Here is a 971726-nt window from a genome sequence, read left to right on the forward strand (position 1 = left end):
ATGCTGCTGAAAAAGTCGCAATCGAATGTGTTTTTGTTCCATTGTTAGCGAATGCGGCACCTTTTGTGCACACAGCTTTCTGAAACTCAATACTTCAGTCAAAATATTGCTTGCACTGAACAATGAGATGCCTAGGGTTTCTATTAAATTTCTTTTAGTCATTCGATGATTTTCGAATACGATATCCAACATTTTTCCTGCGATTTCTGGTGTTACTGCTGTTTTTGGACGCCCTTGACGTGGATCGTCTTCAAGGCTTGTACGACCACGTCTGAATTCAGGAACCATCTTTATACTGTACTAATTGAAGACAAAAAGTCCTTATACAATTTCAATATTCGTTCATAAATTTTCTTTGCTTTTAAACCTTCCAAAAATAAAAATTCAATCACCGCACAATACTTGAGTTTTTCCATTGAAAAAAATACTGTGACACTTCGATATTAAATGCCTTGGAAACAAAGAATGAATGACGGATTGAAATGAAACTTCACATAAGTTCATATGTAGAGTGTACAAACATAACAAAAAAAAATTGAGCTAGTAGCAACGCCCCCTCTTATCGAATTGCAAAACTTATTGAACAACCTAGTAGTTTACTACAACACTTAGAGTGTTCAAAACATGAAGATGGAATCTATGGATTTTACTTTTCCACGTGGGAGGAGGTGACTATTCGCAAAAAAACCACCCCGACCAGGTGATACCTTCTTTTAAAATTACTTATCCGCACGAGTGTGACTCAATCGGCAATCCTTCTTCCTGAAGGAGTATTCATTTAGCCAGCGAATTTTAGGGCAGCTCGCCTGCCGCGCCAGTCAATGTAACTGATTCCTTTCTCACCTGTACGAAGAATTGTTTAAGAACTTGTCGGAACCCCTTACTGTCAAATTCCCTTTCCATCTTTTCTTCTTCTGCGGAGATTCTATTTCCGCCATGCTCACCTGGCCTAATTATAGTAGCGTTCCTATACCTTCTGACTACCTTTTCTCCCTTTTCTTCTACTCTCTTCTTGTATAAACACTTGTTCTGCCCTGAATTTTAACCCCTTCAAAAACTTCTTGGACCGCACTCTCAACCTCTTCCTTTCCATCCCCACCGAGCGCCACCTCTTCTAATTCCATGCACTTCCCCGTTTATCACACTTAATGCTGACCCTCTAATTAGAATGCCCTGTTGGGACTACCTTAAAGCGGTTCCAGTAGGTAATCCCAACTATGAGTTCTGGCTGTCAACCAAAGTTCATCACTGTGTGTACAGAATGGGTGTTAGATACCTCCAAGACGAAGGCGTGGGTAATTATTCGCAAGCTAGGTTTACAGAACCCGGGCATTAATCTCAAATAATAGAGGATAAAATTCACGAATGCCAAGAAGGCCAAAACCACAATAGTGGATAGTTTCAGCTTGGTGTTCGCGCTGGACAAGAAAAGTTTGAAAGTGTTCAGGGAGGTCTTATAATGATCTTCCACTTTTTCTTGGAAAAACTGAAATTCAATTATGTTAGGAAACTGTAGAGTATCATTTCACAAACAAATATACTGCAAAGTTGAAGAGGACTTGCCGAAGTATTGTGGGCATTCTGATGACTCGAATTCACTAGCTGGATGTACATTCAGAATAGGAATTCTATAAGATAGTGCGTATGCGTCCTGTAATGAGGAACGGAATCTACGGCATGTTAGCTATATGGGAGAACCGCTTATGGACTCATCTAATTTCAAATTCGATATTTGGGCTAACCTTTGCTAGTAAATTTCCAAGACGCGTGCAACTCCATAAAAATGGTGGACGTGTTTATTTCTCATTCTTAGTTTCTATTACCGCAAGATCGTGTTCATTGGCCTTAGTAACGGGTCAACGCTCGGAACCATAGAAGTAGGTTTCGGATTTGATGCATCTATCGCAACAGACGCTGGTCTCGGAGTGCCATTCTTCTGACACAAGTTGTTGCCGTAATGCTTACTGGGTAATTGTTTGTGATACACGGTCTAACGCCTTCTCTAAATTCAACAACACAATATAGAGAGAGGATGTTTCTTCACGAGGAAACGCACGTAACGTAGTGACGAGGTAGCCGTCGGCAAACACGATGCAGCCCTTCGGTGCGTTGGTATTAAAAAAAATGAATTGTGCGGTCATTTGATGTAATAACGAGCTTCATCAATCAGTTACCAAATTGTCCCTTTTCTTTGAGGCTAATAAAGTAGAGGAGTTTATAGCCATGGGAGGAGGTAAACCCGTGTTCTATGTCGTAGCTTTTGACACCACATTACAGAGTTTCTTTCAGAGAGCAAATATGGATGGGGTGGGAGAAATTCAAATAACTATCGCAAGTTCTTCCATCGAACACTTTTCGATTCGCGGAAAAAAAGGCGGAGTCGAACACGGTCACATCGTATCGCCAATATAATTTTTTCTTATTATCCGGAATATTCTCCATTTTTGCCTTGTTTGGAGGCCTTCAATGGACCATAACATCGATCCTCAAACACTTCGGCAATGCGGGTTTGTTCACCTCCCTAAATGGCTAAATGGCTCTGGATTTGGAAAGAGACCGCCCACCACAACCTATTGAGCTGGATTTTATCCGCAACCAGATGGTTAAGATCTCGCTCATAGATTTCGTCGTTACGTAAGCAACGGAATCGTCCATCCTCATGTAGGGGGTGAAGAATTCTTCGGAGGATTCTTCTCTCGAACGCGGCCGAGATTTCGCAATTTTTCTCTCCAGTAAGAGCTTTGACCCATTCAAGTAGGATTTTCCCATTTAGATTCACTGCGTATCGCCCCCTGCTCTTAAGATGTGTTTCTGAAACACAGTAGATGTCTGCTTTCAGAGATCAGGGACGTTGAGTCAAATGTGTCAACATTTGATTCCATAAGGTCATTAAAAGTTTGATAGCAGCGAATTGACGCTGCTCATTGGTTTGGGCCGATGCAAACATTTCCACTGAATTCTTAAAACCTGGTTGCTTCTGTTTTGCGTATCTGGGAAGGGTTGGGCTGTAGTTTCAGGAAGGCAATGCCAACCAGTTTCTTGGTTCTGATTTTACGCATTTAGGACGGGTTGGGGTCCAGTTCTAGGGAGACAGTGCCAAGCAGCTTCTGCATATGATATTTCTGATTGAGTCAAGTTTTGTCACATCTGTATCACTGATTGCTTGACTCGTGCAGCCTCATTCGTTTTCTTCGATTTGCCAGCTTCCCTTCTGGCAACCATTTCTTTGCATGCCGGACATCCACGGTAGGTCGAGGAATGTTCGTTTTCACCACAGTTATCGCAGCCAGGTGTTTCTGTTTTGGGTTCTGGGCATTTCCCATGCAGATGGCTCTTAATGCACTTCACACACCTGTGCACAACTGAACAGTTTGGATCAATATACCCGAAGTTTTGTCAGTTGAAACATTGGACTTATTCCACTGGCCTAACATTCTCTAGTGTTATTTTCTGGTGAAGAATAAACATTAGCTTAAACACCACAATGAGTTCTTGAGTAGGCAGGAATGTGACGATAAATCGTCCCGATTGTGTTTACGGGATTTTCGGGTTTTCACTATGCATAGCTTTATCCCTTATTGTCACGAAATTTGCTACTGTTCGGAGCTGCAATGAGGGGTACTCTGATTTAAGCTCATTGCTTATATCTTTTAGGTCGGTTTCTTGATGTAGACTGCGGAAAATAAGAGAATGTGCTCTTAGCGACGGAGGAATTGTCGTTGTGGCGTTGTGCCTGTTCTCTTTGCTAAAAGCGAATATCTCCGACTGATCCTCCTTTCGCCCTGATATTTTTGAGGGACGAATCCAACCCGTTTGCTCTTAGAGATTTCAAAAACTTAGGTACATTCAGTTTGCACCCAGTTAAAAAGGGGATCTTCTCTTTTTTGCCTTAATACTGGTATGAATAGAAGGTTTGAAGTTTTAAGCTACCGGTGGGATACTTATAATTTTAAAACTAACCGGTCCTGTTTTTTTTTTGTTTTGTGCCGAACAAAATTGAATCTGTTGTTCCCGCTGTGGCTGTCCTTATCAACGATGGCTTCAACCGAATTTCTATCCAAAGCCGTTGTCTTAGGGCTCGTGCTCCTCCTGAAGTTCAAGAATGGACGCCTGCTGACATTTGATGTGATGCGCCATAGTGGCTTACTTCGTGGACGGACTTCCAGCCCTTTCATGCCCAGTGAAACATTCCAAAAGGCATACAAACACCCTGCTAGGAAACTACGTTGCGCCTTTGACGAAATTTCCTTGCTGGTATTAGAGTCGTCTATTAACAATTTTCTGCTAAATATTCGCCGTACTGTTATATAATTCTGGTGTTCTGGCTAACTGTCATTACTACGATTTACATTGACGTCACAAATAATTTTCCCCAGTGATCACAATATTATTCCATGACTTGATGAGATGCGTTAGCTAAACAATGAGAGTGACAAGTTTGGTACAGTTTTCCATTTTGATTAAGCTAATTTTTATTTAAAAGGTGTTACTTTTCTGACTAACGAACCTACATGGAAAGGACTGCTGGGTCCACGTTCCTCTTAAGCCAAGACCCAAACAACGGGATGGTTTCACCTGATGTTCTTTAATCTAGAGCTCGACCGCATCGTCAATGAGATGACCCTGTTGGCCATCATAGGCTATGAGTCGCCTGACACAACTAGTCGCGCACATTACGCGGCTATTATAGTGTGCTAAGAATTGGAGTCAACAGAAAATGAAATAAAGCTCAGAACCATCGATTGGTAAACAAGGGACATATCCGAATCGAATAACTACAGCTGTGAGGCAAAACATGACAATGAGCAAATAGAATTTCGAAAAGGTAGGGGTTCATAACAAACTTAATGAAACCACGAATTGTATCAATCTGATTTGAACTTGATCAAATGTCGTAAGCTGCAACGATCCAATCATATAAAACAAATGCACGAAAATCGGATCCTGAACCGAAAATTAAAAGACAGGGCACAAAAGCACTGGACATAGCAAAAGCCATTCAAAGTTGGACGCATTCAGTCGACGCAGATCGTAAATCTCTCCTTAAGTTTACTAATTAAGGGATGCACTAGCTAAAGGAAGCAATACCTTGAAGCATGGACTGCAGTGTTATCGCATAATTACTTCTCCTCTCATCATCATCAACGGCGGAACAATCGGTATCCGGTCTAGGCCTGCCTCCACCAATTCGATATCCCTAAAAGCTGTCCGGCGTCCTGACCTACGCCATCGCTCCATCTTAGGCAGGGTCTGCCTCGTCTTCTTTTTCTACCATAGATATTGCCCTTATAGACTTTCCGGGTGGGATCATCCTCATCCATACGGATTAAGTAACCCGCCCACCGTAACCTATTGAGCCGGATTTTATCCACAACCTGACGGTCATGGTATCACTCATAGATTTCGTCATTTTGTAGGCTACGAAATCGTCCATCCTCATATAGGGGGCCAAAAATTCTTCGGGCGATTCTTCTCTCGAAGGCGGCCAATTTTTCTTGTAAGAACCCAAGTTTCCGAGGAGTACATGAGGACTGGCAAGATCATTGTCCCGTACAGTAAGAGCTCTGACCCTATAGTGAGACGATTCGAGCGAAACAGTTTTCGTAAGCTGAAATAGGCTCTGTTGGTAGCCAACTACCGTGCGCGGAATTCATCATCATAGCTGTTATCGGTTGTGATTTTCGACGCTAGATAGGAGAAATTTTCAACGGTTTCAAAGTTCTCCTATCTTTATTGTTTTTGCCCGATGTTGTTTGTTCTTTTGGTTTTGACGCTGACGTTGCCACCATGTACTTCGCCTTCATTAATGTGCAGATCTCGCGCCAACCGCCGCTTGCTCGATCTGGATGAAGGTAGACTGTGCATCTCGGGTCGTTCTTCCCATGATGCCGATATCGCCAGCGTAGGCCAGCAGTTGGGTAGAATGGTGCCTCTCGCCAGGTTAAAGAGGACGCATGATAGGGCATCCCGTTGTCTTAGCCCGTTGTTGATATTTAATGGTCTCGAGAGTGATCCTGCTGCTTTTATCTGGCCTCGCACATTGGTCAGGGTCAGCTAAGTCAGTCTTATCAATTTCGTCGGAATACCGAATTCTCTCATGGCCGTGTACAGTTTTACCCTGGCCATGCTGTCATAGGCGGCTCTAAATTCGATGAAAAGATGGTGCAACTGATGTGAATATTCCAACAGTTTTTCCATCGCATGGCGCAGAGAACAAATCTGATCTGTTGTTGATTTGCCGGGAGTGAAGCTTCTTTGGTATGGGCCAATGATGTTCTGGGCGTATGGGGCTACCGGACCTAGCAAGATAGCGGAGAATATCTTAGAGATGCTACTCAGCAACATGATACCTTTATAATTGCTGTACTGTGTGATATATCCCTTTTAATGTATGAGACAGATAATGCCTCGTTGCCAATCGTCAGGCATTGATTCGCCGTCCCATACTTTGAGCATCAGTTGAAGAACCACTTGATATATGTTTCTTCTATGCTTGGTAGTGGCAACATTTGTGCGTCGTCTTCAGTTGGCAGGACCTCCAACTCGCCAATATTTTAGTTGTTGAGCAGTTCATCAAAATACTCAACCCATCGCTCCAATATGCCCATTCTGTCGGAAATCAGATTTCCCTCTTTGTCTCGGCAGGATGAGCATCGAGGCCTTATACACTTCATCCTGCTGACTTGTTGGTAAGACTTCCACGTTCTACGTTCTACGTTCCGACTTTTTTGCTGCTGGGACCAAGTATCTTTGTGGCCACATCAATGATAACGTTCTTCAGGTGGTTGTGAAGATCATTTGTTGATGCTTCATCTCCAGGATCTCTGTTGACTGCGGTCATTGTGGCATCCATTTCGCCCTTATAGGTGTTGCGGAGGGCTGTGTTGTGAATGGCTTCGGATTGTAGGTGGTGTCGTAATTCGAGCTCGAAACACCATGCCAACAAGATAGTGGTCCGAGTCTATATTGGCCCCCCTATATGTTCTGACATTCATCAAGGCTGAGAGGTGGCGGCGTTCAATCAAGACATGGTCAATTTGGTCGAAAGTGGTTCCATCTGGAGAGGCCCACGTATGTTTGTGGGCCGCTTTCCGCCAAACACGGTACTTCCAACAACCATTTCGTGTGATACTGCTAACTGAATAATCCGCAGTCCGCTACCATTGGTGTTCCTATGTAACCTATGGGAGCCAACGTATCGCCTGAATACGGGCTCCGTCCCCTACTTGACTGTTGCAATCTCCAAGTATGATTTTGATATCATACTTGGAACAGGCTTCGAGGGTCCGCTCAACTACCTCGTAGCAGGTATCCTTCTCCGATTCTGCAGTCTCCTCTGTAGGGGCGTGAACGTTCATCAGGCTTATATTTCTAAATTTGTCTCGCAAACGGCAGAGTGTATAGCCGTTCGCTTATGTTTTCAAAGCCGATAACAGCAGGTTTCATTTTTTGGCTGAGTAAGAAACCTACTCCGAACACATGCTTTACTGAATGGCCGTTATAATATATGGTGTAGCGACTCTTCTCCAGGAAACCGGTCCCTGCCCAACGCATCTCCTTAACGCTGTTATATCAGCCCTATATTGGGACAGGGTATTGGCTAGCTGCTTGGCAACTGCATCTCCTTAGAGAGACAGACCACACGTTCCATGAGAAAATGCGCAAATCGTTAATCCGTTGTCGTTGCGGGGTTCGTCGTTGTAAAATCCATCCTGTCCAAGGCTCCTTCCGTGGCTTCGTAATATCAGTTTTCCATGTAGGGTTGTTAGCCCTACCCAACCCCCAACCTGGAGGACCAGTTGGTATATTTTGTCCCGTTTTTAAACGCGGGAGAATCGCCTTCACCCTTCTCCGTCTGCCGTTTTTCATGAAGAAAGAACTCCCAGCTGTTGGTGTTGGTTCAGCAGGTGTTTCCCAGGTTTTATGCCCCATCGTGGGTACCAATCCACGTTTCGCCCTGGGTCCTATACTACCATTTGACCGCCTTCTCCTTCTCCTCTGCATTGTTTTAATTTCGTCTGAAAAGGATTTTTCATATTCGATGTATATGCAAAAATAACGTCTCAGCAATAATCAGATCAACGTTAATAGCTGCACACTTCACGCCCACGCACAACTTGAATCTAAATTTCTAGTATTTTTTTCATGTATTCCATGTCAACTTGAACCTTAGATCATTCACCTGAAGATTCACTACAGTCAAATACCTTCCTACATTCCCCAGAAGTTCGTCAAACTCCATCCGGTTTCAGAATGGAATAACAAACATCTCGAAATATTCATGGATGAAAATATTCACTTTTTGAACTGGATTTGTTTTTATTGAAATACCTTCTTATCTGTCAGATACTACCAATTTGTAACTGATCCCTTCCAGCATAGAATCAAGATCACGGGACCACTAATCCAATATTAATTTCGACGAAAACACTTCAATCAATTTTAGTAGCTTCGACATTTTTCTCGGTTTTAGGGTCCGAAAGGAGCAGCTTCGAACATAGGCTTGCTGCTATTGAGATATCAATCCAATCCAATCATCCGTGAAACAAACGTTCAGCGATCGTATCGATAGGAAAGTAAATTAATGATGTCCTAAGTTCACTCCAAATTTATGCAGTCGTGTATCATCATTCTTCTGGATAGTGATCACTTTCTGTTTCTATGCCTGACTATAAGCGTAAATCGAGTTCCGTTGACTATCACATTTCGAGATATTTTATGTGGGATTCAAAGCGGTCTAAGATAAAAGATACTTGTTTGATATTTCGGGAGGAAAGGGGGCAGAAGATTCACAATTTTTCATACCTATAAATCTAATTGGGCAATACTATCGTACCGAAAAACTTAGCTGCTAAGGCGCTTAATTAGCTAAATATAATTGGCGTAGATACTATGCGCAACTTTTCAGCTACCAAAGTTCATTTAACCGCGTCTCCGCAATTAGTTTAATTTCCAACGAGAATCATTACAAATTGCTACATTATCCATCATTTACCGGTGACCTCACACTGAGAATCCTTTTAGTGCACAAGGTAGCCGAGTTAGCCATCTGCATACCCAATTATTTCCTGCAGGCTCTCGCCAAAAAGTTATGAACAATATAACTCCGGCTGCCACATAAATAAATGCCCTCCGCACGGCAAATTGATTGATCACACCATCGCTATTTTGCCTCGTCATGGATGCGATTACGGTGGAAATAACATAATACACGCATATTCAAAATATCCGGCCATTGAGGGCCGAACAAAACGTTCGTGGAAAGGAGGAGCACGGGTCCAATGTCCTCCGTCGAATGTTTTGATTGATTTATCGAGCATCTGTGACGAATTGCTCGGTAAACGAACAAACTGTCTGACTATCTGCTCACTGTCCGCTTCAAGGTGGACATTTTAGAATCCTATTTGCCTGGGCATCGCCGAGTCCATTGTTCGTCAGCCATTGTTTGCCAGGAAAGTGATGGTTTTTGCTATTGCAGCGGTCTACAATTACACCTAATAAATTTGTCACGGGCAATGAAATTCTCCTCGAAAGGAGGTGGGTCCTTCGAGGATGAAAGGAGCCGCCTGATAGATATGTCGGCATCGGAGCATAATGTCCTTGTCGATGGATATTTTCCGCTTTTTGCAAATGGCTAGACCGGAAATTGTCCTTTTTGCATGAATATTAGATTCCAACTACTCCTAATGTGATTAGCAATCTATCTACTCGTGCATCCGTCGCAGATTGCCCGTAAGTGCAACTGGGTGTGCATCGAATGTGATAGGTTGTGATAGATTGACCATGTGCAATTTTCTGGGCTATTCATAGAAGGCAGCAATTTTGAATGGATTGTGTGCATTGGAGCTATTCAGTGACATGTTAATCAACATGCGATTTATACAATTACTCTCTATAACTAATTTGAATTGATTAATTGTCATGATTGTTTGAATAAGGCCATTCATATTCTCTCCGGTATCCTTCCCCTTAATCATTAGGGAGACTGGGATAATTGGAGCTATATTCTGTAATGTAGCATTATCTTATGTTAATTATCGCAATGACTCATTTTCCAAGAGTATTCGATTGAATTGAATCGGCTTTCCATTGAGGTTACACAGATAAAGGATGCGGATCAAAGACAATTTTATTCGTCTAATAGTACAATAAAAAACAAACAATTAACTAAGGAAAACGTGGAAAAGTGGTTGCTCCTATGTGATAAATATGCGTCAACCGCGCCTATATGCTATCGCTACTAGTATCTAACCCGTGCATCAGCGAAATTCCTCAATTGCTGTTGTTTCAGTCCAGAATACTCCGATTTCACCACAAATGTAGATATAAATTTATTAAAGCTTGGAATTATCCAGTAAAAGTGGTAGTCTCCCCCTCGGACCCCACCTTGTCGTGATGGGGAATTACTACTCCACTACTACACTAAGGGTGTCCAAAACATAATAGGATATAAATAGGATTTAAACTATCCAAGTGGTAAGAAGTCACAGATTTCGAATCCACCCGCGACCATGAGCAATCACGTCGCGGCCACGGATTTTGGAGGCTTCACCACATTCATACCCCCCTTAGATAAATCTGTACAAGGTATGCTTTCCGACTTAGTGGAAAGCTTGCATTTAGTGCATATGACGAAGTTAGTCAGAAAGGAAAGTACGGTAACTCTCAACTTGGGAGAAACTGGAAAGCCAACTACGGCCGGCTCGTCCGCGCTACTAGAGGAATGAGGAGGAATGCTCGGCAGAAGGTAACTTCGGCCACTAAGGAAGGGAGAGTACAGGCTGAATCCTGCCGCTCGGAACCTTTTCCTTCACCCTTACCGGGAAGAGCCGAAGAAAGGGAAGCAGGTGACGTGGACGCTACCGGTTTAACAACGGTATATGGAAATGGATCCAAGCCGCCCGGACACTGTGAACTTGGAAAGGCCCCAAGCCGGCGGTGGAGGAAGGCGTTGCGAAGAAAGACGAAGCACCTTGGGAATGTGAACATGGCGGTGGCTGTACCACTAGGTGCAGGAACGTCCAGAGAAATCGAACGCAAGGAAGCGGAATCGCCGGCGGAAAGTGGAGATAAACTGGAAACCCCGGTGAGATTCACATTCCCGGTAATACTGGCAAGAAGCGTAAGACCAAGATATCTGTTGTAGTCAACGCTTAATCCTGCTCCGCACCAAGGTTTATATCCACACGTCCCGCGTGGATTAGGACCGGTGTGCTGGGACGTGATCAAATCAGCAAGAGAGATCTCAATGAAGCTGGTCCCTCCCTTAGGAATATGGATACGAAGGCAGAAAGGAAGAGGACGTATGCGCAAGCTGCAGCCTCTGTTCTGACTGCTGCCGTGGGAGTTTCCTCCAAGGATGGCAAAATGTCAAAGGGATAATTTACTATCCTCCGGGAATGAATGCAAGATTTAACAATCAAAGGTTTTCGCGATAGGCTTCTCCGTTTGGAGTGCACTGACGAAGCGGCCTTAAAGTGGTTCCAGCAGGCAATCCCGGCTTTGTGTTCCGGCGGTCGGCGCAAGTTCACTATTGTGAATACTGAGCTACGCAGGACAGTACATGTCGAATTTTGGTTAGCGGGCGCTCGAGGGAAGGCAGAGGATATCATCCGCATGCTGGGTAAAAAGAACCCGGGCATGAATTTTGGACACTGGAGGGTAAAGTTCATGAATGCCAGGAAGGACAAATCTATAAACGTCTGAATGTTCTCAGGGGAAGTCATCATACGGTGCTACACTTTTTCCTAGATAGACTGAAATTCAATCATATCAGGAAACTATAAAGAATCATCTCCATTTCGAGAGCGAAGAACGATGATGGTCTTCGACTCACACAATATAGAGCAAATTGCGGCATCTTCGGTGCGCTCTCCCACAATGGAACTGCACGCGGAAGATAGTGCTTACAGTGGCGAAACCCTCGTATGGAGGTTCGCACTGGGGTAGGGACAACAGAGTAAATCCTACCTGCTAGTAACGTCTCGTGCACCTTCCAAGGAATGGGTGGAAGAAGAGGCAGCCAGTTTTCCAACAGTTTTCCATAACACATTAGACTAACTTTATGTCGAAAAACATAAAGATTGGTTAAATCAAACTGCAACCTCCCAAAGTCTCTTCCTATCTGTTGGCTTGCTAATGCAAGAGCCATGGGTTCGGTTTAACAGAATCTGTAGCATTGGATCAGTAAAGGGAGCTACGATCTTCTACGATGAAAGATCCATAAGACCCAGAACTTATGTCCTGATGTCAAGACGATTAGAGGCAACCATCCTGAGACAGTTCTGTTCCCAGGACTTAGTTACTTATTGTTGGCCAGTTCGAATCGGATGGATGTTTCGAGTGCCTCATGTTTGGACACTTTGCGCGCACCAGCGGCATTGATCGATCCGATTGATTCAGAAGGTGTGGAGAGGGGCAATATGGCCTGCAAAGTAATGCGATAGGGACCCCAAATGCCTATTGTGAGAAGGAAAGGAAGGAAGGGATAACTGGCATATTGCGGAAAGAATTTAGGAAGGCATTGACTGCAATGAAATCAAATAAGCCTCAATCATTTTAGAGTTGCTTAGGATTTACTTGAGTAGACCACTTAAGAATAAATTAAGAAAGGAACTAGGTATTGTTCCTTATACTGTAAATATTTTTATTTTCCTTCCGAAGACCACGTGCCCCCTTCCTCAGTGCTAATACCTAATTTACTAACATACTAACACTGAGGAACTGGCCAACAATAATATCTGCGCTGCTTCCACTTTTAGAATCTCCTCGTACGATAAATTGCCCTTACTTTGCCTCTGAGCGAATTCGCACTTTATTCTTGAGTTGCACTTGGGTCACAGGTTTTTTAGCTTCCGTACTTTTAGTTCTGTTCTTCGGAAATGCTAGTGTGCTTTTTCCTCTTAGGCGCCTGCTGATTCTTTAGAAGATCACCGTCTTTCTTCCGGACATTTTTCTTTTTTGGCAGGTCCCAAACACTACGGTTCGGTGTCACTTGGGTCACTGTGACACTACTTATCATCATCATGAACAGCGCAACAACCGGTATTCGGTCTAGGCCTGCCTTAATAACGAACTTCACACATCTCGCTTTTACACCGAGGTCCACCAATTCGATATCCTTAAAAGCTGTCCGGCGTCCTAACATACGCCATCGCTTCATCTCAGGCAGGGTTTGCCTCGTCTTCTTTTCCTACCATAAATATTGAACTTATAGACTTTCCAGGCTGGATCATCTTCATCCATACGGATTAAGTAACCCGCCCACCGTAACCTATTGAGCCGGATTTTATCCACAACTTGACGGTAATGGCATCGCTCATAGATTTCGTCATTATCTAGGCTACGAGACTACTGGAATGACATTTTTCGGGTTTTCCTTGGGACTTCTGCCCTCCTTCTGCGACCTATCAAAGAGGACCCTAATGACTCTCACTATGTTTCTGATAGATTGGTGCACGTAGTGGTAGTCCTTGATTAACTCGGACTGCGTAACAATTTTAATTCTAAGTTGCATGAAAGGTAGGTAGGTAGGTATCAGCCTTGGTCGGGTTACTCCCGCTAAACACACCTCCACCCACCCCAATCCACTGGGGTCGCCCCTAATGGGAGATCTGTAATCAACGTGTAAACACTACGAGCTATATATAAATGGAACCATCGAACAGTGGAACGATCGTGCAATTGCAGTAAATTATATTCTTCTACAAAAAATCAACAGAGCCTTTCATACCGGAAACTGGTTTCCCGACTTGTAATAATACTCAGTTCAAGTTTTAAATTCAGATAGAAACTCAAGTATACTAGCCAGGCTTCGCCCAGTACTCTAATTCCGTCCTATAGAAAAGGGGGCCAACTGTAATTATTGCATTCCGCTGCTTTAATATACCCAATTAGTCGTCGATGGAGTTTCCACGACCTTTACAAAGACAGTAATCTTCTATGGTATCCCTACGTGTTCAGCCCTGGAATCTGTGGCATTCACAATTTGCGAAGCTTATAAAAGAAACTACTTTTGGTGTTATCCTGTGAAGCCAATTTGACCCCTTTAACGCACTAATCGTGATCAGCTAATAGTTCTTATATTATTCACTGTTTAAGAAAATTTCCCACACTTCAACAATGTACGGTTCAACTTGGCCTTTGCTAATCAAAAACTTATCTCCTAGCAAAAATACTATCATCTTTCGCAGTACTACGCAAAATATATAAACAATTCGTCACAGAAATGAGTGAAGCATACCGACAAGATCAACTAAAGTCAAAGGCTTCTGCCAACCTTCACTGATCGACTCACCCCATTCTTGCATGCTGGATTTTATATGAACCTAATTGGCTTGCAAATGGGCTCGAGTTTGTCTTATCTCAGAATGTATATCTCAATTTTTGGTTCTTTAAGTACCTGTTGCCTACACGAGTGTTTAAGCCTTGGCTGCATACCAAGTATCAAGATCACCTTGCTCCGTGGTACGTGAAGTTGTGACAAATTGCATTTGGTTTACTGTAACCTGAACTATTACGTATTGCAAGCATAACGACAGTTTGCACTGAAAGAAGCCACTTGACACACATGGAAGAAACCGGGGACGAAAATAAGTCTTCCAACATTCTAAGATAAAATCTACATCAAATAAGGATCTCTACTTAATTCAAACCAACCAACCAAATTCCATGAGAGGCCACCCGTATTTGGATAGTTTTTCGAGGGCTCCAGAAGATCTCCCTGAATATCCCCTTGGAATCTCTCTTAAGGCACATATTATCCACATCTCCTTTCCCCATTATTACTGAAAATTAAAGACTACCGACGACAAACGCGGATTACCGGTCGTGCAATTGCAGTAAATTAACCTGCACTGGAGATCCACCAACGAAATGGGTGGAAAATGAAGCAACTGTTGTGCGACACACGATAAATAATTGATCGAGTGCGCTTTGCCGCCTTATGCATAAGTACTCCTCTGGTATACTCACCTGTGCAGGAATCTATATATTGATCAGTTCCATACTCGATAGTGATCATGTGAAGATTCCTATTCATCTTTGCCGGCATGCACGCGTCTCACAAAATTTGTTGCTTTTAATTTCCTGGCTCCTTCGTGCTGCAACCAGGGAGGAGCGAGATTTGCACTTACAATTTATTTAGAGGAAATTGATATGTGGCCTATAAATATAGGGGAAGACTATTTTAAAGCAGGTAAAAGACATTTCATTAATTTTCATGTTAGAATACGTAAATGTGTCCTTTCTGTAGAACTCTAGTTCGTTTTGTAAATTGGTCGATCATTAAACGTCGAATATTTTTGCACTTATCAACTAACTAAAGAAATACAATCAAACGGAACCAATTTGATTCTTACCTTTATCTATTTCATCGCGAAGGATTACATCAGACCGATTCAGAATAGAATTGACTGGGGAGTATATATAGGGAACAAAAATATCCTACCTCCTGAGCAATTATAAGGCCCCAAAATAGTACAAGGGTTAAGTCATGTCTGCTTCCTGACTAGGTGACACACAAGTTCCATTTCGATTTCGCCTTTTTTCTACAAAATGCAAGCATAAAGCAGATAACAAATCCAATGCAGATGTATTTATCGAAATCTCATTCAAGTGCCTAGTGATGGCCTCCCAAAATATTAGAGGCTTCTTTATTCAGACAAAAAGGGAAAGGGGCATTAGTTTCTTTGCCTGCAGCCAAAAAGCCAGGATATGAAATCCTCAAATCCTTGCCAATGAGCAAACATCTGCCTATGGGAAAAAATCGAAAAATCGCTTTCACGCGATCCGTCTGAGGTCAACATATCATCGAAGGACCATGGGCTGTTACTGGGGAACTTTGAGGCCAACTATATGCCAATGAAACTGCTGCATCCCGCCCTTCGAAGGAAGGCGGGACAGCAAACCTGCCGGCCAGACTAACACCAAATGGGCGAGGAGAACCTCTATGTGATGGCACCAGGAAAGGCTCCACGCATTTCGGTTTGCTGGTCGTGATGCAGTAGGCGAATGTTCCAAGGCTTCATATCAGATTAGATTCCCCATGGGCACTCAACTGAAGTTGCTTTGGCTCACGAATCTTCCCCAGGGGTATATTGGTAACATGGGAACCGGAATAGCCCCCTGAATTTACATGTCTCAGGCCAATTCTTAGTTCATGTACTTTCAGCTCGATTGTAGCGGTTGGCCCCCTAGTGGAAGTTTCATGGGGGTTTTGGTTACGTTCAAGCGGGAAAAAAACCTTCAGGCCTCAAACGTGGTGTTGCGTTTCAACACGGGTGCGGTACTCTAAAGTTTGATAGAGAGTTCAGTAGGTCGTGCATCCACCAGTACGAATGCTGGGCCATGCACTCAGTATAGACTGACATTTTCCCGAAATGATAATTTTTTTTAAAGCAGAACGAAAAACTTCCTGTTCGATCAAGGGTTGGGCCAGATTGGTAGATCGATTAGCTGGAAATGTCAATGTTCCTGTTATTTCCCAAGTGGTCGAATCGGTACATACAGCACACTCCCCGAAATGAAAAATATGAGAAGGCAGCGCTCCAAGAGATTAGAAGGCGATATCTGAAAAATTTACTTAGGGCGCATTTAGGGATATCAAACGAGTTCTCAACTTTCGCTAATTCGCAGCTAGTTATAGTACGTACGTTGATCATACTCCACAGGGAGGTGAATTACCCGGACTTATTATGGGTTCTGGTAGTGGATACCATGCTATGGTTGTTGTAAAGGAGGGAGTCTTCCTCCCAGCATCTGCAGATAACGACCTCATCAGTTGGCCTCATAGCTACGGTTAAATTCATGAACAGAGTATAAGGTCTTCAAAGAATGCAAAGTTTGTGCTTCTATCGAGAACTCATTGTGAATATTAGTAAGACTCGATTCGTTATATTCATTAAGGATATTAAGGACTTCATAAAGTCAAATAGTCAACAATATATCTTGATTTAACTTTTTCTTCTTTAGATTTTGTTCCATTAGGTAACGAGGTCGACCCGTCTAAGTAGGGTTTGCTCCTTTTCTCTGGCGAAAGGTAAGTGTGGGTGAGGTCGAAAAGTTCTTAAGTCATCTTCTAGCATAGTTATTTCAATCAGTCTTTAGATCTTTTTCCATCGATTTGGATATTCAGGACCATCTTAGCCAGCGAATTTGCGTCAGCATCGATTCCGTAACCATAACATTAAAAATGCAGCTTCTCTACACTGAATTCCAAGCCATATCGATCGCAAATATCTTTATCGTAATCACGTAATCATAAAGTCCACGGGTCCCACGCAATATCTTCGACTCCTTAACCGTAAGATGCTCTTCATTACCTTTGGTAGCTGGTCAGCATTGTGAATCATATGTAGAATATGTAGAAGGCGACAGGGCTAACGTAACTGCGATAAATTTTGTTTGAGACATTCGCTCCATTCCAATGTAGAGCACCACTTCATCCACAGCACGTCCATCCTTGAAGAATTTCATAGCACATATCACCCATTTATTGAGTCGAGGTCAATGGGTCAGTTCTCTTCAGGTCTCAGTCCCTTAGAATGATGACACCGGAATCATTCATCCCGGCCATTAGTTACTCTATTTACTTTAGGTCTAGCCATAAACTGCTTCGCACAAGGCAATGATCCTGCATTTAAACGAGTTGATTCAGGTCAGCTTGGTTGTGAAAAACTGAGAAAATATAATTTACCTAGAGAAGTATGTAAGCCATTGGACTTTGAATTCTCTGCATGACAAGCGTGTGATAAGGACGTCGGAGGCTCTTCTTCGGTGAAAACCAACGGATACATGGATCAGCTTTAATTCATCTGCCACACTATGATTTGTGCTTCCTACTCCACTATAGAGCAGTTCCGCCCCGGGGCGGAATCCCCTGGCACAGAGGATACTACAGTGCATACTGGATTCATTTGTTGCTTTTGTCAAAACCTTTCTCGGTCAAGGAAGGCAATGTTGAAAAGTGATGCCCCTCACGATATTTTTTTATGAGTAATTGCGCAGCGTGTGTTACGCCAGTAATGTCAGAGTTCTTGGAGAACCCGGATTGGATTACGGTAACATGTCGCAATGCAGTTGCCAAGAATGTGCTCAAAATTTTCATAGTATGAGATAACAACCAACCGAGATAATCGACCAAATCGGATGGAAAATTGCAACATTGTGCCGGATAGCCAATATTTTTCCTCATTAGCAACGGTTGTGGTTTCTTGTTCAACAAACGTTATTCTATCTATATTTTCGTGTATCGCAGCCAATGTTACGTTCACGACGCTCCGAATTGGTTGCGACTTCAACATCTTCTCCACGAAATTACGGGATCCGGTAACTACATCGAGGGTGGTTAAACCCTCTTTCAACCGCGAATCTCGGACAATGGTATATAAAATTCTCCTGCTCCTCGGGAGTAGTAGGGCATTCGGGACAGCCTGGAGGCTCGTTCAATCCGAAGAGATGCAAGTACTGTATTCAGCGTGTATCATTAGGAACTGTGTTAGGTGACACTTTAATTCTCCCTGTTTTCGGTCAACTCTCTTAGTACACCGGATCGGTGTATTGATCCTGTAGCTCGTTTCGAAATTATCTCACCGTTGCTGTCATCTCCTGTCAGCTCATTCTTAGTGGCTTTCGGGAAGTCTGCAGTCACATCGGCTGGATTCGCCCTTCTTTTCTGATAGAGGCAGTGTACCTCATCCGCTAGAAGATTCATTCCCGCGGCAACACACATTGCCTGACCGATTACTGTCCTGTATGCACTGCACAACCTCAGCGCGATTGACCTATATGTCGAATTCATCCTTTTCTGGTTTACCGTGGTTATCCAGTGCTCCCACCCAGACAGGAGCGCGTAAAACAGGATGTCTCACCACCCCTTCGATGGGCAGCAGGCGCTTTGATTTTCGCCCTCCAATAATTGACATCATCCTTATTAGAGATGAACTAGCCTTTACTGCCTTTTCTCGCCTATAGTCCAACTGTCCCCTTGAACTGAATTTGATATCGATCATTACTCCCGGGTATCTAATGATAGATTTTGAAACGACCTGGTGATTGCCAACCCGGATATTGACAATATAGTTTTTCCTGCGTTTGATAAGAAAAATCGCCTCTGCCAGGTCCAGTTTAACCATTTGTAACCATTCTTTGATACAATAAATGGTTTCACTTCCATATAGCTCCGCGTCCTCAAAGTGCTTCGCACCTACTACCATCACCAGGTTGTCAACAAAACCAATCAACGTTGCCTCCTTTGGCACGCGAAGGCCAAGCACTCCGTCATACATTATGTTCCACAGAAGGGGCTCCAATACAGAGCCTTGAGAACACCTCTTCTTTTTCTTCAGCCTTTGTCCCGTTCACAAGCGAGGTCGGCTCGTCGTGACACCTGCTATTACAATATATTTTTTAGGCCCGTCGTCCGTCTCATACCAAAGAAGTCTCTCCAAGAGGTAACTTATTATCCGAACTAAGTAATCAGGGACACCCAGTCTAGTCAGAGTAGCTTTAATCCAGCCCTAGTTGGCCAAGTTAAAGGCGTTCCTAACATCCAGCATCATCCCTACGCAGTACCTACCAGCGGCCAATTCCTCCCGAACCTGGTCCACGACCATTACTATTGCAGCGACAGTAAAACGCGCTCTCCGAAACTCATACAACCGCCCCGCTAGACCACCCACTAGCTCGTGTAGTTCTTCCTTCTTTAGCATGCGGATACGAAATTGCATGGGTCAGACAAGTATACAGACTTTCTGATGCTTCGCTTACTCACATCTCGACAAGACTAAGACCCATCCTGCAACGTCCATTGTGGTAGCCGCACTGGTTTGCTGGAAACGAAGGTTTTTTTTAAGGATTTAATAGAAACGCATGCATTTGGAGTTTTTCTAGCGATTAAATGAATTGATTAGGATAGGAGAGAATGTCTCAACAACAGAATGTGGATCCTTGAACGTCGCGAGATAAGCACCCACTATATAAATTGAAGACTTTATAAAACTTCCACTGTATCCAATACGGTCAACACAATTTTTTTCACTTATAATTGCCTCTTATGACAAGGAGGGAATAATTTGAGTGAATGTTAACCCCGCCCCCTTAAAGGCGAGCCACTACATCATTGAGACATTTGCTATAAGATTCGCCTACTTACTTCCAGAGACGTCTAGATACTTGACAATTAACACTATACTTTGTACGAATAATTTTCAAACAAGGGGAATCGTAACTCATATGGCATCAAATGCTTCAAGTTTTCAGGAATAAGTGGAACTAGTTAGATCGGTAGGCCAATTAAAAACAAGTTTGATTCTTCATAGACAGTGACAAATTTGGATGCCTAACCACCGAAAGGAATAATAAGGTCAAGGGGATCTGCGAATTCATTAAGGAACGCCGAAATATTCACCAGAATATAAGGAACATAATGGGAGGCATCAGGTTGGCATTTACCAAAAATTCAGGTAAAAGAGAAGTAACAGCGTCAAACGAAAAAAAAAGCCAGGCAAAATTCAAAACATGAAGATACCGCAAACGGTTGAACGAGTTAACAAACTTTGAAGGAACAACTAAAAAAATTGGATAAGTGTCTGTCTGTCTTTCTGTCTGTCAGCAGTGTCTGAGAAAAGGGGTAGACACTATAAGGACAATGCGGAGACCTCCAGAGGGGTAGCACTTGTAAAAATGAAAAGCAGAAGGAAGTTCATCATCTCCATAGAGACGGGCCATACATCGACATTCTCAATACAGTGAAAGCGGATAATAATTGGACCCAAATGTTAACTCCATTAGATAGTTCCAGAAAGGAGACTTGATGGAAAATGTAACTTCAGACAAACCATTGAGCCAAATTAGAAAGTCCTTATGACAAAAAGTATAGGCAGTTACTATCGCTCTACCTGTCGAGGCAACGCTCAAACGCTTGGCAACAGGGAAGGTAAACATAAAAGTTGCATTATGTATTGGCTTAGGGCGGTACAGAAGCCGAGCTTGAGGAAACTTAACTTTGCTGTATGGGGACTATAATCACGGTACATACAAAAGCTATCCAGATTACTTATACGTCAAGGAAACATGCGATGCTATTTTTTCCGGAAGGCAACTGATAACCGATAAGCAACGAACTACTGGTGGAACAATAAAATATCAATGCCTTGGTCGATTTTTTTCTGAACAGTAGACTTTACCGAAGGATCAGAGCGGAAACAAAAAACTATCCCAAACAGTTGGGCTAGGATGCCGACACAAACACCTGGAGTCATAATAAAATAGCTGCAAAGACAACGATAATCACAGGTGACTTCCCTGGCCATCTCGAAGCATTTTGCATTCTGCTTCCTCATTAAAAGAATATAGCAACAAAACAAAGCAAACGATAATTCAATTCAGCAAGTGCGCAATACGTGTATTTACTGAGAAAGAACGGCCAGAAATATGTGGAAGTATTTGTAACTATAATAAAAAGCCATCGGTTTGGATGCCAACAGCCCAAATTGATGTGCAGCCTAAGATACCGCGCAGCCTACTCAATCTGGATAAAGGCAGCTTGTACATGTCGGGTCGTTCTTGAGTGGACTTAAAGAAGTTGGTGTCTCTCGCATCACGAATGACGGATCACTTTCCTCAAGGCCGGGTTAAAAAGGGCCCACAATAGGGCATCGCCTTTCCTTAGACCGTTGATGGTCTCGAGAGTGATCCTGCTGCTTTTATCTAGCCTCACACATCGGTCAAGTCAGCCTAATCAGTCTTATTAGTTTTATTAGAACACCAAATTCCCTCATGACCGTGTACAGCTTTACTCTGCCTTGCAGTCGATGAAAAGATCATGCAACTGATATCCATATTCCAACAGTTTTTCCATCGCTTGCCGCAGAGAGAAAATCTGATCTGTTGCTGATTTTCCTGGAGTGAAGCCTCTTTGGTATGAGCCAATGATGTTCTGAGCGTATGGGGTTTCCGACCTAGCAAGATAGCGAAGAATATTTTATAGATGGTACTCAAAAATGTGATACTTCTGTAATTACTGCGCTGCGTGATATTTTCCTTTTTATGTATTCGACAGATAATGCCTCGTTGCCAATCGTCAGGAATTGATTCGCTGTCCCACCCACACCTTGAGCATACCGTAAGTTGACAATTTGCTTGGTGTAATAGGTCGCCTCCATATTTAGTCAGCACCGCTGTAATTCCAACGGCTCTTGGCGACTTATGGTTTTTAAGCCGATGGATTGGATGGACTATTTCTTCTATACTTGATGGTGGCTGTATATATCCGTCGTCCTCGATTGGGGGGACCTCGAATTGGCCAATATTCTCGTTTCTGAGCAATTCATCATAATACTTCCGCGCCTGGTGCGATTGCTCCCTGTACTTTTTTTGTTCATAGACCTTATGGTTTTCCCGAGCTTCCTTTTTCCGTCTGTAAAATCGATTCTCCCATCAACGGAGTTCATGATAAGCCCCCGCGCTTGCCCGCATTCTTCGAGAATGCAACGTTACTCGGTATGCAGTATTCTTCTATTCCGTTGCTAACTTACATTGATAGTCGAACCAACCGTTTCGACTTTTTTTACGATTGGAGCCAAGTATGTTTGTGGTGTATCTATAATAACGTTCTTCAGGTGATTATGAATATCGTTTCTCGATGCTTGATCTACAGGATCTCTGTTGACTGCGGCTGTTACAGCGTGCATTCTCCCTTATTGATGCTACGGAGGACGACTATCTTGTGGATGGCTTTAGTGTTAACTCTCACATTATTGTCAGAGGGATTCTAGGCATTGTTGTCATTCGTCCTCGGAACAGCATGCTAAAGAGATAGTGATCCGAGTCTATATTGGCCCCCTATATGTTCAATCAACACGTGGTCAATTTGGTTGAAAGTGGTCCCATCTGGAGAGGCCCACGTTTGTTTGTGGAACCTAAACGAAACACTGAAGAAGAACATGATCTAACGGAGTATAATGGGAGAGATATCAAATCGAAGGAAAACTGGATTCAAGTTGTTTCTCCAATTGCGAAAATACAGGACAAACTGCTAAATGAAACAAGACGAAAGAAAAGCGACAAAGCCAAAGGTATGGGGATCTAAAGACAAACCCATCCCGCGAAGTAATACTTAAATGGTTGTCTCGCGTGGCTGTAACTGCAGGAACCATAGCTGTTTTAAGTTGGTATGAATTCCACGCGGCTAAACTAGAGCGAACATGTTATTTAAGATTTTCACTTACCTAAATGCGGACAAAAATCTTTTTTCGCTTATCATCTATTCAAAGCCAACTATCCCCTACTTGAATATAATTAAGCAATAAAATCCTGATTACTTACGCATCCACAAGTTAACTATTAATTGCACACCTAAATGGCAACAATTATTATTTATCTATCGTGTTGTTATCCAACTTAAAGATAATTCTCTTCCTCTTCATAATTGAAGTCAGTGCTAATCTTAATTGATATCTGTAATGAGATTTTTTCTCAAATTATATGTTGTGATTCGCTTCAATAGGGAATTTTCTTGTATTCGAGGTTTAAGCTGTGCAAGTAGTATCTTGAGAAGTGTTTTCAAAAAGGACAACAGAAGAAAATACGAAGGAATTTGTCTATGTTTGTATATGTATATGTACTGCATATGCGTATAGTTACGAAAAATCTATTCAGCAGAGTTCATTACAAGAATTTTCTCTTACAAACTGATATTCTTTATCAGAAAATATCTCCATGTAACACAAAACAAGAATAAACGATAAATTCAGGTCTGTATTCATATATAAAGATATATAACCGTGTAATTGGCAAAATTAGACTAATATAAGCTAATATTATACCAAACAGATACAAGTATATGCATATGAGACTAAAGAAGAAGATAATGTATAATTGTGGGGCTCAGTTATATTCCTCGTTTAGCATCTTTAGTATAAATCAAGGGAAATACGCCAAAGGTTTGATTGCATTTCCACACATACAATATTTCGGGAACCAGTTGTTCCCCTCGTCGGTGCCAAATGTCGCTTTAGTCAAAAAAGGAAATTTCTTCCCTCGATTTACATTGAAAGCTCTTTTAGATTTTAAAAATGTTAAGCATGAAGAAAAAAGTTTTCCATAAATTATTATTGACCATTCCTGCAACTATCATCATCATCGTCATCAACGGCGCAACAACCGATATCCGCTCTAGGACAGCCTTAATAAGGAACTCCAGACATCTCGGTTTTGCACCGACGTCCACCAATTCGATATCCTTAAAAGCTGTCTGGCGTCCTGACCCACACCATCGCTCCACCCCAGATAGAGTCTGCCTCGTCTTCTTTTTTTACCGTAAATATTGCCCTTATAGACTTTCCGGGCTGAGTCATCCTCATCCATACGGATTAAGTGATCCGCCCACCGAAACCAATTGGGCCGGATTTTATCCAAAACCAGATGGTCATGGTCATGGTGCATCTTCATGTATGGAGCCAAAAATTCTTCTTCTCTCATCGCGGCCAAGAGTTCGCAAAGTTGTGTTCTCCTATCTATTCTTTCTATCTATTATTTTTCCTGTCTTACCAGTGCGGTTTGATGTTGTTGGTTGGTTGGTTTTCGATGCTGACGTTGCCACCATATACTTTGTTTTGCCTTCATTGATGTGCAGCCTAAGATCTCGCGCCAATATCCACCTGCTCGATCTGGATGGCAGTTTATACGTCTCGAATTGTTCTTCCCGTGATGTTGATATCGTCAGCATAGGCCAGTAGTTGGGTGGACTTAAAGAGGATCGTACCTCTTGCATTTAACTCAGCATCATGGATCACTTTCTCGTGGGCCAGGTTAAAGAAGACGCATGATAGGGCACCCCCATAGACGTAGACCGCTGTTGATGGCGAATGGTCTGGAGAGTGATCCTGTTGCATTTATCTGGCCTCGCACATTGGTTAAGGTCAGCCTAGTCAGTCTTATCAATTTCGTCGGGATACCGAATTCTCTCATGGCCGTGTACAGTTTTACCCTGGCTACGCTATCATAGGCGGCTTTAAAGTCGATGAATAGATGGTGCAACTGATGTGAATATTCCAACAGTTTTTCCATCGCTTGCTGCAGAGAGAAAATCTGATCTGTTGCTGATTTGCGTGGAGTGAAGCCTCTTTGGTATGGACCAATGATATTCTAGGCGTATAGGGCTATCCAGCCTAGCAAAATAGAGGAGAATATGTTATTGATGGTACTCAGCAACGTGATACCTCTATAATTGCTGCACTGTATGATATCTCCCTCTTTATATATGGCACAGATAATGCCTCGTTGCCAGTCGTCAGGCATTGAGTCGCTGTCCCATACCTTGAGAACAAATTGATGATCCACTTGGTGTAATTGGTTACCTCCATATTTAACTAATTCGGCTGTAATTTCACCGGCTCCTAGCGACTTATGATTTTTAAGCCGATGAATTGCACGGACAGTTTCTCCTATACTTGGTGGTGGCAGTATTTGCTCGTCGTCTTCAGTTGGCGGGACCTCCAACTCGCTGATGTTCTGGTTATTCAGTAGCTCATCAAAGTACTGAACCCATCGCTCCAATATGCCCATTCTGTGGGAATCAGATTTCCCTCTTTGCCTCGGCAGGATGAGCATCGAGGCCTTATACACTTGATCCTGTTGACTTGTCGGTAAAACTTCGCCCGTGGTGCATTTGCTCCCTGTACTTTTCTAGTTCACAGACTTGTGAAGTCGCTTCTCCGCTCGATGGAGTTCGTGATAACTCTCTGCGCGAGCTCGCGTTACTTGAGAAGGCAGCATTACTCGCAATGCGCCTCTCTTCCGTTACGTAGCCAACTTACATTCATCGTCAAACCAGCCGTTCCGACTTTTTTGCGGCTGGGGCCAAGTATCTTTGTGGCCGTATCAATGATAACATTCTTCAGGTGGTTATGAAGATCATTTGTTGATGCTTCATTTCCAGGATCTCTGTTGACTGCCGTTGTTGCGGCATCCATTTCCCTCTTATAGGTATTGCGGAGGGCTGTATTGTGGATGGCTTCACTGTAAACTCTCACCTGATTGTCAGAGGGGATTCTGGGCGGGGTTGTTATTCGAACTCGGAGCACCATGCCAACGAGATAGTAATCCGAGTCTATATTAACCCCCCCCCCCGATTTTGATATCATACTTGGGACAGGCTTCGAGGATCCGCTCAACTGCCTCTGCAGTCTCCTCTGTAAACGCGTGAACGTTAATGAGGCTTATATTTCGAAACTTGCCTCACAAACGCAGAGTGTATTTTTTCAATGCCGATAACTGCAGGTTTCTTTTTTTTGGCTGAGTAGGAAACCTACTCCGAGCACATCGTTTACTGGATGGCCACTATAATATATGGTGGAGCGGCTCTTCTCCAGAAAAGCGCTTCCTGTCCATCGCATCTCTTGTAACGCTGCTACATCAGCCTTATGTTGGGACAGGGTATCGGCAAGCTGCTCAGCAGCATTCGGCCTGTACAGGAAGCGCACGCTCCATTCCGTGTAGGGTTGTCAGTCCTACCCAACCGCCAACCTGGAAGACCAGTTGGTACATTTTGTCCCGTTTTTAGGCGCGGGAGACTCGCCTTCATCCTTCTCTTTCTGCAGTTTTTCATAAAGGAAGAACTCCTAGCGATCCCCACGTGGAGGTGGAGATAGGGTTCGGTAGTAGAGCAGTTGATGTTGGTTCAGCAGGCGTTTCCCAGATTTTGTGCCGCATCGTGGGTACCAATCCACGTTTCGCCCTGGGACCTATACTACCCTTTGACCGCATCATAGTCGAGGAAAATGAGCTAGAAATATCTTATGATCCGCTCTATCATTCCAAAACTTTTTATGGCAAGTGCGCGTCTCCAAATGATAATATGGATCCTTCCTAATTTTCTTCGTGCTTCAAAAGATACTTCACCAGATGCCGTGAGACACTTCGTCGATCACAGCACATAATTTTACTTTCATTCTATTCCTGTCTTCCAATTGTATAGCCAATAACCAATTTCAATGGGCAGTAACATGATCAACTCAAAGTGATTGGTCAGCGTATCCATCATGTCATTCACCATGCAATAAACTTTATCAAATGGACATAAAATGCACATTATGATGGCAAATAGTTGAACCATTGCAACCGCACGAGATGGATGTGCGTAATGCATGTGGTTCACATACTCGTAGTAAACGAAGGCTGCATGGATGAATTACTGGACCAGAGCACCAGACCGCACCATATGCAGCGGGATGGAGGCCTTGCTCAGCCAACTGTCCGTTGTAGTCTATACGTTCCACCAAGCATCAAATCCTTTAAGATTTATCTCACATGTTGTTCGAAATCTATAAATTTTCATTTCGATTGAGTTCTTTAACATTCGACAGATCATTAAATTAATTTTTATGGTTCTGGTGTAAAATTTAATAGATTCAATGTAGCTTTTATTGTTTCGCTTCTGAAATTAGTTTTGAATTTGATACCGATTTCAATCATTATCTTCCACGGATGGGATCTTTTTTCTTCCGGACTAACATGCATAATTTGCATCCCTATTATTAACACAAGTTTATCTGAAACATGATATTGTACTATTGACCAAAACTAAATTTATGCGATCGTTTCAGATGCAGAAGTCACCGATAATTTTAGATATTGAAGTAGTTTTCCCAACCATAACGAAAGAGATAATTACCAAAATTTATTCAAGTTTAATTAACACAAACTTATCTAACTAAATAAAATAAAAAAAACTACTTTCTTGTAGTATCTGTGGTCTCTCAGCATGCGCATCACTTCCTTCACTTTGTCGTACGAAGAGCTAACAAGAAAATCCATTGTGCGCAACATTTTTCTTTGTTGAAAAGAGGGTAATGATCCTCCTTTGCTATTTCCCGTTCCAGTGTCATATTACACCGACAACATTATTTTAAACCACAAATTTCAATCGCAAAACCCTCCCAGTTTTTAAATTACCGGAAACCCTGAACCCTATTTTAATCCAGGCATATTCAATAATGATCATTGACTTCTTTATTGTTGTTTTCTCAATATATTCCAGGAGGCGACCATATACCTGAACATGCTGTATATTGACAAACGTATTTTTAGCGTTTGTTTCGGGCTAATGAAAAACTTTATATATATAACTACTGCTGCGGGAAAGATAAAAGTGGGTCCGCATGGAGATCGGTTTGCGCAAAATATGGCTGAGGTTTCATCTTTGTGTTGAAAGTAGGCAAAAAGTTTTCAATGAGTTTACTTGAGGAAGTGGCAAATTGTGTAAAAGTGAGAAGACCCGTTAGATTCATTGAGATTTACCACCTTTTGACGGTTTGACATCATCCGAGCTACTGTTTTTAATTCTCAAAACGGGAGCAAGATTACTGTAAGCCGACAACAGCATTAATAATATACCTGGAAAGCCAACTGAAGGTACGACCGCATATACGCTACGTTACGCGACCACAAATAGCATTGCTTGTCAAAATATCTCCATATGGTTTTGTAGGCAGTGAGCGACACTGCGCAAAGCGACTTTCAGTCAGGCGACGCTACGCGGCTGAGTTACCGGGCAGTGAATATTCTGCCTGCTACGATTTTTCAATTTTGGTTCACATCCGGTGATGTTGCATCGTAACGTCAGCTAAGCCCCTGCGTCCGATATCACAAGACAAATTCATCCGCATAGTACACCATATCCACCAGATCGGCTTTTGTCCACAGCAATATTTCGTTGTGATCGGTTACGTCATTTTTCTTTGTTGTTTTCCCGAAATTAATAAGACTGACTAGGCTGACCCTGACCAATGTCTGAGGCCAGATAAAAGCAACAGGGTCACTATCGAGATCATTCGACATCTACAACGATCTAAGACAAAGGGATGCCCTATCATGCGTCCCCTTTAACCAGGGCCTAAACAAAATGATCGGTGAAGTAAATGCGAGAGGCACCCTCCTCTTTTAGTCCACTCAACTACTGGCCTATGCTGACGATATCGACATCATGGGAAGAAAAACTCGAGACGTACAAACTGTCTTCCTTCAGATCGAGCAGGCGGTGTCAAATCGGGGGCTGCAGAAGAATGAAGACAAGACGAAATATAGAAATGTCAGCGCCAAAAACCAACCGACCAACAACATCAAATCGAGATCAAGATAAATTTGTGGCCACTTTCACCACGAGTTCTATGTCGCGGAACAGCGAGCAGTCTGTTGTATATTACTCGCTCAAATAGTCTGCCAATGGTATTGACAAGACATATCGGTCTATATGAGGAGGGGTCACCCATTCCATACCTTCGGAATGAGTATGAGCTTTTGTAGCTTCCATTGCTCGGGGAATTCTCCTTCCCTAAAGTATGCCGTGAAAACTTGGGCAAACATACCTGGCACTGTCCTGGCGGCTACTTTCAGGGCAATATTAAGGACTTCATTTGTCCCGGAGTCGTTTTTTCGGTCATTCTTTTCGCTGCGTCCAGAACCTCCTCATTTACCACTACCGCATGAAGACTTGTATAGTTCTCATCTACTGGGAACAGAGTGTTCACTATATTCTGAAACAACTCTGGACAAGTAATCGGTGGAGAGCGCTCGTCTTTAAGTGATGACATCACCGATCTGTTTGCGCCACCCCATGGGTCAGAGACAGCTTCAATACACATTCGCTTGAAATGTTCGGATTTCCTCTTTGTGATAGCTACTTGCAATTTTTTCCTTGCATTTTTATATTGGCCATGTAGCTGCTCGAACTCGGGTTGATTTCTTCTGCGCTGGAAGGGTCTCCTAGCTTTTCCGGCATTCCTCAATTTCTGAATTCTAGCAGAAATTAGAATTTCGTCTTCGGAAAGAGTTATACCGAGGCATAGAGGCAGATGAAGGCGAGTCTCCCGCGTCTAAAAACGGGAAAATTGTACCAACTAGTCCTCCAGGTTGGGGGTTGGGTAGGGCTGACAACCCTACACGGAAAACAGCTTGTTACGAAGCCACAACAGGAGCCTCGGACAGAACGGACTTTAAAACGACGGGCCCGGCAACGACAACGGATCAACGATTTGCGCGTTTTCTCATGGAACGCGCTCCCTGTACAGAGATGAAGCTGATGAGCAGCTAGCCGATCCCCTGTCCCAATATAGGGTAAACCATGTGCTCGGGGTAGGTTTCTTAGTCAGCCACAAAATGAAACCTGCTGTTATCGGCTTTGAAAACATAAGCGAACGGCTATGTACTCTGCGCTTGCGAGGCAAGTTTAGAAATATAAGCCTCATAAACGTTCACGCCCCTACAGAGGAGACTGCAGAGTCGGAGAAGGATACCTTCTACGAGGCGCAGAACGAACCCTCGAAGCCTGTCCCAGATATGATATCAAAATCATACTTGGGGATTTTAACAGCCAAGTAGGGAAGGAGCCCGTATTCAGGCGATACGTTGGCTTAGCTTACACGAAAAAACAAATCATAACGGACTGCGGATTATTCAATTAGCAGGGTCACACGAAATGGTTGTTGGAAGTACCTGGTTTGCGCGGAAAGCGGTCCACAAACATACGTGGGCCTCTCCAGACGGGACTACTTTCAACCAAATTGACCACGTGTTAATCGAACGCCGCCACCTCTCAGCCTTGATGAATGTCAGAACATATAGGGGGGCCAATATAGACTCGGATCACTATCTCGTTGGCATGGTGCTCCGAGGTCGAATAACAATACCACCTAGAATCCCCTCTGACAATCACGTGAGAGTGAACACTGAAGCCATCCACAACACAACCCTCCGCGACACCTATAAGAGGGAAATGGACACCGCAATAACCGCAGTCAACAGAGGACCTGGAGATGAAGCATGAACTAATGATCTTCACAACCACGTGAAGAACGTTATCATGGATACGGCCACAAATATTCTTGGCCCCAGCCGCAAAAGGAGTCGGAACGGCTGGTTTGACGATGAATGTAAGCTAGCAACGGAACGGAAGAATGCCGCATACCGAGTAATGTTGCATTCTCAAAGAACGCGGGCACGCGCAGAGACTTATCACGAACTCCGTCGAGCGGAGAAGCTTTCACAGACGGAAAAAGGAAGCCTGGGAGAACCAACAAGTCTGTGAACTAGAAAAGTACAGGGAGCAACCGCACCAGGCGCGGAAGTTTTACCAACAAGTCAGCAGGATGAAGCCTTATACACCTCGATGCTCATCCTGCCGAGACAAAGAGGGAAATCTGATTTCCGACAGAATGGGCAAATTAGAGCAATGGGTTGAGTACTTTGATGAGCTACTGAACAACCACAACATCGGCGAGTTGGAGGTCCCGCTAACTGAAGACGACGGACAAATACTGCAACCACCAAGTTTAGGAGAAACAGTCCGTGCAATTCATCGGCTAAAAAATCATAAGTCGCCAGGAGCCGATGGAATTACAGCCGAATTGGTTAAATATGGAGGTGACCAGTTACACCAAGTGGTTCATCAACTTGTGCTCAAGGTATGGGACAGCGAATCAATGCCTGACGATTGGCAACGAGGCATTATCTGTCTCATACATAAAAAGGGAGATATCACACGGTGCTGCAATTATAGAGGTATCACGTTGCTGAGTACCATCTATAAGATATTCTCCACTATCTTGCTAGGCCGGATAGCCCCATACGCTCAGAACATCATTGGCCCATACCAAAGAGGCTTCACTCCAGGCAAATCAGCAACAGATCAGATTTTCTCTGTGCGGCAAGCGATGGAAAAACTGTTGTAATATGGACAACAGTTGCACCATCTGTTCATCGAGTTTAAAGCCGCCTATGATAGCATAGCCAGGGTAAAACTGTACACGGCCAGAGGGAGAATTCGGTATCCCGACGAAATTAATAAGACTGACTAGGCTGACCCTGACCAATGTGCGAGGCCAGATAAAAGCAGCAGGATCACTCTCAAGACCATTCGACATCAACAAGGGTCTACGACAAGGGGATGCGCTATCATGCATCCTCTTTAACGTGGCCCTCGAGAAAGTGATCCGTGATGCTGAGGTAAATGCAAGAGGTACGATCCTCTTCAAGTCCATCCAACTACTGGCCTATGCTGACGATATCCACATCATGGCAAGAACCACCCGAGACGTACAAACTGCCTTCATCCAGATCGAGCAGGCGGCGCGAGATCTTGGGCTGCACATCAATGAAGGCAAGACAAAATATATGGTGGCAACGTCAGCACCGAAGACGAATCCACCAACAACATCAAACCGCACTGGTCAAACACAAACACAAACAAGAATAAGGATAGGAGAATACAACTTTGAGACCGTTGACAATTTCTCCTATCTAGGGTCGAAAATCACAACCGATAACAGCTATGATGATGAAATCCGCGCACGACTGTTGTCAGCCAACAGAGCCTATTTCAGCTTACAAAGACTGTTCTGCTCGAAACGTCTCACCATAGGCTCAAAACTCTTACTGTACAAGACTATGATCTTGCCAGTCCTCATGTATTCCTCGGAAACTTGGGTTCTTAGCAAGAAAAATTGCGAACTCTTGGCCGCGTTCGAGAGAAGAATCCTCCGAAGAATTTTTGGCGCCCTGCATGAGGATGGACGATTCCGTAGCCTACACAATGACGAAATCTATGAGTGATACCATGACCGTCCGGTTGTGGACGAAATCCGGCTCAATAGGTTACGGTGAGCGGGTCACTTAATCTGTATGGATGAGGATGATCCCACCCGGTAAATCTATAAGGGCAATATCTATGGTAGGAAAAGAAGACGAGGCAGACCCTGTCTAAGATGAAGCGATGGCGTAGGTCAGGATGCCAGACAGCTTTTAGGGATATCGAATTGGTGGACCTCAGCGCAAAACCGGGATGTTTGGAGTTCCTTATTAAGGCAGGCCTAGACCGGATACCGGTTGTTGCGCCGTTGATGACGATAGAGGCATCGCATGCCCGTTGCAATTTTTCCACGACCTGTGAAACTTTTTCTTGTGCGCTTCCCGACAGCAATGTATCTTCCAGAAGTACCTCCTTGAACATTTCTGCGTCAAATTTCTTGGTTACCCAGCTCCTCGTTAGTCTTTTTAATGGCTTCATAATATTCCTTTTGTTTGAAAGATGATCGCTGTATGTGTACTCCTCGCTCACACGCCAAGTCTCTGATCAGAGTATCACTGGCAAGTACCATGTTCAAGCGCGTGAATATCTCCAGCAATATTCGTTCCCTTGCGTGGGTTTCTCTGCTAACCCATTCTTCTACCTATCTGTCTGTCACACGCACTTTTCTCCAAAATGGCTAAACCGATCCCAACGAAATTTGGTGGCCATATGGGAACTATAAAACCCCGTATCCTGCATGGCATAAATTTACGTGCAGTTGATAGGATACACGATATTTGCGTCTCCCCATATATGTAAAGGGGGAGGTACAAATTCATTTCATCGAATATAGTCACGTGGGGTATCAAATTAAAGGTCTCAATTAGTACTTTCCGAATCTAACGTTAGTTTTGATGTGAATTCTAAAATGCGCGAGTAAGGAGTCAAAATGTAAACACTTAAAGTGAGACAGGACTCATTTTCGGAAACTACTAAACCCATAAATCCGAAAAAAATCAGGGTTGTGTGTTTAGATAACATCTAGGGCTGCTTATCAGCACAAAGCTACGTAGCTTTGAACTGATAAAAGGGGTAAGTTGCTCCCGAAATACATATCTACACTGAAAAATAAAAATTGTAGTTTGAAGTAAACTACTGGTCTATCTGGAATAGATATTCCAGTCCATACAGTATAATAAATCTCTAAAAGTACTGAGCATATCTCTGGTGTTTTGTCTGCCCCTAAAACCGCAGCGAGCAAGCAAAGGTAGGAACAAATCCTTAATAGAAAGCCTAACGAGATCCCCAATGGAATGACGGAGTCGATATAGGCTGAAAGGGCAGGACCAAGTATGGTGGATAAGGATGACACTTCGACATTAGGGAAAAACTCCAAACATTAATGGAACCAATAGTCAGCACTAAGATAGCTAAAGTAAATTTCCATCATGCAAAAGCTGCATCTAAAGAATTTGGTGAGCTACCTCCAAAGTTAATTTTGGAATAGTGCTGAGCCAAGGACCCTGGGCGTACCAAGAGATTTTCCGTGATCTGCAAGGGGGCAAAATGTAGGTAATTTGAAATTCCTCTTATGAAAAACCAATAGCTTGGATCATTCCTAAATGCAATTTGAAATGTATACATTTGTATGTCTTTCAGAGTTTCAGGCGAGGTGTTAGGCAATCTAGGATAAATGGAAGGGAGTTAGCAAGTAATTGTGAGGAGTATTCATTAATTAATCCTCCACCACACTATTATTATTTTTCTGTTAAGGCAAAGTCGCACCGCGTCCTTAAAGAACTATTGTGCCCCTTTTGCTGGTAATAGTGTACCTATTAATCATAGTATCAAGCAAGCCTGTAACCGTCAGGAACTTTTCTATATTCCCTACTTCCAGATCTTTCAACTTTGCATCTGGTATTAAGTGTTCTCCCAGATGCCTCAACCTACTTTACACAAGTGCCGGACACTGTGCCAGGACGTGTATAGAGGTTTCATCACACTCCGCACAAAACCTGCAGGCAGTGTCCGTAGATATCCCTAGCTTCCCTAGGTGATAGTTTAGCCGACAGTGACCAGTGAGAATTCCCACTATGACTCGGAGGTTTTTTTTGGTGAGGTTTAAGCAATTCTTTGTGCGCATAAGTTCGTATCCCCCAATAGGCACCCTGGACTGCTCCATCCCTGGTAGGTGCTTTTCATGAGGTCAAATCTTCTTCTATTTCTACCAAGAGTGAGTCTGGGTCAAAATTTGGCAATAATCGCGGAAGCCATAGTGAATCGATAATCAACAGTTATGTTGGTTCTTTCGGAATACTTTGTCGGCAGTACTAAGTATAAATCCACGCAAAAATCCTCGCCATAGAATAATGCCTTAACCAATTGCTTATCGCATTCATACTCTCAGGTCCTGCTGATTTTGCTTATTTGCAAGCAATCAATGAGTATCTTTAATATCGGAATTCCTGAGTTACGTTTACTCAGATTGTGCGAATAACGATTGGATAATATAATTGAAAATACTGCGAGTTGTTAGTTTTCAGGCACCTGCTATTCGTTACTACACATTACCGACCACATTATGAAAGACAGACACATGACATAAAACAACCTAAAGACCCGGGGAACCCACTAACGGCCTCTTAGCTCCCTTTTGTTGAATAGATATTTATATTGTAAATCCTACACACAATAAGTAGCCCACATGAATACGACGCAGCGGTGTGGCGCAATAGGTGGATGTAATCAAAAAATCGATTAAAAATTAATTTTTATATGGTGGGCCATAAAAATTCTTGAGGTTCGATCTGATAGAAAGTCAGCCGCGCCGTGCGCTATGCCATTAGGAACTGAGTGACAATCATTAAATAATACTAATAAACGATATTAACGATATTAACGATATATAAAAGACGCCTACAAAAGTTATGCCAAAACTCATCATCACTAACGGCCATTGCTCAACCCGACAGTTAACATTCTTAGACCGTGAATGGACCCCATAAACGTATCCTCTGCCTATGAATATTTGGTCTACAATTCGCTAGAAATTTATCGACACTTTATCATTTTCAGGGAGAGTTATCAAAGCGACTTGTAAATAATGGTTCGTTGATTTTATTCGGATTACCGTCAATCTGCTTGCCCAGGTTCGATTTTTACAATGGAAAATTACTTTGGTTGGAAATATTTGGGACTTCGATTAGATGGGAATTATCTTTATTGGCGGATAATCTTGCGGATTGGTACCGAAAGTTGCTTCCGATTGCAGCGATCACCTGGAAGGTCGAAAGTTCCCCCGTCTGGCACAGTTCACACTCTGGTAACCATTTTTTAGCGGGAGCTACCAAGGATCTTCGGCTGATCCGCAGCAGTTCTTTTGCCCGAAGCCGCCAAAGTGCATTTGATAAATCGCACATAAATTCAAATATCTCTGGGCCCAGAATGTCCGGCAGTTAATCATCTGGAATGGTCCTTCGAGAGATCTTTTACACCCTATCGGCTCGATCAATCTTTCCATTTGCATATTTATAGCCCCAACATGATGTTCTCATTGTCGACTTGTGTACCCGCGGTGAATTCTAAACGCGACTGGTGTTCCCAAGGTGTTCTGGAAATGTCAACCTGCAACCAGCAAACCTGCCTCATATGCCATGCGTGAATGCAACAGATATGTCGAGTGGCCATAGAGTGGAATTCCCGGTGAAATGGACATTCATTGTTGGTCTACGCGAACTCATGTGGGGGCACCCAATTATTCTTCCATGTCAGTATCTTTATACTTGGCTGCTCCACACAAAACTGTGAATAATGTTTGAGGACAACATGTTTTGATTGTGAGAATTTGGACGTTAGCAGACCCAGAGGTACGTCTCGATTTGAGCTTTTGAATGGGAATATAATCGTTATATAATTCGAAGGCAATTAATTCGATAGAAGTGATGACGAGGATTCATATATTTGCCGTTGAATGAACATTTCGCGGAAAATATCATATTTTGGACATAAATAGTCTGAGGGATGTAGGGAATCAAAATTGACCCTGAACTGGTGATGGAGATTTAAGATTGTGATTAAAGGCATTTACTGCTGGAGCACAACACGGTAACCAGATCAAAAATTACAGAAGAGAAACATCAATAGATACGATATTGCAACTATGTGCATGACATGATTGTCAGAAATTTGTATATATAAATAAATACCACAAAAACAGATTTAGGGTTTAAAGGGAGAAACCTGATGGAATCCATTGTCAGAGTAATACTTAAGGAACCCGCAAGGCGCGCCTTTATTATTTGAGGACCTGGTTCCGACAGAATACTGACTGTGAAATCCAGGAAAGGCTTCCTAAAGGTAACATTATGATCGTGGTGATTGATCAAAATGCCTCATCTTGGTTGTGATGGGGAAACATGGTCTTAGTGACCGCAACAATAATCGTGAGAGGTTCTTGGATCATTATCATTATCTAACGGTCACAAAAGTCAAGCAATGGATTGCAGGATAGACTGATGCTAAATATATAATAGCTCTCTAGGACTCTCTCTCTGGGACTGCTACGTGGCTCCGCAGGAGTCAAGTCTCGCATCTATCAAGTCGCTTAATAGGTGGTGATATCCGCACCCTATACGAGATGACCCCACTATTAACAAAACGCTACGAATCTAGACCGAGAAGTCAAAAAACAGTTCCCTCAATTCACAATGTTATCGAGCCGTGCCGAGTCGAAAACTGGAAACCCATTAAATAATGGGCAACCCCCCGAAAAGAAGCAGCGCCACCAATCGAAGAGATGAGCATCCTCTTCATCTTACACTTAGCAATAAATTAGAAGTATACAATGTTGAGAATCCATTGACATTTGCGAGTACCACCAAGGAAGTTGTGGAAAACATAACCCTAGGAAATACTTTTATGAGTAGGTTGGTCAGGAACTGTAGAGTTTCAAGGTTACCATCTATGACGGGTCACAAAATAATAAGATTAGGCATTAAGGACAACTCGGAGATGGAAGGAATAGTTAAACATCGCCAGAAAACAGATCGGATCTCCTATGTAAATTATACAGAGGTGGTCGGTGACATCAGAAACGAACTGAATCTGGATACAGTGGTGGAAGACCCAATTAGGGTCATCATTGACGAATAGCTGTTCGATTAAGATATAAAGAAACATACTCTATTGGAATGACAACCTAGGCAGAGTGTGAACATAGGTCCGAAAACTCTTCAACCGAGTAAAACAAACCAATATCCGATCTAGGCCTGCCTTAGTAAGGAACTCCAGACATCCCGGTTTTGCGCCGAGGTCCACCAGTTCGATATTACTAAAAGCTGTCTGACGTCTTGGCCTACTTCATCCCTCCGTCTCAGGCATGATCTGCCACGTCTTCCTTCTCCATCACAGGTATGAACTTTCCAGGCTTGATCATCATGATTGGTACCGTCACAAGCCTACCTGCCCCAGTCGCAAAAAAATTCCAAACGACTAGCTCGACCAGCACGCAGAGAGCGGCTTCACAGACGAAAAAAGGAAGCCTGAAAGAACCAACAGGTCTGTGAACTCGAAAAATATAGGAAGCAACCGCACAGGCGCGCAAGTTTTACCAATAAGTCAGCTTGATGAAGCCTTATACACCTCGATACTCAGCCTGCCGAAACAAAGAAGGAAATCTAATTTCCTACAGGTTGGACACATTGAAGCGATGAGTTGAGTATTTTGATGGTGCTCAACAAATAGAACAGGTCCTGCCAACTGAAGATGACGGACAAATACTGCCACTATCAAGTGTAGAAGAAACTGTCCTTGCAATAAACCGGCATAAAAATAATAATTCGCCGGGAGCCGATGGAATTACAGCCGAATTGGTGAAATATGGAGGCGACCAATTACAACAAGCGGTTCATTAGCTTGTATTCAAAGTGTGGGAAAACAAATCAATTGTTGACGACTGGCAACAGAAAGGGCGGTATCACGCAGTGCAACAATTCTAGAGATATTAGGTTGCTGAGTACCAGCTATAAGATATTCTCCTCTATCTTGCTAGGCTGGATAGCCCTATATGCCCAGGATATCATTGGCCCATACCAAAGAGGCTTCCCTCCAGGCAAATAACAAGCGATGGAAAAACTGTTGGAGTATAAACATCAGCTGAACCATCTATTCATCGACTTTGAGGCCGCCTATGATAGCATAGCCAAGGTAAAACTGTACACGGCCATGAGAGAATTCGGTATCCCGACGAAATTGATAAGATTGACTAGACTGACCATGACCAATGTGCGAGGACAGATAAAAGCAGCAAAATCACTCTCGATACCGTTCAACATCAACAACGCAATCATGCGTCCTCTTCAACCTGACCCTGGGAAAAGTCTTTAAATCCACCCAACTACTGGCCTATGCTAATGATACCGACAACATGGGAAGAACAATCAGAGATACAAAACCTTCCTTCATTCAGAACGAGCAGTCGGTGCGAAATCTTGGACTGCACATTAATGAAGGCAAGACGAAATATATGGTGGCAACATCAGCATCAAAAGCCAACCCACCAACGACATCGAATCGCACTAGTCAAACGAGAACAATAAAGATAGGAGACTACAACTTTGAGATAGTTGATAATTTCTCTTATCTAGGGTCGAAAATCACAACCGATAACAGCTACGACGGTGAAATCCACGCACGGTTGTTGGCTGCCAACAGAGCAGATTTCAGCTTACAAAAACCGTTCCACTCGAAATACCTCACCATAGGATCAAAGCTCTTACTGATCTTGACAGTCCACATGTATTCCTTAGAGACTTGAGTTCTTAGCAAGAAAAATTGCGAACTCTTGGCCAGGCTCGAGAGAAAAATCCCCCGAAAGATTTTTGGCCCCCGACATGAGGATGGATGATTTTGCAACCTATATAACGATCTATGAGCGACACCATGACCGTCTGGTTGTTTATAAAATCCGGCTCAACAGGTTTGCTGGTCACTTGATCCGTATGGATGAGGATGATCCAACCCGGAAAATCTATAAGGTCAATATCCATGGTAGAAAAGAAGAGAAGGCAGAGCCTGCCTGAGATGAAGCGATGGCGTAGGGCAGGACGCCAGACAGCTTTTAGGGATATCAAGCTGTTGACCTTCGGACTTCAATACAAAACCGAATGTCTGGAGCTCCTTATTAAGGCAGACCTAGACCGGATACCGGTTCTTGCGCTGATGATGAACATCATCCTCATCCATACGGATTAAATGACCCGCCCACCCCAATCTCGCCGGATTTTATCCACAACCGTGGTATCGTTCATAATTCTCGTCGTATCCTCGTGTAGGAGGCCAAAAATTCTTCGGAGCATTGTTCTCGAGCGCAGCCTTGGGTTCGCAATTTTTCTTTGCAAGAACCCAAGCCTCCGAAGAATACATGAGGAGTGGCAAGATCGCTGTCTTGTACAGTAAGATCTTTAACCCTATGGTGTGACGTTTCAAGGAAAAGAATTTTTATAATCTTAAATAGGCTCTGTTGGCAGCCAATCAAATATAATAAATAACAAATAATTTAATCGCTAGAAATACCGCAAAACTACACTTAGAAAAAGAAGAAAGGAAATAACTTCAAGAAATTTTATGAAAAGATTGAATAAACGCACAGGCAACCAGGCGGTACAAGCTTACAGCTTAGAATGGAGCAATTTCTTGTACCTTGTCTGCAAAAAGAAAATGGGACCTTTAGCTAGAACGACGAAAACAGAGTATATCTACTTCTCAAAACTCAATTTTCGGGGTACAATCCTACGGACGACGGGGTACTTTTGTATCTGATGCCCTAATAGCAGAAAGAGAGAAGAAACTGTAAAGTAGCGAAAGCTCGGAAGCTAGAGCAAGATAGGCAGCGGAAAATTTTTAACCGCTGGAACCCCACGGATGGGGTGGAATCTTCCCAGCATTACTACGGATGTGTCTAGAGATCACTTTAGGCTCCCTCCTAAGGATGATAATGGGGAGTATAGCCTTGGCGCATAGCAAGGTAATGGAAACGGTCTTCATTCCGAAACCAGGTGAAAAAGATTCTTTTCGTACTGGATCTTTCAGATCTATTAACATGATGTCCTTTGCATTAAAAACAATGGAGGACGCCTGGGGGAACTACATCAGAACTACACGCATAAGGATTACTCGTTTTATCCCTGCAAGTATGCTTAACACTGTGCGAATGAAGGAATCATCGGCGGATGTCTTATCGTTGGCATCCGGAAATGTGCGTGTTTGGGCACGCTTATACCAACGTCGGGTAGGTAGGAACAAAAGCCCTCCCCTGAATTAAAATTGGCTACGGAAATCATATCCAGAAATAAAACCAAACATGAAGGTGCAAAAGTAGAATAAAGTTACAATGTAGCGCTTCGGAAAGCCAGCACCGGCAGTTTTTAGAAGTGAGGACAAGAATTGCCTCAATCGAAGGACCCATTTAGGTGAACCTTGCATATCCTGTCTCCCGCATGTAGGCACAAGCCCCGCGACCAAAAATGCTATTCCCAGTGGAGAGTGTGTAGCGGGAGTATATGTAAAAGATGCAACGGCCAATCAATCAATATGTGAACAATTCACGCAGGCGGAATTAGTTTACCGGTGGCTTTGAGTATTTGCAGTGCTTTTAGAATCACATCAGTTGAGGCTATACTGGTGGTGTGATCCGAAATGACATTCTGGTGAAAGAAATGAGTGTGGTATACCATTCTAGACATATGAAGGGCACACGAAACGCAGGAGTAAGGCAAGGTCAGAGTCGAATGATATCCAGTAGCGCAAGTAGGACGAGTCTAGGAAAGATCGCTGAACGCGTAGGCTAGACATGACGGAAACAACTACCACATTACTCAGTTCCTCACGGGACAGGGTGGTTGCTAAATGCGGTGACATACCGGAGTATGCAGAGCAGGGAATGTTTCATTGCCCAAAGTTTGCAATGTAAGGTAGGAATCTGAACTAAGCGCTTATGAGGAACTTCAACCCGGAAGATATAGTGCTGAGCTCAAAGGGGAACTGGCTCACGGTTTCATGCGCAATCGCAAAAATACAGTAAGAGCTGCTAAAGAAGATTGAAGGGGAAAAGAGGAAAGGAACAGAAACACAAGCGCCTAAAGGCAAACCCACCCCGCGAAATAATACTTTATTGGTGGTACCGCGGGGAGGGGCTGGAGAGACCGAAGGTGGTTTTAATATACCCGTGTATCCCACACGCGTCCGCTCTGATTCCTACGTTCGCGCGACTGAGCTGGACCGAACGTGTCTTTCTAAGATTTCCACTTCCTTGAACGAACAAAAAAGAAAATACCAAGGAAGTAGTTCTTTGCATATTTTTTTTTTGTTTTTGATTCAGAAACAGTTTTTGATACCATACCGTATGCAGAACTTCAGAATGCCCCAATCGCCATGAAATACAGGAAAATCCTGACTTTTGAATAGGCAAAATTCAAGAAAACAGGCAAGTAGAAATGCTCCTATCAAGTTTATTGTCAGAATACCACCCAACATTTTCGTCAAGTTGGGGTAATGTGACCACCGTTGTGGAGATAGTACATAGTTGGCGAACTCGTGGTAGAGCTAACAAATACTGGAATAAAGAATCCAGGTTACGCTCCCGATATTGTATTACTCTGTGGAGGTAAATAAAATGACATCCAACATATGTGGCAAATTCCTATTAGAATTGAGAATTACTAATAGCTGGTTCAGGATGCCGTGGTTGCACATTAATCCAGCGAAAGCACCATGGAACCATTCGTTGAAAGTTGTAAACTTGGTCATTAAAGTCCCATAAGACTGTATGGTATATGCTAGAAGTTAAATAGAGACCGGAAGCCAATTGTTCTGAGAGTTACACTAGACCAAAAGCTAACCTAAAAGACGCACATCGCAAGCATACATATGTAGGAAAGCTGCAAGTGCTTTGAACTTTGCAGACCCTTAGCGGGGAAGAAACGGGGGGCACCTCGAAAATACTACGGTAAATATATATTGCACTAGTAAGGCCAGTTATTACTTTAGGGGCGGTATTCTGAGCAATAGAACCAAATTGACCGCAACAGTTAAAGGGCAACACACACTTCAAAATCTGGTTAGTGTATGTGTCATTGCCACCATGAAAACATGCCTAATGGTATCGCTTTTCGACTAACTTCTTTTCATTTTCACATACAGATGCAGTCAAGGAAAGCAACCCTCAAAATGTTCAAGAGTATCATTGGTACCCACGACGAAGAATAAAACCTGGGAAACGCCTGCTGAACCAGCACCAAACCCAACCTCCACCACCACGTATCGCTACGTTGGGAGTTCTTTCTTAACGAAAAACCATAAATGAAGAAGGATGAAGACTAGTCTTTCACTCCTAAAGACGAGACAAATTATACCGACTAGTCTTCCAGGTTTCGCGTTGGTAGGGCTGAGAAATCTACATAGAAAACCACTTGTTAAGAAGCCACAAAATGAGCCTCGGGCTGTATGGATATTACAACGACGAACCCAGCAACGAGAACGCACTAACGATTTGGGGATTTTCTCATGGAATGTGCGCTCCATTTACACATCTAATGCTGACTAGCACCTAGCCGACACCCTGTCCTAATATAAGGCTGATATAGCAACGTTACAAAAGATGCACTGGACAGGGACTGGTTTCCTGCTGAAGAGCCACTTCTTCTTCTCTTTCTTCAGCATTCGTTCACAAACGGGGTCGACTCGTCGTGATTGGTTTCGCCATTTGGCTCTATCAAATGCTTGATCTGGATGCAATCTCGTATCAACCCACCGTTGTTTCGGCCTGCCTTTTAGTCGTTTACCATCGACTTCAATGTTCAGACCAATATCAGCAAGTGGCCTCTCTCGCAATTTTTCCGCGATTGGTGTAACCCCATATTGACCACGGATATCCTCATTTCGAATGTGATCAAAACGTGTCACGCCTTTAGTCCAACGTAACATCTTCGTCTCCATTACCGCAAGACGCGTCCATTGTCTTTTACTGTCGCCAACCCTCAGAACCATAGAGAGCGTTAGGACGGACGACATTGCGGTAAATTTTAGATTCGAAACATTCGTTGATACGTCGATCACAAAAAAAAACCGTTGTGAAACGCCACAATCATCCAGGTTGCGTTAATGCGTGAAGCAATTTCATAAGGCAGTTTTCCCTTGGCTGATAGCGGTGCCCCGAGGTATTTAAATCGCTCAGTTCTGGGCAGGACACTGCCGCTGACAGTGATGGTGCCTGTTTCATGGGGATCGGTCGTCAAAAATTCAGTTTTGTTTAGATTCAATCTGAGACCGTGTTGCATGAGGCGATCATTCCATTTTTGGACAAGTTGCTCGAGATCATGTTTGCTATTAGATGCTAGGAGAACATCATTTGCATAAAGCAGTGTGTAGGGCGCTGGACGGTGGATATCCCGTGTGACGGTGTCCATAACAAGAACAAAGAGGAGTGGTGAGAGGGCGCTTCTTTGATGAACACCAACAGAGACAGGAAGTTGTTTTGATACACCCGTCATACTTCGGACTTTATTTTTCGGATCGTGTTAGAGCAATTGAACCCAGGACACGAGTTCTTCTGGCTCTAAGCCTTGTCGTAAAGCATACCAGATGAGTTCGTGTGGCACACGGTCAAACGCTTTCTCTAGATCCAGAAAGGCTATGTAAAGATTACGATGCTTCTCACGGTTTTTCTCCATGAGTAACCGCACAGCATGTATTGCGTCAGTAGTTCCGCAGTTTTCGACAAGTCCGGCTTGATTCACGGTTATTTCAACGATTTCGCGAATACGGTTGTCTAGAATGCGTTCAAAAATCTTCGTGGTATGGGAAAGTTATCGAGTCAGACGTTAATTTGAACATTCTGCTGGACTACCTCTCTTTTTCCATATTGGAACAGTGGTACATTCTTACCAGTCGAATGGTGTTCTTCCTCCTTGAATAACCCGATTAAAGAATTCACTGAGCCACAGTATTAGATCCCAGCTCTTCGCTTTCCAGAGATCAGATGCGATGTCGTCAGGTCCTCTGGCTTTCCCCGATTTCATTCGTTTTATTGCCTCCTCGACTTCAGTTGCGCTGATAGCTGAAACTGCTCCAAATGTCGGCAATGTTTGTGGAAGTGGAGGATGAGCAAATTCTTCAGTTGAAATCTGCTGGAAGTATTCTCGCCATCTATCCGTTGCGGTTCGACGGTTGGATGCCGCAATAACCACAGTGAACAGGGGTCCTGGAGATGAAGCATCAACAAATGATCTTCACAACCACCTGAAGAAGGGTATCATTGATAAGAATGCTGCTTACCGAATAGTGCTGTACTTTCAAAGAACGCAATCATGTGCAGAGACCTATCACAAACTTCGTCGAATGGAAAGGAAACTTGGGAGAGCCAACAGGCTGTTAACTCGAAAAGTGCAGATAGCAACTGCAACAGGCGAGGAAGTTGTATCGAAAAGGTCAGCAAGAAAGCTTATACGCCTCGATACTCATCCTGTCGAGACGAAGAGGGAAGAAACAGTCCGTCCAATCCATCGGTTGAAGAATCATAAGTTGCCAGGAATCGATGAAATTACAACCGAACTGGTAAAATATGGAAGCGGCAAATGAGCAAAAGATTAGATTTTCCGTCTGCGGCAAGCGATAGAAAAACGGTTGAACTATCTTTTCATCATTCATTCAAGCTGCCTATGATATCATAGCCAGGGTTAAACTGTACACTGACAGCCAATTGAGCCTATTTTAGCTTGCAAAAACTGCCCAACTCGAAATGCCTCACAGTAGAGCCTGCAGCTTTTACCGCACGAGACAATGATCTTGCCAGTCCTCATGTACTCCTTCCCGTTCGAGAGGATAATCCTCCGAAAAATTGTTGGCCCCTACAAAAGGACCCGGCCCGGGAAGTAAATAAACGCAATGTCTATGATAGAAACAAGTTGGAAAACCGTAAGCTAGACGCTTCAGGTATGAAAGGTTTACTGTATTTCTTTTATAAAGAGATTTTAATGTGCATTTTTTCCCATTAGCATATACCACATAATATATGCATATATTATGTACGAATGTCCACTTTCTAGTGATATTGACATTCAAAGTCTTGAATTTGCACAGAAGCGACAGCGACTTATTATAACTTTGTTAGTAATAGTGCGATTTCCACCAAATTTGGTAGGATCATGCTCTATGCTGTAACCTAGATTCTTGCTGCAATTTCACGATCCTAAGAGGAACTTAAAGGAGTTTTCCTGCCAATTACTAAAAATTATAGTAATGCACTATAATGCACACACTATTATTAACTTTATTTAAACAGGTATGGTTTTGGAGGGGATTGGGGGACCTAGGCACTATACAGTGGCAGCCTCTTGACTTTTTCCAGATTTTTCAGTTAAGTAGTTTCTGAGAATGGATCCGTTAAAGAAATGATAACTTTCAACCCCTCGTACTCCCCACCTTTCTAACAAATGTGTTTACACAAAACCTTAAAAATACGTGGCAGATCCTGCCTCAGATAGAGTGTCGGTGTAGACCAGGAGGGCAGCTTTTAGGGATATCGAATTGGTGGACCTCGGCGCAAAAAGATTATGTTTTTAGTTCTCTAATGAGGCGGTTGCTGCGCCGTTGGTAATGAGCTTAAACCAACACCTGATAACCTGGTACACTGATGGTTGCCTCAGTGCGAAGAGAGGGGATTCAGGGTTCACTGATCCACGTAAAACGTATTTCAAAACAATGGCTAACGTGAAACAGAACCCTAATGCGGAATCGGCATTGAAAAATGAAGAGGAACAACTGAGGGAACTGTACTGAGCAAACATACCAAGGACGGCGCAGTCCGAGGTGCCTCAAATCCTTTGGACCCTGAAGCCTTATCAGGGATGCTATCACATAGGGTAGTCACTGATTTACTGATAAAAAGGTATTGAGATTACTTTAACAGTGTTTCGTTCACCAGTTGCTATTGTTGCGCTAACCCAATCCAAACAGCTACTGAGAACACAATTCTGATAACATCTGTATTATTCACGACGTCATCTGACAACGTCATATATGCGCGTGCATTCCAACTGATTTTCTCTAGTTACCCAAGCCCAGCCAGTGGCATGGTCACAACAATCTTTATTTGTTTACCTTATAGTTTTCAGTTTATGATTTACAGGTATGACTTGCTTATGAACCTAATTCTATCACGAGTTAGCATATTGACATAATGAATCACTTTAGACCCATATGCACCGTTTACTAACAAAAGCCAATGTTGCGGAAATCACCCTCATTACCGGATGAAATTATTGTGATTCATTCGGCAGGTATGCCAGTTTATGTTAGGTCGACGGAGGCTGTAAGCTCTAACTATTAGAATTGCAGCATTTTATGGACATGCCACAAGTATCATAGTTTGAGTTTCAATCATCCTAAATCATAAACTGGTGGTCGATATTCGCTATTAACGGGCACGTTAAGAATCAACAACTTAAATGCTTGCCGGAAATCTGCTGAACATGCATACCAAGGTATGACACATGCACGTATAAATCACTGGACTTCGTACTACCAATTTCAAATTCAAGAGATCTTTACAGCGAGTAGCTCTGACCCAATGGGTTTTCATCCTATCCGTACATATTTTAGGACTACCACCTGAAGATTGAAGTTACCTAAGATACATCTCTAAGAACATTAGTAAATTAAGAACCGTTGCCCGAAGGAGATATCCAGAGATGGTTACACAAGTAACACTCCGTTTTGACGATTCAAGTATCTCATATCATTTCAAAATGAACCATTTTCAAAAGACCCTGCTACCCGAAACTACCGCTTTCTTCGGATATACTACGAGTACAGACTTTTCCTTTAGTCCATCTTACTACTACGACGCTTGCATAGCTCACTGCCCCTCTGCAGATTGACCGTGACTCTGCCTCAACTCATTACATTGCGTCTTGTCTGTTGAGTTGATTTACGTGTTCAACATTGGAGCCTTCCATGTACACCTTATGTCAACTAATTTCAAATCAGTAGGGGTGCTTCTGACTTTGTAGTTGAAACAAGAAAGCCCAGACACAGTTGGACCTTGCTGGCCTACGAGTATTGGAGCTCTAGTACGCGGACCCACTAGAAGATACTTTCAGCGCATCTGGATCTAAGGTCGTGTGGTCTATTACTTGAGACGTTGCGTGCGATTAATTAACTTCTTGGACAGGACAAGAATTCTGTTAATATCGTTTTCATTACGGCAACCACTAAATCTGTCGGTGGTGGTCCTTACTGATCCCACTAATAGGTATAGTCACACAACGATAATCTGAGTTTAATGCTGGATCGTTTACAGAAGTGATAAAGATCTTAAGCATCTTCATTAATAAGAAATCATTAATTTGAAACCCCGCCAACACAGAATTATACAGTGGAGCGTTGTAAATGGTTTTGTTTTATGTAACTATTTAGTGCATAATTGATTTTTGGTAGATTACCTTTAATCTGGGTTAAGTGCTCTTCCTGGTTAAGAGTGATTTTCGGGACTGTTAGCAAATAACCACCTTATCAACGCCTACCAGAGCCAGTTCAACGCCTCAGTTAAGTCAAGTTTAATCTGTGTGGTTAGTTCCTGGAACAACCCACTGTACAGTGCAACTTCATATTCGGGGGCGACTTACTTAAAGATGATTTTTATGGGATTCAGTATCGGCCCGCACCAATTAAGAATTCTTATTATCTCTTTAAAACTTTCAGAGCCGACTTGATAATCTTGGGAAATATTGGGATAAATTAGGGCTATTACTGGCTATATGGCATAATTCAAAGTCGCGACCTAATTGGATTAACGGTCCTGATCTTTCCGATAATGATAAGGACAATCGACCACCTGGATTGAAACTATGAGAATTTAGTAGCAATCAGAAAACAATTACAGGTAATTTCGAAGTAAATGTTGGATGGAACTCAATGCTCACGAGTTTTAATGTATACCATTTCGCTAATAAAATATTTATTTAGTAGTGCTAATATTTTATTCTCTCTAATTTAGCAGCTTCGGGTGCGTTGTCCAAAGAATTTATGAGCTATAAACTCCGCCATGTTATGTAAATATCATGTTGGTCCCGAATCCAGATAAAGGATTTGAGAAAAAAGTGGCTTAGTTGGGATTGCACTCCTTCGCCGAGAGGTCCAATTCAATTGACGCTGTCCTCCAAGGTCGGGGTTCGAAGCAATGGGCCCACAGGCCGTCATCCACCAAAAGACAAACATCATGCGCAGAAACAGAATGTACATCCTCGGACAGGATTAATATCATGTAAACGACCGCACAAACGAATAAATTACTACACTCCTGGATCCTGGAATGTGATGCGTGCGTGTGTTTGAGGTGCGCAAGAGGTAAAACCACTGAGCACTCAAACCCTAGTGGTCCATTGTACTCGGTTCCCCCGTCTATGGGAATATCCCGGATTCGTTTGAATGTCGCTGTCCACTGCAGATGGAGCACATCAAGACTAAAAATCTGATGGTTGACGCGTCCATAGGCGGGGCACTCATATAGGTAGTGTTCCGTGGATCTCGCTTCCCCATAACATGGTGCACACGTATCATTTTGGAGAATTCTTATTCTGAACATGTCCAACTAGTGAATTATGGCCTGTCAGAATGCCCACAATAATTCTGCGATTTGAAATAATAACAAACTTGTTTTTTCTTTTACGCTGGTGTAGATATTTATTCTTGCAAATGCCGATATTTCGAGGGCCACTTGTTCCCTTCATCAGTGCTAACAAGTCTTGTTACTTGACTTCACACGGTCATGAGAGAATTCGGTATCCCGACGAAATTGATAAGACTGACTACGCTGACCCTGACCAATGTGCGAGGCCAGATAAAAGCGTCAGGTTCACTTTCAAGACCATTCGACATCAACAACGGTCTACGGCAAGGGGATGCCCATCATGCATCCTCTTCAAGCTGGCCTTGGAGAAAATGATTCGTGATGCCGATGTAAATACGAGAGGCACCATCCTCTTAAAGTCCACTCAACTACTAGCCTACGCTGACGATATCGACATCATGGGAAGGACAACCCGAGATGTACAGTCTACCTTCATCCAGATCGAGCAGGCAGCACGAGATCTTGGGCTGCACATTAATGAAGGCAAGACGAAGTACATGGTGGCAATGTCAGCGCTAAAACCAAAAAAACGAACAACATCGAATCGTACTGGTCAAACGAAAACAATGAAGATAGGAGACTACAACGTTGAGACCCTTGAAAATTTCTCCTATCCAAAGTCGAAAATCACAACCGATAACAGCCGACGATGAAATCCACGCACGGTTGTTGGCAGCCAACAGAGCCTATTTCAACTTACAAAAACTTTTCCGCTTGAAATGTCTCACCATAGGGTCAAAGCTCTTACTGTACAACACTATGATCTTGCCAGTCCTCATGTATACCTCGGAGACTTAGTTTCTTAGCAAAAAAAAACTGCGAACTTTTGGCCGCGTTCGATAGAAGAATTCTCCGAAGAATTTTTAGGCCCCTACATGAGGATGGACGATTCCGTAGCCTACATAACGACGAAATCTATGAGCGATGCCACGACCGTCTGGTTGTGGATAAAATACGGCTCAACAGGTTACGGTGGGCGGGTCACTTAATCCATATGGATGAGGATGATGTGTCTGGAGTTCCTTATTAAGACAGGTCTAGACCGGATACCAGTTGTTGCGCCGTTGATGATAATGATTAGCTAATGCTACTGACACCCGGTCTGGATATGGGGGAAATTGAACCTTCTTTTGTTAAAGCATCCTACATGTCATTTCCCTCTACGCCATATTGACTGAATACCCACAGTAGTTCCACCGTATTGAATCTAGAAACATAGTTCAATCAATTTCTACATTCCTGAACAATTTTTGAAATGATCAAAGGACTGCTTAACACCCTCAATACACCTTGACTATCGCTACACATTGCGATTCACCTGCCCTTCAACCGCTCGTCTATCATTCAGGTTGCTGCCCTTACGATCGCATACCCTTCAGCCTGAAAGACCGTTGTATATTGTCCCAAGATAAAAACCAACTTCTCGGTTTTATTCAATAAGCAGGCTTCTGTTTCAGAACCCTGTTCTGTTTTTGAGCCATTGGTGTAAAAGATGTCAGTATATGCTGACACGCATTCTTCTAGTTCATCCTTATTTTCTCTTCGTTTCAAGATAACTTCATATCTTCTACCAAACAGATATATGGGAATCCGAGAATCAGAAGGCGTTGTAAAAACTGGATTCGGTTCTCCCAATAACTCTTCCAATGCTCTGTGCCACCCCACGTCGATTGTTTCCCCATAGATCTAATTGAATTAGCCTATGAGCTACCCTCCTTGCAGTGCTCTGAATAAACGAATCCAAAGGCTGCAAACTCGATAATGCATTCAGAGCTACGCCTAATGTCGAGCTCATCCCACCGGTGACACCCAGACGCACAGTTCTTTGCAGTGCGACTAATTTACAGTGAAAACTGTTCTGATTCACCTTAACCTACCACACTATGCATGCATAAGCCTACATCGGTCTAATGATAACGCATCCGCATAATTTTCAGCCTTTTGTCGCTTCCGTTGTTGGGTAGCGATCATCACCCACTTTAGCACACAGCAATGTCTGCGTTAATATAGCATAGATCCACTTAATTAAAGTTTCATCAACACTATGCTCTCTGTCGGCATCACAGAGCTGTTGGAAGGTCGCACAGTCAAACGCCCCGTCAATGTCTACGAACAAAGAGTGAAGTGTTCAAAGGATAGTATAACAGCTCCCGCTTTTTCATTGGTAACAACCGTTCTCACAGAGTCGCAATTCCCCTTGCAACACCTTCCTGTTGAAAGTTTTGCATAAACCACCAATTCTCTACCTCCCACTTCCCCACTCTTCTCCCATGTGGTGTACTTTCTAGAGACCTTTGACAACTTTGTTGTCAGTAGATAGGAAGAGGCTGTGATGCTGTGCTGCAGATTAATTTCCGTAAACTCTATGTTTGTAGACATAAGTGCATTCTATTATGAAAACCGCCCATAACTGAAAAGTCCGTTGCGTTCAGCGTGGATCTTACCGGAATTACCAGCTTGTCCTCACATTCCGCCGAAAGGTGATACAGCAACGCCCATGTCCTCTTTCTCAAAAAAATTCGCCTCCTTTGGCAGTACCTTCAAGGTTCGCGGCGTCCAAGCCGGATGGATCCATTTCCCCATACCGGAATATAGAATTAGATTAGTTTCATCCATCACCAGCTTCCCTTTCTTCCACTTTTTCTGGTAAAGGCGGAGGAGAAAGTTCTGCCAGAAAAGCCTGTAATCCCTTCTCTTGTGCGGCTGGAGTTTCCTTGAACCCTGCCGAGCCTTTCTCTCCCGTTTTTTGGAAGAATTAGGCAACAGTATCACCAACAGGCCGGCCGTGATCAAGTTTCCAGTTCCTCTCATCAAAGAAGCTGCTGAACTATCCTTCTGGCTGACCGCCCCGTAGACACCGAGTGCAGGTTTGCCACTGAAGCGGAGAGCCTGTCTTCCACAGGTTTCTCCGTGGGGAAACATGAATCTGGTGAGGCCTTCAAAATCCGTGCCTCGGCCACGACCTGATTTTTCAAAGATGTCAAATACCAGCCGACTCCGCTGTAAATAAGTAAATAGCAAAAATTTGATTATAAAATCGACATGTTTCCCACACAAGCGCATTCACAAAACCACATTAGCGTCCCCAGAGGTCCTTATTTTTAACTAGATAAACCAAATTCTCGTCACCAAAAGATGGTCTTCCTCATCCTCGATTGGAGATCATATCGAAGAGCAAACTGTGACTCTAACCACTAATAATAATATAAAAGTAATAATTGGCTTTCGATTTTTATTAGCATACCCCGAATTAGATGAACACCTCTCGAAAAGTTCTGTGTTCCATATAATTATGTATGTGATCAACCACACCTATGTGCGTCCAAGATGACTATATACAGGAGCAGCAAATCCAGCGGCAAAGGGGCACGAAATCTCATTATGAACCTTTCGGAAAGGGATGAGGTAGGTACCTGGCCCGAGACCCATGTGAAAAGGATGCGTGGGTCTCACCAATGCACTGCATCACATACACGGCACTAAAACCAGCCCTCATGGGCAGAATTTTGGTCGCGCATCTCCCATCGCGTTCTAAAATGTGCAGTGATTTTTCGTCTCCATAAAATTCCAAACAATGCGCTGGGAGTTGAATCTCCTTATTGTAATCTTCTTGGTGCCGTTATTTACTTCAGCTCCCTCCAGCTCTTTCAGAAAAGTCTACATTGATCACAAGCTCTTCTGAAAGATGTAAAATTAATATTTGCTCAAATACTATTGCCTGAACCTTTCTTCACGATAGAGCTACTGCCCGAGTCAAAGGCGGGAGAGGCTCAGCACATGACTCTGCTGTAATATTGTTCAGAAGTATTACCTTAGGCCACCACATAAACCGATCAATGATCATAAGGCAACACTTGTCGCTGTGCGAGTCTCACTAAGACCCTACAATGCCGAGATGTATGAGGTAGAAACGCTTTATTGACGTGGTTGCCAAATGTGAAGGAGGCAAACGGCCTGCCTTCAAAGAAAACCCGGAGGTACTCAAGACTCAACTGCTTCGAAAAGAAACTCGACTGTTACCAGCTTTGGTTCACCTCCCGGCGCAGAGCAGGGCCTACTGCTAAGAGTGCATTCTGTAGAGGGAATGCCAAAAGCGTAGTATCTGGCAGGTGTTGCTTAGTGGTCCCTTTGACGGCTTCTAGAGACCACACATCTTCCTGCCAGACAGGAAGGACTAGTGATAAGCGGTTTTGGGCGGGAAACGACGATAGTAGTTTACCATGACCAAGGACGTTCTGAGGTCCTCTACCGTCTTAGACAACGGAAAGCTCCCGATCACGTTACCTGAATCGGACTGTACTCCGAGCACTTACAGGTTTGTCGGGTGTGAAAGCACTGCACCATAATATGAAGATTTGTTGAAATTCTTCTTCAGAAAAAGAAACGGTGTCCCCATGATGGGTCATGAAAACCAAATCAACTAAGTAGCTTCAAAGCAATCGATGATTTCAACAAATCTTTATAAATCTCAATGACGAGACTGGGTTAGATTAAAAGTCAAACGCACGAAAAGCTTAGGAGGAGGGGGCGCGGGGGAGTCCAGTTGGAGAAGAGTATATTTTTATTAGACAGCCTTATAGGGAGAATACGACCCAAGCAATTACTAGTACATGAAACATTTCACGGATCTTATAATCAAAAGAAAGTTTTTCCAGCATTTGCATCCTTCTTCTGCGAAAAGTTGGAAAGTTTTTTCCATACAGTTACTAGGAGGATCATTTCAGCCGAAGACTATAAAACGACGTAGCATACCCACTGGGAAGGGATGGACAAACTGGATGATATTTAGCTAACATTCCCCTAGTAACAAATTTATTCATACCCATGAAGGAGTCATAATTGATAAAACTAGTGCTAAAATGCGAATTTGAATCGGGAATAGCAAAAATATAGAACATAACTTTTGAGGAATATTCCAAGTTAGGCGGGCCCCAAATACGGAAACTATACATATTTTTGCAAAAATCCGCCTCAACCATTAATCTTGAATTACACTCTAGAGAAAGCAGTACTAATGCTTAACAAACCATTTCATTGTGAATCACTACGTTCAATTAGGTCGGTGGTATTCTAATCTAACCCCTAATCAATCGATCATCAACTATCACCTCCTAATTTCCTGTTTCTCAAAGAGTATTCCAGCCAGTTGGCGTTTAAATCTCATTTCGTTAAAAGTACGAAAGCGCATTAATCCTGTACAAGGTCGCAGAAGACAAAATTATTTAAAAAAACCAGAAATTTTCGAATTTCGTCAATTAGAGTTTAAAAAAATCATAAGACCCCATACAATATAGACACATCATCCAAATAGAAGGGAAATTATTTCTTCCATCAATACAAATAATAATGATTGATCACGGTGTTTATGGAAGATGACATGGACCTTTGAAAACCTCCGTGTCCTCGGGCAAGGCAGCGTGAAAAACGTCACCGATAACAAATTGGTGAACAAATTAATATTGGTAATAAGATGCAACCCTGACGAGCTCCACTTTCGACCTCAAATTCCTGTGAGATTTTACCACGATGCAGCATGTGACATTTTGTGCTTTTATGTGTTGCTCTGATAATGGCTATTAGCTCTTCCGTTTTGGATAACCAAAAATTGAAGCTGTGCCGTCAGTCTCTTTCCGAGGGGTTGTTTACGTTTTGGTAGCAGTAAGGTTTCGAAATTTTCAAGATGCCACTCCACAAATTTCTGTCTCTTTTAATCGCTTGAGTGTATCACTAAATCCCAAAGCAGACTCGCATGTATTGAAGCCAGAATGTCATTCATATAACACTACTTTCCATTATGATTTTGAATGTTATCTTAAGTCGTTGAATACATGATCAGCCTTATGTCAAACTACTACGTATAGAGCGCAGAACCACCAAGTGGCGAGTATGTGTTAAAAAATAAACTTTCTCCTAAGCAAGAAAATTTAAACTATCTTTTTGATGGATACACTTGTATATATGGAAACCATTCGATTCCTTCAGCGCTAGTTACTTTTTTTCCAGTGCCTTCACTCTCAGATACTTTGTACATACTCGCTGTACAGGCAAACCAAGCAAAAATAATTGACGAACAAGATAAATTAAAAGTGCATCCTTCACGCAGTTTGGAAATAGACACTCAAACTAGGCAAAGTTGATAATATAATAATTTACATTATTTCATATCCTCATCACAACCCTGCAAATCACTACACATGTTGCTATCGCCCTAAAGGTGACGCCACTAGTTTACTTTCTGATTAAACCATTTTCGAACCATTGAGTACATACACATACGGAAATGGGTTCAGCCGCGGTTCGTGTAGATGCTAGATTGAGGAAATATCTCCATGGTATGGAACAACAGCCGAATCGGACGATTATTTAAATATTCTGCAGAACTACCTTTATTTTTCCTTACTGGAATGGTGGAGGCAGCCAGATAATATTCTATATATATATATGTATATATATTCTCGCAACCTATCCGTCGTGGCTCGTCGGTCGGTTAGCTAAGTAGCTTTCTTGTCATTAACGCAACAGAAGTGTTCGATATCCTGTGCGCATTGGTGCCGGATTTTGACAAGTCGCTACAGATCTCTATAGATATCCCGAGTGTCCGGTTTATCGTAAAGATCCTTGTAATGGACCATTCGGGTAACAGCGATAGCTCCCTTTGCTTTCTGGCTGGGATTCTTGGAAATTTACCAATTGGCGAATGTTTCATCGTCGAGAAACTTGTGGTAAAAGGGTTTTTCTTCACGGACCTTCATTTTTACATCGTCATTCCAATGCCAAGTATCTCAGTTGATGAACCGCTTACCTGGCTGAGTGAATTCAAGGGTTACATAGGCCGCTTTGTGAATCGTGTCTTGAAATTGTTTCCACGATTTTTCCACATTCATAATGATTGGTAATCGCGTAAGTGAGACCATTTCTTCTTTCTCCTCACGGAATCGCCACCATTTAATGCGCTGCAGGCCAGGGCGTTCCTAACGCTCGCTATTTTATCAGTGACTTGATTCATAAGAAACCAATCAACGGCCGATGTTGATGTGCGACGATCTCATAGGGAACGGCTTTGCAGTCTGTGACGGTGTTCGATTGTCGGCGTCTAGACTTGCCTTAATAAGGAACTAGAGACAACCAGGTTTTGTGCCGAGGTCCATCAATTTGATATCCCTAAAAGCTGTCTGGCATCCTGGCCTACTCTGTCGCTCCATCTGAACCAGGATCTGCTCGTCTTCTTTTTATATTATAGATATTGTTCTTATAGGTTTTCCGGGCTGCATCATCCTCATTCACACAGATAAAATGACCCGCCCAGTGCAACCAATTGCGCCGGATTTTGTTCACAATCAGACAGTAATGGAATTGCTCATAGTTATCATCATTATATAAGCTACGGAAACGTCCATCCTCATGTAGGGGTCTAAAAATTCCTTTGAGGATTCTTCTCTCGAACGCCCAATTTCTTTCTTCTTCTTTCTTTCTTTCTAAGAATTCAGGTCTCCGAGGAATGCATGAGAACTCATTGCCTTGTACAGTAAGAGCTGACCCTATGGTGAGACGTTTCGAGCGGAACAGGTTTTGTAACCTGAAACAGGCTCTGGTGGCAGTCAACAACAGTGTGCGGATTTCATCTACATAGCTGTTATAGGTTGCGATTTTGATCTCAAAATCATACTTGGAGATTTCAACAATCAAGTAGGGACGGAACCTGTATTCGAGCGATACGTTGAATCCCATAGCTTATATAGGATACCAATGATAACGGACTGCGGATTATTCAATTAGCAGGGTCACACGAAATAGTTGTTGGAAGTACTTGGTTTGCGCGGAAAGCGGTCCACAAACATACATGAGCCTCTCCAGACGGGACCACTTTCAACCAAATTGACCACGTGTTGATCGAACGCCACCACCTATCAGCTTTGATGAATGTCAGAACATATGGGGGGGAGGGGCAATATAGACTCGGATGCCTATCTCGTTCGCATGGTGCTCCGAGCTCGAATAACAATACCACCAACTGAATCCCCTCTGACAATCCGGTGAGAGTTAACACTGAAGCCATCCACCACACAGCCCTCCGTAACACCTATAAGAGGGAAATGGATGCCGCAATAATCGCAATCAACAGAGATCCTGGAGACGAAGCATCAACAAATGATCTTCAAAATCACCTGAAGAACGTTATCATAAACACCGTCACAAACATACTTGGCCCCAGCCGCAAAAAAAGTCGGAACGGCTGGTTTGACGATGAATGTAAGCTAGCAACGGAACTGAACAATGCCGCATACCGAGTAATGTTGCATTCTCAAAGAATGTGGGCACGCGCAGAGACTTATCACAAACTCCGTCGAGCGGAGAAGCGACTTCACAGACGGAAAAAGGAAGCCTGGGAGAACCAAAAAGTCTGCAAACGAGAAAAGTACAGGGAGCAACCGCACCTGGCGCGGAAGTTTTACCAACAAGTCAGCAGGATGAAGCCTTATACACCTCGATGCTCATCCTGCCGAGACAAACAGGGAAATCAATGGGAAGCAATGGGTTGAGTACTTGATGAGCTACTGAACAATCAGAACATCGGCGAGTTGGAGGTCCCGCCAACTGAAGACGACGGATAAATACTGCCACCGCCAAGTTTAGTCCGTGCAATTCATCGGCTTAAAAATCATAAGTCGCCCGGAGCCGATGGAATTACAGCCGAATTGATTAAATATGGAGGCGACCAGTTACACCAAGTGGTTCATCAACTTGTGCTCAAGGTATGGGACAGCGAATCAATGACTGATGATTGGTAACGAGGCATTATCTGTCTCATACATAAAAAGGGAAATATCACACAGTGCAGCAATTATAGAGGTATCACGTTGCTGAGTGCCATCTATAAGATATTCTCCGCTATCTAGCTAAGCCGGATAGCCCCATACGCCCAGAGCATCATTGGCCCATACCAAAGAGGCCTCACTCCAGGCAAATCAGCAACAGATCAGACTTTCTCTGTGCGGCAAGCGATGGAAAAACTGTTGCACAAGACTTTAAAGCCGCCTATGATAGCATAGCCAGGGTAAAACTGTACACGGCCATGAGAGAATTCGGTATCCCGACGGAATTGATAAGACTGACTAGGCTGATCCTGACCAATGTGCGAGGCCAGATAAAAGCAGCAGGATCACTCTCAAGACCATTCGACACCATCAACAGTCTACGACAAGGGGATGCCCTATCATGCTTCCTCTTTAGCCTGGCCCTGGAGAAAGTGATTCGTGATGCTGAGGTAAATGCGAGGGGTACGATCCTCTTTAGGTCCACCCTACTACTGGCCTATGCTGACGATATCGACATCATAGCGGGTCACTTAATCCGTATGGATGAGGATGATCCAACCCGGAAAGTATCTAAGGGCAATATCTATGGTAGAAAAAGAAGACGAGGCAGACCCAATCTGAGATGGAGCTATGGCGTAGGTCAGGACGCCAGACAGCTTTAAGGAATATAGAATTGGTGGACCTCGGCGCAAAACCGGGATGTCTGGAGTTCCTTATTAAGGCAGGCCTAGACCGGATACCGGTTGTTGCGTCGTTGATGATGGTTATGTTTCTAAATTTGCCTCGCTAACGCAGAGTGCATAGCCTTCGCTTATATTTTTAAAGTCGATAACGGCAGGGTTCATTTTGTGGCTGACTAAGAAACCCACTCCACATGGTTTGCTTTGTAGCCGCTATAATATATGGTGCAGTCAAGTTCTCCTGAAAATCGGTCCCTGTCCACCGTATCTCTTGCAGCACTCTTACATCAGCTTTATATTGGGACAGGGTATCGGCTTGCTGATGAGCAGCATTCCGTCTGTACAGAGAGCGCACGTTCCATGAGAAAATTCGCACCTTCTGTGGCTTCGTAACAAGTTGTTTTCCGTGTTGGGTTGTCAACCCTACCCAACCCCGAATCTGGAGGACCAGGCTCGCCTTCATCCTTCTCCGTCTACAGCTTTTCATTAGAAAAAAACTCCCAGCAATCACCACGTGGAAGTGGGGATAGGGTTTCGAAGTAGAGCAGTTATAATTGGTTCAATAGGCGTTTCGTAGGTTTTATGCTCCATGGTAGGTATCATCTCACGTTTCGCCCTGGGACTTATACTACCCTTTGACCGCCTTTCTTTCAAGAATTTCCTTCACTTCGCTACGGAACTAACTTGAAGTTTCTTATAGGCTTGTTCTATCTTTTTTAATCAGTCTTTATTACTCCCCTCTGGGCAATGGGTCCTGCTAACTAAAATACTAAACTGAATGCTGTGGGGAAAATGCCCATTATAATTCAAAGACATTATGTACTAGCGCAGCCCTTATGAAGAACCAGGCCCAATCTTTGAGTACGTATTAATATCATTTCCGTTGGGCAGTACTATGTTCAACTACGCGAAACCTATTAATGAATTGAGCAGGGTCTTCAAAATAACATTTGGGGGAGCGTTGCAGCTACAAACATAAACATTATTGCAACACTTCCTGTCGAGTTTACTTCGGAGTTAGGCGAACTTTCTGAGCGGCTCTTCAATGTTGTCATCATATCACATTCCTTGGAATTATGCCGTTCATCCCCTTCCAATAAACCGGTCAATATTCATGCATATCTTCGCCTTGGTCATGCCTTCGGGTGAATAGGAACTCCTAGATATTAAAAAAATATAAAATCATGTTTCAGTCTCTATCCCGACCAGGAGGGTACTCCGGACCGGAGAAGAATCAGACTCTTCCCTCCCTTTCTCGTAAGGCCTTGGAATAGATGAACTGATCGATATCGTTGGGAACAACGAGAATCCTCAATGAGGAATTGGAGGTCCCCTTGTGCCGAAATGCAATATTCTGACATTCTGAAAACTGAGCTGGCTCCCAAATATCTCTTCATTTGTGCGAGATAGGCTCTGACGATAAACAAAGCAATACAGGGTTGGAAAAACTTAGGGGGTACGTAGTGGGTAAGGATCACATACGTCCACTATAGTTCTTGTTAAAAGATCAATGAAAAACTTTCATTTGAAAATTTTTTTGGTATTGCATAATCTTTATTTATGACTATACTCGCAGTGAAATATTATATTTCTATAGTGGGTTTGCTGTTCAACAAAAGTACATTTTGTCTTATTACACTACAGAACTCGTTACACTTCTTGCAGTTCAATACTGTATGTAAAGAATTTAGATTTATAGTTGTTTCTAGATTTTTTTTTTTGTATTTTTTTTAGTCCATTTGTTGCTTACCAACTATTTAATGTTTTCTGCATTTTACTTTCAATATAGTCAACCTAATGAATTCCTTCAACGATTCCATCTTTGAAATGATGCAATTAAAACTTTATTGAAATTGCATTTATTAACTCCGTCACTTCACCAAATTTGGAAAGTAAAATTGTAGATGCTACAGTATATGTATGTATGTATGTGTTTTTAGTTTTGAATAGAAAATTTGCATACATTTTGCTTAACTTGAATTAACCAGAGTAAATGATAGTATTCTTGATTTCAGTATTATATCCTCAATTAGAAAAACATGTGGAAGCTTTGTTAATTTTGGAACGCAAACACACATAGTGTATACTAACCAAGTCGGTTGTTGGCTTACTTTTATGCAGCAATGTATCATTTTTTGATTTATTTAAATGTTTTCTTTAAATCATTGTAGATAAATAAAAAGAAATTGCAGAATTATTCCAACTTATCCGTGAAATAGTAAAATTTTAAATATTTGCATCAGGCGATGTTCCTAAAGAGGTGATTTGCATCCGCCAATTGATTCCATTGAAAAAACATCCAAAATTTTGTATGATGTAAAAGTGTCCTGTTTACGTAGCGGATATGTTAGAAAAATATGTACGAAAATGATACTGCACAGCTGAAAGACTACATAATAAGCTCACGTCAATGACATCTCACAACAGAATGCATCAATGTTTCAATCTCATACAAAAAATATGCTTTACTTACAAATCAAATGTTCTTCAGTCCCTTCAATCTTAAACCTAACTCTAAAAAAATAATCTAAACAGAACAAATCCTACGTAACCTCTTAACTCACTAAAACTATTATATAAAACTCATCATCATCATCATCATATTTACGCAACTGAATAACTATCTTCCGTATCATCTCGATTTGAGGATGACAGTAAGCCTTTCTTCCGTTGCATCACAGCCCAAATCAGTAGCGGGATACACCCCATCATCATTGATGTTCCCATGCAATAAAAACAAATCTTATAGCTGCCTGAAAGATCACGCAAGAATCCTGCCAAGGGTGGAACCGAAACAGCCCCAACGCTTTGAAACATCCGCACCAAACCGAAACTGGAGCTCATTCGATCCGTTCCGAAAATGTCACCCAGGAGAACAGGCATCAGGAGGTACCAACAACCCAGGCATAGTCCATACATTGCCGCAGCACATCCTACCAAGTATATGGAATGAACGAATGGAATTGTGAGAACTGCTGTGCCTGCTCCAATGATGCTGTGGGAGAATTCAATTTGTTAGAAAGTAGAGACAAAGCGGCAACAACCAGCAAAGTCTTATACTTACCACACCACGTAAAACTTCTTCCTGTCGAAGAGCTGGAGATCCGATAACCATCCAAGACCTAAACGACCTATTAAGTCAAGAGCGGCACTGGCCGCAACCAAGTATCCAGCTTCACTTTTGCTGTATCCTGTGGAAAATCAAACATATCAATAAATAGGGAACGCACTAGTTCAAGAGTTTTTGCAAAGATCCATTCTAAGGCAATTTAATCTAGTTTGCAACTATTGGGAAAGGTTTGGAAATTTCAACTAAAATGGTTGCAATTGGTTCCCCATCTTAATATTATCCACTTCCAACAACGCTGAAGTTTCGCAAAGGCCCAAAGTTGGGATCTTTTTCACAATTCAGGTCTCATGTTGTCTATTGTGTTGAATGAGGCTCTAGAATTCTTATCCAGTAGTTTTCAATCAACAGTAATATTTTGGCAATATACGTATTTTTCACCAAGAGGATAACTTTTCTCATCCCTAAGGAACAGGGTGCCTCTTAATAATAATAATAATAACTCCGCCGAAGCCGGTCCCAAACCCGGTTGTGAAAGGAGGAGGGATGGATAGCTTCAGCCTGAATGGCTGTACGCCACCGCAGCGTCTCTGGGGGTAGGTGAGGACAGTGCAGGAACTTTGCAGCCTTGCAGATTACTCACTAAGGAAGAAATTTAAGGTCCGGTACGGATAACCGGCGGAAGTCGTCTAACTTGGTGACTGGGTCGGGCTCTCGTAATGGACAGTACGGCGTCGAAACCGGTAGTCGTGGGGCGGTTCGACGTCTAGGCGCCACGACGATCAGGAGCACAGCTCCGCCGGCTGCACCTGCTTCGCCACAATTTGTGGCGACCACTTCAGCAGGTTGAAATGGACTGAAGAAATGAACCTCTTCATCATCCGCTCCTACTACGAAATAACGGCGGGGGCGGGTACAACATCTTACCGCCCCTTGTTGCACCAGAGATTCGTCGAGTGTTTCCCGCAATTCGCACATGTGACTGTGCAGCGAGTCGCAGACCAGTACCGATTTATTACTCGCAGCGACACAATCCCGGCCACCATCAGGGAGCGTGTTCGACTTGAAGTCATCGGGGAAACTGGTGACCGAGAGTCGATGGAGGCAGAGGCGGCGGCATCAACAACACCACGCCGCACTGCAGGTAACAGTTTCAGTACTCGCCGAAGCACTCTTCTCCACCGTCCAGATGAGGTTTCCGCTGAGGTTCGGGACGAATTCCAAAGAGCGTGTATACAATTCTCGGATATGGATCCTTTGCATAGACCAGATATTCCCAGGGTCTATGCATCTCCAGCAACTCCGGGAATTCTATCTCAAATCAATGATGAGATTGCATCTCGACTGTGTGCTGATATGTCGCTGCTGCAACTACAATCAGTTGTGTATTGTGGTGCAGTTGCAGCTATCAGATTGCACGGTCGGAAGATTCGCTTTCGTGTTATTGGCTTAAGTGACAAAAGAGATCCAGCATGGAAAATTCGTCTGGAACGTCGGCGGGACTCACTAAGGCAGGACATTGCTAAACTGATTCAGATCAGCACTGGCAATGCCAGCCGACGGGTGAGAAATAAAGTGCAGAGGGTTTACCGGAACTATGCCATCCCCTGTGAGACACCCGTTGTTGAAATTCTGGACACACTAAAACAGAAACTTTCTGTCATATGCAGTCGGTTACGACGGTATGGCGAAAGTTATTCCAGACGTGTCCAGAATGCAACATACGCGAGGAACCAGCGGAGCTTTTTCAGATCTCTCAACGAATCCCAACAGAGCGTCTAGGCAATACAGCTCTCGGTGACGGAAGCGAAAGAGTATTCGGGTGGACTTTGGGGGTTACCTGCCCAGCATGCTGAGCATGCTGAGTGGATCACCGCCGAAGGCACCCGCCATGCCAATACACCTGGCATGAATTTTGCGGATGTTACCGAAGAGGAAGTTCGACGAGCCATAAATATATCGAAGAAGTGGAGGGGCCCAGGTCTGGATCGGGTGTAGAATTTCTGGTATAAGAAATTTAGCAGCGTACACAGTCGGTTGGCCTGCAGTATAAATGAGGTCATGAGTCGGCTGGAGGAATTTCCTCCTTTCCTCACTGCGGGGATTAACTACCTTATCCCTAAGAAGGACACGGTGTAGACACAAGACCGATCACTTGCTTACCAACCCTCTACAAATTCATCGCGTCCATTATTAGTGGAAGGATCAATGCGCACCTCGAGACCAACAACATTCTGTCCGAGGAGTAGAAGGGCCGCCGAGTTGGGTCAAGGGGTTGCAAAGAGCAACTCATTATCGATAGTTGTAAGACAAGCAACTAGAGGCCAAAGAAACCTCTTCAGTTGCTATATCGATTATGCCAAGACTTTTGATAGCGTTCCGCATACCTGGCTAATCGACATCCTAAATCTGTATCGCATTGATCCGAAACTAATAAAGTTCTTGGCGACAGTCATGGGAGGGTGCCATACCACCTTATCAGTCCGTACATCTGAGGGTGCTAATACCTCAGAGCCCATCCGTATATGGAGGGGCATCTTCCAGGGGGATTCGTTGAGTCTCCTTAGGTTTTGTATGGCACTGAACGCCCTTTCATGGCTACTGAATGATACTAGAGGGCATGGTTTTGCAATAAAATATGGCCTACGTGCTAAGTGCGAACTGACACACTTGATGTACCTAGATGACATCAAGCTGTATGCTGGTACTGACAACCATCTTAGAAGTCTGTTGAGAATAATAGACATGTTCAGCCGTCATATTCGGATGGAGTTTGGATTAGACAAATGGCGAATCCAAGCCATCCGCAAGGATTATCACGAGCCGCATGCCGGACATAGCATTGGTGAGCTCCACATCGAAGTTATGACCGAGACAGACTTCTACAAGTACCTAGGAATTCTGCAAGGAACCCATGCTCGAGTTGGTGATCTGAAGGAAGCTTTGCTGTCCGAATTCCTACTACGTGTAAAGCTGGTGCTGAAATCGCATCTCTCGGAAAGAATAAAATGAGCGCGTTGAATGTATTCGCTATCCCTTCACTGGCTTATGCATTCGGAATATTGCCGTGAACGAAGACCGATCTGGAAAACGTCCAGCGGCGGATACGGACAACTATGTCCAAATTCCGAATGCACCATCCAAAGTCTGCCGTGGAGCGGATGAACCTGCCTCGTGACATCGGAGGTACGGGCGTGGTTGACGTGGCGGCACAACATCATCGCCAAGTCGACTCGCTGCACGCTTATTTTTACAGCAAAGCGCAGGCGAGTCCCTTGCATGCGGCTGTCTGTAAGGCAGACTGTGGACTGACTCCACTTAACTTGAAGGATCGATGTTTCAATCCTCTGAGTGGGATGAAGTCGGACCAAGAGCGGATCGATGAATGGAAGTCGAAGGCAATGCACGGTAAACACGTGAATTGTCTTTGGCAGCCATTTGTCGATTTGCATCTGTCGAACAGATGGCTGTGTGCTAGGGAGCTCTTTGCTGAGAAGGTGGGGTTCATGTGTGCCATTCAGGACGGCGTGGTCGCCACCCGAGCTTATAAAAAGCTCATCATGAAAGAAAGGGTGGAGAACGACCAGTGCAGAATGTGTGGTTCGGCGTTAGAGACGTTGCACCATCTCATTTCTGGCTGTACTGTTATGGCACCGGTGCAATACATCACCAGGCATAATGCTGTATGTAAGGTTATCCATCAAAACCTTGCATACAAGCATGGACTGATCACGGGGACATGTCCGGTTTACCGATATGAGCCGCAAGCAGTACTTGATAGTTCTGCTTACAGCATGTATTGGGACCGGCAAGTTCTGATTGATCGCCATACCGCACACAACAAGCCTGACGTACTGTTAGTTGACAAGACGGGTCGCTCCGCGTATATTATTGATGTTGCTATTCCTCATAATAGCAACATTGAACGGAATTACGTGGAGAAGAAGGTAAATTATGAGCCATTGGCTCGGGAAATCAAAGAAATTTGGCGTCTCGAACGGATGGTTGTAGTTCCCATAATAGATACAGGTATTGTACCTAAATCCCTCACGGTTTCCCTTGATGTCCTGGGACTTTCGCACAGTCTGGGTCAAACCATGCAGAAGTACACCATTCGGCATATGTGCTCGATGTTGCGGGGAGTACTCGACGGATCCTCCCACTGACCTACCACCGGCCACCACCACCAGCGTTTTTAAGTAGGTAAGATCATCCAAGCCTAAATGCTTGGCACTTAGTGTTAGTATTAGGTAAAATCCGGCATCTGCCAAGATTGTGATAACTCGAAAATAATAATAATCGCCAACGCAACAATCCATATTGGATCAGGGCCTTGAAGTGGGTGCCTCTTGCCTTTCAAAGTCTTCACTTCAGTTTTGTGCGCGAACATCTCAAAACATCTTGTTGTTCATAAATTGATAGCTGAGGAACAAAAAGGATTCCCAAGAGGCTCCCGAGGCTGTAAAGAACAGCTTATAATCGATGCGGTCGCTATAAAGCAGGCTGTCCACCAAAAACGAAATATCTCGACAGCCAACATCGATTATAAATCAGCCTTTGACTCCATATCGCATTCGTGGTTACTACAAGTGTTACGCTTGCACAAATTCAACCCGAATGTGGTTCTTCTCCTGACAACAGTAATGAAGAATTGGAGCACGAAGCCATCGACATCCTCACAAACATCAGGAGAGATACCAATCAGGCGTGGCATTTTCCAAGGATACTCTCTAAGCCCACTGTGGTTTTATTTGGCTTTGAATCCGCTATCCCATCTTCTGCATGAAAGCAAATACGGGTTCCAAGTCAATCATGGCATATTGTCGAAATGCACATTAAGTCATTTGATGTATATTGACGACATCAAACTGTATGCCAAAGATGAAAACCAACTTCGCTCCTTGCTAGACATCACCATTCAGTTCAGTACGGATATCGGCATGCAGTTGGGTTTAGAGAAATGTCACATAAAAACAATTGTTTGGAGAAAACATACCGACAACGAAGGATACAGCCACCAGGACATCCAAATTGAGGGTATGGATTCAGACGACGTCTACAAATACCTCGGCATATTGCAAGCAACAGCACTGCTTTGGCAATAATAAAATTTAAGTTGCCGGGGGAATTTGAACGGTCCTTAAAACTAAGCTGTCCGGAAAAATAAAATCATGGCAATCAACACCTTCGCCATTCCATCGGCTTCTGACGACTTATGATTTTTAGCCGATGAATTGCGCGGACTATTTCTTCAATGCTTGGTGGTGGCAGTATTTGTCCGTCGTCTTCAGTTGGTGGGACCTCCAACTCGCCGATGTTTTGGCTGTTCAGTAGCTCATCAAAGTACTCAACCCGTCGCTCTAATATGCCCATTCTGTCGGAAATCAGATTTCACTGTTTGTCTCGGCAGAATGATCATCCAGGTGTATAAGGCTTCATCCTGCTGACTTGTTGGTAAAACTTCCGCGCCTGGTGCGGTTGCTCCCTGTTCTTTTCGAGTTCACAGACCTGTTGGTTCTCCCAGGCTTCCTTTTTCCGTCTGTAAAGTCACTTGTCCGTTGGCCGGAGTTCGTGATAAGTCTTTGCGCGTGCCCGCATTCTTTGAGAATGCAACATTCCTCGGTATGCAGTATCATTTCGATCCGTTGCTAGCTTACATTCATCGTCAAACCAGCCGTTCCAACTATTTTTGCAGCCGAGAACGTTCTTCAGGTAATTTTGAAGATCATTTGTTGATGCTTCATCTCCAGGATCTCTGTCATTTCCCTCTTATAGGTGTTACGGAGGGCTGTGTTGTGGATGGCTTCAGTGTTAACTCTCACCTGATTGTCAGAGGGGATTCAGTTGGTGGTGATGTCATTTGTGCCCGGAGCATCATGCCAACGAGATAGTGATCCGAGTCTATATTGGTTCCCCTATTTGTACTGACATTCATTAAGGCTGAAAGGTGAGAGCGTTCGATCTGCACGTGGTCAATTTAGTTGAAAGTGGTATCATCTGGAGAGCCCCATGCTTGTTTATGGGCCGCTTTCCACGCAAACCAGGTGCTTCCAACGACCATTTCGTGTGATACTGCTAATTGAATAATCCGCAGTCCGTTATCATTTGTATTTTGATGTAAGCTATGGGATCCAACGTATCGCCTGAATACGGACTGCGTCCCTACTCGGCTGTTAAGTATGATTTTGATATCATACCTGGGACAGGCTTCGAGGGTTCGTTCTACTGCCTCGTAGAAGGTATCCTTCTCCGACTCTGCAGTCTCCTTTGTAGGGGCGTGAACGTTAATGAGGCTTATATTTCTAAGCTTGTCTCGCAAGCGCAGAGTGCATAGCCGTTCGCTTCTGTTTTCAAAGCCGATAACAGGAGGTTTCATTTTTCGGCTTACTAAGAAACCTACTCCGAGCACATGGTTTAATAGATGGCTGCTATAATAAATGGCGTAGTAGCCCTTCTCCAGGAAAACGGTCCTTCTCCAAAGCATCTCCTGCAACCCTGTTACATCAGCTCTATATTGGGATAGGGTATCGGCTAGCTGCTGAGCAGCATTCGGTCTGTACAGAGAGCTCACGTTCCATGAGAAAATGCGCAAATCGTTATTCCGTTTTCATTGCCGGGTCGTCGTTGTAAAATCTATCCAGTCCGAGGCTCCTGTTGTGGCTTCGTAACTTTTGTTTTCCGTGTAGGGTTGTCAGCCCTATCCAACCCTCCACCTGGAGGTCCAGTTGGTACAATTTGTCCTGTTTTTAGGCGCGAGAGACTCGCCTTCATCCTTCTACGTCTGCAGCTTTTCGTTAAGGAAAAGCTCCCAGCGGCCGCCACGTGGAGGTGAAGATAGAGTTGGTGTTGGTTCAGCGGGCGTTTCCCAGGTTTTATGCTCCATCGTGGGTACCAATCCACGTTTCGTTCTGGGACCTATACTACTCTTTGACCACCTACACAATAACACTAACTTGTCAGTCATTCCAAGAACTTGAGTACGGAAACCGCTCATCCCAGCAATCTTAAAACTTTTTGCGGCTAATAACAGACTGATCGAAATGTACGGAGAAATATTAGTTAATTTGTATTTAGGAATTCGATGTGCACTAAATTGGTTATATACTGCTGCAGACGTGCCACAGCCTATAGTCGGTGCAGATTTGCTAAACCGCTACCGACTTCTAGTGGATATCTATGGTAAGACACTTTACGGCCGAACAACAAAACTTCTCTCCCCAACTAAGATGGTATAGACGATCGAGAACGTCTCGTCTATTTCAAGTAATTCTCAGTACAGGAACATACTCAAGGTACCTGCAGATATTACAATTTCATCGAAATCATCAGGACCGGCGAAACAAAGCGTAGTTCATCTATTCTCACAGAAGAGGTACCCATCGTACAACCACCAAGAAGACCAACACCTTAAAAACTTCTTGAGGTGAAAACGGTGTTTGAATTTATGTTAGCGGAGCGATTATGACAACGTTCAGATTTCCATGGCCAGCCCATTGCATGTGGTCCCTAAAACAAACAGAAAATCGCGATCTTGTGGGAACTATAGGAGATTGAGTTCGGTTACAATACCCGACAGATATCCTATAGCCCACCTGCCCGATTTCATGCACAGTTGTACGATATTTTCAACACTCGATTTAATAAGAGCATACCACCAAATTCCGATCAGAAACCATTCTTTGAGAGATCTCTAGTTACAAAATGAGAGAACTGTTATCTTCCGTGAATGCTACGGCCTGATTCTGAACCGACTGGATCCTGCTCATTGCTGCGCTGCGGCCTAAAAGATAGATAGAGCCATATAAGGAAAGTACTTCTGGTGGTTCTTAAAGTTACGATAGTTGTCTTCCTTACTGACTGGGAATAGGATCTGATAGGACTCCAACGCAATAGCCAGTTTGACAATATCTGTTCAGAATTCTGGAATCACGAAGACTTGTTATCCTCAATGCATCAGCACAGTTCGTACTTGAAAACTAAAGATGTCGAGAGAACTTGCTGGACCAGGGTATTCTCTCGTGGTGAAAAAATTGAAAAGGGTTCTTATTATTTCGAACAAAAGCCGCGAGCAGATCAGTTGAAGTGCCTTTCGCGCACATACCATGGCACGTAATTTCATATAGCATTCTCACTTGTCCTTCCGTATTGCCTAATCTTGTGGTCATTGATGCAACACCTAATAATCGCGAGATTATTGGATTTCCTGGCTGAAGGGAAAATTTACTCAACGTCCCAATTTCCTGGTCCAGCGAGCAGTTCGGTTTCCTTCTCGGAAGCAAACGGCGTCTTGGCATGTTAGCGTCGCATGCCTCAGCTAGACATTGAGGTATCTTCTACTGTTCCTTTTGGGCCATCAACTATTTCTAAAACTGAAACACCTATACTCTGTAATGAACCCCCGCGGTTCAAGCACCCTTGTTATTACTGTCTTGTTGCGGCAACATCATCCGTTTCTGACTACCCGACGCACGATCTTCCCAAGAAGGCGCTAACGTATGTTTGGTCGATTATCGAGCCCAATGCCGGACTGTTCAACATCTCTTCGCACCACGATATTGTTGCACTATGAGAGATGTAGAAGTAGATCACATTGATCACCATGACAAAACCAACTCCAAGACACATGGTAGTTTCGTGAAAGACCTCTCTACCAAATGACCAGATCGGATAGTTACCCCAATTTATCCCCGATCGAAATAGCGCTTCTATAATACCAACACGGTTTGCAAATTACAATAAGTTTCCTTCTATTGTAACCGAGAAATATTCATATTCAGTCCCGACTGGTGAAAAGCAACCTTCTTATCAATGATATCCGAAAGAGGATCGGATGTGAATTGAAATCTCAATCTTCCATGATTAATTGTTCACCATTTGCTTCATATCGATTTCTTGTTATAGGGACCTTTCTCATAGCCATTTTCATTCATGAGTGAGCGTGCTTGTAGTGGAATGACGCAGAACCCTAATAATGGCAGCTTTTAGGAATGGAAAAGTAACCTCCTGGTCATCGATATCCCTCAACTGCAGTGGACAAGGGGCACACGTATTCAAAAAATGAAAGCTCAAAATGGTAACAGTATCCGGACAAAATGAAAAGGAAGATCTCATGTCGGAACTAAAAGAGTCCCATAAGAGCAAAGCTAAAGATTTCCACAGGTAACTAAAAAGATACTCATCTCACTTGCTTGTGACATATAATAATTTCAATCTACTGAAAGAAAGGATAGTCAGTAAACCGACCACTGAAAAATTCTGTTGATTCTTATCGAGTAGAACGTCAAATTCAATGTCGCTATCTACAAACTGTACTTTAATGGAACTTATTTCAGCCGAGGACCTCCCATGACTTCAACCAAGATGGTCCCACTCAGCAGTTACCCTGGTTGCGGAAGATTTTCTCCAGAATTTTAGGGAAAAGACAATTAGCTAATAAGAATAATTATCGTTCTTAACTTACCAATTGAAATAGCGTGTGCTGGCAAATAATACAGCATATAAGGACATCCAACCGACATCAAGGTAACCGACACACAGAATGTAATAAACGTCGAGTCTTTCAAAAGTGTTATGTCCAAATATTCCTGAATACGATCGCAGCAAGTAATTCGCTCATCAACATCATCGTCCTCAAGACCTTCACAAAAATCGCTAACAGGGGTTGGAATGATCATGCTCTTGCTTAAACCTCGATTATTCGTCACCATTGGTGTAGAGTCCTTATTCAGGATAGGTGTTGCTTTCGAGAGAATTTCATCAACACTCGCAGTATTTTTCTTGCGCCGACTGCCGCGATTCGAATCAAATCCTGTTGATCGTTTCCGATATACACATGTTGAATCCGTGCTTAGGTCTTCCACAGAATGGAGAATGGTTGAACTTCGATAAGCTGGTGGAATCGGGATGTTCTTTGTGAATGTGGTTTCGCCCACTGTGTCCTTCCCTTCATCGTCACTATCCAGTTGAGAAACTTTGTCGCCATAGGAGCCTGAAAACCATGTAAAGACTTTTTTAACAAGGAACAAAGAGGGACGTTTTTAATCGAACACTTACCACATTTACTGGAATAGTAATCATTTAAACGATTTTTGGATTCCTCCAAGAATAGATGCTCAATATATTTCTTATTTATTCGATCGTCGCAAGAATCCAAGTAGGTTGAATTGGTCAATGGACAATCCTGTCCGGTATTCTGCTTCACATTATCGGAATTGGATTTGCTTTCGTCTTGGCTTTCAACAGGACGATATAGTGTAGCCGAAGCACAAACATGGAGCATGCATCCACCCAAAATAAGAATAGTCCCGTGGAATCCAAAGTGGTGGACCAAATGTTCAATTAGAACGGGTAGAATGAAGCTACCAGCTGCCGTTCCCGAAACACAGATTCCATTTGCTAGTGCCCGATGTTTATCGAAGTATTGCGAGACTATGACAATGCCAGGTGTGGTTGAGAGGCCGCCTCCAATACCTAGGATTTTTGTTGGGATTTAACATAATATAAATTTCAGATGACAAGGTTTATTAAAAGCATCTTAGTTACCTGTCAATATTCCAAATGTGAACAGTAGATGAATTAAACTCGTAGCAAAATAGCTTAGGGTCAGCCCAAGCGCACAAAATAATCCCCCAATGAAAACAACAATTCGACATGAAAATCTTTGGCACAGAGCGCTCGACAATGGGGCCAAAGCCAAACAAAGTGCTGACAAGATAGCTGGAATCCATGACGCCACTGCAGCCGAAGTACTTGGAAATGTCTCCATGATCTCCACATAAAGTACCCCATATGACTTCACCAATCCCGCAACCCAAAATTGAACCGAGAACGCACCAAACACTACCAACCATCCATATCCTCCGTCTGGAGGCCCAGTCGGAGCGTCACCATTGGCATCGGTCGTTCCTTTTCCTGTCTTCGCGCCTTTCTTCTCCGCCAGTCGACTAGACCGCAATTCCCGCGACTTTGCAATTAATGGCCTCGCCGTAAGACTGGAAACAGTCAACAGGTTCTCATTGTCATCCTCCTCAATTTCTGAGGGCTGCTGTTGCAGGAAGCCAGCATGCAAGGTTCTCGGTGGACAACAGGCCGTATCGATGGGTAGAGAGGCGGGACGTCGAGGTGGGTCCAAGGATCCATTGATGTTTGCTCCGGTAGCCGTACATCCAAATCCCAAAAGGTTCTCGTTTTGTACGATACCAAGCTCTGTAAGTGGTACGGGTGGTGCCGAGTGGATGGAGAACAAGGATCCGGACTGTTGACATTCAGTAAGAATCGAGGGTGGTGGAGGTTGCGATCCAGTTGCTGTATCAATAATGGGTATGGCGGCCGGGGAGCGAATGAACCCTCCCGACTTGTACTCGATTCCACTAATTGAGTCCGGTTCACTCGGGCAGTAGATTGATCCCCGTGAATCCTGAAATTTGAGAAAAGAAAAGTTGATTGAAGGATGCATATGTTACTCAAGAGTTAATTTTCTATGTAAGTAGGGTTAAAAGCAAAATCCTCTTCAAATGACTCAATCTGCATAATCTGGAAAAAACATATTCAGATAGGCAAACATATACATGTAAACTAAAGTAGTGGTGAAGCTAAGAGCAAAGAATAAGGGAGGTATCGGAATATACATTGGGAACATCTCTCCAGGAGATTTATATCCTTCTCACTAACTATCACCCCAAATCCTTCTCAACCAGATATTCATTACAATACCCTTGTTAATGCAAATTATCTTGAAATACGATACCCTGAAATTGACATCAAGGTCACAAGGCTAATAAGTCTCCTGTATCATTCCACAAACAAAAACTGCGTGCATGCTATCTACGTCTTACGGCATTTTCCCCGAAATTCTAAACATAAAATCAATAAAGTCACACAATAAACATTATCTAAACATTGCGCTTTGACCTTGACAAGGACTGCGTAGGGCGTCCTTTTTGCTCTGCGCCAACATAATCTGAATCTAACTCAATATTGAACGGATTTTCCCATGGGACGGAAAAGTCTTAAATTGATAGCGTTTACATAACCCAATATTTATGTGTTCACCAAGTGACCCTTATCCTCCCGTGGGGAGCTCATGGCACGGATCCTATTTAATGCAACGTTTGAAATTTTCTTCCAATCGCGGCTGGATATAATTATCTCCCGGAAGAGATTAAATTTGTGAGGATAAGCGCATCATAAGAAGTTCAAGGCTAACATTTTTATTTTAATTGAAACCAACTCAATTTGTACGAAATAATTTTATATCAAATATGAATGGAGGCAATCGCTAAAAAATTTAGAAAACTGAAGCAAATTTGTATAGTTTTGGACATCAATCACTTGACCTGGAAACAAATTTGATTAGGATCATGCGAGCATATCTTTCACATTTAGAAACTGGAGAGCTCTGGCTGTAAAATTCGGTGCTATAGATAAACATATAGATGTATGCAAGGTTAGAAGAGTCAACACAGCAAGGTCAACTCGAAGTGTATTCTACATTGCCCTCTCCTTCGAGTCTTACCAACGAAAGGATCCTACTATACGAGTTGAAAACCGAACACAATATAATTGAAGCAAGAATGCCCCAAATTAAATTTAGACCCTTGTGACTCTCTCGTTAAGGATAAAAGACGATGGCGCCGAATATAACTATATGGGAGCTCATTTGGTAAACAACTACCTATTTGAATAGAAAAGATATCTCCATATTATTTGAACGTTGCAGGGAAAATAAAATTACCACCAGTAACGGCCAATGTTAAAAAATAAAGTGTCCTTCTGCCGTAGCTATTCAAAATCGTTTATGATTAGGACAGCGTGACCAATTACCCCATAGCAGATCATCATGGGACATGGGAATCATCAGTAATCAAAGTATCTGATGCCCCGGATCGGAGATAACGATATAACTTCCAATTTTATTTTATTGTTTCTTTTTTTGGCTTTCTGTCGGCTCGGTCTGTCTTTTTTATGGCCAGAAGTGGAAATCTTAGAAAGGTCGCCCCAAGTTGGAACCGCGTGCGGAATTCTTATCCACTAAAAATACCTCTTCTACCTTTCTCGCGGAAGCGCCGCCAAGCATATGTAATTTTGCGAGGAACACTTACACTCTTTGCGCCTTCCTTGCGCTTTCTGCTTTCCCAATAATAGTCATTGGCAGGTCAATTCAAGAGGACCAGGGCCCTGAAGTGTGTTGGAGCACTTTATTCAAGACGGTAATGGTATACAACAGGACCAGAGTACCCTGTAGGAAGCAATGTGGTCAGTATTGTACTCGTCCGTGATTATTACCCTGATTTGATTCAAGTACCCATTGAGAGCTGCGTTGACAATTATTACCCTCATTTGGATCAGGTACTCATTCAGAACTCAGTATCCGACATCCAGTTACGATAAAAATTCTTTCTGTACCACCAGTGAGGTTTGAACCGCCACCTTCCGCTACGACAACTTAGTGCTCTAGCGACTGAGCGATCCATAAATTTTCCCAAATTCCAGCAAAATCCTCTGGTTACGAAGTTTACCAACCACCAGTTTACCTACAACCTCAGTACTTGCCCCTCGAAGTTCTGCAGACTTAGGTTGACTTTCAGAGAACCTTCCGGGCGTGGGTAGTAGAACGTGACATGCTCCGGAGCCTCTGGTTTGCAACCATATTCAGAGGAGAATTATCCAACCTGAATCGGCACAGGTACTTCCTATACCCACCATGCCCTTCACACAATTCACACCCGTTTGTGCTTTACGAATTCATTTAAGGGTGTTACTTCCAACGGCTCTAAGGCACTTGCTCTAACAGACAGCCAACACTGAAAGTCTCTTCCGACGCATAAACCTCCCTACTACTTCATACCGAAGCGCATTCACTTCGCTCTCCATCTACTGCCGTAGCAAAAATTAATACTGCGCTATACTTAAGTCCCCTCGAGCACCAAAGCCTCCGTCCCTGTCTGCTTCACATGACTCAATCCAACTGACTATTCAAATGAAGCGCGGTCCAATATTTATGATTCATTAATGTAGCTAAACTCTCACCTGCGATAGTAGTGACACGCGGTACCACAGATCAACCTGTTGATACACTTCACCTCCAAGGTCCTACCGATGATAGCCACCGCAGCACCATAAGCTCATAAGACCGCACTCTCGTCGTACTGAAGTTGCCCCCACCCCACCTAAGCAACTTTTCGTATCTAAGTTGGCTTATTCTACCTAATCAGAAGACTTTCTCGATTAAATCTAGAACAAAACCTACTCATTTGCAGCACCCTATCGTGTATGGAGCTGACGAAGGATGCCCCCGACCGTGTAATAGCTTCTTTCGAGGTAACCCATCGCCACCACCTCGACGCCGTAGGTCAACCGTCCTCTTAACCGCAACCTTACCAGAGAAACATAGCAAAAGGAAATTTTTGTGTCGTCCGCCTACCTCGCTGTCCAACATAAGCAAATTATTCGTTTGCTTTACATTTCTTTATCAAAATGTGACAGGTCTACGAACCAAGCTGTTGTGTTTTAACCTATCTGCCTTGGCTTACCAGGGCCACATTATTTGTATTCCTGTGACTCGTTCCACCCTTCTTTTCCCTTGTGTACCTTCAGCCTCACCAGAAATCACTCTTGCTCTTATCCTCTCCCACGTCGCTCCCAATATTCACCATCCTGCTCTTGAATTCTATCTTATTAATTGTTGTGCTCAAACCTACTAAGTTACGAAAGGCAAACTTTGAAGGTTTGAATTCTCCCTTGGCCACCATCAACTGGGATCTCATCCTTATCCCTTTATTTTGCGACGAAGCCCTCCTTTTACGCCATTCTCCTCATCCTCTCTCAGGTCCTCCTCCTTCTGGTTCAGGACTGAGTCTACTGCAAAGAAAATACTTCCCGAAGTCGTGTTGATTTTAGTCACTTTTAAGCTCTGCAACCTTCATATTTGGCTAACGTCAAGACCGCGTTAGCTTCTGAAAACTTCAAACTCGTTTGGCCTAACATCAGCCATACCCGTATTTCCTCCCAGCCTTTTCTCACATTCATCAAGTTTGCAGCATTTTCTGCTGCCTCACTGCAATGCCTTGTGTCTTTTACGAATGTGGGAGCAAATGGAGGTGCAAGGGGGTGGCCCCTCTCTCTAAGCACCCATGCACATTGCAACGATAGTTGCCCCCTATTCAGGGAGGTTGCCCCTTTTCGGGGCGCCATAACCTTGAACGGTGATAGAATGAGGGAACCTTGTTATTCCTCTTGCATACCCGCTATATCTTTTCCCTTTCCCAGGTTGGCGCTGATCACTCAAAGTCTACCCAGATTCTATCAAAATACCCCTCATTTTATGTGCCATAACTTCTGAAGTAGGCTTGACCGCCGCCATTTTCCAACGGGGGTTGAAATGAGATCGTTCTATAGGTTTAATAAAAATAGGAACTAGCGACTATAACCCCACTAAGGCACGTTAAGTCTGCCGTCGCAAAACATATAGTAGACAGCGGCAATAACATTTCATGGGACAACGTGGACATCATACAAAAAATACAAACTAGACGCCGCAGAAAGTCAAGATATATTTAAACAAAGTATGTAACGCTAGGTTGTTGAACACGGATATGCGCAATTGTTCATCAAGTTTATTCCAGGTTATTAAGTTAATTAATTAAGGGGGTATTACAAGTTTCAGATAAATTAGTTAATTAAATATTAGTCATCATATTAACTGGTATAATTGGAGCTCAGAGTTAAGTAAAACAAATCATTACTAAATAAGCACTCAAGAAGGATACATGTTGTGCCCGAAACACATGTTTGCTGCCTCAACATAAATAAAATTCTATAGTTAAATTGGAAACCTTTCCTTTTTAATCTCTTTTTTTTGAGATGGTTCGTTTCTCCCTTCAAAGGAGGGTCCTTTCCGCCAACAAGGATGGGATTCGAGGTTAAACCCTTTCGTTTAGACATGCAAATAGCCCCACTTTTTAAAAGGGCATGCCCATTGCAATTTTTTAAAGAGATACCCTTCCTCTTGCATACCTTCTTTATCGTCTCTCCTTATGGCGGAGTGTTGAAAATTTACCGTGTTAGTATAAAACAAGTCCGGTAACCGGAAGCTGGGCGCTTCAGGTATGAAAGGTTTTGTTTGTTTCTTGTGTGAGTATATTTGAGTGTAGAACTATCCCATTTGTACGTAGCCCGTTAAGAATATGCATTTGGCATATCAGATTTAGTACTTCGGGTTGTCAATTTACATGGTAAGGCAACTTTGAGCTACTGTACCTTTGTTACTAATAGTATGATTTTGATTAAACTTGGAGATAATATCTTCTTCTTTTTCTTCAGTCTTTGTCCCGTTCACAAGCGGGGTCGGCTCGTCGTGATCGGCTTCGCCATTTGGCTCTATCGAATGCCTGATCTGGGTGTAATCTCGAGGCTTTCAAATCCCCATCTAGCGTATCAAGCCACCTTTGCTTAGGTCTGCCTTTTGGTCGTTTACCATCGACTTCGATGTTCAGACCAATCTTGGCAAGTGAATTCTCGTTGGCACGAATTGCGTGACCATACCATCGAAGACGCCTCTCTCGCAACTTTTCCACGATCGGTGCAACCCCATAACGATCGCGGATATCCTCATTTCGGATGTGATCTAAACGTGTGACGCCACTAGTCCAACGTAGCATCTTCGTCTCCATTACCGCAAGACGCCGTTCATTGTCTTTTATGGTCGGCTAACACTCAGAATCATAGAGAGCGACTGAACGGACGACATTGCGGTAAATTTTAAATTTGAGACGTTCGTTGATACGTCGATCACAAAGGACACCAGTTGTGGAACGCCACTTCATCCAGGTTGTGTTAATGCGTGAAGCAATTTCATAACGCAGCTCTCCATTGGCTGATAGCGTTGACCCGAGGTATTTAAATCGCTCAGTTCTGGGCAGATCACTGCCGCTGACAGTGATTGTGCCTGTTTCATGGGGATCGGTCGTCAAAAATTCAGTTTTGTTTAAATTCAATCTGAGACCGTGTTGCATGAGGCGATCATTCCATTTTTGAACAAGTTGCTCGAGATCACCCCTGCTATAAGACGCTAGGAAAACATCATCTGCATAAAGCAGTGGCGCTGGACGTTGGATATCCCGTGTGACGGCGTCCACAACAAGGACAACGAGGAGTGGTGAGAGGGCGCTTCCTTGATGAACTCCAACAGAGACACAAAGCGGTTTTGATACACCCGCCATACTTCGAACTTTACTTTTCGGATCGTGGTAGAGCAATTGAACCCAGCGCACGAGTTCTTCTGGCACCAAGTGTTGTCGTAAAGCATACCAGATGAGTTCGTGTGGTACACGGTCAAACGCTTTCTCTAGATCCAGAAAGGCAATGTAAAGAGGGCGATGCTTCTCACGGTGTTTCTCCATGAGTAACCGCGCAGCGTGTATTGCGTCAGTAGTTCCGCAGTTCTTGACAAATCCGGCTTGATTCACGGTTATTTCAACGATTTCGCGAATACGGTTGTCAAGAATGCGTTCAAAAATCTTCATGGTATGGGAAAGTAACCGGATCGGACGGTAATTTGAACATAATAATATGCTTCATATTATATTTTATACTACTTCCAACCAACTCTGACATAAACTTAAGGGGGGTTTTACTCAATTTTCCCAAAAATACGGTAATATACTATTATTAACTTAATTTGAACAGATATCGATATGGAGAGTATTTTGAGGCCAGGGCACCATATAGAGGCAGCTTCATGATTTTGTTTAGATATTTCGGTTAATACCTTATGGTGGTTCCGCGGGGCAGGGAGGGAGTCGGGGGTGGTTTTAGTGGGTAAAAACCCCACACGCTGGTGTGTCCAGACCAGTGTTTTTTGAAGATTTCCACCTCCTCAAAAAAAAAAGGCAGACAGACAGACGGACAGACAGACAGACAGACAGACACACGCTCCCCACCGATCTCTTCCCCTACTCTGCTTGATGAGATAGTAACGGATCTTTTCCCGCAGAATGTGAGTACCGCTGACCTTCCCACTGTCGAGATAGACACCGCCGAAGTTCCAATGGTAAGCGAAAAGGAGGTCCTCGAAGCTGCGGATAAAATTGTTGGAAACAAAGCACCTGGCTTGGATAGCGTCCCCAATAAAGCTCTGAAGGCAGCAGTAAAAATAGCTCCAAATATGTTTGCCGAGGCGTTCACCACATGCCTTAAAGAAGGAGTATTTCCTACACAATGGAAGAAGCAGAAATTAATTCTAGTCCCCAAGCCAAACAAACCTTTGGGTGAAGCTTCGTCCTACAGGCCGATATGCCTTCTTAATAATACTGGTAAACTATTCGAACGAGTAATCTATAACAGATTAATTCGAATTGCCGAAAAGGATGGCGGTCTCTCCGAAAATCAGTTCGGTTTTCGAAAGGGGAGGTCTACAACCGATGCACTTGTCCTAGTAGCTAACACAGCTAAGACCGCACTTGACGAGGGCAAATGTTGTGCAGTGATTACACTTGATGTGAAGAATGCCTTCAATTCCGCTAGATGGAGCAAGATACTTGAGTCCCTAATGAACTTAGGCGTGGCGAAGTACCTGGTGCGTATTGTTGCCGACTTCCTAATCGATAGGACTCTGTGCTGCGAGTCAGATGAAGGAATGAAATCCTACCAAACGACATGTGGAGTTCCACAAGGGTCTGTCCTAGGGCCACTCTTGTGGATTATTATGTATAACGGGGTACTGACCCTAGACCTTCCTACTGGTGTGGCTTCCATTGGTTTCGCGGACGATATTGGTGTGACGGTTGTTGCACGCCTTCTCGAGGAAGCCGAGCTCTATGCAAATGAAGCAGTCTATGAGATTAAATCCTGGTTAAAGAATGCTGGTCTACAGCTCGCACAGCATAAGACGGAAGTAGTACTTATTACCAAGCGGAGAAAGTGCACTTCCATGAAGATCAAAGTTGGAACGCAAACAATTTATTCCAAGCCTGCACTTAAGTACTTAGGTGTAATGATTGACCAGAGGTTGAATTTCAGATTGCATGTGGAGGGTGCAGCAACCAAGGCATATAACATCGGAGCGCTGGTTGCGAGAATGCTACCAAATATAGGTGGCCCAAGGCCGAGCCGTCGACTCCTTATTTCAAGGGTGGTCAGTTCGATCCTACTGTATGCAGCCCCAGTATGGGCAGATGCACTGGAAAATACAATAAATAAGAAAAAGATTGGAGCTGCGTATCGCATAAGTGTACTCCGAACATGTTGCGCTTACAGAACAATTTCTACTGAAGCAGCTTGCGTGATAGCAGGAATGATCCCGATTGAGATTTTGGCGAAAGAAACACAACGACTTTACGATCGAACGTACCTCACCGGAGAATCTCCTGCCCGTCGGCGACAGTTCGCACGAGGTGAAACTGTCGCGGAATGGCAAGAGAAGTGGGACGAGTCAGAAAAAGGCCGTTGGACTCACAAAATCATATGGGATATCCGGAAATGGATCGAACGACCTCACGGCGAAGTAGGTTTCGACCTAACTCAATTCTTGAGCGGACACGGAGGCTATCGAGCATATCTGTATCGATTTGGGCGTGATGATTCGCCATATTGCCCACAGTGTGCAAACATTCCAGAGGACGCAGAACACATCTTTTTTCACTGCCCCAGATTCGAAACCCAAAGGGCTACATTAGAAGCTACAACCGGGGAGCACTTTACACCTGAAAATATCATGGAGCTTATGGTGAAAGCCAAGGGGATATGGACCGAAGTTGAAAAAGTTACTACAGCCATCGGAAAGAAGCTTAGGCAGGAGGAAGTCATCCGAAAGAATGAACGCGAGAGGAACACGAATGTTGACATGAGCGCAGAATAAATTCTGATCCAGCCCCGCGACGTAATACCAAATGGGAGTCCCGCGGGGAGAGTGGAAGGAGAAGGAGGTGGTTTTATTGGGTAAGAGTCCCACATAACCGTGTGGCAGGAGCCTGCGGTAGCTTTTGAAGCTTTCCACCTTCCATCGGGGAAAAAAAAAAAAAAAAAAAAAAAAAAAAAAGACAGACACACAGACGAACAGCCAGACAGACAGACGGACAGACAGATTGGTGAGTGAAGCCCGAGTTCGATCCCCACTTAAAGCGGATAAGTTTTTATAAACTACATTATTATAATTTCACTTTTTTTGAACGGAAGGAGGAAGGAGGAGGAAGCGGAGGACTCCGGTGGGCTTTCCACTAGCAAAATGGCTAGTGGGGAGTTTCCATTGTTACCTTCTAGCGCGAGTGATCCCTTCAAGCGGAGCGCAAAATTAGTGCGATCACCGGCAGCGAATTCGACGGAAAAACGCATGTTGGGCCATAAGAGTAGCAGCAGTGTAGTTACTGCTGAAGCCGAGGGTGACGCAATTACGAGACTGGGATCGATGATCAATAATCTAATGGAGTACGTTAACCAACGCAATAATGTACATCACGCGAATAAAGATCAGGTGCGTTCTATCAGGGCAACATACTTCAAGGCCAAAGAGGACGTGAAAGCACGGGCAGAAGGAACAGTGCCGATAAGCCAACAAAAACCTATGGTTGCCGTAGCAACCCAAACCACGCAGAAGACATCTCTTCCCAAAAAGCTCTTTGGCAAAGAACTCTTCCACATTGAAAAGGATATCTCGGAAATTCGAACAAACGATTAAGAGACCCAAATGAAGAAGTGCTATCTCCCCAACCAACAGCAAAAAGGAAAAAAGAGAAACAGATGCCGGCGCAACCTAAGAACAACGGAAGATTATCTGGCCATACGGAAAAGGCAATTAACAGCACCGAAGATACTTGGACTAAGGTAGGACCTAAGAAGAAGCTGCAAAAAAGAGCCAGGCCGGACGCGCTGATAATAACAAAAACCAGCGAGTTGACGTACGCTGGACGTACGATGGATCTGAGTGCAAATGTCACGCGAGATAATACGAACACAGAAAGGCGACCTGTTGTTCGAACTTAAAACTGGTGACGACGGAGGCGAAAACCTACGGAAGAAAATTGAAGCATCACTAGGTGAGCCTGCGGCCGCCAAAATGAGTGAGGATTCGACGGTGATCGAATGCAAGGATTTGGATGAGGTCACCACAAAATCTGAGATCTGCGAGGCCTTGCAAGCCCAATTGGGATTACAACCAGTGAACGAGTCTAATGTGCTACGACTTAGAAAAACGTACGGCGACACGCAGATAGCGTCGATAAGTCTTCCTATTGAAGCAGCGAAAAAGGCGATTACAGTGGGCAAAGTACGTATTGGATGGGTGGTCTGTCGGTTACGGGAACAGAATCCAGTGCATAAATGCTATAAGTGCTGGCAGGTTGGTCATATAGCGAAAGCTTGCACTAGCTCGCAAGACAGATGAAATTTGTGCCGCAAATGTGGAGAATAGGGCCATTTGGCAAAGGACTGCAACGGAATGCCCAAGTGCGTATTCTGCGTGGAAGCAAGAAGTAGTGACAGCGCCCACATTGCAGGAAGCAGTAAATGCCCAGTATTCAGAAAGGCGTTCATAAATAAGTACAAATGAAGTTTATGACAAAAACAGCAAAGCCGCGATATGGAGCTGGTATGGAAGATGTAAAAAACATCCAGAGAACGGATTTACACGTGCAAAAACAGGAGGTATATACATCTATAGTTGTTACGCAGCCCTGAGCCTCACGCTGGAGGAATTCACCTTGTTGCTTGAGAAACTATCCTTTGATGCCAGGCGCTATAATCCCAAAATAATTGCCGGTGATTTCAACGCATGGGCAGAAGAATGGGGAAGCAGAAAAACAAATGCAAGGGGGCAAATACTGCTAGAGGCATTCTCGCGTATAAATAAGCAATTCGGGTTTCGTAAGGGGAGATCAACCATCGATGCAATCATCATGGTGACTGGCCTGGCACGCGCTGCAATACAAGATGACAAATGCTGCGCAGTGGTGACAGTCGATGTAAAAAATGCATTCAACACTGCAAAGTGGACGAAAATCGTAGAGGCTCTAACCAAACTACAGGCTCCAAAGTACATTGTACGCATCGTTGTTGCATTTCTTCTTAGAAGAAGATTATATTGCGACTCGGACGATGGAGGGAATTTATTCCCAATGACGTGCGGCGTACCACAGGGGTCTGTCTTAGGTCACTTACTGTGGTTCATTATGTACAATGGAGTGCTGACGCTACGCCTTCCTAACAGCGTGACAACTATTGGCTTTGCGGACGATATCGGGGTAACAATAGTGGCAAAACGCTTAGACGAGATCGAAATCTATGCAAATGAAGCGATATGGGAGATCAATTCCTGGTTAAAAAAGTCCGGTTGATCACTTGCTGAACATAAAACGGAACTAGTGCTAATCAGCAAAAGAAGGAAAGACACGACCGTGAAAATTAAAGTTGGTGAAAAACAATTTACTCCCAAGAATCGCTTAAATATTTGGGATTAATGATTGACAAAAGACTCAAGTTTAAAAAACACATTGAGTGCGCTGCAACTACAGCATCTTCCATCGCTATAACGATCTCGAAGATACTACCGAACATTGGTGCACCAAGACAAAGTCGACGTCGTCTTATTTCAAGGGTAGTTAGTTCCGTGCTACTCTACGCAGCTCCAGTTTGGGCAACCGTTCTGGAAAACAAATCAAACTGCGGAAAACTAGGAATGGCGTATCGACTAAGTGCACTCCGGGTATGCAGTGCTTATCGAACGACATCAGGAGAGATATGTACTGGCAGGGACAATCCCCATAGACATCTTGGCGGATGAAGGTCGGCATCTCTACGACAAAATGTACGCAATCAGGGAGTCTATTGTACTTCGACGGCAACTAGCACGGCGGGAATCCATCGCAAACTGGCAAAAGAGATGGAATGAGGCACAAACTGGCCATTGGACCTACCGTATCATTCCACACATTCGAAGATGGATGGAAAGGAATCACGGGGAACTAAGCTACGAGCTAACACAGTTTTTAAGTGGACATGGAGGTTATCGGGCTTATCTTTATCGATTTGGACACGACGAGTCACCATGGTGCCCAAGATGTGGTAACGTGGCAGAGAATGCGGAGCATGTTGTATTTGAGTGCCCAAGGTCTACAGCACACCGAACTAGGCTGGAGGCGATCGCAGACAGGTGCTTAACACCTGGAAATATAGCGGAGTTTATGTTGGAATCAACGAAGGCTTGGAATCAAGTGGTAATTGAGCTGAAAATGATTCATCAACAGCTAAGGCATGAAGAACTGCGAAGAAAGCAAGAAAGGGAGCGAACAATAATGCGCCGCAGTTAAGAACTGATCCAGCTCCACGATGCAATGCTTATAGCAGTCCCGTGGGGAGAGTGGAGGAAGAAGGAGGTGGTTTTAGTGAGTAGAAGTCTCACATAACTGTATGGCAGGAGCCAGCAGTAGGTTTTGAACCTTTCCACCTTCCAACGATGAAAAAACAAAAACAAAAAAAAGACAGACAGACGGACAGACAGACAGACAGACAGACAGGCATTGAACCAAATTTAATAAGGTTTTGTTTTACAAACATAACCTTAAAAACTACTTTGTGTGCCCATAAATTTTTAAGGGAGACGAGGTGACCACCACGAGCTCTCATCATCATGAAGAGGGGAGAGTTTCTTCTCCCGCTCCATAGATTCCTTACTCCCTAGATGGATGGGGTTGAAACTTCAACCTTAACCGGCCTAGACTTTATATAGAAGTATCATTAAATAGGTGGACCTTTGGGTGAATAAATTGTGAAAAACGAATTTATTTCATCTAATGGTGAACATATATATATACATTTAACAGCGCATCAGTTTCTTGCGCCACAACTGATATGGTTGTGAAAAATACTAAACTTTTCATTTATAGGAGATAAGGTATATGACCATATTGTGAGAAATTAGTCTCCCCTCCCGCATGCATGTGAAACAAACCGCAAAATCATTTCACTTACTACATGCAAAGAATTGGGGTAGGTAGGTAGGTATCAGTGGCCGCACCGAGGAGCCCAATTAGCGCTTTGGTGCGCCGTTTTGATGCCACAAACTCCTAAGACCGTGACTGTTGTTATAGGAACAGGGAAGCGGAGTCCAGCTGGCTCGGACCTTCAGAGCCAGCCCGTAGCATTCACGAAGGAAAGCAGCTCTCCCACCCTGTAACTAGAAATCTCACTGAGGTCCCCAAAGAATGGTTTACCCAGTGTCCGCAGCCTGACTCGAGCCAGAGCTGGGCAATCGCAGAGAAAGTGCATGAGGGTTTCCCTTCCTTCTCCGCAGCTTCGGCAATGCGAGTTGTAGGGTAAGCCGAGCCTAGCGGCATGGTCCCCTATGGGCCAGTGCCCCGTGCAGACCGCCGTAATCTTGAATGCATTTGCACGCGTCTGGCACAGGAGCTCTCGTGATCGGGCTATGTTATAAGCGGGCCAAATTCTCCTGATTTGGCACAGCTTGTAAGCCTTCGCCATCTTAGGCCCGCGGCTGCTAGGTAGTGCGAGTAGACTCGGCCCCCGACAGCCGCCAGCGGAACACCGACTGTGTTCCCCGAGGGACTGCCAAGAGCAGAGCCTTGCCTGGCCAATCCGTTAGCCCGCTCATTCCCTTCTATGTTCCTATGCCCGGGAACCCAGAGGAGAGTGATCTTGAGCGTGCCGCCCAGATGGTTGAGCGTGTCTTTGCACTGCCCCACCAACCGGGAAGATGTCGTCGTTGAGTACAAGGCCTTGATGGCCGCTTGGCTGTCGGTCAGAATGGCTATGTTACGCTTGGGGCTCGAATCACGCTCCAGCCATCGACAGACTTCCAATATCGCCAGTACCTCCGCCTGGAATACACTGGTGAAACCTGGGAGACCATACGACTTGGATACACCGTGTGTATTCGAGAAAACCCCAGCGCCGACTCCATAGGCCATCTTTGATCCGTCCGTAAAGAATATCGTGTCATAGTCTTGCAACACGCCGCCGGTCTTCCACTTTGCCCTGGTTGGAAGGTCCACAGCAAAGTTTCTCGTGAAGTTCAGCTTGCGTGTGACATAGTCCGTGGGGGATGCCCAGATTTCTCGAGGTATTTCATCTAGAATATTGCTGTGGCCGTAGGACTTCGCTGCCCAGCATCCGGACTCACGTTGTCTGACGGCACTGCACGCTGCAACATATTTGATGTGGAGGTCAAGGGGGAGGAGATGCAGGAGTACATTGAGAGCATCTGCCGGGCAAGACTGCAGGGCCCCCGTAGCACCTGCACACGCGGTTCTTTGAATCCTATTAAGCTTCGTTCTACTGTATTTCTACAAAGTATTATTACAAAGCCTGCCACCATACAATAGATCCGTACGTCAGGATCGGACGCACTACAGCGGTGTACATCCAGAGAACCATCCTCGGCCGGAGACCCCATTTCTTTGCAAAGGTTCTCTTACAGGCATAGAAGGCTATACAGGCCTTCTTAACCCTCAGTTCTATGTTCAACCTCCAATTTAGCTTAGGATCCAGGATTACACCCAGATACTTCACATTAGAGGAAAGAACCAATCTTTGTTCATTCAGCCGTGGTAGATGGAATTCAGGTATTGAGAACTGACATACCAAATATTTTCACCAAAGTTCCTGTCAATGAGTTCAACCATTCTCTAGGCACGGGACCTTAAGCCGATTGTAATAAGATTTTGTATTTTAAACTTTACAAATCAATTCAGTTACACTCAAATGAACAATAAATCTAGAGTTAAACTGAAAACTTTTCCTTTTAATAGCTTTACTTAAAACAAAGAACTACTTTTATAAAACTTACAATTCAGTCAGCAAATTCAAATATGGGAAAACCGTTGCGATTTTCCATTCCACCATCCAATAGCTCATATTCTGAGTCACGATATTACGTAGACAGAATAGTATTCCTTTCACGTTCCAGGAACTAAGTGAATTATTTCCATTACCATGAAAGTTCTATTCCAATTACCTAATTACGGGTATGGTTCCTTGTAATTGGCGACATAAAAGTCAATAATCACGAAAGCACCCCTGTTCCACGAATAATCCTGAATAATCAACCACTGAGTCACGCCAACTGCACTATTTCGCCCTTTTATGATTTTCCGATTACTCGGCATATGGAGTGCTTCCCAATGTGATGACAGGCAATCAGTTCTTCGATGCACGGAACCTTGTTCTCTGTGCTGGCACGAACTGGAGCAAATCTAAATCCTTTCGATAGCTAACGCCATACATGCCACTTTATCAATCGGTGCATCCCCGGGAATACTTCCCGCCAACAATGCAACTGCCATCAATTGTCCAACAAGCTTTATGATTCAGTTAGGGGAGCAATGATAGCAATGGAGGAGCGTTAGTGTCTGGCTGACTATGACGCTGGTGCATGGAATGCCGGAAAGCGAGCCAAGTTGGAAAAGCTCCAAGGACATCATTTAGTACTTGACTTAATTTTCTGAGTAGCAAGGAAAGTTTATGGTGATGGAACGTGATAAATCGTCTGCTTGCCTGCGAAATTTTTAACAAGGAAACTAGAACTGTGCAGAAAGGGTAAGTACTTGAATTAGGTGGAAATGGAAAGTCGATAATGTTGCAATTTTCATTTGCAATTCGTTCTGTTTCATATACATACCTGGGTGCAGTTTCTGCGATTCACCGAAATTAACTGAAGCAGACAAATGAGTACTACAAAGCAATCTCATTGGGATTGTTGAACTGCATATATGTATGTATTTCAATTATGGATTTTATCTACTTGAAAACCGAATGTACCCGACCTACATATTGTAATAAAATAGATCAAAGGCAATTTCCTGTCGTTAGCCCTTAAAAGGTAACACCACTGTAGAATTTTCGTGGAATCTGAAAAACAACTTTTTGATGAAATTTTAACTTCCTTCTACAACGCCCCAGGGGGTTTTCGCTGACAATGCCATCTTTAAATGTAATTTTCTCGTAACCTGATTTTATAAAATAACACGAAGCATAACTCGAACAATTTTCAATATTTTTACATAACTCACTATTTTTAAAGAAGGGTCAAAGTTATTTTTAAGGTTTTGTTGAAAAGGGTCAGTTACTTGAAGGACCCATTCTCAGAAACTACCCAACCGAAATATCTGAAAAGAAATAAGGTGGTCCATGCATATGGTATCTAGTATCTGGCCTTAAAATACTCTCCGTTACAATATCTGCTCAAATAAAGTTAATAATAGTATATTTTTTTATTTTAAAAATTTACCCCAAACCCCCCTTGGATTCATTCTAGATCCGTAGAACTTTACAGTGAAATAGGTTTTGAGAGGAACCATCGTACTGGAAAGTTTGGCGGAAACCGTACTGATGTTAACAAAGTTATAGCGCTCCAAAGTCAAATAACAACTTGCAAAGAAATAAAACGTCAGTACCACGTCGAATTGAATACAGGGTATATTCATTTGCACTATGAGTTATGTCGAAATTTTTACATCAAGGATCAACAAAACCTTTGATACCTGAAGCGCCGAGCTTCCGGTTTCCGACTTGTTTTATGATGAAAATTGAGCAACAAACACTCGCCAATTCTTTAAAAATCAATACATCTAAAATTTCATAAGTCATTTTCTAGCTAAATTGATTTAGATTAATACCTTTTTCATTTTTTTTAGCTTTAAATCGAGACTAGTTATATCTCGTGCAGCAAACAACCTCAAATTCGCGAGGTTTCGGGAGAATTGGAGCGATGCCCCTATTTGGATATATGTTTACAAAAATTTACTGAAATAGGCTTACGTATATGCGCAATAATTATCCCCGTTTGTATACCTCCAGCGCAAAAAAATACGAAGAAACCCCTTTTTTTAGACGTTTACAGTGGGATTACCTGTTTAGTGGGGCATAGTCTGTCAAGCACGCTCAAAAACCGTCATTGACAGTTCCTTCTAAGAAGCGCGGTTTGTCCTGACAGTAGCATAAAACTTGATGTCATGCGATGCATCAACAGCAGTTAATTCGTTTACGTTGTCTAAAATCTAGAAGCATAGTTATCTCAATACCAACACCAAGTTGGCTGTGAAAGGGTAGTATCGGTCCCAGGGTGAAACGTGATATCCACGATGGAGCATAAAACCTAGAAACGTCTGCTGAACCAACAACAACAGCTCTACTACCAAACCCTATCTCCAGCTCCACGTAATAATAGCTGGGAGTTCTTTCTTAATGAAAAATCGCAGACGGAGAAGGTTGAAGGCGAGCCTCCCACGCCTAAAAACGTGATAAATTATACCAACTAGTCCTCCAGGTTGTGGGCTGAATAGAATTGGCAATCCTTCACAGAAAACAACGAATTATGAAGCCACATAACGAACCCTCGGACTCGATTGACAACACAACGACGAACCCGCAAGGAAAACAGACTAACGAGTTGCCCATTTTCTCATGAAACGTGAACTCCCAGTACAAAAAAAAGAGTTACCAAGAAGCTAGCCGATACAATGTCCGAACATAGGGCTAATCTAACTGCGTTGCAGGAGATGCGTTGAACAGGGACCGGTTTCCTAAAGAGGAACCACTACACCATATTTTATAGTGACAATCCAGTAAACCATGTGCTTGTAGGTTTCCTGGTCAGTCAAAAAATGAATCGTGCTATTATCGGCTCTAAAAAGATAAGTGAACGGCAATCCATGCGTTCGCGAAGCAAATTCAAAAATATAAGCCTCATTAACGTTCATGCCCTTATAGAAGAGATTGCAGAACCGGAGAAGGACCTTCTACAAAGCGGTAGAACGAACCCTCGAAGCCAGATATGATATTAAAATCACACTTGGAGATTCTAACTGTCAAGTGGGGACGAAGCCTGTATTCAGGCAATACGTTGGTTTTCATAGCTTACACAAAACTACCAATGACAATGGACTGCGGACTATCTAGTAGTGTCGCATGAAATAGTTGATTAGAAGCATCTGGTTTGTGCGTGGCCAACTGAAGACATCTCGCCAACTGAAGACGATGGACAAAAGCATGGAAGAAATTCACCGTAAAATCCGATCAATTACAAAAAGGTATACAACAGCGAATCAATGCCTGACGATTAGCAACGAGGCATTATCTGTCCCATAGATAAAAAGGGAGATATCATGCAGTGCAGCAATTACAGTGGTATCACGTTGCTACCATACCATCTATAAAATATTCTCCGCTACTTGCTAAGCCGAATAGGCCCATACGCCTAGAGCATCAACGGCCCATACCGAAGAGGCTTCACTCCGGTAAATCAGTAACAGATCAGATTTTCTCTCTGCGGCAAGCGATCATTCTCGAGATCATTCAGCATCAACAACGGTCTAAGAGAAGAGGATGCAAGTACATGCGTCCTCTTTAACCTGGACCTGGAAAAAGTGATCCACCATGCTGATGTAGATGCCAGAGGCACCATCCTCTTAAAGTCCACGGTGCTGATGTTATTGATATTATGGAAAGAACAACCGGAGATATATATGCCTTAAGCCAGATCAAGCAGGCGGTGCGCAATCTTGGGCAGAACATTAATGAAAACAAATCGAAGTACATGATGGCAACGTCAGCACCAAAGAACAAAGTAGCGACAACATCAACTCGATAACAGCTACTACGGTTGTTGGCAGCACAGAAAGACTATAACGGCAATATCTGTGGTAGAAAAAAAAGTAGCGGCGGGCACTGCCTCAGATGGAGCGATGGCGTAAGCCAGAACACCAGACAGATTTAGCGATATCGAATTAGTCGAGCTCGGTACAAAACCGGAATGCTGGAGTTCTTTATTAAGGCAGGCTTAAACCCGACACCCATTGTTACGCCATTGATGATGACGACGCTATTGTGGCTTCTATGTTACTGCACATACAAAGGGATTCTCACTGTTACTCAAAAGCTGCCAGCTTACTTTAACACTTATCTGCGTCATATCATGGAGACACGCTGGCCTGATGCAATTTCTGGACGCGTTGATCGAAAGAAGGAAGTGGTAGTGCATAGTCAGACATTAAGAAACACAGACAACTCCATAGTTAACTACCCCATGAGGTCGAATCCACTATGCCCAATAGACCATCCCTGAAACACATGACGCTGAGCAGGGGAGCAGCGGGACAAGCTTCTTGAGATGCTCTGGGTGGAGATGAATTTCACTTCAGCGAATTGTGTGTCCCATTAAGAGGTAAGTGGATACCATAGAATACCTCTCAGAGTTTTCTTACACTAAAACAGTGGTTGATGAAGACCACAATAATTCAGCTGACCCGAAAAAAATTGTTTTTTCTATAATACTTATCTGGTAACTACTCCACACAAATACTTGATGGCAGAAGTGCAGTTAGTATCACGAACAAGAGGCTTCGCTAATACTTCCAGTAGTAATCAAGCGGTCACGCAAAAACTGCTGATATTCGAGGCAATTGAGGCTATAGCTAAATCTGAGTGATCAATAGTGACTTCAGGAGAGAGACAAAGGACCCTTTCTACATTGCACGTAGTCCAGACAAAACTCCCTAAAGATGACATCCATCCTCCATCCCCCTCGCCACAATGTAAATAATCTTGGGCGTATACAGTAACTGAGTCACTGAGCGCGTAAAGCTAAAATACGGCAATATTCGTGAAAACACGCAGCAATGCAGATGAAATGGGTATAAGAGCTGGGTCGAGTTAAATTCTGCGTGTCGAAGAAAAAAGAGCACATATAAACCCACGCGCTGATCAAAGTGAAACAAAGTCCCAATCTGAGCCTGTTAAACAGAGCAGCGGGAATAAAAACCCTGAGGAACGCGCAATGAATGCCTCAACATCCTATGTAATAAATCTAACCTCAACTGAAAGGAAGCTTTCTAAGCAAAGACGCAATAAAGCCATTGAACGACTGAAGGCAGGGAAGAAACCTGTCTTAGGAAGGATTCGACCTACACTCAAGCCGAAGGTTACAAGCATAAAACTCCAACTGATACGACTAGAAGCTAGAATCAGAACCTGGCTGATCATAGTAAATCAGGAAAACTTTCAGGCAACTGCTCCTTCCTCTGCAAATCGCAGTGGCGCGGAACTAGCACTCGTACTAACTAAACTAACTTCGGATCAGTTCAAGACAGGCCGGAACGCTATTCTCATTAATGTGTGGAAGTGTGAACTCTCTACTGCACCTCACCTCACGAGCTCAAAATGCGTCCCGATCATATCATGCGAGACTCAGTAGACTGAGGAGATGGCACCATTCTGTGGGTTTAGCAATTCAGAAAAGTGGTAGAAATGTACAAAGTAGTGGCTTGAATATCCTTTATGGACTGCCTAATCGAGTACTGACCAAGTTGAAAACTCAAAACCTTGGGCTCAAGATGGATGGCCATAAACAAAAGGAGGATGGAATGCACCTACCCCTCACGATGGCCTATTCAGGTGGGGCTTAAGAATGTTCCCAAAATATATCTTCATCATCATCAACGGCACAACAACCGGTATCCAGTCTAGGCCTGGCTTAATAGGGAACTCCAGACATCCCGATTTTGCATCGAGGTCCACTAATTCAATATCCCTAAAAGCTGTCTGGCGTCCTGACCTATGTCATCGCTCCATCTAAGGAAGGATCTGCCTCGTATCCTTTTTCTACCAGAGATATTGTCCTTATAGACTTTTGCGGGCTGGATCATCCTCATCCATACGGATTAAGTGACCCGCCCACCGCAACTTGTTGTGCCGAATTTTATCCACAACCTGACGGTCATTGTATCACTCATAGATTTCGTCGTTATGTAGGCTACGGAATCGTCCATCCTCATGTAGGGGGCCAAAAATTCTTCAGAGGATTCTTCTCTCGAACGTGACCAAGAATTCGCAATTTTTTTTCCTAAGAATCCAGGTCTCCAAAGAAAAAATAGGAACGGGAAGATCACTGTCTTGTGCAGTAAGAGCTTTGATCCTGTGGTGAGACGTTTCAAGCGGAACAGTTTTTGTAAGCTGAGATAGGATCTGCTGACTGCCAACAACGGTCAACAGATTCCATCGTCATAGCTGGTTGTGATTTTTGACCCTAGATAGAAGAAATTTTCAACGGTTTCAAAGTTGTAGTCTCCTATCTTTATTGTTTTCGTTTGACCAGTACGATTCGATGTCGCTCATTCTTTGGTTTTGGCGCCGACCTACATGGTGCTTCGTCTTGCCTTCATTAATGTGCAGCCCAAGATGTCGTGCCAACCACCGCCTGCTCGGCCTGAATGAAGGTAGACTGTACATCTCGGGTTGTTCTTCCCATAATGTCAATATCGTCAGCGTAGGCCAGTAGTTTAGTGGACTTGAAGAGAATGATGCCTCTTCCATTTATGTACGTTTGTATCGCGAATCTGTTTCTCCAGGTTGAAAAGGATATCTTGGTTCTCGTCGAAGACGATTAAAGAGATAAAAAATGTTTGGGCAAATTGTAAATTTCGGAATAAATTTGCAAATTTCGGAATTAATTCGCTACTAAAACATCATCCACACTTCAGATAGGAACTTCACGGTTTTAACCTTGGGTAATCAAAAGCGGCTTAGAAAACGATTTCGAGAACCCCCACTTTCTCCAACTTAAGCGAGAATCCCAGGCATTTTGGGCGTGGTGAAGCCTCCCCTTCCTCTTCCGGAACTTTTCCTCTGTATTCTTATTCGGTATCCCGACGAAATTAATAAGACTGACTAGGCTGACCCTGACCAATGTGCGAGGTCAGATAAAAGCAGCAGAATCACTCTCAAGACCATTCGACATCAACAACGGTCTACGACAAGGGGATGCGCTATCATGCGTCCTCTTTAACCTGGCCCTCGAGAAGGTGATCCGTGATGCTGAGGTGAATGCAAGAGGTACGATCCTCTTCAAGTCCACCCAACTACTGGCCTATGCTGACGATATCGACATCATGGGAAGAACCACCCGAGACGTTCAAACTGCCTTCATCCAGATCGAGCAGGCGGCGCGAGATCTTGGGCTGCACATCAATGAAGGCAAGACAAAATACATGGTGGCAACGTCAGCACCGAAGACGAATCAACCAACAACATCAAACCGCACTGGTCAAACACAAGCACGAACAAGAATAAGGATAGGGGAATACAACTTTGAGACCGTTGACAATTTCTCCTATCTAGGGTCGAAAATCACAACCGATAACAACTACGATGAGGAAATCCGCGCACGGTTGTTGTCAGCCAACAGAGCCTACTTCAGCTTACAAAGACTGTTCCGCTCGAAACGTCTCACCATAGGGTCAAAGCTCTTACTGTACAAGACTATGATCTTGCCAGTCCTCATGTATTCCTCGGAAACTTGGGTTCTTAGCAAGAAAAATTGCGAACTCTTGGCCGCGTTCGAGAGAAGAATCCTCCGAAGAATTTTTGGCCTCCTACATGGGGATGGACGATTCCGTAGCCTACACAATGACGAAATCTATGAGCGATACCATGACCGTACGGTTGTGGATAAAATCCGGCTCAATAGGTTACGGTGGGCGGGTCACTTAATCCGTATGGATGAAGATGATCCCACCCGGAAAGTCTATAAGGGCAATATCTATGGTAGGAAAAGAAGACGAGGCAGACCCTGCCTAAGATGGAGCGATGGCGTGGGCCAGGACGCCAGACAGCTTTTAGGGATATCGAATTGGTGGACCTCGGCCCAAAACCGGGATGTCTGGAGTTCCTTATTAAGGCAGGCCTAGACCGGATACCGGTTGTTGCGCCGTTGATGATGATGAAGAGACGCAAGCTCGTTAACAGACTGTTACTAACAGCTCATGACCTGCTAGCTGCTTTGTGACAGAATCTTGAATCTCCAGGGTAGAGGCATCACAATTGCGTAGTGCTCCCACCACCTAGTGTTTCTCAAATAGAGGAGAAGGATACTCCAAAGTGCCTTTATATCTGACGCAGATGAAATTGTTGGCCAAGTACCAAAAGGACACCATGCGGACTGGGAAACGTAGAGGGCAACTACAACTACAACGGTAGAAAAGTGCGAGGATTACCACGGAGCGTACGACGTGACAAAAGGCATGGAACAAAAACTGTCGCAAATAATAACGACATTGCCAGAAAAAACCAGCTAGTCGTCGTAAGGGAGTTAATGATGGGCCTATTATCCACGATTGTGAAGTGGATGTATTGAGAAACGAAGTGGGGTCAGTATTGTTGGCTTTTTTAGCTCCCAACGAACGGGCAAGAAGAAAAAGCCTCTTCGGCGAAGAAGAGTAAGCGAGCAAGAGCACTGAAAAAATTGTTAATTTCTTGATTGTAGCCTTAGCTCTCGCAAAAGGAGTAGAGTCGAAGAACTCGCCCGAACAAACGCTTCCTATAAAGTGGCAAAACAACAAAAAGGAGACCTGTCTCGAGATAATAATCATTTTCAAGAAAGCAGATAGGTACTATATCCTACGCCGATATCCTTTGAAAAGTGCAAACCTATTGGAACTAGCGGACTTGGGTAATAGTGTAAGTGCAAGCCCAGCGAAAAGTTAGCGGATAGTTTTCGCAGCCAGATAGCAAAGTTGATAGATCAGTAAGGGGAGGCTTGAAGTGCAAAAGCATGGGATAACAATCGAAGGAAGGCCTTCTTAGCGAAAATTTTACCGGGATCCTCGATACCTATTTCGCAACGGGAAGATGAAGTGGATGACTGGCATATTGCATTTGGTGGTAGATGCCCGAAAGATGGTAGGAAGCTAAATTGCTTAACAATATGGGGTTGATATAATCGAACGTCAACTGCTGCTAGACAGCTCTAGACCTGCTCTTGCAAACCATTCGAGAGTTAATTTCTAGGGGCTTGCAAAACTCAACGGTGTCCATATCTACAGCTCCTACGCCTCTCCCAAGACAACAGTCCGGTGTTAATCGCTAGAGGCTACACCCCAGAAACAACTGCCAGTTATTCGAACTCTTCGACCTTGGAGTTAGGATGCCTAATTACGAACCGCAGGACAACAGGCCTAAAGAATATATATTATGATAACTGGCATTCCTCAAGCTTCTGTATTGAAACCCATAGTTATTTCAAAATCGATCGTGATGATTGATGCCAAGTTCGACTCCAAGGAGAGCTTGAACTATGAGCGAGAGAAGGCAGCAAAAGCTAGTTTATCTCTAGAAGTGGAACAGGAGGAGTTTGGCATATCGGTCAATCGCATTGAAGGAGCGCAGCGTATATAGGATACCACGAGGTGCTGCAGTTTCTTCACGGTATTGAACTTCTTGGAACTTCTTGCAGATGAGCCACACTGACTCTACTAGAAAAGAAAGGTGACGGAAACAACGGTAGGATAATTTCGGACAAGACAGGTAGGCCAAACGAAAACACCATTGGACCCCATTATCTCGCGAAAAAAATGCTAAGGCCAGACACAGATTAAAACGTAGCAAACACAAAAATAGCCCCAATACCAGAAGAACACCAGAGACTAGGTTGAGCCTGGAAAATGTAATGGACGCGTAAATTGATCATGAGAGAGTTAAGCCCTCCTTATGAAGTCACGGTGGCTCCAGGGAAATAAAGCCACACAGTGGAGGTGGATTTAGTGATTCCGACTCTTACACACCGCTGCCACCAGGCATAGCAGTCTCCTCCTAATATTTTCACCTCGTTCCAAAAATTGTGTTTTCCTTTTTCTACTTTTTATCATGTACCTCCCAGCGATAGCTATTCGTAGATAAATATCTGCGCTTTAACCAGTAACTCGGGTTTCTCGAATTTCCATAATTGTGTCGCTGCAAATCAACACGTCGCAACCTCACTTATATATTTGATATACATGTCATTAGTAATTATTTCAAAAAGGACATGAAAAGGTTCACATCATATCCATGTTTAACAAACAGAATCTGGAACAACTCGGACATACTTATTTCTAGATCGAGTATTCAGAAAAATCACATTTCTAAAATATTATTTTGGCCTTCGAGGATAATTTTAACCTTTTATGACACTATTTTCTGCGGATAGTTTGAAGCAACACCGAAAGTTTGTTTGTAACCCTTAAAATTGAAAATGCCGCATGTAGTCGGGTTTTGGATAAATGCCCATCTATGTCCCTGTAGGCCAACATTTTTCAATATGTATCTCACGATTCTATTAGTTATTGGCAGCAGTAACACCATATTTGTCCCAGTGGTTGTATTGGTGGTATTAACCTGCAGATACTAAAGCTTGTATCCATAAAATTATTTCATTTTTAATACCATTACCAGTAACATGCGCCGGAAAACCCAAGGGCTTGGTATTAGATTAAATGTTCCAACCCCAATATCGAACCGGCAAATGTCCACACTAGGTTGATAGCTTTTATGGGAATCAACGATAATTTAATTTATTTTTGGAATAACAGAAAGAACAGAACGAATATGAGAGATTGCGCAACCACCCAGTCCTATTTTCACCTTAATCAGATAGTAATAATCCACTTGCGTTACGTACAATATTATGTAATCCTCTTAACATTTGAATACTATAAGCAGCGAGAAGAAGGCGTTGAAATCATCGACCATGATCCTCCTGCTGCAGTTCGAAAACACACTAATGCGTTGCAAATAGCAAGAGTGAAGCTGAGGAGACTAAAAACTTTGATTACCAATAATCCGTTTGGCAATAAGTTCAGCCTTGCAAGGTTGTTTGTCAGCTAACCCAGTACGTTTCACAATTCGTCGCATTTTGTGAATGACCCAAATTCGTTTTCAATATGGTCACAACGTACTTGTAAGGAAGAAAGTAAGTACATCCTTCAGACTAAGATGCCTTGCAGTGAACAGCACTCGGCGGAAGAGGATAGTGAATGCTGATACAACATAACGTGCACATGCATATTGGGATAATGTGAAAATGCACATCAAATGGAAGCATGCAAAACAATCTGGTGAAGGACACAATATTACAAAATGTGTCCAAGGAGCTTTGAGAAAAAAAGGCGAATATAGATCCACAACATGCCCATTCAAGTGTGGAGAGTGTTAATATTATGCAGGCATTTTAAGCATAGAATATTGCACAATATAAAAGCAACAGCCAGCTATACGTTGTATTGAGTTTAAGGACTTTTATTGGGGTCGCTTCGTCATGATGCGTATTATGAATCAGCAAGAGACACCAAGTTTGGAACTTCAGCCATTTCCTTGTGAGAAGAAAAGTTCTAGGGGACATGAACTAGCATTTCATGAAAATTCAGTTTTTTTAGGGGTATCCTGCCCTATCCTATGCTTCTTTGGAACATTAGTCAAATTTTGGAATTATTACACGAGCCAGAAACTGGCTTTTGACTGATTGACCTTATGTTCACCACTTCCCAATTTGGTCCTGTGGAGTGAGCAGGTTATCAAGTCACCATCAAGCCATCGCTTCAGGTTGATCCCCATCAACTTCAATATTTAGCCCGTTCCACCCGTATCGATCACAAATCTGCTCATTTTATATCATCACCTTAGCTGCAATGGGGAGACAACAACAACTAACGTATCCAAATTGAAGATAGAATCTTTATCATTTAATTAAAAACAAATCGAGAAGCCGGAAGCTCCGCGATTCAGATATAAAAGATTTTGTTGATTTTTTTTATGGGAATATTTGGCTACACGATAGTTCCTCTTCTATATAGGCCGAACTCGATATTCAATTCGATGTGGCACTGTGTATGGTACTGACATTTTATATCCTGAAGGACTAGTAATTTGACGCGAAAGGGACAACTTTTACCAACTATAAGTTTGTCAATAATGGTGAGATTTCCACCATAATTGGCCCAATCGATACTGAAGGTGCAAGGAAAAGGGCCAAATCTCCAAGGAACGTAATAGGGGCTCCAAATGCCTATTGTGTGAAGAGAAAAGGAACGGGAAGCGCAGTGCCAAATTCCATCATTCAATCTTAATCCTCCTCAGGCTGCAGAAAAGAAATATTCTAGGGGCCTTCGATACTTTTGTAAAGGTGCGTACTTACATTAAGAGAACCGGCCCTTATGGCAGCAAGAAGAAGAATCGAAATTTATAGTTGCTAGTCCCCAAAATATTTATCCTTTTTAGTCGCAGTGTAAGATGCGTCAAGTTAATAGTAGAGAGTATTAATAAGGCTCCACCTACTCTCTGAGATTCCGCCGCTCGACCGAGAAAATTGGTAACGTAGGCTTCTGAAAGTCGGACTCTAGCGTCGTAGAAGGAGAGGACACTCCTTGACATACCTGGATGCTACATGGCTATTTCCTTTCCTCCTTCCTCTCTCGAGAGTTTGGGACCGTCTTTGATGGCAGTGAAAATTTTGAGAATATCGGGTAAAAACTGTCTTTCAGCTTCTAGGGTGGCAAAAGCTGGCAATGTTTTGCGTTGTACCAACGAGAAAAAGCACAATACGAAACTGGATAAGATATGTAACTAAGGAACGCTTTCTCCATAACTTAAATAAGACAAGACACAAATAAATGATTGGGGGTCTAGCCTGCAATAAAGTTTAAGAGATTGGTGTCTTATTATCCGGGGATGAAGTGCGCATCAGTGATGAGAGCTTTGACACAGTACTAATTACGGTAGTGGAAAGCTACCCAAAAGATGGGCCCTGAATATTCTCTATTAATTCTATGGGCCAGAATACAATGGAGTCGGCTAAGGAGCAGTCGGGAGTTCTGAGGATCCCTGCAAAGCGATTTGGAATGGCCGGCACGCTCTCCCGATCTGTCCCCCTGTGGTTTTTTTCTATGGGGTTTTTTGTAATCCCGTGTTTATATGAACCGTCCAAGAACCCTACAAGATTTGAAGACCAACATCCAAGAAGAAATTGCCAACATAACACCTGCTATGCTAGTAACAAGAGTCATGACAAACGCCAGAAATCGGTTTACGCAATGTATGGAGAAGGGGCACGTCACCTAACAGATTTGATCTTGAAAACAATGTAAATAAAAACTGTAGACATGTACCTACATTATAAAAAATAAATAAATATTTTCCGATGCATACAATAGTTTTTATTGAGTTTTGAAAAAAAGGAAGTTATGCTGCCGCACCCTGTATTTACGAAGGCTTGGAGTTTTTGAGTAACAGTGCGGGTCATTTTCCATGTACTACTCCCATATAGCAACATAGAAAGAATACCAGCAGAGAACAGTCTCAACTTGATCTTGGTAGTAGGATAAATGCATTTCTACATTGTAGACAAGGCAGCGAAAGCGGATGCGGTGCTGCTAATGCATCGAGTAACACCCAGTTTAGTGCCACCATTGTCAGAAACTACGCTTACTAGATGTATAAATTGAACGGCGCCTAAGACGCTCTGACCATTAATGTAGATAAGCAGAGTGTGATGACCCGTCAGACTGAGCAGCTTGGTTTTTTGGGTGTTTACCTTCAGTCCGTCTCTACCTGCCTTTTTTCCGAATCCAGACCCATTTGGCCAAGGTCCATGACAAGGTGAGAGAGCGAGCAGATGTCATAACCGTAGTCGAGGTGTTTGAGGAAAGATGTCATAGTCCACTACACGCCCCCACATCCTCTACAAGGTAGAATGAAGAACGTCATTGATAACAAAAAAAAAATAACATCAGTAACAAGCTGGGTAACTCTGCTTTCGATCTCAAATTCTTCTGAGATTTTACCACAATGCAGCACGCTCCAAAAACAGCTATTAGTTGCTTCCACGTGAGACACATTCCCTGTTCACGCTATTGAAAAAATTCGCAATATCCGATGACGAACAAATGAAGTGAAAATATAGATTCCCCGCATTTTTCCAAAATGATCTTGCGGATCATTTGGTTGTTGTGTTCAATACAGGAGTATGCAGAGCAGAAAGCACGCTGCTCTCTGTCGATCAAGTTTTGCAAATGTATTTTGATGATTTCCAGAATTTCTTTTGGCTATTATCGTTACGACCGAGCACACAGATACCACTCCAATTGCCCAAACAAAACGGATGGTTTTCCTTGGAATCTTAACGATCCATTCCCTTCTTCAACTCTCTGGGAAAGGTATCCAGACACTCAATATGGTGTTGGCATTGCCATCCCAGAGGGTTTCCGTGATGCCATCAAAGAAGTCGAATGATTTATTGATCAGCTGATGAAGCTCACCATTATATCAGCTGATAGCACTATTCACTTCTTCACCGCGTACACACCACAGACAGATCGACCTCATGCCCAGAAAGATAGCTTCTGGCAACTTCTCGATGAAAAGACCTGCAACATGCCCGCTGACGACTACATCATCATTGCCGGTGACCTTAATGGTCATGTGGGTGAAAAGGCAGACGGTAACAAATGCCATGGAAGAAAGGGGTCTGGAGCACGCAATGAGGGTGAAGAGCGTATAATCGATTTTGCGGACACCCATGATCTTATACTTATGAATACATGGTTCATCAAATGATTGAATCATCTTCCTACATTTTATAGTGGAAACAGTAAAACGCAAATCGACTATATTCTCATAAGACACCGACATCTTACCACTGTCACTGATTGGAAAGCCGTTCCCTGTGAAACCATCGCACCTCTACAAAGGCCATTGATTGCCGTCCTGCGAATTAAGCCACCGATAAAATAGTATGAGGAACGCATTCGGCCACGGCGCATTAAATGGAGGCGATTTCGTGAGAAGAAAGAAAAAATCATCTCACTTACGCGATTACCAACCATTACGAATGTGGACGATTCATCGGACCAAATGAACGACACGATCCACAAAGCGGCCTCTGCAACCCTCGGGGTCAAGACAGGCAAGCGGTACATCAAATGAGATATTTGGCTTTGTAATGATGATGTTGAAATGAAGGTCCGTGAAAAGAAACGTCTCTACCACAAGTTTCTCGATGAAAAAACGCTCGCCAATTTGCAAATTTATAAGAATGCCAACCGGGAAGCAAAGAAAGCGATCGCTATCACCCGAGCGCATTACAAAAATCTTTACGATAAACTGGACACTCGGGATGGCAGGAGGGATCTGCATCGACTTGCCAAAACCGAAACGAACGCCCACAGGATATCGAAAACTTCTGTTGCGTTAATGATAAGAACGGTACTTTGCTTGCCAACCGTCGAGTCGCAACTAATAAATGGTGAGAATACTTCGGGCAGATTTTAACTGAAGAATTTGTTCATCCTCCACTTCCACAATTATTGCCGACATTTGGAGGAATTCCACCTGTCAGCGCAACTAAAGTCGAGGAGACAATAAAACGAATGAAATCGAGGAAAACCACAGCACATGACGACATCGGCCGACCGAAATACGCAAAATGCAAATGCAAAATGGCGAAACCCATCACAACGAGCCGACCCCGCTTTTGAACAGGACAAAGGCTGAAGAAAAAGAAAAAAGAGGTTGCGGGGACTAACTATGTCATCCACAAGAGGCGAGACTTCATCGGAAGTTATACGGTTATCAAACTTATTTCCTTCCACCGCTACGCTTGCTCGTCATCATGGGTCGACCGTTAACGTCCCTCACAGAATCATCGAAAAATGAAATTCTGAAATTATTGCGTTCTGTAATAGCTTCTTCTTAATTGATCAGCGCAATAACAAATTTCCTTTCGTCACGGCGTACAGTAGGTTGAACCTTCTTGGATTTCGCCGGTATCGACGTTCGGTATCCCAACGGTCAATAAAGCCTTCAATCTCTGCCATTTTTCGATCCACTTCCGTAATTCCACAGTCAATAAGATCTTGTGATGCCTCTTCAGGACGTAACCGATTACCTGAACACTCGAGAAAGAATATTTTCGACGGCTACTCACCAATATTCTTAGGCGGATTGCTCAATGTATCGGCCCTCCGATCAGGAAGATAACTCTCCCACTGTAGGGCGACAGCTGGATGATACAAGCGGTTGATGTTGAACTTGGGAGGCAGTTGTTCTCCAACCTTGTGAGAAGTGGCGTACGAAACCGACAAGCAATCGTTAAGTGGTTATCCCTTTCGAAGTCGATGTCAGCGCCTCTCTTGTTTAGCACATTCAAATGACATGCTTTATATCTACTCGATCGCTAAGTAGCCAATCTGATTACTCATACGGTGTCGCTCAAATGAAAGTAACTGACCAGCAATAGTAGCAAAGATTCACAGACCTTTCACCATTACCATTACAGTCGCCAAGACCGTGTTTCCCATAACATGTCCGAGCAAGGAGTAAGTTACTTCCCAAGTGGTCCGCTCCGTCATCAAGTGGGTGCGGACTCAGGACTACCAGCATCCTCAACAAAAAAAAGGGTGTAGTCAGTTCTCACCTCGGCATTCAGATCACCCATCACGATCACAATTTCACCATTAGGCAACCTCTTACTGCTTACAGTTGCTCATTGAAAACATTCTTCTCTACTACATCAAATCATAAAGTCTCCTCTTTAACCGGGACCGGTATCTGGCAGTTGAAATCCTGCCAAAAACCAGTGACAATCCGACACTGGATTCATGTCTGCTGCTACTTGGCTTTGCAAAGTACAAAAATACATTGCCACAAGAGGGGTACTCTCCAAGGTCCCATCATCTTACTTCGCTAAAACCCGGAATAACCAGCTTATATCGTTGGAAGTCTTGCTTCAGTTGAAGAAAGCGAGTATTTTGGGGACCTTCGACATCGTTGTCGAAAAGTGTGCCTATACTGCAGAAACTAATTATAATCCATTTTCGACTATGATTAGTTTGGATCCACTAGGATGCCCCAAAGGAGATGAAACCATGAAGCGCGTAGCTATGTTTCAGCATCAACAGTCAAGACTATACATAGAAAAAGTCGTGTTGTGTATTTGGTAAGATCAGCTTGATATGATGTATTCTTTATTACTCAAACCGAACGGTAATGGTACTGGATGAAATTGAGCTGAGCAATGAAGGAGACACGTGCCCACTACTACCGCAGCAAGGACACTATACACAACAAGGACACTCGAAGCGGTACGGAAAACATACATGCCAGAAGGCAGCAATTGACTTAGTCCCGCTCTCTGCACTACTTCTACTTTGTCCCATATAAATTCGTACCTTGTACCGGCGGTTTCAGCTCCTTCCATATATAACAAAGATGTGCCAATTATCCTCTCCCTTTATAATGCTCACCAACATGCTGTGGCTCCAAATTCTACTTGGAAACACTTAATTGGGAACTTTCACCCCACCCGTTGTATTAATCAAGCATTGCTCCCTCTTACTATTACTTGTCCCGATCGATGACGCATGTCCTGTCAGAGCAACACTTAACATCATAAGGAAATATCGAAAATTGGGTTGATTCGTGGAAGGACTCACAGGATGAATGGAATCCACAATAAATACTCAATTTTTGATAAAAACAATGAAACTCATTCATACTTCTCGTAAATTCTTCAAAAGAAATTCCGCGAATAATGATTAATCCATCCGGAAATTTCCAGAAATTGGTTTCTGATGAAAACTGCAGATAATTCCACGGATAAGATGAATATTAATCCTTATAGGATATAATATATAATACAATAAATAAATAGCACAGAAAACCGTCTACAAGTTAACTTAGACCCGATACTTTAAGAAATGGATAAAATGTAAAAATTATACATTTTAAGGAAATTCCACAAATTTTTCTAGAATAATAACTCATATGCACATGATTGATTAATGCCACCTCTGGTAAGCAATCTGTACTGAACCTCAGCGTTACTTATAAGGACAAGGTATTCAAAAAGAAACCTCAGCAGACCCAGTCCCAGGTGGAGCAATGGAGTAAGTCAAGACGCCAAGCAGCTGCTGGACGTATGTATTGAATTAGTAGACCTTGGCCCAAAACCAGGATGTTTGGAGTTGCTTAGTAAATCAGACCTACACCTATACCACTAATGATGATTATTCGACTTATATACAATCTACTCAATTCACAGAAAAAGATACGAAAAACAAGCAATAGAAATTGCCTTGAATTACACATATGTCATGAATTTTGAAGAAAATGGAAAAACCCTTCGCTAGTCAATGCCCGTTGCGCAATCATTATGTACTCCGTGCATGTCTATGTACATATAATACACGTGTGGCATACATAAACTGAATTTTATCACCAAGGGGTGGCAGACCTTTCTCAACTTTATTAAGTATAACACGAGCCTACTGATAGCCACTAAAATTCTATTCCAAGGTCTCCTTTTCTATTCATTATTATTGTTGTTATCATAAATTTACCAAATACTAAACAATAGTAAAACCATATGATTCCATTCATACTATGCATTAGGTATCAGCCCATATGCGAAGTACAAATACATCAACCCCAAAGCCTGCATCACGGCAGGCATGTAAACCGAAGTCAGCTGTTGTGACTAATTCACGCTGGCAACTTTGCGCAAGGATAAAGCTCGCTACCCCTACTTTGCACTTGATTGCACAAAGCAGAAACACAAGAGCATAGCAAAAGGAAAAACAATTTTAATGCATGCGCACTACTCACCTGTAGACTCCACTCTCGGGGCAAAGACATTTCTTATTGTGCGAATTTTTTCGTAATTTTTCACGTTTAAAACCTAAATGCATTGGTTTGATTTTTGTGTTTGGTTTTAGCACTTTAGACGATACGAAAAGGCTTTCCACGAGCTCCCTTCGTTCCAGTCGTCCTTCGTCCGCGCCTCTATCTGTTGAGCCTCGTATCTAAACTCTTTTATTTTTCTGCCCCAAATCAAATTTCCAATACGATAAAATTGAACTGGGAAAAACGAAACCAACCCTAAGTACTTTAATGGAAAAGTGTCCTAGGACAACACGAAATGGTGAACGTTCGCGTCAACCGTTTCACTCGCGTAAGTGTGCGTGGAATTTTGTACGGAGATTATGTAAAAGTTCGAAATGTTTGGAAAAAATTATTATTTTTCTTCTTGAGAATTTTTCCACTGTAAAGGGGTGGCTCGTGTTAAGTTGCTTCACAAAATCGAAGCAACCCAAGGAAAATAGAATATCGAACGTCAAGTTCGATATTCGACGTATTAGGCAACCTTTTTAGCTTTTTTCCGGGAGATTTTCGTGTATTCCTAAGTTTTTAGTTTAAAATTTACTCCGACCTATTTATTGAAATTTGTCTTTAACGAGCGAAAAATTCCGTATAAAATTGTAATATTGTGACCCCGAGTACAATGCGCTTTTTAACCGGATTCTTTCAAGAAAGAACGGTTTAGGGAGTATATCCTTTTCTTCTAGAAAATCTCGATTTGTCTTGTGATTTTTTCTCGTTTCCGCCCGTAACAAAGTCTTAAGAAAAACTGATCCGAGAAAAGGAACCAGAGCCTTTCCCAACCGAGTGAAAGCTGCGGAAAATACCCGAAATCAATACACAGCTGGTTCACTTCTACCCCGCCGACAAGAGGAAAGCTTTCAGGTATGCATATGTGTATATATGATAGTTTAAGTGGTGGATTCCTTTACCCTCTGATGGATGTACATTAACAATATAAACAGAATGGGGTAAGAGTGCTCAAGTTCTACTGCAAGATGCACTGGTATGCATCACTGATAAAAATCATATGATTACAGTAGGCTCCTGATTTTCGAATACATCTATTAATATAATAGAAATCTTATAAAATAGAAATCCAACTGCTATTTATCCTATTAATTCGAATATGACGTTTTTTCACTAATCCGGGAATATACTTTTTAAGAATATGGCGAATTTATCTGTTCACCTATTGTACATTTTCTGTGGAAGTTACACCATTGCTGCAAGTCATTTCGCTCCCCAAGCAACCTTTTTTCTCAAGACTGGTCTATTCTACTTCCTCTCATTAACCTGTCTCGTTCACAAGCGAGGTCGGCTCGCTGCGACCGCGCCATTCTGTTCCATCAAAGGCCAGATTTGGATGCAGTCGCGAGGCTTTCAAATCCCATCCAGCGTATCAAGACACCGATGTTTCGGCTTACCATCGACTTCGAATTTCAGATCAATCTTAGCGAGTGGATTCTCGTTAGCGCGAATTACGTGACCATACCATAGAAGATGTCCTTTCAATTTTTCCACGATCCGTCCAACCCAATATCGACCACAGGCATCCTTATTTCAGATGTGTTCGTCTCCATTACCGCGAGTCGCCGTTCATTGTCTTTTATAGTCGGTCTACACTCAGAACCATAGAGAACGAGAGGGCGACCAATACTGCGGTAAATTTCAGATTGCGGTCGTTCGTTGATAGGTTGCGGTAATGATATCCATTGGCTGATAGCATTAATCCGAAATATTTAAATCGCTTAGTTCTAGATAGGTCACTGCCACTGACAGCCATAATGCCCGTTTCAGGAAGATCGGCTGACATAAATTCAGTTTTACTCAGACTCAATCTCAGACGATGTTACATGAGGCGATCATTCATTCATCTGCATAAAGCCATGCATAGCCCGGTGGAAGTTGGATGTCATGTGTGACAGTGTCCATAACAAGTGTAATAATTTCTTCGAATTAGGAGAGTTAAAATACCATCCTGAGAGACCGGCGACAACCTAGAGGGAAGGGCTATCCCAAAACCTAAAGAAAATTGGCTAAATTGATACCGTGGAGATCTGGCGGCAAATACCGAAGCTTCATCGAAGCACTCTGTCGACACGTGCTGGCACACCTCTGCGCTAGCCAGGCTCGGGAATCTTGCGGTGGTCCTCGGGGCGCTTCGATCCCTCACGTGTCATTTTACAAAATTCAAGTGTCTATACCAATGCATGGGTCCGCACCGTATCCTGAAAATAACCACACAAACATGGGTATTTGCGCGAGCCTAACGAAGTAAACAACACGCGAACTAAAACCTAAAAATGAAAATCAAACAAGTTGGGAAACCGGAAGGTGGGCGCTGCAAATATTCGTGATTTTAGGATGATCTTAAGAGGGGTTTTGCAGTCAACTAAAAATTATAGTAAAATACGACTATTAACTTTCCGATCACGACGGGCCGACCCCGCTTGTGAACGGGAAAAAGGCTGAAAAAAAAGGAGATACGACTATTAACTTTATTTCAAGAGATATCGGAATGGAGGGTATTTCGGAGGCACCATATAGTGACAGTTTCTTGATTTTTTTCAGATTTTTCGGTTGAGTGATTTCTGAGAATGAGTCCGTGAAAGGAATGATCACTTTCAACCTCCCGCACTCCACACCTTTCCAATAAATGTCAAAACTATGACCGGCTTCGTAAAATACTACCCGAGACATTTCATTTGATACCCCACATGACTATATTTGGTGAAAAACAAAATTACACCTCCTTTTTACATGAATGGAACCCCTATTATATCTAAATTCGACGTAGCATTATCTAACTCATTATGTATGTGAGCTTTCACTGTTCCTACATTTTCACCAAATCATCAGGGTAATAATCTCGGACGAACGCAATGCTGACCCATCGTCTCCTACAGTGTACTGTAGTGTACCGTTACGGACTTGAATGAAGTGCCCTAACACACGGACATGGATTGTTGCGCCAACGATTATTATTACACAAAACCTTAAGAAACCACGGCTCGACCGCGCGTGTGGAGCCGGAAATCTCCGGACTCATGTCGCGATCGAGGGGTAAGATCAACGACACATCACATCCTTAATCTTTATTTGTTCTGCCTCAGATCTTCACACTTCGCACCCTCCGGCCTATGAAGGATGCCCCTAATTGTGAGGGATTTGCAAGGACTGATCCATACTTAAGCCACCATAGGTTGTTTGCCTTCGGATTCCGACTGAAAAATTGTTAACGACCATCGGTAAAAGTGGGAAAGACTACGCATCGATCTCAGGACAGCCGACAGGACTAACCACTCAGTAGTAGGCAGAGGGTCAAATCACATCACGTTTGGTGATCGGACAGAATTGATGAAGTTCCTTATAATCCCGTCGTTAACTTAAAATCTATACCCTGATGCTGATTTTGTGCGCAAGTTCGAACTCATACAGGTTTTATTTGTACCTTCCATATGTTCCATCGAGAGTGTTAATTAACACCAGTTGACGACACAGCAGCAAGCAAGGCTCGATGCTGCCATTGGCAGTTTTCCGTCTTTCTAGTCGGAGGGCTTAGGACGTAAAAACGTACAAACTTGCAACGTCGGGAATAATAAACGCATCGAAAACAGACCCTTTTCATTCTCTCCCGCCATCAAGAAGCTTCTCTATGAATACAATGACCGGATGCTGGCTTGGGAGTCCTTGAAAAATCACAAAGCGCCTGGTCTTCGCCAGCCATTGTTGGAGTGGAACCTGGAAAAGTGCGGCTTTGCCGTGATATACGTAAAATAAACAGTGTAACCGTGAGGGACGCTTATCCTTTACCTCTCATTCAGGGGATTTTCAATCGTCTTCCGAAGGATAGATTCATCATAAGTCTAGATCTGAAACATGCGTTCTGGCAAATTCCGCTGAATGAGGCATCCAAGGAGAAGACTGCCTTGACAGTTCCAGGGCGACCACTCTATCGGTTCGTGACCATGCCGTTTGGGCCCTGCAATGCGACCCCAAACCATGCAACGACTGATGGACAGAGTCATCCCAATTCACTCGCAACATCAAGTTTTTGTATACTTAGATGACTTATGACTGCTCATCGTAGAGACCTTTGGCCAGCACTTTCTGCTCTTGAGGAAATTGGCTCTCTGTATGAGACGGGCGGGCCTGACATTGAACATCCCGGATAGAAAATTTGTTATGAAGGAGGCTTGATACTTGGGGCACATCATCGTGAATGGGGCAATTTGTACAGAGTGTGCGCTATCAACTATTTTCCGTGACCAAAAACCGTTAAACAACTACTTGGTTACTTGGAATGTGTGGGTGGTATCAGCGATTTGTGCGAAATTACGCTTCGCTGACTGCACCGTTGACAGACATGCTTCAGAAGAAGCGTCAGTTTTGCTGGACTGAGGAAGCCGTTACGGCTTTCGACGCTCTGAAAACGAGACTCTTTTCGGCTCAGGCCTCGCACAACCCGCACTTCACCAAATCTTTCGCCATACATTATGACGCAAGTCAACATGGCATAGAAACGGCGCTAATACAGAAGACAGAGGAGGAAGATGAAGTTCCGATAGCGTATATGTCAAAGAAGCTTACTCAGTTTCAGCGAAACTGCACAGAAATATCTGGCAGCGGTGGAGACAGTGTGCAAATTCAGAGCATATATTGAAGGCACAACGTTGGAAGTGGTGGTTGAGCACGCTTCGCTTAAATGCCTGATGAACCAGTCATTCTTCACGGTAGACTGGCCAGATTGACATTGAATCTTCAAGGACTCTCGTTCATCATCAAACCCACGAAGGGATCACAATATGTGGTTCTGGATTCTCTATCTTGTATGTATTTACCAATGGAGGATGCTTTAGGGAGAAATGGGAATAACACATACATGGGTCGATTCTCGATTCTCGAAGTTTTCATTCGTGGAACCAGGTAAACGGTTTACTGCGAACTTCAGGTGTTTCGAATCCCTGAATCGATAACATTTGATAACGGGGTAAAAATCTGCGGCTTTCAACTACCTTTTTAGCCAGTATGGCATTCGACATAACTACACTGCTGTGTAGTCCCCGCAGGCAAGTAAATCGCTCACTGAAGAGGCAGAAGAAATAATGATTGAGGCTGTGATTCGTCGTGGAGCTGCCCCCTCGAACGCGGCACTCAGGTCCGAAGATTTACGGCTCCACGCACGGTCGAGCCTTGGTTTTTTTATTTTTAAGTTTTAGGTCGCGTGTTGTTGAGTCAGTTAGGTTAGCGCGAATCCCCATGTTTGTATGGTGATTTTCAGGATGCGGTGCGGACCCAGGCACTTCCATAGGCACGTGAATTATAAATGACATGTGAGGGATCGAAGCGATCCAAGAACCACATGAGTAACCGCGCAGAGTGTATTACGTCCGTAGTTACACAATTTTATTTTATTTGGACGATATCGCGAATACGATTGTCAGGAATGCGTAAAAAAATCTTCATGGTATGGAACAACAATCGGATCGGGCGGTAATTTGAACATTCTGCAGACTACCCTTCTTTTTAAGGTTTTGTGTAAACACAAAACCTTATTAAAATCGGTTTACTGTCTGTCTGTCTGTCGGTCTGTCTGTCTATCGGTCTGTCTGTCTGTCCGTCACACGCATTTTTCTCGGAGACGGTTTTAGCGATTGGCACCAAATTTGGTAGAAAGGGGGAACTGTCAACGCTCTCGCATATGGTGAGTTACATCCTTTTACGTCGAATTTAAAGGGGTCCCCGTACATGCAAAAGGAGGATATAAATTTTTTTTTCATCAAATATAGTCATGTGGGGTATCAAATTAAAGGTCTCGATTAGTACTTTTCGAAGCCGGCCTTAGTTTTGGCATTTGTTGAAAAGGTGATGAGTGCGGGCGGTTGAAAGTGATAATTTTTTTAACGAACCCATTCTCAGAAACTACCCAACCAAAAAATCAAAAAAAAATCAGGAGGTTGCCACTATATGGTGCCTAGGCTCCGAAATACCCTCCATACCGATACCAAATAAAGTTAATAATAGTACATTACTATAATTTTTAGTAATTGACAGGAAAACCCCCCTTAAGTTCACCCTAGAATCACAAAATTTACTACTATTACTAACAAAGTTATACTAGGTCAAAGCTGTCGTTTCTCCGCAAATTCAAGACTAAGAATGTCAATATCACTTGAAAGTGTAAATTTTCACATAATTTATGGACATTTTAGTGCTACATGCTAATGGGACAAATGCACACTCAAATCTCTTTATAAAAGAAATACACTAAACCTTTCATACCTGAAGCGTCTAGCTTCCGGTTTCCCAACTTGTTCCATATTCCATTTGGGGTACTTGCTTTCCTTCCTGAATAACCTGATTGTCCTCTCACCACCTTGTCGCACCGGTTTGTGGAAATAGATCCATGCAGCCTAAACACCGCGAAATTGGGAAGGCTCCCAGCGGACGATGAGGAAGGCACTGCGTAAAAAGCGAAGTTTCTTAAAAATGAGGACATGAGTGTTGCTACACGAACAAGTGTGGCGATATCCAGAGAAGTCGGACGCAAAAAAGCAGAACTTTCGGCGAAAATGTGAATAAGCTAGTAACCCTCGTTAGATCCGGAGTGGATGCAACAGACTCTTCTGTTAGCAGCGGTTTCTACATTAGACTACACTTATGTCTACCAACACTTATGTCTACCAAAGTAGTCACATTAATCTGCGGTGTGTCAAAACCTTTTCCTATCTACTGGCAGCAACGCTGGCTAATTTGCAGGACTGTCCTTATATATTTCTGGTACAAGAGCCATGGGTTCGTTACAACAAAATCTGTGTATTTGAATCAATAACGGACATCTTCTTCGATGAAAGATCATGGAAACAAAGAGCCAGCATTCTGATATCAAAGTTGACAGCAGGCAACCATGCTAAAGAAATTTTGTACCAGGACCTAGTTACGGTCAACTTACAATACCAGGTTAATGGCAAGAGACGAAATCTCATAGTTCCCTCTGCTTATCTGCTTATCATAGCGTAGGATTCTTTGCCACTGACACAAGAACTAAGGGATCTGGTAGCAAAAGTAGAATCAAATGGCCTTGAACCCTTAATAGATTGCGATGCGAACACTCAGCATATTTGTTAGGGAAGTAGCAAATGCAATGCTAGGAGAGGAGCTGTTTGATTTAACCAGTTCAGCTGGTCTAATGACCGCAAACGTAGGGTGCGTTCGTGGGGCCAAGAAGAAGTGAAGTAATTGACCTAACAATATGCATTACAAAGGTTTTATAGTTGATCAGAGGCTGGCGAGTGCTAGATGCAGTTTCATTCTCAGATCATTGTTACTTAGATTTTAGTCTAACTATTGCAGGCGAACAAGAAACAAGAAGAAGAAAGAAAGAAGAATCCCAGGAAAATTAACTGGACAAAAATTAATAAACTTCTTGGCAACAAAATGCAGCTCCCTAGACCACTAAGGACGGAATTGGAAACTCCGAGTTGCACACTTTTACAGTGCTTCGAAAAGGCTTGTCCTATTTCTCGAGGCCAAAGCGATAAAACGGTTTCATGGAGGAACCGTGAATAGCAAAGATTCAGGAATTCAACCAGATGACTTCTAAATCATGCTTGTAAAAACAATATAAATAAAGACTGGTTAAACTTCAGAAACTCACAGCGTGAATATAAGAACGTCGCAAAACGTTGGCAACGAAACTCCTTTAGAGCGTACTGTGAGGAATTGAAAAGAAAATTGGAGACCACCAGAATATGCAGAGTCCTTAAAAAGCATGAGGCGGCCAAGTTGGACTCTTAGAAAACCGGATAGAACTTTCACGAACTCCAGAGTTAAGTTTATAAAGACTCTCTTGGAAGTACACCGCACGGAAGAACAGGTGATAGAAGTATGAGGGAGCGAATTGGCGGTTTCTACAAACCTTTCAACTCGAAAGTTTTACCAGCGTAATTGGTACACCACGAAAGCGGTTGTTACGAATTAAAAAACGAGAGCTGATATACCTAGTATGAATTGCAGGAGGGCATTGGGCACTTAGACCGACCTAAGAAATATAATATTTTCCGAGGGTCTCTTGCTCGGTGTACATGCCGCCTACCTCTTGGCAGAAGGTTAAGGTAGTCTTCATACCTAAACCTGGACAAGACTATTCAAATCCAAGAACTTCAAGCAAATCAGCTTTAGAGAGACTGGTTGCACGTCACTTTCGCGAGAAGTCGGAGAGTATCGTATCGATGAAACTAGCAAGCTAAAAATATACACCGCGCTGTTGATTTGATTGACGATTGGTGGCTCAAGCATGGACTTTCGGCAATTCCAAATAAAACCACAACGGTATTATTCACAAAAAAGAGGAAACTTTCTTTGCCTTTCAGAGATGAGGGATACAGCATTTCAACTCTCCCAAGAAGTGATGATATCTGGGATTTATTCTAGACAACAAGGTTCTTTGGAACATGTAGAGGAAAAGATGAAACAAGCTCTGACTCTGGCACGGGGTCCTAGGCCTCAGGTAGTAATGTGCTATCATTAAACCAATGTTCCACGACCGTCTCATTGTGGATCAAATCCGACTCAACAGGTTGCGGTGGGCGGGTCACTTAATCCGTATGGATGAGGATGATCCAGCCCAGAAAGTCTATAAGCGCAATATCTATGGTAGAAAAAGAAGAGGAAGCAGACGCTGCTTGAGATGGAGCGATGGCATAGGTCAGGACGCCAGACAGCTTTTAGAGATATCGAATTGGTTGACCTCGGTGCCAAACCGGAGTGTATGGAGTTCCTTATTAAAACAGGACTAGACCGGATACCGGTTGTTGCGTCGTTGATGATGATGATGTTTGCCTATGCATCCATAGTGTGGTGGGTTAAAGTGAGACAAAAGAGTTTTCGCTGTAAACTACATAACTGTCAAATCCTGGGATCCCTATCTTGAAACGAAGAAAAACTGGGACGATGACTCAAAAACAGAACAGAGTCCTCAAGTAGCAGTACACCTCTAAAAAAAGCAAAAAGTGGGCTTTTTCTGCTCATTTTAGACAGTTCGTTCAAATTAATATTTTTGAAAAAATCTATTAAAGTTGATAAAAAAATAAAGACAAGGTGACAGGCCCTGCTTCAGATGGAGCTTTTAGGTAGATCGAATTTTTAGACCTCGACGCAAAACCGCAATATCTAGAGTTCCTCACTAAGGCAGGCCTAGATCGAATGCCATGATGATCATTTGGGAATCAGGGAAATTTACAGGAGATCAAAGTTGATGTATTTACTTGCTGTATGGACAGCATTCGATTTAAATCCGTAGTGTATGATTCTCTACTCCGGGAAAATAGCTAAGAAAGTCGGAAGAAAAAGATGCTTTACTTTAGTTTTTTCGACTGTCACATACATACGTTTATAGGTAGTACCAAGTCGATCCAGAGTCCGAATGATGAATCTGCAAGGGTAAGGACTGTGTTACACTTTTACGAATCAATTCCATCACTTATTACCCTCTACAAACATTCAACTTTTAGATATGGAAGTGTAATTGGCTATCCACGTATCCATCCCTCTTTTCAGAAAAACATAAAAATGAATGAAGCTGTATGTAATGAAGATATCATAAATAAGGTAGCTACCAAGTCGTTATTCCAATTATACTCAACCGCTTTAATCAAAAACTTATAATGTGTTAACAGACAAGTAAGTCACTTGTTGATGAATACAGATTGCTTTTGAATGAACTTTTCGAATTGGAAATGAGGACCCTTGGAAAACAGGTTTGGCTTTTTTTCATGGAGATGCACTTTCAATGTTCCAATTGTTCGTTTAGTTTGCTTTTCTTTGTAATTGTAATGATACCATTCTTCAATCTTCTCAGAAGACTAATGAAGTACAACAAGGTGACGGTAATGAGCGCCAAAAAGCCTTGCATCTAGGCGAAAATATTGTCAGACATAGTAAAAAACATTTAAAAGAATCTCGGAAATCAGAAGGCGACATGGGGTCTGCCAAATCCTGCCAAACAACCAAATCTATTCCTAAAAAGAAAAGGCCCAGAAGAAAATCAAAATTTTGTCAAGCGTCACTAAGTCTGCGAAAATCTTACAAGTCATCCCATACACAGAGCACTGTCAAATCCCGACTCAAGACCTTCAAAAACGTTGCGACCTCTACACGACCTGATTCTCAAAGGATTTCACCCGATGCTGAAGTAACCCGCAAACTTTCCAAGCGACATTCGAAAGATATAACAGTTGGTCCACAAAATTCGTTGAAAAAAAATATAGAACCTCCAAAAAGCGTTAGCACCCCATCTGAACCTTCCGCAAATAAACTCGAACCCAACACAGATGACTCCCTTTCTGGACACACATCCTACTCAAGTTCCACTACGATCCAAATTGAACACTTTACGGACCATTTGGAGAGGAAACTCCTCCAAATGGAACGTAGACAATACTCCATTGCCAAAGACATGATCGCCGAAATCTGCAAGCAAGCGCGGCGGGGAAATCTTTCCAAGAAATCACTTGAGGAAATGGAAGGTAAACGTGAGGCTTACTTTGATATTACAATGAGATTAATAACATGAGTACTTTCAGCTCTTTTTGAAACCTCCAGGACTGCAAAAAGCGTTGACTGTAAAAAGCATAAGTCTGAAGTTGTTCCACTGAAAAAGAGGCGTTCAGAAAAAAGACGTCAATTTGATGCCGCTGAACTTGATTTTATAGTACAAAAAGAAAAAGAATTATTAACTAGATATTTGTCTGATTTTTAGAATTTGCCTAAATTTTATCTTTGATATGAGTATTTGAATAATAAATTGTATGTTCCGTGATGGTATCGGTTTTCACCTGATAGCGAATCGCGACTTTTAAGGGAAAGCATGCATTCCGGTTCTTATGAATTGAGTGGAAAATCGTAAGAAGAACGCCTTACCCGAGGGTGGAATACCTTCACTGACACTTTCTAATTCTATCGTCCCCCACCTCTACCAGATGACTGACGTATGTTTTGCCGGAAACTGTCGCTCCCAGGTCTCAAACTCAATCTCGACTCCGTGAAAGGGTAGTTTTCTTGCGTGGTCGGCCTTTTAAGCCTAGGACTGGCTCCAAGCCTTCCCTGTAACCCCCCCCCCCCTCTGTAACCTTTCTTCTGGCATCCTCCGAGGTCTTCTAACGGCTTTATCATTTACCATGGTGTCCTTTCGCCTCGATGTCCATTACAACTAGTCATTTCAAATAAGGGGTTATACCGGAAACGACAGTCTTATTCTTTACAGTACTGTAGACGTTTCTACCAAATATCAAACAAGTTGGGAAACCGGAAGCTAGATGCTTCAAGCATAAAAACAAACAATTTGATCTGGAAAGCACTCCTGTCATTAGGATTTCCTGAAACTTGGCAGACATATGCGCTATACTGTCCTCTATGCTGGTGTACTCCTAGGAGGAACTTAAGCGGGATTTTTCAGTTTTGTTTTCGAAACCAAGTGCTGTCTCACTTCAAGTGTGCACATTTTGACTCCTTAGTCGGGCACTTTACATTTCAGTCAAAACTAATATCAGTTTCGGAAAGTACTAATCGAGACATTTCATTTGATACCCCTTGTGACTACACCCGGTGGAAAACTATGTACATCCCTCCTTGGCGCGTATGGAGAGCCCCTCTTTAAACTCCGCGTAAATTTATGCCACTCACAAATTTCGTTTAGATCGGCTTAGCAATTTTGGAGAAAAGTAATTGTGACAGTCAGACAGACAGTGAATGAATTTTAAAAAGGTTTTGTTTTACACAAAACCTTAAAAAGTGACTGGTTTTCCATATTTTTACACCACACGGAATTCATAAAGGAAGGTACAAATGGTAGCTTCTCAAGCCAGGATCAATGTTCTGCTCCAACTAAAAACAAATAACGTTTGGTGCTAGGGCCTGCCAGAGCCGCTAAAACCAGCCGGACCATAGTCAGTGGTGGATAACGAAAGGAACAAAGAAGCCTCATCAAAGGAGGTGGCAATGTTTCACCAAAGCAGGAGGTTTGTTCACACCCTAAACCCGCTGAAGTTTGTGTGCCCTCGGAGATGACAACAGAGAAAATTATAAGGAATGCTAAGTTCTATGAGCAGAGGCGCTGGAGGACGCAGTCACCCGCAACTTGGGATCTTCAGGCATCGTACATGCTGCGTACATTAGTACAGACGAGTTAACGCAGCAGATACCCGGAAACCATCTCGCCGACGATATACCGTTTAGAAGATTCACTTGCGGTGGTCGACATTGATATTACATGGGGCGTGGTTTAACTACAAGCACGACATACTCCCCAAGTGTTGTAAGCGATACGGAAAATAAAGTATGTCCTTGCCCCTCAAAGAATGGCTTTATGACTTCATCCTGGAACGGTGAGGATTACTGTCGAAACTTTGCCTGCCAGGAACTTCTGCTTGACATCTGCTACAACCAATGTTTCGCATTATATCACCTTAATGGCCGCCATGCCATTCACATTGTTACAGTTGAATTGCGCCGGTGCAACTACTATGATGTATGATCTCGGCTGATATGCGCATAAACATGGTACAAGGTCCACGATGGTGGCATCAGACGCTACCCTGCGGACATGTTTGTGTTTACTGCTAGGGGGTCGGCAGCCGTTGCTATAAATGATACACGTCTTGATTGCGTCCATGTTGGAATCCTCACTAATAAGTGGAATACGTGTGTCTTAATCACAGGGACTTCGGAGGTGGCTATGTGCAAGCATTTACTGTCCGACTTGGAGACGTGAACCTGGATGAGGTAACTCCGCCTCATGGTGGAACACTCAGTTTCATCTATGTTTGTACACCAAGATTTCCGAGCGCACATCTTACCACCGTGCTACACGTAGGGAAGGGAAATTCATCTGGAACGTTCGCCAACCACGACTTTTTTGCTTGACAGCCTCATCAAATGTTTTCACTTTTGAAAGCTCCAGGCGCATCAGATTGTTACATATTTGAATGTAGCAGCGAGTGATCACACCTTTATTAAGACCGCCCTGTCCAACCATATACGTCATGTTGTTGGGTGCTCGACAATTTGCGGGTTTGTGGATTTCTGCAACTTCCACGGCGATCGATATGGCGTTGCACCGATCGTGGAAAAAATACGAAAGTGGCGTCTTCGATGGTATGGTCACGTAATTCGCGCTAACGATAATTCCGGTCTGAACATCGAAGTCGATAGTAAACGATCAAAAGATCGGTCGAAACAACGGTAGCTTGATACGCTGGATAGGGATTTGAAAAGTTCGCGATAGCATCCACATCAGACTTTTGATAGAACCAAACGGCGAAACCGATCACGAGGAGCTGACCCCGCGTGCGAACGGTTCAAAGGCTTAAGAAAGAGAAGATCCAACTCCAAACCTTCGTCTACACCAATTGCAATTGCATTGCTGGTTATACGATGCAGTGAAATCCACCCTCCCAGAATTGCCGACGGATGGACCGTCTCAAAAGCACTTGGCGCAGAACAATCGAGAAGCTACCGCGAGTGATAGTGCGTTGGTGTGGCTGACACGCTATACTTGCGGGCCATTGGGTAAGTGGCAACCATATAGTGGCTTATGGACGCCAGAACCCACTGAAACAATGCAAGAACTACCGCTGTAGAAACGATTAGGCAACTTATAATTCTTTGGAATGACGATGTTGAAATGAAGGTCCGTGAAAAAAAAAGCCTCTATAACAAGTTTTTCGACGATAAAACGCTCGCCCATTGGCAAATTTATTAGAATACAACCCAGAAAGCGACTCCTCCCTGCATGTTCCACGTACGGGTCCCCTATGTTGTATGACTTTGCGATGACAGCGCAGGGTATGAAACTGTTCTACGATTGTCAGCGAATTGTTAGCATGTCTTCCTGTATGTCGTACGGTTTCGACCGACGTCATGTAGGTCTTGTTGGGTGTTCCTCCTCTTAATCTGGAGGTAGTCCGGCGTGCCGCGGCCTACAGGATCAGGAGGGGTGTACCTTTGCTGCAAACGGATTTAATAAGTGCAGTTCAGGTGGAGGATCTAGGAAAAAATCACAAGCTTGCTAGATGAGAGTGTAACGTCTAAGGGCCAGCTTAGATGGAACGAAGATGGGAAAGGTCGGGACACGTATGGGTACGTCCAAAATGTGTCTGCCAGAGAAAGTTCTGTCGCGGACTTCGGGCTTGAGGTGGGCTTCCTCTTGACGGGGCATGGTAGGTTGAATGGGTTTCTCTTCTCGAGGGGGATGTGTGGGGCAGACTCAGAGGGCTGGTCCCATACCCTCTGTGTCTGTTCGACGTACTGTGGCATCCGCAATTTAGACGCCAGTGGCGCACTTCGATGCGTGTTGTATTGTACGCAGCGCGGGTACTCAGAGGTGGCGGTGAGGAAGACGGGGCGGCAACCCTGTCGGCCAAACCAAAACCAAGTGGCCGAGGAGAACCTCCATAGTGGTGGCACCGGGAGACGCTGTACTCACTTGGGTTTGCCGGCCGTGATGCAGTAGGCGAATGCTCCAAGGGCCTAATTAAGGCGATCAGACCCGCGTCTGCACGGGGACTCATCTGAAGTGGCAAATTGGTCACGAAACCTTACCAGGGATATACTGGTACCATGGGAACTGGGATAGCTCCTCGACTCTCATACTTCGGGTGAACTCCCGTTGTATGTGAGTACAGCTCGGTTATTTGCGGTAGGCCCCCTAGTGAGAGTTTCATGGGGATTGTGGTTATGCTCAAGGTACCTACGTTAAACACCCAAGGGCTTAACTGAACGCAGTGCGGTAGTTGACTGGTGGAAAGGTTTCGTTGCCGTTTTTCGCTCCGAGCTAATTCCAGTCAATTTGTTGGGGAGTTCCATCCCCACGTACTCGAGTAGGGCAATCAGACCCCAGTCTGTAACTGGACTCATCTGAAGTGACTCGTGCCGCGAAGACTCACCGGAGGTTATCTGATACCTTGGGAACCGGGATAGCCCTCTGAAAGCATATGCTCCAAGAGAATTCCTGTAGGATGTACGCTCGGCCCGGTTATTTGCGATTGCTTCCTTGTGGGAGTTTCATGGTAGTTGTGATTATGCCTACATCGCGGACAGAGATCCTTGGACCTTCATGTCAGCGCAACTGAAATCGAAGAAACGCTAAAACGAATGAAATCGGGAAAAGCAACAGCGCCCGACCACATGGCATCTCAACTCTAGAAAGCGAAGAGCTAGGACCCAAAACTGTGGCTCAGTGAATTCTTTAATCGGCAAGTTAGAACACCTGGCAAGAAAGTAAGGTAGTCCAGCAGAATGTTCAAATTACCGTTCAATTCGGCTACTTTTCTGCACCATAAAGATTTTTGAACGCGTTCTTAACAACCGTATTCACGAAGTCATTAAACTAACCGTGAATCAAGCCGGATTTGTCAAGAACTGCGATTCTTCTACCGAAATTCACTCTGCGCGGTTATTCATGGAGTCAGTAGCATCGCAATCTTTACATTGCATATCTGGATCTGGAAAAAACATTTGGCCGTGTGCCACACGAACTGATCTGGTATGCTCCAGGACAACACTTAGTGCCACGGAAAGTAAAGTTCGAAGTGTGACGGGCACAGCAAAACGGCTTCGTATCTATGTCTGTGTTCATCAAGAAAGCGCCCTCACGCCACTCCTCCTTGTTTTTGTTTTTTTTTATGGGAATGAAATCAACTTTCGCTTTCATTGCAAGTCTTTGTTTGGTGACCTACCTGGCCGCATCTCCGACATGATGTCCTTCTCTCCGGTCCCTTCCAAGTTGGTCATGTGTTGTTTCCTTTTATCCTTCTTCGCCTTCTTTTTTTGGGCACTGGATTCTACTTTGATAAAGTCTCCTTCAGGCACGTTGTCCTTTTTCCACTTTTTCCCCAATTCGCTTTGCAGTGGGCTATCTTCAGTCCGTTTGGCGCAAGCAGCGTGCGAGGAGTGCGACTGTCTCTGCTTTCTAATCGTCTTTCGCTGCTTTCCACGTTCGCCTGTAGAAGGAGATGTGATCCTATAGTTTCTCCAGTTCCATCAGCCCGTTTTTGACGCTTTTGCTGACGTTCCTCTGGAGAAACGTTGCCGACCGTATACATTTCACCACTGCTGCAATAGTTAGGACGGTCGATTGCACTTGCACTTGGTTCGTGTCCACCTGCTCAGGACTAGCGATTCTGACTGAACTTTTTTCAGAGCAAGGGCACTATAGCGTGTTGAACTTGCCGGCCCCGCACCGTCAACCGCACCACTTGGTAAGGCTTCCTCGGTCCTCGCTGCCCCTTTCGCTGATCGCTGCAGTAAACGACGCATTTTTGTGCTGCACCCAAAAGCACTCAGCTCTTCCTCCTTTCCTGCTATTTCGTCGATTTTTTTTCGTTGGTGTTCTTGTTATGGACAGCGTCACATGGGACATCCAAAGTCCCGCACTTTATACACTACTTTTTGCAGATAATGTTTTCCTAACGTCTAACGCAAAGCGGATTGAATCTGAATAAACCTGAATTTTTGGTGACCGATTCCCATGAAACAGGCGCAATTACAGTCAGTGGCAGTGACCTGCCCAGAACTGAGCGATTTAAATGTATCAGATCAATGCTATCAGTGCGTTAAGAAATTCCTTCACGCATTAACCGAACCTGGAAAAAGTGCCGTTCCACAACTGGTGTTCTTTGTGATCGACGTAACAACGAACGTCTCAAATCTAAAATTTACCGCGATTTCGTCCTTCCTACCGCTCTCTATGGTTCTGAGTGTTGGCTGACTATAAAAGACAATGATCGGCGTCATGTAGTAATGGAGATGAAGATGTTTCTTTGGACTAGTAGCGTGACAAATTTTGATCACATCTGAAATGAGGATATCTACGATCGATATAGGGTTGCACCGATCGTGGAAAATTTGCGAGAGAGGCGACTTCGATGGTATGGTCGCGTAATTCGCGTTAACGAGAATTCACTTGCCTAGATTGATCTGAACATCGCTGGTTAACGACCAAGAGGCCGGCTTTTTGATAGAACCAAATGGCGACCCCACTTGTAAATGGGACAAAGGCTGAAGAAAAAGAAGAAGATTTTTTTTCAACATGTCTATTTGTCTTCACATCCTACGACTAGATAATGCAATGAAATGGTGAATTATCACAATAATAATACTAGCCCCTATTATTATGTAGTATGAGGTAAGGTTTTTCTTACACAAAACATTTTCAATAAGAGGTAATAATATTATTTCAAATATTTTTATATACTAAAATAGTATCACAATAAAATATTACAGTGAAGTGAAGATTATGAGAGCAAGTGGATCATCCCAAGAGCACTTGGGCCTCAGAAGTCCTGGGGGAGCTGAAACGCATTTCAGCGGACCATAAACGATAGCGCGTTGATATGGTTGACGAATTATGCCCCACCAAGGGGTGAATATGAGCTATGTTATCATCGCACGTAATATTGTAAAGTGATAAGCTACATAGTAACAGAACAAGCACAAAGATGTACACAACCATCCTCTAAATCTTAATCAATCTTAAAAAATAATAAGGGATAATAATACACATATTACATGGTGCAGTAACAAAATTTAGTATTATTCTATCACGTTGGGGACGAACCTAGACATAGTCTTCAAACTTGAGAGGAATCGTCAAATTATGAGTAATGGTTGGAACTTGCCGAGCCCTGAAAATAAATAAATAAAGTTAGAAGACAAAAATCAATAAAAATAGCCTCAACATACCCGTATTGGTGGATTATTTGATGAATAGTATCACCCATTACATCAAGAACAGTCTTCATCCCCTTATTCTTTTTCAAATTTTCGCAAAATATTTGAATGAATAAAGACCCGGAATCTCCCCGGTAGCTCAAAAAACCTGAAGTTATTAAATTATGAATTATTAAAAATATATTAAATTATATTAAAAAATGAATTTACCTTCGAATGTGCTGTACAATTTTGCAATTTGAACTGGTGCATTGAGAGAGCATGGTTTTGCGTCCGCATAGACAAACTCCTTGGTTGCGTAGTCACCCTTGCAAGCCTGTATTATGAAAATTTTCGGTTTGTTGGTGAGTGATTTGTTGTTCAGCATGGGAAATAGCATGTCATCGTCAATGGAGTAATTACCATCCCTTGCGCAAACTACATCATGCCGCGTTCCATGAGTTAAGATGACAATAACAATGCATGATTTTTTGGCGAAATCTTTTTTTTCAACTGAAAAATTGTAAATGGTAAATTTTTATAATTCTTGGATAATAATAAAACATATGTGTTTAACTTGCAGCCTTAAGGAACACGTAGCGTATACAGCACGCAGAGTACTAAACATATTATAAGCAAAAGAGCAATTATTCGTATAGGCGTCCTCTACAAAATAATCGCCCTCAACCAATGAATAAATCATCACCGTTGTCCATTTCGCACAGAGAAGTATTGGCTAAACATCCAATAGAGCAACGTACAGCCATCCACAGGGCCGACGAAAGTGTATTCATACATGCAGACACTTAACGTTTACAGCAGAGATTGTAACGAGACCAACATAAATATTCTATCCGACAATTCTGACGTATACTCTGCAATGTCGGTGCGGATACGACACGTTTATTGCATGTAAATATGAATACTGCCATAGCGAATATATAAAGAAATATTTGTGAGTCTGATGCGCTACGTGTTGGGCATGCTGCGAGCTGGTAAGTATAAATAGTGCCTTAGAAAGAATTACGCTCCAGGCTAAAAAAGCAAACAATTGATTGCTAAAATTGAAGCATATTTGGAGGTAAATTATTCTACAACAAGTCGGGAAACCGGAAGCTGGTCTCTTCAGGTATGAAAAGTTTTTTTGTATTTCTTTTATAATAATATATTATTTGCGTGCGCATTTGCACCTAATATATACATATATTATATGAAAATACCCACATTCAGTCTTGGATTTGCAAAGAAGCGACAACTTTGATCTATTATAACTTTGTTAGTAATAGTGCGATTTCCAACAGCACAATCGTGCTCTACATTCCAGCCTAGATTGCTCCAAAATTTCCTGGTACTAAAATGAACTTAAGGGAGGTTCTGCAGCCAATTACTAAAAATTATAGTAATATACTATTATTAACTTTATTTAAACAGATATCGGTATGTATGGTATTTCGTTGCCTAGGCAATATATAGTGGCAGCCTTTTGACTTTTTTTCAGATTTTTCGGTCTGAGAATGGATCCGTTGAAAAAGTGATCTCTTTCGAGCCCCCGTACTCCTCACCTTTCCAACAAATGCCAAAACTAAAAGTTAAAAGCTGCAAAAAGTACTAACTGAGACCTTTCATTTGATACCCCACATAACTATATTTGATGAAAAACAATTTACACCCCCCTTTTGCGTGTATGGAAATCCCCCCCTAAGTTCGATGTAGAATTAGGCAACTCACTGTATGCGTGGGCGTTCACAACAAATTTGGTATGAAACGCTACAACCGTCTCCAAAAAAAAGGGTGTGGGACAAACAGACAGACAGACAGCCATACAAAATATGGTGAGAGCTATTAGAGTGCTCTACAACAAATCGCAGCAGAAGGAACGAAATTCCAAGGGCAAGTCGAAATCTGTTGCCCCAACGATGTCACAAGCGACCCAAGTGACACCTAATCATATTGCAAACAACCTGCCACCAAACAAGAGAGTGCAGGAGAAATATTTGGATCTTCTGGGAAATCAGCAGGCGCCTAAGAAGAAAAAGACCATACAAATAGAAAAACGGTAGTGAAAACATCGAAAAGAGAAAGTGCGAGCTCCGGCAATTGAATCGACGAAATCCAAGGGGAATGAAAACGGTGGATGGACCAAAATAGTTAATAAAAAGGCGAAGAAAAAGGCAAAAGTGCGAATTCGCCCAGAAGCAACTGTGATCTCCAGAACTGAAAGTTTATCCTACGCGGAGATACTGAAAAATCTAGTCGGAAATGTCAGCAAGATTCGAAGGACCCAGAAGGGTGACCTAATGTTTAAGCTGACAAAAACCAGCTTGAAAAAACTGATAGGTTCCGAACTCAGGTTACAAACTCCCTTGGGGAGAATATCACAGTACGGACCCAAAAACAGGTCAATATACAGTGCAAGGATCTCGATGAAGTGACATCCAAAGGAGAAATTTGGTCTGCCTTGATGGAACAGTTCAAGTTGAAGGAACTTTCCGAGGAGTCCATTATGAGTTTGCGAAAAGCCTATGGCAATACTCAAACGGCCACATTGCGATTACGAGTTGACACAGCGCAGAAGTTATTGGCGGCCGGGAAGGTTCGAATCGGACGGGCTGTTTGTCGTCCGAGAGAACAGATTCCTCCAAAGAGGTGCTTCAAGTGCCTCGAGGTTTGATCATTTCGCGAAGGCATGCAGCAGCGGTAAACGATGTATTTAATCTTCCCCTTACGGGGGAAGCCCGATGGTGGGTTACGCCGACGACATAGCTCGATCAGTGCTGTTAAGGGTTGGCTAGAGAGTTCTGGTCTGACACTTGCGGAGGAAAAAACGGAAGCGGTCCTCATCACCAAGTGCCGTAAAGGAAATTTTGCCCGTATTCAAATTGGGAATTATATCATCACTTCTAAGCCTGCCATCAAATACTTGGGAGAGATGATAGACGGGACGCTAAGCTATAAGCAACACGTACAGTATATTTATGGCAAAGCATCCACTGTGAGTGTCGCCCTGGCAAGGATGATGTCGAACGTGGGAGGGCCACACGCTGGCAAGTCCAGGCCAATGTCTTTTGAAGATTTCCACCTCCTAAAAAAGCACATAAAAAAAAACAGACAGTAAACCGATTTTAATCAGGTTCTGTTTTACACACAACCTTAAAAAGGACATCGAAAATATAGAGAAACCTTCGAACGAATCTATTAATTTTGGATAGGGCTACGTTGATGAGTGGATGATGTATGTTAGTTGTAGATGAACTTACTTGTGACCAAATTCCGATGATTCAATGCCATAACACCGGGCCCAAGCCACTTGATCACATTGGGCACTCTACTTTGCTGTAAGGAATAAAGCCATCGGCAAGGGATGTGGTAAATTTACAAAAGGTGGTCAGGCAAATTCTTGTCTTACAATCGCGGTGTTGCATACGATACCCGATTTAGGGCGGGAGAAAATAATCTCTGCAGTGAAAAAGTACAGAAAAACTTTCTAGCAAGTAACACTTATCATTTGTATCAGCATATGTTATCTCAAAACGAATTTTTCATATTATCGAAGCTTGAGATACCTCTAGTTGATTGAATATTTACCTTGACAAGCTCTTTTTCCCCCGCAGCATTCATCAATCTTTAACAGCAATCCATTTAGCGTGCCAAGCCAAAATATTGTCAAAATTCACCCCAAAGCTCTATTATTGAGAATGCCAGCGAAGGTAATGGATTTATTTTTAAAATTTTCCAGATACTCCCTGGTATTTCAGTTATTTCCTATACATAGAATTATCTGGTGCCAGATAATAATTGGACAGCGTTCTGAACAGCATCCTTAGCTGCACTATGCTTTCCACACAGAATACTGAATAGGATTAGTACTAGGTAGTTCTCTTATGTTCTACATAAGGCCGAGCTATTGAAGCCTATGGTTTTCCTTCTAGAAGACAAATGGAAGCAATTGGTTTCCAACAAGTGCGCCGCATATCATGAAAAAATTTTAGGACTAGATATTATATCCTAAACTGCGAACTCAATAGATTCCAGTTTCTAGGCTTCTAGGGCTTCCGTCTAGGGTTCTACCTTCAGTTATTGAACGTAAAGCCAGAAGAAGGATCCCTTCTGTTGATCTTGTGTATTTCAGCCAGCATTTTTCCTAAATCGGTAATGAAGTTAACATTCACATTAATAAATGCCCTTAATCACGGTGCCTGTTCGCATACAAATCATGCTTATGACAAAAGGTAGTAGTTAAAGCAAAGTAGATGAGTTGTTTTCAGTGAACCAAGCCTGCATTTTCCTTCCTCTGGTATCAGAGGCATTGAATTAAAAACAACTTAGGTGGATATTCTGATACTGTACCAGTAGTGTTTAAAGGCTTCATATTCTAGTATTGAACTAGGTTGTGTAGGCGGCAAAGAAAGGCCTTTATCGCGATACAAAGACAGTACCAAGAGCCTAGTCTCTCTTATTGGTTTCTGGCATTTGACCTTTCCTATCCCGCTCCTTCTTAAATATATATATATACCTCCACATGACAATGGAGAAACAGTACTAATACTTCCGTCTATTATCAACACTTATTGGTGATCTAATTCACGTTAACCATACTGTGCTCCAAGTCCCCACATAACTTCCTTAGACTCCTGAACTCCTTCTCTATTGTTTGCCGCCAACTGACCGTGGGACAACGCACTCGTTAGCCATCTTGGGAGAAAGAATTCCACTGCACGTCGTGGCCAGCAATGCAATTGTCGCCCCTCCTTAATGCAACGCCCTCCCCTATCCGGCCAAGCTCTTCGTTTGAAGACTTGGAACCTTCGAGTGATAGTAGTCGTCACCTTCCATGCCCTGATCCCATATATCAGCACAGAAAAAAATATTAGAACGGCACACCCTCAACTTATCCTTGATGCTAACATGCATTTGCCCATTTTAGGCAAGGCGAAGAAAGCGTCGGGCAACATCTAGTTCAGTGTCACTGTCGGCACAAACCACACTTCCTAGACATACATGCCCCAGGCATTAATACAAATTTTAACTCAATGCAGCACGAGATGATGATGATGATGATCCGCAATGTGTTGATGTGGTCAACGTAGGAGGATCCGGAGTAGAAACCAACCTGCTCTCTGTTAATCAAACTTTCGAAATATTCTCTGATGCGCTTCAAGATTACTTTAGTTATTATCTTTGCGACGGCAAATACCCCCCAATTGTCAGACTCAAAACAGACACTCTTCTTTTGAATCTTAACGAACATCTCCTTCTTCCACTATCTGTGAAAGGTATCGAATTCCTAGAATTTCAGTGGATGTTGCAGGCCTACAATAACTGCAGATGCGGCGATAAATAACTCTGTTAGGAGACCGTCGAGCCCAGCCGCTCGGATGTGATACGATTAAGAACCGTTCTTCAATTGTTTATCATCGTAGATGACCACATGCAAGCTCTTTCTTGGTGCTGATGTTATACACTTGCGAAATCATTGTGTTGTGCGGCATATTCCGTTTCCCTGACCAGTGGAATAGCAAATTTTCTTTTTTCACATCGTACACTACACTCTACTTCTGAGGATATCACTCGGTATCGGAGTTGGAGCGCGTCATGTTCACCATCACTCGCAGCGGTCAATAGAGCCTTCAACCCCTTCCGTTCATTGATCCTCTTCCATAATTCAAGTCAACCAGATCTTATCGATATTCTGAGACGGGTTAGTCAGTGTATCTTCCGCCCGACCAACAAATTAACTGTCGAGGGACAACTGGAACATACAACCGGCCGCCGTTGAACTTGGGGCCTCGAAGCTCCCCAACCGCGCGAGAAGTGGCGGATGCTACTTGCTAATGAATGTAAGCGACCAATAGGTTTTGGCGCAACAACCGGTATCCGGTCTAGGCCTGCCTTAATAAGGAACTCCTGACATCCCGGTTTTGCGCCGAGGTCCACCAATTTGATATCCCTAAAAGCTATCTGACGTCCTGACCTACCCCATCGCTCCATCTTAGGCAGGGTCTGCCTCGTCTTCTTTTTCTACCATAGATATTGCCCTTATAGACTTTCCGGGTGGGATCATCTTCATTCATACGGATTAAGTAACCCGCCCACCGTAACCTATTGAGCCGGATTTTATCCACAACCAGACGGTCATGGTATCGCTCATAGATTTCATCATTGTGTAGGCTACGGAATCGTCCATCCTTATGTAGGAGGCCAAAAATTCTTCGGAGGATTCTTCTCTCGAACGCGGCCAAGAGTTCGCAATTTTTCTTACTAAGAACCCAAGTCTCCGAGGAATAGATGAGCACTGGCAATATCATTATCTTGTACAGTAAGTGCTTTGACCCTATGGTGAGACGTTTCGTGCGAAACAGTTTATGTAAGCTGAAATAGGCTCTGTTGGCTGACAAGAAGCCTTTTTGGTTTCAAATAAAAATTGGAGTCGCTACGCATGCCGCAATTGGAGACCGGACTAATGCCGCGTAATTTTCTTACGTTAGACTTAAATAATTCACAAGTTCTTCAAAATATAACTAATATAATGTCCAAATTTGACTGAATTCCAATTAATTATTCCCATTTAAAAAAATTAAAAAAAAGAATGTGCAAAAAAGCTTTTTAATGTGATTTCCCCCGTTAAGTTGCCTCCCCACGAAGCGATTTCTTGCTCGAATGATTTCAAGCACTTGCGATATTATCCCAAACTTCACGACTTAACACTGACTAACAAAACAAAACTCACTATATCTTTGTTTCAAACACTAAACCAAGTTATCACCCGTTCACAACAGCCTTTCTGGCGTTTGCAAATATGACCGCCGCAGCAATAATAACTGCAGGCAGCCTTTGTTTTTTTTTTCTGAGATTGCCGTGCGCATCCGCAGTCTCACAAATTTCCAGATTATGTAATTTCTTTATTGCCAACGCCAATCCGTCAAACAAAATGCATTTAATTTCACGTGGGCAATGGCATGCACCTAAAATTGTGAAGCTGAGAAATTAAAAATGAATGAATTTCTTTACCAGGTCGACGCAAGAAAATATAAAAAAAATGTCGCGAAAACGACGAATATTTCACAAGTCAGAGTTATTGAGATAGTAAGCAAGTTAATAACCTACTCTTAACATAATTATTCATCTTTATTTTAACCTAACATTTATTCAACAAAAAACATTTAACTTATAATTCCAAGGGATTGAATATGCATTGAAACATTAAATAAAATCATGTTTTCTCCCTTTCTGTATCATCATTTGTAATATACGCAATCATACAAATAAATTAGATCGAATTGAAGAACGAGAAAAAAGCTCAATTATTTCAGATAACACGCTTCAACCTTAACCATTTTAAATTACGCAAAAAACAAATGTGTTGTGTCAGTTATCTATCATGGGATCTTTTTTTAAAACAAAACTCTCTTGAAAGAAGCTTTAACCTAATAGATAGTTTATTTTTCACGAAAGAAAATATCAAACCATTCCCCAGGAGCTCAATTAAATATAAGATTTCGCAATGCACTGAAACATTTCAGGTAGACTGCTTGGCTTGTGGTAACGTGATTCACAAAACAGAAGCATAATTGACTCATGATTACCACCTAACGATAAAGGTAATGCGTAAAATCCTACTTCGATAAAGACACTATTGATATATGGATTTCCCTCTATTTTGATTTTTCTTTAGATAAAAAAAGCTCTAACAAAAAAATGCATATGGACTCCAATTTTCTTTCCCTTTGATAAAAACCTGAAACTTTGCACCCTTTGTTTTTTGAACGTATTTGTACAATGGACTCTCCGGCCTTAGTGTCCCAAAGGATGTGACAGTGATTGGTTGTGCAGACGACCTAGCCATGGTTACAATTGCTAAGTATACCATTCCACAAAATCGTAATTGACAATGATCAAACCTCGTCACGTGACGGACGAAAAATCACACCCCCTTTACCAGTAATATATAGGAAAAACCATACCCAAATTCGGGTTGATGACCCATGGAGTCATCTTATCAATAATTAAGTTAAGTTAAGTTAAGGCACTGATAATCAGGTTTTTCAGAAAATATGCCCAGGAGAAGACTACAGAAAGTAGCTCATGTTAAACTGACATGATCAATTTTGCTATTGCAACCCCTGTCTAGGTAGGAACATTGATCACCAGCATGAACCAGCGAAATTTGAGTCTGGTATACCAGCTAATCGAACTTATAGTGCGTGAGACCTTATGGATAGCATCGAGTGAGGAAATAAACTGACGCAATTATAACAACGGATGATGTCACTTTGGCCTTCAAGTTAAGAAGCAAATGTGGTTAGCACTGCGTTTGCCCCATATTATTGCTTTTATATGACTCATTGTTGTACTCCGTCACAGCTGAATCGACTGATATCAGTTATCCAGTCTAAAAAATAAATCACATAAGCATTATAAATAACTTAAAATTTGATTTCAAACTCCATAAAACTTTTCCCTTTGTCTTATCGAACACTATCAATATATGTATCAACGTCACTGTCTTATCAAAGTTAATATCACCTTACCTATTTGCAGATTTATTTTTTCAGTTAATTCAATTAAATGTTACCAAAATGAAAACCTTATTAACATCGGTCCGGCCCGAGATCAAGTGGATGTGGACTTAGAACCCCACAATCTTTAAAAAAATTAGTAACATCGGCCGTCTGTCCCACGCATTTTTCTTGGTTATACCTGCTGATGGGAAAGCTGAAACTCCAGCATGCACTGAACGTTGAGTTTAAAAGGGGATTCCCCCAATTTAAACCATCTTTTGCATGGTTAGCCTAAATTTTTTTAGCAAATATTGAATACTGATGTAAGCTATCCAATGAAAAATCTTTCGTAATTTACGAACATCGCTTCAGTTTTAACTTCAACTAGAAAGAGAGGCGGGGTGCGAGGTTTAAAAGCAATGACTTATTTCCAAAGCCCATCTTTAGAAACCAGTCAACCGAAAAGCTGGAAATAAATATGAAGCTGTTCCTTATATCGCACAACATATATGTATATAGATTATAAAATTGACCATGATAATACGAACTTGGCCGACAATTCTATTATTGCTAAGTTACCAAGTTAAAGAACGCAAAAGTTGCTCTTTGCGAATTTATAAATTTTCTACAAACCGAGACAGTGATGTTCGGCTTCCAGTTTTCGAGTTGCTTTTAAAAAAGATAAAAAACTAGGAAAACCAAAAGCTGGACGCTTCGAGTGTGAACGGTTTTGTATTTTTGTTATACATATGAGGAACTTTCAATGTACATATTCCCAAACCAAAGATTCAAAACACTATTTCGTACTTTTGTTTAAGGATATAATGGTCCTGAGTCCGCCTCCTACTTAGTAGTTTTCGCACTAATTTTAAAAAGCAACTCACTCCTTCCTGAACGCTCTTTTTTTTTAGGCAAATATCCAACACTTAAAAAAGTGTTTTGCTGGCTGATGATTTCATTCGCTAGGGCAGAGGCAAACTTATCAACCGCTGCTTCACTTCGGCCCCGTGGAGCAGTGGGACCCTAAATGGTTACAGAGATGTTGACTTCACGTATGTATATAAACTCAAAAATCCAACTTGCGTTAGAGTTACTCTATCCCCAAACAAAAGTAGTAATTGTGACTCAGACCAGCCAAGGTCGAACTCAATAGTTTTCGGTCAATATAAGTCATACCCATGTCGAGTTGCTGAATTGATATGTAGATTTTGCAAACCTGGTTCAAAATTTTCCAAACTAATTCGGAATTTTTCCAACTAATTTCTGAAATTTCCAAACCAACTTCAAACTTTCCAGATCAATTTCACAGTTTTGCACTTCAAATTAAGACTTTTCCATTTCCAATTCAGAATTTTTCCAGTATTTTACTATCAACTTTGCTTTTTACCACTGGATAGGGGTGAGCTGGGGTTCTTTGAACAAAATCTAAGCAACTCATCAATTTTCTATCATTTGTTTCGATGATCTGGGAAAAATATAATCCCCTCTACTATTTTTTCATGAACCATGTCAATATAATATTGTATACTTGTGACTACAATTATTTATTATTGTTGAGCAGCCCAATTTTGTTCAAAGAATCTCAGCAACACACTTATCTAGTGCAAAAAACTTTATGAAAAAATGTTGGAAAAAATCTGGATTGGGGACGAAAAAGTTTGAATTTGAAATGGAAAATTCTGAAATTGATTCGGGAAAGTCTGAAGTTAGTTTGGAGAGTTCTGAAAATAGTTAGAAAAATTCTGAATTAGACTTTCAAAACCTATATACGAAGCCAACAACATCTATTATCGACCGCCCTATAAAGTCACCACTTTTCTTGCTCAAATCGCTGTTAATGGCGAAAATATGAAGCCGCCAGCATGGTAGTTGCAACAAACACCAGCACTTCCTTGGGGAGCCGCTTCTATGTATCGAATCGCAGCATTGCAACACGTTTCCTGATGAACTCCAGCTCCCTTATTCCGAAACCACATCAACCACTCTCGTGCTGCAGGCAGCCCATCATCATCTTTAGTACTCACTCACTCAGGATCTCACCTTGGACCTCGGCCTGCGCCGACCATTCCACTGGCCAGTCATCATCGTCGATGTCCAAATACACATCTTTGGAGGCGATGCACTCAAACAGCACGAATTTATAATTAACTTTCGACACCGTCGCCTCCCCGGCGGCCTCACTAATATTTGCACGACCCACACGTTCGACCCGGCTCCACAAGTTCACACAATCAGCGTCGCTTCATCACGATGGACAATTCACCACCTTTCGGAGGACAAATATAGATATGTTTTCCCAGACTACCTTTTTACCAGGAGAAATGGCAACCTTGCCAGATTTGCCAATTCATCACCAAATCATCAAGAATGTGCTGTCCGTTTTCATGCGGCCTCGACGTTTGGCAGGATAACGCCTCGTCACCGCGAAGCTAGAGTTTGACCTCCTGTTAGAGCGTTGTGTCATTCAGCACTCTTCGAATCAGTGAGTCAACCCTCTGCACACGGTACCCAAGGCTGGCCGCAAGTAGTGCAGTATGGCTGATTGCCAACAAGTAAATTCGACCACCCGCCCGGACCAATGCCCACCCCCCATAATAGTGGATCTGCTCCAGGAGACTAGCGGCTCGGTGTACCTACAAAGAGCCTTCCACCAGATTCCAGTCGCTCCTGAGCACGTCTGCAAAATAGCCGTCACTACGCCCTTCGGCGTTTGAGTTCGTACACATGCGAATGGAGGTGAGGAAGCACTGCAGTGGGCTTTCAACCACCTCTACTAGAAGTTGGAATAGGTGCGCAGAAATCAAGACGATATCCTGATTTCCTCCAACGAGGACAAACAACAATAACGTGACCTCCAGGAACTTCTCTTGCTTCTACAAGCAGATAAGCTCCAAGTCAACTGGGGCAAATCTGAAATTGGCTAGTCTTAGGTTGTATTCGCTGGCTACCATATCAGCAAGAACGGTTCCTCTCCACCAGAGCTCAAAATCCAGGCAACCACGGATTTCCCGAAACCCACATATTCCTCGCAGGTAACATGTTTTCTCGGCGTCACTTGCGGCTGAACTTCAAGCCCCGCTAACTGAGTTACTTAAAAGGCTGTACGGGCAAGAATTTCCAAATCAGTTGGACAATCGACACTGACTCCAAGTTTTAGCGTTATAAACAAGGCATCGCCTCTTCTGCCACTTCAGCCTTCCTATCATCCACCCAAAGGATAACTTTGCGCACCGACGCTTCCAACGATACATGGACTCCATTAGGTTTCTTCACAAGAAAGCTGAGCAGCAATATTCCACCTACGACCGCAAATTTCTCACCGTTCTCTTCGCCGCCAAGTATTTTCAACGGATCTTGAACGGACGCCAGTTCGTAATACAGACCGACACTCGCCCGCTCACTTTTACGGTGACGTAGCGCTTCGACAAGGCTGCACCACGTCAGGCCAGGCAACTGGACTTCGTCGGCCAGTATGACATTCGCTTCGAATACACTCCAGGCGACCAAAACGTTGTGGCAGACGTTCTTTCTCGCACGGAAACCGTCTCTGTGCCCGCCACATAGAGTTCCCGAGATATCAGCGAGTTGCAGACGAAAAGCTTCTTCCTTGTAAAGGCTACGTGACTAGTTCCAATCCTGGATACGCTAGGTCCCACCATCATACGGGTCATACTCGACCATTGGATCTCCAGTTTTGGTACGCTACCGCTAATCAAGGTCGCCAATTTGAGGCTGATCTCCTCGTCCAGTTCAACCGCCTCATGAGGGTGAAACATGTCCGCACGACACCTTAGCCCAACCGAATGGTGGAACGGATGCATCACACTGTCACGGTCATCTTAAAGTGCATGCAAGAGATGCTATGGTTCCGAGCACTTCCAATACTCCTCCTTCAACTGGGCACCACTTTCATAAAGAATTTGCAACCCTCTCCGGCTAAAATGGCTTTTGGCTCATCGACGTGTATTCCGGACGAGTTCATCACTGCTCAGGATAAACCAGCCACCAACCTCGAGACAAGAATCCGCCAAAGAATTGTTGATCCCCTACATACCCTCCATATATGACTCATCGACCTGCATAGCCTCTTTAGAGCTATTCGCCAAGGCCCAGCGTTTAGACATGAAGACCATGGATTTGGTCATCTGCGAATACGTTTTCCGCCGCTTCGATGCCATCAAGAAGTCGCAGCCATAACCTCTGCCCTCTAATCTCCAGCCTTCGGATCTGCAGTTGGCTGCATCGGCTCTTCGGCAACAGGATTACAGCATTGCGCCTCCCAAGATGAAAGTCGAATTTTTACTTTCTTCGCCGGAAGCGAAAATCTTTGGAAGAGGGGCCAGCTCAGTGCGCTCGGCGCAAGCGCGAGATTTTCCCTTGCAATTAACTTCAATCCTAGCGCTCCTAGGAGTTAACCATTCACTGTCCTTACAAAGCTCTTTTTAGCACCGACCTCCATTTTCGTGAAACTATTATACATTTCTAACCAGCCTTTTATTACAAACTTTGGACTAAACATGTGTAGTTTAAATATTAACTCCTTCATGCTGTTAACGTAGTATTCTGGTCTCAAACCCAGGTAAAGGAGGAGGGTTTGAGGCAACGTACTTTGTACTATCCTCAGTAAAACAAAAATAAAGTGCTGAGATCAGGGAAAGAGATAAATAGAGCTTAGTTGGAGTTATTCCACTATGCCAAATCCTACCTGATCTCTCTTGTTGATAGGACCCGCGACAGGTCGACCAAGAAAATGCATACAATGTCGTTACAAACATGACGATCGCATTGAGTCACAAGCCTCAGAGAAATGCTAGGGCGTCCACCTCAATCGAGAAATGGGCAAGAGTTCTTGACGCATAGACGGCGTCAGGACGTAAGCAGGTTAGTCCTGCATGTTAAATGTTGGTACCCTAACTGGAATGACAGAGAAACTCACAAAAGCCCCTCGGAAAAGGCGTATTGATATCTGCGCTCTACAAGAAACCCGATGGTCTGGTGCCAAAAGCTGCGACATTGAACACGAGCGAGGTAAAAATGGCTATAAAATTCTCTATTTTGGTAACCCACACACTCAATATGTTGTTGGCATTGCCATCTCAGAGGATTTCCGTTACGTCATTAAAGAAGTCGAACGATTTGATGATCGGCTGATGAAGCTCACGCACTGGCCCGCTGCGCATTAAATGGTGGCGATTTGGTGAGAAGAAAGAAGAAACGATCTCATTCATACGATTGCCGATTGAAAAACACGATCCATAAAGCGGCCTCTGCAACCCTCGGGGTCACCAAGCGGGGTAAACGGTACATCAACCGAGATACTTGGCTTTGGAATGATGATGTTGACATGAAGTTCCATGAAAAGAAACGCCTCTGCCACAAATTTCTCGACGGTAAAACGCCTGCTAATTGGCAAATTTATAAGAATGTCAACCGGGAGCAAGGAAAGCAATTGCAGTCACCCGAGCCGACCATTACACAAATCTTTACGATAAGCTGGACACTCGGGATGGCGAGAGAGATCTGTATCGACTTGCTAAAAGCCGAAACGAACGCACACAGGATATCGTAAACTTCTGTTGCGTTAATGACAAGAACGGTACTTTACTTACCAACTTGAGCCGGAACGGATAAATGGCGAGAATATTTCGAGCAGATTTCAACTGAAGAATTTGCTCATCTTCCACTTCCACAATCATTGCCGTCATTTGGACCAGTTCCACCTGTCAGTGCAACTGGTGCTCAGAGGTGGCGGTGAGGAAGATGGGGCGGCAACCCTATCGGCCAAACCAAAACCAAGTGGTCGAGGAGAACCTCCATGTGGTGGCACCGGGATACGCTGTAATTACTTTGGCTTGCCGGCCGTGATTCAGTAGGCGAATGCTCCAAAGACCTAATTAGGGCGATCAGACCCGAGTCTGCACGAGGACTCATCTGAAGTGGCAAATTGGTCACGAAACCTTACCAGGGGTATACTGGTACCATGGGAACCGGGAAAGCCCCTGGACTCACATACTTCGGGTGAACTCCTGTTGTATGTGGGGACAGCTCAGTTATTTGCGGTTGGCCCCCCTAGTGGGAGTTTCATGGTGGTTGTGGTTGTGCTCAAGCTCAACCTTCGGGCCTCGACGTGGTGTTGCGTATCAACACGGGTGCCGTACTCCATAGTTCGGTAGAGATTTAGGTAATTCTTGCATCCACCAGTATGAATGCTAAGCCATGCACTTGGTATAGACTGGTACCGTTGTGACTTGTCTCAGCGTGGCTCTGATTGTGGTCACAAAACCAATCCGTGTCTGAAGAGGACCGTAGGATTAAGTCTCACGACAGGTGCCTACGTAAAACACTATGGGCTTCACTGTCAGTGCAACTTGGTGCTCAGAGTTGGCGGTGAGGAGGACGGAGCGGCAACCCTGTCGGCCAAACCAAAACCAAGTGGCCGAGGAGAACCTCCATAGTGGTGGCACCGGGAGACGCTGTACTCACTTTGGTTTGCCGGCCGTGATGTAGTAGACGAATGCTCCAAAACCCTAATTAGGGCGATCAGGCCCGAGTCTGCACGGGGACTCATCTGAAGTGGCAAATTGGTTACGAAACCTTACCAAGGGTATACTGGTACCATGAGAACCGGGAAAGCCCCTGGACTCTCATACTTCGGGTGAACTCCCGTTGTATGTGAGTACAGCTCGGTTATTTGCGGCTGGCCCCCCTAGTGGGAGTTTCATGGGGGTTGTGGTTATGCTCAAGCGAGAAGGGACCTTCGGGCCTCGACGTGGTGTTGCGTTTCAACACGGGTGCTGTACTCCTTAGTTCGATAGAGATTTAGGTAATTCTTGCATCCACCAGTATGAATGCTAAGTACCGTTGTTGCTTGCCTCAGCGGGGCTCTGATTGTGGTCATGAAATCAATCCGTGTCTGAAGAGGACCGTAGGATTAAGTCTCCACGACAGGTACCTACGTTAAACACCAATGGGCTTAACTGTCAGTGCAACTGAAGTCGAGAAGGCAATAAAACAAATGAAGTCGGGGAAAGCCACAAGACTTGACGACATCGCATCTGAGCGCTGGAAAGCGAAGAATACCATTTGACTGGCAGGAAAGTACCAGAGTTTCAATATGGAAAAAGAATGGTAGTCCAGCAGAATGTTCAAATTACCGTCCGATCCGGTTACTTTTCATATCATGAAGATTTTTGAACGCATTCTTGACACTCGTATTCCTGAAATCATTGAAATAACCGAAAATCAAGCCGGATTTATCAAAAACTACGGAACTACTGACGCAATACACGCTGCGCGGTTACTCATGGAGAAACACCGTGAGAAGCATCGCCCTCTTTACAATGCATTTCTGAATCTAGAGAAAGCGTTTGACTGTGCGCCACACGAACTCATCTGGTATACTTTACGACAGCACTTAGTGCCAGATGAACTCGTGCGCTGTGTTCAATTGCTGTACCACGATCCGAAAAGTAAAGTTCGAAGTGTGGTGGGTGTATCAAAGCCGCTTCGTGTCTCTCTTGGTGTTCATCAAGGAAGCGCCCTCTCACCACTCCTCTTTGTTCTTGTTATGGACATCGTCACACGGGATGTCCAACGTCCAGCGCCCTGCACACTGCTTTATGCAGATGATGTTTTCCTAGCATCTGATAGCAAAAATGATCTCGAGCACCTTGTTCAAAAATGGGATAATCGCCTCATGCAACACGGTCTCGGATTGAATTTAAACAAAACTGAATTTTTGACGACCGATCCCCATGAAACAGGCACAATCACTGTCGGCGACAGTGATCTGCCTAGAACTGAGCGATTTGAATACCTCGGGTCAACGCTATCAGTCAATGGAGAACTGCGTTATGCAATTGCTTCACTCATTAACGCAACCTGGATGAAGTGGCTTTCCACAACTGGTGTTTTTTGTGAACGACGTATCAACGAACGTTTCACATCTAAAATTTACCACAATATTGTCCGTCCTGTCGCCCTCTATGGTTCTGAGTGTTGCTCAACTATAAAAGACAATGAACGGCGTCTTGCGGTAATGGAGACGAAGATGTTACGTTAGACTAGTGGCGTGACACGTTTTGATCACATCCGAAATGAGGATATCTGCGATCGTGATGGGATTGCACCGATCGTGGAAAAATTACGAGAGAGGCGTCTTCGAAATTTTGGTGAATTGCTTCTGGCCTGGACGAAACCGCAAGTCATCTATTTCGGATATAAATTTGGGTTCTAACCCAGAACAGAGAGGTCCGTAGACTAGCAGCAGGGAAAGAAAGTTTCTTTTCAATTGGTTCAGTCCACCATCAAATGAAAGGCTTAAACAAAACCTTCATTTGTCAATTTCTTCATAATTTTTAAATAAATCCGGAGCAGCGTTATGTATGTAAACATAATGACTAATCGAAATTTATCAGATTATCGGTTGTGATTAAATTTGATACAAACGTCAGAAGTAAATACTAATTTTCGTAACGCTGATAAGGCATTTTCCAGGGAATACATGTTCACCCAAAGTTCCCCATTCCGGGAATTTAATAAAACAGCAGAGGCCAAATGATATGTACCTATTTGACTTTTGCGTATTGAAAATTCCCATCGTGTTTTTTTCTCAGGATAAGTCCGAAACTTTGGGTGTATAGACACATATTTTGCAGGCTACACAAGCTTAGAAAAAGAGCCAGATATACACACATCAGTTACTGGAATTTCGTGGAATTGGAAAGTTGATATATCACCTGCCTCTAATAATTGGCCTGATAACAAATACCAACCACTACTACTAATACTCAATTAGTTCATAACATTTGTACTTACTGTTCGCAATTTCCTTTTTAATTCCCTTAACTGTCAGATCCTTGAAGATATTTGTTTGCATTTTGAAAAGCCCATGAAACGTTTGTCTGAGGGCTGCCACGTCCTTGTCGGTCCCTACCCGCATTTCTTTCTCATTGTCAAATTTCTCTTGGTTGAAGATATACACGACGCCAGGTTCCAATTTCGGTTCTTTCTTTTGAGCCAATCTTTCCCCAGTCTTCACCACAGGGTTACTGAGACTAGTTTTCACTTGACTTCCTGTAGAAACTGTTCCACTCTTTGGGACAGCTCCCAAAACAGTAAAGGGTTTCAAATATGTGGGAGGACCTGAAGAATTTGGAGTTGCTAACCCCTGAGGAGTTACAACAGTCGAACTTCTTAGTGGATAATTTGTGTTATAGGCCGGTGTGTTCGGGGGATACACTACTTTTGCATCCGATCTGATTACCCTCTTCGTATAAGGACTGCAATACTCGGAAACAGCTCGGTTAGCTCCACCGCCAAATTCTGTATTGAAAGGGTTCTGCCGGATTGCATCTGTACTTGTTCCTAAACGACTCATTGACTGTCTTTCACTAATACTCCGATTAGTACTCGAAGATTCTACACTATAAGTTACAAATCTGAATTCTCGTCTTACTGAAGATTCACTGGACCGTACAGTTGTAGAAGAGACCTTCCTCTCAACTTCCGTCTTACTTTTTTCACTTTTTGATTTAGATTTCCTATTCATGGCGATTTATTTATTTATAAAGAAAACGTTCGATTAGATCACAGGTTTCAAGGAAACTGTAATTGCAATACTCGTGAATTGCTGGGGAATTGTGAAACTAAAATCGGATAACTGATAAGATAGATAAGATAACAGTTCGTTGAAAGATTCTGTAAGTACGAAAAAGCGCGGGATATTTGTACGTTCGCTGCTGGTAATGCTAGTTACTAATGTGATGAGTAAACTAGTGGCTTATCGTCCCTACCTCAATCAAAATGTTTCATGCAGAAACAACAAAATAACAAACGGTTGAAGTTGACGCAGAAGTTGTAAAGTTTTATATGTATTTTAACTTGATTGCGGTAGGCACGATGGCCATACGAGCAAATACGAATATATAGAATATGTAGTTAAAATTTCAAGTGGTCGCCGAATAACTCACAAAAATCGTTATAATGTTCGGATCTTCAAGAAATTTTAACACAAAATACAAAATAACAAAAAACAAGTCCGGAAACTAGAAGCTCGGCGCTTCAGCTATGAAAGGTTTTGTTTGCTTCTTCTGTGAGTTTATTTGAGTGCAGAACTATCCCATTTACACGTAGCCTGGTATGTATATGCATTTAGCATGTCACATCACTCAGTTTTGTGTGATATTGATATTTGGTTGCAGTAAATTTTCAGGGTAAAGGCAATTTTGAGCCACTGTAACTTGGAGATAGCATGTTTCATACTGAAATCTATATTACTGCAAATTTTTATAACTCTAAGATAAATTTAAGGGGGGCTTTTACTCAATTTCTCCAAAAATATGGTAATATATTATATTATTCTTAACTTAGTTTGAGCACATATCTATATGGAGAGTATTTTGAGGTCTGGACACCATATAGAGTCAGCTTCGTGATTTTTTTCAGATTTTTCGGTTGGGTAGTTTCTGAGAATGGGTCCTTTAAATAAATGATCACTTGCCACCCCTCCCACTGCTAGCCTTTCTAACAAATGTCAAAACTCAGACCGGGATCGAAAAGTACTAATCGATACCTTTCATACCCAACATGAAACAAGGAGATAGTGGAAATGGAGAGTGAGCTGGCTGCGTTTATTCGCAGCACGAAAATGCACCGTTCGCCCCAGCGCCCAGCGAAGGACGCAACAAGGGTTGAAATACCCGACGAGATATCGGGACGCGCAGACGGAGAGAAAGATTCGGAAAGTGATGCAGCACCTGCAACACAGATAGGAATCCAGACCATACTGCACAGTGCTATAATTGGGGAAAGAAGCGCAGTGGAAACTGCCGAAACTAATAAAATGGTTTCGAATATAAGCCGGGTGGGAGGACTGTCAATTACTCTGGCGCAAGCTGAAAAGGAAAGACTTATTAAGAAATGCACGGCAGTTGTGAAGTACATGCGATCTGCGACATTCCTCCAGAAAAACGTCGGCAAGGGGGTGAAAACGGGCTAATGGAACTGGAAGAGTTCCTGGACAGGATTTCATACTATAGGCGAACATGGAAAGTAAGACAAAATCCGCAGGAAGCAGAAACAACCGCGCTTCCCGAGGAGAACACCACGAGTACCAAACGGATCGCTGACAGCCCATTGCAGAGCGAACTTGATAAAAAACGAAAGGAGAAAGGGACATCTGAAGGAGACTTCACTCAGGGACTCTCCAGGGCTGAAAAGAAGAAAGCGAAGAGGATCAAAAGACAACAACACGTCGCGCCATCAGAAAAACCTCTGCCTAAAACTAAGGCGGACACGAAGGACGGAGTACCAAAAGAAAAGGTGGGGAGACGAAGGAAGACTAGACCGCCAGCTTTACTTATTAAGCCGGCGGAAGGCAAGACTTTTGCGGAAGTCCTCAGCGAAATCCGTTACAAAATCAAACCCGAAGACAACGAAGCGGAAGTGTCTTCCATACGTAAAACGAAGGGTGGTGGAGTATTAGTCGAACTAGGCCCGAAGACTATAAATAAAGCCACGTTCTGTGAAGCAGTCGAGGGGCTTCTAGGAGAAAAAGCTTTGGTTTCCAGCCTGGAACCCACGTGTGCTTTGGAAATCCGAGACTTTGACTGTCTCACGAAAAAGAACGAGGTAGAAGAGGCCATCAAACGCGAATGCCCGGAGGTAACCAATGTCCGGATTGGTATCACCTCCGCGAACTCCCGAGGCCAAAAACTCGCTGTGGTGGAAGTTGCCGAGCAATACGCGAGGAAGCTTCTAAACAGCGGGAAAATGAGAATTGGTACCCAGCCTCGATCGCGGCGTCTGGGAAACAGACATAGGTGGAAAGGCTGTGGTATGGGCTTGCGGCAATCGAGCCTTACAGCAAGCACTGAAGCCCCGCGAACACGATTTTGTATGGGTTAGTATCGATGACCTCTACATATACAGCTGTTATGCAGCCCCAACTATGACAATACCAGAGTATTGTAACATGCTAGATAGACAAACGAGAAACACCAAAGATCACAACCCCAAAGTTATTGCTGGCAACTTCAACGCTTGGTCAATGAAGTGGGGAAGCCAAAAAATAAAGGTTTTTTTCTGCCTAAACGTAACCCTGGCTATCATCGGAAGCGTAAACACCTTTAGGCGTGGAGAGCTAGGCTCCGTTGTGGATCTTACTTTTGTAAGTGATTCGCTGGTCAAGCATCTAAACTGGCATGTTAGCGAAGAATACACGCTCAGCGACCACCAGACGATATATATTACTATTGAAAAGGGACCCAGAACAATAAATCCTCACCTGAAGAAACCAGAAACAGGTTGGTCATCAACATGCCTAAAAGAAGGGTCCTTCCCCGCAGAGTGGAAAATACAAAAGCTTATATGAACCAACATCCTATAGACCTATCTGTCTTCTGAATATAATAAACAAGGTCCTCGAACGGGTAATCTATAACCGGCTATATCCATTAATTGATATTGGCGGTTATTTATCGAATAGGAAGTTTGGCTTCCGAAAGGCTCGGTCAGCGGTTGATGCTGCCAAACTGGTATTTGAACTAGCCAGAAAAGCGTACGATGAAGGAAAATACTGCGCACTGGTGACTCTTGACATCAAGAACGCGTTCAATTCTGCCAGATGGAACCATATCATCGAAGCGCTCATCGCGGCACAAACACCAAAATATATATTAAATATAATCTTCGATTACTTCCGACAGCGGAAGCTTCGTAATAACAGCAGGAGTTCCACAGGGGTCTGTTCTGGGCCCTCTGCTATGGGACTTAATGTGTAATGGCATTTTACGGCTTCCACTAGCTAAACAAGCCCTTGTCGTCAGATTCGCAGATGACCCTGCAGCGATCATAACATCCAATCACCCCGACGAAGTACAGATATATGCGAACGAGACTATACGGACGATCAAATCTTGGCTTAATAATATGGGAGTAATATTTGACGGAAACAACACAAGCGGGGTCGGCTCGTCGTGATCGGTTTCGCAATTTGGCTCTATCAAATGCCTGATCTGGATGCAATTGCGAGGCTTTTAAATTCTCCTCATGAAGCGTATCAAGCCACCATTGTTTCGGCCAGTCTTTTGGTCATTTACCATCGACTTCCATGTTCAGACCAATCTTGGCAAGTGAAAAGGGGGAGATATTTAGCAGGATAAATCCAACTATACTTTATTTATCTCTTTCCCTGATCTCAGCATTTTATTTATGTTTTACTGAAGATAGTAGGTTAGCACGTTGCCTCAAACCCTCCTCCTTTACCTTGGCTTGGGATACTGAGCTAGTGGCATGGAGGAATTCATTGGATGATTGCATTGACCCGAGATATTTAAATCCCTCAGTCCTGGGCAGGTCGCTGCCCTTGACAGTGATTGCGTCTATTTCATGGGGATCGGTCGTCAAAAACTCAGTTTTATTCAAACGAGGAAGCTCCTTAGCAGCGGGAAAATCAAAAACGCTACAGGTGTCTAAACTATGGACACACGTCAGCAACTTGCAAGGGAACGGACAGAAGGACATCATGCCGGAGATGCGACCAGAAAGGTCACCAAGCGAATACCTGCAGTGAAGGCGAAAGTTGCGTTCTCTGTAGGAATCGTGGTGGGTCCGAGAGCGTCATACACACAGCGGGCTCAACACGGTGTCTAAACTTCAGTGCGGAACTGGAAAGGGCTAGGGAGCCAATGGCATTATCCGCATTTTATAAATTAATGTGCACCGGGATGCAACCGCTCACCACTTGCTAGCGCAGTTAGCGGAGGTAGATGCTGACCTACTGCTAATCAACGAGCAATAACGGAACATGGACCTGGCTTCCTGACCGGATAACCACGGCGTGTGAGACTTCCAGGCCCCAGAAGGGCCCCAGCCGCGACAAGGCTTCTATGACTCTCTATGTACTGGTGTACGGCAGAAATTGCCGACCTACGGAAGGAGTGCCATAAGCTCCGCCCTTTAGCACAACGTTTACACGCCAACGAAGAAGCATGTGCCATAAAAGCACAATATAGATCAGGAGAACGGAGACTCCGCAGCGCGATAAATAAAAGCAAAGCCCGCAGCTGGCAGAACCTGGTCAACGAGGTGAATGAAGACCCGTGCGTGCTTGGCTATAAGCTTGCCACCCGGAAAATCGTGGCTCTGCCGAAGCCCTGCATCATCATCAACGGCGCAACACCCGGTATCCGGTCCAGGCCTGCCTTAATAAGGAACTCCACACATCCCGGTTTTGCGCCGAGGTCCACCAATTCGATATCCCTAAAAGCTGTCTAGCGTCCTGACCTACGCCATCGCTCCATCTTAGGCAGGGTCTGCCTCGTCTTCTTTTTCTACCATAGATATTGCCCTTATAGACTTTCCAGACTGGATCATCCTCATCTATACGGATTAAGTAACCCGCCCACCCTAACCTATTGAGCCGGATTTTATCCACAACCGGACGGTCATGGTATCGCTCATAGATTTCGTCATTGTATAGGCTACGGAATCGTCCATCCTCATGTAGGGGGCCAAAAATTCTTCAGAGGATTCTTCTCTCGAACGCGGCCAAGAGTTCGCAATTTTACTTGCTAAGAACCCAAGTTTCCGAGGAATACATGAGGACTGGCAAGATCATAGTCTTGTACAGTAAGTGCTTTGATCCTATGGTGAGACGTTTCGAGCGGAACAGTCTTTGTAAGCTGAAATAGGCTGTGTTGGCTGACAACAACCGCCCTGCATACTAAGTACCAATTAGACAGACCGCATTGTACGGGCATTATTCCCCAGAAATTCTGTATGGGTTGATGCCAATAGCGCGGAAAGCGTCGAGAATTGTCTCTTTTTCGCAATGAGAGAGCTCGAAGAAGCGGTACTACTATGAAAAACAAGAAGGCGCCAGGTCCTGATGGTGGAAGTTTACAGACTGGTGTTCCGCCAACAGAAAAACTTGCTGCTTGTTGCGTTCAACGCTTGCTTTTTCCTTGTCGATGGAAGGTGACCAGACTCGCGCTGATTAGCAAGGGAAAAGGAGACCCAGAGCTCCCTTTTGCATACCGACCGCTGTGTATGCTTGACACGGCCGGTAAAGTGCTCGAGAAGCTCATCAAGAGTAGACTCACTGAAGCGATCCGCGCTGCAGGGAATTTCTCCCCAAGGCAGTTCGGGTTCAAAACAGGGAAAGCCACAGTGGATGCTGCTATGGAAGTCGTGGATGCGGTTCATCGAGCCGAGGCACACAGCCGCCGATCTCGACGGATAGTGCTCCTCATAACGCTTGATGTCAGAAATGCTTTCAATTCCGTAAAATGGAGAGATATGCTAGGCTCATTAGGAAACTCATTCCATGTGCCAAGCTATTTCTTGCGGATATTGAAGGATTATCTGAAACCCCGCTTCCTGCTCTATGAGATGCTAGAGGGCCAGAGGAGAGTGCAAATCACGTCGGGAGTAGCACAGGGATCCATCCTAGGCCCGGACCTCTGGAACGCTTCCTACGATAGTCCGCTGAGACTCGATATGCCCGAAGAGTCGCGTCCGGTCAGTTATGCAGACGACGTTGCCGCACTTGTTGCCGGACGAACTCATGAATAGGCGGAAAGCAGACTTGACATTTTGATGCGACGGGTAAGCAGATGGATGACTGCTCATGGTTTCAGCCTTGCGCTGGAAAAAGCGAAGTAGTCACCTTGACCAAGAAAGAGAATCCCGACCCTGCATGCCATATCGATCGGCAAGTTGGCTATAAAGTCACAACCAGCGGCTAAATACCTTGGTTTCGGCTAATGGCAAATGTCGGAGGCCCTGTATCTACTAGAAAACGTCTCCTTATGGGAGCAATGCAGTCAGTTCTGCTCTATGGCGCAGAGGTATGGACTGATGCAAGGTGGGGCATTGTAAACGCCTTGCACAGAGACAGGAAGCTTCGCGAGTGGTGTCTGCTCACTATCTCAGAACCTGCGGTGATGGCGATCGCCTCCTCTTTGCCATGGAGCGTAAAGTTATCTACCACCGTAAGGGCGAAAACTTAAGATAGGTGGTTGCCCGTGAAGAACGTCGACAATTTAGACCCATGGCTGCACCGATCGCACGGTGAAATTGATTACTATCCAACTTCTAAGTGGGCATGGAGGTTTTCAGTCTTACCCGCACAAGATTGCGAAAGGTGGGACGGTTTTCGTCAGCAGCTTTATGCAGACACAGGGGAACTCTCTCTAGACAATATTGTCAGAGAGATGCTGAAGAGCACTAGCAGCTGGAGTCGTGTCGTTGACCGGCGGAGGGACCGGATGGCAAGGGGTTCCCTGAACTAACAACTCCCTTCCTCCTTTCCTCTCTCGTTGGTGAAGGCTCCCAAAGCCGGAAGAACCGGAGTGCTAGTCCGAAGTAATGTGTGATGACAGGGAAGTGTTTAGTTAGTATTCCGACAGCGTACTCTTACGGGAGTCCAACACTCTGTACGTAAACGCATTCACCTACCCTATTCCAAAAAAAGAAATCGGGAAACCGGAAGCTAGACGTTTCAGGTATGAAAGGTTTTGTGTATTTCTTTTATAAAGAGATTTGAGTGTGCATTTGTGTCATTAGCATGTAGCCCGTAAAATATGCATATATTATGTGAAAATATCCACTTCCAAGTGATATTGACATTCATAGTCTTGAAGTTGCAGAGGAGCGACAGTTTGGACCTGGTATAACTTTGTTAGTAATGGTGCGATTTTCACCATGGCTCATGCTCTATGCTGTAGCCTACATTGCTGCAAAATTTTGTGGGTGGGGGTGGTGAACTTATGGGGTTTTTTCCTATTAATTATTAAAAAATTATAGTATTGTATTATTATTGACTTTATTTAAACAGATCGGTATGGAGGGTATTTCGGAGCCTAGGCACCATATAGGGCAGCCCGCTGATTTTTTTCAGATTTTTCGGTTAAGCAGTTTCTGAGAATGGGTTCGTTAAAAAAATGGTCACTTTCAACCCACCGCACTCCCCACTTTTTCACTTTTTCAACAAATGTCAAAACTAAGACCGGCTTCGCCAATTGCCTTACCTTTTGAAGCATCATAACTTTTCAAAGGAATCCGCAAATATTTAGTGTGTTAGAGAGGACGGACTTCCGTTTTTTCCGACCAGATCTTCGTCGGGCGCTTCATTTCTTATAAATACTCTTACAAAAAATATTCCTTGTAAAATTAGTCACAGTTATTGACAATTCAAAGTTTGAAAACAAACTATTGTACATTTGAATCTCAATGCTCCCCTCTCGACTCCCAAGATGATATGTGCGGATGGGTCCATATGTATGCAGTATTATGCAAATTGAGTCGTGACTCACTTGCCGTGAGTTTTAAAACAGCAAAAACCCAATTTCACCTCATGAATAACATCATCACCAATCAAAGCAATTTTCAATTTCCCACAGACAATTTATGAACATGTAAATGTAGATATGAGCCGTTCTTAGAACCTCCACGCCAGGTCGAATCTCCAAATCAAACCGAGATTCCCTACGAGCGCAACTACTATTCCTCCCTAAATCCGGGTTCACCGGGTTAATATGCCAAAGAAATGCCTTAAATTTCCCAAATTAAACTTGATTGTCGAATAGCTGCATTTCCCAGTTTCTCCCAACACTGCTTAGAGAAATTCTAACCAAGCTGCTCACGCCCAAAAACAACCCGAAAATAATGCTGAAATCGCCATGTGCTTATCGACAACAACAAGATAAGCTTCTAGTGAAAAGCCAACGGATAGCATTCGTTCATGTTATTTGTGGAGGTGGTGCGAGCGGGTGATGTTGGGAAATTCTATTAGCAGAACCAGTTTCTCTTAAGAAGCTGCTAGCATCTTCTTTTGCTTCCACATCAGTGCCTGTAAACCTATCAGTCAGGATTTGGTAGAAGCAGCATGAGGACCCATAGTAGGCACAAGTATGTACTAAAGCCACACATTCCCTATCCTCACATATCATACACTCTAATTATGGGCTAAATTTGATGCTGCCGGTCCGTACAATAGAAGTCGGAAAACCGAAAGCTGAACGCTTCAGATATTAAAGGTTTTATATTTTCCAATGTGGAGGATTTTTAAGGCACGACTGCACTATTTACATTATTACTTTATGGGAAATAGTTCACCTGCGTATTGCCGGCCTTCACGACGAATGTTGAACATTATTTAACAAATTTAACAAACGTGCAAAGCTTTACAATCAAACAAATCAAAGAGCGAAAGCTCTGCTTTTCAGATATGGAAGGTTTTGTAGATTCCTTGTGTAAAAATATTTGGGGGGAACAGACATACACATGCAGCTCTTATATGCAATTTGAAGACTACAATTGATATACGGAGAAAATAATCAACAAACAAATCAATAAGTTGGTAAAAACGACAAAATACACTTGGCCTTAGTGGTAAATAAATAAATATAAAGAAAGTTATGTTAAAAATCTAATCTTTATTTTTTCATCATTTCATACAGAACTTTCTTACTTAAGCAACTTTTCTTAGAACTACCAGGTGTACTCCTAATTAATTTCTGTTTTTTTTTTTGATAGATGGTGTTCTAGGTTTCGTGTCGCTGTTGGTGACACAGACCTGTCATTATATTTAGTTGTTGTCGAGTGTCTAAACTGCGTTGACGTTTCCCAAAAAATTTCCTCCAGCAAGTTTTTATTGCGCGTCAAGAATGTCGGCGTACGTACCGAATTTCGAGCATATGCGCCATGCATTGCATTTCATATTCAATCAAGGAAAAAGTCTCCGAGAGCCACTGTGCACTTGTGGAAGTTTATGGCGATCGTGCATTAACACTTCGAACATGTGAAACGTGGTTTCGCCAATTCAAAAATGGAGATTTCTAGCTGAACGACGCCGTACGCTCCGGCAAGCGAAAATCGTTTGATGACGCCGAATTGCAAGCATTATTGGATGAAGACAGCACGCAAACGCAACAACAGCTTGTAAATACGTTGGGAGTTCAATAGCAAGCAATTTCGAACCATCTGCGAGCCATGGGGAAAATTCTGAAGTGTGAAAAGTGGGTGCCGCATGAACTGACCGAGAGACAAATGGAGAACCGAAAAGTGACGTGTGAAATGCTGCTTCAACGGTACAAAAGGAAGGTTTTTCTCCATCGAATTATTACGGGCGACGAAAAGTGGATTGTCTTGGAGAACCCTAAACGCAACAAATCGTGGGTAGGTCCAGGTGAAGCATCTACATCGACGGCATGACCAAATCGCTACGGTCGGAAGGTGGGTGGGTGGGACCATACCGGTGTGATCTACTTTGAACTGCTGAAACCTAGTGAAACTGTGAATGCCGTTCGCTACAAACAACAAATGGAAGATTTAAACCGAGCGATTGCAGAGAACCGACCAGAATATCGAGAAAGACAGAAAAAGGTGATTTTGCTCCACAACAATGCACCATCGCATAACTCGAAAGTCGTTCGCGACACGCTGGAAAAACTCCAGTGGGTGGTGCTTAACCATGCGGTTTACTCACCAGACCCGGCCCCTTCGGATTACCACCTCTTTGCCTCATTGGGCCACGCACTTTCAGAGAAGCACCTCGACTCCTTCGAAAATTTGCGGAAATGGCTCACTGAATGGTTCAACTCCAAAGACAGTCAATTCTACTGGCGTGGTATTCACAAATTACCAGAAACGTGGGAGAAATGTGTAGAAAGCAATGAAAAAAATGTCGAATAAAATAGCTATTACAGTTCCCTTGGAATTATGTGTTTTATTCACAAAAAAAACGGAAATTAATTAGGAGTACACCTGGTATCTTAATTAAAACTATGTGCTCAGTCTAATAAATTATTTATATTTGAGTCTAATATATGATCAAAAGTAATACGAAAATATTCTTAAACCAAAATGCAAAAAAAGGGTACTTGAAACTTAAAGCTACTACATTTTTATTATATTTATTATTTAAGACTAATCAAACAGCAGACATGTAGGTCTGTAGGTATTTGGAGGGGAGCCACTGAAATACAGTGTAACGTCCTTGTTATTCATCCGATAGGCACGTCAATTCTTTCACCCCGGATTAAAATTTTTTTAAGGAGGCTTACTCCCCCAGAAACGGAAGAATATGTTAGGAAAGACGAACACGAATGGAAACGTTCTGCTTGTCCGCGGCTACTTATTTACAAGATCATCCTGCGATATTCGTAGCTGACCCGGTGGGTCATGTCATTATCCGAAACCCATGACACGGGCCTGGTCGCATGCAGTTCTGCGTTTGCAACTCAAGTCAGGATTAATCAGGAACGCCAGGTGGTAGCAGAGCGTAGAATATATATATATCCTTATACATGAGACGTAATTTGATATTTTTTAAAGTTTTGTGTAAAACAAATCCTTATTAAAATCGGTTTACTATCTATATATCTTTTATTTTTGTGCGTTGGAAGGTGGCTAGGTTCAAAACCTACCGCTGGCTCCTGTCATACGGTTATGTGAGACTTTTACTCATTAAACCATCTCCTTCTCCTTCGCTTACCCCACGAGACTGCCATTTCAGTATTACGTCGCAGGACAGAATCAGTTACGAACTGCGGCTCGTGTCGTTATTTGTAACTTTCCTCCAAAGCTCCCTCCTCCTCAGCAGATTGTGGATCCCCTTCATTAATTTTTCCACAGCCCTTCAAGATGTTTCAGAGGCTAGCATGTGGTCCATGATATTGTCAGGTGTCAACCGTGCCCCGGCGTTAATTTCCGCCTCCGCTCTGTATGCGGTGAACCGCGGGCAGTTAAAAACAACATGCTCCGCATCCTCCGGAATTACGCATGTCGGGCAATACGAGGAGTCGTGACACCCGAAGTGCACGATACCCTCCGTATCGGCTTAGGAATTCAGTTAGGTGGTAACTAACCTCACCGTGCCTTCGTTTAATCCATTTAGAGAAATCTGGAATAATCCTGTGTGTCCAGCGTCCTTTAGGTGAATCATCCCATCTTTTTTGCCATTCCATTCACTTCGTGCCAATTGCCGACGATAGGTATAGGACCCGCTGATTGCATATGATGGGTCATAGAGGCGTCGACCCTCGTTTGCCAAAATGTCGATGGGGACCAAGCCTGCTATCACACAGGCTGCTTCGTCTGATGTTGTACAGTAAACGCACGACGTTCACAATGCACTCAATCGGTATGAGGCTGCGATTTTTCTTCTTTTTGCTTCTAACTTCAAAGACGGTGCCCAGACTGTAGCTGCATAAAACAATTTGGAGCTGACGACTTTCGAGATCAGGAGCCGACGGCTTTGCCTAGGGCCACCTATATTTGGTAACATTCTTACCAACCATGGCTCCTAGGTATTTAAGCGTTGGCAGCAGCTGTTTGATGTGTTCACCAATCCTGATCTTTATCGACGTTTGCTTCCTTCGCTTGGTAATCAAAACTACTTCGGTTTTATGTTCCGCGAGCGTCAGACCAGCTTCCTCTAGCCAAGACCTGATTTCAAAAATTGCCTCGTTTGTGAGTACCTCGGTCTCATCAATATCTTGTGCCACGATAGTCACTCCGATGTCGTCTGCGAAGCCAATGATTGTCACTCCTTTGGGTAGTTGTAACTTTAAAATTCCGTCATACATTATTATCCTTGTGGAACCCCGCAGGTTGTTGTATACGTCTCAGGTCCATCGTCCGAATCGTAACACAATATCCACTCCCGGAGAAATGCCATTGCTATGTGTACCTGGTATTTAAAAGCGCCCAATTTGGCTAAAGCCACAATTACTTTGTTCCATTTTGCCGTATTGAAAGCATTCTTCACATCGAGAGTAACTACTAGATTTATTGGCCTCCATTGCTTTTTCCGCAAGTTCCGTCACCGTGCTGATCGCAATGACAGTAGATCTTGCCTTTCGGAATCCGGAATTCCTGTCTGAGAGACCACCCTCCTTTTCTATGGTTGGTACAAGCCTATTAAAGATGACCTACTCGAAACGTTTACCGATGCCGTTTAGTAGGCATATAGGCCTGTAAGACGAAGGATCACCCACTCCTCCACTCTTCCGGGAAAATCCCATCAATGAGGCACGTTGTAAATGATTCAGCGAACCACCTTCGAACTGTTTCGACGCCCACTCTCAGTGCTTTATTCGGAATGCCGTCTAAACCTGACGGCTTTCTTAGCTCTTAGCAGCTTCCAGGACTTCTTCAGTGATTACCTCGGGAATTTCATCGGGATCTATCTGGACAGTTTAAACACTTCACTTGAAACTTATGGGAAGAGAGTGCTAGTGACATCCCGCAGCAAATCGGGGTTGGTCATCGGCGGTGAGCGCTTACCTTTGATTGATGATATAACTGAGCCAAGCCAGTCAGCATGCTGATTGCGTCGACAGTTGATTTCGCCTTAGGAAATCCGATTTGTTTGTCGGAAAGGCCTCCTTCCTTTTCCACAACAGCGAGCAGTCTGTTATATATTACTCGTTCAAATAGTTTGCCAATGGTATTGACCAGACATATCGGTCTATATGAGGAGAGGTCACCCAATGGTTTACCTACCTTCGGAATGAGTATTAGCTTTTGTAGCTTCCATTGCTCGGGGGATTCTCCTTCCCTAAGGCATGCCGTGAAAACTTAGGCAAACATACCTGGCGCTGTCCTGGCAGCTGCTTTCAGGGCAATATTAGGGATTCCATCCGGTCCTGGAGTCTTTTCTTCAGTCAATCTTTTTGCTGCGTCTAGAACTTCCTCATTTACCTATCGGAACTTCGTCGGGATTTAAATGTACTACAGGAAGACTTGTACAATTCACATCTACTAGGAATAGAGTGTTCACTATATTCTCCAATAACTCTGGGCAAGTAATCGATGATGACATCACCGACCTATATGCGCCACCCCATGGGTCAGAGTCAGCTTCAGTACACATCCGCTTGAAATTTTTTTCGTCTTCGGAAAGTGCTACATCAAGGCATGGCGGCATCGCATGCCCGCTGCAATTTTTCCACGACCTGTGAAACTTTGTTTTGTGCGCTTCGAATTTCTTAGTTACCCAGCCCATCGTTATTCGTTTTAATGGCTTCATATTATTTCTTTGCAAGGTTTGGAAAATGATAGCCTGATGACCCCTGTGTGTGTACTCCTCGCTGACACGCCATTGCAAGTCTCTGATTAGAGTATCACTGACGAAGGTGGGGTCTACCATCGATTGCAATTCTCCCCTCCGGAATGTGTTGGCTCCCCCAGAATTAGCAAGTACCAGGTTCAAGCTCGAGAATGTCTCCAGCAATATTCGTCCTCTTGCGTTGGTTTTTCTGCGACCCCATTCTTCTGCCCATGCGTTGAAGTCGCCGGCTATTACTTTGGGATTGTAGCGACTTGCATTGAAGGATAGTTTCTCCAGCAATGACATGAATTCCTCTAATGTGAGACTTGGTGCTGCGTAACAGCTATAGATATATATCCCTCCAATCTTGGTACGGATGAACCCGTCCTCTGGATGTTTTTTCACATCTGCTATAGCTTGGCTTCCACAGCTCCATATCGCCGCCTTACTGGTTTTGTCTGCTATCCCTACTCCCCTATGCAGATTTTTGTATTGTTCGGATACAGTGGCAACGTCAATGTTGTTTTCGAATATACTTTAGGAAAGTAGGTCTTGCGCCGCTCGACAGTGATTCAAATTGAGTTGCATAAACTTCATTTGACCTTATTTATGAACGCCTTTCTGAACACTGGGCACTGACAGCTTCCTGCAATGTGGGGGCTGTCACTATTTTCTGCTTCCACGCAGAATACGCACTTAGGCATTCCGTTGCAGTTCTTTGCAAAATGGCCTTGTTCTCCACATTTGCGGCACAGATTTGATCTGTCTTGCGAGCTAGTGCAAGCTCCTGTCTGTCTGTCACAGGCAATTTTCTTAGAAACGGCTATACCGATTGAGACGAAATTTGGTGAGAAGATGGGAACTGTGAACCCCCAGACATGCAGTGAGTGATATCCTTCTACGTGGAGATTTAGGTGGGGGTCCCCATACATGTAAAAGGGCGGTGTACAATTTTTTTTCACTGAATATAGTCATGTGGGGTACCAAATGAAAGATATCGATTAATACTTTTCGAAGCCGGTTTTAGTTTTGAGATTTGTTAAAAAGGCGGGGAGTGGGAAAGTGATGATTTCTTTAACGGACCCATTCTCAGAAACTACCAAACCGAAAAATTTAAAAAATTCATGAAGCTGCCTCTATATGGTGCTCGGGCCTCAAAATACTCTCCGCATCGATTTCTGTTCAAATTAAGTTAATATTTTTGGGAAAATAGAGTAAAACCCCCCTTAAGTTTATCCCAGAGTTATAAAAACTGGTATTAGTATAAAATATAACATGAAGCATATTATCCCCAAGTTTGATCAAAATCATACTATTAGCATCAAAGTTACAGTAGCTCGAAATTGACTTTACCGTGAAAATTTACTACAACTAAATATCAATATCACACTAAAGTGGGTAGTTTGACATGCTAAATGCATATACATAACGGGCTACGTACAAATGGGATAGTTCTGCACTCAAATATACTCACAGAAGAAGCAAACAAAACCTTTCATACCTGAAGAGGGGGGGGGGGGGGGGGTCCCCATATATGCAAAGAGGGGGGGGGGAGGTCAAATCTTTTTTCATCAAGGCCGGTCTTAGTTTTGACATTTGTTAGAAAGGTGGGGAGTGCGGGGGGTTGAAAGTGATTATTTCTTTAAGGGGGCCGTTCTCAGAAACTACCCAACCGAAAAATCTGAAAAAAATCAGAAGGCTGCTACTATATGATGCCTGGGCTCCGAAATACCTTCCATATCGATATCTGTTAAAATAAAGTTAATAACAGTATATTACTATAATTTTTAGTAATTCGCTGCAAAACCCGCCTTAAGTTTATCCTAGTACCATGAAATTTTGCAGTAGTATAGGCTATAATGTAGAGCATGATGCTACCAGTTTTGTGGAAATCGCGCTATTGCTAGCAAAGTTATAATACGTCAAAGTTCTTGTTTCTGTGAAAATTGATGACTATGAATGTCAATATCACCCGAAAGTGGATACTCTCACATAATATATGGATATATTACGTGCTACATACTAAGAAATACACAAAACCTTTCGTACCTGAAGCGTCCAGCTTCCAGTTTCCCGACTTGTTTGATATTTTTTATGTATTTTTTGAAAACGCTATAAAAGCAGTTGTTGGTTGGTTGATTCGTCTTCGGTGCTGACGTTGCCACCATATATTTTGTCTTGCCTTCATTGATGTGCAGCCCAAGATCTCGTGCCGCCTGCTCAACCAACAACATCAAACCGCACTGGTCAAACACAAACACGAAGAAGAATAAGGATAGGAGAATACATCTTTGAGATCGTTGACAATTTCTCCTATCTAGGGTCGAAAATCACAACTGATAACAACTACGATGATGAAATCCGCGCACGGTTGTTGTCAGCCAACAGAGCCTATTTTAGCTTACAAAGACTGTTCCGCTCGAAACGTCTCACCATAGGGTCAAAGCTCTTACTGTACAAGACTATGATCTTGCCAGTCCTCATGTATTCCTCGGAAACTTGGGTTCTTAGCAAGAAAAATTGCGAACTCTTGGCCGCGTTCGAGAGAAGAATCCTCCGAAGAATTTTTGGCCCCCTACATGAGGATGGACGATTCCGTAGCCTACACAATGACGAAATCTATGAGCGATACCATGACCGTCCGGTTGTGGATAAAATCCGGCTCAATAGGTTACGGTGGGCGGGTCACTTAATCCGTATGGATGAGGATGATCCGGACCCGGGAAGTCTATTAGGGCAATATCTATGGTAGAAAAAGAAGACGAGGCAGAGCCTGCCTAAGATGGAGCGATGGCGTGGGTCAGGACGCCAGACAGCTTTTAGGGATATCGAATTGATGGACCTCGGCGCAAAACCGGGATGTCTGGAGTTCCTTATTAAGGCAGGCCTAGACCGGATACCGGTTGTTTCGCCGTTGATGATGATGATGATAAAAGCAGTTGTAACGTAATCACGAGGGCGCTACGAAAGATCGGATACGTGGTAAAATTTTTGTCAAGGACAGTAATGGATTGCCACTTTCCGAAATGAACTTTAATTTAAGGGTATCTAGCTAGGCTAAAAAAAATTCAACATATTCTGTGAAGGACATCAAGAATGTTATGTGTAAGTTGTTAAGCTTCCTTTCACTACTAGATTCATGCAATATCTCATAGGTAGAGTGCTCGTACTTATGTTTCTCTCTGGGAAGTCCAATGTTTTGATAAATTCATGGCTCATCGAAACCATGCGTTTTAAGAGATTTAGTGTATTGTTAGAACACATTTAACATAATCATTGTTAATTAAATAAAGACACCCCGAAATCCATAATGAAGACGCTGAGTTGGTTCGAACATACCAAACGATGCCTAAATCTGCCCTGTCTGATTATTGTTGACGTCACCATCCTTATCTAAATCTGTTGGATTATGAGTTGAGATTAGGAATCCCAGCTACTCAATTATAAATCGTTTCGCACCCCACCCCACTTTGATTCGTCTAGATATTTTCAGCAATTCGGCTAGAGTCTCTTCGCTTCTCTTCCTACGAATGGAGTTGAGATGGTCTCTGGCGTGTATATTTGCCAACTCATGTCGGTCAAGTTGTGCTATTCATATAAACTTTCTGTCGACAGTGGCCCGCAAGGCTAGAATGTTTTGAAGCGCTGAACTATATATTCTGTCCACCGGCTAAAAGTTATATTCAGAGATTAGAAGAGAAATGAGAATTCTCCTTAATCAGAAGACCGAATCGTATCAAATAACTCGTCAAAATATTAAACATTGTGCACTTCTGGGAGCCAAGTAGTACTGCATTAACTCCAGCTCTGGCTGTAAGTTAACGAGTTACCTGGTTCTATCCGCAACTCCAAGTGTGCCACTAGTTGTTCTCTGGAATTTAGTGGTATCGTATACCTGATAGTAAATGTAATTCAGGTGAATTAAATAATTCTCTCCTATGACTTCTATCGTGCCAAGTGAACTAGAAAATAATTGTTTCCGTCATTTCTAGACATTTGGGTGAAGTTTTTCCTTAAATTGTTGGACGTTAAGTGCGATATTCGTGGAAATGTGTGTTTAATATTTTTGTCAAATAGTTTGAAATGATTGGTAATGAGCCAAGAAGATACAATAGTGTAGCCGGTTCCTACTCCTAAAATTCAAAACGGTTTTGCATGCATAGTGCTCGAGAAGTTAGTGCACTTATCTTCAATTGAAACGGTGATTTAGATTAGAAGCCGTCCAGCGAGAGGTAAAATAATTGCAATTAATAAAATCAGCTTTCAACAAAAAATACTAATTCTTTCTTGCACTTTTCCCCTTACTTTAATTATCATTTTATATTGAAATACTATCATATATTTATGCAGCTCAGGGCCGATACTCTAATAAACCTCCTGTATCAGCAAATGTCTGTAAGCGTATTGAAGTAAATTGTTTGATAATTCTTTTTATACAAAGAAAGTAGCGATAAACAATACATTGTATATTATCATTGTTCATTGATGCTTAATTTAATTGCAAGCTACTACTGATTGCCGATGAATATTGTAGGGAAGGCAGGCATTTGGTTGCAAAGAATCTTTCATCGTATCGAATATTGAATTCATTAATTGATTTGCTGATTTATTTATTTAACTAATAATGTAATCTGATGGAAACTTAATTGAATGATTTTTAATATAAGAATACTGTCAGAGTGAAACGTAAATATTCTGTACGCTAATGCCACAAATATTTCCACCTCAACGATTTGGAGGCCAATTTTATTGAGTTGTTCACTTGTGGATGCTTAGCTGTGATTTGGTGATCTTTCTGCTGCTATGGCCTTATCACTTTTAAAATAACAACTATAATGATAATTAAAGCAAGTGCTTCATACTTATTAGAAAAGGAGAAATATCAGTTCTAGCTAACCTTATATACAAAACTTTCTCGTTCGATGTATTTGAGTGAGTGAAACCAGTGAAAAAACAAAACTCCGATCAAGGGTAATTCAACAATACACACCTCAAGCTTTCATTTAAAAAAAAGTTTTCGATGACCGATCCATTCAATATACTAAGATAATCAGTGGGAAAAAAATGTCTATGAAGGGTACAGGATTGTAGGCAAAAAAGTTGAGTCTTTGGTTGTGTGTGCCGTTTTTTCGGCTTATTTTATAATGAAACAAGTCGAGAAACCGGAAGCTTGACGCTTCAGGTATAAAAGATTTTGTGTTTCCTTATGTGAGGAGCATAACGCAGTTCTCCATTGGCCGATAGCATTGACTCGAGATATTTAAATCGCTCAGTTCTGTCAGCGGCGGTGACCTGCCAGAACTAAGCGATTTAAATATCTCGGGTCAATGCTATCAGCCAATGGAGAACTGCGTAATGAAAGTGCTTCACGCATTAATGCAATTTGAATGAAGTGGCATTCCACAACCCATGCTCTTTGTGATCGACGTATCTCTATACTTTTGAGTATTGCCCTACTATAAAAGACAATGAACGGCGTTTTGCGGTAATGGGGACTAAGATGTTCTATTGGACTATTGGCGTGACACGCTTTGAACACATCTTCTTCTTCAGCCTTTGTCCAGTTCACCAGCGAGGTCGGCTCGTCGTGATCGGTTTCGCCATTTGGCTCTATCGAATGCCTGATCTGGGTATCACATCTGAAATGAGGATATCCACGATCGATATGGGGTTGCATAGATCGTGGAAAAACTGCGAGAGGCGTTTTCGATGGTGTGGTTACGCAATTCCCGCTAACGAGAATTCACTCACCAATATTGCTCTGAACATCGAAGTCAATGGTAAGCGACCAAAAGGCCGGCTGAAACAATGGGGACTTGATACGCTGGATGGGGATTTAAACAAAGGCCTACATCAAATATAAAAAGAAGGCTGGAGAGAATTAGATTCTCCATGAATTGAATTTTAATATTTCACTGGAATGTCAACTATTCTCGTTAATTATGACGTCAGTATCTTATTTGTATGGCTTGTGTATGTATGCACGAGCTGTCGCAACAATACATATTGGATCAGGGCCTCGAAGTGTGTTAGAGCACTTCATTCAAGAGCGTTACGATACACTACAGTATACTGTAGGAGGCACTGTGGTCAGCATTACGCTCGACCGAGATTACCCTGATTTGACTCGGGTACTCATTCACAGCTGAGTCGACTGGTATCCGACGTCAAATCACGATACAAACCCCACTGCCACCAGTGAGAATTGAACCGCGACCTTCCGTACGACAGCCTTGTGCTCTAGCCACTCATCCGGATAATATACTATTAGTAAATTTATTTGAGCAGATACCGGAAGGGGATATCTCTCGAAGATTAGATTTGGCATAAATGTGTTAAACAAAACCTTAAAAAGGGCTGCAGATAAGTAGATAAGTAGACTATATCCGGTGAAAAAAAAAATTAATGAATCCGCCCTTTGCATGTATGGGGAGCCCCCCTTTAAACTACACTTAAATTTATGCCACTGGCTGTATGCGTGGGATTCCATAGTTCCCATCTGTCTACCAAATTTCGTTCGGATCGGTTAAGCTATTCTGGAGAAAAGTGCGTGTGACAGACAGGCAGACATTGAATCGATTTTAATAAGTTTTATTTTACACAAAACCTTAAAAAAAGACAAATTTTATTTTTTAATGCCGAATAGTGAGTTTTTTATTCCTCATTTTCCGGTATTTCGAGGACCAGTTGTCTTCATTCTCAGTGAGTTTTTGTGTGAACTACTTACGGTCCAACTTGTCCTTAAATACCTAAATCCAGACCTTAATTGCTAGTTAATTTTATTACCTAATTAACCCAAAAAGCCAACTATTGACTTTTCCTAAATCACTGTTAATTCTTTTTTCCTCTCGTATCTTGTGGATGATGAAACTGTCTAATGCGTCCAATTTGCGGAAGTCATTAACCTCCTTAATTATCCTTAGGTTATCCTCTGTTATTGTATGTTTTTCCTCAATGATGTGTCTGGCTACTAATGATTTGAAGGCATGTGTTGGTCTCCTTTTTGCTTTGGCCAGATTTGCTTCTATTATATTGGGTTGGGGAAAAAGAAATGTCGTATTTGTGATCGAAATTTGAGGCTTTATTTAAAATACTTAGAATTATCCGATTTAAGTCAAATATGCACCGTTTTGTTCCCAAACTTGTTGCCATTTAGAAGGCAACTTCATTATCCCCCCCCCCCCCCTCCTTATTTGCAAAAAACTCAGACAGCCAGTTTTTGCAAGCAAACTTAGTAGCACCAGGAGCGTTTTGCATGGACCGGAAGAGATGGTAATCACTTGGTGCTAGGTCCGAACTATACGGTAGGTGCGATAGGACATCCAATCCGAGCTCCCGTAGCTGCTGGCGAGTCATCAAAAATGTGTGAGGCCGAACGTTGTTCTGATGGAACACAACACCATTCCTATTGACCAATTCTGGCCGCTTCTAGTCAATCGCCTGTTTCAAACGGTCGAGTTGCTCACAGTAGAGGACCAAATTGAGGGTCTGGCCATAGTTGAGCAGCTCATAGTGGATAATTCCCTTCCAATCCCACCAAACACTGAGCAAAACCTTCCTGGCCGTTAATCCAGGTTTGGCGATGGTTTGGGCCGGCTCGCCGTGCTTCGACCATGATCTTTTTCTCTTGAGGTTTTCGTACGTGATCCACTTTTCATAACCAGTCACCATCCGCTTTAAAAATGGGTCGAATTCGTTCCGTTTCAGCAGTGCATCGCAGGCGTTGATTCGGTCCAAGAGATTTTTTTCCGTCAACTCGTGTGGCGCCCAAACATCCAGCTTTTTTTGGAATCCAATCTTCTGCAAATGGTTCCGGACGGTTTTATGGTCCTTACTCAGTTCCTGGCCAATCGAGCGAATGTTCACATGCCGGACTACTTGGATGATTTCGACGATTTTATCGGTTTCTACGACGATTGACCTACCAGCACGGGGTGTATCTTCGACATCCACTACACCAGTACGAAGTCGATCGAACCAACGCTGTGCTGCCCCATAAACTTTACACATTTTTTTGGCGCCTTCATTGCATTTTTACCTCTCAGGTAGTAAAAATGTAAAATATGACGAATTTCTTCCTTGGTGGACTCCATCTTTGACGCGCTATAACTTGAGACTGAAACGTACGATCATAAAATTGTCAAAGAGACACCTGTAGCATAGATTGTCGTCTTCAAATCGCCGTATAGAATGACCCGATGCGATAAGTACAACACAAGATAGGAACTCGACTTTTTTTAGATGGTCCCGCTTGTGTAACAAATGATGCCAGGGTATTCCTTTCCATTTTCGTCATTTTTCTACTGATTATTCCTTTTATGATCTTTCTGTTGAACCCGTTCTTCTCCGCAGTTTCAATGATGTGGCTTTTCTCTTTGTTCAACGTTCCTCTTATAAAGGCGAGGTTAGCATGCGATGGAGCATTGCGTTGTACGGTGCCATTTTTTGTGAGAAGGAGTGTTATGATGTTGCTGGGATGGTTCTCTCCGTGGATGTTGGTTTTCGGTAAATGTCGAATTCGATTTTTCCGGTGTTGTTGATGATGAGTAAGTCCAAGAAGGGTAGTGACTTCCATGGTGAATGTAATACTCTTGTGGACCGTATTCAATTTGTTGAGTATGGTTTCAAGCTGGTTTCGTTTCCCAATTGCAAAAATATCGTCAACACATCTGATCCAAAATCTTGGTATAATACCAAGTTGTTCTATACTTTCCTCTATTCGCTCCATAAAGATGTCGCTAATAAATGATGATAGCGAGTTACCTATTTTGACGCTCCCTATGGTTTTGAAGTATGGGGAGAGCACGAGAAAGACACGGAAACGGCCAAGAAGAAAGAAAGGAGGCGCGCAAAGCTGAAATCAATGATAGTACGGCACATCATAGAAGAAGGACACAGCATCACATTCGAAACATTTGTTGTCAGTTAGACGTGCAAGAGAGGTTAGCGCGAATTAGATTAAACCACGGAACGGGCAACATGAAATCGAAGCTTCTGAGAGAGGTGGCAAGTGCAATACAGGGCAATATCATCCTCCCGCCCCCAATTATCGTACAACTATTATTAAAAGATCCTTGAGTAAAATTTAATATTTAAAAAACAAAATAGGCCAAAAACCTTAGTTCATTATGTACTGAGGAAGAGCGCAACTGGTGCCTGAAATACATATATACCAATAAGATAACACATCTCATTTTAGAAAGAAATTAACTGTTTTGATTTATTTTGATCCTGGTTTCTCACCACTTAAGCGAAAACTGCTACGTGTATTTATTTCCGATTAGGTATAGAACCAGTGCCATCTGCTTCATTTCGCAACTCACCGGACGCAAAGATATGTCCAGACCAGAAAGGTTATTGTCCCTTTTCACCTCAATGGGGAAGAAAGCATTCTTGTGAATATCACTATGGCTTACCAAATTTATATATTAAGCACTAGTTTGTTAGTTTGTTTAATTCACTTTCTTGAAATCTGTATATAATATATAATTACTGAACTGGAATATTAGGGCTGTAAGAATAAAATTGGCCTCTTCGAATGTATATTAATTGACCGAATAATATTGTTTTTCTAAACATCAATATTTTACGATAAATAGAAGAGAAGAGAGAGGAAGGTGGAAGATGCACAAGTTGGCCGCAGTATTAGGACGTCCACTGAATCCTTAAAGAGAGTCTCTTTTTCATACACTTAATCTATTAGGGCAGTTATTGCTTCCCTCATCCGAGCTTCAAGTTTACCAGACGGGTTCTTACTCATAAATCGGGTAGAAACCCCGACGGGATCTACTACGCAAAAAAAAAACCCTTTTAACTCTTGTTTCCGAAATCCGTTATGAATCAAGGGGAGATACATTTTCCTTTATTGTGTATATACTGATTCAACCTAGCTCCCACAATATAAAGGAAGTTGTGTCTAACTTTTAAGTTAAAGAATTTTGTGTGAAACAAAATTTTATTAGAATCGAGTCGATGTCTGTCTGCCTGTCGGTCTGTCTGTCTCCCTGTCACACTCGATTTATTTGGAAACGGCTAGACCGATTGTCACGAAACTTGGCGAGAGTTGTATTCTGTAGGTCCTTTTGCATATAGAAAGTAGCGTCATTTTGTGTTAAGGGGGTTCATATATAAGAAAAAATGGTGCAACATTTTTTTTCACAGAATGTGGCCATGTGAACTCCGGTGAAACGTAGAGGAGTGAGGGCTTAAAATACGACCCTCCAAAAGTGTAACAGGTCTCGGTCTCAGAACCTGTCTAACCGAAAAATCTGAAAAAAAATCATAGTGGTTTATCTAAACGAAATCTAGGCTTCAAAATATATTCCGTTCCGATGTCTGCATAAATAAAGTTAATAATAGTATATTAGCATATTTAAGGAATTTAGCCGAAAACCGCCCTTAAGTTTATGCTAGAAGTGCAAAAGGTATAAGGGATAGTATAAGGCATACGTTTTCAACTATTATTAACGAAGTTATTGAAGGTGAAACTTTCATTCTAAAACGTGTATGACCTCATCATAACATATCAATTCGAAAATACCAAATCAAAGTGAGCTCATATGAAGGGGGGTCGCAGGGAAACATTTCGTTTTAGTTTATATATCAATATCAGTTACTTGAAACAGACATGTATGTATTTATATGTATGTGTAAATGAAGTTTTGGGGTAGTGCCTAATTCAGGTAGATATATTTGTACATTGAACAAGCGGTAATCAATATACGTACTTTATATTGATTTATATATATATATAGATATATACTTTTATGCATGAAGTAAATCGAAAATGAGTGTAAGGTTAATTTATTTGCATACATATAGAATACAGTAATCGGTAATAGGTAATGTTTGTTTATTTAGGGTGTGCATAATATCTACGTCTGTAATCTTGTAGTTTAAAAAAAATATGAAGGAATATTTTGGGTTTTTGGGCATATACCATTGGAAAAGTGAGCATAGAAAATTTCTCACATAAGATGAACACAGAACCTTTATACTCGAAGCGCCAACTTCCAGTGTTCCGACTTGTATTGTATTTTTTTCGCGGAATGCGAAGCAATCACTGGGTTAATGATTTATCTAGTGCTACTACTATGTCTTTCCTCATTTTGCAACTGGCTAAGGATATTATGCGTCTAATAAAAGATTATGCTTATGAGGCGTCCGTGATTTCGAGACAAGATTTGGTTTAACATTTTAAACCTAGGGACTTTGAAATCCAAGAATTTAAAGTAATCTTTTTGAAGTGGCTAAGAACATCATTAAAGGATTAAGATTGCCTTAATCGCAATGGTTTTTGCTAATCTACCTTATCTGATTCTATATCCATTAAAATTCGTGACAAACCCTTCTAATTCTGCCTACCATAACTCATTAATTCTTTTCAGTGTTTTTATTTACATACGAGCACATGAGTACAATACCCTTCTTTCAGCCTAAAAGCTACAATAGCATTGTAAACTTAAATTCTTAAGCCGCCATATATTATAAGTACACACAGAAGTCGCTTGCACAATACTCGTATTTGTTTGGGTTTTTTTTTGTTTATCCACATCTTTGTTGAGTAAGCATTTGTTTGATATGCCATAAAAATATAAACATTCTGAAGGCGATACTATGTTTCTACGGTAAGCTTCATCATTATAACTTAAATCACGTGAAACTTATTACTAGCTTATCAATGCTTTGTAAAAGCTATACTACATGCCTTTATTATGAGAAGAATCATAAAATGATTAAAAATATTAGGTAGTGTCGCTTATCAAATCATATCAAATATCTTAGATTAAACCGAATAGTGCAGAAATAATGCCTTCCATGCTACATTCAATCATGTAATGGCATTTATACCATTGTATGCATTAGGACCTCCCTTTGGAAGAAATAAGGAAGAAACTAAAACCACATGCCCAGTTCAAAGAACCACCCACATTAACATTTATGGTTCACTATAGTAGTTTCCCTATAACTTTTCACCAAACAAAGTTTAAGGAGGAGATGCCTGTAAACTACAATGACCAAGCCAATTTTCAGATTTTTTTCTTATTGGAATCCTATATTTTAAATATTTTGAATAATGTGGGCTTAATTTGGCTTGACTCTGATTTCTTTCTGACTGATTTGAATCTTAACAAAACAAAATGGCGGTATATTGCACTTATTTCAAGGAAATCACAATCTGAAAAAATCACAAATTTTATTTTAATTTATTTATTTATTATAAATATGTACAGTTGTAGTTCACCAACAACACCAATTTGAAAAACACTGTTTTAAGAATAACGCGTTTAATGTTTCGATAGTGAAAAATTGATAATTGTAAGGACCTGCAACCATTTACCGATTCCATCCCATGCAGTAACCCTCAAGTTTCCTCGTAAAAGTCAGTATACACCTGTAGGCTAATTGTATGCATATATATCGATATATATAATAGTTAATCGTTCAAAAACGGATCAGAATATAAAACATTATGAGGAGGTGGGTACTCTCTCCCCTGTAGAGGCACGGACATTTGGAAAGCTATATCTTAAAAATTATTTCGAATTCCGCCCTGAAACTTTCAGGGCTTCAGGTTTACGGAAGACTACAAACATGTTTAAATGAAAAAATGTCGGAGTTTCCTGGATCGGTTACAGGTATCCCCCCTTAAGTGGACAGAGAGTAGCGTCGTATGAGCAGGACCAGGCAGAAAAAGTCTGAGCCCGAGATGAAAATTATGTAGAAAATAGAACTCGGGTCTAAAAAAATTGATCGGCCTATTAAATTTCTATTTCGGGCGCGGAGGGAACCCACCTGTAACTAACTTTCGAGACGATGACAATGGAGCTCAATTAGAAGGGGCCAGTAATGTATGATAAGGAATCCAGTTGTTGCGACCCCTCTGATCGGACGTTTTCTTAGACCAGCCGCAGATTAATAAAACAACAATCGGAGTCACTTGTTTTTGTTCTGATAATTCACTATTGCACCAGTAGTTTAGACGTCTATTGAGAAATGAGTATTGTCTCGGCATTGTTAAATTGACCGCCATCGAAAAATGCACCGGGTATATGGTATTATTCTTTCCAGCCAAACCTCAGTAAATCTTTACCTTTCCATTGCTTTCGCAGACTAGCTTGACATCTACCTCATTTGGGTGCAAGCTATTGATTCGTTTTTTAGATCCAAGTTTATTACCAAGAAAAACGGCCTTTACCTTCATTAGTCATTGTAATCTCCAACTACCTAAAAGCTTCCAAAAGCAACGCTTGTTGTATTCATAAGTAAATTTCACCATTCTATACCCCAAGTACTGAAATCACGGGTAGTGATTTGTGGAGGATATCCGAGCCCTAGGAGAGCATTTTTTATTTATTTAAATAAAAACTGCACTGGCCCTTGGCAAAATTTCGGACACTGCTCTCGTCAGGTCTGCGGAAGGAAGCACTATGAACGTAAAAGTTGTGATATTGATCCTCTAGTCCACTTACTTCCTTCAAATAAGAGGCCTGGACTATTTTCCTAACAAAACAAGTCAAAACACGAAAACTCGACGCTTCAAGTATGAAAGGTTTTGTTGATTTTTTGTATAGGTATGTTTGGGTACACGGTGGTTCCGTTCATGTATAGTTCGTAGTGTATATGCGTTGAATATAATAATGGTACTAACAGTTTATCTCTTAAGGTGTAGAAATTTGGCGCAATTTTGACCAACTATAACTTCATAAACAATAGTACGATTTCCACTAAAGATTTCAGTATATATCCCCACATTTAAAACCTATATTACTGCAATTTTACGGATCCAGGGTAGGGTATTCGCAGGTATTCGTATCAGAGAGTATTTTGGGGCCTAGATATCATGTGCCTGGACTACCTTCACTTTTTTCAAATTTTTCGGTTGAGTAGTTTTTGAGAACGAATTCTTGAAGTAATTGACTCCGCCCTCCCCACTTCTCCTACTTGCATCCAATGTCCAATATCTCTTTTAAAATGTACCAACGACTAACCTTTCATTTGATACACCACATGGCCTTATACGTTGGCACAATGGAAAAAAAATATTACCCCTGTCTTTAAGGTGCAGGGGACCCCCACCCCTTAAGTTCACCGTGGAACGATGTAATTCATTGCATGTGTGGAAATTCATAGTCCCAAATTTTCATTCAAATTCCATGACAATAGGAGCAATAGTTAATGAGAAAAGTACGTGTGACAAAAAGACAGAGAACCGATTATAATAAAGTTTTGTTTTCAGAGAAGAGAGACAGAATAGAGATACCTTGACAAAATTAGAGTGATGGTTCAACTTCAAGGGGAACTCATAAGTTTTACCCTAGACCCAAGTGACGAAAGCAATCCTCGCCAAATGTCGACCTGTGCTAAACGTACCAGCGTTTTGTGGGAGGCAGGTCAGGACTACACAGTGTTATAAAGCGGTTAGTTTAATTATGAAACCAAAGCAGAGGCTGCCAAATAATACTTCTCTCAGATTTTTGCTTCAGGTCAGTTTCAATTCTAAAAAAGTGCTACATAACAATGAATATAATACTATTCTACAAGCGGACATACAAACGAATGGCACTTTGACAAACTTATTGGGAGCTCAACAATATGAGACCCTTATCAATCCATCGACCGCTGTCTTCATCTTAATTTATAATGACTTCATTACACTGATATGAAGCCATGGTAAAAAAATCTATCTTCATCTGAGTGGAGGGACTTGTTGAAAAAAATGCTTTTTTAGCGATTACCACACGCCAGAGGAATCCATTCATAGTCTGTTGTTAAGCTTAGTAAGAGGAGCAGGGAACCCTCGAACGAAGCAAACATCAGTTTCACTTCTGTGGCCAGCTCTACTGAAAGTGGGTTTGGGGGGAATGTTATCCAATCTCTATGGAATTGTAAAGCAGAATAGAGGCTTCAATAAAATTAAGTTACGACCTGCAGCATACAAGTGCATGGCGAAATGGCTTCACCAGGTTTGCACGGTACGCTTTGGGTTCTGGAAAATGAAGTTTGATATACAAAAAGGCGGTTCCTTACTAAAAAACTTTTAAAAAATGAGCCCTAAAACGTGGGATGCCTCTGTCCAATTTTCGTAGGAGGAAAATATGTACACAATGAATCTCTGTATCAAAGTTGCTAGTACCAATCAGAGCTGAATAGCCAGTGACTATCAGCATACTGCCTTCCGAAATGAATTAAAAATTAAAAACATTGGAAAGCTCAAGGTAGGCATATTTGTCGAACCCTTCCTTAAAATTCGGGCGCAAATAGAAGGAGTGTCACTAAACCCACATGGATTGCAGATACTTCTATTAAAAAAAGAACACGTGAAACTGCTGGCAGGTTTGCCGAGAGCGAGGGGATAGAGACTTTAATAAGACTACATTGATTTTACAGAGGGGAGTTTTCACTTCGAGTCCGAATTGGTATGGTTGTTGGATTACTCTCTAATCAATCAAGATATAAAACTTTGTCTGCACAAGCTTATTTTAATATATGTAAATAAGATCCAATAAAAACTCAAGAATAACCTGCTTTTCCAGACGCCTGATGCACTTAATCACCCCGCTCAATAAAGGTGATCAGTAAAGAGGAACAATGAAAACCGCTTTTTCCATACTCACGTGAAGATCACTTAATCTTAAACGGCAAGAGGCCCAACTTCTCTTGGATCTGTTGACACGCGGAATCTTTGCTTGGACTTATCAATTTCCAGGTAAAAGAACATTTCGGATTTCAGAAAGATTAACGTAGGCAGACTAAGGGGTGTCTAGTTATAAAAATCTCAGACTCTGACACCCTCAATGAAAAAAAATTGTCCACCGGGTTCGAAAATAGACGAAAAATCCGAGTTGAAAACTGTACTGCCCGGATATTATCTCTATATTCATTAAATTTGTCCGGATAGCTGAGTGGTTAGAGCGCAAGGCTGTCGTACGGAAGGTCGCGGTTCAAATCTCGCTGGTGGCAGTGGGATTTGTATCGTGATTTGGCGTCGGACACCAGTCGACTCAGCTGTGAATGAGTACCTGAGTCAAATCAGGGTAATAATCTCGGTCGAGCGCAATGCTGACCACATTGCCTCCTACAGTGTTCTGTAGTGTACCGTTACGGTCTTGAATGAAGTGCTCTAACACACTTCAAGGCCCTGATCCAACATGGATTGTTGCGCCAACGATTATTATTATTATTATTCATTAAATTTCCTATTCCGGACCCCTGAAAAAATGGGGAATCCGTACAGTCACCCTCTTCCCCGCTCTCTCGACAATCCTCCTCTTCCACTCAATACAAACCTAATCAACATGTTCTCGAGGAGAAGGAGCATAGCAACTATATATCGCCAATTTTCGCCCAAGACGAAGCCACTAGGAAACTGCCTCATACATTTCCATACAGACTGGTTGTGACACGGGCTTAACGATACTTTACCTACCGAATCAGCTACCCATTCATTATTGCCATTGCCAAGCCTTCTTCAACAGCGTAATACGCCAAGCCTTCTTCAACAGCGTAATGCGCCAAGCCTTTGCCTTCACGTTTGGTAGAGCACTTCATTTTTAGACAGTGACGGTAACCCCTGAGTATGGAACGCAAGTACCCCCCCCCCCCACAGTAGAGTCGAATAATATTCGAATTCGGTCATTTGATACAAATCCATTTTCCACCAGTAGGACTTGAACCGCGACCTTCCATTGTGTCAGCTTAATACTCTAATCACTAAGCCACCCGGGGAGTCAAGGTGTTAGGTAGTCCGACTCTTCCAGATCAGATTCCTTGGAAATTGCATGTGGTGTTCCCTACTTTCTAATATTTCGAGCTATTCAGAGAGTTATCATGACCAACATCCCCCCCCCCTCCCCCCACTTTAAGTTTGGAAGAAGATATAAAATTCAATAAACTTCTCCGAAACAATTCCAACCTTCTCCGACTCTGTCTACTCAGATCAGGTTAGGGTTCCTAGAACTAATGCCGCTTCCTCGAACATGTAGGTTTTCAAGCTGCTTATAGAATTAGCTACTACGAGCCACAATAGCAGAGGAATATTGTCGGTTGGAGGCCCACATGTTCACTTCCTAAAGCCACCTTACTAGAGGTCCGAGTTACTGCATCGTAAATCTTATCCTTCTCGCCTCGTTCATGATAATGTTCTGAGTGTCCTTTCCGTATCCAATGGTTCAGGAACAGGACTAGGCAAACACCTACCAATGCGCAGGCTAAATTAAAATTACGTCCATAATTACTTACCAATAGTTGTCCTATCCACCATCTGGAGGAGCACGTGATTTGAAGTCTGACCACGCCTGATGTGCATGCCTGTCTTTCATCCGCCTTTCTTTCGGAAACGACTACACCTATTGGCCCAAAATTTTATGGGAGTACGAAAATCATGAAATCATATTCATACAGAAAATAACGTGATTTTTGTGAATTTTAAAGGCCTCCAGAGAGGGAGGCCCCTTCCTTGCGCTCCACTCCTTCCCCTTTCCCGAGGATGATGCTAACTATGATGATACCAAAATACCAGTGCCATAACTTTATAAGGGGGTTGACCGCCACGATTTACATTTCTGTTTGCGGGGCTGGGGTTCGGAGTTAATCTTTACCGTTTTCAAATGGAAATAGCCCCATTTGGGCAGCCTTGACCTTTTAAGGAAGATGGCCTCTGCAATTTTTTAAAGTGGTAAGAGAGGAGGAGGGTCCAGCGGAGAAGCGACTTCATAGACGGAAAAAGGAAGCCTGGGAGAACCAACAAGTCCATGAACTCGAAAAGTACAGGGACCAAACGCCAAAGGCGCGGAAGCTTTACCAACAAGTCAGCAGGATGAACCCTTATACAGCTCGATGCTCATTCTGCCGAAACAAAGAGGGAAATCTGATATCTGACAGATTGTACATATTGGAGCGATGGGTTGAGTATTTTGATGAACTGCTCAACAACCAGAACATCGGTGAGTTGGAGGTCCTGCCAACTAGAAACGACGAATAAATACTGCCACCACGAAGTATAGACGAAACAGTCGAATCGACGAGTAGGAAGTCCCGCCAATTGAAGACGACAGACAAATGTTGCCACCACCAAGCATAGAAGAGCGTCCGAGCAATCCACCGGCTTAAAAATCAAAAGTCGTCAGGAGCCGGTGGAATTACCGTCGAATTGGCTAAATATGGGTTACACCTAGCCGTTCATTAACCGATGCTCACAGTATAAGGCAGCGAGACATTATCTGTCCCATATAAAAAAGGAAGATATCACGCAATGCAGAAATTATAGAGGTATCACGTTGCTGAGCACCATCTATAAGATATTTTCCGCAACCTTTATAGGCCGGATAGCCCCATATGCGCAGAACAGCATTGCCACATACCAAAAAGGCTTCACTCCAGGCAAATCAGCGACAGATCAGATTTTCTCTCTGCGACAAATGATGGAAAAACTGCTAGGATATGGCCATCAGTGGCACCATCTTTCCTCGACTTTAAAACCCCCTATGACAGCATAGCCAGGGTAAAAGTGTACACGACCATGAGAAAATTCAGTATCCCGACGAAATTGATAAGACTGTCTAGGCTAACCCTGACCAATGTGCGCGGCCAAATAAAAGCAGCAGGATCACTCTCGAGACCATTCAACATCAACAAAGGTCTACGACAAGGGGATGCCCTATCATGCGTCCTCTTTATCCTGGCCCTGGAGAAAGTGATTCGCAATGCAGATGTAAATGCGAACACGATCCTCTTCAAGTCCACCCAATTATTAGCCTACGCTGACGATATTGACAACATGGAACGAACAACCCGGGATTTACAGTCTACCTTCATCCAGATCAAGCAGGCGCCACACGATCTTGGGCTGCACATTAATAAAGACAAGACAAAGTACATGGTGGCAACATCAGCACCAAAAACTAAAGAAAGAACAACATCGAATCGCGCTGGTCAAACGAAAGCAATGGAGATAGGAGACTATAACTTTGAGAAATTTTCCTATCTAGGGTCGACAATCACAATCGATAACAGCTATGACGCTGAAATTCGCGCACGGTTATTGACAGCCATAAGAGCCTATTTCAGTTTGCAAAAACTGTTTCGCTCGAAACGTCTCACCATAGGGTCAAAGCTCTTACTGGACAATACTATGATCTTGCCATTCCTTCTGCATTCTTCGGCGACCTGGGTTCATAGCAAAAGAAAATTGCGAACTCTTAGCCGCGTTCGAGAGAAGAATCCTCCGAAAAATTTTTGACCCCCGACATAAGGATGGACGATTCTGTAGCCTACATAACGACGAAATCTATGAGCGATACCACGATTGTCTGGTTGTGGATAAAATCCGGCTCAACAGTTTGCGGTGGGCGGGTCACCTAATCCGTATGGATAAGGATGACCCAGCCCGGAAAGTCTATAAGGGCAATATCTACGGTAGAAGAAGAAGACCAAGCCTGAGATGGAGCGATAGCGTAGGTCAGGACGTCAGACAGCTTTTAGGGATATCGAATTGATGGACCTCGACGCAAAACTGGGGCGTCTGGTTGTTGTTGTTGCGCCATTGATGGTGATGAAGAAGAGAGGAGGCCTTCCACTCTCTATTGCATACCCTCTCTATGTTATTATCTCTCATTAACAGGGAAGGGTTGAACATTCAAACTTTACCATGATGATAAAAAAAAAAACCACTTTGAGGGTCCATAACTTTTCAAGATTTCAAGGATGGGGTTGAAAATTCAACTCTTAACTCGAGATCTTTCATTTGATTCATTTCCCCCGAATATAGGCCACATGACTAAAATGTACACCCTCCTTTTAAATATGTGGGAACCTTCTGACACTATATTTGCTGCAATCTACAACTTTTAATATCAGGATCACACTAAATGGAATAGCTTGACATACTGAATGCCTAAATGAGCTAGGTACATAGCCAACAAACGTTCTTCCTTGTTCTTATCACCTATTGACTATACCACCTAAGTATCTTCCAGTTATTTATATCGTAGCGTCTATTTCCGCCTTCAAGCTAAACAGACATATGTACCACCACAAATGTCTAATGATAATAGCTCCATGTTTCCCTCATTTCAGATTTGACTTAACTTGTGGATTTGTGGGTCAATTGAATCTATTAATGGGATGAAATTTTCCTTGTTCGGTCCATTTGCACTATTTATCGTATCTTTTGATTGGTCAAGTCATTGCGGCAAAAAGCTGCATTTTGCTTCACAACAATGCAGCAGTGCAATTGACAGATCATGTCTATCAATGTAGAGTTATTTTCATATTGCAAATGCACGCAACCTCTGATTAGATAAATAAAAATAACATATCTTACTTAATAAGTTCAAGGAAAATTTCTCATACATCTGAGATCGGCTGGTGTTAATTCCCGTCCGCGACTAGCAGAAAGCTAGCTTGTCACTAGAAAAGTTGCATCAATAAAATGTATTCACACGTGTATTCTGAGAATATAATAAATAGTAAAATGCATATTAATATTTCCGTATTACTATTATAAATTGTTATTTTGCCTAGCGTTCAATTTGCTGAAATAAAAAAATTAAGTCTTTAAATAGGATTTAATTTATACAAATGATTTGCTCAGTGCATCATATGTTTGCACTACAAGTGCTAATACTTGCACTAGTGAGTTCTAAATTTATATTTTCGCATTGAATTCTTCGAATAATGCCTAAAATAATTGCTAAAAATACATCCATAAGTATATGAATGAATGAATATTTTTAGATATTTTACATATGTATCTTATATTTTAGATGCAATTGATCAAAATGACCACTGCAACGCAGAAATGCGGGTAGTGATAAGTGAATCTGGGAATTTTTAAAGGTGTTTTACAAATAATGTAAAACAAAACCTGGTAAAAATCAGTCTGTCTGTCACACGCACTTTTCTCAGCCACGACCGATTGACACGAAATTTGGTAAGAATGTGGAAACTGTGAATGTCCACCTATGCAGTAAATTACATCTTTTTACATTGAGCTTAAGCGAAGGAGAGGTCCTAAAACATGCAAAAAGGGGTGCAATTTTTTTACGAAATATAGCCATGTGGGGTATCAAATGAAAGGTCTCGATAAGCACTTTTCACTAGCTTTAGTTTTGACATTCGTTGGAAGGACGAAGAGTGCAGAGGATCGAAAGTGATGATTTCTTTAACGGAAAATTCACTACGTCCGTCACAGTGTCCGGATAGCTGAGTGGTTAGAGCGCAAGGCTGTCGTACGGAAGGTAACGGTTCAAATCTCACTGGTGGCAGTGGAATTTGTATCGTGATTTGAAGTCGGCTACCAGTCGACTCAGCTGTGAATGAGTACCTGAGTCAAATCAGGGTAATAATCTCGGGCGAGCGCAATGCTGACCACATTGCCTCCTATCGGATACTATAATCCTGTAGTGTACCGTTACGGTCTTGAATGAAGTGCTCTAACAAACCTCAAAGCCCTGATCCAATTGGATTGTTGCGCCAACGATTATTATTAAAATTCACTGCAACCCAAAATGCTAAATATCAATATCACATGAAGGTGAGTAGTTTAACATGCTAAATACACATATACATTACGGGCTAGTTCTGCACTCAAATGTACTTAGTTACATAAGAAACAAACAAATGCTTCGGTCCGTAGGTTGTCCTGACGACCTGCTACCCGGTCGCCCTTTTCGAGCCGCCCGAACGCTGAGCGTCCAACCTCGCCCTCATCTTCGCCATGCTGGCCACAAGAGCGGCCATCTCACGCTTCAGCTCGCCTAATTCATCTCCTAATTCAGGTCCGCCTGGGTGCTCTCCGGAGCCAGAGCGACTTCAACAGATCGTCGTCGATCTTGCTCCCACCCAATTACCTCATTTCGCGCAGCAATTGGCTGGGAGTTCGATCACCCAACGTCAAACCTGCCAGCAAGTAATCCAGTTTAGCTGATTCACTTACCGACAGGCGCTTGATTCGTTCAGTTTTCAATACGGTGTAGGAGGCCGATTCTACGATGTCGACCACCAGGAGGATGGACTCCTCAGCCAGACCCACAATGGCGTAATTAAACTTTGTCGCGTCCACCATGATGCCGAACATCTGGAATTGCACCTCTAGATGAACGAACCACAGCTCCGGATTCTGTCGCCAAAAAGGAGGGTCTCGCACAGCGAGGACGGTCACCTGAGGGTCCGATGGTCATGCCGCGTCTTTATTGTCAATCGAAATAATAAAAGCTAAGTTAACGACGCGACTGTACCGAATTCTAAAAGGCCCTACTCTGACTATAATAGACCGCACCCACAAATGCCCCATTCGACAGAAAAAGAGACACCACCGACGCACCCCGAAGTGGACGCCTGACGGGCAGACCAAAATTAAAACTCGACAAAAGACTGGAAATCCAAAAAGTATCAATGCCGTCTCTTGCAGCGGTTTTATGATGATTATTAAGATTAGTTTTTTAGTTCTTTTATTCCTCGGGCATTTTGGGGATTGACGAAGAGAAACCATTTGCCAACGTTGTCGACAGCGGCCCAACTTAATTTCCAATCGACACCACTGATTGCTGCGAATGAGATGCGGGCTGTTTTTGCATCTGTGACCGCGAATGATGTTGTGGTGGCTGTTGAGATGAAGTCAGTTGTGGCCTTATTTGAGTTTGAGACCGCGATTGCCAAATAATCGTTCGTTGTCTAGGTTGCTGCTGCGAATGTTGAAAGGTGGTCGCGCTCATTGGACTTCTGATGCGCCGGCTCTCCGAGTGGATGTGGATTCGTGGTAAATGATGGGTTCGCTGGCGCGGGTCAGAATTGCAACAACACTGGCGGGGTCACCACTTTCAATTTTCGCATTCGCCACTTCTTGAGCGGCCTCAGTCACTGCAAACTAACTGCTCTCAGTCACACAAGTAATGGGATCTGAGAATTTTGTTTTCATTCGTGGACAAATTCTTGCACAGGAACTAACGGCGTCACCACTTTGGTCTTAATACGACCTGATTGTTCTAGATTCTTCAGATATTGGATATGAATATCGCTAGCAACTGCTTTCGATCCGGAGCCTTGACATTTTAAAATAAACTTAGAAATTACAGCTTAAATAAATTTATTGATATAAAGTTAAGGAATAATTAGCGAGACTCTCTCAAAGTTAAGGAATAATTAGCGAGACTCAGCTAATTTTAGTTTCATCCAAGGATGTCAAAACATCAAAGCGACAATTTATCATTATTCGAGAATGCCTGTGGGAAAAATGCTGGAGCCTGGATCTAAACCAAGATTTAACAATCAAGGTCTTCGCGCTTCTCCATTTGGAATGCACTGATGAGGCTGCCTTAAAGTGGCTCCAGCATGTAATCCCGACTTTAAGTTCTAGCGGTCAGCCTAAGTTCACTATTGTGGACACTGAGCTGCGCAGAACAGAACATGTCGGATGTTGGTTAACGGGCCCCCGAAGAAAGGCAGAGGACATAATCCGCATGCTGGATGAACAGAACTCGGGCATGATCTTTGGACACTTGAGGGTAAAGTTCATGAATGCCAGAAAGAACAAATCTACAAACGCGGTGTGGTGTACCACTTTTTCCTAGATAGATTGAAAGTCAATCATATTAGGAGACTGTAGAGTATCATCTCCATTTTGAGAGCGAAGAACAATGATGGTCTTCGACTCACACAATATAGAGCAAATTGTAGCATCTTCGGTGCGCTCTCCCACAATGGAGCTGCGCGGAAGATGAAAGCTTTCATGGATGAGGACATGGGAACTGCTGTACCTCCAAGTGCGGCTTTTCGCAGAGAAATCAAACATGAGGGGATCGAGTCTCTAGCGGTATTGTACGAGGGGATCGAGTCTCTAACGGTACGGCGCGGGGGAAAAACAGTCACACGCGGACCGCGTCATACGATTCTAACAATTTTCTATAACATATTAGACTAAGTTTAAGTTGAAAAACATAAAGATTGGTCAAACTAAACTAAACTAAACTGTCCGAATTCTCTGGATATTGCCTCATCTGGTGCTGCAGCAACACCCGTGTCCTCACTACCATGGAGCATTGCCTCCAGCTGGGAACCTTTCCAAGTTCACAGTGTCCGATCCGCAAATGACCAACGTGGTAAAATTCAATATTATTATCATAAATAAAATAATGTAAAACTATTATAGATAAAATAAAAATGCCGAAAAAATAATCTAAAACTGGTTCAGACATTTCTAGTTGATAAAAACTTAAGACCCAAAAAACATATCATAACATTATGTTTACAGCCTGTCTACCGGCTAGTTTAATGTTTATTTTTATCTTATCGGAACTGATAGACCATAATTGTCTTAAGAAATTACTATCTCTAAAATAGTGAAAGATACCTGAATTAAAGGGGTAGTCATGAAAGGTTTTGTCGTTAAGATCGATGGATTACTAGATTCGAATCGCCTCTTATGTAGTAAGTTAGGTGTAAACTGATTGTTGCACGTCACCATTTTTACATATTTTATGGAGAGTAGATTTTTTAAGATGCCTGCATTTTTAAATTTATCTTATATAAATTTGCAAATGTCCGAGGATGTGATGCCATAATGCGTTTCTTTGCTATCTTATTCATTTAGCGGTATATTACAATTATTTCCAGTATTTTATTGATGGGGGAAGAAAATATGGCAAATAGAAACAATTTCAGTACCATGTAAGGCATCACGGCCCCTCTAAATGTGTTAAAAGCTTCAACCTCTTAAGCAGGGTAAAGTTGACACTTTTCCGTATAGCCCCTCGGAAACCGAAAAAAAAGAAATGATGTTTAAAATTCCGGAAAAGGTACCATCTTGACAACGACAACTGCGTACTTCCTGTTGTTGCGATGATATTAGTTAAAATTTCCCTGCAACATATCATGGAGTACCTCGATCCTGCTGTACCGACAACAGTAGCAACCTTTGGATCATTGTGCGGAATTTAGTTCACCATTTTACCTGCTCTTCTTCAAATTCGGGAAATTTTTCGCCAGCGTGAACCGAAAGTGTATCCAGAAAGCTTTGGGCAGCAAGCATTTTCCGGATAAAACTATTAGCTGTTATCAGTGGCATATGATGGCGAGGTAAAATCTCAGAGGCATTTGAAATCCAAAGCGAAGGCCGCCAGGTTTTCTCACCGATACTTTTTCTTCTAGCTGCCTGGATCATTCTTGATGTTGCCTTGGATGGGAGACTTGGAGACAATCAATGGGCTGAAAAGTATGGAGGGGTTCAATTAGCAATCTCATCTTTCTTCAAACACCTCGTCTACATTGATGATATCTGCTTGCTCTCCCATTGAATCATAAACGCTGGCTGAATGGCCTTGGGCTTGGGAGAAAGAAGCAGTGTCGGATTGAAGATAAACACCAACAAAACAAAGGGTTTCTGCCTGAACGCTCATCGCACTTTTCTTGTCTGAATTAATAACAATCAGAACATTGAAAGTGTTGGTCAATTCGCATATCTACGAAGCTTTTTTTCTGATATCATCTCACTATCCATATAGCAACGCAGAAAGAATACTAGCAAAAAACAGTCTCAATTCAATCTTGATGTTGAGATAACTTCATTTCCAGATGTTAGACAAGGCAAGAAAAACGGATCTAGCGTTGTTAATGCTTCGGACAGCCAGTTCTGTACCAACTTCGGCGAAAACGTCGAACAGAGAACCTTGGTTTTGTTGGTGTTTATCTTCAGTCTAATTCAACTTGTCTCTTTCCTCGAATGCAAAACCATTTGGTCAAATTCCATGACCCGATAATAGAGCAAACAGATGTCATCAGTTTAATGGAGTTTTTTGAGGAAAGATGTCATAGTCTATTGAACTTCTCCATGCCCTCCGGTTCTGGTTTGAGACAATAACAAATGAAAGAAATCGTCGGGGTATGTGTCAGCTGCCATGGACACTATGATCAGAAAGCGGAATTCGCAATGGATAGGTGACACATTGGGAAAATGCAACAAATCTATTGCAGGTAATGCTATGCAAAGAACCAACTATCTCAGGATAGGCAACGAATGGGTTGCCCTAGAACTAAGTGGGGAACAAAGAATAGTGAGAAACGAGTTGAAGTCGCTGGGAAAACGGTGGGGTAAACTGAAGCGCACTACCAAGAACCAGGGATATATGGCAGCCATACACATTATTTCCGAAAAATCACTTGCACTTCATGTTAAGCGATTGCACAAAATGTTAGAAGTGTCACTTCAACCTTTTTGTATCGAATATATTGTTCAAAGTTAATTTGAATCTCCAATCACGCTCGTAAGGAAGCGCCCTCTCACCACTCCTCTTTGTTTTTGTTATGGACACCGTCACACGGGCCATCTAACGTCCAGCGCCCTACTCTACTGCTTTATGCAGATGATGTTTTCCTAGCATCTAGTAGCAAAAATGATCTCGAGCAACTTGTCCAAAAGTGGAAAGATCGCCTCATGCAACACGATCTCAGATCGAATCTAAACAAAACTGAATTTTTGACGACCAATCCCCATGAAACAGGCACAGTTACTGTCAGCGGCAGTGATCTGCCCAGAACTGAGCGATTCATATACCTCGAGTCAACGCTATCAACCAATGGGGAACTGCGTTATGAAATTGCTTCATTCATTAACGCAACCTGAATGAAGTGGCGTTCCACAACTGATGTTTTTTGTGGTCAACGTATCAACGGACGTTTTAAATCTAAAATTTACCGCAATGTCGTCCGTCCTCAATGGTTCTGAGTGTTGGCCAACTATAAAAGACAATGAACGGCGTCTTGCGGTAATGGAGATGAAGATGTTGCGTTGGACTAGTGGCGTGACACGTTTTGATCACATCCGAAATGAGGATATCCGCGATCGTTACGGGGTTGCATCGATCGTGGAAAAATTGCGAGAGAGGCGTCTTCGATGGTGTGGTCATGCAACTCATGCTAACGAGAATTCACTTGTCAAGATTGGTCTGAACATCAAAATCGATGGTAAACGACCAAAAGGCCGTCCGAAACAACGGTGGCTTGATACGCTGGATGGAGATTTAAAAGCCTCGAGATTGCACCCAGATCAGGCATTCGATAGAGCCAAATAATGAAACCGATCACGACGAGCCGACCCCGCTTATGAACGGGACAAAGGCTGGAGAAAAAGAAGAATCACGCTCGTAACTCAGTTCGATTCGATCGTATCAGGAAAAATGCTGCGAACGCCGGGAGCTAACACTATTTAGAAGCTATGTGTTGAGATGCAAATGGACGTCGGTAATAACGATGTCATTCTCAATTTCGTCCTGGGTGTGATATTTCTTTTCTTATTTGATTCCGAGAGCCTGACTATTTGTAGAAAAATATATCATAGAAGCTTCGAAATAATTACCTAGACGAGGAATCGAGGAATGGACCAAAGTGGCACACCTGCTTACTTATCATTTTTACGTTTGACCTCTAGGCCAGTTAACATCGATTGCACTAAAAATTATTGTCTAAAAAAAAACATATCCTGATTTGGAAGAAATATAATCAACAAAATTGCTATAATTGCGGATTAGAAAACCTACTCTCGTTAGGAAACCAACACAACGTTTATCACGTGCCGTTTAATGTAGTATGTTAAGTAAAAATGCCTCCTCTTTAACCAAATTGAAGAATTGCTGTGGCCACTCCTCCCCGTAATCCTTTATTGGCAAATGGGAATTGGAGTTCCCTTTATATTCACTGCAAAGTATTTCCGTTGGACAGCACTGAAAATCGTTCTACCTTGTTTCGTTACAGTTATCAATAGTGACTCCATGTTGACAGACCTCGATCATGTCCTTTGGCAAATTGGTATTATTTATTTTTTTTACGACCTAGAAGGCTTGGTTTTTAAGGTTTTGTGTAAACACCCATGAGGAATATATCCTTTCGTTAGTGCCAAAAAGTAATATTTCTTTAGACGTTGAGGATGAGGAAGAGGTAACTTGTGAGAGGGTTTCATCCACCGACGGAATTTTTGATGAGGTTTTGAACAAATAAATTGAAGATCTTTTTGATGTTATTGGGTTTGAAGAAGAAGCAATTCCTCAACTAAGTGGGGAAGTTGATGAGTTCACCTAGAAAAAAGAAGAGATGGTTGGAGGGGCTAGTCCTCATCCTCAGTATGTTACAAATAGAGATGATGAAGTTGTAGATGACGCACTATATTACTTAAAAAAAAAATATTTTACTAAAATATCAAATATGTATTCAGTACTAAAAAGTGGTATATGCGCAACATCATTCAAGAAGATATGTGTAATCCAACTTCCTGATACCAAGATTGAACAGGTGGCTAATGGTATGCCCATAAACAAATCTAAACGTATATACGTCAATACTTACATGTTTTAACATTTTTCATAAAAATTAAAACTGGTCAAATTATGATGTTAATTTTATATTTTTTTTTTTATTTTTTTTAAGTCATAATATTATTTTTGTATTCAACAAAGTTCCTACTTTGCTTTACTCATTATTTTATGTTTAGTTAAAACTAATTTATAATAAATATATCTTTTCTTTCTTCCTTGGTCAATAAAGAATTAAAGGCGCCTCAAAAAAAGATCATAAAGGAGAACACACTATCTTTAATGTACGTATGATTGTGTATCCTGTTTAATTCTTTGTCGATCCCATTTTTGCTTTTGCTTTTATCATCTCTTATTCCAATATTCACGAAATTATACTCAGATGTTATTATCATTCTAGTTAATACTATACGAGCGATAAGTTTACAGTGAAATCATCAAACAATTACTATTTTTATTGGAAACAAATTTCAATTATCGGGCAAATGTCCAACTTTTGAAGTTTGACCGTGGCTGCAAAACCACAATAATATTCGACGAATCGTTCACAAAATTGAGACCCAACTATCGAAAATGTGCCGGGCAATTATTATGACCGCCATTCAAATAAAACTACTTTTCAGACAAAATGGAGTCCAAGAAAGAAAAAAAAATAAAATACTTAAATAACATTTTGTATCTAAGTGGTATTATCATAGATCTAAATGGAACCTCCATTTATTTAAGCTAATTTTAGCTACAAGTTACGCATGTATATAACGCCACTTTCAGTTATGATTTGGAGTGTTATCTTAAGCCATCGAATATATTTGGGTTTTGACATATGGTACAAAATTTCACAGGGCTGTAAGGCTAAATCACCCGAATAAATCAATAAAATTTGTTTTTTAATGGAAATGTGAGATATATACTGATTTTACCCCTGCAAACCTGCGCCACCGAGATTTTTTTCCACTCATTGTCTTATTATCGAATCGATAATTTTTTTTAATAAAAACGGGGTTTCCATCAAACTTCGCATATTATCATCTCATACTAAATTTCTAGGATTTCTTTAATAATGTAATATACTTAACAATGGTATTTGTATTTTGTATTTTGAGGCTTAGATTTCATATAGATGCATAATTTTGATTGGATAGGTTCAGAGAACGAGGCCTTTAGTTGATGGTTCCACATTTCGGGTACTAACTCCTTTATCCCCCAGCTGATAAAGAAAGCTAGACTCAAAAAAGTACTAATTGAGCCCTTTCATTTGATACCCCACATAACTGAAAAATGGAAAACTAAAAACCTCGTTTCACATGTATGGGGTTCTCCCTAAACTCATCATATAAATTCTGCAGTTTCTGAGTAAATTCGAGTGTGACGGACAAAAAGACAGAATACAGAAGTAAGAAATGTTGGTGCTACAAACGCTAAAAAATAGACATAGTCCAAATTGATGGTACCTACTCTATATTCTCTCTGAGTATGGATTCGAACTCCACGCTTCACTAGCCCTCAAATGATACACCAACAAAGGACGCTTTTATCGGTGGACAGACATCTAACATCTTATAAATGGCTAGTTATTTCTAATCATATGAAGCAATATCTAGGCGGCCATTGACCTTAGATAACATTTTAGTTCAGCTAAAAATACTATTATTATGTCGCCCACAACCGAAATCACAACAAATTAAGTCCAAAGAAAAGTGAAAACTAAAAATATCAACTCCGATATTTGCCGTCCGCAGACTGCAATAGGAAGCTTGAACTACAAAATAGAATGATAAAGAACAGATGCATTGCAATGTTGTTAGTGCAACAATACGGAACAAATTAGTAAATATGTATTTAATTCCATTATTATCGACAACTGTTTTACATTGATGGTCAGGTGAGAGCTTAGAAAAAAAATCAGGCCAAATCCATATTAGAACAGAAACAACTACGCAAGAAATTATTTATCACCAACTGTCAAAAGAGATAAAATATATTATAAAATGTAAAGAACATTTAATTTATTAATAAGAAGCTAAATCTTTCGTTTTTGATTATTAACTAAAAAATATGAACAATTAAAGTTAAATTAAATTATTCCATTTAACAGTAAAGATGCCTTGCCCACAAAGTTTTTATCTTTCAGTTCTTTTTGCTGCTGAGGGCGGATAAACGCTACTAAAATTTCTATATTTTTTCGGGCTTCCAGCTAGCGTACATCTTCCTAATATCAATCCCTCAATTCTAATAGACTGATTGGTACTTTATCCCGTTCGTATTCATCTATTACACTTTTTTCGAATATTGCTCACAAGTTATAAGCGGACGGTGTATCAGAGGCATTGAAAGCAGACACCTTCATCTATTCTTACCTGTTTGCATATCCATCTAAAGACTCTTCGCAATATCCCGAAACCCTAAATCCTATTTAGTAATGATATGATTGTATACTTTTTTAAATCAGGAATGACAGGTCATATCAAAATACTATATACATACCCATGCCATCGTGCAATCAAATGCATTTTATCTAACGAATCCATGCAGATAATGGAAAAATTTCGTGATGTGTAGGTTTGTGGACCTTATCCGTACACATCATAAGCCCTCAACATCTGGCAGTAACTGCATGTGGTTTAGTACCTAAGATGTACACATCAAGCTTTCCCAAAGCATTCGTAAGTCCGGTCCATTGAGTGTAGATACTACTTATTAGATGTACTGTGGTCCTGGCTTTAATCAAATCATGTTCACTACGCATACAGTGTAGTGCTATTATTATGATGACTTTACGATCATAATATAAGGATAAAAAAGGTAAGTGCAAGCAAATGGGGAAATCCATAATCTTGAGAACCATTTGTTCAAAAAAAAAAATACAAGAAATGTTATTCATTTAGGATTGCCTTTTCTAAAGAAAAATTTCTCGTTGCGTCACTTGCTACCTGTTAATAAAAAGGTACTCATCCGTTTTTCATACCGCTCACTCTTTTCTTTTTTCACCCTTTGAATTCGAATTTTTATTGCCGAAAAGACAGATGGTTTACAATTATATAATAAGGCGAGAAGAAATTCAGACGAAATGGGAGGGTTAAATGTCAGGTTGAGGGTGCTGTTGGTTCAGTAATAGCCAGAAGGTAGCTTCGGAAGGTTCATCTGTAAAGTGAATATTTAAGAATACTTCTTGAAAGTAGTGGTCATTAGTGATTCTATAATAAGTTTTATTATATATTTGTGAAAATCTTCAGTGTTTAGATTAAATTATATGTAATAAAAACATGTATTGATGAAATAAATAAGTAAAGGGCTATAAACAATTCGGAAACCGAAAACTCGGCGCATCAGGTATGAAAGGTTTTGTTTGTTTCTTACATAAGTATATTGGAGTACAGAACTATCCCATTTGTATGTAGTCCGTAATGTATATGTTTATTTAGCATGTCAAACTATTCACTTCAGTGTAATATTGAGTATTTTGGGTTGCAGTAAATTTACACGGAAAAGGCAACTTTGGGCTACTGTAAATGCGTGTGACAGTCGGACAGACATTGAACCCATTTTAATAAGGTTTTGTTTTGCAATTTTGGAATTTTTTTTTAAATGTTTAGAAATGTTGTCGCTATTGTCCGACAGCAACTTAACCCCCTATTTTAGTTTAGTTTACTTTACTGGGGGGAGCCGCAGCTCCGAGCACTCAGGCCATTGTTAGGCCCATTGTACTATCCCCGTGAATTGCCTATTCAATGGCTTCCCGCCTACGGTGTTCGCAAGCTTTAGCGAATCTGATAACATTCTCCAGAGGCAGAGAGTGTGCAGATTCTTCATTGAAGAAAACATTGCCAAGGTGTTTTCGTCTGAGATCTGAGGATGCCGGGCTACTGCATAAAAAGTGCAGGTCCTTCTCCCCCTCCTCCTAACATTGGCTGCACATAGCCGAAACCACTACCCCAATCTTTTCCATATGGTAGTTTAAGGAACAGTGTCCGGTTAAAAGCCCTACTAGGGTTTTCATGTGTCACGTCTTAAGGGAGAACAAAAATGCCGCTCTAATGGCCCTAGGCTCTTTCACAAGGATTTTCGCTTGCCAGCAAGAGTCCAAATTTCTCCACTCGCTTGAGTGAATCCTTGCAATTTCACCCTTCAGAGTAGACTTGACAGTAGATGGTCGGATTCTAAGAGCTGGTTCTGGCCCCACCATTGTGGATCCAGACCCTCAGCAAGCCAGTCTGTCAGCCAACACCGGTAATGTTAGAGTGCCCCGGCACCCACATCAGGAATGTTTCGTTCAGTCGGCCAAGTTTCAGCAGCACCTGATGACAACTTCACACCAACTAGCTTGATATGTCGTTGCCATTTAGTGCTGCCGCCCGACTGTCGGAACAGATTCGAATGGTGCGACCCCTCCACTTTTGTCGCAGACATTCTTCTGCTGCCAATGAAATCGCATATATTTCCGCCTGGAATATGGTCGTCATTTTCCCGCAGGGTCGGGCCAGTTCTATATTCGGATTCTCCGAGAACACCCCTGCGCCTGACTGACCCGTCGGTGAAGATTATTAGGTCTGTAATCTGAAAAGACTCATCGCCACTTGTCGACCATTCTTCTCTTTTGGTGATTACGACAGTGTATGTCTTTTCAAAGACGAATCTGGAAACCATGTGATCGGTCGGCATCAGGGCTACCGGATGTTTTTCAAGGAATTTCCAGATAGACGCATGATTGGCCACCTTTCCACGCTCCAATGGTATCGAGCCTATATGCGTCGTTGGCTGCTTACCGTTTCACTTCCAAGTGAATGGGGGGTAAATTTAGGATAGCTTCAAGTGCCGCAGTCGGCTTAGTACTCATTGCTCCAGTAATACTTAGGTAACCAAGTCTCTGAATCTGCGTTAGCAACTTCCTGCTGTTAGCAAAGTTCAGTCTTGGCCACCAGACGATGCATTACAAATAACGAATATTCTACAAATATTTTTACAAATAGGAAAAATGCCTAAAATTTTTTTTTCTTCAGTGCACTATTTTAACAACTTTTATCATAAAAATTTATAAAGTTTACGGACGATAATCACAAAACAATAGATTGGAAAAAATCCGTACTTGCGTTTGAGTCCAACCGCTTTTGCGATTTACTGCGAACCATTGACCCACCTTTTTTAGAAGGCTAATAACATTAAAAAAAAAAAAAGTTGAAAAATATTGAATACTTTTCTCATAGTGAAATTCCAAAACAAGTCGGGAAACCGGAAGCTGGATGCATCAGGTACGAAAGTTTTTGTATATTTCTTAGTGCGTAGCACGTAATATATCCATATATTATGTGAGAGTATCACTTTCGGGGGATATTGGCATTCGTAGTCTTCAATGTTTGAAGATGCAACAAATTTGACATATTATAACTTTGTTAGTAATAGTGCGATTTCCACCAAACTTGGTAAGATCATGCTCTACATTATAGCCTATATCACTGCATTATAGTAATATACTATTATTAACTTATCTGATCAAATATCGATGTGGAAGGTATTTCGGAGCCCAGGCACCATATAGTGGCAGCCTCCTGATTTTTTTTCAGATTTTTCGGTTTGGTAGTTTCTGAGAATGCCCCCTTAAATAAATGGTCACTTTTAAACCACCGCACTCTCTACCTTGCAAAAATGTCAAAACTAAGACCGGCTTCGAAAAGTACTAACCGAGATGAAAAAAATTGTACACCCTCCTTTTGCATGTATGGAGACCCCCCCTTAAATTCAACGTAAAAGAATGTAACTCACTGTATGTGTAAGCATTCACAGTTCCCACTTGTCTACCAAATCTGGTGTCAATCGCTATAACCGTCTCCGAGAAAAATCCGTGTGACGGACAGACAGACAGACAGAGAGTAAACCAATTTTAATAAATTGCTTGCCGAGAAATTTCGAACCACTTTAGGTCCCTGTTCACGACAAGTAGGGAATGCCTTCAGTGCATTCTTTAACCGCAACGCACAGGATAACAAATAATCAAATATGACTTTTATGAAATCGAATCATGGTTTTAATGATGATTATAATGAATTAACAAAAAACACTGAATGTTCTATAGAAAAATGCATTTCCTGTACCTCTTTATTTTGAACCACATGAAATCAATTATTGTCACTCACAAAATCTTTATTTATTTTCAGATAAAATAAATCACTCCCGATGTCAAAGAGAAGCTAATTTCAACTATGGATTTCGATCTAGTGTTGGAAGAAATTGGCGAATTCGGCCAATACCAAAGAATAAATTACTTCCTCATATGTCTACCAGTATTATTCGCATCAGCGAATAGTTTGTCTTATGTGTTCACAGCAGGGATACCAAATTATAGGTAAGTTCTGAAAAAATGCTAATGCAATAATGATCCATTGTTTATTTCTTTTCGAAAACGTTCAGGATCTAACCAAACTCGCACAATCTTTAAAATAAATTCCAAAGATTTTATTATCAATATGTTATCCATTTACAGATGCTTCATTCCAAACTGCGATAATCCAGATCGACCACGCTATAATGAGCCATGGGTCAACAACAGCGCACCTGGAGTGACGGATATAAATGGCGTTTACGTTCCGCAGCAATGTCGACGGTACATTCAAAGGATAGGAAATTATTCAATTTCAAATGATACTTGCCCACATAGTATGTTTTATAATGAAATTGAGTCTTGTAAGGAATGGGTTTTTGATGAAAATGAGAGAACTATTGTGCAAGACGTAAGTAGGTTATTCCCACTAACAATATATGGTAAAATATTAAAAGTAAAGGAACTCCTTCAAAATGAATATCGTTTACAATATCATAGCTACACGTACTTAGGTGGAGCACACACCATCATACAATCCAATACGCCATTGTTAAATTTGGGATATCCTAAGTTACCTTTGATATTATTTTTTACCTATCCCACGCAATGGAGCTTGTGTCGACTTTTCTACCAATGCCAGCAGAAACAAAACTAAAATATAACTAATATATATAATGGGGGGTCCCAGCCAATAAAGTAATATGCCATTATTAACTTTATTTAAACAGGTGTCGGTATGGAGAGTATTTTGAGGCCAGATACCAGATACCATATGCATGAACCACCACATTTCTTTTCAGATATCTGGGATGGGTAGTTTCTGAGGTCGGGTCTTTGAAGTATTATAACTAGCTCTTTTCGGTACCCCGGAAGCCTCTCCTTTGCCACCGATGTCTAATACCGGCTTCGGAAAGTACTCATCCAGACCTTTAATTTGATATCCCATACGACCATATTCGGGGAAAAAAAAATTTTACACCCGCTCCCTCCTTTGCATGTATTTGAAATCCCCTCCTTAAACTCAACTTGGAACTATGTTACTCACTATACACAAGGGGATTAACAGATGCCACCTTTATACCAAATTTCGTATCAATAGGAGTAAGAGTAGAGTAGAGTGAGTGTACCTGAAATAATAGATGTGACAGACGATATCAATGGCAATGATAAATGCGCCTGCCAAAGATTAGGAACCAATTTCCCCTACGGATGGGTGGCAAAGCCTAAACACGGCTAGAAGCACTCTGTAAAAATTACAAACATGCATGTACATTCTGGCTGACGAAAACTCGGTAGTTGGACATACGTTCAGGATAGGAGTGTTAGAGACACACGGACAGACTGGCATCGCTATTATAGAACATCATGTATAATGGTGCCCCAACATCCCGATTGGTAGCGAGGCCACAATAGTGGATTACGCGAATGACATGGCGGTGATTGTGGTTGTAAAACATCTCGCGGATGTGAAGTTATATTTATTCGAAGCAATCACTGCTACCAAGGAGGGCTGAATGATGCAGGTATTGCACTCATGGAGGATAAAACATAGGTGGTGCTTATCATGAAGCGCGTAAAAAAACCACTACCGGTATCAGAATGGGGAAGCATACCGTCACTTCAAAACCAGCAATTAAAAACCTTTGAGACGCGAAGCGAAGCGAAGGAATCCAAGCAGCACTTACAAGACGTTTGCACCAAGGCGTCCAATGTTAGCTTGACCCTGACAAGGATGATGGTAAGTGTTGGGGGACCGCGATGCACTCGTAGATCACTTATAGCTTATAGTGGTAAGCTACATACTGCTCTATGCAGCGCCTATATTGCATATCGCATGCAATGCTGAAAAGATAAACGCGGTTTATAGAAAGACCTTAAGAGTGTGCTGTGGTTTTAGAACCATCTCAGACGAAGCGGCCCATAGATGATGGACGCATCTATGATGGACATAATTCTTCCTCTGCACGTGAAAAACACCGAAAGAGAGGAATCGTTAAGCAGGGGGCAACGTGGGTGGGGGCGGGAACTGGCGAAAAGGGTCTATTGATCCACAGACTGACTCCCAGCATCAAGTTGTGCATGCCGAGAACGCATGGTGAAAAAAACTATGATCTCTCGCAGTTTCTCACGAAACATGACAGACACTATAGGTTTAAACTGGACAGCTAACCCAACTGTCTCTGCGACGGTATTCCGAAGAACCCGCAGCATGTTTTCTACCATTCTCCAAGATTCGCAGAGAAAGTGCCTAGAGGAAACATTGGCAGGAATAGTAGCACCACGAAATATAATTGGGAAAACGCTTGCGTGCCAACTGGAATGCAGTTAACGACATGATGGGTCGAATTCAGTGCAGGCTGAAATAAGTAGAGGAGGCGAAAAAGCGCGGTTGGGAGTGCAATCGTATGCGAAGGGTGAGGCGCATGCCCATCCCGTTATGAAATACTTTGCGGTGATTTCGGAGTGAAAAGGATAGTAGTTTGGGGTGATTTTAACGGGCAAAAATCCCACACGCTGGTACATGTGTCCATTGCATTTGGAAAATGCTACCGCCGGAAGAAAAATACAGACAGACAGAAAGACAATGAACCGATTTTAATAAGGTTTTATTTTACACAAAACTTTGAAAAAACGCAGTGACATAATATAGAACTATTTTATGTCGTTATATAGAATTCTCCTGCATCCTGTACGGCTCACCTGGACGTTCGCTTGCCTTAGACAGCTGCCCAAGACATGTACAGCTTGAACAACTCGACCAACCTCCAGCAACTCATCTTTGATTATTGAAAGCTATCAGTGCTGGAAGAATAACCTCTAGATGATTTTAACAAGATGGTAGGACACGCAATCTGTGGGGATGAACCGTCTCCAAATGGTGCCATCACGGTTCTATAGGCGCTTCTCCACGGGCTTATGTGCACCTCCGAACAAAGCTCAAAATATTCCCTCTTGCTTCTTTGGATAGCCAGCTTGAGGTTTTTGTGGGTTTCCTTATAGGCATGCTCTTTTGGGCCTTGATTGATCCTATTATTCGCCCTCTGAACCATTCTTCTGGTTCTGTGGCAAATTAATCGAAAACCGTCCAGTTCAATATTCTATCGTAGTGAAATCCTTTACTGAGAAATGTACATATCCTAGGTGTGGACGCGGCATGTGCTACTACGATTTCATTGATTCCGATGGTTAGTTGGACATAACGGCTGCACCGATATATCATTCATATTCGCCACCTGACTCAAAGCAAATACTCATTACATCACTCCAGCGAGCGAATATGTGATCCAAACATTACCGCCAAAGTTTCTATAAAGCTCACTTATAAGAACAATTTCCACCTAGGATTTGTACGTGGTCTTCACAATCAAATCCTATGCAACCCTGCAATGATTAAGGTTTATTTGAATTAATTTCATTTCTTCATTGCAGCTAACACCTTTCTACTTTCTAAATTTCGGGCATTTGCCACTTCCTTTGGGATCCCTATTGCTCTCCTCTTCTCCCCATACCTTCTTCATCGATAGGATTGATCAATTCAAACTTTAGGCATACAAAGTAATTCTTTAGTGAGTTCAATTCTCTTAAACAACAGAGATTACCCATCCAATCCGCACTTTTCTGGCCACCAACAACTTCTGCGTTGCCTCCACTGGTAGACGCATTGAAACTGGTTGAGTACTATAGTATACCCTCATCAAACTCGCAATGCTTCTCCAAGTTATTCCAAATTCAATTTTCTTTCCAAGACAGTGCAGATTTCTCCGGTAGACGCCACTTCGTGAAGATCATTCTGAAGCATTCTTCCCAAGTGGAGTTTTAACTTCAGTACGGAAGCCATCTGTTTTGCCCCCCATCTCTTGGGAAAATGCTGATTTCCTAGATGATTTTTCTTTTGTTTCCGTTCTCTTTTATTTGGCTATATATATTGGATTGCCAGTTAGGATAGGAAGCTTCGAATCCCCCTTGAATTTCCTTTCTTTCCTCCAGCTATATCTTATAGAAGACGCTAATAGACCTCACCATTTTCTTTATAGCTTGGAACCAATACATAGTGCTTGTCCTTGATAAACTCGGATAGCTCAACTATTGTTGCCCACAGCTGTGTGAAGGGTAATTCCTCCAGATCAGGACTCGGTTCTCTATGAGTCCCAGCCGGGTTACTCCTTTCATACAGTGTTTTCCCTTTAGCATCTGTTGAACTGTGTGTGCTTTATTTTTTAACGTCTTTAGCTTTAGCAGAATTCTCAGTGTTGACAAGCATCTCTGAAGTGAGCCCGTTGCTTGATTCTGGAAAACCTCCGGCTGTTGCCTCTATTGAATAAATGCGATGGTGTTGTTAATGTTTTTATCGCCCAGCGATTTGCTTTCAGCTCATTTTTCTTCGTTTTTGTTACTAGTGTTCTCGATAAGGTCGTACTTCCTTTGAACACTTCTGGCGCTTCTGGGATGGCACGGTAACCAAGATGTCTAGCACTGAGGCAATGGAGTTGAAGGATATCGAACGGGTACTGATGTTCTGAACCTCTAAACCGTAACTTTTCTCCTTCTTTCACTTTCCATTCTGGTTTTGTGTTCTGGGTAGCCTTCTCATACCCATTTTGCATGAACACATATTTGCCCATCAATATCCACCAAATAGAATCGCGCCTGAGGACAGATCTGGTGACTTCTCACATCTACCCGTCTGTTTGTCTGTCACACCCCTCTAGATTCAGTATCAACACATTTTAGATTCCTAATTTTCACACCATTCTATTTACAGTGGAACGTAACTTGCTTCGAAAACCAATGGAAATTAGCATTTGTAGGAACAATGCATTTTGCTGGTCTGATTGTTGGAACAGCTTCATCTGGAGTCCTGGCTGATAAGTACTTCAACTTGCTCTACAACAATTTTAGCAAGAAACCATAAAATGTTCTATTATTTTCAGATACGGTCGAAAAATTATTTTCACTGTGTGCATCATTTTCATGTCTATCACAGGCGTTCTCCAAGGTCTCGCCTGGGACTATGGCAGTTTTTTGATATTTGCATTTCTGAACGCAGTTGGGACTTCGGGAGTATATCCTTTAGCATTTATTTTAGCAGTTGAGATGGTTGGTCCTAAGAAAAGAGAAATGTCCAGTGTTTTACTCAATTATTTCTACGCGCTGGGAGAAGCAGCTGTTGGCCTTGTTGCTTGGCTTTCCAGAGATTGGCAAATCTTACAATTTGTACTTTCGGCACCACCTATCCTTTTTGCATTTTACTATTGGATTATACCAGAATCGGTACGATGGTTATTAGCCCGAGATTCCAAGGATGAAGCATTGGAGATTATCAGGAAAGTGGCAAAAATAAATGGAAAAGAATTAAGCACTGCAATGATATCGCGTTTCGAACGAAAGGAAATGGAGGAAATAGATCCAGAGCAGAAAGCAAATAAAATTTCGATTGTTCCAATAACTCCTTTGGAGAAGGATATACAAAAGAGTGAAATGCTTCGAACATGTAAAGAAGCGATGCAGTCTCGGATCATGGTGATTCGATTTATTGTTTTATTGTATATATGGTGAGTAATAGAAGTACGGTCCTTTCCATTAATAATTTCAGTGGAAGCGTGACCAAATGTTGATAATTTTAATAGATTGATTGCATTACTAACAAAAATTTCATTTCCAGGTTAGCTAACGCCTTCGTTTATTATGGTCTATCATTGAACTCCACTAGCTTAAGCGGAAATAAATACCTGAATTTCTCGCTGGTTTGTCTGATAGAAATCCCAGGATACTCCCTAGCATGGGTAAACATATACATATTTCGTGGAACCATTTATTACAAGCGTCACAAGATGCAATCCTTAAGAAATAGTTTGAAAATGAAATATTCCTTTGCTTTTTCTTTCTTTAGATTACAATGAATAAAATCGGTCGAAGATGGTCACTGGCAGGATCATTGTTCCTTTGCGCTATATGCTGCGCTGCGGGAGGCTTTCTTACCGATGGTTAGTAGTAAAAGTCAAGTTAAACAAGAAACTTTTCCGAACTAATAACAAATAACATCCCTTTCCCAAAATTTCATTTACTAACGCAAGGTGCCGATGGATTAGGTATTACTAACAATAATATTCTAGCAACCATGGTATTGTTATTTTAAATGGCGCTATTTTCAGGAACTACTTGGGTTGTGATTACTATGTTCTTGATTGGAAAACTTGGAATTACATCATCATTTACTGTGATTTTTGTTTACTCAGCCGAAATGTTGCCAACGGTAAGTACCATATTACTACTACTCTTTTCATTCGGGTCGTTTTAAACCTAATCTTCTTTAATCTTACTGGGTCAATTATCATGAATGCCAATTAGTTATGCATAGCTATGCAATAGAGTAAACACATCTAATCACACGTTCGCAATTCACGCCCTTCCTAATTCTCCTGGTGCCAGTATAAATGTCACTAGTCGTATTTGTTATTTTCGGAAGCATAGTGACATGAATGGATCTCACTATTCTTCCGGCATAGCTGATTTTTCTTCCGCTGGTATACCTTCCATTCCTCTTCTCACCATTCTCAAATTGCTTCTCAGCAATGTTCAATGTTCCGACGACATTCCGAATCTCTTCCAAAAAAATATAAACAGAACATCTCCCCTCCCCTTACTATGATTTATAACAAGAGCTTATCCGCAATGCTGACCACATTGCCTCCTAGTGTACCGTTACGGTCTTGAATGAAATGCTCTAACACACTTCAAGGCCCTGATCCATCATGGGTTGTTGCGCCAACGATTATTATTATTATCCGAAGGTTTTTTCCGGGTATGTAAAAGGAAGTTAGGATTATTGCTTACACAAAGAAAGATGACATTACCCTGACCCAAGAAGACTATACACAGGAGGAGCAACTCCAGCGGCAAAGGAACATGGAATCCCGTTGAGCACCAATTCTGGTAGCTACGAGGTAGGTAAATAGTATTGGTACGCTGATGTGTCGATGTCACCTAGATCGATTTGCTGTGTGTGCTTCTTCATCTTATCCCAGCAGGGAACCGTTGCATGCAGGTTGATCTTGCATGCTTCCACTTATTTCCTCCTCATTTCGTAGGAGAGCAAACATGGATCTTTTTTCGAGCATGTTGCACGTGTTTGCTTTCACTAAGCTTCTTATAAAGAAATGTTGAAGCATCATTCGCTCAGTAATTCCATTAAGATCCATTATCATTAATCCGAGATGAATCATTAAGGCAGCTCTGCCTCTGGTTCCCACTAGGACAGCTGTGCAATATCGGGTTTAATAATAGATGCTGCTGTTTTAATGACAGAGCTCGTAGAAACTCGCAGCCATGTGCTCCCAACCCCATGGGCGCACACCAATGCACTGCATCACATACACGGCATTATGCGCGGAATTCGAGGCACGAAACCCCGGCCGCGGTCGAACGTGTGCAAGACTTTCCCTTCTCCCAAAAATTTCTAAGAATGTGCTGGGGGATGAATCTCCTGTGTATACTCTTCTTGTCCTGACCAAAAACTATCACCCTATTCTCATCCTTTCTTCCTTCCCCAAAGTTTTTGAAAGGTACGTACCATGTCTTTCGTCTCGTGTCAACCACTTCATTGTGAAGGAGAATCATAAGTTTCAACGCCTCGCTTCAAGTCTCTGAGTACTTGAAAAGATGTCCACATCTATATCTATACTAACTCCTACAAAGCTTTCGACTCTATTAACAACTCGTTGCTTGCACTAAACTCCAATCGTACGGATTTCCGGCAACTATTCTCTCCTCCTTGAAATCTCTCTTGCTTGGCAGAATCTATTCTCATTCAATGGTTGCATCATGTCATCAGAGGTACTTCAAGTTATCATCCTCGCTTACTGTTCAGAGCAACCTTGTGTCAAACCTTGACGGATTACATTGGTGGTACGTTCGGAACAAATTGCCATTCAATATAAGGAAATGTTACTCTTATGCTAAAAACCACTCCCTCACACCCGTTTACTATCTGGATGGTCAACCTTTTACGATGATTGCCTCGCATAACGATCTTGATGCGACCTTTGAAAGCAAACTCCGATTTAATAGTCATTATGTATATCGACGAACTCAGCATAGTTTCCAGAATGTTTGGCTTTGGCCCTCATTCCTCCTATCAATATACGGATATCCATTTCTCACTCACCCTTTACAATTCCCTTGTCTGTAATATTCTTGAATATGCTCCCGTAGTGTGGTTTTCTTATCATAATTGGGATTGCTCTGGAATTTAATAAAGGGCATGGTTTACTCGGTTTCTTAGCTTTAAAGCTTTTAGAGCCTTTCCTATCCTGCTCGTCTGGTTTTTTAGTATACCATCTCTACAAACTCGAAGATTCAATTCAGCTGTGTTCGAATTACAACACCGCGACGCATCGTATTGTTCAGATGCCATTCGCGGACCTCTTGTACTACTTCAATTCGCCTTTGCCCAGAATACTACTTGAATAAAACCGTTTGCAAATTGATCCTCTGGCCTACATCTGAGGATGTTGAGGGCAGAAAGAAGACCCCAACATAGGTAGGCCCGGCAATGTGAGTGGTACGAAAATGACCTTTCAAAACCTTGAGGTTTTAAAAAATAAACTGAAACTACTTCTTTGTTATCGTAAAAGCCGGCTAAAAAGGATAGAAATTTGTGGGTTAATAACTTACAAATTTCGGAACTTCATGCTACTGATACATCAACAGCGGCTCTAATAGGGCAATGGTTTGGTTTCTGGTATGATATTCAGGCTCTCACATTCTGGACATTCTGAGCTTAGGGTAGTGATATGGCGGAACTTAGGAGAACACTCGTCTTCTTCTTGCAACCCTGTTCTATTATATTCTGGTAAACATACCAGTAGTAGATGCCCATCTGGTGTCGGACTATTTCTGCCTGCTTACCGCAAGATGCGGTCTTCTGAGATTAAAGTCGGTCTTTGAAAAAATCATGACCGAAAACGGCAATGGCCTTTGTTTGCTCCATTTTTCTTAAATTCACAAAGCACTCACCCAAGAGAAAGAGTGATCCGTGCACTAGACCGAAGGAGTAAGTTGCTCCTCTAATTAGTGCGACACGCACAGTGCACAGTACACAGTGACCGCCTCTGCCCTACGATCAAAACTAATGAGTCAAACATTTTTGAAAAGTATTGGGCACTTGCCCAAGGAAAAGAATAGTTCGCGGACTACATCGAAGGAGTAAGTTGCTCCTCAAATTAGTGTGGCCCGCCATTAAGTAGATGGCGGGCTCACCACTACTATATCTCAAAACAAAAGGATCTGTCAACGGTCATTTGAACAGCGTTAACGAAGGCTTCTAGTCAAAGATAACAAGCAGCTAAAGAGGTTGAATGAGTACTTCAACAAAATTTCTGAACTGTATAACATCCGGTGAAGTTCTGTATATCGTGCATGATACGGCAAACCAGCGCACCTACTCTTTCAAATAGAAGTAAAATTTTCTTTCCCCTCAACGTGCTCAAATAGAATAAGGCCTTGATGGATAATCGTTAAGATTCCGAAAAAGAGCACCCATTTTGTGAGAAAAGATCATCATCAACGGCGCAACAACCGGTATCCAGTCTAGGCCTGCCTTAATAAGGAACTCCAGACATCCCGGTGTTGCGCCGAGGTCCACCAATTCGATATCCCTAAAAGCTGTCTGGCGTCCTGACCTACGCCATCGCTTCATCTTAGGCAGGGTCTGCCTCGGCTTCTTTTTCTACCATAGATATTACCCTTATAGACTTTCCGGGCTGGATCATCCTCATCCGTACGGATTAAATGATCCGCCCACCGTAACCTATTGAGCCGGATTTTATCCATAACTTGAGGATCATGGTATCGCTCATAGATTTCGTCGTTATGTAAGCTACGAAATCTCTGTATTAATTAACAAAATATCGAAAGCGTTGATAACTTCGTGTATTCAAAAAGGGGTGTTTCTGCCGACCTTCATACTGTACTTGACGTCGTTCGAAGTCGTAGCCGCGCTAAATCCGCTTCTCTATTTCGCCTTCTTCTTCTTCTCTTCTTTAGTCTTTGTTTCGTTCAGTAACGAAATATGTTCTCCTAGAGCAAATTCGCCATTTTTCTCGGTCATAGGCTTGTTGCGGGTAAGATTGATATGCTCCCAAATCAACTCAACATAATGGCCTTCATTACCGCAAGTCAGCATTCACTATTAGGGGTAACTGACCAACACTCAAAACCTTGATAGCATTGATTCGAGAGACTTAAATCGCTCAATTCTTGGTAAGCCGTGACTGACAATGATAGTCTGTTTTATTGGGGTCTTTTGTCAAAAACTTTCATTTATTCAGTAGCAGACCATGCTACATGAGGCGATCATTCAACTTTTGGGCAAGTTGCTCGAGACCAGCTTTGTTGTGAGATGCTAGGGAAACATTATCTGCACATAGCAGTAAGACTTTGGATGTAACGCATGACAGCACCAGTGAAAAGAAGAACAGTAAGTGGCGAGAGTGGACTACCTAAGTAAACACCAACAGAAACACGGAGCGGTTTCAATATGCCTGCCACACTTCAAAGTTCTCTCTTCTTCGCGATATAGCTATTTACTCTAGCATGCCAGTTCCTCTGCCACCAGCTGCTACCACAACGACACTTGGTTAAACGCTTTCTCTAGATCCTGGATGAAAGGTAGAGATAACGATGCTTCTCATGGTGTTCCCCCATATGTAACCGGGCGCGTATATTGCATCAATATGGAGCTCAATTGCGATGTCATCAGGTCCTGCTGCTCTCTTTCATTCATTTGATTACTTTTGAGGCACTGCCAGGTGGAATTGTTCCGTGCGGAAGTGATCGATAAGCAAAATTTTTCCACTGAAATCTGCTGAAAATATTTCCGTTGTAACTCCGTCGCCACTTATCGATCGGTAAGTTCTTGTCAGCAACACAACACAAATTTCGATTTACTCCAGTGCACAGGGAACACATCACACGCTGCCTGGGTCCTGGACCCTCATTCGCTCCCTTATATTAATCCGCAAACACGTCATGGGTACCTAAACCGGCCGAAGCTGAACCAACTTTAGTTTTGGAATTGGGAAGTCGTGAATCCGAGACGAAACCATAGTCGTCTGAGTTTTGCACATTGAGTGCTAATCCATGGACCTAAAGAGTGGGAAAAGTTTTCTCCAATTGGCCCGGACTTCTCAACACTCCCCGGTTTCAAAACAAAAATTTTCGTGTCGATACAGATCTCCCTTGTCATCCTGAGTGTCCATTTTCTCGTAAAGATCTTTGTAGTGGGCCACTTGAGTAACATCAATCGCTTTTTTGATTGCTAGTTGACATTCTTATTGACCAATTGGCCAACGTTTTATCCAAGAGAAAGATATGCGCGTTTGCTCTCAAGGACCTTGATTTGGTCATCATCATTCCAAACTCAATATTACGGTCAATAAACAGCTTACCAAGCTTGGTGACACCGAGGATCATGTGGGCCGCCTTGGGGATTGAATTTTTGATTTGATTCCACGTTTTTTTCGTCCCATGAGTGAGATTATCCTATATTTTTTAGAAGGTTTGTTTAAATCCTAGAAACAGCTTATTATTATATATATTGAAACGTATGTAAATTTTATACAACTTTTCCAAGTAACCTTTTTACCTTTTTCCAGATAATACGTAGCGGAGGTGTTGGCACATTGTCAACAACCGGGCGTTTTGGAGCCATGATAGCCACGTTTGTTCCCTTATTAGTAAGTATAACCACAAGTTGCCTAGACAACTTCAACGTTAAAATTGTTTCTCCCAGGGAACTTACTTCAAACCATTGCCACTCCTCCTTTTTGGAGGTGTTGCTCTTTTTGGATCAGCAATATCGCTGATATTGCCAGAAACATTCCAAACGAAGTTGCCAGATACGGTGAGGGCATAATTTGATAACTGTCTCCATGATATATTTTAATATAATTTGTTATTTTTCTCTTACCTCATAGGTGGAAGAAGCAGAACAGATTGGCAAAAATATATAATGTACAAATAAGTATATTGTAAATTAACAAAAATATTGCTGAACGCATTAACTTGAACTTTTGCTGGAGCATTTTTATGTAACTTTTTCTTGTGGAAATAGAATAATATTGAAAATGAAAGTTTTTTATTATATGGTAGAGATTTTAATGTAAAGTGAAATGTTAACGTTTCCCTCTCATAATATTGCTTACTTTTTCTGTCTTTTAACTGATCAAAGTTTGGGTTTATCCAACTTTGCTAAGACTAAGAAGACGAGTTCATCCTCTTCTTATGAATCTCTTAAATTTAAGGTCTTTCCTTAATCAGAATTATCATATATCGATCCAGACAAGAATGATTTGCGTCTCTTCTCGTCGAACCTCTTTACCTCATTCTCGTAATCATTACTGGGTACTGAGTCGCTTCTAAAAGCAATAGAAACTCTTTTTGCCCGCCTGCTGCCCAATTCAATTCAGCGAAAAGTATATTTATAAGCAAACGTTTTAGCAATTCATCATCCACGAACTGGACGGATTCGAGTGCTATACCGACGACACCCGTACCTTTTCAAAAACTTATGAAAAATACCTCGTACACCTAAGGATAAACTGAAAACAATATGGCCTATCAATGAATGTGTATCGCGGTTCAAATCTCACTGATGACAGAGGGATTTGTTATCGTGACTGGATGTCGGATACCAGTCGATTCAGCTGTTAATGAGTACCTAATTCAAATCAGGCTAATAATTTCTGGCGAACGCAATACTGACAACATTGTACTCTAGTGTACCGTTGCGGTGTTGAATAAAGTGCTCTAACACCCTTGAAGTCCCTCACCAAATTGGATTGTTGCGTCAACGATTATTATTATTAAATTGATAATTATTATTATCAAGCCAGATTTAGGTAATACTGAATATGAAACAACCAAAAAAATCTGCGAACTACGTCAGTTCCTCAACGTTATAAATTCTTTTGAACGTGAAGTGCGTTCTTTTAGAGAACCACTCCAGTACCCCGGACTGGAGACGCAAAAAGGGCTTTTCACGTTACAGAAAGGCCAATGCCGACGTAACCACCACTGATGCTTCGAATACAAGAGTCAGTGGCGGATTGGAGCAGCTAATACATGGTTCATGGCCCCATTTATTGTTCTTCCCCAGAAAATCCTACCAAATATACAACCGAAATCTACTATTTTACCCTGTTTATAGTTTCGTTGGATTTCAATATTTCAAAATATTTAACTCCTTTTGTATCCCACTTGTATTCCTGACTTCCTCTGTTTTTGGTCACCCGCACCCCGGGAGTCTCGCCGGGAATTCCTTTGCTCCTTGTATCCCACTAAATGCACTGTTATTGAGTGGGATACAAAAGGAGTTAACTATTTTAAGATATTGAAATCTAACGAACTATAAACAAGGTAAAATTTCGACAACAACCAATATACTTAAAGAGTGACAAAATCGGCACAACAAATTTATTCTGCAATACGGGGGGATGGTTCCGACAAATAAACCCAGAAAAAAAAAACCTTTTGTTTCCAAGCTATCTTCCTCCATGACAAAGGTGCACTGGTATAAATTGCATGATGAATAGGAAGCACAAACAAAAGTAGGGAAGGAGGAAGAGCCGGCTGCGTTTGTGCCCAGTTCAAAAATGTGCCGCTCACCGTGGTGCCCAGCAAAGGTGTATCTATGGGGGAATTCCCGGCGAGACTCCAGATGACCAAATACAGAGGACATCTTACAAAGTGATGCGACTGTTGGTACGCAGCGCTGCTGTCCCAGAAAGAAGTCAAGAGAAGATCTTTGAAGCTGGATAGATGGCTTTAAATTTAGGCCTAGCCGGAGCCAATGCAACTCTCCTTGCTAGAGCTGAAGAGGAAAGATTTGTTTGGAAATCGCAGTTGTGAAGCTCATGCCATCTACAACTTTCTTCCTAGAATACGTCAGCATAGACGTGAAAACGGATTGATGGATTGGAAGAGCTACTGGATCGCATTTTCTTCTCCAGACAGGGGACAGCACCAAAAGGAGTTCAAAAAGTAGAACAATCGTAATTCCCGGTGAAAGCATCGCCAAAAGAGTTAGACCTTATCTTACTGTAAAACGTTCATCGAGGAGAAACGGAGGAAGACTAAAACAAAAGCTCTACTCATTAAACCAACGGAGAACAAGACTTTTACGGAAGTCCACGGCGAGGTTCGAAGACAACCGACAAGGTTACGTTCTGTGAAACAGTTAAGAGGCTACTGCAAGGGAAGGTTTTGGTTTCTAGCCTGAAGCCTATATGCTTTTTGGAAACCTGAAAATTTGACTATGACGATAAGCGAGGACACTTTTTAACAGGGAAAAAATCAGAATTGAGTAATGTGAAAGATACGAGTATGGGCAGCCTCTACAAAGTCTTCAAGGTGTTTAAACTAAGGGCACAACCTGCCGGCTATGCCAGGTGTGGAACGTGCCCCACAGTGTAAACATGTACTGCCGGGGACTTATCCCGAAGTGTCTGTTTTAGAACCATCCCGCGAAACGCTGGATGGCTAGAGGAAGATAGAGATCAAGTCGGCGGAAGCACAAGGGTCCATCCTAGGGCCAGAATTCTGAAGCGCTTTCGACGATAATCTGCTAAGACATCAGAGCCGATGATCGGTTATGCAGGTGATGTTGTGGCACTTATTACCGAAGGCACTGTTGAACACCCGCAAAGCCAAGTTGAATAATGAATCATGGTTTCAGCTTTGGACTGGGGAAAAGAGTATCACAAAACCACGTCTCGTCGCGATCAGCGAATCCAAGCCATCGGTTAAGTACCTTGAGTTGACGCCTGAACCTGGAGCTGCTACCGTTTTTTTTGTCTCCAAAATTTCAATGATAATAGCACATGTTAATTACCGAGCAAGTGAATCAAAAAACCTTGGACTGGGGATACAAATGCAGACTGTTACCGGCCAGAATGACCTAGAAAAGAGTTAGTTCGGCGTTTAATAGGAAATGAACACTAAGTTTGTGGACAACATCAAGGGATACAGTGTGGGCCATTTCTTCCACTTCCACTTCCGCATCTTCCACTAAGATATTGAGACTGTTGGAAGTAACTTCGATTCGATTGGTATATAGGCATTAATGCAGGCGAAGGATGGTGTAATTAGAAAAACCATTACAAACATTTTACTGACAAAGTGGCGATTACGAGGCGGAAAGCATTGCAACCTTCACAAGAAAACGGACCGATTTTACCTAACTACTCTTTAATTCAATACAGAATTGTCCTATTAACTAATAAAAACATTTCAAATAAAATATTAGAATATTTGAAAATAACCGCTACTTTCGTCACTTCCGTTTTGTTAATTGTCTTAACAGCGCTATCTATTGAGAAAATATGCATAATCATTGTGAACTGTATATTTGCAAATGTCAGTTGACTTTGGCGGGAACCGATCGACGTGATTTACAACTGATCGGTTTGGAGTTGTTATTTGTTTACAAATCGTGTCTCTGCCATGGATCCTACATTATCCGTTTCAAAAGTAAGCCCGCATTAAATTTCCTCAGAACATTTGGTGTTACGTGTTCTTGCTATGTATTTTTAGGGTGTTTTTGTGTTCAACGGAGCCTCTGAACGTTCCAAGCAAAAAGGCCGCCGAAAATCATCGAAAAAAGTGGTGGATGTATCCTCTTTGCTTGGAAAGGAAATTACGGACCAACCATACTACCAAACGTATAAAAAGACATGGCAATCACTAAAGGCAGATATTGAGAGAATTCACGAGGAGCATTGTACAAAAACAATGACTGAAATAATGGAATTCATCAAGAGTTCTTACGAGAACAACATGGACAATATTCTTCCGACGGCTGCACTTCTTACAGGTATTTGAAGTTTGGCTTGTGTTAAGTAATAGTTACGTTGTTATTTTGGAACGGCTGGAAGACCCTGTCTATTGCTTGTATCACGCTCATGGTATGTTTGTCTATGGCAACAAAAAATTGACTTGAAAACGGGGGATTTTTTATTACAATTCAAACGGTTGCGGCCATAATTTGTCACTTTTGTATTAGCAGGAAACTATAACTCAGTATATAGAGAGCAGGTTTTGGATCCCCCTCCGCTGACCACATGAGCGCCCTTCGGAGCAGATGCGGAGTGCAGATCTCCGCTTCACATACTCTCCGTCGATTTAGAGAAGGTTTTCGACACGGTGAGTGCGCTACGTAGGAGTGGCATTCTGGAGATTCTAATAGTAATTATCAGAGCGACTTATGACAGAGTCGCGTCGAAGCAGAATTTGTGAGGAATTTGAAGACCAACGTCCGACAAGGTTGCATTCTGTCGCCGATACTATTCTTTCATGTTATCAGTGACGTTCTCAATAGTGACATGTCTGGAGGATGTGGAGGGTTCCAATGGACCATTAAATCTTTCCTCAAACACCTCTACTGCGCTGATGATGGATCTAGATTTGGAGAAAGAGGCAAGTAGAGGCGGACTAAAGATAAACACCAACAAAGCCCAGGTTGCCTGCCGCCCTAGTCATTGCACTTTTCCTATCTGCATCAACGGGCAGAATATCGATATCGTGGATCAATTTATCTGTTTCATGAGCGTTGTTTCTGGTAAAGGTGGCACCGAACGTGATGTTCCCGACGTATTCAAAGCATTAGATCCGCCTTCGGTATTGTGTCCAAAATCTTGGAATGGAAATACCTCAACACCATCAAGTAGAAGTTGTTCTGCGGCAATCCTCGTTCTGTGCTTTTATACGGAAGCAGCACATGTGCAAAAGCCCCAAGTTTTCATTAAAACCTGTTTCCGCTGTGTCATCGTCATACTCTGGCCCGACGCAATTAAGAACGTAAAGTTACCTTCAGCGTACGTAAATTTCAGCGTAAGCGCCAGGTGCTAGCAGAGGTGTGAGGAGTGGCAGTGGATAGGTCTCACTTTAAGAAAGGGCGACAACTCCACTGTCCAAGAGCGGTCGACGGGTGGGTCGCCTAGAAACACATGGTGTGGAACAGCAAAAGGAGTGTAGGCTTCTGGGAAAGACCTGGAGAGAACCGAAACACATTCAAGCGAAACGTCAACGGTTCTGGGTAGGCGTTGTTGACCAACTATATCACATTTGGGGAGTGTTAACAACCATACATATGCGGTTCAGCATGGTTAAAACGGTCCAATAATATTCTCCATTAACTGTTTTGCTCTTTTCAAGGTAATAAATGTGATTTATTCCGCGTGCATTCCGAAACACCATGTCCCGGTAAAGGCAATCAGCTCGACCACTTCCCAATCAGTACTAGATTTAGGTGTTGTCTTCTGGATGTGCGTAACAAAATAGTCGGTGACATCGGCCTCGAAAGGGAGCACCATCTGAAGGTCGCTTACGTTCGCTTGCGTGTTGCGTCCGCCACTTCTCGCGGTGTTGGGGAGCTGTGACCCGTTAAGTTCAATATAGACCGCTTGTACGACCCAGTTGTTGTTCGACAGTGGGAGAGCTGATCGAATGACAGATTTTCTTAATAACGCAAGTGAAAATATCGATGAGCATTGGGCCGCCATCAGCAATGCTCTTTTTTTGGGTGCTGCACAGGTCGTCGGCCACGTCGCTAAAGGGCGTCATAAAATGTGGCTAACTGCGGAGAGTCGTGGAAGCGGATCGATGAACGGAAGGGGTTAAAGACTGACCACTGCAAGTAATGGCGGGCGTGACGCGTTCGAACTCCGATACCGAGCGAAATCCCCAGAAGTTCGGCGTAGTGTACGTCGTAACAAGAGAGGATTCACTGTTGCGCTGGTCAGGGAAACGGAAGACGCTGCAGATCGCAATGATTTCAGAACTGTATACTGCATCAAGAAAGAGCTTACATGTGTCGCAAGTCCTCCGATGGTCCTGTAAAGGACGTTAATGGTCAAATTCCCATCGACGATGATGAACAACTGAAGAGGTGGAAAGAACAGTCCTTAACTGTATTACATTCGATGAGGTTCCTCCTCTTGTAGAGGAAACGGCTAGTCATCAGTTATTTATCGCTGCACCTACAGTTACTGCAGATTTGTTGCTTCCATTCGTAAGAAAATCTTAGGAATCCTTTAAAACTCTAAAAATCCCGTGATCGGGTTGTAATACTGGGAGGGTGTTAGGAGGCAGAACCACCAGGGTTACGTTTCTAATCTCAGCAATATGGGAATGTGCTGGATCTATCAAAAACAAGATTTCGTGTTCTGTTAATTCGCGATCCCTTCGCTTTTAAATTTCAACGTCTTACTTGGGATTAGTTTATAAAACAACGCAGTCTCATATGCATTAAAAATTTATTCATCAGAAAATTGGGCGCGTAAATTAGGCCAAACTTTTTCTAACCAACTTACAGCACTCTGTTAAACTGCTAAAGATTCTCTTTGCATTTGTTTCACCAGCTTCTAAACGGTGTAATATTGGGTTGGGCAAAAATAAATGTCGTATTTTGTCAATAGATGGCGACACTTAAACATATCTTGTGTTGTACTTGTCGCATCGAGTCATACTATACGGCGATTTGAAGAGACGACAATATGTGCTACAAATGTCTCTTTGAGAGTGTTGTGATCGTACGTTTCAGTCTCAAGTTATAGCGCGTCAAAGATGGAGTCCACCAAGCCAGAAATTCGTCATATTTTAGGTTTTTACTACCTGATAGGTAAAAATGCAACGAAGGCGGCCGAAAAAATTTGTAAAGTTTATGAGTCCGATACTGTAACGATTCGCACAGCACAGCGTTGGTTCGATCGATTTCGTTCTGGTATAGTGAATGTCGAAAATACACCCCGTACTGGTAGGCAAATCATCGTAGAAACCGATAAAATCGTCGAAATCATCCAAGTAGACCGGCATGTGAGCATTCGATCGATTGGCCAGAAACTGGGTGTAACTATGTAGAAAATGTTGACGCAAAAAAATTTCTTGGACCGAATCAACGCCTGCGATGGACTGCTGAAACAGAAATAATTCGATCCACTTTTGAAGCGGATGGTGACTGGTGATCAAAAGTGGATCACCTCAAGCGAAAAAGATCATCGTCGAAGCGCGGCGAGCCGGCCCAAACCATCGCCAAGCCCGGATTGAGGGCCAGGAAGGTTTTGCTGTTCGTTTGGTGGGATTGGAAGGGAATCATCCTCTATGAGCTGCTCAACTATGGCCAGACCCTCAATTCGGTCCTCTACTGAGAGCAACTCGACCGTTTGAACGAGTTGATTGAACAGAAGCGGTCAGAACTGGTCAATAGGAATGGTGTTGTGTTCCACCAGGACAACGCTCGGCCTCACACATTTTTGATGACCCGCCAGAAGCAACGGGAGCCCGGATGGGATGTCCTATTGCATCCACCGTACAGTCCGTACCTGGCACCAAGTCATTACCATCACTTCCGGTCCATGCAAAACACTCTTGGTGCTACTAAGTTAGCCTCAAAAGAGGCTTGCGAAAACTGGCTGTCTGAGTTTTTGCAAATAAGGAGGGGGTTTTATTTATAAGATTAAAATCGGATAATTCTAAGTATGTTAAATAAAGCGTCAAATTTCGATCACAAATACGTCATTTCTTTTTCCCCAACCCAATATAAAGGGTCGTTTTTCCACCTGTTGCCGCTTTCGGTCACGCTGCTCCCAGGGCAGAGATCAGGCGGCGTTTGAACTCCGGACGAAATCGTTTGTCCTTTTTTTTTGATTTTTGAATGCTTGGGTGCTGTGCTCCAAACTAGGGATCCGTGGACAAAAAACCTGGGAGTAAGTTGCTCCTCATTTGGTCCGGTCCAACATTATGTGGATGTGGACATAGGACCCCCATTTCCTAAACATCTACGATTCTTTGAGCAAGCCCCATTATCTAATCGATACAAGGGCAGACGCCTCGGTCCTCCAGGTGCCGTGGAATCACAAGTTCATCCCGCCACAACTCAAACTAGAGGAAGAAAACTCCTCAATCATACACACTTATAGCTACAGACAAGTGGACGTAAGTCTGGGACTTCGACGATCGTTTTCGTGGCGTTTTGTTATAGCGGACATAAGCAGTCACAAATTAAGCGCAGCCTTTCTAAGCCATTTTGGATTGCAGGCAGATCTGCAGAAAAGGTCATTTATAGACCCCGTAACCTCGCTCAGATCTTCAGGAAAACTTGCCACCTGCCCAACCATCAGTCTTTCTATCATTTTTGAACTACAAAAGTAATCTCTTACAACCAGCTAAGCATAATGTACAGCACCACATCCCCTATCTTCTTGAAGGTGCGTCCATTACCACTCCACTCGTTATTGCTAAGAAAGGATTTGACATACTTTTAAAGCAAAATATTTGCAGGCCATCAAATAGCTGCTAGTCTTCTCCACTACACATGGTCCCAAAACCCAACGGCGAATGGAGACCGTGTGGTAATTACAGACGTCTCAGTACGCAGACCATTCCAGACGGCTACCCCCTCCTGCCGTGTTTTCAAAACTTTGGACTTAGCCAAGGCCTATCACAAAATCCCTGTAGCTCCAGAAGATATTCCGAAAGCATGCACACACTTCGGACTCTTCAAGTTCACACGGATGCCTTTTGGTCTGTGCAATGCGGCGCAAACTTTTCAGAGGTCCATCCATTGTGTCCTACGAAACCTTAACTTTTGTTTCGTGTTCTTGGATGATGTTTTGGTCGTCACTTCCTGTATGGGCATTTGGAACGTCTCAATGCATTTTTCAACGTTGCTTGAGGCCGGTATGGTGCTTAACATTGAAAAATGCAAATTCCTTCAACAGCAGGTGAAGTCCATAGGCCACACGATTTCCCCTCAGGGAATCCATCCGGATTCAAACAAGGTTCAGGCCATCATAGACTTCCCACAACCAAAAACAGTCAAGGATCTGCGTATTGGACATGGGCATAATCAACTTCCACCGTGCATGGTGCGTGGTGTACAGAGACCGTGAAGGCATTTGAGCTAGCCAAACGACAGCTGGCCGATGCTAGACTCCTGGCATTTCCTCGGCGAGATACACCCCTAGCCGTATTCGTCGATGCCTCAGATATCGCAGTAGGTGCTACCCTTCACCAAAATGTGAAACAAATCTGGCAGCCGTTGAGAGACCAAATTTATCAAAGTTAAGGTCAAATTTAGTAAAATTGCTTTAGGATAATTTCAAATAGTAATCCTAGTCGTTGGATAGTTAACTATTATATCAATACCCATTTGCACACCATTTTTCCACTTAATAGGTATCAATCAACCCGATCACCATCAACAATTCAAAACACTGTCGGATCATATTCAAGATGAGCATTTTGGCGCCTGTACAATCCTCGAGGGCCGAGATTGTCCCAATCTAAAAGCAACAATTGAAGCAATGGTCAGTGGATTTATTGACGGGGCTGACAACGATGAAGATGACGATGAGGATGATCATAATAAGAAAAGTTTGCGTCGGGGCCAATATACAATGCACGTTCTTGAGTCGTGGTATAAAACAGAATATCCAGATGGAAAGAAAACCTTGGTGGTCATCCTTCCTGGCTTCGAGTGCTTTAATATTCAAAATCTGCAGGATTTCATACTTATCATGCACTCCTATTGTAACCGTATACCTTTGGTCTTGGTCCTGGGCGTTGCGACTGCCATTTCAGCACTTCATAGCAGTTTACCATATCACGTGACAAGTCGAATGCAGCTGAAAATATTTCAGTTGGAATCTGCTCTCACTGGATTGAATAATGTAACTATTCAAATGTGGTAAGATTTCAGTGGTATTAATTGCTGTGCATATCTCTTCAGATTATCGAGGAAGTTCTTCTGTCTCCATATTATAAATTTCACCTTTCCGGGAAGTCGTTCACTTTTCTGACGGACACATTCCTGTTTTACGATTTTTCAATACACGGATTTGTCCAAGGAGTCAAGGTTAGTATTTGCATTGGAGAATAAATTGTTAATTTGATAAAAATTAATATTATCATTTCAATATTTTTTAAAAGCATTTGAGGCTTTTCATAATTGCTTCAGAGTATATTTTAATTTGAAATGAAACTCCGCTTGAGAAAGGCCCTAGAGTGGTCTGAAACATTACAAGTAAAATTTATTAAAAAAACACTGAAGCCGGAAGTTTGGTTGCACAGTTTTCAAGCTTTTTCTCTAACATAATATCTAATATTATCTAATCTATCTAAACTTAAATGCGAGTAAATGCCCTCCAATTTCAGTACTGTCTCATGGAACACTTTCACCAAGGCAATGCATTCTCCCTTTGCGACGATTACTTCGATTCATTGGAAAAAATCAGCAAATTATCACATGAGGATTTCGAAATGATTCGTCAGTTACCATCATTCCGACCATATGTCGAAAGTTTCAAAGATGAACCCAAAGAAATCATTGCACTTTTAACCGATGACGAACATTTGAAGAAAACTCTCCCTGGTCTCCTGAAAGAATGTCATATTTTCTTGCTGCTTTTCCGTTGCTTCCTTGAATTTTTCACAGTCTTAGTGCACGATCTTCCCAAGGCACCTGTAGGCCGATTACGGAGGGAAGTTTATTCTAGATGCGTATCCTCGAAAATTACAGAGTTGGCCGAGTTCAAAGAATGCTGGCAAATGATTGGTTTTCTATCGAAAACTGAATTTGTCACAAAATTACAAGCAGCTCAGGACCAAACTTTGAAATTTTGTAAAGAAAATTTAAGCGATGATTCGATCAGTGTAGAATGTAAAGAAGTTGTTAACTCGAAGTTTGAAAAAATGGATGAGTTATTAGAAAGGGTCATCAATGCGGGTATGGAAGCAACGTCAAAATCCTCTCAAGAACAAACTGATCTCTCAAAGTTAAGTCGTCGTGAATTAAAGGAGAAACTTCTTATTATGTCGAAGACCGAGAAACCTATCTCGGAATTCATCAAGTCACTGAACGAAACGTTGAACTACATAAAATCTGAAATTATTTTGAAGCACCTGTTGCCATTCAAAAAGGAAGGTCCACCTCTTCTAGAGCTGTTCGTATTTTCCGATATCAATTCAATACGAAGTCACATTGTTGGAGCACCAAGAGCTGCCTTGCATACAGCTCTGAATGACCCACATCATTATCTTCAATGCAGCTGCTGCGAAATAAGTGCTACAGATGATTTATTGAGTACAATGCCGGACATATGCATTGCATACAAACTGCACCTAGAGTCGGGACGTTTAATAAATTTATATGATTGGTTGCAAGCGTTCCGTTATGTTGTTGAGCCAAACCATGATGATGAATCGGAAGATGTTGACCCACAAATTCAGTAAGTGTGAAATGTTTGGTAATGTTGAAGAGGTTTGCTAAAGAATATACTTTACTTTTAGGGCCCGATTTACACGAGCTGTTGCCGAATTACAATTTTTAGGTTACATCAAGAGCACAAAGAGGAAAACAGACCATGTTACACGGTTAACTTGGTAACGAGAATATGTTTTATTCTAATTTCATCTTTTGTAAAAAACATTCTGCTTAATTTATTTTTTTATATAAACTTTCATGAATACCTAAGTGTTTTATTTCAATTTTGAGCTGTTAGAAAGTATTAAATAGTGATTATCTGCAAGTTGGGCCTTAAGGATGCACTGAACATATTCCGTTTATTATAACAGACAATTAAAAGGGATAGAACTTTGTGGGCCAGCAACCTGCCAATTTCGAAAGTCTCTTACTACCAAAACATCAACAACGCCTCTGATAGGGACTGTCGCTCTTGAACACGGTATCGACTGCCCCCAGAATATTTGCTTTCTCCAACTTGAGGGAAAATTAGTGCGATATAAGGAGAGATAGATATAGCGGCGGATTCTCATCACTTGGAGACCAGTTTCTGGCAAGATCTCAACTACAAATTCCGATCCAGGTTAAGGAGCATCACAATTGTGCCGAGCTATGGACAAACAGAAATTTTCAACATAGAGGAGAATGATGCTATCTATGATCAGTTACACATAGTTCAGGAGAGGCTTCCTGTGACAATGAGATGGTGATGAGTGATCTAAATACTAAGGTAGCCCCACCTTGCTTGAGCATCTGATGGGGAAGCATGGTCTCAGTAACTGTAAGAACACCAGACAAAGAAATCATCATCTTTACTTGTCTTTCGGTACTGCATCTAATCGCACATGAACACTCCGTCTCATCGAACTTCGGGAAAATTTTCTTGCTGCGCAAATGACATACACTCTCTGGTGCAGATGAAGTCATCGTCCCAAAAGGACGGTGTAAGTCCTAGTTAACGGCAGAGACGTAGAGGCGGACTGATGAACATGAACTGAGCACTGGAGCTTCGCTTGCAGGTGATCATACTCTTTTCAAAGATTCTTTGAAGAACACTAACGGTAGGCCCATCCATGATGATAAGCAGCTGAAAAGGTGGAAGGAGGACTTCACCACGATTCTCAGTTATATAATATGCAGTGAAGTTCCATCTCTTGTGAATAATATGGCAAAGCATCGTAACATACGGACACATCTACTTGCGGAATTTTTCCTGGCAGTTTCTGCAGAATTACTCATTTGTAAATGGACTAGGACTAGGACTATGAAAACTTTTGTAATGAGTCTAAAAAAGAGATGATCTTGGGTACGCTAATTGGAGGGATATTTGTGTCTTTCTTGCTGTCGTGAAAATATTAGCTAAAATCGTCTTAAGATACATCAAGGAACACCACGAAAACTTGATTGATAGAGAGCAGGGTTGTCATTCTGAATCCGCTTGAACCGTTAACACCCGTTATCATTGTGAAACAGTATGTTGAGTTTAGATCAGCACTCCACCTGCTCTTCTTCGACTTCGAGAAAACTTTCAACATGCGCCAACAAAGAGTATATGCGGAATGCTCTACACAAAGTTACAACTTGCACTTTTTCTCTCCGCCTTCGGTAACAGTCTTCATGCCACCTTGGTTGGAGGACATGGAGGATGTCATCATCTTTCCTGAAACACCTCAACTATGCTCAAGAAATCTGCTTGCTTTCTCACCAAGTCATAGACCTTGCGCAAATCGCTCTTAATTTGAAGAAAAAGGCAGGCAGATTCGGAATAAAGGTAATTACTAACAAAACCAAGATTCTCAGCCTAACTTGTCACCACACTCTTCCTATTTGCATTAATGGGCAGAACATCGGAGGCGTGGGACAATTTACATATCCAGGAAAAGTTGTTTCTGTCATGGTCGTGTACAGTTTTGCCCGGGCTATACTATCATAGGTGGCCTTAAAGTTGATGAAGAGATGGTTCAACTGATGGTCATGTTCCAAAGAAAAATGGGTCCATTGCTGATTTGTCTGGTGCGAAGCATCTTTGGTATGTGCCGATGGTGTTCTGGGCGCATGGTACTGTCCGACCTAGCAAAATAGCGGGGAGTATCTTATAGATAGTATTTAGTAATATGGTACCCCTATAATTGCTGCACTGCGTGATATGCGCCGACTGGCATTGTTTAGCTGTCCCAACTTTTGAGAAATAAAATGTAGTTAGTTGCCTCAATAAATGAAAAGTTCGGCTGCAATTCCAACGATTTTTGACAACTTATGATTCAGAAGCGGATGAATTTACATGGACTGTCTCTTCCATGTTTCGTGGCGGCAGCATCTGTCCACCGTCTTCAATTGGCCGGACCTCCAAATCACAGATATTTTGGTTGATGGGCAGTTCAATAGAATACTCCGATCAGAATTTCCTTTTGTCTCAGCAGTACGAGCAACGAGGTATGTATGACTTCATCCTGCTGGTACGGTTACACCCTGTACTTCTCGAGTCCACAGAGCTTTTGCTTCTCCCAGGCTTTCTTTTATCCGTTTGTAAAATAGCCTCTCGGTCCGACGAAGTTTGTGATAGGTCTCTGCACGTGCCCGTATTCGTTGAGATTATTGCGTTGCCTGGATACAGCATTCTTCCGTTTCGTTGCTAGCTTACATTCATCGTCAAACCTGTTGTTCGCGCTTTTTTTTGTGACTAGGACCAAATATGTATGTGGCCGTACCTTACACTCTTGGTAGCTGTGAAGATCATTTGTCAATGCTTCTTCTCCAAGATCTCTCTCTCCCCATTTCTCTCTTATACCTATAAGGGTTATTGGTACGACCACAAATCATCCTCATCCGGGCACGCAACAAAAAACAAGTAACACCCGTTACAAAGAACTTTGTCCTAGGTGGCTTCAGTGGTCACTCTGACCTGATTATCAGAGTTCTGTTCTCCTATTCGGGCCCGGAGCACCATGCTAACGAGATAGTTATCCGAGTCTATGTTCTGACATTTATCAAAGCAGAATGATTTCGACCGGAAAGGCCTACGTTTGTTTGAGGACCTCTTTCTGCCTAAACCCAATACTTCGAACGACCATTTTGTGCGGCACTTCTAATTGAATAATCCGCAATCCGTTGTCATTGGCAATTTTATGCAAGCTGTGGGATAACAGCATTTTTTAGCTGACTAGAAAACCTATTCCGAATTACCCAGCCCCCATGCTGGAGGTCCAGTTGGAAAAAGGTTTGCTAGTAGAGCTGTTGGTGCTGGTTCAGCAGGCGTGACCCAGGCGTTATGCTCCGTCGAGAGTGCCAATACAGCCCCCCATTTTCACGGCCAAGGCAGGGTGAGAACTCGAAGGCCGCGCCCCATGATGATTTGAGGTAGGAGGAACATCAATTGAGGATGTGATCCGTCGTGAATTTTCCCTCTCGATGGCAACAAGAGTTTTACGGTTCTGCGCGCGGTCGAGCCGTTTTTTTTTAAGTTTTAGCTCGCGTGCTTTCTTTTTCCGGGTTCGCATGATATTCCATTTGTTGATTTTTCAGGTTCGGAAAGGACACGCGAAGTTTTGTATAATAATATGTGGAGAACTGAAGGGTTCAAAGAAACTAGCAGCCTGTTGCCCACTGAGTCCTCCTGTCAGTTTCGAGAAGATGAACGTGTACTTGGAAAAGGTCGTTTACCTTCCACCTTGCCTTTGAGTAGGCACCTGGGAATTCTTCTTCCATCCATACGCTCTATATGGCCATCTCATTGGAGCTTCCTGAATGTTAATATGAATAGCGGTTTCTGATCCGTCATATAATAACTAAAACTCACTATTGTATCGCTTTCATCATTCGCCGTTTTGTCCGATTGGAATCTTTCTTCTGGTTTGTGTCACAACTTTGGTCTCTTCCCTCTGTTTTCAGGTTTGCTTCCTTCGCTAATTCGTTAAGATTTACCAGCTTCACCACCTTCCAGCTAACTTCCGATCCTCCCAGCTTATTCATATCATCCACATCACCAGGGGTGATTTTGTATAGCAACGTACCATTTAGATAAACTGCCACCATTCGATTTCAAAGTGATGTTGGGGCCAGCCCATCGTCTTGCTTTAATGCGGAGTCTGTGCTGAAATATCTTGCTAACTAGGTTTGTAGCTTTACTTGGGCACTAGACTGTCATTTTGCCATTTTGATGAGTCTTATCAGTTTCCTTAAAGATTTAGTCAATGTTTTGTTCAGTATCGACCGATTGATACTTTTGTAGGTCTGTTTGAAGGTAACGAAAATTTAATGGACAAACTCGTTATATTCTCAACGCTTGCCCAATATTTGCTTCACTGAGAATATCTGATCAATCGTTAACTTTACACATTGAAATGATATTCGCCAACATTATTTTTTGATAAGCGCTCGAGCCTTCATTCGATTATTTTAGACATCACCTTGTAACATGTGCACAACAACGGTATCCGCTATGCAATACGAAAACTTGCAGCTAATTTTATCACTTTTTTAAATAGGGCAATTTCCACTTTTGCACTAATCTTCTGAAATAGTTTATTTAAACCAAACAGTGTTTAGGAGCTCATGAAGCTTGGTCGTCCTTCCCCTACTCCTTGCTTTCAGCAGTTCTACATTCGTTTCTTTTCGTTATTGCTCAGTATTTTAAGTGCATCCTTGATTTCTTCAAGCGTAGTTGGTAGGACAGGTGCCTGTATGACCGTTGTTCCTTAGATGGGCGGAAATTGTATTTTGATATTGAGTAGCTCTTCGAAATATTACCTCGACTGATTTTTTATCTGTTCTATGTCTTCATTAAGATCTCCCGCTGTATCCCTCCAAAACATGCTACTGTCGGCTTCGTAATGTCAGTTCAGTGTCTGCAGAATTTGTTTTTCTTCATCAAAATATATTTTGATGTCATTTTCTCGTCCTGTAGTTTTCCAATATCGAACCTAATAGCGTGGATAAGCCTACTCCACTCATTATTTATTAACCAGCATTGCTCTCTCATGCTCTGACCTGATAGTGGCCGCTATTGCACTTTGCCCCCGGTCGATCAAACGTTAGGGATGCTAGATGCAGCTCGTTTCCTAATGAGAATGTTATCAATCTGAATGAACTTTGTCCCATCTGGCGAGGCCCACGTTCTCTTGTGGATACTGCGGTGGAGGAAACAATTCGATGAGATCGCCATCTTTCTGCTGCAAACGGTTTCTATGAGTTTGCTTCTTTTCTTGTTAGTTACATCGTGAATACTATGGCCTCCAGTAGTTTCACGGTGGAGTAGCTATTTACAAATCCTTGCGTTGAAGTCGCCGAGCACCTAATTACGTCGTTCGAGGCAATGAATCAAACACTGGCTATCGATTTTTTTTTTCAGAGAGTGGGCCTTATCTTCCGTTAGAGTGTATACGTTAATTAGCCAAACTTTGAAAAATTTAATTTTCGCTCGAAGTCCACCAATTGTTTTAAGGTTTGGTTGGTTGATTCTGTGAGTCTGTAATATTGCAGGTGAAATTCTTGTAGCCCGCAAAAGTTATGGCGCATCCTTGCGTTCCAGACTTGCATTCGAAAGTTAAATACATCACTGCATAATGATTACGTTTCCTGGACTGCCAAGACATCTGTTTCTGATTTTTTGACCGGTTCGATTAGTGCCCTAAGAGTGCCAACTCTGAGCAAGGAGCGCACGTTGCAGGTTCCAAACCCGTCCCTTTTCCATTTTTATAGCCATCGTTGCATTTACGATCCAATCCGAGGTTTGGTTCTGGGTTCCAAGACAATATTATACTGTGAAGAAATTGTCAGTCTGTTGCTCAGTCCACAACCTAGAAGACCAGTTGACTCATCTTTGTTTAACGGTGCAGTGCACACTTTATAGATACATCTAAAATTGAATTCTAAACCTACTCTTTTCTCCGGGACGTATCCTTTCACTATTACAGAAATACCTAGACTTTTTCACAAACCAAATAATTATTTCATTCCATTTTTGAACATTCGAATGTCCATTTTATTTGAAAGAACACAATGATTCTGAAAAATTTGAAATCTTTTCACAGAACAGTTGGTGATTTTCAATTGAGCCACAAAAATGGTAGTGATCTTGCAAAATAACAAAAAATGCATAAATAATTTGAAACAATTCAATCGATACACATATAACAACTTGAAAATAACAACCCGAAAGTGCTCCTTCCAATTGCAGTTCACTCTTCTTTTCTCTTCTCGTCCCTTTCGCCTACCAAATATTTTCGGACAGCCTCTATTTTGAATAGTGGCACGGACAGTAACGCCCCAGTGCAAGCACCCATCCAGTAGACTATAATGTGTTCCAGGTTCGTGTGCCCGCTGCAGCCCCATTTCAAGGCCGTAGCCAACACTGGATTGAAATATCCTCCGGAGAAATTGAAAGCTGAAATCATCACAAAATTAAACACATACACTAAGAATTGTTCGATTAGTAGTCAATGCAAGCGTTAAGAGTCAAATGATGCAATCAAGTTTACCTGCCACCACCAGGCTTGTTCCGATGAATGAATCGATAACGCTTGAATGCTTCGGTTCCAATTCAGCAATTGTTTTCGATGCTAGACGGCAAAGTAGCGTCGCTACACCTTCGATTGCAGCTCCTAAGTACGGGTTAACCTGCATATGGAATTTCAGATTACTATGCGTATTGAGGAGGAAGTTGTATCAAATTCGATATAGATGAATGAACACAGAAACGAAGCATTGATCTGAATACTACACAATGAGTGTGAATAAAAATAGCAGTGCAGTGATGCATCTTAATATGGTGGAGTAGTTAAGATTCAAGTATCGCTTCTGCTCCATCATCAACTTTTTTTCCAGGTTCTTATTTAGAGGTATATGTATATCGTCAAAAGATATGTTCTAGGGAAATGCTTTGAAAATACAAACGATTAACTTGTAAATCCGCAGTGCAGTTTTCGAACGCTCGACCCTCGTGTGTGATAGTGAACTCGAACCACCAAAATACTTGGACAATGCGATAGACACAACAACCTCCCATCAACGCAGCCCATGTCTTGAGTGCAACTTCCCTTAGTGTAGTTTTGCCTTCAACCAAGTCCTCCATATGAGTGTAAGGACATGCAGTTGCATCCCCCCAGACTTTACCCCACCATATTGTAAGCAGAAACAGAAATATGGCATACGTTGCGACCCCAAAATTGTCGGCAACTGGAAAGAAAGGAACAGTAAAAATGGATTAATTAACAAAAAATTAGTAGTATTTTAATAGTAAATCCAATGATCATCTTTTTGTTTCAAAATTCCGGCCGAAATCAGACTTGATCCCTCAATAATTAAGGAAGATTGGGATTCATGCCAAGACAGCCATGAAAAACCAGATACTATGGTACACAGCTGAAAAAAAAACAGAAGATGGGACAGAAGCAAGGATACGAAGTACAACATGTGGGTACTCCTAGGCCAGCACACCACTGTATTTCAGACAGAATGGGAAAAGCATAGACGCCCTAAAATTGATATTCTCTCTGACAACGAAGGTAGTCGGCCCCTTTCCAACAAATCTAGTGTAGGAATGTCAGTAACGTTGAATTGGGTAACCGGACATGAAGATATTGACGATGATCTCAATCTCTATTTTAAGTACCAAAACCTGTACTTGGAACAGAAGCCTTGAAAACACTAAGAATTGGAAAACTAAGCAACTAGTTTATCGATGGCAAATAGCGGTGTACTACAAATACAGAAAATTAATGTTACAAAAGGAATGGGAAATCAGAGCGGCCGAAAAACTAGAGCTGTGTAAAGCCGTCTAAAAGCCGATCACTATGCTCTACTGAAGTATCTGTAGATGATTGTTATATATACTAGAGAGCCAGGAAATTTTCATTAACGTTGATTCTGAAATATTTTGTTAGACAATTTTAGATTGAAGAATTAGGATTCTGGATTTGAGAAATCTTTCTCATGCATACAAAAAATGATCTCTAAAATCTCAAAAAGTCTGAAAAAAAAATCAAGAAGCTGCTACGGGGGGCTGTGGCACAGAGGGGCTCTTAAATCCCATACTCGTGGAAACCAAATGAACCCTACACTAATAAATATAAAAAAACAACATACTGGCCAACCAGCTGGAGGCACACCTCCGAAACACTGAGAGCCAGGTGATTACACCCAGAGAAGAAGAAATTGAGGCGCCAAGTGGTAGAGTAAAGGTGGACATTGGCCTACTGCGAGGGCTACTTTCTAAAGCCGCAAAGATAAGGACGATAGATCTTAGCGGCCTTCTAATTGCTCAGGATGATGATCTCTATGCGCGATTATGGAGAATCTTCAGAAGCAAGCATCGGGATAGATGACCGATTCTTAAAGACAATCAAGCGTGAGAATTGTCATATCAACTATAAGCAACATACTAGGGCAGGTGCACAGGGAAAAGTTGAGGAAAGACACTTCGAAGGAGAAAACTTATAGAGATCCCCGAAGGAATCTCGAAGACCATAGAGGTTTAAGAGGCTGGATCAAGCAAGGAAGTAGACCTACTGCCCAGTGAAGCGGAGAAGCTGGACGACCCAAACCTGGATTTTCTAGGGCTTAGGGTATACAGTGACTTGCAGGAAAGCGCTACGTTGGGGGAGAAGGGTGATACTCCGACAGTAGAGAAGGGCTCCAAACATTAACGGAGCTAATGGCCAACACTAAGATAGCCCAGATAAACTCAGGTAATTGCAATGACGAATTCCAAGGATAATATTGGAATAGTGCTGGCTCAGGAGTCCTGCGTGTACTGGGGGCAGATTCGCCATCTGCAAGGAGGAGGTATGCAGGCAATTTGGGACTTTTCTTATGAACAACCAAGTGCTTGCATCATTCTTCTTCTTCCTAGCCGGGAACCTCACTGGAAGCCGGATAAGAACTCCACAAATTCGTAACCAGCACTAGATAAAAGGTGCTAGACATAACTCTAGGGAATACTCTGATGACCGGGCTGTTCAAGAAGTAGAGGGTGTCGGATGAGCCTTCTATGTCGGATTACAGAATAATCAGATTCGTCATTGAGGGTAACTCCAAAATGAAAAAGATTAATAAGAAATCCAGGAAAAACGGATTGAGGCCTCTATGCAACGCACCTGAGCAACAACCTGACTCACCTACAAAGGGACGGTGATATCAGGAGCGAATTGGAACTTGAAATAGTGGTGGAAGACCTCAACAAAGTTGTCATTGACATGTATGAAGCCAGCAGTCCGGCTAAGACGGTTAACCAATCAAGGAATGTACTCTGATGGAACAAGAACCTAATCAGAAAAAGAATAGAGGTGCGAAAACTCTTCAACCGGGTAAAATAAACCGGAGACTTACCGAGGTTCAAAAATACAATGACTGCGTATAGTAACGCAAAGAGGGAAGCAAGACGATCGGACCGAACAAACGACAGAAACAACCTGATTATACAAAGCTATAACCAAAGACGAATAATACCTTCTGTCTGTCTGAAGGAAGGCGGTATTTACCGAGAATGAGAAAAACAGTGTACATCCGCTTCGCAGAGCTCATTTCCTAGGGTCCTACGGCACGATGGAAGACAACAACATTTTGCTTCCAAACTCAATGACAGACAGAAGGAAAATCGGAAACTAGCAAAAAAGATGTCCTCAGAACCTATAGTAAGATGGGCAGTGGGAATCTTTAAACCACTAAAGTCACCCGCAGTGGATAGCATTGTCCCAGCCCTACTTCAGAAGGTCCTAGAAATCATCTTGGGATCTCCTCTAAGAATGTTAAGGGGCAACATATGCTTTGAATATATACCAAGGTCATGAAATTGGGCAAAATCTTTTAGATCAGTTTACCTAATATTGTTTGCACTCGAAATAGTGGAGATAGTCATAGGCAACTATATTCGAACGAAAGTTCTAATGTGCAATTCCCTACATTCATGTCAACATGCTTAGTGACCAGGACGGTCAATCGAAACTGCTCCGTATCAACTGCGATGTATTACAGGATACCATTGGAACTAGAAAAATAACACTGTTCGATAACACTTCGCATGCAGAGATACGAGATGCTCTGATTCGGGACTGGCAAACATCCTGGCCTTCTGGATGGGAATACACCCCGAAAACAATACGTCAGATATACATTCACTTCAATAATAAGACCAATGATTACCTATGAGGCGGTAATTTGAACTCAGCACAACAGCAAGAGGTTGCACAAACTTCAAAGACTGTCTCACGTGTGTATCAGCGAGGCATGCTCAACGGGATCGCTGGAGGCTCTTTTGGGATTGACTTCTATTCCACTTCACATACAGATGCAGGCAAGGAGAGTAACCTTCAGAATGTCTCGGAGTTCAGTGAGAAGGGGAACTGCCTAAATCGAAGGATTGATATTTTTTCTAGGCGGTATCTCGCATTACTAACACCAATGGATAGCAAGACAACGAGGTTTCAATTCGGCGATAAATTTGAAATGCGTTTTAGTAGTAGGGCAAACTGGGAGAGTGTGGCAATGACCTATCAACTGATTGCCTGGTACACTGACGGATCCCTTACAGACAGAACGGCACGGGGGTAATTGCTGCAAAAATTGTACTTTGAACCATATATGACATATTCCAATAATAATATACGCCTCAACCGTCAAAAGAACTAAAGCACTTAGGTCCAACCAATTAAACTCTAAACCGGTATGACAGTCCCTTAAGGGGTAACAACACTGTAAAGTTCTTTTAACTTTTTTGTAATGAAAAAAAAAGGCCGTAGAGGAAATTGGAGGTAGTTATTGCGCATATTCTTAATTATTTTCCAGTAAATTGTTCTAAAAAAATACACATGTATAAAAATGGCGGCACTGCGGCAATTCTCCCGAAGAGTTCTTGGTTACAGCGCTAAAGAATGAAAAGGAACGGCAGGGGGAACTAACATACACTGGGCGAACCTACCAGGAATGGGACAGTCCAAGGTGCTCATGAGGGGATACGACCCGAACACTCGCAGGATTGTTTCAGCATCACCAAGAAGAGCGTTAGGATCATTGTATTATAAGAATATTCACTGATCATTGCAGGCTAAATTATCACCTGGAAAAGCTAGGGATATTTTCGGATACTGTGTACAGATTCTGAGAAGAGAGTGACGAAACCTCCATATATGATCTCCGACAGTGCCCGACACTTATGCAAAGTAGCTTTGACCTACTTTAATTCTTTAAGTTGGGGACTCCGTCTTCCCCTTCTCATCCCTAACTCCAACAGGACTGACAATAAAAGGGCGTATCCTCGAATTTTATGACGTGAAGCTGCAAAGGTACTGTGGAAAGCCAACAGGCCGCATCACATGGATATCTGAGGCAGGGTAAACATCGATTGAGGATTTAATCTATCGCGGATCTTCTCTTTCCATCGTGGCACTTGGGTTTCGAGTTTTAGTTTGGCATGTGATTTCTTCTAAGTTGCAAATTCTGCTGCTCTTCCACACATCGCATCAATAACATGTGAAAATAATACGAGACGATCTAGAGTGTCCAAAAAACTCCCTCGCCCTACACATTGCTTTATGCAGATGATGTTTTCCTAGCATCCGATAGCAAAAATGATCTTGAGCAACTTGTTTAAAAATGGAATGATCGCCTCATGCAACACGGTCTCACATTGAATCTAAACAAAACTGAATTTTTGACCACCGATCCTCACGAAACAAGCACAATCACTGTCAGCGGCAGTGATCTGCCCAGTACTGAGCGATTTAAATACCTCGGATCAACGCTATCAGCCAATGGAGAACTGCGTTATGAAATTGCTTCACGCATTAACGCAACCTGGACAAAGTGACGTTCCACAACTGGTGTTCTTTGTGATCGACATATCAACGAACGTCTCAAAACTAAAATTTACCGCAATGTCATCCGTCGACTATAAAAGACAATGGACGGCGTCTTGCAGTAATGGAGACGAAGATATTGCGTTGGACAGGTGGCGTGACACAGTTTGATTACATCCGAAATGAGGATATCCGCGATCGTTATGGGGTTGCACCGATCGTGGAAAAATTGCGAGAGAGGCGTCTTTGATTGTATGATCACGCAATTCGTGCTAACGAGAATCCACTTGAATTCACTGAACATCGAAGTCGACGGTAAATGACCAAAAGGCAGGCCGAAACAACGGTGGCTTGATACGCTGGATGGGGATTTAAAAGCCTCAAGATTGCACCCAGATCAGGCATTCGATAGAGCCAAATGACGAAACCGATCACGAGGAGCTGACCCCGCTTGTGAACGGGACAAAGGCTGAAGAAAAAGAAAGGAAGAAAAGCAACCGCAGTAGAGCTGTTATATTTTTTCTTTCTGCTTAAGTTTCCGCTCATTTCACTAATTTGCAGTTTCCCCGCCGTTGATGAATTTTTCACATCCAGCTTGAGGCGAGCCAAAGACGCTATATACTAGGACATGTGGAGTGTAGTATATGTTTTGGGAGAGAATAAAATTACAACGAACCCAATCTATCTTTCTGAGCCTGACTAGCGAAGATTTACAATTGAGCTGTAACAAGGTATTGATGGACCTGCACGGTAAATCATCGTCATTATTCAGGTTTTTGATGTAGTTCTGTCTCGTTATTAACTACAGTCAATCCTGGTGGCTCATATGGCCATCTCTTCAGAAACACTATCTTGAAATCTAGATTTAAACATGAAGTAGCATACCTATATATTGATGCACTAACATTTACATATTATTGTAAATTGATCCCATTATTATGAAAAAATTTCTGCTCACCGATGATTAATTCAAAGCAACAGGCACATAGTTCTGCCGATGCGATAGCTTCGTTTAATAAAATTGGGACCAGCCCATCACTAAAGCATTTCTCAACAAATTTTCGCGCTATTTGAGCTAACACACAGCAACCGGCCATAAAGCCTGCACTAACGCCCAGGGATGCCATAGACATGGTGGAACAGATGATGAATTATCACTTAAAGATTCCAACAAATTTTCACAGGATCATCACAATCTTCGAGCGCGACACAACCGAAAATCACTAAATCTTCAAGCGCGCTGGTAGCCCCTTCGGAATGACCATAAAATTACAATTATATAATAGAATAAATGATAATTCGACGTGCACTTGACCGAATATAATATATTTTTATATTTGTTACGATTGTTAATAATAGTTTGAACCGAAGATTTATAAATTAAAACTTCTAAAAATAATGTGGAAACGTGTAGTCACGGACTTGCGACAATGTTCACCACTCGCTGCCAAGATCGATAATACCGTGGCTTCCAAGTAGAACTGAATTACACGAATTTCCACCCCAAGGGAAAGTCACGAATAAGTGTAAATTGAAAAATTATTGTTGAGCGAGTATTCCGCTCGAACATCGGATTTATATGTTCTCGTGATGATTCTATTTTAAAAGATCTTAGGACAAAATGCATATGATCCACATACGTACATGCTTCAAATGAATTGGATATGGACGTTCACTGCGCATGCTGGCTTTGAAATTAGAATGGACTCTAGCTAGCCGTTTATCAACGTTAATTAAGAATTTCTAGGCGATATGTTTAGAATATGAATCCCCGCTAATGCTTCAGCAAGCCTAACAAGTTCTAAGTTGATAATGAATTTCCTAATCAGATAAAAACATTGAAGCATTAGATAATCTTCGAAATCAGTTGGATTTCCGTTATGGGTGGGCCGATAAGGTAAACTGGAAAAATTGACAGCGAAGCAAACATGTATTGATAGCTTCATACATCAACTCTATGATAGCTGTTTTGAATTTTCGCTTAACAATTGGATTGGCGTTGTTCAGTATGATCAATGGAGGTTGCACTGCAGAAACGGAACTAGCGTTTCGAAACACAATGAAGCTTCTGCTTCAGAAATATACGTTTCCTGTTAATTGCTTTTTAACCACTTCGACAGAAACTGAAGAGTTTTGTATCAGAAGTCAAAGAACTCCATCATCGCGTCTCGAGATCGTTGCCCTTTCAATACTACTTTAAGAGACTCAAAAAGATTGAAATCACGGGCCGATAAGTCAATTGAAGTTCACCCCAGATGTCGGTTGTCCTCTAGATTTTCTACGTTCACGTTCATTGCCAAAGAACACCGATGACACAGCGGAAAAAGGTGCTCACGAACTCCTGACAGTCAGCCCGACTTTGTGGGATCTCCTCGGGACGTGGCCAACAATCTTATTTGCCACAGAGAGGAAATCACTTTGGCCCACCGGTCATTAGTATTGTTCAGCGAGCTGTGGAAGATGTCTGCCGTCATCAGTAAGATCATTTCCCCACTGTTGAACAATATCAGTATTGAGCTCCGTGGATCGAAGCCCTCCTGCGAGAAAATACGGACCAGATACGTAAGCAAACGTAGGTGAACATCAAGTGACGAACTCCCTCGAGATCGATGTCAGCGTCTTTCTAGTTTTGCACATCCAGAAGACAACTCCCAAATATACTGCTGATCGCAATGTGGTCGAACTAATGACATGTACTTTGCCAATCAGTCGAAACTCAACTGCTCTATTGCATTGGTGTGCAACATTACACTATTGACATGTTCCTTATCCTACACCGAAATTTCGCAGTTAGTCTTCTGTTACTGTTCTAAATTAATCCGAAATCAGATTCACGCTAGCTTGCCAGAATACAACAGTACAGTGTCGCAGGAGTGAGGCAAATATTCCCCAGAGAACCACCATCTTACCTCGCCTAACCCCAAAATTACCAGCGTGTACGGCTAGAGCAAGCCAGCATTCTGGGAAGCGTAAATACCGGCGTCGAAAAGCGTGCACACATTCCAAAATCCGTTCATAATCCGATGACGAAGCAAAAGGTCGTAAACGAAAGATCAGTCTAAATTCTAGGCGTGGTAACCGTTTCCGAAAGGCAAGGAAACCCGATAACTAAAAGTCGCTACTCTACAAATAGACGATAAGGCTCTGAATGAATTTCACAGGGAGTTACTACCTTCAGCGGGGTATCGGCTTCCCGTCTTAATAAAAAGTATCATTAGTTCTTGTGGGGTTGGCCCACGTCAACTCCCTAAGATGCCAAAGCTGGACCTCCAATATTCTGGTTGTTGAGCAGTTCATCAAAATACTCAACGCATCGTTCCAATATGCCCGTTCTGTCGGAAATTTGATTTCCCTCTTTGTCTCGGCAGGATGAGCATCGAGGTGTGTAAGGCTTCATCCTGCTGATTTGTTGGTAAAACTTCCGCGTCTGGTGCGGATAGTTTCAGGCGGTCGCGAAAGACCATGGCTTAGAATTTGTGGGGGTTTAGAAGAGCTACTTTAGCTGAGCAATTATATAGGAAGCTGAGGGTGAGCTTGCATAGGTGTCGACGGAAAGGCAGCAGCCCCCCTTGAAGAATTTTCTTGTAATTGATATCTCATAGAACGTCGTCAGGGAAAGTAATTAAATTTCTGTAGCCCAGAGTGCGTTGGGGAATTAGATCGTCGTAAGTAGTTTAGATGACTTTTGTTAGTTAGTCGACCGATTCATTGATCGCAGCATTAGGAATTCGATACGAGGTAGGGAGCTAGATACCCTCCATTTACCTTCTGAGATGTCGATTGAAGCAACTTGCAGTCGAAAATGAGTAGTTTATTGTCACTAATTTCAGCGGTGGTCTCTAGGTATTTGGGTTTGAGGTGATTGTGATGTTTTAGGAAATTAGGAAGTGATCAAAGTAGGAGTGGAAGGAAAGAAAGACAGTTAGGCGGCACTGAAGTGGGAAATGTTTCGGGTAGAGGGAGGTAAGCCAGGGGTGGAGCTGGTGGCCATTGTGCCTTGGGTGCTAGTCAATCAAAAATGAGGACCAAGAATTTTTTTTTGGCATCACATGGTTGGAGGAGCAAAAGGAGGTAATGCTAGACAAATCAATAGTCAAGAATTTGTTTGGAACAATAGATGGTCGCAATATGGTGTGGTTTACACAGTCTCAATGGAGAGTATGATTTTACTGGAGGGTAGTGCTGAGTGGAACGCGAGAGCGCCTTTGTGCGTTTCGTCTTGGCATGACTTCGACAAAAGTCGCGTAATTACCATAATTTGTCGGGCGCAGTTAACGCACTTCGGCCTATCTTCTGCTCTTTTGAGACATGCCGCTGATGGGTGGATCTGGTCACATTTCACGCAGCGCTAATCTAGGCGGCAATTTGATGCATCATGACCAACTCTTTGACCGTTTTTGCACTGCAGGATTTGCTTGCTTCAAATTCCTTCAAAGCGCAGCTAGGTTCGTTGGATAAGTTCAACTTTTTTAAGTTGTTCCTCAGAAAAGGCAGCATTGAAGGCATCGAGCCCAAGGTCGAGAGTGCGGTTCTCGGTCTTGGCTCTTGTGGTGCTGAAAAGTTTTGTTGATATAATACTATGAACACCCTGAGCATTCAGGGCGTTCAATATCTCTTTGGGGGTGTTAGTATGGCCAAGGTCGCAATGCGGCTTCTCGTTTCCTTCAATGGGAATGTATAGGTGAAGAACATGGTTGCCATCTCTACTAATAACTTGTAACCTACTCTCTTGATAAGAGGAGCCGACTGCCATTAAGGGAGGGCTTTAACATACGAGTACCTTTAAATATTGGTTGACTGATGTAGTTGTCTTTGGTGCCGCGGATTAAATACGGGGATGAGGTGTACCAGCTTCTTTTGGGGATGATTGCCAAATGTTATTCACTCACTCATATTTCTTATATATATTCTCAGATACTACAAATTTCCGTTTCATCAGTGAGAGCGGTAAAACGCCCCACAAACAAATCTTATGGATTACCGGATTCTAATCCCTTATTATCGAAATGCATACGTGGGGTAGGTAGGCAGGTGAGAGCGAAACGCTGTAATACATCGTTTTAATTTCATAACCCTGGCCCTGGTTTATTTCGTACCTGTTGCCGGGCTGTCTCTAGCTAGAGCTGGGCATTTGCAAAGGAAGTACGTGCGAGTCTCGTCTTCCACACCGTAGCATCGGCAGTGCCTATTATAAGATGTGCTCAGTCTGGCAACAGCTTTCGTACGTATATGGTTCATGACTTCCCGAATTTTGTCGTAGGAGGGCTAAATCTTAAAAGATTTGGCACAAATAGTGAGTCTTCGCCTTCTTGAGCAAGCAACTGATAAGTAATGCGGGTGGATTCCGTTCCTCACATTTAGCGGAAGCATACTGCACCACCGGTAATCAGAAGTGGAACTCCTTCTGGCCAGCTAGTCGGACACCCGTCCACTTCTATAATCCTGTGTCCTTTAATCTGGAAGAAACAGACTTTCGCCGAAACATTCAAACTGTTCAGTTTGTTGCTTAGATGCCTTACCTACTTAGAGGATATCACTGCGAACTCTAAAGCCTTGCGGGCGACTTGACTTTTAGTCAAAACAGTTATATTTTACTTTGAAATCGAATCACAATTCATCCATCGAAAAGCCTCCCGTATCAACAGTATATCTGCCTGGAAGATGCTGATCTACCTTGAAACGCTTTACGATTCAGATATCTTATGTATATCTGAGAAAGCTCCAGCTCATTTTTTTTTAAATCGGTTCAATGTCTGTCTGTCACACGCACTTTTCTCAGAAACGGCTATACCGATCGATACGAAATTTTGTGAGAAGATGGGAGCTGTGAACGCCCAGATATGCGGTTAGTACTTTTCGAATCTGGTCTTAGTTTTGAGATTTGGTAGAAACACGGGGAGTGGGAGAGGTGATTTCTTTAACGGACCCATTCTCAGAAACTACACCAGCGGAAAAATCTGAAAAAATCATGAAGCTGCCTCTATATGGTGTCCAGGCTTCAAAATACTCTCCATATCGACCATTTCTTTGAAGAACAAAGTAGTAAATACGATCATTAAACCGGGACGGTTAGAGACAGTACTTTGCGGAAACCAAGAAATAAACCTTAAAATCAATTCGAAAAAGATTCCAGTGCACGTAGTGGCACTGAGCACTCCACTCTACCACATTCATGATACTGGCTTTCCTACCAGAGCAAAAACGAGTAAAATACGAAAAAAAAACAACTTCTAGCTTCTCATTCTTGTTTTATTGTTATTAAAGCTAAGATCAACATCTTCATTTGCGACATAAATAGTTTCAGATAGAGCAAATTGGGATTTCATATCACTGGACGATTGTGCCCAATCTAGGAAAATAAATAAATGCAGAGCAGAACTTTTACTCGTGCGTACAAGATGAAAAAAATTAGTAAAAAAATAATTACTTAAACACGAAAATGAAAGTTAATACGATCTGCGGTGTTATGCAGTAATCTTTCCTTCGAAACATCCTACATTAGTTTCAGTGTGTCCATTGCCGCCGTAATCCTCAGAATTTCATTAGAAGACTGCTCCAACTTCTCCTTATTACTTTCCTGCACTTCAGCAGGAACTTTAGTTTCATAATCTGGTACAGCCATAGCTTGTTCCAGCTTGCTTACGGTATTCTTCAAACCATCGCATTTCTTTTGTAATTTTTCAATTTCTTTATCAACATCGATAAGTCCCTTTAGCACTAAATGAACTTCACATTGACCGGTTATGGTGAGAATTGCACAGCCAGCTGGAGGCTCTTGATCGAAGAAAATTACTGAATAAGAAGTAGTGGCAAGATCTGCAGCATACTTCTTGAGAATATTGTTCGTAGCGTCGTCTGTACATTTAACGTAGGCGTCGGTTTTCGTCTTATTGGGAAGATTGTAGTCGCTACGTGCAGACCGAATCACACGAGCTGCTTTTTGCACGAACTCTACGTCTTTTTCTACTTGCTCATTACGCCATGGGCAGTTTTCAATTTCGGGATATGGTGCTATGCAGATGCTGGGGATCGTGTCTTTTCGTGGTAGTCTCTGATATAATTCTTCAGTAATGAAAGGCATAAACGGAGAAATTAGTTTTAGTCCTAAGTCGAGACATGTGTACAGAGTCTTTCTAGCCGATGCTTTTTGATCATCCGTTCCGGTTTGGAAAATTGGTTTCAAACACTCTAAGTACACATCACACAAATCGTAGAGCCAGAAGTTATAACAGGCATTGGTAATTGCGGCGAAATCATAGTTTTTGAAACCTGTATTACATGTGTCGACGGCTGCCGCTAGACGTGAAAGAATCCACACATCCATATTGTTCTCGTTTCCACTTAGAGTGATTGTAGAGTATCTTTCGTCGCCAGAGAAGTACATGAGAGCGAATCTAGTCGCATTCCATAATTTATTACAGAAGAATCGATAACCTTGCACGCGAAGAATATCCAAGTTAATATCACGACCTTGAGTCAAGTAAGCGCAGAGAGCGAATCTCATTGCGTCTGTACCACATTCAGGAATTCCATTTGGATAATCCAACTTTTGACCAGCCTTTGCCTTATCAATTTCCTTTGGATCCAAGTTTGAGTTGTATAATTGTGCGTGCAAACCTTCTAAACTGATGCCCGTAATGACGTCCATTGGATCTATAACGTTGCCTAGCGATTTCGACATTTTACGGCCATGGGCGTCACGTACCATGGAGTGAAGGAATACTTCCTTAAATGGTAATTTGCCGATAAGTTTCTGACCGAAGAAAACCATCCTGGCGACCCAGAAGAAGAGAATATCATGACCAGTTTCCAGCAGGGTGTTAGGGTAGAATGCTTGAAGATCTTCTGTTTGATCAGGCCAGCCAAATACTGAGAAGGGGAATAATCCTGAACTGAACCATGTATCTAGCACATCCTCGTCCTGCGCGAGAGCTATTTTGGATGGATCTACATTGAACTTTTTCGCAGCCTTTTCTAGAGCCTCCTCTTTAGATCGTCCAACTACCCAGTAATTATCATCATCGCTCTGAAATAGAAAATATTGAGTTATGTATGTTTCTCCCCAATGAATGTGTGTTAATAAAGAACCTCATTTTCCTTTGATTGCATGAAAATATTATTAGAACTTTCATAAGTTAAGTAATTTGTTCCCAGATTGAAGGAAAACAATTTTTGGCGTCTATATTGTTGAATAGACAACAACCCCAAATGATAATCTCGAAAATCTATTTCGTATTACCTGTCCTTGCTTGATACTTGGATCCGTGAATGACACGAAATATGCTGGGATACGATGACCCCACCAGAGCTGACGAGAAATACACCAATCCCGAATACCATTCATCCAGTGATTCCATGTTTTGATATGAATTTCAGGGACAATTTTTAGTTCACCTGAACGAACTGCTTCCACTGCTTGTTTTGCCATTTCATCACATTTCACGTACCTGAAAATATTATATTTTGTATTTAGCTAGCTGAGTTGGAATGAATCAACAATGAAATATTAGCTAGGAAGAAATCAGTCTTCCGATGAATTTTTATAACTGAATTGTGATTTAGAAAAACTTACCATTGTGGCTTGATCATAGGCTCAACGACATCCTTCGAACGACTGCAGAACGGTACAACCATAGGATTGTTCAATGTTTCCTTATACAATCCTAGTTCCGTTAATCTTTCTAAAATTTTCTTTCGACAATGGAATCGCTTCATTCCCGTGAATTCACCATAATCACCAATAATGATTCCATCATCATTGAAGATTGTAATGAAAGGTAAATTCTGACGTTTTCCTACTTCGTAATCGTTAGGATCATGAGCTGGTGTGATTTTTACAGCTCCTGTTCCAAATTCCATATCAACGAAATCATCGCAAACGATCGGCAACCTTCGAGAGCAGAAAGGATGCGTTACAAACTTTCCATGCAGATGCTTGTAACGTTCATCGTTGGGATGGACTGCAACAGCAGTATCTCCAAGCATTGTTTCGATACGCGTTGTGGCAACTACGATTTCTTCATCCGAGCCTTCAACGCGATATGCGAATTTGACAAGCACCCCGAATTCTACTTTTTCTTCGTAGCCGGGAATCGAGAAGAATGTCCTTCCAGGAATGTCAATTTTATCTACCTCGATGTCTGAAATGGCTGATCGTAGGGCGCACGACCAATTTACGAGCCGTGAGCTACGGTATATACTTCCATCTTCATGTAACCGTACAAAGGCTTCTGTTACAGCTTTGCAAAGTTTTGGATCCATAGTGAACGATACACGAGACCAATCATACGATGATCCTAGTCGTTTCAGTTGGTCATAAATGCGATCACCATTTTTGTTTTTCCATTCCCAAACTTTCTCTATGAATTTTTCTCGACCCAAATCATGACGAGTAAGTTTTTCTTCACGCCATAATCGCTTTTCTACTACTACTTGTGTGGCGATTCCAGCATGATCACATCCAGGCACCCAGAGGCTGGTTACTCCTCGCATACGATTCCATCGTGTAATAGCGTCTTCCACGGCATTTGTAAGAGCGTGTCCCAAGTGGAGTGATCCTGTGACATTTGGTGGCGGAATAATCATTACAAATTTTCCCTTGGGGTTCGGTGCTAGAACAGATGAGCGCTGAAAATGTAAAGTAATTTTCTATTTATTTTAAATAATAGAAATGATTAGAGAAATAATTTAGAAAAGTTGTTCGTACATAACAAGCTTTTTTCTTGCCTTCTTTGCACGGAGATTGACACAAAAATAAGCATTGCCTTTTCGTAATTAACCCCGATCAAAATGAATGAAAGACAAAAATGTAAGACTAGCCATTGGTCGCGGATTAAATGCTTCAGGTAAAATAGGTTCTACGATTCTAACCTCTTACTAATCAAAGCCCATTGGCTTTTGTTTGACGTCGAAACACTAGATTAATCGAGACTATATTAATAAATTATAAAATTCCGTGACTTGGCCTGGCATTAAATTCTCTTCCGACTCAGAAGCATTTTAAAAAAAATACTACATCCATTGGTTCGTGCATTAATCACATTTTGGAGAGGGAGAAGTGGTTCAGATACGGTCTTTATATGATATCAATTGTTGCGTGTCTCTATAGTTCTTATCATGTGGGCACTGAATCTGTCAAATAAGAGAATCACAGCTTCGGTGTCGATCGTGCTTCCACAATTTTTGACGAAAGTGAATTTTGGAGCACTATCGCAGGTAGTTGGCTTTAGCGAACACACATTGGGTTAGTTTGCCGATAGCTGTCCACTGAATAATGACAATCTTTTTGTAAACTTAGAATATCTTGAAAAACACCTTCATGTTGTTGATGTTGCTTTGTAGATAATTTGACAAATTCTCCAATTTATTGAAGCAAAAAAAAACTCCGTTCAATTCTGTTCTTTCCAGCTGCAAACACCTCCGACTTTGGTTGTGTTCTGTCGTGTGGGATTAGTCATTTTTCTTCAAAGTAGTGGTCTTAATAGGGGTACTAAGGAATATTGCCGCAAAACCGTTTGAAATTATTATTTCCTCTGCTTCTAGTTTAATCTTCTCAAGTTCCTTAATCTGTTCATTCGAATTTTTCACGATGTTATATGTAGGTAAGTTAGAATCCCCATTTCATTCCATTTCCCAGTTTATAAATGTTTATACATTATCGGGTATCATCGATCAGTTACTATAAGTCTTCTTTTCCTTCAGCATTTGTCCCGTTCACAAGCGAGGTCGACTCAATCATCTTGTTTCTAATGACATTGTATTCATTTTCTTGGTCGGCCTATCGCGGGACTGCCATCAAGAGAGATCAGGTAGGATTTAGCATAGTGGAGTAACTCTAACTATACTCTATTTATCTCTTTCCCTGATCTCAGTATTTCATTTTTGTTTTACAGAGGATAATACAAAGTACGTTCCCTCAAACCCTCCTCCTTTACCTGGGCTTGGGACCAGCATTCCATGTAAGTATTGGTGGTTTTATGTGAGTATCCGAGTTCGTCAGCCTAACACCACGACCCTTTTCGGGAAAGCGTTGATGTGGAGATCACAATCAGGTACCAATTTATACTGAGTTTAGATTCAGGGTTCATACTGGTGGATGCAAAACCTACCTAAACACTCTATCGCAACTAAGGAGTACGGCACCCGTATTGTACCACCAAACTCCTCGCTTGATGCCACAAGGCGGCCAACCGCAAATAACCGGGCCAAGAACACATCCTCCAGGGATTCTCTTGAGATATACATATGGACTCAGATCAGTCCTTGCAACATTCATCACGACCAATGTGAATACAGCGTTTCTACCACTTGAAGGTTCTCCTTGGCCTCTTGGTATTTACTCAGATGGCAGGGTTGCTGCCCCGTCTGCTCCTCGCCACCTCTGAGCACCAACATCTATCAGGATGAATAAACCATCAACCCCTGCCAGTCCAGGAAGCAACGTGACCGGAAGCATATACATGTAATACAATTGAAAACACGACATGGTTCTAACTAGGTCAAAGCAGCCTTTTTTACAATAAGAACTGACTTGTTCCTTAAAGTAGCGATTAACGGCCGACATCACTTTTTTATCGTTGGAAAATCTTTGACCATTGAATCATTTTTAAAGTTTGGAGACGGAAAATAACCCGAGGGTGCTAATCTGGCAAAACCGCTGCATGAGGTAGTAATTCAAACTTCATTTATTTTGGACATTGCAATAATGAATTTGTGAGCTGGTGCATCGACTTGATGAAACAATATAAAACAACACTTTCTTGTTAGCTAAACGTGTCCGCTTTTTGCCTGATTTCTTCGCTCAAACGTTGCAATAATTTCGCATAATATTCGTCGTTGATTGTTTTTTCTATCTCGAGATAATTAGTGAAAATTATTCCATATGCATCGCAAAAACCGACCTCATGACCTTGCCTGCAGATGAAATGGTCTTCCCCTTCTTTGGAGCCGGTTCTCGATTTGGAGTCCATTGTTTTGCCTGTTCTTTTGCCTCGGGTCAAAAAATGAAAATTCGTAATATGAAATGAAAAATTCTGAAATTTATTTGAAAAAGTCTGAAGTTAATTTAGAAATCCCTGAAATTAGTTTGAAAACTTCTGAATTCGACTTGCAAAACCTGTATACATAAAGTAACCTGGATATCTCAAGACGGTCTCATTCCCAGTCAGATGGGCAACGTGTGAGTCGATAAAATTGACTGGATATAGCACTTACAAATGGAACTGAAACTATACACTGCCGCAAATGCTTTAAGGTTCCACCAATATTTTTTGCCATTTCTCAGAAACTAATGGACTAATTTTAGTGTAATTTTCAAATTCATCAGAACATTGAATGAGAAATATTTCCAAGGAAAATTAGTTTTATTGAAGAGAGTTGACTGACGGTTTCGTCCAGGGCAGAGGCAACTCATCAGATGCTGTCTCACCTCTGCCCTAAGAGCAGTGGTCCGTTCCGTCATCAAGTGGGTGCGGACTCAGGACTCCCAGCATTCACTTCGGCCTGGTTTAGGTCTGACCTTACCACGGATTTCACTTCAATATAATTCGCGCCAAATGGGGAGATTACCACCTGTCGTTGCTTTCGGCTCCCAGGGTGGAGATGAGGCAATGTCTGATGAGGGCCCTAGACGAAACCATCAGTCAACTTTTTCGAACAACTTGGGTGTTTAACCCAAAAAAGAGTGCGCTTATCATGTTCTTCGTTTGTGATAGTATCAGGGCAGCGTAGTTCGATGATGCCACGCAGACAGGTGACAGGTGTTCAAACTCTATTTGCCTCTCTTTCCAAATCCGAAGCCATTTGGCCAAGGTCCATGACCCGGTGAGAAGTAAAGAGATGTCGTCAACGTTGCCGAGGTGTTTGAGGAAAGATGTCAGATGTCATCATCCATTGAATTCCTCCATGTCCTCCAGGCAAGGCAGCATGAAGAACGTCACGGATAACAAGAAATAATATCAGTGACAAGATGCGATCCTGGCGAACTCCGCTTTGGATCCCAAAATCCTCCGAGATTTTACCCCAGTGCAGCATGTGACTTTTGCACCAACATATGTTGCTCTGATAATAGCCATTAGTTTCTTCGGAATATTTTGGAATCTAAACGATCATCGGGTGGAATCCTCTGGGAATGGTCTTGGATTCCCAAGATTTCCGTACAAGTGGAAGCAGCAGATCTGCAGCGATAAATAACTGTGCGAGGAGACCGCGAAGTCTAACGGCTTTACTTCGTTTGAGTGCGTTGATAGCCGAAATAATTTCTTTTCTGCTTTCCAGCCATTTCATCCACAAGAGGAGAAACCTTACCATATGTAATACGGTTCAGTTGTTCATCATCATGGATGAGAAGTCAACCGTTGACGTCTTTTACAGAAGAATCGAGAGATTTGCGACCACATGCAAGCTCTTTCTGAAATCATTACGATCTGTACCATCTTCCGCTTCTCTGACGAACGTAATAGCAAATTCTCTATTGTCACGGGGTACACAACGCTGACCTTCTCGGGATTTCACTCGGAATCGGAATTCGAGCGCACCATGTCCGCCATCACTCACAGCGATCATTAGAGCCTTCAACCTCTATCGTTCATCGATCCATTTTCACGACTCCGGAGTCAGCCAGATCTTATGGCACCCCTTCGGGAAGTGGCCGACAACCTGTGCGGCACATGAGAATGTAGTATTTTTGATGGGGGCCTAATGCTCATTGATATTCTCAAGTGTGTTAGTCAGTATATCTGCCGCTCGATCAGCAAGATAGCACTACCACCGTCTAGCGACCGCTGGATTGTATAAGCGATCGATGTTGAACTTAGGGGGTCGCTTCCCAACTCCGCGAGAAGGGCCTAACGCAACACGCACGCGAACGTAGGCGACTCATATATCTATTGCTGATCGCGAAGTGGTCGATCTGATTGCTCGTGGTCAGTTGAAACCCAAGTGACCTTATGGCAGGCTTCGTTTTGTTAGATGTGCCACCAATGAAGAGGTGATGGAAGTTGCAGAAATCAACGAACTTCCCACAATTACCGTTACGGTCACCAAGGCCGTGTTTCACCATCACATGCCCAAGCATGGGTGTCCGGATAGCTGAGTGGTTAAAGCGCAAGGCTGTCGTACGAAAGGTCGCGGTTCAAATCTCACTGGTGGCAGTGGAATTTGTATCGTGATTTGACGTCGGATACCAGTCGACTCAGCTGTGAATAAGTACCTGAGTCAAATCAGGGTAATAATCTCGGGCGAGCGCAATGCTGACCACATTGCTTCCTAGTGTACCGTTACGGTCTTGAATGAAGTGCTCTAACACACTTCAAGGCCCTTATCCAACATGGATTGCCGCTGCCGTTTTCGAGGAACGTTCCCATATTCGAGAAACCAATCATAGTCCGTTTTTGATAACCAAAGGTCGTTACCGTGTGGTCATTCCCTATTCGAGATATTGAAATTTTGGTAGCAATCAAGTATCAAAATCTGCAGGTTTCTAGCCCATAAAATACTATCCCTTTTAGTCGCCTTTTATGACAAGCAGGGAAGGCTGTGATCATATTCTTAAGTTCCAACTCAAAGGGGAGACACATTAGATACTCCCTCACATCTAACTTGGGAGCAGCATGGCTGCAAATGGTTGAATGGAAAAACCACCTAATTCAGTCCTAAGCCGACCGAAGCAGAAGTGCTCGGAACCACTCTTAGTCACGCTGCTCCCAGGGCAGGGAGCAGGCAGCATTTAATACATTGCCTCTCGCCTTTCGGTTACTTTTTTTAGAGGATTGCAAGCTACTTGCTTAAGGAAGGAATGCTGCGCATCGAGCTCTGTAACATTTTCTTAAAGTACAGAAACATTAGGGAGCTGAATCGCAGTCAAAATAATCAATCTTAAGAAACGAATTAATCTAAATAATCTAATTGATAGGGAGCACTCGTTCCAGGAGCGAAGTTTCATAGATTTTTCAGATTCTGTGTGCAAACCACCCTCATTGGTATTTACTCTCTTTGTCACATTTAGACAAAAAATTTAATGTAGATGGAAATATTATTTCCAATTTGAGATATTTTACTGAATGCCAACAAAAGATGACTTAACTGTAATAACAATAGATTTATACAGGTTTCGAAAGTTCAGAAATGCAATTAGCGCTTATAAAAAAAAAGTGAAACAATCGCCAAAATTGCATCATCCAAAAGTACTGAATGCTCTAAGGCAGTTGCCCCACTTAACCTTAACGTGCAAGAACTATATAATAGCCAAATACATACCAGAAATGTTGGTCAAAAGACGGAACCCAAACAAGAAATTGATTCCAAATAAAACATGAATCATAATCATTCCCTCCTAACAGACTCGATGAATGATGACCGTGAGATACCGAACGAATTTAATAACAAGAGCAGCCTTCCGTTGTCGTTACACCACCAAATTCCCGTTCACTCTAATCACTAGATAACAATCAACACGTTGGGCATATGGTGGGACCATGCAGACTAACGTAAATAATAGAAGCAGACGCTATTCACTCCCCCGCCTAATTCATAATAAACCGACGTTTCTGTATGATAGTGGTAATAACAATGAATCCCTTTTCCATCCCTTTGGACGGTGCGATAAGATAAACGATGCACGCGTTCGAGCGTCCCCCAAGGTCGCACCACTCACTCGCCACGCAGTCCGGTGATCAGCGCTACACCTTCACGTTCTAATGCGCGTGACATCATTCACGGAATTATGAATGAAATAAGTTGCATAATTGTTCGTAGGACTTACCCCATATTCCGGCTTGAAGAATCCCTCCTTCTCCCACCAAGCGTACCACGCCGCCTCCACGTACTGCGGACTGTAGGCATCGGGAAGACTTCCAGACAAATCCTTCTTCTCACCAGGAGCAGTGTTCCCCGTGTACACCGCGGCTTCTTTCACTTCTTTCGTCTTTTTCTGAAACAGAGAAAGATCGTCGTCACTTTCACTTTCATTTCACGATTCAAATTGGAATATTCGCAGATCAACTGGTCTCAGCCACGATTCAGGTCTAACCTAAAACAATTGTGTCTGAGTCACGTCCAACAAAACTCTTGCACATTCCCAACACTTTAGATCTAATTTCTTGGTAATTGCCTTTCGTGATTACCTCAGCTTTCTCTTTGGTCGGTGCTGGAGCCGCCGCTTTCTTGTCCAACTTCTGCTGCAGTTTTTGCAGCTTGGCTGCCTTCTTGGCCTCCTTCTCTAACTGTTTCGCGGTTTTTGGAGGCTCGCCTGCATCGCCTGGTGCAGCGTCCACGTTGTTAGCAATCACTTCCGACATTTTCACGGTTTCCTTCTTTTTGGAACTGATCAATAAGTCGCCTCGGAACTGCTTTCAGTCTACAAACACGCACGCGGCAAAGGCCACCGAAAAACTGCCACGATGTAGATTTTGGGCAGAGATCTAAAGAACGCGAAACGCTGGCGTACAGCACGCGGTCAGCGAAGTAGTAAAAAATGCGAAATGATCAATTGAGTAGACTCACAAAGTGGGAAGGGGGAGAATGTCAAACCCGTGTGCGGTTAGCAAGGCCCCAACCGGTTAATGACGCTTTCTTGTGCGGGTGCCCAAACAGCTGACTTTATGTATTAGACGTCAAAAAAGTATATAAGGCCAACAGCTTGAGGGCATCTGGTTTACAACGGCAAACTGGAATTAAGTTCGTCTGTACCTAACAATGCTTTCTCAATTATTCTTTAAAGAAATAACAGGTCATTTTTAAGGTTACGCAAGGAAGAGGGAATCATGCCTTTCATTCAATTGCCTTTATTTTTTTGCTTTACATATAATTGGCATAAATGTGTTGCCACATTCCACATATTGAAGATGAAAGTAGTCTCCGTTGCTGTACAATTGTATTAAATTTGGTACAAGCAATCCCAAACTGTCTCCTCATTATTCAGTACAGCAACTGTCAATTGATGCTGTCGCTTCTATCAGCTGGTTGTGTTTAGGCGGCAAACTTCGTGCTTTATTGCCGTTCCCGGAAAAACATCGGGGAAAATGTTGTGAAACCGTATTAGCAGTATTTGGACGTTGCAATTTACCCACCATGGAAGACGATGCATTTGATATTTATGACGATTTGGAGGAGTTCGACTACAAGGTTAAATATGATGAGGTACGTGCAGCCTAGGAAACTTTTGTCTTCTCTACTATTTGACAACTACCCTGTATGCATTGCAGGCAGCAAACGCGCAGAAGGAGCTCCAAGAACAATTGACGGCTGCTTTGAAGCGAATAAGTGAACTAGAAGAGCGCAATGAAGAGCTACAGGATTCCATTAACAACTTGGAGAAGAGCTTCCAGAGCCTACTCGAGACGGCAAGAGCTGAAATCAGAAGAAAGGATGCGAAAATTGCAGAGGCTCGCAAAGAGTATGTATTGGATCCGAGTAAAGTTGTTATCCGTTATGTTTATTGAGGCTTCAGTGTATGGGGTGGTATCCGTAAAGTTCTTTCGTAGATTTTTCATGTTCGCATTCTGGTTAAATATTAACGGCTTTCTGGTGAGCAAAAATTTCGAGTCATCAGCCCAACCATCTACTCTAGCCTTTATCCCATTTATTAACAGAATCGGCTTGTCTAAATTATATGCTCGGTGTGGATAGAGTTGAGAAATTCTTAACTCATCTGGCGGATCAAGCTATTTCTTTGGGTCGTTCACTATCAACTTGAACGTCTAAGCCCATCTTAACCAGCTGGTTTGCATCAATGCGGATTGCATGTCCATCCTATCGAAGACGCCTACAACTCCGTGTCAAACGTAAATATGCTCGTTTCATACGTGATCCTAACATGTTATGCGACTGGTGAAATACAACATCTTCGTCTTAATTACCGTGGGGCGGCGTTCATTTTGTTTGGTGGCTGGTCAGCACTTGGAAAAATAGAGGGCGATAGAAGGAACGACATCGCGGTAGATTTTGGGTATCAAATGTTCGTTGATACATCGATCCTGCTGATGCGTGGAAAAATGTCATGGCTGAGTTCACCTTCAGTGAAACCATTGAACGGATATATTTTAATGGTTCAGTTCTTGAAGTTGGATGTAGAGCCGAGGATAACACCATCTACAAAAGCATTGTTTAGGGCTTCGGACGTTAGATGTTCTGGGTGGCAGCTTCCTTGACAAGAACGAAGAGGAATGGCGAGAGGGCACTTTCCGTATGAACACCGTCAAAGAACTTCGTTCTTCGGTTCGCAGTAGGGTAATTTACCTCAGTGCACAAGCGGCTCTGACAGTACATACCTGATGAGTTTGTGTAGCACGCCGTCAAACGTCTTCTTTAGATCAGGGATAGCAATGTGAAGAGTTTGGTGCGTTAATACTTCCACAGCTCTTGGCAAACCCAGCTCCTTCTTTTTCTTTAGCCTTTGTCCCGTTTACAAGCGGGGTTGGCTCGTCGTTATCGGTTTCGCCATTTGGCTCTATCGAATGCCTGATCTGGGTGCAATCCAACGTATCAAGCCACCGTTGTTTCGGTCTGCCTTTTGATCGTTTACCATCGACTTTGATGTTCAGTCCAATCTTGGCAAGTGAATTCTCGTGAGCGCGAATTACGTGACCATACCGTCAAAAACGCCTATCTCGCAGTTTTTCCACGATCGGTGCAAACCCATGTCGATCGCGGATATCCTCATTTCGGATGTGATCAAAACGTGTCACGCCACTAGTCGAACGCAACATCTTTGTCTCCATTACCGCAAGACGCCGTTCATTGTCTTTTATAGTCGGCCAACACTCAGAACTATAGAGAGCGGCAGGACGGATGACATTGCGGTAAATTTTAGATTTGAGACGTTCGTTGATATGTCGATCACAAAGAACACCAGTTGTGGAACGCCAATTCGTCCAGGTTGCGTTAATGTGTGAAGCAATTTCATAACGCAGTTCTCCATTGGCTGATAGCGTTGATCCAAGGTATTTAAATCGCTCAGTTCTGGGCAGATCATTGCCGCTGACAGTGATTGTGTGCTTATGGGGATCAGCCGTCAAAAATTCAGTTTTGTATAGATTCAATTTGAGACCGTGTTGCATGAGGTGATCATTTGATTTTTGAATAAGTTGCTCGAAATCATTTTTGCTATTAGATGCTAGGAAAACATCATCTGCATAAAACAGTGTGTAGGGCGCTAGACGTTGGATATCCCGTGTGTTGGTGTCCATAACAAAGAACGCTTCCTTGATGAATACCAACAGAGACACGAAGCGGTTTTGAAGCACCCGCCATACTTCGAACTTTACTTTTCGGGTCGTGGTTTAGCAATTGAACCCAACGCACGAGTTCTTCTAACACTGTGTTGTCGTAAAGATGAGTTCGTGTGGCACACGGTCAAACGCTTTCTCTAGATCTAGAAACGCAATGTAAAGGGCGCGATGCTTCTCACGGTGTTTCTCCATGAGTAACCGCGAAGCGTGTATTGCGTCCGAAGTTCCGCAGTTTTGACAAATCCGGCTTGATTCAACGATTTCACGAATACGGTTGTCAGAAATGCATTCAAAAATCTTCATGGTATGGGAAAGTAACCGTATTGGACGATAATTTGAACATTCTGCTGGACTACCTTTCTTTTTCCATATTAGAACAGTGGTACTTTCTTGCCGGTCAAATGGGTTAGAGATCCTCCTTCCTGAATAACCCGATTAAAGAATTCACTGAGCAACAGTGTTGGTTCCCAGTTCTTCGCTTTCCAGGGCTCAGATGCGATGTCGTCAGTCCCTGTGGCTTTCCCCGATTTCATCCGTTTTATTCCCTCCTCGACTTCAGTTGCGCTGACAGGTGGAACTGGCAATTATTGTCGGCAATTATTGTGGAAGTGGAGGATGAGCAAATTCTTCAGTTGAAATTTGTTCGAAGTATTCTCATCCCCAGTGTCCAGTTTATCGTAAAGATTTTTGTAATGGTCCGCTCAGTAGCGGTAAAATGTCGGTATCTTATGAGAATATAGGCGATTTGTGTTTTACTGTTCCCACTATAAAATGTAGGAAGATGAGACAATCGTTTTATGAACCATGTATTCATAAGTACTATGTTATGGGTGTCCGCAAAATCGATTATACGCTCGCCACCCCCATTGCGCGCTCCGAACCCCTTTCCCCCATGGTATCTGTTACCGTCTGCCTTTTCACCCACATGACCATTAAGGTCGCCAGAGGGCATCTTTCTCGGCATCAGGTCGACCTGTCTGTGATGCGTACACGGTGAAGAAGTGAATAATGCGATCAGCTGATATAATGGTGAACTTCATCAGCCGATTATCAAATCGTTCGACTTCTTTAATGGCATCACGGAAGTCCTCTGAGATGGCAATGCATATTGAGTGTGTGGACTACCAAAATAGAGAAGTTTATAGCCATTTTTACCGCGTTCGCGTTCAATGTCGCAGCTTTTGGCACCAGACCATCGGGTTTCTTGCAAAGCGCAGATATCAATGCGCCTTTTCCGAAGGGCCCTTGCGAGTTCCTCGGTCTTTCCAGTTAGGGTACCAGACACGTATTTATTTTGTTCGTTTTGTTCGAACTAATTTGCTTACGTCCTGACGCCGTCCATGCGTCAAGAACCACCCTTGCCCATTTCTCGACAGGCCCGGGCCCGTCCTGCCTCGTCGACTGAGGTGGATGCCCTAGCATTTCTCCGAGGCTTGTGACTCAACCCGATCATCTTATTTGTAACGACATGGTATGCATTTTCTTGGTCGGCCTGTCACGGCTCCTGTCACCAAGAGAGTGGAGTAACTCCAACTATACTCTATTTATCTCTTTCCCTGATCTTAGCATTTTATTTATGTTCAATTGAGCATAGTATAGAGTACGTTACCTCAAACCATCTTTTTTTACTTGGACTTGGGAATTATGTCGCGAATGCGATTGTCAAGGATGCGCTTGGAAAATCTTCATAATGTAAGATGGACATTTGACCTTTATGCGTTTCTGGATCATTTGTCACAAACTCATTTGCTATGTTCTGCGGTAACACCCAACGCCAAAGGAACTGGTGTGCTGGGTTAAATCCGATCCGAAGAGTAGAGATCGAAGTGTGGCGGGAGTATGATAACTGGTCCATATCTCTGTTGCTGTTCATCAACCGACATCCAACGTCCAGCGCCCTATACAGTGCTCTATGCAGATAATGTTTTCCTAGTGTTTCATAGCAAAGCTAACCTCGAGCAACTTATTCAAGAATGGAAAGGTCACCTTATGTATCACAAATTGGATAAAGTGGCATTCCACAAGTGGCTTTCTTTGTGATTGATAATGATAGGGACCTTGCGACAATGGAGAAGATGATACCACACCAAATTTGGTAGAAAGGTGGGAATTGTGAACCCTGACGCATACAGTGAGTAACATTCTTTTACGTCGAATTTAAACAGTAGTAATTGGCGAAATTTTGCAGTAATATAGGCTACAGCATAGAGCATGATCCTACCAAATTTGGTGAAAATCGCACTATTGCTAACAAAGTTATAATAGGTCAAAGCTGCCGCTTCTGTGCAAATTCAAGTCTTTGAACACACATAATATATGCAGATATTACGTGCTACATACTAATGGGACAAATGCACACTCAAATCTCTTTATAAAAGAAATACACAAAACCTTTCATACCTGAAGCGTCTAGCTTCCGGTTTCCCGATTTGTTTATATCCGATGTAGGTTAAATTCTTGGCATTTGCTAATAATATTAAACTCGGCGTGTGGAGTGTATGAGGTTGACTTTTACCAATACAGGGCTTTCCATCAAAAGATTTATTTAAATCGTTTTCTAGAAAATAGAGGGCTGTGTGACACGGAATGGTCGTGCACTCGTCGCTCCTTCTTTTTTTTTCTTCAGTCTTTGTCCCGTTCAAGCGGGGTTGGCTCGTCGTGATCGGTTTCGCCATTTTATTTGATCAAATGCCTGATCAGGATGTAGTCGCGAGGCCTTTAAATTCCCATCCAGCGTATCAAGCCACCGTTGTTTCGACTGGCTTTTTGGTTGGTTACCATTAACTTCGATGTTCACACCAATATTTGTAAATGAATTCTCGATAGCGTGAATTACGTGACCACACCATCGAAAACGCCTCACTCGCAGTTTTTACACGATCGGTGCAACCCCATATCGATCGAGGATATTCTCATTTCGAACGTAATAAAAACGTGTCACGCCATCAGTGCAATGCAACATCTTCGTCTCCATTATCGCAAGATGCCGTTCATTGTCTTTTATAGTCGGCCAACACTCAGAACTATAGAGAATGGCAGACGGACAACATTGCAGTAAATTTTAGATTTGAGACGTCCGCTGATGCGTCGATCACAAAGAACACCAGTTGTGGGATACCACTTCATCCAGGTTGCGTTAATTCGTGAAGCAATTTCTTTACGCAATTCTCCATTGGCTGATAGCCTTGACCTGAGATATTTAAATCGCTCAGTTCCAGGCAGGTTACTGCCATTGGCATAACTGAACAATCTCGAGTCAATGCTATCAGCCAATGTAGAACTGCGTTATGCTCCTCACATAAAGAAACACAAAACGATTTATACCTGAAGCGTCAAACTTCCGGTTTCCCGACTTGTTTTAATATTCTTTTGAAAGAGGAGTGGCTTTTTCCTCGGAGTATAGGCCCTGTATCCCGCCCTATGAAAAAAATGTCGGACGGTTTGAGGATGAAATATTATTTTCTCTTTCATAACTCATAAGCTGGTTGTCGAGATATTTGACTTGAAAGTGTATTTCCGTAACTGTCCAACTTTTTAATTGGTAGACTGTGTGGTATATTGTAAGATTACTTATTTGTTGTTATGAAATTTATCTATCAGTTCTTTCTCTAGGATGTGAAATACTTCACGATTTTCTGTTGGTGTACCAAACCTCTGCTGTTGAGCACTTTTATGTGGTGATTAATTTTATAGAGAGGGGGTTTCACAAACATCTACTTGACATCGTTCTGACTGAAGAGACTTTTCTCATTTTCATTTGTACTCAGCCTGGGATCAATTGCGACTTTAGAAACTATAAAAAATATGTTTCGCTCAGATATTATTTTCCGTCTACGCTATTACGCACGCCTATAATCAGTAAATTGATGGGATGCAAGGTAGCAGGAAGTGCTGTCAAACAATAAGATATGGTTACTGTATATTGTTTGTTAACACCGCGTTATGTCTTGTGGCTTGCTTGTATATGGTCATCAAAGTCAGGATTTTTTGTTTCTATACATTTGTTTAAGCTTTTTTTTAACAAAATTACCGCCTTTTCTAAGGATTGTCCTATTTCTCAACAACGTTATTTGATATGAACTGTTTTTCCTGATGTTATGCAAACCTATATGTTCATGAAATGAAATATCTTTTTGGTTACAGGAGAGACGATGTGCTGTTCCGCCGAAAAGCGAATCACAGGCCTGATTTGCCGCAAGAAAATGTATTCAGAAGATCGGAATCAACTAACGCTCGTCCAAATTTTCAGGGACAGAAGCACCCAGTCACCTTTGAAAAACAAAATTTCACCAATGCATCCCGTTCTTACAATGATCAACCCTCTTTTAGAGAAAATAGTAGACATGCTGATTTAGGGCAAAGTAACAGAACTGGGGAAGATTTTAATTTGTTTGTAAGGGAAAAAATTATTGCACATGAATCGAATGATAGAAATGACAATAGACAAATGACAAATACTCGTAGCTTACGAGAGGATATAAGGACAAAAGATAACAAATATCAGCACGATAATCCCAGAGCACGTGAACACAGAAGAAGTGATGACAATGAGATAGACAATAAAAATCAACAGAGTATTAATAAAGATTCTCGCTCAGAGAATCGCCGCTCTGGATCTCGTGGAGGCGAGCAAAATAAAGACGAGGATAGAAGACCCAGTTCGGGTCAAAATAGTAGAAATTCTCGGAACGATACTGATGGGAGGCGGCGAGATTACAGAGACTCGAGGGAACAGCGTCGTCATGACTACCATGATCGCGATCGGGATCGCGACAAACAGAACGATCGTTATGGAAAAGAAGGTAGAAGTCGTGATGACTCCAGAACAAATCATTCACGAGGTTCCTACTCGGATCGCCGATATGAACGTAACCGCGATAGAAATGACGAAAACTATTCTAAGCACCCGAACACGACCGATAGGAATGGGGATCGTAAGCGTGGCTCACATGATGATGGACGATATCGCAATGAACGAAGAACTGACTCTGGGAGTAGAAGAGATAAGGAACACTCAAGCCGGGACAAACAAATGGATAAAGATAGTAATCGAGAAGAAAGTCGCAGAAACTCGAAAGAACAAACTGAAAATCGAAGAGAAGTAGATTTTGAGCGAAATTCAACAGAAAAGAGGAACATAACTTCGTCCAATGATGATGAACAGTTACCGAAAAATGCAAAAAGAAAAATGGAGACGAATGATGTTGAAAGGTAAGACAGTAAATACTTTTCAATGTGACACAAATAGAAACAAACTTCATGGGATAATTATTTTCTTTGGATTTCTTTGATCCATGTAAGCAGTTGAATTTTCTTTGTGATTTCAGTTCAACGAAACGAATGAAATATAACGAGGAGAAAAGCAAAGGTCCCCAAAGCAGCAAAAACTTTGAAAATGAAAGAAAAGATCAAGCAGACATTGACGAGTATAGTGAAGATCATCTAAATGCGCTCAGAAAACAATTGGAAATGGAAATCTCCGCTGAAGAGAACACAGGAAATTTCGAAATACCAGAAATGAGGTTAGGCTCACGGAAAAAACAAACTGCAGTAAGTATTGGTGAGAACGATTGTTCAGATCATAAAGAGGCAACATCCAATAGGCATTCTGAATCATCGAGAAGGCATTCGGAAAATTTATCACAGGAAATGTCGTCTGACCAAAATAGAGATAGTTATGACTTGGTTCGAGAACTCGCCTCTATTGAAGTTCAATCCATCCAAAATCGGGAGTCGAATGAGTCCTCGGGAACGTCTGCATGTGAAGTTTTTCCCGCGAATCACATAGAGCAATGTATTCCAAATGAGACTAAAGAAAGGAAATTAAATGAAAAATTAGGTAATAAATGTTACAGGCCTTCCGAAACAACTCAGTGTGAACAATTTGGAAAGGTGAATACGGACAAGGGTGACATTGGTGAAACCCATGCAATTCCAAACGAGGAGATAGCTGACGAAATAACTGATATCAATGAAGAGAAGAAGAGAGGGTTTGGAGAAGATAAGAACATGAATACCAGTAGGGCAAGTTGTCTCCAGCAAAACGATGTGAATAATCCTGAATTCAAAAACTTGGAGAGGAAATCTTTAAAAAGCACCGGGAAAAATGTAAAGCCTTGTAATATAGAAACTTCTGAAGGAAATGAAGATAATGGTCAAATTAGTGGTTGCCATAAACCCCCTTTGGGTGACATGGAGCAGCAGTCAAGCCAGGTTCAAATTAGTGAAGCGAAATTTGCCACATCGGCAGACTGTGCAATGATTGATCATAACACGAACAATCTAATTGCAGCAAAAAGGAATAATCACGATGAAATGGAACTGAATGGATTTAGGAATGGGGACAGGCAATCCAGCGAAAACACAAAATCGAATTCTTTGAAAGCTGCCTTGAAACCTCCACTTTCTATCGAAAATCAACTTGAAGCCCCAAGCATGCCAGCATTAGATGCGTCTGTTGAGACTTGCAATGAAACGCTCATTAGTAAACAAACAGATAAATTTAAGACAGAATGCGGTACTGTTGAAAATAAAAATAATACTAGTTCAAAGTCAGCCAGGGTCTTGCCGAAGGGGGATATATCTAACGACAGCTTCAATGAATCAACTGGCAGATTGAACACATCGGCCCTTCTCTCTTACGAAACATACTTGGCCAATCACACAACGCCTGTTCCGGTGCCCGCATCAGAAGATGAAATCGCAGGAACCCCAACAAAGCCAAAAACTACAAAAAAGCCGAGGCGAACTACACAGAAAGCTCCCTACAATGCTTTGGTTGGTCATCGAATTGAGGGATTCGAGCGTAGAATTCCAGCAAAGAAATCAACGTTGGATACTTCACGGGAGTTAAAACAAGAATTGTTTAGAGAGGCGTTGGGGCAGAGAAGCAGCACTCCTATCAAGCCGCTCAATTTAAGTTCTTCTAGCATTTCGGATACATCTTTTAATACGAGCACTACAGAAGTAAAAGGTGAGAAGCGTGTAGAAAACGATAATCAGCAAATGAAAATGAATGTCCAAAAGGAGAAGAAAAATTTTAAACTCAATTTAGATTTAAGCTTTGGTGAAAATCGCGTCATTACAAAGGAAGACGTGAAAGTTATCGTCACGGATAATGACCTTCGCTCGATGAGCAACCTTTCCAAGAGTAACAGCAGTAGTGAAGGCACTAATCGCAGTGAAAGGGATACCAAAAGCAGCAGTGGCATCAACAGTTCATCAACTACGAGTTCGTCAGATAAGTCGTCAACTACGAGTTCGTCAGATAAGTCGTCAACTACGAGTTTGTCAGATAAGTCGATTATTCCTTCGAAAAGTGAAGATAATTTCACAAGTTGCACAATTGACAATGTAACTGCACCTTCGAATTATCCGACGAAAAAACAAAAAATCATGACACAGTTGATGAAGCAAAATAGTTGCGAGCAATTAATCACAAATATAGTAACGGCTAGCGCAAACGGCGTGAATGCTAAAGAAGAGAGCATCCCCGAGAGCGGCTTAGAATCTTCTGACATAGAAAAGAAGTATCCACCTGCAATCAAAAGTGCGAATTCAGTAGGGAAAACTTCTACTATGCAAAATGGAGATTATTCCAAAAGGAAAAATGAGTCGTTGGAACAAGAACTTCCGCCACCAAAAAGAAGGAATACAGTTGAAGAGGGACACGCCATAAACTCAGCGCCAGACTTGAATATTCAAAATCTAGAAAAGAACATCCTCGAAGAGAGTAAAGATTCCTTATCACGCAGCCGAATAGCTGGCACTGAAATTAGTTCTCATTCAGGTTCTGATACAGCAATATATTCGTCTTCGACCGAAAAATCTAACCCAAGTATTAATTCTGGAGATAGTTCGGAAACCAAGCAATCTACTTGTGAAGATTTGGGCTTGAAGCAAAATAACGGTGATAACTGTTTAGATTTAACTAATGATATGGATACGAAGCGAGCAGCTATTGAGCAGCTCATGCGTGACCTTAATTGGAGTTCTAGTGATCAGCATAGTAGTGATCTGGAAAAATCTGAAACTGAAAAGAAGAGTGATGATCACATGATTTCAATGGATAAATCAAAAGAGTGTGACAGTGGCAACCAAGAATTATCGAAATTTAGCGAAGAAACAGTATCGGATGATCCTAAAAGTGTGGAATCTTCAAAGAAGAATAAAATTGAAATTTTAGATGTACAAATCGTAACTAGAGGCTGTGCCTTAGAGCTTCCTACTGCAAATGTGCGAAACAATACTGACGATGTTAAAGGACACAGCAATCAAAATATTGTTAGATTATCAAAAAATGTTGATGATTCAGAGAAATATCGAACACCGCATGACGAAGAAAAAACAATCAAATCAGGTAACACTAATCGTTCTAGGCCATCTGTAACAAAGAAGCCACTTGTTCAAGGTAACCACACAAGAAATACAAGAAGAGCTAATCAGAATGGCATGAATGCAGGGGAATCTTCCAAAACAAAAATGTCTGGAACAAGCAACGATCATGTCATCGACAAAATAGTTAGGGACCCGAATGAATCTTCGAAGACTAAACCGACGATTTCTACTGCTTCTCCTACTCGCGATTGCAAAAACAATGCACCATCGCAAAAAATCAATTTCAATGAAACCGAAAACAATAGTTCACATGCAAATACATTTGCGCCAATGCAAAAACCCGAAAGCACCTCAAACCCGATTCAGTCCACACCGAAAACTTATGATAAGAATAATTCCTTGCACGATTCGGAACTACAGACGAAATTTTCTCCTAACAACAGCTTGAATGAGTCCCAATATGAGAAACGCAATATTTCTATGGCATCAAGTGATTATGTGATTGAGAAAGTGGATAACAACGTCATAAACGTATTTATAACTAGAAGGAAAGTTAAGAAGAAGAAGAAAAATTGAGACGTGTCTTGTGAAAATTTAATGAAAAATTTTAAGTTCTAAGAAATGTAAATATTTTAGTTTATTAAATTAGCAAAAATCTTTTCTAAGATCAAAGTTGAATTTTAGTATTTTATTTGAGTTGGTCTGTTCCGTTGTCGCTCTAGACAGGCAGAATTTCCTACTAGAGTAGTTGCTTTGCTTTGTCGGCACGGAAGTGTGGCTATTTTAGGTTCCTGGTACCGCGTACATGCACCATCCCCTAAACAATTTTAACTCCATAAAAAATTACAACTTTTATTATTATTATTATTTAACCCCCAAACCGATCTCTTTTACTGTTGACTCCAGGTCGAGAACTGTTTTTACGGCATAAAGTATTGTCCACGTCGTGATATTATCATCTACGTACACCACCATCTGTGTGAACTTGATGTGTCCTCTTCACGCCGTACTTAAGTGCTAAATTGAATAGCATAGCGCCGAGGTTATCTTCTGTTTTCGGCCTAAGTTTGTGCACAAGCTTTGGTGTAGTGCCTTAGAGGTGGGGCTTACGAATTCACTCAAAATCTTCCCTGCTTGTCGTAACAGGCAACTAAAAAAGATAGAAATTTGTTGGTTAGCAACTTGTAAATTTTGAAACTTTATTGCAATCGAAGCGTCAACAACGCCTCGGATAGGGGTTGATCTCATGGCTACGATTTTTGGCTATCGAAAACGGACTATAATTGGTCTGTGAAATATGCCTACGCTCTTGGGCAACGGTAACGAATTTCTTCAGAATGCTTGCTGTTTCCAACTCGAGCGGCAGTTCCAACAATATAAGCTGGACTTTCTGGGCATAAGCGAAGTAAGGTGGCGGGACTCTAAAGAGTACTCTTCTACCTCTTGTGGCAATGTGTTTTTGTACTCTGGACAGTCAGTATCCGCGAAATCCGGTATCGGATTGTTTCTGACGGTTACCGTAAGGTGCGTTTTCTTGGCCTGAGAGCCGATTTCTGACTGCAAATTTGTTCGGAGGAAGCACGGTCTTTGCGACCGTAATGGTAATAATAGGAGATTTATGGATTTCTGCAACTTTCACCGTCTCGTCATTGGTAGCACATTGTTCGGGCATAGAGTCTGCCATCAGGTCATTTGGGTAAGAACACCGTAAGGGCAATCAAAACGACAACTTCGCGATCAGCAGTTGATTAAGGGGCACTGATATCGGCTTCGAAAGTAATCACCATCTGATGCGCGCTTACGTTCTCTGTTGGGTCCGCCACTCCTCGCAAGGTTGGAGAGCTGCGACGCCCTGAAGTTCAACATCGACCGCTTGTGGGATCCAACTGTGGCTAGACACTGGGAGAGCGACCTTGCTGATCAGACTGCAGATATATTGTGTAATCTGCCTGAAAATATGGATGAGCACTTAACCACCATCAAAAATTCTCTTTCCTCGGGTGCTGCGCAGGTCGTCGGGCACGTCCCGAAAGAGCGTCATAAAATTTGGCTGACTGCGACTACGACTGAAGAGATGGAAAGAATACTTCACCATAGTCCTTAACCGTATCACATCCGGTGAGGTTCCTCCTATTGTGGATGAAAAGCCGCTGGGCCATCTATATACAGTTACTGGAGTTATATGGAAATTTGAGGAATCCGAGAGAGTGGAAGAAGGGGACGATCGTTAAGACTCCAAAGAAGGGGACCTGTTTTGATTGTGGCAATTATAGGGGTGTCTCCGTGCTTCCCGCCGTGTTAAAGACAATACCGACAATAATGCTGGAACGTAGCAAAGGACATCTCGAAAACTTAATCGACAGAGAGTAGACTGGTTTCCTCTCCGGATCATCCTGCATTGATCACATCAACACCTTGCGGATCATTTGGGAACAGTGCGCGGAATTTAGATCTTCGTTGCACCTCTTCTTCATCGATTTCGAGAAAGCTTTCGATAGTGTGAACAGTGAGTGTATCTGCTCTACGTAGGAGAGGCATTTCGGAGAAATTAATAGCTATTGTCAGGGCGACATAAATGTCACCGACGTAAAATCTCAGAGAATATTGAGGCCCAAGGCGAAATCCGCCAGGGTTGCATCTTGTCGTCGATATTATTTGCTATTATCGATGTCTCTCTCCATGCTATCTTGTATGGAAGACGCGGAGGAATTCAATAGTCGATGACATCTTTCCTCGAACATTTCGGCTACGTTGATGACATCGGTTTGTTTTCTCACGTGGTCATGAACCATGGCCAGAATTGGACTGAAGATGAACATCAACAAAATTAGGGTTCTGAGTCTGTCGGGTCATTGCACTCTCCTTATTTTCGTTAATGGGCAGAGCATCGATCAATTTGTATATCTAGGAAGCGTCGTTTCTGCCGGCGATGACACCGAACTGGATGTTGCACTCTCGGAAGTTGGCCGACGAGTCGGTCGCCCCCAGGACACTTGGCGCAGAACTGTAGAGAAGGAGTGCAAGAAATCGTGAAGGGAGTTGAAGCGCATTTCAGGTAACCGTGAACGATAGCGCGTAGGTATTGCTGACGGGCTATATCGCACCAGATGGTGATTGGAAATCATAATATATTTCCAATGCTGTTTTTAACTTTATTTGAACATAAATCGGTGAGCATCGGATATATTTTGAGTCGTCGACTTTATATAAAAACATCTTCATGATTTTTTTTTCAGATTTTCCTATTGGATAGTTTCTGAGACAGGGTCCTATCTCACTATTACTTGTCAACATTGCCAACCAACACTACTATATTTAGAGAGAAAAAATGGTATCCCCTCCTCGCTTGTACGGGATCCTCCGTTTCAAACTCTACACAAAATGATGCCTTTCATTGCATACGTGGGATTTCATAGACGGAATGTGTCCACCAAGTTTCATTTCAGAAGATGTAGCGGTTTTGGAGAAAATTGCATATGACAGACGGACAGACAGGCTATGCCATGGGGTCATCTCGTGTGAAGGCCGAGTTTTGGGATCTTTTTTTGTGAGACTGAATAAATGCGTTGTACGATAATATTTGGAAGCTCGTCTACGGCATGCGTAAACGGTTTTTAGCTTTGAAAGAAATCTGGGGCGATTGGACCTATTATTAGCATAACGCGTATTAGTCTTAGCGTTATATAAATTAATACAATAAAACAATAAAAATCAACTTGTTTTAGTGGTTCGATTTCGCTTTCCAGTACATAGGTTCTTGTTATATTTATCGTATACGTCCGCCAGAAGTTGATCCAGTGGTTAGATCACCGCGAAATTTTGCTCCCTGCTTCTCTTACTCTATATACGACCGTTGTTCTTAAAATGATTCATGGAATTCGCATAGCAAATACTTTTACCGGTCTTGGAGGCACACCAAGCAAAATTCCTCCCTACGCTTCCATGATTTACGAGAGTCAGTTAAAATTAAACGGGAAGTTGATAATCAAGCCTCGTTGGAGGCTGCAATTCGCGCTAAAATCCACGTGTATGAGTGGCATAAAAGTTGTTTTGAAGGACTAGAAACAGTGGGAAATCAGAATCACGAAGGGCATCCTTGAACATCCGTTACAGACGATAACATCCGTACAATCAAGGAGCTTTCGGAGGGAGACCTGTGCTCACCGTCGACGAAATTGTTCCTTCAGTAGGTTTAAGCCACGGGAGTGTAGATTTCATCAACATCTTAGCACAACGGGTTCTTCAGCTTCTTTCTCCTGATTAAAAACGCATTTGGAAAGTTCATCATCAACGGCGCGACAACCGGTATCCAGTCTAGGTCTGCTTTAATCTGGAACTCCAGACATCTCGGTTGTGCGCCCAGGTCCACCAATTCGTTATCCCTAAAAGCTGTCTGGCTGCCTGACCTACGCCATCATTCCATCTCAGACAGGTTCTGACTCGTCTTCTTTTTCTACCATAGATATTGCCCTTATAGACTTTCCGGGCTGGATCATACTCATCCAAACGTATTAAATGACCCGCCCACCGTAACCTATTGAGCCGGATTTTATACACAACCTGACGGTCATGGTATCGCTCATAGATTTCGTCGTTATGTAGGCTACGGAATCGTCCATCCTCATGTAGAGGGCCAAAAATTCTTTGGAGGATTCTTCTCTCGAACGCGGCCAAGAGTTCACAATCCTTCTTGTTAAGAATCCAAGTTTCCGAGGAGTACATGCGGACTGGCAAGATCATTGTCTTGTATAGTATGAGGTTTGACCCTATGGTGAAATGTTTCGAGCGGAACAGTTTTTTTAAGCTGAAATAGGCTCTGCTGGCTGCCAACAACCGTGCGCGGATTTCATCGTCGTAGCTGTTATCGGCTGTGATTTTCGACTCTAGACAACGATTTCAAAGTTGTATTTTCCTATCTTTATTCTTCCCGTTTGACCAGTGCGGTTTGATGTTGTTGATTGATTGGTTTTTGGTGCTGACGTTGCTACCATATATTTTGTCTTGCCCTCATTGATATGCAACCTGAGATCTCACGTCGCCTGCGCGATCTGGATGAAGGTAAACTGTATATCTCGGGTTGTTCTTCCCATAGTGTCAATATCGCCAGCGTAAGCCAGTAGTTCGGTGAACTTAAAGAGGATGGTGCCTCTCGCATTTACATCTGCATCGCGAATCACTTTCTCCAGGGTCAGGTTAAAGAGGACGCAGGATAGGGCATCCCCTTGTCGTAGACCGTTGCTAATGTCGAATGGTGCTGAGAGTGATCCTGCTGCTTTTATCTGGTCTCGCACATTAGTCAAGGTCAGCCTAGTCAGACTTACCAATTTCGTCGGGATACCGAATTCTCTCATGGCCCTGTACAGTTTTACCTTGGCTATGCTATCATAGGCAACTTTAAAGTGGATGAATAGATGGTGCAACTGATGGCCATATTCCAACAATTTTTCCATCGCTTGCCGCAGAGAGAAAATCTGATCTGTCGCTGATTTGCCTGGAGTGAAGCCTCTTTGGTATGGGCCAATGATCTTCTGAGCATATGGGATTGTTCGGCCTAGCAAGATAGCGGAGAATATCTTATAGATGGTACTCAGCAGCGTGATACCTCTATAATTGCTGCACGGTGTGATGTCTCCCTTTTTATGTATGAGACAGATAATCCCTCTTTGCCAGTCGTCAGACATTGATTCGCTGTCCCACACCTTTAGTACAAGTTGATGAGCCACTTGGTGTAATTGGTCACCTCCATATTTAACCAATTCGTCTGTAATTCCATCGGCTCCTGGCGACTTATGATTTTTAAACCGATGAATTGCACGGTCTGCAGTATTTGCCCGTCGTCTTTAGTTGGCAGGACCTACAACTCGCTGATGTTCTGGTTGTTCAGTAGTTCATCAAAGTACTCAACCCTTCGCTCCATTTGAAAAGTCCATTTGCCAGTCGTTATCAGACCGTTACGGTGAAGAAGAGTTTTCTCAGTCGGTGTCTCATGGATTCACCACTACACTTATGAATCAAAACGAGCGAACAAACAGTGGCGACTAAAATATGAGGCTAAAGGTTCAATGATGAGATTGAATCTTTTATGCGCAATTGGTAACCTATTTAGCCTCCAACTCTTTACGACGATGGCATTATATAGGCCCCTCTTCGTATCTTGCCCCATCCACTTTTTACCTTGGTATTCGGTTTTGACGAAGATTGGAGTTTAGCGATGTTGTTCAGTGAATTGCACGATTCAGTTTATGAAAGGTAAAGTCGTTTTGTTAATGGGGCGACTTTCCCCTAACAGAACGGTTTCATTAAATAAAAACTACTGTGTTGGTTACTAAGTATATCATAATTTATTGTTAAATAAATATGTTCCTTTTATTAAAAAAATATAAGCGATATTTGATGATTTGGTTATTGATAGAACTGTTGAATACTAACCATCTTTTAGCGTATTACAGTGATCATGATTATATGCAGATATGAATTGTGTTTTGTTTCAAAAATCTCAAGCATAATTACTCGCATAAGAACGTTGCATATATGAATAGCATAAAATCTTAACTTAAACAAAAAACGCTTTCAGTCAATTCACTCCTCGCCAACTTCCATTGCCATCTCCTCGTTTCTAGAATTCTCCTCCATACAATCTTCTTGATGCAAAAGTCCTGCCTCCAATTCCATGATTTGCTCTTTGACACTATCCAAAGTGATAACATCATCAGCAACAGAAACTGGATCTTCATCGCCAATAACAATTTCTTCTGGATCCGGTGCACGGGGTAGGAATTCATCTTCTGGGTAGATTTTTTTGAAAATCCCTTCAGCGTTATCGATGGACTCGTCATAGTCTAATTCGAATGATGGTCCGCAGCATACGAAAACGTTTGACAATGAATCATTCGTGATAGAAGCACCCGATGTGCATCGTAGACATGCATCAATTGTGAAATAGATAGAGTAAAGAATAGCTGGCGGATGATCGGTAGTGAGAAGTTTGTCCAAGTAAGGTTTAATGTCTGCTTCAGGGTTGTTGCTTTTTGCCGAGCAAGAAATATGAATCAGATCTGCAATGTGCCATATTTTTTGAAAAGTGATCTTTGGAGTCTCAGTTGATTAAATATGTATGTGAATATAGACCAGAAACAAGATTGATAGACATAATTTACTACTAATATAAACTTACATAATCCTTTTGGACAAGTCCCAGAATAATGCGACAGTTGCAAAACAAATGCCCCAGTTCCACTCTCGTCTGTGAGTTTCAAAAAATTAACGCCCCCACCACTAGAATTCAATTCTTCGGCTCCTAAAGGACTAGATGTAATATAAATCGCACGAGATATGCCACCACATTTTTTGCCAACTCCAGTTCCTCCTGCCGGAATGCTGAAATCTGGCAAGATATTGCCGTGGCCGACAACAATATTCGACGCTTTGATATCTTGATTTCCGCACTTTATCGAATCAACCTTTGCGTCGGCAATTGAAACATTGCTAACAGATCGTTTCAGACAGTAAATGCCACCGAATACAGCACACAATCGGCAAAAACATTGGGGTATCTCTCCGCATCCATACATTGGGAAAAGGAACGGTGTATTTCCGTATCTACCCAAGCTGTTCAAGAATTTTTTGGTATTATCGATTCCATCTTTTAGCGATGTTTGTTCATTACTCATACTGATTGAATAGAGAACGCAATGAATAATATTATCCGTCAATTTAACACTCTTTAAATATTCTAGGAATGTTTTGTCTTCGTAGTCTTTAAACTCTTCAGGATGCTCGTCATATCCCATGCAGCTAGTCAATAGCTTCATGAGTAGACGTTTTTCCACAATGCTCAGATCTTTGGTATTGAAGACATCTGTTCTTGAGCATGGAACGCTTCTTGTTTGTCCGTTGATAATAGTGCATACGTGATCAACTGCTCGGAATTCTGCATAACGACAAATATTTGAAGATATTAAAAGCTTCACCAGTTTGCCGCATGAGAAAAGCAATTTCGGCGAAAGGTCAACATTGAAACGACGAAATTCTTTCAGAACATTTTCTTTGGTCCAAATCTTCTCAGTTGCCTCTTGTCCTTCGGGAATAGCATCATCCGCGGGTGTTGCTGTTGGAGTGGTAACATGCCAGATTTGAGAGGCGTTTTTAATTGAATTAAATTGCTTTGATTCATCAGTTGCGGGACTTTCTGCGATTGAAGAGATGAAACTTTGCAAAGCATCTAAATTGAAAGATGCCCATGTTCCACCGTAGAAATCATTCGGATCTATATGAAGTACAGTTTTGCCAATACGACTAGCAGCAGCTGCTACAATTGATTCTACGAAACCTGTGAGAAAAAAATATAGAAATAATAAAACGCAAGAAAAGCTTTTAATGCAAAATTTCAAGAATTTAAGTTTCTAACATAACATTACATAAGATTAATGCTAAATATAATAAAAGATCCATACGAACATTTAATTGGCTTTTCAAATACGAAATATTTCTGGTTTTGTGAATAAAATTTCCATCCTTAATTGTCTTTATTATCAAACATGTTGCACAGTCAACAATTACCGATGTTACATTTCAAGCGGATTTCAAAATAAACAAATGTTCAAAATGCGTGAACAATTTTTCATAAATAAATACGTTATTTTGAAGTAAATATTTTGTGATCATCGCGAAATTTTCCATATTTATAATAATCGTACTTTTCTAAACTGGCGGTAAATATTGGCTTCAGACAATATTTGACGAAATTTTATTTGAGATCTAAGTAGTTTTCTGGAATACTTTGCGTAGACAATTTAGAGTGGATAATATCTGATCACTGAATGGCATGCAAAAGAAAAGTCAGACAAAGTTTAATCTTAATTTGTTAAATTAACATTACTCTCTGAAATATTTTCTGATGGAGTCTACGGTCTTTGCCATTTTTCATGTAAATTGCGAATTTCCCCATGAAAGGAAGTTGGTGGCTTCGAAGCGTCATAGATACATTTTGACATCACTTCAATGTTCGAGAATTGTTAGCAGAAGAATCAGAAGAAGCCATATCCGGTGACACAACCCCATTCGAGAGAAGATTCGCAACTGTTTTCATTCTTCAGTCACATTGCTTGATTTAATCAATTGACATCGATCCACCAAGCTTGAGAAGTTGTAATACAGCATTCTCTTCACATCTTAGAAGGAACAAAAGACTTTGAGTCCAGGGATATTTTTTCTATGGGAAACAATGTTCTAGGACTTATGCCTTTAGTAAGACGATTGTAATACTTCTCTTAGACAATCACAAACATTCAAGACGGTGGCCAAGATTTCAATTTGTGGCACAAGATCGTGATCGAGCTGACGTCTCCACTAGCTCGGTCATCACAATTAACGTTAGTATTAGGTCTACCGAAAAGTTCTACTCGTTTTGGTTACAAGTTTCAACAGATATGTGAAAATTTTGTTGACGCATATTTATCTTTTTTGTTTATCAAATTAAAGAAAAAGAAGATGATTTATGTTAGTTTTAGATGAGATGCGATGGTGAAATGATGGCTATTGATAAGGCTCATTTACGACACAGTATTTTATACAAAATTCAACAGGGAAGAAATGCATCGCAAGCATGTAGAATTTTGTTGAAAGTGTTTAGTAAGGTAAAGTTTGTGACAGAACATGCGAAAGATGGTTTGAAAATTTTCGAAGTAGGAGATTTCGATCTTTCAGTTAATGGCGACCGTCTTTTATTGACGACGATATTGTGAAGCAAAATCCTTTTCTGATAATATCGCTAATCGCGAAGAAGCTCAATTCAACTCAACGAACCATTTGAGAGTTGGGTGCCATAAGAATTAAGTGAGAAAAATACTGCTTGCACGGTACAAAATCGAACTGCTCGTAGACTGGATTACCTGCGAAAACATCATAAGAAGAAGGGCATATTGTCACCTCGGAAGGCCTTCCCCATCCATACCTTGAGTAACAGAATATTGTGTATATGGTAAGATATTCGACGACCAATACGAGTTGGTGAAATCGGACGAAAAGCTAAATTCAGAGAGGTACTGGCAGCAGTTGGATCATCTAAACAAGCACTCCACGAAAAGAAACAAACCGTGATCAATAGGAAGAACATCATATTGCTTGATGATAATACCACATGTTACTTTAGCGACTCGTCAAAAACTGGCAGAGCTAGGTTGCCAAATTCTGCCGCATCCACCATACTTTGCAGACGGAGCACCATCCGACTACCACTTGTTTCCGTTCTTACAACATTTTTTACAGGACAAGCGAATGGTTCAACTTGTCGATTCCAGAGATACGACACTTTTTAAAAACGGGATATACAAATTGCAATTTTGGTGGCAAGAAGTCATAAATAGTGATGGAAATTATATTATTAAATAAAGCTTATTCTATGTATGAAAAATTCTTTGTTTTACTATCAAAACGGACAGAACTTTCCGGTGGACCTAATAGTAATCAACTTTTTTGTGTTTGGCGTTATCGCAAGAAATTTGTTTCTCATCGCCCGAGCAATTCTGTAGCGAAAAGCGTTCTTTTATAGCAAAAAAAAGAAGTAATTACTGTATCATATCATTTTGAAGTCTTCAATAAATTCGTGCAAAAACGATTTTCCTTCCTTCTACATAAAAAGAGACATATCACGCTGTGCAGATATTCTCATTTATCTTACTAGGTCTGACAGCCCCGTTCGCTCATACCAATGAGGCTTTACTCCAGGCAAATCAGCAACAGATCAGATTTTCTCTCTGCGGCAAGCGATTGAAAAACTGTTGCATAGCGTAGCCAGGGTAAAACTGTACACGGCAAAGAAAGAATTCCGTATCTCGACGAAATTTATAAGATCGACTAGACCCTTCTCGAGACCATTCGACATCAACAGCGTCTAATACAATGCGATGCCGTGTCATGGTCCTGAAAAAAAGTGATCCGCGATGCTGATGTAAATGCGAGAGTAACCATACTCTTTAAGTCCACTAAATTACTAGCCTATGTTGAAGATATTGACATTATGGGAAGAACAACCTGAGATGTGCAGTCTGCCTTTATCGAGATCGAGCAGGGGCGCAGGCTGCACATTAATGAAAGCAACGTGAAGCACATGGCGAAGCACTGGTCAAACGAGAACAATAAAGATAGGAGACTAAAACTTTGAAATTTTTGAAAATTTCTCCTATCTAGAGTCGAGAATCACAACCGAACTGTTTCGCTCGAAACGTCTCACCGTAGGATCAAAGCTCTTACAGTACAGAACAATGATATTGCTACTTGTATTCCTTGGAGACTTGAGTTCGTTGTAAGAAAAATTGCGACTCTTGGCCCAAGAGAAAAAGTCTCCGAAGCATTTGAAAAATGGACGATTCCGTAGCCTACATAGCGACGAAATTTATGAGTGATACCACGATTTTCGAAGACGTAGGAGACCCTGCCTCAGATACATACAATTCCTGGCAGAGCGGGCAGAGCTCCTCGGAGCTCGAGCGTGGAGTTGCGCTGTACAACTCGGGTGCCGTACCCCTTAGTTGCGGCAGAGGTGTTAAATAGGCCTCGCATCCACTGGTATGAATGCTGAGCCTGCACTCAGTATAAACCAGGACCGCTGTACTTGCATGGCGGGGCCCTGATTGTGGTCCCAAAATCAATCCGTGTCCGAAGAGGACCGTGGGATTATGCTTCCACGACAGGTACTCACGTTAAACCCCCAGGACTTTCATGTCACAGCCGCCTTATTTGATGAGCATGATGCAATGGGATTCAAGAGAGGATAACAGGGTATTATTTACCCTAACAGCGTTTTTCATTTTTAGTTTAATAATTCCCAAGTTGAAATATTTTGGCATTAAGATGATGCAGAGCAATTTTTGTATACAGGAACGCAACTGCCTTTCTTGCACTCTAACTTCTCTCTCCCTGACTTTCGTTTGAGTTCTCTTTCTTGACTTCGAGAAACAACTAATTTTTCAGTTGCCAATATTATTTTTCGGTCATAGCCGATTCGTTCACGATTGCGTTTCATCACGCAAGTTGCTTGCTGCGCTAAGACACTCCACCCCCAGCTGAAACCAAATGAGATTTCAGCGGGGAACCAGATGCATGACTACTTCAGCTCTGTTGCCCCAAGTCGAAATTGACGGGTCGCAAACCCCCCTTGCTGGCTGTGCTTTTTCCGGGAAGGAAAATATTAGCCAGGCCAAGGACATCCCTAAAATGGTGGGGGCTCGATCGAGGATTTCGAATGAGTCCTTGTACGATGGCTACTGCGGTCCGTCCTAATTAGGACATGTGTGCAGGAATCGAAACCCTGGGCACATCGGACACGTTTTTCGCGTGGTTGGCGGACTCGTTTTTATGTCGAGTACAGGATCGCAAGGGAGTCAAGTTCTCTCTGTACACCAGTTCCGTAGCAAAACACAAGATTGTGGGGAAGTGTTTTTCAGGGATATCGCCTCAGGCGGACCATCACGTGAGCTTATCGATGATTGTGAGGCAATACGGGAACCCGTGTGTGTTTTGCAAAGGGCCAGTTAAATAGAGATGGATTGTGTAGAGACGCATAGCGGACCAAGGGAACTGGTCCATCTCTTTCCTCACATTTTTCGTAGTTTTGCAGTTCAGATATTCGATGCAGTGTCTGACCCAAGAATTAATGTCTTTGTTCATGGACGGCAAGAAATATTTTGCTTTAACTAACCGATTCATTATCCGGATGCCTGCGTGCGCTAGATCCTTTGAACGACGTGAAAAACTTCCTTACAGAAATCGGCCGGGATATATGACATTGTTGCTTGTCTGAGATCACGCAGTATATACTGTACGTTGAGCCGAAAATAGGAAACTTCCTAAATATGTACTTGAAGCTGGTTTTGAGGATCTGAAGAACTGCTACCCTTGTGCATCTTCGTGATTGTGATATTGACCCCTGCAACCTGTGGCAAAGCGTCAGCAACTACGTGATCTTTTTAGATATGTGCTCAATGTCGGGCTTCTGTTTCAAAGTAAAATTGAGTGACTGAGTGGAACACTGTAAACGACCTGCCTTCAAGGGGATACCGGAAGTATTTAATTACGAAGAACGCAGCTAATAACTCACTAAGCCTGGATAGCCTCTAGCGACCACGCAATCAGGCGTGAGTCTCTGGTCTTTGGTCCAAACAAGTAGGCTTTCAGGATCGATTGATTATGGATGATCTTGGGCAAAAAACGATGGTAACTGGCCCAAGAATCTTTTCAGATACTGTTTTCGGAAGCAGAATGTTCGAAACCGCTTACATTTTAACTGGATCCGATTGCACGTTTTCAACGTTGAGTGCAAGACCGGCCTCAAGGAGACTTTGAAAAATGCATTCGAAGTGTTCTAAATGTTCGGACTCAGACGAAGGCGCCGCCAGGACATCATCGAAATAAACGAAACAGAAGTGGAGATTCCGCAGCACAGAGTCTATAAATTTCCGAAAGTTTTGCGCTGCATTGCACTATCCGAAAGTCATCCTAGTAAACTCAAAGAGTCTGAAAGGTGTGTATAATGCCGTTTTCGGAATTTCTTTGGGAGCTACAGGGATTTGATCATATGCTTTGACCAAGTCCAAGGTTGAGAAAGTACGGCAGTTGGTGATAAACTTCACAAAATCGTAGATGAGTGCAACGAGTATCGGTCTGAAATCGTCTGGGCATTTAGGAGTCTCGGTTTAGGAACCGAGTAGCGAGCAGTCTGAAGGTCTACTCTGCTTAAGAAGTTCTTCGAACTCTTTCCGCACAACTGCGAGTTTCTGCGGTCGTAATGAACGCACCTTAGAAGATAGGGGAGCCAATAGTGTTTATGTGGTGCTGAGTATTATGCTTAACGGGCTCAGAGAGGCAAAGCTCAGTAGTGATGTTGTGATATTTTTGAAGAAAAAAAAAACGATCCAAAAACGATAGAGTGTTGGGAGTGCAACTTGAGAGTCCTGTTAAAGTAAGGGAAGTTGTAGAGTCAACGAGGGACTGGTGAATCCAGTAACAAACCATAGTTGCACAGGAAGAGATGAAAATGCGGATACCCGCGAAGCGCCAAGAAAACGTTCGTTGAAATGCTAGACCAAAAAGACTACAGACAGAAGGATCAAATTGAGTTTCTTGGGAGCGCGGAGTATCATTGCATATACACAATTTGGGTACGAGGTAGCTCTAAGTCTCAGCATGCCTACCTCAAAGGCAAATCCACAGGAACCGCACTCCATGAGTTAATTGGATCAGTTCAGCGGTTAGTGCAGTACAAGCAGCCCTAGCTTGGATATTGAGGGAGCATTCAACAATGTTAGTACCAACGCCATCAAGGAAGCCTTGACCACTATTGGATTGGAGAAGTATCTTACGCATTGGATTATATCCATGCTAAGAACCAGAATAATCCAGTCGAATCTGAGAGGCAACCACTTGAGCAGAGCTGTGAACAGAAACGCGTCTCAGAGTGGCGTCATTTCTCCGGTGATTTGGTTGATTGTAATGGACGAAATTTTGCGAATATTGGACAGAAGAGAGGTGAAGGTGGCGGCGCACGCCGGCGACCTGGGAGATGTTTCCTTCCATTATGAGTGTGTGGCGGTCCATCGGAGGCGCGAAACTGGGCGCCAACGTGGTTTCGCTTCCGCCGCTGTATTAATGACCTGACATCAGCTGAGGGAAAATGTCAAAAATGACATTTTGGGAAAGGGAGTCTAGAGCAGACATTCGGCAGGATTGTCGTCGGACGATCCTTAACGTTATAACAAAAAACTATTAAATTAAGTTACATTTTATTGTAGGATATATATATTCGTATTTTAAAATAATAAAGAATATCTGAGTGTAATTATGCGGTGTTTCCAACGATTAATTATTTGAAATAATAAAAAACTTGTTTCTTTTTCGCTGGTGTAGATATTTATTCCTACAAATACCGATATTTCGGCATATTTCGGTTTTTGCAAGAATAAATATCTACACCAGCGAAAAGAAACAACAAGTTTTCTATTATTTCAAAAAAAGAATAGTTTCCAAAGTAGTGTTTAAATAAAGTAAAGTCTAAAAGTGACAACATGGAAGAAGAGTTGTAAGAGGTGTGGCCTGTGAGATGTGGTCCGGTCGAGGATGGTTCTCTGGATGTACACCACTCTCGTGCGTCGCATCCTAACGTATGGATCTATCGAATGGTGGCGGGCTTTAAGTAAAAAATACAACAAAACGAAGCTTAATAGGATTCAAAGTACCACATGTGCAGGTGCCACCGGTGCTCCGCAGTCCTGCCTGGCAGATGCCTCCAATGTACTCCTGCATCTCCTCCCACTAGACCTCCACATTGCGGTTCGGGGTTTTCTCAAATCTACAGTACATTCGAGTCGTATGGTTTCCCAAGTTTCACCATTGTATTCCAAGTGGAAGTGCTGGCAATAATGGAAGCTTGTCGATGCCTGGGGTATGATCCGAACCCCAAGCGTAACATAGCCATTCTGACCAGAGCGTAAGCGGCCATTAAGACCTTGTATTCAGCGAAGACATCCAGGCTAGTAGGGCAGTGCAGAAACGCGCTGGACAGTATGGGCAGCACGCTCAAGGTCACTCTACACTTGAGTTCCCGATCATAGGAACATAAAGGGGAATCAGTAGGCTAATGGATTGGCCGATCGGGGCTTTGCGCTTGGCAGTCTTTCGGCGGGTGCAGTCGGTGTCCCGCTGGCAACTGTCAAGGGCGGAATCTACTCGCACTTACTAGTCACGGACCTCAGATGAAGAAGACCACCTGTGCCAAGTCAAGGAGGATTTGACCAGTTTATAACAAAATCCGATCAATAGAGCTCCTGTGCCAGACACGTGCAAATGCATACAAGATTACGGAGGTCTGCACGGGGCACTGGCCCATAGGGGCAATGCCCTCATACCTTATAATTCGCATGCCGAAGCTGCGGAGAAGAAGGGGAAACCGTCAGGCACTTTCTTTGCGACTGTCCAGCTCTACTTAGATTCAGGCTACTGACGCTGGGTAAACTTTGGTGAAGAGATGCCAATGCTGAGGTAGATTCGGTAAAGCAATTCATAAGAAACTACTCATAGATATTGAAAAAGCCAATTTGAACCACTACTGAAGTTCTGAAACTTTACCGCAATTTAATATTGGCAATGGGGTGGCGATAGACACACACGCATGGATCATGGATATTGAGAAAAAGCTTCGTACGCAGCCTTGTGCAATAATGAAGCTGACAGCATCCATTGACGAAACGAGCCTGTTGAAAGCGAAATCGATATTTTAATTATGAGGAAGCTAAAGCAAAGAAATATACAACAGGAAACAATGCAGCGCTTACATCCATTGGCGGATTGATCAAGTTTTCTCTGACGGTTGCTGGTGGAATTGTAAAGAGTCTCTTAAAAACGCAGCGCTTTCCGCTGGTAAAATCTCATCAAAAAATGGTTAAATTTTCCTTTACAATTACATATCCTCATTCACTCATTTTTCAGAAGCTGCATTTGACAAACCGACTTTTAAACGAGTTAGAGGCTGTTTTTTCCCGAAAATAAGCACCCAACTATGAGCAAGAGCTCGATGATGTCATTCTTTGCACAATCAGGACCTTTTGAAAATTTGCATGAATCCAGTCCCATTGGCCACATTTTACACCATTTCTGTTTCGTTCCCTCCAAGATATGCATCTATCAAAAACATTTAACTAAATCCACCCTGAAAACTCGCAATATACAAAGAAAACATGATTCCCGTCATCCTTGCTCACTCGAATTTTTTTCTTGTAAATACGCACAAAAACTACAAACCTGTTCCGACCACAACCAAATCGAATTCAGTCGGCAAATCCTCATCCATTTTTGCGGCTCACTGGAATCTCCTTGAAATATTGAAATCACCAACGTCTAATGAAAACTTTTCCAACAAAGACTCAATCCCACGTCGATGATGAATTGACCCCCGGGATCTTCGCGATGGCCCACTCTGACAATTGAATGACATTTCAATTGTTTTTGTCGTTTGTCTGGCTTCAACTCAGTTCTATTTGCAATGTGCAGATGGCGCGCGGAGCGGCTGAGGGAAACGCTCAAGTGTATGGACCATTTCCCCTCCGCGGCCTTCCAATTTGCACCTGCCGTGTTTCCATGGTTACCTGTCAAACAATACAAGGTGCAAAAGAAGTAAACAAACTGCCGGATGAGTTAATTTAATAATTATTTTAATGTGAATTTGTGGTAAAGATGATTGTGTAGTTGCGGTTATACGAATAATATGCTGCGGTTTTAATATGTCGTACGATAAGGTGAGATCTGGTCGCTGGAACGGTGTTAGTGCGCCATTTACGCAACGCTCAATTTTTTCCCACAGGTTTTATTCAAGCATGAAGAGCCCCACGGTCCCGGAGATGTTTATTTTATTTGGCAAAAAGGTGCGTCCGGGTCGCTTCTGGCGTCCACCGGAAGCGACGGAACTGTGGCGATTTTCAACCGACAAGGACAACTCGTCGAGCGATTGATATTGCAAAGGTAATTTGATTAATATTTTACTTTATTCGGCTTATTGATTATCTAAAACAAAGAACAATATCCTTTGTGCGAAAATCCACATTTTGTAATGATAACGAAAATGAAACCTCCGTTTTAAAAACGCTATTTAGCTCAGTATGCCATTGGGCATGATAATGCATAATTAATTGTAGACTACGGCACCAATCAATAAACCCATTGCAGATATACGCGCGTACGTGCTCACTCCCAACAGCTGAAAGTGGGGAAAATGAGGTTTCCTTCAGGTTACAAAACTTTTTCTTAGAAAATTCTGCACCTACGTGTGGATGTGAATATTCAAAAGGTCAGTGGAAATCGTTCTCAATCCAGAATATGTTTACACCATGGAACGTTTTCACTACTTCACGTAAGCGTCAGACATCTACGACTGCTTTCTTACCTTGCTTCACTGTTTTGTATATTTATGCAAATGGTTGTGTATTTTGGGCATATTTTCAATTCGGAAAGAAATTTTCGAAGATTCAGCAAAAACTCTCAGAGTGAATGATGTCATTTCTACAGATAAAAAGCTACTGGAAGCTGGTGGACACCGTTAGAGATATCAACAATTTTACCAGTTGCTCACTAATAAGAATGCGCGGTTAGTTTTTCATTGTTAAAATATAAAAGATACACACAAAGTGATAACTTTGGAATAAATAGTCTGGAGAAGCAAAAAAGTGTTTCTGAATTGATTGGATAAAGATATCAGAAAGAAAAAAGGTAGAAGTAAAGCAGCAATTTAAACTTTTGAGAAGTTGAAAGATCATGTGAAGAGAAATGTATTTAAATTCATCAAAATCAATGTTGTATTCTGTACCTCGTACGACCTCTACCAAACCAATATTTCAATAAAAAAAAATATAATATGAATAAACATATATCATTGCACTGGCCAGGAAACCAAGAACTCCCGTAAAAAATGATAATACTTTCGCTACAACGTCCTTCGCAGAACCATCGAACCAAGTTCTTTCGTGATGCGGTGTACGAACGATCTACCCCTCATTCACGACGACGTGGGGGAGGGAATATTTCACTACGGTTTCTCAACGATATAACATTTGGGTTAGCTCCACGTCTTATGGACGAAATGGCTGGTGGTCGTTACATGCGAATATAAACTGCTTCTTCAAACTAAAGTGAAACTATCCCGGCCATCATCATCAACGGCGCAACAAGCGGTATTCAGTCTAGGCTTTCCTTAATAAGGAACTCCAGACATCCGAGCTTTGCGTCGAGATCCACCAATTCGATATCTCTAAAAGCTGACTGGCATCCTAACCTACGCCATCACTCCATCTCAGGCACGGTCTGCCTCGTCTTCTTTTTCTACCATAGATATTGCCCTTATAGACTTTCCGGACTGGATCGTCCTCATCCATACGGATTAGGTGACTAGAACTCAGGTGGTGGTACTAAGAACTCAGGCCTCTGTGGAATATATAAGGACTGGCAAGATGATAGTCTTGTGCAGAAAGAGCTTTGACCCTATAATGAGACGTTTCGAACGAAACAGTTTTTGTAAGCTGAAATAGGCTCTGTTGGCAGCCAACAACCGTGCGCGGATTTGATCGCCATAGTTGTTATCGTTCGTCATTTTCGACCCTAGATAGGATAAATTTTCAACGGTTTCAAAGTTGTAGCCTCCTATCTTTATTGTTTTCGTTTGACCAGTGCGATTCGATGTAGCTCGTTCTTTCGTTTTTGGCGCTGACGTTGCCACCACCATGTGCTTCGTCTGGACTTCATTAATGTGCAGCCCAAGATTGCTTGATCTGGATGAAAGTAGACTGTATATCTCGGGCTGTTCTTCCCATGTTGGGTGGACTTAAAGAGGATAGTGCCTCTCGCATAGTGATCTGCATCGCGAATCACTTTCTCCAGGGCCAGATTAAAGAAGACACATGATAGTGCATCCCCTTGTCGTAGACTGTTGTTGACGTCGAATGGTCTTGAGAGTGATCCTGCTGCTTTTATTTGGCCTCGTACATTGGCCAGGGTCAGCCTAGTCAGTCTTATCAATTTCTTTGGCATACCATGTGCAGTTTTACCCTGGCTATGCCGTCGTATGCGGCTTTATAGTCGATGAAAAGATGATGTCCAGATTCCAGTCGTTTTTCCATCGCATGCCGTAGAAAGAAAATCTGATCTGTTGCTGATTTGCCTAGAGTGAAGCCTCCTTGGTATGGGCTAATGATGTTCTGGGCGTATGGGGCTATCCGGCCTAACAAGACAGAGGAGAATATCTTATAGATGGCACTCAGCAACCAGATACCTCTATAATTGCTGCACTGCGTGAAATCCCCCTTTTTATGCATGGGACAGATAATGCCCGGTGCCAGTCGTCAGGCATTGATTCGTTGTTCCATATTTTGAGCATCAGTTGATGAACTACTTGGTGTAATTGGTCGCCTAACCAATCCATCGGCTTCTGGCGACTTATGGTTTTCAAGCCGGTGGGTTGCACGGACTGTTTGTTCTATTCTTGGTGGTGGTAGCATTTGTCCGTCGTCTTCAGTTAGTCAGTCAACCAATCGCTCCAATATGCCCATTCTGTCGGAAATCAGATGCCCCTCTTTATCTCGGCAGGATGGGCATCGTAAAACTTGCGCACCTGGTGCGGTTGCTCCCTATACTTTTCGAGTTTACAGCCGTGTTGGTTCTCTCAGGCTTCCTTTTTATGACTGTGAAGTCGCTTCTCCGCTCGACGGAGTTCGTGATAAGCCTCTGCGCGAGCCCGCGTTCTTTGAGAATGCAACATTACTCGGTATGCAGCATTCTTCCGTTCCATTGCTAGCTTACATTCATGATCAAATCAGTGGTTCCGACTTCTTGCGACTGGGGCCAAGTATGTTTGTGGCCGTATTAATGATAACGCTCATCAGGTGGTTGTGAAGATCATTTGTTGATGCTTCACCTCCAGGACATCTGTTAGCTGCGGTTATTGCGGCATCCATTTCCCCCTTATAAGTGTTACGGAGGGCTGTATTGAATGGCTTCAGTATTCACTCTCAACTGATTGTCAGGGGGTTTGTAGGAGGTATTGTAATTCGAGCTGGAACACTATGCCAACGTGATAGTTATCCGAGTCTATATTACCCTGGAAGACTGAAGATAAACACCAACAAAACTATTTGCATTAACGAACAGAAACTAGTAGGTGTCGTTCAATTTATCTATCTTGATAGTATTGTTTTTGCTGACAGTGATACTGAGCTTCATGTCACCTGATACAGTAGATCTGTTTTGTCTAAAATTTGGAAATGTAGATACTTCAACGCCGCATCAAGTTTAGGTTATTATACGCTAATATTCTCTCTGTGCTCTTATATGAGAGCAGCACCTGGAGCCGGCGTGCCAATTACGGGTAAACGTGATGATTAGAATGAGCAAGTCACACTTTAAGAAAGGGCGGAATCTATTCCATGGTGGCCGACGAGTGAGTCGCCTTAGAAACACATGACGCACAATAATAGAGGAGTGTGACCTTTTCGAGAAAATCTGAAGGGAGCTAAACTACGTTTCGGCGAATCAGGCATAATGACGTGTAGGCATGGTTGATGCGTTACAAGGAGGAGGGTTTGAGGCAAAGTACTTTTTATTATCCTTAGCAAAACAAAAATAAAATGTTGACATCGGAAAAAGAGATAAATAAAGTATAGTTGGAGTTATTCCACTATTCCAGTTGACAGGCCCCGCGACAGGCCGAGCAAGAAAACGCATCCAATGTCGTTAAAAACAACATGACCGGATCGAGTAACAAGCCTCGGAAAAAAGCTAGGGCGTTCACTTCAGTCGATGCGGCAGAACGGCACCCGGCCCTGCCGAGAAATGGGCGAGGGTTGGATGGCGCTAGGACGTGAGTAAGCTAGTCCGAGCAAAACAAATACGTGTCTGCATGCTAAATATTGGCACCCTAACTGGAAAGACGGAGGAACTTGCAAGGAAAAGGCGTACTGATATCTGCGCCCTGCAAGAAACGCGATGGTCTGGTCCTAGACCGCGAACCCGGTAAACATGGCTACAAACTTCTCTATTTTGGTAGCCCACACACTCAATACAATGTTCACATTGCCATCTCAGAGGGTTTCCCTGATACCATTAAGGAAGTCGAACGATTTGATGACCGGCTGATTATATCAGCTAATCGTACTATTCACTTCTTCACCGCGTACGCACCACAGACAGGTCGACCTGATGCCGAGAAAGATGCCTTCTGGCAACTTCTCGATACAAATACCTGCAACATTCCTGCTGATGACTATCATCATTACCGATGGTCATGTGGGTGGAAAGGCAGACGGTAACAGGTGCAATGAGGGAAATGGGTTTAGAGCGCGCAATGAAGGTGGCAAACGTATAGTCGATTTTGCGGACACCCATGACCTTGTACTTATGAACACATGGTTCATCAAACCATTGTCTCATCTTCCTACATTTTATAGTGGGAATAGTAAAATCCAAATCGCCTATATTCTCATAAGACTCCGACATTTTACCACTGTCACTGATTGCAAAGCCGTTCCCTATGAGACCATCGCACCTTAACATCGCCCATTGATTGCCGTCCTGCGAATCAAGCCACCGATAAACAATATGAAGAACGCGCTGGCCCGCCGCGCATTAAATGGTGGCCGTTTCGTGAGAAAAAAACAAAAAATATTTCACTTACGCGATTACTAACCATTACAACTGTGTAAGAATCGTGGAACCAAATTAAAGGCATGATCCACAAAGCGGCCTTTGGAACCCTCGGGGTGATCAAACCAGGTAAGCGGTACATCAACCGATATACTTGGCTTTGGAATGATCATGTTGAACTGAATGTTCGTGAAAACAAACGCCTCTACCACAATTTTCCCGCAAATTTACAAGAATGCCAAACGGATATCGAACACTTTTGTTGCGTTAATCACAAGAACGGTCTTACCGACCGTCGAGCTGCGACGGGTAGATGGTGAGAATACTTCGAGCAAATTCCAACTGAAGAATTTGTTTATCCTACGACATTTGGAGCAGTTCCACCTGTCAGCGCAACTGAAGTCGAGGAAGCAATAAAACGTATGAAATCGGGGAAATCAACCTGACGACATCACATCTGAGCTCTAGAAAGCCAAGAGCTGGGACCCAACACTGTGGCTCAGTGAATTCTTTGATCGGGTTTTTCAGGAAGGTAGAACACCATCTCACTGGCAAGAAAGTACTACAGTTCCAATATGGAAAAAGATAGGTAGTCCAGCAGAATGTTGAAATTACCTTCTGATCCGGTTACTTTTCCATAGCATGAGGATTTTTGAACGCGTTCTTGAAATGGAGAAACACCGTGAGAAGCATCGCCCTCCTTACATTACATTTCTGGATCTAGAGGAAGCATTTGACCGTGTGCGATACGAACTCATCTAGTATATTCGACAACAACACTTAGTGCCAGAAGAACTCGTGCGCTGGGTTCAATTGCTCTACCATGATCCGAAAAGTAAAGTTCGAAGTGTGGCTGGTGTATCAAAATCACTTCGTGGCTCTGTTGGTGTTCATCAAGGAAGCGCCCTCTCATCAGTCCTCCTTGTTCTTGTTATGGACACTGTCATACGGCACATCCAACGGCCGGCGCCCTATACATTGTTTTATGCAGATGATGTTTTCCTAGTGTCTAATAGCAAAAATGATCTCGAGCATGCATGATCGCCTCATGCAACACGGTCTCAGATTGAATCTAAATAAAACTTAATTTTTGAAGACCGATCCCAATGAAATAGGCACATATTACTGTCAGCGGCAGTGGCCTGCCCAGAACTCAGCGATTTAAATACCTCGGGTCAAAGCTATCAGTCAATGGGGAACTGCGCTTTGAAATTGCTTCACGCATTAACGCAACCTGGATGAAGGGGCACACAATTACTGTTCTTTGTGATCGACGTATTCGTTGATTCTTAAATTTAAAATTTACCGCAATGTCATTCGTCCTGTCGCTCTCCATGGTTCTGAGTGTTGGGCCACTATAAAAGATAATGAACGGCATCTTGCGGTTATATAAACAAAGATGTTGCGTTGGACTAGTGGCACGACACGTTTTGATCACATCCGAAATGAGGATATCCGGGATAGATATGGGTTTGCAACGATCGTGGAAAAACTACCAGAGAGGCGTCTTCGATGGTATGGTCACGCAATTCGTGCTAACGAGAATTCATTTGCCAAGATTGGTCTGAACATCGAAGTCGATGGTAAACGACCAAAAGGCAGGCCGAAACAACGGTGGCTTGACACGCTGGATGAACGTGACAAAGGCTGAAGAAAAAGAAGAAGAAAATCGATCCCGAGCAACTCGTCCTTATTTGGAAGGATCACTTCATGGGATATGACATACAGATTTCGTAGATCCACCCTAATGATATTGGCTCGATCATTGTCATAAAAAATGACCTGTCGAGAATGAACACTTTAAGTACCTCGGAACGCTATTCTCAGTTAATGGCACACTGTGTCATGAAATTATTTCATGGATGAAATGGAAAACTGGGTCCGGAGGGCAAATCATGTGGGCCTGGGGTGAAAATTATGCGAACATACCTGTTTTTCATTTTCCCATTGAAATTTCTATTCCGGGTCCGGGGAGATTTGCTTTGATTAGATTTTAGTATACAACTTATTTAAGTATTACCTGAGTTTATTTTTGTTTCTGTCTTTCAGCCTCTGCTCTGGATTCTCCTGGGATAGTGATGGCGACATTCTTGGCATAATAACATCAAATTCATCACAAGTTACGCTGTGGGATTCCAATTCTCACCGAAAACAACTGTTGGATACAGGCCTTCGCGACCCCCTTAGCTGCATAGTTTGGGCGAAAACTTCTCCTATTCTAGCAGTTGGAACATCACGTGGTAATTTAGCGATTTACAATCACCAAACATTGAAAAGGATCCCAATCTTGGGCAAGCATTCAAAACGCATAGTTTGTGGGGCTTGGTCAGCCGAAAATCTGCTGGCACTAGGCAGTGATGATAAGAGTTTTTCAATCAGTAATGAGGAAGGTGATTCAATGAGGGTCGTTCCCTTGCGTGATGTTCCTAGTGATATGTACTTTGCTCAAATGAAAACCGATGAAAAAATGCCTGGAGAAAATGCTGTGAGTATGATTATCGGAAAACGGACTTTGTATCTGTACTGCATGGCCGAACCAGATTCTCCTATTGAGTTGGGATTTCAAAGTCGCTATGGTCCGTTGATTCAGCATAAATGGTTTGGGGATGGATATATTTTGTTAGGTTTCTCACATGGGCATCTGGTGGCGATTTCCACTCATCCGAAAGATATTGGACAGGAATTGTGGCAGGTAAGTTGTTTGATTTGATTACCGAGAATTGCGCAGCGGTTTAGATGTAATATTTTAGGTGAAAAATCATCGGGATATTTTGACTGGAGTGGCCCATTGTCCGGTGCTCGATATTGTTGCATCGTGCGGTGATAATACGTAAGGCTTGTCGAAAAGTTGATTTCTACCCTTTCTGTCGAATCAATAATGATTTTCTTCTTCTAGGGTCAAAATCCATTCGATTACAAATCTTCATGAAACGGAGAAAATACTAACACTTCCTGACCAGTCAGCTGTTCAGATGATTGATTGGAGCTCAGATGGCCAACTTCTTGCCGTTACAACAGCTCAAGGAGCTATTTGTACATTTGTAACAAAATTGCAAATTATGCATTCAGTATCACCTCCACGTATAGCAATCCTAAGCAGTATTGTTGAAGTATCCATATACACTTATGCACCTGAAAAGGTACTATTCTGATATCACTTACTCCTGAATGTTAATCAAAAACTGCAAATTCTAGTCCAAAATGTTACCAAGTAAATTAATCCTCGAAGTGGAACCATCATTCATTGCGATTGGTCCGTTTCACTTAGCAGCGGGAATGAACAATCACGCGTGGTTTTATGATCTCGGAAAGAATTTAGCAGATAGTCCAGTGTTGTTAGGCGATAGAGAGTTCATATCAGAAATCCATAGTGCTCAATTAAATGCAGACTTCTGTGCAGCAATATGCGGCGAACAACTGATTTTGCAGTCGATTGAGTCGGATAATCCTGCAACAAAGGATAAGACTACACAATCCTTTCCTTCTGCTGTTCCCGGGTTGAATTCTGGGGTGATAACAAGCATGAAACTATCTAATGAGTTTCTCATTTTTGCAACAGATGTAAGTAACGCTGATCACAAGAGAACATCCCGTTATTAATGAAAATAATGTTTATAGTTGGGCGATCTGGTGTATTTTTCCTTGGACCAATGGTCAACTAGTATTAAATATCGCCATACCATGGGGATAAAAAGTATTTATAGTGATTCAGAAGGTACAAAACTGGTATTTGTAGACGACCATGGTCAGGGCTTCATTTTCTTGCCGGTAAGTGTTGATAGTGATAGTCACGACAGTTGTACATTAGTTTCCATTTTCAGAGCTGTGAAGAATCCACGATGATATCCGACTTTCCCAAAAAATGCGATGGTGTCCTCTGGGACTATTTACAACCGAACGTTTTTATTGTGTTTGACAATAAAATTTGCACTACTTTTAGTTTTGTTCGATATTCGGTCTTGGGTGAGTATTTGAATAGACGTAGGAAGCTAGAAAATAAAGGCTACAAATTGAAGGGTCTCTTACCTTATGAAAGCCCCTATAAAATGCGTGCCTCTCATTTCTCGTTGTCTAGAAAACCTTTATTTTTCAGGTAAGCACACTGTCACTGTTGGTGAAACCAAATTGATATCAGGGCAAGTCCCTCTAATGTTATACAATGGGGACGTTTGCTTGTATGTGGACGGTAAATTCAGTACAATTACGCTCTCAACGCATTTGTCGGTACCGGGGACAGATCCGAAGGAGCAATTAGATACTTTCATTAAGTTGCGGAAGTTTCAAGACGCTTATAAGTTATGCGAACAAGTTAAGGATGAGGAATTTTGGAGAAAGCTTGGTGAGCAGGCTATAGAAGATTTGGATCCAGCATTTGGTATAGCAGCCCATGAGAAACGTTGAGTGAAATACTTAAACAATTTTCGTTTACAGCTCTTAAAATTTATCAGAAAATCGGGAATGCTTCAATGGTTTTCGCTTTACAAGAAATGCAACACATCGAGGATTGTAATTTATTGTCAGGTTTCTGCTGCCTTATATTGGATAAGGCTGAAGAGGCCAAGACATTCTTTGCGAAAAGTCTGAATCCGCAAGAAGCGCTAGAATTATGCCGTGATTTATTGCAATGGGAACAAGCTATGATTTTGGCAACGTCTTTGGCGCCAGAACAGGTACCATTCATTGCACGTGAGTACGCACAGCAGCTAGAATTCGCTGGAAGTTACTCGGAAGCTCTGTACCATTACGAGAAAGGTTATAAAGAGGACATCATTCATGGGTCAGGAGATACATTGGAAAATGCCTCACCTGAGCTATTGGAACATGTACGGCTTTGTAAAGCTGGATTGGCCAGAACATCAATAAAAACGGGCGATTTTCGTCGTGGAATCCAATTCGCAGTTGAGCTCAATGACAAACAGTTGTTCTATGACTGTGGGGAATCATTGATAACGGTTGGCCACTTGATGGAAGGTGCAGGGTTGTTTGAAAAAGGGGAATTTTGGGATGAAGCATGCTCACATTATATACAACTGAAAATGTGGAATAAAGTTAATAAGATCCTACCTCATGTGACGAGTCATAAGCTACATACTGCTTATGCTAAAGCCAAAGAAGCCGATGGGCACTATACGGAAGCTATATCGAGTTACAAGATCTCAGGTGATTTGGATTCGGTGGTAAGAATATATTTAGAGCAACTATCAGACCCACACTCAGCATCAGAAGTAGTTTTGGAATCGAGATCAAGCGAAGGAGCAAAGATGCTTGCGAAATTTTATCAGAAAATTGGCGATGTTGAACAGGCTTTACAATTCCTGGTGATGTGTGGTTGCATTCAAGAGGCTTTCACCCTTGCACAAAGACACAACCGTTTGAAACTATACGGTGAACTTTTGGAGCGCTATGAGAATGCCCAACCAAGCGATTATATAGCTTTAGCGCACCATTTTGATAGTGAAAAATACACACTTCTTGCCGGCAAATATTACTTCCTTGGACGGGAGTTCTCGAAAGCATTAAAACTTTTATTAAAGGCTTCGTCCTTTACTAATGAAGAAACTACGGCTTTATCGTTGGCTATTGATTGTGTCGCTACGTCAAATAGTGACCAGTTATCTGGCCAACTTATTGAATTCCTTCTGGGGGAAGTTGATGGATCGCCAAAAGATCCAAAATATCTATTTCGCTTATACATGGCTCGAAAGCACTATAAAGATGCTGCTAAGACCGCTGTGATAATCGCAAATCAAGAACAGGTTGCTGGAAACTACAGAAGTGCCCATGATCTCTTGTTTTCAATGTATCAGGAACTACGTCGAAATAATTTAAGCATTGCAACTGACATGCGTCATAACTTGATCCTCCTTCATCGCTACACTTTAGTTCGCATTCATGTTAAGCTTGGGAATCATTTACTAGCCGCAAAGTTATTAGTTCATGTAGCGGCAAACATTTCGCAGTTCCCATCACGTGAGTATGTTGAGTGTATAGTGTGGATACATAACAATTTAAACATATTTCAGATGTTGTCCCAATCTTGACTTCAACTGTCATTGAATGCCACCGAGCTGGATTGAAAAAATCTGCGTTCACATACGCCTCAATGCTTATGCGTCCTGAATACAGGAATCAGATTGATTCAAAATACTCAAAGAAAGTAGAAGGAATTGTGCGGAAAGCGCCAAAGGGCATTAAAGACTTCAAAGATGATTTCGAAGGTGAGACCATGGAATGCCCAATATGCGATGCTAACTTGCCCAATATGGATGTCACTTGCTATCAATGTAAAACAACGTTACCTATTTGTATAGCGACGGTAAGTTGGAATTTTATTCCGATTAAGTCCAATGGATTTAGTTTATCTTGCTCTTTATTCCATTTTTACCAACACATTTTCCAGATGCTGGAATAAAACGAAGGTTTATTCCAAGAGTTAATTTTTTATCTTATCCATTTTAGGGACAGCATATTGTTAAAGAAAATATGGCCGCTTGCCCGGAGTGTGATTTCCCATGCTTCAGGCCTGAGATGGAAAAGTAACTACAAATTTGAAGGAATCGTCAAATTCCTAATTATTTTTTTCTTTCTAGAATTCTCTCAGAACTTAATCAATGTCCAATGTGTAGTGAGACGGTTGATTCGAACCGGCTAATGGACGTTGAAGATATTCGACCCTATATCTTACCTATTCTATAATTGAGTTCCAGTTGAAGGCTTTAAGCAATTCTCGAGCACAATGTACCATGACACAATGCATTTAATGTACAAATTAAAGCTTTTTAAGTTAATGTTGAAAAGTCTTCGTTTTAATTGTTGTTTGAGCAAACTGGATATTAGGACTTTCAGCACAGAATATCATTTCTAATTTTATGCAATTATTGATTGTTAAAACAAAACTTTAATTGCCATAGCATTTGACATGTTAGAACAATTAGGTTTTCAAATAGAAATCAATATGCATTTGCACAATGCGTGGAAATAGTAAAAATTCACTAGGAAATTGTGGAAAGAGTTGGTCAAGTTCGTAATGGTTTCCATCATCATAGTCCAATCATAGTGAACTTAATCCATAGATGCCATCCTTTCGGACAAATTCATAATGTGGAAATTTCAATATGTTTTCCTCAGGGCAGTTGGCTGTGCCAGGCTGTGCTAAGAATATGGCTGCAATCCAGTAATTGGTAATGAAGGTATTGGTCGTTTAACGTAAGTACCTGCCGTGTAGGTATAATCCCACGGTCCTCTTCGGACACCGATTTTATTTGTGGACCAGAATCAGAGCACTGCCGTAACTAACACCACGGTACTGGTTTATGCTGAGTGCGGGCTCAGCATTTATACAATAGGATGTGAGGACTATTTAACACCTCTGCCGCAACTAAGGGGTATGGCACTCGAGTTATATAGTGCAACTCTACGATAGAGAATAAAAGAAGATTTGCCCGCAATATAGGCACAACCAACATGAAACGCAAATAACCAGCCCGAGGACATAACGTCCAGGAATTCTCGCGGAGCATGCGTTCTCAGAGGGCCATACCGGTTCCCATGGTACAAGGTAACCTCTGGCGAGGGTTCCTTTCAAGAGCCACTTCAGATGAGTCCCTTGTAGACACAGGTCTGATCGTCCTCCTCGAGTACGTGGGTATCGCATTGCCCAACGGCACAGGCCTGAGTTCACCTGAAATTGAAATTTAGCTGAGACAAACGTTTGTCTGTTTGATATCTGATGCAGGCACACACATTCGTCTGACACAAGCACAGATTTTTGTTTGACACAAACGTTTGCCGGGAACAAACATTTATCCGAGACAGAGATTTGTCTGACATAGGCACAGATATTTGTCTGCCTGAAGTTACCAACCAAGCTAGTTGTTAATTTTTCTGCTAATTGCGACTAATCCACAAATTGCTTTTTAGTTAAAACGCTAACTAGCCAATAAGTAATCTTGCCTAATTGAAATAAGTTTACTGTCTGCCTGTCACACGCACTTTTCATCAAAATGATTGCGCCGATTCTAAGAAAATTTTCTGGACACATAGGGACTATGAAATTCCACACACACACACGGTATTACTTTGTATATGTAGTGTAAATTGTGAGGCACCAAATTAAAGGTCTCAATGAGTACCTTCATCTGAGTCTGAATGTGCTCAGGGGAAGTCACCATATGGTGCTCCACTTTTTCCTATACAGACTGAAATTCAGTCATATCAGGAAACTGTAGGGCATCATCTCCATTTTGAGAGCGAAGAACAATGATGGTCTTCGACTCACACAACATAGAGCAAATTGCAGCATCTTCGATGCGCTCTCCCACAATGGAGACGTGCGCGGAGGATAGTGCATACAGGGGCGGAACCTCGTATGGGGGCTCGCACTGGGCAAGGGACTACAGAGTGAATCCTACCTGCTAGTAACTTCTCCTACACCTTCCAAAGAACAGGCGGAAGGAAGGGAAGCCAGAGACGTGAACGAAACTGACTTGATGCCAGTTCGAGTGATCGAATCTATGCAACCCGGACACCGCAAACCAATTAAGGTGCTAAGTGGAAAACAGACGAATGCTCTGCGGGATGAGATGAGATCTTTCGTGGATGAGAACATGGGAATTGCGGTACTTCCAAGTACGGCTTTTCTCAGAGAAATCAATCATGAGGGGATCGAGTCTCTGGCGGTACGGTGTGGGGGAAACCCCGTCATACGCGGACTGCCGCATACGCTTCTAACTGTTTTCCATAAGACAATAGACTAAGTTTATGTCGAAAAACATAAAGATTGGTCAAATCAACCTGCAGCATGCCAAAGCTCCGTCCTACCTGTTGGCAGCGAGAATGACAAAGCTACAGGATTTCCCCTATATCTTTTTGGTGCAAGAACCGTGGGTTCGATTTAACAGAATCTGTGGCATTGGATCAGTAAAGGGGGCTAGGATCTTCTACGACGAAAGATCCGTAAGACCGAGAGCTTGCGTCCTGATGTCAAGACGGTTAGAGGCAACTATGCTGAGACAATATTGTTCCCAGGACTTAGCTACGGTCATCATACAATTTCAGATAAATGGCGAGAGGAAAAACATCATAGTTGCCTCCGCTTATTTACCCTATGATTCTTTGTATCCTCCACCGACGCAAGAACTTAGGGATCTGGTGGCGTATGCAGAATCAAGTGGTCTCGAACTCTTAATAGATTGCGATGCGAATGCTCAACATATTTGTTGGGGCAGTAGCAAATGCAATCCAAGAGAAGAGAAGCTATTTGATTTCATCACTTCAGCTGGTCTTATGACTGCGAACGTAGGGTGCGCCCCTACGTTCGTGGGACCGAGAAGAAGCGAAGTAGTTGACCTAACAATCTGTACCCCAAAATTGTTAGAGTTGATTACACACTGGCGAGTGCTAGACGAGGTCTCACTGTCAGATCACCGATATCTAGAATTCAATCTGACTATTGCGGGCGAACAGTCTGCAGTACAAAGACGGAACCCTAGCAAAACGGATTGGGCAAAGTTCAATGAACTTCTTGGCAATAAAGTACAGTTCCCTAGGCGACTAAGGACTCCTTTGGTGCTGGAAGATGAATTGAAAACTCTGAACTGCACACTTTTAGAGTGCTATGAAGAGGCTTGTCCTATTTCCCGAGGCCAAAGCGGTAAAAGGGTTCCTTGGTGGAACCGAGAACTGCAAAAACTCAGGAAATCAACCAGGCGACTTCTAAATCGTGCTTGCAAAAGTAACAAGAACGAAGACTGGTTAAATTTCAGGAACTCACAACGTGAATATAAGAGGCTCGTGAGGTGGTCGAAACGAGACTCCTTTAGTGCGTACTGTGAGGAACTGGAAGGCGAAAGGGAGACGTCAAGGCTGTGCAGAGTCCTCAAAAGGGATGAGTCGGCCAAGTTGGATTCTCTTAGAAAACCCGACGGTACTTTCACGAGCTCCAGATTGGGCTCAGTACAGACCCTCCTGGAAGTACACCACCCGGGAGAACGGGTGAGAGAAGTGGTAGGGGGAGAGTTGACGGTTCTTGCAACCCCTTCAACACGCAAGTGTTACAAGGGGAACTGGAACACTGCGAAAGCGGTTGTTACCCATGAAAAGGTGAGAGCTGCCATACTGTCCTTTGAACATTTCAAAGCACCTGGCATGGATGGCATCTATCCGGCAATGCTAAAGGAGGGTATGGAGCATTTAGAGCGACCTCTAAGAAATATTTTTCGAGGATGTCTTGCTCTGGGCTACGTGCTAATCCAAAGAACTTCAGACAGATCAGCTTGACTTCATTCTTGCTGAAAGGTTTGGAGAGACTGGTGGAGCGTCACATTCGTGGAAACGCACTTAGGTCACACCCACTTAGTGAAAACCAACATGCTTACCAACGTGGAAAGTCCTGTGAGTCTGCTCTTCATTCTTTGGTCACAAAGATAGAGGATGCAACTTTGAGTACGCGATGGGGGTGTTCGTGGACATTGAAGGGGCTTTTGACTGTGCGCCTTTTCAAAAACTTTGTGATGCCGCCAGAGCGCATGGTGTTGATGATGCTTTAATTAAGTGGATCCATGCTATGCTAACGCAAAGATTGCTGTGCGCTGAGTTAGGGGTCGACCGCTACCTGACTACGGAGGCAACGAAGGGCTGCCCCCAAGGAGGTGTGCTTTCGCCGCTTCTGTGGAGTATGCTGATCGACTCGCTGCTATGCGAACTGCAAAATTTGCCAATACACGCTCAAGCTTATGCTGATGACGTGGCTGTACTTGCTGTTGATCGGGATCTTGGAACGGTGTGTAGGAATATACAGCGTGCCGTTGATTTGATAGACAGCTGGTGCCTTAGACATGGTTTGTCAGTTAATCCAAATAAAACCACAATGGTTTTATTCACAAAAAGGAGAAAACTGGATGGACTTTGCCTCCCTGAGATGAGGGGTACTACCCTTCAACTCTCCGAAGAAGTGAAATATCTGGCGGTCACTCTAGATAAAAAACTTCTTTGGAACAAACATTTAGAGGTAAAGATGAAACGAGCTCTCACAGCTTATGGGCTGTGCAGACGGACCTTTGCCTCGACATGGGGACTCAGGCCTCATGTGGTAATGTGGATATACGTTGCCATCATTAGGCCGATGTTCGTATATGCATCCGTAGTGTGGTGGGTTAAGGTGAGACAAAAAGGTTTTCACCGTAAACTAGCCGCACTGCAAAGAACTGTTTGTCTGGGTATCACTGGTGCCATGAGCACGACATCTGGCGCAGCTCTGAATGCACTACTCAATTTGCAGCCCCTGGATATATTTATTCAAAGCACTGCAATGAGAGCAGCTCATAGGCTAATTCGATTAGATCTATGGGAAAACAACGGATGTGGGGGGCGCAGAGCATTGGAAGAGTTACTGGGAGGAGTGAATCCAGTTCTTACAATGCCTTCCGATTCTCGTGTCCCCATACATCTGTTTGGTAGAAGATATGTAGTTACCCTGAAGCATAGAGAGGACTGGGAAGACCCAGAGGAATGCGTGGCGGGATATACGGAAGTCTTCTACACCGATGGCTCAAAAACAGAAGAGGGTTCTGGAGCCGGAGTCTACCCCTCGAATAAAAACGAGAAGTGGGCTTTTCCCTTTGGGACAATATGCAACGGTTTTTCAAGCCGAAGTTTATGCGATCCTAAGGGTGGCAAACTAGGAGATTGACGAGCGGTTGAAGGGCAGGCGCATCGCAATCTGCAGTGACAGTCAAGCTGCACTGAGGGCATTGAGCAGTCCTTTGATCACCTCGAAAATCGTTCAGGAATGCAGAAACCGTTTGAACTCTATGTCTAGATTCAATACGGTTTAACTACTCTGGGTACCTGGTCACTGTGGCATAGAGGGAAATGAAATCTCGGACGCTTTAGCGAAAGAGGGGTCAATCTCCCCTATGCCGGGACCGGAGCCAGCAATTGGAGTATCAGTGGCATTGGCTAAATCTGTTTTCAAAAACTGGGAACAAGTTTCCCATAATGACAGGTGGCAGAGCCTAAATGCTGCTCGACACACCAAACTTTTCCTGCCAGAACCCAACATACGTACCGCAAAGTTTATCCTGTCGAAAAGCAGGAGGACTTGCAGGTGTATTGTGGGCATTCTGACAGGCCATAATTCACTAGCTGGGCATATATTCAGAATAGGAATTACCGAAGATGATACGTGTCCTTCCTGTAATGAGGAAGCGGAACCCACGGAGCATTTCCTATGTGAATGCCCGCCTATGGACGCATCAGGCATCAGATCTTTGGTGCCGATGTTCTCCAATTACGACGGGTAGCATCACATCCACTAACGGAAATCCTGCGATACGTTAACGAATCCGGAATATTCCGTTAGACGGGGGAGGCGAGTACAATGGGCCAACACGGCCTGAGTGCTCAGAAGCTGTAGCTTCTCCCCATACACACACACACACACACACAGTACCTTCATAGATTTTAGTTTTGACTTTTGCTGCAAAATAGGGAAGCTATTCCAAGATTTCCTTTGATTATTTTTTTCGGCTCGCATGGAGATAGAAACAATCTGTTCTCAGACTTCCAATTCGCCAACCAAACAAGTCAACGTCCTTCACTTTATTCTCAGGCATGTTACTCAGTGCCCGATCAACAAAATATTTCTCTCACTATCGAACGACAACTGAATCATATACACGTCGATGTTGAATTTCGAAGGTCGCAGCTGAACACGCAAGCGAACGAAAGCAACGATCAGATTATAATCCTTACGAGAACGATTTCAGGGTTTCTCTTGTTATGCATCACATATCCGAGCAAGGTGTTGTCGAAGTCCATCTTGGCATTCAGATCACCCATCACCATCACAATATCACCTTTAGAAAGCCTCTTCTGAACTGCGTGGAATTAATCATATAAAGCATCCTTGTCTTTCTCAATGGAATTCTCCGTTGGGGCATAGCACTGTACAATTTTCAATTTCCTTAACTTGCCCGGAATCTTGCAGTCATAAATTGGCCCGTAAGTCAAAAGAGCGCGCCTTGTAGTACATTTGACTTTCTAGGGTACATATTGCTGCGGTTGGCATGTCCGGATTTGGTGTCTTTTTACACGTTAGCTGCCACGGTGGATAGAATTCATGAGGTCCCCGCGCAACCTGTGGTTTGGTGAGGTGTTTCATATCATTAAGCCAGGTGACTCGCGGCAGCGTTAACAGCTACCGTTTCTAAGTTGACAGAGGCAATCGTCGAGATCCGCCTCCCATCAGGACCTTCGGCAAGTCCCGGGAAATGTACCAATCTCTGCCTTTTCTCATAGATTTGCGGGAGCTTTGGCGAAGGTTACTCGAAATGCAGCATCACGTTGCTTCACAATTTACGACCCTTTGAGCCGGCGCAACTACCTAGTCGATACAGTCGCTGAAGTCTCGGTCCTTTCCTTATCCCGGAGTTATAATTTATCACTGCAATCGTTGAAATTCGCGGCAGTAAATTCCTTATCGATCTGCATGTAGGCATGAGTCTAGAGTTACGACGAGCATTTTTTTTGAGTTCCATTATCGCGGACATTAGCATTCCCATCTTGGGCGTAGACTACCTGTGCCATTTTAAATTGCTAGTGGAGCTATTTAACAGGTCCCTCATTGACTCCACAACTTGCTTTAAGTCATCCGGAAAAATCCGGCGCATACAGCAATCTTTCTCTCATTTTTGATAACGTTGCCGACCCATGTATTCGCGACTTCTCCAAAAATATTGTAACATCACTACCAAGCATAGTCTCTCTAAGTTCAGCACCGCATCAACACTACTGGCTTTCCTATATGTGTTCATTACCACTACAGAAGCTTGCAGTTGCGCCATAAAAGTTAGAAGAACTTTTTAAGCAGGGTATTTGTAGACCCTCAGAGAGTTCTTGGTCTTCGCCACTTAACATGGTCCCTACATCAAATGCCGTATTTTCTCGATCTTGGACTCAGTTAAGTGACGTCATTAGATCCCTATGGCTTCCAAAGACATTTCGAAAGCGGTAATATGTACATATTTCGAACTATTCGAGTTCGCTAAGATAACTTTTGGACTATGCAATGCAGGGCAAACCTGTCAGAGATTCATTCACTCTGTGCTCTGTTCTTTTGGATGATGTTCTGGTCGCGTCTTCTTCTGAGTCTGAGCATTTAGAACATCTCGAGTGCATTTTCCAACATCTTCTTGAGGCCGGTCTAGCACTCAACGTTTAGAAAAGCAAATTTTTACAATCGCAAGTGCGATTCCTCGGCCACTGGCTTACCCCTGAAGACATCCAACTGGACCCAGTTAAAATAAAAGCGATTTCGAGCTTCGCACTCCTGATAACTGTTAAGAATCTGAGAAGGTTCTTGGGCATATTAAATTTCACCGTCGTTTCATATCCTGCCTACTTGTCTGGGCCGAAGACCAAAAACTCCCGCTTGATTGCGTGGTCCCCGGAGGTTGTTCAGGTGTGTGACACCACCAAGCACCAGCTGGTCGAACTGCACTTCTGACATTCCCTCAATAAAATCCACTCCTAGCCGTATTCGTCCATGTCTAAGATTTCGCTATAGGTGTTGCTCTTCAGGGGAAGTGAACCAAATTTGGTAGCCGTTGAGCTTATTTCTCAAGCAACTGAATCTCATTCGACGGCACTACAGTATTTATGATCGTGAATGATTAGTCGCATGTCTCGCAATTAAATCCTTACCGCATTTCCTTCACAGTGTTCGCAGACCATAAGCCACTCACCTTTGCTTTGAAATAAAAGCTCGACAAAGCGTCCACTAGCCAATTTCAGTACTTGAGCTCTATCACCAAATTCACCTCCGACATTGAACAAGACGTTTTATCACCACATTATCAGAGTCTTAGGACCAACTTCAAATACACGTCTAGGGAGTATACTGCGAGGCCTCAGACACGGGACCAAGGCTATAAATTCCACCCGATTTACGTAAGGAAGTATTTTACGGCGTTCATGATCCACGGGACCCATCCCAATATTTCTGGCCGTGCATGAACAAGAACATTAGTTTTTGAGCCAGACATCTTGCATATTAGAACTACTAGACTATAGAATATGTGAGGATAGAGGTATGCGTGTTCCTTCAGTTCACCAAACGCTTCTGCACAATCGCACGGTTTTAGGTATTGCTTTACAATCATCGATAGGTTCTCGTGGTGGCCTAAGGCGATACCTCTGAAAGACATTTCTGCATTATCTGTTCTCCTTTTGTCGAGAATGGATTCCACGCTTTGATATGCCGGGAAAACCTGAGACTCCTCAGCGATCCTGTACTCGACATTAGGTCGGAACTTAACACCACCGGGTATTTGGGTGTACTTAACTATGTAGTGCGAAAGCTGCAGTCACCATCATTCCCCAACTACACGAGAAGCGCAGACGGCGTGCCCAGAGATCTGCACTCTTGCATGCACGTCCTAATTAGGACGGACACCGCCCGGATCAAAGTCCTCGATCGAAGCCCACAACATTTTAGCCTCAACCTAACGTTGAGGAGCACGATCAAGAGGATCTCCTTGGTCTAGTTAAAGCCCTCTTTCCAAGAAGAAAGCGCACCCTGGAAAAGAGGCGCGCGAGACATCCGTTTTGACTTGTGGTAGTTGAGCTGAAGGAGCCGTGGGTATGGTCCCCACTAAAACCACCTTTGGTTTCAGCTGGAGGAGGAGTTAATTGTAGTGCACAGTAATGCTGCAACCTTGGACGGCAGAGATTTTTTTAAATTTCAACTTCTCCAAAATGTGTAACCGTAGTTATTCATGGAAGAATATTAAATGATTTTAATATGTATGTATTTAATTTCGACTAATAATTCGGTGAATTTTGGGTGCCGATGATTTCGGCTATCTTTGCAGCTTCGTTGAGTGTGTCGGCATCGTGCGTAAAATCATTTTTTTTTTGACGGTTCTATCAGATATGCTATGGCTTTCTTGCTAGTTTTAAGTGTTGACGGACCTGCACGATAGATCCATCCATCCATGAGTCTATAAAGGGAGTGTGCCTTTACATCTTTATCTAAATAAAAGACATTTTACATTATATATGTATATTCCGATATATTTTTGTCTAAATTGCGTTCGCTTTGTTCCTTTCTGTGTCTATTAACATTTCATTTCTATTAATTGTATATAATAGAGCTTTAATAATTTTCCGAAATGATTTTGAATATGAATAAATGTAAATAGATTTTATGTATTTATTAATGCTTTTAAAATGTGTATTTAATGTGAATGAAATTCTTATATTTCTCTTATAAACATTTCTGTAAAAAATATTTAAATGAATTTTTTTTAGAAGGGAAGAATAACGAACGTGAGCTAAAAATCCTCGAATATCTTTATGTACTTAAGTAGTTTTATGTAGTTATGAATATCTACATGCATATTTCGAATTACATTTGGTCTTCAGATTATTGTTTTCTGCATAGTTTCGATGTTGCTATTTGTTAATTGGAAAAATGTGCGCAAATGTTCAAATGAAGGCTCGATATCTTAATGTGTTCCTTACTAGATTCTAATACACTCAATACGAATATTTACTTTATACTGTTTGCGTTATTACTCTGACGTGTTTATGAAATGATTTTTAGGTTCTTAAGGGTGGTCTTTGGGAAAGAATTAAGAAAATGTAAAATTGGTGGACATACATGTAGACGAGGGGCTCATTCATACATACTATCAAACTTGAAATTAGTTTGTCATTCTGTGATTGGGACGGTTATGGAAAATATCTCAAAATTGAAGGAATTTTCTTTGGTTTTTATACATCGAATCAGAATCGAACATAATCTTTTTCAAGGTTAAAATTTCAATTTTCGCCCTAAATTTGTTCTTCTACATTCACCTAAACGGATGCATAGGCAAGTACTGATTTTTATGTTTCTCGTAATATTTTTTTTATTGAACATCACCTAACTAGTTTTATTTGCAAGCTTTGTTTATGTTATGTTTATGTTTTCGGACCTAATTCCTACTGCTTCCTTTGAATGCCCTTTACTTCCGTTTATACATAGTCACTATATGCAATAATTGAATAAAATTTCGCTTTACCTTATATTCATTATGAATTATTATTTATCTCCTCTTACTCTGTATACTTTCACTTAAAAAAACTTCTTCTTGGCAGGAATGTGGTAAACTGTGCAATGCTACGTGTGTTTTCAATATTTTTTTTCTTTGAAGATTTTTTTGTGTTTGAGATCGGTGTAGGTCGATTTCAAAATAAAAATTAGGTTGCATCGAAAACACATTAACAATTAAAAATACAAAATAAAATAAGTGGACGGTAATATAATATGTTTGTGTTAAAACAATCATCACATATCAAGTCCAGATAAAGCAAGACAATTTCAAATTTCTACATGTCGTCTAGTAGTGTGTAATTTTCTCGGAAAATCGTGAGGCGAGTTGAAGCAAATTGCCAGGAATCGGCAGCATTGGCGTATAGGTGTGGTTAATGCGCTATACCCTACATAGGGATTAACGGGAACCATTTAGATTGTATGTTTATAACAGCATTATCATCTTTCTTAAATGATGCAATAAAAAGATCGGTTGAAATAAAAATTTTGTTTTTGATAGTTACGCTTTTGGGTATTTCCTGTCTCGTTAACATCCTAAATGTATAAGAGACCTCATGCATCCTATTGAAATAGATTCTGATTTTAAAAGTCTAGCATAACCAAAAGTGGATTTGCAATATGGGCGAAGATACTAGGATTGATTTCAAGGTTTGTGTGTTGAGGAAAGAATTTTATTAATTTCGCTTTTTTAAGGATTTGTGTAAAACAAAACCTTATTAAAATCGGTTTACCGTCTGTTTGTCTGTCCGTCATACGCATTTTTCTTGGAGACTGTAGCAGCAATTGACACCAAATTTGGTGGAAAGGTGGGAACTGTGAACGCTCATGCAAACAGTGAGCTACATCCTTTTACGTCGAATTGTGATCATTTATTTAACGAGGCCTTTCTCAGAAACTGCCCAACCGAAAAATCTGAAAAAAATCAAGAAGCCCGCTTCCGGTTTCCCGACTTGTTTTGATTCTGCTTGAGGACAGTATGAGAGGTAACCGAGGTTTTTTCATTTGTTAAAAAAAATTAAAAAGAAATCTAAAGATAGGGATTAGTTAATATATTATGATAACTTCAATAATTTGGTCACCAAACGGAAGCGAGACTATTATCAAATTATACGCAGCTATGAGCGTAGGCCGCGGATAATAACCTATAGGTATGCCACGAGCAGAAATGAGGAATGCTTCCTTGTTTTTCTCAAGGTCACTGCTCAATCTAGTTATATTGATTCTATTGTATTATTCGGCATGCTGTTCGCAAGGAACATTTCGGTGAAAGAACATGAAATATGGGAGCCTAATGCTGGGTACTATATCGAGCAATTAGGATGTCATCAAATCATTCGATGTTCGATGAGCTCTTTGACTTTCCCGTATTGAAAATGTGAATGAGAAGCATGTTAGGAAAGGTATTAGTTTTGGTGCAAGTGAGGACAACGTTGCAGCAGAACGTTTTGTTAAATGCTCAAATAGAGAATTCGCCGAAAAATTGAATGTTTTTATAATTAGTAAGCTAAATACACAGGCGGCCTACCAAGGTAGCATAAGTCCGATCTGCTACACGCAACGGGCATTCTTCGGGCAATAGAATTGGGCTGGTATTTGGTGCCTCAAGTTGATTATCTTTCAAAAGGTAGGTCTACAAATTTAAGAAATGCCTTGAAATCAATGGGAATTATGCTCGGAAAATGTGCCGATAAGAATTAATGAAGATGGAAAAAAAATAACACTTTATTTTTTGTTATATAACTTATCGAACTTTTGTTAGTCTCCTCATTCTGCGGTTGTGGAGTTTCTGCACGAGGATATTTTGGCGAGTCGGAGGAAGCCCTGGCGACTGTTACCGAGAATAGTTGATACCCTTGCAGGAACTATGTGGAAATGAAGCATGAAAGCGCACGTGAATTCTTGGGAAATTGCGCGTAAAATTTGAGATCCAGATGACCTGATAGTGGTTGTAAAGATGAAACATACCGTGGGCGGAGTTCCTGGTATCAATGTCCAACGACCGTAATGTGATCAATGAGGCAACAGATTCCCATAAACAAAAGGGTTCCATTCCCAAAAGATAGATTGAACGAACTCAGCATTCACCGTTTTTAGAGAAGAACAAGTGAATTGAAGTAGGTAATTATTATTTTATTTACATAGCGTCCTGGTCCCAAGCTCAGATAAAGAAGGAAATTAGCAAGGGATCTTGAGGCATGGACGGGGTCAGGACGTGAGTAAATTAGTTCGAGCAAGACGAATACGTGTCTGCACGCTAAATATTGGTATCCTCACTAGAAAGATCGCAAAAGCCCTTCAGAAGAAGCGCTCTACAAGAAACTCGATGGTATAAGGTCAACATAGCAGCAACATAGAACACGAACGCGATAAAAATAGCTATAAATTTTTGTATTTTGATAGCCCACACACTCAATATGATGACATTTCTATTTCTGAGGGTTTCCATGATGCTATTAAAGAAGTTGGACGAATCGATGACCAGCTGATAAAGTTCACCATTATATCAGCTGCTCGTACGATTCAATTCTTTACCGAATACGCACCACAGACAGGTTGACTTAATAGCGAGAAAGATGCTTTCTGGCAACTGCTTGACACAGTGACCTCCAACGTGCCTGCCGATGACTACATTGTTATTGCGGGTGATCTTAATAATCATATGGGTGAAAAATCCGGTACAGATGCCATGGGAGAAAAGTCTCATCTTCCCACATTTTATAGTGGGAACAGTAAAACGCAAATCGACTATATCCTCATAAGACGCCGTCACTGACTTAAAAAGCGTTCCCTAAGAGACCATCGGATCTAAACATAAACCGTTGATTGCTGCGAATCAAGTCATCGATAAAACAGCAGGTTGAACGCATTAAATACTGGCGATTATATGAGAAAAAGAAAGAAACGATCTCACTAACGCAACGAATGTGGAAAAATTGTCGAATCAAACTAAAAGCACAATTCACGAAGCGGCATATGCAACCCTCGGGAACACTAAGCCTGATAAGCGGTTCATTAGCTAAGGTATTTGGTTTTGGAATGACGATGCGCAAATGAAAGTTTATTAGAAGAAACGCCCCCGCCCCACAATAAATTTCTTGACCATTAAACGCTGGTCAATTAGCACAAGAATGCCAATCGGGAAGCAAAGAAAGCGATCGCTGTTGCTCGAGCAGTCCATTGCAAAGATCTTTACGATAAACTGGACACTCGGGATGACGAGAGAGATCTGCATCGACTTGTCGAAAACCGACACCAACGCACACAGGATATCAAACACTTTTGTTGCTGTACTTTGCTTATCGATCGACGAGTCGCCACGAATGGATGTCGATAAAATTTCGAGCAGATTTCAATGGAAGAACTTTTCATCTTCCACTGCCCCAAGTACTACCGCCATTTGGAGCAATTCTACCTGTCAAAATAGTCAAGTAATCAAATGAATGTGGAAAGCAACAGGGCCTGTCGATATCGTATCTAAGCTCTAGAAAGCGAAGAGCTGGGACCAACACTGTGGCTCAGTGAGTTCTTTAAGCGGGTCATCCCATGTGTCGGATCTGAGGAATCGATTTTTTTTTCTTTGAATCCATTGTGTCTAGATATAGTGTAGAATATATGGGCAAAGTGATTTTTTGATATTCGGAGTCGCTCCGAAATTACAGTGTTAAACAGGTAAAATGTCACATGCCAGGTTTATGTTGGTCGCGGTAATAAAGCGCGTATTTATCGGTGCAAATGACGTCCGAATGACTTCGCTAAAATCATAAGAATTGAACCCAAGGCCTTACATGTGTTTCTTCAAGAAACCTAAGGTTTATGGACTAGGTATAGCAGATTAACGGTCAGTTAAGATTTTATGGTTGAAAATCGCATTCTACTTTTTAAATGGGTTTTTCTCGAAACTACATGTTGAAAATCTGCTGCCACTATAGCCCAAAATCTATCCAACCAAATTCTTTGAAATTTCCATGATCTATTTCAAACATATTTCTACGGTCCGCAAACTAGGATAATTGCGATTCATTCAGTAGTTTTTTATTCATTAAAGAAACCTTGAAAAAAACACCAAAATTCACAAAAAAAAGTTTAACACGGCACCAAAAATTTAGTTTTCAATATTTTTTAATAATCCTAGTTTGCAGACAGTGGTTAAGTCTGCACGTTAAAATGCCCTTTACATTTTTTCTTTAAGATGATCACAACGCCTCTAGCGTGGTAGCAGAAAGACACCTCTTTTTGGTGATGGGTGTATAAATTGATCTGTATTTCAATAACGAACGATGTTATCATACTGAAAAAATTACTACGCATGCTCAATACATTAATAAATGCATGGTGAAAAATTCTCATTTGCATCTTTATCCAGTTCTTCACAAAAAATTTCTAAAAAAAAGTGAAAAAAAAGACCTTCACACGGGATGACCCCCTTAATTGCATTATTGAGGAGGGGTAGAACATCTCTCATTGCCAAGAAAACACTACCGTTCCAATATGAGAAAAGAAAGGCAGTCCAGCAGAATGTTCAAATTACCATCCGATCTGATCGCATCCCATATCATGAAGATTTCTTAACACATTCTTGACAACTGCATTTGTGATATCGTTCAAATAAGCGTGAATCAAGCCAAATATGCCAAGAACTGTGGAAATACTGACGCAATACACGCTGCGCGATTACTTATGGAGTAGCACAGTGAGAAGCATCGCACTCTTTACATTGCATTTCTGGATCTAGAGTAGGCGTTTGGTCGCGTGCCACACGGACTCATCTGGTATGCTCTGCTGCAACAGGTAGTACCAGAAGGGTTAAATTGTTCTACCACGATCCGAAAAGTAAACTTCGAAGTGAGGGGGTAAATCAAAACCACTTCATGTTTCTGTTGGTGTTCATCAAGGGAGCGCCCTCATCGATGTATCAACGAACGCCCCAAATCCAAAATTTACATCAACATCGTCTGCTCTGTCGCCCTCTATGGTCTTGTGTGTAGGCCGACTATAAAAGGCAATGAACGGTGCCTCGCGGTAATGGAAACAAAGATGTCGCGTTAGATCAGTGGTGTAATTCTCCTCTCTCCTGCAATGAGGTTATTAGCGAGTGATATAGGATTGCATCGATCTCGAAAAAATTGGGAGAGAGGCTTTTTTGACAGTATGGACATGTAACTCACGCTATCGAGAACTCGCTTGCCAAGATTGGTCTGGACATTGAGATGGAAAGGAATGACTGATTTGACTTGATTTGATGACCCAAACTGCTAACACCGTGACTGCTGTGGGAAAGACAAGGGGAGCATAATCCAGCCATCATAGATTTTCAAAGCCAGCCTGTAGCAATTAGGAAGCTACTATACTTCACCATACTTCATCCACCCTACAATCAGAGATCTTTTTGAGTTCCGGAGCTAAGCAATCACAAAGGAAATGCTCGACGGTTTATTCTTCTCGACCCAAACAAACAATTCGAATTGTAGGGTATGCCGAATCTGGCGATGTGGATTTCAATATCCCGGTGCTGCTGTAATTCTGTACGAATTGCACGCGTCTGGCTCAAGCTTTCGCATCACATACTCCTTGAATTAGAGAGGGGAGGTGAGTTTTCACGGTCTCGAGCTGGCAACTAGTGCAAGTAGACACCTCCTCCCCTCCCACAGCGGTTAACGAGATGGCGACTGCGCGCGCCGAGGGCCGTAGTTTGAATACGCTTTTGGTTATGCAGGTAAACACGCTGAAGTTGTGAGAAATATGATTGTTAATTAAGTGAGAGTAAATGGTTGTGTGAAAGTAAATCAACCACCCGTTTTTTAGTACGCTACGCAATACAGTGAGACAAACCCACGGTAATACTTTGTATGATTCAAAGTAAGAACTCTGAGAATCCGGAAATGCTCGTAAGCAGGTGTGAAAAATGTTGGTCTCTTCTGTCGATAATAATACGATGAGGGATAAAGTGTATTTGAATAAAACTGGCTTCCAATCGCTCACTTTTGCTGGACCTGAAAACTTTCTGTGAACTCAAAAAACAACCAGATAACATTCAATAAAAATCGTGCTAAGAACATAAAACCGAACATCTACGAGACACTGATATACAAAAATAGTTCCATTGCTACATTCGAAATAGAATAGAAAACATTTAAGGAGTTATAAAAAATACAAATTCGTTATGTATCATATGGTGCAGTCTTAAGTTCATTTGATTCATCTAAATGTAATAAAATGTTATTAATCTTCGTTGTCTAACATGAAACGGGACAACTGTCCTGCACTCGAACTGAGGATGTGAAGTATCCGCACAAAGGATGTGTTCGTATAACAAATGTAAAATTCGTACATCTTTTGTGTGTTTTATTCTGAGAAATTTCTATTTGAGAGTGTTAATGATGAATGCTTTTGTTAGTATGCCGGAAAATTACTATGCAGCAGCTCCTTTTATTTAGATACATAAATTTATTCACTTCATTTTCTATTACATAATACAATTATTGACTTAAAATTGCATCAAACTCGTTTTAAACATAATCTTTGTTATTTTCAATCTAAGAATAATCGTAATTAATAATATCGTAACCTGGAAACTATGTTAAATCCAATTTAATTGTGGTGCTTGCTCTCAACAATGAATAATAAGAATAACATATTGCGAACAGAATAAAGTGAAAGGAAGTAATCAAAAAAATTCATCTACTCGGCAATGTTTTCTTTGTCACGCTGTTTGCGTCCTTTGTTCTTAACTCTATCGTTACATTGTATTTCTGTGCATTTTGTGAATTTCTCATATTTGTAAGGTGAATACTTTAATGTCACGTCATTTGTCGCGATGCGTTTGGATTGGGCTTCAAGTTCACTTCAATTTATCGCTTAAAATTAGAAACGATGCAATCATGCTTGCTTCACTTACTTTTCGTCTACCAGCTACGAAATAATATCTCTTACCTGTATATAATTACAATATCTCTAGTTCTGTTTTAATACTTTTAATACAATATATAAACTTCTGTTTTGTGTTTAGTTGGTGGCGGTGTTAAGTTGCGCTTTGGATTTTGCTCTTTATAATTAGACACGCAGCTTCTCCTTTCTACCCGACTCTCCACGTTAGCCTTCCGAGGAAGCTTAATAGAACGGCAAGCGTACGATAGGAATATTGTGCGCAATTTACAGATGTGAATGTTTAAGATATAAACAGAAATTATATTGGTTTATCATGTTTGTAATGGATCAGTGTTTCGGATTGATCCACTGAAATAAAATCATTAATTTTCCTTTATTCCATCTTTCGCGATACTTCATGCAATATTTCTTTCAATAAGAATTAGCTTAGCTCCTTTAAACCCCACAAACTATTAGAATAGTACGTCTCCCACAATTAGTAGCGCCTTAAGTACCAACGAGGGAGCGAGAACCACAGGCGAAGGTGTCACTCCCGTCGTTGGAAATTATCAGCGCTTGTTGGAAACATACCATCATTGTTACATGCTACCTTTCTTCCACTGAAAACGACTTGCTTCTAAGCAAACTCCTATCCAGATAGAGATGATACCATCCAAGCCACCTATTAGCAGAATATACTAGATACTAATCCTATTGGCTCTACTGACTATGTAAGCGATTGGCTTTTGGCACGGCCCCAACTATTCGCACGCGTGGGCTATTCCCAGTTGCGACAGAGCCAGCAGTTGCATTTGCAGCTACACCAGCTTGGCGCATTGAGCGCGCTGCTTGTTGTTTAATATCATTACAATCACAGAACTGTGGCGGTGGAGCAAGGACAATGTTGACTGGACACGGGGGTTCCGGTCCGGCATTATTTCCATACGAATGTGTAGTCTCGCCTTCAGAATCAGCCTCAAGTGGGGGCGGTAACTGCGCCAGAGACACAGCAGTACGTGTGGCACGATTCATAGCAATAACAGCGGCCTGTTTTCGTGTTAGGGAGTTGTGTCGTTGGAAACCTTTGGCTGGAGGACTGGGACTGTGATCGTCGTCGTCCTCACTGCGCTCTTCCTGGTCTTCAACTTGTTTTTGTTGATGTTGTGGCGGATGTTGCTGTGGTTGGTGCTCCCTCTGTTTTTCTAAGACAGGTTTGTGCTGATCTTGCGGCTGGTGTTGTTGCTGTTGTTTTTGATGAACTATTGGAAGAGATTGTGGGGGTTGAATTTGTGTTTGACTCTTCCTTTGTGTCACTGCTGTCGTTGGTTTCTTCTTGATCGTGTCGGTGTTATTTGCTGCGTTTTCTTGGTCACTGCTTACGCCTGAAGAGGAATTATCGCCATCTTCGTTTTGCTCGTTGATAACCACTGACCGGTTTGATCTGGAGTTCGGGTCTTGCTCGTTTTCAGGTCGAAGATCATTCGGGTAGGATTTTGATGATTTTAGTTTGGTTCGCATCTTTTGGATTTCGTCAACGGAGAAAGAATGCGGTATTGATCCAGAACCAGAACTGCTTCCACTGAAATTAAGAAAGAAAATCACTTTCAGTACTTCTCGATAAATATCAGGTAGTGAATAAAACTTCATTTAAATACTTTTATTCAAGAGAAAATAAAGTAATTTTATAATGGTGGGGGGTCAAGTAGTGCACTGCAGGATAGACTGACGCGGAATATAGCTCCCTGAGGCCAACCTGTTTCTCTTTGAGGTTGAGCTGTCTCTCCTCTAAGGCGATGTGCGGTTTTTCAGGGGCTAAACCTCTCGTCTACCAAGACCGTTAGTGAGTGGTGATAACCACACCCTGTACGAGGTGACCCTGCTATTACAAAACGCTACGGACCTAGACTGGGGAGTCGAAAAACACCTAGTTTACAGTCGTGGGTAACTGACTGTATTCGAACGGAGCCTCACTGCTACCTGGTCGCCTGCGTAAGTAAGTTTGTAGTTCTACCTTATTAGGTAAAGCCACACATCACTTTGAGCGTTAGAAAATTTCTCGTCTAGTGAAAATTCTCCCTTTTCGCTAATTTTAGACGTGGCTAACGTGTCACATGACACTTTGGGGAGCTTGGGGAGCTTAATTAAATTGCAAATTAATTTAAATCTACTGAAGACAAAAATTCTCTCTATTTTCTTAAACTGACATTTTTCAACTTATCAATATTCATATTTTTTCAATTCAAAAATTAATTAATCATGGCCTGCTCCGCCACGGAGAACACCGATGGTAGCCATTGTCAATCGAATTAACAACATTCGAAATAAATTTCGAATGTTGTTAACCCCGCTGCGCCACAAGTTAGACCTAACCGTGCTATGGGAGACTATTGTACGGCGGACCTCCTAACCCCCATACTCGTGGGAATCAAATGAGTACCCATATTAAAATAAAAAAAACTGTAGCCAATAAAGTGGGACCGCGTACCGCACACAAACTGGTTAACCAGGCGGAGGCACATCTCCGAAATACTGAGAGCCAAGTGATTACACCCAAGAAGGAAGAAGTTGGGACGTCAAGTAATAGATCCAAGGTCAACATTGGTATACTGCGAGGACAAAAACCAACAACCAGCACCGCTCAAAAAGCAGGGACTGGCAAAAGCACATTTGAGATAAATATATCAGACGTCAGGAAGGAGACAGGTCTCAGTGGCGCAGGTGCTAAATGATACCTGCGCTTCTTGAAGGAAGGCCTGAAACCAGAAGAGGCCTTTAAGAAGACTCAGGATAGACCTAAGCCATCTCTATTGGAGCCAAGAAAGTGGGGAGCAGCAGAGATTAGCCCCGCATGAACGAAATGTTCCCAAACCCGGGTAAGTGAGGGATGAAGGCAGGAATCAGGAAGCCGACTATTAGCTATGCTAATGCGGTCAAGGGCATTCGACTGGCCATACTGCCAAAATGTATCCCGAGCCAATACACACTCGTGAGGAGCGGGCAGATGCACAAGGAGATGGACTGCGAAACTATGCTTTCGACCAGGTTGTAGACACTGCAGAGTGTCTTAGCACCATAGTTCCTAAATTGACAGACTGAGAAGGAGCAGAACTGTCAACATGTGCTGAGGATGGGACCACACAAAATGATAGTTTTTTTCCCAAAAGCTGCAACAAGAGATGAAAGATCTTATGAACATCTTAATCGCTTAGAATGAGGATTCCCATACACGATTATGGAGATTCTTCAGAAGCAAAGTGGAGTTTAAGGGTAGATTCCTCATGATCGGGGTAGATGACCGATCCTTGGAGGCGATCAAACGTTGGAGTTACCATATCAACTATCGATTTGGCTACACACCTGTGCACGTGCACAGGGAAAAGCTGAGGAAAGACACCTCGGAGGAGACACCGTGTGAAAAGCATGCCGTGGTCTCCGAAGAAGTCTCGAAAGCCATAGAGAGAGGAAGATGGGACATTTCCCGAGAATGAGGAGAACAGAGTACACCTGCTTCTCAGAACTCATTTCCCACGGTGGCAGGCGACAACATTCTGCCTGACACCCCAACAACGAATAAAAGGGGAAGAAAGGAGAACTGGAAACTAGTAAAAGAGAAGCTAGGGTAAGGTGGGCCGTGGGAACTTTTAAACCGCTGAAATCACCAGAGATGCCAGAGATGGCATTTTCCCAGCACTAATCCAGAGAGGTCTAGGAATCATCTTAGAGTCTCTTCTGAGGATGGTAATGGGCAGCATAGCCCTGCAATATATACCAAGAGCATGGAGACGGGCAAAAGTGGTCTTTATTCCGAAAGTTGGTAAAAAGGATCCTTTTCACCCTAAATCTTTGAGACCAATTTGCCTAAGATCGTTCGTACTCAAAACGGTGGAGAAGGTCATAGATAACTATTTTAGAATTAACGTTTTAAAGCGTAATCCCCTACATCAGTGTGAACACGTTTACCGGGCCGGACTGTCAACTGAAACTGCTCTGTATTAGTTGACGGATGTACTACGGGATGCCATAGAAGCAAAAGAAATAGCACTGTGTACGTTTTTGGATATCGAAGGAGGATTCGACAACACATCGCACACAGAGATACAAGAGTGGGAAACACCCTGGCTTTCTGGATGGGCAAAATGCTAGAGAGTAGGCAAATAGAAGTTACCGACAAGTACAAATTCGAATGTCATGAATACTACTCAAGGTTGTCCACAGGGCAGGGTACTATCGCCGCTTATATGGAATATGATGGAGTGGATGGACTCCTGGACGTGTTAACAAATACTGGAATACAGGACCAAGGTTACGTGGACGACGTTGTTTTAATCTGTAGGGATAAATATAAGGATATCTTATGTGATAGAATCCAAACTCGACTAAAGGTTACTAGCGCAGGTGCAGGTGGGATTGCGGATCAATCCAGCCAAAACCACCATAGTACCATTCACTAGGAGACGAAGCTTGATCACCTGAGAGCCATAAGGTTACATTACATGGAGGTGAAACGAGAAACAAATGTCAAATATTTGGGAATTACGGTAGACCTAAAATTACCCTGGAACACACATGTCGGAAAAAATAGATATTGTTTATCGTCGCCTTTGCCGTTTTCGGTCAAATTACACTATTTTCAGCTGTTTTAATGTTTTCCAAGTTCATCATCAACTAGTGCGCAAGCGGCTGTTGACGAGCGCTTCTGTGCGTTCGTGCGAGGCGATCTGAAGAGCCAATCGCCGTCGGTTTTTCCAATATGAGATAAGATATAAGATGCTAGAGACCAAGCACCTGAGGATAACATTGAAGCCATCACCGACGGACAAACTGTCGTCAAGTCTGTGGATTTATTGGAAGATATTCGTAATCTTAATGGGCAATACGTAGTTCAGAGGTTGAGTTTTTCTGAGAATTTTACCTTTTTGGATTCAGTTATTCCATCCTTTCTCTCATTTTCAGGAGCACCCCTGAAACTCGTCTGAAGCAAAGACCGATAAAATCTTCACCTATTCTGTTAGTGGACCTCAGTAGACGGAGAAAAGGTCAGAAATTCAGTGGGATAAGATTAGAACTTTTGTAGAGGGAACATTGAAACGCCTCGTGTCGTCAAAAAATCATACACAAGTGAGGTGGCATATCGCTCTGCTTATGCGCTTGAAGAATGACCGCATTGACAATCTGACCTAGCGACCGAATTTTTCATGAGCAATGATATGACTATAGAGGAAACAGTTGAGTGTTGTCTTCAATTGTAAGGGTGATATTCAAGCTTTTTTGGGGGATGGAACTGAGTTTGAGGGTCGAAAATCAGAACCAGCTATGATGATGAAACCCGTGCACGGTTATTGGTAGCCAACAGAGCCTATTTTAGCTTACAAAAATTATTTGGCTCGAAACGTCTCACCATAGAGTCAAAGATTTTGCCAGTTCTTGGTTGCGTTCGAGAGAAAAATCCTCCGAAGAATTTTTGACCCCTTACATGAGGATGGATGATCTCGTAGTCTACATAACGATGATATTTATGAGCGATATCACAACCACCTGGTTGTGAATAAAATCCGACTCAACAGGTGACGGTGGGCGGGTCACCTAATCCGCAAAGCCGGGGTGTCTGGAGTTCCTTACTAAGGCAGGCCTAGACCGCATACCGGTTGTTACGTCGTTGATGATGGTGAACTGAGCTTGAGCTTATCGATCTCGATACTAGTTGATGTTAAACGTTGGCCACTTATATTTCATTCAGTATGAAGAGAAAGAAAAAAGAGAATTTGGAGATTTTACCCTAAAGTAAAAACATCCTGTCCGTGGCAATGTTATACTCATATTTGTCCATTTAACCTTAAGACCCTGGCAACTAAAACCGAAACAAAAATGTTGGCAAAAATGAAAAAATATATGCACTTACAAGAAAGGGATTATAATCATCATTTTTAGGACCAAAACCTGCGCTTGGAACTAGCAGATCCACAGCTGTGAAAAACATAAAAGATTAGGGAATTAAACCAACTAAAGATTGGGAAACAAATAACATTGATTCGTAAGACCGGTGGAATACGGGTACAGCAAATTTAAAGTACAGGAAAATGGACAAAGTCTTGAAGCTGAATGAAATCAAAATGAAGACTAATACAATAATGGCCGGTCGCTATCTTCTACGGAAGCATCTGCATATGAGTCTCTATAATGAGGCGTCAATGTTTAATGAGGTGGACGTGACGAACACTCCTATCATATTAGACTGCCCCGCAATTGTGTGGTGAAAGTATATTACCTAAGGAATAACAAACCGTGAAAAGTGAGTTGAGTAGCGTATAGGAGAGGACTATTCACTTAAACGAACAGGACATACAACAAGCTAACAGGCTGCAGTGTGAGACCTCAAAACACGATCATACAAAAGTTACTTGTCCATCCATTCATTCACAATTCAATCCAGCCAAATCCAAATTCTAAGACTAATTTACCTTCGAGATCCTAACTATATTAAAGTAGACATTAATGTTCGAGTATATATGCGATAAGTGTGTCACAATATGGTTGATTGCAAGCAGAGCCATTCACGGGCAATATCCGCTACATAAATTTGGGAACTTGGAAGCACTAGCCACGAATAAAGTTTCCTTACCTTGTGTTACTATTTCCACTTGTTTCCGCGGGGACATCAATCAAATCTATTTTCTCATTTAACTTCGTATTCCTGGCAACAATAATCGAATTCTCATCGTCTCCATCCGACTCGCTTAAACTATAATCAGGTTCAGGAATTGGTGGAGCTGGTCCTGTAGCTGCAGCGGACATCACCGCTGATGCGCTATGTCGATGTTGTAAGAGCATTGGTTGCTGATTGGTGGCAACTTGTCTGCCAGGTTGAGCATATTGGCTGGCAGGTTGCGGCTGTTGAGTTCCACTTTGTTGATTTAGCTGATTTCGTGGCAAAGACGATTTTCGGCTCTGAAACGGAGTAATAATAAGTTTAGTATTGCAAGTATAAGATTAAACCGCGAGATTGGAAGAATATTTACATCTGCTCTCGCCCGGTATCCAACACTTCGAATATCTTGCGGTGAAGCATATAATTTGGCATTAGCTGTAGGATTAAAACTAGACATAATCTCTCCGTCTTGAGCAGTTCCATTTACTGCTTGTGCTTGTGTTGCTAACTTCTTCTGGATTTTTTCTTGAAGGGTAATAGTGCTTTCATATTCAGAGCCTCGAGAAACATCCACCTTGACCACTTGTCCAACAGGTGGTGGAGGAGGTGGATGAGTAGGTGGTGGAAGGTTCAGACGCTGCATCGAACCATGGATGGTGTTCACATCATTTTGTGAGCGATGACCTTTGACGCCACTCGAGGCCCAAATCGATGAAATCGATGTATTTAATTGGCTATTCAAATCAGGCGTTGAATGGAAGTTTCGCTTCAAGTCTGCTCCAATCGTCGGGATTGCACATGGTTTGGCTCGAAGTGTTCCATTTTTGGTTTTCTTTCGTTTCATCTCAGCTACGCTGGCATAAACAAGTGGTCCCTTTTGTGGTGAGCCATTGGGCGGTGTGGCGGCACCGCTATCAGTTCCAGATTGGAATCTAGAACTAGTCATCATTGTTGAATAGCGATTGGAACCATCAGCAGCTTCGCCTTGTTGGCGTTGGAAAAGTTCTTCTAACTCAGCTGCTGTGATCCTACTCGAAGTCGGACGCGCCTTAATGCTAGCCGTTCGTGGTTGAACAGGAGTGCCTGGATTTTGAGTTGGTGTAGCAATCGATTCAATTGAGCTAGATTTAGCTGGAATCTCTTCCTCTTCTTTTTCTCCTCCATTTTCCAATCCGGCAACCATTGACTTAGCACGCGCTCGACCAACACTCAATGTTGTTTTAGGATCACGACGTGGTGGTGCTGGCGCAGGTAACTTCCCTGGCCCCAAAGACATTTTTCTAGGTAGCGTGACACATTGTCTGTTAGATAGTTGAGCTCCCATGCCTTGTTGTTGTGCCATTTGTTGGGGTTGCATTTGATTTGGGAAGTTTGGTGAGATTACAGTCATAGACACCAAAGCCCCAGAAGAACGTATCAAATCCACTACATGCTCGTGTGATGATGCCCGTACATCCTCACCATTTATCGCGAGTAGAAAGTCACCGGGTCGAAGTCCAGACATATCTGCAACACCACCTGGATCCACATCATCTAAATATTGTAAGGCCGGGAAGCGATCGGATGGTTTTAGTTGCATAAGCGGAGAGGCAGCTTTGGCTCCGCGTAATACGAATCCAAAACCACGTTTGGCACGATGAAGAATTACAGTTCGGGGTTCCAGTATGGAGCTGAAAAGGATATAATTGAAATTAGCAAATATTACTGATGTAGTTTAAGGAGGAGGAAGATGACTTACGGTTTCTTAATCCTAGGCGCAGTGGAACTATTATACTGTCCACTTCCATTGTTTCCATTCGCCTGCAAATGGTGTTGTTGATGTGGTGACATCTGATACTGGTTTGGTGTCGACACGTTAGTTATATTTTTCTGGCGGATATTGACCTCTTGGACACATTCGGCCGGAAAGAATCCGGAACGGTTTGTACCGCGAACATATCCTTCGAGTAAACCGCAATCTGTTGAGCCGACGACCTCTATTACTTCTCCTGGTTGTATTCGAATGTGACCAACAGAATTTCCACTGTAAGGTTCCATGCATACAACCGTTGTACTTGGGTGACCAATTGAACATGCTGCACTGTCTGAGTTCGTCCCTACACCAGATGAATCACTTATGATGTCGCTGGTGTCGCCGATACTTTTATCTGTTCGGAAAAAAAGTGGAAGTTAGGATAGTATTTGGAAAAATGTGAAAATTAAATCTATTGAATTCGATGTTTCGAGTTTTTAGTTTATGTTTTTATACAGTTCTCCCTTATTTAAAGACTTGGTGGCAGCTTCATGCAAAAGGGCAAAGCAATGTATCTGAATCTTCCTCAAGAGAAGAGTTGTTGGAAGCTAATTAAACAAATAGATTTATTCATGAGAAGAGATAATAAAGAGGACATGCTTTCTACAATTTTACACTTTACACATATATAAGTATATTCTTTAATCGGGGAATTGTCTGTTCTCCTGAAGGAATAAATTTATTGCAATTATCTTTCAATTGGCGATAATCATCTTCAATTCTCCACGGCCATAAATTCATTCATTACGAATAAAGGAAAAATGACTAAATTAAAGATCGAATGTTTCTGAATGACGAATTATCTGCATAATTTCTGACAAATGGAGAATAAAAGCCTTCGGGGGACGAAATTGATCCCAATCTTATCCAGAAATAAATATAGAATTTTGTAAGTAGGAAAACGCTGAGCAATTGTTCGCGACAATCTACTTTTGATTGACAATGAATTAACAATTAGGTTTATACGTTGAAAGATTAAACACAAATTCTATTAGTTATCTAAAGCACTATTTTCGCACTATCTGGAAAACAATAGGTTACATATCTCCCACGAAAGCAAAGTAATAGTATAAAATAGATGGAACTGGATTGGATGATCATCAGTTTCCTTGAGTCTATCAAAGAACCAAACATTCCAAAATGAAGGCCTTCGCAGTCATTGCTTTCGCACTCGTCATCTCTGTTGCCCAAGGCACAGTTTACAGCCGTTGTGGTTTCGCTCAAACTCTCTACTACGACTATGGCGTAACTGACATGAACACCCTCGCCAACTGGGTCTGTTTGGTTCAATACGAATCATCCTTCAACGATCAAGCTGTTGGTGCCATCAACTACAATGGAACCCAAGATTTCGGTCTTTTCCAAATCAACAATAAATATTGGTGCCAAGGAGCCGTGAGCTCATCTGACAGCTGTGGTATCGCTTGCACCTCACTTCTTGGAAACTTGTCTGCTTCCTGGAGCTGTGCCCAACTTGTCTACCAACAACAAGGATTCAGCGCCTGGTACGGATGGCTCAACAACTGCAATGGAACTGCTCCAAGTGTTGCTGACTGCTTCTAAGTTTTTGTTGAAGTTTGAATAAATGACAATTTCGTAAATTATGGTTTTAAGTTTTCTATTATTCCCTAAATTCGGACGTTAGTTCTTAGCTTTACCTTTGACAGTGCTATAGGTATATTATGGTCTCTATGCTTAGAGATGTGATTTTCCTATTACTGTTTCTACCTATTTTCGAGAGACTCCCAATTCAAATATAATATGCCTGCTGAAAGCGCCTATTTTAGCGTAATTCCTAGGATTTCTGTGCATTCCTTTGTGGAGCAAATACCTCAAAACTTCCTTCTTATTGTAATAGTTTTCCTACTTCATTTTCAACTACTATGCTTCAATTTTATTCTCGCACCCTTGATGCTGTGCAAATGATGAGCCAAAAGCAGCAGGACATTCACAAAGCCAAACACAGAAACCGATGATGATCCAGGAATTGAACCCAGTTCGTAAGCAAAATGACCCGCCAGATAGAGCCTTTAATTTTCCCAATTTCGCCGAATCTTAACTTTTCTTTTACATCCCATGACGAGCTTTAGGTTTCAAATTTTTCTAAAGTTTTACCTCTGAGGAAAATCGACGACCTCGCAAAGCATCTTTAAGTGACCTAAACAAATGAATAAGATGTGTTCCAGCACTTCAAAACCTAATTTGTTCATGATTTCAATGGTGTAGTAAGCCCGGACTCCTCTTTTCTGGGTTAAACACCCAAGTTTTCCAAAAAAGTTGACTGAAGGCTTCATCCAGGGCAGAGGCAACTCATCAGATACTCCCTCACCTCTGCCCTGCAAGTAGTGTGACCGAAAGTAGCGACATTTGGTAATCGATCCATTTATGTTAAATCGCAAATACGATATGAGTGTGAATTATAATATATTGAAGTGAAATTCGTCGTAAGTTCAGACCTAAACCAGGGCGGGGTGAAGTTTTTGTTGAGGATGCTAGGAGTCCTGAGTCCGCACCCGCTCCACAAGAGAGGAGATAAGCTACTTCCCAAATGGTACGGTCCGTCATCATCAGCTAATAGTAATAGTGATTTTAACACATGGGCCGAAGATGGGAGAAGTCGTGTAACAAACGCAAAAGGCAACGTATTACTGGAGGCATTTTTAGGTCCAGATCTTACGTTTCCTATTGACACTTTATCCACGGAGTAAAGTAGTAAATGAGCAGGGAATATATATGCACAGTGGTCATCAGGCTATCATTTTCCAGGCGAAGCGTAAGATGAGGCCAAAACATACCAAGAAAAGATACAGAAAGCATGTGACGAATTCAGAAATTGAAAATTGCCGCAAAGTCTGCCCTTAAGCCAGAAGAAGCAGCCAACGTAGTAGGAACCAAGTTGAGTTTGAAGAGTTATCGACATAAAAAAGGGGAGAAAGAACTACAAGCAGCCATTTCAAGATTTAATACTAACTATCTCAAGAGGATATGCAAGGAAGCGAGTTCCTGCCCATGGGAAGTGCTTACAAGGCATATCAATCAAGCCAAACGCTCATCGCCAGCCACCGACTCTGATTTGATGCGAGATATTATTAGCAATCTTTTCCCAAAAGGTAGAAGTGAACCTTGCTACTGTTCAGGTAGATCCCCGCGTAATTCCTGGTATAAGTAGAGACAAATTTCTAGAGGCCATGACGACGATTACCGGAAAACCGTTAAGAGATTCCCAAATTGGTTCTTGCAAACATTTCTGACGTTCTTGAAAGGAGTGGTTTTCCCCGCGAAGTGTTTACTGATTTCGAAGCCAACTAAGCCTCTGGGCGTCCCTTCGTCCTATATATCTATTAGAGGGCATTCGGAAACTATTGGAATGGGTCATTTATAATATGCTTATGCTGACCGCAGGAAGGGAGAGTGGTCTCCCAGAGAGGACTCTGGATTTCGGAAGACTGTCGGCACGGTAAGGAGCATCGCCGAGAGCAACACAGACCAATAACTCTTGTGTGCTAGTTACTTTGGATGTGCGGATGCAGCAAAATAATTGAAGTTTTAGCCAAAGTAGACACTCCAAAATATCTGGTCCCTGTCGTTATAGAATGCTAGATTAAAGTGTATTGTGCGGTCCCACAAGGATCGGAATGAGTATTGTGGAGCAAGATATCTGGGAGATGGGATTCTCGCAAGTAAGAAAACTTTGGAAAACAGATATTATTTTGAAGGCATCGCGTTTGTAGAACATAAAACTGAGGTGGTTCTAATCACGAAACGAGGAAAGGAAACATCTATTAAAATTTGAATTACTGAAAAACTAAACTTGAGAGTTTAGCAGCAAAAACATCTGGAGTTAGTACACTGTTGGCGAGAATGCTACTATACAATTGACCTGAAGCAAAGCCGCCAGCTCCTCATATCGAGAGATAATAATCTCTATACAGCTCCGTTCTGGGCCTTTGCGAAAAGAAAACATGTGGGGAAACAGGAAGCTGAACGCTTCAGGTATGAAAGGTTTTGTGAATTTTCTATATATATAAGAACATTTTAGAAGACATTTGCGCCATTTATGCCTGGGTGGCAATGTATATATACAGGGTGCGTTCGTATTTGAGGACATACATATATGTCGCTATAATTTCACGAACCGAAAATTTTGACCAAGACCAAAAGGCCAACCGCAGAAATGACAGATGGCTCTGATACGATCGTACAGAGGTTCCTGTTGTCATGCACACGAAGTTTCCAGCTACTGTTATAGTTTTGGGTGTTGTCAGCAACAAAGGAGATGTCATGCCTTCATTCAAGGACTTCGAGTGAATTCTGCTGCATACATTGAGGTTCTAGAGACAGTTGTGAAACTCTGGATTGATAGTGTTCGCGGTAATAGCCCATACATCTTTCAACAAGACTCTGCTCCTTCACACAAGATTGGATGCTGAAAATTTCCATGACAACATAATACCGAACTTATGGCCGTCTAGTTCCCCAGACCTTAATCCTCCGGATTATTACGTATGGAGCGTAGTTGAGCGTGAAACCAACAAAAATCCTCACAACACTATTTCTTCTCTAAAGGCTGCAGTTAATACCGTTATGGTCAATATGAACAAGGAGCATTTGATTCGAGCATGCAATCGTTTCCGGACCCCGATCCAGGCGGTTATTGCAGCTAATAGAAATTTTATTGAATGAGTTTATCGATATGTAATAAGTTAATGTTATGTAAAAAATTAGTCAAGTTTCATTCATTCATGTTCAAACCAAAAGCAAATTAGTTTTACTCTCAAGTTGTCCTCAAATACCGTACGCACCCTGTATGCATATATTATGTCAGACTTTTCACTTTAGTGTAATTCTGACATTCAAAGGCAGATATTTTAATAAATTTACACTAAACAGACATCTTTGACCTATTATAATTTCTGAGAATGGGCCCGTAAAAGAAATAATGAATTTCCAGTTCTTGCCTTCACCCCTCTTGCATTAAATCTCAGGGCTAGGGCTAGTTTTGGAAAGTACTAATCGAGACCTTTCATTTGATGCTTCATATGATTATACTCGATGAAAAAAAAATTGAATCCCCCTTAAAACCAATGTAGAACGATGTTACTCATTGCGAGGGGATGCACAGTTCCCACCAAATTTCGTATCAATAGGAGTAACCGTTTCTGAGAAAATTGATGTGACAGACAGACGGACGGACAGCCAGATAGACAGACACTAAATTGCTTTAAATAAGGTTTCCTCTCACACAAAATCTTAAAAAATAGAGCTCCATGTCGCCTAACGGCGTTACGAACATCATGTGCCTACCGTTTAATGTCCAACGAAGTAGGATAGGTGATAACAGATATGATTTCCATCGATATCTTGGCGAGCCAAAATGACCTGGAGTTCCTTACCTATCGTCGGCAATTATCATGGACTGAATCAATTCCGGATTAGCCAAAGAGATGGGACGATTCACCAGAGGACACTAGACTCAGAAAGTTATCCCAAATCATTCAAAGTGAATTAAGAACTGAGAAGTCACCTGACCTAACTCAATTTCTATCTTTATCACTTCGTCCATGACAATATTGCCTGATTGGGCAGGATGTGGTGCAAGCTCGAGATTTGTGGCACACATGGCGGAAGCGGAAACCATTGTATTGTTGTCACCCTAAAATATCATGGAGGACGTGAAACAACTTGAAGTGCGGTGGAAAAATTAAAGAAGCCGATCAATAGCGTGCCGCGGAAGAAGTTTGTAACTGCATGCCAGGAGTCAGCGGTAGGTGTTGAGACTTTCCAACTTTCAACGATAAAAAAAAGTAGATTGACGGATAGTAAACCAATTTTGAAAAGGCTTTGTTTTCCACAAAGTCTTACAAACTGTAAAATGTTAGCGATACTTTAAGACTGATGGATATGGGGACCAGAAAACGTATATTTAGTGATGCTATGTTTACACGAATTCCGCAGTTAACACAACAGGAAATTGAATACATTAGTTTTCACAAGTTTCAACGTCAGTTGGAGGCAGTGGAAATTTTTAATGAACGCTAAAATGCATGCAACGGAAATTTAAAAGGGACTTTGATGTCCTATAGTATTATACTTCTAGACTTCCTGGATAACGATAGAGCAGCTCGACCTCTCGTTTCGTTTAGTGTTTAGAGTACTAAGACCAAAGAGTTTCGAACGGCACATGATCGGCTGCCTTTCACAGGTCGAGAAAGACGACATGACGGACTCAACGGTTCCTATACTTTTCTCTAACATAAGTTGTATGGCGTATCTTATACGTTCTCGTGAACTTCCATTTAAAAACGTGCATCACGGAGGACAAAGAGACAGGAGAAGAAGATTTCGATGGACTTCTACGAACAAACATACTATATTTCAAACCTTCAAGGTCTTTGTTTTAGGAAGTTAGGAATAGACGAGGAGTCACCTTGGACTTCGAGCACAATTGCTGGCCCATGTAAAATAGGTCCTGGATAGTTTGATGAGTAGATATATGCCCTACCATGCCGTTTATGGAAATCATCATCAAGGGTATCCAGTTCATCATGTGGGCCCGAGAAACAGAAGAGAGGTTTTTACCTAGGGCCCGAATCCCCTTATCAAAGGACAGAAAACACAAAAGTCAAAATGATTTGGTTGCCATGCTTATTGGCATATTTTAAGGTTTTGTATATAACAAAACCTTATTAGAATCCGTTCAAAGTCTGTCTGTCCGTTTGTCTACCGTCTGTTACGCTCGATTTATTAGGAAATGAGAATACATTATCTGTGAACCCCTTTACATATAGCAAGGAACGCTATTTTCTGTTCAATTTAAGGGAGCTTCCCATAAATGCGAAAAGAGGTTGTAACTTCTTTTCACAGAATATGGTCATGTCGAGTGTCAAATCAAAGGGCTTGATTAGTTCGTTTCAAAATTTATTTTTAATATTGAGAGAGAACTTGAAATGTATGCCTTGAAAAGTGTAACAGGTCTTGTTCTCAGAAACTATCCAACGGAAAAAACTGAAGAAATTCAAAACGGCGCATATATAAAAAAATCTAGGCTTGGAAATATGACATTTCGCTACCTGCTGAAAAAAAGTTAATAATGATTTATTACCATATTTTATAAATTTACTTAACTTTATCCTAAATGTACAAGATGGCACCGCCATAGGTAATAATATAGTACACAATTTTGGAAAGTTCGAAGAAAATCCAATTATTATTAACAAAGTTATAAAAGGTGAACATTTTGTATTTCACGTGAATTTTTAACTATGTCGGCGGCGCTACTAGTTTTGGGGCCAGGCTCGTTCAGCTCGAAAGACAAAAATCAAATTCCAAGTTGCTTTGTGTCACCACACTGTAACAATTCCACTTTCGCATCGAGCGCCGCTGGTAATTTCACCACTTTGGTCGTAGTTTCCAAAATATCTTTCATTAACCTTTACGGTTAATGCTAGGCAGAACAAAGTTCCACGTTGTCTGGTTAGTTATAGTTGGGATCAATTGATAAGCAATTTGTTTTAAATAAAACGATACACCGAATTTAGTTAGTTATTAAATTTAATTGAACTTGATTTTATAAAACCACTACACATTCAATGAATACTTCAATTTGGATAATCGATGAATTTTTGTTTGATTGGAAAACGTGCTGTGTGCACACGCCGGTGGTCGAGACAGGAGAGAGCGGCTCATCTCTATGCGGTGTTTTCCTGTCCCAACCAACGGCACCTTCTCACCGCTAGTCCTCCACACCCGTGGCGAGTTCTAAGTAGTGGAGAGTTCGGCGCGCCATCTATTTGCTCGCATTCACAACATTCGAAATAAATTTCGAAATCGAAATAAATTTCGAATGCTGCGAATCCTGCCGCGCCACAAATTTATCGCAATATGAGACGTGGAACTCATCATCATATAAAGTTAGCTCATATGAACGGAGGAGTTGAATACATCAAAGAATATTTTGAATTTTTAGCTAAGTACGAACGAAAAAATGTGAATATATAGCATCCAGCTTTCGGCATTCCGTCTTGTTATTTTTAGATGATCGGCTTCCAGTAAATTTTTTACAACTTGATTATATGTACGAAATGGCCCTCTACTTTTCTGGTAACCCATTGGTTTGTTGATTTTTTTCGTAGCCAGCGCAAATGAGGCCATGAAGTTCATTAGGATGATGAGAGCATCGAGTGTCTTTTCAATTTGAACGTTTGAGTAGAGAACTTATCATCATCTTACTTTGCTGCCTGATCCTTGCGAAGCCGCTGCTTAGTTTGCCAGAACAAACCGATGTGATTATTCGGCCCAAAGAAGTCGGCCGTAATAGCTGCCGTATAGGTACTGGAAGAAAGCGCACTGTCAATATATCCAGGAACTACCAAATAACCAAGAAATGCGTTCAATGAAATTTAAGGGTGTCTATGAAAATTGCTTATGAAAGCGGTATAAACCACCAATCAGTTTAACGAATAGCAAACAATTGAATTAAATCTTAAACCTTACAAAATCTAAAAATACTTCGTTTCTCCGATGAAAAGAAGCTCGTAAGGTTCTAAAGATGGTACCAGCTCAAACGTCAGTTTGCAGATCGGAGATGAAAACGTATCCTCTTTACTTATGAAAAACCCACAAGACTCCTAACCCATCGGCAATCAAAGTACATCGTCAAAATCCGCAATCGATCATGATTTGGGGAAGACTCAAGAATGTCGCAATGTCAATTTTTCGAATTTCATTATGATTGAGGAATGGCTGTTCTACACGGCGGATCTAAGCCCGATGGATGGTGTGTGGTGGATTCTGGAGGCAAGGACCAGTATCGACCGCCACAACAGTTTCAAGGTGCTAAAACCATCTCTTCTTTGGGAATAGTACATATTCTTGGTACAGGAGCTGCGGTCCATCACCGAAGGAGACCATTACGAAACTGGAACATGTTATTTAAGACCTCCATTATTTTTATTAATAAAACTTTAACGGAAAATATTGGTTCGGTTTTTCTGCCGTACTCTGTAATTTAGTTAACATTACATAGTGAGTTTATGGTGTCAAGAAATACCACAATTATAGAATGTATAGAGTTTAACAACAAACACTCTCAGCGTCAAATTTTGGTATTTGTGGCAAGCATTACTTTTCCCATTATCAACAAACGGCGCTGTTCATCAGAACTTTGGTTTTTGCCATATAAGTACTTCTCCAGTTCTTCTTTGAAATCATATCCTTTCCTTTAGATAGGTTCAGGATGAGTCACATCAGTAGGCTATGAATTTAGATATTTGACATGGTAAGGCATAACAAAAAATGGATTGATTGAATTGCGCATTTTTTCGATGGCGATTATAATCAAATCAATGAACAATGATTACCCTAAAAATGACAAAAACCAGGGTGAGGGGCCTTTCATAACGGGGCGTAAGTAATCCAATTTTTTCCTTGTGACCAAAATAGAAAGACGTCTGGCAGAAAAAAATCAGACAATGATTGCTTAAATATATTTTCGATTGATAATGAACTAATTAAATGTTGTAATATCGAAGTAAGTTAGTATTGGTTATCTACATATGTTACTTTAAAAACAATGGATTACATACTCGTATCTTCTACGAAAGCAAAATGATAGTATAAAAGACTAGATATTCGAATAAATTGGCATTACTCTAGCGGAGTCTTCCAGAGAGCCTATTCCTAAATAAAGGCTCTAGCAAACATTGCTTTTGCTCACTGCTCGGCTGCTCAGGGCACAGTTTGCAGCCGTTATTAATTACCTTCTCTACTACGAAGGAAGAATAACAAGTCCTTTTCAGTCCCATTTTTTGAACGTACACTCTTGGTATTTTCAATAAAATAGTGGATTTGGGCTATTACATGAGACCTGGGGTATGCATACCATTTAATTTTTATTTTTATTGTATGAATTTACATGAGACCTGGGGTATGCATACCATTTAATTTTTATTTTTATTGTATGAATTTATCTATTTCAATCGGCGTCTCAAATTTGGGTCTTGGTCCTTTAAACGTATTTCGATAGTTTCTTGAATTCGATACACCTATCATTGACTTACATTAAAAGTAACGATTTCTACAGGAGGTGTTGCTTCCGCAAAATTTCGTCAAAATTTTTAATTAAAGTATTTCCTCTTGAATACATTTCATCTTCCTTTTTCGCCTCAATAAAAATAAAATCGGTTTTTCCCACTTATTTTGATTGTCATTACCCCCTGCGAGGCACTTAGGAGATATCAGGTTTACAAATAATAAAATGAATAACGTTGGGGCGTTATCACCAAATTTTCTGATAACGAATCGTATTACGGCTGATGGTAAAGTCATCAATACTAAAAGAGGTGACAAATTGTTTGCCGACATTTTTGTGAATGACAACCAAACACCTATGAATTTGAAGGCCGCGTTCAAAATGGAGTAATGGTGGATCAATGGAAGTATGGAGGATGTCTCTGGTTGTTTGAAGTCATTCTAACTGACTTAAGATGAGAATGCAAAACCTGCCAATCAGAAGCGTAAAGCTCCTCTACTCTTTCTTGCCTTTGGCTATATTTAAGGACAGCAGCTTTATGATAATTTTGGTGATGGTGCGAACAATTTTTGGAATTAAGAACTTGGGATTTCTTATGAAATGCGGGGATCATTGATTGTGAAGCGATCTAGCAGCTGAATGTTGTTATCTTGCTATTGCTGTACTAGGATGTAAGGAGCAAATATGGTGATTACAGTTTTTTCAAAAACTTCAATTTTATGAGTTTTGATTCTCAGATGTGATGTGCTCCTCTGTGTAAGATCGGGACCTGGAACCCTTGTTTATCCGAAGGTTAAAAACGGCATTAACGAAAATTGAGTACTTAGACCAATACAGATTGCATGCATGGTAATTAAGCTGTGAGTTGGAACGAAAATGGAATGCAGAACTAATCTTCTTCTTCAGTCTTTGTCCTGTTCAGAAGCAAGTTCGGTTCGTTTGGATGGATTGCGTCACTTTATTCGTTCTAAAGCCTGATCTGTATGGAATAGTGAGTCTCTCAAATCAGCATTCCGCGTATCAAACCATCGTTATTTTGGTCGCTTTCGATCGACTTCGATATTTAGACGTAAGTTTTCGTCAGCGCCAAATACGTGACGATACAATCGAAGACGCTCTCATTTTTCCACGATCGGTGCGACCCTATATTGATCGGGGATATCCTCATTTCGGATGTGGAGCGTATTGCTCCACATGGTTCACCGCAACATTTTAATTTATATTGCCGCGAGACGTCGTTCATTGTCTTTTATAGTCGGCTAACACTAACACCTATATTAATTTGAAACCAATATATCATAGATACATAGTCTTGGGAAAAGGCGGGCAATTTTTGGGGATTGGTTCATAAATTTTTAAGAGGTAGCAGAATAGGATTTTGACGTCCAGTTCTTATAAATATATATGCAGCAATGTACTGTCTTTTCTTAGTTTATGGTATGCTAAGTTGTTCCCCCGACTTATCAGCCTTATTTGACCAGGTATTTACTTTTATCTATAGTTTAGATTAACATCTTACTTTATCTATTATACAGTTTACTTTTGTTATCATAAGTGTATATTATTAACGTATCATTATAATAGGAAATCAATTAAAATAAAGTTTTATCTCATATCTGATGACAGTACAATGGAAAGAGAATGGGTCAACGGCACGGTACATTTTTGTATGGCAATTAAGGGGGGAAACCATATTAGGAGGTTTCCAGAATCGACTTTTTTTATTATATTGATCGTGAACTTAACTAACCCAGAATATCTTACAAAAATTTTAAAGCAAAATTCGTGTTCCTTTAGATTTTATGAGTGCGAAATAGACCACTCATCAGATATAGGCTCAGACTCCAGTGCCTAGGATGTAGTCGCTTTATGTCTAAAAAATATCTTCATATCCTAAGGGCGACTTTTCAAACAATTTTTTTCAAATGCGTTTTTCCCAAAGTGATGTCTATTACATTTGCAGACATTCTAGCTCAAAAAGTAATAACCCGGCCATCATGAAATTTCAGAATATGATTCTTTATAAATTTATCAAGAATATGAACCAATATTTGGGACAATATCATTTTTTAAGGACGTTTTTTTTGCATTATTTGTAAGCAAGTCGGGAAACCGGAAGCTAGAGGCGTCAGGTATAAAACGATTTGTGTTTCCTTGTGTGAGGAACGATTAATGTATAACAGTTCCGTGTATACATACATAGTTAAATATTCCACTGTCCGCTATCTTTCCATGATCCATTTACACAAAATTGATCTGAAAAGCACTGTATTGATAATAGTCAACTTTATAGGCTTCACACTAGGAGTTCAATATTATTCACAAATGTGACGAAGTTAACCTACAACAATTTTAATATTTTTTTTAATGCCAATTATTCTCGTTAATTATGAGGTCAGCATCTTATTTGTATGGCATAGGATGCTGTTAATTCGCACAAAATTGGTAAGTTTGATCTGCCATAACTTTGACACTAATAGCCACTAACTTGGCATGCGTATGTGCGATCTTCTATGCCCGTGCAAAGTTTAGTATTTATTTGATACCCCACATGACTATATTTGATGAAAAAAAAATTTCCAAATTTGATTGAATTCCTACTACAAAAATATTCCAAAAACCTATGTGAAAGTAAGTCTTCTAGTGTGGTTTCCCTCCTTAATATGTACGTCAAATTAATGACAAAGAATACCTTAAAATTTATGGAATATGTAGGACAAGGGGCTTAGCGTAAGGGAATACACAGCAGATGTTAATCTTATCCTGTGTTAAATACAGCAAAAATTTCGTGGTAATTTTTTTGACAACGATTAGCTACAGTCTACTTTTGATTGACAATGAATAAATTAGTTATTGTAATATCAAATAGGTATATTTAGTATTGATTATACTAAAGATAAGATCTAAGATACTTTTAGATTTCGAAAACAATGGAGTACAAATGTTTTATGAAAGCAAAACGCTAGTATAAAATAGTAGATATTGGATTGAATTGTCTTCAGTCTTCTTTAGTCTACCAAAGACCCAACTATTTTTTGGAAACCACGACCTCTCAAGGTATGTTGAAAGTAATCTTAAATCCTCTGCTACAACTATGGCGTAGCTGACATGACAATCTCTAGTCAACGAGGAAGCTGTTGGTAATACTAACTTCAACAGAGACCACGACTTCAATCTTTCCTAAAGTAACCACCAATACTGGCGCCACGGAACTGTGATCTCATTTGATAACCGTAGTATCGCTTCTACCTCACTTCTTGGAGATTTGTCAACTAGCTGAAGCTGTACTTCAACAACTATTTAATAGTTCTTGTGTTTTACGACGGTGTATTTTAAGTTTTCCTTTTCCTTGAATATTTTGCGAGCATGTATATATCTTCAGTTCACAGTTCCTGCGTTGAATTTAATTCAGTGATACGATCAGCGTTCTACCCTCGCAGTGAAGTTTCATGATAGGAGTTAAATTCTAAATTCGAGAGATTAGGTTTTATTGCGAGGGTCGGTCCTGGGAAGCTTTTTTCGAACTAGACAACTAAATTAAGGATTTTGAAAAAGCTCAAAGAGGCCGTGGATTCATTGGACAAATTGTTAAACGTATCCGTTGCATAGACCGCTAGCTACACTTTGCACCGAAAAGGCACTTATGGATATTTAACCTCTTACAATTTTCTGCCGTATTGGATAATGGAGTTAGGTTCCCTGGTACGTTCTCTACATAGTCCTTGCTCTATTTGGTGATAATCCTGATCAGTCAGCGAAAACAAATCATTAGAATTTTGTGGAAACCTACAAAAGGATTATCATCGTTCCAGCTTGTCAAGACTATGAAGTTTCAAAAATAATTATGCGTAGCTGAAGGTCTTAGGGGTAGTGACGTTACATTGCTGAAAACATTAATAATACATAATCTGCGCATCCTTAGATATTAAATTTGATACAAAAAACGATAAGTGAAGAGGATGTTTCTAGCAAACCAAACATTAAATAAGAAAGAACAACGATAGTCTAGGAATTGGCATTAACATTTGTGGGATGGACTATTCAGAATATCAGCATGTTGGCAATTTTAGAAGGAATGAGAAATGGCATTTGACGGAGATAGGATTGTATTAGAACATGAGGATGGTACATATATAAACAAAAAGAACCAAAGTACAAAGTAACAAGTCGGGAAACTGGAAGCTGGACGTTTGAGGTATGAAAGGTTTTCTGTATTTCTATGCTTATATATTACCTCAAAATATTCACTTCCACGTGCTACTGACATTCAAAGTCATAGAACGTGCACTGAAGTAACAAATTTGATCTAATAACTTTGTTAGTAATCAGGCCATGTCCCCCAAATTTGGTATAATCGTGCTTTATATTATAGCCTATATTACTGATTTCATGATTTTAGGATGAGCTTAAAGAGGGTTTGTCAATTGGTGTCAATTTTATTCATTTTATTTGGGCACATATCGGTATGGAGGGTATTTCTGCACCGTATAATGACATCTACGTTCGTTTTTCAGATTTTTGGGTTGCGCAGGTGCTGGGAACGGGTGAGAAAAATGCATGTGGCAGACAGACCGACAATGAATCGATTTTAATAAGGTTTTGCACAAAACCTTAAAAAGGAACGAATGGAGGCAAGAAGTATGTGATATGTATTAGTTACCGGTTATTTGATTAGGTGGTGTGAAATTTACTTGATATGCATAAATGGAAAGTAGCATTTTACGAAAATAGGGTAAGTCGATTCGGGGTTACTGAAGATTTCAGCAGGAGACAAAAAATTCAAATCAGAACTATCGAAAAAATCTATTTGAGACGTAAGATATAAAGAACGTAGTCGGCAGTGTTGGAGTATCTAAAATCAGAGCGTTAGCAAAAGTACCATAGAGATAAAGCCGATGAATGGGTTTTACATTGTATTTTGAATGTACATATCAATTGGCAAATTTGTCTGCAGAAATTTTGGGAAAAGTTATTTTTATATAATTCTATACTTTTCGTGGTTCCGAAATAATGATTTAATAGAATACAATTAAAGAAATTAGGTGTTACGGAAAACAGAAGAAGGATAGGTGACTCAAAAAAACGCCGGGCTGATTTCACAAGCGACAGGGTAAGATTTGCGAGCGACGTTTTAAGGTTTGAATTAAAGGACACCAAAATCCAGCAGCTGAGTGGATAGCTGAGTGGTTAGAGCGCAAGGCTGTCGTACGGAAGGTCGCGGTTCAAATCTCGCTGGTGGCAGTGGAATTTGTATCGTGATTTGACGTCGGACACCAGTCGACTCAGCTGTGAATGAGTACCTGAGTCAAATCAGGGTAATAATCTCGGGCGAGCGCAATGCTGACCACATTGCCTCCTAGTGTACCGTTACGGTCTTGAATGAAGTGCTCTAACACACTTCAAGGCCCTGATCCAACATGGATTGTTGCGCCAACGATTATTATTATTATTATTATTAAAATCCAGCAAACCAAGAAACCGTTTACGATCAAAGCTGAAGTCACATCGGAAAAACCGTACCGAGTTTTCAAAAGAATTAACAAAGTCATCTATAACCGGTGGGCTGCGTGGCCTAAATTCTATAAATCGAAAAATAAAAATGAGTCACCATTAAAACTAAGAGAGGGAAGGATTCATCCAGCCCTCAAAGCTACCGCCCAATCAGTTTGCTGCCTAACATCAGCAAGGTGTTTGAGGTTTTGGTATTGAAAGCTTTGAATGGGCATAACAAGAAGAAGGAATTATTGCCGAACGCCCAATTCGGATTTCGATCTGGACACTCGACAATACATGCAATAACGAAGGTAACGTCTGATATTTGCTGGCGGATTAACAATGGTGAGTGCGTAGACGCTTGTCTTATAGAAATGGAGAAAGCCTTTGATACCGTCTGGTTGGATGGACTGATTTTCAGGCTCCTGAAGAATGAGTTTCCCAGTCACCTCGTAGCGATGATGTGTAGTATGCTGTATGGCAAATGCTTTGTCATTACGGACGGAAATCTCACTACTAACAGAGAATTTCATGTTCTGAATGGATTACAGCAAGGGACAGTGACTGCGCCTACACTTTTTGCGGTATTTGCCGGCGAATTGCTCAATTCTTTCGATTTTAATAAATCTCCTAAAAGGCCGTTGGTTGCCTTTACTGACGATCTGATAGCCTACACGGCGCACAAGAAGGTAACTGAGGTGCAAGTTGAACTTCAGAAGATGTTCAATGATATTAAGTTCTTCACGAACAGTTGGCGGATGAAAATCAATGCCCAAAAGTGTGAAACGATTCTGTTTCGAAATTCCTTGGCGTATGCCAGTAGGAACTTGAAAAGGAATTGGAGAGATTTCCACATTGTCGCGAACGAGGATAGTTCTGAGCGCATTCCTCATAAGAAGTGCGTTAGATACCTGGGTGTGCGTCTTGACGAGCGTCTCCAATTTAACGAGCACGTTAAAGTCGCGCTAGAAAGCGCTCGCAAGGCATTCATGTCTCTTCGAAGACTCTTTTATGCTCCACATCTTAGCTGGAAGGTTAAGATTATTTGTTATCTTACTTTGGTTAGACCGGTACTCACCTACGGGTGTGCTATCTGGTTTAATTTGAGTGCTAGCCAAATGAAGAAAATAAGGATCTTTGAAAGGAAATGTCTGCGTGCTTGCACGGGGCCTAATAGGACTGCTTCGTCAAACTATGAGCACTATCTAACTAACGAAGTGATGTATGCAGCTGCTGCTGTGCCAAGAATCGACACAGTTATCGTCAGATTGATTCGGAATCATATAGTGCGATCTGCTTCGCATGGTGAGAACCCTTGGGTTTCGCAGCCGTTCTACCCAAATGATGGGTATTTCGGGAAAACTCTCACGACAGGCTTCATTCCTCCCGAAGCGTTTGTGTATCTTGACAGGAATGGTCTAATTCTTGATTCTGCCGGTGATCCGGTTATGTATCATACACATAGACGGGCCACGGACAAAAGGATAGAATACCCCCCGAATTTGACAGTGGGGGCTCCGGGATTCGACTGGAGATACTCCAGAGCGAGAGCAATTGATATTAAGCGGGATGAAAAAGAGAAATCTTGGTACTGGTGGCTGCGGGATGCCGGTTAGCGGTGGCCGTGCTCAGTTCTGCCATTTGCTTCTTGGTGGGGCTTTGTAAATATGTACATATTGAACGGGTGCTGATTTTGTCTCCAGTTGTAACTTATAAATATATACGTTATGATTCTTTGTTTTTTTTTGTATGGATGTTATTGTAAAAAAAAGAAAAAATGTATAACATAAAATATATAATTATGATAGTTTTAAGAACAATAATTTAAGTTAAAAGTATTTTTTGAAGCGATCAAATATTTATTATTACTTTTATATTTCTTTATTTGCCACTAAGGCCAAGTGAATTCTGTCGGGTTTTTGACCATTTTCCGACAACTTATTGTAAAATTAGATTTTTATTTCTTACTGTTTCTCTTCTCTGTCTGTAAATTGCTATTCGAAAACTTTGAGAGCCCACAGTGGCCATTAGATTTAAGTTATTTTTGTTATTTTAAAAGATTGTTTTTTATTGTTCATTTTTCCAATCTATATACTATTGTTACCTATTTCTCAAAAATAAAAATGATTTTTAAAAAAAAACAAAACCATTGAAACTATTTGAAGCTATGAAGGAGTATATTTTGCGAGGGCTAGACTATTCAAATAAAAGAAGCTTATATCGGAGAACTCGGTCTCTCAATCAAGAGACCTTTAAATATTGATTTATTTAGTAATTAGGAATTTTTTGTTGTTGTTTGGAAAAAAGGAATTCTCCCTGAATCCCCGAAGTTTTCTCGGGGGCCGGTATAAAAATTTCAATGAAAGAAAAAGCAAAATAGTGGGACCTATATAATTTTCACCCCTGGCCCGGATTTTATCTCTACATACATTAAACTATTACATGGAATTCGGTAGTTGAATTCTACTCGACCTTGACCTCCGAGAAGGAGGTGGACCTAAGACGAGCATATATGAAAGGATTGGAATGCCACAAAAGTAAAAATCGGCAGCATACCTTACTTTCGTGATCCATCAGTTCCTTCAAAATTGCCACTTAGGCCCCAAAATTACATGTCTTTTCTATAACTATGTCTTGCTGGGGACTATCCTCCCTCTTCTCTAGAGGTATGGAAAATACGACATGCAAAGTTGAAAGAAGAAAGGAATCCAGAATATTTCAACTTTGGAAGAAGTTCTGTTGAAAAATGTTCATCAAATATATTTATCGGACCATAACATGCACCATCCTCTTCAAGTCCACTAAACTACTGGCCTATGCTGACGATATTGACATTATAGGAGCAACTCGAGATATATGATATTTCCCCATATATGCAAAAGGGGGGTGCAAATTCACCGAATATATTCATGTGGGGTATCAAATGAAAGATCTTGATTAGTACTTTTCGAAGCCGTTTTGACATTTGCTAGAAAGGTGGGGAGTGCGAAGTGATCATTTCTTTAGCGGAGCTATTCTCAAAAGCTAGTCAACCAAAAAATCTGAAAAAAACCAAGACGCTGCCACTATATAGTGCCTAGGCTCCGAAATACTCTCCATACCGATATCTGTGCAAATAAAGTTAATAATAGTATATTACTATAATTTTTTAGTAATTGGTTGCGAAATCGCTCTTAAGTTCACCCTAGAATCACGAAATTTTGCAGCAATGTAGGCTATGGTATGGAGCATAATTCTGCCAGTTTATTGGAAATCACACTATTATTAACAAAGTTATAACAGGTCAAAGTGGCCGTTTCTGTGAAGATTTAAGACTTTGAATGTTAATACCACCCGAAAGTGGATATTTTCACATAATATATGAATATATTACGTGCTAGGTTCTAATGGAATAAATACACACTCAAATTGCTTTATATAAGAAATACACAAAACCTTTTATACCTGAAGCGTTCAGCTTCCGGTTTCGCGACTTGTTTAGTAGTAAGATCGTCAAAGTGGCAGGCAACAAGTCATTGATAAGATTTTGGAATAAGGAGAGAGGGGTGAAATAGCATCAAGAATAATATCACCGTTTTTGGGCATGGGCATAATGAATGCTTCTTTCTGAAGACTAGGGAATTAATTTCCTTCGAGGCTCTTGTTAATAATTATCCTGGTAGAGAGAAAAATATACTGGCTTAGCATCTAATGGAAAAAAGTTGGGAAAACAATCACAACCGGAATCTAACTAAGAAAACGATAGGGAGAGGCATACTGACAAGAACAAAAAGATATGCACGGTATAATTACACAGTAAACTACACGATGGGAGAAGTGGAAACGAGGTATGTATGTAACTAGGGAGCTGACCAGAGAGGACGCAACAAAATGTGATGGGGGCCTGTTCGTATTTTAAGGAAGTGAGGATATGAACCCCTCTTCCTCGCCTCCCGTAATTTTAATTTAGAGTTCAAGAATCGATTGGTTTTGACACATGAAGATGCGTAAGGAGATTGAGAAAACCAAAGTTCACGCCGGTTACAGAGGACAAAATTGAGAGTGCGATTCAACTGACTTTTGCTCACATTGAATTGAAAGGCAGAACAGGCTTTCATGGACGCGAATAGATAGATTGAAGTCACAATTAAAAATTAATTATCTTCTTCATTTGATTGTTACCAAAATAACCGCTGAACATAGCTATTAACGGAAGGAATTAGAGCAGATCTCTCAAAAAATTTTTTGCTCAGATGAGACTGACTGAGGCAGGCGAAATATATACACGACAAAAAAACTGCTTTGAACAGGAAAATAGTAAAGGGAAAAAGAGCAGCAAAAATGGGTCCAGGATTACAACAAGGTGGTCAAAGGGTAGTATAGGTCCCGGGGCGAAACGTGGATTGGTACCCACGATGGAGCATAAAACCTGGGAAATGCCTGCTGAACCAACACCAACAGCTCTACTACCAAACCCTATCTCCACCTCCACGTGGTGACCGCTGGGAGCTCTTTCTTGACGAAAAGCTGCAGACGGAGAAGGATGAAGGCGAGTCTCCCGCGCCTAAAAACGGGACAAATTGTACCAACTGGTCCTCCAGGTTGGGGGTTGGGTAGGGCTGACAACCCTATACGGAAAACAACCGTTACGAAGCCACAACAGGAGCCTCGGATAGGACGGATATTAAAACGACGGACCCGGCAACGACAAAGGAACAACGATTTGCGCATTTTCTCATGGAACGTGCGCTCCCTGTACAGAGATGAAGCTGATAAGCAGCTAGCCGATACCCTGTCCCAATATAGGGCTGATGTAACAGCGTTGCAAGAGATGCGATGGACAGGGACCGGTTTCCTGGAGAAGAGCCACTACACCATATATTATAGCGGCCATCCAGTAAACCATGTGCTCGGAGTAGGTTTCTTAGTCAGCCAAAAAATTAAACCTGCTGTTATCGGCTTTGAAAGTATAAGCGAACGGCTATGCACTCTGCGCTTGCGAGGCAAGTTTAGAAATATAAGCCTCATAAACGTTCACGCCCCTACAGAGGAGACTGCAGAGTCGGAGAAGGATACCTTCTACGAGGCAGTAGAAAGAACCCTCGAAGCCTGTCCCAGATATGATATCAAAATCATACTTGGGGATTTTAACAGCCAAGTAGGGAAGGAGCCCGTATTCAGGCGATACGTTGGCTCCCATAGCTTACACGAAAAAACAAATGATAACGGACTGCGGACTATTCAATTAGCAGGGTCACACGAAATGGTTGTTGGAAGTACCTGGTTTGTGCGGAAAGCGGTCCACAAACATACGTGGGCCTCTCCAGACGGGACCACTTTCAACCAAATTGACCACGTGTTGATCGAACGCCGCCACCTCTCAGCCTTGATGAATGTCAGAACATATAGGGGGGCCAATATAGACTCGGATCACTATCTCGTTGGCATGGTGCTCCGAGCTCGAATAACAATACCACCTAGAATCCCCTCTGACAATCAGGTGAGAGTGAACACTGAAGCCATCCACAACACAACCCTCCGCGACACCTATAAGAGGGAAATGGATGCCGCAATAACCGCAGTCAATAGAGGACCTGGAGATGAAGCATCAACTAATGATCTTCACAACCACCTGAAGAACGTTATCATGGATACGGCCACAAATATACTTGGCCCCAGCCGCAAGAGGAGTCGGAACGGCTGGTTTGACGATGAATGTAAGCTAGCAACGGAACGGAAGAATGCCGCATACCGAGTAATGTTGCATTCTCAAAGAACGCGGGCACGCGCAGAGACTTATCACGAACTCCGTCGAGCGGAGAAGCGACTTCACAGACGGAAAAAGGAAGCCTGGGAGAACCAACAAGTCTGTGAACTAGAAAAGTACAGGGAGCAACCACACCAGGCGCGGAAGTTTTACCAACAAGTCAGCAGGATGAAGCCTTATACACCTCGATGCTCATCCTGCCGAGACAAAGAGGGAAATCTGATTTCCGACAGAATGGGCATATTAGAGCGATGGATTGAGTACTTTGATGAGCTACTGAACAACCAGAACATCGGCGAGTTGGAGGTCCCGCCAACTGAAGACGACGGACAAATACTGCCACCACCAAGTTTAGGAGAAACAGTCCGTGCAATTCATCGGCTAAAAAATCATAAGTCGCCAGGAGCCGATGGAATTACAGCCGAATTGGTTAAATATGGAGGCGACCAGTTACACCAAGTGGTTCATCAACTTGTGCTCAAGGTATGGGACAGCGAATCAATGCCTGACGATTGGCAGCGAGGCATAATCTGTCTCATACATAAAAAGGGAGATATCACACAGTGCAGCAATTATAGAGGTATCACGTTGCTGAGTACCATCTATAAGATATTCTCCACTATCTTGCTAGGCCGGATAGCCCCATACGCCCAGAACATCATTGGCCCATACCAAAGAGGCTTCACTCCAGGCAAATCAGCAACAGATCAGATTTTCTCTCTGCGGCAGGCGATGGAAAAACTGTTGGAATATGGACAACAGTTGCACCATCTGTTCATCGACTTTAAAGCCGCCTATGATAGCATAGCCAGGGTAAAACTGTACACGGCCATGAGGGAATTCGGTATCCCGACGAAATTAATAAGACTGACTAGGCTGACCCTGACCAATGTGCGAGGCCAGATAAAAGCAGCAGGATCACTCTCAAGACCATTCGACATCAACAACGGTCTACGACAAGGGGATGCGCTATCATGCGTCCTCTTTAACCTGGCCCTCGAGAAGGTGATCCGTGATGCTGAGGTGAATGCAAGAGGTACGATCCTCTTCAAGTCCACCCAACTACTGGCCTATGCTGACGATATCGACATCATGGGAAGAACCATCCGAGACGTTCAAACTGCCTTCATCCAGATCGAGCAGGCGGCGCGAGATCTTGGGCTGCACATCAATGAAGGCAAGACAAAATACATGGTGGCAACGTCAGCACCGAAGACGAATCAACCAACAACATCAAACCGCACTGGTCAAACACAAACACGAACAAGAATAAGGATACAACTTTGAGACCGTTGACAATTTCTCCTATCTAGGGTCGAAAATCACAACCGATAACAACTACGATGATGAAATCCGCGCACGGTTGTTGTCAGCCAACAGAGCCTACTTCAGCTTACAAAGACTGTTCCGCTCGAAACGTCTCACCATAGGGTCAAAGGTCTTACTGTACAAGACTATGATCTTGCCAGTCCTCATGTATTCCTCGGAAACTTGGGTTCTTAGCAAGAAAAATTGCGAACTCTTGGCCGCGTTCGAGAGAAGAATCCTCCGAAGAATTTTTGGCCCCCTACATGAGGATGGACGATTCCGTAGCCTACACAATGACGAAATCTATGAGCGATACCATGACCGTCCGGTTGTGGATAAAATCCGGCTCAATAGGTTACGGTGGGCGGGTCACTTAATCCGTATGGATGAAGATGATCCCACCCGGAAAGTCTATAAGGGCAATATCTATGGTAGGAAAAGAAGACGAGGCAGACCCTGCCTAAGATGGAGCGATGGCGTGGGCCAGGACGCCAGACAGCTTTTAGGGATATCGAATTGGTGGACCTCGGCGCAAAACCGGGATGTCTGGAGTTCCTTATTAAGGCAGGCCTAGACCGGATACCGGTTGTTGCGCCGTTGATGATGATGATGATGAGGATTACAACATTTTGACCAATCGATTGTCCTGATGTAACCCTGCCCCTGTCAAAGAGTAGCCTTCGAGGTAATAAGAGTTCAACATGTTATCCGACCAAATTTTATTAATATCGATCGTTTGGTCTGGAAATCTAGGGCAGAGAAATTGAAAATCAACACATGTATTCGTATTGCTTTTTGGAATTTTCAGAATCAGAACCATACGCGGCGGTTACAAATACGACTGGGATATAATTAAGTGTTCGACTATATAATAAATTGGTTAGGGTTCGCATAAAAAGGATTTTGAAAGTTCCAAATCTTTACAGGAGAATACCCAGTCCAACCAGTCTCGTTACTTCCCAGGCATAAACGCAACAATTGGTAGCAGGGGGATTGTGTATTCGAAATGATGTGAAAATAGAATTTAAATCTGGAGCAGCTTGAAAGGGATCTTGTGCCGTTGGGGCTCCCTCTAGCGGGAAGCACAGTAGAATCACGGGAGACAATTCGCAAGCCTCTAAATTCATCGGAAACCAGTATGGTGAGCTTCCAAAAGAACCTGAAGGAACCAAACAAACAATGGGAAAAAATAGAGAAGATGAAGACACGATGGAACGAAACTGTAGAGCGGATGACGGAATCGGGAAACTCTAGATGCATAAGAGATGGACATCATATGGATCAATGCAGGACAAAGGTGACACTAGAAGACTTGAAAGCAATGGTTCGCTGAGCTATGAAATGGATGAGCCTAACATTGGAAGGTTGTGACGTACCTTGCGGGGGTATAAAAAGGGTGGATAAATGGAAATTAAAGATGCATAATGTTGGGAATAATTAAAGTGGAGAAAGTGAGTGAAATGATCAACAGAAGAAACTAGATAAAATCGAAAATTTAGAAGGATACATGAGTTTGCGTCATGAGACGATCCAGTAGTGTTTGTTATTTCAGAGCTACAGCGAAGGAAGAGTTGGCTTTGAAGCAAATGTGGCAAGTCTATGGCAACAATGTAAATGAAGAGGAGACAATTAATTTTAAGGAGCAGAAATAAAAGCGAAACTGTGATGAAGTAACGATTAAAGATAACTAAAGATTATCATCTGTGACGGTGGAATCTTCAGCATGTAAACAGATGTGTGCTCAAAGATTCGGAAAATGGCGGAATCGTAAAAATGTTGATTGTTGTGTTACGAGCACAGGGTCTAATTTTGGGGCATCATAAAGGAGCAATTAGTGAGCATTTTGATATCACCGATAACTACAACTACATCTATACCTAAGATTATGTAAAGACGAAAGGATATGCTAGAATGCAATGCTGGAACTATATTCGAACAGAAATTTATAATTAAAGCAACGCTAGACACTAGTCGAAGGCAAGCCAGTCGACGTCGAACGGCTTCCAGTTATCTCTAAGCAACTACTCCAATGGCAGGCAAGCAGGGACTTGCATAGAATAGTTACTGGTAATGAAAAGTGGGTGTTACATGACAATCCTAAGCGCAAAAATACATAGGATATGCTGGCCATGCATCGTCCAAGCAGAATATTCATGGGAAGAAGATCATGCTGTGCATATGGGCATCACCCGCGCGTAACCTCTAATAGATAATGTGATTTCCTTTCGAGACAATGTCAGATCTTTTGTAAGAAACGTGGAGGATTTGGAAACGCTGAAACCGCAAGCTCTGCCCCACATACCATATTCACCAGACACGCGCCATCTGACTTCCATTTGTTCCGATCAATGGCAATTGAATTGATTCATTCATTAACTCTAAGGACGAATGATTTTTCGATGTGGTATGATGCTTTGCAGGAAAGACGGCAAATAGTAATCAAAAAGGTTGGTTAATACTCTCAGTACTCAGACACCCTAAGGATACTTTCATGATAAAAATCGGTACGATTTAATTCCAACCCCGAATATAATTTTTAAATTTTTTTAAATTAAAACCAAAAATTAAATTTCACAACAATTTTTAAACGTTTAGACGGGGAAAAGGAATGAATGAATATATAACGCACAGGATATCTCATGAAAACTACATTGTGGTAGTCTCATTACATACAGCAAAACCGCTGCAGAAAAATTCCCGATTATTGGTAGCACATATAAATCCTTTTCATAAAACGGAAGCCGGAAAAGGCGAGAAATAAATTCGCGAAAACTACCGCCATTTATTGAGCTTCTCTCGAATAACAATTTAAAAATTAAATCGCTAACTCTTCAACAGACAAGTGTAGACTTTATGCGGTGGGAAACGTTTTGAATAAGTAGAGAAATTTTATGAGAAATTAACTATCCATGCCATGTTGCTGTGTGTCCGTAACGGAAGCGAAAGGTACTAGCAATTTATCCTTGCATGAGCTCAACTGCATCTAACGGGGTTGCATCGACGTCCATAACATTTGCTTTAGCCTTGCCTGACTCTTGTCCTGATTGTAAACTCTGCAGCCCCTGCATGAATTAAGGTGAGATTCGTTGACCCCATTCACATGCGGCCATTTTCCAGGATACGAAAAACTAGTGCACAGTTTTTACTGCCTCTGGCTTAATGTAGTACGTGCCTTATTTTAGCATTGTAGTAGCTACAAATGTGTGAGTTAATATTGTTTCTGTATAGTATAGAGACTAATTAAGTTTGTATGTTCGAAATGGGGCCAGTGCACTTTGAAAATTAAATGCATCACGTTATGAATCTTTGATTGCGAATCCACGGCGAAAGCTGGAGAAAGTAAATTCCGCGCCAGGTTATTTGGAGATAATCTATTATTGATGTTGTATGGGTAATTGGCATATCCATTTGGGGACTGCACTTTCTTCCTTACGATTTTCAGACATGTATGTCCTTCAGGGACAACATAATCAGTACACGATTTTCACTGAATATTTAACTGTATTACTGGATAACCTCAGGATCCTTACTCTACCGAATGGCTTAACATCCGTCATTGTGACGTTTTCTGAACAAGTTAGTATACATGTAAAAAATCGTAAAAATTCGAATACCTGTTACAATGCTGATATCATCTTCATGCGATCGATGTCCGGATGATCCTTCCGATAGACTCGAACTTGCTGAACTATATGGCATGTGTTCGGACGGGCAGGGTGACGGTGGAGCGTATGAATTTCGATTCATGTTTGAATGAGGGCCAATTGTACCAACCCCAAGACCACCACCCATTGCCCATCCCAAACCCGATCGTCTCTTTGGATTGTACTTCGGTGGACCACGAAATGGTACTGCGGAAAATTTGTCTTTTGATAACAAAACATAAGAAAAGAAAACACACAATTGTTTTTTTTTGGTCAAACACAAACACCACAAACAAAACGGTTAGAAACCGAAAGAAGACACAAAAGATAAAAATAATATTGCATAAAAAATATTATTAATATTTTTGTGTTACTTTTGGTGAAGGTATGGAGTTATTGCAAAATTTGTTAGCTGACTTGTGCTCGTGAAAATTTAAACACAAAACTAATGTTTTTCCTTCTGGATTTGTGATCGATCACTATTTCTATTGCGATTTTATTGAGTAAAACTTAATTTTAATCCACACACAAATGCACTCGTTTATCTTTTCGTCGTTTTTCTGTTTGTTTCTTAATCAGTGTTGTATCAAAGTCATACGAATTTCAAGGTGAAAAATATATTCAAAAAAAATTCAATTCATCAACGCTTTCTAACTGAATTCAAAATTATCAAATTTATAAAAAAATTCAAAAATGAATGCAAAACGTGTCCTTTCTGATAAGAAAAAGTATGAGAAACTTCGGTATGATATTCCGCAAAGAACCTTCTAAATATGGGTGATTACGTTACGATAATAATTACGATGAAAAACATACAAGTCAGCGGAAAAACCAACTGCGACCAATGCCCAGGGAGTGGAGACATTTTTTTAACTTTTTGTGAATTTGCATTATTGCAGAGACGTAACATGTGCTTCTCATGTTCTACTTTTTATGCATGTACAGTGCTGTTGAAAAGAATTCGTGCAGATTTATGGACGCCATTCTTTGAGGATTCCAGCTTGGAAACTAGTTATAATTTAACAATTTCCAAAATTTTCCGCCAAATGTTTGGGGCTGTTTCTTTTGCACTGAGATATATTCTTAAACAAGTCGGGAAACCGGAAGTTGGATGCTTCAGGCATGAAAGGTTTTGTGTATTTCTTTTATAAAGGCATTTGAGTATGCATTTGTCCCATTAGTACTAGCATGTAATATATGCATATATTATGTGAGATTGCCCACCCTCGGGTGATATTGACATTCAAAGTCTTGAATTTACAACAAAGCGACAATTTTGACCAATTATAACTTTGTTAGTAATAGTGCGATTTCCACGAAACGTGGTATGATCATGCCTTATATCATAGTCTATGAACTTAAGGGGGTTTGCAGTCAATTACTAAAAATTATAGTTATATACTATTATCAATTTTTTTGTAATAGATATCGGTATGGAGGGTATTTCGGAGCCTAGGCGCCATGCAGTGGCAGCCTCCTGAGTTTTTTCAGATTTTTCGTTTGGGTAGTTTTTGAGAATGAATGAAATGATCACTTTTAATCCTCTGCACTCCCCACGTTTCCAATAAATGTCAAAACTAATATCGGCGGAATGTACTAATCGAGACCTTTCATTTGATACCCCACATGACTATATCTGATGAAAAAACATTTGTACCCCCCTTTTGGATGTATGGAGCCCCTCCCCCTTAAATTCGACGTACAATTATGTAACTCACTGTATGCGTGAGCGTTTACAGTTCCCACATTTCCACCAAATTTGGTGTCAATCACAATAACCATCTCCGAGAAAAATGCGTGTGACAGACAGACAGACAGACAGTAAACCGATTTAAGATTTTGTCTTACACAAAACCTTAAAAAACAACAACCAGAATCCAGTACTTTTTGGGGTTGATTTTATTTTTACAGTTGACGAAAATGAATGCATGTGGCTCAAAGATGAAAGTACCATAATAAAGCATATTTTCAAAAACTGTCAGAATTGAACTGGAACCAAGGAATGTTAGCAACTGACAACAATAGATGCCCTTTTTCCTTATTTTCCACATTAATTTGAGGGACAATATGTTGCCTTAACCTGAGAAATGGAGATTTCATCCAAAAATAACAGTCGTTTCCATTTTCCTTCTTAGTGTTTTTTTGGAACAGTTCGACTGCAAAGGACGACAAAGGTATAACTTGAAGGCAGCTCTTACTTTGTATCTGATCTACCAATGATTTTGGTCATGCATATTAGAAAGTTTTTGAGGTGCCAGATGCCACCTTAAGATATTTTTTGTGTTAAATGGTGGCAATTAAGCTTTGCAAGTTATTATTATGAAATGCAGATTCTGAACCAAAAATCTTTCAAAACTGGAGGTTCTAAAAGTAAATGAAATTAAAAAGAAAACTTTAGAGGACCAGTTCAAAATTCGAACATCATGGGGATAGAGCGATTTTTTGCCAATCAATGGGATTTTCGAACAATTATTTCACCTATAGTATATATATTTATTTATTTCAATCAAGATTTCGATGGAAAATTATAAAAATATTATACAATTCTAGGTTTTCTCAATACTTCGTCGAATGAGAAGTATATCTAGTTGTTTTTAATCTATTTCTCTTCCTACAGAACAGGCGCAAAGTAGACTTGGCATATTGCGACGAGTAAGTGAGTGGATAATTGTTCATGGTTTCAACCCGGTACTGGAAAAACCGAAGTAGTCATTCTGACTAAAAAGAGAGTCACGACCCTGCGTCCCATGTTGATCGTTAAGTCGATAATCGAATCAAAACCAACGCTACCTTGAACTGACTCTTGACTAAAAGATTATCTTTTTCGAGCAAATCAAAACAGCAGCTGGAGTTTCGACCTTAAGTTGACTAATGGCAAACATTGGGGGTCCTACGCCTAGCAGGCTGCGTTTCCTGATGAGTTCAACGTTGTCTGTTCTGTTCTACGGCGCAGAAGAATGGGCTAATGCTCTTGGCAAGGAAGTATATCATAAGCACCGTGCGCAAGTAGAGACAGGGAGCTTTGCAGGTTACGTCCGTAATGGTGATCGCAGAAGTGATCCCTGTTGCCCCTACTGCTAAGGAGCGTAAAGCCATATACAAGCAAGTGCAAGGGGGAAGAACTAGGGGGGGGGGGTTGCTTGTGAAGAACGGCAACTTACCCTAGATGGATGAGTGGCAATTCTCTTGGCAAAATGAGACAAGAGGCAGATGGACTGTGCGGATCATTGGCAAACTTCGTTGTGTGGCTGAATCGACTGAATATGATATTTCCTTGCCCCGCTCCTAAGTGGGAATGGAGGTTTTCAGTCTTACTTGCACAAGATTGGGAAGACACGATCTCTTGATTGTATGTTTTCCAATGGGGTTGTGCATCACGCCCATCACACCTTTTTTTCTTGTGGAAGGTGGGATGGGATTCGTCGACAACTTTATTTAAACACAGAGGATCTCTGTCTAGACAACATTGTCCAGAATGGAGTCCTGTTGCGCATTACGTTCGGGCTCTTCTCTTTACAAAGAAGATTGAGCTCGACCGGAGGAGTGGCCCAAGGGGGATTCCTTTAACTAACAGTTCCCTGAGTGTAATTACGCGGTATTTCGCTAGTGTTAATTTATTGGTCTTCCAAATACCGGTCTTTCGTGAACCACTTGTTCCCTTCATCAGTTCTAACAAGTCAGCAGACGAGTTTTGTCATTCAAAGTGGATATACAATGAGAATAGGACTACATGTGAAGTTCGTTATTTATTTAAAGTGGAGTCTAATCCCGTTGGTAAGACTCACGGGAGCTTTAGTTGAGGAGCCACATGCCAATATCAAATAAGTGGAAATTTGAATTTTAATTATTCATTTTTGTAATTTTGCAAATCATGCTTATGTATTACCATTTTTAGATCATCATTATTAACTTGGTAAATTAGTTTCCGCGTAAGCAAGCAAAAATAACTGGAAAGAAGGAAAACCGTCAACCGAATAGCCAAAGAAGAGAAAAGTAAGCTCGAACAACGATTGAAAATTGGTTCTGTTTAAATTATAGATCAAAGTACGGAAGGTTGAAAGGAGGTGTGCAGGATCTCCAAACTAGCTACAAAGAAAGCTGAAATCACGATCTTTGCCAAAGACTCAGTAGTCTCTTGAAGTTATTGTGACTTACGCATCATTTGGCGTTCTTTTTTCTCTTGCTTTGCCTTTACTTTATTCACGTTGAATATTCCTGAAAATTTGAATAATTAAAATACCCACTGTTTTGGCAATGGTTGTGAAGGGAGAGAGTGCGAGGGTTCGAAAAAAAATCAATTATTTCGAGGACTCAACTCATTCTAGTTTTGTTAACTGGCAATAATATAGGTTTTAACACGGAGCTTTATACTGGAAAGTTTGGTGGAAATCCTACTATATTGACAAAGTTATAGTAGATCAAAGTTGTCACTTTTGCATTGAATTACTGCACCCTAAGAGATAAAATCTCAGTATCACATCGAATATATACTACAAGATATGTAAAAATGGAATCATTGCTTATCCAAATATTCATCGATATTCGACTCTTTAATAGTGGTCAAAATAGAGCGCAACAGGCTGAGGATGATCTAGCCTGGAAAGTCTATAGGGGCAATATATAATAAACGTGGCGGACGTTGTCTCAAATGGACCAATGGCGAAGACCTGGATGATAGATAGCTGCTAATGACATCTACTATAATTGGAGAATCGCACCGCTGAGCCGGTATGCTTGGAGTTCTCTTTCAATCGGCAAGCCATGTGGATGTGCGTTTACTGTTCACGTTTACATTACAAAAATCATTGTTACAGTGTTGGGTTTAATTTATGTCTAATTTTCTATATTTTTTGAAACGGTTGGTGTGATATTTCAAATTCTAGCGAACCGATTTATTTGAAATTTTGCACAGACCTTCATAATATATTCAAAATTAGTTTGACGGGTGTTTTCGACTTTTTTCACTACTTTTAAAAAAATTCTAGAAACTGAAATAATTCTCTTTTTTCATATGCCCGCCATTCATGAATTTTTTTCAACCGACCTCGCCAAACGAATCATGTTAATCGGGGGCAGCTTTTTTGGACCCTATTTTGGTATTAATTTTATTGATTGTATTTTTTTTTAATACACACATTTAAAAATACACGTGGATTTAATACAAGTACGTTCAAAAACTTATAACTGCCGCATTCGACATAGGCCTGCATTTACTAGGCAGTTTTTACCATTAATATAATTCATACTCATGCCGTGTTAATATATAAGGGGCCAGTAATCCAAGGGCAGGAGAGAGGCAGGGTCTGATAAGTTGTCTCCGACCTGACAGAAACCGCAAGTCGAACGAACTTATGTTTTTATACGGTTTTCGGTTTTAGCCCAAAACAGAGGAGTTCGTGGATAAGCAATATTGGAAGAAAGTTTGTTTCCAATTGATCCATCCACTTGATGGCGGATTCAGAACTCAGGATTCAGGACATATTTTACGGTTTCAAAGTTCTGTCTAACAATGCTTCGTGCTCTCTCTTCTCAGATTATTGGAAGACAATTTGTTACGATGGAAAAAGACCACCTCCTTGTGAAATAATAACTAAAAGTTCGGGAAAACGCGAGTATTGACAGTTTTTAAGGTTTTGTGTAAAACAAAACCTTATTAAAATCGATTCAATGTCTGTCTGTCTGTCTGTCACACGCATTTTTCTCCAAAACGACTAAACCGATCCGAACGAAATTTGGTGGACAGATGGGAACTATGAAATCCCACGCATACAGCGGGTGACATAAATTTAGGCGGAGTTTAAAGGGGGCTCCCCATACATGCAAAGGGGGGATTCAAAAATTTTTTTCACCGGGTATAGTTGTGTAGGGTATCAAATGAAAGGTCCCGATTTGTACTTTCCGAAACTGACATTAGTTGTGGCACAAATTGCAAAGTGCGTGAGTAAGGAGTCAAAATGTACGCACTTGAAATGAGACAGGACTCATTTTCGGAAACTGCCCAACCTAAAAATCCGAAAAAAATCAGGGTGGTGCGCCTAGATGAAATCTAGGCCTCAAAATATGTCCCATTCCGATATCTGCTCAAATAAACTTACTAATAGTATATTACTACTTTTTAGAAATTTACTGAAAACCCCCCTTAAATTCATCCTAGGACTTCCGAATGTACCAGCATAGGGGACAATATTTCGTATATATGTGCCAAATTTTATGGAAATCAGGCAATTAACGCCAAAGTTATAGCAGTTCAAACTTAGCAATTTCGCACGAGTTTACTTCTTCCAAAGCCATGCAAATCAGATGCTGACGTCATAATTACCCGGAATAATTGACATTCGCGTGGAAAATAAAGTCACATTTATGAAGAATATATTTATCTGCAGCCCTTTTTAAGGTTTTGTGTAAAACACTTATGTGAAATTTAATCTTCGAGAGATGTCCCATTCCGGTATCTGCTCAAAAAATTTACTAATAGTATATTATCAACTTTTAGAAATAGACTAAAAAACTCCCCTTAAGTTCATCCTAAGTGTGCTAAATTTTGCACCGACATAGAGGACAGCCTTGTGCATACACATGCCAGGTTTCATGAAAATCCAACTATTAGTGGGAAAGTTATAGCAGTTCAAACTTATCAATTTCGTGCTAATTAACAGCATTCTAAGCCATACAAATAAGATGCTGACGTCATAATTAACGAGAATAATTAAAATTCGAGTGAAATATTAAAATTCCATTCAAGAAGAATCTAATTCTCCCTAGCCCTTTTTTAAGGTTTTGTGTAAACACAAAACCTTATTAAAATCGGTTTACTGTCTGTCTGTCTGTCTGTCTGTCCGTCTGTCTATCTGTCTGTCTGTCTGTCTGTCTGTCTGTCCCTCACACGCATTTTTCTCGGAGACGGTTATAGCGATTGACACCAAATTTGGTAGAAAGGTGGGAACTGTGAACGCTCACGCATACAGTGAATTACATCCTTTTACGTCGAATTGAAGGGGGGGGTCCCCATACATGCAAAAGGGGGGTATAAAATTTTTTTTCATCAAATATAGTTATGTGGGGTATCAAATTAAAGGTCTCGATTAGTACTTTTCAAAGCCGATCTTAGTTTTGACATTCATTGGAAGGGTGGGGAGCGCGGGGGGTTGAAAGTGATCACTTCTTTAAGGGGGCCATTCTCGGAAACTACCAAACCGAAAAATCTGAAAAAAATCAGGAGGCTGCCACTATATGGTGTCTGGGCTCCGAAATACCTTCCATACCGATATCTGTTTAAATAAAGTTAATAATAGTATATTACTACAATTTTTTGTAATTGGTTAGAAACCCTCCTTAAGTTCATCCTAGTACCATGAAATTTTGCAGTGATATAGACTATAACATAGAGCGTGATCTTACCAAGTGCGGTGGAAATCGCATATTACTAACAAAGTTATAATACCTCAAATTTGTTGCTTCTTTGAAAATTGAAGACTATGAATGTCAATATCATCCGAAAGTGGATTCTCTCACATAATATATGGACGTATTACGTGCTACGTACTAAGAAATACACAAAACCTTTCGTACCTGAAGCGTCCAGCTTCCGGTTTCCCGACTTGTTTTCATTATAACACAGATCAATTTCAACAAACGTTCAGATATTTTCTATATCTTTTATTCTCTCTTTTATAGGGAATAAGGCATCCACATAGTCTCAGTTTCTAATTATTAATTATTTAATTATTTTCATACTTAATGCAGTGATAATCCTACAGCAGCGGTACAACAGAAAGACGAACTCAAACATCCAAGATTTGAAGCCGGGGTAACAGCTGGTGTTCAACCATTTCGGCCACCGTACATAATGGGTACTTTTGACTTACAAAATTAAGATAATTAACTGGGATCCAATATAGAAAGAATTTATTCAAAACTTTTGATCGCTTCTGTAAACGATATATCTGCATTTGTTTATATGATATATCTACATATTTGTGATTACATATATTTCACAAGTGAATTGATTTCATAAATATAAATATTTCTCTAAGTTACAGTCATTGGTGATGTTTATAAGAAATGAACTCAGTACAGACCCCAGATTACATTCATTGTACACAATAGGGAATATTGAGAAAAAATGCACGTTATGACTTTTATAAAATAATAAGTTTAACATAAAATAAACAGTTTAACATATAATGAATTTAATCAAAGAAAGTATAAAATTTGTCGGTCAAATCATATTTTTATTACAATTTATTTTATTGTGATATAGTCTCAGAAGTAGGAGAAAAATATCCTCTTTTTGGGAAGAGTCCATATATATTTTGATTAATTTTGGGTTCATCAATAGGGAATTGAAATACGAGGGTCGTTTGAAAAGTCCGTGCAAAGTCAGCGAGATGGCACTGCTGGCGTGTATCGAGGTCATTTTTAGTGAGTCGCAGATCTTGGAATAATACACACGTAGCTTCTGTCAGATTGGTCCATTTTTTTATGTCTGGCATTCATTTGAAACGATGAAGTCGAATGATTTTCAAAAAATGGACGAAGAAGTATTTCGTGTGGTGATAAAACATTGAACTAGAAAAGTACAGGGAGCAACCGCACCAGGCGCGGAAGTTTTACCAACAATTCTGCAGGATGAAACTTTATACACCTCGATGCTCATCCTGCCGAGACAAAGAGGGAAATCTGATTTCCGACAGAATGGGCATATTAGAGCGATGGATTGAGTACTTTGATGAGCTACTGAACAACCAGAACATCGGCGAATTGGAGGTCCCGCCAACTTAAGACGATGGACAAATACTGCCACCACCAAGTTTAGGAGAAACAGTCCGTGCAATTCATCGGCTAAAAAATCATAAGTCGCCAGGAGCCGATGGAATTACGGCCGAATTGGTTAAATATGAAGGCGACCAGTTACACCAAGTGGTTCATCAGCTTGTGCTCAAGGTATGGGACAGCGAATCAATGCCTGACGATTGGTAACGAGGCATTATCTGTCTCATACATAAAAAGGGAGATATCACGCAGTGCAGCAATTATAGAGGTATCACGTTGCTGAGTACCATCTATAAGATATTCTCCACTATCTTACTAGGCCGGATAGCCCCATACGCCCAGAACATCATTGGCCCATACCAAAGAGGCTTCACTCCAGGCAAATCAGTAACAGGTCAGATTTTCTCTCTGCGGCAAGCGGTGGAAAAACTGTTGGAATATGGACAACAGTTGCACCATCTGTTCATCGACTTTAAAGCCGCCTATGATAGCATAGCCAGGATAAAACTGTACACGGCCATGAGAGAATTCGGTATCCCGACGAAATTAATAAGACTAATTAGGCTGACCCTGACTAATGTGCGAGGCCAGATAAAAGCAGCAGGATCACTCTCAAGACCATTCGACATCAACAACGGTCTACGACAAGGGGATGCCCTATCATGCGTCCTCTTTAACCTGGGCCTCGAGAAAGTGATCCGTGATGCTGAGGTAAATGCAAGAGGTACGATCCTCCACCCAACTACTGGCCTATGCTGACGATATCGACATCATGGGAAGAACCACCCGAGATTTACAAACTGCCTTCATCCAGATCGAGCAGGTGGCGCGAGATCTCGGATTGCACATCAATGAAGGCAAGACAAAATATATGGAAATATATGGACAAAACCAACAATATCAAACCGCATTGGTCAAACACGAAAAATAAGGATAGGAGAATACAACTTTGAGATCGTTGACAATTTCTCCTATCTAGGGCCGAAAATCACAACCGATAACAGCTACGATGACGAAATCTGCGCACGGTTGTTGTCAGCCAACAGAGCCTATTTCAGCTTACAAAGACTGTTCCGCTCGAAACGTCTCACCATAGGGTCAAAGCTCTTACTGTACAAGACAATGATCTTGCCAGTCCTCATGTATTCCTCGGAAACTTGGGTTCTTAGCAAGAAAAATCGCGAACTCTTGGCCGCGTTCGAGAGAAGAATCCTCCGAAGAATTTTTGGCCCCCTACATGAGGATGGACGATTCCGTAGCAACACCATGATCGTCCGGTTGTGGATAAAATCCGGCTCAAAAGGTTACGGTGGGCGGGTCACTTAATCCGCAAAGATGAGGATGATCCAGCCCGGAAAGTCTATAAGGGCAATATCTATGGTAGAAAAAGAAGACGAGGCAGACCCTACCTAAGATGGAGCGATGGCGTAGGTCAGGATGCTAGACAGCTTTTAGGGATATCGAATTGGTGGACCTCGGCGCGAAACCGGGATGTCTGGAGTTCCTTATTAAGGCAGGCCTAGACCGGATACCGGTTGTTGTACCGTTGATGATGATGATGATAAAACATTACTTTCTGAAAGGCAAAGCGGCAGGAGATTAAAGAGAAACTAGATAAAAATTATGGTGACTCTATACCTGCGATTAGAACAGTTTCTAAGTGGATTCAACATTTTCGGATTGGCCATATGGGCATAAGGGACGCTGAACGTTCTGGTCGCCCTTTTGAGGTTACTACTCAAGCAATCATTGATAAAATTCATGATATGGTGATGGATGACAGAAGAGTGAAAGTACGTGACATTTCTAGTGCTATGGGCATCTCGGATAAACGGGTACATAATATTTTGCATACACATTTGAACATAAAAAAGCTAGCCGCAAGATGGGTGCTGCTATTGCTTATGCTTGACTAAAAACGAAATCGTGTCAAGTGTTGCAAGGACGGCCTGTATAAATATAAATAATGGATCATGAAGGGGGAATCAGCGCCAAAAAGAGGTGAAGACGGTTCCTTCGGCCGAAAAAATTATGACAACTGTCTTTTGGGATTTGCGAGGAATAATCCTCATCGACTATCTGGAAAATTATTAGAGGAGCATCGTTATTGGACCGTTTGGAAACCGAGCTACAAGAAAAAATGCCCACGGTTGGTCGACAAAAAGTCCTTCTCCATCATGACAATAACGCACAAGTTCACGCCTCAGCAGTTGTATTCGCAAAATTAATGAAGATGAAGAAAAGAAGAGATCCTCCCACCAAATCTTCCAGACATGGCTTCCTCGGACCACTATTTGTTCTGCAATTTCAAGAAATGGCTGGCTGGAATAAGGTTTTATTCAAACGAGGAGAAGGTGATTGCAGAAAAGAATGGCTATTTTCCAGGCTTGAACAAATTCTATTATTCGGAGGGGATGAATGAACTAGAGCTGCGTTAGACGAAGTCTACGAGCCTATGAGACTATGTCGGAAAACCAAAAGACAAACAATTGAATAATTTTTATTTTTGCACGGACTTTTCCAACGACCCTCGTATTTGTATAGACGCACCCATCCGGGCATATGCATTTAATTTCTCACTAAGGATTTCTGGCTTCCCACGTGAGTATGTAAAACGGAAAGATCCTCAACCAGACAGGACTTGCAGCCAGAAAAGTTTCATGATACGAAACAATACTTAGTGATTCAGTTCCTTTGGTTAGCTAACCAAAGGAGATATTTTCGATCGTTTGTACGTAAAATAAATTTGTTCGCCACATAACATAACATAACATAAGGTAAAAAACTTCAAAATTGCAAAAGGATGGAGCGATACGACAGAAACTTTGCATGATTGGAAGGCTTGACGAATGGCAACTGAGAACTAATCCCACAGTAGAAATAATAGAGCTGTCTTGATTGATCGTAAGTCTAAACAGCAAATATTTCGGGAACCAGTTTAATGGCCTACTTTAGAATTTCTAGTTGTCATCAATATGCGCCAAGTCTGTCGAATCTATTAGTGGAAGCAGTGAGCCTGAGTATGCAGACGGATCTCTACTTGTTCAATAACGATGACTTCAAACTATGTATTTGGTTGGTTAGATTGGTGGGTAATCCCACGAATTCACCAAAATAATTCACATTCAATTCAGGAAAAAATTATTTACGGCAGGCACACTTTTCCTATGCGAGAAAATTCAAGGCAACATGAAATAATTTTTCAACCCCAGCTTCTTATATGGATATGTTATTTGAGGGTGTCCTAGCGATGCGTGTGAAAACTAGGCTAAGCTAATTATCCCCAAACCATAGACCAACTGAAGTCTTTTACCAGGACTGCCCCACCCTAGGTATGCATATGTGAACTCAAGTAAACTAGTCTCAACTAAATCGACCGAATAACAACACTCTTTGGTTACCTAAACATTGTCTTATTATTTTTGAAGTAATACAACCCCAATAATAACCGTATCACTTATTATTTAATGTGGAAAGCAATATTTCCATCGATTGTTTGTTGACTAACCGTTTCATATTTCCCTCGCAGGCAGGTTATTAACATTTTAATTATCCGCTAAGTAGTTCATCAGAAGTTAACGAGTTCATTGTAGGGCAATCGATATTGTCGGTGCGAAGCGTTAGGTTAAAGAAATACTCGTAATTGAGCCTCTAATAAATAGAGGAAAAGTTTATTTTCAATTATCTTTAGGAGTCACTTAGTGCACGGGGTGAATATAATATTATAAGGCTCAATAATCGGTACACTTTCCGATTGAGGGGATAGATTAACATGTGGGGCGGCTTAATGGAGAATGTCTAGAAAAATGGAGTGGAAAATATGGCACAGTTGTGATAGCTTCTTTAAGTGTTAAGATTTTATGTTTATTTATGTGTATATATGCACGTACTTTTCTCAGTATGGGGGCGTGTATGGTGGAACTTGAGTGCGTAGTTCTAAAATTGAAGCTATTGATAGCCATTTAATCATATTATTGGTTGAATGTAGGATACGAGCTAAATAAAAAATTCATTACATTTTCCTTCCACATTATTACTGACATTTTCCCAGCCATAAATTACATTTTCGACATACGAAAAGTATGTAATAATATAATATGTGCATTTTCCTGAAAATTTCCACTCTGTAGACACTGTCGTCCCTAAAATATATCTAGAAATTTCAAGAAATTAAAAAATGCAGGTAAGTATAGCATAAGTCATAAGAATGAATTGGGAGATTGTTGAGCGAACTAAAATTTGGAGAAAATTGTTATACAACTACCATGAGATTATCTCAAGGAGACAAACTGTACTTTACCGTGCCGGAGGCAGGCTTCCAGAGCACTATTTTGCTTCTCATGGTACAGAAAACGTGCAGTAACGTTTTATGGCCACAGGCTACTTTAACTATTTGGAGATTTGCGAATATTGACTGCGCAGCTCTTTTTGTCCCACTGTACTCACATTTCTCGAGTGAAATTTTCCAAACCGCGGAAGAAAGAAAAATTAGGATTGGCAAATTCCCTTTATTATGCGAACGATGGAATTTCGCAAAATATATATGTAACATCGGCGAATTTGAAAAAATGTCTAATGTTGTAAAATTTTGCAAAAAATTGAAACCGTAAGAAGACCCTTGTAACTAAAAAATAAAAAAAAAAATTAAGTCACTCACTCACACTCAAATACATGAAATAGGTGAAACTACTTCCCCCGCGACGTTTTAAAAATCCGCTCAAGCCACGAATCAGTACAAGACAGCCGACATGTCCTCATGGGTTCTCGGAAACTTGACTGAGGAAAAAAGAATCTTATGATTGCAAATTTTCGGCGTATAAAATTCTAATAGATTTACTCTCTATTTCGGCGTAGTCTAGTGTAAGGCGTATTGCTTTGTTCGAACAAATGACGAACAATACTTTGCTAGTTGCATACTCATGTATTCGAGACCGCAATGTCTAAACTACCTCGTGAGCCTGTCGGATGCGCCTCAAGACCTGGTCTCTTAGGAGGACAATTTGATCCTCTAAGCGTAAGTTCGAGGGGGCATGGACATGGCTTTTATTCAATAGAAATTTCCATGGGTCAATATGGTTTGTCCAAAAATAACATGATAGAGCGATATTTCTACTAAAAACAATTCAATTCAGTATCCCATTTGATCTAGGCTGGCATAAGGACATATTACCGCCAATAAAGACCGATTTACTTTACGAAGCCGTTTGTTTATGAAGAGTATAACGTTATGTAAATATGTTGGATATTTGATTTCCGCAGGAGGTTATTGAATGGCATAGATCTTTAGAATAGCGTAAAAGTGTTTAAATCCCTACGCCAAAAAAAACCTGAATGAATTTCCCCTATTTGTATGGATGTGTAATCTCTGAGAAAATAAAAACTGGGTACTTTCTTAAAAGTTTCAGGTACTACCTCCAGGATGATAAAAGGCGGACTCGAAACGACCTAAATAAGGCCATAAATTTTGAATGTATCGAAGTAAAATCTCTAGACGACAACAAAGGTGCATACCCAAATCTGAAGACGAATAGAAATTCAAAGGATGCATTGGCTTGCGACTACATCTCTAAAATATTGGGAGCAGGAATATATCGGAACCGGATGTATTTTGAGACCTAGATTTCGTAGAGATGCACCACTGTAATTTTTTTCAGATTTTTCGGTTGGATAGGTTCTGAGAACGAGACCTATTACATTTCTAGATGGTCATCTTTTGCGCCCTCACTCCCCTATGTTTCACCCGACACCAAATATGAAACCAGTTTCGAAAAGTATTAATTGAGCCCTTTCATTAGATACCTTACATGACCACATTTTATGGAAAAAAATGTGCACCCTCCATTCACATTTATCTGGAGCCCCCCTTAAACTTAACACAAAATGGCGCCACTTGCTGCATGTAAAGGGAACAGCAGATCACATGCTCTTACCAATTTTCGTGATGAATGCATGCAATTAAAAATCAGGTGCGGGCCATACGGACTTCATACAACAAAGCCTGTGAGGAACTCAACAATGGTTATCTTATACTGCCAAAGGAGACGGCGGCAGATAGAGAAACACAAACATCCCCAGCGACGTGGCTCCACAAAAAAGATCTGACCGAAACTCGGCTTCGAAAGATTGTTTCACTGACAAGACACGAAACACAAAAGCGTGCCAGGGAACCGTTGGCAATTCAACCATACACCAACAGGTACTAAAGAAAAAAACGAAGGATCGCCCGCCAAAATATCGGATAATTCGGGAGTAAAAGGAGCCAACAGCCAAAGGGATCTGAGCCCAAGTTGGACTTTGGTTAAATCAAGGAAGGAACGGGGTTAAGCACGAAAAATGATTACAAAACGAAACCGTCAAGAGGCGCTGGTAATAACAGTAAAAGAGGATATGCCCTATGCTGATATTTTACGAAGAGTTAAGGCTGATTTGTGCACCGCTCAAACACCAACTGAAACTGGAGGACCTGCAGCAAAACGGACATCAAGAGCCTAAGGAAAGCGTACGATGGAACGCAGACAGGAGCCCTAACTATGTCTATGACCTCAGCTACAAAAGCACTGTCTGCGGGTAAAATCCGATCGGATGGGCCGTGTGTAGGCTACGCGAGCAAGTTCCGCTAAAAAAGTGTTTTAAATGCCTCGGTTTCGGACATATGGCGAAAGATTGCAGTAGCACCATTGATAGATCTAAACTGTGTCGAAGATGTGGAGAGGAAAATCATTTGGCGAAGGACTGCTGTAAAGATGCCTTCTATGCAGGGAAACCAAAAATTACGATTGTAACCACATAACGGGAAACAGACATAGGTGGAAAGGCTGCGGTGGGGGCTTGCAGTAATCAAACCTTACAGCAAGCAATGAAGCACCGCGAACACAATTTTGAAAGGGTTAAGATCGATGACCTCTACATATACAGCTGTTATGCCGCCCCAAGGATGGCAATACCAGAGTATTGCAACATGCTAGATAGACTGGCGAGAGGCGCCAAAGATCACAACCCCAAAATTATCGCTGGCGACTTCAACGCTTGAGCAATGGAGTGGGGAAGCCAGAAAACAAATGAAAAATCCTACTCGAGGTTTTAATAATAACAATAATAATCGTTGGCGCAACAATCCATATTGGATCAGGGCCTTGAAGTGTGTTAGAGCACTTCATTCAAGACCGTAACGGTACACTAGGAGGCAATGTGGTCAGCATTGCGCTCGCCCGAGATTATTACCCTGATTTGACTCAGGTACTCATTCACAGCTGAGTCGACTGGTATCCAACGTCAAATCACGATGCAAATTCTACTGCCACCAGTGAGATTTGAACCGCGACTTTCCGTATGACAGCCTAGTGCTCTAACCACTGAGCTATCCGGACAGGTTTTCCCCTGCCTAAACGTGACCCTGGCTAACATCGGAAACATAAGAACCTCTAGGCGTGGAGAGCTAGGCTCCGTTATGGATCTTGCTTTTATAAGTGATTGGCTGGTCAAGCATCTACACTGGCATGTTAGCGAAGAATATACGCATAGCGACCACCAGGCGATATATATTACTATTGATAAGAGGCCCAGAACAATAAATACTCACCTGAAGATATTAGAAACAGGTTGGTCATCAAGAGCACTTGATTAGGATACATTTCTGGAGATATTGCACCGAGTTTACTGGAACAGCCATAGAAAAAGCATCGCACATGTGACGCTTCCATGCCAAGACGTGCACACTCTCGGAAGCGTAACCCTATTTACTATTAACGTTGAAATAGCAAAGTGTCGTACGAAATGCTTGAAAGCCAGAAGGCGAAGTCCGCAACGAAGAAACATGCCAGAGTATCAACAACGGTGCCTCGAATATAGAAAGGCACGAAAGAAGTTGCAGTAGGCCGTAATAGAAAGAAAAAAATATTGGTTCAAGCGAGTCTGTGATGAGGCAGCCTCAGGTCCTTGGAGAAGAATCTACAAGCCCGTCAGCAATAAAAGGCAAAAGGTCCATTCTTATTATGTGCCCCAGATTATTGAGGTAGAGACTTTCCACATTGTTCCTCCAACATCCGGAAACAATCTTCCCAATGATACCAATGAGCGCCGAAGACATACCTCCAGTAACCACAGACTAAGTCTCGGACGCAGTGAAAAAGGTCGGGGATGCCGCAGCCCCCGACATTGATCGATTCCTCAACAAGCCGCTGAAATTGGCAATGAGAATGCCACCAAGCATGTTTGCAGGGGTATTTACAGACTGCCTAAAAGAAGGGTCCTTCCCCCCAGAGTGGAAAATACAAAAGCTTGTATTGATCCCCAAGACAGGTAAGCCGATAGGTGAATCAACATCCTACAGACCTATCTGAGCGGGTAATCTATAACCGGCTATATCCATTAATTGATAGTGGCGGTTATTTATCGAATAGGCAGTTTGGCTTCCGGAAGGCTCGGTCAACGTTTGATGTTACCAAACTGGTTTTTGAACTAGCGAGAAAAGCCTAGAACGAAAGGAAATAATGTGCATTGGTGACTCTTGACATCAAGAACGCGTTCCATTCTGCCAGATGAACCCATATCATCGAAGTGCTCATCGCGACACAAACACCAAAATATATATTAAATATAATCTTCGATTACTTCCGACGGCGGAAGCTACTTTATGATACGGACGAAGGGTCGAAGATGTATGTAATAACGGCAGGAGTTTCGCAGGGGTCTGTTCTGGGCCCTCTGCTATGGAACTTAATGTATAATGGTGTTTTATGGCTTCCAGTAGTTAAACAAACCGTTATCGTCGGAGTTGCAGATGACGTTGGAGTGGTCATAACATCCCATCAGCACGACGAAGTAAAGATATATGCGAACGGGACTATACGGACGGTCAACTCTTGACTTAAAGGCCTCGGGTGGAGCTTGCCGGAGTTGGTGCTCTTTACAAAGCGGCGAAAACAGAAAACTATTGAAATTTGCATCGGCGCGCATGTTGTTAGCTCTCAGCCATCGTTGAAATACGCTTAAAGCTTACTGGGCAGAAAGCGGCGACTATCAGCTCAACACAGGCAAGGGTGCTTCCAAATATAAGCGGCCCAAAGCATATCGATTAAGCGCTCGTCGTGTTGCGCCTACCGAACAATATCTTATGAGGCGGCATGCGTAATTGCAGGGATGATCCTGGTAGATATTCTAACCGATGAGGCAAGTCGTCTGTACGAAATTCACGAAGTGAGCCTAAACAAGCAAAGTGAGCGTATGCTGTCATTGCCTGCATGGCAAACAGCATGGGACCAGGCGGAGAATGACCGGTGGACACACAGGCTTATCGCAGACATAAGCATGTGGACTATGCGGAACCATAGTGAGACGAGTTTCAATCTGACTCAGTTCTTAACCGGACCCGTCGTATACAGGAATTACCTCCATAGGTTCGGTCTAGATGAATTGTCCGATTGTCCTACGTGTGAAGGTGCAGCCGAAAATGCAGAACACGTTTTCTTCGCCTGCCTAAGATTTAAAAGCTCAAGGTGAAAGTTTGAAGCAGCTAAATACCCGTGAAGCTATTACAATTAACGCCACGCAAAGCGGTAGCAGCTCGTTTAGAGTGAACAGCTAAGAACTGAACAGCCCCCGAAGCAATACCGGAATGGTGGTTCCGCGGGGAGAGTGTGGCGAAAATATGGGAGGTTTTAGTCGGTAAGAGTCCGGTATGCGTGTCGTAGATCCCAGATGTGTATCCATGATGGATTTCCCCAGTGACGAAAAAAAGACAGACAGACAGACATCGACTGGATTCTAATAAGGTTTTGTTTCACACAAAACCTTAAAAAGAGATTTTGGAGTGAATTTTGGGCAACTGCACACGTCCTTTGGAGTTGATGAAGACCATGGAGTACATAGCACCATACCGACGATTCGGGATCTGGTAAATTATTTGAAAATGAATTTTGTCAGCACGGTTTAACGAATTAAACCGAGTATTTCTGTTTTAGCCTTTTCAATATCGTTTTTGTTTTGTCCTACACTCATATACCTCAATCAAATGCTATTTGTTTGGTATTTAATCGGAAAGCATTGAAGAAAATAAAACTGAAATTGGGATTTTCTACACTATATTTTAGAAATCCAAGTAACAGATCAAGGAGTCATTAACTTCTATTTTTGGAATTCACGAACCGAAAATATTTAGTGAAAAGAAAATTACTTTGATCCTCTTCGAAAGTTCACCTACAAACACGGGAAGTAGATTAATAACGTCATCTTAAATCTACGATTTCTTCCCCTTTAATACATTTCAAATTCCCGTAAATATTATTTTATCACCTGACACCCCACACGCATTCCACTTAAACGTTCTCACTTATCTATTCGTTCATCTTCATAAATAACTTCCAATTTTTGCGAAAAATTCACGTAATTATCGTCTGTCTTATAAATTCTTAGCAACAGAATCCAGATAAAATCTTGTGTCTAATACTTCTAGAAAGGTGCTACAATTACCAATCGTTTCTCTTCAGAAGGTGAAAAAACCATCTAGATAATTAATGGGTTAAATTAAAATGGGTTTTCAGGACTGGATCGAGATACAGTAATAGATGGGCACAAGTTAGTATCAGAAGACGGGAGTCTGGCCTCTTTTCCTATTATATTCCAACACCTTTGCGCGAGGAGTCTGAGGAAAAGTAACAAGACAATCTGATTTCAAGCAAAAGCTGATTCTCTTTTCTAGTTAATAGGTTTCAATTTTTTGCAATTAAGTAGGTAATTTAAAGAATCGGAAGAGGTTATCTGATCTAGTAGGGAATAATATTTTAACACCTACTTGACTTGGTGCTAAAGATTGCTTGCTGAGGCAGAGTAGAATGTAGATTTTTTTTTATCTTAAAATAACTTTTTAGAATTAGATGCATTTTTTTAAAAAAATAATTGAATTTTTTAGAACATATGGTTACATGAGGAATTTTAAAACTTGCATGGAAAAACCCTCCTTTTTGTTGCCTATTTGCAAGCAAGAAAGAAAATGGATTTGCAATCTAAAGGGGTGGAGGCTAAATTTGCAAAAGAGGAAGCGTAAATAGATGAATTCCTTTGGAAGTTAAGAACCGCGAAACCCAAACAAAAAAATTTTACTAACAAATGTGTTTGCAGTGCTCCATGCACGTATATTTAGCAACCGTGTCATGTTTCCCTTATTTTTGGATGCAAACGTCAAAGCATGATTTAGCAACGCAATACAGATTGCAAGATAACTAAATTTCGAACCACCCCTGGTTAAACTTCAGGAACTTAAAGCGTGAATATAAGAGGCTCCTAAGAAGTTCGAAGTCAGACTCCTAACGTACTGTGAGGAACTGGAAGGTGAAGGAGAGACTTCAAAGCAGAGTCCTTAAAACGTAAGTCGGCCAAGTTGGAACCCCAACTGTAAAGTTGAGCAGTAAAGACTTCCTTGGAAGTACACCATGCGGGAGAACAGGCGATGGAAGTGGGAAGGAGATAATTAGGGAGTATTGGAATACTGCGGAAGCTGCTGTTAATAATAATAATAATAATCGTTGGCGCAACAATCCATGTTGGATCAGGGCCTTGAAGTGTGTTAGAGCACTTCATTCAAGACCGTAACGGTACACTAGGAGGCAATGTGGTCAGCATTGCGCTCGCCCGAGATTATTACCCTGATTTGACTCAGGTACTCATTCACAGCTGAGTCGACTGGTATCCGACGTCAAATCACGATACAAATTCCACTGCCACCAGTGAGATTTGAACCGCAACCTTGCGCTCTAACCACTCAGCTATCCGGACACGAAGCTGCTGTTACCAGTGAAAAAGCAAGAGCTTCTATACTGTCCTTTGAGCATTTCAAAGTACCTGATATAGATGAATTCTACCCAGTGATACTAAAAGAAGGCATAGAGTGGCCTCGAGGAAATATTTGGTCATTTGTTGTAGTGGGTTATGTTCATGCCTCTTGTGGTAATGTAGATATACAATGTGGTGCAAAAGTAATCATCCGATGTTCTTTTGCTGTCATTTTTTTAATAAAAACTTTGGTTCTGCTTGTGAAATTTGTTTATTTAATCCACTAGAGAACTATCAAGTCGATAAAACGATATCGGCCAAGTGGTCGCCGCCAGAGTTGATGACGGTACGGACCTGTTTTATGGCATTTGCCACCACTCTTGCCAGAACTTCGGGCGACAGGTTCTCGCATTCCAGACGAATATTCTCCTCAAGGGCCCCAAGAGTCTGAGGCTTGTTGATGTAAACCCGCGACTTCAAAAAACCCCATAAAAAGAAGTCTGGAACGGTTGAATCGGGTGATCTCGCCGGCCAGTGTAAATCATCAAAATGAGAGATTAAGCGGCCCGGAAATGCTTTATTTAGAATATCGGTTGTGGCACGAGCAGTGTACTCCGTTGCACCGACCTGTTGGAACCACCTGTTCTCCAGTCCTAATTCATCCAATTGAGGAAGAAAAGTTCAGTGATCATGGCTCTGAAGCACGCCGCCGTCTACAGTCGCCGTTTGGCTTGCGGCGTTTTCAAAGAAAAATGGCTCGATGACTCTTCCAGGTGAACAGTACACTACGCAGTAACTTTGAGTTGACGTAATAACCCTTCGTGGGTGATACACGGATTTTCGGTGCCTAGAAACGATTATTTTGTTTATTCTCGTAACCACTAAGATGAAAATGAGCCTCATCGCTCATTATAATTTTCGATGAGAAATCGTACTCTTCTTCGTTGAGATTGAGGAGGACTTGAGCGTAGATTAGACGCGTTTGGCAGTCAACAGCTAACAGTTGATGCACAGTCTATACTTTGTAAGGGAACATCTTCAAATTTTCCACCAAAATTCTGCGTAGGAACCGTCGGCTAATGCCTAATTGCGTGGCACGTCGTCTGTTCGATGTTCCGGGCTCCTCTTCGACACCTTGGACACCAGCAGCGATATTCTCAACAGAATGGCTGTTCCGGAGAAGGCCAGTCTTCCGAGGTGTCAGTTCTGTTTCCCGTTTTGGCGCAGTCTCTACAAGGCGAGTGGTCAAACGCCGCAGTGTTTATTCAGTTGGTGTCGGTCCGCCCGGAAATCCGCGACGAGATTTACGATGCGCCAACACAACCGACGAATTCTTGCACAAAAAAATGGAAACAATTATTTCGATTTGTAATCTGCGTTTATTTACTTCACAAATGTCAAAACTGAATTGGCAATAGGGGACATTGGCAAAAGTTATAGCGTTTTTCAATAGAGTGATTACTTTTGCCTCACCTTGTATTTTGCTACCGTTAGGCCGGTGTTCACCTATACGTCCATAGTACGATTATGTTTAAATGTAGAGAAAACTGAAGCGAACCAGAAGAAAAAGTAGAGGAATATATCGAGGTTTCCTACACTGGTGGCTAAAAAACCAGAGCAGGGTTCAGGAGTCTACCTCTCGGATAAAAATTGAAGAAATGGATGATCCTAGGGACAGCAATCTGAGTGATTGACGAGTGATTGAAGAACAGGCGCACCGCAATCTGCAACGATAGTCAAGCTGGCCTGGAGTGTCGAACAGTTCTTTGATTGCCTTAAAATCGTTCAGGCATACAGAAATCGTTTCAACTCTATATCTAGATTCCATACGGTGGAACAACTTTGGGTAGCGAGCCACTGTGATGTAGCGTGAAACGAAATCTCGATTGCCTTAGCAAAAAAGGATTCAATTTCTTCAATGCCGGAACCGAAATTTGCAGTTTCAGTACCAGCAGCATTGAGTAATGCTTTTATTAAAAGCTGAGAAAAATCTTTCCATAAGGACAAGTGGCAGAGCCTTAACGCTGTTAGATACACCAAATTTTTCCTATCAGAACCATAGAAACGTTTTGTAAAGTTCATCCTGCTGAAAAGCATGAAGATTTGCAGAAGCATTGTTGGCATGTAATGAGGAAGTAGAATCCACGTTACCGGGTTTTCTTCGTCATTCGGTTCAAGGTACTCACCCACCACAGTTTGTTAAGGGTGATTTCATCAATTACTGTCTCAGTCACAGTTAAAGATTTCTTCGTTGAACAGAGGCTGGTATCGCCGATTTTCATGTATGAAATGTAGCTAATTGTTCAAAAATTTGGTATTCTTACGGCCTAAATCGTCGAAGAATCTATGACGACTTGTAAAGTAGAAGTTTCGATCTTATGGAAATTTTGGGCGGAAGGGTTTTGATAGAGTCAATTAGTCTCTATTGGGTGTCATGCGTAGGTTTCTTCATTGTTAGCGACTGTGACTTCTGACCATTTTTTTGTAATTGACCAGTAGGTTTCATCACAGTCATCGACTTTGAAGTCATAAATTTGGCCTTGCTGTTATTCACGTACAGTCCCAGATGTTGTGTCTCTACTGAATCTGAGCGAAAAGGTCCTCTGAAGCTTATTGCTTTAGAGGACCTTTTCGACGTGTGAATGAACTGACAGTTTAAGGTACGAACAGGATGGTTTGCACCTTTTGAGATATTTTGATTTTTAGACCGCCTTTAAAACAGGCTAAGGTGCCATACCATGCTTCCTTGTGTAAATTGATTTCGCTTAGGAGCTTATCCTAGTGGGAGTTGCGAGTTTTGCCTCTGCCTTTATTTCGCCTCACGTGTATTACCGCTTTATAGAGACAATATACGGAAAGAATGGCCTACTTTATTGGATCAAGAAAGGAATTGTTATGCAGTGTCCGGATGGCTCCGTGTGAAGAGCACTAGGCTATCGTATGGAAGGCTGTGGTTTAAATCAAACTGGTGGCAGTGGAATTTAAATCGTGACTTGACGTCGGATACCACTCAGCTGTGTCAAATCAGGATAATAATCTTATAAGGTAAGCTGTAATCGCTATAGTATACCGTTACGTTCTTCAATGAAGTGTTCTAACACACTTCAAGGACCAAGTCCAATTGGACTGTTGCAACAATCATTGTTCTTATTATTATTATTGCGTTTACCATCATGAATTCGATACGAATTTGCTGACATTTGAACTTCTTGATTATGTGAATGTATTTCATCGCCTTCTTATCGTTGGATTTCGGGTAACTTTCTCGGTTGGATATAACCTACAGGGGTTGGACGAAATAATATGAATACCTATTGTATACGCAATATTTACTTATTAATATAGGGTTGGACCCTAGCTGCATTTTGTTACCAAAGCAGGCGCCAACAGCTTCAATGATGTTACAGGTTGAAATCTGCTCTTGGCTCCCTGTTCAAACCTCCCCAATCAGGCGATCGTTCTAGCTAGGTAACCACCGAAACCGTGTTGACTGTGTGTATGGGCGTATTATCACATGTATGGCCATAGTAACCACTTCCTCATTGAGAATGGACTGATATTCATTCGCAGTCATTCGATTAGTGAATGAGCGAATCAGCGGAATACTACGATATAACAGGTATCTAGGTGTAACAGGCAATCTAGATCGTAGGTTTCTTTTGGAATTCTCCATACGTAAACCGGGTCGTTAATCGAAAACAATGAGAACGAATATTCATCGGCCTATACCAGAATCTTCTAATCCTCAAGTGTCTGTTTGTGGGACCACTTCTTTGACAGCTTAACGTCAGCGTTAATTATGAGGAGTTTTGCAACTGCAGCCCTTCCGAGAATGTTAGCTTTGTAAACTTCCAACGATAGAGTTTTTGGCGACACAGTATCATCAAGGAGATGTTGAATTCTGTTGCGGTAGTGGTATCTGTCCATTAATTTTAGCTCTCGTCCACTATTCTTCTTCCTAGGTGATGTTTTGCCTTATTTTGTGTAAGGTGTCATTACTGTGGATACTGTCGCTTGTGAAACATTAAACAGTTCAGCTGTTTCCATCACAGTCGCTCCCGCTAACCGCCCGCCTACAATTCGTCCTCTTTCAATGTCGAAAATATCACACATTTCATCACTGGCGTGATATAACTGTCGCGAAAGACATTGTCTACTACCTTGAAATATAACCTACAAGACCCATTATATAGACTGCGCATGACATTCGGTTTATAGCACTTACGAGTACACGGAAACCAAGATGACTACACACAGGAGAATCGTTTCTCGGCGAGTTGCTTGAATTTTATATGGTGGAAGGAAGGCATTGCACATGCTCAACGTTCTTCGATTATTTGCACGTGAAAAATTTCGCCCATTTACTCTGGTGTTACTGCCATGTATGTGATGCAGTGTATTCGCGGGCACGTTAACATATGGCTGTTTATAGCTTACCAAATGGGATGGGAAAACAAACACAAGAAAACCATCTAGGCGTCATCGGCATACTAACACATGAAGGATCACGGGTCAGTTAGCTGCCTCGTACCTACCCCGCGAATATGCAATGACAATCAGTGTCCTCTTGAAACTTGGTTTACTGCTCCTGCGTGAAGTTTTCTTGACAGAAGCAGTGGTGCAGATGTGCACCTAACTGAAAGACATTGCATGATATTCATATTATTCTGTACAACTTCCATTCCATTCTCGCGAGTTTCGCCTTGGCATTTGACGTATAGACGATCTGGGACCCCGAAAGAAACGGCAAATTCTTGGCCATCTTACTAGACAGCAAATAAGAAGCTAGTTTTTTTCTGACAGGAAAATATGGATACTTATCTGCGAATGTTGCTTATCTTGTTTACATTTGAGTCACGTGTTTACTATTGGGCGCCAAAAATGTTCCAATCACAATGTCAAAAATTGCTGTGGAAGTGGAATTTTCGCGCTTCACACATATCCTAGGAAGTTTTTTCCAAAACTTTACCAAAGGCTTTTCGCGAAGCACCACAAGTTTAAGTGAAAAGAGAGATTCTTTGCTTGATATTTCCATAGTAAACTCGCCAAAAGGGTCATAAAGTTCCCAAAATCATGTTCTTGGGTGTTCTAAACTCCTGAGTGGAAAAACTAGAGAAACAGGTCCACAGTCAGTGCTCGTGGACTGCAGTAAATCCACAACCTCCTGTAGACGGGGTGAGTTAATATCTTTTGAATTCATGTATTGAGATTAATCAAATATTACATTATATCTAGATTCACTCGCCGACATACCAAAGATACAATTCCATTTTCCTATCTGAGCGTCTTTGTCAGCAAAAGAGCCGATTAGCCATAATGGTAGAGAAGATATGCAGATCGTTTTGTGTAAGAAATACTATGCTTCGTATAGATACATATCACCATTCTGAGGCCTGAAATTGCCTAAACCATAATTTGCTCCACAATAAGCAATGTCAACAGTAATAGGTCATTATTCATCCTCACTAAAGAGCTCACTTTTAAGGTCAACAATTTTCTTTTCAAACATTTACATTATTTTTGTGTCATCTCTCGACAAACAGCCGCAGACATCTCCGTATTTGCAAGTCAAATCTCACGACAGCCTACCAGACAGAGCAGAAGACGAAACAAATCTAGTAAATAATTGAACTTAATTAAATGACTTGCTTGTATGCTCTTCTCCTCGAAACGTTTGGGAGACATTCAGTTCGTACTTATGATGCTCCACAAGTATCTACAATAACGTTTAAGGAAGTGGTGAAAACACTGACATGACCCCATTATGTTGTGTCTAAGACACAAACCAAATTCAAGATCAATGACGATAATTCTGGAGTCTCTTTTGTGGCAGACATTGAAGTTGAAAAGAGGATGGCCTTCGTTCTCCCAACAACAGAAGTAACGATGATGACGACAACCATCAGAGCTCAAGTCGTGATGTGATGAATTTGCTGATTGTTTGTAATTGATCTGATAAATTGCAATTGTGCAGTGAGTAATTGTTTTGTAGTCGGCGAAAATAGCAAAGTGATGTAAACAATGTATGTTTTTGCATTGCTGCACTTGAGGACGGGGTGGTGGCCGTGGGAGTAGAGAAGCAGCTCCTCGATCCCAATGGATGGCTGTGCTTCCAGTTTGAATTTTGGTCTACATTGTAGGTGTTTACGGGGGCGGCTTTGTGTTTGTCCTGCTCTTGTAGAATTATCATTTGCAGAAAATTATTATAAAATGTACGAACCGTATGCATGGCTGATTCAAAATTAATTGGAAACAACAAAAGGCTATCTTGGCACCCAAATCTACATTAAAATGAAAGTTAAACGCCCGTAGCGCTCGCTGTCTTGATAACGGTGTTGTGAATTCAAAAATTGAAACCTTTATCCGGACTAACGAATTCTAAATGTATATCGAACGACACTTACCAATAATTTTGGAAATATTGTCGTTATGAGTTGACATTTAAACCATAGTAAGGTGTGTCAAAAATCTGGCTAAGCAATCCAGACTTCATCAGCGATGGTTGGGTTATCAAAAATAATAAAGCAAAGGAATATTTACCTCACTTTAGCTGTTTGCAAAACTGGAGTTTCAATTTTCACTTTGCGGATGCGACAGGGTCTTCCTAAACATTTCAGAGCGAACGTTAATCTGATTTGTTTGAAGTTCTTTGAGTTTGAATAGTCATCTTTTCCAGTCTTCGGTATCAAAACTACCTTAACCTTCCGCCAAGAGGAGTAGCACGTAGTCTAGAGCAAGACATGCTTGAAAGCTATTTTCCTGAGGTCACTCCAGGTACTATATATTCTCCTTTAGCATTGCTGAATAGATGCCATTCGTACAGAGTGCTTTGAAATGATCAAAGGATAGTATGGCAGCTCCTGCCTTTTCAATATTAACAGCTTCTGTCGTGGTGTTCCAGTTTATTTTGCAGCACTTTGGTGCACTTCTGTCACCTGTTTTCGTGGATGGTGTGTTCTGGAGTTCGTGAAGATTCGGTTTCCCAAGAAAGTCCAACAACAGATACAGCCTGGAAGTCTTTATTTCACCTTCCCGTTCCTCATAGTACCTTCTAAAGTAGTCTCATTTCGAACTTCTTACGAGCCTCTTATATTCATGCTGTGACCACTTGGCTAATCTTCAATCGTATTGCCTTTACAAGCGCAGCTCAGAAGTCGTATGGTCGACTTCCTAGGTTTTTACACTTTTCGGTTCCACCAGGGAAGTAAAACAGGTTTCTTTAAAGCACTCTCAAAATGTCAGTGTCCGGATACCTGAGTGGTTAGGGCACAAGGCAGTCGTATGGAAGGTCGCGGTTGAAATCTACTAGTGACAGTGGGATACCAGTCCACTCAGCTGAGAGTACCTGAGTCAAATCAGGGTAATAATCTCGGGCAAGGGCAATGCTGACCACATTGCCTCCTACAGTGTACTGTAGTTACCGTTACGGTCTTGAATGGAGTGCTCTAACACACTTCAAGGCCTTGATCCAATATTATTATTAAAAGTGTCAGATTCATAGTTTCCGATTGAGTTTTTTTCAGGAAGGGCGTCCTTGGCCACCAGGAAGCTGCACTTTATGACCAAGAAGCTTATTGAATTTTGCCCAACTCGTTTTCCTAGGATCCGTCTTTGTATTACAGTTTGTTCGTCTACAATTGTTAAAATAAACGTTTGGTGGTCGTTGGTCTAACAGTGAGAATGGGTCTAGCACCCGCCAGTGTGTACTCAACTCTTGAACACAAATTGTTATGTTAGTTATTTCAATTTTCCTTGACCTGACGAGCGTTGGGGCACACCCCACGAATGCAAAAATGAGACCAGTTGAAATGATTTGGCTTGGTACTTCCCCAACAAATATGTTGAGAGTCCGTATCACAACCTATTAAGAATTCAAAATCACTTGACTCAACATACTCTTAGGTCTTGCCGCGATAAAGGACAGAGAGAATCATAAGATAGGTACATAGAAGCAACTTTGAATTTGAGGTAGGTTACATAGAAGCAATTTTCTTCTTACCATTAGCCGACCCCGCTTGTGAACCGGAAAAAGGCTGAAGAAAAAGAAGAAGAGGGAATTATCTCAGCATGATTGCTTCTAACGAATTTGATATCAGGACACAGGCTTTTGGTTTTAAGTATCCCCCATGTTAGTAGATCTTGGCCCCTTTTACTGATCTAATACCGCAAATTTTGTTAAAGCGAACCCATGGCTATTGGACCAGAAAGATATAAAGCAGAATTGGCCTTGCTGCCAGTTGAAGGGAAGAGGCTTTGACATTCTGCAGGCTAATTTGACCTTACGCAGAGGCACAAATATGGCACCCACTGCCGGCCTGATCTTAGCAGCCAATGTTGGTTGCTTAACTGCCAGTTCGATTCAGGTGTATGAATTTATTAAGTTGTTGCACATGAAATGGCCGATATGGCAATCAAGTGAAGTTAGTCGCGATTTTGCTGTATCAAACCACCACCAGTTGGGGCTGTTGGTGTCGGATAATGAAGTATAAATACTCCTACATTTAATTAAGGAGTCATTTCAGTTTTGACCATCGTTGTGATAACAGTGAATAAAACGGATGAAAAAGAGCCAAGACCGTATACTTTTTCTGTATGAGTTCAAACTCGGTCAGAAAACAGCGGAGGCGACCAGGAACTTTAACAGCGCATTTGGAGCTGATACGGTTAACGAACGAACCACACGGCGGTGGTTCGAAAAATTCCGGCCAGGCGACGTAAACCAAAGTGAGCCACGTGGATACGAGGACCATCGATTGACAACGACGAGCTGCTTTTGCTACTCGAATCCGACACACGTCAGTCTGTGACAGACATTGCAGAGAAACTGGGCGTACACTATTCGTTTCCCGAAAGAAAATTTGCAGTTCTTTACTCTCCCGCAACAGAAGCGATCCCTTTTTGCACAGAACAGTGACTGTGATGAAATGCGGATATTTTACGACAATCGTCGCCGATCAGCACAATGGCTACATGCTGATGCGCCACCGAAGCATATGCCGAAACCGAGCCTTTATCCGAAGAAGGTAACGGTGACTGTTTGGTGGTCTACAGTTGGAGTTATTCACTATTCTGTTTTGGCACCTGGAGAAACGATAAATGCACAGAAATACTGTTCCCAACTCGAGGAAATGCACCAAAAAGTGAGTATTCAACGGCCTAGATTAGTCAACAGAGACGGTGTGATACTCCTTCACGACAATACACTACCTCAAGTATCCAGAACAATGGTTGAAAAGTTGAACGAATTGCGATATGAAACTCTGCCTCATCAACCATATTCACCGGACCTTTCGCCAACCGACTACCAATTTTTTAAGCATTTGGATCATTTTTTGGCGGAAAAACAATTTAAGAATGAAGAGGCCATCAATATTGCCTTCGACGAGTTTATCAACACCCGAAAATTGGAGTTCTACGAAACTGGCATATGTGCTCTTGAATCTCACTGGGAGAAGTGTTTTGAATCGACTGGCATCTATTTTGATTAATTAAATAAATTTTGGTAATTTTTACAGTCGTTTCAAATTTTAGTACCAAATCGGCCATTTCATGTGCAACAACCTAATATATATGCTACTATGAGCCTCAATACTGATAAAAACGCACTTTGCCTGCAAAGCCATGAATGAAATCGTATGGATGCCACTTTATGCTTATTTTCTGATTGGAAAGAATATCTAAAAACTTCAAGCACTTCTAAGACTGATAAAGTGGAGGCACGGTTAGGCAGGAAGGACTTTTTTGCATCGTTAATCGTCCAACGACTGGGAGAGATTATGAACTCACCCTCTGACAGAGACACAGACATTCCCAACTATATATAAAATCGCTTTGAATTTTCATAGGTTTATTATAGCAAATCATAATAATAATCGTTGGCAGTAGGTGACGATATCACCTTTTCGTTTCCAGTCTGTGCAGAGCCGATTGCGATTTTGAGATGAATTGCCGTCGCCGAACTATGTATGCTTCTTTATACATTAATTATATAACATATTCAACAGTGCGATGGACGAATGTGTTTAATAAGGAGCAGGAGTTGCTCGAGCTGGTTGCCTCGTACTCCAGTTTGATATGCGATTATTTGAACGATACGATGGCACCAGTACCTTTGTCAAAAATTCGTTCAAAAATTTTGCAACAGCAATCTGATCGGACGGTAATTTGAATATTCTGCTGGACCACCTTCTTTTTCTTTGGAACAGTGGTTCTTTCTTGACAGTCACATAATGTTTTCCTCACAATATTGGATCTCCGTTTTCGCTTTCCAGAGTTCAGCTGGGATCTCATCAGGTTCTATTGTTTTCTCCGATCTTATTTGGATTACTGCTTCCACAACTTCTGTAACGGTGACAGCTTAGGCTTGGTGGTTTGACGTGAGTACCGGCCGTGTTGCCCTAATCCCACCTCTTAAGACGCGGATTGACTGGGTGACTACAAACAAAACCAACGGTACGAGTTTATATTGAGTGTAAACTCAGCATTGATTCTGGTGAATACAAGTCCTACTCAGATCTCTATCGCAAATAACCGGGTCGAGAACACATGCTCTAGGAATTCTCCTCTGACATATGAACTAAGAGGGATATTCCGAACCCGATGGTGCCAGATAACCTCGAGTTTTGTCGTGGTCGAACTGTCACTTCAGGTCAATCCCAGTGTAGACTTGGGTCTCATCGCCCAAGGCCATGGAGCATTCGCCAATTGTATCATAACCAATGAGATTCTCCTTGGCCACTTGCCGTTGATTCGATCGACAGAATTGCACCCCCGTGTCCCTCCTCGCCATTTCAAAACACCAGTGGCACTTAAAGGTGGAATTGCCCTAAATGTCGAAATGCGGAAGTAGATGATGAATAATTTCTTCCATGGCAATCCGTCACTCCCTGATTGAAATTTCTGTGAATTGGTCAACTGGCCATCGTTTTATCGTCGAAAAACTTCTAAGAAAGGCGTTTGTTTTCACAGACCTTCATTTGGACATCATCATTCCATAGCCAAGTATCTCGATTGATGAACTGTTTAGCTAACTTGGTGACCTCGAGGGTTGCATCCGCCGTAATTCGTTATTAACGTTTTTCCTAGATTCTTCGACATTTTTGATGATTCGGAATCGCGTAAGTCAGATCATTTCCTCGTTTTTCTCGCGAAACCCAAGCGAAGCCCAAGCGCGAAACCACCAGTAGTTAATATGCGATGGGCCAATGTTTTCCTTATCTTGTTTTATTGTTGGCTTGATTCGCTATCGATGTCCGATGTTGAGGTGCGTTGGTCCCATAGGAATGGGCTTCGCAGTCAGCAATGGTGATAAAATGTCAGCGTTTTATAAGGATATAGCTGATTTAGGAAAGGTTAGTTCCTGTTGTTGTTTAGTCAATTTACGACCTTGTTAAAATTTTCTGATACGCGCGTTATGACGCAACCATTGAAGCCAAGTAATACCACAAACTTGCATAGAAAACTTTCGGACCATTGTTGGCTGCAGCAGATTTTCTCGGTAGTCGTAAGACCGTATTTCGATCGATCGTGCGAATTAAGTGGTATCTTTCAGAAAACAGCTTTGTATGACGCCGTGAGATATGAAAGGGACTGGAAAACTTAGGAAGAGATCGACAAAAAATAACCACTGCGACAGGCAGGTATATTAGTTTAATTTCAGACAAACAATTATGTGAAAAGGAATTTATATGATAGCGACCATAATTATTTATTCTTGAAGGATGTGAACCATGTTGTGAATGGATCCTTAGAACTTTAAATAAAGAAAAACCAACCATATAGTTCTATACATACTTCGTTCGCTAGTTTGTTTTATTTTTTTCCTTGTCCATGTTGAATTTTCCTTTCAAACTCTCGCAAAAATCTCACTAAAAATGCCATAAAAGAGTAGGAGCCTCTAAGACCGGTAGAGATCTGAGGTAGGGAAAGATCGAATGAGGATGTGATCCGTCGTGGCCTTCTCCCTCGATTGCGGCACTTGGGTCTGAAGTTTTCTCGGCTTCGTGCGAACGGTCGCGCCAGTATTTTGTATTGTTTTTCCACTTCTAGTTTCGTGTCCGTTGCGTTTCCACTTCGACCGATATTCCGTTTTAAAATCGGTTCAATGTCTGCCTGTCAGACGCACTTTTATCAGAAACGACTATAGCGATTAATACGAAATTTGGTGAGGTGAGAACAGTGTTTTTTTCACCGAATATAATCATGTTGGGTATCAAATGAAAGGTCTCGATTAGTACTTTTCGATACCAATCTTACTTTTGACATTTATTGGAAAGGCGGGAAGTGCAGGGGTTGAAAGTCATGATCTCTTTAATGGACCCATTCTCAGAAACTATCCAACCAAAAAATCTGAAAAAAGTCATGAAGCTGTTTCTGTACGACGTCCAGGCCTTCAAACACTCTCGATATCGATCTACTCAAATTAAGTTAATAACAGTATATTACTACGTTTTTGGGGAATCGACTAGAAACCACCTTTTAGTTTATCCAAGAGTTATAATTTGCAGTGATACAGACTATAGTATGAAGCATGATATCCCCAAACTTGATCAAAGTCGTACTATTACTGATAAAATTACAGTACATAGTTGTCTTTTCCATGTAAATTTACTGCAACCCAAAATATCACACTAAAGTAAGTAGTTAAACATGGTAAATACAGACGCCGAGCTTTCGGTTTCCGGGTTGTTTTTATTTGTCTATGTTGAATTCTCATCTTGAATTAAGAAATTATTATGAGCCTTTGAGTTAAATCTTTGGTTCGAGGACTCCCTTTACCCACTTCTCCCTAGATGCCGCAGTTCATCATCATCATCATCAACGGCGCAACAACCGGTACCCGGTCTAGGCCTGCCTTAATAAGGAACTCCAGACATCCCGGTTTTGCGTAACCACCTGTCCACCAATTCGATATCCCTAAAAGCTGTCTGGCGTCCTGGCCCACGCCATCGCTCCATCTTAGGCAGGGTCTGCCTCGTCTTCTTTTTCTACCATAGATATTGCCCTTATAGACTTTCCGGGTGGGATCATCCTCATCCATACGGATTAAGTGACCCGCTCACCGTAATCTATTGAGCCGGATTTTATCCACAACCGGGCGGTCATGGTATCGCTCATAGATTTCGTCATTGTGTAGGCTACGGAATCGTCCATCCTCATGTAGGGGGCCAAAAATTCTTCGGAGGATTCTTCTCTCGAACGCGGCCAAGAGTTCGCAATTTTTCTTGCTAAGAACCCAAGTTTCCGAGGAATACATGAGGACTGGCAAGATCATAGTCTTGTACAGTAAGAGCTTTGACCCTATGGCGAGACGTTTCGAACGAAACAGTCTTTGTAAGCTGAAATAGGCTCTGTTGGCTGACAACAACCGTGCGCGGATTTCATCATCGTAGCTGTTATCGGTTGTGATTTTCGACCCTAGATAGGAGAAATTGTCAACGGTTTCAAAGTTGTATTCTCCTATCCTTATTCTTTTTCGTGTTTGACCAGTGCGGTTTGATGTTGTTGGTTGATTCGTCTTCGGTGCTGACGTTGCCACCATATATTTTGTCTTGCCTTCATTGATGTGCAGCCCAAGATCTCGCGCCAATCGCCGTCTGCTCGATCTGGATGAAGGCAGTTTGTACGTCTCGGGTGGTTCGTCCCATGATGTCGATATCGTCAGCATAGGCCAGTAGTTGGGTGGACTTGAAGAGGATCGTACCTCTTGCATTCACCTCAGCATCACGGATCACTTTCTCGAGGGCCAGGTTAAAGAGGACGCATGATAGCACCTCCCCTTGTCGTAGACCGTTGTTGATGTCGAATGGTCTTGAGAGTGATCCTGCTGCTTTTATCTGGCCTCGCACATTGGTCAGGGTCAGCCTAGTCAGTCTTATTAATTTCGTCGGGATACCGAATTCTCCCATGGCCGTGTACAGTTTTACCCTGGCTATGCTATCATAGGCGGCTTTAAAGTCGATGAACAGATGGTGCAACTGTTGTCCATATTCCAACAGTTTTTCCATCGCCTGCCGCAGAGAGAAAATCTGATCTGTCGCTGATTTGCCTGGAGTGAAGCCTCTTTGGTATGGGCCAATGATGTTCTGGGCGTATGGGGCTATCCGGCCTAGCAAGATAGTGGAGAATATCTTATAGATGGTACTCAGCAACGTGATACCTCTATAATTGATGCCGCAGTTAATACCACAAAAATACCAAGGAAGAGTGGGGATCTAAAACGTCGAGGTTCCTAAAGATTTGAAGTAAGGAAAACATGTTATCCGTTACGGATCATCCCCTCTCGACCACGGCACTCGGGTCTGAATTTTTCCCGATTTCAAGCGCGCTGTCGATCCTGTATTTTTTTTCAGTTTTCCATTTTTAACTCGCAGCTGTTGCGTTTCAACTTGGCCTGATAGTACTTTTCGATATTTCAAGGATACGTGAAATTTTGGCAATGATGTGAGAGGTTGGATAGCCCAGAGGCAGGCAAGCGCTTCAATGGAGCTGCAGTAATGCGAACGAGTTTTCACGGTCAATTTTGCCATTTTTTTAGCAGCCGTTGATCGAATGAAAACCGATTCGGCCACCCGAAAGGAGCTAAGGAAAACCGATATGGGTGTGCGTTGACGTGCCCTGTCGACGATCGTCGCACATAAGGAGTTTAGGCAGTGAGCGACAATTTAATATTTGTTTAGGCTGTGAGTGAGAACTTTATGGACATCTTAACTGGTAAACATTATTAAAAATGCTCAAACACAAAAATATCTGATTTGCGTCTCGTCGCTTTTCATGGCTAGTATTGAACACACGATGCTGTCCGACTATTTTCAGTTCAGGCGACTGAATTGATGGTGGATTGTTCAGGCGTGACTGATCGGCCTGCCTGACCTAAATTAACCCAGGTCAACTCGTATGGTCTTTGGTCATCGTTCATTAATATTAATCCCATGTTATTTTCCTTTCGATTCAAATAATTATGATAATAATCGGTGGTGCAACTATTCAATTTGCATCCACTTTTTGAACCGTGCTAGGACACTTTTAATTTTTACGGTAAACATTCAAGTCTTAGATCAGCTGATTGGGATCAATAGTAATGACACGTCATTGAGCCACTTATTTTTTCCTGTTTCGCTTTTATGGTCTACTTGGTGACGTTTATATTTCCATTTTGATTGATACATGGATTTCAATACTCATACCAGACGTAATATTTTTGGAAAATAACGTTTGAGAAATTAAAGACGCTAGCCACTGTCATGAATTAGTTAGCACAACAGCACTTAAGCGCGTATTGATAGTGACTTTTGCAGAGTTGCACCTAAGTGCTGGCGAACCTAAATAGTCAACTATCTCAATTTCTTTTTTAAAAATTAGAGTAAGATCAATCTTAGATTTCTGCAATAACTCATAATTTCTGGAATGTACAATTACTATTGAATTGATTATCTAGTTCCTTTTTCAAGTAAAGTTATATAGCTTCCTTCCTAAGAAGGTTCAGCTTCGCCTACCCATAAAATTCCCTTTATGTAAACTATAATAGAAAAAACTCGATAATTCTCAAATGTAGTTAAATTATTAACGGTTTTTCCGTGCAAATATTCGTAAATAAAACCGAAAGAAATAGAGAAAAAGAAATGACCTTGCAAAAATTATTATACACGCAAGGAAAGATAGTCCGTTATTTCCATTTCTTCCAGCTACCACTTTTTTCGTGTTCATAATAATTGATATTTAAAGACATCGCGTGAGCAATTTTTAGATATAACATATTTAATAGTCGCTTTAAGCCTTAAAGGCTTAGGTTTTTATTCACTACTGAAAGTTTTCTCCAAGATTTACATAATGGATTTTATAGTGATTATATTGGATGGAGAGGCGTGAATGGTTCTACGATAAATTTTTATTAGAATAGGTTGAATTTTATGGATAAGATGGGTTTGGAAGGCGTTTGTTATTGTATTTTATCCTTTGCATGACTGTAGGATATCTAGCTTGTGACGTGGTTCGTGTGGGAGATATTCATAAGTTTGGTTGTAGATAAGGATAAGATGAAAAAAACAGCTCTTCTTGCGGTAAAGTACAAGATCAATCAATGATCTGAGAATTTGTAATCAGGCGTTCTTATCAACAAAATACTAATGGTAATACCAGAATGCAGGAATACAATTCTTTTTGAAAAACTTTCGAAGGCGCGTTCATTTATTAATGGCTCTCCTTCATATTCGTGTTCAAGAGACTAAACTAATCGTGTTAATCGGCTCCATGGGAAAATGTAACGCATACACGAATCATCTTGCCTAATTGACAATTAATACTGAACGATCTTAAACTAACCTATTTAAAGCACTTACCGAAAGATGGATAACAAATTTCAATGATTCAAATAAACCTTTCGGAGTTAATATACAATTTTTAAGCCCTAAATTGGATATAACTAGACAAAACATTGAACTAGAAAAACATTTGAGCCAAACGAATAATAGATGGGATGAAGAATAAATAGATGAAGTCGTACTATCCAAAACTTCAATTAACATTAAATAACAAACGTGCATGAACAAATTGTGCCTCTATATTCGCCCAAATGCATTCGTATGTTGACTACGGCTAATTCTAAGGAGCGGATAAACGTAACCACTAACTTTAACAATCTCAAGAATACAACGAACAAGACAAAATAACGTTTTGAGGGAAAGCTTTCATGTATAACAGATGTGATTTCCAGAAAATAGTAATTTCCAAACCAAATATATAAACAAAGTAACATAACAATTGATATGAAACAAACAGAAACGACGTAGATTAAAAGTATTTATTATAAAATTTCTGCGGAAAAATTGACAAAATGCCGAAAAAACATACTTAGCTGAGCATTTTTATTTCTATAATTTTATTTTGCATCTCAAACATGTTTCTCTAGAGAAACAAAACGAACGAGCGTAACAAACATACAAACGAACAATGCCAAAAAATATTCAATTTGAATGTTTAATAGCTTCCATATTCACATAAGGAGAACATTAACTTTGTGTTTAGATTTTCCGAAACATTTATAGTATTTGAAATATGTGAATTAAATGAAACTAGGGATGGTAGATATACACATGAAGATGAACTTACCTATATCATCAGATTTATAGTTTTGAATCATTTCAGCCAGTTCTAAATTTCCAGCAATAACTGCAACCTATTTGTGGAGAAGAGGAGGAAGACGTAAATTATTAGTTATAAAAGATACTGAAAAAACTGGAACAAGTGCAAACTAAAATTAATATAAATTCAATGAAATATTTTTTACTTAAAAAAAAACCCCAAAGAAACCGAACCCTGTCATTAGTGTGAAATATTTACTACAAAGTGAGGAATCATTTATCCATTTTGGGCGAGTTAAAATGGTAGGAGTACTAGAAGGACGCAAATTAATCCTTTTCTATTTCTTTTTTACAAATACTGAACAAATGGATGAATGTCTCCTTTACTTGAAATTTATTTTCCTTAAAAATTAATCATTCAAATCTGACCCAATTCTGCATCCTTACTCACTACCTTCACTTATTCTCATGGAAAATTCAAACATAAATCACACAATAAATACCTGATAGGGTGTTTGATTTGCATAATTTAGTGCACCTCTTTGGGCACCACGAAATAGAAGCATTCTAGCACAAGCCTCTTGGTTGTTAACAGCGCATACATGCAGAGGTGTATTACCGGAAGCATTACGGCCATCCATGTCCGCACCATAAAACAATAAATGTTCCAAATGGTGTACAAGACCATGTCGACAGGCCTTATTTTGTCATAAACATAATAGGGAAGATAGTAAAAAAATAAGAAAAAAATAGTTAAAGATAGATTCTATAAAAAAGGGGGAATTGTTTAAGTATCTTAGTCTCTTATAAGGTTTGATGTTTTCCAAATAAAATCTAAAGGATGCTGACAGTAGAGAATTCAAAAAGGAGTCACTGTCACCAATTAAAGTACTAAATTGTTTTAATTTCTACTTTGATAAATTAAAAAATCTATAAATTGTAGCTGCACAGTAAGATGCTTCTTGAGTATTTTTTTTTTCTTTTTTGAAATTGTGCTGTTAATTTTAAATAGGTGTGTTGCTTATTAGTTGCTATATAAATAGTTCGTGGAGTTCAAAGGAAATTGTTGATTCATGACATAACATCGGAACTTTCATATGCACACGTTTCCGAAAATTGTTGAGTATAATAAATCCAAAGCGTTTTACTATTTTAGTATTTCAGAAGTACGTAAGTATGGTAAGGTACTCTGGTTTCAGGTTCTTCAAAAAAATGAAAATCCATCAAACTAGACACCAAAAGTTAGCCTACAACCTACAGTCGCGGGACGAAACAAAGACGAATAACAGTCCCCATGACCAAGCAAGATTCGAATCCGAAGCAACGAGATCGAAGGGCTAATGTTCAACCAACTCGGCCCTCAATAAAAATACTAACTATTTTAACATACATCAAGCTAGGGACTACGAACGTCGTTTTAATAATTGGAGTCAGAGAGAAAATTGACACCGAAAAGTTTAAGGTTCCCAATCGGACAAGTTGTTGCACTAGTCCTATCAATCCTAATAATAATAATTGTCCATTATTTGTGGTGATTGTATTGCATTTCGAATTGCCGTTTGATGTAGATTGAAGGAATAAGACAAAGGGACTAATAAAAATTACGAATTCGAAATTATAATTAGTGCTTAAAGTCAGCCTTAGCGGGTTTTTGCGTTTCATGGAAATTTGCCTGCTCCTCGGTGTTGAAGAGATTCTTAAAATATATATTATTAAATTAGGGACTTATTTGTTGTCTTTTACTTTCGCAACACTTCGAAGCATTTTCTGGAGTTGAAAAAAAGCTGGCTAACAATCGTCTGTCCTGAATCATGTGAGTTGCCCGAAGAAAAAAAGTTTTTGACAAACTTGGCAAGTTTTGTGGAAGATTGTGCTGCAATTGGATTTCATTTTGGAGAATTAGACTAGCATTTTTTATTGAGATATTCTTGAAATGTTCATTGATCCAACTGATTTATTTCAAAACAACATTCACAACCAAGAATTTGTGAAAAGGCAGGTTGAGCATAGTAGTGCCCGTCCTTTTCTAAGCCCTGCAAGGGAACTTCATTTTCTTTCCTTACTTCACACTGATTCACTGACAATTCTAACCAAAAACTAAAAAAGCAAATATTTGTATTTAGGATATTAGGGATCCTAAGTCCACATCTACTTGATGTTGGACCGGATTAAACCATATCCCAAACAAAAATCTAGCTCTGGTTTAGCTTCGCACCCTTGTCGTGTTTTGCGATTATATAAAAAGGAGTGTTTTCCACCTGTTGCCAAGTCACGCTGCTCCCGGGGCAGAGGTGAGGTAGCATCTGATGAGTTGTCTCTGCCCTGGACGAAACCGTTAGTCGTCTTTCGTTTTAAATATTTGTGCTTGAGTACTTGGTCAAATTTCAGAAGCAGATATTGAGGTGCTTAGTTCTCTGTATCTCCTCGGATACTATGCGGTAATCAAACCCAAGGCAAAATGTGACCACGAACGGTGAACTCTTTGTTCCAGACAACCTCCAGTTTTAACTATCTTGTCTCGGCAGATACTTTCCTCGGTAGAACAATGACCTCAAATTAAAAAAAACACTAAATTTCAATTCTGACGATCTTCCTGTAAGAGAGGGGCAACCCTGAGCTCATTGATGGAGTATAGGCTCAGATTCTCCACATATTCAATTTGGAACCAAACCGACTGAACCTATTTCTTAACGGACAAGCCGAAACATACCATCCTGTGAATACTCCTTAGTTTAGGCTCAAATTGGCATCACCTACTGAATCGAAACTCTTACTCATGGATAAGTATTTGTTTCTGGACCAGTCTTCCGTCAAACTGCTTTCGGATAAACTATAACCTCAGGTAATCTCAACTGCTGCAAGGCAACAGCAGAAGAAAGAGCTGACAGGACAGAAACTTTCCTTACTATTGGTGTTCTTGGACAACCCGGTAGCCGTCTCTACTACTGAAACCATTACAATACAAATGTCGGCTCCTAAGGCTAATGAAGGGAGCACACAATCTACGGCATCTTTATCTAAGGTAAAAGTGAGATATAATATTTTCCAAATAAATTTGCAACATCGTGAAAAGGCCGCTGCATTTATCAGTCTTCGAATCAATTGCTGCAAAATATTTATTTACAAGAACTTTGAGTTATTGGCGAGGAAATTGCAGTTATAAGCTCACGCTATGCTAATCTATTGTACGCGAAGGGCAGCGGTATACCCCGTACTTGCATACGCTTGATAATGACCTTTGAGATGGTGACATCTCAACGATCAAATGAACCTCAAAAATTCAATAGGAAGATAAAGAATTCCCTTGTTGTCCTGATAATTAGCCCTATGACAAGGTCGAAGTCAGTATGCCAAGAGTAAAGGCAAGGGGGTAATAGCAAGGTGCGATCTCAATGCCCAAAGTATTTTTTGGGGCAGTTTGAACATTAGCTAGACTATGACAACACCTAGTACAGACCAAACTGAAGACCCTCCATTTTGGTAATGAACCTACTTTCTTCAATGCAACTAACTAGGCGAGAAGTCTTTGATATTATGTCAGAGGGCCGAGATATCACGGATCCTATAGTAGAATGGCAGGCAACGATATCATATCCTCAGACCACAGGCGCATTGATTTCATAAGTATGAATCCTTTTCCAGCCAATAATTTCGGAATCCGCAGAAGACAGACTAAGCGACGTACAAACTAGTCCGTAAAGGACATGTACAGTCTGATGTGGTCGTCTCACTGCAAGCAGCATGCTTACTAGGAATTCAATCGGTCTCTCTCCATGAAGGATATCACTCAAAAGACCGAGGAACTTGCAAGAGCATTGCCACCCCTGGGGATTTCCTTGATGGCATTAGGAGTCGAGCGATTTGATGACCGGCTGATGAAGCTCACTATTGTTCACTAGCTTCACTACATAAACATATAGCACAGATAGGTCGACACAAGGCGAAAAAAACGCCTTCTAGCAACTAATCGACAAAACAAACTGTAGTGCACCCGTCGATGATTACATCGTCATGACAGTTAATGGGAGCGATATTAATGGTCCTGTGGGTGAAATGGTAGACGTCAAGAGGACTTATGGGAGGTTACTCATGGAGAAACACCGTGAGAAGCATCGCCCTCTTTACATTGTATTTTGGATCTAAAGAAAGCGTTTGACCGTGTACCACACGAACTCATCTGGTATGCTTTACAATAACACTTAGTGCCAAAAGGACTCGTGCGCTGGGTTCAATTGCTCTACCATGATCCGAAAAGTAAATTTCGAAGTATAGAGGATGTATTAAAACCGCTTCATGTCTCTGTTGGTGTTGAGCAAGGAAGCGCCCTCTCACAACCCCTCTTTGTTCTTGTTATGGACACTGTCACACGGGACATCCAACGTCCAGCGCCCTATAGACTGCTTTATGCAGATGATGTCTTCCTAACATCTAATAGCAATAATGATCTCAAGCAACTTATCCAAAAATGGAATGATCGCCTCATGCAAAACGATCTCAGATTGAATCTGAATAAAAGTGAATTTTTGACTACCGATTCCCATGAAACGGGCACAATCATGGCACGGCACAATCAGCGGCAGTGATCTGCCCAAACTGAGCGATTTAAATACCTCGGGTCAAAGCTATCAGCCAATGGAGAATTGCGTTATGAAATTGCTTCACGCATTAAGGCAACCTGGATGAAGTGGCGTTCCACAACTGGTGTTCTTTGTGATCGACGTATCATCGCAATGTCGTCCGTCCTGTCGCTCCGTATGGTTCTGAGTGTTGGCCGACTATAAAAGATAATGAATGGCGTCTTGCGGTAATGGAGACGAAGATGTTGCGTTGGACTAGTGGCGTGACACGTTTTGATCACATCCGAAATGAGGATATCCGCGATCGTTATGTGGTTGCACCGATGTGGAAAAATTGCGAGAGAGACGTCTTCGATGGTATAGTCACGCAATTCGAAGTCGATAGTAAACGACCAAAAGGCAGGTCGAAAGAAGGGTGGCTTGATATGCTGGATGGGGATTTAAAAGCCTCGAGATTGCATCCAGATAAGGCATTTGACAGTGTCAAATGGCGAAACCGATCATGACGAGCCGACCCCGCTTGTGAACGGGACAAAGGCTGAAGAAAAAGAAGAAAAGCAGTTATAGGAAAAATATTCCGGATACTCATGACCTTGTACTTTTCGATACATAATTTATCAAATGAATGCCTCATTTGCCTACATTTTATGATGGGTACGGTAAAACACAATTCGATTAAAACGCCTGCATTTTATTAGCGTCAGAACAAAGCGGTTCTATATGCCACTATCGCAGCTCAACATCAGCCGTTGATTGATTTCCTGCAAATTAAGCGACGTAGAGATATCGAATTGGTGGACCTCGGCGCAAAGCCGGGATGTTTGGAAGTAGCTAATTTGCCATTTGAGGCAGGGCTTCGTCGTATTTTTCCATTAGAAATATTGCCACCCCTCCCCGCACTGAAAACTATAGCTACATGAGATTTTCAAACGTCAAAAAAGAAATTTGTTTATATATATATATATCTTTTTTCACTCCAAGGATATATTTCATTTAGACAGAAATGGGTTAACTTCGTCGCCGGTTTCTTTTCAAATTTATGCTAATAAAATTTATCTCTCTTTAAATATTTTTAAACTTTATACCCTGTCCATGCTGCTTTGCAATTTGAATATCAGCATTTTCTATTCATGGTTCTGAATTTCGTTTCAGATCTTATCTTCTCGCTGATTTTTTCGCAAGATAAATTCCTTAAATATCTTTTGACTTACTTTTCATTCATGTCTTGTGTACATTCCAAATTTTATCACAAAACACGATCTACTTCACGCCATTTCGACCGTTAATCTTAGTTAGCACGAGGATTCTATGCAACGCAGAATTTTGGTACATATGTAAGTATGGTTATTTATTTATCTACTCTTCTTACATTCCCAAGAACAATATGTTTATCTTCTCGATTTCATACGACCGTTCGCTATTTGCTTCGTCATCTATTTGGGAATGTTTTTAGCACCATTCTGAAGTCGCCTTTCGGTAGGAGGTAGGACTAATTATATTTGTGTAGAGAATATACAGCCTTGCTTAAGACTATGGACTTTTGTTCAGATTAAGATTAAAGATTGGCGCCTACATGGGTGAGTTTTGTTTACCCGGACTTAGATTTAGCTGGTGCTAATTTGAAAAGATATAGCGGCTGATTGTGATAGGTGAATTTGCTGATTTATGCTGTAAAGTATACTTTGAAGTAGTTCAAGATATGCTTCGAAGATGTTTGTTTGGTAAGAAAGAAAAGAATGTATTCGTTGCGTTTAGTATCAAATTACTCGCACTTGCATAGAAATAACTGTGAAGTTGAATTAGTTCTTACATTCAAAGATAAAGTATTGTATCTGAGAGTCGTATTATCTTCGAAACCTAGCTCTTCAGTTTCGTAGTGAATTTTGCATGTTTGTTAGCTATTTCTGCATATTTTCAGGATATATAAACAATTTATTGCAAATGAAGTTGGCTTTCCAAAGGATAACGACGGCATCCAATCCATCCACATCCGAAGAAGCTTACTTTTTCCAGTTTCATGCCGTCAGAGGAAACTAATTATAGCCTTGTTATAAAGAAACTTTAAAACAAGCTGCAAACTGGAAGCTTGGATTTCAAATATAAATGGTTCTATATATTTCTTATATAAGAATATATGCGGCGACGACGGTTCCGATTGTACATAACTCCTAGTGTATATATATTAAATATCTCAGAGTTAACTTTAATGAAGCATTGAGATTTTACTGATATTTGAGGTTGCAGTATATTTAAACAAAAGATGCAACTTTGTCCTAATATTGAATCGCTAATTATAGTAGGGCTTCCACCAAATCTTCCAGTATTATATTCCATTTCATGATTATTTGTGTTTATTTATTTATTATTTCCATTCAGGGCACAGACAACTCTTCAGAAAATTGTTCTGGAATGTTAACTGAGGTGTTTATAAAATTTTTCCAAAATAAGCACAATGCATTTGTCAACAATATTTTATACTTTCAGTATTATCAGCACTCCTGACTAATTTCTTTCTATGTATCCTTTTCCGCATCTAAACGGAGCGGATTATCATATTCTAACAAAATAAATTTGGGTTCAATTCATCTTCAATCGTGTACTGTCCAATCACATCATCTTAATGCCCAATTCAGCTTTTTTAAAGCACAGATTTCGCTGACATCGATTTTTCAGCCGGTCTTTGAATTTAAGCGCCCAGTTTATCCAACCACCGCTGTATTTCAGGAGGAGTTACGAACCTGTATTGTAAGGATTTCCATAGTTATAATCATTTAAGCCGGGTTGCAATCATCCGATCTCCTTCGTTGGTCCATTTCGCTCTGGCCTTTTCACTAGTCAATATCAAGATGCTGGTGGGAATACTTAGATTCTAAGAAAGGTCCGGCGGGGACAGAGCTAGGACAAATAGGAAGGGAGATGTACTGATTACCACTAACTAGGAAAACGTTAGGAAACATATCGGGATCAGGTCCGATGTTGGTATCAACAAGTCCATCAAGGAACTAAATAAAGGAGACAGAAAGGGAGGAACGGCGAGCGAACTTGAATAACATACAGGAGGAGACCAGTACGGGAGAAAAGAAAGTAAGCCACAGAATAATTTCGGGGAAGGATGATGAGAGTTCTAGAAATTGCGAATGTGCGACCAAAACGGTTTGGAATTGCACTGTGGTAGTGCGGCCTCAACGGTCGCCAAGTACCGTTTATCCGAATGAATTCACAGCAAGGTGAGTGATTTATTTTTGAATTTCCCATTTTCGTGCTGAATTAATTTGGATAAAAGCAGAGACACGCGGGAGAAGACGGAATCCAACTGGGGAGAAGATCAGAAAAGATGGTGTGAAGAACATTGTAATGACTAACAGAGATATGTTATGACTATTGACAAAATTGACAGCCCAGACAGTTGGCCATGATCAGTCACCAAGGCCATTATAAAGAAAATTGCGAAATTAACCGTGCAGGTCTGCCTTCTGTACTTAAGTGTACCGTAGATACGCGCTTGCTTATTTCTGTCCCGGTTAGACTTGGGAGGGGTAGAGGCCATTTTCACGCTTCAATCTGTCTCATGTCATTCGCCAAATTGTTTATGTGTCGTGGGACAGCACGGGCAATTGGCTATTTTTTAAGTTTTAGAAAAGTTCTATATTCATGGTGAATCACGAACAAGTCTATTCTTTCTCCATTTTTTTTGTGACGTAGAGGGCAGCCATACAGTCTCTTGTTATTTTCCCACAAATATGAATAAAAACATCCATGACGAATCTAAGAAATGGGATTTTGTGATAGCGTTCTAGCCCCCGAATGTTAAGTTAGTCAATATGCGATTGATCCAGAAGTTGAACTTAATTGCCTGCCTCATAGGGTGGGAGTTGGGCTGATAAAGCTCTGCTTTAAATTCGCGGGATGAATGGTGAGCGTCCATTTCGGGATACGGGTATGTAAAAGGAAGTTGGAAGAGCGTTACGCTCGAGTAGGTTGAGAAGGATGAGATCAAATTGCGGTCCAAGAAGCCCTTGAATACCTTGAAAACCCAAAAAAAGAGGAGTCCGTTGGCTACAAAAGAGGAAGTAAGTTGCTTCCCGTGGTCTGGTCCGTCACCAAGTGGGTGGGGAATCAGGACTCCCAGCATCCTCAACAAAAATTTACTTCGGCCTGGTTTAGGTCTGGACTTATGACGGATTTCATTTGAATATAAATTGTGATTATATTTAAGTGGAGCGATTACCATCTGTCGTTACTTTCGGTCACGCTGCTCCCAGGGCAGAGGTGAGGCAGCGTCTGATGAGTTGCCTCTGCGCTGGACAAAACCCTCAGTCAACTTTTTCGTTCTTTATTGAAACCTTGGATGTTTAAGCCTAAAAAGAGTAGTCCGTGGACTACAAAAGAGGAAGTAGGTTGCTTCCCAAGTGGTCCGGTCCGTCGTCAAGTGGGACTCACGACTCCCACCATCCTCAACAAAAGGGCTGAATAGGTTTTCATAAAGGAAGAGGGTAATAAGCATAGGTAGGTTGTCGCTACACAGAAAGAAAGGAAAAACGTGAAAGGTGGCAAGTTCAGACAAACTGCCAAACAATTTTTGGTAGAGGTTCGAAGGGCAGGCGTACGAGATGTACACATAAGAAACAATAAGCAAAACGGTATTAAGTGAAGACATATGTAAGGTAACATAATTGCAAGAGAAAGCAGAGAAGGAGTCGATGGATCTGGCGACAAAAGATGCTAAATGCAGCGGGAGTATTTTTCGAAGAGTTTAAAACTTAATGTTTTGCCATCAAGCTAGGTTTCTGCAATTTATGTAGTTGGCTTAATGACCTTGAGCCAATACAGACAATTTAAAGGCTTTCAGCATGGATAGATCCCTAACTTGCTAGTAAAATAATCGAATCGTGTAAAAAAACAAATATATAAAATACGTTAATGGGGCAGGCGATTTGCTTTGCAATTTATTAGGTTGTTGCATATGAAATGGCCGATTTGGCAATCAAGTGAAATTAGTTGCGATTTCGTTGTATCAAACCACCATCAGTTGGCGCTGTTGGTATCGGATAATGAAGTATAAACATACATTTAATCAAGTAGTCATTTCAGTTTTGACCATCGTTGTGATAACAGTGAATAAAAAGGAAAAAAGCATGGAAAGGAGCCAAGACCGTATACTTTTTCTGTATGAGTTCAAACTAGGCCATAAAACAGCGAAGGCGACCAGGAACATTAACAGCACATTTGGAGCTGATACGATAAGCGAACAAATCACACGGTGGTGGTTTGAAAAATTCCGGTTAGGCGACGTAAACCTTCAAAGTGAGCCACATGGACATCCAGGATCATCGATTGATAACGACGAGCTGCGTGTGCTAAGCACACACCAGACTGTGAGAGACATTGCAGAGAAACTGGGCGTACACTATTCGATAATTTCCCGGCACTTGCATCAACTTGGAAAGGTGAAAAACTCGGTTATCAACCCCTGAAAATTGGACTTTTACAAAACTGGCATACATGCTCTTGTATCTCACTGGGAGAAGTGTTTTGAATCGACTGGCGCCTATTTTGATTAAATAAATAAATTGTTGTAAGCTTTACAGTCGTTTCAAATATTAGTATCAAATCGGCCATTTCATGTGCAACAACCTAATGTATGCAAACCAGTGCGCTTTCATGGCTTAATAAACTTGACTTCGTAAACTTGACATCCGAGCTGACTTTACTCTTGATGTGTACAATAGAAAGCAGAGTACGTAGTCCTGAAAAAAGAATCTGTTTTGATGTGGTCAATATTTAACCCAGGGTCAATGGTGTGAGCCGGTCGAATACTTGAGGACAGCTGACGCTTCGTCGAGGACGGTATCGATATTAAAGAGTTAGACTGCTATGCTGAATTTTCACTATGGAATCTATTAAGGGTTTAAGTTTCTCCTTATATAAAACTTCAGGTCGAGATGGCATAATGCCAGTCAAGATTTACAAACATCGAAAAGGATTTTATCTGTAGCATGTAGAGTTTACCGGAGCTGTATTTCGTCTAGATATACATATCACGTACTCCTGGAAACGTGCGCACTTGGTTCTCATATCGAAAGCGATTAGGCGCAGCTATGGTGTCTTGAATAATGGATTAGTATTGATGATAACAACCAGCATAATCCAATCTGATCTGAAAAGAGACCACTTGGCCAGAGCTGCAAACAGAGGAACGTTCATTGTGACATCATCTCATCTACAGTAACCTGTAGACGACATGGTGTCGTGGTTCGTCCCATCCTAAGAGAGAAATACAACAGAATCAAGCTTAATAGAATGCAAAGAATTCCATATCCAGGTGCTACTGAGGCTCTACAGACATGCCCAATGTATTCCTACACTTCATCTCCCTGGACCATATTAAATATGCTGTAGCGTGTGATGCTCTGTAACTCCTAATATTGGATAGTGCTTTATATAATTCCAAACGCAGCAAACGGACATTCCCTATGGAAGTCCCTACACTTAAACTTAAGTTCAAAAGGAGCTTTGCTATGGTCTTTTCAACCACGGTAGAACGGAAGACTGGTAATCTATTGCAGAGTAATGGAACAGTATTCTTTACCGACAAATCAACCATGATTAGCGGATTCGGTGCGGCAGTATTCTCGAATGCGTACAGTGTAGCCAGTTCGCACGGTCTCCCAAGATTCATCAACGTATTCCAAGTGCAGGTACTGGCTATAATGGAGGCCTTATGATGGGGAAAGCATAATGCGACCTCTAGGCGTAACATAGACGCTAGATCTAAAAATTTTAAGCAAATACTTTAAGAAATGAAGCATGGTTACAACGGAGGTGGGATTTTTCTATGTCAATAATCTATTGGTAGACAGGACTACCATTGGATCGTATTCTCATATTTAAATTTCATCTCGAAACTACTATAGTCATAGTCAGGACTAGGAGTAACGTACTTTACAAAACTTGCTTCAAGCTTTTGAAGGGGATTCAGCAGTTTAACTCAGTTCATTCAACAGCGGAGTATGGTACATCGACATGGATTAATGGTTGGCTAACTCAGAAATTTGATGTGTAACTAAACAAGACTATGAGGTCGATATTTGATGAAGTCTAGATCCCCGGGTTCAATATTTACAACGAGTAGAAATCGCTCAGGAGAACACAAACAACTCACAGACGTTCCAAAAATTACAGTTCTATAATTTCGACTATCAAGAAGCCTCAAATGACATCCCAATCGAATAAGAAGGAACCCCGAACACTGTGGAGGCCCTCTGTTCCTATAGAGAGCAAATTCATCAAGTCTTGACGGTAATGTCAAGGTGCGACGGACTGCAGCTACTGAAATTTGATAGAATGTTGGCTGATGCTAGTAAACGAACTTTAAACTGGTTGAGCACAGACCTGTCAAACGAAAGAAAAAGGTGGTGATTTTCACTGAGGCTGGTGTTCTCCCGGAGATCCGAGAAATCGAAATAGAGAGAAGTCAAAAAATTAGATTGATTGGCGCTAAGGAGGGCACATAAAGTTTTTATCTTCACCCGATTAAGCAACCTAGGTATTTTTTCTTTTGATATATCCGGAGTCTATACTGTGGTTGGTAGAAACTATTATTGTTATAGATAGTTCATCCGATAAATAAACATAACTGTTATTATAAGTCGGCTTTTGTAAGAATTTTGACAAAAAAAAAAACAAAGTTGAATGTAGATGAAATGATAATCTGAGAAGCATCTCTTCTGGACAGCTACAATTATTTACTTATTTGGGATTATTGTTCACTCAACTCTTCTAGAATACTTGGAATAGATTCAATAGTTTTAATATAGTTACTTTTTAAGAAAATTTGAATAACTTACCTGGTGAACTTCCTGCCAACCTTGACTATCTTGTGTACCTAATGTTGCGTGATCGTGTAATAAACTTTCAGCAATCTTTGGATCGGTTTTCTTCGTGACAGACAAATAAAGTGGGGTGAGACCTCTTCCATCTTTGTAGTTAGGCGATGCACCTAATTCAAGAAGAGTACTGAAAAGAAAAGATAAAAACACGTTTTTATCCACATTGTGAATACATTCACACAATAATATTTGTTAGAGATTAATTCCATTCCCACTACAATCACTAAGTTTATTAGAATCATAAATAATAATTTATGATCCTTGCCATCAAATTCAACTCAATATGGCTCCTTTATATAAGGGTTCAACGTTTCTGTTATAAATCATTCATGTCTAATGAAGATGATTCTATGCAAGATTTACAAATTTATGACATCACCCCATGGTCATGATAACATTTGGTATAAATTTCCTATGAATGTTTCAATTGGATTTAATAACTTTACCGTACAATATCTGGGATTAAGCGCTTCCACAAAATTAATCCGGATAAGCATATCAAAGGCGTTGTATAGGTATTGTAACTTGTAACAATTGACCTAATTCACAATGGAGAAATACATATATTGAATTGCATAACCGTAGATATGCATTTCATGAGACAAGGACTGGTGGGTTGCATAAATGTTTTCTGGATAACAACGGGAAGACATTGTTGTGAGGATATTCAAATGATTTATGCATATCTATATGGTATCCATGTGCATTGTAAATGTTTCTTTTATGAATTTTTAACAAGCATCAAGTGAATTCCATTGGAATCAATCAATTTTCTGTGAAGAGACAGGCCTGACGAGACGGGAGTGGAAAGGGGGGATTAGCCCTCGAAGTTCGAAAAATAGTAGCAAATACCTACGGGGGCCTGTGAGCTCGACGAAATGTGAACTAAGTATGATGATTCCTGCGGCAAAATGAGAAACAGCATACTCAAATCGAGCTGCTGGCGTAAAAGATCAGTGAACTTAGGGGCACAGTAAAATCCCTGCTATCTAAGCTGGCGACACTTTTTTCCTGACCAAGCCAGCAGAAATACCAACTTACTATCCACCAGTGTGCGAGCTACGTCAAGCAGCGAGTTCGTCAACCCATCCAACGCGGCAGGAGCCCGCAAGTGAGCCAAGGCAGGGACCCGAAGCAGAAAAGATGTGCCTTGAGGTCGTTGACGAGGAGTAACAAGAAAACCCTTTTTAACTTCGTCTGTCAGCGAACAAAGCTCAAAAAGCAAGAGGTGAGTGCTAAAAGTGTAAGTGCTCTCCAAGTGCCTCCTCTGCTAGTGCCTTAAAGCCCAAAAAAGAAGGAAATTCCTCCAATTACGGGATATAATATTAATGTCCCGCAGTTATTGAAATTAGTAACAGGGAAAAGTTCTAAAGGCGGCCCTTAAAAACACGAGGGGTGATAGAACCGTCATTTTTGCCTAGTCCACAGGGACCACGCTAAATTTTTTTTGCTTATTGAAGAGCAAGAGCTTAGTGCCACTACAACTCCCTTGAAACTCCGTCCATAATTATCCGCGGTCTCCACAGGGAAACTGACCCTGAAGAAATTATGGCTGAATTCATTTCAGAGTACCCACTTCCGAAGGTTTGTTCGGTTGGAAACTTTGATGAACAAGATAAGGCCCTCCACAGGGAGAATCCTTCGCTTCCGATCAAATAACAATCTGTTCCTTTTATAGCCAACTTTGAGCCCTCATAAGACCTAAGTGAATTTTTCAAGGTGAAATACATCCTTCATCAAAAGATTAGCTTCGAAAAGGTCAAACCAGTGGAGGAAGTGCAGTATTACAACAGCCAAAACTTCGGGCATATCACTCAAAATTGCATAGATGCGTTAAATGCGCAAAGAGTCATCCGCGTGGGGAATGCTCGAGACCCACGATGGAAGTTCCGCACTGCTGCAACTGCGGCCAAACTGGGCACCCTGCAAGCTATGGTGGGTGTCCAGTCTATAAAGAAATGGCAACCAAACCCGAAGTTGCCAAAACCCGGAAAGCAACTGAGAAATTTTCAGTCAAACAAACAGTTACTCAACTTTCATAGAGTTTGACCAGCCCAAGGGGTTTTCTATGCGAAAGCAGCGAATCAAGCAAAGGTCAAGCAACCAAAGAAGGGTTTCCGAGAATTGGTTAAAGTTCTCGCTTCTGTGCCCAGTAACGAGCAGCGTCAATTTGCTGTGATTAAACTTATCCTTAACTTATGGAATTAAATATCTCACACGACCAACGTCCCACCGCCTAACTATTAATGAAGGCAGACCGGATATAACATTATTCGGAACGATAACAATTCTGGCACTGCTTTCCTAGTTCGAAAGGACTATGCTTTTGAGGAGGTCGTCACCAATAACCTGCAAATTTCTTCCGCTGCGGTAGCAATAGTTAAAACTGCTAATGGTAGACGAATTCTGATAGTCTTCGTTTATATCAAATGTTATTCTAAAGCTGAACAACTGGGCCATGACTTGCAAGTCTTGGGCAATCCCCAGTTAAAGTCGAATTACCTTCTCCTCGAGACACACATCCTGGGGCGGCAAGGCAATCAATATAGATAAGGAAACTCCGCTAAAATGGATCCACGACCCTTTTTTGCTTTTTCCAGAAACATTGACAAGACGGAGTAGTCAGTCTATCCTCGAATACTTTCTGCTGTCTGACGAAACCAAACAAAGTAGTCAGGTGAAATCGTGTAAAACATCACGACCATTTTGAAGTTGAACTCCACTTTTCCTCGTTTTCTCAACTGCAAAACCGTGTCCTAACGACTATTAGATCCTTTGCTCACACAAACTGGGACAAATTCAAATCAAACTTAGCGCCTAACCTGAATTTGAAAAACTCGTTATAACCAGAAACTTGTCAGATAAAGAAATCGAGGAAGCAATAATTGTGACCACCGACGCCATCAACACTGCTACACGCAGAAATACCAAGCTAATAAAAGTCGATGAGGACGAATGTAATTCTCTACCCCATGACATCATGTTACACATGAAAGTCAAACAAATATGTCGCAGGAATCTCAAGCAGACTTTTCACAAATATGAGAATAAAGTCAATGTATGATAGAATAAAAAGCATTGCTTTCCCGGATTAATTGTCTGAATAAAATTCTTCGGCAAATGGAGGCGAATTTCAATTGCAAAATTCCTTTCCATACGTTCCAATAAGTTAGTGACTTCTTCGGCTACGAACACCGCAGTCGCAACATTTCCTGAGTCTTCCACAACTCACCAGCTTGACCCACAACCTAAACGGTAAAAAATCAGCCGGACCTGAGCTGATTACCATCATTAAACATTCACTCATCGTTTCCTTAAAAGTTTTTTTAGCAGTTTTTAGTAACTATATTAGTAAAGGCTATTTTCTATCTACTTGGAAAGTAGCAAAAATCGTTGTGATCCGAAAGAAGGGAACCTCCTCCGAGCGAAATAATGTCAGACTCATTTCCCTGGTTTCCAACCGAGGAAAACATTTTGAGAGATGACGCCGGCTCTCTCCGTGGCTTCTTAGAACCCGCCACAGGAGCGGGGAGCCAGCGGTGAAAGGGTTCCGTTGGTTGGAGACAGAGGGGCCGCATAGAAAACCAACGGACTACGGCATACCACCCGCAATCCAATGGGATGCTAGATCGTTGGCACCGGACGCTGGAAGCCGCCATTATGGCACGCGACGATCCGTCCTGGACTCAAGTCTTGCCTCTCGTCCTACGAACAGCCCGCCGAGAGGAATTTGCTGGTAGCGCCGCGGAACTGGTATACGGGGAGAACCCAAAGCTCCCAAGTGATCCGGTCTTCGACAAGACATCGGGTCTCATAGTGTCGGGATTGCTACGTCTGCTGAGGGACAGCCTTTGACGCATCAAAGCCGCACCTCCCATCGGACACTCGTCCGCACCTGTCCGAGCGCCCAAGGAACTGGACACGTGCACGCACGTCCTGGTCAGGACGGATGCCATCCGGAAGCCGGTGCAACTTTCATATGAAGGCCTGTACCGTGTTCTCGAGTGGGGAGAGCATTTCTTCCAGCTCGATATCGGATGATACAAAAAGGTGGTTTCCCTATCCAGGCTGAAGCCCGTGTGCGCCACAAAACAACGTCGTGTTCGCTGTGCGGAATGATGGAGAACGCAGTTCCGGGTTCAGTCGCTGAAACCCCTAGGTTTCATCTAGGGGCGGAGTGATGTGGCCTAGCAGGATTAACAACATTCGAAATTTATTTGTTATTAATGCGAGCGGATAGATAACGCCGCCGGCGCTCTCCGTGGCTTCTTAGAATTCGCCACAGGAGCGGGGACCTAGCGGTGAAAGGGTTCTACTGGTTGGAGACAGAGGGACTGCTCCAACCGTGATACAACCGATTTTTTCATTCAAATCATTTTGCGTTGATTTCCAGAATTGTGCAACAACTCTTGTGTGAAGCTACATCGTGTGCAAGTCAACTGGACGGCCGTATAAAAAATTGGTAAGCAATCGAGATTAGGAAAGTTTTCAATTTGGGTTTAAAAGGTTATTTTATTACATAGACACTCATGGTCTAGAACTATCCAAAAAATGCTAAACGGTTGAAAATTAAAGTCGGAAATACAACAGTGAGCAATTCACAGACAATCAAATACTTGGGTGTTAAGTTTCACGAATTTCTCAAATTTAATCTGCACCTGGAGCTCACTATGAATAGAGCACGCGTCCCAGTTAGTAAAATCTACAATCTTCTTCGCAAGAAAATAAGTTTTAGTACTAAATCAAACTGATTCTCTACAAGACCCATCATCTGTTACGAAGCACCTACGTGTATCACCTGCTCAAACCCTGCCATGAATAAATGCGAAGCGTTTTAACGCTGAATACTAAGATATTGCACCGCCCTTATAACTGGAAGACTAGAAAAATCGGGGAAAATGCCGAAGTATATCGGCGATCATGAGTGAAACCACTTCGAGAATATGTTCTCAATTTGATGGAAAGGTTTTTCGAGAAAACGGAAGATCACGCAAATCCATTAATTTGGCAACTCTACCAACAGGGTAGCACATCCCCATTGACCATATTTCTCAGGACCCTCATGGCCCTGCCAAATTGTGACTAATAACCCAAAAGTCTCCATCTTTTTCCTTTTTGACACCCCTGGCCTGGTAGGGATACATAGAGGATAAGCACTGTGAGGTGCGATTGTATATAGTAGTTTTAAGTAGTTTTAACTAACTTAAGTTAGTATTAAGCATGTAAGTAAGTAGTAAGTATCCTAAAAACCTTCTGGTGCTTTTACTGCGAGCACCTTTTTAAGGTTTTGTGTGAAATAAAACCTTATTAAAATCAATTCAATGTCTGTCTGTCCGTCTGTCAGTCTGCCAGTCTGCCACACCCGATTTACTTGGGAACAGCTAAACCAATTATCACGAAATTTGGTGAGAATATGTGGTCTGTGTACCCCTTTACATGCAGCGAGTGGCGCCATTTTGTGTTAAGTTTCAAAAGGGGCTCCCCATACATGCGAAAGAGGTTGTAAATTTTTTTTATAGAATATGGTCATGTTGGGTGTCAAATGAAAGGGCTCGAATAGTAGTTCCCGAAATTGGTCTTATTGGGTACAATGTAGAGGAGATAGGGATCAAAATGTGTGGCCCAAAAATTGAAACAGGTCTCGTTCTCAGAAACTGTCCAAACGAAAAATCCGAAAAAAAATCACAGTGATGCATCTAAATCTAGGCCCCAAAATACATACAATCAGTCAAGAACCAAAAAGAGTGTACGGAAAAAAGCGGCATTTATAAGATTTCTTGCCCAGGCTGTGGGAAGATTTGCGTAGGGCAAAAAAAAAACCGCTAGTCCACACTAGGGTGCTAGAACACATAAGGAACACCGAATCCGCTAAAAATAAAAATAGTCCACACATGAAGTCCGCGGCTGCCAGACATATAATAGAGCAGGGACACCGTTTGTCGTTGGACAACGCCAATCTTTTGAAGGAAGTGAATGACTTTAGAAAACTGTACTCCCACGAGAATCTCCACATCTCGAAAGTTCTCCCGCAAAAAGGCTAAATACGGACATTGGTCACAATTTTTCTATTTGTATGTATTACCAAATACTTTTAGCCAATAAAAAGGAAAAACATCTTCTAAGACAATCTTTCATTTTAAGACTTCGGCTAACAAACTATCTCCTAATTCGAACTATGAGGTCACGTTAGGCATATACATAAGTACTAAGCATAAGGAAGCTCCAAAAACTTTGGCATATACAAATAGGGATCACTTTTTTTTCTTCAAAAATTAATCCAATTTCCTTATTTCAATGAAATGTATCTACTGAGGCTATTTTCGAATTGACTTTTTAAACGAAAATAATCAGCAACTTACATCCCATAAATTGCGTATCGACTTCACAGTATTAATAGCGTACAACCAAAATTAAATTGATTCCCGATAAATTTGATAACCTTTGGAACCTATCAAACTACACCTATATATCCATGAAAACAAGTTCCTAAATCCGCTGTTGTTTCTAAGTTCAAGGCAAACTGATTCCAATTCGAAGTGGGTTTAATTTGCCGCAAGTCACACTCGGCGTAGTCTGTAATTATGGATCAACTATTATTGGTTGGACTAATATGTCCGTGTTTGCTTATCAGCCAATTTACAATAAAGTGTCAAAGTATGACAAGTAAATTTGTCTTCTTTGAAAAACTTTTGCACATCAGTAATAGCTAAAGTTATTTCTGCGCGGAACGAAGTCATGCTATAGTGGATAGTGGTATGTATCTAGATAGAAATCAGGTGGTAGTGGGTGTTACCATTTTAATTTGAACGAATTTATACGAGTAAAATTGACGTTAATCTCAATAATAGCCTATTATTGCAATATTTTAAGGTAGTACTTATTTAGTGGAGTGGAAATGGGATCTACACCGGAGGTCACCACTGAAGGCAACTTCACCCCTTTAGTTTATAGGCAATGCATATAAACTGAGTACGGTTTACAGAAGAACAGCCTTAAGGGTGTGTTCTGCCTTCAGGACCGTCTCAGACGATGCAGCGTTCGTCATCTCAGGAATGATGCCGATTGACTTCCTGGCAACCGAAATGATGAACATGTAGAACACCAGGTCCATCTCTCCTTTATCGCAGGTGATATAAGCCGAAAGATAGGAATCCATAAGCAGACGGCAACAGTGATGGGACCAATCAGAAAAGGGTCGTTGGCCTTACAGGTTGAAAATTTTGTCCGGAGAATGGTAGCTTGTCAGGAAGACTGGGATGCGATCAACTCCATGATCGCAGTAACCCAGGAGAAACTGCGATAAGCAGAAGAGGTGAGGAAGACGCGGTTACGAACCCCACGGGAAGACGGAAGGAGACCTAGTTAAAGTAAGCTAACTCCGCCCCGTGATGTAATACCTAAAGTAGGGGGGAGTCGGGGGTGGTTTTAGTGGGCAAAAATCCCACACTCTGGCGTGCCCAGGCCAGAGTCTCTTGAAGATTTCCATCTCCTTAAAAAAAACTTTACCCCAGTTTGGCAGTCGAGATTCATCGAGGGACATGGAAAGGAACTTGGAGAGTGACCGGACTGACATAACTATCGATGCTGTAAAATGCGATCGTGGAAGGCAGCAAACCACAACAGCGTTTGTTTTATTTGGGGAACGCATAAATGAACTCTGTAAGTTCATTAAAGAAAGGCGGAATATCCACCAAAATATCAGGGCTCTGATACGAGGTATTAAGTTGTCCTATATTAAGGCGGTGGAGGAGAAAAATGCCTAAGCATCACGTGGCAAAGTGACACGGGAGACGCAGATGACGCCACCACAACGTAAGATAGGTGAGAACGGGAAAAAAAACGGAGTAGGGATGGAATGAATGAATCCCTTGGTGTCCAACAATTATCCAACATCCTTTCAGCCTTTCAAAAGAAAGCTGTGCTGGTGAAAGTTCCGGGTTGTTCTGCGTTTACGGGTCCAACTGTGACAAAAGGCGAACAACCTACAGCTCATAAACCCGAAGAATGGACAAAGGCGGGCGGCGAAAAGCAGCACAAGGAGAGAAAGAAGACTCGTCCGGAGGTTATCACTATTTCCAAGAAAGGAGATATGCCCTTCGCCGGCATCCTTCGGAAAGTCAAAGCCGATCCGGAACTGACAGACCTGGGTGGCAGTGTGAGCCATATCAGGCGTACGCGAAAAGAGGATTTGTTGCTGGAATTAAACAAATATAGCGAGAAGATAGTGGATAGCTTTCGCGGCCAGAGGGAGAGGATGCTAGGTGACCAAACAGACGTGAAAGCTCACAAGCAACAAATAGTGATCGAGTTCAAAGACCTAGACGAGGTCAAATCACCAGAGGATATCTGTGCTGCGCTAAGGGAACAATGTAACCTTAGCGGAATACAAGAGAATAGGATTAAGGGAACGAAGAAGGCGTATGGAGGTACACAGACCGCTATTATTGGCTTGCCAGTGTAATCAGGGGTGAAACTATAATAATTACGGCGGGAATGGTAAGAATAGTTTGGGTCGTGTGTCGACTTAGGGAGCAAGTATTTCTCATGAGATGCTTCAGATGCGTCGATTTCGGTTAATTTGCAGCAGTATGCACTAATGAATACGATAGGCCGAAAAAGTGCAAGAATTGTGGAGAAGAGGAACAGCTTATTAAAGATTGCACTGAAAAGCCAGGATACGTGCAAAGGGAATGAAGACGAGCGGCACATTGCATCACCTACAAATGTCAGGCATACAGGAAGGAACTGGAATGTAGGGCTAAATGAGGTTGATACAAATTAATCTCAACCATTGCGCGGCAGCTCAAGACTTATTCTCGCAAACCATTCAGGAGTCGGATGAGGAGGTAGTGGTAGTTTATGAGCTTTGCAGAAACTACGGTAGTGCTAGGGTGAAAGACTCATCTGGAAAAGCGGCGATGTACGCATGTGGGAGGCAAGCTTTTCAAGAAAGAGTGGCATTCCCGGGAGCCGGCTTTGTAAGGGCGAGAGTCAACAGCTCTACATCTACAGCTCATAGGCTCCTCTTAGTGCAACATTAGCACAATATAAGGAGATGCTAGACGGCTTGGCAAGACTACAGCCTCAAAATTATTGCCAACGATTTCAACATGTAGGCCTTGGACTAAGGCCAAATCCTGCTGAAACCTTCGCAGAGCTGGAAATCGCAGTAGGCAACGTTGAATGCGTGCTCACCTTCCGAGGTAGAGGCTTAGGCTCGATCGTCGACCTGACATATTTCAATATCTCATTGGCGGGAGGGATGGAGTGACGCATGAGTGAACACTACGTTCAAGGTAACCACCAGGCCATCTTTCTCGACATCGGAAACGGAGGAGACGACAGTCGAATGTGCAACAAAAATGGGAGAATCAGGTATCCCGGCTGGCTGATCTACTGGAGCTTTCAAGGAAGAGACATTCCTGCCAGCTGGGGAAGGATGTCACGACCCGAACGGAACGGCCAGCAATGATAGCGGGTAACTGAGGCATGCGACTCTAGAATACCGCGACGGAGGTTCGATCACAGTATGAAACCAAAATACTGGTGGAAACAGGAAATTTCGCTAGTGAGATCGTCATGAGCAAGGAAGCCAGAACACTGTCAGACGGAGAAAGAATACCGCAATTTTCGAGGTAGCCTTCAGAAGTCCATACGGGAATGGAAGTGGAATTGCTACAAGCAAATAATGAACAAGTGACGTGTCCACGACCTCTGCTCAGAATAATCGCAATGTTTTTCACCCAACACGAAGAAAGTAGTCCTCAACCGACGGTTCAACAACAATAATTACAATTCCCGGGGTGACCGACCAGGATCTGTGGACGAAATGAAGATAATAAGGTTCCGGAATTGGACGGGATTCTGAACAAAGCCCTGAAGTTAATTGCTAAAATCAGGTCCAAGTGGATCAGAAACACATTTGAATCCTGCTTGATGGGAGGAGTGTTTCCCACATAGTGGAAGTGGCAGAGGGCCCACCTGGGGCACATTCTTTATATCGCCCTCTTTGTCTTTTAGGTCTTTTAGCCAGTACGGGGAAGAAATTGGAGAGGGTGGTATACAACAGGCTGCTTCCGTGCGTCTAGCTAGCGGGTGGTCTATAGGAGCGGCAGTATGGGTTTCGGAGAGCACGTTCTACGGCCGATGCAATAGCAGCGTGGGCCAGGCTCGGGAGGAAGCTAGAGTTACCTGTCAGAGAGACTTTTTTGATACGAGACGGATGACGGACCGAAAGAATATTTTGTGACAGCAGGTGTTCCCCAAAAGCTTCGTATTGGGGCCCCTGCGTTGGAATATAATATATGACGGAGTGTTTGGCCTTGGTGAGCGAAAGGAGGCAACGTTGATTAGTTTTGCAGATGACCTGGCGGTAATAGTAGTTACAAAACACACATGGAACTGTATGGAAATGAAACAATTCGTGCCTTCAAAGCATGCTTACAAATGGTTAAACTGGACCTGGAGGAAGATAAGACGAAAATGCTTCTTATTAGCAACTGCAAAAAGAAAAACAATACTGACAAAATCCGAGTTGAATCACGAATCACGAGGTCATTTCAAAATCGATTATAAAATACCTGGGAGTAATGATTGATGCCAAGCTGAGCTTCAAGGGCATCTAGACTATACGCGAAAAAAGGCAGCAAAGGCTAGTTCATCTTTAGCAAGGATGTTACCAAGTATTGCAAGGCAAAATCTAGTCGCCGACTGCTAATCGCGGGGTGGTGAAATTCATTCTGCTATACGAGGGTCCCATCTGGGCGGGACCGCTGGGCAACACGGTGAACCAGGGAATATTGAGTTCGGCATACCGGTCAATTGCACTGAGGGGATGTAGCGCAGGACCGTATCCGAAGGGACAGTGAGTGTCATCGCAGAAATGATTCCCTTGGATCTTCTAGCGAATCAGGCACACTCAGAATCAGAACAGGAGGGCAAATCCGGCCGATGTGACTGCGGCCTTCCGAAAAGTCATTAGGAAGTAGCTGTACAGGTGATGCCAGTTTTTTATTTAACGGACAACAAACTCCAATTATTTATTGTCCTCAGGAGAAGGAGAAACCAAAACTACTTAGAGTAGAGAAGCTAAAAGGACCAAGTTGTTGTGCGTTGTAATTTCGGCAAAGCTTAGGAATCGGGGAATGGAAGTAGACTTCGAGCTCTGCGAGGGGCACGTTGAAAATGTCTGCATTACGTGTGTTATAAGACGCAGCACGGAAGGTGATGTCGTGAGCGGCGGAGCAGTCCATCAGACCCGAGGAAACTTGAAAAAATATGCATAAATCCAGATAGGATCTACGCTGTTCTAGGAAGGGGAGATTCAGAGAGCGAAGGCGAGAGGAGTAGTCCACAGGAGGGAAGCTTTTCTTAAAGAAGAGGGAGCGAGTGAATTTAAGTTACATATTTTCAAGGGCTAGATAATGATAGTTACCAGAAGGTGACCAGATCACAGAGCAGTACTCGAGGGTATTCCTCACGAGGGAATCGAAGAGAGTTGGATGAGGTCAAAATCAGGAGGAGCAAAGTAAAAAACCTAACTATTTTGCTGCTCGATTGGTGACTTCGAGGCAATGGATGTCAAAGCGGAGGTGGGATAATTCCGAAAAAGGCTGCTGGATCCTGTGTGTTGAGAGATGAGTCGACCCGAAGCACGGAGAATTGAATTACCACCTAACACACTTCCTTACGGGATGCGGTGGAGACAGGAAGTACTTGCATTGTTTTGGATTGGACGAGTCCTCAGACTGTCCCGAATGCACCGCTTCATCCGAGGACCTGGAGCGTTTTATGTTCCATTGTCCGAGATTTGCGATTGAAAGAGTGAGGTTAAACGCCGGACCTCAATGGAGTTATCGCACTCTATATTCTCGTCGAGGCGATGCTCTGGTCGGAAGCGAATTGGAGTGTGATAAGCACAGATACATCAAAAGCTGCAGGAACTGGATCGAGCCCGGAAGGCGCGTAGGACGTGCGGCTTAATCGTGCTGGTGTAAACCAAAGCCTTCTATACGCATTAATACATAACGGTGATCCCGCGGGGAAATGGGGGTGGTTTTAGTGGGTCAGAATCTCACAGTGCTGCAACCTGGCGCTGTAGCGTCTTTTTAAGAGTTCTACCTCCATCCATAAAAAAATGAGAAGTAATGGCCAATTTAGTCAATCCTGCGAAAAGAAATGGCAACTCGACTCATATTGTCAAATAACTGGCACTATTTGATTAGTCTAAAATATCCGCAAATATCAAAAGGCAAGACTTTAATTTTACAGCCAAAAGCACTTGAACGTATCTAATCATTCCTCTCTTCTAGGAACAATTATGCCAGAAATATAAGAAACAAAAACAATCTTTTTGAATGAGACGTCCATAGCCTGTGTACGATTCCGTCGATTAGCTTATAATTAATCAAAATTTCATGCCGCCATGGCTAGACCTTCCCTCAGGCATACTCCACAGATATTCGTGCAACACAGTTTTCTTGTGCGTTTTAACTATGGACGCAACTTTGATTGCGTGAAATTACTTAACAGTTCCGTTTGGTTATTTCGTTAATCTGTTAGATTAAATGAGCTCGGGGGGAGGAAGGGAAGGGAAAATTATCATTGGAAAATACACATATCTATTCAAAAGTTTAGGTTTCTAGGTGAAGGTAGCAAAGTCGCGAAATTAAATAGTAAGGCTTCGGTACCGTCTTCACTTGGTTTGTCTTCAGCTTGGCAGGTAGGCAGCTCCAACAGTCAACAAGACACTAAACCTAGTAGCTATGATATAACGTATATTGAATCTTGGATTCTATTATAAAAGCAAACATGTATAACACTCAATGCTCTACGAGTATCTTCTCGAGTTCATTTCCCAAACAGAAAAAGTCAGAAACAGATTGAAGTTGGATTTCTTCTACTTTTTCTTCGCTTCCCTACAATATCAACGATCTTGAATCTAAATCTTGTTCCACAGACTAATATCTAGATCAATTTACTTTCTTATAGTCATGATCGTGAGTTGTCGCACTCATTGTAAGCTCAGCTCTTAAATTAGTTTATGGCATAGACATAAGACGGTGCCATGATATCCAGGTTCGACCGATGGCTCAAAAAAAGTAGTTATCGTTCTTGTTCTTCGATCAGTTCAAGACATGCAGAAGTGGAAAAAACGGCTGGAATTATTTATTCTGCTTACCGTTAGAGAAATAACGTTAAATGTTGTAAGTGTAGTCTAAAGCGTGTAATCATTGGATTGGTAAGTTCAATTTAAGTTCAATAAAGATAATGTGAATGCATGCACTCACCATGGGTCGAAACTGTGTAATGTATAATCTGTACACCGCATTGCGTGCTAAACGCAACAGCAACTGACCGGAGCCCTGCTTGCTTGAGGAAATGAAGCTAAGTGTGAACAGATTTTCTTAATATCTTTTTTCAGTTTATGTATCTGTTCTACTCAATTTTCACACGAACAACGCCGGCAGTTCCTTCTAGATGTTTGCAAGATTGCATACATGCTCTTCATGTTCCTTAAAAGCTTTGCAGACATTCTAGTAGAACTACCAGTGCTCGAAGTAAACACGTGTATCTAGTATTTATCTTCTTGCACCTTATTGATCTATCAGGTCGAATAGCATCCAAGCTGAAATGAAAGATTCCAACAAAAACTCAATCTCAATTGGAAATCCATCGACAAGAGCCATTTGCTGATAATGATCTCTTGCCAATGGGGATGACGAGCTAATATTTTTTGCTTTTGTTTAAATAATGGACTCTTGTTTAAATGAAGTCTAAATTACTGAAGGTAACTTCTCAATAGATTTATCGGTTCATCTTAGTATCGTCTGTCTTCTCAGTTCTTCCCGTTAAACTATAGATAAAAATTATGATGAATTCTAGTCTGACATTTGGGTCATTTTTTTGATAGAATACTGAAGTCGTCCTTCTTTGTAAAGAATTTTAAGATTTCCTCTGAGCTTAGAACGGTATGATCACGAAATATATTTATCATGATTGCCTTATATACTACCATCAGTCGGTTAATTCAAACCGAGGATCTGGGCATAGTGCTGATCCAGGAACTTTGGCCGGTGGAACTGGATGGACTTGTTAACTATTGTGAAGCGTATAAGCTCTAAGTAATAGTTGATGCCGAGTCGGCAGGTAGCAGGAAGCTTGGGGTAGTATCAAGAACAGCAGGAGTCAGTAAACTATATGAATATGTCATTAAGCTCAACCTAGTACTAGCAGCAAGGGCACTTAGTTGACCGTCGTTAAAAGGCCGCGGAAAGAGGTAACTGATATCTGTTTTTCTACACGAATCGCTTCAAATGTGTTACGATGTGATGCTTCTGGTGAGCCTTTGCTTTCAGGCTACAGCTACATTGTCAAGAAAATATAATTTTGAAATGAATATATTGCAATCCACCTTAATACAATCTGGGAGCACTATAACCAAAACCTATTAACGAACAAGTTGGGGAGTGCAAAGTGATGATTGAAAGCTGAACAGGACAATCACCACCATCTATGAGAATAGCAGTAGGGTGACAAAAACCGGCAGAATGACATATCTCGATACTTACAATGTATATCAATAACCGCCGGTAAGTAGAGGGTGTCTTGTAGATGTGAGGAAATGTAGAGACCCAACGAAGCATAATTAGAAACTCAAGGGAAAATCCTAGAAATTCTTCTAGGAACCCACTTTTCAGGTTCAAGTTCAGAAGTGGCAACATCGAGTTGAACGAAATAGTTCTCAAAAGTAGAACGAGTAGAGACGACTAGAGACTGGCGCACTTATTCATGACATTGCATAAGGTCAAATGGGAGGTAAATACATCTGAACAATATAAATCACTTGAACCAAACGGAGACCACCCCATTCCATTGCAACAGGGGGTTCCATTTTTCAAGCAGCATTTAGCTAAAATTTAAAAGCTAATTCTGTATTTGGGTTTTTTACCAGAGCACAGACTAGAGTGACCTTTCTAGGAAAGCTAGGACGATATCAAACCCAGAATGAAGCCTATAGATCGATAAATTTCACCTACTTCCTTGCTCCAAGCTTACGTGTTTATCACTTCGAAAAATATTCGCGGCGGTCAAAGGGTAGTATAGGTCCCAGGGTGAAACGTGGATTGGTACCCACGATGGAGCATAAAACCTGGGAAAAACCTGCTGATCCAACACCAACAGCGCTACTACCAAACCCTATCTCCACCTTCACGTGGTGATCGCTGGGAGTTCTTTCTTTATGCAAAACTGCAGACGGAGAAGGATCAAGCCGAGTCTCCCGCTGTTATCGGCTTTGAAAATATCAGCGAAAGGCTATGCACTATGCGTTTGCGAGGCAATTTTATATATAAGCCTCATTAACGTTCACGCCCCAACAGAGGAGACTGCAGAGTCGGAGAAGGATACCTTCTACGAGGCAGTTGAGCGGACCCTCGACGCCTGCCCCAAGTATGAAATCAAAATCATATTTGGAGGTTTCAACAGTCAAGTAGGGGCGGAGCTCGTATTCAAGCGATACGTCGGCTCCCATAGCTTACATAGGGATACTAATGATAACGGACTGCGGATTATTCAGTTAGCAGTATCGCACGAAATGGTTGTTGGAAGTACCTGGTTTGCGCGGAAAACGGTTCACAAACATACGTGGGTCCCTTTAGACAGGACCACTTTCAACCAAATTGACCACGTGCTGATTGAACGCCGCCACCTCTCAGCCTTGATGAATGTAAGAACATAGAGGGGGCCAATATAGACTCGGAGCACTAACTCGTTGGCATAGTGCGACGAGCTCAAATTACGACACCACCTACAATCCCCTCTGACAATCAGGTGAGAGTGAATATTGAAGCCATTCACAACATTCGGTAACACCTATTAGGGGGAAATGGAGATAAAACAACAAAAAATGATCTTCACAACAAACTGAAAAACGTTATCACTGATGCGGCCCCAGCCGCAACAAAAGTCGGAACGGCTGGTTTGACGATGAATGTAAGCTAGCAACGGAACGGAAGAATGCCGCATACCGAGTAATGTCGCATTCTCAAAGAACGCAGGCACGCGCAGAGACTTATCACGAACACTGTCGAGAGGAGAAGCGACTTCACAGATGGAAAAAGGAAGCCTGGGGGAACCAACAAGTCTGTGAACTAGAAAAGTACAGGGAGCAACCACACCAGGCGCGGAAGTTTTACCAAAAAATCAACAGAATGAAGCCCTATACACCTCGCTGCTCATCCTGCTGAGATAAAAAGGGAAATCTGATTTCCAACAGAATGGGCATATTAGAGCGATGGGTTGAGTACTTTGATGAGCTACTAAACAACCAGAACATCGGCGAGTTGGAGGTCCCGCCAACTGAAGACGACGGACAAATACTGCCACCACCAAGTTTAGGAGAAACATCCCGGCAATTCATCGGCTTAAAAAACAAAAGACGTCTGCAGCCGATGGAGGTACAGTCGAACTGGTTAAATATCGAGGCGACCAATTATGAACCGCTTGATTCATCAACTGATGTTTAAAGTATGGGACAGCGAATCAATGCCTGACGACTGGCAACGGGGCATTATCTGTCTCATACATAGAAAGGGGAAGATCTCACAGTGCAGCAATTATAGAGGTATCACGTTGCTTAGTACCATCAATTAGATATTCTCCGCTATCTTGCTAGGGCGGATAGCCCCATATGCCCAGAACATTATTGGCCCATACCAAAGAGGCTTCACTTCAGGCAAATCAGCAACACATCAGATTTTCTCTCTGAGGTAAGCGGTGGAAAAACTGTTGGAATATGGACATCAGTTGCACCATCTTTTCATCGACTTTGAAACCGTCTATGACAGCATAGCCAGGGTAAAACTATACACGGCTATGAGAGAATTCGGTATCTCGATGAAATTGATAAGACTAACTGCGCTGACTCTGACCAAGATGCGAGGCCAGATAAAAGCAGCAGGATCACTCTCGAGACCATTCAACATCGACAACGGTCTAAGACAAGTAGGTGCCCTATCATGCGTCTTCTTTAACATGGCCCTCGAGAAAGTGATTCGTGATGCTGGTGTGAATGCGAGAGGCGCCATCCTTTTCAAGTCCATCCAACTACTGGCCTACGCTGACAATATTGACATCATGGGAAGAATAACCCGAGATGTACAGTCTACCTTCATCCAGATCGAGCAGGCGGCGTGAGATCTTGGGTTGTACATTAATGTAGACAAAACGAAGTACATGGTGACAACGTCAGCGCCAAAACCAAACCCAAAAGAGCGAACAACATCGAATCGCATTGGTCAAACGACAACAATGAAGATAGGAGACTACACCTTGAAACCGTTGATAATTTCCCCTATCTAGCACAACCGATAACAGCTATGACGATGAAATCCGTACACGATTGTTGGCTGCCAACAGAGCCTATTTCAGAAACTGTTTCGCTCGTAACGACTCACCATAAGGTCAAAGCTCTTACTCTACAAGACTGTGATTTTGCCAGTTCTTATGTATTTTTCGGAGACTTTGGTTCTTAGCAAATAAAACTGCGAACTCTTGGCCGCGACAAAATCTATGAGCGATACCATGACCGTCTGATTGTGGATAAAATCCGGCTCAACAGGTTGCGGTGGGTGGGTCACTTAATCCGTATGTATGAGAATGATCCAGACCGAAAAGTCTATAAGGGCAATATTTATGGTAGAAAAAGAAGACGAGGCAGATCCTGCCTGAGATGGAGCGATGGTGTAGGTCAGGACACTTTTAGGGATATCGAATTTGTTAAGCTCGGCGCAAAACCGGGATGTCTGGAGTTCCTTATTAAGGCAGGCCTAGACCAGATACCGGTTGTTGCTCTGTTCATGATGATGATGATGAGGTAAACAAGCACGTTTCTATAAGTATTCTAACAGAATTGCACTTAGATTGCAGACCTGAATGATAAAAATTGGGTCATTTTACAGTCCAATCAGGGCAGTTTCCAATGTTCAACTTGGATGATCGTCTAAGCGTCTCCGAACTTTCATTTTCACAAGAAAATGTAGAATAATGTGTGTTCTATACGATGCGAAATATTCACTATGGCTTTTCCATTGTCAAGGAGGCGGGAGGAGGTAGAGTGATTTCTAATGGGCATAAATCCACTTCAAACCGCTTCATTTGGAAATCCCCAACAGATTGGGCGATGCACAAACAAGTGCCAAGCGTCCGAGTTGCAATCTCTGGGAGACGCATGAAATGGATTTATGCTGGAACGGCGAAAATAACACGAATAATCGCAACTAATTTGCGAGAGTCTGGCTCCATATTGGTGGGACTAGAGCCAGCACTTGGGATTAGCCTATACACTGAATAGTTTGCTCTCTAAGCTTACGTAACTCCACCTTGAACACCACGTGGTCGAGGTGGGGAAGCTTGTGGTAGTTTACACTAACGGTGTCCAAAAACACATGAAGGTGGAAACAAAAGATTATAACCCTCCAAGTGGTAGGAAGTCACAGGCTTTGAATCCATCCGCAACTCTGACGTCTGACTCGGACGTCGTGGCCGCGGCATGAATTTTGGAGGCATCACCTAATTCATGTTCCCCCATGGAGAAATCTGTGGAAGACAGGCCCTCCACTTCAGTGGAAAATCTACGGGGTCGCGGTCAGCCAAAAAGGATAGCAACTCCCTTAATGGGAGGAACTGGCAATCTGACTACGCCGGCCAGTCGGTCACACTATTGCCTAACTATTCTAAAATACAGGAGAGGAAGGCGACGCAGAAGGAAACTTTAGCCGCAAAGGAGCAGGGACTACAGGCTTGCCTGTCAGAACCTTCTCCTCCGCCTGCACCCGTAAAAACGTAAGAAAGGGAAGTTGGAAATGTGGACGCAACTGGTCTAACGCCGGTATGTGAAAACAGATCCACGCAGCCTGGACTCCGTGAACCTAGGAGGGCTGCTAGCCGACTGCAACGGAAGGCACTGCAAACGAAGGCGAAGTTTGTTGGGAATAAAGACATGGGCGTTGCTACACCACCAAGCATGCCGATATCCAGAGAAATCGGACGCAAGAAAGCGGAACTTTCGGCGTAAGATGAGGACAAGCTAATAACCCCGGTGAGATCCAAACTGAACGTACCAGACTGTTCAGTTAGCGACGGTTTTCATATTAGATTGCACTTATGGCTATAAACATAACAGTTAGTCAAATCAACCTGCAGTATGCCAAAGCTCCTTCCTATCTGCTGGCAGCAAAGCTGGCAAATTTGCAGTACTGTCCTTATATATTTCCGGTTCAAGAACCATGGGTTCGTTTTAACAGAATCTATGGTATTGGATCAGTCAAGGGGACTAGGATCTTCTTTGATGAAAGATCCTCGAGACCGAGCCTATGTTCTTCTTTGGCGATAGAAGATCAATTGAAAACTCTGAGTCGCACAATTTTAGAGTGCTTTGCAGAGGCTTGTTCTATTTCCCGAGGCCACCGTGGTAAAACGGTTCCTTGGTGGAACCGAGAACTGCAGGGACTTAGGAAATCAACGACTTCGTGCTTGCAATAGCAATAAAGATGAAGATTGGCTAAACTTGCGGAACTCACAACGTGAACATAAGAGGCCCGTAAAACGTTCGAAACGAGAATATTTTAGAGCATAAGGATGAGTCGGCCAAGTTGGACTGTCTTAGAAAACCGGATAGTACTTGCATGAACTCCAGAGTTGAGTCTACACAGACTCTCTTGGAAGTACACCATCCGGGAGAATAGGTCTTAGAAGTGGGAAGAAGTGAATTGGCGGTTTCTGTAAACCTTTCAATATGGTGGTGTTGCAAAGGGAATTGGGACACTGCGAGAGCGGGTTATTACCAATGAAAAGGCGAGAGCTACTATACTATCATTTGGACACTTCAAAGCACCTGGCATGGATGGCATCTACCCAGCGATGTTAAAGGAGGGTATAGAGCTTTGGGAGGTATGGTACGGTAAATAAGTAAAATTCTACACTTTTATGTTATAAGAACTACTCAATGGAACTTATATTAAGACTACTCGTATAAGCACACGAGTTTAACTTTATTATAAAAATGATAACAGGATTGGGATTTTACAGAGTGTGAGAATAATAGCGAGATATCAAATTAGGAACTTGGCGCGCTCGACGAATTGATGTGCTCGATCTCGGTGTAGTAGTAAAACTGAACTCATTTTAACATTTCTAAGTCCCTTTATACGGTTCAATTTCATGTGTATTGTAAGTGTCTGTTATTCATGGATGCTGATGCATGTGTTTGGAGAAAAATGTAACATAAGAACCCGGTGTATAATATTGTTTAAATATGGCTCGAGCAAGTTCCCGTAAAACAATAGATTAGAAAGTGTATGCATATGTTGTATGAGGAAGCTCGATAAAAATAAAATGATTGCTTTTGAGAAACCAGTCTATGAATAAATATGGCGATAATTAGATTTATTTTTTGGTGTGTACAGTGTTCATATTTTATGTTTAATGTAGTTTTGATACATTTTATTTGTTGTATACTTTTGTGGCGTGGACGCTACAGAGCGCTTAGAGCAACTACTAAGAAATATTTTTCGAAGATATCTTGCTCTGGGCTACGTGCCCCCCTCTTCGCAGAAGGTGAAGGAAGTCTGCATACCAAAGCCTGGGAAAGATGACTATTCAAATCCAAAGAACTTCTGGCAAGTCAGCTTAACATAATTTTCGTTGAAATGTCTGGAGAGACTGGTTGAGCGTCACATTGGCGAGAAGGCGCTAAGATCGCACCTCCTAAGTGAAAACCAACATGCTTACCAACGTGGAAATTCCTGTGAGTCTGCTTTTCATTCAATGGTTTCAAAGCTAGAGGATGCAACTCTAAAGGGTGAGTACGCGATAGGGATGTTCGTGGACATTGAAGGGGCTTTTGAGTGTGCGCCCTACCAAAAGCTTTGTGATGCCGTCAGAAAACATGGTGTTGACGAAACTCTAATAAAGTGGATCTACGCTATGCTAATACAGAGATTGTTGTGGAGTGGGTGTTGATCGCTATCTAACAATGGAAGGTAGAAGGTAGAGGATTTTTGCCTCGTTATGGGGACTGAGGCCTCATTTAGTTATGTGGATATATGTTGCTATTATTAGGCCGATGTTCGCTTATACATCCGTAGTGTGGTGCGTTAAGGTGAAACAAGAGTTTTCGCTGTAAACTAGCCACACTGCAAAGAACTGTGTATTTGGGTATCACCGGTGCCATGAGCACGACATCCGGCGCATTACTCAATTTGCAACCCTTGGATTTGTACAGGGTGCGGCAGCATAACTTCCTTTTTTAAAATGCGCGCCACTCAGTTAGTTGATGTCATAGCGGAGCGCTAGTGGTCTCGTTCAAGAGGGGATACTGTAAAGTTTTGTCTCGACACGGTTCGGTCGCCATCATGCGTTGGAATAGTGAGGAGCGTGCCTTTGCGGTTGAGGTTTACTTTTCAAGCGTGTGAACTTCTTCTTGATGTCGTTCCCGAGGGTGCTATTGTTTTTTTTAGCGATGAAGCCTATTTTCATTTGTGTAGGTCGGTTAACAAACAAAACATGCGCTACTGGGCTGACACCAACCCTCGAGAATTGCATCAAAAGCCTTTGCATTCACCCAAAGTCACAGTGTGGTGTGCAATTTCCTCAGCTGGAATTATTGGTCCCTGGTTTTTTGAGGAAAATGAGGTTACAGTGACAGTGAATTCGGACCGGTATGTAAACATGCTACAGAATTTTTTTTCCCACGGCTAGAAAATTTGGATTTGGGGGACACTTGGTTCCAACAAGACAGTGCAACAGCACACACTTCAAGAGCATCGATGGCTGTTTTGAGGGAACAGTTTCCAGAGCGCCTTATCTCAATTAAAGGCGATTTGGAATGGCCGGCACGCTCTCCCGATCTGTCCCCTTGTGATTTTTTTCTATGGGGTTTTTTAAAATCCCGTGTTTATGTGAACCGTCCAAGAAGCCTACAAGATTTGAAGACCAACGTCCAAGAAGAAATTGCCAACATAACACCTGCTATGCTAACAAGAGTCATGACAAACGCCAGAAATGGGTTTACGCAATGTATGGAGAATGGGGGACGTCACCTAACAGATTTGATCTTCAAAATAATGTAAATAAAAACTTTAGACATGTACCTACATTACAAAAAATAAATAAATATTTTCCGATGCATACAATAGTTTTTATTGAGTTTTGAAAAAAGGAAGTTATGCTGCCGGACCCTGTATATTCAGAGTACTGCAATGAGATCAGCTCATAGACTAATTCGATTAGATCTATTGGAAAACAACGGATGGGGGGTGGGGGGCACAGAGCATTGGGAGAACTGAGTCTAGTTTTCGCAATGCCTTCGTATTCTCAGATCCCCATACATCCGTTTGGTAGAAGATATGATGTTATCTTGATCCGAAGAGAAAACTGGGAAGAACCAAAAGAATGCGTGACGTCTTCTAAGCCGGTGGCTCACAGACAGAAAATGGTTCTGGAACCGGAGTCTACCACTCGAATAAAAACGAGAAGTAGTCGTTTCCTTTGGGGCAATACACAACGGTCTTTCAGGCTGAAATATATGCGATCCTAAGGGCGCCAATCTGGATGATTGATGAGCCATTGAAGGAGAGGCGCGTGTCAAGCAATAGTAGCGATAGTCAAGCTGCATTGAGGACATTGAGTAGTACTTTGATCACTTCAAAAATCGTTCAGGAATGTAGAAACTGATTGAATTCTGTTTCTAGATTCAATATGGTGGATTTACTCTGGGTACCTGGTCACTGTAGCGTAGAGGGAAATGAAATCTGGGATGCTTTAGCGAAGGAGGGGTCAATCTTCCCTATGCCGGGACCGGAACCAGCAATTGGAGTATCAGTAGCATTGGATAAGTCTGTCTTCAAAAACTGGGAACAAATTTCCCACAATGACAGGTGGCAGAGCCTAAATGCTGCCTGACACACCAAACTTTCTCTACCAGAGCCGAACATGCGTACCGCAAAGTTTATTCTGTCGAAAAGCATAAGGACTTGCAGGTGTATTGCGTCCCTCCTGTAATGAGGAAGCAGAATCTACGGAACATTTTCTATGTGAGTGCCTCGCCTACGGACGCATCAGACATCAGATTTTTGGTGCTGATGTGCTCCAACTACAGCACATAAACGAATCAGAGATATTCCATTAAACGAGGGAATCGAGTACAATGGACCACTAAGGTCTGATTGCTCAGATTTTAATTCCTGCCGGGATTGGAGCAGGCTTTTCGACGAGACGAATAAAGAGGAGCAGACTCCATTTTATGTGGAGCTGCAGCAACTCCCCAGACCTCAGATGGAGACACCTCGCAAAGGTTTTCTTCAACGAGGAATCTGTGCATTCCTTGTCCTTGAAAGACGATCTAAAATTCGTAAAAGCCTGAGGGCGCCGTCGACCGGAGGCTGTTCGATAGGTAAAATCGCAGTATAATTAACCTAACCTGAGCTCTCACCATTAAGACCTACATATTTATCTCCCGTCCTATACGGACAAGCGGAAGTACTTCAGTTTTCATAACCAAAATCTCAATAGGTTTGTTTCACCATTCGCTAGGAACATATTCACAAAAGTCAATTTTTGATCTTAACTCAACACTATGAGAGACTCTATCTAATAAAACCTGTAACACAATACTAACAGCTGCTTTCTCCAAAAGTAACTAACGTAATGTATTGCATGTTCTTTTTCCCATCTGCAACGGGAGCGTTAAACTCCAACCAAGATTAATCGATACTTTTCAGCTTAAATGGATAGCAATCTTCTCCTTTCCTCTCCACACCCATCCTTAATTTTGTAAAATGGGTCACGAAGCAATAATTCTGCTCCATATCAAACACTCCATGTTTGTTTTTGATTGTTATTGATTACGCTCCAGATCGAGGTATTTGATAGAACCCACATTTCAATGCCTCCGTAATATTCGGATAAACAAGTGTTGTAAAAACTCATCCCGTTAGGATAACAATTGTTGCAGAATTTATCATAGAACAATGGATAAATCAACAACAATTAGAACGATTAAGGCTCAAATTGGAAATTCTGGAAAATTAATTGTGATGCGTTAGAGTGGAAAATTAGGTATGTAAACTGTGGTCAAATTGAAACTGTTTTACTGTGAATTATAGCAAGATGAGAACGGCTCTCCATCGGAGGTGCTTAATTGAAAAGATGATAGAGCACAGAAGGGTTATTTTTGGAATGGAACGGTATTCAAATTTGTAACTATTAGTTGGGAATGGATACAGTTTTGGATGTGTGAATCACATTCCAGAAGATACATTCTTTTCAACATTCTCTTACTTATGGCTAATGAAAGTATCATTTTTCTACACTTATTTGAGTCGGAGAGAAAAGATAGAGAATGGATAGTGCCCCCATTCGAATGGCCCCTACCCGTTTAAATGAAAATAATTCCCAAATCTGATACTCTGATATTCTATATTTCGCCTTCAATTAAAGATAAATTAAAAACCTCTAGAAAGCTCATTTCACATGAAATATTGCAAGGACTGGGATAACTCAAGAAATATTCAAGATAAATTGTACTTACGTCACAGCTTCCAGTGAGTCCCTCTCGACGGCCTTATGTAATGCCGTCGCTCCATCTTTCGTTCGATAATCCAATAAAGCTCCTCCATTAACCAAAGCAATAAGCAATTTATTTGGTTTCTTAGTGCCAGTAGCCACTGTGAGTGGTGTCTCTCCACTCTCTGGACAATGAAAATTCGGATCTAGTCCTTTAGCGCACATTTTCGCAATTTTCTCAACATGTCCACCATTAATACACTCGAGAAATCGTCGAAGATTGGCACGTGTATGAAGAGCTTTTAATTGTCTCTCATCAAGATTTAACATTTTATATACTCGACGTTTGTATTTTAGCTGTAATGGAAGAAAGAATATAAATTATAATAAATGGGAAATATTTCTGAGTGTAGTATTTATGAATATCCACTTCCATGGAATTTGGTTTTAAAGAAGAAATATATTTCTTTTTAATATGCCTCCGGAATTGCCTTTAGATGGACGATTAAATGGCGATAGGGATGTGATGTAGGGGCTCATTTAATATGGGGGTACATTAATAAACTACAAAAGGGATGATGAATATGATTTATTCGATTAAAAAATTAAGACGATTTCATGTAGGTATGTGAATTGTACTGAGCACTGTTTCGACAGTAACCCGAGATTTCGACATATAGGATTGTACGTGGATTTCTTTTTCTTTTTGTCCAACTATTTCCTGGTTGCACCCTTCAATTCGGACTGTCTTCGTTCTTAAATTCAATTTTCTATCCCATCCAGTTGAAAGTCCTGGTACTGGTTTATACCGAATGCAGCAGTAACTCAGCATTGATACCAGTGGATGAGAGGCCTGTCTAGCACTTCTGTCACAATTAAAAGGTACGGTCCCTGATTTGTACGGAGGAACTCCACGCTTAAGCTCACAGCTAGCTCAGTCGCGATATGGACACAACCACCATGGAATTCCCAAGAAAAACCGTAAACAACCGGGCCGGGAGCACATCTTGAAGGAATTCTCCTGGAGCATATGCTCTTAGAGTTCCCATGCCACCAGATAATCTTCGGTGGGGCTTCATGTTGTTTTTCTTATTATTAAGGTTTTGTGAATTGAAATCGGTTCACTGTCTGTTTGTCTTTCTCTCTTTCTCTCTGTCTGTCACACCCATTTTGTCAGAGATGGTTGTTTGTGTTCAGTAAGGTTTGCCATTTAATCATGAACAAGTTTACATTCCCTCAAAGTTTGGAAATAACTCAATCATCACCATCATCAACGGCGCAACAACCGGTATCCGGTCTAGGCCTGCTTTGTGGCGCGGCAGGATTCGCGGCATTTGAAATTTATTTCGAATGTCGCGAATACCAGCGGACAGATGACGTCACCGGCGCTCTACTCAGTTCAGAACTCGCTGCAAGATTGAAGAACAGAGTAGGTGACGGAAAACGTCAGATAGGAAAAATAATAGTTGGTTGGCAGTCACGGTGAAAGGAAAGATTTTCGTGCAGAAAGAAAACAGTTACATACGAAAATCAGTATTATTTCTAATATCTCGGAGTTATAATAAGAGTAATTTATAATAAGACTAATTTCTTGAAATTGTGTATTGAACTTTACAACATACGAAAAATATGTCAAAAACCTATTTCGAATAATAAAAGAATAAAAGGTTAAATACAAGCTCCTAAATTTGACTGAGAATTCATATAGCCTTAATAAGGAACTCCAGACATCCCGGTTTTGAGCCGAGGTCCACCAATTCGATATCCCTAAAAGCTGTCCAGCGTCCTGGCCTACGTCATCACTCAATCTTAGGCAGGATCTGCCTCGTTTTCTTTTTCTCCCATAGATATTGCCCTTATAGACTTTCCGGGCTGGATCATCCTCATTCATACGGATTAAGTGGCCCACCCACTGTAACCTATTGAGCAAGATTTTATCCACAACCTGACGGTCATGGTATCGCTCATAGATTTCGTCGTTTTGTAGGCTAGGGAATCGTCCATCCTCATGTAGGGGCCAAAAATTTTTCGAAGGATTCTTTTCTCGAACGCGGCCAAGAGTTCGCAATTCTTCTGCTAAGAACCCAAGTCTCCGAGGAATACATGAGGAGGCAAGATCATTGTGTTGTACAGTAAGAGCTTTGATCCTATGATGAGACGTTTCGAGCGAAATAGTTTTTGTAAGCTGAAATAGGTTCTGTTGGCTGATAACAACCGTGCGCGGATTTCATCATCGTAACTGTTATAGGTTGTGATTTTCGACCCTAGATAGGACAAATTATCAACGTTCCCAAAGTTGTATTCGCCTATCTTTATTCTTCCCATTTGATTAGTGCGGTTTGATGTTGTTGGTTGGTTGGTTTTCGGTGCTGACGTTGCCACCATATATTTTGTCTTGCCTTCATTGATGTGAAGCCCAAGATCTCGTGCCGCCTGCCCGATCTGGATGAAGACGGTTCCTTCTTCCCATGATGTCGATATCGTCAGCATAGGCCAGTAGTTGGGTGGACTTAAAGAGGATCGTACCTCTTGCATTTACCTCAGCATCGCGGATCACTTTCCCCAGGGCCAGGTTAAAGAGAACGCATGATAGAGTATCCTCTTGTCGTAGACCGTTGTTGATATGGAATGGTCAGGGTCAGCCTACTCAGTCTTATCAATTTCACCGGGATACCGAATTCTCTCATGGCCGTGTACAGTTTTATCCTGGCTATGCAATCATAGGCGGCTTTAAAGTCGATGAATGGATGGTGCAACTGGTGTTCCAACAGTTTTTCCATCGCTTGCCACAGACAGAAAATCTGATCTGTTCCTGATTTGCCTGGAGTGAAGCCTCTTTGGTATGGGCCAATGATGTTATGGGCGTGTGGGGTTATCCGGCTTAGCAAGATAGCGGAGAATATCTTATAGGTGGTACTCAGCAACGTGATACCTCTATAACTGCTGCACTCTGTGATATCTCCCTTTTTATGTATGAGACAGATATCGTTGCCAATCGTCAGGCATTGATTCGCTGTCCCGTACCTTGAGCGCAAGTTGGTGAACCACTTGGTGTAACTGGTCGCCTCCATATTTAACCAATTCGGCTGTAATTCCATCGGCTGCAGACGACTTATGTTTTTTAAGCCGGTAAATTGCCGGGACTGTTTCTTCTATGCTTGGTGGTCGCAGCATTTGTCTATCGTCTTCAGTTGGCGGGACCTCTAACTCGCCGATATTTTGGTTGTTGAGCAATTCTCTAAAATACTCAACCTATCGCTCCAATATGCCTATTCTGTCCGAAATCAGATTTCCCTCTTTGTCTCGGCAGGATGAGCATCGAGGTGTATAAGGCTTTATCATGCTGATTTGTTGGTAAAACTTCCGCGCCTAGTACGATTGCTCCCTCTACTTGACTTGACTTGTTGCTTCTCCCAGGCTTCCTTTTTCCGCGTGTGAAGTCGGTTCTCCGCTCGACGGAGTCCATGATAAGCTCAATCACTACCAAAAATCGAGAAGTTTCGTCGCTGCTCGAAAAACATTTCGTGCAAAATATGGTCGTCATGTATCAATGCCTGAACAAGCATCGAATAATTGAAAAACTTCAAAGTGAATATTCTTTGCACGATACCAGAGCAGCATCCAGACAGGATACCGACCGTAGTGAAGAGAATATTGCGGCTGTATCAACCAGTGTAGCGGATCCGGATTTTCATTATAAAATCATCTTTTCGGATGGGGCGCATTTCTGGTTAAGGGCTATGCTAATTAAGAGAATTGTCCCTACTGGCGCGAGTCAAATCCGAGGGTAATTCATCACTTTCATCACTTTCCCAAAAGAATGGGTCGATGTTGGCAGGCTGTGGCAACCATATTCTTCGCCGGCGTCTTCCAATCCATTTTTTTTTCAATCAGTGATCCCAAATCACTTTAACATACGTTACTAAAATGAGTGAGAGCGACTTTTCAAAGGGGGCTATTAAGTATCTGGTGGTCTAATTTGAAAGGACCAGCTCAGCAAACAATCAGCCCCGACATCAAAGGAACAAAAAATTAGCCGAGACCATTGCCACTCTCCGTGAAACCGGCTTTTCGCAGACTTGAGCTTGTTAAATTTTGCGTGGACACTTGGGCCTGCACTGGCATAAGATCTTATTGCGCCAGGAGGTCGAACTTAATGACCATAAACAACGTCGTTCGCCCACTGGGCTTAGGAGCGTTTTGAAAAGGATTCCAATTTTGCTGAAAAATCATCTTTAGCGATGTAGGATTTTTTTGCAAGAATAAGTCATCGTAAATGGTGCGACAGCAACCCACACGAGAGCTACTGGGTGAAAATTCATGTTTGGAGTGGATTTGGACGAGCGGCGGAATTAGCTTGCATTTCTTCGAAAACGATATTTCTGAGGCTATTATTGTCAACGGCGGACACTACCTATCGACGATAATCAATTTCTTTTGGCTCAAGGAAGGATATAGACATGGACGATATGTGGTTGCAAAACGATGGCACTACACTTCTCTTCTGAAGGTGTCATGAATTGGCCACCAGGATTGTTCGATTTGATCCTGCTAAACTTTGCGTTGTGGAAATTCCCGCTAATAAGTCAGGTTCAAACTCAGTCAGATCTATGCAGTAGAGTTATTGAAAATGGGACTTCTGGGATACATGCTACCATGTGAAGCCCTGGCGAACATTCTACCACACGGCAGTGAAAGACCTGCAGATTCTTTATTTGAATATTTTCATTGCTGTTATCATCGATTTTTATATGCTGAGGAACTAGACTTTTCATCATGCATGCTGGCCGTTTTATCTCTCAAGATGTCAACCTCAAATCCCTTCAAAAATGCATCTGAAAAAGGAACACATCCTTAGTGCTGTTTTTGTGTAGATCCCACACATTTTTTTGGTATTAAATGCTATCTAGTATCCTCATCCAAACGGGTGCAATACACTGCAAGATAGAGCTAACAAATTCGCTAAGTAAAGGAATATTGCCAATATCCTACATTCAGTACTATACTTGCTACAGCGATACTTTCATTGGATACTCTGTGAGGAGCAGACTATAATTGTTGCTTAATTTTTAGCTTTGCGTCTATCATCATTTATAGATCATCTTAGAGATTACGCTTTGATTCCAATGCCACAACAAGAACAATTTCTCTTAAGACTTATGTTAAGTACCTGCTTCCTTGCTCCTTAAACGATTATCAAATCAACTATGTCTTCATCGCTTCGTGTCTCCGCCGGGATTCACCAAGGAGACGCCCTCTCTACACTCCATTTTGTTTTTGTCATGGAGACTGTCACACGGGATATCTAGCATAATCTCCAATTGAATTTGAATAAAACAGATTCTTTGACGACCGAACTCCGTGAAACAGGCACTACTGCTGTCAATGGTAGTAACCTACCCAGAACTTAGCGATTTAATGCAATCAGCCAATGGAGAACTGCGTTATGAAATTGCTTCACGTACTAGCGTAACTTGAATGAAGTGGTGTTCTGTGTGAACGACGTAAACGCATCAAATCTTAAATTTACCGCAATGTCATTCGCCCTGTCGCCCTTTATGGTTCTGAGTGTTGTCCGACTATAAAAGACAATCAAGGGAGTCTCGCGGTAATGGGCATGAATAATACATCTTGATCATATCCAAAATGAGGATATCCGCAATCGATATGGGGTTGCACCGATAGTGGAAAATTAGGAGAGAGGCGTGGTATGGTCATGTAATTCGTGCCAACGAGAATTCACTCGTCGAAATCAGTCGGAACATCGAAGTCGATGGTAAACGGTCATGAAAGTCCTGGGGGTTTAACGTGAGTACCTGCCGTGTAGGCATAATCCCACCGTCCTCTTCAGACACGAATTGAATTTGTGACCACAATCAGAGCCCCGCCATGCAAGCACAGCGGTCCTGGTTTATACTGAGTGCAGGCTCAGCATTCATACCAGTGGATGCGAGGCCTATCTAACACCTCTACCGCAACTAAGGGGTACGGCACCCGAGTTGTACAGCGCAACTCCACGCTTGAGCTCCGAGGAGCTCTGCCCGCGATGTAGGCATAACCACAACCACCATGAAACTCCCACTAGGGGGCCAACCGCAAATAACCGGGCCGAGAACACATCCTCCAGGAATCTCCCGGAGCAAATGCTCTCAGAGGGCCGTCCCGGTTCCCATAGTACCAGATAACCTCCGGTGAGGCTTCGTGGCGGAAGCCACTTCAGATGAGTCCCTTGCAGACTCGGGTCTGATCGCCCTCCTCGAGTACGTGGGTGGTAAACGGTCAGAAATGCGACCGAAACAACGGTGGCTTGATATTGCATCCAGATCAGGCCTTTGATAGAACAAAATGGCGCAAGCGATTACGATGAGCCGACTCCACTTGTAGGCGGGACTAAGGCTAAAGAAAAAGAAAAAAAAAGAAGATTCTTTGACGATTGACCTCAGTAAAACACATCAGGGCATCATGGAGAAATTACAGAAAACGAGTCTTCAATGGTTTGTTCAGGTAATCCGCGCTGGGCACAGCTTACTAGCTAAGTTTGTTCTGAATATTCAACACCTTTGGAAACCGCCCAAACACCAAGACTTGATAGACTATATGTTGATTTGGAAACCTGTCGACTTCATTCGGGTCAAACGAGCGATGGAAGAGAGAAGCAGCGCTCATGGCCTTGATGAGCTGAGTCCATTAACGAGGAGGCCAGAAGCTAAGTTGCAATGTTGTGTAAACACAAAACCTTATTAGAATCGGTTTACTGTCTGTTTGCCTGTCCATCACACGCACTTTCCTCGGAGACGGTTATAGCGATTGACACCAAATTCGGTAGAAAGGTGGGAACTGTGAACGCTCATGCATATAGTGAGTTACACCCTTTTACGTCGAATTTAAGGCGGGGTCCCCATACATGCAAAAAGGGGGGGGGTGTACATTTTTTTTTCATCAAATATAGTCATGTGGGGTATCAAATTAAAGGGCTCGATTGGGGTATCAAATTAAAGGTCTCGAGGGGTGTGAATTTTCTGGGGTATCAAATTAAAGGTCTCGGTTAGTGCTTTTCGAAGCCGGTCTTAGTTTTGACATTTGTTGAAAAGGTGGTGAGTGCGGGGGGTTCAAAGTGATAATTTCTTTAACGGCCCCATTCCCAGAAACTACTTAACGGAAGAATCTGAAAAAAGTAAAGAGGCTGCCACTGTATGGTGCCTAGGCTCCGAAATACCCTCCATACCGATACCTGTTCAAATAAAGTTGATAATAGTACATTACTATAATTTTTAGTAATTGACAGGAAAACCCCCCTTAAGTTCATCCTAGAATCACAAAATTTTGCAATGCAGGCTACAGTATGGAGCATGATCCTGCCAAATTTGGTGAAAATCGCACTATTACTAACAAAGTTATACTAGGTCAAAACTATCACTTCTCTGCAAATTCAAGACTATGAATGTCAATGACACTTGAAAGTGGCTATTTTTAGATAATATATGCATATTTTACGTACTACATGCTAATGGGTCAAATGTACACTCAAATCTTATATATAAAAATCAATTGCTGTTCGTTTGTCTCGCTAAAACTCGAGAACGGCTAAACGGATTAATGTTATCTTGGTTTTGAAATGTTCGTGGAGGTCTAGGGAAGGTTTAAAAGGTGAGGAAAATTCGAATAATTGCCGATAAATCCCTGAAAACAGCACTTTTCTTTTTCCCATATAAACGTTTTTTTCTAAACAAGATCCTACAGGTATGCAAATTGATTGTTTGGGATGAATGCACAATGGCCCATAAGAGGTCACTGGAGGCACTGGACAGAACGTTGAAAGATCTTCGTGACAAGCCAACTATTTTCGGTGGGGCCATGATTCTGTTTTCAGGTGATTTTCGTCAGACTCTTCCAGGTATTCCCCGATCAACGGTTGCTGATGAACTAATTGCATACCTAAAATCATCGAATTTGTGGCAGTATGTAAAGAAACTCCAATTAACAACTAACATGCGAGTATTTTTGGAACAAGATGATACTGCGAATGTGTTTGCAAAGCAGTTGTTAGACATTGGAAATAATAAAGTTGCAGTGGACACCTCGACCGGATTCATCACGTTACCCACAGATTTCTGTCACATCACAGACTCAAAAGAAGAGCTTATTCAGCGTATTTTCCCAGATATAGCGCAAAAGTTAAATAACCATAATTGGCTGGGTGAACGAGCAATATTGGCGGCGAAAAATAAAGATGTCGAGGATCTCAATGCGACCATTCAGAATTTTCTTCCAGGACAGTTGGTTTCCTTCAAATCAGTCGACACCGTTATGAACCAGGATGATGTTGTAAACTATCCACGGAGTTTTTAAATTCACTGGAATTGTCAGGATTACCACCTCACAATTTGCAGTTAAAAATAGGGTCAGTTGTCATGGTGCTGCGTAACATTAATCAACCTCGACTGTGCAATGGAACAAGACTGGTTGTGGAAAAGCTGATGAATAACGTCATTGAGGCAACAATCATAAAAGGAAAATACAAAGGAGAGGATGTCTTGATACCGCGGATACCAATGATTCCAACGGATTTACCATTCGATTTTAAACGCTTACAATTTCCACTACGCCTGGCCTTTGCGATGACCATAAATAAATCGCAAGGACAGTCGTTAGAAGTTTGCGGAATCAACTTGGAGTTTCCCTGTTTCGCGCATGGACAATTATACGTCGCGTGTTCGCGTGTCGGACAACCGTCTTCTTTGTTTATTTACGCACCACAAAACAAAACAAAAAATATAGTTTATGAGAAAGCTTTAAATTGATTAACAAACTATAATATATCATAGCAGTGTGAGCCTGTCAATATCAAATTTAATCCTTATAAATAGCCACTATCTCAGGAAAGCTCTATTTTGTAATTAAGCAACATGAAGTGTCGAAAGTAATAATAAAATTTCATGATTCATTCACAATATGCTTTTTTATTTAATACGGATTCGTTTTGTTTGTTTTAAAATTATTTTATACAAAAGTTTGGGTCTTTTATTTATCGATTGAGGCAGTTCGAAGTCTGCCGGGTCAGCTAGTCTTATATATAAAAATCAATTGCTGTTCGTTAGTCTCGCTAAAACTCGGGAACGACTGAACGGATTTATCTTATCTTGGTTTTGAAATATCCGTGGAGGTCTAGGGAAGGTTTAAAAGGTGAGAAAAATTCGAATAATTGCCGGTAAAATCCTAAAAGTAGCACTTTTCTTCTTCCCATATAAACTTTTTTTTCTAAATAAAATTTAGAGTCAATTTGAACTTTATTTATATTCAATAAAGTTCAATCACTTACTGTGTTCATCGGACCTCATATTACAGCTATGAAACGGACAAATTTTTTAACCCAACTAGAAATATTTGACAACCAAGTGACAATCTTTTATTTCTAAACAGACAAAAGGCATCAAATGATTCACAGCTCAGAACCTGTTGTATTGGAAAATAGAATTTCTGTTTTTAGTATTTTTGTTTCTCATTTCCATGAATATTTCAAGAATTTCCATAAATATTTCAAGCCCAAACTAGACTACCTAGACCTAGACTAGATATTAAGTTTTGTTACAAATTAAATTTCTGAACGCAACGATAATATTTGACATTAGATTTGACAACCAACTAATATGTCAATCCATCCTGTTTCACTTTAGAGCACGGAAAGAAGTATTACGATATTGCATTACGATATCTATGAGTGCGCGAGAACTTTCTTTACTTTGGCGATCCTTTGTGATAGTGACATTCCAGGTAATGTGCTCTTTTTTTTGATATTTTGTGATTGTGACACTTTATTGCTAAGTGAGCGAAAAATGTTCTCACTTTGATTATTTACAATTTACGATGCCGAGGAGAAGACGACCTGATTTAGGTCGTCGCAGTCAATCAAATGTGCGAAGAGTTACCTCACGTGCTGACCGCACTGATGACCAGAGAGAAACATATCAAGAAAATAGTCGTATTGCTATGTCAGAATTGCGTTATTTAGTGAGTGATAATGAAGTAGATAGGCTTAGAATGCAACGAGTTCGTGCAGCGAATCTGCAGACGGAATGCTTCACAATATGCTTTTTTATTAAATACGGATTCGTTTTGTTTGTTTTAAAATTATTTTATACAAAAGTTTAGGTCTTTTATTTATCGATTAAGGCAGTACGAAGTCTGTCGGGTCAGCTAGTCTCTTTATAAAAGAAATACACAAAACCTTTCATATCTGAAGCGTCTAGTTTCCGGTTTCCCGACTTGTTTTATTTTTATTTCGAAAGAGGATTTTTTTTCGAGGGCACCTCCAACATGAGCTAGCCCTGAGATACTAGAAGAGAGCCCCAAACTGTGCATTTTTCTGCCTACGGCTAATAGGATGTCATTAGTAATTTTTTTTCTTTTCGATTGCAACAACCACGCAGTTGCACATTGGCGGTCTCGTTGAAAATGTTTTTTGTGATTTTCTTTATTTTCCGGTTTTGCAGGCCCGCTTATTGCAGGATTCGGAAGGAAAGGAATAAGACATATGACATTTTCAATAATGACATGTGAGTACAGAAGTGTCGAAAACTCCTCCCACATTTCCGAATTAATTAATGCACTGGTGTACAAGGAAATGTCAACTAGGAGTAGCTGTTAGGTGAATATTTATTTTGATACACAACGAAATTGAAGTTGTGAAAAAAGCCACAAAACTAATTTGTCTTTCATTTTCCGTAGCGCTTAAAGTCGTCTTGCAGATGAACTACTTCGAAAAGATAGAGTTTCTTCACGTACTTGACATGGGGCTCTCGGAAAACCTTCGTGAGTCCAACATGGTTAGCACTGCTCCATCTTTGATGATTTGGTTTTGTGGGCCACGTCACGGAGCAACATTAAGTCCGTTTCTTTGAAAAAGGGCCGAAAACAAAACAGTGAGCCGTTTCCGAGTGCCTACCAAGAGAGGAGGAGGAGAGAGGGTTGCATTATTAAAAAATGCAACCCTTAACATAATGCACGACACTGAAAAATCTGGTCAAAATCTTAATATAATCAGTAAAATAATAGTAGACCAAAATTGTATTTGCAGTATGAACGTACTGCTTTCTAACGCATCATAGATTGTCAGCATCATAGTAAAGTTTAAGGCTTGTATACCGAAAACTTCTTACATAAAAATATCACATTACTCAATCCATGCGGCAAAACAAAAACAAAAAGTTTTTCAGTAAGAATTGAATTCATTCTTACTGAAAAACTTAAGTTTACGCCACCTAAACAAATCCCAATTAGGAAGCAAACAAAGACAAAGACTTTTAGTATTAAATAAACATCTGAACAGTATTTGTGTTGACTTCGAGTAAGCACTACTTCGGAAATGTCGAAGCAATGAAAAGTCAGAAATAGTGGATTTGCTTTACTACACTCATTCCATTCAAGAAGAATAAATAAACCTACTGACTTCCAAGATATTTGTATTATATCTATTTTTGCTCTATTTCCTATCTTCATTCATCTGACGACGCTGAGAAGCTAGTGAAATGCTCCAAGAAGTTCAAAACCTCTTATATTTTACCTTTTGGGGCTCTCCTATTCCATCCCTCAAGAATTAAATTTGTTCATAAAAGCACTTTCCACTTTCGCCCATTTTAGGTTTCTTGAACTTATTTCCGTTTTGATTTCTTTGGCAGCTTTTAGCAAATTATGGGATATCCTTGGAAGATGCTGGCCATTATTCGTTTTGGCTGCGAGAAGGGCTGACTTTAGTTACCTGACCCATTCAATTTCAATTTAGTCATTCCTGAGCAGAGAAGGGTGCTGACAAACACTCCACGCGACAAACCTACACGAAATATCCTTTGGAAATGCTTTGAAATATGAACTTTTATTTTCGTTGGTTGAGTTGGGACAAACTAGAGAGCAAGGTGTAACCTTTTGTTATTCTTGGGGTTAAATTATCTCAATTGTGTGTAGAAGGCGTGAATATTTTCTGAATCAGGTTGAGAAATTTACAAAGTATTTTATCTTGAATGTGGAAAGTTGCAAAGTTTTGGTTTGAAAGGAGTTTGTTAGCCTTTGTTAGCAAAGCACTTGTTCTAGTTTTATGTTGTGCACCTTTTTTCAACGAAAACCTTTGGTAGGTTCAATTTACTCACGGTGCGTGGTTATGAATGAAATGCGTTTACGCAATTTTCCATTGAAATAATATCTACTGAATTGAAAGTTCAAACGCTTTGCAGAGTTCTTTCTATATTTCCTAGGGTGTACTGGTAGGACTTCAAAGAAATTTAAAAATAAATGGCTTCATCATGCGGAAATGCAATGAAACCTTTGTCCAAAAAGGGGAAGGAAATCTTCCTTTGATTTACACCGAAACTTTGAAAATTGGCTCCATTAAATAAAGATTGGGAGCAAAGTCGTCCAGTTGAATAAGAAGTTCAATAACCTCCGGAAAATTAATAAGGCAATGACAAGCATTAGCAAGCTCATTGGGTTCCTCAACGAACCTATTAACTTTGGAGTTACATCCGACAGCCTCACAATAAAGATGTCGACAAGGTCACCGAACGAAGAACAATGAAGGAGCAAATAGAAAGGATGACCATGATATTAGCATTGAAAACAAACACAACTCGTACATATTCAAATGAAGTTTGGACGCAAATTATAAACAAGTCGGGAAACTGAAAGCTGGGCGCTTCAGATATGAAAGGTTTTGTTTATTTCTTATATAAAGACATTTGAGTGTGTATTCCCCCATTAGTACGTAGCACTACATATACATATATTATGTGGAAGTATCCACTTTCGGGGGATATTGATATTCACAGTTTTGAATTTGCAAAGAAACGACAACTTTGACCTATTATAACGTTGCTGGTTTCAGTGCGATTTCCACTAAACTTTATATTATAGCCTATATTACTGCAATATTTCGTGGTGCTAGGATGAACTTAAGGGGGGTTTTGCACCCAATTACTAAAAAATATAGTAATATACTACAATTAACTTTATTTGAAAGGATATCGGTATGGAGGGTATTTCGGAGCCTAGGCACCATATAGTGACCGCGCCTTGATTTTTCTGAATTTTTTGGATTAGGTAGTTTCTAAGAATGATTTCGGGTTCGAAAAGTACTAACCGAGATTTTTCATTTGATACACCACATGATTATGTTTGATGAAAAAATTCCTTTCCACGAAATTTGGTGTCAATCGCTACAACCGTCTCCGAGAAAAATGCATGAAAGACAGAGAGATAGAAAAAGGAGAAAGTGGGGGTGGTTTTAGTGAGTCACAACTGCTGTAACCTGGCGCGACAGATAGACAGTAAGATTTCCACCACCATCCATAAAAAAAGACACACAGCCAGACAGATAGACAGATAGAGATGTCATTGGTAGACCAAAATCTCGGTGGTGCGGCTACAGAAAAGGTAGAGCAAATGATGGGACGCATAACGAGAGCATGCGACACTGCTATGTCAAGGCGACGAGTTCTCGCAAAACGGCGCTCAAACTATTGGTAGAATGAAAAGATCGCGGTGTTACGGGATGCATGTTTTCGAGCTAGAAGGATTGGCCAACGATCTAGAGGAAGACCGGAATTTGACGAGAAACAGTAAGTATATGTGAACTTTCGAGGTAGGCTTAAGCAGGCTATACGGACCAGCCAGCGAGAATGTTTCAAGGAACTTTGTGCAGAAGCAGACTAAAGCCCCTGGGGAACAGCGTACAGGATGGTGAAAGGGTGAACACCACAACTGGCCAGCCTGCATCTTCTGCTCGATATCGTGATGGCGCTCTTCCTCCGGATAAAGGGGAGCGCAAACAACGCAAACAAGAATTGGACGTCTACATCATACTTGCGATAACTGAGAAGGAACTTACGTAAACTTGCCGGAGAATTGGTGATAACAAAGCACTCGATCTGGATGCTGTTCCCAATGGAGCTTTTAAACTCGCTGTTAAGACCAGACTCGACTGGTTTATCAGCGTTTTTGAAACATGCATGGTAGAAGGAGTTTTCTCCGACCGGTAGAAGAGGCAAAAACTAGTTTTGCTCCCGAAGCCGAATAAACACCCAGGATACCCATCATCATACCGACCGATTTGCCTCATCGACACGGCAGGAAAGATGCTGGATGGACTATCGGAGTGACAATTTGGATTTCGTCAAGCCCACTCAACGATCGACGCCGTAGACGTTGTTTTGAAGCTGGCTCGAGACGCGATGTCGTCTAAAACATGCTGTGCCGTGATGATGTTGGACATCGAAAATGTCAATTCCACTAGTAGGGAGTGGATAAAAAGCTCACTGGCTAAAACGGGTGTCTCTAGTTACTTGACTAAGCTCCTCGACAGTTACCTTTCGGAGAGAGCACTTTGGTACGATAGGGATGCGGGATCCAAGCAGTACACCGTCGCCGCAGGAATATTACAAGGCTCAGTGTTGGGTCCCTCATAAGATGCTTCGACCAAGCTAATGCCGAAACAAGGCGGTTTTCGCACTAGTTAGACTTCACACTCACGTCGTGTTTGCGAATGTATGTGTATAAGGATAAGTGAAACATGTTCGAACCATTTCAGTTAAGCTGCTTCTATGGTAGATATTAGGTAGCGTCTGATAAGTTGTCTCTGTCCTGGGTAACACCATTAGTCTTCCAGACACCTAGACAAATACCTTATTAAGGCCGGAGACAGCTACTGATGGAAGTTTATTACATGCTATTACATCAAGCCTTAAGTTGAGTTTCTATAAGTTAAGGTTGACAATCATCTATCGAGTACGTGGAAGCTGGTTTTTAGTTATAGATGTCCAATTAAAGAGCTTTTAGATTTGAATATCCATTTGAGGAACTATTAATTTCACCAAATTCCACAAAAGACAGTAGTACGACACTTTCACGAGATGGGATAAAAAAGGCTGGTTCTCGCATCCAGTACTGCCAGATAATCCCTTCAATTCGGTAAGAGCTAAGTTCTGTTCTATTTAGCGTTAATAACAGTGGAATGATATCAGAGACAAAAGCAAGATATTACGATATTTAACACAAAAAGTTCCTTCGCTATTCAAAAGGACCACCGAATCTGCCAGTGTTTTGTTCTAAGATCTGAGACACAAGTTTTCCCCGTAAAGTGGCGTCATGCATAGTCATCGTGAGGTTTTTGCCAGGAATTGACTAAATCAAGCCTCTGATCATCAGTTGGCCTTTATGCATTTTTAAGAATTTGTGAAAAGAAAACCTTGTCGAAATGATTGGATTTAAGGAAAGCTCCCCACATATGCAGAAACAGAATAAAACCATCTCTTGAAATATAACCGTGAGCGAAATGAATGAAAGATCTTGGTTAGTACTCCCCCACGCAAGTCTTAGTTTTGACAATAGCTGCAAAAGAGGGAAATGGGGATAGAACGGAAATTGCACATCTATGTAGGTTGCAAAATGCTTCCATCCTTATGTTTATTCAAATTAAGTCAAAGGGAAGATATTACTATATTTTGAAAATTAGCTATAAACCCCCCTAAGTTCATCTTAAAAGTACCAAATTATCAATAATGCTTAGCATATCCAACGATATTGAAAATTTTGATGAAAATCTTGCTATTATTAGCAAAGTCTTTGTCGAAGTTTTCTCCTTTGCTTAAATTTATTGCACTCTAGGACAGTATATCTCTTACCCTGCCTCTTAAAAATTTCCTGGATCTAGGGACAGGGACAAAACCTCCCATCTGGCAGAACGACTTCTGAACTGGCAGGTCCACCGATGACACCTTGATGTATTTGAAAAAATTTATTGTCCTTTAAGCTAGCAAATTCTTTTTTGAAATTTTTGTAGAAAAATTGTAGATTTTTGAAGGGCGCATTTTATTGCATTCTCTGTTGTGTAAACTTCGTGAGTGTGGTTGCCAGGAATTAGCTCTGTCAATGAACTATTTTCTTGACAGAAGACCATTCGTGCCAATGAGCGATGAATGTCGAACGATTGTCTACAGGAAACCACTGTAAATTCATTCATTTGAACCTGACGATGGACGGACTTTCGGGTGAGTTTAGGTTGGCGTTTGAAAGAATTGCCTACGCGGATTAGCGTCTTGTTCTTTTGGAGAAGAATACAAAACCTGAGCTCGAAGCCAAGGGACTCGAAATCCATGCTATGCAAAACAGAAATCTGTTTTAGTGTGGCTTGATATATGTTGCGTGGTTTCTACCAACACTATGCATTTACCGTTGGATGTTTCTTCTTTTGATTTAGAGGTAGTCCAGAGGGCGATGGCCTACAGGATCGGGAGAGGGTAATATTGTTAACAGTAGCTAGGTGGAGAGGTTAGGACCGCTTGCGGCCAAAAGGTGGTTGATCGAGAGTGTTACATCTAAATAATAGATCAGATGGAACGAAAAGTTCATGCTCAACGCCGAGTTACAAATGAGTACATTAAAAGTGTTTCTGTCAACGAGAGCTCTATCTTCAACCTTGGAGCTGAGGTGGGCTTCCTCCTGACTGGGCTTAGTAGCTTGAGTGAATTTCCCTCCTTACGAAATCTTGCATCCAGTCATCAGAGGACTGATTATATGTGCGCTGTGTCTTTTCGGCGTACTTTGACATTCATAATGTAGACGACATGTGCGTTCATGTTGTGAATAGTTTGCTTGATGTAAGCCTGTCATTTGTTAGCAGTAAAATGCTTCGATGCGCTAATGCGGATGAACGTGCTTCTTTCCAAAGAAGAAAGGATTTTCTCGAAGCTGTTTTGCCTGTAGTATGATGAGCGAATGGCCATAGTGGCCGCGGTAGTCAGCCATCAGTTTTTTATGCGTTTTGTATTAGTGTCGTTGATCGGTACGTCACTGATGGAAAAATTTGATTGTGTCTCAGTGCCGCTCCTAAGTAGCTCAAGAGGCCGAGAAGATTCGACTCGGCATGGGACTCTTGCTACAAAGTCTCACCGGACGTTATCTGGCACCATAGGAAGGAGAAAAACTCACTGAGAGCATTTCATCATCATCATCAACGGCGCAACAACCGGTACCCGGTCTAGCCGAGGTCCACCAATTCGATATCCCTAAAAGTTGTCTGGCGTCCTGACCTACGCCATCGCTCCATCTTAGGCAGGGTCTGCCTCGTCTTCTTTTTCTACCGTAGATATTGCCCTTATAGAATTTCCGGGTGGTATCATCCTCATCCATACGGATTAAGTGACCCGCCCACCGCCACCTGTTGAGCCGGATTTTATCCACAACCGGACGGTCATGATATTGCTCATAGATTTCGTCGTTATGTGGGCTACGGAATTGTCCATTCTCATTCATTCGAACGCGGCCAAGAGTTCGCAATTCTTCTTGCCAAGAACCCAAGTCTCCGAGGAATACATGAGGACTGGCAAGATCATTGTCTTGTACAGTAAGAGCTTCGAACCTATGGTGAGACGCTTCGAGCGGAACAGTTTTTGTAAGCTGAAATAGGCTCTGTTGGCTGACAACAACCGTGCGCGAATTTCATCATCGTAGCTATTATCGGTTGTGATTTTCGACCCTAGATAGGAGAAATTATCCACGGTCTCAAAGTTGAGAGCATTTGCTCATGTAAAATTTCTGGGAGATATACTGTTGGTTTCCTTACCTATAGTTTTTTTCCTTGTCGGAGTTTCCTGGTGATAGTCGTTATGCTCATGTCGTGGATAAAGCTTTTTGTGGGGTCGATGTGTGAGATTGCGCTTTACAACTGAAGAGTCGCACTTCCTAATTGTCCTCATATGAATGCTGAGCCCGCCCTCGATATAGACAATTACCATTTTGCTATTAACGGCGCTGATTGTGGTCCCCAAATCATGCATACACAACAGGTACTCATGTCCAATTGCCAAAACTTTCATGTATTCTTAAGACATAAGAGCCTAGCATCATACTAAATGAAAAAGTGTGACAGACGAGGCTCTGGTCTACTTACAAATGAGATGGTCGTTCATCCAAAGATTCTTACACAAGAAACCTTTCAAAAATCTTCATCTTTCACATTTTTACGTGCGCCATTTTGATAACGCACAACTTCTAAGACCGTGACTGTTGTTATGAGAGCAGATAGGCAGAATCGAGCTGGCTCTGATCTGAAGAGCACCCTGCAGTTAGAAATCTCTCTTAGTTCCCCAAAGAATGGTTTACCCAGTGTTCGTAGCCTGACACTAGCTAGAGCTGGGCCATCGCGGAGGAAGTGCTTGAGGCTTTTCCGTCCTTCTCTGCAATTTCGGCAATGTGAATTATAGGGTATGCCGAGCCTGGAGGCATGACCCCCTACAGGCCAGTGCCCCGTGAAGACCACTGTAATCTTGTATGCATTTGCACGCGTCTGGCACAGGAGCTTTCGTGATCGGATAATGTTATAAGTGGGCCAAATCCTCTTTGACTTGGCACAGGTGGTCAGCCTTCGCGATTTAAGGCCCGCGGCTGCTAAGTAGTGCGAGTAGATTCCGCTCTTGACAGTCGCCAGCGAGACACCACACCGACTGTACCCGCCGAAGAACTGCCAAGAGCAGAGCCCCGCCACCCAATCCGTCAGCCCGCTCATTCCCCTCTATGTTCCTATGTCCGGGAACCCAGAGGAGAGTGACTTTGAGCGTGTCGCCAAGACTTCAGCGCGTTACTGCACTGCACTAATCTGCCAAAATAGTTATAATTAATAAATTTCATAAATGAAAAAATTATATTTTAAATATTTGGTCCTTTCGTACTAAAATATTTTAATTCACCATCGACAGACTTCCAATGGTGGACTGGCGTAGGAACTGACATGAATGTTTGATGGTTCAAAATAAAAAAGGTAATTATTCAGAAACTATACGCTTGAGATAAAAAAAACGAGGAAAGAATGCGAGCGGATATACGAAGTTTTATATAAGCCAAGATTACACACTCAAAAGTGTGCAAAATTGTCAGAGTCTCACACCCCAGCTTTCAATCCATGCAATTAAACGTAGCTAAATTTAATTTGTCGAGGCTACTTTACAGGCTCATTCACAAATTTCTCAGCAATTTCGAAATTACGTAACGAACTTATTAATGAAAATTCTGCAAATACATACCTCCAAATATCCTACAGGCCCGTTAAAAGGATAATCTCCTAAACGTCGTTCTTCATCCAGAAATTTTCCAGCCTTTCCATTCGAGGGCGGACAAAATAGTCCGTAGTTAAAGCTTTCTTTAAGTTCCTGCAAATAAAGGAAAAATGAGAATTACATTAAAATCTGGAGAAAATGCAAGTGTAATGGTTGAGCACTAGAAAGGACGTTAGTTTTCCCATTAAGAACAAGTAGGGCAAAGATCAACATTCTGAGAGCTCTTGAAATCCAATTGTGAAAGCTCGCGGGTATGTCTATATTGAATGCAAAAAGTATCTGAACGTATTCGGTATTCGGTATTCGAAAAGGACGTGGCACAGGATTCCTTGTTGGATTCAGTTGATTGGAAATTCCCTTGCAGAGATAGCGATTTACAATTGATGCTTTTGAAATAGCATCCAGTGGGGGTGGGGTGGATTGATCTATATTTCAGCCCTGTAAAGGACTTCTTCTGTATGTGGCCCGCAAAGATGATAGATTTGTGTTAATATCTGAAAACGATTCTGAGTCTGACAACGAATCTAGGAGACATGTTTTGAATGCGAGTCATCTGATATGATATTATTGTCCTTTCACACAGACGATGGAAGCTACTAGAGACTACAGAACCCCTTCTGAGTTTGTATCTGACCTGAAATGTAGATGAATATATTTGGCTGTTCCTGAACGCTAAGGTGTAAGAGAATATTCAACTGCTACTGTACGAGAGGAAAAATTCAATATGTCTGACGAGTTCAATCGTGTGGAACGTAATTTTCCATTGCTTTTTCATATACTTTCCCCCTCCAAACCTTTCTAAATCGAATACAAGTCATTTGTTCGACCCCCAACCTACCATCAATTGGCTGAGGACATTATATATGAATCAATGAAACACGAACGGCTTCTGAACGATATTCACAATCTTCATCAAAACGGATATTTCCTTGTTACAAAAAGATGCACGTTGAAATCATTTCGCTCCTTTTTGCAGCTTCGTTCCAGATATTGGGATATTTTGTGATTTTCTAGAAGATTGGAAGCTGCTGGATGGAGGCAAGAATGAAATTTGATGATTTGGTCTTGAGTACTAGAATTAGGTTTCATCTACACAACAAGAATAGTATGTGGATGTGTCACTATGTATGGAAGGATAATGATGACTTAAAAATGGACATAACGGCTGTATGAGACATGATGCGACAGTATCCGGAAAGCTATGCAATTTCACTGCACAAAGCCCTCGACAAAGCACTCCCATACAAAAAGGAGGTTAACTACAGTTTGAGATTCTCGCAAATGATGGCGTGGAAAATATTCCGTTGTAGAGATGAGAGAGCCTTACAATGGATAAGGACCAGTCTGTGAGAAAATCCTTTAATAAATGATGCTGTCATATTGTGCGAGAAAGAGCTTTTGTCTTGTTGCTAACAAAGGAGGATTTTGTGGATGGCGTGAAAAAATAGTATCTCAGCTGCCATATGTGTCTAGAGACTTTCGAAAGGATTAGATATGCAATTATGACATAAATATCTTAGGGCGTTTGATATAAAGCGTATTAGACTAAAAGGTAAGCAACACGGCGAATTCTGCTATTATCAAATGGAATATGTAAATAAAGAGAATAAAAAATTTCACATCTAAATTAACTTAGCCTGATTAAAGAAAAAGTCAGAGTAAAACAAAATATCTCAACTTATGAACTGTATCTAACTTTCGATGATAATTCATTTAAAAGCTAAACCGCTAAATTCAGCCTAAGGTTGTATCATATGTAAATAAACTTGGCTTCAGGTAATTGAACGCCAACATAAAAGTTAGCACTTTTACTCTCGAATTGTTACTCCGCTTAAAAAAAGATACAATTCTTCAAATATTTTCAGATTGTATACCAAAATTCCATAGCTGAAAACTTCTTCTTTTAGATATTTTCCGCTCGCATTTATAACTCTCGGCAACAGAATTGCAAACAGAAGTACACTATTTATATCTTGCGATTCAGCTGTTTAAGACTCCTAAAGTATCTTAACTTTCTTTACCATAATTCGGAACAATTATCCCATCAATATAGAGGAAGTAGAAACCATCTGAAGATTTATACAAAGCAATTGCTTCATAACTTTCTCCCCATGAACCCACGATAAATTGCATACTGGGCAAATTAGTGGAGTAATTTTTATTATCGTAATAAAATCAAATAAATTTTCGGGAAATACGTTTTTAAATAAATCTTTTGTAGGTTTTAGCTGTTTGGTTTGATTTATGAATGGCTATTTGTTAGTTGAACTTTTGTCTTTTGAACAACTTCCGAAAAGTGGTCGGGAAGGCACCATGTAGTGAACATTGATATTTGCGATCAATACGTAGACTTTTGGCAGTGGTATTTTTACCATTAGTTTTTTAGTCTTAAATTAAATATGATTTTAAGAAAAATATCTCTTGACCAATTTGTCTATTGTAATTTGGTCACATCGTTCAGAGACGACTATAAGAAACACAAGGATAGGGGTGACCAAATAACCGTCCTGGTGGAATATTGCCAAATAGGAGGCGAGCCCTTTACTCCGTATCACAAAATTGAGAAATTTTGATCATACCTATGGACAACTTGCTGGATCCTTTGCTAGTCAGTTTGGGAATGTTCATCGGGTCTTTGGTACTTCAGTCCCCCATGTTTGGTTAACAGAATTCATGTGTTTTATCATCGGTGCATAGCAACTTCCACCGGAATGTGTATAGTATGGGTGAAGCCACATAGTTTGTTATCCTCCCGTGAACTAATGAGGAAAAGCACCACCGGGGTGTATCCTTCAGTGATACTTTCTTTATGACTAAGCTTTTCACGAGACATAGCTTGTAGAGCGTCTCTGCCTTGCTATGACATCACATGTCTTACCGAAATTGAGATCCCCTTTTTATCGTGTTAAATTTTTGAAAACAGCCATAAGGGCAAGAAGAAAGAGATGGTTCTCTAATCTGAGAACTACCGAGTCCAGAAAATTTGATAACCCTGCGCTTCGGAGATGCTAGCCATTCGACTAGGCAAGAACTGTTTGAGACACATGGAGCCTTTCACCAGCGGGAGGGGAGAGGAGGAATAGAATTTATTGCTTCAAACAACCTCTTATTATCCAGTCCCTCCGCTAGTCCAGCCTAGTATTATTCACAAGAAGATTCCGAACGAAATGCACAACATGACAATTTTAGAGGGAGAGAGCTCACTTATATTTGTACAGAGTTGTTGACGAATCCCACCCTACAAGATAAAAAGGTGTAATTGCCATCGCCCATTACTTCATAGCAAAACCACAGTCGGGGGATCGTGCCTGCCCAATCTGGTGGACGTAAGGCTGGGAATCTTCTTACGCGCTTGTAAATTGGATAAAAAAATAATCAATCGTGTCACGGATTCCATTCAGCCTGGGAAATTTTCGATAAGTTCCGCAGTTAAACTGCCTCTTGATTCAGTATATGCTGCCATTTTTCACGAGCCGTCACCTTTCGTCCTCTTTCTTATGCTTGCAGATGGTTTTGCGTTCATCAGCAGGAAGAGCGATAAAGATCACTCCTGCAATCACTATTACAGCTGGCTCTGAGATAGTATGTTAGGCAGACGCGACCTGAAAAACGTCCCCTCCTTCTGTTTCCCCAAGGCGCTTACGATAGACTTCCTTGCTGAGGGGGAGGGAGGGGGCTGATGCCATACCACCATTCCAAAGAGTAGAACAAACTGCCCAGAACCACAACAAATTAAGATATTTACTCGTTGGTTTCCGCTCCTTCAATTACCACGGGGCACAGAGGTGGAATTCTTTTTTGGTCATAGTGATTACTTCGATTTTTTCTAGCGGCCGGTCGAGTCTTAATGAACTATCGTAGTAAGCGTTCCAGAGATCTGTCCCCGAGATGGATGCTACTGCCTCAAGTGTCGCATACAGCATTGAGCAGCCCCTCAGATAATTCCTCAATATTTTCATATCCGCCCATCTTGCCAATTTGACGATATTTCTAACATCAATAATCAATAACAATATTCCCTGTGGATGTTTCTGCCTAAAAATGGACTTTATTGGTTAGAAATCCCGGCAGCAGATCCCACTTCCGGGAGTATAGACGTTATGATCTTTTCGCGCGTTCTCATGACTTTGTCAAGCTAACAAGTGGTCGGTATGTATTATAGATGGCTGCTAAAGATCTCCTTTGCTTTTCTGATCAGCGGAAACTCCGCGAAATCTTTGGGGATTTAATGTGAATATCTTTCATGTTGGCAAAATCACACGATTCCCTTCGAACACAGACTGATTTAGAGACCACAATCAGAGCCTCGACAAGACTGATTCATACCTGAATAGATGTGAGGCTGATGTAACATCTCTGCCGAAAGTAAGGGATACAGAGCCCGAATTGTACACTGAAATTCAACGCTTGAACTACAAATAACCGGCCCGAGAGCTGACCTTGCAAGAATTCTCCTGAACTATATGCCCTTCTCGAGCACGTGGGGTGACATTCCCCAACTTCTCAATGACAAGGAAGAATGTCCCATTTAGGTAAGTGTTGAATGTGCCGGGGAGTAGGTCCGGGCGATGAACACCTGTTTCCATATGACTGTCTTATTATTTCTTATAGAAAGGTCGACCTCTGCCTTTTTTCTTTAAGAAGGAAAGTTGACAATCGTCGGGATCATTTGTGCTGTTAAAATCAACCCGAACAGGATGAGTAGGGGATCGGTTGCCTACAACTGCTATTCTTACTGCCATTTACAGGATCCGTTCCTCTCTGGAATCTTAAGGTCTCCCTCAACAAGGATCTCCGGGTACAAGAAACCGTCCTTTAGACCATCAAGTCTGAATCGAAAGTTGAACACTGTCTCATTCGTTGTTGGGTTAACGATGAAAAGCGTTATCAATAAGGACTGAATCCAGGCAAAGCCACTACATCAGGCTTAGATGCAAAATCAAAGCCGGACGCCGTCCTGAACCAAGATAACAGCGGTACCTAGTAAATCAAGATGTCATGAAGTTGAATATTTGCTTTGATACTGTTCACTGATTAGCACCAGGTTAGCTTTTACCTCGGGAGGTCAACTTTTACCTCCAACTGGGCTTCAGTATATATTGATTTGTAAAATTAGTCGCGTGCTACCCTTGTCGAGTTTCATCTTGAAAGCCAGACACCGTCCGGAGCCTGTAATTTGTATAATATTCTTACCAGGCGCAATCATATCTGCAGAGAGCGTGACTTTTCTTTTAGTTTCAAGTCTACACGTTGTCACCTACTTGCTCACACCCATTACACGCTGCTCTCCTATCAGATTCCTAGCACGTTGTAGGTATTTATCCATAGTTGGAACACTCATATCCTATATACTACCCAACCAATCCGATTTTACCGCTGTTAAAAAGTTATCGTCATCAACAATTGCGCAACAACCGATATTCGGTCTAGGCTTGCTTTAGTAAGGAACTCCAATTCCGGTTTTGCGCCGAGCTCACCTAATTCAATATCTGCCGTTCTCACCTATGCCATGGCTCCATCTCAGGCAATGTCTTCTTTTTCAAACCATAGATATTGTCCTTATCGACTTTCCGGGCGGGATCATCCTCAGCCATACAGATTAGATAGCCTGCGCACCGAAACCTATTGAACCGGATTTTATCCACGTGACCTTTCACAAGGTCCATCGTCATATACCGTAGGCTACGGAATCGTTCTTCCTTCTGTAGGGAGCCAAAAAAAATGTTCGGAGGGATTAGTTATTATAAGCTATAGGCTCTTTTGGCAGCCAACAACCATCCGCGGATTTAAGATCCGTTTTTGCGTATTATTTCGTAACTTCGCCCAGAGTGAGATTTTGGCTCCCATGATTTGTAAAGTTGCTGCCTATCTTCCACTTCGGCCCTTTTTCTAAGAAAACCAAGATCTCCGATTTCAAAAAAGAGGGCTCCAGGTTAGAGCCCGATTCTCCTCTCTCAGTAGTTTCTTGACCGCATTACAAAACGTTCCCCTGTTGGTTGTTTTCGGACTTAAACTAACGAGTACTCTACTATTCTTAACACTTCCGCTCCACTGTTTTCAGACTTGTTGTTCTAGCGGGACTCCCCGTGGACTTCTGGAAAGGTCTGGGTTCCCACTCGACTTATATTCAAAGCCATCTGCCCCGTTTCAACGGCATCTTTGGGGTTTCTCTCGGAACAAGTGAGTACAGAGTACTGGAGTTGCCGTCCCTGCACCGGCAGCCAAATCACTTTGTGACACTTCCTGTGTGTACGAGTATAGCTGAGCACTCTCGAGTCTCGTGAAGTGTTTCAGCCGATGATATTTCGCTGTGACAAGTAATACATTTTTTAATTGCATCCAGAAACAGACAGCTCTTTCTCTTTCTTCACTATCTCCTCGGTTTTAGCATTTTGGTGCTCCATGGAAAATATATCAACACATCGTCTGCAAGGGAGCGAGTCGCAATAGTTAGGAATGGGTGTATCCCCGGTGAGGAAGCTCTTGCCTTAGTTCCCTGAGGCTTGACCTACACTTAACTGACTTCGGATCTCAGCGACAGGTAAGCATTCGCTCTGGATGATACGATCTACTAACATCAGTTCAGTCAGGGTCCGAGAAGCGCGCTCTGCCACACACCATCTTGGCAGAACCAGAAGCCCTCATCTTCGGAGAGCTGTCACTGGCTCAGAGGGTGTGCCAATGCTCGGCACCTCGAGGACACCAGTTTCAGTATCATGAGCGGTCCGTTATGGATCCCAGATGACTCCCTGGAAGTTTCTTCAGTTGCCTATGTCGTTTTTCCGGCTTATTTTATAATGAAAACAAGTCGGGAAACCGGAAGCTAGACGCTTCAGGTATGAAAGGTTTTGTGTATGTCTTTTATAAAGAGATTTGAATGTGCATTTATCCCATTAGCATGTAGCACGTAAAATATGCATATATTATGTGAAAATAGCCACTTTTAAGTGATATTGACATTCACAGTCTTGAATTTGCAGAGGGGCGACAGCTTTGACCCAGTATAACTTTGTTAGTAATAGCGCGGTTTCCACCAAATTTGGCAGGATCATGCTCTATACTGTAGCCTACATTGCTGCAAAATTTTGTGATTCTAGGGTGAACTTAAGGGGGGTTTTCCTGTCAATTACTAAAAATTATAGTAATATACTATTATTCACTTTATTTGAACAGGTATCGGTATGAAGGGTATTTCGGAGCCTAGGCACTATATAGTAGCAGCCCGCTGATTTTTTTCAACTTTTTCGGTTAAGTAGTTTCTGAGAATGGGTTCGTTAAAAAAATGACCACTTTCAACCCCCCGCACTCCCCACCTTTTCAGCAGAAGTCAAAACTAAAACCGGCTTCAAAAAGTACTAATCGAGACCCTTAATTTGATACCCCACAAAAAAAATTTACACTCCCCTTTTTATCTGTATGGGGACCCACCTTTCTACCAAATTTGGTGTCAATCGCTATAACCGTCTCCGAGAAAAATGCGTGTGACGGACAGACAGACAGACAGACGGACAGACAGACAGTAAACCGATTTTAATAAGGTTTTGTGTTTACACAAAACCTTAAAAAAGGCAAATTTTATTTTTTAAATGCCCAATGATGAGTTTGTATTTCTAATATACCGGTATTTCGAGGACCAGTTGTCCTCTTTCTCAGTGACTTTTTGTATGAACTGCATTAATGACTTCCGTATTTGGTTTCATCATACACAAGACGTGGAAGAATAAAAGAGTTAAAACTGTTTTAGGAAACGACAACAGTTGAATTTCTGGGTTAATTAGGTAAATAATTAAATTAACTAGCAATTAAGGTCTGGATTTCCCCCGAATACACCGATCAAATTAACAACCAGCAGCAAACAGCTGAAAGGAAGCCACTTCAGTTCCAGATCCCAAATAGAGAATAGCATTGGAATGTAACAAAGTCAAGAAAGCTGCGACAGCCACTACATCGTTTTGAGCAGCAAAAATAGCTAGCTTAACAATTTTATGGCGTCAACTAAGGTCGCAATTAACCAACTGGCTCAATGGAGTATACAAAATGTTTTATCCCAATTGTAATAAAGTGTACGTCAGACAGAGATAAGAAGGTGGAAATACCCCTCGACGAGAAGTTGAAATTGCCAAAGTTGGCGGAAAAAAAGGAGTTGACAGATTTCAATGAGGATACAACTAAGGGTTAAGTTGCTACCCATTGATAGTAGATCGAACAGATAAACGACCCAAATGACAAAGGAGCAGGGTGATATAAGTGTGGAGATTTAGATTGATGCTGATACTGATTGGACTCCCAAATCATAGACAACCCAGGTCATCTTTCCTTGCTTCTTCAAGATCAAGTGATCATAGAGACCACTGAAGGAACTTTTTTGAACTTAATGTGACAAAGTATTTTTAGAATCTACTGAGCCATCCGCTTCTGGATTAGATTCAGATACACATTTAGAGGACATAACGAAACTCCCTTCAGTCACACTAATCCCCCGAGAGTTCATCCTGCTACTAGGCTAATCAGAGGACAATAACGGCAGGAATAGTGATGAAGATAATTCTTAAAAATTTACTTTCTTTCTTGGAGGTTAATGCTAATTACAAAAACCAATACTCATCAGGTTCCAATCCCTGAGAGTGATAATTAAGTATAATACGTCCCCACTCGAGAGAGAGAGAGAATCTCAACAAATTTCTATTCTATATGGGTATCTTCACTAAAATCGTTTTCCTATCTAATTTCTGTGCTTCTTTTTCTCGGATTTTCGACTATTTTTAACACCAAATAAAACGATATACCATATATCCTCTACACTTCTTTGCAGAACGCGATGTATCCACACAGATCCATCTTCCTGATGATTGCTGTTTGTAAAACCTTCGGTATCAACAAAGAAAATAAACTAATTTTAGGATATTTGCTAAAATTTCTTAGTGAAATAATACAAATACTGTCTCTGCTCTTTTGAGAGAACACCTATAAAGGAGATAGCTGGTTCCCGAAATAGAGTACTTCTTTTATCTTCATCCCTTCAGAGTTATTTCTTTCCGTGAACCACTAGCAAACAAATATCCACCGGATTTCAACTGTTTTTTTAAGTTTATCATTTTTTTTTAATTTCTGAGGAATGATAGCAACCATATGAGGATATATTCTCATGCACATCAGTGTGGTGCCAGAAAGTTCAATCTTCAGTGTGAGTGGGGTGGATTGACATACATGCTATACAGATGACAACCTCCGTGCGAAATATCTCAATATACAATAAATTATGAAAACATCTAGCTTTTTGCTATGAAATTTAGCAAGGATTACCAACCACTGTTTTGTAACCAACATCAAAGCCCATAAACATAAATTCCAAGAATACAAGCATTCCAGAAAGGAAGATCCTTACTATCGATCGCAGGATTCCTTCAAGTCATCCAATGAAATTCAGCTAAGAGCTGAATACATTCACCTCTTTCACAGGATCCTTTCCTGCAAATAATCTTCCGTGGAAGCTTTAAAAAATGTGCACTATCATTCTACACATGCTTGCCTTATCTCCACAACAGACATTCCGGGAAGTTGGACCCTGTTATAGTGCTTTCAAATGAGTGTATCCACCCGTATATATATAGTCCCTTCACAGGAAGTGTATACTTTAAATTTACATGGAAAATATGTCCTGGCTGTCAATACGTATTCTATAGAAAATTTGCGGAGCGGAGTTCTGTGAAAAAGCACGGAAAAGTTGGAAAATGTTTCCTAGTTTTTATGGCTGAAATGTGGTTTAGAGTTTTAACACTGAGGTTGTGGGTCGTGCCAGTTGTTCCTGACTTTTCAAAGGAATTTAAGAATGACTACCAGGAACAGGACAGTTGAAATTTTTAATGTGGTCTGCAAAAATCCTTCCTCCTCTTTTGATTGGTCTAGTTATTCCGATTTCAGTCAGCATAAATTAGCATTCATTGCCCCGTTTGAAAAAAAACATGGAAATCCATCCAATATCGCTTCATTCATTCAGCGCTTTTCGTCAAATTGTATAATAAAATTCAGTTCAATTCTAATGATACCCTTCGAAATAGGTCAAGAAAGATTTTCTTGCCTTCGTACACCCATTAGGGCGGTATTCCTTCCCAGATTCCACTTACATGCAAAGTACTACGTGGCAGATATTCAGTGCCATCGTTCGCCATCCCCTTTATGTCCTTGAGGTTGATAATACTCAGAAATTCTGAATATAAATGATATTGATTTGCGCCATTCCGAGTGATTGGGAGTGGGGAGACGATTTCGTTTTCATAGGTGAGGCAACAAAATGGTGTTTACGGTTTACGGTTTGATGTTGGGGGAGATTTTCTTGTAAGGGTACATGTAACTAATTCATAAATGACAATGAGGGAGGAACAGATGAATGTGGCAAACATTTGAGCTGGGCTTGTGTGTACTTTGTTAATGTTATTAATACTTAGGTTTCCAGGAAGAACGGCGCGTCACTTACATGATAGTGAGATTTCATGTGTGTAAAGCACAATTTCAAAGTAATTAATTATTTACAGATACCATCACCTGCATCTGAATGAAGGAAATTGAAGGAGAAAATGGCATGGGTAATAAAAGGATAATGGGAAGTGTGAACATACGTGCTTGAAATAAAATTGATCAGAGTATCCAATTTTTGGATTGAAACTCTATGATTACTTCAGGTGATGTCTTCCGCGGATCACAAATTGCATTCTCTTCGTTAGATTTTATTAAAATAATGAAACGCAGGGTTTTTGTTATGATAAATTTAGTGGTTTTCTTGAATACCTAGAAATTCAATTGTTTTATTTTTCAAGACTTCGATGAAAAGTGTTATATTGGAAATAGCCTGTAAAATCCGGACGTAGGTTTATATTGAGATAAGCTTAAGTTGAACTCGACCTGATAGGCTTAAACGGCAATGCCAAACACGGAAGAATCTCAGGATCAAGTTGAGATTGCGTCCATGACAAACCCTCGCTTGAGAAAGATATCTAAAAATAAAATATCTGTGCACAGTGGAAAATGCTGACTGAAGGCATGTCTAGAGGGGAAACATATATTGCCCTGAACACTATATGTTAGTTATAAACAAAGGACATGTCACCGAGGATCGCAGGTAGGGGGGCAAACTCAAACTAGGCGGAGGTAAGAAGCGAACGAATAACAAGCATACTGACATAAGTGGCATGCGCCTGACACTTCTCTCTCGAACAGATCCTCTGATGTAGCGGCGTATTCAGGACAATCCGAAGTGTTGTAAATACTTCTTATAGCGAGCGTGTCTTGTAGGAAATTGCGTCAGATGGTTTGCCTAGATCTGAATTCAATCTAGTGTCTACCGGCTGTTTGCTAATGAATAAACTTTCATAAGCGTCCAGCTGGATAATTTTCCTTACCTGTTTTAACACTTCCGCATTCCACCATAGATTTTCAGGAGTACTTGATAGCCAACTCTGCCTCCTTCGTATGCTTTCTAGATCTAGTAGTTACCAGCCTTTTCGTTTGTGCGATATACACCTTCAGACAATCTGAGCAAGCGATTTTATATATACCGCTCACCTCCTCTACCGCTTTTCGATCCTTTTCTCTAGCCAGCTGGGATTTTAGCTGTTAGATACGACTTGAACGAATGTACATAGATGAGCAGACTTGTTAGCACTGATGAAGGGAACAAGTGGTTCCCGAAATATCGCTATTTGCAAAATAATAATATCAACACTAGTGAATAAAAAAAAAAAACAAGCCTTTGGAATGCCAAAACACTGTGGCAAAAGCTTTCCTTGCATAATTCTTGCTGGGATTTTATTAGTGCAGTTTCAAGCACTAGTCGTCATTGCGTTCACCTTTGTCGATCGATCGGAATGCATCCATCAGGACAAGGGAAGGATGTCGTCTTCTATGTGTCGTCGACTGTGATTTTCTTTCATTTCCCGGCCGCAGAGTGCGATCTTATCACCGATATATTCGTTGAGAAATCGGCAAAATAAGAGGAGAAGGTCCACTTCCATTTGTATATACGTACCTTGGCACATTGTCATAGGATTCTTATCACCTACCCTGGTGCCAGATAAAGTCTAGTAAGATGGTGTATAGTGTCATGAGCAAGGTATCCGGTTCTTGACAATGATAGGTTGGGTTACATAAAGGCGGGAGGGGTCAGTGGCGTAGACGCGGGTATTCAAGAAATACTAGGTCCTTTGTATTATCTTCTGATATTGGAATACCGAAGCAAGTCGTTTCGACGTAAACATGCTTAGACGCGGATCGTTTTGACGGTGCATAATAATTTTAAACTAAAAATTTTTTTTTAAATTGTGTTTGTTATTTGAGTTTACGTCCCTTTGATGATGCACGCTCCGACCGAAGAAAGCTTTTGCTTGAATTTTGTTGTTGTTGCTGATATCAGGAAGGAGAAGAAGATTATGCAGGTTTCCGGGTGTTAATATTAAACAAGAAAAACTAAGTTCTCGGCGCCTTAGAACGTCCTCAACAATGAGCAATAATCAGTTGAAAGTAAGGTCATCGAGTAGAAATATAATAATCACCGAACAGTCTCGTTTGGTAAGACTCCCTTATAATTTTCAGTCCCCCAGATGAGGTGTGTCCAAAAGTGTGGGACTTAGCCCGGGTACGATCCTTTGTAAACTTCTCAAGCTAATGACGTCCACCAGGCGATCGAATAGTAGTGCGACGGAAACGTTACGAAGGGACGTCTATTGACCGCTGGGAGTGATGACGGGTGTGACACACTTGAACTCTGATTCCATGCGAAATCCTAAGAAGTTAAGTGTACTGTACGCGGTGATAAAAAGAGAATTTGTTATTGCGCTGGTCAAGGAAGCGGAAAATACCGCAGAACGCAATGATTTTAGAAGTGCATACAGCATCAACGAAATAGCTTGCATGTGATCGTAAATCTTTCGATGGCGCTGTCAAGGACATTAACGGTCGATTCCATCCACATGACGACCACCACTACGGTTCTTTATCGAATTACATTCGATGAAATTATACTTCTTGTGGATAAAATGGCAAGTCAGCGTAACATGCGTATACGGACTGTTTCTCTAAACAATTGACTATCAATGCCCTCAAACCTTGATTTGAATGCTTGCCCCTAGAGCTATTTATCGCTGCACCTGCAGTTACTGCAGACCGGCCAAATCAACTCCTACGCAAATCCTAGGATTCCGAGACTTTTCCCAAGGAATGGAAGAAGGGCATGCTCGTTAAAGTTCCAAAGAAGGAAACCCTTTTTGAGTGTGACAACTGGAGAGGTATCTACATGCTCCCTGCCGTTCCAAAGATAATAGATAATAATTCTGGAACGCATCAAAGAGCATCTCGAAAGCTTGATCGACAGAGAGCAAGCTGGTTTCCGCTCCAGATCCTCCTGGACTGACCACATCAACACCTTACCTTGGCCAAATGACTTTGGATTTGGAAAGAGAGGCAAATAAAGTTAAACCTGAGATAAACCCCAATAAAACCCAGGTTCCCAGTCTGACGGGTCATCGTACTCTTGTGGTTTTGACCGACGTTGGCACCGAACTGGATGTTACCAGGTGAATTAACAGTACTAGCTCTGCTTTCGCTGCGTTGTCTAAAATATGGAAATGCAATTATCTCAACAGCTAGTTTTTTATGTGCTGTCATATGGGAGTAGCACAGAGAAAGGGATCGTCACAAGAAAGTTTTGTTTATTTGTGTCCGGAGTGTACTTGCCTGATATTATTTGAAACGAAGAACTTAATCGGCACTGGCCTGGGGCTCGTAAGCAATGGCATGTCGGTGCTATTAATGAGCTATACACCACAAAGGAATAAATGGCAACCATACATATCTTAACCAAATGATGTGGATTGAGTGAAGTTTTAGCTTTTCAATTTCATTACATCTATGACAGTGCAAGATAAGATTTTCATTAAATCTCAATTCCGTCTTCAAAGAACAGGGTCATAATGATAATTTTTGCGAGCGCTTCGAATAAATAGGAATGCACGGGGGATGCCAAGCTTCAATGACAGTAATGATCAAAATGACAAACCGAGATTACATCCTTTAAATTTACATCGGCTTACGACCAATAGGAATTTAAAGGCGTTCACTAAAACATATGGAACCTGATTGATAATGTTCTGTTTCCTGAATGAAAGATTTCCTCATATCAAGGGCAATCCTTTAGAACTATAGAATATCTTTTTAAAAAGTTCAAGCACAGATTTTTTTCAGATATTTCGGATTGGTATTAAAATGATAATAGCCGGGGTGGTGTTACCGATTTTCGACGTCGGTAATGAATGTTTAATCTCTTTGGCACGTTACGCTTCCTTTCGAGAAAGTGATGTCCATACATGGTTGGCAACTATTTCAATGGGATTATTTTCCGATGCTCTATTTGCACGCAAATATCGTCAGCAAATTGAAGTCCAGACAGCAGAGAGTCACTCTTCTAGTGAGAGATGAATTGCTTTTTTCACTTCAAAGGAATCGCGTCTGCAAGCGTCGGCGGTCCATACGAGAAGAAGGAAGGCGAATTCACCACGGCAATGCGCTTGTGGTTCGCGCCTCCGATGTACCGCCATATCACTCCGCCTCCAGCTGAAAGAGCACGAGTTCAGCGGAAGAAACTGGGCGAACCTGACGCTTCGCGGGCGGTTTTTTTGAAGCGACCCCCGGTTCAGCGAAGGCCTTCAGTGTCGGCAAGGAGATCCATTTGGGCCTGTCGACAGGGGGCCTCGGTATAGGATTGTGCTGTAATGTCTAGCAGAGGCAATACTGGTATCCGTGTGAGTCTCGTAAAGGCCCAAAGATGTCAAGACGGATGGTGTGGAACCGCTTGGTCGACCGAGAGAAATCACTTACTTCCTTTCGTAGGTGCTTGTTGATTTTACACTTTTGGCACGCGATGCACTGTCTGGCTCAATATTTTACGTCGTTGTTAATGGACGACCAGAAGTATTTTTCAGGAACTAACCGCTTCGTCGTCCTGATGCCTGGGTGCACAAGATCGTGTACTACGTGAAATACTTCCTTGCGGAAATCGGCCGAAATGAATGAAATGAAGGGCCTTAGATCTCTTGTCTGAGGTCTCGTAGAGTAAGTAGGAGTTTGAGCCAAAGATAGGAAACTCGTTGAACTTGTATTTGGAGTTTGCCTTCAGCTCTGCGTTATCTTTCTGCGCCTCGGCAGTTGCCGTATAATCGACCGCGGCGGGGACTGTGACCTCCGAGATCCGAGACAAAGCGTCTGCAACGACGGTGTCTTTTCCAATACGGTCCCCTCTAACCACTACAATGGGGTCTTGGTTTATGCCTCCGATGTGCCGCCACAAATGTTTGTGATCGCAGTGGGCTTAGTGAAGGTATCGCGATTTGAGAAATACCAGCTACAGTATATGTAGCATCACACTTACTTTTCGCTGTGATATTCACAACGTGAGAGTTCAGACTAAACTGACCCTTCTACCAAGTCACTGTTCTACCCAGTTTTACCACTTTTGTGGAAAGACGGCCAAGTAAAGCAGTTGAGGGCGTTCTTGACAGCTCTAGATAAATGCTTGAAAATACTTAGAACTACCACATCACTCCCCTGTCAGTCATTAAATGCAAGGAGATTAGGATGATTCAACAGGCATTGTGTTGTTATTGTTGAACTGCTGGTGGTTTACGAAATTACTGAAGGCTTGCCTGCTAGCGATCAGGAAATGGTTTTATCAACAATTAATGCTGAAATCCTAAAGAAATTTATGAATCAATCAATGAGTAATTCAGTTTGATATCTACAAATATTTACATAAGTATTTATTTCAAACTAAATCCGAACCTAATTGGTGTTAGCTTCATTTGGATCTAATTTATAAGATTCAATAACGTCCTTGTAATCAACTTGTTTCATATCCCTTCATAAATAGGAAGAGTGACAATACTCGTATATCTAATATTTCATTTTCAATCATCTACAGATTTTTACTCCGGCGAACAATGAGATCATCAACCCATTCGATTTCGCCATAAAACCGCTTTTGTTAAATTAAATGATTGCACTTGTATTTGGCTTACCTCAACAGCCTAACCTAATGGCAACAATAACAATAGCTGCCATGACTTTGACCCCTGAATTCACCTTAAATCCGGATTGATTGAACTCGTCTTCATGTCTCATGTGTATAAGTTATTCAACTTGTTCAAATTGATTTAGGCCTACAGTATGTATTGAAAAAGGAGCATGGAGAATTCGAGGGAAAGATTGACTTGGATTGGAATTTTATTTATGATAGTCACTAATGATCGTGGCATTGATGAGATCATAGCGAAAGTTATGGATCTAGGAATCCACAGGAAGTTTGGTAAGAAAGGGAAGAGGTTCTGGGCAGAGTCGTTCTCTTTGAGAATTTTGACAGAGGTCATGCGTGTTTGTTATTCACTGATGAGATTCATCATCATTCCCAAAGGGTGACAGTGCTATAGCGTCAGGACCAGCATAAGTATCTAAGCTTCCGAGCGGGACATAAACCGAGGGTACTGTAACTTATGCAAGGATCTCTGTTCTTTCACCATCTTAGATCTAGATAAAGCCATGCCTATCTAATTCCAATGGATGGACCACCAGTGCCAGTGAATATAAACCTAATGTTGTTTCTTAAACACACTGTAGGACAATTTATCAACAGATTGTTACTTTTTCCAACTCACAACTTTACACACGATCGTAAATCTACTGGTTAGGACGATTTTGACTGAAGCAAAAAACTTCACGGTATTCAAACATCGAAATACTCCGCATTACAAATCACCCTGAAAGTTTCAACATCATCGCAGTCCAAGACATTCCTGCGTACCACGTTTGGATCCACCAAATTTTCTCTCTTTTTCTTCAAAATTGTATCTTAAATAAGAAATTTATCACGTGAAAAAAGCCTTTAGGGGGCATCTTATGTGTTTGCACTGCCTTCAATCCCATCAAAAGTCTCCTTGATCCGAAATAAGAAAAGATTGCTAAAAGGTAAATGAACAATCGAACCTCATAAAGCGGCAGAGGAGATGTATTTTTGGGAGAAACACAACGAACAACATTAGAACATTGGCTCCGTAACGCAGAACTTCTTGTACGTATGTTACTACATATCCAGAAATGTTAGAACGTTCTTAAGGTGCGATTCATGAAAGATTTACGATTACGCCGATTATGTAGATGTAGCCATTGAAACCACTCCGCCGACAGACAATGTAAATGTTGTAATTTGTGGGGTGAATGGAATGGTTGGAATGGACTGAAATGAACCAAGAATTTGACAAGAACATTGGAAATTATCTTAATTTCCAATTAATGTCGAAAGGGCGAAAGAAGTTTGAGACTACTTTTAGCTTACCACAAGACCAATTATAGCACTTTTAGGAGACATGGCAACCTCCGAGTTTATTGTACTTCTAAGAAGTCTGCCAAAACTTCTGGTGATGTTCTGCTCATCATATATTGCCTGCCTTCTGTCCTGTGGTGTGACGGGAAGTGGTAGCCAAATCTGCTTTTACCATTTGGTAAACAAGTTATGATAGTGGATTATAGTAGACGAACCTCCTGGTTTAGACCTAACCTGATGGAAGCAGAGGCTTTCATTGGAAAAGATGCGAAGACAAATATAAACACTCATGAACAAGATCGAGATTCGGACCAGTAACCGAAAAAGATCTGACCTATATCTAAAGATTCTAAAAAAGTGGGGTCGCAAAGACACGAGCATCTTATTTGAATCGCTTTCGTCATGCTATCCAGTTTGGAAGCTTGATGAAAAATGGCGATGCTAAGGGATCAGCGTCACGACTTATGGCCGTGAAATTTGAAAACTGCTTAAAGAGGGTCATTTTCTGTCATTACATATATTTTTATTCTACATTCGTAGCCTCGAAGATGATCTGATAAAAACAGTAATACTGACGCAATACCCGCCGCCGTGAGAAGCATCGCTCTCTTTACATTACATTTCTCGATCTAGAGAAAGCGTTTGACCCTTCCACTCGGACACCACCTTGCCATGGTGGGGGAGCTTGTGGTAGTTTACTACTACACTAAGGGTGTCCAAAAACACATGAAGATGGAAACAAAGGATTGTAACGCTTCAAGTGGTAAGAAGTCACAAACTTCGAATCCACCCGCGACTCTGAGAAATCAGGTCATGGCCGAGGCATGGATTTTGGAGGCCTCACCTAATTCATGTTTCCCCACGGAGAAATCTGTGAAATACAGGCTCTCCACTTCAGTGGAAAACCTACACCCGGTGTCTATGAGGCGGTCAGCCAAAAAGGATAGTACAGCATCTCCTTTAATGAGAGCAACTGGAAATCTAACTACGGCCAGTCGGTCGGTGAATGCTCGGCGGAAAGAAACTTCAGCCGCAAAGGAGAAGGGGCTACAGGCTTGCTTACCAAAAACTTCTCCTCCGCCTGTACCTGGAAAAACAGAAGAAAGGGAAGCTCGTAATGTGGACGCGACTGGTCTAATACCAGTATGTGAAAATAGATTTATGTAGCCCGGACTCCATGAATCTGGGAGGGCTTCTAGCCGACAACAACGGAAGGCATTGCGAAAGAAGGCGAAATTTCTTGTGAATGAGGACATAGACGTTGCTACACCACTAAGTGTGGCGATATCCAGAGATATCGGACGTAAGAAAGCGGAACTTTCGGAGCAAGGTAAGAAGAAGCTGGTAACCCTGGTGAGATCCACACTGAACGCAGCAGACTTTTCAGTTAGCGGTGGTTTTGGTATTAGACTGGACTTATGGTTACAAACATAAGAGTTAGTCAAATCAACCTGCAGCATGCCAAAGTTTATTCCCATCTACTGCCGGCAAAGCTGGCAAAGTTGCAGGACTGTCCTTATATATTTCTGATTCAAGAGCCATGGGTTCGTTTTAACAGAATCTGTGGTATTGGATCAGTCAAGGGGACTAGGATCTTCTTTGATGAAAGATCCTCGAGACCGAGGGCCTGCGTTCTGATGACAAAATTGTTAGAGGCAACCATGCTGAGAATACTTTGTTCCCAGGACCTTGTTGCGGTCAACTTACAATACCAGGTTAATGGTAAGAGGAGAAACGTTATAGTTGCCTCTGAATAGTTACCCTATGATTCTTGGTGCCCTCCGCCGACGCAACAACTAAGGGATCTGGTAGTATATGCAGAATGAAGTGCCCTTGAACTTTTAATAGGTTGTGATGCGAACGCTCAGCATATTTGCTAGGGCAGTAGCTACTTAGAATTTAGTCTAACTATTACTGACGAACAGCCTGTAATACAAAGACGGAATCCCCGGAAAACGGATTGGACAAAGTTTAATGAACTTCTTGGCGACAACGTTGAGCTCCCTAGGCGACTAAGGACTCCTTGGGCGATAGAAGATCAATTGAAAACTCTGAATAGCACACTTTTAGAGTGCTTTGAAGAGGCTTGTCCTATTTCCTGAGGCCAAAGTGGTAAAAAGTGGTAAAAATACTGAGAACTGCGAAGACTCAGGAAATCAACCAGACAACTACTAAATCGTGCTTGCAAAAGCAATAAAGATGAAGACGGGCTAAAGTTCCGGAACTCACAGCGTGAATAGAAGAGGCTCGTAAAACGTTCGAAACGAGACTCTTTTAGAGCATACTTTGAGGAACTGGAAGGTGAAAGGGAGACTTTTAGGTTATGCAGAGTCCTTAATAAAGATGAGTCGGCCAAGTTGGACTCTCCTAGAAAACCGGATGCTACTTTCGCGAACTCCAGAGTTGAGTCTATACAGACTCTCTTGAAAGTACACCACCCAGGAGAACAGGTCTCAGAAGTGGGAAGAAGGGTTTCTGCAAACCCTTCAACACGAAGGTGTTGCAAAAGTAATTGGGACACTGCGAGAGCGGTTGTTAACAATGAAAAAGCGAGAGCTGCTATACTATCATTTGAACACTTCAGAGCACCTGGCACGGATGGCACTTAGAGAAACTTCTAAGAAATATTTTTCGAGGATGTCTTGCTCTGGGCTACGTGCTTTCCTCTTGGCAGAAGGTGAAGGTAGTCTTCATACCAAAGCCTGGGAAAGATGACTATTCTAATCCAAAGAACTTCAGATAAATCAGCATAACATCACTTTCGCTGAAAAGTCTGGAGAGACTGGTTGAGCGTCACATTCGTGAGAAGGCGCTAAAGTCGCACCCCCTAAATGAAAACCAACATGCTTACCAACGTGGAAAGTCCTGTGAGCCTTCTCTTCATTCTTTGGTTTCAAAGATAGAGGATGCAACTCTGAAGGTTGAGTACGCGATGGGGGTGTTCGTGGATATTGAAGGGGCTTTTGACTGTGCGCCCTTCCAAAAGCTCTGTGATGCCAGAGCGCATGGTGTTGACGAAATTCTAATAAAGTGGATCTACACTATGCTAACGCAGAGATTGTTAAGTGCTGAAGTGGGTGTTGATCGCTAGATAACAACCGAAGCGACGAAAGGTTGCCGTCAAGGAGGTGTACTATCGCCACTTCTGTGGAGTATGCTGATAAACTCATTACTATGTGAACTGCAAAATCCGCCAATACACGTTCAAGCATATGCGGATGACGCGGCTGTACCGGCTGCTGGTTGAGATCTCGGAATGGTGTGTAGAAATACACAACGCGCCGTTGATTTGATTGACAGTTGATGTCTCAGGCATGGACTTTCAGTAAATCCAAATAAAACCACAATGGTATTATTTACAAAAAGGAGGAAACTGAATGGTCTTTGCCTTCCAGAGATGAGGGGTACTACCCTTCAACTCTCCGAAGAAGTAAAATATCTGGGAGTTATTCTAAACAAGAAGCTTCTTTGGAACAAACGTGTAAAGGTAAAGATGAAACTCAATTTGCAGCCCTTGGGTTTGTTTATTCAGAGCACTGCAATGAGAGCGGCTCATAGACTAATTCGATTAGATTGATGGGAAAACAATGGACGTGGGGGGCACAGAGCATTGGAAGAGTCATTGGGAGAAAATGAATCTAGTTTTCGCAATGCCTTCCGATTCTCAAATCCCCATGCATCTGTTTGGTAGAAGATATGAAGTTATCTTGAAACGGAGACAAAGTTGGAACGAACCAGAAGAATGCGTGTCAGAATATACTGACGTCTTTTACACCGATGGCTCAAAGACAGAAAATGTTTCTGAAGCCGGAGCCTACCTCTTGAATAAAAACGAGAAGTGGGCTTTTCTTTGGGCCAATACACAACAGTCTTTCAGGCTGAGGTGTATGCGATCCCAAAGGCTGCAGCCTGGAATATTGACGAGCGATTGAAGGGCAGGCGCATCGCAATTTGTAGCGATAGTCAAGCTGCATTGAGGGCGTTGAGTAGTACTTTGATCACTTCAAAAATCGTTCAGGAATGTAGAAACCGATTGAATTCTGTTTCCAGATTCAATATGGTGGATTTACTTAGGGTACCTGGTCATTGTGGAGTAGAGGATAATGAAATTTCGGATGCGTTAGCAAAAGGGGCTTCAACTTTCCCCATGCGCGGATCGCAGCCAGCAATAGGGGTATCGGTAGCATTGGCTGATGCTGCTGTCAAAAACTGGGAATAAGCTTCCCATAATGACAGGTGGCGAAGCCTTAATGCTGCTAGACAGACCAAACTCTTCCTGTCAGAACCAAACAAACATACTGCAAAGTTTATCCTGTCGAAAAGCAGGAGGATTTGCAGAAGTATTCTGGGCATTCTGACTGGCCGTAATTCACTAGCTGGGCATATATTCAGAATAGGAATTATCCAAGATGATACCTGTCCATTCTGTAATGAGGAAGCGGAATCTACGGAACATTTCTATGTGAGTGCCCCGCTTACGGACGCGACAGACATCAGATTTTTGGTGCTGATGTGCTCCAACTACAGCGGATAGCGTCACGTCCACTAACGGAAATCTTGCGATACATAAATGAATCCAGGACATTCTGTTAGACGGGGGAATCGAGTACAATGGACCACTAAGGTTTGTCTCTCCCCCACCTCAAACACACACACACGCACACAAGCGTTTGACCGTGTGCCCTACGAACTCATCTGGTATGCTCTATGACAATACTTAGCGCCAGAAGATCTCGTACGCTGAGTTCAATTGCTCTACCACGATTTGAAAAGTAAAGTTCGAAGTGTGGCGGGTGTATCAAAACCGTTTCGTGTCTCTGTTTGTGTTCATCAAGGAAGCGCCCTCTCGCCACTCCTCTTTGTTCTTGTTATGGACACCGTCACACGGGATATCCAACGTCCAGCGCCCTACACAGTGCTTCATGCAGATGATGTTTTCCTAGCATCGAATAGCAAAAATGAACTTGAGCAACTTGTCCAAAAACGGAATGATCGCCTCATGCATAAGTCTCAGATTGAATCTAAACAAAACTGAATTTTTGACGACCGATCACTTTGAAACAGGCACAATCACTGTCAGCGGCAGTGATCTGCCTGGAGCTGAGCGATTTAAATACCTCGGTTCAACGCTATCAACTAATGGGGAACTGCGTCATGAAATTGCTTCATGCATTAACGCAACCTGGATGAAGTGGCGTTCCACAACTGGTGTTCTTTGTGATCGACGTATCAACGAACGTCTCAAACCTGAAATTTACCGCAATGTCTTCCGTCCTGTCGTCCTCTATGATTCTGAGTGTTGGCCGACTATAAAAGACAATGAACGACGTTTTGCGGTAATGGAGACGAAGATGTTGCGTTGGACTAGTGGCGTGACATGTTTTGCACTGATCGTGGAAACATTGCAAGAGTGGCATCTTCGATGGTATGGTCACGCAATTCGTGCTAACGAGAATTCACTTGCTAAGATTGGTATGAACATCGAAGTCGATGATAAACGACCAAAAGGCCGGCCGAAACAACGGTGGCTTGATACGCTGGATGTGGATTTAAAAGCCTCGAAATTGCACTCAGATCAGGAATTCGATAGAGCGAAATGGCGAAACCGATCACAACGAGCCGACCCCGCTTGTGAACGGAACAAAGGCTGAAGAAAAAGAAGAAAAATTGGCAATCATCTTAATTTTCAATTAACGCCCAAGAAGAATGAAAGAAGTTTGAGATAGTTTTTAGCTTATCGTAAGACCAATTATAGCACTTCTAGGAGACACGCCAATCTCCTAATTTATTGTACTTCACAGAAATCTGCCAAAACTGATGGTGATGTTTTGAATGTAGCGTTGCTTTTGGAGCCTTTTTGTAGACGGAATTTTCTTTCAAATATCCTATTTACATAACTGTGTACTCTTTTTGCTTTTCTGAAAAATTTGATAAAAGGCCCTTTCTGGGTGCGCTGGTATAGCACACATTCATTTGATTGAAAAAATTGGCTACAGATTTGCCTGCCTTTTGTTCTATACTATGACGGGAAGTGATAGCCAATCCTCCTTTTACCATTTGGTGATCATGGTAGTAGATTACAGTGGACGAACCTGTTGGTTTAGACTTAACCTGATGGAAGCAAAGGGTTTCATTGGAATAAGTTCGAAGATAAATATAAACGCTGAGGAACACGGTCGGGATTTGGACCTGGGGCACGACATAAAGAAGCTGTTACTTTCAGCTTCTGCCACCTTCTAGTAACGAAAAAAAATTCAAGCTATCCAAAGATTCTAAAATGGAAAATGAATGGCTTTTTCAGTTTGGAAGCTTGATGAAAAATGGCGGTATCAACTGGTCAGCGCCATGACTGATGCTCGTGAAATTTGAAAATTTATGACAGAGGGTTGTTTTTTGTCATTGCATACATTTTTATTCTGTAAAAATCAAGGTGGTCAAAGGGTAATATAGGTCCCAGGGCGAAACGTGGATTGGTACCCACGATGGATCATAAAACCTGGGAAACGCCTGCTGAACCAACACCGACAGCTCTACTACCAAACCTTATCTCCACTTCCACGTGGTGACCGCTGGGAGCTGGGGCGGCGAGTCTCCCGCTCCTAAAAACAGGACAAATTGTACCAACTGACTCCAGGTTGGGGGTTGGGTAGGGCTGACAACCCTACACGGAAAACAACTTGTTACGAAGCCAGAACAAGAGCCTCGGAGTGGACTGATTACACAACGACGAACCCGGCAACGACAAAGGAATAACGATTTGCGCATTTTCTCATGGAAGGTGCGATCCCTGTACATGGATGAAGCTGCTGAGCTAACCGATATCCTGCCCCAATATAGGGCTAATGTAACAGCGGTACAGGAGATGCGTTGGACAGGGACAGGTTTCCTGGAGAAGAGTCACTACACCACATATTATAGTGGCCATCCAATAAACCATGTCTTCGAAGTAAGTTTCTTAGTCAGCCAAAAAATGAAACCTGCTGTTATCGGCTTTGAAAACATAAGCGAACGGCTATGTAGTCTACGCTTGCGAGCCAAGTTTAGAAATACAAGCCTCACTAACGTTCACGGCTCTACAGAGAAGACTGCAGAGTCGGAGAAGGATACCTTCTACGAGGCAGTAGAACGAACCCTCGAAGCCTGTCCCAAATATGATATTAAAATCATACTTGGAGATTTTAACAGCCAAGTTGGGAAGGAACACGTATTCAGGCGATACGTTGGCTTCCATAGCTTACACCCAAAATACAAATGATAACGGACTGCGGATTATTCAATTAGCAGTGTCACATGAAATCGAGCTCGAATAACAACACCACCCAGAATCCCCTCTGGCAATCAGGTGAGAGTTGACACTGAAGCCATCCACAACGCAGCCTTCCGCAACACCGATAAGAGGGAAATGGATGCCGGAATAACCGCAGTCAACAGAGATCCTGGTGATGAAGCATCAACAAATGATCTTCACAATCACCTGAAGAACGTTATCATAAATACGGCCACAAACATATTTGGCCCCAGCCCGAAAAAGGGTCGGAGCGGCTGATTTGACGATGAATGTAAGCTAGCAACGGAACGGAAGAATTCTGCATACCGGGTAATGCTGCATTCTCAAAGAACGCGGGCACGCGCAGAGACTTATCACGAATTCCGTCGAGCGGAGAAGCGACTTCACATCAGAACCAACAATGAAAATAAAACTAGGTAGCTTTCTCCTACTACAATATATTTTAATAGTTAATAAATGTGTATTTCGAGAGCTACTTACTCTCATCCTTAGTATTTAAACTACCTAGCTTAAGCGGCGGTTAGGGGAATGAATAGGGTGTACCGATTTAGCGGCTTACGTTCTAAATAAAGAGCGTGGAGGCGCACCACCATTGAGAAATCTGTAGCAGTTTTCTTAATATAAAGTAAATTCAAAAACTTTACCAAAAAATAATTTATTTATTGGGAAAGATGCATATTTCGGCGACGTCTTGTTGTCATCAGACCTGGTAACAATTTGAAATTGAAGTTGGACTCAACCTAACAGTTGATTAAAAGTCAATTCGAAACAACCACCTATAAAACTGTCAACTCAACCTACAGCAGGCTTAAAACGGTTAGTGATAGCGAAACTTATCCAAATAATCCAACGTCGGTGTCGAACTAGATAAGAGTTGAAGAAAATCGTTCTTTTAAGTAGCCTTACTGTTAAACCTTCGGCCAGCTTCATCTATTAACATTGATTTGTACTTTAAGAAGACTGCGGATGAGAAATCCAAGGAAACAAATGAAGGAGTACCGGAGCAAAGCTCGAAAATCCAGGACACTTCATCTGTTGAGTCTATAAGGACGAGCAGGAATGTGACTCCGACACAGACCCCAGCCATCAGCTTACCGATGGTGATCGCACTGAAACTGGTGGCGGCAGAAACAGTGAGGACATGCTGGGTAAGCAGTTAGTGATGGGGCGATACTGCTGAGACCTTCATTTTGGTTACATTTCACATAACGACCGGATGTGAGAAGGATTGAATACTGTGATGAGATATGGAGGATGCACACTTTCCGTACAGCACAGCACCAGGAGCTTGGGATATGAAAGAGACCCTAAGGTCAGAAGAATATTCTCCAGAAAAATATTTGTATGGCCGGGATTAGTGAACGATATCACAATGGAGGTAACAAATGAGAGGGTGAAGAAACATATTCCGTGCTGACAAGAACGAAGCATATGCAAAGAGCTCAAAAGCTAAGGACATTCGACGAAATAATACCTAAAGGGTGGCGCCGTGTTTAGCCTGTATCTCCCGTAAATGTTCCAGCTGAGGCATACGTCCTTCCTAAACACTTTTCCACTTTCCTGCCCTCAAAAACAAATATCTAAAAGTAGAAATTCTGTAAAGCAGCATACAACAGGTAAATGAATGCTAATTAAAAACGTCTTAAGGATGCCATTTGATAGCAAGAAAAATATTGTCCTCAGAGAAAAACAGCTTATGTTGACCAGTTTTTCAGATCATTATAATAGCTTCCTCCCAACAAATAAGCAACTAAATTCTACAAATCTGAAGAAATTCTTTGGTGTTATTCTTTTTTTAACAATATTCGTCTAGTTTAATGTATATTTTTAAAGAACCTTAACGGACATTCAAAGGATATGTCCCCTCCTCTCTTTTTACATTTCTAATGAATGATTCGCTGTTCGACTCACCTGCAAAAGAAGAAGAAAAAAAACGATTAAAACCTTCATATATTCAAAAAAAGTCCAAAAACTTAGGTTGAGGCACTAATCAATTCATTTTGACTAAACGACTTTGTATAACAGACAAAATGTCCAAACATCCCTTCCTAACATAACATAAAAGCTTAAAATGTTAAGAAAAATAATAAATACCCACTGAAAATGACCACTAAGTATCTTCATCAATCAAAAACATGACAAGCACGCCATACATTCAAATTTCGACCAATTCGTAAATGTCCTCCTGTAAAGGACTTTTCCCTGTAACACAGCAGTTGACAATCGAGCCATCTTGAACAGACAATTAATCAAGGTTTCATCATTCAAAACATTTGACAAGAAAAGGTCAACTAGTAATCTTCCCATCATTTTTACCAGCCTCAAACATTTTGTGTCATCTCAAAGGAGCGTGATCCTCCCCCCTCCACTTTCATAACGAAATTAAAAATCTCTCCCGTCCCAGCGAAACTGAATAGCCGCCGACCCCACCGTGAAATATGTACATTTTCATTAGGCCGGAACACGAAGCTGGGCTATTTTTTATGCTTTATTGCCTCGCAGGATAATGATAAAAATGCCATAACTCACCACAAGGTGGTCGGCAGGTTTTTGATAAAGCCCCCGTCGCGCTCCGTTTTAAGTTCAATGGGTAACATTTTACAGGGGCCAACGAGACATTATTTGGCGGGGTGGTGGCAATCAGCCTCATGGCCGGTTGCCCTGCCGTATGTACCTTCAATGAATTTTCCCTGTCTGTTTAATAATCCTAATTGACTCATTCAACGTTTGCTTTCTCCTGAAATGACTTTTCCTTCATGATGACCATAGAACGGGCAAAAATGGACCCTCGATTATTCCTGTCATGCTTCCGCTGCGTTCCAGCCAGGATACGTATCATATGAAGGGACATGTAACCTATGTTTTATGCCTACACTTGCGTGGAGGTGTGGATCCCTGTCGAATTGCTTTAGCGAGTTATAAATATAAAGGGTTGGACATGGATAGCAGTGGGAGAACATGTAAAGTCGACATAAATTACGCGGAGTGACTAGGAACGGAAGAGTAAAATATTTGTGGCATTTTTATGAGGCTAAAGTAAATGAACTAATATGCTTGATAGTTTGGGTATCCGATCCCTAGCAAAGGAATGTATTTTTCCATTTATTTCATGGAAACGACATATTTCCCACATAGTGTCCTCCGCATTGCGGACTGTTATCGCCTATTTTGTATTTGAAGAGAGAAAACTATAGCATATCAGAATCGAAAAGCGTCTAGGGATACCAGGGGTACTCCCCGAAGGCCAATCTAGATGAAGCCAACAGTCAACACTTTTCATTTCTAACCCGTAACTTCTCCCTGCAAACTTCTGCTAATGAAATCTTATGCACACGTCATGTAAAGACGACTTCATGAGGACTTCCCAAAAATGATGTCAAAAGTCCTTAGAATATAGCTGAAAACTTCTGCGATATCAGATGCATTCACTAGGTCAAAGCGCAATATGCTACCCCGACGAAGGCGAAGATACCTTGTCAAAATCTTCTGCAACGAAAAATCTGCCCGTCCTCTACCTTCAGAATAGGCCCTTAGATTCGACAAAGACTACAAGCAGTGAATGGGTGCAACAGGGAATAGTACAATGGGCACATTTGGCCTGAGTGTTGGCGCAATATTTAAGGATGTTTCCAACGAGGTAAGTGAAAAGTGCATGCCCGAAGCACGATTGACGGTGTTGACAAAGTGGGAATCGAAATGGAGTTTATCACTGAAGGTTACACGCAAGCCTTGAAAGCAACTTAGAAATGATAGGGAGCTACCCACAAAGAGAAAAGGGAAAGGATGGAGAGGGAGGGAGATTTAAATAGGGCAAATGCCCACTTAAATATACTTATATTAGCAGTACACAAAACCTTTCATACTTGAAACGTACTTTTGGCGACAGTTGTCTTCACCGCGTTCCAAACAAAATACCACCTAGATACGTGTTTTGGTAGTCCTGATGGCCTCTTGTATAGCTTTAGACATATCTTATATGACTGCCTGTTGCTATAGTAGTAGCAGATATGGTGTCTTTTTGCCGCATTTTATTGGCATGAGAGTTTTAAAGGCTGCTTCCATTCTGTTTCCTAAAGTGTCAACCTTTTGAGTTCAATTCTTTTATAGGTCAAATACTACTGGCAAGTTTACCTCTAATAACTTGACCAAAGTTCCTACATGTTATCCTCCTACATTCTCTGAATGGTTTCACGTGGTTCAGAGCATCCAACAGAGACCCCAGGAAGATCTCTAGTTCTTCACCCTGGAAATCTCACTGTCAGTAAATAGGAATATATCAAGGTCCTTTCTCCAGCTGGTATAATACCCTAAAGTTTGAAAGCAGAAGATCAGCGTAGCACTCTTGGTAGAGAGATTTAGGTTAGTGCTAATAATATAATAAGAAAGTTCGCTATGAACCAAGTAGACCAAAGCAATAGACAAATCATCTGCTTCCACCAATTTCTATTTGAACTCGGTTAAATCACTGTAACCTAGATCAGGGCACAGAGAAGCTTGTGATCCTTTTCTAGAAAGGACACAGACTATGCACTTTTCCGATCGACATCTTGGGTTGTAGAATGTTTTGTTTGTCCTGGAGCTCTTTTATTCCCATATCATGTCTATTCCGCTGAGATGATGGAACTTAGGAAATAAGCTTTTTGTTACTGCTCCGTTGCTTTTGCTTTATGAACAGGCGCCGAGTTTTACCAGTACATCCATTCTGCTTGTGGACTCCTGGATAGAGATTTGATTGTGGGCTTGTTTGGACCAGATCTTTACTGTTGCTTCCTGATGAGCAACTTTTCATGAACAGCGCAACAGTTGGGTTGGCTGGACGTCAGACCCCGGCTCTGATCCAATTGGATGGTTGCGCCAACGATTATTATTATTATTATGAGACTAAACACAGCTAATTTCTAGAAGGTTAAGTAGGCAGTCACTCCGAAGGAAAGTCCAAAATTGTGGAGGCAATCTTTGTGAGATATAACATAACAGGCCCACCACAATATTTCCAAGTCATAGCAATGCTGCCGCTGCGGTATGTCACATTAATAAAGCAGCTAAGTGGAGAAAACGAGGTAGCTTATGGAGAGCACTTCCATAGGTGACGAAAAACCCTTCCAATCCGCCACCACCTGAAATATCTCAGTGGTATCGCAGTACCACAGCCGCTGCTGCATAATCTATGGGTATAGTGCCAACCATCTGCTCTTCAACCTATTACAGAGACAATGGATTGTAGGGACACTAAAAACTGCAGTCGACTTAGCTGACAAGCTTTACGCGATTCTTGCTTCGACATCAATCATCGTGGAAGAAATATCAGACATGCAGCCATCTTCGCCACCAGCAGCAGAAATACACTTAACGCAGCTAGTTCAACAATTGTTAAGCGAACTCGCAGAGCTGTGGGCGGAGATGCGTGCAGTTAAACCCGAGATTTATTCCGAGAATTCACCCTGACGGAAATTTCAGCGTTTTCGGTCCAGGTCGCGTACACAGCGCAGCTCTAAAAAATTTCGCCCTGAAGGTATATGTTAGTACCACTATAAATCCAATCCCGATGCCATTAAATTCGCGAAACCATGTAATTGGGCCCGGAGCATGCAAATAACCCCGTTTAATCTCTTTCACGGTGCTTCTGTATGTCCAACCAAAACACTGTTACCTATAGGCATAGGCACCGATATAAGCATTTACTTGCGCTCTAAAAACCAAGGATCATGCAAAAAGAGACGTTCCAAGGCAGCCAGCTAAAGCCAACAGTATCACCAAAAGCAAGGCTTTCATTGAACTTCTGCTGTCAAACATTAACTTCACCTGGTAATTCCCAAAAGATATTGCTGAGACTTTTGTTCACGATAGAAATTGCCGATGTTCGCGAAATCCACTTCTATAGCATTCAGATTGCAATAACTTCAGCTTAGTACCTAGGTTATAGCGAGCTGGCCGATAAAGGATGTTATAGATCACAGAGTAAAATAAAATGGCGAAACTCCATAGAATGCTTAAAGGACTTCCCTCTATTACAGGGGAGAATGAGAACAATACTAAAAATAACAATAAAACTGAAATGATAAGGTTCCTAGTTCCTAGGAAATTCAATAAATCAACAATAGTAGAAAGAAAAAACAAGAAAAGAAATTATTACTATTAACGCTTCGAAAAAACTAATCCTAAGGGCCACAAGATTTACACCGACTTATGGACAAAATCGAAATAGCAGATAAAGCCACTTATAAGTTGGTTATGATATCTGGTTGCTTATCCAGTTGACCAACCTCTGAATCAGATGAAATCCTGGTTTATAAACTTGTAGTGGTTGGCCACCTTATGGGAGCTTCATAGGGCTGTGGTTACGTCGAAGCAAACAAGAAACCTTCGGTCTCAAACTTAGTATTGCGATTCAACACGGGTGCTGGACTCCAAAGTTCGATAGAAACTTAGGTAGGTCTTGCATCCACCATTATGAATAAACTAAGCCATATACTCAGTAGAAACTGGTACCGTTGTGCTTGTTTCAGCAGAGCTTTGATTGGGGTCACAAAATCAATCCGTGTCTCTAGAAGACCGTGGGATTAAGTCAACTTGACAGGTATAGATATATATATATAACCATAGGAGGGTAACTGTCCTTTTATATGAGGCGCTCTGAGGTGGTGGGTGGAAGCCGGGGTAGCAATCCTATCGGCCGAACTAAAACCAAGTGGCTCCCAGAAACGCTGTAATCACTATGAGTTGCTGGTCATGATGCAGTAGATGAATGCTCCTCCTGAATGCTGTATAAGCAATTAAACCCAAGTCCGCATGGAGGCTCATCTAAAGTGGCTTCGTCTACGAAGTCTTCCCTCTCAATTCACATGTCTTATGAGAATTCCTGGTTAATATAGTTTCAACCTGGTTATTGGCGGTTTCATAGGGGTTATGGTTGTGTTCAAGCAGACAAGAGACCTTCGGGCTTCAAACGAGACTTCCGTACTCTGTAGTTCGATAGAGATTGAAGTAGGTCTTGGATCCACCAGTATAAATGCGGAGCCATGTTTTCAGTATAGATTCATATTAATGTATCTTAAAACAGCGGGGTTCATATTAATAATAATAATCGTTGGCGCAACAATCCATGTTGGATCAGGGCCTTGAAGTATGTTAGAGCACTTCATTCAAGACCCTAACGGTACACTAGGAGGCAATGTGGTCAGCATTGCGCTCGCCCGATATTATTACCCTGATTTGACTCAGGTACTCATTCACAGCTGAGTCGACTGGTATCCGACGTCAAATCACGACACAAATTCCACTGCCACCAGTGAGATTTGAACCGCGACCTTCCGTACGACAGCCTTGTGCTCTAACCACTCAGCTATCCGGGGTTCATATTGTGGTCTCAAAATCAATTCGTGTATTAAGAAGACCGTAAACGAGAGGGACTTACGTTAAGCTACCAGGACTTAACTGTATCTAGCATGCAAGTTGCTACTAGCTGATCATCTTGGATTACAATGTCTCCCCTGCCCATATAATTGACCTAACACCAACAATGACACAACAACAATAACAAAGAAAAGCAAATCTAAACAAATGGTGCTTTATAGAACGCTGACATTTAAAGGATTTAGGAAGATACTAAACTGGAAAATTTTTAGGATTATATTTGTGTGAATGTGAAAAAACACTGTCTGAAGTAAGAGTGGAAATAAGAGTTCAGAATAATCGGGAAGTGGAAAAACCCGAAGTAACTCAAATATCTATGGTTGCACTCTCTCACAGGAAGCATTTAAGGGGGTCACCCCGCGTGTCGGATCCGAGCAATCGATTTTTTAGAATCGAGTCGATGTCTGTCTGTCACACCCGATTTATCCCAAAACGGCTAGATCGATTGTCACGAAAATTGATGAGAGGGTCTGATCTGTTGTTCCCTTCACATACAGCAAGTAACGCCACTTTGTGTTAAATTTAAGGTGGGGCTCCCCTACATGTGAATGGAGGGTGCACAATTTTTTTTCATAAAATGTAGCCATGTGGAGAACCAAATGAAAGGGCTCAACTAGTAGTAGTTCAAAACTGGTTTCATATTTGATATCAGGTGAAACGTACGAGAGTGGGGGCTCAAAATGTAACAGGTCTCGTTCTCAGAACCTATCCAATCAAAAATCTGAAAAAAATCGCAGTAGTGCACCTCTACGAAATCTAGGCCTCAAAATACATCCGGTTCCGATATCTGCACAAATAAAGTTGATAATAGTATATTTCCACATTTTGGAAATTTACCCGGCAAACCCCCTCATGTTCGTCTAAGAAGTACAACATTAAGTATAGGGATAAAGGATAACATAATGCATAACATGGTCAAGTTTGAAGAAAATCAAACCATTATTAACAAAGTTATAGAGGGTGAAACTTTTTTCGTGAATTTCGTGCATTCTACGTGTATGACGTCATCATCACATTCAACTCGTCAATACCGCACCGAAGGGAGTTAATGGTGTCGTAAAGAATTATTTTGTATTATATGTTTTATGAATATCAATTACTTCAAACAGACGTGTGTGTATGAAGGTATATAGTATATGCGTGCTAATGAAGTTTGCGAGTAGTGTCTAATTCAGATAGATATATTTATGCATTAAACCAACCGTATTTAATATACGTGCTATATGTGTACATATGTATGCTTTTGTGCACGAAGTAAATCGGAAATATGGGTACGATCAATTTATATACGTGCATACATATGTACAAAATTCGGAAATAGGCAGGTTGGGTGAGTTTGTTTAGGGTGAAGATAATATCTATGGCTGTAATATGTACGTATGGCTTGTAGTTTGGAAAAATATGAAGGATTATGTTGGATTTGTAGCTATATACGGATAGAAAAATGTGGGTTGAAGTTTCTTACATAAGATGAACACAAAACCTTTATACCCGAAGCGCGAGCTTCCGGTATTCCGACTTGTTTTCTTTTGGCATCAATTGTATATAGATATAGTGTAGAATATATGAGCAAAGTGAGTTTCTGATATTCGGAATCGTTCGCAAATTACAGTCTTAAACAGGTTAAATGTCACATGCCAAGTTTACGCCGATCGCCGTAATAAAGCGCGTATTTATCAGTTCGAACGACTTCCGAATGACTTCGCTAAAATCATAAGAATTAAAGCCAAGGTTTTACTTGTGTTTCTTCAAGAAACCTAAGGTTTATGGACTAGGTATAACAGATTAATGGTCAGTTAAGATTTTATGTTTAAAAATCGCATTCTACATTTTAAACGCGTTTTTCTCGAAACTGCATGTTGAAAATCTGCTGCCACTTTATCCCAAAATCTATCTAACGAAATTCTTTGAAATTTTCACGACTTATTCAAAACATATTTCTACAGTCCACAAATTAGGATAATTGCTATTCATTCAGTAGTTTTTTTATTCATTAAAGAAGCCTTCAAAAAACACCAAAATTCACAAAAAAAAAGTTTTAACAAGGCACCAAGAATGTAGCTTTCAATATTATTTAATAATCCTAATTTGCGGACTGTGATTAAGTCCGCACGTTAAAGTGCCGTTTATATTTTTTCTTTAAGATGATCACAGTGCCATCTACCGCGGCAGCAGAAAAACACTTTTTTTCGGAGATGGGTCTATAAGTTGCTCTGCATTCCAATAATGAACTATGCTATCGGGTTCGAAAAATTACTACGCATGCTCAAGATATTAATAAATATATGGTTAAAAATTCGGATATGTACCTTTATCCAGTTCTTCACAAAAAATTTCTAAAAAAAACTGAAAAAACTGCCTCCACACGGGATGACCCTTTAAGGAATCTAAAAGCGAATTTAACTTATAGATATTACATACGACTTTCCTTTAAGATTTAACTTTCTTATCTAATTTAACGAATCATACCTCTCTCTTTCAAAATACCCAAATAAATATATTTACATGATTATGTAAAATAATATGTCTATCTGTTAATGTATAATCAATATCCACCAAAGCAATTTGATGCAACGTACAGGTGTCTATGTCAATTTTTTTATGGATTAATAATTCGTCAAAAGAAACCCTGTACATACCAGCGATCAAAACAGATATACAAAAGCCAAAATTATCGAGCATTTACAAAAAAGAGTTTACTACTTGATTTTAATTGCAGGAAAAAACATGACCCTTGTCCAGGTTCAGGTGAGTCTACATTTTACTTCATTCCAATATGATCAGACCGTTTTATCAATCATTGATCTCTCAATACTTGAGATGCATTTGCATATAAACATTTCTTTCCATTCGACATGTTACGCAATTTGCAGAGCGATTTGGCACGAAGTAACCAAATATCTTAGCTGCACTCAGCGACAATTAATAATACCCTCTAAGGTGAAAAACTAGTACCTGAATGGATGTCGATCAAGTTGTAGAAATGCTTTTAACAATCGTCACGATCAGTGATAAAGATGCAGAGTTTAAGGTTGTAGATTCAATTTTCAGAGAAAAGATATTTTGCTGTGGAATTTATGAATGAGGAACGGTAATATGGTATGAAGGGCGGAGTTTCGCAGGATCTCGGAAAGAGGATTACCATCCCCTTTACTAGATGATTTTCAGACTCAATGATGAATAAAAGAAACAAAGTGGGTGAGTTGGACTATTTTTTCAGAATGATTCCCATACAAAACAAACAATTGCGCTCCTTCATTTTCAAATTTCGAGAAAGATCAGATTTCACTTACTTAAGATACCGCAGGTATCAAACAGAAAACCAAAATAAAGACCACCTCCAAAATAACTTTATTGACTCTTAAAAGGTCATGAAGAACAATGGCTCCAAATGACTGGTTGATAAATTAAAATTTCCCGAAGAAAGTATCTTTTGATTAAAACGGCAATTGTTCATTCCACCGTGTAGATACTACCTTAATTGTGGTCAGCAACTTACACGAACTTACCCGAGAAAGCTTCTATTTTTTACCCACAACACATTAGACTTATGCAATGCTAATCGTGTCCATTGCATTTAATTGTTACATTGGACAGTGGATAGCCATTTTTTCAACATATCTCAAGCGGCGCATGATCAATAGCTTCCATTAAATTGACAACAGTTATAAAAGATCACTTGATGAGTGAAAGCGTTTGTATGTTTTCATGTTTGTCTTCCTGTAAACCTCGTGTACATACAAGCTACCACAATAATGCATATGTACCGTCTGAAGAAAGAGCTACATGTTTTCATTATGTGAGCCTACGATCTTTTGGATTTTTTCTTGAGCCATCACCATTGGGTCTTCTCGTTGTAGTCATGTTGTGATTGAATTACGATTATCAAGTTGATCTTACTGAAAATTAACTACCATGTCGACGCCTCGCCATAGTTTTAGTAAATCGGAAATTGGATTTTCAACGAACACGTCGTAAATTTCACAGCCAAGTGCGAGTGGGCTGATTCGTTGACTCGTAACAATCTGAATCTTCTTGGCAGATCTAAATCCTAATTTTATAAACACCATCGTGTGGCGTTACATTTTGCTTGAATATTGTTGGCTACATATCATATTTTTAATCACATCCGAAGAAGGAGTTTTCACTCTTATGGTGAATATCGACTTCACAAGTTCATTAAAGGAACAAGGTGCCATAGTGATAGATAAGTATCTATGATTCACACTTTATGATCCACTGGTCAGATATATCAAAATCTCGCAAAATTATCCTTCAGCAATCAATTACCTTATAGTAGTCAAGTCTAACTTCACCAAAAGAAAGAATACCTTCTTGTGATGCCAACGGATGCCAACTTCATTGTGAGATGCTGCATTATTATATTACACTCCGAATGCTTTGACTTTATTAGAATGGTAAGAGCAACGGCATAGATTCGGGCTTATTTCATAGCTAGGGTCTGTGGTTGAGTGGAAAAGTGCCAGATTGATAGTTGGCCTTTTTTAGTTGATACGAGTATCGTCCCCAAGTACCATAATAAGTGCGCTATGGGACACAAGTTGATAGCTACACTCTTTTTAGCCGAAAATCATGAACTTATCATGTAGGAGAACGGTCTGTATACGATCAGGAGTTAAAGTTGCATAATTCGGGAAGTTCTACACTGGAAACCGTCTTCGGACGGGTCAAGAGGGTGTAGGTCAGGGCTGGGAGTAGGCTCAGCCAACTGACGAGGATCTACTTGTATGTTGGTCATGTGTTAGCGGCAAGTAGATCTGGCGGGTGGATGAACCGAGGCAACAGCCCGGGGATCGTCCTCCCTGCACCGGAGAAGGTGCTAATAGCACCCCAAGCCAAGGTGGAACAGCATACGCCGAGGACTGCGTGACCAATGGGGAGCTTGGTCTTTAGTTTGCGAACTCTGAATACCTTAGGTATCGAGCTGCTGGCTTCCAGCCAGGAGACAATAGTCGTCGAGAGCAGTATACTCGGTGCCAGTCATAGCACCGCTGAAACTAGCCGCACGGACCTCCCGGAGCGAGGTGGCAGACGGACTAGGGGCTTCCAGTCTGGAATCTACTGCCGTCAAACTGGGTGTAGCGAGTAGCAGATATAGTACTCCTAACCTGAAACCCTCAACGTCGGGAGATCCCTCGAAAGTGAAAACCGACAGGAACGTCGGTCGCCGAAGCGAAGCGAAGATCCACTGGTGTCCTGCTCAAGAGTCAGTACCAGAAAGCCATGCATATTCTCAGCAAGATTGCTAGGAATCAGGAAGCCGGTACTGTCGACGAGCGAGATGAAAAAAAAAACACCTCGCCAAACACCAGGGGGGCAAGAGCTCGGACGCTAACCAATATCCGAAGAAAATTGCGCAGCTACAGTCAGCTGACGGGCCACGAACTGCAAAACTCTTCAGCGACGTGGCCAGAAGCCACTTACGTGTGGCGCTGGCGGATGGTAATCCTGCTATCGGCAAGCTAGCGCCATAGGTGTGTTGAGGCCAGGCTGTCGATTGTCTTTGAGCATCTCCTGCACACCGAAGGCAAACATGCGGGACTAATCGCCTGCTTTCATTCCCCTCAGGTTTTTCGTGGGTTCCACGTTATAGCTTGCGTGGACCAGTTCTCTAGGAACTTTCTCGGTTCGTGCGTCGCTAAGATCAGCGACGCCTGGGAGGGCGTAAAGCCCAAGGTCATCCCTTACGACGAGATTCCCAAAGAACCGGTCGCTTGCATCTGGTTGCCGAAGATCGGCATGGATAAGGACAAGCTCGTCCAATTCCTGCGCCTTCAAAACCCCAGGATTCCCATGGACGACTGGATTGTTATCAAGCAGGAGGAACCTCAGACAAGCAGCCAACCTTTACTACTCCGTATGAACGAAGAGTGCATGGAGGCACTAAAAAAGACCGACTTTAAAGTGCGGTTCAGAGTCAGGAATGCAAAGGTTAAAAGTGTTCTGTTCTGCAAAACCGGACGACGACCTAGATCCAATCGACGCCGGCAACGAGTTGTTTGAGGAGATAACGATCGACGATCCGACGGGGACTGACGAACCCCCCACGCAAGCAGATCATGCTGAGGGTAACGCAGATAAATCAGCAGATCCAAAGCAAATATTTTAATTTATTCCACAGCACAGGAGACGCTGATCAGGATTAACCTAGAGCATGTATTCTCGCGAGGAAGAGTCTGCACGCTTTTCTGTGTCCAGACCTGAGTTCCAGCGACCTAGTCGTGGTAAAGTTGAAGTAGTCGGGGCAAGAACGTGTATATATCCTCGGCTTACATAGCTCGCGACCGATCAGCTCCGCCACAAGAACTACAGCATCTGACGAACATGATAGCAGCAAAGAAAGCCAACCTGTTGATACGCTGCGACGCTAATGCAAGACATACGCTTCAGGGCAGCTCGGAAATCAACGAGAGAGATGAGCCATTCTTTGATTTTATTATTGCTTCAACCTATCGGTGTGTAACAGGGGCAGTACATCAACCTTCCATTTCCTCTGCTCGGAGAACAGTGGCGGTGAGAGGTGAGAGGAGGTCTTTGATATCATCCTAATAACTGACAATGAGATTCTTAGGGTGGAGAACGGGAGAGTGTCTCACCAGAGATCCTTCTCTGATCACAGTTGGATACTTTTGAGTCTAGATCTTGCCGCAGACGTCTCCAAACCCTTCAGAGACCCCAGGAGGATCGACTGGAAAAAGTTTGGTTAAGTAAAAAAAACAAACTCTCCGAGGCGAAAATTGGTAAGATTGGCACGACAGACGAACTGGAGTCAAAGGTCGGGGCTCTGGAAAAGGCATTCGATACCGCCTTTAAAGTCTCGTGCCCAGTGGAAAAAGCAAAAGTTGATGTTGCTTCCGAAGTCTGGTAAGCCACCTGGAAACCCAGCGTCGTATCGTCCTATCTGCCTGTTGGATACAATGGGGAAGATGATGGAGAGAATCATCTACAACAGACTCCTGCCCATCGTCGAAGCCAGCAATAGTTTGTCGGCACGCCAGTTTGGTTTCCGACGCGCCCACTCTACGGTGGACGCAATTAACATAGTGGTAAACCTGGCAAAAGGTGCACTGCTTTCTGGCGGCTGCTGTGCCGTGGTGGCGTTGGATGTCAAAAACGCATTCAACTCGGCCAACTGGAATAGAATTAAAGGGGCGTTGTCTGACATAGGTGTCCCCGCATATTTAGCGAATTTGATGGAAAGCTACCTCTCATAGAGGACTCTCTGGTACGGGACGGATGAGGGCCCCAAAAAGTACATTGTCACAGCCGGGGTACTACAGGGATCGGTACTTGGTCGCCTGTTGTAGAATATCATGCATAATGGGGTGCTTCCTCTTCCCGTCCCAGAAGGGACTACGATTGTCGGCTTTGCTGATGACCAAGCTGTGGTTGTCGCAGCAAAACACCCAGAAGATGTGGAGATTTGCGCAACGGACATAGTGAGAGCGGTAAAGTCCTGGCTAGAAAAGGCCGAGTTGACCTTGGCGGACGCGAAAACGGAAGCGGTCTTAATAACGAACCGCAGGAACAATAACACTCTGAAAGTGGAGGTCGGTGGACATACGGTCGTATCAAAGCCGGCTATCAAATACCTGGGGGTAATAATTGACCCCAAATTGAATTTTAAGGAACACCTAGAGTATGTATGCCAAAAGGCAGTCAGTGCCACCATGGCACTTGCAAAAAAGTTGCCAAATATTGGTGGGCCGAAACATTGCCGGAGGTTGGTGCTAGCCGGAGTGGTGCGCTCCATCCTACTCTGCTCGTCGCCTGTGTAAGACGGAAGCAGGTGAACTCGGTTTATCGGCTGGTGGCTTTGAGAGTTTGCAGTGCTTTTAGAACCACATCAGATGAGGCAATATTGGTGGTGGCAGGCATGATCCCTGTTGACATTCTGGCCAAAGAAATGAGTGTCCTGTCCCATGCAAGACGTATGGAGGGGCATGAACAGCGTAGAAATGCGGCAAGGTCAGAGTCGCATGATCTCTGGCAATGCAGATGGGACGAGTCTACGAAAGGACGCACAGGCTCATTCCCAACATTAGGGTGTGGCTTGAGCCAGTTTCTCACGGGACACGGTGGTTGCTACAGGGCAGTATCTGCACCGCTTTGGGTTGGATGATTCTCCGAACTGTCCCAGATGCGATGGCATACCGGAGGATCCAGAGCATGTGATGTTTCACTGCCCACGATTTGCGATGGGGAAAAGGAGCTTAAACTAGGTGCTGGGCAGAAGCGTGACTCCGGAGAGCTTGGTTGTTGAGATGCTGGAGTCCGAGGAGAAGTGGCTTGCAGTTGGCTCCGCAATCATCCAAATGCAGGAGGAGTTGCTGAAGGAACAAAGGAGGAGGAAGGCCGCAAATAGGAGAAGGACGAGTGCCTAAGAGCAAACCTACCCCGTGAAGTAATGCCTTAATGGTGGTCCCGCGGGGCTGGGGCTTGAAAGACCGGGGTGGTTTTGAGTGGGTGTGAATCCCACACGCGCCCGCTGTAGTGCCGTCGTTCGGGCCGCGGAGCTGCGGCGTACCTGTCTTTCTAAGATTTTCCACCTCCGTGTACGCACAAAAAAAAAAATTTGTCTTATATCCTCCAAATTAAAACAATAGAAATGCCCCAGACGAATATTTAAGGGTAACATTCCGAAGCTTACTCCTTTATCTCCAGCAAACTTGCATAATTTGCAGGTTTGGTTAACTGAAAATGTTCTGTAGGAGCAAAATGGTGTAGGTACCAAGAGATGCCAATTCTATAGAAACGAACAAAATCCAAAGTTATTTACAAGGTGAGGTACTATGACCGCTACTGAAGAGTATCACAGTAGAAGATGGAGCAAGGGTTCAGGCTACGCTGAAGAAAATGATTAAATTTGCAGCGACATCCTATGCGATAGAATCTAACTGGGAGTAAACATCGTTGATATTAAGCTCGTAAAAAGCTGCCTTAAATAGAACGAACAAGGGCTGTCAAATTACACGAAACAAAAGTAAAATGGGAAACAGAGGTCAAATATTTCGAGATTATACTAAACCTAAAATTATCCTGGAAGACATACGGTGGCGATATATGTACAAACATACTACGTAGGATATATACTGCAATAATACGGTCAAAGATTACCTGTGGTGCGATCATTTAGACGAGATAATTCTCGGCAAGCGTACGATTGCCACTTTTGTCAATGGGGATGATGACAGCCTCCTTCCGCAAGCCGACATTGCCATCAGTTTGCTAATGATATCGAGAAGGAGAGGACAGAGAAGAGGAATGGTAGGCGATGCGGGGCAGGCTACATCCATTAGCTGGAGAGAAGAACTGAAGGGAGAGGGTACATATACTGAGGAAAAGTGGCGGCAGCGGCATCGAAAGATAGTAGGGGGGAGTTAGCTTGTGAGCCAGAGAATTTAATGGAGGGAAGAGATAGCTGGGCAAGACAGCGGGAGTGATGAATGTGGGACCAAGAAGGTTTGAAATTTCCGTCCTTAGTGAGTATTCAACACTAGGTAGATATTCGTTTCTGGACTTGGGTATTAAGGATTTGACCGAGAAATGCAGAGTTTTGAAAAAAAAAACTAAGTCAGCATAGATTCTAAAGGACAGGAACTTCTTCCTCGGACTTCAGTGGTGAACCAGACGGAGAGGGAACTTCGCCGGATATCTTCCCAAGCGCAGCGCAGTCTCTGACAAGACAAAGAAACCTTCGAGGAGCTCGCAATCTAAAATCCCTTATTCAACCAGATTTCGGAAATGAAGATGACGTAATGTTGGAATGCTAAAGCGGACAGTTTGAAACCCGACAGATTGGTCCTTATACCTCTTACACTTTGATAAAACAATGTGAAGTCGTGAGAATCATTACACACATAAGAGATGTGACGAAGTTGAGTTGGCTTTACTCCTGATATAGGCGAGAATTTGGTCGGAAGTAGTGGAGTACTTTAGCCTCGGCACGAACAGTTATTTCGGTGGCGAAGCAATGTTTGAGCGCAAGCATACATAAATCAGCTTATTGCAGTGATTATTTTTTTGATTCCTTTTCAGGGCAGACGAATTTTAGGTAGGGTTAGGCAGACGCAATTTAGCTGAAGGGAGTGTTAGATTGCGAATTCGCACTGTTGGTAAGTTTCTAATGACACCTTTGATTTCCTTGACTGCTTCTTTATACCTAATTTCGGCTGTGTTTTTAAGGTTTTGTGTAAAACAAAATTTGCGTGCAGTTTAAAGAGGGGTCACCCATACATCTAAAGGGGGGGGATCAAAATTTTTTCACCGGATATAGTCGTGTAGGGTATCGAATGAAAGGCCTCAATTAGTACTTTCCGAATTTCATAATTGTTTTGACGCGAATCGTAAAGTGCGCGAGTAAGGAGTTAAGATGTACACACTTAAAGTGAGATAGGACTCATTTTCGAGAACTACCCAACTCGAAAAAATCGGAAAAAATCAGGGCGGTGCACTTAGATAAAATCAAGGCCTTCAAATATGTCCCATCCCGATATCTGCTCAAATAAACTTTCTAATAGTATATTACCAATTTTTAGATATTGACTAAAAACCCGCCTTAAATTCATCCTAGTACGCATCAGCATAGGGGACAATATTTCGTATACACGTGCCAAATGTTATGGAAATCTGGTCGTTAACGCCAAAGTTCAAACTTAGCAATTCACGCGAATTTACTGCTTCCAAAGCCATACAAATAAGATGCTGACGTCATAATTAGCGAGAATAATTGATATTCGCGTGAAAAGTTAATGTCGCACTTATGAAGAATCTACTTCTTTCCAGCCCTTTTTAAAGTTTCGTGTAAAACACTTATGTGAAATCTAAGCCTTTTAGAAATTGACTGAAAAACTCCTTTTTAAGGTTTTGCGTGAAACAGAACCTTATTAGAAGCGGATCGATGTCTGTCTGTCTGTCATATCCGATTTATTCGGAAACGACTGGACCGGTTGTCACGAAAATTGGTAAGAACTTGTAATCTGGTGTTCCCTTTACATACAACAAGTGGCGCCATTTTGTGTTAAGTTCAATCCCGGCCCCGTTTTTCTGCACAATTTTCGATCTGGGTCCCGTTTTTCGATCTATGGCCCTTTCTAGGATCCATTCGTGTAATTTGTTCTTCCCAAAGCAAAACTGAGGCAGCGTCTAAGAAATTGCTTCTGCGCATGACGAAATCATTAACTGTCTTATTTAAATTTTTTTTTTGACTTACCACTAGGCCCTCGAACAAACTATCAACGTCTCGGAGATGTATAATGATCCATGGATTGAGTAGAATGTTAGCATCGTAGTGGGAGGGGTGTCTTGACAGATTTTCTTTATTTGAAAGTTTTTATTCCATTCACTATATTCGTTTTTGTTTTTAAGCTCCTTTCCACGGTTCCATTTTTAAGGTTTTGTTTGCGTTATGGTCCTCACATAGGGAAACACAAAACCTTTTATACCTGAAGCGTCAAGCTTCCGGTTTCCCGGCTTTTTAAGGTTTTGTGTGAAACAAAACCTTATTAGAATCGAGACGGTGTCTGTCTGTCCGTCTGTCTGTCTGTCTGTCTGTCACACCCGATTTATTCGGAAACGGCTGGACCGATTGTCACGAAAATTGGGGAGAGTATGTAATCTGGTGATCCCTTTACATGCAGTAAGTGGCGCCATCTTGTGTTAAGTTTAAGGAGGGGCTCCCCATACTTGTGAATGGAGGGTGCAAATTTTTTTTTCACAGAATGTAGCCATGTAGGGTATCAAATCAAAGGTCTCAATTAGTACTTTTCGAATCTGGTTCAATATTTGATATTAGATGAAACATAGGGGAGTGAGGGTTCAAAATATGACCCACAAAAAGTGTAACAGGTCTCGTTCTCAGAACCTATCCAACCGAAAAATCTGAAAAAAATCACAGTAGTGCATCTCTACGAAATCTAGGCCTCAAAATATATCCGGTTCCGATATCTGCACAAATAAAGTTAATAATAGTATATTTCCACATTTTAGAAATTTACCCGGCATCCCCCCTTATGTTCATCCCAGAAGTACAAAATTTGGCATGCGTGTAACGAAGAACATAATGCACAGTTTGGTCAAATTCAACGATTATTAGCAAAGTTATAGGGGGTGAAACTTTACAATTTTTTGTGAATTTCGTGCACTCTATAACCTGCATGACGTCATCATCACATATCAATTCGTCAATACCACAACGAAATGAGTTCTTATGAATTGGGTCGCAGAGAATTATTTTGTTTTAGTTTTTTAGTTATTTGTCAGCCAGACATGTTTGTATGTAGGTATATGATAGATGCGTGCTAATGAACTTTGTGGGTAGTGCCTAATTCAAATAGATATAAGAAGTAAATCGGAAATATGGGTACGACAAATTTATATACGTGCATATATGTGTACAGTATTCGGTAATAGGCAGTTTGTTTGTTTAGGGTGAGCGTGATATCTATGGCTGTAATATGTACGTATGTCTCGTAGTTTGGAAAAATATGAAGGATTATGTTGGATTTGTAGCTATATACGGACAGAAAAATGTGCGTTGAAGTTTCTCACATAAGATGAACACAAAACCTTTATACCCGAAGCGCGAGCTTCCGGTATTCCGACTTGTTTTTCTTGGCGTCGTGCAAAATTTTGAATATTCCTTCCTCTTCGATATCTTATCAATCGTAGTTGAAATATCAATTCGTTCGAGAGAGTTGTTAGCGTTTTGCAGGTGTCCTCGGAAGGGCCCGATTTGATTTCAAATATTTCAAATTTATGCTAAGTAAGGACGTAAATCTCATGATATATATGGATACTTCAGACATACACGTACATGGTAATATTTTTCGTAAAAGATGAAGATGTAGTAATCGAGCTCTACCCTTCCTACTGTTAGCCCTCGAAGCGATGGTTAAGAACCATTCCCAGTAGTCACATCAATGACTGCCACTAATCGCCACTGGCGGCTGTTTGTACATATCGTTAATCGAATGGTCAATCCACTTCGCCATTTAATGCTTGCTTCGAAAATTGCGTTAGTTGGCAACATTTCCGACCACTAGCCACTTGGCGACGAACATGGTCCGCCTCTTCTTTTCTAATCATTTTGCTGTAATGTTAGAATAACTGCATGACACGGCAATTAAGGTCTTCATACAACATGCCCATAGTCTGACTGATTCCACTCTCCCAGATTCCTTTCAGCTACGCTAAGTGCAACTGGGTAGTTGCTAGGTTTGCCCCAGAGATTTACCGGTGTAAAATACAGTCTCGCATCAAATATGGTTGCTTTGATAATACCTTGTGTAAACCATTAGATTTCCTATAAAGCATCGCACACGCTAGTCCGGTTCCATAAAAGTAACTACCTCATGACTATGGTGGCGGAGATGATTGGAAGGTATTATGCATTCTTCCTCCTGAGGTGTGCAATTAGTAATTGAGGATGATGATGTGTATTGCGGCCGAGCGAATTCCAGATTGGGAAGCAAAGATACGATGCCGTAAATAAGTTTCTGGTGGATAAAGAAAGATAATATCCGGAAAATTACATTATTTAGGCGGGATATTATGTGAGAGGGAAGAATTTAGATAACATTTCCTTCAGGTCTGTGAAATTTTTGTTGCATTGTTAGATCGAGGGGGTCGAGGAGGCTCCAGAAGGATCATGTGTACTAGAAAACGCATGCCCATTTATGAGCACATCAAGGCATGTAAGCGCTACTCGGAAGTTGATTGCATGTGAAAGAACATTCAACAGAAATTAAACACTTATCTGAGGGTCTTAGTAATTATTAGTTACAGTTGGATCTTCAGATACAGTAGCAATGATGGATATCAATTATCACGTTAAAAGTTTAGAATCATTTAATAAACGTCTAATCATTGCATCGGCTTAGGGGAATACGAGCAACTTCTAATAGGAAGTTATTCAGAACATTGTTGCTTGAACAGTTATGAGGCGTTCAAGCGTTACATTTGATGGTTACATGCAATGCTAAGGTGCAGAAAACGGAGCATGTTCATACCTTTCTAATTTCAGTTGAAAAAAAGATACAAAAAGCACTGAATTTTTAATGGAATAAGGTAGACGATATTCACTTGGATTTCACTCCAAAACTCAGTTGCAGGGAAAAATCGATATCCACAGAATACATATGCGTTTGCTAAAAGGGTGACAGAAAATAACGGAAATTTGAAGGTTTGGAGTCAATATTTATCCTTAGGTCTCAGATAATATTTTGTGGGGGTGAATTTCATCTGAGCGTAATAGTTTTATATCCTTCAATAATATTCTTGTTGCCTACTACGCCGCCAATGCTTCTGCGTGAGACCATTTGTTTCGTCCTTTTCTTTTTGGATTTCCATATTTTAAATTCAAAGTCTAAGAAAAGAACTTTTTATGAACATTGTGCTACCACATCGCCCACCCTATCGTAAATAGAACAGTATCACATTAACTTCCTACCACCCTGTCCGAGCCAAAATTCACCCCTAAATCCAACCAACGCATCATTATCACATCGGTTGAAAAGGGGAATAAACGAGCACGAGACACATTCCTCTTGTTTTGGTTTATCACTCCAAAACATGGCGGAGCCACCCTCAAACGTGCGCAACCAACGAACCTGATGCAAATAATTACTTAAGCACGTGCATACTAAACTCGCACCGAACTAAATTATATCCTTCAGAATGTTACAGACCGTCAAGAGGGTCGCTATATAGTATATCAAACATGGTAGCAATCGTCAGGAAAGGAATAAACATAAAATGAAGGGCGCCAAATGTACATACTTACTATATGTACACATTTTATATATAAGATGTGTCATCTTGTTGTTGACTGCATAAATCTTTCAACCCCCACTTGTAGACAATTCATTTGGAAGCCTTTCAAGTGGAATGGATACGTATAACGTACCTTTGGATGTCAGAAGGTACAGTGGTTGCAATGCTGCCATTTAAGGGAATTCCCTGCACAAGGAGGGTGCTGGCATTTATGTTACTTGCAATGGCATCTTTTGATTGCAAAGATACAGGCGGTGGGGTGGTTTCGGATGTTTTTTCGGATAACTTTACTCATATCGTAAATTGCTACAAATATCAAAGCGCAAAGTCTAGCATTTTTTTAACTATATTTCGCTTAGGGGTGTCAGACATACCTGTCTGGTATTACAGTGAAAAAGAACACATAATAGGAAAGTATTCTAGAATTATCCTCTGTATTTTGGAAGATCCAACTTCATGGTTGAGGTCTTCAGGATGCTGCTCTCAGGACATCCAAAACTTTAACTTAAGAGACCATTGCGTAATATTCTAATAATAACTTTCCATCCCTTAAAATTCATCCTGTTTTGCCTTGTCTATTTCGCAAGAAAAAATTCCTTCTTTTTAGATATTCTAGAAATCCATGCTACTTACATAACATGATGATCTTATGTTAAGTCCAGGTAAAGGCGGATAGCCTGAGGTAAAAATAAAATTGATGATATCAGGGGAAGCGATAAATAAAGTTACTTTCTGTGCAATACAATGAGTCTATTATAAAGTTTCTTACCTCAGGGATCGTCAACGATCCTTAACGGGTCACTTACGATACGGGAAGTGGCGTTCCCGAGGTACCCGAGCAAGAAGTTCTGACCCCCTAGCTGACATAATACCTGCGTCCTAGGTAGAAGCCTGAAGAAAGTTTCTCGGTGAAGAACGAACTTCTAATGACCGATACACGCTGGGAGACACTGAGAGTGCCCGGAGCTGTCGGAAACTCCTTATCGACGCCGATGGGGTGAAGTGAGTCTAGCTCTGCCAAGGTGGTAATTGTGGCGTGTATTAGGAGCCAGTCCCTTCGGGACCCTGGTCGGGTAGTGTGCATTGACCCGGTATCCGTGAGTTCCGGGATCAGCTAATCGTAGGTAAGACCTCAGGGAACTGGGGTAAGGACTTTGGCCCCGAGGGTATAACCGTTCCTGACTATTGCGGCCCGCTCCCTTGCACACGATGCGCTGGTAAACAACTTAAGTAGAGAACAAAAACATATCAAACGAGGAGATAGTGGAAGTGGAGAATGAGCTGGCTGCGTTTATTCGCAGTATGAAAATAGGTAGCTCGCCCCAGCGCCCAGCGAAGGACGCCAGAAGGGCCGAAATACCCGACGAGACATCGAGACGTGCAGACGGAGACAAGGATTCACAAAGTGATGTGGCACCTGCAACAGAGACAGGAACCCAGACCATACCACGCACGGCTATAATTACGGAAGGAGGCACAGTGGAAACAGCCGAAACTAGCCATAAGCGATCTGCGATGTTCTTCCAGAAAAACGTCGGCAAGGGGGTGATAAACGGGCTAATAGAACTGGAGAAGCTTCTGGACAGGATTTCATATTATAGGCGAATATGGAAAGTAAGATAAAATCCGCAGGAAGCAGAAACAACCGCGCTTCTCGACGAGAACGCTACGAGTACCAAACGGATTGCTGATAGTTTATTGCAGGGCGGACCGAAGACAATAAATAAAGTTACGCTCTATGAAGCAGTCAAGGGGAAAAAGCTTTGATTTCCAGTCTGGAACCCAGGTGTTCTCTGGAAATCCGACACCTTGATCGCTTCACAGAAAAGGACGAGGTAACCAATGTCGGGATTGGTATCACCTTTGCGAACTCCGAGGCTAAAAACTCGCTGTGGTGGAAGTTGCCGAGCAATTCGCGAGGAAGCTTCCTCGCGAAATGTCGGGATTGGTATCACCTCTGCGAACTCCCGAGGCCAAAAACTCGCTATGATGGAAGTTGCCGAGCAATTCGCGAGGAAGCTTCTAAACTGTTTAGAAGCTTCCTCGCGAATTGTTTGGGTAGTGTTTAGGATACGAATTCGGGTCGTCCCAACCAAATGTTACAGATGTTTAGATTATGAGCACACGTCTGCAACCTGTTGAGGACATGACAGAGGGGCAACATGCCGTAAATGCGGTCCGGCAGGCCATAAAGCGATCACCTGCAATGAAAAGGAAGGCTGCATCTTATGCAGGAATTGTGGCGTGGCTGATGAGAACGTTGCACACACTGCGAGCTCGGGGCGGTGTCCAGTTTTCAAAAGAATAGGAAAGAGCTAGGACGCGGTTAACGTGATTTACATCTTACAAGTCAATATGCAGCGGAGTGCAACCTCTCACGAGCTGTTAGCGCAGTTCGCTGCGGAGACCATAGCTGATTTACTACTCATCAGTGAGCAGTACCAAAATAAGGACCCAGTTTCATAGCACCCAGACATATCAGGTACCGCTGCCATTTGGGTTCGCGACGGCACCCTTCTTAGGGTTCTTACCCAAGGTCGAGGGGACGGCTTTGTCTGGATTCGGTATTCAGGGATAACGTTTCTTAGTATCTATCTTACGCCGAATGAGATGATGCCGGACTTTCGACGCAGGCTTGATGCTTTGGAGGTCGCTATCTTAGGCACAGATGGGCGGATCCTGGTCGGTCAATGCTAGGGCACTTGAATGGGGCATGCCTGACATAGACTTCAGAAGGAAACGGAGTACAAATCAGCGAAAAGGAGACTCCGCGGCGCTATAAACAAGAGCAAAGCTCGCGTCTGGCAAAATCCGGTCGACGAGGTGAATGGCGACCCGTGGGAACTCAGTTACAAACTGGTAACCTGAAAAAGCGGGGCTCTGCGGAAACCTTGTTCACTTAAGGCCGAGCAGATGGACCGTATTGTGAAGGCACTATTCCCTGCGCACCCCGTATGGGATGATGACGTCGGCCCACTTTTCTCTATAAAAAAGTTGGAACAGGCAGTCCTCTCTATTAAAAACAAAAAGGCACCAGAACCCGATGGTATTCCAGCAGAGGTATACAAATTGGTATTCCAACACCGGCCAGACCTACTGCTCGGCGCATTCAACACTTGCCTGACAGAGACCACTTTCCCTGCTCGTTGGAAGGTGGCGAGATTTGTGCTGATCCATAAAGGGAAAGGGGACCCCGAGTTGTCTTCATACCACCCATTATGTATGCTTGACACTACTGGAAAACTGCTCGAAAATCTCATCAAAAGTTGACTCGCTGAAGCGATACGCGCTGCCGGAGATTTATTTCCCCGCCAGTTTGGTTTTAGAGCAGGGAGATCCACAGTTGATACTGTCATGGACTGTCAGGCACATAGCCGCCGAACTCGACGAGTGGTACTCCTCGTAATGCTTGACGTCAGAAACGCCTTTAACTCCACAAGATGGAAAGACAGTCGATGCACACTAGACAATTTTTTCCACGTGCCGAACTATCTCTTATGGATATTGAGGGACTATCTGAGGAACCGCTCCCTGCTCTATGAAACACTAGAGGGTCAAAGGAGGATGAAGGTCACGTCGGGGTGGTAGCACAGGGATCCATCCTAGGGCCGGATGATAGTCTACTCGACATGTCAGAAGAGTCGCGCCTGATCGACTGTGCAGATGATGTCGCGGTGCTTGCTGCTGGACGCACTGTCGAACAGGGGCAAAGCAGACTCATGTTGATGCGACGGATAAGCGGATGGATGACTACTCACGATTTCAACCTTGCACTGGAAAAAACCGAAGTACTCGTAGTCATCCTAACTAAAAAGAAAATTCCGACCCTGCGTCCCATATCGTTCGGCGAGTCGATAATCGAATCAAAACCAGCGGGTACCTCGGGTTGACTCTTGACTCAAAGAACGCTTTTTTGAGCAAATCAAAGCAGCAGCGAACAAAACTGCGGCTGGAGTTTCGGCGTTAAGTAGGCTAATGGCAAACATTGGGGTCCTACAACTATCAGGTGATGTCTCCTGATGAGTTCAACGCAGTCTGTCCTGCTCTATGGCGCAGAGGAATGGGCTGACGCTCTTAGCAAGGAGGTATATCGTAAACGTTTCGCGCAAGTACAGAGACGGGGAGCTTTGCGGGTGGCGTCTGCGTATCGCACTGTCTCTGAGCCGGCCGTAATGGTGATCGCGGGAGTGATTCCCGTTCCCTTCTTGCTAAGGGAAGAACGGCAACGCACTCCAGTGGCAGCTGTCTTGGCAAAATGAAGCTCCGCAAGCTGGAGAGTTCAGAGACTAGCCCGAAGTAATGTGACAAACGGTTCCAGGCTAGCTCTCTGACGATAGGGAGGTGCTTAGTTGGTAACCGACGACGTACCGAACCGGGAGTTCAACACTGTGTCCGTAAATGCAACTTTCCTGCAGGGACCAGATCTGTCTTGACTTGACGCCAATGAGTAGTTTTCAACATCTTGAATCAGTGGCTGTCAACTAGTGAGAGTGAATTCTGTATGTCATAGTCCTAATCGAGACGCAGACTTTGTTCATTGAAGGACTGTCAGTCCGTTGCCTATTCATTTCCTTCTAGGTTCCTATGAGCGTGTCGTTCAAATTATTCATTGCCCACCAGCTTGAAGGGTGTTGTCACTGAGTATAGGGTCTTAATAGCGGCTTGGCAGTCGGTTACACATGTCCGGACTACACTCGCTTCATTTACACAAACTATCGTATACGGCACCGCCTTCAACTCGTTCCTGTCCAGTCGGCGTAGAATTTCGTCCATCGCTATTAACCTGAGCACTGGAGAGATGTCCTTGAGGCTTTCCTCTACTCCCAGCGCTGGTCAAATGATCAGCTCCCGGATAAGATTAGATTACCTTGGTATCTCTCAACATTTATTCTGGTTGGTGTCCCTTTGTTGGCTTTGGTATCCAGGTTGCTGAACGATCACTCTATGCCGCTGAAACCAGATAGGTTGTGTTGTCTGTACTACCGCTTAACCGTGTTAATTACCTCATCAAGAGCGGATTGTCTTCTCCATAATCGCATTATTCTAGGTTACTCAATATAAAAACCACAGAGCAAGCTTTATTACTATTATATTTTTGGAACATGGTTGGCATAATGTTGTCTGAGCGTCTGGGTTAGCAGTTCTAAGGTCCTGCCAAAAGTTGGTCGAATTATATGCATCCTAGGGACAGACTGACATTCTTCGATGCGATGAGAAATGTCAGATGTTATATAATATTGATGTACTCCCTGCCTACCTTCGAAAACAGAGCAAGTTAAGTCGAGGCACATTTCCGAGTGCGGCAGAATCATTTTAGCTACTTCCAGCACGGTTTGCTCGTATTAGGTGTTTTTTTGTTTGAAGACTGAAGAAGTCCTGAGTCCGCATCGACTTGATGACGGACCGGAGCAATTGGGAACTTACTTTCATTCTTGTGGTCCACGATCACGCTGCTCCGGGGTAGAGATGAGGAAGCGTCTGATGATTTGTTTCTGCCCTGGACGAAACCGCCAGTCATTTTTTGTACTTGGAGACCGTCGGCCTCCGTGGGCGCATTGCCGTTTCGCCCAGGGCTCTAGATTGCCGATCTTTATTTTCTCCCGCAGCTCGTTGATGACAATTGACATTCGGTTTTGCTGAACAGAAAGCTTTGGCCATTGTGTTCTTGACTGCAAACTGCACTAGCAGTTCTTCCTTTTCAAGTACTTACAAGCACTGGACATTTATGAGAAGTAGAAGAAGAGGCTGGTTCGTATGGAGTTCCTCTATGTTGATTAGCACCGACTCATCCATGGGATTTGGATCCTGAGGTCTTGAAGGCGCGGGAATTAAACCAGCTTGTTCTTATCCATGCAAATCTTTGGTAATCAGATTCAAGGAGGAAGTCTCCCGTGAAGCTCGCCGTGTTTGATAATTTTGACTTTCAAACCTTCCCAGACATAGTTGACTGTAACGACGCTCAAACTGAGAAAGTTGCTGGTGAACCGGTAATTGTATAGTATTATGTAATATCCACGGACCACCTGCGAAGAATGCATTCCCTATTCACCTGGTCATCCAGGATAGGCTCGACTAGCTCCGAAAGTCTGGTCTCAAGACTAGCCCATTCCTTGAGGACTATTTTGCCCTCACTGAATTTCTATTTCTCAGCACAACCCATAGGTCACATAATACATACGGAACGGTTTTAGTTGTCGTTGGTATACCTTAGTTTATCACCTTCGATTTGTAACATTCGTAAGTAAAAACCGTTACACCTAAACAATATAAAACACTAATTTAAACGGCACCATCTTCATCAAATATAGGGGCGCCTGAATACACTAATTCAAAAAACCATTAAAAGAAAATATTGGAAGAATAAAAAGATACTGGCGATAATAAATTGCCTTCGTAAACCAATAAAACATTTATCAAATAGGTGTGGAATTTTTGTTTAAATGATCAATTTGCATGAATAAATTAGAAATATTTTGCATTTTATGTCAGCATCTGAAATTCTGAGATATACATACAAATGAACTACGAATCTCCTCACAGGCGAAATCAATGAATATTTAGAATACCAGGGAAAGCAAAAAACAATCCATTAATAGCCATTAATGGCATGAATGACAATTATTGCTCGAACTAATAATGAATGAGAAAATATTGATAAATTAAGAAATAAGAGAAGCCAACCTACACTCAAACATGCGTTTAGCAATATCCAATCGAAGGTCAATCACTTCCATTAGGAAGTATCTATTTCTGGCCTCTGACTTTTTATTATCCATCTTTTCTGTCTCATTCAACTCATAATCGACTCCAGCGTCTGAATATTGCATAAATTTGAATTCAAGTTGTTGCACATTCATTTAATAACGTGATATTGTCGCTTAATGCCCAATAAATCGCCGCCTTCACAGTCATAATCCATCAAAGCCTATGCAGAAAATGCATAATTTTAATGCAGTTGTTGCAGCAAACAGTGTAGGCCCAATGCGGGTACCCGGTGGAACTCCAAGGCATATTTTGTCTTAACCCGTGAATGTGTGATTTCTGCTTGATTTCTCAAGAAGGTACATTGAGAGGGAAGCTGACTGTTTCAAGCAGGAATGATGATGCCCAACTTCAGGAATTTGGAGGGACATGGTGTCTTGTTGCATTTCGTTGAACGTTCAAGGCTAGCTGGATTTTGAAAGAAAATTTATGGTCTATCGGCATCTCCGAGCAGATCTTACTCAATTACTTACAATCAATGCAAGTGTTGTTAACATATGTGATATTGATATGGTTAAAGCATTACAATCTGCCCGCAGAGCACGCCTTCTTCATTTTTCTCTTGTGACAACTTTCAAGACGACAAAAACTCTGTTGTCGATTTACTTAATTGCATATTAGATTTGTTTATGTATATTTAAGCGAGTGTACTTTCTGGTGAGCACTGATTTTAACAACATTTATGGAGATGGTGGGATGGTATGACGCGACACCCAAGTACTGCAGAGATGCCGTCCCAGCCATATGGGGCTTCAGTGAGGTCTTAATTACATTCGTAATGCAGCACTTTGGGGTACATTAAATTTCGGAGTAAAAGCGCATAATTATCACAGCTGGCATGCTGTGAAAAAATAATGAAAGTTGCATGTAAAGTAGAGACGGAAATTTACTTTTATGCAACAAAGGGAGGATCCATGTAGATACTTTTGCATTCCTACTTTGATATACGTGCGTGGGTGCAGCGCAAAGGGACTGATTGCTTTTTGGAAGTCTGTGAAAATTGTCTCCAAATTTTTCCAGTAAAATGAACAACCCAGTTTGCAAAAATTAATTCTATTATACAAATTAAATTGAAAAGTGCATTTCACTTTAAAAACCGGCAACTGATAAATCCGAATTCCCAGTGAGCGTGGCTTCAAATTGGAGGGCATTAACTGAATTCAATCTTTATCGTGAGCAAAAAAGGTATAAATATGAATTAGTGTGCTTGAAAGCATCACCATCATTCTAGGTTTACATCAAAGGCTTTCCTAGCTTTCAAACCACTCCACCAGAATATTTCCGTGAAAAACTAATGCTCAAAGCCATGGTCATCATTCCAGTTCATTGCCATTTTTAAAAACTATCTGCACAAAGAAAAATGGGACTTTCCTCGCTATTCCATCAAATATAAGTCAATCAAGCATGAAAGCGCCAGCTTTACAGCATCGACGAAGCTTACAGGTGTAAACAATATTGACTATGCGATTCTAGAGCATTTCCCATCTCCACTCAATTGAAATGGTTCCAGGCAAAATAAATTGCAAACGCTCGTTCAATTGCAAATACAAGTTGAATGGTGAAAAATGAAGGGATTTTTCAGGATTACTTTGAGTGCATTTCAGTTAAAATTGAATAGTGGCCAAAGGGAAACATGTTTACTAGATGCACTTCCGATAAATGGGAAAGCTGTTTTGAGGAAGAATCAAAGCAATTTCGAAGAAGAAACCTGGAAAGGCTGAGCATGAAATCAGAAAACATGGAGGGTATCTAATTGAGCGGATGAAGGATTGGAATTGATGGAATTTTTTCAATGGGATCTTAGCATTACTATGTCAAGGCTTCCCAAGTATTGTATTGAAAATAATTTCAATTATCGGAAAGCCTGTTATTACCTATCTCGTCGCGGTAGAGATCCTTAATAGGTTGTATCTCCTGGGAAGCTACAGGTAATAGTCAAGCGGTAAATAAAAAATCCCAATCCAAGATATACGACTCACGCTGATGGGTAGATTCCCGAGTAATCCTTAAAGTAACAAGTCCTTGAAAGTGTATTTGAGTAACTTGGTATATCACGAAGGAGAGAAGAACGAAGAAAGGACGAGAACAACCACACGGAGAAATAGACCAAATCAACTTCCGAGGGCCGAGTGAAACACAGCACTTGTAAACCCATCCCCAGCTGAGGGCGAGACGAAATCCCAACTTACTTCTAAATAGGTTGAGCAGTGCAAGTACAAACTCGGGGATTCACCCACATCCGGAATAGGGAAATTAATCATATTCAGAAAAATATGTCGAAGGAAGGCTACACAACAACGAGGGATGATGGAAACCTACTCAATCGCGTAGACGAATCAAACGAGAAGGCAAATGCCGGCACTAAAGAAGTCTAATATCTTCAAAACTTCTTTAAAGAGACCGAGGAACCACTGGCCTAATGATTCTAGCCTTCAAATTCCTTACAACAACCTCTCCCATTTTTTCCTTCTACTTTCTTCCTTTATGAACACTTGTTCTGCCCTGAATTTCAATACCACCAAACACTCCTGCGTAAATCTACTAAGTTCAAACTCCACAAAGCTAACTTTGACGGTCTCAACTCAGCTTTGGCATCTATTAACTGAGGTCATATATTAAGCAACTCAACATGTGATCAAGCTCTCAGTACCTTTTACATTATCCTGTCCAATGGACTTTACAGTTCCGTCCCCCTGTATATAATCTACAATAAAAGTCTAGAAAAATGCTACTTTCCCTATCTCTGAAAAGAGGCCTTTATTATCCCTATCTTCAAGAACGGAGACCCTTCTCTTGCTATGAACTACCACCCCATCCCCTCTTCTATCCACTTGCTCCAAAACCTTGAAAGATACGTTAGCCACAGGTTGACCGCGCATTTCGGTCACCTTAGCATGCCGGTCCTACAACGCCCTACAGCTTGGGCTTTTTGACTTTTTCTCCTTCTTTAGTTTTAAGCGTAGCCATTTAGATGGCGCACGGAACTCTCCACGCCTTTAGAACTCGCCACGGGAGTAGAGAGTTAGCGGTGAGAGTGTGCCATTGCTTGGGGGCAGAAGAGACCGATTCGTCTCCATGTGGTTCTTTCTGCCCCCAACCAACGGCACACTCTCACCGCTAGCTCTCCACTCCCGTGGCGAGTTCCGTACGCCATCTATCCGTCGTATCCGCAACATTCGAAATAAATTTCGAATGCCGCGAATCCTGCTGCGCCGCATACGTGCTCCTATTGCCATGCTTGGATCTTGAACGTAGTAATGAAGAAGCAAGGCTTAGCGCGCACGGCATGTGGGCTCCTATAGCATGCGAGCATAGCAAAATCATAAACCTAACACTAAAGATGGGCAATGAATCTACGTCACCGAAATATTGCTCCGATTGTAATGTCGTACTGAGATCTGAAATTCCAATTTGAGCCCGAATTCCAACAGTATAAGCAGAACATTCGGGGCTTACGCGGTAATCGGAAAGAACCCTGGAGAGTACTCCTTACCCTCTTGCCACACCAATGCCAATGTGCTCTTGTACTCTGGAAAGCCAAGTGGTAACAGAAGCGGGTTCGATGTCAGGTTGCTTCTCACGACTACTGCAAAGCAAGTTCTCTTGACCTGGGAGCCGGTTTCTGACAGACTTTTGTCTACAAGATTCCGCCTCAAGATCAAGAGCATCACAATTGTACAATGCTATGCACCAACGAGGTCTTGCGATATAGTGCAGAAGGATATTTTCTACGAGCAATTATACGCAGTTCAGATGACACTTAATAATTATCGTCGGCGCAACAATCCATATTGGATCAGGGCCTTGAAGTGTGTTAGAGCACTTCATTCAAGACCGTAACGGTACACTACAGTAACACTGTGGGAAGCAATGTGGTCAGCATTGCGGTCGCCCGAGATTATTACCCGGATTTGACTCAGGTACTCATTCACAGCTGAGTCGACTGGTATCCGACGTCAAATCACGATACAAATTCCACTGCCACTAGTGAGATTTGAACCGTGATCTTCCGTACGACAGCCTTGTGCTCTAACCACCCAGCTATCCGGAAGTTCCTAAAGGTAATATTGTGATCGTGATGGATGATCTGAATGCCAAGGTGGGCTTTGATAACACCATGCTCGAACATGTGATGGAGAAACAGGATCTCGTGCGTGCAATCGCATCGACAACATCACAATCAGTAACAAATTTAGAAGCTATATCCTGCATGTGCATAAGAAGAGAGGCGCTGACATCGGCCTCGAAAAGGATCACCATTTGATGATGGTTTACGTTTGCTTGCGTGTTGCGGGTGCCACTTCTCGCAGGTTTGGGGAGCTGCGATCTGGAGTATGCTGGTCTAACGAAGAACTTGATCGGCGAAAAGGCCTGACACTCATACCCGCTCTGATCTAAAGGTGGAAGCAGACAGATCACACATTAAGGAGAGCCAGCAAGTATATTGCGGACTACGGACTCATCCCAAGGGCACTTGGCGCAGAACAGAAGAGGAGGAGTGCATGCGACTCAGGAAATCGTGGGGGTAGCTGAAGGGTGTTTCAGGTAACCGCGAACGATGGCATGTAGGTGTGGTTGACACGTAATACGCCACTCTGGGGTAAATGGCAACTATATACAATATAAGCCGGATAGTGGTCGCATCTTCCGACATCGTTGGTAGAATAGTGAATAGTGAAAATACTTTTCAGAAGAACTTGGTAGGAGTTGGAGAACCGCTTGCAAAGCTTTCAGTGGGACGTTTACAATAAAGAACTTCAATCTGATGAAACAAATCCTAAGAGATGTAATGGTTTGATGAAAGATTGTGAAGACAAAGGACCTTCCCTTCACAAACTCATGCAAGGTACTACCCTTAACAAGGTCATACTTGTGCCCATTGTTGTAGAGCAGGGATATTTGTTATCACTTCCAATATCTTCTTCTTATTATATAACTGCTAACACGAGCAGCCTACTGTCATCATGACCTACCAATTGGTTCTCAGTTGGGTAATTAAGTCATATCATCTCTGAAGCCTTTCGGTTATACAGGTAATCAGTGTATTAGTTTAGTAACCCTCTTGTGACTGGCTTCAATTTTTAGTCGACTATTTTTTACGTTCTTTGATATTCTGTACCTTTTCCAAATGTATCCATATCTTTTCCCTTGTGCAGTTGATATCACTGGCTTAATAAAGAAGTCACCGGTCCTATTCATTGCGTCAGTCCTAAAAGTATCATCAGTATGTCACCTGCCTCCTCCTTGTTTGTCATGACCAAATCATTTGTAAATAGGGTTTTTCACATGTATTGCCATTGAAATGCGGGATGAGACCATTGTCCTTTTTATGTACTGAATAAGTTCTCAAATTAATCATGGCATGTGTTTACAGCAATCTCATTTACGACTTTTAAGGATAATTTATTATATATTTGAAATATTTTCTACAGCAGTAAAGTTATAGATTCACGGGTAACCCGGAAAGTGATCAAACTGAAAGTCTGTGTATTTTATGCTTTTCCATCGACCAAGTATCCATTAGTTGACTCTCATAGCCAATAATGTCTTTCTGTCGTCCGGTAGTCAACTTTATTGGATTACGTCCCGAGAATTCGAACTACCAGGTGTGCACTCTATCCACCACCGAGTCACCTGCACTACACAACAATATTCAATCTAAAAGTTTACGGTGGCATGAGAAAGTTTTCTAATACAATCTGGACCCCGATAAAGTACTTAAGAGCCCAGTGAAAAATTTAATTACGATCCAGACTAGAAAGTTATTCGGTTTGTAATTATCCGAAAATTCAAAAATTATATTAGAGTGTAAAACGTGTATACGATTACCACGGAGGAGGCAATGGCATCAGCATGGTCTCGTGTTGTGTTTCTCTCGGCAACTGAGAATGAAACTTTTTACGATCTGAATTTATGTTATGCTATGGGAATAATTTACGCTATGATGTGATTATCACGGGTTATTAGAAGTATATGGTGGACACTGGAAACGTAATGAGGAGCTATGCATAGGTTCCGATAAGAAAGTTTTGCAATTAGTATTGTCAAGAGTAAACAGTGACAAATGAATGGTGTAATTAACAAGCAGAAGAAGTTTGACTCATTTTCTGATAATTTATGATGCTTGGGCAAATGACTTTATAACTTGGGAGTCATAATTTGGTAGAATTTTCACTTAATTTTCTTTGAGAATGCCAAACATCCATGTGGCTATTGTAATATGATAATCTAAGCGCAAAACGGAAATATCCTTCTGTTTAGTTCTTCTGTAAGTAGTTCCTTTTTATCATCAGAGAATCATGCATATTTAATTTAATTGAACTTACTGCTCTTTCGGAAATAGTATATATCTGGGCACTCACCTGTAAAGAGGAAGAAAGATATGTGATATTAAAAAAAAACATATATTTTTTCGTATCTATTGATATTTTTGGTAAAAGCTTCACAATAAATGAGAATTTCATGTTTTGAGATAAAAGCATATCCAAGAAAGATATTCATCGAATCATACAGATTAATTCCGGTAATGTCACACCTCTCCAGGATCAATTAAAAATCGAAGATGAAAGTGGAGCCGAATCTTATCCGCGAACCCTCAACATTGTTTTTAGATCAATAGAAACCTAGTCCCGATCCATATGTGCACATGCTTACATCCAGCCGCATTAGACTTTACTTTGTTCAACAGAAATGCAAGTTTGTCAAGGGGCTTGCGGTAATCGCCTTATGTTGCATTTAAGTGTTGCAATTACCGATATTCAAGTCTCGTATGCAAGCCGTGATCAAAACAAACGCCGAATTTCACTTTCGAATATGTACGCCGTTGACCACAGTATGTCCGTATATTGATTAAATCCGGCAGACTCTAGCACACCTGAATGCTCATACAGGTTTTCATTACAGATATCTTCCGCGATAATCCATAAACCGGATTAATTGCATAGTAGAAGTGGGACAGCTTCCCATTCACATATTGTAGAGGCTGCGGTGGGTACTGTTTTGGGTGCTGAGGATTAGAATAACGTTGGGAATTGAATCAATTGTTTAGATTGGCTTTGTTTTCATTGTTTACATCATAAAGCCTGGAAATTGGAAATGCATTCTTTTTTAAAAATTTTACTGTTTAATGTACGAAAGCGAAAATAATTATGAGCTCGCAGTTGATTACATGGTATTAGTGACGGGAAACAGATACGATAACAGCGAAAATTGGTCAACTACAATCAACAGCTATATATAAGGCCAGTATTTTATAAGGATTAGTTCAGGCAGTCCTATGAAAGTCTTTCAAATAGCAGAATTTTAGTTATAAAATCGACATGCTTCCCCACAAGTATATTGACAAAGGGATGGGCGTCCCCACATGGCATTACGTTCCACCAAATAGACCACGTTATCATCATTGGTCGCTCCCCACCCATGACATAACATCATATCGGCAAGTGCCGAATTTCGAAGACCCGCGTAATTTAACGTAAGAAAGGCAAAAAATAATTTAATAGCAAGAGAATACAAGGCAAAACTACGATTAGGTCCTGTTCTCCAGAATCGCACGGGGGAATCTATAGATGACACCTAGTATGATCTAACACGCGCAATCAAAACAACAGCGGAAAAGGCGGTTGGATATGAATCCCGGTGCCGGAGAAATTATTGAATTGGCGATGAAGCCAGGATGCCAAAAAATGAGGTATACCACAACATATAGAACGAAACACAAGGACGAAGAGAGAAAATTACGAAAATTTCCAACGAGCAGCTAACAAAATATTAAGACAAAAGAAGAGAAAACATTTTGACGACGATCTGAAGAAAATTGTGACGACAACATCGCGAGCAAAAACACACGCCAAGCTTACAAAGTAGTGAAGAGCCTGAGGCGTGGATACCAATCCAAAACCACAAGACATGGGATCGGTAATAGATCTTACGTTTGTTGTCGACACACTATCCAAGGATCTGAATTGGTGGGTGAGGAAGGATACACGCACACCAACCATCAGGCTATTACCTTTCAGGTAGAGTGTAGGAGAAGAGGAAAATATATCAAGAAAACTGCAGTGGCGGGTTGGACATCCGAGAAACTGGATAAGCAATTGTTCGAAGCAATACAATTGCAGGAGACGATGCCGATGGGAACTGCAGAAGAAAAGGGTACGCAGCTCGTTGAAAAAATACAGAAAGAATGTGACACTCCACACCACATCGTACTGCATTCAAGAAAGGAATAACCAACTTCTGGTGGAATTCCGAAATTGGTGATTGCCGCAAAATTGTTCGAGCGGGTCATCTATAATAGACTTATCCTAATCACTGAAATGGGGGTTGCCTCTCGGGCAAGCAATTTGGATTCGAAAAGCGAGATCTACTGTCAATGGGATCACAACGGTGACGAAAATTGCGTAAGCAGCAATGGAGGCTAACAATACCTGCCTGATAGCTACTTTTGATGTGAAAAATGCATGAAAATTCGTCAAGCTAGTGTGAAATAATTGAGCTTTTAGCCAAATTAGGCACTTTCAAATATCTGGGGCGCTACGTTATAGAGTTTTCCGCGAGACGCTGTATTACAATTCGAACTGTGAAAATAGGACACATCGGACAACCTGTGGAGTTCCACAAGGATATCAGATATCGGTATGAAAGCTATTTCGGAGCCTAGGCACCATATAGTGGCAGTCTCTTCATATTTTTCAAGTTTTTGGGTTAGGTAGTTTCCGAGAATGGATCCGTAAAAAAATGATCACTATAAAGGACGTCTTGCGGTAATGGGGACGAAGATGTTGCATTGCACTGGTGGCGTGACACGTTTTGATCGCGTCTGAAATGAGAATATCCGCGATCGATATGGGTTTGCACCGATCGTGGAAAAATTGCAAGAGAGGCGTTTTCGATGGTGCGGTCACGTAATTCACGCTAACGAGAATTCAACAATCTGTATTGGTCAGAACATCGAAGTCAATGGTAAGCAACCAAAAAGCCGGCCAAAACAATGGTCGCATGATACATTGGATGGGGATTTGAAGGTCTCGCGATTACATCCTGATCAGGCATTTGATAAAATAAAATGATGAAACCGATCACGACGGGCCGACCCCGCTTGTGAACTGAAGGCTGAAGAAAAAGAAGAAGATGTGAGGAGCGGTGAGCCTGATAGTTCCGTGTCACATAGTTAAAAATTCTATTGGCATCTATTTTTTAGAAAGTAATTTAAATAAATCATTTGATGGAAAGCCCTGTATTGAAATAGTCAACCTCATACGCTTCACACTCTGAGTTTAATATTAATAGCAAATGCCAACAATTTAACCAACATCAAATATAAACAAGTCGGGAAACCGGAAGCTGGACGCTTCAGGTACGAAAGGTTTTGTGTATTTCTTAGTACGTAGCACGTAATATATCCATATATTATGTGAGAATATTTACTTTCGGATGATATTGACATTCATAGTCTTGAATTTGCAAAGAAGCGACAACTTTGACGTATTATAATTTTGTTAGTAATAGTGCGATTTCCACCAAACTTGGTGAGATCATGCTCTATGGTATATCCTATATTGTTGCGAAATTTCGTGGTCCTAGCATGAACTTAAGGGGGGTCTTGCAGCGAATTACTAAAAATTATAGTAATATACTATTATTAACTTTATTTGTGCAGATATCAGTGTGGAAGGTATTTCGGAGCCCAGGCACCATATAGTGGCAGCCTCTTGATTTTTTTCAGAATTTTCAGTTGGGTAGTTTCTGAGAATGGCGCCCGTAAAGGAATGGTCACTTTCAACCCCCCGCCCTCCCTACCTTTTCAACAAATGTCAAAACTAAGACCGTCTTCGAAAAGTACTAACCGAGACCTTTAATTTGATACCCCACATGACTATATTTGATGAAAAAAAAATTTACACCCCCCTTTTGCATGTATGGGGACCCCCCTTAAATTCGTCATTAAAGGATGTAATTCACTGTATGCGTGAGCGTTCACAGTTCCCAGCTTTCCACCAAATTTGGTGTCAATCGCTGCAACCGTCTCCGAGAAAAATGCGTGTGACGGACAGACAGACAGACAGACAGTAAACCGATTTTAATAAGGTTTTGTGTTTACACAAAACCTTAAAAAAGGGCTAGGGAGAACTAGATTCTTCTTGAATGGAATTTTAATATTTCACTCGAATTTCAATTATTCTCGTTAATTATGACGTCAGCATCTTATTTGTATGGCTTAGGATGCTGTTAATTAGCACGAAATTGATAAGTTTGAACTGCTATAACTTTCCCAATAATAGTTGGATTTTCATGAAACTTGGCATGTGTATGCACGAAGCTGTCCTCTATGTCGGTGCAAGTACACTTAGGATGAACTTAAGGGGAGTTTTTTAGTCAATTTCTAAAAGTTGATAATATACTATTAGTACATTTTTTGAGCAGATACCGGAATAGGACATCTCTCGAAGATTAGATTCCACATAAGTGTTTTGCACAAAATCTTAAAAAGTGCTGCAGATAAGTAGATTCTTCATAAATGCGACTTTAATATTTCACCCGAATGTCAATTATTCCGGGTAATTATAACGTCAGCATCTGATTTGCATGGCTTTGGAAGCGGTAAATTCGCGCGAAATTGCTAAGTTTGAAGTGCTATAACTTTGGCGTTAATTGCCAGATTTCTACGAAATTTTGCATGTATATACGAAATATTGTCCTCTATGCTGGTAAATTCGGAAGTCCTAGGATGAATTTAAGGGGGGCTTTTCAGTAAATTTCTATAAAGTAGTAATATACTATTAGTAAGTTTATTTGAGCAGATATCGGAATGGGACATATTTTGAGGGCTGGATTTCATCTAGGCGCACCACCCTGATTTTTTTCGGATTTTTAGGTTGGGTAGTTTCCGAAAATGAGTCCTGTCTCACTTCAAGTGCGTACATTTTGACTCCTTACTCACGCACTTTGCAATTTATGCCAAAACTAATGTCAGTTTCGGAAAGTACAAATCGTACCTTTCATTTGATACCCTACACAACTATATCCGGTGAAAAAAATTTTTGAATCCCACCTTTGCATGTATGGGGAGCCCCCCTTTAAACTCCACCTAAATTTATGCCACTCACTGTATGCGTGGCATTTCATAGTTCCCATCTGTCCACCAAATTTCGTTCGGATCGGTTTAGCCGTTTTGGAGTGGTAGCCGTTTTGAAGAAAAATGGGTGTGACAGACAGACAGACATTGAATCGATTTTAATAAGGTTTTGTTTTACACAAAACCTTAAAAATGAACAAGGCATCGGGCATAGATGATATCCCTGCTGAACTCAGACGAAACCATGAAGAGACTTCGGTATTTACGGTTAAACAGATGTAGAAAAATGCTGGGAATTCAACATCGATGTCCATCGAATATTTCTGGACTTCAAGCAAGCATATGACAGTAATGATCGAAATGTAAATTCTAGCAAAACTGGAAAGTCTTACTAAAATGACAGTGTCTATCACAGCAGCGCAAGTCAGAGTCAATAATAGCCTAAAACATGCGTTTTGAGACAAACGTTGGTTTAAAACATGGGGATGCACTGGTACTATTGTTCAATCTGGCACTGGTGCAGATTATACGAAAGTTAATTGTGGACACAAAAGGAACTCTGTTTTATAAGCCCTACCAAATTGTCGCATATGCGAAAGATATAGACCCCATGGCGTGATTTTTCACATTAGCACAAGAGATTTTTATAAACATGACGAGTACAACTTAGAAAATATAAATAACTTTATATACTTAGGCGTACAACTGATGAAAAATGGAAATGAACTTGATAAAATAAAATGCCGAATTTAGCTCGCAAACAGAGCCTTTTACTCGATCTATAAGGGAGAAGGGACCCTAACACAGACTTCCGAAAAACTGGCCAATACCTTCGAGAGGAGGATAATAGGCGCTAAACGAGAGAACGACGAATGGCGAATCAAATTCAACCATGAGTTGCACTAAATATTTGACGACCCTGAAGTCTCCAAAAGGAAGTTGCAATGTGCTGGCCACGTTCAGCGTATGGAGCGGAAGAAGGACACCGTGAAGACCAAGACCCGAAATGGGCTGTAGATACTCGACGACGACGATGATAATTCGCGATTGGTCATAGAAAGCGATACAACTAAAACAGCTACATAGCACAGTGCAGGATTCGGTCTAAGTAACCGATCTGTGGGCAGACTTTTAAAGAAGAACCTCATGGTCTATAAAATAATCAAATAGTGTATAAAAGTCTTAACCCTCAAGACCTCAACGTCGAATACGCTATATTCGACAGACGTTAAACCTTACCTAAGGCAGATAAAGAGTGAATTCGCAATTCACATCACTTTTCGAGAAAAGAGACATTGCAAAGTAATATCATAACACAAACATCACTTTTCGTTATCCTAATCCTAACCAGTGAGTGAGGAAATGGGTGTGACAGCCAAACAGTAAACCGATTTTAATAAGGTTAATTTTACACAAAGTCTGAGCGCTCCTTATCACTTAGTAATATGTACATACATATATGCATTTTCTATTGCTTTAATGAGCATTGCAGTAAGCCCCAAATTATCTTTCCAGGACAAAGATAACCGTGACAGCAGGGAATTATAGCACTAGCAGATTTGCAAGCGATAGTCGGCATCGAAAATCAACAGCTGAAATCGTCAGACACACAAACGACACATTAAGAATTATTTGGTGATAATTAGTGGTGGCAGTGGAATTTGTATCGTGATTTGACGTCGGATACCAGTCGACTCAGCTACAAATGAGTACCTGACTTAAATCAGGGTAATAATCTCGGACGAGGGAAATGCTAACCACAGTGCCTCCAATAGAGTACTATAATCCTATAGTGAACCGTTCTAGTCTTGAATGAAGTGCTCTAACACACTTCAAGGCCCTGATCCAATTGGATTGTTGCACCAACGAGTATTAATTAGTGATGCAGTCATACCATATTATTGCAACGGCTGCTACATTCCAAAAAAATACTCACTACAAGAATAAGAGGTGGTGTTGTGATATTTGGTGATGTTGCACTTAAAAGTGATATCACTTTGAAGAAAGAGTTCTCATGACACGGGAGGGCGACCAGTACTCTTACTTTCTGAATATGCCTCGTATTTGCACCTGATTTCGAAATATAAGCATTCCGAACGCTTTAGGTTTCGGACGACTTCCTAGATATACTGCTTGAATTTATACAAGCTTTCTGAGTTGTTCTTGGCTTATTTGGGGCCTGCTTGCACTCTTAACTTGGTGTCAAATTTCAGCAGACTTCATTTTGGAAGTAAGCAATCTCTCTACAGAAGAAAAGGAAACAAGTCAGAAACAAGTGATAATAATCCGGCCGCGCAGTATCTGCGGAATATGGCGGGTGGGGTAATACTTTCCGTTTGAGTGTTTCCAGGTAGGTTTTAATGGGTTTGTCAACGTAAGGCCGAAAGTTGTCATACTGTAAAATCACTTTGTCGTACTTCTATTCGTATTGTGGCCGTTTTGTAGGCAATGATCCGCTCAATCTACTGAATTCATCATCACATCATAATAGCATAACTTTCGCAGGGTGAATAATCGGTCGAGCCGATGACATAGAAGCATGCCAAATCAGTTCCCATAACTTTCTTCTCTTTGGGTTATTTTAATGAAACCGCAATCTATATTTCATAATCCGTCACGATGCGATGAAGGAGATCTTTGCTCTTTTGCAGCTGGAGCAATTGTTCACAGACCAACAACTCAATTTCCTGCTTTTGAATCATTCCTAACACTTGCAATTACTTATAAATGGCTTGGTCGGTAACTACTAATATTGAAGCGAGCTCTTCATGAGTTTGGTTTGGATCCTGCTCGCTCAACATCTCCAATTCAGCGTCCTTGAAGGTTTTTTGTGGTCCTTCACGCGGATGGTCGTCAACATCGAAGTCAACATTTTTGAAGCAACGGAACTAATCATAGCATGTTATTCCACATAGAGCAGCATCTCCCTAAATTTTTTGGAGCTGTCGATGCACTTCAGCCGCCGTTTTCTTCTGAATGAAAGAAGTAAATCAACACGTCCCGGAAAGTACAATTATTTGGCACAAAATCAGGTATTTTTACGCAAACAAAAGTATATTGCGCTGAAACAAAGTTACTAATGTGTCAAAAGAGTTTGCTTAGCATAAGTCCAAGTTTGATTCATGACATTCCGGACATGCCAAAATCGACCAGCACTAAATTTTGCAGCCGTCTATTGACAGATAGTGGGAACTTAGTTGCACATCTAGTACCTATATGTACTTGCCATAAATAACTATGTGTGTGTTATGTCACACACTCATCGGTTCCTGGCCTGGATTGTAGCCTAATCCTCTTTGTCTCCTCCTACAGAGCCAGATCCAGTTGCGTAAAGTCCATTACTCGGAAAGAAAGCAAGCAAGCATATTTCAAATTATTAAAACTTGCTTTTTTATTCGCTAGTGTTATTTATTGGTCTTGCAAATACCAATATTTCGGGAACCACTTGTTCCCTTCATCAGTGTTAACAAGCAATTTCAAATAATTTAATCGCTAGAATTACCGCGTAATTACACTCAGATAAGCAAGCATAGTCGAAATATTTGAGAGATATGAACATATTCTATTAAACTCCGTCATGGCTTCCAGACAAAGCATCAATTGCTAAAACAAGCAATTGTTGTCCTAATCTTTTTCGTATGTAATGAAAAATTGGTGCATAGGGTTCTAAATTCCATGGCGCATAATGATCCAGTGCGGAATACAAACCGCTGCGTTTTGAATAAGTTCGGAGATCTTCTTTTTTCCTCTCCTCGGGGTTCTAACAATCATCTCTTTTTTAAGGTTTTGTGTGAAACAAAACCTTATTAGAATCGATTCGATGTCTGTCTGTCTGTCTGTCCGTCTGTCTGTCTGTCTGTCTGTCACAGCCGATTTATTCGGAAACGGCTGAACCGATTGCCACGAAAATTGGTAGGAGTATGTAATCTGCCGTTCCCTTTACATGCAGTAACTCCCCATACATGTGAAAGGAGGGTGCAAAATTTTTTTTCATAAAATGTAGCCATGTGGGGTATCAAATGAAAGGTCTCAATTAGTACTTTTCGAAACTGGTTCAATATTTGATATTGAGTGAAACATAGGGGAGTGAGGGCTCAAAATATGACCCCCAAAAAGTGTAACAGGTCTCGTTATCAGAACCTATCCAACCGAAAAATCTGAAAAAATCTCAGTAGTGCATCTCTACGAAATCTAGGCCTCAAAATATATCCAGTTCCGATATCTGCACAAATAAAGTTAATAATAGTATATTTCCACATTTTAGAAATTTACCCGGCACCACCTTTATGTTCATCCCAGAAGTACAAAATTGGGCACGCGTATAACGAAGAACATAATGCACAATTTGGTCAAGTTTGAAGAAAATCCAACTATTATTAACAAAGTTATAGGGGGTAAAACTTTCCATTTTTTTGTGAATTTCGTGCACTCTACAGCCTGCATGACGTCATCATCACATATCAATTCGTCAATACCACAACAAGGTGGTCAAAGGGTAGTATAGGTCCCAGGACGAAACGTGGATTGGTACCCACGATGGAGCATAAAACCTGGGAAATGCCTGTTGAACCAACACCAACAGCTCTACTACCAAACCCTACCTCCACCTCCACGTGGTGACCGCTGGGAGCTCTTTCTTAACGAAAAGCTGCAGACGAAGAAGGATGAAGGCGAGTCTCCCGCGCCTAAAAACGGGACAAATTGTACCAACTGGTCCTCCAGGTTGGGGGTTGGGTAGGGCTGACAATCCTACACGGAAAAAAAACTTGTTACGAAGCCACAACAGGAGCCTCGGACAGGACGGATTTTAAAACGACGGACTCGGCAAAGAACACGGAATAACGATTTGCGCATTTTCTCATGGAACGTGCGCTCCCTGTACAGAGATGAAGCTGATGAGCAGCTAGCTGATACCCTGTCCCAATATAGGGCTGATATAACAGCGTTACAAGAGATGCGATGGACAGGGACCGGTTTCTTGGAGAAGAGCCACTACACCATATATTATAGCGGTCATCCAGTAAACCATGTGCTCGGAGTAGGTTTCCTAGTCAGGCAAAAAATGAAACCTGCTGTTATCGGCTTTGAAAACATAAGCGAACGGCTATGCACTCTGCGCTTGCGAGGCAAGTTTAGAAATACAAGCCTCATAAACGTTCACGCTCCTACAGAGGAGACTGCAGAGTCGGAGAAGGATACCTACTACGAGGCAGTAGAACGAACCCTCGAAGCCTGTCCCAGATATGATATCAAAATCATACTTGGGGATTTTAAAAGCCAAGTAGGGAAGGAGCCCGTATTCAGGCGATACGTTGGCTCCCTTAGCTTACACGAAAAAACAAATGATAGCGGACTGCGGATTATTCAATTAGCAGGGTCACACGAAATGGTTGTTGGAAGTACCTGGTTTGCGGGAAAGCGGTCCACAAACATACGTGGGCCTCTCCAGATGGGACCACTTTCAACCAAATTGACCACGTGTTGATCGAACGCCGCCACCTCTCAGCCTTGATGAATGTAAGAACATATAGGGGGGCCAATATAGACTCAGATCACTATCTCGTTGACATGGTGCTCCGAGCTCGAATAACAATACCACCTAGAATCCCCTCTGACAATCAGGTGAGAGTGAACACTGAAGCCATTCACAACACAACCCTCCGCGACACCTATAAGAGGGAAATGGATGCCGCAATAACCGCAGTCAACAGAGGACCTGGAGATGAAGCATCAACAAATGATCTTCACAATCACCTGAAGAACGTTATAATGGATACGGCTACAATCATACTTGGCCCCCGCCGCAAAACGAGTCGGAACGGCTGGTTTGACGATGAATGTAAGCTAGCAACAGAACGGAAGAATGCCGCATACCGAGTAATGTTGCATTCTTAAAGAACGCGGGCACGCGCAGAGACTTATCACGAACTCCGTCGAGTGGAGAAGCGACTTCACAGACGGAAAAAGGAAGCCTGGGAGAACCAACAAGTCTATGAACTAGAAAAGTACAGGGAGCAACCGCACCAGGCGCGGAAGTTTGACCAACAAGTCAGCAGGATGAAGCTCTATACACCTCGATGCTCATCCTGCCGAGAGGGGAATCTGACTTCCGACAGAATGGGCATATTAGAGCGATGGGTTGAGTACTTTGATGAGCTACTGAACAACCAGAACATCGGCGAGTTGGAGGTCCCGCCAACTGAAGACGACGGACAAATACTGCCACCACCAAGTTTAGGAGAAACAGTCCGTGCAATTCATCGACTAAAAAATCATAAGTCGCCAGGAGCCGATGGAATTACAGCCGAATTGGTTAAATATGGAGGCGACCAGTTACATCAAGTGGTTCATCAACTTGTGCTCAAGGTATGGGACAGCGAATCAATGCCTGCCGATTGGCAACGAGGCATTATCTGTCTCATACATAAAAAGGGAGATATCACACAGTGCAGCAATTATAGAGGTATCACGTTGCTGAGTACCATCTATAAGATATTCTCCACTATCTTGCTACGCGGGATAGTCCGATACGCCCAGAACATCATTGGCCCATACCAAAGAGGCTTCACTCCAGGCAAATCAGCGACAGATCAGATTTTCTCTCTGCGGCAAGCGATGGAAAAACTGTTGGAATATGGACAACAGTTGCACCATCTGTTCATCGACTTTAAAGCCGCCTATGATAGCATAGCCAGGGTAAAACTGTACACGGCCATGAGAGAATTCATTATCCCGACAAAATTAATAAGACTGACTAGGCTGACCCTGACCAATGTGCGAACCCAGATAAAAACAGCAGGATCACTCTCAAGACCATTCGACATCAACAACGGTCTACAACAAGGGGATGCCCTATCATGCGTCCTCTTTAGCCTGACCCTTGAGAAAGTGATCCGCCTTGCTGAGGTAAATGCATGAGGTACGATCCTCTTTAAGTCCACCCAACTACTGGCCTATGCTTACGATATCGACATCATGGGAAGAACCACACGAGATGTACAAACTGCCTTCATCCAGATCGAGCAGGCGGCCATTGGGGCGAGATCTTGGGCTGCACATTAATGAAGGCAAGACAAAATATATGGTGGCACCATCAGCACCGAAGACGAATCAACCAACAACATCAAACCGCACTGGTCAAACACGAAGAAGAATAAGGATAGGAGAATACAACTTTGAGACCGTTGATAATTTCTTCTATCTAGGGTCGAAAATCACAACCGATAACAGCTACGATGATGAAATCCGCGCACGGTTGTTGTCAGCCAACAGAGCCTATTTCAGCTTACAAAGACTGTTCCGCTCGAAACGTCTCACCATAGGGTCAAAGCTCTTACTGTACAAGACAATGATCTTGCCAGTCCTCATGTATTCCTCGGAGGCTTGGTTTCTTAGCAAGAAAAACTGCGAACTCTTGGCCGCGTTCGAGAGAAGAATCCTCCGAAGAATTTGTGGCCCCCGAATGAGGATGGACGATTCCGTAGCCTACACAATGACGAAATCTATGAGCGATACCATGACCGTCCGTTTGTGGATAAAATCCGGCTCAATAGGTTACGGTGGGCGGGTCACTTAATCCGTATGGATGAGGATGATCCCACCCGGAAAGTCTATAAGGGCAATATCTATGGTAGAAAAAGAAGACGAGGCAGACCCTGCCTAAGATGGAGCGATGGCGTGGGTCAGGACGTCAGACAGTTTTTAGGGATATCGAATTGGTGGACCTCGGCGCAAAACCGGGATGTCTGGAGTTCCTTATTAAGGCAGGCCTAGACCGGATACCGGTTGTTGCGCCGAAGATGATGATGATGAATACCACAACGAAGTAAGTTCGTATGAATTGGGTGGGTAAGATTTATTTTGTTTTAGTTCTTTAATCATTTGTATATGAATATCAATTATTCCAACGAGACATGTGTGTATGTGGGTATATAATATATGCGTGCTAATGAACTTTGCGGGTAGAGCCCAATTCAGATAGATATAAGACGTAAATCGGAAATATGGGTACGATCAATTTATATACGTGCATATATGCGTACAGTATTCGAAAATAGGCAGTTTGTTTAGGGTGAGCGTAACATCTACGGCTGTAATATGTACGTTTGGCTCGTAGGTTTGTAGCTGTATACGGGCAGAAAAATGTGCGTTGAAATTTCTTAGATAAGATGAACACAAAACCTTTATACCCGAAGCACGAGCTTCCGGTATTCCGACTTGTTTTTTATTTAGGATGCTGGGAGTCTTGAGTCCGTACCTACCACAGACCACTTAATAAGCAACCTACTTCCTCTCTTGTAGCCCACAGACCCCTCTTTTTTGGGTTAAACACCCAAGTTTTCAAAAAAAAAAAAATAAAAAAATGGACTGACGGTTTCGTCCAGGGCAGAGGCAACTCATCAAACCCTGCCTCACCACTGCCCTGAGAGCAGCGTGACGAAAGTAATGTCGTTACTTTCGATAACGTTGCTCCCAGGGTAGAGATGAGGCAGCGTCTGATGAGTTGCCTCTGCTCTGGACAAAACCGTCAGTCTACTTTTTCGTTCTTTTTTATTCATCTCTTTCTTTCACTCTCTAGCAGATTGCCAGGTTTTTACAGAGAATTCAGTGGCAACAACGGCTGTAAGGAACAGTTTTGTGGAGAGAGCGTCAGGGATGATTTGGCTTCTATTTTTTCCGCATATTCGGTGACTAGTCATTTCATGCAAGAGGAGTTACTGGATTTGCTTCTCCTGTATGCAGTTTTCTTGGGGAGCGCATATTAATTATTACCTGAGTCTTACAATGTAATAGTATTTGACACGAAGATCGAATGAAATATTGAATCAGTAATCCCCAGATCTGTACCTTTTTGATCCTGTTAAATGTGGTGTTACTGTAATCCTTGCTCCCCGCCAGCTAAACCACATTGCAATCTCAAAGTAAGAATCGGAAAAACTACGGCCGTCCAGATTGATAAAATCGTTTTATGGTGGATTCTCCTTTTTTCAGGGGCGACCTTTTTCAGGTACAGAAAGCTATGTTGGCTTTCTCAAACAGTTCAAAGTCTAGTTGAAAATTCAACTTGGCATCCGGAATAACGTCGAGCCACTTTACATTGATAGGAAGTGGTTGGTTGGTTTTGGTTGGAGTTCACATCCTGAAACTTACATGTTTACTTTTTCTAAAAAGTCTCACTGATAACGATGGGAAATTCTCCTGATACCAATATCACCACATCGTTGACATAGCCTACCATATTCCCCCCCCCCCCCTCCAGTTTCCTTAGCATTATTTTTTTCACAGAGGTTGCACCATGTCTGGGGCGGTGCTCAGTTCTCTCGCTGTTAGTTAAGCAGCTGCCTCCAGATCTGATTGCATTGCCCAACTTATTAGCTTTAACTATTCAATGTATTCGTACCGTATTCTGGGTAAATCTTTGGGATAGCCTTGGTACTATTCAGCTAAGATATTTTGCTTATGGTACAGTGTCTGTTCCATCATACTAGTATCAGGTGAAAGTTAGGAACAACTGACCTATCAATAATTGTCCTTAAATGGAATGACTAGGACACGGCTTAGGGCTTCCAATTCATCAGTATTCAATTAATGAAGGACTGGTGCGTAATGTCTGTAAGTTGTGAAGAATATGAAAAAATATTCGTTTCTTTATTGGTAGAATATTAATATTCTCGCAACAAACATTGCAATATTGCACGCCATGGAAATTCTAACAAATCACAGATTAGCTCAGTCTAAACGCATAATTTCCTCTGATTTCCCATAAATGCTTAATAGAGATGAATCGCAACGATTAAGACCAGCTGGGATAATGATAGTGACCCATATGTTGTTTGCAAAGTACCCATGCTGAGACCTCACAAATGGGGTCTTGATTTGAACGAAAACACGTACGATCTTAAATTTGATGTTTTAAGTTGCAAATTGCTGTATTGACCGACTGAATTAATAACCTTTCCGGCATTATTACAATTTTTGAATGGATGTAAATGAGGATGTAGAACAGGGTTTTTCGCAAAAAAGATACACCAGCGGAAGTACGGATTGCTCCTAGAGACCCATGCACGATGAATATTAACAATTGTGAGGAAAGCTACTATTTTATAGATCGACAATCATCTGAATTTGTAATTAGCTGTAGATTGCATCTTTTTGATTGCCAATGAAATGAGGGTGGCGCTCGGTATATGCTGCTATGCTAATGATAATGTCGACATGGAAGCTATATTAGTAAAGTTGCATGTTCTGATGTTGCTACATATACGAAAGAAATTTCAATAAGAGGAAATACTATAAATTCTGTTACTAGGTTAGCATGTAGCTTTACTATGACCGAAAGTCATCTAATGAGTGAAAGTCATTTGCATAAAAGTACGCGCTCGCTGGTCATTAGATACTATCAAGACTTCGCTGATTTAGGTCAAAGATTGTGTGACCATTCGAAGGAGAGGGTTAAATTTATGACTGCGGAGAAGTGGAATATCAATGAATTTATGATATTTATTTGCATGATAGAAGTGAATTAATTACTTGCAGGGCTTCGATTGCGAACAGGATTCGCCTGATATTGGACTGGATATTTGTTTCTGGCGGTATTAACTGAATCATAGCTTGCTACATATCTGTTTTGAAGTTACCATTACAAGTGAAATTCTGGGGATTATTTGGGTATTTATTGGCTCATATGCTTATGGTAGGTATTCAATAAAAAAAGGAAATGATCTTGCCGCACTAACCCTTCAGTGGGGGTTGGGTGGGTTTGAAAGTGGTCTGAAAAAAATCAGGGGGATGCCACTATATGGTGCCTAGGCTCCGAAATACCCTCCATACCGATACCTTTTCAAATAAAGTTAATAAAAGTATATTACTATAATTTTTAGTAATTGACAGGAAAACCCCCCTTAAGTTCACTCTAGAATCACAAAATTTTGCAGCAATGTAGGCTATAGTATAGAGCATGATCCTCCCGAATTTGGTGAAAATCTCACTATTACCAACAAAGTTATACTAAGTCAAAACTGTCGCTCCTCTGCAAATTCAGGACTATGAATGTCAACATCACTTGAAAGTGGCTATTTTCACATAATATATGCATATTTTACGTGCTACATGCTAATAGGACAAATGCACACTAAAATCTCTTTGTAAAAGAAATACACAAAATCTTTCATACCTGAAGCGTCTAGCTTCAAAAAGAAATCTCCAATCCCAAGGAAACAATAGGTGACATCATCACCGAACAAACGGATAATTGAGTCAACTTGGAATTGCTTGGCATGCTAGGGATGGGAAACAAACGAAAGCTGCACATCTTCAAGCAGATTTTTCTATCTGAACATCAAAAATGGAGAATAACTAAAACTCCAGAAAACTTGATTAGCGCTTTTCAATTTCTTTGGAAAATATGTGTCTCAATCAGAGAAAGAAATGTTTGGCGACTACAATACAAGCAGGATATCTGTGACCTGTTTGACGAGCCACAAGTGCCTTTTAATCTAGCTCCGAAAATGTTGAGAAGTGCATTTTTCTAGGTTCTGTAAACTTCCATACTACCTTCGATTACGAACTTCCTTGTATCCCTAATATATGTCACAAATTTTACATTTGCCTCGGATATGGTGTGGTTCATCAAGATGATATACTGCGCTACCTTCGATCTGAAATTTGTCGCTCTCTTTTTTCCCGCCCACTCTGCAATCTTCAGATGGTCTCAGAGACGTGTTCCTTTCTTCTTGTCTGTGCAAAGTGTACTTTTTTGCTACTTGCCCAGGAAGTTTTGCACATTTAACATTTGGCCACTTGGTCGATTGGATCCTCGGTTGATCTCAGACGAGTTTTGGGCTAACTGTTCCTGCTGCTGAAGATGACGTCCATACCATGTCTCCTCAGCGTTCGCTTCAGTGAAATAGATATTTTGCTAAATTCCAAAGCTGTTGATCCGGAGTAAACTTGATTAGCACTAGCCGTTACAGGATCTTTTAAAATTTCTGCGTGATGTAATTTTAGAGCGACGGAATCTACGGAAATGGGTCTCTTGATGTTGGTATATTCCTACTACACAAGTATTAGAGTCGTATATCTTTCGAACCACTTTCTAATCAATTTATTCACAACTAGTCAACACGTTAGCCAATGTTGTGCTCCGTTCTATATTCTTCCAGAAAGTGACTGCGATGTTACTTTGATTATAACCTTCCCTTTTTCACTTCGTGTTATGTTTCGCTCTGTTTATCTGTGAGTTACGCGGGACAACGACGTTGGGGTCTGTTTTCTATTTGGACCTCAAAGAGTGCACCAGCCACTTTTAAACTGTTCAACTTTATTACTTAAAACTAGGTACTGGTACTGACACTGATGCTTTTAAAGTTGTTCGCAACTAGACTTGTGTCTATGTGTTCCCCGTTCTGGTGTAATATATTTCAGACTTTAATAGCTTGTCTCCTCTTGATTCTTTTTAAATTTTCCGATAGGGTAGTTTCTGAGAATGGGTGGGTCCGTTAAAGAGATGATTACTTTTGACCCCCCGTGCTCCCCACCTTTCCAGCAAATGTCAATACTAAGAGCGTAGAAGGGTGTAACTCATTGTATACGTGAGTGTTCACAGTTCCCATCACTCCACCAAATTCGGTGCCAATCTCTATAACCGTCTCCGAGAACAATACGTCTGATGCGATGGACAAACAGACAGACCGACGGACAGATGAACAGACAGACAATCCACAGTCGCGGGTTGGATGTCCAAAAACCTTGACAAGCAAATGTACGAGGAAATACTTCTATATGAAGCAATGCCGGTGGAAATGCTGAAGAAAAGGTGACGCAGGTTCTTGAAAAGATACAAAAAGCGTCTGACACTTCCATGCCCACCACACTATACTCAAGAAACGGATGCCGGTGGAATGCCGAAATCGAAGAACTTCGAAAAGTTTGCCTCGATTCGACTCATGGGGAAGTGCATACAAGTCAGTTATAGCATTAATCACCACTGATCACCAACGCTGCTGCGGAAATCATTAGTACTCTCTTCCCACAAGGTTCAAGTGAATCGAACCTACCCATTGTCCAGATAGATCCCGATGAAATTCCCGAGGTAACCACTGAAGAAGTCCTGGAAGCCGCGAAGAAGATTGTCCAAAATAAAGCTCCAGGTTTAGACGACATTCCGAATAAAGCACTGACAGTGGCCGTCAAAACAGTTCCAAGGTGGTTCGCTGAAACATTTACGATGTGCCTCAAAGATGAGATTTTTCCGCAAACGTGCCTGCTAAACGGCATGGGCAAACTTTTCGAACGGGCCATCTATATATAATAGGCTTGTACCAATCACAGAAAAGAAGGGTGGCCTCTCAGACAGGCAATTCCGATTCTGAAAGGCAAGATCTATTGTCAATCCGATCTGCAAGGTGACGGAAATTGCGGGAAAAGCAATGAAGGCCAATAAATCTTGCGCGGTAGTTACTCTCGTCGTGAAGAATGCCTTCAATACGGCAAAGTGGAGCAAAATAATTGCGCCTTTAGCAAAATTGGGCGTTCTTAAATACATGGTGCACATAGTAATGGAATTTCTCCGGGAGAGGATATTGTGTCACGATTTCGACGATGGACTTTAGATGCTATACATCTACCTGCGTGGTTCCACAAGGATTAGTCATCGGTGCTTTCCTGTGGATAATAATGTATGACGGAATTTTAAATTTGCAACTGCACTCCACCAAAGGAGTGACATTGGTTTCGCAGACGACATCGGAGTGACTATCGCGGCGCAAGATATTGATGAAATCGAGGTACTTACAAACGAGGCAATTTTTCAAATCAGATCTTGGCTAGAGGAAGCTGATCTGATGCTCGCAAAATATAAAATCGAGGTAGTTTTGATCACCAAGCGAAGAGAGCAAATGTTGATCGCATCCAACACTTAAATACCTAGGTGTCAAGGTTAACGAAAGATTGAAATTTAAGTCCCATTTTGAAAATTTAGCAACCAAACCTTCCGGGGTGGCTGCATTGTTGGCAAGAATCTTACCAAATATAGGTGGTGCAAGGCAAAGCGGGCGACTCATTATCAGTTATTAGCTCCATCTTGTTTCATGCAGCTCTAGTCTGAGCATCGTCTTTGAAGTTGGAAGCAAATAGAAGAAAAATTGTAGCTCCATACCGATTGAGTGCATTGCGAACGTCGAACACTTACTGTACAACATCAGATGAAACAGCCTGAGTGATAGCAGGCATGGTCCCCATCGACATCTTGGCGAACCAGGATTGACGCCTCTATGACCCATCATATGCAATCGGCGAGTCCTACACCTATCGTCGGCAATTAGCACGAAATGTATCTACTTTGGAATGGCAAAAAAGATGGGGTGATTCTCCTAAAGGACGCTGGATACACAGGATTATTCCAGATGACTCAAAATGGATCAAATAGAGTGCTTCGATCCCTCACGTGTCATTATACAAAATTGAGTGTCTGTACCGATGCGTCGGTCCGCACCGCATCTGAAAATCACCAAACAAACAAGGGAATTCGTGATGGCTTACTTAGTTAAAAGTTGAAAAGTTGGAAAATAAAAAAAAATGGATCAAAGGGCTCAAAGGATCTCCCCTGCCCCACATTTCCGAGCCTGGCTAGTACAGAGGCGTGCAAGAACATGTCAACTGACTGCTTTGATTGAGCTTCTGTATTTGCAAGCAGACCTTAACGGTCCACTTAGGCAATTTCTTTTAGGTTTTGGGATAACTCTTCCCCCTTGGCCCCTCGGGATGGTCATTTGCCCATCGAAATCTCTTAAGTTCAAAAGAAATGGCGCTCAACGTGGGGCCTTAATTCAGGCCCAATATTTCCCATTTACAGGTTTCCTGAATCAGTGGAAGGTAGCCTACTCCGGCTCATAACTTCGTTTTGTGGTGTCGGATAGAGAGTTAATAGATTCTCAACATTGTTCCCGGTTCCACGTACACTTGCCTTCACAATTCTAGTTTTAGGTTTCACGCCTTTACCTCCGGAAGCAAGTGTTCATAAGCCCCAATTTCCTTTCCCACCGTGTAAAGTAGAGTTTCCTGACCTATTTTTGGTAGAATACTACAAGAGTTAGTCGTTTGTTGTATTTGTCTTTAAGACTTAACGTCTCGTAAGTGATTGCCTTCCAGAAGTATCTGAAAATACGGACGTTTGCGGCTATATGCTGAAAGGTATAGCCTTCCGAGCTTCTGTGAAGTGCCTTTCTCTCCATTCATGTTAAACAACAACTTAACTTCTTTCTTCTCCATATGGAATAAAGTGACAGGTGAGATGAATCCTTGTTGGATTACGGAGGTAGTCGGCTACAAGCTGTGCCGTTCCGCCCAAAATTATTCAAGAAGATTGAATTCTCACGATCCCTTTTGCTTACTTTATTATCTAGTTCTCTGCGACGGGGAGCAACTTGATTTTTGTTTCTTCCTTAATATGAACTCTGTGCGGAGACTTTTCTGCACACATGCGTAACACGATTTCTGAGGTTGGAATGGCATTTTGGCCATCCGAGAGTTTTGCGAAGGCAGTCATATTATGGAAAATACATTTGACGGAGCTGTGGTTAAATTAGGAGTATTTCACTTGTTTTTTTTTGACAATCTGATCTGTCTTTTGTATCGTGACGTCTGATCTAGATCTGGAGTCAATATGTCAGATAGCGGACGCAACCCTAAACCTACTACCGATGAAGAGTCTGGGTTGGGCAACGACCCATCATCAGGGGGCTCGCGCGAAACACCGCTGGACTTCAGCCACTTTCGAAGACTCCGCCTATCCGCCGACTCAACGGAAAACTTTTGGAATGACGACCCAGGTTCATTACACACGGCTTAGAAATTGGATAAGAAAATAGTCAATATCACCATGCTGTCGATTTAACCACGGATCTCAGCTGACCATGAGTTTATCTGCCTGCTGACTCATTTTTTCAAGAGAGATGCCACTCATCCAGTGTGTGTTGCCGTTCTTCACGAGCATCCACCTTACTTGAGTTCTCTCTTTCTGCTTGTGGATGGCTTTGCATTCCTTAGTAAGATGGGCTACGGGGATGCTTTCCGCGATCACCACGACCGCCGGTTCTGAGACCGTGCGATAGGCAGAGGACACTCTCAGAATATCAGCCCATACCTTCGCATCGTAGGGCAGCACGGGCTGATGAGAAGACGTCTCTTGCTAGAGGTAGGAACCGGAAAGTTTGGCTTTAGACGGTTATAAGGCCGAAATTTGTGGCGTAGCCTTGTTCACTACTTATAGCTACGATAAATGCCTTACATGATTATTTGAATGCGACGTTTGCTAATATGTCGTTTCCCGAGTCTCTGTTTCACCAGAAAACTGAAAATATTCAGAACCAGCACGATAATCATTTTGAATCCACTAGATGGAGAAGCCTTTTGCAAGATAGTAGGAAAGCAAGTCCAAAAAATTCTCCCGTTCACAATATAGCTCATCGAAAAGTGAATATAGAATCCGTCAACGACAAGAATGTAGTCGACTTACCAAACGCTTCTCATTTATTTACAAATTCGCATTTTCACAATCAACCTACACTACTCCCAGTTCAAAGACCGAAACCACAGAAACTTCTTATGCCAACATTCTTAACCTTTGTTTCCTGCAATTTCCTATGCAAACCATCACTTCCCTATTCGAACTTCAATCCAATAACTGTCCATCAAGCAAGATTACTCCCTACAAACAACCTAACTATCCAGAAAAGATTTGTTCCAATGGAAGATGCTAAGAAGCCACCAACAATCGCCATTACCATCGTGAAGTAAATCAGCACTGTCCGATCAATGATGATCACTGTCTTTGGCCTTCCTCAATATTTAGTGGTTCTCTATTTTTAACCTTCCATAAACAAGTCAGAATCTTCAGTAACCGTTCATACAAAGTTGGTGAAGACTCGACGGCCTAGCCAATGGGAAAGGTTCAGGTGGTACAGTTCTGAATAGAAGTTATGAGTTACTCGGGTTGTAAATTAGAACCACCATTTGTGCAGAAGTAGGAAGGGATCGAGACCTTTATGATTGCTTGCCTTACTTTGTGTCAAGACTTGAAGAGAAATTGACGCAAGGTCTTCGGTGTGATCCTTTGATTTGGTCCATGGATCAGATTTGACGTCGATGGCAGCACCTTTCCCGGAAAATTTTTGAGATAACTCTAACCGCAGATTCATATGTGTATGACCCTAATAGATGTCGAGCTGCATCTTATTCAAGAAGAATCCAGAAAACACCATATTTGGAAACTATATCCAGTCAAGCACTCGATTCACCTAACTGAGGATCGATTTTTTTCTCATTGCAAGATGATCACAGACAATCAGGAAAGCAGAGTGGATCCATTTCTTTCTCCAGAACTGCAGAAGCAGACCAAGCACACGCTGAAGCCAAGCTTAGCCTCGATAAAGAACCGAATCACCAAAGGGTCTCGACACAAATAGCGACAAAACAAAACCATTGTAACGATCAAACCTATTGAATACCAGCAAGAAAACACCTGAAGACCTGAAGACTCTCAGCAACCAAACCCAATATTTTCTTCGCCAGGAAAAAATCTTTAGAATGGAAGATTGGCGGATCATAGAAGAAGTCTAAGTGCTCCATGAAATGAACAGTAAAAAGAAGAACTTGTTAGGCGGTTTCCTTCGTGGCAACCTTTACTTTAACTATATCAAGTTTGAATCACGCTGCCAGTCGCAAAGACAATACGCCATCCAGGCAGCACGATCACCATGGCAGCCATTGACCTTATCTATTCCCTGTGGGGCCGCGTCGGTGAGAAGGAACTTGGATAAATCGCTATGTTAACGCAATGCAATGTAATGCAATCGAACGGTGCATGGACTAATGCACATATTTCGCCAAATGGAACTGTACTTGTTCGGGGAGGAGTAGGAAGGTACATGCACAAAGAGAGAGAATAAGATAACTTGGAAGTGAAGAACTGGTCGCAATCTGATCCCTTAGATTTAACCCTGTAGGGCGGAGAGGATACTGTTTCGAGGTGAGGTAAACTCGGAGGTTGAATTTTGATTCTTTTGGCGATAGCCTTCTGCAGAAAAAAAACCTTAAAAAGCCAAACTTCGGGAAGCATCTTTTCGAGTGTCCGCATGGAAGACCATCCCAAATGACCCTTAAGAATCGAGAACTTCGCGACACCTGATTTAAACCATCGTCTCCTGGGACCAAAGAACCACGGAACCTAAGGTTAAACCAAGAATTAGTTCCTACAATGCAGATTATCTGTCGGGCCGGTAAAATACTCCCATGCCTGGTGACCACCGCCAAGACCATGTACCGTCAAGGATACAAATGTTTTTCATTTTATTGCATTATGACTGTTGACCGCTACGGCTAAGTTATATGCATATGAGATTCCTGGACAATCAACAATAGTGCTTCGATGAAGGAATGTAAAATGGCCCCGCGAAGGTATCCCTGAGACACAGAACCAGAATAAAAAGACCGACCAGCAGCAAGCAAAGCCAAAGAATCTGAAGAAAGGTAACAGCGCAAGAGCCCCTGGTAGTCAAGCCTTTTTGCTTCTGGTGCTGGTAGACAACCTTACATTGGACATGATACCTTTCGCGACTTATGAAAAGTTACGTCGGTATTTATGTTTTATGATATATCACGTAATGAATTCTCATTGTAAATATTTTGCGAACAATAATTGGAGACAAGCGTAGTTAATTTGATTACTTTGACCAGATGTTTAATGAAGAGAGCATGAACGAGGGAATGACTATAAATTGTAAGAAAGCACGGCCATAAATAGTATTCATTACGCGAATATTCTTACAAAAAAAGTATAAAATGAATTGCAATGAGTTGATGGGAAAATTCTTGGAGTCAACAATGTTGGAGGAAGAGTTGCATGTGTTCATGACTTAATAAAAACTGTTTGCATGTACCCCCTTAGGGAGAAATATCAAATGTTAATCTAGGAACGTTGGGAAATAATTTTATAATTGGAAAATTGGGACTTCGGTATTAGTTGAGTAAACTAAACACCGATATACATGTAATTGTCTACTATCATTCCTTTGTAAGACATAGCATACATCAGCGGCCCAAATGATGATTTTAGCCAGGAGCAATTGAATTGGGAGGTGTGATGTCGCTGTCTTAGGTTTGAATCCCGGTTCGCCATGGGTTTTGTCTTTATGCTGTCCGGCTGTTACAGGCTTATCACTTGCACAGCTGTAATAATTTTAGAATTGGAAATGGTTAAAATGACCTCCCGGGTTGACCATGGTCAACCAAAATGGGATTTATTTGGGATTTATCCCAACATTCTTTGGGTTCCGACTAAGTTAACCTATGGAAGATAGCCTTTCACGACTTCTCTAGAGATTAGCATTAGTTTCTCAACTTTGTTTTTAATTTCGTCTCCTAAGATTTGGGTTACATGTCTTTTCCCTGACATCAAGTCTTCTAATCCTCATTTTCATCCCACTTTACAGGGTAGAGCTTGCTATTCTTTCCTAAGTAGCATAGTCTTGTCATTCCTTTGAATGTGTTTCATACTGTTTTTATAATGAAGTATGGACCCAGGTTATCACTGGAGATGCGTTCAGCCGCTGCCATCTCCATTGTTTGCGTTGTGTTTGAGGCCTTAGGTCTCGCAAGGGGTATACGAGCCTTTTCGACGGTGATAGATTGTGTCGTCTGAGATTATGGAAACTTTCTTTCCTTGTCTTTTTGTGAGTAACGATTCTTTTCGTAACTTTCGACACGGAACTACTGATCTATTCCCTCTTGTGGCGCGGGAGACATTGATAGTCTACGAGTATTCAGTTGCAAACAAAGAACTGTGGTGAAATACTACTACTGGCCGCCTCCAATGCCTTGCATTCGGTTAGGTTTATGAATTCAAGGACAGAAGAAAAGTGAAAAATAAAACGTTTTTACTTTTGTGTCGGGCAGAGTCTGCAATGGTGGGAAACGGACAAATGTAGGGAGATGCTATGCCTAGTCGACTGCAAGATTTCGCTCTTTCTACACGAAACGTTTTCTCTTCAATATCGGGAGGCGAATGTTGGTTAGTGGCTAGCATTTGATTAGGAATGGGAGTAAGTAATGTGAGGCTGTGCCTGACTAACCCGAATATTTCGCCTCTGACCAACTTTCTGATTTCAAACAGTAAAGTCTATATTAGCATAGACTTTCGATTCGACGTCAGAAGGTCTGTAGTAGGATCCCTCCTCCCCTCCCCCCATTCCCGAGCGTGTAGATAGATGCCCACATGACATTTACGTGTACCTGCACTTATATGTTGGAGAGCCAACATATCACTAACGTTAAGATCTAGGGATAGATGTGTCGTCATAGCTGACCGTCATCAGCTCGGATCGGTCATTGTGACCTTCCGTAATTTACAAAGTTATCACACAGCGTTCAGTGTAATGACAACGAAATTGGAGCATAGCTTCATAGAAAATGAAATAGCGGGAAAATACGAAAACAAGACTGGCTGAATGTCCTATATTCCACAAGGAAGTGAGCATATATTGCAATGTCAACAAATAGCCATAGACAACTCCGAATCCGCTGTTCACAAAAAACTTTGAAACATCGGTTGCTCTTGACGCTTATGCACTATGCCAATGCAATGTAAACCCGCGATTTTACAGCATTACTTATATAGTAAAAATTGCTATATTGCTAGAGGGGAAATGCTTAGGAAAAGTACATGTAACTGTATGCTGGCATGGGTAGATAAATAGCATACTAGTGTGCATTACCATACAAATAAAGTCAATGATCATTCTAATCTCATACAATCGCAATGAGAATTAGGATAGGGAGGCTTCCAAGAGTGATGGGTTAACGTAGAAATTTTCAGGTAAATTAAAAATTATCATTTCAAAGTTGGTTAGTTATTATTAATGTGGAATCGGGACGACGTGTAGGGAATTGGAGTGCAGGCGCTCAAACTCTTTCAGGAGACCACATGCAAAATTGCCGGCCCCACATGCTACAGCTTCGCTGATCTGCCTGGAATTTTTATTGTATAGTAGATGGGTTTGGTTTTTTTCTTTTCTATCTTTCTTTAATATTTATCCTGTTCGATAGCGGAATTGGTTCGTCTAGATCGTGTCAGCCATTTTTTCGGTCAACGAATGATCCGAGCGGAGTCGAGAGGTTTTCAAAAACCCCCATCTATCGTATCAAGCCATCGCTATTTCCTGACAACTTCGGAGATCAAGTTTTCCAAGGCTCGAAAGAGTGGATAAAAGGGTTTTGGGATTTGTCGTCTCGATTCCATAATACGAAAACAACCTAAGAGTCTTCGAAAATGAGATTTCTCGAATTCGTTCGGCTTCATTCACAATCGAGGATAGCAGCAGAACACTAGCGACCGAGATAACTGACATAACTTCCTTGTGTGCCTTGAAATTATAAAGCAAAAATAAGGAACCGCACATAAATGGTAGGATGCAAACATTGTCTAACATTAGTGACGTCGAAGGTTTGGATGACTCTAATGCGGAAATCATGCTACGATCCGCAAAAAGACTCAAAATACTCGTATGAAGAAGTCTTAAGGTCCTTCACTTATGTTTTCGTCCAGGGTGGGGACCGCTCATCAGATAATGCTTCACTTCTACCCTGGAAGCTGCGTGATCCAAAGCGCTTCCTAGGTGTTGTTCGCTATCTTTATGTCAATCTTTAAGCTAGTTCGGTTCATAGTAGATACATTCATTCCTAAGTAGACACTTCACTTTAAGCAACATGTCTACTCGAAAGGCCATGGAGACAGCACCCCTTGAGCTTATGGAGCATACTGAAAAAGCAATGGACATCCAAGGTGCTTTCAATTATGCATCCTTCCCGGAAGACAGCATGGAATCGATACGCTGTTAATCAGTTTGATCCTGTCACAAGTCTATTGAGGCAGGATGTCTTACAGGCTGTTCACAGGGAGGGTTTCTCTCTGCTCTATTAGAGCTCCTGCTGATGGACACCTTCCTATGGCTCCTTGAGAACACAAAGGTGCTCGCACGAACATTAACGGACGATTTACCCGCAATAATTACCGGCAAGTTTGTGGGCATCGTATGTAACCGCTTGAATGCAACTCTACATGAAATCCACAGTTGGTGCCTCAGCAACAGATTCATCGCGAACGCTTGGAAAACTGGACTAGTTATGTTCACCAGGAATGTCAGATCAGGCAGGTACATGCTACCCTCTTTATCAGGGGTGGGAAACTAGCTGGTACAAGCAGAAATACATCTCGACTCCAAGCTAAGGTAGAAGCATCATATTCAGGAACAAAATTAGAAAACCTCCAGATTGTTCTGGTGCTGTAAGACTGCGATAGATAAGACCTGGGGATTTTCATCAAAACAGATTCATTGGATGTATACATCCATAATAAACCCCATTTGGATGTATGCATGCATCGTCTGTTGGCCGAGGCTGAATTTTGCTAACAGCAGGAAGCATCTGGCGCAGTTACAAGTGTTCGGTTTCTTAAATGTTACTGGGGCAATCAGTACCACATCGCGTGCGGAACTCGAAGCTATCCTAAATCAATTCCCCTTTCATTTGGAGGTGAAGCGGAAAGCAGCCAACGACGCATATAGACTCGATACCAAAGGCGGCCAACCATATAGTCATGAGCCCTACTGGAAATTCCTTGATAAACGTCCAGTGGGCTCTGTTGGTGGCCGATATGGCTTCCAGATTCATTTTTGAAAAGACATATTTTTGTAATCACCAAAAGGGACAAATGGACATGAATTTACAGGATTGCAGACCTAATAATCTTCACCGATGAGTCATTCATGAAAGACGAATCTGACGTAGGAGTATTCTCGGTATTCTGATTATGGACCTGGCCCGACCCCTCGGGAAAGTGACGACTATATTCTAGGCAGAGATATGTGCCATTTCAGTGGCAGCAGAAAAATGGTTCCGTCAAAAATGGCGAGGTCACACTATTCGGATCTGTTCCGACAGTCAGGCAGCGTTCTCAGCACAAAAGAGCTACATTACATTAAGCCAGTTATTGGCCGATTAAACGAAACATTCGCGATGTGGATACCAAAGATCTGGATCCGCAATGGTGGGGCCAGAACCAGCATTTGGCATCCGGTTATTCATCGTTAAGTCCATTCTGAAGAGTGAAATTGCAAGGATTCACGCTGAGCGGAGAAATTTGAGCTTTTGCCGTCAGGTGAGAGTCCTTGTGAAAGAAACCGAGGCCGCTAGAGCGGCATTTTTGTTGCTCCTTAAGAGGTGGGACAGGAAAACCCTAACTTAAGATATCATATGGAAAAAGTTGGGGTGCTGTTATCGGCTATATGCGGCCAATATGAGGAAGAGGAAGAGACGTCCCTTCACTTCATATTCAGTCGCCCGGTACCCTCAGATCTCAGATGAATCTCCGCACTCTCTGTCTCTGGAGAATGTTTTCAAATTTGCAAAAGGTTGCGAACGCCGTAGGTAGGAAGTCATTGAATAGGTGATTTACGGGGATAGTACAATGAGCCTACCAATTGCCACTACCCTGGACGAAACGTTTATTGTTGATTTCTGCATAACACTCCCAGTCAAGTTTGAGCATTTCAAGGTTCAGTTCCGTCTGTCTACTTGAGAACAATTGGAACGAATGATAAATTATTCGCTCATATCAACTGTGGCTAATTTAGAGCAGATATCACTTCACAGATTAATGTAGTAGTACTTAAAGCAACCTTACGGACCAAGAATTCGATCAGGTAAAACCATTGGCCACAAGTGTAATTAATATGGTATGCAGGAACGCTGAGCTAAAAAAGTCGAAATTCCAAAAAGCTCATCTCCTCCAGACATTTAGCATAAGCATACTTAGCATTTAATTTCTTGGCAAAGTGAGCTCAAAAGGATCTTCCATAGAGGTGAAAATAAACTGACTGATTGCATAATAATGAGTATTCTCCCACTACTCGCAAAGTGACAAAAGTTATACTACTCCGGATGAAGCCATCCTATCATCCATCTAGAATAAACTAGTGAGGAACGTGCGGATAATTAGGAACGCCCTTATTTTGATGACACCACTATCCCTAGGCTTGATGTCAACAAGTTTACAGTAGCATGTATATATGTGAACCAAATAGGCTTACTAGTAATTCTCCATGGACTCTTAGTCCCAATTATTAAACTAGCACTGATTTTCTTTGCGGATAGGGGCTAATATGTCAGTCTGAGGGGCAAATTCTTGAACTTATTGACTGTTACCTCGGAAGTCCCTTAGATTTTCATCTCAGAATAATCTATTTAGAGCTGATGTTCTTGTCCATTAGTCCGGATCGAAAACTCATTATTCAATTTGTCGGTGACATCTACGTTCCTTGCCTGAATCCAATCAAGAAAGTGGAAATTTTTAAAAACTACGTGTCGAATTAGCCGACTTCTTGGAAAAAATACGACTGTATTCCAGGAGGTGATGTATATCATTTTATTGGCTCTTCGTCCGGACCTGTTCCAAGCAGCTTTACTAACAAGCAAGAACATAGCAAGCCATTCGGTGTCGAGCTGCCAAAAGTTGCTAGTGAAGCTTGGACGACTCAACCAAATTTTCCCGATCTAGGGGTGAGAACAATGTAACATCGCCGACAATGAGAAGGGTACCATACTGACTCGTCAAGGATCTGGCGGCAGTATTTAAAGTTGCAGGAATTCACACAGTCGAATCGAATTCTTTCCGGAAGGCAAAAATCTTTATGAAAGAACTCGAAGCCTCTATAGCGCAATATTTATTGTTCCTTAATAAGAGGGACATAAAAAACCGTTGTAGGGCTTTTAACGGGCCACTAGTGCTTAAACTACCATATGAAAAAAATAAAGTGATTTTCTTGGTTACAAGCACCCAACGAGAGAGGATAAGGACCATCGCTTTAAATGCTATTCGGCCTCCTCAGAACCTAGACAAAGAAGCCTCGGAAAGATCTTATAAAACAAAAATTTGATCACTCACTGTCTCCGGGAGATGCTCTCCCATTCACAAAAACAGGAGACCGTTCAATAGATAATTTTAGGGGATATTACAATGGGCCTAATAAGTGTGATTGGAGCTGCAGATCTCCCAAGACAATCTAACCTACGCTTGAAAAACTCTGCAGAAACACAGGGCACAATTGTCCCAACACCCTGCTTTAAGTATCTTTTAATCAAAAGAACAAGCACAGGTTTTCGATCTAAGTAAATTTCTCCATTGTTTTAATACGTACGTAAATATGAGCATGATGATCGCACAAGCACGTAACAGTAATTCCAAATAAATCTATTATTCGATAATTCATTACGATACAACCGTACTCACGTCTATTTTTAGATGTAGACAAATCGATGAAGATTCATTATTTCACGGCCCTCGATTACAATCATTCATTACTTCGGTTAATCAATTTGATATTGAGGTGAAATTCTGATGGAAGCTGGATATGATCGATTAGGGACAACTGTTTAGCGCATTGCAAAGGAGTAACGCAATTCCTTTTAGTAAATTATTAAATAATGACAAGAGAATTGGAAACGACGCAGAGATATATGTTATAAGCAATTCATTATACTTTTCACGAGTTAAAATCGATATTTTATTAAATCTACTTCTGCCAGTGCTTTAGGACTCCATACTCGTTCCTGTGGACAACTTTTGTGAATTATGAATGAGTGAAACCGAACACCTGGCTCATTTTCCAATAATGTGCCAATAATTTCAATCTGAATTTTTCCTGAACCTGCTCATGTAATCGCAATGAATATTTCTTGACAGTTCGGCTGATTTTTGAAGTGCATTTAGCGCTGTCAGCTATGAAGTCCAATTCAGACCTGACTAATGACCAGTTGCGATTTGCACTTTATACGTGAGAAATTGCCGACCCTATAAATTGCAGCTGAATAGAACGATCTTGCTCATTCCGACAGACAGACAGACAACTTTCACATTAAAGTGAATGCTTCCTAATATTTTGAGATCATAAATTCAAAAGTGCATGGAGCAATCGATACTATCGCGGGTTTTATAACTTGGATCTTACCATAATCTCCTGGGAGAAAACTTGAATGCCGCTTTGATACCATCTCCGCTCTTTCTTGCATTTGGGTCCGTTTCGAGTAGGTAATTCGTAGCATTAGTAACACTTTCATACTTTATTATTATTATATTGCGGATAGCAGATATAAATCCATTTGAGAATCAGGAAATCTCGTAAAAGTATCACCAACACCGAGCACGCCGTGTTACCAAGGGACAACCCATACTTTATTCGATACGACTCCGCAGTATTTCGACCCAATCAAAACTGTCCCTGCGTGTATTTTGCATGCAAGTGCACTTGTCAATATAATGACATATTATCCGCCCATTACCGAACAATAGTCAAATTAAGAGATTAAAACGCTGATAGTGGTTCAACGGACTCAAACCCATGCGAAACCCGTAGCAATCTCGAATTTCGATTGTAAAATATTGTTGGATATTAAATTTCAGATGCTCGTTATAGTGGTCTGAAGTGACCGATTTTGCCATGTTTGCAAGAGGGAGCTCATATATCGTTATGAAGTCTTAATTATGGGTTATGTGTGGAATGGTATTTCGCGTTGAAATTTCTGGAATTACCGCAGACAGGTCATTTCAATTGAATACGAAAAAGAATCCAATTAGGACTGGATTTCACGTAGTGATTCGGGATTATGTATGGAGGGATTTTATGGGCGCAGAAGACCAATTAACAGTGGAAATTAATTTTGGTATCTGAGGTTGGTAGGTTTTTTGTGAAATATTCCAGGCTGCTTTCTATGTTCATTTCATTTGAATAAGGTTTTTGACTTCGACGGTGTAGCACGAATATCAAAATGAAATTTCAATCTGCCAACCCAGTTAGACTTTCGGTTGAAAGATTATGATACAACATGTCATGTGTGGATGCTCTCCTTCATAATGTTCTAAATTAATAGAGCGGCGAGCATATGAGATTAAATATGACCCGACGAAGCCTATAGATATAGCATTATTGTTAGTTGCTGACGTGTCAAAACAGCACAGTGAATTCTTAGATTAGAATTTCAGCAGAGCATTAATGAAATTAGATGGAACGATGGCGTAGACCAGGACGCCAGGCAGCTTTTAGTGATATCGAATTGGTGGACCTCGGCGCAAAACCGAGATGTCTGGAGTTCCTTATTAAGGCAGGCCTAGGCTGGATACCAGCTATTGCGCCGTTGATGATTAACGAAGTCGCAAAAGATTCTCAATAAATGCATTGACTGATTTCTCTGGAAACTTTCTATTCTTAAGGCAACTTTCCTACCAACACTCAATACTTAGGTCGGGCTAGTTTGAACTGCATTTTACTCTGAGAACTGGTAACAAGCTCCTCAATTTAAGATATTTTATGTGTTATATGCAAAGAAAGAAAGATATAAAGGTTTAGAGCATGCTGGTGGAAAAGGGACATATCTCCCAGTGCACTCCCGGGGGTGGCGTCACCGAGGTGCCCGAGCAAGTAGTTCGGAACGCTCAGCTGGCATAAAACCTGCGTCCTAGATAGTAACCTCGAGAAAGTTTCTCGATGGAGAGCGAACTGCGGATGACCGATACACGCCGGGATACGACGGCTTTGCCAAGGTGATAGTTGTGATTTGTATAAGGAGCCAGCTCCTTCGGGTCCTTGGTCAGATAGTGTGCATTGAACTGGTATTAGTAGACCGCGTTGCCCCGAGCGAGCGAGTTCCGGGATCAGCTAAACGTTGGTCAGGCCTCAGACGACTGGAATAGAGACTTTGCCCCGAGGGTATACTCATTCCACGATGTGTCGGTGCCAATTTCGTACGCAACACGAAAGTGGGACGCTCGCCCCAAAGCCCAGCGAAGGACTCAACAAGGTCTGAAATACTCGACATCGGGATGCCCAAGCAGATAAGAAGACTCGCAAAGTGATGCGGCACCTGCGACGGAGACGGCAACCCATGCAATACCATGCAGTGCCGTTGCAGCGACAAGAGCCACAGTGAGAACTACTGAAACGGACCAGGTGATTTCGAATATAAGCCAAGTGGGAGCTCTGTCGACTATTCTTCCGAAAGTCGAAGAGGAAAGGCTTATCAAGAAATGCACGGAAATTGTGAAGCGTTTACGGTTTGCGATATTCACCTAGAAAACGAAGGAAAGGAGTGAAAAACGCGCTGATGGAACTCCTGGACAGAATTTCATATTACAGATGGACACGTACTGTAACAGCAGATGTGCGAAAAGTAGAATCAACCCCGCCCCGCCAAATCGTTTCCAGACAGCCCATTGTAGATGAGAGGTACTGCAGAAAAAATTAAAGGAAGAAGGGGCGTTTGAAGGAAACTTCACTCAGGTAGAAGAAGACGAAGAGGGACAAGAGGGAACTTGCGGCGCCATCAGAAAAACCTCTGCCTAAAATTAAGGCGGACACGAAGGATGGGGCGCGAAAAAAAGGAAGAAAGATTATATCGTCAACTCTGCTTATTAAGCCGACGCACGACAAGACCTTTGCGGAAGTCTACAGCGTAATCTGTTATAGGATCGAGCCTGAAGATAGCGAAGGGGAGTGTCTTCCATTCGGAAAACGAAGAGTGGTAGAGTCCTTGCCGAATTAGATCCGAGGACAACAGATAAAAATACGTCCTATGAAACAGTCAAGGAGTTACTGGGAGAGCTTTCTATGTTTTGATGAACGGCGGAAATTACAGAGCTCCGAAAGGAGGATCACAAACTCCCCCACTTGACGCAACGTCTAAACGACCGGAAGGAGGCATGTACCATAATCACAAGATACAGATCAGCCAACACTGTGGCCCAGTGAATTCTTTAATCGGGTTATTCAGGAAGGAAGAACATCATCTGACTGGCAAGAAAGTACCACAGATCCAATATGGAAAAAGAAAGGTAGTCCAACAGAATGTTCAAATTACTGAACTCCCGTTGTATGTGAGTACAGCTCGGTTATTTGTGGTAGGCCCCCTAGTGAGAGTTTCATGGGGGTTGTGGTTATGCTCAAGTGAGAAAAGACCTTCGCACCTCGGCGTGGTGTTACGTTTCAACACGGGTGCCGTACTACTTAGTTCGGTAGAGATTTAGGTATCTCTTGCATCCACCAGTATGAATGCTAAGCCATGCATTTGGTATAGATTGGTACCGTTGTTGCTTGTCTCAGCGGGGTTCTGATTGTGGTCACAAAATCAACCCGTGTCTTAAGAAGACCGTGGGATTAAGTCGCAAGACAGGTGCTCACGTTAAACCCTCAAGGACTTAACTGTCAGCTCAACCGAAGCCGAGGAGGCAATAAAACGAATGAAATCGGGGAAAGCCACAGGACCTGATGGCATCGCATCTTAGCTCTGGAAAGCGAAGAGCTGGGACACAAAACTGTGGTTCAGTGAATTCTTTAATCGGGTTATTCAGGAAGGTAGAACACCATCTGACTGGCAAGAAAGTACCACAGTTCCTATATGGAAAAAGAAAGGTAGTCCAGCAGAATGTTGAAATTACCGTCCGATTTGGTTACTTTCCCATACCATGAACGCATTCTTGACAACCGTATTCGTGAAATCTTTGAAATAACCGTGAATCACGCCGAATTTGTCAAAAACTGCGGAACTACTGACGCAATACACGTTGCGCGGTTACTCATGGAGAAACACCGTGAGAAGCATTGCCCTCCTAACATTCCATTTTTGGATCTACAGAAAGCGTTTGACCGTATGTCACACGAACTCATCTGGTATGCTTTATGACAACACTTAGTGCCAGAAGAACTCGTGCGCTGGGTTCAATTGCTATACCATGATCCAAAAAGTAAAGTTCGAAGTATGGCGGGTGTATCAAAACCGTTTCGTGTCTTTGTCGATGCTTGCCGAAGAAGCGCCCACTCACCACTCCTCTTTGTTCTTGTTATGGACACCGTCACACAGTATATCCCACGTCCAGCGCCCTACACACTGCTTTATGCAGATGATGTTTTCCTAGTATCCAAAAACAAAAATGATCTCGAGCAGCTTATCCAAAAATGGAATGATCACATCATGCAACATGGTTTAGATTGAATCTAAACAAAACTGAATTTTTGACGACCGATCCCCACGAAACAGGGACAATCACTGTCAGCTGCGGTGATCTGCTCAGAAGCCAATGGAGAACTGCGTTATGAAATTGCTTCATGCATTAACGCAACCTGGATGAAGTGGCGTTTCACAACTGTTGTTCTTTGTGATTAAGGTATCAACGAACGTCTCAAATTTAAAATTTCCTGTTACTCTCTATGGTTCTGAGTGTTGGACGACCATAAAAGACAATGAACGGCGCCTTGCGGTAATGAAGGCGAAGATGTTGCGTTGGACTAGTGGCGTGACACGGTTTGATCACATCCGAAATGAGGATATCCGCGATCGTTATGGGATTGCACCGATCGTGGAAAAATTGCGCGCTAACGAGAATTCACTGGCCAAGATTGGTCTGAACATTGTCGATGGTAAACGATCAAAAGGCCGGCCGAAACAACGGTGACTTGATACGCTGGATGGGGATTTAAAAGCCTCGAGATTGCATCCAGATCAGGCATTCGATAGAGCTAAATGGCGAAACCGATCACGACGAGCCGACCCCGCTCGTGAACGGGACAAAGGCTGAGGAAAAAGAAGAATGGTTAGGAATTTGTAGCCTTCCGATTGCTTGGTTTTTCTTCTTCTTATGTTGATTTCTTCTTCCGGTTAATCAGGAGCCTAATACCACACACTGTGTACAAAGAGGAGATCTTCGTAACCTTTTTAAGGTTTTGTTTGAAACGAGAATATTGAAATGCTCTATGTAGGCGGCAGATTTCGCAAAACCCAATTCTCCAAAAATTTCACTTGTTCTAGGTAATAACTGAGGGGAATTTGAAATTAGAAGCTGAGTCCGTCAAAGTTCTTCTCGTTATCGCCGCCGTTCTTGATCCTGCCTTGGTTGGAGGACATGAAAGTATTCAGTGAACGATGTCATCTTTCCATCAACGTCATGTTGAAGCTGTTTCGCGACAATGTTCTTTTTGGACTGTTATGCAGGAGCCGCACATGAAAAGTGATTATCACGGTTATTAAAAGTCTCCGCTGTGACATCAATTTTTCCTGGCTCTCGATAATCCCAAACGAAGGTGTGCATCGATGCCATGTGTTGATCAGAAGGTGAACGTGTCTATGGACATATCACACTTTAGAAAAAGGGACAAACATCCACTATCGCCTGGAAACACATAGCACAGAAAATTAAAGAAAGAACGTTGACTTTTCAGGGAGACGCGGAGGGAGTTGAAGCATATTGCTCCAAACGAGCAGCGATGGTATGTAGGCGTGATTCTCTCGCTATGCCAGATTTAGGGTATTTTGGCAACGATATACACATTTTGGCAGTAAAAATGTTCGATCTTGGATTGAGAATATGGAGCAAGTAGCAATTAGGTGATCGTAGGCAGAGCGTAGAACTAATTGCGACTCATGCCTACAGGGAATCTAAATTGGAAAGATACTTTTAACAAATTTCGTTGTATTTATTCATATTTCAGTAGAAATTCACTACTCGTTATTGCCTGGTAGTTAAAAAAGCCAATGTTGCTCACATTGCAATGTCGAGGACATTGCACGGATGGAACAGCAGTCACGGGGCTGGAATGAGAATATTTCAACAAAATTGGCAAAGAGGCATTATCTGTCTCATACATAAAAAGGAAGATATTAAACAGTCCAGCAATTATAGAAGTATCACGTTGCTGAGTACCATCTATAAGATAGTCTCCGTTATCTTGCCAGGCCGGATAGCGTCATACGCCCAGAACATCATTGGGCCCTACCAAAGAGGCTTCACTCCAGGCAAATCAGCAAAAGATCAGATTTTCTCTCTGCGGCAAGCGATGGAAAAACTGTTGGAATTTGGACAACAATTGCACCATCTATTCATCAACTTTAAAACCGCCTATGATAGCATAGCCAGGGTGAAATTGATAAGACTCATTAGGCTCACACTGAGCAACGCGACGCCACATAAAAGCAGCAGGATCACCCTCGAGACCATTCGACATCAACAACGGTCTACGATAAGGGGATGCCCTATCATGCGTCCTCTTTAACCTGGCTCTGGAAGAAGTGATCCGTGATCCTGAGGTAAATGCGAGGGGTACGATCGTCTTTAATTCCACCCAACTACTGGCCTATGCTGACGATATCGACATCCTGGAGAGAACGACCCGAGACCTACAAACTAACTTCATCTAGATCGAGCAGGCGCCGCGAGATCTTGGACTACACATCAATGAAGGCAAGACAAAATATATGATGGCAACGCAGCACCAAAAAACAATCAACCAACAACATCAAACCGCACTGGTCAAACGGGAAGAATAAAAATAGGAGAATACAACTTCGAAACTGTTGATAATTTCTCCTATCTAGGGTTGAAAATCACAAACAATAACAGCTAAGACGATGAAATCCGCGCACGGTTGTTGGCAGCCAACGGAGCCTACTTCAGCTTACAAAAACTGTCCCGCTCGAAACGTCTCACCATAGGGTCAAAGCTCTTACTGTACAAAACAAATTGCGAACTCTTGGTCGCGTTCGAGAGAAGAATCCCCCGAAGAATGTTTGGCCCCCTACAGAATGGACGATTCCGTAGCCTACGTAACGATGAAATCTATGAGCGATACCATAATCGTCAGGTTGTGGATAAAATCCGGCTCAATAGGTCACTTAATCCATATGGATGAGGGTGATCCAGCCCGGAAAGTCTATAAAGGCTAGAAAGGCTAGATAAAGGGTAGAAAAAGAAGACGAGGCAGACCCTGCCTGAGATGGAGCGATGGCGTAGGTCAGGACGCCAGACAGCTTGAAGTTGAACTCTTGAATTTTCAAATCCGTTGGTACACTTCACAACAGACAAATTGAATGTAAACATCCTGGGGCCTCTGGGTACTTTCTGCATCATATCTTTCTCAATACTTTGCTCTACCCTACCTGAGGAGCATCTTATTGCAGCATATCTATGTAACCACTCAATTATGAAATTCTAGTTCACACCCATTGTAAATTCTCCTCCCAGATTACAGTTTACATTAGCTCTTTTATGCTTAGACATAATTGTCTCAACTCCGCCTTAAACTTACCTAAGCAAACATCTTAGCATAACTTCCATCAATTCCCAATGACTTCCTTTCTCAAGAAGCTTTTTTCAGCTCCTCGCAACACCTCCAGCAGCCACTTCATCGCAAAATTGTAACAATTGCCACAGCTTCCAATCGATCATCTTAATGAAGAGCTAAACAAACACTCATTCAACAAAATGACCAGAGAAAAATGCAATCATCATTTACGTAATCCTCTCGGAACCTTTTAGCTTTTCATCCATTGTCTTTCGGTTACGATTAATGGCTTCATAAATGAACTTGAGAATTCCTCCGTGGACGGTGTGCGATTCAATTGTTGTTAAGAAAAACCAACAAAAAAGGCAGGTGTGAGAAATTTCCATTATTTAATGCCGATTATGTGCTTTGTTGCTCTTGTATCGGTTTGAGAAACAAAATCTGGAAAATTGTTATTAAATACAATTTATCGATGTAATAACCATAATTTCACCCGCGGCGTTTTCGATCGTGTCTTGTATCTAAATTGCATATTTTGTAAATGTTAGTTTAAAGATTTTTTATTGTTTTGTAATACACGTATGTACTGGGTCTAGGGGGTCATGGTGGAACTAGTCGATAAGAGTGTGAAGGAATGCCGAGTGGAGTGGATTTTGAAACGAAGTACCGTCAATTTGGTTAGATTGTTTTTCTGAACAAGAAAGATGGCTCATCCAAATATTGGTTTCAAGTACTAGACCAGTGAAAATTTGAACGAAGTACACACTAAATTTCAATAGTATAAAGTTAGCCTTTCATCATTAGCAAAACATTAAAAAAGTATTTTCCTACTTACGCTAATCAAGTTTTTTGAGAAGTATCTATTTCCACTTCGTCTCATATTTCCCTACTTCCCCCAACGAAGGCTAACTTTATGCAACATGTACGTCCAGTCAACCATTGGTATTGCTTTGGGCTCCCTAATCCACCTAATAGGGGACTCAGTAGTAATTGCCAGTGTCTAGGCTACTTAAATATTAATTCGAAACCAATCAATTCTTCTTCGGTAATCATTCTTGAGAGTTCAGCCGAACGCAGCAGACGTCCTTGGACAGCAGCAGAGGTAAAAGTTTTTTTGAGAATTTATAAATTACAAGATTTTTTCTTCTTTCAGCAGTGATTATCTTTTAGGTTCCCTTTAGTGATAAGCGTGGATAGTGTTAAGTTTTTGTGGGTAGAGAATAGTTTTTTTGAAAAAATTTTCAGCAGAAACCGCCATGGAGACGAGGGCCCAGAAAGCCCCAGAGGTCCGATTACTATCGGACCAATCGCAAGAGAAACTAATCGCCAGTCTGCAACGCAGTCTGGACGAAATTAATAAACAGCTAGCCGCGGCGAAAATAGAGATAGAGGAGCAGCGGAAGCAAAACGAGGGTCTGACAGCCCTCATTAAAAGTTTGCAGGAGTCAATAGACCTGCAGAACAGGGAAAAAAAAGAAAACGGCAAGCGTTTGAGAATCGAGAGTCCACAAGTGTCGGACTCGGAAAGCAACTCGTCATCGGAAGAGGAAATGTCCACCGACAACACGGACAACACCGCCACCGAGGAGGAGGAAGATGTAGACTTTCCACCTCTGCCGCCACCGAAACCAGTGCCAACTCTTCCGCCCATTTTTTTTAAAAAAACTGTAGTGAAGTCGCCGGAAAAGGCAAAGCCTTCAGGACAAGAAAGTCCTAAGGCTAAAGAAGCCGAAAAGGGCACGGTACCCGTGATCTTAAGGCAGCCATCAAAATGGCCAGCCATTGAGAAGGAATTGCGGAAAAAGAAAATTAATATCCTTCACGCGAGGAGGATTCACCTGGGAGTGAGAATAACCCCAGAGCAGCCGAGCGACCATCGGAAGATCACTAAATTCTTTAGAGAAAGTGGAATTCAATTCCACACATATCTTCTCCCAGAAGAGAAGAACATAAATATTATAATCCGGGGGCTCGAGGGTATAGCGCCCGAAGATGTAAAGGAAGACCTTGAGGATCAGGGCTTCCATCCCATAGAGTGCTTCTTCATAAAAATGAAGAACGGGCCCTCCAGACTACTGAAGGTGTTAATGCCGAAAAACGAAACCGGCATATACAATGTAAAATCGATCTGCCACCTGATCGTGAAAATCGAGTCCCAAAAGCCGAGGACTTCCCAATCGCAGTGCCATAACTGTCAGCAGTTTGGACACTCTGCAAATAACTGTTTCGCAGACGCACGTTGCGTTAAATGCGAGGGATCGCACCACTTTTCCAAATGCGAGAGGAAGCAGGAGCAGAAGGCAACCTGCACCAACTGCAAAGGAGATCATCCAGCCAGCTACGGCGGATGTCCCAAAAACCCTAAAAACATTAAAAAAACCTTCGCCCAGATGGCGAAATCGAATTCTTCTCCACAGGTATCACAACCAATCAATAAGCCGACAGGAAAAACTCCAACAGCACCAAAAACTCCCTCTTCCTCAGCGAACCCGAAGCCTGTGCAAATGGATCAAGTGCTGAGCAGCATGCAAGCACAGATACAAAACATGATGGAGTCAATGATGACTAAAATGATCCAAAACCTGTTTAGCTCTCAGATCCCTCTAGGCAACCCAACTAAGATCCACCATGGTAAGCATTAAGCTTAACATTATCACATGGAACGCAAATTCCGTAAAAGGAAAAATGGGAGAATTGAAAGAATTCCTTTACGAGGCAGAAGTAGATATACTACTCATCCAGGAAACGTTCCTCAAACCAACAGACCCACTTAAAGTACCCAACTACAACATATATAGAAACGACCGACTTACTGGCCGTGGAGGAGGAACCGCAGTCCTCATTAAGAGAAGCATCCAGCATCACCGCCTGGAAACACCACTCATCACTGGAATGGAAGCGACAGTCATAGAGGCAAGGACAGGACCAGCTGATATAAAAATCATATCAGCCTACCGTCCTCCATCAGCAGATAATTTTTCAGAGGACCTTCAACTGCTACTCAACGGGGACAGACCGACTTTTCTCGCCGGGGATCTGAATGCGCGTCATCGAGACTGGGGAGCAACCCGAAACAACAAAGCGGGGAGAGATCTGCTCGCTTTCCTAAACGGAAACGAAGCAACTATTCACGCACCAGAGGAACCAACACATTATGGACGCAGCACAACCGGCACCATAATCGATGTGGCTATTACAAAGAATTACAGCAACCACATCACAATCAACGTGTTGGACGACCTCTCGTCGGACCACAAACCGGTGTTATTTTCAATATACAACATGTATATTGAAAATCCACCGAAAATGATAAAAACCACCAACTGGGACACCTACCGCCATATTCTAAGACATTACACCACAACCTCAAAACTAGAAACTTCGGAGCAGGTAGAGATAGAGATTGAAAACCTAACCGCCCAACTAACTTCAGCCAAGCAGGAGAGCTCAACGGAGAGAGAAGTAAACGACCAACAATACTTCCGGCTCCCAAGAAACATTAAAGATAGAATAAGGGAGAGAAATCGCATCAGAAAAAGAGGAAGAATGACAGGAGATCCCAACCTGAAAAGAGAAGCGAATCGGCTCACTAATGTTATCAGAGATGACATTGACCGATTCAGAAACGAACAGTAGGAATACTTTCTCCAAAATCTAGAGCCGGGAAGCAACAACTTCTGGCGGCTCAGCAAATATTTTAAAAGAGGGTCGAGAAGGCAAATGCCTACAATTCATGGTCCCAATGGCCTTGAATTTTATAAAGAGGGAAAGGCCGAAGCGTTCGCGGACTCACTCGAACTCCAGTTCAGGGAGAACACCGCATCGGACGACGAATCTGAAGAAGAGTACGAGTCAGAAAGAGAGACAGAAGATGACTCAACACAAAGAGAAGACTGGGAACTGCAAACAGATCAGGCGGAAGTCCAAACCATCATCCATGGACTAAGCAGCAAAAAAGCCCCAGGATGGGATATGCTTACAAACGAATGCATCAAGAATGCACCGAATAACATCGCCGAATCAATCACTGCAGTAATAAATGCAGTACTCCGTCTCAGAACATATCCAAAAGCATGGAAAAAATCCATCATCATCCTTCTGCCGAAACCGGGAAAGAACCCAACCTTCCCACAGAACTGGAGACCCATCAGCCTACTTCCAACAATTGGAAAAATTGCAGAGAGGGTAATACGGAGCAGACTGCAGGATCAACTCAACGAGCTCAACATCATCCCAGAGGAACAATACGGATTCCAACGAGATCATTCATGCGAGCTTCAACTGGCCAGAGTAGTCCAGCACATTCGCAGTGGTTTGAACAAGCGGAAATCGACCGGACTATTAATGTTCGATATATCGAAAGCCTTCGATAAAGTCTGGCACGCAGGGCTCGTAGCCAAACTAAAGAAATTTAAAATTTCTGATTCTATGATAAGACTGATCCAATCCTTTATTGCAGATCGAAGTTTTAGGGTGGCACTGGAGGGGCACCAATCAACGGAAAAAAGAATTGAGGCAGGAGTACCCCAAGGATCGCCGCTTTCCCCGCTGTTATACACAGTATACACGGCGGACATTCCAAGAAAATTTAACCGCTTCACAGGGATCTCCTTATTCGCGGACGACACATGCCTCTTCCACACATCGAAACAGGCACGCCTCATCACTAGCAATCTTCAGAAGGCAACCAACACAATGTTGGAATACTTCAAAAAGTGGAAGATAAAAATAAACCCGGAGAAGACCCAGGCAATCTTCATCACAAGAAAGAGAGAACAGAAACCGGGAAAAATCCAAATCGAAAATCAGCCCATCGATTGGAAACCAACCGCGAAATATTTAGGACTGACTTTCGACAGCAGACTAAATTGGAGAAAACACATAAAGTTGAAAAGAGATGCATGCGCAGGTACCCTGAAATCCCTTTACCCTTTAATTAGATCTAAGAAACTAAACATTAAGAATCGTCTTTTAATTTACAAACAATTAATTCGCCCATCTCTGCTATACGGGAGCAGCATTTTTTACCAAACATGTAAGACATATAAAAAGCAATTGCAAATATGTCAGAATATAGCTATAAGAAAAATTTTCAATGTCCCGCATTACATAAGAAACCTAGATATACATAGCGATCTAAGATTAGAAACCATAGATAAGTACATTAAAGATAAAGCCCTGAAATTATTCCAAAAAATAGATACACACAAGAATAAAACTTTAAATATCTTAAAAACAAAAAAACAGAAAAAAGAAACTTATCCTAGCTTAAGGGCATTAGTATTATAAGAATGTATAGTATTTTAAGGTAATTAGTATTATAAAGTAATATTGTTAATATTGTTAGTTAAGATAAAATTAGTTAAGTAAAAGTTAGTTAAGAAAAAATTTTTATTATTAGTATTGTAAGTAATTTATAACTAGTATAAGATATAAGTTTTATAACGTTGTTGAAAAAAAAAAGAGAAACGATAACCAACCAGAGAAAAGATGGACAACAATGTCCACAGCGAAAAGGGGAGCAAAGGTGTCGAACACCAGCTCCAGACTCATCACAGTTCCAAGGTTCTTCGGTAATTTCGCCTTTGAACCTCGTATCCGCACGCACGCTAAATGCCCCCAGACACAGGTACGCAGTTAATTTAGATAAATTTGTTTCTGTATTGCACAAGTTTCAGTCAGCAAAACCCGCAACTTATCAGGGGGATGGACAATTTAGGTTATTAATCACACAAAGCCTATCAGACCTAGCCTGCCTTATTAGATCGTGACTTGAAATGAAGATGTTGAAATGCAGAACACACGTCAATTTGGCTGGTTACAGTACCGATATTAGCGTAAATAACAGAAGGTTTCGACGTTTCCCTTCAGGCGTATGATAACAAATGAATTAGATATAATTCATGGGCTAATATCTACATGAATAATCAAATGAGATTCAGCTGGACAGAGTTGATTGTTTTCTGCATACTTGAGTCTGACCAGCATATTGGCAGGGAACATCACTGCTCATGTCAATGAAAACGAATGTCTCCTATTTCATCAAAAGGTACCTGTACGAATAGATTAATCTATTATATCTCAGCAATCTTCCTGTACAAAGCAAATCAATTGGAAAGGGTTGCCAAACCGCTGTCCCTTCAATATGCAGAATCTATCTGAATTGCATGTGCCGTAAACCAGACGCTTTGTTGTAATATCAATCAATCCCCTTGGCAGACTTAAAAGTGACTCTCCTTTGAGACATCAAAACGCGGAACATACGAGGACTGCAACAGACATGGAACTGCCGCAGCAAAGTGAACTATTTTCGAATTGCATGAGGCATGCAAGTGTGGTGTGTACACGTCATACATAATCTTAAATATTCTGACGCTGCTACATATAGTATGCCTGCATATGCACTAACTTTCATCGAAGTGTGCATTCAGAGGAAAGGGACTATCTCGATGCTCTTTCTTGTTATCCTTTGATGTATTCTTCGGTTGATTTGACCCCAAAAGAAATCGTATTCTCCATAGAACGCTCCATCGTCCATTCCCAGACAAAGTGCAAATGCAAGCACTTCCAATGAGAACTCCTTTATGTCTGAAGGAGTTTGCTTGCATACAGGAGCAGAGCTGGTAGAAAAGTCATGCTAACGTGTACACATAGTAGAGAGTTTTCGGAGAATTCAATCGTTGTATTTGGATATTCTCTTTGCGATTTCATGGATTCACCCCCAAAATTTCAAATAGCAGAAGTTTATGACGGAAAATAGGCGGAAAAGTAACTTATATGGAACAAACCGAAGACGAACTATTCTATATGATTAGGCCTTCTGATTTGAAAGGGGTAAGTGAATCTGGCGGGGGATGAGCCGAAGCAACAGTTCGGGGATCATTCTCCCTGCACTGGAAAAGGTGCTAACAAGGCCCCAAGCCAAGGTGAAATAGCATACGCCGAGGGCTTGGTCATTGGTATCCGAACTTTGAATACCGAGCTAGCCGGCGAGGAAATGTTTCCCGGACATCTCGTGGTACTAAAACATGGATTCCAATTTAACAAAAAATAAAAGAAGCCGTTTATAGAAGAAGAAGAGATGGTGATGACAAGCACCTGGCATCCAAACAGGAGGCAATAGCCATCGAGGGCAGTACAGTCGATACCAGTCATAACACCGTCGTGCTGAAACAAGTTGCAAGGATTTCCGAAAGCGACGCGGCAGGCGGACTAGTGGTTTTTAGCTTGTAGTCCAGTGAGTCGAGCGGGGTGTAGCCTTTATCAGCCATAGTACTCTTAACGGTTGACGGCGGGAGCAAGGGCTGACAAGAATGTCGGTCATCGTAAACCAACCAAAAAGCGGATGTCCACTAGAACCCTGCTCCAGAGACACTACCAGAAGACCATACATATTCTCAGCAAGATTGCAAAAAATAAGAATGTCGATGCCGTCGAAGATCGGGTTAAAGTAAATAACAGGAAACGCAGATGAGCAGATGATCAAAGCCCACAGCCTGCAAACACAGTCGATCTCAAGATGAGGCCGAAAAACAACACAAACGGAGCAGAGTGTGCAAGGGTTCGGCGAATGGTAATTCCGATAAAGGCAAACTAGCGCTGGAAGTGTGGACCAGTGTTGAGGCCAAGCTGCTGGAGATGGTCTTAGATTATCCTGGACGGCCAAGCCGAATAGGGAAATTCAACCCTTGCTTCGATTCCTCTCAGATGGTCCGTGAGTTCCATGTTACAGCATGCAAGGACCAATTCTTCAGGGACTTTCTCGGTTCAGGCGCTACTACGATCAGCGACGCCAGGAAGACCGTTAAGCCCATAGTCATCCCATACGACAAGATCCCCAGGAGATCGGTCGCTTGTATCTGGTTGCCGAAGATCCGAATGGATAATGACAAACTCGCCCAATCCTTGCGCCTTCAAAGCCCCAGGATTCCCATGGGCATCTGGGTGGTTATCAAGGAGGAAGAACGGAGAGGGCCTGATGGCACTGGAAAGGGCAGATTGCAAAGTACGGTTCGGAATCAGAAACGAAACCGGACGACAACCTGGATCCAGTCGATGACGCCAACGAACGATTGAAGGAGATGAAGATCGACGGAAACTGAGGAATACCCTACGCAAGCACATCATGCTGAGGGCGGCGTAGATGAATCTGCAGCACACCTGCTTTGATTAATCTGCTTATCTTCCTCCTAGAGGAAGAGATTGACGTCGTACTAATACAAGCGCCCTGATCAGAGGTGACCGAACCACCAATGGGCTCGAAAGCAAATATTATAATTTATTTCACAGCAAAAGAGAAGTTGATCAGGACAGGCCTAGAACATGTATCCTCGCCATGAAGACTCTGCACGAATCATGATCTGAGTTCCAGGAACCTAATCGTTGTCAAACTGGAGCAGGCGGGAGCAGAGAACGTGTGTATTTCCTCGGATTACATGGCTCATGGCCGATCACCTCCTCCACCACCGGAAGAACTATTAGGTTGTTGCAAATGAAGTGGCTGTTCTGGTCCTAAAATTTGAAACGACTGTAAAGCTTACAAAAATTTATTTATTTAATCAAAATAGGCGCCAGTCGATTCAAAACACTTCTCCCAAGAGCACTTATGCCAGTTTCGTAGAACTCTAACTGTCGGGTGTTGATAAATTCGCCGAAGGCAATTTTGACAGCCTCTTCGAACCTAGATTGTTTTCCGCCAAAATATGATCCAAATGCTTAAAAAAGTGATAGTATTTTGGACGAAAGGTTCGGTGAATATGGTGGATGAGACAGAGTCTCATACTGCAATTCGTTCAACTTTTGAACCGTTGTTCTGGATACATGAGGTCGTGCATTGTCGTGAAAGAGTGTCACATAATTTCTGTTGATCAATCTCGGCCGGTGAATACTCAATTTTTGGTGCATTTCCTCGAGTTGGGTACAGTATTTCAGTATTTATGTGCATTTATCGTTTCTTCAGGTGCCAAAAAAGAATAGTGGATAACTCCAGCTGTAAACCACCGAACAGTCATCGTTACCTTCTTCGGATGGAGGCTCGGTTTCGGCATATGCTTCGATGGCTCATCAGCATCTAGCCATTGGGCTGATCGGCGATGATAGTCGTATAATATTCACTTTTCATCACATGTCACTATTCTGTGTAAAAAGGGATCGCTTCTGTTGTGGAAGAGTAAAGAACTGCTAATTTCCCTTCGAAACGCCATGCTTTGCTCCCCAAGGGTATGCCGAATCCATTTGTCCAGCTTTTCCACCTTTCCAAGTTGATACAAGTGCTGGGAAACTGCCGAATAATGTACGCCCAGTTTCTCCGCAATGTCTCTCACAGACTGGCATGTGTCGAATTTGACAAGCAAACGCAGCTGGTCGTTGTCAATCGATGCTCCTGGATGACCACGTGGCTCACTTTGAAGGTTTACATCGCCAGAGCGGAATTTTTCGAACCATTGCCTTGTGGTTTGATACAGCAAAATCGCAACTAACTGCACTTGATTGCCAAATCGGCTATTTCATGTCAACAACCTAATAATTATCGATAAAATCGGCTGGACTATAAATAGCTTCATCACATATGAATCGGAGGGCCAGATGGCATAATGTCAATCATGATATAGAAGGAATAAGAAAGGGTTGTGTCGAAATTTGCCGGAGCTGTGTCTGTTTGGGGTACGTTCCGCTGTCTTGGAGACGCGCATGTGCGGTTTTCATACCGAAAGCAGGCAGGCGCGGCCATGAGTTCACGCGGTGGGCAATATCTATGCTAAGAGCTTGGATAATATAGTCTGAACTGGGAAGTAGCCACTTGAGCAGAGACATGCCCTAGGGTGGCACCATTTCGCTGGTGGTTAATTGTGGTAGACAAAATTCAACGTATATTGATCAGAAGCAGCGTGAAGGGGGTGGCGCATGACGATGACTTGGTGATATTGGTGTCAGAGATGTTTCCCTCCATTATGAATGACATCGTGGAAGCAGCGTTAGGAAAGGTGTGCCATTGGGTCGGACTTAGCATAAATCTAATCAAAACAGGGCGATGCCATTTACCACCAAGGTAAGGGTACCCGAATTCCACATACCACGGCTAAATAAACAAAGATTGGTTCTTTTCTCCGATGCAAAATGTCTGGGTGTAATCCTTGATCCGAAGCTAAATTCGAGATTGAACATAGAAATGAGGGTTAAGAAGGCATGTATAGCCTTTTATGCCTGCAAGAGGACCTTTGCAGGGAAATGGGGTCTCCGATTCTCTGGATGTACAGAACCGTGATACATCCCATTCTAACATAGAGAATGAATTGATCAAAGGGCCTCATCTGAAAGGGAAATTGCTCGATACAGAGTAAATAATGTCTAATAACCAATCCGCCGAAAGCGAACATCGAGGACAAACTAGCAGGTTGCATGCGTGTGATTTTACCTCTGATTGTCGGCAGTAAAGGATAATTGGAAAAGTTTAGCTCTACTAACTTCTCATCCAGTAGCCCTGGTATCTATGTTTTCACATTAATTAGACCGGGGAGGAAATATTATATATGGAGTGCCCGGCGAAATGACCACTCTCTTCTTGCTGTTGGACTGCTGGCAGTGAAGTCTCCGGAGACGATTTACGAAGAAAAAAAACATTCACTACAATTTAAGCAGATGATGCTACCCGCTTTGTGCTTTGCACTTCGAGTAATTTTGACGATAAGCCTTCTCAAAAGTACCTGCAATCGTCCATGACGAGCAGATGCCTGTCTTCGAAAAACAATTTATATTCATAATGACAGCAAGGAAGAATGCTATCAGTGAAATCTAAGTTTCTTCATTCTAAAAGTTCTCGATCTGCACACAGAATTTCAATGTTTGTCTGTTTCTTAGTAATTTTAACGCCATTAGCGAAAATACCAAAAAGCTCTAAAATCAATTAAAGGGAAATATACAAGTAAAACGAAAGAGCGTTTGTTAAGGACCCTTCCTCTGAGATTATCAACTTCTTACCACTCCACCCGTAGAACTCACTGATGGCAATACGCCTCTGGACATAAAAATATTCCCGTGCATAGTGCATTGGTCGAGAGGAAACATCTGATGAGTTGCTTCCTGTCAGAGCATAACTAAATCATTACAATTCGATTTTCTTCATTTTAATTCAGAGTACATAGTGAGGATGAAGCATTGAGGACAGAATTGACAAAAAAAACAAAAAATATCAAATCAACTGAACGAAGAGAGTGTTACTTAACAAACAGGTAGAAAAGGACAGTCCTCAGAGACTAGGATGGCAAAACTTTTCAACTTATAGCTGCGAACGCCCATAAATACAGAGACTTCTTGAGGAGAACCTCAAGATGACCACAAAAATGGCGAATGATGATGAATTACTCCAGGGAAAAAGGCACGTGACCTAAAACTCTACAAACTTCATTAAGCCTCTCGAGGCCTCCAAGGACTCACTAGATACCACTTCCGGCTTCGTTTACGTCGTATATTTCTGCTGTCTTAATGAAATCACCATTATTCAATACTTCCGCGAGGATCAACCAAAATCGCCCAGCAAACTGTGACCCGAGCTCCTGGTGGAATAGACAGCAATGATAACTACTTTCTCTATTGACCCCTCTGTATTTCAATGCGGTTTTCTTTAACATCAATAAAAAGAAGTGCTAAATAAGACAAAGTGGTTAGGGATTTATACTGTTCACCCCAGATCTCTGCAGTCTGCAAGTTGTTGTACTGATAAGCCAGTTCCCCGTACTGAATACCCAACTAGTAATATTAACCACAGAACCCATAGCTTCTTCGAATGCTTGAGGTAAAGGGCTGCATACATGGCAGTCCTTGTGGCAATAGCCAGAAAAGCTGCCATCCAGGGAGATAAATAGACTCTTCTTTGTCTGGAGAATTTATGTCAAAGTTTAACCAAAGCATCTGCTGCAAAGGGCCCCGAATTGAAAAGCGCAACTCTATGCATTAAGTCTTCAAAAAACTCTGCAACCGCCCATTAAATTACAGCGGGTGAAAACAGTCCGCGGGTATGAATTAACGCAACACAGTTTTTCACTGCTAACATTAAACATACCGTTCACTTCATGAACACCGATATTGTCTAGATTTCGGGTATTAAAGTACATCGGACAGACCCAAATGATATGTAACCAATTTTCTCACTCTGACCTAAACAAAACAAACCGAATTAATTAACCATAACCTTAGATCAAGAAGAATAACACTCAACAGTAGCAGCAAGGCGTCGATAGAAACCATATAGAAAGATACGCTAATAAGGCAACACACTGACGGTAAATAAAGGAGGGGGAGGGGGGATATAAATAAAATTCCTGCCTCCTCCTGTCATCGCCCATTCACACAATAAAGAGGGCCCATACGTAGTACACTCCCTAAATAGACGAACACATACGGAAATAGTCGCCCTTCTGCTTAGGTTCCAATCATTACTGATCACTCAGTTTCGTCAGGCGTGCCCTTATCTCGTGTGTACATATATGCTTGCAAGTTAAATTCAGAATTTCAACTTTTCCAAGTCAATTTCAGAATTTTCCATTACAAATCCAGACTTTTCCATTTCTAATTCAGATTTTTTTCAATTTTAGTTTCATACCAACGCTTGACCACTACACAGGGCTGGAGCTGGGATTTTTTATAAAAAAAATTTAGGCCGTCCCTCAATTCTCTATCGCCATCACACACTCTCTAATTCACCAATTATGCTGCCGACATATAGAAAAAGCAGTCATACATATTTTTACTATGTCCTGAAAAGCAGCTGCTATTTTGTATTTTTTAAGCCCGTTCCTGGCGTCAGTGACCACGGTGCCAACTCCTATATGAAGTCACCCGTCCATTATCTTTCACGGGAACTAAGTTCAAGTACGTCAATTAACGCGCCGCTCAGAGCTAGATTGTCCCATGTCCAACTCAAACAAAACACAAGACTCCCGAATTCATCAATTCAGTGTAGCAATTCAGTAAGCATATAACGAAAGTTTTCTAAGGTTAACTTGTTTCTGTCCTGCGTGACATAATCCAGAATATCCAAAATAAAAGGACCGATATTCAATCCGCGAATGAACCTTCCGTATCAAAACCGTTTCGTGTCTCTGCTGGTGTTCATCAAGGAAGCGCCCTCTCACCACTCCTCTTTGTTCTGGTTATGGACACTGTCACACGGGATATCTAACGTCCAGCGCCCTACACAGGGCTTTATGCAGATGATGTTTGAGATGAGCATCTAAAAGCAAAAATGATCTCGAGCAACTTGTTCAAAAATGGAATGATGACCTCATGCAACACGGTCTCAGATTGAATCTAAACAAAACTGAATTTTTGACGACCGATCCCCATGAAACAGGCACAATCACTGTCAGCGACAGTGATTTGCCTAGAACTGAGCAATTTAGGTATCTCGGGTCAACGCTATCAGCCAATGGAGAAATGTGTTATGAAATTGCTTCACGCATTAACTCAACCTGGATGAAGTGGCGTTCCACAAGTGGTGTTCTTTGTGATCGAAGTATCAACGAACATCTCAAGTCTAAAATTTACCGCAATGTCGTCCGTCCAGTCGCTTTCTATGGTTGTGAGTGTTGGCCGACTATAAAAGATAATGAACGACGTCTTGCGGTAATGGAAACGAACGTAATTCGCGCTAACGAGAATACACTCGCTGAGGTTGGTCTGAACATCGAAGTTGATTGTAAGTGACCAAAAGGCGGAACAACGTTGGCTTAACACGCTGGATGGGGATTTTAAAGCCTCGTGGTTGCATCCACATCAGGCTTTTGATAAAATAAAATGGCACAAACGATCACGACTCGCTCGTGAACGGGACAAAGGCTGAAGAATAAGAAAAATTCAGTCTCATTAAAGAAAAGAAATTTACTATAACTGCTTTCTGAACGTGTATTTCAAATGGTTTTCATAAAGCCTTGGAAGCATAGTGCAAGGTATAAGAACTTAGTGCCCACATTCCTAACAAACTAAGTCATCTTCTCTTGGCTGATTAATGGTTTTCAAAAAACACCTCCCTCATATTCTAAAAATGCATAAGGCGAACTCATAACATATTTAACCTTGCAAGAAACAATAACCCGAACACCTCAAGGTTCACAGATAATAGAGGCTTCTCCCTTCAGATGACCACCAAATTAAAGAACCATTTAATTGTTTGACTCATGGCACTGAAGCGTATTTTCTATAGTCGGAAAACGATCTATTCTTTCTTAGCCATATCTCATCTATTGTCTTGTTTTTTATGACTCTTGCCAAACAGAAAGCTGTTAGATAGTTTAGTTAAAAAAGAATACCTTAAAATGAGTCTTTACTCTTTCAAGAAAGCTTTAGCATCGATATGGGGACAGAACACAAGAGCGTTTGAGCAAGCAAATCATTGTAAAATCGGCACCAGCCTCTGGGCAAGGCAATGACTTTAACATGCAATTTCAGAGGTTTATAATAGTCATGAGAATAATTGCAAACACTATTCAACTGTAACGGTGTTAGAACGATCATAAGATTGATAGACCGCAGGGATTTACAGCTCTAAGCAATATAGGCCCATTGTACTGTCCCCTGAAACGCCATCCAAGCGGCCTCCTAACTGGGACCGATTCTAACAAAAGGAATCTTTTCGTGAGAACATTATCGAAAATGACAAAGTATAGATAATTGCTCGGAATGAAGATAATTTTTGGAACTTTAGTAATTTTTGAAATTGGTCAATAATTTTAAGTTAAACGTGAATGGTAAGTCTGAACCACGGTTAATAGGGAATCTACTATTGAATTTAGTGACAACCGCTTCAATGGGATGTCGATCATGGAAGAAGTTATTTTTCTTAAAGTAGTAGACAAGGTTTAATTCTAACAAACATTGATAGATTTAATGACTAACTGGTGACTGCAAGGATGTAGATTAAAGCTTACACCGAACAATAACAGACATTTGTTACATTAGAAGTAATTTAAAATGTATGCTAGCATACATTCAGTAATTATCGAGCCAGACATTCAGAATTAGCAAAAAGATAATTTCAAACCGTGTTTGCAAATAATTCCACCCCACAACTCTTCCCAGCCATACATATCTCTTAAAACAGAAGATTGTTAATTTATCTAGACATGATGCTGGCAATGGTAATAACCTTTTTCAACCAATAAACCAAATTTCAACACCGTTACCTCAGAACAATAGCGTCTGGGTTATACTTGCATCTGAAAACAAAGCGACTTCCAGCAGATTTTGACGAATCAACTCACTCTCCATGCTGATATGATCCATTATTTTCAGTAGCATTTTCATGGATGACATTGAACTTTTAGGAAATTGAATTGATCTCAGATACTTTTATTACGTACTGCGTGGAGGCTATAATTTAAAATCATAATAAATCATAAAATATTTCAGACATTGTATTTTATATCAATGACTGGATTATGGGAATTTTATGCGAGATGGAAATTACTCAGGTTCTGATATTTGGTTTTTTTTATTCGCAAAATGCGGTAATTATTATGGCGTATCAAGTCAGCAAAATTTATTTTTTACCGTTAACTGATATATGTATATCGAAAATTTTCGCGAAAATGATGGAGATAAAATGATTGCATCATTAACAACTGTTGAGTATTATTTTTGGTGTTCCGGATATCATCTTTGGTGATAATGGTAATGCAGTTTTGAGATTTATTTGCAATTAATAGTGTGATGTTGGACTTAAATGATAAAAAGTTTTATGTTGAAAAGAATTTTTGATTCGCCTTCCTTTTGAAATTCCGTACCTTTTTGAATTTCAATACGTTATTAACTCACCAGTCAGCAGTATACTAGAGAATTAACTCACCTGAAAAGATAGAAACGTAAAAGTATTATTAATTGAAGATATTTATATTATTCGCGAAATATATATCAATTTAGTAAATAATACGACAATGGTCAATTATTGGCGTTGCTTTTAAAATTACGTCTGATTTGGCATGGTTTCGAAAAATATACAGCAACAAATTAGAAAGAAGATCGATTTACACTAGTTCAACGTTGGGCAATACTTAAACTTTATTTTCATCCCTTATGCTCACTTTTTCTTGTTTCTTTGCCTGATATTAATTCATCTACATTCCTTTCTCCAGCACAATTCCGCATAGACTCGCAAATCAGGAAATGTCACCGATGAGGGGAGCGAGAATTAGAGTTCCCAGGTTGAATTGAACCGGCACGTTCTTCGTGACAGTTTTCGATTCTGGAGATTCTTATTGGTCCTTAACTGTTATTTTTCGAGCGGACTTCGAAAACCCCGCTGCCTCGCAGTATCCGCGTTTTTGAAGCATATAAAATTCTGTTGCCCTTGCAAGTTCACTGGATTGTACCCTGCATTTTCCTACTGGTTTCTAAGCAAAATCCATTGAACTGAAAATTGTTGGCAAGTCTAAAATCCTGCTTAGTAATTATACAATTATATACTTTAAAATACAGAAAGAATCGATGAACTTTTCTTTCTATCCAATCTCCATCACGATGTTATGTACTTTTAGTTGACCGCATACAATCGAATGCTTTTTTACCTAGCGGATTGATGTAGACAATAGAGAAACATTTCTTTGTGAAGTTGCAAAAGCGCCTAGCAATGTTTGCATGGAGACACGGCCAATCTGTATTTTTTGCAATTACACCCGGCCGAATGATACGAAAGAAAGGATTAGTGGGTTTGCTTTTTATCTTGTGCGAACTTGCAATCACCCGAGGGATAAAATCGAAGTATTTTCGGTCTTGAGTGAGCTTTTCTAGTGCCTCGAAGATCGAAACTTGTATTTTTCATAAAAAAATTTCATGCCTTGAAATTTGGGGCTTGTATTTGCTTGTATTGTATCTGCAATTCTCGAAAATTGAAGTGGAGAGACAGTTATATTCTATAGTTGTCAGATGAGCGGTTGATCGAAAACCTGTAGAACATGAATTTGTAGGACAATATATTATATTTCATATTAAAATTTCCCGATTTTTTTATCGCTAAAACGGTTGACTGCTTTTAATTATAGAGCAAGTTGAGTGTTACATTTTGACAAACTCCTTCTAAAAAAATCGACGGAATTTGAAGTAAATCGCCAGTTTTGAGTAAATCGGCAAAATTCCATAGCAAATCTTTTTCTATATGCAGGAAGCGATGTAACTCAAGCAGGGTTGAAAAATTGTTCTGTACAAAGGTTTGCGCCTCATTATTCCTGCGTTGTCGTATCACAAGACTATGTAACCGAGAGATGCATACGGCTTGCGGTTTTTTCACACATACACCATCCTATGTACCTATCTTCTCTCTGGTTTGATCCTACTAGCCGTCCTCGGGTTGTAGTTTGGAGATCTTGCATGTGCCTCCCACCATTTGAAGTCACCTCTTCATAGAAATCATCAACAATCTCGAATCCACGAGCAAGTCAGTATAAGACGGCGTCCTGTTTGAGTTTTTTTTCCGGTTAGGACGATAAGATACAATGAATTTGAAAAGTGAAGACACCAATTATCAAATATCTTCCACAAGAGGCTTAGAGGCTTGTTAAATTTATGGAACATCTGGGTGGGATAGAGATGCACTGTTTTGCAAGGATCCAAACCTAATATAAAGTGTATGCATTGTCAACTACACTTGAAACAATAAAAAATTTAGCTTTGCTGTAAAAAGCGATCTTATATGTAAACGCAAGGAACGAACAAACAAATGGAGGCAAGCTTTCATTATTTGTTAGAATATAGAAAATACTCCGGAAAAATTGATCTTCCTCTTTGACCTTTGTCCGAATCAGAACCCGGGTCGACTCGACTCTCGAAAAGTTGATAATACCGTTATACTATATGGCTAACAGACCCTAAGAGATAACAGTACCTTGTAGGAGGCAATGTGGTCAGCATTGCGGTCGCCCGAGATTATTACTCTGAACTGCGACCTTCCGTATGACAGCCTTGTGCTCTAACCACTCAGCTATCCGGATACTTATTTAGTTTACTATTTTCCTTTATGGGATAAAGATACATCTCCAAATTGATGGCTAGAAGATGCCGAGGTGGGAAAAGAACCTCAAAAGCCACAAGCCAATTACAACTGAGATAATAGAGGTACCAGATGAGTAGACGGTTTATTGTGAATCATCTCTTTTCGATCGGGGCACTCGGGTCACGAGCCATTCCCGCGGCCCAACCAATATCTTATTTTGAATTTTCCAATTTAGCTCGCGATATTCTTCCTTTAATATTTTAGATTCTGATCCGGCCCCAAAATACCAGATAAAAGGACACCTAGAAAATTTTGTAAAAAATATAAGGAGTGAAATGTCTAGAAACATACTTCAGATTCCTGAGTCTGGCTCTCACAGAGGTGTGCGGCCGCTTGTCAACGCGGCAGTTCAGTAGCGCTGCCCCTAGATGATAGCGGATTTGTATCCTCTGCCACAAATCAGACCTTTTTCATTAAAAAGCGAAGGGCATTTTTTCGAAAATTACAAAATTGACAAACTTTGGATGTAGGCTTCCTCTCAAGCCGGAAAAAAACCAAGATTTATTCACTTTAATAGCTGATTTCACCTGATGCCCTATGGGGACGTCCTTTTTGGCGTGTATTCAGAAGCCGCACTTGCCATCACTGAAACTTTGGCTAAGACATTTTTAAGCCGCCAGAGAGTGTCAATAGAAAGAATTGACACCAATTCAAATTTCAAACCTCATTGACGCAAATCAAAACAGATTTAGGTCTTTGAAAAACGCCAGAATAAGGATAACAGAAGGTTGCTTGACCTCTTTCCACATTATTCGAAGACAGAGATCTTCAATACTAAATGACTCAGGGCCCAGTCGGGTAAGCTGTATATGCAGAAATGGTGGAATAGTTTTTAGTGTTGTCCACAAAATTTGAAAAGAAGTGACTGTAATCACGATGAGGAGCTTATATCGTTTGCCAAACAAACCGTTCTGTATCCAGATCACTTAGTGGTTAGAGCCTTAGGCTGTCACAGCGGAAGATCCCGGTTCAAATTTTCTTGTTAGGAGAGAGATTTATATCGTGACTAGTTATCGGATACCAATTGACTCAGCTACTCATTCACAGCTGAGTCTGAATCAAATAATCACGGGAGAGCGCAATGTGCACTATAGAAGGCAATGTCGTCAGCCTTCTATAGTGCACGGCAATCATACTTCAAGGCCCAGATCCAATTGAATTGCCGCGCCAATGATTATTATTGGACAAATCCTTCTAGTCACTAACAGAACAATGTTTTGAAAAAAGCACAATGCAAACTTGACTGCTCACTAGAAACACTAGCAGCAGAGGAAACAGACTCGTCTGGATCGCTTTCGCCATTTTGCTCGGTCTTAGACCAGAATTGAATTCGAATGGAACTGAGGAATTCTCACATCAACTTTATCCATCAGTGACACCAATCTTGCCCAGCGAGTTTTCGTCTGCCCAAATTATATGGCCATACCATCTCACAATTTTTCCATGGCGTAATACCGGCCACTGCTCCTAAACAATATCTTTGTCTCCACTACAGCAAAGCATCGTTCATTGTCGTTGATAGTCCGCCGGCATTTAGAATTATAGAGCGTGGAGAAGGAGCGGCAGATTTACGATATGCGAGCTTAGTTGCTGTGCAAAAAACATCAGTTGTAGAACGTCACGTCATCTGAGTGATTGGATAACAACCGAAATGGATAGTAACTTGAACATGCTACTGGCCTGTCTTTCCTTCGCGACATTACACAGATTGTGCTTTGTTACCAGTCAGATGGTGTTCTAATCTTGTCAATAACGTGATTTGAAGCACTCATTGGCCCAGGGTGTTGGATCCCAGTACTTCGATGTTCAGAGCTCAGTTCGATTAAGTCTGCTGCTTTTCGTCATTTAGTTCTTTTGATTGCCCCTTTCTGTGACGCTGGCAGGTGGAATTACTCAAAAAATTTTAATTTTTCGCGCTGAAACCTTTTCAAAGTATTTTTGCTATCTGTCTTTTGTGATTCGTCGATCGTCAAGCATTGTGAGGACCTTGACATTAATACAATAGGAGTGTTTGATATGCTATGTTTATTGGTGTCGGCTTTAGACTGACTAATTTGTCATGAAAACTTTTGTAATGGGCCACTCGGGTAAGAGCGATCGCTTTCTTTTCATCCCGGTTAGGTTTCTTCTAAGTTTGTCAATTCGCCGGAGTTCTATCAACGAGAAACTAATGATATAGGCATCCCTTCTTGTAACCAGCCAGCCAAATATCTCGGTTGATGAGGCGCTTACTAGGCTTGCTGATGCCGAGGGTCGCATATAGTAGTACAGCTTCCACAAAACTGCCCAATATTGCCCCCAAAGTTATGTAATTATTGTAAAATTATTTCAAAGAAATAAAAAAAAAACTAAAATTAAATACTCTCATGTCTCCCATCTAAGAACAACTCCAATGACCATTAATCAAGTTCGACTATCCGGAAACCAACCCACAGTGGCCATTAGACTTAAGTTATTTTTGTTATTTTAAAAGATTGTTTTTTATTGTTCATTTTTCCAATCTATATACTATTGTTACCTATTTCTTAAAAATAAAAATGATTTTAAAAACAAAAACAAAACAAAACTATCCAGAAACCAGTTCTGTAATATAATGTTATCCCATAAGTGAGTTACTTGGGGCCTTTTTCTGTAATATAGTGGAATCCCAATAATAGGTACATCGATTATTCGTTTTTCCGCCTAATACGCACAAATTCGCCGGTCTCCCGAGTTAATTTTTCTTTATTTTACACTCCCGACAATTCCTAATCCCGATATTTCATACCAATTCGTCAGCCCCTTTAGCATACGAATTACCGGGGTTATATTGTTTAATATTATCCCATTAGTAATTAACAATTTGTATTGTATAAGCCGTCATAAGTGCATGTTACCAATAATTTCGAATTTGCTTAATAAATGAATTTGCTTCGACCTGGGCCTTAGGGTGACTGTTCAAAAATTTATAGTTATCAAGCATAGTTTCATCATTTATGTTCATATATGGATCTTTATTACGTCAAATGAATCGTGCAGTAAAATTAGATGAAAATTCTAGATTTGACTTGTTTTAACTTTGCTAAGAATAGTAGGATTTCCGTCAAACTTTCCAATATTGTGCCCTAATATATGGTCTATGTTCACATTAAATTCTGTCATCTTAAAAGAGGATTTTCCGATGATAAGGTCCTCATAAAATCATGCTTTCCACTGTATGGGTGGGGTTTCAAAGTCTACACATGCCCACTAAATTTCGTGCCCATGTGTACTCTTTTAAAAAGATGCATGACATACGATTTTTTAGGTTTTCATCTCTATCGAAGCAAGTCATACCGAGTTTGACGTTAGTATCCGTTTAACATGATGAGACTTTTCGATGACGGTATGTATTATTCACTGATTATGGTAGGGGACGTGGCAGACATTACAGAGTATCTTTCTTGCAATTTTGGAGGACCTTTATTAGTTGTTCATCAAATGAAGAAGAAACTTAAAATATTGTACTTCGCAAACCAAATCTCTACATCAGGGCATGTAAAAATTCTAGTCAAAAGCAGAAGTTTCCACAAATTTTTAACACTGGATAATATTCTAAATTCAATGATTGACCAATCAGGTACCTAGAAGTTTTCCAAATGCTTATTTAAAACTGATCTGAAACAGATCAACCTTGAGTCAGAAATCGCAACTTTCCCAGATAAAGTGGACACTAGTCACGAGAACTACGAATTCTGTGCATGTCCCTGTTTCGATCTAGAGTCTTCGCAATCACGGATAATAATGAATTGTCTAGAAGTTGTAGCAAACAAACTATTATATCAGATAATACGATATTTGTTTCAAATGCAACTCTTCTAGAGCCGTAAAGACCGTTGTTGTTGTACTAAGATTTCCACCCAAAATATACGGTTTCACTTATTTTCATCTTCATTCCAGAAGATTGATACCTAACATTTGGACTTTCCAATGAAAACGAAACGAAACGAAAGGGCGAAACGTGGATTGGTACCCACGATGGAGCATAAAACCTGGGAAATGCCGGTTGAACCAACACCAACGGCTCTACTACCAAACCCTATCTCCACCTCCACGTGGTGACCACTGGAAGCTCTTTCTTAAAGAAAAGCTGCAGACGGAGAAGGATGAAGGCGAGTCTCCCGCGTCTAAAAACGGGACAAACTGTACCAACTGGTCCTCCAGGTTGGGGGTTGGGTAGGGCTGACAACCCTACACGGAAAACCGAAACCGGAGCCACGAAAGGAGCCTCGGACAGGATGGACTTTACAACGACGAACCCGGCAACGACAACGGATTAGCGATTTGCGCATTTTGTCATGGAAGGTGCGCTCCCTGCACAGACCGAATGCTGCTGAGCAGCTAGCCGATACCCTGTCCCAATATAGGGCTGATATAACAGCGTTACAAGAGATGCAATGGACAGGGACCGGTTTCCGGGAGAAGAGCCACTACACCATATATTATAGCGGTCATCCAGTAAACCATGTGCTCGGAGTAGGTCTTAGTCAGCCAAAAAATGAAACCTGCTGTTATCGGCTTTGAAAACATAAGCGAATGGCTATGCACTCTGCGCTTGCGAGGCAAGTTTAGAAATATAAGCCTCGTTAACATTCACGCCCCTACAGTGGAGACTGCAGAGTCGGAGAAGAATACCTTCTACGAGGCAGTAGAACGAACCCTCGAAGCCTGTCCCAGATATGATATCAAAATCATACTTGGGGATTTTAACAGCCAAGTAGGGAAGGAGCCCGTATTCAGGCGATACGCTGGCTCCCATAGCTTACACGGAAAAACAAATGATAACGGACTGCGGATTATTCAATAAGCAGGGTCACACCAAATGGTTGTTGGATGTACCTGGTTCGCGCAGAAAGCGGTCTACAAACATACGTGGGCCTCTCCAGACGGGGCCACTTTCAACCAAATTGACCACGTGTTGATCGAACACCGCTACCTCTCAGCCATGATGAATGTCAGAACATATAGGGGGGCCAATATAGACTCGGATCACTATCTCGTTGGCATGGTGCTCGAGCTCGAATAACAATACCACCTAGCATCTCCTCTGACAGTCAGGTATGCATGAATGATGAATGTAAGCTAGCAACAGAACGGAACAATGCCGCATACCGAGTAATGTTGCATTCTCAAAGAACGCGGGCACGCGCAGAGACTTATCACGAACTCCGTCGAGCGGAGAAGCGATTCCACAGACGGAAAAAGGAAGCCTGGGAGAACCAACAAGTCTGTGAACTAGAAAAGTACAGGGAGCAACCGCACCAGGCGCGCAAGTTTTACCAACAAGTCAGCAGGATGAAGCCCTATACACCTCGATGCTCATTCTGCCGAGACATAGAGAGAAATCTGATTTCCGACAGAATGGGCATATTAGAGCGATGGGTTGAGTACTTTGATGAGCTACTGAACAACCAGAACATCGGCGAGTTGGAGGTCCCGCCAACTGAAGACGACAGACAAATACTGCCACCATCAAGTTTAGGAGAAACAGTCCGTGCAATTCATCGGCTAAAAAATCATAAGTCGCCAGGAGCCGATGGAATTACAGCCGAATTGGTTAAATATGGAGGCGACCAATTACACCAAATGGTTCATCAACTTGTGCTCCAGGTATGGGATAGCGAATCAATGCCTGACGACTGGCAAAGAGGAATTATCTGTCTCATACATAAAAAGGGAGATATCACACAGTGCAGCAATTATAGAGGTATCACGTTGCTGAGTACCATCTATAAGATATTCTCCACTATTTTGCTAGGCCGGATAGCCCCATGCGCTCAGAACATCATTGGCCCATACCAAAGAGACTTCACTCCAGGCAAATCAGCAACAGATCAGATTTTCTCTATGCGGCAAACGATGGGAAAACTGCTGGAATACGGTCATCAGTTGCACCGACTCTAAAGCCGCATATGATAGCATAGCCAGGGTAAAACTGTACACAGCCATGAGAGAATTAGGTATCCCGACGAAATTGGTAAGAGTGACTAGGCTGACCCTGACCAATGTGCGAGGCCAGATAAAAGCAGCAGGATCACTTTCAAGACCATTCGACATCAACAACGGTCTACGACAAGGGGATGCCCTATCATGCGTCCTCTTTAACCTGGCCCTCGGGAAAATGATCCGTGATGCTGAGGTAAATGCAAGAGATACGATCCTCTTTAAGTCCACCCAACTACTGGCCTATGCTGACGATATCGACATCATGGGAAGAACCACCCGAGACATACAAACTGCCTTCATCCAGATCAAGTAGGCGGCCATTGAAGCGAGATCTTGGGCTGCACATCAATGAAGGCAAGACAAAATATATGGTGGCAACGTCAGCACCAAAAACCAACCAACGAACAACATCAAACCGCACTGGTCGAACACGAAGAAGAAGAAGGATAGGAGAATACAACTTTGAGACCGTTGATAATTTCTCCAATCTAGGGTCGAAAATCACAACCGATAACAGCTACGATGATGAAATCCGCGCAAGGTTGTTGCCAGCCAACAGAGCCTATTTCAGCTTACAAAGACTGTTCCGCTCGAAACGTCTCACCATAGGGTCAAAGCTCTTACTGTATAAGACAATGATGTTGCCACTCCTCATGTATTCCTCGGAGACTTGGGTTCTTAGCAAGAAAAATTCCGAACTCTTGGCCGCGTTCGAGAGAAGAATCCTCCGAAGAATTTTTGGCCCCCTACATGAGGATGGACGATTCCGTAGCCGGCATAACGACGAAATCTATGAGCGATACCATGACCGTCCGGTTGTGGATAAAATCCGGCTCAATAGATTACGGTGGGCGGGTCACTTAATCTGTATGGATGAGGATGATCCCACCCGGAAAGTCTATAAGGGCAATATCTATGGTAGAAAAAGAAGACGAGGCAGACTCTGCCTAAGATGGAGCGATGGCGTAGGTCAGGACGCCAGACAACTTTTAGGGATATCGAATTGGTGGACCTCGGCGCGAAACCGGGATGTCTGGAGTTCCTTATTAAGGCAGGCCTAGACCGGATACCGGTTGTTGCGCCGTTGATGATGATGATGAAAACTATCTCATTTTTAAAGAGCTAAATTATTCAACCTGCAGTTCTGGGCTATATTGCTTTCCGAACAGACATAAATTTGGTACTTAACCATAAGCTTTTGTCAAAATTCTTAATGATTTTGAATTATTTCCAATTACTGTGAATATCCTTCGCCTCCTCCTTGGCTAAAATACGAAGGAAACCTGACATTTCTTTTTTTTTGTGTCTCTGACTTCTCTAATCAAATGTTATGCTTAAACTTCTTTGTTAGAACAATTATAAATAACAATTGTTTCAAGAGTTTGCTCAACATATAAAAAGTCTAAACCCATCTAAAATTCGTCATATGACGTAAATGCTAACTAACATATTTTTTTAAAGCATAAAAGATAAATTGGGCAAACCTAATCAAATTCGAAAGGTAACCACTTTTGATAAAAAATTCACAAAATATATAATTCTTCCTCACGCTGAGATGATAAAAAAGATTTGTATCATTTCTTCTATTTATGATTTCATAATATAATTTATTGAGAATTTGATAGAACAACTATAGCACGTAGTCCCTATCCACACATAATTTATTTTGAATTTAAAAATCCTTGCTTTTTCCGTGTCGCACTTGTTCTTTTCTAACGACATTTAGGCACGTTACTGGAAAATATTTTATGCTAGATTATCTCCATTTTACCTGATTTCTATCGCGCCACACTCAATTTACTTTAAACAAAACCACGGAGCCTCCACATTCATAGTTTATTTCAATGTTACGGTCATTACCTTTAATGAATATGAGTATAATCCAGACACTCGTGAACCTGCACATATCTCAGTTGTGATTTATAAAAAAAAATTACACATGTGGCGCGAGGAAAGGCAGTAAAAAGCATTAACTATGCAAATTGTAAAAAAAGATAAATATAATTTTTGAGAAGATAAAATTAGTTACTTCTCACTGACTTCGTCGCGCTAATTGTCGAAATCATGGTCATATCTAAAGTGCCCATCATTACTTTGAGTGAAATGTATATAAAAATGTAATGTCGCGTGACTGTTGCCGTGTGCCATGTCGTCCAGCAGCATATGGTTGGGCAGCTTAATTGTTGTTAATAATTTGTTAGCATGCAAATTATTTAAGGAAGAAAATCTATAGCGTTAATGAATGTTAAGTACACTTGCAGCCAGTAATAATGAAGATACACAGGTGAAGGAAAGCGATTAGGGATCAAAATAGACTTTCTGAGGGGACCAAATTTGTTCAATTCAAATATTTCTTCTGGTCTTTTTCTTAAGGGCCAGAAGATTGCGGGGTCATGAAATGCTTATTTTTTTAAATATTAGTTTTATCTGGGAAAGTACGTATCATATCTTACTTAAGTTCATATTATTTTGTTCAGAAGAGTTCCTTAAAAACTTATTAACAGGTTCATTTCGGAAAAAAAAATCTACCTCGATTCCGATTTATCAAAATAAGTTATCTTTATGTATTGCTTTAAGGAAATAATGGATAATTTTGAAGGATTTTTCCTCATCTCATAATCAATATGTAAGTATAAGATATTTCCATAACGTAGATTCCTTTGGGCAACTAACTAGAGGGAACCTGAAGTCAAGCGGTTCAGTCAAGTGGTGACTACCGTGAAGAGGGCACAGTGGTCATAAGCTATAAAATATCGCCATAAACAGTGAAACTTAAGGACCAGACGTCCCCTAGTTTCAACTAACTTTGTTTCTGCAAAAATAGCTTCTGTTAAAATCAATTTGGATTCACCGATAAAAATGATGGTTTTATGCTGCCTTATCAAATAATCGTGATGATCCCACCTCGAGTAAGGGGATAACCTTGAATTTGTTAATAGAGAATCTGAATTAGTGTTTAGATTCCTTATCTCCTACTTTTTTTCTTGCATTGTTGATATACCATTTTGTTACCTACTCTTACCTATGACCAAGCTTCTGTCCTTCGGAAAAAATCGTCAAGATGAAACAAAGTATTCGGACAAACGTAACGTAAAATAGGTAGGGAAAAACTGCAACTCTCGGGTCATACCAAGGATGAGAGGAAGCAGAGATTCGGACAGCAGATTTAGTTCAAGCTGATAGGTGTTTACTGGATGGTTATATTATGGTTAAACTTTGTCACCGCCGGCACGGGCGAGTCATTCAGGCAGTATTGCTTCTCTTCCACCGAGGAAGGAAGGGATGTGATTAACTTTGAAAAGGTTAGTGAGCTATCATCATTTAGTATGCTCTCCAGATGACGAGCGAAATGTCAATGTCATTTCGCACAACTTGCTGTGGATCTATTATTAAAGAAATATTGATAGAACGAAAATACACCCTGAATCTCTTTCGGAAGATTTTTTATTCAAGAATTGAAAGAGTTCTGAGTCTGTATTCGCTTGATGAAGGTCGGTTTCAACCGGGAAGAAACTTTCAGCGACATTTTTAGTTTACGGACCTATTTTTCTGGGTTAAGCGTCCAATTTACAAAAAAATACTAATGGTTTCGTCCGGGGAACATACAACTCATTAGATACTTTGCCATCTCTACCCTGAGTCCGGAGTAATTGATATTGAGCGCTTACTTATACACATTCGAAAACAAAAATCAGCCCGCGTCAATTCGTAAATAAATAACTCTTCGGCCAAGATAAGCCTTAAACAAGGGAAAGTAGATGAGAAACCGGATAAGTCTTAAGGGTAGTGCCAGTTGGCAACCCTAAGCTGGCGAAAATACTCGCGAAAGTTGGTAATTTCTTAACTACGGTCTCAACACTTGCAATAATGGGTGAAGCAGCAGAAAGAGGAAAAAGGATAAAAGGAAGGTCAGTCCGAAAGCAATTATTTTCAAGTAGATGCCCTACATCGACACTCTTCAAAAGGTGAAAGTAAACGCAGAATTGATGGGCTTAGATGATAGTGTGGGCCACATCAGGAGAGCTCCGAATAAGTATCTGATGTTGGAATTGAATAAATCTACTGAGAAATCAGCACTTTCTCGACATTGAAAACAGAGGAAGCGACAAACCAACACGCTCTGGAAGTCGAAATAATTAGGATGGTTGGGTGGTCATTTTTGGTGGCTGTAGAAGAATATTATTCGATAAAAGAAATGGCGACGACAAAGATGGAACAGGTGCACCAACATGTAACAGACGATCCGCTGATGATTATAACTACGAAGTAACCATTCATGCCATCAAATCATGCCATGCCATGCCATCAAGTCTTGCTTCTGTACAAAAGCAAAAATTTGACCTACTATAACTTTGTTAGTGATAGTACGATTTCCATCAAACATGGTAGTATCATGTTCTATGTTATAGCCTATATCGCTATTTCGTCAGTCGAGGATGAACTTAAGGTGGGCTTTGTAATGGGGTTAGGTAGGTATCAGTGGCCGCTCCTAGGAGCCCAATTAGCGTTTTGGTGTTTAGTTTTGATGTGACTGTTGTTATGGGAGCAGGGAGGCAGAAAGCACCTCTCCCACCCTGCAGCTAAAAATCTCTCTGAGGTCCCCAGAGAATGGTTTACCCAGTGTCTGCAGCCTGACTCTAGCCAGAGCTGGACAATGGCAGAGAAAGTGCATGAGGGTTTCCCTTCCTTCTCCGCAGCTTCGGCAATGCGAGTTGTAGGGTATGCCGAGCCTAGCGGCATGGTCCCCTATGGGCCAGTGCCCCATGCAGACAGCCGTAATCTTGAATGCATTTGCACGAGTCTGGCACAGGAGCTCCCGTGATCGGGCTATGTTATAAGCGTCTCCTCCTTGACTTGGCACTGCTTGTAAGCCTTCGCCATCTCCGCAGCTGCTAGGTAGTGCGAGTAGACTCGGCCCCCGACAGCCGCCATCGGAACACCGACTGTATTACCCAAGGAACTGCCAAGAGCAGAGACTTGCCTGGCCAATCCATCAGCCCGCTCATTCCCCTCTATGTTCCTATGCCCGGGAACTCAGAAAAGAGTGACCTTCAGCGTGCCGCCTAGACGGTTAAGCGCGTCTCTGCACTGCCCCATCAGCCGGGAAGATGTCGCTGTTGAGTACAAGGCCTTGATGACCGCTTGGCAGTCTATCAGAATGGCAATGTTACGCTTGGGCTCGAATCACGCTCCAGTCATCGACAGACTTCCAATATCGCCAGTATTTCCGCTTGGAATACACTGGCGAAACCTGGGAGACCATACGACTTGGATACACCGTGTGTATTCGAGAAAACCCCCGCGCCGACTCCATAGTCCATCTTTGATCCGTCCGTAAAGAATATTGTATCATAATCTTGCAACACGCCGCCGGTCTTCCACTTTGCCCTGGTTGGAAGGTCCACAGCAAAGTTTCTCGTGAAGTTCAGCTTATGTGTGACATATTCCGTGGGGGATGCCCAGATTTCCCGACGTATCTCATCTAAGATGTTGCTGTGGCCATAGGACGCACGCTGCAACATATTTAATATGGAGGTCTAGGGGGAGGAGATGCAGGAGTACATTGAGAGCATCTGCCGGGCAGGACTGCAGAGCCCCAGTAGCACCTCCACACGCGGTTCTTTGAATCCTATTAAGCTTCGTTCTATTGGCTTTGTAATCAATTACTAAAAATTATAGTAATATGCTATTATTAACATTTATCGGTATAGAGGGTATTTCGAGGCCTAGGCACCATATCACTATAATCATTTCCGAGAAAAGTGAGTCTGACAGACAAACAGAGTGGAAAATACCAAACCTTGTATTGATCCGGAAGACAAGAAAGCCGATAATAATAATAATAATCGTTGGCACAACAATCCATATTGGATCAGGGCCTTGAAGTGTGTTAGAGCACTTCATTCAAGACCGTAACGGTACACTACAGTAGACTGTAGGAGGCAATGTGGTCAGCATTGCGCTCGCCCGAGATTATTACCCTGATTTGACTCAGGTACTCATTCACAGCTGAGTCGACTGGTATCCGACGTCAAATCACGATACAAATCCCACTGCCGCCAGCGAGATTTGAACCGCGACCTTCCGTACGACAGCCTTGTGCTCTAACCACTCAGCTATCCGGACAGGTGAACCAAAATCCTATAGACCTATCTGTCTTCTGAATACAGTAGGTAAGATCCTTGAACGGGTAATCTATAACCGGCTCTATCCATTAATTGATAAGCAGTTTTGCTTCCGGAAGGCTCGGTCAGCGGTTTATGCTACCAAACTGGTTTTTGAGCTAGCCAGAAAAGTCTACGACGAAGGGAAGTACTGCGTACTGGTGACTCTTGACATCAACAACGCGTTCTACTCAACTACTTCCAACAGCGGAAGTTACTTTACAATTCGGACAAAGGGTCGAAGATGTATGTAATAACGGCAGGAGTTCCGAAGGGATCTGTTGTTGGGCCCTCTGTTATGGAACTTAATGTATAAAGGCATTTAACGGCTCCCAATAACTAAACAAGCCGATGTCGTGGAACTTGCAGATGACGTTGGAGTCGTCATAACATCCAATCACCCCGACGAAGTACAGATATATGCGAATGATACTATACGGACGATCAAGTCTTGGCTTAAAGACCACGGGCTGGAGCTTCCCATATAGAAGACGGAGTTGGTCTTCTTTTCAAGGCGGCGGAAACAGAAAACTGTCGAAATTTGCATCAGTGCGAATGTTGTTAACTCTCAGCCATCGTTGAAATACCTGGAAGTAACATTCGACTCCAATCGAGCTTTAAACCCCACTTAAAGCTTATTGGGCAGAGAGCGGCGATTCTCAGCTCAACACTGGCAATGGTACTTCCAAATGTGAGCGACGCGAAACACAGTCCACGATTACTTTTATAGCGAGTCGTCAGCTCTGCCCTTTTATACACGACACTAGTGTGGGCGTCGTCGGCGATAAAAATCGGAGAAAATCCCAGGCAGCTTCAAGCTGCATATCGGTTAAGCGCTCACCGAATGTGTGGCGCCTACCGGCAACATCTTATGAGGCATCATGCCTGATTGCGGGAATGATCCCGGTGAATATTTTAACCGATGAGGCAAATCGCCTGTATGAGATCCAGGAAGCGAGCCTAAACAAGCAAAATGAGCATATGCGGCCATTGGCAGCAGAAGCCCAGCGGAGACATTTGCGATCCACGGATCCCTCTTTTGAGCTAAATACCCAAAAATTCAAAAAAGTGACTTACGGATTCATACAGGGCAGAGGCAACTCATCGGAAGCTGCCTTACCTATGACCGGCGCCAAACACATGCGAAATCTTCCTTGCAAGACACAAAAACAAGTTGTTTTTGGATCGGATAGTGAGTGGCGACAAAAAATGGATTCATTTTGAGAATCCTAAACGAAAAAAATCGTGGGTTGATGCCGACCAACCAGCAACATCTTCTGCAAGACCAAATCGCTTGGGACGGAAGACGATGTTGTGCGTTTGGTGGGATCGGCGGCGTATTGTTTACTATGAACTGTTGAAACCTGGTGAAACTGTCGATGCCTACGAACTCATCGAATTGCATCGTGCTCTGAATGAAAAACGGCCGGAAAAGTAAAGGCATGAAAAGTTGATTTTCATCCATGATAATGCACCGTCGCACAAGTTGAAAAAAGTTCGAAACTATTTTGAAACGCTCAACTGGAAGATACTACCCCACCCCGATTATTCACCGTACCTGGCCCCATACGACTAGCATCTGTTTTCATCCATGGGCCACTTGCTCGCTGAGCAGCACTCCGATTCTTACGCAGACGTCCGTAAATGGCTTGAAGGCGTGGTTTGGCTCGAAGGATCAACAATTTTATAGGCATGGTATCCATCAATTACCCGGGAGATGGAAAAAATGTGTAGATAGCAAGGGCCAGTATTTTGAATAAAGGTTTTTTTTTGGTTGGCGATAAAAAAATGTGTTTTTCTTAAAAAAAAAACAGCAGATTTAAGTTTGCACACCGGTATTAAATTTAACCTTCCGCTCAATTGACAATTTTTTACGCTTTTCCTGAGATTGATGGATGTTTGTACCCATTCTAGTGCATTTCCCAAATGCTTCGAGTTTTAAGGACACGGGGTTTTGTAGATGGCGCGGCCTATACCGGTACACTTTGGCGGAGCAGTAGATAGGTGCTGATGGATCTGCACAGTCAATTCTCCCTACTTTGCCATCTTAGTAATAGTTCCATTCTCGTGATCGATCATAATCATCCTGGATAGCCTTTCCGGCCATCCTCAACCATCATAACCATTATAAAGGATTTGATACGCAATCCTTTTCGAGATGATTGACGAAGGGCTACTAATAATGTTCCAGACTATCTTCAGCAACTATTTAACATAGTTAATTAGGCGTCTTCCTCTCCCAATGCCGACGGACTTTCACCATCAATTTTGGGCACATTGACAACCCGGGTTAAATATCTACCCGCTATCGTTGATAATAGTCAATGACCACAGTGTTCATGTGGTCTCCCAGTGCAATAATTTACTACAGATTATTTTCAGTGGCCAATCATTGTAATATTTCATCCATTGAAGCTACAATTATTTTAAAAAAAGTTAATTGGTTTCTTTTCAAGTAAAAAGTTACATATTAATTCATTTTCCAAACTACCAAAGCAACTCATATTATATAACTCGTCAACACTTTTCAAAACAACATTCAAACCCCATAAAAACCATAATAAATCAAGAAATCGACGGAAGTTTGAAATTTCCCAGTTCACGTATATTTGTAGCGTGCATCCAACATGTGTGACATATCCCATCAGCCATGACAAACAACAATAAAATCACAATCTGGTGGAAATGATGATTTTGTTTTGATATTAAAACTTATTTTCAAGGTGAGGTCAAGGCAGTCGCGTACGATTGATTTTCTCCATCTCTTCCGTAAAAAGATACATAAATCTGGTGTTGTATTGTTAGTATATATGCATGGTATGTAACCCAAGCGCAGCATCGATAAAAAGTAGGTTAAAATTGAGAATGATTAGCATCGCTTCCCCATCGCGTCTGCATCTGAATCGGATTTGATTACGATTGGAAATTATATGCATTTTCTTGCGGTTTTTCTTTCGTTTAGTTCGACTCATGCAGTTGATAAATTCGAGATGTTATGGAAGTGATTTGTATTGACTTGGACGTGTCAAATAAAACATTGATAAATGTGGCGGTTGAATGCAACATTTTGTTGTTTAGACAGGCTCTTATCGCTGACTCAGTGATAGAACAAGTCCGTCATTTTCAATGTTTATCTGTCACCCGTAGTAGTAGATAACGCACTTTGGCCGCATTCTACTAATCGAAATTCGAAATTTCACTTTATCGGTTGTTTTTATCGAAGCTTATGGTGCGACTTTGTTGGGGCGACATTCCAGAGATTTAGAGGAATATTTAATTAGCACACCTTTGGAGAAAAGCGACTGTTTTGGAGTATCTCAGGGTCTAAAAATGGTTTATGCAAATAAAATGTCAATTTTATTAGTGTCTAGTCCATAATAAACGCCGATTTCGCTGGTTTTACTCTCATTGATAGAAATATTCTGGTATAAACTTTACATTAAAATTTTTCGCTCAGCGTGACGATTGTAGTTTTGTTCATGTTTCCCATATTGAACTCCGTCTATTAGTGTAGTTCAGGTTTTCCAGCACTAAGAATCGGAGAGATATTAAAGATTTATGTATGTCGGGCAAGAAAACGGGTTTACCATGAGGTGAGATCCTCATCGGGAGGTTCACCATGCGTGCAGATAATTACCTTCATGTCCATTTTCGTTAAAAAAAAAACAACACAGCAGAACCTATGATCAAACAATAAAATTGACTTACAGATGTACACATTTGTATATTAAAATAATTTAACAAAGATCAAATCTCACCCCCAGCGTGAACTAAAATGAAAAAACTTGCAACGATCGTCCTTCAACCTATCATGCGGCCAAACTAGTTAAAAAAATAAGTGGAAACCGTGCCCAAACCTCAAATAAAACTATCAATTAAATCTCGAAAACTGCCAAAAACGAGTCGATAATAATCTCGACAAATTTAGCGATTACATGATGATGATAATCTCCCCCTTGTACACATATGCACGTATGTACAATGGAGACAAAAAGCGTTTGATGGTTCTGCAAGAATTCCTGCAAAGTAAAAAAGAACCTGTTGTTCTTCGGAGGCATTTAGCAAGCCAATTGATCATCCGGTCGGGGCTTTTTATCTTGACGAGGTGGGTGAGACATTCCAACATCAATCAATGAAAACAAGATAAGGAGGTTCAGGTGTATGACATCAACCACGCAAAGGAAAAAAATTCGCGGAATGGATTTTGGGTAAGAGGCTTCAGGCGTGAAAAATTGTGAAAGGAGATTTTCAAGGAATGAGGGTCTATAAGAACACGTTTCGAAAGATTGAGAGCATCGGCTTATTGCAAACTTTGCAAAAAAGTACTAAAACTTGGATAGGGTCGCTCATTAGATCAATCTATTTCAATAGTGCACTGTGGTGGTACATGGAATAAAATTACAAAAAAGTGCTCTTGATTAGAAGCCACGGGATTGATCTTGTGCTCCGAGGCTGTACCTCGGTTGCATCATGGATATTTGCGTTTGCCTTTCTGCTGGCTCCGTTGAGATAGGCAAAAGACGTACCTAATAATTCTTGTAAATGAGACTATCATCATCATCGTGGCACTGCAGCCCGACAACGGGCCCTGCTGCCTGGATCGTTGTCTTCCAATTATATCGGTCACGTGATCGGGTCCTCCAATCTTGCAAGCCCAGTAATTGCTCGGCGTCCGTTTATATTGTGCTTTCGGTCTTCTTCGTAGTCTCACTCCTTCGACACGTCATCCGTTCATAACCTTTGTAGACATGCGATCGTCGCCCATTCGTTGGACATGACCTGCCCACTGAATGCGTTGTAGTTTAACGAATTTCGAGACTTCTAGTTCATCGTACAGTTCATCCAACTCATGGTTGTACCGGATGCCCCATCTATCACGGTGACGAACTTCTCCGATGCACTTTCCTTTCGAATATATTTAGCAAATTTTCGGAGACTTGGTTAGGGTTCAGATTTCGCATCCATAGCAGGTTTTGTATACACGGAACTTCATTGTCGTCCTTTGACAAGCTGCTATCCAAATATATAAAGCAGTCTACGAATTCGATGTTGAGCTCCCCTACGTTGATGTTCGGTTTTGTCTTGATTGATGCATAGTTCAACTTCTTTCGTAGCAGTGCCAAGGGAATGCAGAAGCTGCTCTGTGTCGGTCAGTTTTCGGGACATAATGTTGATGACATCTGGGAACGCTAATAATTGTATCGACTTAATGAGTAGAGTCCGGCTGGTTTTGGTATTCGTTGCTCGGATAGCATATTCGAATACTAGGTTGAAGAGCGTCACGCTCAGTCCGTCACCCTGCTTCAAACCAGTACGTGTTTCAAAAGTATCAATCAACCTGTTCTAGATCCTGAACTTTGAGATGGAATTGGTCATAGTCATCTTCGTCAGTCGTACTAGTTTGGCTGGTATACAAAATTGCAAAATTGTGTTGTACAGTACTCTGCTGGCTAGTCCTGGGTTGATAACCATTCCTAATTGTATTCACTAGTCTATACGCTCGTCTGGTGTTTCTATTAGCTAGGTTTTCATTAATGTTCAGCAACTGTTCGTCAAAATACGTCTAAATATTGAAATCGAAATCCGCCGTAGCTCATAATACTTTTTTTAGCTCTGGTTGCACGTTGGATATATTTTCTGTAAGGTTCGTCCTTTGCGTCGAGGGATATTCCGCATTCATCGTCTAACCAGTCAATTTGCGTTCGCCGGGATTTGTATCCCACGACCTTCTTTGATGGTGCCTTTATGTTCTCCCCAGAACCCGCGCACATCTGTGTTGCTGATGTCGTGTAGCATAGGTGATAGGTTTTCCTCCAGGGCGGCTTTATATGCCAGCGCCGTAGCATCGCTCAGGAGTTTATCAGCCGCGAAAGTTTCGGTAGGGCTGATTCCCGATCGGTGCACTGAGTAAATTCTGCAAAGATATGTTGCTTTCACCAAGGGATAGTCTGAATCGCAGTTTGCTTCTCATCCATCCATCCATCCATCTCCATCATGGTCAATGTGGTTGACGGGATATATTGATCAGAGCTTAAGTAGTAATGTATAATGAACCTAAGGGAAATAGGAGGATAGGATAAGACGATCATCCTAAGTGACCGAGAACGACTTAGACGGAAGAGATATCCCAGAAACCAAAAAAGTTGGCGAAATTGATCGTGAAGTTCTGCCCGCAAAGACTGAAGCTCCATCAAAGTGCTCGGGAATCTGGGGAGGCCAAATCCGCGTAAGTCACATCTAAGTTGTCGGACCACTTCAACAGGGTAACTTTCGGAGTTACGAGGGAAAACGTTGTCGCCAAGTCTGCACAGTCACGTGCGTCCGATGAAAGAATGCCCTGATGACTGGGGCTGGGCTCTGGAACTCGACATTTTGGACATCCGAGTGTTCGGGCACCCGCGATCAAAACAAAAGGCTTTGGGATCCTCCTAACAGTCTTCAAACAAATGTCCAATCTGCCGACAATTCCAGCAGACCAAGTCTGAATCACGATCTTGAATCTCCGACTGAGGATTTCCTGAGATGTTCTAACACCCTCTTTAGATTCAGCAGAATAGCTGCACAATTGGTTAGAGAGCCTGCTTAGGAGACGCTCCTCTAAAATTTCGCTCTGCTGCACTAATTTACGCAGCTCGCGAACCGTACTAGCTGAGAAATAGAGAAGTTGCCTCTAAACGTCGGGTCTCAGCAAACCACGTAACAACTCTACTAATTTGTCCTCCCTTAAGGAATTTTCTAGCCTATTGGCTAGCGAACGCATAGCTTTATAGTAATTGTCGAAATCTTCAGATGGACCTTGCATGCGCTCTCGCATCAGTTCAAGGATATCCCAGTCATCTAAAAAATCCTTAAACTGTAGGCGAAGAGCCTCACGGTCCATTCGATTTATCCGATAGACTGATGGTAGTCCCAGTATCAATCTGCTGCTCTTGTCTCTGAATAGGGTTTGTACATAAGTACACAGCAAGCCGAAATCCTCCTGTAGGGTTTTGGTCAAGGCCTTTCGCGCGGAAGAGGAACTGGTTGATGGACAAAGTTTTTGATGTGCAATCAAAAACCAAGTCCCAGGATGTAGAAATTGTGAAAATGCGATCCGCTGATGCGTATTAAACGATCGTGCTCGGCATTCATACGGCGAATCGCCATCGTCAGAGTCGTTAAAACCATACATATAGTCGAGTTCGGATCTATCGTCATGTCCGTGAAATTTCTCGGATCCGGACATGTCATCACGTTCGTAAAAATTTCCATTATGTCTATCCTCATGTCGGTAAAAATTGTCTCTACCAAATGTACTGCACGAGTTGAAGCAGGTTGACGTTGAGCTGCCTGATGCACTGAGTGCGTTCTCGGGTCCGGGTCTCGAAGCGCAAAAAACTGCTCTTGAACCAATCCTTCAACCCGTGAAGCGATATATGCGTCTGTCGTCCTAGCATCCCACGTGGAAGGATCCCCAGGACCTCTCTTCGCAGACTCATGCCACCGTCCGTCGTTACGGCGTACTGGCAGGTCAAGCTCAGCAGAACTCCATTGACCTGGAGGTAGGGTGGAAAGAAGACGATACTGGTTACGTGAAAAGTTATCGCGATGATGTGACATGCCGTTAATTAAATAAAGTTGGAAACGACAAAGCATGTTTGTGTAAACACAAAACCTTAAAAAGAAGCAATAAGTGGATCGAAATATGGAGGTCAAAGGGTAGTATAGGTCCCAGGGCGAAACGTGGATTGGTACCCACGATGGAGCATAAAACCTGGGAAATGCCTGCTGAAACAACACCAACAGCTCTACTACCAAACCGTATTTCCACCTCAACGTGGTGACCGCTGGGAGTTCTTTCTTAACGAAAAGCTGCAGACGGAGAAGGATGAAGGCGAGTCTCCTGCGCCTAAAAGCGGGACAAATTGTACCAACTGGTTCTCCAGGTTGGGGGTTGGGTAGGGCTGACAACCCTACACGGAAAACAACTTGTGACGAAGCAAGAACAGGAGCCTCGGACTGGGCGGATTATACAACGACGAACCCGGCAACGACAACAGAATAACGATTTGCGCATTTTCTCATGGAACGTGCGCTCCCTGTACAGAGATGAAGCTGATAAGCAGCTAGCCGATGATACCCTGTCCCAACATAGGGCTGATATAACAGCGTTACAGGAGATGCGTTGGACAGGAACCGGTTTTCTGGAGAAGAGTCGCTACACCATATATTATAGTGACCATCCAGTAAACCACGTGCTCGGAGTAGGTTTCTTAGTCAGCCAAGAAATGAAACCTGCTGTTATCGGCTTTGAAAACATAAGAGAAAAGCTATGCACTCTGCGCTTGCGGATTATTCAATTAGCAGTGTCACACAAAATGATTGTTGGAAGTACCTGGTTTGCGCGGAAAGCGGTCCACAAACAAACGGGGGCCTCTCCAGACGGCACCACTTTCAAGCAAATTAACCACGTGTTGATCGAACGCCGCCTGAGGTGACTGAGAGGTGTCTTGATGAATGTCAGAACATATAGAGGGGCCAGTATAGACTCGGATCACTATCTCGTTGGCATAGTGCTCCGAGCTGGAATAACAACACCACCTAGAATCCCCTCTGACAATCACGTGGGAGTTAACACTAAAGCCATCCATAACACAGCCCTCCGCGATACCTATAAGAGGGGAGTGGATGCCGCAATAACTGCAGTCAACAGAGGACCTGGAGATGAAGCATCAACAAATGATCTTCACAACCACCTGGAGAACGTTATCATGGATACGGCCACCAACATACTTGGCCCCAGCCGCAAAAGGAGTCGGAACGGCTGGTTTGACGATGAATATAAACTAGCAACGGAACGGAAGAATGCTGCATACCGAGTAATGTTGCATTCTCAAACAACGCGGGCACGTGCAGACACTTATCACGAACTCCGTCGAGCGGAGAATAGATTTCACAGACGGAAAAAGGTAGCCTGGGAGAACCAACAAGTCTGTTAGCTTGAAAAGTACAGGGAGCAACCGCACCAGGCGTGCAAGTTTTACCAACAAGTCTTATACACCTGGATGCTCATCCTGCCAAGACAAAGAGGGAAATCTGATTTCCGACAGAATGGGCATATTGGAGCGATGGGTTGAGTACTTTGATGAGCTACTGAACAACCAGAACATCGGTGAGTTGGAGGTCCCGCCAACTGAAGACGACGGATAAATACTGCCACCACCAAGTTTAGGAGAAACAGTCCGTGCAATTCATTGGCTAAAAAATCATAAGTATCCAGGAGCCGATGGAATAACAGCCGAATTGGTTAAATATGGACACGACCAGTTACACCAAGTGGTTCGTCAACTTGTGCTCAAGGTATGGGACAGCGAATCAATGTCTGACGACTGGCAACAAGGCATTATCTGTCTCATACATAAAAAGGGAGATATCACACAGTGCAGCAATTAATGAGGTATCACGTTGCTGAGTACCATCTACAAGATATTCTCCGCTATCTTGCTAGGTCGGATAGCCCCATACGCCCAGAACATCATTGGCCCATATCAAAGAGGCTTCACTCCAGGCAAATCAGCAACAGATCAGATTTTCTCTGTGCGGCAAGCGATGGATAAACTGTTGGAATATGGGCAACAGTTGCACCATCTATTCATCGACTTTAAAGCCGCCTATGATAGCATAGCCAGGGTAAAACTGTACACGGCCATGAGAGAATTCGGTATCCCGACTAAATTAATAAGACTGACTAGGCTGACCCTGACCAATGTGCGAGGCCAGATAAAAGCAACAGAATCACTCTCAAGATAATGAGACATCAACAACGGTCTACGACAAGGGGATCCCCGACCACGCGTCCTCTAACCTGGCCTTGGAGAAAGTGATCCGTGATGCTGAGGTAAATGCAAGAGGTACGATCCTCTTTAAGTCCACCCAACTACTGGTCTATGCTGACGATATCGACATCATGGGAAGAACCACCCGTGATATACAAACTGCCTTCATAAAGATCGAGGAGGCGGTAATTGACACGAGATCTTGGGCTACACATCAATGAAGGCAAGACAAAATATATGATGGCAACGTCAGCACCGAAGACGAACCAATCAACAACATCAAACCGCACTGGTCAAACGGGAAGGATAAAGATAGAAAACTACAACTTTGAGACCGTTGATCATTTGTCCTAGCTAGGGTCGAAAATCACAACCGATAATAGCTACGATGAGGAAATCCGCGCATGGTTGTTGTCAGCCAACAGAGCCTATTTCCGCTCGAAACGTCTCCCCATAGGGTCAAAACTCTTACTGTATAAGACTATGATCTTGGCAGTCCTCATGTATTCCTCGGAAACTTGGATTCTTAGTAAGAAAAATTGCGAACTCTGGGCTGCGTTTGAGAGAAGAATCCTCCGAAGAATTTTTGGCCCCCTACATGAGGATGGACGATTCCATAGCCTACATAACGACGAAATCTATGAGCGATACCATAACCGTCCGGTTGTGGATAAAATCCGGCTCAATAGGTTACGGTGGGCGGGTCACTTAATCCGTATGGATGCGGATGATCCCACCCGGAAGTCTATAAGGGCAATATCTATGGTAGAAAAAGAAGACGAGGCAGATCCTGCCTAAGATGGAGCGATGGCGTAGGCTAGGACGCCAGACAACTGTTAGGGATATCGAATTGGTGGACCTTGGCGCAAAGGCGGGATGTCTGGAGTTCCTTATTAATGCAGACCTAGACCGGATACCGGTTGTTGCGTCGTTGATGATGATGATGATTTATTCATGTTTCTAAAGAATATCTGAATCCTTAAAAACATATTGGTTGTCCCGATGTTTACAATTAAAAATCTGGAAAAGCTGGAACACCAAAGTATGATAGAAATCCAACCCTCCGATATTCCCATTCAATTCCCACATTTGCAAATTTACAAAAAAGATAAATCACTTAGAAATGATGAGGTGTTGCTGTATTTTTCGTTGTGAATGTATCTTTCACGTTCAAATTAACTTACTGCCGCGATAAGATCGGATTACTCACATATTCGCGGTTTTCAAGATACATGTGAACAACTCAGCTTAGAACCAAAAGACAAACGCAACAAGAACCGGCCAGACGTTAAAAAAATCTCTGGAAATCATAAGTACTATTGCCTTGCCCCGTTGGTTACAACTTCCTTGTTACCCATGCCCGTAATTAGAAAGTTTGTATTTACAGACTACCAACGCGAAAGGGGGAAAAACTGGATGATTTATATGATGATGATTTATCGCTGACAAGAAATTCATCATGTCCAGAGTTCTTCGCAGTCTTGCAAAAAAGTGATGAGAGAACTGGTACATAATCTTTTAAAGAGCAGGTTATGACAGAATGCGCTGGAAGATGTAGTTTTTAGATGGGAACGAGTGAAGAAATGATCATGAGATTGAAAGATGCAACTCATGATTTATTTTGCTGTGGTGAATTTGACACGTCGATTGACGTATGACAAAAAATTTACCTTCATTATATCAAATTTTCATCCCCGTAAAATCTATTCTCTACGAGGATAAGGAGACAAATCTGGATTATCCTTTTTAAAATGAATAATAAATCTGGGCATATATCACATCTACGGCACTACCTATGAACACCCTGTCTGGGCTAGTTCAACCAACAATTAACACCACTGCAGCATGGCTCACACCTGACCTCATATCGATTTAATAGAACAATTCCACACAAAGGTTAAACAGTTTTGTTGCTAAGTATGTCACTCCACTGATACCTGAATAAAGTAATATAACAGGACTGAACGAAAGTCATCCTTGTACCGACTACGTGGAGACGCGGCAAGTGCACTGAAGGTCTATTGATTTTCACCACCTAAGGCTCCTTCGAGAATACAATGATAGTTGGAAGAACCACTTTATGTGGGGCACTTTACTGCCTGCACTCCCCGTGAACCAAGTCTAGACTTATAGTTCTGTCTAGAGTGCTTGGTTGTATCGATGTGAAACTATTTTAGGGCAAGGTTAAGTGCGAAACTACTTTAATAGATTTCCATGGATCCCATGACTCAGTTTATGGAGCTATTGTAAATATTTTCATACGAATCCAATGAATAATCCCATTGTGTTATCATTTCCGCTCATATTCGCGATGATTCCATAAAAAATATCAATAACACAAGCGGCTACGTCAGTAATTAAAAATTTCGTACGAAATCCCCCAAGAAAAATTCAAGATTTTGCGGAGTTAAGATACTATCTAGGCGGTGACCTTATAAGCTACCTTATCAATTGTTAATCTAATCAGTGGATTTTTCACGCTCTTGGAATTTCTCAATAATTACGACATCAAACCTACATTAAATGGAACAAGCGGAAATCTGGAATACGCATTCACTTTCCCTTCGAGATTCGTAGATTCCCCGAAGTATAATATCTTAATCGTGTCATTTTATTTTCGAAGCGTGATGTAACCTTTGCCCACACATAAAGCAATGTACATTTAAAATTTACAACTTATCAAGCGATAACCTCTTGAAATTAATTGCCACCAACTGGATATAAACCTGAACGCCATATTGGGGTTGGTCTAGGCAATAATAGTTCTTCAGGAGGTTCTCATACTCTGAATATCGATTTCAAAATCTGAACTTAATTACTTTACGACTAAAATTCGAATTATGGCACTTCCGTGGTTTCGGTGGCTTGTTAAGCCCCTTAAGGATTTTAATTAGTGGCTTAGCTGTCGTAAAGTGATTCTTAGCTGACACCTACGTTGGAGCCATTTTGGATGTGTCACATTTGAGGAGCATTTTAGACGTCCCATGATTTTTATTTAATCTTAAGGAAGATGGAGTTTCAGGGGACGCTAGGAATGATTATGAAATAACACTTAATCAATATTGCTTTATAAGGAGTTGGATGTAATCAAGTTTCGGAGAATAGAAGGAAACGAGAGACGAAAGTGACAATCACACCAAATTTGGAGAGCTTTGCGGACTTGAAAAAGTATTTGGGACAATTTCGTGCGAAATTGAAAGTTTATGGGCTCTGTCGGGTGAAGACGAACAACGCAAAAACAAGGAAAGTTTTGCATATACATATATATTGGTAAGAATTTTGTTTAAATTGCGCATCTCATTTTGTAGAACAAAATTACACCCACTCCTTGTTTAAGGGAGTTAGTAACTCTCCCATTCTCAACAAATCGATTTTTTGATGGATCATATGAAAGATGGATTCTTTGCGAATAATTTTCCGTCATTTTGAACGGCAATCAACATCTTCGTCGCTAAAGAATTCACAATGGAAGGGGATGATGTCTTTAAAAAAGTACGTCTCAGCAGTCGATAGTAGCAGAAGTTCACAAATTTCGATGATCTGCAATTAACAGAAGAGAAAAACGGGGCTACCTAAAGCCGCCACTTTCATTGAAAGCACCCAAACCGTAACTAGCACGGATCCAATCCCTTCGCAAAATCATCCCTGCAAACTTGGAAATAATAAAACTACCCCAATTGAAGAAAACGGCGTGGTACCTATAACCTCCTGCAATCTAAGAGGAGAGAAGCTATTTGATTTCATCACTTCAGCTGGTCGTATGACTGCAAACGTAGGGTGCGCCCCTATGTTCGTGGAACCGAGAAGAAGCGAAGTAATCGACTTAACAATCTGTACCTCAAAAGTGTTAAGAATTGGTTACACACTGGCGAGTGCTAGGCGAAGTCTCACGATACCTAGAATTCAATCTGACTATTGCGGGCCAACAGTCTGCAGTACAAAAATGAAACCCTAGGAAAACGGACTGGACAAAGTTCCATGAACTTCTTGGCAATAAAGTACAGTTCCCTAGTCAACTAAGGACTCCTTTGGCGCCGGAAGATGAATTGAAAATTCTGAACTGCACACTTTTACAGTGCTATGAAGAGGCTTGTCCTATTTCCCGAGACCAAAGCGGTGGAACTGAGAACTGCAAAAACTCAGAAAATCAACCAGGCGACTTCTAAACAGGGCTTGCAAAAGTAACAAGAATGAAGACTGGTTAAATTTCAGGAGCTCACAGTGCGAATATAAGAGTTAGATGTTCGAAACGAGACTCCTTTAGAACGTACTGTGAGGAACTGGAAAGCGAAAGAGAGACTTCAAGGCTGTGCAGAATCCTCAAAAGGGTTGAGTCTGGAAAACCCGACGGTACTTTCACGAATTCCAGACTGGATTCAGTACAGACCCTCCTAGAAGTACACCACCCGGGAGAACGGGTGAGAGAAGTGGCAGGGTGAGAGTTGACTGTTCATGCAACCCCTTCAACACGCAAGTGCTGCAAGGGGAACTGGAACACTGCGAAAGCGGTTGTTACCCATGAAAAGGTGAGAGATTCCATACTGTCCTTTCAACATTTCAAAGCATCTGGCATGGAGCACTTAGAGCAACCTCTAAGAAATGTTTTTCGAGGATGTTTTGCTCTAGGCTACGTGCCTTCCTCTTGGCAAAAGGTTAAGGTAGTCTTCATACCGAAATCTGGGAAAGATGACTATTCTAAGCCAAAGAAGTTCAGACAGATTAGCTTAACTTCATTCTTGCTGAAAGGTTTGGAGAGACTGGTGGAGCGTCACATTCGTGGAAACGCACTTAGGTCACAACCACTTAGTGAAAACCAACATGCTTACCAGCGTGGAAAGTCCTGTGAGTCGGCTCTTCATTCTTTGGTCACAAAGATAGCGAATGCAACGTTGAATGGTGAGTACGCGGTGGTGGTGTCCGTGGACATTGAAGGGGCTTTTTGACTGTGCGCTTTTTCAAAAACTTTGTGATGCCGCCAGAGAGCACGGTGTTTATCATGCTTTAATTAAGTGGTTCCATGTTATGTTAACGCAGAGATTGTTGTGCGCTGAGGTGGGTGTCGATCGCTACCTGACTGCAGAAGCAACGAAGGGCTGCCCCCAAGGAGGTGTGCTTTCGCTGCTTCTGTGGAGTATGCTGATTGACTCTCTACTATGCGAACTGCAATATTTGCCAATACACGCTTAAGCTTATGCTAATGACCTGGCTGTGCTTGCTGTTGTTCGGGATCTTGGAACGGTGTGTAAGAATATACAACGTGCCGTTGATTTGATAGACAGCTGGTGCCTCAGACATGGTCTGTCAGCTAATCCAAATAAAACCACAATAGTTTTATTCACAAAAAGGAGAAAACTGAATGGACTTTGCCTCCCTGAGATGAGGGGTACTACCCTTCAACTCTCCGAAGAAGTGAAATATCTAGATAAAAAAAACTTCTTTGGAACAAACATGTAAAGGTAAAAATGAAGCTCTTACAGCTTATGGGCTGTGCAGACGGACCTTTGCCTCGACATAGGGACTCAAGCCTCATGTGGTAATGTGGATATACGTTGCCATCATTACGCCGACGTTCGTATATGCATCGGATGTGTGGTGTGTTAAGGTGAGACAGAAAGGTTTTTACCGTAAACTATCTGCACTGCAAAGAACTGTGTGTCTGGGTATCACTGGTGCCATGAGCGCGACATCCGGCGCAGCTCTGAATGCACTAATCAATTTGCAGCCTCTGGATATATTTATTCACAGCACTGCAATGAGAGCAGCTCATAGACTAATTCAATTAAAACTATGGGGAAACAACGGATGTGGGGGGCACAGAGCATTGGCAGAGCTGCTGGGAGGACTGGATCTAATTCTTACAATGCCAACTGATTCTCGTGCCTCCATACATCTGCGTGGCAGAAGATATGAAGTTACCGTGAAGCGTAGAGAGGCCTGAGAAGACCCAGAGGAATGTGTGGCGGGATATACGATTATGACTACATATCGTGGTCCCCTTAAATTCGACGTAAAATGATGTCCTCACTATATGCCTAAGCGTTCCCATCTTTCCTCCAATGGTTTCAATCGCTATAATTATTTGCGAGAAAAATCCGTGTGACAGACAGACAGACAAACAAAATTTGACGAATTGAAAAGGAGTAAAGTTACGGTGCAGGGGCTCGGAACCTCACTATCGGCGGCTTTTGGGAGTGAGCAAGGGGGCTCCCGGCCGTCGATATCCCCCGACCGCAGTACCTCGGTGGTGGACAACGTGGTCGCGGAGGCATCTAATGCTACAAGTATTTTAGATTTGGAGAAGGAGGTGTTCAAACGAAGCGCAACTGTGCCAAGAACACCAATTACAAAGGCAAAGAGTGATGGGCGAAAAGAAGATAGCTGACCAAAAAAGGCGATTTCCACACCCATCGGATTTGATCAAGAGATACTCCAACAGCAGCAAATAGATCCAATTTTATGATCTCATCCAATATCAAAGACGGTAAATGACAAAGTTTATGCGAGCTTATGAATGGAAAAAGGTGAAAGAGTCTGTAAAAGGAGTAATCTGGCCAAGACTAATCGAGAACAGAGCCCTGACCCAGAAGAACTACCTTTTATGCAGCTTAACGTTAACATTGTTGAGCTGCCCAAAGATCTGCACTGCCTTGAAGCAACAATTCAAATTGGATGAATTCGGGGAAGAATCGATCGTGAGTCTAAGAAAAGCTTATGGAGGTACTCGAGCGGCCACAATGCAACCGCCAGTGGAGGTAGCGCAGAATTTGTTGGTCGTGGGAAAGGTTCCGATTGGATGGGATGTTTGCTGATTAAGGAAACAAATATCTCTAAAGGGGTGTTGCAAATACCTAATATTTATACACTTCGCGAAGGCATGCACCAGCGGCATTGATCAGTCCGATCAATGTCAAAGGTGTGGGAAGAAAGGACATATTTCCAAGGAGTGTAATAGGGATCCCAAATGGAATTTGTGCGAAGAAAAGGGAGAACGGGAAGTGGTAAATGCCCGGAATTTAGGAAGGTGTTAACTGCATTGAAAAAATGAGATTAATACAAAGAAACCTTAATCATTGCAGAGTCGCACAGGATTTTGCTTGCGCAGACCAGTTACGAATCCGCGATGGAGATTGCTATCATTAGTGAAACGTACACACGACTAGTGATTTTATATGGATAGAAATAAGTGGCATATTCGTATACAGCTGCTACGCCCCGCCGAGCCTCACACTGCCTAAGATTGAAGACCGGTTGGACGATTTTGTTCTCGACGCAAGGAGACGAGGTCCAAAGGTGATAGCTGATGATTTTAATGCGTGGGCCATCGAGTGGGGCAGTAAAGAAACTAACGTAAGGGGGCGGTGCTTATTAGAAGTATTCGCCTAGTTGAATATATAATAGTTCTGTCCAACGAAGATGATGTAAACAATTATCGGAAAAGGGGATCTCGTTTAATTGTAGATCTGACTTTTCCCAGCTCTAGGATGACACGTAATATGTCCTGGCAAGTTAGCGAGGACTTCACGTGCAGCAATCAATTTCGAACTATGTGGCACAGGGCAAGAGACCCGCACCGCGGAAGCCGAAATCCAAAAGAACACCCGGATGGTCTGCAAAAGTGATGGATAAACAAACATTCATAGAGGTTTGATTAGACCTGCCTAACAAAGCAGACACCTCTCCATGCCAAATAAAGCATCTCTAAAGCATGTGACGCGTCGATGCCTAGGAGATACTCGTTCTCCACTAGAATACCCTATCCAGCGGCTATATTTTAAGGAGCTCTGTTCGGAAGCGGACATCATTCCGTGGGGCCGCACCTATAAAATCGTGACAGGACGATTCAGAAGCCGTTCAACTCCGCAGGTCACGAGTCTTATGTTCTTGTTGAAAATAATCCAGGGGTTATTTCCTCAGCAAAAGAGGAGTACTGGCACCTTCCAAAGCCCCTGAATGTGACGCCGATTCCACCAGTCACCAGGGATGAGCTGATCTGCAGTCGAATAGGCGACAGCAAAGCCTCGGGCCTGGACGGCATCTCGAATAAGGCACTCAAACTTGCGGTCAAATGTAGACCTGATATGTTCGCGGAGCTGTTCGAAGCGTGTATGTCCGAGGATATCTTTCCTGCACCATTGAAACGGCAGAAGCTGGTGCTGCTACCTAAGACTGGCAAACCTCCAGGGGAACTGTCCTCATATGTCTTCTAGACAATATTGGGAAAATGTTGGAGCGGGTAATTTATAACAGATTTCTTCCGGTCATCGGGAGCCTAGGAGGCCTTTCGGATCGGCAGTATGGGTTCAGTAAAGTCAGATCAACCATTGTACCAGCAAATATTGCGTAGTGGCGACCCTGAATGTGAGAAATGCATTTAACTTGACCAATTGATTGTCCCACAGTGTCCCACAGGGCCCTGTACTGGGCTCACTATTGTGAAACATCAATTATAATGATGTACTTAACTTTACGTCACGGTGTTGGGTTACGCCGACGATATAGGACTGATTGTGATCGCAAAGCGTCTCGAAGTGCTGTTAAGGCTTGGTTAGGGAGTGCTGGACTGATATTCGCGGACTAAGCGCCGCAAGAGAAATTAGGCCCGTATTAGAGTTGGGAATCATGTCATCATATGTAGGGAGGTGAGTTCTATCTTGCTGTATGCAGTCCCAGTTTGGGGAAAAGCGCTGCATGTTTTAGGAAATGGACATAAACTGAGTGCGGTCTACAGAAGAACAGCCTTAAGGGAATGTTCTGCCTTCAGGACCGTCTCAGATGATGCAGCATTCGGAATCTCGGGAATGATGCCGACTGGCATCCTGACAATCGAGATGATGAACACATATAACACTAGATCCATCTCTCCTTTATCGCAGCTGAAAGGGAGAAATCCAGAAGCATATGTCAACAGCGATGGGACCAGTCAGAAAAGGGTCATTGGACTTACAGGTTGATCCCTTCCATCGGAGAGTGGCTGGGGAGATCGATTATAATCCCACCCAGTTTCTCACCGGCCGTGGAGGATACCATCAATACCTGTACAGGTTTAAATTGGACACCTCGCTAAATTGTCAAACTGCGACGGAGTCCCAAAAGGACCCAGCATCCTAAGTTGGTGGAAGAAAGGAGGAATCTAGAGCAAACAGGAAATTTTGTCCGGGGAATGCTAGCTTGCCAGAAGGGTTTTGCGTGCATGTTTCCGAGCTCACTACACTTTCTGCGTGTTCCTTTTTACATATATCGCTTGTATTATTCTGGAATGCTGGAATTTTACCAGTATGTGAATACGGTTACCATAGATCTCTATGTATCTTCGCACCATCCTGGGAGAATGGTTTCCATTGAATGGCTAAGTGAGCAAGAGAAATGTGTTCCTTCCTAAAAGTGGTACCTGCCTACTGCCACTTCCGCCTTCTAAGCAAGACGTTTACAGGTCTGTATATCGACGCCCCCCTCATTTGTTTTGAGAATTATGCCTTTGAACTCTGGTGAAATTTCGCACAATGACAAAACTACTAATAAGTTTTGTCCTTATTGAAAAAATGGATTATATTTCTCAGAGAAAGGAGGCCAGAAGGATTGGAAATCTCACCAAAACAGTTCTTATTTTGATATATATTTATCCAATAACATTAATCTAATCCGATCTTGATATAACAAATTCTGCTCGAATACTCCGACAATTCCCGTAATTTCACCTTCAAGAAATTCTTCAAGAAAAGATTATCTGGAAATAATAAATAATGAAAAAAGCTTCCTCAATTAAATTCACGATTCTATTGTGATGGATTGATTTGATTAAATTTATAATAGCGACAATGAATCTTATAATATTTGATTTCCTTCATATGACTAACGAAATTTTTTGTCCCGATTATTATCTAAGATTTGCACAAATTCGTTTGGCATTAGATAATATTTTGCGTCTCTGGCTAGACGAACAGGGTGAGCCCCCGTTAGGTTATTGCCTGAAATTTTCTTCAAGACGCAATTTAATTTTCCCTCCTTATTGCACGTTGATAGACAATTTGATAATTGGTTGAAAGAAGATCATAGCATATCCTTCTAACCCTAATTTCATAAAATATTTTTGATAATTTGGAATTTTATTTAAACTACAATAACGAACGTATTTTTCAGACGTGGTAACATAAGATAATCCTTCAAACTCGCTAACAAAAAAACCTTCAAAGACCTTAAATTTGACTTTCAGTCCTTCATGTCATACATCACCATTTATTTTCTAGATATCTCTGTCGAATAGTTCCTGAGATTGGAGTCTTAATTCGCTCATATTTTACTCAATAATTAAGACTTCCTTGGAAAAGGTAGTCTGCATTGCGTGCAAATTGGCTCACAGTTGCAGCTCTTCCACCTTGCGTGTGATAAAACAGATTTTATTGACACAAAATCCTAAAAAGGAGTCCATACTGAAATTCGAGATGTTTTTACATTTTTTTATACATAGCTCCGAGTTGATTCCATGTCAGGTTCTTGACTCCAAGTTCGAATCCTGGTGGTGTCATGGGTGTTCTTGTTTTTCATTGTGCTTGGACCGCTACTATAGGCCACTTGCATAGCGTTAACACGTGAAGAAATTGAAATTGAAGCATTGTCTCACTGAAAAATGTAATAAGAAAGAGATAAGGGAGGAGATACTGCATGGATCCTCTATGCTTCTGATAAAGTGAACAGTAAACAAAGAGTACATATAACAGGTCAATATTTGAGTTCATTTCTGAGAACTTAAGCTACTTTCTTAATGATTTTCTACAATCTGACAAACAGCTGTTGGCCAAAACAAACCAAGATCCACCTACACATTTTCGATAAACTTCATAAAATTCTCCTCTGGAAATCTTTGATAACATAAATCAAATTCTCAATTCCTTCGTTACCTACGAGTAAGACGTAGCTGGGAGCTATACGAGTATATATCATGTACAAACAAATACCATTTAATCCTGTTCTACTGTTCAGCAAAATCCTGACAGAATAATTTCATTTTGCCAACCATAAATTACAAGGAGACGTAACAGTTCTCAGTTATAATGTTTTCGACATTTTCTCTTTCTCTCGTATTTTCTTCTGGTCAAACTCTATGGATTTTTCCTGGCGATTTTCGGTGAAAAGCGTGAGATGAAATACATAAAAAGGACGAATGTGTCCCTGTCTGTCTGTGCGGATTGTTGTAATAGTGAACATGGCGATATTTTTGTATGAGAATCATGTAGAATTTAGTATTGGCTTGTTTTTTAGGATAAGTGCCTTTCTGATTTATTTATCCGTTTTGAGGGTTGAGGGACAGCAGAAAACGTGGAAGCATAGGAAGAATTATGATTCAATATGAATTTGAAACGGAATTGGAATTCAGAATGGGATTGTAGGAAGCATTTTTTTCTCAGAGGCGGATTTATTGTCATTTTAATTGAGAAAGATAGAAATCTTAATGCTTTCCTGTGCGATGTCGGATGAAGGAACAAAGCGAGTAAATGCTTGTGAGGCTGTGGAGCTTAAAAAAGGAAGGCTAAGAACGGTTCGTACGTTATTTGAAAAGTATGCTACTAGAGAATTTGCTGCCCTGCCCTGCCAATAAGGAAAGCGAGCCTAGAGCCGCTAAGGAAGTTTCTCCTCGGCCCTTGTTGTGTGCCCTTTTTTAACGTTTATCCAACCCCATACAAAATATTTATAATCTTTTCCTATCAGAGCAGGTTGAAAAGGACAAATCGTTAAAATTCTGAAGCCTGCTACGTCAAAATTTCAAAAATAGACTGGGACTGGGATGCGAATAAGATCGAAAGACTGAACCCTAACCACCTTTACCATCCTGCTGCATGGTATATCGAAACTCAGTTATCGATTTGTGATAGAACAGGCCAATGCTGTCGTTACTGCAAATTTAAAAACAAAGCCTGACAATCGTTATATGGTTCTCCAGGTTCTTTACATAATTGGGCAAGTTCTCACCAGTGGCCGCTGGAAAATATATTCGGACGGGCAAAGAGTACGCAGAGCCCTGTCTGGGAGTGGGTTCATCCGAAAGAGCGGATTCTGCTTATCTGTTCGTCATGTTTCAGGAGTAGGTGGATCTGGTGGGAGATAAACCGAAGCAATAGATTGAGTACCGCCACTTTGAACTGTAAAAGGCCTTCGCGATGGAAGCAGAATCTCATTCGCCTCTTTCTGAATTAATTTGCTCATATAATGCATTTCATAATGTGCAATTACCCTAATGTTCGCCGCAGATTGCACATTATTGAATGCATTCGGGCGAATTAATTTTGACAGAAGGGAATTATTTGCCGCATCTGTAGGCGCACGCGCATGCTGCTGCAACATGAACTCAACGAGTTCAAGGCGAGCGTAGCAGCATGGGGACCGGTTCTTGATTGAACAGCTGGACTGGCCGGTGAGATAGGATAGGAGACAGCCGTGAAGACGGAAGATAACGATGGAGGAATTTTCGCTGAAGCATCTGTGGTATCGAGCAGCCCCTGTCCTGACGTTTGAAACCGATCTTTCCGACATCGACACAACCAGGAGTGCAAAGGGATACGTTGAAGCAGAGCAAGTTGCTCATTGTTTTAAAGGCGCCGATGAAGTTGTTATCCAAGCGGGCGTGCCACGTAAACCTGGAAGGACTCGCGATGATTTGTTCAACACCAATGCTGGTGTCGTTCGCGATTTGACTTCTGCCATTGCGGACAATTGTCCAAAGGCTTTAATTGTGATTATTACAAATCCTGTGAATTGGTGTGTACCAATTTGCCGCAGAAGTTCTAAAATCCAAAGGAAAGTACTATCCCCGTCGTCTCTTCGGTGTTTTAACTTTGGATATTGTCCTTGTTCGAAAATTAATTTCTAATTCATGTAAAGTTGTTGTTAATATCGTTGATATTCCGGTGATCGGTGGACATTCTGGTGTTAAAATTATTCCGGTGATATCCCAATGCAAACCGAAAATATCGTTTCCGCAGCCCGATCTTGAGAAAATCCCATCAAAGAAGCTGGCACAGAAGGTGTGAAGGCTAAGGCTGGAGCGAGAAGAGGGTTAAAGCGATTTTGATCTGTGCCCGTTCTGCGGAACAGCGAGTGGTTTAAGAGATTTTGGTTAGGAGTTTGGTAGTGCAAGAAGCGTGGTTCATTGCTAACCATACGTAACACGACGCCTCAAAACCCAACCCTAGAAGCAACCACGACCTCTCATAGGGTTTTTGAAAAGGAAAATTCGGTCGAGTTTTAGTATCTCGAGGAAAATGAAGTATTAGACTATGTAATTATGAAATTCGTATTTTAATGAATCAGCATAAATACAAACCACGCCGAGCTCAGAGTGAATCAACGTGTAAGTGTTAATTTTTTTTTTGATTGGATTTCATTTCTGTTCTCTGTTTTTCGTTTTCATTTTATTCTTTGATTTAATTTAATTTTTCTTTTCGTTTGTATATTATTACTTTCAATTTTCTTTTATTTTTATTTAGAGTGGATCAATATATCATGAATTGTGAATAATTTTTATTGATTTGAGGACTTCCTCTCTCTTCCACCTTGACCCCGCCAAACCTTTTTAGGGACAACCTCTGAAATAATGGCCCGAGTATGTCAAGGAAGGGAGGGAACCTCAGGGGCCACCCTTCAATCACGATCTGAGGCAGAAGAAACCGTGATCGGGATTGTGATCCGAAGTGAATCTTCCCTCTCGATCGCGGCACTCGGGTCCGGAGACTTACGGCTATCGCAGCCCACGCGCGCGGTCGAGCCGTTTTTTTTTATTTTCCAGTTTTAGCTCGCGTTCTGGTTTTTTTTCATTAGGCCGTCACGTTCGTTTGTTGTCTATTTGGAAATCCGTTAATTGTATTGTATTAATGACACATGAGGGATCAAAGCGCTGAAAGGACCGCCCCCACATTCCCGAGCCTGGCTAGCACAGAGGCGTGCAAGAATGTGTCGACCGAGCACTTTGACGGAGCTTCAGTCTTTGCGGGCGGATCTTTACGGTCAATTGGGTATCGAGAAGAATGATTGCTGCCGGGAGCCAACAAAGAAATGAAACTTCACTGGAGTTTCTCTGAAGAGCCAGTATCAAAAGGTGATTCAAAGTCTAAACAAGATAGCGAAGAATAAGAAACCCGGCTCTGTCGACGAATGGGACGAAAGAAGCCTTGCTAAATACCAAGCGATTTTTAATGAATACAACAAAACCAGCAGAAAGGAGAACCTACAAATTTCAAAGGAAACCGATCTCATGACGAAAGCGAGCAGAAAAACAAAAGACGTAGAGTTTGCAAGGGGCCGGACACCAAGTACCCTCTGTAGACAGTGAAGAAGTAGCGGCCGACTAACTGACCACGCGCTTTCAGTCATATGGTCAGGAGTCACTCACAGTTACTGCTAGCCGATAACGAATTCACTACCGATAAGTTGTCGCTGGATATATGAACCACCGTTGTGATTAAGCTGTTAGAGCTGGTCATCGAGCAGGAGGAGGACCAGGAGCAATGCATCTCCTGCTTTGATTCCTCTCACAAGGTCCGTGGGTATATGTCATAGCATACGGGAACTACTCCGGCGAGGATATAAAGCGGAAAATAATTCTACATGATGAGATTTTCAAGGGACCGGTATCTCGAAGATTCGCATGGTTAAGGACAAGCTTGTTTAATCCAAGCAGGTTAGGGTAGCACTCTCAGAATGCCTACGTCAAAGGTAAAACACAGAGACCTCTCTTCACGAGGTAATTAGCACGGTTGTCGTTACACTACAAGAACATACGAAGGTACGTCGAGAAAGTAAATGTAATGGGGATTTTACGGCCACAAGCAATGCTTTTCAACATGCTGCCTACCCTACTGACTCCTCCTCATCAAAAGGAGACCAATTCGAGGCTAGCATGTTGAAAAATCTTGACCGAAGAGCATGCCTTGCGGAAAAGTCGATCCAATCCCCCAGCAAATGTGAAATCCTTATCATCATCCACTACCTCCTTGCGAAAGGAAAAACTCCAGTTGAAATTTTTAATGAAATAAAACCGGTTTATGGCAGTGACAATTGGATAAATGTGTACCAGTGGTGCCTCCGCGATGCATGTCTAGATCAGATGCGCGGAAGTTCTTTGATTGTATCTGACGAAAAAAGTTGAAAATGCGGTTTGTAACGATATTTGGATGAATTTTCTACAATGTCTCTACAGCGCGCCAGATTTTTGCTGCACAAAGCAATCACAGAAACTCTCGTATATCAGAAATTGTCTATAAGATTCGTGCCCAAAGCAGCTAAAAGACCAATACAACCGGAATCGAATGCAGGCGTCTAAAGGATTTTGAAGCGTCACAAACTCGAAGGTGATGATTTCCTTCACTCGGCTGTCCCTAGAGATATGACTTCAAATCCATATCCAAGCTACTGTGATATTTAAAAGAAAATTGAAAAAGACAATTCAGATTAACAAGGGAGAATGCTGACCCCTGGCAACGCCACGAAGCAACTGGACTCGTTTGGAAGCGACGTCCTAAACCAACCCCACGCATTCTCCAGACCAGGAGCCTTCAGATTATTATCTGCTCAGCCTCGGAAGGCTGCAAAAAAAAAAACGTTTTCGAGAAACCAATAAAGGACAAATGATAGACTATTTCGTGGCAAGCAAATTGATTCCCTGCCTCACCACCTGCCGCTTCAAAAGGTATAGCGATCATGTTCAGAAATAACTTATATACATATAAACAAATGCGTCTATGTAAATTTTTTAAGGTTTTTTTAATCACTTGACCACAGCTACAAGTAGAGGGACGGCCCAAGGACAGGACAGGAGTGGAGTGAATGTGATGGCGTATACGGACGACTTGGTGATATTAGTGTCAGGGATGGTTCCCTCCGTTATCTGCGAAATTATATTCGGCTTGTTTGGAAAGGTGTGCCTGTAAGCTGAAGGAACGCCCACAGGGAGGGGTTCTCTCTCCGTTGTATGGCTGTGGCTCCTGGAGGACAAAGAAGTCACCACGCAAGTATTTGCGGACGACTTAACCGTAATAATTACCGGCAAGTTTCTGGTCATAGTATGTGACCGCTTGAATGCAACTCTGCATTAAATCCACAGTTGGTGCCTCCGCAATGGATTCACGGTGAACGCTAGGAAGACTGGACTAGTTACGTTCACTAGGAACGTCAGGTAGGGCAGTTATACGCTACCCACCTTAGCAGGGGACGTGGAAACACCATATCCAGGAACAATATCTGATGTGGGTGCTGGGGCACTCTAACACCGCTGGTAATGAGGAGGCTGACAGACTGGCTCACCGAGGGTCTGACTCCACAATGGTGGGGCCAGAACCAGCTTTCGGAATCGGGCCATCCACTGTCAAGTCTACTCTGAAGGGTGAAATTGCAAGGATTCACGCAACCGAGTGGACAAATTTGAACTTTTGCCGGCAGGCGAAAATCCTTGTGAAAGAGCCTAGGGTCACTAGAGCGGTATTTTTATTGTCCTTTAAGAAGTGAGACGTGAAAACCCTAGTAACGGGACGCTGTTCCTTCAACTACCATATGGAAAAGATTGGGGTGGTGGTTTCGGATATGTGCAGATAATGTGAGGAGGAGCAGGAGACGGCCCTGCACTTTTTATGCAGCTGCCCGGCCTCCTCAGATCTCAGACGAAGACGGTTTGGCAAGGTTTTCTCCAATGAAGAATCTGCACACTCTCTGCCTCTGAAGAATGTGCTCAGATTCGCTAAAGCCTGCGAACGTCGTTGGCGGGAAGCCATTGAATAGGCGATTTACGGGGATAATACAATGGGCCTAACAATGGCTTGAGTGCTCGGAGCTGCGGCTCTCCCCAGTAAACTAAACTAACTAAATAAGCTGCAGGATGTGCAGCCGGCATAAGTCCAGTCAGAAGGATCTAATGCTATTTACCGCTTCTTCTTCCTCAGCCTTTGCCTCCTTCAGTAGTGGGGTGGCTTGTTTGGATCGAAAATATTTTTTTCTGTGTTAAGGCTGGTCTGTGTGGAGTCCAGAAGCACCTGCAACACCATCATATATCAATCAGCATATGAAGCCTTGGTTGTTTCGGTCGGTCTTTGGTCGTTTTCCATGGACTTCGATGCTCAGACAATTCGGTTCTCGTCACTAAGCCAAGCATACTCTAACTTCCCTTCGCGCCGGTAAACGGACAGAAGTTACCACTTTCGCCCAAGGCAAAAATATCTGTGTGGAACACATTGGATACTCAATATGAAACTGAGTTCTATATAGCTTTCTACTCTTAGAAGAAGCCCTTTGTGAGGGATAGCGCCTCCAGCTAAGAATAAGTCTTCGGATGTATGCAGACAGCCGTGATTCAACCCATTCTAATGTGTGGCTTTTTCTAATGGTCGCCAGCGTTGAAGTGAAATGACATAAGGCTCGGCAACCCTGGCCGACATATGCCTTACTCCCACACCTTTTGACCGTGCACATTAAATACGCTGCATCATGCATTACTCTCTGTGAGCGGGGATGCTAAGCAGTGAAGTCCAACGCTTAAAGTATCCTGGATGAAGTACCACGGGAACTTTTGGCATTTCCAACGCACTATCCCACGCGTAAATTGAGTTTGAAGCGGAATTTCGCTGTAAGATTTCTAAACAGGGCAGAATAGAAGACCACAATATGCTGCGGGTTTAGAAAACGGTATTCTTCCCCGACTGATCAAAACTGATCTGCGGAATTGAAGAGAGATTACTCTCAAATGGGCACAGCGTAACCATGTCATACGGTCTTCCATGATACGCCGATGGATTCCAAGCAGAGACCCGTCGTATTATAGTGTGGCTTGGCAATGACTAGAGCATCTTCTGAGCTAAGCGTAAACGGCCATTCTATTTGACAGCCAACTGACCACAACGGCTTTGGATTCAATAGCGACATCCCCTCTACTGGTAAGATAGTGTAGGAATACGCTAAAGGGCGTCGGGACACGCTCAAAACCACTTTCTAATGGATTCTTCGGGATAGGAGCATGGAGGGGAATTTGCAGGCCGATGAATGAGCGGCTCTTACCTTCGACACCGTCTGTGTCCTTCTGGTGGCTGTGAAGAGTGGTATTTACACGGATTACTTGATCTCCTGTCTCCAGATGACGAAGGCTCACCACCTGCGAAGATTTAGTCTTCCTACAACAATTCGGTCACAAGAACTTTATAGTTCTATGGCGGTTTGAACCTCTTTCCGAAGCTATCCGAGATTTAGGAGTTTATGGTAAGAAAATGGACCGCAAGAGCTCTAATGGAGTTACTCGGAGCGGTCAGTTACTGGTACCTATCTATCTATATGGTTTTGAGCGATTTTATACGGATTTTTTCTCACTGCCCACCACATCGATGAATAACATTCTAGTTCTCGGCTACATACCTAATGTTATATTTACTCCAATTCTATTCAAACAGCTTTTAAAAATCACAATGAGTGCTCTCAATTTTCTTCTACAGCATCTACACTTTAGTGACCTCAGCACTAAAACTTCGTCGATTTACCATAAAAAACTGAAGTTTTCACATTTCGCACTGATGCTAATTGCAATAAAATTCAGCCATCTTTCCTAGCCTTTCTCCCTTGAACTCCAAGTTGACGGCTGGCTCTTATTCGAGATGTTGAAAGCAAATTCACTTAAAATTTAGTGAGTTAGGTACTTGTTAGACAATTAAATGAATGGCGCTTTTCTCCATCAGCACGAGTAATACTCCAATTATGTGTTAATTTGTATCTAAACTTGGCAAAATCGTACTCTAACTAGATATGAGTATGCGTTTGTATGGTACCAACTCGGAAGGAGATGGATTTTAGCTTTCTTTTAGCAAAAAGTTAGTAGCGAATTTCATTTCAACTTTTTTCTTCAAGAAAACATTAAATTTAGTGCCTCCGTTTTTAATTATATCTTTAAACTATTTGTTTGAAATTCAAGTCTAAAAAAATTGCAGGATTTTCATTGTACTAACAACCATTTGAGCCTTCTTTCATCTTTTGGCCATCAACTTTATCACCAGCAATTTAAGACACAAATAAACATCTCACATCACTTCAGTTTCTATAATTTTTCGCTATTTAAGTACCCAAACGCATTTATTAAAGGCTGAGGTGGCACCCTTATGTTCGTTGCGAAGAGCTTCCTCGAATTTCTCTACGAAGGTGATGAGTCGCGTAACAGATCACAATCATTCATAACAATTCCGTATAGTACTAAACGCAGTGTTTAGGGGGTCCCTTCATTATAGCTCGTTACTTTATAATGATGATGGCGGGCTTCATGTCGGTGGGCTTTGTCATAAGATTGTATCTTTATTGCTGATTTTTTATTGTGCCATGTGTACGAATTTGTAATGACTATACAAGTAAATTGCTATGCGAAGGCTACGTATAAACTGATAGGAAGACACGTTTTATTGGGTTCCGATTTTGCAGATTTTATCCGTTTTAAATAATGAACCTGCAGCTTTTGGTATCAAATAAAATCTGTTTTAAGTTACGTGTCTACCAGAAATGGAACCAAACCTATCAATTTCAGACTAAATGCGCTATTTGATTTTCAAGAGTAAGTTTCAGTGGTTTCGTTCGTTAGAGCAGGAAGATACTCATCGGATGCTATCTCACCCCTATCTTGCGGAGCAGCGTGATAGAAATTGGCTACAGTTGTTGTTAACCCCGAATATATTATTTTAAAAAGCTGACATAGCTATGAATTATAACGACCGAAAACCGTCGATTTAAAACTTTGGCCGATCTGAGCCGAGACAACAGCTCTTAGTGAGCTGAGGACTTAAGTGATCCTGAGTCTGCGGTCAAGTGGATGTCATCTTGGCTCAGCCTAAACGAGGCTTCAAACCGGCGGATTTTAGTCATTATAATTCATACCCATGTCAGATTTATCAATCAATATATTGGGACCTGTAGATCCTCCAGGAAGATGAAGTATTCCTCTTACGCTGCGTAACGGACTTTTTATTTTCCGGTTAATAATATCATTGACAGCAGAATATTTGGAAAAATTTAACGAAAATTGTCGAACGAGAGGGGGGAGAGAAGGGATGATTCCCCCGGATCCAGAATTTTCTCGCGATTAGATATATATTTGGGTAATATAGAAGGGGTCGTATTCACCCTCGGCATGCTCGATTCTGTTCTTGTAAGAATACTTCGTGGACTTATGTAAAGGGTATTTGTTGGCTGGTTTCACCCAAAAGTCGTGGGGATAGAAAGTGCATTGCCAAGGGGTACGATGTAACCCCAAATCCACGTTGTGTGTGTGATTTTGCACTCTCCTGAAAAAAACCTAACTTCTGGAGGAATAATGTACTGCCCAATTTTCGATTGAGCCGCCATCGAACCGAAGACTATTAACAGCCGGGAAACAAGCCTACAAAAAAGGCTAAAGAAACCTCAAATTGGCTGTTTGTGAAGAAAGAGAGGTTCTTGGTTTCTAGAGGTCTCTTGGCCTAGAGGTTATAAAAGAGATGCGACAACACAAAAAAATGTTGATTGCTCTTGTGGCGGCACATCGGAGGCGCAAACCTGAACGCCACCGCGAATTCGCCTCTGCCGCCGCATTGAACGGCCGAGACCGAGAAAAAAATGTCAAGATGACAAAGACTCTCGACTGGGTCGCCGGCGTGAGGAGAGAGTCACTAAAAGAGATAACTAAATAACTAAAAGTGTTAGCCAAAGCAAAGCCACAGTGTTAGCCAAATAAACAAAAAACGGAATTTATTTATATTGGGGGAAAACGTATGCCCCAAGTCTCTAGAGGGTTATAAAAGATAAGCGAGGAATCCCGTGCATTGATTTGGTCATGATGCAGGAGTTGTTTCCTCGACAAAGAGAGTTCGTCCCCACCATAAAAGACTTGGGAGATAATAATAGTAGCCACATTAATTACAGATGAACTACTCGGAATTTGCAAAGGAATACGGAGAAGCAGAATTTCTGGCTCGGAAGGAAAATTAAAGAACATTTCCCAAGTTGTACGGACCATGCATTGCAGATTGAGATCTTCCCACATCGTCCACTCCAAGTTGACCAAAGCAAGTGTTGGTAGTATAGGCGCAATGTTCAATTTTAAGCAGCTTCTATAATACACAGGTTTTGCAAGTTGAATTCAGAATTTTCCAAACCAAATTTAGAATTTTTCAAAGTACTTCTATAATCTTAGAAATTAACTTCAAAGTTTTACATAATTTTTTATTTTTTTCCCGAACCGAAGACAATGATCCATTGGCACAAATATTGAAACAAAATGATAGTTGTCTGCTAAAACTTTTCTCAAAAAATCTCAGTTCCATCCTTACTCAATAGTAAAAAGTTGACATAAAGCTTTATGATAAAATATTTAAAAAAAATCCGAATATGAAATAGAAAATTCAGATTTCGAAGTGGTTTAGAAAATTTGAAGTTAATTTGGAAAGTTATGAAATTAGTTTGGAAAATTCTGAATTTGGTTTGAAAAAGGCCAGTTACCTTTTCCTCCTTAGTAATCAAGATTGTATGTTGCGTCGAAGGTCGAGAGCTACTACTTCTAGTGAGTATGAATTTATTTTTGCTCCCAGCAAGCGCCTAATAGCTCCAGAAATACGCGCCCGAAGTCACTAAATCTCAGTTGAAACCTGTTTTGGCGACTACAGTTAAAAGAAGATCAGGGGACTTATTTGGTCAGGCAGCAATCCGCAAATCTCTATGAAAGCCAGGGTTTTTTTTTTGGAGGGAGAAGTCAAAATTTGAATTTTTTGGTTCAAGAAGAATTTTCGTTAGTCGTAGCACCGATCAGAAAATGATGTTAGATTGTGTGGTCCCAACTGTCAAATATGTTGATGGTTCTATTTTGGTTTAGAGTTTTTTCTCTGCCCATGGATCTGGAGATTTAATACGAACTGGTAAAGAACAGTATACACTTATTTCAGAGAAAAAAAAAACAAAATAATCATCTAACCCACAAGTCAATACTACATAAAGGTTTCTAAGAAAAACATGATATGGCCACTGCAGAGTCCAGATTTTAATCATATACGAGTTTATATGGGAAGAGGTCCATCGAAACTGATGACGCCGTTCATATTAAGATACATGTAAATTTTTGCAAAAAAACTGGAAGATTATCTTACGAGTACAAGAGGCAGTAAATAAATTGATTGCTTATATGTCCAGATTGGTTAAAAAAGTATGTAATTCAATGTAAAGGGGGATATTATGAAAAATCAGTCTAAAGATTTTCACTGTGATTTTTATTAAAATTATCAATAATATTTGAATGTTTTTAAATTAGCGCCATGACTGCGGATTCCTGGAGATGTGCTTCAACTGCCATCACGATTTTCCGAGAAGCTTGCACACTTACTCACCTGCTCCACGCCATGCAGTGTTAGGGCAATCCACACGTCTTTTATCCTGGGATAGTATGTTCCGTTTTCACGGCATAACTTGCAATCGAGCTGTCGCCCTTCTTTAACGAATAATCTGCTCACTTTCACTTTCTGATCAATACGTCGACGATTATCTGCCCCATACACCGGCAAAAGTTCTTCGTTAATTATTGCCTTCGGCCAAAATAGGGAGGAAAGGGACAGCAATTAATAAAAGTGTAGAGATTTTGAGTAACTAGTCATATATACATACAGGTAGTTTCCGATGGAGGACACCAGCGGGGGCAACCTCAAATTGATATTAATAGTAAGATAACTGCACTCCCAATTTTTGAGCGTCGAGTGACAGTTCAGTATCACCGTCGGCGGAAACAGGCTTCCTAGATTTACGAATTGATCAATGCCTTCGATTAATGCAAATAGGTGGCAAACTGAGATTCTTACTCCTCTCGGTTCTCTGGATGTACACCGCTGTAGTGCGTCCGATCCTGACGTACGGATCTATTGTATGGTGGCAGGCTTTGAAGAAGAAATACAATAGAACGAAGCTTAATAGGATTCAAAGAACCGCGTGTGCAGGTGCTACGGGGGCTCTGCAGTCTTGCCCGGCAGATGCTCTCAATGTACTCCTGCATCTCCTCCCCCTTGACCTCCACATCAAATATGTTACAGCGTGCAGTGCCGTAAGACTGCGTGGGTCCGGATGCTGGGCAGCGAAGTCCTACGGTCACAGCAACATTCTAGATGAAATACCTCGAGAAATCTGGGCATCCCCCACGGACTATGTCACACGCAAGCTGAACTTCACGAGAAACTTTGCTGTGGACCTTCCAACCAGGGCAAAGTGGAAGACCGGCGGCGTGTTGCAAGACTATGACACGGTATTCTTTACGGACGGATCAAAGATGGCCTATGGAGTCGGCGCGGGGGTTTTCTCGAATACACACGATGTATCCAAGTCGTATGGTCTCCCAGGTTTCGCCAGTGTATTCCAGGCGGAGGTACTGGCGATATTGGAAGTCTGTCGATGGCTGGAGCGTGATTCGAGTCCCAAGCGTAACATAGCCATTCTGACCGACAGCCAAGCGGCCATCAAGGCCTTGTACTCAACGACGACATCTTCCCGGTTGGTGGGGCAGTGCAGAGACACGCTCAACCATCTGGGCGGCACGCTCAAGATCACTCTCCTCTGGGTTCCCGGACATAGGAACATAGAAGGGAATGAGCGGGCTGACGGATTGGCCAGGCAAGGGTCTGCTCTTGGCAGTCCCTCGGGGAACACAGTCGGTGTTCCGCTGGCGGCTGTCGGGGGCCGAGTCTACTCGCACTACCTAGCGGCCGCGGGCCTGAGATGGCGAAGGCTTACAAGCTGTGCCAAATCAAGGAGAATTTGGCCCGCTTATAACATAGCCCGATCACGAGAGCTCCTGTGCCAGACGCGTGCAAATGCATTCAAGATTACGGCGGTCTGCACGGGGCACTGGCCCATAGGGGACCATGCCGCTAGGCTCGGCTTACCCTACAACTCGCATTGCCGAAGCTGCGGAGAAGGAAGGGAAACCCTCATGCACTTTCTCTGCGATTGCCCGGCTCTGGCTCGAGTCAGGCTGCGGACACTGGGTAAACCATTCTTTGGGGACCTCAGTGAGATTTCTAGTTACAGGGTCGGAGAGCTGCTTTCCTTCGTGAATGCTACGGGCTGGCTCTGAAGATCCGAGCCAGCTGGACTCCGCTTCCCTGTTCCTATAACAACAGTCACGGTCTTAGGAGTTTGTGGCATCAAAACGGCGCACCAAAGCGCTAATTGGGCTCCTCGGAGCGGCCACCGATACCTACCTACCTACCCCTCTCGGTTTATCCTCAGTCCGACTCTCTCGTTTCGTTTTCCAGATCCAGAGTAATTTGACCAAGGTTTACAACTCGGTGGGAAAGCAAGCAGATATCATTAGTGCAATTGAAGCGCTAAAGGAAAAAGACGTAGTTCTTTCCCCCAGCCCCGTCTGACTCACAGTAGAAATTAGTAATGCCTTACATATGAAACACAGATCTCGTCTCGTTACTCAAAATACCCCTATCGAATTTCGGAGGCTCTCTCGGGCGACGTGAATTTAAGACTTTCTGGTCTCGTGTCAGCACTTCCCGCAATTCGACTGATCCGTCCGTGGCCAGCATGAAATTCGATGATTGCGTTTAAGTCTCTCTTAATTCTGAGCTTCTTCGGAATTACAGTTTTTACATCTACCCCGCTTTCCTATCCTCTCTCCGATAAATTTGATATTCTGTGACCCGATGCCTTTTCCATTACAATTCTGTCTCCTGCCATTGTCGAATCTCTCATCGATAATCTTGAAATTAATGGCGGTTGTGGTCCTCACGCCCTTCCTAATCTTTTTTTCAAACAGAATATTTCTCTTCCCCTTTCGCTAATTTTTAATAAAAGTTTATTTGAACGTACCTTTCCAGACAATCGGAAGGAGGCACCTACCATCCCCTTACACAAAAAAGGCAATCCCTCATCTAAAACTCTGAAAAAATATGTCAAAAGCTGTCTTTCGTGTTGCTTTGGACATCTCATTACCAAAAAGCACCATGTGTTTTAAAGAGGGCGCCTGACAGTAACTAACTTACGATCAGAATGGATGCCCTTCTTCGCTATCTTAACGTACATCCCCCTCTTCCATTTCGAAAAATCTCAGCTTCTGTTTTGAGAAGCAGTTCGTAACCGAATGTTATGGTGGTTTGCTCTAACGTCGACTAAAAGTGAAACTTCATCGGGTTCAGAATCAGGGCGACGTGCTCCTTCCACCTATATTTTCAATACTGCTAAATCTACTGCTGGTCGATCTAGTTAGATGTCCGTTACTGGTCAGTCGAATCTCAATAAATCCTTGCGGTCGAACAGTGTGCCGTTATTGACACCCATAACGATCACATGTCCGAATGAGCTTTTGCCAGAGCCCACCTCTGGCATTCAGATGACCCATCACGGCCACGATAACAGCTTTAGGAAGTCCTGAACTATGTGTGTTTGTTCATAGAAGACATCCTTCACCTCTTGATTGGGAATCTTCGTAACACCGTGCAATTGGGATGCTTTTTAGTTTGGATCGGATTTCGCAGTGAAGATTCTATTAGAAATCGGTTTCTGGAAGAAGAGGAGCTCGGCCTTGCGATAGTCGTCAGCAGCCTTTCGACATCGAATTCGCGTCTGCTACCACTTGGCTTTTCAGAATACAACGTCATAAGAGGAATAGGAGCATCCTTTAGAGTCCCCCAATTTTACCTCGCTTAGGCTCAGTATTTTGCATCATTGGATTACCCTCTCAGGATGGAGAAAGCGAGCATTGTGGGAGTTATCGAGCACCTTGATTACTTGCCAGAAACTCATTATTAGCCATTTTCGATAGCCAATGGTCAAAGCAGTGAGGTTAGTCCCTAATCTAAGGGTTGTTGATGCTTCGATAGCAATGTAGCCTTTTTCGACAAGCAAAGGAATACTTTGAATGTGATCCCAAATACCAAATCACAAGATAGAAGGTAAAAGGGAAACCAGTATAAAGATTATGCATATGGTTCAATGGATACTTACCGTAGTTTTTAGATACATTTCACAACAGATTATTAGAGACTTACCTGTAAAGTAAATAAAAACTGATTAGAATTTCTACTGAAATTTATCATTCAAATTTATATTAAAAATATTAAAAACATTCAAACGTATTCAACTTCGATGCATCTTAAATCAAATAATCAGATAATTGTATTTGAATATATGAATTATTAACACCAATTATATCAGATAATTCAAATTATTTTTAGAAACACTTTGAAGAGTGTTTTAATATCAAATAAAAAAGTCCAAGATCTTTTCGAGAGATCCGTTTGTTAGTTGTTTTTATTTTGAGGAATTATTAATTATGAATAAATTTACAATTCAATTTATTGGTTTTCGGCGTGAAATGTTTGTTGGCTAGAAAACCATGAAGCACTGGCATTTGCTTCGAAAAGATCAAACAAAAGGAAAAAATATGTATGATTATCATCTGTAAATTTTGATAGAGAGAAATGTATCGATTAGAGTTGTCCGGAAGGTTATACAATATTTCCTTGTAAAATATGAAATAAGGAAATATGTCAAGGAAGTGACAATAAGAGCACTCTTCAAAAAATAAGTAAAAAAAAAAAAATTAAAATACCCGACATCAACTATTCTGGAAAGAAATGATGGAGTCTAGTTAAGCTAAGCTGATCTAAGCTGATGGTTTCAACTGCGTAGGAAACTTCAAGTGATGTATAGTGTCAAAACAAAACAGTTCTGAAAATCACTCCAAAATCTCTGCACTTAGAAAGCCAATTGCAGCCTTAAAAGTCCTCTAGGGAGGCAAAGATGAAACCTGAAACTAAGCGGTAATCAGAATCCCAAACGAAGGTGTAATTACCGATCTATGAGCTGATTGATCACAGGAATTTAAGATATAACCGTGACCGGTAACCTCTGAGTACCAGGAGACCCCCAGTTTTAATTATGTCTCAACAAAAAGGGGTTTTGCCGAAATTGACTTATTTTCCCCGGCTTCCGGCAAAACAGTGCTTTCGTGCAAATCGTCTTCGACAAAACGCTTACTGACAAGCCGTCTTCGAACAAACCGCAACACCCGGGTTATGCTAAGGTTAATGAGAAACAAGCGTCTGGGATATCTGCGATTAAGGGCAAACCGAAACGACAGTCGTCCTCTGACGATATCAGCAAAGAGAGCTTCCTCGGCAACGGCTAAATCTTTATTTGCGACCAAATCTAGCAAATGGATAAATGGGTGTTGTATGACGACACCAATCCCTCGGGTTACGATAGTGAGCAGTATGAACAACTTAAGAAAAACTCTTTCTAGCTGTAAGGTTGCATCTTCACAAGGCATCAAGCTTTGCTTTCAGTCGTTACGGCTATACCTTTGCCTTTGCCCACAAAAGCATGAAGAATTGGCTCAGGCAATACTGCTCCTCCTCTAATGATGTGTACGAGAGTGCGCGACTAACCCTGACGATGGTCTCTAAGGTACTGTCGTTTAAAAAGTGCTTTCTCAGGCTTCCAGATGAGTAGTGCAGCAGTGCTGACGCTCTGGAATACCTCGATGTCCAGAATAATCTCAACACCTTTCCCTGAATGCAGATAGCACAGCAAGAGAGAGTGTTGATAGGTTAGGAACGCTGGAACCAGACATTAAGGAGGTTCGAGAGCAAATGGGCAGCCAGTTCTACTGCAAACTTAGAAATTAAAAGCTCCTAAGGACAACGAAGGGGATGTGCAGCTCAAGAAACCTTCGTAGATGGGGGAACATATTTCTCAAATAAATTTGTAGCATTGTAAAGAGGTCTTTGCACTAATCAATCATCAATAGTTGGATAAATAGCTGCAAGGCATTTTTATACCTCATAAAAAAAAGAAAGAAAGAAAGAAAGAAAAATGGGGGGAGGCTTAAACTTACTATGAAGTGGATGAAATTCCTAGTTGGACATTAGGAGGAGACAATTCATCGACATCACGGTGACATCCCCTGACATGGCGGCTCTTGTCGGAGGAGGATAGATCACAGGCGCATTTATTTCGATATCGGCATGGATTCACTTCAGACCGATCAATTTAGGAATCCGCGGAAAATCGAATTATTGACGTACAAAACAGAACTGAATACCGGAGTTACGATCCGATCAATTCACATTTTTGGAATTGAGAAAACAACTAGGATGAGAGCAGCTTTCGAAGAAAGTTATTTTCTCAATACTCCAAAGAAGAATAAAATACCGTGGTGCAACCCTGGTTTGGAAAAACAAAAGAGAACGACAAAAATACTCATCAACAAAGCTCTGAAGTTTGATTGAGCTGTTTCGTGAAATCAATACAAGGATGTTGAGAAAGCTCTAAAGAAGAGCATGAGGTAGGCTAAACAATTTTCATGGAGACGTTTTTGCGAAGAGACTAACTCGATTGAGGTGACCTCGAAGTTGAAGCGGATCCTAGTCAGAGAGCGTGGCCAGCAATTGGGTAGCCCACGTTTACACAGCGAAAATCACTTAGAAAACGATAAAGAAATAGCAACCCATTTGCTCCAAGTGCACATCCTAGGCAGCATACGAAATCTCAGCTCGGAGACAACAGCCCCATACTGCGCTAAACTGAGAGCACGTAAAATAGTACCACTTGAACGAATAAAATGGACACTTCACTCGTTTCCTAGATACAGGTCTGTGGCCTGGATGGCATTACCCCTTCCCGATATGAAGGTGATATTTATTCCCATACCGAGCAAATCCACCTCCACGTCCGTAAAAAGTTTCCAACCATTCAGTCTTACTTCCTTTCTACTAAAAGGACTGGAAGGCCTAGTAGATCGATTCATAAGGCATACATACACTTCTAGGTGGTCGCTCCAATGTAGCTAGCATGTCTACCAGAAAGGCAAATCTACGGAGGTAGTACTCCATGAGCTCATGACGAAAGTTGAGAAGACGATGTCCGAAAAGGAATACGTCCTAAGTGCATTCATGGATATCGAAGGTGTCTTGATCCGCTGGAGTGGAGAAAGATCTACATAATGGTCGAACGGAAGTCTATTGAGGTAGAATGTCTAATGGGGTATCCACATGGAGTGTTCTCCTTCCTCTGTTATTGCTCCTGGTAATGAACACTTTGCCATGGCTCCTGGAGGACATAAAGACCTTCGCGCAAGAATTTTCGAATTTGCCGTAATAATTATTGGAAAGTTTGGACACGGTATGTACCCGCCTGAATGAAACTCTGCTAACAATCGACAGTTGATGCTTCCGTAAAGGACCTACGGTGAACGCTAGGAAGATTGGACTAGGTTCGTTCATTAGGAGCGTTATACGGGGCAGCTACACGCTACCCACATTGGGGGGTGAAAATCCAAGCTAATGTGGAAGCACCATATCCATATTGCTCTGGTGCTGTAAGACTGCGATAAGGAAGACCCGGGGATTTTAAACTAAACGAATTCATTGGCTGCACACATCCATAATAAAAACTTTGCTAATAGCAGGAAGCTGCTAATGCGGATTCAAAGGCTCAATGAGTACTATGCTGCCTTCGATATTCGAAACTTTTCTAAATTTATCCTCCCTTTTATTTGCAAGTAAAATGGTAAGCAAAGAACGATGCATATAGCCGCGGTACCATTGCCGCCTGGAAAGGTGACTCTGATGCCCAATGATAATATGGTTTCCAGATTTGTCTTTGAAAAGATGTACCCCATGGTGATCATTAAGAGAGAAGAATGGTCAATAAATGGCCACGAGTCTTTTGAAATTACAGACTTAACACTCTTCACCGACGGGTCAGTCACGAAAGATCTATCGGCCTCGGGGGTGTTCGAGGAAAACCCGATAAATGAACTGGCCCAACGTCTTGATAAAATGATGACCAAATTCCAAGCGGAGGTATATGCAATTCTATTGACAATAGAAGAATGTTTGCGACAAAAATGGCAGGGTCGCACCTTTCAGCTCTGTTTAGACAACCGGGCAGCTTTATTAACACTAAGTAACAACAACATTTCAAGTCAGTTGGGGTGGAGATGCCTCCAATTGCTACTGAACAAGCATTCCGGATATGGATGGCAGAGCACTTAAATATTGCTATTATTCGGAAGGTGGTAGACTAGTTTGCCAAGAATGTGAACCTACAATGGTAGAGCCAGAGCTAGCATTTGACATCTGGCCATCCACTGCCAAGTCTGCTATTGAAGATGAGGTTTTATTCAATTAAGAATCTGTGCACTCACACACAGACGTGCTCAGATTGGCAGAAACGTGCCAACACCACAGGCGGAGAAAATTGGATAGGCGATTTTAGGGGACAGAACAAGGGGCCTTACAAAGCCCTGAGTGCAGCTTCGGCTCCCCGTACCTAACTAACCCACTACGAAAGGGCAACCCAAAATAAGTTAACTGCAATGTTATGCCTCGTTATGGTTTTATTTAAATTTTTCAGCTGTGTACCTGTGTCCTGTCGCCCATTTGATCTCAGCAACGACAAGCTTAACCGTTGTGGAAAGTCTGTCCTAAACGCAACCTTCTGTCTTCTGTCATGTTTGATACTCGACGACTTAGCGAGAGAAGCAGGACTATGGATCAATGAATAGAAAATTAAGAGCATTGCCCAACTTAGAAAACAGATGCCAGTTAGATAAAATATCATAATTGACGAAGATAACTTGGAACGTTGACAATTTTACATACTTGGGGAATAATTTATTGAAGGATAAGAACGAAGCACATGAAATAACAAGTCGGGAAACCGGAAGCTAGAGGCTTCAGGTATGAAAGGTTTTGCGTATTTCTTTTGCAAAGAGATTTGAGTGTGCATTTGTCCCATTAGTACATAGCACGTAATATATGCATATATTATGTGAGATTATCCACTTTCAAGTGATATTGAAATTCAAAGTCTTGAATTTGCACAGAAGCGTCAGCTTTGACCTATTATAACTTTGTTAGTAATAGTGCGATTTTCATCAAATTTGATAATTTGCTGAAGGCTACATTGCTGCAAAACTTCGTGATTCTAAGAGGAACTTAAGGGGGGTTTCCCTGCCAATTACTAAAAATTATAGTAATGTACTATTATTAACTTTATTTGAACAGGTATCGGCATGGAAGGTATTTTGGAGCCTAGGCACCATACAGTGGCAGCCTCTTGACTATTTTAAAATTTTTCGGTTAAGTAGTTTCTGAGAACTGATTCGTTAAAGTAATGATCATTTTCAAACCCCCGCATTCTCTACCTTTCCAAAAACTGTCAAAACTAGGACCGGCTTCGGAAAGTACCAACCAAGACCTTTAATTTGATACCCCATATGACTATATTTGATTAAAAAGAAAATGTACACCCCTCTTTTGCACGTATGGGGACCCCCCTTAAATTCAACGTAAAAGGATGTAACTCACTATATGCGTGAGCGTTTACAGTTCCCACCTTTCTACCAAATTTGGTGTCAATCGCTACAACCGTCTCCGGGAAAAATGCATGTGACGGACAGACAGTAAACCGATTTTAATAAGATTTTGTGAAACCGGGAAACCAGCAGCTGGGCGCTTCAGGTATGAAAGGTTTTGTTTGCTTCTGCTGTGAGTATATTTGAGTGTAGAACTATCCCATTTGTACGTAGCCCATTATGTATATGCATTTAGCATGTAAAATTTAGTAGTTCGGGTTGTAAATTTACACGGCGAAGACAACTTTGAGCTACTGTAACTTTGTTACTAATAGTATGATTTTGATCAAACTTGGGGATAATATACTTCATATTATATTTTATACTATTACCAAGTTTTACAGCTCTGGGATAAACTCAAGGGGGGTTTTACTCAATTTTCCCAAAAATATGGTAATATGCTATTATTAACTTAATTTGAACGGATATCGATATGGAGTATTTTGAGGCCTGGGCACCATATAGAGGCAGCTTCATGAATTTTTCCAAATTTTTCAGTTGGGTAGTTTCTGAGAATGGGTCCGTTAAAGAAACCATCACTTTCTACCCCTCCCACTCCCCGCCTTTCTAACAAATCTCAAAACTAAGACCGGCTTCGAAAAGTGCTAATCGAGACCTTTTATTTGATTCCCCACATGACTCCATTCGGTGAAAAAAAATTTTACACCCCCCTTTATATGCATGAGAACCCCCCTAAATCTCAACGTAGAAGGATGTCTGGATGTCTGGGCGTTCACAGTTCCCACCTTCTTACCAAATTTCGTGTTCTGTTTCTGAGAAAAGTGCGTGTGACAGACAGATAGACAGACATTGAACCGATTTTAATCAGGTTTTGTTTTGCAAACAAGACCTTGAAAAGGAGAATACAGTTTGCAAATAAACCATATTTTTTCATCCTCCCCATCACAAATTCGAATCAAGCTGTTGAATAATTCCTAAATGCGTTTGAAAGGAAGATGTTAAGGGGGTCATCCCGTGTGTCGGGTTGGAGAAATCGATTTTTTTTTGCATGGATTGTATCTATATATAGTGGAGAATATGTGGACAACGCGATTTTCCGATATTCCAAGTCGTTCAGAAATTACAGTGTTAAACAGGTAAGGAGTTTGCAGCCGCGGCTAGAGTACTCGATAAGAAAGAGCATCGCATCTTTTTTTACCTCTTAGTTTTTTACCTGAGCCTTATAAATTCGAACACAGGCATAAATATAAAAAGATGAAAAACCAATCAATTGTCTAAACTTATTTCCTGTTTGGAATAAAAAGGATAATCCAGTCTCGAGTGAGCACTGAAAGGCTTTCAAGCTATACTCAGTTATATTTTGTTGTAAGTATTGTGCTGTTTGTGTGTTCAGTGGTTTTTTTAAATGGATCGTACGAAGGGAGATCGCTTTAACGTTCAACGTTATGCTCGCACTAAAAACGAGTATTTCATGGGAATCGATACTTATCAGAGAAGAAAAAGGACTTCGCATCAACATCAGCAAAGAAACTTTTAGCAAGCATGAACATGGATGTTCCAATTGCGACAAGTTTTGTATATTGTATATTGGATTTTGCTGGAGTTTTCTCCGGTATTTCTGCAAATTTCTGCAAATAATAAAATATACGTAGTAGTAAAAAAGGAATGACATGTCGAGAAAAGAATGGGAACGCGGCTTAGAAATGCAAAGAAGAATCACAAAGGCATTGGTGGAAAAGGGGCTGGAAAACTTACTGATAAGGTTATTAACGACCTCACTACATTTTTTGGGCTAGCTATTCGTCGATACGCAAATTCGATAGAAGGAATGAAGCAAGAAATTTGGGCAACTTTCTTCCATAAATGTTCTACAGACGAAAATCCACAGCATCAAAACTGTCCAGCAGGCGAGGACAGTTGGTGCAAATGGCACAAACCGCAAGCTAAAGGAGAACTGGATAGTTTCCACCACGAGAAGGCACCTTTGACTGAAGAAGTTCAAACAGTCATCAAACCAATCTACGAAGATTTGTCACGAGATGATCTCTTGAACAGATGTTTAGGAGCAGAGACCCAGAAGAACAATGAGTCGTTAAATGCATTGATCTGGACTTTCGCTCCTAAACACCTTCATTCTGGGGCCAAGGTCGTAAAAATAGCCACTTTTCTGGCTGTAATTATTTTCAATGAAGGATTCAATGGCATTCTCAAAATCCTAGTGACAATGGGATGTCAAGTTGGTCACATATGTCAGGTTTATGCTGACCGCCGTAATGAAGCGCGAATGTGGCGGTCCGAACGACGATCGACTGACCTCGCTAAAAGAGCCAGAATTGAAACCAGAGAGCAACAATCGGCCTTACAAGACTTTTTTGAAGAAACGGAGGATGCTCTCAATGGACCAGGTATAGCAGATTAATGGTGAGTTAAAATTTTACTGTTGATAATCACATTTAAATTTTCAAATGCGTTTTTCTCGAAACTGCATCTTAAAAATCGGCTGCCACCATAGCTCAAAATCTATCCAACCAAATTCTTTGAAATTGTCACAACTTCTTTAATACATATTTCTACGCTCCGCAAACTAGGATAATTGCAATCAGACCGGTAGTTTTTTTTTATTCATAAAAAAAGCCGTAAAAAAACACCAAAATCCAAAAAATTAAGTTTAAAAGCCCACCAAAAATTTACCTTTTAATATTTTCTAATTATCCTAGTTTGCGGAACGTGGAATATTGTCCACATTAAAATGCCGTTTAGTTTTTTTCCTCGGATGAACACAGCGCCCTCCAGCGTGGCAGCAGGAAAACACCTTTTTTTGGAGATGAGTGCATAAATTGACACGTATTTCGAAAACTAGCTACAATATCAAGCTGAAAAATTTATCACATATACTAGAGATATCAATAAACATATGATGAAAAAATCACATTTCTATTTTTATCCAATCTTTCAAAATAATTTTTCAAAAAAAGGCAAAAAAACCGCCTTCACACGAGATGACCCCCTTAAGAAGAATCCTTAGAGCAACTGGAGAGTTTGACAGATAACAACAGAGGGCTGTACGGTTTATACGACGACCCGGACGATTGTAGGGTGATAAAATTTCGAAAACTCCAATAGATTGGCGGCGTTTTCCGAATGGAGTACTCAAGTATACCAAAGAGGGTGATTCCAGACCGTTTGGGCTGTGAAAGCGATGGAACGACTTACTCGATATCGACAGCGTTTCATTATTAGATATAGAGATCTGGGCAATGTGGACAATTAACTGAGATATCTGGAGGCACTACATTCGGGAAGCCGAGATGCCAAAGCGGCAATTATATTTAGGTGTTTTCCAGTCAAAGTATGATGCACGCAAGCTTAATTACTTTATTCCTCCTAAAGTCCAAGACCATTGGTGAACGCCGCACGCCTCAAAATAGTAATTTTGAACCTGTGAGAATGGGAAATTGTTGACGGTATTCAGTCACCTTTGAAAATCTCCTTTTTCCTCTTTAAATTTTCTTATAATCTTTCGAACTAACTTCCAGATGGAACCCATTAAAGTCAACTGTCGCTTTTTATATTACACCTCCAAACTGGCATAAAACAGCAACTTTAACATTAATTTTAATTTCTAAACGACTAACGACTGCGCAATTAAGCTACCATTTACCAACTATCTCATGCATAATATCCAAATTGAAATACAGTGGGAAAAACGCTTCTGAAAATAGCAAAAAACAAAAAGTAAAACCAAAAAACAAGAACACATTCTCATGCTCCAAATTTGCCATGCAATTAGCAATAAAGCTCCTCCACCTACCCTGAACCAAAAAGCCACCTGCATACACACACACACGTTACGACGTTACACAATTTATGCAAATTATATTTGATGTGTCCAAATAAAAAATTCGCCAAAACGATTCCATTTGCAATATGTATTGTTGGGTGTGTGTCAGAAGGATTGGAAGCGGACGAATAGCCATTTACCATTTAGTGGACATCAAAAATTCGTTCATATAAAAGTGAAGTGAAAAAAGAAGGAAAATAAATGTTAAAAAAATATATCCCAGAATGAAACTAATTTTGGTAGAAGGCAATTAATCAAAAGTGACGTATGTTACTAATCAACTATTTTATGGTCCAATGAATGGATGAAATTCTAGTAAGGATTTCGAAATTGATGGTATTATGCTTGAATGCCTGACTTGTGCCAGTGGATGAGGTACATAATGTCCTGTCTCGTTTAATAATAATTCAGGTTTTTTGGATGAAATATGAGTGCGAAAATAGATTTTTTTATTTATCCCAATCCAATAATCGAAAGTATATTCCAGCGACCTTTACAATTTTAGATTTATTAAATGTCACGTTCCTTGTTATAACGTCGCCTGAAATGTCCTGAGGTATAACTGTATATGTCGTCTTTAGGAAAAAGGCCAATTTATAAATCATATTTGTTTGGTAGCATTTCGTCCATTAGCTACCGAGATATTTCGTTACTTTTAGGAAAGCTATTTTTATCTATTATTTTTGAGGTAACGATTAAAACTACATATTTTCGTTGGCTGAATCAACGCTACTTTTAGTTGGAAAAATATTACTCAAAACAAAGATTTAAAAGGCTATTTGCTGACAGATGGTACTCATGGCTCCCAAATATTCTATCCGGCATCTATCTAGCAAATTCAAAGGAAATCCTGAATAAACCAGCGCAGCTTTTCAGATTTTTCGGTTAGACAGATTTTGAAAACGAAACTTATTACACTCTATGGTGGGTACATTATAAACTCTTGGTCATCTCCAAACTACAATTTTTGGTTTTAAACGTAAATATATATTTCGGGAGCGACCTACTCCCTCCATCAGTGCAAAGCTATTATTGTTATTATTATTCTGTTAAGGAAAAGTCAAACTGAGGTTCTTTTTTATGAGGCTTAGGCAATCCTTTGTGCACATAAGTTCGTATCCCCCAATAAGCACCCTGGACTGCTCCATCCCTGGTAGGTCCGCCCAGTATAGTTCCCTCAACCGTTCCTCTTCATTTCTTAGAGTCATAGCCATGAAACCATTTCCGATTCCACAGAAGGGTTCTGGCCCGTGCAAAGGCGGCCAGACCTTGTTGTACGACTCGAGTGTATTCAGTCTCTCAAGGCATTCCCATACCAGTTTAGAGTTCACCTGGTTGGACCTAAGTGCCTTGATCGCTGCCTGACTATCGGTGAGAATAGCTATGTTCTGCCCCCTGTAGTTCCTTTGCAGATTGTAGAGGCACATTTGTCTACGGCGTATATTTGCGCCTGGAATATGCTAGTGTACGTACCCATTGACTCAAAGTACATTTTCCTTGGACCAATGACACCGGCACCCGCTCCCTCTGCTGTGAGGAATCCGTCAGTGTACTAAGTAATCAGTTGCTGGTTTAAGCCGTATGTCGCAGCCACGCTCTCCCAGTTTGCCTTGTTACTCCAACAAAGCTACTAAGAACAATTGCTTTTATAAGATGCGCTTCCAAAAATCAGATGTCAACCAAAAATGCACGAGGAGGGGGACGAGATGCGAGAAATTATTGCAGACTCGAACTCACCGACGTAGTGAGAGGGTAGGTGAGGACGAGGTGCTGGAGTTGTTCGATGTGAAGGTATTGTTTCCTAGCACACCAGTGAAAGAATCAATTTTCAGACTCGAAAAATGGCTGAGTCAGTTTGGATCTGGCCTGAAGTGGAGAAGAAATGTTCGAATCCATGCAAACCTTGTCAGGCTCTGCATAAACGAAAACTATTTTACGTGTCGGGATAGATTGTACAAAACTACTTCGGGAGTATTTATGGAGTATTTATGATTGTTAGAAAAGACGATATCGACATGGTCATCCGCTCGATAAACAAGATTCATCATAAAATCGAGTTGTCGAGGTCTAAAGGATTGGGCTCTACCCTTCTTAGATCTGAATATCATCAACTCTAACGGGAAGCTTAAGTTTGAAATACACCGTAAACCTACAGCAACGCAGAGAACGACACCACGACAATTTCACACCATACATTTTCCCAAAAAACGGCAGCCTATAATTGCATGATTCACCGACTGATCACATACCCTCTTTCGGAATACGGCTTCAATAAGGATCGACAGCATATTATTGACACCGCTTTTCAAAGTGGGTATAATCCTCAGACTATTGATAGGATTATCGTAGGAAAAATGAAGCAATACAATAGGCATGCCTATAAAAAACACATCCCCCTCTCCTATCTAGGGTCGAAAATCATAACCGATAACAGCTACGATGATGAAATCCGCGCACGGTTGTTGTCTGCCAACAGAGCCTATTTCAGCTTACAAAAACTGTTTTGCTCTTAACGTCTCACCTTGGGGCAAAGCTCTTACCGTACAACACTATGATCTTGCCAGTCCTCATGTATTCCTCGGAAACTTGGGTTCTTAGCAAGAGAAAATGCGAACTCTTGGCCGCGTTCGAGAGAAGAATCCTCCGAAGAATTTTTGGTCCCCTACATGAGGATGGACGATTCCGTAGTCTACACAATGACGAAATCTATGAGCGATACCATGACCGTCCGGTTGTGGATAAAATCAGACTCAATAGGTTACGGTGGGCGGGTCACTTAATCCGTATGGATGAGGATGATCCAGCCCGGAAAGTCTATAAGGGCAATATCTATGGTAGAAAAAGAAGACGAGGCAGACCCTGCCTAAGATGGAGCGATGGCGTAGGTCAGGACGCCAGACAGCTTTTGGGGATATCGAATTGGTGGACCTCGGCGCAAAACCGGGATGTCTGGAGTTCCTTATTAAGGCAGGCCTAGACCGGAAACCGGTTGTGGCGCCGTTGATGATGATGATGATATAACACTATTCTCCCAGCATAAGGAGACCACCACGAGGCGGATAAGTATCCCGTATTCCTACCTATTTAACAACATCAGGAATTGGATAAAAAGGTTGCCTTGCGGAATTTATTGGGAAGCGTCCAGGATCCTTTAGCAGAGGAGGAAAAATGCGGGATCTACCGCATAACGTGCAGCAACTGTAATAAGATATACAAAGGACAGACTAAACGCCTGATAACGACTAGATTTAATGAACACATTATGGAAGCGGTAAGTAGTGTCCGGAAACAAAAATCGTACATAAGATCATCAGTTGCAGCGTACATAGTCGAAGAAGGCCATAACATTCAATGGGAAAATCTTGAGCTCTTGCGTTGTGCAAACCGAACGACAGCCTTGGACCCTTGGGAAAGTTTAGAAATTTTGAGAGAAGACGCGACGCGGTTATTAAACACAGATTCAGGTAACTGCCCCTCGAAATTAATAAGACTCGCCGCGGTAATTAATTTGATAGTTTAAAAATTTTAAAAGTAATTAGTAAATAGGTATAAAAGAATCTTATAGTCCTAATTGTTTTTAGTCGCTTTGTACTGATGAAGGGGGTAAGTCGCTCTCGAAATATATATTTAGGTTTAAAACCTAAAATTGTAGTTTGGAACAAGCTACCCCCTGTTCATTAATTTTAGGCTGGACTACAAGTAGCAGACGAAAATCTAATCCCCAAGGCCATCTATGTTCAAAACGATATCATAATTGAAATTACTTTTGAAAATTACGAGGACTAATTGAGACGTTTCATTTGACGATAAATACGAAATGTAAAGGATTCCACAAGCAGCCAAACAAATCCAGCGCTGAAGAGAGGGGAATGGACCCCCCAGGCCCGGAGTTTTCTATTGGTGCTGCGAAGACTGGAAAAATTGATGGATGAAACATGAAAAAGGATTCGCCATACCAAATAATTTTTAAAGGCTACAATATATATTGGATAACGCGAAAATATGTAAAAGGACTCAAGATGGACTTGAAGCACGAGGAAAAGAAAGTAAAATCTGCAAATACATAGAAGGAAGCTCATGTCCTAGAATAAAACGTGATTTCAGTGGTATTCACATGCATGAATTCCTTCTCCAGTGAATGTAGTTAGCACTTGTTGGTGGACAATGCGCAGTTGAGTGGATAACTTATGTTAAGTCTGATAAGATGACGAAGTTCACGAGTTGTCGAGAAGTAAACCCACTTTCAAAGGACTCGGAAGGGATTCTTAAGGTCGTCCCCGAACTCAGGGAGCCATGAAAATTAAAAGTGGGCTGCTAGCACATGTTATCCTTGTATGCTGTTTTTCCTTCGAACTCGCTCGCGTAGTCAATGAAACTGGCCGTGGACACTAAAATGATTGAGATCGAAGAGATCTAGGTCAAATATTCAATCTGAAGTATATTAGCTCCATCTTAGTGAATTCGATGGCCCATTTAGTGATTGTCTCGAAGTATTTGTGAAATTGCCAGCAAGCAAGACCTCATGACAATTGCCTACACCGTCTGGAATCAGCTAAGGCGGGCCTTGGCTGTGATTCCGTTTATTTTCAAAGAAGCAGTAAAGGTAGGGGTTAAATATCTCCAAATAGCTCTCAGTACAAGAGCAGTGGCATATATGGGCTACCGAGATGCAACAGTCAGCAGTAGGATAAAACAGCCTGTCTGGTGCTCAACATCAAGGATCTTGAGACGCACAAACGTTGATAGGGGAGATATGGGCGAAGCAACTGCAGCTCAGTAAGCTGCCGCCAGTGAAAGAGCTTGCAGAGTACGTAAGCCGGCTCAATAAGGAGTTTACAGACCTAATTTTACAGAATTAAGGTGGTGTCAAGATATCTTTAAGATTTGTCCAGCCTCATTATTTATTTAGTTTAATGACAATACATAGAAAATCTATTTCTAGTTACATATTGTCCTGAGAGGGAGAAGCAAGTAATTGGCTTAACTTACGTTTAAAACTCAGTAGTGGGACAGACCCAAAGGATGCAAGCTCTTGGGCATTGTAGAACTGGCACAGTCTCGGGATAGGGGAGTTGCGCATAGGACACTTCAAAAATGTTCGTACTACGTATATACGGAGTTGGCAGAGCAGGTTATCAGGCAATTACAAAGTTTGAAAAGGGTACACATATCGAAGGAGTTGCGGCGTTGTTGCAGGGAAGAGGGATTGAGAGTGCAGAGTTATGAAGGATAGTCCATTTGGGGAAGGTTGCTTTTGAAAATGAGGGCTCATATGAATTTGTGTTTGCTTCAAGAGCGCGACAGTCAGGTTTGCGGAAGGAGGACTAGACCACACAGCAATATACAAGGATGGTTCTGACAAGGAAGTTGAAAAGTGTTAAGGAGAGTTAGATTGAGGTAAAGTCGGAGCAGGAACGAAGGATGAAATCAAACATTTTGGAAGCGTGATTAATGATGTCAACGAGGTGGGAATTGAATATTTGCCATATCAGATTACACCCAGGTCTTGAAAAGAGGTTAGTAGTGAACGGGGTTGTCAAACCAGACAGTAGGGAAGGGAAGTTCGAGAGGGCTTAAGTAAATAGCACATCCAGTGGCATTTGAAGACATTCAGAGCCAGCTAGTTAACCGAGTACCAAAGGATCACAGTATCAAAGTTGGACTGGAAGAGAGCACAGTCCAGCGGAGACGAAACAGAGGCAAATAATTTAACATGGGCAGGTGAGGATGTTTGGAAGACCATTAGCAAAAAATAGCAATAGGGGACGGCCGAACGTTGGGAAACACCAGAAAAATAAGAGAAAGAACGGCATGTATAATCATGGAAAGAAACTCTGCAGGAACAATACGACAGGTAGGGCGAAAGTCAAGAGGTGATTGTGCAGGGAAAGTTGAGTAGAAACAATTTGGTAAGGAGAATATTGTGGTAAACGATATCACAGGCTTTGGCGAAATTGATGTAGGTGGCGTGTACCTCCTATTGTGAATTAAGACATTTAGCAATGATGTTGGTAAAGACCAGACGCATCGCCGTTTTACGAAACAATGCCGTTCCTCCACAATTAGGTGATCAAAATGCGTGGTCAGCCCAGTCGTTGACGTACATATTGCTCGAGTATTTTGAAGTAATAGGAGAGAAGAGAGATGGAATGGTAGTTCACAGGTAGAGAAGGGTTTCCGCTCTTGAGAATAGGGATGATAAGAGATTCTTTTCAAAAATGAGGAAAGTAGCATTCTTTGGGGCTTTTCTTGAAAATTATGCACAACAAAACGAGATTAGAAAGCCCTTCGGGACCAGCTCCGACATTGGTGTTAAGATTACTAAGGAGGTACTCAACTAAGGAAGGCGCAAGAAGAGGAATGGTCACAAATTCAGGGCAGTCTCTTCTAGCAGAGTAGAGGGCGCAGTAGTGGAGAGAGTAAACCCGGTGGACAAGAAAAGTTTCAGGATTGTTGTGGGAAGTTGGCAGTTAGTAAAATTGTCGGCGTCATTTTTAAAAGCCCGAAACTTCTTCCGCAATGCACGCCTCAGGCAGATGTGATTATGGATTTCAGTGGTGAATCAAGTTGGGCAAGAATGCAGACAAGTAGGAGAAGAAAGGACATAACAGGAAAGGAGAACGGATAGAATATTGTAAAAGGTACTAACAACTTGATCACAGGTGGAGTTAGATATTATGTGATTCCATTTGATTGACGTTAAGGTTGAGTTGAGACCGTCAAAGTTGGATTTGTGGAAGATAGTTTAAAAATTTAGAGTTTCTCATTCCTTTGACTTGCAAGGATCGGTTCTCTCATGTTGCCTTGGGGACCTTTGGGCAGCGGTAACGCTTCACGGAGCACTCTTCAAACCTGGGAGAATAAGTTCTGTTTCAAACTGGATAGAATTGGAATCCCGCTTCATTTCATCAAGACCAAAAGTGTTAGGCTGAGGTGCTGCTCGTCCAAAAATGAGATGCAGCCGAGACAAAATTACTGAAATAGAAGGATTCGGACCGTAACTTGTTAGCGTTGTTTTTGCTAACGGTGGTTCCAACCTTGAACAAAACAAACAATTCCACGCATGGGATTATCTTGCACTATTGTTCTTCCTGCACTCTTATATGAGAACAACACCTGGAAAGTGACCTCCAGTATCGCTTGAAAATCCTAATCCTTCGGTAACACCTGTTTCGTGCTTTTAAATGGAATGCATGTACTTGAAACGCAGAATTCACGAGTATTTTATGCCAGACAACGTTGTGTTATTATATTCATCTCAGATATTTTCATCAAAAATTCGATCTGCGAGAAATGAAGATAAAATAAAGACAACGAAGAAAGGCTTAATATAGACCATTAGAAAGTTCATATTAAATTTGGTATTCCAAAGTCCCTTCCATTTCCACGCTCTTAAATACTTTTAATGCACGATTTTCCTGAATGCAGAGTACGATATCATTATCTAGTTTCCACACTTTCACGAGGAGGTCATATGTGTGACCCGAGGAACATGGAAACATATAAATTTTCACATCAAACTAGTGCATGATTTCATTTTACGTGTATCGTATGCGGAATCATCTTCAATCACAGTAATTCATTCTTACAGGTCACTCGCATAAGTACACATTTGTAAGCGTTAAATCTTGTAAAATATTTCCATCCAAGTCGTCTCCTAATTAACTTAATTAACTGTTATCCGTCAAGTATGCATAGTAAGCTTGGAAATTATGCGTGGGATTTTCGCAGAATTATTTCACACTGAAATGAAAGAACGAATGGACCAAGTTGCAACAATGTTCATTAAATTATGCAAAACGGATGCATTGCGCCCATGTTAAGATGTTTATAAACGGAAACGGAGCAATCCGATAAACTGGGAATAAACCAGATAAAATAGTAACAAAACAATTAAATAAATAAAGATAAAAACAGTATGATGCAAGGTCGCGTGAGACCAGAAGTACCACAATGCTGTAATGGGGCTCAGACGCAAACTTAGTATGTAGATATATCTACAATTAAAATGGGTTAACTCCCAGCCATATGTAAATTTGAGTCCAACAACAAAGATACAGACATGCTGGTGGATGGTGGAGGCTGCCTTTAGGTGACTTATTGATTCACTTGAAAACCTCTCAACGAAATTGGTGCTAAGTTGTCAATAGTCTGTCCGACTGATCTCAATTAAGTCTGAATGCGGTTGAACAGTACGAATCAATGAAATCGAGTCGAATCGTTCTCTAGGGAAGAATTCGCTACGGTTTCGAGTGAAGAATTGTGAAATTTAATAAAAATTAAATTTTCTGATTGGAGAAATGTTGTATCTATTTATTGGAATAGTTTGATGAAAGTTGCATGTGATTGAAAACGGTGGATCCAATAGATACAAAAACAACCTTTTTCAAATCCGAAAGTATCTGATTTTTGATATCTGGAATAACAAGATATTCATCTGCTGGACCTGCCGCTCTTTGGATTCGAAACGAAAAGATAGATCTTTTTTCATGCAAGTTTGTATTCATTTATACCGAAGTGACATAGCAAATTTTCACAGCATCATTCCAAGACCTCTTCAGAACCAGACAGAAATACCAGCCTTTTCCGTCTAATTCATTGAATATTCGGGTCAAGTAAATAAAGAATTTTTAAGCTTCAGTGTAAGTACACAAAAATTTTCCGCATATCACATGTCAAACAGAATCGGATATATGAAAAACGATGTGGGCAGGCACCTCAAGAGCTTTTTACTCGCACCTTTTCATATACAATCAATATTCACTCAATTTCAATCTGACACCTTGGGGCCTTTTGTTTCCAGCTTAGTATTTAGTTTTTGCAAACACTTTAAGTGCTATGTGGTGTTTTACCCAAACGACACACGTCATAATTCCAGAAAAATCTGCTGGTAATCACTGGGTCGTGTTCGAAACCTTATCCTCGCTTTGTATTTTGCCATTTCAAATACGAGCATGATGTTTGCAGAAATTACTGACCAGACGAGTCATTGGAGTGCACTTGTAGATATGTGAAGTTTTATTATAATGCCATATGTAATTGAAATTTTCAATCTTCAGTCGTGTATGGTTTTGGGTAGGTCATTGTTCAGTGGAGAGATTGAGATGATTTATAAGATTTTTCGATGAGGGCGGGCCGCCAAAAGACGGTCCCATGTCATTGTCTGAAATATCAGAATCTGTTGAGCCATTCCTATATGAAAACTTGAGAATTCAAAGCAAACCGTGCTATCTAATAGCTCATTCAAATAGAAAATTTTGCTCAGTTATTTTTTTTTATTCTATTAAGGGAAAGACGCACCGCGTCCTTAAAGAACTATTGTCCCCCTTTTACTGGTTATAGTCTACCTATTGATCATAGTATCTCAAGCAAGCCTATAACCGTCAGGAACTTTAGTATGTTCCCTGGTATTAAGTGTTCTCCCAGATGCCTCGACCTACTTTGCACAAGTGCCGGACACTGCCCCAGGACGTGTATAGAGATTTATCATACTCCTCACAAAACCTGCAGGTAGTGTCCGTAAATATCCCTCATCATATATCAACCTATTTCTCTCTGAGGATGAGCTGTCTTTCCTCTGGGACGATGCGTGGCTTTTCAGGGGCTAAGCCTCTCGTCTACCATGACCGTTAGTCAGTGGTGATAGCCACACCCTGTACGTGACTCTACTATTAACAAAACGCTACGGATCTGGACTGCGGAGTCCAAAAACTCCTCCCCCAATCCAGGGTGTCATGCAAACCGTGCCCATTGAATAGTTTGCAGTCGGGGGTAACTTCGAACGGAGCCTCACTGATAACTGGTCGCCTCAGTGAGTAAGTTAGACCTTGCCGTGCTACGGGAGGCTATGGCACAACGGACCTCCCAACTCCCATACTCGTGGGAATCAAATGAATACAAGCAACAAAGACAAAAAAACGAAAACCAACAAAGCGGGGCCCCGTACCGCACAAAAACTGGTTAATCAGGCGGAGGCACATCTCGGAAATACTGAGAGCCAGATGATTACATCCAAGAAGGGCGAAGTTGGGACGTCAAGCTGTGGATCCAAGGTTAACATTAGTATACTGCGTGGACAACCAACGAACGACACTGCTCAAAAAGCAGGGACCAGGAAAAGCACGTCTGAGATAAATATATCAGGCGACAGGAAGGAGATAGGTCTCAGTGGTGTAGGTGTTAAATAGTAACTGCGCTATCTGAAGGAAGGTCTGAAACTAAAAGAGGCTCTTAAGAAGGCTCAGGATAGACCGAAGCCATCTTTACCGGAGCTGAGAAAGCGGGGAGCAGCAGAGATCAGCCCGCATGAAGGGAATGCCCCCAAAAAATCCAAACCTGAACCCAAGGGGGAAATAAACCCAGGCCGCTCAGGGGTGAAGGCAAGACTCAGGAAGCCCGCCATTAGCTATGCTAGTGCAGTCAAGGACATTCGACTGGCCATACTGCCAAAAATTATTCCCGAGAAAATACTCACTCGTGAGGACCAGGAAACCATTGAGGACCTTGTCGTTAGGCAAATGTGAAAGGGATGGACACCGAAACTTGTGTTCACCGGGATACGCTTTCGACCAGGCCTTATACTGGTGGACTGCGCGACGGAAGACACTGCAGAATGGATAAGAATCATAATTCCTAAATTGCCAGGCTGGGAAGAGATAGAACTGTCAACATGTGCCGGGGATGATATACCAGGAGCCCGCATGGTGACAGTTCACCTCTCAAAAGCCGCGACAATAGAATCGGAAGACCTTATGGGCCTCCTAATCGCTCAGAATCAGGATCTCCATACCCGACTATGGAGAGTCTTCAGAAGCAAGGTGGAGGGCAAGGGTAAACTCCTCACAATCGGGGTAGATGACCGATTCCCGGAGGTAATCAAACGTCGGAATTGCCATATCAACTACCGATTTGGCAACATACCAGTGCATGTACGAAGGGAAAAGCCGAGGAAAGACACCTCGGAGGAGACGCCGGGTGAAAAGCATACCGAGATCCCCATAGAGGCGGAAAGGACTGGATCAATCAGGGAAGTAGACCTGCTGCCCAGTGAAGAGCAGAGCTGGACGATCTAGAGCTCAAGGTGGACAGCGATGCACAGGAAAGCGTCGAAGGTGGAGGGCGAGACTCCGACAAAGGAGGAAAGCTCCAAACAATAACGGAGCCAATGGCCAGCACTAAGATAGCCCAGATAAACCTCCACCATGCGAGAGCTGCATCTGCGGTAATTGCAAGGCAAGTTCCAAGGAGAACATTGGAATAGTGCTGGCTCAGAAGCCCTGGGTGTACCGGGGGCAGATTCGCGGTCTGCAAGGAGGAAGCATGCAGGTAATCTGAGACTTCTCTTGTGAAAAACCAAGAGCTTGCATAGTTCTTAAACATAATTTAAAATACATGTGTCTTTCAGAGTTCCTAACCGGGGACCTTGTGGCTATCCAAGTCTCATTGGAAGCCGGGAGGAGGACTCGAGAGGCAATCGTGGCATCGGGATACTTCCCAGGAGACAAAATCCGGGGTCCATCGGAACAAGTCGCAAAACTGGTGAAATATTGTGAGAAAAGGGCCTTACCACTTCTCCTCGGCTGCGATGCCAACGCCCACCACGAAGTCTGGGGAAGCACTGACACCAGTCGAAGAGATGAGTGCTTTTTGGAATTTATTCTTAGCAATAAGTTAGAAATATATAACATTTGTGACCAACACTAACCAGGAGGTACTAGACATAACTCTAGGAAAGACTCTAATGAACGGAAAGGTCAGAGATTGGAGGGTGTCGGATGAACCCTCTATGTCTGATCACAGGATAATCAGATTCGACGTTGAGGGTAACTCGGGAATAAAAAGAATAATTAGGAATTCCAGGAGAACGGATTGGGAATCCTACGCAACGCACTTGAGCAACAGCATGGTGAAACTTCAAGAGGGTACTGACATCAGGAGCGAACTGGAACTAGAAACAGCGCTGGAAAACCTCAACACAGTTGCCATTGACGCATATGGGGCCAGCTGTCTGGCTGAGACAGTTAAGTCTTCAAGGGATGTACCATGGTGGAACGGGAAAGAAGTTGAGACATTAACCAAGAGTTCTCAGAACTCATTTCCCGGGGTCCTACCCCACGGTGGCAGGAGATAACATTCTGCCTGACACCCCAACAACGAATAAAAGGAGAACTGGAACTTAGCAAAGAGATATGCTCAGAGATATGGAAGTGAAACGAGAAACAGAGGTTAAATATTTGGGAATTACGCTAGACCAAAAATTACTCTGAAAGACACATGTTGGAAAGCCACGAGGGCTCTGATGACTTGTAGGTCCATAGCAGGAAAAAAATGGGGTTGCAGCCCGAAGATACTACTTTGGATATATACTGCAATAGTAAGGCCAAGAATTACCTATGGACCGGTGATCTGGGCAGAAAGAACCGAACTCAGCACACAAGCCAGGAAATTACATAAGCTCCAAAGACTGGCTGGCGTGTGTATCAGTGAGGTAATGAGGACATGCCCAATGGTATTCCTGGAGGTCCTTCTGGGATTAACCCCTCTCCATCTGCACATACAGATGCAGACAAGGAGACTGCCTAAACCGAAGGAAGATTGATATTCTTTCTAAGCGGTATCCCGGGTTACTGATACCAAGGAATAACATGACAACGAGGTTTTACTTGGATAAGAAGTTTGAAACATACTGGAGCAACTAGGCAAACAGGGAGAGCGTGGCTGCGACATACGGCTTAAACCAGTAACTGATTACTTGGTACACTGACGGATCCTTCACAGCAGAGGGAGCGGGTGCCGGTGTCATTGGGCCAAGGAAAATGTACTTTGAGCTAATGGCCAAGTACACTAGCATATTCCAGGCGAAAATTTACGCCATAGACAGATGTGCCTCCTTTAGTTTCCAAAAAAACTACAGGGAGCAGAACATTGCTCAATCATAGTCGGACCTTTCTCTCCAGGCATTTCCACAAAATCATTCTTAAAATCACCGAGCGCAAATTATTTGATACTAAACCTCACTCGGCAGGCTTTTAATTTTATAAAGATAACAATTTCCAGTTCCAAAGATTAAAATCGCATATTGAAAAAATAAAATCCCATCCTTGAAAATCACCACAATAAATTGACCTTGATCTGAAAAAAAGGTCAAAATTAAAAGCCTCTCCTAATCGCCTTACCAGTGAATTAATTAAGCACCAAATTTATGTAGATTGCTAGAAGAAACTTATGGCTTGACTACCGTGAAATGCCATTTCAAGAAGTGCAAAGTAGCTCCTCGATAATACCTGTAACCGCCAATAGATTAAGTTAGAACATTTTAGTGTTTGTCGTCCCCCATACCAAATTTTCAAAGCTTAATTCACTTTATTTTTGGCATCCATGCTTCTATTGAAATTTTGGCCATACAATGCTGGACATACATATATTATGCTGATTTGCTCAATCGTTTTGCAAAAGAAGACATAAACCGAATTTTCTAAAAAAACCTGGAATAAATCTTCTACTTAGAATGGAGATTATAGATACAGTATCTATTTGCTAATTAATTCAAACAGATGTGGACCACCAGTTTCGGTTCTTAGGAAACGTTTGTAAATATTTTCTCCATTTCTTTCAAATTCGCAGCAGGTGGTGCAACGCAAATCTTAAATTGATAGTTTTAGGAAAGGAAAAGGTGGCTCCTCGGCTATTTCAATGAAATCGAAAATACATTGGTGGCTCTTTAAAATTCATTCTTGCAAGGGAAGTAAATGTGGATTCCACAAACACCATTGTTTTAATTTAAACGCAAAATATTAAGAGCTTTTCTCTCAATTTTATTACGTGATCTGCGAATGGTAAGCCTACAGCATCAGAGTAAACATAAGGACGGAAACAAATATTCATGACTGGATTCAGAGATTGATCGCAAGGCCAAGATCATCAGCGGCTAATGCGCTTAGGAAATTGGGTAAGTCAACACTAATTTGTCTAGTCATTGAGAAATACTTCTCTATGTTTAGGTGTCACTTATTACCTCTTCAAAATTTCAGAGTAAATATATCACAAAGCTAGCACCAGCTGAGGCTCCAACTGGAAGTGAAAATCCCTTATATTTTGTAACCACTAGGAGCCTTTTTAATATCGGCATTACACCTAACTCACCCTTGTCTGCTCTACTTTGTTCCGATGAGACTTCAAATCCTGGCGCCAATTTAACGGTCTTTTCAAATCGAGCTTAGTTCAGCAACTGTATTTTATCAGACGCACATGACCTTCTCCGGATGATATTCGTGCTACGCAGCACCGCGGACTAGGCTCAATCTGCTTCAATGCCCTATCCTCCCAACTTTCCGCTAATGTCTGCTATCAGAACACTGCAGGCTGTATCTGCTATTTTTACGGGCTCTTGCTCCAGTGCCAACTGGCAACAAGTCACTTGACCATGCAAGCCACTCTTCTCAACATAAACAGTCTATATATGTATGTAAGTTGCTCTACTTCTGACGATATTCATAATTATGTTAAAAGTAAAACCAGGTTATCTCTTGCACTGCTCTCGTGGGTGAAGCTAATAAAAGTTGTAACGCATCTCCATAATTTCGACGACGTAGTCAAACTTCATTTTGGCTGCAGGTCTTTTTTATTCAATCTTCCTAAAGGAGGAAACTATGAGCATATTTCCATGATGGCCATTTCGCCATCTAGTAATTACTATTCCAAAAATGATATCACATTACTATCCCATATTGCGGAGCGCGATCCAAATATCACAAATATCACAACATCACTTAAGATTACAACACCGCCTAACAGACCAACATAACAAAGTTACCGAATCTCTACCCAACAGGAAAGTGATGACATTGTGTGAGGATGATATTACTTTTGCGATATCAAATCACCAAACATCACCGATAAACAGTATAAAGGATTTGTATGCGAAAAACTTTCAATTACGGGGAATTCTTTGACTCAATGTCGACCAAAACAATCGAAAGAAAATGAATTTACTTTTAAGCAGTGAGTAATATTAAATAATGTCGGTACCGATGTGATAGCACATCACAAAGCATCATCAAACCGAGTAAAATTGCAATGTGCTTGGCACATCACATTGTCTTTAGTACAGAAGCGCATTATACAAATTCAGGCAGCTGCTTGTTTGTAAGAATTATGATTCCTTGTCCATAGCATGTGAAAATATCTCACAACAATATAAAGAAATTTTTCGCTTCGAGCAACTGATGTAGGCGTCTTGATCGTCGTTAAGTTTCCCTTCCGTGCCAAATCCATCTTCTCTTCTTCCCAATACGACCGTGTTCCCCTATATACTTCTTGACCCAACGAAAATATGTTCATTCCACCATTTCCTGCCTCAGCTCTCTATGTGTATGACGAATTTCGCGATAGAATATATCGGAATTCGCAATTGGAACTCACCCTTCCAATATGATGCAGATTTCAACACGATAAATTGTTCATCCTCCACTAGCAGTAGTCTAGCAGAATGCTCAAATTGTCGTCCGATCCGGTTACTTTCCCATACCATGAAGTTTTTTGAACGCATTCTTGACAACCGTATTCGCGAACTCGTTGAAACAACTGTGAATCAAGCCGGATTTGTCAAGAATTGCGGAACTATTAACTATATGCTGCGGGGTTACTCATGGAGAAACACCGTGGGAAGCATTGCCCTCTTTACATTGCATTTCTGGATCTAGAGTAGAACTCGTGCGCTGGGTCCAACTGTCTACTACGATCTGAAACGTAAAGTTCAAAATGTGGCCAGTGCATCAAAACCGCTTCGTGTCTCTCATGGTGCTCAGATTAGTTCTTTGTTCTTGTTATGGACACATCACACGGAAAATCCCACGTCTAGCGCCCCATACACTGCTTTTGCAGGTGATGTTTTCCTAGCGTCCAATAGCAAAAATGATTGCGAGCCCGGTCTCACACTGGATCTGTATAAAACTGAAACTTTGGCGATTTAAATATCTCGGATCAATGGAGCACTGCGTTGTGAAATGGCTTCACGCATTAGCGAAACCTGGATGAAGTGGCGTTCCACAACTGGTGTTCTTTGTGATCGACGTATCAATCTTAAATTTACCGCAGCGTTGGTCGCCCTTTAACCCTCTATGGTTCTGAGTGTTGGTCGACTATAAAAGACAATGCGTCTTGCGGTAATGGAGGTGAAGATGTTCCGTTGGACTAGTAGCGTGACATGTTTCGATCACATCCGAAATGAGGATAACCACATTGATATGGGGTTGCACCGATCGTGGAAAAATTGCGAGAGATGTCTTCGACGGTACGGTCACGAAATTCGTGCTAAAGAAAATTCACTCACACACACACACTCACGATGACAAGCGACCAATAGGCTCGTCGAAACAACGGTGGCTTGATACGCTGGATGGGGATTTGAAAGCCTCACGATTGCATCCATATCAAGCTTTTGCTCGAATATTTGACACTCTAGTGCACTCCCTGTTCATGTTGTCGAAAGCCTCCCGAAATCAATGAAAAAGAAGTGGATATAAGCTCCGTACATTGCTTCTCAATGATCCAAAGAGTGATAATGTGACAACATACGCAGGAACAGCAGGACGTAGAATGAAAAACCAGCATGTTCCCTGTCGATCAAGCTCAGTAATGCGTTCCAACACTATTTTGGGGAACACGCAATAGTCAATTGCCAATTATCGTTCTGAAGACAGGCACCCTTTTTCAAAATATTAGCAATGATCCATTCACTCCATTCACTGGGAACCTGAGAGTTAAAGAATCTCCATACTAAACTTAGCTTAAACTTTCACGAACTTGAAAATAATTTCTTTAACAGTTTTTTGAAATTAGATTGAAATACTAATTTTGAAAATATTGTACGATCGTCAATATTTTGAACGGCAAAAGTGATTTTGTCATCATCATATGTGCATTGTGTTAGTTTCTACCAACTCAATTCAAGTTATGTTTGTTGTTCCTTTTCTTCTTTGATTTCTATCTGCTTTACCCTTAGCATCGGGTCTCCATTAAAGGATGTTACCCATTACGTCAACTTTTTCCAAGATTTCTCCTCATATTGTGATTATTTCTACTGGTAGCGCTGTGGTGCGCTCTCTTGATGCCACAAACTCTTGAGATCGTGACTGCTGTTATAAGAGCAAGGTGGCAGAGTCCAGCCGGTTCAATCTCCAGAGCCAGCCCGTAGTATTTATGAAGGAAAGCAGCCAGAAATCTCTCTGAGGTCCCCAAAGAATGGTTTACGCAGTCACTTTAGCTACAGCTGGGCAATCGCAAAGTAAGTGCCTGAGGGTTTCCCTTCTTCTCCACAGCTTCGGCAATGCGAACTGTAGAGTATGTCCAGGCTGGCGGTATGGTCTCCTACCAGCTAGTGCCCCGCGTAGACTACCGTAATCTTGTATGTATTTGCACGAGTTTGGCACGGGGGCTATTGTGATCTGGTTTTGTTACATGCGGCTCAAATCCTTCTTGACTTGGCAGAGGCGGTGAGCCTTCACCATCTGAGGTCCGCAACTACTCAGTAGTGCGAGTAAATTCCGCTCTTTACAGTCGCCAGCGGTACACCGACTATACCCACTGAAGGGCTGCTAAGAGTAGAGCCGCGACTGAACAATCCGTCAGCCCACTCATACCCCTCTATGTCCCTATGGCCGCGTACCCAGAAGAGGATGCCGCCCAGACTGTTCAGCGCGTTTCTACATTGTCCCACCAGCCTCCAGAATGTCGTCGCTAAGTTCAAGGCGTTAATGACCGCTGGGCTGCCGGTCAAAATGGCTATGTTACACTTGGGCTCAGATCATGCTCCAGCCATCGAGAGGCTCTCAGTATCGCCAGCACTTCCGCTTGGAATACACGGGAGCAAACTGGGAGATCGTATTCGAGAAAACACCCGCCTCCACAGACCATCTTTCATCCATCGGTGAAATCATAACCTTGCAACATGGCGCCGATCTTCCACTGAGCCCTAATTCCAATGTCCACAGCAAAGTTTTTCGTGAAGTTCAGCTTGCCTGTGGCATAAACTGTGGGGAATGCCCAGATTTCTTCGTTACTATAGCCGCGGGGCTTCGGTGTCTAACATCCAGATTCATGTTACTGCAAACTACAACTTATTTAATGTGAAGGTCTAGAAGGGTAGATGCAGGAGTACACTGGAAGCGTCTGCCAGACAGGACTGCAAAGCCTCGATAGCACCTTAAGACGCGATTCTTTGAATCCTATTAAGCTTCGCTCCATTTTACGTTTTGCTCAAAGCCACCATACAATAGAGTCGTACGTTAGGATAGGACGCACCACAGCTGTGTACATCCAGAAAACCATCCTCGGCCAGAGACCCCATTTCTTTGCAAAGATTATACATGTCTTCTTAGGCCAGAGTTCTATGTTCAATTTCCAATTTATCTTTGGATCCAACATTACACCTACATCGGAAGAAAGAACCACCCTTTATTCATTCAGCCGCGGTAGGTGGAATTCAGGTAGTTTTGTCTTGATGGTGAAAATCATCACTTCCGTTTTGGTTGAGTTTATGCCGAGTCCGCATCTTGCGGCTCAAAGGCACACTTTGCGCAATGCTCGTTCCATGATGTCACTCATAATGGAGCGAAACATTCCTGACGTTAATATTACTAAGTCATCAGCATACACCACCACCTTTAGCTCGCTGCTGCCCAATATTCGCTAAATTTCGTCCATCATTATTAGCCAGAGTACTGGAGAGGTGGCACTACTTTGGAGCTTGCCTCTGTTCACTGGTCAAGTGGTTGCCACCTAAAGTCGACTGGATTATCTACTGTTTAGCAGTTGATATTCACTGCCCACCCTCCGCCTCTCAATCATTTCAGTCAGTAAGATTATGCTTGGCTGAGGTTCGCGCCAAAAGTAAAGCATTTGAATATTTAAGAAAAGTTACCAAAGAATAGCACCCCTTCGCACACTTGACAGATAAGGCAGAATGAAGAAATCACCAATCAAAAGAAGAAATACTATCAATATCTCATGTCCTATGGTATCCTCTTTTGTTAGCAACTGGCCTGAGAATTTTATATATATGGTTGCCATTTGCCACTTGGTCGGGTACAGTGCGTCAACTACAGCTACGCGTCATCGTTGGCGGTTATCTGAAATACCCATCAGTTTCCCACATGAGACGCCTTCACTCCTTCTCTATTCTGCACCAAGTGTCCTTGGGGCGACCTATCCATTGGCCAACTTGGGATAGTGGATTCTAATCATATCCCCGTTGATTCATACAGTCAATTCCACTGGCATTTCTCGGAATCGTAACATTCATTTTTTTTTATCAGTTTTGGGAAGTGATCTTAATTTCATGAGTTTGTGCATGGAATTTGTAGGGGTTTTAGGAGCTGAGTAAGTCAATACTGTAGAAAGACCTTAAAGTCTTCAGGCTTTAGCAGTTTTAATGTTAATTTGAAGATGATGTAGATGTAGCACTTTACTCTGGTTAGCTTTTCCACTCCCTTGATCTAAGACACCATCATCGTACATAGGCAGTCTTTTTTTTTTTTTTGAGAAGGTGGCAATCTTCAAAAGACACTGGTCTGGACACACCAGTGTGTGGAATTTTTACTCACTAAAACCAATGCCGACTCGCTCCCTGTCCCGCGGAACCACCCTAAAGTATTACATCGCGGGCCTGAGTCAGCTCATTCTAGCTTAATCACTTTTCTTCTATACACGGCGTACGTGACCGCGTCTTTCTCCTCTCCTCTGCTCTTTTTGCCCCTGATCGACTCTACCTACCGCCCTCTGAGCCCCTCTTCTGACTCGATGGCAGGCTGATCGAAGGCCGGTCAGTTCATCATTCCACCAGTAGTTTGGTCTTCTACTGGGGAATGAGCACCTTCGTTAGCCAAAACTATGTCCATCTGCGCAAAAGCTTCTAATAAACTCCACCCCCTAGCATTTGATTTTCTGCTACCCCACTCTAGGACCCAAGCATTGAAATCACCAGCAATCACCTTTGGACTGCGTCCCCTTGTGTCGACAACAAGATTATCAAGCACTTCCTCGAATTCAGACAGTTTCAAACTTGGTGGGACGTAGCAGCTGTATACATATACACCACTTGACCCCGACTTGCAGTACATTGTATGGCCTGTCGACCGCAAGCCCATATCGCCGCTCCACCAGTCGAATCTGTGGCCCATATGCCACCGTGACGGTTTCTATAGAGATGACAATTTCTATATCTGATTTGAACGTGGTCTGCTCAAGTAAATCCTGAGCGACACTGATTGAGGTTTATTTGAATAAACCCCTTTTTTTCTCGTTGCAGTGAGCACCTTCCTAAATTTCGGACATTTACCACTTCCGGCAATATGCCGGTTATCCTGTCCCACTTTTACTTCGCACAATAGGCATTTGGGGTCCCTATTGCACTCTCTGGCAATATGGCCTTGCTCCCCACACCTTCTGCATCGATCGGATCGATCAATGCTGCTGGTGCATGCCTCCGCGAAGTGCCCAAACATGAGGCATGTAAAGCACCTATTTAATGAAGTTTGTTCAACCCATCCAATCCGAACCATTCCGGCAGCCAACAACATCTGCGCTGCTTCGGCTCCTTCAGAGCATTACAAATTTCTCCTTTCGATGTCACTTCATCGAGATCCTTACATTATATATAGATCTCATGTTTTTGGGCACGCACTGCGGCATTCTCCGCAAGTGAGTTTTTCACTTGAGTGCGAAAGTCATCAGTCTTGCTTACGCTGGATCTTTTCAGCTGGAACATGAGATCCCCTTTCTAGGTTCTTCGGATTCTGTTCACATTTCCGCTCAGATCTTTTAGGTCGGGATCAGCTTTGATCCTTTTGAGTATCTCCGCGTAAGACAGATTGCCCTTCCTGGAGATAACAATCGCATCTAGACGAGTACGCACTTTCGCTTTTTTGATGGTGACTTTAGTCCTTCCATCGTTTTCGTTCGTTTGGGGCTTCGCAACGCTGGTCGAGTTTGCCACATTCGCTGTACGCTTTCCTTCTTCTGAGCTTTTGGTGCTGGTTTTCAGAATGTCCTGTCCGCCTTTTTTCCTCTTAGGCGCCTACTGATTATTTGGAGGATCCCCCTTTTTTTCACGTACTCGTTTATTTCGCCGTGATTCGATGGTAATACGGTTAGCCGTCACTTGGGTCGCTTGTGACACTGTTGGCACAGCGGGGTTCGGCGCATACTTATGTTATTATTCGTTTCCTCCATCTGCGATCTATTATAGAGGATTCTAATAGACCTAACCATATCCTTTTGTGGTTTGGTGTACGTTGTGCTTGTCCTTGATAAACTCAGACAGCTCAACTATTTTTGCTCCAAGCTGGGTGAAGGGTAATTCCTCTGGATCGGGACTCTGCTTCCTATAAGCCTCGGCAGGATTACTCCTTTTATACGATCCTTCACTCTTGGCATTTATTGATCTTGCCCGTACCTTATCCTTCACCGTCTTTGGCATTGGTGGAGACCTCCAAGTTGACGAGCTTCTTCCGAATGGATCCCTTCCTTGTTGCTGGAGCACCTCCTGTTGTCGCGCATCTTGAACATATGCGGTGGGTGTTATCACGGTGTTTGTCGTCAAACGATCTGCCTTCAGTTCATCCTTGTTTGGTCTTGTTACTGGTGTTCTCGGTAAGGTCGTACTTCGCTTGAACACTTCCTTCTCCAGATCCAAATCACTTGTAACATTATATGGCCAAGTTGTCCCGCACTGAAGCGCTGCGGTCGAGGGATATCGACGACCGGGAGCCCGCTTGCTTGATCATTTAGTTAGATTAATATTTCAGACACCCGTCTTTACATCTTCATTCGAGTACATGTTGAATGAAAAAATTTATCTCCATCCTGTATCGAATGATTGATTCGATGGTTACCAGCGATAGGGCTTCACAAAATCCTTCACAAATACAGTGGTCTGTTGCTAACCTTGGAGCCATTTGTAATCAAATCGTGATTAAAATCTTGACCATTCAACGAAAAAATGTTTACACTTTTTCGTAAAGTAGTCGGGGGTCGACATCCGAAAACAATATTATATTTAGCAACAAATTCAACTGCTCAAAATATATTCCGCTTTTATCGAGATTATAATTTGACCGAAAGATTAAAATTCATAAATTATCGAGAAAAAATCAAATAGTACAAGTCCAATGTACAAAGCCATTGAAATACTCAATTAAATTCCAAAAGTACCCACGAACATAGTAGATTTAATCTAAGTTTCTCCTCCACTTCAGCACTTCGATTCATGAAATAATTAATGAAATTTATTGCCCTTGAGTCTCAATTTCGAATGGAAAATTTGTGCACACTATCAAAGTGCGTTTAATGCACCATAACGATTTTCGAGTGTGATAATCATAGATAATCGCTCCTTGGAGTACTATTGGAAGCAGTTTCATTACAAGGCTATTTTCGGGTCTTGGACATCAGCAATGGAAAAATCAATTACAGCGCCATCACCGTTGTACATCATCCAAAACGATCCCACAAATCTTTTCATTTCAGATGAAAGATGTTCAATAAATTAATATGTGTGATGGGTTATGCCTCTTTCATTATTTAAATTGTATTTGAAATGTGAAAAGAGAAAACTCTTTCTTGGAAGACGGACAAAAAATGCTATTGCCTATTATCGATAATTGTGATCCGTGATTTACGATGTGTGACGCCAAGTTAATTTTATAAGGCGCCCAAAGTGCAATAATCCTGGAGATTAAATATTTAACTCAAGATAATCCGGGTTGGGTGTGAGGAGCAATCTTTTTTAACCATCATATGAATGCCTGATGATAAGGAGTGTTTATTTGTTTAATTGATGGTTGGCTGCTTGGGATCATCACGTTTTTGTTGCACACATAAGAATGACACATAATAAATGGCATCCATAATAGCGGCAATCCAGAATGTTTAGAAATCTAGACGTGTTTGTTTTCTAATTAGCGCTTCAGACAACCGCAATCTAGAAGTATATTTGTATCTTTACAGCCGCCCTGAAATACTAATGAAAAATTTCTTTATATAACTCATTTGCTCAATACTTTTCATTTAACTCAGGTGCACGCCAGAAGATTCACGTGTACATCCTAATGAAGATTATTTTATAGTATCTATTATTTTATGCATATTGTCTTCTCAGTCATTGAAAAATAAAATTGCACTTCTGTTCTACAAAACATTTACCCGTCGTTTTCGAAATTGAGCAATCAAGTCGCGACTGAGTGCCCAAATCTTCGTCCATAAAGGAGAGCAGCAACTCTTAAGAAACTGGAAACCTTACTACGGCCAATCCATCTCTGGCATTGTAGCCTAATTCTTCACCCACAAAAGAGAGGAGAGTACAGAGTAAATCTTGCCTGACAGAAACTGGTTCTCCGTCTTTACCAACAAAAACGGTGGGCAGACTCCCAGATGATGACAGAAAAAGGCACTGGAAAAGAAGACGAAGCGCCTTCGAACTGAGGACATGAGTGTGTGTCAAATCAGGTATAGCAACATCCAGAAAAAATGGGCTCAAAGAAGTGGAATCCTCGGCGGAATATGGAGACAAGCATGTTACTCCTGTGAGGCCCACATTGAAGGCAGCGGATGTTTCAATCAACGTGGGCTTTTCATCCCTTACGTCTAAAAACATAATCATAATCATTGGGGCGACAATTCAATTGGATCAGAACCTTGAAGGGTGTTAAAAAATTGCGTTCAATGCAATGTGGTTGGCATTGTGCTAGCCAGCAGATATTACCGATTCGAATGGTATTTGACATCCGGTCACGATACAAACCCCTCTGTTACCAGTTAGTTTTGAGCTGCAGCATGTTAAAGCTTCTTCGTTTTTACTGGTAGCAAAGTAGCAGGGTTGTCCTTATATCCTTTCTGGTACAACAGTCATGGGTTCGGATTAAAAAAATATGTGGTATAGGATCAGCAATGGGGTCTAGGATCTCTTACGATGAAAGAGCTACAAGACCCAGAGACTGCGCCATTATATCAAATTTATTATAAACAACCAAGCTGAGACAATTCTACACCCAGGACCTGGCCTACGGTCAGCTTATAACACGCAGTTTACAAAAAGAGGAGAAACTTCATAACTACCCCTGTAATTCTCAGTGACCCTCGTCGAGGCAAGAATTAAGGGGTCCGGTAACATAGTCGTCTTGAATTCTCGATAGGTCATGATCCGAGAACACTTATGGAAATGAAAAACTAGAGGGGAAAAGCTGGTCTAATTTCTGCACACATAAAGCGTGCGTTGATCAGACCAAGGTACTAGAGAAATAAATGATCTGACAATTTGCTCTGCTGCTGCTGGAAACTTTGATTAGAGGTTGACATATCCTAGATAAAGTCGTACTATCAGAACATAATAAAGTGCAGTTCTTTAGGGAAGCGAGGACTCCTTTGGCAGTCGAATCTCAATTAGAAATTTTGAGTCATACACTTTTAGAGTGCCCTGATAGCCGAAATGGAATCGAAAACTGTAAGAACTCAGGAAATCGGCCAGATGATTTCACTGCTTGCAAATGAGAATGAATGAAGATTGATTAAACTACAGAAACTTCATTAGAAGTTTGGAACGAGACTCCTTTAGATCATACGGTTAGAAATTTGAAAAAGAGGCTTCAAACCTGCGTAAAACCCTTAATTAGGATGGGTGGGCCAAACTGGACTCTTTTAGAAAATAGAATGGTACTTTCACAAACAACAAAAGTGGTCCGGTCCATCATCAAGTGGATGCGGACTCAGGACTCCCAGTACCCTCAACAAAAAAAAACTTTCATAAACACCAGAATTGAGTCAACACAGACTCTTGGAAATACATGAACTAGGGGAATATGCGAATGATAGAACTAATGATTTCTCGAAACCCTTCAAAAAAAAGTGCGATATTGCGAGAGCGACATATAGCAGCCGCTTTGTTAACCTTTCAGTATTTCAAACCACCCAGCATTGGGGGCTTCATCCAGCGATGGAAATGGTGGGAGCAGAGCACTAGAAAATATATTTCTGGCGAAACCGTTTCTAAGATATGTGCATACCTATTGATAGGAGGTTAGGGTAGTTTTCATAACGAAGCTTTGGAAGGATAACTACTTAAATCCAAACAGCTTAAAACAAATTAGCTTAACATCATTCTGGTTGAAGTGTTTGGAGAGACTGATTGAGTGACATATTCGTAAGAAGGCTTTCCTGCCTAATCAAACACAAAATATGCTTACCAACTAGAAATGTCGTGTGAGTCTCTCCTTTCCTTGCTTTCGAAGACAGATGACGCAACTCTGAACGCCGATTGTCGTTTTGGTGGACATTGATCGGGTCTTTGAATGCGCCCTCTTTTGAAAACCTGTTAATGGTGCAAGAAAGCATGGTGTCGATGATCTGTGTGCGACACAGACAACACTTGTAGCCACTGTAGCCGGTCACGCTTCTCCGCAGGATAAAGATTAGGCAGCGTCTGATGGAAGCGCCTCTGTACTGACGAACGCAACTACCAGCATATGATTTTTTGAATTCAGTTCTTATAACACTTTCTGAATTTCAAATCCCCATACATCGGTTGGTAGAACACGTAATGGTAGAAGACTCAATAGTGAAGAACACTAGGGCAGAGCAGAAGAAAGCATAATTGTATGTATACTGAGGTCTTCTGCACCGATAACTCAAAAGCAGGTCTTTGAGCAGGCTGAGATAAAAACGAGCATATGTCTTTTCTTTACGATAATTTTTCAGATTGAAGTTTTTGGGATCCTTAGATCCTAAGTGAGGGCGTGAGATTAACTTAACAATCGTTCAGAAATCAAGAATTCGTTTTAACCCGATATCTAGATTCAATACGATGGAGCTGTGACGCAGAGGGAAATAGGATCTTAGATGGTTTAGCAAGAGGGAGTTCAATGTCTCCCATGCCAGGACCGCAACCAACAATTAGAATGCCAGCTGCATTGGCCAATATTGCTATCAGGAACTTAGAAGAAGCTTTCCATAAGTGCAAGCGGCGGAGGTTAAATACCGGGACACCACATTAGAGCCAAACAAACATACATACTGGAAACTTTTTCCAGTCGAAAAGAAGGAAATCTTGGAGGAATATTGTTGGCATTCTGGCTGGCCATATGTTTAGAATAGAAATTCTACAACACGATACCTGTCCATCCTGTAATGAGGGAGCATTTCCAACGAGAGTGGTGCGCATCAGACACCAAAATTTAAGTGCTAATGTAGCCCAGTCGCAGTAGGTATTCTCTGAGACGAAAACAAATCCGTGATATTCTGTTAGATGAGGTCATCGAGAACAATGAACCATTACGGCTTGAGTGCCCAGAGGCTATATCTCGCTGATCCCACAAAGGCAATTTCTACGAGAATCTGGAAAGACCTTTCGATTCATTGCCCCCAAATGACGCTCGCATGAACTTTGCAATCTTTACCCCAAAGTGAAAAATGAGGGGTCACAAAGAGGAACAATCTCTGGTCACAGTCTCCATGATGCATCGATTGGTATCGTCTAATGCCTCAATGATTTCGTATATTGCAGAAATCTAATCATTGAGACTTCGACCACTACTTTAGATAAAACCACATAAAGGTATTAAAACTATATATAAATCGAGGAACAAAAGTCAGCCTACCCCACAAATTCCAGATACAAAGGCTGCAGGCAGTTACCAAGGGGTACAAAATGCTGCTGGAAAACCAACTGACTCTAATAGTACAAAACATCTTGAGTGCGCCTGTAGACCATACCTGGACAGATCTGAAAAATGCACTCAACACTACAGCAGAAGAAATGATTGGGTATGAATCACAATGCAGAAAAGAGAAATACGGTATGTAGACAGTACATTGAATGAACAAAGATAAAGAAAGAAAGCCTCAGAGCATCACTAAAGGCGAAGTACGTACTTTTAAGCAAACATATGAGAAAATACTGAATGCATTTGGAAGGAGAGTTCTGAGAAGAATTATCGGAGCGAAGTCTGATTTAAATCGATGGTGAATCAGAGATGTGTAAAATCTTTGAAGAGTTAAAGGTTTCCCGGATAACAAGGATGCAACAGTTAAGATAGCCTAACCACAACGCACAGATAATATTCGCATATCTAAAAAAGAACCCTTAGAAAGGTATTCTACGAGTTAAGATAAGGAGGAAGACCCAAGAAAGCGCGGAACGGATTCAATAGGTAGCGCTTTACGGCTCGTCTTCAGGATTTGAAGAACGTGGTAGGAGGATACAGACTTTTAGAGGCAATGCAATTTGAAGGCCTAGACCCAAAACGGGCTGTAAAGCTTTAACGACGTAATTTACCAATAGATACGACCATGAGCGCGACAGTCAAGGTTTAAAAGTCTTAGTCACCAGGCTATATGTTGGCACCAATGGAGGTTCAATTACAAAGGCAGCATATTTACGAAACCATGTTTCTGGATTTCAGGAAACACTATTGATGACGAACGATCCGATTTCATCCTAATTAAATCACCTGTTTATGTTTGAATAATACGACTACACAGTTCAACATAGAAACAGAAAATAATATCTGTATTTATTCTAGCCGCAAAATCGAACGACTATAAAAACGAGCAAATCGAAATTACTATAGAAACACATGGTTTGAGCTTCCGGCAGCTAATAGGACACCAATTACTACATTCGGTAGCACTAACCTCAAACTTACCGTGGCCAAGTTTTCACTTCCATAATGACAAAACATTTTTAAACCCACTCTCAGAGTAGACGGACTGTCTCTAGATGCTACAAACTATTCAGCTTATCTACCAAAGAGAGATGATAGACTGTACAATATCAAGCATAAGGACAATTACTGAAGGAACCTCACATCACGATATCCAACTAGAATTTCGGCAGCCAATACGCCTAGGCGGAGGCGGAAGAACAATGTCTCACCGAAGTAAGCATCATACAGTCAGCACGCCAGGATCAGCAGTTGCCTTAAAACCCAGATGATTAGCCCCGAAAAAGCGGAATATTGCGGACATAGAAGTTAATAAGATGATTTAGTTCGGATTGTAAAGCGGCGACTGCACTTATCAGTCGTCGGATCAATAGCTGCAAGACATTTATATACCTCATACAAGAACCGTGGGTTGTTGGTGGGGCAGTCAGGGGCCTAAACTTCCAACATGCTGACCTATTGTATGCCAATGGAAGCGATCGACCCCGCACCTGCATGGTAGTCTCCAAAGACTTCCAGGCTAACCTGGTTAACGACCTATGTGATGGCGACACCACATCGGCTAAGCTAACCGTAAAAAGTCAACAGGGAGATAAAGAGATACTATGGTGCTCTGCATATTTCCCCTACGACGCAGAAGACGTGGAACATTCATCAGAGCTATCCAATATGCCAAAAGTAGAGGCATGGGGGTAATAGCAGGATGTGATGTCAACGCTCACCACATATGCTGGGGAAGTTCGAACATCAATGCAAGAGGATCGAGACTACTGGAGTATCTAGTAGGAACCGATTTACAGATCCTAAATGTGGGTAATGAACCCACTTTCTTCAACGTGGTCAGGCGAGAGGTCATCGACATCACGGTGGCATCTCCTGACATCGCGGCTCTGATCGGAGAGTGGAGAGTATCAAACGATATCACACTCTCGGATCACAGACGCATTGATTTCGTTATGGGCATGGATCCACCTCCACCCACTCCATTTCGGAATCCGAGGAAGACAGATTGGGTAATGTATCAAACAGAATTGAGCGCCCGAATCACGATCCCTGGGTAGCGCATCAAATCCATTACTGGAATTGAGAAGACAACCCAGATGATCACAACTAGCATGAGAGAAGCTTTCGAAGAAGGCTGTCCACTCAAGATGCCAAAGAAGGGTAAAACACCATGGTGGAACTCGGATTTGGCAAAACAGAGGAGAACGACAAGGATGCTCCTCAATCGTGCTCTGAAGGGTGAATCAAGCACTAGCTGGAATCGCTATAAAGAGGCACAGAAGGCTCTAAAGAAGAGCATAAGATCGGCCAAACGATCATCTTGGAGACGCTTTTGCGAAGAGACTAACTCTCTTGAGGCAACCTCAAAGCTGAAGCGGATTCTGGTTAAAGAACGTAGCCAGAAACTGGGTTATTTACGTTTACAGAATGGGAAGTACACAGAAAGCGATGAAGAAACGGCAAATCATTTGCTTGAAGTACACTTCCCAGGCAGCATCCAATATCTAATCTCGGGGCCAACAGGTGCATACAGCCCTCAACCGAGAGACTGGAATCTGGCATGCAAAGTAGTATCACTGGAGCGAGTGAAATGGGCATTTAGCTCGCTCCATAGATACAAGTCTGCAGGTCCGGATGGCATCATCCCTGCGCTAGTAATAGAAGGAATGGATGCCATGGGTCTACATATTCGGAATATATGTCGCGCAGGCCTAGCACACGCTTATATTCCAATTAAATGGCGTGATGTGAAGGTGTTGTTCATTCCCAAACCAGGAAAACCCACCTACACAGACGCAAAAAGCTTTCGACCGATCAGCCTAACGTCCTTTCTGCTAAAAGGACTAGAAAGACTAGTAGATCGGTTCATAAGGGACACACACATTCCTAAGTGGCCACTTTACCATAGGCAACACGCCTACCAGAAAGGCAAATCCACGGAGACAGCACTCCATGAACTTACGGCAAAAATTGAAAAGGCGATGTCCGAAAAAGAATACGCCTTAGGCGCATTCATGGACATCGAAGGTGCCTTCAATTATGCCTCATTCGCGGCAAGACAGCATGGAATCGAACCGCTGCTAATCAGTTGGATCCTTCACATGCTAGAGTGGAGAAAAATCCACATATCGGTCGGCCAGAAGTCTATTGAAGCAGGATGTCTCAGGGGCTGCCCACAGGGAGGGGTTCTCTCTCCACTGTTATGGCTCTTGGTAATGGATACCCTGCTGTGGCTCCTGGAGGACAAAAAAGTCTTCGCGCAAGCATTTGCGGACACAGTATGTGACCGCTTGAATGCAACTCTGCATGTAATCCACAGCTGGTGCCTCCGCAATGGACTCACGGTGAACGCTAGGAAGACTGGACTAGTTATGTTCACTAGGAACGTCAGGTGGGGTAGCTATACGCTACCCACCTTAGCAGGGGCGGAAATCCAGCTGGCACAAACAGTCAAATACTTAAGAGTAGATTTCGACTCCAAGTTAAGGTGGAAGCATCATATCCAGGAACAATATCAGAAATCCTGCAGATTGCTCTGGTGCTGTAGGAATGCGATGGGTAAGACCTGGGGACTTTCACCTAAACGGATATACTGGATGTATACATCCATAATAAAACCCATTTTGATGTATGCATGCATCGTCTGGTGGCCAAGACTGAACTTTGCTAACAGCAGAAAGCTGGTAACGCAGATTCAGAGACTTGGTTGCTTAAGTATTACTGGAGCAATGAGTACTACGCCGACTGCGGCACTTGAAGCTATCCTAAATTTACCCCCAATTCACTTAGAGGTGAAACGGAAAGCGGCCAACGACGCATATAGGCTCGATACCATTGGGGCGTGGAAAGCCGGCCAATCCAACGGGCATGCGTCTATCTGGAAATTCCTTGGAAAACATCCGGTAGCCCTGATGCCGACCGATCATATGGTTTCCAGATTCGTCTTTGAAAAGACATATACTGTCGTAATCACCGAAAGAGAAGAATGGTCGACAAGTGGCCATGAGTCTTTTCAGATTACAGACCTAATAATCTTCACCGACGGGTCAGTTATGGAGGATGGATCAGGTGCAGGGGTGTTCTCGGAGAATCCGATTATAGAACTGGCCCGACCTCTCGGAAAAATGACAACCATATTCCAGGCGGAGATATATGCCATTTCATTGGCAGCAGAAGAATGTCTGCGACAGAAATGGAGGGGTCGGACCATTCGAATCTGTTCCGACAGTCGGGCGGCATTATCAGCGCTAAATGGCAATAACATATCAAGCAAGTTGGTGTGGAGTTGTCATCAGGTGCTGCTGAAACTTGGCCGACTGAACGAAACATTCCTGATGTGGGTGCCGGGGCACTCTAATATCGCCGGCAATGAGGAGGCTGACAGACTAGCTCGCCGAGGGTCTGGATCCACAATGGTGGGGCCAGAACCAGCTCTTGGAATCCGACCATCTACTGTCAAGTCTACTCTGAAGAGTGAAATTGCAAGGATTCACGCAACCGAGTGGAAAAATTTGGACTCTTGCCGGCAAGCGAAAATCCTTGTGAAGGAGCCTAGAGCCACTAGAGCGGCATTTTTGTTGTCTCTTAAGAAGTCGGACATGAAAACCCTAGTAGGGCTTTTGACGGGACACTGCCCCTTAAACTACCATATGGAAAAGATTGGGGTAGTGGTTTCGGCTGTGTGCAGCCAATGTGAGGAGGAGGAGGAGACGGCCCTGCACTTTTTATGCAGCTGCCCGGCATCCTCAGATCTCAGACGAAGACACCTTGGCAAGGTTTTCTTTAATGAAGAATCTGCACACTCTCTGCCTCTTGAGAATGTTCTCAGATTCGCTAAAGCCTGCGAACACCGTAGGCGGGATGCCATTGAATAGGCAACTTACGGGGATAGAACAATGGGCCTAATAATGGCCTGAGTGCTCGGGGCTGCGGCTCCCCCCAGTTAACTAAACTAACTAACTAACTAACTAGTTCGGATTAGAGCGTCTATCAAACAATCCTTCAGCTATACTCATATATGTATGCATATGGTACCTGAAGAATACAATGAGTGGAGACATTTCGGAGGTTATCATTCGCTGATTAGTCGAACTTGCCATGACAAGTACCTAGTTCAGCATATCAAAGATTTCACCCAAGCACTCTACGAGAAAACTGTCTTATGATAATATGGAATAGTGGTGAATCCTAGTAAATACTTTTTGGTTCACAACAGGTCAGTCAAGTGAGGTCAGCAGTTAATCAGCTAGAAATAGCTCAGGCAACCCTTGGAAATGACACACTCTTACAATGGATCAACTGTAGCTGCAAACCCTTAAGTCCACAACGAAACTCGTTTCGACAATACGAAAAGACGGGGCGTACTATCAGGAACTATTGGCTGTGTACATAACGATAAAATACCTCCGTTATATGGCTGAAGCAAGTCATTTCACCATTTTTGCACATTACAATCTCTTGCCTATCCCCTTCGGTATAAGAGTAAAACAATACTCACCAGGTTGGAATTGTTATCTAGATTATACCGGGTGGTTTACCACCGATATCTAGTATACAACCGGTTGCGACAATATTATCGCGGAAATATTATCATTGTGGAGGTGGAATCCATTATTGACTAAGCAAATCAACCTCAGTTTCTGGGCCCCAGTACCAGTGTTGTGTCTACTGACAAAATTTGATTTTATATCATTTAACAATTTCGATCGGTCTTCACTAACGTATACCACCTTTTCTACTCCGTTGTAGTGGTGGCCGTCTGTCTGAAACTGACTCCATAATATGGACATTTGGTTGCAATAATTATCAACGATTGAAAGTGATTCCTTATGTAACTACACTCGATTGCCTGATTGTCAGCCCAATTGCGAAAGAAAAAGCTATCGCCTAACCGTGATAGTTCATTTCTCAAATTAGCTGGAGGTCCCGATAAAGAGGCCATTAAAATGAATAAAAAAGACAAACTTTATTATAATAGTGAATCGTGAATTTTTTATTTTTCATATACCAGTAGTTCGAGGACCAATTGTTTTTGTAGACAAAATAAAAAACTCCCTATTCGGCATTAAAAAATAAAATTTGTTTTTTTTTTCATTATAAAATAAGCCGAAAAAACGGCACACACCACCGAAGAAAAAAAAAGGCCATCATAGTTACCAAAGCATTCCATGGGGCACCTTAGATTCATCATCATCATCAACAGCGCAACAACCGGTATCCGGTCTAGACCTGCCTTAATAAGGAACTGCAGACATCCCGGTTTTGCGCCTAGGCCCACCAATTCGATATTCCTAAATGTCTGTCTGACGTCCTGACCTCTGCCTCGTCTTCTTTTTCTACCATAGATATTGCCCTTATAGACTTTCCAGGCTGGATCATCCTCATCCATACGGATTAAGTGACCCGCCCACCGTAACCTATTGAGCCGGATTTTATCCACAACCTGACGGTCATAGTATCGCTCATAGATTTCGTCGTTATGTAGGCTACAGAATCGTTCATTCTCATGTAGGGGGCCAAAAAATCTTCGGAGGATTCTTCTCTCGAACGCGGCTAAGAGTTCGCAATTCTTCTTGCTAAGAACCCAAGTCTCCGAAGAATACATAAGGACTGGCAAGATCATAGTCTTGTACAACAAGAGCTTTGACCATATGGTGAGATGTTTCGGGCGAAACAGTTTTTGTAAGCTGAAATAGGCTCTGTTGGCTGACAACAACTGTGCGCGGATTTCATCGTCATAGCTGTTATCGGTTGTGATTTTCGACCCTAGATTGGAGAAATTTTCAACGGTCTCAAAGTTGTAGTCTCCTATCTTCATAATTTTCGTTTCACCAGTCCGATTCGATGTTGTTCGTTCATTTGGTTTTGGCGCACCGTCTGCTCCATCAGGATGAAGGCGGCTTGTACATCTCGGGTGGTTCTTCCCATGATGTCGATATCGTCAGGCTAGGCCAGTAGTTGGGTGGACTTGAAAAGGATGGTGTCTCTCATATCTACATCGGCAGTTTCGCTGAACGGAGGCACTACTTATGCTAGTTCGAAAAAAAACTTGGACGCAGTCACTAGAAAATGCTGTCAAGTTAGCCATTACGCCTCCTAGGCAAATTTTTCGATTCAAAATCCAACAACGAGCAGTGTTTTTGAATGTTATGCGCGGGCAGTGGAAGTCAAAACTACAAGAAATGAGTTTTCCTATTCAAAGACTTAGCGACAGCAAGCCGTGTTCATCCGTAACGACGGTCAGAAGAGGCTACTCCAACAGCCTTATCCAGGATCCATATCGGGTGATCAGAAAAACCAACAAGTTTTTTTTGAGTGAAAGTTCCCAAACGTTACATCACATTGTCAATGGAACGAATAACGACGACCTAAAAGAGAACTCGAATATAAGGAAACCTTTTTGATGATGAAATATCCCAAAAATTAGTGAAGTTCCCTTTCAACATCCTCCATTGGTAAACCTAATGAAATCCGATAGACGGCTTAGAGAACCAGGCAGGAATTCAGTAACTTCTTCAACTCTTACCGATTTAATAATCACAACCATCACAAGTCCAGAGTAACGTCTCGACGAGGCCAGCTGAATCATAGTAATCTCCCTGCAATCAACCATTGGTAGAAGAATGATGTGCCGGTTCTGATGGCTTTTAGACATATTTCCCTTAAACAAGAAGGTGGTGAACCTCCTTAATTACTTTAATTACTCTCATTTCAGGAGAAGCTACTTTCTCTCTATACGTTACTTAATTGTTAGTGGGCTAAATATGGTGGTCGCTCCGAACTCCAACCGAGAACATTACAATGTAAAGCTGGTCTCATGTTACATTTACATAATAAACACACATTAAGCTTCTCCAAGAGGTTTTTCATTAAATTTCTGACAACTCATTCGCTACGCCTGATTCCCGAAAATTGAAGAAAATTACTGGTTACATTTCAAAAGACAACACATTGAAGAAGGGAACAAATGGTTCCCGAAAAAGAAAACATTACCCGACAAAAATCTACATATCTACTTTTAAAAATTTACTAATACAATTTATACTGAACGACGACCCTCAAAGAAAAATTCAAACTTCACCAAAATGAAGATAAATAAACAGCACTTGCGCCGTCATTACAATCTATCTTTTTATAAATTTCCAATAATTTTCCTTGCCTAAATTCAAACCAGTGTAATTTATTGAGCAATTTCCAAACGAGCCATAACTGACACAAATTAAACGCAAAATATTCCTCTTGTTCAATATTGCCTTCACTTGTTAAACGGACTTCATTGGAAACATCGATTTAGCTTAATTAACGATAAAATCTATCTTCTTTCTCGTCGAGTAGCATTTTTATTGGTATGTAATTAACTTTCTAAATTTTAGGTAAGGTAAACATAATTATAGAACCTTTACCCAGTAAAATATATTTTTATGTCTAGACTAGAAACTGTGATTGGTGGACACAAGTGTTTAACGGTTCGGAAGGAAGGTAAGGCTATTGTTGAAACTAATTAGTGAAAATTTAATTAGATACTTTCATGCTAAGTTTAGATTAAGTAATAAATGCTTAATATTTTGCAGAAAATCATTGAATAGGCGAAAACGAATTTGTTTGCTTAGTTTATGGCACCCTCGTACCAAAATTAGAAAGTGAACTTATTCATCTTTGTTCAGAAAGATTACTATTCATTCACTGATACAGTGAGCGACAGTAATTAAGGGCTAGACGTTTCTAGAAATGCATACGAGTTAGGTCGTTCTAAGAGTATATAATTTCCTTAGTTCAATATTAGGTCTGCGGTAGACCCCACATAATTATTTCAATTCGGTTACTGGGAAACAAATTATAATGTTAATTCACATTGACAACCCTATGTACCACCAACTAGGTCTTCAACTTATTTTCTACCAGAGTTGCTTTTTCTGTTATTCGTAATATTGATTTACTATATTTTGCAGTGAAGTTTACCATCCCACCGAAGTCTAATCGTCCTAAAAGTACAGGTGGTAGAGGAGTGTTTGAAGCAGTTAGCCTGGAGTAGTCGATTCAAAAGGTAATCTTCAAACAAACAAACAAAAATGTCTGGCAATTCATTTGAACTATTTTTTGTAATCACCAGAATTATTCCTGAAAGTTATGTAACTTTTAGGGACCGGCTTTACCAGGCATTTTTTGCGACATTCACTAGAGAAAGGAACGCAAATATAAGTTATTATATGTATTCACGTAACGAACTAATGAAACTAAATTTCATTATGTCATCCAACCGCCTGGACACGTCTACGAGTAAGAGGAATCCGAACAACCAAGCCAATTCTAAGGATCCTATCAATGGTTATCTGCAGTCAAATTTTATGACAAGACAGGACAAGGCTCTTCATAGAAGAAACCTCACTTAACATAGACATTTTCGAACCCTCTTTAGAACTCAGTTAAATGGCGAAAGTGAAATATATTGTTTAGTATAGAGCACTCTTAAATAAATTCAAAAGTTATGACATCCAGCTCATTATCGCGGATATTCAACGCAAAACATAACGTATCCCCACTCCATCTTCTTCTGAGTTAAAACAGGTGGTTGAATCCTTTGCCTCAGTCCAAGAAAAATGACCAGCGGCAATTCGCTGCCAGTAAATATATTGCAAACTACAGAGGCAAATGAGATAATATTAAATTCTAGATTCTTGATCCCACATGTTCAATATGGCAATGCTCAGATGCTGGCTGATCCCCCGAAACTGAAGAACTGCACTCAATGAGGATTTGATCCGCCTATAGCAAGACCCGATCGTAAAAGCTATTGTGCCGGACGCATGCAAATGCATACAAAATTCCGGTGGTCTGCATGGGGCATTGGCTTATAGGGTACAATGTCGCTAAGTACATCATACTCTAAAATTTGCATTGCCGAGGCTGCCTAGGAGAGGGGGAAACCTTCAGGCGCTTCCATCGCCTTTGGCCAGGGCCAGTTAAAGTCAGGGTATGGACACTAGGTAAACTATTCCTTGACGAACTCAAGAAAATCTCCAGTTGCAGGATGGGTGGACTGCTTTCCTTTCTGAATGCTATGGGCTGGCTCTAAAGATTTGACTCGGCTGAACTCTGTCCCTTTGCCAAACATGACTCCCCAACTAAGCACCTGGGACATAACTTACAGATCATGGGGAAAGCTCAGTTAAAATCCAAGTACCTAATTTTCTGTAGCGACTTCAACTCGCCGTAACTGTTCATCGCAATACGATAGATAATTTCAATGGCCTAACTCTACTCCAGCACCCATTAAATCCGCTCGTGATGGTCTTACTCACTAATCCACAACACTCTCTAATCAACTCATTTTTGACTATATCCTATTCTAGAAGGAAACCAGACACTATTCTTAAGTGCTAACAATGGCAGATACATCAGACTCTTTGGAGTTCAACACAAAATGTCCTTTTCTCGAGAACTGCTAAAGCGAGCGTTCATAACGATGGCATCCCCCGCCCACACTAGGAAAAAATGCAAGTCAGATCTAGATACTGACTTTAAAACAAACCCCACTATCCACAACGTTACAGACAATAAAGTCGACTAAACTATCATCTTGGTCATTGATAATATCAGCACCCCTACACACTTCAAGCCGACCATGAAAACGCAACGCTGGAAAAAATGATTATGGCAAAAATTATTGCAAAGCCAATTGTCAGTCGACACGGTAGGATGGGTTCCTTTTGGAGAAATTAAGATGCTAGAATGTTAGCTACACAAATCCCTATCTTCACGCTAAACATTGGCACCCTCACTGGTAAGATAGAAAAACTTGCAAGAGCTCTTCGGAAGAGGCACATTGATGTCTGCGCTCTCCAAAGAATTCAAAATCTCTGACATAGTACGCGAATTCCATAAAAATGGCCATAAACTTCTGTGCTTTGGTAGTCCACCCATTCTATATGGTGTCGACATTGAAGGTTTCCGTGAGGTCACTAAAAATGTAGAGCAATTTGATGATCGGTTCATGAAGCTCGATGTCATTGCAGCTCACCTTATAGTCATATGGATGAAAACACCACAGATGCCATGATACCGACTTTGGACCACGCAATGATAGCGGCGTTGTAAGTGGCAAATTTACATGAATGACGGGAATCAAAGAATGCAATGGCTGTTACTCGAGCAGCACACTACAAGGAACTTTACGATAAACTGAAGGCTCACGACTGCACAAACGCTCTCGATAACACTTGTGTTATATTAAGGACAACAACGATACTATGTTTACTAATCGACGAGCCGCAACGGACAGAGAGTCCGAATACTTTGAGCAGATTTCAATGGAAGAAATCGCTACTTCCGCAAGCACTGCTGACAACTGAAGCAATTCCACCTGTCAATACCACAGATGCTCAAATGTGAAGAGGCATCAGCCCTGTCGGTTGAGTCAATACCAAAGGCCAAGTCTTGGCACCGAGAAGTGCTGTATTCACATTGATTTGCTGATCGTGAATCCTCTAAGATGTAGTAGGGTGATCAGACCCGAGTGTGCATGGGATGGCATCTGAAGTGGGTCTGGCCACAAAGTCCCACCAGACGTTATTTGGGGGATACCATATGTCTTCAGAGAATTCATGGGGGATGTGTTTTTGGGATGGTTATTCGCGTTTGGCAGGGTGTTGCGGCAGTGTCATGTTGCTTACGGTTGTCCCCACATTGCCGACGGAGCTCTTTATAGGCTAAAGCATGAAGTTGCACTGTACAACTCGGGTGGTGCTCGGAGGTGACGGTGGGGAAGACGGGGGGGCAACCCTGTCGGCCAAACCAAAACAAAGTGGCCGAGGAGAACCTCCATAGTGGTGGCACCGGGAGACGCTGTAATCACTTTGGTTTGCCGGCCGTGGTGCAGTAGGCGAATGCTCTAAAGGCCTAATTAGGGCGATCAGACCCGAGTCTGCCCGGGGACTCATCTGAATTGGCAAATTGGTCACGAAACCTTACCAGGGCTATTCTGGTACCATGGGAACCGGAATAGCCCCTGGTCTCTCATACTTCGGGTGAACTCCCGTTGTATGTAAGGACAACTCGGTTATTTGCGGTAGGCCCCCTAGAAGTTTCATGGGGGTTGTGGTTATGCTCAAGCAAGAAGAGACCTTCGGGTCTCGACGTGGTGTTGCGTTTCAACACGGATGCCGTACTCCTTAGTTCGGTAGAGATTTAGGTAATTCTTGCATCCACCAGTATGAATGCTAAGCCATGCACTTGGCATAGACTGCTACCGTTGTTGCTTGTCTCAGCGGGGCTCTGATTGTGGTCACAAAATCAATCCGTGTCTGAAGAGGACCGTAGGATTAAATCTCAACGCCAGGTACCTACGTTAAACACCAAAGAGCTTAACTGTACAACTCGGGTGAAATAGCCCTTAGATGCTGTAGAGATTTTAGGCAGCCTCTCATATGAACGCTGAGCCTGTACTTAGTATAAACTATATCCAAATCAATCCGTGTCCAAAAAGGACCGTGGGGTTAGGCCCCACGCGGTGGTCACTCACGTAAAACCACCAGCACTTAACTTTCAAAACCACAGAAGCTAAATAAGCCATTAAACGAATGAAATCAGACAAAACAAGAGGACCTGACCTCTGGAAAGCGAAGAAATGGTACCTGGAATTGAGTTTTTCAATCGTACTAAACAAGGTAAAGACCATCCGACCTGCAAAAGGCATAATCGTTCCAATGTGGTAATAGAAAGACAGTCTACCAGAATGTTTAAATCACGGTCTGATTTGTTTGTAATCCTATGTAATGAACATTTTTAAACTTATTGATAACAACTGCAACATTATTTAAATTATAGTAAGCCAAGCCGGGTTTGTCAACGAGCAGAACTACTGATGTAACACACGTTAGGGGGTGATTCGTAGGAAAACGCCATTAAAAGCGCCGTTCTCTCTACATTGCGTTCCTAGATCTAGAGATAATGTGTGTGTTATACAAACTCATTTGGTTGTCCCCTCGTGTGGCAGGTATATCGGAACTGCTTCGAACCTGTGTTGATGTTCATCAAGTAAGCGTCTTCTTGCCACTTATCTTCATTTTTGCCATGAACAGTACAGACTGCTCTATGTAGACGATCATCTTCTAGCGTCTCATATTAAAGCAGACCTCGAGAAACTAGTCCAAGAGTGGAATGATCACATCACGACGGAATCTGAATAAAACAGAGTTTCTGACGTCCGACCCTAATGAAACGGGGACTATCACTGTCAATGGTAGGGACCTGCTGAGAACGAAATAATTTAAATATTTCAAACCGATATTATCAGTCACATTATGAAATTGCTTCACCTATCAGAGCAGCTTGGATGAAGCAAAGCTGCACAACTGGGCTTCTTTATAATCGACACATCAAAGTCAGAAATTTAAAATTTACGGTAGTGTCGTCTGTCCCGTCGCCCTCTTACAGTTCTGAGTGCTAGCCGACTATCAAAGACAATGAACGATGTCTCGCGATACTTACAATTTAGATTTGTATTTGCTTTATTACTGATGAATAGGAAAAGGCCAGTCTCAATTATTTCAAACAATTATCATATTCGGAATGAAGATATCCGCGAGTAATATGGATGCAGCCATGGTGGAAAACACCAAAGTTAGCTGTCATAAGTAAAAAAGCAGATTCTATGAGCCCTGAACTTCAAGCCTATTTCCTTATCATTTATATTGGGTAAGTTTTCCAAGAAAACATGGACCGTAGTATTGGCCCAATATTGTGATCTGAAAAGTCATTTTCCTCGAATCGATTATGTCAGATCTGATCTGATCCAATTTCATGACGACACTTACCTTCTTTTCGAGCCTTCGCTTCGACAAAGTAACTAAAGCAATCGAAAACTACTTGATAGTTTTTGACGAATACTACCGTTACTAGGGTATAAACAAAAATAGTTAAACACCTGAAGTTTAACATCAGAGGAACAATGGTGAGCAGTTCATGATCAACAAAATACTTCGGAATTAAATTTCACAAATTCCTGAGATATAACTTACACCTTCAGCATACTGCCAGCAAACCACCCAAAAGATCTAAACTGACAATTCACAAACCCCAGGGTCTCCCTTAACGAGCCCTATCTGGATCACTTACTTCACGAAAGTTCAAGTTTGCTGTAAAGAGAGCAACCAAAACATTTCTAGATACTTTCAACTCCTCGTTCAGTTTGACTACATGAAATTTTCCAGGGATGCCCCATTCCAGATACCAAAAACTCCTTATTTCTAAAATTCAAACGCGGCCATGTAAATAAAAGATTTAGATAAAACCAATATTTACCATAGTTACCAACATGTAGGTTGCTGCTTAAGCTTCGTTGGTTAGAGTTTAAACTAAATTCTTTTACAGAATCAAGGACCTTTTCCCAATGGGTCCCGATTTAGAGAAAGAGGCAAGGAAAATAGCATTGAAGACAAACATCAATAAAACCAAGATTCTCAGCCTGACGGCATTAATGGGCAAAATACCGAGGGTGCCGATCAAATTTGCGCATATTAGTGGCGTTTTTTCTGCCGACGGTGGCACCCAGCTTGATTTAGTAATTCGTCTAAAATCTAGAAATGCAGATAACTCAATGCCAATGTCACACACATGTTTCTTCTGGGTTGTACATATTTAGAACCACCACATGTAAAATGACAGCCACTACAAATCAAAAGCTCGCAGCATTCGTGAACACTTGTCTCCACCATATGATCCGTGGACTCTGTCCGGACATAATCTCGAACGACGTACAGTATAGGTAGGTATGTTGATTAAAAGGAGGAAGTGGGAGCGGATAGGTCACACTTTAGGAAAGGGAGACAACTGTATTGCTGGTTACACCATGCAATGAAATCCACTATCCCAGAGTGCCCGACAAATGGATCGACCCTGGAAATACATGGCACAGAACAGTAGAGAAGCAGTGCAGGCTTCTCGGAAAGATCTGGAGAGAACTGAAATACATTTTGAGCAACCGGAATCGATGATTTGTTGATATGCAAATTCTGGCATTAAATACATTTTTGTGTGAACACTAGAAAGGAAACATTTCTGAATTTATGAATTCTAATTCTGGTTTATTGGTAAAATTTGAAAAAAATGAAAACTAGTATATAAAATGTAGTGTTTGGGAAAAAATAGGAAACTCTTTATATTTTGCTTTTTTGAAGAATTCATGATATGGTCGAGCAGGGATGAAGGAGTCCAGATGTATCTTCGACGAAAATAATATTGTTCTGAAATATTTATGGAGGATACTTTTTGAGTTTTCATCTCGGAATAGAGTTTGAGTTTCAAATTGTTTACTTACGGTTCCTTGTTTCAGATGGAAAACCAAAGCTTAAGAAGCTACAAATGAATTGATGCATCGCTCTTCGAAGTGCAATAAAAGAGATATGTCTAATTTAGTAGTAACGTAGAAATGAAGCAGAAATTTATCAACATCACTTGGGGCTACGATTGAGGATGGTACTGGGGTAAATTGAAGGATTCATCTATGGTATATTATGATAATTTGCCTTCATAAAACTAAAAACTATCTTTCCAATAACTAAAAATTGTATCTTATCTATTTGGTTCCTAAGACATTCATTTTGGCAACAGTAAACTAGATGCGCTATGCAACGAATAAACATTTATATCTTTTAGAATTACATTTTCGTTATGACGGCATTATCAACATTCTTGTTGTGCAGCAATTCGATGAATACTTCACTGCGGAATGAAGTACGCCAGATTTTTAATCATGTTTAAAATATACAGCCATAATCATAACATAATATGACGTTAGATAAGAGAAAATTCGCATTCAAGCGGCACGATTTATGTATCTAGTAGTGAACATTTTACAGCTTTAGATAAGGCATTTGCCAAGGCAAATTGTTGCTAATTTTCCAAAAATTAAACAGCGTAAATTCGCTGTTCATAGTATATTGTTGATAAGAAACTTAGATATGTATTTTGTTATTCCACGAGACTTGCAGAAATTATGTGTAAAGAAGAGGCTGTTCATTTGGAATTTTATCTGTTGTAAAGTTTCACGATAAGACTAAGGAGATGTACGAAAAACAAATGCGTTTTGAATTAGTGTAAGTAGGTATCATGCGGTAAATGCGGACCTTTTTTTCAATATTTGTCAAGGAAATATTGACAATTCCTCCAGAAAGCACCTTTTTATTTAACAACGTCATTGAAATAGCGACCAGGCGGAAAACATCCGAATATGGGGGATATTTCTCAACAAACAAACTACACTCAGAAAACCAAAGAAAAGTATTTTTATTATAAGGCAAAAAATGTTCCTTGGATATCCTCTTTTGACCAATTCCAAGACCATCTCGTCATTTCCTACCTCGTCGTTAAGCTGTGAACCACTTGATCCAACTCATCAGATAGGCATTTCGGACTCACTCGGTAGGTATTCAAAACTCGAGCTTACATACATAAATGCGGGTGAATGATATGACAAATGTACTAAAGATTTGTATTTATCGAGCGGAAGTGATTGTAATACTTTCGTATTATCAAGAATGGGTAGCACCTGATAACTGAGAAAGAGAAACAAAATCATAGGTTACAGCATTAATCTGTTTTCGTGTTGAAATCCAAAGCATTTTAGCTCGTTACCTCGATTTGGGCTGAAATCATATCCGGGACACAGAATGGATATTTGATTGGACCTATTAGAGGGAGTCGATTTCTGAATCTCCTCAGAGATCCCGGATCTCCCGAGACTCGATTTTTCCACACAGTTTTCGCCCCAGGCCCTGATTTTCTCTCTAGGGTCTTATTCAAAAAGTCTCCTTCACTCGCTACTATGAAAGGATCCCAGAATACTTTTGGAACTTTTACATAAAATCGGAATAAAAAAAAGTTGAAACCATGTCTGACTTTCGCCTTATCGTGAGCTTGACATTCACCCAACATAATGACTTACGCAAAGAATGCACTGATAATTTGAGATTATTAAGACTTGCTATTTCCTATCCGCTAGTGATATTAATTATGGTTGCAAATACCGATATTTCGGGAATCACTTCATCAGTGTTAACAAGTCCTGATCAAGGGAACAGGTGGTTCCGGAAATATCGGTTTTTGAAACCATAATAAATAGTACCAGCGGATAGAAGAAAGCAAGTCTTAATTATTTCAAATAATTCAATCGCTAGAAACACCGCGAAATTACACCTAGATTTGATGAATAAAATTTCAGAAGAATATACTACACTTCCTTGAGAAGAGGCTTGCCACAAGGTCGAGGCATGAAGTATCTTTCCAATCTTCTTCTTTTTCTTCAGCCTTTGTCCCGTTCACAAGCGGGGTCAGCTCGTCGTGATCGGTTTCGCCATTTGGCTCTATCGAATACCTAATCTGGGTGCAATCTCGAGGCTTTTAAATCCCCATCCAGCGTATCAAGCCACCGTTGCTTAGGTCGTTTACCATCGACTTCGATGTTCAGACCAATCTTGGCAAGTGAATTCTCGTTGGCACGAATTGCGTGACCATACCATCGAAGACGCCTCTCTCGCAACTTTTCTACGATCGGTGCAAATCCATAACGATCGCGGATATCCTCATTTCGGATGTGATCTAAACGTGTAACGCCACTAGTCTAACGAAGCATCTTCGTCTCCATTACCGCAAGACGCCGTTCATTGTCTTTTATAGTCGGCAAACACTCAGAACCATAGAGAGTGACTGGACAGACGACATTGCGGTAAATTTTAGATTTGAGACGTTCGTTGATACGTCGATCACAAAGAACACCAGTTGTGGAACGCCACTTCATCCAGGTTGCGTTAATGTGTGAAGCAATTTCATAACGCAGTTGTCCATTGGCTGATAGCGTTGACCCCAGGTATTTAAATCGCTTAGTTCTGGGTAGATCACCGCCGCTGACAGTGATCATGCCTGTTTCATGGGGATCAGTTGTCAAAAATTTAGTTTTATTTAAATTCAATCTGAGAGCGTGTTGCATGAGGCGATCATTCCATTTTTGAACAAGTTGCTCGAGATCATTTTTGCGTTGGATATCCCGTGTGACGGTGTCCATAACAGCAACAAAGAGGAGTGGTGAGAGGGCGCTTCCTTGATGAACATCAACAGCGACACGAAGCGGTTGAAGTATCTTTCCATCAAAGTGAATATTTGAAAACTCGCCAATGCCTAGAAATGCGATAGGAGGCATCGCATTATCCGGATGAAGAAAAGGAGACGAATATCACCTGCATGGGCGAAGGAAGACGACACGAGAGCGAATTCAATAAGAAACTGCTGATAAATAAAATCTGGATCGAAATATGAGTAATTGATGTATCTTATTTAGTGTACAAGGATATGTGCATATATTTTTGGTGAGAGTGAGTATTTTTCGATAACAATAATTTAAGATGATTAGGGAGATAAATTCCAGAGAATTTTAACATTTCTCACGAGACTGCTAGTTCGTCTTTATTGGATCCAAATAACCATAATTTTTCTCAAAACCAATAAGGCAAGTGAATGTAGATTTGTTAAGAAATCTTGAAGTGTAACAGTTCTAATCCCCCAGGCATGGAACTCATCTAGAACTAATGAAGGATTTAACTCTCTTCTTTTAGTACATCACTAGTAAGTAGTGATAAACACGGAATATTTCGAAGACTGGAGAATTATATATAAAAATTCTGTAATATACTTTAACAGAATTTAGTTTAGGAGATCCCCTCCCCTAACAAATCTTCAATGTTGTTTTCAGTATGAATTTCAGGTCAGAAAGTTAATTTTTCAAATGGTGGGCAAACTCAGAGATTTTTGAAACGCCAAAATATTACTCACGTCAAGCCTGGAAGAGGAAGTCTAAGGGACCAGCAGGAAAATTAATTTGAATATTTGTAGCTCATCCTTTTCCCAATCGAATCCTATTCTTGTGTCCCCTTCCGAATCCACATCCAACCTCATAACCATCCTTAACCCTAAATGCATTAAAAAAAATTCATTGGTCCTTCCTTATTTTATTGCTTAAATGCTGTGTGTAATTTTCGTTTTGTGAACAATTAAATGCATTTTACCTAAGCTATGCCGGCTCAAACAAAGGGGCAGCATTGTTCTGGATATTCTACCTCACGGAAACTCGGATTTCGAGGCCAATTTTGGGGAGTGTGAGAAAACAGATGCCAAAGGAAAAAGAGAAGTAGAACGTATAGTAAGTGTAGGTGGGAAATTGAAAGTGATAAAAGACAATTTTTTTAGTGAAAATGAGGGTACTGACAGGTGGAGATGTATCTCTGGGTTTTTTTGGATGTTATTCAAAAAGGGAATCGTGTATTGATTTCATCTTTGCATAAAAGTTGATTTCATCTTTGTACTTAGCCTGACCCAACGACAGTCTTATCCATTGAAGCAAAATCTGCCTAATCTAAAATGATTTGTTGTGAATCGCACACGAAGTTCCTAGTCCTGCCGTATTCTGACTTAAATTAGAAAAGGGTGAAAAAGATGCCAAAATTGTGATTAAGCAGCGCTCGCATGCCTAACAAGACGACCAGAACAAGCCTCTTCTGATCAACTCCTCCTGAACTCCCGCAATAATTCTCATTTTTGATTTACTGGATTTCAATGTTTGCTCTTGTGTTCCGATGGTAAATTAAGCCGTTAAGGAAATCGCATCCGTTGCGGGCCCAGTAAAGTCTCTGAAACTCGCGGAAAATTCCTCGGAGAAGGGACAGGTCAGGAAATAAGGCATTTTGTAACGCATTCTCGCTGGCGGAACCAACTAAATTCCGTTCACGTCAAAAAGGGCACGCTAGGCAGTGCAGAATTTCACAATATCTAAAGATCTGCATTGTTAGACTGCAATTTTCGACTGAATTGGTTATTGGTTTTCTTCTACATGTTTCGAAAAACTTATCCACATAGGAAGTGTTAAAATTACTTCAAGATTCGAAAGATCATATGAAGCTCCTCCTCTCGAGGAAGAAGGTACTTTGCATCTCCTCAAATTCCGCTTTAAAGTGAGAGGTCAAGTAACCATGCGAAACTTTAAGTCAATGTAAAGTATGCATAATATGACGCAATATTTTCATTTTTCCTTGATAGATTATGGTAGTTTACTATTCTTTATTTTACATTATTTACATTAAGGGAAAGGAATTCCCTTTCATTTTCTTCCCAGCTTCCGTAAGGCTCACAGTTGAAGAAGGGCCACATTTTATGGCTAGGAGCAGCTGATTTAGAGTGTGAACTCCGTAGGCCTCCGTCAGCCTCACTGACCCTCAGGCAAAAGAAGTATCCATTATGAAGCTTCACTTCTCAATAGCGGGTCTCCAGTTTTCTCGGCTTCTCGTGAAGTTTTGTACATGATATGGGAGAGACTTAAGTGCGCGAAGGACCTTTTCACATCCTCGAATCTGGTTAGCAAAGAGCCAGTAGAACTGCACTTAAGTGTTCGCCAACCTGGACGATCACCTTTCACCACTTTTCTGATATTGGAATGACTCTACTTTCGTGATTAACCATAGCCAATACAGATAACCACTCTGATCATCCCTAGCTTTTACGATCATCCCGATATATAATACATATTTCCTATCTCGAACTTACAAATAGCCAAAGACATTATCGTCAACTTATCTTTTTTATTACTATGCTTAATGCTTCTGCTGCAGACGTTGGGCTAAAAAAATACCTTAATGACATCTGCCTCTAACAAGGGAATAATCGAATTTGACATATACGGAAAATCAGCTTCTGCACAGAGAACAATTCCAGCAGCATCACACGATTCCTTTTCACAAAAAATGGCGGGATACAAGCCAATGTTAACCACACCATTATCAGAAAAACGTTTGAACAGCGAGACTTGCGACCTTATTGAAATTTCAGAAAATAACTGCTTCGGCAGGAGGACGATTGAAAAATTAGATTAATTCGCATAAAAATGAGGGGAAATAATTTGACGGCACTTTTCACACAAGCAGGTCCTATAAAAAAACGGCGGGTACCTATCATCCACTCCCAAGGCAGCTACTAGGTCAAAAATCTTTTAAAGAAACACATTGAAAAAATTTCTAGGAGCAGATCACATTAACTGAAGACACGAATAGAAAGCGCCAACAACCCCAAGAATGACAGCAAGAAAAGCGGAATCTACCAGATAACTTGTATGGATTACGAAAAATCATACATAGGGCAAACCAAAAGGGAAAAATTTCGACATATGAGAAATAAAAAATATTTTTCGATATTGTCGGAAAAATGAGTCTTTCCTTGGTTTTCTAACTACTTCCGACTTAACTGAAGGACGCTTTGATGCGTTATGTTCGACATAAGGGTCTTTTTCGATTATATATACCTCGTTCTGGACAAATTGTCTAGCACGTATTTTAGATATCCTTTACAGGGCAGTAGATTGCGAGCAATGTCCGCATTGTCCTTCCAAACCTTAGTCCAAGCTAGTAAGGTGACTAGAAAGGAAAAATAGGGTCCCCGTCCAATATTCACCCTTTCCGCATGATTTTTACCACGGGTCCGAGTTTCGTCTCCACGATCTTAATTCTTTTCATTCATTCACTGGAAAAGGTCCTAACAAGACCCCAAGTCAAGGTGAGGCAGCATACGCCGAGGGCTGCGTGGCCAATGGCAAGCTTGGTTTCAAGTGTGTGGACTCTGAATGCCTTGAGCACCTCTAAGTTTCAAATAAACTAATAAACTTACTCTGGTGGCCAAGCTAACCAGGGTGGACACTTTTCCGGATTACTAGTAGGACCAAGGCTTGGGCTCAACAAAGAACAAGTCGGGAAACCGGAAGCTAGACGCTTCAGGTATGAAAGGTTTTGTGTACTTCTTTTATAAGGAGATTTGGGTGTGCATTTGTCCCATTAGCATGTAGCACGTAAAATATGCATATATTATGTGAAAATTTCCACTTTCAAGTGATATTGACTTTCATAGTCTTGAATTTGCAGAGAAGCGACAGCTTTGACCTAGTATTACTTTGTTAGTAATAGTGCGATTTTCACCAAATTTGGCAGGATGATGCCCTATGCTGTAGCCTATACTGTTGCAAAATTTTGTGATTCCAGGGTGAACTTAAGGGGGGTTTTCCTGTCAATTACTAAAAATTATAGTAATGTACTATTATTAACTTTATTTGAACAGGTATCGGTATGGAGGGTATTTCGGAGCCTAGGCACCATATAGTGACAGCCCCCTGATTTTTTTCAGATTTTTCGGTTGGGTAGTTTCTGAGAATGGGTTCGTTGAAAAAATGACCACTTTCAACCCCCCGCACCCCCCACCTTTTCAACAAATGTCAAAACTAAGACTGGTTTCGAAAAGTACTAATCGAGACCTTTAATTTGATACCCCACATGACTATATTTGATGAAAAAAAAATTTACACCCTCCCTTTGCATGTATGGGGACCCCCCCTTAAATTTGTCATAAAAGGATGTAACTCACTATATGCGTGAGCGTTCACAGTTTCCACCTTTCTACCAAATTTGGTGCCAATCACTACAACCGTCTCCGAGAAAAATGCGTGTGACGGACAGACAGACAGTAAACCGATTTTAATAAGGTTTTGTTTTACAAACAAAACCTTAAAAATGGTGGTGATGTCAGGCCTCTGTCGACGAGCTGGGTGTAGTGAGCACCAGTCATAATATTCTTAATCCAAAAGCCTCGACGTCCAGGGTCCCTTCAAAAGCGAGGAGTGATAAGAATGTCGATCACAAGAAATTAGTAAAGAAGCGGAGCGAAGCTAGATTGTCTTTTAGTGTGGAGCGGTCCTCTGAAGTCCTGATCAGGAGCCAGTATAAGGAGGCTATATTCTGAGCAGGATTACGAAGAATATGGAGGCGGGTACTGTTGACGAGCGACAGTACATCTTTCATCTTCCTAACTCGGGGAACTGTGGCGGTTGGGAGGTGGTCCTTGATTTCATCGTACGAACTAACAGTAGGATTCTTAGGGTGGGGAAGGGCCTGCGTGCCTGACCAGAGGTCCTTCCCAGATCACACCGCAAGTCTGCAGGTGGATACTTTTCAAATTAGATCCCGCTGCAAAGATCTCCAACCCTTTCAGAGACCCCATGAGGGTCGACTGGAGGAAGTTTGGTCAAGCTAGATGGGCATGACAGACGAACTGGAGTCAAAGCTCGGAGGTCTGCAACAGGCATTCGAAAAAGCCGACAGTCTTGTACCCTGTTAAACATAGCAAGAAGACATCACCACCGTGGTAGCATGAAGATTTGTCCACCATAAGGAAGCTGACCAGGGAGATCTTCAACATATGCTACACAGAAGGATTGTCTGAAGAACAAGTCGGCCAAGAATACTGTCAGTAAACGATCCTGATTGGATTATGGTCAGAGTGTTGAAAGCACTAATGAATCTACGAAACTCAGTAAGAACATAGGAGCTCATCCCATCTTAAAAATCAGAAGGCTCCTGGACGGAGTCTTCTGATGAAATCTTAGAACTGCTGGTTCAGATGAACTTCTCCGTCAGCGAGGAGCGAGTCGTTTGAGACTATCGAATTGATAATCGCCGAGGATAAATTCGACTGGGCTATAAACAGCTTCTCCGCATATAAATTTCTGGATCCAAATGGCAAAATTCTAGTCATGATACAGTAGTGGCAAGAAAGGATTGTGCCGAGGCTTGCTGAGATTGACCGAAGCTATATCAATTTGTAACACACTCTTGGAGGCGCGCGTGTGGTTTTCATACCGAAAGCGGGCAGGCAAGGCCATTAACCCACGAAGGACTTTCGATTAATGTAGCCTCATGTCTTTTATGTTGAAGACCTTAGAGCGTGTCCAGAACATCCACTTAAGGACGATTATGGAGAGAACACTTTTCTCCAAGCATGTTTACCTTAAACCGCTCTCCACGAGGTAATAAGCACAATTGAGCGGTCACTCCAGTAAAAGCATTCTACTCTAACTACCTTCCTGGATAGAGGGAACATTCAACAACGTTGGTACCAACGCCATCTAAGAAGCCTTAACCCGTATTGCATTGCAAAGGTATGTTACGCATATCCATGCTAAGAACCAGGATAATCCAGTCTGATCTGGAAGGTAGCCACTTGACCAGAGCTATGAGCAGAGATATCCCCCAGGGTGGCGCCATCTCACCGGTACTCCGGTTGATAGTGATGAAAGAAATTCTGTGCATATCGAACAGTGGTGGGGTGCGCATGCCGACGAGTTGGTGATGTCAGGAATGCTTCTCTCTGTTCTGAGTAACATCATGGAAGGAGCGTTGGGAAAGGTGCACTTGTGGGCCGCAAGATGGCATAAATCCAACCAAAGGAAACTGATGCTAGACAAGAGTACCTGAATTCCCTCTCCCGCGGCTAAACGAATAAAGACTGGTTCTGCCTTCCAATATAGAGTATTGGAGATTGAATATAGAACTGGAAGTTAAGAAGGCCTGTATAGTCTTCTATGGCTGCAAGAGGACCTTTGCAAAAAAATGGCGTCTCCGGCGGAGGATAGTCCTCTGGATGTACACAGCCGTGGTAAGTCCCATCCTAACGTACAGTTCTATTGTGCAGTGATAGGTACAGAGCAAAAAGTGAAATAGAACGGAGGATAGTCCTCTGGATGTACACAGCCGTGGTAAGTCCCATCCTAACGTACAGTCCTATTGTGCAGTGATAGGTACAGCGCAAAAAGTGAAATAGAACGAAGCTTAATAGGATTTAATGAACCGGGTGTCCAGATGCTACCGGGGCTCTGCAGTTCTGCCCGGCAGATGCTCTCAGTGTTCTCTTATGTCTCCTAGATGTTGGAAAGCTCCTGCTGCTACAGTAGCATCCTAGACAAAGTAATTCTGGAACCCTCGCCATTTCCCACGAGTCGATGGGGAAGTTTTCTCGGATACACATAGTATATCCAGACGGGGCTCTGCTCTTGGCAGTCCTTCGGTGGGCACAGTATGTATCCCGCTGGCGACTTTTAAGGGTGGAATCTATCCACACTGCTTAGCAGCCGCGGACCTCTATATGGCGCAGGCTCACCACCTCTGCCAAGTCAAGGAGAATTTTGCCCGCATATAACAAAACTCGATCGCAAGACCCCTTGTACCAGAAGCACGCAAATGCATACAAGACTACGGCAGTTTGCACTGGGTACTGGCCGATAGGAGACCACGCCGCAAGACTCGACATACCCTACAAATTGCATTACCGACGCTGCGGAAAAGAGGGGAAAACATTTAAGCACTTCCTTTGCGATTGCCTGTGTGATTGAGGCTACGGACACTACGTAAACCTTCTGAAGGAATTCAGAAGCTCAAGGAGATCTCTAGCTGCAGGATGGGAGAGCTGCTTTCCTTTGTTGCGTGTCGGCTCTGAAGATTTGAACTAGCTGGACTCTGCTTATCTTAGAAGTTTGTGGCACCAAAACAGCGCAGCGTAGCGCTATTTGAGCCCTTCGGGACGGCCACTGATATCTATTTACCTATCACGTTTCCAAACTCACGTCAATAAAGCAAAGGATTTTATCGTAAACCTTTCCAAAAATGCACCTTTTTCCTGCAAACCATATTGGAATCTTCTGAAACACCCGAACTTCTAACCTATTGTTGGAAGGGCCAGGAACTGTTCTGATAAGCATTTAATTTTCGAGCACGAGCGTGAAATGAAATGCTTGCCTTTTTTGTATCAAACGAGACTGGGATCATGGTTCAGTAGCTTCATGAAACTCTTCTCCATATAGGAAGGTTTTAAACTGATAAGCTTCGTAAGCACCCAGAAGAGAAATACCGAAAAGAGTAAGATTTACATTGCGACTACCGGGAGATTAAGCAAACGCGGTAAAAGACATTTTTTAAGCTCCAATAGCTTATCTGAGTTTATCCTGTGACCCTAGAAATTGTCAAATGTCGGTCTGCTTTGAGAAGGCAGAGATACTCGTGTTCTCCTTTTTATCCAGGTACTTTGGGGTTATTTCTCTAACTTAATCGGCAATCACTTTGACTGCTTTATTGATATTCATAAGTATACAGCGAATTGGTCCACTGGTCCTATAAAGGGTAATAGACAAAAATTATCCTGGTCTTCCTTTCCATCTCAGCCCCAACACTCCCATGAGATTTTTAATGACTCAGATATTTTTCGAGTGCCGGTTGCTTTATGAAATTAGCAACACGCCTCAACATAATTCTTAGAATATCTTTCCACTCGTAGGAACCTTCTTTTTATAGATACTTCTAACAATATCATTCTGTTCGAAAAGTTTATTATTTTTGTCAGCAAATAATAATAAAAAAAAACTCATAAAAGTCGATTGTTTGCCCAGCATTTACACAAAGCCTAACTCAAATACTTGAAAACATTTACAAGATAGAAGATAACCTAAGCATTTCGGCAAATATTTCGTGGTTACCACCGTTAAGACAAAAACGTTGACAGAGGTGCGTGCCAATAGTGCTTGTCTTTTAGAAGAAAAATATTTTTATCTTTTCGAAAAGTATCTTCAGACAGAAAAAAAGTATGAGGATGTTTGTGGGGAAGAACATAATACCTGACAAATCGTTACTGAATGAATGGAATGCGTACAGAAGATACCAGGAAAAATCTATGACTTTAGGGGAATCAAGGGAAAGAGTGAGCTTACACCATTTACTACTTCCTTCTTTTCAAGGGAAGGATGGCTAACATATTGTTCTAAAGAAGTTAGGCTCCTTCGAACCTTGGATTTTCAGGAAGTTGTCGGAGCTTTCAATGGTATTTATTGGATTGGATTTTCCAACAAATGGGTACATTAGGAATGTAGAAACTTTTGATTGGTATCTTAAATAAAATAATTGTTTTTTGCTTAACTTCTTCAGAGAAAAGGAGGACATAACAACAACATAAATTGGCGGCAGGAATGCTCCAAAACTCCCAGTTTTCCCTAAGCAAAAATAATTCCATGTTGACAATAATATAGTCATTACTTAGAACCAATATTCAACGAATTCCAAATTTCCTTAGGAAGCCCAACGTACGTACAACTATGTATCTTAGCAATTGTCGTAACTTGTAGGGTTTTGTTTTGTAGCTTAGGCAACAAATTCCAGTCACGATTTGAAAATCCAATCAATATTGTCTCGCACGAAAGGCTGACCATGACTGGGATACTTTTGTTGGCGGTAGTAGACTTATTTTCAGCGTAAAGGCTTAGGTTAGTGTTTAAACCTAATTCACTATTGTTTATTCGAAAAGATAGATTCCTGACCGTTATGTATGAAAACAATGCAATGTATTTATGAATAGGAATAATGGCCTGATTCATGGTTCCAATAAGTATGGAGAGATGTAAGCGTTTACGAGATAGGAATGGCTGAGGTTGAAAAATACTCACCTTAGGAAGAGACGCCAGAACTTGCTGTTTTACATCCCAAACAAGACGATCGGCGGGAAATTGTAGGCATTTGTAGACGTTTAATTCTGGAACGTGGATGCGAACAAGGAGCCAACCATCTCTGGGCTCTGGTGGTGGATCGTCATCGAAGCCTGATGTTTCCATTTTGTTTATGGTTTAGGAGTGAATTAATGTTATGGAAAGTTTGTTTTGAATGTTTGTCGAGGGGTTGTGGTCGCTTGGGAGTCTATGTAGCCTTTAGCTTTTGCGTATCTTAAAATATTCAAAATTTTCTGTTTCTAGTGTTCGCTATGATGACCAATATAAAACATGATTTGGTTGATTTAGGTGCTTTTGATGGCGTGGTTTGTGCAGCATAATATCTTGTTAAATAACCTGAAAAGAGACAAAAATTACAGTTTAGTTCCATCTTCAAAACACTTAAATAAATAATTATAAAGTATCAGTATCAGCATCCTCAACAGAAGAAAAAATTCACTTCTACCTGGTCTAGGTTTGCACGATGGATTTCACTTGAATATTATTCGCACTCATGCCCTGTTTGCGATTATATATTATATAAATGGAGCGATTACCACCTGCCGCCACTTTCTCCCGATTTCAAGTGCGCAAATTGGAAACACATCTACCTGGCCCTCAAAACTAAACTTTAGTCCCTCCTACTCCCATCCAACAGCGCAGTTCCCAACGACATCATTGACCAAACGGTCTGTCAATACACCGAAGCAATTCGGCACGTATATGACGAACTGACCCCGTCACCATCACCCCCGGCTCTTAAGCTACCGCAACCTCATTACCCTTCCCGATATTCTCCACAATCCTCTCACCTCCTTTTCGAAATCCGCGAACTGAACAATATCTCCACAACCGGTTTTCCAGCACCGAATTATACGTACAGGGAACTCAGGAAAACCTGTCCGCGTTTAGGTAAAATCGGTCCAACGAAACGCGATCCTATCACAAAACATCCTCCCATATAAAAGATAAACGTCACTGCACCCTCCACTTCGCGGGAACCCCGTTTCTACAACGAGGTAAGCGGAAAAATCTCCAAACTCCTTTCCCCATTCCTAAACCTAGACAAAATCTCATCATCCAAGCTCCCGACAGGGCGTCCATCGCTGCCTCAAAAAAAAAAAATTAATAGGACTTGACAAAATCCCCTCCATCGAGAATCACGAAATGCACCCTTAGCATTGCTTCCATCATCAACGCCCACTTCCCAACAGATTGGATGAGTGCTCGGATAGTTCCTATCTTGAAAAAGAATCAGAACCCTCTAAATCCCGATAGCTACAGGCCTATCTCGATCCTTTCATCCTGCGCCAAGATCTTTGAACATATCTTAAAAACCATCATCGACGAGCACTGTGACTCCAATTATTCTATTCCTGAGTTTCAATTCGTCAACCGACCTAAACACTCGGTTGAGCATGCATTCCTCGTGCTCAAGTCGGACGTCCTCCTGGGTCTCAACGGGAGAGTGCCGTCCATAGTCTGTCTCCTCGACATAAAGTAGGATTTCGACACCCTATGGCAATACGGACTCGCTTATAAGTTTTCCAAAGTCCTCCATTTCCATATCCGCACCTCTGCCAGCTACTACTTAGCTTCTTGACGGGCAGAAATCCCTCAACTTCTTATCCCTATTCAAGTCCCGCTGGTATCCCTCAGGGATCAGTCCTCTCCGCTACCCTCTTCTCCCTGTTCACTGCAGACCTACACAAACCAACCAGGCACTACTCCTAGCTTCCTTTCCCGAACCCCTCCCCCATGCTCCTCATACCATCCCATATCCTAGTTCCTTCCCCCGCTCCCCCCAATGAAAGCTGAAGGCGATCACTCCCCCTTAAAAAATGATGGTGGCTAAAAATCGAGCTTTTTGATATCTTTATGATAAAGATTGAATTTTGAATCCAACGCTGTTAAGGGAATGTGGAAGATATGGAGGTGTTTCGAGGTATTAGGAAGAGTACGAGGGCGGTCCGATAAGTACTTAGCCTCTCCGCCCGATGGCGCTACTATCGCAAGAAGTATTTACTGTCGTGTAGAACATTCTCGTAGACGGGTACTGTCAAAATTTTAGCCGAATAGGACTTGTAGTTTTGTTTTTAGCGCGTGTAGAAGCGGGCGTGCGGGCGAATTTTAGAAAAATGGAAAAAGAACAATATCGGTCGGTGATTCGATTCTTGTTTTTGGAAGGGAAATCGCGCAGCGAAATCAAAGAACGCTTGGATGCTGTGTACGGTGACGCTTCTCCTTCGATGGCGACCGTCAAAAATTGGTTTAATGAATTTCAACGTGGTTGCACGTCAGTTTTTGATGAGCACGCCCCGGTGCCCCGAAAACGGCTACTGCGGAGAAGAACGTTACAAAAATCCATGACCTTGTATTGGCAGACCGCCGATTGAAGGTACGCGAGATAGCCTAGACAGTAGGCATCTCAAAAGACCGCGTGGGTCATATCCTGCACGAAATTTTGGGCATGAGAAAGCTGTCGGCGAGATGGCTGCCGCATTTGCTCACTCCGGATAACAAGCGCAACCGTGAAACCACTTCAGAGCAGTGTTTGACGCTGTTTAAGCGCAATTCGAAGGAGTTTCTTCGTCGTTTCGTGACCGTCGACGAAACATGGATCCACTGGTACACTCCAGAGACCAAGGAACAGTCGAAACAGTGGACTTTACCCGGCAAACGTGCTCCCAAGAAGGCAAAGACTGTGCAATCGGCAGGAAAGGTGATGGCCGCCGTTTTCTGGGATTCACAAGGTGTGATCTACATCGACTACCTGGAGAAGGACAAAACGATCACAGGGTTGTACTATGCCGAATTATTGAGCCGATTTGACGCCGAATTGCGGAAAAAACGGCCGCATTTGGTGAAGAAAAAAGTGCTCTTCCACCACGATAACGCACCGGCTCACACTTCCGCCGTCGCCACGGCCAAATTGGTCGAATTGGGCTACGAACTGCTGCCCCATCCACCGTATTCCCTAGATTTGGCCCCGTGCGACTATTATTTATTTCCTAACTTGAAAAAGTCACTCGCCGGGCAGAAATTTGAGTCGAATGAGGAGGTTATAGCCGCCACGGAAGCCCACTTTGCAGACCTCGAGAAAACGTATTTTTCAGACGGGTTAAAGAAGTTGGAGCATCGCTGGGGGAAGTGTATCGAGTTAAAAGGAGACTATGTCGAGAAATAAATCGCCACTTTTCAAAAATTTTCGTTTTTTTTTTGGTAGGCTAAGTACTTATCGGACCGCCCTCGTATGTTGGTAGAAGCGGGGATTTTCTTTTTTCGAACCTCTTTAAAACATTATGGGATTCGCCTATTCTTAAGCGGGTATGACGACATCGCATGTTAAATTTTGATATGTCAATGCAGTCTCTTTTGATATATCTCGCCTCGTGCGAATATATTTCTTACCCTTCCCTTTGGAGACAGCTGGTGCTGGAACATCACCTTAAGAATATCAAAATCTCAATCTCCCCCCTTATTGCTGATTTTCTGATTTGAGTTACTTTTTAAAGTTTTATGTAAAACAAAATCTTATTAGAACACTCACTCACTCACGCATACAGTGAGTTACATCATTCTACGTCGAATTTAAGGGGGATGAAAAACCTGAAAACGAAAACAAGACGCTGCTACTGGCTGGTGCCTAGGTTCCGAAATACCGTCCATACCGATACCTATTCAAATAAAGTTAATAACAGTATACCATTAGTAATTGACTGCAAAACCCCCTTTGAGTTCATTCTAGGATTAGGATTTTAATTTATTTTTATTTATTAAACGCATAATAAACAGAAAAAAAAAATCCAATTACATATTGCCCTCAACAGGAGGAAAAAGCAAGGATTATAGTTTACGCTTAAAATTAAAGTGCAAAAAGGAGTCCACGGGACTAAGCTGTAGTGTATTATAACTCCGACATAGACTCGGGATCGGAGAATGGAAATAGACTTCGAGCTTCACGAAGGGCACACCGAAAATGTGAGCATCACGCGTGTTGTATGACGTATTATGTAGAATGAAATCAGCAGATCCATTAGGCCGGTAGAGAGTTTGAAGAGGGTGCAAAAATGGAGGAAGATCCTACGATGTTGGAGGAAAGAGAGAAGGGTACGTAGACGAGCGGGACGAGGTTCATCTTGAAGAAGAGCGAGGAGATGAATTTGCGCTGTATCTTCTCTAGGGCAACAAAATCACAATTACGGAAGGGGACCAAATCACGAAACAATACTCAAGGATAGTTCTCACGAGGGAGTGAAAAAGCAGTATGGAGGGTTGGACCGAGGTGAAATCTGTACAGTGTGAAACCTGATATTTTGGAAGCACGGTTGATGATATCGGAGTAATGGCTGACAAAGTGGAGTTTATCGTCGAAGGTTACGCCCAGGTCGAGGATAAAGCTCAGATAGGACAGAAGCAACCATCTAGAGAGTAGGAGAAAGGAGTGGAAGAGGTTCCAAGCGAGTAGCACATCGAGTGGCGTTTGCTCACATTAAGACCCAACTTATTAACTGTGCACCAATGGATCCAAGTATCCAGATTTGCTTGCAGGGAGGTGGAAGCCATTGGGGACGTAACAGAGGGAAACAGCTTGAAATCTTCGGCGTATAACAACCAAGGACAAGTGAGGATAGAGAGGAGGTCGTTAATAAAGAATAAAAATAGAAAAAGCCCTAGAATGGATCTTTGTGGCCCACCGAAGGAAGGGAAAAAAGGACTAGAAGTGCAACCATCAAAGGATCGGAAGGAGAGGCAGAGAGGAAGGAGGTAAGCCATGTAATAAGTAATGGAGGAATGTTGGACGGCGCGAGTTTGGACAATAGTATTTTGTGATTAACAGAATCGAAGGCCATAGAAAAGTCCGTGTAAATTGCGTGGATGAGAGAGGCGAAATAAGGCGATAATTCACAGCAAGAGTATGGTCACTGCTTTGTGTATGCGAAAAATAACAGCTTCTTTCCACAGGCTGAGAAAATGACACTCATTGAGGTTCTTATTGAAAATAATGCAGAGAGGAAGGGAAATAAACTTAGAGGTGTTAATCAGGAAGAGGTTGGAAAGACCATCGGGGCCGGGTCCGACATTGGCTTTAAAATAATCAATCAGGTACTCCACCAAAGCGGGAATAAGGAAGGGAAGGGCAGGAGATTTGGAGGATGCTGTACTCAGAAGGGAGAGAGAGGAAGAAAAGGGACAGGAGTTATGTGCCGAGGAGAAGTAACTGCAAAGTAAATCATAGGATAATTGAGGAGAGGTAGCAGTGGGGTTGGAGAATTTGATGAAAGTGGGAGAGGACTGGGAGGCATTGCGGGCGTTACGGATGTGAGACCAGAAAGGATTCAAGTTCTCACGCGCTAATTCTATTTCAACACTGTCCATATAATTCTTCCTAGACTTAACTATCAGCAACTTAGCTGAAGATCGTAGAGCGTTGAAATGGTCAAAGTCTGTACGGTTTCTAGTGGATAAACACTGTTTCCTCGCAGCTTGCTTCAGACGAAGTCTTTTATGGATTTCAGTGGGGAACCATAATGCGTAGGAAGGAACGTAACTAGCAAGGTCAGCTAGAATGGAATAAAAGGAGGAGAGCGCTTAGTCGCAAGTTAATAGTGAGAGAGACACAGTAGATTTACACCAGACCAAAGTTCAAACCCTCAAAGTTGGCCTTAGAGGGCTTGCGCATAGTATGAGAGTTAAAGGGGTGGAATCCTGCATAGAGCCGATTTCTCTGAGCTTCAGTCATGTAACCGGGATCTTGACTAATTGACAATAAACCCCAAAAAGCGAAGGATAGGCCTAGAAATTCCTCGACCACGACTCATGTCAAGTGAGCATCATGCTAGCCGTTTTTCCTTACTGTCAATGGCATATACCACTGATACCACTGTGGGTTAGGGCTGTGAGTTTAAGCCGTTTATTTCTGTCTTCTTCTACGGTTCTACCGAGAACATATTGTTGGTCCTTTATATTACGGTTTCTCGATACTTTCGGGACGAAAAAGTTAAGGACCCGACTTGGATCCTCACTAATTGTTTTTTTCCGGACGTGAGGTATGACTGCGTCCTTGTGAAAGGTCAACTCGGAATGATCCTTTGACTACTCTGACGCACATTGGCACATTACAAGTTTCACAGTGTGAAAACTGGCTGAAAATCGCATCAAATAGTCAGTATTCTGCTGAAGAAGGTTTATAGGACTATTGTGATATAGTTACAGATACGGAAATTGCGCCTGATGAGGAGGCAATTCAGTGAAAAGTGCGTTGCGTTACCTGAAAACTCACCGTGGTTTCAATTTAAAATAGATAGGATCAACCCTTGAGACGCCGCTACTAATTATTGTTTGACCCGATTAGAACATGAGAACCCTCCTCCTTAAATTACGATTTTCAAGTGTTAGACTTTGTAAATTTTAGACGACGCTCATTTTAGACGCTGATCATTTTAATTGGCTGAGACATCGTGGTCTCAGTAGTGGAGTAGATCGAATCCGTAACAGAAGCATTCGTTCTGCTTTCGGTGTGGCTATAAAGGCTGAAGCGTTTACGAAAAAACCCAACTCGGTCGAACGTTCTAGTTCATTAATATCTACCATAGGAGCAGATTCGTGAACTATTGAAGAGTTCCACGGATCTGCAGAATGCAGATTAATACGAACTTACATTGTGAAACATTTGGAATAATAACTGAACTTTGCCTCCGATTTCATGTAGATTGCTTTCAGTTCACATTCCGCATCACTCACTGCTTTCCAAGTCCCAATTCCCATCATAAAAATTCGCGGATATCCTGTTTTTATTATGTCTCTTCCACGACCATGTACCATCAGCACATTATTGATATTAGCTCTGAGCAGAACAATGCGAAATCTACCCGCTCTTGCTCTCCAGTTGGGTTATCATTCCACCCTTTGCAATAAAGACAATAGTTCCCATTACCCCATTTCATATGTGATGGCCTCAATGGACCAATTTGCATGTGATAGCAATATACGCAGAAGAAAGTTGGAGCTGAAATTCATTGTGGCTCAGTGGCTCTGTGGTGTGGTTATCGATCAAAGCCTGCGTGTGTAAGAGTGACGACAGATTGGGAGGAAGGGGTGGTTAATGCATTAAACAACTTCCGACAAGAACCGGATCCAAAACAGCATAATTGAAATCTACTTTTCCAATTTGATAAATTTGTGTACGATGAAATGGAAACGGGTCGTCCGCTGTGGGATAGAGGTCGCAGGCTGGATGCTGCGAGGAAATTGGCTCAACGGGCAATTGAGTTAGTGGCATAGTGAGTGTCGCTTTTAACCAGTGGATGCAGTGACCCGAAAATGTCATGACAGGACTCCATAAATTAACGTCCATGTTGCACTTAATTGCATCCATATCGAGGCATGATCACGTCTCTCCTAACAAAAGTGCTGCATCAATACATCACCTAATTTATCTAAATGTCTAAGCCGTTCAAGAACAAAAGCATCGAGTACGGAGAAACTAGAACAAAACCGCTTTATCGGATTAAACTTTCCATTGGGAATACTAGCGCAGATACAAACTTAAGCAACAATTTCACCATACACGACATTAGCTTCAGATATTGGAACATTGTTTGCATAAAAGTTCCAATGGCTCCAGCCAGACTAACCTCCAGGATTTTTGGACCAATTTCAAACATCCTGTGTCGACCATGTCTGCGACATCTACAACGACCCAGCTTTTTCCCATTCCGAATAAAAAACTTTGCAGGACTCTTGCTAAAATGTATTTTTATCTCTTGCGCTCATGTCACTGTTATTGCATCGCGTCGCATAGTCGCGTAGTTGCTGGGAATGTATCTCGTAAAAATTTAGGATAATTTATTACGATTTTATGTTATTCAAGTATCCGTTGGAAAACATTGGGATTTTTTTTATGGTTGGAGACAGAGTACTGGATCTTTTCGTAGTGAGATGTGGACATAGCACTGAAGATTTTCGATGTCGAAAACTGGATTTCGGTGGGATCTAGTGGAGCGGGGGTGGCTAAGTGATTGTCTCATGAATGAAAGTGGAAGATGTACTGATTGTTTGGGTACTAGAAATGGAATCATGTTTACGGGATCCTTGACGTGTCTCCAGTTTTTAGCAGATTATCTACTAGACTACTTTTTTGTCACATTTTACTTATGTTCCTAGTTTGCAAGTATGCAGAACACGTAAATGGATCCTCTACTAATTTGGAGGTGTTTTTTGAAACTAAAGCAATTTGAATGGCTCTTGTTTGATGATGGGTATTTCTGTTGAAAATATCACCAGCATTGCCGTGGAATTTACTTTGAAATCTACATTCGACAGCTACCGTCGTCCACTTTCCCATACCCACAGAAGTTACGCAGCACGGGAAAACCAGGCGTGAGAATTTCACACGTCTTATCTCTATATGTTCTCCAATGAGGGGAAGGCGACATGCATACACATCCCTTATTTAATCAGTCAGGGAAAAAGTCAACAAAAACTTGGACTTATCAAAAGCATATCTACGCCCTAGGTCGCTTCATTGCCTCGTCATACCTCATAAGAAATTATCAAATTTCCAGGTTAATTTTCTTGACATTGACACACTCAGATATGCTATATCCGCTGATTAGTCTGCGGTTTACCTGTAGCGGGAAGGTGTATGTCTACGTACTTTAATTGAGTAATAGGCGGTGTCGTGCTTGTACTTTATTTGCTTAAGCAATGAACCCAATGACAGAATTTCGTCGCTTATCCACTTGGCAGAAACGTATGGTATGTGGAAGGAGTGTTTGTGTCAATTAAGATTCAATGCTTATTCGTATGGATATTTGCACAAGCCTCACATAGGGGTGTACGTATGAATATTATCAGGTGAAAAAAGCAAGTGATAAGGGTGTGGTAAGAACGCGTTTTTGATGTGCCTTTTGATGGGAGTAGATGAGCACACTTATGAATGATTGCTCATTTTGTCTGAGGCGTATTTAATTCTTAATGGATTGGGCCTAATATGGACTTAACATTTTTTCGGATAAGATTGGCAATAATTTAATTTAATATAAAGCCAGAAAATCGTCTACGGAAAGATGCGGAAAAAGACCTCAACAAGGTGCAAGATCAACGTAGGTCTTTAACAGGAGAGCTGAAGAGGAGGGGAGGGTGGGGAACTCAAGAGACTTGACACTAGCTTTGCTAGTATGGTCAAGGGTATTAAAATGGCTATTCATCCGACTACTTTCTGTAAAACAAATTTGTAAGGGGAATGTCAAGATTGCCTCTGATACTGCAGAATAACCTAGAACCATAACAAGTGCCGGGCTGGGAAGCAACGAAACTGCAGGCCCACAGTGGGACGATATACCAGGAGCACAACAAAGGAAAGGATCAGCAGATTGCTTTGACGTAAGAAGACAGAACATTTCGATGAAATTCTGCGTAGTGTTAACAATAACATTATGAAAAACAATATCAGATGGATAGGATAAGTATGTACTATCACAAAAATGAGATCACTGCAAAATGTCATATCACAATATTATCACAGACGCCATCCAAAATATCACAATATGAGTTAACATCACGTGATTATCAAACATCACGATATGACAGTATCACTTCTTCATCACCAAGTACAGAAACACATAGGAACTTCGCTTTTTTCTTGCCTTGTAGGTAACTGTGTGGTAAATCAGATCAACAAGGTGACCCAACAAATATGGCCTAGAAACTACCAGGTGACTGATGTAAAGCCATCGTTCATCCTACCCACAAAAAAGTGACAACTGGTATGCGAAAACTATAGAGACATTTCGCTACTATGCACTTACTGTAAAGTATGCGCCAACATTTTGTTGAAGAGGCTTAGACCTTACGCCCAAAATTTGATTGACGAATATCAAGGAAGCTTTAAGGATAGGCGAACTGCTGTAGATCAACTGTTTATAATGAAGCTAGTTTTGCATAGGCGCTGGGAGCATAAGATTGACGTCCTGTAATCAGAAAACTCCTGTCAGACCAGATAGTGACGGCACGCTGATTGAGATAGTGTCAGCCTCCCAATCTCGTTGCTCTGGGTTCAAATTCCAGTCGCCATGGATTTTGTGTTCATTTTGTTTTTTTTTCTCGCTGCTGTGAGCTTATCACTTGCACAGCGTTAAGGGTGATGATAGTAAAACTAAAGCACAATCTGACTGCGTGGATGCCCATACTCCACCAAGGAGTGAACAGGAAACACTAGATAGTGACATCTGGTGACGACATTAACATTTTATCCTAATATTTTCTCGATACAGAGGGGACGCTGGTAGTATGGTGAAAAGGAAAGGCGGATTTAGGATAGATGAAGACAAAACGAAGGTGATGATGAAAGCAAAATCAACAAGTCGGGAAACCGGAAGCTGGGCGCTTCAGGTATGAAATGTTTTGTTTGTTTCTTGTGTGAGTATATTTGAGTGTAGAATATCCCATTTGTACGTAGCCCGTTAAGAATATGCATTTAGCATATCAGATTTAGTACTTCGGGTTGTAAATTTACACGGTACGCCAACTTTGAGCTACTGTAACTTTGTTACTAATAGTATGATTTTTATCAAACTTGGAGATAATATGCTTCATATTATATTTTATACTACTACCAACTCTGACTCTGACTAACTCTGACATAAACTTAAGGGGGGTTTTACTCAATTTTCCCAAAAAATACGGTAATATACTATTATTAACTTAATTTGAACAGATATCGATATGGAGAGTATTTTGAGGCCTGGGTACCGTATAGAGGCAACTTCATGATTTTTTTTCAGATTTTTCGGTTGGGTAGTTTCTGAGAATGGGTCCGTTAAAGAAATCATCACTTTCCACCCCTCCCACTCCCCGCCTTTTTAACAAATCTCAAAACTAAGACCGGCTTCGAAAGGTACTAATCGAGACCTTTCATTTGATAACCCACATGACCATATTTGGTGAAAAAAATGTTTACACCCCCCTTTTACATGTATGGGGACCCCCCCTAAATCTCAACGTAGGAGGATATTACTCACTGCATGTCTGGGGGTGCACAGTTCCCACCTTCTCACCAAATTTCGTGTCAATCGTTCATGCACAATTCTGCGTAGTGTTAACAATAACATTATGAAAAACAATATCAGATGGATAGGATAAGTATGTACTATCACAAAAATGAGATCACTGCAAAATGTCATATCACAATATTATCACAGACGCCATCCAAAATATCACAATATGAGTTAACATCACGTGATTATCAAACATCACGATATGACAGTATCACTTCTTCATCACCAAGTACAGAAACACATAGGAACTTCGCTTTTTTCTTGCCTTGTAGGTAACTGTGTGGTAAATCAGATCAACAAGGTGACCCAACAAATATGGCCTAGAAACTACCAGATGACTGATGTAAAGCCATCGTTCATCCTACCCACAAAAAAGTGACAACTGGTATGCGAAAACTATAGAGACATTTCGCTACTATGCACTTACTGTAAAGTATGCGCCAACATTTTGTTGAAGAGGCTTAGACCTTACGCCCAAAATTTGATTGACGAATATCAAGGAAGCTTTAAGGATAGGCGAACTGCTGTAGATCAACTGTTTATAATGAAGCTAGTTTTGCATAGGCGCTGGGAGCATAAGATTGACGTCCTGTAATCAGAAAACTCCTGTCAGACCAGATAGTGACGGCACGCTGATTGAGATAGTGTCAGCCTCCCAATCTCGTTGCTCTGGGTTCAAATTCCAGTCGCCATGGATTTTGTGTTCATTTTGTTTTTTTTTTTCTCGCTGCTGTGAGCTTATCACTTGCACAGCGTTAAGGGTGATGATAGTAAAACTAAAGCACAATCTGACTGCGTGGATGCCCATACTCCACCAAGGAGTGAACAGGAAACACTAGATAGTGACATCTGGTGACGACATTAACATTTTATCCTAATATTTTCTCGATACAGAGGGGACGCTGGTAGTATGGTGAAAAGGAAAGGCGGATTTAGGATAGATGAAGACAAAACGAAGGTGATGATGAAAGCAAAATCAACAAGTCGGGAAACCGGAAGCTGGGCGCTTCAGGTATGAAATGTTTTGTTTGTTTCTTGTGTGAGTATATTTGAGTGTAGAATATCCCATTTGTACGTAGCCCGTTAAGAATATGCATTTAGCATATCAGATTTAGTACTTCGGGTTGTAAATTTACACGGTACGCCAACTTTGAGCTACTGTAACTTTGTTACTAATAGTATGATTTTTATCAAACTTGGAGATAATATGCTTCATATTATATTTTATACTACTACCAACTCTGACTCTGACTAACTCTGACATAAACTTAAGGGGGGTTTTACTCAATTTTCCCAAAAAATACGGTAATATACTATTATTAACTTAATTTGAACAGATATCGATATGGAGAGTATTTTGAGGCCTGGGTATCGTATAGAGGCAACTTCATGATTTTTTTTCAGATTTTTCGGTTGGGTAGTTTCTGAGAATGGGTCCGTTAAAGAAATCATCACTTTCCACCCCTCCCACTCCCCGCCTTTTTAACAAATCTCAAAACTAAGACCGGCTTCGAAAGGTACTAATCGAGACCTTTCATTTGATAACCCACATGACCATATTTGGTGAAAAAAATGTTTACACCCCCCTTTTACATGTATGGGGACCCCCCCTAAATCTCAACGTAGGAGGATATTACTCACTGCATGTCTGGGGGTGCACAGTTCCCACCTTCTCACCAAATTTCGTGTCAATCGGTATAGCCGTTTCTGAGAAAAGTGCCTGCGACAGACAGACAGACAGACAGACGGACAGACAGACAGACACTCCTGTGAGGAGTTGCCAGATCTCCCATCAGGCGCGACCCCAGGTGGCGGATAGGGGCATACCTATTGATGTGTAAATATGTGTTCATGCACTTTTCTTTTCTGACTGTGTATGGGCTAGTGTTTGCTCATCTCTGGTGCGTGGACCAAAATGGCTATGGGAAGGATACCCAGAACATAAAACCACCATGGAAGACGAGAGAAGGAGTAAACTTACGGTGCAGGGGCTCGGAACCCCAGTACCGGCGGCTTTTGGGAGTGAGCAAGCGGGCTCCCGGCCGTCGATATCCCTCGACCGCAGTGCCCCGGTGGTGGACAACTTGGCCACCGTGGCATCTAATGCTACAAGTGTTTTAGATTTGGAAAAGGATGTGTTCAAGCGAAGTACCACTCTACCAAGGACACCAGTAACAAAACCGAAGAAGGGTGAATTCAAAGCAGATCGTTGGACAACAAAAACAGCAACAACATCGACCGCACATATTCAAAAGGAGCAGCAACAGGAGGTACTCCAGGACCAGGAAAAGGACGCATTCAGAAGAAGTTCGTCAACTTTGAGATCTCCGCCAATGCCAAACATCAAAAAAGATAAAACGGAGGGAAGGTCAATGAATGCCAAATGTGAAGGAGTATTTAGTAGGAATCATCATGGAGAGCAGAGCCCTGAAGCAGAGGAATTACCCTTCACGCAGCTTGGTGCAAAAATAGTGGAGCTGTCTGAGTTCATCAAGGACAAGCACAACGTCCACCAAGCCATAAAAAATATGGTCAGAGCAATTAGAGTGCTCTACAACAAATCGCAGCAAGAGGAACAAAATTCCAAGGGCAAGTCGAAATCTGTTGCCCCAACAGTGTCACAAGCGACCCAAGTGACACCTAATCGTGTTGCAATCGACCTGCCACCAAACAAGAGAGTGCGGGAAGGAGATGTGGATCCTCTGGGAAGTCAACAAGCGCCTAAGAGGAAAAAAGCCATGCAAACAGCTCCGAAAAACGGAACTAAAGGCACCGAAGAGAGAAGGCAGGTCCCCCAAGTGCGAGCTCCGGCAATCGACTCGACGAAATCCAAGGGGAATGAAAAAGGTGGTTGGACCAAAGTAGTTAGGTAAAAGGCGAAGAAAAAGGCAAAAGTGCGGATTCGCCCAGAAGCGATTGTAATCTCCAGCAATGGAAGTTTGTCTTACGCGGAGATACTGAAAAAGGTCAAAGCTGACCCCGACCTAAAAGATCTAGGCGGAAATGTCAGCAAGATTCGAAGGACCCAAAAGGGTGACCTCATGTTTGAACTGAAAAAAACCAGCTTGGGGAGAATGTCACAGTACGGACCCAAAAACATGAGGTCTATATACAGTGCAAGGATCTCGATGAAGTAACATCCAAAGGAGAAATTTGCACTGCCTTGATGGAACAATTCAAGTTGGAGGAACTTGCCGAAGAGTCCATTGTGAGTTTGCGGAAAGCCTATGGCAATACTCAGACGGCCACATTGCGATTGCCAGTGGACGCCGCGCAGAAATTATTGGCGGCCGGGAAGGTTCAAATAGGATGGGTTGTTTGCCGTCTGAGAGAGCAGATTTCTCTAAAGAGGTGCTTCAAGTGCCTCGCGTTTGGTCATTTTGCGAAGGCATGCACCAGCGGCATTGATCGGTCCGATCGATGCAGAAGGTGTGGGGAGAAAGGCCATATTGCCAAAACGTGCAATAGGGACCCCAAATGCTTATTATGCGAAGGAAGTGAGGGACGGGATTACCGGCATATTGCCGGAAGTGCTAAATGCCCGGAATTTAGGAAGGCGCTGACTTCAATGAAAAAATGAGGTTTATTCAAATAAACCTCAATCATTGTAGGGTCGCACAAGATTTACTCGAACAGACCATCTACGAATCCGAGGTGGAAATTGCCATCATTAGCGAACCCTATAAAAACCGTCACGGTGGCGTGTGGGTTATGGATTCGTCTGGTGGAGCGGCGATATGGGCATGCGGTCGACAAGCCATCCAATGTACTGGGAATCAGACATACAGCGGCTTTGTGTGGGCGAAAATAAACGGGGTATATGTGTACAGCTGTTACGCCCCACCAAGCCTCACACTGCCCGAATTCGAAGAAATGCTTGACAGCCTTGTTCTCGACGCAAGGGGTCGTAGTCCAAGGGTGATAGCTGGTGACTTCAATGCTTGGGCCCGTGAGTGGGGTAGCAGAGAGACAAATGCAAGGGGCCGCAGTCTATTAGACACTTTCGCACAGTTGGATGTCGTTCTGGCCAACGAAGGATGTGTAAACACCTTTCAGAAAGGGGGGTCTACCTCAATCGTAGACCTAACTTTTGTCAGCCCTGCACTGGCACGTGGTATGTCTTGGGGTGTCAGCAACCACTACACTCACAGCGATCACCAGGCAATCTTCTTTGGGCTATGGGTGGAGTCACCGGGCATAAGATCATCATGCCCGAAACCGAGGAAGATGTCAGGCTGGTCCGCTAAAGCTCTGGATGAGCAGACCTTTACGGAGGTGTGGTTAGACCAACCTAATAAAGCAGGCGCCTCTACGGAACGAGCTGTCCATGTGGCCCAATGCATCGCCAAAGCGTGTGACGCGTCCATGCCGAGGAGGTGCTCATTCCCCAGTAGAAGACCAAACTACTGGTGGAATGCTGAACTGGCCAGCCTTCGATCAGCCTGTCACCGAGCCAGAAGAGCGGCTCAAAGAGCGGTAGGCAGAATTGATCAAGGGCAAAAAGAGCGCGCCTATAAGGAAGCCCGCAAAACCTTCAAGCTCGCCATCCAACGGAGCAAGAGGGAATGCTTTAAGGAGCTCTGTTTAGAAGCAGACGTAAACCCGTGGGGGAGCGCCTATAGAATCGTGATGGGGCGATTCAGAGGCCGATCATCCCCGCAGATCACGTGTCCTACACTCTTGTTAGAAATCATCCAGGGGTTATTCCCTCAGCAAGAGGAGGGCGTAGACAGCTTCCAGCCACCTCTGAACGACACGGCAATACCGCCAGTCACCAGTGACGAGCTGCTGGAGATCTGCACTAGGATAGGAGATAATAAAGCTCCGGGTCTGGATGGCGTGCCGAATAAGGCCCTTAAGCTTGCCGTGAAATCCAGACCGGACATGTTCGCTGAGTTGTTCGAAGCGTGCATGTCCGAGGGGATATTTCCTACATCATGGAAACGACAGAAGTTGGTGCTACTGCCTAAGGCTGGCAAACCACCAGGTGAGCCAACCTCTTACAGACCTATTTGTCTTTTGGACACTGTGGGCAAAATGCTAGAGCGAGTCATCTATAATAGATTACTCCCGGTTGTTGAGAGCCAGGGAGGTCTCTCAGATCGGCAGTATGGGTTCCGTAAAGCCAGATCAACCATTGATGCCATCAAAATGGTTACTGGCTTGGCCGAAAATGCAATCCACGGAAGGGGCAGTACTAGCAAATACTGCATAGTGGTGACCCTGGATGTGAGAAATGCATTCAATTCGGCCAATTGGAACCTAATACGGGAATCTCTGGCGAAGATTGGTGTTCCCGCTTATCTTGCAGCTATTATCAACAGCTATTTACAAGAACGGAGGCTTTGGTATGACACCGATGACGGACCCCAAGAGTACGTTGTCTCCGCGGGTGTCCCACAGGGCTCCGTACTGGGCCCACTGCTGTGGAACATCATGTACAACGATGTTCTTAATCTTCCCCTTCCGAAGGAAGCCACGGTGGTGGGCTACGCCGATGATATAGCGCTGGTTGTTGTCGCAAAGCATCTCGAAGATGCTGAGTTATACTCATGCGAAGCGATCAGTGCTGTTAAGGGTTGGCTTGAGAGTTCTGGTCTGACACTTGCGGAGGAAAAAACGGAAGCGGTCCTTATCACCAAGCGCCGTAAAAGAAATTTTGCCCGTATTCAAATTGGGAATCATATCATCACTTCTAAGCCTGCGATCAAATACTTGGGAGTGATGATAGATGGGAAGCTTAGCTATAAAGCACATGTGCAGTATGTCTATGACAAAGCATCCACTGCGAGTGTGGCCCTGGCAAGAATGATGCCAAACGTGGGAGGGCCACGGCATGCTTCCAGGTTGCTTATAGCGAGGGTAGTGAGTTCGATCCTGCTCTATGCAGCTCCAGTTTGGGGAAAGGCATTGCAGGTTACATTTAACGGTAACAAACTGAGTTCAGTCTACAGAAGAACAGCCCTAAGAGTGTGCTCGGCATTCAGGACTGTCTCAGATGATGCAGCATTCGTCATTTCTGGAATGATGCCCATTGACATCTTGGCAGACGAGATGACGAATATATATAATGCGAAGTCTACCTCTCCTTTATCGCAGACGAAGAACGCCGAAAGGGAGAGATCGTTAAATAGATGGCAAGAGCGTTGGGAACGCTCGGGAAAGGGTCGGTGGACACACAGGCTCATCCCTGCCATCAAGGAGTGGTTGGAGAGACGGCACGGTGAGATTAATTATAATCTTACTCAGTTTCTCACGGGGCATGGAGGATATCGCCAGTACCTGTTCAGGTTTAAACTGGATACCTCACCCCATTGTCCAAACTGCGATGGAGTCCCAGAGGACCCAGAGCATGTATTCTTCCACTGTCCAAGGTTTGTGGAGGAAAGGAAGAGCCTAGAGGAGACTTTAGGAGAGGTGCTCGTGCCAGAGAATCTGGTACGAAGAATGCTAACATGTCAGGAAGACTGGGATGCGATCAACTCTATGGTCGTATCTATCCAGAGCAAACTGCGAAAGGCAGAGGAGATCAGAAAAGCGCGGTTACGTACGCCGCGTAGAGACGAAAGGGGAAGCCAGTGTCTTTTGAAGATTTCCACCTCCTCAAAAAAAAAAAAAAAAAAAAAAAAAAAAAAAAAAAAAAAAAAAAAAAAAAAAAAAAGACAGACAGACACTGAACCGATTTTAATAAGGTTTTGTTTTACAAACAAAACCTTAAAAAGACGGACGCCACCTAGGCAGAAAATTGCTGTTGGTGAAAACAATTTTGAAAATGTCGACAATTCTCCATACCTAGGAAGATAAAATATTAAGTTGAGGAATAAAACTTACTGTTTGGTTTCCCCCAAAGTCAAAATGCATACACAGGAAGATGAAATTACGAATCTTCATTCAAAATAGTCATCAGACCAGTGCTGTATTATGGCGACCAACCCTGGACTATAATTTGGGCAACAATAAAAATACGGAATATCTTTGAAAGAAAGGTCCAATGTAAAATATTGGGAACAATTCGCGTAGGACATCAGTTCCGTATCAGGTACAGCAACGAGTTGTATGAAGTTTATGGCGAGGTAGAAGTTTCAACAATGATAAGGCTACATGAACTCACCTAGGCTGGCCATTTACAGCCTATGGAGGATGTGAGAAAATTGAAAATAGTATTGAAGGAGAAAATTGACGGGGAACTCATGGAAAGACGCAGCCCCCGCAGACGATGAAATGCTATTAGGTGCAAGAAATTGGAGGACGCGGCTACTGAATTTTTGAAGAAGAGTTGAAGAATGTTGAAAGAAGCCGAGCCCCGAAGTAAGATCTAGGGCTGTGAGCAAGTACTGTATTAACTATGAATTCAGTAATATCTTGGTCTACACGTATAAGCGAAAACCGAAAAGGGATACGTCAGAGGATAGATCTTGTGGAAAATTTATTAAAAGGAAGGAGGAAAGGACGTCAGCTATCGGTATAAGTCACCTTCATCGACATATGCACCCTGGTGAAACAAAAATCTACACTCTTTACCCGGAGGAAATAAACCAGAGACTGCCTCCTCGGAAACTGAAAAAAAATCCTGGAACTGAACGGTAATCAGACCTCAACCAAAAGTGTGACTATTACGACGATGGTGGAAAGGTCACAGAAGTTAAAACATGGCCGAGTAGAGCAAACTCTTGGTACCAGGCGACAAAAGGAAGCTTTGCCGAAATCAACCTACTTTTCCCGGTAAATCAAACATCAATCGTGACGATCCAACTCTGAATGAAAGGAGAACCCTGAGCTTATCCATAGAAAGACTGGCGACCCTTGTTGAGGTTAAAGTCTTATCCATGGATTAAAAATTTGTCTCTGGACAAACCATAACCCACAAGCTGTATTAACACATTGAAGGAAAAAAATTGTTCGGGGTATCTGCGGCCAAGGATAAACCAAAGCGACAGAAGTCTTCGGACGATCTGATCTCTTCACCGCAAATGACAGGAAAAAAGTTTGGTCAGATTAGGTATTGATTTGTGACTAAGGACATCAAAGCCGATTAGTGGGTATTGTATGTTAGGATAACAGGAGGACATTTTTCATAGCTGCAAGGACTGCATCATCGCAAGGCGTGAAACTTTGCTTTCAGGCGGTAGATGTGTTTTGTAACATGTTGCTTCGCCATCAACAATGTGTAGAAGAGTGCGCAACTAACTTTGATAAGAATCACCGAGCTTCCATCATTCAACGGGTGCTTCTTCGGCTTTCTCAGCTGGATTGAAGTGGCAGTGAGTTTCTGGAAGAACTTAATGTTCAGAATAACCTACACACCACCACATGGATGCTACTAGGCAGGCGAGTAGGAGAAGGAACTGAAAGGCCAGGAATCTTACTGAATATTGATATTCCTCAAACGAATGGTAAGAAAAGGACTGCATCTAAGAGTTTAGAGCAGTCTCGTTACAATCGTAGGTTTTCAAGACCAATGAAGCCGACGCGTAGCTCAAGGTATTTTTTCCTAAGACATTCATTTCATTTTTTTGTATTTTTTAAAATCAATTCATAACATTGTAAAGCGGTCACTGTACCAATCAATCGCTGAAAACATTTATATACCTCATACAAGAGCCACTGCTGGTGGGAAATTGGGGGCTTCAACTTCCGAAATGCTCATTTATCATATGTCAACGGTAGTGCCAGATCCCGCTCTTGCATGGTGGTTACATAAATACAATGGTGACACCACAAGGAGTAAATTAACCATAAAACCGCAACAGGTTTGTAATGAAATTCTCCGCCTATTTCCCTCTCTGACCATGACGAAGTTAACATCAGAGCATTCAGCATTCAGCCTCCCGGCTATGCCGAGAGTAAAGACATGCAGATAAATAGTAAAACGCGATGTTAACCTGTCATATTTTTTTGGAAATTCTAGCATCAACACAAATGGAATTAGACCATCAGAATGTTTAGTGCGGACCAAACTGCAGATCTCCGCTTTCTTCAATTCGGCCAGGCGAGAAGTCATCTGCATCACGGTATTATCATTTCGCATGACGGTTCAGGTTGAAGAGGTATTGAATGGGGCTGCCAGATCCGTCGATAGAGGAAAAAAGGTGGAACTTCTCCTGGGTCCGGAGCTCCATTGAGGGTTCTGTATAGAGAAACCAAATTAAGTCAATTATACAATTTCCGAGGAGACTTTCATCATTTTCACCCCGGGCCGGGGGTTTTTTTCTCTACGACTCTGGATATCATACCGCAGATCATTGCTCCGGTGATTTAATAGCAAGACACAGTTCCCAGCTGCCTCATTTTGAAACCGGCGGCAGGCAGGTTAGGCGACATGCAAAGCAGTACTTAATGCGGAAGCCGAGCACTGAAAGCCGGATCAAATCTATTGCCGAAATTCTAAAAAGAACTTAGACGATCATAATCAGCATGAGGAAAGCACTTGAAGACCGCTAACCTTCCAATATGTCAAGGAAGGATAAAATACCACAATGGACCTGATGTTTGTTAAAAGACAATAATAAAGGCACCTCTTAACCGAGCCCTCAATACTGATTTAGTTTTAAGCTGTAATTGGTACAAAGAAACTTAGAAAACTCTTTAGAAGAGCATAAGATTATTCGAAGCTATCTAGAGGATAAAGTAGATCCTTATGAAAGTAGTCAAAGTAGACCGGGAAATAGACAGGAAGCGATGAGGAAATAACCTACGTTTATAGAGCCGAAGGTACACAGTACCATACAAACGACTGCATTCCAATTTCCTGGCGCCAAACCTAAAAAATCAATTCGAAAGTTTTCACCTTTCTTTCATTGACAAGGATTAGAAAAAGTGATAAACCAATAGTTTTACTGCAGGTGGTATACTTACAAGAAACGTAAATCCACACAAACGACAGTCCACGAGGAAGACAATATGGGATCAACCTATGTTTAATTAGTTGAATTCTTCACATGCTGGAATGCTGGAGGAGGATACGCATTATGGTCCGATGGACTGGGCTTTGGAATTTACTCTCAAGGAGGAGTTCCCTTCTTTTATTATGGCTCCTTATTATGAACAGCATACGACGGGTTCTGCAGAACGCAAAGATTTTTGGGCAAGCAGTAGGGGACGAGCTAGTCGCAATAATTATTAGAGAATTTATATATGTATGCTCTTGGGGGCTGTACAGAGTATGTGTCAGTTGCGCAGCAAGAAGGCTCTCTCTGCCTGCAGGTAGACGCAGCTGGGCAAGCAAGAGAAGGTATGATACCAAGAGATGATATTCCCTTTCGAGATCTAAGTCGGCGCCCCTTTCGCTAAATACATTCAGAAGACAACTCCTAAATTTACTTTTGATCGGGATGCAACCGATCTAATTAAAGGTTAGTTGCACGTCAGTTGAAACCTGGTTGATCTTGTGGCAGTCTCTGTCCTGACCAATTCAAATGACTACACCACAAGAAAAGTTATCTTTACTAACAGCTCCATCACGAAAATTCCAACTAGGAAGATGTGGAAGAATGGTGAAGCTTTAGAAGATTTTGACGTCTTCTCCGGATCTAAAATGGAATACGCGGTCGGAGCGCGAGTCTAGACGAAGTTGCAAAGTGTTTGGAGGTCGTTTAGTCCCTGACTCACGAAAACAAGGGAAACGATTATACATTTTGTTAGCAAATGACCGGCTCTTGCAAGCGCCAGACAACGAGCTCTAGTTTCCCAGAATACTTTATGAATAATAGTGACACTCCGAAAGTGGAGGTTGCTGACTATCACTAACTTCCTCAATTTTTCACCTGTTCAAAGCTTCAACTAATTCAATATTGCTAATTCGACTCTTCACTACTATTTTGGAGATAAAGTGTCTGGAAAACTTAAATAAGCAAAACAACTGACAATTATTATTGCAACTTGCTTCGTTAGTAACGTTTGTGTTAATGAATATTCAAACCGAACCGCGAAGTCGCAGAACAAGTTTTTCTCGTTATTTATTTATCAATTGATTTCCCAAGAATGAATCAATTCGTTTTCTGTCATTTTAGTCACGTTGAAGTAATGCTGTATGCATAAATGGTTGTTTACAGCTTATACAGATTCACCCAGTTATTGGGAATGCAAGAAGGAAATATTGAAAGTGGAACATATTTTTTACTTGGCAACCTGCCGAAGTCGCAAACAATTGTTTTTGATGCAATAACCTTCAGGGCAGCCCTTTCACTTTTGATTTATTTCCAAGAAACTATTGTGATTTGATCAGAATATCTAATTTCCCGCCCGAACTGATCATTAGCCAGTTTTTTTTAAGATTTTCAAATTTACAGTAAAATATAAATTTAAGTAGGTACTTCCTTCTTAGCGAATATTGTCCTTGATTTCACTCCTAAATCTCCATGACAACAAGTGAGTTATGTCCCTCGGAGAAGAGTTGATTTGTTACCTCGGGCTAACAACGGCACAAAACGTGCTAATTTAATTGCTGGTATCTTCCCAGCCTCTACCTCCCCTGAAAGTGAGGTAGTTACCAAAGCAACAAAACTGCCCTAGAGAATTCCAAGCATTCCCTAGTTTTCAGCGAATTCCCAGCACTAAGTTTTCCATTCAAGTGCCAGCGTCTAATCCCGTGCCCACAAAAACTGCAAATGCGATTTATATCCCATACAGTTCAGATAAACCACTCACAGGTTACCACAAAATACTGCAGAGAAGTGCAAAAACTCCTAACTCAAATGAAATACACGAGATACGTCTTCATTTTGACGTTAAGATACATTCGTTCGGATAGAGGTTTATATCGAGATATTCGATCACTTCCTGGTTTTCAATTCTTCATGACTTAAAGAGTGAAGGAAGACATGCAAGTCTACGGTGTACTAAGTCACGTATGTACTCGACAGAAACTAGATGAATTGCTGAATAGTAAAACTGAGGCCATCAATTGCATGCTCGTATCTTCTTAGAAGCAGTACGTTTATCCGGTTATGAGTAATAGATATTTGGATGCTGTGTGTAGATTCAAGGTTTAAATTTGAGAGTTTATGGTAGTGATGAGATGTCACATCGTTTTATGATTGACATTGCTTGGAAATCAAGTTCTCATTGCAAAATGGCTGAAAAAAACTAGAAATGTCATGCAGTAGCGTTATCGAAAAAATATAGACAAGAATCTAAAGCCGTTATTTGCTTTTTAGTCAGTTTCTAGGGTTTTGAAAACATGCTGCTGCCTAAAAAGGCTGAGTAAGGTTGATTTTCCGCTATTTTATTAATATACTAACATATATCAATAAATATGAAATTTTGTATTGACCGACCTGCATTGATGTATACCACCACACCGATATATGCAGATTTAATTATTCAGAGCGTAGGTAGTTCATCTTAAACTCCCTAAACTATTCTCATCTAATTCGTCTCCCGGACGCTGTCCATCAGGGCATCCAATGCAAGTAGATCTTACGGTATTGACTATTATTAATAACGAAATCTATTATCTCAATCTTCGAAAGGATACCATAACTGTCATGTCATTGAATTGAACCTCATACCGAAGAAGAGGCTCTCCATGCATTCGGTAAAGATCCAATCGTAGCAATACCTCTCCTGAAAATATTTCCTAACCCGAAGGACCAAACGTTCTTGCTTTCTGAAAACCACTTCAGATACCACATGTTTGGCCAAAGCTTTAAAGCCCACGTCATCAAGTCCACCCAAACACCCTGTCAAAATGGACTTTACCAATAGCTTCTGCTGACAGGCACGCTATGTGACTCCATACCCACATTCAAATTTGTCATTAAGTTTATTAAGCCTGAGAAGGACAAAAAATCCACCAGACCTCACGAAGTCTCAACCATTATCCTAAAAAGATGATTTGTAACCATTAGTCCCTGTCCTCTCTGATAAACCTCTAGCGCTTGAACGCCTACCCTCCCCACGGACTGAAAGCGTATTCAGCGTGCTGTGATAAGAACGTCGCACCCTCCCAGTTCTTTACCGATCAGGTCAATCTGTGGAGTACATCCAAGAGACAATTGTATACAACATGCCTGTCTGTTTGACATAAAGAAGGTGTTATTTATCGCAATAGGAACTGATTCGGAAGCTAAATATCGTCAATTACTGCCATTGACACCTCTACAAGTTAATCTTTAGTTTCCTACATTCCAAGTACCACCAGCTCAGCTACAACAGGTTCTGTACTCTCCAAAATGCTTGCTCATCGTAACGAATATTCCTAATCCCGTCCGTGCACTTTGATTACATCGGATCCGGCATTTATACGCAAGTCGGCCAGCTCTGCCTAAGTATCTGTTCAAGAGGAATGCAGGAATGAACACATATAACCACTTCCATTCACAATATGGCCCAAACAAAACGGGTCACACCAATTCTAATCTATGTTCCTAGCGTTATGATCTTTTTTGAGATGCAAACCCGACCAATTCCATGACGCTTTTATTACAGTCCCCTGAACAGTGACCCTGATGTCCGTGTCAAAGCTACGTGCGGTGAGGGGGATGTAGATGTAGATTTTTTTGAGAGAGCAAACATTATACATAGCTTACTTTTCGAGATGCGACGAGAAACCGCTGTCGAAAACCAAGGGGAAAGCTAATCTTCTAGATCCTTGACAGGAATATCTTAAGGTGGCAATTCATGACTTCAACTCATATTCAGTCAATCTGTGCTCCTTATTGCGGCGAAACATTAGCGATAGGGAAGACAATTCAACAATTGGTTCTTCTCTGTTGATCTCTGATAACAGTCCGTCTAATACTCTCTGCAGCAAATCGCGAAGATTTACACTTCTTTGCTTGGTCTCCAAATACTAACTGAAAATGAAGTAATGGGGACAGCCAGGTATAGCAAAAAAACCGAGTAGAGACCAAATGTTCAACATCCTTCTTTCGGTGAAGGCAAAAATCTTTCCATCCATGAATCACAAATCAACGACAAGAGTTACCAATTCCAATAAAGGAAACCTCTTCGGGTCTTCTGGAGAGCAACCACTTGTGAATCACGAAATGGACGCAAAAAAGAGGAGAAGGAAGAGAGAAGAATGGGATATGTGGCAAGGAGCACATATTCCAAACATGAATGAGTGCACATAAAATCTTCCCTGGGGCAAAGTTTTGTGAGAAATGAGAAAGTTTATGAGTAGTTCAAAGATGAAGTTTGAAGCCGGTAGCGGCTACTTTCAAGTGTCTCTTTCAGTTTGGTATGATTTCTCGCCTTTGTAATAATCTCTCGCGTTTGTAATGAAATTGATTATATAGATCTTTTATTAGTGGGACGAAGGCAGCAGTGTTAGCATTTAGTGAATACCTACATGAAAGTCCTGCGGGTTTAACATGAGTACCTGTCGTGTAGGCATAATTCCACGGTCCTCTTTGGACACGGATTGATTTGGGGACCACAATCAGAGTCCCGCCATGCAAGCACAGCGGTCCTGGTTTATACTGAGTGCAGGCTCAGCATTCATACCAGTAGATGCGAGGCCTATCTAACACCTCTACCGCAACTACGGCGCCCGAGTTGTACAGCGCAACTCTACGCTTGAGCTCCGAGGAGCTCTGCCCGCGATGTAGGCATAACCACAACCACCATGAAACTCCCACTAGAGGGCCAACCGCAAATAACCGGGCCAGGAACACATCCTCCAGAAATTCTCCTGGAGCATATGCTCTCAGAGGGCCGTCCCGGTTCCCATGGTACCAGATAACCTCCGGTGAGGCTTCGTGGCCTTGCAGATTCGGGTCTGATCGCCCTGCTCGAGTACGTGGGGACAGAACTAGTGAATACCTACAGAAACCTGAAGGAAATTTGACATTCCATGCGCACTTAATCCTCGATTATGTTGATTACGACAGATAAGGCGAATCCATTAGTTGAACCTATAAACTCCTTCAGAAGTGTACTCATCTAATTTAGACTTTTCTGAGGTTACCCCTCATTTTTTCATCGAGACTACGTCTTTCTATTTGCATTATTTAGCAGACTTAAATAAAATCGTACTAGGTAGGTGCATTCCCCGGATCTATCCTTATATTTCGTAATAGTCGCAGTTGCACTTCCAAGCCCTTCCTTGGTTTGTTTTTTGCAGGAAACACTGAGGAAGGGGCATCTGGTTCTCGAAATACGGCAAATAAAGCAAATTGTAGCGAAAAATAGGATAATCCTTCTTTTTTCTCCTCCCACACCGCCACAACTTTTTCCACGATGAGTCGCATAACGGATACAGGATGATACTGAAACTGGTGGGATTTGTACCACGTACTCGATGAGAGAATTCCGTATCTCGACAAAATTAATAAGACTGACTAGGCTGACCCTCACCAATGTGCGAGGCCAAATAAAAGCAGCAGGATCACTCTCAAGACCATTCGACATCAATAACGGTCTACGACAAGGGGATGCCCTATCATGCGTCCTCTTTAACCTGGCACTCAAGAAAGTGATCCGTGATGCTGAGGTAAATGCAACAGGTACGATCCTCTTTGAGCAAGAAGAATTACGAACTCTTAGCCGCGTTCGAGACAAGAATCCTCCGAGGAATTTTTGGCCCTCTACATGAGGATGGACGATTCCGTAGCCTACACATTAACGAAATCTATGAGCGATACCATGACCGTCAAGTTGTTGATAAAATCCGGCTCAATAGGTTACGATGAGCGGGATACTTAATCCGTATGGATGAGGATGATCCAGCCCGGAAAGTCTACAAGGGCAATATCTATGGTAGAAAAAGAAGACGAGGCAGACCCTGCCTAGGATGGAGCGATGGCGTAGGCCAGGACGCCAGACAGCTTTTAGGGATATCGAAATGGTGGACCTCGGCGCAAAACCGGGATGTCTGGAGTTCCTTATTCAGGCAAGCCTAGACCGGATACCGGTTGTTGCGCCGTTGATGATGGTGATGATGACTCGATGGAGCTTTGCTTGTGTGATACTTTGCGGTTTCGAATTACGTTCGTCATCTAAATTTATTCGCAAAAGGTCTGGTTCTATCTAGGGTAACGGTCAAAAATGCAGGGATGATATCATTTCTACGGAAAGAGAGATTTGGTTAGAGAGTGAAATGCTAAAAAAAGGATTTTGATGTCGATCATCATTTTCGGTACCATTTTGATTTTCTGCTGAGAGATTATGGTCCAGCATCTTGGCGGATCAAAGACCAGTTTCCAATTGAGAAGGCGTCGATAGAGTTGGTCCAAATATGAATATATATGGACTTCAAGGCAAACTATGCCTTTAAATAAAGTTTTACTCATCATCATCGGTGTATGACAGACATTTGGTATTTTCATATGTGGCATATCGGCTTGAAGAGCGTATTGCCAATGCTATCGAACGCTGTGGAATTCTAGCTGAACTAATATTAGGCAAACTTCTTTTGAGTTTCCTATTACGATTCCCGACCGTCTAGATTGCTAAAATGAGAATTCACGATCTGGTTAAGCCTGTCTTACCTGTGCGTAAGATTTTTTTCTCAAATTTATGAGGCATTTTTACCAATTTTGGTTTTCAAGATTAAGAGACCCCGTTCGACAGAGCGATGGTCGGTTGTTCAGGAATAAAAAGTCTCTGATGAGCTCCTATCAAAGCACCAAACTTCACCGCTCAATAATGGACCAACCATAAGAATCTTGGCCTTCTTTAAGATGGAATCACTAGTTTACGCTTGACATTCGTACCTGTGAATGTGGGGCTTACATAGCACCGCTCACGTCTTCGATTACCGGCACCCGGTTGTAATAAAACAAAACTACCCGCTGAGCCACCGAGATCTAGATCTCCCCTGCAACTTTAGGAATCAACTACAGTCAGCACGAAATTCCTAGAAGGAGGCTCGTTCGGTTTCTGTGCCAGCAACATCTGATCAGAGCGTCAATTGAGTGCCGTGCGACTTTGAATTGTCAACTATCGTGTACGTAATCTTTCTGGCTTAGGCCTACCGAATTTTCGCTTATTGCATCCAAGAAATCATTGAAGAAAATAACACAAATACCGGCTCAATCGCGCAGACAGGCGACATAGCCTTTCTGATTGCCTGCTAGTGCTTCATCGGTATTAAACTTTTAGGAAGACAACATTTTTTTGAATGATAGTATGACCTAATTTACGGAAATCCTGCATCCATTTTTCACAATCAATCTTGAACATAAGGAATTCGACGTAGGCTGGGATCGACACGATAGGGAACTATCGTTGCTTTGATCGTAACCGCGATAGTTTCTCGATAAAGTTGATGATGAAGCCAGTTGGCTGAAATATTGTACTACAAGCGAATTTTTTGATTTGAGTTCGTCGTTAACTTGCAACACCATCGACCCCCTAAGAACGGATTGGTTTTCAATAGTTCCCGTATTCAAATACCACTGGGAGCCAAGGTGTGTGTGTGTATGGTGGGGGAGAAGCTACAGCTTCTGAGCACTCAGGTCGCGTTGGCCCATTGTACTCGCCTCCCCCGTCTAACGGAATATTCCGGATTCGTTAACGTATCGCAGGATTTCCGTTAGTGGATGTGATGCTACCCGTCGCAATTGGAGGACATCGGCACCAAAGATCTGATGCCTGATGCGTCCATAGGCGGGGCATTCACATAGGAAATGCTCCGTGGATTCCGCTTCCTCATTACAGGAGGGACACGTATCATCTTCGGTAATTCCTATTGTGAACATATGCCCAGCTAGTGAATTATGGCCTGTCAGAATGCCCACAATACACCTGCAAGTCCTCCTGCTTTTCGACAGGATAAACTTTGCGGTACGTATGTTCGATTCTGGCAGGAAAAGTTTGGTGTGTCGAGCAGCATTTAAGCTCTGCCACCTGTCGTTATGGGAAACTTGTTCCCAGTTTTTGAAAACAGATTTAGCCAATGCTACTGATACCCCAATTGCTGGCTCCGGTCCCGGCATAGGGGAGATTGACCCCTCTTTCTAAAGCGTCCGAGATTTCATTTCCCTCTATGCCACAGTGACCAGGTACCCAGAGTAGTTCCACCGTATTGAATCTAGACATAGAGTTCAAACCGTTTCTGCATTCCTGAACGATTTTCGAGGTGATCAAAGGACTGCTCAATGCCCTCAGTGCAGCTTGACTGTCACTGCAGATTGCGATGCGCCTGCCCTTCAACCGCTCGTCAATCACCCAGTTTGCCACCCTTAGGATCGCATAAACTTCGGCTTGAAAAACCGTTGCATATTGTCCCAAAGGAAAAGCCCACTTCTCGTTTTTATTCGAGAGGTAGACTCCGGCTCCAGAGCCCTCTTTTGTTTTTGAGCCATCGGTGTAGAAGACTTCCGTATATCCCGCCACGCATTCCTCTGGGTTTTCCCAGTCCTCTCTACGCTTCAGGGTAACTTCATATCTTCTACCAAACAGATGTATGGGGACACGAGAATCGGAAGGCATTGTAAGAACTGGATTCAGTCCTCTCAGTAGCTCTTCCAATGCTCTGTGCCCCCCATATCCGTTGTTTTCCCATAGATCTAATCGAATTAGCCTATGAGCTGCTCTCATTGCAGCGCTTTGAATAAATATATCCAGGGGCTGCAAATTGAGTAATGCATTCAGAGCTGCGCCGGATGTCGTGCTCATGGCACCAGTGATACCCAGACAAACAGTTCTTTGCAGTGCGTCTAGTTTTAGGAGCCAAGGTCGTTAATCTTTATCTTCGAATAGCCAATCACTGATCATGCCAGACACGTCTCGGTGGGCCAGGAGTCGGGTTTTGACGTTGAAACCCAGTATCAACTCGGCCGATTCATCCAAGCTTCACACCAAAATAGCGCAACTGACCACGATTCGAAACTCACCCGCCTGAGTGGCTCGCCTACCTGTCGGTAGTAGGTTGACAGCCACGAGGCCGGCGGAACAACCGAGAGAACGGTCAGCAGTGAGTCGTGAAAAAAATAAGAACTCGAAATAGCATTCAACAATCAAAATAAATAATGCAGATAAACTCACACAAACCGAAGTATCTTATGGAATAAATAATATTCAAGCTAGCAACCAGAATAACCCAAATATACCTGGCCGTAGACTAGTGTTGTGAGCAAATGACGCCCCATGGAAGCGTAATCTTTCCCAGTTTTGTAGCTAATAGTGATTGATGGAATTCTGCGAATAATAGACAGGAGTGGGGTGAAGGTAGTAGCGTATGCCGACAACTTGATAATGTTGGTATCAGAGATGTTTCCTTCTGAATGAAATCCTATAGGGAAGGGGCACGTTGAGAAAGGCCAGGGTGTAAGCTGAAAGATACAGATTCGGCATAGGCTCAACCAAAATGGGACTGAAACTGTTTACCGCGAAGGCAAGGGTACAAGATTCTTCGCGCGGATAAATGGGTAAAATTGGGACTTTTTCCCAAGTAAAGTATCTGGGTGTGATCTTGGATCAGATATGTTAAATATGCTTTAACGTCAAACTACGTGAGTCTGCAAAGTCCTACGGAAATAATAGCAATTTAGACCAAGTACTTTAAGAATTCTGAACATTCTCAAGGGATTACGCCACCCGTAAGCGGGGTTCACGAGGAATATTGCTGCGAACTTTCAATCTGGAGCAGAATGGAACCTGTGACGTGTTTTAAGAGTTTAATCGATTTGTACGGTCTTCCGAAACCCATCAGTGTAGTCGAAGTGGCGGTGCTTTCGATACTGAAAGTTTGCCATGGCTTGGCTATGATCTGAGCACACGCATAACATAATGATTTTGACCAAGAGCTTTGCGCTCAGTGTTGACATCTCCAGGCTGATGAGGCGCAAGCCAGACTGGGCGGTACACTGAAAACGACCCTCACTTGGATTCCCAGTCATAGGAACCTAGGGGAAAATGAGCTACCGACAAACTGACCGGGAGAGATTCCACTTTTGGCAGTCCCTCGGTGGGCGTAGTTGGCGTCCCGCCGCTATTGTGAGGGGTGGAATCTAATAACATTACTTAACAGTCGCTCACTTCAGTCAAATCGGGGAGGATTTGACTCTCTTGCGACAAGACCCAATCATGCAAGCTTTTGAATAGACGTGCGCAAATACGAACAGGATGACAGCCATTTGCACAAGACATTGACTTATGGGGGGAAACGCTGGTAGACAAGGCATACCATATAATTCACATTGCCGAAGTTGCGGAGAGGTGGGAGAAACCCTCGAGCACTGCCTCGGTGATTCCTCAGATAGAGCCAGGCTATGGACACTAGGTAAGCAATTTTTTATGGATCTCAAAGATTCTGCTCCCCTTATCCTTCCCACAGTAGTATGGACCACCACAGCGTTAATGGACTCCATGGAAGGGCCACTGACGCCTACCTAGATTGCCTTACCTACCTACCTGGTTTAACCCAATTCCAAAACAAAATTTAGATTCGGCTGGCGCGGCTTAGGAATGAATTTATTATAAGGTTTTTGTCATGACACCTAGTTTTCAGTTCGGCCACGCTGTTCCTAGGGCAAAGGTGAGGCAGAGCCTAATGATTTGCCGCCCTGGATGAAACTAGAAGTCGTCTCACACTGTATTTTAATCACATTTTATTTATCTTTTCTTTGATAAGAGGTTTTAAATGGAATGAACCCCATGCCGTCCTCTACTTTAATATTACAGAAATTGGGGACCAAAACCGACTAGTATGTTACTTATTTGTTGCCAAGGAATTTCACGTACCATCTTCTAAATCAGCTCCTCCTATCCCAAATGTAGACTGGGAAGATTTTACTGCTGAATTGCTTCGTTACTACTGTCCCGTGTTTTACGCCAGTTGTGAATTTTCATTGCATTTACCAGTGTAAGTAAAGATTACATTCGTTTTGAGAATGAAGAGGGGTCCTAAGTCCGCATCAACTTAATGCAGGACCGGACCAATTGAGGAGCAACTTACTCCTTCTTTTCTGGTCCACGGACCCCTCGCTGGGCCTGCACCCAAACTTTTTTAAAAAAAGTGAAGTGACGGCGGCTTTACGGTTTCTTACCAGGACAGAGGCAAATCGTCAGACGCTGCCTCACCTCTGCCCTGGGAGCAGCGTGACCGTAGCGGCTCGCAGATGTTGAATGCTCCTTTATATAATTCGTAAAACCGCCGTCACTTCACTTTTTTTAAAAAAGTTTGGGTGCAGGCCCAGCGAGGGGTCCGTGGACCAGAAAAGAAGGAGTAAGTTGCTCCTCAATTGGTCCGGTCCTGCATTAAGTTGATGCGGACTTAGGACCCCTCTTCATTCTCAAAACGAATATTTCAGCCATGGCCAGCTTTGGTCAGCAAGGCGGATTTGCGCTCAATATAATTCGTAGGCATGTCGTGTTTTACGAATTATATAAAGGAGCATTCAACATCTGCGAGCCGCTACGGTCACGCTGCTCCCAGGGCAGAGGTGAGGCAGCGTCTGACGATTTGCCTCTGTCCTGGTAAGAAACCGTAAAGCCGCCGTCACTTCACTTTTTTTAAAGATTACAGCTTTTTTCACATTTAGCCTGGATTGTCATACTGGATAGAATGGTTCTATGACTATCGCCGTCTTGCGGGCTCATTTTTTAAGGTTTTGTGTAAACACAAAACCTTATTAAAATCGGTTTACTGTCTGTCTGTCCGTCCGTCCGTCTGTCTGTCTATCTGTCCGTCACACGCATTTTTCTCGGAGACGGTTATAGCGATTGACACCAAATTTAGTAGAAAGCTGGGAACTGTGAACGCTCACGCATACTGCGAGTAACATTGTTTTACGACGAATTAAAGGGGGGCGGCGGGTTCCCATATATGCAAAAGGGGGGTGTAAATTTTTTTTCATCAAATATAGTCATGTGGGGTATCAAATTAAAGGTCTCGATTAGTACTTTTCGAAATCGGTCTTAGTTTTGCCATTTGTTGGAAAGGTGGGGAATGCGGGGGGTTGAAAGTGATCATTCCTTTAAGGGGGTAATTCTCAGAAAATGCCAAACCGTAAATTCTGAAAAAAAATCAGGAGGCTGCCACTATATGGTGCCTATACTATAATCTTTAGTAATTGGCTGCAAAACCCCCCTTAAATTCATGCTAGCACCGCGAAATTTCGCAACAATATAGGTATAACATAGATCATGATCGCACTACGTAAAGTTATAATACGTCAAAGTTGTCGTTTCTTTGCAAATTTAAGACTATGAATGTCAATATCATCCGAAAGTGGATATTCTCACATAATATATGCATATATTGCGTGCTACGCACTAAGAAATACACAAAACCTTTCGTACCTGAAGCGTCCAGCTTCCGGTTTCCCGACTTGTTTAGTTATTGCCTATACTAGGAGCGGTATGTCATTAAAATGTAAGGTGCATTTGGTAAAGTGAAGATTCAGGATTCCTCTGTTTCTACCCAGTCCCAGCATACTTGCGACTAGTGTCTCTTCTAGATTTCTTATTCTTTGAGCCATGAGAGTAGCGTGTGTATGTAAAGTCATCTCCAGCATGGAGTTGTAATTCTGGCATGAGAGAGTAATTAAAGGATACAGGATAAAGGATAAGAGCGTTCTATTTAGTGCCTGGATACTAGAGTTGGACACCTATGGGGCAGTTGTTCATGCCAAACTCATACAGGTGTGGTTTCTAACAGGATGGTTGAGTTTGCTCTGAGATTTAGGCAGGATTTGTTTTACTAGAAACATTATGCGGCTAGATCCTTTATAGAGTATGACCTCGGCATCTTATCATTGAGACCGAATATTTTCGCCCAAAAAAAATAGTGAAGGTGCTATAGTCCCTCCATTTGAAGGCATGGAACGCAAAATTGAATGGGAAACAAGATTCTCCTCGTACATACATTTTATGCTTGCAAAATATATTGTCCATCCAAACACATGGGTAAAAGATCCAATTCTACTTAACTCTTGTTATCCGTCATCTTGACATGAAAACATCAATTTAAATCCAGTCAAACCTACTTAACATTCTAGATATCATTTTCCGTGAGAATACACAAAGGAGTAGAATGAAGTCTCACAATTGGAAAATGTTCTTTCAATAAAAAAAACTGTCATATCCAGTACTGACAATTTTACATGACATGTATCAGCTAATAGTGACCAATCGCTCAACAGACAGGGAAGGGCTTGCTATTTTGCATTGAATTTATGATTTTCTTTTTATATGCTAATTTGTAGATACTTTTTTGAAAAACTAATGTAATTCCCTTGAGGTATTATATGCTAGATACGCTGTCTGAAAGTATCTTACATATACAGGTCTATCCATTTTACTTTTGGTTCATGGAAACATTGTCCGTGATCACAAGCGGTATCAACGAACTATCATTGTATACAATAAAAATTCAACTGGCACAATCTGAAAAAAACATGTTGAAATTCGTTGCGTAAACAAAATGCAACCAACGGCCAACCACTAAGACTGGGCTATTAGCAGGTCATTGGATCCTCAAATCATTTTATGGACCATCTAAACCCTACTAAAAACGTTAAGTATTTTATCTTCAATCGCATCAGTTTCGTTTGATTAAAGACACCGAATTGACTTATAACATTTATGACCATAAATGTACGCACACGGTAAGTGCAGGTATTACTACTTCCAATTGCTACGGACGAACCGCTGCTTGAGGAATTCATTCACGCACACTTGGTTGCAGTTGGATCACCTGAAATAGAATTTTCCGATCACGACCATTTCCAATCGATGGATTGTATCTTGCAATACGCATTTTTCTTAGAAAAGAATGCAAAAGAAAGATACGTCATTTGAAATGAGTTTTTTTCTCATGCAGTAAAAATCTTTAGATGTATGATGTACTTGTAGTTGGGTTGCCAGATTACGAAGGGAATTTTACTGACGTTCTAGAAAACACCACAAGAAGTTATAAGAAGATACTTTCCCACTCATTGCTAGATAAAATGAATGAATTCTCCCAAATTGGACTTGGAATTCACTGAAAAACGCTTGAATTTGGATACATATTTAGATTCAATGTGCTCATCTGACAACACTTCAGGAAACCTCGATTACCTGCTATTAGAAACAGAAATTTCAGAATCTATTTATGCTAAAAAGGTTCTCTTAAGGCCCCAGCTAAAGTGAATGCAGAGGATATCGCTTGTTGGATAAGTTTATCCATGCACGGAGTCTATTCAAAAACCGTTTACGGAGTCTTCCCGGGATTACAGGTGAAACAGGATGTTGCGTTCCATACTCGGTATGTGTTTATGATAAACACGCTCGTCAGCGGACTGCTTTCATGCAGGAGGACTACCACTAGCTTCTAATAGCCCATCAATATCAGGTGCATAAATTTTCAATCTTCCCGTAAACAAACGGAAATTGAAGCAAAGAAGTTTATGGCTTCACAGCACTTGCTTCCAACACATCCACACATGAGCGTGTTACCGGATCGGGGCTAATGAACTATTTTAGAATGCAATTGAGGATTCTGTCTTGCAGCCTGCGTAATTGGAGTCTTGATCTAAAATTAAATAAAACTGAAAATTGGGTCAGTTTACCTTGGGCGAGCTGTTAATTGAGTGTTTGGAAATTATTGTGTAATTTCATTTGGAATTAGTGAGGATGAGATTGGATGCAGTGCCACATAATACCTAGGAATTAGAGATGAAATTTTGGTGGTGATGGTGGAACTGAATTACACAATTATTGAGTTACCTCATTGCTTTTAATTTTAGGTTAGAAGTTTTCCGGTTGATTATAGGCAGTGAACGAAGTAGACAGCAAGGATTAGCCCCATTATGGTCTACAATCATTTATAATCGGTGCTGAAAAATGCTAGGATAGCAACTAATTGCTTTTTTCTTCAAAGATATGCCCTCTGGTTTGAAATATGTTTATTAGATAACTACGGAGATGGTTCTACTGAAGAGCCAGCATAGGGAACAACAGAGAAATTGCGATTTTTGTAGTAAAACTGAATTAAATGCTCTGAAAATGTTTGTTGGGTAAGTAGTGGTTTGTTCTTATTTCATAGTTCGGATGGTTTTCCTTCATCATCATGATCATCATCAACGGCGCAACAACCGGTACCCGGTCTAGGCCTGCTTTAATAAGTAACTCCAGACATCCCGGTTTTGCGCCAAGGTCCACCAATTCGATATCACTAAAAGCTGTCTGGCGTTCTGACCTACGCCATCGCTCCATCTCAGGCAGGGTCTGCCTGGTCTTCTTTTTCTACCATAGATATTGCCCTTATAGACTTTCCGGGTGGGATCATCCTCATCCATACGGATTAAGGGACCCGCCCACTGTAACCCTTTGAGCCGGATTTTATCCACAACTTGACGGTCATGGTATCGATCATAGTCTTCGTCATTATGTAGGCTACGGAATCATCCATCCTCATGAAGGGGGCAAAAATTCTTCGGAGGATTCTTCTCTCGAACGCGGCCAGGAGTTCGCAATTCTTCTTGCTAAGAACCCAAGTCTTCAAGGAAAACATGAGGATTGGCAAAATCATTGTCTTGTACAGTAAGAGCTTTGACGCTATGGTGAGACGTTTCGAGCGAATGGTTTTCCTTGGATCAATTAAATTGATTTGACCGTTTCGACCGTGAAAATCCTTAGGATCTTATGTGAGTGCCTGCTGTTGAAGCATAAATCTTCGAATCTCCACGGAAATGAATTGAATTTGTAGCCACAATTAGCGCCCCTCTCTGGATCACATCAATTGGTGTGAGGACTATCTAACAGCTCCGTTGCAACTACGAAATACGGCCGCTTCACAATTCCATGCATTAAGTCCACAAGGAGCTCTCTCCACGATGTTGGCTGAATTTCAATAAGCAAATAACCACAAATAACCGAACTGAGCATATATCCGTGATATTGGCTAGAAAACCTCAATCAGCTTTACCTGGGCTAACTCTCACTCCATTGTTGAATGTGGAAACAACGATGGTGCAATCAAACTATACAATCAAAAACTACAATCACACGACCGCGACATTCTGCATAATCCGTCAGTTGTGTTAAGCCTTCCAAAAGTGAATACCGAGCCAATCCTGCATACTTTCCTTCCTTCCTTAGTCAATTTGGAGGGGTTTTCCTCGCTTTAACTCTCATGTCATCAACATAAAAGTTTAGGATCTTAACACTTTACCTTTGCGTTATTATAATACAATTAATGGTCCAAGGAATCCTGTAAAAAGTCATCTAGAAGTTGCCTCGTTGCTGAAGCAGCGTATGAATGAACAGTTGTAGGTCCTATTTGAAATTATGTCTGATTTTCTAATGTCAAAGCAATCTGAAATGAGGAGATTTGTGAGTGGCACTGTCTCAGAACTGATTGTGATGGTGCCTGCGGAAGTGATCCCTATTGTCCTCCTGGCTAAGGAACGTAAAGCCATCTTCAGCCGCAAAGGAAAAGACGTAAAGAGAGATGGTTACCCGTGAAGAAAGCAACACACGTTAATCGAGTAGCAATTCTCTTGGCAAAATAAGTCAAGGAGCAGATGAACCGCGCGGCTCATCGGCAATTAAGATCCGTGACTGAATCGAAGGCATGATGAGATTATTTCCTTACCTAACTTGTAAATGGGCGTGAAACTTTCCATTCTTACCTGTACAAGATTGGGGAGGCACAATCTACAATGGAGTTGTAGACGACGTCGATCACGCTTTTTTTCCTGTAGAAGATGGGATGAGGTTCCTCATCATTAAACACAGGAGACCCCTCCAAACATTGTCGCGGAGACGGTAAGGAATGTTGATAGGTGGGCCGTGGTGGGAATTACATTCGGGTTCTCCTTCTTGCAAAGTTACCCTCCTCTGGCTTCCTGGTCATAGGAACATAGAGGGGAATAAGCGGACTGACGGACTGGTATGGCATGGCTCTGCTCTCGGCAGTTCTTCGGCAGCTACAATCGGTGTCTCGCTGGCGACTGTCTGCGGTGAAATCTACTCGCACTACATAGCAACCAAAGATCTCAGATGGCGAAGGCTCACCACTTGTGTCAAATCAAGGGGGATTTCGCTCGCTTATATCAAAACCCGATCACGAGAGTTTTTGTGGCAGACAGATGCAAAGGCACGTCCTTTGCGGCTGCCCAATCCTAGTTAGAGTCAGATTACGAACACTGGGTAAATCATTTTTTGGGGACCTCAGAGAGATTTCTAGCTGCAGGGTAGGAGAGCTGCTTTCCTTCGTGAATGCTATGGGCTGGCTGTGGAGATCTGAGCCAGCTGGACTCTGCCTCCCTACCTGCTCTCATAACAACAGTGACGGTCTTATGAGTTTGTGGCATCAAAACGCGCATCACAGCGCTAATTGGGCTTCTCGGAGCGGCCACTGCTACCTACCTTCCTGCCCCTCTAGTTCTTGCAAAGATAGAGTTCGACTGGTGGAGAGGTCAGATCGGAGCGGGTTCCTTCAGCTAAGAGTTCCCTTCTTCTTCTCCCTTCACGTTAGTGAAAGGAATACCGTGGCTTGAAGGCGGAAGAGCAGAGGAGCTACCTCGAAGTAATGTGGCAACGGTTTAAGGCTAGTTCTCTGACGACGGGGAAGTATTTAGTTGGTAGTCCGTGGTATATCGTTGCGAGAGCCCAACACTATATGCGTAAATATATTCACCTACCCTACCTAAAAACGTCCTTATAACAAACTTCAAGTGATATTGGATTTGTTTTACTTTTCGACATTTAAGGATAAGGATCCTGAAGGTTATCCTTATGATGCATCAGGGAATCAACGGCTTGTTATGGGCCTACTGTTAACATAAGTCTAGTTTTATAAGAAGAGGCGAGATTGGTGAGTTTGACAATTTCTGTTATGCACTTTTAACCCTAAAAAATTCTGTGGTCTGCGTCAAAAAGAAAGTGCGATGAGGCTTATACCACCCGCTCGAAGAGCTATGACGATTTTGACAATGTCCTTGATATCCCTCTACTAACCGAGAGATTTTTTCACATTACAATTGTATAGTTTTCAGTCTAGATTTTGTTGTAGAGGTTTCCTACCCTTACGGAGATCCCAATAGAATGGACTGAAAGAAGTTTGGTCAATTTATCAAGAACAAGTTATCCGGTGCTAGAAATGGTATTTTTTCCCCGACAGACGAGCTGGTTATAAAAAGCTTCTCTGCATATAAATCTCTTGACCCAGGTAGCATAATATCCGTCATGTCCCATCAGTATTTCATTTGGATATGTACTGCAATCGTGGAAAAGCACACACGTGGTTTTCATACTGAAAGCTGGCAAGTGCAGTAATAAGTCCATGAAGGACTTTCGACTAATTAGCCTCACTTCTTCCGTGTTGAAAACCCTGGAGCACATCCTGGACATTCACTTAACGATGTTCATCGACAGGTCGCCTTTCTCCAAACCTGAACGCACCTATCTTTGAGGAAAATTCACAGAAATCGCTCTACATAAAGTAATTAGTGCAGTTGAACGGTCAATACACTATTAGTAATGTATCTTAGCTGCCTGCCTCGATATGGAGACAACATTCAAAAACTTTAATACGAAAGCCATGAAGGAAATTCTAATCAGAATAGGATTGGAGGGGTGTCTTACGCATAGGATAGGATAATAGATCCATATTAAGAACTGGCATAATCCAATCTGAAAATGGGAGATAGCCACTTGATTAGAAATGCCCTAGTTTGACGCCATCTTTCCGGTGTTCTAGTTGATATTGATGGATGACATTCTTCAGATATTGGACAGGAGCAGAGAAGGTGGTGGTGGTAAATACCGGCGAATTGATGATATTAGGCTCAGCGATGTTTGCCTCCTTTATGAGTGAAATCAAGGAGGGCACGTTCGGAAAACGAAGCCTGAAAATTGCAAGATGCGGACTGGGCATCAATTCAATTAAAATGGAGCTGATGCTATTTATTGCAAGGCCAAGGGAATTCGAATTGCACCTACTGCGGTTAAATGGACAAAGATTCGCACTTTCTTCCAATGTAAAGAATTTTGGTGTGATCCTGGATTCCAAGTTAAATTGGAAACTCAATATAGAACATAGAGTTGAGAAGGCTTATATAACTACAAGCGGAAGCGAAATCCCAAGCATACCATAGACATTTTGACCGACAGTTAGGCAGCTATTAAGGTTTTATGCATAGTGGCGATATCGTTTAGACTCGCGGGGCAGTACAGAGATGTCCTGAATAGTCTGGGGTTCCGCTCATAGGAGCAATTGGACTGGCTAAAATGGTGCTCTGCTGCACTCCCTCGGTGAATGTAGTCGGAGTAGAAGTGACTACTGTGAAGGATGAAATCTATCCGTACTACTTAACAGCCGCTAATTTTAAATGGCAAAGGCTCATCACCTGCACTAGGTCAGAAAGAATCTGACAGACGCGTGCAAATGCGAACAGGATTACGGCGATTTGCACGGGTATTAGCCTATAGGATCGACACGTTTTTGCACGCCTCTGTGCTAGCCAGGCTCGGGAATGTGGGGGGGTCCTCCGAGCACTTTGATGGAGCTTCAATCTTTGTGGGCGGACCTTCACGGTCAACTTAGCCAATTTTTTTTAGATTTTTGGGATAGCTCTGCCCTCTAAGTCGTTATCGGCCACTCAGGATGACCTGATCTCCCAATTCCACTCGTAACATTACAAGATTTAAAGGTGGTATTGGATGGAGGAAGCGCCCTGCTGATGAAAGAAATTTTGTATAGGTTGGAGGTGACATTTCTATGTCGTTCCCATCAATCCTAGAAATATTCGTGGAGATTAACAGCCGGTTTTTACCTGGTAAATTGAATTGGACGAGTTTTACTGCGTACTTTGTTTTCCGAGGAAGAGTATATAGTAATACTTGTGGCATATTATAGAATGTTAATCGGATTTGATGTATGAACGCGGTCAAAGTGGAAATGACAGAGCCTTCTGAGATTTCAATAAGACTGGTGTATAGCGAGGCTATCTATTAATAAACGTAAAATTCCGCTGCTACTCATCTAGAAAACAAAGGATTAGCTTAGCAAATACCAGTTTATGGACTTTATTGTAAGATTTTGTGCTACTTTCGACTTTTCCTATTTTATCAGGGAGCGTGCGAATCCCACATCATCTCTTAAGACAATCTGTGAATTGATATGATTACTACTTCTTCATAAAAATGTAAGTGCTGATAAGCCAGGCTGTATGTCATTAATCGAAACAAGTCATAGAAAGAGTAACATCTGGAGAATACAGCGGATAGAAAGGGACTTCTCATTTCAACATTATCAGTTACGTATGACTTGGCCAGTTTTGCATTAGTGTTGAAACCATTTGTGTTTCAAGGCTTGGATTTGCGTTTGATATCACCCGCCCGTTGTTTCATCCGGTTAATAAAGCACGCTGAAGCGATCTCATCAAATACAGAATGTGACCTTGTAACCGCGAATATTCAGTTTAGTCGTGGACATGGAAGTATGGTCGCGTTGTTCCTACAATTTTCTGCCCCTGAGATTATGATGTTAACGCCTGTTTCGTCTGCGGTCATAATGATTTTCATTTAACCCGTCCTTTATCCTTTATCCCACAAGCGTCGTTTAGCATCTGTCGGCTTCATCTCGAACGACACCGAATTTTCCTCTTTCGGAATCTTACCCACGGCTTTGACGCGATTTTAAATGGCTTATTGTCACTCCTAACGATTTTAAAATGACTTTCTTTCCTTATTAAACCCTCTCTGCTTTCTAGAAACGGAAACTGCCAGTTGACTGATCACACTTGTAAAGTTAGCATAATTAAAATTTGTATAAAGAACCATGGAACGCTGCCTATTTTTATGAAATAATTCTTCCATGATTTTTACATAGCGTGAATTTCGTCATGGTTTCCTTGGTTGCACAACACGCACCACACGAACATTCCGACGTTTAGCCACTGGTCTTGAAGAAACTGGATCAACAAAAGGCTCGTTGCACAGTGAAAGACTCCGAACTGTTCGTTTTGTCCAGAATATTGGTTCTGTCGGTTCAGATATGATGGATGACCCAATAACATGAACGAGACGACGGGCGACACAATTGGACCTTTCACAGTCGTCTGCAGCGCATTTCGAACAAAATTTCCCTGCAGTCTATCCATCAGCTATTAATCATGAAACGCGATTGATATATACTGATCTCATCTTGAGTCATAATAAGGAAGTGCCTGACTGTTTGTCAAAACTTTTTATAGCTTGCGAGGCCCTTTTCCAAATGGAGAACAACTGACTCTGGGTACGAAACCGTAAACCATCTTCGTCCCCTGTTAATTTTTTAATTTTGGGTGGAAAGTTGAAAAAAAGGAGTACGTGGACCAAAAGAGTGGGAGTAAGTTCCTATTCATTTGGTCCAGTCCGACACCAAGTGGATGAGGATTTAGGACTCATCAATCCCTAAACAAAATGTTTTTTTACCTCGGACCAAGTTATGATTTGAAATGTGGGCAGAATTACGTTCGATATAATTTGCACCCATGTTGTGCTTTTTGTTGAATTATAAAAAGGAGCGCATAACACCTGCAAACCGCTTCGGTCACGCTACTCCCAGGGCATAGGTGAAGCAGCATGTGAGGAGTTGTTTTTGTCCTGATATGAAACCTGGGGTTCTGAGATTCCGTGCTTTGTTCAGGAAACCAAACAGTTCCTGTGAATAGTGAGTGGTACAAAACCACTGTTCTGAGTTCTTTATGCCATAATTTTATCAATTGGGACTGGAATATATCTGATTTAGTAGAACTACACACTTAGCACACAACATAATGCGCATCCTGGGGCCAGTGCTACTAGGCCTACATATCGGGTTTTGTCGATATTCAGTGGCCGACAAGACATCCTTCTGTTGGGTTTTTTTGAAGTCACGATATAATATGTATAAGCCCCAGACTTAGGAAGCCCTAAACAGGAGGGGAGAACATACGTCGAGAAGTCAAGGAGTGTTCTAGGAAACTATGGAACATCCATTAAAGTGGGTCAAAATTTTATTTAATAATGGTGTTAGAAAAAACACACGATTCATTCATTCAAAAAATATAGCCAAAGAGAAACAGTTTCAGATATTGCAAATGCGTCATTTCTTCGTGTTTTCATGCTATGTATAGCTGACCCTAGGCACAATTAAATGGATGAATGGGGGTGCGTCGGTTCCCCGAACATAAATATGTTTTTACTGTTTTGAGGCTAATATTTAAAAACTTTGAACTGCAGGTTATTTTCGATTTCTCGAGTTAAAAATTTGAATGATTTCGGGATACTTCATATTTCAAGCAAATTATAAAAGTGTTTTCACCCCCTTCGCCACCAATGCGCTTTTCCTTTTCAAGAAGCCGTATCTTTTCAACATTTGGAACATATCCATATGCCAAGAAATTGGGATAAAAGCTTCGATCCGACAAATCCATAGTAACTCAATTACCAACCCAATATATTAACAAGATTTCTATGCCAACTTTTTGCACGTAAAATGTATGCTATACGTAATCAATAGCGATTTCGCAGCTTCTGAAGTTTTATCATATCCATGTATCGACATATTGTTTACAATCACAAAACTACAAAGGAACGTTTCGCTAAAAGATAACAATTCCGGTCACATGCGAACAGATGAGAATAAAAGAAAATGTCATTTCATTAAACTTTTTTTATAGTTGAGCTCCGAGTTTAAATCAGTGATGGCTGGATGTTTACGAGCGGCATGGAGTCATTCAAACGCTCGTAACGTCAACTACGACAAAGTAATTCAGAAATATCTAAGTGACTTTTATCGGGCACTTTTTTAACTTTGTTTTACTGCTTTTTTCACTCGACTCGGTATAGTTTGCGAAGCCAGGCATTCAGTGACTGTGCTCTGGCTTTATCAGAAACTGGAAGTTATCGTTGGGTATAAAGACACAACAAACGGTCAACAATTTCTTTTTAATAATGTGTAGAGTTTGATGGCTGTTTGTGTGAATATAAAAAATAAAGTTTGTTGTAAAGAAGCAGCAATGTTGTATCAACTGCTGGATATGAGGTTAAAATAGATAGTACAATGTAAGCAGGGTTAACCGTTGGTCAGAGTTTTCTTGCGGAAAATGGCTAAGTTGGGAGAGAGTGACGTGATGGGACGCAGAGTGATGAAACACAATGACCTGTTGCTGAAAGATATGAAGTGAGGTTTCCTGCGTCTAACAATAAAACAAATAAGAATAAAATATTCATAACACAACCGCTCAAAGCTTAACTATTTGCATTAAATTTTGTAACTGTAGCTCCCATAAAATTATGTAAGGGTTGGAGAGATAACATTTTTTGAATGTTTGATCACCAACGAATTGACAAATTGGGAGGGTCCTGAACTGCCACTAGCTGTGTTTATTGAGGAGGAAACGCTATTATTTGAGTGACTTTAGAGATATTTAAAAATTATTCTAATTTTGACAGTACGTCTATAATGTAGATTGTCTTTCGCTTGACAACTATAAAGAATCTTACTTGACTTGCATAGCATAGTCCTACGCTCTCTGTATGTCTGTATTGTGCAAGGTTATTATTTTCTATGATAACACGGTAAGATTTTTTCAGAATTTTAATAACATTGTATAATGAAATTAGATTCTATTCAGTCGCATAAAATACGTTTTTTGGAAGGAAGGTTATGTTGAATAAATTCTCCAATATGTTGTTCATTCCTTCGTGGAGAGTAAAGCATTCACACAGCCTATTTCGTTTTACTATTTTTATTCTTTTTCTGATTGATATTTTAAGGTTTTGTGTAAAACAAAAATTTTGTAGAGTTCACAAGCGGGGTCGGTTTATCGTGATCGGTCTCGCAATTTTATTTTATCAAATGCCTGATCAGGATGTAATTGCGAGGCCTTTAAATCCCCATCCAGCGTATAAAGCCACTGATGTTTCGGCCGGCCTTTTGGTCGCTTACTATCGACTTCGATGTTCAGACCAATCTTGGTAAGTGAATTCTCGTTAGTGCAAATTACGTGAACTATCGAAGACGCCTCTCTTGCAGTTTTTCCATGATCGGTGCAAACCCATATCGATCGCGGATATTCTCATTTCAGACGTGATCAAAACGTGTTACGCCACCAGTGCAATGCAATATCTTCGTCCCTATTACCGCAAGACGCAATTCATTGTCTTTTATAGTCGGCCAACACTCAGAACTATAGAGTTGCGTGAAGCAATTTCATTACGCAGTTCTCCATTGGCTGATAGCATTGACTCGAGATATTTAAATCGCTGAGTTCTGGTAATGGCAGTAACCTGCCCCCCGAGATATATAAATCGCTCAGTTCTGGCAAAGGCAGCAACCTGCAACCCAGGGTCAATGCTATCAGCCAATGGAGAGCTACGTTATGCTCCTCACATAGGGAAACATAAAACCTTTTATACCTGAAGCGTCAAGCTTCCGGTTTCCCGACCTGTTATTAGATTGTGCTCACTTTTATTGGAGTTAGCCCAGGGAGGTTTCGTGAGTTATTTAGAAAAAGTTGAAGGATAACTTTGTCCAGAGAACAGTGCTTTACGAAAATTGAACGGCCGAAGTATAATTTTTGAACCTTCTCCCACTTTTTGTCGTTCTCACGTGGATAAAGTATTAGTACATGTCTGCTTTTCGTCACTTATTCTGTTAATCATACGACGTGACTATGTAATTGAATTAAATGAATGAATCATGACATTTGAGAAGAGGGTTGGACTCCTGAACATCAGGAGAACTATTGCATAAATTCCCCGGAGTAGTAAATTTCAGAGGACTTTAATTCAATACCTGACCCGTTCTGAAGATGAATGTTATTTGTATTTACTCCAAATATTGCATCAATTAGAGATATCCAAGCTGAAGATCATATCAGTTCGAAATATACAACCAAACTGAATTGTGCACTATGTAGCGAGAGAGAAACGGGTGAGCCCATCGGCATATTGCGGGAAGAAGCGGGATCCAGGAATATAGATCAACCTCGATGATTTGCGAGAAAAAAAACCCCGATGTAGCCATAATAAATGAACCGTATCGTAATTATGGAGGTGGCGCTTAGATGCGAGAAGGCTGCGCAGGGTGATATATATGGGGGGAAAATTTTATTAGGGAGTCAGAGAATACTTTGAATGGAAACTGTAAGGTGGAAGATGAGAAGAATTCATACCTATAATTATCATCTTCCTTCTTGTGCAACACGTGCTGAATATGAGAGGTACTTACCATCCTTGTGACGAATGCGAGAGGATAACATTTTAAAACTCTAACCGGCGAATTATATATGTGATCTCATGAAAGGGAAGCAACTAAACGAATATAATGCCATATGACCTTCTCAAAGACTTTCGGATCTTAGACGGGGTTATTGCAAATGTCGGGAAACTGTAATGATACAAGTGGAAATAGGAGATCAAGTCGATCATCCTTAGTGGCCGATAACGACCTAGAGGGCAGATCTATCCCAAAAATCTAAACAAATTGGCTAAATTGAGCGTGAAGGTCCGCCCACAAAGATTGAAGCTCCATCAAAGTGCTCGGTCGACACGTTCTTGCACGCCTCTGTGCTAGCCAGGCTCGGGAATGTGGGAGGGGTCCTTTGAGCGCTTTGATCCCTTACGCTTCATTACTCAAAACAATGTGCCTTTTCCGATGCGTGGGTCCGCACCGGATTCTAAATTCTACATTACAACGAATTTCGCGACGGCCTATCGAGGGACAAACAGAACGCGAGCTAACGTTGGAAATTAAAAGAGGAAAGAAAAAAAGAAAGAAAAAAAAACGGCTCGACCGCGCGCGTGGAGCCCCCCACATTCCCGAGCCTGGCTAGCACAGAGGCATGCAAGAACGTGTCGACTGAGCACTTTGATGGAGCTTCAATCTTTGTGGGCGGATCTTCACGCTCAATTTAGCCAATTTGTTTAGATTTTTGGGATAGCTCTGCCCTCTAGGTCGTTATCGGCCACTAAGGATGATCGACTTGATCTCCTATTTCCACTTGTATCATTACAAAACTAAACACTTATCGGTGACGAAGCTTAGGATCTATAAGAGATTAGATATCACCAAGTTTTTACCTCTTTCGGTAACGAGGTTCGCCATTTCATTTGTACATAAGCTTGGCCCGAGGGGGATGAAGAGGTTCGCGAGTCACCATCTAATTCAGGGTATCAAATCATCAACGTTTCGGTCGGCCTTTGGATTGATTCCCGACCACCCAAATGCCTTTATACCCCCGAAGCGGCGTTCATTTTCCTTGATGGCTGCCCAACACTGCGGAGCATAAATGACAACAGGTTGAATTACGTTGCGAAAGTTTTTCGATAAGAAGCGTGCGTTGATCACGCGTTGGCTATAATGAAAGTCACTTGCAGAGCGACATTTTATCCACGTTCCCATAATGAGGAAGGAGTTTCATGGTAACTTTAATTATTCGCTGAGAGTTCTGGGATCTGGGATGTTTAAATCGCTCAATGCTCAGGTATCGGTTTCATTGAATTTAATAGTAGCCACTAGAAGGCGACTTCGTTAGCGATTTAGAGATAAATTCGCAAGTCTCACCTAGGAAGTTGCATACAACCTGGGCCAGTTGAGAGAAAGAGAGAGGCAAAAGCAAGTCCAATATTTCAAGCCTATGTGTGAGGACAACGACGTAAACCCCTGTAGTCACGCTTACATGGCAAAGATTATCACAGGTAGGATATCTGTGCCTTCTCGAAAAAATAATAGCTGTCGTTTTCTCTCATTTTGAAAAGCAAATGCTGGCACCAAACATTTAAGCTCAACGAATAGTGAGGTTGAGAATACAATCTGTCAAGGATTTCTTTTGCTCAATTGCGGCACTCCGGTTCACAAATCTTCGGTTCCATGTGTGCTGTTGAGGCGCAAATTTTCTTTCTAACTTAGACGTTCGTTCTAATATCGTATGGAAAGCTACGAGGTCTGTTGAAAAAATACGCTGAGACTCTAATTGCTTCCAGGGGAATCCGCATAGTACCGCTAGGTTTGTAAGGACCAGTTGGTGAACGCCTGATTAGCTATCTGGTTTCGAGGTAAGCGGGATTTTACCGTCTTCCGAATTTTAGAACGAATGAAGGAGCAACAGCTTGTGAAATTTTCTTCTAAATTTGGTAAATATACAACTAAAAAATTGGTTATGCCCAAACCATATTGGTGATATGATTATCAAGCGTAAATCATGATTCAAGTGACATGAACGTTTAAGGGGTGGTTACCAAACGATTGAAACCGATAAGCATCTTAGACGTCCTTTCAGTGAAAAAATCAACATCTAATCGCAAGGAAATAGACTTCTGACAAAGCTTACTGAAGTGTGGAATATATCAGTTGGTCCCGAAATATTGACTGTTAATTTGACGATGGAAAGTCCTTCTTTAAACGACCAAAAAGCCTACTGCTTTTATCATTTCCAGGAACTGCTTGAAGCTGTTGGAAGACGTTACAAAAGATATCAGAACGTACCAGGACTTTTGTTAAAGAGAAGATTATTTTGCAGACCACTTAGATATGTAATTTCCCAACCAAATTTTCTATGACGCCATTCTGCGGACATTTCTTTCAGATCTCGCCTAATCGAATATTTCGCAAACATTTGTCAACCGTAATTGAAAGTAGTGAAATATGTTAACAAGGACCAAAAAGTCAATAAAGCACCAGACTTTGATAAAATTCATGTTAAGGGTTCGCAGAAGAATAACAGGAAAAAAACGGCCAAACATATTCCAGGGTGGTTTGAAAATAGGACGAAGTTGTGGCGTCCAAACTGGTATGCGACGGGAGAACGAACTACGAAACACCATTTGGGAAACCCAACGACGTTCATCGTTGCTTGAATTAAAAAATTGGCTGACGCGATCGAAAAATCGAAGAAGACCAAGGTCTGAATTGAGCTCTAGAGCTTTGACGACCACAAGAGCACTTGGTTGAAAATCAAAAGCAATGCCTACTAAGAGGATAGATACAATGAACAGAGGTTTTGGAATGACGAGATTCGTAGTCAGTTCTGACAAATGCTACGCTATGTTTCCCCCTTTTTTTTACCACATAGCATTTTTATCGTCGTCAATTTCAAAGGTATGGTCACGGGGCTAACGAGAATGCACTTGCCAAGATTGGTCTGAACATCAAAGTCGATGAGAAAAGACCAAACGGCCGGCCGATATAACGGCTAGTGATTTACAAGTCTCGCGACTGCACCCAGGCCCTTCACAGAGTAAACTGGCACAACCAGTGAACACAAACCGATCCCGCTTCGGAACGGGAAAAGGCCAACTATTCCCCTCTACACAATAGTAAATTACACAGGACTTTAGGTCAATTTGAATGACTTTGATAGAGTTATGTGATATTAGAGTACCTGACTGTTTCTGGTCGCTTTGAAAGTGAATTATTAAGGGGATGAGAGGAATTCACACATCCAGCTGTTATTTTTCACCTAGCATAACACTCGTTGAATAAAAGGGATATCTAGGATCAATTTGATGGAAACAGCTAAACGAATCTCATGCGATATGACTTTCTCGAGGCAAGGTATAAAAAGGTCGCTTCCATTATACTTGCAATCTACCCAATTTTAGAACGAAGGTTTTTGATGAGGACACATTTTCTAGCGCGCGCGGAACCTTCGTACAACTGAATGGTAGAGAAAGAGTCATTTAAAAGACTGGGAAGCATATGATATCAGCATACCCAGCAGATGACTGCTAGCGGAATAGACAAAATTGTAACGTTGCAGGTGACATGTTTTCATTCCAGACGACGTTTCTTCCCTTTTCTTATTTAACGTTAAATCTGTTCGATTAGGTAGACCAGTGGGGATCATATTCGCCACATCTCTTCTTCATAAGCTTAGCCTGGGTGGAGTCAAGAGGTCATCAAAGTACTACTACTACGATTTTCTTCTCTCTCTTCTGGTTTTATAACTGAAAGATGACATTCATTACTTCTGGTGGTTTCCCAACGGTCTGAATTGCAAAGGGCGGCAGGGCGAACGACAATCAGGTAGATTTTGGCTTTGAGTTCGCCATTCGCTGAGAGCATTGATCTGAATTGTTCGTATGCAGCATTGAGAAGGGCTGACAGTGAATGCACTGGGGTATAATCTGCAGAGTTGCAATTAAAATGCTTCGGGAACAATGATGACTCCAGGTATCTTGTCCGCATCATTTCGGAAAAATGTTAAGTCACCTTTTTGCCCACCACGCAGACTTCGGAAACCAAGCGACACGACATTTAAGCCCGCAAACTGGCAACAAATCAAACGCAGGTTTGACCCAGAAAACGCGAGTTAATTCACTGCCCCAGAAAATCTAGGAGATGGAAGCTGGACGAACTAGAGTTTATCAAATCGACAACTAGTCGTGTAGTGAATCAATCTTCGCAATCCTTTTCGGAACAACTGAAGTTACTCAAGAATGGACTATACTTTGCTGCCCCCAACGATGAGGATCTCTATAAAGGAAAAAGAACACATAAGGACTACAAAAGTAGTCGCGATCAAGGAAAATGACATTAGCTAGGCCTGGTGCAACAATAACACAAGGAATTAGAAGATAATTCAGGAAATTTGAAAAAAAAACAGTAAAATATATTAAGGCGGATATTAAGGGGAATCCATTGCAGATGCATTGGAAAAAGACGTCTACGAAAATGGATGAAGAATAAACTTAAGAATGGGCCTGAGAGAAAACTCAGGAAAGAAAGAGGGAAAAATCATTTACGCGGAAATGTCACTAACACATCAAATAGCTGCTATCCACTTGTTACTGGTGTTGCGCTTTGTATTGCTGGCTTTAAGGATAATTAGATATACAGTCAGTGTTGGGTTGATAGCTGGGTAGAGTAAAATCAGTTGTAAGGAACAAGCCGATTACCCCAAAATCACCTTGTTTGAGTCAAAAGTTGTTTGTACAGCATAGTATGACTATGTTGTCTTAATCAAACGTCGGGGCGTGAATCAGGAAATCACCAGTGGCAGACCAATTGAAACAATCCGAAATTCAACACCATCAATTATTAAAAGGAAACTGGGCGCTGGTTATATTACTAATTCTGCTTTATTTGACATATAAACGACCATGAGTGCTACTTACAAGCCTTCGCATCTTATCAACTACATTTTCATCCAACCATTGGGTGATATGATAATAGAGCCACATATTGATGCTCGGATATGGTCCCGGGTACCATTTACAAAGTACTGAACACAATCTGGCGAATTTTGTGTAATTTCATTTTAAGAACTCGACGCCATTACATTTAAGTTGTTAAAGCAATTGCAATATTGCTAACAAATGCTTCTCGGAAGTACACAATTTGATTGTGTAGGTTATTTTCAATTTAGCGATAATCATAAGTGAGCATGTTGTCGCTAACAAACAGGCACGCATGTACGAGAGAATTGTAAGCATTGTTGTTGAAAATGCTTTATTTAAATGGATGATAATTGACGATAAATCTATTCCTGCATGGGTTTCGTTGCCCTGGGTGCTCAATGGAATTGCGTCTATTTAGAATAAACGGGATGTAAATGGAGAAAGGAAAAGTGATACTCTTAAAAGCCTCCCCTTGAGTGATGAATCCATTACGAGTAGATGGTCTGAAATAATGCCTGAATTAAATTTCAAGCTTCATTTAGAGGGAGTAATATGAATTACCTCCATAACTAATGAATAATGCCGTTTTCCAAGCTAAATTGTATAATGAAGTTTATAAATCGTTATTTCGTTACTCCTTCGACGGCACTCAACTGAGCGAAAACTAAATATTGAACGTGGACGACATCATCATTTTCCGACAAATTCCAAAATTCAGCAAAATTTCAATTAGATTTCATTTTATCCTGAAATAGCTGATTTCATTTGATTAAACTCACGTACCAGGCAGACATCCTAATCATATCCACCCCCTGAACTATGTCAATAACTCCTGAACGAAACCCCCAAAAATATTTCAGCCCCGACAGATGAAATTCTATGTGGGCACCGGCATCCCCATCCTCGGTTATGAATGCGGCCAACGTTAGGATGCCTACTCGAAATTGAACGTTTCCTGCTGTATCTGGCAGCAGCCTTGAAGGTGTAACGTCAGCTATATATCAATCTACTCAAAGCTACATGACAGCGGTGTATATGACTAGATTTGATGTCGTTCATGCTTTCCAATCCAGCCACTCGTCAAACGTAACATCCAATGTTCAGGCTGTAGTGAACTGATGAAGAATAATATTGAATTTTCCTCTTATGGCAGACGTCAAACATGTGCAGTGGTTGAGGAGCCATTTCGATAGCTTCGGAGATAAGTCCTGTGGAGGTTAAATTAGCCAACTAGCAGCAAGTCGCGGAGCGCAGGTTAGTACCTTCTGTCTCTTGTCTGTTTACGGAATTTCCTCCAGGATGGAGATATAATTTAATGACGTCTGTGTATTTATGAACTATGGACGGAAAGCAAAAAAGGGACACTAGCCCTGTTACAGCGCAACAAGGACCCCATGTCAATACTTCTTTGGTAACCACGTCAGTGAATGGCACTCTGCGCAGTTTTCAAATGAAATTGGAAAAGTTATTGATTGGACATTTTTAAAGGAGGTTTTTTGAGGGTAATTGAAATTGACGTAACGTTAAAGTTTGAGCGTGATAATGAAGCTCTTAAGTGGCCGTGAAATGGAGGTTTTACTTGGTTGATGTCGTTCTTTACATGTAAGAATGCATGAATTGAAGTACCTATTTTCATGATAACGTTAATAAAACTCGAAAATGTTGGAGAACCTTTCTCGTATAAATACTCGTACGTATCTATATTGTAGTGTATTGATTCCAAATATTAACAGAGTATCTTTGACATTTGGTCTTCCATTCTTTGCAGGAGAGCGTTTTTTCTTCGAAGAATTCCAATCTCTTCTCCTTTTCTTCAGTCTTTTTCCCGTTCACAAGTGGAGTCGGTTCGTCGTGATCGGTTTCGCCATTTGGTTCTATCGAATGACTGATCTGGGTGCAATCTTGTGGCTTTTAAATCCCCATCCAACGTATCAAGCCACCGTTGTTTAGGCCTGCCTTTTGGTCGTTTACCATCGACTTCGATGTTCAGACCAATCTTGGCAAGCGAATTCTCGTTAGCACGAATTACATGATCATACCATCGAAGACGCCTCTCTCGCAATTTCTCCACGATTGGTGCAACCACATAATGGACGCGGATATCCTCATTTCGGATGTGATCAAAACGTGTCACGCCACTAGTCCAACGCAGCATCTTTGTTTATATAACCGCAAGATGCCCTTCATTGTCTTTTATAGTTGGCCAACACTCAGAACCATAGAGAGCGACTGGACGGACGACATTCCGGTAAATTTTAGATTTAAGATCGCAAAGAACACCAGTTGTGAAACGCCACTTCATCCAGGTTGCGTTAATGCGTGGAGCAATTTCATAACGCAGTTCTCCACTGGCTGATAGCGTTTACCCGAGGTATTTAAATCGCTCAATTCTGGGCAGATCACTGCCGCTGACAGTGATTGTGCCTGTTTCATGGGGATCGGTCGTCAAAAATTCAGTTTTGTTTAAATTCAATCTGAGACCGTGTTGCATGAGACGATCATTTCATTTTTGAACAAGTTGCTCGAGATCAGTTTTGCTATCAGATGCTAGGAAAACATCATCTGCATAAAGCAGTGTGTAGGGCGCAGGATATCCCGTGTGACGGTGTCGATAACAAGAACAAAGAGGAGTGGTGAGAGGGCGCTTCCTTGGTGAATACTAACACAGACACGAAGTGGTTTTGATACACCCGCCATACTTCGAACTTTACTTTTCGAATCGTGGTAGAGCAATTGAACCCAGCGCACGAGTTCTTCTGGCGCTAAGTGTTGTCATAAAGCATACCAGATGAGTTCGTGTGGCACACGGTTAAACACTTTCTCTAGATCCAGAAATGCAATGTAAAGAGGGCGATGCTTTTCACGGTGTTTATCCATTAGTAACCGCGCAGCGTGTATTACGTCAGTAGTTCCGCAGTTTTTGACAAGTCCGGCTTGATTCACGGTTATTTCAACGATTTCGCGAATACGGTTGTCAAATCTTCATGGTATGGGAAAGTAACTAGAATCGCTAGAGCTAGAAACTCATATCGACGGCATTATCATTTGAGTCACACAGAAAAATGATCAAAAATTTGTCCTAGTAATAATGTGTAAGGAAAAATTCGCTATCTGGTAACTTATGGAAGACTCTACTGGCGATACTGCCAGGGATCTTAAATGCGTTTTGGCAACTGGACATTTTTTTAAGATTGTTGAGGTTCTTCTTTGGCGAATACTATCGCCATATTAGTTCGTTAACGATAATTTTGCTAATTGGAAGCAGCATGAAAAAGAGGTGAACCCTTATCATTTTTACTGTACTGAGGTATCTGTCACTTCAGGATACGTTTGAGAGTATTTCTGTAATGTATCGAGTTTACCAGGATTATAGGAAGATTAAATTCTGGAGAAGTATTTTCATATGAATTTGGTCGATTGTGAGATAGATTCAGATTTCTGAATCATTCCATATCTATTTTTTTCAGCTTTTGCACGAACATGCTAACCAGACTATCCTGTAAACGATCCATATTAGATAGAAATCGGCCGCAAGTTCAACATCGATCATTTACATGACTGAACTGTCGATCAATAGGGAGAGAACAGTCTTGTTGGCTGGACGATAGAGAGAGAATATCGGTGAGAATTGCGCCGCAATTAAAAATGGCCATTTTTTGGTACTACTCAGCTCGTCAACCATGTCCGGAAGGTGTGTCGCAAGACCTTACCGACTGCAGTAGGTAAAATAAATCTTATGAAATGCAGCATTCCGAGCACCGTGTCAAAAGGGAATTTATTATTATTGTGCTGGTCAGGGAGGCAGAAGCTTGCACAGAAGTCTTTCAATGGGCCGGCTAAGGACGCTAAGGGTAGGCTCCTAATCCACGACAAGCAGCTTAAGAAAAAGAAGAAGAAGGAATATTTCACGACTCTCAGTCAAGAAAAGTTCCACCTCTTCTGATTAAATAGTTAGTTGCATACGGAAATGGGCTGCTTGTCTAAGATAAGAGAAACTATCTTTGCCATCAAAGCACTCAAACAGTATAAAGCTGCCGGATATTGCTGTCTCCGTAAAGAACTTTTCTGTGCAGCTTCCGTTGTTTTCTGCATAGTTGCTACTTTACTTTATGATCGTTGGTATTCCAAAGAAGCGCATCCGTTCGCGACAACTGGAAGGGTATTTGCGTGTTTTCTGTTATGAGGTACTTTGGCTTGTCAAAGTACGGGCCAGGTATCGATAGACGTGGTAGAAATATGTATAGATAGATCACACTTTAAGAAAGGATAACAACTCGATTGCTGACTATGCTATGCAATAGTATGGTCTATCTTTGAGTGGCCCTAGAGTAGTGCAGAATAGCCGCGGAGGTGTATGCACTCCTAAGAAAGACCTGGAAAACTAAATCACATTTCGGCGAACCAATAGTGATCCCTCGTGGTTGATACGCTATGCTTTATTTAGGGGACAAATGCGGTCATATATATGCATCGTTTGATGACCGGCGTGCTAAAAGCAGGGCAGGGCACCACATGATCCCTTGCTTAAACATAATTTGAGTGATGAAAACTAGCTCTTTTGCGATAATCGCATTACCTCCTACCCTTATTCACTTGTAGGAGAAATGAAAAGCAGTTAAAAACGCATACGGATGTAAAGGCGACCAATCGTCTTGTGAACATTTGGAAAATGAGAAGTATCGGATAACTTTAATGTTAACAGACAAGATGACTTGGATGCTCGCCTTCATGAAGAGTGTTACAAGATAAGAATGGTCATTAGATTGCCACGGATCTTTTGACATTATGAAGATAGCAACCTGCAGTCATGGACTCAGTGGCATTTTCAGAAGTTCCGATAAAAAAAGTGACTAATCCCCTCCAAAGAACGATGACCACATTCCATACGTGTCTTTTTTCTCTGTCAGCAGAACAATATCTACGACAAAACTTATGGGGTAATACCACTCCAGTCGATTACGACAGCCAGTCGCACTAAGCATGGAATTAGTGTGGAGCGGGTACCAAATATCGGCGAAGCTGGATCCACTGAAGAAAGTGGTGCTGATGTGGGCACGAGGGTACTCGAACATCGTTGGTAATGAGGAGACTAAAAGAGGCCAAGGATATGACTCCAGAATTGTAGGACCGAAGCGAAGAGCGAAATCGTGAAGATATCTGCGGCAAAGCGTCAGCTTTATAGTCCATTGGGAAGGGAACACCTATAGAACCCAATAAAGATAACCTGGAGTAAATTGGGTTGATGTGCTCATTTTTTGCAGTCAATATGAAAGACAAGACAAAGCTCTTCATATACAACCGCTTGTTCAGACCTCAGTGAAAATAGCCCGGAAAACACCTCTTCACAAAATAATCTACACATTCTCTCTTTGCCTATGGAAGACATTCTCAGACCTGTGAATACTTACGAGCTTAGTAGCAGCCCTCCAAATATACGCTTTAGGGGATAGCACAATGGACCCAATATGCGTACATGTCTGAAAGTAACGTATTCCCTGTCTGAACTTTGTATTATCGGGTATCCCGATGGAAAGAGTTTTAAAGGCCTAGAATTTCATATACAGGCGCTACCATCACTTTTCAGCCAAGTAGCTTCTGAGGATGAGCCCTTGAAAGATCTGACCAGTTTCCAGCTTGCTGCACTGCCCCGTCTTATATCCTAAGTCAAAGCTAACACTTACTTCAGAAAATGCTAATCGATACCTTCGTAAGAACTAGGGGATCTGGTAGCGCCTGCGTACCCAAGTGATCTGAAACTCTCAGTAGATATTAATGTGAATGCTCAACATATTTCTTGGTTTACAATCCTAGCTATCCGTTTGATCAATCAAGTCCGTTTTACCACTGCGAGCGTGGGATGTACCACAACGATCTTCGGGCCAACGAGGAGTTAAGTTATCGACCTTGTTTGAGGATAGAGTGGTCCTGAGTCCGCCACCTACTTTATGGTGGGCCGCACTAATTTTGAAGGAGCAACTCACTCCTTTCCCGACCACTCCTGGACCACTCTTTTTCTTGGACGAATACTCGATACCTTAGAGAGTTTTTGATGGCTCTAGGTTTCGACTGCAGGGCTGATGCAGTCTCATTAGACGCTGCCTCACCTCTATCAAGTGGAGCAGCGTGATCGAAAGTGTTTACAGATGTTGTTGATGCCGTACAATTCAAAAACCTGACAAGAGATGACCGAAACTGTTGACATGCAACCTTGGTTGATCTGAGCCTAAACACTGAATTTAATCTAACTACTCCAGGTGAACACACAGTTATAGAGAAATGCAAATCTAGGGCTAAGTTCAATGAATTTCTTGATAATAACGTGCAGGTCCTTAAGGCGACTAAGGACTTCTTTGGTGATAGACCCTCAACCAGAAACTCTAGATGACATCTAGGAAATATGTTTCTAGTATGTCTTTCTCTGGATTACGCGTCTTCCCTTTTAGAAGGTTAAGGTATTCTTCAAACAACAAACACAGGAAAGAAGTATATTAATTGACTCATTGTTGTGTGAACTGTGAAAACTGCTCAAAAATATGCAAATGACGTGGTTGCTGATCGAAAACTGGGAGCGGTGTGTATAAATGTACAACGTATCTTCGATTTGATTGGTGGTTAGTGCCTCAAAAAAATGGTTTCAAAAAATCAATGCGCTCAATGGTACGAGTATTATTTACAAAAAGGCGGAAACTAAACGGTCTTTGGCTTCTACAGATAAGCGGATGAACCCTTCAACTTTGCGAAGAAGTCAAGTATTTGGGAGTTATACTAGATGAGGAACTTCATTCATTAAATATGCAGAGGTGAAGATGACTCTCAGAGCCTGTAGGCTTTATCTTGACATGGAGACTTAGACTTCATGAAGTAATGTAGAAATACGCTGCCGTCATTAGTCCGCCTATACAGTAGTATGATGGGTTAAGATGAGACAAAAGTGCTTTCACTGATAACTAGCCTCAATACAAAGAACTGTAGGCCTGAGTTATATCGATCCAATGAGTACGACATCCGGTGCAGTCCTGCATCGAAAGAGAGAGAAAGAGAGAAAAAAGTAAATTGGATAATTGACCAGCGAATGAAGGACAGCCGCGTGATAATCTGCAATGAACGGAGCAGCTTTGCATGTGGTATTAAGTGTTCTCCCAGATGTCTCGATCTACTTTGCACAAGTGCCGGACACTGTCCCAGGACGTGTATAGAGGTTTCGTCCTCATCCTCACAAAACCTGCAGGCAGTGTCCGTAGATATCCCTAGATTCCCTAGGTGATAGTTCAGCCGACAATGACCAATGAGAATTCCCACTATGATTCGGAGGTTCTTTTTGGTGAGGTTTAAGCAATCCTTTGTACGTATGGGTTCGTATCCCCCAATAAGCACCCTGGACTGCTCCATCCCTGGTAGGCCCGCCCAATATAGTTCCCTCAACCGTTTCTCTTCGTTTCTTAGATTCATAGCCATGAAACCGTTTCCGATTCCACAGAAGGGTTCTAGCCCGTCTAAAGGCACCCCTGCTCCCTGCTTGGCTAGTTCATCCGCTGCCTCGTTGCCTTCCAACCCAGCATGGCCTGGAACCCAAAGTATGCAGACCTTGTTGGACGACGCGAGTGTATTTAGTCCCTCAAAGCATTCCCATACCAGTTTAGAGTTCACCTGGTTGGACCTAAATGCCTTGATCGCTGCTTGGCTGTCGGTGAGAATAGCTATGTTCTGCCCCCTGTAATTCCTTTGCAGATTAAAGGAGACACATTTGTCTATGGCGTATATTTCCGCCTGGAATATGCTAGTGTAGCTGCCCATTGGCTCAAAGTACATTTTCCTTGGACCAATGACACCGGCACCCGCTCCCACTGCTGTGAGGGATTCGTCAGTGTACCATGCAATCAGTTGCTGGTTTAAGCCGTATGTCGCAGCCACGCTCTCCCAGTTTGCCTTGTTACTCGAACATGTTTCAAACTTCTTATGAAGTGAAACCTCGTTGTCATGTTGTCCCTCGGTATCAGTAATTCGGGATACCGCCTAGAAAGGATATCAATCTTCCTTCGATTTAGGCAGCTCCCCGCCTCACTCATACTACCGGCCATCCTGAATATTGATCTCCTTGCCTGCATCTGTATGTGGAGATGGAGAGGGGTTAATCCCAGAAGGACCTCCAGGGATGCCGTTGGGCATGTCCTCATTGCCCCACTGATACACACGCAAGCCAGCCTTTGGAGCTTATGTAATTCCCTAGCTTGTGTGCTGAGTTGGGTTCTTTCTGCCCAGATTACCGCTCCATAGATAATCATTGGCCTTACTATTGCAGTATATATCCAAAGTAGTATCTTCGGGCTGCAACCCCATTTTTTTCCTGCTATGAATCTGCAAGTCATCAGAGCCCTCGTGGCTTTCCGACAAGTGTTTCCGACATGTGTCTTCCAGAGTAATTTTTGGTCTAGCGTGATTCCCAAATATTTCACCTCTGTTTCTCGTTTCACCTCCATATCATCTGATGTTTTGGCTTTCAGGTGATCCAGCTTACGCCTCCTAGTGAATGGTACTATGGTGGTTTTGGTTGGGTTGATCCGCAGTCCCACCTTCCTGAACCAGGCACTAGTAACCCTTAATCCAGTTTGGATTCTATCACATAGGGTATCTTCATATTTGCCCCTACAGATTAAAACAATGTCGTCCGCGTACCCCTGGACTTGTATTCCAGTATTAGTTAACACGTCCAGTAGTTCATTCATTATCATACTCCACATCAGCGGCGATAGTACTCCACCCTGTGGACAGCCTTGAGTGGTGTTCATGATATTAGAATTTGTACCTCTATTTGTCTGCTTTCTAACATTTTGCCCATCCAGAGTGCCAGGGTGTTTCCAACTCCTTTGCGGCTCAGGGCATCCTGCATCTCTGTGTGCGATGTGTTGTCGAATGCTCCTTCGATATCCAAAAACGGGCACAGTGCAATTTCTTTTGTTTCTATGGCGTCCCGTAGTACTTCTGTCAGCTGATACAGAGCAGTTTCAGTTGACCGTCCTGCCCGGTAAGCGTGTTGACAGTGATGTAGGGGATTACGCTTTAGTACGATAGTTCTAATATAGTTGTCTATGACCTTCTCCACCGTTTTGAGTACGAACGATGCTAGGCAGATTGGTCTGAAAAATTTAGGATGAAAAGGATCCTTTTTACCCGCTTTCGGAATAAAGACCACTTTTGCCCGTCCCCATGCCGTTGGTATGTAACCCAGTGCTATGCTCCCCCTTACCACCCTCAGAAGAGATTCTAAGATAATTCCTAGGCCTCTCTGGATAAGTGCTGGGAAAATGCCGTCTACTCCGGGAGATTTCATTGGTTTAAAAGTTCCCACTGCCCATCTTAGCCTAGCTTCTGAGCATACCTCTTTTGCTAGTTTCCAGCTCTCCTCACTTCCCCTTTTATTCGTTGTTGGGGTGTCAGGCAGATTGTTGTCGCCTGCCACCGAGGGTAGGACCCCGGGAAATGAGTTCTGAGAAGTAGGTGTACCCTGTCCTCCCCATTCTCGGTGAATGATCCATTTTCCTTTTAATTTCGGACATAGTGCAAAGGGGTAATATGGGGTGACAGTTTTCAGCAATTAAACTGCACATCTTTTATGTACCTTCAGAGAAACATTTGTTAAAAATTATGGAAAGGGAAGAGAAATGTTCTGTCTGGGAAAGAGATTTGCGATTGCCATTAGTATCACCTACGTCGATGAAACATTTGACAAAGACAGGGTTTAGAAAAGAAATGTAAGACGCATACGATAAAACAGGATCGGATGTATCGAAAGAGGGTTATGAAGGCGGGATAGATTGAAAATTGGAAGTTGTGATCGGAAGGCCAGGAGACGCTGAAACCTATCACCATGGATAACCAAGGTACATCGAATTATAAACTTATCACGCATTCAGTGCCGATAAAATAGGCTAAAAATTTAGCCCAACTGATATTTGTAATTAATATTTCCCATGAAAAATTATATAAACACCAACTGGAGAGATCTCAAATGAGGAAACAAATAAAATCGCATTTTCGAATTTCTGAATTTTCAAAACGCCAAACTAAACTCTTTACAATCATCTTTTTAATCTCTTTGTTAACTCATCTCTACTTTCAATTTTTCTTTATTAAAAGCGATTTCAGTAAATCTCAATAGGATTTAATTTGGGCCAGTTCGCTATTATTGTAAAATGTAAACGCTCTGCCATTGTTATACGCTTGTTAGTGATTATGATGCAACGTTTCATCTCGAAACCATCGAAATACATATTTCCCTTTCTTTGGAAAACTTCGATTGTAATAATGCCTGAAAACGAAGATAACCGCGATCTATAATACTACTACGGCGATCTAAACTTGATTTTTTTTCTAAATTTCAAGGAAACCTCAAATTGTCTGGTGCGATTACGTAAAAATGACGATACGAAAATGATCAAAGAGCGTATTGGCATGTGGGCACTTCAAATGGTACTTTTACTTACTCTAGCGCTCATTGTAGTAATTGTCTCCTAGTTAGCCTCAGCCTCGCTCGCAGCATCCACCTGTAACGACAACAAAGAGGGAAAACAAATTACCTTTAGTGCTTTTGGCGATTCACTTGAATATTTCAATTACACCTGAAGAACGCGACTCGTGACCATTACAGAGTTGAATGCCGAAGAAACATCAACTCAGCAACTCCTACTCAAAAATGCGACACTAAAAAAAATTCGCGCAAATGCTTAAGTACACGTAATTGGTTTGCAATTCCGGAAGTATCTCCGCCCCTGCAGACAATTGGTTATGAAACGAATTAAATTTTGATGGCGGAGTTGAATATTTGATTGAGTCGAAACAGGAGATCAGATTAAATTGGCTATTGCGTCTTGCATCAAGGTTAATTCGCTTTGATTGCCAGCTCATGAGCCAGTGCATGTCATGCGCAGTGTTTTGGGTTTTCAATAAGTTATTAGCGAAAATTGATAAAGCTTTTGAGACAATAATATCAACTCAACAGATAGTGGCATAAATAGAACCGAATCAGTAATTATCATGAATAACACAGAAATTCCCGAGGTGGAGTTGAAACCTCGCGATTAAAGCAAGTATTACTAAGTAAGTACACACGGCTCACGTCGTAATTAAAAAGATTCGTGTGTAGACTAATCCGGTAATGTTTATTTAATTCATGGTTCCATCTACGAAATAATAAAAAATTTAGGCCCAAAGGAGAGTATGTCAAGGGAAGGTGTGTACATTTAATTAATCGCATGACATGGTGACAACTTTTATGTAACTCTGGAGATTGACTTTAAATATAAATTAGCTTCATATGTGACAGATACTTTGGGGCAGATTTTCTGCGCAGTGATATATTGATGGTGGCCAAAAAATTGCAAAAGTGCGAATCACATCACAATAGGATGAGAAATCGGCGACAAATCACGCATGGTAAACAACGTAACGAGTAGAGCAACTCTTCAAGGTTGCTGACCAATTGGGTCTAATATTTTTTTGATCTAACATTAGCAAGATATTGGTACCAGAATATCTGAACTCTCCTCACTGAAGTTATGAAACCCTAACAGCAATAGATGTGGCTTCATTCTTTTTTCTGACATCTGGAAATGCAGTTACTTCAACATCAAATTAAGCTTTTTAAGCTTCCAGGGCATCCTGATTTCGCATTCAATTGATGACAGACCAGACAGAAAGAAATTATCTTCGACTTTTTTGATTCGGTTGACTCAATCTGATCCGCGCTCATGTTTCTGGCAAATACTTTCTGTCGCACGTCCAGGACAAAGATGATTTCGTTAGTCGCGCGAAGGTTTTCTCAGCGCTGCTGTATGGGAGCTACATGTGGACGCTTGGCCTTCATCAAAAAGCGACGATTTGCAATCGAGGTACTATAGTTCGACACTCTTAAACAAAAAGTATAAGCGAGATATTTTTAGATGTTTTGATCAGAAGACGAAAGTGGCAGTGGGGAGGTGACGGAGAGAAAGGACGACAATAATATACAGTCGCGGTCAATGAAATGTGGGCAAGCTATACAAGTTCAATAAAAGGGTTTTATGGAAACACAGGTACTTTTTTATATATATATATTGCAGGTAGTAAATTTTTTAGCGTAAATAGATGCGATCTTGAAGGTTTTAGATCGATACGCAGTTCGCTCCGAGCTCTCGAAGCGAACGGTCATTAAGAGCAGAGCTGATCAAGAATCCAGAAGGACGTATACGTTCTGGACAGTGGTGCCATTCACGTCCGAAAAAGGGTAACTGTTATAAGAACATTAAATTAAAAAAATATTGTTATATTCCAGAGCTGCTTCGCACAACAGCAAATACGGGCTTGGGGACAGGATGTCCGCCAAGAGGTGTAAGATGATACACCCTGAGGAGATGTCATCGGAAGAAGAAGGCAGCTCCCCAGAGCTGGAAGCAATGAACGCGACCCTCCTCGAAAAAATCGAGCAAGAAAAGGCTGCGATGGTCCAGCAGCTGGATTGTCAGCAAAAAATTATAAAGCGGCTAGAGGATCGCTTGGCATCCCTCGAAGGGAGGATGCCAATCGCAACATCGGAGCAGCAGCAACGACAACATCTGCAAAATGGAGAACGCGAACAACGACAACATCATCGTGAACAACAACAACACGAGCAACAACTGAAGGAGCAACAACAGAAGGATCAACATCATCAAGATGGAGAGATGTGCGTCGTCATCCAAGAAGAGGAAGGCGACGAGTTCAAATTCGTCCAGCGGAGGAAAAAGAGAAACAAAGAAAAGGTGAGTGCAAGTAGAGTTAATGCCACTCCGGCAAACCCTCAGGCACCCTCCCCCCAGACTACCCGCCCAAAAAAGGCAAAAATTCCGCCCATCACTGGGTATAAAATCAATGTTCCTCAATTCTTGAGGATATTAAAAGAGAAAGGGTTAAAAGCAACCCTAAAAAATACGAGGGCCGATAGGACCCTCATTTTTGCTCAAAGTCTTGACCTTATTAAGGAAAAGAGACTGCATGCCACGACCAGTACCCCTCCGACTTTAAGGACTCAATCCTTGGTCATCCGTGGTCTTCATAGAGAGACTGACCCGGCTGACATAATGCGCGAACTCAACGAAGAGTACCCGCACCTAAAGTTGAAAAGCGTGTCAAATCTAGTCACGCGAGCCGACAAACTTGCCCACAGCCTGAACCCGGCGCTTCCGTTGAAGTCGCAATCGGGGCTGTGCATGGCTACTTTCGAGCCAGAACAAGATCTAAACGAAGCATTTACGGTGAAATATATCCTTCACCAGAAAATTTCGCTTAAGAAAGTCAAGCCGATTCAAGAAGTGCAGTGCTAGAACTGCCAAAACTTCGGCCATATCGCCATCAATTGCTCCATCGTACACCGGTGCGTGAGGTGCACGAAAACCCATGTGCGAGGGGAATGCTCAAATCCCGCCGCAAACAAACCAACTTACTGCAATTGCGGCCAGTCCGGACACCCCGCCAACTACCGCGGATGCCCGGCATAAAAGGACATGGTTGCCACAAGGGAAGCTGGCAGGGCGAAAAAAAATACCGAGACCATGAAAGCCAAACAGGCGGTGACTCAGATGTCACAAAGCTTGGCCAAACCGGGCGTTTCTTACGCTCAAGCAGCTAGGAATACTCTCCCTAGAGCTGCAGCCCCCCAAACTCCTCTTACCCAAACAACTAGGAACACTATTCCTAGAACTACAGCCCCTCAAGTCCCTCAAGGCAACAAGTTGGCCTTCCAAAACTTGGTCGAAACTCTCGCTACGGCCCAAACAAATGAACAGCGACAATTAGCCGCTATCCAACTTTTGATGAGTTTATGGAGTTAAAAGTCGTCACATTTAACTCCGCGTCCTTGGTCTCACACGCCCAACATGCCACCGCACAAGAGTAGGTCGATTCCCTGAAAGCAGACTTCTTCTGTGTTTCAGAGACACATTTAAAAAGCAGGCACATTGTTAATTTTACCGGATATAACATTATCCGGGACGACACCAACAGCGGTTCCGCCCTTTTAGTCAGAAAAGACTATGCATTTGAGGAAGTGTCCATCAAAAACCTGCAGACCTATCCCACGGCAGCGGCCTTAGTTAAAACTAACGGCAATAGACGCATCTTAATAGCTGCAGTCTACATAAAATGTAACTCACCCTCTGAACAACTGGGCCAATACTTACAAATCTTGAGCGATCTCCAGTCTAAATCTAAATACCGAATTTTTGGTGGGGAAAACCAAAATGGGGTTGCCCTCGAAAAATGGATCCATAATCAAAGTCCATTAAACCAGCTTGAGATGATCTTGCCAGACAAACCCACAAGGCCTGCAAGTCAGTCAATACTTGACTATTTTCTAATGTCCGTAGACGCCACTCTCACACTGCAGGTGTTAACGTTCAAAACTTTACCGGGGATGTCCGATCACTTCGCAGTTGAACTTATACTTCCCTTAAACTCTCAACTGCAAAAGCGAGTACCCAGCACAATAAGATCATTCGCCCATACTAACTGGGATAAATTCAGGGCAGAATTAGGACCACAGCTAAACCTACAAAAAATCACTGTCTCGCAAAACCTAACGGACGAAGAAATCGATGAGGCCATCATCTTGGCTACTGATGCCATCAACTCTGCTACACGCAGAACCACAAAGCTCCTCAAAATCGATGAGATTCAGTTCAATAAACTGCCGCACGAGGTAATGAAACACCTGAAAGTCAGACAAATCTGGCGCAGAAATCTCAAACGAAACTTCCACAAAAATGGCAACAGAACGAACACCGAATATAAAGTGTTAATTTCGCGGATTAACTGCCTTAGTATAATACATTAATCCGTCAAATGGTGGAACAATTCCGTAGCAAGGAACTCACCCGCAAGCTAGCAGATGTGAAACCCGAATCTAATATGTTTGTACATATAAATAGGCTGACAGGCCGCAACAGATCCAAAAACTTCGTTCTTACCAAGAACAATGAAAACATCGGCAGTGACGCTAGGAAAGCTCAAATACTCGCGGAATCTTTCCTAAATCAACTAAACTCTCCTTCACCTAGTAACAACCGAGCCGTCAGTTCGATTGTAGACACGACAATCAAAGACTTTCTTCATGAGCATTCACTCAAACTAACTACCTTCTCCACCTTTAACCCATCCTGCAAACCAAATGACCCAAAAACCTTTTTGAGCTTATCACAGCTCGCAGCCATCACTAAAAGCCTTAACGGCGCAAAATCAACCGGACCAGATGACATAGTAAATATTGCCATCGAAAACCTAGGGGATCAATGAAGTTGCTCTTTGCAGTCTTCAACAACTGTATCTATAATGGTTACTTTCCCACTACTTGGAAAGTAGCAAAAATAATCGCCATTAAAAAAAAGGCGCCTCCCACGAACCACAAAACTTCAGGCCCGTCTCTCTCCTCTCCAACTTGGGCAAGCTCTTCGAAAAAGTATGGACAGAGGGATTAGTCCAACATTGCGATCGGAAAACATTATTCCGAACCATCAATTCGGGTTCCGGACAAAGCACGGGACCCAACACGCACTAAGCTACCTTCACGATTCAGTGAGTAGCAGACTTAACGTCAATAACAAGCCCACAGTAGTGTGTGCATTAGAACTCGAAAAGGCATTTGATTCCGTGTGGGTCAACGGACTTATCTTCAAATTAATCAGCCTTGATTTCCCTATCCCGGTGATCAGACTTATAATAAGTTTCTTCGAAGATAGGCATTTTTACGTCAGCGTGAGAAATGATAATTCCGATCTCCTACCGGTCACTTCTGGAGAACCGCAGGGATCCATTTCAGGACCTACACTCTACAACATTTTCACGGCTGACGCTCCAATCCCAGAGAGCGGCACAGAACTATTACAGTGCGCTGACGACACGCTTATCTTCTCGTCGCGCCTCCGACCCGGTAAGGCAGCTAGGTCTGCAGTTGGAATTTTTTTAAAAAAATTTGCTGAGACTGGGTCTACTGACCGAAACGTAGGATCAGGAGCCCACAGAAAGACTTCTGCAAGTGAAGATCGACTCTTAAAGAGAATTGGTCTTAGACGGCTGAGGAAGTTAGAAGGCATTTTGTTGGACTTGGAGGAACACCAGTTTCAACAAGGACTGTACGACGAAGGCTCCAACAGGCTGGCCCGCTAAGAAACCGCGCTTGACCGCTCAAATGAAACGGAAACGCCTTGAGTGGACTAAGGAGCACAAAAGCTGGACTGTTGACGATTGGAAGAATGTGATCTTTCCGGATGAAACGAAGTTCCACATTTCTCGTAATGATGGAATGCAGTATGTACGCAGAAGGACCGCAAAGCGTTATAGCGACTACGAACATCAAGGGATCCAGTGAGCAGAATGATTTGGGGATACTTTTCGTAACACCAAATTGGACGATGGGCTATGATTGAAGGGACGATTAAGGCTGTCGATGATAAAAACATCCTAGAAGAAAATTCGACACCTGTCTACGAAGAGCATTTTTCGCATGTGGAACAAGCGATTTTCCAACATAATTCTGCTCCTTGTCATCGAGCTCAATTGATAAGCATAATTTTTTCTTAATTCTTATTCCATCCTCAACAATAGTCCGCAATTACAACTGTCGTACCTTTCCTAATTTTTAACAGGTAAAGAATTATTTACGTGAACTCGGTGTTTCCTGCTTGTTATGGCCTAGCAATAGTCCGGATCTCAACCCAGTAGAGAACCTTTGGCGCATAATGAAAGTGCAGATAGCGAAACAGGGGCCGACTAATTTAGAAGAGTTAGACAGAATAATCCAAAAGCTTTTATACGAAGGCGTTCCAGCAGAAGTCTTGAAAAATTTAATCAGTTCAATGCCACATCGAATTATGACGGTTATAAAAGCGAGAGGCAGTTCAACAAAATATTGAAAAGTGCGTTTAATATGTACGAACATTACTACTTGAAAGATCAAACGTCAAAACGTTTAGAGGAATTTAATACAAGTAAAATTTGACAATGTATTGCAAAGTTTCTTTTAATAAACATATGCAAATCTTTCACAATTTTTTTAAATTTTACTTAATTTTTTGTTGTTTGTAGATAGTCTGCAAATTTTCAGGTAAAAAATTTTAAGTGCAATAGTCCTTAGAAAGACACGTTCGCTGCACAAACGCCGGAGCTACAGCGGGCACGTGTGGGATTCACGCTCACTAAAGACCACCCCTAATCTCTCCAGCCCCGCGGTACCATCCTTTCCTCTTTCTTTGCTCCTTCAGCAACTCAACTGCTCCAATATTTGCACGATTGCGGAATAAATCGTAAGCCGGTTCCCCTTAGACCTCAGCATTTCCGCAACTAAGTTCAGCCCAACACTTGGTTTAGGCTCCTCCTCTCCATTGCAAATCTTGGGCAGTGAAATATCACATGCTCTGGATCTTCCGGTATGCCACCGCCTCTAGGACAATTCGAATGCTCATTCAACCCAAAGCGGTGCAGATATTGCTTATAGCAACCACCGTGTCACGTGAGGAACTGGGTAATGTGGTAGTTGGTCTAGCCATGTTTCCACTCAAACCACAACCTAATGTTCGGAATGAGCCTGTACGTCCACCGACGCTTCGTATACTCGCCCCATCTACATTGCCAGATATCGTGCGTCTCTGACCTTACTGCATTTCCAAGCTCTGTGAGTCTGTCTTGCATGATGCAGTACACTCATTTCTTTAGTCAGAATGTGACTCTTCAAAGCCATCAGCCGGCAAACCGAGTTCATCTGCTTCCGTTTCCTGTGCCCACACGGGTGACGAGTAAAGCAGGATGGAACGTACCACTCCAGCTAGAAGAAACCTCCGACAGTGTTTCGATCCACCAATATTCGGCAACATTTTTGCAAGTGGACCGCTTCCGTTTTCATGTCCGCCAAGTTCAGCCCGGCTCTTTCTAGCCAGGACTTTACCGCTGTTACTGTTTCCGTCGCGTACACTTCCACATCTTCAGGGTGTTTTGTTGAAACAACCACAGCTAGGCGATCAGCGAAGCCGACAATCGTAGTCCCCTCTAGGACGGGAAGAACAAGCATTATACATGATATTTTACAACAGTGGACCAAGTACCGATCCTTGCGGTACCCCGGCTGTGACAATGTACTCTTTGAGGTCGTCATTCGTCCCGTACCAGAAAATCATCTCTGAGAGGTAGTGTTCCACCAAGTTCGCTAAACACCCGGGGACGCCTATCTCAGCCAACGCCTCTTTAATTCTGTTCCAGTTGGCCAAGTTGAATGCGTTTTTGACATTCAGTGCCAGAACAGTACAACAGCCGCCACAAATCAGTGCCCCTTATGCCAGGTTTCCTACCATGCTGATTGCGTCCACCTTAGAATGGGCACGCCGAAAACCAAATTGACGTTAGGACGATACGATGCTGGGTTTCCAGGTGGCTTACCAAGTTTCGGAAGCAACACCAACTTTTGCTTTTTCCACTGGGCAGGGAATATTCCTTCTTTTAGGCACGCCTTGAAGGCGTTGGCGGAAAGGTCGGGCCTAGTCTTCACTGTCAGCTTCAAAGCTCGATTGGGAATACCATCCAAACCTGGGGCCTTGTTCACACCGATCCTATCACATATATCCCCCAGGTCCTCCACAGTTACTGGAGTTATTCCGACCTCATTTAGCTGGATCATCGTTCGCCTTCCCCTATTTTCATGGTGAGGGAACAGAGTGGTAACAATCTGTTTTAGGAGGCGCGAACAGGTCACCTGGGGTGATCTCCGCAGCCATTTCATTACCACTCGGCAGGGTGGTTTATGTCGGCATGGTCACACAGCTGTTTGAAGCAGTTCTTTTTGCTCCTCCAGTTGCCTCAACCGATGTTCCTCCACCTCGATGTTCATCCTGCCGAGACAAAGAGGGAAATCTGATTTCCGACAGAATGGGCATATTGGAGCGATGAGTTGACTATTTTGATAAACAATTGAACAACCAGAACATCGGAGAGTTGGAGGTCCCGCCAACTGAAGACGACGGGCAAATACTGCCACCACCAAGTATAGAAGAATCAGTCCGTGCAATCCATCGGGTTAAAAATAATAAGTCGCCAGGAGCTGATGGAATTGGTGAAATATGGAGGCGACCAATTACACCAAGTGGTTCATCAACTTGTGCTCAAAGTGTGAAACAGCGAATCAATGTCTGACGACTGGCAAAGAGTCATTATCTGTCTCATACATAAAAAGGGAGATATCACACAGTGCAGCAATTATAGAGGTATCACGTTGCTGAGTACCACCTATAAGATATTCTCCGCTATCTTGCTAGGCCGGATAGCCCCTTACGCCCAGAACATCACTGGTCCATACCAAAGAGGCTTCACTCCAGGCAAATAAGCAGCAGACCAAATTTTCTCTCAACGGCAAGCGATGGAAAAACTGTTGAAATATGGAAATCGATTGCAGCATTTTCTCATCGACTTCAAGGCCGCCTATGATAGCATAGCGAGGGTAAAACTCTACATGGCCGTGAGAGAAATCGGTATTGCGACGAAATTTATAAGACTGACTAGACTGACCCTGACTAATGTGCGAGGCCAGATAAAAGCACCGGGGTCACTCTCAAGACCATTCGACATCAACAACGATCTAAGATAAGGGGATGCCCTATTATGTAATCCGTGATGCTGAGGTAAATGCGAGGGGACGATTAAGTCCACCCAACTGCTGGCCTATGCTGATGATATCGACATCATGGGAAGAACAATTCGAAATGTAGTCTGCCTTCATCCAGATCGAGCAGGCAGCAATCGGAGCGAGATCTTGGGCTGCACATCAATGAAGACAAGACAAATTATATGGTGGCAACGTCAGCACCAAAAACCAACCAACCAACAATATCAAACCGCACTGGTCAAACGGGAAGAATAAAGATAAGAGACTACAACTTGGAGACCGTTGACAATTTCTCCTATCTAGGGTCGAAAATCACAACCGATGTTGGCGGCCAACAGAGTCTATTTCAGCTTACAAAAACTGTTCCACTCGAAACGTCTCACCATAGGGTCAAAGCTCTTACTACACAAACCAATGATCTTGCCAGTCCTCATGTATTCCTCGGAGACCTAGGTTCGTAGTAAGAAAAATTGCGAACTCTTGGCCGCGTTCGAGAGAAGAATCTTCCGAATAATTTTTGGCCCCCTACATGAGGACGGACGATTCCGTAGCCTACACAATGACGAAATCTATGAGCGATAGTATGACCGTCAGGCTCAATAGGTAACGGTGGGCGGGTAACTTAATTCGTATGGATGAGGATGATCCAGCCTAAAGTCTGTAAGGGCAATATCTATGGTAGAAAAAGAAGACGAGGCAGACCCTGCCTGAGATGGAGCGATGTCGTAGGCCACGACGCCAGACAGCTTTTAGGTATATTTAATTGGTGGACTTCGGCGTAAAACCGGAATGTGTGGAGTTATTAAGTAAGTGTCTTATTAAGGTAGACCTAGACCGAATACCGGTTGTTGCGGCGTGGAGGATGAACAGACCCCTATGAGACGTTAAATCATAAATAGTCAGCATCACGATCAGAGAGATCTGGTAGTTACGCCTGAACAGTGCACAGTCCGGCCGCCTATTAGACTGAAAGTACCACACGTACCGAAAAGTGGAATGGCACCATCAGTTGCTCAGCGGTAGTTGGCGGTGGAATGGGGTGGTTATTTTCCAATTTTCAAGTCCATATAGTTCAAACTGGCAGGTCAGTTGGATCCCACGCAAGAATAACTTATGGACCGGCCGGAAAGTTAGAATCGGCCCCAATTCTCAATATTACAAAAATAAAATAAGAAAGAGGTGCCCATCCCGGTAGAGACATAGATAACAGGGCGATGAAAGGGATAGATCGAAGATAACGCTCTGTCGGAAGTCGAGTTCGTACAGTACATACAATTTCCTATGAAAACGTAGAAAAGCTTTTATGATCGACTGACGGAGAAAGCTAGACGTATAATTTTTGGCAGATCCAATACCAGCAACTCTTTAGTTAACTCCAATAGAAGGGTGAACCGTGTCGGGATCGAATCATAAATGCTAACTAAATTTGCACGCTCCATACGTGGGTTAAAATACGCAAATATAACGTGAAGGGCCAGGATGAATACCAAAATTTTGAAAGGCATCTACATCTTACATTTACCAATGTACGATGTCAGATCAAAGCACCCGGATCACTGTCGTCAGCATTCAACATCTCAATCGCACTTCGAATTCGAGACGCGCTAACTAGTGTCCTTTTTACCTTGTCATTGGAAAAGATAATCAGAGATCCAGGGGTCAGCGTGGGCGATAGCATCCTCATTAAGTCCCCCAATCGCTGCCCTGTGTTGACGATGGAGTGAAAGTGCTTTAACGGCACAAAATCTGGGACTGCAGACTAAAAAAGCATGACCAAATTTACAGTGCGGCGTCAGCATCGGAAGGATTAACAAGAAGTTCTGGTCACACACATTTAGGAATATACTATCTTGAAGAAATAAAATATTGACAGGCCACAGCCAATAAATCCTTGAACGAAGAAATTCGAACACGGCTGCTGACAGTTAACAGAGTCTTCGACTTTAACCTATAAAAATCCTTACATTCGCAATGACTCTCTCTCTCTTATTGTACAAAACCATGATCTTGTCAGTTCTCATGTATTTTTCAGAAACTTGGGTCATAAGCAATCGAAATTGCGGGGTCGAATTCGGAAGGAAGGTTATCCAGAGAATCTTCGGTTCTCTACATGAAACTGGCTGGATTCCGAGGCCCAGGCGTTCCTGGGTCCGAATCGATGAGGAAAACGTTGTTCGATATGCATGACACGACTAGGTAGGTCCCGCTTTCTGTGCAATACCTTGACGAGAGATCGGGTTGTCTGGAATGTTCGATTGCATCAGAACCAAACCGGAAACCAGTTATGCCATTGAGTGAAGGAGTATATATATATAGTGATAATTGCCTGTCTGATTACAAATTGAGTTTCAGTTTATTTTAGGAAGAAAGGATTTTTCATTGTTGTCACCTTCCTGAAGTATATGCTTTCAGAAAGCGATGGCCTTGCAAGCTGAAAGCACCATAATTGGTTGGAAAAGGAGAAGATGAAGTAATATAAAAGCCATATCAGTGATTCTTTAAAGTGTGTTCGCGTCTGGTAGTCCTGAAGCAGGTGAATTTATTTCAAAATCCCCGAGAATTGGCCAGCGGAGCACAACAATCAATTTTAGACCGCTGGATCCGCTTTATCGCCTTATTAGGCCCAGCAGGTATCCGAGAGCCCATTGAAGAAGACATAGCTTGTCTTTAGTTGTTGAGGTGTTGCTTCTTACAGTATGCATTAGCAAAGCTTCTACAAGGACTATGCAAAGCTTTTACATCTCGTGGTAATCGTCGATATTTTTAATGGAGGTGTATTAAAGTCAGAGATTGTTCCAGAAAAAACGTTCACTTTTCTCGTAAAAGTTCTCAAAGTTCTTATAAAAAGTCGACTCTGCCAACATCCTTGGCATTTTAAATAAAAACTGTTAGTCACATCTAATCGGCACAGAGCCTCTTCCGAAAGGTTTAAAATCCGCATCTTGCTCGACCTAATCGTAGCTTCGCATAATAACTATCATTGCCATGTAGTTTCACATTCCGGCTAATTATCAATGACAGTCTCTTTCATCTTATGCTATATGTAGGATAAAAGGATAATGCGATTGCAGGTTCGAGTCCTGATTTCCATTTAATAAAAATGCAAAATTTTCCCCGTTTCACGGTGCCAGACTTATTTTTTTATATTCAGAGTTTTCAAAAGGGAGTTCATACTCCCATACTTGTTGGCAATTTCAACAATAAACAGACAGAAACATGCAAATCATCAGTCTGACTACCAAAATCCTTGAGATACCCACAAACCCCAAGATTTGTTTTTCGCAAATTGCTTTCTACCACCTGCTGTATCCAAATTTGGTTCACTCCTAAACCAAAACATCGCATCATGAAGGAATTTTTCTATCAACAGCGTATCCATCTTGCAAGGACACAGACTCCAAGAGAGCTCATCCGACCACATGTGAAAGTTTCTTTTGATAAACGAAAACAATTTCAGGACTAAGAGAAAATTGCGGTTGCCTTGAGGAACGCATACCCCCATAAATTGATCCCCTTGAACTTGTTTGGTAAATCACATTTACTTGGGACAGACTGAAAGAAGGATCTGAAGCTACGTGGTTCATGCATTACTCCGAGGAACAAGCGTGGTAACTGGCGACAAAATTGAAATCCTTGGTGGCGGTAACTTGGTTTATTGAATGCTTTTGCAACAGAAACTGGGATGCTACCGCTCCTTTTCTCTGGTTATATGAAGTCATGATAGCACGTTATTATGGTGATGTGGGATTCGTTCATTAACCTTTATTGTATGAGCTAAAGGATTTTATGGGAGTAGTCTTTTGAATGGGGTTCTTTTTGTGATTGTGATTTGGAAATGTGAGAAAGGATTCTCATTCAAAACTTGTTACAAGTTTTTTTGAAGTTTATTTGGGAAAATTTGAATTTGTTGATTTTGATTTGCATTTGGGAAATTTATAGACCTTGAGGTCGATGTTGTGAAAGAGGCATATTGCTTTGTGAATATTAGGGGTGTGAGAAGCCCTCTTAGGGTAAATCGTAACTACGGACACACAGAGATGAATGGTCTGACGATGACGGGGACATATCGCCGAAGAAGAAGTCACCAATACTTTTAATAGCATCTCTGATTTCAGACCGCCAACGCATCTGAAAACTGCTAAAGGCCCAAAGTTTGAAGACCTCATTTTCCAAGCACTGGTTCATATCGTTGGCGTTATGAAAACTCAAGCATAATATCCCATCTGCTCGCATCGGTCGTGTTCTACAATTCACATAAATGTTTCGACGCATGGCACACTGTCCTACTTGGATTACGGGGGGCAACCAAAGATGACATAAGCATTGCTTGAATATATTTATGAAACAGTATTATGAACATCAGATGAACTCTTTGCGCTTGAGGATGCAATACCATATATGAAACTGCATACTAAAGCTGCGGAAGCATGTACACATGTATGTATAACTATCTTCCCAACTCTAGTGGCAGCAGAATTGAAAGGTTTTCGCCCATAACTTGTGTGACTTGCTTGCTTTCCACCTTTTATCCGTTCCTGACTATTGCGGCCCGCTCCCTTGCAGACGATGCGCTGGTAAACAACTTAAATGGAGAATAAAAACAAACGAAACGAGGAGATAGTGGAAGTGGAGAGTGAGCTGGCTGCGTTTATTCTCAGAACAAAAATGCGCCACTCGCCCCAGCACCCAGTGAAGGACGCAACAGGGGCTGAAATACCCGACGAGATATTGGGACGCGCAGACGGAGACAAGGACTCGCAAAGTGATGCGGCACCTGCAACGGAGACGGGAACCCAGACAGTACCACGTAGTGCCACAATTGCCGAAAGAAGCACAGTGGAAATTGCCGAAACTAATCAAATGATTTCGAATATATGCCGAGTGGGAGGACTGTCGACTACTCTGGCGCAAGCTGAAGAGGAAAGGCTTATTAAGACGTTCCTCCAGAAAAACGTCAGCAAAGGGGTGAAAAACGGGCTAATGCAACTGGAGGAGCTCTGGACAGGATTTCATATTATAGGCAGACATGGAGAGTGAGAGAAAATCCGCAGGAAGCAGAAACAACCGTGCCCCGCGACAAGAACACTACGAGTACCAAACGGATCGCAGACAGCATTCCAGAGCAAGCTGAGGAAAAACGAAAGGAGGAAGGGATATCTGAAGGAGACTTCACTCAGGTACTCTCGAGGGCTCAAACAAAAAAGGCGAAGAGGAACAAGAGGCACGTCACGCTATCAGAAAAACTTCCTAAACCTCCCTAAAATTAAGGCGGACCCGAAGAACGGAGCACCAAAAGAAAAGGTGGGGAGACGAAGGAGGACTAGACCGCCAGCTCTACTTATTAAGCCGACGGAAGGTAAGACTATTGCGGGAGTCCTCAGTGACATTCGTTACAAGATTAAACCCGAAGACAATAAAGTTACGTTCTATGAAGCAGTCAAGGGGCTTCTGGGAGAAAAAGCTTTGATTTCCGGCCGGGAACCCACGTGTTCTCTGGAAACCTTCACTGCCTTACAGCAAAGAACGAGGTAGAAGAGGCCATCAGACGCGAGTCCGGAGGTAACCAATGCCCGGATTGATATCACCTCTGGGAACTACCGAGGCTAAAAACTCGCTATGGTGGAAGTTGCCGAGCAATACGCGAGGAAGCTTCTAAACAGCGGAAAAATAAGAATTGGTTGGGTAGTGTGTAGGATACGAATTCGGGCCGCCCCAACCAAATGTTACAGATGTTTGGATTATGTCCACACACACAAAAGGGCAACATGCCCTAAATGCTGTCAGGCAGGTCATAAAACAAACACCTGCAATGAAAAGGAATGCTGTGTCCTATGCAAGGACCCTCGCGTGACAGATGAGAACGTTGCCCTCACTGCGGGGTCGGGGCGATGTTCGGTCTTCAGAGCAGAATTGAAAAAACTAGGATGCGGTCAACATGATTCACATCCTATCAATACGCACTGCAGTGCAACGACTCACGAGTTGCTAGCGCAGTTCGATGCGGAGACCAAAACTGATTTAGTACTCATTAGTGAGCAGCACCAAAACAAAGACCCAGTTGCATGGCACCCTGATATATCAGGTACCGCTGCAATCTGGGGTCGGGTTCGCACCCTCCTTAGGGTTTATACCCAAGGCCGAGGGGACGGCTTTGTCTGGATTCGGTGTTCAGAGATAACGTTTTTTAGTGTCTATCTTACGCCCAATGAGACGATGCCGGACTTTCGACGCAGGCTTCATGCTTTGTAGGTCGCTATTTTAGGCACAGATGGGCGGATCCTGGCCGAGAGTGACTTCAATGCTAGGACACTTGAATGGGGCGTGCCTCACACAGACTCCAGAGGGAAACGAATTCTGGAAATGGCGAGGCGAGAACAGAACTAGTAGTTCTAAACACCGGATCCGCCCCAACGTTCCGGCGGCTGGGCTGCGAAGGAAGCATTCCAGACGTAACCTTCGCGTCGGAATCACTGGTGTCGCTGGTGGACGGGTTGTGAGTTCTGGAAGACCATCAATCCACTGCGTTCGAAGTAATGGACACAAACTCTCGGTGTGCGCCACCCCGGTGCTCTTTCTGTGCATGGGACGTCGCGAAAGTGAACACCGGGAGGTTTGTCAAAACTCTTGGAACAGGTGGGGCCACGCTGGAGGGTACTCCTGGGGGCGGTGGTGCTGCAGCTGACACTGTCGTACGTACAGTTGTGAACCTGATAACGACGGCCTGCGGAACCTCCATGCCCAGGAAGGCATCGAGACATGGCAACCCTTCTATGTATTAGTGGACAGTGGAAATCGCAGAGTACCGGAATGAGTGTCGCAGGCTCCGCCGCTTAAGACAAGGTTAAGCGACCGGGAGGAGGCATGCACCAAAGTGACGGAGTACAAATCAGCCAAAAGGAGACTCCGCAGCGCAATAAACAGGAGCAAAGCTCGCTGCTGGCAGCATGTGGTCGACGAGATGAATGAGGACCAATGGGGACTCGGTTACAAACTGATAACCCGAAAAATCGGGGCTATGAGGAACCCCTCTTCACTTAAGGCCGAGCAGATGGACCGCATTGTAAGGGCACTATTCCCTGATGATGACATCGGCGTCCACTTTTATCTATAAAAGAGTTAAAACAGGCAGTCCTGTCTATGAAAAACAAAGAGGCGCCAGGACCCGATGGTATTCCAGCAGAGGTATACAAACTGGTATTCCAACACCGGCCAGACCTACTGCTTGGCGCATTCAACGCTTGCCTAAAAGAGGGTACTTTCTCTGCTCGTTGGTACGTGACGAAGCTTGCGCTGATCCAAAAAGAGAAAGGCGACCTCGAGTTGCCGTATTCATACCGCCCACTGTGTATGCTTGGCACTGGTGGAAAAGTGCTCGAAAAGCTCGTCAGAAGTCTCAGAAGACTCGGGATCCATCCTAGGACCGAACCTCTGGAACGCTATCTATGATAGTCTAATTAAACTCGGCATGCCAGAAGAGTCCCGCCTGGTCGGCTATGCAGATGATGCCGTGGCGCTTGTTGCTGGACGCACTGTCGAACAGGCGCAAAGCAGACTCGGCATATTGATGCGACGGGTAAGCCGATGGATGACTACTCATGGTTTCAACCTTGCACTGAAAAAAACCGAAGTAGTCATTCTGACTAAAAAGAGAATTCCGATCTTGCGTCCCAAATCGTTCGGCGAGTCGATAATCGAGTCAAAAGTAGCGGTAAAATACCTAGGGCTGACTTGACTCAAAGCTGAACTTTTTTGAGCAAGTCGAAGTATCAGCGAACAAGGCTGCAGCTGGAGTTTCGGCGTTAAGTAGGCTAATGACAAACATTGGGTGTCCTACCTCTAGCAGGCAACGTCTACTGATGAGTTCAACGCAGTCTGTCCTGTTCTATGGCGCAGAGGTATGGGATGATGCTCTTGGCAAGGAGGTATATCGTAAACGTCTCGCGCAAGTATAGAGACGGAGAGCTTTGCGGGTGGCGTCTGCGTACCGCGGGAGTGATCCCCGTTGCCCTTCTTGCTAAGGAGCGTCAAGCCATATACAAGCACAAGGGAGGTTGTTGCTCGTGAAGAACGGCAGCAGACGAGTCGCAGCTCTCTTGGCAAAATGAAACTAGGGGCAGGTGGACGGCGCGGCTCATCAGCAACCTAGGGGCGTGGCTGAATCGGAAGCATGGTGAGACTGACTATTTCCTCACTCAATTTTTAAATGGACATGAAGGTTTTCAGTCTTACCTGTACAGGATTGGAAAGGCGCGATCTCGAGATTGTGTGTTTTGCAATGGAGTTGTGAACGATGCCCATCACACTTTTTTTCTTGTGGATAATGGGATGGGGTTCGTCAGCAGCTCTATTTAAACACAGCGGATCTCTGTCCAGACAACATTGTCGAAGAGATGCTGAGGAGTACTGACAGGTGGAGCCGTGTTGCCCATTATGTTCGGGTCCTTCTCGTTGCTAAGAAGATAGAGCTCGACCGGTGGAGGAGCCGGATGGCAGGAGTTTCTTGAACTGACAGTTCCCTTCCTCCTTTCCTCTTCCGTTGGTGAAAGGAATTCCCTGATTTGAAGGCTTCGCAAGGCGGGAGAGTTCGAGAACTAGCCCGAAGTAATGTGTCAAACGGTTCCAGGCTATCTCCCTGACGATGGGGAGGTGTTTAGTCGGTAGTCCGATGACGTACCGAACCGCAAGTCCAACACTGTGTGCGTAAATGCATTCACCTACCTTAACTCATCCTCACTATTGAGGATGAAATATTAAGATGCTATAAATGAAAGTGAATAGATCACGCAATAAGGAAGGACTATCGATCGAAATCGAATCAGGATATGTTATCTGATTTATTAGTAGGCCGAAGTCAACATCATGTTCCGTCACGGTCAGCACTGAAAGGCAGGAATATGAAAGTTATTCGAAGATGAAAAACAGATTAAAAGGCCCAAGTGCAGCTTGTTTCAGCTTCAGCTCGCCATCCACATCCCATTTAATCTTTAAAATGTTTGGGACATTCGGGACCTGCTGATAACTGCTGACTTCGATTAGCTAGTTGCAAGGGAGGAACAGTATTCACCAACTTATTCCACTAAACTCTCTTCCAGAAATCAGGAAGTCTATAAAGTAAAGAAATTGGCTAGATCAATGAAAATATGAAAGAGGGTTTTTGTTAAATTTGGCAATCTTCAAACACCCTCCGTTGCATATTTTCGGCCAACGTTTTCTTTCAGAAATGTGACTTAACGTACGGATTTGACTAAGTGATAACAGCTATAAAAACTAGGTCACTTCAGTTCTTGACTTCCACTATTCTCGCCAGATGAAAAGGATACTCTCTTTATTCCCATTGCCTATTCATCAAATTGTGGTTTCCTTTGATGTTATTCCCATCAAAATTTATACAGAAGACCTTTTGTTCGCAATTTCCTAGAAGACATCACACACTCAACCCTTAGGAATTTGTTTGGCACCCTATTCCAAGGAACTTTTTCACTAGTCCTTGTAGTATTGGCAACTTCACAAGTCATCCTTTAATCCATTGTTCACAACTTTGAGCATGTACATCACCTCTTTATGCTCTCTCCGCTCTTCCAATAAATACTTTCTCGAATATTTTTTTCCAAATGACTGTTCAAATTTCTCTGGGAAAGTTACCCCTTTTAAATGATCGCCAGAGCTCTAACCGTAAGCAACAGAAACTGTTTAACAACGAAAAAAATGTTATCTCCTCTTCCTTGAGCTCCATCCCACGTAGCACTACACAGAAAAACGTACAGTCTAAATCCCCTTTTGGAATACTTAATCCTGTCCGTCGTAATACTCCTCGCATCGGGAAAAGCCTTAAACAACTCTTGACCCAAATAACTTGCCACGAAAAAAATATGACTATGACTTTCTTTATTTGTGTGCGCATAAATATCCACGTAGTTTTTCGGGATTTTCATCGGAATTGAATCTGTAGTAGTAGGAAAACTATGAAACTGTAACTTTAGTTTTTCCTTCTACTTTTTCTCGGAAAACTCCAGTTGGAATGCTCCAGGCGAAAGCCCAAGAAATTCAGGGATAACGATGTTGTTGTTTTGTTGTAATTGTGTGAATGCGAAAGTTTGCTCCCGAATAAAAATTTTCTCTTCAATTGTTCGGAAGTTATTCGCTGCGGGACTGTAATTTCTTCCGTTCTGTTTCCTTCTTTGACGTAGGAATGAGATTGCCTGGCTGTGCCAGTTTTTCCTGCTTTACTGGGTTGGGGATTCGCCTAGATGTGGTTTGTTGTGAACACAGAGTAGCTTTCCTAAATGACTTATTTATTAGAAGATTTACAGGAATGTTTGGAATTATCACTGTTTCGTTAATGAAAGTATATTTTTTTATATTCAAAGGAGAAAAAATGGCTCTAAAACCATGACAAAGTAGCTAATTTATTTATCTCACTTTATTTTCTTTATCTTTTCGCGATTTAAACCTTTTACCTTTTGTAATTATGCAAAATGTCAGACCGGCTATCCGTTTTTTCATCGTGATCACAAAAGTACTTCTCCAAACACTTTCCACCTCTGCATAAGCTTAACATTAGCAAAGATACCGCAATCTATTATAACCATTCCATCCAAATTATATACGTAACTATAGCTGCTACATCGTATTCGAACCTCCCCAAATTTCATTTTCAAGCAAACTTTCCTGAACAAATTTTCACCAAAAACGGAAAATTCCCTAACAATCAAAAACCTCGATACCTACCTCCCCATACCATAACTGTATTGAGGATATTATCAAAACTTTTACTGATGTCATGGTCTTTTCTTATATTTGAGTTCTACTGCGTATTGAAAGTTTGTGGATAAGATGAACTTTTTTGAATGAAATTCAACTTTCCGGATATTTTGATCCTTCAGGTTTCGCGTTCTTTTGACAAGTACATGACATCTTCGATGTTCCTGTTTGTTGAATAAAGTCCGTGGTGGTTCACCGGTTTGTCATTGGATCGATTTGCAAGGATATTATCACTTTTGGAACACCGTGCTATGGTGTCAATAGGTTGCGAATAAAAATAGAGAGTGCACTTTGGAAGTGGACGTAGAGAAAAGGAAAACATGACATTAGTAGCTCAACTACGACCCATTTATTTTGAAGTTTAATCTGCATACTTTAGTGAACATGAGAGTCGCAAATACTTTTTATAGGTATATGGTCATTTATTTATTTATTTAATGAAGACAATACACAGAACACGAATTCCTTATAACATATTGTGCTCAGAGGGAGGGGCAAGTAAATGGCTTACATTACGCTTAAAACTAGAGAAGGAGACAGTGTCAAAGTACCCAAGCTGTAGGGCGTTGCAGGACCGGTATAGCCTCGGGATCGGGGAGTGGAAGTAAATCTTGACCTCCACGAAGGGTATTTTAAAAATGTCTGCACTACATGTGTTATGAGAGGCGGTTCGGAAAGTAATATCCGAGTTGGCAGAGCAGTCCATCAGGCAATTGCAGAGTTTGAAAAGAGTACACATATCAAGAAGATACGGCGTTGGTGCCGGGAGGGGAGATTGGGGGTGCGGAGTCATGACGGATAGTCAACCCGTGGAAGGTTAAGGTTTTTTCTATAAAAGAGCGTCCTGGTGAATTTGCGTTGTACAACTTCAAGAGCGCGACAGTCACGGATGCGAAAGGGGGGCTAGACTACACAGCAATAATCAAGGATGTTTCTGGAAAGGGAATTGAAGAGTATTAAGGAGGGCTGAATTGAGGTAAAGTCGGAGGAGGGACGTAGGATAAAACCAGACATTTTGGAAGCTCTATTGATTATGTCAACCAAGCGGGAATTGAAACGGAGTTTGTCAACGAATATTACACCTAGGTCTTGGAAGGAGGTCAGTAGTGAACGGGATTGTCCACGAAGAGAATAGGAAAAGGAATATTGGAGAGGGTTTAAGCGAGTAGCATATCCAATGGCATTTGCTAACATTCAGTGTTAATTTGCTGACCGAACACCAACGGACTAAATTATCAAATTTGGACTGTAAGAGAGCACAGTCCAGCGAAGACGAAACAGAGGCAAACAATTTAAGAGAAGGGTCGCCGCTCTTGAGGATGGGGATGATGAGGACCTCTTTCCAGAGATGGCGAAAGTAGCATTCTTCTAGACTTTGTGTTGTGTTTTCTGCAGTTAAGAAGGAAAAGGTTAGGAAGCCCATCGGGACCAGGTCCGACATTGGCGTCAAGATGACCAATGAGAAACTCGACCAAGGCAGGCGTAAGTAGAGGAATGGCCAGAGGTTCGGAGCAGTTTGTAGTTAGAAGAGGCGTAGAGGGTGGAGGGATCGAGGGAGAGGACACGGAAGAGAAATTCCACCTGTTTAAATAGCTGAAATGACCTTGTAGAATTACGAAGTGTCTCTTTAATACTGTATCACAGTCAAAGCATTAAGAATAAAACGCGAAATCGACGAGCAAAAATGACTGGAAAATAGGAGTTACAGAGTTACCCTCTGCGGAATCCCTTCGTTATGATAGGGGAGTGTTTATGGCATGTATTTGTACACCAACACGTCCACCCGTGGACGCAAAAGGCTACGGGAACGGCGTAAGGAACGATGTTCTGGCTGGGCATGTTTAAGTAAGGAACCAGGAAATCCGATCTTGCGCCGAAGTCCGCCAATTGAATATCCTCAGCAGTTGCTTGTGTAGTGTCCAGGCTTAGTTAGTTAGTTTAGTTAACTGGGGGGAGCCGTAGCCCCGAGCACTCAGGCTATTATTAGACCCATTGTACTATACCCGTAGTTGCCTATTCAATGGCTTCCCGCCTACGGTGTTCGCAGGCTTTAGCGAATCTGTGAACATTCTTCAGAGGCAGAGAGTGTGCAGATTCTTCATTGAAGAAAACCTTGCCAAGGTGTCTTCGTCTGAGATCTGAGGATGCCGGGCAGCTGCATAAAAAGTGCAGGGCCGTCTCCTCCTTCTCCTCACATTGGCTGCACACAGCCGAAACCACTACCCTAATTTTTTCCATATGGTAGTTTAAGGGGCAGTGTCCCATCAAAAGCCCTACTAGGATTTTCATGTCCCACTTCTTAAGAGACAACAAAAATGCCGCTCTAGTGGCCCTAGGCTCCTTCATAAGGATTTTCGCTTGCCGGCAAGAGTCCAAATTTTTCCACTCGGTTGCGTGGATCCTTGCAATTTCACTTTTCAGAGTAGACTTGACAGTAGATGGTCGGATTCCAAGAGCTGGTTCTGGCCCCACCATTGTGGATCCAGACCCTCGGCGAGCTAGTCTGTCAGCCTCCTCGTTGCCGGCAATGTTAGAGTGCCCCGGCACCCACATCAGGAATGTTTCGTTCAGTCGGCCAAGTTTCAGCAGCACCTGATGACAACTCCACACCAACTTGCTTGATATGTTATTGCCATTTAGCGCTGATAATGCCGCCCGACTGTCGGAACAGATTCGAATGGTGCGACCCCTCCATTTCTGTTGGAGACATTCTTCTGCTGCCAATGAAATGGCATATATCTCCGCCTGGAATATGGTCGTCATTTTTCCGAGAGGTCGGGCCAGTTCTATAATCGGATTCTCCGAGAACACCCCTGCACCTAATCCATCCTCCATGACTGACCCGTCGGTGAAGATTATTAGGTCTGTAATCTGAAAAGACTCATGGCCACTAGTCGACCATTCTTCTCTTTAGGTGATTACGACAGTGTATGTCTTTTCAAAGACGAATCTGGAAACCATATGATCGGTCGGCATCAGGGCTACCTGATGTTTTTCAAGGAATTTCCAGATAGACGCATGCCCGTTGGATTGGCCGCCTTTCCACGCCCCAATGGTATAGAGCCTATATGCGTCGTTAGCCGCTTTCCGTTTCACCTCCAAGTGAATTGGGGGTAAATTTAGGATAGCTTCAAGTGCCGCAGTCGGCGTAGTACTCATTGCTCCAGTAATACTTAGGCAACCAAGTCTCTGAATCTGCGTTAGCAGCTTCCTGCTGTTAGCAAAGTTCAGTCTTGGCCACCAGACGATGCATGCATACATCAAAATGGGTTTTATTATGGATGTATACATCCAGTGTATCCGTTTAGGTGAAAGTCCCCAGGTCTTACCTATCGCATTCCTACAGCACCAGAGCAATCTTCAGGATTTCTGATATTATTCCTGGATATGATGCTTCCACGTTAACTTGCAGTCGAAATGTACTCCTAAGTACTTGACTGTTTGTGCCAGCTGGATTTCCGCCCCTGCTAAGGTGGGTAGCGTATAGCTACCCCACCTGACGTTCCTAGTGAACACAACTAGTCCAGTCTTATAAGCGTTCACCGTGAGTCCATTGCGGAGGCACCAGCTGTGGATTACATGCAGAGTTGCATTCAAGCGGTCACATACTGTGCCCGCAAACTTGCCGGTAATTATTACGGCTAGGTCGTCCGCAAATGCTTGCGCGAAGACTTTTTTGTCCTCCAGGAGCCACAGCAGGGTATCCATCACCAAGAGCCATAACAGTGGAGAGAGAACCCCTCCCTGTGGGCAGCCCCTGAGACATCCTGCTTCAATAGACTTCTGACCGACCGATATGTGGATTTTCCTCCACTCTAGCATGTGAATAATCCAACTGATTAGCAGCGGTTCGATTTCATGCTGTCTTGACGCATCACAAATTGCCGCGAATGAGGCATAATTGAAGGCACCTTCGATGTCCAGGAATGCGCCTAAGGCGTATTCTTTTTCGGACATCGCCTTTTCAATTTTTGCCGTAAGTTCATGGTGCTGTCTCCGTGGTGGAAGTGGCCACTTAGGAATGTATGTATCCCTTATGAACCGATCTACTAGTCTTTCTAGTCCTTTTAGCAGAAAGGACGTTAGGCTGATCGGTCGAAAGCTTTTTGCGTCTGTGTAGGTGGGTTTTCCTGGTTTAGGAATGAACAACACCTTCACATCACGCCATTTAATTGGAATATAAGCGTGTACTAGGCATGCGCGATATATATTCCGAATATGTAGACCCATGGCATCCATTCCTTCTATTACTAGCGCAGGGATGATGCCATCCGGACCTGCAGACTTGTATCTATGGAACGAGTTAAATGCCCATTTCACTCGCTCCAGTGATACTACTTTGCATGCCAGATTCCAGTCTCTCGGTTGAGGGCTGCATGCACCTGTTGGCCCCGAGATTAGATTTTGGATGCTGCCTGGGAAGTGTACTTCAAGCAAATGATTTGCCGTTTCTCCATCGCTTTCTGTGTACTTCTCATTCTGTAAACGTAAATAACCCAGTTTCTGGCTACGTTCTTTAACCAGAATCCGCTTCAGCTTTGAGGTTGCCTCAAGAGAGTTAGTCTCTTCGCAAAAGCGTCTCCAAGATGATCGTTTGGCCGATCTTATGCTCTTCTTTAAAGCCTTCTATGCCTCTTTATAGCGATTCCAGCTAGCGCTTGATTCACCCTTCAGAGCACGATTGAGGAGCATCCTTGTCGTTCTCCTCTGTTTTGCCAAATCCGAGTTCCACCATGGTGTTTTACCCTTCTTTGGCATCTTGAGTGGACAGCTTTCTTCGAAAGCTTCTCTCATGCTAGTTGTGATCATCTGTCCAGGCTTACTTAATCTAAGGCAGGCTGTACCACACCTTCTTCTTCTACCAAAGATATTGCTGCTTTCCAGGTTGGATTATCTTCACTCATACAGATTAGATGAATGCGCATTGATGCGGATTTTATTCATTATCAAGTAGCTGTGGTATCGCTTATAGATTTCTTCATTACATAAGCTAGAAAGGATATCCAAAAAATAAACCAATGTTGGGGGAGGAGAGGTTTTCGAAACCCGTTGCAAGCGCGCTCTCTTCATTCGATATCTGGCGACCATAGTACTTCAGTAATGTAAAACTTGGCTAGTGTGGCGTTACTGCTTTTAAGCCTCGCTATTCACAGTTTCCTGCAGATTAGCGAGGGAGTAATAGAAGAAAGCGGGAAGTACTTGATTCTGATGACTATATTCTCGGGTCACATTTTGCGAGATGATTAAGGGGGATATATTTCATCTCACTTGGTAATAAATGAATAGTGCTTCGTGAACCAAGACGAAAAATTAGATTCACCAGAGCATACAGGAATACCAGGCTGGCGTATGGTGAGAGGGTCCACGATAAAAGTAGAATAAAAGCAAGTAATGCGTTTTCAAATCACGCATTTGGCGCAAGAAGAATTTAGAAAAAGGCTGCAAGAATAGTTCAATAAATCAATCGGTTAATAGACTTCCAAAAAGCAAAATAGCAACAACTGCCAAAAGTCGTCCCTTTTAGAGAAACAGAACAAGCGAGAGAAGCGAGTGAGGTTGAATGGATGAAGATTGTTTTGAATGAAGGTCTGCAGCGAGGCGCTATCAAGTTAAAGCAGGTTGCGAAATTGCCAACCTTGGAGAAAATTTTAACCGTGTTAGAAAGTCTTGTAAATGAAATCTAACCCTCAAAATTTAGAGTCAAAAAACATAATAATAATAATAAATTGACACAACAATCCATATTCGATCACGGTCTTGAAGTGTGTTAGAGCACTTCATTCAGGACCGTAACGGTACACTACACTACACTGTAGGAGGCAATGTGATCAGCATTACCCTCGCCCGAGATTATTACCTTGATTTGACTCAGGTATTCATTCACAACTGAGCCGCGGATGGCTCTCTGGATGTACACCGCTGTGGTGCGTCCAATCCTAACGTACGGCTCTATTGTATGGTGGCAGGCTTTGAGCAAAAAGTACAATAGAACGAAGCTTAATAAGATTCAAAAAGACACCGTGTGCAGGTGCTACCGGGGCTCTGCAGTCCTGCCAGGCAGATGCTCTCAATGTACTACTGCACCTCCTTCCCCTAGACCCGTTGTAGTGTGCACTGCCGTCAAACTACGTGAGTCCGGATGCTGGACAGTAAAGTGGAACTTTCCAAGCAGGGTAAAGTGGAAGACCGGCGGCGTGTTACAAGGCAAGATAATATTCTTCACCGACGGAACAAAGATGCTTTGTGGAGTCGGTGCGCGTGTTTTCTCGGATAAACACAGTGTATCCGAGCCGTACCGTCTTCCAAGTTTCGCCTGTGTATTCTAAGCGGATGTACTGACGATACTGGAAGCCTGCCGATGGCTGAGGCATGATCTGAGCTCCAAGCATAACATAGATATGACCAACAGCCAAGTGGTCATTATGGCCTTGTACTTAGCGGCAACGTCTTCCAGGATGGTGGGGCAGTGCAGAAACTCGCTAAACAGTCTGGGCGGCACGTTCAAGGTCACCTTCCTCCGGGTTCCCGCTCGTAGGAACAAAGAGCGGGGCGGGGCTTCCTTTTGGCAATCTTCTGTGTTCGCTGGCGACTCGCAAGGGTCGCAACAGTCGCGAAGATTCAGTCAAACACGATCACGATAGTTTTTTTGGCAGACCAGATTTTTTGCACGGGGCACTGGCCTATAGGAGACCATGCCGCCAGGCTTGACATATCCTACAATTCGCATTGTCGAAGCTGCGGAGAAGCGGGAGGCACTTTCTTTGCGATTGCCCAACTCCAGCTAGAGCCAGGGTACGATGGAAGGTGAACTACATCTTGCGGACGTCAGGCAGACCTCCAGCTGCAGGGTGGGAGAGCTGCTTTCCTTCGTGAATTCTACCGGTTGGCTCTGAAAATTTTAATCAACTGGACTCTGCCAGTCTTAGGAGCACAATAGCGCTAATTGGGCTCCCCGAAGCGGCTAAAGGTACCTAATGATCCACGTCTTTGATTTAAAAGCCGACATGTATATTTTCGATGGAAAATCAGTTTACACTCTTTGTTGTACGTTGGAAAATCCTCCCTTAAATTCAGATTCAAATGGTAACATTCGCTATATGGGTAAGCGTTCTCATTTCTAGCACGACATTGATAATCTCCGAATCGATCGATTCAGTTTCCCATCTGATGATTCATTCTAAGGGTCTCTGGCACCAGCAGTAATAATATCATTGATTTACCTGCATGGGATGCTACTGGGCTACAAAGTGCAACTGGAATCAACGGCAACAAACGCAGATAAAATGAACAAAGTAGCGTTAAAGCAAAATTTCTTCAGAGTTCTGGTCAAGCAATGAATTTCCACATTGAAGAAATAAGGATGCAAAAAGCGAAATTAGAAGGGACTCATAATTTCCCTTTTTGCACCCTTTTTGTGTAGGTGAACTGATCTCCCTTTTCCTTGATTGAGCTTCTTTACCAGTTTCAGACCTAACCACGACTCGTAAAGGGGGAACTGTCAGGACAGTGTCATTGTTAACATTGGTAGAACCACACATAACGTTAATATTACGTGGGAGCTAATTAGAACGTTACTTAGCAAATCTAACGCTGTCTGCAGAGTTTCTTAGATAATATAATACAAAGTATTTGGCAATCAATTCACATGTATGAATATTCGATATATTTACCTTTATGGTATCTGAAATTTTGTATAAAATCTTAACAAGTTAGCGGCCTCTTACCATACAAAACAGAAGTCGCAAATGCCGAGGGACTTGGTTCATTGTGAAAGCATGAGATAGTTTTCGAAGAATCTCTGTGTGAAGATACATACGTATCTAGTATAATACACTTGATGTTATTCCGTAGGCTTGAATTTTTTATTGACTTTCAAATAGTAGGCTGGGAGCAAGCAGCAACATTTCAAGCATCCAGTCCCAAGCAAACCGCGGATTTATTGACGCATTAAGACCTCTGTAAACCATAAAATAGGTAAAATTCGAAAAAAATAGAAAACCATGTCCCACTTTTCTCCCACATATTCGGCTTCTTGTTTTCAACATGTAAACTGTAATAAATAAACATCCAAAGTAAAACTGTCCCTGCTCAACCGCATTATAATATTATCGTGCCTGCTTGAAGCATCTCCATTGATCAAATCCAAAGTGTTGGAAAAAAAACTCATCTTCAAGTATAATTTCTATGTCAAGCATTATTAAAGAAGTTTCAAAATGGCTTAATCTTCATTCGGCGAAGTCGGCACCAACAACAGAGACTCTGGCCATATTAAGGGCAATCACATTTTGGCGGTTTACAAGAAGCAAATTGATCAGTAAGCATAACATGACGGAAAAGAACGGCCTTCAAAGAGAGATCATCGTGGTATTGAGTGTAATCTTCTCGAGAAGGTGGTTTTTTTCTTCTTATTCCAGTTCTTCAGGTGACGAGTTTTGCTGATCATGGGCAGTCTGGGATTACTAAATTCGAAATTGAGCCATTGAATGGATTTGGTAAATGAAGTCAGTTCCGCTTAGGAGTTCTGATAGTAGAAGCGGGAAGTTCATTTTAGTTAAAAATTTCAGAATTATACAGTTTAAAAACTGATTGTGGCTCATCGTGTCCTTGCTTCAGAATCTGCAGAAGAACGAAGCAAGAAGAGTGTTTTGTTACTGATTTTTTTCTTGAGACGATTAAAGAGATAGTAAATGTCAGTGCCCTTTATGAAATATGATATATATTTATATTATATATTATACGTCATGGTCGCTGGTTTGCTCGTAGTTCTCCATTAAAAATGGCCCAAAAGTAGGCACAGAGGCGAGAATCTTATGCGCATGCACTGAAGTATACCCTTCCAAAACCCACAAAGTTAACCTTTGTAACCCACGCTCGTGTCATTGAAAGTGACTTCCAAGTAGTTCATTATGACGACAGTCTTTTCAAAACGTCACTTCCTATTTTAATGGATAAAATTTCATTCGCAAATTAGCGCGGTAAAGTAATTGTACCTTTTTGGGAATCCATTAAAATCGATGAAGAATGTAGGCTTTTTGAGATTCCGTGTCAAATTATTTCAGCCAGAAGTCATGACTGTGTAGTAAGTGGAAAGGTGAAGAAAGAGAGACCAAGGGCCTTAGGTACAACCAGATAATAGCACTCCAAAATGTCAAACAAGGATGTAGTCTTCGAAGTCTTCCCTCCCTCATGCGCAGTGCAAATAGCAGATAAAAACGTAGGAGTCAATAGTAAAGATCCTGCAAATCATCTGCAGTTTTGAGAGAGATAAAACCACTCTCTGCCAAAAATGACAACATTGAATTCATAATAATACTGACAGAAAACAATTAATCTATTCTTGATTTAAACACCATGTTTAAGCTGAGACCAGACCTACCTGGCAATGCTTTCGTAGCCCCATATTAAGCGGAAAAGCAACCTAGTACTGGTAGATCTCATCTGAAGAACTATCTCGTAAAAGTTCAAAACATATGACAAAACAATGATCGATAATACATACTTTGATCGTTAGTCCTTTGTATCATCGAAGGGATATAACCCCGTTTAGCGCGAAAATACCCGCAAAATACCATTCTTCAACAATTACAAAGGCCAAATTATTTCGTATACCCAAATATATGCGTAGGGAGCTTCCTCCTTCTCAATCGTGCTTCACCGGAAAATTGTTCACAAACAGAGCAAACTGCTATTTGATTAGAACGGAAGTCTTCACGCTCAACAGAGAGAAATATAATGAATGGTCAAATATCGCCAACTGTCTAATTAAAGCTAAATATCTTATTGACAACTTTGAAGATATGTCCTTTGGATTGGTAAACCGCAGGATTTTATTCATGAAATGACAACAGAGCTCATTCGCTAATCACAGTACTGAGATTATAAAACGATAGGACAGCTTCGTAATAGGTCTTGACGTTTTCGACGATGAACATTATAAGGCTAAGGAAAGGATCTATATCAGCAACTTGGGTTTTTTTATCTTTCAGATTTTCCAGAGGTTAATGACAAAACAAATGATTATGATTTTGGATGATTTAAGATATCTAAGTGAAGCACGAATCTTACTAGTGCCTGGTCCCAGGCACGATTATTATGAACGAGTGACTTAGGCCCTCCATGCCTCCTTGCATACTTCTAGGAGATCAATTAAGATGGCAATTCTCTGGAGTCCTCGTTTCACCGCTGATTTGATCGCATATTTAATGATATTTAGTTCGTTTTGATTCTGCCGAGAAATTATATATGTGAAAAGAATGTGTAATAAAATTACTTCGTATGATACCATTATCGTTGCTAATGTTATGTCTCGGTATTTGGTTTGACAAATTTTATGGTTTGCATTTGTCATGTGTTTTCCATAGTGTAGGGTATGCTACCCCTACTAAACAGCGGTTCATCTATGTAGAAATTGCAACCAAATGACGTGTTGGATTCCGAAACCGGCATCTTTACCTCAGCCAAAAAGACACAGCTACACCCGGCATTCTGGATGACGAGAGGTGAAGGTTGCACAGCCTTTTGAGGTAGCTTTTCCTGTCTGGTGTTGTCAATTGTGTCGGTGGTATTTTGAGTTATTTCCATGACTGCAGAAGAATCTTTCCTGAGGTTTCTCATTGGATATGTGAGTTTACTTGACAAAAGTCCAGCAGTCAGAGAGATGCGATGCGTAGCTTCTTTCTTTGATTTTACCAGTTCACTGCAGACTATGGGGTTTGCAGGCTTTGTTCTTCCAGATCTCTGATATAGATTCCATCCTTTCTGGAGCATATAGCATTTATTGTTTCTTTTTCTATTCAGGAGGTCATAAAAAATGAAAAGACCACAACCGCAAGGTAAAGATAAAAGCAAAGCATATAAGTATCCATGAAGTGACACAACATTAAATTCCAAGGTGCCTAATTAAAGATATAGTCCAAAGCAAACGGCCATTTGGAAAATAACAAAACATATAGGACGGATCAATGGATAATGCGAATCCTCCCGTTGCTCGGCTTTATCAAATGAAGGACGTGGCCGCCATACCAGGTGAACTGGAAGAATAAATAACCAATAATTAACTTATACTAGATGTTATAATCATGAAAACAACGCCTTATGCGAGAAATTGATCTGTTCACAAAATTTCGCAAATTCAGTCCTCCCAAAGGGACAAATTCTTTTTTTTCTTTCTCAAACTTCGTTAGGAGCTTTTCCAAAAGAGGCACATCCATAGAAGATGGCCTGGATATCCCAAGATGGAACTTGAAACTCACATACAGCACATCACCAACATCTGAGCGGCACTTGTTGCCGGACGCACTGTTGAACAGGCGCAAAGCAGACTTGGCATATTAATGCAGGTAAGCGGATAGATGACTGCTCACGGTTTCAACCTTGCGCTGGAAAAAAACCGAAGTAGTCATCCTGACCAGAAAGAGAATCCCAACCCTGCGTCCCATATCGTTCGGCGAGTTGTCTATAGAGCCAAAACCAGGGATTAAATACCTTGGTTTAATGCTCGACTCGAAGATGAGCTTCTTCGAGCAAATCAAAGCAGTAGGGGACAGGGCTGCAGTCGGCTAATGGCGAATGTCGGGAGTCCTATATCAACTAGGAGACGTCTCCTCATGGGAGCAACGCAGTCGGTTCTTCTCTATGGTGCGGAAGTATGAGCTGATGCCCTTGACAAGGAGGTGCATCGTACACGCCTCGCTCAAGTGCAGAGGCGGGGAGCTTTGCGAGTGGCGTCTGCTTATCGCACCGTCTCCGAACCGGCTGTGATAGTGATTGCGGGAGTGATCCCCGTTGCCCTCCTTGCCAAGGAGCGCAAAACAAAGCAAAAATGAGCCAAGGGGCAAGTGGACTGCGCGGCTTATCGACAAATTAGACCCGTGGTTAAACAGAAAGCACGGTGAGATTGATTACTTTCTTACCCAACTTCTAAGCGGGCATGGAGGTTTTCAGTCTTACCTGCACAGGATTGCGAAGGCGCGATCTCCTGATTGTGTGTTCTGCAATAGAGTGGCGTATGACGCTGAACACACCTTTTTCTCTTGCGAAAGGTGGGACGGCCTCCGCCAGCAGCTTTATGCAGACGCAGGGGAGCTCTCTCCAGACAACATTGTCAGAGAGATGCTGAAGAGCGCTGGCAGCTGGAATCGTATTGCGCATTATGTTCGGGCTCTTCTTACTACGAAGAAGATTGAACTCGACCGGTGGAGGGATCGGACGGTAAGGGGTTCCCTGAACTAACAACAACTCCCTTCCTCCCCTCCCCTCCCGTTGGTGAAAGGAATTCCCAGATTTGAAGGCTCCCAAAGCCGGGAGAGCGGGAGGGCTAGCCCGAAGTAATGTGTCAAACGGTTCCAGGCTAGCTCTCTGATAACAGGGAGGTGTTTAGCTGGTAGTCCGCCAGCGTATTGTTGCGGGAGTCCAACACTCTGTGCGTAAACGCATTCACCTACCCTACTCCCAAAAAACAAAAAAAAAAAAACATCTCCGATGGAGATATATCTATCCTGTTCGGCTCCGTGAGCGATCGGTCATTTTTTCGGTTTTAACGTTGATCTGAGGTTCCGCGTGATATTCAATTTGGAGGCGAGACAGATATATTAAAGTGCTAGTCCTTGTTTGCAAACTAGGTAGCAAAGATACAAGCAAGCTCGAATCGACGAATGTTTTGCTTCAAGTGACTTTAGGTTATGGTGGACCTATATGGTCGAAATTCGATCTTTTTTTGATTTATCAGCTAGCTCTTTTGCCACGGTTGGTATTTGTCAACTCTGCAATGGCTGCTGCAAAAGATGCAACATAAGACCTTTAGGTATCAGAATTAGTGCTCCCGTAGAGTAGTTGCTTCAAGAGAAAAGAAACTCTGGTGACAAAACAGGACTTTCATTTGTTTGATAACTTCGGCAAGCCAGTAAACCTAGAACTATTCCAACTTCCAATTTTTAATAGGGGTGTAAGACCATGAAGGTTTCGGAGGAGCTGTTAAAATGTAGGTAGATTTGGGACACTACTTACCATAGTGTTGAAAATTTTGAGACCAACAGCTTTCCTGAAAAAAAAAAATAAATAAATAAATAAAAATCATTGCAAATGGTAATGCAGCAGAATAATTAAAGATTTATAAATAGGATAGTCATTTAAGAATGAGTAAGAAACAGAGAAAGTAAAAATAACCCAACCGAAAGAAGTGGAAGAAATGCCGTTCAGAATTAATATAATTCGCAAAAATGGTCAAAAATAAAAGAAAAGGGCGATGACGTCGTCTAGGAAGAACCTAAATATTGAGAACAAAATATTTCTTTACACCTTTTGTCTTTCTTACGTTTGATTTGTATAGAAACTGTGCCTGCAAATACAGGTTTCAATGATACTTTTGAGTAATGCCTATCCTACCTGCCAGAAGGATACACAATATGCCAAGCTGCATGGAGCTAAATTTGAGCTCCGGATGTGATAGTATGTTAATCGGGGTAGTTCTCTAGGAGTGGAATTTTTCGGAAGTTTCCTTTCGGCCCTGATGCTGAAGTTAACCCGCTTATGGGAGGGTCGCATTGCTGTAGTTGATGATCTAAGATGCGGAGAAGTCATCGAGTTTTGAATGGATTCCCATTTTTTCCCAATCAAATGAGGCTTACTCAAAAACGTCAAATGCATTGATGGACTTCGCATCCAACGGAGCGCTAGCAACGACCACTTGATATAGGCCGGAAATCCTACCCTAAGATGCAGGCGCAGTCGGATGGCTTCCCTTTCCAAATTCGATCTACTTAGGGACGTTCCTTTGTACTTTTATGTATCCCCGCTAACATCAACCCCCCCGCCAACCAGTCCCTCGATACATACGATTTTCAACAGATCTCCCCATCTGCGAATTCCAACCAAGAACACAAAAGGCTCCAACATTTTTCAATAAATGCTCGTCATTTCGGGACCGCTTGTAATCAATGATGCCGTGATCTTCGACATCAAACGTCCTCACAGGATCGTCCGTACCACTCCACTCTCAGATCCGGATTTTTAGAAGACAAATAGCAAACTCATTAGCCGGATCCTTAAACAAAAGCTTCGCCTGTTCCCAGCTAAAAATAATGCATCCAGCTTCACCATCGATTAGACAGTCGACCAGTACACTGAAGTAATTCAGCAAATATGCAACGAATGGATCCTAGCCTGCCTCCTCAATTATCATAAGTTTATTTCACTCTCCAATCGTGTTCTCAACAATATCGAACACCAAAAGACCCTCTAACGGAGACTCCGCAATGCTCTCATCACAGTGAAGAAATCTCTTGAGAATTCAGCTAGCCAAAGAATCTCAACTCAATTTCGATTACTTCAACAAACATCTCACCAAAATTGAGCTGAACTCTGGTACGTTTAGGGAAATGAAAAAAAAACTTGTCCTCACCTGGAAAAAATCAACCCAACTTCATTTCAAAACAGATTCCCGCCCGAAAAGGTGAATATTCTAGCTAGCCACTTCTTCAATGTCCACCACTGTACACTACACACCCGTGACCAAAGTCTCCAAACCGAGGTCAGCGTGAATATTTCCCGATTCCAGTCGAATCCACCTTTCTACTGCACCTAATACTTACAGAACCTCTTTATCCACCCTCTTAGCCACCTGAATCTCCGGGACAACATCCTATCTATTCATTTTGTCAAGATAAGGAATTGGTAGGTCCCGACCAAATGCCATCCATAATCTCAAAAAATGTATTTTTTTCCGATTGGAGGAGTATACGTACAAATCCCATGCCTGGAAAAATCAAAATCTACTTAATCCCCCCTCCATTCTACGTCCCTTATCCAAGATCTTTAAGTGGACATTTAAATCTATTACCAACGAGCGCTATGGCTCCAATTGCACAATTCCCGACTTCTAGTTCAACAGCACTCGGTCGAGGGATCACTTTCTTCCCTCAGAACGGATATTCTTCTCGATATTAACCCGAAGGTTGCAACCATAGCTCCGTAGATCTAAGAAAAGGTTTGAACTCAGTATGTCAATAAGAACTCCGTACCTCTGTAAACGAATCCTTAGCTTCACAAGTCAACCTCTAACAACACTTTTTATTTTCATATATACATGTCCATTCCGATAGCAATCGACGCAGCTGCGAATGAGTACCTGAGTCAAATCAGGGCAATAGTCACGGCCGAGTGCTGACCACATTGGCTCGTACAGGGTGCCGTATTCTTGAAGTGTACCATTACGGCCTTGAATGAAGTGCTCTTACACACTTCAAGATCCAGATTTAATTGGATTGTCGCGTCAATTCTTATTATGATTAGTTATCGGCACTTTACCCATTGGATCCTCTTTTCCTTCAGCCATTGTCCCGTTCACAAGCGAGGTCGGCTCATCGCGATCGGCTTCGCCATTTGGTTCTATCAAAGGCATGATCTGGATAACTCCGCCATGCTGTCAACATAGTATTCTGATCCCAAGCCCAGGTAAAGGAGGAGGATTTGAGCCAACGTACTCAGTACTATCCTCAGTAAAACAAAAATAAAATGCTGAGATTAGGGAAAGAGATAAATAGAGTATAGTTAGGGTTATTCCACTATGCAAAATCCTACCTGCCTGATGCCATTAAAGAAGTCGAATGATTTGATGATCTGCTGATGAAGCTCACCAGCTGATCGATTTGGCGGATACCCATGACCTTGTACTTGTGAATACATGGTTCATGAAACGATTGTCTCATCTTCCTACATTTTATAGTGGGAACAGTAAAACGCAAATCGACAATATTCTCATAAGGCGACATTTTACCACTGATTGCAAAGCCGTTCCCTATGAGACCATAGCACCTCAACATCGGCCATTGATTGCAGTCCTGCGAATTAAGCCACCGATAAACCAGCGCGAGGAACGCACTGGCCCGCCGCGCATTAAATGGTGGCGATTTGGTGAGAAGAAAGATGAAACGATCTCACTCCCACGATTACCGACCATTACGAATGTGAAAGAATCGTGGAATCAAATAAAAGACACGATCCACAAAGCGGCCTCTGCAACCCTCGGGATCATCAAGCCGGGTAAGCGGTACATCAACCAAGATAAATGAGTTTGCAATGATGTTGAAATGAAGGTCCGTGAAAAGAAATGCCTGTACCACAAATTTCTCGACGATAAAACACTGGCCAATTGGCAAATTTATAACAGTGCCAACCGGGAAGCAAAGGAAGCAGTCACTGTCACCCGAGCGGACTATTAGAAAAATCTTTACGATAAACTGGACACTCGGGATGGCGAGAGAGATCTGTATCGACTGGCTAAAAGCCGTAACGAACGTACACAGGATATCGAACACTTCTGTGGCGTTAATGACAAGATCGGTAATTTGCTTATCAATCGTCGAGCCGCGAAAGATAGATGACGAGAATATTTCGAGCAGATTTCAACTGAAGAATTTGCTCATCCTCCACTTCCACAATCATTGCGGACATTTGGACCAGTTCCACCTATCAGCGCAACTGAAGTCGAGGAGGCAACAAAATGAATAAAATCAGGGAAAGCCACAGGACCTGATGACATCGCATCCGAGCTCTGGAAAGCGAAGAACTGGGACTCAGTGTGGCTCAGTGGATTCTTTAATCAGGTTATTCAGGAAGGAAGAATACCATCTGACTGGAAAGAAAGTACCTCAGTTCCAATATGGAAAAAGAAAGGTAGTCCAGCAGAATGTTCAAATTACCGTCTGATCCGGTTACTTTCTAATATCATGAAGATTTTTCAATGCATTCCTGACAACCGTATTCGTGAAATCGTTCAAATAACCGTGAATCAGGCCGGATTTGTCAAAAACTTGCGGAACTACTGACGCAATACACGCTGCGCGGTTACTCATAGAAAAACACCGTGAGAAACATCGCTCTCTTTCCATTGCATTTCTGGATCTAGAGAAAGCGTTTGACCGTGTGCCACACGAACTCATTTGGTATGCTTTACGACAACACTTAATGCCAGAAGAACTCGTGCGCTGGGTTTAATTGCTCTATCACGATCCGAAAAGTAAAGTTCGAAGTGTGGCGGGTGTATCAAAACCGCTTCGTGTCTCTTGTTGGTGTTCATCAAGGAAGCGCCCTCTCACCATTCCTCTTTGTTTTTGTTATGGACACCGTCACACGGAATATCCAACATCCAGGCCCTACACACTGCTTTATGCAGATGATGTTTTCCTAGCATCTAATAGCAAAAATGATCTCGAGCAACTTGTCCAAAAATGGAATGATTGCCTCATGCAACATGGTCTCAGATTGAATGCGAACAAAACTAAATTTTTGACGACCGATCCCCATGAAACAGGCGCAATTACTGCCAACGGTAGTGATCTGCCCAGAACTGAGCGATTTAAATACCTCGGATCAACACTATTAGCCAATGGAGAACTGCGTTATGAAATTGCTCCACGCATTAACACAACCTGGATGAAGTGGCATTTCATAACTGGTGTTCTTTGTGATCGACGTATCAAAGAACGTCTCAAATCTAAAATTTACCGCAATGTCGTCCTTCCTGTCGCTCTCGATGGCTCTGAATGTTGGTCGACTATAAAAGACAATGAACGGCGTTTTGCGGTAATGGAGACATGGGAATGACCCTGAAATTGAAGGTCGGCATCGACGCACTTTGTCCTACTGAACCTTGTAAACGATTCCTGCGAATCCCTGTACTTAGAGTACAAAGTAAAATACAGGGCCCCAGCGCTACGGAAAATAAGAGTGTTCTGTTACAGACCCCTTTTCTGGTTCGAGAGTTCCACGTCTCAAATAGAAAGGGTGGGTCTTAGGGAACGTGTGTCCGGATAGCTGAGTGGTTAGAGCGCAAGGCTGTCGCACGGAAGGTCGCGGTTCAAATCTCACTGGTGGCAGTGGAATTTGTATCGTGATTTGACGTCGGACACCAGTCGGCTCAGCTGTGAAATGAGTACCTGAGTCAAATCAGGGTAATAATCTCGGGCAAGTGCAGTGCTGACCACATTGCCTCCTAGTGTACCGTTACGGTCTTGAATGAAGTGCTCTAACACACTTCAAGGCCCTGATCCAACATGGATTGTTGCGCCAACGATTATTATATTAGGGAACGGAGGATCCTCCGCCAGTGTTTTGATATCTATAAGAACGAATACCATTCCAAAATCTATATGATTCCTGCCAAACTCCCCGCATCGACGATGTGCTTACATGTTACGCGATTAACTTCAAAGTCGAATGTCAGACACACTCCAACCCCATTATCGTCCAGATCATGCCGATTGAAGGTGTCAAAAGGAACTTTTTTCGTATTCGCCTGTTCCCTCAGCTTCCCTTCTTTCTTGCAATCCCAAAAGTAGAGTAATTTTCTATACCATTGAAGTAAATACATCCGCAGATTGTTTCTCTATATCTCTCAATATTTATGTGATTTGGTGTTGAGGGCGACCAAGTTTGAGATTATTTGCTTTAACATAAACGTCACACCAGGGGCAGAAAATTGATTCATCTGCTTGACTTTCAGTTGTTCTTAAAAAGGTCATCCCGGAATTGAAAACTCTGCTGTTTAGAGCTTACGCACAGCAGGCAAACTGAGCGAACAAGAAAGCAAGGGTTCAAACGAAGTCGATGACCCTTCATTCCTCGTTGGAATCCAATTTAGAATTGAACCGAAAATAGGACATTCAACATGTTTCCAAGTAGACCTAGAAAATCTTTGTAGATCGAAGCCTACAATTAACACCAAATTATCTCACCTTTATTACTCGCTCGAACCTTATATACTTCTTATAAATTGCAGTGTACCCACTTAAACAATTTAATTCAGCCCCGGGGATCCTGTGTACTCCGCACAATATAATCAGTGTCCGGCTTTAATCACAGATAATTTAAAACACGTGTAAAACGTAAACGCATGTAGTGCTTGATTAACGCACAAGAGCGGCATTAAATCGTACCAACCATTTTTAGGCATACCACCAAGAGATTGTTTATTAGACTACTTTCAAAGATATAATTGAACTATCGCAATACACAATTTAAACTAGATCGCCCACACAACTCGTCGAAAGCTCAGATGTAAATGTAAGAAATGTTAACAGTTTCAAGGCAAGATCTTTTCAGCTGCGAAATTTTAGCGACTTTATGCTGAAGAGTAGGTTAGAGGTGGGTTAGATACCTGGAGATTTTGTGTTAGAATTGAATTCCTGTAGAGGCTGGTGATTGGAAAAATTCGCGATCCAATGCAATTTAGTGGAGTCAGGATTCTTAGAATAAGGTTTTGCCAAGCTTGGTCCTCGTTCTCTGCGAACTGGTTACTATTGGGTCCACTTTACCCTACATCTAGAGTTTCCTAAAGTTGCTGAATCAAGATTGTTAAACATAATTGCAGACTACTTCCTACAATCCAATTAACTTTTCAGATTTACTGGAGAGCCAATCAAGCTCGAGCCACGCCGACCCGTATACCTGGCGAAATATATCTTCAAATTGAAAATCAATTGGAGTCCGCGTAATAAGACCACATTTTCCGATTCAATCCCGGAACAAGTGATTACTAACGGTCTAGATTTGATTGCGAAAACTACAACAGAAACCGAAAGAGAATTTTAACCCCAGACCAGCTACTTAAAACCTGCATATCTATCATTTTGATTAGTCAGATCGTAAAGTGGAATCCCGTTTTGGGATTTGCCTGGAATTTCTCCCTAATCTGATCTATTGTCAATTCGTATCAAATCGAGCGGTAAGCTTATCCGATTAAGGCTAAAGCTCTCTTATTTGATCTGAATTACACAGTTTTTTTCTTATAGTACCAGGGCCCGAACAAACAGATACATTTGTACAGAACTAGAAAGACTCGGATGATTTGCAGTGGGAAATATGTGCGGAACAAGACACAGGGACAACTTTTTGGCTAGATAGTTGGGTCGTTAACCACAAATTGAAAATCCACCAAGATCGCGATTGAAATCAGCGTTCGCGGACAAGAATCACGGGCTAGGCATTATATGAAGTGATCTTATGGTGATCTTAACAAGTTCTTGGTAGAAGTTGCCCCCTGAAGCCTACACGTTTGGGTCAATCGCCTGCATTTCAAATGTGATTAATACTTCACATATGTATATGCTGAAGTACCTGTTGCCGTTGTTGCTACCACCGCTGCCATCGCGGTCTCATAATCTGTACCTTGATTTTAATGGGAGTTCTCTACCTCGCTCCGTAGAAAGATCTTTATTTTTTTCGATCGATGATCGCTCATGGTAACAACTAGCGAAAAATTGTTTCGATTTTTTTTCTGGCAGACTCTAAGTCGTCTCGTAGTTATGGTCGCAATCGATCGTTCTCGACGCTATGGACGGACATTCATCACAAGATTTCCAAGAAAGATATCCTCCTAAAGTACTTTGCGAACAAGATCACCACACATAGCACAACCCCACACTGCATGCATGCATACACGTATGATGCCAAGATCGCTAACAGTATGGCCATGTTTGGCCCGGTGTAACAAGAGTGGACGAGTAACAAGGCTAGACTGGAGGGCTGGCGTGCTGCTAGAAGAATGCTAGCTAAGAAGGCTGGACCACGAACTAAGCTTAGCCTGGCTAAATAGAAGTGAATTTTTAGCATACCACGCAAGATCAGTTGCTGCGATCATAGACATCTTAAGATCAAAGATCACCAAGTTACGAGAGAAGAGTACAGAAAAAAAACATTGAAGTGACAAAGACTTTGCGCTGGACCAGTTTTTACGTTGTGATGTTGATTATGCGGAGGAGAAGGTTGAGGTGACTTTTTCGGAAATTCTTAGGATGGAGCTGACTCATTGCTGAAGAAATGCAACCTTGTCCCCCTGGAGTTCTAATTTTAGAAATCAGAAGTAATTTATTCAGTTCGTGAAGCTGTTAGGACTTTCATAAAAGCTCGGTTTACTTGTTTTTAGTGAATATAAATAACAGTTCTGATAGGAAGGGAGTGCATAATTAGCAGTTGAATCCGAGAGGGAACTAAGAAGCAGATATTGTCTTATAATGCCAATGAACTATGAACATCGAGATCTAAACCCACAAGCAAAAAATAGGAAATAGAAGCAACATATCGTTAGCATCACAAATACATGGGCCCAGAAAGCCAGTAGCCATTGCCGATGTTTCTTTGTTACTTTCCAATTACGTTGAGATAACTTGACGCAGATTGTCACCTCCATGTACTCTATGAGAACGATCAAACGACTGAAGGATTATGCACGCATGAATCACTTTGGCTGTATCACAAAAGCGTATCCCATAACGTCAATTCCAGGCCGACACGAACTAGGACGATCAACTTTTGGGTCACAATGGCTCAGTGGAGGGTCAGCTATTTTAGAAAGTTTTAAATTCGTCTAAGGGCCCAAACTGGATTACATTGGTAAACCAATAAGTTTCTATTCCAAAATGTTCTTGCTATGAAACCAACGTGACAGGCGAAACTTTGAGTTGCAACAACCCTAACCAAAAGATGATACATCTCACGTTGATGGGTGGATGATACTAGGAGCTGTTTACAGTGTTTACAGAAAACACGTGGGCACTACAACAAGCAGGGGAAACCGAACGCTTCAGGTATGAAAGGTTTTTTTGTATTTCTGATAAGGCGGGTTTTACAGCCAATTACTAAAAATTATAATAATATACTATTTATTTGAGCAGATATCAATATTTGCAGATTTTTGGGATGGGTAGTTTCTGAGAATAGGTCCGTTAAAGAGATGATCAATTTCGACTCTTCGCACTCTCCACCTTTCCAAGAAACGTTAAAACTAAGACCGGCTTTGGAAAGTACCAATCGGGACCTTTCATTTGATACCCTACATGACATTTGGTGAAAAAAAATGATGTAACTCACTGCACGCATGAGCGTTCACAATTCTCACCTTTCCACCAAATTTGATGTCAATCGCTGTAACCGTCTCGGAGAAAGCTGCGTGCGACAGGCATACAGACAGTATCTGTAGTTGATTCTACAGTTGGGTTGGTACAGTTGTTGGTCCTTCACCAGTTCGCAATATGTCCTGGAACGTCAGTGAACAGTGCACCCATAGTAAGCACTAGGCAATAGCTTTAGGTCTGAAGAGCAAGTCAAGTGATTGGAAAACTGCTCGTCCAAAAATGAGAAAAATGTCAGGTTTGTCTGCGAAAGCAATTGATTAGCAAACATTAATAGACGTGTGGTTGGACCAGAACACTATACAAGGTACAACCTCGGAAAGAGCCCTCCATATCACGGAGTGTATCGCGAAGGCATACGTTATATTTTCCCCAGTAGAAGGTCCACCTTCTGGTGGAATAGTGAATTGTCAGATCTTCCGTTGGCGTGCCATCGGGCCAGACGAGGGGCTCAGATAGTAACGGGTAGGATTGGCCAGGAGATGAAACAGGGAGCTTTTACAAGGAAGCCTTAGGGAACCTGAAGCCGGTTAAACAGCGGAGCAAGAGGGACTGTTTCAAGCAACTCTGCTCTAAGGATATAGAGATTTAGAGGTCGGGCAGCTCCACAAATTAAATATATATATAAAAATATAAATAAGTCCCTCCCCTACTGAAAATCATTTAGGGTTTGTCCCCAAAGGTGAACACAAGGGGTTACAGTCTACAGACATCTTTATATGTACGTTGTGATATTGGCCTTATTCATGCCTTATCCTTATTAATGCGAACCGCCAACATGCAAAAACGGACAAATGGGTCTTCTGGGAATCTTGTCATACGGGATTAGTTGTGCTTTACGTACTCCCAGGCGTAATTGATCCTAGCGGGGCATGATTTTAAAAAAATGCTAGAACTGGCCCTTGTAACTACAATATGGTACCCTCGAGCCAACTGAGTAGATTTAAAACATGGGTTAGATTTTCCCCAATCAATAAATGTGAAGATATGAGACAGCAAGAGTCCACACTGTTCCCGCCCCCGGTGACAATTTGCCAGGTGACGCCTACCCATCTAGCTGAAGAGTTTCGGTGAGCACGCACTGGTGAACGACCGTTGTTGCCTTGCTTTTAAATGAATTTGTCCATTGTCGGCGCCACTGAATGGCTGCTATTGCTGTACTTTTTGATGAGATTGTCCGTTTTCCACAACTTTCGAAATCTTACTCATTTTGCTAGCCCGATCTTTATCTTCCTGAAATCGGTAATACTTAGCTAGACTGTCTTCTGTCATTCTGACGACATTAGTTTCCAAACTGGGAATCGTCAGTTTTTCTCCTGCCTTACTGTCAAAGGTCACCGATTTAAGCACAAACTTGTTACGCCTACTACCCGCTACACTATAATCGAGGAGCCCTGTCTATTGACTGAAGGTAACCAGTTCGCCCTGAGATCATGCGCCTGGCATGATTTCTTCTCCATCTAAGGTTACTGTTTGGGATTGTGTTTTTCGAATAGAGTCCATACTTGGTCCCACGAGTATTATGGATAAAAAATCCAACCTAGCTAGCTCGGACACCATGGTACAGATCTTAAATGAAAATGAAGGTGCCTATAAAAGAGCCAGCATCCCGTAGGCTACGCAGCCCCAGTATATGTTGTTCTACCTTTCCTTTCATAGTTCAAGAGGCACGGAGCCCGAATTGTAGTTTCAAACAATCCATCCGCCTGCTTCACTTGCCCCTTGAATATGAACAGCTATGTTCTTGGTGGTTTTATGTGAGTACCTGTCGAGTAGACTTAACCCCAAAGTATTGGGTTGGGGAAAAAGAAATGTGGTATTTTGTCAATAGATGGCGACACTTAAACATATCTTGTGCTGTACTTATCGCATCGGGTCATACTATACGGCGATTTGAAGACGACAATCTGTGCTACAAGTGTCTCTTTTACAGTGTTGTGATTGTATGTTTCAGTCTCAAGTTATAGCACGTCAAAGATGGAGTCCACCAACCAAGAAATTCGCCATATTTTACGTTTTTACTACCTGAGAGGTAAAAATGCAACGAGGGCGACCAAAAAAATTTGTGAAATTTATGGACCCGATACTGTAACGATTCGCACAGCACAGCATTGGTTCGATCGATTTCATTCTGGTGTAGTGGATGTCGAAGATACATTCCGTACTGGTAGGCCAATCGTCTAGAAACCGATAAAATCCTCGAAATCATCCAAATAGACCGGCAAGTGAGCATTCGCTCGATTGGCTAGGAACTGGGTATAGGCCATAAAGTCGTTTGGAACCATTTGCAAAAGATTGGATTCCAAAAAAATCTGGATGTTTGGGTGCCACATGAGTTGACGCAAAAAATCTCTTGGACCGAATCAACGCCTGCGATGCACTGCTAAAACGGAACGAATTCGACCCATTTTTGAAGGGGATGGTGACTGGTGATCAAAAGTGGATCACGTACGATAACCTCAAGCGAAAAAGATCGCGGTCGAAGCGCGGCGAGCCGGCCCAAACCAAGCCCGGATTGACGGCCAGGAAGGTTTTGCTTTGTGTTTGGTGGGATTGGAAGGGAATCATCCACTATGAGCTGCTCAACTATGGCCAGACCTTCAATTCGGTCCTCTACTGTGAGCAAGTCGACCGTTTGAAGCAGGCGATTGACCAGAAGCGGCCAGAATTGGTCAATAGGAATGGTGTTGTGTTCCACCAGGACAACGTTCGGCCTCACACATCTTTGATGACCCGCCAGAAGCAACGGGAGCTCGGATGCGATGTGCTATCGCACCCAGCGTATAGTTCGAACCTGGCACTAAGTGATTACCATCTCTCCCGGTCCACGCAAAACCCTCTTGATGCTGCTAAGTTGGCCTCAAAAGAACCTTGCGAAAACTGGCTCTCTGAGTTTTTTGCAAATAAGATGGGGGGGGTTTTATAAGGGGGAATAATGAAGTTGCCCTCTAAATGGCAACATGTTTGCGAACAAAACGACGCATATTTGACTTAAATCGGATAATTCTAAGTATGTTAAATAAAGCGTCAAATGCCACTTCAGATGAATCTTTTTGTAGACTCAGGTGTGATCGTCCAATTAACCATTGGAGCATGCCCCTACTGCATCACGGCAAGCAAGGCAAAGTGAGTACAGCGCCTCCCGACGCCACCACATGAAGGTTCTCGTCGGCCACTTGGTTCTGATCTAGCCCACAAGGTTGCTGCTCCGTCTGCTGGCAGTGAGCACCACCTCAGAGTATCTGAATTTGATCGGTAGAAAATGGACCCTAAACCGCTAGATGAACCTACTCACGTTGTTAGTTTAGACTAACAATTTTTGGCCTATCAGAAGGCACTTGCTAGTGGCCACCACGGTGCGATCGTGTCAGCACTTGGCTGGCGGATATTCGCAGCTGAATCGACTCACGTCCGGAATATAGCCTACGATAGAAGTTCCTCTGGTACCTGTGAAACCTGAATTGCGACCCTGCGCTGCCACAGCTTAGTGTCAGTCTCCAATTGTTTCTTGGATTCTTTACATATTATTTCTGTTCACTATGGAAAATTGCTCGCAACCTTGTAGGAAGAGAAGTGAGAACTCACACATTCCCCATTGAAACTTTAAACTATTTCGCAGTTTCGACAAAGGAGTTAGATAATTGAAAACTGATCTTTACCCTTTTTTTATCCGAACGGATGCTGGGATCTCTGTTCCAGTTTGTTCAATAACATGAACCCATCTGGTGTTGTTTCCCTCATATTGCGTATCACAAAGGAGATTTTAATCTTCCTCAACTTTTTGTTCTTCTTCGTGGCGTAAATTCGTCTGGCAGGAAGCAATCGATGTACTTATTCTCGCAGAAACAGTGCACGTAACTCAGCGGTGTGCATTTCTATGATATTATTCCTCGCAACCAGATCAAGTTCCAATCGCACTTGTTTTGCCACATCACTTACCCGTACCATGTGAAATTACTTCATTATTTTTTCATATTTGTTCTTCTTTTTCCCATTTGCAATCGATCTTTCATTCATTACGACGATTTCATTTCATTTTTTAGAGATATCTCTTTGAATCGCGCTCATTACAACAGGCCGCCTTTGAAATTACAATTCCGGTTTACACGATCCAAATTATCCGTACGAGTACTACACTTTTATCTCGGCCTTTGTACGTAACGTAGTATTTCATCACAGACTGGGAATGCATTGCGTACACGCCTCCGACAGTCAATTCACACCAGAATGTGTTTCATTGTCATTTAATTTCCATTCATGATCAAGTCATTCACGCGGTTGTTTCTTGTCGATGCGTTTTTCATTCATGCATTCAATTTTTTCTTTTATTTTGCAAAATTTCTACCTTGCGTAATCGGATTAGATACAAAGGATAGGATACGGGCTATCAAAATTGAGTTGAGCGATTACGGAACATGGATCACATTTTTAGGAGAAAATCTATGGAGGGATGACGAGATGTGAAAAGCCTCCAAGTGCGAAACGACGTCGTCACAGAGTCTACACTTAGTTTTTGTCATGGATGACTGCGAAAGGGGTATCGTTATCGAACAGGTGTTGTAGCTGAGATTCGTATCTGAACAATGTCTTACATGGCGTTCACTTCTTTTCATCTACTTTTCGGATACTGTATGTCTCGTAAAAATGTTTATTTCTTATCATTGTGTCAAAGCAAATGATAAGTGATTCGCATCTGGATAAAGACATACCTGCCTATTTTTCCATTCATTTTTCTGCTGGAATTCAGATAAGAATTGAAATCGGAGCTACCAAAGTAGTGCGTATTCGAGCTTCAGATTCAAGGTGACTGTTTCATGATCATCAACGACGCAATAACCGGTATCCGGTCTAGGCCTGCCTTAATAAAGAACTCCAGACATCCCGGTTTTGCGCCGAGGTCTACCAATTCGATATCCCTAAACGCTGTCTGGCGTCCTGACCCACGCCATATTTCCATCTCAGCCAGGTTCTGCATCGTCTTCTTTTTCTACCATAGATATTGCCCTTATAGACTTTCCGGGTGGGATCATCCTCATCCATATCGATTAAGTGACCCGCCCACCGTAACCTATTGAGGGGGATTTTATCCACATCCGGACGGTCATGGTATCGCTCATAGATTTCGTCGTTATGTAGACTAGGGAATCGTCCATCCTCATATAGGAGGCCAAAAGTTCTTCGGAGGATTCTTCTCTCGAACGCGGCCAAGAGTTCGCAATTCTTCTTGCTATGGACCCAAGTCTCCGAGGAATACATAAGGACTAGCAAGATAATTGTCTTGTACAGTAAGACATTTGACACTATGGTGAGACGTTTCGAGCGGAACCGTTTTTGTAAGCTGAAATAGGCTCTGTTGGCAGACAACAACCGTACGCGGATTTCATCATCGTATCTTTTATCAGTTGTGATTTTCGACCCTAGATAGCAGAAATTATCAACGGTCTCGAAGTTGTATTTTCCTATCCTTATTCTTCCTGTTTGACCAGTGCGGTTTGATGTTGTTGATTGGTTGGTTTTCGGCACTGACGTTGCCACCATATACTTTGTCTTGCCTTCATTGATGTGCAGCCCAAGATCTCACGCTACCTGCTCGATCTGGATGATGGCAGTTTGTACGTCTCGTACGGCAGGTTAACGAGGACGCATATAGAGCATCCCCTTGTCGTAGACCGTTGGTGATGTCGAATGGTGTTGAGAGTCATCCTGCTGCTTTTATCTAACCTCGCACATTAGTCAGGGTCAGCCTAGTCAGTCTTATCAGTTTCGTCGGGATACCGAATTCTCTCATGGCCGTGTACACCTTTACCCTGGCTATGCTATCATACGCGGCTTTGAAGTCGATGAATAGATGGTGCAACTGTTGTCCATATTCCAACAGTTTGTCCTTCGTCTGCCGCATAGAGAAAATCTGATCTGTTGCTGATTTGCCTAGAGTGAAGCCTCTTTGGTATGGGCCAATGGAAAGATTTTTCTCAGCTTTTAATAAAAGCATTACTCAATGCTGCTGGCACTGAAACTGCAAATTTCGGTTCCGGCATTGAAGAAATTGAATCCTTTTTTGCTAAGGCAATCGAGATTTCGTTTCACGCTACATCACAGTGGCTCGCTACCCAAAGTTGTTCCACCGTATGGAATCTAGATATAGAGTTCAAACGATTTCTATATGCCTGAACGATTTTAAGGCAATCAAAGAACTGTTCGACACTCCAGGCCAGCTTGACTATCGCCTGTTCTTCAATCACTCGTTAATCACTCAGATTGCTGTCCCTAGGATCACCTATTTCTTCAATTTTTATCCAAAAGGTAGACTCCTGAACCCTGCTCTGGTTTTTTAGCCACCAGTGTAGGAAACCTCTATTTATTCCTCTACTTTTTCTTCTGGTTCGCTTCGGTTTTCTCTACATTTAAACATAACCGTACTACGGACGTATAGGTGAACACCGACCTATCGGTAGCAACATACAAGGTGAGGCAAAAGTAATCACTCTATTGAAAAACACTATAACTTTTGCCAATGTCGCCTATTGCCAATTCAGTTTTGACATTTGTGATGGAAACAAACGCAGATTACAAATCGGAATAATTGTTTCCATGTTTTTGTGCAAGAATTCGTCGGTTGTGTTGGCGCATCGTAAATCTCGTCGCGGATTTCCGGGCGGACCGACACCAACTGAACAAACACTGCGGCGTTTGACCACTCGCCTTGTAGAGTGCCAAAACGGGAAACAGAACTGACACCTCGGAAGACTGGCCTGCTCCGGAACAGCCATTCTGTTGAGAATATCGCTGCTGTTGTCCAAGGTGTCGAAGAGGAGCCCGGAACATCGAACAGACGACGTGCCACGCAATTAGGCATTCGCCGACGGTTCCTACGCAGAATTTTGGTGGAAGATTTGAAGGTGTTCCCTTACAAAGTATAGACTGTGCATCAGCTGTTAGCTGTTGACTGCCAAACGCGTCTAATCTACGCTCAAGCCCTCCTCAATCTCAACGAAGAGGAGTACGATTTCTCATCGAAAATTATCATGAGCGATGAGGCTCATTTTCATCTTAGTGGTTACGAGAATAAACAAAATAATCGTTTCTAGGCACCGAAAATTCGTGTATCACCCACGGAGGATTATTACGTCAGCTCAAAGTTACTGCGTAGTGTACTGTTCACCTGGAAGAGTCATCGAGCCATTTTTCTTTGAAAACGCCGCAAGCCAAACGGCGACTGTAGATGGCGGCGTGCTTCAGAGCCATGATTACTGAACTTTTCTTCCTCAATTGGATGAATTAGGACTGGAGAACAGGTGGTTCCAACAGGTCGGTGGAACGGCGTACACTGCTCGTGCCACAACCGATATTCTAAATAAAGCATTTCCGGGCCGTTTTGATGATTTACACTGGCCGGCGAGATCACCCGATTCAACCGTTCCAGACTTTTTTTATGGGGTTTTTTGAAGTCGCGGGTTTACATCAACAAGCCTCAGACTCTTGAGGCCCTTGAGGAGAATATTCGTCTGGAAAGCGAGAACCTGTCGCCTGAAGTTCTAGGCGTATCCGTCCTAGCAAGATAGCGGAGAATACCTTATAGATGGTACTCAGACACGTGATACCTCTATAATTGCTGCGCCGGGTGATATCTCCCTTTTTATGTATGAGACAGATAATGCCTCTTTTCCAATCGTCAGGCATTGATTCACTGCCCCATACCTTAAGCATCAGTTGATGCACCACTTAGTGTAACTGGTCACCTCTATATTTAACCAATTCGGCTGTAATTCCATCGGCTCCTGGCGACTTATGATTTTTTAGCCGATGAATTGCACGGACTGTTTCTCCTATACTTGGTGGTGGCAGTATTTGTCCATCGTCTTCAGTTGGCGTGACCTCCAACTCACCGATGTTCTGGTTGTTTAGTAGCTCATCAAAGTACTCAATTCATCGCTCCAATATGCCCATTCTGTCGGAAATCAAATTTCCCTCTTTGTCCCGGCAAGATGAGCATCGAGGTGTATAAGGCTTCATCCTGTTGACTTGTTGGTTAAACTTCGGCGCCTGGTGCGGTTGCTGCCTATACTTTTCGAGTTCACAGACCTGTTGGTTCTCCTAGGCTTTCTTTTTACGTCTGTGAAGTCGCTTCTCCACTCGACGGAGTTCGTGATAAGTCTCTGCGCGTGCCCGCGTTCTTTGAGAATGCAACATTACTCGGTATGCGGTATTCTTCCGTTCCGTTGCTAGCTTACATTCATCGTCAAACCCGTTCCGACTCCTTTTGAAGCCAGGGCCAAGTATGGTTGTGGCCGTATCAATGATAACGTTCTTCAGAAAGTTTGAAGATCATTTGTTGATGCTTCATCTCCAGGTCCTCTGTTGACTGCGGTTATTGCAGCTTATAGGTGTCGCGGAGGGCTGTGTTGTGGATAGCTTCAGTGTTAACTCTCACTTGATTGTCAGAGGAGATTCTGGGTGGTGTTGTCATTCGAGCTCTGACCACCATGCGAACGAGATAGTGATCCGAGTCTATATTGGCCCCCCTATATGTTCTGACATTCGTCAAGGCTGAGAGGTGGCGGCGTTCAATCAGCACGTGGTCAATTTGGTTGAAAGTGGTCCCGTCTGGAGAGGCCCAGGTATGTTTGTGGACCGTTTTCCGCGCAAACCAGGTACTTCCAACAACCATTTCGTGTGACACTTCTAACTGGATAATCCGCAGTCCGTTATCATTTGTATTTTGATATAAGCTATGGCAGCCAACGTATCGCCTGAATACGGACTCCTTCCCTACTTGGCTGTTAAAATCCCGAAGTATGATTTTGATATCATATCTGGGACAGGCTTCGAGGGTTCGTTCGACTGCCTCGTAGAAGGTATCCTTCTCCGACTCTGCAGTCTTCTCTGTAGGGGCGCGAACGTTTATGAGGCTTGTATTTCTAAATTTGCCTCGGAAGTGTAGAGTGCAGAGCCGTTCGCTTATGTTTTCAAAGCCGATAACAGCAGGTTTCATGTTTTGGCTGACTAAGAAAGCTACTCCAAGCACATGGTTTACTGGATGGCCTCTATAATATATGGTGTAGCGGCTCTTCTCTCGCTGTTGGTGTTGATTCAGCAGGCGTTTCCCAGGTTTTATGCTCCATCGTGGGTACCAATCCACGTTTCGCCCTGGGACCTATAATACCCTTTGACCACCAAACTGACTGATTGATTCTTCTAAATCCATTTCGTGAGAGTTCCGTCTTTCAATTTCCCATTATGTGAAAGTATCTTTCGTATAGATACAAATGAATTCCACGGCGCAGTTCCTCCTATTGTCCCCAAACAGAGGCCACCAAGGCTTTTATTTGCAATTATTGCACATCATGTGTCCATACACTTGTGTAATTACTCCACATCCGCCAACTTCGCCACGGCAAGGAGTAATTAAATTTCATTACCATAAACGCAATAGTGCGCTCCCCATTTCTCCCACATCTTTTCCCCCTATTTCCATTTCAATTTTCATCTAGATGTTGCCATTGTCTCCCACCTAACAGGCACGTTTTGTTTTGGTGTTACGAAGCCGACAATGATGACAGTAATTACATTGGCTTTTGTGAACGAATGGGACAATGATTTTAATATGGTGCAGTGAGCCATTGGGTCAGACAAGTTGCAGCGCCAATAAGACAAATGGAAGTCGGTCAGGTCCATGGGAAATGGTTGCAAATTATGGGAAATTGTTTAATTTATCATGTGTTCTGTTGCCGTTTGTTGCTATGAATTGCATAGACGCATTTCAACGGGGCTGACTTTCCGTTTGTTTGGTAATGAACACGCAGTAATTGGACTTGAATTTGAGGTAGTTGAAGGGAATTAGATTAGGCCGATGAGTAGGGAAAAAAGAATGTTGAAGGTCAAATGAATTCAATTGAATCATGGAATGCTTGAACGATCATTCAGTGATTTCGTAAGTAGTTGACAATTTCGAAATGGCAGAATTGTTTTATAATCAAATTTTAAGTGAAAACCAATCACAGTCGTAAGTATTTCGTAAATAGCTGATTATGAAACGCGGCCTTTCAAATGATAGCACTTTTTCTCAGAGTCGGTTACAACACAAAATGAGTAAACGTAATGGTTGCAAATTACAAGTCAGACATCCTTTCCGCTGGATGAAAACTGCTGCACGTCCTTATGATTCTCATTATGATATATAGGACATCTTAGTACTTTAGAATAAGCAAAGTGGTAACATCTCTTTCTTTATTCGTACACGGAGGTGGAAAATCTTAGAAAGACACGCCCGCCTCAGCTCCGCCGTCCAAACGCCGAAGCTACAGTGGGTGCGTGTCGTATGTTCGGGGTCTGCCTTCACTCTGTTGAGAATATCCGCTTATGACACTTCGCCACGCTTTGAGATGGTGATAAGCTCCGGTCGTATTCTCCTATCTCTCTTTTTCCGAGGAGCCACCTTTCTCCAGGCTTCCACACCGTCTTTAGCGGATTCACATCCTCTCTTCGAAATTGTGGCCACATGAGATTACCCTGCAGCTTGCGCAGCCCTCCTTACTTGCCCTTTCATGGCTACTAAATTATGCTAGAGGGCATGGTTTTGTAAGGCCTACGTGTTAAGTGCGAACTGACACACCTGATGTACTTAAATGACATCAAGTAATGACCATCGTAGAAGTCTGTTGCGAATAGTAGACATGTTTGGCCGTGATATTCGGATGGAGTTTGGATTAGACAAGTGTCGAATCCGCCACCGGACGTAGCATTGGTGACCTCCACCATGTTCCGATGTCCGAATTGCTGTGACGTATAAAATAAGCGCATTGAATGTATTCGCTATCCCTTCACTAGATTTACAGTCAGAATATTGCCGTGGACGAAAACCAATCTGGAAAACATCTAGCGGGGGGGATACGGACTACTATATCCAAATTCTGAGTGCATCATCCAAAATCTGCCGTGGAGCGGATGAACCTAACCTGGTTGACGAGGCGGCACAACATCATTGCCAAGTCGACTCGCTACGCGCTTATTTTTACGGCCAAGAGCAGGCGAGTCCCTTGCATGCCGCTGTCTGTAAAGTAGACTGTGGGCTGACTCCACTTAACTTGAAGGATCGATCTTTCAATCCTTTGAGTGGGGTGAAGCCGGATCAAGAGCGGATCGATGAATGGAAGTCGAAGGCTATGCATCGTAAACACGTGAATTGTCTTTTGCAGCCATCTGTTGTCGAGCAGATGGCTCTGTGCTGAGAGGTATTCATGTGTGCAAATCAGGACGGCGTGGCCGCCACCCGAGCTAATACAAAACTTACAGTGGAAGAGCGAGTGGAGAACGACCAGTGCAATGTGTGGTACGGCGTTAGAGACGTTGGACCATCTCATTTCTGGCTGCACTGTTATGATACCGGTGCAATACACCACCAGGAGCAATGCTGTATGTAAGGGTAGTCATCAGTGCCTTGCATACAAGCATCGGCTGATCACGGGAACATGTCCGGTTTGCCTGCGCAAGCAGTACTTGATAGTTCTGTTTACAGCATGTTTTGGGATCGGCAAGTTCTAACTGATCGGCACATTCCACACAACAAGCCTGACGCGCTGTTATGATAGTTGGCGCGTATATTATTGATATTGTTATCCCCTATAATAGAAACATTGAACGGAAATACATGGAGAAGAGGGTGAATTATGAGCCACAGGCTCGAGAAATCAAAGAAATTTGGCGTCGCGAGGTTGTGGTTCCCATAATATTGTCAGTTACAGGTATTTTAGCTAAATCTCTCACGGCTTCCCTTGATGTCCTGGGACTCTCACACAGTCTGGTTCAAACCATGCAGGAGTACACCATTCTGCATACGTGCTTGATGTTGCGGGGAGTTCTCAACCGATTCTCCTGCTAACTTACCACCGGCCGCCAATACCAGCGCCCCGTTTGTTTTTAAGTAGTTAGGAGCGTCCGAGCCTAGATGCTTGGCACTTTGTACTAAATTAGGTAAAATTCGGCAATTTCCGAGATTGTGAGAGAGATTGTAGCTCCAGATGAAGTACGATCATCAAGTCATGGACGATTAAGGCGTGTTACGGCAAACCCCGAGCACAGAGGAGTATATGAGACAGGATCACAGCGATCTATACGGGATGTCGACTATACGTAACAAAGTCGACCTTGCAGCAGCTTAGTGAGTTGAGTAACAAAAGTGTGCCTCATCCACCATACTCGCCAGATTTCTGACACTACAAGGGAGGCATAAAACATGATCTGATTAAACTGGAAGCGCTGGAAGTTTCGCAAAGGGCGACTTATCGGAAAGAGTGTACTTTTCTTTTTCGCTGATAGGTGGTAAGTCAAAGGCTGACTAGTAAAGCCAAAGGAGACGCTGAGCTGCCCTCTGCATATCGACCACTCTATATGTTTGATATAGCCGGGAAGGTGCTAACCAGGGGTGTTTCTTTTTCGCCGAACCGACACGTGCTGCCAGGGACTTGTCACTAAGGTAGTTCGGTTTTAGAATACAGACAGTAAACGCAGTCATGCAGGCCGTGAATACGGTTTATCGAACTAAGGTGCACAACTGTCAATCCCGAGGGGTTCTATGTTTGGTTTTAGAAATCTCTTGAATAGCTTTGAGATGAGCAAATACACTAGACACACTGGAAAATGGTTCAGGTGGACCGGACTAGCTCTTGCAGATACTGGGAGGTCATATAAGAAGCTGGTTTAGACGCTAGGGATCTTTGCAACGCGTCCTACCATAATGTGCTAAGACTCGGCGTAGCAGAAGAGTCGCGCCTGATTGGCTATGCAGATGATGAACGCACTGTTGAATAGGTACAAAACAGACTTGACATATTGAGGCGATAGATGCGCAGGTGGATAGCTACCCATGGTTTCAGCTTTGCGCTGGAAACCATCGAAGTAGTCTTGACTAAAAAGTTTAACACGAGCACGATTATAGAGTCAAAAGTCGACAATAGCTTGGGCTGATGCTCGACTGGAGGATGAGCTTTTTTGAACGAACGGGGGACATAACGATAGCAGGAGTTCCTACATCTAGCAGGAGACGCTATGGGGCAGAGGAAACGCCCGTCCAGAGACGGGGAGCTTTGCGAGTGGCGTCTGCCTAACGTATGTCTCAAAGTCATTTGTGATGGTGATTGCACAAATGATTCCTGGCGCCCTCTTGGCTAAGAAATGCAAGACTCTTTACAAGCGCAAGGAAGGAAACTTGAAATATGTATTCCACGTATAGAATGACATACACTGATTGACTGGAAACTCTTCTAGAGAATTGAGTTAAAAAGCAAAAAAAAAGTTGGACTGCGGAACTTATTGAGGTTTTCAGCCTTATCTGCGGAAGATTGAGAGGGCACAATATTTTGACAGTATGTTCTGGAATGGTGGACCTCGGCGCAAAACCGGGATGTGCGGAGTTCGTTGTTAAGGCAGGCCTAGACCGGATACCGGTTGTTGCGCCGTTGATGATGATGATGTTCTGGAATGGAGTGGACGACGATGCCGATCACAAGCTTTTCCTGTGAAAAATGGGATGGAATTCGTCATTGCTAAAGAAATGATGAGAAACGCTGGCAAATAGAGTCTTTTTATCGCGAAAAAGATGGACAGGATCCCGGGAGTACTTTGAATTAGTAGCTTCGATTCCTCCTTTTTTGTTGGTGAAGGGAATACCGGAATTCGAAGATTCTGTAAGGCGGGATGGCTAGCTTGAAGCTGGATATCAAACGGTTTCAGGATAGTTGCCTGATGACAGGGTACATCCCTGTTGGTTGGTAGTCCGGAAACTTATCATTGTAGGAGACTAACTTGTAACACGTCAACGCATTCACCCATCTTGCCTCATGAAATGCAAGTCGTAAGACCCAAATGGTATTGTTGTGCATTAGAAGTCGAGATTTAGGCATTTCAGAAATATCCCGAGCCCTAATGTACTGAGCAATTGTAAAATATCTGTGACTCAAATTGTTTCCACCAATCTTAGGAGCCAGGAGTAATAAAATTCTTAAGAAATTTTTATATTGTATATACTATTGTGATCAAAAAGTAAGGCAAAATTGTCATTTAAAATTCCTGGGCATTAGGAAGGCAAGTAAATTTTTTTTCCTAGGTTGGTAGGACTATCTATAACCTTTGTCAGGCGTCTGTTTGTCAAAAGGTTTAATTATCTCCGAGTTACACGTGTTTTTGTAAACAACCAAAAGTGAATTTTTCGATTTTTACAATGGGTGATTTTGTTGAGCAAGGAACTTGCATCGAATTTTGTTTTCGGAACGAATATTTTTGTGCGGACACGTTGGAAATGTTGCGGAAGGCCTTTGCTGATCAAAACTATGGCACAAAAAAAATGTTTATAAGTGTACCACCGAGTTCAAAGCGGGCCGAGAACGCGTTGAAAACGGACCGCGCTCTGGACCACCATCACCATCAACGAAAGCCACGTCCAAAAAATCAAAGATTTGGTGCTTGAAAATCGTCGATTGACAGTTAGAGACCTCGTTGAGAGTGTTGAAATATCATTTGGCTCAACCCAAACCATTGTGAAGGATGTTTTGTGTCTCAAACGCATCAAGTCTCGATTGGTGCCAAAATCACTCAATTTATTGGAAAAAGAGCGTCGCGTTGATATTTGTGAAACTTTGCTGTCTGACTGGCAGGAACACTTGAAATGCATCATTACTGGAGACGAGACTCCGTGAGACTTCTGGCTATTCAGCAAACTCGAAAGGCCAATGCGGGAACGCCGTTTTGACACGATTGAGGAGATAAAAACCGAATCGAAGAAGGCCTTGAAGGCTATACCGAAAAAAGATTATTCCCACTGTTTCCAGGACTGGAAAAAGCGTTGGTAAAAGTGCGTTTTATCGGACGGGGATTACTTTGAAGGGGGTGAAATTGATTTGGAAGAATAGATAAAGAATTTACATTTTATAAACAATTTCACCTCTCTTTTTGATCACAGTATTATACGAGGGGGGACCCGTAAGTTTCGCGAATTACGCTGTGGTGGGGAGGGAGATTGGGGGAAACCTATTGTTTGACCACATGTCCGTTAGTGTTATGCCTCCTGCGTCAGTGTGCGAAGTTGTGTCGCAGTGAGTGTATCGGTTCGCCTGTAAGATTTGTTTTAGTAAAACAACTTTTTACATTTCGACGAAAACGTAATGGCAGATTGTCGAGTACAACGCTGTGAAATGTTGTTTCCTGTTGGGAAAATCGGACGCGGAAACTATTGTAATGCTTAAGACTGCTTATGGGGATGTTGCCTTAAGTAAAACCAGAGTTTACGATTGGTTTTCACGTTTTAAAAATCGAGAAATGTCTATTGAAGACCAACTTCGTTCAGGACGCCCCTCAACGTCAAGAACTGATGAAAATGCCGACAAAATCAATGCCCTTGTTCGTGAAGACCATCGCCGAACCATTGATCAACTCTGTGAGATGTCGGGAATGTCATGGAGTTCAATTCAGAGAATTATATCCGAAGATTTGCACATGACAAGGGTTGCAGCCAGATTCGTTTCGCGCCTTCTCACAGATGAGCAAAGGGAGCGTCGACTTCAGGCATGTTTTGAACTTCAGAATCAGCTCGAAGAGGACCCTGAATTTTTTTCCAAGGTGACTACTGGTGATAAATCGTAATGCTATGGATACGACTCAAAAGGAATATGAATGGAAAGCGTTTTGCCACTGTGGAGGAGGCGAAACAAAAATCGCTAGAAGGCTTAAAGGACATGAGTGAATTTAAAACATGTTTTGAACAATGGAAGAAGAAGAAGTGCGGTATAGTCAAAGGCAAATTCTTGTGATCAGAATTTGGTCTAAAAATATAGAGAAATAAAGAAGTTATGACGAAATTCCCGTTTGTTTTGGGTCCCCCCTCGTATATATTTTCCTCGCAAACTCGTGGGCTTATCATTTTGCTCCACGCACTCAAGCAAATAGTTCAAATTTTATATATATCTGAACTGTGTACTCAAGCTTAAAATTTCAGATACTGGGTTAAATCAAAACCTGCTTCCCATATACTCGCCCAAGTAGTGATTATGATAAATGCCTTCACTGACATTCATGTAGGCAGAGCAGGTATTAGGTACACTGGGACCAAAAATGCCATTGCCAACAGTCCCCTCTAAAATATCTTCCTATTTATAATCGGACGACAACAGAATAATGTAATATTATGAAAACTACTCGTGCGAATAAAATACCGTGACAACAAACCATTTAAAGTGTATTAAGGGCCTTCAACCGCTGCAGAAAATATTGAAGTGAAATTATATGAATAATACCTTGAAAAATATTCATAGAGCACGAGAGGCACGTGAATAATGGTGTTGACATAATATCCTGTAATCCCTACTAAGCATGCGGCAAACTATAATGTGAAAGTGAAGGAACACAGCAGCTACCTGGGTCGATTTCCGTGAATGGCGTAATGCCTAAGCTATGATGGGATTAAAGTATGTTTACATCTTGAGAAAGCACTGCGAATTTGCTTCAAGTGTGAAATGCGGCAGAAAAGTGGTCGAAGCCAGCTTTGAGGCTTTCTGGGAACATGAGAGACTCTTTATTTTGAATTCTGCTCCATCGCAAGGAATTGAATAGGAACTGGGATTTTCTACTCGACAACTTCAATTCTGTTTGTTCTTCTTTTTATCTGGGATTTTATATTTCCAAATGATTAGGTCCACCTTGTCACCTGTAATTCCACCGATTTTTATGGCTCAAAACCAATAAAACCAAAGCCAACCAGAAAAGACCCGGCTGAAACCCACTAAAAACACATCCAACTAATATTTTGAAACGCGTCAAAGCCAGACATTCAGACAAACATAAACTTCATGAATATTGCGGTTGTACTGAAAAGCGTGGACCCAATCGATAGCCATAGTGTGGCCGCAACGCAGAATGGTCCATTAGGCACTTGACTACGGTCCAGCCACGATAAAATCACATTTCATGCATTCTTCACGAATATTTCCTCCTCTAATTGTGCTCAATCAGAAACTAATGACATATTAGGTCTCCACCGGACAATAAGCCAAACCGCAGATTTCATATTGAATTATTTGTGCCACATTCCCACTAGGATGTTGTGACCATTTTCGACTAATGCGTTTGGAGATAAGTTGGAGTATGTGGTGTCCGCTGGTTCCGCAACAAACCAAAATGTGATGTGTTGAGGAAATTGTTCATTGAACGCAGCCACATTTCATTTTTGAATCAATTTGCAATCAAGTGAAACCTCAACAGTGTGTTTAGGGTTTCCAACGAAGTGAGAGTTGTCAGAATTGACAATATACAGACATATGTGGATGCATACATTTCCTTCTAAATTTATGCGAAATCATGTCTCTGTTTAACAACTGCAGTTTTTTGCAGAAAACCTAGACATAAGAGTCACACATGATTTTGTTAAATTCAGACATTAATTATGTTATTTCAATGAAAGAACGCGATAGTTTTGACAGAGAGCTTTTGACTTTCAAAATTTGAATTCGACCAAACCAAATGAAAGTAAAATGCGCTCGTTTTCCAGAAAATAAATTTTTTTTGTGCCACCAAATGTGCCACTACTTTGAAACTCATTCATGGAAATAAAGCCGAAGGCATAGAGACAAATATTTGCCTGAGTTTCCGGTCAATCTTATTTGTCACTTTTTATGGCTTCGCCAAGATAAATAATTTGATCAAACATAATAAAGAGATTCAAATCAAATTTGAATATTAGATGAGTTTAGTGATCATCAAACGTGGAACTGAACCAAGTCGACAAGCGGAAGCTCAGAGCTTCAGGTATAGACAATTTTGTGTATTTCTTATGTAAGAATTTTTGGGTTCCATTTGTATGTCACTAGTAGTGTATATGCATTTAGTATGTCTTGCTATTCACTTTAGGAGATTCAATCTCTTCAGTTACAATAAAGTTACATGAAAAACACAATTGCAATTTAATAGAAATAGGATTCTCGTCAAACTTCACAATATCATGCCTAAGAGGGAGGGCATCGGAAAGCACTAATCAAGTCCTTTCATTTGATACCCAACATGACTACATTCGGTGACAAAAAATTACACCCCCTCCTCCCCCTCCCCTTTTGCATATGTGAGGACTCCTCCCCCCACCCTCAATCTCAACGTAGAAACAACTCACCGCGAACTTCGTATCAATCGATATAGCCGTTTCTGAGGAAAGTGCGTGTGATAGACAGACAGGCAGACCCCAGGACCAGATGGAATCCCGAATATCGCCCTGAAAGTGGCAGCCAGGACAGCACCGGGCATGTTTGCCAAAGTTTTTATGGCATGCCTTAAAGGAAGAGAATTCCACGAGCAATGGAAGCTGCAAAAGTTAATACTTATTCCGAAGCTAGGTAAACCAGTGGGTGATCCCTCCTTATATCGACCGATATGTTACCATTGGTAAACTATTTGAACGAGTATTATACAACAGGCTGCTCGCTGTTGCGTAAAAGAAAGGAGGACCATCCGACATGCAATTCGGATTTCGTAAGGGGAGATCAACCGTCGATGCAATCAACATGGTGACTGGCCTGGCTCGCGCTGCAATACAAGATGACAAATGCTGCGCAGTGGTGACACTCGATGTAAAAAATGCATTCACCACTGCAAAGTGGACGAAAATCGTAGAGGCTGTAACCAAACTACAGACTCCGAAGTATATTGTACGCATCGTTGTTGCATTTCTTCTTGGAAGAAGATTATATTGCGACTCGGACGAAGAACAGAAATTATGCCCAATGACGAGCGGCGTACAACAGGGGTCTGGCTTAGGTCCCTTATTATGGTTAATTATGTACAATGGAGTGCTGACGCTACGCCTTCCTAACGGTGTGACAACTATTGGCTTTGCGGACGATATCGGGGTAACAATAGTTGCAAAACGCTTAGACGAGATCGAAATCTACGCAAATTAAGCGATATGGAAGATGAATTCCTGGTTGAAAAAGTCCGGTCTATCACTTGCTGAACATAAAACAGAACTAGTGCTAATCAGCAAAAGAAGGAAAGAAACGGCGTGAAAATTAAAGTTGGTGAAAAAACAATTTACTCCCAAGAGTCGCTTAAATATTTGGGAGTAATGATTGACCAAAGGCTCAACTTTAAAAAACACATTGAGTGCGCTGCAACTACAGCATCTTCCATCGCTGTAACGATCTCGAGGATACTACCGAACATTGGTGGACCAAGACAAAGTCGACGCCGTCTTATTTCAAGGGTAGTTAGTTCCGTGTTACTCTACGCAGCTCCAGTTTGGGCAACCGTTCTGGAAAACAAATCAAACTACGGAAAACTAGGAATGGCGTATCGACTAAGTGCACTCCGGGTATGCAGTGAACATCAGGAGAAGCAGCATATGTACCGGCACGGACAATCGCCATAGACATCTTGGCGGATGAAGGTCGGCGTCTCTACGACAAAATGTATGATGCAATCGGGGAGTTTATTGTCCTTCGGCGGCAACTAGCACGGCGGGAATCCATCGCAAAATGGCAAAAGAGATGGAACGAGGCACAAACTGGCCGTTGGACCTACCGTATTATTCCACACATTCGAAGATGAATAGAAAGGAGCCACGGGGAACTAAGCTACGAGCTAACACAGTTTTTAAATGGACATGGAGGTTATCGGGTTATCAACGTCGATATGGACACGACGAGTCACCATGCTGCCCAAGATGTGGTAACGTGGCTGAGAATGCGGAGCATGTTGTATTTGAGTGCCCAAGGTTTACAGCACACCGAACTAGACTGGAGGCGACCGCAGACAGGCGCTTAACACCCGAAAATATAGCGAAGTTTATGTTGGAATCAACGGAGGCTTGGAATTAAGTGGTAATTGAGCTGAAAATGATTAATCAATAGCTAAGGCATAACTACGAAGAAAGCGAGAAAGGGAGCGAACAATAATCCGCCGCAGTTAAGAACTGATCCAGTCCCGCGATACAATGCTTATAGTAGTCCCGTGGGGAGAGTGGAAAAAGAAGGAGGTGGTTTTAGTGAGTAGGAGTCTCACATAATTGCATGGCAGAAGCCAGCAGTAGGTTTTGAACCTTTCCATCTTCCAGCGATAAAAAAAAAGACATTGAACCGATTTTAATAAGGTTTTGTTTGTAAAAGACATAATCAGCATTTTCCAATTTCCTAATCTTGTGCAGATAACACTGAAAATTTCAATGCCTGTTTAGAAGTTGAGTAAAGAAATAATCCATCTCACCATGCTTTCTGTTCAACCATAGACCCAAGTTGTTGATGAGTCGCGCAATCTATTTGCCTCCCAATCAACCATCTTCCTTCAGTTTTTTTCTTTTGTCCGTTTTAATAGTTTCATTTCCTTTGACAAGTAACGCAAGTTTCTCCCGCAGCCACCATTACAACCGATTCTGAGACAGCGCGGTAGACAGACACCAATTGCGATAAACCTACTTGCCACGAGCATGAACCCAAACCTGCGCGGCATAGAACAAAACAGAATACACTGTATTCATGAAAAGACGTCTCCTGCTAAAGGCAGGACCCCTAATGTTTGTCATCAGCATATTTAAGGACTAAACTCTAGTCTAGTCTAGTCTCTAGTCTAGTTTTCCGATGTTGTTTTGATGTGCACGAAAAAGCTCAGCTTAACTCAATGGTTAAACATCACATCAGCTTTGTGTAACAGTGAACAGTATGCCTCTCTTTTCTGGCATATCAAGTTTTAGCAGACTATCGTAAAAAGTATTCGAGTGCAGCCCTAGAATGGATCCCGGTACTACCTTCGACATAATTTTCACCCTACTCTGGGCTTCCAGAATGATTCGAGTACTCCTCGAAGCTTGACTGCGTTTGCCGGGATAGCCTGGGATCCTGGTCTTCCAAGTCTTTCATTGTGAAAAGTGCGCAATCCTCGGCATCTAGTTGTTGTCATCAACTTGAACGGGTCTGTTCGGCATTAAGTAAAAAGGGTTTCAACGGAGTCTCATTCCTTCTCGAGATCAGTTTATAACCGAGTCTCCACGGTTCCCCATCCGCCCCGTCGAAAAACTCGTTCCCAGCAGTGTGTCCTGCTTTTGTTTATCTTGCTGTGAGGTCTCCTTTTAGCTATCCGCACTCGTCATTGCAGTGCGTGCTCCACCCAGTCGCAGTCGTTTAAAAGTTGTGCCAATAGCGAAACTAATGACATTCTTTTTCCACATCGGCAATAGAAGGTGTCCTCCAGGGCATAGAAGCCATAGGATGTTGTTACCAAGTTCATACCTGAATTTACGATAGCGTCGGCTGTAACACTACTGCCTCCGGAAGTGTGCACCAGTGTCTGTTGCAAGAACTTCGATGAATTTCCCGATATTCATTTTTGAGGCATTCCACGTGCAAAGAGATTGCCGGACCGATGCACGTCGAGAGATAGCGTCAACCGTCAACGTGTATGGACTACCATAATTTTTTGTTCATATATTTCGTTTTGGAAGTTTCTGAAAACGGGTCCGTGAAAAAATTGACTCCTTTCGGGCCCGCGCTCCTCCAGTCTGTAACCAATGTCAAAAGTAATATCTGTTCCCAAAAGTCCTAATCGATAACTTTCATTTGATACCCATATGGCTATGTTAAAAAAAAAAGGGTAGAACCCGTCTTTTACATATATGAGACCCCCTCTTAAATTCCACAATTGAACAACGTCATTTATCGTATGTGTGGGGGCTCATAGTGAAGCATGCGTGTGACAGTCACACAGAAATCTTCCAGCGACCCCTGAATGCGCCGTTGATTTCGGCAGTTACCAGAGTCGAGCTGCTGGAGATCTGCAGCAGAATAAACAACAGTAAAATCGTGGGTCTGGACGGCAAACAAAATAGAGCCGTCAAGCTTGCCGTGAAATGTAGACCGGATATGTTTGGAGAGTTGTTCGAAACGTACATGTCCGAGGGGATCTTTTCTGCATCATGGATGCAGAAGCTGGTACTCCACCCTCCTATAAACCCATATGTCTTCTAAACACTATGGCAAAAAGGTAGAAACAGGTAATTTACAATAGCCAAGGGGGCCTTTTAGGTCGGCAGTATAGGTTCCATTGATGCTGGCTGGTGGTAACCCTGGACTTTAGAAATGCATTCAATTCCGCCAATATTAACCTTATACGAAAGTCTCAGGCGGCGATTGGTGTTCCCACCTATCTGGCTACTATTGTCCATAGCCACTAGCGAGAGCGGGCACCGATGTTGAGACATCGATAATGGACCCAAGTAGTACGTTTTCTCCGTACTGGATCCACTACTGTAGAACATCGTGGACAATGATATACTCAATATTGTAGTTCCGGAGGAGAACATGGTGGTGAGTTACGTCGACGACATAGCACTGGTTGTGATCGTAAAGCATCTCGAAGATGCTAAGTTGTGCCCAAGCGAAGCAATCAGTGTCATGCAGACTTGGTTAAAGAGCGCTAGACTGGAGCTTGCGGAGGGAAAGACGGAAGAGGTTCTCAACGCCAAGCGCGGCAGGAAAAACTACGCTGCATTAGAATTGAGAATTATATCATTACTTGCAAACTAGCCGCCAAATACTTGGGAGTGGTGGTAGATGCAAAGCTCAATGTTATTCAGCATCACCACGAGTATGACTCTAGCAAGAATGATGCCTAACGTAAGACGACCGCGTCATACTTCCAGGCTGCTCATAGCCAGGGTGGTGAGTTCCATTTTGTTATATAGAGTTCCAGTTTGGGAAGATGTTTAAGATAATGCCCATAAACTGAGTGCAGTCAACAGAAGAAAAATGATAAGGGGGTGCTCTGCCATCGGGACCGTCTCAGATGATATGGCGTTCATCATTTGGGGAATGATACCCACTGACATCTTCGCAGAAGAGGATGAATATATATAACGCCAGGTCTATCTCTCCTTTAACGCAGGTGAAAAAAACCGACGATATCCGAAAAGGGATGCCTTTTCTACGCATTCATGGAAATCGAAGTGGCCTTCAAGTCTGCCTTGTTTGCAGCAATTTGCGACGCGACAAAACAACATAGAATCGATTCGTTATTAATCAGCTGGATTCTTCACATACTGGAGCGAAGAAAAATCCAGATTCCGGATATCTTGGGGACTGCCCACGGGAGGAGAGATTTTTTCTCTCATGGTGTCTCCTGATAATAGACACTTCACTGTTGTTCCTGCAGGACATGAAGCTTTTGTAGAGTATCTTGCCGACACTGAACTTTGCTATCCGCTGAAACCTGCTAGCACACAGCCAAAGGTTCGGTTACGTAAGTATCACTGGATCGATGAGAACGACTCCGCTCCTAGTACTGAAGTTATTTTAAGTCGAACCCCATTTGGCAGTGAAATGGAAAGTAACTAATTAGGCATCTGAAAAGGCAATAGAACGATTATGCATCCATCTACAAAACCAAGTTCAAGACAGTGTCGAAATTGCTTTAATTAATTTTCTGCTCAGTTTTAGTCCCAGTTAAGGTCCAAATGAAATTCAGATACTCAAGAATTGTCACAATCAACTGTGATTCGACATCCCAAGTGGCCGGAGATGACCAAGTAGAGAAAACTATCCTAACTAAAAAAAAATTGCGGAATTCGCCATGATCCGCCCGCAAATACTAAAGTTCTACACGCGGGAATGTGGGGTAGGGATCTTTGAACGATCATTTGTCATTCTACAAAACCGTGTCCGCACCTTAATCTGAAAAATCAAACAAATATGGGCCATTCTACGAACCTAACGACAGATCAACACGCGAGCTGAACCTGAAATGGAAAACAAAAAAAACCGATGGACTGCGCGCGTAGGAAGATCCACGAGGAATCGACCGCTGCGACAAGCTACAACGGTACCAGTCTATGCCGAGTGCATGGCTCAGCATTCATACTGGTGGTGCAAAACCTGCCTAAAGCTCTACCGAACTAAGGAGTACGGCTCCCGTGTTGAAACGCGACATCACGTCGAGGCTCCAAGGTCTCTATTCGCTTGAACGTAACCACAACCCTCTTGAAGCTCTCACTAGGGGGCCAACCGCAGCCGAGCTGAACGCACATACAATACCAATTCTATTGAAGTATGTGAATTCGGAGGCTATGCCGGTTCCCATGGTACCAGTATATCCCTGGTAAGGTTTCGTGACCTATCGCCACTTCAGATGACTCCCCGTGCAGAATGGGGTCTGATCGCCCTAATTAGGACTTTGGAGCATTCGCCTACTGCATCACGGCCGGTAAAACAATGTGATAACGCATCTGACGGTGCCACCACTATGGAGGTTCTCCTCAGCCACTTGGTTTTGGTTCGGCCGACAGAGTTGCTACCTCGTCTTTCTTACCGCCACCTCAGATGAACAATAAGGCGCGGTCTTTGGGGTTCTCGCCCAACAATGGCATCCTCAGGCTATAAGAACTTGAGGATGCTCCTTAATGTGAGTTTTGCGGATTAAAGAGGAGAAACACAAAAGGAAATCCTCAAAATCAAATCAAAAAATTAGACTATGCCCAGAAGAAGCGCAATAAGACCCGGAAGGGTAGAAATGAATAGACAAACGTAAAGAACTGATAACACTTATGATCACTGCGAGTGAGGATGAACGTGACGCGCTAAAATTTCTACACGGTGACAAATCCTGTAAAATCCAATCAATGAAGTCCACCGTAGACTTCGCTTCCACATGGCAAGGAGTTCGTAACATGGAAAAAGTACATCACCATGATTCTCTGCCGTGATGCAACATACGGAAATGAAATGATTCTCGAATCAGAAGCCTCACCACCTACCATCAATGGATTCGAGGGCAATAAAACCGTGGGTCATGATGGTCTTCCTGAGAAACTGTTTTCTGCAATCTGTGCAAAGCTGTTACTTTCAATGGCATGGCGCGTAGATATAAGTGGCGCAATATACCTGTCATTAGACGCAATGGCGACCATATTATATATATTTTAGACTCTGACGCAAGGGAAATTTGGTTCAATTTCTTCTGACCCAACTAGGGTATAACTAGTTGGAGAACGGTTTCCTGGCCTGGAATGATTCAAATTCAATATCTAGGATCCATCATTTTCGAATTTCGATGCTGCAGAGTTCTCCCGTTAAGTTTGCACAATTGTGCTCGAATGTCGATGTGGTTCATTCATGTTTACTGCCTCGTATGTCATAGTCCAATAAGTATGTCGAAGTACGCTTCAGACGGTCAAAAAGTCCCCTGGCATTTGACACGTAGTGGCCTTGATGAAATCTGCCTATTACATTCCGTAAAGTGTTTTGAGCACATGTAATTCTTGGTCTAAACTTCTTCCGCTTGTATAAACCCGTTAAAAGGAAAGTAAACTACAAAGCTTATGGCGTTTAATAGGACATTTTCAAGAAAGGAGCTGTATTAATAGTACAATCAACCCTTTGATTGGCAAGTTGAATCGTTGGAGCGTCGGATTACCAAACATCGACTTAGAAGGAAAGACCAAACCGAATCACGTAGACGAGAAATTAGAGATCGCTCAGGCAATTAAACATCATTTGGAATCGCATCAACTATCGGCCTTAAAAGATAATTTCAAAGTATTATAAACGTCACAAGAGTTCCTATAGGACCGACTGTTACTGCAAACGGATGGCCATATTTAGCATGAAAAGTGTCCCCAGTTGAAATAAGACCTTCTCTTAGGACAAAGGCTGAAAAAGAAAAAAAAAATGGTATTAGTGGTTTAGTGTTGCAACGGAGCTGATGGTCTCAATTTTGAGTTACGAAAGGCGGTACGTTTCCATCCGTATTCGGTTATTCCGAACGCCTTTAAAATAATAGGGAAAACTGCATGCGACCCCAGTCAGTACGTATCGACACGAAAGTCCTGGGGGTTTAACGTGAGTACCTGCCGTGAAGGCTTAATCCCACGGTCCTCTTCGGACACGGATTGATTTTGGGACCACAATCAGAGCCCCGCCATGCAAGCACAGCGGTCCTGGTTTATACTGAGTGCAGGCTCAGCATTCATACCAGTGGATGCGAGACCTATCTAACACCTCTGCCGCAACTAAGTACGTATCGACAAGAAAATTCGGAGATATAAAGGAGCGAGTAACGACTTCGGTTACTCTGTTCTCAGGGCAGAGGTGAAGCTACGTCTGATGTGTTGCCGATATCGGGTATTAGCTGAAAATAGATCACAGACATTGGATGTTATTTGCTCCCAAATTGTATTGGGTCTATCCTCACAAAAAAAAACCAAGTCGTTTTAAAAAAATGAAGGAGACATTAGACAAGTTGCTACTCATTTTAGAGTATAGAGTAGGATAAAGCAGTCCAGTGCAGAGGGATGCAAAAAATTAATTTTTTTGGAACCATTGTGGACATCTAAGCACAGCATTGACGCTATGCTATGCTTCTAATAACAACCCAATCTCGTTTGTGCCTTCTACCGCCTATGTATAGTTCCAACGAAGTATCCGTCGAATCACCCTTGTTTCCTCCGCTAATGAAAAGGAGATGGTGGCATTCTCTTGGTTCGATTGTCGCGATCAAAAGTATGGGACCGATCTAAAGTGACTTTTGCCTCACCGATAACCTCTGAGAGCATATGCTCAATGAGAATTTCTGGAGGATGCGATCTCAGCCCGATTGTCTGCATTTGGCACCCTTTTGGGAGTTCATGGTGTTTGTGGTTGCGTCCATATCGCGAGCAGAGCTTCTCATGGGTTCAAACGTGGAATTACGCTGTACAACTTGGGCGCCATACCCTCTAGTTATGGCAGAGGGGTTAGATAGCCCTCCCATCCACCAGTATAATCGCTGAGCTTGCACTCAGTACAACCTGATATCCTTGTGTCAGCTTCAGAGAGGATCTGATTGTGGTCTCCAAACCAATCCGCGTGCAAAGAGGACCGTAGGGTTCGACCGACACAGTGGGTACTCACATAGTACCACCAGGATTTAACTGTCAACTTTACATTCAGCCCATTATGCCATAGTATTGGTCCTTAAAAAATGTTAGCCACATTTGCTTATTCAATCCCGAACCAGCGTATCAGGAATCAGAAACAATTTGTTAAATTGTTGTTTCGATGCTTTCTCTGATGAATTCACTCTATTTTTTGCACTACATCAGGTTAACGCCGACCCAGTGAACTCCCTACATCCGATCAAACTACAAAGACCTATCACAGTTAACCTGATCTAGCACAAAGATTTGAGTTTATCTGATCTGACTTGTTGCAACAATTATTACGATCAATAATTCAATGTTATCGGATAGGAGATATCTTGAGCTTCGAAAGATTTGAATCGCCTCACCTTCCTTATGACTACAAGCCGCCTCCGTAACCTAATCACACATTCACCATCTAATGTTGTCCAGGTTTCCCATTCACTCCGCCATTCAGTTCACATGTGGAGAGGAAGCAGAAATCTTTGAAGAATTACCTGCTCGTATGCAATCGTGTACTTTTTTGCAACTAGTTCACATAAATTGCATAATTAACTCTGATTTATGTAGAACGCGATAGTGTGGAATTGTGGTGATTGCATATAGCATTTGGTTACATGTGCGCAAAACAGTTCAATAAGACTATGTGGCACGTTGTACTCGAAGAAACGTAATTGAGTCCGTCGCACATATGGGAAATGCCACTGCACTCATTGTTAGCTTCTTTTGTTGCAGCCACGGAAATAATAGGGCACAAAACGAGAGGATTAGGGAAACGATAACGACAATGAGGAATGAGAGCTTGGCTGGAATTAGGGACTTTCATTGTTTGTTTATCGGAATTGAGGATGCAAGTTCAGCATTTGCATTCCTCGTTATGTTTGTATGATCTGAATTGAGACTGCGGAAACTATGTCATGTCTGCATGAGATGATACCTAGTTTGGATTCAGGCAGAATGTTACTGTCCTGAAAATGCTTCTTTTTAGCTTAAAACTACTTCAAAAATACATTAGACTTACAGGTCCTCAGCTGGCTGCTTTTTGTAGTGAATAATCCGAAATCTGTAAATAAAAAAATATAAAATGAATTATTAAATTTGATATGATAACGTCAAGCTGTTTAATAGTAATCAGAGAAAATTTACAATAGATACTGCCACGCTACTGCTGCGTCTACCGGTCATATTAATGCATGGAGGAGACAATAATTGCTGATAACGACCTGCACTTCTTCTCCTTATCAAAATATCAATTAATCAATTACATTGGAAAATTCTTATAATAGGACCTTTCAGTATTAAAACAAAGCCCAGTAGATGGATAAGGTAGCACCAAGGGGACTGCAGTTATCGTTGCAGCACAAAAAGACACCTTGTCCGTCCTCCGTAATTGCTTAACCATGGCCTATATGACAGAGGATTTCATTGTTTATGGTAAACATAATTTCAATTTGTGCTATCATTTGCGATTATAGGCGGTGGTTTATCGATAACGTATTTGCAAAGCCCACTTGGCTGCATAAAAACTGTAGACGCGCAATCAAATAATTAGCTTCGTCTAATGACGCATCCAATATTGGGTATATCAGATAAGATAGTAGATACTTATGATAATCTGTAGGCTTGAATTATATCGCCAGAGAATTAGTTCCATTAAAATAACGATGTGGTTAAGTTTTGTAATGATTTCATTCTCTATAGATTGAAAAAATATTATCTCAGACATGCATAGACGTCAAACGCATTAAACCAGATCAAGCTAGGCTTTTTGTCAACTATGGCAAATAAAATCATCTTCAAATCGGTTCATCGCCTATTTATTGGTCTGTCTGTCATACCACGGAAAAGGGGAAGTCGTGGAAAAGTCTGAAATATACATATACGCCGGATAAAAGAGCTTTAAACCATATTTTGTTTGGAGTAAAGCCGCTGGGCTTGACAGTCTCCCCGTTCATCGCTGCACGTGCGGTTGCCGCAAAACTTCTGCTTCCACCCGTATGGAAATCTTGGGAATCCGAAACCTTTCCCAGCGAGTGGAAGAAAGGGATGTTCGTGAAAATCCCAAAGAAGGGGTCCCGCTTTGAGTGCGACAATTGGTGATATTTGCGTATTCCCTACCGTCACTAAGATAATTGCTAAAATAATCCTGGAACGCATCACAGAACATCTCGAAAGCTTGATCGACATAGAGCCGACCGGTTTCCGCTCCGGTTCCTCCTGCATTGACCCATTAACACCTTAAGGATCATTTTCGAACAATTCTGCTCTTCACCGATTTCGAGAAAGCCTTCGATAGTGTAAACAGAGAGTATATCTGGAGTGCTCTACGCACTAGGGCGTTCCAGAAAAACTGATAACTATTATCAGAGCGACATATGATGGTGCAAAATCTCACGCGAGGCAAAATCTCGGAGGATTTTGAGATCCAAAGCGGAGTTCGCCAGGAGTGCATCCTGTCACCGATATTATTTCTTCTTGCTATCGGTGACGTTTTTCACGCTGCCTTGTCCGGAAGTGGAGGAATTCAATGGACGATGACATTTTTTCTCAAACATGTCGACTATGCTGATGACATCTGTTTGCTCTCTCACTGGGTCATGGAGCTTGGCAAAATGCCTCTAGATTTGGAAAGGGCAAGCATAGTTGGACTAAAGAAAAACACCAACAAGACCCAGGGTCTCAGTCTGACGTGTCAAGGCACTCTCCTTATCTGCACTAATGGGCAGAGCATCGAAAGCGTCTATCAATTTGTTCATCTAGGAAGCGTGGTTTCTACGGACAGTGGCATTGAACTGGATATTGCCCGACATATTAACAGCGCTAGATCTGCTTTCGCTGCAATGTCTAAAATCTAGAAATGCAGTTATCTCAATACGAAGATCAAGTTGAGACTGTTTTTTGCTAATGTTCTTTCTGTGTTGCTATATGGGAGTAGCACACGGAATGTGAACTTCACTGTTACCCAAAAATTTCAAACCTTTGTCAATACCTCTCTGCATTGTGTCATCGGGGTGCGCTGGCCTGACACTATCTCAAATGAACAACTTGGTCGGCGCACAGGGCTGCCACTACACGATAGTGGCAGTGGCACTTTAAAGAGGGGCAGCAATTGGAACCCACTCTCCCGAGATGGCTGACAACAACAAATTTGCAGAAATTGTACAGTATGGTGACAAAAAAAGAGCGTGAACCATGTGCAGAAGCACATGGGGACCAGATTACGTAATTCGAAGAAAAAAAACAACAAAAGTCATTGGAGGTAGGGGTAAGCTTACTGACAAACTTGTTAAGAATCTAACTCTTTACTACGGACTCGCTATACGGCGGAATAGTAACTCTTTAGAAGAAATGGAAAAGGACGTATGGGCAACGTTTTACATAAATCCTCGAACTGTCCAAAAGGGACGGGATCTTGTGTCAGAGGCAAAAGGCTCGTGTGCTCAGGAGACTTCAAGATTTTAAAGACGAACTTGCAGTTTTGCAGGGTATCAAGCCGATATAAACGATAAAACATTCTCAGCCGGGATGATCCTCTGAAACGATGCGTAGGTGCTTGAAATCCAAATAAAAACGAAAGCTTCAACAATATTATTTTGAAATTCGCACCAGAACCTACGTTTAGTGGAGCTAAAACTATACAAATTGCAGCTGATATCGCTACTATCATATTTAATAATGGTCATACGGTTCAGCTCGGTGTTTTAGAACTTCGCACTGAAACGAATCTCTACGATTATTGTCAAATCAACAAAGAACGCATAAAGTAGACGATACACTGGTTAACATGCACGAAGGTCGTTTGCATGCCCAGCAAATACTTCCAAGACAAACTATAGATGACGAAGAGTTGCTATACAGTCCAGAGATAGCAGAGGAATAAAATAAAATAAAATACATAAGACCTCCTTTCTATCCCTTTCAAAACGTAACACGCGTTTTTCTCGGAACTAAGTCTTTAGACCGCATTGACAGCATACCTCAAACAGTATTGATCCGATCGACCTAACTCAAAGCGGATTTTCTAAACGAAACGTGTCGCTACGGAATGACGTAGCGGTTTTATGATACATGTCACACTTTTTCTATATAAACAATTTAGCACAAACGTTTACGGAAAAAAACTTTTTTCCTAAAATAGCCGTGATTTTTTTTTTAATCAAAATCAAGACATATGTGTAAAGTTTCATTTAAATCGGGCAATCCGTTTTTTTTCTTATAAATAAAATAAAAATCATATGAAATAGCGCCGCTTCAATTCAGCTGTAGCATTGTAATGACAATCAGATTCCAGTCAATAACCACATGGTATACACCATTATGAAGGATTTAGTGGTCACTGAAGCCCCTTTGAACTCACATTTGGACTATTATACTTCACAAGTGGATCAACAAGCAGAATTTCTTTTATCAATTTTCAAGTGGGCTTCAAGGCTAGACAGTTGATCACACATCTGATACTGCTTTCGGTCATGCTCTGCTTACAAAGCAAAAATGAGACAGCCTAGGAAGAGTTTCCTGCCTTAAACGAAACTGTCAACTACTTTTGAATCCTCCGTGTCAACAAACCTCTAAGCCGTGTTAACGATGCCTTCAAATCTCAGACTCCAATTTGAAATCCAACACTACTCTTTCCTCTCTAAAACGTCCAGAGGCTCTGTACGAAATAATTGGATGTGTTTATTTTTGATTTTTTTTGCTCACTACCTCTTTGCGATATATGTAGAGGCTACGAGATAAAGAGAGACACATCCCCAGCAGCGTATATTGACAGAGACATATTTAAAAACGACTATGTATAGTGCGCATTATATTTTCACTAAATAATATACGAAAGCTCTTAAAAATCGCGCAGTATTGACTCATTTTTCGCTGGATGCGTGGCGGGGTTTATTTAAATTCAACTCAATGAGGAAGACTTCTTGTGGCTTAATTATTTACCACAAATCATCGTCTTTTACAGCAACGATAGTAGTCTAGTCATTGAGAAGACAAACCCCTTTATCGATAGCTACTTTTATCTGAGTAAAACTAACGACCTCAAACAATTTCTCTCGCCGCTCATAATCCACGGCCCCAATACCTATCCGATCCTATCCTTATTTGTGCTGATTGAGGCAGCTTTGCAAATTAATTAAAAGAAGTAACTAACATCTGAGAAACGAGATCACACGGATTTTTAGTGTTCGAGCGGTTAGAATTTTGAATTCCAAAGTAAAACGGGAAAGAGCGAATCAATGATAAAGTAGAAGACCTTTCTAAGGGGGCTCAGTCCTTCGAATTCCACCTTTTGGAAATCATATCTGGCCTAATGGGTCTATTGAATGAGAGGTGTTTTAGCTAGTTGACGGGATAGGTCAGACCAAACACTTCTTCCAAGCCTGCCAGTCAGATTAAATAAATCTAGTCTAAAGTAATGTCTAGACACTCGCACAGTGTCAGCAAAGAAACCCATAAGAGGAATTTGAGGAAACAGAGAAATAGGGAAAATCCTTCCCAACTCCAACCTCGCTTATTGAGGCCCCTACCAAGATTCAGAATAATTAAAGTTAGATAAATTAGACACGCTCGCCGACAAATAACAGAGTTCTCCTTTGACAATCATAACCAAATTAACCATGATTAGCCATGAGGACAGAGCTAATCAATAAGATGAAAAACGACCAACTTGCACCATTCAGCTCTGCCAACATTCAAGCGTAGCAATCATCCAGCACTCGATTGCACGCGTCTGTTTGTCTCTTTGCTAACTAGAAGGCCTCAGATCTTTTGATGCTTTACTCCTGGCTCACGAGAAGAGAGCTGGCGTTTAACTGCGTAACTTGGAATCCGCCATGCGCAGGACCCTAAGACTTCATCTTGCTATGCTAGCATTTACGAATGAAGGAAGTACATACGATGTGGGCTGTAAGATTCCATTGTCAGAAGAATTTCGGGAAGTAACTTACTTACTTGTGGCGTCGCATATGATTACAGGCAGGGACCGTTTCTAAAGAGGCAATGACGGCCATGATGTTGGTTTGTCATCGCGCAGATTTTCGAACCTAAAATAAGTACTTCACAGTGGGATTTTCCCAAAGACACTCAAAACTACGGAGGATACGACAGCCCGGACAAACGTTAGAAATCTGTAATCATTGCCTAGCACAGTTTTTATATAGGGCATATCCGCACTACTTCTCGGTGTCTCTGTAGAGATTTTTTTGGAAAAGAGAGAACACACGAGGAAAAAGTACTTAAAAAACGGCTACAGTTGTATTAGCACTTTATTGAAAGGGTGAAAGAGGAAAACAAGCAAAGAAACTAGTTAATAAGCCTTATTACCAGCAATAAAACGAATCAGAGTCCAACTCGCGAAAAAATCACTAAAGTAAACTTCAAAATTGGGCTGTATGTACGAAATAAAATGAATCCAAAAAACCGCTTCCAAGAGCACGACAATGAAAAGAGAATGCACCATTGTGGACGGTTAAATCCTCAGTCAATGAAATATTGCTCTTTTATGCATTCCGTTTTGCGTTACCTACCTCAGTGTCCAACCAAATACTCGATACCAACGAAACCAGTCCTCGTGACCACAGTTAGATACTAGACAGCTACCTCACTCCCCTTGCCCCTCAAGGGGGGAAATCAGTGCGAGTACCCACGATTTCAAATTGTTTTGCCCTTGAGCATGAGCGAGATGTACCGAAAACCCGATCAGCTGTGTTTGACATACCGCCCGGACTTGCCAATGTATTGGTGAGATTGGCAAGTTTTTGCTTATATATAAGTGAATACGTGAAACAGCTTTTTGTTATATGCGTGAGCACGCCGTAGTACCAGAATAGCAAAAGCTCACCGATCTCTCTCTTACCAATACGATTTGACGAAGATTATGCATTTTCCTTGTTTAGCGTCTCTGATGTGTACAGATAAGCTTCTGCAAGCACATTTGCAAGTGGGGTCATTTTTGTAAGGGTGCTGCCTATAGTAGATCTACTGTGCTCGTGACAACAACGAACAGATGTCACTAATCTATCAAGACAAGCCAAACGTGATTATCTACTACTTTATGCTGGGCACTCGAAAACTGTGGTCAGTGTAGACTGTGGTCTGATTAGATCATCGATGTAACCCCCCGATTGCAGCATATAATAATAATAATAATAATCGTTGGCGCAACAATCCATGCTGGATCAGGGCCTTGAAGTGTGTTAGAGCACTTCATTCAAGACCGTAACGGTACACTAGGAGGCAATGTGGTCAGCATTGCGCTCGCCCGAGATTATTACCCTGATTTGACTCAGGTACTCATTCACAGCTGAGTCGACTGGTGTCCGACGTCAAATCACGATACAAATTCCACTGCCACCAGTGAGATTTGAACCGCGACCTTCCGTACGACAGCCTCGCGCTCTAACTACTCAGCTATTCGGACAGCATTGCAGCATAATGCGTCTAAAGCTATGAGAAAGAATCGCATAAATGCAGGGAAGATAATTCCGAAAACCTCTCCCAACCTTTCCTTCAGCAGCAAAGACCCATATTTCAGAGATTTATGGGAGGTTTCCGTTTCCAGAGGTTGTTAAGAAGTTTCACTTATGGAGCCTTCAGCTTTAATCTGAGAGCAAATACCAAGCATTGTCACAAGAATTACTAGGTTTTTGTGGTATGCTACGAAGGAAAAGAGACGGAGGATGAGATAACAAAAAGACAAAGGAACACTTGCTTTTCAAGAAAAAGGTAAGTAGCCGATGAAGCTTGAAGACAAAATCAATTGTATGTGAAGGTCAGCTCAAGAGACTGATGTCATTTCTATTCAGCAAACCAGAATTGGAGTTTGGAGCCAGAATAGGCATTTTTCCTACAGTTTTATATCATTCAAATTTATCACCCATCGATAAGGCTTTCGTCCCACTTTGGCAGTTCATGAAGGTGGTTCAGGTTCTTTGCCTCTTTGTCTTCTCTCACGTCATTTTTGCACATTTAACATTTAAAACTTGCAAGAAAACTTCAGAAGAGATTCATTGATATCTGCTCTTACAATAGTGTGATGCCGAAAAGTGGAAATTGATGGAAAACGATAAGGGAACGAAAAATATCGATATCTCCTTTATTTTGCATAAGCAAGGAAGCCGAATTCGTGACTACTGACTGGTTCCAGAGGGAAAAGAGCTGGAAAGGAGTGAGAAGAAAACGAAAAACTCTTGATTTGCAATTGCTGAATGGAAAGGAACTGCAAAGTGGTAGATAGGTGGAGGTGGATAAGGAAATCCTGTCAAGAAAAATTAGGGTATGTAGATGACCTACACTTTCTGCAAGTGCTGAAGGGAAAATAAGTTTGCTCCTTCGTGACTTGAATAAGTTACACGAAACTGCCATGTTATTATTCTGAATCGTTATCATCTAATTCCACTTACACATTTACATATGTGAAGTGTTCAATTTCGTTCTAAGAATTCAGGTCAAACATCGGGTACTGAATAGATATTCTCTTGAGAAAGCCGGTAAATCGAGAGAATTATTTTATATCTACGAATGCTATACCATAATATCGATACGCTAGATACATTCATATCCACTTCAGGCACATTTCTGACAGAATGCATCCCATTTCTAGGAGTTAACCTGGGATTCAGATAGCTGATAGCCTTCACGACCTCATTTCCCCGAGTACTGATGGTGAGTCAAGTTTCCTCAGTCGCCATAATTCCCAACACTATCGATTATCGATTTTTCTCACAGTTATTGCCTCCTGCGAAAAGGACGAGTAAATCGAAACTACACCAACCCGTGCAATCTGCAAGCTGCTATCATATCTTCATGAAAACTTTATGCTCGTATCTGTACATGCGAGAAACGTTCCTCCATGCGAATGTTATCAAGGTGGTTTCCTAGCATAAGTACTAAGAATATATGAGCTGATGTATGTAAGATATCCGTAAAGACCCAGGAGAACGGAAAAACTATCGATTTAAGCGATCTGTGGGATTTAGGGCACGTGTTGGATATGTTGTGTGCAAAGGAACATTAGTCAAAGTTTATTCGTGAATCGTGAGTAATGGCAGAGAATATTGGAAAATGCTGAAAGACTTACATACGCTTCTTAGGTAAAAGTTTTTGAATAGGATATGCGAATTCGGAATGTGGGTGTCAGTTGTAATCAGTATGAAGTGGAAAAATAACAACGAATGCTCTTACTTCACACGAATTTACCTGAAGGATTTTCTAAGGAATAGTAAAGGAATCGTGAATAATGTAAGCAAAGGTAGGAATTGGAGCACGTTGCGTTGGTACACAATATGTTTCAAGAATAGGCAAGCATACAAGTAGCAAAAGCGAACTGAAATCTATTATCTGATCAATAAGATCTAACCTAGATTGTAAGGTGGCAATTTCTCAGATGAGAGATAAGGCTTCTAAATGTGAGAAATATTCTTAAGTGAGGAAATATTGCAAATGACCTGATTTCAAAGTCTTCAGCCAGAGCCTGTGCAAATACAAAAACAAACTCACTAAAAACAATGAAAATATAAGAACAATATGCACTATGAAAATGCACGTACGTAACATGGTCTACACTAAGAAAAAGTAAAGATTGGGCCAGGAAACAGCTTCTATATTTTGTGCAGGAACAAGAAAAACATTTTGCCAAAATTATCTAGTTTGCGTTCTTGGCAGTTTAAATTTAAAACCCAATCATGTAGCGGGTTCAGCCAGCCATGTAAGGTTAAGTTTGTATCGCATGCCCTGTAAAAACCTCAAGTAACAAAACTTGAGCATCTTCAAATAAAGATAGATATTATCGATCAGAAAGAAATATATTCCCATTACACAAAAAGAAGCTAATATTTATTTACGATGCAATTCCAGGACAACAACAACGTCTCTGCAAGTCGTCATTGCCTCCCCCCTCCGCCCCCCCCCCCCCCCCCCCTTTGCTGATGCGATTTGAGGAGATAACTGGAATCTAAGTCGTTACATGACAATCTATAGTTTATTGTATGCACCTTTCTTGGTTTGGCCAGCTTCAGATTTCCTTTCTCTTCCCTATGGGATCTACCTAGCATTTGCGCCGAAAACAAGGTTGTCAAACATGTGTCACTGTGAGACTTGGTAAGTGTAGCAGCTGTACACATATACACCTCTTATTTTCGCGAAAACTGGTACTTGTGTTCGCCTCATTAGTGAGGTCTGTTCTCGTAACCCCGCCATCCACGTTCAGTTCGCATTTGACGGATGGCCGAAACGTGGATGGGGTGCAGGTGGTCTGCCAAAAAAATGATTCGGTCAACCAGCCAGACATGTTTGTTTAGGCTGTGGACGAGGATTTCATGGGTATCTTTATCGCTAGTAAACATCTTTGATAAATGCTCATATACAAAAATATCTCAAATTTTGGTCTGAAGGTCTGTGGATATGTGGATGGTGCATTCAGTTCAACTGGCGGTCGGGTGCACTGCGAGCTCTTCCGGCGTAACCGACAGGCTTTAGACAACGCACACTCCATCTGATTCGAACATTTCCGGAGGTCAATACCTTGCGCACTGCCTTAACCGACTGTTCGACCGTTGGAGAATGCAATAGGATTTTCTCAGCTTCACTCCAGATGCTTCTTTAACAAAAAGCAGGGCAGACTTCTCCGAAAGACGTGACTTTATCGAGAACATTCCACTGTATATATATAGATCGTATGTTGAACTTTTAACTTGGCTGTGGAAACCATCAACTTTTGGCTGAGGGCCCCTTTTTGCTTCAGATCCTGCTCACATTTCGGACTTTAAGGCAAAAGCAGTTTTGACCTTTTTCAGTGCGCCAGTGTATGTACAAACGACGAAAAGACGGAGTTGGTAGTGTTGGTTCAGAGATCTGTGTTGACTGTCGGACTCAATACTACATCGAACTCTTCACCCAACCTTCCATTTCTTGTAATACGTTTTTGAGTATTTCCTGACCCGTTTTTTACCACGACTCTACCTTTTCCCTATAATTTCCTTCGCGGGCCCAGCGTATAATGATACCCATTCAAAACAATTCAATGTCACAGCGACGTCAGACATAGCTGTTAGCTGTTGACCGCCAAACGCGTCTAACCTACGCTCCAGCTATTCTGAATTTCAACGAAGAGAAGAACAATTTTTCATGGAAAATTATCGTGAGCGATGAGCTCATTTACATCTTAGCGGTTACTCGAAAAAACAAAATAATCGCTTCTAGTTTATCGAAAATCCCTGTATCAACCACGGAGAGCCGCTACATTCGCTCAAAGTTAGTACTGTTTGCGGTGGAGGAGCCATCGGGCCATTTTTCTTTGAGAACGCCGCGGACCAAAGGGAAAGAATTGTAGACGGCGCGCTACAAAGCCATGATTACCGAATTGGAACTGGAGAATATGTGGTTTTAACTGGGCAGTTCAATAGCACACACTGCTCGAACCACAACCGATATTCTGAAGGAAGCATTTCCGGGTCCCTTAACCTCTCATTTTGTTGATTTGAACTGGCTGCCCACAGCACCCGATTTAACCGTTCTAGACTTCTTTTTATGGTTTTTTTTTTAAGTTGCGGGTTTACCTCAACAAGCCTCAAACTCTTGAAGCCCTTAAGGAGAATATTCGACAGGATTGTGAGATCCTTATAATGAACTTAATTAGGTAGGATGTTCAGAGTGATCATCCTAAGTGGCCGACAACGACCTACAGGGCAGAGCTATCCCAGAAACTTAAAAAAATTGGCGAAGCTCACCGTGAAGGTCCGCCGCAAAGATTGAAGCTCAATCAAAGTGTTCGGTCGACACGTTCTTGCACGCCTCTGTGCTAGCCAGGCTCGGGAATGTGGGGGGGTCCTTTGAGCGCTTTGATCCCTCACGTTTGATTACTACAAAATCAACGTGTCTATTCCAAAATAGACAATACAAGAGAATTCACGACCGCTTATCGAATAACGACCAGAACGCGCGCTAAAATTGAAAAATAAAAAAAAAACGGTTCGACCGCGCGCGTGGAGCCGTAAGTCTCCGGAGTCGAGTGCCGCGATCAAAGAGGGGAAGATCCACGATGGATCACAGTCCCTATTATTGCCTCTTCCGCCTCAGATATTGAATGAGGCGCAGCCCCTGAGGCTCCCACTCTTCAGAGATATCGTCAAAAAGACAAACTGGCCTGAGGATGTCAAGCCTTTACTTGTAAATAAGTCAGGAAGTTCAAACCGCTAGATCCTTCGCAAAATAAGAAAACCATAGCACTCATCATTCGTCGTCTAGATCATAATCACTGAGTACAGGAGATTACTAAACATCTGAAGGTCCAAAAACTCTCAAAGACCGTTTTTGAAAAAAAATCCTGTGTATTTGAAATTATCAGCATTTGAAATTTCAACCAAATTCAAACAGACTGAAAAGCCCGCGCTATCAAGAAACTTCAATAGCCCAGCAACTGCCAGTTACTCATAAAAATAAAAATGTGCTATTATTAGTTTCCCTCGTAAAATGCCAAGGAGGACGATGAAATATTGTTTTGTGTCTTGCAGCACAAATAACTCCACAAAAACCTCGCAGAAAGCTTTTTGGTTGTTCCGAAAGGAGATTTTTGGAATCAGGCTCAAAATGTGAGGATCATTTCAATGTGAGTTAACATTTTTTAATCTTTAACTTCAATCTCAATTGATAATATAGAATTTTGTGTTTTTTCAAATTCACAGCAAGTCACAAGAGATGATGACGGCCCAGGCTGTAGAGCAAGAGAACAACGGATTTTATTCGATGAACCAGAAAACTCCAATGAGCAGACCGTTGACACCTTATGGACTTCTATCACCACCGATCATCGCTATCAATCGGAGGACAAACACCATGAGCTGTCTCCTAGACTTAATGAAAGCTTTCAACTCCGTATGGCAATATGGACTCGCTTTTACGCTTTTCCAGATCCTCAATTTCCATCCGCACGTCTGTAGCTAATTCTTAGGATTCTAGACGGGCCACAGCCAAAATCTAACAGCATCTTTCTTCTTCCTATACTTGCCTCCACCAAATACATTTCCCATTCCCCGCTCGTTTGAATTTCAATTTAGATGAGCTTTACCGATACCGAAACATGAAAATAACGCCGAAAATGTAGAGTGACGTCAGAACTTTGTCACTCTAAATCCACGACGATCCTGAAAGCAGTCACATACTTCATCATCAATATCCGTCTCTTCCGCTTGCCTCACACAACGAATGCATCCTATCTTGAAATAAAATATCTCTGCTGTTAAAAAAAAAGTAAGCTGTTTTGTTCTAAGCAGCTTATCCTACTATTCCTCATTTTCGGCTCCATTTTCTGGTCCGACATCTCCCCACTCCAAATTGAATGACTTGAAACGAAGACCGCTTCAAATACATCTCCAACCTGATCCTTTATAAGTCCTGTCAAACCCCACGTATCGACACCTTCCTTGCTTGTCATGCCCTTAACTTCCTGGTCAAATGTCAACTCCATCCCAATCCTCTTGTTCCCAAAGCCATGCAGATCGAGTTTCCCCAGATCCTCTATCCCTCCAATCACAAAACAGTCTGTTCGATTCCCAAGGTAGAGTAGTCTTCTATACCGGGGATGAGGCAGCGTCTAGTGAGTTGCCTCTGCTTTCGACCAAACCGTTAGTTGTATGTTTTGTATACTTGGGTGCTCTGCCTCATACGAGGGGTCCGTGGACCATAAAATGTGAGAGTTAGCTGCTCTCCATTTGGTCTGGTCCCATTTCAAGTAGACGTTGACTTAGGACCCTCGTATCCTGAACACAAATCTCGTTAGGCATTCGACAGCATCCCGCACACCTGGCTAATTATTGTCCTATTTCTGCGTCGCATCGATACGAAACTAATTTTTTTTGACGACAGTCATGAAAGGGTGGAATATGTATTCATCTTAGAGTATCAACAAGGCTCATTCATATACGAAGGGGCATCTTTCAGGGGGATTCGTTGAGTCTCCTTTAGCTTTGCATGGCACTGAACCCTCTAAAGGGCATGGTTTCGCAGTAATTATTGATGTTGCTATTTCCCATAATAGCCACATTGAACAGAAATGTGTGGAGAAGAAAGTGAACTGCGAGCTACTAGTTCGGGAAATCAAGGAAAGTTGAGGCCTCGAGAAAGTGGTTGTAGCTCTCATAACATTGTCGACTACAGGTTTTGTACCAAAATCCCTCACAGCTTCCCTGGATGTCCTGCGACTCTCACACGGACTGGTTCAAACCATGTAAAGGTACGCCATTTTGTATATGTCTTTGACGTTGCGGGGAGTTTTCGACGGATTTTACCATTAACCCACCACCAGCCAGCACCACCAGTTTAGGAGGATTATGTAGATTCCGGTATCTGCCGAGAGTGTGACAACTCGGGCAAGGCGTTGTCGCGATAATTCAATTTGATCTAGATCTTGAAATATATTAGGACACTTCTTTCAAGACCGTAACATTGCATTACAGGAGGTGCACTGCAGGAGGCAATGTGGTCAGCAATGAATATTACCCTGATGTGCCTCAGGTACTCAGGATACGAATTCCTACCACCAGTGAGATTTGAACCGAGACCATTCGCTAGAACAGGCTAGCGTTAGGATTAAGATGCGTAATATTTCGAATAATGACATGTGACTGACAAAAGTTACCGAGAATCCCACAATTCGTAAACTAGCTAACACATTGGCGTTCAAGCACCTGTTGATGAGCACTTCTGGAGAAGGTATCTGCGGATGAACCTTTCACAAAATTCCAGATAGGAGGTATAACTATTTCTACTTGACAATAATCAACTTGGGATGATCGCTTTCAACGAGAGGTGAACTTAGAATTTTGGGTTTTTAAAAATGGTCAGATGGAAGATCCGTGTGATTCTTGATTTGTCATATATTGTGTATCATATTTCTCGATTGTCCACCATGAAAACGCTATTGCATCATAATACCAGATTTCGAATCTTTTCAAAGATTTTTTTTTGGCAAAAGTGGATATTATTGGCTGCATAAATTATATATAGATACATAATGTCATCTAGTCAAAACGGCAAATGATGTTTTAACCAAAAAACGCTAGATTACATCATAGCTTTACTAGATTTGTTTGCCAGGAATTTATTTCAGTTATCAACCAATAACCCTGAGGAAAAGTAGTCTTTAGTTAATGTAGATCTACCGTTAACTGATTTTAGAATATTTTTAATTAATTCAGTAGTCTAGGAATCTGGGAATTAAAGAGCATGTAAGCGTAGTCTTCAGATCTCTTCGATGCCTTTTTATTACTTCATTTATTAAAGTTTGACAATCTTTTTCTATTATCATAAAATTCTAAGACTAATCGTCAGCGACAAGTCCCCAAGAAAATTCATAGAGGAAGATTCAAGAACCATTTCGAAAGACCTCGAGGAAAAAACTAGCTATAACGAATTATGAGAAAAAGTTAGGGTCTTTGGGAGTCTATAGATTTTTTTGTTTAAATCAGTCAACGTACTAGATAGATGTAGATGGCGGAATTCCCTGAACTTTGATTTTTGACCTTGGAAACGCTTTTTTCAGCCGATCCAAGGAAACCATTTCTTAGCCTTTCGATTTTGAAACAATCCTTGCGAATCTATAAAAATATTGTAACAACGTTTTTCCAAGTTAAGATAATAACTAAGATTTTCGGCTGAATTAATTACATTAAAGCGACCGCCACCATCTTTCGAATGTGATCGATCAAACTGCCATTGCATTGACTGAAGGACGTCAGATTGGGACTGATTAGCTATAGTGCAATTTTTCTTGTACCACATTCAGTTCATTTATGAATCTGATTACACATAACCTTTTGTGTAGTTTTTAAATAGATTTCCCATGATTCGCTTCAATTGCAGCACGAACAGGTTCAAGCTTACGCTATTCATTAGACAACTTGCATACAATAGTCAAATGAAGTTACTTCTCACATGCATAGCACAAGGGGCCATAGATACTCTACCGAAATCCTTGTATTTTTTCCCAGTAAATTATCAGGCATGCATTCACGATTCACATAAACGAACTTAAATTGTTTGCGCAGAATTTGATAGATTGAACCTGTCGATTTGATCAATTGCTGTCCAGATTAGCAACAGCCGCCGGTCATGGAATTCGAAATACTTTCTTTTTTGCTTCCTCCTTCGATTTGCCATGGATACGGTCTGAAGTTAAAAGTGCTCAGAAACAAGAAACAAAATAAGAGAATTTTCGCAAATTATTGTATTGTGTTTCAAGTATTGATTATAGTAAACTTTATAGCCATATTGAATCGCAAACTATTTTCGAAAGTTTGTTCCAGATTCGACGAGTTGTTCGAATTTTTAACTAATTCAAGCAACTGTTGTAGTTTGTATTGTCTTTAAAAGATGTTTTGTAGCGTTAACTTGATTGATGTTCAGAGATTTATAGACAATAACTAAGTGAGATTGATGAAAGATGTTAGACTGTTCTCAAAGCACGCCTTTTTCTAGAATCTGAAAGAAAATCGTTTTCAATGAAAAAATAATGCAGAATACGTGTCAGCAGGTTAGAAGTAGACCCATAAAAAACTGGGCAAGCATATGTGCCTATTATCCCACATACCCGATGCTATCGCGTGTTTTTATATTAAACGGACTATTTCCTATATAATTAGAGGCTCAGATACGTTTTCAGTAATCACGAATATTATATACGCCATTACATAGCTACGCTGACAATCAACGCTAACATCAGCTCTTCAGATACTTGTATGCAATGCCAGTTAGCTTTGTCACCCAACAACTAAGGTTCCTAACGTCCGGTTTTCATGGCATTGAAAACTTCTTATGCCTATGTTAGATACTCAAAAAGATATCGAAAAAAAAATCCATTTTCGTTTGTACATCGTTGGCATTTTTCAATGGCTGAGATAAGAATTAATTCGAGTGTTTAAAGAAGATAACTGACAGACGAAAACTAGTTTCATCCAAGCGGATTAGTTGCAAATATTATGCCAACATGATTGTCGCAAAATTAATAGTTTGTTGTTAGTTCGTCGAATTGTTATTGCAGATTCTAGCCAGCATTTGCGGAAGGCATCGTATTATGGACAGCTGGTTTGTTTGAATGTCGCTGCTTTTAATGGCTGTGAAATTCCAATTAATAGATTCACAGCTTTTAGATGAGCTCGTGTTGCTACTTCATTAATCACCTCCTGTACAGGTTTGTACCTATCAAACCAGAAGTTGGAATCTGTCATTTGGTTGGAGGTTGAAGGTTGAGATAATTACATAATTGGCTACGGAGACTTAAGCGATTCTACTAGCTCCGATTAAAGTTGTAATCAACCGGTTATCTGATGAAGTAGCTTATTATTCTGTGACCTAGAACGAGGCTAAACTGTCATTAAATGGGGTAGTCGAGATATTTGAATATATCTCAGACAAGATATTCATCCAGGTTCTATAAATTTTGTGCTTTTTTATGTGTATATAAGAAACGATAGTGGGGAGCGAACGACAGATGGAGCAAAAATTGGGTTCTTGTAAAAAGGGACAGTTTCAATACCCCCACCAAATTTCGTGGTAATAGGTACAACAGTTTCAAAATAAAGTGCCTTCAACCCCCTGGGAGGATAATTAGATTATTCCACTGCAAAATCACATGAAACAAAAAGGCTGAGAACGGATGAGAAGATTTTATACAAAACTTGTCCCTGTTCAAAGCTTCCGAAACGATCATTCATGTGTTTTGCTAATAATAGAATCATTATGTGCATACCCGCAGACAATTAGGTGCATTTTACGTAGCGAATCGATAGCAGCAAAGGTGAGGCATTTAGGTGAGTAACGTGAAACTGTGTGCAACAAATATCTGCCTTTTATCTTTATTTTTGCCTACAACCCCTGACATGTCGTTCGAGAAGTTCAGAAAGGTGGCGAAAATTATCAGCAATGCTGTCATTGAGGTGACACTCACTGTAATTGATAAGTTGACGTCCACCGAAAGGGTACACGTTAGGTGGTGCATTGTCAGGTCGCATAATTTGCTCCATGCATGCTTTAGGTGTGGTCTTCGAACATAGGATTGCTGACAGTCGCAACAAGGACTATGCGTTAGCTTGTTGCTAGCAGAGTGACGGAAAAGTGCGTTCCATGAACAAGATATGCTTAGGTCCAGCTGTATACGCAGCAATGGTGGTTGGGGCCAATACTCGCCGTTTAGCACCAGATTGTTAAGACTCCTCTGCAGTTGAATTGCGCTAAAGCAAGTGTTGTGATGTACGATATCGGCCAGCGAACATAGCATTAGCGTTGCGATATTGTAGGAACCTTCGGCAGTCAATGGAGGTTGTCAGAGCAAGACGAGTTGATGTGTTCTGTAATTAATGGTATGATGAATAAGCCCGACTGGAGGACACCGAAGCATGTCACGTGCCGCACCAACGTTCTTCTCATGTCACCTGAGGAACAAATTCCAAAAGGCGTGAGGTCAAAGTGAAATTGTTCAACTTTTGCTCGCTTAGAAGTGTTTGGTATTACAAAGAGTTATTGAGGCAGCCTACGGAAGAAAACTCAGGATAGCGATAGCCTTTGGGAAGCATCACTTGTGCAGGCGTAAACGAAGTCGCGACATTACCAGTATTAAGATGAACGGAGAGCCTATCCTCACATGGCGCGGTAGCGTTTGTGCTTGCTAGGTAAGCTGTTTTCTAGATCCGTATTGTTATTTAAGAATTACATCTGTAGAAGGGATATTTCCATGGCGTGGGGGTTTATGTGAAGCGCAGCTCCCCATAGGGATCTAGGCCAGCCTCAAAATTATATCGAACCTGATGATGGATAAACTGTTGGGTGAGCTCCTCTAGTGACTAAATGTGGTGCTTACGCGGATGATTTCTTCATTTTTGTCGGAAGAAAGAGCCAATTTGAGCACGAGCAGCGAGATAGTGAGTAAATAAGAATCGTTAATGTGATGAATCGCCGGTGCTGCGATCGCATCTGAAAAAACCGCCGTGATATTGGTCAAAAGCAAATTACGTCACCGTCGACTTGTTAAGTTAGAAGAAGCGATTTTAAACTACCGGAAAAAGATGCCTTGAGAATCATAATCGTAGAACGAATGTACTTGTACAAGCATCATTGCGAACTCAGGACGCGGTTGACTAAATTCACGTATATGTTGAGGCGTATCATAAAGTGTGAATGGGTTCTAAGCTGAAGAGCTGTTAGATCTATATGTGTGGAACTCCTTCTTGTAAACATGTTTTACGAAGGGGTCTCTTCTGTTGTATGATTTTGCGATGATGATGCAAGACACGGAATTGCCTTACGCATGTCAACGAGTACCTTCGCTGGAAACGAATTTTATTAACAGCAATCAGTTAGAGGGATTAGAACCGCTTGCGAACAAGAAGTTATTAGACGAGAATGTTATATGTAAGCGAGTTATATCAGGGACTTTTGCCTCAAGACGTGCTTCCCCTTGACGGGGAGTGGTAGCTTCAATAAGTTTATTTTCTTGCGGAACCTTGGCTCCAGTCAGTTGCGTTCTGTGTGGGGCAGACTAAGGGGACCGGTTTTATGCCTCTGTGTCTTGCCAGCGTAATGTGACATCTGCAATCTAGACGAAATGTATGTTTAGGTGGTGGTCGGCATCTTGTGACAAAGCTTAAGAATATGTGCGGAAGAGAATCAAATAGAGGTCTTTCCCCTTATCTCAAGGTTTTAGGCGAATCTTCGCTTTTATCAGTGGTTCCAAGAAAAGTAGGAACAACAGGCAATCATCTAAGTAATTAGCTAACAAGAATTATTCCAGTAATCGTTAATGGAAAATCTTGGTTGGTACAGTGATCAATGCTTGGCGATTGGCGACGAGACACACACACAGACAAAAAGGGAGATATTACGCAATGCAGCAATTATAGTGGTATCACGTTGTCGGATAGCCCCATACGCCCAGAATATCATTGGCTCATACTGACGGGGCGTCACTCCGCTGGTATGGGAATATGGATATCAGTTGCACCATCTTTTCATCGACTTTAAGACTGCCTATGATAGCATAGCCAGGCTAAAACTGTACACGGCCATGAGTGAATTCGGTATCTCGTCGAAATTGATAATGCTGACTAGGCTGACTTTAACCAATGAGTGAAGCCAGATAAAAACAGCGGGATCACCCTTGAGACTATTTAGCATCAACATCGGTTTTAGACCTATCATTCGTAGCCTTGGAAAAAGTATTCCGTGGTGCTGAGGTAAATACGAGAGGCACCATCTTCTTTAAGTCCACCCAAATACTGGCCTATGCTGACGATATCAATGTCGTGGGAAAACGAACAAACTGCCTTCGTCCCCATCAAGCAGGCGGAGTTAGGCACGAGATCTTGCGCTGCGCATCAATGAAGGCAAGACGAAATATATGGTGGCAACGTCAGCACCAAAAGCCAACCAACCAACAACATCAAACCGCACTGGTCACAACCGATTCCTCAGAGACTTGGGTTCTTAGCAAGAAAAATTGTTATCTCTTGGCTGCGTTCGAGAGAAGAAACGACCGAAGAATTTTTGGCGACAATTTTGACATTGCTCAATAAATACATTTCACTAAACTGGAAGGGGAAATAATGGTGGATGGCTTCAACAAAGCCATCATAGACGCATATAACGCTAACTATTTGGTTAAAGGATTACCTTGAAGGGACGTACTTTAGTAGAGAATGAGACTAACCAGGGTGAGCACCGATATCAAAGATCATTTGAGGACATTCTGTGAGGGCATTGAAGAGAAGCATCTGGGATGTGCAAGCTAGGACAGAACAATATCCTCTATTTATGGGACGGGGATGGGACCTTCACGTTGAAGCTCGAAGACACAGTACGATCCGCGAACGTACTGGACGAGGGCCTATGTGCTGTCTAGAAATCCAAAATCTTGATTGCCTCACAGAAAAGTCGAAATGGCGGAGCGGTAAGTATCAATTCAGCGAATTTCGTTGCTTATAAGGAGCGCTGCGTGTTTGGTGAAAGCGTAGTGCACACTGCGAGTTCGATGTGATGTCGACCTTTCAAGACAGGGCTAGGACGCGACTAGCATAATCGCATCTTACTAATTAACATACACCGGAGTGCCGGAGTGCCACAAACTACAAGCGCAGTTCTCTGTGGAGGCAAAAGCTGATCTAATCCTAATCAGCGAGCAATACCTAAGCAAGGACCTGGATTCATGGCATCTCGACCTATCTGCTACCGTTGCCATTTTAGTTCGGGACGACATTCGACTTCGAGTTCTTGCCCAAAGCCGAGGGAATAACTTTGTCTGGATTCGCTACGGGTATCTTTTTTAGCGCCTAACGCCGGATGAGATCGTGCCGGACTTTCGACGCAGGGCCGACATCAGGAGATTCATCGTAGCTCTTGGAGCAGGTAAAGCCGCGGTGGAGGGAAGTTCGGGTGTGGTAACGTTCCAGCAGGCAATTATGTGAGAATATTCACATTCAGGTGATATGACATTCAGTCTTGAATTTGCAAAGAAGCAACAGCATTGACCTACTATAACTTTGTTAGTAATAGTGTAATTTCCACCAAACTTAGTAGGATCATGCTCTAGGTTATACTGTAAGTTGCTAAAAAAATTTCGTGGTGCTAAAATGAACTTAAGGAGTGTTACCAAAAATTATAATAGTATACTATTATTAACTTTATTTGAACAGATAGCGGTATGGAGGGTATTTCGGAGCCAGCTTCTGAGAATGGGTCTCTTAGAAAAATGATCACTTTCGATCCCCCGCACTCCCCACCTTTCCAACAAATGCCAAAACTAAGGCCAATACGAAAGGAGACCTTCCATTTGATACCCCACATGACTATATTTAATGAAACAAAATTTCCACCCCCTTTTTGCATGTATGGGGACCACCTTAAATTCGATGTAGAATTATGTAACTCATTGTATGCGTGAGCGTTCACAGTTCCCAACTTTCCCCCAAATTTGGTGTTCATCGGTACAATCGTCTTCGAGAAAAATGCGTGTAGCGGACAGACAACCAGACAGACAGTAAACCGATTTTAATAAGGTTTTGTTTTACACAAAACCTGAAAAAGGATACTCTGAAGCGCGATAAATAAAACCAAAGCTCGTGGCTAGCAGAACATTTTCAACGAGGCAAATGAGGACCCGTTGTTACCCGGAAGTTGATGATTATTCGCTAGATATCGCATATGGGTTGATGTCAATAGCGCAGAAGACTCGAGGACAGCCCCCTTTTCACCATCAAGAAGCTCTAAGAAGCAGTTCTCACCGTTCTCCTAACGGCCAGGCTTGCTGCTCAGGGCGTTCAACGCTTGCATGAAGTTAGGCATTTCTCCTTGTCGTTGGGAGGTGCGAGGTTCGCACTAATCAGCAAAAGAAAAGAAGACCCTTAGCTGCCGCCTTCATACCGACCGCTGCGTATGCTTGATACGGTCGGAAAAAGGTTCGAAAAGCTAATCAGGAATACACTCGCTGAAGCGATCTGTACTGCCGGGAACTTATCCACAAAGCAGTTCGGTGGTAAGGAGAGGGAGTGGGAGAGATGGATGCTGTTATGGAGGTCGTAGATGCGGTTCATCGAGGCGAGGTACATAGCCGTCGATCTCGGCGGATAGTGCTCCTCATAACGCTTGATGTCGGAAATGCCCTTAATTTCGTCAGATGGGCTGATATGCGACGTAGCAGCACTTGTTGCCGGACGCACTGTTGAATGGGCACAAAGCAAACTTAGCATATTTATGCAACGGATAAGCAGATGGGTGACTACCCATGGTTTCAGCTTCGCACTGGAAGAAACTGAAGTTAAGATCTTGACCAGGAAGAGAATTCCGACTCTGCGTCCCGTATCGACCGAGTGACATCTGCCTATTGAACTATCTCAGAACCGGTTGTGGTGGTGATCCCTGTTGCCCCAATTGGCAACGAACATGAAACCATCTATGAGCGCAAGGGTGAAGATTTAAGAGGTGTGATTGTCCTTGAGCAACGTCAAAGCATACGCTTTTGGCAAAATAAATCAAGAAATAGATGGACTGCGCGCTCATCGCAATTTAGATACACTACTGAACCGAAAGCATAGTGAGATTGACAATTTCCTTGCTCAACTTCTAAGTGGGCATTGAGATTTTCAGTCTTACCTATGCAAGATTGGGAAAATATGATCTCCTGATTGTGTGTTCTGCAATAGAGTCGCGAACGACGCCAAACACATCTTTTCCTCTTGTGAAAGGTTGGATGGCTTTATGAAGACACAGTAGGGCTCCCTCCAGAGATGCACAGGAGCCTAGCAGATGGAGTCGTATAGCGCACTACGTTCGGCTTCTTCTTGTTATGAAAAAGATTCCTTTCCTCCACTACCCTCTCTTTGGCCAAAGGAAATTCCCAGCTTATAGACCCACCGGGAGAACGTGAGAGCTAGCCCAAAGTAATGTGTCAAACGGTTCCAGGCAAATTCTCGGAGAGGTATTTAGTTGACAATACGACAGCGTACCGTTGCGTAAACGCATTCACCTACCCTACCCCAAAAAGCGGAGCTCAACGAGTTGTAAAGTGCGACCTCATGCATTGAGCGCACAAGGAGCTCTGTTCGCAAAATGATCGTAACCAGCATCACCATGAAACTAACATATCCTTCAGAAATTCTCTTGGAGGGGTTTTTGATCGTTCTTCTCGGTAAGACCACTCATTGATGATGATAGCTTTAACAAAGGGATTTCCAAAATTTTGCTTAGCGTGGATGAAGAATGGGAATGTGATCTGCTGACACCGACAAGAAAAAGTTACGTTAACAAAACTTTAGGAAGCATTAAGATTAAAGAATCAATGCTTCCCACTTCCTAGCCTTTCACTTTATCCATTGTGGGTCCATTGAATGGAACAATTTCAAATTCTACTGGGTCAAAATATGACCTAAAATTTACAGTTAATATCAGCAAAATAGACTCCATTCTCTGTAGGTTATTGCCGAAAACTAATCAAATCTCTTTACCAAAAGTTTCTACATTGCGGAAATTTAAGTCATTTATAAGAAGCTCCCACTTAATGTGCAGGGTTACAGCTAGGTATTCATCAATCTCTTGATCAAATATCTTCTTTGAAGAGAATAAACTTCAATCAACATCGGAAAAAGTGGATTTTCTCAAGACATCACGTTTTCAATTGTACCCTGTCCACAATGCATGTTCCCGTTTTTACGCTCAGTTGAACTGAGTACAGGGCCCAATTCTGAACTCAAGTCCGCATTACGTTCCACGTGATTTGACCCTATTCTTTTTTTCTTAAACAGGTGAATGCATCCAGTGGAATAGTGAGAAAGTCCGAGAATGTGCCTTATAAAAACGAAACAAATAACAAAATTCCAAACCTCTGGCTTCGCATCATATTCATTAGTTCATCGCGTTTTAGCCATTCTATTTCAATCTAATCCGCTACTCAGCATCATCAAGAAATTTGTTCGGCTCGATAAGAATCTACTAATCCCTATCTGAGGTTTTTAAGGTATTATCAATACTTTTTATTGTTGCTCGCTGTGGACTGAGGTAAGGGTACCCATGGACGTATCGAATGGAGCAACTCAGCGGCTTGGATATGAAATATAAGTGACGTATCTCGTTATGCTCACTAAGCAGATAAATAACCACCCAACTCTGAAAATCGCATGCTCAATCCAGATATATTTCCCCATAAATCTCATCTCAAGAATTTTTATGTATTCCCATAGACGGCTCGTAAATTTGGTTGAATGGTTGTCTGGTCGCTCAGCCTTTCTGTTCTTTTTCTAAAAATCATTTGGCGGCAAAAGAAAATCACACGCAAGGTATACTCCCGGTCACCACTGGTCCAAGAAACTCGCACAGAAAGACCGGTATTGGCATCGAGTACTCCGGGTACGAGTATCTTACATTTTCACCTTAGCAAGTACACCTGAAAATTGCGCAAGTGGCAAACACAAAAAGCAAAGAAGCAAGACGTGTACAAGTTGGTAGATAAGTAAGTAAATGTTTCTCACAAAAACCGGTAATCCACGGGGAAAAAATACTTGCCCTCCATGAAGTGACTGGTTTGTTGCCCGGTTTGGAAGCCCAACATATGTGGGCCTCAGATGATTAGCATTCGTCAAAGCATCAATAGATGGAGAAGTGACCGGAGTTTCGGGGACCACGCCATTAACATCACATTGGAAAGATGATGAGTTCTTGTCTCCGATGCCGAACAATCTTTTCAGCTCCGTCAGTGTCCAAGCCGAAACACTAGACGTATCTTAACTGCATTCCTGTTTGCGTCGTCTTAATCGCTTGTTAGGGCCATCTTTCTTAATGTTTACTATGGCACCGGCAACTTTCGTGCTAGCTACTCCCATCTATCCACACGGATCCCGTTAATGCGCGGAATTGAATAGAATTATTACATAAGTGGATTCCTCGATGAGTAGCAAAGGCTGTGATATATCTTGGTGTTATTTTTGTACAGGGTGTGTTGACTTCAGTTTAGAGTAACCATCACAGGGGACCGAAATGCTTAAAGATCGATAATTAAACTCGGCGAGCTCAGAGTTCCTAGCCGAATTGAAAGTGGCTCTTTTTGCGGAACACCTACCCAACCAGATCCTGATCTTGCCAAATCAGTAGCGATCTAAGGATCTGATTGCAATACTTGTAACTGCCCAACTAAAATTTCTTAGACACCCTTTCAAAAACATTCAACAAACGATATCTTCGTGATGTAGATGACCTTTCTTGCTAGTGGCCCAACGGTCAAGACTCTATACACACTCCTTCCTAACTTTCTTAATTAGCTGGATTAGCTTGATGGAATAAGTGCGATGCGACTTATAAAGATTAGGAAATCTACTACAAGTCCAGGTTTCAATCTTCTTCGATCGCATCATAACTTTTTGTCTGAGACCATAAATCCGAACTCGTGTACTTGGAAAACAGAACGTAGTTTCGACATAACTTCAATATTAGCTCCTCCAAAAAAAAAGAACACAAATGAGAAGATGTCGATAATACATAAAGCAGAAATGATTAATAGGGCGAGCTGAAGACGATCGTTTCACAGAAACGACTTTCAATGAACATGTCTAGGTATAGACTATCTAAAGCCACTGAAGATTAGATAGATACCTTCAGAGCGGACAATGACTTGTAAAGAGATACATGCGATACATTGCATTGACTGTAATCCATTGATGAATAGTTGATAGCAAAGACCTGATATCGATCAATCGCGGAATATCTGTCTGGAAGTGATAATATGTATAAATGATAATAGGATATACTGTTATGCTAAGATGACCAAGATAGTGCTTCTGTGTTAAACAGTAAAGCAAACATCGATCGGCAGGTGGTTGACAGAGAAATAAATCATAAATATTTTGACGTGATTTAGTAGTGTGGATTAGTTTATTTTCATCGCTTCTTTATATAGTTGCATTGCTGATCTTCAAAACTGGTAATGGACTTAATTCAATATGAATAATATAGGCTCATGTTGGGATTTTGATTTATGATGATGATATGCTTCTCCAAACGACCCCAGCATGTGAGCATCAAGGAATTATAGCGTTCAACCCCACATGCACAAGTCATTTGAGTCCTCTTATATTTAGCTAATCATTTGCAAGGATTTGAAGGCTTTTTCGGTGTCCTTTTTCCTAAGTTCACACCATAGATACATCATTAGCCCTAGATGTCCTTCTTTAGGTTGTTCAAAATCTCTTCTGTGAATTCACCGATGTAAGTTATTCGCTGCCTATCTACTGCAAATAGCAATGAGTGGAAAAGTTGATCCAATGTTCACCGCTGATTGTTTAAAATCCTCCTTAGTAATGACAAGAAAATGTCAAAAGAATACCAAATCTTTTTTTTCTTCAGGCTTTGTGCCGTTCTCCTCAGAAATCTACAAATTATACACTGTTGTTACAAATATCATCATCATCATCAACGGCGCAACAACCGGTATCCGGTCTAGGCCTGCCTTAATAAGGAACTCCAGACATCCCGGTTTTGCGCCGAGGTCCACCAATTCCATTTTGACATTTAGATCTCTCAATATGGTAACTGTGTCAGACCTACCATATTCGGGACTGCATTGAATACTCCATAGCAAACCTTTTTCTCCCATTGCAAGCCTCTGTTTGGGCAACATCACACTTTTGTTTTGCCCCTCTTCTGCCCCAAAACCTTTCATTCAAAAGCTTGTATAAAGCTGTTGCCCACGTTACAAGGGCAAGCCTGGCGAGAAACGGAATGCAAGGGATTGATTCCTCTGGATCCACAGTTTTTTTCTAGCGCGCGGAATAAAATTTCAAGATATTAGGGGGCGATATAATTTTTATCCCGAATTTTCCACATAACGCAAACTCCCGAATAATTTCTTTAAACGTCATTAATTTTGTCAAAGTAGATCATTTTTATAACTGAAAATACGTATGTAGGTGGCCTCTTTTTTGAAAATTTTCAATCCCTTCCAGATAAACGCTGCACAACTGTGAAATCTGGAAATATTTAATTCCAAAACTAGAAAGAAGCATCTGATTTTGCATGGTATCTTCCGTGTAACTTCCTTACTGGTCGAACCACATGGTTTGAGATCTTTAAGCCGGAGAGAATGATATCCGTTGTCATATTGTGTTGAGTATGGTGAGCAGCAATGGATGAAATTCATCTTCAGGACCAGGCTAGGATGTCATATTGTGTTGAGTATGGTGAGCAGCAATGGATGAAATTCATCTTCAGGACCAGGCTAGGATATGGCTTTCATGTCTTTCACGAAAAAACGCTCCCCACTCGAGTACGGTAACAAGAGGGCAGTTTTCACTGTTGCTATTCTATAATGGTATTAGTTCGGAGGTGGTAGCTAAGAATAACCGATAAATATGTTGTAACAATTGCCAGCAGCTTATTGTAGAGAGACCTTGTTTATGTTAGCAATTAGATAGCGCCAACATTTTTTGTCTTGATCGATTACAGAGTAAAGATCCATCTTCGCGTTTTCATGTTTCACTAGCTCATCAGCTTATCGAGATTCGCTGGAATCTGTGGTAATTTCTACGTAAACTGGCAACCAGGATCATAGCCAGAGACTTCCGGCCCCCGGGATGAAAATTATACGATAGTTTAGAATTTGCAATAACCATTTAAGTTTGTTAAAGTGTCTATTCATGGTCCCCTGCCCTGTCATTCGACAGGTATGGCGCTGCGATTTTTGTTTTATCGCCGAAACCAATGTTGGTTATCCTGCTAGAACTTTTCGCTCCTATCTGATTGTCAGTAGTAACTATGATGCAAACATACTTACCTCCTATGAAAACTAGACTGAAACACAGGGCTAATTTTTCCAAAGGTGGTTCAAATTTCATTATTCAGAACACAAATTCTACCCCCCAAACCATTTCGGAGTGAAAATTATGCTGGGCCCTCGTCCAAATTTTATTCAAGTCAGGGTTCACGGATAATCTCCACTTTTCTCGCCACGGAATTCAAACACATGGATATATTTGGTAAAAGGTCACCCCGTGGTTCAGCGAGCCCTAGCTCCCTGGGTATGTCTCCAGTCTATCTCCTTCTTTTGCTCCTTAATAATGCCTTTAATGTGCCGCTCTGTTGCATCTGTCCTAGCTCTGCAGCATGGCCCAAATAATGGTTCCCGGGGACACTTGACATCCTTCCATCGAAAGGTGATGGCAAAGGTGGCACCTTCAACTGTGCAGCTGGGTTTGGTAATAGTTAACCCCACCCTGCTTTCAATTGAACCACGGCTGTATGTCTTTGATGAGATGCGCAACCTATATACTCCTCGATTATGTTTTCCAGGATAATTGCCATGCGCAGAGAGTGCGACCTCTCTCCCCATAAGCGACGGCTTTTTTATTTCTGTCGCTTTTTGTGAGGTATATGAACCTCCGTACAAGAGCATGGAGAGTGATCAGAATAGCTCCTGCTGCTGTCATAGCGGAAGGTCGCGGTTCAAATCTCACTGGTGGCAGTGAAATTTGTGTCGTGATTTGACGTCGGATACCAGTTAACTCAGCTGTGAATGAGTACCTGAGTCAAATCCAGGTAATAATCTTGGACGAGCGCAATGCTGACCACATCGCCTCCTGCAGTGTACTGTAGTGTACCATTACGGTCTTCAATGAAGTGCTCTAACACATTTCCAGGCCCTGATCCAATATGAACTGTGGCGCCAACAATTATTATTATTATAAAAATGCAGTGATTTGAGATTTGCAGTAATGTTCTAAAAGTTGACACCTAGGAAGATGCAACTGAGCCAAGAAGCTCATAGTTGATGATGTCGTTTGTTCGCTGACTGGGTTTCGGAACGTTTGGCCGAAAGTCTATACGAATATGTAAATAAGCAAAGTAACCATATTGGAATGATGTTAATCCACAAGAGGTTCACCAGAAGCAATGCATCCACAAGTAACCTATATTTAATGCGGACCTTAAGCTACGGTGCGCCATTACTGGTTTGTATTTTTCGAAAATGATGTTGGTGAGATCATCACTCTCAATGGCAGGAGTTATAAATTGACGAAATTCATGATCTCTTTTTCCTCAAATTGAACGATACGAACGTGGATGACATGTGATTCCAGCATTCTATATGCTGGGACTGATTATCTTTCGTGTAGAAGACGTGAATTAGCAACCAAGGCCATACAATTTTATGACACTAGGCTTATTCCTTAATCGACCAATGTCCTTAGGGTTAAATTAAGCCAGATCTATGCGGCAGAGTCATTGAAGATTTCACTTCTCGGATTTACCACAATGTGGATTTAGTTCCCAGATGTTCCATAACAGGTAGAATCATAGCAACGTACCCTGAGAATTTAGCAGTCTTGTGCAAGTGCATATCAACGGATACTTCTCTAACGTAGTGTTTAGGTGCGAGTTCATTTGCACGATCAACGTTTTTCATTTCCCTATGTGAGGCTATCTTCGTCCGCCTGGTCGACAAAAATCTACTGAGTTGAGTTTTCTAACCGTAAGGCACCTGATATATAGTATATCATCAAATTTCAGACGCTCGAAGAAGAAGAAATACCTTGAGCTTGGGTATTATATTGCCAAAAAAACCTTGCTTCCAAAGGGAATAACTATTTTCCCCGCTTCCCTTGAGGTTTAGGAAACGGACTAAAATATCATTGAATGGTTTCGCCCTTGCTCGGCGTATTTGCTGATATATTTAATCCTGAATTGTTGGCTTCCTACAGAAGGCTGGATGATTTCGTACCCTATATAACCCCGAAGTTTAGGATACCAGAAACGACCGGTTGTGAATAAAATTCGGTTCAATAAGTTCTGGTGGGCAGGTGAATTAGCACGCTGTTGTTGTGCCGCTGATGATCATGAGTGACGTACGTCTTCTCAGCCCATATCCATCATTATGTCCCCTATTCCCGCTGCATATTTCCAGTTATTCTTCATATTTATGACTGGTGTTGCAATTTGGAACAGATTTGTTCTTAGTGAAAAAATAACAGATTGCCGCCATATGAAATTTGGAGTGATTTGGTAGTCAGTCTTCCAAGTGGAAAAGGAGTAATCTGCTTTTTGGCTACAATTTGCTTTATTTATACAAATACCATATTTTGGAAATCAGTTTTTCCGTTCCTCAGGGTTTATTGACAGCCTCTTGATTTTTATCAGACACTTCGGTTGAGTAGTTTCTGGGAATGGGGCCGTTAAAGAAATGTTAATTTTCGACCCCACACTCCTCACCTTTCCAGTAAATATCAAAACTAAAACCGGCTGCGGAAAGTACTAACCGAGACTTTTCATTTCATACATGACTATATTTGATAAAAGAAAATGTACACCTCCCAGTTTCATTACTGGGACCCCCCTCAAATTCAATGTAGAAATATGTAACTCGCTGTTTGCGTGAGCCTTCATAGTTCCCACCTTTCCCCCAAATTTGGTGTCAATCGCTACAACCGTCTCTGAGAAAAATGCGTGTGACAGACAGACACACGAACAGTAAACCGATTTTAACAAGGGTTTTGTTTTACACAAAACCTTAAAAATTAGGAAAAAAGGAAATGTCAGTGACAAAATACAACTCTGAGGGACTACGCCCAAATTCCTCCGAGCATTGTTTGACGTCATATGTCGTTCTCTCCGAAATGCTCCTCCTGCGTAAAACATCCCAGACACATTGCCCATTAACCCTGTCGTTTGTCTTCTCTTGTCAAAACGGGAATAATCTGCGCTTATCTGAACAGAGTTGTGTCCGCCAGCACAGTCTGTACATAACAAAGATACCGTCAGCAGATTGGATTTCGATATTCACATTAACAATCAATCACTCAGTACAAGGAGACCGTGCTTCTACAGGAACCAAACATTGCAGAAATTGAAGGAATTTGAAAAGCCCGACATGTTGCACAAAGAATACATGCCTAATTTGGAGACCCTCTCAGAACCGATAATTTAAGGATGACTGAGAAAGGGTAGCAAATGAAACCTATGATCATCGGCGGAGATCAAATCTCACTGACAATAACATCCATGCCGTTCGAAAGCTTATCAAAGATGATTACTGAATAACTATTGACGACATCACGTCAGAAGTGCATATCAGCATAGCGAGTAGTCATGTCATTATCACTGAATACCTTGGCTTCAGAAAAATCAGTGCTCGATCGATTCCGACAAGAGGAGGAGATTTAGTTAAAACTGAAGAGCAAGCAGTGGCGAAAAAAGGATAAGCCCTGTTCAGTGAAAGCCAAATTTGTCCTACTGTGACGGTTTTTTTCTTCATAGCGGTTTTGGTTATTTAGGTTTTTCAACATACGGCAAATGTGACCTACTAGTACCAGAATGACAGAGGTAACAAAATCCGTCTATCGGAACAAAGTATACGGACGGACGAAGTATACCCTTAAGACACTGTTGTGTCCTTTGATGGTTAAGTGTGTTTACTAACTATATCGTATCCGCAGTTTTTCTAGTTTACCCAGCCTGCAGTGATCTGTGAGTATTCCAACAATGATCCTAAGGCTGTTTTGATGAGGTGCAAGCAATGCCTTGAACGCTTTGATTGATATTTCCTCATGAGCACCCTCAATATTTCATTTTTCAAAGGCTAGCCCAGTGTAGTTTCTTCAAGCGTTCCTCTCCTCCTCTCTGTCTTTTTCTCAGAGTAATTAGGTCAGTTAGGATTGAAATGTTCAATCACTGAACCACCTTTTGATGAAAACGTAGTATACTAATACTTTAATTTCAAGTACCTTGATTAACGCAACGTGTACAAGTGCAGGAATAGAAGAATGATATCGCTTGGCTTTGTACCAAAGACAAAAATGTCATTACCTAGAAAGAAAGAAAAGAAAAAAATTAGTTGTGAATGGCTTTCGCGAATACATCATGGGAAAACTAAATTACACTAGTTTTTGGTATAAAGATTCTTTACTAATGAATAAACGCACTAAATGGGCGATCGGGCTGAAAACACTGCAAAAAAGTAGCCATTGGCATTGCCCGAAGCCAGAGCATGAGTGTTTATACCAACCAAAACGTATATTTTCTGTCCAAATGACTTCTGTTTTATTATTTATTTATTTGCGTGTTTATTTCTTGTTGTATAAAATATTTTGAAAAAAATCAACTTTCTGATGAGGGAACTCCACCAAATCCTCTACAAGTTTCCAGCCCTAAGCCAACAGAGTCTCAATTATCAATGAAATTCGATCCAGATAGCTCCTAAACGCAAAGCCCGAAGCAACACCTATACCAGCAGGCTACTATAAAAACATAAATGAAAACTTAGCTATCCTCCAATTTCAACAAAAACAAAACTGTACAACATTTTTCACTCGTTTTCCATAAATTCCATGCATTCTTACACATCGCTGATAATGAAGGATGTTACATCAAAAATCTGTTCCATTCTTCCCCGAGCCATCACTCCGCCTCCAAAAGACCAACCGCACAACGGATGTAATAAAACAGGTTGATGATTATAAATGTCCTGAAGGGTCAAATTAAACTTTTCCCTGTACCGAAGCAACCAAAAGAAAAATCGAATAGACTAACTTGGCCCTTGTTTGGGTGTGGTTAGATAATTGCCATGGAAGATTTCCTTCTAATTTCACGGTTGGATTATTAAAAAAAAATCCTTCGATATCCAAGTCACGGAAAATGAACCTTCCTTCCATGCCCGGAGGAGGCAGAAGCGGCTTTTTGGGTTTTAGTCAATCAACATTTGATAATTATATGGCAATGTGAGGGGATGATAATATTTTCACTTATGAGGTCGAAATGAGGCTTATTTTGGGAAAAAGACGAAAATGGACGTCTATGGGAATTGAAGGAGTAAAGGATGGGAGGAGAACTATGTGATCAGAATGGAATCGGAGTAGTCATATATTTTGCTGAACCTTTAGAATCGCGAATAGAAAAATATTTTTTACAACGTGTATTCGAATCCAGGACGACTTCTGTCGTGGCGTGGCGTCTTATTAAGAGCTACTTCCTGAAAAATCACAAGATACTCCAAAACCAAGTGGAAATGTCAAAAACTCATCAAAAGGTGTTATGCAACCCATGCTGAAGTGTGAATGGCATCAGCTGTAAACGAAAGCTCTGGGTTAGCGGACGACCCCAGATTAACAAGACTTGCGGGCTTATCAGGATCGGGATTATTTAACTCCTACCATATTCATGGTAGGGATATGGACAAAAAGAAATTAATGTGAGGGAAGAATCAAATCAACCTTCCTGGATACAAACATGTCTGAGATTTGGAGACAAACCATATCCGGGAAGAAGCTGTCTGGAGTCCAGAGGCGAAACGGAGTTATGGAATAAGTAAGGGAGGAATGAGAATCTATTCAATCGCGAAGGCGCTCCCATCTCTCGCCGATCACCGGAGCTAACAACAAATAATGATTCTAAAGTTCTCTTCATACGGCCAAGGACGAATCTGGGGGCGAGTCCAAATGAATCAGCAACATCTGAGGAAATTACATAGAAGCGCTAGCTGCTATAAAGGTGGCCACGGTGCCAAGAAAAGTATCTGAAAGAGAAACTGTGCACCGAACGAAGCAAGGCAATGTAAAAGGCTCTCTGAAATGTGGAGGTTCATAACAAGCCTAGGTCGCAATTCACGGGTAGCTATATAAATAAAAAACAAAAAAGTCTTGTTTATAAGCTGCGCACATCAGCGGACTAAAAATTAAGAGTCAAAACTGACAAAATGGTTATATGGATAGGTAATGCAAGCATCTATGGCACTGACAGTTCAATGAAAGTACTGGTCAAGGTGAAGACACACAATGGGGACCCCAAAACCGAGGAATGGGACATGATCGGTTCGTAATATGGACGATGTGACCGTTGGGGTACGTATCGACGACAAAAACTTAAAATCATTGGAGCATAGGGACTGGAAAGATTACTTTGACTTGTCTCAGCTAACTTTCAAAAATATAAGACAAATGACCAGTGTAATCTAGATAAACCTTCGGCAACAGTTAACTGAATGATCAATATCGAGGGTATGTACACATTGCTAATCCAAGAACCTTGGGTAGTGAAGATAGCCGGATTCGGTAAAGTAAAATGATAAATAACACGCCCTCTAACAATCCTAGGGCATGTATCATCACCAAATCCGATGCCCTAATTGCGTTGGGACATTGAAGGGGCACGATGGAGGACACACAAAAAGTGGAAAGGAAACCCTAGGAATCCATTTAATAACTCACGCTAAATAAGCTGAAATGGGCAATAAATCGGAGTCCTGATGGATGAAGCAGGTGCTTTTGATAACATTTCCTTTAAATCAACGATGTCAGCCGCCAAGAGGTATACTTTTATAATCGTTGCTGGAAGGGAGGCTGGCTCAAGTGCCTCTATATGGTGAAACTCTGTATGCCGTCATATGCAGGAGCTATTCACATGGAGTAACTCTACGGTGGGACTTTAGAAAGATATTCTTGGACTTCATGTCCAAAGGTATATTGATGATACAAGCTTTGATTCTAGTAGGAGGTTGGTGGGAACGGGAGAATCTCATGATAAATCACAATATCATCAGTCTGTTGACGTTCATAAAAAAGGGACAGCTGGATGAACTCAAAGCTCCACCCCTTTTTGGTCAACGGGTTCAACTATTAAATGAGCCGAAATATTGAATAAAGTATACAAAAAATTGGAACACACATCCACAATGCGTAAATAACAAGAATAAGCAGATACTTTTCACTGAACATCTTACCCTACCTAAGATGTGGGGATTAAAATAACACATGATATACTGGATATACCAAGTCATGATCATGCTAACCTATGAAGGACTAAAGTAGTAGCCAAATGGTTAGTATACTGACTCCACATTACGGATGGTATGAAGAGCTCACTCACATTTACTCTAGAAACGGTGTTACGAATGGCACCTTCGGATCTGTTGGTAAAAGGAGATGCGAGGCTTGTTCTGTACAAGCTACATTTGAACGGTATGTGGACGCATGCGAGCATGATAGTTCACGTGTCTCTTATCCTAAACTGCTTCCACTCCACAGACGAGGCCATGGTAATTAAGGAGGACTAGAACCATTAAAATAATAACCACCTGGGGAGCTCCCGGGACTGACGGGATAATTGGAATACAGTGGGCACCAAGGCATGACATGTCTTAGCCCCTAGGTCAACACATTACGGTTTTTCAGGCAAAGAAGTACGCAATAAACCTGTACATGCATTCCGAGGAAGTACGAATGTGATAAAATTCAAATTTTCTCTGACAGTCTGGCGACACAAAAATCTTAACTGGTTTGGAAATGCCAAGACAACCTGAAAACCCAGGCGCCCAAAAAAACCTTGAGAAGTAGCAGGACACAAAGGTATTGATCGTGATGAAAGGGCAGTTAAACTTGCGAGGAAGATATTCCGAATATAATTTCAAGGACATGAGCCTACACTTGGAATCAGCAAAGGGAGGAGAACCATGCGAGGCTGAGGGTGAAGCAATTAGCTCATCGATGGAAGACATCAATGGGCTTTGTAAACTAATACAATAAAATTTTGAATGAGGTCACTGATAGATTACTGTGCTCTATAAAGAACGCCGCACATGACACATAGTGAAGACACAAAATGCAGACACCGAACCCACACCGAAAATAGGGCCGACTCTTATCCAAATCCTATTGATTATCCGGGCAAGATCTTTTCAGTCCCTTTGGTATATCGTCCAATTTAAATAAAAGTATCAATTCCTGAAATAATTTAAGGATAAATTTCTCTGAAGAAGAAGAGCAGTCCCTATTTTACGTACACTAACAAAGTGACAAGCTGCCATATGCTTCCAAATCAGCCGAAAATTGAATTCATTCCACAGATTATCTTCAGAATGAGGTAATTGAAAACGAATATTTAGAGAATACACAGAAGTTACTTGATCACTTCATGAACCTAAACGAAATATCCTTGCACACACCACACGCGTGTCACCCTTTCCATCGAACTTCCATCAAAATAAACAACGATTTAATTTTCATGTTTGCTCGAATTTCGTCCCCAGCAAAAGAAAACGATATTCGCTATTACCCACTCCTCCGTATCCAAGCCAAACGCTGAAAAGTTTTTTTATTGTCACAATATATCACTGAACAGACACACACCCTCTATCTCACATTTCTTTGACTCTTTGTCGCGAATTTTATCTGTGAAGATTGATTACCATTTGATTGTCGCCGCCTTCAAAAATCCACTAGACACCCAACCATAATACACATTTCAAAAAGGAAAACATGTTATGCGATATTTTTCTCCCTAGGCTCGTCGAAGTTGATAAATTGATTGGCTTTGTATGTTGACAAGGAAAAAAAGTGATTCTCATAGGAATGATGGGAGTGCGGTGGCTCACGATAGACGAACTGGATGCAAAGGAAGAATTCGCTATGGTTCGATAGTCTTGTCTTGATGTTATGTTCCTCTTCTTGCTTTGGAAAATCACCTTAAATTTGTGCTCCGATAGATACAGAATAAAATTCACCTTAAGATTTATTATCACTAACGCAATAATTGACAGTTTGCGTTAGGGTTTTAACCCAGTTCGAACAAGGATTGTTTTTACTGGGCAGACATGTAGCAGGTGATTTAGTGACTTCCTTTAAAATGGAAGCAAATAAATTAAATGAAGGAATCATGTCTGACATGTCCTGTGAGTTGGGGCTTAAGACTACACTCAAAACCTTCCCTGCTTGCCGTAAGAGGCGACTAAAAGGGATAGAAATTTGCGGGCTAGCAACCTGCAAATTTTGCAACTTTATTGCTACCGAAACGAGAACAGCGACTGACATCACGGCAACGACCTTTGGCTATCAAAAACGAACCATGATTGGTTTCTGGAATGTGCGCACGCTCCTCGACAATGGTAACAACGATCCTCAGATTCCCCGCTTTCTAGAACTCGAGTGGGAATTTCACCGATATAAGCTAGACATTCTGGACATAAGCGAAGTAAGGTAGTGGGAGTCGGGAGTGGGAGAATACTCCTCTCCTTCTTGCCACACTTAGGGCAATGTGTTTTTGTACTCTGGAAAGCCAAGTGGTAGCAGATACGAATCCAGTGTCGAGTTGCTTCTGGCGGCTACCGCGAGGCTCGCTTCCTCTTGACCTGGAAGCCAATTTCTGATAGATTTCTAACTGTAAGATTTCGATCTAGGTTAAGGCGCCATAATTGTACAATGCAACGCACCAGCGAGGATTTCAGATAAAGTGGTTCAGGGGAAGCATCGGGAAGGGGTTATTGTGATCGTGATGGATGATCTGAATGTCAAGGAGGGATCTGACAACATCTGTTCGGACATGTAATGGGCAAGCACGGCCTTGGCGACCGTAATGGTAATGGTGGGAGGTTCGTGAATTTCGGGCACAGAGTCTAAGATCAGTTGGGTCTCAACTGATCGACACCGTATGACCAATCAGATCCACCACTTCGCGATCAGCAGTAGATTTAGGAGCTGTCTCTTTTAAGTGCATCAGAAGAGAAACACTGACATCCGCATTGAAAGGGATCACGATCTGATGGTCGCTTACGTGTAGCGTCCGCCACTTTTCGCAGGGTTGGGGAGTTGCGAATGTTGGCGGACTTGACGGACTGTTACCCAAAAGCTTCAAGCTTTCGTCAATATCTGTCTGCGTCGTATAATTGGAGTACGGCGGCCTCTATCTCAAACGAAGAACTTGGTCGACGCGGAGGCCTGGCACTTGTACGCACTGTGATCAGAAGATGGAAGTGGCAGTGGATAGGTTACACATTAAGGAAGAGCGATACTTGCATTGCTGACTACTCTCCCAAAATGGCTGACGAGTGGGTCGCTTCAAGAGCACTTGGCGCAGAACAGTAAAGGACGAAGGCGAGCGTCTCGGAAAGTCGTGGGGGGAGTTGAAAAGCATTTGACCTTACCGCGAGCGACGGAGTGAACGTCTGTAATACCAAAAGTATGTAAGTAGTACTCGTACATATAAGTCAGTTTCCCTAATTAGCAATTTTTTTGCTTAATCGCTTCCCTGTTCCATCCAGCATGCACTTTGGTGGCCAGTTTTGTAGTTCCATGTACATTGGATTGCCCTTGTTTTCATAATCCTGTTTAATTGGTGTAAAAAGGGTTTTAGACCCACAGTGACCGCAAGTGTTTGTGTGGCCTGGACATCCTGGTAGAAGTGTGTAGTGATAAGGTACTGCAAATCCTGCACAAATCCTTCTTCTGTTTAAGAAACGGGACTATCTGAATTATTTTCCAATCGAGTGGTACCGAGTTGCATTCATAAGAGTTTAAAGATCGAAGCAGTTGGACGTATGGAGACTAATTGAAGCAACGTAGCACTTCGTCGGTGATATCAACAACGCAGGGGATAGATACTGTATTCTGTTTGGATCTTTCCGTTCAGGGAATGCAAATATTGGGGTATACATGACGAGGTTTGTTCTATCCCATTTGAGCTTGCTCCGAAATGAGAACTAAAACCAAACCAACTGTGTTATAAAGTTGATGCCGTTCGTTATTGCGAAATATGAAAAAGGAACGAATGACAGGATTACACGCGTGACCGAGAACCATCCTAAATAAGGAAGACGAAAATCCCCGACGGATTGCATCCTCATCTGATAGCTTTTTCAGGGTCGGCTATTATTGAGGCGCGGTCTATAGATACAGATCATCGTTCTAGGTGAACCTTGGTTGACTTTTCTGTGAGGAATTTATTTGTTGAAAGATTATTGCAACTGTGGCTTATTCCGTGGATTTAGCCCGCCCAGTGGAGGCTATTGGCATTAGATACTTTCTTCCCGCTGAAGCGTGCTTTTGGGATATGGAGCGATGCGAGAAACTATGTATGCTAGTTACGTTTCAAAAGGTAAAACAAATTCCAAACCCTTTTGAAGTCCTAAAATTATTTAGGATTTTTGAGTAGCTCCCCGAAATAGTGTCATTCTTGTACTGCAATCCTCTTGTTCATTCCCTCTTCCCTAATGATTTCATGTCCTGTGTATTCCTCCCATATGAAGTAAAACTACTATACAGAAAACTGTGTTTTGCTTCGTTTCCGTTTTGAGGACGGAGAGAAAACTGCATGCTGGATGAAGCCGTCAATCATTGTTTCGTTTTGTTTGTTTAAGCCTCAACTCCCAATTGCTGCTTTTACTAGCAAACTCCTCGCTGCATCCTTTTCTGTCTTTTTGAATAATCAGTAGAAGTCGACGAAAACGGTAGCGAAATTGGTTTCGTCTTGAACAGCGTAAACCCTTCAGACGCTGCCTTACCTCTGCCCTGGGAGCAGCGTAGTGGCAGATGTTAAAGCCTTCTTTATATACATTCGCCAGCACAGCGCGAATGCGAAGTATATCGAACGTAAATCTGTCATAGTTTAGGCCTAAGCTTGGCCGGAGCTAGTTAAAAATTGAAATCGGTTTACTGTCTGTCTGTCTGTCTGTCACACGTACTTTTCTCAGAAGCGGTTACACCTATTGACACGAAATTTGATGGAAAGGTTGGAACTGCGAACCTCCACACATGCGATAAATTACATTGCCGTACGTTGAGCTTCGGAGGGATCCCCATACACCCACCGAATACAGCCATGTGGGACATCGAATGAGAGTGCTTTCCGAAGAAGTTATTAGTTTTAACGTTGGTTGCAAAAGGGAGGAGTTCAGGACCTCGAAAAGGGTCAATTACTTCAAGAACTCAGCTAAAAAATTACGGTGGTCAGACCGATGTTTCCGAGTCCGTGGAACAGCCAGGAACTCTTCCTAAAGAAAATCTTAGCTCCGTTGACGATGCTCTCAGGGCAGAGTGAGGCGGTGTCTAATCATTTGCCTCTGACCTGTACGAAATTGTAAGCTTTCTTCGTGTATTTTTATTATATTTAGGGGCTAGGCCAAAAAACTAGAAATCCGTAGACCAAGAAAAGTGGGAGTTAGTTATTCGCCATTTGGTCCGGTTCGTTACGAAATAGATGCGGAATTAGGCTGAAAACAAACACAAGCCATCATATGGGATCGTGCATAATCGTGAGGTATGCATCATTTTTTCTATTTTTTATTATAACCAAATTATTCTTCCTTCCTCAGGCTGGTTTCAATTTAGCCACTGGCGAATGGTCATTATCGCATTAGCATACGAGCCACATCATTCACCTATTGACAAGTGTTACTGAAGACATTTATTGGTTTACATACATAGGGTGTGTTCACTTCAATAATTGAAGGCTTCGTGAATCAACTCTTGGGCGTCTCTCAGACAATTTCAGTTGAGTGTCACGCTGAGTGGTTAGAGCACAAGGCTGCCCTATGGAAGACCGCGGTTCAAATCTGACTGGTGGCAGTGGAATTTGCATCCTGATTTGATGTCGGATACCAGCCGACCAAGCTGTGAATGAGTACCTGAGTCAAATCAGAGTAATAATCTCGGGTGAGCGCAATGCTTCCTACAAGCTATCCTGTTTTGTACCGTTACGGTCTTGAATGAAGTGGTCTAACACACTTCAAGGCCTTGATCCGATTGGATTGTTGCGCCAGAGATTATTATTATTAATAATAATAGACAGTAGATAAATGCAGGTCGAACGAGATTCCCAAGCTGCCCGTTCTCAGCAGCAAATAAGAACATTTCGGAAAAATGGTTACTCGGAATTGGTCTTATAGATTCCGCTATTGTTCCCACAAGAGGAAAGTACACCACAGCAGTGAACAGAAAGTGCATCATAATAAAGATCAAGCCTTTGGGGTATTGCTACAATACAAGCAGATCATCATCATCATCAACGGCGGAACAACCGGTATCCGATCTAGGCCTGCTTTAATAAGGAACTCCAGACATCCCGGTTTTGCGTCGAGGTCCACCAATTCGATATCCCTAAAAGCTGTCTGGCGTCCTGACCTACGCCATCGTTCCATCTTAGCCAGGGTCTGCCTCGTCTTCTTTTTCTAAAATAGATATTGCCCTTATAGACTTTCCGGGTGGGATCATTCTCATCCATACGGATTAAGTGACCCGCCCATCGTAACCGGATTTTATCCACAAGCGGACGGTCATGGTATCGCTCATAGATTTCGTCATTGTGTAGGCTGCGGAATCGTCCATTCTCATGTAGGGGGCCAAAAATTCTTCTGATCATTCTCCTCTCGAACGCGGCCAAGAGTTCGCAATTCTTTTTGCTAAGAACCCAAGTCTCCGAGGAATATATGAGGACTGGCAAGATCATTGTCTTGTACAGTAAGAGCTTTGACCCTATGGTGAGACGTTTCGAGCGGAACAGTTTTTGCAAGCTGAAATAGGCTCTGTTGGCTGACAACAACCGTGCGCGGATTTCATCGTCGTAACTGTTATCGGTTGTGATTTTCGACTTTAGATAGGAGAAATTATCAACGATCTCAAAGTTGTATTCTCTTATCATTATTCTTCCCATTTGACCAGTGCGGTTTGATGTTCTTGGTTGGTTGGCTTTCGGCGCTGACGTTGCCACCATATATTTTGTGTTGCCTTCATTGATGTGCAGCCCAATATCTGGCCGTGTACAGTTTTACCCTGGCTATGCTACCATAGGCGGCCTTAAAATCGATGAATATATGGTGCAACTGGGGTCCATGTTGCTGATTTTTCTGGAGTGAAGCCTCTTTGGTATGGGCCAATGATGTCCTGGGCGCATGGGGCTATCCGGCCTAGCAAGATAGCGGAGAATATCTTATAAATGGTACTCAGCAACGTGATACCTCTATAATTGCTGCACTGTGTGATATCTCCCTTTTTATGTATGAGATAGATAATGCCTCATTGCCAATCGTCAGGCATTGATTGAGCACAAGTTGATGAAACACTTGGTGTAACTGATCGCCTCCATATTTAACCAATTCGGCTGGAATTCCATCGGCTCCTGGCGACTTATGATTTGTTAGCCCATGAATTGCACCGACTGTTTCTCCTAAACTTGATGGTGGCAGTATTTGTCCGTCGTATTCAGTTAGCGGGACCTCCAACTCGCCGATGTTCTGGTTGTTCAGTAGCTCATCAAAGTACTCAACTCATCGCTCCAATATGCCCATTCTGTCGGAAATCAGATTTCCCTCTTTGTCTCGGCAGGATGAGCATCGAGGTGTATAAGGCTTCATCCTGCTGACTTGTTGGTAAAACTTCCGCGCCTGGTGCGGTTGCTCCTTGTACTTTTCTAGTTCACAGACTTGTTGGTTCTCCTAAGCTTCCTTTCTCCGTCTGTGAAGTCGCTTCTCCGCTCGACGGAGTTCATAATAAGCCTCTGCGCGTGCCCGCGTTCTTTCAGAATGCAACATTACTCGGTATGCGGCATTCTTCCGTTCTGTTGCTAGCTTACATTCATCGCCAAACTAGCCATTCCGACTTCTCTTTGATGGTCAGATTCAATCGGGTTTATTTACCTTCTCCAGGTAAATTTGAGCTTAGATCTTTTCTTAAAATTAGATTCGCCATATCGAATCTTTAGTCAGCGAAGGAGTACGGGGGGCTAGGGAACTGTATGGGCAGAGTATGAGTGTCATGCGTCTCCAGGACACGAGAATATACGCTCGAACAGCTAAATAAGCCATTTTCGAAGTGAGTTTGGTAGCCAGTCTTTACGCGAAAAAAAGGAAGGAGGACACTTCTTTCTTTAGTGGTTATCGATTTTTTATTGAAACGAGTACAGTATTTCGGGAATCAGTTCCAATCTGGAATTAAGCAAATGCACCAAAAAAGCACAGTTTTCGAGTTAAAGCCAAACAGATGTTGAGTTACTGAGCTGAGGAAAAAAAATGACTATTAAATGCAAGGACCGAGATGTGGTGACCGCGGGAAAACATAGATTTCCAATTACACTTCAGAAACAGTCTGACGTTAGTGACTGCTGAAAGCTATCCGAAGTAAGGGATGGTGTTATACCTTGCGTTATGCAGCAGTTTTAGAGAGTTCTTAGCTGAAGCAAAGTTCTTACGCTGATTTCGTGCTGCTATATTCTCCCCTTTTCTATAGGTGCAGTGTAAGTTTATATATTCGCTTAATTCTTCGAAACAGTTCTTTCAATTTTTATAGCGGAAGTTTTTGCGTTCTAAATCAAAGAACTGTTGGTCGGTATCGTGATCATGCTTCAATCAATATTCTTGTAATAAAAAATGCTCCTAAAAGACATGCAATGTACATTTAGTTAGGAAAGGCAAAGCGTTGACCATGAAAACATGACCATCATGACTCCGACTCTGACTCAACCCAAACCATCTTAACACCTTCTCCTTCTCGTCCAAATCAATTTAATATCTGAAGACTATTTTATTAGCATGCAAGCACTACACCCCCGGATTTGGATCCGTTACAACTCACGTTTTCGATATAAAAGAGGATCATAAACCTATTTGAAATCGAGTCATACAGAACAAACATGTCTGCAAAATTTAGTTGTCCTCTGGTAGCATTTCGGTAGTATTAGCCCGGTGACGCGTTTCATCTGAAGCATTCCTTCAACCATCAACGTACCAGCGCCCTAATATAAAGATCACGATTTGGAATTAACATTGCCATCCAACCCAATGTCTACGTATCCTACATTCATTGTGAAGATTGCGCACGTTTCGGCTTTAGATGCTCTAAGCATTCAAAAGTACATCGTCATGTCTGGGGCTGATCGCGTTCCATTTTCGATACTTCCAAGTGTTGATTCCACGCTGTAGATTCAATAAGATCGTGAAGATTGCGATCTTGTACTTGACCTACGATCAAGACAGCAAAATAAAAGTAACAATAATTATTGTATGTTCTTCGATCCGACTCATCGTCGGCACCATTTCTTATGGTGGGTGAAATTGTGGGTGTTGGAGCCGTTAGGAAAGATTTGAGAAATGTGTGCAGTTCTCGATAATTTCGGATTAGGTTCCTAGCCAAGAGGAAAGCATATTACTTCTAAGTATTTGAGTATTTGAAAGAGCTCCGGAAGAAGAGATGTTCAGTATCTCATGCGACAAATTGGAGGAACAGCAGTTCTTAGTGTAATCCCAATTTCCTTCCTGAGTACTTATATAAATACTTCTCTTATTTACCAAACACGGTTACCCCATTTACGCTTCATTAAACTGAAAAAGCAGAATTCAGTTCAGGCTCCCCGGCTTCCCACAAACAACAACAAAGCACGCAAGCACAAGAGTATCAAACCGAACCATCATCATTTCTTTTAATATCCATTAGAACCAATTGTCCATGGCATGAACCTCAAATTGTGATAATCGTCTTATGCTCTGCTTATTCTGTTCTATTTATGCCTCGGGAAAGGAGATGAACAAGTTGAAAATGATGGCGACCGCATCGACAACGACAGAAAGAAAGAAGAAATTATGATGGTCACCGTAAAAGCCGGAAATGAAAATGACTTGGAGGCCAATCCAAAATTAATGGTACCACGTGGAAATTGTTCCGCGAGCAAAGCAGTAGCTGACAAATCCCTAGATCTCCTTGAGGAACGAGAAAGAGCTGATAATATCTTTCTTATCTTCTGAGAAATGTAGATATTCTCCAATAAGTTCCAATTTAGGTACGCTTTTGCTATGAATCAAATTACAACAGAATTTCTGTGTAACTGGAGCCTCAATGACGTTCAAATGAGCGGATAATTGCTAGCGGTTTAGGGCGGGATAATTGGCTGGAGTTCAGTCCCATTGTCTTAACTGACTTATTAACTTTCAAAATGTTTCACTAATTGAACGCATAGTGGAAGCAGCATGTGACTAATTAATGGTATTGTATAGATGAAAAATCGGCGTCCCAGTCCCCCAGACAAAAAGTTAATAAGGAAAACCAGCCACAAATTGGTTGTCGGTTTTCTTGTAACATGTTCGAGATACAAGTTAAATTGTTCAGATCCAGTCGAGACCAAGTTTGGTAAGCGGTTAACCCAGCCAAACGGGCAGAGCAGAGATTTGCGATGTTCATCCAAATTGGGTAAGTAGCTAACGAACAAAATGGTCGATTATGTCCTACTCGATTAAACAGTTGTTTGCTTTTCCATTCAAAATTCAAGAAATGGTAACTGCTCATCGGACATAATTAATTCATAGGAATCCACAAGATTACATTTGAAGCTAAGTCCACCTATGACAAATTAGTTGCGTTAATTCCTAGTCTTCTGAATTTTCTCAGACTCCAATAAGGTAGCAAGTGCTGACAGCTTCGGAGACAGCTTCTTTGATCCCAAGCTCACTTGAGTGGTTTTGGAAATGAAGATGGTCGTCATTAGATAGTGTTAATCGGCCATAGTTTTCGTTTAATGGCATTCAATAGGCTTTCATCTTAACTGATGTTGCCGATTGTAACGTTATGTCATCAAATCGCAGTAAAAGATTTATGTAGCCGTCTTTAGCGGAGAGATTTTTACAGTATCAGATTTATCTAAACATGAAAGCACACATAATCAATTGAAGTTTATGTATCTTTTGGGACGATGATTTCCAGGAAAAATCTTTCAGACTTTCTGACACTTGTCTTAGATATTATCCCAATTTATGTTTTGGGATGATGACAACTTGACAACCGTCTCCTGATATCAAGTAACTTGACTGACTTCATCGAAATATATACAAGATAGGTAAGTGTGTGCACATGTGACGGTCTACCTTCCCAAAGCCGCAGCAATTGAGACAGGGAAGCTTCTTCGCTTCCTAATCACTCAAAATATGGATCTCCACACGCAGCTATCGAGAGCTTTTAGAAGCAAGGCGGAGGGCAAAGGCAAACTTACCGAGGTCCCCGAAGGAATTGCGAAAGCCATAAAGGCTGAAAGGGCAGGACCGAACAGGCAGTGGATCTGCTGCCCAGAAAAAAGAAGAAACTGGACGCTCTTCTAGGGCTCAGCGAAACGCACGGAAGTGACATGTCGGAGGAGGGTAACGTTCGGGCATTGAAGAAGAGCTCCAAGCAATAACGAAGCCTATGGCCAGCACTAAAATAATAATAATAAACTCCGCCGTAGCTGGTCCCAAACTCGGTTGTGAAAGGAGGAGGAATGGATAGCTTCAGTCTGAATGGCTATACGCCACTGCAGCGTCTCAAGGGGTAGGTGAGGAAAGTGCAGGAACTTTGCAGTCTTGCAGATTACTCACTGAGGAAGCTATCACCACACCTGGCAGTTAGGTATAAAATGCAAATCCAGCTAGTGAGAAGGAGAAATTTGAGGTCCGGTACGGATAACCGGCGGGAATCGTCTGACTTGGTGACTGAGTCGGGCTGCCGTAATCGACAACATGACGTCGAAACCGCTAGTCGTGGAGCGGTTCGCGTAGGCAGCGGATGAAGTGGACTGAAGAAATGAACCTCTTCATCATCCTTTCCTAAAACGAAATAACGGCGGGGGCGATTACAACATCTTACCGCCCCTTGTTGCACCAGAGATTCGTCGAGCGTTTCCCGCAATTCGCGCACCTGATTGTGCAGTGAGTCACAAACCAATACCGCTCTCGGCAGTGCGCTGATATGTCATTACTGCAACTACAATCACTTGTGTATTGTGGGGCAGCTACTACTGTCAGATTGCACGGTCAGAAGGTTCGTTTTCGCGTTATTGGCTTGAGCGACCAAAGAGATTCATTATGTAAAATTCGTCTGGAACGTCGGCGGGACTCACTAAGGCAGGGCATTGGTAGGCTGATTCAAATCAGCACTGGCAATGCCAGTAGACGGGTGACAAATAAAGTGTAGAGGGTTTACAGAAACAATGCCATCCCCAGCGAGACACCCGTCGTTGAAATTTTGGACACACTAAAGCAGAAACTTTCTGTCGTATGCAGTCGGTTACGACGGTATGGCGAAAGTCGCTTCAGACGTGTCCAAAATGCAACATACGCGGGGAACATGTGGAGCTTTTTCAGATCTCTCAACGAATCCCAACAGAGCGTCCAGAGTACTGTTTTCGGTGGTGGAAGCGAGAGAATATTAGGGTGGCTGCTAAGTGGATCGCCGCCGAAGGCGCCCGCCATGCCAATACGCCATGCATGAACTTTTCGGATGTTGCCGAAGTGGAAACTCGACGAGCCATAAACAGCTCGAAGAACTGGAGGGGCCCCAGGTCTGGATCGTGTGCAGAATTTTTGGTATAAGAAATTTACCAGCGTACACAGTCGGTTGGCACACAGCATAAATCAGGTCATGCGTCTGCTGGAGGAATTTCCACGTTTCCTCACTGCGGGAATTATCTACCTTATCGCTATGAAGGACACGGTGCAGTACCCCCAGATACAAGACCGATTACTTGCTTACCAACCCTCTATAAATTCATAACGTCCATCATTATCTGAGTGTAATTATGCGATGTTTCCAGCGATTAATTATTTGAAATAATAAAAAACTTTTTTTTTCTTATTCACGGGTGTTGATGTTCTACTTTTGCAAATACCGATATTTCGGGAACCACTTGTTCCTTTCATCAGTGCTAACAAGTCCATTATTAGTAGAAGGGTTAATCCGCACCTCGAAACCAACAACATTCTGTCCGAGGAGCAGAAGAGCTGCCGAGTTGGGTCAAGGGGTTGCAAGCAAGGTAGTTGTAGGATAAGCAGCTAGAGGTCAAAGAAGCCTCTTTAGTTTCTATATCGATTATGCCACGGTTTTCGATACCGTCCCGCATACCTGGCTAATCGATGTCTTACATCTGTATCGCGTTGATCCGAAACTAATAACGTTTTTGGCGACAGTCATGGAAGATTGGCATACCACCTTATCAGTGCGCACATCTGAGGGTGCTAATTCCTCAGAGCCCATCGTATACGAAAAAGCATCTGCCAGGGTGATTCGTTGAGTTCCCTTTGGTTTTGCATGGCACTGAACGCCCTTTCACGGCATGGTTTTGCAATTAAATATGACCTAGGTGCTAAATGCGAACTGACACACTTGATGTATTTAGATGACATCAAGCTGTATGCTGGTACTGGCGACCATCTTAGAAGTCTGTTGCGAATTGTAGACATGTTCAGCCGTGATAGTTTGGATTAGACAAGTGTAGAATCCAAGCCATCCGCAAAGGTGATCACGAGCCGCATGCCGGACATAGCATTGGAGACAGACTTCTACAAGTACCTAGGAATTCTATAAGGAACTCATGCTTGAGTTGGTGATCTGAATGATGTTCTGCTGTCCGAATTCCTGCGACGTGTAAACCTGGTATTGAAATCGCACCTCTCGGGAAAGAATAAAATAAATGCGTTGAAGGTATTCGCTATCCCTTCGCTGGCTTATGCATTCGGAATATTGACGTGGACGAACACCGGTCTAGAAAGCGTCCAGCGGCGGATACGCACAACTATGTCCAAATTCCGAATGCATCATCCAAACTCTGCCGTGGAACAGATGAACCTGCCTCGCGACTTGGGAGGTAGGGGCGTGGTTGACGTGGCAGTACAACGTCATCGCCAAGTCGACTCGCTGCGCGATTATTTTACAGCAAAGAGCAGGCGAATCTCTTACATACGGCTATCTGTAAGGCACACAGTAGACGGACTCCACTTAACTTAAAGGATCGATCTTTCAATCCTCTGAATGGGATGTACTGTACTGGCGAGCTCTTTGCTGAGACGGAGGGGTTCAGGTGTGCCATTCAGGACAGCGTGGTCGCCACTCGAGCTTATAAGAAGCTCATCATGAAAGAACGGGTGGAAAACGACCAGTGCAGAATGTGTGATTCGATGTTAGAGACGGTGGACCATCTCATTTCTGGCTGTACTGCTATGGCATCAGTGCAACACCAGACATAATGCAGTATGTAAGGTGATCCACCAAAACCTTGCTTACAAGCATGGGCTGATCACGGGAACATGTCTGGTTTACCGATATGAGCCGCAAACCGTACTTGATAGTTCTGCTTATACTGGCATATATTGGGAACATCAAGTTCTGACTGATCGCCATACTCCACATAACAAACCTGACGTCTATTAGTTGACAAGACGGGTCGCTCTGCGTATATTATTGATGTTGCTATCCACCATAACAGCAACATCAAACGGAAATACGTGGAGAAGAAGGTGAACTATGAGCCACTGGCTCGGGAAATCAAAGAAATTTAGCGTCTCGAGCGGGTGGTTGTAGTTCCCATAATATTGTCAGCTACAGGTATTGTACCTAAATCTCTCACGGCTACCCTTGATGACCTGGGACTTTCGTACAGTCTGATTCAAACCATGCAGAAGTACACCATTCTGCATACGCGCTCGATGTTGCGGGGGGTTCTCGACGGATTCTCCCATTGACCTACCACCGGCCACTACCACCAGCGCCCCCTTTAGTGTTTGAGTAGATAGGATCGTCCGAGCCTAAATGATTGGCACTTAGTGCTAGTATTAGGTAAAATCCAGCGTCTGTCGAGATTGTGACAACTCGGATAATAATAATAATCGTTGGCGCAACAATCCATACTGGATCAGGGCCTTGAAGTGTGTTAAAGCACTTCATTCAGCACTAAAATAACCCAGGTAAACCTCCACCATGCAAAAGTTGCATCTACAGTAATTGCAAGTGTAAGTTCCAAGGATAACACTGGAATAGTGCTGACTCAAAAACCCTGGGAGTAGCCGGTCCAGATTTGCGGTCTGCAAGGAGGAAGTATGCAGATTTGTTGGGGTTTCTCTTATGAAAAACCAACGAGGTGCATATGTCTTTCAGAATTTTTATCTGGACACTTCGTGGCTCTCCAAGTTTCATTGTAAGAATTCGAGACGCAGTCGAGACATCATGATACTTCCCAGGAGACGACACCCGGATCCCATTGGAACTAGTTGTTGCGGTGGCGAAGTTCTGCGAGAGGAAGGTGCTACCACTTCTTCTCCACTTCAAGCTAGCGAAGCTTGCGCTTATCTGCAAAGTGAAAGGCGACCCTGAAATGGTGGCTACATACCAACCGCTTGACGCGGCCGGGAAAGTGCTCGAAAAGTTCATCAGAAGTAGACTCGCTGAAGCGATACAAGCTGACCGGGACTTATCATAACAACAGTTCAATTTTAGAGCAGGAAGACCCACAGTGGTTGCTATAATGTAAGCCGTGGATGCGATTCATCAAACGGAGGCACCAGCCGCCGAGTTCGATGGGTAGATATGCCACATTGTGGGGTTGTGCTATTCTGTGAATCGACGAGGTTGAGAGGTGTTCCAGATGAATAAGCTGGTGGTCTAGATAACGGACGTAGATATCTCGGATGTGGACAGTGAAGCCAAGCTCAAAACTAAACCAACCCAAAACCCAAAAGGCGCATAGAGCTTAGCTTAGCTCCTCCCAGTGAATGTTCTGAAACTTTAGATAAAATTTCAGCATAATAAAACTGCAACAGCAGTCGGCTACTCAGAACCGAAGTCGGGAAATTAGTATGAATTCAACAAACATGGCTACCGGACGAAAGACGGAGGACAGAAAACACTGACTAGAGATGCTGTCAATCCTGGTGGGAAATTACAGATATATACCACACACAAGAACTAAGGAATAAATTATGGAAATCCTTCTAGAAACCCAATTGAATAAATCGGTCCTGTACAATAGGGCAAACAAAGACGACTAAATATGAGCAAACTCCATGGTAAGTAAGTTATAAATCACCTCTAAGGCAAGGTGATGCTCTATCAAGCATTCTTTTTAACCTGGTTCTGGAAAAATTGATCGAGCAGGCGGAGCGACATCTTGAGCTCCACATTAATGGAGGTAAAACGAAGTACATGGTGGCAACGTCAGCACCAAAAATTAAAGAACCAGCAACATCGAATCGCATCGATCAAACGAGAACAATAAAGATAGGAGACTACAACTTTGAGACCGTTGATAATTTCTCTTATCTAGGGTCGAAGATCAGAATCGATAACATCTATGATAATGAAATCCGCGCATCAACAGAGCCTACTTTAGCTTACGAAGCTTACGGTCAGAGCTTTTACTGTACAAGACAATAATCTTGCCTCTTATGTATTCCTCCGAGACCTGGGTTTTTAGCAAGAAAAATTGCGAACACTTCGCCGCGTTCAAGAGAAGAATCCTCCGAAGAATTTCTGGCTCACTATATAAACATGAAAGATTCCGTAGCCTCAACAACGATGAAATTTATGAGCGATACCACGACCGTCTGGTTGTGGATAAAATCGGGGTCAGTAGATTACGATGGGAGGGTCAGTTAATCCGTATGGGGCAGGATGATCCAGCCTGGAAAGTCTACTAGAGCAGTAGGTGAGTACAATGGGCCAACACGGCTTGAATGCTCAGAAGCTGTAGCTTCTCCCCCACTAACTGGAAAAAGAAAGCCTGGTAGACCCTGCCTGAGATGGAGCGGTAGCATAGGCCAGGACACTAGACAGCTTTTAGGCGGATTTCAGCACAAAACCGATGATGATGATTAAGGAAGTCAAGCGATTTGATCACCGGCTCATGGAACTAATATAATAGCAGCTGATCGCACGATCCATTTCTTGACGACATACGCACCGGAGACAAATCGACCTGATAATGAGAAAAATTGTCACAAAGACCTGTTACGTGCCTACTGATGACTCTATCATCATTGCGGGCGATCCTTATAGTCAAGTGAGTAGAAAGGTAGACAGTAACAGGTGTTACGGGAGAAAGGATTTAGAGCACGCAATGAGGTTGGCGAACCTATAGCTGATTTTGCAGATACTCAAGGCGTTGTATTTGCCAATACATGGTTTGTCAAACGATCATTTCATCTTCGTCCATTTTATAGTGGGAGCAGTAAAACGAAAATCCGAAAACAACGATGTCCTCATAAGATGCGGACAAAGCTGAAACCATCGCAAAAAAATAAAGGCCGTTGATTGCTGTCTTGCGAATCAAGCCATCGGTAAAACAGGGTGGGTAACGCACTCGTCCGCCACAAATTAAATAGTGGCAATTTCATAAGAAAAATGTCTTTTGCTTTTGCCGACCATCGCGAATATCGAAGAAACGTAGAATTAAGCTAAAAATGCAATCTACAAAGCTGCCTAGTCTGGTAAGCGATTTATCAACTGCGATACTTGTCTTTAGAACAACAATGTCAAATAAAGTTCAGCGAGAAAAAAACGGCTCCCAGAAGTTTCTCGTCGATAAAACACTGAACAATTGGCAAATTTACAAGAAAGCCAACCAGAATGTAGAGAAAGTGATCCCTGATACTCGAGAGGTTCATTACAAAGATCATCAAACGGAGACATTTAACTACGCCAGACATGAGTTAATAATAGTATCTCGAATATGTACTCCTTCCCAATATTCTGTCGTGCCCTTCTCAGTGATTGTTATCAAAATTGTCATATCATATCGTTACCAGTGGTCACACTCCGCGCTAACGGAAACTCACTTGCTAAGATTGTTCTACACATCGAAGTCAAAGGAAAACGACCAAACAGTCAGCCGAAACAAGGATGGCTTGATACGTTAGATTGTGATTTTAGAGCCTTTCGAGATAAGGCCTATGCCCGAACAAAATTAGCGGGACAAAGACTTAAGAAAAAGAAGAATAGTATATATGTATGTTACTCTTTATAAGTTTACTGCAAACCTTTCTAAAGTATATCCCAGAACTGCAATAATATAGGCCATAATATGGAGCATCATTCTGAAAAGTTTGGTGAAAATTCCACCATCACTAACAAAGTTTTAATTTACTTAGTAGATAAAATATCAGCATCACATTGAAACGAATAGCCGCACATACATACACAACGCACCTGAGGGATGTACAAATGTCATCATTGTGAAGTTTTTCATAAAAAAGCTTAGATTCGAATTCTGTGGCATACTTTATCTAGGTCCAGTAGGAGTTTCCTCAATGTCATCAACCCTATCCGCTCTTGTAGCTTCAGCGTAAGAGGTAGCCGTAAAAATTGTGGTCATACCCTTTTCTACAAAGAATATTTTTTCTACTTGTGTCTTCTTGGTTTTACGTTCATGGCAGTATTGCCATGACCACTTGCACTAAGTGTGAGTCCTCTGAAAGCTACTGTTTAGTACCATTTCGACGACTGTATGCATTTGATAAAGGTTGCGGTTATTCTCGCAGATATTTTAGTTAGATATTGGTCTACATGTATGGCTGTGTGTCGAGGATAATATAACATGTAACGGCTGGAATTTCAGTCCCGAGGTCTTTTGACAGCGAGAGACTAATCGTATTCACTAAGTTTTATGAAAATGAAAAATTAATTGCGTCATAAAAACGCTGAGTACTGAGTCAAATATAGACCACTTGAATTCACTGTTTCAACGTGACTACATCAGAATAGTTTTCCAAACAATCGTCTTATCTTGCTCAAATAATCGACTCGAATTGTAATGCAAATGAAAAAGGCAAAGGCACTTGTTTGAGCATAAAAGGAAAAAAATTGACTGAAGGCCAACTGGTTCCACACTATTTATCCATTAAACGAAGCGGCAAGTAATTGATCTAAGATTCAAAAGTTTTTTTCAATGGACGGTCCAGCTTCTGTTTGATAGGAAGATAGAAAAACAATCGTAATTTACGCAAATGTGTTTTTAAGTCGCTGAGTAATTTATAAATGAAAAGACCAATCAGTATTTAAAGAAATCATAGTGACAAAAAGGCAATTGCCCAGTTTTGTTGGCTACGAAACTAGATCGCTTTGATAACAATGCTTTGTGAGAGTCGAAAGATTCTTGGAGAAATCCAACAGTTACCGACAATTTTAACATGAAAACACGCAAAACTTCAAAGAGGAGATTGATTTGAAAGTAAAAATGAGGTAATCAGTGCATCATCGTATTCTTTAGAAAAGAGCATAACACATTCCCTCCTCTATCCTTCAAAATCCATGGAAATCCCCGTGATGCCTCACCTACAACATAGCATGGAAAAATTTCATCACAATTCCGGTAAAAAACGACACCCGATCGCCACAACAATAACAGGTAAATACCCCGTATTAGGTAAGAGCTCAGACAAGTAATTCGTCTTTATTAGGTCCCTCGTCATCAAAAGAATGCAATTTAACTCTCATCGTAATTTTTTCTCATTTTTTTCAAGCCTAAACGATCATTCATGCATTCCATGATCATTTTTACGATTCGAAGAGTTGCGTTTTCCTTTCCACCTCTGGCTAAGAACTTGCCATGCTCTACAGGTTGAGTGGCTCAAGATGGAATTTACCTGAGAGCTCTCACCTCCGGACGGTAATTAGCTTCGAAATTCATTCGGTTCCAGGTGACTTCTTCATTTTCGGAGGTAGGAGCGGCGCTGGTATAAACAAGTGATCACGGGCCGAAAAACCGAAACCGGGAAGCTACGATTGCACCACGTTGCAGGTAGTACATACCGGAGCAGGTTGACGAATGGTGGCCTTAGTATGGTTTTTGGCAGTCATAACCTTGTTTTATGATAACCGTTTTTGTGATTGTTTGTTGTTCATTGTTGGTGTGGTTGTTGTACCACCGTAGCTGTGATGTTGGTCCAATGTTTGTAGTCAAGTTGTTTTCCTAGTCAATCTTCAAGATCAACGAATTTCGATAATGACGCTGGCTGTTGGCGGTGGCGTATGACCGGTCGACGACCATGATCATGAGATAGCGATAGCTTTGTAGGTTTTTGCCACTGTGAAAAATTGAAATTTTTAAACTACGCTAATAAATCTCGGAGCCAAATTACCAGGGGCCGTGATTAATAGCGAAACATCTTTCGGAAACTTGTTTGCAAAGTGCCTGGAGGTTCACTTTCCATGGCACCGTAGTCGTCGAGTTAGCCTAGTTAGAAAAACATCGAAATATCACTCAAACTAATTAAAATGTTACCACTTTTCGCTCAACAGTTTCTTTATTGAAAAATTTTGCGCAGATTAGCTCGCCTCTGCCGTTTGGAACAATTGTTGACTTGAAACTTGTTTGCATTGCTGTCTACAGCAATACTTGAAACAACGGTTGCAATCAGAGGGAAACATCTTTGCTGGTACCTTAACAACCTCAGCGAATCGCCTATATAATTTTGATTGGATTCGTGCGGTTTCTTAATGCTTTTAATCGTCCAAAAGGAATTTCATGCTAAATTGGGACCGAATCAAATGAGCGTCAGTCGTGATACCATGAAGCGGCCAAGTGGGTTTTTATTAAATGGCGGGGAAGAGCTTCAGTCTGTACTTCGAATTTAAACCAGAAACATTTTCTATGTCGGTGTTTGCCTCTGAAAATTATTTCTTTGAAATATACATAGGGAATATTATTTACCACGTCTTGGAGGCAACTTTTTGTGAGTAAAAAAGTTCATCATGAGAGCGCCGATTAACCAGACTTCACGAGTAGTGCCAGTCAGGAGCTATCCCTTCGGAGTGGAAGTTTTCAGTTTTGTTGTTTTTAACCAATAGGGGGTTATCTGAAAGACCGCTCCCTGCTCTATGAGACGCTAGAGGGCCACAGGGCACAGGGATCCATCCTAGGGCCGGACCTCTGGAACGCTTCCTACGATAGTCTGCTGAGACTCGATATGCCCGAAGAGTCGTGCCTGGTCGGTTATGCAGACGACGTTCCGGCACTTGTTGTCGGACGCACTGTTGAACAGGCGCAAAGCAAACTTGGCATATTGATACGACGGGTAAGCGGATGGATGATTGCTCACGGTTTCAACCTTGCGCTGGAAAAAACCGAAGTAGTCATCCTGACCAGAAGGAGAATCCCGACCCTGCGTCCCATATCGATCGGCGAGTTGACTATAGAATCAAAACCAGCGATTAAATACCTTGGTTTAATGCTCGACTCGAGGATGAGCTTCTTCGAGCAAATCAAAGCAGCAGGGGACAGGGCTGCAGCTGGAGTCGCGGCCGTGTGTCGGCTAATGGCGAATGTTGGGGGCCCTATATCAACTAGTAAACGCCTCCTCATGGGAACAACGCAGTCCGTTCTTCTCTATGGTGCGGAGGTATGGGCTGATGCCCTTGACAAGGAGGTGCATCGTAAAAGTGCTGAGGCGAGGAGCTTTGCGAATGGCGTCTGCTTATCGCACCGTCTCCGAACCGACTGTGATGGTGATTGCGGGAGTGATCCCCGTTGCCCTCCTTGCCAAGGAGCGCAAAGCTATCTATCGCCGTAAGGGCGAAAACTTAAGAGAAGTGATTGCCCGTGAAGAACGTCAACGCACCCTTAGCGAGTGGCAACTTTCTTGGCAAAATGAGCCAAGGGGCAAGTGGACTGCGCGACTCATCGACAAATTAGACCCATGGATGAACAGAACGCACGGTGAGATTGATTACTTCCTTACCCAACTTCTAAGTGGGCATGAAGGTTTTCAGTCTTACCTGCACAGGATTGGGAAGGCGCGATCTCCTGATTGTGTGTTCTGCAATGGAGTGGCGGATGACGCTGAACACGAGAGAGGTGGGACGGTCTCCGCCAGCAGCTTTATGCATACAGAGGGGAGCTCTCTCCAGACAACATTGTCAGAGAGATGCTGAAGAGCGCTGGCAGCTGGAATCGTATTGCGCATTATGTTCGTGCTCTTCTTATTGCGAAGAAGATTGAAATCGACCGGCGGAGGGATCGAACGGTAAGGGGTTCCCTGAACTAACAACAACTCCCTTCCTCCCCTCCCGTTGGTGAAAGGAATTCCCTGACTTGAAGGCTCCCAAAGCCGGGAGAGCGGGGGGGCTAGCCCGAAGTACTGTGTCTAACGGTTCCAGGCTAGTTCTCTGATGACAGGGAGGTGTTTAGTTGGTAGTCCGCCAGCGTGCTGTTGCACGCACACTCTGTGCGTAAACGCATTCACCTACCCTACTCCCAAAAAAAAAACCAATAGGGGGCATGTTGTCTTTGCTCGAGGCGGTTTAATCTGAAAAGTTGACGGTCCAATGATTCTAGTTGCTGGGTAACAGCGTTTTGTTCTCCATCTCATGCCCGAGGCGACTGTGTTGATGATGCCCTATCCAAGTATGTATCTGTGCTCCTCAAATTCTGTATGACAAGAGTTTCAGGACTATTCAATTTCTATCATCCCGTAGTGACCCTATATGGATGCAATTCAGCCCTTAATGGGGAGTAATGTGTGAAACACACTTACCCGCCGTCGTTCACGGTTTGCTGGAATGCGCTTCAACTCCCTCTACTCCTTCTCTACTGTTCTGCCCCGCATCTTCCTAGGACGAACCACTTCTCGGCCATCAACACGTCCACGGATAACTAGCCTGTACGCCAACGAAGTTCATCCTTCGAAATTGTATTAGGCCAACGGACCCTGGGGCCACACCGCAGGCAAGTACCGACGAACACATGGAGTCTTTGAGTAACAGTGGTGGGAACTTCCCATACGCAACTGCCACATAACAACACAGAAAGAACATTAGCCCTGAACAGAGTAAACTTGCTACTTATTGGTGTTGAAATAACTGCATTTCTATATTTTACACAAAGCAGCAAAGGCGGATCTAGCGTTGTTAATGCGTCGAACTACATCAAGTTCAGTGCGACAATCGGCACCTTATATTCAGGTACACACATTGACCAACGCCTCCCACGCTCTGCTCTATAATGCCATCAGACTCAGAGCCTTGGTTTTGTTGGTGTTTATCTTCAGTCCAACTCTACTTGGCTCTGTCTCCGAATCCAAAGTTATCTGGCCAAGGCCTATGATCCAGTGAGAGAATAAACAGACGTTATCAGCGTAGTCGAGGTATTTGTAGAAATTAATCATCGTCCAATGACGTCTTTCACGTCCAACGGAGAAGGCAGCATAAAGAACGTCACCGATAACAAGAATAAGTAATATCGGTGTCAAGATGCAACCCTGACGGACTCCGCTTTGAACCTCAAAATCTTTTGAAATTTTACCCCGGTGCAGCAAATTACATTTTTCGCCATCATATGTCGCGCTGATAATAGCGGAATTCTCCTCCTGCTAAGAACCTTCCAGATACACTCCCTGCTCAGACTATCCAAAGCTTTCTCGAAATCGATGAGGAACAGGTGAAGCGAGGATCTAAACTCGCCGCACTTTTCAGAATGATCCGTAAGATGTTGATGTGCTCAATCCGTGAGGATTCGGAGCAGAAACTAGCCTACTCTCTGTCGATGAAGGTTTCGAAATGTTCTTTGATACGTTCCAGGTTATTATCTCTGCGGCGGCAGGGAGTACACAGACATACCCCCAAATTTTTACACTCAAAACGGGTGACCGTCTTTAAAATCCCAACAGTCATCCCGTTCTTCCATTCTAAGCGAATTATCTGGGATTGCAAGGATTTTCATATGAGTCGAAGTAGCATATTTAGAGACTTTCCAGGATGAGCGATAAATAGCTTTGAGGGTAGACGATCAACCCCATCGAATTTACTGCACATTGCTGGTCGACATGACTTTACTTCTATTTGAAGGAGCAATCCGTATCCGCATGTTGCGATGACAAGCCCTTTCATCCACAAGAGGTGGTACTTCATCAGATGTCATACGTTTGAGAACCGCGGTGAAGTGTTTCTTCTACTTCTTCAGCTGCTCATTATCATGCATAACGACTTGATCATTAATGTCCGTCCTGTGAGGGACGAACGATTTATGGCCACAAGCAAGTTCTGTGGCGATGCGGAATACACTCCTAAAATCATGTTTACCTGTGGCAATTTCTTTCTGTCAAGGCGAATACTATGCTAAATCTACCGGGATTTCGAATGGTATTAGAGCCCGAGCGCTTCATGCGCCACACTACTCGCAGCGATCAATACAACTTTCAATCACTTACGTTTATTCATCCGCTTATATAATTCCGCAGACAGCCACATCTTATGACGCCCCTTCGACATATGGTCGACGACGATGAGTAACTGTTCTGAGTGATGAGTGCTCATCCAATAGTCGCAGACAGATTATTGAAGGTATCTGCCGCCCGATCAGCAATACAGTTCTCTCACCGCCAGGCAACAACTAGATGATATAAGCAGTCAATGTTAAAATTGGGCGGTTGCAGTGCCCCAAATCTGTGAGAAGCGGCGGATGCAACACGCAATCGAAGGCAAGCGGTCAGGAGATGATGATCCTTTTCAAGGCCGATGTTAACGTCTCGCTTGTTACGTACATCCAGAAGAGATTGTTCGTTTGACGTCGATCAGGTTAATCGCAACTGACCTTTTGTTTACCTCTATCATCATCATCAGCGGCGCAACAACCGGTATGCGGTCTAGGCCTGCCTTAATAAGGAACTCCAGACACCCCAGTTTTGCGTCGAGGTTCAGCAATTCGATATCCCTAAAAGTTTTCTGGTGTCCTGAATTACGCCAACGCTCAATCTCAGACAGGGTCTGCCTCGTCTTCTTTTTCTCCCATAGACTTTCCGGGCTGGGTCATCCTCATCCATACGGATTAAGTAACCCGCCCACCGTAACCTATTGAGCCGGATTCTATCCACAACCTGACGGTCAAGGTATCGCTCATAGATTTCGTCGTTATGTAGGCTACGGAATCGTCCATTCTCAAGTAGGGGGCCAAAAATTCTTCGGACGATTTTTCTCTCGAACGCGGCCAAGGGTTCCCAATTTTTCTTGCTAAGAACCCAAGTCTCTGAGGAATACATGAGGACTGGCAAGATCATTGTCTTGTACATTAAGAGCTTTGATCCTATGATGAGACGTTTCGAGTGGAACAGTTTTTGTAAGCTGAAATAGGCTCTGTTGGCTGACAACAACCGTGCGCGGATTTCATAATCGTAGCTGTTATCGGTTGTGATTTTCGACCCTAGATAGGAGAAATTATCAACGGTCTCAAAGTTGTAATTTCTTATCTTTATTCTTCCCGTTTGACCAGTGCGGTTTGATGTTGTTGGTTGGGTAGTTTTTGGTGCTGTCGTTGCCACCATATATTTTTTGTCTTGCTTTCATTGATGTGCAGCCTAAGATCTCGCCCTAATATCCTGCTCGATTTGGATGAAGGCAGTTTGTACATCTCGGGTCGCTCTTCCCATGATGCCGATATCGTCAGCACAGGCCAGTAGTTGGGTGGACTTAAAGAGGATCGTACCTCTTGCATTTACCTCAGCATCACGGATCACTTTGTCGAGGGCCAGGTTACAGAGATGCGTGATAGGGCATCTCCTTGTCGTAGACCGTTATTGATGTCGAATGGTCTTGAGAGTGATCCTGCTGCTTTTATCTGACCTAGCACATTAATCAGGGTCGGCCTAGTCAGTATTATCAATTTCGTCGGGATATCTCTCATGGCCGTGTACAGTTTTACCCTGGCTATGCTATCATATGCGGTTTTAAAGTCGATGAAGAGATGGTGCAACTGATGTCCATATTCCAACAGTTTTTTCATCGCTTGCCGCAGAGAGAAAACCTGATCTGTTGCTGATTTGTTTGGAGTGAAGCCTCTTTGGTATGGGCCAATGATGTTCTGGGCGCATGGGGCTATCCGGCCTAGCATATAATTCCTGCACTATGTATGAGACAGATAATGCCTCTTTGCCAGTCTTTAGGCTTTGATTCGCTGTCCCACACCTTGAGCACAAGTTGGTGAACCATTTGGTGTAATTGATCACCTCCATATTTAACCTGAGAGGTGGCGGCGTTCAATTTGGTTGAAAGTGGTCCCGTCTGGAGAGGCCCGGGCCGCTTTTCGCGCAAACCAGGTGCTTCCAACAACTATTTCATGCGATACTGCTAGCTGAATAATCCGCAGTCTATAATATTATCATTGGTATCCCTATATAAGGTATGGGAGCCGACGTATCGCCTGAATACGGGCTCCGTCCTTACTTGACTGTTGAAATCTCCAAGTATGATTGATATCAGTCTGCAGTCTCCTCTGTAGGGGCGTGAACATTAATGAGGCTTATATTTCTAAATTTGCCTCGCAAACGCAGAGTGCATAGCCGTTCGCTTATGGTTTCGAGGCCGATAATAGCAGGTTTCATTTTTTGGCTGGCTAAGAAATCTACTCCGAGCACATGCTTTACTGGATGGCCGCTATATTATATAGTGTAGTGACTCTTCTCCGGTCCCTGCCCAACATATCTCCTGGAACGCTGTCACATCAGCCCTATATTGGAACAGGGTATCGGCTAGCTGCTCATCAGCTTCATCGCTGTACAGGGAGCACATGTTCCATGAGAAAATGCGCAAAATGTTATTCCTTTGTCGTTTCCGGGTTCGTCGTTGTATTATCCGTCCAGTCCGAGGCTCCTGCTGTGGCTTCGTAACTTCGGTTTTCTGTGTAGGGTTGTCAGCCCTACTCAACCCCCAACCGGGAAGACCAATTGATATAATTTGTCCCGTTTTTAGGCGTAGGAGACTCGCCTTTATTCTTTTCCGTCTGCAGCTTTTCGTTAAGAAAAAGCTCCCAGCAGTCACCACGTCGAGGTGGAGATAGGGTTTGGTAGTAGAGCTGTTGGTGTTGGTTCAGGAGGCGTTTCCCAGGTTTTATGCTCTATCGTGGGTACCAATCCACGTTTCGTCCTGGAACCTATACTACCCTTTGTCCGCGACTTTATCTATTGCAAACTCTTGAATCCGCCGTGGAGTCTCTACGGCGCTTGTGAAGGACTTCAAGGAATTCCTTATAAGGTCCACAAAATGGACACATCGCTAAACCACCCTATGAAATAAAGGAAATGTTTGCCGGAAATGATGGAACGTAGATTATTAAAAATATTGATTTTTTGAGGTAATTTTACGATGGACACAGGTGCTGGGATAGATCACAGGAATTTCCTTAGACATGCAGAAGATAATTTGAGCATATTTAAGATCCTGCACTATCTCGAATCTTAGCGACTTCCATTAGTAACGCTAACGTCGAAGTCACTATTCTGTGAATTTACTTTTTAAATTAGCACAATAAGCAGGTCTTCAAAAGGAGAAACTGAACAAGAATCTAGGGAACCAAGCTGCAAAATTTTGTAACATTCTTTTGGTCTCAGGAATTGTGATTCTGCAATACAGCCCGGTGACGGACCAATCTGTACCTGGAAATATTGATGATTGAGAATAATATTGAATCTGGGACTGAAACTTCCTGAACTACTTACGAAACCACTTTGCCTTAAAAACTTTTCCAATCTGGACCCAAATAAACAAAATTATATAAAATATTCAAACCTGACAAACAAATTATATAAAAGGATCCTAAACTGAAACCCATATCCACACAGTTTCAAAATGTCATCCAAACACTATCCCCTCCCCTTCAGCCGAATTTCCTTCATGCGTAGAAAACAAACTTTCGTCCTACACGCACAGATGTTTTCAATGCTTTCATTATTTTGTTTATAAAACTTCTCTGTATTTCCCTAGCATATGGTCCTTCCTTCCCCAGCTCCCGCCATTGTTTACATACCATTCAAAACCCATCATCCCTGCAAAGCACCACAACCACCCTCGACCGCGGCAAACATTGAATGACCTCTAGATGACATGACGTCGCACCGTATCGGAATAACTACCACTTTCCCGACATACACACACCACCCCCGGGGAAAGACAGAGAACTTTTCCCTATCGCAATTGACGAAAACCGTAAATTCCTCCAAGAATTATTCTCCATTTTTCTTACCGTTGTGGGTTAATATAAAAGTTTTCCATTACCACCTTGCGACGAGATAATGGAAGGTGCGAGACATTGAGCAAGTCGGGGGCTGGAATAAAGTGAGTTTTGAATAATGTTTGTTCCTGCGCTTGAAAACTTTCCTTTTGGAGGAAAATTCACGGTAGTCGTCGGGAAAAGCATGAAAGAAGAGAAGCGTGGGAAGCTGCAAGGACGTGGAAAACACTTTCGAATGTTAAGAAGTTGAACCGCGACAGCGATAATTGTTTTTAGTTAGCAAGAATGATCGTGGGTGGGGAGGGCCGACTAGCCGACTCTAATGGGGGTACTTAAAAACTGAATTTCTACCCACCTTCAGGCGGAAAAAGGGATCAATTTTCTTGGTTGGTCGCTGAGAATAGTGGATGATGTTCAAATTTCTTTGTAGACATAGAGTTCGACGAAAACGGAGGAAGATGGATTGTGGCGTCTTGTATCTGTCGTGTTGCGAGTGAGGAGCAAAATTGTACTGAGTTTTGTAGTTATGATACCAAATACAAGCTAATTTCTCACTCAGCTGTTGTGCGTCTATAATTAGAAAATATACAGAATGTCGAAAATTGATGAGTTTTGACTACTGAACAATATTCGTTCCTAGATCGTCTTGTCAGCAGTGATCCCTTCTCTCTGTATTTATTACCCAGTTTACTGAAGATACTTCCTAATATATAAGGGTGTGTCGAATGTAAACGGACAATCTTAATTGTTTTAGGTCCTTAGGCGCAGAACTCTAGCAAATTTGTTGAGAAACTCAGCGTCAGTTATAAATGCCTTTAAAAGTGAATTGGGAAAGTGAAAACCAAGAAAGATTATGGCATTGGTACCTTACCTTTTTGGTTTATGAAGTGGTTTTCATAATTATTGCGACTTTTTAAATAGCAGAGAATCAAGCAGCGTAGAACGAAAAATCTTTCGAAGACTATATCTTTAGGTTCGACTTACCACCTTGTGATTTCTGTCTTTTTAATCCCATCGAAGACTTACTGAGAGGTCAGTATTTCCACGAAAATCAAGTGATGGAGGCGGTGTGTTCATGTAGCTACAAAGGTGTCGAGGTTTTTTGGCGAGGAAGAAAAGCGGCAGTCGAAAAATTTCGGGAATCAAAAATAAACAAGTCGGAATACCGGAAGCTCGCGCTTCGGGTATAAAGGTTTTGTGTTCATCTTATGTAAGAGACGCACATTTCTCTGTCCGTATATAGCTACAAATCCAACATAATCCTTCATATTTTTCCAAACTACGAGACATACGTACATATTAGAGCCATAGATATCACGCTCACCCTAAACAAACAAACTGCCTATTACCTGCTGTACACATATATGCACGTATCTAAATTTATCGTACCCATATTTCCGATTTACGTCTTATATCTATCTGAATTAGGCACTAGCCGCAAAGTTCATTAGCACGCATATATTATATACCTACATATACACATGTCTGGTTGACAAATAACTAAAAAACTAAAACAAAATAATTGTCTGCGACCCAATTCATAAGAATTCATTTCGTTGTGGAATTGACGAATTGATATGTGATGATGACGTCATGCGGGTTGTAAAGTGCACGAAATTCACAAAAAATTGTAAAGTTTCACCCCCAATAACTTTGTTAATAATAGTTGGATTTTCTTCAAACTTGACCAAACTGTGCATTATATTCTTCGTTACATTCATGCCAAATTTTGTATTTCTGGGATGAACATAAGGGGGGGTGCCGGGTAAATTTCTAAAATGTGGAAATATACTATTATTAACTTTATTTGTGCAGATATCGGAACCGGATATATTTTGAGGCCTAGATTTCGTAGAGATGCACCACTGTGATTTTTTCCAGATTTTTCGGTTGGATAGGTTCTGAGAACGAGACCTGTTACACTTTTTGTGGGTCATATTTTCAACCCTTACTCCCCTATGTTTCATCTAATATCAAATATTGAACCAGATTCGAAAAGTACTAGTTGAGACCTTTCATTTGATACCCTACTTGGCTACATTCTGTGAAAAAAAAATTTACACCCTCCATTCACATGTACGGAGAGCCCCCCTTAAACTTAACGTAAGATGGCGCCACTTACTGCATGTAAAGGGATCACCAGATTACATACTCTCACCAATTTTCGTGACAATCGGTCTAGCCGTTTCCGAATAAATCGGGTGTGACAGACAGACAGACAGACAGACGGACAGACGGACAGACAGACACCGTCACCATTCTAATAAGGTTTTGTTTCACACAAAACCTTAAAAAAGGTTATAATTATCGACAGATCTAGAACTGACAAGAAATACAAACGACGTAAAGTATGTTGTGGGCAAATCGTGACGAAATAACGAGACCAGCTGCCATCCTGAAACAATCAATTTTCTAGGCACTTGATTTAAGGATTGATGGTATCTTCAATAACAACTGCAGGCCAATCAAACACTCATGTGAAAGACTCATCCATCCATATAACTACAGGCAGCCAGAGAAAGGAATTTTTATGGGTACTTATCGTAAGGGCCTCCCTCCATGGCCCGTCAAAAGATCCAAAGAAGAATTACACCAGCAGCGATGTGCAGATCTTATTCTTAGCCGTAAATATCAACTACAGATCTACGTGTTATCGCATTTAGTTGGATTTCTGCAACGCATTTTTCAGAACGATATTCAAGGATGTTGAAACATAATGTTTCGACTCAGAGTTAAACAGAATGAATGTGTGAGGTGGCTTCACCTAATAGTTAGACTTGATATGGTGACATGTCAATGTGATAAGTTTGACCAGTTTGGCTAGGAATTCATAGTTGGACGATTTTTTGACAGCAAGTAGTTCCTGATATTATCGAATATTTCATCTAGGAAAATATAACGTTCGTTAGTATGGTATTCGCACAGTTATTAGTACTTTCAGTTATTTTTAAAGACAGGTCTGGTATCAATTGGGGATAAACTTTCCCCCATTTTTTTTTTGGCCATGAACACCTATTTTTCGACTAAACGCCTAATTTTTTTTAAAAATAACTCCAGAAGAGTCCGGGAGCCAAAAAAATGCGAGAAAGTCTCCTCGCAATTGCTCTAGTCCGTCATTAAGTAGATGTGAACTCTATTTCGGGCAAGTTTAGGTCTGAACAAGGTGCTATTCCCACATATATAATCCGGACACCATGTTTGGGATTATGTATAAAGACGACCTGTAGCTACTTTCGATAACGTTTTGCCTAGGGGCAAAGGTGGAGCAGTGTTCAACGAGTTGCTTCTGTGCTAGACAAACCACCAGTCGTCTTTTTTAGGGATATTTTTGATACATAAATCTCGGAGCCAAAAAAGTCCTTATACTGGCTTAATATAAACCAGAGTCTTGCGGTTGAGTCTGGGCCTATCTCTGACAAAAAAAAAAGCAAGACCAACCTACCTGGAATGCTAGTTGTCTCTTCGTGCTGTGAACTTATTTTGCAAACGTCATATATCCGTCAAAATTGTTATATATAACATTATATTCCTGGAATATAATACGATCTATTGCTAGTGGTTTCTAATAGGTTTGTTGTAGCTATCAATTAGTGTCTAACCTTATCGTTGTCTCCCCGTTCATCTTATTCATCAAGCCCTAACATTCCGTGCCCGCCCTTGCCTTATCTATCTCCACATAACGAGTTTTCTTGAAAATAGCATGGTGCTACATCTGTTAACGCCTCCTGAAAAGAACCTTTATCCAAATTACCTTAGAATGGACCCGGACTACTCGGGATCCAATAGTACTATATGTCTATGATTTATTCTGGTGCCTAAAGATCACTGAGCTGACCAGGAAAGAACATCCTTCGTAGTGGCTAAATTAGGCATTAGTGCCAGGAAACGCTAAACTACAAATATAAGAGCAGCAATTTCAGATATATCATCGAAACTTTGAGGCATACAAATTTTTTTTCTTAAGTCTGCGTTAGGCTGACTGAAAGTAGGAATTTCCGGTAAACAAGGGATATTTAACCACACCGGAGATGATTTCGATTATGACAAACGGCGGCCAGCATCATATGGTAAATTATCACGCGTTAGTCAGCATTTATAATAATCAGAACTAATGGTGGGATGATCATTTCATGTTGAGTAATGGCCCACAGACCACACAGTTTAATAATTACAGACACTTATAGGGTCGAGGGTTGACAATTAATGATGAAGCGAACGGTTTTGAACAGCGCCACGATGCACTACAATGCAATAGGATGCTTCGATACGATTAGTGGCAAAGACCGCCTACGCATATTCCTTGTTGGTCCGGTTTGCTCCTTCAGGAACAACTCTTACTGCGTGTGAAGTGGATTCCGTCTCAGGTATACGGGTTTTTGTAGCTACAAGCAGGGTCGTACGTAGGAGAAACCGGACTCAGGGTGAAGATTATGCAGTTCCCCTCAAAATCGGAACATTATCCTGATTTTGTTAACCATTCTTTATTCCGAGCCCTCCGTTTCTCTCCTCTCGACGGGGCTGGCTGCAAGTAATACATTATGTGCCCGGTTCTTTTACTGTTGTTTGGATTATTTAGTGGAGGCCAACAGACTGATAAGTTTGACATTTCTCATATTCCTTTTTTTTGTTTACTTGTGCTTTGGCTTCTTTGCAGACGAGGCAGCATAAGGATATTCAGAGAAAGCACAAATTTGACGAAAACAACTTTTTGATGGAAAAAAGCTTATTTGTAAAGGTGCATAAGGAACTCATCACCTTGGTTAATCAACGCACCACCTTGGTCAATCAATCCTTAATCTTTGACATTCTTTATAGTGCGTGCGAAATTGCTACTATAGCCACTCTGACATCTAGAAATGGACGTATTAGGTGTGTGAATTAAAGGATTTTTTTTGGCAAACTTCGATGCTTTATTTTAGAAAGACTATCAAAAAAATTTCATTCAAAATATTGGCTGTCGCTAGCAACAAATTTTGTCCACCTTTCGGGTAGCTCACGGATTCCTTTGCTAAAGAACTCGTCATCTTTGGATGCAATCCATAAATCCACCCATTTTTCAACATCGTCGTACGATGTGAAGGATGGGAGGGGTAGAAGTCGGACAGAGGGATGGCGAGTTTGGCGGGTGAGCTAGAACTCCCCATTTGAGCTTTCCCAAGTATGTTTTGACCGGTTTCGCAACATGTGGCCGTTTTTTCTTCAATGCTTGGCCGAAATACATTAATTGAAGTTTGTAGCGATCGACTGAGATCTTCTCTTCCAGTTTTGACAGTTCATAGTGAACAGCTGATCCCACCATATATAGAACATGAGCTTGATGGCGTAAATATTCGGCCTTGGAGTGTGGAAGTCGATGGTTTTCCTGTCTTTACCCACGACTTTCTGCGCTTAGGATTATCGTATAAAATCCATTTTTCGCCACTAGTCACGATACGATACGGGCAAGCAACTGTTCACACATGTAAAATCGTCTTCCCACATCTCTTGTTATCAGCTCATACGGCAACCACTTCCTTCTGGATCCTTCCAAGTACATGTAAGCACGTGGAAATTGTTGTTCGATCAAGTCCAAGTAATTATGTGAGCTCTTCCTAAGTTTGACATGAATTTTCTTTTAGCGCTTCCTCTAATTCGGCATCTTCAAACTTTTTGGCTGTCCGGGGCGCTCTTTGTCACTGTCAAAATCACCCCTTTTGAAACGTTCGTACTATTCGGAAACTTATCTTTACGATAGAGCGTGCTGTCTGACCTAGTACTTCGACTCAGGTGTGAAAAAATCCTGGTAGTGATCATGTGTCAAATAATGCTAATAATGCTGCTAGCATTGCTTGGCATGATGAACCTGAAACCAAAAAAAGAGCATCTACTTGAACCTGTCGTGATGTTCTCTTCGCTTTTTTGCTTCTAATTTACGAACGCAGACAAAAGGAATTCACGTCACAAAAACATGATGATCAGCAAATGTCAGATTGCAACAAACTGAAAAGGCAGAAATTGTTTCGCTGTCAGTGTGAATGTTGAGTTCACTTTCTTTATCGTTCTTCCAAACTATAAGTCCTATTCAACACTTCCAAACCATTGCTTCCAAATTTGCGTTGCCTAGAAAGATTTCAAGTGTTGTTGTCTACGTATTTAAAACAGTCCATTCTGAGATACCGACCTAAGAAAAGAAGGTATGTTTCCATGAACAGCTCAAAGTTGTGCAGAACAGCTTCCTAATAAGTACTATCTGTGATCATGTAAACCACCCTGGCTGATGACGTAAGTTTGTTCAAACCAATAGTGACTGGTGACGCTATTAGTGGTCACAATGGCCATGATGATGAATCCTTATTTCTTTTACGATTTCGAAAATTATTTTCATTCCAATTGAGTGGTAACGAACATTGTATTAGACTGATATATTTTGACCCTATTTTTGCATCTTTCCATGATACGTTGATATCGTGCCTGACAAGGCAAGAGATGGTTAAATAGTTGCATTTTAGTTGCTCACCAGCCGGTATTAGCAGTGGAAGCTTCGTTTCCTCAAGTTGAAAATGAGGCGTCTGTAATGATCAAGAACTATTAGAATAAATTATCGCTGAGTTGAATTTGATTAACTATAAAAGCAGAGCTGAAATTCGCATAGAAAAGCGTCGAATAATGCTTCAGCTCATATAGTTGGAAAAATTCAGCTCAGAGATAGCCTTTCGACCATTCCAACACAACTTTAACATTGTAAATGGTGCCCAAAGTAGGACATTAAAACGGTAGGCTACACAAATGTGCTGTCTAATGTAACTCCAAACTTCACTTTTAGTTTATTTAATAGAGAAATGTTCCCTATACGCAGCAAGTGTTAATAATGTCTGTTATAACTGTCTGTTATAATACAGCCCTCCGCGACACCTATAACAGGGAAATCGATGCCGCAATAACCGCAGTCAACAGAGGACCTGGAGACGAAGCATCAACAAATGATCTTCACAACCACCTGAAGAACGTTATTGTTAATACCGCCACAGACATACTTGGCTCCAATCACAAAAGGAGTCGGAACGGCTGGTTTCACGATGAATGTAAGCTAGCTACGGAACGGAAAAATTCTGCCTACCGAGTAATCTTGCATTCTCAAAGAACGGTGCATGCGCAAAGACTTATCACGAACTCCGTCGAGCGGAGAAGCGACTTCACAGTCGGAAAAAGGAAGCCTGGGAGAACCAACAGGTCTGTGAACTCGAAAAGTACAGGGAGCAACCGCACCAGGCGCGGAAGTTTTACCAACAAGTCAGGAGGATGAAGTCTTATACACCTCGATCCTCATCCTACCGAGACAAAGAGGGAAATCTGAATGGCCATATTGGAGCGAAATACTGCCACCACCAAGTATAAAAGAAACAGTCCTTGCAATTCATCGGCTAAAAAATCAGAAGTCGCCAGGAGCCGATGGAATTACAGCCGAATTGGTTAAATGTGGAGGCGACCAGTTACACCAAGTGGTTCATCAACTTGTGCTCAAGGTATGGGACAGCGAATCAATGCCTGACGATTGGCAACGAGGCATTATTGTCTCATACATAAAAAGGGAAATATCACACAGTGCAGCAATTATAGAGGTATCACGTTGCTGAGTACCATCTATAAGATATTCTCTGCTATCTTGCTAGGCCGGATAGCCCCATACGCCCAGAACATCACTGGCCAATACCAAAGAGGCTTCACTCCAGGCAAATCAGCAACAGATCAGATTTTCTCTCTGCGGCAAGCGATGGAAAGACTGTTGGAATATGGACAACAGTTGCACCATCTGTTCATCGATTTTAAAGCCGCCTATGATAGCGTAGCCAGGGTAAAACTGTACACGGCCATGAGAGAAGTCGGTATCCCGGCGAAATTGATAAAACTGACTAAGCTGACCCTGACCAATGTGCTAGGCCAGATAAAAGCAAGAGGATCACTCTCAAGACCATTCGACATCAACAACGGTCTACGACAAGGGGATGCCCTATCAGGCGTCCTCTTTAACCTGGCCCTCGAGAAAGTGATCCGTGATGCTGAGGTAAGTGCAAGAGGTACAATCCTCTTTAAGTCCACCCAACTACTGACCTATGCTGACGATATCGACATCATGGGAAGAACCACCCGAGACGTACAAACTGCCTTCATCCAGACCGAGCAGGCGGCGCGAGATCTTGGGCTGCACATCAATGAAAGCAAAACAAAGTATCTGATGGCAACGTCAGCACCAACCAACCAACATCAAACCGCACTGGTCAAACGGGAAGAATAAAGATAGGAGGAACTTTGAGACCGTTGATAACTTCTCCTATCTAGGGTCGAAAATCACAACCGATAACAGCTACGCCGATGTTATCCGCACAAGGTTGTTGGCAGCCAACAGAGCCTATTTCAGCTTACAAAAACTGTTTCGCTCGAAACGTCTCACCATAGGGTCAAAGCTCTTACTGTACAAGGCAATGATCTTGCCAGTCCTCATGCATTCCTCGGGGACTTGGGTTCTTAGTAGGAAAAATTGCGAACTCTTAGCCGCGTTCGAAAGAAGAATCCTCCGAAGAATTTTTGGTCCCTACATGAGGATGGACGATTCCGTAGCTCACATAACGGCAAAATCTATGAGCGATACCATGACCGTCAGGTTGTGGATAAAATCCGACTCAATAAGTTACGGTGGGCGGGTCACTTAATCCGTATGGATGAGGATGATCCAGTCCGAAAAGTCTATAAGGGCAATATGTATGGTAGAAAAAGAAAAAGAAGACGAGGCAAACCCTCCCTGCCTGAGATGGAACGATGGCGTTGATCAGGACGCCAGACAGCTTTTAGGGATATCGAATTGGTGGCCCTCGGCGGGAAATTGGGATGTCTAGAGTTCCTTATTAAGGCAGGCTTAGACCGGATACCGGTTGTTGCGATGATGATGATGATCACTTAAATACTTGGGAGTAATGATTGACAGAAGGCTCAACTTCAAAAAACACATTCGAGTGTGTTGCAACTAAAGCGTCTTCCATCGCTGCAACGATCTCTTGGTGGGTCAAGACAAAGTCCACGTCTTCTGATTTCTAGGGTGGTCAGCTCCGTGCTACTCTACGCAGTTCCAGTTTGGGCAACTGTTCTGGATATCAAAGTAAACTGCAGAAAACTAGGAATGGCGTATCGGCTGAGTGCACTCCGGGTATGCAGTGCACATCGGACAACATCAGCAAACGCAGCATATGAACTAGCAGGGATGTTCCCCATGGACCGCAAGCAGGCACTTAACTTCCGAAAATATTACGGAGTTCATGCTGGAGTCAATGGATGCTTGGAATCAGGTTATAAAAGAACTAAAAGCTATTCATCATCAGTTCAAACAGGAAGAACTACGAAGAAAACAAGAAAAGGAAATAACTATAATGAGCTGCAATTAAAAATTGATCCAGCCCCGCGAGGCAATACTTTACAGGAGTTCCGTGGGGAGGGTGGAACGAGGAAAGAGTGGTTGTAGTGAGTAGAAGTCTCACATAACTGCATGGCAGGAGCCAGCAATAGGCTTTGAGCCTTTCCACCTTACAACGCCGAAAAAAGGGCAGACAGACATTGAATCCACTTTAATAATGGGGTTTTATACCAGAATAGGCTAATTTTGACAGGTTCATTGTTGCGAAATCTAATGGATGTTTGGCCTCATCTTGGGTACCATGTAATGAACGTAGATGTTGGTTACGATCAATCACGAGAGAAAAACTATCTCAAGAACTAAAAAAGTAACAAAAGTTAACAATCCGCTAGTCAGTCTGCAAAAGGATCCCCTACATTTCTGACTCCTCCGTGTCGCTGGGCACTTCAGTGGAGTTGGAGGAGTTGCTGAAGGTCCTGCATTGTCTACTTTCGATACTTTTTCTGTTTTTGAGATTGACCTTATCCCATGATTGATCGATATCAATCCGGATACCGTTTCTGGACACCCGCAACATCTATGCTCATTGTATAACGTGTAAAGTGCTCAATAGATACTTCGGAACATTATCTTCACACAGAACTGCAATTTATTCGAAAATGCGCCACAACATGAGTCCTCAAAGCAATAAAATCGCAAATTGCACTGCATCCTTAAGGTGGAAGTGCTTTTCTTCTATCTTTCCTCCCTTTCTATTTCATTTTTAATAGACCGTGCTTCCCAGTTTCATTATTATCACACTTAACGCTGTGTAAGTCATAAGCCTACAGCAGAGGACAAGCACGAAGACAAATACAAACATCCATTACACAACCAGGATTCGAACCCGCGACGTGGGTTCAATTATGACACCAATCGCTCGGTCCGCCTACTTTACTGTGATAGCCAAGCTTGATGGATTTTTCTGAAGTCAATTCTCTGAAGTGACATCACAGTTGTGGTGGCATTACGTAGATATCCTAGCAACAGCAGACTCGGCAGCTACTTCTTCTACCCATTTCCCCCGTAAAGACCAGCTTGAAGTCGGCAAAGTTGTTAAATATTCCAGATTTCTGTAAAGAAGATCCTAAAGACGATTAGCTTCACCACACACGTCTTCCTCCAATTTAAAGCTACCCCATCTCGGTAGAAAAAAAGCATCCTCGATTCAATTCTTCCTTCCTGCGCTCGATTTGTTGAGTAATCAAACCCAAGAATGTACAACGGTACCGAAGGCTCCCGTCCTCTTGGGTAGGAAAAAATTTCCCTCAATACGCCCTAAACTGTAACCAGATGGAAAATCCCTTACAGAAGAACCGCCGCCGCCGCCCGTCGTCCTCGCGAACGTCCTTCAGCCGAGCAGGAACAACAAAATCCGACAACGACACCGCAAAGCCCCTACGAAAGGACAAGGACGCCTGCAAAGACGAATCCTTCGCCACAGCCACCGCGTCGCAGGCCAGGAGAAAGAAAACAGACTCCTTGGGCGGGTGGTCTTTGACGAGGTGGAATGGGTGGGCGGACGCCACCCCCGCAGAGCAAAACAACCCCAACCTCCGGCGGCGAGAGGACTCGTTGCTTTATCGATTGATTCGATCAGATGAGATGAGCGATGACTTATGCCCTGTGGGGCCGCAGTCGGTCCGGGATGCTGCCGCGGAACAAAGGCAAAGGCGATAAAGTGCCGCGATACCAACCTTTAGTCCTCGACCTGCTGCGCTGCTATCCAAAAAGGCTGCGAGTATCCGACAACTGTCTCGGCTGCTCCACTTGGTTCTCGCTGGACTCGAGTGCGCGCTGGAATTTTCACACCAAACAATTTTCCTTTTCCTTCTTTGCACAACACACTGCACTGCACCAAGCCGCACTGGGGGTGTTGCAACAGAAGTCACTCGACGGACAAAAACAATTCAACAAACGGAACGGCGGCCGGTCGCGGAGCCTGGACCCGCGATTTGGTTCAGCGACACAAAACGACACCAAAACAACGAGAACAACACAAAATCCACGAATCGAAAAATCTGAGGACGGCGAACCGGTTTGCCTGGCGGTGCCCGTTCCTCCACTGTCGCAAATCACAGCCGCGCCACGCCGCGAAAACTGCACAACTGCACCGGGTGCAACTGCAACGAAATTGCAAGCGGCCGCCACGCACTCGGCGCCGCGACAACAAAAACAGCGAAACCGCGTCCTCGGCGGCGCACTTGTCCCGGTCCACTCGTCGCCCAGTCACCCGCACTCTCACTCGCCAGGACCGCCCGGCTCACGACGCCCCAAGGCGAGATCCGCGAAAAACCCTCGCGTCCAAAGCCACACAGGAACCCGCACTCCAGGCCGCAAGCAGCGCCGTTCCCACACACCCGCGAGGGCGATCCACTTCCCTGTCCGGCCGGAAGCGAGGAATCCCGGAATATCCAAAGAAGACGACAAAGAAAGGAAACTGCAACTGAATCCCGCACTGGACCACTCTGGGATGGAATGGGAATGCAAATTGGAGGAAAACAAGTTTCCCTTCGAACGGACAGGTGACACAGACGACACCTCCAGACACCGCAAGTAACAGAACTCAACTGGAGAAGCAGCCGCGCTGCAGAGCCGCTGGAGATTTTCTTTGATTTTCCAAAGCATCCAATCGAGTCTCGAATGGTGTCCTCTCTCTGCGCAAGAAAGCTCGTTCGTTGACAACTGACGAGCGAGAAAACAGCACTCCACTGCACTCTTCTAGCGCCCATGTGTTTACGTGCGCACATTTGCACTCTCTGTTATCAGCGCGCGACTTTTGGATACCGAGAGAGAACGCTGTGCAGACATTTTCCGAAAGCTCAAACGCGCTCTGGACTTTTTGTGTACAGTGGACTGTAATGTTGAATTACAGAGTCGCGATAAGATTGGGAAATTTTAGCAGGTGCTTGTGAAAGGTCTTCGGAGCAGGTTGAGTGGAGGATGTTGTGAAGGATGTCATCTGGGAACAGCTCGAGACAAAAGTTATGGGAAAATAGCTTGGAGCTGTGTCTGGAATGACATTATTTTTTTTTGCAGATTTGTACATATTTCTTGACTTCTATTACTATTTTATGCGTGTTTTTGTAACTGTAAAATTTCTTTATGCTAAAAATGAGTTATTAGTTGCCAAGAAACAATCGCTTTTCATCTCATGATTTGATTTATATAAAAGTGCTTGAATTCGGTATGCTTAAGGTCATACTTCATATTTATTGTCAAACAGGAGAGGTAAATGGGTGGGTGAGGCAGCGTCTGATGAATTACCTCTGCACTGGACGAGACCGTTAATTGTTTTTCTCGCGGAGTTCCGGTTTTTAAGGTTTTGTGTAACCTTATTAAAATCGGTTTACTTTCGGTCTGTCTGTCTTTTTTTTCGGGAAGTGGAAATCTTCCAAAGACACTGGTCTGGACACACCAGCGTGTGGGATTTTTACCCACTAAAACCACCCCCGACTCCCTCCCTACCCCACGAAACCACCATAAGGTATTACATCACGGGGCGGAGTCAGCTCATTCTAGCTCTGTCACCTTTCTTCTATGCGCGGCGCACGCGACCTCGTCTTTTTCCTCTCCTCTGCCTTTCGGTTTCGTTTTGGATTGATGCGATCATGGAGTTGACAGCATCCCGATTTTCTTGATGTGCCACCATTTTCGGCACCAGATTTTCTGGTACCAGCACCTCTCCTTGAGTGTCCTCCGGGAGTCCATCGCAATTTGGACAGTCGGGTGAGGACTCCAATTTAAACCTGTGCAGGTATTGGCGATATCCTCCATGCCCCGTGAGAAACTGGGTGAGATTATAATTAATCTCACCGTGTCGTCTCTCCAACCACTCCTTAATGGAAGGAATGAGCCTGTGAGTCCACCGACTCTTCCCCGAGCGTCCCCACCATCTATTTATGGATCTCTCCCTCTCAGCATTCTTCTTCATTTCAGAGATGATGATCGCTGCATCATCCGAGACAGTTCTGAAGGCAGAGCATACCCTCAGGGCTGTCCTCCTATAAATTGCACTCAGTTTGTTAGTGTTAACTGACATCTGCAACGCCTCCCTCCAAACTGGGGTCGCATAGAGCATAATTGAGGCCACCACCCTCGCTATAAGCAACCTAGAGGTATTCCGTGGCCCTCCAGTAGTGGACAACCTATCGCAAACATACTGTACGTGTTGCTTGTAGCTGAGGTTCCTGTCTATCACAACCCCCAAGTATTTGATGGTCGGCTTGGAAGTGATGATATGATTCCCGATTCTAATACAGGCGTAATTTCTCTTCCGGCGCTTAGTGGTGGGGACCACTTCTGTTTTTTTTCCGCCGCCAGTGTCAGACCAGAGCTATCTAGCAAACTTTTACCAGCACTGATTGCCTCGCTTGAGTACAGCTCAGCATCTTCGAGATGATTTGCGACTACAACCAGCGCTATGTCGTCACTGTGGCTTCCTCCGGAAGGGGAAGATTAAGTACATTGTTGTACATGATGTTCCACAGTAGTGGGCCCAATACGGAGCCCTGCGCGACACCCGCGGAAACAACGTACTCCTGGGGTCCGTCATCGGTGTCATACCAGAGCCTCCTTTCAGTTAAATAACTATCAACAATTGCAGCGAGATAGGCGGGAATACCAACCTTCGCTAGGGATTTGCGTATTAAATTCCAAATTGCCGAATTGAATGCATTTTTCACGTCCAGTGTTACTACCACGCCATATTTGCTGGTACTACCTTTTTCGTAGATTGCATCTTCGGCCAAGCCAGTAACTAATTTGATGGCATCAATGGTTGATCTGCCTTCACGGAACCCATACTGCCGATCTGAAAGGCTGCCTTGGCTCTCGACAAAAGGGAGTAATCTATTATAGATTACCCGCTCTCACATTTTCCCCACCGTATCCAAAAGACATATGGGCCCGTATGTGGATAGTTCACCTGGAGGTTTGTCAGGTTTAGCCGGAAGTATCAACTTCTACCGCTTCCATGCCGCTGGAAATATTCCCTCCGACATGCATGCTTCGAACAACTCAATGAACATGTCCGGCCTGGATTTCACGGCAAGCTTAAGGGCCTTATTCGGTATTATTCTACCGCAGATCTCCAGCAGTTCGTCTCTAGTGACTGAGGGAATTGCCGTCACATTCAAAGGTGGTTGGAATATGTCGGTGCTCTCCTCTCACTGGGGGAATAACCTTTGGACGATTTTCAGCAAGAGGGTGGGACAAGTGATCTGCACAGAAGAACGACCTCTGAATCGTCCCATCACGATTCTATAAACACTCCCCCACGGGTTTATTATACATCCCCTTCTGAGCAGAGCTCCGTTAAGCATTTCCTCTTGCTTCGCTGGATGGCAAGTTTGAGGATTTTCGGGGCTGCCTTATAGGCGCACTCTTTTTTCCTCTGATCGACTCTACCTACCACCCTCTGAGCCGCTATTCTGGCTCGGTGGCAGGCTGATCGAGGGCCAGTCAGTTCATCATTCCACCAGTAGTTTGGTCTTCTACTGGGGAATAAGCACCTCCTAGTCATGGACGCGTCACATGCTTTGGCAATGCATTGAGCCAAATGGATGGGTCTTTCCGTAGAGGTGCCTGCTTTATCAGGTTGATCTAACCACACCTCTATGAAGGTCTGCCCATGAAAGAATTTGCAGACCAGCCTGAAATCTTTTTCGGTTTCGGGCATGATAGCTCTTTGACCTGTAACTCGACTCATGTCTTAAAGAAGATTGCCTGGTGATCGCTGTTGGTGTACCGTTCGCTCACGCACCAGGACATACTACCCGCCAGCGCAGGGCTGACAAAGATCAGGTTTACAACCGAGCCTGATCACCCTTTCTGAAAGGTGTTCACAGCACTTTCGTTAGCCAAAACTATGTCCATCTGCGCAAAAACTTCTAATAAACTGCTCCCCTAGTATTTGGTTCTCTGCTACCCCACTACAGGGGTATTGAAATCACCAGCAATCACCTTTGGACTTCGTCCCTTTGCGTCAAGAACAAGATTATCAAGCATTTCCTCGAATTGAGACAGTGCCAAACTTGGTGGGGCGTAGCAGCTGTATACATATACACCACTTATTTTCGCCCGCACAAAGTCACTGGCTGCCTAACTTGCTGTACATTGTCAACCGCAAGCTCATATCGCCGCTCCACCAGTCGAATCTGTGACCCATATGCCACCGTGACGGTTTCTATACAGCAATGTACCAGTTATCCGTCCCTCTTTTGCTTCGCACAATAGGCATTTGGGGTCCCTATTGCACTCTCTGGCAATATGGCCTTTCTCCCCACACCTTCTGCATCAATCGGATCGATCATCGCTGCTGATGCATGCCTTCGCGAAGTGCCCAAACATGAGGCATTTAAAGCACCTTTTTGTGAAGCTTGTTCTCTTAAAAGGTAGACTACCCATCCAATCCGATCCCTTAGCTGCCTCCGCTGGTACTCGTATTGTGGCCGTTTGAGTGCCACCGTAGGCTTTTCGTAGGCCCACAACAGACTCCATTGTCAGTTCTTTCAACTTGAATTGCTCCTTCAGAGCAGTACACATTTCTCCTTTGGATGTCACTTCATCGAGATCCTTGCACTGTATAGAGACCTCATGTTTTTGGGGACGCACTGCGGCATTTTCCCCAAGTGAGTTTTTGACTTGAGTTCGAAAGTCATCTGTTTTGCCTACGCTGGATCTTTTCAGCTCGAACATGAGATCTCCTTTCTGAGTTCTTCGGATTCTGTTCACATTTCCGCTTAGATCCTTTAGGTCGGGATCAGTTTTGACCTTTTTGAGTATCTCCGCGTAGGACAGATTGCCCCTCTTGGAGATAACAATCGCATCTGGACGAGTTCGCACTTTTGCTTTTCGTTTTGCTTTTTTGTTGGTAACTTTAGTCCATCCATCGTTTTCGTTCGTCTTGGGCTTCGCAAAGCTGGTCGAGTTTCCTAGATTCGCTGTACGTTTTCTTCCTTCTGACCTGTTGGTGCTGGTTTTCAGAATGTCCGGTCTGCCTTTTTTTCTCTTAGGCGCCTGCTGATTATTTGTAGGATCCCCCTCTTTTTCACGTTTATTTCACTGTGATTCGATGGTAGTACAGTTAAGCGTCACTTGGGTCGCTTGTGATACTGTTGGCACAACGGGGTTCGGCGTATACTTATTATTCTTTTCCTCCATCTGCGATCTATTCTAGAGGACTCTAATAGCCCTAACCATATCCTTTATGGCTTGGTGCACGTTGTGCTTGTCCTTGATAAACTCGAACTCGGACAGCTCAACTATTTTTGCACCGAGCTGGGTGAACGGTAATTCCCCCGGATCGGGACTCTGCTCCCTATAAGCCCCGGCAGGGTTACTCCTTTTATACGCTCCTTCACTTTTAGCGTTTTTTTACTTTGCCTGTACTTTATTCTTTATCGTCTTTTGCATTGGTGGAGATCTCTGTCTGTCTGTCTGTCTGTCCGTCACACGTCAAAAGGGTGTGAATTTTGTTTTAAAGGTCTCGGTTAGTACTTGTCGAAACTGGTCTTAGTTTTGACATTTGTTAGAAAAATGGGGAGTGCGAGGGGTTGAAAGTGATCATTTCTTTAACGAGCCCATTCTCAGAAACTACCCAGCCGAAAAATCTGAAAAAAATCAACAGGCTATATGGTACCTAGGCTCCGAAATACCCTCTATACTGATACCTGTTCAAATAAAGTTAATAATAGTATATTACTAGGTTCACCCTAGAATTAATGTAAGCTACAGCATGATGCTGCCAAATTTGGTAAAAATCGCACTGTTACTAACAAAGTTATATTAGGTGTTTGTTTTTGACTAGGGCGCTGGGTTTCTGCTGTTTTTAGCTGCTGGTGGATCCGTTTCACTATTGCAACCACCGCGTCCCATGCTGCACCCATGTATCCACCGTTAAACAGGTATTTAGCCCTGGTTAAGAACTGAGTCAGATCGTAACTCGTCTGACCGTCTACATACTTATGTCTGGGATAAGCCTGTGTGTCCTGGTCCCATGCTGTTTACCATGCAGCCAATGACTGCATACGCTCACTTTGTTTAGGATCGCTTCCTGATTCTCGTACAAACGACTTGCCTCATCGGTTAGAATATCCTCCGGGATGGTCCACGGAATCCCGAATGTTGCCTCATAAGATATTGTTCAGTAGGCGCAACATGTTCGGAGAACGCTTAATCGATATGCAGCTTGAAGCTGTCTGCGATTTTCGCATAGACATCCACTTCATCGGGGTGATTGGATGTTATGACCACTCAAACGTCATCTGCGAATCCGACGACAACGGCTTGTTTAACTACTGGAAGTCGTAAAACGCCATTCTACATTAAGTTCCATAGCAGAGCGCCCAAAAAGACCCCTGCGGAACTCCTACCGTTATTACATGCATCTTCGACCCTTCGTCTACATCATAAAGTAGCTTCCGCTGCCGGAAGTAATCGAAGATTATATTTAATATATATTTTGGTGTTTGTGCCGCGATGAGCTCTTCAGTGATATGGTTCCATCTAGCAGAAATGAATGCGTTCTTGATGTCAAGAGTCACCAATGCGCAGTATTTCCCTTCGTCGTAGGCTTTTCTGGCTAGTTCAAAAACCAGTTTGGTAGCAACAACCTCTGACCGACCCTTCCGGAAGCCAAACGGTTATAGATTACCCGCCCGAGGACCTTGCCTATTGCATTCAGAAGACAGGTAGGTCTATAGGATGTTGGTTCACCTATCGGCTAGCCTGCCATCGGGACCAGTACAAGCTTTTGTATTTTCCACTCTGCGGGGAAGGACCCTTCTTTTAGGCAGACTGTAAATACCCACGCAAACATGCTAAGCGTTTGGTCGACCGGGGGAATACGCCAACTTCTTTCCTTACATGCTTGGTGATTTTACATTTCTGGTACGCAATGCACTGTCTGAGAGTGAACTCGGAGATGCAAATAACCGTTTTCGGAATATCTTCAGGAGCTGCTGGGTTGTGATGGTACGCCTTGGCTAGATCCAAGTTCAAGAAAACACGGCACTTTGTAAACTAATGGGGGAAATCATGGATGAGTAGAATAGGGTATCGGTCAGAAACTGTTTGAGCATTTAGATACCTGTAATCTCCGCAAGGCCTCTATTCATCATATGATTTAGGAACCATATGGAGTGGAGGTGACCAACAGATCTTGGAAGGTCTGCAACTACCCTGCTTCATGAGCTGAGGAAACTCTTTCTTGGCAACTGAAAGCTTCTGGGGTGGTAGTGGACGCACCTTGGAAAAGATAGGAGAGCCGGCAATGTTGATGTGGTTTTGAACATCATGTTTAACCACCTTAGAGAAACTACATTCGGTAGTTATGTTGCTGAATTTCCGAAGAATTGCCTGAATACGCGGATTGACAACGTCTTCGAAAATTAACGAAAGAGTGTCATTGGAGCAGGATGATATCTTCCATGACGAGTTAAAACAGGTTGAGCGGTCGATCAAGGGCTTGTTCTGCAAGTCCACCAGCAGCTCATAGTGGCAAAGGAAGCCCGCGCCTAAAACGCCACGAGAACGTCCGGCACAAACTCAAACTCACGTCTAACTGCCTATAGCTGTAAGTGTGTATTGAGGAAGAATTTGCGGCAGCCAGCGTGAGGTTCTGGGGAATCAATTTATTTCGGTGAATTACGGGGAGAACCAACAACTCCGCGCCGGTGTCAATCAAAAGCAACGACGAGTACTGTGCATCAGGTAGCCGCCATCAAGGCTTTCTGAGAAACTAGTTTTTTTTAGCTGGAAATGTGGATAGAATGGTACATTTAACAGCTTTATCCGGTTAAGAGTCCTGGTGTGCGCCTGCCCGATTACTCTTTCCGGGAGACAGACCGTGACCTTGATCGGGATCTACCTTCCGAACGCAAAGTACCGCTCGTCACCACCAGCCTCGAAATTGCGGCTGCCATTACCACCATTGAAATTCAGAGTTCCGCCAATTGTTCCGTGACTGTATCCGGTGACACCTCTGCAAATACCTCGTGAATCTTATCGGCGGTAGCGGACAGCACTTCCAGTTATCCCCAATCCACGCAAGGTAAAATAGCGCGGCTGCTCTCCGGAAGCCCCTCCAGCCAGAGGGACATCAGCAGCTCCGTTCTAACTTTATCCGCGCCTAGCTGCCTCATTTCTCGAATCAGCTGGCTAGGGGTCCGATCGTCCAACGTAAGTTCCGTCAGTCAGTGATTTAGCCGACAGCCGCCAAATCGACTGCTCCTTCTGCTGGGAGTAGCTGCACTCGTCGAGCATGAAAAGTCTATATTCCTTCTCTCCTATTATCCGCCAGGGGCGGTAAGGGAGAAGTCCGCACCCTGCTAAGATATCGAATCTGAACTGCGACTGTTTAGAATTGACTCAAAATATTAACTGTTTCTCCTGAAAAGCGATACTCTGAGTAACCGCCTCAAAATATCGATAAGCATTGGGCTATGCAGATCGAAAACCTAGCTGACTGCAGAATGGTAAAAGCGGATTGATGAACGGAATGGACTGAAGGCTCAATTGATCGCTGCGAGCGATGGCAAGCGTGACACGCAAGAGTTCCGACTTCATTCGAAATTTCGAGAAATTCAACGTACTATGTGGCGGGTCAAAAGGAAATTTGTTATTTCATGATCAGGGAAGCAGAAACTGCTGTGAATATCAATGATTTCAAAACCGCCATAAATCAATCGATTTTCGATTTAAGGGTCGGCTGTGTTGGGATGGCTCAGTGGTTAAAGTACCGGGCTCTCGCTGCGGAAGGTCGTAGTTTAAATCTCACTGGTGACTGGACATCGAATACCAGTCGACTCAACTCTAAATAAGTACCTGAGGTAAATCAGGGTAATAGTCTCGGACGAGACCAATGCAGACCACATTGTCAGGACGAAGCCAACGCTGCCCACATCGTCCCCTACAGTGTATTGTAGTGAACCGTTGCAGCCTTGAGTGAAGTGTTCTAAGCCCTGATCTAATCGGATAGTCGCGTCAACGATTATTTTGTAAGGGTGTAAGGGTGTAAGGGTCGACTCCTCATTCACGATGATGAGGAGCTGAAGAAGTGCAAGGAACACTTCACTACGGTGCCTAATCTTATCACATCCGGTGAAACTCCGGCTCTGTGGATGAAATGACTAGGTATCGTAACATATCCACCATGTTACGATTATTTCTTCAAATAACAAATCATGTTCGCCATCAATGCACTCAAACGAAGCAAAGCCGCTGGGCTTGACGGTCTCCCCGCAGAGTTATATAGTGCAGTTTCAGCAGATTTCAGCACTGACCACTCTGCGGATCATTTTGGAACAGTGAGCGGAGTTTAGACCTTCGCTTCACTTGCTCTTCATCAATTTTAAGAAAACTTTCGACAGTGTCAACAGGGAGTGTATTTAGAGTATTCTACGTACGACGGGAATTCCGTGGATGTGGAGGAGTTTAATGGATGATGCCAACACCTCAACTACGCTGGTGACATTTGTTTGATGTCTCACTGGGTAATGGACTTTGGTGGAATGGCTGTCGATTTGTAAAGAGAGACAAGGAAGTTTGGACTGAAGATAAACACAAACCAAACCAATGTTCTCACCTTAACGAGTCATCGTACTAAACCTTTTGTTTGCCCGGCGTATTAACAGCGCTAGATCCGCTTCCGCTGCCTGGTCTAAAATATGAAAATGCAATTATCTCAACACCACGATCAAGTTGAGACTGTTCTGTGCTACTGTTCTTTCTGTGTTGATATACGGTAGTAGTAGTAGCACGTGGAATGTGACTACTGCTGTCACTCGAAGGCTCGAAGCTCTGGTCAACACCTGCCTGCGTTGTATCATCAGAGTACATTCATCTGATACGTTGGCGCTTTTAGTGCAAGCGCAGTCTTTAAATAGTTCAGTTTAGTACAAAAGAAATGTGAAGAGTTATGTATTAAAATTAATGCAATTAAAGTAATAAATTACACAGAAGGTCGGGTAGGCCAAACAATTGTAATAGCCACCCATTGAAATAAAGCTAAGTTAGTTAAGCTTAATATTTAAGCTAGAATTAATCAATTATGTATTAGCGTAAGTCACTATCATGAATAAAAAAAAAAAAAAAACTTCATCTGATACTATTTCAAACGAAAAACTTCGTCGACGCATAGGTCATTCCACCCGTCACCCGGAAGTGGCATTAAAGAGGGGTGGCAATTCGATTGTTACGTCATGGAATCTACTTCTTCGCCGTGGAACCTACTTCTTTAAGATCTAACAGTCCTCTTTTCATTAACTTTGCTGTAGCGCGCTTACTGGGACGGTAACATAAATGAATTTCCACAGGCGGCACTTTTCTGTGGATCAGATTCAGCAAATTCATGGGTCGTGTTTGCACATTGCTTCCCTGGCCCGACGCTTCTCAGGAGTGAACTTTGTCATAGCGGACGCAACTAGCTCCTCACGAACAAACAGCACTCTGCCTGCCTATATGGAGATTGGGTAATTAAATATGTCATGGAAATTCATCCAATTGGTGTGTAATGCGGCCTTTTACCGAACAGTCTATCACCGTATTCCCCATCTACCAGTAGAAGCAGCATACAGTCAACTTCAAAGAGGCTTCCAATTCCAGCATCGATGACTAAAGCAGCATTAAAAGCTCAACAAAACAGAAAAGTCGGCTCCATAGTCTTAGAGAATGAAGAGGAAGAATGTGTGAACAGAGTTTTCACTTTCTTCCAAGCAAGCTGACCTCCATTAAGGCCAAAATCGGTTTTCTTACCATTTCCATGTAATCTTAATATTAATGGAGATGTCAACGGATTTTCAAAAGATTTTATATTTTTATGAATTTTTGTCCCCATAACCGTATCCCAACCCCCAGCTCTATTCGTCCTGTAAACTTGTGGTCACAAATTTCACTAGTTTTCCTCCAAGTTCTGGCTTATACATGAAGGGTTGCAATTTGGTGTAATTTTCGAGAATTGTCCCCGCTCCCTTTCTTTGTGTTTGGATATTTTTGTGAGTTTTGGTCATGGCTAGTTTAAAGTATACTGATTGTTAACAGGTGTTGTATCCGCCTTTGAGGATTTTAGTTCAACCTTGCTCCCTCGGTGTCGAAATAACAGGTCGAATCCTGGCCTATTCACAACCCCAACTGAAGTTTTCTCTTTTATCATTTAACGCAGCACGAGATGCTGCTCGACTATGCGTTGTAATTTGATTTAATAACACAAATCGCCATATGTTGATGACATTCCCCCGGTGTCCGTTAGGCAATTGATAGAGTATTTATCTTAGAAACTTTCATCGCTTCAACTTCTTGTCATGGTCCCCTTCTATTTAGTAATTTTCCCATCTGCACATGGGCTTTGCCTAGAATTGCAACTGGATGACTACTAGTTCACCTATTCCATACAGGCAGATCAAAGATGGTTGCACCTCAGGTCATGATTTAGTTGAGCAATTCGTTAGCATATTTCCACCTTGTCAGTGGTGCAAGCCTGTAGCCAGTGGCCATGCTGTATGCAGTCGCCAATCAAAGTGGATCAAATGGTGGGTAAAAACGCAACGGGAAAGGTGCTTTCAGTCTGGCAGCATTGATTAGAACTTGTACAGGCGCCTCTGGACAATAATTGCATAATCTGTTGCTCTTTGTTATCCACATACGTTTGCATATAGGGCTTTCCAGAGGTGGATCCATCTATGAACGAGGAATGAAAATTTTGACAGTGAATCGGTTCTTGCTTCAGTGCTAATGGACCAGTAAAAGTTTTCCTTTAAGCCACGAATTTATATCTTTTTTCTAAACCGGACAGCTGGAATTCTGTGTTTTTCTTGAAGCAATTGCAGGTAATCCCATAATATTCTGATGGACCACAATAGCACCCAATATAGAATCCAGAATTAGCTGTTGCAGTAACATTCAATTTCCTAGGCCAGTGGAGCATGGGGAGGTTGAAATCTCCGGAAAGGAAGAAGGGGGGGGAGAATCTGACAGTAAGGAGTTCAGACAAACTGTCAAGCAATTCTTCATACCGGTGAGAAGGGCAAACACAGGGGACCTACACAAATGTAACAATGAACCGGAGGAAGTTGGGCGGGGAGACACGAAAAGCAACACAGTCAAAAAGAAAGCAAGAAGAGGAGAAGACGAGTTCGGCGGGGAGTGTATCTTTTATTGCAATTAGGACCCCGCCACCCGTGGACTTACGAGATGCATCCCGGTCCCTGTCACAGCGGAAAGTGGAATACTCTTCGGGGAGCTCGGAGTTTAATATGACATCGTCGAGCCAGCTTTGGGAGATGCAGATGGCATGGTGCTGCTGAGCCAGCGGGGATAAATTGAAGGCCCCCGCTTGGTTCTTAAACCCCTGATATTCTGATAAAACAGACGAACAAAGAATATGGATCTAGTTATATTGCTCGGCGAGGCAGACGGGTTGTCCTGAAATTTACCCGCGAAATGGAGCGCTTGTATGGCTTGATGAATACACCTTCAGGTCAGAAAAAAGAGTTGTCAACTTCGTGAGGATAAGTCACCATGAAAGACGCAATCACCCGGTCAGTGTTGTTGTTTTTTGTCAGTTTGACGCAGAACAGAGAAGAAAGTTAACCAACTTTGCCCTTTATATACTCCAGAACATCGTCTATAGAAGTTGCAAACGCTAGCCTGGAGGTGAAGAGTTGTTTAGGTGGGGACGCCACCTTTAGCTTGGGGCCCCTGGAATGCCTGGATGAAGTGCCAAGATATATCGCAGTGGACCTTTGTTGGTGACAGGAACGATGTCAAAAAGTGGAGCGGCTGTGTTCCGATTTGAGGAGGCTGCGGGTATTGTCCCGTTGTAGGCGCGATAGAGCGAGGCAAGATCGGAGGCTCGGTGGACCGCAACTCGTCGCATAGGGGCGGCTGGATCAGGGGTGTAGAGCCAGTGGAAGCAATCCTGATGTAGGAAGGTATTGCAGATGAAATCAACTCAGACTGAGAGGCCTGGTGCATAGACTCCTGAGATGATGTTGAGGCTATACTGTTGAGCACATGCCTTATTGAATAATCCTATTATATCTTTTTTGTTAATCTTTCATGGGAACACATTTCTCCATGAATTATTTATTATAGGAATTTTATCCATTGCATCAGCGGATGGATGAACATATATCGCGATATTGGTAGAAAGATACTCCTAAATACCCATCATTTCTTTGAATTACTATATGCGTATTACATTTCAAATAATGCCAAGTAATTTAGTGAAAAGTAAGAGGCATGCACTTGCAATTACCGCAGAAGAATTAAGGAGTTGCTAAGTTTAAGAGGGACTCCAGAAATTTGTAAACTTTGGTAATTATAAGTATCTCTGCATTTCAGTCCGCAACAAACGATCCGAGAATATATCTTTTATGCAACTTCAGCAGACAGCAATGAGGAAGAGCCAGTCATTCAAGAATACTTACAAAAACTTATAGTATATCAAGTGGCGTATGAGAACCGAACGCATCATCGAATGCAACGCAACATCCGCGCAACATTAGTTGGAGTTATGCACGTTGCATAGCATTTTATGTCTAGACCTCGCTTTCATTCTGCTGAAATCCGTGTAGGAGTCCGCATGCATATCATTTTATTGCCACTCAGCTGTCACGGGTGTATATCATTCCTGTATCACTGCGCCGCCTCTAGAAACGCTTTTCCCTAATTATCAAACAATGGAGTGCCACAATTGTTGCACCTTCCAGCTGCACTGGTTGTCTTGATGTTGCGGAGCCATTCCTTTCACTTTCATCTCGAATGCGTTCCGGTTGCAATCAGCCATTCTTAACAATCCATAGACGAACAATATTGATTCGGACGATATGAGAGCAGACAATTGGATTTCACAAATCGATAGGGAAAATGGAAGACAGCGAGGCGACTTTACGAGTGCATCGGCTGGGATCCCATAAATCTTCTTCCTTGCGAGGGAAATGAATGGCTTTTCCTCGTTTAATAGAGAATACAATCGGCTGGCAATCGAAAGATACTTTCGCATACTAGACCCGTTCTGATGCTGAACTGGCGAAGCGAGGAGACAGTAAAGGCAAATATTGCATACTCGATGCATTTTTTCCGATAGCATGCACCGAAGAGGAAACTATCTCAATTGTTGGCTGGAAGAGAGTACAATGGAAGGCAAACTTTGAATAAGTTTGGAAAATTTTTCTTTCTGAATTTGAAGGAGCTAAGTTAAGTTTCTTTTGAATTTTTGAGGTCAAGTACTTCTTACTTGGATATGTCCCATAGACTTGGGTAAAAGTTGGTTTGCAATCTGGGAAGGTTTGTTAGTGAAGGCAGCACTTCAAATCTGATCTCCTCCCCAATGATATGGAAATTACCCAAATACATTGCATCATGCAGCACATAGCTATTTTTAAGGATTTGTGTAAAACAAAACCCTAAGTTATTACATCACGGGGCGGAGTCAGCTCACTCAAGCTTAGTCTATATGCGGCGTATGTGACCGCGCTATTCTCCACTCCTCTGCCTTTCGCAGTTTATTTTGGATAGATGCGATTTTGGATTATGGACCACATCCTGATTCTCTAGATGTGCTACCATTTTCGGCACCAAATTTTCTGGTACCAGCACCTCTCCCAGAATCTCCTCTAGATTCCTCCTTTCTTTCACAAATCTCGGACATGCAATTTATGCAGTCGGATGAGGTCACCAATTTAAACCTGTGCAGGTATTGGCAATATCTTCCACGTCCCCTGAGAAACTGGGTGAGATTATAATTAATCTCACCGTGTCACCTCCCGAACCACCCCTTGTTGGCAAGAATGAGCCTGTGAGCCCACCGACTCTTTCCCGAGCGTTCCCACCGCTCTTACCATATATTTGTGGATATCTCCCTCTCCGTCTGCGATGAGGGCGAGGTTGGCTTCGCATTGTATATGTTCGCCATCTCACGCGCCAAGATGTGAACCGGCATCATTCCAGAGATGACGAATGCTGCATCATCTGAGACGGTCCTGAATGCCGAGAACACCTTTAGAGCTGAACTCAGTCCCAAACTGAAACAGTATTGAGCAGGATCGTACTCACTACCCTAGCTATAAGCATCCTGGAAACATGCCCTGGCGCTCCCACGTTCGGCATCATCCTTGCGAGGGCTACACTTGCAGTGGATGCTTTCTCATAAGCATACTGCAGGTATTGCTTATAGCTAAGCTTCTCGTCTATCATCACTCACAAGTATTTGATGGCAGGCTTAGAAGTGATGATATGATTCCCAATTCGAATACGGGCAAAATTTCTTTTACGGCGCTTGGTGATGAGGACCGCTTCCGTTTTTTCCCCGCAAGTGACAGACCAGAACTCTCCAGCCAACCCTTAACAGTCACTGATCGTTTCGTATGAGTATAACTCAGCATCTTCGAGGTGCTTTGCGTCCACAACCAGCGTTATATTGTGTGAAGCCTCCGTGGCTCTCAACAACCGGGAGTAATCTATTACAGATAATCCGCTCCAACATTTTCACCAAAGTGTCCAAAAGATAAGGAGGTCTGTAGGAGATTGGCTCACCTGGAGATTTGTCTGCCTTAGGCAGTTGCATTAACTTCTGTCGCTTCCATGAAGCAGGAAACATTCCCTCGGATATGCACGTTTTGAACAACTCAACAAAGATGTCCGGTCTGGATTTCATGGCAAGCTTAGAGGCCCTATTCGGTACGCCATCCAGACCCGGAACTTTGTTATCTCCTATTCTAGCGTAGATTTCCAGCAGCTCGTCACTGGTGACTGGCGGTATTGCCGTCACATTTCCGAGGACGCTGGAAGCTGTCTGTGCCCTTCTTTTGCTGGCTGAATACGTCGGTTTACGTCCGCTTCCGAGGAAAGCTCCTTAAAGCATTCCCTCTTGTTTCATTGGATGGTCGATTTTTCCTACCACCCTCTGAGCCGCTCTTCTGGCTCGGTGACAGGCTGGTCGAAGGTTGGCCAGTTCAGTATTCCACCAGTAGTTTGGTCTTCTACTGGGGAATTAGCACCTCGTAGGCATGGACGCGTCACACGCTTTAGGGAAGCATTGGGCCACATGGACAGCTCTTTCCCTAGAGGCGCCCGCTTTATTAGGTTGGCCGAACTGCACCTCTATGAAGGTCTGCTCATCCAGAGCTTTAGCAGACCAGCCTGACATCTTTCTCGGTTTCAGGCATGATGGTCTTCTGCCCAAAGAAAATTGCCTGGTGATCACTTTGGATAAAGTCCTTGCTGACACACCAGGACATACCACATGCAGTACAGGGCTGACGAAAGTTAGGTCTACGATTGAGGCAGACCCCCCTTTCTGAAAGGTGTTTACATAACCTTCGCTGGCCAGAATGATATCCAACTGTGTAAAAGCGTTAAATAGACTGCAGCCGTTGCATTTGTCTCCCTGGTACCCAACTCACGGGCCCAAGCATTGAAGTGACCAGCAATTACCATTGGATTACGACCCCTCGCATCGAGAACAAGACTGTCAAGTATTTCCTCGAATTCAAACAGTATCAGACTTGGCGTAACAGCTGTACACATAGACCTCGTTTATTTTCGCCCACACAAAACCGCTGTATGTCTGACCCCAAGACAATGTATGGCCTGTTGGCCGCATGTCCATATCGCCGCTCCACCAGTCGAATCTGTAACCCACACCCCACCGTGATGGTTTCTATAGGGTTCGCTAATGATGGCAATTTTCACCTCGGATTCGTAGATGGTCTGCTCGAGTAAATATTGAGCAACCCTGCAATGATTGAGGATTATTTGAATAATCCTCATTTTTTCATTGAAGTCTGCGCCTTCCTAAATTGCGGGCATTTAGCACTTCCGGTAATATGCCGGTAATCCCGTCCCTCACTTCTTTCGCACAAAAAGCATTTGGGACCCCTATTGCACGCTTCGGCAAAATGTCCTTTCTCCTCATACCTTTACATCGATCAGACCGATCAATGCCACTGGTGCATGCCTTTGCGAAATGACCAAACGCGAGGCACTTGAAGCACCTCTTTAGAGAAATTTGATCTCTCAGACGGCAAACTATCTATCCAATTCGAACCTTCCCGACCGCCAACAACTTTTGAGCTGCGTCCGTTTGAGTATTTGCTTTCCGCAAACTCACAATGGACTTCTCGGCAAGTTTCCCCAACTTGAGCTGTTCCATCAAGGCAGCGCAAATTTCTCCTTTGGATGTCACTTCATCGAGATCCTTGCACTGTATATAGACCTCATGTTTTTGGGTCCATGCTGTGACATTCTCCCCAAGTGAGTTCTTCACTTAAGTTCGGAAGCCCTCAGTTTTTCCCAAGCTGGTTTTTTCAGCTCATACATGAGGTCACCCTTTTGAATCCTTCGAATCTTGCTAACATTTCCGCCTTGATCTTTTAGGTCGGGGTCAGCTTTGACCTTTTTCAGTATCTTCACGTATGATAAACTTCCATTGCTGGAGATCACAATTGCTTCTGCGCGAATTCCCACTTTTTCCTTTTTCTTCGCCTTTTTATTAACTACCCTGGTCCATCCACCGTGTTCGTTCCCCTTGGATTCTGCCGATTCGATTTTCGGAGTTCGCACGCTGGGACTTGCTTTCTCTCTTCGGTGCAGTCAGTTCCGTTTTTCGGAACTATTTGTATGTCCTTTTTCCTCTTAGCCGCCTGCTGATTTCCCAGGGGACCTACATATTTTCCCGCAGTCTCTTGTTTGGTGACAGGTTGATTGCAATACGATTAGGTGTCACTTGGGTCGCTTGTGATACAGTTGGGGCAACAGGTTTCGCCTTGCCCTTGAAATTTCATTCCTCTTGCTGCGATTTGTTGTAGAGCACTCTAATAGCTCTCATATATTTTTTATCGCTCGGTGCACGTTGTGCTTGTCCTTGAGGAACTCAGACAGCTCAACTATTTTTACACCAAGCTGTGTGAAGGGTAATTTCTCTGCTTCAGGGCTCTGTTCTCCATGAGTCCTAACCGGATTACTACTTTTAAATAGTCCTTCACATTTGGTATTCATTGATCTTCCCTTCGTTTTATCTTTTTTTGATGTTTGGAATTGGCGGAGATCTCGCAGTTGACGAACTTCTTCTGAATGGGTCCTTTTCCTGGTCCTGAAGTACCTCCTGCTGCTTGTTGCTGTTTTTGTCGTCCAGCGATCTGCGTTCAATTCATCCTTCTTCAATTTTGTTACTGGTGTTCTTGGTAGAGTGGTACTTTGCTTGAACACTTCCTTTTCCAAATCTAAAACACCTGTAGCATTAGATGCCACGGTGGCCAAGTTGTTCACCACCGATCAGCGCTCAGCCGACTTCAGCAATCCCAAAAGGTCTCGTCGGTGTGACCTATAAGCATCTGCTGGTCAAATTCTCAAAGACTACCTTTTCACCTAGTGAAATTGCCTGTATGGCAGACTTCCCGGTTCATCAAATAGTCGCCATTGAACGACAGTCGGTCTTTTAACCGCCTCGCCGCTTCGCCGATTAACAACTCACCGTGGCAAGTATGGTTTTTGACCATTGTCAATAGGCTAGCCCTCTACACTTGCTACCCCTGAAATACGATTGGCCAATAATTGAGCATCTACTCCGAAATGTCAACGGCTCACTGTTCTGCACTTTATAAAATACTCGCCACCTCAGAGGACATATGCAAGACTGCAGTCACCTGACCTTTCGCGCTGTTCGAGCTTTCGAGTATGCCGCTCGGACTCCGCAGTGCAGTCCAAACGATGTAATGCACTCTGCAGCATCTGCTCAAGAAGCCGCCACTCATTTGTGTCAACCTGGACGATATCCTCTTGTTCTCGGGGAAACCACGAGCGCCATCTCCGACATCTCCAGCAGCCCCTCAAGATACTCTATGCATCAAAATGTCAAGTTGGCCTACGAGAGAGCGGAGAAACACAAACCATCTTGGAGTCCCAGGTCAGTGAACTCATCACAGCTTAGACTTTTCCTCAGAATGCTTGCACGCGCGGATTAGAATGACTTGACTATGCCGATACCCCACTTACGATCAGGTGCTCTTAGCAGTTCTTGCAGCTATAAGGTTTTCTCAACGCATCCTGAAGGGTCATTACTTTGTAAATAACACTGCTCATGGGCCACTCGTATTTGCCTTGATGCAAGGTTCGGATAAGGACTCGCCGCGTTGGAGTAGACAACTAGGTTTTATTAACTCGTTCGAGATCTGAATGGAATATACACTAGATGTGGAAAATACCGTCGCCGGCACTCTCTATTAATGTGGTCGAAGCTGAGGGTGATCAATTGATTCGCCCACTGGCACATTAAACTCGATCAGTGCCTTTCAGCCATAACTATCGGTTCCACTACCTTGTGAAGTTTTCGATACCATGCATCGACTGTCACACTCCAGCGGTCATGCCAAAGAAAAAGGTTCTTCAGAGCACTTTTCTGCTACTGAATCTGAATTTTCGGCCTTTCGGTCGAGATCACATACTGCAGTACTACTTGGCGTACGTACCTCCGTCAAAAAAAAAAACCTCCAGGATTCGCTGGCTGGGATGGTTCTCAGTACATCGCTTCGTATTCAGGACAAATTCTTCGTGACATAAAGTACTTCTATCAGTAGTCCACCCGTCTTTATAACTAACTTCCGCCGACTCTTCAAGACGACTCACCTAGCGCAGTCTGCCAGGCATGCAACGCACCAACCAATCGTTTTTAAGGACCTCACCACCTGCGAGTACTTTTCTCCCGCATAAACGCTGTAAAGAAGCTTCTGGAACGGCCGCACACTAGTCCGCACCGCGTCATAAAGAAAGTCGACCACCGCACCTTCATCATAGACTTCAATGGGGTCGCTAAAACCATCTCTACGGACCATCTGAAGCCAGCGTCTTAAAACTCGCCGGACACCTGCCATGCCAAGTGTCTCTTCAGCTCAGCCTTTAGAGCTATTCCACGACCAGTCGCCTGGATCGTGACATTTGGAGCAATTAGATTTGCTGGCCGATCCTTAGCCCCCTTCTGATATTCAAGTGCTGCCTTCTATTCACATCGAACCAGATGTACGCCGGAATCCGCCCAACATTTGGGCCAAGAAGAGATTCACATTTTCACTCCCTTTGCTGAGTAGAAAAGTCTTTTTGTAGTAATTCATTGCTATTCTTCTTGAACTTGAAGAGTCCGATTTTGATCCTGAAAGCGATGCTGAAGTAAAACGATGCCAAATAGCCATCAAAGCACTGAATACTAACCAGGTGAACTCTAAACTGGTGTGGGAGTATCGCAATAAATAAAATGCGCTTAATATAGCCGAGGATAAATTAGGAAAGGAGCCAAAATGACACTCTATGGAACAGGACCCTTCTGACGAATCGGGGGAGAGTTTATGGTCTTGACACTCGGGAAAGGTGAAGATCGGTTAAGGGAGTTATTGAGGGCTTACCATGATTGAAACAGCCTTGAGCATTTATGTGAACATATGAACCAAAATGTTTCTCTAATGGCTCTAATGACCACCTGAGAAACTAGAAGTACCTAAGGTAATTGTCAGTAGATTCTATGTGGAGAGCAGGTAAATCTCTACACTTTTCCATACTAGGCATAAGGATAAAACACCGAGTAAACATCATAAAACCCCCGTCCCGATAGGCACACTAATCACATCAAAAATCTTCAGGAAGCAGCGCAAACCCTTCAGTATTATTCTTAATGACAATTATATTGCTGGATGGGATTAGATCTGGAGATATTACACCTACTGCCAACTTTCCCAACTATTAAACAAATTAAAATAAATCTTCTGAAAAGTTCCAATCCAAATCAATTTCGTCCTGTATTTATCACCATTTGCTCTTAATTTTCCTTACCAGCTTCCGGCCTATTTAGTAACCTTCCAAACAGACCTGATTGGGTATATCTTATCAATCACGGTATAAACCATTATTTGATTTTCGCTTATGTTTCCATTTCACTGTCAGGCCTAGTCTAAAAATAGGAAGTTGTTGCTTGTCGTCCTTAATTATTCAGATAGACAGCTCCATCGCTATCGGATTTGGGTAGACATGAAATATCTACTGTGACATTCCTACATAAGGAAGAGCCTGAAAGTAATGTGTCGCATGCTGAACAATACGTCGCTAAATTGTTATTACATTTGATTCCATTTTCTTGGTTGGATAATGATTTCTGAGAATGGATCTTACATTTAATGTGCAGTTATATGACTATATTCCGTTTAAAAACCCTTTTTTTATGTGTGGAAGCCTCCTACTAACTAAGTTAAGCCAAAAAGACTAAAAAATCATAGAAAGGGAAGCTGAGATCCGCCTCAGACCAGGATTATTTCCAATGCACAAAATGCTGAGAAAGGTCAAGGATCGAAAATCTGAAGGGGAAATGAAAACAGGACCCGAAGAAACTAGAAAACGTTGCTGATCCGCTGAGACCAAAACTAAAGACTTCCAGAGTCAAGTCAAAAGTCTACTTGAGGAGAGTGCCATGGCCCGTGGTCAAGGACCTAGACAAGGTCGCTTCTAAGGCAAAAATCTGGGCTACCTTAGCGGATCAATTTAAACGGAGAGATTTGAAAGAGACGTCTTCGTCAGTTTAAGGAAGGCACCGTACAAGTTCTTGGAAGTTAGGATGGCCTGCATTAAATAGGTGGTCTGTTGCCCTAGCAAATCTCTTTGAACACGTGTACACGTACAAGTGCTATTGATCGAGGAAAGTGTCAGAGAATGTAATGGGAACTCCAAGTATATGCTGTGCGTTGGGAAAGAGCGCCTGGGTAATGGAAATATTCTCGCAAGCGGAAAATGTTCTGAGCTACAGTGGAAAAACCACTGTGGGATCACTCGAGACTTGTCTTCGCAGACCATTTACGGATCAAAGGAATGACCGCAAGGGAACCCCATAGAAACCTTGGCAATCATGTATCGGTAGTAGATTAATAGTTGGGGTAGTCCTACCAGCAACTAACTTCATATGGGAATATATCGACGATATATACCTCTAGAGTTACTATGCTGCTGCCAACTTCTGGTTAGTCCTGGATGCGAAAAAGCAAACGTTTTTGACCTGAAAAACTAGTAAAGCAGCGAACAGCAAAAAAAGGGATTGGTTCAAAAAATTCTGCGCAAAGGCGAATAAAAACTCATGGGAAACAGGACATCTTCCGATATCCTATTTTCTCAGCAAGCCAGGCGTAGTAACAGTTTCAAAAATAGTTTAGATGTTGTAGTAATTCTGGCAGTACCGAGGAAAGAAGTGCTGTAGATTTGAAGTAAGGTGCAGTACCACTCATTCTGAAGATCCTTTTCTGGCTCCGTAACATATGGTTTTTCCGTATAGGCTAGTCGTAACCCTTCATCTGGAGGAGCAGCGACTTTAGACGCAGGAGATTCGTCTTCATCCTTCTCCAACTGTAGCTTTTCGTTAAGAAAGAACTCCTAGCGATCACCACCTGGAGGTGGAGATAGGGTTGATTTGGATTCAACAGGCGTTTCCGAGGTTTGGTGCTCCATCGTGGGTACCAATCCACATTTTTGCCCTGGATGTGTGTGAACAAGGCCGGCAGGGTAGATGCAGCAATAGCTGCGATACAAAGAAGGTCCAGGAACTCGAAGGAGCCCGGAAAGTACGTAGGACGCATGGTTCGAGTGTTTTATCACAGACTAGGACCTTGCTTTCGAAGCAGTACTTGACAGCGGCCTCGCGGTGATATGGGTATGGTTTTTGTGGTCATCAATCCTATACCCTGATGCAATTTGGGACAGGTCTGAGCGGAATAGTTCATATGCGCTAGCGGCGACTATGTCAGGAGGGGGCGGTGGTGTAAGAAAGCGCCTGGAAAAGATATTTGGTAGGACCGTTACATCGAAAAACCTAGTTCGGGAATGTTGCATATGCGAAAAAGGCGGCGACAGAGTAATCGCAAGCTTAATAAATGGGCTAGAGGAGAGGTTGGTATAATTGAGCTTGCTATGATCCGCAGCTCCAGGGAAAAAGCAGAGGGCTTTATTAGCTTTATTTATTAATCTTAAAAAACGCAGCTGGGCTAGGGTACCGCAGTTTGTGAGATTCTGACCCACCAAAACCACCCCCAGTTCTCCATCCACACTCGCGACACCACCCTGAAATAACACTTCGCGGAGAGGTGTCTGGTCTACACCAGCATAATTAGATCAGACTTCCTTTCCGTTTTACGTTTGTGCTCTATGATTACTGTGAGGGCGCCACCCAACCTCCTTTTCCATTCGTGAATCTCAGACAATAGAACAAAACATGGTGCAGATCCTCGGGTGTAGCGACGCATTCTGAGCGAGTGACTAACTCGTCCAATGCGAAGTGATGGAAATACTTCAGGTTACCACAGTCTTCCGTAAGGAATTGTGTTACGTAATCAATGTATGGATTCAATGGTTTTTGCCGGAATTATCCCTCCGTTGCTCTGCAGGTCTTCCTAGCGGTTTTTCGAATGTCCGCAGTCACATCGTTCAGATGAGCTTCCCTTCACTGGTAGAGGCAGTACGCCTGGCTAGAACATCCAAAGGATCCTTCCCGCGGTGATACACACGGGCTCACCCGATAATGCCCTATAAGCGATGCACACCTTCAATGCGATCGGTCGGTATGTCGAAATTACCCTCCTCCCGTTCACCATGTTGCTCAGTGTGCTTGTCCAGACAGAAGTCGAGGATGGATTTCTTTACCCCGCCCTTTACCCAGCCGGCGACTATATTTTGACCTTCCGATATTAGGCACTATCCTTGCAAAAGATGAATGTTTGCCTCTCCCGCCTTTTGCCGCGCATTTGCCCCTTGAATATTAACTTGTCATTGATCATTACCCCAGGTATCTAATAATCGATTTTGAAATGATGTCGTGATTACCAGTCCGGATTTTGAATGTATTGTTTTTCCATCTTCTTTTCCGATCCATTTTAACCATTCGTAATTATGCTTTGATGGCATAAATATTTTTACTTTTAAAAATTTCCACGTTCTCGGGGTGCTTCACAATTACTGTCACCACCTTTCGCACGTGAAGACCAATCACTATGCTACACATTATACAGAGCGTTGGGATTTACCGGTTGCCACAACGTATTTTTTCGCAGGTCTTTCGTCCCGTACCAAAGAAATCTCTCCACCAGGGATACCTGTGCCAATGTGCTGTTAACCCAGCCCAAGAAGACTGAATTAAAGGCGTTCCTGACATCTACTGTTACTACCCAAAAGCACTTATCAACGGCGTAGGTTTTCAGAGCCACATCTATAACCGCTGCTATCGCATTGAACGCGGAACGGACTAGTCGAAACCCATACTGCCGCTGCGATAGACCACTTTTTTCACTTTCTGACACTTTTTCTAGTACTATTCTCTTAGACTACGAATGTCGTTTGCTCGAAACCTATAATGCACCCTTCAGCTATCCTAGTTTCTTCACTTCTGCTGCGCATTGGGCTGTCGCCTCCCTCGTCTCTAGAGTCGATAAAAATAGCCTGGTGGACACACCTTCCAGCAAAAAGGTACTGTAGTAAGTTGGATTGACGATCGACCCTAATTCTCTTCTTCAGAAGTTGGCCACGCAATGAACCTTGGCTAGTACAATATCCAGCTCCAGGAAGGTTTCAAGTAGTTCGTCACTCCATTCAAATGCCCACCCAATAAAATCGCAGGAAATGATTTTAGAACTGTAGTCTTTAACGTTCAACACCAAGCTGTCTAGCATTTCTTTATATTCTGCTATTGTTGACTGGTTGAGAGCGGTAAAGTTAGGTGACATGGAGGTGAAACGAGAAACAGAGGTCAAATATTCGGGAATTACGCCAGACCAAAAATCACTCTGGAAATGTCTGTTGGAAAGCTAATCTGGAGTAATCTGGGCAGAAAGAACTAAACACAGCACACAAGCCAGGGAGTTACACAGATTCCAAAGGCTCGTTTGCGTGTGTATCAGTGGAGCAATGAGGACATGCCCAACGGCATCCCTGGATTTTCTTCTGGGATTAACCCCTTTTTATTTGCACATACAGATACAGGCAAAGACGGTAATCTTCAGAATGGGCGAGAGTGAGGCGGGGAGCTGCCTAAATAGATGGAAGACTGATATTCTTTCTAGGCAACATGACAACAAGTCTTCACTTGGATAAGATGTTTCAAACACTTTGGAATTACAGGGCAAACTGGGGGGGGGGGATTAAACTAGCAACTGATTACTTGGTACACTGACTGATCCCTCACAGCAGAGGGAGCGGGTTCCGGGGTCATTGGCCCAAGGAAAATGTACTTGCTGTCAGTAGGTAAGCACACTTGCATATTCCAGGCGAAAATATACGCAGTGGGCAGATATGCCTCCTTCAATCCCCAAAGGAACAACAAGGGCATAACATTGCTATTCTGACTGACAGCCGCGATCAAGGCATTTAGGTCCAACCAGGTGAACTCTAAACTGGTATGGGAATGCCTTGAGAGACTGAATACGCTCGGTTCGCACAATAAGGTCTGGCTATTCTGGGTTCTAGGCTATGTTGGGTTGAAAGGCAATGAGTCAGCGGACGAACTAGTCGAAAAGGGAGCAGGGATGTCTCCACACGGGCCAGAACCCTTCTCTGGAATCGGAAACGGGTTCATGACTATGGCATTCAAAAATGAAGAGGAACGGCTGAGGGAGATATACTGGGCGAGTCTACCAGAAATGGAGCAGTCTAGTTCACTTATTGGAGGATACGAACCAAGGACTGTTTAAACCTCACTAAAAAGAACCTCCGAATCAAAGTGGTCACTGTTGGCTAAACTATCACCTACGAAAGCTAGGGATATCTGCGGACACTGCCTGCAGGTTCTGTGCGGAGTGTGTTGAGACCCCAATACATGCTCTTAATACCAGATGCAAAGTTGAGAGCTTTGAAATTGGGAAGTATAATAAAATTCCTAACGGTTATAGGCTTGCTTGAGGTACTATAGTTAATAGGTACACCATAACCAGTAAAAGGTGCTCAATAGTTCTTTGAGGACGCAGTGCGACTTTTCTTGGTTTCCCCCCTGGTTCCCAGATTACCGCCACGTCCACGTTCGACAAATGGTTTGCAAGAGCAGGTCCCCAGTTGCCTCGCAATGTTTGATTTATCTCAACCTAATTTAAACCTACGATTCAGCTCCCCCACATACACGGGACACCTGCCACCACTTGGAAAGTACCAGTCATCCATTCCCTCTTTGCCCTTGAAAGATGCTTCCTCACATAATACGACCCAATCTATACTTACTTTGCCTGCAGTAATTAATTTAACCGCTGATTCCACCCGAAGGCTGTTAATTGCGGTCTGTTCACCCTCTTATGCCTTCTTCATCTTCTTTATCGTAGTCTCCGAAGGGTATCATTCGTATCTCTTTCCTGGAATTAATTATTTTCGAATGGATTTCCATGTTGTCCTTTTGTCGCTTTTCGCTGACCTTATTTATTCGTTGCTCGCGCTTACTAACTGCCGATTCTTCCTGTTTTATCAGTATCGAGGAACTACCATCTTTCCTCGGAATTCTTGTAGGCCCAGCTTTCTTCAGCTTATCACTTATCGGGCTCCAAAAGGTTCACAAATACCGTCCAATTTCTCGCACTCTCTTCTACCTTATGCTGAGGAGGTGTCACCTGCGTGTCTCGTATGACTCTGACACGTGATATTTTGGAGTATTTTCCTTTACTCTCCTAATATAGGACAACTTACTGCGCCTTATTAGAACCCTGGTATTTTGGTGGATATTCCGTTTCTCCTAGATGAACTTACAGAGTATATTTATACGTTTTTCCAATGAAGGCAACGCTGTTCCTGTTTGGTGCCTTCGTAATTGAATCTTGTTCGCCGAGTAGTAGCGTTTACTAGGGTGGTGAACTTTTAAGCTTCTATCTCTTATGAAAAGGATTTGGTGTGGATTTCATTTCCAACACCCGATTTTTCCCTGGAATAGTCATTTGTTATCTTACTCAATCAAAATAACTGAAATACGGTTGAAAATCCTAGCGAGGTGTCCAGCTTTTTCAATCCTTAGTAGATTCCACCCTACATTCAAAATTGACCTTGTCCAATCCTAAGATAAGTTTTCGCCTCTTTATTACGTGATATCCTTCCAATGTAATCAAAACCCGCAAAACCTTTCGTATAATTTTCAACTACACTGTTAAATGACGCAAATATGTAAATTGATCCTGTGAATTTCTGGAACGTCCTTTACAACAAAAGATACAAACAGAAAGGAAGGTTCAACGTCAATTTATCCAAAAATATTTCCAAACTGCTTTTAAGCTACATATTCCACCCTACATCACGTCTGAAAAGAGCATAGGAAATCAGGTGACGTGGTCCTGCTGACGAATCAAGCAATAACGAAAACGAATATTCAGGTCGAAATAATTCAGACGACGACGTCTGCCCTTTCAAGGCCTCGAGGTGGAAATGCTGTCAGCCTGGCGCAAAAAATCGTTACTCCGGTGAGAGGTTCTATTTCCAGTCGTCCTCGCTGCCAGTAGGAAGGGAATAATCCCATCTGGCATTGGAGCCGCTATTCCCGGCACGGTGTCATGGGCCTGAAAATGACATTGAAAATTTATGAAGTCATGAAAATAATACAAATCTGTAAATAAATTATTGGGACCAATACATCCATTTGTATCCATTGCCAGGTTGGAAGTTGATTTGAGCCGGGCTGCATTGTTGGAGATTATGGTCAAGTTGGTCATCGATTCTCAATTCGAGCCATGGGATAAGTTCGAACGTGGAGGATATCCATCGCGCAATCCAGTTCGTAATTTATCCATAAATCTCTCGTTCAATTGTAGCTGCTGTGAAAAAAGACCACACAATAAGATAGTCATGAAGAGGAGCAATAAAAGCCGATGGAGGACCAGTGCCTGGCGACGGTTGAGGGGGAGTTCTTATCTGATCGATTCAACAGGCACCTTTGAGTACATTTCAAGGCGTACGAAGGCTTCAGTAAAGACAAGGATATTCGATTGCCTACTTCTTCAAATGCGTAGATAGTCCTCGATTGAACGCGGATGTAGATGAGATTACGATCGATAGTTACTGAGCCGAAGAGGAAGAATTCCGTTGTGGAAGATACGCGGCTGAAATACAAAGTGAGAAATCTTCCGTGCTTTCATGAGAGTCCTCCTTACCACTAGAATGCAAACTTTGACTTACTGGCCGCAGAGAATTTAGTATGATTTGCACCACTTCAGCCCCTTTACCATGGATTGCAGATGCTAACTATTCTAGAGACAAATTATGAGTTCCATTTGAATAAAAATTCAGCTCTGAGCCAACTAGGATAATTCGAATCTATAATACAAAATAATTAAATCTCGTCTGTGCCAGAAGCAGGAAAATTGCTTTCCTGTGCGGGGCGAGTACGATGTCATCCATTAGCAAAATCGTTAGATTAATTTCTCCATAAATTGATTACATTTTATCGTCCATAAAGCCGGTGATACCTGAGGCAGCGTAAATTTATCACGACCATTCTAATATCAGACTCCGTAGATTTGCAGTCATGGCGCACAAATTATCATCTCGATAAGGCAAAACAACCAACGAATGATGTTTTGATTAGTTGCATTTGACGCCATTATCTGCAATGCTGATTCAAATATTGAATAAAGTGGTAATAAAGCGAAAATTTCGATGGCTCCGGCACTGCACATAGGAAGCCGGGCATGGAGCCAAGGGGTTGCAAAATCCCAAACCGCCTCGATGGAGCAGAAAACAATAAAGCATGTTATATGCAAACGCGGGGTTTTGCATTTTTGAATACTTAGTATCGCGACGTTGAAATGCGAAGTTGTTGATAGGAGTGCATACGAATATCTGGTATCCAGCACACAATCAGAACCAATATTATGTACGGAATCTGCGTTCGCTGAGCGATACAGCCCGGCTAATACCCAGAGCACTTAGTCACAGTCGACTGATGTCTGATTTAGTATGTATGCAAAAATCAACTGGGAAAAATGCCTTGACGTCTGTATAAAATATTGTGTAGATTTCAGGGATGTCCATAGGTTGGACGCAGAGAAAATACGTAGCCAACACGATTAATTTTTCGCGTACTATATCCTCGAAGTTTGCTCCTTGGAAAGCGAAAAAACTCTAACCAAACAGAAAGTAATTAGTAAATATATATATATTAACGACCCATGTTTGGCATAAACTCACAATCTCAAACGTTGATGAATTAGTGCATGATGAATGCAGTCCTTCCATGTCGCGCACTACCTAAACCGCTATTGCATTTTGGCATTCGGCCACTCTACTGGCAAGTTTAATAGCGTTTATTGTCCGCGGGAAACCCAATCATAAACTTCTTGAGTTCTCCTTTAATTGTCGGAAGAATTCGAAGTTTCGGGGTAATCATTGAATATGTCCTTGAACATATTCCCACGGTCTTTTTTAAGCGCGGATTGATTTAGAGAGCGCAATCGGAGACCCTTCGAGATTAACACAGCGATATTGATTTATATTGAGTGCAGCCTCAGCATTCATATTAGTGGAAGCAAGGCCTATCTAGCACCTCTGCCGTAACTAAGGGACGCAGCGCTCGAGTTAGCCATTTGCGCGTCGAAGCATATCACTGCTAGCAAGGCACTGGCTAAAATCGAAGATACCCTTTACTACGTGAAATTTCATGTCATCTAGATTGCGGCTATTACACGACTTGTTAGCACTGATAAAGGGAACAAGTGGTTTCCGAAATACTGGTATTTGCAAGATCAATAAATAACACTAGCGAATAGAAAAAGCAAGTTTTAATTATTTCAAATCACAGGACGCTGGACAGTCACAACCAATTCTCTGAATCTTCTTAATACAGAACACAACCCTACCGGAGGCAAAGTTCTGTGAGAAGAGAAACTCATTCATGCTACCATTCCTAGTCAAGAGGAAGTCTGCCCACGGTGGAATTTCTGGTAGCCACACTTTTCAGGTACTCATATTTGGCCAAGCGCCCTGCCCTGCAGCTTCATCGCCAAATCATAGAACATATGAGACCCGTACACAGAACACATGAGAAAGAGTCCCAAATATATGAATCTAGCAGCTTACCTGCTTAGATCCTATTTACACCTTATGACAGGCCTCAAAATACACAAAAATTTAGTTAAATGCTTTCTGACCTCGATCAGATGGCGGTGTGAGCACATAGATTCCGCAATTGTGAATCTCAAGTATATCACTGCCTTCCGTTCAATTGAAGGAATGGCGGACGACGCAAGGTTCGTTCCAGCAACATCGCGACAGTTTTTTTTCCGTAAAAACTGCAACGCCCAACTCAGAACCCCGCTGCTCGAGCTCAAGGCGACTGCTCATCTCAACTAGAATGATTTTCCACGTAAGCAATGCGTTCAATCACCGAACTAAGCACAACCAAAAGTTCATCCATCATTAGGTTCCAAATAAATTGATTTGCGGGCTTACTGACACCTCGGACGAATGCTTTCCTACAATGGAACTAGCTTCCACAGAGCTAATTTCAGGCAGCCACATTCACGAAACTCTCCGGAAGTTAAGCCTCTCACCTTCCAAGACCGTTAGTTGGCGGTGATAGCCCTACTATTAACAAAACGCTTCGGATCTAGACCGGTGAATCGAAAAACATCTCCACCAATCCAGGGTGTCATGCAAACCGTGCCCACTGGATAGTTTGCAGTCCGGAGTAACTGACTGTATTCGAATGATGCCTGACTGATGCCCGGTTGCCTCGACGTGTAAGTTTGATCTTACCGTGCTAAAAGGGGCAAAGGCATGGCGGACCTCCTATCCCCCATACTGGTAGGAATCCAATGAACGAGCAGTTTAAAAACTAAAAGAAAAATAATAACTAAAAGTTGGGACCCCGCAACGCCTATAAACTGACTCATCAGACGGAGGCATATCTCCGTAACACTTAGAACCAAGTGATATCACTCAAAAGGGGAGAAGTTGGGGAGTCAAGCGGAGCAGCTAAGCTCAACATAGGCCTACTGCGAAGACGTAACCAATAAAGGCCGCTGCTCAAAAAGCATGGACAATCCAAAGCACATCTGAGATCAGTATATAAGACGGAGGACGAAGAGATAGGCCATAATGGCGCAGGGACTAAATGGTACCTGCGGTATTTGAAGGAAGTCCTAAAACCAGAAGTTCTTTAAAAGTCTCATGAAACCTGGAAGCAACGAAGATAAGCCCGTATAAGAAGAATGCTTCCAAAAAACCCAAACCCGAACCCAAGAGGGGGAAATACTGGGTAGATAAGGGGTGAAGGAGTCAGGAGACTCGCCATTAGCTATGCTAGTGCGATCACGGACATTTGACTAGAGAGCAAGTACCCACTCGAGAGGAGCAGGAAATTATGGAAGATCTTGTGGCGGGGCAGGATTTATTTCGAATGTTGCGAATGCGAACAAATGGATGGCGCCCCGAACTCTCCACTTTTTAGAACTCGCCACGGGAGTGGAGGACTAGCGGTGAGAAAGTATCGTTGGTTGGGACAGGAAAAGACCGCATGGAAATAAGCCGGTCTCTTCTGTCGCAACCACCAAGAGGTACAGGCGGCTTCTCTCGCGGCCGGGTAAAAAAACCATTCACCGTTCACCATGTATTTAAATTAAATTCAAAGCAATAAAGGAGTGGATTAAAGATTATGACTAAAGTGGATTTCTCCTCGTACGTGACCTAGCGGTGAAGTTTGTTCATAAAGAGAACCAGAATACAGTGCGTAGAACGTGGAGCTTTCTCAAGTGGAGTTGGTTACATTTTTTGAATATTATCGCCAGCCTAAAGAGCTACAGTTGTACGAGCTACGTACGAGTACTATCCAAAGGAGCCGCAGTGTTCCAGTTTGGCGATTGAAATCCAATCAAACAAAAGTGACAGTATTTAACACTAAAACCTTGTCGTCAGGCAGATGTGCAAGGGATGTAGTGCGAAACTTGTATTGACTGGCATACGCTTTCGACTAGGTTATATACTGGTGGACTGCACGACAGGCGACATTGCAGAATGTAAATAAAAAAGCCAAAACCGTTTCCGTTAACCTTACTGGAAAATTTATTTTTGAAAATATGCATTTTTAACTTAAACGCTCTAAACACAGGTTTTTATTAATATTCACCGCGGAAAGGCTTAGAATAATGGCACCTAAATTGCTAGGCTGGAAAAGAGTAAAGTTGTCGACTTGGGACACACATGGTGACAGTGTTTTTTGCCCAAAGCCTTAGCGCTAGAGACGGGGGAGATCTTGAGAAGTAAGGAGAAGGGCAAAGGCAAACTCCTTACAATGGTGGTAAATCACTTGAGGCAATTAAAAGACAGCCATATCAGCTATAGATTTGGAAACATACCTGTGCATGTGCACAGGGAGAAACCGAGGAAAGATACTTCAGAAGTGATGCCGAGGTTCCCGAAAGGATCCCCAGGAAAACACAGAGGCTGAAAGGACAGGATTAAGGAGGGAAGTACACCTGCTAGCCAGTGAGGAGGGGAAGCTGGACGAAGGTGGACAGCGATATGCGGAAAGCACCATGTTGAATTGGGCGGGTAATATTCCGACAGTGGAGAAGACCTTCAAACACTAATAGGGACAATGACTAGCGCAAAGATTGCCCGATAAACCTCCACCATGCAAGAACTGCATCTGCAATGATTACAAGGGTAATCTCCAAGGACAACATTGGCATGATTCTGGGCCCTTGGTGTATCGGGGACTGATTCGTGGTCTGCAAGGAGGAAGAATGCAGGTAATTTGGGACTCGTCTTGCGAAAAACGAAGAGCTTGCATAATTTTTAAATGTAATTTAAAATTTATATATACCTTTCAGAGTTCCTGACTAGAGATATTGCGGATGTCCGAGTTTCATTGGAAGCCAGGCGGAAAATTCGGGAGGCGGTCGTGGCATTGGGGTACTTCCCATAGAGGCGACATCCGGATCCGGCAGGAGCTAGTCGCTAGACTCTTGAAGTTTTGTGAGACGAAGGTGTTACCGCTTCTCTTCGCCTACGATGCCAATGCTCTTCACGAAGTCTGGGGAAGCAGCGACACTAAACAGAGAGGTGAGTATCTTCTTGAATTTATTCATAATAATAATGGTTGGCGCAACAATCTAATTGGATTAGGACCTTGAAGTGTATTAGACCACTTTATTCAAGACCGTAACGGTGTACTTCAGGATTATATCACCCTGTAGGCACTAGAAAAGTGGTACTAGAAAAAATTCTAGGGAATAATCTGGTGAACGGGCTGGTCAAGCATTGGGGAGTGTCGGATGAGCCCTTTCTGTCGGATTACAGAATAATTAGATTCAACATTGGCATAAAAGAGCACTGACGCGTTTGGAAGCAAAACGAACGAGTTTTAGGGAATTCTGTGAAGGAATTCAGGTTATACAAAACTACAGCCAAAGGGAAGGCAATACCTTCTGTTTGTTTGAATATTTACCGAGAATGAGGAGGAAAGGGTACATCTGCTTCTCAGAACACATTGCTCGGATTCCTATCCCACAGCGGAAGGCAAAGGATTCTGCTTGACATCCCAACAACGAATAACGGGTGAAAAAGGTGAATCGGGAACTAGCGAAAGAGGTATGCTTGGAAGCTATAGTAAGATGGATAATAGGAACTTTTGAGCCACTGAAGTCACCCGGAGTAGATAACATTTTTGAAGCATAATCCCCGGGAGGCCTAGAAATTATCTTATGATCTCTCCGAAGAGTGCCGAGGGGCAACATAATCTTGGGATATATAGCAATGGCAGGGAGGCAGATAAGAGTGGTATTTATTCCGAAAGCGGATTAAGGGATCAATTCACCATCAATCTTTCAGCCCAATCTACCTGACATCGTACTTAAAATGGTGGAGAAGGTTATAGACAATCATATTAGAACTAATATGCTTACACGCAAACATCTACGCTCATGTCAACACTCTTACCGAGAAGAAAAGTCAACAGAAACTGCCGTTCTCTTTTCGAGGCAGCGTCTGATGACTTGAATTGGTACGAAACAGTAACCCGTCTTCGTCCGCTTTTAATGTTTGCTACTTGGGTGCGATTACCACCTGTCGTTACTTTCGGTCACGCTGCTCCCAGGGCAGAGGTGGAAGTGGAAGTAAGTTGCTTCCCAAATGGTCCAGTCCGTCATCAAGTGGATGCGGACTCAGGACTCTCAGTATCTTCAACAAAAAAAAATATTTATTTATTTCATAGGCCTTGTGGACGATAGTGCACCTTTTTCCGGTTGTGGACGCGTCCGGCGACCACGTCACGCTCATTGCTTGGCGTAGTTAGTATCAATCCGCCACACTTTGATCTAGGAGAATTGGAGAACGCGATCGAAAGATCGAGACTTTCAGAAGCAATGCAGCAATCCTTTTGTACAGTCGGTACCAACATGATTAATCGGATACATATTGTAAGGATGGCAGATTGTTTCGGAGTGTTAACTTAAATCAAAAATAAAGCTAATCTAATCTAATCTTATAATACATTTGACCTTTTAATATATAGGAGCAGGACCTGGGGGTTGGGATTGTGATTTTGGTTTCCACTTTTCCACGGCATCCTTGTGAGGTCCGTGAGAGATCGGAAAGAATGGGAAGGGCTAGGGGACTAACCGATTATGTACAACATTTTTCTTTATAAAGAGTGAATGTGCACATTAACCGTTGTAAAACCAATGATAAAAATGCTTGCAATATAGTGACTCCGGAATCAACATCATTAAGAAATGAAAAGAGATTTGTTCGAACGAGTAACCGTTTCCAATATTTACAGAAATTTCGGAACTTTGATAAATTTACATTTGATTAATTTAATTCAGCAACTCAATTCCTAGAAATATGCGTAAGACTACTTACAAAAATAAGAAAATCGCGGGAATCAAAATCTGAATCCACTTTAGTCCCTTGGCCCCCTGTACGTTTAAGACACCGACAAAAGACTAAACACATCAATGCGGAAATGACACGAAAGAGAACAATTCCAGTTGACTGACAACGCACGAGTATCTCTTTTTCTCTGCTCTCCAAAACGAGACTCCCATTGAAAAGTAATTCGCACTTTGGTGGTTGAACCAGCTTTTCTCCTTTGAATTCGGGTAGATTTATCCTTCCAAAACTCGCCCAAGAACCAAAAAGAAAGCATCAGCGCAACTTTCATCTTGCAAGTAATCACAGTTACTCTGTACAACAAGAATCACTTACTGCCTGCATTTAGTTCTTTCACTTTAATACCTACGTATATAAGTGCTTCCCAATTCCTCGAGATGGTTCGCAATGTAAAATGCATTCGGTAGCATAACGCATTGACATGTATATGGCCGACCTATGCAGTTTACAGGGAAAACAACAGAAAAATGGTTAATGATCATTTTTAGCTATTTGAAGTTTTTGGGTTTTAGGGTTTAGAGCAGCTTGAAGGTGAGAGGGTTTTCTGATGAAAATTTCAAAAAGAAATTAAAATCATCATTTAACGTATGTTAATGTTTTCGAGTATTGTTTAGTCGGTGTGGAATTCGATAGGAGGATAATGGAGATGCTAAAGAAAACTAGATAGATCGAAACCACGGGTACTATCAGGCGTATCTTTTATGCTTGTAGAGGGGAATGTCACTTTTGCATTTCAGGTTTCGGTGCGATTCCACGCATTGGATTGAAGGTCACGATCAACTTCTACTACTTTTCTGTTTTGGGATAGCTCTGCCCTCGCGATCAACGTTAATCGATCCGGGTGATCAATCTAACTATTCGCAAGCATCAACGTTTATTTCAAGCGTTTCATAGAGTTGCGTCATGTAACTTCTATTTCCAGAAGATCACAATGGTGTTGTACAAAAGCAGATAATCGAACAGAGTGGCACTTTTCTGGCTATCTTGACGAGAAGTGAGGAACTATCCAAGTGTGGTGGATATGATTGCGTGAGATTTACGTCTTACATTCGGTAGTTAGAGTATGGAATATCAGTTTGAATTCGATATTTCCTTTGCCATGCCACATTCCTGACAGCTCTTAAATTCACTTGCCAACAAAATAACTTTGGTTATGCAGGAATCACGACAACCTTCGAATCAATCGTTCTGTTCATTTGGATATTCGATTGTCTGATTGTTTTTCAACTGCGTTTTTATTTGCAACTTAATACTTTGATTTCTACCCTTATTGCCGCTCCAGATATTTATACTCACGAACATATATTGGCTCTGGCTGACATCCATAATTGGTCGATTGGATTGAATTTGATAGACGCATGGTGTGTTCCGATTACTCACAGTCATGTTCACTCGTGACAGATTGCATATTGTAATTCATTCCTTTCGGGGCTCTTGTCCTGCGACTCTGACTGGGATGTAACTAACTGTTGACGAGATACGGAAATTATAATATTATATTTAAATGTCGGTTTGTATTCAAATAAGCTTTTGGACGCATCGAAAATGTTTTACATTTGACTGATGTTTATTGGTTGCATGTTGAAAACGACAGCAGGAATGTTCCACTACGTCACATCACATGAAATTTGAATTTGAAAAAAGTACGTTATGGACTTATTTTTTTCTAATCACGTGACCGTGAGGTAGTGGCCGTTTCCCACATCGTTCGAAAGAAACGCTGGAAAATATAGTTAACTCAAATATTCATTTTATTTGGAATATGATCATATTGTAGTGAAAATGATCCTCAGCTGTGAGGCCTTCGAGACCTATTGATGATACAAACTTTCCTCGCCCTAACGAAAGCCAGTAACCTGCAATAAAGATAACATGTTAAATTTTCTGTCGACTATGAAGTAATCGAATATATAAAGTGCTCTAATAGATTTAAAGGTGATGAGTTATGTGAGAACTCCTTCCAAGCGATGAAGGTATCCATTTAAAATAAAAAAAAATAAAAATAAAAGATATAATACCCCAACCTATTATTACCATAGTAACTATTATAAAAGCAACTTTTAAGTGAGAAAAATGAAAATGGATTCTTCATGAAAATTAGAAGCTATCAGTTAGTAGATTACAGCAAAAATAACTACCTAGATTAACACCAAAGTGAGTATTTTATGAAGATTATGCTTACTATTTGGTAAACCTGCTTAAATTGCAGCAACTGCGGTCAGCACTAGTGAGATGAAAGAGACTTATGCTTCTGGATCATATTTCACAAGCGATACCCTGGAAATTGGATAAGTTCAGCTCGGAAATCACGCCAGGCTCAGAATGTTTCATTTAATACTCCACATGATTACATTCGATTGAAAAAAAGCGTAATACCCCCTTTTCGATATGCGGTCACCCCCTCTCCCACGTTAAATGCTATGCAGCATGATAACATTTACTCCGGATACTTACAGGTTTCAACTGTCCCATTTCATGTCAATAAGTATAACCGTTTCTGAAGGAATGTGACGGTCTGACTGGGAGACATGATTTCAAATCTCATGTAATCCGGAAGGATCTACCGTCATCCCAGGAGTGGTGCTGATTGATTTCTTGGCAGACAAGATCACCAGCATATTCAAAGTTTAATCCTTTTTTCCTTGAACGCAGACGAAGAGCCCCGAAAGGAAGAGATTTACAAATAGATGGCGGAAACGTTGGGAAAGCTCATGAAAGGGTCGATTAACGCAGGTTGATCACTGCCAATTGTAATCATTTATGATCTCATGGAGCATGGAGGATATTACTAGAACCTCTACAAGTTTAAATTGAACAGAGCGTGTATTTTTCAATGACGTGTGATTCATGAACGAATGGAGAAAACTTTAGCAAAAGTAACACGGAGAACGATGGCATGCAAAGAAAATTGATATGTGACTCTATGATCCAGTTTAAACTGTGAAAAGCGGAGGATACCAGGAACACGTGGTTACGAGCGCCGCATAGTCAGCTAATTACGCCTTCATCTACATATTTAGTAACTCTAGGTAGTTCTGTGAAACAAGGAAGGGCTCGTTTTAGTGGGAAAAATTCCCTGGCACGGGTGTTACGAAGCAAGATTCTTTCAAGTTGAAAAGCGGAATCTTCACTCTCGGTTATGAAATATATATGATTGCCTTTCACCCCCTTGGTGGAGTATAGCGCGTCAATCCCACCTGCGAGCCTCGCTCGCGGTTACCTGAAATGCACTTCAGCTCCCCCACGACTTCCCGAGACACTCGCACTCCTCCTCTATTGTTCTGCGCCAAGTGCCTTCGGGGTGAACCACTCGTCCGGAGAGTGGATTCCACTACATGGCATAGCGCGAAATGCAATTTTCGCCCCTCCTCAATGTGTGGCCTATCCACTGCCACTTCCATCTTCCTATCGCATCGCATACGAGTGCAGGGCCTGTACGCGACCAAGCTGTCCATTTGATGTAGTGTCAGGCCAGCGCACTCCGGTTATACGACGCGGATAGCTATTGGCGAAAGCTTGATGCTTTTGAGTAACAGTGGAGTTTACTTTCCATGAGCTGCTCCCATATCGCAAAACAGAAAGAGTACCAGCACAGAACAATCGCAACTTAGTGTTGAGATAACTGCATTTCCAGATTTTAGACAGGGCAGCGGAATCGGAACAAGCGCTGTTAATGCGTTGCACAACATCTAATTCGGTGTCGCCGTCGGTAGAAATCACGCTTCCATGATATATGAATTGATCGACGCTTTTGATGCTCTGCCCATTAATGCAGATAGGGAGGGTGCGATGACCCGTCAGACTGAGAACCTTGGGGTGCTCCTCATTTAGTCCGGTCCACCATCAAGTGGATGGGGTCTTAGGATCCCGCAGATCCTAAACAACAACCTAGCTTTAGTCTAGCTTAGACTACAACGACTGGTGTTTTAAGTCCAATATAACTCGCAACCTTGTCGTGTTTTTGCGATGATAAAAGGGAGCGTCTTTCCACCTGTTGGCACTTTCGGTCACGCTGCTCCCAGGGCAGAGGTGAGGCAGCGTCTGATGAGTTGCCTCTGCCCTGGACGAAACCGTCAGTCAAATTTTTGATTTTTTTCAATTCTTGGGGTTTATCTTCAGTCAGATTCTACTTGCATTGAAGCTCTTTCTAAATCCAGAGCCATTTGGCCAAGGTCCATGATCCGCTAAGACAACAAACAGATGTCATCAGCGTAGTAGAAGTGTTTCAAAAAAATGTCATCATCCATTGAATTATTCTGCGTCCTCCGGACAGGGGAGCGTGAAGAGCGTCACCGAAAACAAGAAGAAATAATGTTGGTGGTAAGATGCAACCGTGCTGGACTCCGCTTTGGACCCCAAAATCCTGAGGAGGAGCGTTCTAGATGTTCTTTGATATGTTCCAAGATTATTTTAGCTATTTTCTTTGCCGTGGTAGGGGGCACGCAGATACCCTCCAATTGCCACAATCTTGGATTAGATTGGATTTGCAATCCTAACGATCATCCCCTTCTTCCACTATCTGGGGACGGTTTGGGATTCCCAAGGTTTCCGTATGAGTGGAAGCAATAAATAACTCTGCGGAGAGACCGTCAAGCTCAGCGGCTTTACTCCGTTTGAGTGCGAAATAATTTCTTTTCTGCTTGGCGGAACAGTCCGTATCCGTATGTTACGTTGACTAGCCATTTAATCCACAAGAGGAGGAACCTCACTGGATGCAATACGGTTAAGGACGCTAGTGAAGTGTTCTTTCCACCTCCTCAGTTGTTTTCCTTCGTGGATGAGAAGTCGACCGTTAATGTTCTTCACAGGACCAACGACCAAAGACCACATGCAAGCTCTTTCATGATGCGACATACAATTTCATTCGAGCGCGTCACGCCCGCCACCACTTGCAGTGGTCAGTAGAGTCTTCAACCTCTTCCGTTCATCGATCTGCTTCCACGACTCCGCCGTCAGTCAAATGCCCTTTCGGAACGTGTCGATGACCTGTGCAGCTCATCGATATTCTCAGGTGCGTTATTCGGTAGATCTGCTTTTCGATTAGCAAGATAGCTCTGCCACTGTCGAACGACAGATGGGTCGTACAAGCGGTCGATGCTGAACTTAGGGGGTCGCAACTCCCCAATCTTCCGATAAGTGGCGGACGTAACACGCTAGCGTCCCTTCCTAGGTCCATTTTAGTACCTCCCTTGTTATGCACATCCAGAAGACAATTCCTGAGCCCACTACTGATCGCGAAGTGGTCGATCTGATTGCTCGAACGGCGTCGGTCAGTTGAAACCCAAATTACCTTACGGCAGGCTGGGTGGAAGTTACAGAAATCCGCGAACATCCCACCATTGACCTCGCCAAGACCATGGTTATCCATCACATGTCCGAGCAAGGTATTATCAGATTCCACCTTGGCATTCAAATCACCCATTACGATCACGATGTCATCTTCAGAAAGCTTCCCCTGAACGACGTTTAATTGCTCATAGAAAGCATCCTTCTTCACTACATCGCACATGCAAGCAATGGGACGCATAAAGAGAGCATGCGACGCTGCTATGCCTCGGAAAGAGGCGCTCAAACTATTGGTGGAATGAAGAGATCGCGAAGTTGCGGGATGCATGTTTTCGAGCTAGACTAGGACTTCGACGAGAAACAGCAAGTATATGTGAACCTTCGAGATACGCTTAAGCAGGCTATACGGACTAGCAACCAAGAATGTTTCAAGGAACTCTGCGCAGAGGCAGACTAAAGTCCCCGAGGAACAGCGTATAGGGTGGTTATGAAGAAGATGAGAGTTCGAACACCACAACTGCCCTGCTCGCATCTTCTGCTCAATATCGTGATGGCGCTCTTCCCCCGGAATAAGGGGAACGCAAACAACACAAGCAAGCATTGGACATCTACACCATACCTGTGGTAACTGAGGGGGAACTTGGCCAAATTTTCCGGAGAATTGGTGATAACAAGTACCCGGTCTGGAAGCTGTTCCCAAAAGAGTTCTTAAAATCGTTGTTAAGACCAGATCCGACTGGTTTATCAGCGTATTTGAAACATGCCTGGTAGAAGGAGTTTTCCCCGACGGTTAGAAGAGGCGTCCGGATAGCTCAGTGGTTAGAGCACTAGGCTGTCATACGGAAGGTCGCGGTTCAAATCTCACTGGTGGCAGTGGAATTTGCATCGTGATTTGACGTCGGATACCAGTCGACTCAGCTGTGAATGAGTACCTGAATGAAATCAGGGTAATAATCTCGGGCGAGCGCAATGCTGACCACATTGTCTCCTAGTGTACCGTTACGGTCTTGAATGAAGTGCTCTAACACACTTCAAGGCCCTGATCCAATATGGATTGTTGCGCCAACGATTATTATTATTATTAGTTAGAAGAGGCAAAAACTAGTTTTGCTCCCGAAGTCAAATAAGCACCCAGGACATCCATCATCATACCGCCCGATTTGACTCATCGACACGATAGGAAAGATGCTCGAAAGAGCCATCTACAATAGACTGCTCCCTATCATGAAAAGTAAGGATGGACTATCGGAGTGACAATTGGGATTTCGATAAGTCCACTCAACACTTAGGTAAGCTGACCTTCTGCCAACTTTGTCACCCTACCTTGCCACGTGGTAAGGCTAGCATTTTTAAGGTTTTGTGACAAACACGACAACATTTTTAAGGTTTTGTGTCTCTGTTGGTGTTCATCAAGGAAGTGCCCTCTCACCACTCCTCTTTGTCCTTGTTATGGACACCGTCACACATCCAACGTCCAGCGCCCTACACACTGCTTTATGCAGATGATGTTTTCCTAGCATCTGATAGCAAAAATGATCTCGGGCAACACGGTCTCAGATTGAATTTAAACAAAACTGAATTTTTGACGACCGATTCCCATGAAACAGGCACAATCACTGTCAGCGGCAGTGATCTGCCCAGAACTGAGCGATTTAAATACCTCGGGTCAACGCTATCAGCCAATGGAGAACTGCGTTATGAAATTGCTTCACGCATTAACGCAACCTGGATGAAGTGGCGTTCCACAACTGGTGTCCTTTGTGATCGACGTATCAACGAACGTCTCAAATCTAAAATTTACCGCAATGTCGGCCGTCCAGTCGCTCTCTATGGTTCTGAGTGTTGGCCGACCATAAAAGACAATGAACGGCGTCTTGCGGTAATGGAGACGAAGATGCTACGTTGGACTAGTGGCGTCACACGTTTAGATCACATCCGAAATGAGGATATCCGCGATCGTTATGGGGTTGCACCGATCGTGGAAAAGTTGCGAGAGAGGCGTCTTCGATGGTATGGTCACGCAGTTCGTGCAAATGAGAATTCACTTGCCAAGATTGGTCTGAACATCGAAGTCGATGGTAAACGACCAAAAGGCAGACCTAAGCAACGGTGGCTTGATACGCTGGATGGCGATTTGAAAGCCTCGAGATTGCACCCAAATCAGGCATTCGATAGAGCCAAATGGCGAAGCCGATCACGACGAGCCGACCCCGCTTGTGAACGGGACAAAGGCTGAAGAAAAAGAAGGTTACACCTATTGACAGCTGCAACTATGAACTTCTTCACCGAATATACCCATGTGGGGTATCAAATGAAAGGTCTTCATTAGTATCTTTCGAAATAGTTTTGACATTGGTTGCACAGGGGGGGAAGGGGGGGGGGGGAGTGCGATGGTCCGAAAAGAGTTAGTTACTTCAAGGACCCAATCCCAGAAACTATCAAACAGAAAAATCTAAAAAAAAAAATTATGGGGCTCCATGCACATGCTATTTAGGCTGTAAAATACCACACGTTATGATATCCGCCCAAATGAAGTTAATAATAGTATATTATTATTTTGTGAAAATTATGAACCCCCTTAAGGTCATCCTAGATAGATAAAATTTTGCAGTAATGACTCTTTTTGTTCGAAAAAAAGCCCTCGACCTTTTAACTCTAAGGCAAATCATGAAATTCACTGCATTCGCTCGATTTCGTACTTTGACACTACCGACAATTTCTTTGTGAGCTCCTATGTTTTTGGAAGGCAGTAAACTAATTTTAATAAAATTTTGCTGTACTTTACTTTTGGGTTGTCACAACAAATACAAAATTTCTCGCTAGCAATATTAACAGAGTTCTACCTTACGCATAGACAGCATGCTAGAAATTCCAGCACGCTTTCTTATGTCCTTTTAAGTATCCGCCAGTTACTATCAAATTAAATTCAATTTGCTCCCTATGGCGAGAAACGATCAAAAGTTGTAAAGAAATAAATAAATAGTACACGGAGCGGTCGTCATTACGTTAGTGCATATCTGCGTCCATATTTGCTATATCTTGATGGCGTCATGTAACCGATTCATTCAGGGATTTTAATAGACAGGAGGCTGTAAAAATGTACTAATTGAGTATGCGTTTATGCGTTTATGGAACCAGCCTTCGGATAATATTTATTTGTCGAAGCGAGTGCTAAGGTGCGGTGCATTTGCTGAAGGTTTAACCATCTTACGTTCCCGCTGGAAAAAGTCTTATTTTGAAGTTCCGATATAGAAAGCAATGTTTTAATTAATTAAGTTTTAATGAAGAAAATAGTGTTTGGATCAAAAAGACTCAAAGGAACCCTTTCTGAAGCACGTGGTTTCATAACCATTTAAAAAGTATATTCCCGGGCCCAATCAAAGTGACTATCTTTTGACGAAAAAGATTTTCCTCTTTACCAGTTAGGAGCTGTGCACTTTATGCCCAACACCTATCTACCCATCTTCCTATAGTAATTGCAGTGAAAAGTTCCACCATTAAACATGACAGACACGCCATTAATTATTTATACCAAGCGATATGCTTACTTCGAGTCCATAACTACACAATCGCATAATCTTATACTGGTTTTATGGGCGCATAAGGGTAGGTATAGCGAACAAACCGACTTGGGCTGGCTATGCAATATCTCTGTAAGGTGGAAAGTATCAACAGCCCATTTGCGGGAAAATGAAAATTTTCATGGATTTTTTCCTCTCGCCGGCGATAGTGTCTTTGAGTTTATCGCCTGCAATTCGAAATTATTCTTCTTAGGTTAATCCCGCTGTGTTCGAATATAAAGAAAAACTTCTGGTTGTTAATTTATTTGCGGTGCGATTGTAAAAAACGATGTAACACGTGGCTTGATTTAAAAAGGGATATATCTTTGGCGGAATCGACATTTACTATTTTAATAGAGAAAAAGGCAATTTTGAATTAATACCATTTAGGGGTCAAGCTGTGAACTGCAGAATAGACTGAAGCGGAATATAGCTCCTTAGGAGCCAACCTGCTTCTATCTGGGGGTGATATGTAGCTGGGAGCCAACCTATCTTTCTTCGAGGGGTATATATGGCTCTCCACAACCCAAGCCTCTCGTCTATCAAGACAGTTAGGTGGGTGATAGCCAGACACTGTACTAGATGACAAAATGTTACGGATCTAGACTAGGGACTCGAGAAATACCTCCTGCAATTCAGCGTGTCATGCGAACTGTGCCTATTGGATAGTTTGCAGTCGGGGATAACTGACTGCATTCGAACGGAGCCTCACTGATACCTGGTCGCCTCAGCGAGTAAGTTTGACCTCAAAGTATTACGGGAGGCTAGGCTACGGGGCACCTCGTAACCCCCATACTCATTAGAATCAAATGAGCGAGCAATTTAAAGACAAGAAAAATAATAACAAGAAGGAGTTCAGCCTACATGGGAGAATGTTCCCAAAAAACGCAAATCCCGGGTAGATCAGGGATCAGGGATGAAGTCAAGAGACCCGCCATTGCTTATGCTATTGCGGTCAAGGGTTTTCTGCTGATCATACTGTCGAAAATTATGAGGAGCAGAAAATTATCGAAACCTTGTAGGGTAAAGTCGCATTCCTCACGATCTCAGGAGATGACGGTTTCCTAAAGGTAATTAAACCCGTAACTGCCTCATCAACTCTAGGTTTGGCAACATCTTTGCGCATGTGTCTAGGCGAAAAAGAGGTGAAGCGGAGAGGTTGAGAATGGAAGAGTACCTGCTACCTTGAGGAGGTCACCTAGATGACTTAGTCTTGAATTTCCTCGGGCTCAAGGCGAACAACAAAGTACGAAGTCGGAAGAACAGGACGATATTCCGACATTGGAGGAGAGTTCTGAACTTTGATGGGGCCAAGGGCAAGCAAGAAGGTAGCCCATCATGAAAAAGGTTCATTTGCAATAATTGCAAGGGCAATTTGCAAAGTATTAAAATAGTGCTGATTCGAGAATTTTCGGGCATCGGAGCAGATACGTGGTGTGTAAGGAGGAAGTATGCAGGGAAGCTGAGCTTCCTTTAGTGAAAAATCTAGAGTTTGCACTGGTCTTAAAACCAGGTCTTAAGGTTTAAGGTCTGTTTAAACAGAATTTAAAATATTATGTCCTTCCGAGTTCCTTACGGAGATTTCTTGGTTGTTCAAGTTTAGCGAAGCCGGAGGAGAACTCGAGAGCAACTTGCGGCATCAGGCTACTGCCTAAAATTAGACACTCAGATCACATCGGAATTAGCCGTTAGGCAGGTGAAGTTCTATAAGTCGAAGGCACTATCACTTCTCCTTCCTTGCGATGTCAACGTCCATAATGATCCCCATTCGGGAAAACACTGACACCAATCGAAATGATGAGTACCATCTTGAATTTATCGTTAGCAACAGGCTTACACGTGGGATATACTACACACAACTCTAGGGAATACTCTTATGAATGGGGTGGTAATTGGAAGATGTTGGATGAGCCCCTTATGACGGATCACAGAATAATAACATTCGGCATTGAAGGTAACTCTGAAGTAAAAAGAATAGTAAGGAATCACAGGAGAACAGGTTGGACTACTATTATGTAAGACACCTGGGGATACGATGGCTGATGATGACATCAAAAACGAACTGGAATATGAGACAGTTGTAAAAGAGAAGTCGCCATTTTTTCTTCGTTAGCCTTTTGGCTGGGCCTTGGCAATGATGATATTGTATTAATCAGGGCAAATACGAGGACCCAAGCGATGGATTCCAAACTGGGTTTTTAATTACAAGCAACAAGTGCAACAGGGGGGACTGAGTATCATTTCAACTAAAGGTATCATTAAGAAATGCAAGCTTGATAACGTGGATGGAAGTTAAATGAGTAACGGGGGTCAAATACTTGGGAACTACACTAGACCAAAAACTACCATAGAACACGTACGTCATGAACATTTGTCGGAAAGTTACAAGTGCTTTAGGACTTGCAGGTCTTTAGTGTGGAAAAAATCGAGGATACAACACGAAAGTACTACGTTATATATCCTAACACTAGTAAGGATTATCTATGGGGCAAGTGGAATAGAACTGGTAGGTGGAATAGAAAACCTGGGAGTGTCTTTATCACAGAGGCAATGAGGAAGTGCTAACCGGCATCCTTGGAAGTCTTCGGAAGTGGAATTAACTCCTCTCCATCTTCACATACAGATGCAGGCAAGGAGCGCAGTCTTCAGAATGTCCGAATTCATTAGCGAAGCAGAGAGCTGCTTAAATCGAAAGAAGATTGACAATGTTTCTGGGCGGTATTCCGAATTGCTGATACGGGAGAGCGTTGCTGTAGTCTTTGGACTAAACCATCAAATTACCTTGTCAACTGACGTGTCCCTCAGAACAGATGGAGGCGATGCAGTTGGTCACTGGTCAAAGGAAAATGTACTTTGGGCAAAATGTATGTATCATTGGGTAAAAACAATAACGCGGAAGTATACACCACAGGAACTCTGGAAGATAGAACATTTTGATTTTGACATTTAGGTCCAGCCAAGCGAACTCCAAATTGGTATGGGAGTGCCTTAATAGAGTATAGTTGGAGTTATTCCACTATGCTAAATCCTACCTGATCTCTCTTGGTGACAGGCCCCGCGACAGGTCGACCAAGAAAATGCATAGAATGTCGTTACAAACATGATGATCGGATTAAGTCACAGGCCTCGGAGAAATGCTAGGGCGTCCACCTCAGTCGACGCGGCAGGACGGGCCCCGGTCCTGTCGAGAAATGGGCAAGGGTTCTTGACGCATGGACGGCGTCAGGACGTAAGCAAGTTAGTCCGCACACAACGAACAAAACAAATACGTGTCTGCACGCTAAATGTTGGTACCCTAACTGGAAAGACCGAGGAACTCGCAAGAGCCCTTCGGAAAAGGTGCATTGACATCTGCGCTCTGCAAGAAACCCGATGGTCTGGTTCCAAAAGCTGCGACATTGAACGCGAACGCGGTAAAAATGGCTACAAACTTCTCTATTTTGGTAACCCACACACTCAATATGGTGTTGGCATTGCCATCTCAGAGGGTTTCCGTGATGCCATTAAAGAAGTCGAACGATTTGATGATCGGCTGATGAAGCTCACCATTATATCAGCTGATCGCACTATTCACTTCTTCACCGCGTATGCACCACAGACAGGCCGACCTGATGCCGAGAAAGATGCCTTCTGGCAACTTCTCGATGAAAAGACTTGTCACGTGCCTGCTGACGATTACATAATCATTGCCGGCGACCTTAATGGTCATGTGGGTGAAAAGGCAGACGGTAACAGGTGCCATGGGGGAAAGGGGTTCGGAGCGCGCAACGAAGGTGGTGAGCGTATAATCGATTTTGCGGACACCCATGACTTTGTACTTATGAATACATGGTTCATCAAACGATTGTCTCATCTTCCCACATTCTATAGTGGGAACAATAAAACGCAAATCGACTATATTCTCATAAGACGTCAACATTTTACCACTGTCACTGATTGCAAAGTCGTTCCCTATGAGACCATCGCACCTCAACATCGGCCGTTGATTGCTGTCCTGCGAATTAAGCCACCGATAAAACGGCGTGAGGAACGCACTGGCGATTTGGTGAGAAGAATGAAGAAACGGTCTCACTCATACGATTGCCAACCATTACGAATGTGGAAGAATCATGGAACCAAATGAAAGACACGATCCACAAAGCGGCCTCTGCAACCCTCGGGGTCACCAAGCCGGGTAAGCGGTACATCAACCGAGATACTTGGCTTTGGAATGATGATGTTGAAATGAAGCTCCGTGAAAAGAAACGCCTCTACCACAAATTTCTCGACGATAAAACGCCTGCTAATTGGCAAATTTATAAGAATGCCAACCGGGAAGCAAAGAAAGCGGTCGCTGTCACCCGAGCGAACCATTTCAAAAATCTTTACGATAAACTGGACACTCGGGATGGCGAGAGAGATCTGTACCGACTTGCTAAAAGCCGTGATGAACGCACACAGGATATCGAACACTTCTGTTGTGTTAATGACAAGAACGGTACATTGCTTACTGATCGTCGAGCCGCGACGGATAGATGGCGAGAATACTTCGAGCAGATTTCAACTGAAGAATTTGCTCATCCTCCACTTCCACAATCATTGCCGACATTTGGAGCAGTTCCACCAGTCAGCGCAACTGAAGTCGAGGAGGCAATAAAACAAATGAAATCGGGGAAAGCAACAGGACCTGACGACATCGCATCTGAGCTCTGGAAAGCAAAGAGCTGGGACCCAACACCGTGGCTGAGTGAATTCTTTAACCGGGTTATTCAGGAAGGAAGAACACCATCTGACTGGCAAGAAAGTACCACTGTTCCAATATGGAAAAAGAAAGGTAGCCCCGCAGAATGTTCAAATTACCGTCCGATCCGGTTACTTTCCCATACCATGAAGATTTTTGAACGCATTCTTGACAACCGTATTCGCGAAATCGTTGAAATAACCGTGAATCAAGCCGGATTTGTCAAGAACTGCGGAACCACTGACGCAATACACACTGCGCGGTTACTCATGGAGAAACACCGTGAGAAGCATCGCCCTCTTTACATTGCCTTTCTGGATCTAGAGGAAGCGTTTGACCGTGTACCACACGAACTCATCTGGTATGCTTTACGACAACACTTCGTGCCAGAAGAACTCGTGCGCTGGGTTCAATTGCTCTACCACGATCCGAAAAGTAAAGTTCGAAGTATGGCGGGTGTATCAAAACCGCTTCGTGTCTCTGTTGGAGTTCATCAAGGAAGTGCCCTCTCACCACTCCTCTTTGTCCTTGTTATGGACACCGTCACACGGGATATCCAACGTCCAGCGCCCTACACACTGCTTTATGCAGATGATGTTTTCCTAGCATCTGATAGCAAAAATAATCTCGAGCAACTTGTTCAAAAATGGAATGATCGCCTCATGCAACACGGTCTCAGATTGAATTTAAACAAAACAGAATTTTTGACGACCGATCCCCATGAAACAGGCACAATCACTGTCAGCGGCAGTGATCTGCCCAGATCTGAGCGATTTAAATACCTCGGGTCAACGCTATCAGCCAATGGAGAGCTGCGTTATGAAATTGCTTCACGCATTAACGCAACCTGGATGAAGTGGCGTTCCACAACTGGTGTCCTTTGTGATCGACGTATCAACGAACGTCTCAAATCTAAAATTTACCGCAATGTTGTCCGGCCAGTCGCTCTCTATGGTTCTGAGTGTTGGCCGACCATAAAAGACAATGAACGGCGTCTCGCGGTAATGGAGACGAAGATGCTACGTTGGACTAGTGGCGTCACACGTTTAGATCACATCCGAAATGAGGATATCCGCGATCGTTATGGGGTTGCACCGATCGTGGAAAAGTTGCGAGAGAGGCGTCTTCGATGGTATGGTCACGCAATTCGTGCAAACGAGAATTCACTTGCCAAGATTGGTCTGAACATCGAAGTCGATGGTAAACGACCAAAAGGCAGACCTAAGCAACGGTGGCTTGATACGCTGGATGGGGATTTAAAAGCCTCGAGATTGCACCCAGATCAGGCATTCGATAGAGCCAAATGGCGAAGCCGATCACGACGAGCCGACCCCGCTTGTGAACGGGACAAAGGCTGAAGAAAAAGAAGAAGAAAAAGAAGAGTGCCTTAATAGACTGAATAAGCTCAGCTCGCACAATAGAGGAGACACAAATCCAGAAGAAACTTAAAATCATTGTAGGAATACTCACTGCACTTGCCCAAAGTAGGTCAAGGTTGAAACACATGAAAGAAGCACATCGTCTTCTTGGCCGCGGTGCAACTTCTCGCAAAACATACAACCTGTCAGATGCGGGGTCACCACGCCTTGGGAGAAGTTTAATCGAAAGTGATTTTCAGGTATTGTTTGCTCCTCTTTGTAAATATCAATAAGGGTGTTTCTCCCGATGTCCGCTATTGCGTTGACAATTATTTCAAAATCAGCAGGAAAGGAAAGCAGGTGAGGCGGTTATTTAAACTTTACGCATTGCTGAACAATGGTGAGTTAAAGCAGAATTACCGTTGTTTAATATATTTCAGGATTATGTACATATATCAGCCAATGTAAGAATAATATCTACCGAAACCATCCTTATTTACATTAATAACCATCACGAAACAGTTTGTAGCTTTCACCGCAGTGGCAGCCTTAATATTTGAGGTCCATTTTATGAAGTACTTCTATCGAATGCCTCTCGGCCAACAGCCAACACTTTAAAGTCTCGAATACAAAGGATTGTAGATTTTCTACTTAGGAGCTCAAAAGGCTTACTTGAAGGATGGTGCTGAACCTACAGCTTTGTTGGAACTTCGGGGTGAGCTTCATTGTACCAACTGTTCTGCGAGGAATTAATATTCTGGTCATTCTTTAACTTCCAGTATTGCGAGAGACCTTGAATTCTTTTCGGCATATCAAGAACTCTGTATTCGATCAATTTCGAACTGTTTTCTGCAGCTAACTGATTACCATACAGTAGCAAAATTCTGACAGTTACAAGGGGGGTACCCATATCCTCTATTTTACAAGGAAAGCATGCCCTCCACTTCAATGGAAAGTCGGCATTTTGCGGCTACGGGGCTAAATAGGAGGTAATGAGAGAATCCAATAACCTGGCTAAATTCAGTTCGGCTACGATAGTGTTGCCAAAATTTTTCAGATAAAGAAAGAGATAACCACGGCGGAAAAAAACTTTATCCACTAAGAAAAGGAGACCCAAAAGCTAAATTCTGCTTGTTAGAAACTATTTCACCGCCTTTACCAGAAGAAGCAGGATAAAGGGAGATGAGTATTGCGGAGATAGCTGGTTTAATGCCGCTATGTGAAAATGGATTCTTGCCTGCTGGAAACCGAGAACCTGGAATTGTTCCCAGCTGACGATAGGGGGACGCATTGATAAATAAGAGGAAGCTCTTTGGGAATAAGGAAGTAGATTCTTTCTATGTGGAGACAAGCTGAAAATCCCGGTGGGACCTACACGGGATGCGGACTTAAACAATACTTTGAAGCTCTTCACACAGGGGTCCACTTCTATGGTCTCCACAATGATTAAAATAGAGAGATTCCAATGAAGTTGACCTTTTCATGGAGACACTCAAACGGACACGTACGCGATTAAAAAGAGGACGTATATAAAAGCGACATTCTCGTCTCAGACGTAATCGAAGGAGTTTCCTTCCTAATATTTTAAAATGTTAGAGGGAGAATATACCATTTTGGAGAAGTTCTGGTGGAACACAATGCTGGAGTCTAAACCAATCAATTTAATAATCAAAGGTTTCGCGATGAGTTCCTTCATTTGAACTGAAGTAATGGAGCTACCTTAAACTGATTCCAGAAGACGATTCTACTGATCTGGCGGGTGTCCTAAATTCACTATCGGGAATATCGGACTGAGTTCGTGAGCATCAAGAAGGCTCTTGGCTGAATCTGCAGCTCCTTGGCTAAATCTGCACGCAAAAGAAGAAAAATACGTCAACAGAACATCTGTATAGGGGTTGCGTCTTGTGGATAAACTTCAAGCTAAATCTTAATAATAAGTAAAGACAGAGTCTTTGGCGGAAGATTGCGACGACAACTTTCTGAGTCACTGGGATTCAGGCTAAAAGCGGCATATTTTCGTAACTAGTTATCACCGTATGTAAGACCGTAGTTAAGTATGTCATCAAACTTAAAAGTTGATCAAATTAACTTGGAATATTTCAACGCTTCTTCTTTTCTATTGGTACGCTGATAAGGTTACTATATTGCTCTTTCTTCTTTCCTGTCACCCAAGCTAAATGCAGTAAAACAGTTTCTTAGTGGAACCGAGGAGTGCAAAACTCTGGAAAACAATTAGACAAGCTTTAAGTTGCGTTTGTAAAGAATTTAAGAAGACGAATTTGGGAGGTCCCCACTAATAGCAACATTATTCCTAGGCAGTCAAGATTCATTGCGGGACTCGGAATGGAACTTGGAGAGTCCCCGGACTGACATAATTCTCGCTGATGTATAGGATGATTGCAGAAAGCAGCAAACTGCAACAGACTTTCTTTCACTGGGAGAACGTATAAATGAACTTTGAAAGTTCATTGAGGAGAGGCAGATATCAACCAAAATATCAGGGCTCTGATACAGGGCATTAAGTTGTCCTATATTAGGGAGATGGGGATGGCCAAGAAGAAAAAAACTTCATCGCCAAAGAAAATTGAACTAGCGAATGCTCCGGGTAGTTCTTCGATTACGGCTTAACTGTGACAAAAGGGAAAGAGCCTAAAGCTCGTAAACCCGAACAATGGACAAAGGTGGATGGCAAAAAGTGGCAGAACGAGAAAAAGTAATTATTATTTCCAAGAAAGGAGATATGTCTTACGCCGATATCCTTCAGAAAGTCAAAGCCGATCCAGAGTTAATAAATTGTGAGTCGTATCAGGCGTGTGCAAAAGGACAAGCTGACGCTGGAACTAAACAAATCTGGCGAGAAGACATTGGATAGTTTTCACAGTCAGGTGGGAGAGGCGCTAAGTGGGAAAACCGATTTTAAAATTCGACAGTAACAGATTGTAATCAAGTGTAAAGACCTAGACGAGGTCACATCACGAGAGGATATCTGTGCGCTAACGGAACAATTCAACCTTAGCCGAGTAGCAGAAAGTGCGATCAAAAGGACGAAGGAGGCATATGGAGGTACACAGACCGCTATCATTAGCTTGCCGGTGGAGTCAGGAATTAAACTGATTACCGCGGGAAAGATAAGAATAGGTTGGATCGTGTACCGACTTAGGGAGGAAGTATCTCTCAAGTCATACTTTAGTTGCCTCGATTTCGGTCACTTTGCAGCGGCGTGTAGTAGTGAGCACATTAGGTCGAGAAGGTGTAGGAAGTTCGGAGAAGAAGGCTACCTTATCAAAGACTGTACAAGAAATCCACGATGCATGTTGTGTAAAAGAAAAAAGGGAGTGGACGACCGGCAGCTGTCTGGCATATAGGAGGGAGCTGAATCGTAAGGCTAAATTAGGTTGATACAGATCAACCACAATCATTGCGAGGGAATTCAATACGTGCTTTCGCAAACTATTTGAGAGTCGAATGTGGACGTAGTAATATATGAACCCTACCGAAATTATGTTAATGCTACGCGGATGAACGCGACGATATCAGCATGTGGACAGCAAGCCATACAAGAAACAATGACACAATGTACGGGCAAAAGTCAACGGCGTCCATATCTACAGCTGTTATGCTCCTCCTAGTGCAACATCAGTGCAATATGAGGATATGCTGGGCAGCTTGGTATTGGACTCAAGAGACCACAGTCCCAAAATCATTGCCGACGTTTTCAACGCGTGGGTCTTAGACTGGGGAAGTCGAGTGACGAACACCAGGGGCCAAATCCAGCTTGAAATCTTCGCAGAGCTGGACACCGTACTAGCCAACGTTCAATGCCCGTCCACCTTCCGAGGCAGACGGCTAGGCTCAATCGTCGATCTGACTTACCTCAGTACCTCGCTGGCGAGAGGGATGGTCTGGGAGAGTGAGTGAACACTTCATCCACAGTGATCATCAGGCCATCTTTCTTGACATCAGGATCGGAGGAGGCAACAGTCGAGTGAGTGGTAGAAGTGGAAAAGCCAAGATAGCTGGGTGATCCACTGGAGTTTCCAGAAGGAATGACGCTGAAAAAAGTGAGCCAGTTAGCAACGGGTAACTGAGGCATGTGACTCTACAATGCAGCGACGCAAGATCCACCATACTGTTGGAACCAAGAAATCCCACTGTTGAAAACATCCTGTCTTCGAGCGTGGAGGCTTGGCCACAGGACCTGAGCGAAGCCAGAACATCGACAGTCGGATAAGGTAGACCGTGACCTTCGAAGTAGTCTTAAGGAAGCGATACGGGAAATTAAGCGGAATTGCTACAAGCAGTTGTGCCTTGAGGCAAATACGAACCCATGGGGCGTTGCTTACATGGTTGTGATGAACAAGATTCGTGGACAAAAATTACTCCAAGCGATGTGCCCGTGACTCTTGTTTAAAATAATCGCACTCCAATTTCTACAACAGGAAGAAAGTGGACGGCATCCAATGGTTCAACAATGGTTCGGCATGGTGCCCGAGGAAGAATTACGGAAGATCTGTGGACGAATTGGGGACAATAAGGCTCCGGGATTGGACGGGATTCCGAATAAAGCGCTGGAGTTGGCTACTAAAATCAGGTCCGTATGGTTCATGAGTATATTTGAATCGTCCATGGTCGAAGGAGTGTTTACCGCCCAGTGGAAAGATACCGTAGGTGGAGGTACCGTAACCTTTATAACTACCTCGCGCACCATCTTCAATATCTGTCTTTTAGACACTATGGGGAATATGTTGGAGGTATACAACAGAACGCTTCCCTTCGACGAGCTAGCGGGTGGTCTATCAGAGCGGCAGTATGGGTTTCGCAGAGCGCGGTCCATGGTCGATGCCATTGCAACGGTCATAGACCTAGCCCGGGAGGCTGGATGTCACAAATGCCTTTAACTCCGCCAACTGGGGTTAGATTAAGGGCACCTTGGCCAAACTGGGTTTCCCTGGTAACTTAGTTCGGATAATCGAGAGTTACCTCTCAGAGATTTCTTTGGTACGAGACGGACGACGGGCCGAAGAAATATGTTGTAAGAGCAGGCGTTCCCCAAGGTTCCGTACCGCGTGCCAAAGGAGGTAACATTAATTGGTTTTGCAAACGACTTGGCGGTGGTAGTAGCTGCAAAACACAACCAGGACGTGTCCTTATTACCAATTGCAGGAAACTGTCTACATCCGGGTCCGTAATCACGTAGCTCATCTCTAACAAGGAGGATGTCTAATATTGGAGGGCCAAAGTCTAGTCGCCGGCTGCTTATCGCAGGGGTGGTGAAGTCTATCCTGCTATACGCGGTTCCTGCCAGGGCATGCGCACTGTATAACAAAGTGAGCCAGGGAAGGGACAATCGCGCTGAGGGTGTGCAGTGCATATATTGCGGTATTATTTGAGCCAGTGTGTGTCGCGAAGTAGTACTTTACGGTGGTGGCGCGGGGAAATGGGCGCAGATGTGGGGGTGGTTTTAGTGAGTGAGAATCCGACACACTGTTGCAACCTGGCACAGCAGCGTCTTTTTAAGATTTCCAATTACATCCATAAAAAAATGTTATAAGTTTTGTAACTAGTCATTGGATTTGTCTACTTTGTTGGTCTCTTTTCCATGGTTTGGAATTTCGTTTTTTTCTTTAAGATTTCTGAATTGTTGCATCCCACAAACACTATATTTCAGAGTTAGATTGACTACCATCAAATTATTCAGTCTTCAGTCTTCCATCCTAAACTAGCCCTTAGAAAAATGCTTTGAATGTCGTCAGATGGTACATATCCCAAATTTCAGAAAGGTCGAATATCTTCTGTGCCAACTTTACAACCATCCAAAGCCGGAGGAGTTCTGCATGAACGAAAAAACATTTCTTATTCATTTGGTCCATTTTATTATTGCCCAAATGACATAAATTATTTAAGCGACTTCAATCAATTTGCTCCAATTAAGTGCGCAAAGTGAAAGGAAAGTCATCGTTCAACCGAAGTCAATCACTGAGTCAATGGAGCACGTGTTACAAATGCCGAATTGAATAAGGCGATCGGCGAACTAAAGACATAAAACCTGATTGCGGTAGATTATCTGAATAAGTATGTAAGCCATCATACTGGAATCCGATGTGATACAATCGATTATCGAATACTCATAAATCGCATCAGGCCAGCGATACGTGCAGATTTGCAGTTTCATTCCGAAAAGCCGACAATCATTCAAGTTTTACTTCCTCGGAAGTTTTACTGAAGTACTGAGTTTTCTGAGTTTTCTGAACCCAGCATTCAGTTTTATGTCATCCGTGGTATTGTAGCTTCATGGACGATGGGTATTGGTATTGCGTCAGCCCAGCGGGAGAAAGTGGTAGCTATTATCAATAAAAGGTTCCTCGTTCTGCATTGAGAGTTTTGCACTTTTCTGGAAATCCGCTGGTCATCTTCATTAATGCCTTTAGGTAATTAACTAAGCAAATTACCGGAGTCGTTGGAGTATCTGCAATTCGGAAACGATTTTACTTTCCTCCCAGTAGCAGAAAACACTCCGATAATGACTATGCAGATCAAAATACAGGAAGAGATTATCACGAAGAACGTAGTTTGCCCATTATTGCGAATTCAAACTACGCTAAAACCGCAGCTAATCTATAGATTCTTTCCGGAAATATTGGAAAATTGCTCCGCAAAAAACTAACATCCGAAATCCGAGAAAGTTCGATAGTTCTGAAAAGTAATGAAGTGAATCAGCGAAAATTATTAAGATTCTCACAAAAATATACTTCAAAATCGTTCGGGAACCAATCACAAAAGGCTGTAAATACATGCTAGCGAGGAAAGATTAAATTATACGTTTTTTCTGTTGACCGGCGGAAGTCACAACTCAATGATCTGGGAGTGATTCTGTCAGCCTATTGCTGGTATATATGTAGATCGGTGAAAAATTATCTAATTGTCTTAATAATGTTGAACATTTCGGTCAATTCAATTTTATTATACATTGTTTGAGCCCATAATAGGAGATATGATAAATATCTATGTAGAGCAACCGTAATACATAATTCTTGAGCATTTGAAAGAACTAAATGCATTATCAATTATCTCTTTCAACCTGATGTACTGCTTCTTGATTCATTGTGGAAATACGTGAAAATTATATCTTAAACTTCTTGCTTTTCTCGATTGCTATGAAAACCCCGACAGCGTTGAAAAACGTGTACGTCAGGCAGAAGATATAATACAATGTAATGATGGTAAGTGATCGAGACAAGGGCTCACTCATCATCGTTGTATTTTGTTATATCCGGCACCGTCCTGATCTTACTTCAGGAGACTATTCCCCAGGACTTCCTGAGATGCCCGAACTCCACCTCTAATATTCTAAATGCTTTTGGGGCGGCCCACTCGTTAGCCATCTTGGAAAAATGAGTTCCACTATATGGCGTAGCAGCACATTCTTTTAAGATTTTACCTTGAGGTAGCACGTGATATTATGGACCATCACATGTCAGTCTGATAACAGCTATTAATTTCTCCAGAATGACCCAATTGCATAGAGCACCGCAAATACGCTCCCTGTTCACGCTGTCGAAAGCTTTCTCGAAATCTACGAAGAGCAGGTGAAGCGAAGATTTAAACTTCGGGTACTGTTCTAAAATGATCCCTAAGGGAAGAAACCTTGTATCTGTTAATCAAGCTTTCGAGATGTTCTTTGACGCATTCCAGGATTATTTTACCTTCATTATTTATTAACTAGATACCCCTCCAATTGTCATATTCAAAACGGGTCGCCTTCTTTGGAATCTAAACGATCCCCTTCTTCATCCCATAAAAAAGTCTGCGTGATACCATCGAACTCAGTGGGTTTACTCCGTTTAAGTGCATTGATCGCCGAGACGATATCCCTTCTGTATGGAAGAAAAGTTTGTATCCGTATGTTACTGCGCTTATCCACTTCATCCTCACCTCACCTGATGTAGTACGGTTAAGGACCATGGGAAAGTGTTCTTTCTACCACTTCAGCTGCTTGTTATCGTGGATGAGGAGTTAACCGTTAACAACTTTCGCAGGACCCGCGAAATGTTTGAGATCACATATAATTTCCTTCATGATGTGGTATACTCTTCTGAAATCATTGCGTCCTGCGGCATCTTTTGCTTGCCTAACCAACGCAATAACAAATTCTCCTTTGTCACAGTACACACTTCGTTCAACAACGGGATTTCGCAAGGGAACGGAACTCGAGCACATCACTCTCGCCACCGCTTGTAGGGGTCAATAGATACTTCAATCTTTTCCGTTAAGCAATCCACTTCAAAGATTCCACAGTCAGCCAGATCTTATGGCTTTCTTTTGGGACGTGACGGACGACCTGCGTAGCGCCCGAGAAAAGAACACTTTCGATAGCGGAACAATGCTTATCGATAATTCCAATTTCAACTTGGGACGTTTCAGCTCTTCAACCCTGTGAGAAATGCAGCTGCTACAGGCAAGTGACCATCAGTTGGTGATCCTTTTCGAGGCCATTTTCAACGTCTTTCTTGTTATGCACATTCAGAAGAGAATTCCTACATCTGCTGCTGATCACAGAGCGGTCAATCTGATTGTTCGAACGGTCTCGGTCAGTTGAAACCAACCTGACCTTATCGCAAGTGCTGTGTTCGAACAATGTACCACCAATGACAACCCGACACCGGATTTGCGACTACCACAACTCGGAGGGATGGAGAGGGAGAGGAGTACTCTCGAGAGTCTCACCATCTCACTTCACTTAGGGCCAGAAAGTCCAGCTAATACCGTTAGAATTCTCGCTCGATTGCGAAAAAATGAGAATACCGCAGTCAAGCAGGGTTCGCACATTCCAGAAACCAATCATAGTCTTTAATCGACCTTTACGACGAGTAGGTAAGACTGAGTGTATTCTTAAGCCTTAACTCACAGGACTAATGCATCACTAACGTACAGATTTTACAACGGGTATGCAACCACCTCCAGTTATCCCATTATGAAATCTATGGCAGATCAGATGAGCGATATACAAACTTGAGTTAAGGAGAGAGTCACGATTACCAGGAGGTGTGCCAAATCCATTATTGGAACTGAGAACAACAATAGAAATAGGATTTTTGAAGAAAGCCTTCCCCTCAATACGCCTAAACGAGCAATTTGAAGTGTGGAAACTGTACTAAAAGCGGCGAAAACACGGCAATAGCTGGCAGTATACCTGCGTCCTAGATAGTAGCCTTGAGAAAGCCTCCCGATGAAGAGCGAACCGCGAATGATCGATATACGTCGGGACACACTGGGAACCTTCGGAGCCGTTAACAGCTGATGTGAACCTAGCTCTGCCAAGGTGGTAGTTGCGACGTGTATCAAAAGCCAGCCCCTCGCCGGGAAGTGTGCATTGAACCGGTGTTAGCAGACCGCGTTGCCCAGACCAAGCGCTGATCTGTCCGTGCGTTCCGGTGTCAACTAAGCGCACGTCAGTTTTGGGAAAACTGGGGTAGGGGCTGTTTTCCAGAGGGTATACCCGTTCCTGACTATTGCGTACTCTTTTGAACACGATGTCCTGTTGAAATTTTTACACAAAAATAAATCTACGAAATGGCAGTGGAAGAGAAAGCGCTGACTGCGTTTGGGCAACTGACGGTGTGGGGGCGGCAGCTCCAATACCCTGTAGTGTCCTTGTTTTAGAAAAAAAAGGCCAGCCAGTCGCTAGTCCTGAGCAGATGGCTTCGGACACGAACCGAGTAGAAGTGCAGTCGACCGTCCTAGCTAGAGCCGAAGAGGAAAGGCTCATCGGGAAATGCGCGGCAGCCGTGAAGCTTATGCGGTCGGCAACGTTCCTCCAGAGCATCAGCAACGGCGCCAAAAACGGGTTGATGGAACTGGAGAAACTACTGGACAGCATCTCCTTCTACAGGCGAATTCGGAATTAGAACTCCAAACGGATCGCAGATAGCCCACTGCAAAACGAACTAGGGAAAAGCGGAAAGAGGACGACATGCCTGAAGGAGACTTTATCCAAGTAGTTTCTAGGGCCCAAAAAGAAGGTGAAGAAGGCTAAACGTCTGTCCAAAGATAAGAAGGCCACAAACAAAAAGCCAGTAACAGAAAAGACGACGAAACGAAGAAAGATTAGACCGTCGGCTCTGCTCATAAAGTCAACGGAAGCCAAGACATTTGCGGAAGTTCTTAGCGAAATCCGCTACAGGATGAAACCCGAAGACAACGGAGTAGAAGTGTCTTCCATACGGAAAAAAAAAATGTGTGCGCTATTTTCGTCGAACTAGCAAGAGTACGTTCTGCAAAGCGGCCAAGGGGTTACTGGTGGAAAAGGCTCTGGTTTCTAATCTAGAGCTTATGTGCTCTCTAGAAACTCGAGATATTGGCTGCCTCACCGAAAAGGTCGAAGTGGGGGAGGCCATAAACCGTGAATGTCCAGAGGTAACCAATGCCCGGATAGATATCACCTCTGCTAATGCTTGAGGGTAAAAACTTGCTGGGGTGGAAGTCCCCGAGCAATATGTGAGGAAACTCCTTAGCAGAAGGGAATCAAAATTGGATGGGTAGAATGCAGGGTACGAATGCGAATAATCCACATTAAGTGCTACAGGTATCTGGACTATGGATACACGCCAGCAGCTTGCAAAAGACTCGACAGTAGAAAAGCATGCCGGAGATACGGATGAAATCGAAAATTGCGTTGTCTGCAGGGACTGTGGCACGTATGGTGAGAGCGTCGCAAACACTGTAAGTTCGGGACGGTGTCCAACCTTTAGGGTGGAACTGCATAGAAAGGGCTAAGGCGCGAATTCGATCCGCACTTTACAAATTAACATGCACCGAAGTGCAACCGCTTACCAGCTGCTAGCGTAGTTCGCTGCGTAGGTGAAGGCTGATCTAGGGACGACGTTCGACTTGATGTTCTTGCCGAAGGTCGAGGAAATTGGATTGTCTGGATTCAATGTTTATGGATAACGTTTTTTATCGTATACGTGGCAACGAATGGGACGATGCCGGACTTTTGGCGCCGGCTTGATGCTCTGGGAGCACGGAGCAAATCCTGGTAGGCGGTGGTTTTAAAGCTACGGCCCTTGAATGGGTATGCCTTAGCCAGACTCCAGAGGAAAACAGATCTTGGAAATGGCGGTGAGACTGGGCTCGTAGTTTTAGATACCGGTCAACGCCAACGTTTCGGCACCCAGGTCAGAATGTCTATCGCCATCGCTGGACGGCTGGTAAGTTCTGGTAGACTTCTCGACAAGTGAACACCAGTATATCGCGTTCGAAGTTTTTGACGCTACTTAGCGGCTTGCGCCAACCCAGTGCTTTCCCCCCTGCATATGGTATGTCGCGAGGGTGAACATCGATAAGTTCGTCGAAGTTCAGGTTGGTGATATTACAGTCGCGTCAAAGCCGGCAGTGAAATGCCTCGTCATCATTATAGACACAAAGATGAGCTTCTTCGAGCAGATTTGCAACACTGCAGACAAGGCTGTGGCAAGAATCTGTGTGATTTGTCGACTAATGTTCAATACGGAAGGTCTCTTATCCGGTAGGCGTCGCTAGCTAATCGGTACGATTCGGTCCATCCTTTTGTACGATTCCGAAGTACGCGATATGTACTGCAAGCGCCTCCCCCAACAGTGCAAATACGAGGAGCTCTGCGAATTGTACTCGCTTATCGTACCGTCTCGGAGCCAGCAGTAATGGTGATAGCGGGAGTATTTGCGATCGCTCTCCATGTTGGCGAGTGGCAGCTTATATACCTTCGAAAAGACGGGGGAATCAAGGAAGCCGTCGCTTGTAAAGAGAGAGCCCGTATTCGCTGCCCATGGCAACAATCTTGGGAAGGAGAATTGAGGCAGATGAACCGCGCATATCAAGGACGTGCTGCCATAGTTCAATCAAAAGCACGGTGTGATTGACTATTACCTAACCCAGCTGCTCAGCGGACATGGTTATTTTCAATCTTACGCAGGGAGAAAATAAATGGCAGGGATGAAAATTATACGGGAAATCCGGGGTGAAAAGTAACTATTAAAATTTTCAATCCCGAATTCAAAAAAATTTCAGGTCCTAGGGAACTGCTCCTTCTCATCACCCTCTCTCGTCAGGCCTGGGTATATCAACGTTGTAGAGTCAATAAAGAAGGCTTCGAATGGTCAATGTGAAGCTTGTAGTTAACTGCTGGAGAAACAGATCTTTTAGTATTCTCTTTAGAGGTCCGAACAGAAAGATCTAGTTGCAAATCTATCGGGGGGGATGTGACCCATTTTACTATTGACTCTGTATGTTGACTAAGAAATGAAGTGATCTATGTCTCTGGGCAGTTATTTAGAGCAACATCGACAGAGATGGCTTGGCGTCACAGGATTAATTCCGAGTCGACCAGACGCAGCTTTAAAGGGGTGTAAGAGGTTAAATATTATTCGAATGAATTCGAGATCGGCTCCAAACTAATCATTCAGTACAATCTGTAATTTCGGAGAGTTGGAAAGCTATGGGTATTATCTGAAATTGTAAAAACCAATACTTTCTGTGAAATTTTAGACATATACAATATCGTGGCCAGATAAATAAACTAAGTTGTCTACCTTTGTCCAAAGCTTCGGTAGATTACCTATTACCATACCATAAGTAACTAAACGCTCAAATTGCAACCATTTTACTGATTTGTACTATTCAAGTAAGCTCTAAAAAGATGGATGCGATCAAAATGTGTCCACTTTACATCGTTGTTGTAAAGTTATGCTGGATATTCAATTGATATTGCAGTACTGTCCATTAGTTGTATGAACATCACCAATAAATCACATTACGCTTGATGGTGGCTATAAATTTGGCCAGTAAACATCCTACCGTCATATGCTGACAGTCAATTAGGTCGCTTGAGATTGTAGATAAACAGCTTAAGGAGACATGGAGTCTTGAGCTATGAAGTAAGAGTAAGAAGCAAAAGCTGTTTGAGTGGACATCCTAATGTAGGTCATGTTACGTACAGCACGTGGTATACAATCTTGCAAAATAATAGATTTTTGGGGCTTATTTGATAATATTAAACTTTTTGGCAAAACAAGCAAATAATTAATCATTGAAATGAATAGAAGAGGGAAGGATTGAAAGAGTTTTCAAATCTGTTTGATTTCCTTAAAGTAGACTATTTATGAACGAACATGCTCTAATTTCCACTTGATCTGGTAGGAGCGATGAAACTTCAAAGGAGTCGTAATTGATTGGTGAAACGAAAGATGAAGAAGATCCAAAATGTAACTAACAAATTAATCTCTCATTTCTACATTGGTTACTTTTTGGTTTTGAGATTGCATCTTTTCAAAAATTTAATATCTAAAATTTGTATGAATTCTTTGGAAATTATTTTGATTTTCAATAATTATTGATTATTATTTGGCACATATGTATATTCCTCTTTCGCATGATTAATTCTTTCGAAAATTCTTTGAACTACTTAAAATGTTCAACTAACAAATCGTTCGCGGAAACGATACCAGCGTCGCAAATTAGAATATTTTCACTTGATTAATCGTGATACCCAATAACATTATTAATATGAAGAATTCTAAAAAAAATTGAGGAAAGAGTAGGGCAGATAGGATAGACATTAGACTGTCAAAATATTAGTGCTAAGGAACGAATAAAAATTTAGGGAAGAGGATCCATTTTTGTGACTCAAAAGTTAAATTGATTCCTCTATTGTAATCAAACTATTCTGATGAATATTCGATGATTTGTAGTATTCATAATAGGTTTATTGGAATTAGGAACTTACCAGATTAACTAATCAAAATATCAAACTTTTCACCAATCCAGAACTACAACCTTTACTTCGCAAAAAGATGCTACTTACTTATTTACTGCACAAACGCTTTAAAATTCTATCCACAGAGAAACAATAAAATTAAGTTAAAAAATTTTAAAATTCCGGCACTCCTTCCTGAGCAAATTTTCTAGATCAACTGACATGTAAATCACACAATCATTTTCAACATCACGAACAATGGCCACTAACTAATAAGAGACGCCATAGCCGCAATTCCAAGACCCGTAGTTTAAAAAGGTTTGAAAGGTTTTTGCTGATTTGGCCAAAAACTTCTCGAGTTAGTCTGCAGTTTATTTGTTGTTGGTTATTTGATGTATGTACTTGTAGAATTTATGAACAACATTATCTGGTCTATGGAAAACATTCCTAGACATCAACAGTCCGGATGGAGCATATGACACATGATATCTGAAAAGGCTCCAATTTCTCTTGGGTGCATACCTTAAATCTGAGATATGTATGTGAAGTTCGAGTTGAGCGAATATATTTGGTTTGAGGATCTTAAGGTGGGAAACTATCTATTGTTCAGATCCTGAGTTAGATAAAATGGAAGATATTATCTGAATACACCTTTATCCATGTTTAAATGAACAGTTCCTAGGAGTGCCAGGAATACGTACTGAAAGTTTGTTCAATTTGTTTCCCTATTTAGATATCGGCAATGTTCGGCTATATAACACAAAAAATGTTAATTTTGATTTAAATGTGATAATCCTGCCTTCTCTGAGAAAGGGTTTTCAAAATCAGTGTAGAGGAGTCACCATAATCTGCATAAATAACTGAAAACTGTTAAGGCTAACTGTCCGGAGCAAACACTCACTCGTGAGGAACAGGAAATAATTGAGGACCTTATCGATATGAAGATATGTGAGGGATGGAATAAGAAACTCTTGCTTACCGACAACTGATGCCTGAAGGCAATTAAACGCCGTAACTGCCTCACCAACTACAGATTTGGCAACATATCTGTGCACGTGCACAGGGAGAAACCAAGGATGAATACTTTATAAATTACATCGCATGGAAATCCTACTGAGATCTCCGGAGGAATTGTGGAAGCCATACAGGCTGAAAGGGCAAGACCGAGCATACTGCGCACAGAAGAGCAGAAGCTGGACGACCCTGACCTTCTACTTTGGCACTAGAGAGGAATTGCAAGGATAACATTGGAATAGTGCTGGCGCAAGAATCCTGGATGTACCGCAGTTTCGCGGCCTGCAAGGAGGAAGCATTCAGGTAATTTGGGATTCTTCTTGTGAAAAACCTGGGGCTTGCATCATTCTAAATAGAAATTTAAAATACATTTGTTTTTCAGAGTTTCTAACTGAAGACCTCGTGGGTGTCGAAGTTTCACTAGAAGTCGAGCGAAGAACTCGAGAGGCAATCGAGGCATCAGGCTACTTTCTAGGAGACGACACCCGAATCACACCGGAATTGATCGTTAGACTAGTGAAGTTCTGTGGCAGGAATGCGCTATAATTTTGTCTGGGCTGCGATGCCAACGCCCACTATGAGATCTGAGGAAGGAGCAACATTAATCGAAGAGGTGAGTACCTTTTGGAATTCGTTGGAAGTTCGCAATACCTAACGTGGGAAATACTCCAACATTTGTGACCAGCACCAGGGTAGAGGTGCTGGGGGTGCTGTGCTTAAGCCCAGCCCTGGCCAATATAGCATTTATTATTATCCTCCAAGAAGCGCCAGCTTGATCACCTGACAGCATATAGGTGTAACGAGTAGAAAATAGAAGGTTAAATATTTTGAAATCACACTAGACCAAAAACTACTGTGGAAAACACATGTTGAAAACAATTGTCGGAAAATCATAAGGGTTCTGATGACTTCTAGGCGCATAGAAGGGAACAAGAGGAGGCGCACCCCAAAAAGGTTGCACTTCGATAAGAAGTTTTCCTTACTGCAGAGGCAGCAGACGCCGGAGTCACTGATCCAAGGAAAACCCATACCAGCATATTTCAAGCGGAAATATATGCCATAGATAGATATGCTTCTTTTAACCTACAAGGACAGAGTATTGTTATTTTAATTGACAGCTAAGTCGCTACTAAGGCACTTAGGTTCTACCAGGTAAATTGTAAACTAGTACGGGAATGTCTTAACAGACTGAACGCGGCTCGCTTAACAAAGTCTGGATACTCTGGCTTTCAACCTCCACAAATGTTCTGGGACAGTGTTCGGCATTAGTGAAAAGTAGGTTTAGACACCTGGGAGAATACTTAATACCAGATCCCTGGTTGAAATGCTAGCTAGGGACTAAGAATTCACTGGCAGTGAATACCTAAGGAAGAGGGAATAAATGTATGAGCCGAGAATCAACAAATTTGGACACTGTTTTGCCAAACAAATGTAATTCACCTCTATGGTTCTGAGGGTTGGCCCACTATAAAAGAAAATGAATTGCACTTTGCGGTAATGGAGACAAAGATATTGCGTTGGACAAGACGCGGGGCACGCCTTGATCACATCCGAAATCAGGATATTCGCGATTGATATGGGGCTGCACCGATCATGGAAAAATTGCGAGACCAAAAGGCCAACTGAAACAACTGGGGCTTGATGCGTCGGATGGTGATTTGAAGGCCTGGCGATTTTTGATAAAATAAAATGGCGAAACTGATCACAGTAAGTCGACACCGCCTGTGAACGGAACAAACGCTATAGAAAAAGAAAAAGAAGAAGATCATATATAGTACAATATTGATTTTTAAATGCGAACACTGAAGGAGATCTTAAGAAACCTGATAGGGAATTCCATCCCGGGCTGGAGATTTTAAATGTGAGTGAAGTAACATGATGACATTTTGGATGGCACCCAGCACTGTTCTACGATAAGCCTCTAGTAAAAGAACTGTAGAGTTTCGAAACCAGAAATTCGGCTCCGTATAGGATTGGAACAACAACAACGATCCCGGCAGACGAAAGTGGATGGCCGCATATTGAAAAGTTCAAACGCTCTTCAGGTGAGCTTCTTCGAGATAATTTTTTTTTTAATTTATTTTTCTACTCCTTCTTTCTCCTCTTATTCCGTCATAGATGGTCCTTCCACAGTCATCACATCTTCATATTTCTCCTCTAAATCCTTCGAGGTGCCTTTCGTGGAGCTTTTGTGTTACTCCTACTTTCATGTGCCTAGAATGCTTCGCAAATATAATCGGTTACTGCTTAGATCTTTGGCTTTTTCCTTTATCTAGTTTAGAAATAATGTTATGGCCGCATTGTGAATTTCTTTCTTTCTTGTGTTACAATACCATACATCATTGGATATCCTTCCGTTTATTGTACCATTTATTTAAAAAGGCGATGATAGAGTAGTATAGGTCCCAAGGCGAAACGTTGATTGACACACACGATGGAGCACCAATGGAACCCCCACAAAAAACTCTACTACCAAACCCCTATCTCCACCTCCACGTGGTGATCACTGGGACTTATATTTTAATGAACCGTGGACGGAGAAGAATGAAGGTATTTCGCGCTTAAAAATGGGGCAAAATGTACCAATTGGTCCTCCAGGTTGGCGGTTAGGTAGGACTGACAGTCCATCACGGAAAACAACTTGTTACGAAACTATGAAAGGAGCCGCGGACTGGATTGATTACACAAAGTCAAATCCGGGAACGAAAATTAACTCACGATTTGCACTTTCCTCATACGACACGCGCTCCCTGTATAGATCCAATGATACTCAGCAACTAGGCGACACGCTGTCCCAATATAGCGCTGGTGTAAAAGCGATACAAGAGCCAGGCAGAACCAACAGGTCTACCAACTCCATAAATACAGAAAGCAACTGCCACCGGTAAGCATGGACAGTTCGTGCAATTTATCGGTTTAAAAACCATAAGTCGCCAGGAGCTGGTGGAATTACAGCCAAATTGGATAAATATGGAGGTGACCAAATACACCAAGCGATTTATCAACTGATACTTAAAGTGTGGGTCAGCAAATCAATACCTGACGACTGGCAACGAGACATTATCTGTCCCTTACATAAAAAGGGGGATATTACGCAGTGCAGCAATAATAAAGGTATCACATTGATATTCTCCGCTATCTTGCTAAACCTGATAGCCCCGTACGCCCTATGCTGATGATACTGATATTATGGGAAGACCAACCTGACATTTACAGTCTACCTTCATCCAGGTCGAGGAGGAGGCGCGAGATCTTGGGTTACACATTGATGAAGGCAAGACGAAGTACATGGTAGCAACGTCAATATCAAAAATAAAGAAGCAACTCTATCAAGTGGCACTGGTCAAACGAGAACAATAAAGGTGGAGACTAGAACTTTGAGGCCATTGAAAATATTTCCTTTCCTAAATCCGCATAGGTTTGTTGGCAGCTAACAGAGCGTATTTCAGCTTACAAAAACTGTTTCGCTCGAAACGTCTCACCATAGGGTCAAAGCCCTTACTGTCCATCTTGCCAGTCCTCATGTATTCTTCGGAGACTTGGGTTCTTAGCAAGAAAAATTGCGAACTCTTGGCCGCGTTGGGGAGAAGAATCTTCCGAAGAATTTTTGGCCCCCTACATGAGGATGGACGTTTCCGTAGCTTACATAACCACGAAATCTATGAGGGAATTGGTGGACCTCGGAGCAAAACTGGGATGCCTGGGGTTCCTTCTTAAGGCATTCCTAGATCGGATACCGGCTGTTGGAGCGTTGATGATGATGAACTGTTTTTTAAACAGGTGACGACGAACGAGGATCTGAACTCTACCCGTGCCCAATTATCGACAAAAGTGTCGAAACGGATTTGGACGAGTCGATCCTGCTATCCAATGGGGCAAAGAGTAAAAAGGAAGATGGAAGATGGCTGTCTAATGGAGATATTTTTGTTGCTATTGAGGGATTTTTTAAAGTCACTTCGTATGGTGGGATTGCCACTCGCTTTCATAAAACATTGATCTTAGAAGAACGAGTAGAAAAGAGAACATGGCAGGGCGGGTGGTTCGCATTAGAAACCTTAAACTATTTCAATTGTACTTGCCATTCGATGCAAACTGGAAAAGATTGGGAGCAACTTACTCCCACTGTTTGTGGTTCGTGGACCTGTAGATGTAGTTCCTATAATATTGTCAGTTACAGATGTACAGAATTATTTTCAACTTCTTCGAATGCTTCACATGAAAAGCTGAAAACAAGAAAAATGAGGGATCTACCATTGTTTGCCCGCTTTAAGATGTACCAGTTTGCTTCAATCTTTGGGTAACGAAGTCCACTTCGAGAGGACTATCCCAGTTCCATGTTATCAGATCAAACTTCGGACGGACGAACGACAATTAAGTCGCGTTAGATACGGCGTTAACTACCATCTATTGGATTGAGTATGTGACCTTATCAAGGTGATTACAAATAGATGTGATCAATATCCTTTTCTGCTAAAAACCTTTGTCAGAGACTAATTGCTTGGGTCAGGAAGGAAAGTTGTTCCTATAATATAAAAGCTTGTTGAGTAAATATCATTCTATAGGAAGCATAGTTCCTTTGCTTTCTTTTTCGCTTGATTATGGATACTCCACCTTAAACTATCTACTTCATAGTTTCAACGGTAATGATTAAATTTCATTCACATAACGACGAGTAAATTAAAACGTTTTGTCAATTTATCACCTTTAAATGAATTAAACCTGCATCCACGGACGATGAGAGCGAAAAAGCATTTTGCGATTTGTGGGAATAAAATTTTCTTCGATTTCTATTTCACTCCACATCGAATTTTCTGAATCTGGATTAAGTTTTCAAGGGCGCTCAACACGTGCCGTGAAAATCTGCTTATGCTACGTGGAATTTATTTGAAGAATAACAATTAAATGGAATTCCAAATTGATTGATAAATTCAGCTTTGATGAATGGCCAAAATTCCGATTGTTGTGCTATAATTAATAATTGCTTGCAGTTACCTTTAGTGCAACATTTGTTTCAAAAGTTAATGGCCTGATCCGACAGGCAATGGGATTTATTGAAAACAAGACGGAACGCTGAGCACTCTAGTCTGCAGGTAGAAAGTAGCGTAAAGTCCGGCTAATTGAAATGAATTATTATTTGCCATCGCGTAAACGGAATCGTCTTTCATCTTTCTTTTCTGCAGCTCTCAAGAAATAACATCTTTGATGAGCAGACGTTGTTTGCAGTAATGTAACGGAAATGTAAAGTTTGTGCAGTATGCAATCAGCGAAACAATTATTTATTGAAATGCACTTGACTTGTTTTCAGATGCTAGATGCTTGCTAGAACCAGTTTTCAGCCAGATCTTGCGCTCATGAAAGATACATATTCATCTTATTTAGGGTCCATTCGGCCATACTTACGGTAGTAGTTGGATGATTGGATTGCAGGAGAAGAGTTGCAAGAACCAATCATCCTGTCACTGGGAAATTATCGCGCTATTATTTTAAACGGTGTTCCTGTTAGACGATTGGTGTTTGGTTAATTGTAATATGCCCGTAACCTGGATCTGTTTCATGGAATGTTACTAGGTTGACGTGATAAGTGTGGAAAGTATTAGATTTCATATTCTAAGAAGCTTCTGTGAATATGTATATACGATATATGTACACTGTATTCAATTATTTGACGTTCCCGTTAATGTCCAATATTCGTAGCCTCTATCCTGTTATGATTCATGACTTCATCTTAAACCCATTTTCATTATAAAAATATGGGTCTTAGGTTGTTGTCGGGAAATGCCAACTTTAAAAAGGACTCCAATGTTGCTCAACATACATTCAATTCAGACCCCAACGAGGTTAACTGGTCCTGCTTATATTGAACCTATTATTATTATTCTGTTAAGGGAAAGTCGCACCGCGTCCTTAAAGAAATATTATGCCCCTTTTACTGGTTATAGTGTACCTATTGATCGTAGTATCCCAAGCAGGCCTTTAACCGTCAGGAACTTTAGTATGTTCTCTACTTCCAGATCTTTCCGCTTTGCATCTAGTATTAAGTGTCCTCCCAGATGCCCCGACCTACTTTGCACAAGTGCCGGTCACTGTCCCAGGACGTGTATAGAGATTTCGTCATATTCCTCTCAATCAATTGCTGGTTTAAGCCGTATGTCGCAGCTACGCTGTCCCAGTTTGCCTTGTTACTCCAACGTGTTTCAAACTTCTTATCGAAATGAAACCTCGTTGTCATGTTATCCCTCGGTATGAGTAATTCGGGATGCCGCCTAGAAAAAATATCAATCGATTTAGGCAGCTCCCCGCCTCACTCATAATACCAGCCATCCTGAATATTGCCCTCCTTGCCTGCATCTGTATGTGTAGATGGAGAGGGGTTAATCCCACAAGGACCTCCAGGGATGCCGTTGGGCATGTCCTCATTGCCCCACTGATACACACGCAAGCCAGCCTTTGGAGCTTATGTAATTCCCTGGCTTGTGTGCGGAGTTCGGTTCTTTCTGCCCAGATTACCGCTCCCTAGGTAATCATTGGCCTTACTATTGCAGTATATCATATATCAAAACTAGTATATTCGGCTGCAATCCCATCCTGCTAGCGATCTACAAGTCATCGTGGATTGCCGACAAGTGTTTCCGACATGTGTCTTCCTGAGAAATTTTTGGTCTAGCGTAATTCCCAAATATTTGACCTCCGTTTCTCGTTTCACCTCCATATCATGTAATCTTATGGCTCTCAGGTGATCAAGCTTACGCCTCCTAGTGCATGGTTTTGGCTGGGTTGATCCACTACCCACCTTCCTGCACCAGGCACTAGTAACGCTTAGTCCAGTTTGGATTCTATCACATAGGGTATCTTCATATTTGCCCCTACAGATTAAAACAATGTCGTCCGCGTAACCCTGGACTTGTATTCCAGTATTTGTTAACACGTCCAGGAGTTCATCCACTACCGTACTCCACATCAGCGGCGATAGTACCCCACCCTGTAGACAGCCTTGTTCATGACAATAGAATTTGTACCTGTCGGTACTTCTATTTGCCTGCTTTCTAGCATTTTGCCCATCCAGAATGCTAGGGTGTTTCCCACTCCTTTACGGCTCAGGGCATCTTGTATCTCTGTGTGCGATGTGATGACGAATGCTCCTTCGATATCCAAAAACGGGCACAGTGCAATTTCTTTTCTTTCTATGGCATCCCGTAGTACCTCTGTCAGCTGATACAGAGCAGTTTCAGTTGACTGTCCTGCCCGGTAAGGGTGTTGACAGTGATGTAGGGGATTACGCTTTAGAACGTTAGTTCTAATATAGTTTTCTATGACCTTCTCCACCGTTTTGAGTACGAACGATGTTAGGAAAATTGGTCTGAAAGATTTAGGGTAAAAAGGATCCTTACCACCCCCAGAAGAGACTCTAAGATAATTCCTAGGCCTCTCTGGAAAATGCCATCCACTCCGGGAGATTTCAGCGGTTTAAAAGTTCCCACTGCCCACCTTAGCTTAGCTTCTGAGCATACCTCTTTCTAGTTTCCAGTTCTCCTTTCTTGCCCTTTTATTCGTTGTTGGGGTATCAAGCAGAACGTTGTCGCCTGCCACCGTGGGGTAGGACTCCGGGAAATGAGTTCTGAGAAACAGGTGTACCCTGTCCTCCTCATTCTTGGTAAATGTCTCATCTTCCTTCTTCAAACAGATAGAGGATATTCCCCCGTCTTTGGCTACAGCCTTGTACAGCCTGATTGCTTCTGTGATCTGTTCGATTCCTTCACAGAATTCCCTGAAGCTGTTCCGTTTCGCTTCAATGATTGCGTTGCTATACGCAGTCAGTGCATTTTTGTACCTCTGCCAGTCCCCGGTTTGTTTTCCCCGGTTGAAGAGTTTTAATGTCTCTGTTCTCATTCTGGCCAGGTTCCTGTGCCACCATGGTACATCCCTTGATGACTTAACTGTCTTAGCCGGACAGCTGGCCTCATATGCGTCAATGAAGATTGTGTTGAGGTTTCCCACCACTGTTTCTAGTTCCAGTTCGCTCCTGATGTCACCGCCCCCTTGAAGGTGGGCAACGTTGTTGCTCAAGTGCTTTGCGTACGATTTCCAATCCGTTCTCCTGGGATTCTTTATTATTCTTTTCGTTTCGAAGTTACCCTCAACGTTGTATCTGATTATCCTGTGATCAGACATAGAGGGTTCATCCGACACCCTCCAATTTCTGACCATTCCATTCATTAGAAGACTTCCTAGAGTTATGTCTAGTACCTCCTGTCTAGTGCTGGTCACAAATGTTGGAGTGTTCCCTAAGTTATATATTTTTAACTTATTGCTAAGAATAAATTCAAGAAGGTACTCACCTCTACGATTGGTGTTGCTGCTTCCCCAGACTTCGTGGTGAGGGTTGGCATCGCAGCCGAGTAGAAGTGGTAACGCCCTCTTCTCACAATACTTCGTCAGTTTTGCGACTTGTCCCGGTGGAGCCTAGATTTCGTCTCCTGAGAAGTATCCCCATACCACGACTGCCTCTCGAGTGCTCGTCCCGGCTTGCAATGAGACTTCGATAGCCACAAGGTCCCCGATTAAGAACTCTGAAAGACATATGTATTTCAAATTACGTTTAAGAATTGCGTCCCCATTGGGACCCAGTCCTTAATCAACGAGCCGAAACAGTTCCCTTCTGTTTTCATTCCTGACCTGGGGCTCCAACCTACGCCATCTACTAAGATGCTTGCCCGTAGGGAAGACTTTAACCTAGGCTTACATGTAGGTTAGACTTTTACCTATGGGTAAAAATCTGCCTTCGGGCAGCAAACAGCCTCAGGGCAAAAAGCCTTCGGTCCTTCCGGCAAACTGCCTCCGGACAAACCGTCTTCGGGCAAAACACAACCCCCGGGCTGTGCCAATGTTGAAAGGAAAGGATCGTCTAAGGCATCTGTGGCTAGGCGAAATGAAAGTGGCAGCGGCCTTCTGACGATTCCAACTTTTGGGCTTAAATGATTGCAAATGCGTCACATTACAAGTGTCGGCTCCCAAAACCATCAAAGGGGACGTGCAGCCCACGGCATCTTCATCTGAACCATCGATGAAGTGCCACATCTCTCAGATAAATTTGCAGCCCTGTAAGAGGGCGATTGTACTTATCAGTTATCGGATCAGTAGCCACAAGGCATGTATATACCTACAACAAGAACCATGGGTTGCTGTTGGGGAAATTAGGGCCTTAAACTTCCGCCATTGTGAGTCGCTGTATGCCAATGGAAGTGATAGACTCCGCTCCTGCATAATGGTTTCAAAAGACCTCCAAGCTATCTTAGTTGACGACCTATGTGATGACAACATCACAGCAATCAAATTGGCAATAAAAAGCAAACAGGGAGATACGGAGATTCTGTAGTGCTCTGCTTATTTTCCTTATGACGTAGACGAAGTTTCCAGTGGAACATTCATCAGAGCTGACCAATATGCCAAAAGTTAAGGCATGGGAATGAAAGCAGAATGTGATGTTAACACCACGCCACCATATATGCTGGGAAAGTTCCAATATCAACGCGAGAGGATCGAAACTACTGAAGTATTTGGTAGGATCCGAGTTGCAGATCATCAATTTGAGTAATAAACCCACTTTCTTTAACATGGTCAGGCAAGAGATCACCAACATCACGGTGGCATCCCCTGACATTGCGGTCCTTGTCGGACAGTGGAGACTATCAAACGATATCACGCTGTCGGATCGGGCGGCGTGAGAAAACAACCCCGATGATCACAACCAGCATGAGATAAGCTTTGGAAGAGAGCGAAAAAGAGGAGAACGATAAGGGTGCTCCCTTAAAGTCTGATTCAGAAGCTTGCTGAATTCGGTACAAAGAGGCTCTGCTCTAAAGACGATCATCATGCTCTAACGATCATCATGGAGACGTTTTTGCGAAGAGACGAACTCTCTTGAGGTAGCTTCAAAGCTAAAGCGGATGACAAGGGTCAATGAATGTAACCAACAGTTGGGTTATTTATGTTTATATTATAGATCGGGAGGCACACAGAAAGCGATGAGGAAACGACAAACCATTTGCTTGAAGTGCACTTCCCAGGCAGTATTCAAAATCTCATCTCGGGGCCGACAGATACATATAGCCGTCAACCGGAAGATTGGGCTCTAGCATGCAAAGTAGTTTCACGGGAACACGTCAAATGGGCATTGATCTCGTTCTATAGATACAAGTCTGCAGGTTCGGATGGCATTATTCCTGCTCTAGTAATAGAGGGATTGGATGCCATGGGTCTACGGATTCGGAATATACACCGTGCTTGCCTAGCACACGCTTATATTCCAATCAGTTGGCGTCATGTGACGGTAATATTTATTATCAAACCAGGGACATACGCCTATACAGACGCAAAAGCTTCCGACCGATCAATCTAACTTCCTTTCTGCTAAAACAACTGGAAAGACTAATAGATCGGTTCATAAGGGATACATATATCCTTAAGTGACCATTCTATTGTAGGCGACATGCCTATCAGAAAGTCAAATCCACGGAGACACCACTCCATAAGCTAACGGCAAAAATTGGGAAGGCAATGTTCGATAAAGAATAAACCTTAGCCGCATTTATGGACATCGAAAATGTCTTCAGTTATGTCTCATTCACGGCGATTTGTAACGCCTATAAAGGTGTTCGCACAAGTATTTGCGGACGATCTTACAGTAATTATTATCAGTGAGCTTGCGGGCACGGTATCTGACCGTCTAAATGCAATACCGGATGTAATCCACAGTTGGTTGCTTCTATAATGCATTCACAGTGAACGCTAGGATGATTGAACTAGTTATGTTCACTAGGAACGTCAGGTAGGACAACTACACGCTACCCACCTTAGCAGGTGCGGAATTCCAGCTGTTACAAACAGTCAAATATATAGGAGTACATCTCGATTCCAAATTAACGTGGAAGCATCATGTCCAGGAACGATACAAGAAACTCTGCAGATTGCTCTGGTACTGTAGGACTGCGATATCCAAAATTTGGGGACTTTCACCAAAACGACGTCATTAGATGTATACATCTATAATAAAATCCATTTGATGTATGCATGGACTGTCTGGTGGCCGAGACTGAACTCTACTAACAGCAGAAAGCTGCTGATGCAGTTTCAGAGATTTGGTTGCCTAAGTATTACTAGAGCAATGCGTAGTACGCTGTTCATGACAGCCGAAGCTATTCTAAATTTACCCCCAAGCCATTTTGAGGTGAAACGGAAAGCAGCTAACGACGCATATAGGCTTAATTCAATTGACGCGAAGACGGGAGGCCAATCACACGGTCATGCGTTCATCTGGAAATTTCTTGGCAAACATCAGTTGACTCTGGTGCCTGTTGATCATACGGTTTCCAGATTTGTCTTTAAAAGGAGATACTCCGCCGTAATCAGCATAAGAGAAGAATGGTCGAGAAATGGCCACGAGCCTTTTGGAATTACTGGCTTAATAATCTTTACCGATGGGTCAGTCATGGAAGACGGATCGGGCGCAGGGTTGTCCTTGAGGAATCCGATTATTGAACTGGCCCGACAACTCGGAAAAATGACGTCCAAACACCATTCGAGTTTGTTCCGACATGTTGTCTTGGCTATATACAGCCAATGTGAGGAGGGTGGAGAGGTAGCCTTGGACTTCATAAGTAGTTTCCTGGTCTCCTCAGATTTAAGGCAAAGATATCTTGGTAAGGTTTCCTTCAACGAAGATTCTGCGCATTCCTTGTCTCTGGAGAATGTTCTTAGACTCGCGAAAGCTTGCGAACGCCGTAGGTGGAGGCCATTGAAAAGGCGGTCTCCGGGGATAGTAAGACATAGCGGTGCTGTTACCGCGATATGTCACCGAAGTCACGTGACAGACAGCTCATGTAACCGCTTATGCGAGGAATTAATAAAGCGGTTGTGTGTCAGCCAGGAGGAGAAAATGAGACAGCTCTTGGAGGACACATATATGGGTGACGAGAAACTTTGCCAGTTCTTCCCCCGCTTCCAGTGTCTCGGCGGTACTACAGTTCCGGAGCCGTTGATAAGAACTCTACAGTTAAGATGCCTGTCATCTGCTCTTCAACCGATTATGGCAACGATGGATGGTTAGCCACTGCAAACTGCAGCCGATATAGCTGATAAGGTCTACTTACGCCAAGTATCGTGGAAACATCATCCTCGTCTTCAGCAGAGCAAACCAGTGTAAAAGTCGACGCATCAAATGCATTCACAGCCCAGATCTTCGTCCCCAAGGTACATATTGGCATCACTGGAGCTTTAATGCCGAAACCACTAAATACGTGAAACAGTGTAAGTGGACTTCGGGGAACACCATCAGGACCCGTTAAACGGCCCCGTGTCATTGTCTTTATGCGGCCTGTTTATGTTTGACAAAAATACAAGAACACGGTTCCTCGTCGACACAGGTGCCGATATAAGCGTTTATCCGTGCTCAAAATTCCGGTTGTCTTCGCGATTCAACAAGTCACTTTACTTGCCAACGAGAGATGACAGAATTACAATCCCGACTATGACAATTATTACTGGAGGAACTTCCGGAATGAATGAATTTCCGGAAATAACTTGTCCGGACGGAAGTGGAAAACTGGCGTGTCACCGAACTAAGTATCATATAGTCACAATGTCAGGACCACCAGTTACTTTATAACCCCGGTGACTAGTACCCAGCCCGGAACATCCAATATTTCGCCCAAACGCTCTTTGATAAAACGGTCTTTCCAACAGTAGGGTTGGTAAGAGTATGTAACCAGATCCCGGTAGTTGAAGAAGATATGCCGAAAACTGCTATCACAAGGCCGCTTGACCTTTATGAGTTTCCGTTTATGACATTCCTGCGAGTCATCGACGAGGCTTTGAGAGGTTTGGACTTCTGTTATGCCTACATCGGTGATATATTAGTCGCTTCATTTTCACGTGAAGAGCATGCCAGCCATTTAAGAACCCTGTCCCAAAGGTTGGAACAATATAGTCTAGTCGTGAATCGAAGCAAATGCGTTTTTGGACATCTTGTCTCAAAAGAGGGCAGAACATTCTTGGGAATGTTACATTTTTACCGAAGGTGCATGCCCGGAGCAGCAGCAGTACAAACACTATCCAACGAGATTCTTCACGGCAAACTAAAGGAAATTCACAAATCAACTGAACCAGCGAATCTACAGCGGCTTTTGAAGCTTCCAAAACTACACTGGAACAGGTGACGCTGCTTGTACTTCTAAAATCTGCTACACCTTTAGCCATTTTCTGCGATCCATCTGACTTTGCAATTGGAGCAGTCCTCCAACAGCAGATAAATTGTTGCTGGCATCCATTGGCTTTCTTTTCAAGAAAACTCGGACCAGCGGAACGTAAATACGAACGTATGTACGTACGATAAAACAGTCTCGTATTATGGTTGAGGCAAGGGAGTTCACCATCTTTACGGATAACAAGCAGCTGGCCTTCGCCTTCCATAGAAAGTACTAGTGCTCACCACGTCAATTTGGCCATATAGATTACATTAGGCAATTTATCACCGATATCCAGCACGTATCCGATTGCGCTAACATTGTTGCGGACGCATTATTACGCAAAGCTTGCAGCGTCTCAGTTCGCGGACGAAGAGCTCAAAATGCTACAACAAGGAAACACAGGGCTTCGACTAAAGCGATTCTAGGTTCCGGGTGTCAACTGAAAGCTATGATGTGATGTATTCACCGGGTACTATCCGACCTCACATCTTACTCAACCATTCCGAAAAACTGTTTTCAACACCTTACATTGTTTATCCCACCCAGGAACAAACGCCACCGTTAAACTGGCAGCACAGAGGTATATTTGGCCATTTATCAAAGCCAATTGCAGGAACTGGACTCGTGGTTGCAATAATTGTTAGCGATCAAAAGTAGCTCATCATGTGGCTGTACTAGCCGGAACTTTTGCGCCACCATCATCTAGATTCGGGCACGTTCATTTGGATCTTATCGTTATGCCTTATTGCGAGGGGCAACGCTACTGCCGGAAGTAGCACCAATCCCTAATCAAGAAGCCATCACAGCTGTCAGAGCGTTCCTTGACACATGAATCTCTAGGTTTGGCATACCACTTTCGATCACCACAGATCATGGAAGACAGTTTAAATTGAGGTTGTTTCAAGAGCTCAGTAACCTGATCGGTGAAACCCACATCAGAAGTACTGCATACCATCCGGCAGTTAATAGCATAGTCGGGCGTTTTCACTGTCAGCTCAAAAGAGCAATAAGATGTCACAATAGCCGCTGGACAGAAGCATTGCGTGTTGTGATACTATGCATTCGTCCAGCTTGAAAGGAAGACCACCGCGCAACCGCAGCAGAAATGATGTATGGAAAGCTATTATGCCTCCCAGGCGAATTTTTTGACTTACAGTTCAACAACGATCAACGACGCGTCTAATTTCGCCAAGTCCGTAGATACACCTAGCTTCCTTAGGTGATAGTTAGCCGACAATGACCAATGATAATTTCCACTATGATTCGGAGGTTCTTTTTGATGAGGTTTAAGAAATCCTTTGTGCGCATGGGTTTGTATCCCCCAATAAGCACCCTGGACTGCTCCATCCCTCCTTCCTCCCCTCCCTCAACGGTTCCTCTTCATATCATAATGTCGTAGCCATGAAACCGTTTCTGATTGCACAGAAGGGTTCTGGCCCGTATAAAGGCGTCCCTGCTTCCTTTTTGACTAGTTTGTCCGCTACCTCGTTGCCTTCCAACTCAGCATGGCCTGGAACCCAAAGTATCCAGACTTTGTTGGACGAACCGAGTGTATTCAGTCTCTCAAGGCATTCTCACATCAGTTTAGAGTTCACCTGGTTGGACCTAAGTGCCTTGATCGCTGCTTGGCTATCGGTGAGAATAGCTATGTTATGTCCCCTGTAGTTCCTTTGGAGATTAAAGGAAGCACATTTGTCTATGGCGTATATTTTCGCCTGGAATAAGCTAGTATACCTGCCCATTGGCTAAAAGTACATTTTCCTTGGACCAATGACACCGGCACCCGCTCCCTCTGCTGTGAGGGATCCGTCAGTGTACCAAGTAATCAGTTGCTGGTTTAAGCCGTATGTCGCAGTCACGCTCTCCCAGTTTGCCTTGTTACTCCAACGTTACTCAAACTTCTTATCGAAGTGAAACCTCGTTGTCATGTTACCCTTTGGTATCAGTAACTCGGGATATCGCCTAGAAAAAATATCAATCGTCCTTCGGTTTAGGCAGCTTCCCGCCTCACTGATACTACCAGCCATCCTGAATATTGCCACCTTACCTGCATCTGTATGTGCAGATGGAGAGTGGTTAATCTCAGAAGGACCTCAAGGGATGCAGTTGGGCATCTCCTCATTGCCCCACTGATACACGCGCAAGCCAGCCTTTGGAGCTTATGTAATTCCCTGGCTTGAGTGCTGAGTTCGGTTCTTTCTGCCCAGATTACCGCTCCATAGGTAATCATTGGCCTTACTATTGCAGCATATATCCCAAGTAGTATGCTATGGATCTACAAGTCAAGTCAAGTCAAGTCATCAGAGCCCTCGTGGCTTTCCGACAAGTGTTTCCGATATGTGTCTTCCAGAGTAACCTGGCAATTCCCAAACCACTAAATCCGATTCCATTGCACGCAGAATTTTATGTTGGGAAAATATACTTAGTAAAACCAACTCTTTGTTATAAATATCTGAAAATCCCTTCTCTCATTACAAATAGCAGAAGTGGAGTTTTTACTGAAGTTAAAAGAAGCCGAGCGTCTTCTTTCCTAAAGAGATTAGATACTAAAATGTTTCATGTAGCTGTATCTCAGACGACATTACAGGCATCGCATTTTACGTCTTCGAAATTCGACTTTACCCATCCAGAATGGACGATAGCCAGGTTATTGGAGTTTAATTGAAACTGAAGTACTCAGGGGTAGATTTCAGACATCCATTCCCCTAACATTAGGTTGAGAATTTTATCCGAACACTTAATCTGGGTCGAAAGTGGAACCAGAAAACCCATCGTTAGTATCTTTATTCCTATCATTCCTTCTATCTCCTTCACAGAACACAAACGTTCCTTCAAATGAGCTCTAGTTTATCCTAATTTATGGCACTTCTTGAAAATTGTCGTATGGTCTAGCACTATCAGACTCTCGTTGGGTGTCGGGTAACCTACATTGAGGTTGCTCAACCATGTTCTTCTCATCAGAGCATTTGTTGCAAACGACAGTCTCCAAACCCAGCATTTCTCCTGTGGTGTTACCAATTTATGGAACTGGCTGTTTATTCATTTTGGTGGACTTAATTATAGAATATGCAATTGTTTATGTTTGCATTCAGATAATGATAGCTGGGTTGTATGAAAACATATCGGCAGAAAAGGAGCTTTCATTTTTAAGAATCTTAGGGTCCATGAAATCGGTATGCGCGAATTCAACCTGTAAAATAAGATCAAAACTATCTTGTCGCAGTATCTTTCACATGGTGCCGGGAACTCTTTCCCGTAGTATGTATTATCAAAACACAATACCAACAGTCTCAAATTTCTATCTTTTGTTCTTTAAGTAGTTCCTTTCCCTTCAACCATTTATCCTCCCCCAATGCCGGCTAATGTTGAAGCCGAGGGTGAATATCGCAAGCGTCTAATCCAAGTCTGAGTGACGACACCAGGCGAGATAAATTCATTTTTGGTAATTGGTCTCTACGGTAATCGCATTAGTCGTTAGCAATAGTTGCATAATCAAGATGATGGCAAAAGTACGAATATATGTAAGAAGTAGTCTCGGGTGACAACGCCATGTCAAGCTCGTGGAAGAAAATCGAAAAAGGTAAGAACGAGATTATCGGATCTGCTCAGCGTCTGATAAAGGGAAGAATTGTCGAGGCAACAAACGATGTTGATGAGGAAAATGCAGTCTGAAGAGATGGTGCATGGCATGATGCAAGTGACTTTATGATACTGGGATTTTCTCCATAATAGACTTTGATCAAAGATTTTCAGATCTATCATTACGTAACAGCAGGGGAAAGATAAATACAAAGTGTTGGCTAACATGATTCTAATATTGGCCTCGAATGCTCTCTAAAGAAACATTAGTAAGAAACTAAACATACCTGTTAACATTTAATTCATATTACCGGTGGACTTCACTTACATAAAAAGAATAAGCTCTTTCCTAAAAACTTGAAGATATTGATAAAATTTGAATTAAAAAACATTCAGAACTCAGGATACGTCTGTGAAGTTCCACAGAGAGGAAGGAATTACCGAGTAAAGGCGTGAAAAACCAACAACATTCGGGGACACTTCATTCGAAACTTTCTAGTTACTTTTAGCTTCCCAAAGATACGTACGGTGGTCAAAGGGTAGTATAGGTCCCAGGGCGAAACGTGGATTGGTACCCACGATGGAGCATAAAACGGGGGGAAACGCCTGCTGAACTAACACCAACAGCTCAACTAACAAACCCTATCTCCACCTCCACGTAGTGACCGCTGGGAGCTCTTTCGTAACGAAAAGCTGCAGATGGAGAAGGATGAAGGCGAGTCTCCCGCGCCTAAAAACGGGACAAACTGTACCAACTGGTCCTCCAGGTTGGGGGTTGGGTAGGGCCACGAAAGGAGCCTCGGACAGGATGGGCTTTAAAACGACAGACCCGGCAACGGATCAACAATTTGCGTACTTTCTCATGGAACGTGCGCTCCCTGTACAGAGATGAAGCTGATGACCAGCTAGCCGATACCCTGTCCCAATATAGGGCTGATGTAACAGCGTTACAACAGATGCAATGGACAGGGACCGGTTTCCTGGAGAAGAGCCACTACACCATATATTATAGTGGTCATCCAGTAAACCATGTGCTCGGAGTAGGTTTCTTAGTCAACCAAAAAATGAAACCTGCTGTTATCGGCTTTGAAAACATAAGCGAACGGCTATGCACTCTGCGCTTGCGAGGCAAGTTTAGAAATATAAGCCTCATTAACGTTCACACCCCTACAGAGGAGACTGCAGAGTCGGAGAAGGATACCTTCTACGGAGCAGTTAAGTTGGAGAGTCGAGTTGAGTTGGAGAAGGATACTTTCTACGAGGCAGCAGAACGAACCCTCGAAGCCTGTCCCAGATATGATATCAAAATCATACTTGGGGATTTTAACAGCCAAGTAGGAAAGGAGCCCGTATTCAGTCGATACGTTGGCTCCCATAGCTTACTCGAAAAAACAAATGATAACGGACTGCGGATTATTCAATTAGCAGGGTCACACGTAATGGTTGTTGGAAGTACCTGGTTTGCGCGAAAAGCGGTCCACAAACATACATGGGCTTCTCCAGACGGGGCGACTTTCAACCAAATTGACCACGTGTCGATCGAACGCCGCCACCTCTCAGCCTTGATGAATGTCAGAACATATAGGGGGCCAATAAAGACTCGGATCACAATCTGGTTGGCATGATGCTCCGAGCTCGAATAACAATACCACCTAGAATCCCCTCTGACAATCAGGTGAGCGTGAACACTGAAGCCATCCACAACACAACCCTCCGCAACACCTATAAGAGTGAAATGGATGCTGCAATAACTGCAGTCAACAGAGGACCTGCAGATAAAGCATGAACAAATGATCTTCACAATCACCTGAAGAACGTTATTATGGATACAGCAAAAACATACTTGGCCCCAGCCGCAAAAGGTGTCGGAACGGCTGGTTTGACGATGAATGTAAGCTAGCAACGGAACGGAAGAATGCCGCATACCGAATAATGTTGCATTCTCAAAGAACGCGGGCACGCGCAGAGACTTATCACGAACTCCGTCGAGCGGAGAAGCGACTTCACAGATGGAAAAAGGAAGCCTGGGAGAACCAACAACTCTATGAACTAGAAAAGTACAGGGAGAAACCGCACCAGGCGCGGAAGTTTTACCAACAAGTCAGCAGGATGAAGCCTTATACACCTCGATGCTCATCCTGCCGAGACAAAGAGGGAAATCCGATTTCCGACAGAATGGGCATATTAGAGCGATGGGTTGAGTACTTTGATGAGCTACTGAACAACCAGAACAACGGCGAGTTGGAGGTCCCGCCAACTGAAGACGACGGACAAATATTGCCACCACCAAGTTTAGGAGAAACAGTCTGTGCAATGCATCGGCAAAAAAATCATAAGTCGCCAGGAGCCGATAGAATTACAGCCGAATTGGTTAAATATGGAGGCGACCAGTTACACCAAGTGGTTCATCAATTTGTGCGCAAGGTATGGGACAGCGAATCAATGCCTGACGATTCGCAACGAGGCATTATCTATCTCATACATAAAAAGGGAGATATGACACAGTGCAGCAATTATAGAGGTATCACGTTGCTGAGTACCATCTATAAGATATTCTCCACTATCTTACTAGGCCGGATAGCCCCATACGCCCAGAACATCATTGGCCCATACCAAAGAGGCTTCACTCCAGGCAAATCAGCAACAGATCAGAATTTCTCTCTGCGGCACGCGATGGAAAAACTGGTGGTATATGGATAACAATTGCACCATCTATTCATCGACTTTAAAGCCGCCTATGATAGCATAGCCAGGGTAAAACTGTACACGGCCATGAGAGAATTCGGTATCTCGATGAAGTTAATAAGACTGACTAGGCTAACCCTGACCAACGTTCGAGGCCAGATAAGAGCAGCAGGATCACTCTCAAGACGATTTGACATCAACAACGGTCTACGACAAGAAGATGCCCTATCATGCGTCCTCCTTAACCCGGCCCTCGAGAAAGTAATCCGTGGTGCTGAGGTAAATGCAAGAGATACGATCCTCTTTAAGTCCACCCAACTACTGGCCTATGCTGACGATATCGACATCATGGGAAGAAGCACCCCTGATATACAAACTGCCGTCATACAGATCGAGCAGGCGGTAATTGGCGCGAGATCTTGGGCTGCACATCAATGAAGGCAAGATAAAATATATGGTGGCAACGTCAGCACCGAAGACGGATCAACCAACAACATCAAACCGCACTGGTCAAACACAAACACGAAGAAGAATAAGGATAGGAGAATATAACTTTGAGACCGTTGACAATTTCTCCTATCTAGGGTCGAAAATCACAACCGATAACATCTACGATGATGAAATCCGCGCACGGTTGCTGTCTCCTACAGAGCCTATTTCAGCTTACAAAGACTGTTCCGCTCGAAACGTCTCACCATAGGGTTAAAGCTCTTACTGTACAAGACAATGATCTTGCCAGCCCTTATGTATTCCTCGGAAACTTGGGTTCTTAGCAAGAAAATTTGCGGACTCTTGGCCGCGTTCGAGAGAAGAATCCTCCGAAGAATTGTTGGCCCCCTACATGAGGATGGACGATTCCGTAGCCTACACAATGACGAAATCTATGAGCGATACCATGACCGTCCGGTTGTGGATAAAATCCGGCTCAATAGGTTACGGTGGGCGCGTCACTTAATCCGTATGGATGAGGATGATCCCACCCGGAAAGTCTATAAGGGCAATATCTATGGTAGAAAAAGAAGACGAGGCAGACCCTGCCTAAGATGGAGCCATGGCGTGGGTCAGGACGCCAGACAGCGTTTAGGGATATCGAATTGGTGGACCTCGGCGCAAAACCGAGATGTCTGGAGTTCTTTATTAAGGCAGGCCTAGACCCGATACCGGTTATTGCGCCGTTGATGATGATGATAGATACGAGCATATATGAACCAGGAAGGCGAGCGTCTAAAGTGTTTCAAAAGATTCCTCCACATTTCTGCCGTTTTCCCACCACAAGGGCCCCCCAACCCATACACCATTTTGAACGTCTAAATCTCCTCTGTACTAGTGATCACTAATTAAGCTCCCTTTCTCGAAATTCTCAATATTAAAAGGAGCTTAATTCGTGATCACTTCTATTGGGGAAGGGTCTGAGCTTCAAAATGGTACGTAGGTTGGGGGGGTCTAGTGCCAGGAAAATTGCTGATTTTTGGAGGAATCTTGGGAAAAACTTTAAACGCTTATGTCTCCCTTAATATTGAGAATTTCGCAAAAAGGAACTTAATTCGTCATCACTTCTATTGGGGGAGGGTCTGAGCTTCAAAATGGTATAAAGGTTGGGGGGTCTAGTGCCAGGAAAATTGCTGATTTTTGGAGGAATCTTGGGAAAAGCTTTAAACGCTTATATCTCCGTTAATATTGAGAATTTGGCAAAAAGGAGCTTAATTCGTGATCACTTCCAACGGGGGTGGGCCTGAGCTTCAAAATGGTATATAAGTTGGGGGGTCTAGTGGCAGGAAAATTGCTGATTTTTGGAGGAATCTTGGGAAAAATGTTAAGCGCTTATATCTCCGTTAATATTGAGAATTTCGCAAAAAGGAGCCTAATTCGTCATCACTTCCATTGGGGGAAGGTCTGAGCTTCAAAATGGTATATAGGTTGGGGGGTTTGGTGCCAGGAAAATTGTTGATTTTTGGAGAAATCTTGGGGGAAACTTGAAACGCTTATATCTCAGTTAATATCGAAAATTTCACAAAACGGAGCTTAATTCGTGATCACTTCTATTGGGGAAGGGTCTGAGCTTCAAAATGGTACATAGGTTGGGGGGGTCTAGTGCCAGGAAAATTGCTGATTTTTGGAGGAATCTTGGGAAAAACTTTAAACGCTGCTATCTCCGTTAATATTGAGGCACCATTTTCAAGGTCTAGATCTCCTCTATACCAGTGATCACGAATGAAACTCCTGTTCTCCAAATTCTCAATATTAACGCTGATACGGGCGTTTAAAGTTTTCCAAAAGATTCCTCCGCCTTGCCACCTGCCAGACCGCCCAACCAAAGAAGTCGGTTTGTTTCACACATAGAGGAGCTTTGTCAGGATAACCACGTGGTGTTTATTTGTTATTACCATGGCAATTGTGGTCTGCAAAATCGCGGATGCAACATTTTGAATTAGGCCAGCACAATAGTGTTAAGCCAACACTTTGATTGGAAGGATTGCTACATTCCATATTTGACATGGTCCCTTCTCCCTGGGATCCTTTCCTTGGAGTACTTTTTGCTGAAATGCAAATTGTAAATCCGATCAAGACTGCAACTTTATTGTTCACTGATCTATTGTTCCCCTGCGTTACGAGCATCAATTCTAGTCAAGTTAAGAACAGAAAATAAGCCACCACAAAAATGCTAACCCATCTAGCAATTTCTTGAAGCGTTGGTCAGTAATGATCCAGGTCAGAAGTGAGATACAATGCGATTATCCACAGCCGCCTTGAATTACAGATAATAGCCAGTAAGCCCGCAGCCTACTTCCATCAAAACGACGCCATGAATGCTTCCTAGATTTGATTCTATGTTGTCTACGGTCCATCCAAGATCTGACTCTCAGTGGCTTAGTCTGAATGACGAGCATCTTAGATGTCGGATCTTGTATGCAATTTGAGCTCATGATGCAGCAGTAGCTGGAGCCTGGTAACCATTTATTGTATTCCAGTTGCTCGCATACGCACAATGAGTAGGCAGCGCCTAGGTACTCTACTGGAGTGATCAGTTGCAACATGACAGACCGTTAGGTTTTCAAGCTAAATGTCTGGAATGCTTTTATTTATGTTGATATTAAACGGAACTGAGGGCATGATAGTGCTGAGTGACCGGCAATGTTGAGTACGATTTGTAAGTACAAGTAAATTTCCTCTGATTTATTAGTTGTAGATGGGGAACAGCATTTGCCAGGATATTGCGATGTTTTTAATGGAATTTCTACATGGCTTGGAAGGAGGCTCTGAAGAAAGTAGTGAAAATCATGATGGTTTGGATACTGAATTTTCAAATTTCATTTTTTCGGTTCCAAGACCGAGCGTATTCATATGTCTCTAATGAGAAATTGTGGAGGGCAATTGAATGGGTTTCCTGCTCAAACGGGATATGTTCCAGCATCTCAAAGGCACAATTCCTATCATTCGCAAACATTCACGCCGCCAACTGAACTCGTGTTCATCCTAGAAAGCATGAATGGAGTTATTTACATTCCCATCTTCAAAACCTTCCGGCTTGAAGCTCGCTGATCATTTATGATGGCCTACAATGTGCATCTGAAGTGCCGGTTTGGTTCTGGACTATAGATTTCAAGATATGCAAGCGGCATTGTCACGTTCACTGGTTACGTTTCACGGTTAGAAAAATTACAACTGAAAATTACCCACAATTTTCTTACCAATGATGATCAGCTCCTCTGCCATCTCTAATTAAATTAATGCGGAAAGGTTGCATTTGAAGTGCAATGTGGTGATGAAGCTTGGTTGAAAAATCTAACAATTTGTGACACATTGAATAAATGAACATGTTGGTTGCCAATTCTTGAACATAATTTGAATTGGCCTAGATGATTTTGCTACAGGTGAGCAATTGAGGGATCAAATGATCGAGGCGAGGAGTTGTCCGCAACGATGATACTCTCTGGGAGAAAGGAAAGTATTTTCAAGGTTTTGTGTGAAACAAACATTTTAAACGGAACTATAGTAAACTAAGGAACTATTTTTATAAAACTTATAAAATGACATCCAAGTCAAGTTCCATTTTCAACACCTTACTTAAGGACAAAAAGCAACTCGCCTGCTTGAGCCAGGATATTAAATTCCTACAGCTCTGCCTTAAACACAGGGTAGTACCGAAATCACACCAAGTTTCCATCAAGACAGGACTCCCTAACAGAAATACCGACAAACATACCAGTACAGACATATAGGACAGAAAATAAGTCACCGCAATACATAGCAGACTTTCTAGTTAACAAAGTGGATGACGAATTGATGGTTCTTGAAGATCAACGCCGAAGGTACGATTACAGACGTCGAGGGAGCTATTAGGTTTCTGGAAAGATCGAGAGAAGGCAAGGTTTCCCATTAAAAATATTATTCACCAATATACCAAAGGGTTTGAGAAGCTGAAGGATACCAAAATCAGGCAACATGAAATCCTAGTTTCATTTGATGTGAAAGCACTGTTTCCGAGTATACCCGTCAAACAGGCCCTACACAACTTCGAAACATGGCTCAACAAACACCGCACCTCAACCAAGGAAATTGGCTAGCGTCTATATGTATGAATGAAAACCTTCCGGAATGAATACTATAAAACCACCGCAGGTACGGCAATGGGTAACCCACTTTCCCCTCTACTAAGCAAAATGTTTATGGCAGGTCTAGAAGAACTAATGGAACAACGAGGGATAATGCCCACTTTTTGGGTTAGATATGTAGAGCCATCGTGGACAAATCACTGTTGAATGGATTGCTAGAAAAAATCTACCAGCTTCATAAAAATATTACTTTACTATGGAGACTGAACAAATGGGGGAAATACCATTCCCGGACATCAAAATCATTAGAAACGGGGAAGACCTCGTCTTCGCTATATTCAGGAAGCCCCCAACCACCCAACGAGGCATTCCTAGCAGCTCTTTCCATTCATACCAGCACAATTTTGCGGTCTTCCACAGCATGGTACATAGAATGCTACACATCCCCCTAACCAGGTCGAGATATATTAAAGAACTGGTTTATATAAAGAACGGTTATAGCACCGACATTATAGACGCTATAATAAGGAAGAAACAGGCTATCTATAACAGGAAACAATTGACATCGTTGCCTAGCACCAAAGATAAGACAACATCGAGCATTACATACACCCGGTTGTGGCCTAGGATTAGTAATGCGCTTGAAGGATTTAAAATAAACGCTGTCCCAACAAGTAGACATGCACAACTCAAAACGCGACTTAGGAGTATTAAGGATCCAAAATCCAAGGAGGAAGAAAGCGGGATCTATAAAATCACTTGTCCGGAATGCACCAGTATATACAATATATAGGGCAGACTAAGCGATTGGTAAAAACAAGTAGTAAGTAAACTAAGGAACTATTTTTATAAAACTTACCGTTTCGGTATTGCTTCGCGGGGCTGTTCAGTTCTCAGCTGTTCACCCTAAACGAGCTGTACCACCTGGCGTAGCGTTAATTGCAGTAGCTTCCCTTCTATGTCTCCGCTGTACTTCTGTGCTTTTAATTGCTGGTGGATCTTTTCCACCAATGCAACTACTGCGCCCCATGCTGCATTTAATTGCACCATGTATCAGATTTTCCACCGTTAAACTGGTATTTAGCTCTGTTTCAAGCTTTCTCCTTGAGCTTTTAAATCTGGGACAGGCGAAGAAAACGTGTTCTGCATTTTTGGCTGAACCTTCACACGTAGGACAATCGGGCGATTCATCTAGACCGAACCTATAGGGGTAACTACTGTATCCAGAGCTTTGACCCTATGGTAAGACGTTTCGAGCGGAACAGTTTTTGTAAACTCAAATAGGCTCTGTTGGCTCACAACAACCGTGCGCGGATTTCATCATCGTAGCTGTTATCGGTTGTGATTTTCGACCCTAGATAGGAGAAATTGTCAAGGGTCCCAAAGTTGTATTCTCCTATCTTTATTCTTCTTCGTGTTTGACCGGTTTGATGTCGTTGGTTGGTTGGTTTTTAGTGCTGACGTTGCCACCATATACTTTGTCTTGCCTTCATTAATGTGCACCCCAACATCTCGCGCCAATCACCGCCTGCTCGATCTGGATGAAGGCAGTTTGTACGTGTCTGGTCGTTCTTCCCATGATGTCAATATCGTCAACATAAGCCAGTTGTTGGGTGGACTTAAAGAGGATCTTACTCCTTGCACTTATCTAAGCATCACGGATCCCTTTCTCGAGGGCCAGGTTAAAGAGGACGCATGATAGGGCATTCCCTTGTCGTAGACCGTTGTTGATGTAGAATGGTCTTGAGAGTGATCCTGCTGCTTTTATCTGGCCTCGCACATTGGTCAGAGTCAGCCTAGTCAGTCTTATCAATTTCGTCGGGATACCGAATTCTCTCATGGCCGTGTACAGTTTTACCCTGGCTATGCTAGCATAGGTGGCTTTAAAGTCGATGAATAGATGGTGCAACTGTTGTCAATATTCCAACAGTTTTTCCATAACTTGTCGCACAGGGAAAACCTGATGTGTTGCTGATTGGCCTGGAGTGAAGCCTGTTTGGTATGGGCTAATGATGTTCTGGGCGTATGGGGCTATCTGGCCTAGCAAGATAGTGGTGAATATCTTATAGATGGTAGTCTGCAACGTGATATCTCTATAATTGCTGCACTGTGTCATATCTCCCTTTTTATGTATGAGACAGATAATGCCTCGTTGCCAATCGTCAGGCATTGATTCGCTGTGCCATACCTTGAGCACAAGTTGATGAACCACTTGGTGTAATTGGTCGCCTCCATATTTAACCAATTCATCGACTCCTGGTGACTTATGAAATTTTAGCCGATGAATTGCACGGACTGTTTCTCCCATACTTGGTGGTGGCCATATTTGTCCGTCGTCTTCAGTTGGCGAGACCTCCAACTCGCCGATGTTCTGGTTGTTCAGTAGCTCATCAAAGTACTCAACCCATCGCTCCAATATGCCCATGTCCGTCGGAAATCAGATTCCGCTCTTTGCCTCGGCAGGATGAGCGTCAACGTGTATAAGGCTTCATCCTGCTGACTTGGTAAAATTTCCGCGCCTGGTGCGGTTGCTCCTTGTATTTTTCGAGTTCACAGACCTGTTGGTTCTTCTAGGCTTCCTTTTTCGTCTGTGAAGTCGCTTCTCCGCTGGGCGGAGTTCGTTATAAGTCTCTGCGCGTGCCCGCGTACTTTAAGAGTGCAACATTGCCCGGTATGCAGCACTCTTCCGTTCAGTTGCTAGTTTGCATTCATTTTCAAACCAGTCATTCTGACTTTTCTTGCGTCTGGAGCCAAGCATGTGTGTGGCCGCATCAATGATAACGCTCTTCAGGTGGTTATGAAAATCTTTTGTTAATGCGTCATCACAAGGACATCTGTTAGCTGAGGTTATTGCAGCATCTATTTCCCCCTTATAGGTGTTACAAAAAGCTGTGTTGTGGATGGGTTCAGTATTCACTTTCGCTTGATTGTCAGAGGGGAATGTAGGCGGTGTTGTAGCTCAAACCCGGAGCACTATACCAAGGAGATAGTGATCCGAGTCTACATTGGCCCCCCTATATGTTCCGACATTCATCAAGGCTGAGAGGTGGCGGCATTCGATCAACACGTGGTCAATTTAGTTGAAAGTGGTCCCATCTGAAGAGGCCCATGTATGTTTGTGGACTGCTTTCCGTGCAAACCAGGTACTTCCAACAACCATTTCGTGCGATACTGCTAACTGAATAATCCGCAGTCCGTCATTGGTATCCTTATGTAAGTTATGTGAGCATACATATCGCCTGTATACGATATCATTCTGAGGTCATACTTGGGGCAGGCTTTAAGGGTCCACTTAACTACTCCGTAGAAGATATCAGGCAGTCTCCTCTGTAGGGTCCTAAACGTTAATAAGGCTTATATTTCCAAACTTGCCTCACAAAAGTAGAATGAATAGCTTTCGCTTATGTTTTCAAAAGCGATAATAATAAGTTTCATTCCTTGGTTGACTCGGAAACCTACTCCAAGCGCATGGTTTACTGGATGGGCGCTATAATATATGGTGTGGTGGTTCTTCTCCAGGAAACCAGTCCTGTCCAACGTATCTCTTGCAATGCTATTGTCCAAACAAATATACTGAGCATTCTCAGCCTCAGCCTGTTAAAGGTTCAAGGCCGCTTGATTCTGCATATACTACCAGATCCCTTAGTTCTTGCGTCGGCGGAGGACACAAAGAATCATATGGTGGATAAACAAAGGCAACTATAATGTTCTTCCTCTCGTCATCATTCAGGCAGTGTAAGGCGGCCCTAACTAGGTCCTAGGAACAGGAATGACTTAGCATAGAGTCCTGGAAATTCGCCAGCCTTGCTGCCAGTAGAGAAAGGCTGACATGCTGCAGGTTAATTTGACTAATGTAAAAGCTGACGTTAAATGAAGAGTTTGCTGAGTCCAATATGGATCTTATCGAAATCATAGCTTGTCGTCTCCTTCCACTGAAAGTTTCGCTTTCTTGTGTCCGATTTTTCTGGATATGGCCGTTCCTCGTGATGTAGCAACACCTATGTTCTCATTGTCAAGAAAGTTTGCCTTCTTTCACGGTACTTTCTGTTGTCGTCGACTGGAATTCTTCTCAGGTTCACGGTGTCCTGCCTGCATGGATCTGTTTTTACATACCGTAATGAGATCAGTTGCGTCCACATCGCCAGCTTTGCTTTCTTCCGCTTTTCCTGGTAGAGGCGGAAGAAAAAGTGCCTCAACCACGACTTGATTTCTCAAAGTCGCGTGTCAATTTGCGATCTGTGACCGATACTCCTTTGAGAGTTTCAATCCATTGCTTCCATTTTCATGTGTTCTGGACTCCTTTAGAGCAGTATTAACCTACCGCAGGTCCCCTGAGCATGGAAAGGTGATTTCCAAAGGTAAAAAAATAGGTACTCCAAACTTATCTCTTCACGTGGGTTGATTTGAAATCTCCGTCAATCAACCAACCAATTAAGGTTATTGAAACCATGGATCAATCTGATTTAATCGGGTAACCAAAAAACGCAATCTGAACTTGAAATTTCAGATTACATGGTGGCAAATATGTAAGTACACGCTGTTCATAATTCGAGTCTAAGGATGTGTGCAGCCGATTTGTGTTAAGAAAACTGCTTAAGTTACTTTGTCTGACAAGATTTTCTATTCCGTCAAATAAATAGTAATCCTCATCCGTTAGTTAAATTCAACCAAAACTGAACGTACTTTTCCCAAAGGCGATTTCATTTCAACAATCTCACATCACGACGAACATTAAAGCCAACAATTTTCAGTCCTTATTCGGGTCTCTTTTTTAACCATCTCTCCTACATAATGGCAATCTTTTATGTTCTATTGCAACTATCATTTACGTATATATGTTCCTCATGATATGATAGGGGTTGTCTACACCCATTCACCTCCCTCATGCATATGAAAATGTCTATCACGTTTCAATTCAACTCAGTTTATCAATTACTGTTTCTCCGATGCTACTGCTCCTTGGCGTTTCGCCTGAGGAACCTGTAGGTGCGGAACAAAGGTAGAAAGCTGGCAAATGAATGGTTGCAGCCTGAGTGAGGACAAGTAGTTAGGCGTCGTTGGTAATCGTTCTGGTATTTCATCTTTCTAGTCTGCTTTCCTGCCTGCAAGCCGCTCTCAACGCAAACCTTGAATAGTGAACTCTGTGTTAAGTTGCAGAAACGGCTGATGGGGAGGAAGTCTTACTTTTGTCTTTGCTGATGATGATTACTCTGAGAATAGTGTAAAGCAAAATATGACATCTCTTAGAAGATAGCGACTCACTCAAGGAGATAACACGTTATCAAAGCCCCAGCCAAAAGCCAGTTTCGATGAATGGATGTGGTTAGATTCCCAATGTACTTTATTCTAATGAAGCCTGTTTTACTCAACGACCTTGTCTTATCAGAAGAAACAGAATGAAAACATACAGTTAGAGCACTACATCTACTAAAATGCTTTGAAAGTAACTCTAAGTACTGAACTGCGATCCCTTTTGAAAACAGACTGTCGGAGCATTTCCGTGCACCTCCACTTAGCTTTTCGATTTTTCTCCTCAAGCACCGCAAGAATAATATGAAGTTGCATATGCTTCCAGGATGTAATTGTTCATCTTCGTCGTTGTTTGTCTAAGGTGCAATCAATGCTGGAAGTAGACAAGGCGAGCATAAGTATTCCAGGCTTGAAAGAAGTTCTCTCCCTTTAAAGACATGCACTCGCAATGTGACTGGCAGACAGTAAAATCACTTCCTGCACTATGTCGTCTCATGAATGGACACCAGCTAGATAATAGCATCGACTGGAGGCTCCACGACCCCATCTGTCTGTCTAGTAGGAGATTTATGAAGGATTTGTTGTGGCATCACCATAGTAGGAGCTGATTAGAGAATAGCTTTAAGGTCAATGGACTTCTTCCGGCTTTGATGGTTCCACTCGATCTGAAAGCAGGTGACAGACTTTTTGAAAATTTCAGTTTGTTGACCCGAATGCATTCAGCGTTGGTATGAGGTCTCCATAATTCATTGACAAGTATAGACTGAGGTAAGTAATGTCTAACCTTTGAAGAAATAAATTTCAATTCAGTTTTGATTACATGCAGAAGTGTGATTACGCCAGGATAATGGCACACGTTTTATAATCCTTTGTGTTGTTGATTGCTAAAACATCTTAAAGGTACACAATTTCTAAAACTTCTAAGTCTCTGAGTTGCTTATGAAAATTTACAGTTGCATGTGTTTAATTGTGTCGAATATGAGAATGCACACCACACATTACGTCATTAAGAGTTTCGTTGGTGAAAGGTTTTCCGCGCTTAAACGAAAATACCGTCCTCAGAATGGCCTTAGAAAACTTAGATGAAGAGTAGATGAAGAGATGGAGAGTACTCCTGTACCTCCAAAGTAATATGCTTCTGTAAAGTAAAGAAGAAGGCATTGTCTTAATGATTGTCTGTAAATTTCTACAACTTTCATCGCTTAGTCACTGGGTCTTCATATGGTCAGTTGAGCTTCGGCTGACCGAGAACAAACTTCTGATCAAATCAACCACAGCCGATCAGCAGCATCGCCGATCATCATCGAAGAAGCGCGTAGGATAGGTTAGGCAGCTTTGAGCACTTATCTCCTTTGTCTGCCCCGTCTCTCCTCAAAACGCCTATTTAACGACCTCTCACCTGCAGCGTTTGCTGATTTTTATAAATCTGAGTATGTCTCCCAAAGGCAAAGAAATGCCCAAATTTCTCATTGAGCCGGGATATTTTCGTCCAGAATTTGAGATCGGGCGTATGTATATTTGCAGGGCATTTGAGTCGCAGGTAATATATGCATATATTATGTGAAAATATCCACTTTCGGATGATATTGACATTCATAGTGTTGAATTTGCAAAGAAGCAACAACTTTGACCTAACATAACTCTGTTTGTGATAGTGCGATTTCCACCAAACTTGGTAGGATCATGATTCTAAGATGGACTTAAGGAGGTTCTTCCATCAATTATTAAAAAGTAATATACTATTATTAACTTTATTTGAGCAGATATCAGCATGAGTCGTATTTTGGAGCCTAGGCACCATAAAGAGGCAGCTTCTTGATTATTTTAAGATTCTTTGGTTGGGTAGGTTCTGAGAATGGCCCAGTGAAAGAAATGACCTTTTTTCAGCCCCTGCCTCCCCCTTATGAACTAAATGTCAAAACTGCCAGTTTTGGAAAGTATTAACTGAGACGTTTCGTTTGATACCCCACATGACTATATTTGGTGAAAAAATATTGCACCCCCTTTTGGATGTATGGGGAACCCCTTTAATTTCCACCTAGAACGACGTAACTCACTGTATGCGTGAGCATTCACAGTTCCCACCTTTCCACCAAATGTAGTGTCTATAGGTATAACCGTTTCTGGGAAAAATGCGAGTGACAGGCAGACAAACAGACAGACGAACAGACACTAAACCGATTTTAATAAGGTTTTGTTTTACACTAAACCATAAAAATCGTATCTTCAGAATACATCCCCGCCCCCCCCAAAAAAAACATACAATGCTATTTCTTTTGTTTCTGTGGTATCCCATAATATAATACGTCAGCTGACGCAGGGCGGTTTCGGTTGCCCTTCCTGCCCCATAAGCTTATTAACACTGCTATAGGGGATTACCCATTAGCCCCCCCCCCCCCCCCCGTTAGCTCTAATATGGCTGTCTATGACCTTTTCCACCGTTTTGAGTACGAACGATTTTAACCAACTTGGTCAGAAAGTCAGTCAGTGGTTTAAAGGTTTCCATCGCCTACCTTACCCTAGCTTCCGGGCATACCCTCTTGCTAGTTTCCAGTTCTCTTTTCTTCCCCTTTTGTTCGTTGTTGGGGCGTCAGGCAGAAAGTTGTTCTCGCCTTCCACCTTGGGATAGGACCCTGGAAAATGAAATCTATGAAGCATATGAGCTCTGCCCTACTCATCGACTGGGCGACAATCGGTATCCGGTCGAGGCCTACCTTAGTAAGGAACTCCAGGCATACCGATTTTGCGCCGGTCTCCACCGATTTCGCCGTCAGGATTGTGATTTCCGACCCTAAATAGGAAACTTCATCAACGATGTCAAAGTTGTAATATCCTATCTTTATTGTTCTTAATTGACCAGTGCCATTTGATGTTGTGGTCTCTTTGGTTTCTGGTACTGACGTTGCCATAATGAACTTCATCTTGCCTTCGTTAATGTGCAGCGCAAGATCTCGCGCCACCTGCTCCATTTGTATTAAAATACACTGTACATCTCGGGTTGTTCTTTCCAACATGCAGGCCAGTAGTTAGGTGGGCTGCATCGCGGATCACTTTTTCCAGGACCAGGTTAAAGAGGATGCAGGATACCCATCTCCTATACCATTGTTGATGTTGAACGACCTCGAAAGTGATCCTGTTGCTTTTATCTGACCTCAGACATTGGTCTCGGTAAACCTAGTCAGTCTTATCAATTTCGTCGATATACCGAATTCTCTCATGCGGTGTAGTTTTACCCTGGCTATGCTATCATAGACGGTCTTGAAGCGAATAAAATAATGTTGCAACTGATCGTCATATTTCAACAGTTTTTCCATCACTTTCCACAGAGAGAAAATCTGCTCTGTTGCTGATTTGCCTGGAGTGAAGCCTCTTTAGTATGGAGCGATGATGTGCCTAGCAAGATAGCAGAGAATATCTTATAGATGGTTCTCAGCGACGCCAAGTGTGCGATAAAGAGAAGGAGGGTATACTAGCGCTTTTATTGGCTTGCTGTTGGAATCAGCGGTTAAGCTTTGAAATAATAAAAACTTCTTTTTCCAATTCGCTAGTGTTGATTTTTCTTTGCCAATACCGATATTTCGGGAACCACTTGTTCCCTTCATCAGTGCTAACAAGTCTGCTCATCAGTGGTTTATTAGCTATATTTATACATAAATATAGCAGAACAAAAGGTTCCCGAAATATCGGTATTTGCAAATACAAATCAATACTAGCGAATAGGAAAAACAAGTTTTTATTATTTCAAATAATAAATCGCTCGAAATATCATACCACGTAATTACACTCAGTGGTTAAACTGTTTACCGTGGGCAAGGTAAGAATAGATTGAGTGTGCCGACTTAGGGAGCCGTGTGTTTCTCTCTGCTTTAGATGCCTCGATTTTGGTTACTTTGCATCAGCATGCACTAGTCAACATGATAGGTCGAAGGGCAGGAGGAGAAAAAGGGCCATCTCATCAAAGATTGCATTAGAGATATTTTGTAAAGTCAAACGTCAACTGTAGCTGTTGTACTCCTCCTAGTGCAACATTAGCGTAATACAAGGAGATGCTAGATAGTTTGATGTCGGACGCTAGAGGCCACAGCCCTAAAATTATTGGCCGCGATTTCAACGCGTAGACCTAGGATTAGGAAATCCGAGTAGCAAACGCCAAGGACCAAAAGTTACCTGAAACCTTTGTGGAGCTGGAAATTGTTCTTGCCAACGTTGGATAGGTGGCCACATTCCCAGGCAGAGGGTTAGGCTCGATCGTCAATTTGACCTCGTCATTTACGAAAGGGATGGTTTGATGGGTAAGTGAACACTATAACCACAATAACCACCAAACCATCTTTCTCGACATTATAAAGGATAGATGTGACATTGGAATGCAGAAAACTCAGATAGCTGGCTGCTCCACTGGAGATTTTGAGGAGGAGACATTCCTAGCGGCTTTAGAAGGAGGTCATGGTCCGAAGGGAATGGCGCTGGAAAAGGTGAGTCAGCTATGTCAGTAGATTTTGATGCATGCGACGTCGTTTCCACCACATTAGGAAACCAAACTACTGGTGGAATAAGGAAATCATATTGTTGAGATTATCGTGTCCACGATGGAGAAAAAATATGATGTTCGTCGAAATAGTCTCATAGGATCAAAGGACAAAATTGTGGAGTCGATTAGTTCCACACCAAAGCGCCGTAATTAACCACGAAGCGAGATTCACCCACCTGAATGGCTCGCATACCTGTTGGTAGCGGATTGATGGCCACGGGGCCGGATAAGCAACCTAGAAGAGTGAGTCTACCGTGACGGGGAAAAAGAGAATGACGAATTAACATTTTGAATTTGAAAGGCAATATTTGTTTTAATTTAATGATTTGTTTGATAATGATTTGTTATTAAAATAAACCTAGTTCAACCAAAAAACGGAATCGCTACTGGTAGCTGTGCATTGTAGCAAAAACGAGCCCGCTTGCAAGATTATAATGAACAAGATTCGTGGGCGAAAAGGCTCCCAAGTGACGTGCCAGCGCTCTTTTTCAAAATAATTGCAATTCCTTTCCCACTACAAGAAGAAAGTCGACCTCAGTCAACGGTTCAACAGGACGTCTCTTCGACTACAAGAAATAATAGTCTCCGGGACTGGACAGGATTGCGAAGATAGATGCGAAGTTGGATGCTGAAATTAGGTCTATATGATTCATAAGCATATTTGAATCGTGCACTGTGGAAGGAGTGTTTCCCCCAGGTGGGAGAGACAAACCGCTTGGGGGAAACAGTCCTTCCACAGTGCACGATTCAAATATTCTGCTCCCAAAGATGAAAAATCACCCGGCGCACCTTCTTCATATCGCCCCGTTTTAGACACTATGGGAAAGATATTGAACAGCGTTGCATACAACAGAGTGCTTCCGTTTGTCCATCTAGCAGGTGGCCTATCGAAGCGGCAGTATCGGTTTCAGTGAACCCTTTCTACGGCAGATGCAATAGTAACGGTCATGAAACTGACTCGGTAGGTATCCTCCGTTGGCAAGTGCTGTGCGATAGTGACGATATATGTCAATTATGCCTTTGATTCGGCAACCTTGGCCAACTGACTGTCCCTGGCTACTTAACACAGATAATCGAGAGTCACCTCTCGGAGAGACTTTTTTGGTACGAGACGAATGACGGGCCGGAAGAATATGTTGTGACAGCAGGTATTCCCGCAGTATTCCCTTCCATATTGTGGCCATCACTGTGGAATATAAAGTATGACGGATTGCTTGAAGTAATCTTGATAGGTTTTGCTGACAATCTGGCGGTGGTGGTGGTTGTGAAACACCCCGAAGATGTGAAAGTTTATGGAAGTTGAGGTGAGGCAGAGTCTGATGAGTTGCCTCTGCCCTGGACGAAACTGTCAGTCAACTTTTCCCTTTTTTTGTAAACTTGGGTTTAAATCAAAAGAAGAGGAGTCCAGGAACTACAAAACAGGGAGTAAGTTGCTCCCCAAGTGGTCCGGTTCGTCACTAAGTGGGTGCGGACTTAGGACTCCCAGCATCCTCAACAAAAAATATTATTTATTTACATCGGCCTGGTTTAGGTCTAGACTGATGACGGATTTCACTTAAATATAATTCGTACCCATTACGTGTTTGCGATTATATTTAAGTGGAGCATGTTCCATCGATCGTCACTTTCGGTCACGCTGCTCCCAGGCTAGAGGTGAGGCAGCGTATGATGAGTTGCCTCTGCCCTGGACGAAACCGTCAGTCAACTTTTTACCTTTTTTTGAAAAAGGAAGCCTGCGAGAGAAAACAAGTTTGTGAACTAGAAAAGTACAGGGAGCAACCGCACCAGGCGTGGAAGTTTTACAAACAAGTTAGCAGGATGAGGCCTTGTACACCACGATGCTCATCCTGCCGAGACAAAGAAGGAAATCTGATTTTAGACAGAATGGATATATTGGAGCGATGGGTTGAGTACTTTGATCAACTACGAACAACCAGAACATCGACGAGTTGAAGGTCTCGCCAACTGAAGACGACGGACAAATACTGCCACCACCAAGTATAGGAGAAATAGTCCGTGCAATTCATCGGATTAAAAATCATAAGTCGCCAGGACCCGATGGAATTACAGCCGAATTGGTTAAATATGGAGGCGACCAGTTACACCGAGTGGTTCATCAACTTATGCTCAAGGTATGGGACAGCAAATCAATGCCTGACGATTGGCAACGAGGCATTATCTGTCTCATACATAAAAATGAAGATATCACAAAGTGCAGCAATTATAGAGGTATTACGCTGCTGAGTACCATCTATAAGATAATCTCCTCTATCTTGCTAGGCCGGATAACCCCATACGCCCAGAACATCATTGGCCCATACAAAGCAGGCGTCGCTCCGAGCAAATCAGCAACAGATCAGATTTTCTCTCTGTGGCAAGCGATGGAAAAACTGTTGGAATATAGACAACAGTTGCACCATCTATTCATCGATTTTAAGGCCGCCCATGATAGCATAGCCAGGGTAAAACTGTACACGGCCATGAGAGAATTCGGTATCCTGACAAAATTACTAAGACTAACTAGGCTGACCCTAATCGATGTGCGAGGCCAGATAAAAGCAGAAGGATTACTCTCAAGACCATTCGACATCAACAACGGTCTATGACAAGGGGATGTCCTATCATGCGTCCTCTTTAACCTGGCCCTCGAGAAAGTGATCCGTAATGCTGAGGTAAATGCAAGAGGTATGATCCTCTTTAAGTCCACCAAAGACGTACAAACTGCCTTCATCCAGATCGAGCAGGCCATTGGTGCGAGATCTTGGGCTGCACATCAATGAAGGCAAGACAAAATATATGGTGGCAACGTCAGCACCGAAAACCAACCAACCAACAACATCAAACCGCACTGGTCAAACAGGAAGAATAAGGATAGGAGAATACAACTTTGAGATCGTTGATAATTTCTCCTATCTAGGATCGAAAATCACAACGGATAACAGCTACGATGAAGATATCCGCGCACGGTTGTTATCAGCCAACAGAGCCTATTTCAGCTTACAAAAATTGTTCCACTCGAAACGTTTCACCATAGAGTCAAAGCTCTTACTGTACAAGACTATGATCTTGCCAGTCCTCATGTATTCCTCGGAGAGTTGGGTTCTTAGCAAGAAGAATTGCGAACTCTTGGCCGCGTTCGAGAGAAGAATTCTCCGAAGAATTTTTGGCCCCCTAATGAGGATGGACGATTCCGTAGCCTACATAATGACGAAATCTATGAGCGATACCGTGACCGTCCGGTTACGGGTGGCGGGTGACTTAATCCGTATGGATGAGGATGATCCATCCCGGAGTCTATAAGGGCAATATCTATTGCAGAAAAAGAAGACGAGGCAGACCCTGTCTAAGATGGAGCGATGGCGTAGGTCAGGACGCCAGACAGCTTTTAGGGATATCGAATTGGTGGACCTCTTTGCAAACCGGGATATCTGGAGTTCCTTATTAAGGCAGGCCTAGACCGGATACCAGTTGTTCCGCCGTTGATGATGATTGTCTTGATGACTATATGCGAATTTCTGCTACTTTCACCGCTTGTACCCTGTGAGTTGGGGCTTAAGAATACACTCAAAGCCTTCCCTGCTTGTCATAAGAGGTGACTCAAAGTGACAGAAATTTGTAGGCTAGCAAATTTCGAAACTCTACTGCTTCGAAACGTCAACAATGCCTCGGATAGGGACTGACCTCAGGGCAACGACCTTTGGCTATCGAAAGTGAACTATGATTGCTTTGTGCTCCGGACGGATCGAAACCGCTAAATTTCTGCCAAAGCAGATAGTTATTTCGGATCGCTAAGGAGCAATTAGATCATCATCCTTTGGAAAATTCAGCTCTCTGATTTCTACGGGATGTCACAATTTAAAGGAAAATAGGAGTTTTCCACCCATCAAATGGAAGGATTGCTTTTGGTTTTCCGCGATTTTCCTTCTTCAACCTTCTTTTTCTTCAGCCTTTGTCCCGTTTTCAAGCGGGGTCGGTTTGATTTTCTTTTATCAATCAAAGAGAATTTATCTAAAAGGTTGTAGCTCGGAGGATTTTCCATAGTTAATTGTTTCGTGCAGTTTTATCGGAATTTTTATGGATTTAATAGCCTGAAAACTTGCAAAGTTCCGCACCGAGCATGGTGAAAGTACAAAATTTTGTCTTTGTTGAGCGGAAAATTTGAATCGCAAAAAGGCCACTTACTGTGTTGAGTTTCTTTCCTACATTAGTCTCGCTTGAAATTGTGGGCATCGAGTGCGGTCACTTGGTAAATTACTCACAGTTTGGGAAGAGTTTTGCGTTCGGCGTAGAGGAGACGCTATGCTAGTTTCCGACTCCAAGTGTTTTGTTGATTTTTCTGAATTGTTATACGATTCCGAAGAAATACTGTTCGCGAAGGAGTGTTGGCTGGACTGTACCATTGCCCGATTATAGTTGATGTATTCAATATTTAGGCGGCTCCGTTCGCACTCAATAACTTGGAAATCTTATCGCTAAATCCGGTAATCGAGGTGGCCACGAGCAGCGCGTACATGAACAGAATTTCAAGAAAATTAAGGAATTTTCCTTTGGTATTGTGACTATAGTGTTCAGTATACGTAAGTTCTCGCCGTTCATCAGGACAGTCGTCGCGCTTCCCCGCAGTGTTTATTCTTATCCGGAGAACTTACACGAAAAACCCAAAATTTGAATCTACACCAATGTTGAATCAATGTTTGACTCCTCCAGGACTTCCTTCTTTTCTCCTCCTAATGGCCGGAGGATGTCAACGAAGGGAGGGAACCTCAGGGGCCGCACCTCATTGAAAATCTGAGGCAGAAGGAGCAACGATTAAAGCTGTGGGTTCTCATATCTTCCTCGGAAAAATAAAAACACCACTGTGGAAGCCATGAGTAACCCATCGATGACGATTATTATATCTGTAATCCCAAAGGACTCGTGGCCATTTATCAACCATTCTTTTCTTTTGGTGATTACAACCAAGTACACATTTTCAAAGGCAAATCTAGAAAACAAATGATTAGCAGTTACCAGATTCACTTATATTATACCAGGAATTCCCAGATGGACACATCACCATAGGATTAGTCGGGCTTCCCCACGCCCATGATAACAACTTTACATGGGTAGTTAGCTGCTTCCCATTTCGCCTCCAAATAAATTATGTCTCGATTCAGGATAGATTCAAGTATCGCTGACTGTATAGATTTTATTCCTCCAGTTATAGCCACTCGAGCCTTTGAGCCTCCGCTGGCAGCTTCCAACTGCATAATGTATCAGAAATGGGCTTTATTATTGATATGTTGTTGTGGTCAAAGGGTAGTATAGGTCCCAGGGCAAAGCGTGGATTGGTACCCACGATGGAGCATAAAACCTGCGAAACGTACAGAGATGAAGCTTCTGAGCAGTTAGCCGATACCCTGTCCCAATATGGGGCTGATGTAACAGCGTTGCAGGAGATGCGTTGGACAGGGACCGGTTTCCTGGAGAAGAGTCGCTACACCATATATTATAGCGGTCATCCAATAAACCATGTACTCAAAGTAGGTTTCTTAGTCAGCCAAAAAATGAAACTTGCTGTTATCGGCCTAAAAAATATGAGCGAACGACCGTAAAATCAGATCGACCATTGATGCCATCAAATTGGTTACTGGCATGACCGAAGATGCAGTTCACGGAAAGGGTAGTACCAGCAAATATTACGTAATAGTAACCCTGGATGTGAAAATGCATTCAATTTAGCCAATTGGAATTTATGATAATACGGAAATCCTAGCGAAAGTTGGTATTCCCGCCTATCTCGCTGCTATCGTTGATAATTATTTAGCTGAAAGGAGACTCTGATATGCCACCGATAACGGATCCCAGGTGTACGTTGTTTCCGCGGGAGCCCGCAGAGCTCCGTATTGGGCCCGCTACTGTGGAACATCATGTACAACGATATATTTAATCTTCCTCTTCCGGAGGAAGACACGGTGGTGGGTTACGCTGTCCTCATAGCACTTGTTGTTGTCGGAAAGCATCTCGAAGATGCTTAGTTATACTCAGGCGAGGCAATCAGTGCTGCTAAAAGTTGGCTAGACACTTGCGGAAGAAAACATGGAAGCCGTCCTCATCACTAAGCACAGGAAGAGAAATTACGCCTAAATTAGAATCGAGAATCATATCACCACTTCCAAGCCGACCATCAAATACTTGGAAGTGGTGATAGAGAGGAAGCTCAGTTATAGGCATCACGTGCAATATGTTTGCGACAAATCATCCAAGGATGGACAAGGATGATGTCGAACGTGGGAGGACCACGTTATACCTAAATCATGCTCTATGCGACCCCAGTTTAGAGGGAGGCGTTGCGGATGTCAGTTAACGCTAACAAACTGAGCGCAGTCTGCAGGAGGACAGCCCTGAAGATATGTTCTGCCTTCAGGCCTGTCTCAGATGATGCAGTTTCTTGGCAGATGAGATTTCTAACATATACCATCCAAAGCCAATCTTTCCCTTATCGCAAACGAAGAACGCTTAGAGGGAGAGATCCATAAATAAATGGCAAGAGCCGTGAAAACGCTCGGAAATGGACTCATATACTCATACCTGCCACCAAGGAGTGGTTGGAGAGACGACACGTTGAAATTAATTATAATCTCACCCAGTTTCTTGCAGAGCACGGAGAATAGAGTCAATATCTGCACAGTTGCAACCTGGAGACCTCACCCGACTGTCCAAATTGCGATGGCATCCCAGAGGACCCAAAGCAAGTATTCTTTCACTGTCCGAGATTTGTGGAAGAAAGGAAGAATCTAGAGGAGACTCTAGGAGTGGTGCTAGTACCAGAAAATCTCGGTCAAAAAAAAGACAGACTGGCAGACAGACAGACAAACAAATGGACATCGACTCGATTCTAATAAGGTTTTGTTTAACACAACACCTTAAAAATATCATCAACCTAACTTTTGATTATACGTCTTCGGATAAGATTGAATAAATCCTAGATCGTGATTGTTTCTCGAGAGAAGATGAAAGATAGATCAGAATTCAGACACAGTTTACAATTGCTTATTATTTATTTCAATGAATTTATCTTGCAATACATCTAACATCCGAATACCTACATATACATATATCTACTCTTAAACCAGTACTTACTTTAGGTATAATCGCTAATGCTCTATTACGGTTAATATCAGTAATGAATCCTCTACAAGAACTTAGCTAAAATATGGTTCCTCCCTTTTCCAACTACTACTGTTACACGTAACTGCACTAAGTCCTCTATGTCACAATAATAATTACAATAACTTTTTTATTAATTCATAAGAAAAATGGCATAAGGTCCGTTTACTGTACAAAATTTTTATTCGTTACGAATGTCTGGTGTTTACTCTAAACATAACACATACATACAAGGGTTTTGTTAGTCCCGATAATACAGTGATCAACACTTTTCAATTGATATCGTTAATTCAATTATTCCTTAATTTCCTCTGCTCATGCTTTTGATTTCGACTAATATTTTGATTTATTTTACTAATACACATGCATGGTGGTGGAAAATTATCGTATTCATAGTCATAATTGTATAAGCGATCCTGCGACCGGTTTAATGTTAATGAGTTTCCTTTGAATTTGTACGATTTGCTTTTCTTTATTCTCAGCTTAAGATACTACGTTTGATGACAAAAGTGAAAATTTAACTACGATTTGGTAGTTTATGCTAATGCGCATGTATATTTTACTAAATCTTTGTAAATACTTAACCAATTGTTACTCACTAGGTTTTATCGTGCGGTAATGTTTCCTGGCTCACACTGCACTGGATTTCTATCTTCGTATCAATTATTTGATTATTTCTTGCAATACGGGATTTACTTTTACTTTATCACATATTGTTTGATAGAAAATGGCGGAAAAAATACGCTGATGTCCTAGATCAGTTGATTACAAAGTAGAATTAATTGGAAACGATTAAAATTAGGAATGCAAAAGACATTCATATGTTGGCAATACACTAACGCTCTAGTTTTTAGAATAAATCCGCAATAACCATTTGTACATGGAAAGTAGATATTTGCAGACAATATAAAGTCAATGCACAATTAATTGTTTAACTAAAATTTTTCTAAGTAATAGTAAAAATGAATATTTTCTTAGATGTTGTATTAAAGGTGGAATAATCTGTCAACCTTAACGATGCAATTTATCAAAGGATTTTTACGAATATGGCTAGGCGTAGTTGCATAACTTCTTAACAAAAAAAATAAAACCTGCAATCTGAGAAGTAACAAGTCGTGAAACTGGAAGCTGAACACTTCAGGTATGAAAGTTCTGTATTTAGTTCGAAATGTTTATGCATCTGGTTTATCAGACCATTCACTTCAGTATGACACTGACATTCGAAGTCCTACAATGCAAGAAATTTGAAGAAAAGTGATAACTTTGACCTATTATAACTCTGGTAGTAATAATGCGATCTCGTAGTCCGTCTCAAGTCCGGTTATGAAAGGAGGAGGGATAAATAACTTCAGTCTGAATGGCTGTACGCCACCGCAGCGTCTCAGGGAGTAGGTGAGGAAAGTGCGGGAACTTTGTAGTCTTGCAGATTACTCACTAAAGAAGCTATCACCACACCTGGCAGTTAAGTATAAAATGCAAACCCATCTAATGAGAAGGAAGTTTTTAATGTCCAGTATGGATAACCAGCGGGACTCATCTGACTTGGTGACTGGATCAGGCTCCGATAATGGACAGCACGGCGTCGAAACCGATAGTCATGGGGCGCCACGACGACCAGAAACACTGCTCCGCCTGCGAGAGATTGTGGCGACCACTTCAGCAGATTCGCGTTGCCCGCGGATGAAGTGGACTGAAGAAATGCGCCTCTCCATCATCCGTTGAGGTCTCCGCTAATTCCAAAGAGCGTGTATAGAATTCTCGGAAATGGATCCTTTGCTTAGACAGGTATTCCCAGACTCTATGGATCTCCAGCTACTCCGAGAGTTCAATCTCAAATCAATGATGAGATTGCATCTCGGCTGTGTGCTGATAGGTCGCTGCTGCAATTACAATCAATTGTGTATTGTGGTGCAGTTACAGCAGTCACATTGCACGGTCAGAAGATTCGCTTTCGCGTTATTGGTTAGAGAGGACGAAGAGATCCACAATGGAAAATGCGTCTTCAACGTCGACGAGAATCACTATGGCAGGACATTGCTAGACTGATTCAGTTGGGCACCGGCAACGCCAGCAGACAAGTGGGAAATAAAGTGCAGAGGGTTTATAAAGTACATACACGGAAGGGCATTCTTCGGGGGGGATTCGATGAGTCCCCTTTGGTTTCGCATGACACTGAACCCCCCTTCATGGTTACTGAATGATGCTAGAGGGCATGGTTTCAAAATCAAAGGCTTACTTGCTAATTGCGAGCTGTCGCAGTCGTTGTACTGGGTGTGGCAGCATAACTTCCTTTTTTAAAATGCGCGTCACTCAGTTATTTGATGTCATAGCGGAGCGCTAGTGGTCTCGTTCAAGAGGGGATACTGTAAAGTTTTGTCCCGACACGGTTCAGTCGCCATCATGCGTTGGAATAGTGAGGAGCGTGCCTTTGCCGTTGAGGTTTACTTTTCAAGCGGATATTCGGTCATTGCAACACAGCGTGCATTTCGGAATCGCTTTAATTTACCCCCGTTGGCGCCCGTCCCAGACCGCAAATCAATTGTTACATGGATCACTACATTCAGACAAACTGCAAGTGCGACAAAAGGAAGAACTGGAGTTCCTCGGCCCGTTAGATCACCTGAGAACATTGAAGCAGTGAGAAAGTCAATGTTGCGATCGCCACGGCGTTCTGCGCGCAAACACGCATCTGCCCTTGGACTATCCGATCGTTCTGTGAGAAGAATTCTTCGTGATGATCTTCATTTTCATCCCTATAAGATGGCGATAGTGCAGGAACTTTCAGAACGTGACTTCAATTCTCGGATGAACGCGTGTGAGCTTCTTCTTGATGTCGTTCCCGAGAGTGCTATTGTTTTTTTTAGCGATGAAGCCCATTTTCATTTGTGTGGGTCGGTTAACAAGCAAAACATGCGCTACTGGGCTGACACCAACCCTCGAGAATTGTATCAAAAGCCTTTGCATTCACCCAAAGTCACAGTGTAGTGTGCAATTTCCTCAGCTGGAATTATTGGTCCCTGGTTTTTTGAGGAGAATGAGGTTACAGTGACAGTGAATTCGGACCGGTATGTAAACATGCTTCAGAATTTTTTTTCCCCACGACTAGAAAATTTGGATTTGGGGGACACTTGGATCCAACAAGACGGTGCAACAGCATACACTTCAAGAGCATCGATGGCTGTTTTGAGGGAACACTTTCCAGAGCGCCTTATCTCAATTAGAGGCGATTTGGAATATCCGGCACGCTCTCCCGATCTGTCCCCTTGTGATTTTTTTCTATGGGGTTTTTTGAAATCCCGTGTTTATGTGGACAGCTCTATTAGGACAGTTAAAACTAAAATCGCGACTATATGTCATTAGTTAGAGAAGTCTTTGGAATCTACATGATTAAACAGTCAACAGTAAGAATAAAAAAGCTAAGACGTAAAGGGGTGGTCAAAGGCTAGTATAGGTCCCAGGACAATGCGACCCACGATGGAGCATAAAATCTGGGAATCGTCGGCTGAACCAAAACCAACAGCTCCACTGCCAAATCCTATCTCCACTTCCACGTGGTGACCACTAGGAGCTATTTCTTAACGAAAATCTGCAGATGGAGAAAGATGAAGGCGAGTCTCCCGCGCTTAAAAACGGGACAAATTATACCAACTGGTCCTGGTTGGATAGGGCTGACAACCCTACATGGAAAACAGCCTATTACGAATCCACGGAAGGAGCCTCAGACTGGACTAACACAACGACAACGAAAGAACGATTTGTGCATTTTCTCATGGAACGTGTGCTCCCAGTCCAGCGACTTCACAGACGGGAAAAGGAAGCCTGGGAGAACCAATAAATCTGTGAATTCAAAAAGTACAGGGAGCAACCGCAGCAGGCGCGCAAGTTTTACCAACAAGTCAGCAGGATGAAGCCTTATACATCTCGATGCTCATCCTACCGAGACAAAGGGGCAAATCTGATTTCCGACAGAATGCGTATATTGGAGCGATGGGTTGAGTACTTTGATGAACTATTGAACAACCAGAACATCGGCGAGTTGGAGATCCCGCCAGCTGAAGACGACGGATAAATACTACGACCACCAAATGTAGAAAAAACAGTCCGTGCAATTCATCGGCTTAAAAATCATAAGTCGCCAGCACCCGATGGAATTACAGCCGAATTGGCTAAATATGGAGGCAACGAACTACACCAAGTGGTTCATCAACTAACGCTCAAAGTGTGAGACAGCGAATCAATGTCTGACGATTGGCAACGAGGCATTACCTGTCCCATACATAAAAAGGGAGATATCACGCAGTGCAGCAATTATAAAGGTACCATGTTACTGAGTACCATCTATAAAATATTCTCCGCTATCTTGCTAGGCCGAATAGTCCCATACGCTCAGATCATCATTGGCTCATACCAAAGAGGCTTCACTCCAAGCAAATCAGCCATAGACCAGATTTTCTCTGTGCGGCAAGCAGTGGAAAAACTGTTGGAATATGGACAACAGTTGCACCATCTTTTTATCAACTTTAAAGCCGCCTATGATAGCATAGCCAGGGTAAAACTGGCGAGTGAGAGGTGAGAGAATCCAATATCCCGACGAACAACGGTCTACGACAAGGGGATGCCCTATCATGCGTCCTCTTTAACCTGACCCTCGAGAAAGTGATCCGTGATGCTGAAGTAAATGCGGGAGGTACGATCCTCATTAAGTCCACCCAACTACTGGCCTATGCTGACGATATCGACATCATAGGAAGAACGACCCGAGCCGTAGAAACTGCCTTCATCCTGAGCGAGCAGGCGACGCGAGATCTTGGGCTGCACATCAATGAAGGCAAGACAAAATACATGGTGGCAACGTCAGCATCAAAAACCAACCAACCAACAACATCAAATCGCACTGGTCAAATGGGCAGAATAAAGATAGGAGGCTACAACTTTGAGACGGTTGATAACTTTTCCTATCTAGGGTCGAAAATCATAACCCATAACAGCTACGATGATGAAATCCGTGCACCGTTGTTGTCAGCCAGCAGAGCCTATTTCAACCTACAAAAACTGTTCCGCTCGAAACGTCTCACCATAGGGTCAAAGTTCTTACTGTACAAGACAATGATCTTGCCAGTCCTCATGTGTTCCTCGGAAACTTGGGTTCTTAGCAAGAAAAATAGCGAACTCTTGGCCCTCCTCCGAAGAATTTTTTGCCCCCTACATGAGGATGGACGATTCCGTAGCCTACAAACGACGAAATCTATGAGCGATACCATGACCGTCAAGTTGTGGATAAAATCCGGCTGTTACGATGGGCGGGTCATTTAATCCGTATGGATAAGGATGATCCAGCCGAGAGAGTCTATAAGGGCAATATCTATGGTAGAAAAAGAAGACGAGGCAGACCCTGCCTGAGATGGAGCCATGGCGTAGGTCAGGACGCCAGACAGCTTTTAGGGATATCGAATTGGTGGACCTCGGCGCAAAGCCGGGATGTCTGGAGCTCTATATCAAGGCAGGCCTAGACCGGATACCGGTTGTTGGGCCGTTGATGATGGTGAAGCGCCTGATGCATATCCAATATTTATTTTAATTGTGATTAATTTGCAATTACATATTGTCTATAGCTTAGGAGCAAGAAGACTATACACAGAAGATTCCTCTCCTGTTTGTTGCTTTAATTTCATGGAAGAAAATCATTCCACATGTTTGACGCGCTTGGATCATCTGCGCGTAAAAAATTTCACACATTTGCTAGGGTGTTATTGCCGTGTTATGTGATGCGATGCATTGATGTGCGATCACACAAGACCGAGATGGGAAAACACACATAAAAAAAAACATCTAGGACATATCAACACAGCAGTAAATGAATCATAAGGGTCACGGGCCAGTTAGCTATCTTGTAGCTACTCCGCGAATATACAATGATAGCCCGTGCCCCTTAGACACGTAATTTTCTCCTCCGTGGGTAGCCTTCTTGCTTAGGAGTAAAGGCAATCCATCTAAAAAGACGACTTAATATTCTGAAGAGGAAAGTATTATCCAAGGTAAGGTGAGCGCCAAGTTTATTTCAACTAAGAAATGGAAATGGCTATGGCCTCTCCCGGGCCGTAGGAGCCATAACCATTTGTGTTGTTCTGTTACAGGAAGATCTCAAAGCCTCTCCAGCATCCGGTTGCTCGGACGATATAGTATCTTTGCCACCGCACCCAAACCCTGACGTGCCGAAGATCACTAAACATCAGTCGATCACGTTTTGGGGAATATCAGGTACCACCAAGGTATCTTCCATGGTTTCTCGCCGACCAGGAGGTGGTAGGAAAATTAGGAGGCTTTTAGAGCGGCAGATGCTTGTTTAAGAAGTACGCGAGCAGTCATAAAGCCTGTCAAAAAGCGAAAGAAGATCTCCTAGCATGTACAAAGCAGCAGAAGGTGGAGGAGTTGGAGCATCGACAAAGGAGGAAGGAAGAAGCCGCGATACACATTGGCCTGTGCTCTGCTGGCTGGATCAAACATGCGAGGCTTCCTCTGGTTAGGAGAACTTGATTAAGACAAACCCATCCAAGACCATTTGACTTTGCTTGCGTTAACAACATTGCGAACAACCAAGATATCATAACAAAACATTATGATATGTGCGTAACCGGTACTCCGTATAGAAATAAACAAAAATCCGACATCTAAAAAAGCACTTCAGACTACCAACTGCCATGTAAGAACTATGATATTCAAACAGCCCCTCAGATTAAAGCGAAAAAATGCTTTTTTTTTAACAATAATAAAGACTGAATCTCGGATACAATAAGCATAAAAATAAAATATAATTTTTTTCTATCATCATTTTATTTAAAAGGGTTTTTGTTGTAAAATGTTCCTGTCTCATTTGTTTTGTCTCCAAACTGTTGCATGTCAATAAAATAGGAGTAATGTCTGTGTATATCATACATATGTATATAAAAAGAGCATTAAATAAGATATATTTTAAATAATAATAGAAAAAAACTGAAACTAAAGTGGAATTTGAATATGCATCGTATGTAAATATAGAAAATATTTAGATCGTATGATTATCATTGCATTGAAAAATATAATTGTAACCATTTCGTCCTTCTATTGTTTGTGTTTGCCTCGACCTATTGTAAACG

General features: G+C 42.3%; 12 protein-coding genes and 1 pseudogene across 18 annotated transcripts; 6 read left to right on the forward strand and 7 right to left on the reverse strand.

The window, feature by feature from the left end:
* LOC119654097 overlaps positions 1 to 416 on the reverse strand; it is a 590-nt pseudogene extending 174 nt beyond the window's left edge.
* A 59851-nt stretch (positions 417 to 60267) lies between these two features.
* LOC119653682 (monocarboxylate transporter 12) lies at positions 60268 to 106633 on the reverse strand. The gene is made up of 6 exons (XM_038058543.1): positions 106220 to 106633; positions 72353 to 73226; positions 71864 to 72280; positions 71271 to 71798; positions 61808 to 61934; positions 60268 to 61738 (listed from the first exon to the last, which is right to left on the reverse strand). The coding sequence occupies exons 1-6, from the start codon at positions 106247 to 106249 to the stop codon at positions 61348 to 61350; spliced, it is 2367 nt and encodes a 788-aa protein (XP_037914471.1). The 5' UTR covers positions 106250 to 106633; the 3' UTR covers positions 60268 to 61347.
* Positions 106634 to 107011: 378 nt separating this feature from the next.
* Positions 107012 to 117074, forward strand: LOC119653686. Its single transcript, XM_038058547.1, has 5 exons — positions 107012 to 107137; positions 115814 to 115864; positions 115933 to 116013; positions 116115 to 116781; positions 116839 to 117074. The coding sequence occupies exons 2-5, from the start codon at positions 115826 to 115828 to the stop codon at positions 117012 to 117014; spliced, it is 963 nt and encodes a 320-aa protein (XP_037914475.1). The 5' UTR covers positions 107012 to 107137; positions 115814 to 115825; the 3' UTR covers positions 117015 to 117074.
* A 6394-nt stretch (positions 117075 to 123468) lies between these two features.
* On the reverse strand, positions 123469 to 142095 carry LOC119653685 (caspase-3-like). Its single transcript, XM_038058546.1, has 4 exons — positions 141277 to 142095; positions 124193 to 124474; positions 123995 to 124130; positions 123469 to 123936 (listed from the first exon to the last, which is right to left on the reverse strand). Exons 1-4 carry the CDS (start codon positions 142007 to 142009, stop codon positions 123870 to 123872), a joined length of 1218 nt encoding a protein of 405 aa, XP_037914474.1. The 5' UTR covers positions 142010 to 142095; the 3' UTR covers positions 123469 to 123869.
* Positions 142096 to 159278: 17183 nt separating this feature from the next.
* LOC119653683 (organic cation transporter protein) lies at positions 159279 to 202238 on the forward strand. Of its 2 annotated transcripts, XM_038058544.1 has the most exons (12): positions 159279 to 159750; positions 189966 to 190153; positions 190292 to 190538; positions 194892 to 194998; positions 195061 to 195681; positions 195792 to 195912; positions 196020 to 196113; positions 196204 to 196218; positions 196282 to 196382; positions 201784 to 201864; positions 201921 to 202031; positions 202105 to 202238. In XM_038058544.1, the coding sequence occupies exons 2-12, from the start codon at positions 190011 to 190013 to the stop codon at positions 202138 to 202140; spliced, it is 1677 nt and encodes a 558-aa protein (XP_037914472.1). In that variant the 5' UTR covers positions 159279 to 159750; positions 189966 to 190010; the 3' UTR covers positions 202141 to 202238. The 2 variants fall into 2 exon arrangements, with proteins under 2 accessions (XP_037914472.1, XP_037914473.1); XM_038058545.1 differs by lacking the exon at positions 196204 to 196218 and having other exon boundaries at positions 159281 to 159750.
* Positions 202239 to 205547: 3309 nt separating this feature from the next.
* Positions 205548 to 213651, forward strand: LOC119654870 (origin recognition complex subunit 3). Its single transcript, XM_038060464.1, has 6 exons — positions 205548 to 205657; positions 205721 to 206000; positions 211361 to 211854; positions 211914 to 212039; positions 212339 to 213411; positions 213473 to 213651. Exons 1-6 carry the CDS (start codon positions 205631 to 205633, stop codon positions 213567 to 213569), a joined length of 2097 nt encoding a protein of 698 aa, XP_037916392.1. The 5' UTR covers positions 205548 to 205630; the 3' UTR covers positions 213570 to 213651.
* A 5731-nt stretch (positions 213652 to 219382) lies between these two features.
* On the reverse strand, positions 219383 to 226794 carry LOC119654391 (aquaporin-11). The gene is made up of 4 exons (XM_038059765.1): positions 226173 to 226794; positions 220324 to 220598; positions 219902 to 220040; positions 219383 to 219807 (listed from the first exon to the last, which is right to left on the reverse strand). Exons 1-4 carry the CDS (start codon positions 226345 to 226347, stop codon positions 219602 to 219604), a joined length of 795 nt encoding a protein of 264 aa, XP_037915693.1. The 5' UTR covers positions 226348 to 226794; the 3' UTR covers positions 219383 to 219601.
* Positions 226795 to 231445: 4651 nt separating this feature from the next.
* Positions 231446 to 241769, reverse strand: LOC119654415 (valine--tRNA ligase). 2 transcript variants are annotated; one of them, XM_038059802.1, is made up of 6 exons: positions 241336 to 241769; positions 240975 to 241142; positions 233787 to 234841; positions 233454 to 233661; positions 233303 to 233311; positions 231446 to 233240 (listed from the first exon to the last, which is right to left on the reverse strand). In XM_038059802.1, the coding sequence occupies exons 1-6, from the start codon at positions 241507 to 241509 to the stop codon at positions 231708 to 231710; spliced, it is 3147 nt and encodes a 1048-aa protein (XP_037915730.1). In that variant the 5' UTR covers positions 241510 to 241769; the 3' UTR covers positions 231446 to 231707. The 2 variants fall into 2 exon arrangements, with proteins under 2 accessions (XP_037915730.1, XP_037915731.1); XM_038059803.1 differs by lacking the exon at positions 233303 to 233311 and having other exon boundaries at positions 241336 to 241768.
* Positions 241770 to 242157: 388 nt separating this feature from the next.
* On the forward strand, positions 242158 to 253455 carry LOC119655182 (serine-rich adhesin for platelets). Its single transcript, XM_038060939.1, has 4 exons — positions 242158 to 242350; positions 242416 to 242606; positions 248584 to 249651; positions 249768 to 253455. Exons 1-4 carry the CDS (start codon positions 242282 to 242284, stop codon positions 253351 to 253353), a joined length of 4914 nt encoding a protein of 1637 aa, XP_037916867.1. The 5' UTR covers positions 242158 to 242281; the 3' UTR covers positions 253354 to 253455.
* Positions 253456 to 259095: 5640 nt separating this feature from the next.
* LOC119654862 (rab proteins geranylgeranyltransferase component A) lies at positions 259096 to 269763 on the reverse strand. The gene is made up of 3 exons (XM_038060447.1): positions 269569 to 269763; positions 259952 to 261106; positions 259096 to 259832 (listed from the first exon to the last, which is right to left on the reverse strand). Exons 1-3 carry the CDS (start codon positions 269615 to 269617, stop codon positions 259357 to 259359), a joined length of 1680 nt encoding a protein of 559 aa, XP_037916375.1. The 5' UTR covers positions 269618 to 269763; the 3' UTR covers positions 259096 to 259356.
* Positions 269764 to 269909: 146 nt separating this feature from the next.
* Positions 269910 to 281747, forward strand: LOC119655970 (WD repeat-containing protein 19). The gene is made up of 13 exons (XM_038062203.1): positions 269910 to 270062; positions 270128 to 270285; positions 277000 to 277642; positions 277701 to 277780; positions 277847 to 278090; positions 278146 to 278511; positions 278569 to 278718; positions 278772 to 278913; positions 279044 to 279325; positions 279382 to 280920; positions 280974 to 281266; positions 281410 to 281486; positions 281541 to 281747. The coding sequence occupies exons 1-13, from the start codon at positions 270048 to 270050 to the stop codon at positions 281644 to 281646; spliced, it is 4095 nt and encodes a 1364-aa protein (XP_037918131.1). The 5' UTR covers positions 269910 to 270047; the 3' UTR covers positions 281647 to 281747.
* A 16725-nt stretch (positions 281748 to 298472) lies between these two features.
* Positions 298473 to 859638, reverse strand: LOC119656288 (SH3 and multiple ankyrin repeat domains protein 3). Of its 5 annotated transcripts, XM_038062723.1 has the most exons (17): positions 858772 to 859638; positions 785690 to 785731; positions 748861 to 748894; positions 715925 to 715984; positions 654376 to 654771; positions 600292 to 600309; positions 427279 to 427404; positions 408243 to 408574; positions 383612 to 383780; positions 371691 to 371885; positions 371216 to 371282; positions 333542 to 333793; positions 307297 to 307705; positions 305929 to 307228; positions 305532 to 305857; positions 304812 to 304876; positions 300354 to 300491 (listed from the first exon to the last, which is right to left on the reverse strand). In XM_038062723.1, the coding sequence occupies exons 5-16, from the start codon at positions 654538 to 654540 to the stop codon at positions 304837 to 304839; spliced, it is 3399 nt and encodes a 1132-aa protein (XP_037918651.1). In that variant the 5' UTR covers positions 654541 to 654771; positions 715925 to 715984; positions 748861 to 748894; positions 785690 to 785731; positions 858772 to 859638; the 3' UTR covers positions 300354 to 300491; positions 304812 to 304836. The 5 variants fall into 5 exon arrangements, with proteins under 5 accessions (XP_037918648.1, XP_037918647.1, XP_037918649.1 ...); XM_038062720.1 differs by lacking the exon at positions 304812 to 304876 and having other exon boundaries at positions 298473 to 300491; positions 333542 to 333778; XM_038062719.1 differs by lacking the exon at positions 304812 to 304876 and having other exon boundaries at positions 298473 to 300491.
* Positions 308436 to 308954, forward strand: LOC119656289 (lysozyme c-1-like). The gene has a single exon (XM_038062725.1). It carries the CDS (start codon positions 308491 to 308493, stop codon positions 308911 to 308913), a length of 423 nt encoding a protein of 140 aa, XP_037918653.1. The 5' UTR covers positions 308436 to 308490; the 3' UTR covers positions 308914 to 308954.
* Positions 859639 to 971726: the final 112088 nt, after the last annotated feature.

This window comes from Hermetia illucens, chromosome 4 (assembly GCF_905115235.1).
Source record: "Hermetia illucens chromosome 4, iHerIll2.2.curated.20191125, whole genome shotgun sequence".
Lineage (NCBI taxonomy): Eukaryota > Metazoa > Arthropoda > Insecta > Diptera > Stratiomyidae > Hermetia > Hermetia illucens.

Excerpts from the sequence above, each read along its gene's own strand:
- LOC119654862 (XM_038060447.1), bottom strand. The coding sequence starts at position 269,617 with ATGGATGAGGATTTGCCGACTGAATTCGATTTGGTTGTGGTCGGAACA. Across the intron at positions 261,107-269,568 it reads TTTGGTTGTGGTCGGAACAG|GTTTCGTAGAATCAATTGTA; the intron begins GTTTGTAGTTTT and ends TTTTTCTCACAG. Across the intron at positions 259,833-259,951 it reads GACTTGTCCAAAAGGATTAT|ATCTGATTCATATTTCTTGC; the intron begins GTAAGTTTATAT and ends GGCACATTGCAG.
- LOC119655182 (XM_038060939.1), top strand. The coding sequence starts at position 242,282 with ATGGAAGACGATGCATTTGATATTTATGACGATTTGGAGGAGTTCGAC. Across the intron at positions 242,607-248,583 it reads ATTGCAGAGGCTCGCAAAGA|GAGAGACGATGTGCTGTTCC; the intron begins GTATGTATTGGA and ends TTTTGGTTACAG. Across the intron at positions 249,652-249,767 it reads GAGACGAATGATGTTGAAAG|TTCAACGAAACGAATGAAAT; the intron begins GTAAGACAGTAA and ends TTGTGATTTCAG.
- LOC119653683 (XM_038058544.1), top strand. The coding sequence starts at position 190,011 with ATGGATTTCGATCTAGTGTTGGAAGAAATTGGCGAATTCGGCCAATAC. Across the intron at positions 190,539-194,891 it reads AGAGAACTATTGTGCAAGAC|TGGAACGTAACTTGCTTCGA; the intron begins GTAAGTAGGTTA and ends TTCTATTTACAG. Across the intron at positions 201,865-201,920 it reads CCACGTTTGTTCCCTTATTA|GGAACTTACTTCAAACCATT; the intron begins GTAAGTATAACC and ends TGTTTCTCCCAG.
- LOC119655970 (XM_038062203.1), top strand. Across the intron at positions 278,719-278,771 it reads AGGGCTTCATTTTCTTGCCG|AGCTGTGAAGAATCCACGAT; the intron begins GTAAGTGTTGAT and ends TTCCATTTTCAG. Across the intron at positions 281,267-281,409 it reads TACCTATTTGTATAGCGACG|GGACAGCATATTGTTAAAGA; the intron begins GTAAGTTGGAAT and ends TATCCATTTTAG.
- LOC119654391 (XM_038059765.1), bottom strand. The coding sequence starts at position 226,347 with ATGTCTATGGCATCCCTGGGCGTTAGTGCAGGCTTTATGGCCGGTTGC. Across the intron at positions 220,041-220,323 it reads ACTGCACTGCGGATTTACAA|GTTAACCCGTACTTAGGAGC; the intron begins GTTAATCGTTTG and ends TTCCATATGCAG. Across the intron at positions 219,808-219,901 it reads AACAAGCCTGGTGGTGGCAG|CTTTCAATTTCTCCGGAGGA; the intron begins GTAAACTTGATT and ends TGATGATTTCAG.
- LOC119654415 (XM_038059802.1), bottom strand. The coding sequence starts at position 241,509 with ATGTCGGAAGTGATTGCTAACAACGTGGACGCTGCACCAGGCGATGCA. Across the intron at positions 241,143-241,335 it reads CGACCAAAGAGAAAGCTGAG|AAAAAGACGAAAGAAGTGAA; the intron begins GTAATCACGAAA and ends TCTCTGTTTCAG. Across the intron at positions 233,662-233,786 it reads CCTATGATCAAGCCACAATG|GTACGTGAAATGTGATGAAA; the intron begins GTAAGTTTTTCT and ends TAATATTTTCAG.
- LOC119654870 (XM_038060464.1), top strand. The coding sequence starts at position 205,631 with ATGGATCCTACATTATCCGTTTCAAAA. Across the intron at positions 206,001-211,360 it reads GACGGCTGCACTTCTTACAG|GTATCAATCAACCCGATCAC; the intron begins GTATTTGAAGTT and ends TCCACTTAATAG. Across the intron at positions 213,412-213,472 it reads GATGTTGACCCACAAATTCA|GGCCCGATTTACACGAGCTG; the intron begins GTAAGTGTGAAA and ends CTTTACTTTTAG.
- LOC119653686 (XM_038058547.1), top strand. The coding sequence starts at position 115,826 with ATGAATGAAGCTGTATGTAATGAAGATATCATAAATAAG. Across the intron at positions 115,865-115,932 it reads ATGAAGATATCATAAATAAG|ACAAGTAAGTCACTTGTTGA; the intron begins GTAGCTACCAAG and ends ATGTGTTAACAG. Across the intron at positions 116,014-116,114 it reads TGAGGACCCTTGGAAAACAG|AAGACTAATGAAGTACAACA; the intron begins GTTTGGCTTTTT and ends CAATCTTCTCAG.
- LOC119656289 (XM_038062725.1), top strand. The coding sequence starts at position 308,491 with ATGAAGGCCTTCGCAGTCATTGCTTTCGCACTCGTCATCTCTGTTGCC.
- LOC119656288 (XM_038062719.1), bottom strand. The coding sequence starts at position 654,540 with ATGGAAACATCAGGCTTCGATGACGATCCACCACCAGAGCCCAGAGAT. Across the intron at positions 383,781-408,242 it reads GACTCACTGGAAGCTGTGAC|TACTCTTCTTGAATTAGGTG; the intron begins GTAAGTACAATT and ends TTTTCTTTTCAG. Across the intron at positions 371,283-371,690 it reads CAAATCAAACACCCTATCAG|GTTGCAGTTATTGCTGGAAA; the intron begins GTATTTATTGTG and ends CTCCACAAATAG.
- LOC119653682 (XM_038058543.1), bottom strand. The coding sequence starts at position 106,249 with ATGTCTTTGCCCCGAGAGTGGAGTCTACAG. Across the intron at positions 73,227-106,219 it reads CCCGAGAGTGGAGTCTACAG|GATTCACGGGGATCAATCTA; the intron begins GTGAGTAGTGCG and ends CTCAAATTTCAG. Across the intron at positions 72,281-72,352 it reads CACATTTGGAATATTGACAG|GTATTGGAGGCGGCCTCTCA; the intron begins GTAACTAAGATG and ends CAAAAATCCTAG.
- LOC119653685 (XM_038058546.1), bottom strand. The coding sequence starts at position 142,009 with ATGAATAGGAAATCTAAATCAAAAAGTGAAAAAAGTAAGACGGAAGTT. Across the intron at positions 124,475-141,276 it reads TAAAAAGGAAATTGCGAACA|TTGAAAAAAAAGATTTCGCC; the intron begins GTAAGTACAAAT and ends ACAATTTTTCAG. Across the intron at positions 123,937-123,994 it reads CAAATAATCCACCAATACGG|GGCTCGGCAAGTTCCAACCA; the intron begins GTATGTTGAGGC and ends ATTTATTTTCAG.